General features: G+C 41.6%; 18 protein-coding genes, 2 long non-coding RNA genes and 2 other non-coding genes across 77 annotated transcripts; 9 read left to right on the forward strand and 13 right to left on the reverse strand.

The window, feature by feature from the left end:
• Positions 1-3601: 3601 nt before the first annotated feature.
• bbs4 (Bardet-Biedl syndrome 4) lies at positions 3602-29436 on the reverse strand. 2 transcript variants are annotated; one of them, XM_061815287.1, is made up of 16 exons: positions 29339-29436; positions 23827-23869; positions 19634-19713; positions 18697-18760; positions 18402-18513; positions 18150-18222; positions 17528-17581; positions 17327-17454; positions 15603-15657; positions 15449-15517; positions 15113-15265; positions 10596-10767; positions 10424-10493; positions 7483-7576; positions 7200-7404; positions 3602-4115 (listed from the first exon to the last, which is right to left on the reverse strand). In XM_061815287.1, exons 1-16 carry the CDS (start codon positions 29363-29365, stop codon positions 3982-3984), a joined length of 1533 nt encoding a protein of 510 aa, XP_061671271.1. In that variant the 5' UTR covers positions 29366-29436; the 3' UTR covers positions 3602-3981. The 2 variants fall into 2 exon arrangements, with proteins under 2 accessions (XP_061671271.1, XP_061671272.1); XM_061815288.1 differs by having other exon boundaries at positions 7272-7404; positions 7483-7627.
• Positions 29437-30218: 782 nt separating this feature from the next.
• scamp2l (secretory carrier membrane protein 2, like) lies at positions 30219-39672 on the reverse strand. Of its 5 annotated transcripts, none has more exons than XM_061815291.1 (9): positions 39171-39672; positions 38383-38460; positions 38211-38297; positions 36309-36438; positions 36095-36223; positions 34178-34337; positions 33939-34040; positions 32482-32599; positions 30219-31672 (listed from the first exon to the last, which is right to left on the reverse strand). In XM_061815291.1, the coding sequence occupies exons 1-9, from the start codon at positions 39225-39227 to the stop codon at positions 31538-31540; spliced, it is 996 nt and encodes a 331-aa protein (XP_061671275.1). In that variant the 5' UTR covers positions 39228-39672; the 3' UTR covers positions 30219-31537. The 5 variants fall into 5 exon arrangements, with proteins under 5 accessions (XP_061671275.1, XP_061671273.1, XP_061671278.1 ...); XM_061815289.1 differs by having other exon boundaries at positions 36095-36226; XM_061815294.1 differs by having other exon boundaries at positions 36309-36435; positions 39171-39654.
• Positions 39673-42508: 2836 nt separating this feature from the next.
• Positions 42509-165484, reverse strand: myo9aa (myosin IXAa). Of its 10 annotated transcripts, XM_061815301.1 has the most exons (45): positions 165345-165484; positions 137125-138081; positions 110186-110280; positions 110043-110105; positions 106819-106918; positions 101503-101556; positions 98000-98097; positions 95834-95960; positions 92802-92891; positions 88828-88944; positions 88426-88560; positions 85497-85618; positions 84272-84413; positions 80991-81186; positions 79420-79539; positions 75749-75793; positions 75207-75282; positions 71386-71526; positions 70838-70877; positions 70638-70760; positions 68659-68739; positions 68350-68460; positions 63254-63376; positions 61304-61453; positions 58981-59291; positions 57612-58578; positions 56905-57518; positions 53190-53289; positions 52777-52983; positions 52025-52119; positions 51733-51866; positions 51374-51594; positions 50760-50876; positions 50460-50648; positions 50313-50360; positions 49612-49723; positions 48820-48881; positions 48408-48600; positions 48146-48274; positions 47948-48053; positions 47739-47870; positions 47500-47623; positions 44406-44614; positions 44181-44320; positions 42509-43289 (listed from the first exon to the last, which is right to left on the reverse strand). In XM_061815301.1, the coding sequence occupies exons 2-45, from the start codon at positions 137998-138000 to the stop codon at positions 42799-42801; spliced, it is 7926 nt and encodes a 2641-aa protein (XP_061671285.1). In that variant the 5' UTR covers positions 138001-138081; positions 165345-165484; the 3' UTR covers positions 42509-42798. The 10 variants fall into 10 exon arrangements, with proteins under 10 accessions (XP_061671285.1, XP_061671282.1, XP_061671281.1 ...); XM_061815298.1 differs by having other exon boundaries at positions 51733-51863; positions 56905-58578; XM_061815297.1 differs by having other exon boundaries at positions 56905-58578.
• trnat-agu (transfer RNA threonine (anticodon AGU)) lies at positions 74087-74159 on the reverse strand. Its single transcript has one exon. It is a non-coding gene; the product is annotated as a tRNA-Thr (tRNA).
• On the reverse strand, positions 146072-146145 carry trnas-gga (transfer RNA serine (anticodon GGA)). The gene has a single exon. It is a non-coding gene; the product is annotated as a tRNA-Ser (tRNA).
• senp8 (SUMO peptidase family member, NEDD8 specific) lies at positions 165471-168926 on the forward strand. Of its 6 annotated transcripts, none has more exons than XM_061815312.1 (3): positions 165951-165990; positions 167084-167162; positions 167260-168926. In XM_061815312.1, exon 3 carries the CDS (start codon positions 167261-167263, stop codon positions 167885-167887), a length of 627 nt encoding a protein of 208 aa, XP_061671296.1. In that variant the 5' UTR covers positions 165951-165990; positions 167084-167162; position 167260; the 3' UTR covers positions 167888-168926. The 6 variants fall into 6 exon arrangements, with proteins under 6 accessions (XP_061671294.1, XP_061671293.1, XP_061671297.1 ...); XM_061815311.1 differs by lacking the exon at positions 165951-165990 and adding an exon at positions 166305-166445; XM_061815310.1 differs by lacking the exons at positions 165951-165990; positions 167084-167162 and adding an exon at positions 165471-165609.
• A 5335-nt stretch (positions 168927-174261) lies between these two features.
• gramd2aa (GRAM domain containing 2Aa) lies at positions 174262-206900 on the reverse strand. Its single transcript, XM_061815314.1, has 12 exons — positions 206890-206900; positions 206742-206826; positions 200647-200751; positions 187876-187933; positions 185914-186211; positions 184420-184523; positions 183933-184031; positions 181573-181644; positions 181438-181494; positions 180380-180557; positions 177594-177687; positions 174262-177157 (listed from the first exon to the last, which is right to left on the reverse strand). The coding sequence occupies exons 3-12, from the start codon at positions 200739-200741 to the stop codon at positions 177043-177045; spliced, it is 1170 nt and encodes a 389-aa protein (XP_061671298.1). The 5' UTR covers positions 200742-200751; positions 206742-206826; positions 206890-206900; the 3' UTR covers positions 174262-177042.
• A 6549-nt stretch (positions 206901-213449) lies between these two features.
• On the reverse strand, positions 213450-370487 carry LOC133498465 (zinc finger protein 609-like). Of its 4 annotated transcripts, none has more exons than XM_061815317.1 (8): positions 370118-370487; positions 306950-307836; positions 263304-263529; positions 235640-235727; positions 227582-229874; positions 222864-223233; positions 222053-222403; positions 213450-218155 (listed from the first exon to the last, which is right to left on the reverse strand). In XM_061815317.1, the coding sequence occupies exons 2-8, from the start codon at positions 307706-307708 to the stop codon at positions 218112-218114; spliced, it is 4131 nt and encodes a 1376-aa protein (XP_061671301.1). In that variant the 5' UTR covers positions 307709-307836; positions 370118-370487; the 3' UTR covers positions 213450-218111. The 4 variants fall into 4 exon arrangements, with proteins under 4 accessions (XP_061671301.1, XP_061671303.1, XP_061671300.1 ...); XM_061815319.1 differs by lacking the exon at positions 370118-370487 and adding an exon at positions 368840-368909 and having other exon boundaries at positions 222864-223230; XM_061815316.1 differs by lacking the exon at positions 370118-370487 and adding an exon at positions 368840-368909.
• Positions 368937-377077, forward strand: LOC133498466 (uncharacterized). Of its 2 annotated transcripts, XM_061815321.1 has the most exons (3): positions 368937-369145; positions 369223-369515; positions 376912-377077. In XM_061815321.1, the coding sequence occupies exons 1-3, from the start codon at positions 368937-368939 to the stop codon at positions 377049-377051; spliced, it is 642 nt and encodes a 213-aa protein (XP_061671305.1). In that variant the 3' UTR covers positions 377052-377077. The 2 variants fall into 2 exon arrangements, with proteins under 2 accessions (XP_061671305.1, XP_061671304.1); XM_061815320.1 differs by lacking the exon at positions 376912-377077 and having other exon boundaries at positions 369223-369802.
• An 8953-nt stretch (positions 377078-386030) lies between these two features.
• trip4 (thyroid hormone receptor interactor 4) lies at positions 386031-502596 on the reverse strand. Of its 5 annotated transcripts, XM_061815324.1 has the most exons (14): positions 502259-502595; positions 499730-499911; positions 499525-499646; positions 499207-499425; positions 498507-498585; positions 497772-497877; positions 497470-497685; positions 497249-497375; positions 496114-496307; positions 495906-496030; positions 494914-495005; positions 463725-463827; positions 453631-453717; positions 386031-386350 (listed from the first exon to the last, which is right to left on the reverse strand). In XM_061815324.1, exons 1-14 carry the CDS (start codon positions 502342-502344, stop codon positions 386286-386288), a joined length of 1803 nt encoding a protein of 600 aa, XP_061671308.1. In that variant the 5' UTR covers positions 502345-502595; the 3' UTR covers positions 386031-386285. The 5 variants fall into 5 exon arrangements, with proteins under 5 accessions (XP_061671308.1, XP_061671309.1, XP_061671310.1 ...); XM_061815325.1 differs by lacking the exon at positions 453631-453717 and having other exon boundaries at positions 502259-502594; XM_061815326.1 differs by lacking the exons at positions 386031-386350; positions 453631-453717 and adding an exon at positions 411432-411752 and having other exon boundaries at positions 502259-502594.
• Positions 502597-514176: 11580 nt separating this feature from the next.
• LOC133497790 (neuronal acetylcholine receptor subunit alpha-7-like) lies at positions 514177-540287 on the reverse strand. The gene is made up of 10 exons (XM_061813962.1): positions 540149-540287; positions 538043-538182; positions 537806-537850; positions 528339-528448; positions 523404-523483; positions 522070-522237; positions 518595-518789; positions 517602-517688; positions 516775-516884; positions 514177-514939 (listed from the first exon to the last, which is right to left on the reverse strand). The coding sequence occupies exons 1-10, from the start codon at positions 540201-540203 to the stop codon at positions 514526-514528; spliced, it is 1404 nt and encodes a 467-aa protein (XP_061669946.1). The 5' UTR covers positions 540204-540287; the 3' UTR covers positions 514177-514525.
• A 4642-nt stretch (positions 540288-544929) lies between these two features.
• Positions 544930-561721, forward strand: cln6a (CLN6 transmembrane ER protein a). 6 transcript variants are annotated; one of them, XM_061815332.1, is made up of 9 exons: positions 544935-544970; positions 545043-545117; positions 548145-548271; positions 548378-548476; positions 548723-548911; positions 556902-556957; positions 557829-557948; positions 559928-560213; positions 560314-561719. In XM_061815332.1, the coding sequence occupies exons 2-8, from the start codon at positions 545056-545058 to the stop codon at positions 560196-560198; spliced, it is 924 nt and encodes a 307-aa protein (XP_061671316.1). In that variant the 5' UTR covers positions 544935-544970; positions 545043-545055; the 3' UTR covers positions 560199-560213; positions 560314-561719. The 6 variants fall into 6 exon arrangements, with proteins under 6 accessions (XP_061671318.1, XP_061671316.1, XP_061671317.1 ...); XM_061815334.1 differs by lacking the exon at positions 545043-545117 and having other exon boundaries at positions 544930-544970; XM_061815333.1 differs by having other exon boundaries at positions 544960-545093; positions 560314-561720.
• Positions 561722-563935: 2214 nt separating this feature from the next.
• calml4a (calmodulin-like 4a) lies at positions 563936-574145 on the forward strand. Of its 2 annotated transcripts, none has more exons than XM_061813985.1 (6): positions 563936-565668; positions 567781-567899; positions 567994-568024; positions 568345-568485; positions 569168-569356; positions 573741-574145. In XM_061813985.1, the coding sequence occupies exons 1-6, from the start codon at positions 565653-565655 to the stop codon at positions 573836-573838; spliced, it is 594 nt and encodes a 197-aa protein (XP_061669969.1). In that variant the 5' UTR covers positions 563936-565652; the 3' UTR covers positions 573839-574145. The 2 variants fall into 2 exon arrangements, with proteins under 2 accessions (XP_061669969.1, XP_061669970.1); XM_061813986.1 differs by having other exon boundaries at positions 563939-565301.
• Positions 574146-574912: 767 nt separating this feature from the next.
• On the reverse strand, positions 574913-697820 carry LOC133498474 (A disintegrin and metalloproteinase with thrombospondin motifs 7). Of its 3 annotated transcripts, XM_061815339.1 has the most exons (24): positions 697523-697820; positions 696334-696701; positions 671030-671213; positions 669048-669250; positions 653908-653991; positions 652123-652247; positions 644887-645036; positions 641600-641743; positions 625234-625378; positions 615382-615474; positions 614348-614493; positions 608195-608364; positions 607956-608089; positions 603232-603352; positions 599644-599888; positions 596856-596994; positions 593692-593818; positions 592192-592405; positions 589387-591048; positions 588884-589036; positions 587581-587754; positions 587025-587171; positions 585160-585322; positions 574913-577321 (listed from the first exon to the last, which is right to left on the reverse strand). In XM_061815339.1, the coding sequence occupies exons 1-24, from the start codon at positions 697641-697643 to the stop codon at positions 577149-577151; spliced, it is 5385 nt and encodes a 1794-aa protein (XP_061671323.1). In that variant the 5' UTR covers positions 697644-697820; the 3' UTR covers positions 574913-577148. The 3 variants fall into 3 exon arrangements, with proteins under 3 accessions (XP_061671323.1, XP_061671324.1, XP_061671325.1); XM_061815340.1 differs by lacking the exon at positions 603232-603352 and having other exon boundaries at positions 607961-608089; XM_061815341.1 differs by lacking the exons at positions 574913-577321; positions 585160-585322 and having other exon boundaries at positions 587033-587171; positions 587512-587754.
• A 1499-nt stretch (positions 697821-699319) lies between these two features.
• LOC133497500 (relaxin-3 receptor 1-like) lies at positions 699320-700610 on the forward strand. Its single transcript, XM_061813395.1, has one exon. The coding sequence runs from the start codon at positions 699492-699494 to the stop codon at positions 700608-700610; it is 1119 nt and encodes a 372-aa protein (XP_061669379.1). The 5' UTR covers positions 699320-699491.
• Positions 700611-726344: 25734 nt separating this feature from the next.
• On the reverse strand, positions 726345-790716 carry itga11a (integrin, alpha 11a). Of its 4 annotated transcripts, none has more exons than XM_061815342.1 (31): positions 790608-790716; positions 782999-783113; positions 778237-778349; positions 777767-777858; positions 776420-776534; positions 776215-776342; positions 775975-776123; positions 775735-775879; positions 775089-775254; positions 774681-774751; positions 773041-773185; positions 772032-772180; positions 767970-768113; positions 765236-765439; positions 760696-760826; positions 758774-758940; positions 756743-756882; positions 754565-754675; positions 754363-754448; positions 751312-751522; positions 751113-751211; positions 742547-742623; positions 738338-738421; positions 738122-738212; positions 737928-738041; positions 737638-737721; positions 737439-737549; positions 732719-732814; positions 730887-731000; positions 729322-729424; positions 726345-727514 (listed from the first exon to the last, which is right to left on the reverse strand). In XM_061815342.1, the coding sequence occupies exons 1-31, from the start codon at positions 790678-790680 to the stop codon at positions 727468-727470; spliced, it is 3675 nt and encodes a 1224-aa protein (XP_061671326.1). In that variant the 5' UTR covers positions 790681-790716; the 3' UTR covers positions 726345-727467. The 4 variants fall into 4 exon arrangements, with proteins under 4 accessions (XP_061671326.1, XP_061671330.1, XP_061671329.1 ...); XM_061815346.1 differs by lacking the exon at positions 790608-790716 and adding an exon at positions 789543-789591; XM_061815345.1 differs by lacking the exon at positions 729322-729424.
• A 9654-nt stretch (positions 790717-800370) lies between these two features.
• coro2ba (coronin, actin binding protein, 2Ba) lies at positions 800371-864499 on the forward strand. Of its 3 annotated transcripts, none has more exons than XM_061815369.1 (13): positions 800371-800391; positions 821445-821562; positions 850288-850488; positions 854873-854989; positions 856499-856648; positions 859215-859379; positions 859895-860011; positions 860098-860202; positions 861277-861373; positions 861677-861789; positions 861915-862005; positions 862119-862258; positions 863220-864499. In XM_061815369.1, exons 2-13 carry the CDS (start codon positions 821548-821550, stop codon positions 863352-863354), a joined length of 1446 nt encoding a protein of 481 aa, XP_061671353.1. In that variant the 5' UTR covers positions 800371-800391; positions 821445-821547; the 3' UTR covers positions 863355-864499. The 3 variants fall into 3 exon arrangements, with proteins under 3 accessions (XP_061671353.1, XP_061671352.1, XP_061671354.1); XM_061815368.1 differs by lacking the exon at positions 800371-800391 and adding an exon at positions 820263-820351; XM_061815370.1 differs by lacking the exon at positions 800371-800391 and adding an exon at positions 821269-821336 and having other exon boundaries at positions 821494-821562.
• Positions 864500-889850: 25351 nt separating this feature from the next.
• Positions 889851-892279, reverse strand: LOC133498480 (uncharacterized). Its single transcript, XR_009794325.1, has 2 exons — positions 892162-892279; positions 889851-891262 (listed from the first exon to the last, which is right to left on the reverse strand). It is a non-coding gene; the product is annotated as an uncharacterized LOC133498480 (long non-coding RNA).
• On the forward strand, positions 892210-966741 carry LOC133498478 (D-glucuronyl C5-epimerase B-like). Of its 10 annotated transcripts, XM_061815363.1 has the most exons (11): positions 944008-944048; positions 944151-944240; positions 944707-944837; positions 949780-950016; positions 951826-951953; positions 958593-958798; positions 959695-959821; positions 960156-960200; positions 960752-960848; positions 964341-964485; positions 964829-966741. In XM_061815363.1, exons 4-11 carry the CDS (start codon positions 949963-949965, stop codon positions 965083-965085), a joined length of 1059 nt encoding a protein of 352 aa, XP_061671347.1. In that variant the 5' UTR covers positions 944008-944048; positions 944151-944240; positions 944707-944837; positions 949780-949962; the 3' UTR covers positions 965086-966741. The 10 variants fall into 10 exon arrangements, 7 of the variants coding, with proteins under 7 accessions (XP_061671345.1, XP_061671344.1, XP_061671351.1 ...); XM_061815362.1 differs by having other exon boundaries at positions 944023-944240; XR_009794322.1 differs by lacking the exons at positions 951826-951953; positions 958593-958798; positions 959695-959821; ... (2 more) ...; positions 964341-964485; positions 964829-966741 and adding exons at positions 892210-892349; positions 898654-898744; positions 905318-905838; ... (1 more) ...; positions 927863-928155; positions 930701-930860 and having other exon boundaries at positions 943984-944240; positions 949780-951400.
• A 1029-nt stretch (positions 966742-967770) lies between these two features.
• LOC133498481 (kinesin-like protein KIF23) lies at positions 967771-1009390 on the forward strand. 4 transcript variants are annotated; one of them, XM_061815372.1, is made up of 23 exons: positions 967771-967926; positions 970411-970477; positions 972328-972456; positions 975368-975473; positions 975577-975713; positions 975913-976025; positions 976124-976294; positions 990728-990840; positions 992119-992240; positions 994485-994587; positions 995782-995861; positions 995981-996100; positions 998192-998351; positions 998904-999065; positions 999749-999915; positions 1000720-1000893; positions 1001780-1001974; positions 1002193-1002498; positions 1005293-1005526; positions 1005680-1005768; positions 1006850-1006910; positions 1008717-1008757; positions 1008882-1009390. In XM_061815372.1, the coding sequence occupies exons 1-23, from the start codon at positions 967913-967915 to the stop codon at positions 1008895-1008897; spliced, it is 2880 nt and encodes a 959-aa protein (XP_061671356.1). In that variant the 5' UTR covers positions 967771-967912; the 3' UTR covers positions 1008898-1009390. The 4 variants fall into 4 exon arrangements, with proteins under 4 accessions (XP_061671356.1, XP_061671359.1, XP_061671358.1 ...); XM_061815373.1 differs by lacking the exon at positions 967771-967926 and adding an exon at positions 968109-968400; XM_061815374.1 differs by lacking the exon at positions 1005293-1005526 and having other exon boundaries at positions 967772-967926.
• Positions 1009391-1089277: 79887 nt separating this feature from the next.
• On the reverse strand, positions 1089278-1094285 carry LOC133497508 (uncharacterized). The gene is made up of 3 exons (XR_009794050.1): positions 1094064-1094285; positions 1091732-1091970; positions 1089278-1089411 (listed from the first exon to the last, which is right to left on the reverse strand). It is a non-coding gene; the product is annotated as an uncharacterized LOC133497508 (long non-coding RNA).
• A 31923-nt stretch (positions 1094286-1126208) lies between these two features.
• LOC133497933 (serine/threonine-protein kinase pim-3-like) lies at positions 1126209-1138099 on the forward strand. 4 transcript variants are annotated; one of them, XM_061814210.1, is made up of 5 exons: positions 1126209-1126772; positions 1134563-1134657; positions 1134765-1134958; positions 1135584-1135761; positions 1135852-1138099. In XM_061814210.1, the coding sequence occupies exons 3-5, from the start codon at positions 1134812-1134814 to the stop codon at positions 1136070-1136072; spliced, it is 546 nt and encodes a 181-aa protein (XP_061670194.1). In that variant the 5' UTR covers positions 1126209-1126772; positions 1134563-1134657; positions 1134765-1134811; the 3' UTR covers positions 1136073-1138099. The 4 variants fall into 4 exon arrangements, with proteins under 4 accessions (XP_061670194.1, XP_061670196.1, XP_061670193.1 ...); XM_061814212.1 differs by having other exon boundaries at positions 1134856-1134958; XM_061814209.1 differs by having other exon boundaries at positions 1126209-1126556; positions 1134856-1134958.
• The last annotated feature ends 13674 nt before the right edge of the window (positions 1138100-1151773 follow it).

Raw genomic sequence — 1151773 nt, forward strand, 5'->3', positions numbered from 1 at the left:
AATATATCAATATATTTATATATTCGTATACTTCTATGTATATTTAGATATAAATATGGAAGTGACACAATAAATAATATGTCAGGGAATACATCATAAGTCATGGTTGAATTAATTCACTTTCCAGTTACTATAAGTTCTCCCTTCATGTCGCAGGCAGTAGACATGAACCATAAAGTCAACTGTACAAATGGTCTCATCTTCTTTCAGGAGTTTCTTACTTGTATTTGAACCTGACTATGAAATAGGTTGAATAGGAAAAACATTTTGTGTTCATAAATTAGATATACTTAAAAAAAAAAAGAAGTTTGGGCTGATCATATCCTTTGAAGCGAGAAGCTTCAAATCAGGTCACATCTCCAGGCTCCGCAGCAGCAGTTCACTGTGTTACAGCGCTTGTGCTGGAAACACCATCATCTCTCTTCAATCTCATCTTCCGTTGGATTGCCTTGTTCCAGCCAGGTGCCGGCAGCTCGAAGCATTCCGCTGGGAAATTTGGTTCTCACTGTTTGCTGTCCCCAGTTATAACCTGGATGCTCACATCAAGGGTGGCCGTAAACATGTCTTATTACAAACAAAGAGCGAGTGAAACAGCTTTGGAAGCCACGATGAGGGAACTTCAATGTCGCTGTTTATTGGATGACTCATTTAAAAAAGATCGTTTTGTATTATTTACGTCACATCAATTTAATATATAACTTATAGTTAGTCATTGAGGATTGGTAGTCAGCAAAATTGGTTGAGAGCAAAAACAAAACTAAAACATCAATAGCAGCAAAAGCAACCACATTGTGTAGGCACGCAATAAAGAAATACCACTTTGAAAAAAAGTTGAAAATTACTAAGGGGTAGAAAACGGAACAGGAAGATGATACATCACAGTGGATTTCAAAAATCTCCCCATCATTTCAAATGTCAGGTTGTTGTGATATATGGTCCAAAAAAATGAGAACAATCGGTGGTGAAGTCAAATTAAACAAGTGAGATAATTGTACAAGCGTGTACACCTTCTCGTAAACTGGGGATGTGGAAATTTGGCTTTTTCGTATGAAACGAACAGGAGCGAGCATACCATCTAACCTCCGGTTAACCCCAGATCATGTGGTTGCACTGTTCTAGAAGGCTAGTCATATCTTACAGCACAAGTCACGAAGCTCTCGTCACTTCGCAGGTAAGTGAAAACAATTTCAAAAGGAACGTTAGGGAACTCGTCAAATTTGCTTCATCGCAAAGGTGTCGCCTGACTAAATAATAGATCAAATCCCACCAAGAAGCCAAATGTTGTGATCCTCATCTGAATGATTTTATGACAGCGGCAGGATTTGAATAGTTACAACTGACTCTTGACTAAAAAAATGTTAAAAGTCATTTTGTAGAATCTGGGTTTGCAAGGATGCTTGTTGTTCCTTGGTATCTGCAAATGATATTCAGCTCGGGGCCACTTGCACAGGCAATATGTAAGAATGTAAGAAGATGACGACTGCCAAAGAAACGCTCCACAAGTAAAGTGCGGCAAGGAAACTAACACGCAGGCCATCGGCAGCTTTGTTAACATTATGAGCACAAGCACTTCAGACATGCACAACAACACGCTTAATGACAACTCCAGTCCTCTTGGTTTCCCCAGCAGCACATGTAAACATCGCTCTCTATATACGAAGTCGCTCAATCGGTAAGGATTCACAGAGAATGTGTAAAACGGGCCCAGGAACTTTGTGGCGTCGTTTTGATAGGGCCTGACAACCAGAGACATCCAATCTGGAAGAATATGATGTGAATCAGGACGACTCATCAAATCGGGTGAACGGGCAATGGTGATGGAGCGAAGCTGACAGCTAGAAGATGACGCTTGAGCCGGTGAAATGACAGCTGACACTTGCGATGATGTGACTCTAGTGGCCATGTGGACGTCCTCTGTCAGTGGATTGATTTAGATGCAAGTGAGGTGGTGGTGGTGGTGGGGGGGGGAAACAGGCTCACTTTGTTAAATCCAGTATTGCCTCGTTTATTGTGGGGGTTAGGGTCAGGGCTACCCTTGCAATAGGTGAAATATGCAAAGTAATGACCGCACATTTAGGGATTCTTTACATACATTTTAATTCTTGATGAACCTGTGCAGACTATTTATAAATCTTCTCCACACTCCTATATACCTCTTCCAATCTTACATACAGTACACTTTCCGTACTTAAAGCCCGGGTGTCATTACTATAAACGTTCTAAAATAGATATTGTAAAGAAAAATACATAGAACAGTATTCAATTCAATATCTCTATGAAAAAAAAAAGTGAGCGGAGAGCGCGTCATCCATGCACAAAGTTTCGCAATCGAGTGTCCCTCGACATCCAAGTGGTCGACATATTAGTCGCGTCATCTATCCTTGATGTCATCGTCACTTCCGCCGTTGAAAACGCGCAGTACCCGCTACTACGGAAGCCGAACAACAGAGATATTTGCATTTTTCCGACGCCCCTTCTGAAACCGAAGTTCTTTTCGAAAAGGACAACACCACACAACCGAGTGAAGTTACCGGGGCAATATTACACTATTGTTTCGAGCCATATTCAGATGATATCCAATCACGCACATCGACACATTTCATACGCAGATCTTTTGTTACGTTATGAGAGAGACCGATTACGTGGTCCACCCCAAACTATTTTTTTTTTTTTTTTTTAAGAGTTGTATACACACCTACCTGTTATTTGGAACCCACAAAGCTCTCGTCTTCTGCACCCGAACAATCCATTTTTCACAACGAACAGGGTCTCTTTCAAACTTATGAAGGGTAATTCCATTCTCCCGAGTGTTCAAGCAATGTCCAGCAATGCAATGAGCCGGGATTTTGACTAACACGAAGGAACAACGAGCTACCTTCCCGAAGGTAAAACTAATGGAAACAAACGAGTCCACGAGGGGGTGCCTCTGTCTTGTACGACACTTCCTGCTTCTTCTCAAAAACAAATCCGAGAGGCTTTTCATGGCGGGAGTTACAAAAATCTGCATACGTCAAAATCATGTTTTGTGGTGAAAAAACACATGGGACCATATTGGGTGTGGGGTTTTCATTAATAATATACCAAAAATCATCCATTTGACGACACTTGACCTTTAAACACCATTAAAACTCTTAACCGTAGTAATAGTGCTGTACACTATGAATATTTTATTCCTTGTAGTACATGTTTTAATGATTCTTTTTTCCCATTTTAATGTTTTAGGTTTGGAAGCAATTATTTTACCACCCAAAAATTACATCATACGCTCAAAATCCCTGGATACAGTGATTTATACGTGTTAGGAATGTCGAAATAAAACACACAAAGCCTTGAATCCGCAATAGGTGAAATGTGATATAGCGAAATGAACTCTAAACATCATACTATGCAAGGGTATCATTATGATCTATTTTAACCGGTTAAGGGTCAATACGTTGGATTACCAATTTGTAAAAATTCATGATAAGCTTCTATATCAAAACATTCTACACGCAATATGTTGAAAACAAATTGGTACCTGCTTTGATTTGGATTTGGAACTTTTTTGTTGCAAACTTGTCATTACCCTAGCTAGTAATTAAGTACACCAGTGAGCATAATGTGGAAGAAAAGAGTCGACCTCTCTAGAATTTAATGTTGAACACATTACATACTTGTGACATTTGACATATAAAAATCACTATTTACACCCGACAACAACATTCTATTTATCAAAGCATTCTAATCTTGTAAGCATATTATAGTGCCATAATTGTTGCAGCACTGACATTTAACTTAGCAGCATGTGTTCCCAGCTTGTTTTTTTTTTTTGTAAGCAAGCTCTTACAATCGCTTGTATTTTGACCATTTTATGTGAATGCAGGAAAAAAAACATCTCATAGCTCAATGTAAAGTAAAACAGCTACACCTGATCAGTCAAAGAGTTCAAACGCGTAATTTTCCGATTCAACTGGAGAGAGGCAGATATTCCTCCATACTAATTTATTCTTCCGCCTTTGATTTTCTCTTAGGGCTGTGGTCCTCTGCTTGGCCAGGTTCTGGGGAACCTGGAGGATCAGAAGGCGGGTTGGGAACGTTGTCCACGTCTGGGTCAGGGTCAAGTGATGTGGAGCGTCCTTCGGAACAACACAGATATGTCAAGGGAATATGCAGGGGCTGAAATAATTACACTACTTAACAATTCATCATTTTTCACACTAAATATATTTCCAAAAACATGAACATTTCACCAGTTGTTGGGAACCAAGTAATCCATACATACATAGAAAGTAGAATAAAAGGATAAAAAAATGTTTTTTCTATTACCATTGTTCTGGTAATATGTGAAATGACACAGGGAAAAAGTATTGAACACGCCAACTAATAGTTGTTAAATACTTTGTATGAAACCCTTTTGACAGCTTCAAGAAAGCCTCCTGTATGTAGAAAATAACTAGTCACATGCATTGTTGTCGCGAAGGGGTGGCCAGGCAGTCAGAGATGAAGAGCCACAATTTTTACTGTGTTACGGCAAAGAGCCACATCAGACACGTGAACATCCTTCCCTCCTCACACACACATACCTTTGCTCAGCTAGATTTATTGTAAATGTCACACACCAACATGAAGACAAATCGAGTCCTACAGAGTACCAAGATAATAAAATTAAAAAAAAAAAAGTTCTCTACGGCACAATTCCCATCGAATGCAACACTGAAATACTCACATGACTGGAGGTCTGAGTGAAACTATAAATCAGTAACCATGCTAATTTCCAATACTCTTCAGTGTGGCGGGACAGTTGAAGGTGTGAGCACATTTTTTTCCAGGACAAAAGATTTCAGCGACATCACCAAGACATTTTTTAATAAAGTACTCTTCAATCTATGGGTTTTTGGACCTTCCAATGATCCATCCATTTGATATGATGTAACCATTCGTCTCTGGATGCTTCATTTTTCAAAAAAAAAAAAAAAAAATGCATCTGCTTTTCTGTCTCATTTATTTTTCAAAGTGACTAACTTGTGACTGGGAAGTTTAGTCCCTTTTTGGAAATTCCAGGTCAATGTTAATGTGGAGTGAGCTGAAGTGAAGATTTGAAGTTGTGAAATGCGATAGACGTTTGACACAAAAAGGCAGAGTGGCTTGCTGTTGCGCTCAATCCCATAATAATATGAGCTCTCCCGCTCTGGTAAAAGCGTCCTGTGTCCATCCACATATTTTTGTATAAATGCATTTTTCCACGTCTTTAAATTATTTTCTCCAAAGATCACCGTCCGACTGGGGAACTTGGACCTATTTTCATTCAATGTGAAAGCCAGTTTTGAGAAAATAACATGCTAACCTTTCCTGTTGCAGTAACATGACCGTGGTCGGGAGACGCAGGGGATAGGTCTTCTCTGTGCCGTGGTCGTCCTACTTGGGGTTAACTCTTCCTTCTCTCGTTGCACAGCTGAGCTGTGTGGTAGGAACAGTGAAAGGAATCTCCCCCGGTCGCCATCGCGTTTTTTTTTTCCTTCTCACCCTTCCGCTGCGGAGCCCCGGCTCACTCAGACGGTGACACACAATGCACATACACACTGAGCTTGTTGTTACAATACCCATAACAACCGTAATATACGTAAGCAACGCTCGCTCGCAACTACTGTAATGGACTCAAACATTGTGTGCTAGGTTCTTCTGTGGGCCATGAGTTTCAGTTCTTTCCATAGATTTGGGATTGGATGAGAGTCAGATGATTGGCTGGGCCTTTTTATCAGCGTTATTTTTTTCTTTGAGACCAATTGAGAGTTTCCTTAGCAGTATATTTTGGATCATTATGCTGATAAGATATCCACGCTCATTTCATTTACATCATCCTCGTAGATGGGAGCAGATTTTTGTCAATCATGTTTTGGTACATTTGCTCATTCATCCTTTCTTCAATAATGTGAAGTTTACCAATACCACTTGGTGAAAAGGAGTGCCCCATCATCATGTTCCCACCTCTGAACCTGACTGTTGCCCTGGTGTTTTTAGGGTGATGTGCTATGCCATTTCTCCTCCAAATGTGGCGTGCATTCTAAAAGAGTTCCATTTTGGTCTCTTCAGACCAGACTTTGCTCTCCTCCCATCTTGTACGATGAGCGTGCATACAGGCAACGGCGGCAGAGTGCAATACATACTTGGTCTTTGTGACAACAGTACCTGCAAATTCACTATCTTTTTTAAGGTCTCCACAATTGGTCATTGGCACTTGTGGACACCTCTTCTGACAGTTCTTTGCACTCTTCTGTCAGAAATCTTGCGAGGGGCACTTGTTCAAGGCAAATTCTTACGTTGGTATGACTGGCTTTCCACTTACGAATTATGGCCCCAACGGTGCTCACTGGAACATTCCGAAGCTTAGATTTGTGCCTGTAACCAATGCCATGGTTATGTTTTGCAACAATTAGTTTGTGATGGTTTTGAGCCAAAACTCTGCTCTTATCCATCATGTGTCTCATACCCTGGCAAATGACACTTTTTTTGTAGGCCATCAGCTAAGTCTGAACCAGCTGATATTCACTTCCACTGACAGGAGGCTGGATTGTTGTTTGACGCTTGATAGATTTTAGGTGCTGTGCTGGCCTTCCATGCGTTTTTGGACCTCCCTTTCTTATTTATTTTAAATATTATTTCCCCTGTGTCATTACAGATATTTACACAACACTTAATTTATTATATTTCTGTGCTGTAACTCAACAATTGAAAGTACAGCAACATCTCTGAATAGGATCAATTACAGCTACACAAACATATAAAATTGTGTGGCAGAATTTTAGCCAAGATGAAGCACTGTGCATTTAAGCCAAATAACAACGTAGCTCGTTTCTATTGAGAAAAATTACCTTATCTACCAAGACTCTAAATGGATGTGGGCTATTAATAAGAAGATAGTCCACAATTTGGAGGAAAATACCTGGTGTAATTTCTTTGCTGAGAAACAAAACAATGCCCAAGGGTTTGCTTACCTTTGAGGAACGTGAGAAGCTAACAATTGTTTATGGTCAACCATGTGCCATATTGCAGCTTGAGGTTATTTTACACATAAAATTCAAATAACGGCTGGTTTTATTGATGTGGTGCGGTGAAAATGTCTTTTAGATTACCAATGAAACTGACTTCAGTAAGTGAAACGTGCTTTCAGTGCTACAAACTAAAACCACACATCGAGTGCATATCAGAGAAGTCAAATGTACTTGTTGGTAGTTGGATGTTTTTGTTGTAGCTGGCAGCAGAAGACATGGCCTGACCCAGAGCTTGATTAGTACCAAGAGGGGCGCCCGGGCTCGGAGTTGCTGCGCCTGAGCTCGCTTTGGACTTGGAGTCCTTGCATGGTTTGGTCCACACCACGCTCTCTGTAACCTGGAGGGCTGCTCCCATCTTCTGAGCCATGTCTATGAGCTGTGAAAAACACATAAATACTTCACGATAATATACAGGCTTTAATGGCAGTTATCGCCAAATCAGCAGTTTTTGTACCTCTGGGTCAAAGTCGAAGCTGCTACTGCTGTCTCTGAGTGTGTTGACTTTTCTCTCCATTTCCTGATACTGACTCAGCGCTCCCTTCTTGTCGCTGTGATTGTAGAGGAAGATTGCAAAGTTCAGGTTGACCAGAGGGTTTGATCTACCAAGAAAATTCACAGACAGAAATGAAATGCTTCAAGTTGCAGAATTAATACATTTTAAAAAGAAAAAAACAAGTTATTTTTGGACCTAAAACTGTAATTTATGTTGGAAAAACATCATGTACAATTAATTGAAATTTAAAGCAAAAATTTTAGTTTGCAAAATAAAGGGACCAAGTTGTATTTTCCAATTGCTGACTTGATTTTACTTGTACAGTATTTTTAAAGGTCCACTGTTATGAAATGCATGATTTTTACCATGTTATTAATGAAAAAACGGCACCCGGTATGGATCCATCTGTTTTTTCACCACAAAACGTGATTTTGACATATGTGGCTTTTTGTAACTCCCGCCATGAAAATCCTCTTGAGGGATTTGTTTTCAAGATGAAGCAGGAAGTGATGTAAAGGGCAGTAGCGCACTCAAGTGGTCTCATATATTTATAGTAGTTTTAGCTGCTGGAAGGTACAGTGAAGAAAATTAGTATTTGAACACCCTGCTATATTGTAACTTCTCCCACTTAGAAATCATGGAGGGGTCTGAAATTTTCATCCGTAGGTACATGTCTAATAATCCGTAAATCAGGGGTGCTAAATGTGTCAATGTGCCACCCCGGCCAAAGCCGTGATCGGCGGACGTGCCGCCGCCGGCGTGGCTTGTTGCGACACCGGGCAGCGGTGGCTCCTCTCTGCCGCGGAGGTGGATCGGACGGGGAGGCGGTTTGGCTGCGGCGTCGTCGTTGCTCGCAAGCGGCGTTGTTTATCACCGCTGCAGAGGTGGATCAGACGGAGAGGTGGTTTGGCTGCATGCAGTTTGGCCGTGATCCGCATACCATCTAAATATGGCTTGAAACAATAGGGTAATATAGCCCCAGACACTTCACTAGGTTGTGAGATGTTCTCTTCTTTGATAAGAGCTTCCGTGTCAGAAGGCGTGTTTGTCTCCCACAGTATGTGGCACAGCGTGTTTTCAATGGCGACTGTCCCAGTGTGACATCACGGACAGAAGATGCAGCCAATATCGCTACCAATTGAACGTCAAATGAGACTTCCGCAATTTGCGCATGGATGACGCACTCTCTATTTTTTTCATATAGTTATTGAAGTGAATAACATTATATGTATTTTTCATTACATTATCTATTCTCGAATGTTTATAGGCATGACACCTGGGCTTTAAAGGTCAAGTGTCATCCTTCTAAACATTTAAAATAGATATTGTAATGAAAACTACACATAACATTATTCACTTCAATGTCTACAAGAAAAAATAAATGTGAACGGAGAGCGCGTCATCCATGCACAAAGTTGCAGAAGTGTCATCCCACAACATCCAAGTGGTCGCTCTATTGGCTGCATCCTCTGTCCGTGATGTCACCCGAACATTCGCCAATGAAAACACGCGGTGCACCCTACTATGGGAGACTAACACGCACCTTCTGATACGGAAGCTCTTTTCGAAAAGGAGAACACCACACAACCGAGTGAAGTTACTGGGGCAATATTACACTATTTCAAGGGATATTCAGATGATATGCGATCACGGCCAAACCGCCTCCACGTCCGATCCACTTCCACGGCAGAGATGAGCCATCGCGGCTCATCGCAGCCTGCCGGTGTGGCTCATTTTTGGCGCTGAGGTGGCTTATCACGGAGCCGAGCCGTGCTGCGTTAGGGGGTTGTTTGTAGCCGCCACAGTACGCGATGAAAAACACCGTCGAGTCAGGGCGCTTTACTGCATTGTCACCACGTGCGGCTGAGTGAGGCATTGTCAGCTGCATTCTTCAGAGCTGCCGCCGTCCGCAAGCCAGACGCGGTGCCTCAGCCGGTGTGGCTCATTTTCAGCGCCGCGGTGGCTTATAATGGAGCCAAGCCATGCTGCTTTAGGGGATTGTTCATAGCCGCCTCAGTACGCGATGAACAACACCATCGAGTTGGGGCGCTTTACTGCGTTGTTGTCGCACGCGGCTGAGTGAGGCATCGGTGCTGCGTTCTTCAGAGCCGCCGCCGTCCACGAGCACAAACCGCAGCCTTCGCTCGCGAAGCGAGGCAGCAGCCCGACGCCGACTGACGCGCACATCGACACATTTTGTACGCGGAGCTTTTGTTACGTTATGAAAGACCGATTACGTGGTCCGCCCCAAACTGTTATTTTTTTTAGTAGCTGTATACAGACCTACCTGTCATTTGGAACCCACAAAGTGCTCGTCCTCTGCACCCGAACAATCCATTTTTCACGAGAACCGGATCTCTTGCAAACTTATGAAGGGTAACTCCATCCTCCTGAGTGTTCAAGCAATGTCCAGCAATGCAACGAGCCGCCATTTTGGCTAACACGAAGGAACAATGCGCTACCTCCCCGGAGGTAAAACTAATGGAAACAAACAAGTCCACTTGAGGGCGGGTCTATCCTTTACGTCACGTCCTGCTTCTTGTCGAAAATAAATCCCTCGAGAGGATTTTCATGGCGGGAAAATCATGTTTTGTGGTGAAAAAACGCATGGGCCCATATTGGCTTCCATTTTTTCATTAATGACATACTAAAAATCATCCATTTTATGACAGTGGCACTTTGAGTTAGGCTTCAAAACGTGGAAAAACAGTTCTGTATATTTTTTCTTTGTTGTGAAACTCTACACATTTTTTTCACAAAAGAAAAACTGTAGCTGAATTGCTCATCTTAAAATGTTCTTGTTAATTTCAAATTTTGAATTTACCCAAACTTTTTTTTTAATTTTAATAATTTTTCCTCTTTGCAGCGAAGTATGTATAGAAAACAAAATAGGACAACTTACTGGTCCAGATTCACAGCTTGCTCGTATGCTCTGGTGGCATTCTCCACATCATCCAAGTTGGTCAAAGCCACTGTTAACAAGGGTACACACATGACTTGCAATACTACTAAAGGCGATGATGAACAATGCCGTGTAAATTTCGAAGGATCTGTTTTCTCATTTGGCGTGGTACCTGCCAGCAGCATGTACAGCTCGCCCAGTCGTGGGCTCAGGTTGATGGCGGCGCTGAGGAAGTGGAAAGCAGAAGCGTACTGCTGCATGGTCAGGTGCACTAGGCCCAGGTTGTACAAAACTTTCCAGTCAAAAGGAGACAAGTAGTGGGCTCGCTTCAGGCAGCTAATGGCCTGTGAGAAAGGAGGAGAAAGAGAGAGGGCGATGTCAGATGCTAACTCTTTGACTAGTAACTTCATAAAATGGGATATCAAGAAAAACTAAAGGGATATCACAGACTTAGGGTTAGAAGATTGTAAGATTAATACTTGTCTGAGAGCATCAATTAAAATTCAGCATTACAGGTGAGCATTGCTCCTGTAAAGGCATAATATTTAAAACTTCTTCTTCTTTTCCTTTGGGCTTGTCCCATTAAGGGTCACCACAGCATGTCATCTTTTTCCATCTCAGCCTATCTGGTGCATATTCCTCTCTAACAGCCACTGTCCTCTTGTCCTCCCTCACAACATCCATCAACCTTTTCTTTGGTCTTCCTCTCACTTGTTTGTCTGGCAGCTCCATCCTCAGCACCCTCCTACCAATATACTCACTCTCTCGCCTCTGAACATGTCCAAACCATCGAAGTCTGCTCTCTTGAACCGCGTCTCCAAAACAGCCAACTTTGGCTGTCCCTCTATAGAGGTCATTTCTCCAACCTGCTCACTCCGAGGGAGAACGTCAACATCTTCATTTCTGCCACTTCTATTTCACATAACACACCAGACACCTTCCGCCAGGTGTTCCAACCTGCTTGGACTCGTTTCTTCACTTCCTTACCACACTCATCATTGCTCTGGATTGTTGACCCCAAATATTTGAAGTCGTCCACCCTCGCTATCTCTTCTCCCTGGAGCCTTACTCTTCCTCCTCCATCCCTCTCATTCATGCACAGATATTCTGTTTTACTTCAGCTAATCTTTATTCTTTTCCTTTCCAGTGAATGTCTCGATCTTTCCAATTGTTTCTCCACCTGCGTCCTGCTTTCACTGTATATCACAATATCATCTGCAAACATCATGGTCCAAGGGGATTCCAGTCTAACCTCATCTGTCAGCCAATCCATTACCACTGCAAACAGGAAGGGGCTCAGAGCTGATCCCTGATGCATTCCCACCCCCACCTTATATTCTTCTGTCACACCTACGGCACACCTCACCATTGTTCTGCTGCCATCATACATATCCTTGTACTATTTTAACATACTTCTCTGCCACACCAGACTTACGCATGCAGTACCACAGTTCCTCTCTTGGTATTCTATCATAGGCTTTCTCTAGAACCACAAAGACACAACCTTCTAACCTTCTTTGAACTTTTCCACGAGCATCTTCAAGGCAAATAATGCATCTGTTTTATTCTTTCTAGGCATGAAACCATACTGTTCCTCGCAGATACTTCTTCTGTCCTGAGCCTAGCCTAGTATACTTTTCCTCCATTCTTCTGGTATCTTTTCGCCCGCTAGTATTCTGTTGAATAAGTTGGTCAAAAACTCCACAGCCATCTCTCCAAATTGCTTCCATACTTACACCAGTATGTCATCAGGACCAACTGCCTTTCCATTTTTCATTCCATGTAGTGGCTTTCTAAGTTCCCACTTACTAATCATTGCCACTTCCTGGTCCTTCACACTTGCCTCTTCTCCTCTTCCTTCCGTCTCATTTTTGTCATTCATTAACTTCTCAAAGTATTCTTTTCATCTATTTAGCACACTACTGGCACCAATCAACACATTTGCATCTCTATCCTTAATCACCCTTACCTGCTGCACATCCTTCCCACCTCTGTCTGGCCAACTTTTTCTCCTTCTTTCGTGTCCAACCTGGTGTAAATGTCATCATATGCCTCTTCTTTAGCCTTTGCCACCTCTATCTTTGCCCAACGTCGCATCTCAATATACCCATTTCTCCTCTCCTCAGTCCTCTCAGTGTCCCACTTCTTCTTCACTAAGCCCTTTCCTTGTATGACTTCATGTATTTTGGGGTTCCACCACAAAGTCTCTTTCTCCCCTTTCCTACCAGAAGATACACCAAGTACTCTCCTGCCTGTCTCTCTGATCACCTTGGGTGTAGTCGTTCATTCTTCCGGGAGCTACTCTTGTCCATTGAGAGCCTGTCTTACCTCTAAAGGCCGCACAACATTCTTCCTTTCTCAGCTTCCACCACCTGGTTCTCTACTCTACCTTTGTTCTCTTAATCCTCCTCCCCACCACCAGAGTCATCCTACACGCCACCAACCGATGCTGTCGAGTTACACTCTCCCCTACCACTACCTTACAGTCAGTAACCTCCTTCATATTACATCGTCTGCACAGAATACAACCCACCTGCGTGCTTCTACCTCCGGTCTTGTAGGTCACTATATGTTCCTCCCTCTTCTGGAAATAAGTGTTCACTACAGCCATCTCCATCCTTTTTGCAAAGTCCACCACCATCTGTCCCTTAAAGTTCCTTTCCTGGATGCCGTACTTACCCATCACTTCTTCATTGCCCCTGTTTCCTTTCCCAATGTCCATTACATCTGCACCAATCACAACTCTCTCTCTGTCTGGTATGCTCAGAACTACTTCATCTAGTTCCTTCCAGAATTTCTGCACAAAATATAATCCACCTGCGTGCCGCTCTTGTAGGTCACTCTATGCTCCTGTCTCTCCTTGATATAAGTGTTCACTACAGCCATTTGCATCCTTTTTGCAAAGTCCACCACCATCTGTCCCTCAAAGTTCCTTTCTTGGATGCCGTACTTACCCATCGCTTCTTCATCGCCCCCATTTCCTTCACCAACATGTCCATTACAATCTGCATCAATCACAACTCTCTCTCTGTCTGGGATGCTCAGATCTACTTCATCTAGTTCCTTCGAGAATTGCTCTTTCATCTCTAGATCACATCCTTACATCCATCACTCGATCTGATACTCTTTTCACCTCCAAAACATTCTTAGCCAGCTCTTCCTTTAGAATAACCCCGACTCCATTTCTCTTCCCAGCTACTCTGTGGTAGGATAATTTAAACCCTGCTCCTAAACTTCTAGCGTTACTACCTTTCCACCTGCTCTCTTGGATGCACAATATATCAACCTTTCTCCTAATCATGTCAACCAACTCCTCAGATTTTCCTTTCATAGTCCCAACATTCAAAGTCCCTACACTCAGTTGGAGGCTCTGTGCATTACTCTCCTTCTTCTGACGACAAATCTGGTTTCCTCCTCTTCTTTGTCTTTGACTCACAGTACCTCAATTTCCACCGACGCCCTGAAGGTTAGTGGTACAGGGGGGCGGGCGATGTTCACCCAGGCCACAACCGATCCGGTATGGGATTCTTTAGATGAACGCTCATATTTGTTTGTCACAGTTTTATGCCGGATGCCCTTCCTGACGCAACCCTCTGCATTCATCCAGGTTTGGGACCGGCCTATAGATTGCACTGGCTTGTGCCCCCATAGGGCTGCATTCCAGAATATTTAAGACATATATCAGTATATTTCACAAGTGGTCATAATGTTGTGGTTGGTAAGTAAAGAATGAAACAATGAGTTTTTATGAAAATCCAATTTATTTTTTTTTTACCACAAAGTTTTGATGATGGCAGTGATGTAATTATATTTCATCTGGTATAAAATCTCCAGCGAGTGCTGAGGGCTTGTGCTTTGCAAAGCAACAAGAAGGTGGCTGAGTTGGTGCTGTGTTCGGGTGTGCATGCAGCTCGAACCACCTCAGTAGTGAATCCACCAGGATGTATGGATATTTGGTCCACAGATCAACTACTAAAAAAACAAAAAGTAGTAGAAAAGTCAGTAAAAGATTTTTTGAGCTCATTTCCAAGACTGGTGCCGACTGGTCACTGTGACTGAAAACTGCAGATTTTGATCTACTAAACAACTTACAGGCAAGCCCAGTAAAAGTACAATATAGTTTTTGGAAGTGTTGTCTCACAGGGACATATTCTCAAAGCTATGAGTATATTTATAGTTTGAGCCTGAGACTGTAAAGTTTGTATCCACGCTAAACAAATGAAGAAGATGAATATGCAACAAATGCTGAGGAGACAGCCAGCCTGCATGTCTCCTGCACTGAGCTATTTAACTTGGAATTCGAGTTGTCTTAACACGGGAGCCTGCATTGAGTGCCACAATGTCACTGCTGTGGGAATCACCAGGGATTGGCCCATTTTAATGTGGTGTCACAGAAGAGGCAGACTGACACAGATGAAACATATTTTATAAAGCTATTACATTGGAGAAACAGAATATAAAATGTCTCATCTAAACGTGATACACTACTTCCATTTAAACAGTTGCATTGCACAGATAAGAACAGCAAGCTGATTATTCAGTTGATTTCCATGTAATACTTACTGTCCTACTTTTAAGCACCAAAGCAGTATGCAAATAAACCATTGGCTTTTTTTGGTAAAAACCTCATGTTGCAGATTATTTGTAGAGAATTGAGGAACAAGAAAATCCAAGAGGACGAGGACTTACCGCAACATATTTCTTTTTTCCAAAGAAGCACATGCCGATGTTGTTCCAGAGAGGGGGGCTTTCAGGCATGGCGCACGCTGCGACCCGGTACTTGTTCATGGCCACATCAAAGTCCCCGTGTGTCTGCATCATGCTGCCTGCAGCCAATATGGCCTGCAAACAAAAGCAATCATTAGCAGGCTATCAGAGGAAGGCCACGCGCCCTTTCAAACGGGATGAACGATGGAGTGGACCATCTGACAGGCGATGACCTTTTCATTTCAGATGATTCAACACGATGCCATCAGGTAGGCTGATGAAACCAAAGACCACAGCACACTGCTTATGCGCACATACCTTATAATTGTTGGGGTCGAATGTGAGGGCATTTCCAAGGTACTCAAAAGCTTTTTGAAATTTAGCAAGCTGTAAAAAATGAACACAGGTGAACTGACATCAAAACACAATTTCTCCCTTGTATACATCATAGCACTGATATTGGTTGACCTACGGAGAGAAAGAGAAGGCCGAGTGTTGTCAGCAGTTCCGTATTCTCTGGAGAGAATCTGAAAGGAGAATGAAAACAAAAAAAAAAAAATGAAACTTTATCCACGCTCGTAATTTTGTTTCATGACCCCCGCTTAATGTTAAGCAATCATAGTTAATATTCATAGATTGTGCTGATTATTCAGTCAGGATCCATTTTAATGTAATGGTGGCATATTAATTGAAAAAGAAATGTTAATGAGGGGGCCCATCAGTATTTAAATCAAACTCACTGTGGTAAGTCTCAATTAAACAACAAGTGTTGAAGCATTTGATTAATTCATTTGCTGCCACCAGGAGAAAGCCATAATCAGCAGCATGACACGGATATCATGTTCTTATTTACAGCAAGGCCTGATAATGAAATATTCAACATATGAATAGAGGGGAAAATGAACCAAATCTATACAAGAAGTGAAAAGGCCCCTCAGGTGAAAACGGCAAAATGCCGACTTAATGACTAATTATGAGCAGAGAAATAAGGAGGAACTCTTTTAATGAATGAAAACGCCTTATTGAAATGTTGGTCATATATGAAAGGTGTTTCACAGTGTTTAACAGTATTCCCCTGCAAGTAATTGACACCCCCAACCCGAAAAGGTCTCTACAGATGCCACAACTCTATTTTTTAATTATGCACTTAAAAAAACACACACACACAGCCACAGTCAGCCACCTCTGTCTCAAGACCAAACTGTCATGTTGGCTGGCTGCAGCTTCTTAGTGGTTTCAAGGTGGATGAGGTTGAGGGCAGATTCCCCAGAGGAGGGAGTGTTCGCTGAAAAAGAGATCCCTTTAAAATGCCATTCAGGAGGTTCAGAGTTGTATTTCCTCTCGTTGCACAATCAGCATGATGTGTTAAGTTGTTGAGAGCGGAAGAAGACCCCCATCCCCACAGACCAGCATTACGGCACGGGTATGCTGATATTGTAATCACGTGATCACAGCGTGAATGACGTCACTTGTGTTGGGTGCAGCAGATGAAGTTTGAATGTAAACTGCAGTTTTCTAATAGCCATTACTTCGACTGTTGGTGACTAACCTCTCTTGCGTCAGAATGATCAATAGAATGAACGATTCTACTGTCCCATTTACTCCTCCCATCCACTTCATTTTACTTTATGGCTTTTGCTCTAGTCTCCCACCATATATGGCTCCAGGATGCCGGCTGGCAGGAGTCCCTTGCGGTTGCAGGTTAAGTGTTGCGGACAAAAAGGAAAAGGTTTGATAGCGTGAACACTCCCGGATGATATATCCTGGACCATCCATCCATCCATCTTCTACTGCTTATCCGGGTCAGGTCGTGGGGGCAGTAGCTTAAAGCAGGGATGAACAGATTTCCCTTTCCCTTTATCTGTCTCCTTTCAATGCAGAGGTGCAGTGGCTCGACTCTGAGCCTCCCCCAGATGTCCCCTTCCACAGGGGTAACCCCATGGGAAGGTGGACCCATGTTACCCTTCCGGGTTGTGCCCGGCCAAGCTCTATGGAGGCAGGCCTGGCCACTCACCTTCGAGCCACACCTCCATGCCTGGCTCCAGAAGGGCACGCAGTCAAAATGATAACAAATGTTCCTGAACTATTTTCTGTAAAGGCTAGCTGGAGGTCTTGGTTCTAATGAGTGTCATTCTAGTTTCATGTAATGTCCAGTATATTTTGTTTATTTTTTAGTCCAATCTGAGCTCAACTTACTCTACTGCCCTCTTGTACACTTCAATGGCTTTGTCAGTTTCGCCGGCCAGCAAGTGGACTTTCCCGAGCATCATGAAAGTCGTGTCATGTTTGTGTAACTGAAGAGCAATGTTGAGATGCTCCTCAGCCTGACACAGAGAAGACAAACAAATTCAAGTTAAGAACTCGTGAACAATTATTGGTTTCAGTCAGCATACTCACATGTCTGAAATCTTTGATGAAGAAATGGCACACTCCCAGATTGTGACTGATCTCCTGTGGTGACGAAGAGTTGGCTTTTTACATGTGAATTTCAAGTATGTAGTCCTTTTACACACAGCTGGATAGCTGCTCAAGTGCAGTCATCCTTCAACACTACTGAGCCTGATTCCCCAAAACTTTGGCAAGCAGTGTGAAATCTTATGCCCCATGGCACAATGCACAGCACATGAAGTGAAATTGTGCACATATTTGTAGTGAGGGTGTAGCTACTAGACTAGGGTGCCTGCAGGGTTTCATGTGGTGCGTTGTGAAATTACCTATGCTTATTACAAAAAAAGGAGCCATAAGGCTACGTTTAAGTAACCAAATGCTATGAAACCCTTGGATCTGGTTCAGCAGAATGGGGGTAGACATCGTCGTAAAATGGCTCAGAATATTTTAGTGAGTATAAGTGTGCAGATGTTACTTGATGATAACAGGGTTCAATCCGAGGGTGAATCTAGCCATTGCCATTTCTAAACAGAACTACTTTTTTTTTGCTGTTAAAGCCTTATGAATGTGTACAACATTTTGTACTATCTACGGTAGGTTCATTATAGTAGGAGCGCTTCTTTTCTTTTACCCAGTCGTTCTCGTTGAGCCTTGCCGCTTCACGATAGAATTCAATCGCTGCTTTGTGCTTTCCCAGTAAAAACCTACAAGACAACCACAATCCATATGAGAAATATCTTAACATACTCAACAGACATTCTATCCTTCTAGCAGTTGCAGTTGTCGTCACGCTTAGACTTCTAATCTTTCCCTAAAGTATTTGTAATGCTGAGAGCATTAGTAAAATTCTTCATGATGTTGGGCCACGCTGGCGCTAACTCACAGAGATCTGGCTACTTGCTTCAGATTGTCAGCGCTGTTGGGATTAAGGATGGCACAGCTCTGAAACAGCTCCAGGGATTGTTGGATCTTGCCCTCGAGACGCAAGATTAGTGCTGGTGCAAGAAAAAAAAAAGAACAGACAAAACAAAAAGAGCTTAAATTACACACACGAAAAGAAAAATACATTAAACATCTAAGTAACCGTAATAGTTCCAAAGAGTCACATCAGCACATCTCAGGGATCGCAGTCTAGAGAGATTTCACATACTTCACGTTGCATGTGTGCACCAGCTCACCTTGCACATATATGGCGTATTCACACATTCCATTTGTCTCCTGCAACTGCTCCTTAATGACTACCTACATGGATAAAATGGAGAAAAGGAAGTAAAAGTGCCAAAAACTTGGGTTTGACCTAAACTGCAAGAAAACTATTCATCGAACAATGGATCCTTTCATCATGACATCCCAACCCCTTCCAGTGGCAAGATACAGTGCTTTCTTTGAACCTCCCATGTGATTTGATCAAGGCAAAACATTCGAGAAAACAAGCTCAATGGCTTTGTAGGCTTCTTCTCAACTGCCATAGAGTGAACATTGACGTGAAGATTTTATGTGAGGTCAATTGGTTTGAAGGGAGATTGAACTCCAGTCGTAATTTGCATTTCGACAAGTCGATTCAACAACGATGTGAACATTGTTAACGTGATCATTGAGGGATTGGCAAATTAATGGTGTATTTTTTCAGGATAAAGAATTATTGTCACTTGCACTGAAAAAAGCCAGTGTGCGTGGAAAAAGATGCAGTCAAACAAGAGTGTGCAGCTTTCGTTTTAAAGGATATTCAATTCAAATTTAAAAAAGATAAAAAGCAAATCTGTAGGAAATCAGATTTGGACATGGGACAAACATTCCAAGAGGAAGGCAAGAAGGAAAATGCGTGTTGTGTTAGAGTCACTGTGCAGATTGAGCTTTGTGAAATTGATCATAAAATCTGTCTGCATATCTTTGTGAAATATTGTCCTAAAGATATTAACATGACGCATATTTATTTTTGTTTGCCTAACACATAAAAGTTCCTCAGATATTCATATTTTAAATGACAACTTGCATTTTGGTTGATCGTTTTAGCTACAGCACAGTCAAAATGTTAGACAGTTCTCAGTGCGACGCAGGTTTTATGTAAGACCGTTAAGTGTTGTGAATGATCGTGCATTGATGAAGGTTGTTTACCTTGCAGGTTTCGTAATCTTGAAGTATATAGTGCTGGTGGATGAGCCAGTTTCTTCTCTCTACGATTGGAAGCTCGGGGGCTGAAAGAAAGCACATAGAAAAGACAGTATGTCGCACTCCTGCTTGAGAGTAGAGCAGCTTGCTTCAATTTTCACACAAATCTTTGGAACTGTGTGAAGTCCCACCTTACCTCAAACGTTCCACCATCATCCCCATCCCCAAGAAACCTGCAATTTTAAGACTGAATGATCCCAGAGCTGTTGCCCTGACATTCGTGGTCATGAAGTCCTTTGAACAGCTCATGCCAGACCACCTCAAGAGTGTCACAGGACCCCTGCTGCACCCATGCAGTCTGCAGGTGGATGATGCAGTCAAAATGGGAATGCACTCCATCCTGGAACATTTAAACGGCTCAGACACCGACACGAGGATCCTGTTTGTTGACTTTAGCTCCGCGTTCAACACCAAAATCCTTGAACTCTTCTCCTCCAATTAATTCACCTGCCATCTGCCAGTGGTCTACAACTTCCTGACAGGCAGGATACAGCACACCTCATCCACACTCACTATCAGCACCGGGACCCCTCAAGGATATGTCCTCTCTCGCTACACAAATTACTTTATCAATGCACCCAGGTGTCAAACTCCTGAAGTTTGCCAACGACATCACAGTCAGTCATCAGCCTCAACAAAAGATATTGACGAGTGAGCATATCAACATGAAATAAAACAGCTTGGGCATTGTTGCAGCCAGGGTGATGAAGAACTGAGCACACTCAAGAATGTAGAGATGATTGTGGACTTCAAGAAACATGCTTACCCACAGCTGCCCCTCACGCTGTTCAACTGTCCTGTGTGAGCCATTGAGACCTTCAAGTTCCTGGGAATTACACTCTCTCAGGACTTTAAGTGGGAGAGCAACGTCAACTCTATCCTCAAAAAGGCCCCACAGAAGATGTATTTCCTACAGCTTCTGAGGAGGCACGCCCTGCCACAGGAGCTGCTGAGGCAGTTCTCTACAGCAGTCATGGAATCAGTGCTGTGTTCATTCATCACAATCTGGTTTGGTGCTAGCAGAAATAAGGACAAAAATCAGACTGTAATGGATAGTCAAGGCTGCCAAAAAATTATCAGTACCTACCTATCCCCTTTTGAGGACTTGCACAATGCCAGAACTATAATACAAGGACGTGCAAAATCCTCTGTGATCCTCCACATCTTCGTCACCACCTATTCCAGCTCCTTCACTCAGGCAATATCAAGCATTGCAAACTAAAACCAGCAGGCATTCCACCAGCTTCGTCCCTCTTGCCATTAACTTCTTAAACAGTTTACTTACAATTTAACTGTAACATCCTACCAATTTTGCACATCTGTCGGGACATGATTTTTTATCGTGTTGCACTATTAGCGAACTGTTGTGATTATTATTGGCCACTTATGTGTGTGAGAAGTCTGCAACATTTGCACAGTCGTCTCTATACCAGATCATTGTACAATTATTCATATTAAACGGCTGTAAATTGCTTGAAGACCATGCATCATTTCCACAATTATCAGCCTCATCACACAAGTGGTACAATTTTATTGCTCAATGAATCTGTGTAGTTGTAGTTTTTTATGTCTTAAATGTATATTTTGTCATTGTGGGCGTTTGTTGTCATACTAGAGCCGCTCCAACAATCCGATATAAATTCCCTTTGTGTCTTGGAACATATTTGGCCAACAAAGCTGATTGTGATACTGAAAAGTAAGTCCATTACCATTTTCCATGCTCATCATGTCTTTGTCAACGTCTGACTGATTTATCCTGAGAATTCCCTCCTTTTGCAGTCATTATTACATCTCTGAGCCAAAGCCGCATGGCCCACTGCCAGTCACGGCTTGTAAGTGCTTTCCCCCTCTTAGAAACGCACCGCTAGCTCTATTTGAGACAATTTTCAATTCATACGGTCCTAATTTGTCTGATAATTAATCTACCACCCAATCTAACAGTTAGCAGACTGCAGACGTTAACGTCGCATAAGAAACTGCAATCAACTAACGAGTCACGACGTAAATATTGCCACACTTTCAATCTTTTTAACGTTCCAGCAGGTAAGGGTAGTGTGCTTGTTGCCTGGGCAACAATATCTCTTACTAGTCAGGTACTGGTGACAGAACACAGAGGGAACTGAGGAGGAAGACGGGAAGAATTGAGGACCGGATCAGTAGAAATGGGACCACAATGGTCCAAAGCTTCTTACCAGTAAAGGGCAAGCTTTATTTTACAAGAAAACAAGTCTAATGTGTGTTGAAGTCTAAAAATAGGATAAAAGGAAATGTTAAAAAAAAAAAAAGATGTCTTTGGGTTTAAATCTTCCACTGACATTTAGGAATATCATTAAGGAACTGCCTGTGTAAGAATGGTGTGAATTACACCGCAGCTCCCTTCTGTTCCCTTGCTGTCAGCACTTCAAGCAGCACTTCTTTGATTTGCTACTCAAAACGCAGCCACTTCCAAGTTGTTCTCAGAAATCTGCTCCGTGGCTGCATGAGCCTGAAACGCACTCACAGGGTCAAGATTGGGAAGGGTCCTATTTGTACTGACCTAATCCGCTTTCTCCTGCTGAGACAGAAATCATATTCTATCAGCTGTGGCACTCAACCTCCTCGGTGCTCGCAAATGGCATACATACTGCACATACTCCTGCGAGTTTTGTATGAATAATAAGAATATAAATAATAAAAGGTTGTCAGGAAAGAGGGCACAGCATGGAGCCTCCTAAAAATAGTCGTTGAAAAAAAATTCATCCCACACATGGTGCAGTTCGTTTTGGATATTTGATCAGTCTAACGCTTGCATGTGCGCCAACTTTTCTAATAGGGAACAAGAGCAGATGAGACACATGCTGAGATCAAAAGACACACTTGAGAAGAAAAAAAAAAGTCATGGAAAATATAATGAAGTATAGTTTTACCCACACAAAAAAAATCCTGCTATGTCATTTCTGCATTTAATTCTTGCTTGTAATTACGTGATTTTCAGATCAAATGTAATTGCATAGCCATAATTTCAGTTGTGCACGTCACTGGTGAAGCTATTTAAGTAGCGATGGTTTTTCAGTTTTATTGCATGCAGTACTTATAAACTTGCTGTTGACGTAATCAATATGTCACAATACAGGACTGCATTTACAAAATAAGGCATAACCAAAGATGACCTCATTTTGTTTATTCAATACTCAAGACCTCTTTCTGACTTTGTAATTAAAATTAACTAATTTTCACTGCATGGTTCAGTCTCCACCACTTATCTTCTGTGTACATTTCATCAACATACCACCTTACGCATGACAGTGAGCTATAGATAGGGTATACAATGCTAGAGAATACAAATAAACAATTTAAACTTGGCTTTTACTGTACATGGGAAATTAGTTTTAGTATTATTTTACAGGATTGTCAGAGATGGCAAACAATACCAATGTTTATGACATTTTCTGTCTTCTTCTTTTCCTTTCGGCTTGTCGCCACAGCGTGCCATCATAGATGAACGCATATTTGTTTGTACAGAAAAAAAACAAAACAAAAACTGCAATGCTTTCAGTTTAAGCCCAATATCGAAAGGGAGGAGGGTGACCCCTGCAGGACAGTTAGTGTCTCACACCCATGACTAAGCTTTACCAGTGATGATGATTATGAAGAAAACAACAATAATAATCCAGCCATCCATTTTATCCTCGTTTATCCTCACCAGGGTGGTGGGAGTGCTGGAGCCGATCCCAGCCAGCAACAGGCAGGAGGCAAGGTACACTCTGAACTGGTTGCCAGCAGCCAATCGCAGGGCACATGGAGGCAAACTGCCGCACTCACGTTCACACCAAGGGCCGATTTAAAGTGTCCAATTAATGAAAAAACCCACGCAGGCACGGGGAGAACATGCAAAGTCCACACAGGCGGGGTTGGAGCTTGACCCACACTCCTCAGAACTGTGAGACCAACGCTCTAACCAGTTGCCCCACAATGCCGCCAAAAATAATAAGAATTATCATCTTTGTCTTGAACATTCATGCATAGGAAATTTATTCTCTGCATTTTATCCATCACAGTGCAAGATAAAGTGAAACATTTAGTCTGAAATGTAAAGTTGAAAATGAATTAAACACAACTTTGATTGAGAAATCATTTCAAATCAAGTAGAGTAACTTTACCTTTAGGTGCTCGACGTTTTCTTACTTCTGAGACCACCGGTAGCTGCAACGCATAAAAGATAACGCAAATGATTAAAAATGCAGCAGACCAAATCGCATCGTACGAGCTGCTAAGCGACACTCAGATGTCCAGCAATCTTTTGGGGCCTGTTGAACAGTGTGAACGTTAACTGTTGTTCCAGAGTACATTATTATTGTTATTATATTATGTGACCATTATATTCTGCTGGGGTTTTCCAGTCCTGAGGACAATGTAAAGGCAAAAAAAAAAAAAAAAAAAAAAAAAAATCAACCTTCACTACTACCTTTAACAGTGCATTTTCGCATCATCATCACTTTTTGAAACATTTAAAGAATAAAAAAAATACCTTTTTGGACTGAGTTAGCTTTTATTATTCTCACGGGGAAACATTTCTTTCCATAATATTGAATTTTTTTGTTCTTTGCAAGACTACCAACATTAAAACAAAGGTGTGCTAATAGTTTGAACTGACAATGCAATCAGTTATGTATAATACATGCTTCTAAAATATCAAATTTGCTCAAATTTCCTTCAATAATTTGTTATTAATTATGTGAATACACTGATCATGCTCATGATTTCTCACAGTGATGAGGAAAATGGTGGTTCGTGGCCTCGGATTTAAACAATAAACTTGATTTATTTTTATCTACAGTGAAAAAAATAAGTATTTGAACATCCTGCTATATTGCAAGTTCTCCCACTTAGAAATCATGGAGGGGTCTGAAATTTTCATCGTAGGTGCATTCCACTGTGAGAGAGATAATCTAAAAAGAAAAATCCAGAAATTACAATGTATGATTTTTTTTATGATTTATTTGTGTGATACACCTGCAAATAAGTATTGGAACACCTGAGAAAACCAATGGTAATATTTGGTATAGTAGCCTTTGTTTGCGATTACAGAGGTCAAACGTTTCCTGTAGTTGTTCACCAGGTTTGCACACACACATTTTGGCCCACTCCTCCACACAGATCTTCTCTATATCAGACAGGTTTCTGGGCTGTCGCTGAGAAACACGGAGTTTCAGCTCCCTCCAAAGATTTTCTATCCTCATGCAAGATATCACCTCGTGGGGTCTCAGTGATCCTTAGAAAGGTGAGGAATCAGCTCAGGACTACACGACAGGACTTGGTCAATGACCTGAAAAGAGCTGGGACCACCGTTTCCAAGGTGACTGTTGGTAATACACTAAGACGTCATGCTTTGAAATCATGCATGGCACGGAAGGTTCCTCCAGCTTAAACCAGCACATGTCAAGGCCTGTCTTAAGTTTGCCAATGACCATTTGGAAGGTTACAGAGGAGTCACGGGAGAAAGTTTTGTGGTCAAACGACACCAAAATGGAACTTATTAGTCATAATTCCACTAACCGTGTTTGGAAGAAGACAAATGATGAGTTCCATCCTAAGAACACCATCCCTACTGTGAAGCATGGGGGTGGTAGCATCATGCTTTGGGGTGTTTTTCTGGACATTGGACAAGACGACTGCACTTTATTAAGGAGAGGATGACCACGGCCAAGTATTGTGAGATTTTGGGGAACAACCTCTTTCCCTCTGCCAGAGCATTGAAGATGGGTCGTGACTGGGTCTTTCAACATGGCAATGACCCGAAGCACAGCCAGGAAAATCAAGGAGTGGCTCACTCAGGAGCATATCAATGTTCTGGCGTGGCCAGTCTCCAGGCCTAAACCCAATGGAAAATCTATGAGGGAGCTGAAACTCTGTGTTTCTCAGCGACAGCCCAGAAACCTGTCTGATCGAGAGAAGATCTGCGTGGAGGAGTGGGCCAACATCCCTCCTGCAGTGTGTACAAACCTGGTGAGCAACTACAGGAAACGTCTGACCTCTGTAATTGCAAACAAAGGCTAATGAACCAAATATTAACATTGGTTTTCTCAGATGTTCAGGTACTTATTTGCAGCTATATCACAAAAATAAACCATAAAAAAAAAAAAAAAAAATCATACATTGTGATTTCGGGATTTTTATTTTAAGATCATCCCTCTCACAGCTGACATGCACCTATGACAAAAATTTCAGACCCCTACATGATTTCCAAGTGGGAGAACTTGCAATATAGCAGTGTGTTCAAATACTGACTTTCTTCACTGTATATATGGGTGACTTATCCCCTTAGATCAATGGTGTAAAACTGGTGTCCCGGGGGCCATTTGTGGCCCTTGAGATAATATTTTGTGGCCCCCACCTTAATATGAAAGTTTAATGTTCATGCGGCCTGCAAGTTTTTTTTTTTAAATGAATGACACTTTACCAGTGTTGTGTGCAGAGGTGATAAATCTAGGACTCACAGTGGAGTATAATGCTCTTGCGGGCATGACAGTGACTGGGCTTGGTACAAGCAGAGTGACATTTTTCAGTGGGTGAAATAACAGCAGCGTTGCCATGGAGACTTTTATGAGTAGTTTTGCACACAAATTGTTTAAACCAGCCTCCTTGTTTATCTTATTTTGTATTGAAATATACAAAATGTGTTTGAGAAGATTGGATTTTTTTTTAATTCATTTAAATTGAGCAGGTATGTGTATCTGCATCTGCAGCCCAGGCTTAGCCAGATTCTGCCTCCAGCAGCCCCAAACTAAATTGAATTTGAGACTCCTGCCTGAGATGTTTGAGTGAAGGGAACAAGAGAAAATTGATGTTGTCCCAGTCTTACAGTTGGATTAAAAATTACTTGGATTTCATAATGACCACTAAAATAAATTATAGGATATGGACTAGGCTCCAATACTATACATGAATGATATCCTCAATATCTCCAAAATTCTCAAATGTGTGGGAGTTGCTGATGACACGACACATCTCAAAGGTAAACCTGGAGCAGCATCTGACTACTTTGGTAAATGAACATTGAAAAATTGGTTTGGGCAGCAAATTGTCATATACCCATATATATATATATATATATATATATATATATTTTTTTTTTTTTTTTTTAAATTTCATTTATATATTTATTACGATAAACTGGAGCCGCTCATAAGAGCATTCGGATGTCCTCTTGTCAGCTGCCATATTGCTATTGTTTTCTGTTGCTACTGGACCGGAGGGCATGCATGCTCACTTGTGAGTTTGTTATACCTTAAACCAGGGGTCACCAACGCGGTGCCCGTGGGCAAATGGTAGCCCGCAAGGACCATATAAGGCGCCCGTGAGGTATTTTCTCAAAATACCATAGGACACGAATTGTTACTATTATTTGTGCTTTAAATTCTGAACTGGCTTGCTTATGTGAATTAAAAATTTAAAATACCAGTAATGTCATTTACTACAATAAATTATAACAAAAATATTTAATGTACGTGTAATGAACTGAGTCTGAAATTTGCCGCAAACAGGTCACGTAGCCCTTCATACGATCGGTGCTCACAAAGTAGCCCTCAGCCTCAAAAAGGTTGCTGAGCCTTGCCTTAAACTTAAGGTAAGAAATGTTTACGAACAGGGCTAGTAACTCAGCCACCTTTACCCAAAAGTTATCAGTTGCTAAAGACATGGGAAACTGCCACGGTGCGCACTGACTCAGTATGAATGAATTAAACGTGAGATTGTGGAGGAATCTGAACGGAGAAAATCACATGCAAGAGCTTCAGGACGTGGGAAAGCGGCCTCACTATCAGCAATGTCGAATTTCGTGTCATGGCTTTGAAGATAATGAATAAAAAGGTAGTATTTATGTTACTTAATGCGTAAAGAACAGAATATTTCTCAGAAAACCTAATCAAATACAAATAATAATGTATTGAGTATTTGGCAAGCAGCAGATCCATGGTGCGCACTATATATAAGTAGAAGCATACAGCATTTTTTTTTTTAGTCAGTTTTGGTAGTGAGTATTATACATTTGAAATTGCGGTAAAACTGTTTGGGGAAAGACACATTTTACATTCACGTCTGCCCAGAAACAATATTATGCTTCAGGAAAAGAGACTTTAAATTACTGCCATCATCATTCAGTATTCTGTGGACAGAATTTTTTTAATTATGGATTTAACTAAAAATATACAAGGACAAAAAATGATGGAACCCAGGAAGTGCACAAACTGGTACATTATGGCCCTAATAAATGCGCTCTATTTTATATTAATATCATTTTTGCAATTAAAGTGAACCCAAATTGATGTTTTTCTGTAGAGAAGAGTGATGATACTTGCAGGTAAAAAGTGACATTGAACAATTCTATTTTTCAGTAAAAATGACAAGTAAAGGGAAAGATAAGGCATTCACTATTCTTATTGAAAACATTCATCCACTCGTTTTCCTATCCGCTTATCCTCACAAGGGTCAGGGGGCATGCTGGAGCCTATCGCAGCTGAATCCGGACAAAAGGTGGGGGACACCCTGAACTGATAGCCAGTCAATCAGATGGCACATGTAAACAAACTATTGCAGTCACATTCACACCTATGGTCAATTTAGAGTCTTCAATTAAACTACCATGCATGTTTTTCCTTTATGGGAGGAAACCGCGCAAAAACCATGCAGGCATGAAGAGAACGTGCACACCCCGCATAGGTGAGGCCAGTTTGAACCCAGCTCCTCTGAACAGTGAGGCAAACGTGTTAACCAGTCATCCACCATGCAGACTAATTCAAACAATCCATCCATTTTCTTTAAAGTTGATTCTCACTAGTTTAGTTTAGGCTTACAAACTGGAACTCATTTTATTCATGTAAAACTTCTATACCCATTGATACCCTATTTTGATATAAAAGTATGACATTTGAGAATTTAAGTAAGATACATCCTATATTATATCAGGAAATACAGTGGAAAAAAAGATAAACGTTAAATCTGCAATATAATCTAATGCTTTTAAGGTACATGGATGAAGACCACAACTTGATACCTTGGGTTAGAGAGGACTCAGGAGAATAAATGTAGCTAGAAAAAGTCAAATATTTATCGACGTTGCATATCGCAATAAACAGCATCTTGGAATATGTTTAGCCAGAAAGGCATGCGCGTAATATACACATTTTTTTAGTCACCGGTTTTGAAGTGGGAGATGGTTTTTTTTAATCTTCCCCATCCACATAAAATATCTCAGGTCACAAGTCATGTTTCTTTTTTTGGGGGAGGGGGGTGTAGTAACTAGTGTTTTGCATCAGATGTCGTTGTTAGCCTACGGTCAATAAAAAAAATAGAATAACATTAGCACAATCTGGTAGTGTGTTTTTCACGATCGCTAGAAATCTGACAGACATCTTGAACATTGACTTCACTCAGAGCTGTTGCTGATTTCGATTCCCAACAGGCACTTCAACAAGCTTGAAGCTGCTACATACTGCGAGAAGTGGGATAATTAACTTAGCTCCGATTTAGAGTAGCTTACGGTGTCGCGTTCAAATCCGTCCCTGTTCATACACCCCACCATCATTTCCTGTACATTCTAACAATGACAAATTAGCTGCAAGTGTTGTCTGACTATTGACGCAAACGACATGGAGCTGCGGCTTTCGGGCTCACCATTGCTTGTTGCTCTACGTCCGCCATCTTTGTGTCGTCAAAGACAAGCTGTTGCCATAGATACAAGTGCGAAAGGCGGAGGTGGAGTGAGCAGGCTTCTGATGGAACCGCCCCTTCAGTCTCCGCCAATCACAGGAGCCTGCGATTTGACTTGGATCGTTTTCGTGTACAAAACGGAGCTAAAAAGCGTCAATTTTTCCTGGTCGCTAAAAGAACCCTTTAATGGAATCCCACACCTTTAAAATTTGACATTTATTAGAGCAGCTTTCACAAAAGTCCTGGGTTTCACGTGCCCTCACTTACAGTTCATTTGAAAATCAAAAACAAAAAATTCCAATGTCCAATTTTAGTATTTCCACTGTCAATGTAGAGGTGCCACTGTATCAAAATGAGCTGTCTTCCCCCAGAAAATAATGTTTGTTTTATCCATCAATTCCATTCCTCTTTGTTTTCCTGCTAGGCAAAATTTAAAAAAAAAAAAAAAAAAAAAAGGAAAGCAGTTTTTCACAGGATGGATGTCGTGGATCGCACTGTATGCAACAATATTCACGAGGGATTTATTGAACCAACTTCCCCATCAGAGGCCCTAAAAGTAAAAATTGTTTACCACTGCAAAACACATAGTAGTACATTTTTAGAATAAAATGATTTATTTAGTATGACAAAGACATAAGCATTAGAAAAAAAGTGAAAAAAAAATCTACAGAAATGAGTACATTACACTTTGCACAGACGTAACTGCTATTTGCATTTACAGTGCATTAAAAGAGACGTGAGGACTAAGTTAATATCCATTTTGTGGCCCTTAATTGGAAACTTATATTTTACACACTTTTTTCGTCGTCGTCGTCGTCCCCCCCCCCCCCCCCCCACCCCGCCCGACAACAATTTTCACTTGTCCACTCGAAGGAAAAGCATAATCATTTTTGGGCATCCATTACATTTCTAGTCTTCAAACCGGATTCGAACATTTCAAAGATATAGCAATTGCAACACTCAAAGAGTCTACATTTGTAAAGGTGACGGAAATAAAAAACAGAAGAGGAAGTTGGAAGATGTTAGGCTAAACCGGCGAAGCAGGCGACAGACTAAGGAATGTAAATAGATAAAATTAATAAGTGGAAAAAACATCCAAAAACTATGCTGAAAAGAAAAAAAATGTTAACAGACAAGCAAATAAAAATTAGACTGAATTGACTATCATTATTTTTGAGTTTCAGATCGGTGCAATATGTAATACAACTAACAGCGTCTAAAAAATAGACAAAGTTCTTCACAAGTGTTCTTTTGCTCATTAATCGACTTTTTGGTCTGTCTACATTGTCTCAGCAACAGTGAATAAATAAAACCACCCCACATCCTTTGAGGCTCTGAAGCTGTGGAATTCTTAAACCAATATGCATGAAATACGCTTGCTCAAGATATAACTTAACCTTAGCTTGGCAAAGGGTTACTTTTCTATCTTCGTTTGAGCCAGTAAGCAAAGAAACTCCTTCATGATTTATCATAAGTATACATGAGAAAACAGGGCCGCAGTCAAGAGTGACCTTCATCTAGAGTGACCTTCATCTAGAGATGCAGTGTTTGCCAGGCTGTGCATGTGGAGACTATGAAACGAGCTGACCTCAGCCATCGGTTTTCACGTTCAGACCACAACATTTCTAGCTGTTAACGTTTTTTTTTTTTTTTTTTATTCAAGGCTGATGGCCAGAATGAACAGTTTCATGTTTCTGTATTCCTTCTTTAAAAACGTGACGTACATTAAAAAAAAAAAACTTGACAGGATCTAAATCTCAAAAGTAGCGCTCTAAGAGCACTATGGCATTGGCGAACTTGAAATTGCTTTATTTGTGGTGATATAATATGATGGAATTTGCCCTGCATCCTTGTCCAATTCAGCTTTTTTAGCAAAGTGTCCACAAAACTCTGTGATTCCAGGTTCATGTTGCACGAGTGAACTGTCTGTAGAGTGCATTTCAAACCGCATGCAAGTCCTACACCAGATAAGACTGACAGCTTGACACCTACACTATTATATACACTATGTGACCATGCAACCTGGATATCACACGTTTAACACAAACCACAACCATGTTTGTGGTCAAGTTAATTGTTTTCTTTATGCCCAGTTATTATAAAATGTGCACTGCGGATATGACTAGTGTAACAGAAAATGAATTAAGAGCACGGTCAAATGCGTTAGTTTCTTCCAAAGGCTCCCTGAGCAGCTGTTGTAGCAGCAGACTGAAAGGTTCTGTTGGTCAGGACGTTGCTGGAGAACTCCTGCTGAGCTTTGGTGAAGCTGGCTCCTGTACGTCTGTACTTAGAATGGACCTTTATGGATGATAGAAGTCACATTTTTTTTTGCTACTTTTTTTTTTTATAATGAACTGCTACTATGCTATTTCCCCCCCACTATTTACAACTATTTTCTTGCTTTAAGGGAACTAAACTTATTATTTTTTCTAAAAATATATCACACCCATCTTTCTAAACAGCATTCTGATAAATACTGTGTTTGTGGAATATCAATTAAGCAAATTCATTTTCATCCATCTCAGGGGGTTGCCATCTTTTCCAATATCGCCCTCCACTGTAGCCTGAAATGAACATCAACTGCTCCCCTACTCGTGTTGCAAATGTCACCTGACCAAACCTGGAAAACAGGTCACAGACTTCCAAAAGATATAGTACAACAAGTTTGGTTTCAAATCATCTAGTCGTCAACCCGTATGGGGAGTCTAGGACGTGTTTTACGGGTTTTCACGTGACGTTTGCAACAGAAGTGTAGTTGTTAATTTTGGTTGCAGCTAAGAGTGAAAATGGGCAATATGGTGGCCCACTGAGATGGATTAAATGATCTGTTTAATTTTTATTCCACAAACACAAGATGAATCACAATATTGTGTTTAGACTAGTGGTGGCACATGCATGTGCTGTCTTGAAATGCAAAAAAGAGGTGGGTGGGTTCAGTTCCATTTCAATAATGACAATCTGTTTGTTGACTACAGTTCAGTCAAAAAAGAACTGAAAAAGAAATGAAGGTGAGGCTCACACATAAGCATTAAGAGTAATTCAAGTGGCCTAAAATATGACTAATCTTACTGTATTTGTAAAGATTTAGAAAGCTTTGTTGGAAATACCATTTTCAGCAGGAATACAGCCAGGACCGCGTTGACAGTGAAAAAGCCGGCCACCACCATCATGACAACAGCTACAGCCAAGTTTGTGTTGATCATGCTGATGGACGTAATCCAGCCACTATCAAGAAAACATTAATAAATAAACTAGAATGTACAAGTAAGGAGTGCTGTTAAAGAGGATACAAAGATAAAGAGTATGAAAGTTAAACCTTCACCAATGAAGAATGGCTGGAAAAGGTTCATGATACATTGAAGATGAAATGCAAAGAGAAAAGAACCACAAACTTAAAGGTCAAGAGTCATGAATTGGATGATTTTTAGTACGTTATTAATGGAAAAAACGGTATCCGGTATGGACCCATCTGTTTTTTTTCCCCACCACAAAACATGATTTTGACATATATAGCTCTTTGTAACTCCCGCCATGGAATTCCTGTTGAGGGATTTGTTTTCGACAAGAAGCAGGAAGTGACGTTGTAGGCAGTAGCGCGCTCAAGCGGACTCGTTTGTTTCTATTAGATTTACCTGCGGGAAGGTAGCTCATTGTTCCTTTGTGTTAGCCAAAATGCCGGCTTGTCGCATTGCTGGATATTGCTCAAACACTTTGGAGGATGGATTTATCCTTCATCAGTTTCCAAGAGACCCGGTTCGTTGTGAAAAATGGATTGCACGGGTGCAAAGGACGAGAGCTTTGTGGGTTCCAAATGACAGGTAGGTGTGTATACAGCTACTAAAAAAAAAAATAATAATTTGGGGGCGACCACGTAATCTGTCTCTCATAACGTAAAAAAAGATCCGCGTACGTATGACATGGGTGCTAAATCTTGATGTGTGTGTTGGCCTCGCCGGCGAAGGCTGCCGCGTCGGGCTCGCCGACGAAGGCTGCCACGTCATGCCTCGCGGACGAGCACGGCTTGGCCGGGCTGGCTCATACATACTGTCTGTCTGTTGTTAGTCAGAAGTGATCCGCATATCATCTAAATATGGCTCGAAAGATTAGGGTAATATTGCCCCGGTAACTTCAGTCGGTTGTGTGGTGTTGTCCTTTTCGAAAAGAACTTCCGTGTCAGAAGGGGCTTGTTAGTCTCCCATAGTAGGGTGCACCGCGTGTTTTCATTGGCGAATGTCCGGGTGACATCACGAACAGTCGATGCAGCCTATATGGCGACAACTTGGATGTCGAATGATACTTCCGCAACTTTGCGCATGGATGACGCGTTCTACGCTCATATTTATTTTTTAGTATGGACGTTGAAGTGAAAAATGTTATATGTATTTTTCATTTCAATATCTATTTTAGAATGTTTATAGGAATGACACTTGACCTTTAAAAGTAAGGACAGCAATCAGTCATTGACGCAAAAGAAGATAGAGAGCACAAAACCACATACAGGCAAGAAAACGCACAAACAACATCCAGTTCATGGCCGTGTTCAGCTGTGAGTGTCATCACTCACCTGTTGCCCCATTTGGGGATCCCCACAGTCTGGATGATGTACACAGCCACTTGGAAGAAAAACACAAAGAAGAAGAAAAAGAAGCTGAAGGAACTGTCTGACCTAGAAAGAAAACATGGACAGCATAAGGAAGGGAAAAAAAAGTCACCATTGGTATTTACAACCATTACAGGTTTGATAAATTACTTTGATAAGAGTTGAACAAAAAAGTTTTGCTCCAGCTGCATATCACAATGTACCTGAAGGCTTTATATACAGGTCTGTACCAGCAGATGAAGGACACGGGGGTGAAGAGCATCAACCAAAGGATGGACAGACCAAAGTCTACGCCATATTGAGAGTCCACGGTGAAGTAGGCCAGGCAGGCCAGCACATTGAGGAACAGGGTGGCGCTGTGGACTGCGCACACACACAAGATGATGATGAGAAGCCACCAATGGGTTACAAGCCTCAACTTTTTTCCCAACACACATTCAACCCTGGGGTTTAAGCGGTGATGCACCTAATTTGTGCATTTTTTTTTCTAACGGCCGCAAGGGGGCCCTCGAGCGGAAAAGATAAGAATGAGACCATTGGAATATATGTGCTGATGAAGTGACTTTTACCGGTGTGACGGTCTGAGCGCTCACGGTGCTTAAAAGTCTCTTTGTGAGCATGCGCGTATATTTTGTAAACTTTCGCCCATTCTGAAACAACCCCATCCATGTTTCAACACGCCATTCGACAACTTGTCATGTTCGCTATGGACGTCTCAGAAAGACTGACACAGCAAACGTACATATACATGTATCTCTCTCTTTTTTTTTTTCTTTTTAAATAATTTTTTTTTTTAAGGTTAGGGTTAGCATATAACGTATGTTAGCTCCCTCTATGTAGAAGAAGGGGAACTATGAGACCAGGGGATTTCCCAGTCTCTGCTATATACCCAGACTTCCCCTGTTAGTAATGCATGCACATTATTCACAAGGAGACTTTTCAGCACGGTGGAGTGCTCATACTGTCACACTGGCCCTGTTAGCGCTGTGCTAGCTTCAGCTAGCATTAGCACTACTGTTAGCATGGCAAATGCTAGCAATAAACTCTGTGTACCGTGTTTCTTTGTGTTTCAACGTGTGCACTTGCAGCTTTTACACAGCTGCGGCATATGTATGTACGAAATGGTATTTCCTTTACAAATCTCGGGCATGTCCCGTTAGGGGGTCGCCACAACATAACATCTCAGATGAACGCTCATATTTGTTTTGCACAGTTTTTACGCCGGATGCACTTCCTGACGCAACCCCTATTCAGTAGAAAGTTCAGTTTCTTGTTTGATGGTTATGATAACTTGGGACGTAACAATATTTGCGATCATAGTCATGATGATCAAGAGTATGGTCATGGTGTTGCCTCGGTATAAAATAATGAGGCATTGTGCTTATTATTTAGTTTTGGGCCATCAATACCGACCCTCACCGCTTAGCCAGACTACAGCGCTCCACTTCATGTTTGAGAGTATACACGCACCTGACTGAACACGTAACCCATATATTCCTGAGGCTGACTCTAAATAATTAAACACATTGGTTGACCGGCCCACGTGACCGATCAGCTGGGAGTGGACCTCCGTTTTGGGTAGGTGCAACCCGGCCGCTGGCTTCAACCACCAGGAAGCCCCCATTCACCCGCCTTCCGCCCCCCAAGAGATGATTACATTTACACAAACATTACATAGACCACTACGACACATAAATCAAACTATAATCTCACTAAGAAGAAGATTCCCGTTTCTTTAAGAGTGTTCCAGCATTTATGACTTGAATTTTTGGAGTCAAGCAAAGAAATCACTGTTAGTAGGCAGTATCCAATTTCAAATTTTATACAAAAGAAAGACAGTAAATACTATAAAATAAATAAGAAAATTTCTCAATGGCGATGATGCTGAAGCAGTAATTGTGTTTTGGAGGTGTATGAATGTAAACAGTGGACGAATGAGGATAGAAGTGCACACTAAAATAAAATTTGGAAGATGTCTTCTGTACAAAAAACTGTGGGGAAACACACAGAAACTACTGAATCCTGTTGAGGACAAAATAAATAATATAAATAAAGGACAGTGGAAGTGCTCTGCAGAATTGGTGGATTTAAATACATTATGAGGGATTCAGGAGTCTTACACATCCACAAGTAGTACATTCTTTTGCAGATCCTTTGGTATTCCTCCGGGATGTCTGCCTCAAAGTCCTGGTAAAAGCATGGCTTCACAGGAAAGAACTTGGGCAGGGGAGGCCAGTTGTTCTCGTTGACTGCTGGTCAAAATCACAAAGTTGTTTACTTGAGTGCGAACGTTGAACAACATAATGACAGTTTAAAAAGACTGCAGTGACTTACCGCCGGCGTTTTGGGTTGTTCTGTTCTGAAGTTCCTGCTCCTTCCTCTCCAACTCTGCTGCTTTCCTCTCCAGCTCCTCTTGCTGCTTGATCAGACTAGCTTGACCGGCAGCAGCCGCAGCAGATGCCTGCTGGGCAACACAGAGGCTGCTGGGTTATGTACAGCCATACAGACATTTCCTTCAAATAGCCTTGCGTTGAAAACCACAGAGATGAGAGACATTACTACTCCAAACCACCACATACTTACTGTATGAGGTATTGAAGTCATTTTTAAAGATACGGTGGATATATGAAAAATGAAGAAACATGGCGGGCTTGTGGTTAACATGTCTGCCACACAGACAGACAAGCAGTTTGTAGATTGGATCTCGGCTGGAGCCTTCCCCTGTTTAAGTGTGCACATTTTTCCCACTCCTGGGTTAGACCTGTCCTCTTGGGGAGGTGGGGTTAGGTTTCACATCCCCTACCGTGCAGACGCAGCAATCGCAGGTAACTCCTGAAGGTTTGCTATCATGGCCGATTTCACTGATTGAGCCCAACATATTTTATTGGGAACAACTCAATGTATTGTAGTGTTATAAGATGCATGACCAACAATTTGGGCCTACGATAGGCCAACAATGTCAAAATGAAAAGTGTAGCATGTTTGATTTTGCAAAAATCTTTTGTGCAATGTGACATATGAACAATAGCCAAGAGTGCCATCGACCAATAGGATTACATCTTGTGACTGGCACATTGCCTCCCCTGCTCACCACTGTCAACATTTATTCACGTGCACAAACCAGTGTATTAAAGATTTATGATTGAACAGAACGGCAGCGTGTTTACGTGTAGCATTACCTGGCTACATGACGTTATATCCTGTCGCTCGTGAGCCATCAAAAAATTACATGAATGCACCTTTGGCTGGCGGCCCGGTGGTCAGCTGGTAAACCATTGCCCTCACAGTTCTGAGGTCCCGGGTTCAATCCCAGACCTGCATGTGTGGAGTTTGCATGTTCTCCCCCGTGCCTGGGTGAGTTTCCTCGTGGCACTCCCATATCCCCAAAACATGCAACATTAATTGGACACTCTAAATTGCCCCAAGGTGTGATTGTGAGTGCGGCTGTTTGTCTCCATGTGCCGAGCGATTGGCTGGCAACCAGTTCAGGGTGTTCCCCGCCTCCTGCTCGTTGACAGCTGGGATAGGCTCCAGTATTCCCGCAACCATCGTGAGGATAAGTGGCAAAGAAAATGGATGGATGGCATCTTGAGCTCTCCTTGAATGGTCAACCCAAAACTCATCTCCTGAGCACTCCTTGATGAGACCACACATTTTTATTCCTCCCTTCTCATTATTTTTTCCTCAAACACATTGAGCATTGAAGTCATCCATTGTTGTTGCCATATTAACAGGTGTCCCCGGTCGACTGCCCGACAGTGTTTGATTTGACAAGTCCAGTGATCGTAAAGAGAGGTGGAGATAGGGTGAGATCGTATTAAATGTCATGTAACGTTGTCACTATCTGGCAGAAACACGGCAAAAAAAGATCTAGACAGTTGACAACTAAAAATTTTCCTTATACTTTGTTACATACTTGTCCGTTAAAGCTGATTCTGATATGGCCTGCTTTCGAGTGGCAACCTATCCAGGGTCTATCCTGCCTCTCGCACAATTCATTAGGATCACTTGGGCTAACTTGTGATCCCAATGAGGACAAATGCTATAGAAAATAAAATGGCTGAGTGACGGTTTTGTTTCCAACTCGATGACAAATCTAACACAAAGTTGTGACGGCTTCAACTTGAGATTTGATGTTGAAACTCAGAGCAGACTAACCCGCAGGTGTACAGAATATCTTTAATGTAATTGCACCCCTGCTTTTTTTATTTCGATACGATTGCATGCGTGTCTCACCTGAGAACTCTGCTCCACAGAAGTTTGGAGTATGGCGGGTTGAGAGGAAACTGCTGAGATGGGGATGGTCGTGTCACTGCGGTCTTTCTGTAAAACATCAAGGAACGTAGGTTAAGAATTAAAGCTTGGACTTGGAATAACTTCAATACTCATCAAAAGAGAAGAGGCTCACCAATTCCGTTGTAGAAAACGGGTTGTATTCCCGAATACCATTAACGCCTCCTTGAGTGGCCTGGGTGATTGAGGCATCCTAAATAAAACAGTTTAAAAATTATTGATATTAGTAATTATGTATATTAAGGGGAAAGACCAGATACCCAAGAGTGAATTTTACGTGGCACAACGAGAGCTCCAGGAAGTGCTCCAGGAAGGGTTCCCCCCCACCCCCTCATCTAATAAGTGATGGGCTCTGAGGCTTTAAGCATTTGTTCAAACATTTCGAGGTTAAACAAACACCTTTCCTTGGCAAATATGCACGCCACACGACATTACAATGACAGTACTGACAAGAACAGCACAGACACGACCCAGGCGTCCGTTGGTAACACATTCATCCATCCATTTTCTTTGCCGCTTATCCTCACAAGGGTCTCGGGGACAAGCCTTCAAAATCCAAAAGTATTTGTGGGAATTGGTGATTTCTTTTATAAATAAGAGTCTTTAAAATGGTTAATAAATGGCGTTGTGGAACCACACAAGTAGGCGAATACCAGCAGGCACCTGTTGCAACCCCAACCTGGTCAGGCCGCATGTAGTCGCGATGTCTAGCTGCATTCCTAGTCTTTTTTTTCATGAACAGCCAGTACTTCATGTTTAGATAGGGTAGGAAATGTTGAGGACAACCCCAGCAACCGACCGAACAGGTTTCGGTGGCTAATTTATCGCCAGCAGCTCAACTTATGGGTCAAAAGTCGTTCTCGCATATATTAAACCAAAAGAAAAAAAGGGAAAAAGTCTCACCTGAAAGGGATTTAGGTCCACGGGGTCAGCGAAAGGGTTGCTGTCAAATCCTGACATCGTAGCGTGTTTACCCCCCCCTTTCTGAATAAACAACGCACCTCGCCTCACCAGCTCAGCAGCGACTGCTCCTGGGGCCTTCTGCGCATGCGTCGCTCACCAGGTGCACGCGTCACGATAGTGTCATTTCGGAGGTGTGCAAGGATGTTTAATATATATTAAAACGAAAAAAAAGTGCCACAACGTCTTTAACGTGATTGTGAGTGTTAAAAAAAAAACCCAAAAAACAAGTGTAAAGGTTTAATGAGTGCACGTTTCCAATCCTCGTTGGTGTCATGAAGCGGTTTATATGCATTTCATTATTTCAACACTTAATTTGTTGTCAATGTGTTAAAATCGAAGTTATGAACGTTTATGATATGCGGCACGCTGGAGAAACTGGCTAGAGCGTTGGCCTCACAGTTCTGAAGACTGGCGTTCAAATCCCGGCTCCGCTTGTGTGGAGTTTGCATGTTCTCCTCGTTCCTGCGTGGGTTTCTTCCCACATCCCCAAACATGCGACATAATTGGAGACCCTAAATTGCCCCTCGGTGTGAATATGAGTGAGACTGTCTCCATGTGCCCACCAATTGGCTGCTCGAGAGATAAACAAAACCAAAGGAGCATAAAAAAAAAAAATCCCAAACGTTTTTAAAGTGTATTTATCAAATTACATGAAAATGACGCCCATTGGTATGGAAAGTATTCAGATCCTCTTCAAAAAATCTCATTATATTGCCACCATTTGCAAAAATCATTTAAGCACCCCATATATTGACAGGGGGGAAATGTTTTTTTTTTTTCAGGGAGATTTGTTCAAAAACTAAAGTATTCAGACCCTTTGCTCAGTATTTAGCAGGAGCACCTTTTTGAGCTAATACAGCCATAAATTTTGGGGCGAATAATGCAGCAAGTTTTTCACACTTGGATTTGGGGATCCTCTGCCCTGCCTCCTTGCAGATTCTCTTGTTCTGTTAGGTTGGATGGTGAACATTGGTGGACAGCCATTTTCATGTTTCAATTGGGTTTAAGTCAGGGCTCTGCCTGGTCCATTCAAGAACAGTCACGGTTGTTCTAAAGTCACTTCTTTGTTATTATAGATGTGTGCTTAGGGTCATCTTGTTGGAAGTTAAAACATTAGCCCAGTTTGTGGTTATGAGCATTCTGGAGAAAGCTTTCGTCCAGGATATCCACGTACTTGGCTACATTCATCTTTCCTTTGATTACAACCACTTGCCCTGTCCCTGCAGGTGAAAAACACTCCAATTACATGATGCTGCCACCATCATCCTTCACTGTTGAGACTGTATTGGACAGGTGATGAGCAGTGCCTGGTTTTCTCAACGCATACCGCTCAGAATTAAGGCCCAAAACCTCTATCTTGGTCTCATCAGAAAAGACTTATTTGTCACCACCTTATTTTTTTTTCTACAGCAAACTCATTGCAGGCTTTCATGTGACTTTCTATAACTTTCTCCCATATCTGGCGCTCCGCCACCATGACCTTTTCGGTCTTCTTTACCTCTCTCAACAATGCTCTTCTCCCCAATTGCTGAGTTAGGGCAAATGGCCAGCTCTAGGAAGAGTTCTGCTCATCCCAAACATCTTCTATTTAATGATTATTGGGCCACTGTGTTCTTGGGAACCTTAAATGCAGCAATTATTATTTTTTTTTGTAACCTTGGCCAGATCTGTGCTTTACCACAATTCTGTCTCTGAGCTCCCCAGGCAGTTCCTTTGACTTCATGACTCTGATTTGCTCTGACAGGCACTGTGAGCTGTAAGGTCTTATACAGACAGGTCTGTAGCTTTCTTGATCAAGTCCACTCAGTAAAATAACACACATCTGGACTCAAATGAAAGTGTAGAACCATTTCAAGGATGATCAGAAGGAATGGACGCCACATGAATTAAATACGAGTGTCACAGCAAAAGGTCTGAATACTTACGACCTGATATTTCAATCAGAAAAAAAAAAACCATTCATTTTTTTGTCAATATAGTGTGCTGTGGGTACATTGAAAGAAAAAAAATAACTTTGATTTGTGCAAATGGCTGTACTATAACTGAAAACCTTAAGGTGGTCTTTCCATGCCCACCGTAAATCCTTGGTGCATGCACATGATGAACCAGCATGGTTTTGATTGATGTAGCAAACCTTTTAATATAATGTCATCACAAATTTGGTAAGAACAATTCATCGGTCACAAAAATATTAAATCTCCCTGTGTGGCCATACCACTCCAAAAAACACAACTGCTATTAAAAACAGGATTTAAATGTTCTTTTCCACACGCAGATCTCCTTTACAAGACAATATGCTCATTGTTAACATTGCATTAATCATTAATATTAGACATCGAGCAGCCTCTGTCAAAGCTGAAACATAACTTTGATAAATAAACTCAAATTACATAGGCGCAAAATAAGATGTTGCATTTCAGATAAATTCAGCTTTCTGCCCTTGATGAAATAAAAGGTTAGAATTAAACTTCTTTTGTGCTTTAAAAAGCACAATATATGGACGGCAAATTGTTGGTGTTCTTCAACTTTATCGACTACTTCACTGATATCCTCAAAGGCCAAGGTCGTAGATCTTTACCCAAATATAACACTTCCTTGAAATTATATCTGGGCTACAGATGACAGAATACAGGAATCAAGACCAGACAAGATTTGCATTATTTCTTGGTTGCTATTGAGGAATTAGTCAGGGGGCGGGTTTGCTACTTGGGTGTCACAATATCTGGCATTTTTGTTCACTGCACTGTACATATTGACTGTATTGTACATTGGAGTTGCTTTATGCCTGTTAAATAGTTAATGCAAAAATTATATTATACACATCTGACATTGTTGCAGCACACAGGTCACCTTGGCAGGAATTACACACCAACTAACTTGGTCCCTTTGATGGTGGTAGCTCCTTTGTAGTGTGGAAATTTAGCAGCTACTGCAGCTATGAGCTTCTCATGCGCGCTTGGCACATCAACACACAAACACATAAAGCCTCCATTGCCCAAATCTGTAACTTCTGACCAAAATAGCTAAAGGGGGGGGGGGGGGAGTTTGACAAAAGATGATAAATATTTGACTTTGACTACCCAGTATAAACTGGTGTTCCAGCTTTGTACATTATTTATATCTGTACGGGTTAATAAGAATTCACGTGACATTAAATTTCATTAAATACAAGGGGAAAATTATATTTTGTACTCCACCAACCACTGCTTACATTGTTATGAACTGTAAACTCACAGAGAAGTTAATAATTGTGAGATTTAACTCCAATGCAACATCAGTTATCCTTGAAGTCACATTTTATTTTTGTACAATACTTCTGCTTTTCATCCCTGGAATATTCACTGATTCTTGTGGTCTTTTGCATATTCAAACATTCCCTTTGCTCCCTCGTCCAGACCATCACGTCTCCTCTGCCAAGGCACTGTGAGAGCATGGGACCTCTTTCTGCTGACCATCTTGTACCCCTACATCGGTGTTGGGAACACTATACAGGGCACTTCGGTACAATTCTTTGACAGGTTAAAAGGCTAAATAAGTGTGCATCCAGGGAATGTCATCATGGCTTCCTTCATACCATGAATTCATTGCTGCCATACAACACAAGCTGCTGCTGTATGTCGGGTGGCTCCCTGCTGTGACCACCGCCTTCTCTGGTATGCCTCTGGGATGAATGTTTTACCCCCCTAAGTTTCTGTTTGCCTCTCTCCGGATTGAAGGTGCCGTGGCTGGTAAACTGTGGTCTTTCGTCAAACATGCTCTCCAGCTCTGCTGAAGGACTGCAATTTAAACTGTCAGAGCAAGAAGCTTGAGGTGCATTCGGGGCCAGTGATGCACCTGAGCTTGAAGAGGAAGACTTGGAGGCAGAGTGGAAGAGAAAACCACGGCTGGTATTGGAGTCGGGGGGAGGTAACAGCTGTAAGTGTGATGAGGAGGAGGAAACAGAAATAGAGTAAGAATCAGTTGAATCCAGGGAGTCGGGTTGTCGTCTCAGACTACGATGTCGTGGGCTCTTCCCATCAGATATTCGTGACCAAGTGGAAGCAAAAACTGGCCCTCTCTCTGAAAGATATGGACAATTAAGTTTTCACCTATTTATGAAGGGATAATTATTACAATTTGCCACAAGGGTAATGTTAGGCAGGATAGCGAAACAGGGTGTTTCAAAAGTCACAGAAAAAATTTAATTGAAACAAAGTAGATGAAATTAACTGGGCAAAATCTACATATTATACCAATATTTGTGGTACCATCTTTGATGTGGAATGCTCATCCATAAGCGAGTAGTACACATCTCTCTATATGTAAAAACTCATTTTTTTGTGTTGGAATCAAGCCACTATATTTCACATAAGCCTGACCGACATCTGACAACATTTCAGGAATCATTGAAGCACACGCATTTCTGATACGTACTTCAAGCATTAGGAGATCCTGAGGAATTGTTCCATAGACTTTTGACTTGGTGATGCAGGTCATTTTGAAACAACAAGGTGCCCTACGTGCATTATTCGCGTGAGGTTTGTGCGTTCCTGGACGAGCAGTTTCCAGATTGGTGGCTTCATTGTCGCGTTCCCATAGAATTGGCTACCTGTTCACCTGATCTCACGCAATGTGATTTTTTTCTTTATTACTGTGGGGTTACAATAAGTCAGAATTCTATGGAAAAATGCATTAGGATCTCCCAATGCTGAAGACTGTATCAGAAACGTGTGCTTCAGTAACTCCGCAAATGTTGTCAGATGTTGGTCAGGCATGTGTGAAACAGTGGCTTGATTGCCACAAAAAAAAAGTGCTGCATGTCGAGGTGGACAACTGACTTATTGTTGAACATTCTTAGTCAAAGATGACATTTCACATATTCTGTTTCAATTAAAATTTTCTAAAAACCAACAAAAAGAAACCCATTACTTTTGAAACACTGTATTTACAGCTTCTAATATATTGACATACCAGAGAAGTCCGAAATGACTCCAGAGTCTACATTGAGGTTTTCAGAGCTGTCAGCTGTACCGATAGAGGCCTCTGACTCCAGAGTCTCATCATCGGATGCTAGTGGCTCCAGAGCCAGCATGTCAAAAGTCAGCTCCTCTCTGGAGGAGCAAGGATTCACATTAACACACGAGGCGAGAACACATCATTAGGTACTTGCTAATTATGTGCAGTGACAGTATTTACTTCTTTTTTTGCAGGTTCTCAATTTTCTCGGTCAGCACTCTCTCCTCCTGCGCCATTACTGCGTGCTGATGCTCGGAGATTTCAACCAAAGACTCAATTCCCTCCTCTCCTTCGCTCTCCTCTTTTAAGGTGTCTGTCAAAGACGTAAATCCCGGGCTAGCAGGAGGTGAAGGCGAGTGGAAGCTTAGACGTCGAAACTGACTTTTTCCCTGCAAAACAAACCACGGAGATGAGTACAGGATTCAAGTTGTGTGGGAGCAAATGGGAGTCCCCACAAAGCGCACCTGTGCACCCATAAAGCAGGAAAGTTCATCTGTGCACATTGCACACATTACAAGGCATAAAAAGGTACATTGCAGCTGTTCGACTATATTACTGTATGTTTAAGCGCAGGATTTGTTTATCAAATATTTATAAATCAGTAAATAAGAGTGTGCTTCTCCAGCTGAGCGTCTTGCCTGCCGTATGCCAGTGGATTTACAACTACCTGAATGATAATACACCGCAGGTGAGGCTGTGGGACACCACCTCACCCACACCATTACCAGGGCGCCTCAAGGATGTGTCCTCTTGCTGTTGCTCTTCTCTCTACGTGAATGACTTTACCTTAACCCACCCAGGACATCTGTGTTCATCACGGATTGTCCATAATGAACACCGTGTCCAAGCATGAGGGTGACCACAAGTGCACTTGTCACCAAGAGTCCAGTTCGGTGACCTCAGTATTGCATCCTTGCTTTTTGCAGATGATGTGGTTCTGTTGGATTCAACAAGTGGTGACCAACTCACACTGGAGCGGTTAACAACTGAGTGTGAAGTGGTTGGGATGAAAAACAAAACAAGGTCATTCCCTCTCCAGGTCTACAGTACGTTTCTACCCGCACTGAAGGTCATGAGCTGTGGGTCATCACTGAAAGAACAAGATTCCAGATACAAGCGGCCAAAATGAGTTTCCTCAACAGGGCGTCCGGGCTCTCTCTTAGAAATAGGGTCAGAAGCTCGGTCATCCTGGAGGGGGCTCAGAGTAGAACAGCTGCAACTCCGCATTGAGAGCAGCCTGATGAGGTGGCTCGGGCATATGATTCGGACGCCTCCCTGGTGAGGTGTTCCGGGGATGGAAGGAGACCCAGGGGATGACCCAGGACATGCTAGAGAGACTACGTCTCTTGGCTGGCATGGAAACGTCTCGAGATCGCCCCAGAAAAGCGGAATGAAATGGCTGGGAGAGGGAAGTCTGGGCATCCATGGTAAAGCGACTGACCTCGGGTAAGAAGTAGAAGATGGATGGATAATGAAATAGAATACGTATTCTCATTTACAGAGATGCATCTGTATTATTCATGCTAATGACAAACACTTATTTTTTTTTTTACTCCTTAATTACAGCATTGGTAGCACTTTATTTCCAAACGGGGAATCCCAAAGTGTGTGAAACTGTTAGATTTTTTCAATGATAATAGTATACTTTTGTTCCTAAATTTTTATGGACCCCACAAAGCACATTTTATAACTTGAAAGATGAATGAAAGGCTGTCTCCAGACTAATTCCAGATCTTTTTCATGCATAAAAAGTTGTTGCCTCTCACAGAATGAAAAGGACAGTGCTGTCATAGGCACCCCCATCCCTTGGATGGGAACAAAAGAAAATCCCACCCAACACGAAAACCACCCACAAACCACAAGACAGTTGCTATCACAACAGATAAAACAGTGATCAACAATACTTTACCTTTTTAGATCCATTTGACTGTGAGTTAGAAAAAATGAAAAGGTAAAGTTACAAATATTTTTACTGACACACCTTCAGAGGTCAGGTCAAAGCACTACAGTACTTTGTTTCAATAACTCTTATAATGATGGTGTCAGAGATAAATACAGCCATTACCTAAAAGAAAATAAAGGAAAACCATGTGACTTTTGTACTTATTCAATTAGATTTCATAAAGTGGGCATTACTTTCTTAGCAATGTCATGTTTTAGAGCCAAGATTTATAGGGACATGGCAATGAACGAGAGACCCTGCCTCTTTCTACTTAATCCTAAATCCCACACACTGGCAACCATGGATGAGAATGACCACTTTGGAAAAACACTGAAAATGTTTGGGGGGGGGGGGGTGTTGAGCTTCCTCCTGGATATTTTTTGCTCCTATCGGAACACGGAGTGCACAGTACTTTGCCTGGAATGTCCACTTTTTGTATGTGTTCGGTTAGACATGTTGATACCGTTTTCGGTCCTATCTGCACGGTTACACTTTTTTCAAGCCATGCCCGTCTGAAACAGTTTTTGATTCTAGCATCCTTGTCAATTGCCCTCGCTCGATCTTCATCCTTTTTTTCTAACACTTTCGCCATCGTGAAACTTTGAACACACCATCGCACAGTTCGCGCTAAGTCCCGCGCGCCATTACTTGGCTAACAAACAAGTTACACTGCGATTTCTGAGAACCGAGAACACATGAACATGGCAATGGTGAAACTCGATTAACCACTGACACGATTGGATCGTTATACTGTATAACTACGTTGTCCAATCGAGTAATCTGCCGCAAAGAAGTTTTAATGTTTATGTCGCAAAATGCAAATATTTACACTACCGAGCAAGTTAGAACGGCATATGATAGTCGTGCTTGTGCTAGCAATAAGCTGAACTCGCAGCTCGGAGCCCACCACCGAGAGGCAGGCGCACGATAACCCCCCCCACCCCTGAAATTATCTCAACGGATTTGCGCTTATCTCGAGAATGGTCATTTTGGTATGAAAAAGTCGGAAATCTGCCTTTTTTTCCAAAGCAAAATCATCCAAGCATGCCTATGAACTTTGCTTTGTGCATCGGGGCACAAGTCGTGCGTGGGGAAAAAAAACTTGTACATTAGCACTTTAAGATCATTGGCTTTATGTAAAGTGTGTTACAAGTGAAACTTATTAGGATTATTATTACTCCTACTTCTTACAACCTTACTGTGCATAGTAAGGTGCATGTAAAGGATGGGGGAAGAAGGGGAATCATAAAAGGAAGAAATGGCAAAGAACAGAAGTCACATACAGGGGGCTCAGCCTTTTCCAAAGCAATAACATTCAACATTTGATCTTACCATTGATCTTCGGATGAAGGTCAGTCTGCATTTGGCCTCATTTTCTGCAAACTCCAGGGAATTGATGCCTTTGAGGCGCACTTTGTACTTTGTCATCTGTTCAAAAATGACAAGTTCGACACACCTAGGTAGGGACAAAAATACACCTCAGTGGGACTACAAAGATTTCCTGCGCACACAGATAGTACACAATATTTTAGTCTTTTATTTTCATTTGACTAACAATACAGGTTGCTCACGCTGTGGTCTTGCTGATGTCCTGAACGCTCTGAAGTGGATCAATAGTGTCTGGACATCGCAGGATACAAGGGGCAAAAACTATGGCTAAGGCATTAGCCGACATACGGTTTGTCTCCTCTTGCAAAGCAATCCTAAAAGTATGAATTCAGTCTCTGACTACTCTGTCAGCAGCAATTCATTTTGCAGTGTTCAAACCCCCTTCACTTACCTGACAAGATGAAATATGAGGCGTTCCAGTGTGTTCAGGTGCGTTCTGTTTAACTGGTCAACAATTGAATACACGCCTCTAATCATTTCTTTTCTATCCTGCAAACCTAAGAAAGCACAAAGAGATTTTTGTTTTTAGACACTCACAAGAAAAGCGGTGCAAGGCATTTTTAACACGTGGTACATGCTGTTGACTTACCCATAGCACGTATAAACTCCTCATACAGTTCAAACGTCATAAGAGGACTCGGGAGATCTCGCAACCACTGCTTGAACACACTCGCAATCACATGGATGTTGTAGTCGTCCAGATTCATGCTCTCCACATCTGGGGCAACATGGAGGCAGTGTAGAAAACGGAAGCAAAGTTCATCTCGTAGGAGCAGCCATCTTTAAATCTTTCTCAGCCACGGTTTCAAAATGCAATTTTTACAACAATTATAAGTGGTTGCTAAAGTTACCTGTGTCAAGTCCGTGTTTGAGTTCTCTAATTTTATTGGTGGAGCCTGATTTGCGATAGATACCCTCAGTGTAGAGGCCGTGCATCTCGATGTAGTTGATTAGCTTCTCCACCACAAGGGGCACTGTTCGCTCATCATTTATCAGCCGCGCCACCTCAACCCCAAATTGTCTTGGGGAAAGCTCTGGGTCAAACTGGTCACAGTGCCAAAAATATTGCTTGATTACACAGGCAGATACACCAATACAATAAAAGATTGCCAATTTTCTAGTTCAAAAATGTATTGACATGAAGAAGGCATCTCTAATAGCATTTGAATGCATAAATAAGTGTATTGTATACTGAAGAGGCTACAATTACAAAAGTCAGGTCATTGGACTTGTATTTGTACTACTTGTATGTAGTCGACTCACCTTCTTACTGCATTTACTGGTCGTCTTTTGGCAGCACTTTCTGTGGCAGGCATAACGGCACACTGGGTAAGCACAGCGAGAAAAATCAATTGTATTATTGCCATTATCCAAAGACAGGCAGTGCCATCTCATCTTTCAGCAAGTCGAGTCAAAGACAAAGACTACAGGATGAAGACGGGCAGAGTAGCATTGGCGGGAATGAGAAGACTATACTGAGTGAAGAAAGGGACAAAGTGTGGGGAAAAATTCCGAGCGTCACAGAGCCACAGACCCCATGAGTCCAGTTGAAGACAATCTGATTAGGACAGAAGAGGGAGGGAGGACAGGATATGTTTTCAAAGGCCAGCCTAAGACACTGTATACGTGCGTTAGATGCCGTATGGTCGGGTGAGATCATGAGGAAGTCTTTATGAAGCAAAGGGCCGTAGCGGGAGCTGCATTAATAAACATGTACAGTAAATGTGACTAATCAAATCATATCTACTTACAGTAGGTGTTATTTGCAGTCACACATACTCTATTACTTAGTTTTATCACATGGTTTGATAAACCATAATATCGTAAGGAAATAAGTGTTTTAGGTCAAAAAGTGGATTTTCCATCTGGCAAAGTTGTTTTTGGTTAAATCACGAACATATAAAACTAACAGAATTGCTAATAAAGCTCTTCAGGAAGAAGTAAATGTTAGTTTATTTTTTTAAATTTCAGAAACCATTGATTGAAATAACAGTTCAACTACTTTTACAAATGATTAGTTTAAAAACATTGTATTTTGTGTGTAGGCATACTCACATTTGCAAACACAGGAACGTTCCGTCATCCAAATGAGCGATGAGCAGTATTCGCAGTATGTGGGGATGCTATATTGGGTGGACTTGAAGATGTGCCCATTATGCTCCTCTACCTTTATATGGGAGGGGAAGAAATGTCAATTACAAAGGTTTCATATCATATCTTCAGGTTTTCATATCTCCAAAACATGAGCTTTTTTTCAAATATTGATGGTAATATTGATGGTAACATGATAGAGTACTATCATGTTATATTATGTAATGTGTTTACAGTTGTTGTAGTTTACATTAGTGTACAATAGTGTAAAACTTCGCACACATAATCTTAGCAGCAGCTTCTTAACAGGAGATGTTACTGATATTTTTTACATTTTCACCCTCAACTGGGGGCAACAAAATATTTGACACCGCTCCCATAATAATGTATGAAGTTCTCTCCGATTCCAAATTACAACCCGAATAATAAACATACTGCTAAATTCACACCTCTATCAGTGTCAGGCAAAACTGAACATTATTACAAAGGCAGAATTTTGAGTCACTTCTTATATCACATAATATTATGCAAGTGGAAGTAATGTTGCTGGTTAGTGTACACGCGTAATTAACGAGTTACTGTATAAATTACAATGTAAGGGAAAGTAGACCCTTGTGATGCTCGGATAGTTGTAGTATAATAATGATGTCAAAGAAGAAACTTACAATGTCTGCATCCTTCTTCCTCCGCTTTTTACGTTCAGGTTTAGGTTGCTGTAAAACAAAGACAGACATCACAAACATGATGATTATTTCAAATCTGATCTACAGCACAGCACTTGCATTACTTATAGCTGTGTGTGATGGCATTACCTTAGTTTGTGTGCTCTCCAGAGGTTTATACTCAGTCATGAACTCATCCAAGAAGACTTTAAAGGTGTTAACCCAAACTTTGACGGGAGACTCTCTCCAGTCTCTCTGCTCCTGCCGCATTGTCTTCTCAAGGATTTGCTCAAACAGAGCGTAGAGGTCTTTGTAGCGGATGCTCTTACCATCGTCCAGCTGGCGTAAGATGGGCATAGAATTGATCAAGTTACTGTGGAAACAATTTTCCAGCCAAAGTAGATCATACTGTGCTGCGTGAACGGTCGACAATCCACTAAGATTCCATACCGCCAAGGCTGTGGAATAGGAGTTGAAGATATTTAAACGAAATTCCTTCAGTGCTTTTTTGAAGACAACGTCCACCATGGTATCCTTCTTGCTGTCCTCTGTGTCCAAGTCATTAATCTAAAGTAAAAATCAAAAGTAAACTAAACACAGCTGTCTCACAGCAGAATGTCTTTTGTTATGTTGCCTCTTGATATATGAGACACACATTGAATTTGAAAAGAAAATAATACGTTAGTTATATTGGATTTGAAAAGAAAGTACCATGTTTGTGATGCCTTTAACGTGGGGGCTTTACAAAAAAAAGTACAAATTTTACAAAAAGGTATTTCATGCAGTGCACCATGATAACATGAGGCACTTGGGATTTGGACAATTGACAGACAAACAGTGTCTTCAAGACACATTAAGCAGATAAAAGCTCCACTGGTGATTGGTAAGTGTTGAAAAAGACTGGAGCTTCCAAAATGAGGTTTGTTGATGATTGCTTGACTGTCCCAATATTTAAGGATGTAACAGCAATCACAAAAACCTTTACAAAAGGGTGTTGGCTTTCTTATTTTATCCCACAAAGGCCATTAAAGAATCCCTGTGTGTGTGTATATGGTTGGCCATACCTTCTTCATTAGAAAATCATTCATGCTTCTGTAGTCATTGGTGCAGGTGATGATCTGCAGGCTATCACTTGCCCACTGAATAGGTTCCACAGCCACATTGCTGATCTTTATACTCCGTCTTCGCTTCAACTTGGGAGAAGGTTCCTTATTCTCTTTCAAGTCTCTGAAACCTCGGTCCAAGGTCGCGTCAGGACTGCAACAAGGTGACAGGGTTTCTTGACCTGTGGGACAAACAAGAAGCAGAGAGATTGTGATTGCAGAGTTTCTAATCCGAAAGTATGTAGAGCTTCCATGACGTCCACACTCAAAAACATTTGATCCGATTGACAGAAATAAATAAATGATCTTGTAGAGTAGACCTTCTCTCAGCAATAGTCCAGCCTCTCCATTCTCTCCTTCCAGGGAATCGGCCCCACAGATCAGCTTCTCTCTGGAGGTCTTCTTATCACTGTGTTTAGTCTTGCCCCAGAAACGCATCTTTCCGCGAACTCTGCTAAAAATTAAAGTGCAGAACATCTCATTATAAACACTATGTAATTGCAGCATAAAATTGTGCTTCAAATGTACAACATTATTATATTTTATTATATATTATTTATTTATTTCCATTAAAAATATATATATATGTTTTTTTTCTGGACAACAACTAACCTTCCATCTCGTGAGTTCTTGCGCAAAGAGTTCACTTTTCTTAAATCTTCAGACGACAAAACCTTGTGTAGACTCTTTGCTTCTGGACCTGCAGGCTGGAATAACAATGTGTGAGAATGATCATTAGGCCAAAGTGGGGACAAATTCTGCCTGAAACGGTTTATAATATAGCCTACCAGTAGCAATACCTTATATTAGCCCCAGCGCAAATTAGCCCCCCCCCCCCATTCAGAAATATCATTTTGGAACAACAGATTTTACACTTAAACCACGTTGAGAGAGGTAGACTTAAAAAAGACAAAAGCATGCATATTTTGCACAAAATACAATGAACATAAAAAAAAAGCAGAAACACCTGTGAGAGAAACAAAGGAAAAGTTATGTTAGTAAACCCTCTAATGGTTTAGTAAAAAGATTAAGGAAAACAAATTTGAAAAATTGCCCTGCTTCCATCTTGTGTGAGATTAACATTTACTCACGAATATCTTTGTAAAGGAGGATTAGGAACCCATAATGTAAAATCATTTTCTAACAGTTGCTTTCTTCTTCTCGAGGATAGATGGTTTGTCAATACCAACCTATTTTTGGGCATTTCAAAATGTGTCTTCCACTAAGTCATTCAAACAAAACAGATGTGGAAGCTCAAGAGTAAAGCAGTGTCAGGAGGTCTCTATGCTGTTGGGGTTAGGAGAAAAGAAGCAGACGTAAAGAACGAAGCCAAGGGCAGTAATGGCTTCAATGTGGCCTGTTACCATGTCGGAGTCACTAAAACACGAGCCTCCGAAGCCTTCCTCCGTGGAGCTCTGCTTGGAAAGGGGGAGGGGGGAATGTTCGGGACTGGTGGCATCATTGTCATCCTCATCTGAATCGTCCCCAACAGAAGGGACAGGTGCACGGGTGAGGAAGTCGGAGCGAGTCCGTGACATTCGGGCTTTCTTTTTCCGCCCGACTCTGCCCACCTGGAGTTCACCGGAAGTGATAACAGCATGTTGAAACAGTAAGAGGCTAAAGCCCTGTTGCTGTAATAGCCTTGTTCTTCTACAGCTAGTTGTGTTTCACCAAATTCATCACCTGTTCTCAAATACTGCACTTACACTCATTCTTTTCACCAAAATGTAGAATTTACTGCATTTATTTATCCTAAGAAAAATCCTAGATTGCTTACATCACGTGGTTTTGTTGCTTTAGGTAGTCGGGAAACATACGCAGGGCCCTCTGAGGGGCTAGCTTGGAGCGGCTCTTTGGTGACGTTAACGCCCTCAAATCTGAAGTGAAAACAGTGAAGAGAGAGAAAAAAAAAAGTCAAATCTGAAACTTAAGTATTAAGGGAAAAAATGAAAGACATTACATTAATTTGGCTAACTACTCACAGTTCATAATTTATTAAAAAAATAGACAACTTGACCTATAAAAAAGTTGCATTATGTCTTCTCTCGCTCTAGAGCGGTGATTCCCAAATAGTGTGCCCGGGTACATTAGTGGGCCGTGAGCACCCTTCAGGTGCGCCATGGGAAATCATCCAATTTTATGTAATTGCTAAAAAAAAAAAAAAAAAGATTTATTCCAAGAAATAATGTATCTTTATTCATCTATTTATGCCAGTGAGGTACAATGAGAGACAGAACAAAAAATCCTCTTCTATTAGATGGCAGGAAGTACATACAGTAATTGTTTGATCTATTTTTGGTGACATTTACTTTTGTTGGTGTGTCGTGGGATTTTTCAATCATAAAATATGTGCCTTGGCTCTATAAAGATTGGAAATCACTGCTCTAGAGGGATCTCTTAGCCCGATACCATATTCAGGCTAAGTTTGGTTTGTTTGCCTCTCAAGTACCTAAAATGAAGAAAATAAGTATTTGAACACCCTACTATATTGCAAGTTCTCCCACTTAGAAATCATGGAGCGGTGTGAAATTTTTATCCAATGTGCATGTCCACGGTGAGAGAGATAATAAAAAAAGAAAAATCCAGAAATCCCAATTTATGATTTTTTAACGATTTCTTTGTGTGATACAGCTGCAAATAAGTATTTGAACACCTGTCTATCAGCTAGAATTCTGACCCTCAAAGACCTGTTAGTTCGCCTTTAAAGGTCCACCTCCACTCCATGTATTATCCTGAATCAGATGCACATGTGTGAGGTCGTTAGCTGCATAAAGACACCTGTCTACCCCGTACAATCATTCAGACTCAAACTTGTAACATGGCCAAGACCAAAGAGGTGTCCAAAGACACCAGACACAAAATTGCACAACTCCAAACGGCTAGAAAGGGCTACGGAGAAATTGCCAAGCACCTTGGTGAAAAAAGGTCCACTGCTGGAGCAATCATTAGAAAATGGAAGAAGCTAAACATAACGGTCAATCTCAATCAGAGTGGAGCCCCATGCAAGATATCACCTCTTGGGGTCTCAATGATCCTTAGAAATTTGAGGAATCAGCCCAGGACTACATGACAGGACTTGGTCAATGACCTGAAAAAAGCTGGGACCACCATTTCCAAGGTGACTGTTGGTAATACACTAAGACATTATGGTTTGAAATCATGCTTGGCACGGATGGTTCCCCTGCTTAAACCAGCACATGTCAAAGCCTGTCTTAAGTTTGCCAAAGAACATTTGGATGATACAGAGGAGTCGTGGGAGAAGGTTTAGTGGTCAGAGGAGACCAAAATTACGCTAACCGTGTTTGGAGGAAGACGAATGATGAGTTCCATCCCAAGAACACCATCCCTACTGTGAAGTATGGGGGTGGTAGCATCATGCTTTGGGAGTGTTTTTCTGCACATGGGACAGGACGACTGCACTATATTAAGGAAAGGATGACCGCAGTCATGTATTGAAAGATTTTGGGGAACGACCTCTTTCCCTCAGTAAGAGCATTGAAGATGGGTCGTGGCTGGGTCTTTCAACATGACAATGACCCGAAGCACACAACCAGGAAAACCAAGAAGTGGCTCCGTAAGAATCATATCAAGGTTCTGACGTGGCTTAGGGAGTCTCCAGACCTAAACCAAATAGAAAATCTTTGGAGGGAACAGAAACTCTGTGTTTCTTCACGACAGCCCAGAAACCTGTTCTCGAGAAGATTTGTGTTGAGGAGTGGGCCAAAATCCCTCCTGCAGTGTGTGCAAACCTGGTGAACAACTACTGGTAACGTTTGACCTCTGTAATTACAGAGGCTACTATACCAAATATTAACATTGGTTTTCTCAGGTGTTCAAATACTTATTTGCAGGTGTATCACACAAATAAATTGTTAAAAAATATCATACATTGTGATTTCTGGATTTTTCTTTTTAGATTATCTCTCTCACAGTGGCATGCACCTACGATGAAAATTTCACACCCCTCCCTGATTTCTAAGTGAGAGAACTTGCAATATGGCAGGGTGTTCAAATACTTATTTTCTTCACTCTACGTAGCTGCTGATTATCCTTCCAACTAAATGTACCTGATCCATGAGTGTTTCAGTTATCAAAAAGCCCCCCCAGAAAAAAACAAAACAATAACATTCCAGTATTTGCCAGCTATCAGAAGATTGAGAGAATGCTGTAAATTAATTGCTATTATGGAAATTAGCCACACTGTTATGTCATAACCCTGCACTCCCAAGACAAATTTTCTGAAATTGGCACTGAACACAACGTTGAATCGGCTGTTCATGTTCAGTTTTTCCTCATTCGCTCAGTTAGAATTCACAGATGAGAATATAAATTCTAAATTCTAAAGGCCTCCGCCACCATTGAAGCTCGGCTAAAGGCCTCCCCCACCATCGAAACTTGGCTAAAGGCCTCCGCCACTTGAAAGCTCGGCTCGCAGCCCGCCGCCGAGCTTGCTGGTCAGACTCCGCGTCATTGCCGTCCGGCTGCCAGCCCGGAGCTCCCGGCGGCCTTTGTTTACATGCACTTATGTCGTGTGTAGTAGTCAGACTCCGCGGCATTCCACTCGAAGAACCATCCGAATATTCAAATATTAATTACAGCCACTGGTTCAAATCTGTATGGAAGTATTCCTCCGTCTTCCCGATCAACCGATACTGCTATTTCTTCATCAGATGAGGATAAATCCGAGAAATCAGCGCTGGGCATAATGGTGTCACATGTGATCGAGCCTTTGTTGCGGGACGGTACACGTCACATATGCCCACATAGATCATGTGACCACACTCACACAACATTTATGAATTACTTCATCACATTGTATTATGAAGTAAATAAGCATTTACATGCAAAATTATTGAACAAGTCATATGTCAAAGATATAGGTCTATTGATTTCTGTTCGCATTGCATTTTCTTCACTGTAAATCAGATCACCAATACATGCCATTGCATTTTTTTTTTGTAGTCTAACAACAAACAACTCTCATTCATTCATCCATCCATTTTGTTGGCTGCTTATCCTCATAAGGGTCACGGAGAGTGCTGGAGCCTATCCCAGCTGTCAACAGGCAGGAGGCGGGGTAGATCCTAAACTGGTTGCCAGCCAATCACAGGGCACCTAGAGACAAACGGCCGCACTCACAATCACACCTTGGGCCAATGTAGAGTGTCCAATTAATGTTGCAAGTTTTGGGGAAGTGGGAGGAAACCGGAGTGCCCGGAGAAAACCCATGCAGGCATGGGGATAACATACAGACCTCAGAACTATGAGGCCTACGCTTTCCAGCTGCTCCACAGTGCCGCCCTGTCATTTATATGATCACAAATTTTAACAAGATAAAAAAAAAAAAAAAAAAAAAAAAAAATCTAAAATATATATTTCCCCTTTCCTTATTTTCCAGGCAAGAACAAGTAGTGATGAAATTGCATATTGTGTGTCAAATAAGCTCCAACACAGTCAAACAATTACATGGGCCTTGAATCTGCAGTACGTACTTAGCCAAGGTTACTTTGTCTTTGGGAGCGAAGAAGAGGTTGCCTGGGTTGCCTGTCCGAAAGACTCCGGAGGCCTGATTACTTTGCACTTTCTTGGCAGCTGTCGCTCTGGTAGCTCCATCTTTGGACTCCAGGGTGAGTTTGGGGGCCCAGCCCTCCACAGCATACCTGCTGTCCTTACGCCTCTCAGTGGGGGCAGAAGCAGGTGGCGGAAGTAGCTGGGGAATAGCGGCTCTGCTGGGGATACTCCCCCGTTGTGAGGAGTGTACCGAATGGTCAGATGATTCTGACTGGGTTCTACTATGATGTACTATTGCTGATGTTCTCTCAATGAGCAGAGATCTAGGTCTTGGTGGTGTGCTAGAAGTGGCAGATCCACCAGTATTTGGTTCACTCCGCTGGCTCCGCTGTATCTTCTGCAGAGCCTCGACCCTCTGTTTCTCAAGCATCTCTCTCTCATTCTGGGCAAAGAAAAGGCGCTGACACTCTAAAGCTTCTTTCTGTTTCCGTATCTGCGCCATCATTTCTCTCTCATTCTGTTGTTGCTGATTACGCTGCCTCTCCTCCTTCTCCTCGTTCAGCCGCACCAGCTTCTCCAAGACAACTTGATCAACCTCAGGGGGAACAGAGGAAACAGGGTAGGGCACATGAAGTACGGGAGCCGGAACATGCCCTTGCATCTTCTTCTGAGACCCTGAGCTACAAACCTCAACACAGGGATACACCAGCTCCTTCAGCTCTTCACTCAGTGGGGATTCTTTCTGCATACTGATGACCACCACCATCGGCCTCAGTGTTGATTCTCGCCTTTCTTTTGAGGGTTGAATGGTGGTAGTTGTAGATACGGGAATCTTTGTATTCTGTACGGGTGCCGCACTTGGATGACGAAGAATGGCAGTGGTGCTTTCACTAGCAGGGACATAAAAAGTCGGGAGGTAGTTCTCGAGTTTGGACGGATGAGTGGAGGAGATGGTCGGTTCTATATTTTGCTGAGAATGGCTTCCGGCATCTGAAGCTGGCACCCTGTTCAATCCCTCTGTCTTTGGGCTTATGGAGAGAGCCTCCATACTTGGATCTGAGAGTGCTATGAGTGAGCCAATAGGCGAGCAAAGGTCCTCACTGTCAGTTACCTCCTCTGTAGCTTTGGGAGCATCCTCAATACTTAAGAGTTCAAAGCTGCCTTTGGAGCTCTGACTATCAGGTGTGCCCTGTGGGGAACACAGAGGGGGAGTGATGGAGGGCACCAGCTCAACAGACCAGCGCCTTTCCTCAGAAGTGGGCGAGTTTTCACCACAGGTTGCACGGACCTTGAGGCGCTCCAGACTGAATTTGGCTTGCTCCAGCTCTCGCCTCCGCCGGCTCTCTCTCTTGGCCCGGGTGGCTTTCTGGGTGAGTTCATCAGTTGCTCTGAGCTTCTCTCGTACCACAACTGTGGACGTAGTTGATTCTGAGTGCCATGTAGGTGAGATGGAATATTCTCCTCCTGCTCCTTCCTCCTTCAAATCTCCATCTGTGCTGCTTAAGACACTTGGCGTCCTTTCTGGTTCCTCCCAAGTGCTCAGGTCCAAACCCATGACTTTCTCAAATGGCTCCTCTTCTGGTGAAAAGCTCAGCTGTCCATTCCGAAGTTGACACTTGCGCTCTCTAAGTTTCTGCTTGGTCAGTTCTCTGAAGCTGGTGATTGAAAAAAATGCAGGAACAGTTTCAGATCATTTAAAACTCGATACTTATTTAGTTTATACAGTTTTGAACACAGCACAGAGTATTTGATATCAAACTTCCAACTACCTTAAAATGTTTTCACAAGAGTTAGAGGCTAGTGTGAAAATGCTAGCTTTTTACAGATTGACGGATGTTAGAGCTACTTTGTGTGCTTGGATAAGGACTTGCTCATATTGAAATCATTTTGAATGCTAAACATTGACCAAGTCCAGTTGAAGACCAAAGTGCAAATGTTCATCTAGTTTTCCCAACAGCTTGAGCTACAAATGGTGTTGTGATTATCACTCAATGAAGACAAATCAGAATTGGCGCTAATAACAAAACATTTCTTTTAACATCTTCTGTATTGCTTACCGCTCCCGAGCAAGGTAGCCTCTGATTATAGCCTGGAGGCGCACGGCAGCAGCATATAGACACAAATAAGCTTCTCTCGCTCGATGACAGCGCCAGGCCGTCTGAATGACGAGCGCTGCAGTGCAGCGACGACACAGCCACAGTCGCCATGCCCTCTGCAGCACCAACGCAGCCTCCTTCCACAATGCGAATCTCTGACGTTCCCGGTACCCCCGCCAATGTGTTTGGAGGCACAATGCTGCCTCCTCATGGGCATTTTCCTCCATTTGCTCTTCCTCGTCTTCCGTGGGTCGGTAAAAGCGCCACCATTTCTGCCAGCGAAATAATAATCATAATACTATTAAATTTTAATATCAGTTATCTATAAAATTATATGCTATATGATATGATTTGGAACAATGGAATTTAAAAAATACATTTCTGACAGGAACTATTTGAGACCCTAGAAGGGTGTACATTAATGGCAACTGACCTTTTCAATCAAAGAGATCATTTTTGTTTCTCCTCCACAGAAGGTAAGCGGAGCTCTACTACTATTTTCCAAAATACACACACGTCACAGGTCAAGCTGTTCTGTCATTTATTTTTTTTCCCACTTTTGACAAGACAAGATTAGTACTTAGTAGGATGAACTATTAAAAAAACAAAGATTTGTAATGTTGGAATGAACATCCATCCACCCATTTTGCATACTGCTTATCCTCACTGGGACCATGAGCGTACTGGAGCCTAACCCTCATCAAAAAATCTAATTAAACTCAATGTCAGATGATCTTCACAGCTCTTCTGTCAAAACCAACTAATTGACTCGAGCTGTGTAATTCCATCAATCTCAATTTATGTTAATTGGTTCAGAAGGGGACATAATTGTTTGGGACCATGGAAATAACCTATCTGAGGTTCTGCGCACACTTGGAATTTTTGAGTGAATTCCTTCTTTATATTCAAAGTCAACATACAGGATAAGGTGTGTACCATCAGAGTGATTGGCTATCAACGCAACATCTGTAACGTTAATTGTGCTTCGCCAATAAATGGCGAACTTGGAAACAGGTTTCCGTCGTGGTATCGTTGAGGTTGTCATGAGTTAGATGCATGCGGCTCGAGGTTGTCTCGTTTGTTTAGAGATGTGCAGTATTTGTCCATGTGGCGCGGTGTAGTTTCTGACTCACAGTTCTGAGGACCAGGGATTAAATCCTGGTCTCGCCTGTGTGGATTTTGCATGTTCTCACTGTGCCTGCGGATGTGTTCTCTGGGCAACCCGGTTTCCACATCCCAAAAACATGCAATAATTGGGAACTCCAAAATGCCCTTAGATGTGATTGTAAGTGATCCGCACTGTTTGGCTCTATCTGCCCTGCGATAGGCTGGCAACCATTTCAGGGTGTACGCTGGGATAGGCTACAGCACTCCTGCAATCCTTGTGAGGATAAGCAGCTCAGAAAATGGATCGATGGAAGTATTTTCCTATGAGACATCATGTCGTCAATTATCGTCTTCCCATTTGATGGCAGGAAGGAAAATTTGTTTTCCCAATCTTGATGGAAATATATATAAATACTCCTATTGTGAAGTTTGCAGGCACACTAGCAGACTACCTTTATGTGCTTCAAAAAATAATATGTTAAAAACTATATCAAATATAATAATTCATATTTTGGTGATTCAAATTAACGAAGAACCCAGTTGTGAACATTCAAACAAAAAGGATGTCAAATAAGAAAAGGATGACTTTTTCTTCTTCTCTTATTTTATTTATTTATTAAATTAGATCAGTTATAATTAAGTAGTCATCAAGAACATGGTATAATACAATGGGTACATTTCCAAAAATATGTCAATATGTATTAAAAATTAAAAATAAAATTCACATTTTTTTAGCTATTAATATTTTTTCATTTCAGAAAACAGAGCTGTTGTAGCAGTTTTGGAAACATGAATATTATTCCATAAACTAGGTTGCATTTTCCATATTAATAATTTATGAAATCAAATTCCATACTTTCCTTACTTGGGTAGGAAACCTGAGAAGACAGGCGCCAAATGGAGTCTGTTTTGAAAATAACTAATAAAAAAGTTCCATGTAACGACAATAGATTTAATTTAGAGGGTCCAATGAATGCATGTTTTTGGGATGTGGGATGAAAACGGAGTTCCTGGAGAAAACCCACACAGACACGGGGAGAACATGCAAACTCCACACAGGCGAGACCTGGATTTGAATCCCTGTCCTCAGAACTGTAAGGCCAAGGCTCTACAGGTGCGCCACCATGCAAACGTATAGAATACAATAAAAGCTAAGTAGAAGTGTAAAGAAGTGTACCTGGATGCTGACTGCTGCTGCTCTCATTCTAAGAAACTGCTTCCTCGCCAGTCGAGCTCTGAACCGTTGTTGCAGCGTGATGATGAGCCTGAGAACCTCACCGTGGAGTTTGGCCTGCAGCTGCTGACGCTCTGCCACCCGGAGAAACACCTGAGAGGAGGGCGCACTACAAAGTTCGCATAACGCAACAGTGGCCAAGGCTTGAGATTTAAACCTACACTCCCCCTTAGAAGTCCGTACACACACAAAAATCAAATATCACTGACACATGGCCTCAAAAATGTCAGGTACGAACTTGTAATTATATAGACAGCATTCTGAAAGCATGGACTCATCCATGTTGAGGACACAAACCTTCCAAATATGCGGAAGTGTCTTCATGACATCCTTACACTGGGAGAAGTAATATCACCTCTTACCCCACATTATCCCTTCTTCATGTAATGCAATGTGCCGAGCAATGTCAGAAAAAACAGTGTTTTTATGAAATTAATGCTTGTTTCTGTGTTGATAAGGTATGCCAATGTATATAATCTGAAAAAGCATGGCAGCATGGTGCCACACAGGCTACGATAACACTACAGATCATGGTGCCCAGTTTAATTTTTTTTTTTTTTTTTTTGTCAAATCTGATTTTTACATTTTCATTCACGTTACAGAAACAAATGCAACTTTTACTGTGGATGGAATGAGTCTTGTATTTGCACAAAACAGGATGTAGTGTTTTGAGAATATTGCCCCTTGAATAGGTCTTGTCATAAATTTTGGCAATGTCAAGGTTCTTGTGTAATCGGCGTAAATATTCCTACATTTATCAGTTCTAAACCATCTTCTTTTCACTTCTGACTGTTTTCTGCTCCTTTCTCCGTGTCTGTCTTTTAAAACTGTGATGTTGGTCACGATATGATGATATACAGGTCAGGTGAGTGCATTCGTGAGCGCAGTCCATACTGGACTTGCATCAGATACATATCTGATTTTTATCCACAGACTGTTTGAAAGAGTCTTGGGTCAGATATTTTTATTTAAAAAAAAATGAAAATGTATTATGTATTATATGTATTAGATACGTGTCAAATAGGGGGCAAAAAAAAATCTGAATTGGCCTGCAGTGTGAACATAGCCATATAGTTGAATCCCTGCAACCCTTTTTTATGAGCTGCTTATCCTCACAAGGGTCACGGGAGTGCTGGAGCCTATCCCAGATAAATTTGGAGAGGAGGCAGGGTACACACTGAACTGCTTGCCAGCCACTCATGAGGCACACATAACCATTTGCACTCACAATCACACTAATGGGCAATTTAGAGTTTCAATTAGCCCACTATCCATGTTTTTGGAATCTGGGAGGAAACCGGCGTACCTATAAAAAAAACCCATGCAGACCCGAGGAGAACCCGCAAACTCCACACAGGCGAGACTGGGATTTTTATTTAGAACTGTGAGACAGACACTTGTCTACAGTGCCGACTAATTTAACTATCCTTAAAATGTAATGTAACAGTAACCATTCTTAGCTTGTGTTTGAAGCTTAAAAGGTCCCATGCTATTCTCCCCCCCGTCCCCCATGATCTTTGATGTTAAAACCAGGAAATCCTGTATTGCCTCTCAGCTGTATTGAGTGGGTGGTGTACCAACGAACTGGGCAGGTAATTGAATAATAATTGACTATACTATGTTACAACAAAGGTGATTTCAAATCTTGCTGTTTTACATCCCATATGGCGTTTATTGCCTTCTGTAGTCAATCGACAAATCCCACAGAAAAAAACAAACCATGTCACAGACTCATATGGACCCAGTTGACAAATTTGCACTTTGATGGCGTAGGATGGTCAACAAACTCTCGATGCATTGCTTCATACATCTGTGTACTATTACTGACGTATCACGACCATATCTCATTTAAGAAGCTCTATAAAGGACAGTGAAGGGAGAAGTAGTAATTACCATTGTCTTGCCGACTTGATACCCATCTGGTTTCAGGTCCTGCTGGTCAAGCCAGTGCTGGATGTCCTCTCTTGTGGTATTGGTGCTCTCTGAGAAGAGCACATAGAAGTGATGGACAAAATCCTGTTGAGAGCACAAAAGAAGGAAGAAAATGTTCATTGGTTATCAACAGTATCTGTTACGTTTCATCCATTAAAAAAACACTGACGTTGTGTTACTGGAAAAAAATAATTTCAGCATTGTTTGAAAAGAAATGTTTAATTCAAAATGTTCCTTTCTGAAATAATATATCACAGACACACAAAACATCACACTTGATAAAGCATCACTTGAAGACAGGCCAAGATTGCATAAAAGCAGCAGAGGAAGTAGTTTCAGGTGAAAAGCCCCTGTTGTTCATTTCTGCAGGGGTTCACACATCATGGTATAAATATGCTGAAGCCCTACTTTTCATACTGAGCCCCATTGTGTGGCTCCAATACTTCATCCTGAGCTGTTGGGGGTGGATGGGGAAACCGATGCCGTGTTTACACAATTACAGGCATGGGGAGTGTTGCAAAATGGTGAGGACAATGAATGAGCTTTGTTCTAAAGTCACAATCAAATCAGTGAAAATGATATCATGCCAAGGATATTTGCTATTAGGGTTGACGGTAGCAATAAATATGTCCAGAGGAATGTCTGGCAAATGATGAACAGTGAGCCTCAAGTCATCTATGGATACTCATCATAAAGGGTACTTTGAGTTTCATTCACCAGACCCAAATAAGTTAAGGTAATTATGTACGGAACATTCACTGGCCACAAAAGTGGATCCACTTACACATCACATCTAATGACATTCAATATCCTCAGCTCTGAATTAAACCCATCAAATTGGTGTTTTGCTTACTACAGATGAAGTTTGGCTTTAAACATCACTACATATTAAGTGTTGTATATGTTTGTATGTATGGATGTATGTATGTATTTCTTTCGGCTTGTATCGTTAAGGGTCGCCACAGCCTGTCAGCTCAGATGAAAGCTCATATTTGTTTGGCACAGTTTTTACGCTGGATGCCCTTCCTGATGCAACCACTCTGCATTTATCCGGAGAGGAGAGAGAGCTGGAGCCTATCCCAGCTAACTTCAGGCGAAGGCAGACTACACCCCGCACTGGTTGCCCCATATGTGATTGTGAGTGCGGCTTTTTGTCTCGATGTGCCCTGCGATTGGTTGGCAACCACTTCAGGGTGGACCCTGCTTCCTGCCCCATGACATAGGCGACACTTGTGAGGATAAGCGGTTCAGAAAATGGATGGATGGATGGATGGATGGATGGATGTATCCGGAGCCATCGTATGGCAAAGCTCAATAATAATGACACCTTTTAAACATGTCAGCCTTGATCAATGACAAGCAGCATGGGGGCACATCTTGTTAGATCGTTGGCCTCACAGTTCTGTGGACAAGGGGTCTCCGGTTTCCTCTCACATCCCCAAAACATGCATTAATTGGACACCCTAAACTGCCCCTACGTGTGATTGTGAGTACGACTGTTGTCTGTGTCTATGAGCCCTGCGATTGGCTGGCGACCAGTTCTGGGTGTACTCCGCCTTCTGCTCGAAGTTAGCTGGGTTGGACTCAACTACTCCTGCGACCCTTATGAGGATAAGTGGCTAAGGGATGGATGGATGATTAATGAACATTTTTTTTTAACCATACAACTGACAGAACATCCATCTGTCCATTTTCCATACCGCTTATCCTCACTAGGGTCGTTTGTGTGACGGACACCCTAACCTAGCTATCATCAACATGAACTGGTCGCCAGCCAATCCGAGGCCACATATACACAAACGACCATTCTCACTCATATTCAGACCTACCGGCAATTTAGAATCTTCAATTAACCAACCATGTGTGGTTTGGGAGGAAACTGGTGTATTCGGACAAAACCCATGCAAGCATAGGGAGAAAATGCAAACGCCACACTGGCAAGTCCAAAATGAATCCTGTGTCTTTAGAACTATGAGACTAAGCAGTCGTTCACCGTTCCTCCAAACTCCATGCGTCTTCCCCCCGCATTGTGAATGTCATTTCACCAGCAAATCGCCGTTTTGTGGACATGAAATATCTATCCATCCATCCATTTTCTTTGCTGCTTATCCTCACGAGGGTCGCGGGGAGTGCTGGAGGCTATCCCAGCGGTCAACGGGCAGGAGGTACACCCTGACCTGGTTGCCAGTCAATCGCAAGGGACATAAAGACAAACAGTCAAACTCACAATCACACCTCGGGGCAATTTAGAGTGTCCAATTAATGTTGCATGTTTTTGGGATGTGGGAGGAAAGCGGAGTGCCCGGAGAAAACCCACGCAGGCATGGGGGGAAACATGCAAACTCAACACAGTCAGGTCAGGGATTGAACCCGGTACCTTAGAACTGTGAGGCCAATGTTTTCCAGCTGATCCACCATGCCGCCTCTATGAAATAAACAAGTGTAAAAGTATTACACAACTGCTTTTGCATTGACTTAAAGGGCTACTGTCATGAAATGGCTGATTTTTAGTATGTTATTCATGAAAAAACATCAGCCAATACGGGCCCATGTGTTTTTTCACCACAAAACATGATTTTGACGTATACAGCTTTTTGTAACTCACGCCATGAAAATCCTCTGAAGGGATTTGTTTTTAGAAGAAGCAGGAAGTGACGTAAAGGACAGCGGCGCCCCCAAGTGGACTCGTTTGTTTCCATTAGTTTTACCTCCGGGAAGGTAGCTCGTTGTTCCTTCATGTTAGCCAAAATGCCAGCTCATTGCTTTGCTCGACATTGCTTGAAAGCTCGGGAGAATGGATTTAGCCTTCATAAGTTTGCAAGAGACCCGGTTCGTTGTGAAAAATGGATTGCACGGGTGCAGAGGACGAGAGCTTCGTGGGTTCCAAATCACAGGTATACGCCTACAAAAAAAAAAAAAATAGTTTGGGGCGGACCACGTAATCGGTCTCTCATAACGTAACAAAAGATCCGCGGACGAAATCTGTCGATGTGCGCGTCGGACGGCGTCGGGCTGCTGCGTGGACGGCGGCGAATGTGAAGAACCCAGCCAAGAATGCCTCACACAGCCGCGTGCGCGCAGTAATGCGCTCCGACTCAACGGTGTTCATTGAGTAGTGCGGCAGCTATGAACATCACCCTAAAAGCAGCACGGCTCGACTCCATTATATGCCACCATGGCGCCGAAAATCAGCCACACCGGCCGAGGCACCGCGTTCGGCGGTCATTGCTTCTGCGAAGGCTGCGCGTCGGGCTTAGCGGACGGTAGCGGCCCAGCCGAGAATGCCTCACTCAGCCGCGTGCGCGCAGTAAAGCGCCCTGGCTCGACTGTGTTGTTCATCGCGTACTGCGGCGTGTATTAACTACCCCCTAAAGCAACACCGCTCGGCTCCGTCATAAGCCACACCAGCCGGCTGCGATGAGCCGCGATGGCTCATCTCCGCCGCGGAGGTGGATTGGACGGGGATGCGGTTTGGCCGTGATCGCATATCATCTGAATATGGCTCGAAACAATAGTGTAATACTGCCCCGAGGGCTCGAAACAATAGTGTAATATTGCCCCAGTAACTTCACTCGGTTGTGTGGTGTTCTCCTTTTCGAAAAGAGCTTCCGTGTCAGAAGGGGCGCGTTTGTCTCCCATAGGCTGCACTGCGTGTTTTTATTGGCGAATGTCCGGGTGACGTCACGGACGGAGGATGCAGCCAATATGGCCACCACTTGGAGATCGTAGAATGACACTTCTGCAACTTTGCGCATGAATGACATGCTCTCCGCTCACATTTATTTTTTCGTATAGGCATTGAAGTGAATAATGTTATATGTATTTTTCATTACAATATCTATTTTAGTATGTTCATAGGATGACACTTTGGCTTTAATCTTTGCCTCAAACGTTGACATGCCATAAAAGTTTTGAAACAGATTAACACCCAAAACCATAAAATGGCAAGAGATGGAAGAATGAGTCCCTTAAAAAAAAAGAAAACATTGTGCAGGATTGGCATCATTCTAACACATTTATATGGCACAAAGTGAAGTTGGATTTCAGCAACATCAGCAAAAAAAGATTTTTGGATGCGAATTCACCACCCTAGACTTGTGGAAAACAGTGTCAAATATCCTTCAAGCTTTGGGATTTTGAAGCACATCTGAGTTCTGGACAGCACATGCTTGCACAGAGGGAAAAATGTTCATATGATACACAGATGCACCCCGTTTATTCGCTAAACTTTGGCTCATTGACAGTTTTCTTTCTGGAGAGCTACTCTAAACCACAGATAACCATTAATTTTAAACATAAACTAGTCACAACGTTCACCATTTAGCCCGTGGAAACAGATGAATAATGTTTTCTGTGGCTGGAGATTGGAGAGAAAGTCCTCTGTCTGAATATGCCGTTTAAAGCCTTGTTTCCTTAGGTTTGTTCAGTTCTGTATGATGCATTTTGGGTCATGCAATACTGCACATTTAAATATATTAGTAGTCACATCACTGATAAGAGAATCACCGCTTTCACAAAATCTACTTTGAAAAAAACCCACTTGTCCTCTTGAAATAAAACATCCACAATCCAAGACAAAAACACAAGATGTTTTCTGTCCTTAATTGTGGGCCAGATGGAGCTGTCTCCATTCTCTAATCCAGTCCATTTACATTAGAAATTAGCAAAAGTATAATTTAGGTAATCAAACAACTGGTTAATTGAATTTATTAAATGAAATGAATTTAATTTATTACAAAATGACAACCATATTGTAGATATACATTGAACATGTATTTCTATTATATAATGGGTTAGTTAATAATTATTAAGTTAGTTTTAAATCAAGCTTGATTATTGTTATTTATTTTTTAACTGTAGCTACAAATGATCTGATCCATCTGTCTGTTGTTAAAATAAAATGTGGTGCTTCAGCCCAAAAGTTTTCCAAATGCTGGCCACCCTATCCCAAACCACATTGTGGTGAGGTGGACTGAACTGTTCCACTTGGATAAGAATTATAACTTCCTAAGTTTTGTGTTCATGGAGCTGCAATGGGAGAGTGACAGTGATGTTACCTTAAAGCTGTACTTTATGTTGTAGCCTGACTGTCGGATGCGCACAGTCTCCAGCATACCCGTATAACGCAGCTGCCTCAGCACCAGGTTGTCGTTAAACCTCAAGGGTAGCTGAGGAGGGGAAAGTGGAAGTCAAAGGAAAGGTGAATGACACATAAGGGAGAATCAGGCGGTGGAGGGTGAAGAAAGATGAGCAGGAAGTGATCAACAGCTCTAGACTACTTCATTCAATGGATACGGGGGGGAAACGCTTTGGAAGGACTAAACTAAACAATCAACAGGCTGCAGTACAAGTTGCTCTTGCTTTACCTTCTCAGAATTGGAACGGATACACTTGACAAAATAAGGCTCAGACTGACCCAGGGTCTCCATTAGCTTATTAAGAGAGGCCTGCAGAACGTGACACATACACAAAACATCAAATTAGACAGAATAAAATCAATGAAAGCCTGGGTTCGTTTCTTCCAAGAAGTCATTGCCAGGGGGAATTATGAGTTGTGAATACATAACACTTTTTTTCCTCCCACCATTTCCTAGTAAAACCATTTTCTTCAAAATAACAGTAGTAAAATTATAAACATTCATTTGTGTACAATGCACCATGTATTCGCCTTGTGTGTGTGTGCGTGCTTGTGTCAGCTGCAGAAGGAATTCAGCCTCTGCCTCCTCAATGGGAGATTAAAGCAATCAGCATAGCACAGGATGTGGGAAGTGAAGTCATTCACGCACTGGGGCCAGCAGCTCTTACTGCACCGCTACCAAGAACAATCTCTCGCATAGAAAAGTGAAAATCAGCAAATAGCAGTTTTTGCTTGGTTTTCTTAACTCTTCTGTGGAAAGTTGCAATGCCCCAATGTTTTACAAATACCAATTTGACAAAATATTTCCTGTTAAGATGAAGTTTGAAGTCGCACAAAAACCCAGAGGTTGTGAAATGCCATTGCGAAATGCATAACATGGCATAAGTTGCTGCATATCAACATAACCTGTCGCTTCAGATAAGTGAGTACTATACCTCTAGGATTTTTTCTGTTACTTCAAAATGCGGAAAATATTCCATCACATTGTACCCCTCAGTAGCAGAGTCACAATTACACGAAATATTTGAATAAAAAAAAAAAAAATTTGGAAAAAAGAAAAGAATACAATGAAAATTAACACGGCCAGTGGTAACTGAGCATTTTCATTGTATTCTTTTCTTTGTATTCTCTGTATTCTGTTCGTAACCTCGACATTTTGTATGTTGGGAACATTGTAACACGAGGACCGCCTCTATTTCATGTCAGTTATACAAACAATCAGACACCGAGTGGGAGTCAAAATGACTCAAGTCTCCTCTGAGGAATTGTGTGGTTTCTGAATGATGACGCTGACGCTCATGTGCTGCTGATTCAAACGGAATCCGGGACCAAAATGTGAGGCTCGTTCATCAGGGGTCAGCAATTATGTTCCCCAGACCCTAGCACAAAGGCCTCGAAGCAAATCAAGGGGGCGGTGGGCGGAAAAACGATGCGAAAACGATGACATGGCATCCCTAAACCTAACCCTAACCTTAACCCTAACCCATAAAACACTTACTGTACTATACATTGGGGTACAGAAAGTATTAAGCCCCCATACTTTTTTGTCTTTATTTTATTGCAGGCATTTGCTAAAATCTTTTTATTCCCCCCATTATCGCCGCACACATTAGAAAAGAAAAACCGAAATATCATACACCCATAAGTCCTCGAGTTAAGAACGTCTCGACCTAAGATGTTTCGACTTTACAATGCCCGTCCCCCTGGCTTTGTGATATTCCAGTTTTTGTTTTTTAATAAATCTGCAAATATTTCACCAATTTTTTTTCTGTCAATATGGGTTGCTATGTGTACATCAATAAGGAAAAAAGTAAGTCAAGTAAGTAAAATGATTTTACCAAATGGCTGCAAAATAGTGAAAAATAATGTTTTCTGAATACTTTCCGTACCTACTGTAAGCATCCAGTAACATTGCAGTGTTTTAGTAAAGCTATGTAATGCAGGGCAGACCGACTGTCCAAATTTGTTACAAGAGGGAGACCGATTCATGTGAAAATTTGAGGTGGGCGCGTAGATGACTTCCCATAGACTAGCCTATTTTAAATGAAATTCCATTTTTCATCATATTCAAAGTGAGGAGTTTGAGACAGAGTTTTGCAAGACTGCATTAAATAAGTTAAATAACTGTTCAAGCGTGCTCTGTGTGTGTGTGCGTGCATGTGCGCATGTGTGCGTGTGTGTGAGCGCGCGCAGATCCGTCTTTTGGACCTGGAACTGTGCACTGATACTGGGTGGTTTCTTCTTCTTGTGAAGATGAAGTAGCGACTTGGTGATGCGGTCATGAAGCGTCAGGTTGCTGAGGTACTTCAGTGACTTGACATTCAATAAGTGCTGCAAGCGCATAACAAAAACACTCCATAATAAATCTATCAAAGTTAAATAAAGCAAAAAGAAAATTGTCTACTTACCTTTGGAAGAACTGGCTTTGCTTTGTAGTTTTTGTTCCTCCTGTTCATACAAATAAGATGTTAAAAAGGAATTCGATTGGATACTACCCTTTCATTATTAAGACAGAAACTCTCACTGGTACTTCAATTGAAATGAAATGATAAAATTAGTGTCGTCTATTAAGCAAAACCACCCATTTCCTAGACCGTTGTCCTCATTAAGGTGACAGGTTAGCTGGTGCCTAACGCAGCTTACCCTAAGAGAGAGTCAGGGTAGACCCTGGGTTGGTCGCCAGCAAATCAGTACAACCACTCTGATGGACAATTTAGAGTCTACAATTTGCCTAATACTCTGGTTTTCAGAATCCAGGAGGAAGCCGGAGAACCAAGAGAAATCCCACACACGCAAGGGAAAGAACATACAACCCCCACAGAACAAGCCCAGAGTAGAGAACCCTGGAATTCAAAATAGTGAAGCAGACACCAGATCACAAAGCTGCCTTACCAAGTAAAATTACCCTTAAAATATATATTTTTAGATGAATGACCAGAAAGGAGAAAGTGCTCACATGAGGATGTCATGGGCTCGCTCCAGAAGCTTGCTGCTGGCAGACTTGACAAAGAGGCCATCTTCACCTGTGGTGGAACTGCTGGATGATCTGCGGCTTTGTCGACCCACAAGCCCGTTCCAGACAACACCTGAAGGACCTCTGTGGTAAAGCATACACCAAACATTTGATCACATTTACCAATGAATTTATCCTTACTTGGTATTAAGACTTTTACTGGAACTATTCTGTCTACTAGCCAAAAGAAAGTGCATCACCTCCTCCCTCACATTCCACACTTAAAAGAAGTATTCCAGTAAGGGCAATATATAAAGCATACAGTCCCATAAAAAAAGTACTAGTCCCTTTTCCAAATTCTTGTACCATATATTCACATAGTTTTCATACTTTAAAAGTTCAAGATCTCTCTATAAATGTAAATATCCAAAGTGAGATTAAAATTCTCTTTTTAACCCTTTCTGGGCAGGTGTTGAAAATATGCAACAGGTTTAATACAATCAAAAATTTTAAGTCCAGAGTATCATTTTCTGAAAGTAGCAAAATTTTATTTGGTCCAGAGAGGGTTAGATCATTTCATTGCTTAAGGGACGAAAAAAACTACAAGTTATGTGATCCTGTGTGAAAAAGTGAAGGTTCCCTAAGGCTTATAACTGGTTGGGCTATCCTTGACAGAAACAACTGAGATCAAATGTTTTCTATAACTGGCAAGTAATCTTTCATATCTCCGTGGAGATATTTTGGCCCACTCTTCCTTCAGAGTTGTTTGAATTTTTTGCAAATATTAGGTTTAAGATAAAAAAATGAGGTGATTAGCTGCAATCTATCCTATCTATCAACAGGCAGGAGGCGGGGCACATCCTGAACTTGTTGCAGGGCACATAGAGACAGACAACAGTCACACTCACAAACACACCTAAGGGCAGTTTAGAGCAGGGGTGCTTAATGCGTCGATCGCGATCGCAGTCTTGGTCGATCGCGACAGCGTGCCAAAAAAAGAAAAAAAGACTTCAGCCGTATTTTTCTGACCTTTTGACAAACAATGACACAGTACAAGAAAACACGCTAGTCAGCGAGTTTCCCGACTATTTTAAGCCCTCACTTTTTTCTTACGGTAAAGAGATTTTATCAAACATGAGTATGGATGCTAGAGCAAAGAAGAAGACAAAAACGTATCACTTTCATACAGAATGGCAGGCTGACTTTTTTTTTCCACGATGTCATTTTCGAACTGCGTTTGCCTCATCTGCCAGTGTTGCAAAATGTGGAGTGGCATTTTCGAACTGTTCATGGCAAATATGACACCGATACTGCGAATGAGAAAAGTGGACGAACTACAATCACAATTGGCCGCACAGCAATCACTTTTCACACATCAGAGTTAAACAGCAAAAGCCGCCATTCATTCAGAGTTTGTCGCATCATTGTTAATAACAAGAAGTCCTTCCAAGACGGAGAGATGGTAAAAGAGGAAGACTCATTGTTCCGACCTTTTAAAAATAAGGCGGAAATGTTATTTTCAAAAAAAGCTCTACTGCTGTCAAGGAGTACAGTTAGACTATGCTGTGAAGCCATGGCAGATGTGTGGAAGGACATCGAAGCTTGTGAGTGTTTCTCACTGCAGTTGGACGAATCCACTGACGTGAGTGACACAGCCCAGGTGTGCATTTTAATTCGCATGGTGTTTAGTGATCATCAATGTGAACTCAGATAGTTACAATAAATGTTTATGGGTCACTATATTGTGTTGTGCAATATTGCCTCATGCAGTTATGCAAGGCACACAAACATACATTTACACAAAAAGAATCCTCAATATACTTTCAAATAAATATGTTTATGCATTATTATAGTGGGTAGATCTTTGTGACTTGGTCATTCTATTTCATTATTGGTCATTCAAAAAAAAAAAAAAAGTAGATCGTGGGGTAAAGAAGTCTGGGTACCCCTGATTTAGAGTCTCCAATTATCCTTTTGGGATGTGGGACGAAACCGGAGTGCCTGGGAAAACCCACGCAGGCACAGTGACAACATATAAAACATCAGGCCATAAGGTGAATGCCCCAAGAAAACAAAAATATACACGCAACCAAGCGTCACGTCAATTTAAGAATTTAAGTAGTAACAGCATCACCAAGACAGTGTTGTGGAGTAAAAGGAAGTCAAAATTAAAATTGATGTGGTAACCAAAAACATAAACTGGGACTTTGGATCCCTCATGATAATTTCAATGTTTTACTTGTACTGTTTGGCTACTTATGCATACGCGACACCGCATCATGTCAAAACAATTATGCTTTCAAAAAGGAGCAGTAATCTGTTCACGTTTGTATTGAGATGAATATTTGTTAGAAATGCAGTCAAACTGTGCAACACCAAGTCACCAATCTTAAAATGTCCAATAAACGAGAAAAATCAGTTTAGATTGCAAGATGAAAAGTTGGATCATGGTCATGGTTGGAATGGGCAGTCTTTCCAATTAAACCCATGTTACAAATTAACTTGTTGAGACTAACAATAAAACGGGATCTATTACTTTGCTTCTTTTTGCTGACTGTGGAAGACATGCCCATGTAACCGCCCACTAATGAGAGAGTTTCTTTCGGCGTCGCCACAGCGTGTCATCTCAGATGAAGGCGCATATATGTTTGGCACAATTTTTACACCGGATGCCCTTCCTGACGCAACCCTTCTCAGGGAGTGGAGGCCCCAGTGGGATACGAACCCAAAACCCCTGGTTTACTAAACCAGTGCTCTAACCACTGAGCTACGGGGCCTCTGTAACTGCCCACTAATGTATCCTCCCTTATTCACAACCCCAGAACAAAAGTGGATATGATTTGATAGCAGCCTGCATTTCCTTCATATTAAGAACTGTTACAGAATTCACATGGCGCCTTCTACGAGGTATATGCATCACTTTGAGCTGAAAGAACTTGTTGTTTCAGTATAATCAGAGAACAACATACTACAATATAAAGAATCAGCACAAATCATCTGGTCACCTCTGACCTAAAATAGTAAGTAAACAGAATTCTTCCCCAGTTGATCATCAGTTCGGGTGAAGGATGATGCACAATGTGGCATTTGTGTTCATGTATTTATCCCCATGGTCTCAGTGAAAAAAAGCACAGCACTGCAGTGTGTGCGCCATGCTGTCCAGCTGACAAGCACCCAGCTGGGACTGCATATTTATCCCACCCTTAGCACACTGCTCACCAATACATAGCTGTGACTTTACATCACTGAGGAAGCAGCTGCTCCATTAATTTGGAGAGATGAGAGTGTGTGAGTATGAGAAAAAAAAGACAGAAGAGTGTGCACAGGTTGCAAATCACATTAAGGAGGGATTTAACACCCCCTGACTGTGTCTAACAAAAGCAGCCTTGGGCGGGTTGCTCTATGCTGCCAGTCATAAGCTGTGAACTACTAATCTCATGGCCCAGAGCTAATTAGAGGAGTGATGGTTCAGAGTCTCAGTGGGATAGCCACCACTGGAGTCATAGCACACTTAAAGTTGTCCTCATCGTAGCAGATCACTTCAAGTGCACGCAAGTATGATCATATACCACAAAAAAAAAAACATGCAGTAGGAGTATTCTTGTGCATTTCCTTGTATTGTTGTACCTTTTCTTCAGGCTTTATGTAGCTGATCAAGATTCAAGGTGAGAAATAAGCGAAATGCAAAGTTGGAAGATAGTTTGAAGAAGTCTTTCTGTTGTTGTCATGTATGTCATACTAGAGTGCCTCCAACTACCAGGGACATATTCCTGACATACTTGACAAATAAAGATGATTCTGATAATCAATTGTCAGATTCATACCGTGGACCGTTCTCATTGATGGTGTTGCTCCCATGACGATCTGATACTTGTGTGTGTGGACTCCTTCTGCTCACACCTGTTAACAAACAGTTGTGATTACATAGCTTTCATTCAAAAACTGAATCATTTCATTGTCTAAAATAACAATTTCAGTGTTATTGCAGTTGCTGTTATGTGCATCTTCAGTGTAAGTGCTTTGTTTCAGAAATAAAGGCCTGTGAAGGTTAAAATCTGTTACTCTTGTTAGTGTTAGATGAAAGAATAGGGTGTTTAATCACAATGCTTTTCTTCTGCTATTCTAAAACTTCATACTCAAAAATGCATTGTGCTCACGTCGTAATTTTCCTTTATGTAGAACTAAATATGTGTATAAAGTGTGTGATGAGAGACCAGTAATAAACTAGTTTCAAAAGGACAATACAGTATGTATTACATAATCTGGCAATGATAGCAATGAAAAATAAAGAGATAATGTATGAGTGTGTGTTAGCCTAACTAGAAAAAGATTGGTTCATCAGATGGCTTATGACAGTACTGTATACCGTTTTCAGTCTCATCAATTTGTCTATTGTCACTCTCATCGGGAGCTGCAGGATAGCAAAAAAAAACAGATATACATTTGAGCATCATGAAAAAAGACCAATGAAAGTAGCATGTGAGAAACTCTGTACTGCACTGTAAGTAAAAGCATGTGAAGCAGGAAAACACACATACACCGGCTAGCCTTTTGTCGCTAACGTGACATCCAATACAACAGGTGTATCAAATATTATGCCTTTTAAAAAAAAATAATTAAATCACATTGTCACAGATGTCATTAGGTAACAATATGTTCAGTTTTGTGTTTGAAGTGGTGTAGAACTGTACTGCATCAAAATAAAAGCCGTGTGTAAAATTTTGGTTGTCTCAATTAGTCAAATGACAAAATGAAAAAATGTGAGTTTATTATGACAATAAATGCTATTAAATTAATATCTCAATGACAGTATAAATCAAAATTTAACATGACATGGAGTTTTCAGTCTAAAACAAGGTTCTGTAAAGACACCGCTGACAATCTGGATTTGTATGCAAGTCAGAATGTGCCATAGTCTCTCACTAATTTATGATAAATGCAGATTTCAAATAGTTTCGTAATCCTGCTGATTACACCACAGAGATCCCTCTATGCCATCATAAAATGTCATTCGAAAATATTAAAATTTATAAGGCTAATTACATATCCATCCAATAAATGTTCTTTAAAAAACTTGAAAAAAACTGAGTAACCAACAACAGTTTGGAAGCTAGAGAATAGGGGTGTAATGATTCGCTTTAGCAATGACCTGACTCCTATCATAATTTGTGGTTGCCAACAGGACAATACTGGTTCATTTGAAACTATCGTATACGTTCCCAAACAATTCAGTGGATACAAATCGCTTCAGGAACTTTTCTACCAAAAGTTCATTCAGTGTAACAGAGAAATAAATATCTGCATACCGGACAGTGCAGGTGAATTATTTTGATGCTTGTTTTGTACTTGGGTGAAAAGTAATTATCGTCATTAAACAAAGATTTTCCTGATGTACTGTCCTTTTAGGTCTTATTGTGTACCACAGTGTATTTATGTACATGTAAATGTAGGTTGATTGATTGCATTGTTCTGCAGTTAAAGAGGAAAACGCCAACTTATCGCTAGTTCTATTATTTAAAGATATGATTTATCTTGTTAGGTCAGTTTTTTTCTTAGAAAAGAGATGTTTACCTGGCGTTACAATTATGAAGGGTTCCTTAGAAAAATGTCTCCACTGTAAGTGAACCAAGTTTGAAAATACACGTTCTAAACAGTCAAATACTAAAAGCTAAAACGAAGCACTGTGAGTTTTTCATGAGAAAAACCTTGGGAATGGTGTTTATACATAGAGACCTAAATAAATCTGCAAAGGTTTTCTTTGTAGCATAAATGTAAGCCTGAAATATTCACCCTAGCCTCTTCCTCAGCTGCTATCCAGCAGACGGAAAACAAACGCACACACACAAAGTGATGTCTTGTCCAGCCCCAACAGCCACTAAAGGAATGACTGACCGCATTTAGAACATATAAAAGGAAACATAGAATAAAAAAAGACGATGATCATTATACGGAGGAAGAGGAAGACGATGAAGAAGAATGTAGGATTGACAGTGCAATCTGCTGTGTGCTAAATGGGGGGGGGGGGGGTAAAAAAATCAAGTGAAGGAATTAATTTTTTTAAAAAAGCCTACAGGGCAGTAAATTTATTTTCCACTATCAATATGATTGATTAACTTTTAAAACTATTTAAAATCAATATATTTACATGGGAATTTATGAAGACTGCCTTGCCAAGCACAGATGGATCCGGTTGGATTGCAGGAATATAAATCAACACAACAACATAACGAAATAATTGTTACACCACTAGTAAAGAAGTATTTAAAATATAAAGATTGAGAAATAAGTGATGGAAATGATTACTGCACAGTAGTGAAAATACGAAGTTATGGGGAAAAAATACAGAAAGAAAATATATTTAAAAAGCTAATTAAGCCAAGGGTATTCAAGCATCTATAAAGTATATTTTTCCATAAAAAATGTGTTTGAACATGAACGACTGAAGCTAATCAAGCCAAGGGTATCAAAGCATCTGAAAAGTCATTTTTTCCTTTAAAGTAATTTTTTCATTAACGACTGAAAACAATTTAGCACTAAATTGATGAGATATGTTAAACCGTTTTTTCAGCATGTCAGTTGTTGATTTTTTGGGGGGCTATACTTTCTGGTGGGAGTCAGCCCTCCCGCACTATGTAACTACTTTGCCATAGATATTTAAGTACTTCACGCCATTGTGGGTATTCAGCGCAATTGCTCATCAATTGGTAAAAATAGCCTGGCCCATTTCTACCACGACTTCATGCAGTTAGTCATCAAGTTAGTGTGCAGGCTAACGAGGTATCAAGCTAGCAATTGGCGCAGACGTCCAGGAATGTTAACTGTTTGTTTAAAATAAATGAATAAATAAAAAGTGGCACATTATTCTAGCTCACTACAGACACTTGACCACACAGCACAGAGATTTGAAGAACAGGTGAAGGGCTGTATCCAGTCTGCTAATTTTTCATGATTTCAGAGCCTCATTTTCCATCAGGATTTTTTTTTCTTCTTTCAAAATTTTTCTTTCAATTTCTTTAAAATAAAAAAAGATAGTTCTAGGGTGTGGCATAATCACAAGACGTTTATTTGGTCCATTTGCAGGCACCTTATATAATTATGAAATAGTTAAAGAGTAATCTGCAGAAAAGATTGAAAATCACTTAGGATGATTTATTTGAATAGAAACTAATAGCGAAATTTTGAGTGTGAAATTCTTTTTTCCTGTGACAAGTTGTAGGGTAGCCTAAGATTTATTCTTCTCCCATCTCATTTTCACATGAATTCAGTGCTTTTCTTTTATGTATTGAAATAAAAAAAATTAAAAAAAGCTACTTCGTTGCACATTCGGAACCTTGAATTTTGAATTCTCCATACGATCGTTGACTAAGGACTCCCTGCATTATCTTTGTAAAGGCAGAATATTTGACGCAGCCTTAATATTGGATATCATGATACAGGAATCTGCAAGTGGTTAAGCAGTAGTGGTTGTTTGATGTCTGTGATGCAAACCATCAGTCATCAGTCACCATCACCAGGATGTTTAATTGTGCACTAGGAAACATTACTGTGAGCTGTGGTGGATAAGCATCTGCACTCTAGAACAAAAAATTCTCAATAGTGGATATGAAAGCATTTTGGTGATGCTTGCCTAGGCAGTAATGAGTCTTGACAAACCAATCGCAACATGCATTTCTTTGCTTGTACTCTACTAACATTTAAGTGACATGACATGCCTGTGAACACCATGCAGGGAAAACAGCTAGAAACAAAGGCATTCATCTCTGTATTACAAGAAGCAAGAAGGAGACAGAGGGAAGGGAGACCAACGAGCATCTAGTCTAACAACAGAAAACCAGGGTTGTAGACAATAATCACAAAGTAGTAAATATAGTTTGTGAAACATTGTCTTTAAATTTGGGTGCTATTTTTCTCATCTTTCTTGGCTTGATTCAAGCTGCAGTATAGTGCAGTTATGTTGATGTTGGTTGGCCTCATCCCTTATCCTGAGTTTCCCATTGGTCTGTGGGCTGAAGGAGTTCTTTGCTTTGGCAGCCTTACTGTGCTTCTCCTCTTTGCATCTCTGAAGGATCTCTAAGCTTCTCTGATGCACAGGGTGCTGCAGAAAGCTAAAATTATCCACACTTTTCAAAACTGCACAGGGAGCAGCGTCATCATGCCCTTGGAGAACCAAAACAAGTCGAGAAGAGAAACAAGGAGAGAAAGAAACACATGGACATAAAACATGGAAAAAAAGAGAAAAATGAAAGATTACACAGTGCAGAAAAAGATGCAGTTGTCTACCGGAGAGAAACCTGTGCAAGATGTTTTGAGGGAACATGTTTGACAGAGGAAACTCCATTTGATGGAAATAACTGGATGTTGTAGTTGCCATTCCATAGGACTTACAATGTTCGCTCAGCATTTGCGGGGGTTAGGTTCCATACGCCCCCGTGAATCCCGAAAACCCATAAATAATGGATCCAGTATTAAAATGCCTATGTATGACGTACCGTATTAAGATGCACTTAAAAGTCTTAAATTTTCTCCAAAATGCCCAGGATGCCTTATGTGTGGACCAAATTCCAAAATCTGTAAATATCTTTTGCATGACTACTTCATTAATGAATAACCAAATTGATGGTTACATAGATAGCATGCATTCAAATTAGCATGTGTTAGCATTCACTTATGCTACCACAGGGTGCTGCTCATACGGCAATAAGGAACAATTGCAATTGTACTTTTGTAAGCAAAAGAAGCTTACATTTTATGAATACAATAAATACATTTTTAATTTAAAAACATTTCATAAGTCATTAGTCAACTTGTTGTTCACACTCACAGTGTCAAGTTCAAACTAAAATTATCCCACAACAGCAATTGTCAATTTTTTCTTCAGTCATTGTTTTATTATTTTCTAGTTATGATATTCTGTTTGCTGTGGTGTGATAATTTTGCATGCTTTAAGTTATACTTGATTAGAGTAGCCACAACAACAGTTACAGATTTTGTAACTTGGCATGCACATGATAAGATGGCCCATCTATTTAGGAAAAAAATTAAGTCTGAAGTGCAACTTATCATCATGAAAATGGGGTAAAAGAAAAACTAAGCGCAAATTCCTCGAATATGCGGGGCTACGAACAGTGAACCGCCAATGGCCAAGAGCATACTATATTTGATGGCTAAGTGTTCAGGGGGAGACTTATCCTCCTAAGAGCCTCATCAAGTTAGACCAATGAGACAAAAGCATAAACCTTTTGTGTGAAGTGATGTTATTACTCAACCAGGGACCCTATCTTACATATTGCTGGTGCCATACGGAAACTTCACATCTCCAAAACCATCAATTTTCAGGAAACCACAAATGTCACCATGTTTGTTGAGCCCTTAACATTGCACCATCAAACAGAGAGGCCATTTTCAACACTTAGCACAATAGTTTGAAAACTGATGATTTGAAAACTAGCTATCCGTGATTTTTTTGTGTATGTATACTACTATGATAAGGTGACATTTATATAAACATTTATATGCCATGCCAACAATTTTCGCATGCAACAAAAATCAGTTTCACACTCCTGGTCTATGACCATCAGACTATAACCATCAATGTGCACTGAACTCACCAGCCCTCTTGGGTGTGTGTCTCTTTCCAGCCTGTCTGAAAGCCACCATGGCCCTGAAGTAAGCACGAAGTACCGCCCAGCGGAAGGTAGCTGATGGATCGATGCCAATCAGACTGCAGATAAAGGCATTCTTGCTGCTTTTCAGCAGCGCCACAATGTCTGGTCGCATATGGTCCGTGTTCTTCTCCCTGAAATCCTGCATATCAGTGGCACAGAGAGGCAAATAGTTTGAAAATATAATATTCTGGTTTGCAGGATTTCCACAACATCTTCAAATCTAAGAATGAATTGTGTAATGCTATATCACAACAATCTATACTGGCTACAGCTCACACAAGTAACCCAAAAAAAGACAGAAAGATGGGCACAATAGGTGAAACAATGTTTGAGTGTTTACGCTATGCTGGACAATATTGCAAACACTCTCTGGTAACATTTCTATATTTAGTGGAAGCCTATTACATCTAACATTTATGTGTGGCCTGTTTAGCTTTCCTGAGTATTGGTTGCTATCTTTGATTGTAATTGACATATTAGTAAAGGAAAACAGTTGATGAAGAAGTAATGGGTATATCGGCATCCAGAAAAGGAACAAGGAGGGACTGATGATGGTTGCAAAAGAATGGAAATGAGTGTGGTGAACACATCAGCATAGGATGGTGGTGTGTAAGAGGACTCTGGTCGGAAGGAGGATTAAAAAGATAATCAGAGCACAGAGCCGTGTGGTAGAAGCTGAGAAAAGAAGTCTTGTGTGGCTTTTCAAGAAGAGGTGAGACAGGCTCTCAGTGGACAGGAGTATCTTCCGGAAGACTGGATCACCGCAGCCATGGTGATCAGAGAGACTGGCAGCAGGAGAGTACTTGGTGTATCTTCTGGTAAGCGACGGGAGAAGGAGACTGGGTTCTGAAAACTCAAACTACAGGAAATCATACAAGCCAAGGGCTGAGCTAAGAAAAAGTGGGACACTGAGAGGACTGAGGAAAGGAGAAAAGAATACATTGAAATGTGACGTAGGGCAAAGGTAGAGGTGGCGAAGGCGAAACAAGAGGCACATGATATGTATGCCAATTTGGACACTAAAGAAGAAGAAAATGATCTCTACAAGTTGGCCATACAGAGAGATAGAGAAGGAAAGGATGTGCAGTAGGTTAGGGTGATTAAGAATACAGATGGAAATGAGTTGATTTGTGCTAGTAGTGTGATAGAGAGATGAAAAGTATATATTGAGGAGTTGATAGAGGAAGAAAATTAGATTGTGGTGGACCAGGCAGGGGCAATGATGTGTAACGGGTAAGTTAGAAAGGCATAAAATATGGTGAAAAATGGAAAGACAGGTGGTCCAGATGATATACCTGTGGAGGTATGGCATCTAAGGAGACGTGGCTGTGGAGTTTTTGACCAAGTTGTTCAGAATTCTAGCAGGTGATAAAATGCCTGAGAAATTAAAGAAAAAGTACGCTGTTCTCATTTTTAAGAACAAGGGTGATGTGCAGAGCTGGAGCAATTAAGTTAATAATAATGAATAAAGTTTATGAACCACATAAAGTTATGGGTAAGAGTCGTGGAGCCTAGACTCAGAAACCAAGTGAGTATTTACGAGCAACAGTATGGTTTCATGCATAGAAAGAGTACCACAAATGCATTATTTGCCTTTAGGGTGTTGATGGGGAAGTACAGCGAAGGTCAGAAGGATCTGCATTGTGTCTTTGTAGAGCTAGACAAACCTTTTGACAGAGTACCTAGAGAAGAACGTAGCAGGAGTGGTAGAGAAGTATGTTAGATTAATACAGGACATCTATGAAGGCAGCAGAAAAGTAGTGCGGTGTTCTGTAGGGGTGACATAGGAGTTTAAGGTGGAGATGGGACTGCATCAGGGATCAGCCCTGAGCACCTTCCTTTTTGTAGTGCTGATGGATAGGGTGACAGATGAGCTTAGACTGGAATCCCTTTGACCCATGATGTTACAGATGACAATGTGATCTGCAGTGAAAGCAGGGATCAGATTAGAGTAGTTAGAAAGGTGGAGGCATGCACCGGAAAGGAATGGAATGAGGATTAGACTAAGTTAGATGAAATGTAAGACATTCTTGCACATACAACATAAGATACTGTATATGTATAAATGAGAGAATTAGAGGGGAAAGAGTGACGCTACAGGGAAAAGAAATAGTGAGGGTAAAGGACTTTCAATACTTAGGGTCAACAGTTCAGAGCAATAGTGAGTGTGGCAAATAAATGAAGAAACGGGTCCACACAGGTTGGAACGGCTGGAGGAAGTTGTCTGGTGTCTTATGTAACAGAAGAGTCTCTGCTAGTATAAAGGACTCGGCTCGGGTGAAGGGCAAGGTATATAAAACAGTGGTAAGTCCAGCCATGATGTATGAATTACAGAACAGTGCCATTGAGGAGACAACGGAGAGCAGAGCTGGCGGTGGTGGAAATGAAGATGTTGAGCTCTGCTCTCGTAGTGACCAGGTTGGATAGAATTAGAAATGAGCTAATCACAGTGACACCTAATGGTGGCTCTTTTGGAGACAAAGATAGAGAGAGCAGACTTCGATGGTTTGAACACGTCCAGAGAGAGAAAGTGAGAAAAGTATATTGGTAGAGGGATGATGACGATGGAGCTGCCAGGCAAAAGAGCGAGAGGAAGACCAAGTGAAGGTTGATGGATGTTGTAGGGGGAAAACAAGAGGAGAGTTTGTGTTAGAGAGGAAGATGCAGGAGATATAACTGGCAAACATGGAAAAATATGGCATGCTGTGACGAGACCTAACGGGACAAGCCGAAAAGAAAAGGAGAAGGTTCCTGCCCTTGATTGAGAGCCAGTTTAAGGAGCACTTCTCTGGGAAAACTGGATCTGTTTAACCTATTATCTTTGGTTTTGTTTCGGCTAATTTAGAATAAATTGCATCTTTTCAGGTCAATTGATCATAGGAGCTATTGTGATAGAGTAGGCTACAGTAGTAAAGGCAAAGAATTCTTCACTTTTTATTATTTTTCATGTTAATATTTTACATATGGCCTTTCATGTTTTTTCCTCCTCAGTGTTTACTATGATTCTGAACTTCCTACTCAGTTGGCAAAGTGTTTCAATTTACACACAAAATCTGGTTACCACAGGTTAAATGGCTGAATATGGTTTTAGTGAAGAGTTTCTTCAGTGTTGTGAAAAAAATAGATTCAAATGTTGGTCTTATTGTCTCCTAATTTTTTGAGAGAAGAGTACTGTGCATTCAAACAAATGCACAGTACAATCATAAACTGAAATGAACACTAACCTTGACACCGTACTTGACCTTGCCAGCATAGTGTCGGATAATGAAGGCAGGCTCCATGACAGCAGGGAACTCGATGTACCTATTTCCCTCATGCTGCCGCTTGAATTTGTCCAACAATGTCTGGTTGGTGGCTTGTGGAAAGCTGAAATCAAAGACAAGTTTTTAACATGCAACAATCTTGGCAAAGAGAACAATAATGCTTTTTGAAATCTGCACTCGAAACGAAAACATCTTGAGGGAGGAGCTCTGCAAAAAAAAACAGTGTTTAAAGACACATTGCAAATGCAGACAAGGAAAAACAAACTGGCAACAGTCAACTCATGCCTCATAAGTTCATCTAATGTTAAAATGACATTAATTAACTAACATCTTCCACCCGTACAATGAGATTCTGCTTCCTCCAAACACTATTTTTCAGATGAGTTAAAACGATTTGATCTTTCACCAGTTAGACATCCTGTCTTCTGACACTGTAGTCATTTTAAGTCAAACGGTCTCCTGCTTTCTTATCAAGAGCCAGAACTGCTGCGGAAAATCAACAGATTACAGGAAGAGGGAAGGAATGAGACACCAGGGGTTTTGAAATCTGAGCTCAATCAAAACAACACAGACCCGATGCTTTGCAGCTTTTCAAAGCTAGAGGAACTTCAGTGTCTAAATGGTGGGTCGGAATATATTATAGCAGGAAAAAAAAACTGAGGATGATACAATGTAATCATATAAATGCCACTGATCTTGGACAAATGGGCCAGACTTTCTGATTCTTATCTTCTACTTCACTTGAAAGATGTTTCATAGCGTTAAAGTCAGCGTTTACAAATTTGTCCACGACAAACTAATCCAACCAATCTGTGATGGACCTTTTGTTATGCTCAGAAAAAAAAAATCTGCAGAGTTGGAAGCATACATCCTAAAATTCTTGGTAAAATGAAGATTCATGTTGTTGAGGGGTGAGGCAAGTTATTCAATACAATATCTATCTATCTATCTATCTATCTATCTATCTATCTATCTATCTATCTATCTATCTATCTATCTATCTATCTATCTATCTATCTATCTATCTATCTATCTATCTAATCAACACAATATAGGGAGTGGAACATAGCTCTGGTTTTTCGACTCATGCGTTTGATGGCATTTGGGCAAATCTGATTCTAATTCTGATTTGTATTTCCTAACGGAAAAAGAATCATATTTTTAAATAACCAAACAGCAGACTCACTTGCACTCCTCATCCAGCAGGTGGAACAAAGCTGTAGGCTTCTTACTGATGAGACTGATGCAGCCTGTATTGTCAATGTAGTCAATTGTTCTCCAGTTGATGCCCTCCGCCCTGTACTCCTCCTACAGGGAATACAAACAATATACTCAGCACTCAACAAAACTACTCTTACACAAAACCGAAGGAACCTAAGGCCATTTTGCTTTCAAATATTACTTCCCAGTCTCAGTTATTTTTCCTGTGTCCTTGGGAAAGAGCTTTAGTCAATAAAAACTTAATCCAGGAAATGTTTAATGAAAAACGCTGCAGTCTCTGCTTCTCTAGATCTCTCTCACTAAAATACTTACACGATACCTCTTACTATAGGAAAAACTTCTTTTAATCCATCCATTTTTCATAATGCTTATCATTCGGGTTGGGGGCATGCTGGAGCTTATCCCAGCTATCTTTGGGTGGGAGGCCAGGGTAGACCCTAGACAAAGAAATATTTTTGCGTAGATTTACCCTCCCAGACACAATGTCGAGATTGAAACACAAAACTAACGCCATTTTTCAGCAGATACTCTATGTATTGTATCATCTGCGTACATGTATGTCCCTTTAAGAGGTGGGGCCTGGTGGAGTGGCATGTGATTTCCGCTTGTCTGCCTGGGTGTCAAAGTCATAAACTGTGACAAGATCCGGTGAAAGTGTGGTCAGAATATTTATTAGTAATATGAATGAATTAATACTTTTCCCTCTTATTAAATATATTAATAAACAGATATGTTTTGAATTAAAGTGTATTGCAAATTCAGGCCATGTCTGGTTTAATGTGATGTTGGTCTACCTTTTCTAGCTATAACAACTTCAAAAGGGTTTAGAAGTGATTTTATATGAATTTTGACCCATTCCTCCAACAGCATATTTGTGAGGTCACACACTCATATTGGACAACAAAGCCTGGCTCATTCTCCATACAAAATCAAACCAAAGGTGTTCTATTGACTTGAGGGCATGATTTCATGCAGGCTAGTCACGATATTCCATATCAAATTCTCTCATCCTTGCTTTGTGCACTGGTGTACAGACATGTTGGAACAGCAAGGGGTAATCCCCAAACTGTTTAAATGTCCAAAATTTCTTGGTATGATAAAGCATTCAGAGTTCCTTACACTGAAGCTCAGGTGCTTACATTTTGGACATTTTCTAACTTTGTGGGAACAGTTTGGAGTTGGCCCTTTCCTATTCCAATAAGAGTGTCCATCAATGCATAAATCAATGTTCAAAAAGATATGAATGACGGTTTGATATGGATAAACTTGGCCTGCACAATCCGACATCAACCCTATACTGTAGAACACTTGGATGAATTTGAATGTAGTTAGTTGATAGTTTGGGCAATACTGTATAGCGTGTCACTTTTTAGTTTTGTTTCATAGTGATACAGTCCTTGGTGATTTAGACTTGGGACATTCTGTTGTATCACAAAATTACAATTTGGCTGCAATGGAGATTCATAATATTGTTTGATAGAATTTTTTGTAGGATACTCGAGTATTAAAATATTAATTAGCTGGAACCCTACATTCAACTCCCCAATTATATTGGCATATTTTTATTTTATAATCATTGCTTGGGTCCCGGTGTGTTTAAGCTTCAAATAATTGCTTTTCAGACTTAGAAAGTCGCTCCTCAAATGAAGAAATTAGTAAAACTGCTCACCAAAGAAAAAAAAACGTGTCTGTCACGTAAGTGCTCCAGCAAATCACTAGCCACTAAAAGTACCAGTCCTGTCTTGGTGCTAACCAATCAGATGAAAAGTAGGGTTGATTGTTGTTCCATAAATACAAAGGAAACAACTTTTATGTTTCAAACTATACAAGGTTCTCCTATTTTAAGCCGCACAACATATTACAGACTTTATAGTCGTTATGAACTGTAGCGACCAATCACATCTAAGTTTTTACTTTTAAGTTCTGCCACCTTTCAGCCTATGAAATCTGCATTGCAGGTGTTAATCTACTGAAATCACTGACACCTCACAGACTAGAGACAAGTAAAGAGAGAGTGAAAGCATGTAAATTGAGTTAGAGAAAGATCAGAAAATGGGCAACAGAGGATTTTGGATTTGGAACAAGAGGTACTTAGAATGGAACAGGCAGACTCATTTTTGTTTGTACTTCTCAGTGGGAAGACTCCACCAAGAGCTCTTATTAAAATTGCATGTGAAAAGCCATTATGAAACAAAGCCAACTTTTTTAATGAACATAACTTTTCAAATGTTAAGATTTGTTTAAATTAAAATTTGCATGAAAATTGAGTTTTTCCTGTTGTCTCAAGATGCCCCCCCAAAAAGTTATTTTTCTCAAGTTCAGCACTTTATTTAAATACACATCAGTTTCTCTTTTTATTGACCTGCTCTTATTGTGAAACGATGACCTCACTTTTAGTAAATGAGAGAACATTACATAGTTGTGCTCATGTATTTGATTACCAGGGTAGAATTTGCAAAATGTGTCCAATTCTTAATAATGCTCTCGTAATATTATATCAGTTGCATAAATGTAAAAAAAGTCAATGATACAATTGTTCATCTTGAACGTTTTGGGGGGAAAATATCATTTGACAAAACTTGCCACTGTGACAGACCTAAACATAATATGTTGAGAGCGAGCAACAGCAATGGCTGACACAAAAATGGACACACAATGAGTATAAAAGTTTAAACAAAATAGCGAGTATAGTAAAAATCTGAAATATAGCAGGATCGCGAAGCAAGAACCATGATATAGCAGAGGATTACTGTATATGTCTTCTGCAATAAGTTGCACGGTCTCATTTTTCTACGGCTGGGACTCATTTTCATGGGATGCGGATGAAAAATGATCTACGCATGTTTAAGAAGACCTTTCGTTTGACATGTGCTAAGTCTTAATTGTGCGCTCACCTGTTCCAGCTTGAAGGTGTGCTGATTGAAGTAGTGCTGGAGACGCTCATTGGCAAAGTTGATGCAAAACTGCTCAAAGCTGTTGTTCTCGTAGTCCTCAAAACCAAAAATGTCTAACACCCCGATGGATAAGATCTATGTGACCAAAAAAATATAGTTTCAAATCATTTCACAATTAAAATAATCAACTCATCAGTCAAACCAGACTAATTTCCACGCATCCATCAGTTTTCTTTTGTGGTGCCTGGGGCCTATGCTGCTTGACATTGGGCTGGAGGCAGTGTACACACTCTCTACTGGTCGCTAACCAATCATAGCAAAATCATTTCAGGGATAACTCCATGGCTATCCAGCAATTTATCATGTGCTGTTATGCTGTTTGGCATGTCTCTACTTCGCTACCTTGGTGGGTTCATCCAGGTCCTTGATGTTAAGCAGAGCATGGTTGATCCTGAAGACAATCCAGTCAAACAGTGCACTGTACAATGACTTTGCCATGGAGTCTCTCACTGTGCCCGCCTGCAAGTACATACACAAATGTACAGTAAGATAATGCATCGCAATGTGCAGGACTTGTCTTACATGCCACTGAAACAATCTTGAGGCTTTAACTGGATTCATGTTGCTCTTTAGTCTATGCAGTTTTTATTTACTACTACATCTCATTTGTTTCATTTAATGGGATTGCAACAAATGGTACTTGCATGCCAAAGGACCCCCTCATTGGTGTACCTAATTTACATGTATACTAGATCGACTGACTCAGGTCAAATAGTGGAGCGCAGAGTCCAAAGCAAACATGGTTACGCAGCATTTAGCTATTACGCTGCACAGAAATGGAATAATTTGCCAACAGAGATGAGGTCAGCCCCAAGTGTGAATGTTTTTAAATCCGGGTTGAAAACTTTTTTTTCTCGCATGCTTTTTAGAATATATATATATACTTTTTGATCATATTACTTGCACTGTATGCGGTTGTAATTATAATTTTTTTATATTTTGTTTGTCATTTTTATTCTTTTTTGTGCCGTTTAAAATGTTTTATCTCTTTGTTTTCAAATGCCTTTAATCATGCAAAGCACATTCAGTTACCTCGTGTATGAAATGCGCTACAGAAATAAAATTTGCTTTGCTATATGCACAGCGCTGTTCCGTAAATATATAGCAAAGTAAATAAATTCTGTTTAAACACATTTGGCTGGATTAGGCTTCATGAACAGATTATTTAATGAAAGGCTTCTTGTCAAACTATCTCAGAAAAAATTATATTTGCAAAGGAAAGCTTTGACCTTTCAGAAGCAAAGGTGAGTAATATTTTTTTAAATGAAAAACATCTGAATGACTCAAGCAACAGCTCCTCTTTTTCTCCCAAATAATCAACGAAGAAAGATATCATTCGAAAACCTTGGTCTAATAATGCCTTTCATGAAGTAAGGAACACTCTCTAGCAAGAATTGAGAATCTATTGGAACTGGAACTAACGTGACTCTCCTAGAATCGTTGAAATTTTTAAATTTCAGTTGCTGGTTTCGTGTCCTACAGTCCAACTGAAGAACCCTGAAGGGGCTCTTTATACTCGCAGAAATGGTGACCGCGCTGACATCACTACAGATATCGTGCGCATAGTTTGCCTTTACACTCGAGCGCAACTCATGCATGCAGTTTTGAAAATCTGCTGCAGTCCTTCTCCAAGTTAGAGGTGTCGCAACGGCTGGTATTGGGTAGAATGCCACTGGGTGGAATTTCCTTCACACTTTTTGGTCATTTCCAGTAGCTGTTTTTATTTTACATAGCAAGGAACAAAGCAACAACAATTGGGACCGTAGAACACTGTCTCATTGAACAAATGGACCTAAATGACACGTTAAATTATGCTGCAAAATCAATCAAGAATGCAATAGCTTTGGTAGTATGTGGAGCACGACGTAACGGTGAGCACGTCATCACAGCATCTGACTAAAATGGGCCAATCACGCGATGATGATCTCTGTGGCTTTCTTTGCGCAGACATTTTTTTTTTTAGTTGTCCACGTCCAGTTACTCAGAGGTGCTGCGCAGGGTGATTTGTCGGGCACGTGATCCAATGCGGGCAATAAAACAAAATAAAAAAAAAAAAAGAGGCCTTAACGCGGAAGCAATTGACCCCTCCGTACAGGGCACTTAACCACGCCTCCTGAAGTGACATCACGCCACGTGCGCTGACGTAAGACATACAGTAAAAATGGCAAATACAATACAATACATTCTGAACTGAGACAGACTCCATGCTTCTGATTTCATTCAAATCAACGATATATTATAGATTCTAAATACAATACAATCTTAACTGAGAGAGACGCCATGCTTCTGATTTCATTCAATCATTCACACGGAGCAATGTTATGCTAGCGGAGAACGTCTCATTCATTTATACGAGACGTGTATTAAAAATCAAATTTAGGGCATATCTTCGTGCAAACACAGTCTGGTTAACTTTCGGCCGCGAGCCAGCAAGAAATCGATACGTTTGTGCAGTCCGATCATCGCTAAATATCGCTCAACAAAGAATAAGTGTGTCAATCGTTCACACGTAGCAATGTTATGCTAGCTGAGAACGTCTCATTCATTTATACGAGACGTGTATTGAAAATCAAATATAAGGCATACCTTCGTGCAAACATATCTGTTCCAGTTGATATTAGATGGATTTAGTTGATGATGCGGTCTTCCACAAAGTTTGATCCATCGAAGGCATTTTTCGTACTGGGTCTTCGGTTTTGGAAAGGGTACGAATCGAATTCCACCAACTAGCCTTTCAGGATACCTGTCGTCACTATTACAAAGTCCGTGACTAGGCCTCTTAACCATATTTTTTGTTAAATAACCCAAATACGCGATAAAACGCTAACTAAACCTATACTGGACCATGCAATGTTGTCTGAGAAAATGGCAGGAGCAAAAACGGGCTTTGGTTTATGCAGATCTCTGGCCTCTGATTGGTCAGTGACGCGCATTGCGCAATATCCACGGAGGGGTCAATTAGAAGGCATTTCTGAAGACTATTGTGATTGCGAAACAGTGTCAATTAAATTGCATGTGCCCGCAAATACCTCTGGGTCTAATTGACTTGGTTGGGGCCACACATTCATTGGGATACATAACTCAATAAAATGCAAATTCCATGGGTAAAGCCTTAATTTTCACTGTGATTATATAGATGTTTAGAATTACATAGCCACCCCCACCAAACTTAAATTGTATAGCCAGGTCCACAAGATCTGTCCTGGATTCTTACACTCCTATCCTTTTCCTGTTCGCTCTATATTATATTATAGCTAGACCGATCTGATCAGCCGAATCGATATCAGCCAATAATTTGCATTTTATGCTGATCCCATCAATGACATAATTGACAAAAGGTGGATATATTAATTACTGTAAGTACTTCCTGCCATTTAATATAAGACCATTCATTTGTTCTGTCACTATGCTTCACTGGCATAAATAGAAGAATAAAGATAACGTTATTCATTGTAAATATATTTCTTGATCAATTTAGTATGCAAGTGTACACAGAATGAATTATTATTCATTCATTTAAATGGACACATTGCTCCATCTTGTGATTGGGTCGGTGACCGGTTATCAGTTTTTTTAAACTCCGTGATCGACCCCAAAAATCCTGATTGTATAATTGTGTCTTATGTGTCATATAATGATTTACTTTCCTCATCTTTCTTACAGCGAATGTCCTGTCTTTTCTCTCCTATTGTTAAGTTATCTTTTCACCCTCTCTTCCTTTTTATTTTTTTCCCATCAGTTCCCCTTTAAAAGTTTGTTCTGTCGTCCTGAAATTTTCAATAGAAATCCATCAGAATACATATAACCACATTAGCATCTTAAAATGTCCACTGTGGCACCGTAAACTGTTTCAGCGTAAAGAGGCTATAGATCCCACTTTCTGCTTGACCACACAGCTGAACAGGACAAATAGAAAAAGAAAGGAAGATGGCTCTCATGAGCAGACCATGACTTTTGTTTGTTTTCCAAGCAGAGGTCACTATGAAAACGATAGAGGGGCTTGAAATGCCTTTCAGTATTTAAACTGACTGACAATCTCTGTGTGTTCATTTACAGCCCTAGAGTGGCTGAGTAGAACTGGGAGAGTAAGGGGAGATGCAGCATGGGGCCTAAGGTGTGCTCTAAACATGGCTGGGGTCAGCCTGGAGAGCTGAGGACGTTACTTGCAATGTGCCTCCGGACACACTATACATTAACACATCTTCAGCACAAGCAAGTGCTTAACCAAAACCAGCTCCAAGTCATCAGTATATTTTGGAACTCGACAGTTGACTATAATATTTACTTATGGTCGATACAACAGGAAAACGACTCACCTCGGCCAGTTTGTATGGGACAATCAACTTCTCGCCCACAGTAATTGTCTTCCGTGTTGTCAGAGCTTCAATCAAGATTTCCTCTTTGACCTGCTCATGACACAAGAAAATACAATCATTTAGTCTGCTTGAAGCCACAATATACATGAATAAATCTGTCCTTGACAGAAAATACATTTACTTTGTTTGAATGTTTTTGCTTTGCTCGGTCAAGCTCCCTGTATACTTTTACAAACCTATTTCAAATGAAGTTGGGACGTTGTGTTAAACAAAAACAGAATACAATGATTTGCAATTCATGTTCAACCTATATTTCATTGAATACATGACAAAAACAAGCCATTTAATGTTCAAACTGATAAAATTAGTTTTTAGCAAATAATCATTAACTTTGAATTTTATGGCTGCAACACGTTCCAGTGAAATACAATACGTATAGGTTGAACATGATTTGAAAATCATTGTTTTTATTTATGAGTAACGTAACATCCTAACATCATTGGAACTGGATTTGTAGAAGGCAAGAGTCTACCTGCGCTTTCATTCGAACAAGTTCCCGCTTTAGTTTGCATGGTGTGATGGGTCAGTTGAGGCTTTCAGGATTTTCAGATGGATGTGGAAATTTATCCATCCATTTTTTGAGCTGCTTATGCTCACAAGGGTCATGGGAGTCATGGAGCCTATCCCAACTATCTTTGAGCAGGAGGCAGGGTACACCCTGAACTGGTTACCAACCAATCGCAGAGCACATGTAAACAAACAATCATTCGCACTCAGAATGACACCTAAGGGCAATTTAGAGTCTCCAATGAATGCCTGTTTTTGGTATGTGGGAGGAAACTGGAGTGCCCGAAGAAAACCCACGCAGGCACGGACAGAACGTGCAAGCTTCACACAAGCGGGGCCGCGATTTGGACCAAAAACTTCATAACTGCAAGGCTAATGCTCTAATCAGTCGCACACCGTGCTGCCCATCGAAAGTTATGTAGATTTAAAAAGATTTCTGAAAGTTACCGGTACATTCAGTTTATAGATTGACTATGATCTCTAAGTTGCAAAGTCCAAGTCCCCCCCCGACCCTCAACCCCGGTACTTAAGGCAGGCGATTGCACCACCCGGTACTTGTCAAAAGTCTCCATCCTTTGTCAACATGTTCTATGGGTACATCTATTACAATAGTAACTACATAACGCTATATTTTATGGAATGTGAGCACACATGCATCATATGCTGTCACATTTGTATTTGGATTTTTGGCCCAATGGTTCCATAATTGCAAGCTGACGTGAAACAGGAAGTGTCGCATCCAATTTTTTTGTTCCCAACTTTAGAAAATGTGTGGGGTGATCGTGTTTAAAATGGATTTTGCCACATTGAGGTTTTAAGATTTAAGACAACACGTCTTTGTTGGGACTTTATAGAAATATGACGTATCGGCTTATTGGATGGCTGCGATCATCATTGTGGTGGCATTTGGAACTGATTCCATTGTTGTCACTCAATTTTCTGTGACTGCTCAGTGAATCACTTAGCTTTGTACACGCGAGCGCTCGTATTTCAAAAGCGCATGCGCTTGTGTACACATATGCACATAATGTCATGACATGGAAGTTTTTCCCCCTCATGGGCACCCGGGCATCCCTCTTTTTTTTTCTTTTTTTTTTTTTTTTTTTTTGCCGCGATCGGACAATCAGACGAAGGGTCCCGACCCTTTCACTAACTCCGCGTGGCTTAGAGACCCTAATGTGTTTAATGCACGCTTTTACAGTTACGGAAGGGTTGCTATTTTTTTGCTGTGATCACCCGCCCTAAGTACCAGGACCGCACCGCGGCACAATGGGGGGTACACCTAGACCCCATGGGGGCAAGGGCTGCTTCTACGATGCGCTACTTAGGGCAGTTGACAATGGTCGACAATCTCTTAGCCAATCGGGATGCAGCATACATGCAGGTTTCCCTTAGCGAATCAGGATACAGAACACAATGCGCATTCCTACACTGTTAAAAAAAAAAAAACTGCTTGCTACACTGTAAACAATTACACACACAAACAGAAAAAAACAAAAAACAAAATCGATGTAATAGCGAGACCCCGTAAAGTTTGTATCTTATTCTGAACGCTGCACTGCCCCTCAGAGGCCAAAACATTCACACCAGTTACAAATTGTAACCCACTCACATTCATAATAAATTGGTAAATTTTTCCTTTTACCTACTGTTTCTGATTATTTTTCTCCAATTGAGTAATATAAATCACGATGTCAATAAATCAAGCCATTGCTAATATTACACAGTACAAAATAAGTCAAATATGTATGTTGCCAATACCAGATTAGATCGATATCACTACCGGCCAAAACTCAAAGCTGAAATATCAGTGTCGAATCGGAAGTAAAAACGTTGGATGGGTACATCCTCAATTAACTTGCAATAGCAATGGTAAACCATGTGGAACATGTACAATAACGCAATTATTCAGTAGTCCACAAACAATAATTATCTCATGTTCAGATCACATTAGTGGCATGTTGCTGTCACTGGGGGGCGGGGGGGAAGAGAGAGAATCAGTACAGAGCTCCCATCTGTATTTATTAACTACAGCAACCTCCCAGGAAATTAAAGAAACTGTGGGTGGAGAGTTACAGCAGGAGTGACTTACTGGTAATGAAAAATGAAGGATTACTACTGCAGCTGGAAAGCACAGCAATTGAGAGACCCAGACAAAACCAATTACATAGATTAAGAAATGATCAAAACATTACGTGTGTCTAAATGTGACTCTCAAAAACACCCAGTATTGTTCACAACAGGATCCCATATTTTCCCTATGAAAAGTAATTAAAGAAAACCACCTTGCTCCAATTGTATTCAACATCCCGTTTACATCTTGGTGTTTGGATAGGCAATTCTGCAGATATTAATTACACTTTGTCAGTGTCAATGCTGATTAAGCAGAGCAGAGATTAAGTGTGTAAATGTGGAAACATTCCTTAGTGACTTGGTTTTGAAGATGATCGAGATTCTAGAAGTACCTGCAGGAGTTCTGAGACCACAGGCAGCACCTCTGGGTTACAGATGTCAATAGAGTCATCTCTGTAGGTTTTTCTCTTGTAGCGAATGTTGCCCAGGTGGAGGATGGCTGATAGCAAAGAAAAGATCCTTTAAAAAAAAAAAAAAAAAAAAAAAAGTTAATGGTGTTAAAATAACACTTGGTACATTCAATACCATGCAAATTGTATGGCAATGGGAGGGAGTGAGAATGATGGAAAATGTATTACAATATTTGCTATGTTCAATGTAAGGTTAAGGTCTGAACGTAGGTCAAGCCGGGTGTGAAAATGTATTTTGCTTCCAAAGCCACTCTTTCACCACTACTTTCATGATTTCAAAAAAAAAAAACTATCACTTCGAGTATAATAAAAAAAGATATAAATAAAATTTAAAAAATAAAAATGAAAAAAAAAACAGGAAAATGCTACTACTAAACATAATTTGCCGTTATGCATATGTTAAAAGTAAGAAGTATTAATCTGTATTTTATGAGGATTTTCCACAAATTATTCTGCTTTGTATGTTTGCAACGTAACTATTACATTTTTGACAATTTTGATAGCGAGGTCACTGGTCTTTCATTCTGCTACAATCTAATGCAGCACCTCCATTTCTGGAAACTGTACCACTTTCCTATGTCCCAAAGCTCTTGCCTATGCTTTGTCTCGAAGGATTTTCACTTTTGTCTTCTTCCACAATCTCACCTTCAATTTATTCACATTGAACTGCTGCGAAAGTTACCGACATTTTATACTGACATGGCAGTATACATTTATGATGCGTACATTTTTTTCCCCCCATTTTGCTGATACCCATGTATAATAGGCACCATTGACTTTTTAAAATTTTTTAATGCACAAAAAAATAACAGTATCAATATTAAACAGTGCAAAGAGAAAAATCTACACACCCTTGTTCAAATGCCATTTTGTGTGTGTGTCTAAATTATACCAATATAATTAATTTAAAGGTGGCACGGTGGAACACACACAGTTCTGAGTACCAGGGTTCAAATCCCGGCCCCGCCTGTGTGGAGTTTGCATGTCCCTTCTAACCAATGGGATACCAGGAAAATGCTCCGGGAATAGCCCATGGGAGAGCAGGTCTATCGCACCACACAAATCAAGATACAGGATGTATGCGTTCAGTAGAAGCAGGAAAATCCAACGCCATTCTTTTCCTTTCATATTTTGAATTTCCTTCATAAGTAGAGACAATATTTTTACGAAAAGGCGTGTCGTAACCTGAATTTTTTTGTTACTATAGACGTTCGTAAGTGGAGGTACCACTGTATCTAGAGTGAAGGCTTGTGTGAATGAAGCAGACCAGGAAAAGCTCATCCATGCTTTTACCTCAAGTAGACCTGACTACGATAATGGTCTTCTGACTGGACTCCCCAAAAAGAGCAATTAAACAGTTGCAACTCATTCAAAATGCTGCAGCTCAAGTTCTGACCAGAACAAAGAGGTCAGAGCATTTTACTCGCATGCGAAAGTTTTTACACTACCTTCCAGTCAGCATTTGAAAAGATATTAAAGTTCTGCTACTGCTCTATAAATCACTAAATGGTCTAGGTCCTGAATACATGAAAGAAATGCTTATGGAATATAAACCCAATAGAGCTCCGAGATCGACAGACTTTGGTCAAATAGTGGAGTACAGAGTCCAAGGCAAACATGGTGAAGCAGCATTTAGCTAATATGCGGCACACAAATGGAATAAGTTGCCAACAGAGGTGACGTCAGCACCAAGTGTGAATGTTTTAAAATCCAGGTTGAAAGCTCTTCTTTTTCTCCTCATGCTTTTTAGAGTTTTTCCACTCCTAATTATATTTCTTGGACTGTATGCTGTTTGTAATTGTACACAGTGAGTTACCTTGTATATGAAATGCAATAAATTTAATTTTAATTAAAATACACCTATAAATTTGCTTTGCTTTGTGTTCAGCACTGTTCAGTACAGTAATTCCAAATGTTCTAGTAGGCTTTTCCAAATATTTTTGATGGGGTTCTAGTGGAATCCTGAAAGCTTTTTTTACATTATTATTTTTGCAAATCAGATCCAACGGAGTAATTATTATCACTCATTTAATGTATGTTGCAACTCCTGTGCTTGCGTAAGTGGGTGGGTACGCATCCATCACTCACTGTTTTCGGGTGGAAGGAAGAAAGCCCACCATCTCCATTCCCAGCTGTAGCCTCTCAAAGTCATGATTCAGATCCTCTCCTTCAACTGTAAAGCAGTCCTGCAAAATGTGGAAACCAGGGGTCATCACTCTCACTGACACCATTGCTAATGGCAACTTGCTGTAAAGTGGAGAAACACTTACTGATAATGTGGAATAAATGCATTTGTGTTCATGAGCTTTGGCCCCAAAAAAATTTAAAATGGGAATTTTGATTTAGAAAAACAGTAGCCGGAAGCATAATCAGGAAGTAAACAAATGAACAACACTGTGGTCTGATGTGCAGAGCTGCAAGTGGAGATATTCCCCCGGTGGTGGAAAATTTTGCCAGTTTCCATTTGGAGCATGCTCACAAAATGGCTGACAAAATAAAAGAGGAACATTCACCGCCCAAAACACAAGGTACACTAGCGAATATGTGGTATTAAACTCAAGGTCCGAGGGACAGGTCTGGCCTGCCTGGGGTGGAACAGTTGGTAGGTGTCTGGTGTTCTATGTGACAGAAGAGTTTCCATTAGGATGAAGGGCAAAGTCTATAAAAATAGTGAGGTCGGCCATGATGTACGGATTAGAGATGGTGCCACTGAAGAAACAACAGGAAGCAGAACTTGAGGTAGCAGAAATGAACTCATTAGAGAGATAGCCAAAGTTGGATGTTTTGGAGACAAGGTTAGAGAAAGCTGACTTCAATGGTTTGGACATGTCCAGAGAGAAAGAGTGAGTTTCTTGGTCGAAGGGTGCTGAGGATGGAGGTGCCAGGCAAAAGAGGAAGGGGAAGACCAAAGAAAAGGTTGATCGATGTTGTTCGGGGGGACATAAGGACAGTGAGTGAGAGGAAGATGGCTTAGATGGAAAAAAGTGACACGCTGTGGCGACCCCTAACGGGACAAGCCAAAAGGAAAAGAAAATTAATTTAGGCATGTAACCACAGTTCAACAGAGTTGAACAGCTGTGTCATTCGCCACTAGTGGACTCATGGAACGGTGTCAGATTGGTGCACGTTTGCCGGTGTTGGCTTTGTCCAGTACTTCACAGCCTTGCTCCTTGGGCAGTCCATAGATTCAAACATAAGACACACTTAAAAGGAAAGATAAGTGCTTATTTTTGTGCGGCTGCAAGTTACCAAGCTGGCCTGCAAGCCAACAAGCTAGCTTGTGAGTTAGTGAGCTAATTAGATAAGGAACTAAACAGCTAATTTTAACACTCTAATGTTGTTCAAAACAGTGCTTCTCTCCCAGTTGTTCGTCCAAAATTAACACAAATATGGGGATATTAACTGTTTATGAAGCATAACCTCAAAGAGATATGTTATTTAGACAGTGGTCAAGTACAGAAAACGTCTGCATACATTTGATTGCCAGGTGAAGGGCAAGCCTTTCTTTCAGCAGACCAACCACATAATAGCGGGGTTCACAGAGACGTTTTTGTTCTTCGGATTGAAATCATATCGGCCAACTGTTTACATGATGTGAGCTTTTCCAATCAAGTGTATACATTATGCACAAAATATTTAATCCAAACAGATGTATGTTCTGCGCATATCGTTGTGAAGGTCATACTTTGTCAAGATGGGGATCAGTCGTCTATTCAGCACAGTAGTTGTGATTCGTTTAGGTTTCTTTTTTAAAAACGCTTGATAAAAACACCTTTTAAGTAGTTCAAAACAAGATATCCATCGGAAATGAGTTCCGTTGGGAGCCACCATATATACGCCGTGTGTAAATAATGACGTCGCTGTGTATTCATGTCAAGATGAAAAATTTACTTTGGTTTGGCAAAAGGAATATTGCAAATGAACCAAATGGAATTCCATTCCGATTTCTATGGGGAATTTTTATTTAGTTTGGGCTTCTAAACGGGTTATAATTGGAATAAAAGAACGCTGAGTAAACCAGGCAAGTCTTGCAGCTCTTTGTTCTTTATTTCAGACCCACTGGGAATCGATATCACAGAGCAAAGAAAAACAATTTAATAGTGAATCAAGAAAATAAATTCTAATCAAAACAATAATAAAATAATACTGATTTATGAGCAATAAAAAAGTAAAAAAAAGAGTGGGCCCTACTTTCATGATTTCAGAGGTTTTAAAAAGAAACGGCTTTTATGATGGTTTTTGGGAAAATCAACTTTGAAAAATTATCGTGACAGGTCTAAGCATCTTCATGTTGTCCGGGGAAAAAAACAACACATCTTAGAATGGATAAAGAAAAAAAAAAGAAAAAGCAACCATATAATTCCAACAGGATTTCATCATGACAATATGAACGACACCTCTTCGAAAGCTTCTTGCACCTTGAGAAATTTTAGCCATAATTAATTGTTGTGATCGTAAATGAAGTTACAGATAGGGTGTGCCTACTAAAAATGGCTTTGAAAGTTGGTGGGAATAGAGTAATTTTGTGTCTTTGTTACTGTATAACAACATAAGGAAATTAAAATAATTGTGTGTGTATATATATATATATATATATATATATATATATATATATGATTTATATATGAGTATGATTATTCAGTGACTTCTATTGTTGTTGTTATCTTGACTAAAAAACAATAAAACATACAGGTAAGTACTCTTCAAGATGGTCTTCAGTGCTTTCATCTGTGACTTGCTATGAAAACATTAAACTCCCTGAACATTCTAACTAAATGGGAGCAAGTAGCTCACGCTTGAATATGAATCATCAATCATGGCTGAAGAGGCCAGGCCTATTTCTTACATTTATATAATTAAATAGAGACATCATGTTTTTGTCTCACATTACCCTCCAAATTGAATGCACTGAGCGTCTAACAGTTCCTGGCAGAGAACATCCCTGTGCTGTAACAACCTCATGACTCACCCAACCTGGCAAACTAAGTTACCCCCCCCCCCCACCTACCAAAGCTCAAGGGATCGAGTATTTAAGCCGTGGATATCATCAAGGTGATCGTGACGACTGACAACAAAGCTGCGGAGAACCCTTTCATGATTGCATGAAGGCTGGGAAAGTGTGCTGGATTCCGGAGGGATTTTTTTCAAACGAGCAAAGTTGCTGCTGGTAGTTTCGATTTTAAATATATCTCTGCGGGCACCAGTCCTCCACCTTTTCTGATATACCTCATATTTCCTGGAAATACTCGTTGTTGCGCCAAACAAATAACTTCCTCCGGGTCTGGTTCAATCTATTTATGCAACCTAGCGATGACCTTACTTCTGGACAGTGGAAGAATGTACTACAAGCATATAAAAACATTACATCGCCCAGTAAAATGATTGCAATTTTCAGACAGCTGTACAGTGATCAGGGTATGACTAGACATCATTCCAACAGGTAAGAATAGGGAGAGTCAACACAGATAGAAAAACATAACCCAGAGCAAATCAGGAAACATCCAAAAGGGAAGAGAAAGGTGAAGCGGGAAAGCAGTGTGCAGGAAAAGTGCGGCTTCTAGGACTTCTACAACTGACACTCAGATACTGACCGCTTCACTCTGACAGTAACTGTCCCAGTGCAGTCGGTGGGTTCTCTTTGTCATCTGGAAATGTTAAGGTAAAGTTTTCAAGGAATGAGGTTAGAAATGGACTGCAGCATTCCATGATGACATCATCCATTATTACTTGAACACATTCTACACACAGGTTACTAAACGTAATGACCATGCAGTTAAAGGACATGACAAATGCTTGGACACCACATAAACATACAGACTTTGAGCAAATCCCAATTGTACCTCTTAGCCCTTCCCCTTGGTCTTACTCCTTAATTTTGCACGTGCATGACAACAAAAGGGTATCCCAATTCCTAGGGGCAGGGCCAAGATGAAGAGGTTGATCGCCCTAGAAACCAAGTAATTTTATAATCAATTACAGGTGGAACGAATGCGCAAATGTTTCGAGTACTTTGAATACAGCCAATGTCAGAGGAATTTTTTCTGCCTCCGGGATGTGCTGATTTAACTTATTCATTTTTCCCTCAATATATTCTGTTATGCAGTAGTCGCACAAACTGCAGTTGTATATTATGGTCAATGTACGACCATCATATCTACAAGTGGCTACGTTTTTAGGTCAACTATTATATGTAGGTGGAAAACAAAAGATTGCAAGTGGCAAAGTTTGTGAAAAAGTTTATTGAAGTAATATTTAATTGGTTGGCGATCAGTTCTGTTTGTACTCCACCCCTCGTCCGAAGATAGCAGGGATAGGTACTAAGGATAGTACGTCCACAACCCTAGTGAGGATAAGCGGGTTGAAAATTGGATGGATGGATGATAATATTCAGGGTTTCGTATGGAGAAGTCTTCATTTTCATCTTTATTTTATTTAGTCTGGTCTAAGCTAATAAATGCACAGCCACAAGCCTGCTGTATTTTGATGTCACATCCTGAAATGCAAGCAGCTCAAGTTACACTAAAAGCTCCTTGTGCCTTTTTTAATTAATGCCCTATTTTTTCATACTTACAAGAACTGCTAATACTAAGAAGAAAAAATGCTAAGTTTAAACTGAAATGTATTTCTTTTCTTGCATCACTGAAAATATTTCTAGGCAAAATAGTTGCTCAGTGTGCGTTTAAGAAATAAAACAGTTGATTATCTAAACAAAAACCAAATGGTCAAAAAATATTATTTGCAAAGGGTTAAATCTCTTGAAATGTGCTGTGCTCTAGGTCAATTTCAGTGCTGTCTGGTGCAGAATAATGCTGCCTAAGGGAGTTGTGTTCCCCTAATACGAAATAATTATAAATTATTTTCCCTGCCACTAATTATTACTTAAAAAAGTAAACTGATGATAATAATAAAGTCTACTACTAATACATATAGTGAAATGAAGCTATTCCCAAGAGACTAATTATAATGCATTATGTTGGATTGTCTTGCAATGCATGTACACTGTTGTCAATATTTTGGACTGTATATGTATTAACATAAGGGCAAATCAGAGCCATCTTAAATATTAAAGCATAATCACCTTTACTTGCACTAGACCTGTTACTTAGATTTGTGAAAAAAGACTTGCTTCTATTTGAAAATTTCAAATGAGACCTTGTTCTTCAAGCTCATGAAGAACACTTTTTTAACGAGGGTGAATAAAACTGTTTGAAATAAAGATTATAGCAAAAAAAGTAATCACTAGAAAACTCGGCTTGCTTGGGCAACGTTTCCTGTTACAGAATTTTTAAAGTCAGAAGTAGTGCATCAGAAGCAAGATACAAAGCAGCTATTGTGGCAGGGTTAAAGTTATGAATGTGGACAAACGAGTACTATTATCTCTAGCATCTTTACAAAGTCTGAAAAAAGGTTGCCTTCACTTTGCCAACATAAGAGGGTTGTGAAATCTGTACAAGTGTAGACAGAAGGGAAACAAGCAGTATCCTTACGACAGGAAGATAGATAGATGTGTGATGGAATTGATGTGCTTGCTTGTGTGTTTGTGCACGCAGTTCAAGGGTGAGGAGGAATGAATGGAATTCCCTGACCCTCTCAAAATAAGGCGTTAAGATTTCATAGGAGGGGAGGAAGTCGCCGGTAGTCATGGGGGAATGTCAAAGATCTAAGCTAGTGGCTTGTTTTACACAACATCCAGATTCCATTAGTGTGTGGAAGTAAATATGTGCCCCCAGGTTTTGAATTAAAAATGCCACTGAAAATGTTATGTTGTAAAATTCACATTGTTATTTAGTAACCCTGCCATCATAACGCTGAATTTAGATGGTGAATTTCAGACACCGAATTGTAGCCAGTTGAATCTCAGGAGAGTGAAAATGTTGCATTTGAATTATGAAGGTTGAATTTTTTTCATGTGGCGAATTTGTTAACATTAAAATGTTAAAATGAAATACAGCAATTGAAAATGTGATCACTTTGAAATAATGTGAACTTAACAACAGAAAATTTTCACTGGCATGTTTAATTCAAATCCTGGTGGCACATATTTACCTCCATATAGTGCACCATGTATGTAACGTTATTCTGTCGTTTTTTTCATGGTTACAGTATGTCAAACCTGTTTTGCTGATGAGCCAAAAGACAATTACCATTTGTTGGCATGTGTTTGTCAGTGGTGGAGTAAGTAAAAGGGTGTGCATGTCAAAGATGACTCTTGGTGTATCATGCATATGAATACAACAACGATACACAGGAAAATAAAGAAAAAAATAAAACAGCTGAATTGATTGGAACAAGAACAGTACAGTATTTGTGTGTGCACATGTGTGTGTGCCTCACAGAAAAACTATACATTTCTGACATATTCAGGACAGGTCTGCAGTGAAATGAGCTCCAAAATGGTTCATTACATACATAATAAATTTTGACTGTTGCAATTTCTCATGAATAATAGTGTCGAGTAAAATGCATATCCGCAAAGTTCACCTAAAAAAAAAAAATGGGAGAATGCATACTATGTATAATGCACACAATCCTGATAGCCATAAAGACCCTTCCCAAAAAAATGTAACGTCATGGAAAATGTATTCCCATAACTTCATTCATAAATTCATTTTATTTTTACCTAATCTGGCGTTCTAGCTCATAAAACCCACGAAATCAGGAATTTAAAAAAATTGATACTGCGATGAAACCATCCCAAATTTTACAGGTTATGAATGTTTTAAACAGAGTGTCACACAGTAATCATCTACTAAACTCAATGCACTTGCAAAGGTTTCCCCAGGTGTCTTTAAATTGTTTCAGTTTGGTTCAATTTTCTTTGGTGGCTTCTCTAAGGGGAAGACTGCAGACTTGTCAACTGGCCAGAAGACCATCATTAATAACTTCCATTGGATGGGTAAGCCACAAAATTTCATAGCTCATGAGGCTGGCTGTTCAGAGAATGCTCTGTCCAAGCATATCAATGGAAACGTCTAATGGAAGGACAAAATGTTCTCAAGAAGAAGATGCACCAGCAAAAGAATATGAAATAATCATCAGCGCATCAGTCAGAAGATTCAAGAATCTTGTAGAGATCCACAAAGAGTGAAATGAAGCAAGAGTGACAGTTTCAAAAACCACCACACTCATAAGCACCCGGGAGATAGGTGACAACTGTAGGGTCCCCTGGGTCAAGCCATTTCTGAGCCTGAGCCAACCTAGGAACCGTCTCAACTGGGCCAGGGAGAATAAAGACAGAACTGTTGGACAGTGGTCAAAAGTCCTCTTTTCTGATGGAAGTATGTCTTTCATACGGGAATCAAGGTCCAAGTGTTTGGTGGAAGACAGATGAAGAACAGAACCCAAGCTGCTTGAGGTCCAGTGTGAAATATCCAGTTAGTCATGATTTGGGGTTAAATCCAAAGTCACTGCAAGTGCTAGTGCCTAGAATGCTTTAGAAAAGTACTTCTGCTGAGGATCTCTATGGAGGTAACTCTAAATTGTGGGCTTCCATAACTCCCAGGCAATCGCCTCAATCCCAAAATGCATCGAGGCAGTAGTTACAGTAAAAGAATTCCCAACCAAGTACTGGAGATTAACATATCTATTTGAAAGTACCATACTTTGCTTTAATGTGACACTAAAGGTCTTTTTTCTAAAAAAAATTTAAAAAGTAAACTGATTTTTTTTCCAAAACAATTTTTTTAATTCCTAATGTTGTGTTTTATGAGTCGTAAACCCAAATTCATGTACAAATAAAATATTTAAAATTATTGAAATTATAGCTAATTGTCCATGTCAGTTTTCCAAGCCGCTCATCCTCACAAGGGTTCCAGGGAGTCACGGAGCCTATCCCAGCTAACATCGGGCGCCTTGGATCTATAATCTATGAAATCTAACATTTTTAATATAATTATGGAAATAAACCTTTCCACGATATTCAGTTTTTGGGGGAAAGATTTGTATTCTTAAAAGATTATTTTTATTTTATTAAGTTTTTTCCAAATATGATTTAGCTCTGTGGGTATGCACTAATGAAACAGCTAAGTTTTTCTCAATTATCTTCATATTATTGAGACAAAGTTCAACAGTGCTGATAACGAGCCCACTCGGCCTTCGTTCTGCTACAAACTGGAGCAGCTCGTCCATTTGTAGAAACTGTACCACTTTCCCATGTCCCGAAGCTCTTGCATGTGCTTCTTCTTGGAGGATTTTCTCCTTTGGATTCCTCCACAATTTCATGTTTAATTCATTCATACGCTTTCTTATGTCTTTAGCAACACTGATTACTTTGGTTTAAATGCGTCTGATTCAGTAGCCCTGTTCGTAAACATTTCCACCCTTAGGTTCAGGGTATGACAAACTCACAAATAAGCATCTAGTGCACAACCAACATAATAATGTGGCGGCTGACACTATAAGCAACAAGGGCTCATTTATCGTAATAACTATACTGTAAATGTAAATGAAAGTCTCCATCTTTTTAGCAACCCCTAGGTGGCAGTATACATTTCGGCAATGTGATTTTTTTTTTCATTTTCCTTATACGGTGTATAAAGTGCAGTATTGGCTTTGAGCAATTTTTGGAGGTGGAAAAACGTGCCTTACACACAAGAAATGTCGTCAATTTAATAATACTGTTTTTTGTAGGAAAAGTTATTTTAGCTCTCATACATAATCTCAGTTTGTGTGGATGTACAGTGGCCAATATACTGTACATAAAGAGTAGATGTCTGCTTGTCCATTTGCTGTTAATGTTCCTGGTTGCCAACAGACATACCATACAGGCAAGCAATGTCAATTTAAAAAAAAGAAGACGAAAACAAACATACCATTCCTTGACAGAACTCCAATATTTTATCGATTTATTTAACAAACCTCAACTTCTAACATTTAGAAAGAAATGCTTTAGTAATAGTGAGTCTTACCTGACTGAGGTAATGGTATTCTTCAGGTTTCATGAGGTGAAAGGCTTTTCTCTCTTCTTCACTCGCTCCTGCCAGCAGGTAGTAAAACACATGGTAGTTCCTAGGGGACACAAGATTGATTGACAATGTATTAGTTCAACTCAAATACCAGGGATGACATTTCCATCTGCAACAAATGTAATATATAGGGTAGTTGTCTTTTAAAATGTTTAGTAATCACCAAAACAGAAGAAAAAAAAGTTTGTTTTTTGAACATGACAAAAATAATCACATTAACAACCCAACTGAGGAGGTTCAATGGACCGATGAATGTTTTGAAATTCAGTTTTTGCCAACATCAGGAAAAAGCGAACTTTCTTAAGCAGTCGATTTTGTAAGGAGAAATGTGGTGGTTCTCTGATATCATCTGACAGCTGCACAAAGTTTTGAGGTCATGAGCTGTGTGTAGCGACTGCAACAACCAAGTAAAAATTTGCATAAACTTTATTGGTCTGGAGTGAGCAATCAATCCCATTAATGGGCGGCTAACGTGGGGCCGACAACGAGCTTCCATAGCGAGGTTAACCTCCAGTCAGCAGGCCACCACATTAGTGTCAAGATTTGCTTTGAACTGATTTTGCGCAATGAATCACATGCTGGCCCACACAACAGTGTTACTTATTGAAATATAGGAGAGGGAGAGGGAGAGGGAGAGGGAGAGGGAGAGAGGGAGAGGGAGAGGGAGAGGGAGAGGGAGAGAGAGAGAGAGGAGAGAGAGAGAGAGAGAGGAGAGAGAGAGAGAGAGAGAGAGGAGAGAGAGAGAGAGAGAGAGAGAGAGAAGAGAGAGAGAGAGAGAGAGAGAGAGAGAGAGAGAGAGACTGTTTAGTCATTAGGAGCTTCAGCACTTGTTTGATGGGGCTAATTCGGAGCATGAATTGACCCCTCCGTGGATATTGCACAATCCGTGTCACTGACCAATCAGAGGCCAGATATCTGCATAAAGCACGCCCCTTTTTGCTCCCGCCATTTTCTCAGACATTGCATGGTCCAGTATAGGTTTTGTTAGCGTTTTATCGCGTATTTGGGTTATTTAACAAAAAATATGGTTAAGAGGTGTAGTCACAGACTTTGTAATAGTGACGACAGGTATCCTGAAAGGCTAGTTGGTGGAGTTCGATTCGTACCCTTTCCAAAACGGAAGACCCAGTTCAACTTCAAGCACAAATTAATTTGCTAAATCGAGAGGTACCACGGTATTTGATCAACAGGTGAAGGGCTCATCTCCAGCAGTGACGCCAACATAGTCATGCAGCTTGAGGGCAGCCCGTGCTTTTCATCACTTAAGAGCCTTTGTTCTTCTTTTTCTTTCGGCTTGTCCAGATAGAGGTCGCCACAGTGTGTCATCTTTTTCCATGAGCTCCCATCTCCTGCATCTTCCTCTCTAACACCCACTCCCCTCATGTATTCCCTCACAATATCCATCAACCTTCTCTTTGGTCTTCCTCTCCCTCTTTTGCTCAGCACCCTTCTACCAGTATATTCACACTCTTGCCTCTGGACATGTCCAAACCATCAAAGTCTGCTCTCTTGATCCTTATCTCCAAAACATTTCTAATCCTATCCAACCTGCTCAACATCTTCATTTCTGCTACTTGTTGTCTCTTCAGTGCCACAGTTTCTAACCTGTACATCATGGCTGGCCTTACCACTGTTTTATAAACTTTGCCCTTCATCCTAGCAAAGACTGTTCTGTCACATAACACACCAGAAATCTTCTGCCAGCTGTTCCAACCTGCTTGGACCTGTTTCTTCACTTCCTTACCACACTCACCATCGCTCTGGATTGTTGACCCCAAGTATTTGAAGTCATCCACCCTCGCCATCTCATCTCCCTGGAGCCTAACTCGCCACCTTCTACCGTCACATATATTCCGTTTTACTGTGGATAATCTTCATTCCTCTCCTTTGAAGTGTATGCCTCCATCTTTCTAATTGTTCCTCCACCCGCTCCCTGCTTTCACTGCATATCACAATATCTGCAAACATCATGGTCCAAGGGGATTCCAGTCTAACCTCATCTGTCAGCCAATTTTTTACCACAGCAAACAGGAAGGGGCTTAGAGCTGATCCCTGATGTAGTCCCACCTCCACCTTAAATTCTTCTGCCACACCTTCAGCACACCTCACCATTGTTCTGCTGCCGTCATACATGTCCTGTACTATTCTAACATATTTCTCCGACACACCTCACCAGTACCAATTTGATGTATGCAGTCAAGTTCAGTGAATGCACAGATATACTGTATGTATTGGAGAAACCAGGCAAACACTGAGAGATGGCACAACACAGACAGGCAAACTGCTCAGATCAAGACTCAGCAGCCCTGTACCTCGAAGCGAAACGGCACGCTCGTGAGGACAAAAATTTGTATATTCTGGATAGGGAGAACAGATGAGTTGGAATTAAAGAGTAAAGCAAGGCCATCTTCACAAAACATTGCTGAACAGAGGAGGGGGTTTTGACATCACCTATATACCACTTACAATGCAGTCTTTCCATCCATTCCAAAGGAATGCAACAATTCTGCTAAACTTTGTAATTGAATTAAATATTAATGAGAGTGTTTCAATCCTCTCTACGGCAGGCATCTTAACAGCTCCATCCCTTTTTTTGCATTGCAAAATGATGCCATTTGTGGTTTTGGTTGTGCCTCTAAATTGGAGTATTAATAATCGAGATTTTCCAAACAATCACTGAGTAGTTTGTCCTAACTTAGCTTTGTTGCACGAACTGATTAAGAGTGCTCATAATAGAGGCAAAACATCATCTTAGACAAACAGATCCGTCCAGCTGCAATTGGTTCAGTGCCCTGAAAACGATTGGACTGGATGAACGAGAACATTCACAGGCATTTCAGAGCCTCATTCAACATACTACATACATGGTGATTAATTTATTTAATTGTTTTATTCATTCAAATTTTAGAGGCTTTTTAATAAAACTGGCCTCTATGGGGTTCCAAATTTACGAAGAAATGTTACACTTTTGGTGGGTGTTGAAATATTAAAGTACTTTCTTCTGGCAACTACTGTACATTTTAAAGTAATGAAAAAACACAAAGTTGTAGTTTTTTTGTGGTAACTTCACATTTCAACACGTATTACACAATGCAAGACTGGAACTTCCTGTAACACATCTCTATGATGGGCAATCGGGATCTGCAAACTCCCTAAGAAGTACTTACCGCTCATTGTGCTCCTGATAGACCAGCCTTGACTTCTCTAAGAGGTACTTCTCTACATATGCTCTGAAATGATGATAAAAATGTATTTTAAAACATCATCATTAGTGAAATGCATAGTTGTTGTTTGTTTTAATGTTCCCTACCCTCTCACAGTCCCATTTTCCTGGTAGTTGACCTGGATGAATTTACCAAAGCGGCTTGAGTTGTTATTGTGAGCTGTCTTTGCATTGCCAAATGCCTAAATATGACAGAAAGGGAGACACTCTGTTAAGAACAAAACATGGAGTTATTGGACATGAAACGAAACAGACTCATTGTATAATATGATACAGTATATTGAATTTAGTGCCAGAGGTCAAAGATCATGTATGAAGCAGAATGGAGGTGTGAAGAACTCATTTGTGTGTCAAGCATACATGGAGTTTTGAATTCATGCCAAATATTGTCTTGAAATACTGTCAATCACAGTGGCGCAGAGCAGGCTTTTCCTCTTACATAGTTCCACCCAGTGTCAGCCGGAAACAGATTAATAACATATATTTACATCTGAGGGGGAAAAAAGGCAGTGTGAGCCTGGCCTTGCATGACTGTTAATCATAATCATAATACAAAGTCCACAACAGATTACAGACCCTAGTCTGTGTGGCCACATGGAAAATGTAGAGGTTGTGCCTTAGTAAGATACTATCTTATTTCCTTATTTATGTTGTATGGCTACCTGAAGGGGAAGTACTTTTTCAGCTTAAACCCTGCAGTTATTTGTAGCTTTGCCGCAGGTAATCAAATACTTTGGTGAATTGGTCTGCCAAGTGAGAAAACACCCCTTCCTAACTCAACCGTTTGCCAGTCCACTCACCGTGCTGTCTTACATACCAAACTATAAGCAACAGCACCGGAAATCTTAAAACAAATCCTACCACAGTTAACTGGATATGAATTAAAAAATAATATTTATATTTATGCTGGGCTGGATGGATTTCAACTTTGGTGTAATACAGAAAATAGCACTATTGTCGTGTTTTAGGTCCAACCTCTAAAAAAAGTTAAGCCAACCTTGGAACAGTTGTTTTGTTATCAAAATATAGGCATTAATAATTCAGCACTGTAGTATTTACTGGTTAATAACAAAACAGTAGTAGCAGATGCAGTAATCTCAACAGTAGAGCAAGAGACCACAGAAGTTTTATAACTATCTCCAGCACTCCCATGACCCTTGTCAGTTGACATAATAAAGCGCCTCCGGACCACTCCGACTACCAGAAATAAAATTCCATGTGTTTTTGACATGCTTGGGAAGTAAAGATGATTCAGATTTTGGCCATACAAGTATAATCTGCCAATGTAGAGTGCTCAAACAATCAGTGTAAAGAATGGTACAGAGCTTTGTCGTGGCATTGAAGTGAAACAACCATCTTAGAATCTTCCGTATGCTTTTAAAATAAGATGTTTCGTATTCTTCCCACTGTCACAACATACAATAACGGCAGCTCTATGAAAATGAAATGCAAACAAAAGGAGCGTTCCCAAACCAGGAATCATTACAAAAACTTCACCCAACTACCTACCTACCTGTGCCAGTAACTTGAGTGTCTACCCAGGTAGGGAAGGTCCTTCAATGGTGTGCTGACAGAATCACTGATTGATTTACAGAAGTCTTTACGCGTTTATTTTTTTTTATTCATAGAACCGCCATTACTGGATACACTAAATAAGAGGATAAAAACACATTGAAACCCAAAACCTCCAGACACTGATCTTTACGTTTTCCCGCTAAGTTGGCGGTGGAAAAGCCACTAAAGATGTGATCCGAATGACAGATGTTTGTGTCAACCAATCAGGATTTGTCAGCACAGTCCACCCCCTCAAGAGTTCCAGGCAGGTCTAAGAAAGACCCTTGGAGGCAAATACTGAATACTGAAAGGTCCCCAGGTAGGTTTTCGTGGTAGAAACAAGATGGGAATTTCAAATCCCAGGGGAGTAAAGGAAGTTCCTGCAGTTAAAACGGCCCAAATGACAGTTCTTTACATTGATGTTTCAATGGACTGAAGTCGCTGGTACAAAAAGGACGAAAGGAGTAACGGATAATTGGTTGCTGTCTTCTTCAGTATCCGTGTAGCTGCAAATAGTGAAAAAAAATATACTAAAAGGGACATTTCGGGGTCCTTTGCAATGTTTGATAATTGGAATGAATAAAATGGGGCAGAAATAGATACAGTGAAGAAAAGTATTTGAACACCCTGCTATATTGCAAGTTCTCCCTCTTAGAAATCTCTCCCACAGTGGACATGCACCTACAATGAAAAGTTCAGACCCCTCCATGATTTCCAAGTTGGAGAACTTGCAATTTAGCAGGGTGTTCAAATACTCATTTTCTTCACTTTAACATTTTCTATCTGGAGAAACAAAAAAATGATGGCTGTAGGCATAAGAGTGATAACATTTTCTACCAAATGAAATTTTTTGGAAGGGAAGCTCAAACTTTCCATTCAAAGGGGAACCTGAAGAATTTAGACATTGGCCTTTCTGCTACGTTCACATCCTGGCTCATAAGCTCAGAGTAATCGCAAGATATTCATCCTCCATGAACTGTTTCTGACATCAATGAAATCGTAAAGCAAGGTGGAAAAATACACAAACGCTGCTATAATAATTGTAATTGCACATGTGGTATTGCAGTCAATCACTTTCTGTTAAGTACTGTAAGTAGCCTAACGAAGCGAGACTCAGGACAGAAGTAAGTATCTGCAAGAAACAGTATGATTTCATGCCTAGAAAGAGTTACACAGATGCATTATTTGCCTTGAGGATGCCTGTGGAAAAGTACAGAGAAGGTCATAAGGAGCTACATTAAAAGATGACATGCTGTGTTGACCCCTAACGGGACAAGCCGAAAGGAAAAGAAGAAGACTGTAAGTAGCCTAAGGAAGGAGGGTCTGGTATTCCGCTCACTTTCTGGCTAATCTACATCGTAGGTCAGATGAGGCTAGACTACAATTAGTCAGCGTCCTCATGGTAGGTGCAGCCAAGTTAGCAATTAACATCAGTGTTGGTGCCCCAAGGAAGCAACTCAAACATGCATGTTATATTGATCTTCTATGATTATTAGCTTGCTTGTTTGTAAGTATGAAAACAAAGAAACAAATACAATGCATGCTGTGGAGTTTGGTTGGCCTCAGATTTGCATTTCTAAATAAATGTTCTAAGAGGAAATAATTCATCCCAGTGTCCAAATTTCACTATGATTAAACCTGAAATTACTTTACTACAGTACTTGTATACATAATGTTCACATTCCACATTTTCTTCCACGAATTGTACAACCTCTGGGCCCCATTTACTTGTATTTTAGAGTTTGCACTCTAATTGTGCAGATGTTTTTAATGTCATGCCGAAGCTTCAAGGCAAAAACACACAATGTAGAAAATTCTTCTGACAAGAGCAACATAAAAGCTCACCATGTGTTTATCCATCTTGTGAAAACAAAAGTTGTTCAGTAGCATGTAGTGCACACTAGAGGAATAATTCATGGAAGATGCAAATATTTTACATTTATAACAGAATTTAAGAACATATGAGGTTGTTTCCCTTTCCCTCCGCCAGAGATGAAACTGTTTGCACAGACACCACAGCACCACTTCGCACACTCCAATACTGTAGGTCAACAACATTTTTCCTGGCTTTACGGCACAGAGTGAGCCAAAGGCGGACCAAAGACAGACTTGAGATCGAGCCAACGTGTTGTGGGTGTAATGTGACTGTCTACAAGCTCAGTCAGACTCATTTAGAAGAGCCAACATACAGAAAATGTTTGATTTGATCAGCTTTTTAGGCTGTTACACCCAGCAATCATGATCACAAATTTCTGTACTAGGAATCTTAGAGGTCCCATTTTTTGAATTCTGAGAGATCTTCACTAGTGACATAGATAAGTTCCAAAAATTCAAATGACCTGATTTCGGGCCTTGTGGCAGAAAAATGCCAGGCAATCAGAAATGCATGGATGATTTGAAGACATATTTCACCTGTTTACTGAATATATGAAAATATGCCACTTTTAACTTTCTGGTCTTGGCAAATACTTGCTATATCTAATGAGGATGTGCAATATTTTGCAGGGCATTATCATCGCTAGAGGGACTTGTTGGGACATGCTATATAGAGTAATACTAAATCATTTACACCTGCATTTCGTACTTGGCTCTTCAGAATGAAACTAGTCAGGCACGGGCAGCTTCAAAAGTGCGTGAGGTGCTTTCAGGGACACTGCCCAAATAAGAGCAAATGTGTCCTCTTGTAATACAGTGTATAAATGTAAACATGGATTACTAGGGAATGTATTTGTATCAGAATGGTTTAGTTAGCACAAAATTGAATTAACCCTAACACTAAGAGATACAGTACATTTTGTTAAGATAGTCAGAAAGGCCTGTGAGGAATGCAGTCAATGTCATTTCAACATCATTTCTGTCATGGTGTGCATTTTGCTTGCACATAAAAGACAATTCCTATTTTTGTTTTAATTTCTCATTTTAAAAGACACCATTCAAGCAACCCGTTTTTCCCTCATGGTTTTCAGACTGTAGGGTGAAAGTTGCAACTTGTTACATGTGTGGACTGATTAGGTGGCAGCAATGGGAAAATGAAATACCAGTATTATGAAGGGAGAGATAATAGGTCGGTAATTGGTAAAACAATTTACAAAACTCTACAGAGATGTCGTATGCATTCATTATGAATTTGAATGAATGGGAGGCATGGTTGAGGAAAAAATCTGGTCTACACAAGCTGCTCAAATGCCAGCTTTTTGTGAAATAAAAAAAATGAGTAGACGATAAAATGCTTCCAAAATTTCTCCCCATTATGGCCTATATTCTCCACAATTTAAGTGAAACAATTATAACAACGGCGGCACGATGAAGGTGTGGTTAGCATATCTGCTTCATAGTTCTGGGGACGTGTTTTCAAATCTGGCATCTCCTGTATGGAATTTGCATTGTGGGCTTCAATATTTGTCGTTTTAGCTTTTTTATGAGATCAACCTTAAAATGGTAGACGCAGTTGCAGCCTGAATCAAGGTACCAGTTTAAGAGATTTTGATGTTCAATCGTCAAAAATAGCACTGTCAATGGATTGTGTCGCATTATGAGTTCTGTTTTCAATTCTATTTTGTTTTCAACTCTGGTAGCCAAAGAAGAAGTTCAAGCAGATTAATCAGATCTTAAATTACAAAATTAAAACTTTTCACTTGTTTTTTTTTTTTGCAAACAAACAACATTGCTTATGGACTAAAGTGGATAGCGGATGGACAAGTTTTAGTTTGTATTTTGTGCAATGTACTTCTTTTATATCGTCTCATGCATGCTATTTACAGTATATAACACATTTCCTACAACCACTATAGCTCCTGAAACAATGCATATTTCCATTGTGTTGTGTGTCAAGGCAATCTTGTATTCCAAATATATTATTATTACTAATATATTTTCTAACTGCTCACCTTCTGAAGTGTGCAGTGACGTAATAATTCATTTCTGGTTCAGATGCTGCGCCGTGGGTGGATGTGTATTAACACAATTGATCTGTTATGGGCCAGAAGAAAGCGTGTTAATGCTAATTTGAGTACTCGTCAGCAAAAAAACAATAATTCTACAATGGGTAGAGAGGAGATTGGAAATCACTTTCCAGGCAAGCTTCCATGATTCATTAGTGAATTGAATGTATAAAGGGGTTCATAGTCGATGAGCAGATAGATGGTGGATGAAGTGCCTAATTTTACACACAGGGGGATTGTCCATCCTGTCTACTTATGGACTCCCAAGCGATACAAATTCATTTCGGTGCTTTGAATTGTTCAGATCTCATGTGATTGCAGGGTCCTAAATGGAACAGAGAGCTGTTTTGTCTCCATTTCTAATAGACTTCAGTCAAATGAGACAGCAAAGAAAAAGTGAATTCTTCTGATTGAGTGGCCATTGTTTTCCTTACAGATGCCCTGTTGTGACTCACCAGCCATTTAAAGTCTCTGACAAATGTATCCTTAGAGAAACTCCCCTGGAAAGTAAGCAGGACTACCTATGCACCAATAAACCGGGACCTGGCCCTTGCCCTGGGGTGTTCACCACTATAGTCACATGTCCCAATAAGGATCAGGTTTGCAGCATAGAAATTTCGCGTTCTGCAAATAGATTTGTCCTACGTGAAAGAAATTCACTTTACCTCAGATTTTGTGTCATCTAAGATGCAGGTACGATTGATGGAATTTCATTTTAATGTACTACAGTAGCGTAGCATAGTGTGAATACCTACATAAAAATCCACAAACATTTTAGAACAAAAATGTTAAAATGTGTCCTGAAAAGCAGTTCAACCACTACACTGACAGGAAAATGTTATTCATCCTTTTTGAAAAGAAACCAGTGTATAGTGAGAGTTGTTATTCAGATGAAACAATCTGGCTGTTCACCAATAACGCAACAGAAAAGCAGTCTTAGATCTTTTCTAAGAAACTTATTACTGCACACCCCCGGGAGCAAATGTGATGGTCCAGTGAAATAAATCATTTAGATGTCAACATCACCAAGCTGTGACATCATGCGACCTGGCAGAGAGATCGACCCATGTTTGTTAGATTTAAGTGATCTGTGTCGAGCATTTGTCACTCATTAATATCCAGTGCACCCAAGAACAAGCACTTATTTAGGAGGATGCAGTGATTAGATCATGGGGCTACTCGAGGAGGGCAACTTTCCGCATCTGCGCATTTGTGCTGTGCAGCGCAATTACAAAAGACAAAATGGAGGTGAAAAGCAGCCCTTTAATGGCAGTGTAATGTGGCCATTTGCACTATTAATCAAGGATTTTAGTAAGTGGTCATGTCCTGTCGTTAACTTACCTGTATGTAGCAATGCGATGAGGAGCTGCCATCTTTGAAGAATTTTGTCAAACACACTGAGTATTTAAATGCCTTCAAAATAAAACATTCATAAAAATATAATTGATGCTTAAAGTGCAGATTTATTGTACGGCCCACACTGCAGGATATTTTTAAGTAAGTGACGGCATCTGAAACGTCATGGTAATTTTTAAACTTGGACAACCGTGGGAATTTTGTCCCGTGTAAACTTACTGGTGGATACTTTTAACTGAAACTTGACATCCAATAGGAGAAGGGGTTCCCCAAATAGCTGATGAAATTAAACAACTGAGATTAAAGAATAAAGTTATCCTGTTTAACTCTAATTTAAAGATGTTTGTTGACCAGATTTTCTATAGATGATGAAACATTGAGTGACTGTTTTGCAGCAGGAAAAAAAAACCTCAATTTTTGTTTACCTAATCCTGCCTTTTTCAAAATTCTTCATGCGTTGTACTTAGGTTGAAGTGGCCATTCCAACTGCAGTCACTCACAGTTGAAAAATGTACAAGTGTGGTCAGTCATGCCCGCAGATGTAAAATTACGGGTGTGGTCCATCCCTAATTACACCCGCACATAAAGGTGCGGGTGTGATTAGGGATGGAATCGCAAGACCTTAAAATAACTTACTGAGTTATTATATCCAAGTACTGTATGTAGTTGTTAACTAATACCATAATCATAATTTATTGACATTGCACTGAGACAGACATTTTTAAAGAGGTCAATAGACATTCAATTTCATAATCAACTCATTTTATTTCATCATTATGTATTGCTATATTCTAGCGTAATTTACAGCCGTATCAATTGTCAATCAATTGATGAAAGCTAGCAGTAGATGATCTACCTCTTCCTAAAGCATGTTAAGGGGAAAAGTTTCCAACTTCAAGATAACGCGGTACCACGGGAGAAAATGACCATTCGCATTTAGATATATGGACAAACTAGTCTAATGTTAGAACTTAGATCAAGTCAAAGTAAATCACCATCTCACATTTATTTTAGTTAGATACTGAAACATATCCTGCGTTATATCCCAGATATGTTTTCAGTGTAACTGAATTTCCTTTGACTTGTCTCATGATGTTGATGACTTCGACGTAAATGGGCTCGCAGGACATGAAGCAGCTCGGAATTGCTAACTAAACAGAGCCAACTATGAACTATAAATTTGAAAGGTCACTTGCAACTTTGTTTCTTTTTTTTTTTAACCCACAATGATATCACTGTCTGTTTTTCTTGGTGTAAAACTGAATTATTGCTTGCAGAATATGTTTAGTAATGCATGTTGATAAGAGAATGATGCTCCCAAACAGTTTTAAGGTTAATGTTATGTTGCCTCCAATTTTTAAAATACAGAATTATCTTTTTGTGCACTGTATTGTCTGCGCTTTCATCCTCGATCAGGCTGTGCCAAGGTGGAATTTTAACATTATACACCATCTCATCCTGTAGTTTCTACTTTGGCTTCAGACCAGAGCTTTTCTTACTCAAAAAAAAAAGACAAAATCTCATCAGGTTTCACCACTTTTTCTTCTATTATTCACATACCCCGACATTCATTAAAGCAACAGCCCTTTTTTTGTTTTTTTACTTTTACCATTAGTATCGAGAGTAAAGACAAGCAGCATGTCTAACTCTCTTTGCTCTACATTGCCCGGACTGTGAGGGTGGACGGTGTTTGTAATTATGAGTGTATCCCTTTAAGAGCCAAAGAGGTGCAGAGTCAGGTAAACTAGCAGGAGACCATGTGCTTCTGTGTTTAAAAAAAAAAAAAAAGTCAGGCTGTGGTTTACTGCGCTGGATTGGTTTTCAGTTTTCATGTGCGCTGAGAATGTCTATGCATTTCTACTCGTCACAAAATTTCCGCATGGGATTTTTCGTGCTCGATGGCGTGCAGGCACAATTGCCCGTCAAATCACAGTGACTGCAACCATATGTTGACTGTCATTTTTGAGAAATCTTTTCATGTTCCTACTGTGAGGAAATTGTTATAAAATCAAATCAAAGGTAACTCCTGCACAATGTAATACAATAACATCTCCGGGAAGTAGTCATCCACAGAGTATGTAATAGTGCAGCTTGATGGATTTTACGCATGATCTCATTTACACGGTGTCATTCTCACATAACCAAACAGCATCGACTTTGTTCTTTAGCTCCTCACCTTATTACTCCTGCCCCCTCTTCCATGTGACAATATGGAAGATAAAAATAGCCTCAACTGAACTTTTGAGCTTGTGTTACATAAAAGTGTTTGGTTCCTGAAGGGTGAGAGCGGGTTGACTGAGAGCAAGGGAGGATTTGCTGAAGTGAATTTTCCCAAACCTAAAGAACTTCAAAGCATGATAGAACAAACAGAACCAGGGATCAGATGAGATCAAGCAGAGAAGCATCTAGTTTCATGATCTGCTTTGCAGGGATATTCGGGGCTAAACAATAGTGCAGTGTTCTACCGTTGCAATGAGATCAGGTAAACTAGGCTGGATGAGAAAATACATTCAGCCCTACGAGATACTTGCTGTCCATATGTGACAGCAACTATCGGGAATACACTGTATATACTTGTATATGGAAAATGTCAGAAAAGAAAAAAAGTAAAAAAAACTGACCAAGTCCCATGTGGAGGTGAAACTGTTTACTGATTTCAAATGGTTAGCAGTGCCATTTCAAATGAGAATTATCATTAAGAACGTACTGGTGGGTGGGGCCCCTTTAAGGCAGCCCAGTGATACCCACACTGTTGCCGACTTTATTGAGCCTTTTTAAAGAGAGCTACTAAAGACTCACCAAGCTACTATTTTTTTCTGGTGTTCCAAGAGACTTTTCAAAACTTAGGCTCTTTCCTTGATGCAGTAAGCTTGGGAGAAGTTCACTCCTTGAAGCCTTTTCATACCGGACTTGCTCACTGTAAAAGGTCCACCCGAATGGCTTCAGGTTGCTATCAAGAAAACAAGAGCTCAAACTATGTAGAAATAAGTGTAAACACTGAAACTGAAGGGGTAAAAATAATATTGTGGGGCGTAAACTTCCACATAAAAAGTGTGACGGTGCACACAATTAGAATGCTTGCTCGCTTTTGCAAAATCACCTCTCTCTTTCGGATTTCCACTTGCTTCTGTTCTCTTTGCTCTCAATTCTGAAATCTGGTCTCTCTCGGTTTTATTTTCTCCTTTCTCTCTTTTTTTCACTGAGCAACACTTGTTTCCATTTTTATCAGGGATGATGTCACCTCTTAAGACACGATTGGACAATCACTAGCTACCTGGGCCCTGGGTTCAACAGTGCATCTCGCTTGCAGCATAAATGGAGGAGGAGCTTGTGTCACATTGATTGTTCAAAAGCATAAATATTTGCCAGTTGACGTACTAAAAGCCTCACATTTTCTCCAGGAGCCATGGCTACAAGTAGCGCAAAGTTTGGTTTAAAATGCACTGTCGAACTGCTGTATCATTTTTCTATTGTCACCAAGCTCAGGGTAATGATACAAGTCTGCCAAAATATCCATCCATCAATTTTCCAAGCCACTTATCCTCACAGGGGTCCCAGGAGAGCTGGAGCCTATCCCAGCAAACTTCGGGCGAAAGGCTGAGCACACCCTTAACTGGTCGCCAGTAAGCACTCAGAAATTCCTCTGCCAGCCTGTCTCCGACTGGAGGTACTTTCTGAATTCACAGCAACAACTCTAGCAAAGAACATTTTTCCAGTCAAATGCCCTCTGCATTTAGAGTACCGCGACACCGCCGTGGTCCCGCACCCTCAGCACATATACAATGATCAGGAAAGTCGATGGCATGCTGTGTGAAAAGGCCTTGAGTGTGAACTTTATGTTCACCTATTTAGTGATTAAAATCTCTAAACGATAAGTATTTATTTGATTAGATTCATGTTTTACCATTTTGGGGTTGATAATCGTTTCCTCTCTTGTCCGATGTAAAGGGGGCTAGCGTGTCTTACATGGGAACACCACAAAGCACTTGACCCTGGCATCTCTCCGCCCAATGGAAAAACATTTTCCCAAATACTGTTTGGACTCAATGACTTTTGCTACTACCAATGACAGATTCCAATAAGTTAAAACAACAATAAAGAAAAAAGAACATACCATATGCTGTATGCCATACTTATACGCTAGCAGGGTATCTGGGCAGCGTTAAGAGGTGATCCATAATCAGCCGGATGCTTCAGCTTGTAACTGTTCTTGTAACCATCCTTATTAGCCTGGTATTTGGTGGTATGGAGTTTTAAGAAACTTGTAGGAGAGTAGTTGTTGTTTGACAGTCAGGAAATGCAGCTATTCCTTTCACTCAGCCCACAGACTTGGCTCAATGTGGGTCATTCCACTGACAGAGGAAGAAAAGCTGATTGTTGACTCAAATATCACACTGGTCACTTTTCCACTTCAATGAAACAAAACAAACCTCAATGGAATTTGATTTCATTTGAGCCATGATACTTGTAAGCACAGTGATGCATCTGGTTAAGAGCGTTGACTTCACAGTTCTGAGGACCGGGATTCACATCATTCCGCTCATTTTCATTTTTTTTTCTCATTTTTTTTCAATTAATCAAATCGCTACCTGTGTATCCAGATATGTATCAAACTGGTCTCATGATAGAGATTCCCAACCCTATCTAACCATCAAGCCTCTATAGCAGTGATTTCCAAACAGTGTGCCGGGGTCCATTAGTGTGCCGTGAGCGCTCTTCAGGTGTGCCGTGGGAAGTTATTCAATTTTATATAATTCCTAAAAAAAAAAAAAAAAAAAAAAAAAAAAAAAAACTTTATTCCAAGAAATAATGTTTCTTTAAAAAAAAAAAATCTTTATTCATTATTTGTGCCAGTAAGGCACAATGACAGAACAAAAAAATCAGTAATTAATCAATCCATTTTTGGTGACATTTACTTATGTTGGTGTGCCGTGGGATTTTTCAATTGTAAAGTATGTGCCTTGGCTCTATAAAGGTTGGATATCACTGCTCTATAGTCTCCTTTGGGCCCACCCCATATAGAAAAGAATTGTGTGTATTGTGCATGTGTTGTTTCCCGCTACTTGTGACAGACTTTATGTTCCCAGGAAAACATTTTGCAAATATCATACCTCGAGTCATGGTTAATACAGTATTGGCTTCATAATAGTACGATATGCCAATTAAGATAACTATTTATCAGCATAAATGGTCATGTTGTACCAAACTAAAAAAAGGGATACTACCAGGGCAAAAGTTACCGTATATCCCCGAGAATTAAAAAAAAAAACTCACCCACTCACAATTATTTCTATGTTAAGTGAGAGTATTGTAAAGGAATAATTACACCATTTGGTATTCTTTTTAAGTGTCTCGGTGCTTAAACCTATCCACCTTGTTAGAGTGTTATGTATCGTGTGGTGTTTTAACTGATATGCTTTAAATTGTGACATTTTAAATATTTTCATTTTCTATATCAAAAAATAAATCTAACCAGTGTCGCAGTTCTCTGATTCTTTTTCAACGTTTGAAAAATAGTTCCATCAGCTAACTCTTTCCATTGCTGCAGCCAAGCAACTCGACAATGTTTCTGTCTGTATCCACTCACAGATACTGTATTTATGCTCTGGCATACCAGAGTTTGCAGGTGCACGCACACATGCAAGCCTCCTTGCAGGTGCACGCACACATGCAAGCCTCCTTGCATGTACACACACACACACACACACCACACACACACACACACACGCACACACGCACACACGCACACACACGCACACACGCACACGCACACACGCACACGCACACGCACACACGCTAAAATCTGAAATGAATCTCAAACTTGACCATCTGCCTGACTACATCTCTAGCAATAAGTCACAAAAAAACGAGATTGACAAAGACAGCTTGGTTCTGTGTGGAGGCCACTGCCCCCAATCCATCCACAGTAAATTCAATTTTGAGACGATGAGGATGTGTGTGTGTTGGGGGGGGGGGGGGTCCCTCTAGGTACTCCAGTTTTCTCCCACATCCCAAAAACATGTAGGGTAATTGAAGACATTTACATTATGTACACTTTGAATGCTTATTTTTGGCAGGGGACTTGGAACTGATTAGGTTATTTACATGTAAAATGTGTTTCTAATTACGAAAGGTTCAAGGTACGAAACGACTTCTGAAACTGATTAATTCTGAAAGTAGAGGTACCACTGTATATAGTAAGACGAGCCATAGTGATTTTGTTTTGCAATATATTATTATACATCTCATTCTAATGTAATCTAGGGCCTTCAACTATCAAATATTTTCGTCCTGGTGTATCTATCCTAAGGCGGGACGATGACCGACGGGTTAAAGCGTGTGACTCACAGTTCTGAGAACCTGGGTTCAAATCCTGGCCCCGTCTCTATGCCGTTTGCATGTCTCCCCCCCCCCCCCCCCCCCCCCCGTGCCTGCATGGGTTTTCTCCGGGCACTTCAGGTTCCTCCCACATTCAAAAAAAAAATGCATGGTAGGTTAATTGAAGACTATATTGCCCATAGGTGTGAGTATGAGTACAAATGGTTGGTTGTTTCTATATGCCATGCGACTGGCTGGCAAGCAGTTCAGGGTGTACCCTGCCTCCTGCCCTTAGATAGCAGGGATTGGCTCCAGCATTCCCAGGACCCTTGTGAGGATAAGCCACAAATTAAATTGATGGATGGATGGAATATCGTCTTAAAAACATTATTGAATAATCAAGCATTCAGATAAATAATAATTCCTTGATTAAAGATCAATTATGAATACACAAAAAAAGAAATTTTTTTTTTACTTTTTAGAATTCACATGAAGCATTTTTTTTTTTGTCTGGAAATATTTAAGGCAAGAAAACATTTTGGTTAACTTTTACAAAACCAAGGATTAGCCAACTCTAAACATTGTTTTTCTCCTGAACGTTCTTAAAAATTTCTATGTTAAAAATAGCATTAAAAAAAGGCATAAGAAGCTTGTTGTGCGATTTCACATGAGCAGCTATAAGTTTAGGATGTGTAGACCAGACGAAGATGAAATGAAGACAGTTCGGAAACACAAATATTTCTTTAATTTTTACACAAACTTTGGACTTGCAATCTTGTTTTATTTTATTTTTTTACACCTACAATACTTGACTCAAAATCCATATGTCTGCTTGTTAAACTTTGTGACGAGTCTCAAGTTGACAATTAGCTTATTCCTGCTATTAACAGCCAGCTACTGTATAGCCTAATTGTATTATAATTCCCGGGAAGTCGCCAATACACTTTCAGTCGCTTTACTGAACACAGACCAAAATAAGAACATCACAAATGTACGAGCAATGCAGCCCTATGGGGGCACAAACCAGTGCAATCTGGAGGCCGGTCCCAAGCCCGGATAAATGCAGAGGGTTGCGTCAGGAAGGGCATCCGGCGTAAAAACTGTGCCAAACAAATATGAGCGTTCATCTAAAGAATCCCATACCGGATCGGTCGTGGCCCGGGTTACCAACGCCCGCCCCCGGCACTGCTAACCTGCAGGGCGTCGGTGGAAATTCAGCTACTGTGGGTCGAAGAAGAAGAAGAGGAGGAAACCGGATCCAGCGTCAGAAGAAAAAGAGGAATGCACAGAGCCTACAACTGAGTGTAGGGACTTTGAATGTTGGGACTATGACAGGAAAAGCACAGGAGTTGGTTGACATGATGATTAGGAGAAAGGTTGATATTCTGTGCATCCAAGAGAGTAGGTGGAAAGGTAGTAAGGCTAGAAGTTTGGGAGCAGGGTTTAAATTATTCTACCACGGAGTAGATGGGAAGAGAAATGGAGTAGGGGTTATTTTAAAGGAAGAGCTGGCTAAGAATGTCTTGGAGGTGAAAAGAGTATCAGATCGAGTGATGAGACTAAAATTTGAAATTGAGGGTGTTATGTATAATGTGGTTAGCGGCTATGCACCACAGGTAGGATGTGACCTAGAGTTGAAAGAGAAATTCTGGAAGGAACAAGATGAAGTAGTTCTGAGCATCCCAGACAGCGAGAGAGTTGTGATTGGTGCAGATTGTAATGGGCATATTGGTAAAGGAAACAGGGGCGATGAAGAAGTGATGGGTAAGTACGGCATCCAGGAAAGGAACTTTGAAGGGCAGATGGTGGTGGACTTTGCAAAAAGGATGGAGATGGCTGTAGTGAACACTTATTTCCAGAAGAGGGAGGAACATATAGTGACCTACAAGAGCGGAGGTAGAACCACGCAGGTAGATTATATTTTGTGCAGACGATGTAATCTGAAGGAGGTTACTGACTGTAAAGTAGTGGTAGGGGAGAGTGTAGCTCGACAGCATAGGATGGTAGTATGTAGGATGATTCTGGTGGTGGGTAGGAAGATTAAGAAGACAAAGGTAGAGCAGAGAACCATGTGGTGGAAGCTGAGAAAGGAAGAATGTTGTGTGGCCTTCCGGAAAGAGGTGAGACAGGCTCTCGATGGACAACCGAAGCTCCCGGAAGACTGGACGACGACAGCCAAGGTGATCAGAGAGACAGGCAGGAGAGTACTTGGTGTGTCATCTGGTAGGAAAGGGGAGAAGGAGACTTGGTGGTGGAACCCCAAAATACAGGGATTCATACAAGGAAAGAGATTAGCGAAGAAGAAGTGGGATACTGAGAGGACTGAAGAGAGGCGAAAGGAGTACATCGAGATGCGACGTAGGGCAAAGGTAGAGGTGGCAAAGGCTAAACAAGAGGCATATGAAGACATGTACACCAGGTTGGACACGAAAGAAGGAGAAAAGGATCTCTACAGGTTGGCCAAACAGAGGGATAGAGATGGGAAGGATGTGCAGCAGGTTAGGGTGATTAAGGATAGAGATGGAAATGTGTTGACTGGTGCCGGTAGTGTGCTAAATAGATGGAAAGAATACTTTGAGAAGTTGATGAATGAAGAAAATGAGAGAGAAGGAAGAGTTGAAGAGGCAAGTGTGAAGGACCAGGAAGTGCCAATGATTACTCTGGGGGAAGTCAGAAAAGCACTACAAAGGATGAAAAATGGGAAGGCAGTTGTTCCTGATGACATACCGGTAGAGGTATGGAAGCAATTTGGAGAGATGGCTGTGGAGTTTTTGACCAACTTATTCAACAGAATACTAGCGGGCGAAAAGATGCCTGAAGAATGGAGGAAAAGTGTTCTAGTTCCCATTTTTAAGAACAAAGGGGATGTTCAGAGCTGTGGGAACTATAGAGGAATAAAGTTGATGAGCCACACAATGAAGTTATGGGAAAGAGTAGTGGAGGCTAGACTCAGGACAGAAGTAAGTATCTGCGAGCAACAGTATGGTTTCATGCCTAGAAAGAGTACCACAGATGCATTATTTGCCTTGAGGATGCTCGTGGAAAAGTACAGAGAAGGTCAGAAGGAGCTACATTGTGTCTTTGTGGATCTAGAGAAAGCCTATGACAGAGTACCAAGAGAGGAACTGTGGTACTGCATGCGTAAGTCTGGTGTGGCAGAGAAGTATGTTAAAATAGTACAAGGACATGTATGATGGCAGCAGAACAATGGTGAGGTATGCCTTAGGTGTGACAGAGGAATTTAAGGTGGAGGTGGGACTGCATCAGGGATCAGCTCTGAGCCCCTTCCTGTTTGCAGTGGTAATGGATAGGCTGACAGATGAGGTTAGACTGGAATCCCCTTGGACCATGATGTTCGCAGATGATATTGTCATATGCAGTGAAAGCAGGGAGCATGCAGAGGAACAATTGGAAAGATGGAGACATGCACTGGAAAGGAGAGGAATGAAGATTAGCCGAAGTAAAACAGAATATATGTGCGTGAATGAGAAAAGTAGAGGGGGAAGAGTGAGGCTACAGGGAGAAGAGATAGCGAGGGTGGACGACTTCAAATACTTGGGGTCAACAATACAGAGCAATGGAGAGTGTGGTCAGGAAGTGAAGAAACGGGTCCAAGCAGGTTGGAACAGCTGGCGAAAGGTGTCTGGTGTGTTATGTGACAGAAGAGTGTCTGCTAGGATGAAGGGCAAAGTTTACAAAACAGTGGTGAGGCCGGCCATGATGTACGGATTAGAGACAGTGGCACTGAAGAAACAACAGGAAGCAGAACTGGAGGTGGCAGAAATGAAGATGTTGAGGTTCTCGCTCGGAGTGACCAGGTTGGATAGGATTAGAAATGAGCTCATTAGAGGGACAGCCAAAGCTGGATGTTTTGGAGACAAGATTCGAGAGAGCAGACTTCGATGGTTTGGACATGTTCAGAGGCGAGAGAGTGAGTATATTGGTAGAAGGATGCTGAGGATGGAGCTCCCAGGCAAAAGAGCGAGAGGAAGACCAAAGAGAAGGTTTATGGATGTGGTGAGGGAAGACATGAGGGCAGTTGGGGTTAGAGAGGAAGATGCAGGAGATAAGCTAAGATGGCAAAAGATGACACGCTGTGGCGACCCCTAACGGGACAAGCCGAAAGGAAAAGAAGAAGAAGAAGAACAAATGTACGAGCTGCTGCGGGCAGGTTTTCCTTACGTTGATGTCACACTCACTCCCGCCCACGCATACACACATGCTTGCAGTGAATACATTAAAATAGCAGATCCCCAAGGCAGATAAAATTCCTCGAGCATTTTTTTACATACAAAGTGTACTCCAAACAGTCATGGCAGGCTAATATTATCTTTGTCTAAGTGGAGGGAGACTCGCAAAGTAAGAATTTCATTGTTGTTTTTACTGTGCATGGCAAACATCTTGAATCTTTATGTTACCCGCCATGGAGGCAAGGATTAAGAAGTGCACCAGCATGAATTCCCTAGTGTTCTCTGTCACTTTCAAAAGACATGCCTAGAGGTAGCTGTGCATTACTGTTGTTATTCATTATCAAAAATAACAGACCTGTAAAAGTGCAGTTATGCATTTTGTAGGAGTGGCGATAGGGCTTCAATTGTGATTTTTACAACCAGTAGCTTTTAAGGCCTTACTGCATTTACTTGGTAAACACTGACCTCATACTTTAATCAATGAACAACTTTTGAAGCTTTCAACCACACAATGTCAATGTCATGACTTGTTTGACTTGTCAAGTTGAATGGTGTCAACATTCAGAAAAACAGCCTCTTCTGTGTTGTGGTTTACTTGTAAAGAGTCGACGAGACAAGTCACAATTTTTGACCAAAGAAAAAAAAAACAAGTACGTATGTTGTATGGCAACCTTCCAGTTCACATGATCGCAGTGGTCAAGTGAGGCGGTCAAAGAATTCCACCCATCCACTCAGGATGGAGCAGCCTTGCCACTTAACAAATGCTAGAAATACACACACAAACACGCACAATGTTGAAACAGCATCCATGCCTGGAGAGTACATTACTAATAATATCATTCAATTTAGTGTAACGTATTCACTTATGAATAGTAAGATCTAAAGTTAGTATATGCAAACAGTGTATTGGTGCTTGAAGGACAGTTTCGGGATTCTTGCATCGGCACAGGATTGGACTGAGGTGCTATGTTTGTGTCTCTAGGTTTACCTAATTGGATTGACCTTCTTTCTTTCTTTGACCATGGGGCTTAGCTTTAGCATAGTGGATGTGCTATGTCACACCCTCATCTGGCTGGAATGGCTCTCCCAAGCACAAACGGACAGCTAATGCTTGACATGTGGCCTACATATAGGCGTGTTGTTGATAAGACCACCTGTTCCGAGTGCAACTTTGCAGCACCGAGCTTAAGTGTGTGTGTGTGTGTGTATGTGTGTGCGTGCACGTGTGTGTGTGTGTGGTGTGTGTGTGTGTGTGTGTGTGTTGTGTGTGTGTGTGTGTGTGTGTGTGTGTGTAAAGAACTTTAACAATACGTCCAAAGCAACAATAAAAGACACAGGTCTGGAATGAATAAGTTAACCCTTATCTCTGTTTCAGTCCAAACACATTTGCGAAAATGAAAACAAAAAAAATCCTTGAAGTACATTACATAAGAACATGGTTTATATGCAAAATTGAAATTAATTGAAGTAAAAATCATTGAGTCGAATAAATGAAACAGCCCACCTTTTAATTTACAGGGGACTGTTTTCTTTAGATATGAGGACTACTGGTATAATAGTTAAACATAGACATCACTACTGACAGTGATGAGTCTTTCATTTGATTTTCATTGCTGCTGAATATTAAAAAAAAAAAGAAAAGTAATATCCACATGTATTAAGGCAGTTTAAAAAAAATAAAAAGATCTAATTTCTTTGACTATGGTGTAAAAAATATGGTGCCATTCCTTGTCTATGAATTTGCAGGAATCTACCAAGATAGCGCCAAAATTTATACAAAATTGAATTTTAACCTTTTGAATTCTGCTAGTATCAAATATTCAAAACAAAAAACCTTGCCCAAATAAGAAGTAGCATTGGCATATACAAAAGACAGACACGACGTTTCTTGAAGATGCTTAAAACTCTAAATAAATCAATTCAGAGCCTTAATGCATCTCAAAATGATGCAGAACGGATAAACAATGATGTAAAACAGAAAACATGGGCTGCACAAACTGTGATGATGTTATTTCAGTGGTGAGATCATGAGGCTATTAAAGTATCACTTTTTCTCTTCACTCTTCAGCAGAACTAGTTATGTTGTTCCTAAATCCCGTTTTACTTGGTCTTGTTTTTCACTGCTATTGTTGACTTGCTCTCATCCTGTGCGCACTTGGCTGGTGTGTGTTCATTTGAGAAACTGGGAAAGGCCTGACTGACACAGCATTAACTGATCTGTATCAACAATTAGCAACGCTGTCACGCTGTTAGCGGAAGGAGACTGTCGATATACAGTACACACTTGAGGAGGCTCTGAGGTAAAAAGCCCTGCAGCTATTACATCCTAATGAGTCAGGACATGGTTGAGAGTCAGGAAATATGCCATATTGTATTTGCTTCTCACAGTTGTCGCCATTGATAATAACACTAGCATCATTGGGCCATTGCTACACCACATTACTATTTTTAACATGAATTATAAGTATGCAAGGGTGTGCGTTGGAAAAAAATTCTTAACCTTAATGGGTGTCTCGGATATTCATCACGTTTCACCTCAAGGTTTGGATGAAAATAGAATTTTGACTTCTGTATTTTGTTGTCAAGGTTGTTGTTGTAGGTTTATTTATGTAGCTATTATCATTAGTTATTATGATTAATATGATGTCTTTTTTAATTTTTATCCCCCCCTGTACATTTTAGATCAGTTTGCATGGTGAGACCAGATGCATGGCAGTCATAGTAACAGGGGGAGGTGGGTTTTACACTTAGCTACATGACAGTGCTCTTGAGGCCGCTTGAGGTGGATAGCTGCTTGGCATGGGGGCTCCCTTCTCATGGCCGGTGGCTGCTCTCTGGATTCCTGCCCTCATCGTTCTCTTGTCAGGTGCCCCTATCCGGATTTCTTTTACAACAAATAAGAGAAATTCTACTGCCCTCAGGCTGGGGCTGGGACTGGCCACGTGGCAGGCCCTGCAGGTTGTGGGGGGCTTCCTGTTCTCCTGGGGGTGGCGGTGGCATTGGCTCTTTGCACAGTTGTCTGGACACCTTGGGAGGGGCCAGCGGGCCACCCTGGGTCCCTCACCATGGGACATGTCCTATCTACAGGGTTGCTTTCAGGTGGACCCCTGTTCCCGGTTCCATCCTTGATTGGTTGGGTGAGGCCTTTCACCTCCATATTACAGACATAGCAATTATAATACATTTCTGTCAGGTTTTTTGCATGCACAATGGTGTGAATTCAATTGCATGCATCAGTGGGTACACACCCCTGGAATTCTCTCACTGGGTGTGGGACTACTCACTTATTGCAAGAAATAACTCATGTATACACAAAGTACTTATGTATCACCCCACTTATGTTCTCGTTCTATAGGTGTCTATAAATCCCTGAGTCAGTCCCACCACATTCCAGTTAAGTCGGGTTCACGATCCTTGTCTTGCATGTTTGCATGGGGGACATACAGAGGGAGAGTGGACAGAGGTGAATAGGGGTGCAACCCACAGGAGAGCAACGTAATACAAATACAGACTTGTACATTTTTATTTGAATTCAAATATGAGTAAATGTACTTTAATTTCAAAATACATAAGTGGGAAGTGACTTTTATCAGTCATTTTTAAGTTTCATAAATGTGTTACCACTTTTTTTTTCCCCTTCCAAACATAAATGTTATGGACTACAGGGACTACAACGTCGTTGACCTACGACATTTCGACTTCATGACACCCCTGTCTCGTCCGCCATTTTATCCCGAGCACCATAGTGTTTCTGCTTAGCTTGCGTCGGGGGTATCTTTGCCTTTTTCGCCCACCTTTTTACACGTTATGGACCAAAAGAAGTAAGGTGGAGTTTTTTAGCAATGCTTGTCCAGGCGAAAGAAAATCTATTACCAGGGAAACAAAGCTTAACATCAGAGAAAAGATCAGAAAAGAGTCACACCGATTAACATCGGTAAAGACCTGGGCTCCAGTTGGGTGACCATGGTGATCATTATTAAGGATAAACCCTGTATTTTAGCACATGTGAAGGGTTTCACCCCTATGAGGGATACAGGGATCACAAAGCAACTTTTTTGTGAAGAAAAAAAACAAAAAATAAAGCAACGTTCTTCGATCGTTGCTGAGATGGGAAGATTGGCAAAGTTATGAATCGAGGATCAGAATCAACGTAGACTTAATATTGGGCTAATATTCATTTAGGGAAATGGCACACCATTATTTTCCAATCTTTGAAAGAGTAGAAAGGAAAGGAGGCTGACGAGGAATTTACCACTAGCAAGGGCTACATGCAAATGCATCCTTAGCAATACCTAAGCACAGCTTTCCTCATTTGCCATCCAGCTCTCACAATAATGGTAAGTACAGCATCACATGTTTTTTAAATGTATTTAGTTTTTATGTATGTGTTTTGACGTCAATTTTTACTTTAATAGTGAAACACGACTTACACGGAAATTCGGGTTGTGTCGTAGATCGAGGACTCCCTGTATTGGCTTCTTTAAACTGAGGTAACTTCAATTTACTGTATTTCGTTGTTGGTCCAAATTTGTTTGATTCAATCGTCTTTGTCAAATGGCCATTGAAAATAGTATGGAATGCCAATCACCTGCCAAGACTTAATGCCAATTGAAATATATACTTTATTTTGACATTTGTGTATTAACTGCAGTGAAAAGAACAGCAACATGTTTACATGTTAAAATAATTACATAAACTTTACATGAAGGTCATATTTTAATAAAAGTATTAAGATGTAATTGTGGATGCCACAATGTTTTTATAATTGGATTTTTTTTGGGGGGGGATGAATCAATTCTTAAACTTTCGAGCAAAGGATAATCTTATAGGACAATCTTTATAAGACTTAAGACTGTCTGACGTTTGAGGTGCTTCGTCAAGAAGGGGCAAAATCAGGACAAAAACAGACTGATTGTCTTTATGTGTATACCAGGCCTAGACTATAATTTAGCCACTGGCCGTAGGCTGAAAAGTATTTGGTGTTGGCTCAAAGTTTACAAAGAAAAGCTGTAAAAATTTCCACTGATATTTTTTAGAGAGAGAGCTGTCTATGGGAGAAAAGCAACTTATTTTGAAGCTGCGAGAAGAGGGAAAAATCAATCTGAGCTATTGCACACACATTAAGCATACCAATCCAACAATTTGGAATGTTATGCAAAAGAAAAACTATGAGTGTACTCAGCAACAGACATTGAACACGTCAGCCAAGAGCAGCAGTAGTTTACGACAGAAACATTGCGAGAGCTGTGAAGAAAAAAAAGTTAACAGGCAGTGACATCACTGCCAATCTAAGGAGTGAAGGTATCACAAGACACTGTTGCAAGAAAACTTTGAGAGAAGAAATATACAAGCGATTCCACAAGATGCAAACCACTCATCAGCGCAAACAACGCTTGCTCACAACTACTGTAATGAGCTCAAGCAGAGCGTACACGCACTTAAATGAAACTTCAATATGCTTTCGTGCCTTCACGAGAGCCGCACGAAAGGAGGCAAAGAACTGCATGGGCCTCGAGAGCCACAGGTTGGGCACTCCTGCAATAGAGCATGCATTTTACCTCCTGAAAAGGAGACTTAAGGGAGCAACCCCCAGAAATGAAAGAAACTTCGGTAAAAGCCTGGGAAAGCACTTCAAATGAAGAATGCAACTGTCTGGTGAAGTCATTGAGTCAGATGATTGATGGAGTTATTGCAAGTCACAGTTATGGCACCAAATATTAAATGGTATACACGCAAGTTAACATAGTAATGCCTGTCCCAATACATTTGCTTACTGGAAAAGGGTGTGAATTCATACTAAAGATAATGTCCTGAGTTGCTTAACATGTAGATGTAAATACCATGAAATAAAAGTGGGAATTATGAACTTTAGTTTCATATTCATCTTTTGATCAGAAACCCAAATGTCTTCAGTATACATCAAAAGCAAAAGAATTGATCTTACTGTTTCAATACTTTTGGAGAGGACTGTATATTGTGAGACTGAAGAACCACGGGGGTCTCACACACAGTTCTATTCAAGCAAGGACTTCCACTACGCACACAGCTGCTAGTTTTAATTTATTTTTCAATGTGTTCAACTTGTGACATGTAATGTATGTGACACGCTATTTCAGCAGTTTCATGTTAGTGAAAATATCAGCCAGAAACCATAAATGGACTATGAATAAATATTTTGACGGTCAAAAACTGTGGGACTTCACTCATACATATATACAGGTTTATGTATGTGCATACATATAGTACTTACATGATCGATGCATACAGTACATACATATAATACAACGGAATCAAACTTTTCATTTTTATTTCATTTCTCTTGAAGCACAAAAAGCAAACTTTCCCATTTATTGACTTTTTGGGAGTTCAACGCAAGAGTATAATGACGATAGCTGTGTACTCTGGGAAGTCATTCAGCAGCTCATAAAAATTCAATTTCTGAACAATCCTTACTGATAATAAAAACTGCTACACTGATATTGAAGCAGTCGGCAACTGACTGCTCTTCAGCTAGGACTAGGTCTGCGAAATGTTCAGCATCTTTTAACATACAGTTGTTTAAAAAATAGGCCACACCTACATGACAGAAAGCAGCAGTCTCATGTTTGGAGGAGTTATTGCATTCTTAAACTCCTCCAAACATCCTATACAAGCATAAGACATTCCACACTAAGTAAAGTAGCGCATAAAGTCACAGGAATGTGGGTTCATTCAGTCAGAGCTGATTGGAAGGTGAACAATCCTGTAAAGCCTAAACAGGTTTAGGTTTGTGAAATTCTCAGATGCTTCATCTTCATACAGCGAGCTAAACACAAGCTAGTCGTAAAGCAAGAAAAACAAACAGTAACTTAATTCAACCAAATCCTCTCCTAACAGCAATAAGACAACCATCCACTCCGAAAAAATGGATTACATGGGTTCTGACAACATTTTTAAGATGATTTTGTCACCTTAAGCTCTTTATTAACCGAAACACTTGAGTGAAAAGGCCCATGAGTCTTGGCGGACATCCAATACCTAATGTAAGAGATATCCTCTATCAAGAGATTTTAAAAAAAATGTGTCTCTGCAGGGTTTACGCTTTGGGGAAGTTTTGCCTGCAAGTCAAGAACAGTACTTTTTCCTTTAAGGATAAAGACAGTTATCTTTAAAACAAGATAATCTAAAGCTTTAGTAAATGATCCCTTAACATGGTACAAATAAACTAAGTTTTCCTAATAACAAACCTAAACCAGTGTAGAAATCCTTGTCTAAAATGCCATAAATAACCCAGCAGAGTGACAACGAAATTAAATGATCAGAAATACCCGGTATACAATCCAACCAAATACAAAATGCAAAATGAAACATCGTTTGTAGACTATCTAAAGTATCTTCCGTCCACTTAAACAACTAAAATCAGTGACCCATATGGGAAAAAAGTTGAAATTATACTCCAGATACTAACTTGAATTGACGGTTTACAGTAGTGTGTGATTAAAAAAAAAAAAAAGACAATATGATCCAACTGCTATTTAAGATTAATTTATTGTGTGGAGTTGGTGTGTCAGAGACAGCAAACATCTCACCATATTTAATGACTGAAGAGCATTTTAAGACTAAGTTCTGTATGTCAATGAGGTAATGTTGCCAGTCATTCCTGCTACCTTCCTTTCTTTGCAGTAGCACCACCACTCCTGTCTTGGCATCAATCAGCACATGGGCCGATTTGTAATGCAACTGTGCAAACAATGGAAGGAAGCTCCCCTGCGCTCTAAAACCCTCAATTGTGTTGTTGTGTACTCAGTATGCTTTCACGTAAACTCTAGAGACACACTGGTGAATCGCATTTTTGTGAAGTGTTTCATGAACTGAGGACAATAAAAGAGTCCAGCTACCTGTTGGAAAGCTGTGTACCCTTGCACGTGGCTTCATAGTTGTTCTTTTCATCTTAATATTGTCTTTGACATCCTTGTAAATCTACATGTATAATATATAATAATAATAATATATAATATAATATGTAACAAAAATAGGTAACTACTGACATCATGATCAATATGAAATGGAAAACTGACAAAAATCCAAAAACCTCAACTATTTCTAGGCGATTCTGGGAACATTCTTCCCATCACTGGTTGTCAGACCCTCATGCATGTCTGTCTTTCAGAATACTGTCATGCTCTTTGAGATTAAATCAAGTGTAAATAGCTGGTGGTCAGGTGATGTGACAATGAGCAATATGATCCTTTATAAAATTATGCAACACTTTTGAAAATATGCAACACGTATTTGCTTTTCTCTATGCATAAAGTTTAAGAAAGTGTTGCGCAACGTTCAAGAATTGAGTTGATGTCAAATATTATGGTGTGTGTTTAAGTGACAAGAAGAAAAAGAATATGAGTGGAATGCTTTGAGAGATATGAAAACAACCAGTTTCCTTTACAACCTTGGACTGGGCCTCGACCGCAGCTACCCTGAAACAGTCTTCATCTGTGCTGCAATTACAAAAGCAAGAATCTACTAGTCTAACCACTGACACCGACTGGCTGCCCACAGACAGAGCTTCTGTGTGCACGACATAATCCCCACACAGATGGACTCAAGTGCAATAAACGAGGGTTCACACAATTCACCAAGCAAGGCAAAAGGCAGGTGGGGATAAGCAGAGTTGTAAAACTCAGTTTAAGAAGCTACTTAAAGCCTGAACATTCACAGCAAAGCCCCATGAATACACTATACAATGTCTGAAAAAGAAAAAAGCCCATGTAAAAGTGTATAGTAAGAGATGTCACAGATAAACTCTTTGTTGGTCAATCAATTGAAACAGCCAATACACTCAAGTCTGGATCAGACGACGGTACATGACATTTTTTTTTCTACAATGCACTATAGGAGACTACTGCCATAAAATCTTGTTGTATCTCAGTCACTGGCAACATTACACAGCATACATTATGATACCACCATATCCCATCTTTTACCATCATTGGGTTGTATCTTGTCAAAAAGGAATAAATGTGTGGGGTGTGATGTTTTTGGATGCTCCAGAGAGGATGTTTCGGGCTGTTCATTCTTCAAGGAAAGTTTGACATAATGTTCACATACTTTTGATAATGCTACCGCAGACAACATAATGTTATGTAGCAAGCCAGAGCTAGCATAAATGTTTGTCTGCAAACATGCTGGTATTCTGTTGATTCATGGGTTAAACGTAATTTCGTAAAACATTGATTTGTGTGCGTGATTAAATGTTGACAACCCCATGGAAGGGAGGCAATGTGCTGGTCGCAATATGTAATCCAAATAGTCAATGTCAAGGCACCATGCTGGAGGGTTGTTGTTCATATGTTGCACTAAGCGGAAAATATATACAGAAAAACAAAAAGCCACAGTCCTAAAATTTTCATTTTGTTGTAGTAGGGTTATTATATTGCCAAATTGATGGTCAAGGATTATGTCACACGACAAGTTTTGTCGTTCCTGTAGTGCGAGCCAGACATTTGTTATCGGTAGAAAAGCCAAGCAAAGACTGACAGAACATTCTCGCATTTTTACGTTTCAAGTCACGTCTACTAATTAGTCTGCTCTGTCAAAAGTAACTGAATCTTTCAGTAATGTGCTGATGAAATGCTTCTATTTTTTTCTTTCCTTCAAAAACTTTTTTTTTTTTTTTTTTTACACTTACCTCTAATACTGGACCTGCCCCCAAGATTATCTGCTCCACTCCACTGGCAAAACCTTTCTGGCTGAGCGCAGTCAGATGATGAATAAGAAAGTTTGTGCTTTGAGTCTTGCCAGAGCCACTTTCCCCAGATATAACAATGCACTGATTCCTCTGTCTCTGCAGCATTGCATGGTAAGCAACATCAGCTACTGCATAGATGTGAGGCTCTAAATCGCCCAGTGAGTGATTATCATACATCTTCACATACTTGGGATTGTATATGGGCAGAAATTTGAAGGGGTTAATGACAATGAGGATGCTCCCAACATAGGTGTAGATCTTTTCCTGGCGGAAACGTGAGCGCAGGTTATCCAGCAGCGAACGCTCATTGAGTTCAAGTAGACGACATAAATCGGCATGATCACCTTGCGATTCGGGCTGTGGTAATAATCCACGTTCCACCATGCGCCTGCGCTCCTCTGTAACTTGCAGCCACATCTGAAGGCTGCCCCCATAGTAAATTGAACCATCCAGATTCTTAAGCCGTAGAAGGAAGCGGTAATCTTCGCATCCAGATAGAGAGCGATGCTCGAGTGCCACACGGGGCCAGAGCATCATTCTCTGCACAGGGCAATCGGTGGGGTTGAGAATCCATTCTTCCCCACCAAACTCTTTCACCTCTGCCAGCACATAACACTTGGTGCGGTCCAGGTGGAGTCGCTCAATGACGCGTTCGATGGTCTCAGCAGCTGAGGTAGTCTTTCGGGCACTGATCGGACAGTAGATGGTGCCTTCGGCCAGGGTGCCTGGGTAGACGCGCACAGTGAATTCTGAGTTCTCAAATCTCTGCCGCCGTCCCAGAGTGCCCATGCCACCGACGCCATCGCAAGCACTCATGGCGGATGAGTGGTTCCCATTAGCAGCTGTCAGGCCCTCCTTCACAGCGCGGCAGGCGTCACGGACTTCAAGTCATTTTCTCTGTAAAAGAAGAGCAAGTCATAAAGAACATTGAATAAATATATTTCACAACAGTACTTTTATGATAATGTAACATTGTCTTCAGGATGCACACACTAGCCAACATATACAAAAAAAAAAAAAAAAACAGTGGCAGGATATATTTTGCCTATAATGTGGCTGCAATCACCAAGCATTGAAGCTGTTGCAATCTAACATTTGATGGCTGATGACAAAAAGATTGCACATGTTGTTATGTAATGTGGCTATATTATTTTGTTGGAGTGCAACATGCACACTTACTGTGTATGGGATAAAGGAAAAGTCCCTAGGATCTACAGGATTATCATTAACACACATCCTTAGTCGCAAGTGTACACAAAGCACACTGCAGCTGCCATCCTCTTTAGTGAGCATACAATCACGCCATTCACAAGTTTCTCTTTAATACATAGTACAGAGGATGTATGCAGCCAGCCTACCAGTGGATATACAAATACTCTGCTGTGCACTAATGTATCACAACACATTTTCCATGTGAGTCTAAGTAAATAATGCAATTCCACCAAAAAGTGATAGTGCCATTCTTTTACTTATTTCAAGTCAGTATTCCCTTTTCCCAGTAAATGGCTGGCAAATAGTCCAGGATGTACCCCACCTCTTGCCCAAAGTTTGCTGAGATAGGCCATATTTCACCGTTAGTGGCCTACCCTGTGAAGTAGCGGTACAGAAAATTGATGAATATTCCAATTTCCATTAACCTTAGTATTGAACTGATGTTCTCAATGAGTGTTTCTCAACAAGTGGTCAAAGAAGAAGAGAGGGACAAGACGTAATAGTAGTAGTAGCAGCAGCAGCAGTAGTAGTAGTAGTAGTATCAATGTGAACATGGAGCGATGGATCACATAAAAAACACCACCTTTTTTAGACGAAGCAGACACTAGGCCACTGGAAAAGAAAAAGACAAACATCAAAATTAAATGTGATGTTTGGATTTACAGCAACTGATTCAGAGCCTCAATGGCATACAAACAGCGGCATCCCGTCCCAAGGCATCAATCATCAGTCTGCATGACCGGTGACTTTTCATGTGAAAATTGTCTGAACGTAGGGGGGTTACAAAATGCGGTAAGGTCATAGGCCAAGGCCGTAAAGGGATGGTAATGGTCCTCGGGGTGGATCAAAACTTGAACAAGGAGGTCATGACCCCAGAAAGTTTGAGAATCACTGTTCTAGAGAATGTTTTTTAAAAAAGGTATAAACTGAAATGTGTGGTTGCTGGCTAAATGCCAGCCTATTATAGAATTCCTAAAACAACCAAATGACATCCATTCATTCATCTTGGGTCTCTTTTCAGAATGTGTGACACACTTTCCATTGTTATTATACAACCTCTAGCAGGGAAAAAAAATGAAAACAGGAAATGAATCGGGGTCATATAGAGGACAATTACAGTGGCAAATAAAAGCTGTACTCTTGTTGGGTGCTTTCCTACTGTCCTGAATCTGATCTTTTTTGCTGTCAACTTTGTAACTTTGAAATGACCTAGAGTCCTATTGTTACCACCTGACCATCATACTTTCTGGCTTTCCATACACAGGGCACGCAATCCATCCACAACTGCAAGATTAAATCCATACAAAATGTGACCCAAAGGGCATGTGGGTAACAATGTGTTTATCTATGGGTGCATGTGTGTACACGGCTGAAAGAGATAGTCAACCTACTGCTTAAAAGACGGGAGGCTCAGTTTGGGTTGTGGCCATGTTGGTGGCCTCTGTGTTAACCATCACAAAAGTACAAATCACCAAAAGGGCGTTTTCAACAAGACACCAGCACCACTGTGAATCGCTGCACACCCTTTTAAAGGCATAGGAATCTTAACTTGTAATCTTCTGACTTTGAAGAACGTAATGAAAATGTGCCTGAAAAAAAAAAAAAAAATAAATAAATAAATCACTGGTAATACTAACTCATTCATTCAACAGAAAAAGTTGATTGACTTCATGTCAGACAATTAGGGTAATGATGTGTCTTTATACATCATCATCCTCAAACATTTAAACATCCAGTTTCCACTGTATTTAAGAATTAGTGAGAACATTTAAGATTTGGCTTTAACTATTCAAGTTAACAAATATTCTAAATGTGTAATAAAAAAAAGACACATTTGACAATTTAATTTGACAATTATTGTAAATGTGCAAAAAAAAAGTGACTCAAGCATTTACATCAAACCAAACGTGACAAAATGTTGCTCTTATTTTTTTAGTACAAACGGCTAGCCATACACATCCATGACCGTCTATGCCTGATCACGGTTGAAATTTCATCCATCCATCCATCCATCCATTATCTGAGCCTAATTTCAATTGAGTAAATTTTCCCTCTTGAAACTGATGAAAATTGTTTCCACTTTTTAATCATTCATGGATACAGTGTGGTTGTGTGTGTGAATGATTGTTTCTATGTGCCCTACGATTGGCTGGCAACCAGTTCAGGGTGTACCCCAACTCCTGCCTGAAGATAGCTCACCTAGGCTCCAGCACTCCCGCAGCCCTTGTAAGGATAAGCAGCTCAGATAATGGATGGTGATATATACAGTATTCAATTCTTCTTAAATAAGTGTCCTTAACTTTCTTTAGTGGCATCTATTCAGGGCATTTAAGGAAGGTGCTAATTATGGCAAAGAGTTAATGGACATATCAGAAGCAGAGAGGGTATAGATAGCAATAGTGTTATGCAGCATACATGCCCCCGGCCCCAATGTAATAGTTACACCGGCGTCAAAAACACACCCAACCCCCTCACTGTACAAGCAGCGGAAATTGTACTTCAGACGTAAATCACATTCCGTCCAACGCCATAAAAACAACTGTAAACTCACAAGCTGCGGCTTTAAAGAGAATATGCTTTGATTTAACATATGGTAGATAGACTATGAGGACTAAAAATATGACTTCCACAAATACAATGTATGTGGTGAAATGGAAGACAGGGCAGTTAACAGGAAAAGTACCACAAAGCATCCATCAAGTCAACAATTAGGACTTAGAAGCTTTTTTTTGGGGGGGGGACTTTAGATTTTTTCAAGATGGGCTGCTGTGTTCTGTTTCAAGGGGCTTTCGACACACTTAACAGCGTGCAGTTACTTATTCCCAGTCTGTCGATGCGATTCCTTTGAATTTTTTTTTAATCGCCAATTGAACAGAGGCAAAATAAATTAATTGAAAAAAAATCCATATATCGCGCAAATCTAATTGCAGGGCATAATGATGGTAGCAGGAACAGAGTTATTACATGAATAAATGGAAACTGTTTACCCATTCATGGCCAGCGTCACATTTTTTGGGACATCATGATTTTCACGCATTATATCCTTCAGTTTATCAAAATATTTAAGTGGGTTGATTCTTTCCCATTATGTTAAATTGCATGGAACAAGGATATGGTGGAGCTGTACACTGTAACTTCTCCCTGTATTTAACTTAAGATGGATGGCCATTTATGAGACTCACTTGAGTAAATGGAAAACCTTTTTTGCTTTGGCATGTTTAGTACCCCTGCCCCCCCAAAAAAGCACTTCCTAAATGCTACCTCAGTTGTGTATTGTTAGCGCAGTGCTCCATATTATTCCCATTCATCGCCTCAAAAGATCATGTTTGTGCTTGCATTTCTAGGCCACAGTGCAAAACAAGAATATAAATCTGTGGTAGCCATCAAAAATAAACAGGACTGTGGTATACATCATAAAATTTGACATTCATATTTGATATGAAAAGTTCCCAACAATGGGTAGCTGGGTTACATCTACCTCTACTGCATTGTAATCTAGTTCAGCTAGATTTTCCACTTTGATGAAGCAATACAGAACATGAGTCTGGCTGAACTGGGGAAGGTGTGGAGGTCATGTGTTTTTTTCCCCACTGCCATACAGTAAATTACATTTGTTTTATTTACATTTTCATCCTTGTAGTTTGAAACAACTGCATTTTTGTTCAAATTTAAAGCTGCATGTAAGTAATAGGCACTGGCTATGCGACTGGTGAAAGAAACAGAGCAAGTAGAATGAAAGGACTGGTCAAGTGGTGCCACTCAAAAGAAATTAGTTACTTTATTATCAAGTGAGAGTGAAAAGTAAAAGAGATATAAGTTTCCTGAAATTGGAGCATTTGTAAAGAATTAAATATTTCCCCAACCAATGTTTTATACCACAGCAAAAGGCCAACAGTAGTGTCTCAAACAAGCAACTATTCTATACTATATATTTGTATTAAGGCTCTAGTGTTGTCACAATGCCAAAATTCTGTCACTGATTCTATAGCTGCATAAAGTACCGGTACCTCAAGTTCTTCATATTTTTAATTGAAAATAATCTTGGGTAGTGGATGAGTGTAATTGGCGTACCAGGATTTTTTGTTTGTTTTGTTTGTGTTTTGGACCACAAATTATGACTGATAATTTTCACAAGTTACAATAGAAATCACAGAATAGATCTGCAAATAAAAATGTATTCTAAACATTTGACTCACTAAACATCATGGGCAGATATAACATCTGAAAACAATTGTGATATCTCTAAAATGGAAGACAAATATTCATATGAAGGCTCTTCCCAAAATTAATTGTGAAAGTTCCCAAAACTGTATGGGACTTGGAGGTTGTGTTGCTTTCACCCTTTTGTCTCGTTTAAAGTTCAAGTCAAACCAAAGAACCAAACCGGACAATGAAATAATTATTAAAAAATAGAATATGTGAGTTCTCATGTATAATACGCATTGTAGTATATATAATACGCACCCCCATAATTGAATTGAAAAAATAAACAACAAAGGCTTTATACCCATTTAGAATCCGGAACTTCGATTTGCTGCTTATCCGTATGCTAAAAAAAAAATTCTGTATTAGGTTTTTTCAACAATTGCTCTGCTCTGTGTAGATGCATTAAACACAGTCATTACATTTTTTCTTCATCATTGTCAAAGCATAGAGACAAACACCTACAATGCTGATAACTAGGCCATTGGTCTTTCCTTCAATCCTACAATCTGCAGCAGTTCATCCATTTCTGGAAACTGTGCCACTTTCCCCACATACTGACATTTCTGCATTTTGTCGAATGATTTTCTCCTTTGAGTTTATCAACAATATCACAATTGATTCATTCACACTCAATTGGCATGCTGCTTGAGACTTGTGGATATAGCCTTTAGTATAACAAACTCATGGGTGATCATTTATGTATGCAGTCTAGTGCAGTCATAACAGATCATAGCAATATAGGGCTGACACCAGAAAATCAGGATGCTCTGCTGAGGAGCACATTCACCGTAATACATATAGATGTGTAAAGCTCAATGAAAGTGTACACAGTTTTCCACAACTCCTCCGTGGAAGTATACATCAATACAATGTGAAAAACTTGTTTTCTTTATACCCATGTATAATGTGTAATATAGACTTTGGATTATTTTTTCGAGTGGTGTGGTGGGGCTGGGGGAACATGCATATTTTACACAAGAAATAACATTAATTGCAAAGTATGTGAAATCAGGAATCAAGAATTGAGACATTCTTTCAAATTGCAGATGCTCTAAGCGTGTCACAGAGAACTCTTAAAATTCTGCCTCCCTGGAATTTCCAGCTACAGAGATTGCACACACAGCTCATGAGCTACAGAGAAGCAGACTCTTAGCACACCATAAACTGCACGGCCAGGACAATTTTCCAGCCATTAAAATTGAGCAGGAGATATTTTATAGATATATATATATATATATATAATATATATATATATATATATATATATATTTTTTTTTTTATATATATATATTTTTTTTTTTTTTTTTTAAACACACACACAATTTTGGCGTGAAATAAAAATTCTCAACGAAATAAGAAAAATTGAAAGTGAGGAACCCAATGCCGACAACCGAAAGCAAAAAAAAAAGAGAAACTCACAAAATCATTCCAACTTTGTCCGCAATTTTCATACAAAAAAAATGCAACACAAACTTGTGAATGTTTATAAAACTTTGCCAATTCTGAGTAAAATTGCATTTATTATTGGTTCATGACTTCCAGAGGAATGTCTGGATTTCCATATTTGTTAAATGTCAACAACATACATTGGTTCTTGACTGACGAGTTGGCAGACCAGTAGGGGGCTGGACTAATGTTAATGTCATGCAAATTAGGATCTGGCTCCACTGGTTTGTGAAAAACTTTGAGGCGGGATTTCACAGCAAATTTGGAGCAATGCTCTCATTGAATCTGCCATATCTTCTTCAGATATGTTCAGATTGTCATGTGTTAGACATCAGACAACAGATCCACTTGGGGGTGAGGAGGGAAAGGCACATAATTAAAAACAGGGACAAACAGATGTACAAAATGTTTTTGTTTTAACTTAAAGTGCCACTGACAACAAAAACAAGAAATTTAGCATGTTGTCAAAAAAAAAAAAAAAAAAAACCCACACACAGCCGGAATGTAATCTTCCGTTTGTTCACTGCACGTCAGAATGTTGCCGTAGATTGATTTTTTTTACTCTCGCACCATGAAAAGTCTGTGCGAGGTTGAAGAATCCGGAAGTGGCATATGTATGAAGCTGTTTTCTTCTGTGTCTTTGCCAAAATGCCGGCTCGTTGTGTTGCTGGATTTTGGTCGAATACTCAAGAGGATGGGTTCACTTTTCACATGTTTCCAAAAGACCCGATTCATTGTGAAAAATTGATTGCACAGGTACAAAGGACAAGAGCTTTGTGGGTTCTAAATGACAGGTAGGCATGTATAGAGCTAGGAAAACAAAATAATAGGTTGGGGGAACTAATTTGTCTCACAGTTAATAGCCTATGCTATGTGTGAATTTAGAATAAATCCCCTTGGTCAAACCAGCAAAATATAACAAAGCACTTGTATTGCGTTTAGGACAATTTAATCACACACAATACAATACAATACAATACAACAAAAAAACAATGACAAAATTGAAGTACAAAGACAGTTTAGGTGCATCTAACACGAGATCACTAGCCAAATGACGTATAGTCACCATAGTCGAACAAATATTTTAAATAGGTGAATGTTATTTCCAGCAAATGTTCCACAAATGTGACGGAAGACGGAAGGCAGCGTGGCATCCGTGTACTTGTGTACTTGTCCGAAAGAGGCAGTATTAAGAAAAAGCTCCGTCGACAGCCATCCTCGTCCTTATACAAGCAGTCTAGAAATCTGCGTCAGACGACGTAATAGACAAAAGAGCTGCACCATAATAACTTAACTACGTAAGTAATAAAGGACGTAAGAAAATAAAATAAAAAGTACTCAAGAATGAATACCTAAAGGAACAATAAAAAAAAAAAGTTAAGACATAACTCTAGATTATTTTCCATAACATCCATGATATTTACTTCACCCGGCAAGGGTCCTCCTGAGTACATTACATAAACAAGACTTGTAAAAGGGTTAGGAAATCATAAAATTATGGGTCAGTCATTTTGAATATTTCATTGGGTCCCTCGTTCTCCTCGTCTGTGTTTGTCTAGGAGTCTGTTGTTAGTGGTGAAGTGATCCGCAGATTGTCTAAATATGGCTCGAAACGACATGATAAAATGGACCCGGTCGCTTCACTCGCTTCTGAGATGTTTTCTTCCTCAAAAAGAGCTTCAGTCTCAGAAGGGGCATCATAAAAATACGAAAATCGTAGTCGTTCATCAGCCATTGCATTCGGCACAGGGTGTTTTCAATGCCAGGGATCCAGTGTGATGCCTCCACATGACGTCACAGACAAATCTGGCTGCCAATGGGATGCCCATTGTGTCGAGTCAGACTTACACAGCTTTGGAATTTTACAAAATATCATCAAACTGACTAATGTTATTTGTGTGTGTTTCTTTCGGCTTGTCCCTTTCGGGATCGCCACAGCGTGTCATCGCAGATGAACGCACATATGTTTGGCACAATTTTTACGCCGGATGCCCTTCCTGACGCAACCCTTCTCAGGGAGTGGAGGCCCCAGTGGGATATGAACCCACAACCCCTGGTTTTCCAAACCAGAGCTCTAACCACTGAGCTACGGGGGACTAATATTATTTGTAGTTTTGATAATAATACCTATTTTAAAATGTGATTTTTGTGTCAGTGGCACTTTAAAGCACTCAATTAATGCTTAAAACAGTGTAAAAGAGTGAATCCCCTTCTCAAACAGTCACTTGATCGTGGTAGAGGGGTTTGTGCGTCCCGATGATCCTAGGAGCTAAGTTGTCTGGGGCTTCATGCCCCTGGTAGGGTCAACCACGGCAAAAAGGTCCTAGGTGAGGCACCAGACAAAGTATCACTCCAAAACCCCTATGACGAGCACAAAAAATTGATCTTGGTTTCCCTTGCCCGTACGCGGGTCACCGGGGCCCCGTTCTGGAGCCAGGCGTGGAGGTGGGGCTCGAAGGCGAGCGCCTGGTGGCCAGGCCTGCACCCATGTGAGCTGGGCAGTGGCCATCTGGCGATCTGATCCCCGGCTACCGAAACTAGCTCCAGGGACATGGAATATCACCTCTTTGGCAGGGAAGGAGACAGAGTTGGTGCGTGAAGTTGAGAGGTTCCAACTAGATATAGTCGGACTCGCCTCCACGCACTGTGTGGGCTCTGGCACCATTCCTCTTGAGAGGGCTTAGAATCTGTTCCACTCTGGAGTTGCCCACGCTGAGAGACGCAGAGCAGGTGTGGGTATATTTATTGACCCGCGGCTCAGGGCCTGTATGTTGGGGTTTACCCCATTGGATGAGAGTGTAGCCTCCCTCTGCCTTCAGGTAGGGGGACAGGTCCAGACTGTTGTTTGTGCTTATGCACCAAACGGCAGTTCGGAGTAACCACCCTTTTTGGAGTCTTTAGAGGGAGGTGCTGGAAAGCACCCCTTCTGAGGACTCCTTCATTCTGCTGAGGGACTTCAATGCCCACGTGGGCAATGACAGTGAGAGCTGGAAGGGCTTGATTGGGAAGAACGCCCCCCCTGATCAGAACCAGAGTGGTGTTCTGTTACTGGACTTCTGTGCTCATCACGGATTGTCCATAACGATCACCGTGTTCACGCATAAGTGTGTCCACATGTCCATCTGGCACCAGGACACCCTAGGTCACAGTTCAATGATCAACTTTGTGGCCGTGTCATCAGACTTGCAACTGCATGTCTTGGAGACTTGAGCGAAGAGAGGGGCGAAGCTGCCAACTGATCACCACCCGTTGGCGAGTTGGCTCCGATGGTTGGGGAAGATGCAGTCAGATGTGGCAGGCCCAAACGTATTGTGAGGGTCTGCTGGGAATGGCTGGCAGATTCCCCTGTCAGTAGGATTTTCAACTCCCACCTCTGAAAGAACTTTGCTCACATCCCAGAGAAGGCACCCGAAAGTGAGTACGAGTGGACAATGTTCAGAGCCTCCATTACTGAGGTGGTCAACTGGAGATGTGGGCATAAGGTGGTCTGCGCCTGTCGTGGCCACAAACAGTGAGGGATTCTGTCAAGCTGAAGAAAGAGTAATAAAAGGGCATTTTTGGCCTGTGTGACTCCCGAGGCAGTCGATGGATACTGCCTGGCCAAGCGGAACGCTCACTGAGGCAAAAACCCGGGCATGAGATGAGTTTGGTGTGGCCATGGAGAACGACTTCAAGACATCTTAGAGGAAATTCTGGTCCACAGTCTTAGGAGGGAGAAGCAGTGCACTGTGTATAGTGGGGATGGGGTACTGCTGACCTCAACTTGAGATATTGTGAGTTGGTGGGGAGAATACATTGAAGACCTCCTCAATACCACAGACATGCCTTCCCATTAGGAAGCTGAGTCTGGGTGCTCTGAGGCGGGCTCTTCTATATATGGAGTTGATGTCACAGAGGTGGTTAAAAAGCTCCTTGGTGGCAGGGACCGAGGGGTGGCTGAGATCCGCCCGGACTTCCTAAAGGCTCTGGATGTTGTGGGGCTGTCCTGGTTGACACGCCTCTGCAACATTGTGTGGACATCGGGGACAGTGCCTGGATTGGCAGACTGGGGTGGTGGTTCCCCTTTTTAAGAAGGATGACCAGAGGGTGTGTTCCAACTATAGGGGGATCACACTCCTGAGCTTTCCTGGTAAGGTCTACTCAGGGGTACTGGAGAGGAGGGTCTGTTGCTAAGTCGAATACCAGATTCAGGAGGAGGAATGTGGTTTTTGTCCTGGCCATGGAACAGTGTACCAGCTCCACGCCCTCGGCACGATCCTCGAGGATGCAAAGGAGTTCGCCCAACCAGTCTACGTGGGTTTTGTGGACTTGGAGAAGGCATTCCACCGTGTGCCTCGGGGAGTCCTGTGGGGGGTTCTTCGGGAGTATGAGGTACCAAACCCCCTGATACGAGCTGTTCGGTCCCTGTACAACCGCTGTCAGAGTTTGGTCCGCATTGCTGGCAATAAGTCAGACTCGTTTCCGGTGAGAGTTGGACTCCGCCAAGGCTGCCCTTTGTCACCGATTTTGTTCATAACTTTTATGGACAGAATCTTTTGGCGCAGCCAAGGTGTAGAGCGTGTCGGGTTTGGTGGCCTCAGGATCGCATCCCTGTTCTTTGCTGGAGCGGTTTACAGCAGAGTGTGAAGCGGTTGGGATGAAAATCAGCACATCCAAATCTGAGACCATCGTCCTCAGTCGGAAAAGGGTGGTGTGCCCTCTCCGGGTCGGGGATGAGATCCTGCCCCAAGTGAAGGAGTTCAAGTATCTTGGAGTCTTGCTCATGAGTGTGGGAAGAATGGGGCGGCAGATCGACAGACTGATTGGTGCAGCGTCTGCAGTGATGCGGACTTTGTATCGGTCCATTGTGGTAAAGAGGGAGCTAAGTCGAAAGGCGAAGCTCTCATTTACCAATCGATCTACGTTCCTACCCTCACCTAGAGGCACGAGCTGTGGGTCATGACCGAAAGAACAAGATCCCTGATACAAGCCATAATGGGTTTCCTCCACATGGTGTCTGGGCTCTCCCTTAGAGTTAGGGTGAAAAGCTCGGTCATCCAGGAGGGGCTCAGTGTCGAGCCGCTGCTCCGCCGCATTGAGAGGAGCCAGATGAGGTGGCTCAGATGTCTCCCTGGTGTAGTGTTCCGGGCATATCCCACTGGAAAAAGACCCCGGGGACGGCCCGGGACACGCTCGAGAGACTATGTCTCTCGGCTGGCTTGGGAACACCTCAGGATACCTCAGAAAGAGCTGGAAGAAGTGGCTTAGGGAAGGGAAGTTTGGGAATCCCTGCTGAAGCTACTTCCCCAGCGATCCGACCCAGAAAAGCGGTAGAAAATGGATGGATGGATGGATGGAAAACAGTGATTAAAAAACTGAATAGTGTTAGGAATGTGCTAATGACACTACAGTGCAACGCGGCATGAAAAAAGGGACTAACTTGTCTTGGTGGACTACTCAATGCTGCAGCACATTTAAATACATGTAGACTTGTACAAATTGCTCCGAATACCATGGTGCTTGACTGAGTACATAATTTCTAGAGGGGAAAAAAGAGAAGGTATGGAAATCACATTACGTACATGATATCTTGCATTTTTTTTTAACATGGCAATGTACAGTACACTGCAGGGTTAAAGGAATCGCAACGTTTGTTTTTCCACCAGCGTGCAACCCTACCTCACTACCTTGCAAACTGGGAGCCCAAAAGTGTCTGTTAACAGAAAACCAATGCACCTGAGGACCACACTAGCAAGATCACTCTTCATACTAACAGTAAAATATTTAGCAGATATAACTCAAGTCAATAAGACAAAAGTAAAAGAAGAAATTATCAAGTTAAGGAATGCCAATCAGACAACACATTTAGGCCACTGCTACCAATGGAAACATAGTATAGGGACCTGTTTGATTTGCCATCCATCCATCGATTTTCTGAACTGCTTATCTCACTCGGGTCGCAAGCGTGCTGGCACATATCAGCTGAGTTTGGGCTGGCTACACCTTGGATTTACCACCAGCCAATCACAGAACATGTTGTATAATAATTGCCTTCATATTTACTGTATGTATTCATTTATTTAATCGATTATTTTCTTGATTGAAATGTTTTAGAAGATATTTAAGTGTTAGTTTAACCTAATTTCTCCGGGAAACTGTTAAAGATGCCTTCAACTCTCGGAATCTAGGAGTAATGGATGAACGAACAGATGGACGGACTGACACACTTTATTAAACCTGTTGGGGAAATTCAAGCATCTCACAGCCGATGGACCAAAATATATATAGACCTACACGGAAATACATCAACATTGATACACCGTGCAGACAGGCAGCAAATAATGAACCCCGATTCCAAATTTTGAAATTGATTGATTTAGAAATGGGCTTAATTGCGGCATTAGAGTCTAAGGCACTTACAGTTTCTGTGGTTTACCGAATATATTTCTTGCGAGAATTTAGTCCACCTAGGCACTGTAATTCATTAATTTCCTTTACTGCTTATCCTCACTAGGGGCACGGGTGTGGTGGAGTCTATGCCAGCTATGTTTGGGTGGGGACACCCTGAACTGGTCACCAGCCTATCGCAGGGGAAATATAAACAACCATTCACACTCACATTAACATCTACGGTCAATCTAAAGTCTTCAATCAACCTACCACGCATGTTTTTGGGAATGTGGAAGGAAACCAGAGTACCCAGAGAAAACCCACTCAGGCACATGGAGAACATACAAACCCGACACAGGCGGGAGCGAGATTTGAGCCCTGGTCCTCACAACTGTAAAGCAAACTTGATAACCAAATGCTGTAGAAAAGTTGAAAACACCATTTCTTTTTTTACAAGCGTTTTTTTTTTTTTTTTTACTTTTTAGCCCCAATTTTTACATTAATTGATTGAATTGATTGAAAGTCCAAATAGAGATCTACTTGTGCTCCTTTGGTTATAGTGATATCAAAAATATGAGGAAAAAAAATGCTGAATGCTCCAGGAGTGTGTCAATGTGTGACAATACAAGACAGGTCATCTGGCGCTTATTGAATATCAATCAAAAGTCAAAATTGTATGATAACAGTAGTGAATTAAATACTGCTTTCTTATAGTGTCAGGTATGCTCATTCCTCCTTAACTAAATACAATTTTAATAAACTGATACTGTCTCTGGAGTTGCAACTTGTTACCAATCCTGTTTGGAGGATGCAAGAATTGTAACAGAAAAACAAAGCAAGACACATCCCAAATCCAAGGTCTATAGAGAAGCTTTTAATATACAGCTGACTTAAGGGAATCTAATAAAAGGCAAGGCAGCAGCAATGAGAGTTATTTCTCAGAAACAATCAAATTCATAAACACCCTGCTGTAGTTACAGAAGTTCTTCTAGTGGGAAAATCGATAATGTGTGCAATTAAGATCCCAAGCATGCCACTGAAAACTTCTTTGGAAAGAGCACTAAACAACTGTAAACTGCACCCCTCTTTGTTTTAATCATAGAAACTTCCACTTCCTGTATCCACTCCCTGGAAAATGACGGAAACGCAGGGTGAGGTAGGACATAGAGCTAAGCGGGCTTGAACATAACAATACATATTTACCTTATTAGAAAAAAACAACAACTTACTTTTAAGGGGTTAGATAGAGGCAAATTTTAAGCAAACAGGTCTAATTTCCCACTTTATAATCATGTCATCTTTATCAATCATCATGAATACAGAAAAAGAACAAAAATAGAGTAAAAATAATTTCTCACAATGCAATAGACACTGCTGTTTTTTAGCCAATCCCACGTCAAGTTGAATTCCTAATGATAACATTTATGGAAACTGCATATTGGTTAATCTTGTTTGAAAACTATTCTGACTTCTGATATAGCAGCCCAAGAACATGTGGCATCCTCAGCATCCTCTTCACTGTTCTTCCCTCTTCAAAGCTAATATTCTTACTACAGTACTGGAATAAAAGCTGTTTGCTTTGATGAAACTTGAGGCCAACTTGGATAATACAATAAATCCCCGCTGTACGAGGGAGACGGGCGCTGGGCCCAACTGCGAATAGCAAAAATCCATGATTAATTTTTGTTTAATTTATTAATTTCTATCTATTTATTGCATCACAATCAGGCGGCACCACTGATAAGCGCGAGCATCACAGTTCTGAGGTCCGGGGTTCAATCCCGGACCTGCCTTTGTGGAGTATGCATGCTCTCCCCATGCCTGCGTGGGTTTTCTCCAGGGCACTCCGGTTTACTCCCACATCCCAAAATTATGCGACATTGATTGGACACTCTATATTGCCCCTAAGTGTGATTGTTGAGTGCGGCTGTTTGTCTCTATGTGCCCTGCAACCAGTTCAGAGTGTACCCTGCCTCCTACCCATTGACAGCTGGGATAGGCTCCAACACTCCCCACGACCCTTGTGAAGATAAGTGGCTAAGAAAATGGATGGAAGGATGGATGGATGGATGACTATTGTCATGGTGGATGAGTTGCATTTGCATGCTCTGTGCCTTTGTATATAAAGAAATGACCTTCCTCGTGTATGCACCTCAATCTCTTGGGGGCAGTGTGGTGCGATCCATTAACATAGATGCATATTACAGTAAACTTAAAGATTTAAAAAGTAGAAGAAAGTCAAAATAAAATGAAACTTTTTTTAAGAATAGGCAAGAATAGGATGAGTATTATTATAATGTGTTTGAATCAGATCGTGCTTGTTAGTAAATATCTGTTATTTGAAGGTAAATCCCTCCCATGTACTTAATGCCAAATGTTAGCCACCCAGTCAATAGGGTTTTCAATTGAACTGTGATTTCTAAAACAGTGTCCTGTTCCATATTTAAATATTCAGTGTGTGTAATTCTTTTTGTTCTGCCTTTAGTTTTATAAAAGTAAACTGCAACTAGGTTGCCGATAAACATCTTAAAGCACACGTAAGGAAGGCAGAACAACAACATGGGATGCATATAGGGTGAATTTACAATTTGTTTTCTTTGATAGCACTTTAAGGATTGTTAAAAGCCAAAATCGAAATCCATCCATCCATTTTCTGAGCCGCTGATCCTCACAAGGGTTGTGGGAGTGCTGGGGCCCATCCCAGCTCTCATTGGGCAGGAGGCAGGGTACACCCTGAACTGGTTGCCAGCTAATTGTAGGGCACATAAAACACAACCATTCACACTCACAATCACACCTAAAGGCAATTTAGAGTCCCAAATAATGCATATTTTGGAGATGTGGGAGTAACTCGGAGTGCCTGGAGAAAACCCACACAGGCACCGGGGAGAACATGCAAACTCCACATAGGTGGGGCCGGGATTTGAGCTGTGAGGTCCTGAGAACTGTGAGGCAGACACGCTAACCAGTCACGCGACTGTGCCGCCCAAATCGAAGTTGTGAGTACTGTATTTAATGACTTCTTTTGTTGCGTGTAGATCGGGTTCTCACCTGAACAAAGCGGTCAAAGAATATAACTCCAATTCTAAAGTCTTTACATAGGCATCGTGGTCTATGAATCACTAAATGGTCTTGGTCCTGAACACATGAACGAAATGCTTATGGAATACAAACCTAATCGGGGTCTGAGATTGACAGACTCGGGTCCAATAGAGGACCGCAGAGTCTAAACCAAACACGGTGGAGCAGAATTTTGCTCTTATGCTGCACACAAATGGAATAAGTTACCAACAGAAGTGTTGTCAGCCTCAAGTGTGAATGTTTTTAAATCCAAGGCCACTATGGAAGTAGATTAGCGCCACCAGGATTTGAATTTGAAATGTAAAGTTAAATAGGATTTGAATTTGAAATGTAGTGATCACATTTTGAATAGTTGTATTTCAGTGTAACTTTTCAATGTTAACAATCAACCGGCTACAATTCGCTGTCTGAAAATCACCGTCTGTGCCCCCAGGCAGGGTTACTTCACGTCAGAACTGAACAGACAGCCAATCCAGTTACACTTTCTTAGTATGTGACGTCACGTGACTAAGAAAGCGTAGCTGTGATTGGCTGGGTGTTCTGCCTGGTGGCATGGACGCTGAATTTTAGACAGCGAATTGTATCCATCTTAATTTGAGACAGCGAATTGTAGCAACTATTGAAAATGTGATCACTTTACATTTCAAATTCAAATCCTGTTTTCTGTGGCATTTCAAATTCAAAACCTATTTCAGTTTACATTTCAAATTAAAATCTTGGTGGCACTAATCTACTTCCATGGGGTACGACCTCCAGCACATTAACATGAAAATACAAATGACCAGTGCAACAAATACAACATGGGCTGATCAGATGAGTAAAAATCTTGCTTGAATGTAAGCGAATCAAGAGAGGATTACTGCTCCAGAGGTGGGCAGAGTATCCAAATATTGCACTCAAGTAAGAGTACTGTTACTTCACAATAAATGTTAAAAGTAAGAGTAAAAAGCACACAAAATAATTATTCAAGTATATAATCGTAAAATAATCATTTCTGATAGGTAATTAATTAACTATTAATTGTTATTGAACATGTCGACAACACAGCATGAACATCAAAAAATAAATATGAGTGTGAAAATTCTAATGATTCCATGTGTGTTTGTCCGTGCGTGCATGGTAGAAAAAAAAAATAGATGACACTGAAAGATATACATTACTCAGAAAAAAAAAATATTTTTCTCCTATTTTTCACCACTAAATTGCTGCGATCTATTTCAGGAATTAATTAGACAATTGAAAAAGGTCAGGCAGAACAGTGGGTGGGCACATCTGCCCCACATTTCTGAGGACCTGGCTTCAAATCCCAGCCCTCCCTGTGTGGAGTTTACGTGAACTCCCCATGCCTGCATGGGTTTTCTCAGGGCACTCCGCTTTCCTCCCACATCACAGAAACGTGCATGGTAGGACCACTGAAGACTCTAAATTCCCTGTGAGGGTGAATGATTGTTTGTTTCTATGTGCTCTGCAATTGGCTGGTGACCAGTTCAGGGTGAAACCTGCTTCTCACTCAGAATCAGCTGGGATAGGCTTCAGCATGTCTGCAACTCTAGTGAGCGGTACGGAATAGGAAGGAAAGAAAAGGACCAAATTAATCGAGAACAATGACCGCATCAACTCTAACATATTTATTTAATACACAAAGTTTTGTTGTGTTCATGTTATACATTATTCCAAGACATTGACTTTCCAGTTGCAGTAATAAGCATAATCCTCCAAAGATTTTAGTGTTCATTTGTACCATTACAAAATGTTAAAATAAAGTTCTATTCTGTTCTAAGAGATTTCACTGAACCAAAGGAGCTTTTATGTAGTTAACGTACTTTCTTCAGTTTAATGTAACATCGTTTGCTATACTTCTATGGTGGGTGGCTTCAATGTGGTGAAGCTTCTTTATTTAATATAGAATTAGTTGTCCAGTATCTTCAATCACTACGTTTTTAAATAGGTTGCCCATCACTGGAAGTAGCCTTGCAGCTTCAACAAAGTTAAAAATAACGTGGCAAAAATGTTCAATGACCTCCTCACAGAAGTTGTACTTCATAGTATCTCCATGGATTTTTCATTGCTCGTGGGTGCAACATTTTAGGAGCGTTGATGTCATGTCTAAAAACAAGACTTGCTCTTGGGCTAACCTCACATTCATTTTTATTGTTTTGGAGTGTGGTTAATGTTTTCCATTCAAACGCCATTTGAATGCAGCCAATATCAATATGACACTGCAGCAATTGGCCAGTGTAGTTGGAAAAGTACTCCATGCCACAATAAAAAATGAGCTGGCAGATGGAAGTCACTCATCAACAAATGTTTCAGCAATAAAGTGTCAGAAATCCATGTCCACTTTTGAGGTTTTAATTTGTTTAAAAAAAAAAAAAAACAACATGAGGCGCACAAATAAAATACTTGTTTTATTTCAAGTTATATCAATATTAAAATGGAGGTGTGAATTTTAGGCATGGAACAAAATTTGGCAACATAATCAACTCCCATATGTTGCAGTTACAAAAAGAATCAAATCCACGTCAAATAAAGCAAGCGCATCATGACGTGTGTTAAGAGGACAACTGGCATTTGATGACTATGGTACAGACATTCACTGCTATTTTAAAAATGAGAACCACCTTTTGAGTTTAGTTTATAACTCTGACTAGGGCTTAACAAATTGTCATATGAAAATCTAGATATGAACATTCAAGATACAGATACCGCAAAATGAAAGCCCTTTGATTTTATATTACTTTCTATTTGTACACTACTGACGGGCAAGGTTTTGAGGTTACACACTGTGCACAATGAACTTGTTTGCCCAGCAATATAAGAATTTGTCATCATATGGCACAAAAAGGCACTGAGTTACCAGCACACATTCCATTTTTCATTTAAGAAGTCTTTTATCATACAGAGATAGTATTTACTGTAATTGGGATCTTGATGGACCAATAAACTTTGGCACGTTTCAACTTGGATGCAAATTCAGGTTACATCGCCACCACTGCGTAACGCTCCAGAATTTTTTTCAACAATGTTTAAATTGTATGTTGTCAGACTCTTAAAGAAACCTACCACACAAAATGACGCCCCAATATAATATCTAAAACCTGCCCAAAATGTACTGGAATGAAATGTGCGATGTATCATGCATATAAAGTACATTTGGGTCTCCTCAATACCTATATGTGCTCCTGTATTTTTTTTGTTAACATTTGTCCGTGCTATCCAAAGTCATCGGTTATGTGGGAATGATAGGATTCCCTGCAGTGAAACAAGATCATGGGACACTTGAATCCATCACAGACAATTTAGAGCCAACTTGCACCAGTTTTATTGTAATGGCAGGTCATCAATCTTGAACATGGGGTCCGAATGTTCAGCATGATTTGGAGCACATCTGTTTAAAGGATTAGAAAAATAACATGACCTGTAATTACAGGGAAACGATACTGAGGCGCTTACTATTTCTTCTGAGGAAGGGGCCCAAAGGTTGTGTGTCTGCCTGCAGCAGACTGCAGTCTTTTTGAAATCTGAGCTCAATCTTGCAGTCTAAACTATAGCCAACAAAATGCAAGGGCTGGGTTTAATGAGGTAGCAGAGAGGCCTACAGATTTCAAGAACATGGATGTCAAGGAGAGTATTTCAAAGGGATCATGTAATTTTAACATTATGTTGCTTTAATACACAACAAAATCTTGCTCAAAGATTTGTTGGAGTGTTATTAAAGTTAGAAGTTAAATTTTAAATGAATCTCCATGTTTGACAGAGCCTTCCTGGAAAGACAATGGGGTGATTCATGTGTCCACGTAACTCTGACATGCTTCATCTAACGCTTTAGTTTTCCTTACATCCTTCCCTGGGGAGCCACTGACAGAAGCATGCACGGTCTTGTCTAAAGGCAGGTTTCATGTATGTGAGAGCAGTACCACCAGAAATAAAAAAGTAAAACTCTGACCAAACCAATTTTTTTCAAAAATAAATTCTGAGGAACATGCTTTGTCTGTGTAAATGGCAAGACAGTTTTGACATTCCTTTATAATCGGTAGCCAGTCAATCAATTTTATATATTTTGATATTTGAGCAAAACAAATTTCACACAAACGTTGTTTGCTGTAGGGTTCATTCAAATTGTGATGGCTGTCATTCCTTGTAGAAGAAAGTATATGAAACAGCGTATGAATGGACAGGCCAAATTGAAAATGCGTAAATCAACGACATCTGCAATACTTTACCCGGAGAGACACTCTTAAAAGAGTTTTCAAGAATGAAACTACTGTAGTGAATGCAGAACAGGAATCCATTCTCAAACAAGAAAACCAAAATAGTCAAAGCCTCTCTCTACTTCAGAATCCATATTCAGGAAACGTCGTTACTGTACTCAAATGGACATTGAAAGCCCAAGTGTGACAAGTGGGAGAAAACTATTATGTTGTTAATTGGAATACTTGAGGTTGAGTATTGGACTTCCTGGAGGTAATTCAACCTCTGATTGTCATTAGGGTGTCTGTCTACCTTCAATGGTTCAACAAGTCTACTAAGTCACTGGGAGTGAATGGATACTGTTAAAGGCACCAGTGGGTAATTTGGGTGAGCCCAGTTGGTAGCCCCAGTTACAGCAGCAGTGGCAGGACATCATGGCGCACTGGGGGCTTGAATGGACCTCAAGGTGAGATTTGAACTAACAGGATGTTGAATCTATATAATAAACCCAGATTTCAACTAAAGTGTTTTTTGTTTGTTTTTTTTTGCGAAAGCAATAAAAACATTTTAACCTAGTTTTTTTTCGTATTAAAACAATACTGTACAGTATAGCCTGAGAAGGGTTGCGTCAGGAAGGGCATCCGGTGTAAAAATTGTGCCAGACAAATATGTGCGTTCATCTGAGATGACACGCTGTGGCGACCCCGAAAGGGACAAGCCGAAAGAAACTTACTATAGCTCAATATAATTATTCTTGGCATGGATCAACTTCCTACTACACATCAGAGTTTTGAGCCAGGTTTCAAAATAATCTCTGGGAAGTCTATATCATCCAGACATTTATTACACTGATAAAATAGATTAGGCAAGAGAAGCATTCCAGCAACAGGAGCCCAACGCTAGCTGTATTTGAACTCAACCTTATCGCAGTCTGCTTGTTGTCAGCCACAATTATCTCTGCTTTTCCTCCTCGCTTCCCTCCTTCTGATAATACCCAGACTACTGTAAACTGGCAGAATTGCTCGCTCAAATCAGATCTTAAGCAGGGACTAAACCCATACTCTCTTCTGGACAATCTTGCAATGTAAACTCAGTGCAAAACATTGCATACATACCTTGTGAAATCAAGAAAATCAATTTTTTGGCTAAAAGTGATGTAATTTCACAGCTGGGTGCCAGTGCTGCCCCTGTAGGTAGACATTGTGTAGCACTACACAAGAGCACATGCCTGAGGATTAAGCATTGGCCCTGTCCTATCTCTACCGTATGCTGCAGAGGCCACGAGTAATTGTCACTGGTTTCAGAACACCCCACCTCCACCCCGGCCCAAAAATAATAATAATCAACAAATCTACAACTTTCATTTCTAGTGCTCTTAAAGATCTAGAGGCACCTATCTAGTTAACCTATTTGAAGAAATATCATTAATAAAAATTATAAACATTGAAATTAGGTTAGGGTTAGAATGAAACACAGTAATTGAGACGGGTACTTGTTTGCGTGACCCTGGCTATTCCATAGTTGAAACTCGATTACGGAGAGGTACTCAACCAACACAAAAGACCAAACATTTTCTTCTCAAGGACCAGGTTTAATATTGTAAATACATTCAGGCTGAGCTTCCTGCCGTATCGAATTGTTCGTTGTCATCTCTATTTTAAGGATTGATTAGAAAGGACAATTTAAAGTCATTTCACAGACGCAAGATTGCAGAGAACAAAACAAAGTCATTCTTTGCATCTCAATTCAGCTCCTGTTAGCACCAGTGAGTTAATGATGAGAAATGCAAAATGATAGGAAGCTGAGCTGCTGAGGCCAAAGCCTGACTCATATAATGACCCACTGAAGAAAAGGGGGCTTTGTTCAGTGCAACACTAGCAGGTTCCTTTTATAATGACTTCATCTTCATGCCAATATCTTTCTCTAAACAATCCCATAATGTGACCGCTAGTATTCTGCGGACATCTCTCTATGCGTGCTTGCAATGTGTGACCTCAAATACAGGCTGCGATTTATATACATAAAGGGGTTGTTTATAGATCACTACAAAATATGGGCTGGGTGAAAGAAATCGGCTTAAAATAAAATGTAATTTTTTTTTGTAACAAATCCTACTGCCAATTTTTTTTCCCCACCCTTCAATAAAAGACAAATGACAGTCAATACTTGGACAAAGTGACAGTTTAAATACAATCTTAATACATTTCAATAAAACAATAAGTGCTCTAAAATTTAACATCAAATTCACCAAAATATTCTCTTTGGGATGAATATAAAACAAAACAGTCACTGAAGATCCATCCATCAATCTTCTATAGCATTTAGTCATGGGTGATTTAAAGCCTTTCCCAGCTTGGTTTAGGTAAGAGGCTGGGGACACCCTGGACTAGTCGCCAGCCAATCGCAAGGCGCATGTAAACAAACAACCGTTCTCACTCACAACTGAGCACAATTTAGTCTACAATGACTTACATGATGCTCCCACACAAACTTAACCTTTGTTCCTGAATCCTGAATACAGTGTATAGCACTCCAGGTATATGCCAAGTAGGATGCCCAAGTTTTTTTTTTTTTTTTTTAATAATCAGAATCGTTATAATTTGCCAAGTATGTCAAAAACACTCAAGGAATTTTTCTCTGGTAGTTGGATCCATTATTTGATGCACCATATAGGGATTGAGAAAGGTATTTCTCACCTAGATTATATAGCAATTTAGAATTTATTTCAAGCTGCTGTACCGCTGGTGAACTTCGCTTGTATCGTGAAGTCACACCACTGGAAGTAGTTGCGTAAAAAGTGACAGTCGATACACTGATTTTACAGGAATAAAGAAACATGTAGCAAACCGGCCCAGTGAAGTTGATCATTCATTTTGGATACACAGTGTATGTATTATATCACAACACCACAACTCTTAAGTGGTTCAGTACGTGGCAAAATGACTGCTTTTGCAAGATAGAAATGGGAACCATGTCTTTGGCAATTTTGCCAAGATCGGCTCCAATAGTGTCCTTCACTGACCTCCTTTCTTGTCATACGCAAAACAGATGATGTTTCAAAACAGAACCAATGCTCAATGAGTGATCAAACTGTGCGGCACGGTGGTTCAGCTAGTAAAGCGTTGGCCTCACGGTTCTAAGGTCCCGGGTTCAATCCCGGACCCGCCTGTGTGGACTTTGCATGTTTTCCTTGTGCCTGCGTGGGTTTCCTCCGGGCACTCCGGTTTCCTCCCACATTCCAAAAACATGCAACATTGATTGGACACTCTAAAGTGCCCCTGGTGAGTGCGGCTGTTTGTCTCAATGTGCCCTGTAATTGGCTGGCAATCAGTTGAGGGTGTACCCTGCTTCCTGCCCGTTTACAGCGGGGATAGGCTCCAGCACTGCCTGCGACCCTCGTGAGGATAAGCAGCGAAGAAAATGGATGGATGATCAAACTGCGCCTCTTCTGTGACGTAGCACCTCTCACTGTGACTATACTGTCAGTGTAAACAGCACAGCCGTGACGTGATCCTTTTCTTGGAAAAGGATTAAAATACCCACCCCAAAGATATTTGATTTTTTTTTTTTTTAATGGGCCTGACTAAAAAAAAAAAAAAATTAAAATAAAAAAAAAAATTGATATCAACAAACCAGGATTTAAACGATGATTAGACAAGGCTTTTAGAAATTTAAAGACGAAATTGTGGTGCACTTAGTTGCTATAGTGACTGTAAAACATCCCAATAAATTAACTGTGCTTATAGTCAATGTATGTACGTAAAGAAGATGTTGGGTGCAAGCAAGACCTACTGACTTCATAGGCTTCAAATGTGTGGACTAATTCAGTGTAACAAAAATTGAGGCGCAAAAAGCATTTGTTTTACTTAAGTTGGTTTTGTCGTAAGTCTTCAAATAACAGAGTGCCTCCCATTTTGCATTACTGAAAAGACCTGAGACATTGGAGATTATGAAACACTATAATTTAGTCTCCTATATTTCGATTATTCAATCCAAAGTGTCAAAAATAAAACTGAAAAGCTGGGAGAAAAAGCATATTTCTTGTTTTAATTTTATTTGCTTTTGAAGGATTTGGAGGTAAAGGCTTTTTTTTTTTTTTTTTTTTAGAAACATTCTTAAATAATCAGTATAAATGGGCATAATAACCATGTCACAACTATCACCTGACACTTCGTTAAGTACACTTGCACAAACCAATAAAGTAGTTTTATTACCCCTGAGGGAAGTGCGGGGATTGACTGCATTGCTTTTGAATTGTGGTTCACAGAATCATTAAAAATGAAGTAATAATAATAACGACATGGACAAAATTGATGGTATTGACCATTTTATTGTACTGTGGTGGGGAATTACCTCAGGATTACAGTTAGAAAGTTAAGATAATTTGCACAAGAGCATCAATATATTACACAAAAATGGGCTTCCGCCTGCACTTGTCTAGTGTTTCTTCCCACCTTCAAGGAACTCAAAGCACTTTTACATCAACTCCTCATTCACCTGCTGATGACACGCACCAGGAAAAACTTGGGGTTCAGTATCTCGCGCAAGGACACTTAGGTACAGTCACAGGGGCACAGGATTGAACTCGCAAAATGAGAGACTGAAACTGGTGGATGTAAAACAAGTCATAAATGCGTCAGTGTAACATCTTGTCCTGGTATCTTATTCTTTGATTTGTTTTCATTTGAACCCAAAAATTCTTACTCAGCATTTTTTTTTTTTTAAACACTCGTAAGTACATGTAAACTCAAATTAGCACTGATTCGTTCATTGTACTAATCACAAAGGAAAAGGTAGGGTTTTTGAGGCACAGCGAACTGAAGTGGTGCTGCTGATATCACCAATTTACAGACACAAACTGACGTGATAAACTGAGGCCAGTCTTTACAAATAACAGACCAAGATCCTGCAGGGTGTCGGATGTCGACAGGGACCAGTTGCTGGAATCTCTACCAAGGCTGTTTCTCGTACTATAGCAGCTGTGTCTTCTCAGACCTCACATTCCCACAGGACAGGCCCACTTTACTCTCATCACCTGTGCACAGCCCAGGGCAGAACAAGTTCCAAGGGGTAGCACTGCGACTTGGATCAAAGTTATTCTCCTTAAAACCTTACCAAATGACACAAAGGTGGTTATCTATAACAAGACTGCATTTTGAGAGTGTTAACGCAAACTTCAAGCAGAGAAACCCACCATGATGTTAACAGGTTTGACTTTGACATCTATGTTTCATCAGTCCTTGTTATGAGCACCAGCACACTGCCCAGTGGCTGGCACATTTGTATTAAAGTTGGAGGTTGAACTGTTGGCTTGGGCCTTTCTAAGTGGAGGTGGCATGTTCTCTCTCTACTTTTGTGGGTTTTGATCTGGCTTCCCTCCCACGATACAATGTCCATTATTGGTATAATTGGATTTAAGGCAAAGACTGCAGAGCTGCCAACCAACAAAAATTCACTTCCGGAAGAATTTGTCTGAATTTTAATATTAAAATCATTTCAAGAATATTACCATGACATTTACTGCTGTAGGTTGTGTAGGAGAATAAAAATTATGTATACTGTTCAGTTTCACAACATAACCATTACTCGATAATTGTAATCTCTAAAGCAATAATGGCTTCAATATTCGTTATTTTACTGTATCAACCTTGTACTGAAGAACGTATTTGTTCTTCAGTACATAGGAGAGAATGACTTCTCTTGTATGGTCTTTTTTAAATTTATTTATTTCCTCCAGCTGAAATGGTGCAAACTCCCCATTGTCGGACTAATAAAGGTTATCTAATAATCCAAATAGTTGTTGTATTAATTTACTTTTAAATTTATAAGCCCATTTTCTCAAGTGAAGTAGCAGCACTGATATATTAATTCATGTCCAGTTTCTGGTCCCTATGTTCATTTTGCTGCCTAGCCATATTGTATATTTCAGTATTTTCTTCTATACAGTCCAATGAAAAAGTATTGGCCCACGTTCTCAAATTCTTATATTTTTGCATGGTTTCATTACTTAATGTTTAAGATCATCAAGCAAATATAAATGGACAAATATAACGCAAGTGGACTTGAAAATTCTATTTATAAATGGTGCTTTCATTTAGTAACAAAAATATATGAATTCAAAATTCACAAACTTTGAAGTTAATGATTATTTGCTAATTTTTAACTTTAAATATCTTGTCTTTATAGTGAATTGAATTAAAATGAGGTTGAACGTGATTTGAAAATCATTGTATTCTGATTTATTTATCTTTAGCACAACATCCAGAATTCATTGGAATTTGGTTGTTACATTGACTTGACTTTGATTGTTCCATTTTTTCTCATTACTACTCTGAATCCTTCTCCAACCTTTAAGAGGACCAAAGAAAAGAAATATTGAAAAACAGTGCAGAGTGTTTAATATAGAATGGACTACTAAACACTGTTTCACTGAAGTCCGGTCAAAGACTATGTATAATTGGTTTAGAAACCACTGCGGTTTTAGAGGAATACAGTGTAACAACAGATGTCACTTTTCTAGCAGGCATCCTGATGATGCAACAGCCAATCAACACGGACACCGATGGCTATGGCACAGCAGTTGAAAATCAAGCTTGCAGGCTCAGCACAATACTTTCATCTCCTAAACGGCCATCCAAGATTCAGTCACACAAGACCCTTAAACAGCGTCACGGGAACTGCAACTGGAACTGATTGATCTCCAGTTCAATACTGTCTTAATTGAGAAGTTCAACTCTCAAACCGGACGAGTTTTAAGCTTCATTAAGCACAGACAAATTTCCAAAGATCCAGAAGAAGGCACAGAGGATGGTGGTGTTTGGCTCTATATATGCGAGTGAACAGACTTTTAGTGTGATAAACATCAACAAAACATCCTACAGAATCCAGCTGAGTGATGAACACCTCAGATGTGTTCTGAGAATTGCCACAACAGAACTAACACCACACTTTAATGAACTGCCAAAAAAAAAAAAGTTGATCAATAAAAATACAATGTTCCCATGAAATGTAAATCTAAATAACACTACAGCGCCTTTTATGTTTGTTTATTTTTATACGTAAGCATATGTTCCTTGCTTGGCCCGCCTGTCAAATTTTAAGTCAATGTGGCCCCTGCTCTTGCTCATCTACTACCCTAATGAGGTCAAGCGCAATAGAAAATGGATGGCCAGGACAATCACTATTCTTTGCATTAAAAAATAATATTTCAAAAGCTACTTGACGGGGACATTTTCAACCAATCATATTGAGTTTTCCTTGCGGTTTCTTCACTTCAGCACAACTCCAGACAGTTTGCCCTCAGTTTCCTTCCCTGACCTCGACCAAATAATTCGTGGCAAACCACACGGGTCCAAATACCAGATTTAGTACGCTGCTACACACAAAACTCACTTCAATGACCGACAAACGGAGAAAGCAAATGAAGTCAAGTGGACCACCGAGCAGCGCCAAGTCATTTGAACAGTTTGTAGGGACGTCCACGAACGCGCCGTGGCTGAGCTTGTCACCACACGTCACGTCACGTCACGCACGCAAGGCTCGGCAACTATCGTGCGATGGAGTGCACAATGGAGACCGTGAGTGGCACAAACAAGAAATAAATAGTTAACCTCTGTACAACTCCGAGTTAAATTGGTAAGTAATCAAGTTCTTACCTCCAAATGAGGACGCCGAAAGTCACTTATAGCAGCTTCCCTTCCTCCTCCGTCGCCAACAGTAAACTTTTATTTCATTCCCTGCATTTTCACACCATTCCACCCCAACATCTTCTCTTCACTCAGGGCGCCCACCGCGGAGTAACTCCCCGCAAGTCAACTGTGTGACCCGGGGGAATGCATGACGATCTATCCGAGCGGGTCAGCAGCTGAGTGCCTTTGAACGCTGCTCGTGATTGACTTCACCACCCAACTCTTCTCTCGTGTGAGTGAGTGAAAGAGTGTGCGCACCTAAGGAGCTCAACCCCGTCCTAAAGCGCGCTCACGCGGCCGAGCTACAGAACAGGAAGCCGGCCCGAAATGGCGAACTTCTGTCACACAACTTTTAAATGTATTATTACGCTAAATATAAACAGATATCGCCATATAAAATGCATAAAATACGTGTGTTTAATTTTTACTAAATTAATTTTAAACCACGTCTTTTTTTCCCTCGGCTCCTCCCAATGTCGCAAATTGTGACTGTTTACGCGATAGCGGTTTACGGCAGCTGGACGAGGAGTGTTTCGGGTATAGCTTCCTAAAGCACCGCGTATCAGCCACACTTATTTGAGCTAAATAGGACTGCTCTGATGAATTGTGCCATGTATGTGCACCTGGATGAGTTTTTAGGCTTCTTGTAATGTGGAGAAATGTGACTAACCAACTCATTCTAACGCTGCTTTTAGCTGCAATTCGCTATTAGAGCCTTCGTAAACGTCACGGCTACGTCGTTATGCGCATGCGCACTAAAATGATTTGCAATGTTTTCAACCGCTTCCGCATCATATTGGATAAGAAACCTTGATTTTGTTGCTTTTTACATTTTTATCACAGTATGCGAGTTTGTGTCGGTTAAGGCTAAGCAAAGATATATGGCAAAGGTTCTGTACAACAGCAGCAACTCGAATTTGCTTTAAATACGAAGTCACGGATGTATGAGTCCCAAATTCTTCCACTTCTTGTTCTTGGTCTATCCAGAGGCGATGTTTTTGATCGACAACTTTTAATTTCGGCCTGCACAATATTTAATAAAATTCTCAAGTCTCTTGACGCATACAAGTAAGTAAGTTTGAATCAGTTTGCTGACGCGGGACGTGTAATTGCATTGCTTTGGGCGAATTATAAGGCTCGCAATCTCATTCATACAGGGTAGGCCGACTGTAAAAGGTAACACCCTAATGTATCGCAAGCATTAAGTATTTGAGTGCAAGTTATTAGCTAATGTGAATTATTTTGTTTCTCCTTTTAGGAACACTATGGTAGCAAATATTGTGTGTCAAAACAAATTAATATAAAGATGAGTGTCTTTTATGTAAAATGCCGAAAGCGTGCATGGTCGTTCAGTATACGTTCCACTTGTGTCAAGTACTATGTCTGCTCGTAAAATTTTTAATTAGCTTCAGGCTTCTTTGGACTCCGTAAAAGCTCTTAGAATCCATTTTGATGGACTCTGTATCATACGACGGAATAATACACTCCAATGTTCTACTTAACAAACTCTGTGCATCCCGGTCGGCTGTTGGCTTGGCCAGCCTTTATGCCCATCAACTTTTGACGACACGGCCAACAACAGTTCCATATGATGTACTTCGCTGAAGCGTTTTTAGGACACACACTTCTTTACTTTGTATGTCTTTGAATCAAGACGTTTGCTTATTTCCTTCACAAATAAATGTGCTGCATTTTGACAATATCAGCTATCTGAAACAAGACAAAAGTACATTAAAACTTGGGCAGTAAACAGGCGAGTTCAAGCGCTCTACATCTCATACAGAGGTATGAAAAGCTAACAAAATTGGAACAAGATTGTTGAGTGTTTAAACTGTATTTCTTCAAACTGTTTTTGTGACTGACATTTTGTTCACGTTTGAAGCATGGACCCCGTGGTGCTAAGCTACCAGGACAGCCTGCTTCGCCGCTCAGATGTTTCCCTTCTGGAAGGACCCCACTGGCTGAATGACCAACTCATCGGATTTGCCTTTGAGTATTTTGCTAGTGAGCGCTTCCGAATCCTGGGGGAGAGCGTCGTCTTTGTCAGCCCGCAGGTCACCCAGTTTATCAAGTGCTCTTCCAGCCCAGAGGAGTTAGTTATGTTTCTTAACCCTCTGGATCTGGCTTCGCGTCGTTGGGTCTTCCTGGCTGTGAATGACAATTCCGAGCAGGGCGCTGGGGGGTCGCACTGGAGCCTTCTGGTTTACCATCATAAATCCAACCACTTCTCTCACTATGACTCTCAAAATGGCAGCAACTCTCTGCATGCCCAGCGCATTGCTAGCAAGTTAGAACCCATGTTGTGTGGAGGGAGAAAGGCTACATTTGTGGAGGAGCCCAGTCCTGTACAACAGAACAGCTATGATTGTGGCATGTATGTCATCTGTATAGCTGAGGCCTTGTGTGAGAAGCCACACCTGGCTTTACAAACTCTCACTCCATCCTTCATTAAACAGAAGAGAGCAGAATGGGGCATATTGATACAAAGTCTCGCTCAGAGTCAACTCTGATGTGCACTCTTTTCCTCTGTACCACACGCACTGTATGCAGAACTGCACATGCACGAGCTAACAAAATTAGTACCTCTTTGTTCATGAACTATAAATGAACAAATGACACTGAAATTGCTGACAGTAGTATAAAATGAAAATTCGCAGAAAATGAACAAAATTCAAAATCAGACATTGATTTTTAAGTGCTGTATAACAGGATCGCTTTAAAAAGCAAACTAATGAAACAGGCGCGAACAAATTAAAGTATCTTTTAATATTGTGTTACACAGTTTCTATAATAGTCAATGAGTAGCACAGAAACTGCTTATTAATAGTAAGTCAGACTGATTACATACTTCAATACAAACCTTTATTTAATATTCAAATTATTTTCAATCTTATCAAGGATGCCATCGTTGTTGTCCAGGTCTGTTTCATTTCTTTTAACCATTTAAAGGCAATGTATAATTTTCATTGGTTCATTTTCACTCATTGTTCTTTTAACGCCAGTTTGTTAGAAGTTGTTGCTGTGACCATTTTGAATTTTTCCCTTTCATTAAAAGGGGTATCAACCATTTTGTCCATGTACTACTGTTGTATTCTCTGCGAGAGCAATGAATACACTCATGCACTCTTAAGAACGGTAAAGCAAAACTTGTTTCATTTCGACCCAGTTGGTAATGAAATAAAGTGACAATATTTTTACCATTTTATGATTTATACGAACTACCACTGTAATGTTTATTTCTAATATAAGCAGTGCAACACTTGAGATGTAAACAAGAACACCAGCATGCCTATAAAAGGTACGTCATTGCGTGTACATTTTACTGATGTTGGAGGCAATGTGATCAGTGACTTCCATTTTATGAGTTTGGGGTAAAAATATAAATGTTAAAACACATGGTCATTTTTGAATGGACAAAGATTAACAGAATGTGACTTTGTTTCCATAATTTTATTCTTGGCTCTCATCACTGTGGGACTTGTATTTGGAAGTATTATTGGATTTAATGACATAACTTTTGTTCTTTATTAAATCAGTTTTATCTTGAAAGTGTTGCTTTTGTCATATTGTATTGGCTCACAGTGATTCACATTCAAATTTTACAAAAAAAGACTTCAATTTGTATTCTAGAGTGCTTGTCCTCATGAGGGTCATGGGAAGGCTGGAGTGCCTCCCTCTGAACTTTGGGTGATTGCCCCCTTGATTGGTCACTGCTCATGAACGTAGGTGGAGGTAGGAATGTAGCTCAACTAGTAAATTGAGAGGTTTCCCTTTAGGCCCTTTCTTCACCGCAATGGACCAATACATAATCACTGGAGATGCTACACTGACCTACCTGTCAATCTTCCATTCCATTCTTCTCTCATTCATGAACAAGATGGCAATACACGTATTTGAACACCCTGCTACATTGCAAGTTCTCCCACTTAGAAATCATGGAGGGTTCTGAAATTTTTATTGTAGGTGCATGTCCACTGTGAGTGAGATAATTAAAATGAAAAATCCAGAAATCACAATGTATGATTTTTTTAACAATTTATTTGTGTGATACAGCTGTAAATGAGAATTTGAACGCCAGAGATAACCAATGTTAATATTTGGTACAGTCGACTTTGTTTGCAATTACAGAGGTCAAACATTTCCTGTAGTTGTTCACCAGGTTTGCACACACTGCAGGAGGGATTTTGGCCCACTCCTCCACACAGATCTTCTCTAGATCAGACAGGTTTCTGGCGTGTCGCTGAGGAACATGGAGTTTCACCTCCCTCCAAAGATTTTCTATTGGGTATAGGTCTGGTGACTGGCTAGGCCACGCCAGAACCTTGATATGATTCTTACGGAGCCACTTCTTGGTTTTCCTGGCTGTGTGCTTCGGGTCATTGTCATGTTGAAAAACCCAGCCACGACCCATCTTCAATGCTCTGGCAGAGGGAAAGAGGTTGTTCCCCAAAATCTCACAATACTTGGCCGTGGTCATCCTCTCCTTAATAAAGTGCAGTCGTCTTGTCCAATGTCCAGAAAAACACCCCCAAAGCATGATGCTACCACCCCCATGCTTCACAGTAGGGATGGTGTTCTTGGGATGGAACTCATCATTCGTCTTCTTCCAAACACAGTTAGTGGAATTATGACCAAAAAGTTCAATTTTGGTCTCATCTGACCACAAAACTTTCTACCATGACTCCTCTGTATCATCCAAATGGTCATTGGCAAATTTTAGACGGGCCTTGACATGTGCTGGTTTAAGCAAGGGAACCTTCCGTGCCGTGCATGATTTCAAACCATGACATCTTAGTGTGTTACCAACAGTCACCTTGGAAACGGTGGTCCCAGCTCTTTTCAGGTCATTGACCAAGTACTCTCGTGTAGTCCTGGGCTGATTCCCCACCTTTGTAAGGATCATTGAGACCCCACAAGGTTATATCTTGAATGGGGATCCTCTCCGATTTGAGATTGACAGTCATGTTTAGCTTCTTCCATTTTCTAATAATTGGTCCAACAGTGGCCCTTTTTTCACCAAGCGGCTTGACAATTTCTTCGTAGCCCTTTCCAGCCGTGTGGAGTTGTACAATTCTGCCTCTGCAGTTTTTGAGCCCGAACAATAGGCCTAGCTCCAGAGGGGGCCCTGGTGAACCGTGTCTGGGCAATGAAAAAATAAATCTAATATTCATACTTTTCACAAGGGGTCTTTGAGTGTGCTTTGTCTGGTCCCTCACCTAGGACCTGTTTGCTATGAGTGACCCTCCCAGGTCCATGAAGGCCCAGACAATTTAGCGCCAAGGATTACTGGGACACAGAAACACCACAAGCTAAATTAAAAGGGTGGGTCGTGAGCCCGTTCTTAAAAACAAGAACATTCTCTGCAGCTCTGAGGCCAGAAACTCGCAAGTATCAATATTCAGCTTTTAAAAAAGCTTATAAATACTGTAAATCCTCACCTGTCCCCTCAGGAGTCAACACGAACTGTCCGAATAGTTGGAGTCGCTAACTCTTGTCCAGAATCTCCTGTCCAGTCATCAGTCGCTACACAGTCACAACTGAGCAGAATGAATTATATGATTTTTGAATGTTTTCATTTTTGCTGTGCTCATCAGGGCTGAGACACCACTAGTATTCAAGCATTTGGATAACGTTAATCAAAATGTAAAACTTGTGAATGTGAAAAGTTTCAAAGAGTACTTGTAATTATTTGTAGTAAACCAATGGAAATATTTTTGGAATAGTCGTTTTGTGTGTGTGTGTGTTGTGTGTGTGTGTGTGTGTGTGTGTGTGTGTGTGTGTGTGTGTGTGTGCAGTTTGGAAGTTCTCCTTTGTGCTTCTGTGAGTTTTCTTTGGACTTGACCACAAGCAGGAGAAAAGATGGATGGATGGACCATTTTTTCCCCTCATTTTTATACAACAAAGAGCTACAGTACATGTTGAGACTTACTGAAAGTGCGCACGCTGCATTTCTAACTTTCAACTGACTTGATTTAGTCGGTACTGGAAGAAACACAAAGAGTTTGAAAAGCTGAAAAAGCTAACGAACTGCAGATGCTGACAATGAGAAATGGAGGAAAGATTTTTACACAATGATGATCACTCTTGCATTTTCTTTACTCACAGAAATCCAGTGTATAAATAATGTTTAATATTCCCGGGTTCTCCACTGAAGAGAAACAGATGTGAAGAAGCGCTTTTCGCTGTGGAGTTGAGGTGTCATCAGTGTCCTCTTTTGTTTTGTCTCATCGTGCCGTTTTTGTACAATGACAACTCTCCAGAGAATGGGCGTGAAAACACACGGTGGGCTTATGAAACTACAAGTATTAACGTCTTGTATGAACTCGTAAAACAACTCCAGCTGAACGACATGTTCCGCCTGACACAGCAAGGAACCATTGTTGACTAACCTGTTTGCTTTTTGCTCCTGGCCCGTAGGATTAACTGGCGAGCATTCCCTAGGAAATAGAATCTAGCGCACACACGTCGGCAGTGTGAGTGGATTGTTGTCCTTGAGCTGTTTGGGCACTTGGTGCCTTGCTGGTGCGATGCCCACGGACCAAACTGGTGTCACTGGGGATGGAACCCACACACCCTCCACAAATGTCAGGCGAGTGAACCGCTACAATAACAGTGGCTCCAAATTGAGCTCAAATTGAATTAATCCAGTGAACTATTATAGGGATGAAGAATGTTTTGGAATGTGTCAATCATTAGCCAGCGATGAAGCTATATTTATTAGTTATAGGCTTCCATGTGCAGGCCAACGCATAAACACACATATACGGTATATGATGCAGATTACTGACGCGTTGCACTGGCACTAGGATTTATGAGAAGAGGGAAACGTCTGCCGTGAATATTTTGGCCCTGCAGATCAGTTCATTTTGTGGATGTCATCATTTGCAAGTACAGTACGATAGAACCCAAAAGTGTCCCGAATTCTTTATTTGTCAGAGAAAAATCGGTGAAAACAATCAGTCAACATCTCTTATCTACCATTAGACCTGTACATTTTGGTATATTTGCTTCAGTAGTAAAACTAGACCTTAACGAGGCACACTAGAGGGTAGGAAATATAAACAAAGACGTGTGTTTAGCGCAATAAAATGGAAGCCGTGCCTCTTACTTTATACAGTGATAAACAGTCATGCACTTCATTGGTGCACATCTGTGTTACTGGAGACCCTCCAAGTATGCCGCGTGTGCTGACGATCTTAGCGTGGGGAATGCGAACCATTAGCGGGACGTGACAGTCTGTCAAAGCAGAGGGGTTAAATGTCATCCGGAGAGCATTCTGGAACACGTGATGTGACTCCCTGGAGGGCGGCGCCAAGTCTGACCGTCTGCCTTAATTGACGAAAGGACACGCCCGCACACAGAGTGGAAAAAAAGTATACGCTACATTCAAGGGAGCTCTACTCCACCGTCCACCCCCCCCCCCCCTTGGATCACAAACACAAATACAACCTACTACTATTAATATCCAGGATGACTAAAGATGGCAGCAGCAACCAATGGACCCCGTACCTCTTTTTTCTTGACCTAAATGACAAAGATCCCATTTATATGAGACTATCTCTTCCCACGCATTTAATCCATCTCGAGTCCAAGACTGGTTTGGAGCACGTACCCTTGGCGTAAATATGGGAATTCTTGTCATATTCTCTGCATGATCACCGACTCTCTGAACCAGATGTCCTTCTGTTTACTCCAACCCTCTCTTCGCTGCACCTGTCAATGATTTTCACACGATTTTTGAAATCAGGGTAGGTTTGGGCTACTTGTTTTATTAGAATTTTTTGGTTTAACCTGTGGATTACCTAAAATGAGTGTCTATACCAGACAACTTGTACAATTTATCTAAAATGTCACCAGAATGCTGTACAGTCAATGAATGGATAGTGATAATACGGTGAGATTGCGTCCCCTAGTGGACAGGCATGACAGCAGTTACATTTTCGTTGTTTGATTTCTAATAAAACATATCCATCCGTTTTCTTAGCCGTTTATTCTCATGAGGGCCGCGGGAGTGAGCCTATCCCAGCTGTCAACGGGCAGGAGGTAGGATACACTCTGAACTGGTTTTCAGCCAATCGCAGGGCACCTAGAGACAAACAGCCGCACTCATAATATAATAACAAATAAACATGGACTACTACTACTACTACTAATACTTTATTTTTCATTATAAATGCTTTATCTTTTTTAAATGGCTTTATGTTTCCAAAGCTTTTTTTTTTTTGTATGAAGGCAATTTGTCAATACACAGGTGCATCTCAGTAAATTTGAAAGTAATTTTTACCCCCCAAGTTCAATTCACTGCTTTTGTTCAAAGGTAGTTGGCATAGGGTCCTGCGCCCCTGCTACATGCATGAGGAGAAGCGGTCCATCTGCCACGGTTTGGTGTGTTCCATAAAAGGACAAACCCTGACTGGAACAGAAAATCATCAGTGATGGAAAAAAAAAAGTCTGCCCCCCTCCACTGTGCCAGATCATTGCACTATTAGGCACTTTAAATTGATCTAAATTGCTTGAGTACTCTGAATCATTTGCACAATTGCCGTTATACAGCATCATTACACTTGTGGTACATTTTCATTGCGCTATAACTCTCCATCCTCCTAAATGTATATTTTGTCATAGTGGCTGTTTGTTGTCATACTAGAGCAGCTCCAACTACTATAGACAAATTCCTTGTGTGTCTTGTAACATACTTGGCCAATAAAGCTGATTCTGAGTAGAGCCATTGTTGGGCTTTGATCTTGAATGTGTGGATTAAATATAAACCAGTTTTGATGTCACGCTACAGCAAATTATTCATCGTATTATAATTGATGTTTTTACGATTTAAATTAACCATTATAGGAAAAGACACACAAACACACGTTCCTTATCTGGTCTGTCACCATTTTAATCAACCAGGAGTTTAATACTAAACCAAAATGACATCCAGTTAGCAAAATCAATACAATATCCTTAAAGTCATGAAAGCATTTACACTTGTAATTAGAATACGAGTGACCACTTCAATAGAAATGTAGAAAATAAACCACTCCTTGCAACAGATCAATACATCTATAAATGGACAATCGTTACCTACAAAACCAATTCCAATGAAATTAGGATGTTGTAAATGAAAACAGAATACCATAATTTGCAAATCATCTTCAACATTTATTTAATTAAATTCACTACAAAGATAAGATAATGTTTAAACTTATAAACTATAGTTTTTTTAAAAAAAAAAAAAAACAAAAAAAACATTAACTTACAATTTTATGGCTGCAACACATTCCCAAAAACCTGGGACAGGGTGATATGTTTACCAGTGTTATATCACCTTTTCTTCTAACAACATTCAATAAGCGTTTGGGAACTGAGGATAATAATTGTTGAAGCTTTGTAGTTGGAATTCTTTCCCAATTTTGTTTGATGTACAGCTTCAGCTGTTCAACAGTCCGGGGTCTCCGTTGCCATATTTTACGCTTCATAATGCGCCACACATTTTCAGTGGTCTAGACTGCAGGCAGGCAGGCCAGTCAATATCGCGACTCTTTTCCTACAAAGCCATGAAGCCAAGAATCTGGTTTGACATTGTCCTGCTGAAATAAGCATTAGCATTTATGAAAAAGATGTTGCTTGGATGGCAGCATATGTTTCTCCAAAACTTGTATGTACCTTTCAGCATTAATGGTGCTTTCACAGATGTGTAAGTTACCCGTGCCATTGACACTAACATAGCCCCATACCATCACACATGCTGACTTTTGAACTTTGTGTCCATAAAAGTCCAGATGGTTGTTTTCCTGTTTGGCCTTGAGGATAAGACATCCACAATTTCCAAAAACAACATGAAATTCGAACTTGTTATACCACGGAACACTTTTCCTATTTTCATCAGTCCGTCTTAGATGAGCTCGGCCCCAATGAAGCCGGCAACGTTTCTGAGTTTTGTTGATAAATGGTATGGTTTGCATACTAGAGTTTTAAGTTACACTTACAGATGTAGTGCCAAACTGTATTTCCTGACATCGGTTTTCTGAAGTGTTTCTGAGGCCATGTGGTGGATGCTTTACACATTGATGTTGGTTTTTGATGCCGTGCTGCCTGAGAGATCGAAGGTGACGGACATTCAATGTTGGTTTTTGGCCTTTTGGCTTACACGCAGTGATTTCTCCAGGTTCTCTGAATCTTTAGATAATGATATGGACTGTAGATGATGAAATCACTAAAATTCCTTGCAATTGTACGTTGAGGAACGTTGTCCACAAACGTGTTCACAAAGAGGTGCACCTCGCCCCATCTTTGCTTTTGAATGGCCGGGAACCTTCTTTTAAACCCAATCATGTTACCCACCTGTTCCCAATTAGCCTTTTCACCTGTGAGATGTTCCAAACAGGTGTTTGATGAGCATTCCTCAACTTTCTCAGTCCTTTTTGCCACCTGTCCCAGCATTTTTGAAGCAAGTTTCAGCCATAAAATTATACATTAATGATTATTTGCTAAAAACAACAGTTTATCAGTTTGAACATTTAAGAACCTCTTTGTAGTGTTTTCAATTAAATATAGGTTGAATGTGATTTGAAAATCATTGTATTAGGTCTTTATTCATTTAGCACATCCCAACTTCATTGGGCTTGGGTTTGTAGTTAATCAATAATTGCATTCACATTGTTATAAACACACAAGAGGTGTTATTGCTTTAAGCATATTACAGTTAAATGATCATTTCATTCAGTCAAATGTTGCAACCTTGCCTCCTCCATCACATAAATACATTTAAACATGAAAACTGAGTACCTATGATCAGAGGACCGATCCATCCATCCATCCATCCATCCATCCATCCATCCATCCATCCATCCAGCGTGATAGACTTGGGGCAAGAGGCAGGGATACACACCCTGGACTGGTCTCCAGCCCAGTCACAAGGCATGTACGGACAACCGACCATTCACACTCACATTCACACCTACGGACAATTTGGAGTCATCAATGAACCTAACGTGCATGTTTTTGAGAGAATGTGGAGAAAGCCCAAAGTACCCGGAGAAAACCCACTCAAGCATGGGGAGAACATAAAAACACCCCACAGGAAGGCCAGAGCTACGATTCAAATCCCTGAACCTCAGAACCGTGAGGGACATGTTTTAACCACTATTCCAATCTGCAAAAGTCATGCATAGATCTAAAAGTAATTATAAAATTTTGTGGACATATATATATTTTTTAAAAGTGCACGAGTCAGGATCAACAATAGGTCATTTGGTTTAGTTCACTGTAAAGAAGCGTGAGCTACAAATGAAACGCATTTTTCAAGTCTTTTCATGGTTTTGAACTATCATTCACTTGCTACAGGGTCATTACGGGACACAAATACAGTCTGTTTGCATAGTCTCAAAGTGATCACCAGTCCCATGGAGGGATGGTCTTGATGTCTGGGGACGGTTAGTGTTTCTTCATCATATGATAAGTGGAGAATCAGAGATGGATGTATGTGTGGGAAGAGTGACCAGGAGGCCAAACCAAAAGCTCATCTAGAGGCACCAAGATTACCTGGACAACTGGAAAGCAAGACAGGTTGATGGAGCCTTTGGGATCTGACTCTCCTCTTCCTCCTCTACTGATTCACACAGAATACGTATGTATGTGTGTTTAGGGAGTAAGGTAATAGTTTGATTGATCATAGTGACCGTTCCCTGAGGGGCAAATGTGGAGTGCTGAGAAAGGAGAGCTGCTGTTCCAGACTGCACACACGGAATGCCAGGTAGCACGAAGACAGGATTAGGAGAATGATCCTGTCAAGACAACACACAGAGTAATTTGTATATTGTTGTTTCGAAAAATTCAGTAGTTTCTTGGGTGATTTGATGTGTCAAGAGTGAACACTGGGGGGCAATACGAGACCAATTTGAACCAGGGTGAATTTTTTTTTCTGAACGGTGGGGTGAATATGAGTGTGAATGGTTTATTCATGCTCAGCGATTGACCGTCAACCAGTCCAAAAGTCTAACCAGAAGTAGGCTCAAGTTCGCTTGGGACCCTCCTGAGGAGAAGCGCTAAAGAAAATGGATAGATGGACTACAAGAATACAATTCTGGAGTCATGGAAGTGTGTGCTATTACATGTGCCACTCCTCACATGACTGGACACCATGACTACTTGTATCACCCTGTTAAAGTTGCCATCCTGTGTGGAGCTCTTATTGGGTGTGTGTATGTGTTTCACACTCACAGCAGGGTAAAGACCTTGAGCAGCTGGTATTCCATCTGGCCCAACTCTGCCACGGGCTCTGATAAAAGGCCTCGGTCTGTCTGCAGGCCTCGCTCTGTGACACACACATGTATCATAAGCAATTACACTGCCACATAGGGGAAGGAAACACAAAACATTTGGGGGCAAGAATAAAACCCACACCAGTCAAAACACAAATCAGTGATGGTGTAGTGGTACACACGCCTGACTTTGGTGTGGGCAGCGTGGGATCAATTCCCGCTCAGTGATGGTGTTGATATGTACCCCGCGACTGACTCGCAACTAGTTCAGGGTGTCGTCCGCCTTACGCCTGGAGTTAGCTGGGACTCCTCCAGCACTCCTGTGAGTCTTGTGAGAACAAGCGGCTTGGAAAATGAATGAATATAAATGGTTTAAACACAGTATTCGGATTACTATTGCATTCATGTAATAATAATTAAACTAATTTAAATAAATAAATGAATCACCTCTCCTTGAGCTGTCACCTTATCATGGTGAAGGTGTTTGTGTGTCCCACCGATCCTAGGAGCTAAGTTGTCTGGGGGGTCCGGCCCCTGGTAGGGTCACCCACAGCAAAAAGGTCCTAGATGAGTTGACCAGAGAAAGTACAACTCCATAAACCCCTATGATGAATATAAATAATGGATCGAGGCTTCTCTTGCCCAAACGCGGGTCACCGGTGCCCCCATCTAGAGGTGGGGCTAAAAGGCAAGTGCCCGGTGACCATGCCTGTACATGGGGCTCGGCCGGGCACAACCCGAAAGGGGAATGTGGGTCCCCCTTCCCATGGGCTCACCACCTGTGGGAGAGGCCACAGGTGTCAGGTGCGGTTGTGACCTGGGTGGTGCCCAAAGGCGGAGACCTTGTGATTCCGATCCCTGGCTATAGAGGCTGGTTCTCGGGACATGGAACGTTACCTCTGTGGCAGGGAAGGAGCCCGAGCTGGTGTGTGGGGTCAAGAAGTTCCGACTAGACATAGTCAGGCTCGCCTTTCCACACGGCTTGGGCTCTGGTACCAGTCCTCTCAAGAGGGGTTACACTCTTCCAATCTGGAGTTGAGCACAGTGAGAATTGCTAAGCAGGTGTGGATATACTTATTGCCCCTCAGGATCGGCGCCTGTACATTGGGGTTCACCCCTGTGGACAAGAGTGTAGCCACCATTTGGTCCACATTTCCGGCAGTAAGTTGGACTCATTTCCGGTGAGAGTCACCAATTCTTTTCTTAAATTTTATGGATAGAACCGCTAGGTGCAGCCCAAGTGTACGGGGGTCCTTTTTGGTGGCCTCAGCATTAGATCTCTGTTTTGAGGTGGTTCTGTTGGCTTCATCAAGCTGTGATCTAATTGTCATTGGAGCAGTTCACAGCCAATTGTGAAGGGGATGAGATGAAAATCAATCCCTCCAAATCTGAGAGCATTGTCCTAAATTGGAAAAGGATGGCGTGCCATGTCCGGGTCGAGGATGAGATCCTGCCCCAAGCGGAAGAGTTCAAATACCTTGGGGTCTTGTTCACAAGTGAGGGAAGAATACAGTTGGAGATTGACAGGCGGATGTGTGCAGCGTCTGCAATGATGAGGACTTCGTATCGGTCGTTGTGGTAACGAGGGTGCGAGGTCGAAAGGCGAAGCTCTCAATTTACCAGTCGATCTATGTTCCTACCCTCACTTATGGTCATGAGCTCTGGGTCACAACAGAAAGAGCAAGATCCCGGATCCCTGAGAGATAGGGTGAGAAATTCAATCATCTGGGAGGGGCCCAAAGTCTGGCCGCCGGTCTTTCGCGTTGAGAGGAGCCAGATGAGGTGGACGGGGGAACCTAATTCCGATGCCTCCCTGGAGAGGTGTCCCACCGCAAAAAAAGACTCCAGGGATGACCCAGGACACGCTCGAGACACTACATCCCCTTGGAAAAGCTGGATGAAGTGGCTGGAGAAAGGGAAGTCTGGGCGTCCCTGCTGGAGCTAGTGCTCACCTGACCCGGATAAGCGTTTGAAAACAGATGGATAAATAAATAACCAAACTCAAGGGTCCAGCCATGTTGGGCAAGATTGCCGCCTGCTGTCAACTGAAGTTAACATCCCAATTGGCCTCATGCTTGCATTCCGAACATCACGTGACCAAACCCCGAACTCAGGATATCGGACTCCCTTGTGCATGCTGCCATAACTAGCAGAGCTAAGGGTTGTTTACATGATGATTTGAACAATATTTGAGCAAGTCACTTTAGTACAGTACTAGAAACCACTCTCTGGATGGCACAGTGCAATTCTACACCCCTCTAATCTACAACATCATTGATGTACAGGTACATTATATATTTGGATACATATTGTTAACAGACAGTTAAATAAATATTGTACCTCTCTGATTATGTCTGTCAAATAGATATTACCTTTTTAAGAGGTAAATGTTCATACGGCACTTGTATTCTGCCAAAATAACAGTAGATACTGAAAAAAAATAAATCCTGTGAGTGTGTACTTTCAATTACATAAAACCTGTCAATCTATAGGCTTGTAAAATGGCCACAGACCACAGATACGTATTGCGATTATCTGGATTAAATCTGCATCCGCTCCAAGCTTTTTAATACACTCCCCCTTCACATTGCATTTGGAGCTCAGTGTACTATTGCATAAGAGACATGTTAATAAACAACTGAATATTTTGCTCCTTGACCCACATCCAGGACCAAATAATTCAAATGACAAAGGGTAGAAATGCAGTTTTTCACAAATACTGTAGTTTTTTCCTCAGGGTCTGACCTTCCAGGGGCTGCTCTGACTTGAAGGGTGTATTGACAGCGCTCAGACTACTGCTTGAGTTTCCCAGGAGATCAGGAAGGGAGGAGGACACAGACAAAACTGAGGGCTTCCTTCTCCACTTTAATACTGACGGGAATTCATCAACCGCTGGGAACTCGTCAGGAGTTGGGAAGTCATCCTGGAACAGAAGAAAATAAATATATAAAGCTCATTGTTGTATGCCCCACAGACGTAGAGAGCTCATCTTGAATTTCTTGCTTTGAATGAGGAACCACCAGGAAACATCTTTAAAAGGTTGCAAAATGTGTATGGTGTTAGGATTAAGTCATCAATGGCGACTCTACGATCTTCGGCAAGTCCCTTCACCCTTGCACTATTCTTGGGATTAAGTGACGATAGTCTGCCGCTCCTTTGCTCGTCATGGAGCTCACGCAAAGTAGGCTCCTGTTCTTGGCATTTGATCCTGAACACCCACTTTTTGACTGCGCAGTAACCTGTTGCAGCATCCTCATCCACATTTTGCAACGTTTTGAAAGTGTTTCATGTTGGTTCCCCTTCCAATGCAATAAACCGAATCACATCTCTTTGCTTCTGACAGCTATCCAACAATGACTTCATTTCCACAACGGAAGACAGAAAGAGGACACAGGCTCAAACAAAGCATATATTGAAATAAACATTCAAACAAGTATTTAAAACACAAACTGTGAAAATTTCAGGAAAAAAATTAATTAGTAGGTTAAAGAGTCCTTACTACTTTTTGACTGCCTCAAGAACAATTATTCCCAACTGTTGCTTTAATGGATTTGTTTTTACTACCAGATTGTTTTAGAGTAGAGTAAAATTTGTGCAAACACTGCATATACGCACACAACTGCTTAACAGTAACTTTAGCACAGAAGCTAGCACTAACACAACATGAGATGTATTGTGGCTGGTTCACCAATATATCAGACCAGCAAAAAATGATCTGAGGTCACCCCGGTAATGGGTCTCCTCCAGTCAGGTCAACACCCAACTAAAACTTAATGTAGCGTTTTAAAGCTGTTGTGACTAACCAGTGATAATGTGGGCTCCTCCATGTATTGCTTTAAACTCAGGCTCTTCCCATTGACCTGCAGGGGAACATGACATTGATACTTTGACTGACATACAGTACTGTTTATACATTGCACTGCATCCTGTGTACACACCTGCAAGTGTGTGCAGATCCTACGAAGTACATCATACACACTTTCTCTTGATAGAAGTGACACAAATACATACTGTGAAAATAAAAACACAACATAAACATACAAGAAATCATGGAATGCTGTCAGAAGCAATGTACTGCAACTTCAAAGGTTGTAATCTGAAATCTTCATGCATTTCCACTAAGACTGGACATCCATCCATCCATCTTTCCGTACAGCTGCTCCTCAGTTGGGTCGCGGGTGTGCTAGAAGTTACAACATAGGGGTGAAGGTGTCTGTGTTTGTGGGTATGTAACTCAGCATTTTGGTGACAAAGTGCTGCATCGATGAGTGGCAGAAAAACCTTTTTTTTTCTTTCTTTCTTTCTTTCCTTATACTTTGTGACAACACTGCCTACAGTTGTCGTGGCAACAAAAGCAGTATACTGCGTTGGTCCCCATTACATCAAGAAACACCTACAAAACATCTGGAGAGGAAAGGAAACACTCGTACATTTGAACTATTTAATCTTTGGCACAAAGAGGATTTTTTATTTTCAATCTCATTTGTATTTTTAGGACCAATCAATCAAAGTGGTCAGACAAGATTATCCCAAACCGAGCCTCTCTTACCTAAAAATACTGTCCTAATTTGGAAATGAGCAGGTGAAACAAACTAAAGACAGAAAAGTACAGCTGTGAGGTTAAAAGACACTGACTACACATCTGACTCAATCTGCATATTGTATAAACCCACAGACAGTCTACGTGATTACATATCTTTATCGAGAATGAGTCATCCACATGTACTGCAAGAGTTTTCAAGGCCAATCTTTATCTCCTTCAAAAAGATCTTCTGCTCATATCGGGACTGTTGTGTTGGCAAGTGAATCTTAATCAGACTTTTGGACATAGTAGTCTCAAGTTCACTTACAACAATAAGATAACTACAAAGACACAAGAATGAAACATCTCGTAAAGAATAAAAAGAACAGTGCTGGTTTGAGTTAAGTAGCGCTGTAACTCCTAATTCATGCTGAAAAAACTTTTCTGCTTTTTAAGTAAGTTTTTGCTGTGATTATTGTTCTACTTATTGACAGCTGTATATATATTAATATATATTCTGAAGTAATACATACAGTATGCAAGATATATTTGAGAGGAAAGAGTGATGTTTGTGATTCTATTCATCAGTCCTCAGTCAGAAAAGGGTGGCGTGCCCTGTCCGGGTCAGGGGATGAGATCCTGCCCCAAGTGGAAGAGTTCAAGTATCTGGGGGCCTTGTTCACGAGTGAGGGAAGAATGAAGCAGGAGATTGACAAGCGGATCAGTGCAGTGTCTATATTGGTGCGGAGCTTTGTATCAAGCCATTGTGAAAAAGAGGGAGCTAAGTCGAAAGGCAAATCTCTCAATTTACTAGTCGATCTACGTTCCTACCCTCATCTAATGTCACGAGTTGTGGGTCGTGACCAAATGAACAAGATTCCGCCTCGGGATCCCCCGGGAAAAAGCTCGATGAAGTGGCTGGGGAAAGGGAAGTCTGGGCATCGCAGTTAAAGTTACTGCCCCTGCGACCTGAACAGGAAAAGCAGTAGAAGACGGATGGATGGAAGGTGTCAAGTGTAAGTCAAGTCACAAGTCATTACTGTTCAAGTCTTTTAACATTATTTCAAGTTGAGTTTCAAGTCATGTGACTTGAGTCCACACCTTTGGTGATTTCATCACAAAATAGACATTCCGCAACATTTAGCGGCTCTGCACACAAGAAGGTTCAAGGGGAGATTTGAAACCAGAACCTCTTGCTTATGACGTAGTTAAACTACTACTTCATCGTACTCGCTCAGTATGCTAGAGGATTTTCATTGTTGTTGTTGAAATCCCAATTCCGTCCTCATCCGCACATACTTAATGAGCGCTGCAGAAGTTTTAGATTTCTAATATGCATTAGTATGTTGCTGCTTAGTGTGTATGTGTTCTAAGACTAAAGCACAGAAGCCCATTAATCATATTTTGTCTCTGTGTAGATGTTTCCATCGATTTTCTATCACGCATATCTTCAGAGAACAACTGGAGTCATTATAGTCTTTCAAAACAGGTAATTTGCAAAATAAACATTCAATGATGGTATTTTTGCAGCTCACTGGTATTTTCTGATTTCTTTTTAATTGGATGGGTCAGGACACTGATTTATTTGTGTGGCCTATAGTGAGGGATTCAGGTGCTGTAGTGTTGGAAGAACAGCCACCACTTGAGCGCAGTTCCAGGCTGCTGCTATCTATAGCGCTGTTCTTTCCATCACACCTCGCCTCGGAAAAAAAATGTCACGCTGCGCTAATCAGCACAAGCATTTGAAGTCACAGTGATTCCGACGGGAGTGTTTACCTTCTGGCCAGTGTCAGTGGTGATAGCCAAGCCATTGGGCACCAAGCCCGCTGTTTTATGCTTTTTCACCAACCGTACAGAGACAACAGGGATGGCCACCTGGTGGTGGAAAAGAAGAGATGGACACAAGCATAAAAAGTATTTTTGTTTCTTGGTACCCACATGGTTTAAAAGACTAAAAACACACCAGCACCATGACAGTGAAAATAAATGCAGGCTGGTGAAAGAAAGTACTGGACAAAAAAGTTCTTATTTAAGTTGTAATGCAAGGAATGCAACCTGAAAAAGAAGCTTATCATCACTCAGATGTCAGGAGATATTCGTTTTCAAGGGAATGAGAAAAAAAAGGAACAATGCATATCATCAAAGCCAAAGCACATAGCTGGTTAGCTGGTGTTGAAATATTAAAAACCACCTTGAGTTCAATACATGCAGATGGGAAGACAAGTTTTTGATCTTATGAATGAAGATATCAGCTGCATAGTACCTTGATGTCCTTGCCGAAGAGGTTGGCATAGAAACATAGCCAGTTTCTAGATATGTAAAGCCTGCCTTGGAGGAGGATATCTCTGAGAAGAGCACACGAGTATACTGACGAAACGAGAGACAAAACACAAATTGTTCTTCCTGAGATCCACAGGTGAGTGCAGTAGTCAAACATTGCCCGCAAGAAAGATAACTGATACTTCAGAATAATATGACCCAAGAAATAGTAAAAGGGAGCACTCCAAATATTTACTTGAGTATGAGAAAGTACTCAGGGGAAAAAAAGTACAAGTATAAAGTAATTGAAGAGTAGCTTCTTATAAAAAAGAAAATACTCACAAATATCACAAAATAAATAGACAAATAGATAAATAAGAGAGCCCAAACATTTCAATTTTAAACTGCCCAAAAACCAACAACATATCCACTGGCTCCTACAGACACTTTATTAGCTTCATAAAGAACCTGTTTGCTGAACACAATTATTGATTGTGTGTGTGCATGTGTGTGAGAGAGTGTGAGCGAGAGACAGAGAGCAAAAGAGAGAGAGAGAAAGAGAGAGAGAGAGAGAGAGAGAGAGAAAGAAAGAGGGAGCTCTGCATTTTTACTGCAAGGTGTTTTCTCAAGTTAGAGTGGGCTGAAATTTCCCCATTTGGGCAGTCATAATTGAAGACATAAAGCTGTTTGTTGTTTTCCAGAGTCTGTAAAGTAAACACTCGTACAGCCTCCCCCCCAAAATGAGTCACTTTGAATGGCCCACGAATGTTTGTGTGCAGTCATGTGGCATGGCCTTGTGCCATCTGATTGGTTAATGGGAGACAAATGACATGAGTGATCACGCTGGACTGGTGCAATGGTCCACTATGATGAAGCCAAAAGTCTAAGTTTAAAAACGGATTGCCACACACAGCATGTCAATCATTGTAATGAAGTAAAGTTTGCAATTTGTCTTTCCATAAATACTGAAGTAAAAGTCAAAATTATGTTGCATTAAAACTACTTTGGGAAGCACAATTTGTCCAAAACGTTACTTGAGTAAATGTAATGAAGAAAATGTAATTACTACACACCTCCGCTTACAATCCAAGATTGACAAAACAGCTTTGATATTTTTTTTTCTTTTAAAGAAAAACAGTAATGCAGTTAATTTCTTATCAGCGGAGTTCATATCATGCACACCAACAAGTTCATTAATAAGAAATGGGACCTATGCAAATAAATATTGAATTGAATCAAAATTCCATTAAGTTCAATGAAATGTGTTCATAACTTTTGAGCTATTTAATTATTAGATTATTACGTTACTTGGTCACAGCAAAGTTCCATAAAGTGAAACTTGTATTATGATGTCCATTTTTTCTTTTTACTCATTATAACAGAGTTCCAACAGTGACAGGAAATATGATTTGGTGGCAATGACACAGCACACACGGGTGAAGTGTAAAACATAAACTGGTGCGACGACATGATTTAGTCACGCGAGCTTGCCGGGTACCTTTCATAAGGAGTTCATCCTTGGGCACACACTGGAACAGTTTGTGGTACTGCGAGTTGTACTTGCTGACAGTCTGTGCAGAGGGACAGGGCAGAGTCATGAGCAGCTCCTTGGCGGACCGGCCCGCCCGCACGTCGCCTGAACCCCCTCTCCAGCCGCCGGCCGCTCCGACTCTGCTCACCGCCGACACCACTCGCTCCCTCAGAGGTGGCGAGCTCTGCACCAGGCTCAGTACGTTGGCACCGTACACACATACACACTCATCCATGGCCTGAAGCAAGTCGCTGCAAGACACACACTGTTCCCCTGTGGTTTGTCAGTACGCGTGACAGTACAGCTAGTCTACGTGAAAAAAAGCACACGCTTGGCAGTGTGCACATAAACACAACTAAACGAGCGCGATCCTCAAACTCAAGGCGTCTCTGTCTCAAATAGTCCTCCAGTGACTCAACGCTCTATAGCACCCATTTGATAATCTCTCACTCCACACACACACATGTACAGATTACCCTTCATCAGTCCGAGCTGGAAAACAAACACACTGCTCACTGATGTACAATGACGACTTTCTTTTTTCAGTATTTCCTCCCGTGTCAGTGACACCTTCGAAGACCAAACCCTCCCGTGTCCGAAAACTCATTTGGTCACAATCATTTCCCGGCTCTCCTCCCTCAAACTCACTTCCAGCCTTTGCCACCCGTTGTTCTTTTCTCTCTCCATCCCTCCGCTTTGACTGGCTCACTCTTACTGTCCTATTAATAGTTCAAGGCACTGCCTCTCGTCAGGAATATGGAGCTAACGGTAGGTCGCAGTAACTATAGGACGCTGGGGGGGAGGCTGGGGGCATTGTCCCCAGTGAATGACAGTGATATTTGCTTTACGATGGGGAGGAGATGCTTTAAACCTGTATATCAAGAAGCGAGTTGCAATAACATAAAAAGTGAGTACCGAGGGGCACCATTATAATTGCATCAGGTTTACATTCTGGTAATTTTTTCATTTCTTTAGTTTTCAGGTTAGGGTTATCCAAACATTTTCCTCCAAAGGCCAGTTACAGAAAAATATATGGACGAAAGGGGTCTGGGTTTTAATTTTTTAAACAACTATATACTGTACTAATCAACTTCCAATGGTATTCAACCTTGCCTCCCCAGCTAATAAAGATTTTATGATGGCCACAATCTGTAGCAGGAACAGTCAGACAACTTGGATTTCGAAAGCAAACAATTTCTTCCACATCTGACCTTTAAGGTTCCACCGAACAGTGTACAAGTAGTTTTAATGCTTTACTATAACAGGGAAAGTAAAAGTCTATCAACATAACGGATCACGAAGAAAGTGAAGTATGCACACATTCCCCTCTTCTATAATCCTGTAAAGCAGTGATTCCCAAACAGTGTGCCGGGGTACATTAGTTTGCCATGAGCGCTCTTCAGGTGTGCCGTGGGAAATTATCCAATTTTATGTCATTGCTAAAAAAAAATTTTTTTCCAAGAAATAATGTATCTTTAGTCATCTCTTTATGCCAGTGAGACAATGACAGACGGAACAAAAAAATCCTCTTCTATTAGATGGGAGGAAGTACAAACAGTCATTAATCGATCCATTTTTGGTGACATTTACTTTTGTTGGTGTGCCGTGGGATTTTTCAATTGTAAAATATGCGCCTTGGCTCTATAAAGGTTGGAAATCACTAATGTAAAGTGTGGAGTAACTAAGATGACTTTATTGATGGCGCTTTTCTGCTTTTGAACAATTCTACATTCAAGTTTAATCGAGGATCCATGGAATGCATGGTTCATTGTAAAGAATTTTGCTTTTTAAAAAATTTTGTTCCTGCTTGTCACTTTTACTTGTTGTCGTGTTAACAAGGCAGTGCAAATTGGGAAAAATATCCCAAATAAGGAAGGGTTAAAAACACATGCACACACCACAACTCACAAATAAAGCAATAAGACTCACCGAGCCCCGGTAACATTTTTTTACATCCTCATAGGAGAGCTCTTCAATCAGGTGATACCTGGAATTGAATAAAAAGGTACACTTGTGTTAAAAAATGTTTAAAAAAAAAAAAAGCAACTGGATGCCATTTTCCAATTGAAGCAAGCTACGTCATCATGAAATCACCACAAACAAGGAAAACTGTTTGCGGCCATTGTCATAGTGTAATCGAGCATTAGCTACAATCATGAAGGCTGAGTATTGTCGGCAGCCTTGCAAACGGTGGCCAGCTTGAGTTTCTGTCTGTGTGCAGCGCATAACGACCCCTCCCCCCCCGACTGCCTGCCTCAGCATAACATGCAATCAACGGTGCGTGTTATGTGCATCATTGCAGCATGCAGGTGTACGCTGTCACATCCAGTAAAATCAAAGAGGAATACAGTATTACGTTGTCATTGCACAAATAGTGCCAATGCCTAGGAGATTACCCACTGTCTTGTTGTTTTATTTATTGCCAGAAAACATAAACACACGAGCACATCAGAGAATCCCTCTTGCCTCAGGAGAGATGATGCAGTGTTATACTCCATCTAGATAAAATACAGAATAATCAATCAGCTCTCGAAGAAAAATCAACTCCGTCATTGTGCTTTTTAAGGAGACAGATTGGGGGTGAAATATCAAACTAAAAACAATATATTTCCATATTATGTGTTAGCTGTCATTGAGATGAGTGTGAAGAGACTTGAACCACTACTGTTCACTAAAATTTTGAAAGTGGAAAGAGAAACGATGATGGAAAATCTCTTTGCCCAAAAGCATATTTCATAGACAATGTAACACAATGCAAACAAAAGTGCCTGTTACGCCCTCAAAAAATGTTTTCTCTGGCAGTCGGTGCTGCCTTGGTACAATATTCAGAACAAAAAACAACATAGCAACAAGAACAAAGAACAAGAGACATTTCTGTTTATGGGAGTTATTCGTCATAAGTCGTGCAAGATGTAAAATGTTCTTCATTTAGAACAGGTAGGAGATAAGTGTGTCAACTTCAAACATTGTGTTAAGATTGTACAGAGTGCCTTTACCCGTTCGAGGTTCCCGTTATAGACCAGTGCAATGTGAATTGTGCCAAGGGAGCAGTTTAAAGTGACCAATTGTGCGGTCTAAGAAATATTAAAAAAATAAATGTAAAAAAATTATTACTAATACTGATTGGACCAGCAGGATGTGAATGAGTGTCTTAACATATCACAAGGTAGAAAAAAGTAGGTTCCCTGACCAAGAATTTAATGACTGAATTGCCAGTGTTCCTGCTGGTTTTGACTTTAATTGATCTGTAGCACTTTCCCAACGGAAGGAGCTGGAAGAGCTGGTGGCCAGGATGTGCAGGGTCCGAAAGGATCCTGCCTGCTCTGGACCTAAGTCCTCAGTAGTGGATAGAGTGGTGTCGACAATCTGTTCAGCGGCTTTGATTGTCCGTTGCAGTCTGAGTTTTTCCTTTGTTGTGGTGGCCCCAAACCAGACTGTGATGGAGGTACACAGAGACACTGAGCTGGAGAAGTTTGGAGGAGAGGAGTTCAGGGATGATGTTGTTAAACGCAGCCCTAACCCTATAGGACGGCATCATCTGCAGACCTGTTAGCTCGATAGGCAAACTGCAGTGGGTCCAGCTGGGGACCTGTGAGGCTCTTGAGGTTGTCCAGCACAAGGCGTTCAAAGGACTTCATGACCACAGATGTCAGGGCAACAGGCCTGTAGTCATTAAGACCTGAGACTGCTGCTTTTTTGGGAACCGGTATAATGGTGGACCGCTTGAAGCAAGTTGGTACTTCACACATTTGTTGAGACCTGTAGAAGATCTTTGTGAAGACAGGAGCAAGTTGGTCTAAGCAGACTTTGAGGGAGGATGGGGACACAAAGTCTGGACCCGGCGCTTTGTTGCTCTTTTGTTGTCTGAAGATCTGTCAAATGTCGCTTTCATGGATGTGAAGGACGAAATAAAGCTCCCAGCCCCCGCCCCAAAAGTATTGTAACGGCACGGTCAATTCCTTTGTTTTCATTGTATACTGAAAACATTTGGGTTTCAGATCAAAAGATAAACATGAGACACAAGTCCAGAAGTCCAGCTTTTCTTTCATTGTATTTACATGTAGATGTCTTAAACAACTCAGGACAGAGCACCTTTTTTGTTTGAAGCCACCCACCCAGTTCAAGTGAGCAAAAGTATTGGAACAGAAATTGAGTAACATTTAATATTTGGTGGCGTAGCCCTTACTTGCAATAACTGCATCAAGCCTGCGACCCAATGATTTCACCAGATTGTTCCATCCTTTATTTTAAATGCAATATGATATAAAGTTGCTAGTTTAACCTTTGGTAACATTTTAGCTCAATGTGAAGTTAGTAATGCGACTGTCTCTACTTTCTTTCCAGTGTGGTAAAGTAGTTTCTATTTTATGTTGGCATCTGTCGTCAGTTTTTGCCATCAGTGCAAGAGTGGAACTCACTGTTTAAGTTTTTGGCCGCTTCAATGCTTCATAGACGTATTTTATTGTTTCACAATCACATAATTGACTTCATCAAAGTTCTGCAAAATGTAGGCTGAGGCTTGGAGCGGGAGGGAACACGTCAGACGTCTACACATCGTGAACACCAACTTTGCACAACAATCTTATTCCAAGTGTTGCACTGACGTAACTGCTCATTTATGTTTAACAACTTTTAACAAACTTGTGGCTGCCACTGTGGACAAGCACGTCTTCACATCTGTTCCTCTTTGTTGGTTTTCGCCAACAAACTGTAGGCAGACTGTAGGCATAAAAACTGGGAACCAAAATTTTTAAATTTGAATGTGTCACGACCAGAACACGGGCTTGGACCCAAATGCACGACTCGGGAGACGTAGAGGCAGTTCGGGAAACGTTTTTATTCAGTACAGTGTCGGGGGTGAGCCAGGCAGTCAAAAGGAGCAGCAGTAACAATGCTGTCAGGCGTAGGAGGCAGTCCAGTGGGCAGGCATGGGTCGGTACACGAGAGATCAGGAACAGAATCACGAGAGTGCGAGAACGAGGCATGTGGCAAATATCTGGCAAAGGCCAGACCGTACGAGGAGTCCTATATGTATCTGTCATGATTACGGGGAACGAGGCGCAGGTGTGTGCCTCACTGATTGCTGTGGTGTGTGCCGTGTCGGGGAGCGGCACACCCAGGACAAGGACCGGCAGGACCATAACGGAATGATTCCAGGATAACCGGAATATAAATCCTGGCAGTGGTGAGGCCGGCCATGATGTACGGACTAGAGACGGTGGCACTGAAGAAACAATAGGAAGGAGAACTGGAGGTAGCAGAAATGAAGCTGCTGAGGTTCTCGCTTGGAGTGAACAGTTTGGATAGGATTAGAAATTAGCTCATTCGAGGGACAGCCAAAGTTGGATGTTTTAGAGTAGAGAGAGCAGACTTTGATGGTTTGGACATGTTCTGAGATGAGAGAGTGAGTATTTTGGAAGAAGGGTGCTGCTGATGGAGCTACCAGGCAAAAGAGCGAGAGCAAGACCAAAGAAAAGGTTGATGGATGTTGTTAGGGAGGACATGAGGACAGTGGGTGTTAGAGAGAAAGATGCACGAGATAGGTTTAGATGGAAAAAGATGACACGGTGTGGCGACCCCTAACGGGACAAGGCGAAAGGAAAGGAAGAAGAAGTTCCAATTGGTTCTCAATTTTCGATGGCCAACCCAAATGAAAAGTCTAATATTACAAACCCAATTCCAATTAAGTTGGGAAATTGTCCATCCATCCATTTTCATTGCCACTTATCCTCACAAGGGTTGTAGGAGCACTGGAGCCTATCCCACCTGTCAAAGGGCAGGAGGCAGGATACACCCTGAACTGGTTGCCAGTCAATGGCTGGGCACATATAAACAAACAACCATCCACACTCACAATCCCACCTAGGGTCAATATAGAATGTCTAATTAATGTTGGCTGTTTTGGGGATGTGGGAGGAAACCGGAGTGCCCGGAGGAAATCCATGCAGGCACGGGGAGAACTCCACACAAGGAGGGCCGGGATTGAACCCAGGTCCTCAGAACTGTGAGGCCAAGGCTTTCCAGCTCCCCCACCGTGCCGCCAGTTGGGACATTTTGTTTTAAACATAAATAAAAACTGAATACAATGATTTGCCAATCATATTCAACATATTTAATTGAATCGACGACAAAGGCAAGATACTTAATGTTCAAACTGATAGACTATTGATTTTAGCAAATAATGATCAACTTGGAATTTTATGGCTACAACATGTTGCAAAAAAAGCTGTGACTAGGTCATATTTAGGCAAGGCAAGTTTATTTATATAGCACAATCCAACAACAAGGTGATTCTAAGTGCTTTACAAAGATATCAGAACATAAATATCAGCATGATGAGTGTTTCAGCTGATTAAGGCGTTCTGGGAGTTTGTTTCAGACTAGTGGAGCATAAAAAAATAATGTAGCTTCTCCATATCTGGTTCTGACACTGGGAACTGATAAAAAAAGAAAAAAAATAGTCCAGATGACCTGAGGGGTCTGTTGGGTTCATAATGGCTTCAATGGGTTCATAACGAAGTCACTGATGTATTCTGGTCCTAGACCGTACAGACCTTTATAGACCACCATCAGATCTTTGAAGTCTAAGATCTGACGGACAGGCAGCCAGTGTAAAGACCTCAGAGATGGACTGATGTGGTCCACTTTTTAGGTCTTTGTGAGGACTCAAGGAGTGGAGTTCTGAATAAGCAGTTGTCTAATGGATTTTTTCGGTCGACCTGTAAACATGCTGTTAGTAATAGACAGGTCTGGACTGCAGGCAGGCCACTCTGGTATCTACACTTTGTTAGTACAAAGCTAAGCTGTTGTAACATGTGAAGAATGTGGTTTGAAATTGTCTTGGGGAAAAAAGCAGAGGCGTCCATGAAAAAGACATTGCTTGGATGGCACAATATGTTTCTCCAAAACCTGTATGTACTTTTCAGTATTAATGGCGCCTGCAGAGATGTTTACTTTAGCAATGCCATCGGCACGAACACAGCCCCATACAGATGCTGGCTTTTGAACTTTGCATCCATAAAAGTCCAGGTGGTTCTTTTCCTCGTTGGCCCAGAGGACACAACTCTTTTTCACTTTGCATCAGTCCATCACAGATGAGCGCAGGCCAAGAGAAGTCCTGTCCTGGAGCCTATCCCAGACTTTGGTGGGGAGAAGCAGGCTACCTCTTGGGCTGAACGTCAACTAATTCCAGTTTTTGCTGATTCGGCGACACATTCTTTTTCTCTCTGAGCAGTGTCCTTGCTTGTATTCAACAACCTCTATTGGCTCATGCATGTTCGCTTGCTCTCCCATGGGTGGCATGATGGGCACATTTTTGAGCGACTCTCACCCTTTGTGATGACTCTTCCTGTGTTCTGCTGCTATGTCAGAGTGGAGAGTAGGTTGTCGCAAAGATGAGTAAAATCAGGAAAAACAAGTGTTTTGATGTGTGAGGAACAACATCAAGGCAGAAGTTTCAGCGGGATGGTATTACAAATAATGATTGAATTCATACTCCAGTCACTCACATGGGTCAGTCATGTCCGCAGATATAAAGTTGCGGGTGTGATTAGGGATAGAATCTCAAGACCTTAAAATAGCTGACTGACCTGTTATACCCGAGTATGTAGTTGCTACCTAATACCATAATCCTAATTTATTGACACTGCACAGACTAAGACAGACATTTTTCAAGCGGTCAATAGACATTCAATTTCAAAAGTAAATATTCATATAATCAAATCATTTTATTTCATCATGATGTATTGTTATAATCTCGCATAATTTAGGCCGCTATCTATTGTCAATCCATTGCTGAAAGTTAGCAGTTCATTATCTATATCTTCCTAAAGCATGTAGAGGGGAAAGGTTTTCAACTTCAAGATAACACATACCACGGGAGAAAATGACCGTTCCCATTTAGATATATGGACAGACTAGTCTAACATTAAGTTAAAGTAAGTCACAATCTCATACATATTATAGTTAGATACTGAAACATTACCTGTGTTATATCCCAGAAATGTTTTCAATGTAACTCAGGGGTGCCCAGATTTTTTCCCCCCAAGTTATACTTGGGGGGGGCACACGCTAATCTCCACGACTGATGTAAATAGGAGGCCGGCTTGCTAGAACGCACCTTTATGTGCGTGCGCTCCACGTATTGCCCACACCTGAATTAACCGACGAGGTGGATGATAAGTCTAGCGTCTTTTTTTTTTTTTTGGAGGGGGGGCGTCGTCACATGATCAACCAAAACTGCCTGACGATCGACGCATTGAGCACCCCTGGTGTAACTAAATTTCCTTTGATATGGCTCATGGTGTTCATGACTTTCGACGTAAAGGCACTCGCAGTATGTGAAGAAGCTCCGAACATGTGCTTTTGGCATAACTTCCCAACATGCTAAGTACAGTTAACTTGCATTTACTGTTTCCGGGTGAATAGGGATTGTTTAGCATCAGGCTTGTTTTCCTACCAACGTTTATGAAATAAACATAAATTAATGTCAACACTACACAAAATAAGCAACATCTTTCAATAAGTATTTTTCTACTCATAAACTTTACATGTGTGATTTTTCGTGCTCGACAGTCGCGCGATGGCGCGCGGGCGTGATCGCGGATATCAAATGTGAGTGACTGATAATCAATTAAATTTAGTAAAATGACCATCATTAGTTTTTATGATAAAATGCAGATTCACAAATGATGTAATGTGGTTATAATGCCAGCAAAAATTCTACTGAAAACAATTATAAACGTTTTTATTTTTGTTCTCATTTTCCATGAGCTGAACTCAAAGATTAAACCCTAACCGTAACACAAAAGGCTCATTTGTGTAAATAGTGTTCACAAATCTGTTGGTGAGCACGTGTCTTTTGCCAAGACAATCCATCCACCTGACTGCTGTGGGATATATCAAGATGCTGGTTAGACAGCATGATTATTACATGGGTATACACAAGGCTGGTCACAATAAAAGGCCATTCTAAAATGTTCAGTGCAGCACAGTGACATAAATGTCACAATTTAAAAGGGAGAAAGAATGTCGAACAGAACTGTCCACCGGTTGAATTTCCATTTTTCTAGATGAAAAATTAACACCTCTGAACTGCACGCCAGACACGATAATCACTACTGTTCCAATCTTAGCTGATCTGCTGCCATAGCTATGACACTAGATAGCACCTCTAAGATGCAACCAAGTATATATTGTACAGTACACCCGTCACTAGCCTTTCCTATAAGATAAGTCTCTAAACAAAGATCCCTACTCAGTTAAAATTTCAAAGAGCAACGTGTTCCCAGATGCTTTGCCTGCTGTGTGTGCCTGTGCAAAGGTTTGCACTTGTGTGCGCGCATGGGTAGTAGTATCAGGCTGTTGTTTACAGCAGGACACTACAGCTATGGCAGCACTGCCTGCTGGGCCAGATGTGCTCGACATTACTCCCCCTTTTATTTCCAAGTTTGGCATGATGTCAAACTAACTGAGGACAATTTGTTTGGTAAATAGTGTACATTTGTTTACATATGTATGTATGTACTACAATTATGTTCAGTCACTACCTGAGTCCAAAAAGTGGTTTGGATGTTTGCTCCCGAACAAACATGGCAACAAGGGTTGATGTGGGCCAAAATTGGGACGCAGGGGGTCCTCAGTTTACAAGGGTCCTAACATACGTATACCTATATCAAGCACCTGTGACGCAATCACAGGGCACGTGGGCACTCACAATCACACCTAGGGGCAATTTAGAGTGTCCAATTAATATTGCACGTTTTGGTGATGTGGGAGGAAACCGGAGTCCCCGGAGAAAACCCACGCAGGCACGGGGAGGACATGCAAACTCCACACAGGCATGGCCGGGATTTGAATCCCAGTCCTCAGAACTTTAAGGCGAAGGCTCTACTATTGTGCCACCGAGCTGCCAATTGTTTTATATTTTCCCAATTGACTTTTTGATACATTTATTCACTGTAATTCAAACTTCGCTACTGCATTAACATACTAAGGGTTACTTATAGAAGTCAACGTGTTCTCACTTAATTTACAATTTTGGGAATGGATTTCTGTCAAAAACAGAGGTAGAGTTTAGGTAGGATGTTTTTTTTTTCATTGCATCAACTACTGGATACTGCTGTACTTGGATCCCATTCAAGTCAACTATAAAAGCAATCTGCAACTTCACATCATTGCAAAAAAATGCAGATCTATGACTGAAGTGACCAACAAAGCAAAAATGTTGATTAAAACACAACCAATTTCATATTGAATGACTTTCTGTAGCTAATCACTGTTTAGTGACTGTTGTGAAGAATATGCATGTTGCTCTAACTGCCTGCAGCATCCAGTCTATAAATAGTCTGCACAGTCGCTCTAAGGTGGGGATGAGTGAGCGATTATTAAAAATACAAGCGGAGGCCCTGCTGGGATCCACCATGTGTCTCTCTGTGCTCACCTTCCATCTGCTTCCTTTTTACACAAGACAAGTCTTCATCAATAATACCGTTGGTGCGATGAGACACTGAGGCCCGAAGGGACCTGCGCTATGATCAGATTTGGAATGTCAAAATAAAACATGTTTTACAGGGTTATGCCACGATAGGTGCTTGGAAAAGACATGAATAACACTCTAATACACTCCCAAATTCTTGGACTTCAGTCAACAGCTTTAACATGTTGTAGGATGCACTGAATTCTGAAGCTAAGACGAAAATGCAAGTGTTTCGAAAAAAACACGTAAAAGGAATGTTTGAAAGTGAACCAAATGCCGTATTCTTTTCTAAGGATTAAAGCGCCTTCGTGCGGCCTCAGGCCGTGAGTCAGAATCTAAAAAACTAATTAACAACTCAAAGGCTTCAAAATGGAATCCTAAATTAGAAAGAGAACACTTCCCACCGGTGGCAGGTGTAGTCGTGGACTCCCACATAATAATCGAGCCGCAGGAGGAAGGAAAATTAGCACGGTGAACTTGGAGACAAGTGGAAAGACATACAACTTGTAAAGATTTTAACTAGATAAATCTGGATGAGGAAAGTTAGGAGAGGCTTCTCATATCAACCGCTACCAATTTAGCTTCCTGGTAAATTAGTCATACAGTAACAATAGAGCTGGGGCTACCTGCAACAAGTGGTGGAGTAGAATATATACAAAGTCCCTATACAGTACTCCTGTGCGATGACAAATCAGAATCAGAAAAAGATGTAGTACTAAAAAGTATGTAAAAATCAGCCTTCCAAACGGTCAAAGTTGAGACGTCGTCAAATCCTCGTAAAACCCTGCGTTGTGGAACTTTTAGCTGTCAATCAATTATATGTCTAAGCTGGTGTAAGAGAATTCCCAGCGACATACATCGCACATGTTCTCACCGTTCGCAGAGATTCACTCTGTGGCAGCCAGGCAGCCTCGGGACAATTTTCCCCCCTTTCCTTTTGCTTCACTGTTAAAACTCAGTGGGTTGCACATGCCGGTGTTGTGACCATCGAAAGGCGCACCATATGCTGGTACAGCAGTGCATGAACTGTAGTCTCACTGGAGGATTTTTTTATCTCCCTTCCTACACCTTGCCTTGTGACATCGCTGCCATGAAGCTGACTGTGTCGGACCGCTTGCAGCTACTTTAACCGCTGGCTCTACCGAGGCGGTGGATCCTATCCAGTATCGCCATTGGGGAAGATGGTCGAGAGACTGTCGCCCAAATAATATATTACATTTCAGGAAAGATGTATTTTTTTTCTGTAGTGGTAGAACTGGAGCTATTATGGATGAGAAAGGCGCAATTCTCCCGAATGGCCACTGCATAGAATTAAGGCGCTTGGTAGTTACATAATGGGGGAGGGACAACTCATGCTGGTCCCTGGTTTTAGCACCGCCTAAAAAATATAGCCAGCTCAGATGGCAAAAACAGAGTTTAATGGTAGAGCTCAGTAATTCAATACTGCAGTACATTGTTCTCAGTCTTTGGACATTTTCAAACCTATTTCCTGTATTTGAAACAAATGACAAAGAGGACTTTACTGGGCTTTGACATAATTTACAAACATGCCCATCCGCCAGCATCTTATTCTTCTTCTCTGGTGAACTCAATGTAAAATGGATGCGAGCAAATACTGTACAAGTCAAAGAAAAGAGGTTTCGAATAGTCATAGCCACTTAAACCAAGTTTTAAAAATAGTTATTTACATGGATTACGGTGATCACATGCATTTTTTTAAAAACTGCTTCCAATCAATTGAATGCAATAGTTTGGTTTTCGTAAGTGCATGTAAACATACTGACTATTTGTTTGGTGGCAGGTAAACAGGAAGCATTCTGGTTCCTCCGTTTTACTCATGTCTGACACATAACATGTTTTTGTGCTCAATCCCAGAGCAGATTCTACAGGATTACGCGGCTCCTGCCTCTTATATAACACACAACCACCCTCTGTCACTACACACACTTAACACGGAAACTTGCAGAGCGGCATATTTACATAGCCTAACCAAAGGTTTACCCGACATTTGTTTTCTACAACTCCTTATGACATCCAATACAGAATTCAAATATATTTCAGTTCATAGCCAAATTACATTGACATACTAAGAGCTGTTGATAATATTCTCATGGGGGGAAATTCATATAGCCACGTTATAACTGCAGCATTGCATACAAGAACTATTGTGTCTTAACTTGCCAAATTACTGCTTTTTTTCCATTCTTATTTCTTGGTGAGAACTGCAAAAAGAAATGATATATCGTAATTTCTCGAGTATAATGCGCCCTGAAGTATAATGTGCACCCCCAAAGTTGATCTAAAAAAAAATCAACAGTAAAACCCTTCTACCAATGTACAATGCGCACCACCAATTTGCCGCTACCCCAATGCTCAAAATGTTAGGAATGATCTGTATTTATATTTTATTAGGTTTGTAATTGTATTGTTTTTCAAAAAAATGTCAGTACAACAATTATTAATAATAATCTTTGTGCATGTGCTGATGTTGCAGTAATATATATCTCGTGACAGACCAGAGGACACGCTTGTCCTGGTCCCTATAATTGTCAGAAGAGAATACCTCAACCAACTGAAATACATGCTCAATGATGGCACAACATTTTATTAATACTATTAACACATATTTCAGTCTTAAAAATATAAACTCTTTAACATTGTTTATTAAACACTGTTTTAAATATTTGTGCATAATATGTTTGTGCATAGTGCAGTTTATCCACTACATTACACATCTTTGGCCAAGCCTTCAAAAGAAGGATTATGACTCATCTCCAATCCGAAAAAGATCCATAGTAGCTTTATTTAGTGCATCGCGGTGGAACTCATCATTGACTTGAAATATTTTTTTAATCCCAAGAGTTTGGGTTGCGCAGCACACCCTCTCCACCTCAATTCGGCTCCAATTCGAAGCATCTTTTACTATGGTGTCAGGTGGCTATCAAAACAACGTGAGCTCAAACTACGTAGAAACGAGCATAATGGGCACATTTTTTAAATAGCGAGCATTTCAATTGTGTGCGCTCTCCCATTTTTTTTTTTAATGTCCAGATGACGCTCATATTACATAGTTTGAGCTCACGTTGTTTTGAAAGCCACTTGAAGCCATTGAGGCGAGCTATCGTTGTTTCGGACTGCCGCACTACTTCTGGGTTGGTGGCATCATCAGCACGAGTCATGGCACATTTCTTTTAAAAGCAGCTGCACGACTCGCCGTTGTAGTCAACATTTTTTGTCTTGGTTTAAGTTAAAACAAACTCATGGGCAGTTGTTTCTGATCTTTTGTGCAGTAGCAACAAACACGCTACGCTAACAATTATAAAATGCAAGTACCCGGAGGAGTTCTGAGAGCTCACGTTAGGAGCGCACATTACCGTAATATATATAAATAAGTAACTTAACACACCGAATATCATATCGAAATGTATATGTATACCTTTTTTTTACCACTATGTACCTGTATACGACTATACAATGTGATTGCACTCTTTAATTTTTCATCCATACCTAAATATAATGCGCTCTACTTTTTGAAAATATTCTGGGAAAAATTTGCACATTATTTTCGATAAAATTTGGTAGTTTGTAGTAATAAGGTATGATGAACTTCTTGCCAGCGTTAATCTTTTCACGGTTGCCATTTTGGATGAGCTTTTTTTTTTCACTCTCATTTACAAGATTTTGCCATTGGCTGTTTATCCGGGCTTGGGACCGGGACTGAGCAGGGCTGGCTAGTCCTCCCTCCAATTTGAGTTTGAAATGACATTATTCATTAAAAATGGACAACCAGAAGATTAGAAAACATATCTCAGTGTAATAGAGTGCAGTTCTAAACTTCAACCATAGTAATAAACCTGTTGTTAAAAAAAAGTATCTCAGCTAATGTCAATCAAAATGCCAAAATGATCTTTTGTAAAGGTTAGAGCGTGCAGCGAGACCTTATGTTTGGGTTGGCAAGTGTCAGCCCGACGAGACCTCAAGTGCAAATAAACACATCACGTATGTTGCTAATTATGCCTGCCCACAGGTTTGTGTACACGTGTGTTACCATTGTTTGACATCAAGTAGGCCTTCAAAATAAGCACCATGAAAAGAAATCGCCTGCAGCTGTAGCCCGTGAGCACATACACACAGGATGCAGATGGTGTGTTGGGAAACGTGTCTGCGTTTGTATACCAATGTCTGTCGGTGTCTATGTGCGTGAGCTCGTGTTCGAAATTTGCCTGAGGTGTCCGTGCACGTCTTCGTCCTTGGAGGCGTCCGTGTCCTGTGTGGAGAGCAGGCCTGATTCTTCCGAGTGCTCCTGCTGCTCAGTCATGCTCCTGGCCCTGAACACACAAACCACACCAATGAGAGTACAGCGGCCATCCGCGCTCATCCGCACTGTCGTGTGTTTTCTGTTTGCAGGTAAGGTACACGTTTGTCACTCCTGAACTCGAGCTTTCACGTGGCAAGCAAATGGACTCTGTCTTTAAAACCAGCACAGTGGTGATGCAATGCTGAAGGTCTTCTGGTAAAATCACCTCCTCTGCTCAGCAAATTAAACACCAGATAAGACTAAAGACGAAAGATAAGATGAAGACTCTTCTTTTTTCTCATGCTTTTTAGAGTACTGTATTTGCACTTGTAATGATATTTCTTTGACGGTATGCTGTTTTTAATTGTACTTTTACTTTTCATTATATATATATATATATATATATATATATATATATATATATATATCATACTCATTGTTTTTCCCCCTGTTTTTAAAGTTTTATTTATTTGTATTCAAAGGCTTTTAATCATGTAAAGAACACTGAGCTGCCTTGTGTATGAAATGGGTTGTATGAATAAACTTGCTTCGCTTTGCTTTGGTGAAAACATAAGCCGAGACACAGTACTCTATATTCTGCCTTTAATTGAATGTATGTACCGTCATTTCTCGTGTGGAATACGTTCTTGAGTATAATGCGCACTCAAACTACTGACCCCAAAAAATGAGGAAAACCCTTCTATGTATAATTTGCACTCTCGATTTGCTCAAAACATGATGAACTATGTACTGATGTAATTCATTTTTTAAAATCCACAGAATGCTTGACGTTGCACTATGCCACAAAACTGTGACCAATCATGAACAAAATGTACTTTATATGGATATTTCTAATTATGCCCCCTTTATGCATCTGAATCTATCAAAACGAAATCCCCCAAATCACTGATTTTATACAGGCTTTATATCAACATGACAGCGTGATTCCAATTGCTGGCCAGTGCCCAATGCCCAGTCACTGCTGGTCTTGAGCCCAAATAGAAACGAGTCATGAAAGGCATCTGGTTTAAAAATGGTCCCAAACAAATCACAAAAATTATATGCTGCGGTGACTCCTGACGGGACCATATGAAAGTCTGAACAACCCTAAATACAAGTTTAGTTTGTGTAAATAAATGGTAAATGTTTGTAGCCTTGTGGAAATTGTGGATGCAGACTGCGGGTAAAGGTAGAAGGTAGAAAAATGGATGCCGCTTTTTCTCAGGAAGAAAGAAACATTTTAGCCAAACTAGATTTAGCCTGGAATGTGTAGATCCTTTGTAGCAATTATATCAATTTATCCATTTTTTTCTTCCACTTGTCCTCATTTGCTTCGTGCATGGCTGAAGCCTATCCCATGTGACTGCGCGAAAGACAGACTCCACCTTGGAGTAGTCGCTGGTAAAATCACAGGGCACATATACGTAGTCCCAAACAAGCATTCACGCTGACATTGTCACTAAGCGGGAAATGAACACTCAGTGACTGCACAGATGTCAGGAGAGTGAACCACGAAGCCGACCGTCTGACCAATTTTAGACAATATGAGGCAGTACAAGTAAAACAATGGCATTGAAATTGCACATTGTATTGCAAATAGTGTGTAGTAGTAGCAGTGAAGCGGCACGTAAGCGTGAATTATAAATACAGTAAATATTTTGCTGTGAAGGAAACTATTCATTAGTACCTTAAGTTACGAGTGCTCCAACTTGTGAGTTTATCGCATTATGAGCTATTGCATGGCACTGCTATTTTTCTTTATTGAAAACAAAAACCGATGGCATCTTGTGGGGGCTGTAACGGATGAATGCCATTTCAATTCCTTTCACGGGGAAACTTTAACATGAAATTGAGTTACAAGCTCACTCACGAAACAAAATCAACTTGTACGTCAAGCTACCACTGCAATAAAATTGTAATACTGATCGAATGTGGCAAGCGCAAATGAAGGAAGCAGAAGACGAGCATTAAAGAGTGTGAGTGTCGAACAGTGGACGCTTCCTGAAAGCCGTGGCTGAAATGAACCTGCAGCTGAATCACAGACTCAATTCCCGCCTTAATGTCCCGTGGGAGAGTGGACGCGTTAGCAGCTGCCCCAAGTAAACGCAGGCGCTGATGGCAAGAGGCTCACACACGCACTTGCCAATGGATTATGTCTAATTGGCCAGAAGCTTCACGTCAGCCGTTTGCTTGCTCAAACAACATGGCTTCCTAGATCTAAAGGCTCCATGTGATTAGTTACCTGTGATCACAAAGGGGTTCACAGAGGGGGGCAGGTGGGAGTGAATGACCTGCTGTAATTAGACAAGAAAAGCGTTTGTGGACACTTCAAACTAGTAGTTGAGGCATCACTGAGTTGGTTTGACTGTTCGACTGGAAACAATGTTCAAAAGGGGCCTGCATTTGTTCTCAACTTCCTCAACGGGAAGTAGCTTTGACAACCAAGATTCAAAAAATCAGAGGCTGTATATATTATTAAAATTAAGACTCCGAGGAGAACACGTGCACACAGTTTCAGAATATTGGGCAGTTTGGGCATGTTTTGAGTTTTCTTTTACAAACCCAATTCCAATGAAGTTGGGAAGTTGCACTAAACAAATAAAAACAGAGTACAATAATTTGCAAACCATGCTCAACATATATTTAATTGAATACACTATAAAAACAAGATATTCAATATTCATACTGATAAACCTATTGATTTTAGCAAATAATTATTAAATTAGAATTGTATGGCTGAAACATGTTTCAAAAAAGCTGGAACAGGTGGCAAAAATGACTGGGAAACTTGAGCAATGCTCATCAAACACCCGTTTGGAACAGTTCACAGGTCAACCGGCTAATTGGGAACAGGTGGGTGCGATGATTGGACTGCTCAGTAATTCACAAGCAAAGACGGAGGGAGGTTCACGTCTTTGTGAACAAGTGTGTGAGAAATCAGTTGAACACTTTAAGGACAATATTCCTCAATATGTAATTGCAAAAGGAATTTGGGGATTTCATTCTCTACTGTCCATAATATCAGCAAAAAGCTCACAGACTCTGGAAAAAAAAAAATCACTGCATACAAGCAGCGAGGTCAACCATCAACATTGATTGCCTGTGACATTCGATCCCTCTGGTGACACTGCATTAAAAAAAAAACAAAAAAAAAACATCAATGTGTAAATGATATCACCACATGGGCTCAGGAACACTTCAGTAAATCAATGTCAGTAAGTACAGTTCGGCACTACATCCATAAGTGCTTAAAACTCTACTATGCAAAGCGAAAGCCATTTATCAAAAACACCCACAAACGCTTATGACTTCTCTGGGCCCGAGGTCAACTAAGACGGACTGATGCAAAGTGAAAAAGTATTCTGTGTTTCCGAGTCCACATTTCCAATTTTTGGAGCAAATGGAGGACGTTGTGGTAGCCTGCCTCTTCCCACTAAAGTCTGGGAAAGGCTCCAGCACACGACTTCTCTTGGCCAGAGCTCATCTAAAATGGACACATGCAACATGAAAAAAAGTTGCGTCCTCCGGTCCAAAAAGGAAAAGAACCATCCGGACTATTATGGACACAGAGTTCAAAAGCCAGCATCTGTGATGGTATGGGTCTGTGTTAGCGCCAAAGGCATGGGTAAATTACACATCTGGAAAGCCACAATTAATACTGAAAGGTACATGCAGGTTTTGGAGAAACATGCTGCCATCCAAGCAACATCTTTTTCATGGCTCCTGCTTATTTCAGCAAGTCAATGCCAAACCACATTCTGCACCTCAAAGCACAGCGTGGGTCTGTAGTCAAAGAGTGCGGGTTCTAGACTGGGCTGCCTGCAGTTCAGACCCGTCTCCCATTGAAAATGTGCGGCAAATTATGAAGCTTAAATTAGAACAATGAATTCTCAGGACTGTTGAACAACTAAAGCTGTACATCAAGCAAGAATCGGAAAGAATTTAATCTACAAAGCATCAACAATTAGTATCCACACTTTCCAAACGTTTATTGAATGTCAAAAGAAAAGGTGATGAAACGCAGGGGTAAACATTACCCTGTCCCATCTTTTTTGAAACCTGTTTCAGCCATCAAATTTCAAAGTTCATGATTATTTGCTCTACTAGTTTATCAGTTTGAACATTAAATATCTTTTTGTAGTGTATGGACTAAACACGTCACAACTTCATTGAAATTGGGTTTGTAAAACTTTTTTTTACCCGCTGAATTTCTTTGCCAAATGTTTCTCTTGCTCTGATGCATTTATGGAGTAACGATCGACAAAACGAGCAAGTCAAGTTACCGTAGTAGCGCAGAGAATCAACATACTGCAGGACACTTCAAAGTGCCAAGCGAGAGCCAAAGTACTGCTGTGCTTCCCAAACGCTTTCAGAGGAATCACATCAATTCATCAATCATCAATAATTATCTACATCTATATTTCAAAGAATAAGATGGGAACGTCGCACAATAGCAGAGCGTCAAAAACCAGAACTGAACTCCACTAGTGAGACTCAGCTGTTTTTTTTCGACAAAATGTATTTAAAAGTGGAACGGTGAAAAACTGGCTAGAGCGTTGGTCTCACAGTTCTGAGGACCAGGGTTCAAATCCCTGCAACGCCTGTGTGGAGTTTGCATGCTCTCACCGTGCCTGTGTGGGTTTTCCCGGGAACCCTTGTTTCCTCCCACATTTAAAAAACATGCATGCAAAATTACAGTATGTGCATGGGTGTAAATGGTTTTGGCTGGCGATCCCAGTTGGGATAAGCTCCAGCTCACCTGGGATAAGCGCCTAAGAGAAGGATCAAATGTAAAAGTTACTAAGCTGTTCAACTTACAATGGAGTTCTTCATGAGCCTTGAAGGCCACCCTAATTCCTGGTAAAGGTAGATAAAAAGTAGCAGCAAACAAAATGTCACTGTTTGCACATGTACATTCAACACACGGCCATCCAACATAGTTTTTCTTTTCCAGGACACATTGTGGTAAATGATGTTGTGCTGCGCTCCAAATGCCATTTCTGCATAGTCAAACGCGTTTGACACTAATGTTCAGTGAAAGGTTTCCAGCTTTCCTCATTGTGTGAGGAGATTGTGTTGTCACAAGAAATCTTTCAATCCCGTGAACTGAAATCTCTGCATTTAAAGGGAGAGGGGTTGTATTTTAGTTTTAGTTGTATTCATTTATTGAAGAGAGCAAAGTTAGTACGAAAAGCAAGAGTTGTTCATTTGCGCTTTCATTTGCCCCAAAAGCTCACGCCAGAATGTTGACAATCATTTCAACAAGTTTCAGAAACATGACTGCAAACAGAGTCAGACTTAAAAATGCAGGAGGGTTTTTTTTTTTTTTTTTTAATGTTTGTTTGAATTTCCGCACCGACTGTTTACGATTGCTGAAGACCCAGACGAGTGTTTAGCCTTTGGACTCGGAGCGGCTTGAGACCTCCCGAAATAACCTCCCCAACTTTGAAGCCCCACGTTTCCCCACAATTAGAGCTGTTCGGTACTGTAAAGCAAAGTAAACCCAAATGTGAAATAACGGTATAGTGCGTGGACCTCAACGTCCTGCTGTGTATTTACAAACGTATTACGTAGTTTGAACCCGAAGTGTGCACAAGGAGGTTTTACTCACACGGCTTTTTTGCTGTCGTATTGTTTGTTGGGCAAATATCCTCTAACGTTACGGTATCCAGCATGTAAACAACGAAATGTACAAATATAAAAGGCACTTGTTCTTATCTATAGCGGTACAATAGAAGTCGAGTTTGACCGTGACGAGACACATTGATCATGCAACAAGCCCGCTGGGTCTTCAAAATAAAATATTTCTGGAGGTTATATAAAATACAAATCTCTCCATATTTCCGAATGACTATGCAGTGAAGCGTGTAGAATTCCCAAGGACGAGAGCTGGGCAACCATAAGTAATGTGAACATTTAAGCCCCCCGTTGACTCAAGCTTGAACGCCACTTATTTTGATAGAAAGCCGGATACGAATCACTCTCTTCGTGGCTGTCTTCCCAGCCCTTGGCGACCCCTACCTGTAGCTCCCTTGTCTTTTCACGTCTTGTCGCACGTTGGTCGACAGCCAAAAGGTCTCGATGAAGATGGCATTTGTCGGGGTTCCTAAACAAATCCGGTACGCTAAGGCGCTCAGTGGGCTTTGGAGCGAAGGTGGCCTGATCTTACCTCCAGCCCAGCGCGGCCTCCCTGCTCAGTACGGACTGCGCGCTCTAAGATGATCGGATGGCAGCGAAACTATTTTCAGACCACTTAAAACAAAAATAAATAAATAACAAAACAAAACAATTCGTGATCCCTACCTGTCAGTTTTATGAAAAATGTTTTCCCCTTTAACAGTGGCTCCTACTAATTTTTCCCCCAAGTGTGGAACAAAGATTTAGAAAACTTTGAGAATTGCAAGAATTATAAAATTGAACACTAATCTGAGACACCTAATAGATCTAAAGTCACTATTACCTGAGGTTGATATCCGTCTATAGCTCGGATGATGAATCTCAAAGGACTGAGCAGGTATTTGTAATATTGTGGGCAGTCCCACTGCTTTGGAATGAAAACAATTGAACAAGGTTGAATTTGAACCACCAACTATGTTGAATGTGCAGTCATGCACTTGACATGGGAATATATTCAAGGGACAAAAAATACTGTCCAGTTGGAATTCAAAATCACCCCTTTTATGAATCAGTAAAGCCAAGTTTGACTCTTCAAATGTATCTGATTTTAGCGACAACCTGACCCCCTCCCCATTAGTCCGTTAAACGGGGGCTCCTCTTTATTATGAATTTATATTCTCCCTGTGTAGCACATCAACATTATCGATCATCTTTTAATTGTTTTTCTTACTCATAATGAATAAGTAAATTGAGCTAATCAGTGAATTGCAGTATAAATAACTCCTAAATATGCAAATTATGCTCTCGTTGTATAGACATTTATAATTGACTCAGACGATCCCACCACATTGCAGTTGTACCGCCGGGTTCACGACCCTTGACCTGTCATTTCCCTCACAGGCTGCAGCGCTACAGCCCCATGCAACATCCATCTTGAATATGTCCTTGCTGTCGATATGTAACGATTTACTTTTTCCATCTTGTTTACACTTTGCGCTTTGTTTCTTGCCTTCTTTTCTCACTCCCTCAAGAAACTTAAAACTGCTTTTGGCATAAAAGCAACACAGATCCTGAACAGGACTTTATAAAAGCAGAGTGAGTTTTTGATACAATGAGTGATTGTGATTTTTTTTAGACATTTCTCCCCAGTATATTGAATCAATAACAATTCTGTATAATCAAAGTACAGTATTACAATATTGTGATCGTAAAAGTGTGACATGATTTTTGCCCCCCCTCCCCTAATGAATATTTCAGGTAGAAAGGAGGCACAGACATCAAATGACAGTCTCACTGCCAGAAGACAGTCGCCCATGATTGGTCCAGCGACCGTGTAGCTTGTGATCAAATATAGTATGTACTTCCTGCATGTGCCTTACCTGGCTACTATCCTTTGACTGCAGTTACCATGAAGGTGGCGGGGGTGCGAGGGCTGGTAGTGGGGGTCCTCGTCTGCAGGGCGGGCCTTCGGGCTGGATGCGTAGATCGTGCATCCCATGAACGCCTCCTGGGAGACGGCCTCCGCGTCTAACAAGGTATCCTTCCTCGGTCCGATCCCAATGACGGCCGGCCGCTTTATGGGAACAGTACAGTATGTTGGCTTCTTAACCCCTCCCTCCCTCCCTCTCAGGCGCCCCCGCTGAGGATAATCAGATTCTGCATTTACGCTCCGCAAAAACAGGGCCGACGTCATGGCTCCCTGTCACCGGTGGCGCATTATGCTAATGCACACCACTGCTAACTCGCAGCGCTGGAGGCAGTTACAAATACAAACATCATAACAGATGGCAGCACCTTTGCAAATGGTTCATTGATCAGAATCTTCATTGGGCCTGAAACACTCCACATACGCCAGCGTCTTCCAAACTTTATATAACCTAGGCAAACACTTTACATTTGAACAAAAATGGAACAGATGAACAAAGAGACACTATTTTGTATTTAATGATTATGTTCAGCAAAGTAGTTGAGAGTGGCAGCACGGTGGATCAGCTGGTCAACTGGTGGCCTCACAGTTTGAGGTCCTGGGTTCAATCCTAGACAGGCCTGTGTGGAGTTTGCATGTTCTCCCCGTTCCTGCATAGGTTTTCTCTGGGCACTCCGGTTTTCTCCCACATTCCAAAAAACATGCAAGATTAATTGGACACTCAAAATTGCCCCTTGGTGTGATTTTGAGTGCGGCTGTTTGTCTCAATGTGCCCTGAGATTGGCTGGCAACCAGTTCAGGGTGTACCCCGCCTCCTGCCCGTTGACAGCTAGGATAGGCTCCAGCACTCCCTGTGACCCTCGTGAGGATAAGCGGTGAAGAAATTGGATGGATGGATGGTTGGGAGTCACTGACCTTTACACTCCAGTACTTCTAGAACTGCATTGCTTTTGAGTAGGATGCCCCGAACTTTGTGTCAAGAACCCAAATGGGACGTTGAAATGTTGAGGATCTTTCAGGAAGCTTAAACTCGTTGGAAACGTTCACTGGAGACTCTTTGTGGGTGACTTGATCCTCATGAACGGGGCAGTACTGACAGTCTAACAGCCCGGGCTGCCTCATACCGTCCCACCGTCGTCAGGTGCCGTTTTCGGCTGGGACGTTATGCCAACAACTAAGATGTGGGCGCTTCTTTTTATGGTTATAATCCACATTAAGCAAGCAATCATGAAGCTCAGCCTCTTAATGTGAAATTTGGCAGGCTTATAAACATTACTCTTTTCAGTGGTGCGTCGAATTTACATGCTAATTTTTTGTGCCCTGCTTGTTGCCACTTTAAAAAGTGTCTGACTGAGAAAACACCTGCGATATGAAGCTTGAATTTGATGTTAAATGTCCGACCGAGAGTACAGCATTAAGTACGGTGGATGACTGGGTCGTACATTCGCCTCACACTTCCGAGGACCCAGAGTTAAATCGGGCCTCACCTGACAGCACATCCCAGGTCTTGCACAGCCATTGTACTGCCCGGACAAGTCACCCATTGAGCATATTTGGGAGGAGGACACGAAAGCGGGTTCCACTTCCTGCCAATGTTGGGCAACTTCGCACAGCCATTGAAGAGGAGTGGACCGTCATTCCACAACCTGATTAATAATTTGCACTGCATGAGGTAAACGGTGCTCATGCCTGATATTGACAGGTTTTCGGACCCTCTAGATCCCCACAATGTAGCAAAACTCCACATTTCAGACCGGCCTTTGATTGTGGCCGGCCTAAGGCACACAATCATGCTGTCTTATCAGGATCTTAAAACACCACAACTGTAAGGTGGCATGGATTATCTCAGCAAAGGAGAAACGCTCACTTACACAGATTTGTGAACTATATTTGATAGAAGTGGCCTTTTGTGTACGGCGGAAACATTTTGGCGCTTCGAGGACAGCTCATGAAAAATTGGAGCAAAAGTGTTACATTTATACTTTTGTTCAAATTATCTGGCCGTCACGGCAAACAGTCTGAATACTTATGGCTGTGTGATATTTCAGTACATTTTATTTCATCAGCAAAAAAGTAAACAATTACGTCTTTTTCTGCCAATATGAGGTGCTGTGAGCGAAAAAAGAGCAATGGCTACAACAATAAGAAGTATAATTTAAAGGGGTCTCATTATATTGTGTATATATGTATATACACACACACACACACACACACACACAGTGGAACCTCAAACTTCGAATGACTCATGGGTTGTACAAATTGGACTTTGACCCAAAAAAATCTGTAAAAAATGCCTCGGTCTTCCACTCAATTGTTGGTGTCCGAACACCTGAGCAAAGCTGAAGCCATGTTGATCGGGCAGAGTCAAGACGAGGGATGCCGAACGCAAACGTCGGGGTGCCGAGACGAGCCACTGCCAACTTCAAGCCAGTCAGGCAGTCATCGTGGAAGCTTGTTTGCACATTTGCGAGTGCTTCTTAAGACCCCCCACCCCACCTCCCCCAATATTTTCTTTGCCACGGGCCCAAAGACAAACAGTGGTGCTGCCAGCAGCAAGGGAAAAAGGAAATATGTGCCAACCACAGTGGATTTAAGGAAGGAGATCATCGCCATGTAAGAGAGTGAGGTGCGTGTTTGCTATGGCTCTTGCTAACTACTATCGTATGGATAAAAATGGAACCTTTTGTTTAGGCACATTATCTTACAGACCCAAAAAATGAAGCACACCAAGAAAAGAACGCTGTCCCTACTGTGAAAAAAAGCAGGATGCTAAAGAATAAAAATGTAATAAAAGCCAGCTAGTTTTTTTAGTAAAATATTTTTAACAAATAAGAATTTGAGATAAGGGGCAAAAACGTTTTGCACCGTACTCTAGCTGAGATGTATTCAGATCTTTGTACAAGTGCTGCAGTGCTATTCACAAACTTAGATACAAGTGTAATGAAACAATATATATCACACTTTTGTTGAAGTCAACATATGAATTTGAAGCACAGTGACACATCCAAAGTCAAACACCGTCTTTTATATGATTCTGCTTCAAAAAGAACAAGTTGTGCAGTAAATACAGCACTGCACGGTTTTAGCTTGGTCCAGGCTCAAAGTGTCGGCATCATGGAATATTGGTTACCTGCGCAGTGTTTTAAGTAACATTTTAACATTCCCCACTGTCATACAAGCATCCAGAGAGGTTACAGTGAAGAAAATAAGTATTTGAACACTCTGCTCTATTGCAAAATCTCCCACTTAGAAATCATGGAGGGGTCTGAAATTTTCATCGTAGGTCCATGTCCACTGTGAGAGAGATAATCTAAAAAGAAAAATCCAGAAATCACAATGTATTTTTTTTAACCATTTATTTGTGTGATACAGCTGCAAATAAGATTTTGAAAACCTGAGGAAACCAATGTTAATATTTGGTACAGTAGCCTTTGTTCGCAATTACAGAGGTCAAACATTTCCTGTCGTTGTCCACCAGGTTTGCACACATGGCAGGAGGGATTTTGGCCCACTCCTCCACACAGATCTTCTCTACATCAGGCAGGTTTCTGGGAGCTGAGAAACACGCAGTTTCAGCTCCTTCCAAAGATTTTCTATAGCGTTTAGGTCTGGAGACTGGCTATGCCACGCCAGAGTCCTTGGTTTTCCTGGCTGTGTGCTTCGGGTCATTGTCATGTTGAAAGACCCAGTCACGACCCATCTTGAATGCTCTGACTGAGGGAAAGAGGTTGTTTCCCAAAATCTCACAATACATGCCCGCGGTCATCCTCTGCTTAATACAGTGCAGTCGTCCTGTCCCATGTGCAGAACCCCCACCCCCCCACCCCCCCAAAAAGCATGATGCTACCACCCCCATGCTTCACAGTAGGGATTGTGTTCTTGGGATGGAACTCAACATTCGTCTTCCTCCAAACACGGTTAGTGGAATTATGACCCAAAAGTTCCATTTTGGTCTCATCTGACCACAAAACCTTCTCCCATGACTCCTCTGTATCCTCCACATGGTCATTAAACATGTGCTGGTTTAAGCAGGGGAACCTGCTGATTTCAAACCATGACGTCTTAGTGTATTACCAACAGTCACCTTGGAAACGATGGACCCTGCTCTTTTCAGGTCATTGACCAAGTTGTGGCGTGTAGTCCTGGGCTGATTCCTCACCTTTCTCAGGATCATTGAGACCCCACAAGATGATATCTTTCATGGAGCTCCACTCCAATTGAGACTGACCGTCATCTTCTTCCATTTTCTCATGATGGCTCCAACAGTGGCCCCTTTTTCACCAAGCTGCTTGACAATTTCTCCATAGCCCTTTTCCAGCCGTGTGGAGGAGTACAACTTTGTCTCTGGTGTCTTGGGACAGCTCTTTGGTCTTGGCCATGTTACAGGTTTGAGTCTAACTGATTGTACGGGGTGGACAGGTGTCTTTATGCAGCTAACGACCTCACGCAGGTGCATCTGATTCAGGATAATACATGGAATGGAGGTGGACTTTTAAAGGCAGACTAACAGGTCTTTGAGGGTAAGAATTCTAGCTGTTAGACAGGTGCTCAAATACTTATTTGCAGCTGTATCACACAAATAAATCGTTAAAAAATCATACATTGTGATTTGTGGATTTTTCTATTTAGATTATCTCTCTCACAGTGGACATGCACCTACAATGAAAATTTCAGACCCCTCCATGATTTCCAAGTGGGAGAACTTGCAATGCAGTAGCGTGTTCAAATACTTATTTACTTCACTGTACCTGCGGTATAAAACTGCTCATTATTTGGAGAAACCTCACAAGTGTCATGGGGTAGGAAATAGGGTCAAAGTGACCAAATAATGGCGTCCTCTTGTAGTATGTGTACTGTATTTGGAGAGCTGAAGTCCATTTCTGGTTGTCATGTCTTGTTTTCCAGTACCACCCCGATACACTTTCCGTGATGGCATTGCAAAAAAGAACAACACGTAAACACGTACTCTTTCTGCTCTCGAGTGAGCTGACGTTTCATGGAATTTTGACGCCATATCATGTGATAACCCACATTTAACTTTTGAGCCGTATTTCTCCTGAAAATGATGACTTGACTTGAGAGGCATGCGACTTTGGAGGTTCCACTGCTGTCTTGTACGACAAATCCTCCGTCAGTCAAGAACGCTAAAGCCAGGGAGCAGTGACCAGGACAGATTGTCTCATAAAAAGATTTATTTTTTTCCAGCCCAAATTTACAAAGGCAAGTTACAGAGTATTGTATATATATATATAAAAAAAAAGAACCATGGTAATGTACACTTTTCACAAACTCCTGTGAGGGAGGGAGAGAAGAGGAAGAGGGGGCGAGACAATTCTGAATGTCTTACACAGAAAGAAGACAGTAAACATCCTTGCAAGCACCTCTGTGGGTACTGTGGGCCGTGGGTTGGGGGTGGGGAGTGGCGGGGGTTGGGGGTGGGTGTCTTTGTATGACAGAAGGTGGTTCGGGAAAGGACAAACGAGCAAGCGTCTGTTTTCTCACACAAGAATGTTCAACTAGGCACCAACTGCTGGCCAATAAATATACTCTGCACCATTGAAACAAAACAGCCAAGCTTTCCATTATGTCGAAAGCAAACATGAAGTTTTCTGGCTTTTCATACACTTTTTAGAATATAGTTAAGATTTTTCACTGGGCTTTGCTGACTACTGAGATAATAAGACTACTCTCTGAGCGAACAAATGCACTTGTCACAACCATTGTTTGATAAAACTATATTGTACTGTATGAAAGCAGCCTGCTGGTACTAAAACCTCACAGACTTGAATGACAACATCACAGCTGCCTAGGTTACCCTTACAGATTAAATACTAATCAAACACCAGCACATTCATCTGATTCAGCCATTCATCATCTTTAAATGCACATATGTCAAGGAGATGTCCAGGATGTACTTGCTAAAACCAAGAACTTGTGGGATTGCTAGCTGCTGTAAAATTCAACTCCTGCCTGGGGAGGTGGTAACTTCGATAACACAAAAAGGACTGTAATAATCAAATTGGATTAAGTGACAACTCTGTTCGTGTCTCTCACCCACCCAACACACACAAACACATGCACACGCACACGCAGCTGCTTAAATAAATAGACATTTGAAAGCAGAGTATGGTACCTGGTTACTTTTGAGCATGACGTCAGGGTAAACATTGAACAACGGATTTACACCGCAGCATTGCACACCGTATGCAAAATCCAAATACATGAATAGGAGGACAATGACGATATGTTTACCTCACACACCAGCTGCTTGGTTTGTATGTTTTGTGTGAACATTTTTTATAAACAGATCTTTCTGCACTTAGGGGCATGTAACGTGAGCAAAATTGTTGCTACCCCTTTGTTGATAAAAGGAAAACCCACAGGGATCACAAAAATACCTTCAATCCAACAAAAGTAATAAATAAAAATGTCACGTATATTAACCAATGACATACCAGACATTGCTTTTGAATTGCGGTCCGACAGAATTTTAAAAAACAAACTCGAGAAACAGACCTGGACAAAAATGATGGTCCCCGAGAAAAATTCAAACGAACGTTACCATAGGGACATCCTCTAATTTGCAACACAGCGGTCTTCAAACTTGTCATATCTCAATCAGCCTATTGAAAGGGTGACAGATGATAACTGCGCTGTTTGGAGACCGTGTGTGTACCCCAGAAAACATGGACCAGAGGAAGCAAAGGAGATTAGAAACAAAATTATAGACAAGTAACTTAAAGGTAAAGGTTATCAGCCCATCTCCAATCAGTTTAATGTTGATGTGACGTACAGTTGTACATATTCAGAATCTTAAGATCCACTGGACTACAGCCAACATCCTTGGAGGTGTCTACCTGAGGAAGATGGATGTCAAATTTGAAGAGACGGACAATACGAATCGTAACAAGAGAGCGCAGAACCCCGTCCCAAACAATTAAAGGTGAACTCCAAGGTGCAAGGTACACCAGTGTCAGATCACGCCATCCATTGTCATTTGAGCCAAAGTGGGCTGCATGGGAGACCCCCAAGGAGAACACCACTATTGAAAATAAACATGAAGTGTCATTTGCCAAACTGGGAGACTCTCGTATAGACAGATGAGAAAAAAAAATGGAACCTTTTGTTTAGGCACATCATCTTACAGACCAAAAAATGAAGCACACCAAGACAAAAACACTGTCCCTACTGTGAACAAAAGCAGGATGGTCTGTTATGTTCTGAGGCTGTATTGCTACTTTTGGTACAGGGTATCTTAAATATGTGCAAGGTACAATGAAATGTCAAGACTATCTAGGTGGTTTAGAGAGAAACCTGCAGTCCTGTGTCAGAAAGCTTGGTCTTAGCTGTAGATCATAGGTCTTGCAAAAGGATAATAATCCCTTGAAAAAAAGAACACCCAAAATTGGCAATAAGCAAAACATTGGACTATTCTAAAGTGGTATTCTATGAGCCCAAATCTGAATCTTTTGGAACATCAGTGGAAGGAGCTGAAATGTGCCGTAGGGTGAAATCACTCTTCAAACCTCAGACAACTAGAGCACTTTTCTCATGAACATGGGAGCAAAATACCTACTGAGAAGTTCAGAAGTCTTATTGAAAATTACAGTGAAGAAAACGAGTATTTCAACACCCCGCTACATTGCAAGTTCTCCCACTGAGAAATCATGAAGGGGTCAGAAATTTTCATCGTAGGTGCATGTCCACTGTGAGAGAGATAATCTAAAGTAAGTATCTTTCGGCTTGTCCCTTTCGGGGTCGCCACAGCGTGTGTATGATTTTTTAATGATATGTTTGTGTGATACAGCTGCAAATAACGTCGTGTAATAACGTCGTGTAGTCCTGGGCTGATTCCTCACCTTTCTAAGGATCATTGAGACCCCACGAGGTGATATCTTGCATGGGGCTCCACTCCGATTGAGATTGACAGTTATGTTTAGCTTCTTCCATTTTCTAATGACTACTCTAACAGTGGACCTTTTTCACCAAGCTGCTTGGCAATTTCTCCATAGCCCTTTTCCAGCCGTGTGGAGGAGTACAACTTTGTCTCTGGTGTCTTGGGACAGCTCTTTGGTCTTGGCCATGTTACAGGTTTGAGTCTAACTGATTGTACGGGGTGGACAGGTGTCTTTATGCAGCTAACGACCTCACACAAGTGTATCTGATTCAGGATAATACATGGAGTGCAGGTGGACTTTTAAAGGCGGACTAACAGGTGTGTGAGGGTCAGAATTCTAACTGATAGACAGGTGTTCAAATACCTATTTGCAACTGTATCACGCACATAATTTGTTAAAAAAATCATATATTGTGATTTGTGGTTTTTTCTTTTCAGATTATCTCTCTCACAGTGGACGTGCACCTATGATGGAAATTTCAGACCACTCAATGATTTCTTAGTGGGAGAACTTGCAATGCAGCAGCGTGTTCAAATACTTATTTACTTCACTGTAGAAAAATTGATTGAAGTCAATGACCTGCACAGGCTGTGCAACAAAATATGAAGAGTAGCATTATTTTTGTCCAAGCCTGCTTCCTGATTGTTATTATTTTTTCTAATAATGTTGTTGGATCACAATTTCCAAAGCAACATTTGTCTTGTTTTTTTAATCATGTTCTAATTATTTCTGTGACCACTGTAGGTTTTACTTTCATGAATGCAATATGCAAGAAGTTGAAATTAGATCCCAGATAGCAACGAAGCAAAGTACCACACTTCGACTGATTGAAAGCCAGCCGCTTGAAGAAACAATAATAATAAAGAGATGAATGTGGTTAAGAGGGAAGCCATATTAGCCATATGGATGGACACAATGAGCTAAAAGTCACCGTCTGAAGGATTAAGGATACTGTCAGCCGTTCAAATGTCTGCAAGTGAAGGATGTGCAGGGATGAATTGAACACATGCAGAAATTATCTGGACATGTGCTGAGACACATCTTAACATTTATCTGTGGAAAGTCAATGCTAAAGCAGAACATTAACTTAACAGGGGTAAATGAAGCTTACTGCGCCTGACAAGTGTCACCGTGGCTAATGTGGCTTCGCTCGCAGAGTGAGTGGAAAAACAAGTTTCATTGTGTGGGGAAGCAGCGTAGACACCAGCATTCAGACATTCAAAGATGGCAATCACTATTGAAGTTGAGTTGTTTGACAAAAGCAAACATTGATCACGTTTACTATTCTCTGTTGAGGTCTATGAGGTCCCTTCGCTAAAACAAGGTGACATCATCCCTGAAAAAACTGACGCTTTTAAATGTGGGAACTATTTTGTGACAGTGAGAATGAAAACATCAGTCTCAGGCTCTTAAGTCTCTGAAAAGAAAGCAGCAGTTGCCATATTCCCCTGTCGCTAATGAAACAGAACCAAACATTTGTCAAGTTTAGGATATATTGTTGCATCGTTGCATATAAAATGCCAGCAACATAAAGTTGTACTCATTTCAATACAATTTTCTCTGCAAGTCTTTAATTTAATTTAACTCCCATTTGTCATCAGTCACCCAACTGTCCGAATCCTCGGGTAGATTCTTCTTTATGTGAAACCCCCCACCCCCGAAAAATATATTTGTCAAAACAAAAACGAAGACAGTCCAATAGTCCATTTTTGCATTGTATTTGTTGACAGTGCAAAGACTAGAGCATCAGAGGGGAGGTGTTTCCTCTGCATGAAGGGATAGAGTGATGGCTTTGAACCTGGATTAGATCAGTCCAAGCTTTGAGATTCTTTCTAAGGTGAAGAAAGATGTGAACAAACTGCCGACACCTGGGCAGATCAACTAAACAGAAACACCATTGAACTGATGTCTAAAAAGAACACCTGGGAAATCCTTTCTCATGTGAGCCAGTCACATGAATCTTTGCAGGGTTGAGGTGTGGCGGTCAGGTTTCCCTGTTAGACAAACACAGGAAATGCCGATTAACAATCACTTCATTCCTTTTGAGAATATGTTACATTCATGGCGATTAGGATCAATAGTCCCCCCCCCCCCCATTTTAGTGCTGTCATTTACAAGTCCCCCACTAGGTGCCAGTGCAGCATGCGTCCATTTTCATGCTCTTCCTACAACTCTATTATCGTCACTGTGATCCTCTTGTCCTTAAAAGACCTACTTAAAATGGATGAGCAGAGGGGCTGCATTGAATATTAGATACTAGACAGCAGCACAGCACGCCAAAGAGTACCAGCAACGAGTCAATTTTCCTTTAGTCAAATCCAGGACAAAGGATTCAAAGACCAGCCAAGACAAAAACAAATGTAACAGAACACGATACATTATTACTATACAAGTACTACAGTAAGTATTTTAAGGTCTAAGTTTGCCTCGTACATTTGTTTGATCTGAAATTACTTGTGTGCATTTTAGTCTTTATAGACCACAGCAGAGATGCCGACCTAAAATCAATAAAAATTCACTTCTCGAACTATTTGTTCAAATTTGTCTGAATTTCCATTCTTTCAAAATTGGGTCACAAACATTTCTGCGCAATTGTCATAATCATGATTCCAAATAAATTATACCGTCAATACGTGTTTGTTATTTTTATGTTTTTATTACATCCATCTTGCATTGGCAATGCAGTTCCAGCCTGAATCAAAGTACCAGCATATGAGATTACAACGTCCCATCATAAAAAAAACATCTGTCTCTTTGGATTAATTCACCTTTGCTAATTTTGTTTAAAACCCTGGGAACACAAAAAGCAATTCTATTGAAACAGATTAATCAGATCACAAATGTCAAAATTAAAACTCATCCCTATATTTTGCAAACCAACAAGATTGCTGACTGACTAAAGCAGATGGGTAATATATGGACAATAGTTTTGGTTCCCAATCAATGTACTTCTTGTATGTCTACAAAAGAAGTCCAAGAGGAAAAAATGTCATTATCTCTTCTCTTGGATGCTATTTATATTACATATTTCCTAAATCCACAACTGCTCCCGTAACAAAGATTTACCCGTTGTGAGACCAACAAAGGTTATCATATACAGTGTGCCCTTGCCCGTTTGCATCCCATCATATTTGCGGACTGTGGTCTCAAAGCTATTTATTTTCCATAATGTAACGTAGCTTCACAACCATAAGGTGCACTTGGAAGTCTGAAATTCTTTATTAAATAGACAAGGCTCCTTATATGCACACTGAATTCCAACATTTGGAAATGTTGGTACGTGACTTGTCCAATCAAGTACACTTGAACACATTGGTTACATTGTTAGCATGCATGCTAGCATGCATTTTAGTGTGTATGAAAGATACCATATGATGGCGTTCACGAGGGAGTGAGGAACAATTCCAATTTGACATTCTCCCACCTTTGTGACACTTAGGACCTCCTTAGTGCCGCAAAGCTTGCTGGGTGGATTTAAATAGCATTTAAAGTGCATGTTTTGTGTCAATTACTTCTTCAATGTTTTATTATTTGCCAGTTATGCTATTCTATTGGTGTGATCATTTTAGCTTCGACGTGACAATGAGTGTAAACCGTATCTTGACTAATGAATTGCCTACACTATATGCGTAAGCTTCTTCTTGCTTAAAAATTTAAAATTGCAATCGTTCTTCAATGCCTTTTTGTAGCTTGCATACATGCTAAAACACATGCTAGCATGCATGCTAACAATGAAACTGGTGTGTTCAGGTATCATTGGTCTAGTCACACAACATTTACAGATTTTGGAACTTGTGCACGTAAAGTACGCTGTCATTTTTTGAGAAAATTTAAGACTTAGGTGCACCTTACGGTTGCAAAAATATGGTACATATCATACATAGATATTTTAATACTGCATCCATTATTCATGGATTTTTGTTGTTTGCAGGGGGGGGGCAAGGAATGTAATCCCTGCGAATAACGAGGGAACACTATCATAAATATTTATGCATCATAACAATATACTTTTAAACCTGTGTGCAGTGATGGACTGATCCATTTCTGGTTCAGACGGTCCAGTCTTTCTGTGATGTGTATTATTTTGTATTTATAGGTCTAAACAGGTATTAATTGATCTGTTATTTTGTTCAGTTGTTTCAGCCAGGCCTATGTGATAACTGTACAGTCTTGTTCCACCAAATCACTTGTTTTGATGTTTTGCGACCGCATGACACAACAGCTTCGTCATTAGCATGGATTTTATATTGTCTTCGCCTAGTAACTCTTCGTCCTCCCTGCATGACTTCTTTGTAAGCAGCATGGTCAGAAATGTAGCTTATTCGCTGCCATGAAGACCTTGATCTGCGACTTAATATGCATTGACACAGGACGCAAGCTGAACTTTTACCTTACATTGGCAGCTCGGTGGCAAAATGAAATAGCAGTCAAGCAAGTGTTCGATGTGGATGTGCCAGTAATAACAGACACTGGATTTTTTTCTATATCCGGAATATTAGTGTTACATCCGTAACGAGTCAACGTTCAGTGATTTCCGTATCAAAATATGGACGTTCGGTACCATTTGGCAGCTCTGCCACAGTCTATATGTTATTCCTCCCTTTATTTCCATCTTAGTGGAAATGTTGGCATTTCATAAGATGTTTTTCTATCATTAATTAACTAAAGCAGTGATTCTCAACTGGTGGGTTGGGAACCAAACACGAGTCATGGACCGCTAGTAAAATAATACAGGCAGGTCCTGGGTTTCAAGGTAGCCAAAGTACAGCAATGAGTTTAATGGCCAGTGTAAGAATCCACAGCCACACAGCATAAGAAGCGACAGACTGTCATTCTTTGGATTACTATTTTGGAATATTTCTAAGAGTGACAATTCTATTGTAATTTTGTAAAAGTCTTTCATTACTGTCAATACAGAATCCAAATGGGGTTTTACGGGGGCGTGTCGGACTTGTGTACAAATTGTGGTTACATCGTCACCATTGGAGGTGAACTCTGGTGTAAAACGAGGACTGTCTTTACAGTGACATATTTAACATGTATCCCAGAGTAGACTTGGCTCGAAAACACATATTGATAGGCATGGGTCACAAACTTTATTACTAGAAATGTAAAGGTGTACTACATCTACATGCTCAGCTTCTGAATAGCGAATGTCGTCGCTAGCAATGTGCTTATGACAGGAGGTCAAACTCATTTAAAGCAGTATCATATGAACAAGAATATTGGGTTCAACACAAAAGAAAACTAGCATGATGCAAATGCAGTTTATAAAAGCCTTAGAACAGCTTCTACCGTTCTACTCAGATGAAGCCAAAGCAATTACCAAATTTTACTTGATTAATTTTCCTTCATGCCGTTATCACATAAGTCCTGTTTTAACAGAGCATTAAAATGCACATTGAATATGAAAACGGTGCACAGTAATTTTGTTTACAAATATTCAAAAGTTATTTTTCAACCAAAATGTTCTTTCTTCATACATTAATACATGTTCGTAACTATCACAGAAGTGACTTTGCAACTATATGAAAATTCTGAAGATGCTTACAGGTACAGAAGATGTTTGGTCCCATGATAACTACACTTCATCTGTTTCATTAAGTCTGACTACTGTTGTTGTACATCTGCACAGTAAATGTGCAAATTAGTGCCTGTCGTAGGCCCAGGTTCACCTTCTCAGGAAGCAATATAGTATATTATGTACCTATTAGTTCATGAAATAAACCGTTTTTTTTTTAGTGCAGCTCATTTTCGATTACAAATGAGATAAACTGTTTTGTTACCACACTGCACATTCAACACGTGTGTCCTCCACTTTCCTCCAGTACACAGTTGTCATCTAAATAAAGGTGGAAGGTAGTAGAGAGGGCAAGTAAAGACTGACTGACCTGTAGTGTAGGAAAGGTCATACTGCCCTGAAAGCAGGGGGTACCCCAGGTGGTGGTGGGAGGGCATGATCCGCTGGGAGGGCGAGGAGCGCGCCCGATCTACATCTCTTTCCCGATCCCTTTCTCCACCAGCTCCTCTGTCCTGCTCTCGCTCTCTGTCAAGGGGTGGCTTGTCCCCTATTGTCGGAGATTTGCTTTTGTATTGGCTGGCGTGTTGATGTAGGATATCGAGAGCTTTGGAGTCTGTTGCCATTTTGTTGACAGTAGGGCTGGTGCGGGATTTGTCGTTGACCTCTTCAGCTATTTTACTGCCGTAGGGGGCGAAAGGATAACCTCCCGGAAGGTAAGATCCTAGATGAATGGGAATATTGACGGGTTGATTCAGGATTTATTGAGAATGCATGTATGTAGTGCAATTTCTTTGTACAAGACCAAGTAGCTATGTAAAGCAAAGTATGAAGGTTTGTTTTCACTTAACTAAATGTTGAGTAAGAGTTTGAGTTTTATTTATGTTAGAATTGTCCCATGCAGAGATAACTCCCATTCTGAATTTGGTTACCATGAGGTGTGACTAGTTTGAGTATAGCTGGCTCCAACAGCTTTAAAATCCATAAAAATCACTTGAATTAACAGTAAATCAGCATGAAATTGCTAAACCCAACTCATAACAATGAGAAAGATTGGGACGCTGGGACAATGACGAATAGTCCAAATTGTAATTGTTCACTCTTTTTTTAACTATTTGCCAGCTCACAGCTTGTCGGTAATGTTTGATATTTTTGGAAAAATATCATATGCAATATTGCCATACCTGGGTAGCTCTGCATCATGACCGAAGGCATTCCCCTGTATCCAGGGTGGTTAGGGTCATAACCTTGTCCATAGGGGTAACCATGCATATATGGGATGTACCCTTGGTGCTGCGCTAGTGGTGATGAGAACTGCAAGTGGGCATTTGTACGAGAGTCTTTGTTCATGGTCCGATGTTCCTCAGAATTTATTCTAAGGTCAGTAATTTCTTTGCCATCCTCCTTAGGCCCGCTTTGACAGTCCTTAGGCCTGCACCTTTCGTCCTTTGATTTCCTTTCACGTTCTCGTTCTCTGTCGCGTTCGTCTTTCCATCGAGGTTGTTGTTGCTGGTTTTCACCATCCGCTTGAGCCTTTTGGCTGTCCGGGTACTGCTGGTGATCATATAATAGTAACAAAATGATCACATATGCAGAAAACTGGAGACAACACCAAAGCAGACTCCTGACAGATAAACATCTGTGTCATTAAAAAAAAAAAAAAATGTTTGCATAGGATTCTATCTTAACCTTGCCATACAATGCACGATGCGGTGAAACCGACTGGACCAGCTCATCGTATATTAAGTGATGGCAACTCAACTTGTAAACTGAACAGCTGGATATACAGATGCCCTGAATAGCGAGCTGTGTTGTATCAAGAGAATTTTAATTTTTCTTTTTAAACTATGAAAAGATGTACCTGTCATAATAGTTAATGAAGAGGTGGGCTGCTAAAGATAGTGGATGTTGGCGGGAATAAAAGGATGAGTGTGGGTGTTTTAAAGGAGTCTCACTAACCCAGTTTATTTGAATGCACCCAGTGAGCTATGTAGCGTTAGTGTGTATTTTGGTTACACGTTTCCATTTTTCATTCTCAAGCACATAATACATTATGAAGCTAAGTATTGATGTAAAACACAATATCTGATGCTTTATATATGCCAATTACTTGTCTTGGGGTGCCGCAGCGGCCGTTTCGTGTCTTGTTTGCATGGAAACCTAATGCTGATCAATCAGTCATTCATCAGTGGGTCTTTATCATGAATTGTGGCATGAGAAAAAAAGGTTAAATATGACTGACACTGAAATTGAGGTGCTGAGGAGTGAGCTGGGGATAAGAAAGTAGATAATTTAGTGTCAGAGAGATACAGTAGTCAGATACAGTAATCCCTTGTTTATCGTGGGGGTTACATTCCAGAAAACCCGTTATGGACGAAATCTACTTAGTAGCACCCAATTATTTGTTGGATTGCAGATACATTTTGTTTCTACATGGAATTTAATGGAATATGTCATCATTTAGTTGGGGTGTAGGTATTGATTTGTCGACTTGTGGTCAAAACTAAACCACTCAGTGTATGAACTACAATTTGCCGATGATGCAGCACTGATCTCTTGTGGCCCGAAATCCTTGCAATTCAAACAGACTATTACTAAAGACCAGCTACACATGTGTTAGGATGCCTGGTAATTGAGAATAAAATAGAAATCTTGAAGTTGTCCAGTAGTGGAGAACCTTCTATTATATTCCTAATTGACAACAAATCACTGAAAACATCAGAATTTCTGGTACCATTGACTCAGACATGCGAAATTGTATTGGTGCAGCTGCTTTTGGGTGTCACAAAAATATTTTTGCTTCCGGGCAAGTGGAGCTGTTACTAAAGCTTATGAATAATAATGAGCAAATGTGATGTAATTTGTGATAAGTGATACCGGACTAAATAGAATACCTCACAAATGGATCAAGTCCTACCAGGAGGAAAGACATTATTACCATTAGAAGTGTTTAATCTCATCCAATGGCAATGACCTATCGGGTCCCTCAAGGGTCAGTTCTTGGACCCCTCCTGTTCAGCTACATATGCTACCCTCAGATAAAATCCTTCAGAACCTTCATGTTGACTATCACAGTTATGCAGATGGCACACTGTTATATCTAGCAGTCTCCATAGTCATCTGGAGAATCTAGATGCTCTAAAACAGAAAACTGGATGAGCCAAAGCCTTTTTCAATTGAACCACAACAAAACCGATTTTGGCAGTAAGAAGAAGACCAAGTCCAAAACTTAAGTCTTCAGATATACTCTGACTTTCAACACTCATATCAAATCAATCAGTAAAACAGCCTTCTACCAGCTGAAGAACACATCCAGAGTCAAGGCCTGCATGCGCCAGGCCGTCAGGGGAAACTCATCTATGCTTTTATCTCTAATAGACTTGACTACTGTAATGGTCTTCTGACTGGACTTGCCCCCCCCAAAAAAAAACATTAAAAATGCTGCAGCTTCAGTATTGACTAGAACTTCCATCCATTTTCCATACCACATATCCTCACTGTTATTCAAAATCTAAAGCTGACGGATACACAGAATGCATTTTAGAGTTCTCCTACTGGTCTATAAAATCACTGAAATGTTTAGACCCTAAACACATGAAAGAAATGCAAATGCAATAAAAGAACAGTAGGGCTGTGAGATCTGCAGACTCAATTTAAATAGTGGCGCACAGAGCCTAAAGGTAACCAATAAATCATTCAAGTGTGCCAATTCTGTTTCCAACCCTTATTAAAAAAAAGAAGCAATCATATTAAACCACATTAATCAGATATGAAATGTCAAAATTAAAACTCAGCATTCTATTTTGCAAACAAACAAGATTGCGCATCGGCTGAAGCAGAGAGTTTATACATGGAGAATTGTTTTGGTTTCAATTCATTGTACTTCTTATATGCGTACACAAGAAGTACAAGAGGAAGAAATGTAATTGTCTTCTCTTTCATGCTATTACATATTTACATATCCCTCACCCACAACTGCACCTGGAATGAAGATTTTCCCACTGTAGGACATACAAAGCAGTCACTCACATTTGAAAAATGTACGGGCGTTATCAGTCATGCCTGCAGATATAAAGTTCCGGTTGTAGCCCACCAGTCATGCCCGCAGATATAAAGTTGCGGGTGTGTGTTCTTTTTGTAATTATGAGTGTACCCCTTTAAGAGAGGAGGGAGGCGGTGTCAGGTAAAGTAGGAAGTAGAAGTAGGCTGAGCAGCAGCTCGTTGTTAGAGACCGTGTGCTTCTGTGTTAAAAAAAAAAGACATCAGGCTGTGGTTCACTGCACTGGATCGGTTTTCATGTGCGCTGAGAGAGTGTGACAAATGTGCAATTACGCAGCGGTGCAGCTTAAAGGGAACATTGGTCAAGACTACACAAAATAAGCGACATCTTTCAATATATATGTTTATATTATTTATTTTATATTTTTACTCGTTATTAATTTTATGCAAGTGATTTTTCGTGCTCGACTGTGCAGATTTGCAAGTGCAATGCCTCGCGGGCCCGTAGGCACAAATCACAGTCACTGTGTGAAGGTCACTGTATATTACAAATATTTAATAAGAATAATAATATGCTTTTAACCCCTGTGCAGTGATGTACAATGATGGCTAATTAATTTCCAGTTCAGACGTATTATTCTGTGTGGGTGTGTATTAGTTTGTACTTATGTCTCTAAACATGAATTAATTCGGCCGTTATTTTGTTGTTCAAATTTGCTTACTCTTTACTCTTAAAACGTTCCAGTTGTAAAGAGTTGTAATTGAAATGCACAATATACATTTGCTTTGAGGGTGTTTTGCTTAAGTGACACAAATATCAACCCATGGTAATGTGAGAAAGACTTGCTGGCTAAACCGTTAGGCAAGAGGCTTCACAGTGACAGTCTCTGTGTAGTAGGAAGCACAAAGCATCATGGTGCTTGCTGCTGGTTCCCAGAATTGCGTTTTTTTGTAGAAAATCAAGATTAACATTGCTCTTTACTTGTATTTGTTCTATTTCGTTATGAGTTTGAACATTTACTACACTTTATCCCCTTCCCCATTTGCGGTTGACACAAACATGCACTTTCAATGTTATTTCTATCCTTAGTGCCACAAAGCACGCTGGAAGCATGCTGGGAGACACCCGTGAGTGTGAATAACATGGTGACTAATGACTTGCGTGTGTGAGGAATAATGTAAGATTCTTCTGGTTACATATGCAAAATTGCAATTGTTCCTCACTGAGCCCCACCATGTGGCAACATGCATGCTAACACATACACTTTGCCTGTATGCCATCTATGTAACCAGGGTGTTTGAGTGTAGTTAATTGAAATAGTCACAACGAAAAACATTTACAGAATTTATGACCATGCTCCACACATACGGCATAGTATTATAAAATCTGGAGAAAATGTAAGACTTTTAAGACTTATAGTTGCGAAAATAAGGGTACATATACATCAACATTTTAAACCCATAAATTCTTCACAGAATTTTAGTATTCGGGTGGGGGGAATAATGAGGGAACATTGTAGTGTATTTATGTCCGGCTAGCTTGGAATTGGTAAATTAATTTCAAGAAACTCAGTGGTTTGTGTGGTAAATGGTGGGATTCAGATCACATTCATTGCATTACTAAGCAATGTAGCAATTTACCAAACGTGAGTTAAAATTGTTCCGTAAGGTTTCATTTCCTACAGAGTAAAACTGTCTATTTGTCCTTATGTGAGTCACTGCTGCCACATTGTAGTCAAACAGCCAGGAGTGCTAACTGAACCAAAAAATGTGCAAGTGAGTGACTGCACTACACATCCGCAAAGAATCCGTAATAAGTGAACCGTGATATAGTAAGGGATTACTGTATACGTCTGCAACTTTCAGGACCTTGCGCTACTGATGATACTCAATTTGCATTTACCTGTCTGTACCATATAGTCTGCTCTGTGCCAGCAGGACCTCTTGAATCAAGTGCTTGCTTTGATTCCTCCTTCCCATGGTGCCCCACTTCTGTCAGTTTCATCTTTAGCCCTTCAGCTTGCTGGGACTTGATGTCCTCTGCCTTAATGCTTCCCATAGATTTGGATGACACCTCAGAGGGTGAGTCCCTGCATTTACTTGTAGGCTGCGGCGTTTTTCCAACCTCAGATTGAATCGGGGTTTTGGAAAGGGTTGGCTGCATGGGGCTCTTTTGCTTCCAGTCATCCTTAATGGAAGCTTCTCTTTCTTTCATGGCTATGTCAGACTTTTTCTCAGCAGCACGGTGATGTTCTGCCATTTGTCGTTGACGCTCCTCAAACTGTTGTCGATAAGATGGGTTGGTATTCATTAAATGGTTATGGTACGTCTGATCTGAATGATATCCATATGGGGGTACATAGGCATACTGGTTGTAGTAAAGTGGTTGCATATACATATTAGATCGTTGTTGAATGACAGACGGTTGCTGTTGCTGCTGCTGTTGCTGACCAGGAACAATGTCAGGTTTGCGATCCTCGTGAACCTCAACCTTGACTTTCTCCTCCCCCTGATCCTGGTCATCCTCCCTTTTGATCTTCACTTGACCCTCTGCCACCGGTGCAGATGGATTTGGGCCACCAGGACTGGGGTTGACATAATTGGGTGAGTAATAGTTTTCATAGCCAGAATAGTATGGAGAATCTTTGTTGGGTGCGGGATGTGGGAAAAGAGCTTTTTTGACACTTTCTCTGAGTGCCTGGTCCTCTGTCCTGTTTTTTACATTCTCTAGTTTCCCTTCACCATCCTCACCAGCATCAGAGATATCTGAGTATGCTGGGCTGTGAGTTTTTACAGATGAATTGTCAGCACCATTCTGATTCATGTGAAGAGGTGTAAGAGGCTGTGGCATTCCACTGCCATCTATTCGGCTTGCAACACCAATAGATGGGCTAGGAGCATTATCTGTAAAACTGTATATCTTGTCAGCCTCGGCCTTGATGCTTGCCAGTCGACTTTGATGAGGGTCTGAGGATCCATTAAGAAGCCCTTCAGCCTTATTTCCTTGTTCAGGTACTTCTGTATATAATGGTTTTCCCTCTTCCAGTTTACCTCCCTTTCCTATTGACTTGGGGCTGTCACCCTCCTTTCCGCCATCCTTTTTCTTCTTGTCTTTCTTCTTCTTGTCTTTGGAGTTATTTGAGGGAGGATCTCCAACGGCAGGGTTTTTGGGTGATTTCATTTGGGGACTTTTGGGGATTCCTTGCAAAATTGGGGTCAGCCCTGGTGAAGAATTTGGGTTTCCTGAAGGGAAAGAGTACAACTGCGATGCTGAAGGCCCAGTGACAACGGTTCGTGATGACTTCATATATTTTTGAGGCATTTTATCAGCTTTTGTGTTGGGTTTTTTTGATTTTTCAGAACCTCTTTTTTCATCAATGCCATCATTACTGGTTTCATCAGAAAGACAAGCCCCTTCATCACAACCTTCCATGGGTGTACTTATTTCTGGTTCTGTTTCAGGAACTTTCTTTTTGCTCTGCTTGGAGCAAAACTTGCCCGGTGATGGAGAAGTACTTTGAACATCAAAGTTCCTTCCTTTCGGTGTGACCGACCGTGCTGGAGAAAATGATCCTTTTTGCGGGATGGATGCACCATTACAATTCTCAGGTTCAGGGTGAAGTGTCGAGTCCTCTCCATATTCACTGTCTATATCTAATTCTAGTTTCACATCATCATCCGCGTGGGCACGGGCTTGGTGGTACTTGAGACCATTAATGTGCTTATATCGCTTGTTGCAGTTGGGATGAGGGCAATCAATGAGAACAGGTGAGGGACAGCTACGATCAAGGGGTGGTGGAAGGGGTTCAGTCTTGATAGAGGGAATAAGAAGCCCTGTTAGCCCAACCCCTCCACTGTTAGAGTTTGTCCGGATACGTTTATTGCCTTTGCTGTCCTCCGAGCTAGAATTGGGTTCCATATCTGATGGAGGTTTGGCCTTCCGTTTTCCAGCTGAGGAGGGGCTTGCTTTAATATCCTCAGTGTTGCTGTTGGGAGGAGTGCGGCGTTCCGATGGTGTCTGGCTGCCTCTTCTGCCCTTACTGTTAGCGGCAGCGCGTGTCTTGTTGTTGGTGGCGCCTTTGTTGTCTGACGAGTTGCTGTTCTCGTTGATAGGAGTGTTGCTATTTGGTCTCATTCGTTTACCTCGGCCACGGCCATTTCTCATTTCCAGGTCACTTGTAGGGGATTCACAAAACCTGCAACCACATAAATTAAGAGGATAAATTAACACAACTCTAAAAGGCAAATTAGAAACTCCTTTTATGAATACAATAACTCGCACATACAGCTAGGTTTACACTATTGACAATTTTTTTATCAGAGTATCTTACCAAAAATTGTATTGAATAATGGTATATTCGGATGAATGACAAATTTTTGCTTGGTGAAAGACCACTAATGAATCCACAAGAAAAAAAAAAACATTTCACTTAAAATTAATGACCAAAATGAAAGACCAATTTATTTTAGGGGGGATACATAGGTGATGGCCCAACACAGTGGCATCCTGGCTCTGGGCTATTGTCAATGTTGTAACCTGCGTAAGCACTGCTGTGCAATCTCAACTGAGCAGCTTACATTTAGGATGTGACATACTGTAATAACGCAGTAGGTTTGTAGCTATGCGCTTATTAGCTTCAACCAGACTATCGATACTAAAATTAAGACGAAAACAAAGACATCTCGAGAAGAAAAACAAATATTACCTTGGTAAGTTTTTTCAAAAACTTTGCCAGTCACAATCATTTTTGTTCACCTAGAGTACTTGACACAAAATATAGCCACTTGGAGATACAAAGTAAGTACAGTAGCTATAAAACACAAGGGGAGCGTGTGAGACTATAACGTGATGTAACATATTCAGTGTTTTTAAGCACTGACGTATGTCTCCCAAAATACAAGCAGCACCTTGACTCTCCTACCAGAGACAACATTTTCGGCCACTGCTACACTACGCTAAATGATGCATATTGTGCTATCCCCCATGCAGGTCTGCGATCATTAGATCACTGCTTAATTCACTTAATAACAACATTGGGGAACAAACTTAAATATGCCAAGACCTAAGGTGAAAACACAGAAAATTGGATGATGTAAGTAAAGGTAGAGGAGCATCAAGGCTCTTTAGACTGCACCAGTGTCTTTGAAACTTCAACTGGCAGCCAGGATGAATATCCAGACAGTGTCACGTCTTATACCAGTTTCTGTGAAGGTGTCTGGAGCAACAAAGATATTTTGCACGTTCAGTAACAACAAGTTGTGGTTCACTGCCAAACTACAGCAACTTCGCCAGGCTAAAAAACACAGCTATGGAAGTGGGATCAGAGCCTTGCACAATCACGGTAGAAATGAGCTGACATAAGAAATTAACAGTTCACAGAGAAGCTTAGCAGAAAAGTTTGAAAAACTGTTTAACGACAACTCTAAATCCGTATGGCGAGGATTAAAATCATTAACTGATTAGACGCGACAATCCCCAGAATGGAGAACAATAAAAGACAACGTGAACACCTTCTACTCTAGATTTGAAAATGACACTTTCACAACCCACACCCATACCACCAACCACCATCACACCTCTGACTTCTATGTTGACCGTTTCATGAACAGGATGTGAGATACATCTTCAAACAAAGCAACAGACCCAGACCTTGTGTGCCATTCTGCATCAACATCTGCATGGTCTGCTTGCTCAGGTCTTCACACATCTTCAATAGATCTCTTAAACTGTGTGCAATCCCATCTGGTTTTAAATTCTCCACCCTCATATCAGTCCCGAGAAACCTGTATTCTCGGGTCTGAATGACAACAGGCCAGTCACCTGCATATCTTTGGTCATGAAATCCTTTGAACACATCATACTGGACCACCTCAAGATCGTCACAGGACCCAGGCTGGACACCCTGCCGTTTCCATACTGAGAAAACAAGTCTGTGGACATTGTATTTGACATGGGACTGCACTTCATCATCGAACATCTCAACGGTACAGAAACATACATGACAATCCTGTTTGTGGTTCTGCGATGAACACCATAATATCCGAACTCTTCAACAATCTTCCCCAGCTAAGCGTTTCGCCGACCATCTGTTGGTGGCCTCACAGCTTCATGATGGCTAGTACACAGCAGGTAAGGCTGGGGAACACCACCTCATCAACACGCACCATCACCACCGCGGCGCCCCAAGGATGTGTCCTCTTTTTCTGCTGCTCTTCTCTCTCTACACAAATAATTGCACCACAACACATCCAGCTATCAAGCTCCTGAAACTTGCAGATGATACACAAGTCATGGGTCTCATCAAAGATGGTGACGAGTCTGCATATCACCAGCTGGAGTTTTGGTGTGGCCAACACAACCTGGAGCTGAACACGCTCAAGAGTGCAGAGATGATGATGAACTTCAGGAAGCATCCTTCGTCACAGCTGCCCCTCATGCAGTCCATCTGCTCTGTGTCAACCACTGAAACCTTAAATAACCTTCCTGGGAATTATAGTCTCTTCACCCCTGAAGCGGGAAAAATCAACTCCGTCCTCAAAAAAGCCCAGCAGAGTAAGTACGGTACTTCCTGCAGATTTAAGGAAGCTCCGCGTGCCACAAAAGCTGTTGAGAGGACTCGACACAACAGTTATCGACTCAATGCTGTGTTCATCCATCACAGTGTGGTTTGGTGCTGCCACAAAATAGGAAAAACTCTGACTGCAATGGACAATAAGGACTGCCGGGAAAATTACCAGTACCTCCTACCCACCCTTGAGGAAATTCCCAGAAGCAAGACAAAGAGCATGCAAAATCATCTTGGAACCTCCATATCCTGGTCACCACTCTTTCACTCCCTCATACTACTAAATTGCCAGAGACTAAGTGAGTCTCCTTAGTGTTCTGTTTTTATGTCTCAGAAGTATTTTATGTCAAAATGGCTGTACTAGACATACTCGAGCGACTCCATCACAAGAGATAAATTGTTTTTGACATACTTGACAACACACAACGAGTTTTGTAATGCCCCGAGAAATGGTCAAATATTGTAAAAATGTAAAGCAGGGGGCTGAAACAATCCACACCCCACAATAACAACCCACCCATCCTCTTAAAGATGGACACACTTAATTACTAATATGATAGGAACTGCAAACTCGCTTGTTTGTTCATTGAAGATAAAAAAAAATATGTTCGAATATTTCATGAACGCTGCAGAAATATTACAAATGTATGCCTTGATGTCTGTGTCAGTGTGTTAACTCTCAAGCTTTTTCGAACTGAAATTGTGAGAATTGTTTGGCTTAATTTTGACGCAAACCAATATGAAATGTGATTTTGAACAGTAAACAACCGATCTGCCAAAGCAAAGCAAAACAAATTTATTTGTATGGCGCATATGATACACAAGGTAACTCAATGTTCTTTACATGATTAAATGCATTTGAATACAAAGAAATAAAACATTTGAAAAAGTGGAAAACATAAATCACAAAAAATAAAAGTAAGATTAAAACAGCCTACAGTGCAAGAAATATCATTGTAAAGTGCAAATACTCTAAAAAGTAAGGGAAAAAGAAGTTTTCAACATGGATTTAAAAACATTCATACTTGGGGCTGATTTCACCTCTGTTAGCAACTTACTCCATTTGTGTGCAGCATAAGAGCTAAATGCTGCTTCACCATGTTTGCTTTGGACTCTGCGCGCCAGTGTATTGATCTCAGTGCCCTACTAGGTTTGTATTCTATCAACATTTCTTTCATGTATTCAGGATCTAAACCATTTAGTGATTTATAGACCTGTAGCAGCATTTTAAAATATATTCTAAAGCTGACTGGAAGGCTGTGTTGACTTTAGAATTGGAGTTATACACTATGACTTCTTTGTTCCGGTCAGATCCTGAAGTGCAGCATTGTGAATGAGCTGCAGCTGTTTAAAGGAGACATCCAGTGGTTTGGATTAACAATGTATCCAATAGGTCATGTCATATTGTACTGTACCTTGACAATGTGTTGTTCATCCTCTCTCATTTAATGTTTTTTGAGAAGATTTTTATCGGCAATTACGAATTTTCGTGGGTGCCGCCATTCTGGCGAGTCACATGACCTACATCCGTGGATGTAACGGAATAGGTGAGGGAACAAAGGCTCACTTACGTTGGGAAACAATTATGCCCAGCGCTGATTTCTCAGACTTATCCTCATCTGATGAAGAAATAGCAGTATCGGTTGATCGGGAAAACGGAGGAATGCGTCCATACAGATTTGAACCTGCCGCTGTAAATAATGTAGAATTTTCGGATGGTTCTTAGGACAGGAATGACTTGGAGTCTGACTACTCGGCCGACGCGCGGGACATTAAGTGCGTAAACAAAGGCTCGGTTACATTCCTACACAATTATGCACAGCACTGATTTCTCAGATTTATCCTCATCTGATGAAGAATGCGAGTCGGGCGACGCGCGGGACACACAATTTATCCATCCTACGATTTTGGAGTGTGTTTTGGCCAGTCAGCGGAGGACTGCACTAAGGACAACACTCGTGGGCATGAAGGATGGTAGAACTCATCAGTGAAAGGTAGGCCTTATATTGTGGTATAGGTTGCTTTAGCCAACAGGGTGGCCGGGGTCCAGCTGATAATGAAATAATCTTTGGCTTGGTGGAAGTTAATATTACCTCCACAACAGTGTCACAGTAGCTCGGCTGGAAATGCGTTGGCCTTACATTTCTGAGGACCTGGGTTTGATTTTTGTGGAGGTTTTTTTTTTTTTTGTTCATTTTCTATTTCTATTATCTAGTATCTATGTTATGCAGACAAGTTGATCATGATCCAAGTTCATTCCAATAAGCTCCATTCTTTGTTCAGCCTTTCAAACTCACGACAACACATTCCACCACAGTTGGCTTTAGGTCACAAAGAGAACACGAACAACAGTCTTTCGAAATGAGCCTGTCTGGAACATCTCCGAGGTCCATGTTACTCCCTCTGTCAAGGTCACACCCCCTCTCCATTACGTCAAGTTCCGCCTGTGTGTATTCTGACTCAAACGCTTGAACATTGTACTTTATTTTAGTTTTGTCTGCTTAATGGCGGGAGTACGAATAACAGAGCATCGACTCGCTCTTATACCCGCTTTATTGACTCACAACAACACAACACTTCCCGGCTTGTATTTACAGCGATGCACGCGTGCCTCGCCCCCCCCCCCCACTCCGCCAGTGATTGCAAGAGACTGGCTGCTTGAAAAGTAGATCTTAGGGTAAAAACATCTGGCCACCCCTGGTATATATTAAACCAACTCCTCAGAAAAGCATCAAACAAATCCCTGCGATCCATATAATGCGATTATTGTTCGTCCTCAGCGGCACGCCCCCTCTCCAAGACATAAAGTTACGTCTGTGTGTATTCTGGCTCAAACAGACAGGCTTGAACATTGTACATTATGCTATTTTTCTTTTGTTTGTTTGTTATTATTTTTCACAGAAATCGGCCACAAAATTCCAGATAGAGGACGTTCTCTGTTCGGTGAAACGTATCCACGGGCAAGGGGGGGTAAGAACAGCAAGCGCTGCAGGCGTGGCAAATGCTGATTGACTGTCAGTTTTCCAGCCGGGCTCATTGGAATGTCTGAGCGAGAGAGGAATTTCAAACATACTTTTCCAATTTAGAGATGTTTCTTGGTGAAATCTGTGGATAAATCTGGCATTAAAAGAAACACTGAACCCTCAACTACTAGGTATGTGTGCTCCCATTCCTATTAGTTTGGACAAAGTGTTCTTTTAACGGTGATTGAAAGTTCAGGCTGCACACTCAAAAGTAGCACAAGCCTAAGTGCGTGTAAGGTAGGATCCTTTGACTCCACAAACACAAAGAATACTTGCATCCCTTCATATGTAACTTTTTTTCTTTAAATATGAACAAGACAAATCTTAAGTTATTAAATTCACACATGCAGACTGAAACTGAATATTTCTTACCGGGGGGGAGCCCAGTCATGCCTTGTGCAGTCCAAAAGTGTGCCCACATACGTCTTGTTTCTCCAAGTAACATTTACCACCAACATTCCTGTGAGGAAACAGAAACATTTAAATAATTAATAATACATCTGTAAAATTTGAGCAGGAAAATTATTTTAAATCTCTATGGATGTTTTCACAGTGTTGCAAAAGAGGTTTTCATCTGCAAAACATAAGACATAAGCCAGAGACCTATCTTAATACTGTAATGGTTTGGGGACTGATTTAGGACTGAATCTTCCAGATTACTTGACAGGAGGTCCCTCTGGGAAAGATCACACTCGGGTTACCAGGGAAAATCCACTCAGCACATTTTCCATTCAAATAAACCATCTTGCATTTCCCCAAAGGATAATGATTTATAATTTTTCACATTCCTGTAGCCTACCTTCATGGCAGTAATATGACTATTCTGAATTGCTTTTTGAACCTAGATAAGATCTTGGATTTAATACACGTGTGGTATGAACAGTTTAATTTAGCTGGAGGTGCCGAAGTCTGTAAGAAAAGCATAGTGACTTCATTGGCATAACAGCAATCTGTCACTTTTGTGCCACTATTTGACAAGTGTGAATTGGGTCACACTCAGCTCGTGTGACACAGTCTGGCCTATCCTGAGTCTGATACCTGGCTTTGAGTTTCAAATCTAAACTTAGAACTTTGTGGTACATTTTAAAAGATGCCCACGCAACTAAAGTGTATCTGGTAACACTGGAGTCATCAAAACATCACAATTATGGAAAGGAATATGCACTAAGATTCTTCATTAAATCAAAAAAGGTGGCCTACCTTCATTGAAAATGCACATCATCAGACAAACAGCTTTGTACGATGAGGAGTTCGAAATTAACCCCCTCGGCATCCCCCTAACTTTGCTCTTATTGTGACGTCAGTTTGCCACTTCAGCACTGCGGAGAAACTGAAAGCTGCATTGAGGTAACTTATCGAATGGCACAGGAATGATGGATGACAGCTTCCAGTCCGGTATTTTATTAAGCGAGGAAACCTCTCTTGCTCACCTGATTTTCCCTCTCTTCGTCATAATCACTTCTGCTTTTTCAACTTATAACCACTCTCCACTCACATTTTTCCTCCAACACGGGTCCCACTTGAGACACTTCACCCTTGCCTCTGGTATATAGTGTTCAAAATAATAGCAGTCCAATGTGACTAACCATCTTAACAAGTTACCAGTAGGTGGAGGAGATTCCCAGAAAACCAACAAGACCCAGCATTCATGAAATACACACCTAAGTCTGTGCAACTGGGCAATTGACACCGCCGTAGAAATTGCGTCATCGGCGTTGCTGACCAATCAGATGCCAGAGATCTGCATAAACCACGCCCTTTTTTTGTACCCGCCGTTCCTTCAGACAACGTTGCATGGTCCAGTATAGCTTTTGTTAGCGTTTTATCGTGTATTTGGGTTCTTTAACAATAGATATGGTTAAGAGGTGTAGTCACGGACTTTGTAATAGTGACGACAGGTATCCTGAAAGGCGATTTGGTGGAGTTCAATTCGTACCCTTTCCAAAACCGAAGACCCAGTACGAAAAATGTCTTCGATGGATCAAACTTTGTGGAAGATCGCATCATCAACTGAATCCATCTAAAATCAACCGGAACAGAAGACCGAGTACGAAAAATGTCTTCAATGGATCAAACTTCGTTGAAGACCGCATGATCAACTGAATCCAGCTAAAATCAACCGGAACAGATATGTTTGTACGAAGGTAAGCCATATTTTTGATTTTCAATACTTGTCTCATATAAATGAATTACCAGTTCTTTGCTTGCATAACATAGCTACGTGTGAATGATTGACACACTTGATCTGTGTTGAGCGATATTTTGCAATGATCTGACTGCACAAACGTGTCGCATTGTTCGCGGCTAATTAGCCAAGCTAAACCGGACTCCCAGTCCTAAAAGCCTTCAACGTGCACCGAGACACCAAGACTGAAGGAAGGATGTTTGAGGACACTAAAGTAGTGATTGTCGTACTCGGTCGGGACTTACGTAGGTTGGGCACTAATTCAAGAATAATTATTGAGGGGAGCGCGTGACGTTACACAAAGAAAACGAGAGAAACAACTCGTAAATCAAGCCTCGCCTTCTTTTCCTTCATACGGCGGTTCACAAACGGCCATACAGATACACATACAGATTCTGCACACAAGTGTGATAGGTAACACGAAAATAGGAAACTGTCAATGACGAATTTGTCTTTGGGTTATAATATATTATATTATGTGGCTTCTCGGTCTTCCTCTGACTCCGGAAAGATCTCGCGCTAATATCAATGGTTTCTCCGTTGATATGCATGTAAATACCATTGAAATACCCCTCGATGAAATACTTGAAGCCCTGCTGTCTGATTTTCAACAATATTTCACTGTTAGCTAAGAATGCGAGTGAGAAATCAGCTGGTAAATCGGACAATTTTGCTCTAGTCTTTTCTTCCTGCGCTGCCATTTTTGCTAATTGTTTGTCTGAGGTTAGCACACGTGGGGTGACGTAAATTCAGGAGGCTTGGTTAAGTGCCCTGTACGGAGGGGTCAATTTATTGAAAGGGGTGTGTTTAAAAAAAAATAGCAGGCTGACGTTGACTTCACAAACTCAAAACTATTTTGTAGAAACTTTTTTGTTTCTGGGATTTACCAATCCGTTGAATCACTCGACAAATATTTAGTTGTATGACCACAGTTCTTTTTTTTTTTTTTCTTTTAATAACTGCTTCACATCTGTCTGGCAGGGAGTCAACCAACTTGTGGCACCTATCAGCTGTTATTTCACTCCATGATTCCTGAACGGCATTCCAGAGTTCATTGGCATATCTTGGATTTGCTTCATTTTTTATGTCACCCCACAAATTCTTGAATGGATTAAGGTCTGTGGACTGGGCTCCATGACATTAATTTTGTTGGTTTGGAAGCAAGACTTTGTATGTTTACTTGTATGTTTGGGGTGATTGTGTTGTTGAAACACCCATTACAAGGGCATGTCCTCTTCAGCATAAGGCAACATGACCTCTTCAAGTATTTTGACATATGCAAATAGTTCCATAATCCCTGGTATGCGATAAATAGGCTCAACACCATAGTAGGAGAAACATGCCCATATCATGATGCTTGCACCACTATGCTTCACTGTCATCATTCTGTACTGTGGTTTGAGTTCAGACTTTGGGGGTCATCTCACAAACTGTCTACAGCCCCTCAACCCAAAAAGAACAATTTTACTCTCATTGTCCAAAATATGTTCCTCCATTTCTTTTTAAGCCAGTTGATGTGCTCTTTGGCAAATTGAAGCCTCTTCTGCACAAGCCTTTTTTCAAGAGGAGGATTCTTGTAAATAGATTAGCTTCACACAGACATCTTCTCACTGTCACAGTACTTAAAGGTAACTCTAGACTGTCTTTGATCATCCTGTAGTTGATCATTGGCTGAGCCTTTGCCATTCTCGTTATTTTGCGATTCGTTCAGATAGTTGTCGTCCATTTTTCATCCATGTGTCTCTAGCTTTGCTCTCCATTTTAAAGCATTAGAGAACATTTTAGCTGAACAGCCTATAATTTTTTTCACCTTTTCATAAGGTTTCTCATCTTCGATCAAAAATCAAAGTGTGCTGTTTTTCTGAACAATGTGTTGAATGACCCATTTTTCAGGCTTTTAACAGGTGCTGGCGTCATCTTTATATAAGCGCCACGTGATTCACACCTGTTTTTCACAAAATTAATGACCTCACTGATGGAATGCCACACTGCTATTTTTTTAACACACCCCTTTCGACAAATTGACCAATTGCACAGGCTTAAAGGAAGACTCTCCCCAAAATTCATATGTACAATAAACCCTCCAATGTGAAGTAATATTAGTATTACATATATTTTGGATATTAATTGAATTTTCTTTAAAAAATAAAGAACATTTTTGAAATCCAAGCAAATTCTGGATATGTGCCAGCTTTAACAGCCAGACCCAGAAGAAACATCCTTCACCCCGCCCCCAACGTCGCCGGTGCTTAACATTACAGACCATTCGTTCAAGCTAAGCCAAGATGCTGATGCGTTCTGCACCAAACTGCAACAAAATTGAGAAAATGCACCCAAATTTGTCCTTCTTTAACCTCCCATGGGGTCAACCGGACAGGATAAAGCGGTGGCTGTCACAGTTTAGGCTCGTGCATCAGCCAGGGAAATTTACATGCATGTAATCATTACTGGTTATTAGCCGCTTAGTTATAGCCTCTCGTGCTGGTACTGTATAAGTAACAACACCATCCCCGCCGCCGGTCGATCGCGAGAAGCTGGCTGCTTGAAAAATACAACTTGGGGTAAAAAAGTCTGGCCACGCCTGCTGTATATTCTCTACATCTAAACCAACTCCTCAGAAAAGCAGAAACAAATGTCCGCGGTCTATATAATGGGACTGTTATTGTTCGTCATCAGCACCACGCCCCTCTCCCAACATGTCAAGTTCCACCTGTGTGTATTGTGGCTCAAACGCTTGAACATTGTACATTGTTTGCTCAATAGCAGGAGTAGTAATAACAGGGAGCATGGACTTGCTGTTATACTCGCTTTATTGGCTCTTAGCACACAACACTTCCCGATTACTATTACAGCGATTATGGTAGAGTGTCCCGACAGAAGCCTCTCCTCAGTGCATGAAACATGAAATACTGCATGGAGTTTACAAAAAAAATGAAGGACTCCAAGATGGCGAGAAATACAATACAGTCCCAAGAGTGAAGCATAGCGGTGGCAGCCTCATGCTGTGAAGGTGTTTTTCAGCTGCAGGGAAAGAATGAATGTTTGCAATTGAAAAAAAGATGAATGCAACCAAGTAAAGAGATATCCTGGATGAAACCCTTCTCCAGAGTGCTTACGACCTCAGACTGGGCCAAAGGTTCACTAACCTGACAAAACTGGAGAGGATCTGGAAGGAAGTATGCCAGCGGATCCCTTAATAAAGGTGTGGAAAAACTTGTTTCATCATTCCCCAAAAGACTCATGGCTGTATTAGCTCAGAACGGTGCTTATACTAAATAATAAGGAAAAGGTCAGAATACTTATGGGCTATGAGCTATTTTAGTTTTTTTTTTATTAAATCTGCAAAAATTTCAACAATTGTTTTTTTTATCAATCAATATGGGGTGATGTGTGTGTATTAATGAGGAATCAAATGAATTTAAACAATTTAAGTAAATGGCTGCAATATAATAAAGAATGCAAGTTTTAAAGAGGTCTGAATACCTTCTGTATCTCTAATCCATGAAAAGATCTCAGACCTGTTCCAAAATGTCTTCAACAGTTGCCCTACTGCTCTGGCAGATTATTGTTGTAGGAGTACCGCAATTTAAAAAACGTCAAATGAATGACTAGATGACCTGAAACCTCGCCATTTTATGAGTTTAAGTGAAAGTGAAGTGAAGTAAATTTTTTTGGGGAGATTTAGATCGTAGATTGAGATTTTCTAGAGAAACAGTAAGGTAGCTATTTAACAAAATTAGGTTGGTTTTCAACATGTAACTGATCCTTGAACATGTCTGACAACAGCTCTTGAATACACAGTCTTAGTATAAAACAGTGAATCATAACCCTAATCAATCCCCCCCACACAATTTTTGAGCAATACTTTTAATCTGATCCAAATACCTCATAGGTCACTTGGCAGCCATCCCATTAAGGCCATCCAGCTCTCAATGAATGTGGTGTTCTTTTTGGTTGGTTACACAATACACAAACACACAGTTACATGAAAAAGTATTGTGCCCCGCGATTGGCTGGCAACCAGTTCAGGTTGTACCCCGCCTCCTGCCCGTTGATAGCTGGGATAGGCTCCAGCACTCCCTGCGACCCTCGTGAGGATAAGCGGCAAAGAAAATTGATGGCCTAAAAAGTATTGTCCCCCTTCCAAAATTCCAATTTGTTTTGCATAGTTTGACGATTTCAATGTATTTCAATGTGATTCAAAAGTAAAACAGGACAAATAAAATAACACAAGTTACTTTAAAATGCTGTTTTTAAATGGGGCATGGTGGGTCAACTGAAAAGAGTTGGCCTCACAGTTTTGAGGTCCCGGGTTCAATCCCGCACCCACCTGTGTGGAGTTTGCATGTTCTCCCCGTGCCTGCGTGGGTTTCCTCCGGGCACTCACCGGAGTCCTCCCACATCCCAAAAACATGCAACATTAAGTGGACACTCTAAATTGCCCCCACGTGTGATTGTGAGTGTGACTGTTTGTCTCGATGTGCCCTGGGATTGGCTGGCAACCAGTTCAGGGTGTACCCCGCCTCCTGCTAGTTGACAGCTGGGATAGGCTCCAGCACTCCTTGTGACCCTTGTGAGGATAAGCGGCTAAGAAAATGGATGGACGGATGTACCCCAAAATGTTTTACTTTACGAAGGGCAAACTGAATAATTGTGCAATTACAAAGAGCAATCACGAATTGCAACTTAATGGAAGCAAATGCATAAAACAACATTAGCCTTTAAGCACTGATTTTTCATTTAAAAAAATCCTCGTCATTAGAGTGTTATTGTAAAGGAAGGGTAAGTCTCCGTTTGATTGGTCTGTTGTGCACGGTCACAAACTGCAGAAGAACTTGACATTTGTTATTTCTCTCTCTATTTAATTTTGTTTTATACTCTGGTCAGGTCAGGTGAAAATTTGGCAACTCAAGGCAGCCATTAAGATTATTAAGTGTCTTATCAGGACACAGCACCTGTCTACCAACGTGCTGCTATATGCTATGAGGTCAAGCAAAGGTTGGAAAGATTGAGCGCAAAAAAAGTATAAAATAAAATAATGCCTTCCACCATGGGGCACTTAATGACACCCTCATTAGGGCCACTCAGGACAGTTGAGTGAAGTCTGCATTAATGAGAGGAATTGGCCAGTAATTTTACCACTCAGTTTCATTTAGTGCTGTTAAGCAACACATGGCAGCCTCTGAGAGGCCCCAAGCTCTCCAGCATACTTGTATGGAATTACTTGAGGGGAAGGAAAGGGTAATCTTTTAAATTTTAAGTCAAGTGTATTTTCTGCAGCTGCATGGGTGAATGGCCATTCCAGTCATAACTTCTCCTCCATTTAAACATTTCGTGAGGTTTCACTGAGGACGATCAATCAGGTCCTCCGTTTTTAAGGGGGCACAAGTTCATTGGCTGACCTCTGATCTGCACTAACTCAGTGATTCAGTAGAATTAATGAGTGAATTTGTCGAACATATTTCTCAAAATAAGAGGAAATAGATTATGTTTGATGACACCGTGGGGTTGTTGTTGTAAAAATTCAGGACCACAATTAGGTATTTAGAATTCCCAAACAAAGATTACTTTAAAGTAAGAACGAGAGGAAAAAAGTCAGCCATCATTCTATAGAGAAGCAAAGATAAATACAGCTGGTGTGCTGCCCTCAAAACGCTCACTGATAAATTAAGAATTTGAGATATTAACTACTTCATCCAATTTATTTATTTATTTCTACCCTCAGTACTTTTGGGTTTATTTATTTTATTGGGTTTTGGGTGCATAAAAATGAAGTAGAACTTCAGAATCATTATGATCAGAAAAAGCATAAAACCATTCTTTGTCGAAGAAAACCGAGGACAAATTAGAATCTAATGTAACGACATGAATGTTAATAACCAAATTGAGAGCTGAAACCCTCAGCTAAAGGTAAATTTACCATCCTATATTTTACAATTAATTCTCAAATGTGTCACTGTGCATGAACCTTGTCTGAGACTAATATGTTACACAAAAAAGTGATGTTTTAAAGACATGGGGTTAGGGACACTATCACAGTCCTTTTCCCATATTTTACGGACTAGATTAAATTCATTTTAAAAGCATCTGATTTTCTATGGAAAAAAAGATATTCTAGGAATCAGTCCTCAGGAAGTCTTTGACTTGATGAATGTATTACTAAATAAAAGAAAACAATGAATAACAAACATCATTCCCATTTATATAGGAAGGAATTACATGTGGCTGACAGACAAAAACAAAGAACGGATTTATTTTTAATCCTGTATCTTTTACAGTTAGGCCATCTGGGCCCCATCTGAATTTTTTTGGAAGCTAAAATCTCATAGGATGTAAAATGTGAAGTTGCTCTCACTGACAGGAATGACAGCCAGTGAGGAGGTCAATTTTCTCATACCAAGGAAAGGCGGAAGATGGAAGCATTAGTATGCTTTGCACTTCTGGAGCATTATCAGCCACATGCAGCTGTTGACATGTAGAAAAATCCATTCGAATATGGTTCCTCTTTGTCTGAGTACACTGAAAATAGCAGCCATGCATGCCGGGACCTTTGCTCTTGATCTGAATGTGATAATACTCATTCATTCTTGAAAGAATTTGTGTGGAGGGAGTAGTTTTTTTTTTTTAAGTGTCACCTGGGAAAGACTAGAATGTTTTTGTTGAAACAAACCCTCTGGTGTTTTCCTTGAAGGAGATGGTGCTGAGATTAAGAGACGGTTCTGCCACAGACACATTGCTTAAGCACTCGCTGACATGGCTACAGCTAACACGATGTCTTCTGACAAACACTGGCAAAGACGACAATTCCTTCGGAGATATGATTGGTGTTTTGAAGGCCATTTACGTACTTGGAAAAAATAAGTTCCAGGCCAATTTCAGAAAGGAATAAGTCTCTATGGCCTCACTCTGGCAACCTTTTGTGACACAATCCAAGGACTCAATTTATTACTTTGGTACAGTGGGGCAAAATAGTAGTCTGCCACAGATTGTGTAAATTCTCCCACTTAAAAAGATGAGAGGCCTGTCATTTTCATCATCGGTATATATCGCCTCTGTGACGAAATGAGAAAAAAATGAAAATCAAATAAATAATATAAATAATAAATAAATAACATTTTATTATTTTTAAAGAATTTATGAGCAAATTATGGTGGAAAACAGTCTTCCCAGCCTGGTGAAGGTATACAGTTTTGTTTCTGGTGTCCTTTTACAGCTCTTTGGTCTTGGCCATATGACTGAGATTGTAGACATGTGTACTTTATACTGATAATAACTTCAAACAGGTGAAATGAATACACGTAAACGGGCGGAGGGAGAGAAGTCACTTAAGGAAGACGTTACAGGTCTGTGAGAGCCAGATATCTTGTTTGTTTGTTGGTGACTATTTTTTTAATTTGTTAAAAAATTATTTAAAAATCAGAAAGTGATTTTTGTCCCTAATTTTGTCTCATATAGGTGAGCTATGTCTATGATAAAAACTCTCAGCGTCTCATCCTTTTATGTGGGAGAAGTTGCACAATTGGTGGCTGACTAAAAACTTCTTCACCAGTTGTATCTCAAGACTATAGATTTATCAAAACCCTTGAGAGTAATTTCCACAAAAATTCAAGGAACCTTAAAACTAAAAAGTGCCGAATTTTCTCTGGAAAATTAACTTCATGGACCTTTTGCAGAATGATGAGGAAAATAACTGGCTGCAAGTACAGGAACTAAATTAACTGATAAATGGAAAGCAAGACAACTAAATTTGTGCCGTTTTTGCCATGCTTTTGCCATGCAAGTTATAAAATTGTTAAAAGATAAAACCAGTGTTTGTGATTAAGTTAATATTGTTTCTTCTGATGCAAACTACTATTTCAAAGACAGATTCTGCAACAAAAAAAGAGCAAACTGTGCTCTACTGCGACAGCAAAAACTAAGGCCACTGACAGAAAATGTAGTGAATGTAGTGTAAATCATGTATACACTCGATTGGAATAAATCACGTCACTAGTTGACCAGAGATCAGAATTATTTAAACTGGAATGAGTGTTTCAATGCTAACTTTACTACTGTATGCTGGGTTCGATTAAAACGACCCCTTTACCTGTCAAATATAAACTGACATCCGCAGAGGTTATGCTTAATATAGAGTCAACGTTCATGAGTTTGTGTCATTTGCACACAATTCAGAGAGCCACTGGCGTTTTACACAACTTTTCCATGGTGGAGTGAGCTGTTTAGCACCTTAAAGCCCAAGTGCCTATAAACATTCTAAAATAGATATTGTTATAAAAAATACATATACAGTGAAGAAAATTAGTATTTGAACACCCTGCTATATTGCAAGTTGTCCCACTTAGACATCATGGAGGGGTCTGAAATTTTCATCATAGGTGCATGTCCACTGTGAGAGAGATAATCTAAATAGAAAAATCCACAAATCACAATGTATGATTTTTTTTTTTTTTAAATTTTGTGTGATACAGCGGCAAACAAGTATTTGAACACCTGAGAAAACCAATGTTAATATTTGGTACAGTAGCCTTTGTTTGCAATTACAGAGGTCAAACGTTTCCTGTAGTTGTTCACAATGTTTGCGCAACACTGCAGGAAGGATTTTAGCCCACTCCTCCACACAGATCTTCTCTAGATCAGATAGATTTCTGGGCTGTCGCTGAGAAACACGGAGTTTCAGCTCCCTCCAAAGATTTTCCATTGGGTTTAGGTCTGGAGACTGTCTAGGCCACGCCAGAAACTTGACATGCCTCTTACGGAACCACTCCTTGGTTTTACTGGCTGTGTGCTTCAGGTTGTTGTCATGTTGAAAGACCCAGCCACGACCCATCTTCAATGCTCTGACTGAGGGAAAGAGGTTGCTCCCCAAAATCTCACAATACATGGTCATGGTCATCCTCTCCTTAATACATTGCAGTCGTCCTGTCCCATGTCCAGAAAAACACCCCCAAAGCATGATGCTACCACCCCCATGCTTCACAGTAGGGATGGTGTTCTTGGGATGGAACTCATCATTCGTCTTCCTGCAAACGCGGTTAGTGGAATTATGACCAAAAAGTTCGATTTTGGTCTCATCTGACCACAAAACTTTCTCCCATGACTCCTCTGTAGCAGGGGAACCTTCCGTGCCATGCATGATTTCAAACCATGACATCTTCGTGTATTACCAACAGTCACCTTGGAAACGGTGGTCCCAGCTCTTTTCAGGTCATTGACTAAGTCCTGTTGTGTAGTCCTGGGCTGATTCCTCACCTTTCTAAGAATCAATGAGAGCCCACAAGGTAATAGCTCCTCTGAGATTGACCTTCATATTTATCTTCTTCCATTTTCCAATGACTGCTCCAACAGTGGACCTTTTTTCACCAAGCTGCTTGGCAATTTCTCCGTAGCCCTTTCCAGCCGTGTGGAGTTGTAGAATTTTGTCTCTGGTGTCTTTGGACAGCTCTTTGGTCTTGGCCATGTTACAAGTTTTGAGTCTTACTGATTGCATGGGGTGGACAGGTGTCTTTATGCAGCTAACGACCTCACACAGGTGCATCTGATTCAAGATAATACATGGAGTGGAGGTGGACTTTTAAAGGTCGACTAACGTGTCTTTTTATGGGTCAGAATTCTCGCTGATAGATAGGTGTTCAAATACTTATTTGTAGCTGTATCACACAAATAAATCGTAAAAAAAAAAAAAAAAAAATCACACATTGTGATTTCTGGATTTTTCTTTTTAGATTATCTCTCTCACGGTGGACATGCACCTACGATGAAAATTTCAGACCACTCCATGATTTCTAAGTGTGAGAACTTGCAATATACCAGGGTGTTCAAATACATATTTTCATCACTGTAACATTATTCACTTCAACATCTATACAAAAAAATAAATATGGGTGGAGAGCGTGTTTTGTGTATTGTCTGCAACGTCATCAGCAGACATGACACTGGGGGATTTGCCTTTGAAAACACGTAGTGGCACTTGCCATGGGAGAGGAACAAAAGAGATTTTCTGATTTTTCCGAACCCCCTTCTGACATGGAAGCTCTTTTCGAAGTGAACATCTCACAGTTGAGTGAAGTGACCACTGCAACCCAATGGTTTCAAGCCATATTTAGATGATATGTGGATCACTTCTAACTAACAACAGACTCCCTGACTGCCCTCGAGCGTGAGCACTCAAACCCTAACTAACCCTGCCTTGAGCAAAAAATAAAACGGGGGAAAAAAAGGAGCAAGCAAACGACCGGATGTCTGAATGAAGGATTATGCCCCCCCCAACTATTGTTTTTTTTTAATGCAGCTCTATACACACCTACCTGTCATTTGGAACTAACGAAGCTCTCGTCCTTTGCACCTATGCAATCCATTTTTCATGATGATCCGGGTCTTTTGGAAAAGTATGAAGAGCGAATCCATTTTGAGCAATATCCAGCAATGCAACAAGTCGGCATTTTGGCTAACACGAAGGAACAAAGACCTCCCTTCCCGTAGGTAAAACTGGTATAAACACATGAGGCCACCTGAGTGTGCTCCTGCTGATAATGTCACTTCTTGCTTCTTCTCCAAAACAAATCTCTCAAGAGGATTTTCATGGCAGGAGTTACAAAAAAAGATACACATCAAAGTCATGTTGTGTGGTGAAAAAATGGATGGGTCCACTCCTTTAAATTAAAAACATTGTACAAATCATACTTTTGGTGTCCGTGGACCTTTAATTTGCTAGCTCTTGAGCTCGCAGAGTAGTTTGTTATCTCATGATAAGGCTGGTGAACACCTGAAACGGTTAACTCTCCCTTAAGTGTCTCTGTCGTGTCAGTCTACGTGCTGCACATGGAGTAAAGCTATGGCGTATTGTATGGAGCCAACACCTGCAAGAGTGTATCGTTTATCCATGAGCCCACTAGCGGCTAATGACACAGCCATCCAAGACTGTCTGCTCATTGTGTGATCCCCATGCCAGCTCACCACACCAATGACAATTTGATTCTGGAAAAACTGCTGTTGACTATTTTATTTATCGAATGGTAAGTCAAAAAAATAATAATCATGACAGCCGTCCCTGTAAGTGTCTGTAAGCCACTATTATACCACTTGATTCAGTTTTGTTCAAGAGTCACAACAACGGTTCCATATGGAACAATAAATCCTGATCTGGCTCATGTTTCCACCACGGTTTGCATATGTGAAATGTGGTGCACAGCAGCACAACAGTGTACAAAACACATTTCAATGAAGTTCAGACGTTAAACATTTTCATCCTATATTTAATTGAATACACTACAAAAACAAGATATTTAGCTTTGAGCAAATAATCGTAACTTGGAATTTTATGATTATAGGCTCCAAAAAAGCTGGGACAGTTGCCAAGAAAAAAAAATGTGAAAGTTGAGGAATCCTGATCAAACACCTCTTTAGAACATCCCACAGGTGAACAGGCTAATTGGGAATGGGTGGATGCCATCATTGGGTGTAAAAGGAGCTTCCTTGAATTGCTCAGTCATTCACAAGGAAAGATGGAGGGAAGTTTCACCTCATTGTAAAGTGTGTGAGAAAATAGTCAAACAGTTCAAAAACAATGTTCCTCAATGTACAATTGAAAGGAATTTAGGGTTAGGGATACTCAATGTGTAAAGCATATCACCACAAGGGCTCAGGAACACTTCAGAAAACCAATGTCAGTAAATACAGCGCTACGTTTGTAAGTGCAACTTATAACTACTATGCATAGCAAAAGCCATTTATCAACAACACCTCGAAACACCACCGGCTTCCCTGGGCCCGAGCTCAGCTAAGATGGTCTGATACGAAGTGGAAACTGTTCTGTGGTCTGACAAGTCCAAATTTCAAATTCATCCATCCATTTTTTTAGCCGTTTATCCTCAGGAGGGTCACTGGAGTGCTGAGCCTATGCCAGCTATCATCAACAATGGCTGGGGTACACCCTGAACTGATTGCCAGCCAATTGCAAGGCACATAAAGACAGACAACAGTCACACTCATAATCACACCTGGAGGAAATTTAAAGTCTCCAATTAGTGCATGTTTTGGTGATTTGAGAGGAAACCGGAGTGCCTGGTGATAACCCATCCAGGCATGGGGAGAACATGCAGGCGGGGCCGGGATTTTAATCCCGGTCCTCAGAACTATAACCAGTTGCACCACTGTGCTGCCTTAGCAGAGCCGGTCCCTTTCCCAGCTAATATTGGACGAAAAGCAGACTACACCCTGAACTTGTCGCCAGTCAGTCGCAGAGCAAAAATCAACACCATCACTGAGCAGGAATCGATCCCAAGCTGCCTGTACCACACTCAGGCGTGTGTGCCACTACACCATCGATGACCCACATTTCAAATTGCTTTTGAAAATTGTGGATCTCGTGTCCTGCAGGCCACAGAGGTAAAGAACCATCTGGACTGTTATGGACGGCAAGTTCAAAAGCCAGCATCTGTGATAGTGTGGGGCTGTGTGAGTGCCAATGGCATGGGTAATTTACACATTTGTAAGGGCACCATTAATACTGAAAGGTACATACAGGTTTTGGAGAAACATATGCTGCCATCCAAGCAAAGTATTTTTTATGGACGCCCGTGCTTATTCCCGCAAGACAATGTCAGACCACATTGTGCATGTTTTACAACAGCATGGTTTGGTAGTAAAAGAGTGCGGGTACTAGACTGTCCCAAAATTGGGAGGGACCTTTAAAGTATTTTGATACCTTTTTCAATTTGAAATGCAAACAAATGGGCATGCTACAGAACTGAAGCATCCAATACTGCTTGATGGAAAGGTGACTTTAGAATCCTACTTTTATTACCCTAAAAGACAGTTCAGAGAAGTAAAATATAGGGTAGTAATTTACACTGTTTACTTTAACACTGACCTTGCATGATATGCTAAACAGATTTTAACCCATGTTCTCAAGCCAGTACTCATCATGCGAAATATTGTAAAGGGTAATGCATAAATAATGCATGAGACAAACACAAGAAATACACTATTAAGAAACACAAGCAACACAAGGCAAACACAGGCAATAACGTATTATTTTTCTATCAGGGCGTTTAAGAATCTGTGGGGCCTGCTTGGGGAAGAGCCTGCTGTGTCATGTCGGTCTGTGAGTGTGTGTGTGTGTGTGTGTGTGTGTGTGTGTGTGTGTGTGTGTGTGTGTGTTTGAGTGTGTGAAGCTTTGGGGGAAGGGGATGAGGTGCACTGGCAGTGAGCAGGACTATTTGGACAAAGAGGCCCCTCTGTGTTCCTTCTACCCTAGAGCAGAAGCCAGTGCATTCTGGGCTATATTTCAAGAGCAATACACCTCTACAGCACTTTAGAGATGACATTTGGTGGTATCAGCATGCTAAGACTGCGAGGGGGTTTCACCCATCGCTATGCTGACATGACCTTCGGAGCTGCCACTGCCTCCTCTTTGCTAAGGGGATTTGTGTCAGTCCTGGGCCTCAAAATACCATGGCTATGACTGCCTACCCCCACTGCATCCCCTTCTCCTGTCTACGCTTCACTTGCTCCCAAACTGACTCAACAGCACAAATTTGCTTTTTCTCTCCTCTAATGACCCATTTTCCTCCATCATCACCAGAGAACTGTTTCTGATATTTAGTTTGGTGATGTGGTAATCTGGTGCAGTAATTCCCCAAAGTAATGAAGTTTTACAAACAACAATCATTCTCGAGTATCTTTCCAGTCCAGGATGCTGCATTTGGCTCAAATCACAGGAGGAAAATAGATTCTTCCTTCACAACCAAGGTTCTTGTCATCAATGTCCAAAGGTCAAGCTTCGGTGGTTGCAATTTGTTTGCTGCTTATTCATCCATTTCTTTCTCTTACACATGAGAATGTCGGGTGAAACTCACACAATTACTACGGTCTGTCGTACATTTTCTCCCACAACACTGAAAGTGTGAAGTAATGAAGCAGCTGTTGGCTGGCATGCCAAATGCAATGTGAGAGCATGCACGCGCATACCCACGTACAGAGACAAAACTGCAGCTCATGGCAACAGTAACCCACTTCTTTAAGCCATCACAAAATAAGATATAAATCAGAATACATTTGGACAAATGCATTTTTTTTTATAATATCATAAGAACAATCAGTGTATAATGTTATAGATTGCGTACAAGCATTATAACGTGAAAAGGTCAAGATTTAAACGTATTAAGCAAAATATATTCTGTATTACAGCAGTATTTCCCCCTTTTTGTTCCCTTCAGATCTTCATTACTTCCATGTTTGGGACTCAGAGAACTTTTTTAATTAAATATACATAATGGCACAAGGAATTGTTCAACATCATTGCTAATCAGGATGGCCTTGCAAAATTATTTGGATGTTTCCTGCTTTCTTCCGGTCATATGCTTGACTTATTTTCCCCATGTTCTGATGCCTCGCAATGAGCAAAATCTGTTTTGATTAATCTGTTTAATCATGTTTCCAACAAGTGATAGTCCTCAGTTTGGTGTGACATATCAATAAAGTCTAATCAGCTTTTTGTTTCCATTTTAGTGCTTGTTGGCGAGATGTGGTAGCTTCATGGGCTATGTAAATAGTGTAAGACTATAGCAGAAAGACACCACATGATTAATTTAAAAAAAAGAAATGCAACACGGAACAGTAAGTTCTTCTCTTTGATGTAATTCACATTTTTTGCATTTTCTTCCCGACATACACACTTTGAACCACGAAAGTGAAAATTATGTTGAGCAATGAATTCATTTGGGATGTCCCGATTGAACTTTTTCACTTTCGATCTCACACAAACACTGAACCCATGAGTTTTACTTTTTCTTGGTTCGTTATTTCATGTCCTGATCGGGAACCCACCCATATCCCCATCCACAAATAATAACCCTTGTCAAATGTTACTATTACTACTACTGCTGTGATTTGCACCCCAATTCCTTTTGTCTAGTCTTAACCTCTGTCTGTTCCCAAAAACCCAAGCACTAAGCCTAAAATGCCTAAACAGGACAGGTTTAAAAGAAAACAACAACAAAAACAAAAACAACCCCCTGTACCATTTTTTTATAGCCTTTGAATAATATATGCCAGGGAGTATTGTTCTATTTGTATTTATATACAGCGTTTATGTACCAGTATTTATCATATATTTTTCATAGCGCATTATACAGTAGATGGACTGGAGCCCTTACAGTGTTGTGTTGTACCACCAACTATGTAAAGACACTGGTAAGAAATTCTAACTCGAAAACGGCCCCAAAACTACTTTTTCAATGGGGATCTGAAATTCTATAACCATCGAAACATCCCATTTCAGACAGAATGCTATGATGACTCAAGGTGAAACCATGAACAGCAAGGCCTGACTGGATACACAGGCACAGATTCGGGTTACCTTCAAGATGATAGCTGAACCGAAATTAATGTTGCTAGCTTTGTGCAGCAGCTCGTACGTTGAAGCCTGTAGAATGTTATTCTGGCCTGCTTGAGCATGCCTTAACAGTCACTCACATTTTAAAAATGTATGGGTGGGGTCAGTCATGCTCGCAGATAAAGTTGCGGGTGTGATTAGGGATGGAATCTCAAGACCTCAAAATAACTTACTAGATTAATATAAAATAACTGTAAATTAAAAATAAATAAAATAAATAACTAAAATAGAAAAAAAATGAAATGATAATTTCCAATTTCAATTGATACTAGTCGAATATGATATAAAATGGTATTTCAAATTATTCATCAATAAAAATTCTTGCTCTGACAAACATTATTTGAAAAAAAAAAGTTAAATGCACTGGCCTCTAAAGGAATAAACACGAACGGTCTAAACCAGCAATGTTTTGAAAATGCTGAAAGTTTAGTTCAACATAATCGACGTTAGTGGCAACAAGCTAGCGATATAGTCCTGTCAGCAATCGTGATGTATTATCATCTAGCGTAATAAAAGGTGCGCGAGCGCGGTCACGCTCGTCAAATGTGAGTGACTGTAACTAAACCAAGCCAACTATAAATTTGAAAGGTCGCTTGTAACTTTGTTTCATTTTTTTTTTTCCTACAATGATATCCCTGTCTGTTTTTCTTGGTGTAAAACTGAATTATTGCTTACAGAATATCTTTCGCAATGCATGTTGAAAGCTGAATGATGCTCCCAAACAGTTTTAAGGTTAATGTTATGTTGTCTCCTAAATTTAAAATACAGAATTCGCTTTTTGTGCACTGTATTGTCTCCGTTTTCATCGTCAATCAGCCTGTACCAAGGTGGGATTTTAACAGTAACCACCATCTCATCCTGTACTTTCTACTTTGGCTTCAGACCAGACCTTTTTTACTCAAAAAAGAGAAAATCTCATCCAGTTTCACCACTTTATCTTCTATTATTCACATACCACAACATTCATTAAAGCAACACCACTTCTTTTTTTTTTTTTTTACTTTTACCATTATTATGGAAACACAAGCAGCATGTCTAACTCTTTCCGCTACGTTGCCCAGATTATGTGGGTGGATGGTGTTTGTAATTATGAGTGTACCACTTTAAGAGCCGTGTGCTTCTGTGTAAAAAAAAAAAAAAAGTCAGGCTGCGGTTCACTGCGCTGAATTGGTTTTCATGTACGCTGACAATGAATATCTACGTATTTTTACTCGTAACAAATTTCACGTGTGTGAATTTTCGTGCTCGACTCTGCAGATTTGTGAGCGCAAAGGCGTTCGAGCGCGGTGACGCTCGTCAAATGTGAGTGACTGGCTTAAGGTGTTTATTGACATCCCACTTGGGGTTTATGCTAAAACAAAGCACACAACAAAAATAATTACACTCATTTTATATTCACACAAACATGCCCCCCCAACCCCAGTCTGGTGGCCATCCAGGCAACCAAACGCGAGGCGTCCTGGTGGACGGGTCAGGAGGACGACTCGGATGCCAAGCACCAGGATCCCCACGGGGTGATTCGGGTGGACAACCTCAGTGAGGAACCAAACGGCGAAGCAGGAAGTAGACCGAGGCCGTGGTTGCAAAATGACCAGGGATTGGTCGCCGCCGAGCCTTGGCCAGGAGGCAGCTGTGGACTGGTCACCAACGAGGCCAGGTCATGAAGCGGCTGGGAGCCATCAGGAGCGAAGAGGATGACGGAGAGAAAGACCAAAGCCATGACCGCCACCATCACCATCACAGCACAAAGTCTCTCCAGCTCCAGCGTGGCTCATCAGAACTCGCCAGCTCCTGTCGTCGTCGAGACAGGGGCGTGGGACAGCCGCGGACTGGTCGCCGCCAGTACACCTGGACAGGAACGTGAGGCGGCTGGGAACTGTCGCCACCTCCTGGACAGCAACGTGAGGCAGCGTCCTCGCCACCTCCTCCTGGACGGGAACGTGAGAAGGCGGCGGCGCCATCGGCACCTGCTCCTGGACGGGAACGTATGGGCGTGCCAGTCGCCGTCGGAGCAGGAGCGTGGAGCGGCCGCGGACCGGTCGCTACCGGTACTCCTGGACACGGATGAGAAGCGGCTGCGTAGACGTCGCCACCTCCTGGACAGCAACATGAGGCGGCATCGGGTCGGTCTCCACTGCCACGTGAGCTTGCAGTGCATTTGTTGAAACTGCCACGTGGGCATGTCTTGGAAACGGGTCAGTTCCAACTTCCGCGTGAGCATGAGTCAGAAACGAGTCCGTTGAAACCGCGGCGTGGGCACAAGTCATTAACGAGTCCGTCGAAACTGCAACGTGGGCGTGTCTCGGCAGCAGATCCGTTGCGACAGCGACATGAGCCTTGCTTGGTAGCGGATCCGTAGTGACTGCAGCGTGAATCTATGTCAGCAGTGAGTCAGTAGCAGTCGCGACGTCAGTGTGGCTTGGCTGGTTCTTCAGTCCTTGCTGGACATGAACCATGAGAGCCGCCAATTCGGCGCTCTGCCGCTCTCTATCTCCGCCCGCATTTGGCGGGACAACATCTTGTGATTTGGCTGTGGGGCTGGAAGCTTTGCCACCAGCTGCGGGTCTGCTGGTTTCACCGTTGCCAACGAGGAGTGGGAGGACGAGGACGGTGTCTTATTTGCCGCGCAGAGGGAGGCACAAGAGAACGCCCGGCCTGGGCGTCTCCTCTGGCCGCCGCACGGAGGGCCCGGATAGATGGCCAAGCGGGTTCCCTCAAACGGATTGGTGTACTTGGACACACCGGGCGAAGACGCTCGGGTGCTGGAAACGCGGTGAGGTGAAACGAACTGACTGGGATTGAAGATCGGGCGAAGAGACTCATAGTCGAAGTAATCTGAGTCGTAGTGAGGCAGCCGGTCATATAAATCAAGGTCCTCCTCATAGTCCGAAAAATATGAGTCCAAAAGAATATGCGGTGCTGGACGGGTCATGGTCGGGACATATTCATAGCTCGCTGGCGGAGAGTATGACACGGAAGCGGAGGACATCATGGAGCCTACCCGGATCGGACAGGGTTGGTCCTCCGGCAGTCGGTCTACCTCGCATCGGTCCCGGCAACGCCGGGTCTTTCCTGCTGGGTCCTGTTTTGGCCAGATCGTTCTGTCACGACCCATCGGAACGGAGGGTGGACCCAAATGTAGGACTCTGTAGACGCAGGGTTAATTCGGGAAAAACGTTTATTAATCCAAGGTCGGGAATCGGGCAGGCAGTCATGTATAGCAGCGGTAATCAGGACACTGGGCATGGAGAGCAGGTCAGGGGGCAGGTAGGAGTCGGTACACGTGAGATCGATCAAGGAAGGCAGAAGTGTCAAAGGAGTCAGGCTTACGGGGTCGGTCGGAGAACAGGCGGAGGTCGGTACACACAGGAATACAATCAGAGATATGGGGTTGCTGGAGCGGGGCATGAACCTCAACGATCTGGCACTAGACAAGTCGTCACCGGGTCCTATAAGTACCGGGCATAATCAGCCGAAACAAGGTGCAGGTGTGTGCCGACTAATTTCCAGGCTACACCGAGCCTGGGCAGGATGCCAGGAGCATGACAGTTCCCCGCGTCATTGCCAATGACAGCTGGGATAGGCTTCAGCACTCCCGTGACCCTTGTGAGGATAAGTAGGTCAGGAAATGAATGAATAAATATTGGCAGATCTCACACACCGAATGTCAGTATCGGAATCAGCAGCATAAAAACAGTGATTGGAACAACTCTACTGATCATGATCAAGACTCAAGACACACATAATTTTGTGACTAATTTATTCTTTGCAAAATTATTAATTTCTGCAATTGTAATGCCTTGATTTTGGTGAAGTCCGTACAGAATCATGGGTTTATACAGACATGAATGCAATGGTACTAATAATTTCTTCAAGGGACTTAAAAAGAGTCTAAAGACGCTAAATATAAACTAATTACAAAAAAGGCTCCACGTCAGACCCTGGAAGATGTCAAAAAAATTTATATAAATGATACTGATGGTCTCCACCACCTGACATACACAGGGAACTCCCCCACAATACTGCTACCCCGCCAAGCCCACTCTATGGTTGCTTCTCAACGTAACATTTAGAAACCACTTAAAGTATTCCCTCATACCACTCAGCAGACCAATCAACAGCCTGCTTTAGCCAAAATAGCAGTTTCAAGAGTGCAGGTAAAGGACAGATTTTTAAGTTGGAAGGAAGGGGGACGTGTTGAGAAAGTGTTGGAGCAGTCACATTGTGAGAGGCAAAGAATGACAGACTGCGGTGCTGGTGTTGGCTCTCAGCCATGTTTGTGTCACAAATAGAAGTTGCCTTGCGTAACTCCCACCCCTGCTGCAGGCACTTGCCTGACTAGCTGTCAGTTTGCATGGAGAACAGTCAAGAGGTGAATGGCAGGATACTTAGTAATAGACAATAAATAGATACAGCCAAGACAGCCCCGGAATGGAAGAAAAATAAAAAGTAGTAAAGGATGTAGCCTCTACAGAAGCAACAAAGTTTTGACGTCATTAGAGAAGATCTATTGATAATGCAGCCCTATGGGGGCACAAACCAGTGCAATCTGTAGGCCGGTCCCAAGCCCGGATAAATGCAGAGGGTTGCGTCAGGAAGGGCATCCGGCGTAAAAACTGTGCCAAACAAATATGAGCGTTCATCTAAAGAATCCCATACCGGATCGGTCGTGGCCCGGGTTAACAACGCCCGCCCCCGGCACTGCTAACCTGCAGGGCGTCGGTGGAAATTCAGCTACTGTGGGTCGAAGACAAAGAAGAGGAGGAAACCGGATCCAGCGTCAGAAGAAAAAGAGGAATGCACAGAGCCTACAACTGAGTGTAGGGACTTTGAATGTTGGGACTATGACAGGAAAAGCACAGGAGTTGGTTGACATGATGATTAGGAGAAAGGTTGATATTCTGTGCATCCAAGAGAGCAGGTGGAAAGGTAGTAAGGCTAGAAGTTTGGGAGCAGGGTTTAAATTTCTACCACGGAGTAGATGGGAAGAGAAATGGAGAGTAGGGGTTATTTTAAAGGAAGAGCTGGCTAAGAATGTCTTGGAGGTGAAAAGAGTATCAGATCGAGTGATGAGACTAAAATTTGAAATTGAGGGTGTTATGTATAATGTGGTTAGCGGCTATGCACCACAGGTAGGATGTGACCTAGAGTTGAAAGAGAAATTCTGGAAGGAACTAGATGAAGTAGTTCTGAGCATCCCAGACAGCGAGAGAGTTGTGATTGGTGCAGATTGTAATGGACATATTGGTAAAGGAAACAGGGGCGATGAAGAAGTGATGGGTTAGTAAGTACGGCATCCAAGAAAGGAACTTTGAAGGGCAGATGGTGGTGGACTTTGCAAAAAGGATGGAGATGGCTGTAGTGAACACTTATTTCCAGAAGAGGGAGGAACATATAGTGACCTACAAGAGCGGAGGTAGAACCACGCAGGTAGATTATATTTTGTGCAGACGATGTAATCTGAAGGAGGTTACTGACTGTAAAGTAGTGGTAGGGGGAGAGTGTAGCTCGACAGCATAGGATGGTAGTATGTAGGATGATTCTGGTGGTGGGTAGGAAGATTAAGAAGACAAAAGAGTAGAGCAGAGAACCATGTGGTGGAAGCTGAAAAAAGGAAGAATGTTGTGCAGCCTTCCGGAAAGAGGTGAGACAGGCTCTCGATGGACAACCGAAGCTCCCGGAAGACTGGACGACGACAGCCAAGGTGATCAGAGAGACAGGCAGGAGAGTACTTGGTGTGTCATCTGGTAGGAAAGGGGAGAAGGAGACTTGGTGGTGGAACCCCAAAATACAGGGAGTCATACAAGGAAAGAGATTAGCGAAGAAGAAGTGGGATACTGAGAGGACTGAGGAGAGGCGAAAGGAGTACATCGAGATGCGACGTAGGGCAAAGGTAGAGGTGGCAAAGGCTAAACAAGAGGCATATGAAGACATGTACACCAGGTTGGACACGAAAGAAGGAGAAAAGGATCTCTACAGGTTGGCCAGACAGAGGGATAGAGATGGGAAGGATGTGCAGCAGGTCAGGGTGATTAAGGATAGAGATGGAAATGTGTTGACTGGTGCCGGTAGTGTACTAATAGATGGAAAGAATACTTTGAGAAGTTGATGAATGAAGAAAATGAGAGAGAAGGAAGAGTTGAAGAGGCAAGAGTGAAGGACCGGGAAGTGGAAATGATTACTAAGGGGGAAGTCAGAAAGGCACTACAAAGGATGAAAACTGGAAAGGCAGTTGGTCCTGATGACATACCGGTAGAGGTATGGAAGCAATTTGGAGAGATGGCTGTGGAGTTTTTGACCAACTTATTCAACAGAATACTAGCGGGCGAAAAGATGCCTGAAGAATGGCGGAAAAGTTTTCTATTTCCCATTTTTAAGAACAAAGGGGATGTTCAGAGCTGTGGGAACTATAGAGGAATAAAGTTGATGAGCCACACAATGAAGTTATGGGAAAGAGTAGTGGAGGCTAGACTCAGGACAGAAGTAAGTATCTGCGAGCAACAGTATGGTTTCATGCCTAGAAAGAGTACACAGATGCATTATTTGCCTTGAGGATGCTCGTGGAAAAGTACAGAGAAGGTCAGAAGGAGCTACATTGCGTCTTTGTGGATCTAGAGAAAGCCTATGACAGAGTACCAAGAGAGGAACTGTGGTACTGCATGCGTAAGTCTGGTGTGGCAGAGAAGTATGTTAAAATAGTACAGGACATGTATGATGGCAGCAGAACAATGGTGAGGTGTGCCTTAGGTGTGACAGAGGAATTTAAGGTGGAGGTGGGACTGCATCAGGGATCAGCTCTGAGCCCCTTCCTGTTTGCAGTGGTAATGGATAGGCTGACAGATGAGGTTAGACTGGAATCCCCTTGGACCATGATGTTCGCAGATGATATTGTCATATGCAGTGAAAGCAGGGAGCATGCAGAGGAACAATTGGAAAGATGGAGACATGCACTGGAAAGGAGAGGAATGAAGATTAGCCGAAGTAAAACAGAATATATGTGCGTGAATGAGAAAAGTGGAGAGGGAAGGAAGAGTGAGGCTACAGGGAGAAGAGATAGCGAGGGTCGACGACTTCAAATACTTGGGGTCAACAATACAGAGCAATGGAGAGTGTGGTCAGGAAGTGAAGAAACGGGTCCAAGCAGGTTGGAACAGCTGGCGAAAGGTGTCTGGTGTGTTATGTGACAGAAGAGTGTCTGCTAGGATGAAGGGCAAAGTTTACAAAACAGTGGTGAGGCCGGCATGATGTACGGAGGATTAGAGACAGTGGCACTGAAGAAACAACAGGAAGCTGAACTGGAAGGTGGCAGAAATGAAGATGTTGAGGTTCTCGCTCGGAGTGACCAGGTTGGATAGGATTAGAAATGAGCTCATTAGAGGGACAGCCAAAGCTGGATGTTTTGGAGACAAGATTCGAGAGAGAGCAGACTTCGATGGTTTGGACATGTTCAGAGGCGAGAGAGTGAGAGTATATTGGTAGAAGGATGCTGAGGATGGAGCTCCCAGGCAAAAGAGCGAGAGGAAGACCAAAGAGAAGGTTATGGATGTGGTGAGGGAAGACATGAGGGCAGTTGGGGTTAGAGAGGAAGATGCAGGAGATAGGCTAAGATGGCAAAAGATGACACGCTGTGGCGACCCCTAACGGGACAAGCCGAAAGGAAAAGAAGAAGAAGAAGAAGAGAAGATCTATTGATGACGAATGTGAGGGTACTGGAAAATTCATGGAGGGATGTGCATTTAACTACATTTCCATATTTCCCAAATAAATGCTGGACTGAAGAATAACACACGGAAGTGTTTCACTGAAGATATCTTCTCCCATGGGTCGAACACAAGTGGCCCCCAACCTTTTTTCCATAAGGGATCTGTTCATGGAAATACTTATGTGGAGCAGGATCCATTTGTGAACACAGGTGGGCGGGGTGTGCTGATGGACCCTCCGTTTGCAAACCGCCACGTTTGTTGTCGGGTGGGGTGGAATACCTGATGTGTTTATTAGAGTGTTTTCCTCAGACAGCAAGAAGTATTTTTTGGAGCATATCATGAGCTCTGGCCACCTTCGGAAACACTCGGCAAAGATCGGCACATATGCGGAAATGCTTGTTCTTTCGTTTTGTAAGCTCACATGTGATCATGCAAGATGTCTGTCTTCTGATGTCATTTTTAACACTGGTCTGCATTTTTGGTCTGAAATGAATGGTTTATCTAAACTGATCTAAATTAAATTATTTTTAACAGATCTAAAACTGCGAGCTATGGCCTCTCATCCAACATTGTCTGACCACAAATAAATCAAATAAATTTCCAACTCACACACCCCAAAATCTTGTGGAAAGCTTTTCAAAGCGAATATCAATTCTACCACTTGGCTCTCGTTTCACCTCTTAATCTAAAATGAAAAATCCAGAAATCACAATGTATGATTTTTTAACGATTTATTTGTGTGATACAGCTGCAAATAAGAATTTGAACATCTGTCTATCAGCGAGAATTCTGACCCTCAAAGACCTGTTAGTACGCCTTTAAAAGTCCACCTCCACACTCCATGTATTATCCTGAATCAGATGCACCTGTGTAAGGTCATTGCTGCATAAGGACACCTGTCCACCCCATACAATCAGTAAGACTCAAACTTGTAACATGGCCAAGACCAAAGAGCTGTCCAAAGACACCAGAGACAAAATTGTACAACTCCACACGGCTGGAAAGGCCTACAGAGAAATTGCCAAGCAGCTTGGTGAAAAAAGGTCCACTGTTGGAGCAGTCATTAGAAAATGGAAGAAGATAAATATGAAAGCCAATCTCAGAGGAGCCCCATGCAAGATATCACCATGTGGGCTCTGATTGATTCTTAGAAAGGTGAGGAATCAGTCCAGGACTACACGACAGGACTTGGTCAATGACCTGAAAAGAGCTGGGACCACCGTTTCCAAGGTGATTGTTGGTAATACACTAAGACGTCATGGTTTGAAATCATGCATGGCACGGAAGGTTCCCCTATTTAAAGCAGGACACGTCAAGGCCTGTCTTAAATTTGACCATTACCATTTGACCAATGACCATTAGGATTATACAGAGGAGTTATGGTAGAAAGTTTTGTGGTTAGATAAGACCAAAATTGAACTTTTTTGTCATAATTCCATTAACCGTGCTGGAGGAAGACGAATGATGAGTTCCATCCCAAGAACACCATCCCTACTGTGAAGCATGGGGGTGGTAGCATCATGCTTTGGGGGTGTTTTTCTGGACATGGGACAGGACGACTGCACTGTATTAAGGTGAGGATGATCACGGCCATGTATTGTGAGATTTTGAAGAATGACCTCTTTCCCTCAGTCACAGCATTGAAGATGGGTCGTGACTGGGTCTTTCAACATGACAATGACCCGAAGCACACAGCCAGGAAAACCAAGGAGTAGCTCCGTAAGAAGCATATCAAGGTTCTCGCGTGACCTAGCCACTCTCCAGACCTAAACCCAATAGAAAATCTTTGGAGGGAGCTGAAACTCTGTTTTTCTCAGTGACAGCCCAGAAACCTGTCAGATCTAGAGAAGATCTGGGTGGAGGAGTGGGCCAAAATCCCTCCTGCAGTGTGTGCAAACCCGGTGAACAACTACAGGAAACGTTTGACCTCTGTAATTGCAAACAAAGTCTACCGTACCAAATATTAACATGGGTTTTCTCAGGTGTTCAAATAATTATTTACAGCTATATCACACAAAAAAATAAAAATTATACATTGTGATTTCTGGATTGTTCTTTTGTCTTTAGTATGCAAACAAAGACAAGCAACAGTGTGACGGGAAAGAAGGTCAAAGGACATTGATAACTGCACTCCTCGCAGCTCAAGCTGACTTCATTAACAAAACAATGTATCTAATGTAGCTATGGTTATTTTTAAAAATATATATAATATATATATTATATTATAATATATATTAATACAATATCCCATTGTGATCATAGCGTTTTAAGAAAAGCATTTGATTCAAATAATTTTCCTCAAAATCCATTTTTACAATTATGTCCTGTATATCAAAAAAACACATTCTCATTTATGCTGTGACTCTGAATACATCTCACACACTAGTAAGGCCGCTACGTGCCAGCCTAGTTTTATTGAGAAGAGCGAAACGAGAAATACTGCTGTTTTACAATATTTTACGCTTTTAAGCATTTCCAAACAGGTCCTTCTGATGATTAATTTTAATATTACAGTTGACTTATTGTATATTACATGCATATACATTGTGATGAGAATGCTCAAACCAAACATGGTACGGCCATAATATGAGATCATTTCATTTTCTGATCACCAAAATTATACTGAACACCCACACGTACACACCCATAACCAAGTATATCGATATAAATAACTCTTTTGATGCTTGAATTCTTGAATCCGTATCACACCAAACAGACTTTCTCAACATTTCACAGTGGAAATACTGCACTTACCATCTTCAGTTTCCTGCCACACAATCCCTTCGAGATTGACACTTGTACCAGGTTCACATGGTCCTAAGCACTCGGGTTCCGTGGAAAGGGCCACATCAGATGTGTTCACTGCCACTGAGCGTGTACGCACCATTATCTGTTCACATGGCGAGGCAATCTCACTGTTGCCTACAGCATTCAAGATATGAAGGGGGGGAGGGATTGGTGTTGAGACAGGAGATTCCATCTGCAAGAGAAAGAAGTGGAGGTTTAGAAAGACCTGAGGCCCATGAGAGAATTCTGAAACATTCAGTAAACACAGCGATGATGCTTAGACATACTCAAGGAACGCCACAGTTAGCATATGTGAACACAGTCCATGGATGACATTGTGGTATGTATGTAGCCCAAGAGACAATCTCTATTAGTAATGAGAAGTTGAGATAGCTGTATCATCCTATAATATTTTTTTCTATCTTGAGAACTGTAATAGCAGAAAGAGGAGGCTTGGAGGAGCAAGCGACCTGCACTGTGTGCGTTGGTAATCCAGATTTAGTCCAATACAGCTTTCCGCCAGTAGTCCTCTGTTACACAGGCAAATGTGACAAATGCCGACAGTCACCTAGCAGACTGATTACTCATTAAATCTCTTACTTAAAATGCTAGTTGTGGAAAGGGGACAGGGTGCTGAGGGTTAGGAATTGACTCCACCTGCTCTGACACTGTCACAGCGATAAAGAGACAGTCGGCCTCCATGGAGAAGGAAAACGACAGGAAGGGAGGAGCGAGTCATCAGGGAGCAAACAATGGAGAGCACTGGCCCTCCACAAGTGTGTGGGCGGAGGAAAGCTAGACAGAACACTAGCGGTGATTTAAGAGCTACAGTGACACAAGGCTAGGGATGCATTTGTCACTTTTTCAGACAAAGACTTTTGAGTACCCGCCAATACAGACTATAACCTGTTCATAATACCATTGTATCTTGCAATTGTAAGGAAAATTAGTTTTATTTTAATTAAATACTGTTCAAAAGCAAAAGTGAAACAAAAACAAAAAAAGTAACTGACGGCGTCAAGCTACATTTGCCTGACTTTGATTCAGGTATCAGTATTCAGATTCCACTCGGTGACGGTGTAAATGTGTGTGGATGGTTGTCTGTCTGCGTATTAGACCTGCAACTTACTGGCAACTAGTCCAGGGTGTAGTCTGTGGATGAATGGATTGGATGAAAAGATTCATGCTGAATTTGTTGTTTTAGAGGGCAGTATTCAGTCATAAGCTTAATTGCCATGGTCAGCTGTGGTCCAGCGGTTAAGATCGTCGCCTGCCACCATCAGGGACCCAAATTCAAAACCCTGACAAGACCATAGGTGAACATCACCCAGACTCACGAATGTGGTGTCTTTGAGCAACACATTGATATCCCGAAATGCTCCCTGGATGCTTCAGCTGCAGTCTGAGTGTGTGTGTGTGTGTGTGTGTGTGTATGTGTGTGCGCGCGTGTGTGTGCACGCATGTGTGTGCGTGCATGTGTGTGTCCACGTGCATGCATATGTGTGCGCATGCCCTTGGAATACATGTAGCTCAGGTTTTCATATCAACTTGGCGACAGTTCCCCAATAATAATCAGACTTAAAATATTTTTATATTGTAATCTTCACAAGTCAGTTTTGGCAAATAACATAGTTGAGCTTCAGGGACTGTCAGTTTGACTATAAATCCATTGGACAGATAAAGATGGATGTATCATCTGTATTCATGGACAGCAGCTGCAGACAGATAGGAGGAGGAATACAATGACTGCAGTGACTGTATTTTTATCAGGGCATTAGCAGATTAGGCACTCAAACTAACAAGGTCATCAAACTCAGATGGCTGTAAGCAGCAGACCTCTGCTGAGCAGCTGGCAGCACGAGATGAGATTTGGTCTGTTACAGTGAGTTTCACTTTACCCCTGCTCCCCCAAAAACACTTATGCATAACTTAAATCAGTGTCTCAGGGACCTTCTTGTCCTCAAGTGGCCTTTATCACTCTCCAATTGCATTGGATAAGTAGTGGCAAACTATTTCCATTGCCTTTCTGGAGCATTTATTGCTTCCTTAAGAAGATTTCTTGTTGCACCATACTCACAGAAGCCTAATCACATTTTAGTTCCTTGAGTCAGTCCAAGACTAAAACATGTCTTGAAAAAAATGAGACGGGACTCAAGGTAAAACCTCCAGAATGGGGAAAAAAAAATACACGACTAAAGTGTTCTTGACCATTCTCTGGACCACAACTGATCAGAGTACCAAAATTCTATTAAAGATGTCTTCATTTAACATCTGGACTTGCTATAATGATAGGCCAGTTGAAGTTGAATTTATTTTTTCAATTGCTGTGGACGCCAATGTAAGGAAAAAAAATCTTGTTGTGCACCCATACCAACACATGCTCTCTCTCTCTCTCTCTCCTCTCTCTCTCTCTCTCTCTCTCTTCTCTCTCTCTCTCTCTCTCTCTCACTCACTCACTCACTCATTCACTCACTCATTCACTCACTCATTCACTCTCCCTGCTGTGCCTGGACAGACTCCGCTGCCTGATTTTTTTTTCATCCAATCATATTTAGACACTCACTCATCAAATCACATTTGGATACCTTCAGGGTATAATCAGAATTTGTACAAGTCTTCAGATCAATTCATGTAACTGAACTACAGTACATGCTACAGTATATAAGAATATCGGTTTAAAATGGCGAAGGGAACCATCAGCTGTGATATGGGAATTTTTGCAATAGTTGTCTAGGATCCAACTATCTTTGAGACCCTGAAGGACCATAAGCATGCAATCTGCTTTCAGCACTACCACCAAAACTGAACAGTGTATCTCACGCCCGTGACTAGAGGACCATGACAAGTTATTAGGCTTCTCACGCTCGTGACTAGAGCTCCATGATGCATTATTTGGAATCTCAGACACTTTCCTGGTAGGACACAACCACCTTCAATATTACTGGCTCCAGGAGATCCGCCGGTGCACAATGATTGGCTGCTATATCCCGGTAGAACACAGCCTGGTCTTAAAATGTTTCCTACTTACCTAACCCACCCTAAACCTAACCGTAACCCATCATCCTAAACTGCCTTAGCCCCAAGTTTAGCCCATAAGAAATATCTTTGTTTTTATTTTGTGGAAATATGATATTTGTTTGGATGGTCATCAGGTTACATCCGCATACCCTGCTCTTCCCGTGATACATGAGCTCGCCATGTTGCAGCAGGGTGTGTCCTGTCAGGAAAGTGCATGGGAATCCTAATAATGCCACCATTATGGGAACAGCTCGCAGTTGCTCACTTGGATGGAGCCGAGCTGCGCTGAACGGCGAGAGAAAATAACAGGGAAGAAGCTTCGCCTGTTGCTGACTCTTGTTGTTTTGATAGTCTCAGTGAATGTGAGCTTTCTAGAACTGGGTCACTATTAAACGTGTCAAAATAAAATGTTGAGTTAAGTTGCAGAAATTAAAAGGAACCACACTTCAGTGTTGGTGGGAAGAGCCATCCACTCCTCATTAAAAATCAAACTGTTGAAAAAAATTCTTCCCTGAAAATGAACAGTACTGAACTATTGATTCTACCCATGTTACAACCCCATGGCATTACACATTTAAAGGTCAGATGGCATCCCAGTAGCATGAAACGTAGGTACAGCGGAAATTAGTACGGCACATAATCCATCTCCTGAAATGCTTAATGTGTTTCTGTGCCTATGGTCTATAATGTAAATTTTATTGAAATAACCTCCTCTTTAAAAGTATTCACTAGAACACAGCATTGGTATCATTAGAAAGAAGCCATGCACATCCTCATATAGCTAAATGATAAAAATTTAAATTTTTTATTTGGGTAATCACGGAGTTCTCTATTGTTACATTGGACCATATTGGAATTTGAGAAGTTGCTAAACATAAAGGAAATGATAATAAATATGTCTAAAATGTTGAATTCTACTGACTTTCTGTAGAATATCTCCACAAGTATATCGTTGTTCCTTCTTTATCTTTATCTATTATCTTCTAAAATACGCTTTGGTACTTAGCAGAGAAGGATTTCATTTTTGTGAATTACAAAGATCCACCATTGTTGTTTGTTGAAGTAATCTTCCTCGTTCTGGGTTAGGGTCACAACTGTTGCCATAGTAAACAATGGGGATTCATGAATGGCTCATTTAGTTCGTTTTCACTGCAGTCTAATCTCACAAACTAATCAAAGACGGAATCAGTTTGATTCGTTGGTATCTAGCTGGAGGTGTCAATGATGAGAGCCTCTCAGTTTCTTGTGTGGTTTCCCTGTTCTGGTAGATAACACTAAGGACTGCAGAGCAGGTTGACTAGAAAGAAATCCTTGTGAGCTCATCTTAGTTTATCTAGATTTCTTCACTGAGCACAGCCTCCCTCCATGTTTGACGCAAATACGTGACCTTGACAAGAATGTAGCTGATTGTTGTTTTCAACTAAACTGTGGTCAGGGTTTGGTGACTCGGAATGGACAAAGGGAAGATATCCAACAATATAGTGTAGAATCCAAATCTACTGTGCATAAAATGGTCACAGCTGTTTCAGCTGAAACAATGTTATTTCTTTTACAGTGTTTTAAAAGTGTTAGAAAGCTTTGTCCTGAAAAGTAAGTGCACTATAAATATTTTATATTGCCAGCTCTACCCATCCTAATCCAATGAAAACCCAACCCCCATGCTTTTGTATTACAAACAATGCCAGGCATAGCTTCAAGGCTGCAAGCTGAGCCAGGAAGAGGAAATAATTAGGTCGACAAGGTCATGTTGAACCAAGGCAAGTGGAAAGTATACCAAACCACCTGCCGAGTGTTGGTCAGTCAACTACACAACCTTTAGCCTACTGTATTTATGCAACAGTATGAGTGTTAAAAAAAAAAAAAGTACTGTGAATGCAATGCAGTCATGCAACTGATTTTCAGCAAATCATTAACTATTGATGCTTGACTGTTATTTAAGCTTGCTCAAATTTCTGCCTGAGGGAGGACTAATAAATAGACTTGGTGGAAGGTTGACTAGTTGGCATTACGTACCCAACATTTTGTAATACATGGCTCTGAACTTTACTAAGTATCACACAGCATTGGTGGACATTATAGAGATAACGTTTAATATAACTGTTGAAAAAAATTACATCAATAACCTCAGTGAACCTTTTCCCACAATGAATAAAAATGATTAAGAATTACCGCTAAGTCAATCTCCACAATGAATAAAAATGAAAAAGAAAGCCAATCAATCATTGAGGTCAAACACCTTATTTCAATGCAGAAACATTCCTTCATTCAATCATCCTCCATTTTGCTTGTCTTCACTAGGGTCGTAGCTGACCCTGAGCAAGAGGCAGGGTAGACCGTGAACTGGTCGCCACTCAATCGCAGAGTTCATACAAACAAACAACCATTCGCACTCACATTCACACTCACCGGAAATTTAGTCTTCAAATAATGCCTGTGATAAGTCAATTGCGCTACACCTGAACACACTGGTTACATTGTTAGTATGCATGCTAACATGTGTTTTAACGTGTATGTAAGCTGCTACATGATGGCGCTTATGAGGGGGTGAGGAGCAATTGTAATTTATATATATATATATTTATGTAAGCAGAATTAGCTTACATTTCCCCGCACACTCATTTTGTTGTTAACACCAGCAATGTCACATCGACACCGAATTTATCACAACACAGCAAAAAGAATAGCATAACTAGCAGATAAAACAAAAAAAAAAGAATAAGTGAAGAAATAATTGATAAAAAACGTGCACTTTAAACGGTATTTCCTCCTTAGTGCCGGAAAGCTTGCTTAGAGGCATGCTCGCATGCATGCTAACAATGTAACCAATGTGTTCAGGTGTATTTCATTTACTAGTCACATAACATTGACAGATTTATGTTGTTGATGATATATGATGAAGATGTGCACACAAGGCAGCCCATGTATTTAAGAAAAAAATCAAGACTTTTAAGTGCACCTTATGGTCAGGAAAATACTATATGAAAAAAAAAAACAGAGCAAAATCCATGAATATGTGGGACAGCAAACAGTAAACTGCGGATGGGCAAGGGCATATTGTATACCTAATATTTTACTGTGTTGGCAGAAAAAAGGATAACTCAGTTTACAGTTTTCTCATGTTCTTTGTTGTATAAAACAACACAACGTACCCCAGAAGGATACAAATAGAATTTGCTAAACCAACACAACCTTGAGGGTACTGTCACCTGCAGATCACAGTCAAAATTAACAGGTGTGAGTGTTTACAGCACACAGGCTAGCCAAAATAGAGCAAGATGAGGGTTTACATAGATGTAATGATTACAAGTATGAGTAACTGTTCATGCATACAACTGTAACAAACCTTGATTTTGCCCACACCTTATTGTTTTTGATTATCATGTATTTTATTTTTATTATGATTCTCAGTTCTATCTGCTAAATGCCAGAATAATGCAACAATTACTTTTTTTTAGTACTTTAATGAATTATTTATTGCAGGGATATATTGATTTATGCTGCTATGATCAAACTGGATCAGTCTCAGTTTAATCCTGAATCTGTAATTGTGTGTACACCTTTAAGGAGTCTAGCTGGGTTGTGTATTGTGTGTGGAAGGATAAGTCAGTCTGGGATAAGACACACAGGGTGTGAGTTGTGGCCAACAGCAGTGCGAAGGTTTGTGATGTTCTTGTGTTCCCACAAGTTCACAAAAGCAACAGAAAGTGCACTGGTGACTACCTTCCTCCTCTTCCACTTCCCAGGGAATTACAGTGAAGAAAATAAGTATTTGAACACCATGCTATATTGCAAGTTCTCCGACTTGGAAATTATGGGTGGGTCTGAAATTTTCATCGTAGGTGCATTCCACTGTGAGAGAGATAATCTAAAAAGAAAAATCCAGAAATCCCAATGTATGACTTTTTAAAAAAATGATTTATTTGTGTGATACAGCTGCAAATAAGTATTTGAAAATCTGTCTATCAGCTAGAATTCTGACCCTCAAAGACCTGTTCGTCCGCCTTTGAAAGTCCACCTCCACTCAATGTATTATCCTGAATCAGATGCACCTGTGTGAGGTCGTTAGCTGCATAAAGACTCCTGTCCACCCCATACAATCAGTAAGACTCAAAACTTGTAACATGGCCAAGATCAAAGAGCTGTCCAAAGACACCAGAGACAAAATTGTACAACTCCACACGGCTGGAAAGGGCTATGGAGAAATTGCCAGGCAGCTTGGTGAAAAAAGGTCCACTGTTGGAGCAGTCATTAGAAAATGGAAGAAGATAAATATGAAAGCCAATCTCAGAGGAGCCCCATGCAAGATATCACCATGTGGGCTCTGATTGATTCTTAGAAAGGTGAGGAATCAGTCCAGGACTACACGAGAGTACTTGGTCAATGACCTGAAAAGAGCTGGGACCACCGTTTCCAAGGTGACTGTTGGTAACACACTAAGATGTCATGGTTTGAAATCATGAATGGCACAGAAGGTTCCCCTGCTTAAACCAGCACATGTCAAGGCCCATTTTAAATTTGCCAATGACCATTTGGATAAAACAGAGGAGTCATGGTAGAAAGTTTTGTGGTCAGATGAGACCAAAATTGAACTTTTTGGTCATAATTCCACTAACTGTGTTTGGAAGAAGACGAATGATGAGTTCCATCCCAAGAACACCATCCCTACTGTGAAGGATGGGGGTGATACCATCATGCTTTAGGGGTGTTTATCTGCACATGGGACAGGGCGACTGCACTATTTTAAGGAGAGGATGACCGCGGCCATGTATTGTGAGATTTTGGGGAATGACCTCTTTCCCTGAGTCAGAGCATTGAAGATGGGTCGTGACTGGGTCTTTCAACATGGCAATGACCCGAAGCACACAGCCAGGAAAACCAAGGAGTAGCTCCGTAAGAAGCATATCAAGGTTCTGGCGTGGCCTAGCCAGTCTCCAGACCTAAACCCAATAGAAAATCTTTGGAGGGAGCTGAAGCTCCGTGTTTCTCAGCGACAGCCCAGAAACCTGTCTGATCTAGAGAAGATCTGTGTGGAGGATTGGGCCAAAATCCCTCCTGCAGTGTGTGCAAACCTGGTGAAGAACTACAGGAAACGTTTGACCTCTGTAATTGCAAACAAAGGCTACTGTACTTTCTCATGTGTTCAAATACTTACTCACAGCTGAATCATGAAAAAAATCATATATTGTGATTTCTGGATTTTTCTTTTTTGATTATCTCTCTCACAGTGGACATACACCTACAATGAAAATTTCAGACCCCTCCATGATTTCTAAGTGGGAGAACTTTCAATATAGCAGGGTGTTCAAATGCTTATTTCCTTCACTGTACAATACTAGAGGCATATACAGTCGCTACCTGTTAATATCAGGAAAGAGTTAAGTGTCAAGTTGATATGTATATCACATTGCTTAACAAATACCGTGAATATGTCACGTTGTAGTTGTACACTGGAGTTGTATATCATGGCCAGTGTACTTACCATACACCGTATCTGTAATTGGCTACATTTTGAGTTGAGAATTGGCGATGGAATAATTGATCAGGAGGGCCATAAATTGGGAAAAAATTTACCAAGGTAATATTTATGTTTCCCACTTCATTTTCATCTTCATTTTAGTTTAGTTACCCTGGTTTAAGCTAATAAGTGCACAGCCACAATGGTTCTGTGTTATGTCACATCCTAAACTAGGAGCTTCTCAAGAGAAGTTGCACGACAGGCTCCTTATGCAGTTGTTCATTAAAGCGTTATGTTTTATGTGCTAGAGGAACGAAGATTAGCCAAAGTAAAACAGAATATATGTGCATGAGAGAGGTGGAGGGGGAAGAATGAGGCGACAGGGAGAAGAGATTGCGAGGGTGGACGACTTCAAATATTTAGGGTCAACAATCCAGAGCAATGGTGTGTGTGGTAAGGAAGTGAAGAAATGGGTCCAAGCAGGTTGGAACTGCTGGCGAAAGGTGTCTGATGTGTTATGTGACAGAAGAGTCTCTGCTAGGATAAAGGGCAAAGTTTATAAAAAAGTGGTGAGGCTGGCCATGATGTACAGATTAGAGACGGTGGCACTGAAGAAACAGGAAGCAGAACTGGAGGTAGCAGAAATGAAGATGTTGAGGTTCTCGCTCGCTGTGAGCAGGTTGGATAGGATTAGAAATGAGCTAATTAGAGGGACAGCCAAAGTTGGATGTTTTGGAGACAATATTCGAGAGACCAGACTTCGATGGGTTGGACATGTCCAGAGGCGAGAGAGTGAGTATATTGGTAGAAGGGTGTTGAGAATGGAGCTGCCAGGCAAAGGAGCGAGAGGAAGACCAAAGAGAAGGTTGATGGATGTTGTGAGGGAAGACATGAGGACAATGGGTGTTAGAGGGGAAGATGCATGAGATAGGCTTGGTTGGAAAAAGATGACACGCTGTGGCGATGCCTAACGCGACAAGCTGAAAGGAAAAGAACTAGTTTTATGTGCTGTTTAAACTGAAATTTATCATATGTGTGCAGAGATCATTTTACACTTGACTACGAGTCCCAGGATGCACGTTATCTTATCACAGGGTAGAGATATGGTATAGATATTTACTGTTATTGCTTCACGGTCTTGCGATACAGTGTTTCCTCGTTATTTGCGTGGGTTACGTTCCTTACCATCACCCCACAGATAAAAATCCTCAAGTAATGGAGGAGTATTTAAATACCTATGTATTCCATTAGATGACAGTTGTGACATTCAAGACAAGCTTCAATTGGCAATATTTACTCAATCGTTTAACTATTCTGACACCAAATGAAAAAAACTGCTTCAAGTAGCAACAACTGTCAAAAATTCACTAATTCAAGTCAGAATAAAAGAAAAATAATATTTTATTTATTATATTTTTGTTTTTGGACGTGGTTGAACTGGTAGTTTGTCTGTATGAGAGCACACACAATTTTAATTTTTTTAAATTAATGACCTGTGGTCTTGGTACTCTCTAGGATTCCTTTTCTTTGTCCTGTTGGTGTGTGACATTAACAATAAATCAGCCTGACCAAAGGCATGTGTGCGGGGAGGGAATGATGTTCATGTGTATGATATGGCTCTTTGCAGTCACATTGTAAAAAATGTGATGTCGTGATCTCTGACTGATTGCCGACCTCTGATTTCAGAAAGTTACAAATCATACTGTGAAGAATGCTATAGTACATTCATGACGAAGCATGCACACATTATTTGGGGGAATGCTTGTCTTGTCAAATTTAACTAGAAGAAGAAGATTCACCTTTATGGTCATGAACATGGATGGATGCACACAAAATGTGTTCTCTACATTCCACATTGAACACACACATGCTCACACACACATTTTCAAAAGATGTGAATATAATAATAATTATAATATTTCCATAATTCCATTCAAAAAGTACAACTTTAATTTTTTTTTTAATTTGGGGCCCACAGTTTAAACAATTAGTAACAAGTATTTGTTAATTTTTACAAAAAACACAGCTTTCTTCTTTTGGGCCATAATGTGTAAAAAAGGTGGGCGAAAATGGCACAGATATTCTTGGCACACAAACAAAGATAAGCAATATGCATGAGCTAATCAGAAATACTATGGCGCTGGGGACAAGGTGTCGTTAGGTCAAAATGGGTCGAGGACGTTGTAACCCGAGGACTGATGTAATGTGTGTTTCTGTCATAATCCTGCCGCTCCAGCCTGGGCTGTGCGGGTGTCCGCGCGGTTGCTCTGATTGGGAGGTGCACACCTGCGCCTCATGCGGGCTGATTATGCTGTGTATTTATATGACCCCGATGATGACTGGCCGGTGCCAGTTCGTTGAGCTTCATGTCCCGTTCGTGTGCTCCGGTATCCCTGATTGAACCTGTGTGTACCGACCTTCGCATTTTCTCCGACCAACCTTGTAAGCCGGACTCCTTCGTTACTTCTGCCTGCTTTGATTGTTCTCCTGTGTACTGACTCCTGCCTGTCCGCTCACCTGCTCTCTTCGCCCGACGTCCCAACTACCGCTGCTGCACCGGACTGCCTGCTCGATCCCCGACCTCGGCATATAATATACGTTTCTCCCTGAACTACCTTGCATCGTCCGAGTCCTGCATTTGGGTCCTACTCTCGTTCCGATGGGACTTGACAGAACGAACTGGCACCGGCCAGTCGTCATCGGGGTGAGATAAATACACAGCATAATCAGGCTGCATGAGGCGCAGGTGTGCACCTCCCAATCAGAGCAACCGCGCGGACACCTGCACAGCCCAGGCTGGAGCGGCAGGTTCATGACAGTTTCAATTCACCGACTTCTTAAGATGCTTAACTCCTGAAAATTATACCTGGGCCGATAGTTTGAGAGCAAGAATTTAATGTGCTTGAAAATGAGTCACATGAAAACACAAAGGTTTCTAATCATCAAACCAATTTTAATATCACTCAGAGGCAAACCCAAGAAAATACCAAATCTCAGTTTTAAATGACAATTCAATTTATAAAGGCACACAAAAAAAATCCAAACCTTTCTAACCCTCTGTAAAAATATAATTGACCCCTCTCATTGTTAAATCAAAAAGTCATTATGACTAACCACAAATTTGGAAAATTTCACAAGACACACCCAAACCTGATTACCACCATACTTGTTGAATCAAGAAATCACAAATAGAATCTGTCAGTGAACGTGAAGTAGGCTACAAGATCTCAAGACCCAATGAATTGTGCCCCGATCCAAATAAATTCAAGAACAAAGGAGGAAAAAAAGTGATTGAAACCCATCAGTCTGGAAAAAGTTACAGAGCGATTTCCAAGGCTTTGGGGCTCCAGCGAACCACTATCAGAGCCATTATCCACAAATAGAGAAAACTGGGAACAGTGGCAAACCTTCCCAGGAGTGGACGACAAACTAAAATTATTCCAAGAGAGTGACAACAACTCATTCTGGAGGTCACAAAAGAACTTTGAACACCATGTGAAGACCTGCAGGCCTCCCTGACCTCATTTACGGTCAGTGTTCTTGAGTTTATCATAACAAAGACATTGGCGAAAAATGGCATTCATGACATTCATGAGAGACTTCCCAGGCAAAAAAAAAAAACCCTGCTATCAGCAAAGAATACAAAGGCACATCTCACATTTGCAAAAACCCCTTGATGAGCTTCAAGACTTTTGGAGAAACATTCTGTGGACTGACATGTCAAAAATTGAACTTTTTAGAAGCTCTGCAGCCCCTTTCATCTGGCGTAAAATGGCACAGCATTTGATAAAAGAACATTATGCCAACAGAAAAGCATGGTGGTGGCAGTGTGATTGATGGTTTGGGGGTGCTTTGCTACCGCAGGACCAGGACAATTTGCTGTGATTGATGGAACAATGAATTCTGGTGTGTACAAGAAAATCCTGAAGGAGAACGTCCGGCCATCAGTTCGTCCCCTCAAACTCAAGTGCTCCTGGATCATGCAGCGGGACAATGATTCGAAACACACCAGTAAATCCACCTCTGTATGGCTTCCTTTTTTTTTTTTTTTTAATTAAGGTTTTGGAGTGGCCAAGTCACCGGATTTAAATCCTATTGAGATGTTGTAGATCAAGGGTCAGGAACTTACGGCTTGCGAGCCATATCTGGCTCTTTTGATGGGTGCATATGGCTCACAGAGCCCTCATAACTACATACTGTACATTTCTGTCATGCAGGCAACGCAAAGGACGCAGATACAGTTTGTCCTAGTGATGTTGCCGTAGTGTGCTGTGGCAGTCGATGTGTGCTGCAAAGAAGGGTCGGATGCAGATCAGGTCGGAACAACTAATTAAGGAAACCTTTTTGACAAACGTCACTCAAAGAAAAAAAAGATGAGTACAGGTGTTTTCAACAAGAAAGGACAGCCTTTGTGGAGAGAGAGAAGTTTCTGCTATGTGTCTAAATTCATAAATGGGGACTATGCCAAAGCATTCGTACTTGATGTTGCCAAAAAACATTTTGACAACTTCACATAAAGATAAGATAATCAAACGAATAAAAGACATGCCTTTGTCGGTGAGAACTGTTCACCATCGTACCATCATGATGACAAATCAAATTGAATAACGTTCAGGATTAATGGATGGAAGTCTCAACGGCTGCATGAAGCTTAATCTAACGACGTATGATACGGAGTATAAAGCCATCAGCAAAACCATGCAGCACCAGAAGTCCCATAATGGTAAGAAGTACTTTTGTTATCAGTGGTTAGCAACAGCGTAACAATGTTATTTAAAAGAAATCAAAGACATATTGTACTCTAAAAGTGTTGGTCTTACCTAAATGGGCAAATATACTGTATTTAGTTTTAAAATACTGTATGGCTCATTTGAAATTACATTTTAAAATATTTGGCATTTATGGGTCTCTCAGTTGAAAACATTCCAGACCCCTGGCGTAGTATGACTTTAAATGCTAGAAAATCCTCCAACATGGTGGACTTGAAACAATTGACCCCTCCATAGAAATTGCGCAATCCGCGTCACTGACCAATCAGAGGCCAGAGATCTGTATAAACCACGCCCATTGTTGGACCCGCAGTTTTCTCAGACAACGATGGATGGTCCAGTATAGCTTCTGTTGGCGTTTTATTGCGTATTTGGGTTCTTTAACAATAGATATGGTTAAGAGGTGTAGTCACGGACTTTGTAATAGTGACGACAGGTATCCTGAAAGGCTAGTTGGTGGAGTTCAATTCGTACCCTTTCCAAAATCGAAGACCCAGTACGAAAAATGTCTTTGATGGATCAAACTTTGTGTAAGACCGCATCATCAACTGAATCCATCCAAAATCAACCGGAACAGAAGACCGAGTACGAAAAATGTCTTCAATGGATCAAACTTCGTTGAAGACCGCATGATCAACTGAATCCAGCTAAAATCAACCGGAACAGATATGTTTGTACGAAGTTAAGCCGTATATTTGATTTTCAATACATGTCTCATATAAATGAATTAGCAGTTCTTCGCTTGCATAACATAGCTAAGTGTGAATGATTGACATACTTGATCTGTGTTGAGCGATATTTTGCGATGATCTGACTGCACAAACGTGACCCTTTGTTCGCGGCTAATTAGCTAAGCTAAACCGGACTAGCAGTCCTAAAAGCCTTCGACGTGCACTGAGACACCAAGACTGAAGGAAGCATGTTTGAGGACACTAAAGTAGTGATTGTCGTACTCGGTCGGGACTTACGTAGGTTCGGCACTAATTCAAGAATAATTATTGAGGGGAGCGCGTGACGTTACACAAAGAAAACGAGAGAAACAACTCATAAATCAAGCCTCGCCTTCTTTTCCTTCATACGGCGGTTCACAAACGGCTATACAGATACACATACAGATTCTGCACACCAGTGTGATATGTAACACGAAAATAGGAAACTGTCAATGACAAATTCATCTTTGGGTTATAATATATTATGTGGCTTCTTGGTCTTCCTCTGACTCTGGAAAGATCTCGAGCTAATATCAATGGTTTCTCCATCAATATGCATGTAAATACCATTGAAATACCCCTCGCTGAAATACTTGAAGCCCTGCTGTCTGCTTTTCAACGATATTTCACTGTTAGCTAAGAATGCGAATGAGAAATCAGCCGGTAAATCGGACAGTTTCGCTCTATTCTTTTCTTGATGCGCCGCCCTTTTTGCTAATTGTTTGTCTGACGTAGGCGCATGTGGCGTGGCGTGACGTCACTTCAGGAGGCGTGGTTAAGTGCCCTGTACGGAGGGGTCAATTCTCCAAAGAAGACTGGGACAGAAATTCCTCAACAGTGATGTGAAAGACTCCTCACCAATTATCACAAAAACACATGATTGCAGTTATTGCTCCCAAGGATGAAAAGTGTGTTACAATTTGAAAACCTTGTTTCTTCACTAAAACAAATGTAACGGAGGTACCACAAAAAAACAATATATAAAGCCATCAGGCACTTTAAACATCGTACTCTGAAGCAGCCAAATTGTTGAGTCCTCCAGAGTAATCAAACAGCAATTTACTACATTCAGTTAAAACATTAACGAAGATGAAAATACCTCATTAGTTTTGACATGACTCCAGTGAATCATTTAAAACCAAATAGTCCCTCTGTTCAAGGAATACACAACCTTCACAGAAATAATTAAATATCATTCAAACATCAACATTGAAGTGCCAGGCTCCAAAAACAAAATTTAATTGAATATAAATGTGCAATACATGGCAAAGGACTAAAAATCCCAGCCTTAAACATTGCGATTTTTTTCCTTTATTGATCCCATCACCAAATTGTTTAAATTGTCAACTTGTTATAGCATATAATTTTGCTTCATTTTTTGGTGAAGTATATTTGACAAATTGATAAATGAGTATATGGGTGTCCTTAGAATAACTAGGCTTCAGACGATCAGGGTTTTTGGGGCTGATCACCAATCAGCGAGTTAAAAAAAAAATAAAGATAACCGATTGGATCACAAGATGGAGTACTCACTTACTGTGTAAGGAGTATCCTCAAAAATATTCCCTAGTCAGCTATTCTTATCAGTCAAGTCAAACATTACATTACAGAAATAATGGGTGCTAAATAACTGTCATTAAATTACTTCACCCACACTGAAACCTCAGAGCATGATTCAACAGAACGCCAGCATGTTACCGTACAACCATGAGTGCAAGCAATAGCTTGCTAGGTTACATAACATTTTGTGACCTACTTGTGAGTTGTATCGTATTAAAAGTACATGACCATACATCAAGCAATCCTTGAATAAACGTCTTCTTTGAAACACTGGTGACCACCGAAACCACATGCTTTTCCCAACACAATAAAGGCGCGATCCATTGTTGTTGTTGTGGCCATGATAACAAGAGTAAGTATCCAGTCGGATTTGATTTGACAAAACCCAGATTGGCTCAAAATAAACTAGCTTTTGGATTCAAATATACTGTTTACAACGCCAATGCGGAGTAAATGTTGTTTGCAGAGCCAGTCAATCACATCATTGATTGAGTCAGGGAATTATGACATAAAAGACGATCAGCATAACATGCTAATTATTGGCCAATACTGATTAAGCTGATCAGATCGGTCTATAGTGTATATTGTGATAACTACATTTGAATGAATACAAGACCAAGAACAGTGTAGTCAGTTATTAGTGGGAAAATGATACAATTCTCATCTTTTTTGCCTGTAAACACCATCACAATGTATTTGAAATAAATTAAAGTATTTGAAATGATTCAAAATGTGTTTTAACGGTAGCATTTACGTATTTGAGGGCATTTACATCCAAATGGAATTACAGGAATGCGGGAATTACAACAGCTTGTATATGTGCCTCCCACTTTTTATGGGACCAAAGATGATGGGACAATGGGCTTCTCAGCTATTCCATTGACAGGTTGGTATGTATGGCTTCCAGTGGAACAGGTTCCCAGTTACATCAAATGTTCCTTGGCAGATAGTGCTCTTTTAGTACAGTGGATTTGGGAGATCAACAAGTAGCTAAGAAGAATGCATAGAGGGAGTCGCATGAAATAACTTGAATATATTACAAACATGATCATGGTCCCATGGTAGATTACAACCTTTACAGTGACAATAGCTACAAAGCAACAAGAAAGCAGACAAATGGTTCAGCAAGAACTCATTTTTTCCACTTTGGACTATTCTCATAAATTCTAGTTCTTTTGGAGAAAGGACACTAATAGAATATCCACGGAGTGTGGAAGTGTGTTGTTTTGACAGGTGTGGCAGGGAAAGGAAATCCTGCATTGCATTTGGGGGAATATTATGAAGTGTCTTGTGCAAACAGTGTATCGGAGATAAATAAGGTATCTATATCAATCATCTGAGAGTCTAACTGTACTCTATAGAGGGCAATTCAATACACCATATCCAAGTTCAATCAATCTACTCAATTCACCTATCCTCATTTCACATCAGTCTTTTCTCATATCAATATAAAGTAAATGTTTGAGTGAGTCACTGATGGTGTAGTGGTATATGCAGGACATGCAAACTCCACAGAGGCAGGGCTGAGATTTGAACCCCCGTTCCTCAGAAATCTGAGGCCGGTACTCCACAGCTGCGCCACCGTGCCACCTTTATTGAATTAACAATCATTAATTCATCTAGATTACAATACACAATGTTAAAGCACAACATACTACCACCAACATGATCCGCTGGCATTTCTAGCACATATATGAGAGCCGCTGATAATGTTGAATATTCTTAGAATAAAACAGTGGGCAACATGAAGAAGTAATTAATAAAATATGTTAGTAAAATATGAACAGGAAATAATTCAATAGCGTTAAACAAAACAGATAAAAACAAGTAATTAATAAATATGACACACGCACACCTCTCCTTGAAAAAATTAACTGTGGGCCTCTTATTTTCTTTAGTAGTTTTTTTTCAAGTGAGATGAATGTTAGAAGAAAGGAGAGTTTATGGCAGACACTTGTACCTGGTTGCTCCATAACATCTCCTGGATGGCAGCGATAGCAATAACTCATTCTGAATACAGAACATGAGAAAGATCTGCAATTATTCTTGATTAGTTCTGTGGAAATACCGATTTTAAGGAAGGTTGATTTTTAGACAGAGAGCTCTATTCCAGGCAGTACAATACAGACAGCGCAAGTCATTCTATATGATTGCGAGAGTGTGCTCTGTGCTTTGTGTACTGTATTTTACGTCAGGCATCTTGCTGAGCAGTTATAGTCCCCCTTGAATATGGATTTGAATGATGGATTTAGTAGCAGTTATTGTTTTCTTTTTAAAATTGAAGCCTCTCTATGTTTGTGATGAAGATCTGAGACAGATATATCCCAGGTAGTATAATACATACATTGACTCATTCACTATTTTTGGTACCATTTGTGCATTTCACATCAGGCAACTTGTAGGTCCTTAGGAAGGTTTTTTTTTTTTTAATGGTTTATTGATGTTCACAGGAAGTGTGGATTCTTTTGTGTAAGTTACTGTTTATTCCAAAACTTGTCTGCATTTGTTGTGAAAAAAATCTGACAAATATCCCAGACAGTAAAATGCAGATAGAGTAAGTCATTCCCAAGTATTGCCACTGTTTGCGCTTCGTGTATTTGAATGAAACTTGTTGGGCAACTAAGCCCTGGAAAAGACTTCGCAGAAACAATTAACATTTCAGTGATTGTATTTGTTTACACTCGGTATGGGCGAGTACAGATCCCATGTATTATTACTTGGCTGATACCAGCCTTATTCCAAGGTATTGTCTACCAATACCATGCACCAGGTGCCTAAAGACAAACAAAAGCTGATGTTGATTAATTTCTCCACAGCAGTAGCTAGCTCTGCTATTCCATTTGACACCGCAGAAAATCCCGTCTTGCTCCACCGATAATAAACCCGTGCACATGGCTGCTTTTCTCACCAGTAAGTTTCTTTCGGCTTGTCCCGTTAGGGGTTGCCACGGCGTGACATCTCAGATGTACGCTCATCTTTATTTGGCACAGTTTTTACGCCGGATGCCCTTCCTGACGCAACCCCTCTAATGGAGTAGAGGCCCCACTGAGATACGAACTCACGACCCCTGGTTTACCAAACCAATGCTGTAACCGCTGAACTATGGGGCCTCTGGCTGCTTTTCCCACCAAACTTGGAAAATATTTTAAGGTGAACGTGCTATGAATGCACCTATGGGTGCACGCGAGCATCGCCGCGACTGTCATAAATAGGAGGCGTATTTGCATGCGCTCGACATATTGGCCACACCTGAATCAAGCAATGAGGAGGATGATAGTCTAACGCTTTTCTTTTTTGGGCACGCCGTCACACTGGTGTAACCGAATTTCCTTTGACTCATTATGGCTCATTATGTTGATGACTTTTGACATAAATGTGCTCGCAGTATGTGAAGCAGCTCGGAACATGTGCTTTTGGCATCACTTCTGTACATGCTCAGTACGGTTACCTTGCATTTCCTTTTCCCGGGTGAACACTGATTGTTTTGGAGCAGGCTTGTTTTGTTAACGTTTATGAAATAAGCACATAAATTAAAGTCAAGACTACACAACATATGTGACTTCTTTCAATATCTATTTTTTCTACTAGTAACAATTTTTGTGTGTGTGATTTTTTTCGTGCTTGACTGTGCAGATTTGCGAATGGGATGGGGCACTGGCGCGAACGTGCTCGTCAAATGTGAGTGACTGATAGAGGTCCATGTGGGAAAAGAGGAAGGTCCAGGAGCTATCTTTACGGCAAATTTCACAGAAAACTTAACCAATCCCCCAACAAATACTGTGTGGACACGCCCTGGGTGCTTTGGTGCAACATGGCTCATTTCACCACACTAAAATTATTTCAAAGTAAACATGTCATGTACAGTTGAAGCCAGAAGTTTAGATACATTGTGCAAAAACACACATTTCATTTTTTGTCTCACTGTCTGAATTCAAATCAGATGAAATCTTTCCTGTTTCCGGTCAGTCAGGATCACCTAAATTATTTCATTTTGTTCAATACCACAATAACGAGAGAATTTCTTACAGAATCTTACATTTTCTTCAAGGTCAAAAGTTTACATACACAAAAAGTATTATTCCTCAAAACAGGGGTGCCCAGACTTTTTTACCCCAAGATCTACTTTTCAAGCTTCTCGCGAGCCACCGACCAAAGCAGGGGGTGATGCTCCCAAACCGTTTTAAGGTTAATGTTATGTTGTGTCCTTTATTTAAAATACAGAATTAGCTTTTTGTACACTGTATTGTCTGTGCTTTCATCCTGGATAGGCTGTGCCTGGGTGGGATTTTAAAATTACACACCATCTCATCCTGCACTTTCTACTTTGGCTTCAGACCATACCTTTCCCACTTGGAAAAGAGAGAATCTCGTCCAGTTTAACCACTATTTCTTTGATTATTCACATACTCCGACAGTCATTGCATCTTAAAACAACAGCATTTCTTTTTTAACTTTCCCCATTAATATCGAAAGTAAACATAAGCAGCATGTCTAGCTCGTCTTTGCTCTACGTTGCCCAGACTGAGTTGCAAACTAAAGAAGTGGTGGTGGATGCTGTGATAAAATACATTGATGGGCTGCATAAGTACTGTAACATTTGTAATTATGAGTGTACGTCTTTAAGAGCGGGGTTGGGGGGGCGGGTGTAAGGTAAACTAGGAAAAAGGAAGTGTGGTGGAGCAGCGGTCATTGTTAGAGCGGACAAAAACAGCGGTGGTGGACGCTGTCATTAGAAAACAGATTGATGGGCTGCGTTAAGTACTGTAACATAACATAAAAACATAATTATGAGGGTTAAGAGCAGGGGAGGGGGGTGTAAGGTAGGAAAAAGAGGGTGTGGTGGAGCAGCGGTCATTGTTAGTGTGCTTCCTAAAAGAAACCAGCTTCTTCTTTTCATTTTTTATAGTACGTATGTGAATTGCACCATTGGATTACCGGTCATTGTTAGTGTGGTGCCTAAAAGAAACCAATAGCTTCTTCTTTTCATTTTTTTACAGTATGTATGTGAATTGTGCCATTGGATGTAACAGTCATCCTTCACTCACTGGCTGACATCAAAATTTGTGGCAGATCTAAAAAGGCATATGTGAGTAAGGCAACTGACAAAACCTGACTCAGTTACACCAGTTCTGGCAGGAGGAATTCGACAGGATTCCAGCAGGGTACTGTCAGAAGCTTGTGAAAGGTTAGCCAAAACGTTTGACCAAGTTATGCAGTTCAAAGGAAATGCTACTCAATACTAAGAAAGTATAATTGAACTCAGAGAAGTATTAAATTCTCTCTTTAATTATTGGAGTATTTAACAAAATTAAATAACTTTGGTGATCCCCACTGACCTGAAACAGGAGAGGTTTAGTCTGATTTGACTTCAGACTGTGATTCAAATAATAAAATGCATTTTTGCACAGGGTATGTAAACTTCGTGCAAAGCAGAAGCTTCATCATACTTTCGTTTCCTTATTATTTTTTTTTTTACACACATTCAAGGTTCAATCAAGGCAACTGGATTCAGAATCCATACCTAAAATTTTCAAAGTGAAGACATTTTTTACATAAATGGTGAAACGTCTTCCAATAGCAAGGATAGTCCTGTTGCTTTTGATTCAACATTTGCAGATTACCATGACCTGGATGACTAAGAAGCTACACAGACATTTTTACATACTACTTTGGTAAGATAATCACGCCATTTTATACTCTCACTCGATCACTGCTTAGTATTGAAAATGGACACGTCTCTTTGCTCACTGGTAAGGAGCTATGCTATACTAAACTCTAGGGAGAACCTTCAACATGCATCTAGATGAGTTCAACTGGGCACAAGGACTTTGTGAATGCTTTCCCCTAAAGTAGAAATGGGACGATGTGTCAAGGCTGCAAGATGTCACTTCAGAACATAAGGTTGTTTTCAAGTAACGCTTGCACACAGTAAAATGTAACGCAACAGTTAATGTTACACCCTGAACATTAACACAATAACTATCAGTGGAAATTGAATTATTTGTCTGCTTGTTGTAGTGATTTTAAGGTTTACTGCCATCCTGAGATGCCTTTTGGAAATCGGAAAATTGAACCACATGCGACAACAGGCATACACACAAACAGCGTCACGGGACAAAGACCAGTTACCTTCCCGTGGTGTCCCGCGAGGGGCTCTCCTCCTGGGGAGCCTTACGAAGCCTGGTCACTTAACTCTAACTTGCGCCGTGGGAGGCACCCTTTTTCCTGTGACTTCGCTTCGATCATCAGTACCGCCTGCCAACGGGGGCTCCACAAGACCTGGTCCGGCCAGACCCGATATTCAAAGGGACTTCAAGGCTTTGTTTGCAGTTTTCTACTCAGGATTTCCCCCGCTAGCCCTGGTGGCACAGGCTGGTCACAGTGCCCCCTCTACCTCCATATCTATCACCCTGTCATCCTTTGCTGCCGACATTCTCTCATCATCTTCTTCTACTTCTTCTTCTTCTCTTCGGAGGACGACGGCACCTCCCACATGCGAGTCGAGCACTTCTGAGGACTGTCCTCAGGCGCCTCAAGAGACTCAACAACAACAAACAGTGTCACTTCAAAGTGAATACGCTGCAAAGTGCACTCAGTGCTTTCCCATAACTTGTCATAGCTAATGTGCATGTCTGTGAAAAGGAGGATTGGGGCATGAGAATCTCTATGCCTGCCTGTAGGGTTGAGCATCGAGAATTGAGAACTGACTAGACCTGGGACTAACATTCTGGTTCTCGTGGAATCATTCACATTGAAAAATGTCAGTTCCCAGTTTCGTTGCCACAGACCCCAAAGAAGAATGTGGCAAAAAGATCACGAAGAAGAATGTTCAAAAAGACGTGCTTGTGCCCAAAAGCGGCAGCGAACAAAAGAGTCTTAACTTTGGTAAAATAAATGCCCAGTCCCCTGAGTACAACACTTGGAACAAGATTAAACTGCGCAAAGGAGACTATCACAATATACTGAATTCTGATGCACTATCTCCTGCTGTGAAAATCACCCTGTACTGAAGTCAAACTGCGTGAGTCTAAACAAAATATGTCTATGCCAAAATTGAGTTAGCTAACGAGTGGTTTGCACATTTGTACTGTTGATTTTTCTTATTTTACTTTTGAAACCGACATAAAAACCAATGACAACCCCCCCCCCCCAAAAAAAAACAACTAACAGTGAGCTAAATTCAAAGGTAAAACTCGTAACTTTACATCACAATGAATTGGGACAAAATTCACATAGAGTTCACAGTCTCACAAACACTAACCTTGTGCCTTTCCGTGGTTAGGTAAAGGAATCAATGTTTCATAGTATTTGGTTCCATTAATTAATCCCTTTCTTATCATCTAGGTTTATTTTCATTTTCAAAATTCACTGGTGTCATATAATGTTAATCTTCATGACAAAATGCTTTGTTTTGATGGTTAGTCTTCAAATTAAATGTCTACAGGCTTAAAATAGGAAGTCAAGTTAAAACCTGCACAAATAAACAATTTGACCTGATAAAAGTTGCAAATAACTATTTTAACAATGCTATTTTTGCTATCTTTTTATTTCTATTGATATTGTTTATAAAGAACCCTGAATCAAATGTTCATTTTAGTCAATGCTGTTGTCTGATAAGGAAACTGATGCTCATAATTTGGACATCCTTTACTTAAATCAAGCAAACTTTTTTTTAAACCAGCCTCCTAAAAGAATCAGAATCGAGAATTATTTGGAACCTACCTGCCTGCGTAAGTTGCCACCTTCTTCACCTCTGAGAGTTCAACAGAAAAAAAAAAAAACTTGAGCACAACCATGCTGGTTTGTTGGCCTAGAGCTGCTTCTTGCTGGTTCTTGTAGATTCATCCAAGCAGCAGCATGAAGTGACACAAACATATCTAGTCTACAAACATCATACAGCACGTTGTCAGCAGCGAAGGTCAGGTACGTATATTAAAATGTGATGATAAATGAAAAAAACAACTGCAACAAACATGAACCCTTGCATACACGGTGGCACTGCTTGTCGAGCTGCCGTCAACCAGCGTGTGTTTTGTGATTAGATGTTAGATCACAATGAAAGAGCTGCTGTGTAATGCCAGATCCGCTTTCCAGTCATTGCGTAGAACTTTATTTTTCCCTTATTTAAATTTAATGACGATTCCGCACTTTTTACATCCTATCGTATTGGGTTGTTTGCTGTTCACAATCATTATTTCAACACTCTGTGTCTGCAAGAAATCGCCGTGTAGAAAAAACAGACAGTGGCCCAAATATGAATCCAGCAGATCTTTGAGGCAGAAATGTTGTGTAGACAAATTTTTGTAGGCAATTTTTTTTTTACAAGTAATTTGATTCCAACCACCTCACCCTCGTTGTAATCTTGTTTTTTCATTACTTAGTGTGGAACCCCCTTTCGGTATCCATCTGACCAAAAACAACAACAACAAAAAAAAACCTTAAAAACTGGTGAAAAAAAAGTGCAGCATAACAAAACACAAAAACTGAGCAGTTACTGTATGTTCTTCACCATCTAGTCATCAGCATCTCTAAGTTCCAAACAGAATTAAACAACCCTTACACTATTTGGTTAGAAAAAGGCTACCCCTGACTGAAAATTATGGTCCAATTTACCTTTGTAGCGTTCTGGCCATTTACTCAGATGAGGATGGCTTGTACACAAACTTTAGAAACCATTATTACAGAATACTGCAATCTTATCACCCGCATCTTAACTGCCAACATGCAATTGACCCCTCCGTACAGGGCACTTAACCACGCCTCCTGAAGTGACGTCACGCCACGTGCGCTGACGTCAGACAAACAATTAGGAAAAATATCGGCGCACCAAGAAAGGAATAGAGCAAAGCTGTTCAATTTACCGGCTGATTTCTCACTCGCATTCTTAGCTAACAGTGAAATATCGTTGAAAAGCATACAGCAGGGCTTCAAGTATTTCAGCGAGCGGTATTTCAATGGTATTTACATGCAGGTTCGACGGAGAAACCATTGATATCAGCGCGAGATCTTTCCAGTGTCAGAGGAAGACTGAGAAGCCACATAATATAATATATTATAACCCAAAGACAGTTTCCTATTTTTGTATTACATATCACACTTGTGTGCAGAATCTGTATATGTATCTGTATAGTTGTTTGTGAACCACCGTATGAAGGAAGGGGAGGCTTGATTTACGAGTTGTTTCTCTCGTTTTCTTTGTGTAACGTCACGCGCTCCCCTCAATAATTATTCTTGAATTAGTGCTGAACCTACGTAAGTCCCGACCGAGTACGACAATCACTACTTTATAGTGTCCTCAAACATCCTTCCTTCAGTCTTGGTGTCTCGGTGCACGTCGAAGGCTTTTAGGACTGCTAGTCTGGTTTAGCTTAGCTAATTAGCCGCGAACAATGGGACACGTTTGTGCAGTCATATCATCGCAAAATAGATAGATCAAGTGTGACAATCATTCACACGTAGCTATATTATGCAAGCGAAGTACTGCTAATTCATTTATACGAGATATGTATTGAAAATTAAATATAGGGCTTACCTTCGTGCTAACATATCTGTTCCGGTTGATGGATTTAGTAGATCATGCGGTCTTCCTCAAAGTTTTATCCATCAAAGACATTTTTTGTACTCTGTTTTCTGTTCCGGTTGATTTTAGATGGATTCAGTTGATGATGCAGTCTTACACAAAGTTTGATCGATCAAAGACATTTTTCGTACTGGGTCTTCGGTTTTGGAAAGGGTACAAATTGAACTCCACCAACTAGCCTTTCAGGATACCTGTCGTCACTATTATAAAGTCCGTGACTACACCTCTTAACCATATCTATTGTTAAAGAACCCAAATACGCGATAAATCGCCAACAGAAGCTATACTGGACCATCCAGCCAGCGTTGTCTGAGATTTGAGTCCGAGATTATGCAGATCTCTGGCCTCTGATTAGTCAGTGACGCGGATTGCGCAACATCCACGGAGGGGTCAATTACTCTGAAAACTGTGGAGTCCAGGCCTTACTTAGTGGATGCGCATTACTTTTACAGCCATTGTGAGTAGAAGGACAACAAAGTGACAACCTACTGAGCCGCTGTTGTTTTTCCTTTTCTTTTATTTTTTTGATGTGCCTCGTTATCTATTTTTACTCGTTAGCTCCTTGAGTGTCCCTTGATCAGAACCTTGGTGAGTGGTACAAGTTTCGTGTAGGCAATTGTTTGTATGAAAATAAAGAGAATCTCAGTCTTACGAAAAAGATAATTTAAGAACAGAGAATTTGCTTCATGGGTAAAAGAAACACATTCAGCAAATTTACCCGATGTAGTGTAGACGTATTCATACAAGTTCACTCCAGCCAAAGTAAATTACCACTCCGTTTGAGCTGCCTCTTCCCTCGCCACTAGAAAATTCCTCTTGTGGGGGAGAAAGCCATGTCTGCTCCTCCCCACTGTGTGGGTTTTGTTCTGTTAATCAGACCACATGCCTCGAGGATTCAAGAATCTAAGAGCTCTCTGCCAGCTCCTCTCACAGCCGCAGCAGCCTGTGACATACTATTCAGTGTAAAGGGGGTTAAAGAGTCTATCCATTCATACCACAACCAAACTATCCTCAGGCAGTTTCTTACCAGCACTCAAAAGCCCACCTTATCTTACCCCTCATTTCACCACTCAAAAAGAACATTTTATCTGGCTGCTGGAGAAAAATTGAGACAATCCTCAATGGTGGGATCGGAGACAAACCTGGACTTTTTTAAATGGTCACGCTTTCATAAAATAAAGTATTAAGCAGTTAAAGCTTGTCATTTATACTGTTTTAGGCAGTGCTCCTCCCTTTTTCAATAACTGTTCCTCAACAAAACAATACTCACTACTTCTCTTGTTACCCATGTAGTAAGGGGAGAAATGAGGCAGTCTGGAAATTTGCAGGCTAACAATGGAAGACAGCTGCTCTTGTTGCACATGTCTTTCAGAAGCTGAATTACTTGTACAAGCCTGTGCCCTCCTACCCCGAAACCCCCCCCCCCCCCAAAGCTTCCCCTTTAAGCAGGCTGATCCAGACACAGCAGTACACTTCATGGAAAGCTTAGAGGAGAGGGAGGGAAACATAAGAGAGGCTTTGTTTGACAGGCCTGTGATTGCTTTTCTTTCTGCCAATGTAGACAAAAATACAAGTGCATATAAATATACACATACAAGTTGTCTGTCCCATTGTCAAAGTCAAATGATACTGTTTTGACTTGAAAATCCGAAACGGGATTACCAAATACTTGGCACATTGGGGTTTAACTTAACTTAACTTGGAACAGAAATCATCTTTATCTGCAACTAAACCATTACAAATGTTCAGACGTAATGTGTGCATGAAAATAAAGGTTAAAGTCATAATTGGGGACCAATAACATTGTTTAAAACAGACTACGGTATTCAGAGAAGATCAGTCATAGCCCGGGTTAACAATATCCCTCACCAGCCAACTTAACCGTTGGAAATCCAGCTACTGTAGGCCGAAGAGGATGGAGAGGCAGAAAGCGGATTCTTGGGCAGAAATAAAAGAGGAAAGCACAGAGTGAATTCTTAAGCACAAAGAAAAAAAGGGAATGGATAGAGTTTCAAACCGAATGAAGGGACATTGAATGTTGGGACTATGAGAGGAAAAGATTAGGAGTTGGTTGACATGATGATTAGGAAAGAGGTTGATATATAGTGTGTCCAGAAGAGTATGAAGAAAGGCACTCAGGCGAGAAGCTTAGGGTCAAGGTTCAAATTATTTTTACCATGGTGTGTATATGGGAAGACAAATCCAGTAGGGGGGGATTTTAAAGGAAGTCGAAGCAGAGGTGGCAAGTGGGTTCTTAGGCAGAAAGAAGAGAGGAAAGTACAGAACCTAGAATTGAATGTGGGGACTTTGAATGCTGGGTCTTTGACAGGAAAAGCTTAGGAGTTGGTTGACATGATTAGGTTAAAGGCTGATATATTGTGTGTCCAGGAGAGCAGATGAAAGGCAGTACCACTCGAAGCTTAGGGACAAGTTTCAAATTATTTAACCATGGTGCGTAGATGTGAATAGAAATGGAATAGGGGTTATTTGAACGGTAGAGTTAGCATTGAAGATCTAGTTATGTACTCTATAAAATAATTAGTGGCTATGTCTGACTGGTAGGATGCGGTCTACAGGTGAAAGAGAAATTCTGGAAGGTGCTCGACGAAGTACAGTGATACCTCTACTTACGAGGTCTTTTGTAACAAAAAATTCAGGTTATGAAACGCTTCTTCGGAAAAATATTGTCTCTGGTTATGAGGAAAAATTGAGGACACAAAAGGCAAAATAATGGATTGCTATTCGCAACCCCTAAATTCCACTGGCTGTAAACATTCTGTATCTTGGTTTGAAAGTTTCGCAATAGAGCTGCTCTTCCATTGGGTATCCCCCAGTCTCGTCCTTACATCCCATTGGCTAGGAGGGATCACAATATTTACCCCGTGATGCTCTTCGTTTCCCTATGACACTTGAGCATCACCAACTCACACGCTTCATGCGCTAGTGCAAATTAGTAAAGTACAACTTTATCGTGAGTTTTTCATTTGTGTTTATTGCAAATTTATTTATCTTTCTTCACCATGGGCCCCAAGAAACCTCGTGGAATTAAGTTGCGTGTGTGCGTACATTTGTACGTATCGTGAGTTTTTCATTTGTGTTTATTGCAAATTTATTTATCTTTCTTCACCATGGGCCCCAAGAAACCTCGTGGAATTAAGTTGCGTGTGTGCGTACATTTGTACGTATGTTTTTCCTCTCAGCTCTCAAATGTTTGCCTCCTTCTCCGTCCTCCACCATGCGTTTCACTACTCACTCACCCTTCTCTTCGCATAGTCGCCCAACGCCAAAAGTGAATGAACACATATTATTTTTTTATATATTATATTTACATATTATTTATTATTCGTTATGATGCTTTTTTGGGTGTCGGTGGGTGGAATGTATTAAGCTATTAACACGTAAAAAGCGCTTCTACTTACAAAAAAAAAAAAAAAAAATCACATTACGAAATGACATCTGCAATTAATTAATTTAATAAGTAGCGGTATCACTGTAGTTCTAAAGATTCCCAGATTGAGTGAGTGAGTCATGACTGGTCCGGATTGTAATGGACGTGTGAGGAAATGGGTGATGAAGAGATGGGTATGCAGTTAGTGTGATTTGACAGGCGCGTATGCAAACGCGCACCATTGCACTCGCAAATCTGCAGTCAAGCACAAAAAATCAGGCGCATAAATACAAATACAAATACATACCTATTGAAAGAGGTCGCTTATTTTGTGTAGTCTTGACATTAATTTATGTGTTTATTTCATAAACATTGGTAACAAAACAAACCTGATCCTAAACAATTAATATTCGCCTGGAAACAGGAAATCCAAGTTAAATATACTGACCATGTTCGAATGTTTCATCAATGGATTGACAATAGATACCGCAATAAATTATGCTAGATTATAACAATACATCATGATTGCCGACAGGAATGTTTGTTACAATGTATCGGCAGTTTGTTGCCATGAACACCGATTATCTTGAGCTAAACTTTCAACATTTTCAAAACATTGAGGGCATAGACATGTTCATGTTTATTCCTTCCTCCTAAAATCAGTTGAAACTGGAAATGATCATTTCTGAGTTTGAAATTTGTTTTCTATTTGAGTTATGTATTATTTTTTTTAATTTTAATTTACAGTTACACTGTATGTTATATTAATCTGTCACCAAGAAGTTGTTAAATGTTGAAAGTTGAAAATGATGGTTTTTTTTTGGTAATTTAGTAATATACTGGTATTCCATCCCTAATTACACCTGCACATTTTAATCTGCGGGCATTACTGACCACACCCACACATTTTTCAAATATGAGTGACTGCGTATGTTTAGCATCCAGGAAAGGAACTTTGAGGAACAGATTGTGGGATGCTTTGAAAAAAGAATGGAAATGTCTACACTTTCTTCTAGAATAGTCAAGAACATAGCATGATCTACAAGAGAAGAAGTAGAAGTACACGGGAGGACCATATCATGTAAAACGATGTGATCTGCAAGAGGTTACTGATTATAAAGTAGTGGTAGGGGAGTGTGTGACTAGACAACATAGGATGATGGTGTGTAAAATGACTGGTCGTGGGGAGGAAGATTAAGAAGATAAAGGCAGAGCAGAGAACCATGTGGTGGAAGCTGAGAAAGGAAGACTGTTGTGCTGCTTTTCAAGAAGAGGTTGGAGACTTTGAGAAGATAATGAATGAAAATGAGAGTGAAGAAAGACTACAAGATGCATGTCTAGTGGAACAGGAAGAAACAATAATTATTAAAGGGGGTGGAGTGGGGGGGTTAAAAAAGCACTAAAGAAGATGAAAAATGGAAAGGCAGGTGGTCCTGATGACATACCAGTTGGAGGTACGTATGCAAGAATCTATGAAAGGTGGCTGCGGAATTTTTGAATAGGTTCAAAAGAACACTAGCGCGTGAGAAGATTATAGAAGTATATAAGTGCCACCAGGATTTGAATTTGAAATGCCACAGAAAACAGGATTTGAATTTGAAAGGTAAAGTGATCACATTTTCAATAGTTGTCTTTCAGTGTACCTTTTCAATGTTAACAATTCAACTGGCTACAATTCGCTGTCTGAAATTCGTCGTCTGTGCCACCAGGCAGGGTTTCTTCAGGTCAGAACAGAACACCCAGCCAATCCAGTTACGCTTTCTTGGTATGTGACGTCACATGACTAAGAAAGCGTAACTGCGATTATGCTTGACGACAAAATTATGGTATCCATTGAAAGCAGGTGGGGGAAGTTAAAATGGTAGAGACATGCACTTGAAAGGAGAAAGATGGAAATTAGCTCAGGTAATTCTTGATGTACAGATCAGAGACAGTAGAATTGAAGATTGAAGAGGCAACAGGAAGAACATCTTGAGGTGGCAGAAATTAAGATGTTGAGGTTGCACACTATGATTGACCAGATTGGATAGGGCTTGGGAATGAACTCATCAGAAGGACCAGTAAAATTAGATGTTTTGGACACAAAGTTAAAGAGCAGATTTTGATAGTTTGGACATGGACATGAGAGGAGATTTTCAGTACATGTATATTCATAGTATATCTATAGTCATAAAAGGATGTTGAGGATGGAGCTGCCAGGTAACAAAGAGGAAGACCAATGAAGTGGTTGGTACAGTGCCTTGTGAAAGTATTTGCCCCCCTTGAAATTCAGGCTTCAAACATAAAGATATAAAATTACATTTTTTTTGTCAAGAATCAACAACAAGTGTGACACAATCGTGAAGTGGAATGAAATTCATTGGATATTTTATACTTTTGAAAAGGGGGTGTGCAATATTATTCGGCCCCTTTACTTTCATTGCAGCAAACTCACTCCAGAAGTTCCGTGAGGATCTCTGAATGATTCAATGTTGACTGATAATGATAGCTAGAATCCACTTGTGTGTAATCAAGTCTTCGTATAAATGCACCTGCTCTGTGATAGTCTAAGGTTTCTGTTTAAAGTGCAGAGAGCACCTTAAAGACACACAAAGTAACACACCAGGCAGGTCCGAGATACTGTTCTGGAGAAGTTTAAAGCCGGATTTGGATACAAAGATTTCCCAAGCTTTAAACATCTCAATGACCACTGTGCAAGCAATCATATTGAAATGGAAGGAGTATCAGACCACTGCAAATCTACCAATGGAGGTGGTTGGACTCCCTCCCAGTCCTGGAGCCCGTCGAATCAACCCTCCGTCCAAGTCTTTGTCGGCCCATTTAGAATGGAAATGGGGCGCAGCTGTGTGCCCCTGGGGTCCGGCTAGGCTGGCTGGATGAATGACACCCATGTCCTCCACCATGTGGAGGGGAGAAAGGCGTGAGCGACACATGTTATGCGGGTGAAGGACACCCGCAAGCGGGCTTGCAGCGCCCTGGCCATGCTGACTGGATGAATGACACCCGTGACTTCCACAATTGGTGTACACGGACATGAACAACGCATGCTATGCGGGTGAAGGATACCCACAACCAGGGTTGCTGCTCCCTGGTTGTGCTGGCTGGATGAATGACACCCATGTCCTTCACTATGCGGTGGGGGATAGGCGTGAGCGACACATGTTAAATGGGTGAAGGACACCCACAAGCGGGCTGTTATGCTGAGGAAGGACATCCACAAGCATGACAGCTCCTCTCAGGGGGAAACCAGCACCCCTAAGACGGCTTGCGGGGCTTCAGCGGTCACTTTAGGGGGTGCAGTATCGGTTTTGTCCACAAGACGGTGACTTGCTGGTGAAATGACATTCACAATGCGGGGGGAAGACGTGCCCAAGCGGGCTTGCTGCGCCCTGGTTGTGCTGGCTGGATGAATGACAACCATGACTTCCACAATTTGGGTACATGGCCATGAGCGACGCATGTTATGTGGGTGAGGGAATAGGAATGAGCCAAATACACAACCATTCTGGAAGAAAACCTGTTGGGAGTCAAAAACAGACAAATGTCATGGGATGTTTACACAAAGAACTCTCTCACGCACGCACACAAACAATTGCACACCAAGTTCAACTAAACATTGAAAACAAGTTTACATGTATGATAACAATGTTCTTATTGGAAGTTATAAATTTGCCTTGTCAACCTTGCCATCAAAAAAATAATCTGAATTGATGCATGACACGGTTGCAAAGGAAGTTGTTGAAAACAACTAGTGGAATTTTAGATTTAATTTGATGACATAAATCATCAACGTCAAGGTGACCACAGGGAGAGTTTAAGACTTAGGGTACCAATATGGTGCCATTTGATAAGAACTTATATTTTCCTTGTAATTATCCCAAACCATAGGATGCCTGGTCTGCTCAATAATTGTGTACAATGACTGCCACCATGTAAGGATGCTTGAATGTCAGAGTCGCAATAGCGATAAAATACATTATTTTAATACTTCATCTACAACAGTCTATAATCTGAACAACATACAATGAGAACATTTAAAAGCTTCTTAAAAGTGAGTGAAATGGAAAACAATATCAGTCCAGGCAGATGTATATACAGTCTAAATAGACTACAGCCCATTTCACTCCACCTGACATTAACACAGCAATGCAGTGCTGGCTTAACTGTTTCATTAAAGTGCAGGCATTCCTTCCTCTCCTCCTTTCTCGGTCGCACTAGCAATGTAATTTTCTTTAAGAGCTGCACCATTGATCAAGGCCAGTGTCAGATCAAGGCAGCTGAGGAATTCCTCACAACTCTACGAATTTAGGAGAAAAATACTCTCAGAAATGGATATTACTAATGTGAAGAAGCTGGAGAAATTTTACTTATACAGCATCTGCAATCCAATGCTTTGGGGAGCCTTCACTTTATCCACTATCAATGACTCCTACACTGTCACAATCAATCCACAGAAAAAAGGATAGCCGGCAATATGCATTTTAATCATCATTATATTACTATTAATGTTCAAGACAAGACAGCTATCTATTATAGATTAATAGCTGGGTTGCATTGATAAAGCCTGACCGATTTCGCATTTCACTTTCAAATCGTTTTTCTTCTGAATATTTCTACACTTTTTACTTAAAGCCCAAGTGTCATCTCTATAAACATTATAAAATAGATGTTGAAATGAAAAATACATATAACATTATTCCCTTCAATGTCTATACGAAAAAATAAATATGAGCGGAGAGTGTGTCATCCATGCACAAAGTTGCAGAAGTGTCATTCTACGATATCCAAGTGGTCGCCATATTTGCTGCATCTAATGCCCGTGATGTTACCCCGGACATTCGCCATTGAAAACGCGCTGTGGCCCCTACTATGGGACACGCCCCTTCAGACACGGAAGCTCTTTTCGAAGAAGAGAACATCTCACAACCGAGTGAAGTGACCGGGGCAATATGATCCTATCGTTTCAAGCCATATTTAGATGACATGCAAATCACTTCTAACGAACAACAGACTCCCACACAGTGTGTATGAGCCAGCCCGGCCAAAGCCGTGCTCGTCCGCGAGGCACTTTTTCGGCGGTGGCTCGTGGGACACGGAAGCTCGGCCGAAGCCGTGATCGGCGGACATGGCGCCGACGGGCACATCGACACATTTAGCACCTCTGACTTACGGATGTGGATCTTTTGTTACGTTCTGAAAGGATTACGTCCCCTCCCCCAAACTATTATTTTTTTTAGTAGCTCTATACACACCTACCTGTCATTTGGAACCCACGAAGCTTTTGCACCTGTCCAATCCATTTTTCACGATGAACCGGGTCTCTTGGAAACTTATAAAGGGTAAATCCATCCTCCCAAGTGTTCGAGCAATATCCAGCAATACAACGAGCCAGCATTTTGGCTAACACGAAGGAACAAAGAGCTACCTTCCCGCAGGTTAAATTAATAGAAACAAATGAGTCCGCTTGAGTGTGCACCTGCTCTGAACGTCACTTCCTGGTTCTTGTCGAAAACAAATGCCTCAAGACGATTTTAATGGCGGGACTTACAAAAAGCCATATACGTCAAAATCATGTTTTGTCGTGAAAATGGATGGCTCCATACCGGCTGCCATTTGAAAAGCAAAATATTCAAAGACAAATTTTAAAACAATTTTCAACCACAATGCATTCACAATGTTTCACTGAAGAGTCACATCAGTGTAATGCTTGGAATAAGATGATTACTGCTATTACTATTATTATTTTGCAAGGGAGACTTTCACAATGTATAAAAGTCTTGACATGCACCCTCCAGCTCCGAGCCTCAGCTAGAACACTCAGAATTTCAGTAAAGTCAATTGAGTGACTGTAAAACAATAAGATGGGTCTCTACTAACAGTGAGGCCGCTGACAAGTTAAACAGCAAGTTGCACTCTTGCGCTGATGGATTTTAGTACCGTAATTTCTGGCCTATAAGCCGCGACTTTTTTCACACGCTTTCAATCCTGGGGCTTATGAGGTAATACCGCTAATTTGTGCATTTTTTTCTAAACGGCCGTAAGGGGGCTCTCGAGCGGAAAAGGCAAAAGTGACACCATGTGCTGAGGAAGTGACTTCAGGGTGATATCAATGTTAATGCCAATGTTAATATTTTGTTTGCAATTACAGAGGTCAAAGTTTCCAGTAGTTGTTCACCAGGTTTGCACACACTGCAGGAGGGATTTTGGCCCAATCCTCCACACAGATCTCTAGATCAGACAGGTTTCTGGGCTGTCGCTGAGAAACGCGGAGTTTCAGCTCCCTCCAAAGATTTTCGAATGGGTTTAGGCCTGGAGAGTGGCTAGGCCACGCCAAAATCTTGATATGCTTCTTTCGGAGCCACTCCTTGGTTTTCCTGGCTGTGTGCTATGGGTCTTTGTCACGTTGAAAGACCCAGCCACGACCCATCTTCAATGCCCTGACTTAGGGAAAGAGGTCGTTCCCCCAAATCTCACAATACATGGTCATGGTCATCCTAATCTTAATAAAGAGCAGTCGTCCTGTCCTGTTTGCAGAAAAAACACCCCCAAAGCACGATGCTGCCACCCCCATGCTTCACAGTAGGGATGGTGTTCTTGGGATGGAACTCATCATTCGTCTTCTTCCAAACACAGTTAGTGGAATTATGACCAAAAAGTTCAATTTTGGTCTCATCTGACCACAAAACTTTCTACCATGACTCCTCTGTATAATCCAAATGGTCATTGGCAAATTTAAGACGGGCCTTGACATGTGCTGGTTTAAGCAGGGGAACCTTCCGTGCCATGCAGGATTTCAAACCATGACGTCTTGGTGTGTTACCAACAGTCACCTTGGAAATGGTGGTCCCAGCTATTTTCAGGTCATTGACCTAGTCCTGTCGTGTAGTCCTGAACTGATTCCTCCAAGATCATTGAGACCCCACGATGTAATTTATTGCATGGGGCTCCACTCCGATTGAGATTGACCGCCATGATAAGATTCTTCCATTTTCTAATAATTGCTCCAACAGTGGTCCTTTTTTCACCAAGGTGCTTGGCAATTTCTCCGTAATTTTGTCTCTGGAGTCTTTGGACAGCTCTTTGGTCTTGGCCATGTTACAAGTTTGAGTCTTACTGGTTGTATGGGGTGGACAGGTGTCTTTATGCAACTAACGACCGCACTCAGGTGCATCTGATTCAGGATAATACATGGAGTGGAGGTGGACTTTTAAAGGCGGACTAACAGGTCTTTGAGGGTCAGAATTCTATCTTATCTAAATCGTTAAAAAAATCATACATTGTGATTTCTGGATTTTTCTTTTCAGATTATCTCTCTCACAGTGGACATGCACCTACGATGAAAATTTCAGACCCCTCCATGATTTGTAAGTGGAAGAACTTGCAATATAGCAGGGTGTTCAAATACTGTACTTATTTTCTTCACTCTCGGAATGTTTTTTTTTTTTTAACCAGCCCTATTTGTGCTACCGTGTCGTTCCTATGTTAAGCGAAGCTAAGGTATTAAAACTTTGAAAACTCTTTCTGTGTACCATCTTTCTTTGTAAATATTTTGTGTTTCAACATGGGTTTCAATGTGGGCATTTGCGGCTTTTACACAGGTGCGGCTTATGCTATCTTTCATGCAAAAATGTCGAGTTCCAATGTGTAACCTCCAAAATAAAAAGCTACATGCTTAAACCGGGATGTCAAGTTAAAACTGTGCATTAAAAAGTGCATACGGAAAGTATTAGATCCCCTTAAATTTTTTACTTTGTTATTTTGAAGCCATTTGCGAAAATCTTTTAACTTGATTCTTTTTCAACATATTGACAGGAAAAGAATTTAATTGTTGATTGTTTTGCTGGTGTAATAAAAACTGAACTATTATAGCCATAAAAGTACTCATACCCTTTGCTGTGACACTCACTCAGGTAACTCAGGTGGTGTCCATTTCTTCTGATCATCCTTCAGATGTTTCTACACCTACATTGGAGTCCAGGACTTAATTAGAAAAACTACACATCTGTCTATGTAAGACCGGTCAATCGCGATCGACGCATTGAGCACCCCTGTTCTAATCTGTCTCAAAATGGAAATGGAATTTTATTTTGATTGTCTTTGTTTTGAATGAAAACAACCTTTTATTGTGCCCTGACCAATGTCAATAAATGGAGCAATGACTGAAAAACAATCTTTGTGGCACTTTGAGATGTGTATTTCCGTACTCCCAGTCTAAATTAGGCCACAATTGATGTGTGGCAAATATTAAATATGTGGTGGGCATATGTGATGCGCATGTAGGTGAGGGTGCTTTGATTACAGTGTTTTTTTTCCCTCCAAAACTGGTCCTGTAATAAGTGCTTTATTTCCATACAAAATATAATTACAACTAGAATAGCATCGTATTCATATCAAATCATTTATCATATACAGTGGAGGGGAAAGTATTTAGTCAGCTTCCAATTGTCCAAGTTTTTGCAAGGCCTATAATTTCCTTTATAAGTATATGAGGTAGGTATGAGGTATAAGAGGTATGTGAGGCAGGTCTCTCAGAGACATAGATAGATAGATAGATAGATAGATAGATAGATAGATAGATAGATAGATAGATAGATAGATAGATAGATAGATAGATAGATAGATAGATAGATAGATAGATAGATAGATAGATAGATAGATAGATAGATAGATAGATAGATAGATAGATAGATAGATAGAGAGAAAATCACATTGTCTGATCTTTAAATAGTTTATTAGCAAAATATGATGTCAATGAGTATTTGGTCAATTGTGCCAAACATATATGTGCGTTCATCTGAGATGACACGCTGTGGCGATCCCGAAAGGGACAAGCCGAAAGAAACTTACTTACTTACTTTTTACTTCGTTATATATATGTAAGCCTGGTATTTTGGCCCAACACTCCAACTAGATCTGTAGAGCAGTGATGTTTTGGGTCTGTCACTGGGTCACACAGACTTTCAACTCACTTCATGATTTTCTATGGGGTTGAGATCTGTAGACTGACTAGGGCTTTCAAGGACCATGCTTCTTTCCGGAGCCATTCCATTGTTGCCCGGACGGTGTGTTTGGGATCATTATAATTCTGAAAGACCCAGCCATATTTCATTTTCAATGCCTTTGCTGATGGAAGGAGGTTTTCAAGCAAAATCCCATGATATTTGGCCCCATTCATTCTTTCCATTTCACAGATCATCCGTGAAAAGTTCTACTTTAGTTTCATCTGACACCTCTTTTGGATCATCCAATTGCTCTCCAGTAAACTTCAGACAGGCCCGGACATGTACTAATTTAAGCAGGAGAACACATCTAGCACTGCAGGATTTGAGTCATTGGCAGTGGAGTGTGTTGCTGATGGAAGCCTTTGTTACTTTGGTCAAAAACTCTCTGCTCAGTAGGTTTCCCTATGTTCTTCTGGGATTTTTGCTCACCATTCATGTGATCATTTTGACCCCACAGGATGAAATCTTGTGTGGAGTCCCAGATCGAGGGAGATTTGGCCCCCAAAAAATTTGTGGTTCCAATTTCGTTCATATATTTCAGAATTTGGGTTGGTAGGTATTTTTTTGGGTTTGTTTTTACAATCTATATTACTATGTCTCCAGCACAGGTTGCCAATATTTTCTTGAGTTCTCATTAATTCATGTTTTGTCGTGCAAAAACGAGATCAAAATTCATGTTGTCATCTCAGATTGTGAAACACCGGAATATTAGCAGAGATGATGAAATTAACTTGATTTTGGCACGAACGAGGTGGAGGAAAGGACCCAGATGCAGGAAGCCGAGACGTAAGCATAGATTCTGCAAAAGTTTATTGCCAGACAGAGGTCATCCACGGGAAGGCAGCCCAACAGGGTGATGGTAAAAAAAAACAGAAAAAACATGAAACGATGTCAAAAATTGGACATGGCTCACTAGGGCTGCCACTGAGAAACGCGGAGTTTAAGCTCCCTCCTAACATTTTCAATTGAGTTTAGGTCTGGAGACTGGCTAGACCACGCCAGAACCTTGATATGCTTCTGATGGAGCCACTCCTTGGTTATCCTGGCTGTGTGCTTCGGGTCATTGTCATGTTGTAAGATCCGGCCGCAGCCCATTGAGGTTGTTCCTCCAAATCTCCCAATATCCCCGGTCATCCTCTCCTTAATACAGTGCAATTGTGCTATCCCGTGTGCAGAAAAACACCCCTAAAGCATGATGCTTCCACCTTCATGCTTGACAGAAGGGATGGTGTTTTTGGGATGGTATTCCTCATTTTTCCTCTTCCAAAAACAGCGAGTGGAATTAAGACCAAAAAGTTCTATTTTGGTCTCATCTGATCACATTAGTTACTCCCATGAGTCCTCTGGATAATCTCAATGGTCATGGGCAAACTTAAGACAGGCTGGTCGTGTGCTTATTCAAGCAAGGGAACCTTCCATGCCATGCGTGATTTCAAACCATGACGTCTTGGTTTATTACCCACAGTAACCTTGGAAACACTCGGTCTAGCTCTCTTCAGGTCATTGACCAGCTCCTTCCGTGTAGTTCTGGGACGATGTCTCACCTTTCCTGGGATCACTGATACTCCATGAGATGAGATTTTGCTTGGAGCCCCAGCCCGAGGGACCTTAACAGTCATGTTTGGTTTCTTCCACTTTGTAATAATTTCTCCAATAGTTGACCTTTTTTCACCAAGCAACTATTCAATTGCCCATAAACCTAGTGGAGGTCTACAAATTTGTCAGTGGTGTCTTTGTCTCTTTAGTCTTAGCCATGTTAGTTGTTGGAGTCTTATTGATTGTCTGGGATGTACAGGTGTCTTTATGCAGCTAACTATCTCAATCTCGTGGGTTATAATTTAGAATAATAAGCGGAGTGTAGGTTGACTTTTTAGAGGTGGACTAACAGGTCTTTGAGAGCCAGAATTTTTGCTGACTGCCAGGTATTCAAATACTTATTTGCAGCAGTAACACCCAAATGAATTTAAAAAATCTTATCTTGGGATTTCCAGATATTTTTTTTGATTGTCTCGAACAGTGGACATGGACCTCAGATGAAAATGTCAGACCGTCCATGAATTCAAAGTGGGAGAATTTCCAAAATCAGAGGGTGGTCAAATACCCATTTTCCTCACTGTACATGAGGTGTAGGTACCACAGTAAATGAGTGTTTAGTGACATCTGCCTCACAGTTCTGAGGACAGGGGTTCAAACCCCAACTCCACCTGTATGGAGTTTGCATGTTCTCACTGTGCCTGCGTGGGTTTTCTCCCACATTCCCAAAACATGAATGGTAGGTTAATTGGGAACTCCAAAATGCCCAAAGGAGTAAATGTGAGTGCAAATGGTTGTTGTTTAAATGTGCCCTGTGATTGGCTGGCAAGCAGTTCATGGTCTACCCCGCCTCCTGTCCGACGATAGCTAGGATAATAGGCTCCAGCACTCCCACGACCCTTGTGAGGATAGTGGCTCAATAAATAGGTGTCTTAATGAAGGTAAGGTATACCTATGATGAAAATTAAAGGCCTCATTTTTTTAAGTGAGAAAACTTGCAAAATTGGTGGCTGAGTGAATACTTTTTTGCCCCACTGTATCATATATATAACATATGTAATATAATAACAGAATGATGAATGATGGATGGATGGTACAAGCCAAAGCAACATCAGTCGCTGGTGACCAGCGTTCATCTGAATTTGACCGCTTTTTGGTCAGGTAAGATTTGACCAATCCATATATAGTCTTTTTTTTTATCAGTGCTGATAAATATTTTTCAACTTTATTACTGATCCAATACCTATGGGGATGCCCAAGCAAACATCTTCGTGAAATGTGCTTGGACAAAAAAAAAAAAAAAGGGGCAAGGTGTCGTACATTTAAAGAATCCAATAGGCTTCCTAACACCCTATCCCCCCTGCTAGATTTAGAGTAGCAGAGAAACGATCAAGGCGTGCTCTGCACAAAGTCCCTCCCCACACACTGCTCCAACAGGCAAATCTGGGGCTTGTGGGATTAAGAATGGAACACGATGACAGACAAAAACTGTCCCCATCACCGCCCTGTTCTTGTCTTTTAAATTGTGACAGCATTAAAAGGGTGCTTGGAGGCATACAATAGAATGATAGATCCGCTCCATGACTGAATAACTACACAGATCTTTTTAGATTGTTCTTGGATCACAATTTGACAGTGTTCAAATTATGTTAACCCAAAAAGGAAATGAGATGTGATTTGTCAACTTTCTACACAATATGGCTCTTCAAATTTAAAGGGAAATATCTACTTTGCATTTCTGAAAACTTATACTGAAAAACTACAAAAGATAAAAATGAACTGGAAAACCAGAATGGCAAGAAGAACATTTTGAGGACGACTTTCTGTAGCCGAACACAAACATAATGGAAAACGGGAGTGTTTGTACTGTGTGATAGTATTGTCGTCATCTGCCCTGTAAATGGCTGGCCCTCCTAAATGACCAAGGTTCTCACCATCTCTGCAAAGAATAGCCCTTGGAAGAGAACCTGTTGGAGTCTGCAAAAAAACCGAGACCGAGACGGAGATTTATCTTCCAACAGGACAATGATCCAAAACATAAAGCCAAATCTACAATGGAATGGTTCACAAATAAACGTATCCAGATGTTAGAATGGCCAAGTCAAAGTCCAGACCTGAATCCAATTGAGAATCTGTGGGCAGAGCTGAAGACTGCTGTTCACAAACGCTCTCCATCCAACCTCACTGACGTCGAGCTGTTTTGTATGGAAGAATAGGCAAGAATTTCAGTCTCTCAATGAGCTGATAGAGACATACTCCAAGCGACTTGCAGCTGTAATTGCAGCAAAAGGTGGCGCTACAACGTAGTAATGCAAGGGGGGCGAATAATATTGCATGGCCCACTTTTCAGGTTTTTATTTGTATAAAATTTACATTTTATAACTTTCTGTTTGAAGCCTGAAATGTGGTGAAAGTTTGGAAAGTTCAAGGGGGCCAAATACTTTCACAAGGCACTGTATTTGGTTACCTGTATTAAAGGCACCTGTTTGAACTCGTATCAAAGAGACCTATCGACAACCTAAAACAGTCACACTCCAAACTCCACTAAGGCCAAGACCGAAGAGCTGAGAGAAGGACAGCAGAAACAAAATTGTAGATCTGCACCAGGTGGGGAAGATGGAATCTGCAATAGGTCAGGAGCTTGGTGTGAAGAAAACAACTGTGGCAGCAATTATTAGAAAATAGAAGACATACAAGACCACTGATAATCTCCCTTCATCTGGGGCTCCATGCAAGATCTCACCCCATAGGGTCAAAATGATCACAGGAACAGTAAGCAAAATTACCAGAGCCACACGTGAGCAACGAGTGAATGACCCGCAGAGAACTGGGACCATGAGTAATACACTACACCACCAGAGACACAAATCCTGCAGTGGCAGCCGTGTCCCCCTGCTTAAGCCAGTACCTGTCCAGGACCGTCTGAAGTTTGCTACAAAATATTTCGATGATCCAAAAGAAGGTCAAGAGAATGTCATATGGTCAGATAAAATACAGATGGAACTTTATGGAAAAATCTGAACATCGTGTTTGGAGGAGAAAGGGTTGCATTCAAAGAACACTATACCTACTGTGAAGAATGGGTTGGAAACATCTTGCGTTGGGACTCTTTTTCAGCAAAGGGACCACGGTGACTGATCCATGTAAAGGAAAGAATGATGGGGGGCATGTATCATGAGATTTTGAGTGATATCCTCCTTTCATCAGCAAGGGTATTGAAGATGAAACATGGCTGGGTCACTCAGCATGATAACGATCCCAAACATACCTCCTGGGCAACAAACGGGTAACTTAGCTTTTGGGGGCGGCCTAGCCGGTTTACTGTTTCAACACCTGAGAAAATATTTAGAAGGAGTTGAAAGTCTGTCTCGCCAGGCGACACTCCCAAAACATCACTCCACTACAGGAGATCTGCATGGAGGAATGAGCCAAAACACCAGCCAGCCAGCAACAGTGTCGTGAAGATTTACAGAAAATGTTTGTAATTGCCAACAAAGTGCATGTAACAAAAGTACTTGGATCAACTTCTGTTACTGACCAAATACTTAATTTTTTATAATTATTGCCCAATCAATGTGATCGTCTGGATTTTTTTTTCATTTTGTCTCTCATAGGTGAGGTATAACTTTGTCCATACTTACTCATCTTTTTAAGTGTGAGTACTTGTACAATTAGTGGTTGACGAAAAAAAAAATTTTGCGCCACTGTATAGCAGGTTTAGAAAAAATGTAGAGAATCCGTGACAAACACAAAAGTCCAATAACAAAACACCGCTCGGGTTCTAAATTAAGAGAGGAGGGAAATGTTCTTCCCAATCACGCCTATCCCGGTCTCATTGTGATTGCCCAATCATCTCATCCCCTGGGGTGAACTCCAAAGTGCAGACACACAGCTGTGGGCCAATCAAAATGGCCATAGCTGCTTGCCTCCTCTTCCTGTGAGCAACTCCAATGTGTTAAAGAATCCAACCCCTCTCAAGAAGACTGGTACTGGAACCTAAGCTGTGTGTTTAGGCAAGCCCAACTATATCCACTTGCAATTTCTCGAACATGCACATAACTGAGGCTCTTTCCCTGTCAGAGAGATGATGATCCACAAGCTGGTGTTGCCAGGAATCAGGCCACCAAGGTCCCTACCTTCGGCCGCCACCCAGCTCACATTGCACCCACTCTTGGCCCTCGCACAGGTGGTGACCCGATGGAAAGTTGGAAAAGTCTGTTCATGAGGTGTTGAACAGAACTCTCAAGTACAAGTTCTAGAAATGCAGAATCCTCACTTTTAGGTCAACAAAAAATAAATCAATCATACGTTCTTACATTTGAAATTCATTCACTTTGTAATATGTCAAGTCGACTAGCCATTCAAAAATATGACCGCTTGGCTGAAAATTAAAACGTTCATTGTTTTTGTTCAGGCTATTTAAATCTTCAGTGGCATTTTCAGATACAAACTGTATAAGTTTTAACTTGAAAATAAAATCAACAAAAAATTCCCAAAATCTCAAATAAACAGAGTAAATCAGTTCAAATCAATCAATCCACCTTTGACAAAGAACTATAGATTAACCATGCATTAGATCAAGTAATAAATGAACATACCTTTTCATTTTTCACCTTCTTCAAGGTCTTGCTTTCAGTATTACTGTTTTCAATCTCCTCAGGCTCAGATTTCGTGTTTAATGCTGGTAATACTCCAACAGGCTCAAGAGAAATATTCCCAATTTGATTGGCTTCTAGTAAGTCTGTTGATTGTGTGACCTCAAAAGGTGTGTTACGACAGTTCCCGACAGCAACTTGGACTTGAGACACAACCTCCTTCTCCACTGTGGCAATTGTCACAACTGCTGCTCCGTCTGTTTTGTCCTTTTTACTTTTGCTCGTAGCCCCTTCTTTGTCCTTTTTCCCACTCAGAACACCTCTGGAGGTTTTGCCTCCTTTTTCCATGTTCTTCCCAGAGGTTGAATTGTTGCCAGCAACCACTACACTCGCTGCTGTGCCAGTTGGTTCACATTGAGTCCGACCTGTAACTTCCTTTTTACCCCCATCTCCAGTTGAAGCTTTGCTATTATTGTCTTTAGAGTTTTTACTGCGCTTGTATTTGGATTTACTTTCCTTGCCTTGAGAGCCAGACACTGGACTAACAAAGCGGATGTTGTCGGGCAAAGCTGCTACTGCACTAGGTGGTGCCGCCATACCGTCCTTAACGCCAGACATCTCAAGCTTGTCCTTCTCTAAGTCAGCGTCAAGGTCAATAATTAGATTTCCAACACCGATATCCCATTCATCCCCGCTGTCATAAGTGTCCACTGCATTCGAGTCCACACCTTTCCCGCCTGCAGTGCCACTACTTAGGGACATTTTACTGCGAACGGCCCAGGATTGCCTCAGTGAGGTCCAACGCTATCTCAGACGGTTGGGACTCAGGGGCAGGGGTTAAAGATTCTCCACGGTCTAATCCTTTCCGTTCCATTTGGCCACATTGTGTTCTGAAAAGAAAAACAATTCAACAGTCAATTTTATATAATGATTAAGACATCAATAATGTAGAACATAGCATTTCATTGGTTACAAAGCTTTTCATATGAAACAGTAATTCTAGATGATCACTGCACAAATCCCTATGATACTACCCACTGGTGTTACAGAAACCCTTTCTTCATAATCACTTCCCACAGTTACCATGACAACTGTAGGAAATGTAGCCTAAATCCTGCTTTGACAGTGAAGGTGGCCCCATTGCTTTGAATGACTAGCTGTATTTTCACAAGGTACTGCTGTTTGTGTCAACATGGAAAAACGCCCACATTTTTTAATGGATTTGTGCTTTTTCAACTCAAGATGACACTGGTGATCTTGCATAACCCGGTCTTATATATAAATGCATACATACATATATAAATGCATTAATAAAGCATCTTATATCCAAGGTTCAAATTGGAAAAAAAGTATGGATTTAGGGTTAAATATTTCAGAATAAAAAAATTATTCATTCTGGTAAATACAAATATAATTTAGGACAATGTTTTTAGATAAGACAAAAGTTGTGATACTGTATTTGTGTATATTGTTCACAACCATTTGTAAAACCATATGTACAGTGTAATTTTAGCACACTACTGAAAGGAATAGGAAATCCAATACTTCAACACCAGATGGTTACAAAGCATTAGTTAATCGGTTCAGTTAAAATACAACCCATCTGTTGCTATTTGGTAGATGGTTTGAATCCAGTTTTGCATAAAAATCTTCTTAAGGTGTCAAGAAATGTGTCTGCGTTCAGCAATGCTGTCTCAGAAATGAACATGGAAACGGAAAAAAATGCTTATACCCTGACAGTTCAGTGTTTGTAATAAATACATAATAATAAACACAAACCTGTTTCTGTATTATTTTTAAAATGGGGATTCAGGGTGGACATTCAACAAATGCTGTATTGAACTGGCAAATTCTAACAATACTTTTTGTTAATATATCTGGAAAAAACAATAGTTATTTTTTCAACTGTGCAGTAAAAAGTACATGCCCCCTTCCTTTATTCTGTATTCATCACACTTAAATGTTTTGTATCAAGCAACCATTTTTAATATATCTGAAAGACTAATAGAAAAATCTGTTTTTAAGTAATGACTGAATTTAAGGGTGGGGGGTTAGCAGGAATCCAAAAACCGGTTGACCAAGAGTCAACCATGATTAAAAGTTTTTGGAACGCTGAATTCAATGTCACTGGCCACAACCAGGTCTGATTAACCCCAAATTTTTTGAACCTTGAAATCACTAGATTAGAATGCCAGGGAAAGTAAAGTAGGCTCCAAGATATAATAAAAAAGACCTACATAATGCAATGATGTAAAGCAATTCCTGAATCAATGAGACCAGTGTAAGACATTGGGACTCCAGTGAATCACAGTCAAAACCATTATCTGTAAACAGAAAAAAACTAAGAACAGTGGTAAACCATCCCAGGTCTGATCAGCCAACCAAATTTACTCCAAATGAGCAACTACAACTTATGCCGGAGTTAAAAAAAAAAAAAAAGATACCAGGAGAACTGTAGGTCTCACTGGTGCATGTTATTGTCAGTGTTCATGGCTCAAGCATGAGAAAGACACTGAGCCAAAGGTAGCAGCATCATTGGGAGATCATCAAGGCAGAACCCGCATTCGCCAACCCTCCAAAACAAAAAAACACAAATGCACATCTTACATCTGATAACCAATATCTAGATTGAAGTAATATTATGTGGCCTGCTGAGATAAAAGTTGGACTTTTGGAATGTGTGTGACCCTTTACAATTGATGTAAAAATAACTATTTAACCAAAAGAACAACATCCCAGCAGTCAGTTGGTGGTGAGTGTGATCAGTCTCTGGCTGCTGACTTGGATCTGCCAGGCCCGGGAAAACTTGCTGTGATCAATGGAAAAATAAATTCTGCTGCCCACCATAAAATCCTGCAGGTGAAAGTTCGGCTATCAGTCAGTGCCCTCGAGTTCAATGGATCTTGGATAATGCAGTAGGATAACTACTCGATCAATACTTGCAAGTCCATCTATCCTAAATGCTCCCAAAAAAAGAAAAGAAAATGATAGTTGAGTAGCAGCCAATTCCAACTTGTGACTCAAATTACCAACATAAGATTTGCCAAAAATGACAAGTCTGTCAAAATTATTGGTCTGGTTAGAATCCCCACTTTAACCTGAGTATAACGCAGAAAAAAATTTGAAAATTGGATAATGGCTTCTGGAGAATTTGAGTTTTTTTGTATCAGGAAAAAAGCCTTTTAGGGAATGTTTTGTGTTATATCAGTTATAGATAATATGCTTAAAATGTCTTCAAATTAGAATAAAACAGTAAAACTTAATTATTTCTCAACACATCTCCTCAACCGGCTCATTTGGTGAGCTACTCAGGGAACCCTTTCTCTGATTGGCTGGCATGTTTCTGTGAAAAATATCCACCAATGACTTGCATGAGCTGAAACTCTGAGACATCAACCAGTCGAAATTACTGTCACAATTCTAACACCGTCATTTTCCCTAAAAACTCCACTAAACTAGTGGAAATGGAACATTATTGGTGAGAAAAGCAGTGTGGGCAGTAAAACAGGTTACATAAGTCAAATATTTTTTTTGTCACTTCATCAGTTAAGGAGGATTTTAGAGGCCTCTGCAGTTCTCATTCCATGTTCGGTGTTTCCCCTTCAAATATGTACAGCAGTACCTCGGTTTTCGAACGTCTTCGTTTTCATACAAATCGGTTTTCGAACGAAAATTTTGAGATTTTTTTTGCTTTGGTTTTCAGACAAAAATCGGTATTCGAACACCCCAACCAGCTGACCCACGACGATTTGTTAACGCACCCCCGAAAAAAAACGGAAAAGATGTAATGCGTGTGACCGCGCGGTTTAGCGCGAGGCACAACCAGTTGACTCGCACACTTCTCTGCTCGCGGACGTTTCCCAGTACTGAACTGACTTTTTTTTCTTCAAATTGAGCAACATTAACCCCCGATCATTGCTCTCAAGAAGGCAAGTGGAACTGCTGGTGCTGAAAAAGGGAAAGTGGTGAGTAAAACTTTCGACTTCAAGAAGGATTTGATAGCTGAGCACAAATCTGGTGTGCGTGTTTCTGAGTTATCGAAGAAGTATGGCATGGCGAAAACGACGATCAGCACCATTCTGAAACACAAGGATGCCCTCAAAGCAAGTGATGTTGCTAAAGGAGCAACCGTGTTGACCAAGCAGAGGCCACAGAGCTTGGAGGAAGTCGAAAAGTTGCTTCTTATTTTCATGAACGAGTAGCAGTTAGCTGGGGATAGTGTTTGCGAGGAAGGGAGGAGATGTCGTCTGATGAGGCTGAAGGCAGAAAGGATGTCTCAAGTGCCGATATAAGAGCTATCTGCGCCAAATGGAACGACATCCATAATTTTGTAGAACTTCATCAACCAAATAAAGCTGAATGTTGCAAAGCACTGCAAAATTTTTAATGATGTTGTTATGAGCCACTTCAGAAAAGTGCGTAAAAGACGGCAGAAACAAACAATTTGTTCTTTGTGAAAAAGGGGCGAGTCACCCCACCGAAGACATTTTTTTTGCATTCCTTTTTTGCTTTCGTTCCATTAACCCTACCTCTAGTTGCAAGTAAAAAAATTTTACGTTACATACTTTGTGTGCAAATAAAAAACAATTTGTTTTTCCCTCCTCATTAATCCTTGTTTAAAGTTATTCTGCCCTTTTGTTAAAAAAAAAAAAAAAAAGTTTACAAGGCTGGGGACCGAGTCGCTACAGACACGGCAATGCACTCCAGCCTCGCATCCTCTACTAAGCTAAAGCATACATTTTTAGCAAAAAATAAATACATTTCTTGAATGATTTAATTATATAAAGTATTTAAACTGTACATGTATTCCTACAATGCAGTTTATTATCAGGAAAATCTAAAAAAAATTGCTTAAAAAAACCATTTTTTTAGGCTTGGAATGCATTATTTAATTTTCCATTCATTGTAATGGGAAAATGTGCTTTGGTTTTCGAACATTTTGGTTTTCAACCAGCCTTCTGGAACGGTTTGGTGTTCAAGAACCAAGGCACCACTATACTTCAGCAGGCCACTAAAGTAGACAGACAGCCGCCTGAGAAGATGAAACTTAAAAAAAAGGAAAAAAATGGATAGTTGCAATTTTGTTTCATTCCTCCTGACTGGCAAAATCTGTACATCATAGTATTTGGCCACGCATATCTATCTGATTTCTGTTTTATGGCATATCTATCACACAGAAAGGTTTCAAATCATCAAATAAATTTTAATATCACACAGAGACAACCGAAGGAAATACAAAATGTAGTTTTCAAATGACAATTTATTAAGGCATAAAAAAAACCTCTGTGAAAAGGTAATTGCACTCCTACCCCTCCTTGTTTAATCAGAAAGTCACTGTGACTAACCACAAATTTGGGAAAGGTGAGTTCAATTTTACAAGCCAAACCCAAACCTGATTACCACCATACTTGTTGACTTAAGAAATCACATGAATGGAATCTGTCAGAGAACGTGAAGTAGGTTACAAGATCTAAAGGAACAATGCTTCATGCCACGATCCAAATAAATAAAAGAAGAAATGAGGAAAAAAAGTGACTGAAACCCATCAGTCTGGAAAAGGTTAAAGAGTGATTTCCAAGGCTTTGGGACTCTAGTAAACCACTGTCAGAGTCATTATCCACAAATGGAGAAACCTTGGAACAGTGGCAAAATCTTCCCAGGAGTGGAGGACCAAGTAAAATTATTCCAGGAGTGCAACGACGACTGACCCAGGAGGTCACAAAAGAACCTCGAACAACACCCAAAGAACTGCAGGCCTGGGTTAAGGTCAGTGTTCATGACCCTACCATAAAAAAACACTACTATAAGAAAGGCACTGCCCAAAATGGCATTCTTGGGAGAATTCCCAGGCAAAAATCCCTCCTGTCAACCAACAATATAAAGGCTTGTTTCAAATTTGCCCAAAAACATATTGATGATCCTCAAAACTTTTGGAGAAACATTCTGTGGATTGACAAGTCAAAAATTGAACTATTTGGAAGGTGTGTGGTTCGTTACATTTGGCGTGAAAACGGCAGAGCATTTGGAAAAAAAACAACATTATGCCAACAGTGAACCACGGTGGTGGCAATGTGATGGTCTTGGGCTTCTCTGTTGCCTCTGGACCAGGACAACTTGCTGAAATTGATGGAGCAATGAACTCTGCTGTGTACCAGAAAATCCTGAAGCAGCAAGTCTGGTCATCAGTTCGTGCCCTCAAACTAAAGCGATCTTGGATCATCCAGCAGGGCAATGATCCAAAACACACCAGTAAGTTCACCTCTGAATGTATAAAAAAACAAAAACAAAATTAAGGTGCTGAAGTGGCCAAACCAAAGTCCGTATTTCAATCGAATTGAGATGATGTGGTGTGACTTCAAATGGACAGTTCATATTAGAAGACCCTCCAATATGGCAGTTGAAACAAGAGAGGAACAAAATTCCTCCAGACACATCACCAATTATCACAAACGCTTGATTTCAGTTTTTGCTCCCAAGGGTGGCACAAAGTCAGACAACAACAACATTAGCTGACCAAAGTCGGACAACAACATTTTTACCGATTTTGATACGACTGTTTAAAGAGTTTGACTCACAGTTCTGAGGGCCGGGGTTCGAATCCCAGCTCCTCCTGTCTGTAGTTTGCATGTTCTCCTCATGCCCGTTTTTCTCCGGGTGCTCCAATTTCCTCCCACATCTCAAAAACATCCTTTAACTGTAGACTGTAAATTGCCTTTAGCTGTGATTGAATGTGAGAATGCTTATTTGTTTTTATGTGCTCTGTGGTTGACTGGCAACCAGTCCAGTGTGTACCCCGCCTCCTGCCCGATGACAGTTGGTATAGGCTCCAGCATTCCTGTGACCCTTGTGAGGAATAGCATCCAGAAAATGGATGGATGAATAGATGGATGGATCTCAATGTACACATAAAACGCACCTGATCAGATGGTGAATCGTCAATTTTTGAGAAAATTAAAGGCTTTTAAGTGTGCCGCATAGTGTGCAAAATAAGATAGATCTGAAGCCAACCAGGAAAATTATGATCATGTCAGACTTTGATACCGTTGAACCCAAAAACTGTAGAGAAAACGGTTCAGCAGCTAAATTCTCGCTTTGATAGTCAAGATTGTTGGGAATGTTATTTTTAATGAACTCAGCAATATCTTAAATTGACTTTTTGACAAATTTCAATTAGGTTTCCGAACTCATCACAATAGATGCGCTGCTCTTATCAAAGTTCTAAATATAAATATAAATTTGAATACTGACTCAGGAAAGGTAGCAATTTTTTCAAATATGAGTGACTGAGGAAGAGATTACCTTTTCACAAAGGAGCTGAGTTCTTTCCCTGATGATAAGAAATTAAATAAATAAATAAATAACATTCCATTTTCTATCTACTTGGGTTATCTTTGTGAAATAATAAAATTCGTTTGATGATTTGGTGCTGCCAGCGTGGGTTAAATTCCCGCTTAGTAGTGGTGCTGATAGGTGCCCTGCAACTGAGTCCAGGGCGTCGTCCGCCAAATCCCAGCCCCGCTTGTGTGAAGTTTGGATGTTCTTCCCATGCCTGCGTGGATTTTCCAAGGGCACTCCGGTTTCTTCCCACATCCCAAAATCATGGATCAATTGGAGGCTCTAAATTGCCCCTGGGTGTGATTGTGAATGCGACTCTGTCTGTTTCCATGTGCCCTGCAATTGGCTGGCAACCAGTCCAAGGTGTACCCTGCCTCCTGCCCGATGGGACAGGCTCCAATACTGCCGCGACCCTCGTGAGGATAAGCGGCTCCGAAAATTGATGGATGGATGGATACTACTGTTATTGTTGTGATTATTGTTATATTTTCTGTTAATATGGCAGCATGGTGCACGGCTTGTTAGACCGTCTGACTCAGTTATGAAGTCCAGAGTTCTAATCTCAACCCCACCAGTGTGGAGTTTGCATGTTCTCCCCTTGCCCGCGTGGGTTTTCTCCGGGGGCACTGGTTTCCTCCCACATCCCAAAAACATGCATGAATTGGAGACACTAAATTTCCCTTGTGAGTGTAAATGTTTTTTTTTTTTTTCTTTCTATGTGCCCAGCGATTGGCTGGAAACTAGTTCAGGGTGTACCGTGCTTCCTTCCCGTAGATAGCTGAGATGGGCTCCTGTACTCCTGTGACCCTTGTGAGGATTACCACCTCAAATAATGGATGGATGGGTGTGTTACTTTGGCATTTGTCTGTGAACATTCATTATTTTAAGTATATTACTAAATCTATTTTAAAAAAATGATACATAATGTGTTTATAATAATTCACTATTACTCATCATGTTTTCTGTGACATATCACGTAAATGTGATGATGGACTTGCTTTCAGTTTGACCAGATGTAGCTACGGGACATCATTGAAAAATCTGAAAATGGCCTTTTTAAAAAAAGGGCGGCAAAGTGCGTCAGCTGGTAAAGTGTTGGCCTCACAGTTCTGAGGTCCCAGGTTCAATCCCGGACCCGCCTATGTGGAGTTTGTATGTTCTCCTTGTGCCTACGTGGGTTTCCTCCAGGCACTCCAGTTTCCTCCCACATTCCAAAAACATGCAACATTAATTGGACACTCTAAATTGCCCCTCGGTATGATTGTGAGTGTGGCTGTTGGTCTCAATGTGCCCTGCGATTGCCTGGCAATCAGTTCGGGATGTACTCCACCTCCTGCCCCTTGTCAGCTAGGATAGGCTCCAGCACTTCCTCCAACCCTTGTGAGGATAAGCGGTGAAGAAAATGGATGGATGGACAGCAAACATACAATTTTCTACCAAAGACTGAAGGTCACAGAATTCCGAATGATTTGCATTCCTTTCTGGGCAAGAAAATTTGGGGAGATTTGATACAAAAACGGGCATAAAATTGTTCATTGTATTGTTGTATCCACTTCTTACAAACTAAGGCTGTTTATTTGTGTATTATTATTTGTTTAACAGTAAACGTCAACTGGAGTGTCAAACAATTTAATCAATTCTCTGGGAGGGCAGAATAACTTACGGTACACACTAACAGCAAGGGTGCATTTGTTCAGGGTGGTTTTACAACGATGGAACTTGCAGACAAACCACGTTCGTGGGACAATATTTTTTCTTTGATTACAACATTTACATGGTCTGGGGAAACTCTCATCCTGATTAAATTTTGATTAATCAACAGCCCTATATCATTTTTTATATATATGGGGTTATATTAAGACTGGCATTCTTTGGGTGGTCCGATTTAAAGGATATTTGAAACAAATTTACAGGCTACAGAACCAAACATTTAAAAACCTAAAAAAATGTTCTAAACTGTTTAAGAAGGTTAAGAAAAGCTTGGTTTATCCTGCTAGTCATTTTTTTTTAAAGGCTCCAATTTTGAGTAGAGCATTTAGTATGTTGTAAACTTTTTTTCCCCTTAACAATGTGACAAATGCTGCAGTGACGTCACAATTGCTGCAGTGACATGGCTGGCTGGCCAGCATTACTGCAACATAAAACACATACACTTGAGATAAGAAACAAATAAATGGCTGTGTACAGTAGCAAAATCAAGCTCATGCATAAGATTTTGTGAAAAAGCTCATCAGGTGCTTGTTACACGTTTGTTTTTTCCACAAAAAGGAACAGCAAATGACAAGTGATTGTTGATATAATTTCGCCTGACATCTAAACATCAAATGATGCAATAAACCTCACCCACATATGATATGCTTTCCTCTCTTAGAAATGTTTTTGTCTTGTGCAAGTGTTGTCAAACGGATGATTTTTGGTATATTATTAACGAAAAACCCACAGCCAATCTGGTCCCATGTATTTTTTTTTCCCACCACAAAACATGATTTTGACGTATACAGCTTTTTGTAACTCCCGCCATGAAAATCCTCTCGAGGGATTTGTTTTTGAGAAGAAGCAGGAAGAGACGTAAAGGACAGAGGCGCCCCCTAGTGGACTCGTTTGTTAGTTTTACCTCCGGGAAGGTAGCTTGTTGTTCCTTCGTGTTTGCCAAAATCCCGGCTCATTGCATTGCTGGACATTGCTTGAACACTGGGGAGGATGGAATTACCCTTCATAAGTTTGAAAGAGACGGTGTTCGTTGTGAAAAATGGATTGCACGGGCGCAGAGGACGAGAGCTTCGTGGGTTCCAAATAACAGCTAGGTGTGTGTACAGCTCCAAAAAAAAAAAAAAAAATAGTTTGGGGCGGACCACGTAATCGGTCTCTCTCATAACGTAACAAAAGATCTGCGTATGAAATGTGTCGATGTGCGCTTCGCCCAGCCAACAATGTCTCGATAGTGTTCATCGAGTACTGCGGCGACTTTGAACATACCACTAAAAGCAACATAGCTAGGCTCCGCCTCCTCCTTATATTCCACCACGGGCACCGAAACTCAGCCACACCGGCTGAGGCGCCGCATTCGGCGGTCATAGCTTCTGCGAAGGCGACGCGTTGGGCTTTGCCACAGGGGCGGCTCTGAAGAACCCAGCCGAGAATGCGTTACTCAGTCGCGTGCGCGCATAAAGTGCCCCGGCTTGACTGTGACTAAAAGAAGCACCGCTCGGCTCTGTCATAAGCCACACCGGCCGGCTGCGATGAGCCGCGATGGCTCATCTCCGCCTCGGGAGTGGATCGGATATCATCTGAATATGGCTCGGAACAATAGTGTAATATTGCCCTGAGGGCTCGAAACAATAGTGTAATATTGCCCCAGTAACTTCACTCGGTTGTGTGGTGTTGTCCTTTTCGAAAACAACTTCGGTGTCAGAAGGGGCGTCGGAAAAATGCGAATACCTCTGTTATTTGGCGTCCATAGTAGCAGGCACTGCGCGTTTTCAAAGGCGGAAGTGACGACGACGTCTAGGTCAGATGACGCGACAAATATGGCAACCACTTGGATGTCGAGGGACACTCAATTGCGCAACTTTGTGCATGGATGACGCACTCTCCGCTCACTTTTTTTTTCCGTATAGACATTGAAGTGAATACTGTTATATGTATTTTTCATTACAATATCTATTTTAGAATGTTTATAGGGATGACACCCGGGCTTTAAGTTTCACAGCCAATCATCTTCATCCAGTTCATCCAATTTTTCAATTTGCTTTTCCTTGTATTGTGAACTTCTCATCCTCAGTGTTGGTGAACTGCTGGATGTGTAGTAGCAGCAAGAGGCTGCCTCTCTTGGGTTCTGATTTATAGGCAAAAGAATCTTATTGGTTTATCTGCTGTAATGGCTGGAATGCAAATATTTGGCATGATCTGTGTAAATGAGTCAAATAGCTAACTCGCATGACCTCTGGTACAAGTGAGAAAGATAAAATTGTTGGATCATTACATTTATTTGCTTGCTTATTTCCACATGAATCTCCAGTGTAACAGCTGTCAATTGTGGGTTGTGGAGTGTAAAGAGGTGCAGCTTTCCCTGTTTGACTATGAAAACAGTTGTGGGGTCTAATTTGTCTAACACCTCCTCAAAAAGAGGTTGTAACTCTATCACCAGTTGACCTACTGTACTGCCCTCAGCTGGAACTGCAATCCAAGCCGTTTTGAAAAAGCCCCCACTGAGGAAAATGTCCCAGTGAGATTCTTATTGAGCGAAAGGCATGTGGGTTACGCAACACACACAGTGCTTGCCGTTTGTCACAGATCTGGTTACAGTGAGTTATCTACTGATAGGAGGCCACACAGGGTGAAATCTGCTTTGAACTTTCACACTCATTACCAAGCAAAAGGGTCTCTATCATATTTTTTGTGGTGAAATGACAGAAGGAAATAAGTGGACTGTTTACAGCCGTATGTGAATCTAACCGAGACTTTTCATTTACTTGGCAGAACAGCATTGGGAGAGATGTTTGTGGAACACGAGAAGAAATAGTGCACATTGTCCAAGCTCATCACTGTGCTAAATCAACAGAATTAATTTGCCAATTGTATTTATGTTGGAAAGTATGTGCTGACCATTTAAATTGGAATTTACTTCCTCCCCTGAAAAAGTAAAAAAATAATTTGCACTGTTTTCACATATGTATTATGCAGCTATTCACTTACAGTTAACTGGCATTCAGAGAATAAAAAAACAGTATGGGTGGATATACTGCTGAGTGATATATGAGAAGCTAGATTCAATTAACATTTTATTAATTTTGGATATGGAAAAACGCGATTATCAATGTTCTATCATTTTCGCTACTCTGTGACACTACTGCCAAGATCAAGAAGATGCTAGCGACTGGCAGAACAAAGCAAATGCAGGCGTGAGGATTTCGGCAAGTATGGTAACCGATCTTTCGGTTCCGTTGATTTTTGTCCTGGGAAACGGTGGGAAACAATTTTTCGGTTCCCACTGATAAGGTGGGAAACGATTTTTCGGTTCCGATTGATAATGCTCATGGGAACCGGTTTTGACATGTACTTCAGAATAAAGCCTTAGCCATATAACAAAGTTTCCTGTTGTGTTTGCAATCTTTTTTTCCGGTGGTTATCTGCATGTACATGCAACTGCCAAGTGCATATTGAGCACAAAACTTTATAGATTATTATCGTATAGTTTTTCCTCATTGCCTTGCCTGATAAAACATTATAAGGTTGGATTTCTTGAACTTGCTGTTGCGGCATTAGACACACCACTCGTACTTTGACCACTTTGACTGCATTCGCTTTCAGTTTCATTCGTTTCTCCACAAAACATTTTTTTTTTTTTGCCCAGTCGTGGAGTGAGCTGCTCTTCACGTGTTTATCCGCATTACCTCGGTGTACGTAAGACACCCCGTCAATATAGTTGAGAATTGACTCTAGCGGCGGTCCCGATATGCCTCGCCGCTTCGCTTTGTTCCGTATTGCTGCATGGTGTTTTGAACATATTCTGCACCTCAGCTTTATCACCTCACCTTCTTCATTGGTGTCGGCAATAATTTCTTCAGATATAGTCCACTTTTGGTCTTTAGGGAAACAGTCTCTTATCTTTTATGACTAGCATTTGAGTGACCCGGACATGAATAACTCGACCTTGCGCATGCGTAGCGCAGAAGCGGAAACCGGTGCTGTTTGTAAACCACACTGACAAAGCTGGCCGTTTTAATCATTAAAAATAAAGGGGTTCATGTAGGTTCGTTTTATACAGATTGTTGTATTTCGTTGAGAACTTGTTTTACATTCCACACATGGGCGAATTTTATTAAAAGTAAGCCCTGAGAAACGGACTTTCAGTTCCGTGTTTTCTAGGCTGGGTAACGACACGGTAACGGAACGATCGTTTCTGTGAAATGCTCATGCCTGCAAATGTATGTGTACATTTCATACCGAAGGTAACTCAATGTGCTTTACATGATTAAAACCATTTGAATACAAAGAAGTAAAACATTCAAACAGGAAAAATGAAACATGAAAATGACAAATATATATAAAATGAAAATTTAAAAAATACAAGCATGTAAATAAATAAAACATACAGTGCAAGAAATATTAAAAAGGGGAAATACTCTAAAAAGCATGAGGAAAAATGAGTTTACAATCTGGCTGTAAAAATATTCACACTTGGTGCTGATGTTACCTCTGTTGTCAACATATTCTATTTGTGTTCAGGGAAATAGCTAAATGCTGCTTCACCATGTTTGCCTTGGACCCTTCGCTCCACTATTTAACCTGAGTCTGTCGATCTACGACCCCAATTGCGTTTGTATTCTGTAAGCATTTCTTTCATGTACTGTATTCAGGACCTAAACCACTTAATGAGTTATAGACCACTAACAGAACTTTCAAATCTATTCTAAAGGTCACTGGAAGCCAGTGTTCGGACTTTTGAACTGGAGTCATATGCTCTGATCTCTTTGTTTTGGTCAGAACCTGAGCTGCAGCATTCTAAATGAGCTCCAGCTCTTAAATGGTCTTTTTGGGCAGTCCAGCCACAGGACCATTACAATAGTCAAGTCTCAGAAAACAATTACAATAGTCTGGTCTACTTGAGACAAAAGCATGAATTAGATTTTCCTGGTCTCCTTTACACATGAAAGCCTTCACTCTAGATATGTTCTTCTGATGATAAAAGAAGGTTTTTGTGATTGATTTGATATGAGTCAGTTTGGAATCCATCAGAACACCAAGCTTTGGGACTGGGTCTTTGGTTTTTCGAGATAGTGGGTCCAGGTATTTACTAACAGTAATTCTCCTTTCTTTTTTGCACCCAAAAATTATCTCAGTTTTGTTGTGGTTCAGTTGAAGATCATTTTGGCTCATCTAGTTATTGATCTGCTATCAGTGTAGAATCATATATACCATATACAGTCACAAAAGACGGTATTATATCTTTGGAAACAACCGTAGTTTGCATATTTTGGAAAAAAGATGTTACAACAAAGACAAGTATAGTATGAACTTGCCCATTCGTGGTTCACCATTTGCGGCCCCGCACATCCTCAAATTTTGGTCTCCAAGTTTTTTTTTTCTTACTGTGTTTTCATGATCATAGAGGTCTGAAATTCTCTCCTCAACAGATGAGGCGCCACATTATACATGGGGCCTTACAATGTCGTGCACCTTATGTGCACATTGAGTTCCAACATTTGCAAAATTAAGGAGGTCCTTTGTGCCGCAATGCATGCTGGGAACATGTAAACAGCGTTTAAAGTGCATATTTTGTGTCGATTATTTCATGAGTCATTCTTTTATTTTATTACTTGTTAGTTTTGCTATTTTATTTGCTGTGGTGTGAAGGTTTTAGTTTCGATGTGACACTGTGTACAACATTGTCAGTAACACAGGCAGTGTGGGGCAATGTAAGCCTCTTCTGCTTACAGATGTAAAAAGAAATTACCGGTATTCCTCACTGTCTCACAAGTGCTATCAGCTAGCAGTGTAACCCATGTGCTCAAGTGTACTTCATTGGACAAGTTACACAACAATTCTGCACATAACGTATGATGTCCATTTCCGAGAAAATTTCAGACTTTTAAGTGCATCTTATGGTGGGAAAAATATGGTACATATCAAATATTGGTATATTAATACTGCATCCATTACTGGCGAATTTTTGTTATTCGCATGGGTGTAAGAAACATAACCCCCGCGAATAACGTGTGAACACTATATCCCTATAAAATCACCTAAAAATTGACCAAATTTTAAAGCCCAACCGACATGGTAGATATTGTTATGAAAACTACATATAACAATATTCACTTTAATGTCTATACGGAAAAAAAAATGAGCCGAGAGCGTCATTCATGTGCAAAGTTGCAAAAAGTTCATTTGCAAAGTTGCGAAAAGTTGCAAAGTCTCACTCAACACCCCAGTGCTAGCCATATTGCCTGCTACGTCATTTACAGCTGTCACACTCCGACAGTCGCCATTGAGAAGACGCTGTGCCACCTCTTGTGGGAGACGAACGACAGAGATTTTCAGATTTTCCCAACGCCCCTTCTGACACAGAAGCTCTTTTCAAACAACAGAACATCTTCATAATCGACTGAAGTAATTGAGACAATACTACCCTATCGTTTCAAGCCACATTTAGATGATATGCGGATCACTTGTAACTAACAACAGACTCCCCGACAGTATATATAACACTATGTAGCGGAGTCAGGAGGACCCAGGGCGGGCAAAACACCGGTGGCCGGTGGGGGAGAGAGCTCCTTTCTCCTCCCACACGCGGCCAAACCACCTCCCCGCCCAAACCACCGCGGCGGCCGCGCACAGGCACATTTAGCACCCCTGACCTACGTACTTTATTAAGTTATTATGAGATGGATCTTTTTTTTACTTCTGTGAGGATTACGCCGTCCCCCCAACTATTATTTTTTTTAATAGCTCTACACACACCTACCTGTCATTTGGAACCCACAAAGCTCTCGTCCTTTGCACCTGTGCAATACATTTTTCACGATGAACCGGGTGTTTTGAAACATGTGAGGAGTGAATCCATCCTCCCAAGTGTTTGAGCAATATCCAGCTATACAACGAGACAGCATTTTGGCTAACACAGGAAAAACAGCTACTTGCCCGCCTGTAAAACTGGTATAAAGACACGAAGCCGCCAGTGTGGGCGTCTTCTCCAAAACAAATGCCTCAAGAGGATTTTCATGGCAGGAGATACAGAAATCCATAAACAGTAGGACAACATCATGACGTGTGGTGAAAAAACAGATGGGTCCATTCTGGCTGCCTTTTTTTCCTTTAAAAACATACTAAAAATCATGGTTTACATGTCAGTAGACCTTTAAAGTGCAACACATGTATCATGTTACAGAGAACTGTGATTGTGCTGTTCCTGTAATGTAAACAAAACAATGCAACAAGGCGCATCGTGATCATGGTGTCAGTTGAAGCACTTGTGTTTTTTGTGTTTGCTCTATGAATGGGGCGGGAAGATAAGATAGTCATTAATTGATTACGCATTTGGTAGAAATTGTTCATGGGGTTTTGTTCATGGTAGGATGAGCATCTACAGGCAAACTAACATCATTGCATGTAAGATCACCCCAAATAGTTTCAGAGTTGGCTGGGAGTCACTGTCTGAATTGACTGTTCTGAACAGTTGGACTAACAGTGTGGCCTTCTCAAGAATCTGTCTTGCATTCTTTCTTTTTTATAAATACCTTTCAGGAAAAGTAATTTATTTATTTGTGATGTTTAAAATTGTTAAATAAACCTTCTACTTAATAATGTAAATTGGATGTGGTTTAGTTTTTTTTTATATTTACACTGTAAGCTTTAACACAATAAATATTGAGTCATATTGATGGGAAAAACTTTGGGAGGTCAAATTTAGGCCATATCACCCAACACTTGGTGGATAAGCTTTATATTGAGAGAATTCTTTTGAAAAATATTTTTCTCTGAAGGCATTCAAATGGGTGTATCACAAAGAGAAGTAACTGTTCACAGTTCATCACCAGAATTGCAGCAATGACATTCCCTCAGGCTCTGTACCATGGCAAGTGTGACAAAGACTAAATGAATGCCTGTGCTCTGTCTGGGAGATTAAGTGGAGGTTTTTTGCCTGCTAGAACAGCCCAAATCTTTTCTTGACTCAACAAATAAAGCCATGTTTCCACCAAGCTGGGCAGTTGAGTGCGGTACATATTAATTGTCAAAAGACACAATATCAGGTATATCTAATCCTAGCAATACAACAAAACAACACAGTCATCAAGAGTAATGAAACTGGTAAATATCAACTTCAGAAGAGAAGCCTGTAGATCAGTGGTGGGCAAACTAGGGCCTGCGGGCCACATCTGGCCCACTGGTCTTTTTAATCCGGCCCGCCAAAGATTTGGACAGAATTCAGGTTTGATGTGAGGGTTAGCATTTGCATTTATTTCATTTGACTTGTAATGATGGGTATTTCAACACCAGGTGGCGCAGTAGGCACAGTGTCTTGATTTTACGGCGCCCGAGCCATTTCCAGTTATCACTCTTCTTCTACTGGTCGGATCAGAACCCATCCACAGCAATGTCAAAGAAAAGAAAAGTCGACAGTGAGTGTTGGGTGTTTAAGAAAGAATGGACGCCGAAGTACTTTTTCACTGAATTCCGGTCCAAGGCTGTATGTCTTATTTGCCAAGAAACCGTTGCAGTTTTAAAGGAGTACAACATCAGCCGTCACTTTACCACCAAGCATGCTAATTACGCCAGCAACCTTTCAACACGAGAACGCACGGCTACCGCTGACAGGTTGGCAGCTAGCTTGCAGGCTCAGCAAAACACCTTTATTCGAGCAACTTCCATCCAAGAAGAAAGCATGAACACAAACAAGCAAAACCAAAAGCCAGCAAGCCTTTCTCCGAAGAGGAGTTTCTTAAAGAGTGCATGGTAGAGACAGCAAGTACTTTATGTCCTGAGAGCAAGAACAAATTCGAAAAAAAATTGCTTATCATGCAGGTCAGTGACTCGCCGTATTGAAGTCATTGACGAACACTTAACTAGCAAGCTAAACCAAAAAGCGGAGTCATTTACATATTCTTTGGCACTGGACGAAAGCCATGAGATAAAGGACACCGCTCAGCTTTTAATTTTTATCAGAGGGATTCATGAGAATTTCGAGATAACGGAGGAGTTTCTGGATATGGAATCGGTGAAAGGAAAAACAGGTGGAGAGGATTTATTTAACACCGTGTCAGCGGTCATATTACCGTGGAGTACCCTCGCCAATGTTACCACAGATAGATCACCAAATCTGACAGGAAAAAACGTTGGGATGCTCAAGAGAATTCAGGACAGGGTGAAAGAGGACAACCCTGAGCAGTAGGTAATTTTCCTACACTGCATAATTCACCAAGAAGCACTGCGTAAATCCGTGTTGCAGCTTGACCGCATAGTGAAGCCGGTTGTGAAACTCGTTAACTTTATTCGACCAAGGGGACTTCACCAGCGTCAGTTTATTCATTTTCTTGAAGAAACTGATGGTGATCAAACGGACTTACTTTACCATTCTAATGTCTGGTGATTAAGTTTGGGAAAAGTATGTTAACGTGTGTGGGAGCTCAAACAGGATATTTCATTTTTGGAGCTACTTGAGAATACTGACAATTTTCCTGAGCTGAATGACACAGATTGGCTTTGTAATTTAGCTTTTACTGTGGACATACTGACACACATCAACGAGATGAATGTGAAGCTACAAGGGAAACACCAGTTTGTTCATGAAATACAAGCAAACGTCAGACCCTTCAAAACCAAGCTGGTTTTATTTTCGAAGCAAATGTCAGACAAGTCATTTGCTCATTTCCCCACACTGGCTACGTTGAAAGAGGCCCCGTGACATGTGAAAAAATATAGGAAAACACTGATGACCTGCATGAGGAATTCTGCTGTCGGTTTTGTGATTTTGGAAAAATTGACAGGGCACTTCAGCTGGTGTCCCTTCTCACACGACCCGGAAACGGTGCCACAGGAGTTGCAGTTGGAACTGATTGATCTCCAATGTGACGTGATGTTCAAGGACAAGTTCAACTCCCTGAAACTGGATGAGTTTTATACTTCATTAAGTACAGCCAAATTTCCAAACATCCAGAAGACGGCACAGAGGATGCTGGTGTTATTTGGCTCTACATATGTGTGAACAGACTTTTAGTGTGATGAACACCAACAAAGCACGCCACAGATCCCAGATGAGTGATGAACACCTCAGATCTGTTCTGAGAATTGCCACAACAGAAATACCACCAGACTTCGATGCACTGGCTAAAATGGTTGATCAACAACACCGTTCTCATTAAAAGGTATCTTAATACTCCAATGCTTTTTTCTGTTTATGTTTGACATGTACTGTTAACAAATGCAGTTTTTTTTATATGTATTGTATCTAGTGCTGACCCGGCCCGTCTGTCATATTTTAAAAGTCAATGTGGCCCTCGAGCCAAAAAGTTTGCCCACCCCTGCTCTAGATCCAAGGAGTCTTTGAGCCTCTTCTAGCATTCATAGGCAAGTTATACTGTGCTGCATTGGTGTAATACCAATGATGTGCAGTGTAACACTATCCACGGCTTCCAGTTGACTCACACCCAACGTGGAATTGCAAATAAAAATAGCGTTTCCTACTTTAAACTCTTCAATGCCAAATCAAATGCAACTAAATGTAGCTAATGTAAGACGAGCATGTACATTAAGAAGAGCATGACTGAAAACACATTTTGCAGATAGGGAGAAGAATACCAAACTATACATTATATTATCAGAACATATGCATTACAGGTCGACACATAAACCTCCCCATTTCCCACAGCTCCGGGAGTTCCACAGGGAGCACGGGTGTTTGACCCTTACTTCTGTGACCAAAGTCAAGACCTCTTCTCAGGCCCTTAATTCAGCAGAATAGTACAGTATTCTCGTAGCTTTTTTATATCATCATTACTACAGTCACTGTGATTTGACGAGCACGATCGCGCTCGCAAATCTGCAATCGAGCACGAAAAATCACGCGCGTAAAATTTGTTACGGGTAGAAATACATAGATATTGAAAGACGTTGCTTATTTTGTGTAGTCTGACTCTTTTTTTTTTTTTTTCCCCAACATGGAAGCGCAGGTCTCCTGCTAGTTTACCTGCCTCCATCCCCCGCCTCTTCAAGGGGTACACTCATAATTACAAATCCCGCCAGTGCTTCAGTTAGCAACACAGTCTGGGCAACGTAGTGCAAACAGAGTTAGACATGCTGCCTATGTTTACTCTCGATAATAATGGTAAAAGTAAAAAAGAGAAGTGCTGTTGCTTTAATGAATATAGGGGTATGTGAATAATGGAAGAAAAAGTGGTGAAACTGGATGAGATTTTCTCTTTTTTAAGTAAAAAAGGTCTGGTCTGAAGCCAAAGTAGAAAGTACAGGATGAGATGGTGTGTAATGTTAAAATTCCACCTTGGCGCAGCCTGATCGATGATGAAAGCACAGACAATACAGTACATAAATAGCTAATTCTGTATTTTAAATATCGGAGGCAACATAACATTAACCTTAAAACTGTTTGGGACCATCATTCAGGTTTCAACGTGCATTGCTAAAGATATTCTGCAAGCAATAATTCAGTTTTACACCAAGAAAAAGAGACAGGGATATCATTGTATGGAAAAAAAAAATGAAACAAAGTTACAAGCGACCTTTCAAATTTATAGTTCATAGTTGGCTTGGTTTAGTTAGCAATGTCTTTTTTTGTTTGTTGACACATTCATTGTACATTTGCTATGTAACTTTAATGGGTGACATTGATCTGACCACAGTGCATACGTCTGATGTTGCTCACAGTGCTTTGCATCATGGTGGATATTTATTGAAAATTTCTGTTGGACAGAACAAGAATTTAAAGGAGAGAGACAAATAAAAGATGACAGAGGAAAAAAACAACAAAAGATAGGACGATAACAGTGAAACCCAAAAAATAAAACGTTACATAATAGAATTTCATGTTGGATTTGATTTGAGTACTGCGTGACAGCCTGTGAGAACAGGACAGTAAAGAAAAGGTAAGCGACAAGAGGTGAAGCAAGCAGCATCATGATAGTGGACGTGGCTGGACAAAAAGAGTGTGGTGGTTTTGACAATGTAAATCTAACGATCTATATAAATGAAGTGCAAATGAGGGGAACATCTCAAGACGTTTGCATGATCATAAGAGTTTGAGCTTCTTAATTCTCACGCTGAAGTCACTCAGGCTATCCCACATGCAGTTTGCCTTTTTATTCAAGTGCAACCCACGTGCAATTTTGAAAATGTACTGCAGGTTTCCTCCAAGTTGGGGGCGGGGGCTATGCCTGCTGTTAGCTAGGATGCCATTGGGTGGAGTTCCTTCAGCATTTTTTTGTCATTTCCAGGATCCATTTTAATTTCCTTTCCTCCTATACTACTGCTGTATGCAAGGCAGGCAGTGGGAGTAGAAGCACTATATAGATACTTCCTTTTGTCCAAACAAAGACTGAAAATAATATGTAACTGGATGCAAGGTTTCTACAAAGAAATCGTAGGTAACTCCAACTGTTTGTAACCTGAGGTTTCATTGAATGTATAAATAATCCATACATAAAAAGTCAAACAAATAAGATCAGAAATTAAGTTGTGTGTGAAAATGTGAAATCACACAGGGAAGTATTACATGAAAAAAGAAAGGGCAGTGCAAAAAGGCATTGAGAGCCAAGACACCTAAAATCTATCAATAATAAAACAGCAAGACCTTTCATAAGCCAAAAATAATAAGTAACTGGAAACAAGATTTCTACAAAGAAATTGTAGGTAACTCCAATTGCTTGTAACCTAAGGTTCCACTGTATGCATAAGTAATTCATACGTACAAAGTTGAACAAATAAGCTCTAAAACTAAGTTGTGTGTGAAAATGTGAAATCACACGGGAAAATATTCAATGAATATCGAAAGGGAGATCCAAAAAGGCATTGAAAGAGAGGACAACACATAAAATCTATCAAGAATCAAACAATAATCCAGCCAAAATGTCAGTGCAAATGAATATCAGATGGCTCTGTTCTAATAGATGGGCTACAAAAAAAGTCTCATTGCCAAGGTATGAGTCAAGACACATTTCATCATGGGTAAAAGCAAAGCGCTATCTCAAGACCATCACAAAGTAATGGTCACAGAACATAATGACTAGGTGGTTACGTAAAATCTTTAGACCTTCTTAAATTTTTCGCACTTTGTTATATGGCAAGCAACACGGTGGTGCATCTGGTTAGAGTGTTACCATCACAGTCCAGTGAAGTTTGCATGTTCTCCCCGTGGCTGCCTGTTTTCTCTCCGGGCATTCCGCTTGCATCCCACATCCCAAAAACATGTGCTAATTGGAGACTCCAAATTGCCCTTGGGTGTGACTGGTTGTTTGTATCTATGCGCCCTGTGATTGGCTGGCAGCCAGTTCGGGGTGTACACCGCCTCCTGCATGAAGATAACTGGGATAGGTTTCAGCACTCCCACAACCCTTGTGAGGATAAGCGGCTTGGAAAAAGGATGGATGTGATATTGCAACATTCATTCATTTTTTTCCTCATTAATGTACACAAAAAAATGCAACTTTTTAATATATCTGCAAAAAATGTAGAATTTTTTGCAGACATTAAAAAAGAAAACTTAAATACCACACAGCAAAGTATTCAGATCCTTTGCTATGAGACTCATATATTTAATTCGGGTGATATTCATTTCTTCTGATCATTCTTGAGATGGTTTACACTTTCATTGGGACTTCAGCTGTGTTTGATTTTACTGTTTGGATTTTGTAAGTAAAACAACACACGTCAATATGAGTCCTTACAGCTCATGGTGCATGTCAGAGCAAATGAGATCATGAGGTCAAAGGAACTGCCTGAAAAGCCCAGAGACAGAATTGTGGCAAGGCACAGATCTGTCCGAGGTTAGCAAAGCATGTCTGCCGCAACTAAGGTCCTAAGAATATAGTGGTTTCCATAATCCTTAACTGGAAGACAGAAGCCTCTTTTTAGTGGAAGACACATAAAAGCATGCACAGTTTGCTATTAAAAAAAAAAAAAGAACAGAGAGAACGTCAAGATGGTGAGAAATACGATTTTCTGATCCGGTGAAACCTACAGAATTTTTTTGGTCCTGAATTCTAAGCAGTATGTGTGGAGAAAACCTGGTAGTGCTCAATACCTGTCCAATTCAGTCTCAACAGTGAAGCATGGTGGTGGTTGTATTGTGCTGTGGGGGTGTTCTTTAGCTGATGTGACAGGACGACATTGCTAAAATAACAAAATGCCTTCAGAACAACTTCGTTACTGTTCTTGAATGACATACCCAAAACCCTGACTTAAACCCAATTGAACATCTCTGGAAAGAACCTGAAAATGGCCATACAGCAACATTCAGCATGCAACTTGAAGAGAGAATCTGCAAGGAGAAATGGCAGGGGATGGAATCCCCAAATCCAGGTGTGAAATATGTGTGTGAAACAAACTTGACTTTGACTGGCACCTAGTTCTGTCATGCATACACTATGAGCCTAAATATGAGGAGTGCAGCATGTCAGTGAACATTGTTATTGATTAACGTAGAAACTGAAGCTTGCTTCACTACTCAAACAAAATCATGTCGTTGAGGCAAGCTAGGCTATTTGCAGTTGGAGTGAAAGTAAACAAATAAAAAATGTAGCACTTCTGGAGCACTCGCTAGTTTTATTCCAAGCAAAGGGATGATACACTGATGAACTGTATAACTTCCACAATAATACTTAAAACTGCCAGGATAGCTGTAGTGTGTAAAACAATAGTGCTTTCATTGTGGTTTTGGCTAAGTTACAGCAAGAGAATGACATGCATGTTTTCACGTAATATGCCATCAATATCTTAAATGGTGGTGTCGGGAGTCAAGTCGCACGAGAACAACCTTGGAGGAATGGGGGCGTGGGGTATTTACGGCACTCAAGATAATCGTTGCTCAACTTGCAAGTATTAGATTTTAAAATTATTAGTAATCAATCTATTAAAGAAACATCTGAAAGACACAAAAGCCAATAACTGAGTAAAGTAATCCCCTGCTACTTGCAATTGGTCGGCGCACATCGCTGTAACTGCCGCTGAGAAAGCAAAAGAGACCATAAATAGGAGGCCAGCTTGCTAGTGTGATCGACATATCTGCCACACCTGAATCAAGCAACAAGATGGATGATATGATGATCTCTATTTTTTTTTAGTTTTTTTTTTTTGGCACGCCTTTGGTCGATTGCGATCGACAGACACATTGAGCACCCCTGGTGTAGAATGTACCTTGTTCCTCAAGTAAGACAGGAAGGAGTTGCATTTTTTAATGGAGAAAGACTTGGAGGTGTGGTCGATGGGTTTGAGTAGTTTGTTCATTATGGAGAAGAGAACCTTGGAGATTGGAGCCAGAATGAATGATGTGGTAGTAGTAGGTGTACTGGAAAGCATATGATATTTAAGATTTACCATTTATTTACTCGCAAAACAAACCCATTTGCCAATTTAAAATTATAGTCGCACAGAAATGGAAGAATCAACACTATTGGAATTATTGCACTTTGTTTTTCCTGTTTTCCTATTCAATATTCTTTAGTCTGGGGTTCACTGATCATATCTTTATGTGTCTGCACTATGAACAGGGTGAGAGGAGTTAATTTAAAGGGACCGTTGAACCCAGACGTTCACATACACTGTGCAAAACCACACATTTAATTTTTTGTCTCACTGTCTGAAGTCAAATCACACTAAACCTTTCCTGTTTCAGGTCAGTCAGGATCACAAGAATGATTTAATTTTGTTAAAAGTACAAAATAATGGGAGAAAGAATGTCTTAGAGAGTTTTATGTTGTTTTCTTCAGGATCAAAAGTTTACATACACAAAAAGTACTTTGTCCTGAAAGAACATGGAGAAGGCGAGATGATGAGGTCATGGCTTTGGAAGCCCCTGATAGGTTAACTGATAACCTGAGTTAACGGACGGCACAGAAGGGGATGTGTAGAAGGCCACACCTCCAAAACTCTGCGTCTTTGTTTAAAAAAAGTAAATCAAAAGAAATCGGCCAGGAAATCAGAGAAAGTATCGTGGCACGCCACAAGTCTGGCTTATCCTTGGGTGCAATTTCCAGATCCTTCAAGGTGCCACGCTTATCTGTTCAAACAATTATATGCAAGTATAAATACCGTGGAAATGTCCAGTCATCACACCGCTCAGGATGGAGAGGGTTCTCTGTGTCCCAGACACGAATGTGTTTTGGTCCAAATTGTGCAATCAACCCAGAACAAAAGCTAAACACCTTGCAAAGATGTTTGATGAAGCTGGTGAGAAAGTGTCATTATCCACACTGAAACGAGTCCTGCTGAAAGGCCACTCACCAAGAATGAAGCCATTACTCCTGAAGAAACAAAGAAAAAGACCGCAAGACAAAGATCTTAATTTCTGGGGACATGTACCGTGGTTTGATAAAGCTAAAGTGGAGCTGTTTGGCTGTAATGATCAACATTATATCTGGAGGAAAAAGGGGGAAGCTTGTAGACCTGAGAACACCATAGTAACTGTGAAGCATGGCGGTAGCAAGATTATGTTGTGGGGCTCTTTTGCAGAAGCAGGAACTGGAGCGCTTCCGAAAATATAGTTAGGGTGGAGATATTAAAGCAACATCTCAAAACATCACCCAGGACATTAACCAGGAAGCTAAAACTTGGGCGCAAATGGATCTTCCAAATGGACAATGACCCTAAGATTACTGCAAAAATGGTTAAAAAGTGAGTTCGGGATAAAATCATGTCTTGGATTGGCCATCACAAAGCCCTAATCTGAATCCCATCCACAATTTGCCTGGCCACTACATACTCATTAAATGACAAGTGGGCTTTCAACGCATCTGGACAGCTGATGAGAATGCGAGCTAGCCCGCTCATCAAGTCCACTAACCCAATAAACTACTCCCACCACAAGTCACCCATAGATTTTCTTTTTACATACATGATTAATCCTGCTACATTTGTCATTTCCCTGAGTGACGTCACATATGATCGTCTCAAACCTACAAGTACGTGTGTGCGCATGTCTATGTGAGTTGGGGCTAACCGCAAAGATTGCCTGCTTAATTTTTCTCTCATTTCTCTCGTTAAAACATTGCAAAGGTTTGCTAGCAAAATCTATCAATATTAAGTAGCCTTTCCAACCGTGTTTATAGCATAGGCATATGAAAATATAGATCCAAAGTTTAAAAGCCTGAATTCCTTTAAAAAGGCTTTTATAAAAAAAAAAAAACCTTTAAATAAAGTCCATAAACCGTAGATTCAAAGTGGCTACCCCACTGGGCAGACACAACAGCCTACTCTGTGACCGTATGTTCGCAATGGTGCTGCTGTTGCGTGCCGTACCAGAAAGAACCAGTCAATTATACTGGGGCCAAACATATTGCAGCTGGTTGCTTTTAAGACAAATGGAATTCATAACGATTGAGATCTCTCGCTCTCTCTCTCCCTCGCTCCCTCCGAGGATCATATAGGAACATTCAGAAAGAAGAGATCCTTCCAACTACAGGTGTGGAACTCAAGGCCCGCAAAGCCAAACCTACAGTGTCAATTTACATGATTCTTGTATAAATCTGTACCAAAATTTCAAACTGTCAAATATGATAAAACTGAGATATTACAAGCATTTTTGAAAACACATAACCCTTGATTTCTGATTTCAAAACTAGTTCATAAATTGATGATGTAAATATTAAATCTTTTTATTGTTTCACAGTCACAATTGCCCTCTAAGGGAAACCGGAAACACAATGTGGCCCGTGAGAAAAAATTAGTTTGACACAACCGTATTAAAATTGAATTTATGATTTTCCCCCTTATTTTTCCTCTAACTTGTGTGGTTATTTTTTTCCAGAAACCACTGCTACTTTTCCTCAGAAACCTGTTAAGTACTAATGACAGCTAACAGTCAAAACTAGTTTTGTTTCTAATGAGAAACTAATGTAACTGCTATTTTATGTGATATTTTCAATTGTAAAATAAAACTGCCTTATAAATGTAAATTAATTTGGTTGAATTTTATACATCTTTAAACTTTAAAAGAATAAATTGAGTCATGTTCAAAATTGATATTTCTGGGGAAAAAATTGTGACATCAAATTTAAGTGTGATACTGCCCAGCACTAATTACATTTCATTGTTATGCCACCAATTTCTGCTAACTAATCACAGGCTGCCGTGCATCACGAAGATTATTATGAAGTAGCACAAAGACTGTGAGCAAGAACACAGCTTGGAAACAAAATTCATTGTCATCCGCTTACCCAGTTGGAATCCGACATATTTGATTTGTTACAGGCTGGTGTGTTTAATCAGTGTCAGAGACTTTGAGCCATATCAGCTGGCAAATGAGAGGAGTGCAGTGCTTCATTACTCACTTTTACTGACATGTTACTTTTACCGGTTAGTTCAGCAAAGAAAAAAAAATTCCACAGTCGCAAACTGAACTTTGGAATTCATAAATGGTATGGCACAGCATACTGATGGTGGGGTGAAGATAAATTATGAATAACTTTTTCAGGAGAGGTGTTTGTAGAACTGGGTCAATCCAGACAATCTAACTCTGTTACCAGACTTCTGTTCATGTGTCTACCATATAAAGTGCATCCGGAAAGTATTCCGTGTGTCACTTTGTCCATGTTTTTCCTCCCACATCCCAAAATTGAATACATTCTTTTTTTCCCTAAAAATTCTACACAGAAAGACCACAAAAACGTTTTGGAAAACTTTTTACAAATGTATTAACAATAAAAAACTAAGACATCAGATGTACCTAAGTATCCACAGCTTTTGCTCAATACTTTGATGCACCTTTGGTAGTAAACACAGCCTCAAGTATTTAATATGATGCCAGAAGGTTGACACATCTCTCTTTTGGCAGTTTCGCCTTTCCTCTGTGCAGCACCTCTCCAGCTCCATCAGGTTAGATGGGGAGCGCACAGACATTTTCAGACTTCTCCAGAGATGTTCAATTGGATTCAAGTCTGGGCTCTGGCTGAGCCACTCAAAAACATCCAACAAGTTGTCCTAGAGCCACTCTTTCATTATCTAGCCTGTGTACGTAGGGTCATTGTGCTGTTGGATGGTAAATCCGCTCAGTCTGAGCTCCTGACAACTCTGAAGCAGGTTTTATTCTGGGTTTTCTGTACATTGCTGCATTCATCTTTTTCTCAATCCTGACTACTAGTTTCCAGCGCTGAAAAACATCCCCACATCATGATGCTGTAAGGATCATACTTAACAGTAAGGATGGTATTGGTCAGGTCAGCCATGCTTCTTTCCTTATAACATGTTCAAATCAATTAATCAAAAGCCTTTAATGTCATTATATGCTGTGCATACAACGAAATGATCAGCGCATCTCCACAAGGTGCAATAAAATAGAATAACAATCAAAGAACATCTTGGGTAAAAAAAAAAAAATAAATGAAAAAAACCATAGATAAAACATCAAGGCACAGTTATTGCTAAGATGAATAATAAATAAATATGTGATCTGTTGCATAATATTCCATGAGAGTACTGTTATTTCAGTGGTTTGAGTTCAAGGAGTTGATGGGTCCGGGGGGAAAGCTGTCCTTGAATCTGGTTGTCTGTGTTTTGTGGGACCTGTACCGCCTGCCAGAGGGTAACAAGTTGAACAGGTGATGACCAGGATGTTAAGAGTTCTTTACAATATTAGTGGCTCTGCTGTGATAGTCAGAGTTGGCAATGTCCTCTCGGGAGGGCAGAGAGCAGCCAGTGATCTTCTGGGCACTGTTGATCACTCTTTGCAGCGCTTTCCTGTCCGCTGCTGTGCATCCAGCATACCAGACTGTCATGCAGTATGTGAGGATGCTCTCCATGGTGATTCTGTAGAAGGCCTGCAGCAGCTTAGCTTCCAAGTTGTTCTTCTTGAGCACTCTCAGGAAGTGGGGTCGCTGCTGGGCCTTTTTCACCACCGCAGTGGTATTTACAGTCTAAGTGAGTTTGTCCGTGATGAAGACTCGCAGAAATGTGAAGGAGTGGACCCTCTCCACACACTCCCCATTGATGAACAGTGGGACTGGGTCGATACCGCACTTCCAGAAGTCCAGGATGATTTCCTTCGACTTTGTGGTGTTCAGTGTAAGGTTTGCAGAACACCACTTTGACAATTTACCAATTTCGTCACTGTAGGCAGACTCATCTCCTTCTGAGATAAGCCCGATAACGGTGGTGTCATCAGCAACCCTGATAATCGAGAATCTGGGATGGGCTGGTTTGCAGTCATATGTGTACAGAGAGTACAGCAGAGGGCTCAGTACACAGCCTTGCGGGGACCCGGTACTGAGGGTGATTGAGGAAGAGAGGTGTGTGCCAGGTCAAACAGTCTGTGGACGGTTTGTGAGGAATTCTTTCATCCAGCAGCAGATGGAAGGAGATAGTCCAGGGAGGGGGAGTTTGTCAACCAAAATACCTGGGATGATGGTAATAGAGCCTGAACTAAAATCTATGAAAAGCATCCTGACGTAGTTCCCTTGGCGTTCCAGGTGGCTCAGTGCAGTGTGGAGAGCTATTGTAATAGCATCCTCGGTCGACCGGTTTCCTCTATAGGCAAACTGGTAGGGGTTGAGTGAGGGAGGAAGTTCGAGTGGCAATATACTGTGCCTTGTCCCCTGACCTGAAGGCGGCGTTGCGGTGTCTCATGAGTGCCTTAGTCTCTCATGTCATCCAGGGTTTTTGATTGGGGAAAACCCGGATCCGTATATTTACAGTCACAGTGTCTATACAGTTTTTAATGTAAGACAGAACAGTATCTGTGTGTTCCTGGAGGTTCTGGTGTTTAAATAATTCCCAAACAGTGCATGAAAAAAAGTCCTGCAGTTGAGATGAGGCCATGTTGTAATTGTCTTTGTTTGAGGCCTTATTTGTTTACGTAGAGGGATGTATGTGGGCATGAGGGTGACTTAGACAAGGTCGGATCCAGTAAGATGGGGGAGGGGGGAACCCCTATATGCATGTTTAACGTTCGAGTAAACATGGTCCAGGATTTTGTCTCCTCTGGTGGGACATACTGGACGAATTTGGGTAAGACAGTCTTTAAACATGCTTGGTTGAAGTCACCAGCAACAATCAATACTCCATCGGGGTGGACAAGCTGCTGTTTGTTTACAGTCACGAGCAGACGGCTAAGTGCTGCGCTAATGTTAGCATCCGACGGGATTTATACAGCTACCACAATGACTACTGTTCGCTCCCTCAGTAGATAAAAGGGGCTGCACGAGATTGCAAGGACCTCTAAATAAGGAGAAAAGTGGGTGGCAATGATTCTGCTGATAGAACACCATTCGTTGTGCATAAGGGGCTGGTAGCATCATGCCCTCCCGGTCTTTGGTTCTGTCTTGTCGATGTAGCGTGTAGCCTGCTAGCAAAACGGCAGCATCGGGGATTCATGGGTGTAGCCACGTCTCTGTTATAAAAATAATACTGCAGTTCCAGACAAAGCTGCTCGTGGCAAGTTGTAAGTCCAATTCGTCCATTTTGTGGGTAGTGGATCTTGTTTTGGTCAAAAAGATGCTTGGAAGCGCAGGTCTGTAAGATTGCCTCCTTAGTTTAGCCTAGCCAGGCCTGCCCAACATCCTCGTTTTTGTTTACGATCCCTCCGCCTTCTATGTCACTTGCTGAGAGCGGCTATCCACGGAGATCCTGGTGGTCTCACGATGTCCCCCGGAATATTGTTTACTTTTACCTTTACTTTACATAGTTTCCCTTTTGGTATTCCTTTGTCATTGATAAATTATGCTTCAGTCCCAGATCGATCAGGTCCTGGAAGCTATATGTGACTGTGGCTTTACGGTAATCCACAAGCGCCAAAATAATAATAAAGAAAATGCACCAAACTGGAGAGCTAAGAGCCGCTGTACCTGTGCGCGCCGCCTTCTTGCTATCTAATCTTTCTGTTGCCTGCCATTCACACCAAAGAGTTCAATCTTTGTCTGAACAACATGAGACATAAGAGAATTTTCTTTCTCATGGTGGAAGAGTCATTTAGGTGACGTTTGACAAATTACAGGCGGACTGCCATGTGCACTTGATTAAGGAATGGCTTCCATCTGGCCACCTGATTGGTGGAGTGTCCTCCAGACATAGCTGTCCTTCTGAAAGAATATCCTCTCTCCACAAAGGATCACTGGAGCTTTGACAGAGTAACCATTGGGTTCTTGGTCACCTCCCTGACAAAGGCCCTTCTCCCCCAATTCCTCAGTTATGACAGCCACCTCACTCTAGGAAATGTCCTGGTGGTTCAGAACTTCTTCCATTTCCAGATGATGCTAATACTCACTGGAAGCTTCAAAGCAACAGAAATGATTATGATGCCTTCGCTAAATTTGTGCCTTGAAATAATCCTGACTTGAAGGTTTACAGGCAATTCCTTTGAATTCATGCTTAGTCTGTGCACTGTCACCTGTGGGACCTTAACTAGACAGGTGTATATCTTGCAAATCATGTGCAATAAACTGAATTGACTACAAGTGAACTCGACTGAAGGAACCTTTCAAGGAAAATCAGTAGAAACATGATGCATCTTATCTTAATTTTCAGTTTTGTGGCAAAGGCTTATACAAATAAATAAAATACTATATATACTATATGTGTGTGTGTGTGTATGTATATATATATATATATATATATATATATATGGATGGATGTATAAATACTTGCGTAGATGTAATTTCTTTTTTTTTTCAATATATTTGCCGAAAAAAGTTATTATGGGGTGTTTCTGTAGACCATGGGTGGGCAAACTATCCAGGCCTCATCCGGCCCGTTAACCAATTTAATCCGGCCCGCCGAGATTGGTACAGAATTGCCCGAATCCCATCAAAATCATGGCTACATTCATTGGACCTTGTCTGTAATGTTGACTGGTTCCACCCGGTTGTGCTGTAATGCCCACTGGTTGGAGCAGGTGATGGGTCCAGTGATATACTGCGTTGACTTTGGATATGTTGTTTCTACTCTGTTTGATTCAGAACTAAACACTTCATCGACCAGGAATAGACCAAAGACAATAAAAATCAACAGTGAATGCTGAGCAGTGGTTCTGCTACTTTAGAAAGATGTGAAGTGATACATTAATTTTCCCAATAAACTAGAATGCAATTTACTATTACTTACTAATAACATTTCTTAAAAAAGCATAATTGCACGTTGACAATTTGAAGCTTCATCACCCTAATATTCGAAGACATTTAACAACCCACATAACGTTAAGCTATATGTACAGTAGAAAAAAAGAGATAGGGAGGAAATTGCTGAATCTATAATACAATGATGCTGCAATACCTTAAAAGTGTCAAGAAACACACAAATTCACAATCGCCGCAATATTTTTGTTTTCACTTGTAAAAAGTGTATTTTTTTGGAAATGGTAATAATACAGTTTTATTGCAACGTTAAGTGTGCCATGCATTGTGAGTCATCCCGCCGTGCGCTGTCATAAATCAGTCATGGAGGTTAAGGACTGTATCATGAAAGGATTTAGAATACTTATCTTAAAGGTCTACCGACACGTAATGCATGATTTTTAGTATGTTTTTAATTTTTAAAAAAGGCAGCCGGAATGAGCTCCGTCCGTGTCCGATGACGTTATCCATCATCTCAGAATGTAACAAAAGTTCCGAGTCATCATAACTTCATAAAGTATACCGGCGCCGTCGTCGAACGCAGGCCAGCGTCGTCGTCATCCGCGACGGACGGCTCGGCATTAGCCTTGACGCCGATGTGGATCAGGCGGGGAGGTGGTTTTTGACTCCATTCAGGGAGAAGAAAGGAGCTCTCCCCCCCCCACTGGCCACTGGTTTGGGCACTAGTTACTTCGCCTGGCATGGGTCCTCCTGAGTACGCTACATACAAAAGTCATTTTGAATATTTGATCAGGTTCCTTGTTCTCCTCTTCTGTCTGTCGGAGAGTCTGTTGTCAGTTAGAACTGATCCGTATATTGTCTAATATGGCTCAAAAAAATAAGGTAATATGGCCCCTGTCACTTACCCTGCTTCTGAGATACTGTATTCTCTTCTTCAAAAAAGAGCTTCAGTCTCACAAGGGGCATCAGAAAAATCCGAAAATCTCTCTTGTTCATCTCCCATAGCAGGTGGCTCAGCATGTTTCTACGGCAACTGTCCCAATGTGACATCTGTAAATGACGTTGCAGACAAAATAGCTGCCACTGGGATGTTGAATGAAACTTCCACAACTTTCCGCATGAATGACGAGCTCTCCTCTCATTTTTTTTCGTATTGACATTGAACTGAAAATATTATATGTAATTTTCACAATATCTATTTTAAAATGTATATAGGGATGTTAGAGCTTTAAATAATATTTAGAATAAAATGAAAACTTTCAACTTCATTGTAGTCTGGACTGTGACCTGGTTTAAAATTCTGCACGCTTGACGTCACATAAGTAAGCACTTCTCCCCGCCTTCAATCACCAACTTCTTCTTTTCCTTTCGGCTTGTCCCGTTAGGGGTCGCCACAGCGTGTCATCTTTTGCCATCTTAGCCTATCTCCTGCATCTTCCTCTCTAACCCCAACTGCCCTCATGTCTTCCCTCACCACATCCATAAACCTTCTCTTTGGTCTTCCTCTCGCCCTTTTGCCCGGCAGCTCCATCCTCAGCACCCTTCCACCAAAAAACTCACTCTCTCGCCTCTGAACATGTCCAAACCATCGAAGTCTGCTCTCTCGAATCTTGTCTCCAAAACATCCAGCTTTGGCTGTCCCTCTAATGAGCTCATTTCTAATCCTATCCAACCTGGTCACTCCGAGCGAGAACCTCAACATCTTCATTTCTGCCACCTCCAGTTCTGCTTCCTGTTGTTTCTTCAGTGCCACTGTCTCTAATCCGTACATCATGGCCGGCCTCACCACTGTTTTGTAAACTTTGCCCTTCATCCGAGCAGACACTCTTCTGTCACATAACACACCAGACACCTTTCGCCAGCTGTTCCAACCTGCTTGGACCCGTTTCTTCACTTCCTGACCACACTCTCCATTGCTCTGTATTGTTGACCCCAAGTATTTGAAGTCATCCACCCTCGCTATCTCTTCTCCCTGTAGCCTCACTCTTCCCCCTCTACTTTTCTCATTCACGCACATATATTCTGTTTTACTTCGGCTAATCTTCATTCCTCTCCTTTCCAGTGCATGTCTCCATCTTTCCAATTGTTCCTCTGCATGCTCCCTGCTTTCACTGCATATGACAATATCATCTGCGAACATCATGGTCCAAGGGGATTCCAGTCTAACCTCATCTGTCAGCCTATCCATTACCACTGCAAACAGGAAGGGGCTCAGAGCTGATCCCTGATGCAGTCCCACCTCCACCTTAAATTCCTCTGTCACACCTAAGGCACACCTCACCATTGTTCTGCTGCCATCATACATGTCCTGTACTATTTTAACATACTTCTCTGCCACACCAGACTTACGCATGCAGTACCACAGTTCCTCTCTTGGTACTCTGTCATAGGCTTTCTCTAGATCCACAAAGACACAATGTAGCTCCTTCTGACCTTCTCTGTACTTTTCCACGAGCATCCTCAAGGCAAATAATGCATCTGTGGTACTCTTTCTAGGCATGAAACCATACTGTTGCTCGCAGATACTTACTTCTGTCCTGAGTCTAGCCTCCACTACTCTTTCCCATAACTTCATTGTGTGGCTCATCAACTTTATTCCTCTATAGTTCCCACAGCTCTGAAAATCCCCTTTGTTCTTAAAAATGGGAACTAGAACACATTTCCTCCATTCTTCAGGCATCTTTTCGCCCGCTAGTATTCTGTTGAATAAGTTGGTCAAAAACTCCACAGCCATCTCTCCAAATTGCTTCCATACCTCTACTCATCAGGACCAACTGCCTTTCCATTTTTCATCCTTTGTAGTGCCTTTCTGACTTCCCCCTTAGTAATCATTTCCACTTCCTGGTCCTTCACTCTTGCCTCTTCAACTCTTCCTTCTCTCTCATTTTCTTCATTCATCAACTTCTCAAAGTATTCTTTCCATCTATTTAGTACACTACCAGCACCAGTCAACACATTTCCATCTCTATCCTTAATCACCCTTACCTTCTGCACATCCTTCCCATCTCTATCCCTCTGTCTGGCCAACCTGTAGAGATCCTTTTCTCCTTCTTTCGTGTCCAACCTGGTGTACATGTCTTCATATGCCTCTTGTTTAGCCTTTGCCACCTCTACCTTTGCCCTACCTCGTATCTCGATGTACTCCTTTCGCCTCTCCTCAGTCCTCTCAGTCTCCCATTTCTTCTTCTCTTTCCTTGTATGACTCCCTGTATTTTGGGGTTCCACCACCAAGTCTCCTTCTCCCCTTTCCTACCAGATGACACACCAAGTACTCTCCTGCCTGTCTCTCTGATCACTTTGGCTGTCGTCGTCCAGTCTTCCGGGAGCTTCGGTTGTCCATCGAGAGCCTGTCTCACCTCTTTCCGGAAGGCCGCACAACATTCTTCCTTTCTCAGCTTCCACCACATGGTTCTCTGCTCTACCTTTGTCTTCTTAATCTTCCTACCCACCACCAGAGTCATCCTAGACACTACCATCCTATGCTGTCAAGCTACACTCTCCCCTACCACTACTTTACAGTCAGTAATCTCCTTCAGATTACATCGTCTGCACAAAATATAATCTACCTGCGTGGTTCTACCTCCGCTCTTGTAGGTCACTATATGTTCCTCCCACTTCTGGAAATAAGTGTTCACTACAGCCATCTCCATCCTTTTTGCAAAGTCCACCACCATCTGTCCCTCAAAGTTCCTTTCCTGGATGCCGTACTTACCCATCACTTCTTCATCGCCCCTGTTTCCTTTACCAATATGTCCATTACAATCTGCACCGATCACAACTCTCTCGCTGTCTGGGATGCTCAGAACTACTTCATCTAGTTCCTTCCAGAATTTCTCTTTCAACTCGAGGTCACATCCTACCTGTGGTGCATAGCCGCTAACCACATGATACATAACACCCTCAATTTCAAATTTTAGTCTCATCACTCGATCTGATACTCTTTTCACCTCCAAGACATTCTTAGCCAGCTCTTCCTTTAAAATAACCCCTACTCCATTTCTCTTCCCATCTACTCCGTGGTAGAATAATTTAAACCCTGCTCTTAAATTTCTAGCCTTACTACCTTTCCACCTGCTCTCTTGGATGCACAGAATATCAACCTTTCTCCTAATCATCATGTCAACCAACTCCTGTGCTTTTCCTGTCATAACCTTCAATCACCAACAGTTTTCCTAATTCCTATAAAAAAAAAACTGTTGCGGAATTTTGTCACCTTTACTTGCTCTTCACATCAAAATGACGATGGGGGGACCAATGGTGTATGCATTTGTATACCCCCAATATCAAACCGCCACTTATTTAGACGTTTTCGTACACACACACAGTTGCTTTCATAGAGAACAATCGGCTTCCATTGATATCTGTCAGTTAAGAGTCTTTAGAGAAGAGCACTTGGAATAGTGTGCTTGTTTATGTTTAGGTACTTACTGTATACTGTGTTATGTCAATTCTGCACTAAGTTGCTGTTTTAACACATTCCAGTTATTGGTTCACATTGATGTAACTGTAACTTGTGTGGAGTACATTATCAAATAATGAGTTCAGTTAAGCTTATGGGGGTTTTTTATTTGCTTTTTTTTGTAGTGGATAAGTATAATTTCTGCCAGTTGGCAGGTATTATTCTCAGAATTGCCACAACAATCCAGACTTTGATGCACTGGCAAAAAAAAAAAAAGTGATTAACAAAACAACACAGTTCCCATTACAACTTAATACTAGATTGCTGCAGCAGACAACATTCTCCAGTTCTGGCAAAGCTATCACAAACCATGAGAGAAAAATGTCATGTAACAATTGCATCTGGAAGAGACAAAACATGCATCCCAACAACATTTAAGGTCTGACAAGCAACATTTTTCTACCAATGTAACCATTCAACACTCAAGGATGTAAATAGAAGTATTTATTAATTGTTAAAAGGATTGTACTGAGAAACTGATATATTGGATTGTTTTCAAAAAGACTATTGAAATTAAAGTGTAGAATGCATTAATGTATGTCGCAAGATGAATTCAAATCCTACATTAGCATTCAATGACCCATATTATCCATCCATCAGTTGAAGTACACGAAAGCATTAACACTACAATGCCTTTTATGAAAAACGTAAAGCGCTGTGAATAATTTACAGATGCACTGTACATACTGCATATGTAAACAAACTCTGCGCACTCTAAAATAATTGTTTATCCATCAGGTTAAACTATCTTTAGAGCCCAGCAACCACTAAACCCAACTCTGCAATACAGTTGGCCAGACCTATTGACAACAGGAAACGCATTCATAGTGCAATCCAGAGCACTGAGATTGTCAAAGGCTATTAATGATCTATTAATGATTTAATTTTTAGATTGACCACCATTAAAAGCGCTGAACAAAAATACAGTCTTATCATATCATATCATGTCATATCTCTGAGTATATCAACATCACCATGTCAAACAAGTTGCTCATCTGTATTTGGACAGAGTGCAAAGCAATAGGATGCTTTGGGAGTGAGCTCTAAAGACGACATTTTTATTTAGATTGCTGCAGCAGACAACAATGTCTAGTTCTGGTAAAATGATCACAGACCATTAGAGAAAAAAAGTCAGGTAGGAATTGCATCTGGAAGAGACAAAACATGCATCCCTACAACATTTAAAGGGCCACTGTCATGAAATGCATGATTTTTAGTATGTTATGAATGAAAAAACGACAGACAGTATGGACCCATGCCTTTTTTCACCACAAAACATGATTTTGACATATATGGCTTTTTGTAACTCCCACCATGAAAATCCTCTCGAGGGATTTGTTTTCGAGAAGAAGCAGGAATTGACGTACGGGCCAGGAGCACCCTCTAGTGGACTCATGCGTTTCTCTTAGTTTTACCAGCGGGAAGGTAGCTCGATGTTCCTTTGTGTTAGCTAAAATGCCAGGTTGTTGCATTGGTGGATAATGCTCAAACACTCGGGAGGATGGATTTACCCTTCATAAGTTTCCAAGAGACCCGGTTCGTCGTGAAAAATGGATTGTACACGTGCAAAGGACGAGAGCTTTGTGGGTTCCAAATGTTTATTATCACCGGTGGTTTGGCCGTGATCCACATGCCATCTAAAAATGGCTCGAAACAATAGGCTAATATTGCCCCGGACACTTCACTCGATTGTGAGATGTTTTCTTCGAAAAGAGCTTCCGTGTCTGAAAGGTCGTGTCCCACAGTAGGGGCCACAGCGTGTTTTAAATGGCGAATGTCCGGGGTGACGTCACAGATGATGAACATGATGTTGCAGCCAATATGGCGACCACTTGGATGTCGAATGAGACTTCCGCAACTTTGCGCATGGATGACGTGCTCTCTGCTCACATTTATTTTTTCGTGGGGAAATTGAAGTGTATTGTATGTATTTTTCATTTCAATATCTATTTTAGAATGTTTATAGGCATCTCACTTGGGCTTTAAATGTTGTGTTGAACGTCTTGGACGTTGACAGGCATTCTCTTTTGGGATGACACAGTAAACACCGGATTGCATCAGTACCAACATAAAACGGTTTACCAAAAATTACTGTCAAAATGCTGTGTCTGTTTGAAATGGTCACTGCAGAAAACAGCAAGAATTTTGACAACTTTATAGTGGGTTCTGGATAAATTGTATTTGTCTGTGTGTAGTGTGTGTTGAGGGACAACAAAAGTGTTGTTTTTGGGGAACATATTTACTTGTTATGGAGAATTTTAGACGTGTCGGAAATGCTCATTCCAAATCCATTAGAAAATTCCACACTTGTCAAATTGCTTGTATGTGTCCCTCAAGGACATGGTAAGTAACAAGAATATAACAGGCTACAGGTATGTGGCACGGTGGCACAACTGGCTGCAGCATTGGTCTCAAAGTTCTGAGAACGGTGTTTGAAAGCTCGGCTCCGCCCGTGTGGAGTGTGCATGATCTGGCCGTGCCTGTGTGGGTTTTTTTCCCCAGTCGCTCTGGTTTACTCCCACATCCCAAAAACATGCATTAATTGGAGACTCTAAATTGGCCTTAGGTGTGATTGTGAGTGCACCTGTTGTCTATCTCCGTGTGCCCTGCGATTGGCTGGCAACCAATACAGGGTGTACTCCGCCAACTGCCTGATGATAGCTAGGATAAGCGCCAGACCTCCGCAACCCTTCTGAGGATAGGAGGTAAAGAAAATGGATGGATGGCTACAGGGACCCACGAAATGTACGTATTTCTACCCAGTCTAATACAACACACCTGGGGAAATGAAGCCCCAATGAAATCTACCGCAAAATGTGATCGTTCCTACTGAAAAGCCCAATGTTAAAAACAGCATCACTATGGTCACACTAACATCATTACTTGCAAACACTGCACTCAAGTCTCAAGCAGTGCGGCGGGTGTTAGATCTATTCCAAGGATGGTCTATGTGGGACTTTTTTTCCTCAAAAAACATTGAATCGTTCATGGGGGTTCTCCTGCTCACTCTGCATTACTTCTCTTCCAACGATCATTTGAGATTGCAGCATTTGCAATTAGTAAATTGCATTTTATCCTATCACAATAATTTTAGTAGTGCTGGCATATACGGTGTAGTCTTGCAAAAAAAAAAAAAGAAAAAAAAATCAGGGATTTACTGTATTTTCCGGACTATAAATCGCATTCTTGAGGGAAAATTTATCTGATAAAACCCAACACTGAGAACAGACATTGCATCTTGAAATGCAATTTAAAATAAATAGAAAAGGCTGTATAGGGATATGGTATTGTATTCGTCAGATGACGCATAACTAACTGAAAACATGCCTGGTAGGTTAACATAACACACAAGTTATTCAGATAACTATAGCATTAAGTACATGCTAACAAGCTTACCCAACCATCAATATCACTCCAAATCAATAAATCCAACAAAATCTTCACCCTTCTAAACAAGTCCGGCAACTTTAGGCCATTCATAAAAATATTTAGGCTTCCGGTAACCCAATCGACTGTAGATATTCAAAAGCAAATAAAATTGCAGAAGTCAGCATTTTTATTTATTTATTTACACAAAGGTGATGTAAGTTCTGGACAAGGGAAGTAACTGTGTGTGTGCCAACAAATACGACGTGAGACAACTTTGAATGTTCAGTAGTGCTTGTAGTAAGACACCGCTCCACACATAACGGCCCGCTTCCGCATACGCTGCTGGAACAACCCATTGAGCAGGGGGTGGTCAGTACCATTCCTAGCAGTAACCCAGGTCCTGTCTCAAATCTTAACCAATCAGGAAGTGATTTTCTCGCTGTCTGTTTTACGCTATTATGGCAGACGGCTGCTGTTTGCTTTCTCATTGTTGGCTGGGCGACGCACACATCGACACATTTCATACACGGATCTTTTGTTACGTTTTTGAGCTGTACAGCCCATACTATGATGATCCATCCAATGACTTCCTGGAAAGTTGCATATGCTGCATTCACCCGGTTGCCTTGAAACTGTGCTCTGCATCCATCATAACAGTCAAAATAGTTCACTGATGCTCTCATTTGATTGATAGGAATTTCACTTTTTACGATCTCTTTCTGCATCCACCATTACTATAATTGACCTGTTGAGCACACATTACTGGCATGCCTACTGTTATTGAGAAATTCAAGCATTGCACAAGCTCATCTAAATGTCGCTGCGGAGTCAGGTCTCACGTGACAAGAAAACAACAGGCCACTTCTGAGTGACTAATAAACTGCTCCACTGTTTGCACCACTAACAGTTGATGTGTTTCCATGTAAATGTCTAACTACAGTGAGGGCACCAACAGCCATTAACATCAAATAACTGCCTGCCTTTCTCCCAGCGGCAGCTCAACATGAAGCAGAGTCAACTAGAGACACTGCAATCTAATCAAACCATGCGATATGATCTATGATCTACTCAGTTGTTAATGCTGCTATTATAGTAGCACTGTAATTACAGATAGCTTTAATTTTGCTTACCTGTGTAAATGGGAGTTGTTGCGGTGTTGGTGCATATTTAAATACATGTTATTAAAGCAAGAAAGGGTTAACTCACAAATTCAGCACTGGTGAAATTCATTCACATGCAGTTTATGATTTACCAAACTAAGTAATTTTTGCTGCGCGGTGTGGTTGGTGAAACAACCATTCATCTTACTAATCTACCGGAAACGTCAATATTGAGTTTGACAGAAAACCTACCCACACGGACCAGGGGCTTCTACTTGACGCTCATAACTCATTGGAACACAAGCCAGGAGTTACCAGAACTCTCAAGGGAAGAGCAGTGAAAAGCCACACCACCGACGACAGAAAAAAGAGGGGCAGACTCAAATCAGGAATCCTTTTACTAGCTGTGGGTACCCAGAGTTAGGCTTGATCAAATCCATCAAGAGAAGAAGAGGCATTCCACCCGAGTCTGAAGACAAAAACAGGAGGCTAAATGTGGTGGCTTGTTTGCGAAACCCAGAAGGATTTTCTCCAAACATGATATTCAAATAAATTTCAAACCCCCCAGTCAGACAAAAGCTGGTTCACCCTAAGAACAAAATCCTTAAAAGCAAACTCAGCAACTTTGTCTGTGTGGTGCAAAGCAGTAAGGAGTGCAACCTCTACATTGGCGAGACGAACCAAGAGCTTTACAGACACAAGGCACAGCATCAATGGCTGGTTTCTTCAGGTTCAGAATCACCATTTCATTTCTCAAGGCACAGACATGCCCTTGAAGACAACAATGTACAAATTCTGGATATCAAAGACCACTGGTTTGATAGAGATGTAAGACAAGCTATTTTTGTAAAACGAGAAAAGCCATCTCTAAACAAAGATTTGAAAGATAGCCTATCAATGCATATAACGTCCTGACATCTCCTCCCTCCAAAGGTCACCTCATTCAACAGGAAAGGCGGTCCTAACGAGCTGTTTGGCAACAGGACTTGTGAATGATGTATTTGTATTAGAGAGGGTTCAACCAACCACAGCAGGCAACAAAAAACTATTTTTTACCACTCAAATAAAACACCCAGCGAGGCATAAATGTGGATACTCCGCCTAAAATTTTTGAATTTAAGCAGGCTTTTGGATTAAAGGTGGAAACATTTTTGGGAAACATCTGCAGAATACAATGAAAACAAAAAAAATTCAGCTGATTCCCTCATACTTTGTACTTTTTGACATGCTTACAGTTAATTGTATTCCCAGTTATACGATGAGGTATTAGCTCTTAAACAAAACATGAGTTTTTATTTTTGTTGTCATAGTTATATTTGTCCAAACAAATGTACTTTGAGCTGTATGAGGTAAAACTGTAAAAGAAACGTAAGAAAGAAGGGTTTTCTTAGATCCTTTTTTTTTTTTTTAACATATTAGAGAATAGACTTTACACGGATCTGATGGGCTGGATCGGTACCGGCTGATGACAGCATTTTATATTGATCGGCTGATCAACTTTGTCATAATTCACCAATTCCGATCAATGACTATGCAAAAGAAATTTTGTCTCAATTGCCATCATGTACAGTGTCTTTGAATTGAAAATCTAGTTATGTTTAGTCTTGTCACGCGTCATTTGTCATAGTACTCTGGCGTGTATGAAGTTTTTTTTTTCCCCCAACATGTTGGCGGTGGGCGGCACGGTGGATCAGCTGGTAAAGCATTGGCCTCACAGTTCTGAGGTCCCAGGTTCAATCCCGGACCCGCCTGTGTGGAGTTTGCATGTTCTCCCCATGCCTGCGTAGGTTTCCTCGGGGCGCTCCGGTTTCCTCCCACATTCCAAAACATGGAACATTAACTTGACACTCTAAACTGCCCCTAGGTGTGATTGTGAGTGCAACTGTTTGTCTCAATGTGCCCTGCGATTGGCTGCCAACCAGTTCAGGGTGTACCCCGCCTCCTGCCTGTTGACAGCTGGGATAGGCTCCATCACTACCCGTGAGCCTTGTGAGGATAAGCGGCGAAGAAAATGGATGGATGGATGTTGGCGGTAATGGACAGACACGGCGTCTGAGACAGACACGACGTCTGAGACAGACAACATAATGCCTGGATGAGAGGACGCGATTGCACTCTTGTGTAACGACTGTACTAAAATCTGGTATTCAGATACCACTAGTGCAAGCTAGTGCTGGCACTAAAGGTTGTATGTAAACGTGCCGACGTTATGTTAAAGTATGCTTTTAATTTTTGATGTGTGTGAAGCAATTGAATTACAATAAAATACATTAAATACAGTAAGTTTGATGTGGCTTACAAGAATACATGACCTGTATAGAGAATACTTTTGAAGATACTCAGTATCCAGTATATGAGTCAATATAATGAGTCATTGAACCTGTCCTGTAAATAGACATATTTCCCCATCTTGAGATTGGATTGATGATCCGGTTTTTAAACTCGCTTATCGGTTCCAAAATCCTGATTGTGTAAAGCAGTTTTCCCCAACCGTCTTTGCCCTGTGGACTGATTTAGAGTAGGCATTTTTCTCACGGATCAGCTGTGGCATGCATCCTTCCCTGGTTGTGGTGCATCGGAGTTGTTGTAGGCACCCAGACCAGACTGCAGTTCTGTAGCTCCTCGATGAAAGTAGCTCCATAACTCCATAAAGATAGTTTTGCCTGTGTCGACCAGAAACCTATGACTGTATCTATACTTGATAATTGAGTTAGCTGTTGCGATAAACCTGTACTTTAAGTAGTACTCTTGATAGTCTTATTTCGTTCAAAAGAACACATCTTTTCAGTACACGTATTGAATTGAATTGGATTATGAAATGATTTTGTTCTTTGACGCTCTACTGCCATTAAACAGCCTGCTCACACTGGAAGTGTTTGAGCTGGCTGGGATTGGAAATGGAAGCGTTCTGTACAGTCGCGACGTGTCAATTGAGACACGCAGCTGTTGTGGTGAAGAGCTGGCCAAAATAAAACACACGTGAATTGCTATAAAGTGGTACCTCTACTTACGAAAGCAATTCCTTCCAGAACTCGTAAAGTCGCGCATTTTACACGTAAATAACGTAATGTGTTCCAAAACCCCCGACCCCATAAATAAGCAAAGTACATAATACACTCACTCACATTTGTACAATGTACAGGTGTAATCAGTCATTCCCGCAGATATTAAGTTACGATTATGGTCCACCAGTCATGCCCGCAGATATAAAGTTTCAGGTGTGTGTTCTGTTTGTTATTATGAGTGTACCTCTTTAAGAGAGGAGAGGGGCAGTGTCAGGTAAACGAGGAAGTAGAAGTCGGCTGACCAGCAGCTCGTTCCCTGTTTAAAAAAAAAAAGACGCCAGGCTGTGGTTCACTTAGAGGGCTCAGCTAGGAGGGAACATTGGTTAAGACTACAAAAAATAAGTTATGTCTTTCAATATATATGTATTTCTACTCGTGACAAATTTTATGTGTGATTTTTCGTGCTCGACTATGCAGATTTGCGAGTACGATGGCGAGCGGGCGCATGCACGCCCGTCAAATCACAGTGTTTGATAATGTAAACAATTTTTAAAAATTCGGTTCATTTACCTTCGGCTAGGGTGACTATGCAAAGAGAAGTGTGACAAGTAAAAGGCATCGTGGGGGATGGAGAAGGAGGCAAACTTTGACAGCCGAGAGAAAAACGATGGACGTAGGCACGTACACAACTTAATTCCATTAAGGTTTCTTGGGGCCCATGGTGAAAAAAGATGAATAAGCTTGCAAAAAACACAAACGAAAAACGTGTACTTCTTCAATGTGCATTAGTTAGTGACGGCGCCAGTGTGATGCGGTGACAGTCGAGTCTCCAAGAGAGCAGCTCTATCATGCCACACAAACCAAGATACAGGAAGTACATTATGGGTAAAAATTATCGCTCTTAGCCAATGGGACACCAGTAAGATGGTATGTGATAGCAAATCAGAGAGCAGCTCTATTGCGCCACACAAACCAAGATACATGATGTTTACGTTCAGTGTAATTTGGCGAATCCAGCGCCCATTTTTTCCTTTTGTATCTTGAATTTCCTTCGTAACTAGAGACAATATTTTTCAGAGAAGGCGTTTCATAACCTGAATTTTTCGTTACTCGAGATGTTCGCAAAGTAGAGGTACCACTGCACAACATAAATTATTTAAATTGGTTATTCTTTTGCTTTCAAACACCTCACAGTCTGGTAACAGTCAACGATTCAAGTTACAAAAAGCCTCCCTGTAAAAATTCTGTCTCTAGTTGTGAAGGAAATTCAGGATACAAAAGGGACAAAAATGGTGCTGGATTCCACCGGACATAAACATCCTGTGCTGTATCTTGGTTTGAAAGTGGCGAGATAGAGCTGCTCTCCCATTGGTTATCACGTAGCATCTTCCTATCATCAAATTGGCTAGGAGGGACGTCACTCTTTAGCCATGATGCACTTCCTCTATCTTGGTTTGTGTGTCGCGATAGAGGTGCTCTCCCATTGGCTATCACATAGCATCTACCTGGCATCACATCCCTCCACTATCTAGGAGTGACGTCAATCTTTACCTGTGATGTATTTCCTGTATCTTCGTCACTGAATCCAATGTCATACACTAGCGCACACTCGTACTGTCCAAGTTCTTCGCAAATATATTCATCTTGTTTCACTACGGGCCCAAGAAATTGATGGCCAGTGCCAGTGAGAAAAAGACAAGTTATTTTAGGCATCGAAACAAAGCAAGAATTCGTCGAGAAATGTGAAAAAGACATGTGGTTGACTGACATCTCCAAAGAATATGCAACTGCCAAATTTAATGACCTCCTGAAGAAGTATGGCAGTGAAGGAACTTTGGAGCAGGAGCCACACTCGGAGTTTAGGGCATCTTATGGGTGGTTTGAGAAATCAAAGAGGACTGAAATTCACTCGGTAGTTCGGCATGGCGAGACATTGAATGCGGACTAGAAGGCGGTGAAAGAATTTGTTTTGAAATTCGAACAATTGTCATTGGAAGAAGACTCCTCATAAATTTTTCTATTGTGACGAGACTGGCCCATTTAGGAAAAAGATGCCTCGTCGTAAATTTGTAACAGCAGAGGAAAAGAAACCCCAAGGCCACAAGTTTTGTGCGTGCTACTTCCTCCGCCCCCACGATCACTTTTGCTTGTTACTCACCCTTCTCATCGCATCGTTGCTCAACACCAAAGGTAAACGAACATTTTTTTATGCAGGGTGTGGGGAGGTCGAATGCCTTGGAAAGGATTAGGCTGTATACATGTAAAATGAGTTTTTACTTTACAAAAAATTCAAGTTACGAAACGACTTCCGAAACTGATTTTCTAAGTAGAGGTACCACTGTAAAAAGGAGAGAAACATTGAAGTCCGAATGTGTTTATAAACAAACTTGAGATGAACAGCATCGAAAGAATGCTTGACAGATCAGTCTCATTTCAATGAAACAGATGTTAGAAAATGTATGGACGTAATGGATCATTCTGATGGCGATGTTAAGCTCCGCCCCCTTAGCCATGTCCCACAAGCTTCCAAAATGGCGACTGAACAGAACATGTTTGAAGTCGATTCTCTATCACGTATTCCAGATAATATTGCGGTATGTTTTTTGCCAAATGTGTCAGACTTGTCCAAGAGAGTTCTACACAGAGATCTCAACTATTTCACGGAAGGATGTGGAATTAAGATATTGGACGGAGCAGGACGCCATGTCAGAGTTACAGCGAAATGTTGTCGATCGATGGAAAAAAGTTTGACGCCTCACAAACTTCATATTGAAATCCAACAGGATAAAAAAGTGGAATCGTAAAGCAGGTTGAGTACTTTTTACTTGGAAAGATCAAGAGTAATATCGTAGTCTTTATAAGTGAGTGGGTGTATTCATTTGACTTGGGTCATAATCGAACCCAGTGTTCTGTCTTAAAAGTCTGATGTGATACAAATGGGCAAATAGACATTTCTCTTGCATGACATCGCGGATTTACGTTTCATGAACCCGACTTGTCGGCATAAAACATTACAAGCTCCATTCAGCAGGTCAGTGATACACTAACAAAGTGAAAGTTGTTCTGCAATGTACTAAGCACTGATAATAATTACATCAAACTCAGAGAAGATACTTCTCCCTCACTTACCTTCGAACATAAGGCCCTGTGTTTGTTGATAGTGCCCACATTTAATGGTACGTGCGGTCTTCCACCAGCCTTAATCCATCGTAGACACTTCGCCAACTGTTTTAGGCTTTGAAAAATGAATCAACCGGGCCCCTTGTAACCTAGCAGGATATCTTTCATCAGAATTGCACGTTCCCCAAGCGCATCTAAGGACCATTTTCTTCCTAACATTAACTTTTCCAAGCACACACTACTGACAACCAGCATTGCTTGTGGGACAATATGACGAGAGGGGCGTGTCAAACCAGGGATTAAGATAATGCGGCTATCTGATTGGCTATTATTGTACAACTGATTGACAGGTTGGAAAGGTCCATTGTTTTACAATTGTTTTATGTTTTCTGTAGTTTGCGTTGGGTCATTTTTACATTGCTATTTTGTTCCCATCGATGTCTTCCTACTAAGCCAATTTAAAGTAATTCTGCTTCGATATTCAACTTGGTAAATAATTTGTGATGGGGAATGTACGTTTCTGAAGGTCAAGTCATATTCTGGATGTCAGTGAAATGTTAATCATTAGGGCTATCAATTGATATATATATATTTTTTAAATCAGATAAAAATCACACTTAAATTTTGATTAATCACATGTGCCAAATACACCACACATACGACCACAATTGCTTTGAGAATGCATTTTAAACTTGTGCTGAAAACAGTTCAACACTGCACGTCTGCAAATAAACATTTGCAAAATTCACTCATGTCTGCACTGGCATAAGCACTGGCCTCATCACTGACCTTTTAGCAACCTCCATCAAATTTCAGATATCCATCCGCCGTTTAGGTAGAAGCATTGTGTGCGGTCAAAATAAATGGTGTGATTAATCTGACTTAATACACGATGAATTGGAAACTTTTCTGTGATTAATCATGAGTTCATGTTTTAACTTTGACAGCCCAAGTTTCCACCGTCATCAGAAACACAACAAAGACAAAATAAAAGTCTCCTATTGGCTCCTGTCAGTGAATGTTGATTAGCATTGATAGAGTGCTGCTCAAATACTACTTTAGGATCTCCAAAAAAAGGGATAGTGCTTTAGTCTGTAAAAGTGATATATGCAGCCTGTTAATCAAGAAATATTGTGCTGCTCTAACATGACGTGAAATTTCTCCAAAACATTAAAATCTTATTCTCGAAAGACCATTTCCCTTCCCACACTTCATGAATTCATGAAGGAAAACAAGCAGACTTCACATATGCACTTGCAAATTGATGATTATTTTTTTGTCTTTTCATTTGCGCCACAGCCCAAACAACTGACTGACAAAAGATTGTCACATGTACATTGCTAATACTTGCCAGAAATGTTCTGAAGCTCCTTTAGCATTTTTGTAGGTCAATGTCTTGAATTTTCTTTTTGTTTTTTCCCCCGTTTTTCTCAACCATGTTAATCACTGTGAACCAATGCATCATTGTCCTTTCATAGCCTTCTCCTGTCTGATACAACTCCCTTTAATGTCTTTTATGGGCTTTAATGATGATGTCTTGGGTTAAATGATGAAACAATTAATGTTACAGACCAAAAAAAATCTCTGGATCAGAAAATTCACAAAAATTTTGATGTTACACTAAACCACTGAAACTATGAGTGTGAATATGATGCATATTGTTCAGATAATTTGAATTTGAAAGTAACTGGTTAATTCATTCTCAAACAGTAGTTGTCTAAAGTAAAGCTTATCTTAAACAGAAAATATGTTTGCTTCAGGAATTTAGAGGGGGGAAAAGGGAATTCTGGACATTTATTTTTCTCGTCAGTAACTTCTACAGTCACTAACAGCCAGCCAAAATGAAGGATATTCAATGCAGGCAAACTTGGCCAATTTACTATTTATGTCGTAGTCGTTGATCTTGACTGGTCTCTAACACAAATTACAATTTCACAAATCACCTACAACCAAAGAAGGGTTGCGTCAAGAAGGGCATCCGGCTTAAAAACTTTGCAAAACAAATATGAGCGTTCATTTGAGATGTTATGCTGTGGCGACCACGAACTGGACAAGCCGAAAAAAGTGCATTAGGAGCATAGATTTGCTCCTTGAGCTGACAAAAATACCTAACCTTTTCCAAATCAGAAAGGAAAGTCAATTCAACAATAACCACAACCATTGGACTGAAGTATGACTGCAAGTATCCATGCAGAGCACAAGTGATTTTGTCATAAACTACACATGGCACAAACCTCAGAAAAAAAACGCATGCCGCAGCTCTGCAAAGCTGTCACTACAATTACTACAAGGGGTGAGGTTCCAGCAAAAGCTAAACACTTTGGTTGCTGACTAAAGGCCTTATTGTCAGCTCTATCAAAATAAAAGTTGGCCTGCTTTTTGATTTGTTTATTACATCTATTTCAATTTCAACCAAACAAATGTGGCTCTATTATATTCCTAGACTAATTAGAATAGGGGCAGATGGTTGTGTTAGGCAGTCTGATCAGAGCTGCTTTGGATTTAATGAAAGGCCACTTTATACTCTCAGGGTCGCGCAGCCAACAACGCCTGCATTGCATAACGTGACCTACCATTGCCCCACGCAGCACCTCTGCATCTTGCCGTGCACGTCAAAAAATGCTGCACAAAGAAAGCCACCAAATTCATCATTTAGTGACATGCTGTGATGATGTAACTCACTGTTCCTCCTACCTCCATTACACTAATGTCACCACCTTCTTGATCCATTTTGCAGCATAATTAAATGTGTCATCTGGTCATTTAAGTCAACTTGTTCAAGCATGCAAACTTCCACCGTCACCAGTGTTGTTGCTTTGTTCCTTGTCACAAAAAGGTAAAAAAGTAAAAACTGCAACTAGTAACAAGCAATATGTGCTGAGGAAACCCCAGGCTGTGGCATCTTAGCCAACACCAGCTGTTGTGACACCTCTGACTTGGAGAACTACCGTATTTTCACAACTATAAGGGGCACTTAAATGTCTTGAATTTTCTCCAAAACGGACAAAGCGCCTTATAATGCAGAGCGCCTTATACGTGTTCCGTTATCCAAAATTTCTGTTGCATGAGTATTGAAGCAGTATAATTATGTCTTCAACCTCTTGAGGAATTTTACACCAGAAATCATGGGAAATTTATTTTTTTTCTGTTTTGGGAACCATCCATGCTTTTCCTGAGCCACTTCTCCTAAAAAAGGTCGCAAGAGTGTTGGAGTCTATCCCAGCGAACTTCAAGCAGGAGGCAAGGTACCAATGTTCCCTCTAAGCTGTGCGGCTGCGCGATTGCGCACTTCTAGCACACTCTCAACGCACAAGAAAACCTATCCGATGCAGTGAATGCACTGCAAATGAATTTGATATATAAAGTTTTTTCCTGTATCATTTCACTGTGTAATTCTGTGAGTAACAGCTCTCCAGCCAATAATATGATACGATGCAAATACGCTATGCAACCAATAATGATATTGACAGTACTTGCGCATGTGCTGTGCTCGTACACACTCCACAACAATAACAGTGCGGTGGAGTTCAGTAATGCTAATGCTAACCCCATATCATGGCTAACAAGCGGGTACTGAATGTGATGCGTCGGCTCCCCAAACCGAAGTAAAAAAGAACTGTGCTTATCTTAAGATTGAACGGCTGTCGGAATATGTGCAAGTAGAAGAACAAGCGGTGAAACTGGGGGACAAAAGTGCTCTGCCTAACGTTTAGCGACGCTAAAGTTGCCAATGGAAGCTGGACAACCTCAAGCAACACATTCAGCAGAAAAGTAATTTGAATGCTGTTGGAATTATACAAAGACTCAAGATGGGAAAAAGGATTGCTACATTATTGCAAGAGAGCGCAAACGACCGGGAGAAAAACAACTAGCTATCACACACTCACACACACACACACACACTCACTCACACACACACACACACACACACACACACACACACACACACACACACACACACACACACACCACACACACACACACAAATCTGAGCCTTAGCAAGTTAAATTTCTCAGACAATATTTTACTTGGCATTAAAATGAATGCATCAATGCTGTCAGTTCAACACTTATAGCCAAGCTACCCTGAGAACGCCCGATCTCGTAAGATAAGTGGGTTTGGTTATTACTTGGACGGGAGACCGCCTGGGAATACCAGGTGCTGTGAGCTTCTCTCCATGGCTAAATGCAGATGGGTTGGGTCAGGAAGGCGTAAAACTGTGCCAAACAAATATGCGCTCATCTAAGATGACACGCAGTGGCGACCTCTAACGGGACAAGCCAATGACAAAGTATGTGATTATACCAGAAAACTGGCGAAGCAAAAACTATTCCTTTGAATTCGTGAATTCAGTCAATGAGATAGTGCAGAATGAGTCTACGTGTAAGTTTAAAAATGCACCCTGGCATACCCGAATAGTAGACGGGAGCACAGACATAACAGGAACCAAAATGCTAGTCATATATATCAAATTCAGGGAGGAACATGATGTCAGTTATAAAACTGTGTAAATTGGCCAGATGAGTTATATTAAAAGTAAACTAATGGAAATTGCTGTTGTAATTTGATTCTTTTAAAAAAGTATGAAACTTTCTATGATGATGTGTGATACTGGTGTGTGGCCACAGTGAGCGCTTTTGATGTTGCTCACATTGGTCCTCTGTGTGCTCAGGGATCTTGTCTGTATGCCCAGACAGATGAAAAATTAGAGGGAACATTACTAGGTACACTGTGAACTTTTTGCCAACCAATCACAGGACATGTATAAACAAAGGGGAATTTAAAGTCTTCAATTAAACTTCCATGGACGTTTTCGGGATATGGGAGGAAACCGGAGTGGCCGGAGAAAACCGACACAGGCAAGGGGAGACAATTATTCTGTTTTATACTGAAAAAAGTGTGAAAATTCCAACAGATCAGCAGCTCCTGAAATAGTGACACCAACACATCTGGGAACAACAACCTTGTCACGTTCTAAGTCACTTAAATCGTGTCTGTCTTCCCTTTTTTGACAGTTGAGTTGAACTTCACAGGATGTTTTGACTGTCAAAGGGTCTTAATTCCCCCAGTGTTTTCAGTTTTCAGGTTTGAACAGATTCACCCAATGTAATAAATGGTTAGATGTACAAATTTAACAGATGACAGATACTCTGTTCAGACAACACTATTAAAATGTTGGTGATTAGAAACCAGGAATTTGATAAGTCTTGTCTGTGTTCTTTGCTCATCCCCCACAGTTTATGGTACATATTTATACACTGGGGAAATATCATATTACATCAACTGCAAACGTGTCCCTTCTTCTCTCCCTGTCAAAAATAATACTATTCATACACTGACTAAACAGTTAACAATGGTTTCTATTGGAATATCAATCCATAGTTCTTTAGTTATAACTAACACTTCTCTGTGTATACTACATTTCACATAATTCAAAAACAGAAAAACTACATTTCTAATTGGATTAATCATGCTGTTTGAAACCCAGTTTTAAATATGTTGAACATAATGATTAAAAATCAGAGCGCATTGAACCACATCAAATTCAAAAATATAATTTTCCAAGGTCCATTGGAATTTTCAAACAAGGTACCGTGAGCGCAGTGCAGTCAGGCCATCCATAAAAATATTTAGGTTTCAGGTATCCCGACCGGCCGCATATATTCAAAAGCAAATCCAATTGCAGAAGTCGGCATTTTTATTTATTTATTTACACAAAGGGGACGTAAGTCTGGACAAGCGAAGTAAGTGTGTGTGCGCCAACAATAACGACGTGAGACAGCTTTGAATGTTCAGTAGTGCTTGTATTCAAACACCGCTCCGCACATGACAATCTCGCGCTTCCGCATACGGTGCTGGAACAACCCAATTGAGCAGGAGATGGGCACTACCATTCCTAACAGTAACCCGGGTCCTGATTCATATATTAACCAATCAGTAAGTGATTTTCTCGCAGTCTGCCTCACATTATCATGGCGAACGGTGTGCCGTTTGCTTTCTCGCTTATTTTAAATGGCGAATACCTCGTGAATAATAAGTTGAGAACGGTGAGCCCTTCTTTAACACTCCAGGATGCATTCAGACAAATTGCCCTTGAAGAATTTGGAGATGACATGCTGTCTGAGATAAATGATCATGATTTCGAGACATTACAGTTTGAGCCGGATCTTAGGGTGGTGATTTTTCATTTGAGGAAAAATGCTACTGCTGAACGGCCCAAAATAGATGCATTTGTCACTATGAAAAGTCAAGACCTTTCCTTCCCGTTAAAAAAAAAAAAAAAAAAATGGTTATCTGGGAAACCACTGCCTTTTTAACGAAGTCCTGGAAGCGGTCAAGCGACCCAGCACCTCATTCCCAAGTTCAGTATCCAAAGAAGAAGCTACGTATGTTATCCAGGTGTACACATCAGTTATTTTAAATCATCATTGTGCCAAACATATATATGCGTTCATCCAAGATGACACGCTGTGGCGACCCCGAAAGCGACAAGCCAAAAGAAACACACACTGGGAAGTTGAAAATACGGAGAAATAAATATTTATATAACTTATAGCTAACACGTTAGCCACATCAACACACTGATTATATTTATTTGTATTATATGGGCCAAAATATTTGCAGAATATCATGGAATTGACCATGGCAAAAAAAAAAAAAATAATAATAAAAATCCTACTCCACTCTTGTTACCAAAAACCAAAATATTTTTATAGATGGCCTCACCAACCTTCCCACAGTATTTTTTTCCAGCCTTGAGTGACACAACAAAACAAAAACAAGTTTGTATTATTCATCCAATATTGTTTACTTCTGCGTTGTCACATTTACTCATTGTTACGGTGTTTGATAATATACAGCGAAGAAAATAAGTATTTGAACACCCTGCTATATTACAAGTTCTCCCACTTACAAATCATGGAGGGGTCTGAAATTTTTGTCATAGGTGCATGTCCACTGTGAGAGACATAATCTAAAAAGAAAAATCTAGAAATCACAATGTATGATTTTTTTAACGATGTATTTGTGTGATACAGCTGCAAATAAGTATTTGAAGACCTATCAGCTAGAATTCTGATCCTCACAGACCTGTTAGTCCGCCTTTAAAAGTCCACCTCCACACTCCATGTATTATCCTGAATCAGATGCACCTGTGTAAGGTCATTGCTGCATAAGGACACCTGTCCACCCCATACAATCAGTAAGACTCAAACTTGTAACATGGCCAAGACCAAAGAGCTGTCCAAAGACTCCAGAGACAGAATTGTACAACTCCACACGGCTGGAAAGGGCTACGAAGAAATTGTCAAGCAGCTTGGTGAAAAAAGGGCCACTGTTGGAGCAATTATTAGAAAATGAAAGAAGCTAAACATGACTGTCAATCTCAATCGGAGAGGATCCCCATTCAAGATATAACCTTGTGGGGTCTCAATGATCCTTACAAAGGTGAGGAATCAGCCCAGGACTACACGACAGTACTTGGTCAATGACCTGAAAAGAGCTGGGACCACCGTTTCCAAGGTGACTGTTGGTAACACACTAAGATGTCATGGTTTGAAATCATGCACGGCACGGAAGGTTCCCCTGCTTAAACCAGCACATGTCAAGCCCCGTCTTAAGTTTGCCAATGACTATTTGGGGGATATAGAGGAGTCATGGGATAAAGTTTCGTGGTCAGATGAGAACAAAATTGAACTTTTTGGTCATAATTCCACTAACCATGTTTGGAGGAAGACGAATGATGAGTTTCATCCCAAGAAAACCCATCCCTACTGTGTAGCATGGGGGTGGAAGCATCATGCTTTGGGAGTGTTTTTCTGCACATGGGACAGGATGACTGCACTGTATTAAGGAGAGGATGACCACGGCCATGTATTTTCACATTTTGGGAAACAACCTCTTTCCCTCAGTCAGAGCACTGAAGATGGTTCGTGGCTGGGTCTTTCAACATGACTATGACCCTAAGACTACAGTCAGGAACACCAACGACTGGCTCCATAAGAAGCATATCAAGGTTCTGGAATGGCCTAGCCAGTCTCCAGACCTAAACCCAAGAGAAAATCTTTGGAGGGAGCTCAAACTCCGTGTTTCTCAGCGACAACGCAGAAACCTGTCTGATCTAGAAGATCTGTGTGGAGGAGTGGGCCAAAATCCCTTCTGCAGTGTGTGCTAACTTGGTGAACAGCTACAGGAAACGTTTGACCTCTGTAATTGCAAACAAAGGCTACTGTTCCAAATATTAACATTGGTTTTCTCAGGTGTTCAAATACTTATTTGCAGCTGTATCACACAAATAAATTGTTAAAAAAAAAAAAAAAAACTACATTGTGATTTCTGGATTTTTCTTTTTAGATTATCTGTCAGTGTACAGTGGACATGGACCTACGATGAAAATTTTAGACCCCTCCACGATTTCTGAGTTGGAGAAGGTGCACTATAGTAGGGTGTTCAAATACTCATTTTCTTCACTGATCTGACATAAAGGAAACTATAACAGCCTAGAATGTTCAGTAGCTACAGTAATATTTCAAGGGTACTCTTAGGCAGAGATCAAAAAAAAAAGATTTGTCATAATCCACAGAGACCACACCATCCTTTCCCACAAATGTTAGCAATGGTGTCATAAAGCAATCACGACATGAATTTAGAGACCTTTGGGGTTTTGTAACTCAAATGGAATACGACCCCCAATTCCAATGGCATTGGGGCATTGTATTAAACAAATAAAAACAGAATACAATGATTTGCAAATTACGTTTAACCTATATTTAATTGAATACGCTACACAAGAACACAAGATATTGAATGTTGAAACTGATAAACCTTTGCAAATAATCATTAACTTGGAATTTTATGGCTGAAACACATAAAAAAGATGGGAAATGGTCATGTTTACCAGTGTTACATCACCTTTTGTTTTAACAACATTCAATAAATGTTTGGGAGGACACTAATTGAAACTTTGTCGGTGGAATGATTTCCCATTCTTGTACAGATTTACCTCTTCAACAGTCCATTGTCATACTTTATGCTTTATAATGCACCACACATTTTCAATGGGAGACAGGTCAGTTCTGCAGGCAAGCCAGTCTCGCACCCACATTCTTTTACCACAAAGCCACACAGTTGTAACGCGTGCAGAATGTGGTTTGACATTGTCTTGCTGAAATAACCAGGGGTGTCCATGAAAATGCCGTTACTTGGATAGCAGCATATGTTTTTTCAGGGTTCATACTCAGTCTGACCCAAAAAAATTAAGGGCTTTTTAGGGGCATTCTTAGGGGCTGATACGAAAAATTTAGGGCTGACACTGAAAAAATTTTGGGCCGACACGAAAAATTTAGGGCCATCGTGGGAAATCAAGAGTAAGGAAAAAAGCCTCACCCAATGGTGCCATCAACCGTTCTTGGTTCATCAAATGTTCCAGTATCTCAGTACCTGTGACAGTGATCACCTGTCGCCCCTTGTGGTAGTTCTCATTGATATGACCAATGTCAACGTCTTCACATAACAGTCTACAGAAAAACAGATTCTAACTACAATTGCAACTATATCCACAAATGTCTTCTACTGATGTCTGTCTCAGCACCGCTACGAGTCTAGCTCCTTGAGCCTACCCAGTGCTTCCTCTATTTGTTGCTGCAGAGGTGCCAAAGTGGCTCTCTTGTCCTTTGCTCTGCCTCTAAGTGCATTGGCCTCGGTGATGAACCTCAGATTCCTCTTTTCTTCTGCCTCCTCACACAGCCTGTCAGCCTTCTCAATAAGCGTTGATATTTCAGTCTCTATTCTGGCTTTTTTGGCTTTGAGGCAGTAGAGATGAAAATTGGGCAGCGATGCCAAATATAGCCAGGTACGAAGTCTTCCTTTCCCCACAGTGGTAGTTTTTAGCATTGTCACTGTCTGGGAACATGACTGCAAACACTTTCGAATTATTTTCACAAGATTTGTAACTGTAATGGTTGCAGATCACTTTTAAAGTCCACACGATCTCTGCCTTTAACGAGTCCGTCTTCGTGTATTGAACTACGTTCATAAAGCCTGACTTCTGGCTGGTTGAAGTCGATGGCTGGACAACTGTAGGTGCACATTAGGGATCGCAACTGGTTACAAATAACCGGTTATAACCCGTTTTCGTTTTTTTAAAACCGAAACCGGAATCGGACTTTCGAAATCGGTTAAAATTTCCAATCATTTCTTCCGGTTCTGGAACTCCACATTGCGCTATTTTTTCAACATTTCCACTTTTTTCAAGTTTCGCTGTTAGAGTAAAGTTGGACACAAAAGAACATTCAGTTAAATCAAAGAAACATCAAACATGGCATCGAGGAAACGCTCGGTATACTTTCATGCCCTTTCTGAAAGTCCGAAAGAAGAATGTCAACATTAAAACATTTTTACAAAAAAATAACAAAAATTTAACTTACACAAGTGCGTTGTTGAAAGCCACATTCAACAAGCTTGTTTGTCAATATTGTATACAAACTACCCCATTACCGCGGAGTAAATTAACGATCGATGGTGTAGCGCCGGAGAAAATGAGTTGGAGGGGGAGTGTCGGACACAGGAACAAAACTTGTTTTATTGGCAGACATCAAAACACTACTCGCATAACGGGGGGAACTCTGTGAATTTGTCACTCCGGAAGAGCAACAACAAAAACAGTCCGTGCGGAGCCCCGCACCCCAACTTGAGGTCCCGCGGGTGAATTATGTAAACACCACTATGGTACCGGTTTTAAAACCGGTAATTGTTTTTTTTTTTTTTATTGCTACAACTGTTCGGTTAAAACCGGTTATGAACGTAAGCGGTTTTTTGCGATCCCTAGTGGGCGTGCACTGCTAGTACCACTGCCTGAAGTTGATGCTTCACTATCTTGATATTTTAGAAACAGATTCATACCAACGGAAGATGAGAGTCTTCGCCAAATCAGCGTGTCTCCCATTTTTCCGGTGCGACTCCAGCGCTTTGATGCCCATCTTTTCAAACTGGTAACTCTGCTTGCACAGATGGCAGTAAAACATCTGCCGATCTTTTGGATCTCGACGAACCCAGCTCCCAAACTCCATACTTTCAACCCAAGCTTCTTGAAAAATGCACTTCCCCGTGATTCAAGTTGGATCGATGAAAGAACTACGCTACGTCGTAACGAAGACGAAGTGAAATGCCTACTCACGGAAACAAACAATGGAATATCGACAAGATGGCGACTAGTTGTCAACACGGTGACTTCCGTTGACAATTTCCGGCTGATTTGGACGCCAGGCAGATCGCTATTTTTTTTTTTTTTACAAAAAAGATTATTTTTTTAGGGAGAATTTTGGCAGTAGAGGTCCTTCCTTTGATATTTTTTTAATTTAAGGCCTTTTTAGGGGCTTGACAGGTTTTCGTGGATTTTAAGGACTTTTAGGAGCCCCTAAATGCACCTTTGAAAATGTAGGGGTTTTTAGGGACTTTTAGGGCCGCGTGCGAACCCTGTTTTCCAAAACCTGTATGTACCTTTCAGTGGTAATTTTTCTTTCACTAATGTGTAAGTTATCGATACCATTGGCACTAACACAGCCCCAGGCTGGCTTTTGAACTATGTGTCCATAACAGTCCGGATTGTTCTTTTTTTTTTTTTTTTTTTTGGCTCAAAGGAAACAATGTCGATAATTTCTAAAAACAATTTGAAATGTGAACTTGTTGCACCACAGAACACTTTACCACTTTGCATCAGTCTATCTACAATGAGCTTGGGCTCAGAGAAGCTGGAGGCATTTCTAGGTGTCGTTGATGAATGGCTTTTGCTTTGCATAGTACAGTTTTTCAGTTGCACTTAAGGATGTAGTGCCTGTATTTACTGACACTGGTATTATGAAGTGTTCCTGAGCCCATGTGGTGATATCATTTACACATTGATGTCAGTTTATGATGGAGTCCCACCTGAGGGATTGAAGGTCACGGGCATTCAATGTTGGTTTTCGGCCTTGCCGCTTACATCCAGTGATTTCTCCATAATATTATTCTCTGAACATTTTGATATTATGGAACTTTGCAATTGTATGTTGAGGAACATTGTCCTTAAACTGGTCCACTAAGTTCACAAACAGGTGAACCTTACCCCATCTTTGCTTGTGACTGAGCAGTATCCGGAAGCTTGTTTTATACCCAATCATGGCACCCACCTGTACACAATTAGCCCTTTCAACTGTGGGTTGTTCCAAACAGGTGTTTGATGGGCATTCCTCAACTTTCTCAATTTTGTTTGCCACTTGTCCCAGCTTTTTTTAATATGTTGCAGCCATAAAATTCCAAGTTAATCATTATTTGCAAAAAGCAACATAGTTTATCTGTTTGAACATTAAATATCTTGTCTCTGTCGTGTATTCTATTAAATATACGTTGGACATATATATATATATATATATTATATATATATATACACAAATCATTATTATACTATTATGTTATTGTTGGCACACAACATTATAGTATTGTGTTTTTATTTGTTTAATAGAATGTCCCAACTTCATTGGAATTAGAGTTGTAGCTTTCTGATTTTGAATGAGCTACTATCAGTTAGGCTCTCACATTGACATGGATTTTGAATGTTCCACGTCTCAAACATCTTCATTGTAGAATTATTAAGATGATCACACACTATGCTGCTACGAAATCACACATTTGTGTAGTTGACGCAGCATTCAGCATGCAGTATTCAGGCAATAATACAAGCCCGACCATGCGATACTATGAAAATATGTATACCATGAACCAAATACAGCTGCCCCGCTTGGTAGAAACATGACATAATCACATTAGTTGATTTATAAAACAATGTAAAATAAAGAAAATACAGCAACAATACTTGAATCAATGTAAAATGAGCCGCTATTGGAATGTCTGTCAAAGTTGCTGTGCCTTTTTTTAGTGACACCGCTCTGAAAAGTGGGACTGACAACCTGCAATTTTATGGCTTTGAATGTATTGTCAGAACCATAACAGCAACTCTGTGCAAGGGAATGCTAGAAAGGCAGTACAGAGGAGAGAACTTTAACAGTCAAGTCACTTCTGCGCCATTGTGTTGAAAGCCATTATCACTGTTTGACAAGTATAGTAAAGGTCACATCAGACTGATCCCTTCACACATCCAATTATCTGACTGTGGGATGGCGTGTTGCTGGGTTAAATGACAAACAGTTACACCAATGTCCCACATCTTTGGGTTGTGACTAAAAGACAAAGGTGGATAAATGCTGGGTCTTCTGGTTTCTGAGGCTACTCAAACCACAGTGTGGGATGGTCTAAAACATAACATAAGACCCCCAAAATTCCTTTGAAAATGAAGAGAGCCAGCATATTGTTCTGCATGTTAACACAAAAACTCATTGATGCAAAATGCTGTTCCAGGATGTATGTTCATACCACAATCTGTTCGACAGCACTATTGGACTTTTAAGGGAGCTGTTTCATCATTCTGTCGGTACCATTTATGAATACACATACCAACACGACAGCCTAACTATCCCTAAAGTTTGTATAACTTTGTTTTCCCTTTCTCTATCTGTACAGTTTACAGTGATGAACAAAGCACCTTGCTTTCTTGGCGTCCGACAAATGTTTAAGTGAGGATACTGTTGAACTTGAAATGGTAGGAGGCAAGTATTGACAACTATTGTTCTTTGAATTTAGCCAGTCCTTGGAGCTATATCTCGACAGTTCCATTGTACATATCATTTATTCTACTGAATGTGTCATTTGCAGGAAGAAGGGAAACATCTCCAAAATACTATTATAGAAGAACATCACTTTTGATTACCTCTCATATTGCAAGCGGAAGTGTGACAAAAACTGCATTGACCAAAAACATTACAAACCGGTTATTACCATAACAGACTTTTTACACGTAGTCCGGCCTCTCCGGGGACCACAGGACCCCCCCCCCCCATCTAAAATAAAAGTATTTCCTGGAGACCAGATTAAGTCTGACACTGACAACCTTGTGTTCATCTCCTCAACAAGAAAGGAATGTAAAGCTCAAGATGATTAGATGCTTAGCAAGTTCACAAAAATACAGACTTCTTAAATGATACAGGTGCATCCTTATTTGTTTAACTGACGCTTGTGTAAAGCAGACAACTTCTACACAAACCATTTGCCAGGAAATCTGCTACGGGTGGATCGCGGGTGACCGTGGTGTTATCTTTATCTCCTAAGAGTGCTTCTCCAGATTTACTACAAAAATGACACACTGCGTCTACTCTTGTTGACAGCAAGATAATCAAACGGGAAATACCCTTAACAGTGACACCAATCACAATATGTTTTCACTTTGGGATGTTCGGGAGAACTCGCCCTTGATGACCCCCTGGAGTCCCCCAGTACACTGTAAAGTTCCTTTTAGTTACTGTATGTTGGACACGATATAAAAAGCCTAATCATTTCCACTTTCGTGACGTGCAATCGTATGATCCTGCAAATCACATCAGATTATTTGGCACTTCAAGTTTTCATGTTGTGCAGTACTTCGAGTTCTCCACCTAGTGTGAGTACTTTAGCGTCAAGAGCTCCATACTTTTCTGTGTTGATACGAGTTGAACTCGAAGAGGCACCACGAGCAGTTTGGCGGACTGCGATAAGATCATCTGACGAGTCGACTGAAACAATGAGCCCAGCCTCGGCTACATTAGCTTCCTCTCTGCGGCTATGTAGGGAGGTAATCTGCAGCCAAGCTAGCCAACTGAGAAACAACCAACGGTTCATATTCACAAACACAACAACAACAAATGGGGTAAACTTACGGACTTAGCTAGCCATTCGTATTCCGGGTCCTTGATTTTCCATGGTAACGGCCACTCCGATTAAAAAAAAAAAAAAAAAAAAAAAGTCCGAATCAGAATGATGGCTTTTGAAGTGCACTACCAGCCCAAGAAAAACCGAAGCAGCCAATTGCAGCGGCGGCGCTATCCCCAAAAACATCCACCACGGCAGAGGAGGGGAGACCGACGATTCACAGCACTTGTGCCATCGCAACTGGAGATAACGTTAGCGTCAACAACCAAGACGACCGAGCCCGAGGGGGGGAGAAGGAGGAGGACATGTTCGAGGTGCAGCCGGCAGACCCAGGAACAACAAGCCCGCTCCTCTCCCAATGTAATCCCACTGCGAATATCTTTCCACTCAGGTTAATTCCTCAGTATTCGCCGTCCGAGCGTGAGACAGCGCGCCAGCTCTTCGTGTGGGAACTGATACAATGTAGCCAAGAAGGAGCTCAACGAGGCTGCCAAGCGGAGGGGGCCGCCTGGAAAACCTGGAGACTAAACTCCACGCGGATTGAACCGAGGGAAGACCCGGAAGTGGATCCTCAAAGGCGGAAAGCGGCAAGAGAGTGGACCCTCTGCAGTTGGCGTCGCTACCAAAGAAACACTTGCATGTCACTTGACCATGGCAGAGCCATGGAAGAAACACGCCAAAGCAGTGAGCGAGTTTTCTTTTCCAAAGACGATCAGGGGAAAACCGCGCCCCCAAGCAATTTGATTGGTCCCTGCAAAGTCGGCGAGTTTTCATTTCCTAAAACGATCAGGGGGAAAAAAAACCCGCCCCCAAGCCATTTGATTGGTCACTCGCTTTTACCTCGAGTGCGCCTCCTTCGGTGGCTGAAAGAAAATCATATTGATTATCCGCGCTATTCCAAAACAATGGATAATGTGATTATCACAGCCCTAAACGTATTAATGCTGCTGCACTTCATAGCCCTCAGGTAGCAGTTTCTGGAAGAAAAAAAAAAAGAATAGCTAAAATTACAGCACGAACTTTACCTCAATAGTTTAAGCATCCATCTCTACGACCATCCATAGCCCATCAAACACAATTAAATCATAGTTTCTATTTAACACACTTCAATCATGGCACTATAATCCCTGAATCCTGCAAGGAAATCATATTTGGTTTCTGAAGAAAACATGCATTTTCCCAAACGGCCATATGCATAGCAAAGTGCATGCAGTTAATTAGCTATCACAATGTAAACGTATCTATTTGAACGATAATATTATTAGAGCAGTAAGTGTAGTCTTTACCTCCAAAGGTTGACAATTGGTGTTCCCACTTTCTGGCTGCTTGCAGTGTAAACACCGCGGCATGATGCTGTTGTGAATAATGACTGTGTGTCCTGATGGCGCGAAATAATACCTACAACTAGTCCCTCTTCCCCTTGTTTCACAGTGTCAGCAGGTGTTAAGCATCCGTCGGGGATGCATTTCCCTCGGTGACCGATGGTGTCGCGTGTAAGTGCACTCGGTGCCAAATCGGCAGAAGCAGCCAAGAGAAGAAGAAGGCGTTGCAGGGACCAATCAAATGGCTTGGGGGCGCGGTTTTGCCCTGATCGTTTTAGGAAAAGAAAACTCGCAACCCGCGAACGAGGATTCTAGCCCGATCTATAGCCGTAGTTTGAATGGGAGACGTGCCGGTCAAAAAGAAGAGAACACGTTGGGGCAGGCGCGTCCGTAGCTTTGATTGATTGGAGGAGGTGCTGGTGGTGGTGGTGGTGGGGTCTGATTTTGAATCGAGAAATTCAGAGTCTGGCTAATTCATTTACTTTTCTGTTATTCAGATTAATAGCATGGACTGTTTTATTTTTATTTTATTTATATTATTTGGATTTTTCGCATGTAGTTTGATGGTGAAATGGAAAGGCAAGCCATTATGCGTTGCCCAATGACTCAAAGACAACCCAACTAAATATTTTATACATACATGGTGGACAATGCTCTCCATAAGATGGTTTGTGATGAGCTCCTGTTTGTTCCTTTCAAAGCTTTTCTGTACCCTGGTACCGATTGTAGACAAACATGAAAAAGTCCATATCTTGATCAAATTAACATAGGTGCAAGAAAGTCACATACAGTATTTTAACTCTTAACCATCAAGTTTCAAGAAAGTCCCAAGATACTGTCATCAAAATAACCCAATACAAATCGAAATAAACATAGAAATCCCCAATTTTTATCCGACTCTTACAAACTACTGCTCTTTTTTTGTGTATCACGCGATGTATGTCAATTTTGATACACGGGTATTTTCAACTTTTAAAAGCACCTAAAAATGATGTGCACTCACTACCTGGCTGCAACCAGAAATGCTGTTCATGCCATCGCTACTTGTTGCCAAATGAAGTACAATGCAAGACCACCTATGACAATTTGGACTGCAGACAACGTTGTTCTCCTCAATATAACACTGGGATTGAAATGGGGGTTCAGAAAATTCACAGAGCTTCTCCCACTTCCTTAAAGAATGACTACTTTTGCCTGTATTGGATGGGGGACATTTAGTCAAATACTCGCCTCAATTAATAAACATCCATCCATCAATTTCCTTGGCCGCATATCCTCACAAGGGTCAGTGCTGGAGCATATCCCTGCTGTCAACGGGCAGGAGGCAGGGCATACCCTGAAGTGGTTTCCGGCCAATTGCAGGGCACATGGAGACAAACAGCCGAACTCACAATCACACAAAGGGGCAATTTAGAGTGTCCAATTAATGTCACATGTTTTTGGGATGTGGGAGGAAACAGTAGTGCTCGTAGGAAACCCACGCAGGCACGGGGAGAACATGCAAATTCCACACAGGGAGAGGTGGGATTGAATCTGGGTCCTCAGAACTGTGAGGCCAACGATTTCCAGCTGTTCCACCGTGCCGCCCAATCAATAAACACCTTTATTATAATGTATTGACAAGTGGGATATAGAGGAGGTCCTTGTTTACAGAACTGACATATCACATTTTGAGGTTATGCACCACAAGAAGACACGCCCAGTTACCAAGGTACTTACTATTTTTGGTGGAACTATGTTAATTTAATGGTATAAATGTCTTTTTTTTTTAATGTCATTGATATTTTGCGGTTACAAACGATGCACGGGGAACTAAGTCGATACAAATATTTACTGTAATTATTTAACGACTGCGTTAGTGGAGGTTAGTGACAGACTACTGGACGTTCCAATTCACAAACAAATTCTGGTTGTTGGAAGCAAGGATCCCTTGTACAATGACTGCAACTGACAAAAGCAAAACAAAAAACAATACTATGGTCCCTCTGAGATGACATGCACATTTTAATTTATTTTACAGGACAAATATACCCCTTTAGCGCCCTGAACCTTTAGTATAATATTAGCACAGCAGATTGAAGTGAACCCAATCCAAGAGGGACTTTCTCATGAAACAGTGATCTTCACAGAATAAGAGCCTTTCAGATATGTCAGGCCTCCAATTCTGGCAACACTATGAATAACCTTTCATGTTCCAGCAGCTTCAAACACCAGCGAGGTTTTAAGTCGTTGTCTCTCTCAGCTCTGGTTTCCCAGGCAACAAGAATATGATAATGTTGCCTTTGACATGACAGAGGGAATCATCTTGCTAACAAACACAGACAACAGGCACAGAGAGGACTGGGGAAGAGGATGACGATGGGGAGGAGAAGGAGGAGGAAGGATGGGGGGGTTGAATTAATGGACTCATTTTCACACAGAGGGGGGAAGCAGCAGCAGCAGCTCCTCACCATCCTCCATCTTGCTCGATTGCCTCAAATGCATTCCTCCTGGCAGGCGCACTCATGCCTTCCTGGGGGAATTGGCAGCCTCCAATGGAGGGCTAAGTAACAGTCAGTGGCTAGCGGGACTTGGGGGGACACATTTGTGGTGTGGTGGCTAGCCCTCCGAGGCTCGAAGAGTCGCGCTGACTCCAAAGTGAAGCGAACAGGCTATGTGGAAGACATGTGTTTTCCATCAGTTCCAAAGACCTAATCAGCCAGCCATGTGGAATCTCACAAGGCTGGCTCGATTCATGTGCGATCATCTTTCCATTACTCCATAAAAGACACTGTAAAGCTCTGAGACCGATCCAGAACAGTCACGCTCGCCGGCACACACTCACAATTCAAGGTCCTTGTCAAACACTGTCGCACATTCGGCGCACTGCAGTGAGCCAGACAGCTCTCAATAGGCTACACTACAGGATAATTATAGAGGATTTCAACCGATGCACCGAGCCCAATTGATCCTCCCTTCGCTGATTGATAGCTACAAGGGCGATTTCTGCTGATCTCTACCTCTTTGTTGTCATTCACCTATTCCTCTCTCTTTTCTAAGGAGCGCAACTCCGGGGACGACGTACAAAGACTGATGGCTACTGGAGGGTTTAACCTTAATGACAACAGTAGCACCACCAGCAGGTTCATATCTATGGTCGTGGGAAGGATGTCGCCACAATCTATTTGATCAATTGTAGTGAAATTAGGTAGCGACCCTCATGTGCTTCTCATGACAAATTAAGATCAGAGATTATACCATCGTTTCAAAATATGGTAACCAAGGTTACCCAACGGGGGAAGGGATTTTTATTAACAATATCGAACAATATTCGCCAAGCGACATTGGAGGTTGAAGCAAAATTAAAAGGACATTGTAGAGAAGTTAGCGGAAATGTGTGGTAAAAATGAAATACTGGACATATGATTATGTCATGTTATAGATAATCTTTACAGGAAACATAAAGAATTTCACTCATCACTTTAACCCATTCATGCGCAGGGTGGCAATTTTTTGCCTTATTGAGATAAATGTCTCCTAACAGGCCAGAATCAAGGAAATAACAGTTCTTATTCACTTAACGCATTAAACAAAGGGCAAAAAAGATGTACCCTCTCGCTGGCAGGGTCCCAAAGCACTACTGTTTTGGGACGGGTATGTTATCAATTCTCTGAAGTGGTACATACTCGAGATATGTTTATTAATTAATTCTTATTCTAGAACGACACTTACGCATTAGTCATACTGATGGATTAGGATTTTGAAGATAAACTTGGTTGCATTCTGACCTTTCTCCCTTTCTTCTCTAGGAAAACGCTCCCATGTGTACTTGAGGCGCCCATGTTGGGTCAGGAGGGAAAAGGAAATAACTCCGTGCTAAGTTTGACCGATGAGTTATCCTTTCCTGATACCAAATTATGGCATCAGATAAAAACACTTACACATTTTGATATACTGAAGGATATAATGCGTGAAAATCACAACGTCTCCAAAATGGGACACTGCCCACGAGTGGGTTAAAACAGTTCTAAGTAAATAAAAAAAAAAATAATAAAAAAATTACAGTATCACATTTTACTTTACCGAACCAATTTTCGTATTGTTGAATTTACCAGGGGTCGGTGGTGTCATGCAAATGAGCGAATTAGTGCTACAAATTAGGCTAAAAAACAATTAGGCTACGATAGCCCATAGAGGGGGAATATCTTGCTTCTCCAAATCTCTTTCCTTCTGGTTCACGTTCCTCATTGTTGCTGCAGTACCTGTTCTCCCCAATGCCTTATCTGAGATCGCAATCAATCAATGAACCAATCAATAAATAAATCAATCAAGCACTCAAACTGTTGACTTCAGATCTCTCTCGTTTGGCCTATTTTGCAGTGCCGCCATCTGCACAGGTTACAAAAAGTAGTAAGTGTTGGTGAGTACCATAATTGTTGGATTGTTTGATAAACAAAAATATCTAATAATCAAGTCATTTATGAAGGATTTTGAAAAAGATTCAGAGTACGGTACATTTAAAATTCAGGTTACTGGTGTGACTGATGAGAAGATTATAAACCAAAAGCATAAACCTCCTCCGCACACTGAGGCGAATAAAACAAAACAGCCATTTGTACTTTGTCACACTGTATTAGACGCTTGTCTGTTGACATAATCCTTGCCACTGACTGAACACATCCAAGACCGTCTGCTAGAGTAATTACCATTTTTTCTCCCCCCTTATATTTACTTAGGATTGGCTTCCATTTTGACCCAATTAAGAAGAGAGAAACAGTTTTGATGGCAGTTGTTACAAAATATTAATTCGTTACTTCAACCAAATCACTTTTAATGGTTACATACAACGCCCAAAGTGACATGACAACATTTGCAGAGCTTTGCATTTATTGTCCATCTGATTGTGATTGGCCAGGGGTAATCCAGATTTATCTGGTTATGAATCTGACACAGTTCATGTCTGGCAAGAAAACAGCATCTTGGAAGGAGCTCCTTTACATATTCAAAAGACTAAAGGTCACTTTACATTCCCGTGGTCGCACCACCGACAACGGCTGCTTTGCCTCATCTGACCTACGCATTTCCCTGTGCAGCACCTCTGCGTATCTTACCACGCATATGTCAAAAAAAGGTGCTATGGGGGGAAAGCCGCAGAGCTCATCCCTTGTGATTGGCCCATTTTAGTCACATGCTGTGATGACGTACTCACCGTTTCATCTGGTTCCACATACCACCGACGCTGCTGCCTTCTCGATCGATTTTTCAGCATAATTAAATGTTTCATCTGGTCATTTAGGTCCATTTGTTCTAGCAGTCACGCTTCCACAGTTGCCATTGTTGTGGCTTTGTTCCTTGTCTAAGAAAGGAATGTAAAAACGGCTACCGGAAATGACCAAAATGCGCTGAGGAAACCCCAACCTTTGGCGTCCTAGCCAGTACCAGCTATAGTGACACCTCTGACTTGGAGAAGAACTGCAGTACATTTTCAAAAACCTGAGTGCGTGGGTTGCACTCGAGTGTAGAGAGAGCTGCAGTGACGTCAGTTAAGTACAACGAAGCCTTGAAGTGGACCAATCACGAGGGATGAGCGCCGCTGCTTTCCCTCCACAGCGATCTTTTTTTTATGTGTGCACGGCAGGCTGCGTGGGGCAATGCGTAGATCACGTGACGCAATGTGGTTGTCGTCGTCGGGCCCTTGACTGCTGGAGTATAAAGCGGCCTTTCAGCTTGACAAATCACTGCATTCAGACATTTTGGAGGCCTTGACGGTATCATCGAAGCTATCACCTGACTCCTGTTCAGGGTGTAAAATAGCTGGGATAGGCTCCAGCACTCTTGTGACCCCTGTAAGGATAAGCAGCTCAGAAAATGGATGACTGGATGTCTTGTGCGGTGTTGAAACACTGAGCATTGGGAGGTACCCATGTGGACACACATCAGATCCTCGTGTTGAGCTCAGAGGGTTCTCTTTTATTAAGGATCATGTTACAAAACTATTGTGTGTTTCTATTTGTTTAAAACGTGTGGATGTGAAACACTTCTCATCTTTTTAAACAAGCAGCGTGTCAATGGAACTTGACGGGGTCTTTTTTTTTTTTTTTTCTTTTTTTGAAACCCCTGACTACATGTTGTTATAGGTCTCACCTCATTCAGTGAGGTCAAAGATTCCCGGACCAAATCAACCTCTTGGCGGCAGCTCTTTAAAAATGCATGCTAATGTGGGCTATTTGCAACGGGAAATCCATTTTTAATTGAACACAAGTTTCCTCTGATTAGAATAAGTCAGCGAAAAGATCAAATATTTTTGTTTACGTTGGCTGGCTGTTGAGTGCTAACAGATCCTCACGAGGAGAGAAAAAAACCGAAGCCACATCCGTGTCGTAAAATTGCCTTGAGGTATGACTCCGTTCAAATGTACTTGTGACCCCCCCGCCACTCTCCCACCCTCCCTGCCCAGATGGGGCCCAACTTAGATCTCTGGTCTGAGCAAGGAAACACGCCAGCAGCCACACGAGTAGTGACAATTGTAGAATTGTGTACCACTATAACGCTATAGAACACAAGTGAAGATTGTAAAGATAAAAAACCCATCAGGTAATCACAGAGGATGTTAAAGTTTTCATGTACTCTACAGGTGAGTTTGGAAAATAGTTTTACTTTGGCTCACATAAGAGAAATACATTTTGAGGAAAAACTTAATTTCTATTTGTTGAATGGATCTCTTAGCTGAAAATTGTTATAAGACTGTCGTGTTAAAGTCGTATTTTTTTTTTACACAGATGGTGTAGTGATACATTCGCTTGACTTCGGTGGAGGCATAGTGGGTACGGTCCTCAACGACAGAATCAATTCTCATCTGTGTTATGTGCCCTGCGCTGACCGGCCACCAATCCTGGGTATTGTCCGCCTTTCACCCTGAATCGGCTGGAATGGGCTCCAGCTCCCTTGCGACCCTGAACAGGAGAAGCGTATAAAACTGGATGGATGGATGTTTCATATCATATTAAAAAAACAAAAACGTTCAATGTTCGAGATCTAAGAATATTCTACATCATTGGTTCTCATTTGCTGTTATCTCTTTTCCTGTTGTCATCGTTCGTGTTTAAAAAAAAAAAAAAAAATCATGAAAAATATGGTCACCAAATTTCCCATCTTGGCATTGATCTCCTCTTTTTAGGAAGGTCAATCAGCAAACATGATCCTTTATCACTAATCTGCACTATTACAGTAGTGTAGACATAATTACAGTACTGTCAATATTTTTATGCGAGACAAAGATATTTTTTGTGCAAACTACATACTGTACATCATCGCGAGTAGATCAGTACCATTCGAAGCCTCGGGAAATGTTTTGCTCGCTGGCAACAACCAACCCAAAATCTGGGGTACAAGCTCACCAATTGAGAATCACTGTTTATTGACTATGTTAGAATTTACTAGATTATTTAGAAAGGTACAAAAGATTGAATCCATAAACTGTCTGATAAAACACTTGTCCAAATGTACTGCAGACCTCAAAACTTCATGAAAATTATTAATAATTGTCAATCTCAACAACTAACTTTTGTCAGAGGAAGAAACCAATTGAAGGGCTAAAAAAGAACCTTGGCCGGCAAATGATTGAGGCTGGACGTGAAAAAAGTAATGGATTGAAGAATCCTAAAACATTACAATTACAACCCTAGCATGGCGTGTCATGCCAATTCCAGCTAAAAGATTCACCAAATAAAAATTCACAAAAGATTAGGCTTGGCTATGAATAATTGTGGGCTTAACATCGTGCTGTCACTCTCTCATCAGTGATCCAAAGAGCGACAATTTCCTTTCCTAAATATTTCCTTTGTACGACCATCCCGCTGTGACATATTATGAGATGGATGAGCCAAAAGAGGTCTTCAGTTGGTATTGTTCCCTTGCCTGACTGCCTGCCTGCCAACACCTCTCCCAAAGAGCTCCAAATCCGAATACCCCCTCCCTGCCTGCCTGCGGGGGTGGGGGATGGGACACCCAGCACTCTGAGTTCAATCAGCCTCTCAGTGAGCACACAAAAGGGTCTGCTCCAGGAAATTACAACAGGCGACTTGTAAAAACCAGACTCGAGAATAAATACGGTGTAGTGGATGGGATCGAAACACGGAAGCAACGAGATGAGATGAGCATGTTACTAAGAGGCTGCGATACTTCAACAAGTTCAATTTATACAAGATAGATTAAATTTAGTTCAAGAAAAAGAATTGCAGAGCATTACGTCAGTTATGACAGGAAGTCTGAATGTGACAAATTTGGGAAACAGAATTCACTCCTTCCATCCATTTGCCCGACTGCGTCTCTTTTCACCAGCCTTACTGTGCCTATCTCGGCTATCTTTGGGCGAGAGGCGGGGTACACCCCAAACTGGTTGTCAAGCCAAATGCAGGGCAAATGTAAATAAACAAACAACCATTTGAAATCACATTCATACCTATGAGCAACTTAAAGGTCAAGTGTCATGAAATGGATGATTTTTAATGTGTTATTAATGAAAAAACGGCACCGGTTATGGACCCATCCGTTTTTTCACCACAAAACGGGATTTTGTCGTATATGGCTTTTTGTAACTCCCGCCATGAAAATCCTCTCAAGGGATTTGTTTTCGACAAGAAGCAGGAAGTGATGTACGGGGCAGGAGCGCCCTCCAGCGGACTCATTTGTTTCCATTAGTTTTACCTGCGGGAAGGTAGCTCGTTCCTTCATGTTAGCGAAAATGCCAGCTTGTTGCATTGCTGGATATTGCTCGAACACTCGGGAGGATGGATTTACCCTTCATAAGCTTCCACGAGACCTGGTTCGTCGTGAAAAATGGATTGCACAGGTGCAAAGGACGAGAGCTTCATGGGTCCAAAACGACAGGTAGGTGTGTATACAGCTACTAAAAAAAATGGTGCAAACCACGTAATCCGTCTCTCATAATGGAACAAAAGATCTGCGTATGTATGACAGGTGTGCTAAATGTGTCGATGTGCACGTAGGACGGCTGCCGCGTCGCCTCGTCGGCCGGTTGGGCTCGCGGACAACGGTGGCAGCTATGAACAACGCTGCCGGCAATGGTGCACTCAGCCGCGTGCGACGACAACGCAGTAAAGTGGCGCAGCTTGGCGTCGTGATAAGCCACCTCGGCGCGAAAATGAGCCTCCCCAGCTGACAAGGCTTGTCGACAAAGCTGAGCCGGCCACTGGCCTTGTCGGCCAGGGTGGCTCATCGCTGCGCCGGGCTGCGATGGCTCATCTCTGTCGTGGAAGTGGATGAAACTGGGAGGCGGTTTGGCCGTGATCTGCATATTATCTAAATATGGCTCGAAACAATAGAGTAATATTGCCCCGGTAACTTCACTCGGTTGCGAGACGTTCTCTTCTTCGAAAAGAGCTTCCGTGTCAGAAGGGGTGTTTGTCTCCCATAGTAGGGCCCACAGCGTGTTTTCAATGGCGAATGTCCGGGGTGACGTCACGGACAGGGGATGCAGCCAATATGGCGACCACTTGGATGTCGAATGACACTTCCGCAACGTTGCGCATGGATGACGGGCTCTCCGCTCATATTTATCTTTTCGTATAGATATTGAGGCAAATAATGTTATATGCATTTTTCATTGCAATATATATTTTAGAATCTTTATATGGATGACACTTGACCTTTAAGAGTCTTCACTTAACCTACAACGCATGTTTTTGGAAGGAAACCAGAGTACCTGGAGAAAACCCACGCAGGCGTGGCCGGATTTGAAGAACTGAACTAAACTCAGAACTGTGGGGGCAGATGTGCTAACCAGTCAGTCATCCTGGAGCCACTTAATTTACTCAAGGATGAAAAGTAAATACAGTTCATCTATGCTGTTTCACATGCAGTATTATTCCATATCTGGGAGGGGTAATGATGTGATATCAGATTTACAAACGCGAGGATGACATCAACGATCTCATGGTAGTCAATCAATTCCAATTTACTCCACATTAGTTCTACATGGGGTGGCTAATATTATCCTTTGTGCATAAAAAAAACAACAACAGCACACGAGCTTACGCTATTTGTTCCTAAAAGAGCCAGTGAGAGAGAGAAAGCATGTGCTTAATTGTTCCGCCAAGGAGCACAGAGACCTTGTTTATGTGAACTTGGATGTCTGCTCTCATCCAGAGGAATGCCCCTGATGTGCCGGACACAAGAAAAGGCCACCCACGGGGTAAGAGGAGCAGTCATCGTTCATTCACTGCCAGTTGAAGTTAGGATACTCGGCATGACAGAAACTTCACAAAAGGGACTCTCGGAGGGAAGGCTTGTGTTATGTGTTTGGATGCTGAACGCTGTGGAGCAAGGAGTTGGCGCTAATCTGCAACTCAAACAAGAGGAAATCGCTGACTGTCAACAGTGGATTACCAGGCCGGGCACAGTGAAAAACATCAATGCGGAATCACCATCTATGTGTGTGTTGGGGATTTAAGACGGTGTGACCACATCGTTTGTCAATCATTTCCAAATTGACTCACAGTCTTGTGCAAAAGGAGACTGTTTAGCTTCTTGGATGTTTTTTTTTTTTTTTTTTTTTTTTTTTTTAACTCTGGCAAGCAACAAATATGAAAAAAAAGAGGAATTGCCACAGCTCACCCTGAAGACAAATCAAGTGTGAACACATAATGCAGGTGTCCATATTGCTTGACTTGGAAACCCAGCACACACGTCGCATTACTCTTCTCACCATGTCGTCAGCTAAGTTGAACCGGACTCTTATATTTTGTGCTGATGAGGATAAGCGGCAAAGAAAATGGATGGATGGATACAAAACACTTGTCAGCGCTGTTAAGTGTCCCATGTAGCGTTTGCGACTCGCGGATGACAGAGGCGAGCAAGCGAGAGCGATGCAACGCTCCCTTTGGGCAGAGAAGCAACTTGGCAGGGCCTGGAATTGAACATTCATGGATAACTTGGGACAGGTTGCAACAATGGCTACAATCGTTTTCACTCCTGCAAAGACTGGATTTTGAAAGACTTCCCATGCATAAGGAACACGCATTTGCGGAATGAGCGGAATTACTGAGTATGCGTTGCGTTGACGGAAGTTGTGCCAAATCCTCAACGGTTGTGCCAAACATCTTATTCTGCTGTCACTCTCAACTCCCGCTTATGTGGTGGATCGAATGATTGAAGCCGTATCAGTAACAAGAAAGAAATACGATTTGGCTATTGTGCAATTGGAAGCCTCAGTTGCTTGTGAACAAACCACACACAGCCACAACAGGCTGGCATCACCTCATGCTGCTACCAAGCGATCCAAGCAATTCAGCCAACGTGGTCGTGGTGGTCACTGTAAAATGAACAGCGTGTATCCTACTGACAGCAGCCTTGACATGCATATGAGGGCTGTACAAATGAAAGTTCCTGCAATAGCAATGGAAAACGGAACCGTCACTCGCGGTCTGTTCATCCATGACGTTATTCTGTTTGACATCAAAATAGTCCAAACATTTCTTGCAGGGTTCAACAGGGAACAAACCCACAAGCCAGATAAGGCAGAGTGTGGGGGGAAAAAAAATCATGCACTGTAGTTGGACAGGACTGTGGCGGTCTTTGTCTAAACCAGCTCACAGAATCACCCTTACATTTCTGCCAAGATGATCGTTTACACTCACTCATTTAATCTTCTGCATTTGAAAAATCGTTCCTCTCACAGTTAACATTTTGTTGACTATAACTAAATATCAATTGATAAATCAACCAGTTTCTTGCCAGTGCAAGTCAATTTACAATAAATAGATGAAAATATTTGAATTATTATTATACAAAATGCTAGCATGGTATATTGTAGAAAGCAATCAATCTTGCATTTTCTTAAAAATTCACTTAATTTATAGATCACTTCGTTGTATTCATTTGACAAATTATTATGTATTCATTTGCTACTTAAAGGTTAAGTGAGGAACATCTACTACAGAGCCACGCCTTAAGAAATTCATTAAAACAAATATTGAATATATATATTGGAAATAAATTGTGAAATCAAATTTACCCATTTTAGCCCTAATTTTACAGGGGTAAACTTGTCAACATCCATCTACGTACACAGTATGATGAAGATTGAGAAACATGTAAATATTTATTCTGAAGCGATTGACTGTTTCAGCCTCCGTCGAAGAAAGACAGAATACTGGTCAAAATGTCACTAATACTCGATAATGATGTGGAACAAGATGACTGAGTGATTCTGATGACACCTTATGCACTTTAAATTGATATCGACCCATATAGTTTATTTTTATTTTCAGGTAGAGTTGTCAATGCATTCCTGATAGTATCGCCGCTGTTTGTATTTATAATACTGAACACTATATGCCAAATATATTCATAAACAATTTCACATTTGTATTGAGAGTATTTATAACTTATGTACAGTTTCTACACACACTGCTGGCCCGATTGATAAAACTGATAGTGGAATTTCCACTTTGCTAAATAAATCCCCCTAAAATACAAAGTATTGTTCTGTTCCATGCAGTGTTGCTTTTGACAGCATTAGTTACACTGCCTGCGATTGGCTAGAAACCACTTCAGGGTGTACCCCGCCTCCTGCCCGATGACGGCTGGGATTGGCTTAAGCACTCCCGCGACCCTCGTGAGGATAAGCGGCTCAGAAAAAGGGATGGATGGATGGATGGATGGAGAATTACACTGCCAACTCCTGGTCTGACATAACTTTGACAGCATTACCTTTTGAGTTTGGTCTGCATGTGCAATAGTTGCAAATGGGAAACACCTTAATGTGAAAAATGAACTCATTGTCATGTAAACGTGTCCTAGATTTTCGTTTGAGTCAAAGTTACCCGTCACTTTAAACTAAAAGCCTTCCGTTGTCTATTTCTACACTGAGAAGGAGAAATGTGGGCTTTTAAAGCATGACCTAATTTTCATTCAGTCAGGTATCAAAACGAGTTCAGTACAGTATTATGTTAACATAATGTGCCATCAGATTAAAAAGTCAAGTAGGATTTAAATACTGTGTTACTGAAGGTTTGGCACTAGGTAATAAAATAAATACTGACATAAAGCAACACATTTTAGTACGCCACAACTGCTCTGGCAACTATCACTATATTCTTTGGCTAAGTTGAATTCAATACATGAAATCTTTTTTCGCAACTACTTTAGAAATGTAGATTATATGTATGCGACTATTATGTAGATACCCATCCCACTACTCCTGCACTGATTAAAAAAAAAAAAAAGCGCATAATGTCTTTACCTACTGCTGCCATGGTTTACAAATGACTCCAGCAATTATGGAGGCATATAAGGAAATCCTAAAAATATCACAAATGTTGTGACACATGAAGACCATGATAAATCTGCTGTGAGGCTGAGTGTAGACCGAACATGTAACAAAATCTTCAGGAGTTATCTTACGCGGGGCGTGTTGGTACACGTCTAACGACAAGATAAAATACCATTGAGAAGTCCATCCAGACTTAACAATAAGCGCTCGAGTGAGTCAGTGTTTATCACTGTGTGGTTTCTTCTCCCCAGAATGAAAGTGATCACGCCTGTGAGGGTTGCTCCCACTCCTGGTTAAGTGAACAACAAAATGATCCCAAATGTGTTCCACACAATGCAACCTTTTAGACCTCAAATGGGCAAACAAAGGGACGTGATTAAGGCTTGCTGTACATTGCTGCACTGTGGGAAAGAAACGGAAGCCATTTGGATTGTGCCCGGATGACCCTCCCTGCCTCTCATGCCAAAGCCCTTCGCATAATCACCCCTAGTGTGCTAAAGTAATTGTCTATCCGTCTGAAATAAATGAGGAGGCTGTGTTTTTACTCGCAAACCTTTGTGGGTCCAAACGTAGCCTTAGGTGTAAGGAGGGTAATGACAGGCTTCATATAAATAGGAGGGGTCTCCGCAATTCTTTTTCTCTTTATAACATGGTAGCTATTGATAGTGTGGGGGAAAAAAAAAAGTTGTCATTCTGCTATTCAATGAAACATTTAGAAGAAGAGTCTTCAAAATACACTGTTAGTGTCTTGCTTTTCCTTTTTACCGTCTCAATCATGCACAAAATAGAAACTGACAAACACTCGGAAGATTGAGCTTTTTCTGTGAATCACTGAACTAACATAAGTGCTGCGGGGAGTCAACCACCTTCTGGCACATTTGGACTGTTATTTGTGCACAGGACTGTTAAGGCGCATTCTGCAATTCCGGAGCATATTTCAACCTGGCTCTACATTGGTCCAATTCTGATTAATGCCAACAAACAATGTTTTACTTTATTTTTTTTTTCCAAGAGTTTTGTGTTGTTCGAGCATACTCTGGTGACTACTGTATAAAACCACCAATTATTTTAAACTCACTTTCACTGCACTTACATATTCAAACCACATAGGCATTGATCAATATTTGAAATATCCTTTCTATTCCACCTCCCCCCTCTTCTTTATGCTGGTAGGACGGAAATACAATTGACCCCTCCGTAGAAATTGCGTCATCCGCGACGCTGACCAATAAGAGGCCAGAGATCTGCATAAACCACGCCCCTTTTTTTTGAACCCGCCGTTCCCTCAGACAACGTTGCAAGGTCCATTATAGCTTTTGTTGGCGTTTTATCGCGTATTTGGGTTCTTTAACAATAGATATGGTTAAGAGGTGTAGTCACGGCCTTTGTAATAGTGACAACAGGTATCCTGATAGGCTAGTTGACGGAGTTCAATTTGTAGCCTTTCCAAAACCGAAGACCGAGTACGAAAAATGTCTTTGATGGCTCAAACTTTGTGGAAGACCGCATCATCAACTGAATCCATCTAAAATCAACCGGAACAGAAGACCGAGTACGAAAAATGTCTTCAATGGATCAAACTTCGTTGAAGACCGCATGATCAACTGAATCCAGCTAAAATCAACCGGAACAGATATGTTTGCACGAAGGTAAGCCATATTTTTGATTTTCAATACATGTCTCATATAAATGAATTAGCAGTTCTTTGCTTGCATAACATAGGTACGTGTGAATGATTGACACACTTGATCTGTGTTGAGCGATACTTTGCGATGATCTGACTGCACAAACGTGTCTCTTTGTTGGTGGTGAGCTAAGCTAAACCGGACTAGCAGTCCTAAAAGCCTTCGACGTGCACCGAGACACCAAGACTGAAGGAAGGATGTTTGAGGACACTATAAAGTAGTGATTGTCGTACTCGGTCGGGACTTACGTAGGTTCAGCACTAATTCAAGAATAATTATTGAGGGGAGCGCGTGACGTTACACAAAGAAAACGAGAGAAACAACTCGTAAATCAAGCCTCCCCTTCTTTTCCTTCATATGGTGGTTCACAAACGGCTATACAGATACATATACAGATTCTGCACACAAGTGTGATATGTAACACGAAAATAGGAAACTGTCTTTGGGTTATAATATATTATGTTATGTGGCTTCTCAGTCTTCCTCTGACCCTGGAAAGATCTCGCGCTGATATCAATGGTTTCTCCGTCGATATGCATGTAAATACCATTGAAATACCGCTCGCTGAAATACTTGAAGCCCTGCTGTCTGCTCTTCAACGATATTTCACTATTCGCTAAGAATGCGAGTGAGAAATCAGCTGGTAAATCAGACAGTTTCACTCTAGTCTTTTCTTGCTGCGCCGCCATTTTTGCTAATTGTTTGTCTGAGGTTAGCACACGTGGGGTGACGTAACATCAGGAGGCTTGGTTAAGTGCCCTGTACGGAGGGGTCAATTGTTTCTACTTGGACTGGGGGTTTGGGTAATTGTGCTACTTGAAGCGAGTAAATCCAGCCTTGGAGATGCCTATGAGAAGTCACACATTTTACTGTTTGTAGTATATGTTTGCAATAAATAAATAAATGCACACAATGCTACTTTTTTTGTCTAAAATTATTTTATTGATGTTCTGTCAGGGAATAACAACATTTTTGTTGTTTTGATTCAGAGCAGAATGTAATGCAATGCTCCCACCACATTTGCATGTATGAAATTAAAAGCTCTTCCGATGGACTTTGAGCTTTAGCGGCAATGTAAACACACTTCTGCTCTTGTGCGCGTGTACGTGAGACACACTAGCGGATTGCGGCCCACCAGTCGCTTCCTTCCCCCTCCTTCCACTTGTTGAGGACGTCACTCTGTGGCCGAAGCGACCAGCCCCTTCTTGGCACCCTGGTGGTAGTGACTCTCCAGTTTCCCTGAGAGAAAGGGGGTGAAAGGGAAGGGCGGGAGTAAGAGATGAATCAAAACACCATCAAAGGGACGGGGTGACCTTTCTGCGAGCTCAAGGCCTGCTGATTAGAGGCGGCCTTGGGTAGACATGGGAGAGCGGCGCACGAAGAAATGGGCCGAAGAGAGAAAGAGAGACCTAAAAGGCCAATGAGACTCTTTAATCCATGTCAAAAAGAGATTAGAATACAGCCTTTGTTGGCAGCAAAATAAAGTGTCCTTTAATCTAGTTGTATAGCTGTACATGCAATGGTAAGAAACACCGCAAAGACAAAAGAAAGACCTCCCAGCGCAAGTCAGAAGACACCCCTCAGAGCTGGCTTTAAAAACAACAACAACAACAAATAAACACTAATCTAGTCACTGAACCTTTAAATGTTCCCAAGTCTTGAACTTTGTTTACTGGAAACACTTTAGATTGCTTGCCATAGTGTGGCTAACAATTAACAGCAGTAATTATGAGGGATTAAATGTTTGAGAGGAAGTCGGTCAAGACTTGATATGCTTTGAAATGCCACACTTCGGTGAAGACCGCAATACCCGCCAATAAAGCAGATGGTTTCCCACCGAGGGTCCAAGAAGGCTTCGTTTTCCCTGTGAAAAGCAGTTTTTGCACGCTGCTGTTGGCCACTGCTTGTTCACTGAGAGTTTTTGTCAGACCACAGAGAAAAGAAACACGCATCTGAAACTATTAAATAATTTCTTTCAATCAATTAGAAGCAGAGTTTTAAAAGGCATGCAAACACCACTCTAGCGGTGTTCATGTTTTAAACGTTGGATTATAATCCATGCTCACTATTTGAGGAGAAATTATTGCTGCAAGTATACACTCAATGTTTTAATTATACCTGTCATATGTTACATTTTGTTGACTCATGATTAATCCCCGGCGCCAAACATGCCACAAATAGTTCCTACATAATTAAAGCACTATTTTTTTGGTGATCCATCATGAGTTAAAGCTTTTATTTTGACAGCCATATTTTTAATGCAAATGGATGGAAGGAAAATGGCAAATCAGCATAGAGCGTGTCAGCAGAGAATGGGTGTTTGCATTTTTCTATTCCAACTAGAATATAAAAGAAACAGGAAATAATACATTTTTATTGTGATAATTCATGTGCTGCCTCTTGTTACCCTAATTAATGTCACCCACCCGAAGCAGTGGCGGTAATTGGCATGCGCGACGCATGCGATCACACAAGACTACAGTAAATGATTCCTTTCTCAAAAGCAATAAGCAATTCATCGTGGAATGTTGATCCTAAAGCGCAAACCAAACAGTCTACATGCGGGCTAATAATCCTGTCTATGATTAGTATGAACAGGTCTGAATGTCATCACCAAGCATACTGTACACCCGTTGAGAATGTTGCCATTTCAACGCCGTAAAAGAGTACTTCTCTTTGGCAGCAGCAATGGTGATAAAATCTTACTATCACTCAGAGAACATTCGTCAAGAGGAAAATAAGTTGTCTTTTTTTTTTTGAAAGAGGGATATTATGAATTTGCTGTGGAAAATATGTTTGTTATAAAAAAAGTACTGCTGCTGGATTTCAGATCAACTGTCTTGACTACAGGGTTAAGTGTCCAGTAAGATAATAGTTGTGTGTATCACTGTGAAATGCAGCAACCGTTCTGCCTGTCCAACACCGATATTAGCTGACTGTTTTGGTCATGTTTGACCCGGGAGGTGGGGAAGACACTATAGGCAGGGGTGGTGCTTCTCACTCGTGCACTCTATTCATGTTGTCAACTTATAGCCAGGCTCAGTAGGTAACGGCACAATAAACAAGGTGCCTGAGAGAAGTGCTGTTTGCTCACCATTTCCAAGCTTTCTGAACGGCCACCCGTCAGTCAAAGCGATCTGTCACCACTATGTGCTGCTTTGCTGTGGAAATACCCTGCTGAAATTCAGCCAGAAAAAAAAATGCTTATCGAGTTGAAGACTCACATCTTTCGATGATACTCACGACCGTCATTCTATTTGGGAATAAATATGAGATGTTAAGAGCTCATTAACGCAATAGACCCACTTTATTATAAAAGTAAAAAATCCATGTATTCGTCAGCTGACATTGCTGCAATGGAGCGAATCAGCAGCACTATGGCACACAAAATAAAAACAATGGCCCGTGGCGTGACAATCACAGCACTTAAGTTGTTTCTCGCTAACGACCTCAGTGAACCTTTCAAGAATTCTTTAGTTTAGTTGAAATGCTTAAAAAAAAAAAATCAATCATCTAAATGCAAAAACTGGTGACATGGTCCACATACAGTACATTTGAAAGCAAATTGCTCAACATAATACACAACAAAAGCCACAGCAATGCATCCATAGCATGACAAAAGCCCTAACCTGAGGACTTCCTGCAGACCTGTTGAGCGTGGTTAAACAAAATATTGCTTTCTCCAATGGATGGTGACATTTACCCATGTGTTTGGTCTAATAGGAAACTACATTTTATCCAAACTGATATCCTACTCCCAATGACAGTTTTGGGGCATCTGGCCTTGTTGGCTTAAAAACCTCTAATTTACTTTTGGAGAATATACACAGAAACCAACGCAATATGAACAACATGTAGCTTGCAGACAGAGTCATTTTCAACTATCTCACAAACAAGGTCAGGCCGCCTGTGAGGGTGAATAGTGCTCATGGTTGTGAAGCCGCCAAGGGACAAAGGGAGGGAAGTCTGGAGGAGAGAGGCTTAGGAGGACAGCGGGAGAGCTCAAGAGAGGGTGAACTATAAAAGGCTGGCCCATCGATTGGCTGAGATAATTTCCCATTGATTGCTGCACTGCTTGGAGATTGCTAGAAAAGGAGGCCATAAAAAAAGAGCACAGGTTGTCTCCATCGTCCAGATTGTACAAGAAACTCTTAAACACAGATGCGGATTCGCACACTCGAACGCTGTGTAACATACTTACTAATTCAATCCCCATTGCACCTCATCAAGGACTAAAGCTCATCGGTGCTGCAAACCACGATGCCATGAGAAGTCCTGTGCAGCCGTCAGGAAAATATTTACCGAGGCTATAATGGGCGTAGACATCGATTGACACTGTCAGTGACATTAATAATGCGCAAGACCCCCACCGACTTTGTATTAATAATCTAAAAAAATGATTCGCTGGTGACTGACGTAAAAGGCCATTTCATTTGCTTTAGTTGAAGATAATGATAAATCCATGCATTTACACTAAAATTCAATGATATTGTTTTGCTTTCTGTAGCCAAGTGGTGGATTTGGATTCAGTTCAGAACAATGCACATTCATCAGTGTTTTGGTCGGAAAGCATCCATAAAAAAATCGAACCTGTACTGTTGCACTGTTAAAGTACCCACAGTATGTTTCGTTTGTGTAGGATGAAACTTAACACGCTGCTGCGCATTGATTGGTTGACAGAAAATGGCCATTTCTCTATTACAGTAGAAAATCAGTGGTACCACGGAAAGGAAATTAGGAAGCGATTGCTTTGTGTTTTTACGACAGCGGGGGAATGCTTGCTGTTTGTGCCGCCTGTTTAAAAATAATAGAAGCACACACTGTGTGTCCTTCCTTTTATAGTCTTTAATTTATTGGTATTTCACTTTGCTTCATTTACACGACTCACAAAGCTATTGCTTTGCAACCAACACACACTGCAGTCGAAACAAAAGCAAAATCAGCGTTTACCATACTCTTTTCAAATAAACTGAAATGATGGCTTAATTGAATATATCAGAACATATTGAGATATTTCGCCCAAAAACCCTCGGGCAAGTGGAACATTTAATGGGATTTTTCTGATTGAAAGAATGAATGTCTTTAAAATAAAGTGTCTTGAGTACTCATAACCAAGATTATGGAGGCGTGACTATCTCAAAATACAGTGCCAGTTGCTCTGAAAAGAACAGATCTTGCCAAAAGGATGACACTTTTTCTGATACTAAACCTCCAGCTAATGGAGTTTGGAATGTGAAACCAGGCTCATGACACTCAAGTGGCTGTGAATATAAACCCTGAAAGCCACAAGACACCAGAAAAACAGTGACTGGAACCCCCCCACCCCCCACCCCCCTCCACCCCTACCCACATCCCAACCACCGCTTGGATTCCCATCTTGCCGTTAGTCACACCTAATTTACATTCCCTTCCCATGCTTGGGAGCGAGTGCATTTACAAGTGGATAGAGAAGGTGCTGTTTGAGACTTGTTTGTATGCTCTTTGCAAGTGTTTTGGGAGAAGCATCAAGCATTCGCCCCACTGAAGAGGAAACAGCCTCTCTGCATCTTTTGGTCTCTCCAAACCTCGTTGCCCGAAGCTGTTTTTACAGACTGCAATGGCTGAGTGATTTCTCGAACCAACAGCGGGGCTGTTGAAATGGTTTAGTCACGCACATGACAGCTCGTCACCACTCACAGGAGAACCAATGTCTGACAAGTCATGGAAAGCAAAGGTGTTGCTGATTACTGGGTTAAAGTCGTGGAATAGTGAGGACGTTATGATGGCTGCAATATGTTACTTGCCATGAAAACAACAGCTACAGCGATATCTTTTTTTTGTTTGTTTTTGTGAAATTCTGAAGGGAAACTTAAAAGGGATTACAGCCCCTGTAAATCCCCAAACAACACTATTTAAAAATTCTTCCATAGGTAACAGCATTATTCTGAATTCACGATTTGGTAATGGCTCAAAAGTAATTTCACTCAAGTACATTGAGGTTCATTAGCATCTTCTACCCTTTTGCTGTAGGATAATAACTGCTCATTCAACTGTAAGAGCAGAAACCTCATGTAAGAAGAGTCTGCTGCAACCCTATTAACACAGGATAGCAGTACAAAAGGCTTTAGGGATTTTTTTTTATTCATCTGGGGATAACGCAAGAGTTAAGGAGGCTGTACTTGTTATTATTTTGAATCACTTACTGCTCTTTTCATAGCTGTAGAATACACAAGTCAATGAACAGTGTGATAAAATTAACAACTTAGGAACTTTGATGTAAATAAATGAACCATGTGCTTGAACCCCTGCCAGTTTTCCCTTAAACCTGCACCTGGCTTTAACTGTGAGGTACGTCAGCATGACTGTAAGCTTCTCAGTTACAGGACGAGGTAGGACCGACGCGTGATATTGACTGGCATATACTGTATGGAAGCCACGCAGGCCTAACCTCTGAAAAATGTAATGGCTTGTTTATACTCGCGCTGATGACCAGGTGATCGAGTGACCACGCAAATGTCACTGTGGCTATTCCACACGCAGTTTGCATTTATACTCAAGTGAAACCCACGTGCGCTGCTTTGAAAATGTACTGCAGTTCTCCTCCAATTCAGGGGTGTTGCTATGGCTGGTATGGGTAAGGACGCCATAGGGTGGAGTTCCCTCTGCATTTTATGGCCATTTCCGGTAGCCATTTATAATTTAAGGTAAATTATCCTTTAAGATAAAGCAAACAAAAATGGCGACCGTGCAACATTGTCTGCTTGAAGAATGGAGCCCAGCAGATGACCAGATGATATGTATCATGTATGTATGTATGATATAATTTCGCTACAAAATCGATCAAGAAGGGGGCAGCGTCGGTGGTATGTAGAACCTAGACAAACACGGACTACGTCATCACAGCATTTGACTGAAACAGACAAATCATGAGAATTCTTCACGTGACGACAATTTGTGTCGGTTGCGCGGCCATAAGCGTCGGTCACATGACAGAATGCGGGCGTTGGCGGTTGCGCGACCACGTGAGTATGGAGAGGCCTTAAAAAAAATCGATCATAACCTCATAAAACAAATAAACTTCACTATTCTACACTTTTCTTTTCCTGCGCTGAACTCATTTAAAATATTATACAAGTACACATGAATACATGTTTTCATTCATTATATTTTCTTTTTCATTATATCGTCTGAAGGAAAGTCACATTTCTAATTCATGAGTAGGGTTGAGTTAACCCAACTAGCTATTTTCCTGATGAACTTCGACATTCACCAGCTGAAGTCTCGTCTCATGGTAATTACCACATTTGGAGCTTTATAAATGTATAACTGAGCTAGATATGTGTGGAAATAACTCATTTACTACTTTAAACCCTACACAAAATATCTTTCACAGCAAAAGTTTTACAGTTGCTGTGGAGCAGAATAGTGAATGCGTGAGCTGGGAGACAGTTAATATCATTTTGCGTCGTAAACTGGACATGTTGAATAGCTCCAGGCTATTCCGTGTAAATGCCTTCGCCTAAATATTACTCCCTCCATAATTGGCATTATTTGGAATACTGCAGCCCTGAAAGCCTTGACGTACTTTTTAATTGGGCTACGGTGATTCATATATTCACTGGATTGCAATGTTGTACAGCTCACTCAAAGCAGGTGTCAGCACAAATGGGCTCACATAACCAAGTACTAATAGAGCAATATGGCACAACACTAATATTAAAAAGGTATCTGTACTCCTGTGTCAGAACACAAAATCAATCTTTACTCAGAAAACATCCTTCTTTACTTACAAGAACCTCAGGCATCACGTCAAACACTTTTTAATCTCATGGAGACATTTTCACAATTATCAAAATTTCAGAATCAATTGGTCAAAATCAATAACACTGCCTAGAATGAGTGACTTCTATGAAATATTGCGGACCAAATTCCAGACTTTCCCCATCTCGACAAGGAATATCTAAAACCCAGGAATTAATACTTCAGCAAAACATACAGTTACATAACTTAAATTACATATCTTGACAATATTGGTGTGTCTATTTAAGCCAATGGCAACAGAACAAAGAGGAAGTAGAAATGCACAAGAAGAAAATGAAACAACTCTAAGCATCGCTTGACAATTCTGGTGATCATCTCCACTTGAAAAAAGACAAACCACACACTGCAGTTAATCATACGATAGTGAGTGGTGTAGTGATGAACGATGATTATGTCACACATGGCCAAAATCTGTACACTAGGCATCGAATCCCACTCAGTGATTGTGCCTATCTGCCCAGAGACAAGCTGGCGACCAGTTCAAGGTGTAGTCTGCCTTTCGCCCCCAGTTAGCTGGGATAGGCTCCAGCTCTATCTCCGGATAAAATGCAGACCCCTAATGGGACAAGCCGAAAGAAATACATACATACAAGTGCATTTTCGACCTTTGCGTTTCCACTGTCCGTTTTGTAAAACCAGAAAGCGAACGACTATAGATACTGTAAATACGAGGAACATCCAAAAGTGTTTTTATTTTGAGAAACTCTAAAACTGTGATTCTGTTTTTGTGCACCAAAATATACTTACAGTGGAATATATAAAAAGGAGCAGATGGATGTTCCTTCTGGAAGCCATGTGTGACATGTTTCACTCTGTCAGAGCAGAACTGATGTCTGGTCCTTCATTTGGAACTGTGATTTTTTTAAAAACACACACAGGAGTGAGTTTTTTTTTTTCGAGTAGTGTACAAATACTGCATTCTTCAGGGCCTGAACAAAATGGTCACTTGGTCACTTTGCACTCCCATTTGCTTGCATCCAATGTTCCAGAATTGGGAGTAAGCTCGCGGCGCAGTCCTGAGTCATTGTTGAAAGAGAGCCAAAGCTTATCAATCACTCTGCCACAACAAGCTACTGCCTCACATTTTACTCAAAGGACTGGAGATGACAAAACATTACTCTCAACAGTCATTTAAATTCATGTTAGCCAATATACACAAAGTGAAAACCTTTCCCTTTAATACTGCAAGTGCAAACGTAATGTCCCAAAGGGTCAATTTAGTTGGTGAATATATGCAGAGTGAAAAGCGTTTTCTTAGTGCGCCTGTAACCATAATGTCTCAAAGGGTCAATTCACAACCAAATAGGTAAAGCAGAAATGTCATCTTCAAACAACAGGAATATTACTGATGAAAACAAAACCTCCTTTGCCTCTTTTATGTAGATGAAATGCACAAAATAATAGAAACTACAGTGCCACCAGAAAGTATTCACACCCTTTCCGTTTTCTATTTTGCTATGTTACAAAATCATATTAAAGCTTATTTGAGTATAGTTTTCTACAACAGAAAAAAACTAAAAATAAAAATCAACATAAAATATCTCAATGACATACTAAAAACACATTTCATTTGTGCAAATTTATTGAAAATGTAAACATTTAAACAATATTATTCACACCCTTGGTATTTTGTTGAAGCCTCAAGTCTTCTTCTTTGGTATGCCTCTATGAGCTTGGCACACTTGTTTTGGGGTATTTTGTCTCATTCTTTGCAGATCCTCCCAAGGTCAGTCAGGTTGGATGCGCAGCATCGGTAGACAAGCATTTCTGGGTCTTTCCAGTGATGTTCTATTGGATTCAAGTACCGGTTCTGCCTGGGCATCTCAAAGACATTCAGAAGTTTCTCCTGAAGCCACTCCTTTGTTATTTTTTGAATATATGTATCTTTTTTTTTTCAAACTACACTCAACTCAGCTTTAAAGTAAGTTTGTAACAGCAAAATGTGGAAAAAATGAAAGGGTGTGAAAAACCTCTGATGGCACTGGATTTCTCCACTAACTGTGAAGAACACAATTAATATATTATACATACATAATATATGTAATGGTAGATGAATACTTAATGCAGGTGTACCTCAGTTTTTCTTTGATAACAAAATGTTTTGTTTTTGGTAAGAGTTCCTCAAGTGTTGATCCCAACTGTTGAAAACATGGAACATTTAGGATAAATTGTTTGATTATACTGTGGATAGTATTAGCAGAGCTAATATTATGTTAGCTACAAAAAAAACATGCACATGGAAGTAGTAGCCTTTAGTTGCCATAAGCAAAGGAGCTTAACTTTGATGTTATTCAGGGGTAGTGAATGTTGTGCCTTCGGGCAACTGTTGTATTATTAAGTTACGGCATACGTACCAAAGCTAAAGCAAAGATGAGGACATTGGAATGTGGGTGTGGAAACAAGGAATAGCGGTGATACTGTCAAGTACTGTGGAGAACATTAGAAGAATAGTGTGGAATTTTTTTTCTTTCTTGTTTTTGAAATGGTTTGGATGCAGGAAACCGCATTATTCTTATTCACACGGAGTTAAAAAATGCTTGAACATACATAAAGTGTTTGCATGTACCAGTGAATCTTGGGTAAAAAAAATATCATCAGTAAATGTCCAATTCAAGTCCAAGTAAATATGTTTACAAGGGAGAAACTAGTAGGTTCCTTGATCAAGAATTTAATGATTTAATTGCAAGAGGGAAATAGTGTTTGAATGCCTGCGAGTTTTGATTTGCATTGATCGGTAGCGCCTACACGACTGAAGGAGCTGGAAGAGCTGGTGGCCGGGATGTGGATGGTACGAAAGGATCCTGCCCGCGCTGGTCTTAGTTTAAGTACCGTGCAAGTCTTCAAGGGTGGGAAGGGCGGTGCCGACAGTCAGTTCAGCGGTTTTGATTGTCCGTTGCAGTTGGAGTTTGTCCATTTTTATAGCGGCCCCAAACCAGACTGTGATGGAGGTACACAGTACTGATTGGATGACTGCTGTGTAAAACTGTTTCAGCAGTTCTTGTGATAGGCTGTGCTTCCTCAGAAGCCACAAGAAGGACATCTTTTGCTGTTCTTTTTTTCTGAGAATGAAGTTGATGTTTGACTCTCACTTTTTTCTGTGACTGTGAAGCTACTGGCTAACTGTTAAAAAAAACTTTGTTCACCCGAGCGGCTGTATTTCAAAAGCCCGCACGCCTATGCGCATGTACTGTATGCACATGGACAATCAGTCAGACTATCAATCCGACCGATCCCAAAAAACTGATTGGGTGGTACAGTACGTCACATAGGTCAGACAGAAAGCCACGTTACAGGGGGCATAAGTGAACTCTGAAGAGCAAAACATCAGGCAAATTAGTACCCGTTTACAGAGGAAAACACTAAAATATCTGATTACACCAGACAGATATAATGTGTATAATACGTGCTTGCTGGTTCATCACTTGAGAAAATGGGCCAATAAATAAAAATGTACAATAATATAGTAAATATTTTCTGTATGCAATAAACTTTATTATGCTGACAATACGAAATCTGCATAATTTCAGCAGCAATAGTGGATACAAGGAATACAAAAAGAGCGTGAGAGAAGTCATTTGGCTGCAAATTCAACTACCAGTACAATGTTGATGCAATAAATACAATGTTAAAACGTGATGGCTTCAATATTTTATTTTACTAATAAAATATTAAAGACACCATTAAAATTCTAGAGTAATGATTGAGTTGGAAAACTGAACAGTACGCAGATTTTTATCCTACTACATACCATTCAGCAATAATTGTCCCATGGTAATGTTGTTGACATATGGAATGAATAAATAAAAAAATAGATAAATCAATAAATAAAGAAATTGAAGTCCAGACAAATTGTTCTGGAAGTGAATTTCTTTTGGTTGGTAGCTCTGCAGTCATAGCTACAGATGCAATTCTACTATTGATTGGCATATTATTTGTAATAAAAAATTAGGCAGATTTCATTTATCTTTAAATGTTTTAATGTATATATTTTTTATGTCATTCTTTGCATGAAAAACATTCACTTTGATTGACAATCCAATTCAGGGTTCCGGCTTTTGGGCTTGCGCCCCCACCAATGTATCATAAAAGTCTTTATATTTAATGAGCATGATTCTTTTTACCTTCATACACTTACAAGAAACAACAGGAATCTAACCTGCTCTGTCCAAAATTTTCAGCGAAAAGGTTACAGAGTAAATTACTGGCTATTAAATAGTTTGTGATCGTATTGTTTTAAATGAAACAATATGGTGTTCGAATTATTGCTAAAACGAGTCAGTATAGTCCTAGTAGGTATGGGAATATTACATGACAAATGATATCAAAATGTCAGCTATTTCATATCCATGGATTGTGCAAGTCTTATTTTATTTATTGACCTTACCATTTAATTGACAAAGCACATGGATGTCAAACTTAATTCATGTCACAGATTCATTTTGACCTACGGCATGTTAAGTATAAAACAGTTTAAAAAAAAAAATTGTTGGAAGAGTACCTTAAATACTTGACAGCAATATATATACGACTGTTGTCTGTGTCCATGTGCCCTGTGATTGGCTGGCAATCAGTTTAGGGTGTTCTCTGCCTCCTGCCCAATGATAGCTGGGATACTCTATGACGCTCCTGTGACCCTTGTGAGGATAAGTGGCTCAGAAAATGGATAGATGGATATATTATATGTAAGTGATAGATGAGATCAGATGGAGTTGCCGGTATCTGGGAATTGTGGTCAGAGGCTGAGAATATTATATTTACCAGTTAAATGTTGAAAATTTTGATTTATAATGACAGAAGAAGCGGTTGGGTGGCACAGTGTAAGAAATGCTAGCACATCAGTCTCACAGTTCTGAGGTCCTCAGTTCAAATCCAGCCTCTGCAGTGTGGATTGTGCGTGTTGTCCTCATCTGTGTGGGTTTTTTTATGGGTACTCTTCTGGTAGAAGACTATTACCCATAAGAGTGAAGGTGAGTATGAACAGTTGTGTATGTATGCGCTGTGTTTGGCTGGCAATCAATTCAGGGTGTACCCTGCCTTTTGCCCAAAGTTAGCTGGGATAGGCTCCATCACGCCCGTGACCCTGGTGAGGATAAGCATTATGGGAAATGGATGGATGGAAGAAGCAGATTGCTCAAGACTGTAGGCGGGGAAGAATTGAAGTTTCTAGTTCCAGTATTTTACAGGAATCCCATTGATTCCATACATTTGAACATTCCCGGCGAGATATGTAGTGTTTGCACAGATTTTGGCCAACAGTTTTGCTTTTTTCAACTATATGCACATTATACATTATGAAGATAGTTGAGTATTGTTGTACAACACAATATATTTAAATGCCTTTGGGCTGTGCGGCGGCCGTTCAGTGTCTTGCTTGCTTAAAACCATGAAATGTATTTTTAACACGAGTGAAATCTTACGTGCGTTTGGACTGACTGTAATTTAAGACATTACGATGGTATGCACCAGTCATTAAAATTTGAAATTGTGGCACACCCATTGGCAGACTAATGCACCATTCATGAAAATGCTTGCACAACCAACACACTACGCAACAGTTCAGCTGTTTTGCTCAGGGTGCGGTAGCCTTAAAGTTAAAAAACTCAGCGCAGCGTAGAAATTGGTGTTCATGAATTCATAACAGAATTTGAAAAACAATAAAACTATTACAAAGTGGCACACCTGTAGAGCGTTGACCTCACAGTTCGGAGGACCAGTGTTCAAACACCGGCCCCGCCTGTGTGGAGCTTGCATGTTCTCTCCGTGATCGTGTGGGTTTTCTCCGAGCACTCCGGTTTCCTCCCACATTGCAAAAACATGCAACATTGAATGGACACTCTAAATTGCTGCTAGGTGTGATTGTGAGTGCGACTGTTGTCTGTTTCCATGTGCCCAGTGATTGGCTGGCAACCAGTTAAGGGTGTATCCTGTCTCCTGCCTGAGGACAGCTGGGATAGGCTCCAGCACTCCTCTGACACTTGTAAGGATAAGTGGCTCAGAAAATGAATGGATGATTACAAAGTCAGTCTCTAGGATTCGAGGGTTAATGCCATAGCAGGAGCTTCAATAAACCTGTCAGAGCATTTATCATTAGTCAAGTTGACTACTGGATAAGTATCTTTACCAGTCTGTCTAAAGTCAACTAAACAGCTCAAACTAATTCAAAACGTTACTGATTGAGCTCAGACCCAGACTCAGACCAAGAGTGGACCACATTCTTTTTCAGAGGTCTTGTCATTGGCTCTCCTTCTCTCTAAGGGTAAATACTTTAAGATTTTTCTCAGAGTTTTTAAATCTCTGAGTGGTTTAGGCTCAGACTAAATCAAAGACCTTCTAGTCCTGCATGGACCACCTATACCACTCAGTTAATCTGGTGCTCGTCTGCTCTGTCTTTTCATATCCATAACCAAACACTTAGAATCAGTATTCAGTTACTATGCTCTGTATATCTGGAGCAGACTCACAGAAAACATCAGGTTTGCTGAGAGTTTTAATGTCAACATCATGATTCTACAAATAGAATATAGCTAGCATTGGACTGCTTTTCAAAATACATATACTGAAGTACTTTACTGACAGACCATATTATTAGCATTCCAAATCTAACCCTACCCTGATACAATAATCCTCTAGAGGTAACTGTAATTCTGCATGAATTCAACCCTCTGTGACAGTTCTAAATAACTATCCCTTCTTGTAGTCCCTCTGACACTAACGCAGATGCTCTGGGGTCTACTCTCTGCTCGAATGTAATCATTGCAAAGACGTTTCCAGGCGCATTCAGATATGAAGTGTTTATTATTGATTGGTTCAGCTTGAATTGAAGACAGATGAAGAGAAGAAGTAATGACTATTGGGCATGAACAGCAGATTATGCCTCTACCCTCTGTTTATAGACTATTTAAAACAATAAATTTTTTGAATGAAGTTTACATGTATCAACAGAATATAGACATAACTATTTGTAAAAAGTGTACAAAACTGTTTACAGTTTGTGAACACTAATGATGTTGGCCAAGTGCTTTTCGCCTGAAGCGACAGCGATCGTGAAGGGGAAACATGGTCCAAGTAACACTGACCATAAAATAAGTGTTAAAATCAGGGCAGTCATCCATAAGATGTTTTTTTCCCTTTTATCCTCTGTCAACAAATCAATAGTTACAGTATTGAATTATCACCAAACCTTAGCCATTTGACTATTTTATTTTAACTGCTGTAACTCACAGAAAATTAGGTATGTCTGTATAACAAAAACAAAACAAAGAAAAACCTAAAATGAGTGTGTATAATCCAAGTGTAAAACAAGAACCAGCAATGTGGAAATACCAGGTCCTAGATTTGACAACTTGCAGCTGTTTCAGAAAGTGGAAAGTAAAGAATACTTTTCACACATAACTTAAAATTATAACATTGGCTTGAAGAGAATGTGTTCTCCCAAATTGATGCATAATGCAAGGATTGCTCTTGGCCTTTGGATGTTTGTATGATATTAAATGTGAAAATGTAAAAAAAAAAAAAAATGCTTGTACTGTTAATACAACAAAAATCAAACGGTTTAATTACCCACTATATATATAGTAGGCTTTGCACGATCAGGATTTTTGGGGCCGATCACTGATCCGGGAGTTTAAAAAAATGATAACCGATCACAAGATGGAGGAAGGAGACTATTTAAATGACCTATTCGTTGACTTTATATACTTGTGTACTTAATTGTTCAAAAATATACATTTACAATAATGTATTTTTGTTCATCTATTTATACCAGTGAGGCATAATGACAAGACAGAACAAAGTAATGGTCCTCTATTAGAGGGCAGTAAGTACACAGCAATTAATGTATCTAGTTTTTATGACATTTTTGTTGGTGTGCTGTGAGATTTTTAAACTCCAAAAGTTCCAAAAGGTTGGAATTTGCTGTTCTCGTCATTATTGTGTTCAACAAAATGGCAGACTGTTTACTAACAACCACGAGCAGTAGCATTACATGATGACATACCGGTGGCGGTATGGAAGCAATTTGGAGAGGTGGCTATGGAGTTTTTTTTAAACAACTTATTCACCAGAATACTAGTGGGCAAGAAGATCTCTGAAGAATGGAGGAAAGGTGTGCTACTTCCCATTTTAAGAACAATGGACTTGCAGATCTGTGGCAACTATAAAGGAATAAAGTTCATGGGCCACACAATGAAGTTATGAGAAAGAGTAGTGGAGGGTAGACTCAGGTCAGAAGTTAGTATCATATATATATAGTGCAACAGTAGGGTTTCATGCCTAGAAAGAGTACCACAGATGTGTTATTTTCCTTGAGGATGCTCATTGAAAAGTACAGAAAAGTTCAGAAGGTGCTGCATTGTGTCTTTGTGGATCTAGAGAAAGCCTATGACAGAGTACCAAGAGAGGAACTGTGGTACTGCATGCGGGAGTCTGGTATGGTGGAGAAATATGTTAGATTAGTACAGGACATGTATGAGGGCAGCAGAACAGTGGTGAGGTGATTCCTAGGCATAACAAGAATTTAAGGTGAAGGTGGGATTGCATCAGGGAACAGCTCTGAGCCCCTTCCTGTTCACTGTGGTAATGGATAGGCTGACATATGAGGTTAGACTGGAATCCCTTGGACCACGATATTTGCGGATGACATTGTGATATGCAGTGAAAGCAGGGATCAGGTGGAGGAACAATTAGAAAGATGGAGGCATGCACTGGAAAGGAGAGGAACGAAGATTAGCCGAAGTAAAACAGTATATGTGCGTGAATGAGGGGGGTGGAGGCGGAAGAGTGAGGCTACAGGGAGCAGAGATAGTGAAGGTGGATGACTTCAAATACTTGGGGTCAACAATTCAGAGCAATGGTGAGTGTGGTAAGGAAGTGAAGAAACAGGTCCAAGCAGGTTGGAACAGCTGGCGGAAGGTGTCTGGTGTGTTATGTGACAGAAGAGTATCTGCTAGGATGAAGGGCAAAGTTTATAAAACAGTGGTGAGGCTGGCCATGTTGTATGGATTAGAGATGGTGGGACTGAAGAAACAACATGAAGGAGAACTTGAGGTAGCAGAAATGAAGATGTTGAGGTTCTCGCTTGGTGTGAGCAGGTTGGAGAGGATTACAAATGACAAATGAGCGAGAGGAAGACCAAAGAAAAGGTTGATGGATGTTGTGAGTGAGGATATGAGGACAGTGGGTGTTAAAGATCCACGAGACTGGCTTAGATGGAAAAAGATGACACACTGTGGCGAGCCCCTAACGGTACAAGCCGAAATTAAAAGAAAAAGAAGATAAAAAAAAAGCGACAGCTACACAGTACCAACATGGTAGGACAGCATTAAGAGGGTCGGTAAAACCTAACGGGACAAGCCGAAAGACGACGACGAGCGGTAGCATTAACTTGCTAGACTATGTAACATTTTGATGTCTTGAGAGCCGTATCATATTAAATGTAAGTGAACATACCTCAAGCAACCCTTATAGGAAGTTCTCTCCAGTCCTAAGCACCGGTGATAACCAACAGCCGGCACGATCCATTCGTGTTGTCATTCCGACGGAAACAAGCCTATCTGGTTGCATTTGAGTTAAATCGATAAACCCCAATGGTTGTAAAAAAAAACAAACAAACAAAAAAAAACCCAACAACCTCTCACCCCCACAAAAATGTATATGGTGGTATCGGAATAAGAGATTTTATTGGACACTTGGAAAAATGTTTCCAGATTTAAAAAAAAAAAAAAAAAAAAAAAAAAAAAATCAGGATCAAAACCCTCATTTGCAATGGATAGGGTATTATCAAGAGGAAAATGAGGGGCAACAGCTCCCCCCCCCAAAAAAAAAAAAGAACTGACAGCTATCCATCCATCCATCCATTTTCTGAGGCGCTTATCCTCACAAGTGTCACGGAGATGCTGGAGCCTATCCCAGCTATCTTTTGGGAGCCTTTCGGAGCCATCCTGTCACGAAGGAGTCCCAAGGTTGGAAGGATCCACCCGTGCGCCTTCTTGTCAAAGCAGCTGTCTCCGGCTGAACGAAACTAAGACATCGGGGACTGCGAACTGTTGGCAGTCAAGAGGGTGATGGAGGAGTGGCGGCACTGGCTGGAGGGTTCGCAAGTCCCATTCCTGGTCCTCATCGACCACAAGAACCTTGAGTACCTGAGGACAGCGAAGTGGCTGAACGCTCGTCAAGCCTAGTGGGCCTTATTCTTCACCCGCTTCCGTTTTACCTTGTCTTTCCGCCCAGGCTCTAAGAATGGCAAGCCGGACGCCCTCTCACGGATCTACGAGGGGGAGTGCGCGAAACCGACAGCTGCCTCTATCCTCCCAGAGGAGTGCTTCGTGTCCAGCTTCACCTGGGCGGTCGAGACATGGGTGAAGGAGGCCCTGAGGGAAATGCCGCCTCCCGCTGGTTGTCCGCCTGATCGCCTCTTTGTTGCACCGTTGCTGCGGGGAGACGTCATCAACTGGGCCCACACCAACAGGATGGTCTGCCACCCGGGCATGGCAAAGACTCGTTCGGTTATCGAACAACGATTCTGGTGGCCCAACCTTAGCAAGGATGTGAGAGAATTCTTCAACAACGCCTGGCCGGTGTGTGCGGCCAATAAGACGTCTCGCCTGTTGGGAAGATGTGGTCTCTGGCCGTTCCTTCCCACCCGTGGTCGCACATTGCCCTGGACTTTGTCACCGGCTTACCGCCCTCCCAGGGGAACACAGTGGTGCTGTCTATAATGGACCGGTTCTCGAAGATGGTCCACTTCGTGCCGGTCCCAAAGATCCCTTCGGCCAAGCAGACAGCCCAGCTGTTATTAGACGAGGTCGTTCGCTACCACGGGCCATCGTTTCGAACAGAGGCCCGCAATTCGTCTCCCGCTTCTGGAAGGAATTCTGCACCCTCATCAGCGGCTTGGCGAGTCTGACATCGGGCCATCACCCAGAGTCCAACGGCCGGACAGAGAGGGTCAATCAGGACCTGGAGACTGGACTTCGCTGCTTGGCGTCCAGGGATCAGAGCACGTGGAGCCAGCACCTTAAATGGGTAGAGTATGCTCATAATTCTCTGCCTTCTGCTTCGACAGGTATGGCTCCATTCCATGTCGTGCACTGCTATCCCTCTCTGTTCCCCTCATTGGCCACGGACTCTGCGGTGCTGTCAGCCCTGGCGGTGGCACGACAATGCAAACGAACCCGGGAGACAGCTCGGAGGATGCTGCTGCGCATAGGCAGCGCCTACAAGTCCGCAGCGGACCGCAAGATGAGAGTTGCACCAGAGCTCAAGGTGGGACAGTGAGTGTGGCTCTCCACCAAGGATCTACCTCTGTGGATGGAATCTCACAAACTCGCTCCCAGGTTCGTTGGTCCTTTCCCGGTCAGCAAGATTATTAACCCGGTTGCCGTATCACTCAAATTACCCAGGTCGATGAGGGTTCACCCACTGTTCTCCCGCCGAAGAGGAAGGGGGGTCCAGTACCTAGTGGACTGGGAGGGATATGGACCGGAGGAGCGCTCCTGGATCCCTTCCCGTTTCATCGTGGACCCCTCCCGCATCAGGGACTTTCACGTGGCCCATCCTGATGCTACTGGGCCGTCAGGAGCGGGCTGTTGGGGGGGGGGGGGGTGTACTCTCATGCTCCTGGCTTCCAGCCCCGGCTGGGCGTGGCCAGCCAATCAGTAGAGGTACACCTACGCCTCATGAACGTTAATGACACTCAGTAAATATAGGACCCGGGGGACGACTAGTCCTCCGCCAGATCGTTGCCTTTGATGCCTCGTTCCCACACTCTCGTTTGCCTGACGTCTAACTTCTATGTACCGACCGACGCCTGTCCCAATATACATACACACATGCACATGCGCGCACACATCCTCTTGAGACCAGAAATCCTTTTGGTATGCTACAAATACACTTGGTACAGAGGGCTTCAAAAAACTACCTCTATACTCAGTAGCCACAATGTCAAATGGGCAAAATATAATGTTGTGGACACCCCCGCACCACACACACACACACGCACACACACACACGCACACACACACACGCACACACACACACACACACACAGGCACAGTGGGTCTCAGCTAGGTGAGTACAACTGCATTATTACAAAGGGTCTTTATAAAGCAGTCTTGGTTTCATCTAATTAGAATGTAAATGCAGTGTGGGATGGGAATGGATCACAGAGGATAGACATCGGCATTTTAATTATGCTGAGACTAGATTAATGATGACACTGAGTGTTGGCAAGATAGCCTTTTTAGAGTAGTTTGGTAACTGACTAGCTATGTTTTACCACTAGCTACAGTAAATCTTTGTTGTAATTAACTAAAGATGAGCACTGGTGTGATATGGACATCACAACCAATGCTTAAATGTGTCATAGGCAAGAACATGAGCTTAAAAACACACACTGACATACTAATCACCTCTTTGCACTAAACCTCAACTTGATACTTTGTAGTTGAAGTCCTCTCACCTCTCAGGAATTCCTCATTTGGGGGCAGATGTCATGAACTGAGCAGCAAAGACCAAACAGAAAACCAAAGCTAGAACAGAGACAGCAGGGAAAGAGGAGGCAGGGAAAAAAAAGAGGGAGCAGAATGGAATAAATTGAAGCTGATCCGGTACTCTGCATCCTGAGGAGCCCCATTTGCATATCTGTGCAGCAGTGCAGAGGGAGAAATGTGTCGGTACTGACAGCAAGCTGCATATCTTAAACCTCCGCTGACACCCCTGCAGGCACTATTCTCACAAACACTGATATTGGGGAACACTAAATCGGTACACTTTCCACATACAATTGTGCGCGCGCACACGCACGCACGCACGCACGCAGAATAGAGGTCAGAATGGAAAGCTTTGTGTATTGCTTTATCCCTGCACGGTGAAGTACAGTGGTGCTTATTGTTTAACATTCAGCTCAAGTACAAGACTCATCTCTAGGGAAAGAGGCCAATGCGGCAGGCCATTCACTCACCACTCCCAGAAAGAGCTAGTTGTGTGAGTATAAATAGGTATGTATCCTAATATAACAAGGTTTGCAAGGAACTTTATAGGGTTGAAAAACAGTACATAAGAAAGACATTTAGGCATGAGATGAGTAAGACAATATGGGAGAAAAAAGGATAAAAGGATCACAGAGACTGCAACATGCACATTTTGTTAAGAATGGAGACTCGAGGGAGACCATTGTGAGGGCACTGATCCAAATCTGCTTCCATTTACAGCTCTTCAGCTTCTTCCTCTAAGTGAGTGAGCAGCTATAGAATAGTGTTAAAAAAGAGAGGCAATGGAGCTGAGATAATATTCTATTCCATATTGATAGGACAAGCTTTTCAGACAAATCATGGATATGCGAATGCCACTTTTCTGAATAATAAATGACAAGCAGAAATGCATACTTGGTCCTTTTATCACATTTGGGTTACTTGCTTTCAAATATTTAACATTTGCTAATGGATCGTGTTTAATCTCTGCCTTACATTTATTAGACAAGATGTGTTTATTGTTTAGTCACAATCAAAAACTTTCTTTATAGAGTTTGTTATTAGCAGCCAGTGGGGAAGATGATGTGGTATTGCATCAGCAAACATGGATCTTATTTTCATCAGACTGTTTGAAAGAGTGATTGGTCTTCCACTAGTCGAACGTTTCTCTTTTTTTTGTCTGCTCTGTGTGGGGGAGGAGTACAAGCAAAAACCCTGGCATACTTAGGCGCCTGTACTCCCACTGCACATCATTCTTGCTACTTTGGACAAAAGCCCATGCCAAATGTTATATGCGCGAGTGTGTATTTCCAGTTGGAAGGGTACATAGAATAGGGAATGAATGAATAGCTGCGGTTCATAAAGTGACCAACCTTGTTTACTATTTACTGATGAATACTTTAGCACACAGCATCTCTTCATTACATTCTTGCTACATTTCTTACGGTGAACACTGTGACCAGTAAATAATCAGAGGATTCTCATGGGACTGGTTAAGTAGCTCCTTTGCACACGGTTAACTTTGCTCAAGGTTATGTTTGGGTCTCTGCAGGCTGGCTGGCTGTAAAATCAAGAGGAGGAAAATGGTGATAGGGCTGCCAAATGTCAGAATGTATCCTCTTTACTGACGGGTGAGAAATGGCGAGGAGAGAAGGTGAAGTGGTGAAAGAGTATATATTACAAAGATGATGTTCATGCCCTTGTTACCGTATGAATGTGTGTGTGTGGTGAGTGGGGGTTAGTCAGGGAAGTCGCAACAGTGAAAATTCTCCTTGGCATGCTTGAGGCACGATGACATTAATCCAGCAGAGCTCACGCAATCATTTCCCATGACATATTTAACAGGATTGTTTAATAAAAAGAGAAAATGAGCCATGTTATGCACATTTAAAAAGGCAGAAAGAGGCCATATTGATGAATTATTCTAAAAGTAAATGGAGTCTCCAATATTTGCACATGACAACCAAGCTTAGGAAAACACGACTGATCAATGTTATCGCCACAAGGACCACCAACAATTCAGGGAGACCAACACTACACTAACATTTCATACACCAGGGCAACGCTGTTACGGAAGCAAAAACACACTTCAAACAGATTCTGAGCAAATAAACAGAGGCAGCTGGGGGAAGGAAGCAAAGCCCCTTCCTGATTAACAGTTTGCTGTCACGTGTCTTGTGATAATACTTAACGGGACTAACACTTCAATCATGCGGGTAGCGATGAAGGTGGGTCAGGTTTGTAATTACAAAAATATGCCACAGTATGCAATTAGCTCATTTTTATGTGTCATTTGTTAACTTAGCCATGTTCTGTGTCACACGGTAATTACCCCCAAGCATGTAGGCATGTGACAAATGCTTTGTGCTCACTCACCAAGTGAGCTCGTATCCCTCTCATTAATTTAAACACTGTTACAGACAAAGGTAGCATGTTAATTTTTGTTAGCACTGGACATTTAGGAATCACGTTTTTGTTTTTATCACAAACATTTTCAAGGGATTCAAAGCACCTCTTTTGCTGTTTCATCAATACAGACAATCCTGAAAATAATCTTCCCTAAATATGAGTAGATGGATGCTCAATCAATGTATCTCGCCTATTGTTTGCTTCTTTCAGCAATGTAGCAGGCTCAAGCAGTGTGGCACTCGAACCTATTGATTTTTTTTCATTGAAGAGCGGGGGCTGGGAGACAGAGGAGGTTCGGCTAATGATGGAAATTTTCAGAATGGCTTCAGTGCTCTAACAGCGAGTTGCATTAATGGAGCTTTGAGTCTGATAAATTATACAGTGATGGACATGTAACCTTTGGCAAATAATGGGCAAGAGTGGTGATGACTTCCTTCAAATCAGGCTGTGATTTTCATTATCAAGTATATCTAAGTATGTATGCCTAATTCGTCCCAAAATAACCTCTCTCTTCAGTTACCAACCAACGAGCGAGCTATTTATAGGCAGTGGAAGGTAGACAGACTGGAGTCAGTTGTTGCCCAAATCGTCAGTATCAATAACAGGACAGGAAATATGAACGTGCAATGTCCAATTACAGAAAATATAATGCACTACAAATAAGAGGCTTGAAAGTATTTAAGCTTCATATTTACAGATAGCGTTGGAATGTAGCACTGTACACTCTTCACTTCTTTGAATTAATTCACACGTCACATGGGTGGGATATAGAATGGTGCCTTGGTTTTCGAACGTCTCTGTTTTCGTAAAAATTGGTTTTCGAACGAAAATTTAGAGATTTTTTTTGCTTTGGTTTTTGAATGAAAATCGGTATTGGAACGCCCCGAACAACTGACCCACGACAATTTGTTATTGTGCTTTTGAATGCACTCCTAAAAAAACGGAAACGACGTAATGCGCGCGACGCAACCAGTTGACTCACACACTACTCTGTACGCGGACGTGTCCCGGTAGTGACTTTTTTCTTCAAATTGAGCAATATTAACCCCTGATCATGGCTCCAAAGAAGGCAAGTGGAACTGCTGGTGCTGAAAAAAGGAAAGTGGTTCGTAAAACCTTTGACTTCACGAAGGATTTGATAGCTGAGCACGAATTTGGTGTGTGTGTTTCTGAGCTATCGAACAAGTATGGCATAGCGAAATCGACGATCAGCACGAACCTGAAACAGAAGGATGCCCTCAAACCAAGTGATGTTACTAAAGGAGCAACCGGGTTGACCAAGCAGAGGCCACAGATCTTGGAGGAAGTCTAAAAGTTGCTTCTTATTTTCGTGAACCAGCAGAAGTTAGCTGGGGATAGTGTTGGCGAGGAAGGGAGGAGATGTCTGATGAGGTTGAAGGCAGGAAGGATGTCTCATGTGCCAATATAATAGCTATCTGCGCCAAATGGAATGACAACCATAATTTTGTAGAAATCCATCACCCTAAGAAAGCAGAATGTTGCAGAGCACTGCAAAATTTCAATGACGTTGTTATGAGCCACTTCAGGAAGGTGCTCAAAAGACGGCAGAAACAGTCAACAATAGATTGTTACTTTGTTAAAAAGGGGCAAGTCACCCCCACTCAAGACATTTTAAAGAGTTGTTTTGCGTTGCTTTTTTTCTTTTGTTCCATTAACCCTACCTCTACTTGCAAGTTAATTTTTTTTTTACATTATGTACTTTCTGTGCAAATAAAAAACCATTTGCCCCCACCCCTTATTATATCTTGTTTAAAGTTATTCTGCGCTTTTGTTAATAAAAAAAAAGGTTTACAAAACTGGGAGCCGAGTCGCTACAATGCACTCCCACCTTAGCATACATTTTAAGCAAAAAATAAATATATTTCCTAAATTATTTAATTATATAAAGCATTTAAACTATATATTGAAGACTATTTTACTTTTATTGCACTTTAATTTTTTGTATGTGACGTTGAGGGCATCAAGGAGCCCATGAGGAAAAGAAGATAGAGCTGAGAAAAGTTGTATTTGATATGTGGACGCGAGTGAAGGACTGCAAAATAGAGGAAGGAGGCACGTCGAACACGCACACACGCATGCGCCATGAATCACACGTATGTACACCTCACACACACACACACACACACACACACACACACACACACACACACACACACACACACACACACACACACACACAAAGACACAGAGGAAGCGAGAGGTGCTGAAGGGGGGGGTTAGTTAAAACTTTCTTGTTGATTATATGTAAAGTGTCCTCTCACATCGGCAATAACACGACGACGATCATATTATTATTATTACTACATATTATATCATGGCAGCACGGTGGGGCAGCCGGTAAAGCGCTGGCCTCACAGTTCTAAAGACCCGGGTTCGATGCTGCGCCTGCCTGTGTGGAGTTTGCATGTTCTCCCTGTGCCTGCGTGGGTTTCCTCCCACATCCCAAAAACACGCAACATTCGTTGGACACTCAAGGTTGCCCCGAGGTGTGATTGTGAGTGGGACTGTCTGTCTGTCTCTATGTGCCCTGCGATTGACTGGCAACCAGTTCAGGGTGTACCCCGCCTACTGCCCGTTGACAGCTGGGATTGGCTCCAAGCACTCCCCACAACCCTTGTGAGGATAAGCAGTAAAGAAAATGGATGAATATTATATTAGATTATTACATTGTATAACAAGCAAACAAAACGCAACAAGGTTGAAAACTCTTCTTTTTTCTCAGGTTTTTTTAGAATAAATCCACTTTTTGATCATACTACTTGCACTGTATGCAGTTTTGTCTTTTGTTTTTATAATTTTTATTTTTTTTATCCCATTTTAAATGTTTTATATCTTTGTTTTCAAAAGCCTTTAATCATCTAAAGCACATTCAGTTACCTCGTGTATGAAATGCGCTATACAAATAAATTGGCTTTGCTTTGCTTTACAATGATGCCTATGATAGAGGTTCCGGCAGGTCCAATATACAAGCTGTTTGATCTTAAAGATGTTGATTGTCTTACTGCTAACTTGTCTCGCCTCTTTTCTGGTGGTAATGCATGGCTGTCTAGTTTTGTGGAAACTTTACAGGGGTATACACTCTGCATGGGAGACTAGAGACAAGCAGCATTTAGATCATGCACTAGTATTGAACACAGAGAAATCGAGACAACTGCAGGTATGCTTAACGTCCCCAATGGAACCATATTGAGAGCACACTCCGAGCGTCTGGCCGCAGCTATCAGAGAGAGGTTCCCCACTCCTGTTACAGCCGCACCCACATCTTTCCCCTATGTTAAACGACCCACTTGAGCACTTGACGAAGCTTACTAAACTTTGGACTGAATCGACTGGACAGTCTGGTTAGGAAGAGGCGATGTTCAGGACTGCGATCCTGGCAGGTCTCCCTGAACCAGTACAGAACACTCTTAAAGCTGACCCTGACCTCCTGTCTGGAGATGAGCCTAGATTTAGACAACACCTAGTGTATCACCTCAAAATTTATTTAAGCCAACAACAGGGTAATAATGAAATTACTAAACTCCAAAAACAACTTCTTAAATTACAAGTAGCACAGGATGTAAAAGTCCAAAACCATACCAGACGTAATTTTTTGGCAGACAACCACCTAGACAGGCAGGTGGGTTCTAGGGTAATAGCCGGGGGGTGGATATGCAGAAAGGCGTGGAGGTGACCGGGGAGAGTGCAACAACATCAACGTGATCAATGATGTTTTGGTTGTGGTTCTCCCGATCACTGGATTAAAGACTGTCTTACAGCTCCTCCACCTCAAGCTCCAATGCAAGGGCGTAGTGGCTGGTGCAACAACCGAGGGGGCCAAGGCAGAGGCAGAAACGGCAGCGGCCCATCCTGGCAGCAGGATGGACAGCAGCAGGTTGGAAAGTACCACGAGGGGTGCCCAGGAAGCCAGGGGTCCGGCGATGCAGGTGCCATGATCCCCATCTCTGTTGTGGGGCGAAAAGTGAACACAGGGACAACACACTCCTCAGTCAGCATCTCGCTTCCGGACACTTTATTGTCACAACACACTGTGCAATTGATTGGTTGCTCAGGGACTCAACAGGCCCTGCAATGGACTCAACCCCTACCGACAATCTTGGCTGGACAGACCTTCCACCATTCGTCTGTACATTCACCACAAACACCAGTGGCAGCTGACACCGTCTGCCACTCTGGATAATGGCCGAGAGTGAACCAACTCCAACTGTGGACATTTATTGGGCCCGACTTGAACCAGAAACACCGCTCAAACCTGGTCTCATACATAAATTTTTGTTGTGGAAGCCCTGGTTAAATACTCTTAGGGCTTACCTGCCTCCACTAGATCCATACCATCGCACACTACATTACGACCGCAAACACGATCTAGTATACATGGAAAACTTTGCATGCATACAAGGTGATGCTCGAGACATTACATCCACACATATATACGCAGCAAGAGAGGGTGTAGCAGCATCCTGCTCTCTTACACCAGATCAAATTAAATGGTTCAAAATGCAAGAAGAGTCAGCACCCCACATTTCACTCGCTCTGTCTCCAGGACACGAGGCCCGACAGCTGGGAGCTATGGTGAAACAACTGACTCAAATGACTGACTGGGAGGAAACACCACTCCCTAACGTACAGATCTCCAAATCTGCAGATGCATACAGCATCATTGTTCGTGATGCACCTCTGACAAATATCAGTTTGGTTCTCTGGACCCTTTGATGGTGGATATTGTACTAAGACACCAGACATTAAAATCGCTGTGTTTCCAGGATATCATGTTATAGACCTCAATATCCTTGGCCCACGGCTGCTAACCAGGCGATGGAGGACACTCTCACTGGCCTGTGGAATTCCGGAGTCTTGGAAACATCCATCTCCTCGTGGTGTACACCACTCAGGCCCGTTTTAAAAGCAGATGGTATCACTTATTGTATGCCGCATGATTTGAGAGCCGTTAATGATGTAACTACCACACTATTGTTACCTCAGACCCTCACAGAATGTTGTTGTCTACCATCACATCTGATTTGAAATACTTCTTACTACTTTGAAATACTTCACAGCGACTAATTTAGCAAATGTATTCTTCTGTGTCCCACTCGCACTCGTGTGTAGAGACTTGTTTGCATTCAGATATCAGGGAGGCAATTTGCAATACACCAGGTTGCCACAAGGCTTCCAAAATACACCTGGAATCTTTAATCAATGTTTGAAATCATTGCTGCAGGATCTAGATCTCCCAGACGGATGTAAACTCCTGATGTATGTTGATCTCCTGTTGGCAGCCCTAACAGCAGACTTGTGTTTGTCTCTAACTAAACTTGTTTTGCTTCGTTTGCATGAGCTGGGATTCAAAGCTTCCAGAAAGAAACTTCAGTGTTGTCGCAAATCGGTGACCTTCTTGGGCAGAGTGGTGTCCTCTGAATGATCCACGATGTCCTCGGAGCATCATTCTTCTATTCTACAGATTCTCTTCATCCATGTGCTGATCTCTCTGTCCAACCTCTGACTAACGGCAGGGTTCTATTCACTGATGGTTGCTGTTACCGAAAGCCGAATGACTCTTTGGCTGTGGCGGCTGCCGTAGTGGAGCAGCAGCCCTCAGGTGAATTTTTAACTGTTTCCACTTCCGTACTAACATCTGTTTCCTCAGCCCAGGCAGCTCAAGTGCTCGCACTCTGTCTCGCACTTGAACTGGCGGTCGGACAATCTGTCACTGTCTATTCTGATTCATCTTATGCTGTCTCGGCTGCTGTGTTGGACCTGTCTGCCTGGAAACTGAATTATTTTAAAGCAGCTAAAGGTAGTCCTATTGCACATTTGACACTGATCCAACAATTAGATAAAGGCCTGGCCAAACCTTCGGCGCTGGATATCGTCAAGGTCCCTGGCCACTCCAAATCCACTTCAACCACAGCCCTCAGCAATAATGCTGCTCACTTGGCTGCCAAGCAGGCTGCGGGCTATGTCCCACAGATGCTTGTCCAATTGACCCCTCCGTAGAAATTGAGTCATCCGCGTCGCTGACCAATAAGAGGCCAGAGATCTGCATAAACCACCCCACTTGTTGGCGTCCGCTATTCCCTCAGACAACGTTGCATGGTCCAGTATAGCTTTTGTTAGCGTTTTATCGCGTATTTGGGTTCTTTAACAATAGATATGGTTAAGAGGTGTAGTCACGGACTTTGTAATAGTGACAACAGGTATCCTGAAAAGCTAGTTGGTGGAGTTCAATTCGTACCCTTTCCAAAACCGAAGACCCAGTACGAAAAATGTCTTCGATGGATCAAACTTTGTGCAAGACGGCATGATCAACTGAATCCATCTAAAATCAACCGGAACAGATATGTTTGCACAAAGGTAAGCCCTATATTTGATTTTCAATACATGTCTCATATAAATGAATTAGCAGTTCTTCGCTTGCATAACATAGCTACGTGTGAATGATTGACACACTTGATCTGTGTTGAGCGACATTTTGCGATGATTTGACTGCACAAACGTGTCTCTTTGTTGCCGGCTGCGGTAAACCGGACTATGTTTGCACGAAGGTATGCCCTATATTTGATTTTCAATACATGTCTCATATAAATGAATTAGCAGTTCTTCGCTTGCATAACATAGCTACGTGTGAATGATTGACACACTTGATCTGTGTTGAGCGATATTTTGCGATGATCTGACTGCACAAACGTGTCTCTGTTGTCGGCTACCGAGCTAAGCTAAACCGGACTAGCGAGTCCTAAAAGCCTTCGACGTGCACCGAGACACCAAGACTGAAGGAAGGATGTTTGAGGACACTAAAGTAGTGATTGTCGTACTCGGTCGAGACTTACGTAGGTTCGGCACTAATTCAACAATAATTATTGAGCAGACCGCGTGACGTTACACAAAGAAAAACGAGAGAAACAACTCGTAAATCAAGCCTCGCCTTCTTTTCCTTCATACGGCGGTTCACAAACGGCTATACAGATACACATACAGATTCTGCACACAAGTGTGATAGGTAACACGAAAATAGGAAACTGTCAATGACGAATTCGTCTTTGGGTTATAATATATTATATTACGTGGCTTCTCGGTCTTCCTCTGACTCCGGAAAGATCTCACGTTAATATTGATGGTTTCTCCGTCGATATGCATCGAAATACCATTGAAATACCCCTCGCTGAAACACTTGAAGCCCTGTTGTCTGCTTTTCAACGATATTTCACTATTCGCTAAGAATGCGAGTGAGAAATCAGCTGGTAAATCGGACAATTTCGCTCTAGTCTTTTCTTCCTGCGCCGCCATTTTTGCTAATTGTTTGTCTGAGGTTAGCAAACGTGGGGTGACGTAACTTCAGGAGGTGTGGTTAAGTGCCCTGTACGGAGGGGTCAATTATCTGACAAATCCTCTCCTGACCTGCCCGAACCGCCGTCTCTTAGTGAATTGGTTAAAATACAGCACAACGCCTCTCCTGAACAAAAGATATTCTGTTTGAAACCCACTCTATTGCTCATATTGGCCCCAGAGCCATGCTAACCAAACTTCGCTTATGGTGGCATCCTAAAAATGTCTGACTTGTGTCATGCCCACCGTTGTGACTGTAATTTTGCCAGCTACACAATGTTCTCCCCACACTCAGACCGTTGTCAGGTTCATTTGACCCACCCACCTGGCCCAGTGCGGAACTGGTCATGGATTTCACAGACAGGATCACTCCTGTTCAAGGTAAGCGCTACCTTCTTGTTTTTGTTGACACCTTTTCCGGATGGCCTGAAGCCTACCCCTGCGCTAACGAAGATGCCATGTCGGTAATGAAAGCTTTGGTGAACCACTGGATTTCAACGTACGGTTTCCCTGCTCTCATCCGCTTGGACAACGGTGCACATTTCACATCTACACACCTAGCTACTGTAGAGAAGTGGTTAGGGTTAACTCACAAGTTTGGTTGTGTTTGTCACCCCGCCAGTCAAGGCTCAGTTGAACATATGAATCGTTGAAGGAAAAACTGGCTACAATATGTACCTCTTCCGGCATGAATTGGGTTCAGGCTCTCCCCCTTCCTCTAATGTCTGTGAGACAAACTGTGTCTCGCCCTACTGGTTTCTCTCCTTATGAACTTCTTACAGGTCCTTTGATGCCTGGCCCTTCCTCCTCACTCCAACCGCTGGAGGAATGCGTTGTGTCTTCCAAGTTTTCTCCTAAACTGTTTTGGACACAACTGCATTCTTTTGCTTCTAATTTCCCGTCACAGATCCAGGACACTCTTCCATCACCACCTCGTGCACTTGATCTTCCAAAGTGCTCATCTGTCTAGCTTAAACGACTCTCTCGTAAGTGTTCAGAACTCTGTTGGTCTGGCCGACACAAGGTCACTGCTCATACCTCCAAAGCTGTCCGCTTGGAGGGAAAAGGAACTAAGTGATCTCATTATTCTATGCTTTGCCCTGCTACAGACTCTTAATTGCAATTTTATTTTATTGTTTGTTGTTGTTTTATTGCTAACCATGATTCCTACAGATGGTCCGATTGGTTTTCGGACCAAGAGAGGGAGAGCAGGAATCTATGGCATTCTTATTATTGGTGTTATGGTTGTTCTTGGTATTTTGATCTGGGAAATCGCTCAAAAATACCCCATACCCACATCAGTGCCAGCTGTTACCACAACACACCCGGAAAATATTTATCACAGAGAAGAGTTGTATTATAAACAAAGGCCTATCTGTTGATGAGAGGTTTAGGGTTTTGACAGGCATTAGCGCAGTAAACAATAATTGGTTACTAATGGCAGAACAAGTAGCTAATAAAACCAAAGTGACTGTGTTGTATGCATGGGACCTAGACCTTTATTACGTGTTGTTTCCTCTCCTGTCAACTCCATCTGTGTTCCAGATCTTATGAAAATTATGTGGCAACTAAAAATGAATGCAAAATTTGGGATACTGCCCATTGGTAACACTGGGTCAAAAGAACAAACCTGTTTAATCGCGTACACTAAAACTTCACCTGTATTTTCCTTAAAGGTAACGGTGCCCCAATTGGCAATATCTCTGATGAGCAGTGTGCAGAGACCCAGGAAGCACCTTTCTTCCAACCTGTCAGCCATGCTGATGTGTGGTGGTGGTGCGGAGGGGACCGTCTCTTCGACCACATCCCGGTGCTCAGTGCTGACAACCCCACCTACATTGACGCTATTGGCATCCCCAGTGGTGTCCCAGATGAGTATAAACTGACTGATCAGGTGGTTGCCGGTTTTGAAAATATATATGTAATTTCCACGCTTTTTCCCGTTACTCCTAACGAAAATGTCGACCATATCAATTACATACATTATAATGTGCAACGTTTGGGCAATTTCACCCTTGATGGACTTGAAGCTGTACATGAGCAAGTAAAGGCTACATCTATTATGACTTTCCAAAATAGAATCGCATTAAATGCACTGTTGGCCGAGAAAGAAGGTGTTTGCTGAATAACACACAACCTGGCAGACGGCTCACTAAGGCCATAGATGGACTTAGAACCTTTGCTAAGAAAATGAAGGAACCCTCTGGTGTTGACACGTCGATGTGGGATAACTCGATGAATGTGTTTGGTAAATGGAAGGGTGTCATTTCATCAATCTTCATCTCTCTGGCTATCTTTATCTCTATTCTCACCCTCTGTGGATGCTGTTGCATTCCTTGTATTTGTTCTTTTAACCCATCTGATTGAGAAGACGACTGGCGCCCCAGCTGATGGCTGCGGTAATTAGGTCCTCATTAGACCTTTGCCCTTGCATTGCCCTTGCCCTTCTGTTCTACTGATGCTTTTTGCGTGATATTACTATTTTAGAAATGTTTTGTTGTTTTTGAGTTGTCTAGTACTGTCCTGCAGGTTTGAAGCTTACGGGTGTTCTGAATCATGAGACTATGCACGCGAAAGAGGGTTTTATGTTTTCCATATTTCTTGAAGTGTTACTTTTGGGATTTTTGTGATTGTTTTTGTGATCTATTTCATAGCTCAAGTGAGGGAATGTAGACTATTTTACTTTTATTGCACTTTGATTATTTGCTTAAATATGACCTTATACATTTAATCAACAGATAAAGTGTTGTCCATTTGCTTCTAATCAGACAAGGATATGTTGTGGAGCGCCGTGTCTGTCCTTGATCTTTGTACACAGAAAACCGGCTGGCGGCATCGTCCTCTCCCAGGCATTACCGTGGAAGACGAACAACACCAGTTGAGGAGTGGAAAGTTTCCATCCCGGCCCAGGACCAGACTGCATGGGGGGAGGGACGATGAGGGGGGGGTTGGGGGGTGCAGCCACTTTTACCATGGACCCATACATATAAAAACCTTGTGTTCCCGGGCTACTTTTGTCTTCTTCTTTAGCTATCCTGCCAGAAGACGTACGTCTCGTTTGCGGCAGATACCTAGATAAGACCTGGACGTCTGTATTGCATATTCCTTTGTAATAAATCCATTACTACCTAAGTTAACTGCTGTTAACTTTTACTAATCATTGGTCATTTCTTCCTCGACTCGTGAACAAACTTGCAAATCCCTACAATATGTATTTCTACTGTGCAGTTTATTATCAGGAAAAGCTAAAAAAAAAAAAAGAAAAAAACGCTTTAAAAAACATTTTTGTGCTTGGAAGGCATTTTTTCATTTTCCATTAATTGTAATGGGAAAACGGGGTTAGGTTTTCAAACGTTTCGGTTTTCAAACGGCCTTCTGGAACAGATTGTGTTTGAGAACTGAGCCACCACTGTATTGCATTATCTCATGGTACTGTCAATACACCAGCATTGTATCGTAATCTTGTTACTACCAAGTACAATTCTTGACAAAAGACCAATTAAAAACAAGTTTGTGCATGTCACATTAACAAATCACTGCTGTGGTCACGGACAGACCATTGTATTATTATATGGCCATTGCTTTATTATACACTTGTTGACATCCTTAGAAAATGAACTTAATGTTAATGATTTTTTAAATACATTATATTATATCTTCATGTCATTATATTTTATATTTTCACTGATCCGAAAATGAATTGCAAATGTATGCTTATTTCAATGCTATAAGCAACTTTGTGATTTTACAATGCTCTATGTTGGTAAACGCTGAAATACAAATAGAATACCATTTGAAGCGTAAACAATATAGAATTCATTACATTTCTGGGATTAAATGCAGTATGTCTCTCACTAGTACTTTCATAATATTGCAACAACAGTGTACGGCTTATTATTCTATCTGCAATTTCCTCCTCTACATAACCTGTAGCATCACACTGGGATGATTTAGGTATCTGACAACTATCAACATCCAACCACACCCTGTGGTGAAATTCTGAACCAGTTCAGAATTTATCATTTCTATTTGCAGAGTTCCAAACTGAACTTTATGGATCATTGCAAACAGGTCTCTCAAGACATCTGTGTGATCAAAGTGATACTACACACTGGAAAGGAGTCTACCTAGGAGCTGCACAGGGGTAGCCAAATATTCTTTGGATAGGGGGTGTGCCCCCAGTCATAAATATGTCAGTTATTACAACTTTCCTGAGCGAAATTTGAATGCAAATATGTTCACACAATTACAATCTCATAGCAAACACATGATTTAATAGACCCTTGCAATTGGTGAGCGGATTAGTTGCTTCTGCTTTTATTCTCAGTGATCACTTTGAAAAACATCAGATAATATTTGAAAACACTTTCTAAAAACACATCACTACTGCAGTAGCTCTCTAAGGGAGGTTGTTGTCCAGATTAATGGCCCACAATAAAAACACAATTTCACACTCAGTACATCTTAACGACCCGAGTATGCAAATGAGACGGATAATTCAGATGCATAAAAACACCGGGGTAGATAACAGAGTAGGTAAAAAAAGGCATACATTTGTTAACAGGCTTTGCTGCAAAGGTGAACATCACTTTACTCTATGAAAACTGATTAGAATACAGACATTGTATTAGTGCTGATTTGATCAGAAGATGATACCAGACTTTCTTGTATCGTCTGAAATTGTGCTGCAGCTGCATTTCCATTTTAAAAACCAGGAGATGTGTGCATTGTACAGATAATGAAGTAACCGTAATGGACGGGAAAGAATATGATGGTGAGCCAACTCAACATAACCATGGCAGAATGCTAGTGCGTACCCCATGATATTATGATAACATTAACATTTTGAAATGTCTATTTTCCAAGCCATTTGGTTTTGTAAAAAAATTGTAAAACAGTAATATATCTTACAAATATTCAATGTTTATTCCAGGTAGCTACAGATTGGTGAAGTATACTTCATCTTAGTGGATTCATCTCTTTTTATATTTTAAAGATTGTTTTGGCTGGACATATATACATCATCATCTTGATGTGAAACTTGTTAAAAATCCACCGAAACAAATTCCTGAATAAACATAATGCGGTGAAACCTCTGACAATGGAGTTAAAATATGTATTTTTCGAACTGCTAGCAAAATTTGAATGTAGTCTCACTTACCTATACCCCCACATCTCCGAATATAGCCACAACTTTCACAAACGTGAATGTTCATAAACAAGCCGATCATAGCAACAGCTGCTACATTGCTAGCATGAGTGTTGCAAGGCCCTAAATGCTATCACTTTTTTAGGAATGTACGATCCTAATGTGGGGTGCAAGTATGTGATTCTCACTCCCTCGATGCCTTGAAAAAAGGCCACAGGCAGCTCTTTATTTTACAGGTCCACATTCAAAGTTGTTGTTCACTTTTCCCGTCAATAGCTGTAAAATTCCTACTTTTTAAGTTTGTTGTAAACTGGACGCAAATGTTGTAATACATCTGCGTGAGGCTGTGACATGTCCCAGCGAGGCTCTGGTGTATGCATAGTAATGACTGACCACACCCTTTGGTCACACCTTTTTTTCTCCAGTCACTGATTGGCTATTGTTGACGTGCCGTGAAGTCTTTATAATATAACTAAAACTTGATTAAAGGGTAAAGATGGGGTCAGAGAGGGATCATTTTGCTAAAGAACATTGAATAATATTCTTCTGTCAGGTCATATTGACAGGTTTTACATACTGACAGTTTATGACAAAAAAAGCCCTCTAGGATGATTTAATGATCACCTATATAATAACATGTATAAAAGCCTTAAATATTCTCATTTCTTCATGACTGCACGTTTCCGCATATATAAACTTGTGTAGGATGAGACACACTGGAAATAAGAGAAAGTTTAGCCTCCAGATCTGATTGTAAACTGGGTCAACTGTGCTCCTGGAGAACTTAAGCTGCTGGAGGAATACAGCAGCCCAATTGATAATTAGCAAGAAATGGAAGTGATGCTTGAGAGAGGGGAAAGTTGCATAAAGGAGTGGCATCAAGTTTGGAAGATAGAGATGGATTTGACTCATTCTAGAGCACATTCTAATCATTTCACTTTAGAGTCTTGTAGCTACACGATGGGGATGTAATATTTTATATTGCTTTTGGCCTTTCGAAGCAGCAAAGCTGTTTGATGTGGATACAGATAAAAATGATTAGGCAGCCAATCTTTTTTTGTGTCATATTTTAAAACACCTACATTATCTGTATGTACCTCCACTCATTATTGGCTCCTAGACAGAATATTGCAAGTTGTGGGCGTAGGTTTATGAATTACATTTATGACAATTATCAAGATGAAAAACAAGACAATTCCAGATAAAGACCGTGGTTGTGTAGTGGTTCACAGACGTGACGTGAGTGCAGCTGGTGCATTACTGCAACCACTTCATGGCCAATTACACTGAGATTGACTTGCGTCCAGTCTGGGAGTGTCATCAGACTCCAAATTTAGACTCCAGCAGTTGCTGTGAACCTGAACAGTTTAAGTAGGCATCAAACATGAATGGATGGATTTCAAGATAGTTTACTTAACCACTTATCCTCAGTAGAGTGTCGGGATTCTGGCACCCATCCCAGTTAACTCATTTTTTTTTTTTTAAACCACACACGTTTTCACAGTAACTTGAACAATAGTTTGACAAACAATTACAATAGACCTCCGATTTCAAAACTAGCTCTCCAACAATTCGTTTTGTGTATGTAATAATATGATGAGGCGATTAAACATTATGGTTAACAATGTGGACCTTGACAAAAATGGGTTTAACAGGCCTGATCTAGTGGTACACAAAAGAATCAATGCCCAAGTACAGTTCAGTCAAGTCTAGTCGGTCCAGTCCAGTCAAATCTAATCTAATCTATTCTAATTTATAATGCATTTTAGGGAGGGAATGGAACTATTTATTTAAATCAGCGAGCCATGTTAAATACAGCCGGACTATGCATATGATGCTTGTTATATTTAATCAACAATGAATGAAGTGGGAGGGGTCCCATGTTATCACAGCCGTTGCATGATGGGATTTGTATATTTCTTGTCTCAGATCTCTTAGTTGCTTCCGGTGGTGGGGAAAAATGCCTGTCAGACCTGGCAGGCCCGAACGTATTTTGAGAGTCTGCTGACAACTGTCAGAATCCCCCGTCAAAAGGACTTTCAACTCCCACCTACAGCACAACTTCACCCATGTCTCGGGGAAGGCGAGGGACATAGACTCTGAGTGGACCATGTTGTGTGCCTCTATTGCCAAGGCGGCCAACTGGAGCTGTGGCCGTAAGGTGGTTGGTGCCTGTCTTGCCGGCAAGTCCAGGACCTGTTGGTGGACACTAGTGGTGAGGGATGCTTGCAAGCTAAAGAAAGAGTTGTATCAGGCCTTTTTGGCTTGTGGGAATCCTAAGGTAGCTGATGGGTACTGTCTGGGCAAGTGGAATGCTCTGACATGCCTTCCCATGAGGAAGCAGAGTCTGTGGTTTCTCAGGAAGGCTCTCCTATCTCTGGGGTTGAGGTCACCCAAGTGGTTAGAAACCTCGGTGGCAAGACCCCGAAGTTGGATGAGATTTGTCGAGAGTTCCTAAAGGCTCTGGATGTTGGGGGGCTATCCTGGCAACACTGCGTGGACATCGGGGACAGTTCCTCTGGATTGGCAGACTGGGGTGGTGGTCCTTCAAGAAGGGGGAGTGTGTGTTTTCCAAATACAGGGGGATCACACCCTTCAGCCTTTCTGGTAAGGTGTATTGATGGGTGGTGGAGAGGAGGAGCTGTCGGGAAGTCGAATCTCAAATTCAGGAGGAGTAATGTGGTTTTCATTCTGGTCTTGGAACAGTGCACCAGCTCGTCACCTTTAGCTGGGTCCTTGAGGGTGCATGGGAGTACACTCAACCAGTCTACAAGTGTTTAGTGGACTTTGAAAAGACAATCGACCATGTCCCTTGGGGAGTCCTGTGGGGGTGGGGGTGCTTCAGGAGTATTATGGAGTGCCGAACCCCATGATACAGGCTTTCCGGTCTCTGTACAATGGGTTTCAGAGTTTGGCCCGTATTGCCAGGAGTAAGTTACACTCTTTTCCAGTGAAGGTCTGACACCGTTTGGCTGCCTTTTGTCACCCATTCTATTCAGAAATGTTATGGACAGAGTTTTGAGACGTAACTGAGGGGTAGAGGGGTTTGGTTTTGTGGCCTCAGTATTACATCTCTGCTTTTAACAGATGATGTGGTTCTGTTGGCTTCATCAGCCCGTGATCTCACAACTCTCACTGGAGTGGTTTGCAGCAGAATGTGAAGTGTCTGGGATGAGAATCAGCACTTCGAAATTTGAGACCATGGTCCTCAGTCAGACAAGGGTGGAGTGGGCTCTCCAGTTTGGGGATGGGAACCTTCCCAGAGTGGAGGAGTTCAAATACCTTGGGGTCTTGTTCACGAGTGATGGAAGAATGGAGCCGGACATCGACTTGTGGATCAGTACAGCATCCGCAATAATGTGGACTTTCAATCGGTCCGTTGTGGTGAAGAAGGTGCTAAGCCGAAAGACAAAGCTCTCTATTTACTGGTCGATCTATATTCCTATCTACATCTGTGGTGACGGGGTTGTGAGTCATGATTGAAAGAACAAGATCCCGGATACAACCAGCCAAAATGAGTTTCCTCCACATGTGGTCAGGCTCTCCCTTACCAAAAGAGTGAAAAAAGGTCGGTCATCTGAGAGGGGCTCAGAAGAGAGCCAGTGTTCCTCTGCATTGGGATGAGTGAGATGAGCTGGCCCGGGCATCTGTTTAGGATGCCTCCATGGTGAGGTGTTCCGGGCATGTCTCACCGGGAGGAGATTCCCGGCACAACCCTGGATATGCTGGAGAGCCTACGTCTCTCAGCTTGCTTGGAAATGCTTCAGGATCCCCTCGGAAAAAGTGGAGGAAGTGGCTGTAGAGGGGGAGCTCTGGGATTCTGTGCTAAAGTTACTTACCCCTGCGACCCAATCTCGAATATGTGATGGATGGATATTCTGTATCAAAATCCCAACAAGCTAATTTCATGTCAATAGAAAAAAAAACCAAGTAAATCATATTTAAAATGAGCAATATAGATATTTTCTCCAACCATAGAATGTACTTAAAAGTCTTACTTTTTTTTCTCCAAAAATTGACAGCATACATTAAGTCTACAATTGTTGTGTGACTTGTCCAATGAAGTCACACAACAGCATTTGCAAATGTTGGAACTCAGTGTGCATATAGGGTACACCACATTGTAAGGCACCATGTCTAATGTGGCAGCTTGTCTTTTTAGAACAGAATTTAAGATCTCTGCGATAGTGAAATTCTGGTACATAAAAATTGTAACCTTCAATAGCAGTAGGATATTGACCTATTGATTTAACTTCAGACAGCACGGTGGTGTGACTGGTGAGAGTGTGTGGTTCACAGTTCTGAGAACCGGTGTTGAAATCCTTACCCTGCCTGTGTGACAGTTGCATGTTCTCCCTGTGCCTGACTGGGTTTTCTCCGGGCACTCTGGTTTCCTCCACATCTCAAAAGCATACATTACTTGAGGACTCTGATTTGACATTACGTGGGATTGTGAGTGTGAATGGTTGTTTGTTTCAATGTGCACTGCGATGGGCTGGCAACGAGTTCAGGGTGTACTCTGCCGCATACCCGAAGTTAGCTGGGATAGGCTCCAGCACTCCCGCGACCCTTGTGAGGATAAGTGGCTCAGAAAATAGATGGATGGAAGGGAGCGCTATCAGGTGAAAACCTCTACTGTCAGCAAAGAATACATACGCTCGTTTTACATTTGCCAAAAAACATCTTAATGATCCTGAAGACTTTTCGAAAAACATTCTCTCGACTTTACTTTTTGAAAAATGTGTGGCCCGTTACATCTCGCACAAAAATGGTAAAGCATTTGATAAAAATAACATTATCCTAATAATGTAGCATGGTCGTGGCAGTGTGAGTGTCTGGGGCTACTTTGCTGCTTCAGGACCAGGACAACTTGCTGTGATTGCTGGAACAATGAAATCTGCACTCTAAATGGCTTAAAAAAAGGTTTTGGAGTGGCCAAGTTAAAGGCTGGTTTTAAATCCAATTGCGATGCTGTGGTGTAACCTTAAACAGGCAGCTAAAAAAAACTTTGAATATGGCGAAGCTGAAAAAAATTCTTCCTTCCTCAAGCCGTCGCCTTGTCGTGGTGAAGGGGTTTGTGTGGCCTGATGATCCTAGGAGCTAAGTTGTTTGGGGCTTTACACTCCTGGTCGGGTCACCCATGACAAACAGGTTCTCGGTGAGGGCCCAGACAAAGTACGGCTCCGTAAACCCCTATGATGAGTAAAAATCATGGATTCAGGTTTTCCTTCTCCAGTCACAGTACAACCTTTGGAGCCAGGCCTGGAGGTGGGGCTCAGAGGCGAGCGCCTGGTGGCTGGGCCTGCACCCATGGGGGTCGACTGGGCACATCCCAAAAGAGTTATATGGGTCCCCCTTCCTGTGGGCAAACCACCTATGAGAGGGGCCATTGGGATCAGGTGCAATGTGAGCTGGGCGGTAGCCGGAGGCTTGGGAATCTGATCCCTGGCTACAGAAACTAGAAAATCTTGGGACATGGAATATTACCTCTTTTGCAGGGAAGGAGCCCGAGGTGGAGGGTGAGGTCAAGAAGCTCCGACTAAATCCAGTCGGACTCGCCTCTACACACCGCTTGGGCTCTGTTACCAGTCCTCTTGAGAGGGGTTGGATTCGGTTCCACTCTGGGTCTTACGGGTCCTGACTGTTGTTTGTTCCTATGCACCAAACAACAGTTCAGAGTACCCACCCTTTTTGGCATCCTTAGAGGAAGTGCTGGAGTGTGCTGTTGCCTGGGACTCCATCGTTCTGCTGCTTGTAGCTGTAAGGTGGTCGGTGCCTGTCGTAGCGGCAACCCCCAAACACATTGGTGGACACCAACAGTGAGGGATGCCGTCAAGCTGAAGGAGTCCTATTGGGCATTTCTGGCCTGTGGGACTCCTGAGGCAGCTGATAGGTACCGGCCAATCAAGTGGAATGCAGCTTCGGTGTTGCTGAGGCAAAAACTCGGATGTGTGAGAGCATGTCCCACCGGAAAGAGACCACAGGGAAGAACCAAGACACACCGGAGACACTATGTCTCTCGGGTGTCCTGGCAACGCCTCGGGATCCCTCTGGAAGAGCTGGATGAAATGGCTAGAGAAAAGAAAGTTTGGGTATCCCCGCCAAAGCTATTGCCCCTGCGGCCCGACCCGGAAAAGCAGTAGAAGATGGATGGCTGGATGAAACAATTCTCCAAAGAAGAGTGGGACAAAATTCCTCCAGAGTCATGTGAAACACTCATCACCAATTATTGCAAATGCTTGATTTCAGTTATTGCTGCCAAGGGTGGCACAACCCGTGATTAGATTCAGGGGGGAAATTACTTTTTCGCAGTTTTTTTTGTGCCTTACTGCATTGAATTATCATTTGAAAACTGCATTCTGTATTTCCTTGGGTTTTCTCTGAGTGATATTAAAATGGGTTTAATTATTTGAAAACTTTTAGTGTGATAGCTATGCAACAAAAAAAACAAAATCAGGAAGGGGCGAATACTTTTTCACAACATTGTATGTGCAGGTGCTCTCAGGCATAATGTTCAGCGAGTTATGGGAGGAAGAAGAACGATAAAGGCTTAAGAGCTCAGAGTAGCAACAGACAGAACACAAACAGGAAGCCACTTCTTTACTGATGAGGTACCAGCCAAATCGTGAGATGTCACATTGAGGGGGTGTTTAAAAAAGTAAGTTTTCCACAGAAAAACTGGTGTTTCAGCAGTATTCTTTCATTACAACTGTCTTTAGACCCCTAAAAGTTCAACAGGTCTTGAAAAGTGTTTTTGAAGTCTTTTTATAATTGCTATATAAACACAAAATATGGTTGTCAAAGTACATGTGGTTGCAGGGCTTTACATTCTTTTTTTTTTGTTGACCAGCCATCATGGCTTGTGGTTTCCTAGGGTTACTAAGCCACTCAGCAATCTCATTAGCCAAAATTTGTATGTTAGGTAGTTATTATCAGCATGATAGGAAAGTGATGAATATTACTGCTAGATTAAAAAAACTAGATTTACAATCCTTTTAAATGTATTTGAGCCCTGTGCACAACCAAAACAAGACTCAGGGATCGATACAGCGAACACATTGGTTGCGTATGTGACCTTTTTTTCAGCCTGAACAATTAAAATTTCAATTTGTCTTGTACAAATGCATGTTTTAATGGTTGAAAGTCCCTTGATTCTTAAACTGCAATCACTTCCTCAAGCACACTAGAGATAGAGAGAGAGCAAGAGAGAGATATAGCTTGATAACTGTTATGAATTCCATTTAAGTTAAATACAACCTGCTGCAATATCTGTGCTGTTGTGCCTGACAAGTGGCTGCTATGTGACTGTATTGACACTGGTCCGCTAGTTATTCATTTTAAATGACAAGTGTGAGCTGTCAGCTCATCTGGACTGCTGGTGAACAAGCTAGCTAGCTAACTCTTGGCTACCTTGTACGGTCCGGTAAGTCGGCAAACCCCTCCCCTCCTCATTTATCAATGATGCGACATTTCTAGAATTGTCGGTTTCAACGTCCACTTTGCATTTTCTTTAAGAGAGACATTATGAAGCCAGGCTTGTTTCTCAAAGTTTGTAGAAAATAGTGGGGTATTGTCACTCATCTTGTTTGGTGTGTTTTTTTATTTTTAAATTTTTGTGCAAGCCAGTAGATTCTTTGTGCACGTACGAGCAGCTATTTACGGCAAGTCCACTTGGACAAACATCCAACATGTCATCTAGTGGGCTTTTGTATCGCCGTGATTTTATCGATCACTGCAAACAAAAACACACACACACACACACACACACACACACACACACACACACACACACACACACACACACACACACACACACCACACACGCCAACATATTACATCAAACTAAAATTGTAAAGTCTGGCAGGATATATTAAATTTCAAATGGGCCACTAGTTAAATAGGCCTGGTTTATTATGTGAGATGCTGTTTGAAAAAACTATAATATATTGTAGTGTCGAGTAAGTTTATAATTGAATTCCCAAATATTTGACTTATTGATTGACTTTAATGTTAATGTTACTGTAGATCCATTACAGGGTTCCCTCGCTATTTTGTGCTTCAGTTTTTGTAGCTTCAGTGCTTGGCGTTTTTTTCCCCATCCGCCTAAAAAAGAAAACCTTGGAAAAATACAGCCATATTGGAATATTGTGCCAAGACGTATTGATACAAGGCACGTGATTGTTCTGCGGCGCGACATCGACCGATGAAAGCATGAGTAGATTCATCCCATCAACTGATTGGTTGCGCATCATCGAAGCCTCACACAGCAACTACCGTTCCAAACTTTCCCTTGTCCTTCTTTTCCTGCATTTTCTATGCTGTTGACTGTGCGTGCTAACCTCTTGTGTTCACAATGCTGCGAAAGCGCTGTGCTAATGTGAAAGCTTCCTCTGAAGCGCCCAAGAGGAAGAGGAAGGTGATGATGATCAGCAAAAAAGTAAAACTTTTGGATATGATGAAAGACGGCAGATGTTTTTGTGGCGCGCCATTATGGATGAATGAATCCATGTTGTGCTACATAAAATCAGTAAAACCGCTTCAATAACCTTTAATAAGGAAGCGAAACATGTGGTGACTGTGAAATCAGATGATTGTTCGAATGGAAGCTGCATTAGCTTTGTGGATAGCTTTTTGCAGAAAAACGGCCCAGTGACGATGACGAAAATGAGGCTGAAGAAACTGCTTCACCCCCTCGAGGACGAGGTTTTTCGGCAGGCAAATGGTTAAAACCATTTCAAAAGTGTTACGGTCTCAGAAGCATGCCTCTTTGTATGGCGAGGCTTCCATCAGCGACAACGCTGCTCGCCATTATGTGTAGGAAAAATTTGCACAAGACATTAACAACAATATGGTATGAGCTGGGGAGTCAAGCGATTCCGTTGATGGGGTTATGTCCTTATACAGGGGAATTTTGAAGCAGAAGGAAAAATAAAGACAACACGATGTTCTTCTCAAAGATGAAAACCTCAGTTACACCGTCAGCACCACTAGGAGAAGATTCTCCAAGCGAGGAATGTTAATGATGTACGTACTACAATAAAAATTTTCATGTGCAGCATAAGGTTTTAGTCAATAAAGATTTAAGTAGACATTGGTACTATAGAAAATGTTTGTCTCAAATATGCAAAGTATAAATACGTACTGTATTGTTGACATACTTTAAACATTTTGTACCCACACACACACACACACACACACACACACACACACACACACACACACACAAAAACATCTCATCACAAAGGTAAAAAAAAACCTCAGCTATGTACACCACCAGCGCCTCCAGCAGAATATTTTCCGAGTGAACAATATTAATTACGTACTGCAATAAAAATGTCATTGTTTAACTAGACACTTGTACTGTTGTCATTTTTGTCTCAAGTATGCAAAGTATAAATACTGTACTGTTGACATATTTTAAACATTCAGGTATACATATATACACACACAAAAAAACAACTCCCAATGTCAAAGCTAAAAAACCCAGCTACGTCGCCAGAGCCTCCAGCAAAAGTCTCAGAGTGATGAATGCTAACTATACAGTAATACAATACAGTAAGTGTTTTATAATTTATATTATAAATTTACAATACTGTATATATTTACAGGGAGTCCTCGATCTACGACTGAGATCCATTCCTAGAGTAGTGACTTAACTTGAATTTCGATTTAAGTTGGATTTCACCGTTAAAGACAAAATTTACAATGACCGCGCGAGACCCTCGTGAGGGCAAGCAGCTCGAAAAATGGGTGGGTATGTGTACTTCGTATAAAAAAAACTAAAATACATTAAAGTAAAAAAATGTAAGATGCTTCAATTACTATTAGGGAAGGGAGGCTAGGATTGTGAAGAATGAAGGGAGGTTGCACTCAGCTATTGCTAAGTAAGCAAGTGCAGGTGGTCGTTGCGATCGGTAAATTCCTCCTCTGTGTCCTCTCCTTTCTGTTCTTTCAAAGTTAGGAAAATACACTGTGCCTTTTCCCTTAATGAACATGAGGCTGATATTAAGTCTAAGTTGATTTGGATCCTCGATCCATAACGTACGTAATCTTTCCATCTCGGCAACGATTGAAGAACGTTGCTTTGTTTTTTTTTTTTTTTTTGTTTTTTCTTAACAAAAAAAGTTGCTTTGTGAACACTGTAAATCTCATTGGGGTGAAACCCTTCACGTGCGCTCAAATGTGGGCTTTGTCCTTAATAATAATCACCACGGTCATCTGACTGAAGCCCAAGTCTTTGTCCGTCATGTCAGTTAGTGTTAATCCTTTCTCTGTTTTTCTTTTTTCCCTATGATGTTAAGCTTCGTTTCCATGATCATTGCTTTTCTTTCGGCTGTACCAGCATTGCTAAAAAAACAACAACAAAAAACAGCTTGCTTCTTTTGGGCCATAATATGTAAAAAGATGGACAAAAAGGGCAAATAAACTCCCAGCCCACAAACACAGATTAGCAATATGCATGAGCAAAGCAGAAACCCTATGGTGCTGGGGCCATTGTGGCGGACAAGAGAGGGGCGTCGTAAAGTTGAAATGTTTTAGGTCGAGACAGTCTTAACCCGAGAACTCCCTGTATAAGATTTTAAAATTAAAGATTTGACTAAATGCCTCTTTTGGTCTCAAATATGCAAAATATAAATACTGTTTACATATTTTAAACGTTTTGGTACCCACCTAAACGTACATTCCGGCTACTTCACATTTTTTCACTTTTCACGAGTGGTTTTGGTCCCAATTAACTGCGAAAAATTAGGAATTACTGTATTCCCTAGTAATAGTACACGTCATAAACTCATTGCGTCCTTTGAGGAGGTGCTGGAGTGCGCTGGATAATGTTCATCCACCATGCTTACTTTACAATTATTGACTATTTTTTTGTTTATGTATTCAAGCTCTGTGATTTTCGTCTTGTGATTAATGACCTGCCTCGTTGTCGCTCACTTGCAAAGTGTGTATATCTTTGCCCTTTGAAGTAAAGAATGTCATCATCAAAGCCATTGGCAATAGCTACCCTGCACGACTTTACTTAAATCTCAACCTGCTAAAGTGGCGAGTCGAAGAACCAATATTACTAGCCAGTGCTGAAATCCAACGACATTTGGCTAGGTGGCCAGTGTAAGCATAAAGTCGTGTTTTACCAGCTTCCTGTTTGGGCATGGAAAAATTGTACTGGCGCAACACAATGTTTTTCTCATTTGCTCCTTTTCAAAATATGTTTTTGTCTTAAAGGATAAATATCTGGTTTGGACACGTCTTTACAAGGTGCTATCTCTACTGGGCTAACATATAGTGCACAGATAACTTAATACTTGAGAGTATGGCAGTCCCAGGATGCATATATCTGGAAACAATGAGTCCCAGGCCTGGCACAAGGATTCCCAACAACTTATGATCGCAGAGTACAGATAAAGTAATTCTTTGCTATAATATGGTTGTTGCTTTGGAGTAGCACATTATTTCAGATTTTATTTGTACAATATTTCTCTCTATTGCTCTTGCCCTCTCTCAATATAGTTTCAGCCTACCACAATATCATATTTTCAGAATTATATATTTTTGCTCAAACTATAACAATAAACAATATTATTGATCTTTTATGCCACAAATATAATGGTATTATCCAGTCAAATAATTCAAGTATTGTACGTCTTTTTTATTTTTTTTACTAAATTGCAATTTTAAAGAACACTGAACATAGGCATTGCAATATGGAACAATACATAAAATATCTGAGATAAACAAAACATACACTAAATAAGACTCACTGTTCAGAAAAATTGCACTTAAAAAAATAAACATTTAGCGCATAGCTGTAGTCATTAACCCACTAAACAGACCCCAAAATGTTTTCAAACTTGCCAAATTTGAATGGATTAAAACAGGAAGAAAAAAAAATCACCATGTCCCTACTCGAAAGCATTTGGCCATAATCACTGTTTTTAAATCAGATGCTAAACATATTAATCTCAGTTATTTTTATATTTATTTTTATTTATTGAATGAATGTCAGGTTATGAAGTGTATAATTTAGACTGTCGCTATAATTTCTGATGCCACTTGGCTTTTGAAAAATTGTTTTTAACGGCTCAATAAGCTTTCACTCTGTTAAATAAATTCTAAATAAAATGTAAAACAACTGACTGGTTACCAAGTCTGCCTCACAATTCTGAGGACCCAGGTTCAAACCTGGTCTTGCCTGTGAGAAGTTTCCATGTTATCTCCATGCATGCGTAGAGTTTCTCTGCGTACTCCAGTTTAGCACATCCCAAAAACAAGCAGGATAGATTAGCTGAAAACTCTCACCCATAGGTGTGAATCTTAATATGACAGGTTGTTTATTTATATCTCTCCTGTTGTTGGCTGAGGACCATCTTAGGGTTCATCCTGCCTCTCGACCTGAGTCAACTGGGATAGGTTCAAGCACGCAGGCCCACTACCTTACAGAGGATAAGCGGTATGGAAGCTGAATGAATGAATGGAAAATAAGGCTTGCCCTTGAGCTGATGGACTGTGATGTGAGCCCTAACTGTCAATGAAGCTGAGAATGAGTTCACGGATGTCAACTACTGCTTGAATATTGATAACGTCTCCCACTGTGGCTATGGTTTATAAAAACAAACAAACAACAAACAAACAAACAAACACACACACACACACACACACACACAACACACACACACACACACACACCACACACACACACACACACACACACACACACACACACAACACACACACACACACACGGCAGGTCTGAAATCACGTGTCTCCAGATCCAGAGTGAATATGATCCATGGATCCTTGAATCCCTGCAAATTTTTGTGCTCTCAGACACGGATACACATCAAATGAGATTCTTGTACTGTAAATCACAATGTTTTCAGGTGTTTTAGGGATTGTGTTGACAACATCACCACCTGAATGCAAAATTTTCCAGATAGGTCTTGGTTCCATTCTTCATCTACCTATTCCTCCGGTCTATTACTTATTTTGTATCATCGTTGCATTATCCATCATAAGTTAATTAGGTTCTGACACACACTCTTCCAGACAAAAGTAGGTGTAAATATTGTTAAATAATCTGAATAATATTTATCCATTCATTTTCCGCACAGTTTATCCTTACAGGGGTCATGGATATGCTGGAGCCAATCCCAGCTGACTATAGGCGAGAGGCACACTGAACTGGGTGCCATCCAATGGACCTTTCTGACTGGCGATCTTAAGCTCCGCCCCCTTTTCTACAGTTACCATGTCGCACAAGCTTCCAAAATGGTGAATGCACAGAACAGGTTTGAAGTCGATTCTCTATCGCGTATTCCAGACAATATTGCGGTATGTTTTTTGCCAAATCCGTCAGACTTGTCCAAGAGAGTTCTACACAGAGGTCTCAACTATTTCATGTAAGGATATGTACATGGAATTAAGATTTTGGATGGAGCAGCACGCAATGTCAGATGTACAGCGAAATGTTGTCGATCAATGCAAAAAAGTTTGACGCCTGACAAACTTCATATTGAAATCCAACAGGATAAAATAGTGGAATCGTAAATCAGGGTGAGTACTTTTTACTTGGAAAGATCACGAGTAATATCATTGTAGTCTTTATAAGTGAGTGGGTGTATTCATTTGACTTGGGTCATAATCGAACCCAGTGTTCTGTCTTAAAAGTCTGATATGATACAAATGGGCAAATAGACATTTCTCTTGCATGACATTGCGGATTTACATATCCATAACCCGACTCTTCGGCATAAAACATTACACACTTCATTTAGCAGGTCAGTGATAGACCAACAAAGTGAAAGTTGTTCTCCTGCAATGTATAAAGCACTGATAATAATTCAATCAAACTCAGAGAAGATACTTCTCCCTCACTTACCTTCGAATATACAGCCTAGTGTTTGTGGATATTGTTCACATTTAATTGTACGTGCAGTCTTCCGCCAGCCTTAATCCATCGTAGACACTTCGTCAACTGTGTTTTAGGCTTTGGAAAATGAATCAACAAGGCCCCTTGTAACCTACCAGGATATCTTTTATCAGAATTACACGTTCCCCAAATGCATGTGATGACCATTTTCTTCGTAGCATTAAGATGGGGGGGCTGGGTCGTCAAGCCAGGGGTTAAGACAATGCGGCTATCTGATTGGCAGATACTGTACGAGTGATTGACAGGTCGGAAAGGTCCATTGGAAGGCACATGTAAACAGACAACAATTTGCACTCACATTCACACCTATTGGCAATTTAGAGGTTTCAATTAACCTACCATGCATGTTTTTGAGATGTAGGAGGAAACCGGAGTACTCTGAGAAAACGGAGAGAACATGCAAACTCCACACAGGTGAGGCACTAAACCCGGGGGACTCAGAACCACCAGTAGTCCACCCTGCTGCCAACGAATACTTTTTCAAGTTAATAATGCAACGTTTTGTTATTAATTAAATCTTGGACTAATGTCATTTTTGTACATGTTTACACTTCCTCACACTCAATTTACCTTTCTAAACATAAGGATTGATCCTCTTTCCTGTTGTTTCATTGTCACCCTCAGTTTGCTTGCAGAAGCTCAGGAATGATCCCCACAGGGAACTGGCAATCTCGCATGAAAAGGCTTTCAAGTGGCATGCTGCTCAAACAGATGCGCATACAAATTTGATCTTAAAAAAACAACACGAACAACAACAAAAAAACATTAATGAGTAATATGGTAAGTAAGTATAGGAAGTATGGTAAGAATAGGGTAAAACTGAATTTTTTAAAATTGGTTTCGTGTCTTTTTCAAAAGGATTCATAAATGGACATACGGCTAACACATGCTTCATAAACGGGGTCTGAGGGTTAAACAGATTTCCTCATTTTGCAATGTTTGGCTTGTTCTGGTATGAAAGTGAAATGACGGACCTTTCACTCAAAGTGGTTTAAAACAAAACAAATCAAAAACCCTGGATAAACCTTTGTCCTGCGACTGAATAATGAAGTCAGCTAGTCATCAAATTAATTAAAGAACACACCTGAAAATGCTGAAAAACCCCAACCATCAATCTTGTGTGAATCTAAATGAAATGTCTAGGAACGCAACAATAAGATGATTAATCTGTCAAACCAGATGTAAAATTATGTACTTGATAACACAAACACACAAGAATGCTGGTACTGCATGCCTAATTGCAGGAATGAGAAGAAGAGAAACCTGCAGTGTTTCAGTGTACATTGGAGTGAAATGGTTGTTTAAACCCCCATTACAATTAAGTTGGGTGTCTTGAGACATGTAAAACATACAGAAAATAAAAACAAAAGACAATGCTTTGAAAATACTTCTCAACTTTGAGTATACTCAACTGGATACACTGCAAAGCAACAAGTTCTAAAAAAGCTTGGACACGCCAAAAAAAAAAAAAATGGAAAAGTCAAGGAATGCTAAAACAAACAAACCCACTCCCTCCACTCCAAAATAAATAAAACTATAACTAAAAATAATTGGGAGCATTCCATAGGTGAACATGTTGGAACCTCTTCTTGGAGTTGTCTTATTTTCTTGAGGATTTAAAATTTCATCCATACATCCATTTTCTGTAGTGCTAATCCTCACAAAGGTTGTGGGTGAACTGGACCCTATACCAGCTGACTCTGGGTAAGAGGCACATCTGCCTCACTGTTTTGAGAAGCAAGACAATGTGGAGTTTAAATACGCTCCCAATGCCTGTGTAGGTTTTCTCCTAGTACTTTGGCTTCCTCCCAGATTCCCAAAACATGCATTGTAGGTTAAGTGAAAAACCTAATTTGTCCATGAGTGTGAATGTTTATTTCTGTGTCCTGTGATTGGCTTGTGACCAATTTAGGGTGTACCCTACCTTTCTCTGGAAGTCAGCTGAGATTGGTGCCAGCACGCTCGCGACCTGTCCATTTTCTCAAGTGACGTAGCGGCGGTGACGTTACTAATTATTTCCGGTTTCCTGTCTAGCATTGCATATTACAGTAATTTTCTCTATGTACATATATTAATTTGCCTGTTTTATGACATCATATGATAGTTTAGCTTAAAAAAAAACATTTATAGGGGTTATAGTGCTTCTATTTTTTTTTTTCAAACATAAAAACTTTGCTTTTGGACAGTGTTGTGTAGAATTTTTATATTCACTTCACAGAGAATACAGTCTCTCTTCAACATCATGGGTTAAATATTTCTGACAAAATTTGGAGAAAAAGCAAGAGGAAGTATGAGGAAACTTTAATATAGTATCCAGAGATCTTGCCATATAGTTTGCCAGGAGTGATACTTTTTCATTAGCAGCTGATTTACAGTGAGACAATTGGTATCAGCAGGGCCCTGGTAGCTGTCTGCTACAAGGTACAAAGTCAGAACTTGATGACAGCATGTTTAAGTAATTTTTCCTAAGCACAAACATGTCGTCAACCGTTTACCACCAAATAAGGATATTGATTGCCAAGTATAGCAGAAACATTTGCATAATGGCTCATTAATCATTTTGTTCATCAACCAACACTAATATTATATGTTTCCAGATCACTACAGCGACAACTCTTAAATTCAAACTATGATGATATCACAACACATCACAAGTAAAATAAGAAAGTGCCACTGCAAGCCATTTTACCAGATCACAATCTTTCTAGGCAGCTTATTTTCTCGACCACCCATTACTTGCTGCTTTTGCCTCATTAGCATTGCAAATACCACCTCGGGCCAAAACAGCAAAGGCACCATAAGAAAGGGACAGAATTAACACATTATGTAAGAAGTGCGAATAAGTGCATAGAACAGTGTGTAAAAGGGGAGGACGCTAAAAGCATATTGCTATGCAGATGATACCTTACACTTGACATTCTTAGATTACTCGCTTTTCTATGGGGAAACTTCATTGTTAGCTATAAGAAAGAACACATTGCTGTAAATTTCAAAGTGACAAATTCCGTGAGCTTTCAATTGGTTGCTCCTGTACATTTGACTTGAATATACAACTCAGATTCAAACTGGCTTGAACTTTGACTTGCCAAGTAACGGTGTGAAAACAGCCGTGCAGCTAATGGGCAAAAACAGTACGTAGTCACTGTTTTATAGATTAAGTGTAAAACACTCACTGCCAAACAATGATTAAAGTCTTCATGAAACATTTACAAGTTTTGTATCAGGATGCATGATAACTATACTGCCGACATTGGGTGGGTGGGTCGTGTGAGGGGGATGACATACCCAGAGGTTGGAAGAAACGTGCTGCATTTATTCTGTGACATTTACTCAAGTAACAGTTTGGATGAATTGTAGTTGTCAAAGTAGTTTTAATGGAGCATACCTCTTACTTTTACTTGAGTATTTACGGTATGTTAAGAAGAAACTGTGCTTTTACTCCGTTACAATAATCTCGATGCTGCTCACTAATTCCTTTATCAATTATTGGTTGTTCATTTTTTTTCACGTGTTTTGTTTAGGCAATGACTGTGGAAGTAAATATGTTGCATGCTGGGAAGGATGTAAATAGTGTTTGAAGTGCATGTTTTGGTGTCAATTATTTTGTGAGTCATTCTTTTGTTTTATTATTTGCTAGTTATGATACTCTGTTTTCTGTGTTGTGATCGTTTTAGTTTTTATGTGACACTGTAAGTGTGTACAATGCAGTCAGTAATGACCTGCCAACACAGGCAATGTGTGGGGCAATGTAATCACCTGCTTACACAGGTGAAATCCAATTGTTCCGCACTGCCTTGTGAGCGCCCTCATACGGTAGTTTATATACACGCTAAAACAAGCGCAGGCATGACAGTGTAACCAATGTGTATTAATACTCCATCCATTATTCGCGGGGGTGTAAGAAACTTAAACCCTGCAAATAACGGGAACACTGTATACAGGTGTGTGGATTTCCTAATCAAGTCCAATCAGTATCATCAAACACAGCGGGACTCCAATGAAGGTGTACTGTGGCAGTTATCATGGATCTCTAGTTTTGTAATAACCAAATGATGAAATCTTTATGAATGGTGATTTACTACCACTCTGTCCTAGCTAGCTCACATAAGCTCCATAGAGCTCCTGCACGTGACGTCACCATTTACATGGCCCCATATTGCCGGTCAAAAAGAGCTGCTCGACAGTGTTGGGGTAATTGAACCAGAGGAGAATATTCACAATGCCCGAGACTTGTTGTGGTGTTGGTTGTTAAAACAGACAAGACAGATATTCAAAGATGTCATTCTATAGAATACAAGCTGAAAAGACCAGAAAAGATCAATGGATTTTGCCAATTAAATGTGATAGATGGTGCCCAACCAAATACACGACTGTGTAGCGATCACTTCACTTCATGTAGGAATTATTCTTCTCAATCTCAAATTCCCAAGAAGTATTTATAATGCCAAGTTGACTCATTTGAGATCAGTGCGTTAAAAAAAAAAAAAAAAAAAAAAAAGAAAGACCGCGTCATCTTCAACGTACATGGAAGCGTATTGCAAGCACTTTAAACTTTGGTAAACCTGACAGACTTTTTTTTTTTTAAATATGCATTGTTCTCAAATGAGTCCTATGTGTATTTAGAAAAAGAAAATAAACCATCGGTCACACAGATGTTTACGGAGGTTAACGTGTGGCACCAACATGCTTCTGTGTATGGGGGCTGAAGCCTATCCCAGCGGTTTATTTCCTTTTTTTTTTTTTTTTTTTTTTTTATATAAATACGCATTGGGCTCATTTAGAAGAACAATGCATATTTAAAAAAAAATAAAAAAAAGTCTGTCAGAGAAGTTTACCAAATTTTAATGTGTGGCCGCAACACGCTTCGTGTTCGGAAGGAGCCGAGTCGCTTTCTTTTTTTCTTCTTCCCCAATCATAGCTAATGAATGCAAGTTTGTGTAAAACCAGGGGTCATTTATTTAAATATTGGTATTTGTATTAAAAAAATCTGAGTGGCTCCATCACTATGTGAGATTTATTCTTGATTGAGAACAGATCCAGCAACAAAGTATTTGTATGCGTACAGACTTTTCTAAGCTTTCAAACTCTTCCGTGTAAATCTTGACGACTTACTCACCACATACATGTGTATATCCAGTTGGCCAAGACAAGCAGAAGCGAATTAACAGTCTAATTTCTTATCTCCGAAAACATCGACTTCGGCATTAAATATGTGTCCTCTATGCCAAGTGTCTCTCATTTTTCCATGTACCTTCGTTTATTATCACCTTCTAAATGTTTAATGGTATCGGACAAAACTCTGGGCATCGTGCTTTAAGACGTATCTTCATGTCACCAAACGACTTAGCATTGAACCATGCTTTGCTTGCCCGGCAGTATGGCCAGCCACGTGACTTCTGTGACGTAGGTGGACGAGCTCTATAGTCATTATAGTTAAAGGTAGTTAGTTATTTTTTTCCATACTTCAAAATGTTAACCAACCAACTTCCATTATGACTTGCACATCGCAAGAAGACATTTTCATTCAAGAGGAGAGTCAGCGCAGCAAGAAAATGGTTTGCATCAGAAAATTTGAGACTGTGGACAATTATAATGCAGAGTTGAGTTGAAGCCACAGCAAAAGGGTAACTCAATGTTTAATTTTTATTTTCGGTTGAATATGCTGAAAAGTGAGTTGTTGAAATTTTCAAATTTATAATTTCTAAAGCAATCTATTCCCTTTAAAATGTATTCTATTATTATTCTATAACTGTTATTTTCTGCTATGTCTAGCCTTGCTTAAAGCAGCAAACCATTGTTATCCAAGGACATTCCCAAGTGGGTAACAATAAATGGGTGGGTAGGTGGTGTGAATGTCCTAATTATGGAGATTCCCTGAATCTGACTGAAGGACCTTTCTTATAATCTGTTCTTTTGAGTAGTGGGTTCAGAGAGAAAGTGGGGAGAATGAGGACAGCTGGCCATCTCCGCCTCACTCTCCTCCCATTCTTCTTTCTCCTCTGTCTCTTTTTCTTTATATCATGTAAATCACTCTTTGTATTAAAAAGAAAAAGAAAGACAAGATTGTTTCCTTCCGTAATGTACAAAAGAGTTTCCAACACAAATGTAAATTGTTCATTGTACATGGTTTTGGAAATATTTTTGGAAATGCGCCATATGGGGAATGGTAATGTAATGAGCTGGGTAGGTACTTTTGCCACATAAATAAATTTTGTGTTAAATGGAAAAGAACTACATTTTGTCTACATTTGTGTCATTAGAATTACAAGAAAAGGGGATGAGGGCTAGTGCAAACTACACACGCTTTCTTTTGGCTCGTCCCATTAGGGGTTGCCACAGCGTGTCATCTCAGATGAACGCTCATATTTGTATATATTTCCTGACACAACCCCTCTTGGGGAGTAGAGGCTCCAGTGAGAAATGAACTCACGACCTCTGGTTTACCAAACCAATGCTCTAACCACTGAGCTACGCCCCATGATGTTAATCTTTTTCAGGCTGGTTGTAAAGGCTACACTTATTGCATGTTTCTGAGAAGCCGGTAGTGAGCTACCGGAGTACTTTGTCGGTGTGGGCAATGAGTGCATCGTTGTGTGTAAACAGCAACTCCCTGATGAGAATGTTATGCACTTTGGTCTTTGCTTTGAGGGAGGCGAAGTTGAAGAGGTTCCTGTCTCTCTTGGTGTGGAAATGATACCATCTGAAGGTGCGCCAAAGATTGTTAGGGCCAAGATGCACCCGTTTTACGTCACTCTTGACTGGGAATGGGTCTGTTGAGCATGATCCAATGTAGTACAGCGTAGTTTACAGTGCAAAAGATGTGATCAACCTCAGGAGCTTGGGGGTGGGGGGGCATCCAATTTTGTGTAAGAGGGTGAAGAAGCAGCTTCACTTTGACTGACCAAATGAAATGCATTGGTCCGATAAATGAATGCAAAGAACAAGTAACATCTCCATTCCCAGCACTTCTCCTGTAGCTGCCTAAAGAAGAACGCCGCATTGATTGTCGACATTGGTACTCTGAAACATTTCTATGACTCTTGAGTACAGACATACAACCAGTTCTTGTAGCCTGTTCAGGACAAGTCTAGCGAAGGCCTTTCCCACAGTATTGAGTATGAATATCCTGCAATAGTTGTTAAATTCACTGCAGACATCTTAGTTTATGTGAATGTGATGATCATGGCATCATGCATGATCAGGGGTATAGTTCCTTCCATCCAGCATTCCAGAAGGAGCTGGTGTGGGTGGTGGAGGAGGCGCCGCTCTCTGCTGAAACGGACAAGTACCGATTCTGTCCCTTCCTGGTGTTTTGCTGCAGCCCAGCAATCAATGGCCTCTCTGAGCTCGTAGGTAGTGGGTGTGGCGTGTCAAGTTCTTCCTCGGTAGGAAGGTGGGTAGTATTCTCGATGGCTGTGTGCATGACCTTGTTCTCTCTGGAGTACAGCTCCTGGGAGTGTTCTGCCAATCTCTCCAACTGCATCTGTGGTGATATCTCCAGAGGTGAATTTGAGAGGCGCCGCAGAACAGATACAGTCACTGACTGCATAAGGACACCTTTTTTTTTTCTGTCTGTCTGATGACCCCTGGGGCCTATCCCACCCTTCGATTGATTGGGTGGGGTCCACAGCCTCCATGGTGCAGGCACAGCAATTAAAGTAAACCAGCAGGAGAGTGACAGGCTGATTGGTGCAGCTTCTTCAGTGATGTGGACTCTGTATCGGTCTGTCTGGTGAATAAGGAATTGAAGCTGATCCTAAAGCACTGGTTTTCAAACTATTTTGCCTCCCTCGCTGGGTTAAATTTTCTGTGACGGACGGTGGGGTGCTAACACTGAAAGTTATAAAAGCAGGGTTGTGTGATGGGGTGAGAATTAGAAACAATGGGGGGAGAGAAAATTTGTCAAGCAGGGCTTGGGGGTCCCGTCATGACAACACCCCCTAAGTTTAAAAACCACTGTCCTAAAGACAAACCTCAAGCTTTATGGACTCTCTCTTACAGATAGGGTGTGAAGCCTGGTCATCCAGGAGGGGCTCAGAAGAGAGCCACTGCTCCTCTGCATCGAGAGAAGACTGATGAGGTTGCTTGGGAATCTGACTAGGATGCCCTCTAGACAACTCACTACTGAGGTGGTCTGGCACATTCTACCCAGAGGATACTCCAGGAAGGACCTAGGTCACGCTGGAGAGACTGCCTCTTAGCTGACCTGGGAATGTCTTGGGATGTCCACAGAACAGGTGGATGAAGTGGCTGGGGAGAGGGAAGTCTGAGCCTCGATGATAAAGCCGCTTCTTCCGCGACCTGACCTTGGATAAATGGAAGCAGATGGATGTATGGTTTTGTTATGCCTATATGTTGTTGCTGAACCATTTGTGTTCAGTTATTTAAGGGGTTACAGGAGCACAATACAATGCTAAATTAGCATAAACACCGTGGGGCCTTTCCTAGGATATTTCTCTTTTTTCAAATACATGAGGTAATTCTTTTTGTTTTAGTTTTACAGTAAATTCCAAAACATTTAATGGCATTAAACTGTTTGAAGCCTCTGTTTTGATCCATTGTTCACAATTTGCCACACTGCTGGTTCTTGTAAAGAGTGTTGAGGTAAGTTCATTGTAACCATACAGCGCCCGTCTATCAAGTCTGCTCGCAAGTCAATGCAAATAAACAAAAAATAAAAACAAGTTCAACATTCGCATGTTGAAAACGCCAAATTCAGTCACTCATATTTCAAGCCACCACTGTATTCAGATTATATTTAGGAAGACTGGTACAGTTTTTACATTTATTTGTTAAAATAACAAATAAGCACACGGCCATCGATGAGCATGATAATAACCCTTTTTCTTTTCAATTGCATTATAGGACATCATGAACAAGAAAAATAAAACGATGGCTGTGGCGATTATGTGGTCATGCACCCATGTTTGTTTGTAGTGCAACAAACGAAGTGCTCGCCTGAATGAGCCTGATTATTCAGGGATAAAGCAGGTCTACTTCATATGGTATGCCAAAGGGGGGAGGTCTGATGTGGATGCTTGAGCTTCATGGCTATAGCCCTACTCAACACTCAGTAGGAGGTCACACAAAGAGCCCTATACTGCCTTAATGCAATATTCATGGAGGGTGTGAGCAGAGCAGTTAAACACAGCAGAATTGTGGAGAGACTTTCCAATCTTCTATCAGGGAGCAGCTGCTGCTTGGGCTTGCTTCCCTCTTACTCAAGCATTGCCTGTTTTTTAGCTTGCCCTCCCCTTGTACTCTCTCTACTGCCTCTCACTCAACCATTAATTTTTAATCACAACTTAAATGGCTGCCTTGGCTGTAACTGTTGGGGGCAGTAAGTCAAGGGTTCTTGCTTTTGGTTATGGAGTAGGAATTACATGTGAACAGATCAAGATAAAGATACTCTGTGTGTTTGTGTGTGCGTGTGATAGAGAGCGAGAGAGCGCTGACAAGGGAAATGTGCACTCAGGGACCCAAAACACACTTGCTTACACAATAATTAGCTTTTCAACATGTCACTCCGGCTAGTTGAAAAAACAGATCAAATGAAGATACATATATATGAATTTTCAAGCCTGGATTAAGGCATTTACAAGACGTTAAGGACAGAAGGGATCACTTTAGGGTAATGACTTGTACCATTAAATGGGAGAATGCTTGAAACAGACTAAATAAACCAAATAAAAGCAATGTTTATGATCCATCCATTTTTTTCTAACAAAAATGACAGAAATTAAATACGTGGAATTATTTTCCTTCGGTAAGTAAAATGGTCCTTTTGGGCTGTTACTCTATGTCAACGTTTGACGATTTTCTGAATACAAAAAAGTAGGAATTATTACAAACTAATGTAGGAATTATTATAAACTGGTGAATAGTGTCGGCTCTGGGCATAGGTGTCATAAGTGGTCGACTAGTGTGGCATCTGCTGAAAGGGTGCACTGCCAGCCCACTCCTCCTGGGGAAAATATTTTAATAAAATCATAAAATTACCCACTGGTGCCCTCCTTTATGTTTCTGTCTTAAAAATGACAAATAAAATTACAAAATGAACTAAAGCAACCGTTTTTCATTTCACATCATATGATGTGGGTTCGCATTTGAACTCAGCGAACCAGTGATCAATCAGAGCAGGGCTTTTGGGTACACAGTTCCGCAAAAGAAGAAAAGCAGAGGAGGAAAATAAGTCAAAATACAAAAGTAAAATGTTAACATATTTCCAAAATATTGTTACGTGTAATGAACACATTTTAGCTAGCTAGCGTGAAGTAAAGTAAGCAACAGCTCAACACGCTAATATAGGGTGACCAGAAATGCTATTTTAGGTGGACATGTTCTTTTTTGAGACAGAAAGATATGTACGGCCGAAATTTCAAACGAGTTTGGGATTCTCGAAGCCTAATAACCCCACGTACCACCCAACTGTGCTATTTACAGTTGTTAATTCCGCAATTAAGTGACCAATTTGAACAAATAATTACTTGGGCATGTGTAATGATAGCTCTTTTTATTATTAATGCATAATCACAGATAGATCACACATAATCATCAACAATTATAATCTTATGGAGAAGCACTTGGCGATAGAAGGAAGCAAAAGCATAATTATTTAATGTTAAAGTTGAATTTATTTATTTAGTATTTTATTTAGTTTATTTAAAGTTAATACGGGTGACTTCATTTGCTCTGAAGAAAATTGAAAAAAAAATAGTAAATCGAAGGCTTGAATGTGACATAGAAATTATGCATTTATGTAAAATCTCACGTAACTATTTATTCAGAATAACATTGTATTTTTTTAGGTATTTCCCCAAATTCTAAATATGAATTTAAATGTGGATGCCAATGCACATACAAGCACCTCATTGCTAGAGATAAATGTAAGGAATGAAACATCTTGAGGAACTGTCAAACTACTAAATGCAAAATTAAAATGAGAGAAAGGAAAATTTTCTTGGTCAGTGAGTAAAATCACTAACATATTTTCAACTGAGAAAGGGGCAGTTATTGAGAGAATGATTGGTCAAGTTGTTTCAATTTGGGATTTGTACCATAAACTGTCGTAACAACTATTACTCGCATGATTTGTTTGGCATGAAATGAAGAAAATGTTCTATTTTATATCTTGTAAAATATTAATGTTATTTAATGGGAAGTGAGAAACTGCCTCTTAGTTGGAGCAAACTGTTTTATCCTATTTTGATTGAAGTATGTGATTTCACAATACCACAATTGATTTAATTCTTAAAATTTATTTAGTTGGGTTATATGCACATGCCTAAATAAGAATACAAAAAAACCCATATCATTGGTAGAGTATATAGAGTATATAATGGCCCGAAGCACTTGTATGAGTATGGTTCAAATTGGGTAGCTGTTGCCAGTAAGGTGGCAGCAGTCAGGTTTTTTGAAGATTGTCTTCCATATTGGGGTGGTCTATTGCACTAGTATAATGAGAAGTGGAGTCACAGTCTGTTGGAGTCTCAGGGCAACCCCATACGACCATATCCCTGGACCACTGCTCAACCACACAGGGATCTTTACAGCTACTGTTTACTCAGGATTCACTTGGACTATAAAAGTCAATCCTTGTTGACACATATGGGCTGTTGCTCCCTGAGGCTAATGGCTATTACATCTGTCTGCTTCTTTTCAAGTGGAAGAGAGAAAAATTCCAAGAATCAAATTCTCTTTTTGAAAATGGAAAGCGCAAAAACTACTCACAACCGATGGAAAAATGAAAGCCGCCTCTGAGGGATAATTACTACTTTTCATCTTCCCCACAAGAGCATTTGGGCTGTATTGCAAGTACTGTTAAATGGAATTAGAAAAAAAAAATGGCAAAAGCCTTAAGCCTGCAGTGTCAATACAGGATCTACACTTCCCAACTGTCACAGTACCATTCCGGTGCATATGCAAAACATAATTGTCTCTGATGACATCCTGGTATGTAAGAAAACCGTTCCACATATCTCAAAAAACATGCAACAAATTATTTTTTTGACAGCAAATTCTACACTTTCACATTGATAAGTTTAAAGGGGAACTAAACCCAAGAAATTAAAAAGCAAGAATACATTGCCTGTGCCAGCAATAGTCAAAATATGGCGATCTGATTAATATTGTGTTTGTGGAAAAGGAATGCAACAGAATAATTAATCAATATACGGGGGGAGGTGGTACCATGTTGGGTAAAATCTTTAGCCCTTGCAGACCGGAAGTGACTGAAGGGCGTGGGGGGCGTTGAGTCCCTGTGGCACCCACTGGGTGGACAGTTGCTTGGGTGCTTTAATGGGCTCGGCAGACTGCCCTGGGTCCCTTGGTGTGGGATGTATCCTGTCCACTGGGTTGCTCTCGGGTGGACTACAGGGGCCTATCCGACCCTTCGATTGCGTGGGGTCCACAGCCTCCATGGTGAATGCACAGCAATTAAGGTAAATCTCTGTCACTCTTTGCCCATGTAAAATGGTGACAATTCTCCATTCTGCTTGACTAAAGAGCTTAACAGCACGAAAACGAGAAAGTAGGATTGGAAAGGCTTTAATGATTTTATCTCTCAATTTGGTGAGGAAAAGTGGATCATCTTTGCTTTTAACAGGCAACATGATTATACTACATTCACTGGTACAAACCCAAATATAGTATATTTGTGGAATTACACATTGATAAAATTCTTCCAAGCCAACAGTATTACATATGCTTCCATCCCTCAAATTCTACAATATATGCTTTTGTGTGCTTTCTGAGTTCATTTGTGTACAACGTACTGTCTTTTTATAGTGTATGTTTAACCTTGGATTTTGTGTGGATGAGAATTGTTCCAAATTGTATTTACAAATGATCAAGATTAGGACTGCACGATTTTTGAGGGAAAAAACCCCCGCGATACACAATTGGCCAATTTGGCACTAAAGAAGAGGAAAAGGATCTATACAGGTTGGCCATACAGAAGGATCCAGATTGGAAGTATGTGCAACAGGTAAGTGTGTTTGAGGATATAGATGGAAATGTATTCATTAGTGCCAGAAGTGGGTTGTTTACATGGAAAGAATACTTTGAGCTGATGAATTATAAAAATGTGGTTAGGTCAATCTTTACCTGTGACGCACTTCCTGCATGTTCTTCACTGAATCCATTGTCATATGCTCGCGCACACCTGACAACTTCTTTGTGAATTTATTCATCTTTTTTCACCATGGGCCCCAAGAAATTGATGGCCAGTGCCACCACGCTCCTGACATGTGGCCTCATGCTGTTGCTGCTTGACTTGAGAGGTTTGAAGTGGAGGTTGAACCTGAAGTTGAGGAAATTATATCGCTGGGAAAAATTGACGAGTTGGTTCACCACGAGGATCTTGTGTTAACTGAAAATGTGTTTACTAGTCGGGCGATTGCTCACTTCGATGACGTTTGCCTTGCACATTTCCGCAAGATTATTAAAAGCCACCAAAGGTAAACATCCTTGGATTCGTACTTCAGGAAACATTGAAAGTTATTGTTAATGTTTGTTTTTAATTTATAGTTTATGGAATTTAATATTTTTTCGTGGGATTAAGTTGTGTGCATGGCTCTGCCTCTGAAGACGCCATGATGCCTTTTTGCTCGCCACACACTCAACGCCATAGGTAAATGAAAATATTTTTTTATTATTCTTTACATCACACACACTTTGAATGCTTATTTTTAAGGTAAATGAACATAATTTAGTTTAACTCTGTACATTATGTACAGTTTGAATGCTTATTTTTGGGTCTTGGGGGTGGTGGTGGGTGGGGGGTCAGGGGGCTTGGAACAGATTAAGCTATTTACATGTAAAATGCGTTTCTACTTACGAAAGTTTCATGTTACAAAACAACTTCTCGAATGGATTAACTTTATGAGTAGAGGCCCCACTGTACAATGAAGTATGTCAGAATACTACAGTACGTGGATGATGTCACCTAATCGTGGTGGACGGGTTCGTGTGTCGCAATAATCCTATGAGCTAAATTGTCAAGGACTGCAAGCCCCTGGTACACATGGCAAAACAGGTCCTATATGAGGGATCAGACAAAGTACAGCTCAGACGAAGGTCACTTGGGGCCACCCTCAGGAACCAGACCTGGAGGTGGGGCTCGAACATGTGCACCTGGGAACACACATGGGGCCGACTGGGCACAGCCCTAAAGTCTAACGAGGGTCCGCCTTCCCATGGGCTCTCCACCTCTGGGATGGTCCATAGGGGTCCGATGTAGTGTGAGCTGGGCGGTGGCCAAAGCCAGTGACGTTAGTTATCTGATCCCCTGCTACAGAAGGTTTCTTGCAGGTAAGGAGCCTGAGCTGTGTGAGCTTGAGAAGATCCACAAATGGCTTGGGCTCTGGTACAGTTCTCTATAGAGGGGTTGGACTCCTTTTCACTCTGGAGTTGGCCACGATGAGAAGGGCTGAGCAGATGTGGGTATAGTAGTTATTATCCCCCCAGCTTGGCCCTTGTTCATTGGGCTCACCCTGGTGGATGAGAGGTTAGCTTCATTCTACCTTTGGGTGGGGAATAGGTTCAGACTGTTGTTTGTGCCTATGCACAAAACAGCAGTTCACAATACCCACCATTTTTCGAATCCTTGGAGGGGGTGCTAGATCGCACTCCAACTGGGTACTCCATCATTCTAGTGGTGGACTACAATACTCACATGGGCAATGATTGTGAGACCTGGACGGACATGATTGGGAAGAATGGTCCCCCCCAATCAGAACCGAAGCAGTGTTCTGTTACTGGACTTCTGTGGATGACCACGGATCGTCCATAATGGACACCATGTTCAAGCATAAGTGTGTACATACGTTCACTTGGCACCAGGACACCCTAGGTTGCAGTTTGATGATCAACTTTGTGGTCATGTCATTGGACTTGTGGCCGCATTTCTTGGACACTTGGGTGAAGGGTTAACTGATAACTAACTATCTGGTGGTGAGGTGGCTCTGATGGTGGGGAAGATGCACGTCCAACCTGGCAGGTCCAAACGTATTGTGTGGGTCTGCTGGGAACGTCTGGCATGATCTCCTGTCAGGAGTTTTAACTCTCACCTCAGACAGTATTATCCTCATGTTTCAAGGGGAGGCAGCGTAAATCCAGTCTGAGTGGACCATATTCCACACCTCGATTGCTGAGCCGGCCAACCAGAGCTGTGGGTGTCCCTCTATTGGCTAGGAGGGACGTCAATCTTTACCTGTGATGAACTTCCTCTATCTTCATCACCGAATCCATTGTGGTACGCTGGCGCATACTCGCACTCTATAACTTCTCCGCAGATCTTATCATCTTTTTTTCACCGTGGGCCCAAAGAAATTGATGGCCAGTGCGAGCAGTAAGAAGATGAGAGTTGTTTTGTCCATCAAAACAAAAGAAGAAATCATAGAGGAATATGAAAAAGGCATGTGCGAAACTGGCCTCATGCTGTTGCACCCTGTGATTTTGAGAGGATCGAAGTGGAGGTTGAACCTGAATTTGTGGAAATTGTTTCGCTGGGAAAGGCTGACAAGGACATCTACAAGTTGATTCGGGAGCTAAAGGAGCTGGAGGTGATGCAAAATGATGATGAAATTCCATGACAATACCGAATCTATTCAAAAGAATCATCCGGAAAATATGTTAACGAGTCGGGCTATTGCTCACTTAGAGGATGTTTGCCTTCCACTTTTTTGCAAGATTATTAAAACAGTCAAAGGCAAACATCCTTGGATTTGTACTTCACGAAACGTTGAAAGTTAATGTTTGTTTTTAATTTACAGTTGGTGGAATTTGTTAATTTTAGTGGAATTAAGTTGTGTGCGTGTCTCCTCCTCTGTCCACCTCCATGCCGTGTCATACTTCTCTATGGATAGTTGCCCAACGGCAAAGGTAAATGAATATAATTTTTACCTTTACATTATGCACACTTTGAAGGCTTATTTTTGCCAAGGCTTGGAACGGATTAGGCTATTTACATGTAAAATGCGTTTCTGCTTATGAAAATGTTACGAAACGACTTCAAGAACGGATTAATTTCAGAGAGGTACCACTGTATATTGGAATAGAAAACTTCTGTATACTATTGGACAATGTTTAATTAAAAGTACATAAAAGTACATATTAAGAGGGCAAAAGGAAATTTTTTTTTTTTTACCCAATTATCAGTGAAAAGGTATTCAGTGGAACAGGAGAGTTATCATTCCATAAGAACAGGCTGATCTAGAGGAGGAAAATGTATTGCTCAGGGCTCCCAGCCTGTGTGCTTTGCTTTCACCTCAACAGCACAGCTCTCTCCTTTCCCCTCTCCTTCTCCCCATTAACCGGCTGACAGAACCATAATAAACACAGCCTGTCACCTTCAAGGCCTGCCTCTCATTTACTAGAGAACACATGAAACCCTGCTCTCACATTCCCTCTTCCTCCCTCCCACTTCCCTTCATTTGCTGGACTCATTGGAGCTGAAATATGGGTTTTGGCCCCTGCTGCATCACATGCTACAGATTCTCCTCTATAACGAGATCGACCTGAAATGCATGAATATTAAATGGAAATATGAATTAATACCAAAGGTGCTATTTCCATCAAATAATGCATCAGAAAATGTTTTTTCTCTTGGATTAAGGTTTTTCTCTCCCAGCAGTGGACAGCAGAGGAAAAAATGCACAGGGGAGACTAATAGCCACCCTGAGAGAGAAGGTAGACATTGTATAATTGGCTTCTTTTTCATTTGCAACACCATGGTTAATTCGCAATGAAAATAAAAAGTTTAAAAGATAATGATGTATTTGTGGATGCACACGTTTTGGCATCTTGTTGTTGGAAAAAGGGGGAAATGCAAGACATTTCCATTTTGTAATTGTCTAAATCAGGGATGCCCAAACATTTTCGCCCCAAGATGTACTTTTCAAGCAGCTGCCCTTCAGCAAGCTACCTTTCTTGAGGGAGTGGGCGTCGCGACCATCTCTCCGGTTTGAGAGCACAGTGAGCTAAAATTCTGGGCTACCAACACAGGTCAGCGCCAATGTATGATAATGTACCTTGCATCACTGCATGAGCCACTCTTTCACAACACAAGATAACTAACAATGTAAATTAAATCCTCACCCATGGCTTTACAGTGCTGTGTAACTATTTCTTCACAGCTGGAGAGCTTTAACCGGAGATAATATTCTTGTCTTATTTTTAAAGTCCCGTAACAATACGTCAGCTCCTTCAATGATTGCCTCTCTTACCATCTCTGCTTCTTGGAAAGACTTCTTATTCTAAACAATGATGTGACTCACCCAGAACAATGCTTAGGCGGTATTTTGCGTGAAAAACAATTGCTCTCAGGACAACTGGGATTTTAGTTCCTTAACCCCTCTCTTTCTCAGTTCGCTTTTTGGTAGGAAGTCAATATTGTATTTTCCATATACAGTCCTAAAATACCGCTCCACATATTCCTTCTTTGGTAATGCGATGGCAGATGAGGCACGCACATTTAAAAAATGTCAGTGAAAAAAATATCACTCCTCCCATTCTGTATGAAAATGTTTTTTCTCTTCTTACTTGGTCCTGTTCCCTCACTAATTTTTATACCCTTTCTTAAGTTTAAGAAAAAAAACAAATACAAAATAGAGGTAACTCACTGGCTAGCTTGTTAGTTCTAATAGACTGAGCTTTGTTGTTTGCACGGTCATCGATTATAAATGTATGTCAATCAAGCAACAGGAAGAATGATATGCTGCCATTTTTTTTGTCATGCAATGTGATACGATCTACTAATACAGTGTTCCAGTTATTCATGAGGGTTACATTCTTTACACCCCTGTAAATTACGAAAATCCACAAATAATGGATGCAGTACACAAATAATGAAACTTAGTGCAGAATTGATGTGACAACACTGTACACTAAGTTCTTAAACATAAACAAGCAGACTATTCCCAGTACACCTCTGTAAAGACTGACAGATAGACAGAGATAACTATAGATGCCGATTATGCTCTATGAAGGCAACTGTGTGTACGTGCGTTTACGAAAATGTGAAAATACGTGGCGGTTTGATATTGTGGGATAGAAAAACACATGCGCGCACACGCACACACACACACACACACACGCACACGCACACGAGCACACACCTACACACACCATTGCTCCCACCACTGTAATTTTGTTGTGAAAAGCAAGAAAAAATGACAAGATTATGCAACTATTTCACTAGTAGAGCTGTGGGTGATTTTAGGAGGGGGGAAGGATGAATTTACGTGAGCCTTGTCGCGTGTAAAAGCAGCTCACAGTCCGGACTACAATGAAGTTGAAAGTTCTCCCTTTTCATTGTACATATTATTTAACATCCACCCATTTTCTTAGCCGCTTATACTCAAGAGGGTCGCAGGGAGTGCTGGAGCCTTTCCCAGCTGGGCAGAGTGCACCCTGAACTGGTTGCCAGGCAATCGCATGGCACATGGAGACAGACAACAGTTGAACTCACAATCACACCTAGGGGCAATTTAGAGACTCCGATTAATGCATATTTTTGGGATGTGAGAGGAAACCGGAGTGCCCGGAGAAAACCCTCACAGCAAACTCCGCTGTCCTGAAAACAAATGCCCAAACTGACAGTGTCTTAGTTTTCAGTGAAAAAAGAGCTATTTGGTAAACTGCCCCTGAATTGAAAACACACTTTATTATGCAATATATGCGCTTTGAGTTTAATCTTTTCATTCTACACTGCATTTAAAGAGACTGTTAGATCAATTCAAGCATGAAGGAAGTGACAGACCAAGAGGATTAGAGGGCAAAGAAGATCATGGCTCAGGACCCATAGCCAAACAGCACTAACAATGACCTTCAGGTTAAAAAACAAGTCTCCACACAGATACAAATGTTCACAGGATGTGAACATAAACCATTATGCACTTCCCTTCTTATAGGGAGTCCGTCTTGGCTATTTGCCATTTTAAATGTCACAGACTCCTCCACAAGGTAATGCTTCCTCAACCTCACCTGGCATCCAACATAACCTTACACATTTACCATCCACCCACCCTTTTCCCATACCCCTTATCCTTACTCACTATAGTCAATTTTTAAATGTAGCTGGAGAAAGGAAACAAACTTTTGATTCTGAAATTCAGGCTAAATTCTGTTCCTGTTCCAAACCATAAGGTCGACATTCTGTAATAATAACGCTTGAAAATGACAACCCAATATAGGAAAAAATATACATCAGGCTCTCTATCTTGTATAACAAGACAGTGACGATAAGGTTAAAAAAAGAGAGAATACCCTAAAAAATTATATTTTATGATTCCTTTTATCAAATATTTATATTCACGTGTACATGAAGTCCCAGTTAATCTCATAGTGGTGTAGGAGACAAGCTCAATATAAGATGCTGGGGTAGCAAAACAAACAAACAAACAAACAACAAACAAACCCTCGGCTTCTGTGTGTTGGATGAGTAGTGATGCCTTGACCTCTGAGAGCCATGAGCATTGGGAATTGAGAGAGAAGAGGGGCCCAGCTGGTGACACATGAATATGACAAGATGGAGAGCTTGGATAAGATCGACCAATTCAAACATGAGATAATGGTATCATCACTGCAAAAAATGCATACTATTCATCAAATAGGGGCATACGAACTACAAAGAATCCTTCAATATTGTGATTCGGATTACACAATGAATCCTAAAGTGTTGAGAGTTTGATTACCATTTGATTTTATTTCCATTTCATATAAAAGCAAAAAAAAAAAAAAAAAAAATGTAAGACCCAACTCTCAATATAAGACAGCACTTCAACAGCCCAACAAATTAGAGGTATAAAAATAATAAGTCAACCAGCAAGTATTTTAAGCGGATACAAACTAATCATTTGATTAAGGACAATTGCTGTACACATTTTGAAATATGTGTTTAATTGACAGGTGGGGTTTAAGTGCAAATGTCCCTTGGTTGAATATCATCCATTTCGGTCATTCAACTCGTGGGGATAATCGTAACATCATTCACAGTAAAAAATAAATTTGCCAGTTTCACTTTTGATGGTAAACATCAGAGGCACAGAAAATACTACTGTTTTGCTTACAACTCACTGTCTCACCTGTTGTGGTCAACAGGACAGTCTGCATTTGGTAATTTCTTTTGTTTCCCAAGTGTTAAAAGACAGCCAAGAAATCATAACCAACAGCTTACAAGTGGAGGAGCATTTTAGACATACAGTGCTTACTGAAAGAAATTGAGTTTCAGTTAAACTTCATATTCTCTGGTCAAAATTTGCATATTTGCATACTATTTTAGAACATTATGCATTCTTGTTTTGCTTTGGCTTAGGGGTCGCCACAGCGTGTTATCTTTTTCCATGTAAGCCTATCTCCTGCATCTTCCTCTCTAACACCCACTGCTCTAATGTCTTCCCTCACAACATCCATCAACCTTCTCTTTGTTTTCCTCTCGCTCTCTTCCGTAGCAGCTACATCTTCAGCACCCTTCTAGCAATATACCCACACTCTCACCTCTGGACATCAAAGTATGCTCTCTTGAACCTTGTCTCCAAAGTCTTCAAAGCACCTTTTGCTTATATTATACAGTTTTTCTTGTGCAGAATTTGAATTGGAAATCTGTTATGAAGGAAACATTTGTTGATTGAACATGTTTTTGATTATCGGGAAAAATTGATTGCACATTGCTGAATTCGCCGGAAATACCCGAGCACACAGCGGAAAATCCTGAGAAGGGACGTGACATAAACATGGCTGGTCTTCGACTCCAATGTGAGAACGACGATGAATTTCACAGTAATTCGAGCGATGAACATGATTCTGGGTCCCATGAAGACAGTAAAGAATACGAGCTTCATCAAGGCGTTAATGGTTATCAATTTGAGCAAGTTAAACAGAACACACGTTCACATGCAGACAAAATAGGTGGGGATGAAGGTGCCGAGCCAGCAGTCAGACCCAGGGAGGGCTAGTATTTAGCTAGAATTCCCGGTTTGCATACAATATTAGCCCGTTTTTCTAGTTGAGAATGGTCAAACGATTTGCTGTAATAAAACATATTTTTCGCTAAGAACGACATAATCTGGTTTCATTGAACCATGTCAACAGTGTTCGAAGTTTTCAGGAAATAAAAGATGATCAATATACCTCCGCACCTTGTCTTTTAACAAAACCTCTTTGGAGTTTTGGGTTATTTTTCTTGGGGTGGGGGGGCTTCTGAGCTTGTCGGACAGTGTCCAGGTTCAGCGGCCAATCCAAGTTCGCGTTTGGTCCCCTTTAGCAACACAGATCTGTTCAGGTGTCGGAACTGGCTGTATGGTAGGCACTGATCCAGGTTTTAACATTTAAAACCTATTTCAGACACGAGTCCACCAGTAAAAGAATCCTGTCCGGGGTGAAATGTTCACTGCATATGACAGACTGCTTACTGGGTTTGGAAAAATTAGCTCTTGTTTGCACAACCCTGACAGTCTTCTAAGGCTGGGGTCTTTGGAGAAATAATGTAAACTATGAACAAAGTAATTCGAATTGCAACAAAACTGAACCACACACTTCTTCACCATTGTTACGGATTGATTTTATCTTACAATCACTGAGAAATTCTTCAAACAAATGGGTTTTTCTTCAGCGTCAACAAGCAATGCTACGAGCAATAAAGCCATTAAACAGACACGAGTCCTAGTTGTGATGTCAGAGGTTAACCACATGAAACCGGTCAAAGTTCATGGACTTTTATTCATAAATACTTTTTTTTTTTTTTAGTAAAAAGATCGAACAAGATATGCATTTTATGGCACAGTTGAACATATAGTTCGTGTTTATAGTTCAAAATACTTAAAAAAACATATACAGTAAAGCCTCAGTTTTCTAACATCTCCGTTTTTGAACAAATTGGTTTTCGAATGAAAATTTCGAGATTTTTTTTGCTTCAGTTTCTGAATGAAAATCGGTACTCAAACACCGCTGAATTAACCCGGGAATAACATATTGCGCCCGGCCAGACCGGCTGACCCACGGCGCCTTTGTTGTGAATTCCCACGCTGCTGAAAAAACACAGAAATAAAATTTTGCATGCGGCCAGAACAGCTGACCCACGACGTGCTTTAATGTGAATTCCCACGGCGCCGAAAAAAAACGGGAAATAACATAACGCACGCAGCGCAATCAGCACAATTTTGTTATTCTATATAACGCAGCCTCTGTACACAGATGTGTCCCGGTAGTAACGGTTGTTTGTCCCAAGTGCTGACTGACATCAAAGTCATCTGTGCCTAGTGCAACGAAATCCATAATTTCATCGTACTTCATTACCCCAATAAATCTGAATGTAGCAGAGCACTCCAAAATTTTAATGATGTCGTGATGAGCCACTTCAGAAATGTTCTTAAAAGACGGCAGAAACATATGACATTAGATTTGTTTTTTATTAAAAGGGGGCGAGTCCCTACCCCCGAAGACATTCGATATGTACAGTTGTTGTTTAAGTCGAGTTCCGAATGTTTTTGTATTACTTTTTGTAAAAATTAAAAACCAAAAAAAAAGGCTCTTTTCCCCCTTGTTATTGTTTGTTTAAACATACTCTGCACTTTTGTTCGTAAAAAAAGTTTACACAGCTGGGGGCCGAGTCGCTATAGATACAGCAACGCACTCCCAGCCTCGTGTAGTCTACTACTAAAGCATACATTTTAAGCAATAAATATTTTTCTTAAATTATTTTATTATATAAAGTATTTAAACTATACATGTATTTCTACTATGCAGTTTATTATCAGGAAAAGCTAAAAAAAATGCTTTAAAAAGACTTTTTTAGGCTTGGAATGCATTATTTCTTTTTCCATTAATTGTAATGGCAAACATTGATTCGGTTTTCGAAAAATTTCCTTTTTGAACCGTTTTCTGGAACGGATCGTGGTCAAGAAACAAGGCATAACTGTAATATATACGTTAAAAATGGGAACTAGCACACTTTTCCTTCATTCTTCAGGCACTAGTTAGTCAATAAGTTAGTCAAAAACTCCACAGCCACCTCTTTAGTTCCCACAGTTGTACTTGCTTACCCAAGTAGTAGCCTTGGTAACATGCTCTACAGTGCTGTATGGTTTTGTCTTTTTCACTCATCGTTGGAGACATTACACAACTTTTCTATAGAAGTAAAGATTTGCTAAACATTGAGGGACGTACTCTGGACTTCCTTTTACAAACTTTTTGTAAACTTCTTTTACAAACAAATCCCCACATTTTTCCCCTGCACAGCAAAGGCACAGCGGCTGTGGTTTATGAAGCATGGAGAAAGCAAAGAGGACAACACAGAGGGAAGCATCCCGGAGTCAGGCTTAAGTTAAACTCCAACATCAAAGATTCCAAATGCCCTTCCTGTTAATACAACTTGCAAATCTAAACTAGGTACCCAACAAAATGGATAAACTTAATCTTCTCACACCAACCAAACTTTGGACATTCCATCAAGTGCTTCACTTTCCTTTGTGAACACAACCCTGATGGCCGCATAATGCTTCCGGGCTTTTTACTTCACCGAACAGACCGCGACACAGCAGTATCAAGAAAAACAAAACATGGCGGTGCTTCTATCTCACTGAAAAATTAAGTACTGACATCACTGAGCTCAACACACACTGAAGCCTGGACTTGGAGCTGTTTTTGAAATGGAAGTCATTCTACTCGCCACACGATTTTGCTTCATTCATTCTCGCTCGTGTTTTCATTTCCCCGAGGCTAATATGCTGCATTGCACATGCTGGCTGAGCAAGTCAGCAAAGTTGAAAAAAAGCACCCTGATTCACCACTAATTATTCTTGGGGACTCTCTAAATCCAAGACACACATTGACTATCCCACCAGGGAAAACAACATTCTAGATCACTGCCATACCACGCTGAAGTCACAACCTATTACCCGTGAAGCTTTGGGCTCATCTGATCAGTTTAATTCACTAATTACCAATATACAGGCATGAACTTAAATGTGCAAAGCCTATGGTTAAAACAATGAAGAAGTGAACCCATGAAGGAAAGATGAGTCTGCATTTAAACAGGAAATGAAGTGGCTGGAGCTCTGGTGTGGCCAATATAACAAGGAGCTGAACATGCTTATAACTGTAGAGATGTTCATGGATTTAAGGATGCATCCTTCGGCACAGGTATCCCACATGCTATCCAACTTCCGTGTGTCAATCATCGAGTCCTTGAAGTTTCTGATAAATACAGCTTCTCAGGACCTCAAGTGGGAGACCAACATCAAGTCCATTCTCAAAAAGGCCCACCAGCGGATGTATTTTCTGTGGCTTACGAGGAAGCACGGCCTACCACAGGAGCTGTTGAGGCAGTTCTACACAGCAGTCATTAAATCAGTCCTGTATTCATCCAATACAATCTGGTTTGGTCCTAATACAAAACAGGACAAACTCACTACTTGTGCCTTATCCAGTTACAGAAATTGTACTGCTACATTCCCAAACTCAAGGCCTGGTTTCAAGAATACAAAAGTACTGTTATTGAGGATGCGACACCAGTGACAAGCTATTTAAACCACAGAAGATTCAGTGATATACGTCTTTGACAGAATTCATTTGTCTCACCGTCTCCAGACATATTAAAAGGAAGCAGAAAGTGTTTTATAAAACTTTCACATAACCATCTTGGGACTAAGCTTCCTAAAAGTTCTTGGAAAATGGCCGGCAATTTGTAAGGGAATGCATGAGTGTGTGTGTGTGTGTGTGTGTGTGTGTGTGAGTGTGTGCATGCAGTAATTGGATTATCAAACGCAAGACAACCAAGAAAAGAGTTGTTTAATAATTTTTGAGTAATGTCTCAGTCAAATAAAACCGCTGCTATTACAATATAGCCATGCTATTTGCCATTATTGTTTGGGTTTTCAACATCTAAACCACACTACATCTTGATAACAGCAACAAATAATGAGTCTGATGTAAAATGAGTTTGAAGTCTGAGATGGATTAGTCGGATTTAAAATGTTTTTTCACTAGTCAAATCCAGGTGCAGTGGACAGTTTGAACAGTACTGTCCAGAACCAGTCATGCATCAAGAGACTGCCTCATTTAAAAAGGAGTTATCTGCTTCCAGAATTACTACCTTATTTTCACATCTATTAGGCGCTTTGGAGTATAAGGCGCACCTTCGATGAAAGTCCTATTTGTAAACTGATTTCATATACAGGGAATCCTCGGGTAAAACATCCTCGACCAACAACATTTTGAATTTACGACGCCAGTGTCTCACCATTGTGTCCCCAGCACCATAGTGTTTCTGCTTTGCTTATGCATATTGCTTATCTGTGTTTGAGTGTTGGGAGTATATTTGCCTTTTTCACCGTTTTACCGTATTACACATTATGGGCCCAAAGAAGAAAGCAGTTTGTTTTAGCAAAGCTGGTCAAACTGAAAGAAAAGCAATTACCATGAAAACAAAGCTTAACATCATAAGGAGTAACATCGCCGAACATTGGTAAAGACTTGGGCTTGAGTCGGTTTAACATAGCGATAATTATTAAGGAAAAGCCCGGGTTTTAGCGCATGTGAAGGGTTTGAACAGGGTGAACAATACAGTACAGTGATCATGAAGCAACTTTTCTCGTGAAAAAAAAAAAACAAAAACAAAAAAAAAGAAGCAACTTTTTTGATCATTCGATCATTTTTGAGATGGAAAGATTGTTTATGTTATGGATCGAGGACCAGAATCAATGCTTAATATTTGCCCATTGTTTATTAAGCGAAAACGCACGGTGTATTTTCCTAACTTTGAAAGAGCAGAATGGGAACAACGTTGAGGAAGAATTTACCACTAGCAAGGGCTACCTGCACATGCTTCCTTAGGAATAGCTAAGCACAGCCTCCCCTCATTTTTCATCATCCACCTCTCGCAGTAATGGGAAGTACAGAGTCTTATTTTTTTATTTTAATGTATTTAGTTTCTTTATACAAAGTACCCACCCCCACGCACTTTGAGCCGCGTATCTGCACGAGGGTCGTGTGAGTGCTGGAGACAATACCAGCTGTGATTGTAAATTTTGACTTTAACAGTGAAATCCGATTTACGTAGAAATTCAGATTATGTCGCCAGTGTAGGAACGGATCTCGGTCGTAGACCGAGGACCCCCTGTATTGGACGCACCGCATTATCGGGCATATAAAATAGAAGCTACACCGGTGGCTGCGTTTTGCAGCCACTAGATAGAGCTGTGCTAAGGGGAATGTCAGCAAAATAGATAAGTCATTCAAACTCAGACAACATCCGCACAGAGCCCCAGATTTCCACATCAAACTATTTTCTCTGTCGGTAAAAAAAAGTGCACTGCTGTCAGGCATTTCTGCTGTCCAGAAATCAGTTCTCATGTCAGACCTTTGGGGTAGGGGGGCCACCGTCTTGTCAAAATTGTCAGTCGTTGAGTCAGGCTGTGGTCTGACAGTCCAGTGAAAATTCCTGCCTTCCTGAAACCTCCAACCACAGTTGAGACTGATATATCAGCCCAGGCATTTATGATCCACTGGCAGATAGTGGTGTATGTCATTCAGTGCTGTCTCCCTGTCTGTGTGTTCCCCTTCTGTCATCCACTGCTCCCACACAGTTTGCAGTCTAGCTTGGAAAACCCCGTTGACACCAATATCAAGCGGCTGGAGTTCTTTTGTCAATCCACCTGAAATTATGGCAAGCACCGAATTAGTGTGCGTCACTTGTTTTTTGACAGCACTTTACAAAAAGGATGGAAATGGCAATAGTGAACACTTTTTTCCAGAAGTGGCAGGAAGATAGGGTGACCAAGAGTGGAGGTAGAACCACGCAGCTGTATTATATTTTGTCCAGACGATGTAATCTGAAGGAGGTTACTGACTGTAAGGTAGTGGTAGGGGAGAGTGTAGCCCGACAGCATAGGATGGTGGTGTGTAGGATGAGTCTGGTGGTGGGTAGGAAGATTAAGAAGACAAAAGTAGAGAAGAGAACCATGTGGTGGAAGCTGAGAAAGGAAGAATGTTGTGCGGCCTTTCGGAAAGAGGTGAGACAGGCTCTTGATGGACAGGCGGAGCGCCCAGAAGACTGGACTACTAGAGCCAAGGTGATCAGAGAGACAGGCAGGAGAGTACTTGGTGTGTCTTTTGGTAGGAAAGGGGAGAAGGAGACTCGGTGGTGGAACCCCAAAATTCAGGAAGTAATACAAGGAAAGAGATTAATGAAGGAGAAGTGAGAGGACTGAGGAGAGGCGAAAGGAATACATTGACATGCGACGTAGGGCAAAGGTCGAGGTGGCGAAGGCGAAACAAGAGGCATATGACAACATGTACACTAGGTTGGACACAAAAGAAGGAGAAAAGGATCTCTACAGGTTGGCCAGAAAGACGGATATAGATGGTAAGGATGTGTAGCAGGTAAGAGTGAATAAGGATAGAGATGTAAAAGTGTTGACTGGTGCTAGTAGTGTGCTCAATAGATGGAAAGAATACTTTGAGAAGTTGATGAATGACGAAAATGAGAGAGGAGTGTGTGAAGGACCAGGAAGTGGCAATAATGAATAGGGGGGAAGTTAGAAAGGCACCGCAAAGGATGAAAAATGGAAAGACAGTTGGTCCTGACAACATACCTGTGGAGGTAAGCAATTTGGAGAGGTATTATTACATTATTTAACACAATATTACCGAGTGAGAAGATGCCTGAAGAATGGAGGAAAAGTGTGCTACTTCACATTTTTAAGAACAAAGGCGACGTGCAGAGCTGTGGGAAGTATAGAGGAATAAAGTTGGTAAGCCATACGAAGTTATGGGAAAAAGTTGTAGAGGCTAGACTCAGGACACAAGTGAGTATCTGCAAGCAACAATATGGTTTCATGCCTAGAAAAAATTACCACAGATGCATTATTTGCCTTGAGGATGCACGTGGAAAAATACAGCGAAGGTCAGAAGGAGCTACATTGTGTCTTTATGGATCTAGAGAAAGCCAATGACAGAGTACCAAGAGAGGAACTGTTTTACTGCATGCGGAAGTATGGTGTGGAGAAATGTGTTAGAATAGTACTGGACATGTATGAGGGCAGCAGAACAGTGGTGAGGTGTTTCCTAGCAATAACAGAAGAATTTAAGGTGAAGGTGGGATTGCATCAGGCATCAGCTCTGAGCCCCTTCCTGTTCGCTGTGGTAATGGATAGGATATTAGATATATTAGATATTAGACTGGAATCCCTTGGACCATGATATTTGCAGATGACATTGTGATATGCAGTGAAAGCAGGGATCAGGTGGAGAACAATTAGAAAGATGGAGGCATGCACTGGAAAGGAGAGGAATGAAGATTAGCTGAATTAAAACAGAATATATGTGCGTGAATGAGAGGGGTGGAGGGGGAAGAGTGAGGCTCGAGGGAGAAGAGATGGCGAGGGTGGATGACTACAAATACTTGGGGTCAACAATCCAGAGCAATGATGAATGTGGTAAGGAAGTGAAGAAACCGGTCCTAGCAGGTTGGAACAGGTGGCGGAAGCTGTCTGGTGTGTTATGTGCCAGAAGTGTCTCTGCTAGGATGACAGGCAAAGTTCATAAAACAGTGGTGAGGCTGGCCATGTTGTACGGATTAGAGACAGGAAACAGAACTGGAGGTGGCAGAAATGAAGATGTTGAGGTTCTCGCTAGGAGCGAGCAGGTTGGATAGGATTAGAAATGAGCTCATTAGAGGGATGGCCAAAATTGAATGTTTGCAAGAGGTTTGAGAGAGCAGACTTTGATGGTCCCATGTGCAGAAAAACACTCCCAAAGCATGATGCTAACACGCCCATGCTTCACAGTAGGGATGGTGTTCTTGGGATAGAACTCATCATTCATCTTCCTCCAAACACGAGTAGTGGAATTACGACCAAAAAGTTCAATTTTCGTCTCATCTGACCACAAAACCTTCTCCCATGACTCCTATGTATCATCCAAATGGTCATTTGCAAACTTAAGATGGGCATTGACATGTGCTGGTTTAAGCAGGGGAACCTTCCGTGCCATGCATGATTTCAAACCATGACGTCTTAGTGTATTACCAACAATCACCTTGGAAATGGTGGTCCCAGCTCTTTTTGGGTCATTGACCAAGTCCTGTGGTGTAGTCCTGGGCTGATTCGTCACCTTTCTAAGGATCATTGAGACCCCACGAGGTGATATCTTGCATGGGGATCCACTCTGATTAAGATTGACCGCCATGTTTAGCTTCTTCTATTTTCTTATGATTGCTCCGACAGTGGACCTTTTTTCACCAATCTGCTTGGCAATTTCTCTGTAACCCTTTCCAGCCGTGTGGAGTTGTACAATTTTGTCTCTGGACATTTCTATGGTCTTGGATGTCTCTTGGATAGAATGAACACTTGGTAAGGCTTTATGTGTAAACCTGTTTCACTTTTGGTATAGTTACCACTATTAATCTTTTACATATTAATGCAATGAAAATGCAGTGCAGAACCATTGCCCTGAAGTGTCACTGACACTATTTTTTTACACACTTATCCTGTCATGAAAAGAAAGTGGACTTACAGATCTTGTGCTTTCCTTTCATTGGGAATTTCACCAGCAGCTCCTGGGAGTTACTGCAGATGAAGACAAATGGAGAAGAAGACTCCTCGCATATATTAGGGAACTGTGGGTAGAAATGAAGAGAAACAGCATTTAAATTTTTATTTTCAATGACCATATTATTTACAAAATGGTAAAGCCTGAGATGCCCAGTATTGCCTTAATGAATCGACATTCATGCTCATCATGAAAGCTTGTTACCAGGCTCTTATGGACAGTCTCACGTAGACATACATGAGAGCATGTATAAAACAAACACCACACAGGAGCCATGAGGCTTTTTCCAGATTCAGGAATAAATAATTACTGGTCTTTTTTCAGAAAGATTGCATGCAAAACAAATTTGTCATAATGAGATGATGTTTTGCTGAGAGTAGAGACAAAGGGAAACCTACTTTTTTTGTCTTATTGATTGGTCTCCCAGGTTAAAGTAGAGAATTGACTGACACAGTGACAAAGGAGTCATCTTTTCCATCACAGGCAGCCAATGTCTCTCAGTTCATCCAATTTCCCCCAGCGCTATCAGATAGTGCCCATGATTGCATCGAGGCAGCCAGGAAGTGGCTCTCTTCCTGACAGCATGCTTCCACCCCCCACACCTCCCCTTTCACTTAATCACAGCTTCTCTGTCTGCCTCGAAGGAGCACTGAAGGTTGTGACAAATTTGGGGGCTTTTAGGGGAGATCATCAGAGTCAGTAACCCAACCATATGGTCTCTGACAAACTAGGATGAGATGATGGAGATATTCATTTCAGATTATTGTCCGTGACAGTCCACCAGAGTGCAATACACAACTGATAAAATATGTAAACACTTAGGAGTAGTCAAAGATAAATGGTGACTCAAGTCTAGTCCTTTGTCTCCTTCATCCTTTTGCACATTCCAATTAAATTAGGGTCTTGTGGTCAAGTACACTGTCTTCAGGTTAAAACAAGTCTTACAGTCCTTGAGTAAATTGATCTGTGATTTTAAAGAGGTTCTAAAAGGTGAAGGTCGTGAGAATAGAATGAAACAGGTTGGTTGTATTTTATTGGCTTTAGGGCCAACAAATTCTTGAAAGGAACTAAAATAAACCTAGCAAAAACGTATAGCTGATTTTGTTTCCTGATAAATGCCACTGAGAGTTCTTTTTTGAGCTACTGATTTCTGTTTTACCTATTAAAAACACAGTGAGTCACCAAATGATGTAACCCTCACCCCCTATAGAAAATGTTTAATCCCGATTTAACGCTTACTATAAAAATACCTCAAAGTGCAATAGATATTACATTTGAAACTATGTGAGTCCTCGGATGCTCATCTACAGTGAAGAAAAGTATGTGAACACCCTGCTATATTGCAAGTTTTCCCATTTAGAAAACAGGGAGGGGTCTGAAATTTGCATCGTAGGTGCATGTCCAATGTGAGGGATATAATCTAAAAGGAAAAATCCAGAAATTACAATGTATGATTTTTTTTTTAACAATTCATTTGCATGATACAGCTGCAAATAAGTATTTGAACGCCTGACAAAACCAATGTTATTATTTGGTACAGTAGCCTTTGTTTGCAATTACAGAGGTCAAACGTTTCCTGTAGGTATTCACCAGGTTTGCACACACTGCAGGAGGGATTTTGGCCCAGTCCTCCACAGAGATCTTCTATAAATCAGACAGGTTTCTGGGCTGTCATGGAGAAACATGGAGTTTCAGCTCCCTCCAAAGATTTTCTATTGGGATTGGTCTGGAGACTGGCTAGGCCACGCCAGAACCTTGATATGCTTCTTATGGAGCCACTCCTTGGTTTTCCTGGCTGTGTGTTTTGATGTTGAAAGACCCAGCCACGACCCATCATTAATGCTCTGACTGAGGGAAAGAGGTTGTTCCCCAAAATCTCACAATACATGGCCACGGTCATCCTGTCCTTAATACAGTGCAGTCGTCCTGTCCCATGTGCAGAAAAACACCCCAAAGCATGATACTACCACCCCCATGCTTCACAGTAGGGATTGGTGTTCCTGGAATGGAACTCATCATTCGTCTTCCTCCACACACGGTTAGTGGAATTATGACCAAAAAGTTCCATTTTGGTCTCATCTGACCACAAAACCTTCTCCTATGACTTCTGTGTATCATCCAAATGGTCATTGGCAAACTTAAGACGGACCTTGACATGTGGTGGTTTGAGCAAGGCAACCTTCCGTGCCATGCATGATTTTGAACCATGACGTCTTAGTGTATTACCATCAGTCACCTTGGAAACGGTGGTCCCACCTCTTTTCAAGTCATTGACCAACTCCTGTCGTGTAGTCCTGGGCTGATTCCTTATCTTTCTAAGGATCATTGAGACACCACGAGGTGATATCTTGCATGGGGCTCCACTCCGATTGAAATTGACCGTTATGTTTAGCTTCTTCCATTTTCTAATGATTGCTCCAACAGTAGGCCTTTTTTCACCAAGCTGCTTGGCAATTTCTTCGTAGCCCTTTCCAGCCGTGCGCAATTTTGTCTCTGGTCACTTTGGACAGCTCTTTGGTCTTGGCCAAGTTACAAGTTAGAGTCGTACTGATTATATGGGGTGGACAGGTGTCTTTATGCAGCTAATGAACTCACACAGGTGCATGTTCTCCCCGTGTCTGCGTGGGTTTTCTCTGGGCACTCCAGTTTCCTCCCACATCCCAAAAACATGCAACATTAATTAGACACTCTAAATTGCCCCTTGGTGTGATTGTGAGCGTGGCTGATTGGCTCCATGTGCCCTGCGATTGGCTGGCAACCAGTTCAAGGTATACCCCGCCTCTTGTCCATTGACAACTTGGATAGGCTGCAGCACTCCCCGCGACCCTCGTGAGGATAAGCAGCAAAGAAAATTGATGGATGGAATATCCTTTTAACCTGCGCACATTCTGAAGTGATGTCTGCAGTGACATACAAATTAATTTCCAGTTCAGACCTGGCGTCCTGTGTGGACATATATTATTTTATCCGTTCTTTTGTTGTTAAAAGTTGGTTACGGTCCGTGAAAAGGCGGTTCAAGCCAGACCCATGCTGGATGTGTACTGTGTCACTAAAGCCATTTATCCCAATGTTTTCCAATTGCATGGCATAACTGCAATCAGCATGGCTTCGACATTGTCTTCAGCTATCTACCTATCCTCCCTTGAATGACCCGTTTAAGACGTATGTTAAGAAATGTAGCATATTTGCTACTATGGACCCGATAATCGGTGAATTATGATGTGTTGACACAGGACGCAAAGACAACATTTGCCTCCATGGCCTGGCAGCAGGGGTGGGTGTAAGGAAAAAGTGTGTATCAAGCAGGTGTTCAATGTGGAGGTGAGGGTAATGCCAGAGGCTGGATTCCCCCCAATATCCAGTAGAATCAATGTTACAGCCATATTGAGTTAGCATTCAGTGATTTCAGTAATAGCTGTGTCGGCAGCTCAGAATTATAGTTGAACAAAATTTTTGCTGACTTCAAAACTACTCGTATTTATCAACTTGTGTAGCTAAAATAACATGATGCAACTATACATTTATATGGGTTTGCTGTCATAATGGCCCTCCGGGGGAAACTATCAATACAATGTCGCTCGCAAGAAGAATAAGTTTGATAACCCAGCTCTAGGACCAACATGTGTGGTCAATTGGTCGTCCGATAAGACATCAGAGAATCTTTGTAATTTATATCATTCTGATATATTTTTATGACATTTTTCATTTTTAACTTAGCATTTTCAAACTAATTTTATTTAAGTTATTCATATATAATAAGGTATTCTAATTTTGTTTAGTAAATGTCCACATATTTTGCTTAAAACTACTTGTTACACACATATCAAACATTACTAGTCTGGCATGAGCCAGAACCTGCGTGATGGAGAACCTTACATCTAGACCTGTTCTGTGGGTATCTAGAGATAACATATATATCCATCCATCCATTTTCTGAGCCGCTCATCCTCACGAGGGTCGCGGGAGTGCTGGTGCCAATCCCAGAGATCATAGGGCAGGAGGTGGGGTACACACTGAACTGTTTGCCAGCCAAAAAAAATAATTTGTTTGCAATTTATTCTTATTTTTTTACTAAAAAAGTATGTGTGTATATATATATATATATATATATATATATATATATAATATATATATATATATAAGTAAATAATTATATTAATTGCAAAGTGCCATAACATACATATTTACAGAGCCACATGAACAGGAATTCATTGACGACTTTGTTGTCTGTGTATGAATCATTATTTTACCCCCACTCCCCAGGGAGTAGTTGTGTAAACATGTCATTAGACCGTGGTGGTCCTGCTCATAGTGAAATATGAAAAGAGCAATGCCAGAAACCTGAAGTAAATGGGACCTCAAGCAAGTGCAATATTCCATAACACAGAGGATGCACTTCTCATCTCAGACTGACTTAACAAAAGAATTGATAACCCCACCTGAAGGAGATGAACCTCAAGACGGCTGTGTCCTGTAAGGTAGTGAAGAAAACAAACTGGTGTATGGTCTTAAAATCAGATTAAACCAGCATAGCAGTAGAAAAGTGTTCATGTGAATCTCCACCTTCCAGTTACCTACTTTTTCATCATCCATTAGCTAATTAGCATTTAAAGCTAATGAATGTGCTACTTTGCCTCACTACCTCCCCCATCTAGTTGTTCCAATTTCACATTAATCAAAAAGGCACTTAACATTGTGGTTGAGTGACAAGACTCTTTGCTAAAGCACTCCATAGTCATCAGTAAGGATCTAACAGAGTGAGAGAAGACTTGTTTAGAAATTCAATTGATGTTTGAAACACAAACACACACACACACACACACACACGCACACACGCACACACACGCACGCACACGCACGCAGACGCACACAGACGCACACACACGCACACACACGCACACACACGCGCACACACAGACAGAGAAGTAGAATATTAACTAGATTCAGATGAAAAGACTGCCAGGGAGGATAACTGTCATATCAAATTGTGCTCCAAGTCGCAAGAGCAGTAGCTCAAATAACTATCGTCTATAGGTCGGTATTTTAGGTTGTACCACCAAAAATCCGAGACTGTGCAGTCCCTCTGACCTGAGCATTAAAAATGCACTGCTTGTGTTTTACAATTGGTTACAGATGATTTATCACAAATTACTGATACATCATGGGTTGGTTATGCAGGTGGCAACAAACTAAGTGAATTCTGCAATTTAACAAAAGTTTATAAAAGATTATTTGCACAAACAATACAGAATAAATATGCATATAATAAATCAAATGTAATGAACCACACCTTCAAGAGACAGTAAATTCAATAAAATCCACTCATCCATTTTCCGTAATGCTTACCAGAATCAGAATCAACTTTAATGGCCAACTATGTAACAACACAAAAGGAATTTGTCTCCGGGAGTCACTGCCATCCCAGTACATTCAGAACAAATAAACAATAACTGACAAGAATGAACAGCATTAGGCATTCAATTAATAGGAACTATTCCTTATAAGAGTCAGAACTGTGCATACAAGATGCAGTTTTCTTCATTTGCACGTGTTAAGAGTGCGTCAACACCCCACATTATGTTAAGCTTGTACAGAGTGCCCTTACCCGTTCACAGTTCACCGTTATAGGCCAGTGCTATAACAATTGTGCAAAGGGAGCAGTTTAAAAGGGACAAATCGTGGGATAGTCTACAGTAAATATTACTAAAGATAATTGGACCAGCAGGATATGAGATGTGTGTCCCAACAGTGGTGCAAGGCAGAAAATAGTAGGATCACTTAAGTATTTAATGACTTAATCGCAAGAGGGAAAAAAATGTTTGAATGCCTGCTTGTTTTGATTTGCATTGATCAGTAGCGCTTACCTGATGGAAGGAGGTGGAAGAGCTGGTGGCTAGGATGTGGGGGGTTCGATAGAATCATGCCCGCTCGGGTCCTAGTTTGAGTGGCAAGCTAATTGTTTATTGCTTTTAAAAATGATGGTGGTAATATGGAAGAGGCAGGGACAGTGCACACATTGCACATTTTACATGACAATTACACATTGGCGTAAACATTTAGGAAACGAGTCATTTGGAAATGACAGTTGATAAGATTTAGTCTAAAAGCTCAAACAGTCTCATAAAATGAGGGGATTGTGCCTGCCAATATGTATATCACTGTCCTTGCTAAAAGTTTAGGGTTTTTTCTGTTTAGATTCTCAGTCATCCAGGTCATGCCATGCTGCAAAGTTTGAAACGAGAGAACGAGACTCTTGTTTATGGGAGGTATAGCAATTATTTTGTTTTCTGAAAATACTAAAAAAATGACTGGCAATTATACGATTGGGCCAATGATTTGTTATACACCTCATCCAGTCGATGTATGTGTATGTACTGCAGCATTACAACGTCCAGTTCAGTTGCATTACTTACATGAATCTAATTCTTCTTGTAACAATAGTATTCCGATGACACTTTCAGTTCGTGTATAAGTGTGTAGTTACCGTGCAAGTTTATGATGTGCTATTGCTGTAAAGCACTTTCAGTACTGTTTTTTTAAAATGTTTTCTCAGTGTTGTATCGCTCAAAAACCAGTAACAAATATAGTATCTACAGCATCTTACTAAAGTGTTGTGTAAATGTGCCCTTCTAACGTTCTAACCAGGCACCAGTAAGTAGCAAGGTTTAGCCGGTGCATTAATTAATCTTATTGTGTGTGCACTATTCATCTACGGCTATGTCTAGTGTACCATTGGTTAGTTGGCTCTTGGTTCTTTACAAAAGTAGAAAATTCAAAGTCATTTCTATAAGGCAAGGAGGAGAAACTTTGAGTCCATGCAAGTCAAATAACAGCTCAACAAGCTAACAGTGTACCCTCTTCCAGTTTTTTCTTTTTTACAATGTCTCTCTCTCTGACTCGACTCAGCTGCTGTCAGCAATTAAGGGCAGCAGAAACAAGTAATCTCCTTCTGGGCAACAGGGCCAGACCAGAACAGGCATGTGGAGAGGGCTATGCTGCAGGGGGGAGGGGAGGAAGCGGCATTAGTGTGTGTGTGTGTGTGTGTGGTGTGTGTGTGTGTGTGTACGTGGGTGCGTGCTTGTATGGCTGGCCCAGCCAGGCACTGCTTGGCTGCACACAATCTCAGCCCAATAAAAAGGCCTTCATTGGCACGGAGAAACTGAGCCAGACGGGCTGGGAGCATGTGGCTTTTAAAAATGAGAAGCGTGGATTGAAGCAGGAAGGGGAGCCTTTGGGGGGGGGGGGGGGGGGGAAGATAAAAAGACAGGGAACTAGTGAGTAAACAAAGAATGTGATATGATAAGAAGGACAGAATTTAAGAGGGAAGGGTGGCTGAGGAGGTTGGAAGAAAAGGCAGATGTTGATAGAAACAAAAATACATATACTGACTCTTCCTGGAAGCATTGCTAAACCAGTCCTGTCAAGGCTGTTTTCTTCACCCAGGGAGGGAGAAACAGATGGGTAGTCTGAGATATGAGCTACATGTGGGAGGTGAAAGGGTGTTGTTGGGAACTGTGCACAGAAGCAATTGTACGCCAAATGTTCTTTAATCTATCATGTTCAGTAAGCGACACAAGCCTGTTTTTTGCATTCATTAACCCCTCTCACAGAACACAGCTGCCCGCAGCAAATTTCACTAACTGCTGTTCATGTCATTGCACGCTAAACCATTATCATTAGTTTTTCCATTGCTGCACAAGAATAGACTATAGCACATGTAAAGAAGCAAACTCAGAGCGCTTGTAATACAAAAAAAAGTTTATTTTTTTTTGTATTATATATATATATAATATTTGTACCAGTCTTGTTTATTTATACATCTAATATACATTACCATACTCATTCGGTAATTTTAGAGCAACTCCAAATCTACTAACCAACGCTACTTCCGTGTGAACAGCCAGTTAATTGCAAATTATTTCTCATTGATGAATCTCAAGCACAAGTTGGATTTGATGCATGGTGATGATTAAAAATTAAACAGTCCTGCTCCGACAGAATCAATTGGTGTCAATTTCGAGAGTGAACATTAATTATCTGGGAGTCTCAAAGACCAGCTACAAAACTTTTGCATTTTTAATAAGCATACCAGAGAGGAAAAAAAGGGAGCTTACCTTCCTAAATGTTTTTATTACTATGCACGTGTTCATTTGCTCAAATGCAAACTAATTCACTTCCCCTCAAAATTTTTTCAGTGCAACTTAATTGACATTTCAAAAACAAAAAGCATATGCCTGTATATCAAGACAGTTGTAGCTAGTCAACAGAGGGTGCTAGGGCACCACCCCACCACTGGCAGTGGTCACCACGTTATTCTAAACAAAAGATAAATTTAGATATTGATAATACAAAATATACAGAAATATATGCACAGTTTGCATTAACACAACACAATTGGCAACCGCAGATTCACTGATACATAGATTTTTGAATAATATTTTTTTGGGGGGGTTGGGTGACTTACCCCCACCTGCCACGGCTTTTCACTATTCAGGATCGAACCAAGTCTACCGTATAACTACTATGAGGAGGACAAAAAGTATATGGTTGATGATCACCAAAGTTGTTTCATCCATATCTGTTGTCTAAGATCATGACACACTTCTGGTCTGCGGTGCACATATAACACATTGTGTCGCAAATAATGTTTTCCCACTCAAAAGAATGGAAATGCCATTAATCTGTTCAATAGACCATAGCTGGACTTACCGTCCATTTATTTCAAGGTTTACAACTCAATGTAGCACAGAAATTTTTAACGAAAGTTTGGTGGTTATCTTACTCTTACACTGACTTGATGTGGTTGTGCTTACCAAATTATATTACAGACATACACTTGAGTGAGGATGTCACTTATCAATCTTCAGTTTGAAATACAAAACTTGAATTAAGATGTGCCTGTAATGTTGCTTTCTTTGCCTGTCGACAGTTTTTTAGTGTCAAACGTCACTCCTCCACTGCTTTACCCTAATATATTTTAGTGTGCTAATGAAATAAAATCCCACTTAATTGTATGAGTCAATGAATGTTCTTTTCAATAATATTTTGTTTGTGGAATTATTTCTATACAACAGAAACCTTGACAAATTTTTTACATAGCAATGTATCACAATGCTATGTATTAAGGTTAAGTTCGCAAACAGTAAACCAGCATCAAATGTTAATATTTCCTTGGTCTCAGCCAAATCTGCCTTCTCCTCAAGTAATGGTGGCAGTGTAAACAGATAATACAAAAACAATGTCCTAAAAGTTGTCCTTTTGACTACATAAAAATGGATGATGGATCATTCTTTTTTTCCTTCCATTAAATCGAATTTACTGGATCATAATACTAGAGTAATCATTGGCAAAACGTGGTGAATTGAGTGAACCTGCAATTTTCATCCCTCATAGTATGTAAGTGCAGTTAGGAGTCAATTTAATGCATGTCCTTGGAAGTACAAGAAATACTTTAGAAAAAAAAATAGCGATGGCTTTTTAGCAGACCTTTTTCATATCCAAAAACAACAGGTATGTTGAAAGAAGGCACATGCCAAAATCTTTCCAGAAAAGTGGAAGTTACAATAGGTGCAATGTGGATGACCAATTCAAGGAATAGAACCTAACCCCTGGTTTTAGAACCACTTCAAAATTGTCCTCCATAAGATTTAAGGAAATCAAGGTATGAAGTGACAAGCTATTATGCTAAGGTAAACGATTTAGCTTTGAGAATACACTTCAAAATAATATCTGTAAAAAACATTACTGTTTCTGTGCATTCAACTCCAAGAGTCTGAAGGATTTATAGAAACGGCCAGTGTAATTATTATGTGGAATGTTGAGGCCACATTCTGCTGCAACAGATATTTTCATCAATTGTATGTGTTCTTGTGTGCATAACAATTCAGCTCTGGGAGAATTTTGGTTGAAAGCCAGCCACAGATTAGCCCCTCAGCTAGCACTAGAACTGGAGTGCTGACAGGTGCAGTAAAGCCATGTGGTTACGCAGAGATTCACACAGACTTTCTTGCAGAGCTTAGTTCTACTTTCCCAGCCATGTTTATGACTTCACCTCCCGTGGTGGCCCTCTGGCAAGAAGCAAACAAGACTGCCTGACAACAGTGTAAGTTTTTAAGTCTCAAAGAGGTAACCGTGGGAACATTCCAAGGGAGAGTATTCTCTCTTTCAGTCATTTAAACATCTGCTTGCCAAGTGTTGAAATGATGACTACATTTTGACAAAAAGACTATCGCAAGACAATGCACAGCATGCTAACTGGTTTCCTGTTCAACACATACTGAAACACAGCAAGGACACAGCTTCCAAACCCTGACTTCAAATGAAATAATCAAGGGAATCCATCCATCCCTTTTCCAAGCCGCTTTTCCTCAAAAGGATCATGGAAGTGCTGGAGCCTATCCCAGCTATCATCCGGCAGTAGGGAGGGTACACCCTGAACTGGTTGCCAGCCAATCACAGAGCATATAGACAGACAACAGTGGTACTCACAATCACACATAAGGGCAATTTAGTCTCCAACTAATGCATGTTTTTGGGATGTGGGAGGAAACCGTAATGCCCGGAGAAAACTCATGCAGGCACGGCTATAAAATGCAAACTCCTCACAGGCGGGGCTGGGATTTGACGCACAGACCTCAGAACCGTGAGGCCAATGTTTTAACCAGTTGCACTAACATTCCGCCCCAAGGGAATTCAAGTCCTTAAAACTTCTCAGTATTCTACAAACCTTTTCTTTTTGGAAATCAGACACACAAATTCAGCTCTTCGTAACACAGGTGTACTCAGAAAAAAAGCCGTCAGGTTAGCAAAACCAACAAAGCGTTTCACAGCAGGGATAGGACTTCATAATGTGGAAACTGAGGTGAGTTTATGAACATGCCAGCCTCTAAAGGGGGTTAGTTCCTTTGGTATTTAGTCGGAGCTTTCCTGTGTATGTTCATTCAAACTTTGTGGAAATGAAAGTTTCAAAGGCACCCATGGGAGGAATTTTGTCGAAAGCCCATCCCTTCATTTCCTTAAATCTTATGGAGGACAAGTTTGAAGTGGTTCTAAAACCAGGGGTTCGGTTCTATTCCTCGAATTGGTCATCCGCATTGCACTTATTGTAGCTTCCACTTTTCTTAAAAGATTTTGGCATGTGACTGGTTTGGTGTTTATGGGACTGGCTCACACAGTTAATCCAGAATGTGTTTGATAGGGTGGAGGTCAGGTTTCCCCCCACCCCAAAAAAAGATTGTCTTTACTTTTCGGTACTGTGGTCCCGTTTTAGATGTTGTGTCTCGATATTTCACCGAGCAGGTGGCATAGGTGTCATGTGTTCACTGACCTTAAATAAATATTGGGGAATTTTAAACATAGTATTTTACTTACCAATCCTGTTTGGATGGTAAAATAATTCTCGCGTTATTATTTTTTTAAATCTTGATTAAACAGTGTTTTATGGAAAATCCCTTTAGCATTCTTAAAAGTAGTTACTGAAATTCAGAAATTGGAAATAAGAGGTTTCACACAAATACTACTCTACGTGAATGACAGGAGTATGAGATTTATTAATTTTTTTTTGTCCTGTTTGGCTGGGAGGTCAAACAGAATGGAGGATCTATATCCATTTTCTATCATTACTGATATATTGTGTCACATTCGAGTTTCAAGGGTTCCTCTGTGAATTTTCAATAAAATATTAGAATTTACGTTTTTTTTTAGTCTATCAAACATAAGGTTTCTAGAGGGGGAAGAAAACAAAGACAACAGACAAAGTGCTGTTTATAAACAGAAAGTGAAAGCAAACAAAAAAATAATCATTACATATCTAAAACAAAGCAACATTAAATCTACATATTGCATGGGGCTGTAGCACTAGACTCTGTGAGGCAAGGACAGGGCCGGATAGGCTAGGGACAGGAAAAGTGAATTTGGCTATACAACTGAAATGTTTCGATTAACTAAGTAAATTATAGAAAGCTATAAAACCAAAGTATAAGTGGGGGGGATACACAAATAATTTGCACATTCAGAAGTTATTTGAAGTAACAAGTTAGTGCCCCCACACCCAGTAAAAGAGTCCCATGGGTGTGTGCCTGCAGAGACATGCAAGTGAACTTTCAATTTTTCATGTACCAAGACTGACAATAATGCCCCGTCTTTGCTGTCCCTGCCCCATGAAGGCTGAGGACCCCACCCACCTATTCGAAGGGGGAGTGAGGGAAATAGGGCCCAGCGACTAACCAAAGAGCCATCTAGTGGACGGGATGCTTCCCACACAGAGGGTCCAAGGGCAGTCCACAGTTACCCACGAGGTGCCCCGCCAACGGACCAGCTAGCGAGGGCCCTCAGCGAAAGCGCCATAACTCAGCCAAACCCAACTATGCCCCGACAAATCCCACACCCCCCAACCCGGTAGGACCAAAGTCCGGCCAGTACCCACTCAGTCCAAGGACAGGAGAACACCCCCACTTGTTGGAAAGGAGGTTGGATAGGACAGACAACACGAAAAGGGGGCAATCAAGGGATCAGCCGCAGGTGATCGGAGGGGAGTTTCCACGCCAAGGTGTCATCCAGCCCAAGGGAGTCATTGGCCTTATTCTGTAGAATTATCAAATGAAATGTCGGTGGCTACAGCCTAATGTTATTGCGTTTTATGCATTAACTGTGTTTCCTTCCATTAAGTTGTAATTCGTGATTCCACTTTGTAATAGTATATTTATTCAGTTAGAACTTATTAAAGTGGATTTTTTTTGGGCTACATTTATTATTTTTTTTATGATCTATCATTTATTCTTAATTTAAGATTTTTTCCCACTGAAACTTACGTTTGCTGAAAAGTAGTACAATAAAAAAAAAGTTTTTTTCCTTACATGAGGGATAATCATGATGAATAATTTTGAACAAAACAATTGATTATGACGGCACGGTGTCACAGGTGTAGAGCGTTGGCCTCACAGGTCTGAAGACTGGGGTTCAAATTCCGGCCCCACCAGTGTGGAGTTTTGCATGTTCTTCCCTTGCCTCTGTGGGTTTTCTTCAGGCACTCAGGTTTCCTCACACATCCCAAAAACATGCATTAATTGGAGACTCTAAATTGCCATTACGTGTGATTATGAGCGCGACTGTTGTCTGTTTCCATGTGCCCTGCGATTGGCTGCCAACCACATCATGGTGTACCCTGCCTCCTGCCTGATGACAGCTGGGATTATCTCAAGCACTCCAGCGATCCCTGTGAGGATAAGCAGCTCAGAAAATGAATGGATGGATGGACGATTTATTATCATTATTGCCATAATTGTGATGCTTTCTTCAAACATCTTAGTTTTTTTCATTAATTAGAATATTCATGTCATGTTCTCAGTTTTGATTGGGTTGGGTTGTTTTTGTTTGACACAGCAGGAAGAACACGGCGTTGTCGGTCACGCTGCCAGTCTGCTTCCCAGCACTTTTAGCCTGCCAGTCAACCCTAGCCGTCTTTAGTTAGCTCTGTGTTTTTGTCCTCTCTTTCCTTTTCGCAAGTGTCCCCTACTTGTCATAGTTTTTCACCACGCCCGACCATTTCACCTCCACGTTTTATTAGACTCAGATTTTTCAGATTTTGATGAGGACCTTGACTTATATGACTGCCCGCCCGATTCTAACTCTGACACAGCTTTTGATTTTTACGGTTCCTTTCCCAGTTTCTTGTTTCGTCTCCCCGTCTGTAGCCCTCGTGAGTCGAAGCCAAAGTCCTTTCCTTATAATCTTTTCTGGGGCACCTGCCTGGCCATTTATTCAGGACACCAACGTGGTGACCAGCGGGAGCGTCCAAGTAGAACTCAGTTTTTGTCCTCTCATACCATTCTGCCAAAGTCACGTGAGGCCAAACCAGCTCCCGAATCACCTTGTTCTGTCCCGCCTGTGTTTCCTAGTTTGCCTTCTTGAGTCCCTGTGCACTCTACACCTTTCGTATCCACTCCTACCAAGCCTCGATAGCAGCAGGCTGAGGAGCCAACAGCAGTGCCTGTGCCAGCTCCCTGGAAGCTGGGTCAGACCCCCGTGCCTGTTTCCTCGCAGCTGGTTTAGGCCCCTGTACTTGCTCCCGGCTTGCTTTTGTTCTGGCGGTGCTCAACCACCAACCGCTACCGTCAGCACCTATTTCAGTGATGCTCGACCAGCGCCCGCCACCATCAGTTCTTGCTCAGGCGGCGCTTAACCGGAGGCCACCACCTTCAGCTCCTGTTCCGGTGACGCTCAAACAGCTGCCACCACCTTAAGTTCATATTCCAGCGGCGCTCAACCAGTGGCCGCCACCTTGTCCTGTTGCCTTGCTCCTGGTTTGACATTGGCTCTGTCACCAGAGAAGTTTGCCTGACCGTAGGGACCCGGGTGCTTGGCGTCCTGGCTGACCTCCTGAACTTCGCAGCAAAGGACCTCACTTTGGGTGGCCTGGAAGACCACCAGATTGACCCTGATAGGTAACTTTGTGCCCTGCTCTTTGGCCCACCATAGGTTGGTGACTTATTGTTTTGGAACCTCTGCAATCCATTCCTTGAAGGTGAGGAGGGGGGAAGACTGTCATGTTCTCAGTTTTGATTGGGTTGGGTTGTTTTACCTGTGTTCCATGTCTTGTGTGCTTATTTTGTCATTTGTGTCCACCTGTTGTTGTTTACCCTCCTCCCATGTGTTGACTAATTAGCTCCCTCAAGCCACTTGTCTCTTGCCTTGGTGTTTCTCGTCTCGTCAAGTTCTGTGCATTTATCTCCCTGTTTTCTTTTAGTTCTTCTTGGTCCATTGTCTATTTTGCGGTTTGCTTGTGGCTCTTTCAATTTTTCAAAGTTTGTCAAGTTTATAGTTGAGGCTTATTTAAATAACATTTTGTTACTTTTAGTTTTTTGGTTATTTTAAGCTATCTTTGGAAACTAAATAATTTTTTGAGATCCCTCTACTCCTGCTTTCTATCCCTGCTTCCATGCCCTTGGGTCTTCCATGACTTGCCGTGCCTTCCTCCCCATTCACTAGTTCTGACCATGACAAAGCAGGTGGATGAAAGCACATTTTAAATGTAGTTTTCCGACACAGGATCAAATTCTTCAGGCTTGAAGAATGATGTATATTTTAGATCTTTGTTGGGATCTCAAACATATCTGTCCTGATTTATTTCACATACAACACTTTAAAGGAGGTTAGAGATAATGATGGACCAGTGTATTTTAGCGCATTTCAGTGTCATTGCAATTGAATTTTGAAATATCGGAAAAAAAATATAAACAGGGCTCCTCGCCTGATTTCTGAAGAAGAACTATCATAATCCATCTGCCATGATCACAAATGTTTGTTTTGCAAAGAAGTGATCATGATTTTAAACTAACACTACTGGGAGAGTGGAGTTAAAAGTGAAGTGCCAGCATTAAGCAAGTAGTCATGCTAAACTGCATTATTTTCGCACACACCACCAGAATTTCTGTGGAAAGGGAACGATATTGCATATAAATCAATATTCACCCCCAGAGCACTAGTCTGCAAAAGCATTCGATAGCATATTTACCCAGAGTAGCATGTCGACAGGTTCTGACAGATATGGTTCACTACAATTCCCACAATATGGTTGGAATATCAGAAATATTTGAAGCAGATAGTTAAAAAAAAAAAAAAAACAGAAATGACAATAATTGAGAGGAGAGTCTTAAAAATGCTAATTGGCATAAATGGATTTGCAGTGTACGCTTATTAGCCAGCTATAAACTTTCTTCCTCCACAAGGAAGATTGACATTTTCAGCAGTATCTTCAATCAAAAAAGGCAATATAGGAATGCAGAATTACTCGTAATACTGGAAAAAAAAAATCAATTCAGGATTAGTACACTAAAATGAGATTTGCTTCAAGTACAGGTGATACAGTAAGCCACAATCTTTTAAATTCTCTCTGGAACTGAGGCTACTTGTTTGCTGATATTTGTTTACTGCTTTGCAATGAAAATACTTTTTCACATCACATCACATCACATCTTAGACTTGGTCATCTCTAGGGATGTCGAGATTTTATGAATTGACAAAGGATATGGCAATTTCTGACCATTTTTTTTTTGTATTTTTTAAACTACAGATTCTTCTGCTCTGCCTCGCTCAGCCGCGTGCGACGACAATGTCAAAGCATATAACTCCAATTCTAAAGTCTTTACACTGGCTTCCAGGCAGTTTTAGAACAGATTTTAAAGTTCTGCTCCTGGTCTATAAATCACTAAATGGTTAAGGTCCTGAATACATGAAAGAAATGCGACTGGAATACAAACCCAGTAGGGTTTTGAAATTGACTAAGGCCTACTAATGGAGTGCAGAGTCCAAAGCAAACATGGTGGAGTGCAGTTAGTTACAATGCTGCAAAAAAAATGGAAAAAGCCGTGGACATCAGCCCCAAGTGTGAGTGTTTTCAAATCCAGATTAAAAAAGTTTTTTTCTCATCTGTTATAGAGTACTTCTACTTTTCGGTGTAATTTCTTTCATTCAGCTGTTTTAATTGTACTTTTTCAAATGTTTTAATGTATTTGAATGCTTTCAATCATGTAAAGCGCACTGAGTTACATTGTGTATGAAATGTGCAATACAAATACATTTTCTTTTGCTTTTAAAAGATAAAACGGAGGATTTTCCAAGAATGAGCACATTTTAAATAAATAAATAAAGCTTTCATATCAAACCAAGCTTGAATGATGTGTTATTAAAATACGTCGGCCATGAAAAATCCAACACTACATATTGATAATAGTTTTGGCAAGCCACATTTAAAGCCATTTAAAATCCAGGTTTTCAATTTGTAATGCTGCGGTTCGGTCATACAATATTTTATTCCCTTTAACGAAGAAATTTTTGACCTGGATAAATGTTCACCAGAGATTTAGCATAAGTAAAAGATCTTGGGCTGAAGTATCATGGTGGTTAGGGCAAAATTTAATGAGATTGACAAAGAGTTAACAGCTCCAGTTTGGTACAGTGGCAAAAAAAAGTCTCAAATACATATATAGTAACCTGGGACATCTGCAATGTTTACCTGTCTAGCGTTCCTGGGTATGGTACAAATTGCCTTGTCTGAGTGCCTTTAGTCTAGACACAATTCAAGGCTTACATATTCTCCGTTAAGGAATAAAAATGCACTAAGAGTGGGTAGCCTCCCTTGCTGCTCTCTTTTACAATATATTCCCATGAGAAAGATGCTGAGATGACAAGCTCCAGCTCTACAAAGAACAATCAGCTTTGTAACCTCTGATGTTGCATTGGAAGAGACTCAATTTCTAACCTTCTGGTTCTTCCTCATGCCAGATACTAGTGGTTGTTAAACTGCTTTGTTAGTTCTTGTAGTAAAATCGCTTAGACAGGAGAGGTAAAAACAAACTTAACACTTGTTATCAACTGCCTGATGACAAGCGTAGCATTGTTGGAAAAAGTAAAGATATAACGTTGAAAAATTCTGTATTTCGCAGTCATGCCATATGATGGCATAGTTTGAATTTATGTAAATACAAACTAATACAAAAAAAAAAAGGCATGGCATTTGGGGCCAGTGCAAACAGTTTACATGGACAAAGGGGAGACAGGCAAATATACAATAGATTCTACCCTTCATTGCAGTGCATTTGGGAGAATTTTAGATTTCAAAGTCATTGAAGTCCCCTTGGCATTTCACACAGGTTTTTGCCAATTGAGAGTGGACTATTTCATAGAACAACTTAAGACAAAAGACAATGTACAGTATACAGAACATTAAGACCATATAAAAAAGTTCATATTTCCTAATCTTAAAAATTAAAATCTACTCCAGCAATAATGTGTAGATTTTGCCTTTTGAAAAAAAAATAAAACTTCAGGATTATGGTATGTGTAAGTTTGAGAGATCTGAAAAGTACTAAGCAATTGAAACCTTACCCTTACACTTAGGTCTTCCACTTGTGTTAGCCAACAACAAAGCAAGAACTGTTTAAGTCAGAATTGAAAATGCATTTAGCTATTCCTTGAAAGTTGATGTTAAACACTTAAAGGAAGACTCTCCCCAAATTTCATATGTACAATAAACCCTCCAATGTGAAGTAATATTACATATATTTTGGACATTCATTGAAAAAAAAAATTAAAAATAAAGAAATTTTTTTAAACCCAAGCAAAATCTAGATGTGTGCCAGCTTTCAGAGCCAAACACAGAAGAAACATTCCTGACGTCGCCGGTGCTTAGCATAACAGACCATTCGTTCTAGCTAAGCCAAGATGACGACGTGTTGTGGAACAAAGATGAGAAAACGCACCCAAATTTCTCCTTCTTTAACTTCCCATGCGGTTAACCTGACAGGATACAGCTGTGGCTCTCGCAGTTGAGGCTCGTTCACCAGCCGGGGAAATTTGCACGCATCTATTCATTGCTGGTTATTAGCTGCTGAATTATAGCCTCACGTGCTAATATTGTATAAGCAACAACATACGTTATGGGGGTGGCGCAGCTCTTCAAACCCGGACTTCCATGTGTGGAGTTTGGATGTTCTCCCCGTGTCTACGTGTGTGTAAACTTGCCTCCTGCCCGTTGACAGCTGGGATAGGCTCCAAGATTCCTGCGACTATCGTACAGCTAAGAAAATGGATGGATGGATATATACTTGTAAGCACACAACACTTCCGGTTACTATTTACAGCGATGCGTGCATGCAAACCACCCCTGCCCCCCCTCGCCGCTGCTGGTCGAACCCGAGAAATGGAGTGCTTGAAAAGTACAATTTGGGGAAGGGAAAAAAAAAAAAAGTCTGGCCACGCCTGCTGTATAATCTACATTGAAACCAACTCCTGACAAAAGCATTAAATGTCCACGGTCCATATAATAGGACTGTTATTGTTCGTAGTTAGTGCCACGCCCCCTCTATAACACTCAAGTGCTGGATGTATGTATTCTGGCTCAAGCGCACAGGCTTAAACATTGTACATCATGCTATTTTTTTGTTTGTTTGTAATTATTTTTCACAAAAATCGGCCACAAAATGCCAGAGAGTGGACGTTCTCTGTTCGGTGAAACGTATCCGCGAGCAATGGGGGGTTAGAACAGGAAGCACTGCAGGCATGGCAAACGCTGATTGGCTGTCAGTTTTCCAGCTGGGTTCATTGGAATGTCTGAGAGAGAGAGAGGAATTTCAATAATACTTTTCCAATTTAGAGATGTTTCTTGGTGAAATCTGTGGATAACTATGGCATTAAATGAAACACTTAACCCTCATCTACTAACTTTTAATGTGTGCTCTCATTCCAATTAGTTTCAACAAAGTCTTCCTTTAACTGGCATGTCATTATTTCCTTAGACGCATCAATGCCCATGCTCATGTTCATGGTAACACTTTTACACTAAAGAAAACACCACAGAAAAACACATATATAGACAAGAAAAACAGCGAATGTTTTGGATGTTATTGCGAAAGAAAATGAGGGTATAAACCTCTTAAGGAAACACAATGAGTCTTGACATTCAATATCATTGTTTTTTCAAGTCAAAGAATAAAGATGTATTCATGCTCCACTCATCATTATGTATAAAAGAAGCATGTTTTATGATTTAAGCAGAACAAAAAGCCAAAGCTGTACATCAAAAGAAAACGTCTTCACTGCCAATTATCCAGACAGCAGAAAAATGACATTCAGTGAAGTGGACTGAGGACAGCACTGAAATTCTAAACCATTTTCAACAGTCAGATGGTTTTATTTATTTTTCATGCTGTCGGAAACCTGTGACTGAGGTTTGCTTGGTTGTCAACCAATGCCTGGGGATGTTGGGCTGAATACATTGCACACACAACTGCAGAATCGCATGATGTTTGACGTCTCTGCTATGGCAAACTGCCCAGTAAAGCGAATGGGGGGATATGAGGTAGGAAGCGTGTTGGTGTGACACTAAGGTTGTGCAGAGAGACATAGACAAAGTGTGCATGTCCATTAATAGAACACAAATTAAAACCTCGGCAAAAGAAAATTTACTCCATAGTCATGGCCTGAACCTCATACACTTGGATGCAAAATCCAGGAAACAGGAAGACAAAGAAACTGCACAATGTTACAAAGCAAGGAGTGAAAATAGCATATACAGAGCAACTGTATGTGCTTGTGTCAGTAGCTGGCAGGAAGGCTTTCAGAATATAAATATCACATTACCACACAAGGAAACGCAGGCATCAGACTGAGTTGTCGACTAGCCTAACAAGCAACGGAGCTCCGCAACAGAGGTCATAGGTAGCGGTTGCACAAATGGAATTCAACAGAAAACATCACTTCTACTGTAGATAAGTCCCAAGCCTTGCAGCAATCCAATCCAGTAAGCTGATGGTTTCAGTTAGTATGTGCAGTATGTTCCTCCACATTTGGGAGTTAAATCTTCCATACATTTTCCAAACCCTAATTTCCAAACTTCTCATAAAAAAAAAAAAAAAAAACAAAGAAAAAAAAAAACTTTTTGGACATTTGAGTAAATGGCTGTGCATAATTCTGATTCCTTACATGCCATTATGTCACCAAATAATTTTGAGAATATTATACAGGGTAGGGATGATGAGGGATCCTTAGCCAACCAGTCTTGAGAAGTCTTTTTGGAATTTATAAACCAGATGGTTGAGAATTAAATTTGCCAATTATGAGTTACTGTATGTGAATGATGATTGTATATGACATTATGCAAGATCTTTTATATTCTTTTCATTTCTTGCAATGTAAATCATGTTATTTGTTTTTGTGATATATTTCCTCTTGTTAGTGAGACTTCTGAGTGTAAGAGTTTTGAGAGTAATTGTGAAGAGAAATCTGTGAACATCCGTGAATGTGTCTCCATTGTAATACAGAGAGAGGATTAAAACCATGTTGAGACCAGCCAACCTGTGTGTCTTCTCATTTATCATCCAAAAAAAAAAATACACAACAGAGTTAGATCCACTACACAGGCATGGGGAGAACATGCAAACTCCACACAGGAGGGGGGAGGGATTTGAACCACAATCCTCAGAACTGTGAGGCCAATGTTCTGCAGCTGTTCCACCGTAGCGGCCTTCCTGAAACTAGCAATTCATAATTTTGGAGTCAAAAAGATTTACTCAGTTTCTTTTTGCGGCACGGTGAGCAACTCATTAGTACATCTACCACACAGTTCTGAGGACTGGGGTTCAAATCCCAGCCCCCCCCTGTGTGGAGTTTTATGTTCTCATACCTGTGTGGGTTGTTTCCAGCCACTACGGTTTCCTCCCACATCCCGAAAACACGCAGGGTAGGTTAATTGAAGACTCTAAACTGCCCGTATGTGTCAATGGTTGTTTGTTGATACGTTCCCTGCAATTGACTTGTCACCAGTTTGGGGTGTACCTCGCCTCTCGCCCGAGCTGGAATAAGCTTCATCATGACCGGGATGTTAGTGAGGATAAGCGCAATAGATTGAAAGAAAGTGATTTCTTCTCTCTTTCAACGACTGGGGGGTTATTGTCATTGACTAAGAAGAGTCATTCTAATCTCGTACCTTTCTTAGGGAAAGTAAACACTGTTCAGTACTCCAGGCAAATACAACTCATACGCTGTGGCGACCCCTAACGGGACAAGCCGCAAGGAAAAGAAAAAGAAGATACCGGTAAAAGAAAAAAAAAAGCGGCAGCTACACAGTACCAACACGGTACTAAAAGGGTCGGTAAAAAGAAAAAAAAAATAACTAAATCACTGACCCAATCCCAAAGGTCAACATAATTTTTATTATTCTTTACATTATAAACTGAATGCTTATTTTTGGTTGGGGGGGGGGGTCAGAAGGCTTGGACCACTGTATGATTTAAAGAACTAATCTACAAAAGAATCACAGTGGTCAATCGAACAAATGTTGATTACATCAGTCATCGTGTTGACTTGACAATGGCCCCATGAACCGCCTTGTGTACAACAAGCATTTTCATTGCTCAGGAGGAACAAATTCAAACCATCAACAGACGTTTATTTAATCTTCCATCTCGCTTTCAAAAGTCGGACAGGAATTTGAACGAGTGTGGATTCTGGCATGGGTTACTGTCGGAATATTGCAGAAAAACGGAGAATATATATATATATATTTTTAGCAATGCAATTTAAAAAGACAGAATTCCCCCAATAACCGGAAAAATCACATCTGATCTATATTCCTACCCACACCTATGGCCACTAACTGTGAGTCGTGACCAAAACAACAGGAGCCCCAATACAAGCACTCGAAATGAGTTTCCAAGGTGGCCGGCCTCTTCCTTAGAGATAATTTGAGAAGCTCGGTCATCCGGGAGGGACTCAGAGTAGAGCTGCTGGTCCTTCACATTGAGAGAAGCCAGATGAAGTGGCTGGGGCATCTGATTAGAATGCATCCCAGACACATCACTGGTGAGGTGTTTCAGGCATGTCCCATCAAGAGGAGACATCAGAGATGATCTAGGACATGTTGGAGAGACTATGTCTCCCAGCTGTCTGTGGGCGGAGACGACATCACCAGTGGGCAATTGACCCCTCCGTAGAAATTGCGTAGGCCGCGTCGCTGACCAATCAGAGGCCAGAGATGTGCCTAAACCACGCCCCTTGTTGTCGTCCGCCCTAACCTCGGACAAAGTCGTATGGTTCAGTAGAGCTTTTGTTTGCGTTTTATCACGTCTTAGGGATCCTTAACAATAGATATGGTTAAGAGGTGTAGTCACGGCCTTTGTAATAGTGACGACAGGTATCCTGATAGGCTAGTTGACGGAGTTCAATTTGTACCCTTTCCAAAACCGAAGACCGAGTACGAAAAATGTCTTTGATGGCTCAAACTTTGTGGAAGACCGCATGATCAACTGAATCCATCTAAAATCAACTGGAACAGAAGACCGAGTACGAAAAATGTCTTCAATGGATCAAACTTTGTGGAAGACCGCATGATCAACTGAATCCAGCTAAAATCAACCAGAACAGATATGTTTGCACGAAGGTAAGCCATATTTTTGATTTTCAATACATGACTCATATAAATGAATTAGCAGTTCTTCGCTTGCATAACATAGCTACGTGTGAATGATTGACACACGATCTGTGTTGAGCAATACTTTGCGAGTACCTGACTGCACAAACGTGTCTCTTTGTTGGCGCTGAGCTAAGCTAAACCGGACTAGCGAGTCCTAAAAGCCTTCAACGTGAGACACCAAGACTGAAGGAAGGATGTTTGAGGACACTATAAAGTAGTGATTGTCGTACTCGGTCGGGACTTACGTAGGTTTGGCACTAATTCAAGAATAATTATTGAGGGGAGCGCATGATGTTACATAAAGAAAACGAGAGAAACAACTCGTAAATCAAGCCTCGCCTTCTTTTCCTTCATACGGTGGTTCACAAACGGCTATACAGATACATATACAGATTCTGCACACAAGTGTGATATGTAACACGAAAATAAGAAATTGTCAATGACGAATTCGTCTTTGGGTTATAATATATTATATTATGTGGCTTCTTGGTCTTCCTCTGACTCCGGAAAGTTCTCGCGCTAATATCAATGGTTTCTCCGTCGATATGCATGGAAATACCATTGAAATACCGCTCGCTGAAATACTTGAAGCCCTGCTGTCTGCTCTTCAACGATATTTCACTATTCGGTAAGAATGCGAGTGAAAAATCAGCTGGTAAATCGGACAATTTCGCTCTCGACTTTTCTTCCTGCGACGCCATTTTGTCAAATGTTTGTCTGAGGTTAGCAACAGTGGGGTGACGTGACTTCAGGAGGCGTGGTTAAGTGCCCTGTACGGAGGGGTCAATTGCGCACGCGTACAGCTTTGAGGGAACATTGCTGGTGACTGTTTTAAATTTGGGAGAGTGGGGGGAGCCTGTAATATACATTTCCTAAAAGGGAAAATTTACAGCATGATAATGTTTCATGGGATGACCTTTGCCAAGGTGAGCTTTAATAATGGGAATCTGAAGTCTACATTTCGAAGCCAGTTATTAACTGTAAAAGTAGATTTACTGCAAATTGAAATGCCGTGTCATGACAAAATTTCTCTATAGAAATGCTAAATTACTTGTACTTTATGCCTTAAAATAAAATATTACGTTGGAATTTGTAGGAGCCTTCACACGGTGATAAAGGAGAAATGTGATGCCTTCGTTCTCACCATCCTTGAGCCGTCACCTTATCGTGGTGGAGTGGTCTGTGTGATCCAATGATCCTAGAAGCTACAGTGCCTTGTGAAAGTATTCGGCCCCCTTGCACTTTTCAAACTTTCGCCACATTTCAGGCTTCAAACAAAGATATAAAATTTAATATTTTTGTCAAGAATCAACAAAAAGCGGGACACAATTGTGAAGTAGAATGAAATTTATTGAATATTTTGAACTTTCTTAATAAATAAAAACCTGAAAAGTGGGGCGTGCAATATTTTTCGGCCCCCTTGCATTAATACTATGTAGCGCCACCTTTTGCTGCAATTACACCTGCAAGTCGCTTGGGGTATCTCTCTATCTAGTATTGCACATTGACAGACTGAAATTCTTGCCCATTCTTCTTGGTGTGTCTCCCAGGAGGTTTGTGGAAAATTTGAGACTTTTTATGGATATCTTTGAGAAATGGCTTTCTTCTTGCCACTCTTCCATAAAGGCTGTGCAGTGTACAATTGATTGTTGTCCTCTGGACAGACTCTCCCACCTCAGCTGTCGATCTCTGCAGTTCATCCAGTGATCATGGGCCTCTTGGATGCATCTCTGATCAGTCTTCTTGTTTGAGGGGAAAGTTTAGTGAGACGGCCGGGTCTTGGTAGATTTGCAGTGGTCTGATATTCCTTCCATTTCAATATGATTGCTTGCACAATGCTCCTTGAGATGTTTAAAGCTTGGGAAATCTTTGTGTACCCAAATCCGGCTCTAAACTTCTCCACAACAGCATCTCGGACCTGCCTGGTGTGTTCCTTGGTCTTCATAATTCTCTCCGCACTTTAAACAGAACCCTGAGACGATCACAGAGCAGATGCATTTATACGGAGACTTAATTACACACGGGTGGATTCTATTTATCATCATCAGTCAACATTGGATCATTCAGAGATCCTCACTGAACTTCTTGAGTAAGTTTGCTGCACTGAAAGTAAAGGGGCCAAATAATATTGCACTCCCCACTTTTCAGTTTTTATTTGTTAAAAAAAAGTATAAAATATCCAATAAATTTAATTCCACTTCTCGTGTCTCATTGTTTTTGATTCTTGACAAAAAAATGAAAATTTTACATCTTTAAGTTTGAAGCCTGAAATGTGGCGAAAGGTTAAAAAGTTCAAGGTGGCCAAATACTTTCACAATGCACTGTAACTTGTCTGGGGCTTCACACCCCTGTAGGGTCACTCATGGCAAAGAGGTTCTAGGTGAGAGACCAGAGAAAGCACAGCTCCATAAAAATAATTGATCTAAGATTCCCTTGTCGGGACATGGGTCACCTGGTGCCTCTCTTTGGAGCCAGACCAGGATGTGGGTCTCAAAAGGCGAGCACTTGGTGGCTGGGCCTGGACACATGGGGCTCGGCCGGTCACAGCCCGAAAAGGGTTACATGGACACTCCACTTGTGGGAGGGGCCCTAGCGGTCGGATGCAGTGTGAGCTGGGCGGTGGCCAAAGGTGGGGACCTTGGTGATCTGATCCCTGGCGACAGAAACTGGTTCTAATAATCGCCATGGTCGACCGACTGAAGCCAAAGTCTTAACCAATGTTCACTTGTGTTACTCCTTTCTCCGATCTTTTTATGATGTTAAGATTTTGCTTTTCTTTGGCTGGACAAGCATTGCTAACAAAAACAGCTTTCTTCTTTTGGGCCATAAGCCGTCAAAAGGTGGGTGAAAAAGGCATATATATACTCCCAGTGCACAAACACATAAGCGATATGCATGAGCAAAGCAGAAACACGATGGTGCTAGGGCCAAAATGGAAGACAAGACATGGGCGTCGTAAAGTTGCAACTTTTTAGGGCGAGCTCGTTTAATCCCCAGGACTTCCTGTACTTACTGCTCCCCGGCTCTCTGTCTGTACGTTGGGGTTCACCCCGGTGGATGAGAGGTAGCCTCCCATCGCCTACCTGATTGTTCCTTGTGCCTCTGCACAAAAGAACAATTAAGAGTACCCACCATTTCTGGAGTCTTTAGAAGGAGTGCTGGAAAGTGCTCCCACTACGGACTCCATCGTTCTGCTGGGGGACTTCAATGCTCACGTGGGCAATGACAGTAAGACCTGGAAGGGAGTGATTACGATGAATAGGCCAACGAGGGTGTTCTGTTATCGAACTTCTGTGCACATCACGGGATGTCCATAATGAACACCATGTTCAAGCATAACGGTGTCCACATGTGCACTCGGCACCAGGACACCCTGTCATCGGACTTGCAGCCACATGTCTTGGACACTTGGGTGAAGAGAAAGGTGGAGCTGCCAAATGATCAACACTTGGTGGAGAGTTAGCGCCGATGGTAGGGGAAAATGGCAGGCCGTCATGGCAGGCCCAAACGTCTTGTGAGGGTCTGCTGGGAAAGGCTGGCAGAATCCATTCAGAACTTTCAACTCCCACCACCGACAAAACTGCTCATATTCTGGTGGAAGAGGAGGACATTGAATCCAAACTATGTTGAACGTCTCCATTGCTGTGGCAGCCGACCGCAGCTGCGGCCTTAAGGTGGTCGGTGCCTGTTGAGGCGGTAATCCCCATACACATTGGTGGACACCAACAGTGAGGAAGGCCGTCAAGATGAAGAAGGAATCTTACTGGGCCTTTTTGGCCGATGGCAACATTGAGTATTGTGAGGATGGGGTGGTGCCTGGGTGGGGATGTTGTGTGTCAGTGGGACGAATAGTGCGGAGACCTCAATTCCACCGACACACCTTACCATGAAGAAGCAGACTGGATTTTCTGAGGCAGGCTCGCCTATCTCTGGGGTTGAGGTCAGCGAGGCGCTTAAAAAGCTCCTTGGTGGTAAGGCCCTGGGGGTGGATGAGATTCATCCAGAGTTCTAAAGGCTTTGGATGTTGTGGGGCTGTCCTGGTATACACACCTCGACAACATCACATCGACATCTGGGACAGTGCCTCTGAATTGGCAGACTGGGGTGGTGGTCCCCTTTTTTAAGACGGGTGACTGGAGTTTGTATTCCAACTCCAGGGGGAACACACTCCTCCGTTTCCCTGGTAAGGTCTATTCAGGGGTGGTAAATAGGAGAGTCCGTCGGGAAGTCAAATCTCAGATTCAGGAGGAGCAATGTTGTTTTCATCCCGGTCGTGGAACACTGGACCGGCTCTACACCACCCTTGAGGATTTGTGGGAATTCGTCCAACCAGTCTACATTTGCCTTGTGGACCTGGAGAAGGTGTTTTGACAGTGTGCCTTGGGGAGTTCTGTGGGGCTCCTTTGGGAGCATGGGGTATTGAACCCCCTGATGTGAGGTGTTCGAAGCCTGTATGACTGGTTTCAGAGTTTGGTCCGTATTGCCGGCAGTAAGTTGGACTTCGCCAAGGCTGCTCTTTGTCACTCATTATGTTGATAATCTTTATGGACAGAATCTCTGGCGCAGCCGAGGCATAGAGGGGTTGCAGTTTGGTGATATCAGTATTCCATATCTGCTTTTTGCAGATGATGTGGCTCTGTTGGCTTCATCAAGCCGTGATCTCTCACTTTCACTGGAGCGGTTCGCAGCAGAGTGTGAAGCGGCTAGGATGAGGATCACCACCACACCACAAAAGTGTGTCATGCCCTCTTTAGATAAGGGAGGAGATTCTGCCCCAAGTGGACGAATTCAAGTATTTGGGGGTCTTGATCACGAATGAGTGATACTACCAAAATTAGTTTCCTCCCTTAAAGATACATAAGAAGCATGGTCATCTGAAAGGGGCTCACAGAGTCGAGCCACTGCTTCTCCGCATTCGGAGATGGCTGATGAGGTGGCTGGGGTATCTAATTCGGATGCCTCCCGGACAGCTCCCCGGGGGGTTGTTCCGGGAACAGTGAAAGAGACCCCAGGGGACAAGCCAGGACATGCTGGAGAGACTGAGTCTGTCGATTGGCCTGGGAACACCCAGGGACCCCCCCCCCCACCCCACCCCACCCCACCGCCGCCACCTCAGAGCCAACCCGGATAAGTGGTGGATGGAAGGGCTTTACAAGTTGCCTATGTGATATGAAAAAGCAGCTACTCCACAGCCCTCCAGACCCCTGAGGTCAATAAAATGGTGACGGTATCCATAAAGTAGGTCACCTATATTGTTACTGAACAATTGTTGGGATCCCACTTTACAAAGACCACATTGGACTTTTGCCCTGTTCAACATTCATTATAATCAATGCTAAATTTAACAGTCACTGGATTTGGTCTTGGCATTCTAGTTCAAGAGATTAGTCTACTTTGCGTTGTATTCACTGAGTCACGTAGTTCACCAATTGGTGACATTGTCCTTGGAACCCGGTAAGAAATCAGATCCTTATTAGAAGTGGTGATTGATCCAGTCAATTTTTTCACCACAGGAGTGAATACAAAGTGCTATTTAGGCATTGTATGGGGTGTGCTGTGCCTTTACTTGCGCTGTGAATCAATTTTGATGACCAAGAATAAACCTAAACCTGAGTATACACCGACGAACAATATTCTGGAAGTATTTTTTTCCCTCACAATTTTTAATCAATTATCTTTTATTTGTGTTCTTTTTATCTACACCAGTTAAACTTGAGGTGCGTACTTCTCCAAAAGCTTTTCTATTTTCACTCTGTAAAGTATTTTCTCTCTGTTCTATCTTTCCCATTTGGCTTACTCTTGGCAACTTGGATATACATATCTACTTATTGCTGAGAGAACAGTGGGAAATAGGGTTGTGAGACAGAGCACAGATCAGAACGACTAGCCAATTACCAGTTTTAAGGGGGGGCAGGGGAGCTGGGCATGGAGAGAGATTAGTGGAAGATTGGAGCAATACACCAGTCACAGTTTCTAATAAGGGAAAGAACTGGCTGAAGCAAGATCAAAGTTTGCATGGGGAGTTTTTCTTGATGTATGTCCTTTGGTTCTTCTATTTTCAATAGTGTTCAAACTGGGGGCCGAATGTGGTTGCAATAGTTTATCATCATTGAAGTACTTACAGCATTTTAAGTATTTTGGGAATTTCTGTTGCATTACACTATTCTGTCTCCTAAATGTCTCATATACCATAAGAAAACAACTTGAGTAGAGCCTGAAGAATAAAGACTGTTATTGCTTCATGACCCCCATTTAAGCAGCTGCCAGAAATGGCCTGTAAATCCTACACCTCACCCTTTCCTACAAGTCAAGGAGCACTGATATGTGCTACTTTGCATTACATTCACATGTCATTATGCATGAATGTGAGCAGACTAAGTGCTATGTTAACCAGCTAACAGCCTCTGGCCCACCCTCTTCAAAATGGCAAACAGGGAAAGAGGGCAACTGTTCAGAACCAATGCTACACTTTGGTACTGTTGTTCCTCTGTTTCGTTTTTACATCTGCCTCATTCTTTTTTCAGTGGGGCCTTGTGTAGGGTGGGGGTGTTATTTATGGCTCCTGTGTGCAAGTGGACACACACACCCACACGTGCGAACGCACGCACACATACGCACACACACACAGACACACACACCCTTGTTCACAGGATGAAAGGGCAGTCACACAGCCTGGAAACATGATTTTACAGCCCTGGGTGGAATGAGTGGTGGAGGAGAGAATGAGGCCAGAGTACAAAAGGGGAAAGCCCTGAAATAAACAGATCTCAGTAGTCAGAATGCAAGTCATGTAGGAGCACTGAAGAGTTTTATATCTCTACACTTCTTAAAAAAACTACCTAGGTAGAGATATGTAAGCAATATGTGGGGTGGATGTCTCTAAATATGATGACTTAAGTGTGCAACATGTTGTTCAGTATAACGGGTGCTATACATTCTCTCTACCATGTGTTTGATGCGACATGCCAAACAATATTATACCTTATCAAACAAAGAAGTACTAGTGTCTGATTACCCTGTAATGGGGCCTGTTGAGCTAGGTTCAGTGGCATTGCAGCTGCTTATTGCAGCCATAAAATAACTATTGACCTTGTCGGGACAAGACAACCTAATGGCAGAATGGGATCATATTTTTGGGCATCCTTGATACACCAAGTCTCTGAATGGATTTCATTTTAGTGCTCATTGAGGCAATCATATAGGAAAGCATGGAGAGCACATCAAGATACCCTGTGTCCAGTCAGTTGCTCAATGTAATCCTCGTCTCAGGACTCAAAACTCACAAGATGAGCTTTTGCCCCCCGTTACTGAGCAGACAATTCACTTTTGGCCATTAGTTGAAGATGCACCACTGTTTTGTTAACTGTATGGTGAGAGCTTTAATTTCAATTTCAAATAAAATTTTATGGTGTGTACTGCCTCTGGTGGAAGTACTGTATGCTATCAGGGTAATAGAGCAAACAGCCACAGCCTGACCTCTGCTGGCAACAAAATGTCATTGCATCCCTTAAACTAAGTAAGAATCACCATTTCTACGATTACTTACTACGCCATGGTTACTCTGTAACCTAAAGCATTTCACTTCCCTAAAGATTAAAGAATGAGAGGTTTAAAAAAAAAAAGTTAATTAGTTGCAATGAAATTGCTCACCAAATAAAGTAATTTCATAATCATGGACGGATTATAAACATTTTAAGTATAGCTATATTGAGGGGTGCACATAAAAATTTTGGTCATGTTCTCAGCTGTTGTTGCTTGGTGCTCTATTTTTCCCCATGACCCACTGAATGACCATATGTCCATTTTCAAAGATACTGTTATACCATATTGATTACTTAGTAATTTCCTGTACAAATAAAGGAATAAAACTTTAGTTTCTCCATCAACCTAATAACTTTCCTTCACTTGTAGGTCTTTTTGCACATGCTTTGCCTTTTAGTGTTCAGTCTGTTTGAGCCTCCTATCAGCTGTTAAACTGCATACTGTACATTCCTGTGGGCATACACATTCATTTAGACATTTTTTCATTTTATTTTACACTATACTCGAGCCATATATACCACTACACTGTACAATTACTACAATGAAAATGCTGGGTGGTGTGCAAGAAGGATTTGAACAAAGATTTTGGCCCACATTTAACATTTTCTGTGTGAGCAAGCATTTAAAAAAGTATATTTCACTAACCTGTTCTCTAAACTGTTCCTGAGAAAGGCAATCAGTGACGTTGACACAGCCCAACAGGCAACCAGTGGGATAGTCAGAAGGAAACCTGGTCTCTATGCAGATGTGAACAGAAATACAACACTAACATTACAGAACATCCAACAATGCTTCGCATGAAAATGTTACATTGGATATAAACAAACATCAAATAAAGATTATGTACCCAATAATGTATCTTGGAAATTTGTAATATTCTCTTAACTTGACACCTTGCAACAACATAATTTTTTTCACATGGGAGGCTTCTTTGGATATAAGTTGGTTTTGCACTTCTTGAATGTTACCAGCGGTTTGTAGTTTATTGTAAATCCTGTGGATTTATTTGTGCCTCGAGTGTAGATGTAAACAATGACAATACGATGAGAATCGTCTCCATGGTATTCTTGATTCAAATATGTTGTTGATTTTTTTTTTCCTTCAGAAGTTTGTAAATTCCAACTTAGTTGTTTTCAGGGATCTTCCAAGGCTGTTCAATGTTTTAAAGGTGACCACTACTTTCTTCTTTCTCTAAATGCATTAAACAAGTATTGTATAACATCTTGGTTGTCTTTTTTTTCCCCCCCAGCTGAATGATCCCATCACTTGCCTTGAGATATCCTTATTCCATATTCATAGTTCGAATAGCTGCCAGACGGCAACTATAATACCCAATAACCACTCTGGACTTTTGTGTTTTTAATTTGTCTTAAAGTAACAAGACTATAGACAGCATCTCGCCAAAATTGAAAGACCTGGCTGTTATTTCTTAACAGAAAAAAATTGTGGTGGTGTTCAAAGGCAGAATCCTGCAACTCTTTCAGGACCCAACCTTTTGCCAGATAAAACCATTTTTTGTGTGCACATTTAAGCAAACATTTGTTTGCATATAAACTCTCTACAACACATTTAAGATTTTAACATCAAACCACTTCTAACACAGTAGTCATGTAAACCTTTCCTATTTTATGTTGTACCTTTTTTGTAGATAGAAGAGTACATGGCCTCCACCTCAGCAATCTCCTGAGGGGTGGGCTTCTTGGCTGCGGCAGCAATCCAAAGACGGCCGCGGTGGGATGTGTACCAAGTTCGGCCCTCAACTCTACACACAAATAATTCCACATGGGCAATTTGAACTACTGGATTACTAGAGGGTGATCACGACAAAATGTGTGGACTTCAAACCTCTTGATGCCTTTGACAAGTAGAGATGCCCATGGCTGGTGCATGCTGAGGCACCAGCCACCATCAGACATCTCCTGCAGCTCTTTGTCTTGGAGACGCAACTTGGCCCGCTCTCCTGTCTTACTATCTTGTGCCACACACGGTCCTTTCTCCATGTTTCTTTTACTGTTCTCACTGGGCCCAACATCTACCCACTGTAAATAGAAATGGGAAAATTGAACACTAAATGCACAACTTGTAGAAAAGAAGTTTCAAGCAGGTCCATCTGGAGAAACTGCAACTCAACAATGGCATCTGTGCAAACTTTTGAGACTTAATCCAATAATATATTTGCACTTGCTTAACAGGCATTCTCTTAACTTCACAGACGTTGTCTCATGGACTCATGGAATCCTAACAATGTCTCATTTGAAAGAGTCAATCCTGAAAATCATATATTGGTTTCATGTATCTTAAACATAGGGAGAAATTGTATTGTATGTACTGGAACACATGGAGTCTGGTCAATTTGAGGAGAAAGAAAGATGAAAACCAACAAGTGAAAGTACAGTTTCATAACAGTCCTGAATTTGTAATTCCTCCATTACAATGTCTGAGTGCGTGTGCCATCAACCCAGAATATAAACTCTCATACTTTTGCCATGTCATGTCATGATCACAATGAGTTCTTCTCAGAAATGGTTGAACGGGAGAGAGGGACACTGAAAGATTCTACGTGCCATGTAAAAATGTCCAACTGAAAATTGAAGAATATGCAGAAACAGCATGAAAATAGAGAGGAGACAAATGACACAGACGATCACAAGAAATGTCCACTCATACAACAATATTCCTAGGAAGTGAGATGACAAACGGATTTCATTAGGGATTAATCCATTCCCATCACTTTGCCTGTGTGTAATAACCCACAAACTGCATGGAGACATCTGCATCTTTTTTTCCCAATATTGCTGGAGGAGATTTAATTTGTTGCTTAATAGTGATGATCATGTTGCTGGAATGCTGATGGAAATGTTTTCATTGGCCAATCCTCCTTAAATGTTACTGTTCACCTTTTTCTATTACATTTTCAAATTTATCAACGATTATGTCACTAGTAGTTACTGTAGCTGTACGTTTATAGAAAGTCACCTACTTCTGGTGCACTCTGCTTTATGTTAGGATTGACAAGCTGTCTGAGGTTCTGTTGTCCACTTTGTCCTTTATACAATGGGGATTTTGCCGCAGAGTCAATGCTCATTGCTTGGAGGGTCTCTTCTAACCTACAGGGTTAAAATATACAACAGTTATGCATTGTTATTTTACCTTTAGAGCAAGAGAGCCATAACTGAAATGGAGCCACCGCATCTTGTTTACTTGTTGTAGTATTCATTCAGGTTGTTGCCCTCATCAAGGACTTGTCGACCAGCAAAGTCCAAGGTGATTTTCCGATCTTTGCGACATGCATGGCGAAGGTTTCTCAGCTCCTCTTCCTTTTTCCTTAACTTGTCACGCTCAGCAGTTGACAACCACTGGTTAGATTCAGTGCCAAAGTAATCAGACTCATCATCAAGTACCTGAGTTCTCTTGACACTGCGGATAAAATAGCAAAACAGGGTTACATCCAGTCTTTGTGATTCTCATTTGATTTCAAACAACAGAACGATTGATTATGTTACCTAGTTCGGTCATATTCCAACAATTTGTCTTTGTGCTGGACAGCCTTCTCTAAGCCAGCCTTCATCTTGGCTTCATGATGTGTCAGGTAATCTCTTTCACCACCATCTAATGCAAATAAATGTATTTCTGAATTTCGTTACATACATCTCATGTAACACAACAATAAATAAGCTATACACAAAAGGGAACAGCAAAATAAAGATGAGAAAATACAATTAGCGCTATAACTAAATAAGCATCGTAAAGATAAAAAAAGAAAAACGAGATTATTCAGAGATTTGTCATGGCGCAAGAATATTCTACACACTGCTTCACCCATTGTTGTATCACTGATTAATTTACTCTAATGAGCAACACCTCACTAGTTGTTTTTCTAATGATTAGGTCAAGCACTTTCAACTCAAAGGCTACATTGTCGGAATCTCGTCAAGTTTTTGGCATAATGAGGGTGTACGCTTGAACAGGGAGAATCTGAATACCGGTCACGTGTGCGAGGTTGATTCCAGAGTGTGAAAAATTCATGCTTTAAGATGGAGCTAATTGAAAATTTCATTAACAGCAAGCGAAATTTGTGTGAGTTGGAAAGACGTAGTTGAAAAAGTGGTGTTCATAGTATTGGGAAAATCCACTATTGCAAGGGTTAAAGGCAAAAAAGGTTGCTGAAAAAAGCTGCTGTTATTACCGGTATATACAGTAATTTGAGTTTTACGATAGTGCTAGCCACAGATTCTCACCTCCCATCAGCTTCTTTCTAAGTTTCTGGCTTTTGTTTGAGTCTCTTAGCAGAATCTCCTGTTCTTCTTTGGTGCACACCTGAATGGCAAAGAGATGCATCCAGAGATAAAGGTTAGCTTTAGATTAGACATGGGAAATATTTGGAAAAAAAATTGTTGAGGTGCAATTTTTTTGCTGACTCAAAAATTGCTGATCTTTTTTTTTTCCTCGGATGTCACATTTACACACCAGATAAGCAAAATTCCACTGATTAGCTGTAGTAAAACTTCCATCTAATTATGATTGAAGTAATCTACAGCTACATCTTCATGTACTCCCAATTGAGACGTGTGTGGAGCTCCCAATATCAAAATCAATGTCTGCATTTATCAACTTCTGTATATAAAATGTTAGCATAGTGGGAATTATGAGATTTGTGCTGGGTTTTCTCTTAATCTTGTAACCGTTGACATAATGACATAAACCCAATTTAATTTTAGGCATTTTTTTCAAGTTTTCAATGTTTGTAACTATTCCATCTTTGTGTTTTATTTGCAGAGATACATATATTTCATTATTTTCTAAGAAAACAGTTTTAAACTCCGCAACAAAAAATGAAATAAAAACACAGGTCTCGGACCTAACTTAACAAAAAAATATGTTCTTTGATGTTCCAATAATAGCGTTTTTTTTTAAAAAAAATAATAATAATTCTTGTACCAGTGTACCACAGAAGAGACATGGTCCAGATCCCTCTTGCTCGCATACAATGCGACCACAGCTGATGCAGTTGTTGATGAGTCTATGTTTCTGAGCAAGGCACTCACAGCTGTGTCGGCCAGGTAGTAAAACCATCAGCTTGTCCTGGCCCTCTTTAGCATAAAGATTTGTGAATTTATTTTTTTTCTTTGTTGAAGAAGCACTAGCACTTCCTTGAACCTGTGGGTGTAGAAATAAAAAGTAATAATGCCATATTTATCTACAAATATAGTGTATGCTAATCATAATATATGTAAAATGTATGAACAGTATACCGACCCTCATGAGCTCAATGGGGGTTTTGACTGTCTCTGGGTCAACGTCCGTTTGACTCACAGTCAATAATTCTTGTTTGTGCCGACCTTTACGTTTGGACTTCTTCTGGGAATCTTTGGTTGAATCTTGGGAATCGGATTAAGGAAAGTAATCTTGTGAAGTGAATATTCTAGAGGTGCTTCACTCATCTTAAAACATGTCTCCCCACCTGTTGCAAGCACTGACTCTTTGAGGATGAAAAGACCAGCCGTATCTCCTGCCTGTCTATGAGTCTTCTTCCACCTGCTGAGGAACTCTTCAATGAACTGACCTTTTGTGCCATCTGTACCCTGGAGAAGGTCGCCCACGTACTCCTCAATCTCTTCCGCTTTTTCAATGGATATAATGTATCTAAACAACAGGATTGCACAAGTTCAATTCACGGTAACAAGTTTACTTCCACTTTGTGTCCCTCCCTTTGTCAGGCATTATTGAGTTAAATGTATTGAATTCATATTGCTTTCATCAACAATGGTTTATCTGTCAATTTTCCATGGCAGAGAATTGGTCATGGATACAAAATTTTAAACATTAATTCAATAACCGACACTGTATGAGTAGTTTATAAACATACAGTACTGTCCATAAGAGAACATTTTGGGATGTACTATGAGCCACAGTTCAGGGAAGAATAAACGTTAGGGTAACTCGTACAAAAATAAGTCTATTATTCCTGTCAACTCACACTTTGTCATTTTTTTTTTAAATTATCTAAACCAGCTATTTAGATATTACAAGGGCTGGAACAAATACAATGAAAGCACACTAAATACAATGATAGGGTGAGGAGCTCGATCATCAGAGAAAGGCTCAGAAGTCGAGCTGCTCCTGCTCCGCATTGGGAGGAGCCAAATGAGACGGCTGGGGCATCAGAGTTGGATGCCTCCCGGGTGAGATGTTCTGACCACATCCCACTGGAAGGAGAAGCCAGAGACGACCCAGGACATGGTTGGGGGGTCTCTCAGCTGGCCTGGGAGTGCCTCAAAATCCCCCTGGAAGATCTGGGTGAGGTGTCTGGGTAGAGGGAACTCTGGGCATCCGTTCTAAAGCTACTGCCCCCATGAAATGACCTCAGATAAGTGGTAGAAGATGGATGAATAAATACAATGATCAATGGATACGTTTCCAATGACATCACCACCACCCTTAGACCAATTGGATAAATTAACGATATAAAAAAAGCTTCACACTTCACTTATCACCTGTGTTCTTTGACCTCCATGACACACATGGCGTAATCGGAAACCTATCCATTCAAATTAATTTCAGAGATGAGAAAGACTAATTTGGAAAAAGACTGAAAATGTCTGTCGATGGTGGTGGTGGGGGTCTTTTGTATGTGTTCGGTTAGACATGTTGATACCGTTTTCGGTCCTGTCTGCACGGTTACACTTTTTTTCAAGCCATGCCCGTCTGAAACAGTTTTTGATTCCAGCATCCTTGTCAATTGCCCTCGCTCGATCTTCATCCTTTTTTTCCTCACACTTTCGCCATCGTAAAACTTTGAACACACCGTCGCTCAGTTCGCGCTATCTTAAGTCCCACGCCCCATTACTTGGCCAACTAACGAGTTACACTGCGATTTCTGAGAACCGAGAACACATGTACATGGCAATGGTGAAACTCGATTAACCACTAACACGATTGGATCGTTATACTGGAGTAATCTGCCGCAAACAAGTTTTAATGTTTATGTCGCAAAATGCAAATATTTACACTACGGAGCATGTTATAATGGCATATGATAGTCATACTTGTGCTAGCACGAAGCTGAACTTGCAGCTCGGAGACCACCACCAAGAGGCAGGTGCACGATACCCACCCCTGAAATTTTCTTAACGGATTTGCGCTTATCTCGAGAATGGTCATTTTAGTCTGAAAAACTCGGAAATCCGCCGATCGGCGGAAAATTCTCATCCCTGTAATTTGCAATTTCCTAAATAAATACTTACATTAAAATGATGAAAATAAATTAATGTTATGACATATGAATAAATAATGACCAAAAATGTAACAAAATTAAACTTTTATCTGTCCAGATAAGGTAATTGCAATGCCGACCCAAATGCAGACAGCAGAGTAGAAAGAGGGGGAAGAAACCCCAAATAAATACATGAAAAATTTAACTGCACAATATGCTGGAAAACTGTACACAAAATATAAAACACACATACAGACGGAACATATTACAATACAAATCACAAATATCCAGACAAATCTCCCTGTGCAACCAAAATACACTGTTGCTCCCTTAACATTGGCACTTTGCACACAGGAAGTGGGGATACAAAATAAAGAAACTGATATCATTAATATTAAGAAGAAGAGGAAACATCAAATGCTCATTAATAACAAAATTCACCATCGATTACATTTTCTATTTGTAATCAATGGTTAGGATTCTGAGCCTAACACAACCAAGAGGTGGGTGGAAAGGTACGTTCAGTGTACTGCTTTCGTGTCGTTGTATAGAAGTTTCGTGATCTCATAAATTAAGCCTGCTTGCAAATAAATGTAACGACAAGCTTTCTCAAAAGTACCGTTGACAGAAGAAGAACCAGTAAATCCATGTTTTGTCAAAATAACCATAGTCAAACTGTTATATCGGGTGGATTTAATCTCGTTCATTTGTCAAACTAGCTTGGCGTGGGTCAGTTTTCGCTGTTGACAGCAGTAACACATTCCAAAGCTCACTTACTTGACAATGTCTTCAGAAGCCTCCAGACCAAACCTGTGCTGTAACTGGAACAAACACCACTGCAACAAATCGTCTGCCATTTCCATTTCACGACGCTAACTGGGTTTATTGTAACGCTTGCTAACAGCGTTTCGTTGATAGCGCGGATATGTTTCCGACCGGTTGAATAACAGACGGACACTCAGTACGTACGGTGCAGCACGGAATGCCTTCCGGTTTAATGGGGGCGGGGAACGCACGACTGGATGATGGCTCTACGTAACGCCGAAAAGAATTTTGACCAAGAGACTTGATTGAGCGATTGATTGTCTGTCTTCACAGTCGCAAATTCGAGAGACCCCGTACTACAACTTATTCGTTACATTCACTAGATGGCAGCATCGCACCATAACGGAATTTGTCCCTTTTCTTACTATTTTAAATTGTTACAATTAAATAGCATCTGGATTTTATATATATACATATATACATATTTACATACATATACATATATATACATATATTTACATATATATTCATATACATATATATATATATATACACACACACACACACATATATACATATATATATATATATATATATAAAGTGAGTCTCAATTACGTGAACTACAACTAACTAGCTGGTTAGCAGAGCTACCACACAGTTCTGAGGACCTCAGGGTTCAAGTCTGGCTGCCTGTGCGAAGATTGCATGTTTACCCTGTCTTCCTTATAGTTATCATAAACAGTAACGTGAACAGACACAAAGGCCCCCTGGATGATTTATTGCTGTTCTCTTGGCATAATCTTTGTGGGGTTGCCACTCTAGGCTGTTTCATAATTTCTCCAATGGAGGTTATTGTCTTTTAACGGTTTACTTGAATCCTCAGGTTTGGATTGTCATTTTGTTACATATTTTTCTTCTTTTTTACCTTTTGTCTGGCTTAATTTGATCAGACAGGTTCAGTTTTGGTCATTTATTGATTGAACAGGTTTGAAGGTAATCAGGCTTAGGTGTGATCAGTGAAAATGAATGAAAAGTTGTGATTTGCTAAAACCACCGCCAGGTTACTTATTTTTATTTTTCCCCAACAGAAATCGACATTAAAAAAAACACAATTTTAAATTCACTTGGGTTATATTTGTCTATTCATATCTGCTTGATCTCTGATATTAACTATGCAAAAACATGAGCATTTCAGAAAGGGAGCAATACTTATTTGTGGCACTATAACCACCAATTCATTTTCTGAGCTGCTTATCCTCACAAGGGTCACGGGAGTGCTGGAGCTGTCATCAGGCAGAAGGCAGGGTACAGCCTGAGCCAGTTGCCAGCCAATTGCAGGGCACTGTGAAACAACTGGTTAAATCATCTCCCTCTGACGTCTGACCGGGGTTCAAATCCCGGCCCCACCTGTGTGGAGTTAGCATGTTCTCCCTGTGCCTGCGTGAGTTTTCTCCAGGCACTCCGTTTTCTTCCCACATTCCAAAAGATACATTGGAGACTCTAAATTGCCCCTTGATGTGGCTGGTTGTTTTTTCGATGTTCCCTGCGACTGGCTGGTGACCAGTTCAGGGTGGACCCAGTCTCACCCAAAGATAGCTGTGATAGGCTCCAGCACTCCTGTGACCCTTGTGAGGATAGGCTGCTCAGATAGATGGATATATGTATAACACTTTAGTTTTACTTCTAGTTCTCACAGCTCTCCACATCACCTTGTTTTTAAAAATGGGAACCAGCACACTTTTCTTCTATTCCTCAGGGATCTTTTCATCCGCTGAACAACCTGGTCAAGAATCACCTCACCTTAGACGCTTCCATACCTCCACAGGCGTGTCATTGGGTTTTTCTTCTTCTGTGGTGCCTTTCTAATTTCTGCCTTCATATACTCCCTGGTTCACCACACTTGCCTCTCTCTTTCTCTCTCATTTTCCGCATTCAGCATTCTTTCCATCTGCCCAGCACACTACGGGCACCATTCAACACATTTTTATCTCTATGCTTAATCACCCTAACCTGCTACAAATCTTCCTACACCTGCCTGGGCAACTTGTTTAGATATTTTTCCCCTCTTCAGTGTCCAACTTGGCATACATATAATCATATCTCTTTTATCTTTGCAACTTCTACCTTCGCTGTATGTCGGATTTCCATGTATTCCTGCATCCTCAGTGCTCTGTGTGCTGCTTGTTCTTAGCTAACCACTTTCCTTGTATGATTTCCTGTACTTTGAGGTTCCACTACCAAGTCTCTCTTTCCTACCAGAAGATACACAAAGTACTCCTGGCTGTCTCTCTGATCACGTTGGCTGTAGTGGCCCAATCTCTGTGAGGCTCCTCCTGCCAGCCTATCTCACCTCTTCACCTCGACTTTGTCTAGCTCCTTCCAGAACTTCTGTTTAAACTCTAGGCCATAACCTACCTGTGGGGCAGAGCCATTGATATATCCATATACATAACACCTTCAACTTAAAGTTTCCGCATCATATTTGTTTGGCAAAGATTTAAGCTGGATGCTTTCCCTGACACAACCATCTGCATTTATCCTGGCTTCGGGGCGGCCTAAAGTTTGCACTGGCTTGTGCCCCCTGTGTGGCTGCATTAAGTATGATGCCTCTGCCAAAATAAAAAAGACAAATATTGACTTTTTTTTTTTTTTTTGTTAAGCACTATGTGTTTCTCAGTACTTACTGCACATGACCAGGTCTGCCTCTTTGGTATGAGTTTCATTTTGCACAGTGTAATTTTAGTTTTCCAACTGCCTGCTTCGTCAGTTAATTCATACTCTCAATGATGAATTGAAACACCAGCGGCCATAACTCAGAGCAAAATTTAACAATACATTTCTGGGTGTCAATGGGGAACCAGTGAACATCAATAATCACAGGTGCTCTTTAAGATCCCTGGAAGAGTGAAATGTAACATGACTTCTTTAAATTACAGGGAGGAAACGCGAGACAGATCATAATTTTCATCTACTTTACAACAAAGTGGTAGCACTTGAAATTAGAATAAGAAAAAGCAGCAAGAGGTGTACCCAGAGAACGTCATGTGTTCATGTATTGGGACTAATGATGATAATGCAGTAATCATTCAGGAGGCTAGCACCATTAAAACTCCAAACCATAGTAAAAAATGTGGACAAAAAATAAGGTATTTCCAAGCATTGTTAATCAGTGGGTTACTCTAATTCTGCATGGAATGAAAAGAAACCGAAAAAGGACTATCTAAGCAGTTAATTACTAACCTACTGTCGTGACAGAAAAGTGTGAAGTCTTCCAAATGATTTGAAACAAAAATCTGTGACTAAATAATGATGGTATCCAGTAAAGGTTCATGTGGAAGCAGTAATCACCCGTCACAACTGGAAGTCCTTCTTTCCACTAAAAACTTGACCTACATACATCATATATGAAACCCATGTTTCAGTCCATCCATCCATCCATTTTCTGCATATCCTGGTTACAGTAGTGGGGGGCTGAACCCTATCCCTGCTGACTTCAGATGAAGGGTGGACTACACACTAAACTAGTCACTTGCCAGTTGCAGGTCCAATGACCTCTGTTTCACTCTCTGAAAACACAATTGGGTAAAGTCGAATGATCCTTTTTTGCGTTTCTTCTGGACTGTGAATGGCACGGAAGGACATCAGTGTTCATTTCTTTTTTAATTACAGTACCAGCCAAAGGTTTACAGACATTTAATTTTTGAATGGTTTTGTAAAAAGGAAGCATTGTCGAAATGCAAGCACAACTGTTGTGAGCAACACATAGTAACCATGCAACATACTGAATGAGTGATAGTGATGTAAAATATTTACACCTTGCTATCAAATGGAACCTGAGAGCACCCATCCATTTTTTTCATCGCTTATACTCAGAAGGGAGCCTATCCCAGCTGTCATCAAGCAGAAGGAAGTGGAGATCCCGACTGGACATCCCGGGGAAAACGCACGCAGACATGGGGAGAACATGCAGACTCCACACAGGTGGCCCGGGATTGAACTCGAGTCCTCATAATTGTGAGTCCAACGCTTCGCAGCTGCTCCTCCGTGTCGCCCTACTAAAAGCAGCATTTGTTCAATCAATGGTTTTTCAAACAAAGTCCCATTCTAGAAAATTGTCATATTTTCAGGTTAATGCGACATACTGCTAAAACAGCTGGTGTTGGGAAATTTTGGGCAGAAATAACCGCGTGTCATTTCCATCCTGCTGTGTGTCAAAGATTTGTGATACCTTTCCAGATTCAGAGGCAAAGGTAACATATACAGGCACAGCCTACCCTCGCTTTCAATGGGCAAGAGGTAAGGTACACCCGGAGCTGGTTGCCAACCAATTACAGGGGCACATCGAGACAAACAGCCGCACTCAAAATCACATATCGGGGCAATTTAGAGTCTCCAATTAGTATTTTTGGGATGTGGGAGGAAGCTCACTCAGGCACAGAGAGAACATGCAAACTCTACACATGGAGGGCTGGATTGAACATGGTTTCTCAGTACTGCGAGAGCAACGCTTTCCAGCTGCTCCACCGTGCCGCCATTTGTAGACATTTTCCTGTTTTTCTAGTTGCGAATGGTCAACGTATCTGCAGTAATAAAATATTTTTCGCTCATTACGACTTGTCCTTCTATCATTCAACCATGTAAACAGTGTTCAATGTTTTCAGGAAATAAAAGATTATCAACATACCTCCGCAACTTATCTTTTAACAAAAGCTCTGATTCAGTTTTGGTCCTTTGTGTGTGTGTGTGTGTGTGTGTGTGTGTGTGTGTGTGTGTGTGTGTGTGTTGGTCTAAGGTTGTCGAAGCGTGTCCAGGTTCAGGTGAAATGTTCACGGCATGTGACAGTGTTGACTGGGTTTGGAAAAATTAGCCCTCACTGTCTTCTGAGGATTGTGTCTTTGGGAAAATAATGCACACTGTGGCCAGAATTATTCGAATTGATACAAAACTGAACCACACGTGTTCACCATTGTTATGGATTGGTTTCAGCTTACAATCGCTAATGAATTCTTGAAACCAGCGAGTCTCCGTGCTCATGTAAGTCGCATCACCGATCCATCTTGAGTGACGTCAGAGGCTCCACCCCCGAAATTAGTTGTTTTTCAGGTGATGGAAACTAGGTCAAAGTTCGCAGACTTTAATTCAAAAGCACTTGTATTTTTTGGAAAAAAACATCTTACAGGATATGTATTTTATGGTACAGTTGAACATACATTTTCATCTAGATAAGATAATTTGCATTAGGAATTACACATTACAATCTCTTTAAAAAAATCTGATCTTTTACAATAGTGGGAAATAATGAAGTACAAATGCTTCTTTACTATCTATATTCAAGTATTTCGGAGCAGCCTTTTACTCCTATTCCTACAAAGGGCTTTACGTTTACACTGGCCAACAAGGCAAATGCCGGTGGACTGTCGCAGTGGCTATTAAGAAACTGCATACCTATTTGCTACAAACTTTGAGAAATAAAACTGGCTTCAAAATGTCTCTCTTAAAGCTGGCCAAGAAGAGAGAGGAAAAAAAACACTAAGTGGATGTTCCAAACTGGCAGATGGAATGGACTGAGAATAGACCTTTTATGGAGTTGGAAACAGTAAACAACTGCACGCTTGCTGTCATTGATTAAGTGAGTTGACAGCAAAACTAAGCAGCTTTTCATTTTAGTTATTAAAAAAGTGCCTCTCTTAGACACAGCATCTCTCGTGGAGCGTCTTACAAATGATTTTGCAGGAAAGCTTTTGGAAAACTACAAAAAGCAGAGTGTGTTTCTATTGCTGTGGGCTAATCAAGTGATTCTACAGACATGGCTAAGATGAAGTGGAATCCAACATCCATTATCTGAGCTGCTTATCCTCACAAGGGTTGCGGGTCTACTTGAGCCTATCCCAGTTGTCTTCGGAGAGGAGATGAGGTCCACCCTGAACTGGATTAGGGAAAGGCTCATAGAAACAAACAACCATTCAGACTCACAATCACAGCTATGGGCAATTTAGAGTCCTTAATTATGAATGTTTTTAGGATGTGGCCAGAAACTGGAGCGCCTGGGGAAAGAAAAAAACACAGGCACCAGGAGATCATGCACACTCTACACAGGTGGGGCTGGGATTTGAACCCGGGTGTGATGGTCTGAGCACTCCCCCGTGCTGAAAAGTCTCCTTGTGACTCTTTATGTACGTTCGCTGTGTTCGTCTTTCTGAGACGTCCATAGCGAGCATGAACGCTCGGTGACAAGTTGTCGAATGGCACATGTTGAAGCATGAGTGGAGACGTTTCAGACTGGCCGGACGGTTACAAAATATACGGGCATGCGCATGAATATACGCCACAAAACCTTCTCCCATGACTCCCCTATGTCATCCAAATTGTCATTGGCAAACATAAGATGGGCTTTGACATGTGCTGATTTAAGCAGGGGAACCTTTGGTGCCATGCATGACCAAACCATGACGTCTTAGTGCATTACCAGCAATCACCTTGGAAACGGTGGTCCCAGCTCTTTTTAGGTCATTGACCAAGTCCTGTCGTGTAGTCCTGAGCTGATTCCTGACCTTTCTAAGGATCATTGAGACCCCAGGAGGTGATATCTTGCATGGGCTCCACTCCGATTGAGACTGACCGTCATGTTTAGCTTCTTCCATTTTCCAATGATTGCTCCAACAGTGGACCTTTTTTCACCGAGTTGCTTGGCAAATTCTCTGTAGCCCTTTCCAGCCGTGTGGAGTTGTACAATTTTGCCTCTGGTGTCTTTGGACAGATCTTTGGTCTTGGCCATGTTACAAGTTTGAGTCTTACTGATTGTATGGGGTGGACAGGTGTCTTTATGCACCTAACAACCTCACACAGGTGCCCCTGATTCAGGATAATACACGGAGTGGAGGTGGACTTTTAAAGGCAGACTAACAGTTCTTTGAGGCTCATAATTCTAGCTGATAGACAGGTGTTCAAATACTTATTTGCAGCTGTATCACGCAAATCGTTAAAAAAATCATCCATTGTGATTTCTGGATTTTTATAAGATTATCTCTCTCTCTCAGTGGACATGCACCTACGATGAACATTTCAGATCCCTCCATGATTTCTAAGTGGGAGAACTTGCAATATAGCAGGGTGTTCAAATACTTATTTTCTTCACTGTATTTTGATTGATATAATGTGACCCTAATTTATGGTATTTTTTCCCCCGACTAAATGTGAGAAGTAAATGGTGATTTCTTCACAGGATTAAGTTTTGAATTCCTGATTTCATTTTATGAGGCCATATTATGAAAAATTAATACATACTTGAAATTGTTTCAAAAGTGGACCCTGAATCTATAGTCTATAAAAGTTTAACTTTTTGAATGGAATTATGGAAATAGTTTTCCATTGCCAAAACGAGGCAAACACAAACACACTGCAATAGGTAAAAACCTTGGTGTGTAGAAATCAAATGTAGGAACAATCATTAGAAAATGGAAAACATACAAAGCAAAGAGGATTCATTTGTATAGTGCATTTTATACACAAAGTAACTCACTGTGTTTTACATGATTAAACAAATGTAAAAATACAAAGAAATCAAACATTTAAAACAGAGAGAAAATAAAAAAAGAAAATGAAAAAATGAAAATAAAAGTACAATTAAAACAGCATACTGTGCAAGAAATATTGAAAACTGAAAATAGCCTAAAAAGCAAGTGCAAAGAAGAATTTTTAACCTGGATTTAAAAACATTCACGCTCGGGGCAGACATCAACTCTGTTGGCAATTTATTCCATTTGTGTGCTACATAATAGCTGAATACTGCCTCCCCGTGTTGGTTTTTGACTCTGTGCTCCACTATTTGACGTAAGTAAATCGGTTTCAGAGCCCTACTGGGTTTATATTCTATAAGAATTTCTCTCATCTATTCAGGACCTAAACCATTTTGGGATTTGTAGACGAGTAGCAGAATTTTAAAATCCATTCTAAAGATGACTGGAAGCCAGTGTAAAGAGTTTAGAATTGGAGTTATATGCTCTGACGTCTTTGTTCGGGTCAGAACCCAAGCTGCAGGGTCTGCATGTACTGCAGCTGTTCAATGCTCTTTTTGGTGAGTCCAGTCAGAAGACCATTGCAATAGTCAAGTCTATTTGAGATAAAAGCATGGATGATCTTCTCCTGCACCTACTCTGGATATTTCTTCAGATGGTAAAAGGCAGTTTTAGTAAATTATTTGAGATTAATGTTCAACGTCAGGTCAAAATTTACAAGCGCACCAGGGTTTCAGAATTAGTATTTAGTTTTTAAAAACAGTGAATCCGGCTATTTACAACAGCAATCCTCTTTTATTTTTTTTAGTTCCAAAATAAATTATCTCAGGTTTGTTGTGGTTTGGTTGAGGAAAGATTTGGCTCATCCAGTTATTTATCTGCTTTAGACAGTGGCACAACACCTCAATTGAACTGCTGTAATATGAGGACACTGCTAAATACATACATGTCATCTGCATAGCTATGATAGTCAAAATTAAAGTTCTGAAGAGTTTGACCCAAAGGTAGCATATACAGGCAGAACAGGTGGGGTCCAAGGAATGACCCTTGAGGAACCCCATAGGTATTTTCCACTTGTTGAGATTGAGACCGCTGATAATCTCCCTCCATCTAGGGCTCCATGAAGGATCTCCCCTTGAGGGATCAAAATGCTTACAAAGAACTACATTGGTCAACTTGTCGTGTTTTGAGAAGAAAGAATGTTGAGTTACATCCAAAAAATACCAGACCTACATTGAAGCATGGGATGGAAATATCATGCTTTTGAGCTGTTTTTCTGCAAAAGAAATAGGACGACTGATCCCTGTAAAGAAAAAAATGAATATGGCCATGTATCTTGAGATTTTTAGTTAAAACCTCCTTCCATCAGTTACGGCAGGGAAGATAAAAAGTGACTGGGTCTTTCGGGCAAAGGAGTGACTTCGTAAGAAGCATTTCAAGGTCCTGGGGTGGCCTAGGCGGTCTCTAGATCTCAACCCCTTGAGAAATCTTTGGAGAGAGTTGAAAGTCTGTTTTGTCAATCAACAGCCCCAAAACATCACTGCTCTAGAGGAGATCTGCATGGAGGAATGGGCCAAATATTAGCAACAGAGTGTGAAAACCTTGTGAAGACTTAAAAGAAAACGTCTGACCTCATTGTCAACAAAGGTTATATAAAAAAGTATTGAAATAAATTTTTGTTATTGGTCAAATACTTATTTTCCAGTATAATTTGCTAATAAACTCTTTAAAAAATTGACTTTGCCATTTTCGTCCTTTTTCTTTCTTTCTAATTTTGTCTCCCTTTGGTGAAATATACTGATAAAGAAAATGCCAGCCCTCTTATTGGTGGTTGAAAGATTTCTATTTTCCACTGATGTATGTTTCATTGCCCTAGATATATAAAGAAGTACTTTTCCCGTCTTGTTAACAGTTAGTGCTTTGTCTTTTGTCTTCTTTTTCCGCTCTACTCTAGAAACTTTGTTCTGTTCCAATGACCGAATAAATAAAAATAAATGTCCAATTTAATACGAAGAAACTGCAGTGGTATATTAAAAACTCCACTGTGATACAGCCATAAAAGGGAGACCGATCTTCCATTCTGCAGAACCCAACAGCCGAATAGGATGGGAAAAAAAGCAAAAAAAAAAAAAAAACCCTAACCCTAAAATCAAAAAAAGAAAATCAAGATGTCTCGCCATGGGCAAACTCTGTGGAGATCCACAATGATTGTTCTGAAAACACTCCCACTCAAATGTACAATATTTCATCCATACAAATTTTTTCAAAGACACTGCTGGCTGAATACATCCCAGTGGATCATCACAGGTGCTTTCAAATGTCAATCACAAATACATGAGTGGTTGCACGTGCGCCATAAAAAAGTTTCCATTTTCTTTCAGCAAGAACCAGCTAGCTGTGAGAGACGTCCGCATCACCAAGTTGTATGTACAGCCAAGCATCACCAAAACTGTATGTACTATCCATATATTGTGTTTTGCAATTATACTTATGTAACTGTATTTATAATTTAATATACCAACCTGTCTGGTTGTCCCAGTTACATGCTTTCGAGAATTATCTGTTTTTGTTTTTCTTTGGAGACATTATACAACTCATTTACACAAGGGAAGACTTGCTTAACATTAGGGACTTTACCCCAGACTTTGTCCCAGATTATTGTCCTACTCGTAAAAGCATACATTTTTTGGAAGTCTTTGGGCCCTTTGCACGAAGGTCATTGCACCGAACTTGTTTTAGTCATTTCAAGCGGCTGTAATTACTAGAGGACTCTGCATCTTTTCCCACAATTGTCAAAGAAATGAAAACTGTGTGGACTACCACATTGCTTGTAACCTTTCATTGCTCGGTGACTATTCTTTATTTTTTTATGTCTCAAAAGTATCCTGTAACTTGGCAATCTCTTGCCATACTAGAGTGGCTCCAACTACTGGAGTCAAATTCCTCGTGTGTTTCTAACATACCATAATTTCTCGAGTATAAAGCGTCCTGAAGTATAATGTGCACCCCCAAAGTTGACATAAAAAAATTGCTATATGCTCAATATATCAGGAATGATCTGTATTTATATTTTGTTAGCTTTGTACTTGTATTGTTTTTCCAAAAACTGTCCGTACAACAATCATTAATAATAATCATTGCGCATGTGCCGATATAGCGGTAATATAATCTCGGGATGGCCACAGGACATGCCTGTCCTGGTCCCTGTAATTGTCAGAACAGAATCCATCAACCAACTAAAATAAATGCTCAATGATCGCATAACATTTTATTAATATTGTTGAAAACACATATTACAGTCTTAAATAAATAAATGATTTAACACTGTTTAACTTAAAAATTTTTTTGTATCAAATATTTGTGCATAAAACATTTGTGCAAAGTGCAGTTTATCCTCTACATTACAGATCCTTGGCCAAGGCTTCAAAAGAAGCATCTGACTCATCTCCAATCTGAAAAATAGCCATGGTAGCTACCTCTGGTGCTCACTGTTGAACTCATCGATGACTCGGTACAGTTCTGGTGCTTCCTCCATTGAATCAAGAACTGTGATCCTATTTTGCTCCCACAGCATGCCATCCTCTGTGTCATCCATGGAGTTTGTGAGGAAACCTTTTTGGAATCTGAAGAGTTTTAATTCCGCAGCGAAGCCTCTCGGCCTCCATTCAGCTACAATCTCTAGCAGCTTTCCTGTGGCGCCAGGTGGCTATCAAAACAATGTGAGCTCAAACTACGTAGAAACGACCATAATGGGGCTCTCCCGTTTTTTTTTTTTTTTTTTTAATGGGCCCATGACGCTCATATTACGTAGTTTGAGCTCATGTTGTTTTGATACCCACCTGAAGCCAGTGAGGTGAGTTATCTTTGTTTCGGACTGCTGCGCTACTTCCGGGTTGGCAAAATGTGTCATCGGGACGAGTGATGACACATTTCTTTTAAAAGTAGATGCACAACTAGCCGTTGTAGTCGACTTTTTTTTGTCTTAGTTTAAGTTAAAACAAACTCACGGGCAGTCGTTTCTAATCTTTGGTGCAGGAGCAACAAAGATGCTATGCTAACGATCGTAAATTGCAAGCTCCCCGAGGAGCTCAGAGAGCTCAGGTTGGGGGCGCACATTACTGTAATATATATAAATGTGTAACATAAGACATCGACTATCATGTCAAAATGTATCTTTTTTTTTAACCACGCTATGTACCTGTATACGACTTAGCCTCCTCACCTGTGGGATGTTCAAAACAGGTGTTTGATGAGCATTCCACAACCTTCTCAGTCTCTTTTGCCAGCTGTTTTTTGTAACATGTTGTAGTGGTAAAATTAAAAGTTATTACTTATTTGAATAAAAACAAATTGATCAGTTCGAATGCTAAATGTCTTTATTGTGTATTCAATTAAATATAGGATCATAACGGCATTGTATTCTGTTTTTATTTATGTTGAACACAGCATCCCAACATCATTGCAAGTGGGGTTGTAGACAAAGGATCATACATATTCATTAAAAAAAGAGGATACAACTGAAATGGGTTACTAATGAGCCAAATTGTATGATAAAAAGCAAAGGGTGATTAAGTAAAAAGGTATACATGTAAATGCTTACCATACCGCTGCAGTATAATGGTTACGCACAGTATTCAGGCACACAGGAGTCTCATATATATACCAGCCTATATTGTTTCTAGATTGCCGCATGCTTGAACAAAATTCTGAGATACATGATGGAAATGTTTGCTTACACTGTGAGATTCATGTTCAGACAAATTTCTCAAGAGGCCACATCTTTGGAAACAACCTCGGTAATGTTTGGTGCTGACAGGAGAATCCCAAAGATGCACAGGATAATGAGTAATGAAAAGATAACAAAACAGAGTCGGTCAATTACAGCAGCAGCAAATTTCCAATCATTGCGTGTGCTCTCTTCCTGGTGCTGGTCATGGAAATGTTTGGTGATATACCGGACTTCATCTAGGATATTAGCAAGCTCTGCTTCAACGGTGCCTTTGGTGAGGAGAACTTCACCCTCACCAGTTCCAACCAGCCCAGAATCAGATGGGGACGGGTGAATGCTTTCCATTCTCCCTTTGAGGTCCATGCTGGCCGGACTGCCCTGTGTTTTGTCTTCACCTGGATGCTTCATCCACAGAAACCAGGCACACCAATCAAAGAGGACCACACGAATCTTTGGGATCAAACAATAAAGAGAGAAAAATGACTCATTAACAAAAGTTCACATTCACTGAGGTTCATTAGCAAATGCTGTAACACGAAATGATCCAGTGCAGGATACCATCAAATCACTCGACAGCTAATTCTGTAACCCAAATGTGAGAAGGAGAGCTACCCCAGGCCTTTCTTTTCTGAAGTTGTCAGACTTCCGTCCATCCATTTTCTGAGCCGGGTTCTTATCCTCAGTGCTAGAGCTTATCCCAGCTATCTTCGGCATGGTACATCCTGAACGAATTGTCAGTCAATTGCAGGGCACATAAAAACATACAACCATTCACACCTATGGCCAATTTAGGTTATTCAATTAACCTACCATATATGTTTTTGGGATACGGGGGGAAACCGGATTTTGCTTTTTTTCCCCCAGGATGAAGAATGACTTTCACAATCAAGAAAAATAAAATTTGTGTTTGAACTTGAATATGCTCAAACATAGTCAAACGCAAGTGTGCCGAGTACTTTTAAATAAAATAATAAATAATAATGAATTTTCAAAAATACACTGTATTGTACACCCACTGGAAAGCAGTTTTAGACATGGCAAAACACAATCAAAGAGCAAGGATGTCCTTGAGGGCAAAAGGATCTGGACAACTACAAGTATCAGAAAATATGATTAATCAGCTTCAGGAATATCTTACGTGAAGTGACAGTAAGTCTATATGAAGAACATCCATGAAAACCCAGAGTCCACATTTGACACACTGACATGTAGCAAGAAACCGCTTGTGAATGACATGAGCTCCTTCAAGACTTAAACACATGAATGAACGGGACAACGTAAACAATTCTGTGTTGCTGTACATGATGAGACTTGCAGAGTAAAAACCATCCATTTTTTTGATGGGGCTTTGTGAAGAAAGTGTGGTTTGAATATAGTGTGTAGTTTTATAATCAATACAGCCTTTATTTTTCAACATGAACTTCATTTAATTTCATTTGTCTCAGATATGTTACGAAGATACACGATTTGTCACTTTAAATTGCACTCTTTGTACAATTGTCATTGCAGTGGGCACACTGTATAAGCTTAGCATAATGTTAGGGGTTGACGCACTGTAACTGGTCTAAATGACACAAGACTACATCTTTGTACAACTGTGACTCTTATAAGGAATAGTTTCCTATCACCCAAAATAGACACTTTGCTAGATTTTCAACTACTTTACAATACACTCAGAGGAAAAATGGTTGGTTTATGCATCGTCATAACAGCCGAGATCTGGAAACAGATCAGGCAAGTCAGCTGGAATATTACTTAATGATTTGTCCCCAGCAAAGGATACATCCGTGCTATTTTGTACTCCATGGGTGAGATTGCTGTTGTAATAATTCTGTTTAGGCCAGAGCACAGCCAGAGTATACAGCAACAACCACACAAAGTCAAAATAGCTCTGAAAACCCCTATAGAAATTAAAACAGATGAGACGAGTGCTTTGTATTTGCCAAACCTGTGTTATTTCAATGGATAACACTGGCCTGACCACATAAAAAGACATAAAAAATAGAGGGAACATTGGTTCTAATGCTGGCAATTTAAAAATAGGGTTGGGTTGCCTGTGCACCATCATGATGCTGCAACCCCTCTAGGGCGTGCGCCCCTCAGTCATCAGGAGTTTATCATTTCAATGTATTCTTTTTTTGAGGACTTACTCGTACCTATTAGAGTTACAGTGTTGGAATTTGAGTCAACAAGAAGTAACAATAAAATTCAAAGGTTTAACTGCGCAAAACTAAATGATGTGTCGATGAGTTTATGATATACAATACCATGAAATGGACACTCACCCACTTTGGCATCTCGGCTCCATTTGGGTCATGGTGGTAAAATTGTAAACTCACAACCGTGGCAAACACAGAGTGGGCAACAATGACCAACGTGATGATAAAGTACTGCACTAGAAAGATGAAGAGATAAGTAAGAAAGATAATGAGAGTAAGTAACCAACTTTTCTATTCCTTCACCCATCATATACTGTAGGTGTATCCGTTATGTTGGTAGCCGGAGTATATGCCAAATGATTTAGGACACAAACAAATTGTGCTTCATTTTCTCATTTAAAATCCTTGTTTGTATCAGGATGTAACTCATACGGGATACAATGCTGATCTAAATGTCAAGCTCCCAGCTCAGTTCTTAACAGTTGCCAGCTCTTGTCCAATCTTCGAAGGTAAGGAGCATCAGTCCTGGTTCCTACTTGATTTGGAGATTGCCTGGGAATACCAGGTGCTGGGGTGGAGCAGTCAGCCCATAAAAAATGCTCCCATAAAAAAAAAACAACTACATATTACAGAAACTAACTAACTAACTAACTAACTAACTAACTAACTATGTAGTGCAGCTAAAATAGCTCTCCACATTAAACAGATGCATGATAGAACACACAAGTACAGAACAGACAGCTGTGCTACGCGATTAAATACAGAAACTAAGTTCTCCAGAAAAATCAAGTGCAGAGTTGAAGGAGTGACCTAAAGTTTTCCTTCAATCTGAAATTAATGTGATTCAGAGCAAAGCAAATATATTTCTGCTCAGGTCTTCTTGAAAATCTTGCATGGCTGCTTAAGTTAATTGAAACCCTGACAGACAAGCTTAAAAAAATCCCCCCACTTACCTATTATTGGTACAGAGTCTGAGGTGGATGGCATTATCTCTGTAACTAACAGCATGAAGACTATTAAGGAAAGCATGACTGTGATTCCTGAAAATACCAAAAGTCAATTAGCAATTGAAAACCAAAACTGCAATTTCTTTGCATCTTACATACAAACATGAAACACAGTAAAGCTTTTTTTTTTTTTTTAAAGTAACTGATTTTTCAAAAACAGTTCGTTTTTTTAGTCTTTTTCATCGTCTACTGAGTTCAGAAGGGCAGGTTGAGTCAGTTGAGGAGGTGTTTTTGTCTTAACACAATTGTCCCCAAAAATCACGACCAATATCCATGAAATGCTATACAATGTAGGCACATAGAGCATGTTAAATAATAACCTATTAAAACTGGGTCTGGAGCCAAATAATGATAAGGGAAAACAAAATTCAATTCACGTTTCACAATGAAGTCAACTTGTATTGGGAACAAGAAAGGCAGCATCAACTGTTTTCACAGATGGAACTGCGGTGAAATGGTTGACCTTGCAAAACATTACGCATCAGTCAAACATGTATGAGAGATATGTTTAGGTTTCTTTGGCCCTGGTATTGGAAATTTCCAGATGAAATCACTTCATGGTCAAGTTGACAAAAAATGCATAGAAGTATCGACATTTCACAACTTACATGGTTGTAACGTCTATTGAAGGATTTACTTATGTAAAAGCATTGTTTCGACAAAAAAATACATTTGAGAAATAGGTCAAATATGGTTGTGATGGACCATATTATCTACTTAAAACCATTTCTTGCTTATTTCAGAACTGATCAAACCAATCAAGTGAAACTATACCATGAACTCAAACATCCTAAAAGGACAGTATAGATTACTACACTATATATGAGAATTGGAACAACATTTTCTCAGGGTCAGATAAATGCAATTTGAAATTGCAGAGGAACCAAGATTTTTAGGAACAGGAAATTTGAATTAAATGAAAGTGTGTTGCTCTACTACCAAGTGAGATCTTCTCCCCTGAGTCAGCAGGCAGCAAGAAGACAAGCAAGGCCAGAAGTGAGATCAGGAAACAGGGGATGAGTAGATTGACTGCATAGAAGAGAGTCCGTCGACGCATCACGATGGTGTATGTGACATCGACATAGGGCTCTGGACAGCATTCATAAGTGGTGTAAGACTTCTTTCCTGAAACAACTGTGACAAAAAAACAAAACAAAACACAACTGTCAAATGTAGTAAGACTTTTTGTGACAATAATTATTTTACAGAATCCATTCATCCATCCAGCCATCTTTTTCTGGTTATTTGGGGTCCTGGAAACTTCTCCCAAGCCATTTAGCCCAGCTCTTCTGGGGATCACATGCCACCTGAGAGAGAGAGGACTCTTTTTTCATAGGCAGCAGATCTGCGACAGAACGTAAAACTGGCATTTCTTGATTATCGTGCAACTACAAGGCTTGCTGCTTGTATTTGCAAATTTGGCAGACTGGCTAACTAAGGGGTTAAGGGGGGGGGCGGACACATGAATGATCAGGATGGGGATAGATATATGAGGTTAACAGGAACATTTAAGTTCCCAGTGGTTATCAACAGCTTATTCTGCATTTATTAAGGATGGCCACTCAAGTTGTCGCCACAGTAGCCATGGCTGGAAAACCTCACAGGGTATCAGAATCAGAATTAGATTTAACGGCCAAGTATGTAACAACACACAAGGAATGTGTTTCTGGCAGTCGGTGCCACCCTACTACGATATTCATGTTGAGTATTGACGACAAAAAGAACAAACAAACTAACAAGAACAAATAACAAAAGACATTCAATGAATAGGAAGCTATTCCTTATAAAAGTCACAATTGTGCAAAGATGCAGCATCTTATAGAATTTTGATTGGGTTGAGTGCGTGAATTATGTTAAGCTTATACAGTGTGCCCTTACTCTATCGGGGTTGACCATTACAGACCAGTGCAATGACGATTTTGAAAAGGGAGGAGTTTAAAGTGACCAATTGTGGAATAGTCTACAGTATACAGTATATTACTAATAATAATACTGATTGGGATGGGATGGTGGTGCAGCTGTAGAGCGTTGGCCTCATAGGTCTCAGGATCAGGGTTCAAATGTGGCCTTGCCTGTGAGGAGTTTGCATGTTCTCCCCATGGCTGCGTGGATTTTCTGCGGGCACTTCAGTTTCCCTCCCACACCCCAAAAAACATGCAATGTTAATTGGACACTCTAAATTGCCCCTATGTGTGATTGTGAGTGCGACTGTTGCGCCTATTCGACGGAAGGAGCTGGAAGAGCTGGTGGCCAGGATGTGAAGGGTCTGATAGCATCTTGCCGCCCTGGTCCTCGTTCGATTGGCGTGCAAGTCTTCAAGGGTGGGTAGGCAAGCATCTATGAGCCATCCTAACAAGATGCCTGGGCCACCTCATCTGGCTCCCCTTGATGTGGAGAAGCAGTGGCTCAACTCTGAGCCCCTCCCAAATGAGCAAGCTTAACACTCTCACCAAATCTCTATGGGAGAGCCCGGACAGGACACTCATTCGGCTGTTTGTATTTGCAGTCCTTTTCTTACCACTTACCTCTTCTCTATCCACCCGCTGATCTCACAATCCACTCTTACATCACTCGTGAACATACTTAAACCTTTAGGGCAGCATCTCAATCTAGACTGGCAGAGGCAATATATGCATTACCGACTGAGGTGCATGGCGTCAGATAAGAAGATTATTCCCCACCTCTTCACACTTCGCTACAAACCACACCAGTGAGTAATGGTAGTGAATCTGGTTTTGATAAGATCCCGTTTTTATCTTGATGGCATCCATTGCAGCCTGTGTCAACCAGCATGTCCATTGATTGCCACTATGACAGGCCCCAACCACCTGATGGACACACATCTGGTCAACTGCCTCAACACTCAGACTGAGTTTTCCTCACCTTGGTTGAAGTTCTGCTAGAGGTGGGAGTTCAACTTTCTCTGACAGGGAACTTTTCCAGATGTTCCCAGAAGAACCTCACAATACATTCCACCAGTCCTTCCACATCTAATTGCTCAAGCCCATCTCCACCTGTGGCCTGAGCCCTCCAGCTGAAACCCCTCCAAGAATTATTGACAACCGTTTGGCATTCACTGTGTCGCACAACCTTGACGTGAGGCCTTGAGGGAGGGGGTTCTACTTCCTTGTCGACTGTGCGGAGTACAGGCCAGAGGAGCGTTCTTGGATTTCTTGGAAGCTCATCCTCGATCCTATTCTCCGGGAGGATTTCTATAGTGTCTTTTATTCTTTTTTCTTGTGACTGTGTTGTTCCTTGTTCTTTGTTCTGAATGTTGTACTAGGGCAGGGCCGACTGCCGCAGAAAAATTCCTTGTGTGTTTTTACACACTTGGCCATTAAAGCTGATTCTGATTCCAATTCTGAATCTTTTTGTCTCGCTTCCCTCCCCTCTCTTTTCCAGCACCTGTTTACAATTAGCCCTCTTTAACACTAACCTTTAAACCTGCCTGTTTCCAGAGATCAATGCCAAAGTATTCCAGCCTCTCCCAGTAGTACCACGGCACACCCTCAGCAATTAAGCCACATTACTCCATGTTCTCTTGATAACTCTTGTATCTCTTCATTCTCCGTGCTTCCCTGTGTTCCTGACCCATGTCATTCCCTGCCAGCTACCTGTTCTGTCTACTGACTGCCACGTGTCCACGCCCCCACCTGACTACACATCCTGGATGACCTCCATATACTTTCCTAAATAAACTGTTCAAAATTTTAGATCTTCCTCCCCTGGCCTTGGGTCCAGCTCCTCTCAATCTGTGGCAGATGGCCCAGAATGGGTAGTTTGAAAGACATGGAATCCTTTTACCACTCAAAAAAACGTCTGTCAGTTACCCCACTCAATAGACACACACAGACACACACACAGCATGCATCAAGTTCAATCTGAGTTAATTATTTTTCACCAATTTGCAGTATTTGATAAATTACCTGTAATATCACAATAGCACATACTACAGTTATAATCAAATATTTTTACCCATTACCGTTACATTACACTCTATGAGATGCTGTAAAAGCCTTTAGTTGGACTTTATATTATGTATATACTTTTAATTGTATGAGTGGTATACAAACATTTGTAAATCAAAACAATCCAAAATACCTTTACCAAGGTATTTTTATGTCGACAGTTTGGTTATTGTTGTGATATGTTCATCATCATGGTTGTTGCTCACTGTCTAGTGCTCCCTTACTTTAATCAGGTCTTCTTTAATTGGTCTTATTTGTTTGTTTTTCGCGATAGGGTTGAATACTCATCATGATTGCAAAATAATATGATATAAGCACAACTCATTATTTCTACATCTCCCGAAAGTAGTATCTAATCTGCCTTCAGTGTCTTTGTCACCCTTTCCCACATTATTCTTTCTTGAATTAGAATCTTTTTGTCATGTACAATTTCAAAGTATTCTTACCAATAAGGTCCCACTCTCGATTGGTAACGTATTCACTGATATCTGCATCTATCAGTGATAAGTCCAAAGACCATCCGCCATATGTCCAGGAGCCAAATTTGATGTCACATTTCTGGATGTCAAAGGGGAACCAGCGGAGATCGATATCACAGGTGCTCTTAAAGATTCCTAACAGGAAAACAAATGTGGAAAACCCAAGTGGGATTACAGAGGGAGAGGCCTATACCGGTATCAATGAGAGAACATACCCTTCAAAGCAACACTGTCAAACTCATTTTTGTCATGGGTCACATTGTAGTTACATTTTTCCTTAGAGAGCCGTTATAAATGTGAAACTATAAAAAAATCTTAATCCTTTTATCGTATTTACACACGAACTCATGAAGTAGTTTTAGAATCAGAACTCAAGGGTCATCCACTTTTCAGCGATTGTTCATGTTTGGTAACACAAAAATGCTTGTTAATCTTGTTATCATTTGTGAGAGAGTGAAAATTTTGGTACAGATTTTCACTAGAATTATGGAAGTTGACATAGATGATTTGCCTTCACAGGCCACATAAATTCAAGTGGCATGGCAGATCTGGCCACTGGGCCTTGAGTTTGACACCTATGTTTTAAAGGGAGACATCTGAAATGAGACACCAAAAAAGCAGCAAGAGATAGTGTATACTCTGAGAACATCAGGAGTTCATGTATTTATGAATACAAATAATAACAGTAATAATAGTAAACTGAGATTAAACAGTAAACATCCAAACTCTAATCCGTAGTCAGGAAAAGTCTAAAAATGTGGCAGGAAACAAGGCCCCTTTCCTTGTTAATTATTAGGTTTATTTAGCACTTCATGCAATGAAACTGAACAAATTGAACTCTGAATGACTTAGTATTTGCATACAAGTGCAATAACTTTGAAATCTATGACGACATGAGAATGTGGGGAGATACAGTAATTACTATTGGGACAGTGAAGGTTCATGCGGAGAGAGTTGAGAAGCTTTTTGCTTCTGGCAAAGCCGATCAATGCAAAAGGAATACAATGACAAAACTACAGTATTTGTGCTGGTAAATTCAAATGCTGTGCTGACAGAAGGACAGCACAGGACAGGGATTTTTTTTCCTGGAGAAGGAAGAAGAGCTCAAGAGTCTATAAGTGTTGGCAATACTGTCATCACAGACTACAACTTCTGTCTTATACATGCACACACAGTAAATAGATGATATGCACGTATTACACACATATCTGATGTTTCAGACAGAAGATTCAGTGAGAAAAAGCAAATGATTCGAATAAGGCTTACGTGCTGATGTGAGGGTGGACAGAAATTCTGCTCACCTGGTGGGACAAACAAACAGTTGCCTGAGGACGTAACCACAATTTTGGTATGGAAAGTAGGATCAAAACTTTCATCTGCACTGTGGATAAAATAGAATAATCTCAGTTCTTCTTGTCAAAAGTTGAGTCACAACATATTTTTTTCCTGGTCCTGTAAAACTGATCAAATGTTATCATGCACACAATAATTGTGAGCAACAGTGAGTGAGCATACAACATACAGTGAAGAAAATAAGTATTTGAACACCCTGATATATTGCAAGTTCTCCCACTTAGAAATCATGTAGGGGTCTGGAATTTTCATCGTAGGTGCATGTGCACAGTGGGAGAGATAAACTAAACAGAAAAATCCAGAAATCACAATGTATGATTTTTCTCATGATTTATTTGTGTAGTACAGCTGCAAATAAGTATTTGAACACCTGAGAAAACCAATGTTAATATTTGGTACAGTAGCCTTTGTTTGCAATTACAGAGGTCAAACATTTCCTGTAGTTGCTTACCAGGTTTGCACACACTGTAGGACGGATTCTGGTCCACTCCTCCACAAAGATCTTCTCTAGATAAGACAGGTTTCTGGGCTGTCGCTGAGAAACACCGAGTTTCAGCTCCCTCCAAAGATTTTCTATTGAGTTTAGGTCTGGAGACTGGCTAGGACATGCCAGAACCTTGATATGCTTTTTACAGTGCCATTCCTTGGTTTTCCTGGCTGCGTGCTTCGGGTCCTTGTCAAGTTGAAAGACCGAGCCACGACCATGACAACATGCAAACTCCACAGAGGCGTTTCCGGGATCGAACCCGGGACCTGAGAACTGTGAGACAACACTTTCCAGTTGATCCACCGTGCTGCCCATATTAATATCATGATGTAACATATTGACACCCTCATATTAAATGAAACTAGAGTGCACCTTGGCAGCATGCTGCATGCATGCATCCATCCATCCATCCATCTTCTTCCGCTTATCGAAGGTCAGGTAGTAGGGGGACCATTTAAGCAGAGAAGCCCAGACTTTCCCAGTAACTCTCACCAGAGGAAGTCCTCACCCCAGCAACTTCATCCATCTCTTCCGAAGAGATCTCGAAGCATTCCAATGCTAGCCGGGAAACAGTTTTTCCACGGTGTCCTGGATCATCCCGGAGGCCTTTGTCTGGTATGACGTGCCCGGAATACCTCACCAGGGTTGCGTCTGGGGGGCGATCCCAACCAAATCAAAGAAGGCAGGAGTGTCAAAGGAGTCAGGCTTACGGGGTCGGTCAGAGAACAGGTGGAGGAGGGTAAACACGGGTTCACAATCAGAGATACCGGAGTACAGGAACGGGGCATGAGTTGAAATGATCTGGCGAAGGACCAGTCATCCCCAGGGTCATATATAAACCGGGACCAATCAGCCAGCATGAGGCGCAGGTGTGCGCCTCCCAATCAGTGCGGCCTCGCGGGCACCTGCACAGCCAGGGCTGGACTGGAAGGACAATGGCACCTAGATGACTGAGCCTTTCATCCTATCTCTCGGGAAGTGCCCGGACACCCTGCAGAGGGAACTCGTTTCGGTCAGTAGAATCCTCCGCCCACAGGCCATGATCATCGGTGAAGATAGGAACATAAATCGAACGGTAAATAGAGAGCTCTGCCTTCTGGCTCAGCTCTTTTTTTCACCATGACAGACGCTGCACCACTCCGGCTGTTGACCTCTCGTTCCATTCAAAAGACCTCAAAATGCTGGAACTCATCAACTTGGGGCAGGATCTCTTCCCCAACCTGGAGAGGGCACTCCAACCTTTTTCAACTCGGAACAATGTTCTAAGATTTGGAGTTTCTGATTTTAAACTCAGCAGTTAAGAACCCTTGCTGTGAGAGTTGAAAATCACAACTTGATGAAGCCTTCACAACCACATCATCTAGTAAATGCAGAGATGAAATACTGAGGCCACCATACTGGACCCCTTCAATACATTGGCTGTGCCAAGAAATTGTGAATGTAAAGGTAATGAACGGAATCACTGACAAAGCTCTCAATGGAAACGTGTTTGACTTATTCCTGGCAAAGTGAGCAAAGTCTGATGCCGGTCATAGAGGGATCAAAGACCACCTAGTAGTCGGTCCAGTACCCAAATTCCAGGGCATCCTCCATAGTACACCCTGAAGGACATGGTCGAATGTCTTCTCCGAAGCAAAGCAAAAGCCAAGCAAATGTATTTAAATAGCGCATTTCATACACAAGGTACCTCAGTGTGCTTTACATGATTAAAAATGTTCGAATACAAAGAGATTAAACATTTAAATGGGGAAAAAAATCTATAAAAATGAAAAAAAAAATTAAAAAAAGAAAATAAAATTAAAATGATAAACAGCCTATAGTTCAAGAAATATTAAAATTGGAAGTCGACAAAAAATATGTAGACTGGTTAGGCAAACCTCTGGGCGGCCTCCAGGACACTTCTGAGCTTCGGCTGTCTTGACAATGGAGATGTGGAATATGGTCCACTTGGACTCAAAGTGCCCTGCCTAACCTGAGACATGGCAAAGTTCTGTCAGAGGTGTGAGTTAAAACTCCACCTGGTAGGGTTTGACAGATGTTGACAGATCTTCCCAGCAAATTATCACAGTTTGGTTCTGCAAGGTTGCTCCACTGGACCAAATAAACCATCAGATACTGATTGGTAGACAGCCCTGCACCTCCCTTCTCCCGAGTCTCCAACACATGCAGCTAGAAGTCTGACAACATGACCACAAAGTCGATCATCAAACTGCAGCTCAAAGTGTCCTGGTACCAAGTTCTGAGAGAGGCTACCCTCTCATGCACCGAAGTAAACCCCAACATACAGGGACCAAGACATGTGGCAATCACTATATCCCACACTTGCTCGGTACCTCTTACCATGGGAAACTACAGAGTGCAAAGAGGCCGAAACCTCTCAAGAAAACTAGTATTGGAGCACAAGATGTCCATCAAAGCAAGCTCAACTATGTCCAGTCGGAATTTATCAACCTTCCATTCCAGGTCAGGGTCTTTCCCTGCCAGACCGGTGATGTTCCACATCCCTAGAGCCAGTCTCTTTAGTTGGGGATTGGAGTGGCATGGTCCCTGACTTTGGGTGCCACCCAGCTCACACTGCACCTGACCCCCTTTGCCGCTCCCACATGTCGTGAACCAATGGGAGGTGGGGCCAAAGTACTGTTTTCGGGCTGTACCTGACTGATGATCATAGATCCAGGGGTTGTAACCTGGAGTTCGGTGTCATGCTCTCCCTCTGTGCTTGCCTCCAGATGGGGCCACAGTGATCTGCATCCGGGTGAGGGAAAACTAAGTCCAATATTTTTACTCATCATAAGAGGTCTTTGAGTGTGCTTTGTCTTGTCCCTCACCTACATGTGTGACTCTACCAGAGGCGTAAAGCCCCAGAAAACTTATCTCCAAGGATCAGGTTGACACATCAATCCCTCCACCACAATAAGGTGATGACTCCAGGGAGAGACCTTGGCAGAATTTTAAAAATAATCTTTTAGAGTGGTGGGGAGTGAAAAAGTACAAATACCTGTGACTGTAAATAATTAACTGTGTTTCCTTTTCCTGACAACATTCTAATTTTACCACTCCTTCTATATTTAAAAAAGTCTGTACTTTCTAATATTTATTGTGACTTAATAGGCGTTACTTTTTTCCCAACTTCCATGGATAACATAAAATTGAAAGCGGTAAGTCAGTGTTGGTTCAGATATTCATTTATTAATATCTTGGGGATATATCTTCTTCTTTTCCTTTCAGCTTGTCCCATTAGGAGTTGCCACAGTGTGTCATCTTTTTCCATCTCAGCCCATCTCGTGCATCTTCCTCTCAAACACCCACTGCCCTCATGTCTTCCCTTCACAACATCCATCAACCTTCTCTTTGGTCTTCCTCTCACTCTTTAACCTGGCAGCTCCATCGTCAGAAATTTTCTACCAATATACTCACTCTCTTGCCTCTGGACATTTCCAAACCATCGAAGTCTGCTCTCTTCAACCTTGTCTCCAAAATATCCAACATGGGCTGTCCCTCTAATGAGCTCATTTCTAACCCTATCCAACCTTCTCATGCTTAGCGAGAACCTCAACATCTTCATTTCTGCGACCTCCAGTTCTGGTTCCTGTTGTCTCTTCAGTGCCACCGTCTCTAATCCATACATCATGGCCTGCCGCACCACTGTTTTATAAACTTTGCCCTTCACCCAAGCGGAGACTCATATAAGGTGGAAAAAAACGGGGACAGCAACAATATAGAGGATTGTAAACTTGGGAACATAAATGACACAAAATGTCACAAAATCAGAGACGAAATATATCACTCACCAATGCCCTTATTTATGAGAATTGTTTGATTATGCTCTCCCATGGGGCTCTAAGAATTATTTATTTATTATTTATTATTATGTGTATTTCCTGTCCATCATTGATCAAGCTCACCAACCAATACAACTGCTTGATCCTGAATCTTAAGCAAGCTTAAATTGACAGTGACAGTGAAAGACATAATAGCAATATTTTGGCAAGACATGACATTGCTTGACCAACAATGTGTTGTGGGAACCTCGGTGCATTTTTCTCCCTTTTTTGTTCAAATTTCTGTTTGACAAACTTTTTAAACTCCTTTTTTTATCAGTCTACAACCAAGTCGGCATTGCAAATGAGAATCTATTATAAATTGCCGTACCTGGATAGAGAAAAAGGTTAAATAAATGAATGGTGACCTCATATAATATAAAGTGTCATGTTATTAAATCCCATGATGTTATCTCATATGATGATGAAAACATTTCAGGACAAATCTGTATATTATGCATCACATCCTGGGGACATATATGAACGACAACAGTTTTACGACTACTAATCATGAGAGTATTATTAATTTATGCCATAATTTTTCATAGTGTTACACATTCAACATCCTGATGTACCTGTTATATAGGAGAATATCTGGCCTCCAAAGGAGATCAGCAGGAAGGCGTAACGTATCCACCCCATTATAGTCAGATTGGTTCCACTGTAGTTTATAGTCTTTCCAGGACTGTGGAAACCAGAATTATGTTTTTCCACATTTCACATATTCATGGAAACACAAAGATGAATTCAAACCTGTGAGGGCCTGTGTGCCTATTGGGGGTTTCAGAAAGCAAGTTAAACCTGAGATATGGGAAACACGAAATGAACTGGTCCATAAAAAATGGGTAAGAGAGATTCAGCGTCACCATAGGCACACAAAACCTGTTACCATGTTATGTGTACTACTGTAAGTGTTTTCCCATTTTCCATTCACATTCCACTTTTCCTCACTAGGGTTGCAGGCATGCTGGAGCCAATCCCAGCTAACTTCAGGGGAAAGGCGGGGTACACACTGAACTGGTTGCCAGCCAATCGCAGCGCACATAGAAACAAACAGGCAATGAACATTCATATTAAGACCGACAGACAATTCATTAAGAGCAGTGGTTCTTAACCTTGTTGGAGGTACTGAGTCCCACAAGGTTCACACATGTGTGCACGGAACCCTTCCTAATTAGAAAATAAAATTTGGTTTATTTCAAATTCAAAACAGGTTTATATTTTATTGTCTTTGTAGACTCTCAGTATCTTGGTCATGGTAATCTGCAAAGGTTTATTCAAGGCAAGTGGACTGTGCATGTTGAGGACAAACAAAAACAGTCCGGTCGCCTTGATTTAACCTTTGCCCGTTGTGTTTTATTTGTGCAGAATATTAACCACTTATCAGTTAAAAGAATAATCTCCGTTTTCAAAGAACAAAACAGTCAATTTCACTCAACCCCCACCTTCCCCCCAAAATAATTCAATTCAAATTTACAGATAATGAATGTGAATTTTGCTGATGGCTTTCACCTTGACAAGTACTACTACCGGTAAAGTTTTATTGCTCTGACTCTCCAAACTTATGTTTGATGTCTTAAAAATATCAGATGGCTATCGGTTGCCGTACTACATACAGCGCCTCCAACTACCAGAGACAAATTCCTTGTGTGTTTTGACATGCTTGGCAAATCAGGTCATGGCAAATTCTGGTCCTGAAGTGCAACCACACAAATCATTTTCCCAACACCCACTGGTTAGCACATCTGCCTCTCAGTTCTGAGGACTGGGATTCAAATCCCAGCCCCACCTGTGTAGAATTTGCATGTGTCACAGACGAGACTCGGGGGTGGACCCAAATGCACGACTCAGGTGAGAGGTAAGCAGTGGGGAATAAGCCTTTATTCGTTCCAATGTCGGTTACCAAGGAGTCAGTCCAAACAAGCACCAAGATCAGTAACGGCAGGCTTACGGGGTAGGTCGGGAAACAGGCGTTGGTCGGTACACGGGATGTAGACGTCAGGAGTACGGTAGTGCGGGAACGAGGCATGAGAGGCAACGATCTAGCAGAGTCTCAGTCGTCCCCCGGGTCTTATATGTACTGGGTCTAATCGGAGGTCATGAGGCGCAGGTGTGACCCTTCCGATTAGACGGCCACGCCCAGCCCTGGCTGGAATCCAGGATCATGACAGTACCCCCCCCCTCAACGGCCGGCTCTGGAGGGCCCAGGCGCATCAGGGTGAGCCGCGTGAAAGTCCCTGATGAGGGAGCGGTCCACGACGAAGCGGGAGGGGATCCAAGAGCGCTCCTCCGGGCCATATCCCTCCCAGTCCACCAGGTACTGGACCCCCCTTCCTCTGCGGCGGGAAGACAGCAACCGGCGCACGGTGTACACCAACCCACCGTCGACCATGCGGAGGGGCGGGGGGGACTTGAGCGGAGGAGCCAGCGACGACGTGCGATTCGGGCGAAGTCTGCTGACGTGGAACGTAGGGTGCACCCTCATCGACCTGGGCAGTTTCAACGAGACGGCGACCGGGTTAATAACCTTGGAAACAGGGAACGGGCCAATGAACCTGGGAGCAAGTTTGCGGGATTCCGTCCGCAGCGGGAGATCTTTGGTGGAGAGCCACACTCGCTGTCCCACTCTGAGCTCTGGTGCGGCCCTCCTCTTGCGTTCTGCTGCGGCCTTGTAGGCGCTGCTCATGCGCAGCAGTGTCCTCCGAGCTGCTTCCCAGGTCCGTTTGCAGCGTCGCACTACGGCCAGGGCCGACGGAACTGTGGATTCTGTGACCAGTGGAGGAAACAGGGACGGAGGATACCCATGCACGACATGGAGTGGAGCCATACCTGTTGAAGCGGACGGTAGGGAATTGTGGGCATACTCCACCCACTTGATGTGCTGGCTCCACATGCTCTGGTCCCTGGATACCAGACATCGAAGACCGGTCTCTAATTCCTGGTTAATCCTCTTAGTCTGGCCATTAGACTCTGGGTGATGACCCGATGTCCGACTTGCTGAAGCGCCGATGAGGTTGCAGAACTCCTTCCAGAAACGGGCGTGAATTGCGGACCCCTGTCCGAAACGATGTCCTGGGGTAGACCGTGGTAATGGACGACCTCGTCTAATACCAACTGGGCTGTCTGCTTGGCCGACGGGATCTTCGGGAGCGGCACGAAGTGGACCATCTTGGAGAAACGGTCCACTATGGACAGCACCACTGTGTTCCCTTGTGAAGGCGGCAGGCCGGTAACGAAGTCCATCGCGATGTGTGACCACGGACGAAAGGGGATGGACAGGGGTTGCAACTCACCAACGGGCCGTAGGCGGGAAGTTTTATTGGCAGGCGTTGACGAACTCCCTTACATCCTTGCTGAGGTTAGGCCACCAGAACCTTTGTTCGACCGCTGACCGTGTCTTTGCCATACCCGGGTGGCAGACCGTCTTGTTGGTATGGGCCCAGTTGATGACGTCAGACGGCAGAGATGGGATGACGAAAAGACGGCCCGACGGACAATCCGCGGGTGGCGGTGTCTCTTCCAGGGCCTCCCTCACCCGCGACTCGATCGACCAGGTGAACCCGGACATGAAGCATCCCGCTAGCAGGATAGTAGCGGCGTCTGAATCAGTGCGCCCTCCCTCGTGGGTCCGCGAGAGTGCATCCGGCTTGCCGTTTTTGGAGCCTGGGCGGTAAAACACCTTAAAGTGGAAGCGTGTGAAAAATAGAGCCCACCTGGCCTGACGGGCGTTCAACCTCTTCGCGGACTTCAGGTATTCAAGGTTCTTATGGTCCGTGAAGACAACGAACGGTACTTGCGAGCCCTCCAGCCAGTGCCGCCACACCTCCAACGCGCTCTTGACCGCCAGCAGTTCCTTATCTCCCACATCGTAATTCCTCTCTGCCGGGGTCAACTTTCTAGACAGGAACGCGCACGGGTGAATCCTTCCATCCCTGGGACTCCTCTGCGACAAGACTGCTCCGATTCCTGAATTTGATGCATCCACCTCCACCACAAACTGGTTATCGGGATCCGGAATGATGAGAACGGGCGCAGTAGTGAAACTTGCCTTGAGCCTGCCGAAGGCCTCCTGGCAGGTCCCGGACCAGTTGAAGGTGGTATTTGGCGAAGTGAGCGAATGCAGAGGAGCGGCCACGGAACTGAAGTTCCTTATGAATTTCCTATAGAAATTGGCAAATCCCAAGAACCTCTGCACGTCCCTCCTGTTGGTGGGGGTAGGCCACCGCAGCACCGCGTCGACCTTCCCGGGATCCATCCGTATCTCTCCCTCAGCCAGGACGAAGCCCAGGAAGGACACGGATGCCTGATGGAACTCACACTTATCCATATTCACGTATAATTGGTGCTGCTGCAGACGCCGGAGCACCTCTCGGACTTGTTGAATGTGAGAGGCTAGGTCTGCTGAAAAGATGAGAATGTCATCCAGGTAAACAAAGACAGATCTGTTCAGGAACTCCCGGAGCACGTCGTTAATGAAGTTCTGAAAGACGGCCGGAGCGTTTGTCAGTCCAAAGGGCATCACAAGATACTCATAGTGCCCTGTGGGGGTGTTGAACGCCGTCTTCCACTCATCCCCTTCCCGAATCCGCACCAGATGGTAAGCGCTGCGCAAGTCGAGCTTGGTGAAGATCCGGGCTCCCTGGAGGAGTTCGAATGCTGTAGAGATAAGCGGCAAAGGGTACCTGTTCTTGACTGTGATGTCGTTCAGTCCTCGGTAGTCGATGCAGGGTCGCAGCGTGGAGTCCTTCTTCTTGACAAAAAAAAAACCCGCACCGGCTGGTGAAGATGAGGGGCGAATGAGTCCGGCTGCCAGCGAGTCCTCGATGTAGTCCCTCATGGCTTGATGCTCTGGTCCTGTTAAAGAGAACAGTTTCCCTCTGGTAGGAAAGGTGCCTGGCAGGAGTTCAATCGCGCAGTCGTATGACCGATGTGACGGTAGAGACTTTGCCTTAGATTCAGAGAAGACCTCCCGTAGGTCATGATAGCAGGAGGGCACTGCGGTCAGGTCCAGGGCGATACCAGGTTCTGTTAGCCGAACCGGCGCGACTTGAATACCCCTGTCTCTCCGGACAGCGAAACAACGACTGAGACAGTCCTCACCCCAAGTCTTGATCTGACCCGTGGTCCAATCTATGTGCGGATTATGTTGTTTGAGCCACGGACTGCCCAAGATGATGTCGCAACTACGTGCGTCGAAGACATGAAAGCTAATTCGCTCCGAGTGAGCGTCCGGAAAGCTCATACGTAGCGTCTGAGTACCATGTGTAAGCCGACAAAGGAACTTGCCGTTGGCGGCATAGGCGTGACGAAACCGTTGCGTGGGGAAGGTTGCCGCCCCCAGCTCCTCGACCACGCGGGGATTTATCAGGTTTGCTTCCGACCCAGAATCTATGAAAGCCGTCACAGAGCATGACCGGGAGTCCGTTCCCAAGGTGAGGTGTAGAAGGGACCTCCCTGACCCCGTCGCGGTGTACCGCACACTCACCGGAGTAGCGATCCTGATGTCAGAATGCCCTGGTCGAGTCGGGCAACGGGCGATCAAGTGTCCCAAACGCCCGCAGTAAAAACAGCGTCCCTCTCGTCGCCGACGTAAGCGCTCCTCCGCTGAGCTGCCAAGCCCCTCCACTTGCATGGCTTCCGGTGAAGCTGACAACACGGGTGGCCGGGAAGCGGAAACAACCGGACTGCGACTCTCCCTCTCCTCCTCCCTCAGGCCCTCCATCTGTCTCTGTACGGTGAGGCGCTGGTCCACCTTGAGGGCCAATGCGATGAGGGAGTTAAGCGAAGGCGGAAGATCCATGGCCACGAGGTGACCACGGATCTGTGGGGACAGTCCCTCGTAAAACGCGTCATGGAGGGCTTCCTCATTCCAGCGGCTCTCGGCAGCCCGAATCCGGAACTCGATGGCGTAGTCGGACACGCGGCGACGCCCCTGGCGAATTGTCATGAGTGACGACGCCGTCTGGCGTTCCGGAGCCGCATACTGGAACACCTGGGTGAGCGCGCAGACGAAGCTCGCCCATGAGCGGCAGGTCTCCGAGTTACGGCTCCACTCGGCGGTGGCCCATGCCTCTGCCCTCCCTGTCATGTGGGAAATGACGAAGGCGATCCAGGAGCGGTCCCTGGGAAAAGCGGAAGCTTGCAGCTCAAAGTGGAGATCGCACTGCGCCAGGAAGGGCTTGACGTTACCGGAGTCGCCTGAGAACCGCTCTGGTCGAGAGAGCGGAGTGATGGTGGCACGGGGAGGCACAGGAGCGGCCGCGCTAGCTTGGGAGGCTAGCCACAGTTGCAGCTGCGTGCAGAGCTCCTGGATCTGGTGAGTCATACCCTGGAGAGCAGCCTCTTGCTCACCCAGGCTTTTGCCCTGCACTTGCAGCGCACGGCGAATGGCTTCAGAGTCGGCTGGGTCCATGTTCTTGGCTAGATCGTTCTGTCACGGACGAGACTCGGGGGTGGACCCAAATGCACGACTCAGGTGAGAGGTAAGCAGTGCGGAATAAGCCTTTATTCGTTCCAATGTCGGTTACCAGGGAGTCAGTCCAAACAAGCAGCAAGATCAGTAACGGCAGGCTTACGGGGTAGGTCGGGAGACAGGCGTTGGTCGGTACACGGGAGGTAGACGTCAGGAGTACGGTAGTGCGGGAACGAGGCATGAGAGGCAACGATCTAGCAGAGTCTCAGTCGTCCCCCGGGTCCTATATGTACTGGGTCTAATCGGAGGTCATGAGGCGCAGGTGTGACCCTTCCGATTAGACGGCCACGCCCAGCCCTGGCTGGAATCCAGGATCATGACAGCATGCTCCCCTGTCTCCGTGTGGGTTTTTGCCAGGGAGTTTGGTTTCCTCTCACATCCCCAAAACATGCATTGTATGGTTGATTGAAGACTCAAAATTCACGAGTGAGAATTGTTTGGCCCTGTGACTGGCTGGGGACAAGTTCAGGTGTATCCCACCTTTTGCCTGATGATAGTTGGGATAGGCTCTAGCACAACCATGACCATTGTGAGGTTAAGTGGTAAGGAAGATGAATGAATGAATGAATGTATTAATAATATAATATTCCTAAAGAAGGAATTATTGTATTATTATAATAAACACTATGTAATATACTTAAATTTAATATATATACAATCGATACATATTTTTTTTCCATCTTGGAATCACCTGGTTGATATGTCCATTAAAATTGTAAAATAAAACTTGGGCACAAAAGTCATTTGTCAGATTTTTCAGATGTCATTTTGCTTTCCAAACATGGAAGAATATTCCTTTATGTCAGTAACATAGAATTTGAATGTTAATCTTTTTCTCTATTTAATTTCTATAGACGGTTACATTATGGTCTATAAATCAATGACTAAAATATGTACAATTGTGTAGAATAAAGATGAGTTGAATATTAATTAATTAATGTTTAATCAATTGTCAAACGTCAGTTGGTATGAATAAATCTAAGTGAGGTCCAAACATGGCTGAGCATACGAGGCCTTGTCTGTCTGTTACATTTAAACTGCTTCTGAGTGTTTCTCGTGCTGAAATGAAAATACAGTAGTCAATACGACGCCTGTTCACAAAGTTAAACTGTGATTAACCGTTATATTAATGCGTTAAATAATAGTGCATTTCAACTTCCGCATTCACTTGGGTATCAATTTTTCCCCAAGCTGCTTTTCTTTTATTTGCACCTGCAGTGGTGTTGTTGACTATTTTACTGATTATATTTCACAGTTATCATACACCTATATTTGCCTCCAATTTCATATATAAGTCCCTTCACCTTTTATTCTGTGTTGCCTTGGTGAATATACCGTATTTTCCGCACTGTAAGGTGCACCTAAGAGCCTTTAATCTTCTCAAAAGCTGACAGTGCACCTTAAAATGCGGTGCATCTAATATATGGATCAATATTGAGCCTATAGCGCAGCTCCATCTAATGGATGTATAACGTAACCCGATCCTACACTGTAACATCTATTTTATGTGCCTTATAATGATATATGAAAAAAGTTTGAAAATAGGCTATTCATTGAAGGTGTGCCTTATAATGCGGTGTGCTTTATAGTGCGGAAAATACGGTGTTCTGCATGTCTGGACTTCAATGAGGATCTCTCCTTATTGTCGTAAGTGTTCAGGCTCAGGATGAATATACTACGTGTTGACTCAAGTACTGTAATTCAGATAAGCGATTGTGGACCTGAATCCTCAAAGTTTTTTTTTCAGAAGCGGTCAACTCTGAGCTCTGGTGGAACCTCCCTTACAGGGTGAACTCCATTTTAGAAAACTGTGACTGAATTTCTCATGCTAGTATAGAAACTCCACTGTAGAACACTTCTTATATTGAACACAATACACAACACTGCAATTGGCCGATGACCAGTTCAGGGTGTACCGTGGCTAACCCCCAAAGATAGTTCGGATAGATTCCAACGAACCCATTACCCGTGTGATGATAAATGATACAGAAAATGGATGGATCGACAGTACAAAACAATTGTGACAGACAGTGTTGAAGTAAATGGATAATATAAGATTCAGTTTTATTATTTTACCTTGTGTTTCTGATTTGGAGGAGGACCTTGACTGCCTTCCCAAATCTCACTCAAATAAAGATTTTTTTTCCGCTCCCCATTTTTAGCTAGTTAATTTATGTCACCTCTAGACGTCTCTTGACCCCGTGTGCCTAAGCCCAAGTCCTTTTCCTCAGACCTTTTCTGGGGCAGATGTTTGGCCATTTATCCGGAACCCTCACATGGTGGCCTGTGGAGGCGTTCAAGTAGAGCTCAGCTTTATGCCTCCCGCTGCACTCCCCCCAAGCCATTCCAAGCAAAATCCGCTAGTGAGTCAACTCGTTCTATATTTCCCATGTTTCCCAGTTCCCTTTCCTGAGTCCCTGTGCACTCTGCCCTCTTGTCTCCACTCCTACCAAGCCTCAATGGCAGAAGGCTGAGGATGCACTTGCTGAGTCCCAGCCGCCTCTCGCTCCTGCCTTGATGGTGCTTCGTCTGCAGCTGTCACCTGCTCCTTTTTGGTTCCTGTTTTGCCATTGGGATCCTCCTTGCAGACGATCACCTGAGTGGCCCCATAGGGACCCTGGTGCTTAGCGTCCTAGCCACCCTCCTGAACAACTCAGCCAAGCTCCTTGCTTTGGGTGGCCTGGACGGCCACGAGACAGACTGGGGTGTGGGTTTGAATGAAGTCTTATTTATTTAAGCAAGACCTTGAATTCATCGATCCATCGATCTGTCCAAGGTGCAGAGGTGCAGAGGCACTGAAACATATCCTAGTTGACTTGGAGTTATTAAAGGCTGACTACAATCCCAGGGCATATATACTGACAGCTATTCACAGTCACATTGCTGCTGAAAAACCAGCACAAATCATCTCTGTTTCTTGTAACTGGACAAAATATTGCATTCACCATTAATAGGTTCATATTAAGCTAATTACAGAAAAACTATAGATTTAATGAGCAAGAAACTGTAATATGCATTCTTTCAATGTATGTATATATGTAATGGTGCAGAATTGGAGATAATGTGTGCAAAGCATAGCCCATGTCAGAGAAGTTCAGAAAATTTTCCCTTAGTGGAAACCACATGCAAGGCTAATTTTTAAAGCTTTTACGGCTCATGTAATGTTTCAATCTTGTAAAACATGGAATAGCTTTAAATGAGCTTCATTTGTACTACGGTTTCATTGCTGCTTTGAGCTGCTGCAATGAACAAATAAATTAAAATAGTCTTCAGTAAAGGTTTGTTTTTCACAGTGTTTATGCTGCATGATGATAGTGGTCTTTTGCACATGCAGGTTGCTTCATTTAAATCTACATGCAAAAGATAGAGCATTCATAGAGGATAAGTCACTTCCAACATATATGTAAATAAGCCTTTAGGCGACTGGCTGGCTGCTTTTCAAATTGCATACACATTTATTGTGAAATAAAACACAAGTGACTTTTTACATTCTTCGTTGGCGATAATGAGAGCCTTTTATTTCATTTTGTTTACACTTTTATTGCGAGTGTTGGGACTTGGAAACCTTACCATTTGCAGCCAAATGTTGGTCTTCACCACCTGGTTCTTTTCATCCTAAGACAAAAAATATATATATAATTTTAATTAACTACTACCTTGAGAGTTTACTTCTAACTTTGAGCATTTAAGATGTATGTTTAATTGTGCTGGGCTAAGATTTGATATACAGTATCATCAAATTTCCTGTACTTTTCTGTTTTTACAACCTACTTTTCTAATAATAATATTAATAATAATAATACACACCACATCCATGATCTGCCTGAGGGTGATGCCAACTCCAACGATGAGTTTCTGAGACTCGTTGAAGACCGGCCTCTCCAGTGAATTGTAGCCACTCAACAACATGTTCAACAGTCTGAGCTCATCTGGCCCTTGAAAAGAAACTTTGAAACAAAAAAATATATATACATTCAAAAGTTTTAGTGTCATTTTACACCATTTGCTATTGGCCAACAAAGCACATTATAAAACGATTTTCAAAGGTGCCATCCAAATAAAGTTATAAATTGACCTGGAACCACAATTCATGTTAATCCTAAAATGTACATTTCAACATTAACACTGTACCTAAATGCAGGAAAAAAATAACTCTACTTAAATTATTAAAGAGTAAATAGTGTGCATACAATGCACATGTACAGTACATGCAAACTGTATGTAAAAATTACATCATTTTACCTAAATAAAACATTTTAAAAAAAACATTTCATATCTCTTTGAAAAAGGCAATCTATTTCAGGGAAAATATCTATTTCAACAAAAAAGTTGCAGCCAGAAATGGAAAAAAAGCAAAGCAAAGCACATTTATTTCTATGGCACATTTCATACATAAGGCAACTCCTTGTGGTTTGTATGATTAAAAGCATTTAAAACATAGAAATAAGTATTTGAAAGAGAGGACAAAAATAAAACTGATAAAAGTACAATCAAAACAGTGTTCAGTCGGGAAATATCAGTTAAAATGGAAATAGTCTAAAAACATGAGCAAAAGGAAACATTTCTAACGTGGATTAAAAAAAAATATTCTCACTTGGGGTTTACGTCAACTCTGTTGGCAACTTATTCCATTTGTGTGCAGCATTATAGCTAAATGCTGCTTCGCCATGTTTGCTTTGGCCTCTGTGCTCCACTATTTGACCTGAGTCTGTCAAACTCAGAGCTGGGTTAGTCTTCCGTAAGAATTTCTTTCATGTGATCAGGTGGTATTCTTCAGGTGGTAAATGACTGTTTTAAAAAGGTCAAATCAATGACATGAAAGTTGTATTTCAACTCAAGAAAAATCATTTCTTCTGACTAAAACTGCCAGTTTTTTTATTATTTTTTTAATTCAAGAAAATCATAATTTCCTTTCTTCTCTTATGAGAAGAAAGTTGGATCTTTTGTTTTTATCTTATTTTTGGAGAAAAACATCCATGCATCCATTTTCTGAGCCACTTATCTTCACAAGGGTTGCGGGGAGTGCTGGAGCCTTTGCCTGCTCCATCACTTGTTTTGCTTCAACATTTCATATCACACTTGTATTATACGTATTGTATTTCTGTTTTTCCTCAGTTGTAATACAATCTTTTTTGGTGTTGATTAGGCTTTTGTAATCTGTTTTCTGTTCAGTTCTCCGGACTTGTGTCGTAACCTTCTATTAGATGGCTTGAGGTACATACAATAATTATTGTTGTATTTATGTAATTGTATGTTTTGATTCATGTAGCTTGCCTCAGTCTTTTGCTAAATAATTTTTGTTTGGAATAATTTTTGCTCACGTTGTTGGTGCACCCTTGTTTGAAGAACTTTTTAGTTGCTCTTAACACTGAGTTGGCTCTACTTTGGTGTTCAAAGTTCTGTACATGCGATTGTGTCAAGCACAGTCGAGAGCAGTGTTTCATAGGCTTGGTCAAGCAACAATACACGTTAAATTAAACAAAAACTGGATGCGCAGGCTTCTTCAGTCTTCTTCGTTCCAGTGAATTGAATTTTATCAGCGGCATAGATGAACAAAAATACATTATTTACCATTAAAGAATACTTTTCAGAGTAATTCAGTGAAATTCGATCATTTTGTGATGATCTCTCATGCCACATTCCCAATGAAGAAGATATTTTATATTTACAAGCTGTGGGACATAAGTTGGTAATCACTGGTCTTGACTGACTGAGGGTACAATATCTTGTGTAAGCTGTATTTGAAGCAACATGAGTGACACCAGTTGGAAATACAAACAAGGATAGTGGAAGAGTTATCCACCACAGCGACTGCAAGAAATAGTGACCACAACAACAAACAAGTGATGTCGTAAACTACATGTGAGTGACTTAATTATTACAGTTTTCTGAACAATAAAATTGGCAGCCTACCTTGGACTGTGCATGCACTCACTAGCAGAATAAACAGAACATCATGTGGATCCATGGTGGAATCAGAGGAGGAATGTGGACTTCAGTGGGGTGGCTTTGTAATGATTGTGTGAACATGTGTGTTTGTCTAATCGCTCCTCCCTGACCAACATTAAAATGAAACTCCTACATTAAATAGGTCAGTACTAGATAAGAAAAAGGTTAATGAATGCACAAATTAGTACCCTCCATAATATTTTTGGGGGTTTTAGTTTTGGAAGTCAATATGAAAAATTGTTTTGGGAAAGTATTTTTGCAGCATGTCGTACGGCTTGTAGTCGAGGCGTGTAGGTTCCATTGGAAATTGCGTAAGAGCCGGATGCAGCTGGAGTCCAACTTGTAACCCCCTTAATGGAAAACAGATGTGGACATCACCTTCACTGTGGAACAAGATTTGCAGTTTTTGTATAAAATGACAATCATAGTATTTACCATACAGTACAGTGAAATTCTGCGATTGGCTGGAAACCAGTTCAGGGTGTACCCTGGCTTCTGCCCATTGACAGCTGGGTTAGGCTCCAGCACTCCCACGACCCTCGTGAGGATAAGCACCTTAGAAAATGGATGGATTGATAGAGTGAAATCTCTTTTCAGGCTTAGACTGTACTTAAAGGGGAAATCCAGTGCTTGCATTAACAGTGTATCCAATAGGTCATGTATTATATAACCTATTTTGACAATGTGATGTTAAATCCTCTCTCATTTAAAAGTGTTTTGAGAAAATCTTTATCAACAATTATGAATTTTCAGGGGCGCTGCCATTTTTGCGAGTCACATGATCTACTCGGGCGTCTGTGATGTGTACCGTGCCGTTCCAAATCCTGGATTACATGGGACACCATTATGCCCAGCGCTGAGTTCATCTGGTGAAGAAATACCAGTATTGATTAATCGGACAGATGGAGGAATACTTCCATACAGATTCGAACCTGTGGCTGTAATTAATGTTGAATATTCTGATGGTTCATCGGGCGGAATGACGTTGCATCTGACTACTCGGAGGCCTACGCGCGACCTCAGTGCATAAACAAAGCCCCCCGGGACCTCTGGGCCGGAAGCCGTGGATGGTTCTTCGGACGGGAATGACACAGAGTCTGACGAGGTTCCAGGTGTCCCATGTAATCGAGCGTTTGGAACGGCACAGTACACATCACATACACCCATGTACATCATGTGACTCGCGAAAATGGCAGCGCCCCTGAAAACTCGCAATTGTCCACAAAAATCTTCTCAAAACACTATTAAATGAATGTGTAGACATTTGTTAACTTGTTTCTGTTCAGTTCTCTGGACTTGTGTAGTCCAGGAACTGCTTGATTTATTTCTTCTTTGTATCCTGTAGGCTTTACAAAATCAGGACTTTTGGGGCTGATCACCGACTTGAAAAAAAAAAAAAAAAAAAAACGATAACCAATCACCAATCCAATCACAAAATGGACCAATGTCTCAATTTGAATGGCCCGTTCATTTACGCTGTATACTTGTGTACTTTATTGCTCCAAAAACATATTTACAATCAATGTATCTTTGTTCATCTATATATGCCAGTTAAGCAGAGTGACAGACAGAACAAATTAATGGTCCTCTGTGAGATGTCTTGAAGTACATACGGTAAATAATGTATCAATGTATATTTTGATTCTTGAAGTTTCTGTCAGTCTTTTCTTAAATAGCTTTTGTTTCGTAATAATTTTTGCTCACGTTGTTGGTGCACCCTTGTTTGAAGAACTGTTTATTTGCTCTTAACACTGTGTTGGCTCTACTTTGGTGTTCAAAGTTCTGTACGCAGGATTGTGTCAAGCGGAGTCTAGAGCAGTGTTTCACAGGCTTTGTCAAGCAAAGATACACGTGAAATTGAAAAAAAAAAAACTGGATGGTCAGATTTCTTCTGTTTTTTGCATTCTAGCCATCCAGCCATTTTCTGAGCCGCTTATACTCACAAGGGTCACGGTAATGATGGATCCAATTGCACTGATCTTTGGGCAGGATGTGGGGTACACCCTGAACTGGTTGCCAGTCAATCGCAGGGTCCATGGAGACAGAAAACAGTCACACTCACAATCACACCTAGGGGCAATTTAAAGTCCCCAATTAATGTTGTTGGGATGTGGGAGAAAACCGGAGAAAGAGAGTTGGACAAATATATACACCAAATATTATTTCTGTTGGTTTCATAGCACATTACATGGTTCATTACTCAATGTTGTGACTGCTGGCTGTTTTCTAGAGTCCTGCTGTTTTTCAATAAGGATAAGTTGAGTGCAGCTGGACAAAGATAATTGTTTTGCATTCCTTCTCTGGCTCTCTCACTTCTGGAGGTAATTGTTTTGCTTAGGCTTCAGTAAGCGGTTACAACTTGTAAAAATGTTTTTTTTGTTGCAAAAAACTTTTCTCTTTTTTTGCAATAAAAAACCCATCAAGACAAGATTGCCTCCTTACTTATTCTGTCAGAAAATGATTTCCCAGAAGAATTGATAGATAGATAGATAGATAGATAGATAGATAGATAGATAGATAGATAGATAGATAGATAGATAGATAGATAGATAGATAGATAGATAGATAGATAGATAGATAGATAGATAGATAGATAGATAGATAGATAGATAGATACTATTAGCTTTCAGTTAATTAATTACATCAGATAACACAACTATATGGCCAGCTGAAAAGCCATAGGGTAAAGCCACAGTTTATAATACGAAAGCGCAGCTGTACAAAAAAAAATAATATAGTCCAGAGGAAAAAAAATCTACATCAGAAAATAACAAAAGCGTTGAGACGCTTATCCTCACAAGGGTCACGGTAGTGCTGGAGCCTATTCCAGATTCTTTCAGGAAGAAGGTGGGGTAAATAAATAGAGAAAATATATTTGTGGAGGGGCGGCATGGTGATTCAGCTGGAAAGTGTTGGCCTCACAGTTCTGAGGTCCCGGGTTTGATCCCGGCCCCGCCTGTGTGGAGTTTGCATGTTCTCTCTGTGCCTGCATGGGGTTTCTCTGGGCACTTCGGTTTCCTCCCACATCCCAAAAACATGCAACATTAATTAGACATGCTAAATTGTTTTTAGGTGTGATTGAAAGTGTGGCTGTTTGTCTCTATGTGCCCTGTGATTGACTGGCAATCAGTTCAGGGTGTCCCCTGCCTCCTGCCCGTTGACAGTTGGGATAGGCTCCAGCACTCTCTGTGACCCTTGTGAGAATAAGCGGTTAAAGAAAATGGATGGATGGATGGATATTTGTGGAAGCAGAAGCCACATTCAATAATGAATCAACCTCCATGACATGGGGTGATTAAAAATCCTAACCCCAAAAAAACCCCAACAAATTTGCCTCTTTGGCTGTTAGGGAGCTCCCCTACCGCTTTACAAAAAGGAAATAAATAAATAAACAAAAAACCCACAACAAGAAAAAGTTCAATTTGAACAATAAATACCATGTCTGTGTTGTGTATTCAATTGAATATAGGTTGAAAGGAGATCAACAAAACAATATTGTGCCCATTAAATGTAAATCCAAGTATTCACACTACAGTATCTTTTTTTTGGGGGGGGGGGGGATTTTTTTTATATGTACTTATCTGGTCCTACTTGGCCCACCTGTCAAATTATGAAAGACAATGAGTCAAAAAGTTTGCCCACCCGTCATAGCCTCTTCATCCAGCTTTTACGGGGGATACGAAGGCATTACTAGGCCATCTGAGATTAATAGCCTCTCCAATGTGTCCTGGATTGTTGCCAGTGTTTCTTCCTTCTCATCAGGGAGGTGTCCAGGAGCAGTGGGTATACTCTGAGCCCCATGCGGATGACCAAGCTTCTCACCCTACCTCCAAGGGAGATCCCAGACACCCTATGGGGGAAACTCATTTTCTCCGTTTGTATCTGGGATCTTGTTCTTTTGCAATTAACAGCTGGTGACCATTGGTGGGGCTAGGAACGTACTGTAGATCAACCAGTAAATTGAGAACTTCGATTTTGCTCCTTCTTCACCACAATGGACCCTTAAAAAGTCTCTATCAGCGTACCAATTTGCCTGCTGATCTCCTGTTCCATTCTTCCCGCATTCATGAACAAGACCCCAAGATACTTGAAGTCTTTTGCTTGGGGGAGGATCTCATCCCTGGCCTGAGAGGACACCCCACCCTTTTCCGACAGAGGATCACAGTTCCAGATTTGGAGGCACACATTTTCATCCCAGCTACTTCACATTCGGCTTCGAAAAACTTGTGTGTTGGAGGTCGTGGCTTCATGAAATCAACAGAACCCATGCATCTGCAAAAAGCGGAGATGCAATACTGAGGCCTCCAAACTGGGCCCTCCCCACGCCTTGGCTATGCTTATAAATTCTGTCCATAAAAGTTATGAACCGAATCAGGATGGCAGTAAAACTGAATGACCAATGATGCTGCTACATTGTGCTGCATACAAGTTGCACGCTAATTACTACAAGAGGATTGGGGGTCACCTTTCACAAGTCAAACGTTTTAACTCCATTATTTTTAAAATATTATGTTGTGATAGCACGCCCCTTTTGCGTTGACAAACAAAAGTGAGTGAGTATTCGTTTCAAAATGAGCAGGTGACGACTTCTTTTTCTTGCATGCATTGCCTACGATGGAATTGTCGACCTTTCCAAGATGGCCGACATGTCATTACGTTGGTTAGCCAGGAAAAAGAGGTTTTATCTAGTGTCTAATCTAATTGCCGAAAAATAAAGTACAACGATTGGTTGACAGTTTATAGGGGCGGGGTCAAGATAGTAACTAGGAAGGGAAGGACTCGAGATGTGAGTTCTGCAGTAAACATCCAGTACTACGTCGGCTTCCACTTTGCATTTCACGTTTATTGTCTCATCCAGCAGCGCGCCGAACATGCAGCCAATTCGGAAACGTCGGGACAACGATTTAAGGTTCCGAACAAATAGACCAAATAGGTTGGTTAGTTCGATTCAAGGATTTTGCTCACGGTGGCTTCACAATATACACGCAAAAAAATTCCAGTTATTATATCCTGCTTGAATTTAATTTTTGTGTGTTGTGCTTCTCGTTTCCTCTCATGTGCTCAGCAACGTGAATATTATTGTTTCACACGTCCACTACCTAAAACTATTACAACCTTATAGTGGTATTTGAGTGGGCGTGTTTGTGGTTTCCGAAATTAAACAATTGACCATCGTAGTACTTAGTAGTAGTAATTTGATGAGGGACTGGGGACCTGTTCAAGGTGTAGTCCGCGCCCGCGTATGTTGCGGGGATAAGCGACTTGGAAAATGGATGGATTTTAATTTGTATCCTCATTTGTTGATAAGAGTAAATATGTAAGTTGGTTACTTTATTAGTGTGTACGTGTTTTCTTGGTATTTACAGCTGTCAAGTTCCTTTTACAATCGGCCATATGTCTTTTACCTGAGCCGGTAGTTCAGATTTTGTATGTTGTCAAAGACTGTTCGTTCAAGTGTAAACACAAAATGACTCATATGTTCCGTACATTCAACAGCACCGATTGATAGCTCTCCAACTGTCATTGAAAGCCACTATATACCCAACTTACCTTTATTTAAAACATTGTTATACAGTGATTTTTATATCACTTTGGAAAGATAATAAACAATATAAATAATATAAAAACATATCATAACCACTCAATATAATATTGTGTTTATTGTGCATTGTTGAATTATCTAGCCATCCATTCAATTTTTGAGCTGCTTATCCTCACAAGGTTTCCGGGAGTGCTAGAACCAATCCCATCTATATTTGGGACACCCTGAACTGGTTGCTAGTCAATTGCAGGGTACATATAAATAACAAACCATTCAAACTCAAATTTCACATATTTGGGCAATTTTAAGTCTTCAGTTAACGGACCATACATGTTTTGGGATGTGGGAGGAAACTGTAGAACCTGGAGAAAACCCATCCAAGCACGGGGAGAACAGGGTCTTCAGATCTAAGGCAGACGTGCTATCCAGTGTCACCATTATAAAAAAAAAAATCCCCAAAACCCCAAAAAGTCCAGGACAGTTCTCGATTCTCTATGCCCATCCAGCTCATAACAGGCACTTAACTTTTTTTTTACCTTGACCTGACCATGCTGTCTGGAGATTAGCAGTAGGAGCAGTTAGACTGGCAGGGGTGGGGTTTGGGTATGGGAGGGTGGTCCGGTGCTCATGCCTCTCCCATTGTGATGGTCTGGGAACTTTGGTCTGGCTTGGAAACTCCTTGGGTCCCGGGTGGCACGTGGCGTCCCTTGGTTAGGTCCCCTGCTAGAGGGGCTCGGTGACTTCTTCTTTTCTTTTCGGCTTGTCCCGTTAGGGGTCGCCACAGCGTGTCATCTTTTTCCATCTTAGCCTATCTTCTGCATCTTCCTCTCTAACCCCAACTGCCCTCATGTCTTCTCTCACCACATCCATAAACCTTCTCTTTGGTCTTCCTCTCGCTCTTTTGCCTGGGAGCTCCATCCTCAGCATCCTTCTACCAATATACTCACTCTCTCGCCTCTGAACATGTCCAAACCATCGAAGTCTGCTCTCTCGAATCTTGTCTCCAAAACATCCAACTTTGGCTGTCCCTCTAATGAGCTCATTTCTAATCCTATCCAACCTGCTCACTCCGAGAACCTCAATATCATTTCTGCTACCTCCAGTTCTGCTTCCTGTTGTTTCTTCAGTGCCACCGTCTCTAATACGTACATCATGGCCGACCTCACCACTGTTTTGTAAACTTTGCCCTTCATCCTAGCAGAGACTCTTCTGTCACATAACACACCAGACACCTTCCGCCAGCTGTTCCAACCTGCTTGGACCCGTTGCTTCACTTCCTTACCACACTCACCATTGCTCTGGATTGTTGACCCTAAATATTTGAAGTCCTCCACCCTCGCTATCTCTTCTCCCTGTAGCTTCACTCTTCCCCCTCCACCTTTCTCATTCACGCACATATATTCTGTTTTACTTCGGCTAATCTTCATTCCTCTCCTTTCCAGTGCATGTCTCCATCTTTCCAATTGTTCCTCTGCATGCTCCCTGCTTTCACTGCATATGACAATATCATCTGCGAACATCATGGTCCAAGGGGATTCCAGTCTAACCTCATCTGTCAGCCTATCCATTACCACTGCAAACAGGAAGGGGCTCAGAGCTGATCCCTGATGCAGTCCCACCTCCACCTTAAATTCTTCTGTCACACCTAAGGCACACCTCACCGCTGTTCTGTTCCCCTCATACAGGTCCTGTACTATTCTAACATATTTCTCTGCCACACCAGACTTACGCATGCAGTACCACAGTTCCTCTCTTGGTACTCTGTCATAGGCTTTCTCTAGATCCACAAAGACACAATGTAGCTCCTTCTGACCTTCTCTGTACTTTTCCACGAGCATCCTCAAGGCAAATAATGCATCTGTGGTACTCTTTCTAGGCATGAAACCATACTGTTGCTCGCAGATACTTCTGTCCTGAGTCTAGTCTCGTCTAGGTCGGTGACTGATAATAATAAATAATACAATAAATTATTACTAATTACAGCCCCACCATTCTGCATTACAGCCCTCCATTCTGCAACACCCTGCAGCTCAACTGGACAGGTTAAAAAAACAAAAATAAACTTGTCTTTACTTGTTGTTCCCCTTAAATTACAAGTCATTTAACATCAGCAAAATGAAAACTCAATAGGCTAAACTAATTCCAAAAGTAAAGTTAAAAGTCGAGTATATGCACTTAATTTGATTTCAATTGTGCAATTATGTTTTCTTCGGTTAAAAAAATATGGGTAAGCTACGTGTATTTTTGTGTTGATCAGGCTGACAGAATATTAAGTAGAGCTACTTAATACATTGTTTTAAAAAATAAATTTCACAATTTCAGAGATGTAAATTATACATGAAGTAGGCTTGACTGTTTCACTGATCTTAAACTGTTTATCCATGTTGAATTTTGTCTAACTGAATTAATCTGTTTTAGCACCATAATGGGGTCGAAGGAGAACATGCCAGAGATTAAAAGAAGAAAAGATGATTTCCATTTCGACTTATGGTTCAGCCTGACTCTGCAGAACTGGATTTTAGACTTTGGACGGCCTATTGTCATGGCAAGAAAGTCTCAATGTGTTTTTCCCAGATTCGTATTATCAGTACTAATGTCAAATTTTTCATGAAAGAATGACCAATATGAGTATCCGTGTGTATTGTACATAGATCATCCTTCCACTTGAGTGGTTTCCCCTGAACAAACCAAGTGCTGGAGACTATTTTCACATGGCCTACAATGTCATCACACCTTTCCTCATGCTTCGGGTAAGCATAAGCACATTATCAACACACATCTCTCTTGATCAATCAAATCAATCATTCATTCATTATATGACTGTGCATACAATGAGATAACGTTAAGACGTTAATGTTAAGATAGCAAGTATGAATTGATAAAAGTCTGTGAAAAAATGTTGAGAAAAATTATTTAAAATTAAGAACTTAAGACACTAGATGGGATGGATTTACAGACAAATTATTTTCAAAATTTCTTGTCACCTTATGTGCTAGTTGATTGAGCGCAGTCCAAGGGCACTGTCTCCCTCAGCAGTCTACCTTTGCATCATCACTTTTGTCATGGGAGCCAGCATCCACCTGGTGGGAGACTCCATCAACCACAGACTCATTCTGAGTGGATACAAGCTCCATCTGTCAGTCAGAGAGAACCCGATTATGAAGGACCTCAAACCTGCCTCATTGGTGAGTCTCTCATGATGCCTGGGTCACAACAGTGTGCCCTGCTAAATATTTTCTATAGATATCTATGGAATTCTATAGAATTTGTGCAGAACAACTTGTTCTGTAGAACTTTTGCTGTGATTTTCTATATAATTTCTACAGAACAACAATGTTTCTATAGAAATTCTATAGGACTTGGGTCCTAAAATTCTATAGCTCTATAGAAATTCTATAGAAATGATCTTTAGAAAATTTTTAGCAGGGTGAGCTATATTATTAGAAACCATTTTCAGATATTCCTGAGCAATGTCCCCTTCAAGATGTGGGTGTGCGTAATTGCGCACTGTTGTTGTGGTCTCTGCGCACAGGCGTTCTGCATTGCGCAAAAAAAAATACAAATCCAACCCGAATTGAAAGTGTGACATACAACTATTCAGTTTGTGCCATTTTGCAATGTAATTCAATGAGTGAGGGGTGACTGGCTGCTCCATCGATCCAATTCACAAACGTACTTACGCAGTCCATCAACGCTGAGGACCATGAAAACGTCCTTATGCGCCATCCACCCCCAGTGTTCAGTTCGCAAATCAGTCTGAGGATCGTAGAGCAAAGAGAAGCTAGACACGTGGTTCTTATGTTTACCCTCAAAGTAAAAAAGTTGAAAAAAAAAGAAATGCTATTATTTTAAGATGCAATGACTGTTGGCGTATGTGCAAATAAAACAAAAAGCAGTGAAAGTAGATGAGATGTTCTCCTTTTTGAGCGAGAAAGGTCTGGTCTGAAAAATGTTCCGAAGCAGAAATGAAAACTGGGTTTTTGGAAGGAAAGGTGTGGACAAAATTGAATGACTGTTCCATTTAGTCGTACCCACATTTCCAACCTGATCAGTAGTATATTATTATCTGCTTCATCAAAAGCTGCGCTGAGATCCAACAAGACTAAAATTGACACCTTTCCCGAGTCAGTATTCAACCTTATATAATTTAGCACTTTGACATAACAGCAGATTCTGTTGTGCGATGAGTTCGGAATCCTGATTTGAAATTTGTCAAATAGTCCATTTCAGTTCAAGAAATTAAATAGAGAGACTAAAGTGCCCAGAGGTGTGATTGTGAGTGCAAATGGTTGTTTCAATGTGCCCTGCGATTGACTAGTAATCAGTTAAGGGTGTACCTCGCCTCCTGCCCGTAGATATTTAGGATAGGCTCCACCACTATCATGACCCTTGTGTGTCAAAGTGGCTCAGATAATGGATGGATTAAAAATAAGATGTGGCTTACAGCCAAATTTAGGCAACGGCGCCACGCTTAAGACGTTGCGAATAATAGTGGGAATAGGGCCCTCTACAATGGCACTAGTAACCAGTTGACAAAAGAAACTAACATTGCAACGAGGGATTATGCAACACAACTGGAAATACAATTTGGCGCTAATGACTCCAAATCAGTCTGGCATGGATTACAGTCGCTCAGTAATACAAGCGGCGATCCCCCAAAGTTGACAACAATAGTGGGCTAGCCAACGACCTGAACAGCTTTTACTGCAGATTTGAAAAGGTCACTTTCACGCCACGCACCCACCAAGTCACACCCCGGTCCACTTCAACATCTCCAACTCCACTGTTTAACATCCATGAATGGGGCGTGAGGCAGATCTTCAAACGACAAAAGATCAACGAAGCGGCGGGGTCAGACCTTGCGTCCCCATCCTGCCTCAAAATCTTTGCAGACCAACTTAAAAAGATATTCAATGTATCTCTAGAACTACGTGAAGCACCAACCTGCTTCAAACACTCCCCCAAAAAACAGCAGTCTCATGTTTTAATGACTACAGGCCTGTTGCCTTGACATCTGTGGTCATGAAGTCCTTTGAATGCCTTGTGCTGGACCACCTCAAGAGTGTCACAGGACCCCAGCTGGACCCACTGGAGTTTACCTATCAGGCCAACAGATCTGCGGATGATGCCATTAACATGGGTAAGCACTTCATCCTAGAACATCTCGACAGCAAGGGAACCTATGCAAGGATCCTGTTCGTAGACTTCACCTCTGTGTTTAACACCATCATCCCTGAACTCCTCTCTTCCAAGCTTCTTCAGCTCATGGTCTTGCCTGCCATTTGCCAGTGGATGTACTCTTTCCTGGCAGACATGACACAGGAGGTGAGGCTGGGGGGACACCACCTCATCCACGCGCACTATCAGCACCAGGGCACCCCAAGGTTGTGTCTTCTTCCTTCTCAGTCCACATTTGTTCTCTTTGTTGAGCTAAATGGCTGTCTTCTAGGACACTTTGGCTCACCTTTTTCTGACATCGGTAGAATGGTTTCATTTTCCGACTGTCCATTTACATCCACATAAACTTCAAGATGGTGGATTTTCGTTTACGGCATTGACATCCTCTTAAGCAGTGTGTGATAGTCCTCACCATTGTTCCCTCTAAGCTGGAGAACTCATAGTTGGCTTGGTATGTATTTGTATTGTATTTTTTTGTTTGTTGAAATTTTCGGTGTAAGTTTGCAAAAACACAAAAATGTGCTTAAAAATGTTATGATGGGAATACAATCTGAACGTTTTAATGAGCCATGTAACTTCAAGGGATGACAGTGATTGACCACAGTGCATACGTCTGATGTTACTCACAGTGGCCAAAGGGAGCGCTCATGGGCAGACACGTAAAAAATTTGGTAGTTGTTGGAATTCTGTCATTTCAAAGGCTTGCAGTGGCGAGTTTTGAGTGTCTCACTGGCAGATTTCAGAAACTGGCTTGCCCTGGTCTGGCTAGTTAGCTCGTCGTGTTGCAATGGCGTCCCTAGTCCACGTCCGCGGTTAACTCATTGAACTGTCCTTGTTGTTTCGGCCTTCACTTGTGGGAGCTGGTATGCCGAACATTTGGGATAAGGTCCGGTGAGCTCTCTGTGTCCCCCTGTGTTCTTTTACTGGGGAGCAAGAGCGTTGTGCTAAGGCCTGTCGCAGAATCCCAAATGGCAGTATTTTAACAAGCGTGAGAAACAGTACAAAATGCGCTCTAAGTTTCACAGTAATAGTGCTCAAGATACACAAACATTCACGTTGTTGGACAAACCCTGTATTTGGCAAGCAATTCAACGCTGTCAGGCACGTTAGACATCTGAAAATGCAAGGTGTGTTCAAAGACCCTAGAAGCCTAAAAAAACAAAGGTATTTCTGTCTCAAAAATTCAAAATACTCTAAAAAAGTAAAAACGAAGAGAAAAGTAAATGTATGAGCGCCATATAAAAGCTCGTTTATTGGCTAGGGCTGGCCCTGGGCCATGAAGATGGTGGGTTTGGGCTGTCTGTGTGTGTGTGGGGGAGGGGGGGGGAGTGGGGAGGAGTTGGTCCTTGATAAAGGAAATCCCTCCTCATAGGGGTTTGTGCACCCAAAAATTTCAAAATACCTTGCTTTAAGGTACAATATTAGTGCTTAGGAGATACTGTTTTGTCTATTGGGATTGAAGTGGACAACCTTTGTCTATTGATGAAAAAAATTGCATTATATACATTGAGGTGTGACTATTTTTTTTATATGGAAGTCATTTCCATGAAAGACCAGATCCATCCACATTGTTCAAATACAGTTGTCACTGGTCACAAAGTTCCAACTTACTTTTATTAAATAATTCTTGACACTAAAGCCTCCATTTAAATACCTGGTTTCACTGACACTCTTAGTTTTTACTCGGCTTTGTACTGCAACAATGTGTCAACTAAGACCGCCGTATATCACTAGTAACTCACTTTTGGGCCAAGTGTATTATTGTTAGCTTATGATTGGCAAGAGTTTAGCGGCATTAATCACGAAGCTATTTTTTTCCATCTGTTTAACTGGCTGCATAGTGTGTCAATTTTAATGGTTTTAGCAGCCAAATTGTTATCCGCAAAGTGTGCATTTATGCATTAGCATTTTTAGTAACCTGCTGTGAAAGCTTTGATGAGTGACTCTTAGCCTTGGGTATGGAGTCACAGTTATAGAGAAAGCCATGCCATGTATGTTAGTTTTCAATGTGAATATATAACACAATCTTTTAATCCAGCCACACATTTATTTAGCATTTTTAGGTTTTGAGATTTGAACACACACAGATAAATCCCAGTGATGTCTATAAATATATTCATGTGGGTTGTTCAGGATTTGTCATACACCACTCACCTCATAGTGTAAACAAGATTTCAAATAAACTTGGAAAAAAATGAAAGTTATTTGTTATGCTGGACCCAGATGGTATATACAAATAAGTATGGATCATCATCAAAATATGTTCATATAGAAAGGTTAACCAACACATCAGAAGGGTGCCACTTATTTCTACCAGAGATCATCAATAGTTGGTCTCCAGTTTGGGGTGACACACAGATAGTCTAAATGTTTTCTTGATCTTTCATTAATATTTATGTAGTTCAGACAAAAAGTCTAGAAAATTTAGTTATTAAATAGTACAATCTACACTTCACTATTAGCTTAAAGTATTTGAGCGAAAATAGTTTTGATCCATACTACTATCCATTACTCTGCCCGTATCAATTCAGCAAAAGAAAAAGCTATCCCATTCTGTACTTGTCTTGAGAGCTCAACGTTATTGATCATTTTGTATCCCTTAACGAAGATTAGCCTTACAAGCTAGTTTAGAAAAATAAAAACCTTGCAGCATAGTGAAAAGTCCAAAGAACAGTAACTAAATAATTAATATCCCCAAATAATAAACATAAGAGACTGTATGCGTGCTCAATGCGTCGATCCCGAGGCAGTTTAAAAATAAAAAAAGAGAGACTTCAGCCTATCATCCATCTAATCTCTTCATTCAGGTGTGACAGATATGTCGATCACACGCACATAAGGGCGCGTTCTAGCAAGCTGGTCTCCTATTTACGGTGTCTCTTTTGCTTTCTCCACGACAGTTGCTGCGATGCGCCCCCCGTTGGTAGATCATGAGAGACTGGATGCTTGAAAAGTACGTCTTGGAATAAAAAAGCCAAAGTCTGATTTCTGTTTTTTTTCATATCAATCACACGCAAATGTTTCAAATCATCATACCAATTTTAATGTCATTCAGAGACAAGCCAAGGAAAAACAAAATGCAATATTCAAATGAATATCCAATTTGTTAAGGCCCAAAAAAAAAATCAAAACCTTTCTGACCCTCTGTGAAAAAGTTAATTGAGCGGTTCAGTCCCTCCAACAAGGTTAAAGGAGTAGTCCTCTGAACAATGAAAAGTGTTAATCCGATAGGTCATGTCGTATGTACCGTACCTTGAAAATTTGAGGTTAATCCGATATTATTTAATAGTGTTTTTATCGGTGATTACGAATTTTCCTGGGCACCGCCATTTTGTCAAGCCACATAACCTACTTGCATGGATGTGACGTATTCTGTGTGTAAACAAAGAAATCATGGCCAATTTGTAGTGTAATTACATGCAGTATGACCACCATTGGACATGTGAAAATTCCCTACTGTATTGCGAAATTTTACCATAATTCAGATAGCAATAATCCGAGGAAGTCTCGGTGTCATATTCTGCCCAGTAAGAAAAAAAAAACATTTAAGGAATCAGTGGCTAGCAAAGTGTGGTCGCCCTGAGCCGTACGACATATGTACAGGTGTATTTGCACATTTATTTAAGACCAACACTTTTAGAATACAATAAGTCTCTGAATTCTTTATATAACATTGTTATGATGTTGTTAACCAATCTTGACAAAAGTGCTTCTTACCATTAATGCGACTTCTTGTGCTTTCATACGTCATTGAGACTTCCATCCGTTAATTGCGAACGTAATTCCATCATGATGGTGAACAGTTCTTGCCGACAAAGGCATGTCTTTTATCCGTTTGATTATCTTGTCTTTATGCGCAGTTGGCAAAATGTTCATTGGCAATGTCGAGTACGAATGCTTTGGCGTACTCCCCATCTGTGAATTTAAACAAACAGCAGAACCCTCCCTCTCCACAAAGGCAGTCCATTCTTGTTGAAACCTTCAGTACTCCTCATCTGTTTTTCTTTGAGCGACCTTTGTCAAAACTTTCCATAATTACTATTCCACACAATTGGCGTTCGTCCGATCTGCGCCTGTGATTAGTTAGCGAGTCAGACTGCGCGTCATTCCAATCCGAACATTGATCCAAATATTCAGCAGTATTTACAGCCACAGGTTCAAATCTGTGTGGAGGTATTCCTCCGTCTTCCCGATCAACCGATGCAGCTATTTCTTCATCAGATAAGGATAAATCAGAGAAATCAGCACTGTCCGTCATTGTGTTTGCGCATAGGAGACAAGACAGGAGGCATCACTTCCTGTTTTTAAAGTCATGTGGCTCGCCAAAATGGCAATGCCCATGAAAATTTGTCATTGCCGATAAAATCAATGAGCTCGAATTACCCTCAAATTTTCATGGTACAGTACATATCACATGACCTCTTGGATTAAGGCTTTTCATTGTTCAGTGGACTATTTGTCTAAGAACCACTCGTTTAAATTGATCATCTCTGGGGAATATGCATTTGTGGGAAGAGCACCCCTACTAACTACATATGTGGCCATTGTTATATGTGAACAAGTTCAATGAATGAAAGATCATGTACTAGTGCATATTTTGTGCAAATGGGAATTGAACTTACTTCATTTCTGCCTGATGAACATTATTGAGAATGTGTTAATTCTACTGTCAAAGAGCAGTTTAGAGTAAAAGTTTGTTTCATTCAAGAGTGCCAGGTTTTGTTCGGGATTTCCATGACAAAACCCATCTGCGGACACTATATCATGCTTCATATGTTGGCAGAAAAACACTGCATTTGCCAAACGATTCAGTACGGTTACAGCCATCATTTATGGCATGTCTCAGCTGTGTGAGGACACAATCTATATTCAGGGACTCTGCGTACAGTGCCATGACAAAGTATATGCCCCTCTTGAGCCATCCATCCATTCATTTTCTTAGCCGCTTATCCTCACGAAAGTTGCGGGGGTGCTGGAGCCACTCCCAGCTGCCATCGGGCAGGAGGCAGGGTACACCCTAAACTGGTTGCCAGCCAATCACAGGGCACATCGAGACAAACGGCCACACTCACAATCACACCTAAGGGCAATTTAGAGTCTCAAATTAATGCATGTTTTTGGGATTTGGGAGGAAACCAGAGTGCCGAGAGAAAACCCACACAGGTACAGGGAGAACATGCAAACTCCACACAGGCGGGGCAGGGATTGAACTCTGGTCCTCAGAACACTTTACAACTGCATCACCATGCTGGCCCCCCCACTCCTGATTTCATTTTTTTGTGCATATCTATCTCACACAAAGGCTTCAAATCCATTTTCTGATCTGCTTATCCTCACAAGTTTAGCGAGGGTTGGTTTCATTCTAAAATACAGTGGTGTACTTTTTATTTTAATCAATGACGTTTTGAACTTTTGAGTGTTTAAACCAGAGAAATGTGAGAAAATTTTCATGCGTCTAAGAAAAGTTTAAAAAATGTGTAGTTTTGGGTTTAAGATCCTTAAAACATAGAAGAGCTAAGAAACGAAAAAACATACTGTAAATGGAAAAAACCCAACAACCTGTAAGCAAAAAATCATGCACTGTGAAAAAAAAAATCCTGTAAATGAAAAAAAAAACCACGGCATCCTGTAAATGAAAAAATATATAATGAATGAAAAAAAAAATTAAAAATGGAAAAAAATCAACTACTACAGATTTCATTTAATGTGTGTTTTTTTGGAACGTAACCCCCGTGCTAAACGAGGGAACACGATATAACTTTCTTTCAGATTTCATTTCTTTGGTATTGTATTCTTACCATTTTCCTTCCAACTGTCAATTTCCAACATCATTACAGCCATTTTCTGAACAGTACATGCAAAAGGGAAGGTGCGGTAGGTGCCACTGTTGCTCAAGTAAGAGAGAATGATGCTCCATTCACTTTTAGTCATTAAAAAAAAAGAACGTCGTCTGAGGGGAATGTGTTTTAATGATTCAGCTTTCCTTTTCATTTACAGATTGACTCTTTTGAGCTGCTGTACTATTATGACGAACATCTGGGACATTTAATGTGGTATGTAGTCACAATCATGGGGAATGAATGTATCCAAAATGTAATTAATATATTTCTCAATTTAAGACAATCAGAGGCTTTAAAAAAGTCACCAACACTAAAAAACAGTGCCTCCAAATCAGAGACCAACATCCTCAGTCAGAAAAGGATGGAGTGCCATCTCCAGGTCAGGGATGAGATCCTGCCCCAAGTGGAAGAGTTCAAGTATCTTAGTTTCTTGTTGATAAGTAAGGGAAGAATGGAATGGGTGATTGACAGGTGTACCGTTTGCAGCAATGTGTAGTATCTGTCAGTCCATTGTGGTGAAGAAGGGGCTAAATTGAAAGGTGAAGCTCGCAATTACTGGTTGATCTACTTTCCCACCCCCACCTCTAGGTCACGAGCTGTGGGTCGTGAGCATAAGAACACAATTCCGCATAGAAGCGATCGAAATGAGTTTCCTCCGTCGGGTTTACGGACTCTCCCTTTGAGATAGGATGAGAAGCTTGGTCATCCAGGGAGGGGCTCAGAATAGAGTTATTGCTCCTCCATATTGAGGGGACCCAGATCAGATAGTTCAGGCATCAGATTCGGATGCCTCCTGGATACCTCCGTGATTGGGCGTTCTGGGCATGTCCCATTGGGAGAAGACCCCGGAGATGACCCAGGACATGCTGGAGGGAGCACGTCTCCTGCCTGGCCTGGGAACACCTCAGGATCCCCTCGGGGGAGCTGGATAAAATGGCTGGGGACAGAGAAGTCTGGGCTTCCCTGCTAAAGACCTGATCTCAGATAAGCAGAGGAAAATGAACGGATGAATGGATGGATGCATGGAAACAGGAAACGATGAATATAACTCGCCTGTGCAGTTCACCCATCTTTGGTGTTTTAGGTACATCCCCTTTTTCATCATTCTCTTCATATACTTCACTGGCTGTTTCACGGAGGCAACAGAGCAGAAGATTCCAGTTACGGGCCAGCTGTTACTTGTACCCAGCGCACTCTATTACTGGTCAGTTGTTTTTTATGTGATGCTCCATCCATCGGGAGTTACAGTCAATACACTTACAAAATAAATTAAACTGTTATTATGTTATTTTTTGTGCCATTGGCTTTATAAAATCAGAGCTCTCAAACAAAAAGAAAATATAATATATTCTTCATTTTGTTACTGGCTGGCAAAGAAATCATGCGCGCGACTATGTTGACCTCTGCTTGGGCAAACCAAAAACTTGGTGTAATATTAATTGGGCATGTCTTAAAACTTGAATCCAGTAACATTTCAATTTTGATGGTTAATATTAAGTTATTGTGAATGGGAAGCTTCCCCACTTGAATGAGATTGATTTCCTTTTTTCCCCTCTCGTTTTATTCTGGCCTTCAGTAGTTCAGTTTGACAAGCTTCATTCATTACATTAGTCACAGGCCGTAACATGCATTAGGTGGATTGGAATTCGTATTTTAATTATTATTAAGATTAGCAGGGAAAAAAAATAAAAACACAAGAAAATAGGCTAATATAAATAAAGTAACAGAAACCCAAGACATTTGTAATTACATTTAGCATTCATTTTAGATGTCTAGACAATGAATAGATATACCTGTATACAGTAGCTGTCACTGTTGTACCGTTTTAGGTCAAAATAGTGAGTTCAAATGTTCTTACCCAGACACTCAAGCGTTAATTGAACATGTGAACCATGTCTACTCCTCCACAGTTATTCAGTCTTTTGATAGTAAAACTCTATTGTACTGGCTACCTTTTTGGACTTGTGTGTCTCTAAATGCTGATAATGATTCCGAAGCAAGCTTTTTCTTCTTTCTTTCAGATTTTATTGAACACAAAAACCATACAATCTTGAATAAATACAAATGACAAAAGGCCAACGTGAAAAACAACTTAGGGAGGTGGATCAAGCGCCACAAGAAGAAGACCTTGATAATCATTAGAAATGTTAGCAAAAACCAACATAAGGCTGTAGTACAAGTAGAAAGAATCACTCTAGTACTTACATACACCAGACCAAAAAAAAAACCCCAAAAAACTACTGGCAGAACTAGCAAACGCGGAGGGAGAAAGCACAAGAGAATCAAAATGCTGAGGCAATGGCAACCAGTGAGAAAACAATCACTTCGTATCTTCCTCCCGTGTGTCCTGCAACTAAATACCCTGCTGATGATGGTATAAAGCAGGAGACTCTGCCCATCATACTCCCAAGAAACTGCAACAAAAGGAAAAAAGCAGCCAGTAAAGGTTGCAGCACAACAGAATTGTGACAGTGTGAATGATTCCATGCTGAATCTGTTTCACAAGCAGCAGCACCTTTATGAAGGCTCTTTGTCTCACTTTGTATTTGCTAGTGGTGTTGTTTAACGTTCTGTTTGCCGTCAGCTGTGGTTTGCTGCTTTGCTTTCTATTCTCCAGGTAGGAATTCTGATATCAAACAACTTCACCTTGTTTGTCTTTACATATTTAAATAATCTCTTCAGAAAATGAATGGATGGAACTTAATTTGAATGTACTTTTCATTCCTTTCTTCACAGTACAAAATGTGTGACTTGACATTAAGAGTTAATAATACAAACAAGTTTTAATTTAATTTTTAACTTGTGTTTTTTTATTTCCTCCACACGGTTTTCTTGCATAATACATTGTAAAAATCTCCATTATCTTTACTCCAGACGTATTGGATTAGTTTTTCTTTGGGTTAGGGTACATCACTTACACCTCTGACAAGTAGTGTGCAAAACTAACCAAGGACCAATGTTGTGGGATTATTGAACATCATTGAAGGTTAAGTGAAATAATTGGCATTTTCTTAACACTGTTCGGAGTAGACAGAAACTGTCACACCTTCTACTGGTTTATAATTTAAATTATTAGTCATCTACATGCCTTTTTTTTGTCTAGGCTCTTGTGAATGTCCAGTTTGTCATTAATTGGAGGAGCATTTTGGCACGAGGTAATTTTTTGTTTTATCTTTACCACAGGTACTTGGTCACTGAAGGACAAATCACTGAACTCTTTCTCCTCAGCTTCTTTGCAATGGTGGCTGTGGTGTTTTATCAACGGCGTAATGGCCTCAGCCCAGACTGCAATGGTCTGTTCCTATTCTATAGTTTCAGTGTTACTGTTCTTCTGGTGGCACTCTGGATTGTCTTTCTATGGAATGACCCAGTGTTACGCAAAAAGTACCCTGGATTGGTCTATGTTCCAGAACCCTGGTCCTACTACATGTTACATGTCAAGAAATCTCATTGAATTGGAGGTGACCCGGTTAGTACATGTGATCATTTTGACGGGTGATTTCATGCCTTTACTTCATAGCACCATTTATGTAAGCATGACATTTAAATGTTGTCCTCTCTCTTTTCAGGTATAATAACTTGTGACATAGGAACAACAAGGTCTATGTGACAAAAATTCTGTTACACCTGTTTTCCAAAGTGTTAATTTTTGTTACATTTTCAATCTTGGATTATCGTTTAGATACCTCTCTGTTTATAGATTGCACTTGACAAACTTTACAAATACTTTTTTTCCATCTGTTAAAACTATCTATACGACTTGATAGTAAAATATTATTAAAATGATCTATTTCAAAATCATCCCACTATCATGTGCAAGGCTGGACCACGGCCAAGAAGGGCGTGGCCTGGCCACCGCTCTGAGCGGTTCCATCTATGACACCCATCGCCGGTCACAGCTGTTTCACGTGAAACACTGTGATTAGACCATGTATTTAAGTTGCAGTTTTGTCACTGGCGTTTGCCAGTTCGTTGAGTATGCTTTACCGCATCCTGGGTTACTCCGCCACTGCGCCATTATAGTCCAGTAACGCTTTTGTTATGCTCTTTAGTTGACTCACAGTTATTGGACCTTGTTTCTTGTTTTGTGGATCCTGCCTTCTTGGACTGTGTTGTCGTGCACAACTTAGTTTGTAATAAAGACCATTTGAACATCATACCTTTGCCTGGGAGTTCTGCATTTGGGTCCGTCCCCGCACCGCTGGTTCATGACAGTACTAACTTACCAGAACAGGACAACAAGAAAGCCAAGCCACTGCAGACTATCGCCCACTCTGCGCCGACAACCAAGCCACAGGGGCATCCCACTTCCACTCCAGCGACGACCAGGACACAGCCATCGTCCATCCACGTATAGCCAGCGATTGAGCCTCAGCCGACCGCTGCCAGCGCTTTACCGACAACCAAGCAACAGCGGCATCCCGGCAGCGGCTTCCATTCTAGTGACGGCCGAGCCTCAGCCGACCTCCGCGGGCTCCAAGTCGACAATCTTTGAAATTGCGGATCTTATAGACAGGATTCAGCGGTAATTGGACATTCTCGTCCCGGGATGGCCACAGCTGGTTCAAGCCCATGAGGCAGTGACGGGCCACCCGTGGCCGAACCAAGCCCATGCCGCGGTTGCAACTGACCTGCTACTGAGCCACGCCCACATCGCGGTAACCACAGACTCGCTGCTGACCCAAGCTCATGTTGCTGTGGCGACAGATTTCCTGGTGGACCACACTACGCCGCAGTAGCAACTGACCCGCTACTGAGCCAAGTCCACGTCGCAATGGCGACTTACCCATTGCCGCGCCATGTCCACGTCACGGTAGCAACCGACCAGCTACCGAACCAAGCCCACGTCACGGTGGCAACTGACCCGCTGTGACTCCACATCCATGTCGCAGTGGCGACAGACTGCCCAGCGAACCACGCCAACGCCGCGGTAGCCACCGATCTGTCAGGCCCACGTTGCGGTAACAACTGACCCACTGCCACATTACACCCACGTTGCGGTGGCAACAGACTTCCAGGTGAACCACGCGAAGGCTCGTCGGCCACTTGACATTCCTGTCCAGGCAGTGGCGAAAGCTCGTTGGCCGCCTCACGTTCCTGTCTAGGCGGCGAAGGCCTGTCGGCTGCCTCACGTTCCTGTCCATACGGCGACGAAGGCTCGTTGGCCGCCTCACGTTCCTATCCAGGCGGCGGCGAAGGCTCGTTGGCTGCCTCACCTTCCTGTCCAGGTGGGGACCAAGACTTGTCGTCCGCCTCACATTCCTGTCCAGGTGGCGATGACAGCTCTTCGGCTCCCGCATGTTCCTGTCCAGTTATCTTACAACTTGTCACACTTTGACAATGCGAGCCAATCGGCCACTACAGAGATGATCAAAGCATCCTGAATAGTGTGTCAAATATTTGTACACCTTATACATGCAGCCTCTTCATAATACAAATGATCTTGTAAGTATAGTCAATATTTTGGATATTAATGAAAAGAAAGGAACATCTCAGGCTCTGTGTTTCATGTCCGTCCCATGTCTAAGTTGCACAAAAATAAGCAAGGACCCATGATGAAAAATCCATCTGCGGTCAACGATTCAATGCTATGTATTAAAGTATTCCAGTATGACCATCCTACCAATTGTGATTTTAATACTGCATGGTACCCTCCTTGAGCTGTCATCTTATCATGGTGGAGGGGTTTCTGTATCCCAATTGATCCTTGGAGCTAAGTTGTCTGGGCCTTCATGCCCCTGGTAGAATCACCTATGGAAATATGGTCCTAGGTGAGAGACAAAACAAAGCATAGCTGCATAAACCCCTATGATGAAGACAAAAATGTAGTTTCCCTTGCCAGGACGTGGGTCGCCAGGTCCCCTCTTTGGAACCAGGCCTGGAGGTGGAACGCGTAGGTGAGTGCCTGGTGGCTGGGCCTCCACCCTTGGGGCTTGGCCAGGCACAGTCCAAAAGTGTAGCATGAGTCCACCTTACCGTGGCCTCGCCACCTATGGGAGAGACCATCGGGGTCGGGTGCAGTGTGAGCTGGGCTGTGGCTGAAAGCTGGGACCTTAGTGTTCTGATCCCCGGCAACAGAAGCTGGCTCTTGGGACGTGGAAAGTCACCTCTCTGTTTGGGGAGACGTCTGAGCTGGTGTGTGATGTCAAGAAGTTCCAACTAGATATAGTTGGGTTCACCTCCACACAGGGCAAGACCCTGGGACCAGTCCTCTCGAGAGGCATTGGACTTTCTTCCACTCTGGAGTTACCCACGGTGAGAGTTGCCGAGCAGGTGTGGGTATACATGCACGTATACATGTGTTTTGTAGACTTGGAGAAGGTGTTTGACTGTGTCCCTCAAGGTGTCCTGTGGGGGTTGCTTCGGGAATAAGCAGTATCAAACTCCCTGATACAGGCTGTCTGGTCCCTGTTCAACTGGTGTCAGAGTTTGGTTCGCATTACCGACATTAAGTTTTACTCGTTTCCAGCGCGAGTTGGACTCTGCCAAGGCTGCCCCTTGTCACAGATTCTGTTCATAACCTTTATGTGTAGAATCTCTCTGTGCAGCCGAGGCCCCAGAAAGGTTTGAGTTTTGTGGCCGTAGTATTGCATCCCTGCTTTTTGCAGATTATGCGGTTCTGATGGCATCATCAAACCTCGATCTCCATTTCTCAGTGAAGCAGTTCGTAGCCAAGTGTTAAGCGGCAGAGATGAGAATCAACACCTCCAAATTTGAGACCATTGTCCTCAGTCTAAAAAGGGTGACGTGCCTTTTCCAGGTTGGGGAAGAGATCCTATCCCAAGTGGCAGAGTTCAAGTATCTTGGGGTCTTGTTCAAAAGTGAGGGAAGAATGGAGTGGGAGATGGACAGGCGGATTGCTGCAATGTCTGCAGTGGCAAAGGAGCTAAGTCGAAAAACAAGGCTCTCAATTTTACCGGTAGATCTACGTTCCTACCCTCACCTCTTGTCACAAACTGAGCTTCATGACCGAAAGAACAAGATCCTGGATACAAGCGTCCAAAATGAGTTTCTTCCGAAGGGTTTCCAGGCTCTTCTTTAAGGAGAAACTCGGTCATCTGGGAAGAGCTCAGAGTCGAGCAACTGCTCCTCTGCATTGAGAGGATTCACATGAGGTGGCTAATTCTGATGGTTCTCAGACACCTCTCTAGTGAGGTGTTCTGGGCATGTCCCACAGGATGGAGAAACCAGGGACGACCCAGGACACACTGGAGAAACTACGTTTCTCTGCTGGTCTGGGAATGCCTCTGGATCCTCCAAGTAGAGCTGGCTGAAGTGGATGGGGGAAGGTAAGTCTTGGTGTTCCTGCAAAAACTACTGCCCCTATGATCTGACCTCGGATAAGTGGTAGAAGGTAGATGGATGGATACATACTGTATGGTTAGTATTTATGGCATTAGCGATGTCTGTTCATGATTTTGCAAGTGTTAGTTTTGATCCCCGGATTAACAGTTTTACTCCCACTTATTGATAATTAGAAATAATGATGTGACACTGTCTGATATAAAAAATAAAACTAGACCGATAAGCGGTGTATCATTCAGGTGGTTGCCAATTGTTGGTGACCATCAGACAAATGGCTGCCTTTGCTTTGGCTCGTGACCGTAATGATTTCTTTTTAACCAAAATTCTTCACTTGCAAAACCAGAAATAATCAATCTATCATTCCATCCATTTTCCTAGCCGCTTATCCTCACAAGGGTCGTGGGAGTGCTGGCCCCAACCCATCTGTCAACGGGCAGGAGGTAGGGTACACCCCGAACTGGTTTCTGGCCAATCACAGGGCACATCGAGACAAACAGCCGCACTCACAATCACACGTAGGGGCAATTTAGAGTGTCCAATTAATGTTGCATGTTTTTGGGATTTGGGAGGAAAAAAGAGTGCCTGGAGAAAACCCACGCTGGCATGGGGAGAACATGCAAACTCCACATAAGCGGGAACCGGGATCGGACTCTGGACCTCAGAACTGTGGGGCCAACACTTTACAGCTGCGTCACCGTGCCGCCGAAATCGTCACTATCCACAGTGATTTAGTGTATGTTTGTCAGCACTTGCTTAAATTATGAGCAATCCAGATACTTTGAGTTCATAACTGCGACGTTCGGGGCTCACGCGTTCAGTGTCCTACAGAGCAGCAGACTCACTTAGCAGCTCAACCCGACAGAGGAGCAATCATGTTTTTTTGGGGTGAAATTAAAAAATAAAAAATATACTATAATTAGCTTAGTAGCTGTCGCAGAATTATCTATATTGCGGTCATTTTCATTAGTATGATATAGTATATTTACAGGTACTGTCACAAAGTGAAGTCAAATCTGAATTGGTTTGGACCCAAGAACAGACTGAGGCGGAGGGAGTAAATTTAGACTGGTTTACAGCAGATGGGCTCAGGGTAATATCCAAGGCTAGGTGGAAGACCGTTGGGAGAAAGAGTGAGCAGGAAGTGGGAACGTAAGCGGGTGGGATAGGTTGGCATCATGGCTGGAGCAGCCGCCGCTCAGCAGTAGCAGTCAGGCACGGGAGGAACCCTGGAGACGAGGAAGAATAAAACTTGGTGAGTACAGATGCAGTTTGTGGGATAAGCAGGTTGTTGGATATTTACTTTTGTATCATAAACTTGTGAGAATGAGTCACAAACAAGGGTCAATACTCAGCAACAGGACTTACCAGACTTTAAATGCAGCCAGTAATTAGTGCTTCTTGAAGACAGGTGCACTGCACAGTTGATGCTAATTGCTTGCAAGACAGAGGGGAAAAGGGAGAGACAAGGCACCACCCAAGCTCCAACAGAGGAACTGCAGGGCATGGATCATGGGAGCTACTTCTAAAAAATGAGAATAATGTCAAAAGCATAATTTAGTTGGTTAAATTGAAAAAGTGGAACTTGCTGGGCGGGGTTGGCTGAATGGCTGCAAACACTGGTAGGGACAAGCTTGAGCAAAGACACATGGTTTCATGTATCTCTGTGATGGATCTTGATTGACTGGGGTAACTTTTAACAGTACAGATGTGGGATTGATGATCGTGGTAACAGTAAAAAGTCAGAAATGTCATGTGGTTACGTGACTCCGTCTGAAGAGGAAGATCCCAAGAGGAGTGCCACACTGTCTGACCCACCTCGTACTCCGTTGTAGGGGAGTGATTGAGATCAGCCACCCACTACGGGTTGGTTTTGCTCCATAAATAGAGTGGGCTGAAAACCAGAGCATGCTATGAAGGGAGACATACCTGTAGCCAACCTTATAATGGAGTTGTGGGGAACTTCGATCCACGAGATTAAGGTGCTCCAGGAGCCAGGATTACATCCGGCAATACTGCAAAGAGCAGACTCCAGATATTTATTTGCCCGCTCTTTCTGGCCATTGGTCTAGGGATGGTAGCCAGAAGACAGGCTGGCTGCTTCGCCCACTGCCTTACAAAATTTCTTCTAAACCCGGGAGGACAATTTGGGACCTTGGTCAGAGACAATGTCCATGAGAATTCTGAGAAGTTTGAACATGGGGAGGACAGGTAGGTCAGAGGTCTGGGGAGCAGAAGGCAACTGACAAAGAGTTGAACTCTCTTCCAGTGCTTGCCACAGTTGACGAGGGCGATCGATGCATACTAATGGGTCACTTGGAAGACAAGCTGCCCATCCAGGCCCAATAACCTTCTTAAAGAACAGGAGGCGTTCAGGCAGTAGCCAAAGTTGACATGCCAAAGGCTTCGTGAATAAAGCAGTCGTCATCTTCAGAGTCATTGAGATTGAGATTGAGTGTTGCAGTTCTGCCCGAGGGTGAAAGGGGGAATGGCCATATGAGAGGGAAAGGTAGTGGAAGTATTAGTTGAAGACACCAAACTGCTGGCTTTAACCACTCTCTCTCTAACTCTTTCTCTAACCTTCTCCCTCAGTTGATTGTCTAACTTGATGGCCAAAGAAATTATCCCCGGTTGCGAGGTTAACCCATCCCTAACTGCTAATTCGTCCTTAAGACGTTCAGATAAACATTTAACAAAAGTCCCCATAAGGGCTGCTTCGTCTCCCTGACACTCACTGGCTAGAATGCTAAATCTGTTGTAATAGGAGCCTATGAAGCTGCATGACTTTCTTGCTCTTAACAGGTTGGTCAAAGCCATTTTTGACCTCAGCAGAAAACTAGTCGAATTAGACTAACGCGGGTGAGTTATAGTCAACAGTGGGGTTGACAGTGTGCCAGGGCACAACATAGTCTATTTGATTGCAATGTACATTGTACTCTTTATGCGAATAAGTTCAATTAACTTAACCTGAAGTTGATGAGTATCATAATATTATGCATCCATCCATCCATTTTCTGTTCCACTTAATCCTGTTCAGGAACAGAGAGACTACACGCTGGGCTGGTCACCTGTCAATTAAAAGGCACATGTAAAGACAGACACCCATTCACATTGCTGAGTGGGAACGGAATCCACATGATCTGTACAGAAGTCCAGCAAATGTACCGGAACAACAAAGATGTCAAACTGGTGGCCAGAGGGCAAGATACACCCTCCAGAACATTTTATGTGGCCAGTGAAACCAAACCATGTGTGACTTCTTGTTTCTTGCTAAAATATCATTGCAAATTGTCTTCACTTTTAAAAATATTGAAATATTGCAAGCATCGTTTGGTGTTACTAAACCCCATTTTAAAATAAATGAAATAATACTGTAGTTAAACAAATATTTTAAAAGATTTCAAAACTACTTATCTCCTATTATGTAGTGTGTATGTTTATATGTTATGAGTCAATCATACATTCACATAAGTTCACACCAATGCACTACCACATCAGTGATATGATTATAGTATTGAAGCACAAGGTTTAAATTGCAGAACACTTTTCTGTTTTTTTTCTCTTACATTATCGATTATCGATATGGGATTTCTTTCTGAACTCAAATTCACTATACATGCAAAATTGTGAAGAGCATACAGTTGTTGTCTTGTAACGACTGCTCTTGTTATTTGTTGGGAAGGGACAGGGTTAATCTGTGTTGTACCGTAGATCTGGTATCTGTGTTTCCACAGCAACACATATTAAATTACACGCAGGCTTGGTCGTGTTGGACTTTAAACGGGTGGAGGGACGGACGGACCACAGGAAGTTTCTTTCTTCCTGGAAAAAAAAGACTCAAGTACTTGAAATGGTAAGAGCAATTGAATATTTTTATAAGTAGTTTAAACCTTTAGATTTTCAATTACTAATTTTTGTATTTTGATTGGAAATTTTCCATTTCACAGGCGAAATTTTTCACACCAGCTCAAATCAATGGTAAGAGTGCTTCACGGCACCCCCCCCTGCATTTCGTAAAATTAATTGTACATGGATATACTGACAGTAAAAGGCATTCCTTCAATTGAAAAAAAAAATTGAATGGGACTATTGTGCCTGTCAAAATGTTTTCTCCTTCTATGAATCAGTCTGGAGTGAAATAAAAATGAGAAATAATGAGTCATTTACAATGCCACATTCACGAGTTAGCTACATCCTGAAGGTTTGTTATTTTCAAGTCAACTTGTTTGATTGATAGCTAGTATTGAAATGTAAATAAACAACTGTTGAAATGATTCACTGGTGGATTTTTCTTGCAGAATTCAAAGAGTGCTTCTCATTATATGACAAGAAACAAAAGGGAAAGATTGACGTGAAGGACCTGGTCATAGTTATGCGTTGCCTCGGTACAAGCCCCACACTTGGTGAAATTGAAAGGCATTTGCAAGTCCACAAAATTGGTAACTATGCAACCAAATAATGACTTGACAACAGTTCACTAACACGTACTGTAACTGTGAGATGTAATATACAGTAATCATTGTGTTTTCACTAAATGGCCACTTGTAGAGTACAGATCTTTGCAAAGATTGTACAATTTTAATTTGGATCAGTCTCTTAGTAGATACTTTTGCATCCGTCAAATTTTGTCACATGGAGCAATTTGCTCCAGACCATCATTGTTGCGTGCAAATCAGTTCCGTTGTTTTTGGGTCCTCGTGCTTATGATTATAAAAGCATCCTCCTTGGTGTAAGCACTTAATGACGTGGTTGATTAACAAGGTATTCGCCGCAACATATTATATTCAATTTTCAGTCTTAAAAGAATTTTGTGAGTCGGATGAATGACAGCAGAGCGAGCAACCAACGCATTCTGTTTTGTGTGTGTGTGTGTACGTATGTGTGCGTGTGTGTGTGTGTACGTATGTGTGCGTGTGTGTGTGTGTGGAGGTGGGAGGACACATTGGACTTAACGAGTGGAAACCAATTGTATTCATTTGTTCCTGTCCATAAGAGATCACTGAATAATACGTTTGCAAAACATTTTTTTTTTTTTACAATAACTCAAGTCTGTTTCATGGGTATTTGACTTAAAACTAATTTAGCATGTAAATTATTTCCATTATTTTTTTTTTCTTTTAGAGAAGTCAGGGAGCTTGGACTTTTCTACATTCCTGACCATGATGCACCGACAGATACAACAGGAAGACCCTAAGACAGAAATCCTCGAAGCCCTAAGGATGACAGACAAACAGAAAAAAGGATACATTCAAGCTTCTGAGTTGAGAGCGAAGCTCACAATGTTGGGAGAGAAACTTACTGTCAAAGAAGGTAAGAAAAAGACTCATTCACCATGAGTGAGGCCAGTCTGCTCAAATACATTTGTTTAATGCAAAAAGTAAAAATACTGATCGAATTCAGTGGAAATCTAACCCATTCAAAATTGAAACTAATAAAGGTGAATAATTGTGCACCCCTCTACTTTTTGGAGGTGTAGGGCAGTAGTCTGCGGTTGGCAGCTCAGCCACTCGGTAGACAGCTGAGACAGGAGTCAGCATGCCCACAACCCTAGTGAGGATAAGTGGTACGAAAATGGATGGATAGGGAAGTAGCTGCATGTGGGCTCATCTTGAAAAAAAGTGGTATTATTTTCCTGCGTGGGATTTCTCCGGGCACTCCGGTTTCCTCCCACATCCCAAAACGATGCAACAATAATTGGATACTCTAAATTGCCCCTCGGTGTGATTGTGAGTGTGACTGTTGTCTATCTCCATGTGCCCTGCGATTGGCTAGCAACCAGTTCAGGGTGTACCCCGCCTCCTGCCCGTTAACAGCTGGGACAGACTCCTGCACTCCCACGACCCTTGTGAAGATAACCGTCTTAGAAAATGGATGGATGGAAGGATGGATTTTGTCATGCACATATGCTAATTTGGTGAAGAAAAAATGGACCACAAGGTGTTAGAATGTAATACTCGGCTCACATGGTAGCCCCTTTTACACTGGCCCTAATTGCGCCTGTTTTTTCCCATATCACTCAAAAGGCACTGAGAGGGTGGAGTCAGTTTCTCGCTCCGTGTATTTTCCGGTTTTGGTATAGTGTCGGCGGTGGCATTGCAAAAGAGAGGAGGGAAAGCCAGGATATGGGTGTGAACTTTTAACAGCTGATACTCTCTTCACCATATCAGTGCACAGAAACTGAAGCAATAAAGCTGGTAAACTGCAAGTTCACCAGGAACAGAGTCCATAGCAACTCAACACAAGCATGTACATGAAACATAGCATGGGAGAAAAAAACACTTTATATGCCTCTCAGAGTTAGTGTCCTTTTGTAGGGGAGTGTTGAAATGTTACGTTTACTGCAAGAACTGAAGCACAATTGTCAATGTCCTCCACTCCCACTCAAAAATAACATTAGATCTTTTCATGACATCAATCACTTCGTTCCCTAAAACCAATTCATGATCCTACATTTTTCAGTTAATTGAAATTAATACATTCTTTTATGCTTGGACTCTCAAAGCCCAACAATGTCAGTTGATGCAGCTATTTGAGCAACAAAAAATGTTTTCCAATTTGGTCTTGATTTATTTGCAAATGATATAAAATCCTAACACTCACAAAAAACCCAACCTAAAATTTGTCATTTCCCCCGGTAAACCCCGTGATAATGCCCTTTTGAAGTCTCTAATATGCTTAATGAGTTACGATGATGAAAACTCTGACATGAACAACCTGCCAACAAAATTACTGTCTCAAGTTATTCGGTTAACACTTGATGCTGATTTGTCAACGCTTTGTGTATTCAACAGGGTTTGTGAACCCTTTCAGACATTTACAAATTTTCATCAAGGACACTGCGTATGGAATCTGTCGTTAGTGTTGTGAGGCTGTATAAATTACCTGGGCATGAAAGTGGCCTCTCATTAAGAGTAAAGGAACTGCTGTATATGGAGAGAATACTAAGTGGAAGAGGGCCCGAGCCATGCATGGGCTCTGGATATTTCGCAATCAAGGACTTTGAAAAAATACCATTCTGCATATCATCAGCTTTTCAACAAAAACATGGAAACCCAAATCCTCAAAAAATATGTGAATTATGGAAGTGTCTTCTGTACATAACTGTCATTTTATGCCAAATTGCCATTTGTTTTTTTCCATCCATCCATCCATCCATCCATCCATCCATCCATCCATCCATCCATCTTCTTAGCTGCTTAGCCTCACAAAGGTCGCGGGAGTGCTGGAGCCTATCCCAGCCATCATCAAGCAGGAGGCGCGGCACACCCTTAACTGGTTTCCAGCCAATTGCAGGGCACATAGAGACAAACAGGCACACTCACAATGACACCTAGGGGCAATTTAGGGTGTCCAATTAATGTTGCATGTTTTTGGGATGTAGGAGGAAACCCGAGTGCCCGGAGAAAACCCATGCAGGCACGGGGAGAACATGCAAACTCCACACAGGGAGGGCTGGGATTGTGAGGCCAACGCTTTCCAGCTGCACCACCGTGCTGCCCATTTTTTTTACATCCATTTGTTAAAATTGAATAACAAAGAAAATAAAAACGTTTGTTTTACATCAATAGTCCTAATTAGGTCCAATGATGTTGTGTGAATCAAACATACAAAATAATTAACCTATTCCAAAGCCAAAATTAAGTCAGTAAATTGTTGCCCACAAATTGTGTTTTCTATGGCAGGAAGTCAGATATTGCACAGTACTGTACATAACCAGTTTATTCATCCGATGCTAAGCTGTTAAAGATACAGTGAAGAAAATAAGTATTTGAACACCCTGCTATATTGCAACTTCTCCCACTTAGAAATCATGGAGGGGTCTGAAATTTTCATTGTAGGTCCATGTCCACTGTGAGAGAGATAATCTAAAAAGAAAAATCCATAAATCACAATGTATGATTTTTAACAATTTCTTTGTGTGATACAGCAGCAAATAAGTATTTGAACACCTGAGAAAACCAATGTTAATATTTGGTACAGTAACCTTTGTTTGCAATCACAGAGGTCAAACGTTTCCTGTAGTAGTTCACCAGGTTTGCACACACAGCAGGAGGGATTTTGGCCCAATCCTCCACACAGATCTTCTCTCGATCAGACAGGTTTCTGGGCTGTCGCTGAGAAACACAGAGTTTCAGCTCCCTCAAAGATTTTCCATTGGGTTTAGGCCTGGAGACTGGCTAGGCCACGCCAGAACCTTGATATGCTTCTTACGGAGCTACTCCTTGGTTTTCCTGGCTGTGTGCTTTGGGTCATTGTCATGTTGAAAGACCCAGCCACGACCCATCTTCAATGCTCTGACTGAGGGAAAGAGGTTGTTTCCCAAAATCTCATAATACATGGCCGTGGTCATCCTCTCCTTAATATAGTGCAGTCGTCCTCTCTCATGTGCAGATAAACCCCTAAAGCATGATGGTACCACCCCCATGCTTCACAGTAGGGATTGTGTTCTTGGGATGGAACTCGTCATTCGTCTTCATCCAAACACGGTTAGTGGAATTATGACCCAAAAGTTCCATTTTGGTCTCATCTGACCACAAAACCTTCTCCCATGACTCCTCTGTATCATCCAAATGGTCATTGGCAAACTTAAGACAGGCCATGGCATGTGCTGATTTAAGCAGGGGAACATGCATGACTTCAAACCATGACGTCTTGGAAACGGTGGTCCCAGCTCTTTTCAGTCTTGTCGTGTAGTCCTGGGATAATTGCTCACCTTTCTAAGGATCACTGAGACCCCACGAGGTGATATCTTGCATGGGGCTCCACTCCGATTGAGATTGACCGTCAAGTTTAGCTTCTTCCATTTTCTAATGGTTGCTCCAACAGTGAACCTTTTTTCACCAAGCTGCTTGGCAATCTCTCCATAGCCCTTTCCAGTCGTGTATAGTTGTACAATTTTGTCTCTGGTGTCTTTGGACAGCTCTTTGATCTTGGGCATGTTACAAGTTTGAGTCTTACTGATTGTATGGGGTGGACAGGTGTCTTTGTGCAGCTAACGACCTCACACAGTTGCATCTGATTCAGGATAATACATGGAGTGGAGGTGGACTTGAAAAGGCGGACTAACAGGTCTTTGAGGGTCATAATTTTAGCTGATAGACAGGTGTTCAAATACTTATATGCAGGTGTATCACACAAATCGTTAAAAAAATCATACATTGTGATGTTTGTATTTTTCTTTTTAGATTGTCTCTCTCACACATCTAGAATGAAAATTGCAGACCCCTCCATGATTTCTAAGTGAGAGAACATGCAATATAGCAGGGTGTTCAAAGACTCATTTTCTTTACTGTACAGTACAATGACGGTGATCACAAATAAACGTTGAGCCGAGTTGCCACCAAGTCGTTCGTTTCAGTTAAATAAAAAAATTTTTTTTTTCACAGTGTCATTGGAGGCTGCTGCTAAATTTGTTTCTTGATTGGATGATAGAAAATTGTTGGCTTCTTCTGCGCAACAGACTTAACCTACTTCAAAATTATTCATATATAAAGTACGATCGAGCCATTGTACTATTCATCAAGCACTTTTCATCAAGGAAAAATAAATGGTCACGAAGTACTCTCCGTGGCTCAGCCCCGATGTCGTAAATAAAACTGACTGCATAAGTAATTAGAAATATATTTCACTGACACACTTTGTAGTCTTTTGGAAAGTTCTTTGAAAACTTGTTTTCTGATTTTTTTTTTTGTAGTGGACGACCTGTTCAAAGAAGCAAACATCAAGCCAAGTGGAGCTGTTAATTATAAAGCGTTCACCGAAATGGTGACTCTGCCACCTGTTGATTACTGAGATGAGAGTTGTGGCGAAGGATAAACACTCCCAAATTTTGCTGCCTGCTGACTTCATTTGAATCGTTTCATCAAGTTTACAAAAACCTTCACAACTTTGTCTTTTGTTTGTATCGTGCTGAAATGCATCTCATCTTGCACATTATTTCTTTTTATCTTTATCAACCCCTGATGCCCCATCACTTTTGAATAGCATTCATGTAATGTATTGGCTCAATATTATTGAAATTAACGAAAGAGAAAATGGTCTAGCATCAGACTTGTAATCTTTGCGTCAAGTAGAAGCTTCACGGCAACCCACTGTTGAATTTCCCATCATAGAACAATAAAATATGTATTGTTTGATTAAAACATTGATTTGTGGTACATTTGCATGGGCCAGCATACAGTATTTGTAAACACAGTACGGCAAAAAATGTTCGAGGACCTTTGTTAGAATCAAAGTTTGTATAGGGTAAACTCAAACTGATGGTGAGAGAGCCACAAAATCTGTTTATGAAATTAAGCATTCATCTTAATGGAATATTTTGTGTTACACATATCACTTACAGTGAATGGAAAACCTCTTCAGAGCCCCGTTGAAATGCTGTGCGAGACGACAACAAAAATATCACAAATGTTAAATGGACAAGTTACAGAATTTTTCAGGGTTCAGGGTGTATCCCGACTCACCAGAAGATGCCTTGGACAGGTTCCAGCACTCCTGTGACCCTGGCGAGGATAAGCGGCTCAGAAAACGGATGATTGGATTGATAGATGCTAACACGAAATATTTCAGGTTAAGGTAGATATTGAGCTAATATGCAAATCCACACTGCCTGAAAAAAACGGTCATGGAAACTTGATATGATGAGTACTTTGAGTGTTTAGTGTCGCTTGAAAGTCACGGAAGCAGCCAGAGACCAGCGGTTCCCCCTGACATGCCCGTCTAAAGTGCCGTCTGACCAGGTAGAACAACTACAGTAAAAAGGACCGGGTAGTAAATGATTTTGCCATTAGAAAAGCATCATTAGGAAGACTTGTACCATGTTGAAAAAAGTCACAACCATGGCATGAAAGGGATTTTTGTCATGCATATATTTTTACGTTAAAAAACAAAAAAATACAATCATGGATTTACATACTTTTTATAATAAAGACTACACGGCTGTGAAATCAACTGTAAATATTTAGATTGTATACAGTGAAAAAACATCTAATTATGTATCTTCATGCATTTTCACATTAGAAATGGATACCACAAAAAAATCAGCAGCTGTAAGGAAAAATATTTTCTTTCCTGCAGTATGTTTTGTGTTTCAGCTTCTGTGGTAAGACAAACTGTGAAAGCCATTTGATGAGTAGCTGTCTAAGACAAAAGATTTTTATGTCTTCAAATGGAACTTTATTCTCATGTGGCAAAGCACATACAAACACACACAGCTGTTAGTAACCTTAGCACCAATGCTAGCATGAACATGAATTGTAAGACAACATAAGGTGTTCAGGGTTTGTCAAGGCAGTGACAGAAATTTGGACTTACCGCAAAAAGTGTAAACAAGTTCAAATAAAAAATAAAAAAATCCACTAAAAATGTGTAGCACAGCTTTACATTTCATTTGGTTGCTGGCACAAATAACATTCAATTAAATTCCAAAACCAAATGTAAGACTGCTCAGACTGGGTGAGATGTTGCATCTTGTTTCATACCTGCATCGATTGGTGAATAGATACCTGAGAAATGCATAAAATGCAGTCAAAAACTGACTGACCTTCATGAGTGAAGGTATAAATACAGACATTGAGAAAACTCATTTTGGAGACAATTTACTTCGCGGTGAAACAGTGGACGCCTGGTGAGCACATCTGCCTCAAAGTTCTAAGGACCTGGGTTCAAATCCCGGCCCCAGCTTTGTGGACTTTACATGTTCTCGCTGTGCCTGCGTGGGTTTTCTCTGGGCACTCTGGTTTCCTCCCACATCCAAGAAGCCAGTGTCGACTGTGCCTTGTGATTGCCTGGCGACCTGTCCAGGGTGTACCTCGCCTCCCGCCCAAATGTAGCTGGGATTGGCTCCAGCAAATTGGCGACCGCTGTGTGGATACAGCAGTAAAGAAAATGGATGGATGGAAGTTACTTCCACCAAATTATAGGTTCCTTTATGACAATAAAGCTATTTGCCTTTATTATTTGTCATTATTATGTCATTAGTATTTCTGGTCCATTATGTTGCAGCAAAAGGTTTTGGAGAAACCGGGTCTGAGACTTTGCAGTTGCCAATTATCGTTTCAGAGAAGCTTGCAAAAATAAAATAAAAAAGGAAAATCACTCACTGTATCCTACATTTACAAATGAGACACTGACTGTAGAAATGGCTTGCAAAAAAATTGAAATACAATTCACAAAACATATGGTAATACAGCCTTGACATACTGTATATACCTACAGTAGGTCAAAAAAAGCTGCATTTGATTGATACTTAATAAACTATCAAAAGTCTGGAATGATTTGAAGGGTATTTAAATATTTAATAAAGGCACTTGGCCTGCACATATCTCACCTGAATTTAGTAGTCCATGTGGCTTCGAGCGCAAATGTCCTGCAGCCTAATTTTCACCATTTGTTGTCGTGAGCGCATAATTCTTTTTTTCATTAAGATTTTTGGACTTTCTTTGAGCACCATTAATAAGGCCTATTAATTGCAGTATTCAAAAGGCTCACAGTACATTATGTATCAGCCTAATTTGCAAAATGGTATTCAAAAGATACCTTTGTCGACCTTTCAGAGTCACATGTACTGAGATTTGTAATGAGATTGTGAACCATGGACTGGTTTAAGTCTGATAATGAAGAGCTGTCGTGCAGGTTATGGTTGAGCTTACTCCAATCACCCAATAGTCTGGACGATATGTTACCAATTTTGGAAATCCTCATCTGCAGATAATCAGCTTTGATAACAGTGTTGTGCAAGAATTATGTGCTGGTAAACCGAGAAATAGGGAACGTAAGCACCTCTTTTTGTAAATTCATACTGTACTTATGTATTGAATGTACACATTTATTAGTATTGTAGTTGCTTCCAAACTCAAATATTTACGTGTAGGTTCCTAGTTGTGTGTATACTTTCTATTTTAAGCTGGCTACATTGAAGTGAGAGTATTAGCTTCTGTAACCTTTTGTCAATGACAGTTTTGCCATTCTGGGCAAAATGTTATCTACAAAGTGAAAATAATCATTTACATTCCCTCCACTACTAAACAAAGAAGTAAAGCAAACAGTCCGTTGAGGTGATGAACTGCATAATCCACTGATGAGTTGTTGCCTTGTTCTTGGTTCAGTGGTGACTGGCACTGCTGGCCCGGCTTGGCCGTTGGTTGCAGGTTTTGCAGCACTGTGAATGCACGTTGGGCAACTGGCAACGGCCTAATGAGCGCAGAGTCTGACAGAAGCGAGATGTTAGACGATCACGGAGACACACTGCTCCTGTGGGGGGTGGGGGAAATGGGGCTGGGGAGAACAGATACAGAGATGATATTCGAGACCAAGTGACAGAAATCTGGTAGAACTTCAAACATTTGTTGAAACGTGCAATTCAATTTTGTAAGTAGTGTTGCCGATTAACTGACGTTGTATCTCCCTGATTAAAATGTGAAATGTAAAATTGTTGACGTTCAATGTTCAGTCTCATTTTTGTCTGTATCACCACCAGGGAGAAAAACAAGCATCTGGATTTTTCATTACTGAAATTCTCTCTGCTTGTGACTGAAAAAGCAATTTTGACATTGTGAGAGACAAGATCACGCATGCAAGTTTAAGGGAGAATTATTCCATTTCTGATTTCTTAGTAACATTATTATGTTTGTCATATTACACAACAGATACTGTATGCTTAGAGTTAAGCCAAATGTATACAGTATATTCCATACAGTGGATCCTAATGTTTTGAATGCTCAAAATACCTTGCGGTTCTGATAAGGTAAGAATGGATGGTAAGGACTCTCCAACAGTGTACATATGCAAAGAATTACAGTATTTTGTCATCTTTAAATGGGGGTTGTAAAGAATTAACACCACAGTCTTGGATTTGATCAGTTCAGGGTATACTCCTGATTGAGTGCATCCATTCAAAATGGGCCACGTTAACAACCTACATATTTTTGTGGCAATCACAATGGACTGTTCATGATGACTGTAATGATTCATGGATTAATTGGTGCTACAATTTAAAGGTCAAGTGTTGTCAAACGGATGATTTTTTTGTATATTATTAATGAAAAACCCACAGCCAATATGGTCCCATGTGTTTTTTCCACCACAAAACATGATTTTGACGTATACAGCTTTTTGTAACTCCCTCCATGAAAATCCTCTCGAGGGATTTGTTTTCGAGAAGAAGCAGGAAGTGACGTGAAGGACAGAGGCGCCCCCTAGTGGACTCGTTTGTTTCCATTAGTTTTACCTCCGCGAAGGTAGCTCGTTGTTCGTTCGTGTGAGCCAAAATGCCGGCTCATTGCATTGCTGGACATTGCTTGAACACTGGGGAGGATGGATTTACTCTTCATAAGTTTGAAAGAGAACCTGTTCGTTGTGAAAAATGGATTGCACGGGTGCAGAGGACGAGAGCTTCGTAGGTTCCAAATAACAGGTAGGTGTGTATACAGCTCCAAAAAAAAAAAATAGTTTGGGGCGGACCACGTAATCGGTCTCTCTCATAACGTAGCAAAAGATCGGCGTATGAAATGTGTTGATGTGGGCGTACAGCTACTAAAAAAAATAATAGTGTGGGACAGACCATGTAATCGGTCTCTCTCATAACGTAACAAAAGATCCGCGTATGAAATGTGTCGATATGCACGTCGCTCAATAACAACAACAGTAGTAATAATAGAAACAATAGTGTAATATTGCCCCGGTAACTTCACTCGGTTGTGTGGTGTTGTCCTTTTCGAAAAGAACTTTGGTATCAGAAGGGGCGTTGGAAAAATGTGAATATCTCTGTTGTTGGCCTTCCGTAGTGGCAGGCTCTGCGCGTTTTCAACGGCGGAAGGGACGATGACGTCAAGGACAGATGACGCGACTAATATGGCGACCACTTGGATGTCGAGGGACATCAATTGCGCAATTTTGTGCATAGATGACGCGGTCTCCGCTCACTTTTTTTTTCCCGTATAGACATTGAAGTGAATATTGTTATATTTATTTTTCATTACAATATCTATTTTAGAATGTTTGTAGGGATGACACCCGGGCATTAAACACCAAGGATCCAACTACATCGAAAAACCCTCAGCCGTCCTTCATGGTGGACCTACACTACATCCATGGCAGTATGTACAGTATGCATCCTCTATCATGGTTCTGCAGTGTTTCATATACTGTTGCTGCCGTTCATGCAGCTAAAGCAAACCCAGCATAAACATGATTGTCTGTTTTTAAATATATTTACTGTAGTGAAGTACTGTATAAGAACACTCAATGTTTTTACACTTTCAAAAGATCCCCATGAAACGGAAAAGACAGACATGTCTCCATGCTGAGATATTAAAAAAAAAAAACGGGAAACAGAGCAAGACAGGTTAATATTTGGGGGAATTGTCTGCCTATCATCTGACCTTTGCTTTCTATGGCTTTTTCCCTCATTATGAAGTGGCAGGAAGTACTTGACAGGTATTCACATCCTTCTCATCAAAACTGCTGTCAAGGGGACTAAAAAAAAAAATTGATACATCCCACGCTTTCCTGTTAGAATTCAATATGTGGAGGCCAGAGGGGAAGCTTGACGGTTTTAAAAGAAGACTACTCAAATATTTGTTGGCGTTATGAGCTGCTATACATTCTGAGTGAGCCCTGACAAGATCATCAATTGAAATCCCTTGTGGATTTGCAATTCATTGTTGGAAGTAGTTCAAGTTCCTCCACATAGTGGATACTTTTTTCTTTAATATTTTAATGGACTTAATGTAAATGTTTTATCTCATAAGTTGTACATGTTGCAATATGATCACCATCAACAGACTCCAAGATGTCAGCTGAGTAAAAAAATTATATTGGCTGTGTAGGTGCAGAGCACACCTGTAGAGTTATAAACGAAAAAAGAGATCAGGAACAGGATTGCGAGAGTGTGGGAACGAGGCATTAAGCAACGATCTGGCAAAAGCCAGACCGTTCTATATAACTATATGCTGGACAAGAACAAGGAAGCCGCCGCCTCACGTTCCGGAGAAGCGTATTGGAACACCTGTGTCATTGCACGCACAAAGGAGGTCCATTAGCAGCAGATTTTAGAACCGCGGCTCCATTCGGCTGTGTCCCAGGCCTCTGCTCTCCCTATCAGTTGGGATATCACGAATGCTATCCGGGAGCAGTCAATGGGGAAGGCAGAGGGCTCCAACTCAAAATTAAGATCACATTGGGCGAGGAAGGGTTTAATGTTACCCGTGTCTCCGGAGAACCGCTAGAGTTGGGAGAATGGCATATAAATGGACCACTGTAATGGACATGGACGCAAACCACGCATCCAACCGAGCGCACATCTCCTGCTACTGGTGATTGGCTGCCTGGAGAGTGGTTTCCTGCTCAGCGATGCATCTGCCTTGGCGCTGCAGGGACTGGCGGAACGCAGCTGAGTTGGCTGGGTCCATGTTATGGCCAGAACACGGGGTTGGACCCAAATCCACGACTCGGGAGGCGTAGAGACAGTTCGGGCAAAGTGTTTATTCAGTCCAAGGTCGGGGATCAAGCAGGCAGTCAAGGGGAGCAGCGGTAACCAGGACATCAGGCGTAGTAGGTAGGTCAGCGGGCAGGGAGGGATCGGTACATGGGAGATCAGGAACAGGATTGCGAGAGTGTGGGAACAAGGCATTAAGCAACGATCTGGCAAAAGCCAGACTGTATGTGTGGTTCTATATAACTGGGACGTAGTTACTAGAGATGAGGCGCAGGTGTGTGCCTCCGCTGATTGCAGCAGGTGCATGCCGCCTCGGGGACTGGTACAGCCAGGACAGGGACCAGCAGGGCCATGACAGTACATCTATATTATGAATTGCCATGGCCGACTGCTTTCAAACATAAAAACTCTTTCTGCAACTGTCTTTCAATGTATCACATCAAACATTAGTTGAATCCAAAATATAACATTTACACTTATCAATACTGTGAACCCTCGGTTAGTTTCACTTGGCTGTTCAAAAAAACTCTCCTATTTGTATTTTTGGTGCCCTTTCTTCAAGATCTCAAGATACCAGAGATGGCGCCAAAGCCACGACGAATAGCAAAGTATTCTTTGATGTCACAGAAGTATGTTGTAGTGCTGCATCTCGATTGTTCTCAACATGTTTTAGGTCAGAGAGGAATGACTATGTTTAGCCTCGGTTATTAGTTCAAGACAAGTAAGGAAAGTTCACTTTTGTTTCAAATTGTTTTGATCTGCTACAGGGAGATTTCCGGAGTTTTGTTCCCAATCAAGTCATCACTATGCCATTTATCTATTATAATTTTTTTTATATTAAATGAGTTTGAAATGATAAAATGTTTTGGGTTTGTAATTTGTGGGATATTTATGATTTAAGATTGTAATATAGTATAACAATTGTTAACGTTTTAAGGAGGGGTGTCAATGATTCAAAGTTTTTTGCCATTCGCAACAGAGCTCTGTTCATAATCTTCACAATAGTGGGGATTTAATGTACGTATTATCAAGTGAGTCCCAGAGTCTGTCTGTTGGAAAAAATTGAAGCATTATAATGACAAAGCCATTTTCAGAGCTACAGTGTCAGCATAGATTAACATTAGCTTCAGATAGCTTGCTGGGATATTGATTTTGCATCATATTTTATGATAATGTCTCAAAAGATGTAGTGACTCAAACAACGCAAGGCTTATATTCATGGGATTTTTGAGAGAGGTGTGGCTTTTGTGGCATGTGTATCATCCATGTGAGTCGGGAACTCATGTCCCTTTCAATACAGAGTACTGCTGCCAGTCATTTCTTTCCTTTTCTACAAATTCAACCTCCTGTAGAGATAATAATGGCATCCACAAATCAGCAATTAAGTCTTTTTCCCATCCACAATGCTGGACACGTGTTGTGTTACAGCACACTGAGTTAACATTGTGACTGAGAATTACAATTGTAAGACATGCAACATCTGTTTCCATGTCACATGAGATTACAAGTAATGTTTTGTTTTATCTGTTCTGAAAAGATTTATTATGAAGGAATTATTGAACACTAATTTTGGAACATTGTGGTCTTTGCATTGTATTTTCATAGGCAGGGACTCCAAAACCCAGCAATATCCCACCTTTGTGGTGTTCTGTGTGAAGAGCAAACATAGACTACTGCATAAAAGAGGATGAAGAGTACATGTAAAACAATATTTCAATGTTAAACACCAGCCAGGCAATGCTCAGGCCTGTAAATCCCATTTCCCATTTTCCTTAATTAGAATACAGTATTGTAAATAAATTGAAAAGTTCTTTCCCAAGTAGCATTAGTGGATATGGTAAATGTAATAAATGGTAATCCCTCACTATATTGTTTTACCTATCGGAGATTCGGTGCATCACAAACGTTTTACAAAGGGTTTCCTCCCACATCCTAAAAACATGCATTGATTGGAGACTCTAAATTTGCCCCCAGCTGTTATTGGGAGTTTGACTGTTGTCCGTCTCCATGTGCTCTGTGATTGACTGGCAACCAGTTCAGGGTGAACCTCGCCTCCAGCCTGACGACAGCTGGGATTGGGTCCAGCACTCTCATGACCCTCATGAGGATAAGCGACTCAGAAAATGGAGGCGTGGGTATTTACAGTGTACTGCTGATAATTCACTACATCTGTCATATACTGCCCTACAGTACCGTTTTGGAGCCTGGATGGTGCTTTGTGCCCTTTCATCCTCTCTTTCCCCTACCCTCTTTGTTTCAGCTTCTACTCAAGTCACGCACATGTCTCCAATCCACCCTCATCATCACCTATATTTTAGCCTGCCTGTTCCCAGAAATCCTCACCAAAGTATTGCAGCTAATTGAAGTGGTACCGCGGGCCACCTGCCTCAAGTAAGCCACACTGTTCCTTGTTCCCTTTTTGACACCCAAGTCTTCCTGCTTGTCAGTGTTCCCCCGTGTTCCTGATCCCTGCCATTTCCTGCTGCCAATGTAGTTACCTGTTCTCTTCACTGCCTGCCACTTGTCCACATACCGCCACCACTGGTTGTCAGCATACCCAAAACCACCTCCATAAAACTGTTAATCACAATCTATCTGCCTTTCCCCGCTCTTGGATCCAGCTCATCTCTCATTACCAACTATTTGTTTTTTTTTTTTACATTATCCATCCATCAGATTTCTTAGCCGCTTATCCTCCCAAGGGTCACGGGCCGCGCTGGAGCCAATCCCACCTGTTATCGGGCAGGAGCGATGGTACACCATGAACTGGTTGCCAGCTGATTGCAGGGCACACGGAGACAGACAACAGTCACACTCACAACCACACCGAAGGGCAATTTAGAGACTCCAATTAATGTTGTCTGTTTTGGGATGTGGGAGGAAGTCGGAGTGGCAAGAGAAAATGCACGCAGGCATGGGGAGAACATGCAAACTTCACACAGGTGGGGCTGGTATTTGAAACCCGGTCTCCAGAACTCTGCGGGCAGCCATGCTAGCCAGCCACACTTGGAGACCAGCCACACTAGTTCACGGTCTGTCAAAAGCATGTCTCTGTGACTGGAAGCTCTACTTCCTTTGGGCAAAAATTCTTCAGTTCTCTATTTCTTTGAGGGTGGTCAATGGATGTGTGTGTATGTATGCCATGTGCATGTTGGAGACAGTGCTGTTAATTGGATACAGCATACTGGCTGCCCACTGCTCCTGGACGTATGCTAAATATAGTTAAATTTCAGCACCCACCTTTAGTGCAACGTTGACAGAGAGAAAACGGCATAGCTGCAGTGTTAACGCAAGGAATACTGGTTAATTTCATTTGATCTGTTTATTTTATTCAGAGTGATTTTAATGAGGGTGGGAGCAGCTGTAGAGCGTTGGCCTCACAGTTTTGAGGACCGGGTTTCAAACCCTAGCCCCACCTGTGTGGAGTTTGCATGTTCCCCCTGTGCCTGTGCGTTTTCTCTGGGCACTCCGGTTTCCCCCCGCATCCCAAAAACAGAGATTAATTGGACACTCTAAATTGCCCTTTGCTGTGGTTGTGACTCTGACTGTTGTCTGTTTCCGTGGGTCGAGCACTCCCCCAACCCTCGTGAGGATAAGGGCCTCATAAAATGAATGGATACAGGGATGGATTTTAATGGAGCGGCATGGTGGAAGGACAAGTTACCACATCTGCCTCACAGTTCTGTCGACCTGGGTTCTAATCTGGCCTTGCCTGTGTGGAGTTTGTATGTTCTTACCGTGCCTGCATGAGTTTTATCGGAGTCCTCCAATTTCCTCCTACATCCCAAAACATGCATGGTAGCTTAATTGAAGACTAAATTGCCCGTAGGTGTGAATGTGAATGCTAATGCTTGTTTGTATCTATGTGCCCTCCGACTGGTTGGGAACCAGTTCAGAGTATACCCTGCCTCTCTCTCCCAGAGTTATCTTGGATAGGCTCCAGCACGACTGCAACCCTCGTGAGGATAAGTTGTACATAAAATGGATCAACACTTTTAACGTTGTCATTTTATTTATCGTATTTTGTTTTTATTTTTCTGCACTTTCTACAGTCTTGGGTTTTTAATTGGACAATGTGTTTTAATATTTCTAATGTAGGTTTATGATTATTTTATTCCTTTTCAGTGTTTTAAACTTTTGTTGCTAAAAAACATGCAGCCAATAAACTATACCTGTTTCCTTTGTGAGAAGGTGCCGTGGGACCCTGTGATGCTGTGTGAGTGACGGTGCATATGAGCATATTATTGACAAACCACCATCCATCCTCTCTGTACAGTCTCTTTTTTTTTCTTGTTGTACCCAGTTCTACATTGATATCAAAATATAAGAATGAAAAATATTACATTAAATTGGAGGCATAACATGTGGCCAGAGAGGGGAGATTATTCATAGGATAATTTTAATAATATTCTCCTGACAGGTCATGCAGATAGTTTTAATATATATGATAAAAAACACTCCACCTTGTCACCTTGTAAAATAGGCAATGCTTTACTTAAACAGTCAAATTCAGGTTTTATCTCTTTGGTCATGTTATTGGTTGATTGAAGTACATTATTACATACATGAAGTACCCTCTTTTAGCTATGCTAAGTTTTAGCTAAAATGCACAAAAAAAAAAAGTTGAGCGTTGACTAAATTATGCATGTATTGTGTGTAATGCAAACTGTTTTCTCACCAGAAAAGTCCTTCGGACATTCATTCAAGTTGCACTTCTGTGTGCTCCCCGGTTGCACCTCATAGTCACACTGACTTTGATCCACCTGTTCTTGGGTCTCAGACTTCATGTTAACACACTTAACGAGTCGTCGCTGCACCCCTTCGCCACAGGAAGCTGAACACTGAAGGGAAAATTCGTCACTCATTATCTACAGCAAACATTTTTCACTCTCATTGTTGTACCTGAATGAGTTAAAAGAATGAAGGCTCATAAACTAGTTAATATTTTTGAAGAACGTACACTGAAGAACTTAATTCATTCTTGCCTGATGAACGTTATTGAGAATGCACTCATTCTGATATCTATTAACTGTTTTCGTTCATTTTCATTCAAGAGTGCCAGGTTTCGTGAGTGACTTCAGGACAAGGCTAAGCACAACATATATGAACCTTCATATGTCAGCTGATGCATATTTGCCAACCCATTCAAAGCAGCTACAGTTACCATTCATGTTTACATCACCACTGGAACAAGTGCACAAAGTGTATTCAGGGACACTTTGGATATGGGAGCGATTGCGCTATTTTGTACATAATTGTAAACATTTATTACGGATCACACTGTCATAATGTGCAATTTATTTACATTTTAATTGTAGGAATAGTTAAAATAAAATATTGTTTGTTTATATAGTCAGGCAGAGCTGCAAGGAATGGAAAGTTCCTTTCACCATCTTTCCTGTCATACTGTGTTGGGTGTTTTTGTTTACACATTCGGGACAAAAGTCCTGTATTTGTTTTCATCCTTCAATAATAATAATACTATGACTACTACTACTAGTGATAATAAAAACACCAATCAAGCCACACATTTTTCCTCATGTTTTTAAGATTATACGGTGAAAGCTGCCGCCGGGTGCTCATGTTGACTGAATGGGTGGCAATATGGAGGAAATTAAATGCCAGTATTTTGAAGGTCAAAGCCTGTCAGCGACATTGCAGGGAAAAAAAGAACAATAAACTTGTTAATTGTTTGAACATTGAACTTAGTTCAAAATTTTGAATTCTGAATTTTAACTGAACTTGTCCATATTTGGAACGGTGAACTGAATTTTGAACTAGTTTGTGCAAAAAAGCAACTTTCCCTTTGCTCATTCACATTTCATAGCTCCAAATATTGGGTGTGACACATTACATTCAGTTTCACTGTGTACCGTGACAAGTGGGGGTGCATTCATGTGGAGCACTGTACCTAAAAATATCAAAATTAAAATCATAGAAAGATTTTAGATTGCTGTCCCATTTTCCAGGAGCTAAATAGGCACTGTATATTTGATGAGAGTCTGCCCTACAGTGACCGGTAGAACAATAATCCATATATGTCAATCAAAAGCATTTTTGTGCGCACACCACATGTGCTTTTTTGCAATTACATCGCAGCTGGAGTGAAATAATGTTTCGCTCATCCCGAGACTGTATGATTCTCAGCGAGTGTTTTGGTTCTGATGTTGTGACTCAGGGATTAAGATGACGGTGAAAAGGCCTTTGTAGGAGCCCTGGCATAAAAGTCGTGGGGAGGTGACAAGCCCAAGAAAGCCCTCATAATCATGCAAGGATGAATGATGCAGCTGTACCTCTGGGCGTTGAGTTGTGCTGTGCCTACCAATTATTAATAAACATTTCACATGCATATCCGTCTTGTATGTCTTAGTCTCCTTCTATTCAAACCCATTTATTTTATGTTTTTGCTATGAGGATGAAAGTGAATGAGATATTCATATTTTTTTCACTCCCAAAACCAAGACGTCATCACAATTGTGTTTGTACATGCTATATGCACTGTATGTCATTTCTCCAAATTGTGTGTGATTCAGTGAAGTGTACCTGTTCCCAAGATCCAGTTAGCCACTGAGCGCAAGGTTGAGTATTACAGGGCTGAATGTTACTGGGCTGAATTTCAGTGTCACAAAGATTCTCCTCTGGGCAGGAGACTAGACGTTGCTGTCCTCCACCTCCACAAACCTCTGAACACTGAGCACAACATACACAAGAACAACAGCCAGCTACTGGTAAGTGAATGGAGACAGTACAAGGGGGACTGTGAAAAAGGGGCAACATTTATACAATGTAGAGCAAAACGAATGGGTGGGCCATAGAAACATCCTGAATGAGTTTCTATCGAAGCCTTTTTCATTGCGATGATGAAAAGAAAATCCTCAACTTTCATCTCACTTTCTTCCAAATAAGATGATGAAAGAAAAAAACGTGTATTCAGCTTTGGAGCATGCAGGCAATAGGACTACAAAATGTCAGAGAGACTTAAAGTGATGTGATGGATGGGGTGCTGTCAGAAAGACTGTATTTTATAAACCTCCACTTAAGGCAGCCAGCAGAGCAGGCAGTGCTACAGATTGCTCAGTTGAAGTGCTATGTTAGGCACCTGACCCCAGGACGAAGTGTACCAGTCCAGACATGGCTGAAGGTTACAGGGCATTTGGCTTTGTGGCCTCGAGGACGTTGCCTGACAGTGGAAAGGTCGTAGAGGTCTTTGATCACGCATGTCGAAACACTGGACTTCTCGGGATTTTCTACCACCGCCACAATTCCTGGAGCACTGCAAAAAGACATTGGCTTATATCTATTCAAGTGTATCTTCCAAAGTTTTCTGTAGTCTAGATCTTTGGTTGGCTTATTCAATATCTGGATGCTTATTTACAAATACTAACTAAAGCCATTTCTAGCTATGCCAGAAGCATTTAAGAATTTCTATTGGAATACATAAAAAGGCAACGTTGTACTGTGCAGGTGTCAGTTTCAATTCAAGAAGGTAACATTGATGTCTCCAGCAGTGGGGACATAACTTAAGCCAGTATTGACTATTAAACAAGAAAAATATTGCTCGAGCTTGAGCGGCTGGCTTACCACTGTTATTTTATTAAACGTATGTATGCACAGACTTTTAACACAGATCTCAACAAAATACGGCCTGGGGGCACATCAGGCTCATTCACGGTCTTTGACTGACCTTCACGGTCAAAGTAAAATGTAAACTATGGGCTGCTCTAATTTTGATGTGAGTTAGTGACATTTCTGAACCCTCTATTGACTTTTTTTCTTCCTTGAGGTGACTAGAACAATGCCAAACGTGGTCCTCAAGTTGGGAAAACTCCTGTATAGTGGAGGGAAGAGGGCCAAGAATATTTAACCTCATAAACTTTTGAGCTAATGGTGCCAGCATATTTTAAAAATGTACCAAAAAACTGTTGAGGGTGTAAAAGAAAATAAATCAATGTAGATTAAATCGCGATGTAATTTTCATGTAACCTCCATGGCTGCGTATAATGTTGTTTACATATTTATATATGCTAATCACAGTATATTTAACAAACACAAGTAAAACCATATTAAAACAGTTTTATGTAATGCTTATAAATACATTTAATTAATATGGAACAAAATTGAAGCCCTCTAAAGATGTTCCAGTTTCTCACATGGCCCCTTTGGAAAATAAATTCACTACCGCCACTTTAAGGTGATCCACAAACTCATAACAGAGAAAGACCAAGATGGGCCCTTGTGGTAAACTGATGAATCAATCAAATTTCTGGGCCCAAACCCATCAAGTTGCTAAATGTGTTGAAAGTCAACAGAAAATAAATGACAAGAATTTGGAATTTCAGCTGTGCACATTTCAAATCTCCAAGGTAGACAACAAAATCCCATAGGCAGAAGGCCCATCTTACCTTTGACCATTCTCCGAACCTCCACATGGAGCAGGGGCGCATGTAACAACGTTGGGCAGGTGTGGGCCTCTTGGCTGGGTCGCAATCAGACTCGGAGCCAGTACTACAGGCCAAAGTTCTCCAGATGGCACCCAGACCACAGCTTGTGGAGCACTGTCCGGAAATATGGTAACACATTATAATAAATAGAAGGCTGTTCATTGGACGAGCAATGGACCTTGGCATGCATGACAAACATTTCATTTTGGGAATCATGCTTAGTCTTTAAAAATCTGTATGTTTTGTGGATCATTGTGAAAAATATTTTGAAATTATACAGCACGTCAATGGAGATTCATTAGGTAAATTATAAAAAATGATGATACAAGATAAGGTAAATCAGATTTCACTTAAATGTCTACAGTGACCAGATAGAAAATGGAAAAGAAAAATCAGTGAGATCCTGGCAAGCTTTGTGCTTCTGCTAGAGCGCAAGAACAAAGCAGAATTGATTGAAGACTTACGAAGCTCCAGTTACCAGTAACCCAAAAGGCTGCGACTTGTGTGGCAGCTGGCGTCCTTTCTGTTGTCTGAAGAAGCAACCGAAGGTGTGGATACTGGCTTGGTGAGGCATCCACTGTTGGTTTTGCTGAGGTAGTATGTTGAGGAGTTATTGCTGTGTTTTGCATTGGGGTAATGTATGAAGAGCCAGGATGGCTCACAATACCAGATCTCAAGATCGGGGTTATTTGATTGGAGTCATAGCCATTAAATGTAAATGACAATTGGTGCACAGAGAAATCTGATCCAGTCCTTTCAGTATAGGCTTTGGTTGGAGTCTGTTTTGTTGTCACTGGCTGGAGATCATATGTGAGAGGTTGAGTGTATCCTTCCTGGATTGTAGGTGGCTGGACTTGTGTTCCAGCAGAGAATATGGTGTCATCAGGGGCATTTTGATGAACTGAAACATGCAGGCGTGGAGGAAGTCGAGGAGTGGAACTCTCAGAGGGAGGCAGTGAGGTTGTACTGAGGCCACTGTCAGACACGTTGGAACCATCTTTAATGGTAACCAAGTCTGGACTGAGATGAGTCATATGGAGTTTTTCAAACTCATGGTCATGTGAAAATACTGTTGATCCACTGGTATTTTGAATAAGGTATAAATCTGAATATATTTGATCCTCTACAGTTTCTGGCGCTGAGGTAAAAGTAGAGAATTGTGGCGTGATGTAAGTTTGGTGCAACTGTAAGTCATCCTCTTGTTGGAGGATGGCTGTCTTCTCTGTCAGTGTGACATCATGACTGCGCTCACTTTGAATTCCAAGCTTTGGAACAGCATGTGACGGAGTTATAGTGAATTCCTTCATGTGCTTTTCCACTCTTATAGAATTGTGGTTATTTTCAACCTCTTCTCTAGTTTGCCCTACTTTGCCACTCTTTGCAGGCTCCCCTGTGGTGTCATCCATTGGGGGGCTTGTGTTATTGTATTTAGACCACAGGAGATCTTCATTTCCATCTTTTCGGGATAAATGCTCTGATGGTGATCGGGTGGTGGACACAGGTAGAAGATAATCCTCAGCAAGGTAGTCATCAAAATTTACAGAATGTTTTTCAGCAGGTTCTTCTGTTCCAGGGTTTTCAATGTCCTTCGGCTTGTCTTTAGTAACGCTCTGTGGTTCTGCAGGTTTCCAAGAAGGAGTTGTGGCATTCACACTGCTCGTTGGCTCTTCCTTTAGCAGAAAACCAATTTCCTGACTGTTCTCTGAATCTATTCCACCACTCTCATTTGATAAATCTTCATGAAAGTTGATGAAGTTGTAGTCATAGTAAAAGTCATCCACTTCAGGAGCATGTTCTTCACTTTCTATCTTATTGTGATAATGAAAGTCTTCAAAAATGTTATTCAAGTCATATGGATCATTATTTTTTGGTTGGACTTTGGTGGTACTGTATTTTAGAGCTGGTTTGGCTACAGGGATGGTGTTGTGTTCGTTAAACACTTCTTTGCTTGCCCATCCACTTCCAGACCAGTCAATATCACCAAAATTTTCCACAATTTGTGGACAGTCCTGGATCAAGCAAGAACTAATAGTAAGTGGCTTCTTTTGCAGGTCGCAGTCCATGCCGGTGTTTCTGGAACAGGTAACGTTACGCCGACGTACTCCTCTTCCACATGCTACGGAACACTGCATGGAAGAACAATGACAGAATACATTACTTCAATCTCTGACCGTGAGAGGTACTTTGCAGACAAGAGCTACTTGTGTATTAGTTCTATGATAGGCAATATTTACTTGCATTATATGTACATAACTGATCTTCTCTCAATCACTCCTTATAATAGTTATATAAAATGTCATAAACTCCAGGAGACTTTATACATATTATACTATCTATGAATGTCGATGATTGGTGAATAGTTCAACACGTCTGAGCAAATTGCAGGTGTAAAAGTCACACTTATTTTTTTTTAACTTTTCCACTTTAAATTTAAACTGCGATTATTCTTACAATTGAAATTGAAAAAAAAGATCCTGGCTGGTCATAAATTTGATGTGAGAAAAATCCATCATATTACTTGTGTCTGTACAAAATGGAAGGTTTTGATTTTCAAACAGTAAGGTGGGGAAATTTGATGAAACTGGTTACACTTTTTTGTTTCTTAATTGGAATGTCAACTTTAGTCAAGATGGAGATTATTTTGTTTAGCTCCAAAAAACAGACCTTTTGCCACAGAGCCTTCAACATCTTCCAGAAAGCTCAAGTTTGCAGCATTCTAACTCAAATAAAACCATTTTGTCAGGAACAACAATATTGTGAGGTCAAACTCTCTTAGGCCCACAAACGGGCTCGAATATAGGGAAAAAAATAACAAAAAACTGAATGAATATACAAGATGTTGAACATAAACTGTCGTTCCATAACTTTTTTTAACAGGACTTCATTAAGGTTACGGGTAAGCCTTTTCCAGCTGACTTTGGCGCGGCAGGTCGGAGACACTGTTTGGAAGCCAATCTCAAGGCTTCCAATAAATATGTGCACATGCAATAGTTTTTATTATTTAACCCCTTGCTCTAACCAGGGAACAAATACCTGTTCAATTTTTTTTTACATTACAAAAGAACCATTCCAGGAGTACATGAAACTATCAACTCCAGGGGGATTATTATTTGAAATAAGAAAAGTAGGAGCTAGTAGTTTGGATTTGAAATATATCTTTTTAATCATCCCAGTCCTGGGACTTTTCTGTCACGTCTCTGATGTGTGAAGAGAAAACAGATGAATGTTATGAATAAAAATTGTGCAGTTTTATTCCAGGCCACATTCACCTTTGACCAATTGCCAGTGGTCCAATCTCCTGGACATGGGATATTGGTGTTGCAGGGCAGGACTGACTCAGGTTTTGGGATGTGTTTACATTGACTGGGCTGTAGGGCTTTCTGATCATCCACGCTGATGGCTTGTATGCACAGCACTGTCCTTTTAGCCACGCCGGTGCTGCCACAGCTTGCCGTGCATTTCTCCCACTCACCTACCCACCATCTGTTTTGGGAGACAGAGATTTATTTGAAATGTCCAATTGAGTGTGATGAACATTGTTAATTTTCTCAATAGAACCAAAGACGATGACTCATGTTCTGTAATTTCTCATGTATAATGCACATCCATGTATAATGTATACCCCCAAATTTGAACTAAAAATTCTGGTAAACTTGTCAATCCCAGTGTAATGCATTTTTAAAATGCACGCTTTTGTTTCACCCATATGATCGAAACATGAGGTATTAGTTGTACATTGTTAGTTTTTCAAAGAATCAGTCTGAAGTTAAGCACTTTATTTGAACATGTAATACTTTTTTATTTACTGGCTCTTATTTGAAAATTTGCACCCCTACTTTTATTTAGTAACTAAGAAAACAGTTGTGCTAATATGTTTAAATACTCGGGTACAATTTGTAAGAATGAGAACAATTCTTTAAAAAAACATGAAGAATCTGGGAAAACATTTCATTTTATTTTAATTTTATTTAGAAAAGCATTATTAAACAAAACATAACCAGAACTGGTTGCCAGCCAATCGCAGGGCACATGGAGACAGACAGTCGCACTCATAATCACACCTAGGGAAAATTTTGAGTCACCAATTAATGCATGTTTTTGGGTTGTGGGAGAAAACCGGAGTACCTGGAGAAAACCCACGCAGGCACGGGAAATGCATGCAAACTCCACACAGACAGGGCCGGGATTTGAACAGAACTGTGAGGCTAAAATTGTTCTCCCTGAGAAGAATATGTATATCACAAATTCTCCCTGGGCATGGAAACTTATGAGGACTATTGTACATATTTACCCCTGTGATATTAGGAATGAAAGTATAGGCGACACAATTTTTATAACTTCGAGGTGGCGGTGGCATACTAGACTGAAAGTTTTTCATATTCAACTTTCATATTCAACTTTTTCATATTCTCTAGGTCATGGGTGCTCAATACGTCAACCAGTCAATTGCAAAGAGTGTTGATAGCATGACCCCATAATTAAAAAAAAGAAGTCAACCTATCATCCATCCTGTTGCTTGATTTTATATAGATAGATAGATAGATAGATAGATAGATAGATAGATAGATAGATAGATAGATAGATAGATAGATAGATAGATAGATAGATAGATAGATAGATAGATAGATAGATAGATAGATAGATAGATAGATAGAAGGATTAGTCAACTAATTGCAAAAATGCAAAAATAATTGGGGACTAATCGATGACCAAAATAATCGTTTGTGGCAGCCTGAGTTGCAGGTAATGTCTCTGAGGCAAAAACTCACATGGCTGGACAAGGCCCGTTGTTACAGGAAGTTTGGTTGTCATCAGGCCGGGTTAAAGGGTCACAAAATGACTCATCCACTATCCCGTTGGTTCTTTCTACACAGTGAAAAATTTGCCTCTGAACACCTGGAATGACAATGAAATGAGAGGTTTTCATGCATGGAGGTATTCCTGCACACGCATGCACAATCTGTTTGAACACTTCACAACACAATGTTGACAGCTACTGAGAGAAGTCAAGAACAAAACATTACAAATCTTTTTTATATTGTTTTTTTCTCAATTGAGGTATGAAAGGTCTTTAGTTCTTCAAATGGTATCCTGTGTTTCTTTTTGACATCCTGGATGAGTGCCTTATTTCCTCTTGAGGTATGTTTTGTAAAGCGCCCCAACCTGGGAAAGTTCATCACCAATCCATGTTTTTTCCACTATGTGGATCATGGTTCTCCTTGTGGATCACTAGAGCCCCAAAGCCTGAGAAAGGGGTCGGTAAAGCTTTCCAGAATGATCACTGTTAACTCGTACATTTCCTGTCTGTCTGTCTGTTCTTGAATTTCTTTGGATCATAGCAATTTGTTGCAGATCATCTTTTGGCTGACTTTATTTTGTCAGACAGGTTCTTTTTAAGTAACTGAATGGATTGGAAAGTAATCAGGCTTGTGTGTGGTCAGTGCAAATGAACTCAGCTTTGTATAAAAATGTGATTACTCACAGTTAATTCACAATTTAACAAGGAAAATTACTTTTTAGGTCGCTTTGAATAGTCCCCCTTTCCCTTAATATATGTATATATATATATATATATATATATATATATATATATATATATATATATATATGTGTGTGTATATATAAACCAAAAACGGCATTTTCAGTTTACTTTTGCAATTTTTGTCTGGTATTTAGACATTTTTTGATGATCTCAAACAAAGTTTACACACTTTTGAACAAGTTTGAGAAAGGGGCAAATGCTTTTTCATGGCACTATACACCTTACTTGTCACGACCCATCGGAACACAGGGGGACACGGGAGACGCAGATGTAAATCGTGAAAAACATTTATTATTCAATGGTCGGTGATCGGGCAGGCAGTCAGGTGCAGCAGTGGTTGTTGGGACGTCGGGCGTAGAGAGCAGGTCAGCGGGCAGGCAGGAGTCGGTACACGGGAGAACGATCAAAGCAGGCAGAAGTGTCAAAGGAGTCAGGCTTACAGGGTCGGTCGGAGAACAGGCGAAGCTCAGTACACACGGGTTGACGATCTGGGATACGAGAGTGCTGGAACGGGACATGAACCTCAACGATCTGGCGGAGGACCAGTTGTCACCGGGTCCTATAAGTACCGGGCGTAATCAGCCGAAACAAGGTGCGGGTGTGTCCCGACTAATTGGCTGGCCATGCCCAGCCTGGGCAGGATGCCAGGAGCATGACATTACTGTAGTACCTACCACGGTATTTCCACCCCCATTACAGCGAAAGACTGTGCATGGAGATGGTAGCCATGGGTCTATTTAATGGAATCACAGGTTTGTTTGAGAGTGAAAGACAAAGAAAGACACTCATATACAGTATTTGGAGTTTCGAATTCTGCAGTATTTTCAAAAAGCAGCAAAAAAACATGAGGTTTGTCTTTTGATAACATTGAGCTCCTCAAGTGGCATTAAAAGTCCACATAAAAAAAGAGAAGTCATCCCACTCAGGGTCAGTGTAATAGATTTTTGTGTGTAATTTCTACAATTGTAATGATATAGACACAAAACTTCATTTGTTCTAATACCTCAATGAAGGGGGTAATGGTGTGTTGTATGTGTTTATCATATCTGCTTCAGTTCAGGGTTTAAATTTCAAGTTGGACCTTTTTGTCTGGAGTTTGTATGCTCTCCTTATGTTTGGATACATTTTCTCATGCTCCTGCATCTTTTTACCGCTTTCCAAAAACATGCATGTTTTGCATTCAAAGACTCAAAATCAGTGGTGTCAAATGTTTGCCCTGCAGGACAGAAAAGGCCCTTGAGCTGGTCTTGACCCTGAATGAAAACACTGTCATGACAAAAAATGAAAAAAATTCCTGAAGTTGACTTTAAGTTCAATAGGGTTTGTTTAATGTGTATAATATACAGTAACAAAAAAACATTCAAACTTGAGTGTGTGCATGTGTGGAAGCCCACCCATCAAGTGTGAAACTAAAGAACAACCTTTATTATCTGCCTGTTTCTGAAATTGTTTCTGCGTTTTGCGTTTGGTTTCTCCTACCATGGCATGATCAGCGCGGTTGGATGAAGAGCCTGAACTAAGTTTAAGCGTCAGCCAGAAAGCCGGCACTCCTAGCTTGAAACATGTACAAGTGGCAATTTTCAAGTTAAGACGTGTTTTCCCATCGTAACACCAGTTGTGTGTGTGTTTTACTTACCTGTTAGTTCTCATGTCATAGTGAGAAGTTGTTTTTTTTTGTACTCTGGGTGTTCTGAACAGTGAGACCTTGGCTGTTTTCTATTATGCTATTTACAAGTGCACATCAGTTGCTTTTGCTAAATGAAAGCCCCCCTTCTTCAGCTAGTTTGGAGTACAGTACTCCAGACTTTCCTTTTACGATGCTACGCCGGGTGCAATAGGTATGTGGCAATGACCCTCCCAGTAACTTCCTACCAACAACGAGGTACCATTAGTTCCTCTTCAAAATACAGATATTTTCAACCAACAAAGGTATTCTACATCCTTGACATTCCTAACCTCTAACTTCAATTTTTAATAGCAAAATTCTCAAACCCAGTGTCTCCATAAAAAGGTGCAAATTTACCATACAACCAGCAATGATTTACATTTCACGATAATAAGAGACAACCAAGTCATGTGACATTTTGTAGGGGGGAAAAAGGGACACGTTGCTACCCGGGATCATCATGGCAACTAAAGCTGGGCTCACCGTTGGCACACCAGTCTAAGGGGCAGGATGAGGCATGACACAACAGGCCGATTTCCAGCAGGACAAGAAATAGTTATATGACTTTATAAGTAATGAAGTGTGATAAATGTTGAATTTGGGTTATGTTGATGAAAGCATGTCACAGAAATGGTATTAAAACACATTAGACCTGTTTTGAATTGGAAAAATATTCATGTTCCATTAAACGTATAACACAACAAAAAAAAGTCTTGTTCACCTACCTGCTCCACAGGTGGCACTACATTCAGTCCATGAACCACGCTTCCAGAAGACTGAAGTAGGGGTGTTATTGTCCTCAGAAATGTTTTGACTGATTGTGTACTCATAGCGAACTCCTGGATTGTTCTCTTGAAAGAGGAGCTGCAAAAGTAAGTAAATACAACACCGTTTAAAGTGAAACAAAATACAATAAAATCAATTAAGTGTTATTTGTATCTATTTAACCTTGTCTTAATTTGTCTCAGTTCTTTTTACATTTATATGTCAGACTTATTGGGCTAATTTGAACCCTTGAATAGCGTGTTCAAAGCACTGACATCTGCTCTCTCAAACTTTGTCTGCAAAACATCCAGCTTTGGCTTTAAATCTAAAGAGCTCATTTCTAATTCTGTCCAACCTGCTCAGTCCTAGCAAGAACTTCAACATCTTCATTTCTGCTACCTCCGGCTTTGCTTCCTGTTGTCTCATCAGTGTCCGGATTGCATACATCCAGACTGGCCTCACAACTATCTTTTAAACTTTCCCTTGATCCTAGCAGAGACTCTTCTGTCACATAAAACACCAGACACCTTCCCATTCTAAATAAAATAAATATGAAATCAAAATAAAACTGCCTCTATTATATATAACTCTGATGACATTATTATATTATATGAAACACTTCCTGAAACCAGAGCAACTGGATGGATTTCAGGACATTTGAAACAACTGCTTTGTTGCATGCCAAAAAATGTGAACTGTTAGATTGATCTATCGAAAGATAGATACTTAATTCATTCCGGTAAGGGAATTCCATTAACAAATTTTATAACAAAGTCTTTAAACCCTTTCCACAAGAACACTTGGTATCGGTTATAACGAGTGAAATGGAAAAAAATTGTACAAATTCAGGATTACATGCAGACACACGCACACACACACACACACACACACACACACACACACAAACATACACGCACATACCCATACACACATGGACATATAATAATGATACACTACGGGTTAGGTGCCATCTATGCCCCTTAACACTCTATTTTCTGCAGAAAGCACAATACTCCAAACCTCATGAATACATTACATGCAATAACATTCTACAGATCAAACAGTTCAAGGTTTTATTGCAATGCTTTTCGACAGACAACATTTTTATCATCTTTTTCTCTGCCAGTATACACGAATCATTCGATCTGCCCACCCTTAAGAAACCAACATAAAACTGACCATGAGAAAAATGCTTGAAAATGCAAATAAAAACCGGCAACTTTCAGAGGCTGACATTGTGACGTGTCAGCCTTCTGAATTAAACTGGTAATCCATCCACTTTCTGAAGCGCTTATCCTCACTCGTGTAAATGTATAAATGCTTTCTCACCTTTAGACGGACCTGTGATTATAATAGCTTCAAGCACTTTAGACAACATCGATACACATAAAGGGTCAAAGTTTGTGTGTCCGCTTTCAAATAATTTTCTTGAGCAAAAATATTTTAATATTTTCTTGGATGTTTTTTAATGTGTCTGCCCCCTTCTTTTTGCCATTTTGGCACCTTTTTTGCACTTGTAGTACATTTCTGCATGTTTTACGTATCCTTGGTCGCACGTAATAGTAGGAATTACCTGTCATCATATGTATTATTACTTTGGCATTTAAAGAGGTAATTAAAACCTTGAAGGCATGCAGGAATGTGCAGGAACGTGCAAAACATGCCAGAATGTGCCAGAACCTCTAGGGGCATGTGGCAGGGCAATTCTTTGAAAACAGACACAAGCTGTGATCTTAAAGTAGTGTATATAGATGACAATATTTGACATCACCATGGAAAAATAATTATTATGATACAATGGTAATAGTGTTTACATAGTAAGGTAGTGAGTGATTTGTGATGGGACAGTCTAGTGAAATGCTTACTTACAATTTAGCAGCGGGCTGATGGGTCAGCTCACTATATTAGCTCCCTCATAGCCGAAGTCAGCAGCAGCATCTTTTTTTTTTCTTTACTAAGTTACAATTTTTAAAAATCCTGACTATGTAACGCCAATGCATGTATTCCATGATACCTGTCCAAACTTATTTTCACGTAACCTCCCTGAAGGTATGTGCACCCCTAGTTGGGAAACACTGCTTTAGTGGACCAGTGTACCCCTGGTACATTTGAAATGGGACATCCACGCTCTTGTGGGCGTCATTATAGGTGGCTTTAATCCTCTCTGGGTTATTGCATATCCTTTAAAATTGCTTCAAATAGTGTTGCATATGGTGACATGAAATGGTAAATATGGAGCCTATCGCATCTACCTTCAGGCGAGAGGCAGGGTACACTCTGAGCTGGTCTCCAACCAGTCACAGAGCATATATAAACAAACAACCATTTACAATCCTATTCAAACATAGGGGTATTTTAGAACCTTCAAATAAGAATACCATGCATGCTTTTGGGGACATAAGAGGAAACCGGAGCACCCAGAGAAAATCCACGCATGCATGGGAGAACATGCAAACTCCACCCAGGCCAGGCCAGATTTGAACTTGGGTCTTCAGAACTCTGAAGCAAATGGCCTCACCAGTTGACGAACGTGCTGCCACATTAAAAAGATACTGTGTTACTTTTATGCATACCCAGTTGTACACATTATTCATATTTACAGATGTCAGAGATCGAAAAGGGTCAAACTAACACAAAGAATAACAGAATAGTTTTAAATGGCAATTGGACAGTTTGGGTGTAAAAACATATTTAATGACAGGCATCACAAAAGAAAAAAAAAGCATCAAATTTCATGCTCAATCCCACCTGAATCCACAGCGGTTCCATGGTGGGCCCAGGTGAAGTCAGGTTCTCCAGATGCCCAGTCCGTTCATAGGTAAATACGGCCCCAGCTGCCTTGTACTCGCCATTCCATTGTATAGTCCAGCCACCATTCAGATAATAGTTGTTGGGGCCGTCACCTCTGAGCGCTAGGAAATTTCCAGCTTCAGCCATCTCCTCAATCCTGATGTCCCATGAGCCCTCTGGTATCAGTCCAATGTCCACATAACCTTGATGACAATGGATCTCATCTAAGTGGAAATGCTTGATGAATCACAGTTAATGCATACAAAGGGTTTGGGACATAGACATGACTATTTCATAAATGCCAAACAACTTCCAAAATTTGTCGCAGATTATTTCTATGTTGTAATAATGCTGACACCTTATACTGATGGGAACGCAGTTCATTTCCCTTTTAAATATTGACCCTTTTCAAAGTAACAGACTTTGTGGGATGAGCAGCTTGTGTGTTGGGTCCGTGTGAACTTAAATTGCACAATCATCACCATGCAATGATGTGTTGATTGCTGAGAGAAGTAACATTTTTTTGATGAGCGTGGTGTGATGGTGTGCGACCGCATGATTGATTGATTGATCATTAAGACAATCCTGTACAGCCACAGTCTGGGTTATAAAGGATAGACTGAAAAAGGCCAATAGGCCCTATGTCTTGTTTCCTCCTTGCTATCAATGGGACTTAAAATCATTCAAGCAATGAAAGCACATGAAAAAAGAGCCAAGAGTAACAGCTGTATAAACTGTTTAGCACAGGCAGTGAGGATATGGCTCATTTTACACACAGCGTTGGGAAAGTTCATTTCTCGGCAAACTACTTGAAAGTGCAGTTAAATGTTCGAAAAATGCAGTTTAATTTTAAGTTTGAATTTATCATTCAAAATTTTGGATGAAGTTCACCATTCCAAAGAAGAACTAGCTTATAGTTCTTTTTGTTTTGTTTTTTTTTCACAATACGTATGTTGCAAATGGGCTATTACTGTTAAAATACTGTCATTTCATTTTCCCATTGTTGCAACCCATTCAGTCCACACTAGTAGCAAGCTGAAACTTTCAGTATCAAAAACAAGATGAAAAATGTGTTTCTTGAATCTTTTGAGTCTGTTTTTAAAACACGGAATTAAAAGAAAAATGGGAGTTTTGTACTTAACGTACAAACTAAAACAGGAAATGATGGTGAAAGGACATTGATAACGTTGGATTCCTCGCATCTCTGGCTGACTATATAACATTTTTTTTTCTTATATTTCAAAATAAAATACATTTCATGACGGTGTGGTTATACAGTTTGAACCAAAGCATTTTCATACAAATAATAATTTTCCAAGTAATTCGTCCTGTATATAGAATTATGTACTGTATTATAAAAGAACCGCTGAAGAACAAATTGACTTCCATGTACTGTATGCAGTCCCTGAACACAGCTTGTGTCCTCACACAGCTGAGACGTGCCATGAATGATGGCTGTGACCGTACTGAATCAGTTGCCAAATGCAGCATTTATCCGCCAATATAGTAGTTGTTCAAGTATAACACAAATGTAGTTAGTAGTGCTGCTCTTCCCAGAAATGCACATCCATCCATCCATCCATCCATCTATTTTCTAAACCACTTATCCTCAACAAGGGTTGCAGGAGTGCTGGAACCTATCCTAGCTGTCATTGGGCAGGAGGGAGGGTACACACTGAACTGGTTCCCAGTCAATTACAGGGCACATGGAGACAGACAAAAATTCATATTCATAATCACAACTCGGGGCAATTTAGAGTCTCAAGTTAATGTATGTTCTGGGGATGTAGGAAGACACCGGAGTTCCTGGACAAAACCCACGCAGGCACAGGAAGAAGATACAAACTCCACACACGGGGAAGCGGGATTTGAACCCGGTCCTCAGAACTGTGAGTCCAACGCTTTAAAGCAGCGCCACCGTGCCAGCAGACAACAATCAACTAAGGGCAATTAAAATCTCCAATTAATCCATGTTTTTGGGATGTGGGAGGAAACTGGAGTGCCTGGAGAAAACCCATACAGGCACGGGAAGAACATGCAAAGTCCACACAGACGGGGCTGGGATTTGAAACGTGGTCCTGAGAACTGTGAGGCTCACGCTCTAACCAGTTTCGCCGCCATGCCGCCTCAGATTCTAAACATTGGTGTGTTATAGATTAAGGTTAACTGATCTCTTTTAGGTTAGTAATAACTATTCTTTCATTCACTCATCTTCTACCATTTTTCAAGGTCTGTTCATAGGGTCAGTAGCTTTAAAAGGGATGCCCAAACTTCCCTTTTCCCAGGCACTTCCCACTCTTCCGGGGGGATCCCGATGTGTTCACAGGCCAGCTAAGAGACCCAGTCTCTCCAGCGTGTCCAGGGTCATTCCCTGAATCTCCAACTGGTGGATATGCCCAGAACACCTCACCAGCGAGGTGTCTGAGAGGCATCCGAATCAGGTGCCCCAGCCACATCCTCTAGCTCCTATATGGAGGTGTGAACAAGACTATAAGATACTTAAACTGCTCCACTTGGGGGAGGATCTCATACCCGACCTAGAGGGGGCATGCCACTCTTTTCCGACTGAGGACCATGGTCTCAGATTTTCCGGTGCTGATTCTCATTCCAGCCGCTTCACACTCGGCTGCGAATCGCTCCAGAGAGAGATGGAGATCATGGCTTGATGAAGCCAACAGAACCACATCATCTGCAAAGAGCAGAGATGCTGAGGGCACCAAACTGGACACCCCCTACACCTTGGCTGCACCTAGCAATTCTGTCCATAAAAGTTATGAACAGAAGTGGCGAAAAGGGGGAGGCTTGACGGAGTCCAACTCTCACCAGGAACAAATCTGATTTACTGCTGGCAACGTGGACCAAACTCGGACAAAGTCGTACAGAGACCAAACAGCCCATATCAGGGGGTTTGGCACCCCATTCTCACGAATCACCCTCCACAAAACTACCCATTGTTCCAAGATGTAAATCATATTGCTTCTCCTGAATCTGAGATTTGACTTCCTGACGGAGACTCCTCTCCATAACCCCTGAATAGAAAGGGTGAGGTGTGTGATCCCACTGTAATTGGAACACACCCCTTGTCCCCTTTCTTAAAAAAGGGGGAACACCACCCCAGTCTGCCAATGCAGTGGCACTGTCCCCGATGTCCAGGTGATGTTGCAGAGGTGTGTAAACCAGAGCAGCCCCATAACATCCAGAGCCTTTAGAAACTCCAGGTAGAGCTCATCCACCCCCAGGGGCCTTCCAATGAGGAGCTTTTTAAACACCTCAGTGACCTCAGCCCAGAGATTGGAAAGCTTACCTCAGAGAACCCAGACTCTGCTTCCTCATGGGAAGGAGTGTCGGTGGAATTGAGGACGTCTTCCAAGTATTGTCCCCACTGACTCACAATGTTCTGAGTTGAGGTCAGCAGCACCCCATCCCCACCATACACATGGCTCATGGAGGGGTAATATGAACTATTACTTTACAATTAAGTAGGTAACAAAATCAAAGTAGGTAATGAAATCACATTCCAACATAATGTATTTGCAACAAACATACCAAGTCCTTCACTTTCCTCAAATGTTTTCTTCACAGTTGCACAGGTGGAGCCGTTACCAAGACACACCCCGCAGCGATCCTCCACAGCATTTGACTCAATCACATAGTCGCAGCCGACATTCTTTGACATGCATGCAAAAACACATGACATAAAACCTGATTTAAAACAATTGCAAAACAATGGCAAAGATAAATGATTAAATAAAAAAATCTGGACAGTCGACTGAATGTTAAGTGATTCAGTGCGAATTTGGATGGATGTGTAAATTCAAGATGGAAGATGAGACAAATTTGTGTTATGTCCATGTCCATTTCTCCTCACAAGGGTCCTGGGAGTGCTAGAGCCTAGCCAATGGATGAATTGATGGGTGGAACAACTGATGGATGTTTGGAAGGATAATCACGGCTGATGACATGTGCAGCGTTCACAATTACATTGTATAAAAGGGAGTTCAATCAGCATTGTTTAGATTATTTGTATAACATAAAATGCTTTTAGAATTGATTTTTTTAAGCAATAGATGTGAAATTTTAATGAGCAAAACTAAATGCCTCTCTTATTATTGTGTTGACAGTCTCCGAGTCTTTCATTTGGTAGTAGCTTGTTGGTTGGCTGGTTGTAATTGTTTGTGTTTCCATCCCACTAACGAGCTTGTTCAACAGAATTATACCAGGCAAGATGCCTGAGGAATGGAGGAACAGTGGGGTGGCCATTTTCAGGAATAAGTCCAGAGCTCTGCGAACTATAGAGGAACAAAGGAGGTGAGTCACACACTGAAGTTATGGGAAAGAGTTATGGAGGAAAGACTAAGAGAGAAGTAATTGTGAACAACAGTATGGTTAAATTCCAAGAAACACTACCGCAGATACATTATTTGCCTTGGGAAAGTTGATAGAAATGTACACAAAATGTCAGAAGTATCTACATTGTGTCTTTGTTGACCTACAGAAAGCCTATGAGAGAGAATCCAGGGAGGAACTGGAGTATTGTATGCACAAGTCTGGAGTGGCAGAGAAGTATGTTAGAATAGTACAGGACATGCATAAGAGCAGCAGAACATGGTGAGGTGGACTGTAGGTGTGACAGAGGAATTTATGGTGGAGGTGGGACTGCATCAGGGATCACTCTGGAGCCACTTCCTGTTTGGAGTGGTGATGGATATGCTGATGAGGTTAGATTGGAATCCCTCTGGACCAGATGACATTGTAATCTGCTCTGAAAGAAGAAAGCGGGTGGAAATACACTTAGAAAGGTGGAGGCATGTACTGAAATGGAGATGAATGAAGATTAGCCAAAGCAAAACAGAATATTTGTGCTGTAAGAGGGAGGTGCTACAGGGACAAAAGACAGCAAGGCTGGAGGACTTCTAATATTTGGGTCCAACAGTCCAGAGCAAGTGTGAGTGTGGTCAGGAAGTGAAGAAAGGTTTCAGGTGTTATGTGATAGAAGAGTCTCTGCTTGGATGAAGGTCAAAGTTGATAAAACGGTGGTGAGGCCAACAAGAGACAGTGAAGAGACAACAGGAAGCAGAAAGGTCTGGAAATGAAAATGTTGAGGATCTGTCAAGGAGTGAGCATGTTGGCTACAATTAGAAATGAGCTCAACAGAGCGATGGCCAAGGTTGAACTATTTCAAGACAAAGTTAGAGAGAGCAGGCTTCAATTGTTTGGAAATGTCCTGTGGAGAGAAAGTGAGTGTATTGGTAGAAGGGTGGTGAGTATGGAGCTGGGAGACAAGAGAACTTGAGGAAGAGCAAAGCGAAATTTGATGGCTCTCGCGAGCGAAGACATGAGGGCAGATGGTGTTAGAGGGGAGGATGCAGGAGAACGTTACATGACACGCTTTAATGGGAGAAGACAAAATGAAAAGAAGAAGGTTCAACTTAATTGAAATCCTTAAATAGATGACTATAGATGTGATTTCTCAGATGGAAATTGCAATCAGGACATGAGCCTAATTCCTTGCATAGTTCCATTGCAAATTTGAAAACAATAAATCACATCTATAGGCTTTCTGAAGGCTTCCAAATTTCTTTATATACAGTGGTAACTCAACTTCTGAAATTAATTTGTTCTGGAAGTCGTTTTGTAACCTGAATTTTTCAAAGGTAGACAGACTTTTTACAACCTAATCCGTTCCAAGCCCACCCAACAAAATCAGCAAAATCAGCATTCAAATTACATAATTTAAAGAATAATATAAATTATGTTCATTTACCTTTGCCGTTGAGCGACTATGCAAAGAGAATGGTGAGTGACAAGCAAAAGGTATCGTGGGGGACAGAGGAGGAGGCAAACGTTTGACAGCCGAGAGAAAACATACGTACGCATATTTGGACGCAAATAACTTAATTCCACAAAGATTTCTTGGGGCCCATTGTGAAGAAAGATGAATAAACTTGCAAAAAACACAAACAAAAAAATGTTGTACTTTACCAATGTGTGGTAGCTTTTGACAGAGTGTGAAAGTGCTAGGGTGTCATTCGGTGACACTTTAATGTCCAAGGGAAACGAAAAGCAGCATGGGTAAAGATTGATGTCCCTCCTAGCAAATGGGATGCCAGGAAGATGCTACGGCAATAGCCAATGGGAGACCAGCTCTATTGCACCACACAATCCAAAATACAGGATCTTTATTTTCAGTGGAATTTGGTGGCTCTGAATCCAGTGCCTATTTTTTCCTTTTGTACCCTGAATTTTTCTTCATTACTACAAACAATAATTTTCCCAGGACGCTTTCATAACCTGAAATTTTCACAACTAGAGATGTCCGTAGGTAGATGTACCACTATATTTAGTTATTCAAAAACTCGTTTCTAATGTCTTGGTAGTAAAGCAGTTAAATTTTTCTTCATGGAAGTTCTACACCTACAGAGAACATCTGTTCACATGCCTTTTATTACCATTCAACATGTAATATATAACATTTAACATTATTAACTTTGTATCTGGATTTGCTTCATCCTTTCTTTTTTACTCTGCTGTCTGCAGCCAGGTTGGCATTGCAAATACCTGGATAAGGTCCAATGAATAAAAAAAATACTGTACATGACTTCATGGATACCTCTTAGTGGGTTTATAAATACAGCATTGTGAAGTATTTGGTATCTTTAAATAATTTGTATGAAAACAAAAAAGACCGATTGTAGAATGCAAATACGTATTTATTTGTGCATGGAAGTTCTTTTTTTCCCCCCTCCCTTTTCGTTGGACCATCCAAATTGCCCTTTGGTCAGCCTCACACCTGTCTTCGTCTCCTCTGGCGTGGCTGGCCGAGGAAGACACAGAGGCCTGCTTGGGTTCGGACCTCCCATCCTCAGCGGGACCAAGTCAGCCATGGATGGGCTGAGGTAGTGCCGCTGGGGTGACAGCAGATCTCACCACGAACCTGTGGCGTGGAACGCTGCCATGGGGTCCTCCATCGCCACAGTTAGTCAGTGATTCAAAGTTTTGATTTTCAATGTATTTTAATTCTCTTATATGTAGCCCATGTGTAACGCCCATATCGGTGGATCTCTGAATGAAAATGTAAACACCTACAGAGCTCTGCCATCCAATCAGCATTCGTCAGCACAGCCCGCCCCCTCAACAAAATCCTGGTAGCTCACGGAAGACCCTACCCACTAGAAGGAACAAATTAATCTGGGGGGAACATTCCCTGGTATTTTTTTTCAGTGGTAACACAGTTGAAACTCAAGCTACTAGGGAAGCAACAGAAGTTCCAGAGGTATTACTTTTTCTGATCTATTTTACTCGGGTCTCCTAACTTTCTTCGTGTTGGATTTTGTCTTGTGGTTTCCAGTGGTAGTAAAGGTGTGTGAGGAACTGCTACTGTGATTTTGGGTCTGTGTTTGGTAAAAGTACATTTGGATTTTCGGAAGTACCTATCGTAGTTTTGTGTTTCAGTACTGCTAAAGTTTTGGGTTTGAAATTTTTTATTGGGTAGATTTGCGTTTTCTTTACACTGAGGACATTCCTTTATCTGTGGTTTCGGGACAGGTTGGGTTCATTTCCCACTCAGTAACTGTGTGAATGTGAGTGGAATGGTTCTCTGTGTCCATGTGCCGTGTGACTGACCTGCAACCACTTCAGGAGATAGTTTGCCTTAGGCTGACGTCAGATGGGATAGGATCCAGCACCCAGTAACCGTGAACAGGCTAACCCATGTTGAGAATGAATGGATGGATAGTTTTTGTACGCTTGTGTTGGTACTTTTGATTTTGTAGTCTTTCCTTTGTTTTGTTTTTGTTTTGTTTTGTTTTTTTGAACACCTGGCCTGACGGAGGGTGTGTTGGGTTCATGCCCAAAATTATGTGTGACCCAAATGAAAACAACCTCTATGGAAAAGGGATGGATGCATAAAATTGCAGCTATGATGGAGAAATTGTGAAAGGATGAGTGTCTAACAAAGATGTCACAAAATGTCATGAAATCTGGAGTCCATTCTATATGCAGAGTGTATCAGTAACTGGCATTTTGGCTCAGATAGTCAATTGGTTATCTTGAGAAGGCAAATAGAAATGGCCACAGCATCTTGAATAACATGCAGTGTAAAATGTCAATTGCATAACGCTTGGATGCAATAAAAATGTATCATATTTAATATTTCACCAAAACACAGGAATACTGTCCAGGATATTCTGTGTGCCAATTGTTTACATCACAGTGACAGATTAACGCAACCTTTCTCTTTGTGTATACGTATGAAAGAGACATACTGCTACCTTACAGATGCCATTGATGCACATGTCTCGGCTTTTGTTGCCTTCAAAGCGAGGAGTGCCATCAGTTACGGCATCGCGCATCTTTTCTGAGAAATGTTCATTTAGTGGACGGCAGTGGAGTTCACAAGGACTAGCTGAAGGACATGGACACAAAGGTGTGAGACACACCTTGACGGTACACAATGATGCACACCGAAACATCACATCTTGTCCTCTCAAATCGAAATTGGCTTGCGCACCTTTGCTGATGACTGAAACCCACTTGTAGAATTTTCCCTTATAGAGTGCACTGTTGAAGTGACTGCACTGAATATCTCGAAATGTGGGAATGTTGTCTGGACACGGTGTTGTGTTACAGATGCGATACCGCTGTCTTTCTCCCAGACAGTACTTCCCTCTGTTCCTGGGACTGAAGGACAGAGTTGTTAGTGTTCACACAGTTAATTGTTTCGGGACTTTAATGATTATGTAAATTTACTTTGAACTGGCTGGGATGAGGAAAATGTGAATAAACTATCTTAAAACTCCACGGGAATGACCAGTATCCACACAAGCTTCAAGGTCCTGAGTCAGACACCTTTTAATGAGCCAGGTGCTGGAAATTTAATTGCAATTTTCAGGTCATTATGTATATAAGGACCTTTGATCACAAAAAACACTTAAAAGCACAAATTCAAAGACAACATGGTAAATATGTTATGGGATAGGATGCAATAAATTGAAAAAAAACAGGATACATGTTTTCATAAGGAAAATTAAAGGAAAAGCAAGGAAAGGAAAAAAAAAAGAGTTTGCGTCAGAGCATCCGTTTGTCCTCATCAAGGGTTAACCGTGACACCAGGCAAAATTTGTGGCACGAATGTGTCTGATAATTTTGTTGGCTTTTTCCACCACGTGTTTTTCCCATTGACAACTGAAGTGTTTGACTTCGATTTTCGTGGAGCACACTGTGACAATGTGGTTAAGCCAGTATTCATCTTTCACTGACAACCGATTGAAACAGCAGATCTAACAAAAGGTTAAAAAAAAAAATTTCAAAAAGCCTAAGGAAAATTACGTAAACTGAAATTCCATTAATCATTTGTTGACCTTGGTTAGTGAATATGTGTGTTGAACTCTTCAGTTGAATATAGTACCAAATTATACGATTGAACGAATACTTTGTTTTGAATAATGCTTGCTTTTAGGATTTCTTTATTCTGTCTAAAATGATTTTTTTTTTTTTTGGATAACATTTAAAGTTATCACATCATTGAACCAAACCCGGTAAAAAAAAATACTGGAATGTTTATCTCGGCTTTGAAGAAGAGACAGGAAAGCAGAGCAATATCATCAGAAAATTGAATGACTCCCATCGTGTGATATTTTACGGTTGTCTGCATATATTGTAAATACCTATGGTGACAGGACAAAACCCTTGGATTGAACTCAAAATCTTTGTGCTGGACAGGAATTCATCAGTTTCACTAAACACAGATCAGGTAATTTAAAGATGTGAGACATTCCATTCAATGGTGAAACTTCATCTTATTAAAAGACATCTCAGCAAAAACAAGCAAAGTTTGGTTTCTGAAGGTGCTTGTAGCTGTGGTTCAGAATAAAATGTTTTGCATCCTCAACACACTTACCGGCTTTGTAAGAAAAATGTAAAAGGTTGAATTTGCCAACGACTAGGGGTTCACTCCGTAACTTATTACTTATTCAATTGCTGCATAAAGTGTACTCAAAGCAGTTAGATGATGTGCATGCATGTCCCAATACGTTTTGTCTAATATTCAACAGCAACAGGATTCTATGGGGAAGGAACCAGGCTTTCTGATGGTTACATTTTGCACAAAGGAAGTTTCATACAGATATCTAAAGGTTGTAAGAGGCACATGCAACTCATGTTGTTGGTCAAGTGTCATGAAATGGATGATTTTTAGTATGTTATTAATGAAAAAACATCAGCCTATATAGGCACATGCGTTTTTTTCCACCACAAAACATGATTTTGACGTATACAGCTTTTTGTAACTCCCCCCGTGAAAATCCTCTCGAGGGATTTGTTTTTGAGAACAAGCAGGAAGTGACGTAAAGGACAGCGGCACCTCCAAGTGGACTCATTTGTTTTCATTAGTTTTACCTCTGGGAAGGTAGCTCGTTGTTCCTTCGTGTTAGCCAAAATGCCGGCTTATTGCATTGCTGGACATTGCTTGAACACTCGGGAGAATGGAATTACCCTTCATAAGTTTGAAAGAGACCCGGTTCGTTGTGAAAATGGATTGCACGGGTGCAGAGGACGAGAGGTCTGTGGGTTCCAAATTACAGGTAAGTGTGTATTCAGCTACTAAAAAAAAATACAGTTTGGGGCAGACCACGTAATCGGTCTCTTATAACGTAACAAAAGATCCGCCAATTGAAATATGTCGATGTGCGCGTCGGACGGCGTTGGGCTGCTGCACGGACGGCGGCGAATCTGAAGAACCCAGCCAACAATGTTACAATATCTATTTTAAAATGTTTATCGGGATGACACTTGAGCTTTAAGATGTCGTTGCACTTGCCCAGTGGCAAACTCTCAAGATCAAAAATGTGTTGCAAACATTAATCTTTGCACACGCAAACACACACATACACGTGCACGCCCACACACACACGCACACACACACACACACACACACACACACGCACGCACGCACGTTCTTGTGAAATTGTACAAAAATGGCTCAATAGTTCATTTGTGACTCTGTACATTCCCACTTACGAGGGCATTACAGTAAGTAAAACCCATACTAGATGAGTAGACATGTTCCATATTAAAAAAAAAAAAGTGACGAAGCCTTGGTAGGTGAGCCATAATATAGTGGGGTAACACAATGAATAAAGCGCAATATATCAAGTACAATAACAGGTTTAGAACTGGTGAATTCATATGCTACAACTAACTTTTTAGTTACTGAAAATGATTAAGACTAACATCCTATTGAGTGGCAATATTTTTTTCTTGTTTACTTTTAATAGAATGAGTGGGATCATCCCTCATCATAAAACCATCAAAGAAAAAAATGCTCAGTTCATTCAGAATGGGTTGACTACACGGACGTTATACTTAGTAGAAGGTATACATTTGGAAAAAGATATAGATTTGGATTGCACCGACAATCCTGATTGTGCTTTTTGATGACATTATCGTATCCATCCATCCATCCATCCATTTTCTTTGCTGCTTATCCTCACGAGGGTCGTGGGGAGTGCCAGAGCCTATCCCAGCTGTCAATGGGCAGGAGGCAGGGTACACCCTGAACTGGTTGCCACCCAATCACATGGCACATGGAGACAAACAGCCACACTCACAATCACACCTCGGGGCAATTTAGAGTGTCCAATTAATGTTGCATGTGTTTGGGATGTGGAAGGAAACCGGAGTACCCAGAGGAAACTCACGCAGGCACCGGGAGAAAATGCAAACTCCACAAAGGCGGGTCTGGGATTGAACCTGGGACCTCAGAACTGTGAGGCCAACGCTTTTACCAGCTGAACTTCATCATATCTTGTATAAAAATCCATATGCATCATGCATCACTCCAGCAAACTATAAGCTGCTGCCATAAGTACGATGAACAATAGGAAGACATAGCTACGGCGGCATCGCCACAGCCGAGAAAGGTGATATTCTCGACCACTATGTGCCGGACAAGAATGGTGATGGAGAAAAGAAATGAGAGAGGAAAAGCTGTTGAGGGACTGGCATTTCACGCTTGTATAGTTGGCAATCTTTGTATCCATTGCAGTAAATAAGCAACACTATCATGTGGAGGAGCAGTGCTAACTGCGAAAATAAACACCCGATTAAGTGGTTCAATGGTACAGTAGTCTTTTCACTGCAATCTCGCTGTCATTGCATTACTATGGAGAGTAAGTCCTGAAAATGAACGAGGCTGACGTGGTGTTGGCAGCGGAAGGAAGCTTTTTAACCTCCCCTGCAATTACAAACACACATAAGCTCTGTCGCAAATCACAAACCTCCTGCTTATGTCAAGACTAAATTAGAGTGGCAGACTTAAAGCAAAGCTCACAACACTAACTATGAAGTGTAGAAATAGCAGGTAGAATTATTTACAGCTGCACAGCAAGCACATGCACATAAAAAACAGCTGGATGATACTGCAGATATCTGCCAGGAGGAGCCCAAGCCTGATACTAAGAATCATCTCCATATCCAGTCTCAGCCTCAGCACTCGCCAGACACCAACTTTGAAACCTTCAAGTCTCTTATTATGCAATCTCCAGCATCATTATTGATCCATCTTCCACTAATGTACCACCGGCTGGGCCCTTACTCTGGCTGTGATATAAATTCTCACAATTAAGAAAGACAATATATTAGCCATTAACATTAATTCCCTGCCTGAGCATCTCCATACAATTCAGACATCTTTTAGTTTCATGCAATTAACAATACAATACTTTAAACCTGGTTTTAACCTGGAAGTCTGCGACCTCAAATATAATGGCACTATTCCATTGCTGTGTCTGACTGTTACTACAATTTGAAATCTTGGGTCTTTGCCAATATTCTGAGCACAAGCAAAGCTACATCAGCCAAAACATTGGTTACTCAACTACTATTGACCTCAATTAACCTCACAGAATCAGAATCAGCTTTAATGGCCAAATGTGTAAAAACACACAAGGAATTTTGCTCCGGCAGTCGGTGCTGCCCTGGTACGACATTCAAAACAAAGAACAAGGAACAACATAGCAACAAGAACAAAGAACAAAAGACATTTCTGTTTATAGGAACTATTTCTTATAAGTGTGCAAGATGTGAAATCTTCTTCATTTAAAACAGATGTGTCATGTACTTATGTGGGTGGATGCATCCATCTATCCACCTATTTTCTGAGACACTTATCCTCACAAGGGTTGCAGGAGTGTCTGAGCCTATCCCAGCTGTCATTGGCCAGGAGTTGGGGTGCACCCTGAACTGGTTGCCAACCAATTGCAGGGCACATAGAGACAGACAACAGTCGCATTTGCAATGCCAACTAGAGCCCCCAATTAATGCATATTTTTGGGATGTGGGAGGTAATCGAAGTGCCTGGAGAAAACCCACACAGGCATGGGGAGAACATTCAAACTCCACACAGGGGGATGCTGGGATTTCAACCCTAGTCCTCAGAACTGTGAGGCCAACACTCAAAAGCTGCACCACTGTGCCGCTGCAAAACAATAGTTTTGTAAAAAAGAACATTTGAACAGGTTTTTCAGAAGAGAGTTGGGGGAACCTCTGCAGAGACATCCAAAAGACCTGAGCATCAGAGCAGCCTCGCCATCCAGTTCAACACTAAAAATTGTTTTGTTCTCTTCACTGTGATGTTAGCCCAATCACAGTTGAGAACGAGACACTTTAAGCCGTTTCAACAGCAGCCCAACCCCAGTTGAAGCAGTGGTTCCACCCCCACCCTATTTTTACCTCTCACTCCCTGCTTTCCCCTCTGCTGCGTCTCCCAAATCATACCCAAGAATGAGGTACATAAGTGGCCCTCCGCAACAGCTGAGCATTTAAGCATTGTTTTTTGTTTTTTATTTTTCTCTCTTGGAATAGATAAGCAAAACCCGGACAAGATGAGAAATGATTCCTAGGAAGTGAATTACTGAGAAAGGCTTCTAAAAATAGAACCGTTTTTCGATTCCCACCCCGAGTCAGGATTTAGATATAGACAGTCAATAGGTGACACGTCAAACCTGCTCCTCGGTTTAGAGACAGCATTTCAAATTTGACATCAATCTTATTTTACAGCTCTTTCAAACCAGAATGTCCTTAATATAGATTTTGAATATTTTTATCCTCGAAAGAATGTCCCTTGTTCTTGAAATGCAATTAAATTGCTGACTAGATCCGAAAAAATGTCGTGCCATGCGCCTATTAAAAGCCTGCTTGGTTGTCCAATGTAGAGGTCACGCACGCCCCACTGTACTGCACTGCAGGAAAACCATTGTTGAGTTTGCTTCTCGGGGTTTCGTCTTTGGGGTGAACCAGCTTTTCTCTAAGGAAGAAGAAATCAGACTTTCTAGGACAAACTAGGCACAAAGGGGACCAGCACTTTCGGCCTCCTGTTTCTTTATTTGGGCTCAAGTTTTTTTTGACAAAGGCCCAGTTTGGATACCCCTGGTTAGTAAGAGCAGACATATGCAAATGAAGAAGGCTCTTGTCCAATCTGCCAGGAGAAGGACAACTACAAATTTTTGGGTTGAAGGCAAAACATCTTTTGTGCATTCCAATTAATAACTTTTAAATAAGACCTGTTTAAAAGCATAATTAGGTCACTACTCTTATTGTATATTGTATCTACTTAGAATGTGTTGTGTATGGAATGCTAAACTTGAATTAAAATAATAAAACTTACACTGGGTCGTCACAATCACGCTGCGCACTCTCAACTCCTGCCCCACATGACCTTGAACAGGCCGACCACTGACTCCATGTACCCCAGGCACCGTCAACACTGTCTGGATAATGTCCAGCTGTGACACACTCCCCACCGAGGCACCACTGAGAAGAAATACAGAGTGAATGAACACATCATGTCCTTCGATGAATGGAGGTAATGTAGTAAACTCAATACCCATACAAATTGTTTTGTATCAGTTAAATTTTAAAAATTTGAATTCAAGAAATAACCCTTTTTTATTTTTATTTTTTTTTGGGAGGTGGGGCTTCACCTGAGACACTGTTTTTTTTATATTGATTCTGTTTTAAGGATTTTTTTTGTTGTTGCCATTTTTACGAATACAACAGTACATTGAAACATATCCCACTCATATCACAAAAGTTAAAATGTACAAATGAAGTTGCCCTGAAAGTCATGTAAAACTGTAGAACTGAATCTTCTGGTGGTTTTTTTTTTCCTCAGTATTAGTGGGGATCCTCAATCACTCCCCACAGTAGAAATGTTGAAGATGGGAATGATCTACGGCATACGAACAAATCATCATGCGGCACAGGAAGGCAAGCTGAGTTATAATATGTGATGTTTTTCATTTGATTTTTCATGGCCAAGAGTTTTTCTTGTAAATATTTGCTGCAGTTCTGACTTTTTGAGGTTACAAAGAGCGCACTATGAAATGAAGAAAATGTTACTAGGCACAAGAAGATGTGTTCAGTTACCATCATACAGGCAATTATATATATATATATATATATATATATATATATATTAATGGGCTAAAATTGTTTCTACTGTTATTATGGAGTATGGTTCGTTCCATTGGCATACAAATATTGTGAAGCAGCTTCCCTAGGAATAGAACGCCGTGACAAACCGAAACCCCTGTAAAAATAATAAAATAACGACTGGATGAAAGGAACACTTATATGAACAATACATTTTATAGAAAAACACCACTAAGAGTGTTAAAACTAAGAAAACAGAAGGCTCACCTTATCTTGGCCACAACTGGTACCATCTACAGCTCCGTCAAGCTTGGAGTGGCAAGTTTTTCCCATAGTACACCACAGTGTGCTGCACACATTCTTACAAAGAAGAAAAAAACACGTTTTACTTTTCAAACATCCACCTGTGTGCACATTATGCTTTTCCAGTAGTGGGGAAGATGCATGGTAACTGCCCAATTAATGAACGTGCACACACACAAACACACTCACGCACACACGGGCATTGGAAGTGATGTGTCTCGAGAAGCGGAATTAAATTGTTTATACTTTGGCTCTTCATTATGCTAGCATTTTCTTAACTATGAGTGGCAGAACAAAGTGCACACAAGCCACTGGTGTGAAGCTGTGGGCCTTAACAAACACAAATAAATCTGTTATTTTCTCCACTAGGGAAAATTTTGAAAAAAATAAAAATCTGTTCAGTTACATTTTTATGATGAATCAAGCTAAAATTGGCTTGCTGATTACAAAATTGCAGTCAGTTTTTTTCTAGCACATCAACTTTACCTTCCGGATAAGCAAAATTCTACTGATTAGCTGTACGGTAGTACGACTTGCCAGTTGATTATGGTTAGACTCATCCACAGCTACACGTTTGTACAGTTACACTTGAGACAGTGCGGCGAGAGGTGTATGCAGCTTTCCACGAGTCAGGACTATCAATATTTGCACAGACAACGCTACCACAGTAGCAATTAAGAGAATTTGGCGTGGCTTTTCTCTTAACATTGTAACCATTTTCTTTTATGCTGTTTTTTTGGTTTTCAATGCTTGTTACTATTCCATCTTAAAACTCAATAAACTTGACGTGAGAGAGAAAAACTAAGATCAGTTTTGGATTCCACACATTAGTTAAAAACAGCTATCAGCCCGAACTCAAAAATTGTGTTCCCCAGTGTATTCATTGAAGGAAAAGATGAAACTTGTCAGTTGTAATTGGTTTTGATGATAATGCAAAAGGTCAAATGCGGTGTTTACCTGGGAGTTTGCACACTCAAGCGCCATTCATCTTGCCTTGACATTTTCCTGAAGCATTGATGTAAAATATTCTTCTGGTATACCTTTTTCTTCATTTATTTTTTACCTCCAATCCAATTAACTTACACCAACAGTAATTAATTAGCACCTTCTGTGCTGAAAATGATGATGACCTGATAGAGGCAAATCTACTTCTTCTTATTCTTCTTTTCCTTTCGACTTGTCCTGTTAGGGGTCGCCACAGCGTGTCATCTTTTTCCATTTTAGCCTATCTTCTGCATCTTCCTCTCTCACCCCAACTGCCTTCATGTCTTCCCTCACCACATCCATAAACCTTCTCTTTGGTCTTCCTCTCGCTCTTTTGCCTGGCAGCACCATCCTCAGCACCCTTCCACCAATAAACTCACTCTCTCGCCTCTGAACATGTCCAAACCATCGAAGTCTGCTCTCTCGAATCTTGTCTCCAAAACATCCAACTTTGGCTGTCCCTCTAATGAGATATTTCTAATCCTATCCAACCTGGTCACTCCAAGCGAGAACCTCAACATCTTCATTTCTGCCACCTCCAGTTCAGATTCCTGTTGTTTCTTCAGTGCCACTGTCTCTAATCCGTACATCATGGCCGGCCTCACCACTGTTTTGTAAACTTTGCCCTTCATCCTAGCAGACACTCTTCTGTCACATAACACACCAGACACCTTTCGCCAGCTGTTCCAACCTGCTTGGACCCGTTTCTTCACTTCCTGACCACACTCTCTATTGCTCTGTATTGTTGACCCCAAGTATTTGAAGTCGTCCACCCTCGCTATCTCTTCTCCCTGTAGCCTCACTCTTCCCCCTCTACTTTTCTCATTCACGCACATGTATTCTGTTTTACTTCGGCTAATCTTCATTCCTCTCCTTTCCAGTGCATGTCTCCATCTTTCCAATTGTTCCTCTGCATGCTCCCTGCTTTCACTGCATATGACAATATCATCTGCGAACATCATGGTCCAAGGGGATTCCAGTCTAACCTCATCTGTCAGCCTATCCATTACCACTGCAAACAGGAAGGGGCTCAGAGCTGATCCCTGATGCAGTCCCACCTCCACCTTAAATTCCTCTGTCACACCTAAGGCACACCTCACCATTGTTCTGCTGCCATCATACATGTCCTGTACTATTTTAACATACTTCTCTGCCACACCAGACTTACGCATGCAGTACCACAGTTCCTCTCTTGGTACTCTGTCATAGGCTTTCTCTAGATCCACAAAGACACAATGTAGCGCCTTCTGACCTTCTCTGTACTTTTCCACGAGCATCCTCAAGGCAAATAATGCATCTGTGGTACTCTTTCTAGGCATGAAACCATACTGTTGCTTGGAGATACTTACTTCTGTCCTGAGTCTACCCTCCACGACTCTTTCCCATAACTTCATTGTGTGACTCATCATCTTTTTTCTCTATAATTCCCACAGCTCTGAACATTGCCTCCGTTCTTAAAAATGGGAACTACAACACGTTTCCTCCATTCTTCAGGCATCTTTTCACCCGTTAGTATTCTGTTGAATAAATTGGTCAAAAATTCCACAGCCATCTCTCCAAATTGCTTCCATACCTCCACCGGTATGTCATCAGGACCAATTGCCTTTCCATTTTTCATCCTTTGTAGTGCCTTTCTGACTTCCCCCTTGGTAATCATTGCCACTTCCTGGTGCTTCACACTTGCCTCTTCAACTCTTCCTTCTCTCTCATTTTCTTCATTCATCAACTTCTCAAAGTATTCTTTCCATCTATTTAGCACACTACCGGCACCAGTCAACCCATTTCCATCCCTATCCTTAATCACCCTTACCTGCTGCACATCCTTCCCATCTCTATCCCTCTGTCTGGCCAACCTGTAGAGATCCTTTTCTCCTTCTTTCGTATCCAACCTGGTGTACATGTCTTCATATGCCTCTTGTTTAGCCTTTCCCACCTCTACCTTTGCCCTACGTCACATCTCGATGTACTCCTTCCTCAGTCCTCTCAGTGTCCCACTTCTTCGCTAATCTCTTTCCTTGTATGACACCCTGTATTTTGGGGTTCCACCACTAAGTCTCCTTCTCCCCTTTCCTACCAAAAGACACACTAAGTACTCTCCTGCCTGTCTCTCTGATTACCTTGGCTGTCGTAGTCCAGCTACTGCTGTCCATCGAGAGCCTCTGTCACCTCTTTCCGAAAGGCCGCACAACATTCTTCCTTTCTCAACTTCCACAACATGGTTCTCAGCTCTACTTTTGTCCTCTTAATCTTCCTACCCACCACCAGAGTCATCCCACACACCACCATCTTATGCTATCTACCGCCGCTGTTGTAGGTCACTATATGTTCCTCCCTCTTCTGGAAACAAGTGTTCACTACAGCCATCTCCATCCTTTTTGCAATGTCCACCACCATCTGTCCCTCAAAGTTCCTTTCCTGGATGCCGTACTTACCCATCACTTCTTCATCACCCCTGTTTCCTTTACCAATATGTCCATTACAATCTGCACCAATCACAGTTCTCTCGCTGTCTGGGATGCTCAGAACTACTTCATCTAGTTCCTTCCAGAATGTCTCTTTCAACTCTAGGTCACATCCTACCTGTGGGGCAGAGCCGCTAACCACATGATACATAACACCCTCAATTTCAAATTTTAGTCTCATCACTCGATCTGATACTCTTTTCACCTCCAAGACATTCTTAGCCATCTCTTCCTTTAAAATAACCCCTACTCCATTTCTCTTCCCATCTACTCCGTGGTAGAATAATTTAAACCCTGCTCCTAAACTTCTAGCCTTACTACGTTTCCACCTGCTTTCTTGGATGCACAGAATATCAACCTTTCTCCTAATCATCATGTCAACCAACTCCTGAGCTTTTCCTGTCATAGTCCCATTATTCAAAGTCCCTACACTCAGTTGTAGGCTCTGTGCATTCCTTTTTTTCTTCTGACAATGGATCCGGTTTCCTCCTCTTCTTTGTCTTCGACACACAGTTGCTGAATTTCCACCGACGCCCTGCAGATTAGCAGTGCTGGGGGCGGCCGTTGTTAACCTGGGTCTGGACCAATCCGGTATGGGATTCTTTAGATGAACCCTCATATTTGTTTGGCACAGTTTTTACCTCGGATGCCCTTCCTGACGCAACCCTCTGCATTTATCCGGGCTTGGGACCGGCCTACAGATTGCACTGGTTTGTGCCCCCATAGGGCTGCATTAAATCTACTACAATACTGTATTGCAGAGTAAATAACAGGGAGAGTACATAGATAGCTTTCAGGGAATTTATGATGTGCACTGACATTCTCCCCGGCTGAATTCCATGCTATATATATATTTTGTATTTTCAAGAGCATAATCATATTTCAACAAGGATACAGTTCTGAAAGGACCGAAATTGGTACATGCTGTTTCAAGGTTGACTACTTTACAAATGTAGTAGAACGCCTTTCGAAAAATGACGAGACCAAACAGCAACATGATGTGCTTTTATGTGAACCATTTCCACTTCAGTGAACTACCAAACTTTCATCAATTTGAACAGGAAAGAAGACTTAAACACAAGCACTCAACCTGTATTTGTCTTATTTTCTCAACTTAATTTACAACTTCAGAAGGCTTTTGAGAATTTAGCAAACACAATTCAACCTTTAAATTTAGTTATTTCTGTTCACCCATGCAAGTCAGGAACATTCATGTGTTTTACTTTTTTTTTTTTAAATTGCATGTGTGAAAATGAATGAATAAATGTGGTCAAAATAATCTTTACTGGACAAGTATGTTAAAACACGAATTTGTCTCTGATACTTGGAGTCACTCTATTACTACAGCAAACAACGCACAATTACAAAATATAAATTTGGGAAATAATAATATGGGTACAGAGTGTATTTAATCAATATTGGGAAACCAGTAATGTGGTAATGAGGATACATGATACAAGATTGCAAAAGTTGAGGAATGTTCAAAGAAGACCTGGAATATTCTACTGGTGAACAGGTGGAATTGGGAACAGAGGTGATCACAAAAGATCAACAAAGCGGCGTGCCCGGACCTTGTGTCAACATCTTGCCTCAAAGTCTGTGCAAACCAACTGGCTCCAATCTTCACAAAGATCAACAGGTCTTTAGAGCTGTGTAAAGTACCAACCTGCTTCAAACGCTCCATCATCTTCCAGGTCCTCAAGAAACCAGCAATCTCGGGTGTAATTGACTGCAGGCCTGTTGCCTTCTCATCTGTGGTCAGTAAGAACGCCTCGTGCTGGACCACCTCAAGAGAATCGCAGGTTCCCCAGATGGACCCAATGCAGTTTGCCTACTGACAGGCTGACAGGCTGACAGGTCTGCAGATAATCCAGTAAACATGGGTCTTCACTTCATCCTTTAACACCTCAATAGGAAGGGAACCTATGCGAGGATCCTGTTTGTGGACTTTGGCTCGGTGTTCAACACTTTCATTCCCAAACTCCTCTCTTCCAGACTTTCTCCAGCTGAGCGTCTGAGCTGCAATTTGCCAATGCATCTACAACTTCCTGACATGCAGGACGCACCAGGTTAGGCTGAGGGACACCTTATACACGATCACCATCAAGACCTTGGCACCCCAAGGTTGTGTCCTCCCCCCACTGCTATTTTTGCTCCCCATGAACGACTGCACCTCAAGTAACACAGCTGTCAAATTCCTTAAGTTCCCAGATGACACCACAGTAATTGGGCTCATCAAAGACGGCAATAAGTCTGCGTATCTACTGGAAGTGGATAGCCTGGAGCTTTGGTGTGGCCAACAGAACCTGGAGCTCAACACGCTAAAGACTGTACAAATGATTGTGGACTTCAGGAGGTATCCTTTACCACAGCTGCGCCTCAAGCTGTCCAACTGTCTTGTGCCAACTGTCCAGACCTTCAAATTCTTGGGAATTACAGTCTCACAGGGCCTGAAGTGGGAGATAAACATGAACTTCATCCTCCAAAAAAGCCTAGTAAAGGATGTACAGTAGTCCTTAAAATAACCCAAAATTAAGTTCAATGTGACTAACCAGATCAATCCACCTTATCAGTGTATGTTTTACTGCTATGTGTCAAACGAGTTACATATACAGTGAAGAAAATAAGTATATGAACAACCTGCTATATTGCAAGTTCTCCCACTTAGAAATAATGGAGGGGTCTGAAATTTTCATCGTAGGTGCAAGTCCATTGTGAGAGAGATCATCTACAAAGAAAAATCCAGGAATCATAATGTATGTTTTCTTAAGCATTTATTAGTGTGATACAACTGCAAATAAGTATTTAAACACCTGTCTATCAGCTAGAATTCTGACCTTCAAAGGCCTGTTAGTCCGTTTTTAAAAGTCCACCTCCACTCCATGAATCCTGAATCAGATACACCTGTGTGAGGTCGTTAGCTGCATAAAGACACCTGTCCACCCCATACAATCAGTAAGACTCAAACTTTTAACATGGCCAAGACCAAAGAGCTGTCCAAAAACACCAGAGACAAAATTGTACAACTCCACACGGCTGGAAAGTGCTCCGGAGAAATTGCCAAGCAGCTTGGTTAAAAAAGGTCCACTGTTGGAGCAATCAGTAGAAAATGGAAGAAGCTAAACATGACGGTCAATTTCAATCGGAGTGGAGCCCCATGAAAGAAATCACCTCGTGGGGCCTGAATGATCCTTAGAAAGCTGAGGAATCAGCCCAGGACTACATGACTTGGTCAATGACCTGAAAAGAGCTAGAACCAAAGTTTCCAAGGAGACATGTGGTAATACACTCAGATGTCATAGTTTGAAATCATACATGGCACAAAAGGTTCCCCTGCTTAAACCAGCACATGTCAAGCCACGTCTTGAGTTTGCCAATGACCATCTGGATGATACAGAGGAGTCATGGGAGAAGGTTTTGTGGTCAGATGAGACCAAAATGGAACTTTTTGCTCATAATTCCACTAACTGTGTTTGGAGGAAGACGAATGATGAGTTCCATCCCAAGAACATCATTCCTACTGTGAAGCATGGGGGTGGTGGCATCATCCTTTGGGGGTGTTTTTCTGCACATGGGACAGGACAACTGCACTGTATTAAGGAGAGGATGACCGCGGCCATGTATTGTGAGATTTTAGGGAACAACCTCTTTCCCTCAGTCAGAGCACTCAAGATGGGTCGTGACTGGGTCTTTCAACATGGCAATGACCCGAAGCACAGCCAGGAAAATCAAGGAGTGGCTCACTCAGGAGCATATCAATGTTCTGGCGTGGCCAGTCTCCAGGCCTAAACCCAATGGAAAATCTATGAGGGAGCTGAAACTCTGTGTTTCTCAGCGACAGCCCAGAAACCTGTCTGATCGAGAGAAGATCTGCGTGGAGGAGTGGGCCAACATCCCTCCTGCAGTGTGTACAAACCTGGTGAACAACTAGAGGAAATATTTGACCTCTGTAATTGCAAACAAAGGCGACTGTACCAAATATTAACATTAGTTTCGTCAGGTGTTCGAATGCTTATTTGCATCTGTATCACACAAATAAATTGTTAAAAAAAAAATCATACATTGGTGGTAAACATGTCCTTGTCCCATCTTTTTGGGAATATATTGTATTTGTAGTGTATCCAATTGAACACAGGTTGAAAAGGATTTGAAAACCATTGTATTGTGTTTTAATTTCTTTTTTAAAACAATGTCCCAACGTCAACATCAATTGGTGTTTGTACATCCTCTCCTAGGCCTTTTGAGGATAAAGTTGATTATTGCCTCCCAATTTTTGGTCCTAAGAGATTGTAAATCTGAAGAATTTGAAGGTTTCAATGGACACAGGCCAAAAAGGCACCCAATATTTTATTTTATTTTTTTTGCACCCTAGATCTTGTGAGGATAAAAAAATAATCCATGAGACCTGGATTGAGGTATTACTATCCTCTATCTGGATAGCTTTTCTTTATTATTTTTATGGGGATTACATTTTGTTGAGCACTCTATCAGCGAGTTCAAAGTACAATTAATACTTCCACCTCCACAGTATAATATTGAAGCCAGACAATGATGACAAAATGAAGAAGAAACCTTTGAAAAATGTTGGGTTTTCTTCATTCGGACCATAAACGCTGACTAAAGTCAATGTGAGGAAAATAATTTTATCTTGACGTTGGCCTTTCCAATTTGTTGGTGGAGGAGGTGTGTTGAGGTAAGACAAAGGGTGCATCTCATTTCTATATTTGGAATTTGCTAGGTCCTCGCTCCTCTGTTTATGTGCTAGACCTTCCCATCAGAAACGTCATCAAGGAGGGGAGGAAGACCTACAAATGTTTGGAGGAAATAAGACAATTGTTCCTCGACGACGTCATTAAATGAAGACATCTACTTGGAGTCACAAATGAAACTTCTGCATGGCTAAATTATTTATGCTTTATATATATAGTGGGATTGCATTAAATTCAAATAATCAACACTGTTAGTCTTTCCATCTTTTGCAGATGAAAAGAGGATCCTAATTGGTCAATCCCAAGCTCGTCCTGTCCTTTCTCCCCTCTTGATGCCTCGAGCAACATGTTATTGTGTTTTTTGCATTTATTGTATTTGCTTCAATTACGTTGGAATTCTGATTGCAATTTGTAATAGCATATTATTTCAGTTAGACTTTTGGAATGGTTACATTTATGTTTTAGTATCTGTCCATTATTATTTAAAGATTCATTTTGCACAGAACACTGTTAGATATTTTTGTGGAAAGTAGTGCAAAAAAAAGAAAGATAAGATCTCCACATTCCCGCAACTTATGGCATGTGTGCGTCTGTTTATGGCTGTCTATTTACATGTGCATCATTAACATAAATCCAGACAGAATAGGAACAACGAAGAAAGTGTCCAAAATCAAAACGGAGCTGTACACACCAAATAGTAAATTTACTCGCTTGGTGAGTGTTAATTTTGGACACTGGCCCAAAAGCACTTAACAAAGCCACACATTCATACAACAATGGTTGACTGCAGTTGTGGAAGTTGCTGCCAGAGTGAATGGGCACAAATTAGTTATCAGTGTCTTGGCCAAGGAGACTTTGATGGCAAACAGTTGGTGCCAGGACTTGAACTGGCAACTCCTTGGTGACTGAATGACAACCCTTTACCAACTGAGCCACACCCACCATGTATGGAGAGAAGAACAGCAGTGCAATGATGCATAGATCCTTGGGGGGCCCCCGTTGCTGATGGTGCGTATGTACGAGGTGTTTTCAGGTTTATAAGTTGTGTATGATGGTTTTAAATGCAGAGCTGGAGCCCACTGCCAGGATCCTCGTGCCGGTCCCTGTGCTGTCGAGGTGTTTTAGGGTAAGGTGCTTTATCATGTGTATTTTGCTTGGTAGGCAAAACTACAGGGGGTCAAGCACATGTGCTGTGATGCTCTTTAGGTTGTCAAGCATGAGGCATTCAAATGACTTTATGACCAAAAATGTGAGTGACAGGCCATCCAAAAAAGTGACTATTTTCGAAAGTAGCAGCAAAACAAAATTGTTTGCAAGTCCTTTATTGTACTCTGCTTGGCAGAATGGTCTCCCAAACTTGGAGAGAGATGGCAGATGGGGCTTGACACGCACCAAATGCAGGTTGAACTGCCACTCTAACTAGACATTGGCGCATTGTATTTGGTTTGGGAAAACAAAAAATTCCCTAGCCATGGTCAAAAAAAGTTTGCTGAGCACAGAGAGATCAATGGAGAACAAATGAAAAATCCAAATCCAACTAGGGCAAACAAAAAAATACTAATATAAATAAAGAAAAAAAGCAAGATGGAACAGAGCACATGCAAAAAGACATGAATAAGAACCAACCGATGCAGTGCATGTGTGATTTAAGGTAGTCTTACATCCATGTCATCACAGAGCAGGGAACCAGATCCATACTGCAACCGGCATTGATGGGCAGCATTGTACAGAACCCCAGGAAGCAGCAAGCCTTGTGAAATGGTATCCTTCGCAGGGGCGTCATCAAGGCACCAACCCCAGCCACGACTGTAATAGTAACAAAGCACTCTGGTCACGTAACTGGTTTGGAGTTGGACCATATTGACACGATTGACCATGTATATTATGGAATAACAATTTACACACTTACAAAACACTATGCTAGACATATCTACAGTATTTGGTGGACATGTTTCTGTAAGAATTGAAGTGGTACTAGCACAATTGACCAAACATTATTAACTATTTTATGAATCTTACTAATATTCTTTGAAAGTTTTACTCTGAAAATAGCTTTCCGATAGAATTCAATTCGACCTCAAGACACAGGATAGTTACCACTAGCGAATAAATAGTGGGAAGTCAATTAAATTAGATATAGGTAGATATAGGAGAAGTTGTATTGTATACGAGAATGTGTGTGCCCCTATCCGTTCTGGAATTTATTTGTGCAGACACTCCATTTTGGTCTACAAAAGCTAGATTTGCTGATGGTCATCGAATCGTTCAGGGATGGTAGATGGACCCTGGCATGACAACCCGGTGGCTTTGTGCTGATGAAGAAGGTTTCTAGCGGACAGCGTGGTGACATTGACATTGACATTGCTGGCTGGGGCCTTTCCTAGTGCTCATCGTAACCAACACTGCAGTAAAGGTCACTAAAAGAGCTACATGGGTTCACGTAACACACTGCAAGAAGGTCCCGATGCCGCCTAGGGACTCAACTCCTCCACTTCCCTCACCTTTTACTTTGGATGACTGCAAAGGTCGGCCTAATTAGGCTGAGCAACTACCTCTAAGAAAAAGGATTCACTTTTAGCATACATGTTTACCTTCAATCAGTGCTAGCAACTGATTGCGTGTTGATAGGTCATAGAGGAGCAGAAGATAGGTCATAAAGACTGAGAACTGACAAACGCACACACACACAGGGGTACACTTGTTGAACTCGGCAGAAGAAAAGACAACGATGACATCTTCCGGGGGTTTCCTTGGTGGTTTGCCATTAATTGCCATAATTATTGTAATTGCATTGATGCTCCCACTTTGAGACAATGTCATTCAATGAGTGAGGGATGACTGGTTGTTACATCTAATGGCACAATTCACATATGTACTGTAAAAAACAAAAAGAAGAAGCCACTGGTTTCTTTTAGGCAGCATACGAAACTTTTTCCAACAACAATCACTGCTCCGCCTCACTCTCTTTTCAACCCCCCACGCCCCGCTTTAAAGACGTACACTTATAATTACAAATGTAACACTACTTATGCAGCCCTTCAATGTGTTTTATAATGACAGCGTCCACCACCCCTGCTTTAGTTAGCAACATAGTCTGGGCAACGTAGAGCAAATACGAGCTAGACATGCTGCTTATGTTTACTTTCGATATTAATGGAGAAAGTTAAAAAAGAAAAGTTGTTTTTTTAAGATGCAATGACTGTCTGAGTATGTGAATAATCGAAGAAGAAGTGGTTAAACTGGACGAGATTTTCTCTTTTCCGAGTGGAAAAGGTCTGGCCTCAAGCCAAAGTAAAAAGTGCAGGATGAGATAACCTTAAAACAGTTTGGGAGCATCATCATCATCCCCCTCGTCGTTGTCGGTAGCTCACGAAAATCTGGCTGCTCGAAAAGTAGATCTTGGGATAAAAAAGTCTGGGCACCCCTGCTTTAACAGAACACTCATACATTATTTCTTGTACATCAAGTTCCCGTTGGCTAAGATGGGCCCAGTTTAGGGAGCACGAGCCAGTTTTTAACAGTTTGGGGGACAGGGACAGAGGTACTATGGTACATCGGTATTTTTCTCATTATTTCTTGTAATTGGGAGTTTTAATGTTACGGTATAAATTTTTCTAGTTTTGTCAACACTACCCTGACCATTCATGTGGCTTCACGAGTGGAAATTAATGCAGTTCATGAAATCTCCTTCCAAAACCACATGACAGTTGAATTTCTTTTGGCTTCTCAAGTTGGAGTTTGTACTCTCTTGAACCAAACCTGTTGCACATGAACTAGTGTTTGAAATAATAGCAGTCAAATGAGACTAACCAGATTAATAGACATTTTCAGAATATTTTTTATTGCTATATGTCAAACAAGTTACCAGTCAATGCAGTAGATTCTCTGAAAACTAACAAGACTAAGCAGTCATAATATACACACTCTTAAAGCTATGCAACTGGGCAATTTGTTCAAAGGGGTGTGTTAAAAAAATAACAATGTGGCATTCAATCAGTGAGGTCATCAATTTTGTGAAAAACAGATGTGAATCAGGTGGCCCCTATTTAAGGATGAAGCCAGCACCTTTTGAACATGCATTTCTCTTTGAAAGCCTGAGATAAATGGGTTGTTCAACACATTGTTCAGAATAACAGCGTATTTTGATTAAAAGTTTGACTGGAGAGGGGAAACCTCATAAAGAAGTGCAAAAATTATAGGCTGTTCAGCTGAAATGATCTTTCATGCCTTAAAATGGTGAGAAAAACCAGAGACATGTGACAGAAAACAGACGATAACCATCAAAATGGATCCCACAATAACCAGGATGGCAAAGGCTCCTCTAATAATTAGCTAGAGGATGATTAAAGACTGTGTATTGTGACAGTGAGAAGACATCTGTGTCAAGCTTATCTATGAACAAGAATCCCCCCAAAAGTCCCTCTGTTTGAAAAAAGGCATGCACAGAAGAGGCTACAATTTGCCAAAGAACACAACTGTCCTAAAGGGAAATGGAGGAACATTTTATAAACTAATGAGAGTAAAAATATTCTTATTGGGTCCAGGGGCCGCAAACAGTTTGTAAGACGACCCCCAAACTCTGAATTCAAGCCACAGTACATAGTGAAGACGGTGAAGCATGGTGGTGCAAGCATCATGATATGGCCATATTTCTCCTACAACGGAGTTGGGCCCATTTATTGCATACGAGGGATCATGGATTGGTTTGTCAAAATACTTGAATAGGTCACGTTCCCCTATGTTGAAGAGGACATGCTCTTGAAACGGGTGGTTCACCAAGACAATGACCCCAAACACACTAGTAAATTTGCAAAGTCTTGGTGCCAAACCAACAAAGTTAACATCATGGAGTGGCCAGCCCAATTCCCAGACCTTAATTCAACTGGGAATTTATGGGGTGACATAAAACATTTTGTTTCTGAAGAAAAACCTTCTTCTTCTTCTTCTTCTTCTTTTCCTTTCGGCTTGTCCCATTAGGGGTCGCCACAGCGTGTCATCTTTTGCCATCTTAGCCTATCTCCTGCATCTTCCTCTCTAACCCCAACTGCCCTCATGTCTTCCCTCACCACATCCATAAACCTTCTCTTTGGTCTTCCTCTCGCTCTTTTGCCTGGCAGCACCATCCTCAGCACCCTTCCACCAATAAACTCACTCTCTCGCCTCTGAACATGTCCAAACCATCAAAGTCTGCTCTCTCGAATCTTGTCTCCAAAACATCCAACTTTGGCTGTCCGTCTAATGAGATATTTCTAATCCTATCCAACCTGCTCACTCCAAGCGAGAACCTCAACATCTTCATTTCTGCCACCTCCAGTTCTGCTTCCTGTTGTTTCTTCAGTGCCACCATCTCTAATCCGTACATCATGGCAGGCCTCACGACTGTTTTGTAAACTTTGCCCTTCATCCTAGCAGAGACTCTTCTGTCACATAACACACCAGACACCTTCTGTCAGCTATTCCAACCTGCTTGGACCCGTTTCTTCACTTCCTTACCACACTCACCATTGCTCTGGATTGTTGACCCTAAATATTTGAAGTCGTCCACACTCGCTATATCTTCTCCTTGTAGCCTCACTCTTCCCCCTCCACTTTTCTCATTCACACACATATATTCTGTTTTACTTCGGCTAATCTTCATTCCTCTCCTTTCCAGTGCATGTCTCCATCTTTCTAATTGTTCCTCTGCATGCTCCTGCTTTCACTGCATATCACAATATCATCTGCGAACATCATGGTCCAAGGGGATTCAAGTCTAACCTCATCTGTCAGCCTATCCATTACCACTGCAAACAGGAAGGGGCTCAGAGCTGATCCCTGATGCAGTCCCACCGCCACCTTAAATTCCTCTGTCACACCTAAGGCACACCTCACCATTGTTCTGCTGCCATCATACATGTCCTGTCCTATTTTAACATACTTCTCTGTCACACCAGACTTACACATGCAGTACCTCAGTTCCTCTCTTGGTACTCTGTCATAGGCTTTCTCTAGATCCACAAAGACACAATGTAGCTCCTTCTGACCTTCTCTGTACTTTTCCACGAGCATCCTCAAGGGAAATAATGCATCTGTGGTACTCTTTCTTGGCATGAAACCATACTGTTGCTCGCAGATACTTACTTCTGTCCTGAGTCTAGCCTCCACTACTCTTTCCCATAACAACATTGTGTGGCTCATCAACTTTATTCCTCTATAGTTCCCACAGCTCTGAACATCCCCTTTGTTCTTAAAAATGGGAACTAGAACACATTTCCTCCATTCTTCAGGCATCTTTTCGCCCGCTAGTATTCTGTTGAATAATTGGTCAAAAACTCCACAGCCATCTCTCCAAATTGCTTCCATACCTCTACTCATCAGGACAACTGCCTTTCCATTTTTCATCCTTTGTAGTGCCTTTCTGACTTCCCCCTTAGTAATCATTTCCACTTCCTGGTCCTTCACTCTTGCCTCTTCAACTCTTCCTTCTCTCTCATTTTCTTCATTCATCAACTTCTCAAAGTATTCTTTCCATCTATTTAGCACACTACCGGCACCAGTCAACACATTTCCATCTCTATCCTTAATCACCCTAACCTTCTGCACATCCTTCCCATCTCTATCCCTCTGTCTGGCCAACCTGTAGAGATCCTTTTCTCCTTCTTTCGTGTCCAACCTGGTGTACATGTCTTCATATGCCTCTTGTTTAGCCTTTGCCACCTTACCTTTGCCCTACGTCGCATCTCGATGTACTCCTTTCGCCTCTCCTCAGTCCTCTCAGTATCCCACTTCTTCTTCGCTAATCTCTTTCCTTGTATGACTCCCTGTATTTTGGGGTTCCACCACCAAGTCTCCTTCTCCCCTTTCCTACCAAAAGACACACCAAGTACTCTCCTGCCTGTCTCTCTGATTACCTTGGTTGTCGTTGTCCAGTCTTCCGGGAGCTTCTGCTTTCCATCGAGAGCCTGTCTTACCTCTTTCCGAAAGGCCGCACAACATTCTTCCTTTCTCAGCTTCCACCACATCGTTCTCTGCTCTACCTTTGTCTTCTTAATCTTCCTACCCACCACCAGACTCATCCTACACACCACCATCCTACGTTGTCGAGCTACACTCTCCCCTACCACTACTTTACAGTCAGTAACCTCCTTCAGATTACATCATCTGCACAAAATATAATCCACCTGTGTGCTTCTACCTCCGCTCTTGTAGGTCACTATATGTTCCTCCCTCTTCTGGAAATAAGTGTTCACTACAGCCATCTCCATCCTTTTTGCAAAGTCCACCACCATCTGTCCCCCAAAGTTCCTTTCCTGGATGCCGTACTTACCCATCACTTCTTGTAAAATAAGCTTACACATTTCACAGAGGCCTGTGAAATGTATCACCTCATGTGTCATAAATCTCTTTTAATAACTCTGTTACTGTGCAAAGATGCGTGTGTGTACTGTTTGTCTATGGGAAGTTTAAGAGCTCAAAGTGACTGCAAATTTATGATAGCTGCATTCTTGTAAGCTTAAGAGCTCAAAGTGACTGCAAATTTATGATAGCTGCTTTTTTGTGGGTTTTGTAACAGGAAGAACTGTGTCTAATCAGAGGACACCCGGCCTTGAGAAGATTAACTGTCTCTGCAAAACAACCTTACTTGTCTTGTGAAACCTGCTCTCCCCCACCCTATGTGTGAAGCTCAATAAAATGTGTGGTTTTGGGAAGGCTCGGAGAGAGTCTTACGTGCGGGCGTGGAGGATATGTTCTTCTCCCCCCGAGCTTTCCCCAAACTGCAGTTTGGTAAAAAACAACTCTGCCTCTGTCTCATCATTTTATCCTGGTGCCGGAGCCTCTGGGTCCACATTGAGTGAGAAGTCAGTGCTTTGGACCAAACACTTCTTCATCGCCCCTGTTTTCTTTACCAATATGTCCATTACAATCTGCACCGATCACAACTCTCTCGCTGTCTGGGATGCTCAGAACTACTTCATCTAGTTCCTTCCAGAATTTCTCTTTCAACTCTGGGTCACATCCTACCTGTGGGGCATAGCCGCTAACCACATTATACATAACACCCTCAATTTCAAATTTTAGTCTCATCACTCGATCTGATACTCTTTTCACCTCCAATACATTCTTAGCCAGCTCTTCCTTTAAAATAACCCCTACTCCATTTCTCTTCCCATCTACTCCGTGGTAGAATAATTTAAACCCTGCTCCTAAATTTCTAGCCTTACTACCTTTCCACCTGCTCTCTTGGATGCACAGAATATCAACCTTTCTCCTAATCATCATGTCAACCAACTCCTGAGCTTTTCCTGTCATAGTCCCAACATTCTAAGTCCCTAAACTCAGTTGTAGGCTCTGTGTATTCCTCTTTTTCTTCTGACGATGGATCCGGTTTCCTCCTCTTCTTTGTCTTCGACACACAGTAGCTAAATTTCCACAGACGCCCTGCAGGCTAGCAGTGCCTCGGGCGGGCGTTGTTAACCCGGGCCACGACCGATCCGTTATGGGATTCTTTAGATGAACGCTCATATTTGTTTGGCACAGTTTTTACGTCAGATGCCCTTCCTGACGCAACCCTCTGCATTTATCCGGGCTTGGGACCGGCCTACAGATTGCACTGGTTTGTGCCCCCATAGGGCTGCATTTTTCTGAAGAAAAAAACAAGAAATGTAAATGAATTGTGGAATGTCGTGAAGGAACCTTGGAGTGGAATAACAGCTGAAAGATGTCGCAAGTGCGTTGACTCCATGTCACACAGATGTTAAGCACTTATAAGAAACTGTAATCATACAACTAAATATTGTGAGTCATTTAAAGGATTGGAAAATCCTATAAACAAAATGTTTGTACAAAATAGTTTTGAGTTTGTGAAGTCAACGGCAGACTGCTATTTATTTTCAACACACCCCTTTCAATAAATTGCCCAATTGCACAGCCTTAAGCGTGTGTATATCCTGGATGCTGGGTCTTGTTGGTTTACTGAGAATGTACTGAACCTACTGGTAGCTTGTTTGATATGTAATAAAAAAAAAAAATTACTGAAAACGTTGATTAATCTGGTTAGTCACATTGGAATGCATATTATTTTGAACACGAGTGTACAGTAGATTCCTGACAATGTTGGCAACACTGGCATCGTAGACTGAAGAATGGAAGATTCATTTCATGTTCTTATTTGAGACGGGCTGCTCACTTCAAATTAGTTTCATTGTACTTGGGTTGCAAGCTTGACTATCGCTTTTATCACTTATGGTTTGTATACTTTTGCTTGTCTTTTTTTCCATGTTGTGGTGTTTTGTTCCTTTGGTAAAGTCGCTGATTACTTTTATAATTGACGCACTGTTTGTTCGTTATACATGATTTTGCTGTTCAGTGTCTAATGAACGTTTTCCTGACTTCTTCCCTTGATCCAACCTCCTGAATGTCATTGGTGACTCCAATGACGGCCACCGTGTCTCCTATATCTGTCTGCCTCGTGTTTCTCAGTCGACGACTGTTGCATGACAGCCTTAAAGTTTTTTTGTGTTTTTTGTTTTGACTTCAATCGTTAATTCAATTTTAATTAATTTCAATCATTTGTGTTGGTGTTTCGCAATATGTTTTAGGGTATGTGTTTGGCTTGATTACTTTTTGCTATTTCCTTTTGATTAATTCTGGGTTGATAATCCAAAGGGGGAATTGGATTGGAAATTTTTGGTATTTCAAATATATCAAATATTAGTTCTGTTAGTTCTATGTTCAACTTTCACAGTCTTTGTTCTTCTACCTCTCCTGCTCATTTTGTTCGCAACACTTGTCCCTCGAGGGACTTGTACCCTTTCCTCTCTTTGGAAAGACTTTTCTTTGAGGATTACTTCCATAGCGGCAAGGTGGCACAGCTCTTCAGTTTATCCGTCTTTTTTTATGCCAAACAATTTTTGCTTGAAGAAAGGGTATAAAATAAAATCTGTTTAAAGAAACAAACTTTTGGCACCTTAAAGCATTTATTAACTTCATATATTTACAGCGACGGCACGGTGACACAGCTATAAAGTGTTGGCCTCACAGTTCTGAGGTCCAGGGTTCAATCATTTTCTCCTTTTGACCTGCTACTCATAAATCAGCTTGTATCTACATCTTGATATTCTTTCATCACGTATTACTTTAGGACTTTAATGGTCATAGCCATCAAACATAGCCAATCCCTAATAACAATATGCTCTCACAGGGGTTCCTGATTCAAATTTGATCTTAACCCAATATTAAAATTATCTTCCAGTAATGCAACCTCAGATGAACAACAACAACAACACGTTAACAATTACACTGGGTCATTATTTACAACAATTTAACCAAGCAAAAAAAAAAAAAAAAAAAACATGTGCACCTCTCTCTAGGAGCTAAGATTAAGGGTAAATTACGACCACGTTCTAATGCACTTGAATCATTGATCATCTGCAAGTGGGATTAGTTTGGTAAAATAGCCCCTTCCTGTTTGCAGTAGTAATGGATAGGCTGACAGACGAGGTTAGACTAGAATCCCCTTGGAATGTTCGCAGATGACATTGTGATCTGCAGTGAAAGCAGGGAGCAGGCGGAGAAACAATTAGAAAGATGGAGGCCAAACACTATATATATATATATATATATATATATATATATATATATATATATATAACTCTGTGAGAGTTTCATCTTTGGGGACGATGGGCTGTGAAGTGTTACTTTTCTCATTTCACTGTTTTTTTTTTCCGCTTGCCATCAAGCTTGGCTAATTGTTGGATTTTTTCCGCCTGGTAGTTTCTCTGCACATCTTTAACTAGAAATCACAGCGGCCTCATTGCAAGCACTTTGAAGCTGCCAAGGAAGTCATCCTCTGGAAAGTTCTTTTGATATTTTCATTCTACTTCCTCAGAGTCATTTGTTACTTTACACAAGTCGAACAGAGGTGTCTTTGCAATAGAAGTCAGAATTTGCCATTACCAAGATCTTTCCCCAGTTGTTTGATGGAAGCAAATTCCATTTTTTCCCAAAGTATTTACTTCATCTCAGCAGTTTTTTTTATTTCAACTCTGATATTGCGCACATCAACCTTTTCTTTCTGGACGTTATCACTGAAGCCATAGCATTCATCAGCATGGAAGTCACTGCCACATTTTTTTTCTGTTGCCCTCTTCTTCTTGAGGCCTGCACAGTCTTGCTCATAAGACTCATTGTAGGACAGCCAACATGAATCATATATCTTCTATCATTTGTAGCTCATGAAGAGATGCTTCCCAATTGACCCCTCCGTACAGGGCACTTAACCACGCCTCCTGAAGTGACGTCACGCCACGTGCGCTGACGTAAGACAAACAGTAAAAATGGCAAATACAATACAAGACATTTTGAACTGAGACAGACTCCATGCTTCTCATTTCATTCAAATCAACGATATATTATAGATTCTAAATACAATACATTCTGAACTGAGAGAGACGCCATGCTTCTGATTTCATTCAATCATTCACACGGAGCAATGTTATGCTAGCGGAGAACGTCTCATTCATTTATACGAGACGTGTATTAAAAATCAAATTTAGGGCATATCTTCGTGCAAACACAGTCTGGTTAACTTTCGGCCGCGAGCCAGCAAGAAATCGATACGTTTGTGCAGTCCGATCATCGCTAAATATCGCTCAACAAAGAATAAGTGTGTCAATCGTTCACACGCAGCAGTGTTATGCTAGCGGAGAACGTCTCATTCATTTATAGGAGACATGTTTTGAAAATTAAATATAGGGCATACCTTCGTGCAAACATGTGTTCCGGTTGATATCGAAGGCATTTTTCGTACTGGGTCTTCGGTTTTGGAAAGGGTACGAATCGAACTCCACCAACTAGCCTTTCAGGATACCTGTCGTCACTATTACAAAGTCAGTGACTACACCTCTTAACCATATTTTTTGTTAAATAACCCAAATACACAATAAAATGCTAACTAAACCTATACTGGACCATTCAATGTTGTCAGAGAAAAGGGCGGGAGCAAAAACGGGCTTTGGTCTATGCAGATCTCTGGCCTCTGATTGGTCAGTGACGCGGATTGCGCAATATCCACGGAGGGGTCAATTGCTGCTCAATTTTAAGTAGTAAAATAGATCCATTAAAATTTGTTGGTGGTGCTTTCGGACTGATATATCTTCAGCAGGCTGCGATGGACAAAGTGCAATTCAATGGGCGGGTACAATGAATATTTGTGAGGTGAGGATTGTGGCTATGTAGTTGTGCAGCAATGCCCTTTGCCTTCCCATCATCAGGGCATTCAGGCAGCTGTGCCTCAGTAGGTACAGTGCGTAGATAGTTGTTCCAGTGAGAGAGTTGAGAGAGATTCTTGATAGATTCTTCTTTATCCTCACAAGGTTTTTGTATTTGAGGACATGTTGGCGTGAAGGGAAGTTAGCATGATGTGTTATGTGTGGTATGCTGGAGATTCCAATTTTATGCATTTCCGTTAATTCCAGTTTTCATATTGTTCGTTCTACATGGTAACCTGTATGTAAAATCCTCACCATTTCCTCCAATTTCGTATCATAAACATAATGTTGTTCCAGCCACAGCATCTGAAATGTATTTACTATGGCAGTGTAATTTCCAATGCAGTGTCACTTTCTGGTTTCTCTTAATCATGATAATGTAATTTTGTCTTACTATGTGTGCCCCAAAAAAGTTCATTTATCTCTGACGCACTTCATCTTCTATTTCAGTGGCATAATCAAAATGAATATCGTATTCAAATGACAGAGACTCCTGAGGCCAACAATGTGCTTTGGTGTGTGTTGTGTGCGTCGAAGTGACAGCAGAAATCACCTGTAATTGAAAGGGTTGGCAGTGTGATTTCTGAGTCCTATTTTGGCACACTTATAATGTAAACAACAAGGGAGAACGGCATAATAATTACGTCAGTACTCCGAACTTTGGGCCAATAGAAACTGATAGACTGAGAGGTCTCACATAGAAGTGCTTTTTGTGGAACTGTCTCACGAACAATCTTAAACTGAGAGATCCTGCTATGAAATTAGAGACAGACCCCTTCCCTGCTACTGTGCCACCTCCTCTTCCTTAAAATAAGCAGAGCCAAGGCTTGCTTTTGCAACAATGACAGATATATATATTGATGCTGGGTTTTGGTCCACTCAGTGGGGAAAGCCTCCTAAGCCTCTCGTAGACTAACATCACCACTTCCAAATTTGAGGATATACCACCCTTGTCTGGGAACAAGTGCAAGCCGGAAAGACATTTAAGTGTTTTTTCTTTGCGTCCATAGATTCAGATTGATCAATCTTTGTTTCTCTGGAAGGTGACCTTGATGCTGATCAGCTAATGAATGTGTGTATGTGTACTTATAAGTGCTATATATAAGGGCTATTGATATTAAAAAATGAAATCATGAGCACAAAAAAATAATATTGCATCAATCATGTATTATCTTAGATTAATCACACAACTTCTTTGACCTTCCGCTGTCAGGGCTTGGTCATGCCACTGCTATGTGAACAGCTGCTCCTGGCAGCAATTCCTCACCTGTGCTTCATTGATGATAATTATGTCATGTATTTAAGGCTCGTGTGTGTATCATCAGTTGCCAGTTTGTAGTGTGAGTCTAGCCTGAGTTTACGAGCTTCTGGTGAGTATTTGTACTTCTGGCGTGCCCTTGAAGAAGTGGGACAGAGAGGACTGAGGAGATGCGAAACGAATACATTGAGATGGGACATAGGGCAAAGGTAGAGTTGGCGGAGGCTAAACAAGAAGAATATGACGACAAGTACACTAGGTTGGACACTAAAGAAGGAGAAACAGACCTCTACAGATTGGCAGGATGGAGGGATAGAGATGGGAAGGATATGCAGCATGTAAGGGTGATTAAGGATAGCGATGGAATGTGTTGACTGGTGTCAGTAGTGTGCTAGATATATGGATAGAATACTGAGAAGTTGATGAATGAAGAAAATGAGAGAGAAGGAAGAGTAGAAGAGGCAATTGTGGTGGACCAGGAAGAGGGAATGATTTGGAAAAAAGTTGATGAGCCACAATATCATGGGAAAGAGTTGTGGAGGAGAGACTCAGGGCAGAAGTAAGCATTTGTGAACAACATTATGGTTTCGTACCTAAAAAGAATACCACAGATGCATTATTTGGTTTGAGGATGCTCATTGAAAAGTACAGAGAAGGTCAGGAGGAATTACATTGTGTATCTTTGGATCGAGTATGAGGGCTAAACAGTGGTGGGGTGTGCCATAAGTGTGACAGAAGAATTTAAGGTGAAGGTGGGACTGGATCAGGAATCAACTCTGAGACCCTTCCTGTCTGCTGTGGTAATGGATAGGCTGACAGATGAGATTAGACTGGAATCCCCTTGAACCATGATGTTCGCAGATGACATTGTGTTCGCCAGTGAAAGCAGGAAGCAATGTGGAGGAACAGTTAGAAAATTGGAGCCGTCGTTCACTGTGCTGGATTAGTTTTCATGTGCGCTGAGAATATCTATGTATTTCTACTCGTAACAAATTCTACACGCGTGATTTTTCGTGCTCAACTGTGCAGATTTGCGAGTGCGCAATCGCGCCTGTCAAATCACAGTGACTGGTTACATGGCTTATTAAAAGAGTCAGATTACAGCATTTATTTTCCCATCAGAACACTTCTTAACAACAATTTTACCTTCATGAAAATGTCAAGTAAGCAAATTTATTTATATAGCACATTTCATATACAAGGTAACTCCAAAAAGCATTTCAATACAAAGAAATAAAAGGAGAAAAAATAAAATTAAGAAACAAAAACAAACCGTGACAAAAATACATTGGTACCCAAACCAAGATAACTAAAAACTGTAAATTTGAAAGCCAACTTCCAAAATATATATCTTTTCTTCTTTTTCTCAACTATATCGTCGTCTGTTTTTCTTGGTGTAAAACTGAATTAATGTTTGCACAGCTGAATGATGCTCCCAAACAGTTTTATGGTGAACATTATTTTGCTCCATGTATTTAAAATACAGCGCTATCTATTTCTTCACTGTATCTATGCTTTTATCCTTGATGAGGGTGTGCCAAGATGGAATTTTAACATGACACACCATCTCATCCTGCACTATTTTATTGATTGAATTTCAAAATTCAAAGCCATAATTTTTGCTAAGTCAGCTTTCTGGTATACTCTGGTACTCTGCCACATGATTGTGAATTCGTTGAACTGACGGCAGATGTTGATGGCTCGGAGAATATTGTCGATGAGAATTTTAAAATGCTCTGTGTTTTATCTGTCTACCAGTGCTCACCTCGATGCTTTTTTCTCTGTCTTAGGTGCTCTCCCCCCACAATGTACCAATCCCAATTCCAATATTACATCTGCGTACAATTATTGCGGCTTTCAAACACGTTTAAATGTCTGATGCTACTTGCACACAACAGTGAGTCGTTTGTTGTTGTACTAGAGATCGAGTAGGTGAGGCGTAAAACAAAAATTGAAACCTTTGGTATCGTTCTGCGTTTAAAGATTACATGTTTATACCCCATTCTTCACATTATTCACATGCATCTAACCCGTATTTTAAATAATGCACCTAACACTGCTGTGGTCAAATTTCAGGAAGACCTCGGAGTCAACAGTACACTAACTTTATACAGTGTCCAAATTTCGTCATCTCCTAAACATCACATGGATACGGATATTAGCTAACATATATATCTGTATCATTACTAATATTTAAAACGAGGTACATGTTTGTCAATACTAAATAATTGAAAAAGCATGTACTTACTTGCTGCCGAAGCCAAGTGAACTCTGCACCAGGTTTTCAAAGCAGTCCTCCCTGAATTGCTTGGAACACATTACTGTCGACTTTGATTTATAAGTCCAATCCGCCCGCTGTGTCTTCACAAACCTGGTCCATAACCTGCCTATCTGTTCATCTTTGGGCCATTCACATAAGCTGACGGCATCAGCGTGTGACGCAGAACAGCTGTATACACCACACTTCCTCACCATTTTGCTTCCTTTTTTCACTCTCTGGCTAAATTTTGTCTGGTTGTGACGTCACATTCCAGGGAATTTGCTAAATCTAAGTGACATTAACAAAACTTTGAGACTGACTTTGACGCTAATTTATTTCATTTCTGTTGTGTTGAGAATATTTTTTAATGAAATTTTGGCTGCATTTTGTATGATAGACAAATAAAATACAGGTGCTCTGGATTAGATCTTTAAAATAATAGCATTTTTCCAACTGAACACCGGTATTGGTTGGAGCGTGAAGACGCTGTCATTGTAAACAACGTTGACAGGCTGTGTATGCATTTGAATTGTGCCATTGGATATAGCAGCGAGTCACTCCTCTCTCATTAAATCACATTGCAAATTGACACAAACTGAATAGTTGCATATTATACTTTCAATTCTGGTTGAATATATATTTTTTTGTGCACGATGGAGAATGTCAGTGGGCAGAGACCACATCACCAGTGCGCAATTGCGCACGCATGCAGCTTGGAGGGAACAGTTCCTGGAGGTGGTTGAAATGAAAATGTTGAGGTTCTCTCTCAAACCAGGTTGAATACAAGGTTAGATGTTTTGGAGAGAAAGTTAGAGAGAGAAGACTTTGAGGGTTTGGACACATCCAGAGGTGAGTGAGTGAGTATATTGGTAGGGGGTTGATGAGGATGGAGTTGCCAAGTTTGATGGATGTCATGAAGGAAGACACGAGGACTTTTGGTGTTAGAAAGGAAGATGCTGACGATATATCGACTTACATGGAAAAGGATGACAACACTGTAGTGACCAGTATCGGGACAAGCCGAAAATAAAAGTAAAAGTTTGAATGATTGTCATTTTATTTTATATATATATATATATATATATATATATATATATATATATATATATATATATATATATATATATATATATGCACACACACCCCCAGCTGTCAACGGGCAGGAGGCGGTGTACCCTGAACTGGTTGCCAGCCAATCGCAGGGCACATGGAGACAAACACAATCACAATCACATCTAGGGGCAATTTAGAGTCTCCAATTAATGTTACATGTTTTTAGGATGTGGGAGGAAACCGGAGTGCCCGGAAGAAACACACAGGCACAGGGAGAACATCCAAACTCCACACAGACGGGTCTGGGATGGAATCCGGGACCTCAGAACTGTGAGGCAATGCTTTAGCAGCTGAGCCACTGTGCCGCCCTATATATACACGTGCATATATATACAGTATATACACACACACGGTATATATATATGCACCCCGCCTCCTGCCTGTTAACAGCTGTGATAGGCTCCAGCACTCCCGCGACCCTTGTGAGGATAAGAGACTAGGAATATATATATATATATATATATATATATTATATATATATATATATATATATATATATATATATATATATATATATATATATATATATATATATATGCACACACACCCCCAGCTGTCAACGGGCAGGAGGCGGTGTACCCTGAACTGGTTGCCAGCCAATCGCAGGGCACATGGAGACAAACACAATCACAATCACATCTAGGGGCAATTTAGAGTCTCCAATTAATGTTACATGTTTTTAGGATGTGGGAGGAAACCGGAGTGCCCGGAAGAAACACACAGGCACAGGGAGAACATCCAAACTCCACACAGACGGGTCTGGGATGGAATCCGGGACCTCAGAACTGTGAGGCAATGCTTTAGCAGCTGAGCCACTGTGCCGCCCTATATATACACGTGCATATATATACAGTATATACACACACACGGTATATATATATGCACCCCGCCTCCTGCCTGTTAACAGCTGTGATAGGCTCCAGCACTCCCGCGACCCTTGTGAGGATAAGAGACTAGGAATATATATATATATATATATATATATATATATATATATATATATATATATGTGTGTGTGTGTGTGTGTTCACCTGCACATTCTCATATCAAAAATATACATACAACAAATTATCCTTGGCACCATGAAACAGAAGACAGTGGAATTCAGTGTGAATGTAGTAGAGTATCAGCATTTGTGTGAAACTCACTCAAGAAAGCGTGTAATATACTGCCGACTGCATTGGGACCACCTGGGAAGTAAGGTGCCATAGAGCAGCTGTGGAGACATGATGAAAGGTTTTTTCCCAATGGGTTCACAGTCGTTACCGTTGCCGTCATGCTGAATCCCAAAACTGTAAAGAAGCACATCAAACATTTTAACAATTATCTGGAAAGTACAGATACACACAACTTCTGCTCAATCATCAACATTCAACAAGGATGTAGTCACTACGATCATGGTATTTAAAAGGAATAGGGTACTTTTATTGCAGGGTGGTTTACTCCTATTAGTTAAATGGTAGATGTGAAATCTCTCCATGGTGCTCCACTGAATTCTAATGCCATTTTTCATTATTGCTCAGTCTTTTCAAAAACATACATTTGAGATATATCAACCAGACAATGTTACCCCTGATTGGATTACGGTTACATAAGCGTAATTGTAATTGAAAACTAGGGGTGGCTCGAAATTGGTTCATACACTGAAAGAAAAAAAACCTCAATTCCAATCAACAGCAAACATATATTGATTTATTTGTGGACTACTTTTACAGCGTGCAGTGCCATGAAAAATTAACGACCTTCTCAAATTATTATATTCTTGCATAGTAAGCACTTAAATGTTTAAGATAAATGTATGTAAATACCAGACAAGTACTGTATCACAGAAGTGAACTTAAAATACTGTTTTTGAAGGGTGACATGATCTATTAGGAAAATAAAACTACCCTGTCCTACATGGAGAAATGAATGAGCCCCCCCAAACCTAATAACTGGTTGGACCATCCACAGCAGCAACAACTAAACCAAAGCATTTTCAATAATTGTTAATGAGTTTTTTTTAAATTAGGTCAAAATGAGCATGAACTGCCTTTTTAAGGTAATGCCAGTACATTTCAATAGGATTCAAGTCTGGACTTTGACTAAACCACCGCAAATCAATTTTGTTTTTTTCAAGCCAATCAAACGTTCACTTGCTGGCGTGTTTTGAATAGTTATCCTGCTGCAGAAGCCAATTATGTTTCCGTTTGAGGTCACAAACTGATGGCTTCACGTTCTCCTTCAGAAATTTATGTTAAAGAGCAGAATTCAATCACCACAAGTTGTACAGGTCCTGAAGGAGAGAAGCAACCCAAAACCATCACACTGCGACCACTATGTTTGACTGTTGGTATGATGTTATTTTTAAGCAGTTTTTCTCAACTATTAAAACATGCCTTTTTCAGACATAGCAACTCTTGGCAGAGTAGAACTACTTGTAGAGGATTTCGCAGGAAAGCGTCCAGTAAATCTGGCAAAAACAAAATGTATGTCCATTGCTGCTGGAAAATCAATGGATTGTGGAGACATGACCCAGTTGATGTGTATGCTAAAATTAATTTCTTTTTCAATCATAGTTAATTTTTTAGTGGAACAATGGATGACTGGTTGGCACATTTTTCTCATAGTTCTGGGTACCGGGGTTCAAATCCGAGCCCCAGGGTTGTGGAGTTTGCATGCTCTCCCTGTGCCTCCGTCGGTTTCTCAGTGTACCTTGGTTTCCTTCCACATCCCAAAAAACATGCATCGTAGATTGATTCATGACTCTAAATTGCCTGCCAGTGTGACTGTGAATGGTTGTTTGTTCATATGCACTGTTCGAGTGGCTGGTGACCAGTTCAGGGTGTACCCAGTCTCTTGCTCAAAGATATTCTTGGATAGACTCCAGCATTCCTGTGACCCTTGTGAGGATAAGCGGCTCAAATTGGATGAATGTTCTTTAATGTGGCTCGAATCATATTGACCATAATAAACAAACATCAAAATTGTGACAAGTAAAAATGATGAGTGGATAGCTACTGTCGGATACCACAGCACACAATGGCTGCAGGGCAAAAAGGTTGTGAATCTCTGGCCATCACCAATGCAAACACTTGGAAAGCCCTTGGTAAGTAAACAGAAAACACTGGTTTACAAAGTAACAGGAAAGTAAATCAAGGATGTGTGGTCTTGGCTTGTTATTGCATGTCCTCACCGGGGGTCACCCTTCCAAGCTCCTAATCTACAAATAATTTACAATGTTACTTGTGTTTAAATATCTAGAATAGACTGTCTCACTATTGTTCTTCTGTGGTTCTCACCCCTAATCCCTTTGTCCAATCTGTCCCCCTGTCTGTCCTATACATTTTTTTTCTGTCCAGCTGCATTTAAAAAAAACAGATTCCATTAAAATGAAGAAATAAAATTAAGCACAGGGAGTATTTCAGACCAGTGAGAAACAGTGGAGTAGCTGGTTAGAGTGTTGGCCTAATGGTTCCAAGGACCGGGGTTCAGACTCCAGCCCCGCCTTTGTGGGGTTTGCATGTTCTCCCTGTGCCTGCGTGGCTTTTTTCCGACCACTCAGGTTTCTTCACACATCCCAAAAAAACATGCATTAATTGGAGACCCTATATTGCCTCTAGGTGTGATTGTGTACTCAGCTATCATCAGGCTGAGCCAGGGTCCACTTTGATTTGGTTGCCAGCCAATTGCAGGGCACAATCTCACCTGGGGCAATTTAGGGTCTTTATCCTTAGGTGTGATTATGTTCTCCCTGTGCCTGGATGGGTTTTCTCCAGGCACTCCGGTTTCCTCCTACATCCCAAAAACATACATTAATTGGAGACTCTAAATTGCCCTTGGGTGTAATTGTGAGTGTGACTGTTATCTGTCTCTGTGTTCCCTGCGATTGACTGGCAACCAGTTCAGGGTGTACTCCCCCTCCTGCTCAAAGATAGTTGGGATAGGCTCCATGACTCCCAAGACCAATGTGAGCATAAGTGGCTCAGAAAATGGATGGATGGATTAGATAGTTAAATGGTCATTGTCCAGCAAAAAGCCTGTATTTCCCAAATTTTAGTTTTTTTTCCATTAAAAAAAACAACAAAATGTATTTATTTATTAAATTGAACATGGAGATACACATTCATCAGCGTAGTTTAGTTACGATAATGATCTGCTGCCGTTGTTTAATTTTTCAGTTTTTCTGACATGATTCTATATGCATCACAGATGTTAAGTCCAATACAAGGCTATAGATGAGAAATCCTTTTAAAATTTTCATACAAAGTTATGACTCATTTTTAATGATGCTCTTAATACATTATTTCCATTCTCATGCTTCTTTTATATGATCAGTTTGTGCTTAGCCAAGTGTGTAACAGTCATCTAGTGAGCTGTATTAGTCCTTCACAGCATATATATATTTATAAATTAACCTTAAACACACTGTAAAATGTGTGAGCGGGAAACTTACTTGTGTCCCAGCTCATGTGCAACAGTGAAGGCCAATGGGAGGCCGGTGTCTTCACTGATGCTGCAGCTGCGATGTGATTGACACATCCCCACCACATGGGACAAACCCAGCGTTTCACAAGGCATATTGATAGATGCACAGATGTCCTTCCTGTGGAAACACAAGATGCAGTCTCAGCTAGATGACCAAAAGTACATAAGTGGAAATGCAAAACCTACACGTTCAAAAAAGCTGCCATGCCGGCGATCAAAATCGTTGACAATTAGTCAATGAGGTTTACTTTTAAGTTTTAATGTTTGTTTTTCTCTCAAAAGCGCTTGATTCCTCTGAGTGCACACCGCGCCCCCTGTGGTCTACCTGTAGTGTGACGCACATGCGCAATAGTGGCCTTTGAGGTTGGCCATGCCGAAAGTCTGATAGAAACAGAGCCTTGAAACTGAAGAGGAACGTGATTGAAAATCTGGGATACCGAATGTGCCTTTCATGGCACTGCAACAGTGATACATGAACATCTAAAAAATAAGTACATTGTGGCTGATTCAATTTCTGATGATGTGGGGCCGTGATTTTCCTAAGCTGGTAGACTTGGCCGCTTAACTCAAATATTTGTGTCAACAGCTGTGCGCTAACTGCTTAACACTGTAAATGTTAAACAGGTAAAGTTGATGCCAAAACACCCAACCCAATTGAGCAAGGAGTCAAAATTATTTTCAACACGGGTCACATTGTTGAAAGAGTTCCTTGCAGGGGGCCGATTTAGGAAGAAACCCCATAAATGTGTGATGACTAGAGGCATATTAGTATGTAAAAAAATCACAGTTCTGTTGGTAACGTGATTATAGGATGCCAATTAGGGGATATGGAGACATTTAATTTCATTGATTAAATGTTTTTGGGTAAGAGGAACACATATAAGATACAGTGGTACCTCTCACTTTGTAACATTACTTTTTCGTAAGTAGAAGAGCATTTTACATGTATATAGCCTAATCTGTTCCAAACCCACTGGGTTCCCCACACAGACACGCACACGCACACACACACGCACACACACACACACACACACACACACACACACACACACACACACGCACACGCACAAAATAAGTATTCAAAGTATATAATGTAAATAATCATAAAATTGTGGTTATTTACCTTTGATGTTAGGCGACTATGTGCAGAGAAGGGTGAGTGACAAGCAAAAGGGATCATGGGTATGGAAGAGGAGACGAATGTTTGACAGCGAGAGAAAACATACATACAAACGAACGCATCCGCACAACTTCCACCAAGGGTTCTTGAGGCCCACGGTGAAGAAAGATCAATAAACTTGCACAAAAAACAAATGAAGAACTCACGCAAAAATACTTTTCTAGTCTGTGTTAGCTTGTGACAACTAGCGCAGGTAGTGCAATTCGGTGAAAAGCATCATGGGTAAAGATTGACATCACTCCTAACCAATGGAATGTCAGGAAGATGCTATGGCTATAGCCAATGGGAGATGTTAGATTTATAATTTTATCATGCATTTGTTTACATCATCCTTGCCTGAATCATTCTCTTTGCAAGCGGCTGTGTGACCCGAAGTGTGACCCAGCGACACCTTGACGTATTTGTCAATGGTATTGTTTAGCTGTAGTTCATACGGATTTTGTGGTGAATCTTACGTATACGGCCTTATATCACAAATCATACGGATTCTGAACATTTCCATTTGCTTTTTCCCAGATTGGCGCTAGTCTACTCTATTATGGGGAAAACCCAAAACTGTCATGATCCTGCCGCTCCAGCACGAGCTGTGCGGATGTCCGCGCAGGTGCGCTAATTGGAAGGTGCACACCTGCGCCTCATGCAGCCTGATTATGCTGTGGATTTATATGACCGCGATGACAACTGGCCGGGGCCAGTTCGTATGATCTTCATGTCCCATTCGTGTGCTCGTCCGTTCGCCGACCAACCTTGTAAGCCTGACTCCTTTGATACTTCTGCCTGCGTTGATTGTTCTCCCGTGTACCGACTCCTGCCTGTCCGCTCATCTGCTCTCTTTGACCGACATCCCAACTACCGCTGCTGCACCGGACTGCCTGCTCGATCCCCTACCTCTGCATATAATAAACGTGTCTCTTCTTGAACTACCTTGCGTCTTCCGAGTTCCTGCATTTGCGTCCTACTCTCGCTTCGATGGGCCGTGACCGACGCAAGGTAGACCGTCTGCCGGAGGTCCAAGCCAGTCCAATCCGGGTAGGCTCCCTGACGTCCTCCACTTCCGTGTCTTACGCTCCGCCAGCGAGGAATGAATGCGTCCCGAACACGACCCGTCCAGCTCCTCATATTCTTCTGGACTCTGACTTTTCGGAGTAGGAGGAGGACCGTGATTTGTATGACCGGCTGCCGGAGTACGACTCCGATTATTCTGACTATGAATCTGCTCGTCCGATCTTTCATCCCAGTCAGTTTGTTTCACCTCCCCGTGTTTCCAGCACCCGAACGTCTTCACCCGGGAGGTTTAAGTACACCAATCCGTATGAGGGAACCCGCTTGGCCATCTACCCGGGACCTCCGCGTGGCGGCCAGAGGAGACGCCCCGGCCGGGCGCTCCCCGGTGCCTCCCGCTGCGCGGCAACTAAGACATCGTCCTCCCACTCCTCCCCAGCAACGGCGAAACCGGCAGCCCCGCAGCTAGTGGCGAAGCTTCCAGCCCAGAGGGAGGAGGAGTCTCCAAATCACGAGGCGTTCTACCGTGAAATGCGGGCGGAGATAGAGCGGCAGAGCGCGGAATTGGCGGCTCTCACAGCCCAGGTCCGGCAAGGATTGGCGAACCAGCCGAGCTACTCTGACGTCGCAACGGCGACAAACTCGCTGCTGATGCAGGTTCACGTGTCAGTTTCGAGTGACTCTCCGCCTGCTGAGATTCACGTTGCCGTGGAAACCGACCCGCCCCCTTGCCAAGTGCACGCCGCAGTGGGAACGGACTCGCCACCTCAAGTGCACGTTGCAGTTTTGGCTGTTCCGAGCAGAGTTCACGCGGCAGTCGGAACCGACCCGCTCCCGAGACACGCCCACGTGTCAGTTTCGACTGACTCTCTGCCGACTCTCGTTCATGTTGCCCTGGAAACGGATTCGCCACCGTGCCACGCCCACGTTGCTGTTTCAACGGATGCATTGCAAGCTCATGTGCCAGTGGGGACCGACCCGATGCCGCCTCACGTTGCTGTCCAGGAGGTGGCGACGTCTCCACAGCCGCTTCTCGTCCGTGCTCTGGAGTACCAGTGGCGACCGGCCCTCGGACGCTCCACACTCCTGCTTCGTCGGCGACCATCCCGCGGACGCTCCACACTCCTGCTCTGTCGGCGACGAGCACGTCCATACGTTCCCGTCCAGGAGGTGGAGACGGTGACACTGACGCTGCCTTCTCACGTTCCTGTCCAGGAGGGGGCGATGGTGTCGCCGCCTTCTCACGTTCCTGTCCAGGAGGGGGCGATGGTGTCGCCGCCTTCTCACGTTCCTGTCCAGGAGGGGGCGATGGTGTCGCCGCCTTCTCACGTTCCTATCCAGGAGGGGGCGAGGGTGTCGCCGCCTTCTCACGTTCCTGTCCAGGAGGGGGCGATGGTGTCGCCGCCTTCTCACGTTCCTGTCCAGGAGGAGCTGGGGAGTTCTGTGGAGCCACCCTGGAGCTGGTGGCGGTCATGGCTCTGGTCCTTCTCTCCATCATCCTATTCGCTCCAGATGGCTCCCAGCCGCTTCATGACCTGGCCTCGTTGGCGACCAATCCACGGCTGCCTACTGACCAAGCCTCGGTGGCGACCAATCCCTGGTCGTCTTGCAACGACGGCGTGGGAGGTTCTCGTCCGTAGCAGTGGCCTGCCTCGTTCTGGTTCCTGCTTCGCCGTTTGGTTCCTCACAGAGGTCGTCCGCCCAAATCGCCCCGTGGGGACCCTGGTGCTTGGCGTCCGGGTCGTCCTCCTGACCTGTCCACCCGGAGGCCTTGTGTTTGGTGGCCTGGATTGCCACTAGACTGGGGTTCAGGGGGGAGCGTGCCCTCCTCCGGACACCCCTTCCGCCCACCCCTGCCTGTGTTAATTGTTGTCTGTTTTTTTCTCCGACCAACCTTGTAAGCCTGACTCCTTTGATACTGTGTTAATTGTTCTCCCGTGTACCGACTCCTGCCTGTCCGCTCATCTGGTCTCTTCGCCCGACATCCCAACTACTGCTGCTGCACCGGACTGCCTGCTCGATCCCCTACCTTTGCATATAATAAACGTGTCTCTTCTTGAACTACCTTGCGTCTTCCGAGTTCCTGCATTTGGGTCCTACTATCGTTTCCGATGGGACGTGACAAAAGCTGGGGAATTCAAAATGTAGCATGCATCAAAGATTTTTGTCGCAGCAGGCGTGATGTTTAGCGCAGCGGCAAATGTTGATTTAGATTACCAAAATACGCTCATTTCCTGTAAATTTCCAGTAAATCCTTTGCCTGGATCGAGCACCGCCGAGCCGGACACCTCACCATGGGAAACATGGAGGCTGCGGCCGAGGAGCTGCTGGCCGGCTCTCGGCTACCTGTCACAATCGATCAAATCGTTAACGATACGCTATTGGTGACCCTGACCTATCAAGATAGGAGCTATCCGGGGATTTTACTTGACTGCAACAAAAAGTGTCAGTTTTTATCTTGACTTTGATCATTTGTGGCTCAAATTAATTTGACTTAGCTAGTAGCTAATGTAGCGTGCATGCTCGTCAGTTAGCCGCCTGGCCCTCATCACAAATACATGGGATTATTGTAGCTGACATTGTAGCTCTCTTGCTAGCATTCTAGCTCATGGTCGTATTTTTATAACAGCTGACAATAATATAATTGAATGCTTTGTTTTCACCACAAGGGTGTAATATGTATGTCAAGATAGACATTCCATTTACTAAGATTGAGAATGGCTTCATAAGAACAATAGCTAATGTCAGTGAGTTCATCTATACCTTACTGTTAGCATTATCATACAGATCAGCTCCTTCCTTATTCACTAAAACTAAGGAATTGATCATCAGCATTCAGTAGATATGTAATCTTTCAAAACATTTTTCTTTCCCCATCACTGATTCTCTTTGGTGACTCTCTCTTGCAAATATCTGAGGTATTGTAGCCTGGCTGATAAATAGCCATCATTTTGATCATTCTAATTAGTAGAATTTGACATTAACTTCAGATATTATCATTATGGAGATCTACACTAAAAATAATTGAAAAACTTAGTGTTTTTTCCCACCGTTATTTTGACAAATAATTTGCTAACGGTATGTTATAAGGATTTTTTTGCTATCTGTAAGGATTTTTTTTGAGTTCATACAGGTTGACGCTCCGAAAAGTTGACAGGTATGACTTGAGGAGTGACGCACCCCCTTGCTGACTTCAAAGCAGATGCTCCTCAACACCATAAACATGCTGTAAATCAGATGCCTTCCTGATCTCCAGCAAGTTTATTTGGACAATGCTGCAGCTTTGGAGAAATGTTTACTTTCAAATTTGTCTTTGTGTTGGTATTGCCATCTGTTCTTCTATTTGTTGTGTAATCTTGTGACCCTTTGTTTTGAGAAATTAATAAAAAGGGGGACACCAGTATGGCTGACTCAGAACCGGTGTTGGAGTTGCAGCTGGTCAGCCAAAATCTGTCTCCCTGGGCTAAATTGAAGACCTTTTTTGTCCCTTCATTTGCATAATTCATCCAGCGGCTGGGTTCAAACCCAACAGGAGAGTAGCTCTATTGCGCAGACAAACCAAGATACAGGAAGTACATCATGGGTACAGATTGACATCCCCCCTAGTCAATGGGATGCTTGGTAGATGCTCCGGCGATAGCTAATGGGAGAGCAGCTCTATTGCGCTACACAAACCAAGATACAGGACATACGTCATGGGTAAAGATTAACATCCCTCCTAGCCGATGGGAGGCCAGGAAAATGCTACGGCGATAGCCAATGGGAGAGCAGCTCTCTCAGGCCACACAAACCAAGATAAAGGATGTTCAGATTCAGTGGAATCTGGTGGCTGCAAAGCCAACGCCTATTTTTTCCTTTTGTATACTGAATTTTCCCTCCTAACTAGAGACAATGTTTTTCCGAGAAGGCGTATATTAAGCTAAATTTTTCGTTACTAGAGACATTTGTAAGTAGAGGTACCACTGTAATTTATATTATATATGATGGCAATAGTTATAAATTATAATATAAATAATAGCTCATCTTGTTTTTACAAAACAAGGGCTGCAGACAAGTGCAACAGTGACAGTATGAATTAGTTCCTTTGGAATCCAGTAACAAGTACGTTTTTTTATTGCTTTAGCTCTTTCTAAAGAGCCCAGAGTAGGCTGCTTGAATGTCGCTTGAAGCTGGATTCATAATTGAGTAAATAACAAACATTCAACCAAAAACACATTGATAGATATGATGTTAACTAGTAGAAGCTCAGCTCCACTGTGTTTGTTTACAGACTACTGTAGGCGTGCAGCTTGAGGGAAAGACTCTTGTATTTCTTGTCCCTTACCTAAAATGTTCTGTGTGAGAACGACGATTGCGCCATAATTGTACATAGATTGTTGTGGACTTCATTATCAATTTATTGCTCGGGACAAACTATTACTGGATTTAGGGTTAGGGTTAGGGTTAACCCTTACAGAAATAACTCTGAGGAATGGTGATTCTTCTAAACAGTAAGGGAGGAGAGAAAAATTAAGAGGATGCATGGAGGATTTTTTTCTTGTTCAGGTACTCCAGTTTCATGACCACATCCCAAAAACATGCGTGGTAGGTTGACTGAAGACTCTGAATTGTTTCTTAAGTGTGAATGTGAGTGCAAATAGATGTTAATTTCTATGTGCTTTGCAATAGTCTGGGTGTACACCGCCTCCTGACCGAACATAGCTGAGATAGGCTCCAGCACGCCTGCGACCCTAGTTAGGATAAGTGATATTCAAAATGGATGAATAGAGAGTAGGGAATAATTTTCCCACATTGATAGTTGAAAGAAATGCTTCAAACGGATGTGTGAGCCCCAACATAAATTTTTAACAGACTGTCATCAGAGTCCTTCACCCACTAGCTACAACAGTCTCATCTACACACCCCTTACATCCTGTGCTACTTTCTCTCTGCTTTGTAAATCACTTTCTATCGCATAAAAATGACTTCTCATCATTTTCCCACCAGTTAGGTTCACCTTCCTATCCAGCAAAATTTAGTTACCTCGTAAGAAGAACGGCCACATCATGGTGCAGGGGATGATCGTCTCCCTTCATGTTCAGCCGTTTCTGCCACTTGCAAAAGCTACTCAAGCTGTTGTCGGCATGGTGAGTTATCTTTAAGTCTTCCTGTATATGAAATGTCACAATGGAACGGATTGCAGGAAAGATAAAATAGGAAAAAAAAGTGACACGTCAATGCAAAGAGAAAAGCACGTTGTATTTGATGGACAAGACAGAATAATGGTGTCGGTTTCAGCCATATTAGACCCTCACTGTCTGAATCCTCCTACGCAACATCCAAACAAGTTTTAATCACAATCATCAAGATGTTCCTTCACGGCACCCAAACAGCATTTTACAGACATTGATACCAGCAGAGAAAATAACACAACACTTCTCCACTAAGTGTTCAAAATTGTAAAAACAAAAAACACAAATGTGTCAGTTGATATATGGGGTGGACTAAATTGAAGTAATTAATTCAGTGGTCACTAATAGTCACCAATTCATTAGTTGATTTCATGGATAAAATAACCAGCTTACCGGCATGCCAAAAATAAGTGATACAGCTCTCTGGTGCAGAAAATAAATTGGAGAATGTTTATAAAATAGCCACAATAATGTATTTTGAACTTTTTTTGTATATAAAAAGCTTCCAGGTAATCTAGCAAAGGAAAAATCTTAGGTTTAGAGGGTCAGGGGTCTCCAAAGTAGTTTAGTCACGCTTGCGATTTGCGACATTCTTAACACTAAAACCAAATTAAAGTCATTCCAAATGCTAGATTTGAAGAATGTCAAGAATTTTGAAAATCAGTAGGGTCTATAGAACTATCCATATTGAAAGCTTCTGTCTCAGCAACTTGCGGTGGATTCGGAAATACCCTCAAGTGCTGTTCTGCTACACTCAAGATGGCACATATTCAGAGTTGAGTCAGGGCATCTGGGTGAATTTCTGCATTAGGGAGTTGGGGAAATCTTGAATGCACCCTTCCTTTGTTGGAATGAATGTGCAAGGGGCAGCATAGGGGATGTGCATTCAACAAAAAGGGTAGGACAGCAGATAGGTTAGCTTTGCGCAGCTCCTCATTGTCAAAGTTTGACATAAAATGGAATATTGTGTGACTACAACATGACCACTGGTGCGAACGATATTCGACACAGATATGTATTGTTGCCCATGGATGGATGGATAGATAGATAGATAGATAGATAGATAGATAGATAGATAGATAGATAGATAGATAGATAGATAGATAGATAGATAGATAGATAGATAGATAGATAGATAGATAGATAGATAGATAGATAGATAGATAGATAGATAGATAGATAGATAGATAGATAGATAGATAGATAGATATAGATAGATAGATAGCTTCTGGAGTTTTTTTTTGTTTTTTCTTACATTCAATTTGGGTGTCTGCTGCTTTATCCGTGTGTTCAGTGAATGTAAACAGCCATATTGGATGTGACACTTGAAAGGTACATGTAAACAGAGAGTAAATACAGTAAATAGAAATTGGGCACTTGGACTTTCAGTGTAGATCAGGTCTAAGCCACTTTTCTGACAACTTTCTTTGATATTAACGCTGCGGAGAGCCAATCAGCTTACCCCCTAAGTTAAGTGTTTAAAAAAAAAGACATTTCACTTTGCCTTTCACTATGAGGTAGCGTTCAATCAAGGCCACTTAAGAGAACAGCGAGTGCTGATCCCTTGTGCCAGAATGACATTGTGTGGAATTGGAATTAGTGTCAATAAACCCAGAATCAAGACAAAGCATTTTACCTCATCCTGCTCCAGTAAGATAAGTCGAACCACAACAATGTTGATGGCGTTTCCGATAGTTGGATCTTGGAAAAGACCTGCTACCTGGAAGCAAGAACATACAGACAAGTACAAATGGTGGATTCTACTAACACATTTCATGTAACATGGGGGAGGGGGAGATGTAGTCAAACTACTTGTCATTAATGTTACTTATTTTCATTTCAAATATATATTAAAGCGGCGGCACAGCTGCAAAGCGTTGGCTTCACAGTTCCGAGGAGCAATGTTCAATCTCAGCCCGCCCTGTGTGGAGTTTGCATGTTCTCCCCATGTGGGTTTTATCCGGGCACACTGGTTTCCTAACACATTCCAAAAACATGCAGCATTATTTGGACACTCTAAATTGCCCCTGGGTGTGATTGTGAGTCCGGCTGTTTGTCTCTTTGTGCTCTGCAATTGGTTGGCAACCAGTTCAGGGTGTACCCCGCCTCCTGCCCGTTGACACCTGGGATAGGCTCCAGCACTCCCGTGACCCTTATGAGGATAAGTGGCGAAGATAACAGATGGAGCAAGGCTCCAGGTTGTTAACAATGTAACAATCATAATCCTTTTTAGATTACAATGTAATATTAACAGTTAATATTAAAAATGATCACAAAGTGCTGTTTTCGACAATGAATCCCATCTACAGTTCATGTAACACACAGCATAACATCATAACTGTCAAGCATATTTTCTTTGGGAGGAATTCCTCCCTATTAATTTAAAAGGTTAGCAGAGGAAATCCCATTATTTAAGTTTAATTTGACAATTTCAATCTGGGCTTCTGGCGTGGTGGATGCCTGGCGCCAGGCAGGCGCAGGCGAACTCAAAAATAATATAATGAGCACATCTAAATTGTCACAAACACACCCACACACTCTCATTCTCGTTTGTGTACATGGAGCTTTTACTTGAAACTTCCCGGTTCTGAAGAATGAAGATCAAACCGGCAGTGCCATTATGATTCTGGGGTTTTGAAGATTCAACTGATAGTGACTCAAAGTGAAAAAAAAAAAAAAACAGATCCACCATCCACTTTATCTATCCTACTATTTCTTGTGTCAAAATTACTGCGGTGGTTAATTTTGTGGTGCCCAGGCTTTTTTACCATAAGATCTACTTTTCAAGCAGCCAGCCTCTCGTGATCGACCCGAAAGGGGGTGTGGGGGGAAGGAGGGGTGAAGGATTGGGGGGGGGTCTTTTTTTTTTTTTTTAATAGAAGCACTAATAATGAAATAGAATGACCAAGCCACAAAGATCTACCCACTACAAAAATGCAAAACGTATTTATTTTAAAGTATATTGAGGATTAATTATGTGTAAATGTATGTTTGTGTGCCTTGCATAACCGCATGAGGCAATATTGCACAACACAACATAGTGAACCATAAACATTTTTTGTAACTTATCTGAGTTCACATTGGTGATCACTAAACACCATGCGAATGAAAATGCACACCTGGGCTGTGTCACTCACATCAGTGGATTTGTCCAACTGCAGTGAGAAACACTCGCAATCTCCGATTTCCTTCTACACATCAGCCACGGCTTCACAGCACCGTGTAACTGTACTCCTTAACAGCTGCAGAGATTTTATTGAAGATAATATTTCCGCCTAATTTTTAAAAGATTGGAACAACGAGTCAGCTATGCCTCTTTTACCATCTCTCCGTCTTGGAAGGACTTCTTGTTATTCACGTTGATGTGGCGAACCCAGAACGATGCTTCGGCGGCGGCTTTCGCTGTTGAACTATATTGTGTGTATAGTGACTGCTGTGTGGCCAATTGGGACTTTGGTTCATTCACTTTTCTCATTCTCAGGTTGCTTTTTGGCGGAATGTCGATGTCGTATTTTCCATAAACAGTTAAAAAATGCCGCTCCACATTTCACTACACTGTCAGATTAGGTAAAAGCGCTTCAAAAATGACATCGTGACAAAAAAGTCCACCTCACATTCCGAATGAAAGTGATATGTTTTTGTCTTCTTTACTCCAACATCCACTCATGTTTGATAAGAATTCTTAAGCGAGGGCTTAAAATAGGTTGGAACTCGCTGACTGCTTGTACTGTCGTTGTTTGCACTTGCGAAGTGAGCTAAAGGTCAGAAAAAACAGCTGATCTCTCTTTTTTTTTCCTCGCAGCACGCCGTCACGATCGACCAAAACTGCCCCAGTCGATGGCGATTGGTGCATTGAGCACCCCTGCATTAGACAACAAAAGTAGTGGACTGGAAGACTTCATTCGTACTCATGTTGTCATCAAAATGTCCATGCAACCTACAATACAAGTAGTGCATCCATCCATCAATTTTCTTAGCCACTTATCCTCACAAGAGTCGTGGGGAGTGCTGGAGCCTATTCCAGTTGTTAACGGGCAGGAGGCGGGGTACACCCTGAACTGGTTGACAGCCAATTGCAGAGCACAACGAGACAAACAGCCGGACTCACAATCACACCTAAGGGCAATTTAGAGTGTCCAATTAATCTTGCATGTTTTTGCGATGTAGGAGGAAACCGGAGTGCCCGGACAAAAACCTACGCAGGCATGGGGAGAACATGCAAACTCCTCACAGGCAGATCCGGGATTGAACGCAGGACCTTGGAATTGTGTGCGAGGCCAATGCTCTCCAGCTGAGACATCGTGCCGCCACAAATAGTGCAAGTATTCTTAATATCAATTGACTGAAGAAAATTGACTTTGAGTACGGCTATGTATTATTGTATTTTATTTTTTTTAGACCGCCTTACACTCTTTCTTCTAGATCAGAGGTAGTGTTTTACAACAGGAATCCTTCAGTGATAACCCTAATGGGGTGGGAGGTGGTTTGTATACCTGCATACAAAAATTATGCCATGTCCTCTTCCCCTCACTACACTATCAAGTTGAAGTGATGAATGAATGAATGTGATTTATTTTCAGTCAGCATCATAAATCATGACTCAAACAATCAAAACCCATGAAAAGTCCTGTACACACGACGATGGTTCTTAACCTTTTTGGAGGTACTCAACCCCACCAGTTTTATATGCACATTCACAGAGCCTTACTTTATAGAAAAATAAAATGTGATTGTTTTGCAAATTCAAGACAGAAGTATTTTTTTATACTGGAGCAAAAAAATGAATCACCTTGTTCAAAGAACAAAACCAACACGATGCATGCACTCAACAAATTCCATACCTGCAAATCAGTGTGACCTCTGCTGTTCCCTTCGAGAGACCAGTTCAGAAAATCGTGGCTTCACCTTGGCAAGTGCCACCCTCATGTCATTTTCACAGCAAATGTGTTCCTGTTCCTTTTCTTTTTTTTATGTCCAGCACCCTTTAAAAGGATTGCTCGTAAAGATATGTTGTAACAAATGGTAGAAAACTCCACAGCTTTCTACGCAATGACTGACCACTTTTCCATTTGTCAAGACCAAAATGTTGTTGTTCTGAAGAACTTGGCTCTGCTGAATTTCAATTATTTTTGTCGAGGTATTCATCATTGATATCTGCTGTCTCAACAGCAAAGGGGAATAGCTGTCTCACCCATCTTGGATAGTCCTCTCTTGTAGCAAAGTATCCATCGAGACAGTTTGCAAGGTCATCTAAGTGTGTGGTAATTGCCTGCTTCTGTTCCTTGGGTACAGAAATGTCCCCGATTCCAGAAAAAGCTTTGATTTTACTTACAGTCATCCAGAAGGGGAAAGTTTGCCAAGTTATTGTTCTCTGTTTGTCGTATCCATAATGGTATCTTATTTTTAAAAACCTTCAGGTTTTCTTCTGCTTCCACGATGTTGACTTCACAACGCTGCATCTGCTGCTTGAAAGCTCCAACTATATTAGCCATGTATGCTAAAATGAGAAATGAACTCAGAGGTTTTTAAGTAATCTGCATGACAAGATTGATGCTCTTGAAAAACAAGACTAATTCCATATGCAAGGCAAAAACACGATTCAGCACCTGTACCCGGGAGAACCAGCAAATATTAGAATGGTACGGAAGCACCCGGAATCAGAGCCCATTTCTTTACATAGCTCATGGAAGATGCGATGCCTCAGGGCACATTTTCAAAGATTGTTTACACATTCCATTACAGTTTTTCACACTTGTGCCAATTTTGGAAGCAAGGTTTTTGTTGCCAGCGCATGCAAAATACAATGCGTAACATTGATGTGTGGTGCATCGGCTTTTACTAGTGCACTGAAACCAGACTTTATTCCAGGCATGACTGGAGCCCCATCCCTACAAACTGCAGAAACCATATTCCACGAAAGATTATTGTCTCTGAAGAAGTCATCTAAAAGCTTCCTCACATCGGCTGCCGTAGTTGTTATAAGAAGCTTACAAAATAAAAAAATCTTAATTTATCATATCGTCTTCCACATAGCACACAAAAACTGCAAGCTGTCTTAGATCAGAAACGTCTGTGGTCTCGTCGAGTTGAAGGCTGAATTTTGCCAGGCTTGAAATCAGTCTGTCACTACTTGGGCCAAGATGTTTTCACTCATGTCCTCTATTCTGTCGCTAATGGTGTCATTTGAAAAAGGAATTTGGGATAATTTACCTTCAGGTGCTGTTCCGAGTATCAGATTTACCATCTTTAGCGCAGCTGGTTTTACGAATGTTTCACCAATGGTATGTGGCTAGCCCTGCTTCACAATCAGGTAAGCAACTTCATACGATGCTGTGAGGATCAGTTTGCTCATGGGTAGAAACCCACGAGCAGGCCGAGTGGCCTTTTTTCATGGAATCTGGCTCTCTTCATCTTGAATTCAGCAGGCATCAGGTTCTTGTATTCCCCACCTCCATTCAGCTTCATACATTTGAATTTATGTTGTACATATTCGTCCGAACACTTTCTTTTTTTGCCCGATAGTTAGTCTGGATTAAAATATTAAGAAATCACACAACATACTACCATGACAGTCACACGTTGATTGCTGTGCGACATAAATCCCTTGCAGCACTAAAAATTGGCCAAGCAATGTACTGTAATCATCTGCAGCCATGTCATCACAAACTGACATGATGAGTTGGTCAAAACATAATAATTGCTCCTGGACCAATCTATCAGAAAAAGGATGAAGTGGAATACTGACTTAATAGGTCATGGGCCATCAGTTTCAGTGAAATTTATTACTGTAAATTCCTCTACATTATTGGTGACCATCACCCTTGCTTCCCTTCCACTGAACTTGATTAAGACTTTAGAGTTGGCAGTCCATGTTGAGTGGATCTTTCTGTTCTTCAGTGAGCCGTTTTGGCAAGCTCCACATTCTTTTTAGTTAAATGTTCATTCACATAAATGTTGGTTCCATGCAGTTTGGCTTTTTTGCTTTAGTGCCACGGTCTTGTTCTTGTTTATAAAATGCAGGATTACAGCTAGTTTGTCTTGCTGCCAACTTCATGTGAATGGGTGACATCTTAAGAATGTACTTTTCACTAACCAATAAAAAGCAACTGCTTTATCTCAACATTTTCAGGGTTTTTCCCTCTCTTCCTTTTTATTGACCTGAAAACCACAAAGAATGACAAAGAAAATCAAGTGTGTCCATCCATAGATGGACATCACTCCCAGTCAACGATCCACTAAGGACTTATCTGACTATCTGCCGGTAAAGACGAGCGAGCTAATGATGAGTGGTATGAAAGTACCGGTATTTAAAACTTCTCAGAAAGGAGCATTGTGACAGAGGCACATGATAGTGGTGTGTAGCACTCAATCGCAGCCGCTAACCTCTCTTGAGATTGACTTTTCTGACTCTGAATATGAGCCCTCTTCAATGTGTTCACTCATACTGTATATACAGTAATTCAGTCTTAAAAAGGTTTTGAAAATTGCATCCACTCAAGCTTGGTTACTTAAACTTGTGAAGCGGTGACATAAGCAATCTAAACAAAAGCCACACAGTGAGCTGAAATGAGCATCTTCTATTTTATATATATATATATGCATCATTCCACATAGTACAACAATGAACACAAAACCGATACTGCTACATGAATAACCGCTTGTACTGACGTTTTTACTTAAGCCACCATGTCAAATCACGGACCAGGTATCTTAATAACTGTAATCACTGGCACCTAACCAGAGCATGAAAGAACACCTCATTTAAAAGTAACCCACACATACGCTCAGAACTGTAAAGCAACAATGATTCATTATGAACTATTTTATGTGGAGCCAAGTGGCTCCTGTTTAAGTGACTGAATAGCTACTGCCACCTCAATATTTTTATAATCAGTGCAGCTTTCCTAGTGCTATTATCATTATTGATTTCCTTTTTTTTTAAAATTTCTCTCTATTGAGTGAATACAAAATGGAGCTGCAAAATCATTCCTTGAACAAGCATGGCACTTGATTTTCAGGCACTGGGCCACATGCTGTCCGTCTTTACCACATCCAGATGTTTAATTTTTCCTTTTGAATCCACACAGCATCCTTCTTCTACTCATTTGCTTTAGTCTGGCCTCCATTTAAAGTATTTAGAGATTAATGTCCCAGCTGCTGCACGTGTCATGACTAACACCATATGTTTGAACAGCATGAAAACCCTCCACAAACTTCTTCGGACACTGACAATCTTAACACAGTGTCACTATGTAGACAATGGAACATCTGCACATCGAGGAAGATGATGTCATTACTTGTTGTGTGGACAAGGGCAGAGGAGCTCTCTCTTGGCACTGTGCAAGATTGTTTTCGCAAATGCAAACCCTTCACAGCTTGGAAGTTCAAAGAGGATATATGTGCAATAATAACAGCTTCCTGAATCTATTATTGTCTACAAAACCAGAAGCCTCTCAGTCAATGAACTCTCTTTCCGTCTGGCCTCAAATGTACTTCCCTGGGATTCTGAATTCTGACACGATTTTAATTAGAAGCTGTCAGACAAGAAATGCAGTACTTTATTGAGTAAAATCTGTCATGTAAAAGGAAGTGAGTTCACGAAATCCCAAACAAAGAAGTCTTAACGACTAAAACAGGCTCGGGACTAGATAGTGATGTGAGGAAAGAAAAGTTGCAGAACTAACACATCCAGACAGACTTGGTACACTCATACAACGAAAGTAGCTAAAACTTTGGAGATTTCTTAATAAAACAACAACAATTCGATTCATCCATCCAACACAGCTGATCCTGGTTAGGGTCGGTGGAGCTTACCCCTGCTAACTTTGGGAAAAATTCAGACTCCACTCTGAACTGGTTGCCGGTCACAAGGCACATGTAGATATAAATAACCATTGACCACATTCACACTCACATTCACATTGGCACTGAAGGCAACTGAACCCAATCTGTCCTCAAGGTGGATGAAACCACCACTGTCCACACCAAAGTCAGACAATCGTACTGCTACACCATCAGTGAACATCCATTCAATTGATTATTTTTAAAAACAATTGTAACATTTTTTTTTTTTTTTTTTTTTTGGGGGGACGACACTCAAATTAGCCATTAGTGTGAATGGTTGTCTGTATATATGAGCCCTGTGCAGTGTTGGGAAAGTTTATTTTACATGGGAACAGGTTCAAAGTTCAGTTCACTGTTCCACAAATGACCTAGTTTAGTACAGAATTTAAAATTAAACTAAAACAAAATTTTCCATCCCAAAAATGAACCAATTCATATTTTTTTCACTGTCAAAATGTTGCTAATGGACTAGAACCCTCAAAATACTGGCATTTCATTTTCCCATTATTGCCACCCATTAAATCAACACTGTCAAAGCCAGTTGCAGCTTTTGCCCTAAAATCTAAAAAACATTGGGAAAAACACTACTTTTGTCCTTAAAATGCAAACAAAAAAATATAACACAGTATGACTAGTAAAAGGATATTGGCATTTTAATGCAAGCAATCTAAAACAAATAGCAATTTTCCTAGTCACACATTTTTCAGTTATGTACGATTGAAAAGTAGCACCAAAGTGCATAATTCACAAAGTGTCCCTGAATGCACCGAGCATTTTCCAGCAGCTGCGACCTGCCTGCTATAAATGATGGCCACACCCACCCTGAATCATTTGCCAAATAAAAAGTTTATTCATAGTCACAGTCTATCTTCTTCTTTTCCTTTCGGCTTGTCCCATTAGGGGTCGCCACAGCGTGTCATCTTTTTCCATCTTAGCCTATCTTCTGCATCTTCCTCTCTAACCCCAACTGCCCTCATGTCTTCCCTCACCACATCCATAAACCTTCTCTTTGGTCTTCCTCTCGCTCTTTTGCCTGGCAGCACCATCCTCAGCACCTTTCCACCAATAAACTCACTCTCTCGCCTCTGAACATGTCCAAACCATCGAAGTCTGCTCACTCGAATCTTGTCTCCAAAACATCCAATTTTGGCTGTCCCTCTAATCATCTTATTTCTAATCCTATCGAACCTGCTCACTCTGAGCGAGAACCTCAACATCTTCATTTCTGCTACCTCCAGTTCTGCTTCCTGTTGTTTCTTCAGTGCTCCGTCTCTAATCCGTACATCATGGCAGGCCTCACCACTGTTTTGTAAACTTTGCCCATAACACACCAGACACCTACCACCAGCTGTTCCAACTTGCTTGGACCCGTTTGTTCACTTCCTGACCACACTCTCCATTGCTCTGTATTGTTGACCCCAAGTATTTGAAGTCATCCACCCTCGCTATCTCTTCTCCCTGTAGCCTCACTCTTCCCCCTCCACCTTTCTCATTCACCCGCATATATTCTGTTTTACTTCGGCTAATCTTCATTCCTCTCCTTTCCAGTGCATGTCTCCATCTTTCCAATTGTTCCTCTGCATGCTCCCTGCTTTCACTGCATATGACAATATCATCTGCGAACATCATGGTCCAAGGGGATTCCAGTCTAACCTCATCTGTCAGCCTATCCATTACCACTGCAAACAGGAAGGGGCTCAGAGCTGATCCCCGATGCAGTCCCACCTCCACCTTAAATTCCTCTGTCGCACCTAAGGCACACCTCACCATTGTTCTGCTGCCATCATACATGTCCTGTACTATTTTAACATACTTCTCTGCCACACCAGACTTACGCATGCAGTACCACAGTTCCTCTCTTGGTAATCTGTCGTAGGCTTTCTCTAGATCCACAAAGACACAATATAGCTCCTTCTGACCTTCTCTGTACTTTTCCACTAGCATCCTCAAGGCAAATAATCCATCTGTGGTACTCTTTCTAGGCATGAAGCCATACTCTTTCCCCTAACTTCATTGTGTGGCTCATCAACTTTATTCCTCTATAATTCCCACAGCGCTGAACATCGCCTTTGTCATAGTCACAGTGTATAAAGGCTCGTATATAGTGTTTTCAGACAGGTTATGTCCTGGAACCCTCAAACAAAACCTCTCACTCATGAATGAAAAATGAACTTTCACTGACGTCAGAATGAGCACACTCTCGATCACATTTATCAAACAGAGATGAAATATTCTGTGCAGCTCACGTTCTCCCAAAATCTGACTTAGTTCATGAGCTCGTTAAAGGTACACTGCTGGTTCTGTGACTGTCTGACGACCAATCTTGGGTACATCCTGCCTTTCGCTCAATGTCAGCTAAATGGGCTCCAGCTCACGCATGATTCAAATGAGCCAGAGGACCAGTATAGCTTATACTATAAGCAGGCATGTCAAACTCAGTTTGCTCTGGGGCTGGATCCAGAATTTCTGTTCCCAGGTGAGTCGTATCAGTAAAAGAATGTCAACACCAAATATTTAGCTTTGTTTTTCAGTACTATGCTTTATCATTCAGCCTACATTTGTAGCCTACTCTACGTATTACAATCACGGCTGACAAGGGATCTTTTCTAAGCACAACATTTATTCACATCCATCCATCCATCCATTCATCCATTTTATTACCCGCTTATCCTCACGAGGGTTGTGGGGAATGCTGGAGCCTATCCCAGCTGTCAACGGACAGGAGGCAGGGTACATCCTGAACTGGTTGCCAGCCAATTGCAGGGCACATGGAGAAAAAAAGCCGCACTCACAATCACACCTAGGGGCAATTTAGAGTGTCCTATTATTGTTGTATGTTTTGGGGATGTAGGAGGAAACCGGAGTGCCCAGAGGAAACCCACACAGGCACGGGGAGAACATGCAAACTCCACACAGGCGGGTCCGGGATTGAACACGGGACCTCAGAACTGTGAGGCCAACCCTGTACCAGCTGACCCACCATGCCGCCCATTTATTCACAAAAAAATGGAAAAAAATATTTTCAAGTTTGGCAGTGAATGTGCTGTGTTCAAGTGGGATGGAAGATGGCGGAAGATGTTTGGTGTTCTATGTGACAGAAGAGTCTCCGCTAGGATGCATGGGAAACTTTATAAAACACTGGCGAGGCCGTCCATGATGTACGGATTAGAGACGGTGGCACTGAAGAAACAACAGGAAGCAGACCTGGAGGTAGCAGAATTGAAGATTCTGAGGTTCTCGCTTGGTGTGAACAGGTTGGATAGGATTTGAAATGAGCTCATTAGAGGGACAGCCAAAGTTGGATGTTTTGGAGATGTATTTAGAGAGAGCAGACTCCGATGGTTTGGACATGTTCAGAGGCGAGAGAGTGACTATGTTGATAGAAGGGTGCTGATGATGGAGCTGCCAGGCAAAAGAGCGAGAGGAAGACCAAAGAAAAGGTTGATGGATGTTGTGAGGGAGGACATGAGGACAGTGGGGGTTAGAGAGGAAGATGCACGAGATAGGCTTGAATGGAAAAAGATGACATGCTGTGGCGACCCCTAACGGAACAAGCCGAAAGAAAAAGAAGAAGGCAGTGAATGCGCTAACAACTGGTTTATTTTAACAGTTGAGTTGAGTGCAGTTTTACATCTGAACCAACTCACCACACTAAACGAACTCAAGTGGGTGCTATGAAAAAATATATTCACCTTATTGTCATACTGCTTTGTAATAAATTAAAAAAATGAAATACAAAATGAAATAAAATAAAAAGCTTTAGCAGTGCATGGGCAATGAGATTAGACTACATCAGATCAAACTGCGTGGCTGAGCCTATTGAAGCTGAGAATATACTGCACAATATTAATTGTATTTAATATGAAACCAGATTAACCTTATTTTTAATTACATGTATTCATTAGTGCAAACAAATTTCGTGTCATTACACTTTTCTCTCTCTCTCTCTCTCTCTCTCTCTCTCTCTCTCTCTCTCACACACTGCACCCCTGCATTCTTCTTGCTCCTGCTGGCTCCTGAAACTTGGCATCATTTTGCCTTCACAAGCAGAATCGATGTTAGGTGTGAAATCCTGATTAGCAGTGCGACGGTCTGAGTGCTCCCGGTGCTGAAAAGTCTCCTTGTGATTAATGTGCATGCGCGTATATTTTGTAAACTTCCGGCCAGTCTGAAACATCCCCATCCACGCTTCAACATGTGCCATTCGACAACTTTTCGGCGAGTGTTCTTGTTTGCTTTGGACGTCTCAGAAAGACGAACACAGCGAATGTACATATATGTGTATATCTTTTTATCTATTTTTGTTTTAAGGTTAGGTTAGGGTTAGGATATAACGTATGATAGATCCTTCGATGTAGAAGGGGAATTATGAGACCAGGGGATTTCCCAGTAAGTGTCTGGTACGTGCCCAGAGTTCCCCTGTTAGTAACGCATGCGCATTAATCACAAGGAGACTTTTCAGCACGGGGAGCGCTCAGACTGACACACCCAGCACATTTAACAATGACATTCAAGTGTTCATTTGTTAACCTTGACCGCTGCTTTGTTTTATTATTGTTCACAAAGATAAGTATTCCCAAACATGGATAAAACCTTTACAGCCACGGCTGTTAATTTGGGGTAACCTGGCAAGAGATATTGATAAAACGTATCCAATCCTACGGACCCAAATTTATCCTTCATAGCGTAAGCGCACTGCAAGTCAATAAACTCGAGTTGAATGTCAGCTGGCATATCAGAAGGCTTCACTGTAAATGGTGAGCGAAAAAAGCCAAATCTGTTCTCATGTTCACTGAATACTTGAAACCTCTGCTCAAACTCTTGTAGCAAATCTGTTATGTTGTCTTTATATTTATCCTAATAATTATCGGGAAAGTCCGGTGCCGTCCTACGCACAGCTGTGAGACAAGAGAAATGGTGCGGTGTCACCATTGGATAGCTGCGACCCCCGCAGTGACAGTTTCATCTTGAACACACTTATGCTATCGTAATATTAAGTGACAACCCTGTTACGGCCCTGCAATGCAGTGTGACGCTGAACATTGTAATTTGCTGACTACATACCAAGGACACTGGTTTTGCATTCACTGTAGTGAATTAATCCTTCTCAGTATATTTTTCCTCAAAAATTCTGCACTCTGTGTTCACTTTTCTTTTTTTTTTGACAGTGCCTTTTTGGGAAGGTTGTGTTGACCAAAATAACTTATTGAGTAGTGGTGAATGGTGAAGCAAGATTCCCAGTTTATTTTTACTTGAACACATCACTTTGTGAATGATAATTTCCTGTGACTAACTTGTGTCCGTGCCAGACTTGAGAGCTTTTACACATTTAGTGCCCTCTACGGGCCCTAGAGAGCATTTGTTTTCTATTTATCTAAAAAAAAAAAAAAATCACAACTTTTGATAGAAATGAGCTAGAGACTCCCTTCTATTTTTTCTACATACTCAGAAATTCGTGCCGGGCCGGATGAAATCATCCAACAGGCTGTGTCCGGCCCACGGGCCATATGTTTGACATAGCTGACTTATAGGCTGCAGCGTTTTTTGATTCAAGACTTTTTCAGACCCTCACAGTTTTGCAGTGTGTGGTGCGACCAATAATTGTTCAGCAGCAGACAAGCCCTTAGTGGGTGGTCTCTATCCCCTGAACCCCACACCAGATGTGAACCAAAAAGTGCAAAGCTGACAGATCTTTTCGACGGAAGAAGGATCTACAAGTGGGCACAGTGGGAAAATAGCAAAATATTGGACCGAACTGACCATGCTTTCTCCTACAAATAATTCAGTCTACAAAAATTGTTAAATACTTAATTCCTTATGCATTGCAAGCATCATTGATTCTCGTGGAGTTGTGGAATTGATTTTGATCTTGGTGAGACAAAGCAGAGCAAACCGTAAGGATTCCACGGTATTGGATTTCTTTTTCTTTACAAATGTTTTAGCAATCAAATTGTCTGACTCACATTTGAAGCGTCACTGAACCTGAGTTCAGCCACAAAAATTAAGTTGGAACCTACCACTCATTGCATGCTATTGATGTCCCATCTATTGAAGCAGCTAACCATCTTATTTGCTAAAGTACAGTGAAGTCTATTCATGTTTTTTTAGTGTTCCCGAGTAAGCGTGCATGATGTTCGCTTGTCACCTGTGGTCATGAAGTAGTGAAGGACCATAATTAAGTTCTAGGCCCCTTTAGGTAGGTATTGTCAAAAGACACAATACATATAGTCAATAAGTAATGGTGGCAACCTCTGTACTGTCCGTGCCACAACAAGAGCTTCAAAGCTGAGGTACCACCGTGGCACTTGCTGGGGGTCCAAAGCACTGACGCCCAGACAAACAAAGTGGCCAGCACCCTGTTGAGGGCTCCGAGGAGTGAAAGTTTTTCTAAATTACACTCATGCAGCGTATGCCGGTAGCTTATATTTTCTTTAGTACAGTTTGGCAATGGCAGCTGTCTCAATTTCCTGCAAATGCACAGAATGCAAGCTTGTAAAAAAATTGGAAACTTGAAAAATTGAATAATTGCAATATAGTTGTTTGGAAAAGTGACCTCTGGGCAAATTCAAAGACAAATCCCATTCAAATATCAATGGCCACAGCAGTAACCAGTGGATATGTAACACTGGTGCAGTAAAGGTAGATCACCTTGCGAATGAATTGAACCAGGACTACAGAGACACAGAACACAGACAGTCTGACAAAGGTGAGACTGAAAAATAAATAAAAGGACTGTTACTTATGTCTACTAAAACAATGACTTCAGAAGCTCCTGTGCATCAGAGCCTTTATTTGTTTACGTAAGTTAAGCCACAAAGGACATTAAGGCAGATAAAAAACATTGTCAGAACACATTGTTTATTTTCAGGGAACTTTTCTTTTCATGTGACCTTAGGGGCAGTGTACAAATTTAATAATGCTTTGGTCTGATTTGCATACACAGACAATGGTCTCATGAGTCATTTGCCCGAGGAACTGATAAAAAAGTATTTAAAAGAACTTTGCATTCTAGTTTTAGGTCATGAGCACATTCCTACGAGCTGGTCTGAATTTTTCACAGAATCATTAACTCATTGTTTGTGCTTTTATTTTTCTTGATACTCTTTTCTATCATACAGTTGCATCAGAAATGAAGCTGGAAGGCTGCCAACTGAGTTCATCATTCCTCCTTTCCCCAAAGAACTCCAGACAAAACTTGGTTATAAAGAAGCATGTCACAAAACATCCAGAGAGAATGGATCATTTGAGTTCTCTATGAAGCAGTGTACTCAGTGTAAATAATATCCATCGTTGGGGGATAAGGAAGGAGGGAAAGGGGGGCTCTCGATTGATCTTTGGCGATGTGACAATGTAAGAGAACAATAAATAAATAAATATCCAAAATTTCCCAAATTGTTCAGTCTTACTCCTTATCACTGACTAAGTAGTTTTAATTGGGCCTACAATGGTAAGTAAATCTTACCATCTTTATTCTCAGCGATGTAGCAAAGATTTTTGGAACGCAAACACAAGTGCTGCACAATGGACCAATCATGATTAGATACACGTTTAAAATTTGAATACAAATCCTGAACTATTCCTTTATCTTATTGCCAACACACTGACTAATCTGTGGCAAAAAAACAAACAAAAAAAAAAAAACAAAAAAACAGCAGTCTTGCATTAAGGTTCGTGCACTCCATCATAAAAATGGTTGCTCCATCTCCCAAAGTTACTGACGCACACTCCCAAGCTGTCTTTGAATACAATTGCCAAAGTCCTGTGATTGGCATGTGCTTAGCCCACCTCTCATGCTAAATCAGTGGTGATAAATTCCAGCTTCCCTGTGATGCTGACCACTATCAGGTGGGTAGAAAATTGAGGGATGCAGTTCAACTCATGTTCAGACACCCAAAAGCATTTTACGTGATTACGTTTTGGTTTTATACTTACAATGTTCATGACAGCAAGAATGTAGCTTTCAACACCTTTGCTGCCATGGTATTCCACCATTTTTGGGTCGGCCACCACCAGTGTTTCCACCCACTTCTCTTTGCTGATGGACCTCTGACGGATCCTTCTCTTCCTCCTGTTGTGGTGCTGCTCCCAGTATTCCCGCTTTCTCTCATTCTCTTCCAAACTGTGATGGATATCTACTGTAGATAGACAAAATTAGCGAGATGACTTCAGTTGGTCCACAGTCTCTCGCAACATAGATATACTGGGTTCTCTATTTAGGATGGCAATTCCTTATTATGTAATTCAAATTTGTATGAAAGAGGAAACATGTCATGAATCTACACGAACACAGCACTACGAAGTTATTATTACAGTTAATTTGTATTGGCATTTAAAACAGAGACCATAAGTACACAAGAGTAAAATCCAAATAAATGTAATTGAACCTCTGACATTTGGGTTTTGACATTCACAAATTTGCATATAGTATGCATTTGCGTTTTGAGATTCACAAGTTTGCAGTTCTTTTTTTTTTTAACTATCATCCATTATTCTCGCTGTGATAGCATCTTGGTGATGTGCTTAATTCATTGACCGTGGTGTTTTTTTTTTTTTTTTTTTTAGCTCAGTGTTTGAATGTTCTGTTTGTGGTCCTTGAATACACCTCATGCCAGTGAATATTCAATGCTAAATTTAAAAACTGTTTTTTTGTCTTATTTGCATTTACAAATTGTCTGGATACTCTAATATGTATTATTGTGTGTAAATGCCAGAAAGTGAGTTTAATGACTTACTGGCATTTTTTTGTAAAAACTGCTAGTGTGCATAAAGCTTGCTCACAAGTGATGTCCCATCTGTTTTCTTTGTCTCAAATATCTGTATAACATAGTTTCATGACTGTATACATGCTATAGCCATCGCGTTGACCCTTTGCTAAATATTCCTTGTATTGTTACAGACCACAGTAAATGCATCAATCCGACTGACTATCAGTGTTTGTTTCTAGTGCTTTGTTGCCATCTTGCGGAACGTATACATTTTTTTGTTATTTGCATATGTCTTGCCCCCCACTCATGATTCCCCCGCAACAAATAGAGGTTCGTTCACTGTACAGCAATAACTGAGCAAATAACTGAGCAAGCCTTATTCCTCTTGTGCTGTGTATATTCTTATGACGCTGTGGAAACCATTTAATTGTACAATGTTGGTAACCTGGAACTAAGCCATAAACCCACCCTTTCATTTCAGGATCTTTGTTAAAGAGAATCCTAATCATAGATTTCCCAATTACCCTAATTTCTCAAGTATAATGTGTCCTGAAGTAAAATGCGTACCCCTAAAGTTGCTGCTACCCGTATGCTGAAAAATAGGGAATTATTTGTATTTATATTATGTTAGGTTTGTACTCGTATTGTTTTTCAAAAAACTGTTCATACAACAATCATTAATAATAACTATTGTGCGTTTGCTGATGTAGCGTTATATAATCTCGGGACAGGCCACAGGACACCCTTGTCCTGCCCCCCCCCCTCCCCCCCATCAAAGGCGCTAATCCAACACATGGATACCACAATACCGTAAGTAATTACAATTTAGAAAACTGGTTTGTCTTTAAATTCTTTTATTTTCTTTCTATACAATATTGTGTGTATATATATATATATAATAATATATATATATATATATATATATATATATATATATATATATATATATATATATGTGTCTATATTGTATAATGTTTCTTTCTTTTAAACTTTGTCATGTTGTAAAAGGGGCTACAATTGATGAATGGCATTTAAAAAGTTAAGGAAAGTTGACTCGATATAAATTGAGTTACGAGTTTTCAATCCTACACTTGAAATAAACCTGCGATAATCTGTGAAGCCGCCAATCCAGTTCTACTGTCACCTTTCAACTGCCAAAGCAGTCATTTGCAGTGATGTGTGAACTGTACAATAAAAAAGGACATCTACTTTTGACTCCACAGGAACCGTTGACTGCTTGTTTCCCTGAGATGGGCTGGAGAACCGGAGTCCACGATGGGAAGGGCGCATGACGTTTGAAGATGGCATGGGCCTGGGGTGCTGAGGGCTCATCATGTGACTTTTCCAGGGGTTGGATGAAGAACTCTTCATTCGACAATTTGAAAAGTCCTGTCTGAAAATTGAAAGGTGACAGGTCAGTTCTCAAAGTAACACAGGCACATTTTCTTTCTTACACAAGTACACAAAAAGCTATTCTGGGACAATGTGAATGGAGTGGCACGTTGCAGTACAAGTAACTCAAATCATCTTTTGCCATGAAAGTGAATGGAAAAGCCGTTAATCGCCTTCCCCTCCAAAAAAAAAAACAACAAACAATGTTGCAACGTGTATTTTAATTCGGAAAAATACCACTTCATAACATTGTCTTCTTCTTCTTCTTCTTTTCCTTTCGGCTTGTCCAATTAGGGGTCGCCACAGCGTGTCATCTTTTTCCATGTAATTCATAATATTATGCTTTATAAAAATACACTAATGACTGAGAGAATTCAAAATAATTAAAGAGTTTTTGTCACACTGCATGACTTGATCGGTCATTGTGCTGTTATTTCTGGTGTGCCTTCCTTGGCACCATCAAAGCAGTATAAGACAGACTGATACAGGTATATGGTTACTGATGACACCGGTCCAATCGGTATTCTTTTTAACTGCATTTTAGATGTAAAATCCTAGATGTCAGAGAATGTTATCTAGCCTTGCTAGGATCAAACCAAAGTTTTAGTTATTTGTCCTGAGGCACAAAGAGAAAAACTTTTATCTGAACTATCTTTAAATCCCTCTCAACGAGTAAATACCTGGGTGATAACGCTCAGAAATCCTTTTACACAACAAACCCTCTCCGACCCTGAGGTCCTCTGGCTTGGGCCTTTTAGCTCTTCCTAAAGTTAGGAAACACATGGCGAGGCAGGGTTTGAGTTTTATGGCCCTCGTTTGTGGAAAAACCTTGCTGGAGAAGCTCGGGGCCCCGGAGAATGTTCTTGTTTTGAAGAAGTTGCTCCAGACCCAACTTTTTAATTTCGCTTTAAACTAATACTATTTTTATTGCATTTTATCATTATGTCTTATAGGTCTTCCATGTTTTTTAGGTGAGATAATTATTTTAGTAACTTTTAGTCATAAAGAAGTTCAGAGAAGTCTTCACATTGAGATGATAATCTTCAAAATTCTCGGCGCGTGGATAGATGAAAGTGGTTCGACTAAAGCACTTGTTCAAACTGATGTAACAAGCCCTGGAACTGCAGAATCCTTCCTTAAGGCAAGCTGTATAACCAAAACCTCACTGTCACAAGAATGAAATGAAGTGTCATTGTCTTGGCTAGAACTTTTTTTTGTGCTGATTTAAGACAGAACAAATGCATACTTGGACGTCAACAAAGCAAGGAAACATTGTTTCACCCAGAGGTTAAGAAAACATCTCCTTGACAAAAGATGCTTTGAGACAATGCATCAAAAGAGCTTCCATATGGCAAGGCCTTTACAACAAATCACATGCATTGTAATGACTTTAGGAATCTTATTATGTAATCTGTTCAACTGTTTATATCGCATTGGGAGTCTCACTGCACGCTGTTAAACTTAGCAGTTTTTCATTTGAGTTCAAGTCTTTTATTATAGATGTGTTGAAGTTGAACTAGGCCTATACATATTATATTCATGAGGGCCTGCTTTTCTCATGTCCATATTTACGTTTAATTGAGCAAATACAAAGGAGCTTTACATTTTGTGTTTAAATTGATCAAAATGTGATTTTTTTTTGAGAGAGAGACCTTGACCTTGGAGCCCTAAGAGTTGCAGTTATTAACCGATGGGGGTATTGTAATGATCAGAAATGTATTTCTTGTACAAACGTTGACATACAACAGAAGCGTACTGTATTCACTTGGATAAAAAAAAAAAAAAGTCCTGTTTTTCTGAGTAATTTTTTGGAGGGTTTTGTTTTTTCTGTTTTCCTGGGTAGTTTTTGCTGTTTCCAATTAATTCATTGGAGATTCTAAATTTCCCTTAGGTGTGACTGTGAGTGCGACTGGCTGTTTACGTGTACGCTGCGATTGGCTGGTAACCAGTTCAGGGTGTACCACGCCTCCACCCCAAAGATAGCTGAGATTGGCTCCAGCACTCCCATGTGAGAATAAGTGGAAAATGAATGGATATTTTTTCTTTCACTGACTGATTATTTTTCTCCGTTTTTCGGTTTTATTCATCCTGTTTTTTCATCCTATTTTCCCCTTTTGTATTTTTTTTTCAGCTTTTCTGACAATTTTTTTTCCCACCTGCTTTTATGACTAATTTTTCTCTGTTATCGGGACACATGGAACACGTGAGAACCTACGAACGACAAATGACTCTTTGTGAACTCACTAATGAAGCATTATTGCTCGCAAACCTTCAACCTGCCCATCCAGTATTTCATCACTCCAGTATTTTCACTTCTCCTGATCATCTCTTGAGTCACACTATAGCTAGCCTGAATACGTTTTAAATCATCTTGTATCCATGGAGCATACCATATCTGTCCAACCGATTCTTCACAAACATTGCTGAGCAGATCTGAATGATTGGGCTTTGCTCATGAACAAACGCAAAGTTGGCAAACTAATAACAGTACCATCTGTGTGACTCAAAGACAGGAGTCTCTCCCAGTGTCTTAAAAATAAAACTTGATCAAACTAAATAAGCTGGTCGTGTTACTTTCAATGGCATCTGAAAGGAGTCACTTACAGTTCGTAGGTTCTCGCGTGAGTTTGATGTGTCCCGATAACTCGGAAAAAAATAAATACGAGTGGGAAAAAAATTGTTATAAAAACAGGGGGTAAACATTATTTAAACAGGATGAAAAAAATACAGAAAAACAAAGAAAAAGTGTTTAGCCAGCAAAACAAGGGAAAGAAATAGTCAAACCAGGATGAAAAAGATTTTTTTTCATCCAAGTTAATGCAATATGTGTTGGTAAAATACACATGAAGTTTACATTTCGATCATATTTAATTCCCAAGACACATTATTTTCCAATTTCATCCATAGGAATTTCATATCCTGTAGGTCAATGACTCCTAGCTGACCCCAGACATCAAATCGAGAATGACTCCACATCATAAATCAAATGTGATATCATCAAGAGCAAACCCCGAGTTTCATGCTTCTTTCAACTTTTCACAGTTCTTATGATAATTAGTTTAACACCACCACTATTAGCCATGGATATGAAATGCCTACACAATTCCGTCCAAATACAAGGTTTGTGTGATGTAAACAAATCTTTTCAAAACTTTGACTTGGATTTACGTCTGGACTTTGGCGGGTTCACTTCAAAAACTTAATCTTCTTCTACCAAAGGCATTCTTTGCTTGATTTGAAAATGTGCTTTGGATCATTGTCATGCATAAAGATGTCCCACTTCACTTTCAGCACACTATCAGACGCCTCAATATTTTGTGCTATCACTGAAATGGTACTGTATTTCAAACTTCATTTACTCTACTTTGACTATGGGCCCGGTTCCAGTCGAAGAAAAAACCAAAGCCATCCCAAAGCATGATGCTGCCACTACCATGCTTGACTGTATGGATGGAGTTTTGTGGGTGATGAGCAAAGTTATCTTCACAACACATACTGTAACTTTTTGATTTTGGGTCAAAAAGTTTAACTTTGGATTAATTAAAAAACAACATACTTTCCCACATGTGTTTGGGAGATTTCAGGTGTTTTTATACAATGGAACAAGGCTTGATTTTTTTTTTTTCTTCTGTGTAAGATAAAGCTTCCGTATTGCCAACTTATCCTAAAAGCCAGACATATGAAGCGGTCAGGAGATTGTACTAAAGAGGTGGTACTCGTACTCATTGAAATAACTTGAAACTGAAAGGTAGAAAAGTATGGAATAATTAATTAAAAAATGGGCATTGCTTTTGTTGTGGGCCAACACCATTATTTAAAAGCAAACTAATGAAACCAGACGGTACATAGCTTATGATACCCTTAATGAGACCATACATTTAAAATTTTCTGGAACATACAATAAGAATTGCGCTTCTGTAAATAGGTGATTTTGGTCTACTCCTTATAAGCAAACTGGTTTCTCAGGTTTAAAATGTTCTCTAAATTGTTTTCGCTCCTTCCACAAATGTTAAATTGGAATTTCATCAAAAATCAATTCAACGTATTTCTATGTTCTGTTCATAGTCATTCTTTGGTATTGATGACATGACTTGCCGATCCAATTAATAACGTCACTGAGTGACTCCACAAAAAAGTCAATCAATGATTGCAAATTTACAAATTTACTCTGAGTCGCAATTATATTTTAATTCAAAACTAGTTTTTTTCCAGCCTTGTCGTGTGTTTTGCCATAGTACTGTGTATATTTGACAATGAATAAAGTTATTTTTTAAAACGGCGTCTGAGATGGACAACATGTCATGCCAAGATCAAACTACAAGACAAATTTGGTGTTTATTGATTGCACTATGTCAGACTACTGCAATAAAATCTTGTTTTCTGATATCAGCACATCCAATCTTTTACAATGACTGGGCTTTATTCTTTATTTATTTAACATCCTTTTTTATCAACCACCCTGCACTGATTTAGATGCATCTACGCAAACCGCATTGACTTTCCATGTCATCAACATGAAATGCTCAAAACACATCCAGCGGGTACGCAGCATAAGGCTTATTGAGATACAGTGGCATACTTTTAGTACAATAATGCTCGTGAGCACACAAGAAAATGTCACGTAGCCTACTGAGCTAGTGCTAGCACCAACGTTTTGGTATGAAGTTGAGTCATGCTATAACATTCTGGTGTCTGTGAAGTAATAATATAACTACAATAAAGTAATTTAACTGCAGTAAGTTATCACTCATTATTTCTGTTACAGTATGTGGTAATGGTGGTTTTGATGTGACTGATTAGAATACATGATTTAACTACAGTAATGATCTTCAACCTTTATGGAGCGAAGGCACATACTTAATTTGTTCTGATTGTCACGATTCTGCATTCGCATAACTACAGGAACAAAGACATTATTTCTTGTAAATAAATAATTTTTGAGCAGTGAAGTAAAATTTGATAATTTCCCATGGCACACCTGAAGATTGCTCATGGCAAACTCCACTAGAATCACTGGACTACAGAAGATGGTTTAGGGTTAGGGTAAACAGTACACAAGTACAATAGTAAATGAAAAAATTATTTAAAGAGACATATTGTTGGATTAATTGGATATAAAGTTATCTCATATTTGCTTTCTTGGGTTTTTAATGCTTATGTGATGCAATGCAATCAAAAGGCACATTGGGTGCCATGGAAACTTTGCTATGATGTACTTTAACAATGTGATGCAATCAATTTACATTGGGTGCCGTGGAAACACCAGACAGTGATGCAGAAGACAACAAAGACTGATATTCAGAGGATGGCGAAGACATCGCAAATACTCACATGGACTATTTTTGTCTGTTATTGAATCAACTTCCACAGTACAAGCAATTTCATTTGAACAATGCCATAGAAGACAGCAGCTGAATACCCAGGATAAAACGATCCAACATCTGGGCATTGGTGTTCCCGTGGTGTTCCGAGTGTAAATTGGCTGACCAAGTGGCAACTGGATTTGAATCTTTCGTGTGTTGGTGGTGTGCAACCAAAAATAACGTGGAGAGAATAAACTACATCCACCACAATGTCAAAATTGGTAAATTGGACTCAAAAGGGTTTTTTGAGGCTGCGCATGAACAACTTGGAGCCACTTCATGCCATTTCAAAACCAAATGCGCCTCGCTGAAAAAGGTGGTGTCTGCGCTCTCTTTGGGGAGTGATCCATCTTCATCCTGAACTGTATGGCTGCTGATGGTGGTCTGACCGAGGCTAAAAACAGGTCTTAGGGTCCTTGACGTTAAGGTGAATGAGCACTGAAATGAAATGCTGACTCACGGAAGCGAACAATGGAATTTCGGCAACAAGATGGCGACTCGTTGTCAACACTGTGACTTCCGTTGACAATTTCCGGCTGTTTTAGACGCCAGACGGATCGCTATATTTTTTTAAATAAAAGATAATTTTTGGGGGGAGAATTTTGGCGGTAGAGGTCCTCCCTTTGATTTTTTATAATTTAAAGCCTTTTTAGGGGCTCGACCGGTTTTCGCGGATTTTAAGGACTTTTAGGAGCCCCTAAATGCACCTTCGAAAATTTTGGAGTTTTTAGGGACTTTTAGGGACGCGTGCGAACCCTGCTGTCTGCAATCTTGCCAAAACTGAATTATTGCCACAGCAATCTCACTCATGGAAAACAAAATGGCGTAGATGTATCCTTTGCTGGGGACAAATCATAAGGGAGTATTCTGGCTGACTTGTCCGATGTGTTTCCAGATATGTTATGTTATGACAATGCATAAACAACCATTTTTCCTCTGAGTGTATCAAAGTAGTTGAAGATCTAGCAAAGTGTCTATTTTGGGTGATGTGAGAATTTAAGCAAACTTTCGATAAACAGGAGGAAAATGTTGGATTAATTGGATATAAAGTTATCTCATATTTGCTTTCTTGGATTTTTAATGCTTATGTGATGCAGCGCAATCAAAAGGCACATTGGGTGCCATGGAAACACCAGACAGTGATGCAGAAGACAACAATGACTGATATTCAGAGGATGGTGAAGACATCGCAATGACTCACATTGACTATTTTTGTCACGATTGCTTTGTCACAATTTGCTTTGTGTGATGTGGACCACGCTAAGGAATAAAAATCTGGAGATGTGGAGATGTTATTAGAATGGGTTGGAGATTGTGAAAGAGACACATCCCACATTCTCCTCACGAGCCAGAAGTTCCTCTTGTCTTCCTTCCTTGATAATTTTACTTTGAATGTCCTAGGCTGTTTAAACCTGACACATATTGCTCCATCTTCTGATCAGATCGGTGATCAATTATACAGTATATTATTTGACCTAGCTGATAGGTGATCGGCCCCAAAAATCTTGATCATGTAAAGGCAAGTATTTTTAATGTAGTGTGTAATGTAGTTGGGTCTTTGGAGGACACATTACATGTGGCTACAAGTACATTTTGTGGGAAGCACATTTTGCTCCAAAAATGCCTTGACAGTCTTCAGATTTGTAACAAATACTGATTCCAAACACCCTATGATGGATTGAGCAAAGCAACCCCTGGAAAAAGAAAACCTCAATTTTTCATAGAAGGTAGTACACTATGCTCGTCTATTTGTACATGTTATTGTGTCTTCCAACAAGAGATAATATGCTGTCCCAAAAAGCTCAGTTTTGTCAGTTTGTGTAGGCAGACGGTTTAAGAAATTTAATCTAAATAAATAAATAAACAGGAGCTAAACATGCCATGGTGACAAAGAATTCTAAACAAGCATTCTTCCTGTGTGCCATTCCTCCTAATGGCCCCGTCACACCATGACGTTCTGGCCTGCGTCTTATAGCGTTTGAGAAAACGTTGGTAGTCGCCCATGATCGCCGGGATAGCCCCAAATTAGTGTTGTTTCCACGGCAGTGAACGTCAGTGATCGCTGGGAATCGGCGGAGAGCGCCGGTCCGCAAAAAAAGTTTTGAACATGCACAAAAGTTCTCACCGAGACCAGCGTTCATCATAGTTTAATTTTAAACGCTGCAGAACGTTCAAGAACATCCGTGAAACATTTTACTAAGGTTCGCCGAGCGTTGCACGCATTTGCCTATTGTTAGTCGTAACTCGAGCTTTACTTGGTTGTCACTTAATCGTTTGCTTTGCAGTGAAGGACTCACTGGCAACCTGTCAACGCCTACTGAACAATCCCCTAGCGCACACAGCGTGTAACCAAAGTGAAACGAACGTCGTTTGGTTTCCATTGAGTGTCATTCGAGCGTTTCCCGAACTTCCATGCATATGGGTATATAAACCGATGCTTTGTAAAAGCAAGGTCCATTTAATATTAAGCTATAGTAGAGAGAACCTACTATGGAAGATCCAGAAAGCAGCAGTTCGTTTTCGCGGGAAAACTCCACCAGACTATCCTCAACAGCCCGGCCCAGGATCCTGCAATCCTTTCTCTGCTTCTTTTTATTCTTTGTCGGACCGTCCTCACTGGGGTTTGCAAGGTGTTTAGGGTCCCCAGGGGGTGTCACATGGTGCGTGACTTCGCGGATGTGCTCTTCCTCCTGCTGTTGTTTTTCCTCCAAACAAAATGCTCTTGATGAAAGAGGCTTAGCTTTCTTACTAGCAGCGCTAGTTGCTGAAGTCCGCGCCCTAACTTTTTTTCTTCTCGGCGGCATGATGCTCACTGTTCTAACGCACAACAACAACTGAAGTGACTATGAACTTTCCTACGTTTTTAGTGCCGGTTCCACTGTAAAAATTCCACACCAGCAAAACGCTTTTCTGTCGTTATTCACCCATTGGTCACACGCTCAACACACTCGTCTTACGTTGACAAATCGCTCGTCACGCCCCAATGACACGTTTGCACATGCGAATGGTTTTTAGGGGTATCTTATTTGGTCGCTGTTACACGCTTTTCGTGCGTTAGACATACTTTAAGTCATGCGTTAGACACACATTAATCACACGCCACATGTGTCATCTGCGTTTGAGAACGCTGAAAAATAGAACGATTGAAATGTTCAGAGGACGTCAGCCAGAACGTCATGGTGTGACGGAGCCTTAAGGGATGTAAGAAATCTGTCACTTCAAAACAGCAATGATCAGATATTCACCCAAACATCATGATGGTGAAACAAATGTAATTTACATTCTGCTCTGTCTATTCCAGCACAATTGACATAAGAGCACAATGCACCATAAAATAACATCATTAAAAACCTTTTCCTGGAACACTATGTCTATCTTCTATTTGACTTATCCCGAGTTGTGTCATGGATGAGTTCAAGCTGATTTTGGGCGAGAGGCGAAGTACACACTGGATTAGTCACCAGATAACCACAGGGCACATATAGACGAACAAAAAATTACACTCAGTCTCACATAAGGAAGGTTTGGAGTCTTCTTTTAACCTATGAGGTAAATTTTCAATTGACACAACCATGAAAATTTGTTATTTTTGAGAGCCAGAGAAGAAGAAAATAATGGGCTGCTTTTACGAAAATGGGGAAAGAAGTGCCTTTGCTCCTTTTTAAAAGACCACTCACATTTCCGGATGATTCATTTACACATTTGAATTGCTAAATTCTCATTATGTGCCTACCAGGAAGAGTTACCAATGACACCTGGTGCACATTTTATGTCATCTTTGACTATATTTTTTTATCACTTCACGAGTGAACATAAGAACACTTACTGTAACATATGCCAAAGACTTTTTTAAGTATGCATCCATCCATTCATCCATTTTATTACCCGCTTATCCTCACAAGGGTCGCAGGAGTGCTCGAGAGCCTATCCCAGCTGTCAACGGACAGGAGGCAGGGTATATCCTGAACTGGTTGCCATCCAATCGCAGGGCAAATTGAGAGAAACAGGCGCACTCACAATCACACCTCGGGGCAATTTAGAGTGTCCAATTAATGTTGCATGTTTTTGGGCTGTGAGAGGAAACCAGAGTGCCCGGAGAAACACACTTGGTCACTGTATCCCCCCCCCATGCGCATACACACACAAAGGCATGCATGCACACGCACACAGCATTTTTAATCCAGGTCAAATAAAATGACCCACATTAAAAAGAAAGGCACAAGCGTATGAGATGTTGTTACGGACGTACCGTAATTCAAGATTACCTATTACACACATAGTGAAATACTGTCGTACACTACTGAAATTCTCACCCACTACTGAAACACTCGAAAACACCAATGAATCATGTGTTTGAGTATAAAAAAGGATTTTAGTACGATGTGTAGTAGTGTTTGTCTGAGAGCACTTCAGTAGTGCGTGAGAACATTTGAATCATGTGTGTGTGTTTCAGTAATTAGTATAGTGTTTCAGACATTTGAAAAAAGGAATCACAGATGTGTGAGAGTAAGGAGTGTGCGAGGGTTTTTGCTACAGTAGTGCGCATGAGATTGTTTCGGCAACGTATGAGAACATTTCAATAGAGTGTGTGTTCATTTCAGTACGTTTTGGATTGTGATATTGTTATCTGGATCCAAGAGCACAGTATTTCACTTTTGAGTGAAAGGTACTCCAGAACAGACAGCCGCTCACAGCCTACACAGTTGGGAAGTTATCCTCACACACATCGAGCTTGTGAGAATGTCATTAAATTTGCTGAGAAAATCTGGATGGATGAAGAAACCAGTGGGCCGATTTAGTACACGTTCACATGGGTGAAACTGGACGGCTGAGGAAATCTGTGGTTTACTGAACCCAATATGGGTTTATCCAGGAAACGCTGGAGAGGGCTGCAATCAATTTCCCTGGTGTTCATTTTTTAGGTAACAAGATACTGTTGACTGGGTTGCTTTCATCTCCTCTGAAAAGTTTAGGTGATCCTTCACTGTTTTTGCATTTCTTGTTTTTTATTTTTTGTGTGCAATAAAATGATGCCGACCCTCTGGTGGTAGTAAACAAGCAACAGAAACCACTGCAGGAAGCAAACACCTGATTCCATGCATTTAGCCTTTAATCATAAATTTATGTCCGATTTGTGTCAAAATGGTGAGCAATGTGCCCTTGGTAGGGACATGCTTCTATTTATGAACATGAACTATATCCAATAATTCATCCGTCTACGCCGTAGACTCTACGGAATCAAAGTCCTTCAGTCTTCAAAAGGATCTCCTTCCTTGTGTGATACAAAGAGCAAAAATGAATCCTTCAAACTACTGGGTGTCAAGCCGTATAGCATCACTTCCAGAAATGTTATTGCAAGTTTCAGTGGGAAGTAGGCAAGATTTCTCCATCCAACCACAAATGCTCGAGCTATAGCCTGCCATTATTCACACTGAAAGTCATGCCTGATAATGGGGACTTTCACTTCACCTCCCTGTTTGCAGCTGAAATTCCTCCAAAATTCTGAGGCACTCTGGCAACACATCACTTTCTTGTCCCGGTTCAAGCGCTGCATTTGGTAAACGCAATTTTATATTGACCTCAGATACAATAATTTCTGGGTCTTATAATGGACTCATTAAGTCAGTGAGAGAGTGGCTTCTTATGATCAGCAGCACAGCGCAAGAAGTTAGGGGTTGTTGTGATTCAGAGACTGCTAGGGCTGGAATATGTGGCTCCCCTGTGAGCCTCAGAAGCAGACAGAATGACCCACTGTTTGAACAAGTGAAATATCTTCTTTTTTTTTATTTCAAGTTCTGTTTCATTGAAAGTTACAGCCTTCCTTTCTTTCTCCCTTGTAATAATAACCGCATCAAAATCTTCACTTGTTCCCAAATTAAGCAGATTGCCCACAGTAATGTGTCGTTTAAGAAACAAGTGGCGCAGCTGTAAAGCGGTGGCCTCACAGTTCTGAGGACCAGGCTTCAATCCCGGACGTGCGTGTGTGGAGCTAGCATGTTCTCCTCGTGCCTGCGTGGGTTTTCTACAGGCACTCCGGTTTCCTCCCACGTCCCAAAAACATGCAACATTAATTAGACACTCTAAATTGTCCTGAGTTGTGAATGTGAATGCGACTGTTTGTCTCGATGTGCCCTGCGATTGGCTGGCAACCAGTTCAAGGTGTACCCTGCCTCCTGGCTGTTGACAGCTGAGATTGGCTCCAGCCTTCCCGCGACCCTCATGAGGAGAAATGACTAAGAAAATGGATGGATGGATGGATGGATGGATGGATGGATGGATGGATGGATGGATGGATGGATGGATGGATGGATGGATAATTTAATTCCACAGATCCACTTCTGGAAACTCAAATCATTAATTCCATGGTGGTTTGGTGAGTCCATATTTCTGTTTTCCACCAACAGTACCTCAATGAACTAATTCTGTGCAATTTCACTCAGCTCTAAAACTGAGGGCTGTCTTATTGTGTGATCGTCCTCTACCCCTGCTGAGGTTTGCCCTTCCGTCATCTATTTGGTGCACAAATAAATTCTGAGAATTCTGATCTCGCTTTGGTGAAATAACTCTTCAGTTATTGGAAATGTCACGATGCACCTGTGAACGATCAATATGAGTTGAATAGTGCGAAAGGCATTGTTTTAATGGCCTTCAGGGGAAAAATATGTTTAATCTTTATCAACAAAAATATCTCACGTTCCTTCACCACATACAAAGTAGTAACCCTAGTTTTATTATAAATTCTTCAAAATCCACAACACATACAGAGGATTGAAATTACGGTACTCGAGGGCCCACTGTGTTATAATAATGATATTAAGGTAAAAAGCTAAATAAAACTATTGAATATACACTATCAAAAGTATTATTGACGCTGTAATATCAAAGATCAGGTGACGCGTGGAACATAGTCGAGGTCGGAGAACTAAGGAAAATATTTTAATTACAAAACCCAATTGCCGCTAAAGTAGCTGGTGCGACCCAGAGTCCAGTGTTTGAGTTTCTTTTGTGTCACGTACTGTAGGTGTTTGTCTTTTTTAACCTGGCAACCAATGTTTATTTTGGGGGTACACTGCTGTAGCTCTACAGCCCTAACAGTATTGTTTGCATTACCCCAGGGGTGTCATGCAGATTCAATGGGTTAACATAGGCTACAGCTAATTTCATGCCGTACCAGTAAATATAGCATCATTTAAGTTCAAGTGTCATCCCTATAAACATTCTAAAATAGATATTGCAAAGAAAAATACATATAACATTATTCACTTCAATGTCGATACGTAAAAAAAAACGTGAGTAGAGAGCGCGTCATCCATGCTCAAAGTTGCCAAAGTGCCATTCTACAACATCCAAGTGGTCGCTATATTGGCTGCATCCTCTGTCCGTGACGTCACCGGACATTCGCCAATGAAAACACGTGGTGCACCCTACCATGGGAGACGAACACACCCCTTCTGACACGGAAGCTCTTCGGAAAGGAGAACGCCACACAGTCATGCTGCTTTAGGGGGTTGTTCATGGCTGCCGCAGTACGCGATGAACAACACCGTCGAGCCAGGACGGTTTACTGTTGTCGCCGCATTTTGCTGAGTGAGGAATTGTCAGCTGCGTTCTTCAGAGCCGCCGCCGTGCGCAAGCCCGAAGTGCAGCCTTCGCTGGCGAAGCGACGCAGCAGCCCGACGCTGTCCGACGCGCACATCAACATATTTCATACGCGGATCTTTTGTTACGTTATGAGAGACTGATTACGTGGTCCACCCCAAACTATTTTTTTTTAGTAGCTGTATACACACCTACCTGTCATTTGGAACTCACAAAGCTCTTGTCCTCTGCACCCGTGCAATCCATTTTTCACGACGAACCGGGTCTCTTTCAAACTGAGGAAGGGTAAATCCATCCTGCCGAGTGTTCAAGTAATGTCCAGCAATGCAAGGAGCCGGCATTTTGGCTAACACGAAGGAACAATGACCTACCTTCCAGGAGGTAAAACTAATGGAAACAAAAGAGTCCACTTGGGGGCGCTTCTGTCCTTTACGTCACTTCCTGCTTCTTCTCTAAATCAAATCCCTCGAGAGGATTTTAATGGAGGGAGTTACAAAAAGCTGTATACGTCAAAATCATGTTTGGTGGTGAAAAAACGCGTGGGTCCATGTCAGCTGCCGTTTTTTCATTAATAACATACTAAAAATCATGCATTTCATGACAGTGGCACTTAAAAGATGATTTCTGTAGAATTTCTACTTGAATGCTGAACATCTGTCACCAAGGTCACGTACTGTACTAAGAACTTAACTCAATAGTTGAAATAGACAATCTGAAACCTGAAGTTAGGCTGGTTGAAGTTGGACAGGAAATGTGTAAGGAGGAGGGTAATACAGTACCTACATTATCTCAAGAAGAATCAAACAGTTACTAGACTATCACTATGCAGTGAATGGTTGCATGATGATATCTTATTTGTAATCTTACTCAGAAATAAGATGTTATTGCAGACAAATACAATTTGGTTCTCTATTATGAATTGCTCATTCGGAGCCTCCAGGGTCAGGATGCTCTGGATCAGGATCCATCAAACATCCAGGGTACTATTCTAGCTTAGTTTACAGCACTTCTGTTTTTTGTAAAAATGATAACAGGAACATGGCAGTATAGAATACCATATGGTGAGTCCTGGGAGTGCTGTTCCTGTTCCAAAGATTCTGGGAGTGCACATAAGCAAAGCTCTCCATCGCACAGTGAGGGCAGCTGAGAATATCATCGGAACCTTACAGCACTTGCCTCCCTTGCAAAGCCCTCCGCATTATGGGGGATGCCACGCATCCATCACACGGTCACTTCGGTCTACTGCCATCAGGCAGGAGGCTGCCGAGTCTTCGGGTCAGGACTAGCCGACTCAAGACTCAAGATTCATCAGGCTGTCAGGAAGCTAAACTTTCTACCGCTCTACCCCCTCTACATGTCTTGTCCTCTCCTTGATTTTGTGAGCATGAAGAAGTACTGTAGTTTGTGCAAATGAAGCACGACAGAAGTATTAGGTTGTGGGTACAAATAAGTGGTTTGTGCGCACAAAATTGTATTTCTTTTTCCCATGTCATGGATGTCTTGGGTATATTAGCATATCATGTTTAGGCCAATCCTTCCTAAGCCAGTTAGAAAGCAACTACACAATGCTAATTAATTGGAGGCAGGGTAGCTATTTGCAGAGGATGGATCAAGTCACAAAGTGAGAGCTGCAAGATTCGATTTTCAAGGAAATCCCAAGTTACTCTAAAAACAATGAGGCCAATTGATCCGACCTAAATTTAAAATCTGGCAATTCATTCATTTAAATCACAAAATGTCTCACAACATACAACAAATTAAAACCTCTGGACATGACTCTGTAATGAGTGAAATAACCTTTGGCGTAATCTGTATATATCTCCAAGTAGTATGTCACTGCTTTGTTCTCGATTTTATCAGAAAACATAATCCATGAGTCCACTGAAATTGATTTAGCCTCTTCCTGCGCCATGTCATTTTTTTCATGAAGTGCTCCCGGTACTCTGAGTCCATAGCTTTGCGGGTTGCAACGTTTGTCGCATCCACCCCTTAAAAAATGAATTAGTTTTCCTTCAAACACAAATGATGTTCTCCTAAAAATTGCTTATATATTTTCATTTGTTTTGACAATATTAAATCAGACATTGCTTTCCATCTGTGTCTCTGACGGTGTTGGCATTTTAAGAGTTGACCGCAAGAACTAGTTTTTATATAATTATAATATATTAAAGGTGCATTTTTTTCCCAAATTTTGTGGTGCCCCCTGAAGCCATGGCATCCTTAGCCAGGCCTCGAGACTGTCACCAAATTGCCCACGTCATCATGTTCAGCGCCTCCACTGCTGAGGTGGCCAACCAGCGTTGTGACCACAAGGTGATCCGTGCCTGTCGTTGCGGCAACCCCTGACCGAGCACGTTGGTGAACACAAAAAGTGAGGGATGCTGTCAAGCTGAAGAAGGAGTCCTATCAGCCCATTTTAACCCATGGGACTCCCAAGGCACCTGTTGGGTACTGGGTGGCCAGGCAGAATGCAGCTTTGGTGGTTGCTGAAGCAAACACCCAAGCGTGGGAGGGAGGAGTTGGGTGAGGCCATTGAAAATGACTTCAAGACAGCTTACAGGAAATTCTGGACCACCGTCCGGCGTCTCAGATGGTGAAAGCAGTGCACTGTCAACACTGTGTATAGTGAGGATGGGGCACTACTGACCTCGACTCAGGACATTATGAGTCATTGGGGAGAATACTTCAAAGACTTCCTCGGTTCCACCGACACCCCTTCCTACGGGGAAGGAGAGTCTGGGTTCTTTGAGTCGGGCTATCTCTGAGGTTGAGGTCACATAGGTGGTTAAATAGCTCCTCAATGGCATGGCCCCGTGGATGGGGGGGTCAAATCAAAAGGCTTGGGATGTTGTGGGGGTGTCCTGGCTGACACACCTCTGCAACATCGCATGGACATTGGGGACAGTGGTTCTGGATTGGAAGTGATAGGGGACCCCAGGGTGTGTTCCAACTACAGGGGGAATCACACTCCTCAGCTTCCCTGGCAAGGTCTATTCAGAGATGCTGGAGAGGAGGATCCATCAGGAAGTCGAATCTCAGATTCAGGAGGAGCAATATGGTTTTCGTCCTGGCTGTGGAACAGTGGACCACCTATGGCAGGATCATTGAGAGTGCATAGGAGTTCGCCCAACCAGTCTACATGTATTTTGTGGACTTGGAGAAGGCATTTGTCCCTCGGGGAGACGTTTGTGTATTCCTTCAGGAGTATGGGGTACCGAACCCCTGACACGGGCTGTTGCCGGCAGTAAGTCAGACCCGTTTTCTGTGAGAGTTTCACTCCGCCAAGGCTCCCCGTTGTCACCGATTTTGTTTATAATGTTTCTGGATAGAATCTCTTGCCACAGACGAGGCATAGAGGGGGTCCGGTTTAGTGGCCTTAGCATTAAATCTCTGTTATTTGTAGAAGTGGTTCTGTTGGCTTGATCAAGTCAGCCCCAAGTGGAAGACTTCAAGTATCTTGGGATCTTGCTCATGAGTGAGGGAAGAAGTGGGAGATAAACAAGCGGATCACAGTGCAGCGTGTGAGAGAGCTAAGTCAAAAGGTGAAGCTCTCAATTTACCAGTCGATGTGCGTTCCTACCCTCACCTATGTTCATGAGCTGTGGGTCATGAGTGAATGAACAAGATCACAGATACAAGCAGCCAAAATGAGTTTCTGCCGCAGTGTGTCCGGGCTTTCCCTTAGAGATCAGGTGAGAAACTCAGTCATCCGGGAAGAGCTCGGAGTAGAGCCGCATCTATCTTCAGGGTTAAACATAAGACTACTTGCTGGACAGGAGTGTTGCTGTACAGTATATTATATATATATATATATATATATATATATATATATATATATATATATATATATATATAGTAAAGAAAATAAGTATTTGAACACCCTGCTATATTGCAAGTTCTCCCATTTGGAAATCATCGAGGGATCGGAAATTTTCATCATAGGTGCATGTCCACTGTGAGAGAGATAATCTAAAAAAAAATCCAGAAATCCCAATGTATGATTTTTCACAATTTATTTGTGTGATACAGCTGCAAATAAGTATTTGAACACCTGCATATCAGCTAGAATTCTGACCCTCAAAGACCTGTTAGTCCGCCATTCAAAGTCCACCTCCACTCCATGTATTATCCTGAATCAGATGCACCTGTGTGAGGTTGTCAGCTGCATAAAGACACAGGTCCACCCCATGCAATCAGTAACACTAAAACTTGTAACATGGCCAAGACCTAAGAGCTGTCCAAAGACACCAGAGACAAAATTGTAACACTCCACATGGCTGAAAAGGGCTATGGAGAAATAGATAAGTATCTTGCTGAAAAAAGGTCAATTTTTGGACCAATAATTAGAAAATGGAAGAAGCTAAACATGACAGTGAATCTCATTCGGAGTGGAGCCCCATGAAAGATATCACCTCGTGGGGTCTCAATGATCCTTAGAAAGGTGAGGAATCGGCCCAGGACTAGGTGAATGACCTGAAAAGAACTGTGACCACCGTTTCCAAGGTGACTGATGGTAATACACTAAGATGTCATGGTTTGAAATCATGCATGGCACAGAAGGTTCCCCTACTTAAACCAGCACATGTCAAGGGCCGTCTTAAGTTTGCCAATAATCATTTGGATGATAGAGAGGAGTCATGGGAGAAAGTTTTGGGTCAGATGAGACCAAAATTTTACTTTTTGCTCATAATTCCACTAACTATGTTTGCAGGAAGACGAATGATGAGTTCTACCCTAAGAACACTATCCCTACTGTGAAGCATGGGGGTGGTAGCATTATGCTTTGGGGTGTTTTTCTGCATATGGACAGGGCGACTGCACTGTATTAAGGAGAGGATGACTGCAGCCATATATTGTGAGATTTTAGGGAACAACCTCTTTCCCTCAGTCAGAGCACTTAAGATGGGTCTTGGCAGGGTCTTTCAACATGACAATGACCTGAAGCACACAGCCTGGAAAACATAGGGTTGGCTTCGTAAGAAGCATATCAAGGTTCTGGTGTGGTCTAGCCAGTCTCCAGACCTAAACCCAATGGAAAATCTTTGGAGGGAGCTGAAACTCCGTGTTTATCAGCGACACCCCGGAAACCTGTTTGATCTGGAGAAAATCTGTGTGGACGAGCGGGCCAAAATCCCTCCTGCAGTGTGTGCAAACCTGGTGAACAACTACAGGAAACGTTTGACCTCTGTAATTGCTAACAAAGGCTACTGTACCAAATATTAACATTGGTTTTCCCAGGTGTTCAAATACTTATTTGCAGCTGTATCACTCAGATAAATCATCATCATCATACATTGTGATTTCTGGAGTTTTCTTTTTAGATTATGTCTCTCACAGTGAACATGCACCTACGATGAAAATTACAGACCCTCCATAATTTCTAAGTGGGAGAACTTGCAATATAGCGGGGTGTTCAAATACTTATTTTCTTCACTATATATATACACACACACACTTGGAATGATGGCTTGGTTTTAGCGTGGGAAAGAATCTCAAAGTGGGCCTTGCATGCTTTGATCTTTTTGTATGTGGCCCTTGAAAGAAAACTTTGGACACCTGTGCTATAAGGAAATGTCATCCACTCAACAATAAATGCCATTGATCATATTTTGGAGTGTGAAGGTTAAATGTATTTATCATTGCATATATAATCTCTCAACAAATTGTGTTGATTTCCTCTCAAAAAATAGTTTTGTGTACTGCCCTGTACTTTATACAGACATGCAAACACAAGAGGCAGGGAAAGGGTGAAAAAAAAAAACATTTTAAGTGAGTTCTGGGAGTATCCCAAATGGGGCCAGTGGGAGAATTTTAACATAAACTAAGCAATGCGGAAGATTCTGAGGAGTACAATAATGACCGCTGGGATTGGGCAAAACAGTTACATTTTCTTCACACAGAAAAACATAAGTTTATAAAAATACATATTGACGTGCAGATTTCCAGCCATCAATTTTCTGAGCCCTTTATCCTCACAAGGGTTGTGAGACAGCCAGTTGCAAGACACATTGAAACAAACAACTATTCACATTCACACCTACGGGCAGTTTAGTGTCTTCATTTAACCTACCATGCAGGTTTTGGGGATGTGTGAGGATGTATGGATGGATGGATGGATTTGAAGGTGTAGCATACACAGCAGTTTCTTTATTGATGTCTCTAGGTGTGCCCTGTGATTGACTGGCAACCATTCAAAGATTTTTGCATTTTACCTGTCCGCTGGGATAAGCTTCCTCTCCGCGAAGACTTGGCCAGGGTATGTGGCGAATAAAATAGATGGTTGCATTTTGACATCCATATGGACAATGTCAAAAATGATTGCACCTCCACAACAATTCACTAACTTAAACAGCCATATTCTGAGTCCTGCCCACTGATCTGGTACTAGGCCCTCTGACTCTACTGAGTCACACTGGGCCATATCTGACCATCGGTTTGTTTTTTTCAATGCAAATTCTTAAGTATCTAAAGCTAACCCGTATCTCCTTCTGCAATATCAAGAATGTTGAGTAATCTTTACACGCACTTGTGAATGGACTCTGAAGATTTTACAATACTATCCAACCAAGAGGATTTTAGTTTTGAACTTTTCCAACTTGGCATCAATGTTGTAATACTAGAATATAACCTGTGCTGCACAGTATAAACCTCTTTTATTATTATTAATTTTTATTTTGATGTGTAGGGTATTGTTTCAGCTTTCTCTAAAAGTCAGAAATATGTATTTATTTTGAGAGGATTATGACTAGAAACCCATGACATTATTTGCCAATGGAGTAAGAAAACTATATTTGGTAAGATTTCTTGAAATCCGAAAAATTGGAAAAAAATCTCTAGAAGAATATTGTATATTGACATAAGTGGTGAAATACTCATTCTCTCTCACTCAAATCAAATAATCTCCAAAGTAGTTCGTGAATTCTTCTTCGATGGCTTCTTTCTTATCAGTTTGAATGAAAATGCCTTAAAAGGTGTCCAACTTATGACATTTCTACATAATTCAAGAGTTACTGGTGTGTGTGAGAATATTAGTTGCTGAACCTGCGCAAATGTTTCGTGAGGTTCAGCGTCAATGGATAGGCAGCAGGGATTATGCAGATGCTACATCACCAGGTAACAATTCTCAATTTAGAGAACACGACTGGAAGGGCCATGTTCACCACACAACCCACAGTCCTGATATTTACAAATTGCATCTCATCTGAGTGGTATTATATATGTGTACAGTTGTGACAATAAAAAGGCATTTTTTCAAACTTTTCCCATTATATCACTTTATGAATTTTGAATAAATATCATAATAATTGATAATGGATGTGGGAGGAAACTGGAGTTCCCAGAGAAAACCTGCATAGGAACAGGGAGAACATGCAAACTCCACACAGACAGGGCCAGGATTTGAACCCCGATCATCAGAACTGTGAGGCCAATATTCTGACCCAGGGTTCATACTCACTCTGACCCAAAAAATTTAAGGGCTTTTTAGGGGCATTCTTAGGGGCTGACAAGAATAATTTAGGGCTGACACTGAAAAAATTTAGGGCCGACACGAAAAATTTAGGGCCATCGTGGCAAATCAAGAATAAGGAAAAAAGACTCATCCAATGGTGCCAGCAACCATGCTTGGTTCATCAAAGGTTCCAGTACCTCTGACAGTGATCACCTTGTGGTAGTTCTCATTGATATGACCATTGTCAATGTCTTCACATAACAGTCTACAGAAAAACAGATTCTAACTACAACCGCAGTATATACACATATTTACAAATGTCTTCTACTGATGTCTGTCTCAGCACCCCTACGAGTCTAGCTCCTTGAGCCTACCCAGTGCCTCCTCTATTTGTTGCTGCAGAGGTGCCAAAGTGGCTCTCTTGTCCTTTGCTCTGCCTCTGAGTGCATTGGCCTCGTTGATAAACCTCAGATTCCTCTTTTCTTCTGCCTCCTCACACAGCCTGTCACCCTTCTCAATAAGCATAGATATGTCAGTCTCTATTCTGGCTTTTTTGGCTTTGAGGCTGTCTATCTCTGCCTTAGCTACCTTCCTCTTCTCGGCCTGTTTTGATGCATCCTTCTTCTTCTTTTTCTCCTCTAGATGCTGGACGTAAATACTTCTGGCAGAAGACACAGCAACAAACAGCTACTTTGTGATAGGCACCATGTCAGGCCCTCCATATTCCTGGATCCCCTCCACTATTTGCCTCCGAGCAATCAGTGACTCCTTGCTTAGATTGTCCTCGGTGACCTCCTTCTTTGTCGAGGAGCCTCTTTCCACAGATGCCTCTCCATGGGACAGGAGCAGCAGCTGCTTTATGACGCCCCATAGCTCCTGGAACTGCTGGCTTTCCTGCTGATGCAGAGTGGAGTGGAAGAGCGTGTCCAGCCTGTCCTTAGAGATGTTGAAATCAGAGAAAGCGACCCTAATCTCCTCATCTTCTTGGATCTTTTCACTCAGTCTGGAATACTGGAACAGACTCCTGTTGCAATTGCTTTCCTCCACCCTTCTGTGATCCACCATGATGTTTAAGGTTTTTTGGAGTTTTTTGTTGTTCTCCTTCTCATCTTTCATGGCAATCAGCCAAGGGTCCATCCATCTTAGTAGGTAGACTAAACTGTATATGATGGGGGCCTTCTCCAGCAACTTTTCTATCATGTTTACCAGGAAAGTTTGGCAGCTCATTCTAAATTCCTGCTTTACACGGTCAGTTGCAATGCCAGATTTCAGAAGCAGTCTTTCACTAGCAAAACCTATGCCTACTTTTGATAGATCCACAAATGTGACTTGTCACCCACATTAATCTTGACAAGGCTGGTGAGGGAGGCTGCCTTTTCTTTAAGGAATTCAGGCTTGATGAACTTTTCCATCAGAGTCTTGATGAGGGTGCCCATGTCCTTTGCGATGAAGGGAAGCATAGGCTTGTCAGTCTGGTACAATTTCAGGAATGGTTCCAACAGCTTGGCGCACATAAGAAAGAAGTGAAGCTTGGCAACAAAGATGGGGTCCTGTGCTGCTTTCTGAACAACAGTGAAGGAGCTGCTGGTTGGACAGGTGACCTTCTTCGTCCTTACTGCCTCGCAATAATCTCGTACGTGTGGCATCAGGGTAATGGCTCTCTCTGCCACATTAATGTTTTCAAGGCATCTGTGCTTGCAGAACATGAGAGGGAGAGTGTTGGATCCAGTGACTTGTTTAAAGTCCTCACGCCTGGCAGGTGCATCGCGAAACAAGTTGTAGAGGCTGGACAGAAAATCTTCCACCCCCCATCCAGCTGCATGCAACTGATTCGAAATGCATTATGGAGGATGTGTTGACCGCAGCTTCCAGTCTGCAGCATGCGGCAGGTGGTCATCTTTTCTATTTGTTCTTGAATAGAATTGTACAGCTTCCTATTAACAATGGGGCCATCCATTGAGAGCTAGAGCGGCTTTTGGTGACCGAAGTCACACACGATAGGGTCCAGACGCTCCTGAAGATCAGTTGCTGCTGAATATCCGAGGAATTCAGAGGTGAGGTAGCAAGTGCGGACCCGGTCATCCATCCACAATCGCAGATGAATGTCCACCTGCTTCTCTTGTATCTCATGATTTAGAGACTCATCAAAGAGGAGGACATACTCTGATTCAGCCTTCACTTTCTGCCTCAGTAGAGATGAAAAGTGGGCAGCGATCCCAAATGTAGCCAGGTACGAAGTCTTCCTTTCCCCACAGTGGTAATTTTTAGCAGTGTCACTGTCTGGAAACATGACTGCAAAAACTTTTGAATTATTTTCACAAGATTTGTAACTGTAATGGCTGCAGATCACTTTTAAAGTCCAATGATCTCTGCCTTTAACGAGTCCGTTTTTGTGTATTGAATTACGTTCATAAAGCCTGACTTCTGGCTGGTTGAAGTCGATGACTGGACAACTGTAGGTGCTCATGCACTGCCAGTACCACTGCCTGAAGTTGATGCTTCGCTATCTTGATATTTTGACAGAAACAGATTCATACTAACGGAAGATGAGACAGTCTTCACCAAATCACCGTGTCTCCTGTTTTCCGGTGCGACTCCAGTGCTTTGACGCCCATCTTTCCAAGCAGGTAACGCTCTATGCACAGATAACAATAGAACATGTGCCGATTGTTTGGATCGCGACGAACGCAGCTCCCAAACTCCTCACTTTCAACCCAAGCATCTTGAAAAATGCACTTCCCCATGATACAAGTTGGATCGATCAAAGAACTACACTACGTCGTAACGACGACGAAGTCAAATGCTTACTCACGGAAACAAACAATGGAAGATCGACGACAAGATGGCGACTAGTTGTGAACACAGCTGTTTTGGACACCAGACGGATGTCTATTTTTTTTTTAAAATTAAAGCTTAATTTTTTTAGGGTGGGTTTTGGCAGTAGAGGTCCTCCCTTTGATTGTTTTTTTTTATTTAAGGCCTTTTTAAGGGCTTGACCGGTTTATTTTAAGGACTTTTAGGGACCCCTAAATGCACCCTCGGAAATTTAGGGTTTTTTAGGGACTTTTAGGGCCGCGTGCGAACCCTGTGACCAGTTGCACTACTGTGCCACCTAGAAATCAAGCGTTAGCGCTCGTACCAGCGCTCGTGCCAGCGGTTGTATGTATACATGCTACTGTTGTTTCCATTCATGCTTTAAAGTTTCAGTGTGGTAGAGGAAATTTAATTCCAATAAACTCATTTTTATTACATTGTTTGTCAAGTGGTGGCACGGTGGGGGAGCTGGAAAGTGTTGGCCTGACAGTTCTGAGGTCTGCGTCTGTGTGGACTTTGTCCTTGTGAGGATAAACGGCTAAGAAAATGAATGAATGGATTATTTGTCATGTTGTAATGTTAATTTGATCTGACATCTTAGAATACATGACCAGAGCAGTCATTTGCAACCTTTTTGGAGCCAAGGCACATATTTTACAATTAAAAGTCACCCTGTACACCAACAAACAAAAATGACACAAAGAGTAGTTAAATTAATTAGTGTATGTACTTACTGCCAACTAATAGAAGAACATTAATTTGTTCTGTCTGTCACTATGCTTCACTGGCATAAATAGAGGAACAAAAAAAAAATATTTATTGTAATTATTATAATATATTGAGCAACTAAGGACAAGCATAAAGTAAACAGGTAACAGGTAATTTAAATAGTTGTTTTGCTCCATCTTGTGATGGGATCTGTGATCGATTTTCAGTTGTTAAACTCGCTGATTGGTGATCCCCAAAAATCTTGAACGTGTAGCAGGGGTGGCCAACCCATGGCTCTCAAGCTGCATGCGGCTCTTTGCCTTTTTTTGCTGGGCTCTGGTGAAGGCGCAAAAGCATATTGAAAATCTATTCATGTACGGGCGAACAAGTTCATTATGCTAGTGGCAAGCAAGCTTTCCTTGCGTTTATTACAGTATTTGCGTGCGTGCTTTGCTTGATTTGATTACGGTTGGTACGGGTATTTTGACAACAAGCTCAGCGTGTCTCTGCGAGTCAGTGGCTAAGTGAGACAGAACTCCACAGCGGGAGGTTGAGAAGGGAAAAAAAGCGCAATGGCAATCGGGGAAGAGTGTCTTTACTGCTTTGAATATGAAGCTTTAAAATCAAATTAAAATTAGACTACTTTTCAGTACCTCTACTTGTTGTGTTGATATTAATTACTTTTAACAGGTTGCATGCACCTGTTTATTATTAAAATATGGCATGTGTGGCATGGTAACGACTGGTTAGTACATCGAGCTCACAGTTTTGAAGACACAAGTTCAAAGCTGCCCTCTCTTGTTTGCAGTTTTCATGTTCTGCCCATGCTTTTGTCGGTTTTCTCTGGGTACTCAGGTTTCATCTCACATTCCAAAAACATGCATTTCAGGTTAAATGAAGACTCCAAATTGCCTGGAGATTTGCTTGTGAGTGAGAGTGTATCCATCTATATGTACCCTGTGATTGGCTGGTGACCGGTTTACGGTGCTCCCCTCTCACCCATAGTTAGCTGAGCTAGGTGCAGAGTGAGGATGAGTGGTATCGAAATTAATGGTTGGATGGAGGAAGGTTACATGCTCAATGATTGAAAATGTAAATCCAATTGTGCAGTTATGGGCTCCTGCTGCAAGCTGTTCAATATTTTTTGATGGGTAAAGTGTGATTTTAAAGACTGGTGTACAACTCACCAGTCCATGGCAGGTACTTATCGCTGCGCTCCCTTTGACAGCAGTCCCGTCCCATACTTCACCCAGGAAATGACACTGTGCAGCTCCAGGTGGGCGGATCCTTCCCCCTTTAAGGCCACCATAGCGACGCTCCGTCAAGAAGCCTGGGGCCAGCAGCTGTTTGTTGAGAGTCAAATTAAAGTGCAAACTATGGCCGCCATGCCACAACTGGTAGAAAACTCTCTCCGGGTCCACGAACTCCTCTGAGGCACGGCGACGTTGTACACGGCGAGCATGATGAGACAGGAAGTTGGACAGGAAGTGACCTCTGACATTCACTCTAGTGGGGTTAACCACTTCATATGGAGGAAGATCCTGGAGAAAACTCTCTGTTGGAGCCACGGTGGGAAGAGAACAAGGAAAAGAAGAGCTATTCAATCGGGGCATGAGAAGAATAACAGTACTGTATCTTCGTTTCCAGGGCAACCAGCAGACCGTTTAGCTCTGAGATCGACCATTTCTTTGTTTGGTGCCAGTTTTCCTGTCATTTTTAATAGCTTCAGTGTGTACAATGCTTTTTATGCTGTTGCAGTATAAACAAAGAAACCCAATTAGTATAGTTTAATTTAATTTACCCAACATGCATGTTTTTGGAATGTGGGACAGTCCAGCATGCTCCAGACAGGAAGGCCACAGCCAAGGTTCAAACACAGAACCTCACAACTGTGAGGCAGATGTGCTAACCACTACACATCCACTATGCTGCATGTGATGCTGACCTTCGATGTACTGCATGTGACATGTGACTTGCTCGAATCTGCACTTTCACATTGGTGCAATAATTAATCAAGAGAGCTTCAAATTTGCTACTAAAGAAAAATTGCTGGGAGTGATCTTTTCTATTGTTCACTAAGAGATCGATGTGAGTGTTGGACATGTAGTTGCGGTCTGCTTCGTTCAAGGGCATTTAAAAACTACATAAATGCTTCGCTGGGGTGGGAGTGCGGGGTGAGGGGGGGGGTGCTTCACTGTGCTCAGTCCAAGCACAGTTGCTCTTTCTTTGTATAAAAGGGATGAATGCTGGCTTGGCACTTCACCTGCTTTATGCGTTTCCATACATCGGTATAGGCCAATGAGTACAAGAACATCTTTTTAATGATAGTGCTTTACAATTCACGTGAAAGGAGGCTGGTTGGAGTGCTTGACTGACCTGATTGTCGTGGCAATCCCAGCCCAGACTTGCAGTTGTCCAGCACGGTGAAAAGCAGCACGAAAAAGTAGATGGGAGACGCTCCACGTCCAGCGTGACGCCCGCAGTCCAATCGGGTCATTTTGGCTGAAGTTTACACTCATTTATTGCTTCTAACGCGGTGCCTAATGTCGGTTCCGTGGCTGGAGCGAGCGCACACTTTACAGCACTTTCTGCAATTCGAGCCTCATCGCTACTTTGGATACATTCCCCGTGCTTGACTTGTTGTTTCTCCATCCGCCTCTCGCCACAGTCAGCTTGTGACAGCTAGAAAACTTTGCAAAGTTTCGCAGCAGAACCACCCCCACAGATGGGTGGGACCAAGACAATGGGCTTTCTCTTCTGCTCAACTGCAAGACGTTTTAAAGGAGAATCCCAGTGAATCCACTGGACCCGACCCAGTGCTGAGCAACCAGCATGCGCATACCACCAAGACATTAAAGTCATCTTGGGTCACGAAGGACTCCCCCGGGTTCACGACTTTACTGTCTAAACACACATTCATCAGTATGTCATTCAACACGTGTTTAATTCAATTACGGTGCCATTAAACAACGCGATGACGGGGGAGGTGTAAGAACAAGACCAAAACAAACGAAAAAGAAACGAATAAGTCAATGAAAACAATTAAAAGGAGGCGGCACGGTGGATCAGCTGGAAAGTGTTCACAGTTCTGAGGTCCGGGGTTCAATCCCGGACCCGCTTGTGTGGAGTTTGCATGTTCTCCCAGTGCCTGCGTGGGTTTTCTCCGGGCACTCCGGTTTCCTCCCACATCCCCAAAAACATGCCACATTAATTGAATAATCTCAATCAGTGGTTCCCAAACAGTGTGCCGGGGTACATTAGTGTGCCGTGAGCGCTCTTTAGGTGTGCTGTGGGAAGTTATCCAATTTTATGTAATTGCTACCAAAAAAAGAACATTATTCCAAGAAATAATGTATCTTTATTCATCTATTTATGCCAGTGAGGCACAATGACAGACAGAACAAAAAAAAATGCTATTCTATTAGATGGCAAGAAGTACATACAGTAATTAATCAATCAATTTTTGGAGAAATTTACTTTTGTTGGTGTGCCGTGGGATTTTTCAATTGTAAAATATGTGCCATGGCTCTATAAAGGTTGGAAATCAGTGATCTAAATTGCCCTTAGGTGTGATTGAGTCCAGCTCTTTGTCTCTATGTACACTACGATCTGCTGGCAACCAGTCCAGGGTGTACCAGCTCCTGTCCGTCACCTGCTGAGATAGTCTCCAGCACTCCTGCGACCCTCGTGAGGATAAGCGGCTCCGAAAATGGGTGATGGGATAGGTGGATGGATGGCTAATTCAAAGGTTTTGACCCTGACTGTATTTGTGTGCCATCTAGTGGAAGAACGCAGAAAAACGCATCCATCATCCACGCAATCCATCCCATCCATTTTCTAAGCCGCTTATCCTCACTTTCTGAGCCACTTATCCTCACGATGGTCGGGGGAGTGCTGGGGCCTATCTCAGCTGTCAATGAGCAGGAGGGAGAGAAAAGGACACTCACACAATGAGTCACCAGACATATTGACTGTATCTGTCTGCTACACAAACAACACGGTTTAGGTTGGATGGCTCTGCTTTTTCATTGTTGATGTAAAACAATACACACCAACATTTTGCTCCATTTTCATCAGTTTTTATTTATTTTTTTCCGTTGATTGCCGTTATGTTTTATTTCCCACGCCTCTTTGTCAGTCCGTGTGCGCCTTTTACGCACACCCTTGGCGAGCTGTGCATCCAGCACAAAATGAGGCGGTGATTCAGCTGCACACACGTTGATGCAAGCCAGCCCATCCCGAGCCTATAAAAGCTCACGCTGCCCTCAGCCGTCCGTCAAAGACGAGCGACGATGGGCAGCAATCCTGACACGTCCTGAGTGGCACGCAGGGTTCTGTGGTGAAGATGGATGCTCTATTAAACGAGAGTGACGCATTGAACCGGAGCGCGCCTGGCGAGGAGACGTTCCGTGTCGATGGCGCGGACGGGAGTCCCTTCGTGAGGATCTTCATCTCCGTGGTCTACTCGGTGGTGTGCGCCGTGGGCTTGGTGGGGAACCTGCTCGTCTTCTACCTCATGCGGCTCGGGCAAGGTCGGAAGAAGTCGGCCATCAACTTTTTCATCATCAACCTGTCCGTGACCGACTTCCTGTTCGTGCTCACCCTGCCCTTCTGGGCGGTGGACACGGCGCTGGACTTCAGCTGGCCCTTCGGAGGCGCAATGTGCAAAGTGGTGCTGTCCGTCACGGTGATGAACATGTACGCCAGCGTCTTCTTCCTCACGGCCATGAGCGTCACCAGGTACTTGTCGGTCACTTCTGCGCTCAAGGCCTCCGCGCCCAGATGGTCGAGGTGGGTCAAGTGGGTGTGCGCCGTGCTGTGGTTGGCGGCAACTGCGGCCACGGCTCCCACGGCGGTCTTCTCTGCGATCACCGTGGTAGCCGGAGAAAAACTCTGCCTTCTGAAATTCCCGGAGGGACACGACTGGCTGGCCCTGTACCACATCCAAAAAATCCTCGTGGCTTTTATCATCCCTCTGATGATCGTCTCCGTCAACTACCTGATGCTCCTGCGCTTCATTCGACGCAAGAGCATGTGCTCCGGCAACCGGAAGAGGAGGTCCAAAGTTACCAAATCCGTGGCCATTGTCGTTTTATCCTTTTTCTGCTGCTGGATGCCAAACCACGCCATCACCTTCTGGGGCGTCTTGGTCAAATTGAACGCAGTCAACTGGGATCGTTCCTACTACATGGTGCACGCGTACGTCTTCCCGGTCACCGTGTGCTTGGCGCACGCCAACAGCTGTTTGAACCCGGTGCTGTACTGTCTCACGAGGCCGGAGATCAGAAAGATGCTCAGCACTTTGTTCTGGCGGGCCCCCGCTCAGTGCGCCAAAACCGACAATGGCTGCAAGACGCACTCAGCCCGGACTCCTGACAACGTCGAGTGCACTTTGTCTGTGGTCGGTCGCAAAGGATTTTCAAGCGCCAAAATCGATCCGTGTCATTCACAATCTCAAAGTTGAGTTTGCAGCATCGTTTGTTCATCGTGAATGTGACAGAAGTGTTCGGAAGTGTTTTTTTTTTTTTTTTAATTATGTTATTTTATTCGAATCATCATAAATAGACAACAAAAATCAAAACACTGTCATTTTGTAAAAACCGTGTAACAGATATTCGTGTCATTTTTCTCCCCACTAATGTAATTTCACTGTATTGTAGCTAAAATTTTTATTTGGTTTCAATGTTTGATTCAATATGGGGCGCAGGGGTGACTATTGATGACGTTGATATTGTGCGGAGAATGTGAAAGAATGAAACAGATACTTTTCCTGTTAATGTACACTCTGTAAATAGAGAATGTAAAAATAAATGCATTTTTCAACTGAAAATATTTCTTGAGTTTAAAAAATACCAACTCTATCTATCTATCTATCTATCTATCTATCTATCTATCTATCTATCTATCTATCTATCTATCTATCTATCTATCTATCTATCTATCTATCTATCTATCTATCTATCTATCTATCTATCTATCTATCTATCTATCATCTATCTATCTATCTATCTATCTATCTATCCATCCAGAGTGGTATGACAGTGACCCCCCTTCCCGCTTTCTCATGTTTTGTTTTTCACATTTGCTAAAATATAATTTTCACGTCATCAAACCACTACAAACTACAACTAAACTGGTGCTATAGTATGTACTTTAAATGTTAAAATTGTGATATTGCACTGACACCTGAATGTGTGTGTGTGTGTGTGTGTGCATTTAAAACTGTGCTCCTCTGACAAAACACCCTTTGCCCCCCAGCTCAAGCCCAACAGTGAAACAGGTCTACAACCAGCACTGTGGGCCTGACAACAGCGAGCAGCATATTTAAAGGTCTAGTTACACATAAAGCAAAATTTTGAGTATATTTTTAATAAAAAAGGCAGACAAAATTGACCCATCCGTTTTTTCACCACACGCCATGATGTTGTCGTATATGGCAGGTAGGTGTGTATAGAGCCATTAAAAATAATAATATTTGGGGGGATTAATTTGTCTCACAGTTTATAGCATTTACTGCGTGTGAATATAGAATGAATCCCATTGGTCAAACCGGGAACATATAACAGAGCACTAGTATTGCGTTTAAGACAATTTAATCACACACACAAAACAATACATTACAACACAAAACAATAAAATAGAATTACAAAGACAGTTTAGTGGTGTGTAACACGAGCTAACTAGCCAACTAAACGTATAGTCACCAAACTCGAAAAACTTCTCCGAAAGCAGGAATAATAAAAAGCTCCGTCAGCATCCGACGACGTGATCCTTCTCTCAGAACGTAACAAAAGATCTGCGTCATAATAACTTCATAAAGCACGTAAGTCAGGGGTGACAAATGTGTCGATGTGCGCGGGCTGGCGTTGTTGTTGTTTGCCGACGTTGTTGTTGTCCGCCGATGTTGTTGTTGTTCGTCGGGGTTGTTGTTGTTTGCCGGTGTTGTTGTTGTTTGCCGGCGTTAGCCCAAACGCGGAGGAGGATCGGGCGAGGAAGTTGTTTGGCCCCATGTGGAGAGGAGAAAGGAGATCTCCCCCGATCGGCCACCAATGTCTGGGCACCCCTGAAGTAGTTACTTCACCCGGCATTGGTCCTCCTGAGTACCCTACATACACAAGACTTGTAAAAGAATTAGGAAATCAAACAATTATAGGCATGTCATCTTGAATATTTCATCAGGTTCCCCGTCCGTCTGTCGGAATCCAAAAATCTCTCCTGTTCATCTGCCATAGCAGGTGGCACAGCGTCTTCTCAATGGTGACTGTCGCAGTGTGACATCTGCAAATGATGGTGCAGGCAATATGGCTGCCACTGGGATGTCGAGTGAGGCTTCCGCAACTGTGCGCATGAATGACATGCTCTTCCCTCATTTTTTTTCTCTCGTATAGACATTGAAGTGAAAAATATTATATGTAGATTTCATAACAATAACTATTTTAAAATGTTTATATGGATGTCAGTTGGGCTTTAATCATTTTAGTGGGTGTTCAAAATTGACTTGCAAAAGCCACTATGAGGTTTAAAAACCACCATGAGATTATACATAATTAAAAAAACAACACCATTGAATCTGATCTCTAATTTGCGCCTCTGGCCGTCTGCCGATGAGACAGTAGCAAGAGGTGGCGGCCAGTCGACTAATCCCCTCTTCTGATCCAGATCCAAAAGAACCGCTAAAGTGGCCTGATCCTCTTTAAGATGGAGGCAGAGGGGAGTAAATTGTTCGTATTGTTGCGGTCAAAGGGCTTCATGTACCGGGTCTGAGTCTGCTGAATGTCTGTCCACTTTGTTCTGTCACGAGCAGGGACAAGAGGTAGGACCCAAAAGCAAAACTCCAAGGCAAGGACGTGGTTTAGAATAGAGGTTTAATCCAGGCAGGGGTCGGTACAGATGAAGGCAATGCAAGAAGGTGATAGTACAAAAACACGAAGCAAAAGCCAAGGTCCAACAGGCCCCTGACAGAAAACATTCTATCCATCCATTTTCAAAAATCACAACTTAGTCTTTTATGAACATTATATTTTGGGACCAAAGACGAGGCTGGAGTACCCAGACAAAACTTTTGTATGCGGAACCGAGATTCAAGCCCGCAATTGAAAAGATGTTTGATTAAGATTGCTGAGTGTCACTCCAGTAAAATATGGCTGCTACAGCATTGCTAAAAAAAAAAAAAATATTCAAGTTTTTCGGGACATTGTTGTAATTTATATTGGACATAAAAATAGTGCATGTTGCTGGATATGGTGAAACACTGCCCTCCTCTGCTATTAATACAAAGTTGCCACATGAGTCAATAAGCGTGAATCCGTTCTGGTTGCGAGTTTATTTCCTACTAGTATTTTGTCCTCATGTTATCCTTGAGTAATAGATTTCCTTTATATTGTTGATTCATGGAAATTCATGACTGTCCTATTCATTCTTTGCACCTGGTTGGACTTAAACTTCTATTCCAGAGTGTGTCACCACATAGCGACAATAAAAAGAAGACCTCCCACTGTTGAAGGGTTTGCCCAATGAGGCAGAATAAAAACCGGATTGCGCGCAGGCCCCTTTCACATGGTGTACTCCTGGTCAGGGCAAAACATTGTTTTGAGTACTATTTCATGCAAAAGTTGACGTCCATTGACATCATTTGACTGCGATTGGCTGGCAACCAGTCAAGGGTGTACCCCGCCTCCTGCCTGCTGACAGCTGGGATAGGCTCCAGCAGTCCCCGCGACACTTGTGAGGATAAGTGGCAAAGAAAATGGATGGAGGGATGGACATCCTTTGACATCCTTACAATTGTGCATTATGAAACATAATAACATTGAATTTAATTGCAATACGTTAGGTTTTGCTTTTTTGTTGTGCTGTTGGCAGTCAAAACTGTGCAGGGGGTCTCAAAGAAGTAACTTTTTACTGGTAAGTGTGCTTCAGCTTAAACTTCATAATTAATTATTATATATTCATCGCATCATTTTCCATAACAATATGTGTATGTCTACCATACTTTTTGCACTTACCAGAAGTCAGAACCTGTTGACCATGGGGGAACCAATGATGAATGCAGAGTGTGCAGTCCAGTTTTTATTCTATGTCATTGGGTTTGCCATTCAAATATGACGCCTACTCACCTTGTTGCCTCTGTATAGTGCTCCCTTGTATTGTCTATGTTTTTCTGTTTTTCAGTCGCCTCAGTATTAAGTGCACAAATTATGATTTGCTAACCACCGGAGAGTCTTCCCTGGGCTTTTTTTCAACAGTTCTGGTAAATTCGCTGAATCTTTTCCCCGAGTTACTCACCAGAGCAGCAACAGGAACAGAGTCTATGGTCTACGGCGTGTTGAGACAGTGTAGCCACAGGGGGATGTGAACCGGGATCCAAGTGAAACTTCCAAGGAGGGGACACAGATTGGCAGTCCCGTCAAGTCATCTCACAAATCTACACTCACTTCCCAACAAAATACATGAGCTTCAGCTACTGATAAGGAAAGGCTTTGAAGACTCTGTGCTTCATCGAGACCTGGCTTCCACATTCACCGGGCAGAACAAATCACAGAGCTAGCAGCAAAAACAAAAGGGGGATGGATATGCTTCTACATATATCAATGAAAGGACATCACACAGGTCAGAAGACACTGCAGTCTGCTTTTAGAGTTGCTGTTCTTCAACTGTACGCCATTTTACTCACCATGTAAGTCCACCTCTTTCATCAATATTAGTCTACATGCTCACACTCACCGAACAAGTAAACAAAATTGAAAAAAAAAAAAACCAAACACTTCAGACCACCATAATGTATGCCGTGCAGCCCTAGGGTTCTCTGAAAACTGCTTAATCTACTTAATACCTACATACAGGCAAGAATTTAAGGGCATGAAGCCTTCGGTAAAATCAATAAAAGAGTGGACCAACGTGGCAAAATTAGAACTTCGAAGCTGTTTTGACTGCACAGAGTTGGGTAGGCACAGCCGAGCAATACAAACCAAAACTAGCAGGCATTCCAACAGCTTCTCCGTTCTTGTAATTCAATTGTTGAACAACTAACTTACAATACAACTGCAACATGCTGCCAATTTTCTCCCTTGAGTTTGTTGTCACATTCTTCTGGGCTGCTTGTCTATACGATAGACCTGAGGTGTCAAACATATGGCCTGCGGGCCGGATCCGGCCTGCAAACCGGTTTAATCTTTTAAAGTAAAAAACAATGGCAAGGATGTGAACACAAAAAAAGAACTGCAATTTTTTTCAATAACAGCAACTGTTATTCTGATTGTGTCCACTGGACTGCGCCACAACAATTGTGTTCAGAAAGCAAATCGTTTATGCTGGGGCAGAGCAAGTAGATCAAATGTGGAATCTGGATGAGCTGCTTTGTGTACTGTCCGCGCTATTTATTATGGCCTATGTGGTACGGTACTTTTAATGTGTGCTTTGGCATCCTCATTCCCTCAATATGTCAAATTTAAAAAAAGAGAAAAGCAGACTCAGATTGCAGCATATTCCAAGAAAAATGGTTGTCCTCCTATATATTCACACAAGTGAATGGGAAAGCTTTATGTTTGTTGTGTGCACAGCCTATTGCAGTGCTGAAAGAATATAATCTTCACCGTCACTATTTGAGTCTTCATGCCGACAAATATGACAACATTCCAGGACAGCGGAGAAGAGAGAAGGTGAATGAACTGCTGGCCGGTCTAAAGAAACAGCATTCTCTGTTTACTTACAGCAGAGACATCAGTGATGCTGCTGTGAAGGCTAGCTACCTCATTTCCAATGACATCGCAAAGGTTTCAGAACCATTTAATGAGGGAGAATTTGTAAAAACCTGCATGATGACGGCAGCGGAAATTGTGCACCCTGACACTCAGACGAGAAACACGCTTGCAGACTGGATTTCTGATCTTTCAGTGGATTTGGACAGCCAGTTATAGCACAAAATAATGTCATTTATTGTGTTTTCAGTTGTAGTTGATGAAAACATTGCAGAAGCAAACATTACATTACATTACGTTTCAACAAGCATTACAGACCTTGCACACTGGCCATTTTCATCCACGGAGTTGATGACCCATTGACCATCACTGGAGAGCTTGTGGAGAGGGTGCCAATGAAAGCTACAACAAGAGCAACTGATAATTTCAAGACACTCGTAGCACTGGTCCCGTGCTTTCAGCCTGGCTACAGGTGGTGCGCCCTCAATGATTGCCAAAAAAATGGGCGTTGTGACAAAGTTACAAGAAAGTGCAAATTGCAACTCGAGGATGTGATTTCTTGACTTCACTGTATTTCACATCACGAGGCTTTGTGTTGCAAGTCATAAAAAATGGATAACACCATGAAGGTGGTCATCAAAACTATTAATTTAATGCGATCCAGAAGCATGAATCACTGTCAGTTTGACAGTCTTCTCAGAGAGAAAGACCACATCCATGAGATGACATACCACACTGGGGTAAGGTGGATAAGCCGGCATGCTATGCTGAGGCGTTTCTTTGATATACACAAATAAAACTGGACTGTTCGAGGAAGAAAACAGCAAACCAGTATTAGAATTTCATTCTGCCGAATGGATGCAGGACCTTACATTTAAGGTGGATGTTACAGAACACCTAAATAACTTGAATAAACAGCTGCTCGGGCGCAACCAAATTGTTATGCAGTATTACGACTGTATACTCTCGCACTTGTTTAGGGAACAGGATTATTTTATTTTTAATATATTTCTCCCTGAGAAATGACACCCTGATATAGTTCTGTGTTCTGTGATATACTTATGTGAATGACTGAGGCATTGTGTGTTTATGTTCTTTTTTCTCAGAATAAAACATAAAACGTGAAATGTTTTATAATGAATAGTGCTGTTGTGCTTGTATTATTTTGAACTGAGCTAAACCAAAGAAGACAATCATGAAGTTTTTATTTTTAAATTATAATGTACATAACTTGGTATATAAAGGTTGTGATTTAAAATGAGTTTGACAGCCATGTGATAGACCATCACACGGCTAGTCACTTTAAACCAGACTATTGTTCTAATGGGGATTCTAACTGCTCTGAAAGATAAAAGTCTCTGCATCCTTTTGCACAACTTCGCACAGCTGAGTTAAAAAAAATGTTCTCTCTGAATCGACTGTGTGTGTACTCTCTTTCGTGATCAATGTGTATATCGGACTCGGGCTGCTCCAACTACCAGAGACAAATTCCTTGTATTGTTGACAGACTTGCCCAATAAAGCTGATTCTGATATCTGGGGTGGGGGTGGTGGGTATGGAAGCAGATTAGTTTTTCCTCATAAAGATGAGAGGAGGATCAGACAGCTGAGCACCTCATTTGCCTTGTGATCATCAATCTGGAGGAATTTAAAAAAAAGGGCCAATGAAGAGATGATTGCAGTGGAGAAGGGAGTAGCCCATAGAGTGACAAAAGTTTGTTGTTTCCTAGCAGGGATCTTGTGCTTTGTTCATAACTATTTTCTCGAATCTTAGTTTGGCAGCTATTCTTCCACCACCCCAAGCTTTAGTTGAGAAAATATATAGCTATTTGTGAGACTTTTCATCCCCATGTTCTACCACATTATGATATCAAACATGTTCAAGAACAACTGCCTTTGCTGTCACAATTTGTGACCGTTTGCTGGTATTCTTACACACAAAGTTGGGAAGAATTGAGGGAACTTCTATCTTATTGTCAAACATTACACATTATTTGATACAATAATGCTCAATTGTCCAGTTTATTTATTTTTTTGTACACATTTTACTGGAGGAATACCTGGATCTTTCCAAGATTGGGTGTACAGGAAGGTCATACTTTGAAGGGACTTAATGTATAGAATTGGCAGAAATTTGTACTGAGTGTTTTGAAGAGAAATAGCACACTTTAAAACAAGGGGGAGGACTTTTTGAAAGCTATAGAGTAAATACAGGGTGACCCGCAAAAAAACAGACATTTTTGAAGTGCGTACTGGCAGACATGATCAAGTGGTAGCATTGCGAGACAATGACCTTGACCAAGTTAAAACTTTGCTATTTTAGTAATCATGGATCTGTGGAATGGGCAACAGAGTGCATTAGCCATAAAAATCTTTTATAAAAATGGTGATAGTTTCACAGCTGCGCAGAGGGAGTTTCGACATTTTTACAACTTAAGACACTTTGGTGCTGTTACATTAAAACACGCTGTTGGATTAATAACTTTGAAGAGACTGGATCTGCCCTAAAGAAGAAACCAAGAGTACGACGAAGAAGCGGTCTTACTCCACAGATCATTGAGGATTTACGCGAGGCTGTTTTAAGGAGCCCACAACGTAAGCAGCAAGGAGCTGCTGTTGAAATGTCCTGGGAGAGCGTTTGGATAACTCTTACTTGAGTTTTGAAATTTCATCCATACAAGCTGCAGATTGTGCAACAACTAAAGGAAAACAATTACAAGCTGCCATTAGAATTCTGTCAACAAATGATAACAAACATAAACAATGACGATGAATTTCTAAGCAAGGCCTATTTTAATCTCACAAGATAGGCAAGAAGAACTACCATTACTGGACATACACAAATCCTAATGAAGTTCATGAGCACCCTTTATAGCTTAATCGGGTGACAGTATGGTGTGCTGTTTTATTACATGGGATCATTGGACCTTATTTTTTTAAATGATCGAGAGAGCTCAGACACTGTCACTGCAAATCGTTACATGGAGGTGTTACAATTTTTTGTAACACCTGAATTGAACAATTTTCAACACTTTCAAGAAACCTGGTTTCATCAGGATGGAGTTACATCACACACTGCATGGCGGCTGTGTGAGAATTGTTCAGTGACCGTGTGATTGCTCTCAGGATTCGGTAACATTCCCTAGCCCCCTAGATCTCCAGATTTGTGTGAAGTTCTTTGTTTTTGTGGGCCTCTCTCAAGTGTAAATTGTACACAACTCGACCAAAAACTCTGAATGAGTTAAAACACAGAATTCGAGATGAAATTCACAGTATCCCAGCTGAGATTTTGCAGCAATCAATGAGGAATCTCAACAGCAGATTTCAAGAAAGCATTTGTACAGGAGGACGCCATCTACAAGAAGTAATTAAAAAAAAAATAACATTCAATCATTTTTGTCTTAAATGCCACATTTTAAGGTTTGAATTACTACCAAGGAAATATTTTTCTTCCATCACTCTTGGTTTTATTGGATATTTTTTTTGTGTGTGTCACACTGTATTAAAAGATTTAACTAATTTGTCTTATTTTTCCTTTTCCTGAATTTTTTATTCTGCCCATTCCCCACAGGAGCCGGAATCTCTGCATTTTGTAATGTCTTTGCTTATATGAATAAATTGGAATTGAGATCAGACTTTCCGCTGATTGCTCCAAGTTTTTGTTTTTGACAGAGATACAGTATTATATTATATTATATTATATTATATTATATTATATTATATTATATTATTATTCTTCTCATTATTTTCTTTATATATACATTTTTACATTTTGTAGACTGCTTCCCTTTGAACAATTGACATTGTTAACACACTTATTTGTATCGATTTTATATCTTGCACGTCTTATAAGGAATAGTCCCTATAAACAGAAATGTCTCTTGTTCTTTGTTCTTGTTGCTATGTTCTTCCTTGTTCTGTATGTCGTACCAGTGCAGCACCGACTGCTGGAGAAAAAGTCCTTGTATGTTTTTACACACTTGGCAATTAAATCTGATTCTGTTTCTGAATTTGATTCTGATATTGTGAAGGGCATCAAGGACTGCTCTCAGAGAAGACCCCTCAGGGTTAAGGTTATCTTATCACCTATTTCTGACATTAAATTGGAATGAATGCATCTCTGTGGACATACTCCCGCCTGCCCCTGAAAGCATTTGCTGTCTCCCAAAGTGGTCCTGCAAATCACAGAGGACCTTCCAAAATTAACATATAAGAGCTGTCAGGGCTGGTAAGACATTCCTTTTTTTTATTCTGCAGTAGTCACATTGATGAGTGCAATGTTCTCCTTTCTGGTCTTCCGAAAAAACTAATTTGCGTCTTTTTCCCTCAGGCTAACTCAGAGGCGCTAATGATTGCTTTTATCTCCTCTTGTTTAGATGATTGGCCTTCTCTGTGGTCTTTCCAAAAAGACAATCTCAAATCTACAATCACTGCAGGGCTCAGCTACTCGTGTGCTGACGAAGGCCAGAGGACGGGAATACATTCCACTCACCGTGTTTTTGTGTCAGTGTTAAGGTTCTTTTGCTAGTTTTAAACATCTTAATGATCTGGGGCTATCAAATTTATCTCATATGCTTTTAATATATCAAATATCGTGGGTCCTGAGGTCCTCTTTGTTATACCTATGGGTTGAGCAAAAATTTAGGGAGAAGAGGCACTCAGTTGCGACAGCTTGTGCCTTAAAAAATCCTGCAAGGACACTCAGGACTCACCTATTTTTTTATTCACCTGTTTTTGTTTTTAACTGATTGCTTAATTATTTCTTTCAACATTTATTTGTTCATTTATTCATGTAGCTATTCATTATTTGTATCCTATTTTATTATCTTTCTATTTTCCTTCAGGTTTTTTTCATGTCCGACTGTCTTTTATTAGTGTTTGCAACATTTTTAAGTTTAACTCCTGTGTCTCCTCATTTGAGCCTCCACATTGGGAGGTATGTTCGGTCTGCCTGCGGGATTTACTGTTTTCCAGGCCTGGGGGAATTGGGGGTAGGAGGAGGGGGTCTCTTCCTAATGTGGAGAGCCTGTCTACCTGTATCAAGGTGGCCTCTGTAGCATAATTCTTTGTCATTGCAGGCTATGCCACCACTCAATTTTGGGTGGTTCCCACTTGTTATTTCTCACCTGGATCCACCGTGCCTAACGTTGTTACATTTTTAATATATTCCTAATAAATGCAATTTCAATCTTTGCTGTGTGCATGGAGGTTTGTGTGTGTTTGCTTGTGTTTGTGTGTGTTTAGGTACAGGTATATTTTGTATTTGTATGTATGGATGGAAGGCTCCTTTTTAAGTTTGTTAGTTACTGGGTAGCGGTGGGATGTGCCGTTGGTGTGTCAGAAGAATTTAAGGTAGAGGTGGGACTGCATCAGGGTTCCGCGCTGAGCTCCTTCTTGCTTGTGGTAGTAATGGATAGGCTGGCAGACAAGGTTAGACTGGATTCCCCATGGACTATGATGTTCGCAAATGATATTGTGATCTGCAGTGAAATCAGGGAACAGGCGGAGGAACAGTTGGAAAGATAGAGGTACTGGAAAGGAGAGGAATGAAGATTAGCCGTAGTAAAACACAATATATGTGCTTGAATGAGAAGGGCGGAGGAGGAAGAGTGAAGCTCCAGGGAGAAGAGATACCGAAGGTGGACAACTTCAAGTACTTGGGGTCAACAATACAGAGCAATGGAGAGTGTGGTAAGGAAGTAAAGAAACGGGTCCAAGCGGGGTGGAAGAGTTGGCGGAAGGTGTCTGGTGTTCTATGTGACAGATGAGTATCCGTCAGGATGAAGGGCAACATTTATCAATCATTGGTGAGGCCGGCCATGATATACAGATTAGAAACCATGGCCCTGAAGAAACAACAGGAAGCAGAACTTGAGGTAGCAGAAATGACGATGTTGAGGTTCTCGCTTGGTGTGAATAGGTTGGATAGGATTAGAAATGAGCTTATTAGAGGGAGAGCCAAAGCTGGATGTTTTGGAGACAAGGTGAGAGTGAGCAGATTTCGATTTTTTGTTCAGAGGCGAGAGAGTGAGTATGTTGGTAGAAGGGTGCTGAGGATGGAGCTGCCAGGTAAATGAGCGAGAGGAAGACCAAAGAAAAGGTTGATGGATGTTGTGAGGGAGGACATGAGGATAGTGTGTGTTAGAGAGGAGGATGCACGAGATAGGCTTGGATGGAAAAAGGTGACACGCTGTGGTGACCCCTTACGGGACAAGCCGAAAGAAAAAGAAGAAGAGCTTCTGGGTATTTTGTTCATTTTTATCTCCATAAAGCACTTAATGTTCCATCCATCCGTCCATCTTCTACCACTTTTCCAAGCCAGGTCACGGGTCTAGTAGCTCAAACTTCCCTTTAACCAGCCACCTCATCCAGCATTTCCAGGGGATCCCATAGCGTTCCCAGGCGAGCTGAGAAATGTAGTCTCTCTAGCATGTCCTAGATCGCTCCTGGGGTCTCTTTCTGGAGGGACATGATCGGGACACCTTACCAGGGAGGCACCTGGAACTCTGGGCGAATCTCATCGACCCCCTGGGTCCTGCCAGCGAGGAGTTTTTTAACCACTTGGGTGACCTCAACCCCAGAGATAGGAGAGCCCAACTCAGAGAACCCAGTCTCTGCTTCCTCTTGTGAAGGCGTGACTGTGGAATTGAGGAGGTGTTTGTACTATTGTCCCCACCAACTCACAACATCCCCCGTCAAGGTCAGCATTGACCTATTCTCTCTATACACAGTGTTGACAGTGCACTGCTTCCCTCTCCTGAGACGCCGGGCAGAGGACCAGAATTTCCTCAAAGCCGTCTTGCAATCGTTCTCCGTGGCCTCACCGAACCCTTCTCAGACACAGGCTTTTGCCTCAGAGACCACGAAAGCTGCATTCAGCCGAGCCAACCGGTATCAGCTGCCTCAGAGTCCTACATGCCAAAAAGGTCCGACAGGACTTCCTCTCCAGCTTGACAGCATTCCTCATTGTTGGTGCTCACTAATGTGTTTGGGGGTTGCTGCCACAACAGGCACTGACCACCTTACAGCCACAGTTCCGGTGGGCCACCTCAGCAATGGAGGCACGGAACATCACGCATTTGGATTCAACGTCCCCAACCTCTCCTGGAACCTGAGGAAAGTTCTTTTGGAGGTGGGAGTTGAAACTCTTTCTGAAAGAGGAATCTGTCAGCCCTTCCCAGCAGACCCACACAATACGTTTGCGCATGCCCCCACCATTGGAGCTAACTCACCACCAGGTGATGATGAGTTGACAGCTCCGACCCTCTCTACAACCGAGTGCCCAGGACATGAGGCCGCGAGTCTGATGACACCACCACAAAGTTGATCATCGAACTACAACCTTGGATGTCCTGGTGCCAAGTGCACATGTGGACACACTTATGCATTGTGTTCATTATCGAAACTCTGTGATGAGCACAGAAGTCCAGTAACAGAACACCACTCGGTTTTGGATCAGGGCGGGGGGTGTTCTTCCCGATCACGCCTTTCCAGCTCTGAGTGTCAATGCCCACGTGAGCATTGAAGTCCCCCACCAGAGGGATTGAGTCTGCAGAAGGAGCATTCTCCTGCAATCCCTCTAAGGAGTCCAAAAAGGGTAGGTATTCTGAACACTTATTTGGTGCACTTAATGTTGTTTTATAATATAGAAAAGTGCTATGTAAATAAACTTGATTTGATCTTAGTAAGGCGACACGGTGAATAACTGTTTCGCATATCTGACTTACAGTTCTGAGAACTGGGTTTCAAATCCCGGCCTCCCCTATTTTGAGTTTGCACGTTCTCCCCATGTGTTCAGGGTGTACCCTGGTAGTGGTGGGGAAGGTTGGCAGGGGAGGTGGCATTAGGTCCCGCTGTGTGGCTAATTGCATGGCGACCACCAGAGGGCCGACAGATTTCCTTGGGTCCTTCTGCGCAGGTTATGTCATGTCCAAAGGATTACTCTCCTTGTGCCCGGTCCTGTCCTCTTTGATTGATTGTTGCCTCCATGGTGCAGGAACAGCAATTCCAGGACATTTCTGTCAGTCTTTGGGACTCCCCAGGGGACTCTTTCTGTGGGTGTGAGACCATTCACTTATCACCACAAATAACTCATGAATATGCAAATTGCTTGTGTATCCCCTCACATATACTCCTGTTCTATAGACTTCTCTAATACACTTAGTCAGTTGTATAGCTTGTTTCACACTCTTTGTCGTGCATGCTTCTTCTCGTGTCCTTGTCCTGTCCTATCTTGTCCCATCCCTCCCTCACAGGGTGGAGCACTAGAGACTCATGCAGCATCTGTATTTAATGTTTCTTTGTTGTAGATATGTAATGATTTACTTTTTCCTTCCTCTTTACAATTAGCACTTTGTCTTGTCGTTGTCTCTCTCCTCCCTCTAAAAATTCTGTTGTTTGACCAATCGACTCTGATTCCCAATAGGGGTTGTCCTTCAATTATGATACAAACAGACCACAGAGGAAGCTTAAAATCTTCAGTGTGACACAATAAAACTGCAGATGCATATTCTCCCTTTCCATTCTGCTTGATTTAATAGTTGAACAGGACAAAACATTTTTAAAAAAGTGGTCAGACATAAATGTGGCCGGGAGGCGGAAGTGGTGGTGGGAGCACATGTGGCTGACTCTGATTACCCCCAAGGTTAATACCGTATATTTTCATAACCACAGCAAATATGTTCATACATTATATTCAGTCAAATAAAGGTTCATGTGGAAATGTATGTATGCTACTATATTTGTAATAAATCTTTTGAATTCAAGCATGTAAGCATCATAACGACAAAATCAAAGACTTTGATTCCTCTTTGATTACTCAGTTTATTATTTTATACACAGGAGAGGATGCGGAGTTGCAGCCACACACTACATGTTCGGCAGATTCGTCTACCGTCCATGGCATCTCTGGTGTCACAGACGTGGGGAATTTGTTCATTATTCCAGGCGTCTCTTCTGGCATCCCAAACGTCTCAGACTCAATTATGCTTCAACACGCGGCTGCTGCTGCCCGCCCCACTGGCCATGACCTCACTCATACACACTGATTAAAAAAAAATCTTTTGCATTTACTTAATCCAAACATGTAAATCAGTTGCACGTGATTTAAATGTGTTCAAATGACATGATTTATGACTCTTCTCCCTTCAAAAAACTTCATTTTAAACATTTTTATCAAGTGCAATCATTCTACCTGTTCATATTAAATTCAAATTACATCTTTTTTTCAGTACACACCGGTATGCTGGAGTCACAAGAAGAGGACAGTAGGGGGGAAAAATGATAGCCTCACAAATATCAGTGAGTTGTTAAATACACTGGGAAACAAATTAATTCTGAGTGCTTGCGTCTTTTACTTTGTAAATCAAATGTTGGCAGTCATAAGTTGTTCATCACTCGTAATTGTTCATGTGGCTCTGATGTGCAGATTTAAATTTCCCAGCTGTGGCGTAGCCGTAGAGTATTGGCCTCACAGTTCTGTGGACCAGGGTTCAAATCCTAGCACCGCCTCTGTGGAGTTTGCATGTTCTCGCTGTGCCGTGTGGGTTTTCTTTGGGCACTCCAGTTTCCTCCCACATCCCCAAAACAAGCATTCATTGGAGAGTCTAAATAGCCCCGAGGTGAGATTGTGAGTGCAACTGTTGTCTGCCTCCACGTGTTCTGCAATTAGCTGGCAATCTGTTCAGGGTGTACCCTGCTTCCTGCCCGATGACATCTGGGAGAGGCCACAGCACTCCTGCAACCCTTGTGACGATATGCGGCTAAAAAATGGATAGATGGAAGTTTCCCACCATCAGTTGTAGCTGTAGATTCATGCGTATGCCACTGTGTGGGATTTTGCATGTTCTCCTTGTACCTGTGTGTATTTTCTCTGGGTTCCTCCCACATCAAAAAACATACATGTTATGTTCATCGAGGACTCTAAATTTTCCTTAGGTTTGATTGTGTGTTCGAATCATTGTTTCTTTCTATGTGCTCTGCGACTGGCTGACAACAACTTCAGGGTGGACCCCACCTCCTGCCTGAAGATACCTGTAGCTAGGATTGACTCCAGCACTATCACGACACTTGTGAGGATAATAAGATTAGAAAATGGATAGATAAATGGATATTTTCAATGTTTATGAGCTGTTTTTTTATTTTCATTTTGAGTGATTTTAATCATGTAAATCATCTTCTTCTTCTTTTCCTTTTGGCTTGTGCCGTTAGGGGTCACCACAGCGTGTCATCTCATATGAATGCATATTTGTTTGGCACAGTTTTTTACGCCTTACACCATCGGTGCTTGCGTCGATCACGATCGACTGGTCAATCGCGGGGCAGTCTTTGTCGATCGCGGGACGCCGTGCCAAAAAATAAATAAATAAAAATGTCAGCCAATGTTCCCTCTAATCTGCGTGCGTACGCAATTGGAGTCCAAATCCAATGCAAATTTAAAGTATAACATACAGCTATTCAGTTTGTGGCATTTTGCAATGTGACACAGACATCTTTACCAGTACAGGGAAAAATAGGACTCACTGTATCATCAAGAACTCAAATGATTCCTCACATCTGTTTTTCCTTATACTGTTTTTGGGGAGGAGACTATAGAGCATCTGATGAAGGACTGCCAGGATGAGAAACAGCTTCTTCATGGAAGCTATTAGACCTGTATTAGGCTGTAGCCCTGACATCAGACTCCAATGAATGATGATAAACACTTTTTTTCATTTTCATGTACAATAATATAGAAATGTCATGTAAATATCACAGTATGTGCTATGTCACTGATACTGTATGGGCACATTTGTCTGACTTCGGTGCGGGCAGCGTAGGTTGAGCGTGGGTTCAGTTCCCACTCAGTGTCGGTGTGAATGGGAGTACGAGTGGTTGTCTGTGTCCATACGTCCCTTGCAACTAATTGGTGACCATTTTAGGACTCCAGCACCTCATGACCCTGAGGAGGATATGCGGTGTTGAGAATGGATGGATGGATGGATTGTGTCCAATTCTACCCTCACGCATGTGCCGGGTTCTATCCCAGACCTGTCACTCTAAATTGCCCCTAGGTGTGATTGTGAGTGTGGCTCTTTGTCTCTATGTGCCCTGCGATTGTCTGTCAACCAATTCAGGGTGTTGCCCCATCTCCTGCGCGTTGACAGCTGGGATAGGCTCCAGCACTTCTCGTGAGGATAAGCGGGGAAGAAATTGGATTGATGGATATTTACATTTCACAAGTATTGAGCCTTATTGGCATTATCTGGGACCTTTTGCATCAAATTCATCCCCAAGTGTAAATGTGTGCTGGTACAACAATCAAAGTCCTTGAATGCTGGAATTCAAAAGAGTACAGTGGCTGGTTCAAATCTTGGCTTTTGTGTGCAAAGTTTGCATTTTCTTACCGTGCCTGAGGGTTTAATCCGAGTACTCTGGTTCGCTCCCACATTCCAAAATTATGCATGGTAGGTTGGTTGAAGACTTGAAATTGCCTACAGCTGTGAATGTGAGTGAGATTGGTTTTTCATCTACATATTTGCTGCCAATCACTTCAGGTTTTCTCCCAATTCTTACCCAAAGTCAACTGGGATTGGCCCCAGCACACCCGTGACCCTGGTGAAGATATACAGCAGAAAATGGATAGATGCCTTGATGATGTCAGCATATCATGTTGGCAGGTATGCATCTTTGCGATGGATAGAAGTTAGGCAACTGCTCCCTCTAACTTTTAAAAGGAAAAAAATCCTCAAAATTCAAGGAAACATGAGTTTATATATAAATATTGTTTTTGCTACTCAATATGCCCACTATTTATGTTGTTAGAGCTATTTTATGTGCATGGGGATGTTACTTTTGAAAATTATGTTTTGATGTGTCCATTTATGAAAATAATGGCAGCATTACAGGCAGCATGGTGGAGCAGCTGTAAAGCGGTGGTCTTAAAGTTCTGAGCACCAGGGTTCAAATCTTGCCCCCCTCCTGTGTGAAGTTTGCATGTTCTCCCAAATGAATCATTGGAGACTCTAAATTGCCCTCAGGTCTGGTTGTGAGTGTGACTGTTTTTTTGTTTATATTTGCGCTGCGATTGGGTGGCACCCAGTTCAGGGTGTACCTTTCCTGCTATGGACAGCTATGATCGGCTTCAGCACTCCCGTGACCTTTCTGAGGATAAATGGCTGAGAAAATGGATGGATCGATACATTTATTTGAAAGGGAAAAAAGTTGATTTTAAATTTTCTGCTTAAATACATTTCGGTCTGTACTTTTTCAAAAAACGTTTACCTATATATTGTTGATGCAGTACCTCTACTTTAACAATTTTTTTTTCGAAAAGTGTCTTTAATTCTATTTCAGTACAGAGTGTGAGTTTCCTTCCTACCTTCGAGTTCAACTGGTTGTTATTTATCCGTCACACAAGCCATCCTCAACAGAAGGTGCATACAGTATAATTTTGGCAATCAAGAGGTCCTGTTGTGCCCCCGCATGCACACATTATATTAACATTGCATAAATCAGGAGTTAATTGACATTATGTTTCTGTGAAACGTTTTTGCTCATCAATTTTTTTTACTGTTGAAAAAACCCCGACAAAGATGTCTTTTGGTGAAAGACTATTTTGAAATTTAAACTGAAGCAATGTTTTCTGTACTCAATGTACTATGGATGGACATTTGGGTTTTATTTCTATGCACAGCCCATCTGATCTGAGAAAGAGCTGAATATTGATTCCAAGTTTCATTTAGTAGTCAGCAGCAATGCACTAAAAAGAAAATGTCTGTATTGCCAGACAGCATCTCTGCTGCCAGGTATGTTTGCTAATGATGTTTTTCTCTTCTTTCACCCGTCTCTTAAATATATGTGTACATAGAGTGGCGGGGATACTTTCAAGAGGTGATCAAAGTATCCAGGGGTTTTATCATGATTCACAGAAGCAAGGTTTATTTTTAAATGCCAGAGCGCTGCAGTGCAACAGAAGATTTTTTTTACTTTTTTAACCCCAGGTCATGATAAGATAAAGATTGTGAGAGAGACAGGCCCTCAGAGCTTGATGCTGACAGTCAACATGCTGTCTTTTGCCGGTCCGTTCCCACTGTGGCGGGTAGCACATGAGTGGCTCCCGCAAGCCACTTTGGTGGATTGAATTGCATTTACTTGCATGTACTGCGGTGCCATGGTGGCCGACTGGGTAGCACATCTGTCTCACAGTTGTAAAGGGTTTAAATCCTAGCCCCGCCTGTGTGGAGTTTGTACATTCTAGTGTGGGTTTTCTCCTGGGATTCCGGTTTCCTCTCACATCCCAAAAACATGCATGGTAGGTTGAGTGAAGCTTCTAAATTCCCCGTAGGTCTGAATAAAAGTGCGAATGGTTGTTTGTTTCTATGTGCCCTGCAATTGGCTGCCAACCAGTTCAGGATGTACCCTGCCTTTTGCCCAAAAATTAACTGGGACGGGCTCCGAGATGTTCGTTAAGTGCCTCGGATAATGGATAGATAGAAGACAATTTACGTTAGGTAAACAGCTCCAGCACCTCCGCGACCCTTGTGAGGATATACAGTACAGAAAATGGATGGATGGATGTTTTGTACTGTGCACAGTGATTTTAGTACACTATGCTGCTCTGTCTCTCATCCACTCCCCTGAGTGCCTGTCGCTTTACTCCTCTTCATCATTGAGTCCGCACAAATACACACACGCACTTTTCCAATCATACATTGTCTGCATAATCGGCTGTATCTAAAAAATGTTAAATGTAACTGGCAACACCCATGTCTCACATAATACTATATAATGTTAAAAAACGTTAAAAAAGACAAGAAAATCAATCCATGAGTGATACCTTCACTGACAAGTCAGAAATATCCCCCCCTCCATTTTCTGAGTCACTTATCCTCACAAGGGTCACGGGTGTACTAGGACCTATCCCAACTGTCATAGATTAAGCCAATTTAAAAACAATAACCCTTGTAAACAGTGTATGTGACTTTTGAGGTAATAACAGTTTAGCGACTGCAATTTTTTTTTTACATATAATCAGAGGTAAGTCATAACACTCTACATTTACTCTATGTTTACTCAAGTAACATTTTCTATAAACTGGGCTTGTCAGAGTACCTTCAGCGGGCCATGTTTTTTACTTTTATTTGAGTATTTATGTGAGTAAGAATCAATACTTTTACTCTGTTACAATGATCATGTTGTTGGCCATTTTTATTTATTTTTAAACACAGAAAGAGGCAGGGGATTTGTAGGTTGACACGTATGACGACCGGCGAGAGGGATTACTTTACAAACCCGTTAAATATTAAACGGCCAATAGCATTTGAAGTCCCCCTCAGCAGTCTCTCTTGCTTTGGAGTAGGCCCATGTTAAATGCATGTTAAAGGGCTACTGTCATGAAATGGATGATTTTTAGTATGTTATTAATGAAAAAACATCAGCCTATATGGGCCCATGTGTTTTTTCACCACAACACATGATTTTGATGTATACAGCTTGTTGTAACTCCCGCCATAAAAATCCTCTAGAGGGATTTTGTCACGACCCATCATTAGGCAGGGAGGACCCAAATGCAGGACTCCAGAGACACAAAGGTAGTTCGGGAAAAGTATTTATTCAGTTCAAAGTCGGGGACAGGCAGACAGTCAAAGTGGAGCAGCGGTAACAGGGCATGAGTTGTGACAATCTGGCTAAGACCAGTCGTCCCCTGGGTCCTATAAATAAAGGGGTTACTCAACGAGGATGAGGCGCAGGTGTGCATGTCCTAATCAACGCTGGTGTGCTGGGACCCGCCCAGCCAGGGCTGGACCGGCAGGAACATGACAAGACCCCCCATCTAAGGCGCGGCTCCCAGATGTGCTAAACAAAAGAAACACACACACAAAAATTAACATGTCCAGGGGCGGGTGGAAGAGGGTCCGGGGGAGGGCAACCCCCCCCGACCCTAGTCTGTCTGGTGGCTGTCCAGGCCACCAAAACCAAGGCGTCCGGCTGGACAGGTCAGGTGGACGAAAGTTTGATAGAAAATTTGAAATGTGATCACATTTTCGATAGTTACTAGAATTCGCTGTCTGAAATTCAACTGGCTACAGTTCGCTGTTTGAAATTCAACCGGCTACAATTCGCTGTCTAAAATTCATCGTCTGTGCCACCAGGCAGGATTACTTCAGGTCAGAACTGAACACCCAGGTAATTGCAGTAATCCTTTCCTAGTCACATGACGTCACATACTCAGAAAGCGTAACTGGATTGGCTGTCCGTTTGGTTCTGACCTGAAGTAACCCTGCCTGGTGGCATGGACGGTGACTTTTAGACAGCGAATTGTAACAACTATTGAAAATGTGATCACTTTACATTTCTAATTCAAAACCTATTTTCTGTGGCATTTCAAATTAAAATCTGGTGGCACTAATTTACTTTCATAATGCTCCCTCAACGCCACACAAGATGACACAAAATCTCATTTTATTGTTAAGCAGATGACTAAATAATGTGTGCACCACTGACTGAATTGATGTAATTAGTGTTCCCTGGACAGACCCGATGCACATATCAGCTATCAAAAACTGAATGTTCAAGAACACATCATACTTGTATTGTTGGGTTTGCGAACGTTTTGTTCAAAAGGACAAATTGTTTTAGCGAACCCACTGAACTTAGTCAGCTGGGACCAGAAAAGTACCTCCTGTAGCATTCTGTCACTCACTTCTGGATCAAATGACTGATGAACAGATAGCATCAGGCACCACCACGCAGGAGGCAGAGGAACTAAATGAATGTACTACAGAACCGGTCATACTAAATTCAACTGAATGCACTATTAACCACGAGTGATTTGTTTGTCGTTCGCATTTCACAAAGGAACGATGCACTAGTACGTATGCAGTGAACTGTTCTGTCATGAGTGGCTCATGCGGACGTTCACTGAGAATTAGTCGCATGAGAGATTCGTTTGTGGAAGGAATGACTTACTACCCATGGTGAATGTACTCATGAATGATTTGAAACGTTCATCCTCACATCCTTGCGGGGATTTCATTTTCACTAGCATCCATTTCTTCAAGCTAATGGCTAATGTTGAGTGAGTCAAGCACATAAAAAAAGCACACGTTGAGGATGGGTTGGACGGTGTTCCCATAATCTAAAGGGACCATAGATAAAGTCACGAGTTAACAGAAGACTGACGTGAGTTAAGATTTGCCAGTGCAAAGGAAGATGAAACGGCAGCAGCAGTATGTAGTTTAAGGGGGAGATTTATACGAAAAGATTATTAAGGAATGCAAAATAATGAATATATTGACACTCATTGTGCTCTCTGGCTACTACAATTGGTATTCTTTAGGATGTTCATATATTCCTATGGAGGCACAAGCCAGTGCAATCTGTAGGCCGGTCACAAGCCTGGATGCAGTGAAGAAAATAAGTATTTGAACACCCTGGTATTTTGCAAGTTCTCCCAATTAGAAATCATGGAGGGGTCTTAAATTTTCATCTTAGGTGCATGTGCACTGTGAGAGAGATAATCTAAAAAGAAAAATCGAGAAATCACAATGTATGATTTTTTAATGATTTATTTGTGTGATACAGCTGCAAATAAGTTTTTGAACACCTGTCTACCATCTAGAATTCTGACCCTCAAAGACCTGTTAGTCCGCCATTCAAAGTCCACCTCCACTCCATGTATTATCCTGAATCAGATACATCTGTGTGAGGTTGTTAGCTGCATAAAGATACCTGTCCACCCCATACAATCAGTGATACTCAAATTTGTAACATGGCCAAGACCAAAGACCTGTCCAAAGACACCAGAGACAAAATTGTACAACTCCACACAGCTGGAAAGGGCCACGGAGAAATTGCCAAGCAGCTTGGTGAAAAAAGGCCTACTGTTGGAGCAATCATTAGAAAAAGGAAGAAGCTAAACATGACGGTCAATCTCAATCGGAGTGGAGCCCCATGCAACATATCACCTCGTGAAGTCTCAATGATCCTTAGAAAGGTGAGGAATTAGTCCAAGACTACATGACAAGACTTGGTCAATGACTTGAAAAGAGCTGGAACCACCGTTTCCAAGGTGACTGTTGGTTATATACAAAGACCTTATGGTTTGAAATCATGAATGGCATGGAAGGTTCCCCTGCTTAAACTTAAAACTTAAAGGATGGAAATGGCAGTAGTGAACACATTTTTTCCAGATGAGGCAGGAACATAGAGTGAGCTACAAGAGCGGAAGTAGAAGCACGCAGGTGGATTATCTTGTGTGCAGACGATGTAATCTGAAGGAGGTTACTGACTGCAAGGTAAGAGTGTAGCTCAACAGTGTAGGATGGTTGTGTGGAGAATAACTGGTGGTGGGTAGGAAGATTAAGAAGACAAAGGAAGAGCAGAGAACCGTGTGGTGGAACTTGAGAAAGGAGGAGTGTTATGCGGCCTTTCGGGAAGAGGTGAGCCAGGCTCTCAATGGACAGGAGAATCTCCCGGAAAACTGGACTACCACAGCCAAGGTGATTGATCAGAGGGACAGGCAAGAGAGTACTTGGTGTGTGTCTTCTGGTAGAAAAAGGGAGAAGGAGTCTTGGTGGTGAAACCCCAAAATACAGGAAGTCATACAAGGAAAGATGTTAGGGAAGAACTGGAGCACTGAAAGACCTAAGGAGAGACGAACGGGGGACTCAAATAATAATACTTGAATATTAATTGATGAAACTATGTCACAGTGATGACAATTTCAAGTCCACCCATATTGTAAGGGATTTGGTTTTCAAAGGTTGTTGCATTGAACCACCAAACCACAAAGGTGTCAAACTCAACCACATTAAAAACTTAGACGATTTTATGCATGAGGATTAGGAAAATGTTTTCAAAAAAAGGAGACCTTTTACAGATGTTGAAATACAGAATATACATTTAACCACTTCCTTCTAGTGTGAATGGTCTTAACAAAATTATAAATACAAACCCCAATTACCATAAAGTTGTAATGTTGTGCAAAACATAAATAAAAATAGAATACACTGATTTGCAAATCCTTTATAATTTATATTCAGTTGACTACACTACGAAGGCAAGACAATGTTCAAACAGACAAACATTTTTCTTTCTTGTTTTTTTTTTTTTTTTGCAATTATACACCCATCCAAGTCCTCCCCTTGTAGTCCTGCATTTGCATTCTATCACTTGTCTTTTGCTCGTGACAGTATATGTGTGTCATGGGGTATTTTAGTATTTTTTTCATTTTATTTTGAACCTTCTGTTGTTTCCATTGTAGAACACTAAAACAGTGTTGAAAAATGTACCTCATTGGAAGAGTTTTTTCAGTGAAAAGAAACACACATTACAATGCTATTATCCTGGGTTCAGGAAAAACCCCATTTGGAATAAAAGCCCTGTGATCAGAGGTCAGCAAACACTCACACAAGGAACTCTCTTTTCAGTTATCCAAACCTTCATCTCTCCACATTGACAGCATCCCACGATGCAAGGGTCGAACACTTATTATTTCCCAGGAACAATTTTCTGCTCACATGATTTTCCTCAAACATTCTGGTCCAAACAAAGGGTTGCTGGAAAAAAAAAACTTTCAACTGGGTTTGTCGAGATAACAATATTTTTCTTTTCTCTAAAACTGCAAGATCTGCCATGAAATGTCTCAGTAATTGCTTAAGTTTGGTGTACTGATATGGTACATTTTGTCGGATGTTCTGTCTTATTTACACTTTTTTCAGCAAATGTTTATGGAGATGAAAAACAATGTTCATCTAATGTTGAAAAAAAAAGGCAATTTGTGAACTGGCCAAGAAAAACGTTTTCTGTGATAAACAAATTATTTTTTCTTGTCACTTTAATACTTTACTTTACTACTTTTAAACTCCACACAGGAGGGGCCAGGATTTGAACCCCAGTCCTCATAACTGCCGCCTACAACTAAAGTATCCATCCATCCATTCATCCATCTATTTTCTTAGCCGCCTATCCTCACAAGGGTCACAGGAGTGCTGGAGCCTATCCCAGCTGTCAACGGGCAGGAGCCAGGATACACCCTGAACTGGTTGCCAGCCAGTCGCAGGGCACATCGAGACAAACACTTATCGCACTCACAATCACACCTTGGGGCAATTTAGAGTGTACAATTAATGTTGTGTGTTATTGGGATGTGGAAGGAAACCGGAGTGCCCGGAGAAAACCCACGCAGGTGTGGGGAGAACATGCAAACTCCACATAGGCGGGTCTGGGATTGAACCCGGGACCTCAGAACTTTGAGGTCAACACTTTTCCAGATGATCCACTGTGCCGCCACCCTTTAAATAACCATCCATCCATTTTCCTAGGCGTTTATCCTCACAATGGAGCCAATCCCAGCTGTCAATGACAGGAGGTAGGGTACATCCTGAAGTGGTTGCCAGCCAATCCCCTTTAAATATGCTATTATTAAAAATGAATTTATGTAAACACACAGCCCTTGTTAATACGTTTTTGTAACAATTACCTGCAATGACTTACCAAGAGTGGGATGTGAGTGGGAGTCCATTGCAACCTCTCATATTTAGTTTGTATGTTCTCCCAGTGATTGTGTTTTTTTTTTGCACTCCTCCAAGTTCCTCCCACATTCCAGAACCATGCATGATAGTTCAGTGGAAGAATAACCATCCTGAGGTGTGACGATCAACGGTTGTTTGTTTATATAGCATGTGCCCTGCAATTGGCTGGTGACCAGTCTCGGGTGTGTCGTGCCCTCTGTCCAAAATCACACTATACCCACAACACAAATGAGGATAACCGGTAAAGAAGATGATCACTTCTACAGCAATACTTGGAAATCACAATGGCACTGGCAAGTTCTTTTTAGAACACGTCCACAGCCTCCTCATGTTGCCCTTGGGTTGACATGAATTGTGTGTTTCTTTCAGCTTGTCCCTTTCAGGGTCACCACAGCGTATCATCTCAGATGAACGCATATATATGTTTGGCACAATTTTTACGCCGGATACACTTCCTGATGCAACCCTTCTCAGGGAGTGGAGGCCCCCAGTGGGATACGAACCCACAACCCCTCGGTTTCCAAACCAGTGATTTAACCACTGAGCTACCTCTGGGTTGACATGAATAACATCTTGATATCCTTTCAACGTCTGCTCAGATGCGATGATAAACACACTTCATGGTGGCCTTTTCACACTGCACTCGGTTTTGTTGGTGTTCACGGCAGGGCAGGGCACTGGAACCAAAGCACAAATTTGGAATAGGTTGCAAACAGGATGGGTCAAGCATGTCCGTAACTTTGCCAAAATAACATCAAACTTAGCTGTCAGCTCACCTTTTTATAATGTTTCCAACACGTTTCCGACCTCAGGCACTCCTCCAGAAAACAGGCGACCTTGCCGTTGGCTCACACTTGCTCACTTGGCTTTCTCATCCAATCACAAGTCACACATTCACAATTATCAAACTTGTAACACATAACTGCAGGGTGTGTGGAGTGTTTTTCGTTTTTTTATTTTTAAATAAATTCTAGACTGAACCAACAGCGGAACTGGGCTGACTCCCCCTTTTTCTATCCCATAAGATATTTCAGAGCCAAATGTACATGAAATACGTTTTATTCTTTGACGTATTACAACCCTTTACACACCATCCAATTGGATGGTGTGACATTCATAGGCGAGACCAGAAGGATTGTAGCACACTCTCTAATCTATGTCATCATTTTATACATTTTCACATCCACAAGAAAAAACGTTTGGTGCAGTGTTTTGTCCTGATGCAAGGGATGGTAAAAGGTGCGCTATCATGTGAAACAATCATGTTTTGTTTTGTTTTTTACACATAATGTGTTGAATAATAACATTTCATATTTGAAAGGTTATAAAAAGTAGACATCTATTTACAAATTCAAGTTAAATTTGTACAATGTAAAAGTGCATCAAATATCAAAAGACCATCCTGCATGTTTTCAAAGATGAACAGAATAAAAACAGGAACCTCAGAGAAAATAGAAGTCTGGTCACGCTAACATAATTCATTTGCGTTCAACTTTTTGTGACTTTGGTACAATTTTATACAGGCGTACATCACGATGAATGTCAACTGCTGCTTTTAAATATCAGATTCAACATACAACAATATATCTTAACATTTGTGGCAGCTTTCTGGGTGACATGTTACCCTTGAGGTTTTTCATGTATTATATATTTACTATGAGTTAAATAAATATTACAAATAGAAGAGAAGATTAAAAGAGAATTGCGAGAAATCCCCCCTCCCCCTCCAAAAAAAAAAAAAAAAGCAATCAACACTTTCTCTATTGTTCCTTAAGAAATGATGAGAAAGCGCCAAAGAACAAAAGAGCCCCAAGACCTGGGAAGAGTTGACACTGAGGACAGTGGGATACGCGGACGAAGGCCCTCATGTCGGAACAGTGCAGTCAAACTGAAGTGAGTGTGGCAGTGCTGACCCGTGGCGTGGGACACATCCAGTGCACTGAAGGTGCCTTGCCTCAGTGATCACACGGAGGTGTCTAGGCAGCGCCACTGTGGTTGTTGGAGGAAGAGGAAGGAGGGGTGGTCCCTGAGTGTCGGCTCCCCTTTGGGATAGATGTCTGCTGGGGGCACCAAGCCTGCGTTACCGTTCCTCGGCCACTTTTCCATTCATTTCACGTTCGTCTGCATCTCTCCGTTTCTGCCTCTGGAAGAAACCCAACTGTTTGGGGGGGAGAACACTTTTTAGACAAAGGGGTCACCAACGTGGTGCCCGTGGGCGAAAGGTACCCCGCGAGGACCATATAAGGTGCCTGCGACGTATGTTCTAAAAATACCATAGGCTACAAATTCTTACTATTATTTGTACTTTAAATTCTGAATCTGATTTGCTTATGTGAATTAAAATTTTAAAATACCCGTAATGTCACTTACTGCAATAAATTAAAATAAAAATATTTTATGTACGTGCAATTAACTGAGTCTTAAATTTGCCGCAAGCAGGTCACGTAGCCCTTCATACGATCGGTGCTTATGAAGTAGTCTTCAGCCTCAAAAAGGTTGCTGTGCCCTGTTTTAGACATACCGTAATTTCCGGCATACAAGCCACAACTTTTTTCCCACGCTTTCAACTCTGAGGTTTAAGCGGTGACGCGGCTAATTTGTGCATTTTTTTCCTAATGGCCGCAAGGGGACACTCGAGCAGAAAAGGTAAGAATGTGACCGGTGGAATATATGTGCCGAGGAAGTGACTTTTACCGGCCCTGTTAGCGCTGCGCTAGTGTTAGCGCTGTGCTAGTGTGTTGCTGCTCTGTTACTGGCATGTCTCAGGATATTTACCGGTAAGTTTTATTTTACCCGGCCCTGTTAACATTAGCGCTGGCGCGCCGCTAGCGTTAAACACTTTCTGTGTACCAACTTTCTTTGTAAATATATCATGTTTCAATGTGGGTGTCAATGTGGGCTTTTACACAGCTCCGGTGTATGTATGTACCAAATGGTATTTCCTTTACAAAGGTACTCGGTGAGGCTTGTAATCAGGTGCGCTCTGTAGGCCGGGAATTACAGTACACAGGAAAATACTGAACAGAAGTATTTGGAATCGCAGAGTATTTACGACCTTGACGTGCCTTGACGCATCTCCACAATGTATGCGCTGAAAGAAAACAATAAACATGTGATTCAAGTGTAGCCTTACAAATTAAATGTTGGATGTTTCATCAGAATATAGAATTTAGAAATTCCATCAATTAGATGTGTCCCTTCATTTTCTGGGGCATCAAAGTATTTTGACAAAGTCATATAACTCTAGGTGGCATTGTTGGCTTCACAGTTCTGAGGTCCCGGGTTCATTCCCGGACCCGCCTGTGTGGATTTTGGATGTTCTCCTAGTGCCTGCGTGGGTTTTCTCCGGGCACTCTGGTTTCCTCCCACATTCCAAAAGCATACAACATTATTGGCCACTCTAAACTGCCCCTAGGTGTGTTTGTGAGTGAAGCTGTTTGTCTCGATGTGCCCTGCGATTGGCTGGCAACCAGTTCAGGGTGTACCCTGCCTCCTGCCTGTTGACACCTGGGATAGGCTCCAGCACTCCCCGTGACCCTTCTTAGGATCTTCTATCACTAACATTATTGTCATATTCCTAATTCTCAGCCAACCTACGAGGCTGTTTTGTTTGCTCCCCCTCTTTCCTTTCTCGTGACACACCTGCTCTTTCTTACTATCAGATGGATATTAAGGTGCTACTGTCACAGAAGAGTAAGACCGGACTATATTTCTTTGCTTACTTGTGTTGTCCATCTAGTGTCCTCAAGTGTGTTAGGTCTTTGAATGAAGTTCTCATTGTTGGCAAAAGGACCTCTATTATTTTCTGTTTCTAATCTTATGTAATTTACATTTTGTTTGTGATTTCTCTGCTCTACATGATCCTTCTTATGTGGCTTGTTGACAACCTAAGTCTTTCTATTTATCTATACATTTTCTAAATTGCTTATGCTCACGAGGGTCGTGGGAGTCATGAGTTTACTCACTGAAAAAGCAGGAGGTTGTGCCTTGGCAGTAAGTAATGCCAATCTGGCCGTCTTTGCATTGCCACATTTCATCCTCACTGAATGAGAAGGGTTTTCCAGCACCCTATGAAAGGAAATATGACTGTACGTGACTTCTTGGAGCGAACACTAGGAAATTTGTCCAGCTCCTGCTGCATTTTTTAAAATGTGATATATGGGTTAAACAAAATAGCTTTGTGCAGCATTCTTTGATGTGGACTGTACCCACGATTTCAATATGAACCAAAATCTAGGGATGGGACAGTTGGAATGGAGGAGCTAATTGGTTTGGCCATTGGGTGAGACGACTGGTTACCAGAATGTGACTGAGAGTGGACAGTGGAGTTCTAATGCAAAGCACCAACTATGTCAATGTCTGAGCTACCGAAGCCTCTGGTGATCGATGATGTCATCATTTCTCCTCACTTCACTTTGTCCTCATGTCATGGAAACTCTATAATCCTCACTGTTATTTAGCGGTTTTCTAAAATTGTTCAGTTTGTTGCCCTCCCAAAGTTTCCCTTTTCTCTGGAAATGGCAAATTTTTCAAAGAGCACATCATCAGGATCCATGGCATCTCCTCTGATCTGGTCTCAGACAGGGGACCACAGTCCCTCTCCCGGGGCTGATGGGCATTTTGCATTAGCATTTTTTGTCACTTCCAGTCTTTCTTCTGGTTAACATCGTCAGTTTACAGAAGCGCAGAACAGATCAACTAGAACCTGAGCCATGATTCAAACTAGGGAACTTTCAACTGGGGCAGATGAATTGACCAGTCACCCACCATACAGCCTTATATGGAAATCCAAGTCTCTTGAATTGTGGTTTTCATAACAATTATGAAATATAATATAGTTTGATTGTTTTCTCTCAGACGGCACGGTGGAGCAGTTCACAGTTTTGAGGACTCGGGTTCAAGCCCAGCTCTCCCTGTGTGGAGTTTGCATGTTCTCCCCACGCCTGTGTGGGTTTTCTCCGGGCACTCCAGTTTCCTCCCACATCCCAAAAACATCTAACATTAATTGGACACTCTAAATTGCTCCTCGGTATGATGGTGAGTGCGGCTGTTTGTCTCTATGTGCCCTGCGATTGGCTTGCAACCAGTTTAGGGTGTGCCTCGCCTCCTGCCTGTTGACTGTTGGGATAGGCTCCAGCGCTCCTGCGACTCTCGTGAGGAAAAGCGGCTAAGAAAATGGATGGATGGATGGATTGGTTTTAGCAAGGTTACAGGTGTGTGCCTTTGAATGTGCGACGAATCACGAACACCTTGTACGTCATGCCTTCTGTCTATGTTTGATTTTCCCCCGTCGCGGTGGTTTCTTGCACATTATATAAAATGAGAGGCAGAAGATAGGATTAAAAATATTGGATCTTTTTGCAAAATGCAAACTCCACATTAAAGCAACTTCATGACTAAACTCACTATCCTATCCTTTTCCTTCAATTCTTCAGATTTAAGAAAAAAGATTTATATTTATATTTTAGAAGCATAATCATGGATTATGGTTAATGTAATTTCTTCTCTCTGATGACTGCACAGCACTTACCTTCCAGAGAGCCAAACAGAGCAGGGCTAACAATAAGAGTCCTCCCAGTGTGCTTCCGAGGATTATCCAGGTTGGGATTCGGTAATCTCCCTCCTTGCGGACTTCCAGTATTATCTATCATTTTTTTTTAGGGTTTGGAGGGGTTGGGGGGATGGGCGGTGGGTGGAGTGGGGGTGAAAAAACATCTTTTAACTTGATCGGTTTGTTAACCACTCATTCAAGTCACGTCAGCAAATACAGCTACACTATCACTACAGATTTATAATTACTTGTATGAATGAATTAAATCAATCTTGCTCAATATTCCTATTCCAGAGTAATTCTTCGCAGTGGACGCAGATGGGTTCAAACAGATGAAGCGTTTTTGTGTGTGGGTGTGTGTTTGTGTGTGCGTGCGTGTGTGTTTGTGTGTGCGTGTTTGTGTGTGCGTGCGTGTGAGTTTGTGCGTGCGTGTGAGTGTGTGCGTGCGTGTGTGTTTGTGTGTGCGTGTTTGTGTGTGTTTGTGTGTGCGTGCGTGTGTATGTATGTGTATGTATGTGTGTGTGTGTGTGTGTGTGTGAATTAACCAATAGATGGCAGCAGAGACTTTAAAACGTGTGACCAGACTTTGACACGATGTGCTGCTGGTCCTTTAGGTCCCTGAGCGCCACACAGCAAATGAGCTCCAGCACCAACCTTCACCAGGGTGCTTCTACTTTGCTTTAGACATTTTGCAATACACAATACTTCAGTTTGATCACTTCATCATGATCGCTAAATTTTCAGGACCCATTCATGGTTAACAACATTTACAAAACATGAATCAAACATTTAATGAACATGAGCTGGGCAAATACAGTCAGTAAACATAGATACCATCTAATAAAGAGTGAGAACAAGTAATGCAAATCTATCAAAATGTAATTAATGCAAAAATGGGGTTTTACGATCCAAGCAACTGGGACAGTAGTTAACTGCCCAAGAATGTAACTAATGGAGGAAAGAAAAAGCCAACTAGAGGTTGTTGCCTGGTGGTATTTTTTTTTTTTTTTGTGACCCTCTAACCTCAGAGGATGAACCTATGTCTGCTTGTCAATGAAATGAGAATTGTTTTATTTTTGTCTCAGTCTCATCCAGTTCACAGATGGTGAACAGCCTTTACACACATTCGTGTAGCAATAAACATTCATGTAGACATTGCATAATACTGTATTACATGCCTTGCTTTCTATATATCCATAAAATTCTTGACAGATACATATTTTATAATCCTGTGAGGAAATTTCCATATTATTTTATTCAAATTTATGGCAGAAGGGGAGGACTGTGTTTGTGGCAGCTCACAATGCCATGAGAAATGATGATGAGGATGGAGACGGGGAATCCGTCCCATCGAGGAATGTCGCACAGGGCACCATTCAATCTAACACCATCCCTGCTTACAACATGTGGCCGTGCCATCAGTGGATTTGGTACACTTGTTTAATCAAACCTCTTGCACCACGGTCTTATTTCACACGTACAAATACGTCGTAGCTGCTGTCGAGCAAGACAGAAATGCCCACCAAGACCACCATATCGTAGCCAGCCAGCATGTATGTATAATTTTATGCTTGCGACTATGTGAGACCTAGGATGCACAACTCATCATCATCTCAGATGGGAGATGCACATTAAATTAGATCCATGAACAGTATATACAGTATGTATGTATCCATACCTGTATAACTGTCTGTTTCACAAGATAAGTGTTTTACTATGGCGAAATGATAGCTATGGATAAAACAAAAGGTAATTGTGGCTTGAAGAGTGTGTATAGCGCTTCACAAAACAACACATTTTTGTTGACTCACTTGCCGGATTGGTCTCTCTTCATGTAGAAACATGTGACTGGTGGGGGGCAGCTCCACTGATGCACTGGTGACCAGTTCCAGGATTTTAAACTTCAACTAGACAGAAAAAACAACATAAACATGGTGTTATTTTTTTTCTTCTTATAAAACAACTTGATATACTAGAACTGATCAGAAAGACAGTTTAATAGAACATGTACAGTTCAACTAGATGTTCAAACTAAAATGCTACTGTTTGGCCAACATGATTTCAGTCATACAGAAAACTGATGGATGATGCTCGATTTGTCATGATCCTGCCGCTCCAGCCCAGGCTGTGCGGGTGTCCGCGCGGTTGCGCTGATTGGGAGGCGCACACCTGCGCCTCATGCGGGCTGATTATGCTGTGTATTTATATGACCCCGATGACGACTGGCCGGTGCCAGTTCGTTGAGCTTTATGTCCCGTTCGAGTACTAACGTATCCCTGATCGACAACCCGTGTGTACCGACCTTCGCCTGTTCTCCGACCAACCCCGTAAGCCTGACTCCTTTGATACTTCTGCATGCTTTGATCGTTCTCCTGTGTACCGACTCCTGCCTGCCCGCTCACCTGGCCTCTTCGCCCGACGTCCCAACTACCGTTGCTGCACCCGACTGCCTGCTCGATCCCCGACCTCGGCATATAATAAACGTTTCTCCCTGAACTACCTTGCATCATCCGAGTCCTGCATTTGGGTCCTACTGCCGTTCCGATGGGACGTGACACGAGTGTCTAAATGCCAGACAAATAATATTTTTTTTAAAGGCAATTTCTCAGTACGTTCTTAAAAATCACAAGTTTAAATATAGAATAGTAGCTTGAAATAAAATTTTAATCCATTCCATGTTCATGCTCTTCCATCAAAATATTCTTCTCAAATCATTTTTATGAATTGAAATGAATTGAAATGCCATTGATCTATTCCAGCCTCCCTTGTCCCTCCCAGAAATAAAAAGTGATTTTTTTTTTTAAAGAAAAGAAAAAGCTCTATAATATGGCACTCCATAAAAACACCATGATAAAATGACTGAATAGAACGTAAACAACTGTTGTCGAACGTTTCATCCACCAATGTGCTGCACCTTCTTGTGTGCGCGCTTCGACCACCGGGGAGAACCATAGAACCGTTATGCAGACAAATGAAGAAGAATAGACTTGCTGTTCTACCATCCATCCATCCATCCATTTCCTTTGCCGCTTATCCTCACAAGGGTCACAGGGAGTGCTGGAGCCTATCCCAGCTGTCAACGGGCAGGAGGCGGGGTACACCCTGAACTGGTTGCCAGCCAATCACAGGGCACATAGAGACAAAGAGCCACACTCACAATTACACCTAGGGGCAATTTAGAGTGTCCAATTAACGTTGCACGTTTTTGGGATGTGGGAGGAAAGTGGAGTGCCTGGAGAAAAACCACACAGGCACGGGGAGAACATGCAAACTCATCACAGGCGGGTCTGGGATTGAACCCACGACCTCAGAACTGTGAGGCCGACGCTTTACAAGCTGATCCACCGTGCCGTCTAAATAGATTAATAAGAAATTTAAAATGGCACATATATGGCACATACAGTATTTATTATCCTCTGTCTACTGCAATTAGTATTGTTTAGTATTATCACAGTAATATTGACTTACTCATGTGTAACAAGTGTTCTCCATGAATGACTCATGCATAGGTTTTCTGCAAACTAATACAATGACTGATTCGTTCGGGGAAGGAACTATGTATTATGCGTGAACATGCTCATGAGTGATTTTAACCGTTCGTCCTCATAGCTTTCACTAGCATTCATTTCTCCGAGCCAATGGCTAACGTTAAGTCAATAGAACACACGAAAACAAGCACACATATTTAAAGTAAATGTCTCTACTCTGCACATACATATCTTAGCCTGTGTCTCTAATGGGAATAATAATGTTTAATAATCAATCCATCCATTTTCTTAGCCGCTTATCTTCACGAGGGTCGCGGGGAGTCCTGGAGCCTATCCCAGCTGTCAACGGGCAGGAGGCAGGGTACACCCTAAACTGGTTGGTTGCCATCCAATCACAGGGCACACGAAGACAGACAAAATTCCCACTCACAATCACACCTTGGGACAATTTAGAGTATCCAATTAATGTTGCATGTTCTTGGAATGTGGGAGGAAACCAGAGTGCCCAGAGAAAACCCACGTGGAGAACATGCAAACTCCACACAGGCGGGTCTGGGACTGAATCCGGACCTCAGAACTGTGAGGCCAACGCTTTCCAGCATATCCACCATGCCGCCTTGTTTATTAATAATCATTTTAATAACACATCAAACTTATATAGTGCTTCTCAAGACACTCAAAGACACTTTACTCTAATCAGATGACAATAACAAGAAGGTAGGTTAGCAGGAAACGTGGTGTCACTGACACTGTTCACGGCGGTGGAATGCACAAAAGTCTCTCCGGCCGCTGGGAGCCAGGGTGGATAGAGAGGATATTTGCTCTTGCTGAGCTTGCCGATGTGCACAAGCCACAACCAAAGCCGAGCGTTCGATAGCTTACTGAGAGAGAAATGGAATAAATACAGTCGCTACTAGCCTAGCTTAGGTTTTTTTTTAATCCCCCCCCAACTTTCCCATTTTTTATGTGACAACAACACATTGTACTTTGGTGAATGGGAAATTCAGGTCTGGCTTATGGATTTAATAAGAAAACACTTGAATGAGTCTGTAAAAAAGAAAAACACACCTTAGTGAATGAATATTTATTTCAGTAAAGTGATTGTAGTGATTCAGTAGATTCCAGAAGAACTGCCATCCCCATTACTTGTGTTTGCATCTGCAGATCTGTCTGATTTACTCCAATGTTCACCGTAATGAGATCCTTCCAAAGAAATGATGGAATTCACTGGGTTCTGTTTCAAGACATCATAATCTTACTACAGTGTTGCCTTTAGATATGAGTGACCCAACTTGTGAATTTCTGAAGATACAAGCTGTCATTCTGCCGAATTTTTGCTTTGACCTTCAAGCGCAAACTTGAGACACAAGAACTTGGTGGCAGTAAATTAAATTCAACTCATTTCACAATAAGTGCCAGTTTTACCAATAGAAATAATTGCATAAAAAAGGGAGGGTCATGCACAAACCAAGCATGAAATAAAGACAATCTTAGGTTTTGAATGTAAGACAACACAGCTTCACCTTCGGAAAGTCCACCAAATGAAAGTAAGAAAGAAAGAAAGAAAGATAGTTAAACGCATATGGTGGGACAACACAGAAAAACAACATTACTCATTTAGGCATTTATGCTTTATCCTTGACAAAATAAATGCCTCATGAGTGGTAGAACAGCGGCGGCATGGTGCATCAGACAGTAAAGCGTTGGCCTCACAGTTCTGAGGATCCAGGTTCGATCCGAAAGGACTGAAAGGAAAATCAATCCAGCCCTCCAAAACAGCCGGGATTGATAATCTCCTGGAGTCGGAACTGAAACAAGGATTCAGAAACCCCCAGAGCTAAACGATCCCCAACTCTAGTCGTGAGCAAGGATGGCCAAGAGCGCCAAGATAGAGGAGAGGAAGATGTGGCCAAATGGGGGGTGGACCCAGGAGTCCAACCAAGAGACATGTGAAAACCCAACACCCACCCTATTACTTTGTTTACCTCGTCTCCGACTAGAAACCATTATTCCTGTACTATGATGTTTTGTACTGGGGTGCAGTCCATTAAAATTGGAGAAACTGGTGGCGTGAGGAGGTGCGGTCAGAGGGCAAAAATGACCCACAACTATCATCCCACCCAGGGTGACCAGCTCCACAAAGGGTATGCAAATTCACTGAAGTACAGTCCAGAACACTAGCAGCTTTTTTTCCCTCTCCTTGCTGATTTAAAGCTACGCTCAAAGAAGTAATCATTTCATATAATTATTCAGTTCAATATGTTCATGAAAAAGATTTGTGCTTTTTGAACACAATGTTTATGAGCGAAACAACACTACTGTAGTAAACACACTGCTTCTTTGTGAAAGACCATGGGAAACCAAAATATATCAGCCAAGAAAGAACAAGAATTGTGGATTTGCACAAGTCAAATTCATCCTTGGATCCAATTTCTAGATACCTGAAGGTGCCATGTTCATCTGTTCCAACAATTACATGCCAGTAAAAGCACTAAGGGGATGTCTAGTCATTACACTGCTCAAGAAGGAGACGGGTTCTGTGTACCAGTGAGAACAAAAAGAAAAAGATCTTGTTAAGATGCTGGCTTAAGATGGTGAGAGTGTCATTTTCCACAATGAAATTAACAAATTTATTGGCAGACCCTAAAAGGGATGTGTGAGAGAAAATTGGTGTCCAAACTTGGCTCAGTTATACAAGTTCTGGCAGGATGAATGGGCAAAACTCCTGCCAGGTATTGTAAGAAGCTTGTGGAAGGATATCTTAAATAGTTGACTGAAGTCATTCAGCTTAAAGGCAATTGTTCCAAATACTAATAAAAAAGATTGTAGGTAAACTGACTTTGTAGAAAGTACGATGTGAAATGTCTAAAAAATTTATCATTCTCTCATTATTCTGGCATTTAACAAAGAATTCATTAGGGCAATCCTAATTGACTTAAAACAGGAAAGGTTTGGTCTAATTTCTATTTATATAGTGTATGGAAACTTGTGCTTTCAACTATACATTACACGTTTTAAAAGGTGATTTGAGTGGGATACTCACTGCATGTAAAGTGTGCACTCGTAGAATTCCTGTGATTCTAACCAAGATTTCCCTGTAGGAGGCCACGTTGATTGTGCATTGTATTGGCAGGATCAGGGTGTTGGTTCGATTCTGTGACATCAGACATCCCGAGTTAAGGAAAATGTATCAAGTCATATCATCATTTTTGGTGAAAGAGTTTTTTGGAAGTGCACCATACCAAACGAGAGAAGCGGGTGAGGTCCTCAGGTGAGGCTCTGCTCTGTGCAACATGCTGAGGTGGTACACAGTGTGTACCATCTCTCTAGTTGATATGGGAGGCAGAAGAACTGTTACCATAATATATCTGAAAACACTTCGCTGCTGTTCTTGTTTTTGAAACAAATGCAACCTCAACCTAGCCAGGGAGTGTTCACCATCAAATGAGCTTTTGATTGACAAGCCTGATTTAAAAATCCAGAAGTCGTATATTTCACATTAAATCACCATTTGTATGTTGTCTGCATTCACCTGGTCAATATGCAAATTAGAAATTTGCAATAGCTGGTTGCCATTTTTTGTCATTTCTGGGACCTCAATGTTCAGCTGTAGATCTTTCACAGGAAAGTAGCCAAGGTTCTGGATCTGAGAGATGACAGCGAGTCAATTGGGTGTTAGCACACAAGGTTGTCAGGCATGGTAAACTGACTGCACAATAAGCTCACCTGAAAAGTGAAGTTAAAAGGAAGACCAATAATGCCAGGCTCCTCCAGAGATAGCTCTGATTTGATCTCATATCGAGTTGGATTTGAATCCCTTTTCACATGAATAACAAACGGCAGAAATATCAAGTTTAAGACTTACGTAGTTTAGTTGCTGGCAGGTTTTCAATCATACAATTCAGTTGCAGGGACTATGTGAAAAATACAATCATGGGAAACCTTGTGAAGAGAAGATCTGCCTCGTATTTTAGTGAGTAGTATATATCATTGAAGTTGTCGGTTGTGCTCATTTCTTCACCATTGCTGTTGGGAGAAAAGTTGTTTAAAAAAAAGACATTAAAATTAGAATTTACCAAGATGCAAACATGAAGGTGCTCTTTATATATGTTAAAATCCGGAAATAAATAAATAATATTGGGTAAAAATCTGGAAAATGCAAATTAAGATCTCAATTAAAACACAGTGCAAAATTCCAAACTGTTTCTGCAATATCTACATCTTGCTCAAGGCCTTTCAAATTTGAATAAAGTTGGAATTTATAGAATTACTGATTTTCACCCACTCCGTCACAACCAAATAAGTGGTAATGTGGCAAATATAATATGGAAAACCAGTCAGTGTATTATAACACAGAACAAAACAAAGTTGTCATGCTTGTAGAGAATGTTCTTCAGTACTTTTGTCACTTGTATAGTCATCATCATATCATCCATCATAAAAGGAAACCAATATACAAGAAACTCTTGTCATTTTATGAGCTTTTGTCTGATTGTTCAAAATAAAGCTATAGTGTTATAAAGTAGCGAAGATGGAGATGAGAATGAAAGCAGATTCTTTGACAGAAAGAGAACAAGAAAATACAGAGCTTTCAACTGAGTGTAGGGACGTTGAATGTCTGGACTATGACAGGAAAAAAATCAAGATTTGCTTGACAGTGATAAGGAGAAAGGTTGATATAGTGTGAATCCAAGAGAGCAGATGGAAAGGCAGTCAGCCTAAAGGTTTATGGGTATGGTTTACATTATTTCACTATGGCGTAAATAGAAGAGAAATGTAGTTGGGGTTATTTTAAAGGAAGAGCTGGCTCAGAATGGCTTGGGGTGAAAAGAGTATCAGATCAAGTGATGAGGCTGAAATTTGAAATTGAGGGTGTTATGTATTATGTGATTAGTGGCTGTGCCCCACAGGTAGCATGTGACCCAGAGATGAATGAGAAACTCTGGAAGGGACTAGAAGAAGTAGTCCTGAGCAACCCAGACACAGAGAGACTTGTGACTGGTGCAGAGTGTAATGGACATGTTGATGAATGAAACGTGGGTAATGAGGAAATTAATGGGTAAGGACAACATCCACAAAAGGAACTTGGAGGGACAGATGGTGGTGGACTTTGCAAAAAAGATGGAAATGAACGTATTTATACACTTTTTTTCCAGAAGAGGCAGGAACAAGAGCGCATGTAGCAGCACTCAGGTGGATTAAATTTAGTTCAAAAGATGTAATCTGAAGGAGGTCACTGACTGTAAGGTAGTGGTAGGGGAGAGTGCAACTAGACAGCATAAGATGGGAGTGTGTAGGACGACTCTGGTGATGGGGAGGAAGATTAAGAAGACAAAGGTCTAGTAGAGAACAGTGTGGTGGAAACCAAGAAAGGAAGAGTGTTTTGCTGCTTTTCGGAAAGAGGTGAGTCAGGCTATCGGTGGACAGGAGATCTCAAAAGACTGGACTACTCCACCCAAGGTGATCAGAGCGACTGGCAAGAGAGTACTTGGTGTATATTTTGGTAGGAAAGAGTGTGACCCCAAAGTACAGAAAATACAGAAAGTCATACAAGGAATAAGGTTAGCGACAAAGAAGTGGGACACTGAGAGGACTGAGGAGAGGTGAAAGGAATACATTGAGATGTTTTGTAGGGACAGAGATGGAAATGTGTTGGCTGGTGCCAGTAGTAGTGTGCTAAAAATAGATGGTAAAAATACTTGAAGAAATTGAAAAATGAAAATGAGAGAGGGCGGCACGTTGGTTCAGCTGGAAAGCGTTGGCCCCACAATTCTGAGGTCCCGTGTTTAGTCCTGGACCCGCCTGTGTGGAGTTTGCAAGTTCTCCCGTGGCTGCGTGGGTTTTCTCTGGGCACTCCAGTTTCCTCCCACATCCCAAAAAAACATGCAATATTAATTGGACACTAAAATTGCCCCTAGGCGTAATTGTGAGTGCAACTATTTGTCTCTATGTGCCCTGCAATTGGCTGCTGGCAACCAGTTAGGGGTGTACCCCGCCTCCTGCCATTGACAGCTGGGATACCCTTCAGCACGCCCCATGACCCTTGTGAGGATAAGCGACCAAGAAGATGGATTGATGGATAAATTGGACACTCTGTATTGCCCCTAGGTGTGATTGTGACTGCGACAGTTTGTCTCGATGTGCCCTGCGATTGACTGGCAACCAGTTCAGGGTGTACCCTGCCTCCTGGCTGTTGACAGCACCCCCGTGACCCTCGTGAGGATAAGTGGCTAAGAAAATGGATGGATGGATGGATGGATGGATGGATGGATAGTAAATCAGAGAGAATGAAGAGGAATAAAGTTGATGTGCCACACAATGAAGTTATGGGAAAGATTAGTTTAGGCTACTCTCAGGACAGAAGTAAATATTTGTGAGCAACATTATGGTGTCATGCCTAGAAGGATTACCACAATGCATTATTTGCCTTGAGGATACTAATGGAAAAGTAATGGAAGGTCATAAGGTTTTACATTGTGTCATTGTGGATCTAGAGAAAGAACTGTGGTACTGCATGCGTAAGTCTGGCGTGGCAGAGAAATATGCCAAAATAGTACAGGACATGTATGATAACACTGGTGGAGTGTGCTGTAGGTGGGACAGAGGAATTTAAGGTGGAAGTGAGACTGCATCAGGGTTTTAGCTCTGATCCCCTTTCTGTTTTGTGATAGGTGATCGATGGGCTGACAGATGGTCCCCTTGGAGGAGTGATGTTTGCAAATGATTGCAAATGAAAATTGTGATCTTCAGTGAAAGCAGGGAGGAGGCAACAATTAAAAGCAATAGTAAGTGTGGTAAGGAAGTGAAGAAACAGGTCCAAGCAGGTTGGAACATTTGGCGGAAGGTTCCAGATATGTTATGTGACAGAAGAGTCTCTGCTATGATGGTGGTCAAAATTTATAAAACAGTGGCTAGGCCAGCCATGATGTACGGATTAGAGACGGTAGCACTGAAGAGACAACAGGGAGCAGAGCTGGAGGTGGCAGAAATGAAGATGTTGAGGTTCTCGCTCGGAGTGAGCAGGTTGGATATGATTAGAAATTAGCTCATTAGATGGACAGCCAAAAGTCATAAAATACAGCTTTGTAACTATTGTCACACCATGAGTGTTGCCGGAGGGAATCTTCTCTGATAATCCAGGAAAACTTGCAGGAAATTGTTAGTCACCAAGTTATACTCCCTAATGAGACTGACACTGCTATGAGCAGAATCCATGATATTGAACATGCAATCTTATAGGAATCCCACATACTATCAGGGTCAGGCATGAGAAAGTCTCCGTTTTAGCACAGGCACACATTTACGGTGTTTAGTCACAAACTATGCCAGAGATATATGCTGGATGGATTTAATGGCAATGTTTACGTGTTTTGAGCCTTTTGGTGAACTGGCAACTCCTTCAGCTCCAACAATAGCTTGATTCATTTGATGATTAAAGTAAAGCATCATAATAAATAATCAATACACATTGACTATACGGCCAAACAAGTCCACTGCTGCCATCGTTCTATGCATGCCAGCACACAATGTATCATCCATCCATCCATCTATCGATTGATCCATCCATCCATCCATCCATCCATTTTCTGAGCTGCTCATCCTTACGAGGTACGAGGGTCAACGGAGTTCCGGAGCCTAGCCCAGCTGTCAACAGGCAGGAGGCAGAGTACACCCTGAACTGGTTGCCAGCCAATCGCAGGACACATGGAGACAGACAACAGTGGCACTCACAATCACACATGGGGGCAATTTAGAGTTTCCAATGAATTTATGTTTTTGGGATCTGGGAGGAAACCGGAGTGCCTTGAGAACATCCGAACTCCACACAGCAAGGATTAAACCCCAGACCTCATAACTGTGAGGCCAATGCTTATGCCGCCACAATGGCTCAATGTAATGCTTAAAAAATCCTGAATAATATGCAAAGACGACATGTGTAACACTTCAAAGTTCTTAAACAACTTTAAATATTGGTTAAAATTGATACAATGTTGCCCCAATTATCATTTTTTAATTTATTTAAACTATTAGTGAGACAAAAGCATGAACTTTTAAAGGTTAAAAAATATGGACCAATCTAAGGGAGACCTCTGCGGACTGGAATGAAAATTCTTTAGAGACAGGAACAGTTGATAAAGAGAATGTCCAAACCTGCTTGCCTCCACGATGACTCTGAGATGATCTAGGAAGACACTCCGGCTGAACTCAAACTCCAAGCGAAATAATACCTATGTAAACAGCAAACACCCAAAAATAATTATTAATCTCTCTTGTACTACTTTAAAAAACACCAAAACCAACACAAAACAATATAAAACGTCAGGCTTGTTCAAGGGTGAACTTCTTCTTCTTCTTCTTCTTCTTTTCCTTTCGGCTTGTCCCGTTAGGGGTCGCCACAGCGTGTCATCTTTTGCCATCTTAGCCTATCTCCTGCATCTTCCTCTCTAACCCCAACTGCCCTCATGTCTTCCCTCACTACATCCATAAACCTTCTCTTTGGTCTTCCTCTCGCTCTTTTGCCTGGGAGCTCCATCCTCAGCATCCTTCTACCAATATACTCACTCTCTCGCCTCTGAACATGTCCAAACCATCGAAGTCTGCTCTCTCGAATCTTGTCTCCAAAACATCCAGCTTTGGCTGTCCCTCTAATGAGCTCATTTCTAATCCTATCCAACCTGGTCACTCCGAGCGAGAACCTCAACATCTTCATTTCTGCCACCTCCAGTTCTGCTTCTTGTTGTTTCTTCAGTGCCACTGTCTCTAATCCGTAAATCATGGCCGGCCTCACCACTGTTTTGTAAACTTTGCCCTTCATCCTAGCAGACACTCTTCTGTCACATAACACACCAGACACCTTTCGCCAGCTGTTCCAACCTGCTTGGACCCGTTTCTTCACTTCCTGACCACACTCTCCATTGCTCTGTATTGTTGACCCCAAGTATTTGAAGTCATCCACCCTCGCTATCTCTTCTCCCTGTAGCCTCACTCTTCCCCCTCTACTTTTCTCATTCACGCACATATATTCTGTTTTACTTCGGCTAATCTTCATTCCTCTCCTTTCCAGTGCATGTCTCCATCTTTCCAATTGTTCCTCTGCATGCTCCCTGCTTTCACTGCATATGACAATATCATCTGCGAACATCATGGTCCAAGGGGATTCCAGTCTAACCTCATCTGTCAGCCTATCCGTTACCACTGCAAACAGGAAGGGGCTCAGAGCTGATCCCTGATGCAGTCCCACCTCCACCTTAAATTCCTCTGTCACACCTAAGGCACACCTCACCATTGTTCTGCTGCCATCATACATGTCCTGTACTATTTTAACATACTTCTCTGCCACACCAGACTTACGCATGCAGTACCACAGTTCCTCTCTTGGTACTCTGTCATAGGCTTTCTCTAGATCCACAAAGACGCAATGTAGCTCCTTCTGACCTTCTCTGTACTTTTCCACGAGCATCCTCAAGGCAAATAGTGCATCTGTGGTACTCTTTCTAGGCATGAAACCATACTGTTGCTCGCAGATACTTACTTCTGTCCTGAGTCTAGCCTCCACTACTCTTTCCCATAACTTCATTGTGTGGCTCATCAACTTTATTCCTCTATAGTTCCCACAGCTCTGAACATCCCCTTTGTTCTTAAAAATGGGAACTAGAACACATTTCCTCCATTCTTCAGGCATCTTTTCGCCCGCTAGTATTCTGTTGAATAAGTTGGTCAAAAACTCCACAGCCATCTCTCCAAATTGCTTCCATACCTCTACTGGTATGTCATCAGGACCAACTGCCTTTCCAGTTTTCATCCTTTGTAGTGCCTTTCTGACTTCCCCCTTAGTAATCATTTCCACTTCCTGGTCCTTCACTCTTGCCTCTTCAACTCTTCCTTCTCTCTCATTTTCTTCATTCATCAACTTCTCAAAGTATTCTTTCCATCTATTTAGTACACTACCAGCACCAGTCAACACATTTCCATCTCTATCCTTAATCACCCTGACCTGCTGCACATCCTTCCCATCTCTATCCCTCTGTCTGGCCAACCTGTAGAGATCCTTTTCTCCTTCTTTCGTGTCCAACCTGGTGTACATGTCTTCATATGCCTCTTGTTTAGCCTTTGCCACCTCTACCTTTGCCCTACGTCGCATCTCGATGTACTCCTTTCGCCTCTCCTCAGTCCTCTCAGTATCCCACTTCTTCTTCGCTAATCTCTTTCCTTGTATGATTCCCTGTATTTTGGGGTTCCACCACCAAGTCTCCTTCTCCCCTTTCCTACCAGATGACACACCAAGTACTCTCCTGCCTGTCTCTCTGATCACCTTGGCTGTCGTCGTCCAGTCTTCCGGGAGCTTCGGTTGTCCATCGAGAGCCTGTCTCACCTCTTTCCGGAAGGCTGCACAACATTCTTCCTTTTTCAGCTTCCACCACATGGTTCTCTCTTGTTCAAGGGTGAACACAGCTACGGATACTGATGAACATAACGTATCTCCTTGGACATCCTCTAAAATTTTCAACGTTAATGGGCAAAAATCTTTGTTATTAACGCTGCCAATAATTTGGCCCCATGAAGAAACCATTACATTTTGTACATTATTGTAATCATGATGATTCTTTTGTATTATTATTGATGAAATTCCAGAAATATCCCCGATTCTTTTTTTTTTTTTTTGTCTGTTTGACATCTTCAAACCAGTTATTTATATGATACAAAGATATTTCCAGTACAAAGTGGACCCCTGCTATTCCCGTGGGGATATGCACTGGGTCAGACCGCAAATTGGCAAATTCCAAATATAATTGATCCCCTTTATTATTGCATTATTTTTATATCATTAGTTATTGTGTGGGTGGGGGTCAGGTGCAATGTGAGGTGGGCGGTAGCTGAAGGGACAGACCTTGGCAATCCGGTCCCCTGGTACAGAAAACTGGTTATAGGGACACAGAATGTCACCACTCTGGCAGGGAAGGAGCCCGAGCTGGTGCGTGAGGTGGAGACTCGGCTCTATGCACCACTTGGGCTCTGGTACCAGTCCCCTTGAGAGAGGGAGTGTTCCACTCTGGAGTTGCCCCCGGTGAGAGGCCCTGACCAGGTGTGGGTATACATATTGCCCCCCAGCTTGGCGCCTGTACATTCACTTACTTTGAAGACCCCCACAACTCACCGACACACCTTGAGGAAGTCTGTGTTCTCTGGCTGTTCCATCTGTGGTGTTGACATCACCGAGGTGGTCAAAAAGCTCCTGAGTGGCAATGCCCTCCCTGGGAGTGGATGAGATTCTCCCGTTCATAAAGGCTCTGGATGTTCTGGGACTGTCCTGGTTGACACGCCTCTGCACCATCAGGTGAATATCGGTGACAGTACCTGGATAGGCAGACTGGTCTGGTCGTCCCCCTTTTTAAGAAAGGGGACTGGGGTGTGTGTTCCAACTACAGGGGATCACAGTCCTCAGCCTACCTGGTAAGGTCTATTCGGGGCCCTGTAGAAGAGTGTCCAATCTTAGATTCAGGAGGAGCAATGTGGTTTTCGTCCTGGCCGATGAACAGTGGACCAGCTCCACACCCTCGGCAAGATCCTCGAGGGTGCTTGGGAGTTCACCCAACCAGTCTACATGTGTTTTGTGGACTCGGAGAAGGTCCCCGACCACGTACCTCGGGGTGTCCTGTGGTGGGTTCTTCCGGAGTACAATACCTCCAGATACGGACTGTTCGGTCCCTGTACGACCAGTGTCAGAGTTTGGTCCACATTGCTGGCAGTAGATTGGGCTCATTTCTGGTGTAAGTTGGACTCCGCCAAGGCTGGCCTTTGTTCATAACTTTTATGGACAGAATTTCTAGACACAGCTGAGTCGTAGAGGGGTCTGGTTTGGTGGCCCCAGCATTGCATTTCTGCTCTTTGCAGATGATGTGGTTCTGCTAGCTTCATCAAGCCGTGATCTCCAACACTCACTGGAGCCGAGTGTGAAGCGGCTGGGTTGAGACTCCATCCATCCATCCATCCATCCATCCATCCATCCATCCATCCATCCATTTTTGTAGCTGCTTATCCTCACGAGGGTCGCGGGGAGTGCCGGAGCCTATCCCAGCTGTCAACAGGCAGAAAGCCATGTACACCCTGAACTGGTTGCCAGCCAATCGCAGGGGACATCGAGACAAACAGCTACACTCACAATCACACCTAGGGGCAATTTAGAGTGTCCAATTAATGTTGCACATTTTTTTGGGGATGTGGGAGGAAACCGGAGTGCTCGGAGAAAATCCATGCAGGCACAGGGTGAACATGCAAACTCCACACTGGCGGGTCTGGGATTTACCCCGGGACCTCAGAACTGTGAATCCAACGCTTTCCAGCTGCTCCACCATGCCGTCGGGTTGAGACTCACCACCTCAAAATCTGAGACCATAGTCCTCAGTCAGAAAAGGGTGGCATTCCCTCTCCGTCGATGAGATCCTACCTAAAAGGAGGAGTTCAAGTATTTTGGGGTTTTGTTCATGAGTGAGGTAAGAATAGAGTGGGAGATCAACAAGCGGATTGTGCAACATCTGCAATGAGGCAGACTTTGTATTGGTCTGTTGTGCTAAAGATGGAGCTAATTCGAAAGGCGAAGCTCTCAATTTACTCGCCGATCTACGTTCCTACCCTCCTCTATGGTCACGAGATGTGGGTCGTGACCGAAAGAACACGATCCCGGACACAAGCGGCCGAAATAAGTTTCCAGCCTAGGTTGTCCGGGTCCTCCGTGAGAGATAGAGTGAAATGCTCGCTAAACCAGGTGGGGTTCAGTGACGAGCTGCTGCTCCTTCGCATTGATAGGAGCCAGACAAGTTGACTGAGGATGCCCCCTGGATGCCTCCATGGTGAGCTGATCCGGGCACGTCCCATCAGAAAGAGACCCCTTGGATGTCCCAGGAGAAGCTGGAAATACTATATGTCTCATGGCTGGCCTGGGAACGCCTCAGGATCCCTCTGGAAAAGCTGAATGAAGTGGCTGGAGAAAGGGAAGTCTGGGCATCCCTGCTAATGCTATTGCCCCCGCAACCCAACCCAGAGAATCAGCAGAAGTTGGATGGATGGATGGATGGATGGGACTCCTGTTTCCTCCCACATCCCAAAAACAAACATTAATTGGAGATTTTAAATTGCCACTAGGTGTGATTGTGAGTATGACTGTTGTCTGTCTCCATGTGGCCTGCGAATGCCTGGCAGAAAGTTCAGGGTGTACCTTGCCCCTTGCCCAAAAACAGCTGGGATTGACCCCAGCACTCCCGTGACCCTCGTGAGAATCAGCAGCGCAGAAAATTGAGGGATGGATGGATGGATAGATGGATGGATGGATGGATGGATGGATGGATGGATGGATGATGGATGGATGGATGGATGGAAGAAATCCTGCATGAGTCACAATCCTCCCATCAATTAGCAGATTGCAATGAGTTAAGCTCTTCCCATCTGAATGGCTATGGTGTTCTTCAAAAATTGAAAATGTCATCTATCAGGTTTTCGATGGGTCTTTTACTTTTGACAAACCAAACTGAAAATGTTGCTGCTTGGTGGAAACTGTGAGTTGACAGCAGTTTTTTGTATAACCATTGCCATTTAGCATTACCAATGAAATCCAAACTTTCGGTAAAATGTGGGAAAGGCAACATAGAAGAAAACAGGAATCAGATATTACCACTGCTGTGAAGAAAGGGAAACCCAGAGGAGTCCTAAATAAAAATCTAAATGAGCTCTAAAGTGTCCATGCAAAGTTGAGGAGACAGTGTAGCAGAGGAGAGAAGAAGAAAGCGGGTTGAATGGTAGCAGGGAGCAAAGCTAAGCCTCGTTCATGGTCCTTCATGCCATAATGAAACGCTGACAAGTTCCATTCGAGCAAGAAGGAATGTAAAACAATATTTACTGTAGCTTCCCTCCTCCACATAGCATGACTCATCCCTGACAGACCACAGACATAGTGCATAAACAAATGAAGAACTCTTTTCCTCCAACCACATCTATGCTGTAGAAAATGACCCACGGTACTATGGAAAAAAAAAAGGCTCATCTTTTCTTTTTTGTGACCCCTTTCATAACACTTGCATGAAGTTGGGTCCACAAGGAGGAAGGCTAGATGATACTACTTAGAGGACAACAGTAAGTGGAACTTTTTATTCATGCACCAAGGTGAGAACAATAGAGCTTTTTTCTTGTTGCTATAATCAGATGTGCCCCAAATTTTAGAGGTCTTACATTCATCTGTTGTATTGAAACTGTTAATTTATCTTCATGATTTGTGTAATTGACCAACCAGTAATCACATCTGGAGCATGAATACATTGATGTAGGCTTACTTAGAACATTGACAAAGCAGCACTAACATTTGTAGCACTTACCAAGTCAGGAGACCTAGTTCAACTCCCAACAGGCCAGCCATTTTTACTTGGGAAAATCAATTATTTGGAGTGTTTGACACCAAGAGCAAAGGTTTTGTAAAATGCTTTGTTTGACCTTGTGTTGCATTCTGGGAGGCTCTCCAGACGAGAGAAGCACGGGTATTGTGGCTCTGGATGCTGTTCAGAGCAAATAAGTGGCTCTGAATCACTGGGAGATCTTAACAGTGATGGGAGTCCTCTTGATTTAGTTTGTTGGGGAGCGTTTACAGAGAAATGTGAGATTTTTGTTACCCAGGGGATGACTGCTGTTTGTGATAATAGTGCGGTGAGGACATTGTGCAAACTCTTTCAATCACTGTCTGTGCTTCATTCCTAGAGTCTTTGTCAAGACTACGGAAACCATGTCCAGACATCAATGAAGGAGATGGCTTATGTGTAATCTGCTTTTAGTTTAATATCTTTTAATTGACCCATTTGGAGTACCATCAGTGTCACTCTTATCTAAGCTAATTCAAACAACGCCTTCTTGAAAGTGAAACCCAACACCTCCATGGAAAGTGCATTAGAGAGCAGTGCCTCATAAATATATTAGAGACATTACAAGCCTTCAGAAAGACTCGGAAAAAACAAGAATTGAATGTGCAAATCAGAAACAGATGACACAGGGTAGAGATTGTTCACTGTGACCTGCAGGATTGAAAATGAGAGAAAGGTTTGAAAAATTGATCCATGGAGTGAGATGTACATGAACATTATACCATGAAAAGATGGTATGAGAAATATAGGTATCATGGACAGAACATTTGTTTCAGAAAGTCAGTGTAACTCACATGCACGTGTGCAAAATGATGGAAACACGATAGATATGGTATGGCCTGTTTCCCAAGAAATTACATAATATATATATATATATATATATATATATATATATATCCATCAATTTTCTTTGCTGCTTCTCCTCACGAGGGTCGCGGGGAGTGCTGGAGCCTATCCTAGCTGTCAACGGGCAGGAGGCCGGGTACACCCTGATCTGGTTGCCAGCCAATCGCAGGGCAGATTGAGACAAACAGACGCACTCACAACCACACCTAGGGGCAATTTAGAGTGTCCAATTAATGTTGCATGTTTTTGGAACGTGGGAGGAAACCCACGCAGGTACGGGGAGAATATGCAAACTCCACACAGGTGGGTCTGGGATTGAACCCGGGACCTCAGAACTGTGTTACCAGCTGAGCCACCATGCCCCCCATATATATATATATATATATATATATATATATATATGTACATTTTTCTTGAACATTGTTTTTTTTTACTGATTATGTCTTTTGCACAAAACAAAAATGGGAATAAAAACATCAGCAATGAGTTTTAACTTTTACCTGTACAACACATCTTTTTTATTCCATCGTTTCACACAACTTTTATTCATATTTCTCTTCTTTCTTTTATGAATGAAAGTTGCTTCCAAGTTATCAACTGTTTATATGTATTGCTAAACTACATACAGTGTGCCCTTGCCCATTCGCAGTTAACTGTATTTTGGTCTCCAAGTTTTTGTTTTTACTTACAGCAGGGGCGCTTAATGTGTTGATCGATTGTGAAGCAGTTTTGGTTGATCGCGTGATGGGGTGCCCAAAAAGAAAAAATCTTTCTGATCTTTTTTTTTTTTTTTTTTTTTTAACATTTCGGCAGCACACAGAACTTTTTCTAACAATGACTTGCTGCTTGGCCACACACTCTCCTTGCTAGTTTACCTTACACCGCCCCTCCACTCTAAAGGGGTACACTCATAATTACAAATGTTACAGTAGTTACGCTGCCCATCAATGTGGTTTATAATGACAGTGTTCTAATGTGCCGCCCACCACCGGTGGTTTAGTTAGCAACACAGTCCGGGCAAGGTAGAGCAAAGACATGCTAGACATGCTGCTTACGTTTACTCTCGATAATGAGACGTTAGACTATTGTCATCACTGTCCCCTATGTGAGCTAAATATTGGCCAGTCATAATTTCATTGAAAATGCTAATCAGAGCATTTTTTCTTCCTGGTCATTAACAGATGTGATTAAGGAGTGACACTGTCACTGATGTCAGAGGACATGATTTACATCTTCAAGTCTGGCCTGTGGTTTTGGCTTGCTCTGTGGTAATTTGCAAAGTCAGGGGTTTGAAGTGAATTTTTGCACAGTGCGGTTTTCTCGAATGTTGGTGTCTGAATAGCCATTACGCTTACTGAATGGAGTAAATGTTACACGATTTACTTTTAGATACCATAGTGCCAGCATCACGGAGAATCACGGAGAAAAGTAACTGATATATTTCAAACTGGTTTGAATGACAAATAGCTCACCTGTGCTTTGGACTTCATAAATGGAGCACTGACATTACAGATCTTTTCATGTTTCAGTTTGTCCTCAATGTAACAATCAATCTTAATATCAGCATTGTCCTAGGATAAAAAAGAACACAGTAAGATGGTTTGCCTTGTTTTACAACGTACGAGCAAATGTCCTGTAAGAAGAACTACATCCTGCATTATGAGAACATACCTTCAGTATGAGGCTTGAGAAACGCAAATTTGGGGAGTAGCTGATATTGAGGCGAGCGTTGTAAGCATTTTCTCCTTTGTTCTCCAGTCGGACATCTACCACCAACCTTCTCCTGTTTGCCTCCAGAACCCGTAGAGATCCCTCGGTGCCTCCTTCATTTAGATGCCGGCAGAAAGCACCACGAGACTGAACAGCTTGTAAACAGAACTGCCTAGGAAGCAGGGATATGAGAAAAGAAAATGGAGATCATACCTAAATCCTGCGTATAATGAGTGTCCCTTGGTGCATTTCTTATGTTGTGATGGATTGAGTGGAGAAAATAATTTGAAAATTCTTGACTTTGCGAGTTTGCACACTGACAAATCTATTCTCCAAATCCTTCATACTTTGTACGTGAAAGAGGAAATAAAATCAAAATGGCGGCATGGTGGCTCAGCTGTTACGCACTGGCCTCACACTTCTGATGACTGGGGTTCCAATCCCAGCCTACCTGTGTAGAGTTTCCATGTTCTCCCTGTGTGTTTTTTTTTTTTTTTTTCAGGAACTGCGTTTTCCTCCCACATCCCCAAAAGTCATGCATAAATTGAACACTCTAAATTGCCTGGAGGTGTGATTGTGAGTACAACTGTTGTCTGTCTCCATGTGCCCTGGCTGACAACCAGTTCAGGGTATACCCTGCCTCCTCCCCTTGACAGCTGAGATAGCCTACAGCACTCTTGTGAACCTTGTGAGGATAAGCGTCTAGGAAAATAGATGGATGGATGTTTAAAATTATATAATAAGGCAGTCACTGGCTTTAGTGGCTCGCGGCTAACCCTAACCTGGAATTCACCAGGGGAACTTGTGAGCTAGCCCAGGAATCCACTGCTAAACTGTAGATAAAGATTTCACTAGGAAAACTCCGTAACAAATCACTTACTGCTATACTCTTTTGATACCATTACCAATACCAAATGCTGAATCGTAAATAAAGTTTTTTCAGCTTTTGATGTCACTTTTTTTTTTTTTATTTCGAGTGCATGCACCTATGTGTGCATTTGTATGTGTGTGAATGTGTGCGTGAATGCATGTTATTTCAAACACCAAGTGATTGGGTCACTGGAAAATGTTTTAAAAACTTTACCTAGCAAATCTAAATCTACGGAATTCTATCTGTCCACCCATCCGTGCAACGGCCTGCCCCCCCACCTACCTACAATTGATGAGCCCGTCAGTAAAACGGTATGTGTCTATGTACTCCAACTAGTTTACTTCGGGAGACAATAGCCTGTGACACCGCCTTGCCAAAATCAAAGCAGCCGCATACGTGGAAATAGAAGTCTTATTATTATATTAATTTCGTCTTATTCCGTTAGGCGTCACCACAGCATGTAATTTTTTTTCCATCTTCCTGCATCTTTCTCTCTAACAGCAACTGCCCTCACAACGTCCATCAACCTTTTCTTTGGTCTTCCTCTCGCACTTTTGCCTGGGAGCTCCATACTCAGCACCATTCTGCCAAAATACTCACTCTCTCGCCTCTGGACATGTCCAAACCATTGAAGTCCCCTCTCTCGAACCTTGTCTCCAAAACATCAAAGACACAATGTAACTCCTTCTGACTTTCTTTGTACTCTCCATCAATCCTCAAAGCAAATAATGCATCTGTGGTACTCTTTATAGTCATGAAACAATATGGTTCCTCACAAATACTCACATCTAACCCCTTTTTTTTTTAATCTCTGAGCACCTTGGCTGGAGTGGTGCAGTCTTCTAGAAGCTCCTCCTGTCCATCAAGTTCGAGTGTCACCTCTTCTCAAAAAGAAGTACTACACTCTTCTTTTCTCAGCTTCCACCACATGGTTATCTGCTCTGCCTTTGTCTTCTTAATCTTCCTCCCCATCATCAGAGTCCTCTGACAAAACACCATCCTATGCTGTCTAGCCACTCTCTCCTCTACCACTACCTGACAGTCTGGAACCTCCTTCAGATTACGTCATCTGCACAAAATGTAATTCACCCGCATGTTTCTACCTCCGCTCTCGTAGGTCACCCTCTGTTCCAGCCTCTTCTGAAAGAAAGTGTTCACTGCAGTCATTTCCATCCTCTTTGCAAAGTCTATCGCCATATGTCCCTCCAAGTTTCTTTTCTGGATGCTGTCCTTACCCATTAGTTCTTCATCACCCATGTTTCCTTCATCAACATGTCTATTCCAATCGGCACCAATCACAAATCTCTCTGTGTCTGGGATGCTCAGGCCTGCATCATCTAGTCCAGGGCTCAGCAACCTTTTTGAGGCTGAGGTCTACTTCGTGAGCATCGATCGTATGAAGGGTTACATGACCTGTTTGCGGCAAATTTTAGACTCAGTTCATTACACGTACATAAAATATTTTCATTTTAATTTATTGTAGTGAATGACATTACAGGTATTTTAAAATTTTAATTCACGTAAGCAAGTCAGATTCAGATTTGAAAGCACATATAATAGTAACAATTTGTGGCCTATGGTCTTTTTAGAACATACCTCACGGGCGCCTTATATGGTCCTCACGGGCTACCATTCGCCCGCGGGCACCGCGTTGATGACCCCTGACCTAGTCCCTTCCAGAATTTCTTATTCATCTCTGGGTCACATCCGACCTGTGTCTTCCTTCGTTGGCTTGGCCCTATGTTTTTGTAATACTTGAAAATGCACTGACAACCCATCATTAGAATGGAGATTTTACCGTAGCCATCATCCCCAGCTCCAAAGAGCGAGCATCCATTCTCCCATGGTTATTTTTTATTCTCCCATTTACAAACAATCTCACCAATCTGCTTACAAATTACTTTGCAGCCCTTTCCAGTCCCAAATCACGTCTGCACTATTGTGTTACCAATTGTGGTAGAAAATTGACTTTTTTTTTTTGGTACAGGCTTCTTTTATACTCATAACAAGGAGGCATGTACGCTGGGAGCTAGAAACTCAATTTAAAATTCAGAGCTCATTCATTAATTTGTTACTGTGAAAACTTCACATATCAGCAGGGGATCAAATAATTATTCCCCCCACCGTATGAATGGACCTACTTTTGAGTCATCAGGTCTGTCACACTATGCAGTGCTAGGTCTGGCATACAACGATCATCCTCGTCGCAACCGTTCCAGAAAGGCAACTAGAAAGAGAAATGTAAAAGTATTAAAAAATAACACAACAGAACAAAATAACAATAAAATTGCAAAAAATTATGATGATTTTAGATTTGTTTCATGACTACTCTTTTCCTCTCACCTCGGTTCTCGAGACAGTTGGCCAGCTTTCATCTAGAACCGGTCCACTGTCTGGATCTCGCAACCCGACTTGTACAGCAAAAACAATGGGCCTTGCATAGTCAGTTGTCTCCTTCAATACAGAACATTATTTTCAAAGATGTGCCCCTTATTTTAAATATAGAATGCAGAAATGTTTTGTCGTAGGACTTGACTCATTTTGTTGTGGCACGACAACAAATCACTCACAGTAAGACAATCTGTGTAGTGTTTGGGCAGACTTAACACCTTAAGGTGTGGTTTGTTTTGACAGTATGTAAGTAAGAAATACATTTTATTTATGTTGCACTTCACATTTTTAAAACAAATCATCAAAAACAGTTAATGTTAAATAGAGAGTGCGAATGATGTCTGGCGTGATTGTCTGGTTATCAATTCAGGGTGTAGTCCAGCACTCCCTAGGAGTCATATGGGTTAGGCTCCAGCACACCCACGATAAGGATTATTCGTATAAGCAGCACAGAAGATGGATGAATGGGTGAGTGGTGGGAAAATTTTTCTTTGAGCACAAGGGTGCATGACACAATACGTTTGAGAAGTACTGCTTGAGGAAATTCTCCAATATTTAATCACTATATTGTGTACAGTGTGGTGTCTAGAATTTTGGGACTGTGTAAAAAACATCTTAATATCATCTATCTTACTAAACCAGTTTATGCTGACATTCTGAGCAGTATGTTCAGCATCACCTCCTTGATTCAAAAGACCAGGTGTCAAGGGATTCGGCCGGGAGGCTCATTGGATCCCTGTGGCCTCCTTCAGGTGGCCGGTTTTCAGGGTGCCTCGTTGGAGCCGGTGGACCACCCTGGGCCCCTTGTTGTGGGACGTGTCCCATAGACCGGCTGATTTTGGGTGGACTTTTGAGCCTGAACCCTTTTCGATTGACTGGGTGGGGTCCTCAGCCTCTGCGGTGAAGCCACAGCAACTACAGGGCACATCTGTCAATCATTGTGGATGCCAAATGGTGCCAATTCACTTGGATGTGTCTACAGACACACACCCCTCAGACTTATTTGCTGGGTGTGGAGGCACTCACTCATTCCATCAAATAACTTATGACTATGCGCATTGCTTAAGTATCCCCTCACTCACAGTCTGGTGCTATACCCGTTTACAATTTACATAGCTATTCCCACTACACTTCAGTTGTACAGGTGGGTTCGCGACCCTTGTCCTGTCCTTATCCTGTCCTATCTAGTCCCGTCCTTCCTCCACAGGTTGTAGCACTACTGTCCCATAAAACACTCATATGTAATGTGTCATTGTTCTAGGCTTACTTTCCTCATCGTGTTTGCAGTTACTGTTTTGTCTTTTGTTGTCTTCGTTCTCACTCCCCTCTAGAAACCTTGTTAAGTTTAAAAAGTCCACTGTGACATAATCAAACTGTTCCGGCATAAAAGGGATACAGATCCTCCTTTATGCTTGACCTAACAGCCAAACGAGATAAAAACAAACAAACAAAACACCAGCTGTTGGTATTTTAGTGTTTTGTGGATGGACTTTTACAGACTTGTCCAATCAGTGCACCACCCTAACTGAGGCACTTAAAGCTAACTTTTATTTGTTACCCCTTTATTATATTGAGTGTATCTTCACCTAATTAGTAAATGCTAATAAATGTTTGTCATAAATTACTGTACAAGAGTATTTCTATAAACTGTAGAAGAACAGGCGGCACCGTGGATCAGCTAGAAACTGTTGGCCTCACAGATCTGAGGTGCCGGGTTATATCCTGGACCCGTCTGGAGTTTGAATTTTCTCCCCGTGCCTGTTTGGGTCTACTCTGGGCACTCTGGTTTCCTCTCACATCCCCAAAACATGCAACATTAATTGGACACTCTAAATTGCCCCTATGTGTGATTGTGAGTGTGGCTCTTTGTCTCTATGTGCCCTGCGATTGGCTGTCAACCAGTTCAGGGTGTAGCCCCGCCTCCTGCCCGTTGACAGCTGGGATAGGCTCCAGCACTCCTCGCAACCCTTGTGAGGATAAGTGGCTAAGAAAATCAATAGCTGGATAGATGTAAAAAAATAATGACTAATGACAATAAGAGATCATCCACATCTAATCTTTTTAGAATGAAGTAATACATGGCACACTAATATTTGACATTTTTAACTTCTTGCAATAAATTGGCCTTACCATGACATGGAAATAAAGATGCTCACACGTTTCATCACCAGGAAGAAGGGTCAGGTTTTGAGGCTGGGACTTGCTTGGGTTGTCCAGGATAGCTCGAGGATTGAACCGTCGCTCCACAATGGAGACATTATATTTAATCCCTAATGGGTCATAAAAAAATATATGAAGTTAGTTTTGCAATGTGATCAAATGCTAAGGTCAAACAATTTGTGTGTGTGTGTGTGTGTGTGTGTGTGATTATGAAAATTAATTATGAATAATGTAAATTTAACAAGTGAATGTAAAAAAAATGTCAAACAAATCTAAGCGTAACAGTCAGACACAAACATTTACTGTCCAGGGAGCTTTCATAAATTAATTGTGTAAAATCATAGAAACGTAATATTCATTCATTCATCTTCCGTTCTGCTTATCCTCACTAGGTTCGCGGGCATGCTGGAGTCTATCCCAACAATTATTGGGCAAGATGCGGTTTATATCCTGTACTGGTTGCAACCAATCGTAGGAGAGACATAATACATTTGTTAAAATAACTGCTTGTCGCTCCTTTTACACAAACAGAGACAAACGTTTTTGCACAATCAAAATTGACAGTTATTTGTTATGAACCTACCGTAAAGTATAATTTCACAAGCTAATCATTATATATACATTGATGTTTTGATTTTTTTCTATGAATAGTTGTAAAGTTTAAATAAAAACAACAAATATTCATTGAATGAGAAACTCTGTGCAAGACTGGTATAAATGTCTCTGCTGCAGACAGCCTTCTGTTTGTAGAAAAATGGCAAAATTATGGCAATGCCTAATGAGATCACTGTAGTTTTCCGCTGCAATTTGACCATTTATAACATGGGATGATTGTGTGACCAATTTATACAAGAATCCAAACCCTGTACTTCAGAACTGAGTCCTTTCCAAGCCACAGTTTTTGAGAAAATTTCCATGTATCGCCTTAAATGTATTTTGTGAATGGAAAAAGTGAGTGCTGCTGCAGTTAAACGATGACCAGAAAGTTAAAAGCGCTACACTGACTTTGAATTTTCATGCATTTGCCATTGGCAATGCTGTTTAGGATTCTCAAGGGACTTCTTAAGACACTGTGTTTACAACATTACTTTGAAATACTCACACTACAAATTAGCATGAAAAACTCAGTATAGTTTATTTTACAACTAACACATCACATCTGTTGATCATTACTCAGCAGACATAACAATGAGCAGAAAATTGAATCAGTGTCTTTCACTATATGAAAGACAAGACAACTCCCTCTGCTCTTCCTCTACTTTCTATCTGATTGATAAAAATGAGTGGGGTAAAGAGGTTAACTAAGAACTCGCCGCGACCTCAACCTCAGTTCCTTGCCCTCCTTCTACATAGAAACAGGAACTTCAGATGACATCTATTCAAATAAACGTGATGGAAAGAAGCTGAACATGTGTGGTGGTGATCACACATCACTGATTTGACAGATTGAGGCATCAGTTTACATTTGCGCGAAGCAGATCAACCTCTAGATACCTTGCTAGCAGTGTTTAGATTCTAAAAAAAACATTTGTATGCAACCATGTGTTTCATCAGTCCTAAATGCAAATGTATTAGACTTGGCAAAGAAATAGCAGTCGTGACCTTAGTCGTGGGGATACATTTTTTTTGGGTGCCACTTGTAACCAGGAGACGCAGCACAGGAAAGCCCACCCGGAGAATGCAGATTCAAGCAGGACGTAAAGGACATACTGTGCCGCGATTTACAGCGTTTTCCGCTAAAAAACAGCCATGTTTCTTCCTGTCATGTTTCATCACGCCCCCCCCATATAAAAAACAAAAAAAAACTGCTGACCAATTTGCTATTGCTGTGTGAGAACAACACATGTGTCAGGATTTTTTTTTTTTTTTTCCCAGAAACAGATTGTGATTATGTGTCTGAGTTTTAAACAATTTTAATTGAAACCAAAACATCAACACAAGAGAAAAATGGGAGCTTTACTAAAGCCCTGCGACAGCAGTTGATTGTTTCCACTGACTTACCAATTTCCTGTGTGGCACCAATGGCTGTCCGAGCAGTGATGTTGAAGCAAACGATGGCTGACATGCAGGTCACGTCTTTGCCACCCCTCTGACAGTCTTTCACAAAGATGTTGATCTTACTGGGTTCAAATCTGACTGCGGTATATATGCGGACAACACTCTTTGACCTGTGAACCCACATAGAAAATCTCCCTAACTGGTCAAGGCTGAATTTTTCCTCTGACCAACAAATCAGAGGATAGAAAAGAGCTGCCACTTTTTGGGCCAGCAAGTGGACCTTCTCAGCAAAATTGCTAATACACAGTATATTACAATACTTCAGGTAGCACTACCGATTCTGAGGCACGGGGCAGATTATTTCAGATGAGTGGACAAAATCAACATCATACACATATTGTACATGTGTACTTCTCAAAGCAGTGCAGCCAAGACAAACAGACTTTTGGAAATAAATTAAGATATTTTCATGAAGCACACACACAGATGCATTATTTGCCCTGACGATGCTAACTGAAAAGTACAGAGAAGGTACGAAGGAGCTACAATGTGTCTTTGTGAATCTAGAGAAAGCCTATGACAGAGTACCAAGAGAGGAATTGTGGTACTGCATGTGGACGTCTGGTGTGGCGGAGAAATATTTTACAATAGTACAGGACATGTATAGGGCCAACAGAACAGTAGCGAGATGTGCCGTAAGCATAGCCGAAGAATTTAAGGTGAAGGTGGGATTGAATCGCGAGGGAAGACATGAGGACAGTCGGTGTTAGAGAGGAAGATGCACGAGATACGCTTAGATGGAAAAAGATGACATGCTGTGGCAACCCCTAATGGAAAAAGCTGAAAGGAAAAGAAGAGGAAGAAAGAAGATTTTCATGAAACAAATATTTGGTTGTAAATGTCGATGGATGCTCCTGATAGCGATAAGGCAGAAAAAAAAAGTCTTGCAGGCCCTGACGGACCATGGCTGCAATCCGTCCATTCATTTTCTGAGCCGCTTATCCTCACAAGGGTCGTGGGAGTGTTGGAGCCAATCCATCTATCTTTGAGAAGGAGGGGGGGTACACCCTGAACTGGTTGCCAGCCAATCACACAGAGATATACAACAATTGCACTCACAATCAAACCTAGGGGCAATTTAAACTCACAACTGCTGCATTCCCATTAATGAATTTCTACTACTTTGTTAGTGGAGGGCGGCACGGTGGCGCAGCTGGAAATCATTGGCCTCACAGTTCTGAGGTCCCGGGTTCAATTCAATGTGGAGTTTGCACGTTCTCTCTGTGCCTGTGCTGGTTTTCTCTGGGTACTCCGGTTTCCTCTCACCTCCCAAAAACACGCGACATTAATTGGACACTCTAAATTGCCCCTAGGTGTGATTGTGAGTGCGGCTGTTTGTCTCGATGTGCCCTGCGATTGGCTGGCAACCACTTCAGGGTGTACTCCTGCCCGTTGACAGCTGGGTTGGCTCCACCACTTCCGCGACTCTTGTGAGGATAAGCGGCTATAGAAAATGGATGGATGGATGTTAGTGGAGACTAATTTGGAGTGCCAAATTGGAACTACTGACACATGTTTCAGTATGTGTTTGGAATTAGTGAAGGTGTGTCTTGATTTATTCTGTGACATCAGTTGGTTCTAAATGTTTTTTATTTAATTCCATCCCATGATTTCAAAAGATAATTGTGTGAAACAGAAATCTTGATCGAGGGCTTTCAGCAGAGGCATTTAATTTGTTGTTCAAGTTGCTAAGCTTTAAATTTGAGGAAATTAATAGAAAAATGTATTAAAATGATTAAATGATATCTCTTGCTCATCCATCCATCCATTTTCATAGCCGCTTATCCTCACTGGAGTGCTGGAGCATATTCAATTTTTATTTGTAACATTTTTTAAAAATCATTTTACGTAGATTAAACACTAACCAGAGGAGAACAGCCGCACCAAGGGATCCCACTGCCAGGTCCACTAAACCATCATTGTTCATATCCATCATTCCGTGGATACTGCGGCCGAAGTACTGCAGGCCAGGTGCCAAGTCGGCTGCTGCAATCCTCTAAGAAGGAGAAAGATCAAGACGTGCAATACGAGCACCATTGTGTTGTGCGTGATTTTATTCCGATACACACACTGTTAACATTGTTGGTATCTCGACTTGAAACTAACAGACCGAATATTTTTGATGAAAGACTTAAAATTGAAAAACATTTACATGCACTTTTGAATGGTGGTCCTACATAATTATAAGAGACAAAACAAAATGACTCCAGTTTGGGGAAAAAAGTAATGGTTAATCTTCAAACTTCAATTGCAGAAGCTTTTGAGTCCTCATAGCAATAGGTCACTTGCACAACTTCAGAGCAAGTGCATTGTGGGTAAGAATTTTTTTGTGTCGGCCATTTTGGGAGGTTGTAAATAGTTCTTAAAGTTTGTCTGCATACCAGCATCGTGTTCATTATATCTGCATTTTCTATGGCGTTTTCCAAGTATTTCGAGGATCTGTCGGCTGATCTGAAACCCTACTACAGGCAGAAAATCAGTTTATGTGAGGATCTGGACCCGTATAGTCTATTGAAGGCTAATTTTGCGACTGAAAAATGTTGGCCTAGAGTGGAATACCCCGACATTGTGAACTACTTGGTGCTTACAACCAACAGCCTTACTAACCAACAGATGAAGGGCTACAAGTCCTTGGAGGCTTACAATTACTTTGTAAGCGGGTGGATTCAGAGTGTCCTCTGCAAAACGTTGTCTGAAGAAAAGGTTTTAATCGTTGCCCGAGTAAGTAACTTGTAATCACCCGGGACAGAGTGCGTGACTCACTGTTGTTGTTTCTGCTTAGCCATTATGGCCTTTTCAGGTCCGACAAATCAGACCGATTAGGGAAAAAGATCTATGCCAAATAAATATCACACCATCTTTTAAATTTATTTGAAGGAGCATAAAGTAATGTGACAATAATTAAAATGTACAAGGTGTAAATTACTAAGTACTAACAAATTATAGCGTGAATGTCTGAATGTAGCCCTAATAGTTGTACGAGCCCTAATACAACAGCAGCGGCTTTCTATTTGTTCAAATTTGCCTTACTCAAATGTCAGCATATAGAAAGCTGCTACTGTTGTATTAGGGCTAGCGTGAATGATGCCCTGGTAGGTGGTAGGTGCTACGTGCATACTCGTGTTGTTTTTAATATATATACGGTATATTTCCTTCTTAAAAAATAATTTGACGTTTACAGACAGTAAACAGACAGCAAACGCACAACACACATTCCTACGTTTGTATCCTAAACTGTAGATGAAAAGCCTTTCACTAGCGGCCGATTTCGATCGGCGGCCGAGTTGGATGTACATGTACATGTAGACCTATCAAACACCCTTAGTCTTGTCATATAAAACACAGCAAACAACACATACATGTAAAAATAGCAGTAGGAGGATATGGTCAAAGTGCAATACTAGGCTTAAACTTACCACTTATGAACTGATCGCTGCACACACGGCTTGAAACTGTGGGACGAGTTAGATCTGCACGCGAGATATTACTGAGCCACTTCACTTGCCGTTTGCTCGACATTTCTTCTGTTTGGGGTTCTTGGTGCGTAATTATTTTCGGAAATCGGAAAAACCGTCTGTTCCCTTCTTTGCTGAACTTGTTATAGCAGCCAATAACACAACACGTGTGCACCATCGTCTCAGAAGTCAAAAAGCGTCTTATGTAATCTAATGTAACCAGCGAAATGAGACCTCCCAATATGGCGGCCAGAAAAAATTCAAAACGGATGTGACGTCACCTGCAAGTCACCTATAAAATAATTTCGGTCGCTTCCATTAGGACTTGTACACAGTTAACTGTCACAAGCCAACTGTTATTTTGCCCCTGCTTCTAGTAAAACTGATCCAGTTGTCTCGGGTTTTCGTCTTAGCCTTCTCTAGACTACCCGTTTCAGACTTTCCCTTGGATTTACATCAGGAATCATGCACTACACCAAATATACAGGGTGGGGGAATGTAACTTGGTATTAGAAATCGTTTATATAATTTTTAGCATCACAGAAGTCATTCAGAAAACATTTTGTGAAACAGACAACACTAATGGGCATTCCTTATTGTCTTATCGCTTCTTTTCTCGATGGCCAGTTCCTTGACTGTTCAGGAGGGACCTAAGAAAGCATCTTCTTATATCTTCTTATCTGTGCTTATTTGTTTCAATACATTTTAAACAGGATTATAGATTTTCATATCAGCTTTTAATGCATAGTTACTTTTTATACACCCTATAGCACAAATTTCAGAATAGTCAGGCATATTGTTTTTAGCCATTCGTGTGTTTTTTGGGTCATTATAGTGTTGGAGGACCAATGACCTGCAGATGAGACAGATTTTTGACACAGAGAGCACATTTTGAACCGGAATGCCCGATAGTCTTGAGATTTCATCAGACTATTTAAACATAACCTGTGCAAGACACGGGAAAGCACCTTGAGAACATAAACAAGTCCCCTCCGCATTTAGAATGCAATAGATGTTATTTTCTTTGCATTATTACATTTTCCTCCCATCTGTAAACATAGATCTGATGTAAGTTTCCGAAATCCTCCAGTTTTGTATCATTTGTACCAAATGAGATCCCAGAAGATTTGTGGATTGTCAGTATGCATTTTGGCAAAATCCACTAGCGCCAGTTTCAAAAAAATTCAATGAGGATTGCGGGTTTTTCAGACAACCACGGTACTAAAAAAAATGTGCAAATAATACTTCTATTGTCACAATCCCATCTGGAATGTCATTTTGTGTAGCACTTCATCTGATTAGGGTGGAAATTTGTTTGTTTTTGTGGGGGCAGTTATGCTTGATTCAGTGCTCTTGTGATTTTATGCTTGATTCAGTGCTCTTGTGATTTATGCAAACCTCCCTTTAAACCATTACACACAGGGTTGGTGAGTTTAGAAAACTTTGTATTTATTGACCTGTTATACCTGCCAGGCTGCCACACAAGAATGTCACTTGCACCCTATAGTATTGTAATATTTCCTTCCCCAAAACACGTTTGATATCAATTCATTAAAAAAAAGCCCACGGAAAAAGTTACACCCAGGGAACTGAAGTTCATTAAACAGACAAAATGTCTATCCAATGCATTATATATATGTTTACACAAAACTGGTCATGATCCTGCCGCTCCAGCCCGGGATGTGCGCTAATATATCTGATTATCTGATTATCCCGTGTATACATAGGAACCCGATGATGACTGGTGCTCGGGCAGATCGTTGAGGTTCATGTCCCGTTCTGACACTCTCGTATCCCTGATCGCCAACCCATGTGTACCGACCTTCGCCTGTTCTCCAACCGACCCTGTAAGCCTGACTCCTTTGAGACTTTTGCCTGCCTTGATCGATCTCCCGTGTACCGACTCCTGCCTGCCCGCTCACCTGCTCTCTTCGCCCGACGTCCCAACTACCACTGCTTCACCTGACTGCCTGCCCGATCCCCGACCATTTAATAATACGTTTTTCCCCGAACTACCTTGCATCTGACGAATCCTGCATTTGGGTCCTACCTTCGTTCCGATGTGTCGTGACAAAACTAATGCATAAAAAAAAAAACATTTGCTGTCATGGTGTGTGTGTTTCTTTCGGCTTGTCCCTTTCGGCAACACAATTAATGTGATAAGCAACCACAAACTCTTGTCCAAGTTGACTGGGAGAAAAATGAAAACATCTTTTAAATATTTTTCTTCACGGTTGAATGGTTCTGATAATATGGCTGCTGTGACACTGTTGTTTATAATTTTTACTACCTGGCAAGATGGCTTTAATGACAGTTTTACATATATGTAGGAATTCCAGCTTCTTTACAAGGTTAGCCTACTGTTAGTTTGTCTTGGATGTTTCACCCTAGTCCGTTTTTGATGTCTCTGAACTCTTGCCTCCACTTTTCCATTCTGCACTTGGGATCTTCTTTTGAACCGTCACCAAACATTTCTAATTCTGAAACACTCTCACATTGTATGAGTGTGATCTTTGAGTTCTTAGAAAATCTTTTTGAAGTACCAAACATAAATCATTCAAAAAGGATATGTGTGTGTATTAGCCCTGCACATGAATGTCAGCATTATTTTGTCTTTCTTTACTTTGACCAATTTTGTGTTTTCCTGTGCGTTGAAGCATTGCCTCACAACCCTAGGTTCTGGATTTGAATCTTGGCACCGGTCTTTCTTTGAGCAGTTTTTGGGTTCTCTAAATGCTTGCAAGGGGGATTCATATTGGTACCATAGTGTACCTCGCTTCTTGCTTAAAGTCAGTGGGGATAGCAAAACGATCTTACAACATTACTCAAAATGCTGAAGAATAAAAAACAACAACTTGGGGTTTATTAAAATTAATGGTATTGAAATTAAACATCACCTACATTAAACACATCAGATTATAATGGAAGTATAGTTCACATTCCAACCTACCTGTTTGTATTTGCGGAGTATTCTGTTCTGCTGGCCGAAGAAAACATAGATAGCCCCTTTGTGATCGTCTTCCAATGAAGCTCCTACAACCAGGTCATTGAAGCCATCCCCATTTAAATCAGGGACTGGTGCAAGCGACGAGCCAAAGCGGGCATTCTGGCCACCGTTATGGATCTCTAATGCGCCCTCAAAAATGAAACGATTCTGAAAAATTAAAAAAGTGAAAGACAATTTTCAGCTCTTTGAGTATATTTTTAGGTCACGAAGAAAATGATGTAAAGCGGGAAGTTCATCTTCGTTTAGTTTATATGTTTAACCCTACACAATACAGCACTGCATTTCAATGACATATGTACATGTACAAAGACTTTGAAACACATATGCCCTCGTTGTAGGAATAATGGATCGTCTAGGCTAGTTTTCCATCATCAAAGCGTACATTGATGCTAGTTTTCATCTGACCTCATTCCATCACTTTTACACGTTCAGAACTATCTAAAAGTCATCTTTAATTCCATATTCTTTCATGAATTTACGTAGGAAAAGTAGCAACTGACTTTCTGTGTCTTTCATCAAAATAAAAATGAAAATAAAGGTCACCTGCTGTTTTATGTACCAAACATCTGTTTGATCGCAAATGTGACGATTTCTAACATCTGCAAACAAGCAAGGAGTAGTAAACAAGGAATTTTATCCCAGTCTCATGAAGCACAAACTGAAGATTGTGATGGTATAAATCCAATGGATGGCATTTTTAGTCATGAAACATGCACTTTTTGTCCATCAGCGGATTTTTGTCCAGATCTCATAATAGATCAAAACAGAACAACAGGAAATTAAACACATGGAAAAAAAAAGTCACATTGCACTTTCCAAAGCACTTACATCAGCGTCTGTGGTTTATATGTCATTGTTGACTCGAATTGTTGAGTGGCTGTTGATTAATTACAGCTACTGATCCTTACGAGGATGGCACCAAAGGACTTTAAATGATGAAATGCCGAAAAAAAAAAAAATCTCTCTCCAGGTTCTCATTCACTGCGAGCTCAACTTTTCCGTAAGAAAATGTGTAAACAAAGTTTACCGTTGACAGAAGCCAGTTATCTAATCTTGGCTCTTTGGTGACCGTATCATGATGGAATGGCGGAAGCTGAAGAGTTAAACAGTCATAAATTGAGTTTTGAAAAATCTAGATATAATTTGCTGACTGAGCAAAAGTGCTGTTAAATCCTTGGTGGAAAAAAAACAGTCCGGAACGACTCCAAGTCCAAGGTCAGATGGAAAATATCCAAGTTTATGGAAGTAATTAACTGACTGGAAAAAGTTTCAAAGAAAGCATTCTGGCTGAAAGGAGAAAAATGCAACTCTGCCAGTAGTCATGCATATCATTGCTCTACTTGGCTTTTCAGTTCGTAATAAAATTTAGAGCAGACGAAACATGAGATGACCATTTTTTCAGTTGAATAAATGTGAACATAGTTCATTTAGAGGGGCGGGTTTCCCTTTTGAGGATGTAGAGTGAGAGTCAAAGGTATGGTCTGAGGTGGTTGAGAAACTGGACTCAACCACCTCAGAATATATTTCAACATCTTTCATGTTAAAAGTCATTTCATAATTTAAATAACACAAGTGTTTAGACACTGAATAAAATTTTATTCTTGATGAGCTCCTGAATTTAAATTAATCAATTTTCTGAGCCGCTTATCCTTAGATGGATCACAGGAGTGCTGGAGCCTATCCCAGCTATAGTTGGTCACGAGGCGGGGTACACCCTGAACTGGTTGCGAGCCAATCACAGAGCACGTAGAAACAAACACCCATTCACACTCAGACTCACACTAGGGGCAATTTAAAGTGTCCATTGAATGCATGTTTTAGGGATGTCGGAGGAAACCGGAGTGCCCGGAGAAAAGCCACACAGGCACGGGGAGAACATGCAAACTCCACACAGGCGGGGCTGGGATTTTAGCCCCGGTCCTCAGAACTGTGAGCCAAACGCTCCAACCAGTTGCGTCACCATGCCACCCCTCACAGGAACACTATGAGTTAAAAGTTACATATCATTCAGTTTATATGCATATTTATGAGGAAAACATTTTAATGCAGTACTACTTCCAACATGTTTAACAACATAACTAAACAAGTGACTGTTTGTTGTTTTGGCATTATCTCTTAACTCACAACTCAAACGATATTGGATTTCAAATGGATATTCATTCAAACTTCTCGGTTCATTTGCACTCTGTTCTGTTGCATGAGGTTCTGCCATACCATAATGTGGCCCTTTCCATTTATTTTTCTAATGAGCAAGACAGACCTGGAACCCCAGGAAATGTCCTTCAATTACAGCAAGTTCACGCCTGCCGTGATTAGCCAGGGACAGGTTTAGAAGGAACGGAATACTTTCCTGTTGAGTTCATTCTACACATCAATTGAAGTCGCTGCACTGGCAGAGGAAAGTTTTTCCCTTTTGATCCCCGCATTTGATCTGATCAAAGTCGTGGAGAAAACGTCTGCTGCGGTTAATTGCAGAGCTGGGATGCAACAAACTGTTTCTTTGTGTGTTACCAGGCGCCTTTGCTGAGGTATGTTGTTTAATTACTGTGGATTTATTGAGTTTGAACAGGTGTTGACACAGTTTACTATAACGATTCACTCGGCCCGCAGTAGATTAATTCCAATACAGTATGTGGTCTACCTTTGTAGTTCTTTAAGGCTAGAGAGTTTCACCTACCAGCTCTGTCACTCTGTAGATGTACACTTTTCCCTTCTCCATGCCGCCACTGAAGAACATTGGCGCTGCCACCAAAAGGTTATCAGTGACACCATCTCCATCAATATCCAACGGTGCAATCTCACTGCCGTAATAGGACCCAATCTGAAAGTGTCATATGTACTTGTTTGAACATATTATTTCAAGCTCTATACATTATTAATCTTTCTCTGATATGTATTTATATTTCAAACAAGTAATACACCTATGTAGTTTAGGCACTTTATTCTATGCTCCCAATCTTCTTCTTCTTCTTTTCCTTACGGCTTGTCCCGTTAGGGGTCGCCACAGCGTGTCATCTTTTTCCATCTTAGCCTATCTTCTGCATCTTCCTCTCTCACCCCAACTGCCCTCATGTCTTCCCTCATCACATCCATAAACCTTCTCTTTTGTCTTCCTCTCGCTCTTTTGCTTGGCAGCTCCATCCTCAGCACCCTTCCACCAATATACTCACTCTCTCGCCTCTGAACATGTCCAAACCATCGAAGTCTGCTCTCTCGAATCTTGTCTCCAAAACATCCAACTTTGGCTGTCCCTCTAATGAGCTCATTTCTAATTCAATCCAACCTGCTCACTCCAAGCAAGAACCTCAACATCTTCATTTCTACTACCTCCAGTTCTGCTTAATGTTGTTTCTTCAGTGCCACCGTCTGTAATCCGTGCATGATGGCCAGCCACACCACTGTTTTGTAAACTTTGCCCTTCATCCTAGCAGAGGCACTTCTGTCAAATAACACACCAGACACCTTTCGCCAGCTGTTCCAACCTGCTTGGACCCGTTTCTTCACTTCCTGACCACACTCTCCATTGCTCTGTATTGTTGACCCCAAGTATTTGAAGTCGTCCACCCTCGCTATCTCTTCTCCCTGTAGCCTCACTCTTCCCCCTCCACCTTTCTCATTCACGCACATATATTTTGTTTTACTTCGGCTAATCTTCATTCATCTCCTTTCCAGTGCATGTCTCCATCTTTCTAATTGTTCCTCTGCATGCTCTCTGCTTTCACTGCATATCACAATATCATCTGCGAACATCATGGTCCAAGGGGATTCCAGTCTAACCTCATCTGTCAGCCTATCCATTACCACTGCAATCAGGAAGGGGCTCAGAGCTGATCCCTGATGCAGTCCCACCTCCACCTTAAATTATTCTGTCACATTTAAGGCACACCTCACCATTGTTCTGCTGCCATGATACATGTCCTGTACTATTTTAACATACTTCTTTGCCACACCAGACTTACGCATGCAGTACCACAGTTCCTCTCTTGGTACTCTGTCATAGGCCTTCTCTAGATCCACAAAGACACAATGGAGCTCCTTCTGAGCTTCTCTGTACTTTTCCACGAGCATCCTCAAGGCAAATAATGCATCTGTGGTACTCTTTCTAGGCATGAAACCATACTGTTGCTCGCAGATACTTACTTCTGTCCTGAGTCTAGCCTCCACTACTCTTTCCCATAACTTCATTGTGTGACTCATCATCTTTTTTCTCTATAATTCCCACAGCTCTGAACATCGCCTTCGTTCTTAAAAATGGGAACTACAACACGTTTCCTCCATTCTTCAGGCATCTTTTCACTCGTTAGTATTCTGTTGAATAAGTTGGTCAAAAACTCCACAGCCATCTCACCAAATTGCTTCCATACCTCCACCATGTCATCAGGACCAACTGCCTTTCCATTTTTCATCCTTTGTAGTGCCTTTCTGACTTCCCCCTTACTAATCATTGCCACTTCCTGGTCCTTCACACTTGCCTCTTCAAATCTTCTCTCTCATTTTCTTCATTCATCAATTTCTCAAAGTATTCTTTCCATCTATTTAGCACACTACTGGCACCAGTCAACACATTTTCATCTCTATCCTTAATCACCCTTACCTGCTGCACTTCCTTTCCATCTCTATCCCTCTGTGTGTCATCCAACCTGGTGTACATGTCTTCCTCAGTCCTCTCACTGTCCCACTTCTTCTTCGCTAATCTCTTTCCTTGTATGACTCCCTGCATTTTGGGGTTCCACCACCAAGTCTCCTTCTCCCCTTTCCTACCAAAAGACACACCAAGTACTCTCCTGCCTGTCTCTCTGATTACCTTGGCTGTCGTCGTCCAGTCTTCCGGGAGGTTCTGCTGTCCATCGAGAGCCTGTCTCACCTCTTTCCGAAAGGCCGCACAACATTCTTCCTTTCTCAGCTTCCACCACATGGTTCTCTGCTCCCACCTTTGTCTTCTTAATATTCCTACCCACCACCAGAGTCATCCTACACACCACCATCCTATGCTGTTGAGCTACACTCTCCCCTACCACTACTTTACAGTCAGTAATCTCCTTCAGATTACATCGTCTGCACAAAATATAATCCACCTGCGTGCTTCTACCTCCGCTCTTGTAGGTCACTATATGTTCCTCCCTCTTCTGGAAATAAGTGTTCACTACAGCCATCTCCATCCTTTTTGCAAAGTCCACCACCATCTGTCCCTCAAAGTTCCTTTCCTGGATGCCGTACTTACCCATCACTTCTTCATCGCTCCTGTTTCCTTTACCAATATGTCCGTTACAATCTGCACCAATCACAACTCTCTCGCTGTCTGGGATGCTCAGAACTACTTCATCTAGTTCCTTCCAGAATTTCTCTTTCAACTCTAGGTCACATCCTACCTGTGGAGCATAGCCGCTATCCACATTATACATAACACCCTCAATTTCAGATTTTACTCTCATCACTCGATCTGATACTCTTTTCACCTCCAAGACATTCTTAGCCAGATCTTCCTTTAAAATAACCCCTACTCCCTTTCTCTTCACATCTACTCCGTGGTAGAATAATTTAAACCCTGCTCCTAAACTTCTAGCCTTACTACCTTTCCACCTGCTCTCTTGGATGCACAGAATATCAATTTTCTCCTAATCATCATGTCAACCAACTCCTAAGCTTTTCCTGTCATAGTCCCAACATTCAAAGTCCCTACACTCAGTTGTAGGCTCTGTGCATTCCTCTTTTTCTTCTGACGATGGATCCGGTTTCCTCCTCTTCTTTGTCTTCGACCCACAGTAGCTGAATTTCAACCGATCCCCTGCAGGTTAGCAGTGCTGGGGGCGGGCATTGTTAACCTGGGCCACGACCGATCCGGTATGGGATTCTTTAGATGAATGCTCATATTTGTTTGGCACAGTTTTTACGCCGGATGCCCTTCCTGACACAACCCTCTGCATTTATCCAGGCTTGGGACCGGCCTACAGATTGCACTGGTTTGTGCCCCCATTGGGCTGCATTCTCTATGCTCTCAATATTCTAAGCAAATGTAAGTTTGTGTTATGTGAATTTAACTGTTGTAGCATATTTGTCAAATTTCCCACTGTGGGCGCATTTCTGGATCGGCCAATTCATGGAACACCAACTATCTGATTGCTTTTTAGAAACATCTGACAATAATAAAAAAAAAATGTTTCTGACGAGATGAGGAATTAAAATTGTCTATCCAAAAATATCTGCCATTTGTGATGAGTTGTGGCTCATAGCTGTAAACTGCTATAGGATAGCCTCACGCTCACAGCTTCAGGCCAATTTCCAGCAGTGAGTGTACAGTTGTTGTCAAGAAGGGGTTGCCGCTTCATGCTACAATTTTCGGATTGCCACATCTTCTTTAAAACATCAATGTGACTGACATTGTTTTGCATTTACTGTACTGTCGAAATTACCTTTCTAATAATAAAGTGCATATTTAACAAGAACTTGGGTAAAATTTGGTGTTTTAGACACTAAACTTTAATTTTTAGATTTTTTCAGTCTTTAATCTGTAGATTTGTTTATTTGTTTTTTATTTAACAGTAATGCATTCACACATCGAGAAATTATTTCAGCTCAATTTTACTTTTGCTCACACTGCAGACGTATCAAAATAAGAAGAACATTTTCAAAAGTACAACTTTTGATGCAATGTATGTATATCCTTTGTAGAGTACAACATTTAGTGTTATTCATATTCCGCAATTAATGTGTAAAAACGGCAAGTACTTTATGTTAGTACCTGATGTCCTTTCAGGGAATGGAGGATGGTGAGGTTGCCAGGACTCTTCAAAGTGAAAATGATCACTTTGCCAGTATGGTTAAAGCGTGGCGCTCCAGCAACAAGTAGACGGCCATTTTTGGCTGACACCACTGATGTCACAGTATAACCTAATCAGAAAAATAAATATATATATATATATTATATACACACACACACAGACAATCTAAGACAACATTTGAATGTTCTAGATCGACCACACTTTCACTGTATTAAGTATGCAAATGAAGAAAAATTCCTGAAGTGAATGTGTTACATATCACTACGTAGATACAGTACTATATTTCGTTCATTGGAAGGTCACTATTGCAATGTGGAGAGCTGTAACCCAACAAATATTCTGCCTTTTCCACAATTTTTTTTGTATATTCCCACTGAAAATTCCACTTGATCAATATGTGCTTTTCCACCTCAATAATAACCCTTGTCTAGAGGTTTACTTCCACCTCATATTACGACTCCAACTGCTTTAGCTGGCAGCCTGCTGGATAAGCTTAGTTTAAAAAACCACTGATGGTTAAAACACAAGCTTTTGTGGTGGAGGAGTTAGATGGTGCTAGATGGGATGGAAAATACAGAGCGATGGTGGAGTGGGGTCTGTAACGAGGACAATGCTGAATACCTCCAAAAAAGGGGCACTTCGTTTAGTGTATCTGTAAAAACTCAACCCAAATTGGCCTGTACATAATTTTGCAAAAAACATGAATTTATTTCTTGTTGAAAACTAAGATTGTTGTGGGCTTTCAGAGTAACCTCTAATAGATGTAGCTGATATAAATAAAAGCAGTCCAACTTGGAGTAACTACAATATCCGAATGAAGTCCAACATATTACTAAATACATCAAGTTAAATGAACTTGTGTCAATGGCAGAGATCATTTCAGTACATACTGTACTTAAAAAACCCAGAATAAACTAATTAAATGAAACTAACTAATGAAATAATTCATAAATTTGGATTGATACTCACCCAAGTAGGCCCCATGGTTTTTGAGCTCCTCTGGAAACTCTTGTGCATAGGAAGCTTTTGGAGGAACCATCTTCCCTTGCCGTGTCTCTTTTAACACTGCCCCGTTCCAATCATAAGCCCCGACAGCTCCTACCAGAGTTCCATCCTACAGGTGGTAGAAATTTGAGATCTTTGGTGAAATATCACACAGGTATTCACTGCACTGTGTCTCCTTAATTGTTATAATTTGTGTCTAGTGTGGAAAGAGAGTGATAATAAAAAAGCCACAATCATTCCATTTTTGTAGCAATTTGTCTGATTTTGATTGTACCATATAAGCCTTAGCTTTGTTCAGGATTTGTGTTCTATATCTCTAATATTCATATTCCAGTTATATGATAATCTTCAAAGGTTTCTTTCCTCTTTGTTGACCTCTTGTGTTGAAATCCATATTGATTACTTTTGGTTTACTTTTTTCCCCGAGAGGTTATGTGAAGGATCCACTTTATTGTCTTGTCATTTTCTACAAACATAATAATCCTGTGGACCGCAAATGTTAATGGAATATATTATGCATTTCAACATTTTTTTTTCTCAAAGGTTGAGCATGCTATGCAGCTGGATAAACTATAAATGCTGATGTATAAAATGTCTGGGTAGTATCTGACATTAGCAGCTTGCAGTCTCCAAAAACCATCTGTGCCTTCAGGACATTCTTCCTTTTTAAAACCCAACATTCCTTCCAATATGTTATCCTACTTTCAACTCTCAGGTTGACTGCTGTGGAGCATCAATGGAATCTGGCCTTGCGGACACAATTTCCAACCATTTCTGTCACTCGTTTGCAAATTCTCTGCTATTTTCAGTGTAAGTGGGATAAATGGATTTGTCTCTCGACAAACCTAAAAGACAAAACATTCAGCCATTGAGGTAACATTTATACAGCTGCTATCGTGTCCAAGATGTGAAATATGCCTCCTTCTCTCACAGGGTGTTGTACTACTACCCCAGGCAAGACTCATATCTAATGTGTCAGTGTCCTAGATATTGTATACATAGTGATTTACGATCCTCATCTTGATAAGAGTTAGTGCTTTGTCTTTTGCTGTCTTCATTTCTGACTACTCTCTGTTAACCTTGTTCAGTTCGACTGATCGACTCTGCACCTTAATAAATATCCATTAATAAAATGAAGAAACCACAGCAGCATCTTAAAAGGACCACACTGTTCCGGCATTAAAGAGATACACATCCTCCTTTACGCTTGACCTAACAGCCGAACAGGACAAAAAACAACAACAAAATAAAACCTCCCCAGCCCCCTTCTGCTGTGGCACCCAGACCAACATCGCAAAGCAAAAAGCAATAACAAAACGGACTAATTGTGTCTCAACTCCAAAGAATAAGACAAGCAGTGTTTTAGTTCTTATTTTCATACGGCTGAGGTGGGAAGCAATATCAGTATTTTCGGCCAGGGGCCCCTAAATAAAGATGACAAGACCTTTGAATCCCCCTGGAATTTCTTAGTGGGAGTGAAAATGGAGGAGGAGACGTTGTTATGTAGTAAAAATTGAGACTGTATTTCTTCAAACAATGACAGACAGTAGGACACAAGGAAGTCAGACAGTAGGAGACCATGCAGTAGCATAAGTGCGACTCACCTCAACATTGTGAGCAGAGAATCCAGCTTGAGACATCTGGAGGCCAAATGCAGTCCCATTTTTACTGGTTCCTGTGTAAACAAATGAGTCTTCAAGGCCTCAGAAGCACAGAGAGTTAATTTTTTACTCCATACTCATGGAGAGCAATGACACTGGCTTGGCATTTTGAAAATCTGATCTTTTCTACGTATATAATACATACTCTGACTAAATCTCAATTGAGCGTCACAATAATGTTATTTGACTACCAAAATAGGAGAAACCGCTTTATCGTTTTCGAGGCTTGGCAGCAAAACACGCAGCGGCTTGACAATGACTGGAGTTCTATTGAACAACCCCCACAACTTTGACACATTTTTGATTCTCAAAGAAAAAACATTTGAATAAATAAAGGATTATCGAGAGAACCTTCTAAACTGAAGATGCGTTCGCCAAGTGCATCCACAATGTCCTTCAGTGCTGACTCATCTGTCACGTTAAAAAAGTGTTTGTCATCCGGGTCACTGGCAATGTATTTGATCTCATTGAGGAATGCCTCAGGGTTAATTCCTCGCCGGTTGTAGTAGCCAAGAACCTGTGACGACACAAGCAACGTTCAGCAAGGTGCAGAAAGGCTTGACTCTTCCAATCACTAAATATGGAATGCAATTAGGCATATCACCATTCAATTAACCTTGAGAAAGTCACAATGATTTCTCGTCTAATGATTTTGCATTCACAAACTCTATTTAGTTTTTTATCATTAGCTCAAAGATGCTGTTGATGTAATCTACTATGCGATAAGCAGGAAGCAGTAGAAGTACAAACCACAGTATAATGGGGTCTGGACAACATCATTTACACCTTTAATTGCACTTCCACTCAGCAGAGTTTGGGGTTGATTGTTTTTGGCTCTATGGTTAATATTAGAGTCCAATATGAACTGATGAGGTCATTACAGTAAATGTGCCAATACTGCTTTAAAGCTGCTCTGGAAACTCAGTAGCCACCAGAAAAAGAAACCTCATAAAACAGGAGCCCAAGCCCAGGTGAAAACTAAATCTGGCAGACTCACAGCTATGGCATAACGGGTGATGCCATCCTTCTCACTCTCCTCGATGGCTGGCTGGAGGTCAGCGCTATCATGTGACTCTCCGTCAGTTATCACTATCATCACTTTCTTGGCACCACGTCGGCCTCCCTGCTTGAAAGCTTCAGATCTGTGACAGCAGAATGAACTACATTTTCACGAAATGACATTCGAGATTGATGAAGAAATAAGCTTCGGGTTGATATACAGAATGATGGCAAGTACCGTGCAATGTTGATGCCAAGAGCTGTGTTAGTCTCCTCTCCACCCCGCTGGTCAATACTGCGTGCTCTCTTAACCACTTCCTCAACAGATTTGAAATCATTGAGTTTGAACTCGTGCACAACTTTTTCACCGTACTGAACAACTCCAACCTGGCCAAAGAGACAGCGTAAAGAAAAAAAAAAAACACAGTTGGTACAACTCCAGTTAAACAACACGTTGTGGAAATAAAAAAGGAAACACCTGAATTTGACCTGGTCCAATATAGAACTTCTGCAGAATGTTGATGAGAAAAGCCTGCACTTCATACCAAGGGTAGATGGAGTTTGAGCCATCCAGAACGATCACTATGTCCATATAGGTCTCACACCCTAAAAAAAAAAAAAAAATTATAATAATAAAATGGAATTATACCCATAGAAATAACTATTCGGGTCAGGGCACTTACTCTGGAAGGCAGGTGCAATTGTTCTGGAGAACTTGAAGCTAGCATTAACTCTGGAGCATATACCAGTGCTGTAGTAAGAGCTGCCACACTCATAAGACCAAAGTGGGCCACAAGCCTGAAACATGGAAGAATGTTATATAACGGTAGTATACACTATGCAGTATAAGTCAAATCGTATCGCATCGTTATTGTATTGGAGTATAAAAAATGGTGCTATGTTAATCAGGAGATCATACATTTACTGTATGTTGATATTAGCTGAATTTTCCAAAATGTTTTTTATTCTAGTTTTTCCCTCGTGATGTTTTACGGTGGTGGCACGGTGGTTCAGCTTTTAAAGTGTTGGCCTCACAGTTCTGAGGTCCCGGGTTCAATCCTGGACCCGCCTGCGTGGGTTTCCTCTGGGCTCTCCGGTTTCCTCCCACATCCCAAAACCATGCAACATTAATTGGACACTCTAAATTGCCCGTAGGTGTGATTGTGAGTGCGACTGTTTGTTTCCATGTGCCCTGCGTTTGGCTGGCAACCAGTTCAGAGCATACCCTGCGGCCTGCCCGATGACAGCTGGGATCGGCTCCAGCACTCCCTGTGACCCTCGTGGGGGTAAGCGGCAAACAAAATAGATGGATGGATGTTTTGCGATAAAGTGTACGAATACATTTCCCATGTCTGTGATTGGCTGGCGACCAATACACGGTGAAACGCTGCCTCTCGCCTTACAATAGCTGGGATAGGCTCCAGCATGCATGCCACCCTAGTGAGAACACAGTAAGTGATACGGAAATTAATGAATGAATGAATGAATGAAAGTACAGTTGTCTGGATTTTAAATCAATAGGTTTCGTTCCAATAACACAATCACCCATCAAACCGCAAATAATTTGATAATGATGATGATGATGAAGATGCTATTTTGAGCAAAATGGAGCACATTTTGGACATTCACCAATATAAGCGAACTCAACTTCTTGTATTCTATTTATGTATTCTCACCCAACTGTCTCCCCCCTCCCAAAAAAAAATCTGATGGACGTGAGAGCATATTTAGAGAACAATACTAATATTTCTTAATCTACGTATTATTTGTGTTGTTTGTTCAAAGATGTGTTGAGGCAGACTCTATACCACCTGAGGCAGGAAAAGTAGATCTGAACTAAAATCTCTGAATGCCAGTGTGTATTTTTTTTCACGTGAGAAACATCGGTTATACATGGATGATACATAAACACAAACAACTTTAGTGAATTGAGAATTTTTGCAAGGAAAAGCACTCTCATTATGGGAATTCCTCTTTTTTCCATATCCTACATTTGAAGATCAATTCACCGTCTATTAAGATGGCCTCACCACAAAACTGTTGTCTTTCGGATTGGTAGTCAGTGTCATTCCCAACCGCATTTTGTCTTTCCGCTCAGATACATTGGTCAGCGATATCCTTCCTTGATGGAAAACAAGAGATGATCTCAGAATAAAACAAAAATTAAAAACAAAAAAATAATATATACAAGGAGTACTTCCCCCTTTTTTACAACAGTGGTGTCTCATCCAAACTAACGATAGAGTTCTGTGACAAGACTCCTTATGCATAATTAACAGGCTTAACGCACGACTTTTGTGTGACTTCACATGCCATGTGGTGACATTAGTGACGCAAAACACATGGAAATGTAAAGAACCCATAAAACTGTAAAATGAGGAATGGCTGCATTGGTACCATGTCTGCCTCACACATGCCACCTTGTTTAGTGCGTCACATGCAAGGGAACGTGCAACTTGGGTGCACTCTGTTAAATCTTAGTGATATTCTGTTACTTTACCTAAGTTAAGCTTGGTGCAACCATTTCCATTGGTTCGTTTGGTTAGTGAGCATTTATAAATATCCCCTGTTTGGTAAGCACCGTTCATTTCATACGGTGCGCCGACTAATAACCTGCAAAAACACAGCATAAAATAAGAAGTAAACATTAATAACTTCAATGTGTCCTTTCTTGAGAGCAGCAACCTAGGCAACAGAAAGAGAGCCAATTATGTCAATGACTCATAATTTTCTGTGAAACATACACATGAATAAACTGACATAAGCAATGGTACAGTAAACATTGCAGTTTAATTTGAAAGGACATGATATGCATGTAAATTCTTGTCAAATAAACTGACTGAACAGGAGAAATTATTACACAGTTTGAACACAGGTATCTCACTATTCAGTTTATTATATCATCATTTAAGCATTACGATAGCACGCACAATATTGAACAAACCCCCACATATAACATATAGATAGCTGTATGTTAGTCTAATTTATTAGAAGTAAGTATGTGCGCGCAACAGTATGGATGAAAAATGGAAAGGCAGTTGGTCCTGATGACATGGTGGAGGTATGGAAGCAATTTGGTGAGATGGCTGTGGAGTTTTTGACCAACTTATTCAACAGAATACCAACGAGTGAAAAGATGCCTGAAGAATGGAGGAAACGTGTTGTAGTTCCCATTTTTAAGAACGAAGGCGATGTTCAGAGCTGTGGGAATTATAGAGAAAAAAGATGATGAGTCACACAATGAAGTTATGGGAAAGAGTAGTGGAGGCTAGACTCAGGACAGAAGTAAGTATCTGCGAGCAACAGTATGGTTTCATGCCTAGAAAGAGTACCACAGATGCATTATTTGCCTTGAGGATGCTCGTGGAAAAGTACAGAGAAGGTCAGAAGGAGCTCCATTGTGTCTTTGTGGATCTAGAGAAAGCCTCCGACAGAGTACCAAGAGAGGAACTGTGGTACTGCATGCGTAAGTCTGGTGTGGCAGAGAAGTATGTTAAAATAGTACAGGACATGTATGATGGCAGCAGAACAATGGTGAGGTGTCCCTTAGGTGTGACAGAGGAATTTAAGGTGGAGGTGGGACTGCATCAGGGATCAGCTCTGAGCCCCTTCCTGTTTGCAGTGGTAATGGATAGGCTGACAGATGAGGTTAGACTGGAATCCCCTTGGACCATGATGTTCGCAGATGATATTGTGATATGCAGTGAAAGCAGGGAGCATGCAGAGGAACAATTAGAAAGATGGAGACATGCACTGGAAAGGAGATGAATGAAGATTAGCCGAAGTAAAACAAAATATATGTGCGTGAATGAGAAAGGTGGAGGGGGAAGAGTGAAACTCCAGGGAGAAGAGATAGCGAAGGTGGACGACTTCAAATACTTGGGGTCAACAATACAGAGCAATGGAAAGTGTGGTAAGGAAGTGAAGAACAGATCTTGATATAAATCTAATTTTCCAACCAATCTGTCTAATTTGTGCCACATGCCAGAAATCTTGCTAGGTCCGCCAGTCAGACCCCATCTGCCTCCAACTTCTGCCCCTGTTGTCCATCCCATTTAGGTCTATGGGAATTGATATTGTTGCAGACCCGTGGAGACCAGCAGTACATTTTGGTGCTCTATGGTTGTGCTTTACACAGAAGCTTCTCTCTTGAACGAAGAACAATGTTACCCAAGATACTAAGACAGTGTGCACCCTGCTTGCTTCACACCTCTTTACATTTTTCTTGATGATAAGTTCATTTTTCTTCTTCCAAAGATATTAGAAGAAGCGACTCCTGAATATTTTCAAACTTGTGCGACTGTACTTTTGCTTGTAAACTCAGTCAGTTGTTGCTATTTTCCAATATTTTTTTATACCCCCTTATGATTATGCGCATGTGGCCTGCTATTACAATAATCCACAGTAACCATTCAATTATGAAGTTTAGGATGTCACGCCCTCAGTATGCCTGATTTCTTTTGGCACATCCATTTGACGCGCCCACACAGCATCTGAGAGCTGAAAATTGGGCCTTATTATTCAAGTTTTAAAGCCTGACTATATATACACTTAATACTGAATGTAACTTTTTTTTGATACAGTCGAACTTATCATGCTTGTTAACATTACTTTTATCTGTGGTATATCAAATTCACATGACATTTTTTGGGCCTGTGTAATGCCATGTTAATAGATTCAATGATAGTTTTATGAATAATCAGTTTAATTTATATTTTCGGGGAAATACCTAAATTGTTTGTATGCAGTTTTACCAGTAGCTACAAACAAAGCTAAAACAAGCTCTCTACATTAAACTTAATGGTAAAAGCTATGAGCTGCTAGCAACAATTTCCAGCATGCAAATTGTGCAAATAAGTAAACGGTTAAAGGTCAAAGCCATCAATTTATTCTCTGGCAGGCTGATTAGGGCGTTATAGTTCACGAAGTGCATATGAGCAGTAATGACCCGTTCTTGATAGGGTGACCTCTTTATAGGTTGCTAACTCTTTCAGCAGAGCACAGTCACAAGTCCAGGCTTAAAACATATATGTCAGTATTCCTTTCAGAGCATTTAGGGCTTACAACAACTTTAATAAAGGAGTACACGTACACACATGCGCACGCACACACACAAGCACACACAATGAAAACCTCTCAGCATTTCGCCAGATTCAAGCTTTGAGGTTTGAGGTTGATTTTATTGGCAGTTGTAGCTTCTTGCATACAATACTCTCTTTCACTTCAATATACACACGAGCAAAGGCCATGACTAGCCAGATCTGCCTCAAGCTGAAAGAAGATTAATGACATGACAAACAGTCAAATAAATCAGCAGAGGACAGTGCATGAAGTACCGTATTCCCCCAACCATAATTGCCTGTCATTTTTTACCACTTAGGCCAGAGTAAAATGAAATACTATTTTTTTAAATGTCTCATGCATTCTTAAAATTGCAACATGGAAATGAACAGTGTTGTTACTCCTATGATTGAACACTTAGACATTAACTGATGGCTTTTTCAAAGATGTTTTAAATATTTGCATAGTCTGTGCACCCCAATGCCAGTGCTGATTCCATCCGTCCATCCCTTCTCAACACTGTTTTGTCCTGGTTAGGGTTGCGGGGTGCTGGAGGCTATCCTGGAAGACTACACCCTGAGCTGGTTGCCAATCAGTTGCAGCGCACTGCTGACTCCGAATAGACATTTAAAAAAAATTTAGCCATCCATTTTCTTTTCTGCTTATCCTCATTAGGGTTGCAGCTATGCTGGCTCCTATCCACGCTATACTCAAGTGAGAGGCTGGGTAGTCCCTGAACTGGTTTCCAGCCTATTGCAGGGCACATTTAAACAAACACTCACACTCACATTCACATCCATGGGCAATTTAAAGTCTTCAGTCATCCGACCATGCATATTTTTAGGATTTGGGAGGAAGCCAGAGTAGTCGTACAAAACACACGCAGGCATGGGGAGAACTTGCAAAGTTTACACAGGCAGAGCTGGGTTTTTATCCCCAGACCTCAGAACAGTGAACCCAACATGCCACCAAACACTTTTTTTTTCCCAAATCCATCCATTATCCAAGCCGCTTTTCCTCACAAGTGTCACAGGAGAGCCAGAGCCTATCCCAGCTAGCTTCAGGCGAAATCATGGTTGTGCTGGACCACAGTTCCTCTTGCATCTCAATTATAAATTTCACCAACTCATTTAATTACCCGGTGGCACAGTGGATCAGCTGGAAAGTGTTGGCCTCACAGTTCTGAGGTCCTGGGTTCGATCCCAATCCCGCCTGTTTGCAGTTTCCATGTTCTCCCCGTGCCTGTGTGGGTTTTCCCCGGGCACTCCAGTTTCCTCCCACATTTCAAAATTATGCAACATTAATTGGACACTCTAAATTGCCCCTAGGTGTGATTGTGAGTGCAGCTGTTTGTCTCTATGCACCCTGCGATTGGCTGGCAACCAGTTCAGGGTGTGCTCTGCCTCCTGCCCGTTGATACCTGGGATAGGCTCCAGCACTCCTGCAACCCTCTGAGGATAAGCAGCTAAGAAAATGGATGGATGGATTTAATTACCCAAAATGTAACTTTAGTTTTTTTCTGTGAAACATTTCATTTTTGGCTCAATTGCTTCACTTTACTATCAGTGTAATGGTCATGTGTCCAAATAGTTCACCAGTACCATTTTTAAACGGTAAATTTATCATTTTTAGGTGTAATATCATATGCAACGGGTATCTGTCTACCATTATTCACTAAAATAAAATAGCATATATTCATTTCACTCTTTTAAACATTCTGAGAAATTGAAATTCTCCCAATGTTCCCAGTCTGTCACCTGGGACAAAAATAATGAATACGGATGCATAACTACATATTCACAGAAGTAATGTGTTTCACACATGCAGCTTAACAATTTGCCAATACCAAACCTCTTTTCAGAAATATTATGAGGATGACAGTCCCACTGCACCATGTGGTCAATGAATATGTGTGTGTGTATGTGTTTGAGAGAGAGAGAGTGCGAGAGAGAGAGAGAGAGAAAGCGGGAGATAGAGAGAGAGGAAGAGTGCGAGCGAGAGAGAGTCAGATTCTGTTTACTTTATGAGGTAATATGATAAATGGGAGGCATCCATCCAATTCCTTGCATCCAGCACAAAGTCATTGGGGCAAGGGCAGAAATGAGTTCCGTAAGGTCACATGGAAAATCAAAATAGAAAATGAGTTCTAGAACTCTTGAGGATCTCAGGAAGCAAAATTTTAAAAACGATGAGTATCTTACCATTTTTCTCCACCAAACGCCACATGTTGCTGAACAGTGTATCCAAACTGGGCTTGCTTCGGTCCTTTGATGATCCTGTGTTTTGTTGTGTCAATGTTAAAGCAGTCACTACACCCTGGAAAAAAAGGACGAAAATGACTTTCTTTCAGTAATTAAATACAAATGAATCTATCAATATGCAAAGTTATTCAGCTATAATTGAGTAATTGTTAGTTCAGACACCTCTTTATATACAGTACTTGTACTCTTGATATTCAGCTCCTCATGATAGTTTTCCCCCTAAAAATTATTAAACTCTGGCTGGCCAATAAGACCATCTCTAAAATCTTAATTCATTTTCCGAACTGGTTGCCAGGCAATCGCAGGGCACATGGAGACAGAAAAAAAGACACACTGACAATCACACCTAGGGGCAATTTAGAGTATCCAATTAATGCATGTTTTTAGAATGTGAGAGGAAACCGGAGTGCCCTGGGAAAACCCATGCAGGCACATAGAGAACATTGCAAACTCCACACAGCCAGGGCCGGGATTTAAACCCTGGTCCTCAGAAATATGAGGCCAACGCTGTAACTCCACCGTGCCGCCTCTAAAATATGAACTTTCATAATCTCAGTTTAAGAGAGAGGTTGTAAAATTTTACATTAACCCCCATCGGGTCGGTAGTCCCTCAGTCTTTCAGGACTTGAGCTATGAAGGATTTTGACTGCAGAGCAGCTGGAAGAGTGTGGGAATATTTCAGTGGCATGCTAACCGGCGATGACGTGATGTTGAGCCAGAAGTCCACCACCAGCCAAATTGATGAGTGAGCTGGATGAGGATGTGCAGACTGAACATGGAATGAATTCAAGGGCTGGTGATTAACTGCTCATGTTAGGGTAGTTGTTTTGAAGCGTTAGCGTATCAAATTGTATTGTGGTTCACTGCTTTTTACACCTGTGTGATGCTTAAAAATGTTAACAAACTAGATGCACAAAACAAATGTACCAAAAGAACTTTTATTATTCCATCCCCAACACTCACTATAAAGTTAAAACGTTTAAACGTGTTTCATTGTATTAGAGTGGTTTTTAAATATTACTCAGCACTCCCTTGTGATGATAAGTGGCTCAGATAATGGATGAATGGCTAAATCCTATTCATTCCCATTAATGAAATGAAAAAAAATACCTTGAAGTGTTTTGATATCTAATGATATCTGACGGGCATTTATTTGACTTGAACCTTCGCTGTTTACTTAATTGTGTTGTTGTGGATGCTAGAAGGTGGGGGGGATGAATACAAACAATTTTCAGTATAATGACAACATTTTTATCATTGCTATATTTGCACTAAAATGTGAGATTTCAATTTAAAGTACTATTGTAAATTATATTGTGCTCTGCAGGAGCCAGCTTTATTTGTATCTCAGGGCTTCACAAGCCAACATTTGACAAAAATAAATGACATCCCCCGAACAACCCTCCCTCCAAGGATTATCATTATCTTTACCTACCCAAAATTCTAATTGGAAATGAAAAATAACTCTTCATTTGACATACATAATCTGATAAAATATATTGTTATTGGTCACAATTTTGGCAAACCATTTTATATATTCATCCATCTATTTTCTGAGGCACTTATCCTCACGAGGGTCATGGAAATGCTGGAGTCTATCCCAGCTAACAACGGGCAGGAGGTGGGGTAGACCCTGAACTAGTGGTCAGCAGCCAGGGCTCATGAAGACAGACAAAAGTCGCATTCACAATCACAATAAGGACAATTTAGAGTCTCCAATGAATGTACAGTATATTTTTTGGGATGTGGGAGGAAACCTGAGTGCCTGGAGAAAACCCACGCAGGCATGGGGAGAACATGCAAAGTCCACATGGGGGGCAGGATTTGAACGCCGGTCCTCAGAACAGTGAGGCCAACACTCTACAGCTGTGGCACCATGCTGCCCCATTTTATATAATTTAATCAAAATATAAATCAATTTAGTATTTCAGTCACCCACAATGAGATGAAGATCAAAGAAAATTTAAGCCAAAAAGAAATATGTTGAGCATTTGCATATGGTCCCGTTCCTTCTTCTCAAAGTATGCATGCATTTGATTACTAGTGAACTGACTGCTTTCAAACTGAGCCTTGCATTTCATCCCTCCACAGCAACATCCAACAATTCATTCTCCACTGTGACAAACATATATTCAGACCACAACTCAGGGTGCAGAGCATGTAAAACGCACTGTACAAAACACTTTATTACATTTCTTCATTACATACTGTATGCACACAATCATTTCCACACTGTTTTGCAATGTGCTAAGTTTCAGTTTGAAAAAAACATGACAATGTTCAACCATACAGAAAACGCTAAGAACACAAAATTTTTGCTAATACAATTGCAGATCAAGGCAAATGTGTTTTCTCCATTGCGGGCTAACTGTCACTCACGTCAGCTGACAGCTATACATGGGGTGTGTGTGTGTGTGTGTTGGGTGGTGGGGTGGGGGGGGTAGAAAAGAGCAGTAAGCCTGTTTCTCATCAAAAGACCAGACGCAGAGTACAATGTTCTAGAAATTTGACATGACACACATAAGATCCATGCAGACGTTTTGCATTTGCATCTGAGGACTTTATGAAGAATTTTGATTTTATATTGCTCAGTGAAGAGGTGGAAAAGCCAACCAACAAACACCCAGTGCTGCGCTCAGTCCAGCTCTCACCGCTCATCTTTCACAGCCTTTATCTGCTGCTGATCCTTCACTGGTTGCCAGACCCTTTCTGTCTACAGGGCTTAAAAAAGCTCAAGGATCCCACTGACCTCTACAGTTGAACTGACAATAAATGAACTTCCACTGGATTCTGTTACATTGCACATTGAGTCAAACGACAGAAACAGCACTGTATACAAGAGAATCTTGGATTTTTGATGAAAGTAGATTCATCCAAACATTTTCTCAATGTTCAGTGACATAGTTGAGTAGAGAGCGAAAGAGCTTCTCATCTGGCTTAACCACCACAAGCTCCTCCTTGTTACATCCCAGCAGTTCTTGTCCACACACTGCAGGGCTTATTCAATCACTCACTCACATGCTAAACATCTCAGATCTCTCCCCCCCATATGTGAGCCTTTTTTCCCTTAGAGGAACTTTATGTTGAATGCAAACAACAAAGTGAAGGAATGGAAATGTGCAAGACAAATAACAGATTTGAGCAAATTATTAATTACTATTAATGTAGTCAATCAATAATAATTGGTCACATTTTTGTGTGTCTGTCCACTTTATGCCCAAAATATGGGGTTCATTTTAGTCCACATTAGGAGAAGAGGGGACAGTGTAACCTCCAGATTGCACTTTCTGATATGTACAAACCAAACCTCTTGAAATGTGTCTTTGGTGGAATACTCTGTTATAACAATGCATTTCTAAGGAAATCCTCTTGAATACACAAGCAGCATTTTTCCAGTGAAGGAGATGCCGCCAACATCGCACTGCCTTCTTTGAAAGGTGCAGCATTCAGCCAAGCTTGTTTCTTGTTTTTTTCCACACTCTGACCTTTAAATCAACCTTGCACATGCATATTCTAGGAAAATGACTTAACAAAGCGTTCCCCAAAATTTTCTAGGGTGCAGTTCAGCTGTTGCTGACAAATATCAAGGGGGATCTTAATTTTAGAATAGCAAAGTGAAGGTTTGGCACATTTTACTTTGGAGAAATACACATCAACTGTGCTGTTCATTTCTCAAATACACATTCTGTGGCTTAATTTACAAGGGAATTAAAATGGCTTTCCAAAGGTATATAATGCAAAGGCAATAGGAAATGATCGACTCAGCACAAATGTGTGACCTCTATTTTTCTTATGATATATTCAAGGAAGGATGGTGATGGAATTGGTGACACGGTGGAGAAGCTGGTAAAGCGTTGGCTTCAAAGTTCTGAGGACCCGGTTTCGATCCGAACCCCACCTCTGTGGAGTTTGCATGTTCTCCCCGTGCCAGGAAAGGTTTTCTCCGGGCACGCCGGTTTCCTCCCACATCCCGAAAACATTGCAACATTGATTGGACACTCTTAAGTTGCCCCTGGGTGTGGTTGTGATTGTGACTGTCTCCATGCGACTAGCTGGCAATCATCTTCAACGTGTACCCCGCCTCCTGGATGGATGGATGGATGGATGGATGGATGGAGGATGGATGGATGGATGGATGGATGGATGGATGGATGGATGGATGGATGGATGATGGATGGATGGATGGATGGATGATAGATGATGATGATGGAATTGCGAAATAAATATACTTGCCTTTATGTATGTTGGGTATGTACTGAATGTCTAACTTACTGTTTCTGTTGGCTCTCTGTCTAAAGGCACATTCCATTGAGACCCTTGTTTGCTATTTGAACTGCAGAGCATTGGTTTTTGAGCTTTAGGTTGTCACATGACCGAGAAAAACTATCTGCGTAATTCTGTTAATCTATGTCACTGCACCAAATACATCATTAGAGTTCATAATTGAGGTTTAATTATGAATCACTAACATTTATCATCCCAGTTGTCACTGGAAGAGATATTGGACTTTGAAAATCTCACAAAGCAGCAAAGTATTTAAGTTGTCCTGGTATGTAACCTACCAAACATGTTCTAAAGCAGAAAACATTAGTTATTGCAGCGAGATGAAGGTGAACCTTGCATTCTGAAATAGTTATATATTGTAGATAAGTGATGATAAGTGTTTTGTTTTATGTTATTTTGTTGTTATTTTTGTTTTTTTTTAATGTCAGAGGATATAATCCTGTTTCACATGATTGGGTGAAAGGTTTCCCACTCTGCTCATCCTCATCTGGAAATCTGTGCAGCTGTGCAACAGTTTGTAAAGGCCGCTTCATCTGAACAGATGTTTGCTACAATGTGCATTCCTTAGATAGAGGATATTTAGACATGCAAGTAAAAAACAAACAAGCATCTACTTTCCTAGTTCTTTTGCAAGTATTTGCGAAACCTCAGTCTCAGCACACTTTATGATTGGCAACCATTGATGTTTGTCGATCAATTTACTGATCGCCATGGTTTCATTTACTTGGTTCCACAAAATCTCCAGTAAAATAAATAGGCATGATAATTTCAAAGGCATGGCTGTGATCTCTTCATGTAAATATTGACACATTCTCTATACGCGCATTTCCTGTTGGACAAAGCCTACTCAAGTTAAACTGCTGTTTCATCTCACTCCTAAACTGAAGTTTATGTTTATCAAGAAACAATAATGCTTTACAAGAGGGAGAAATCAGGTTAACACTGCAGATAAAAAAAAAAATGCATACAAATTTTGTCACCTTGAAAGTTTTTTGTCATAACCACTCTTGAGGTGTGGTTTTTTTTTTTTTTGGCAGTAAAACTAGAAGACCAGGAATTTCCACAGGAACAATAATGTGCTACCATGAACTGAGTGAAAGCTTAGACACGGACAGGAAAAAAGTAAGAGCAAATGAAAAGGGGATTCCAGTTTCCATTTCAAGTTGCTAAGGTGGCAACGCAATTTAATATTCCAAGAAATGTCAGCCTGTGTTAAATGCGAGGTTGGGGTCTTGTTGGGTTTCCTGTGTACCTGCTTTCATGCCCAAACAAATAAACCTAAAGTCGGTACTCCTGACATGACCCACATGAGGTCAGTGCTGAATTTGGCCCAAAATCAGGCTGTAGGAGCTCTACCACAGACTCAATGATGCAGAGCAGGCGCCGGTGTTCATTTTGCTCGCCACTTGTATAAGACACGCACAATTGTGATGCAGTTAAATATAGTATGCTTGAACATGAACCATATGGTTCACAGCTTTTCTCTTGTTTAGTGGATGTTTACTTCCTGTCCTGAGTTGTCTACGTGGGTGTACACGCTCATGACATAAGCCTAAAAATTAATCTCAAAATCTACAGGGTACAAAATTTTTCCATAAGTTTTCTATTTCAATGGTTTTCTCAAAAAAAAAAAAAAAAACAGTGGAGAAAACTTTGTATTAAATCATTTAGCTCCTTATATTACATTAAATGTACACCAAGGTCAATAAAGTAAAAAATTACGTATCTAAAACCAGATGTTCCTGACACACAACAGCCAACTGTGCTATGTTTAACAGGTTATTAACCCCGTGAACCAGCAAAAGACTCTTCAGCAATTCCAGCCTAGTTTCTATCACACACAGCCTCAAACCAAAAGTAAGCAGTACTAGTTCATGTTATGGTGACAAAGACATCAATATTTCTTTCCCATCAAAAAAAAATACATGACAAAGATTTTACATTTCAGCCCACCTCTCACAACTAAGCAATTCGACTGGCAATTATTGCCAATTAATTGCCAGTCGAATTTGTGGTTGAGAGAGTGAGGAAATCAGAAAAGAACAACTCTGGTGTGGAGGTTGAAGGATATTTACGGAGGTAGAAGCAAGAAAGGAAGAGAAGGCCTCTATAAAAAAAAGTGAGTGGAAGTGGATTTGCATCATATGTAAAATGTCTATATGGCTTTTGGAAGGCAAAAGGCGATACTGTATATTCTTACCTGATGAGGATCATCAAACCCTCAACCCCCATAACAGCCAAAGAGTGGACTAAAACACAGAATTGCTCTTACTTGACGACTATATGTGACAAAACAGCCATCCTCCCACTACAGACAGCATCCTCTCCTTCGCCACATACTGAGTAAGGTCAGATTCTCCCTCCCTTATGGCACAATTCCAGGCCCTAGTTACCAGAAATTCCAAAATCAAGCTCAATGTTTAGGGAAGAGAATACTTATCTTCTGCTCTGGAACGTTTGTATTTTTTACAAAATGTTGGAAGTAAAAATTCTTCTAAAGAATGTTGTCGACCCAAACCTGGATCAACATTGACATCAGAGGGCCTCTATTTTATAGAAATGGGATAACTCTTCATAGGGAAAGTAGCAACTATGTGTCGATTGTGTTGTAATAACCACTATGACTGCAGTAAAAATTCAAATGTCAACCCTGCCATTTCATGAAGGTGTTCTTAAAGTAAATATTTGTAGATGCCTTTTTGCTATGTTGTTAAATTTATTCCACACTGTCTTTTGGTGTGTCTCGTTGTGTTGCTTCTACAGTGATTTCACAAGTAATGGAACACAGCTATGGCTGAGAACCAGAATCTACACTGTCACTGGAAACTTGAATGTGAGAAGAGCATCTCCTTGCTTTCTGAGCACAGACGTCTGCTTCCAATGAGACAGGGCACCTCTGTCAGCGTCAAACAGTTAGTATACTATCAGTACTCTGTGCACTCGCCTCCCTCCTGCCACCATGATGCAAGGTCAGAAAAGGATGCTAGTCACGTTAACAGCCATTCATTCACAGAAGGTACTAAGCAATATTCTCCAAAAATACCAGGTTCATAATTTCCTATTCAGGAGGGTTACATGAGCCACAGTATTCAATGTATCTAAATCCATAACTTCACAACCAAAACTGTCAATGTCACAGTGCAGTTTAAATTTGTCGACCAAATCCGCAACAACAAAAAAACAATCACAGCCCATCATTAAACTATTAAAATAAATGAAATTGATGAGAAGCAATGACATACACACATGTACAAACTTCACTCACCTAACAGCTGGCAGCAGATCCCAAGCAGAAGTAAGTAGTAGTGCTCCATATGTTGGCTGGTGCACGCATGCATGACTGCTGTGAGTTTGTATGAGGTGGACTGAGGCAAAGAAACCCAGTGCAAAGCCCTGTTAAAGATCACACTCTGATTGACTGCAACTCTTAGTTAAAGCGCTGCCTGTGTCTCAGAGAAGGAGGAGGGGACTGCAGCTGCAGACGGAGGAGGTCCACATCTGGAGACAACAGGCAAGGAGATTTCCTAAAATGACCCGTCTGAAGGTATGGAAAAACACTTACTGTGAATGTACAGTACAGAATCAGAATCAGATTTCATGGCCAAGTATTTAACTAAATCAGTTATTGCCAGCCAGTGAGAGCATGAGATGTCATCAAATACTAAGAGTCCTACTTGAGTTCAATTCTTTACACAACACACCTGCTCTTTGTCATAAGCAGCGACTTTGGCTAATGAAATACTCAACACTGAATCCCTGCATTAAGACAAAGTACCCTGAATTAAATGACAAGGTGGTAGACAATTTAAAATAAAAAGCAATACATTTTTCAAACTTCTACTTCATATGCCATACATTCACATTTCATGGACAATATATTTGACCACTCAGATGCGGCCCGACTGTCCAAATGCCCGCACTCTGTTCTTATGAATCCCGTTTGAGTTGTAGGCAGGACAAGATCATCAGTCAGTCGCCCTGCTCTTCCAGCCTGGAAACAGTAGGACATGTCCTGCTCGGACAAGGCAGGCAATCATATTGCAGCAGGACTTGTCCTGTCTGGAACTCAAGTGAGATTCTTGACAATACACCATCCATCCATCAATTTTCAAAACGGCTCAACATGGTTGGGGTCGCAGGATGCTGGAGCCTATCCCAGCTGACTTGGGGTAAAAGGCAAACAAAACCCATAATGGTCACCAGTAACTCACAGGGCACAATAATAATGTACCTGTCCTCTACAACCATAAGTATGCTGGCATCTGAGAGGTTAAAGCAAACTGAGATAGAGCTAGTTGGCTTGGAAATGGCTGGGGGGGTTGGGGGGGGGGGCAAGTACAAATATCTGGATACTTGTTGCTAAAAAGAACACCACATCTCTTATTCGGAAAGGATTTGCATACAAGAGAGCTGACATGCTAAAAACACAGGTTCTATGCAAGTCTACTGATGTGTAGTGGTACACATTCCTGCCTTTGGTGCAGGCAGCATGTGGCAATTCCCCCCACAGTCATGGTGTCGATATCTGCTATGCGAATGACTGGCGACCAGTTCAGGGTGTAGTCCGCCTTTCGCCCAAAGCTAGCTGGGATAGGCTTCAGCTTTCCTGCAACCCTTGTGAGGATGACCATCTTGGCTAATGACATGACTATGCATGTCATGGCGAAAGCTTGTTTCACCAGAGGAAACACAACTAATCCCCGCAGTCACCTTCACCACAATCACAAAGCTGTATGAACATCTCCAAAAATCTCCCATTAGCAAATGCAGCACACACCCACACGTGCACACACACAGGCCGACAATGTGGGTCAACACATAGTGCTTGTTCTCCAACTCTTCCACTTGAGTATCTATCCATTCATTTTCTGAGTCGCATATCTTTATCCACTCACAATCACACTTGAAGGGCAATTTAAAGCCCTCAATTAATGCATGTTATTTTTATGTGGGAGCAAACCGGACTACCTGGAGAAAACCCACATCCAAACATCGTGTACAATTGACAATAAAAGTGCTTTGTACCTTGTAACTACACTTGGAGTGAAGTTTTAGGAAAGGCTGTGAGAATAAAGTAGCAAAGCTCCTTCTTCTACAAAAACTATAACATGACTACACTGAGGATATAGAAGCAAAGTTGTTAGTGAGGATTAACTGACGCCGATTCTACATAATGATAAATTGATATTATAGTGCATCGTATAGACTGCCCCCCACCAACTACTCTCTACCGAATGTGAGGTTAAACTTTTAACTAAAATTCAGTATCAAATACAAAATGATTGAGATCCACTGGTCGTTAGAATAGCGCACAGATGATCAGCATTCATCCATTTTTCAGGGTGACTGAACATTCTGAAGATTTAAATGAGTCAAGTGAAAATATCAGTAACTCAGCAGTGCTACAGCCTATCCTCGTCACAAACGTTAAGTGTTCTGTCTGACTCAAGCTAATCACCATTTTCCAACCACAACCTAATCAAAGTATTAACAGTGGAACACAAATGTGGGGTTTGTATGTTACCTCATACCCTGGCAGCTAGACCATCCATTTCTAACTACATCATGTATAATGATCCTGCTTGGGTAATAATTTATGCTCCATGTACATAATTTTCCCTGAAATCCTTTTGTGGTCATTTTATATCCCAACTTGTCTAAATGTACATCTTTTCTCGCAAAGGTTTTGTGAAAAGCCCTCCACTTTGAAAATGTCAATCCCTAGTTAACTAATGAAACAATTTCTGTTGGAACACTCTTTAAGACAAATATTCTACTTACCCAATTATCTTTTGTCATTGTGATCATGCTTAGTAATGTTTGAGAGTTTTTTTTTTATTTTATTTTTTACAAATAACATGATGCCAATCTTACATGTTAAAATACATCAGTAGCAATGTGAGGATCAAAACTAGCAAGACTTTCGTTTTAGCTTTTTCATTTTTTTAAGCTTCCACTGCCATAAAACAAGCATCACTGATCAGGTTGCTTGAAACCAAACAGTGATTCAAGTACAATCTGTCAAGAGAATGAATTAAATACAAAGATCATCAATCTATCGATTTTCTATACCACTTATCCTCAGGATAAAATAGGATAGCAGGTGTGCTCGCTGTGGTTGAGAAGTGCGCTACACCCTCACCTGGTTGCCAGCCATTCGCATGGCACATACAGTAACTAAAATAAGTATTTAGCATGTCACAATTTTTCTCACTAAATATATTTTACTTTCAAAGGTGCTATTGAACTGGCCAACTGGTATTTGTTTAATACATTGTAAAAACTCCTTTCTGGAAAAAAAAAATAGTCCCATGCATTCCTCCAGACAAACTGTCTCTTCAAATCTTCCATGGAATTCTTTTATGAAGCTTGAGTTTCAGTTCTTTCCAAAGATTTTCAATTGGTTGAAGTCAGGTGATTGACTGGCCCCCTCTAGCAGCTTTTTTTTTTTTTTTTTAAACCAATTGAGAATTTCCTTGGCAGTATGTTTGGAATGACCTACCTTGTTTTATTTTCATCATCTTCGTAGATGGCAGTAGATTTTTCCCCATTCATTCTTCCTTCAATAATGTGAAGTTTACCAGTAGCATTTGCTAAAGATAGGCCCAAACCACCATGTTCCTACAAACTTCGTTTTTTTTTAGGATGGTGTGCAGTGTCATTTCTCCTCCAAAATGGGTGTGGAGTATGACATCCACGGCACGGTGGTGCAGCTGCAAAGCATTAGCCTCACAGGTCTGAGGACTTGGGTTTAATCCCAGCCCTCCCTGTGTGGAGTTTACATGATCTGGTCGTGCCTGAATGGGGTTTTCTCCGGGCACTCCGGTTTCCTCCCGCATCCCCAAAAACGTGCATTAATTGGACACTCTACATTGGCCCTAGGTGTTATTGTGAGTGCGACTGTTGTGTGAGTATTAACTGATGTATGGATTACTTGAGTTGTTCCCAACATCTGGTTAAAGTTTTAGGACAATAGGAAGTATATTTAGTGAGAAAAATGGTGCCCTATTAAATTCTTATTTCAGCCACTGTATAGACAAACAACCATTCACACTCACATTAACACCTGGGGGAATTTAGCATCTTCAAATAAACTAGCATGCATATTTTCTGAATGTCCAAGGAAACTGGACAAAACCCACATAGACACAGGGAGAACATGCAAACGTCATAGTAATGTAAACTCCACAGCGGCAGTGCACTTGTCTTCATGAATCCTGAAAGTAAAACTGCGTGGTAAAAGGTAGGCATCGGTGTGTATAGGGCACAAATAATCATTCACATCAGATCTTATAAAAACAAAAACAGAAGGGTTGGGACTCAAGTAGACTAAATATTCCTAAATTGGAGTGGAGTTCAAGGGGTTGCCTGCATTGTTTATAATTAAAACATAAAAGCATTCTTTCAACAAATGTTACATAATCATGATTCTTGTCATCTTTTGTGGGTATAGAAATGATCTCAAGTGTCCCCCGGAGCAAGACAGACAATAAATTGTTTCAAAAATTTCAAAGTGAACTGCTGTGAATGAAGGCCATGTGCCATTCCCATTTAAAGATCTGTCAGTGATCAGAGAGAACAGAAAGCAATTCTCCCTATTGCCTTTCTGCAAAACCAAAGTTGCGTTGAAGATTTTGAGGTTACTGTTAGGAGATGGCCACTGGAGAGTACTAGATTGTGGAATTTTAAAATGTGCTACATACAAATTATAAACAACCCAGTCAAGCCAAAGTGCCAATACAAAGGAGCGTAGCCTGAAATTAACATTGAAAAGGAGGGGTACTTACCTATCTAGACCCTCCCCAACATCAAAGCACAACTGCAAGTGATTACTGCATGTGAATCACCCTAGATTACCTGTGAGTGCAATATATGCCTTTCTCCTCAGGAGTGAACAGAATCTTTATCCAGACACCAGACAAGTCCTCTGGGATCAAATGCAAAGAAGCAAAGTACTAATCCCCATCAGAGTTCAGGTGGATGCATCCCTCATGTTGATTTTCCGCATCTAATACCTATGAACGTGGTATCAAGTCTGACACCTCCAAGACTGCTAGAAGTAGTTTTGGCTCATATACTTCTGACTGGTTTTTTTGGGGGGTTGACATCATCACTCAAACATGAGTTCTACATTGAGGAATAGGTAAGGGGTTGGTTGAGTATTCCTAATGTGAGTTCAATCTCCCAAGAATGGACCACACAAATAATCCAATCAAATTGCATCACTCATCCACTACGCAACGGCTTTGCTCTGTGTGGGTTGAAAACCAGTAACACAAACACATCATAATGTGATTTTTTTTTTCCCTGCCATTGTTGAAATTCAGACTGGTGGTTCTGCATGGCTCATGACAATGTAACTGTGATTTGACAGAACAAAGAAAAATTATCCTGCCTCCACCATTACAAAAGGAAACATATTGTGTGTCCTGACTGAGAGCAACAAAAAAAAGTATTATAACCATTACTGATAACATTTCAAGGGCATGGGATTTAATTCAACCAGTGGGCAAGGAAGAGGATTCACCTTTCAACTCACGGATGAGCCAACTTGAAGAGCATATTCATAGTCACCTCCCTGTGCCAGTTGCTGAACTCATATTGGCCCGAGTATATGTTACCTTTCATGGCTACAAGCAAATATCCTGTTTGACAGAAGTCACGTCCAATTAGTTTCTGCCAGTGATATAAACTTGGAAATCATCCTTCAGACAAATACAGAAACTACTCACCGGAGTACACTGCTGCCATTGGGGATGAGACTTTCCACAAATCACAGCCAAGAAAGACAGGCTGAAACAATGAAGGATTTTTATGGAGCTCTATCAAACAAGGTTTTGGATCGGCCTTGTCCACTGTGTGGACAGCAGGAAGAGATTACTGATCCAGCAGGTGGCCCTGAATATTCATCTGGAGAAAGTGTTAGAGGGTGTGTAAGGACATCTGCAGGAAGAGACATTAGTCCAAAGCTACAGTAGCTATTCTTATTTCAATTAAACAGTAAAGTAAATCAAGCAATGAGAGGATAAAAAATGTGCTTTTCATTGAACAGAGATAATAGTGATGAGGTCATAACAAAGTACCAGACAATCATGTGGGTTACATTCCAAAGTATTGAATTATCAAGTGAGAGATTGCATGCTGACTTTCAAATAATTAAAAAGCAGCTCAGTACCACTGCTCTAGCCGTAATAAAGAAATTAATATGAAATCATCTTCCAGGAATGGGATGAAGTAGTTGACCACTGTTGAGGTTACACAAATAAGTTCATGTAGTGGAAGTGGGTAACCAGAATATGACTGACAGGGTGCCGGCTAAGAGGAATTCAGTGGTTTCATGGCCACCGTACAGGCATATTTCACCTCTGTATCATGAGAAATGGATTTGAACTCCAAGTTGTTGTACGTTTGTCGGTTTGTTTCTCCCAGCGTGTCTAAGGAAAGATTTTTGGGTTCTTTAACACATTTTTAAATGTCTCAATGGTCTTGGTCTATCTGATATGTTTTTATCTTATCAATATTCACGGGTCCTGAGGTCTTCTGGCAGTGGCTTTTTAAACATTCCAAAAATGCAAACAAAAACTCATGGACAGGCTCCATTCAGTCATTATGGCTTGAACCCCTGGAACAATCTGTCAGAGGACATTAGGAACGCAGAGACTATTGATGTTTTTAAAGGAAAGCTCAAGACTCATCTGTTTGGTTTAGATTTGAACTGATTGACTCATTTTTATTTTAAGCATTTCATTTATTTTTCCATCTTCCCATTTATTCGTTACTCATTTTGCTAATATATCTATTTATGTATCCCATGTTGTCTTAATGTCCATGAATTATTACTCTCTACCCTGTTTTTTTTGTTTGGTTTTTCTTCTTAAATTCTACTCCTGTGCCTCCTCATTGGAGCCTCCACATCTTTAGGTGTGTTCGGTCTCCCCCCGGGAATGTCATACTGTAGCCTCTCAGGGCCTGCAGAGCTGACTATCTCTGTACAACATGGGGAGACCCAGTCTGGTCCTGTCGTTGTGGTTTCTTTTGGTGGCATCCTCTACATGGTTGCAAGCTGTGGCAGCTCTCAATGTGGATGGCCCCCACAGGTTGTCTTTCCTGTCCTGGATCCTCAGTGGCTTGCCATGTCTCTATACTATCTCTGTAGTCTTAGTGATTTTTTTTTTTTTGTGTTGGGGGGGGTTAGGGTGTCTGCATTTATTTGCGGGTATGAGAGGCGATGGGTTTTTCTATTCATTCAGGTATTTTGTCTTTGTGAGACACTTTGGATTGCAGTCATTGTGTATGAAAAGTGCTAAATGAATAATATCAAATTGATTGATTGATTGATTGATAACCCGTCAAAACTCTACCATGCAAAGCAAAAGCCATAAATCAACAACACCTAGAAACGCTGCCAGCTTCTGTGGGTTCAAGCTCATCTAAGATAGACTGAGGCAAAATGGAACAGTGTGCTGTGGTCTGCCGAGTCCACATTTCAAATTGTGTTTGGAAATCATGTTTGTCATGTCCGCCAGGCCAAAGAGGAAATGGATCATCTGGATTGTTATCAGTGCAAAGTTCCAAAGCCAACAACTGCGATGGGTTGGGGGGATATTGCCCATAACTTGAACATCTGTGAAGGAACCATTAATGCTGAAAGGTACATACACGTTGTGGAGAACCACTGCTGCAATCCAAGCAATGTCTTTTTCAGGAACTGCTATGATAATTTCAACATCCTGGCTTTATAGTAACTGTGGGTACTACACTAGCCTTCAAGTAGTCCAGACCTGTCTTCCACTGAAAATGTGTGGTACAGTATGAAGCACAAAATTAGAAAATGGAGACCCTGGCCTGTTGAGCCACTGAAGTTGTACATCAAGGAATAATGGGAAAGAATTCCTCCTACAAAACTTCAATAATTAATGTTCTCAGATGCCAATCACTTATTCAGTGTTGTTAAAAGGAAAGGTGATGCAACACTGTGGCAGTTGTGTCATTAGCCCTATTTTAGGGGGCTTCAGCCCCCTTAAAATATTCTCAAGTCCCCCAAAATTATTTTTTTAATGAAACAAGTACCAATAATTTCAATATAAAAAAAATCAATGTAGAAATAGTCAGAAAATGAGTTCAAATCAGACATACAACTACCCCCATTTTGGCTCTGCATAAAGGCCGGAGCACCCTGTGTTTGAGCGCACTTGTTTGATTACCTTGTCGAACCCACCCAGGAAGCACTAGCTCTCACCACAAGCTGGTGAGCACACATCAGACACTTCCCTACCAAAAGGTCTGGCAGGGATCCAGTGACTCAAACTACCCTTGCGGGTCCCTGGCCAACTCACGGGCAAGCTCCATTGGGAAGGAAAGAAGTGATGCGCATCTGCTCCGAGCGTCTTGTGAACATCAACGCCTGTGCTCTTGTCACCTTACCTTGGAACTCTTTTCCTTGTCTTTTCTTTTTCCACCAAATCCACCTGTTCCCCGTGGTGACCAGACCAACCAAACATTTGGGAGATCAACCATCCTCCCTAAATTGTGTTCCATGCATGTAAGTCTAATTTGCAGTTTACTAAAAATACAGATTTGTGTTTGTTTCGGTCTAAATGAACAAGAACCCCAACCATTTTGAATGCACCCAAACTCCACCCTCACATACCAAGTCAAGCGTCCTACCACTGTTTGTCTGTTCTTTTTTTGATTTGCTTCTTCAAGTCATTTATTTCTCAGGGCATTTAATCGATCGCAACTGAATTGTTCTGTTTGTCGTAGAAGACGTTTGCTTAACACCCTAGCAGGCTTATTCAATTCATGCAACGAGGCTTGGTTAGAATGCAAGTGCCAGTGTTTGTGTGGAAATCTAAACTATTTATGTTCCAATTTCAATGTATGCTCCACACTGGATATGGAATCATTCTCTTGGAATGTCACAAAGGAGACAGCCATTAAGCTGCCTGGCTGAAATGGCATTGTCAGTCCACCAGAGTCATTGGGTGGAAACCCACTGTCAAGAGTAGCACTGTCACATAAATTCGAGTGCTGATTGGTGAGAGTTTGGGGCATTAGGCCACTTATATAATTCCTACATTTCATGAGGCTTCCAAGGATGGCACTCACCCATTGTGGTTATATTACTTTAATCAATGACACCCTTATAAATTAGTGATTTTTCAACATATTAAATTAATGATTTAACCTAATTTTGTGGTGCTCGCTTTTGTTCAGATGAGATCGCTGATGTTCATATGTTACTGCAATGATATATGACATAATCTTGAAATCTTGAACAAAGCAGTGTTTGAACACTCAAGCAAGCTGCGTTCTTTTTTTTTGTGGAATGTTGTCTTTTTGTAGATGAGGGGATTCTACGCTATGATATCTAAAATATGAATAAATACAGCTACTTTATATTGTAGTCATTCCTTTGTCCACAGCGGCTACGACCTGCGATTGGCTGGCAACCAGTTCAGGGTGTACCCTGCCTCCTGCCCAATGATAGCTGGGATAGGCTCCAGCATTCCCATGACCCTTGTGAGGATAAGCAGGTAAGAAAATAGATGGATGGATGTTCTTATTTGTGCAGCACTTCATTTGGTTTTAAAATGGCCATTTGTACCATTATCAAGCATAATTTCACAAAATGCTTTCTAAAAGCATAATGAAATGAAAAGGTTGTAATGTTGGAAAACTGATTCACATTTCGTGATCTGAGAATACTAATTACCAGTACAAATACATTTTAGAGGGTGCTATGGTAAAGCAACTGGTTAGAGTGTTGGCCGCACAATTCTGAGGACAGGGGTTCAAATCCCAGGCTCACATCCAAAAATGTTTGTAAAATTGGAGACTCTAAATGGCCCTCAGTTGTGATCGTGAGTGCAACTGTTGTCTCTCTCTATGTGCCCTGTGATTGCCTAGCAACCAGCTCAGGGTGTACCCTGCCTCCTGCTCGATGATAACTGGGATATGCTCTAGCACTCTCCGTGACCCTTGTGAGGATAAGCGGTGAAGAAAATGGATGGATGGATGGATGATTGGCCAATACAATCCCTGTGAGGGTAGGTGGCTCAGAAAATGGATGGATGGATGGATGGATGGATGGATGGATGGATGGATGGATATATTTAGGAGTGTGGTATATGTCAATGGAATGATGGATTGAAAAACAGACACAAATTTGGTATCTAACTTTTCTTGTAATGCTTGCACATAGCTCGGTTCTGGGTAAGTCTTCATTTTTCATCATTTTGTATCATACGCATTAGGATCGTGAGTGATATTCCAGCTAACATTGAACCAGAGGCGGTTACAAACTAGATTGGTCACCAACATGTTGCAGGGCACATCAAGACAAACTATTCACTTTCACATCGATCAACAATTAAGTTTCAGTGAACCAAACATAGATGTCTTTGGAATGTGGGAAGGAGCCAGAGTGCCCAATGATAATCCAAACAAACATGGAAAGGACATGAGAATAAAAACAGGAAAAAGGGCCAGAAATTCTACTTCAAATTCAGTCCTGAATCTCAGAACTCTGAGGTTGTGCCAATTATTATCTCACCATGTTACCTGGGTGAATTTCTATGACAAAAAAAACAATTACTGATTGGCCAATGGCGGCACAGTGGCTCAGCTGGTAAAGCGTTGACCTCACACAATCCTAGACCCACCTGTGTGGAGCTTGCGTGTTCTCCCTGTGCCGGGCACTCCGGTTTCTTCCCACATCCCAAAAACATGCAACATTAATTGGAGACTCTAAATTGCCCTAGGTGTGATTGTGCTGTTTGTCTCTGTGTGCCCTGTGATTGGCTGGCAACCAGTTCAGGTTGTACCCCGCCTCCTGCCCGTTGACAGCTGGGATAGGCTCTAGCATTCTCCGTGACCCCTGTGAGGATAAGCGGTGAAGAAAATGGATGGATGATTGGCCAATACAATCTCAGTTACAGCAGGCTTCTGGGAAATCCACATCTACAGTACATATTAAGTGAAAACATTGACGACGAACGACATAGGGAGAATGAGAAATGTAAATGTTTCTGTCTGAGTAAGAATGAGTCATTTTTACTTTTCCAGATCTGTGGCAGTTGATCTGTGCCAGGAGAAATAGTGGGGAACTAGACTTATATGGAAATTTAAAGCCGCACGCCTCAGGACGGACGTCAATGGAATGCGACAGAGCTCACACATTCGTGATCCGGACACCGTCATGGCTTTGGCATCCAAACTCAGAAAGAAATTCATGATGCGATTATAAAATAACATCAAAAGATTTTTTTATTATTAGGTTGACTTGCATTTGTGTGCAATGTGCACATACAGTACATTCATCAATATCAAAGGACACGAAGAGACGCTTGCACCAGATTTTGATAAAAGCTAATGTCATCTACGATGTGGCTGAATTTCTACCTCGATGTTTGCAAATGAAATTTCTTTGATGTTGTTATTCTTTTCTTCTTCTTTTTCTTGTTCTTCATCTTCTTCATTATGTGCCAGTGTGAACCATATTCTCCTGGTCTTCTACACTTTATCAGGCATATAAAACTAAATATGAAACATATGTTCACACTGATCTTATACAAGCCACCCCCTTGTCTTTTTGCTTTCCAGGGCAAATATGTTGAAAAAAAAATGATACCACATTCATTTATCGAATCATGCTGCTCATAACAGATGCTTAGGTTATGTCGTCATGTGGTTTAACATAAACTTGTGCTTTGGTCATGCCTTCATCATTGGGAACACACTATCTTCTTTCGTTGCGCTTGCATTTTGATGAGGCAGATGGAAAAATTGTATGACTTTTTTTTTGTCTCATTTTGGAGTTCAATGGAAAACCAAACAGTCCAGCATATTCTGCACACAAAGATTATGCGCAAATCCTACATTTTTTCAAATGTAATACTTAGGACAACACTTCAATCCTCCAAAGTGAATATCTGTGTGAACCATTCTCTGTTGCTTTACACCCTCACAGCTGGCACTGGCCAAAATTCGGATTTAATGCTTGTTTTTGTACCAAGCTTGGCAGTTCACTTGATATAGAGAAGACAGCTTTGCAAACTTTATTTTTCAAATAATTATTTAATCTGGCATACTGAGGGAGTTGCAATCTATAAGGTGGCGTTTGTCAAGCTGCTGAAGCCAAAAATAACAGCAACATTTTGTCACATTTAACTTCAAAACGTGTCTAAAAAAACTGGTGATAATTTCTGGGAGTCACTTTTCTGCACATTTATGATAATATCTGTCAACTTAATAGTTAAATCAAAATATTAAATGTCATTTTTCATTATCCATCCATCCATCCATCCATCCATTTTCCAAGCCACTTATACTCACAAAGGTCACGAGAGTGCTGCAGCCTACCCCAGTTAACTTTGAGCAAAAGGCAATCTACACCCTAAACTGGTTGCCAGTCACTAAATGGTAAATATCTCAATCCATATATAATGCATGTTAAATATGTATAGATATAAGTAAATCTAAATATAAAAGTCAAAACTATGTGTGTGTGTGCATGTGTTAAGTATAAATCTTAAATGTAAATATATAAATATTGAAACTAAAGGTAAATATATATTTAAATGTTAAATATGAAAAATGAAATATAAATCTCAAATTGTAAATCTCAAGGTTTCAGGTTGAACTGCATATTTAGTTGATGTCCAAATTCACGTTGCCAGGTAATGGAAGTACCAAAACAAAAGTTGTGTGTTTGTAGAATCAAATAACAACAACAACAAAAATATAAACTAAATGTAAAATTAAATAAACATGTGATATAGGCAAACTGGGCAGTCCTATCACTCCCTGTCATGAAAGTGTTGTCACTTTTCTGAAGATGTGTCGCAAGTTACGGGGTGGGAGTAGGAGAACCTGGTGGAAGTGAAAAGAACCAACCAGAGGTCGGTGCTTGATCGCCAGGCACAAGAGAGCGGATGACGGCCCAAGAGGTGGATCAAAACAAAGAACTGGTGGTGCTTGCTATGCTTGTTTGTTTTTTTCACCCAGGCATTTCAGCACAAAACCTCCCCCAGCTCCCGCTACGACCACACTCTGAATCAGATGCCGTTGGTTGTGTTAGCTAGCAAACTTCAGAATCACAACAAGAGGATCCATAGGGATTCATATTTAGATATATATTTAAAATTTAAAAATATATTTAGCATTCTTTTGTAACATTTTACATTTGGATTTCACAATAAAAATGACAAATGTTTTTCGAAGTGTGCAAAAAACGTTTCTCTCGAAAATTTGCACAGTTTTAAAAACACTGTTAGAAGCTAAATGTGACAAATTTTGCTGTTATTTTCAGTGTGAGCAGCTTTACAAACGGGACTCCATAGTAAACCCTTTCAAAGTTTTATGTAGAGTAATGTGTTTAAAATGAGTCACGCACCTCTGGGTGAGCCTTGTTGGGTTCCAGTGCTTGTTCAATGTTTGAATAAAAATATTCACTTGCCAGAGTCAAAAAGTGGAAAATTACTATGCAGTGTTTGCCTGCAATGGTACAGGAAGAAGGTACAAATTCTCCATTCAGTGTTTACTGGCACCAATTTTGAATCAGGCTAAGAAGACTGAAAATTTGTCAAGGAAAAGATGGAAGAATGAGGATTCCACCACACTCTTGTTCTGAGTGTTCTGAACACTTGTTCAAGGTAAGCTTTAATACTTAGAATCAGTAGGAAACTCATGCTACATAATGTTTGTACAGTACACGTTTGAAATTTCAATATTTACATTTTGGTTCAGTAGTCTTCTATAACACAGATTTATAAAATAGTTCAGGGTGTAGTCCGCCCTTTGCCCCAAGTTAGCTGGGATAGGCTCTGGCACTCCCGTGATCCTAGTGAGGATAAGCACCTTGGGAAATGGATATGTGGAAATCCAACATTGGCTATTGAGTCGTTGCTACCGTGGTATTATAATTTTATGGTAAACGTACAGAATTATCAGAAATGTACAACTGATTACCGGATTGGCAGAACACTCCGCATTCCAACCTTGAGGCAATGTCAAGTGTTGTTTTAACTTCAGCAAGCCAAGCTTAAGCATTATGTGAATCAGTCTAAGTTTATTTCTGCTTGTATTTGTAAACACTTTGTTGCTGAGAGATGTACAAATTCTGTAGCGACCGTAGCTGTTTATGGCTTCATGAAATTTTGGACAATTTTTCTCTCCGTATCCAAGTCTTTTCACAGTTGATCACAGTACCAATGATGGGTACTTGGGGGGCTGTGCTGCTGAGCCCAGGCGGTCCAAAGCCCCACTATAATTCGATTCGAGAACACTATTCACTCTTTTTGCATAGTACTTTAAAATTGTCATTGAAATTAACTGCAAAGTATATTAATCAATGCTGCGGGATTTCTGGTTATACTTTGAAAGGGACAACATGGAGAAAACGGTTTACTTAGGTTCGTATAACATTAGACATGACACATTGCCATTGAAATTTTGAATGTGTAATCGGAGATGGATATTTGTGGGACGTACGTAGGTCTGGAATGGGTGAAACGAACCTGCCAGGGACCTCTTATTACCAATGATCTTGGCCCCATTCACCCCAGGGGAGAAAAATGAAAATGTCAGTGTGTTGTAAAAACACAGAGCTCAAATGCTAGGAGACCAACAAACAGAAGCTGTACTCAGTTGGTTGAGTGACTAACAAATAAGATATTGTTAAGGGGTAAAAAAGAGGTAGCTTTCATCCATCCATTCACCCACTGTCTGTACTGTTTTTCTCACTATTTTTTCTTCTTTTTTTTTGGGACTGTGGCAGACTTTGTCATGGAGAGGTTTTCCCTCAAATGCTACGCTAAATGATTGAAGCGAATGATTATTTATGTTTTAGCACCACAAAAGGAAAAACGTAATCATTGGAATTCAGTTGGACATTGGACAAAATGTTATGTGACAGGAAAACTTGAACGTCAATGTGCCCCCAAATATTCCACGGTCAAATACTACTCTGCAGATTACAGTACAGCACTTCACTTTTTAACTTTTTTTTATGTTGTACTTTGATTTATTGACATTATCTACCAAGCAAACATGAGGATGGGGTATTTTAAGAATTTTTTTTTAATCAAGTAGCCCTTCAACTAATAATGCATTACAGTGGATTAATTTTCATCACATATCCTGGGCTTGTCATGAGAAAGGCTGAACCATTCAGCACAGACATGCTGGACTTCCAGCAAAAGAACATCAGAAAGAAGTCTATGGAAAAAAGGACATGGTGCATGTACCGACACCAAAACCGCTGAAACAGCTGGCTGGTGCCCCAGTTTCCTGAGCCAAACAGCTGGTGTCCAGGAATGAGATTTTTCGCTGGAAATAGCGACTAAGACTTCAGCTTTTTCAATGTTCCCGACTGCTACCGTGATTTGGTATTAGCAGGCTCCTAAGTGTCTCCCCTTTGCCTGTTGCAAATAAATATGCCCCCCCTGCTGTTGGGGACAGCTGTAGATCCTGTTCAATAACATTACTTTAGGAGCGCCCTTCTGTGCAGCAGAAATGTGAGTTTGTGAGATTCTCCATCAACCTTTATATCACTTCTTACTTGAGGAGGACTTCAAAGTAAACAATTTCTTATTTCTAAAGCTCATCACCCCAGATCAAAAGTGACAGCTGTTTTGTTTTATTTTCAAAGAAGAAAATTCACTCAAAGCTATGAAGTCCTGTGATTAGATTGCACATAGGTGTGAATGTAGTGACACGGTGCAGCAACTGGTTACAGTGTTGGGCTCAGAGTTCTGAGGACTGGAGTTCAAATCCAGGCCGTTCTTGTGTCAAGTTTGCTTGTTCTCCCCATTCCTGCCTGAGTTTTCTCCAGGCGCACCCGTTTCCTCCCACATGCTGTTTTTCAAAACTCCACAAGGATCTCGGATAATAGTAATAATGTATACGTCATCTGAATTGCCATGTTAAAACTGGCTTGTTTTTGGGGCAGACTTGTCCCAGGCCATGCACTAGCCATTATCCCACTCCATATACTGCTGGCCCATTTTCAAGCTTGACTTTTGTTAGAGTGGGCCAGACTTTGTTTTGACTCTCTCCTTTTCTGCCTGGCTTCCATCAGGGGAAGCAGAGCCCAGAGTGTGGACACAAGTGAGTGGCCACGACAACGAAATAATTTTTGTGGGGTACAGACATAATGCCGCCACGGTGGATCAGCTGTAAAAAATTTGGCCTTACAGTTCTGAGGACCTGGGTTCAATCCCAGCCCCACCTGTGTGAAGTTTGCATGTTCTCCCCGTGCCTACATGGGTTTTCTCTGGGCACTCCAGTTTCCTCCCACATCCCAAAAACATGCATTCATTGGAGACTCCAAATTGCCCTCATGTGTGATTGTGAGTGCGAAAGTGTGTTTGATTCTATGTGCCCTGTGATTGGCTGGGAACCAGTTCAGTGATAATCGATGGATGGATGGATGGATGGATGGATGGATGGATGGATGGATGGATGGATACAATGCGAAACACAAACACTCCCTGCCCCATAACCCACCAACAACTTAATTGAGTAGTCATCCAGTAGTCAAGTGGCATTTTCCAATAACTGGAAATCTGTGAACCCCTGTTCATCAAATACAGTGAAGAAAATAAGTATTTGAACACCCTGGTCTGAAATTTTCATCATAGGTGCATGTCCACTGTGAGAGAGATAATCTAAAAAGAAAAATCCAGAAATCACAATGTATGATGATGATTTGTTTGTGTGATACAGCTGCAAATAAGTATTTGAACACCTGAGAAAACTAATGTTAATATTTGGTACAGTAGCCTTTGTTTGCAATTACAGAGGTCAAACGTTTCCTGTAGGTTTGCACACACTGCAGGAGGGATTTTGGCCCACTCCTCCACACAGATCTTCTCTTTATCAGACATGTTTCTGGGCTGCTGCTGAGAAACACTGAGTTTTGGCTCCCACCAAAGATTTTCTATTTGGTTTAGGTCTGGAGACTAGCTAGGCCACGCCAGAACCTTGATATGCTCCTTACGGAGCCACTCCTTGGTTTTCCTGGCTGTGTGATTTGGGTCATTGTCATGTTGAAAGACCCCGCAACTGCCCATCTTCAATTCTCTGACTGGGGGAAAGAGGTTGTTCCCCAAACTTTTCACAATACATGGCCATGGCCATCCTCTCCTTAATACAGTGCAGTCGTCCTGTCCCATGTGCAGAAAAACTCTCATCCTCCAAACACGGTTAGTGGAATTATGATCAAAAAATTTCATTTTGGTCTCCTCTGACCACGAAACCTTCTCGCATGACTCCTCTGTATCATCCAAATGGTCATTAGCAAACTTAAGACGGGCCTTGACATGTGCTGGTCTAAGCAGAGGAACCTTCCGTGCCATGCATGATTTCAAACCATGATGTCTTAGTGTCTTACCAACAGTCACCTTGGAAACGGTGGTCCCAGCTCTTTTCAGGTCAGTGAGCAAGTCCTGTCGTGTGGTCCTGGGCTGATTCGTCACCTTTCTAAGGATCATTGAGACCCCACAAGTTGATATCTTGCATGGGCTCCACTCCGATTAAGACTGACCGTCATGTTTAGCTTCTTCCATTTTCTGATGATTGGTCCAAAAATTGACCTTTTTTCCCCAAGCTGCTTGGCAATTTCTCTGTAGCCCTTTCCAGCCATGTGGAGTTGTACAATTTTCTCCCTGGTGTCTTTGGACAGCTCTTTGGTCCTGCCCATGTTAAAAGTTTGAGTCTTAATGATTGTCTGGGGTGGACATTTGTCTTTATCCAGCTAACGACCTCACACAGGTGCATCTGATTCAGGAGTGGGGTGGAGGTGGACTTTTAAAGGCGGAGTAACAGGTCTTTGAGGATCAGAATTCTAGCTGATAGACAGGTGTTCAAATACTTATTTGCAGCTGTATCACACAAATAAATCATTAAAAAATTATACATTGTGATTTCTGGATTCTTCTTTTTAGATTATCTCTCTCACAGTGGACATGCGCCTGCGATGAAAATTTCAGACCCCTCCATGGTTTCTAAGTGGGAGAACTTGCAATATAGCAGGGTGTTCAAATACTTATTTTCTTCACTGTATGGAGAGGCAGAAACTGGCCCGTGGAAAGCACTCTGTTGTGCATGTAGGATTCAGACCGTCTTGAAACGTTAAAAATGTTTTGTTGCTCGATAGATAGATAGATAGAGAGAGAGAGAGAGAGAGAGAGAGAGAGAGAGAGAGAGAGGAGAGAGAGAGAGAGAGAGAGAGAGTATGGACTAGTTAGAGTTTTGAACAAACCTAAAATACATGCTAATGTGGAAATGTAGGAGAAAATATTTTCAGGGGGCAGTGAGAACATACAAAGTCCACCCAGACAATTCTGAACTGCTTCCACCATTCTGGTATCATTTGTTCCATGTGGTGGAAATACAGTATGCCACTGCTTTTAGGCGGCTGGCAGTAATCATGTGCTCTCATGCACTTTGATTACTAGGCAACCTCATAATGGGAAGTAGCAATATCATCAAACCCAAGAAATTGAGATTCAGATTGTTTGTCTGATTCCGATGAGCCAAGAGAGCAAATAGTGAGGTCAAAAAGAAAAACAAAAATAAATGTGAAATAAAACACCCATTGGTTCTTTACCATCATGGCATGCTGTCGTGCATATAAAGACCATTCTTATATGATGGGTACCTTTTTAAGGAGGTACTTTCAAGGTTCAAGAGCATTCCATCGTCTTTTTGATAATCCCACGTCTGTTAGTGTTGAGCGAGACAGCGACAAAAGTCAGACTTGCCAACAAGTTGTGTAAGCAACGGCAGGAGCTTCACTAATTGAAGAAAGAGTTTTGGATTTAGTGCCGAACCAGAAGCTAGTCTGTCTTTTCTCGCCACTCCGGGGAAAAAAGACCACACAACAGCATACACAGCAGGGCTGTTTTTGTGACACTATCATTTCAACAGAGGGCCAAAACAACTTCCTGCTATTACATAAAAATGAGAAACACTAAGTGAAAGTTGTTATACATTCTGTGTTGTTCAAACAGAAAGGAGTGGGCACATAATTTAACTTGTGGTTTTCAGCAAATGTAACATCAAAATCAAAACGGTGAGGTTTGTTACATTTTAAAAAAATGATACACAAAAAAAAAACAAGAGTAGGATTTTAATACATTGTGAAAAAAAATCCACTGAAATATTTAAAGAGAAAGACATTGGTAGGGGGCCAGAGCTAATAAAATCATGATTTAAACGTACATATGATATATTGATTAGGAAAACTTATTTTGACTTTGACAGAACTTAGTTACCACAAATTCGACAAAGTCAAATAATCATCCATCCGTTGGTCCAATTTCGATGGAGCTCAGTGCCGTTGGGTGTCGCAGATGAGCTGGAGCCAATTCCAGAAAAAGCAGGGACGGGTACACCCTAGAATGGTCACCAGCACAAAGTAATCAGTATGTGTGTGTGTGTGTGTGTGTGTGTGTGTTTCTGTGTGAAAACATTTTGTGCAAGATATGAAAACATGTAAAGAACGCATTGACATTCTGTGTTTGGTAATTGATTTGAGCCTAACTCCAAAGAGGAGACCCACAACACAAGTTTATCTCCCACCTAATTCAAGGGCTGTAGCTATAAGATTTAAAAGTCCAATGTTTAATCGCGACATGGGTGTCGTCTCAATAATTCAGGACCTCGTGAGGGTGGTGAGGCATCTGAGCTTTTTCCCTCGATTTGACGACAAATCAGCATAAATGATCGCCAGGTGAAAAAACAAAAGGCTCTGGGAAAGGAAAAGTTAAGAGAGGAGGCTTGTATATATCAGGAAGCCGTGGAAAATTACTGGAACAGATTGTGAGAGTTCAGCATTACAATAAATCCTGAAATGATGGAAGGGTCAAGGGATCTGTTAACAACCTCTGAGATGAAAATGACCTTCATAGCAGTGCCACTCGTACCCGCTGTCTTTTATACTTCCTACTTCTGACAACCTACTGTATGTCACATAGTTTCCTCGAGCTGTTTTTTTTTTTTTTTTGTTCACAGTCCTTACGCAGTCCCCCTTCCCTCCACTCCCCTCTTTTTCTTCATTTTGCTGAGGCAAGAGGAAGTGTTTTTGTGTGCAGACTGTGGCTGACTGGAACTCAGTGCCATCAGCTCCAGAAGATGAAATTTGAGCAGCTGTACATTAAATGTTCCAATTGAGCAACAGTTTCTCTGAAGGGGAAATAGTGGGGGCGGTGGTGAAGGAACACTTCAGGGATTTAGGAGTGGAAGAAGAGTAAGAGATGAGGGGGCGGGGGGGGGGGGGGTCCAAAGCCAACGCTGTTCATTATTCCAGCCATGAAAGTGGCCCCTCTGGTGGTCTTGGTGGAACATGCATGAGGCTTTTAAAAGTTGTGTTTGTGCATTCAAATCTGAGCACGTCGTTGTTGTTTTGCTATGTAGAATTATTTTTATCACTCCATCCCTGGAAAACACAAACACAGCCATTTGGAATATGATAAACAATAACTGTTTCTGTAGGTGTCTTTAAGGGTACAAACACAGTGAACCAAAAGCATATTTCAAATAGCTTGAGGAGAAAAACTTTCATCATGTTTTAGACTGAAGAATTTCAGACTCTTTCAGATCTTTCTTTTTTTTTTATCTTGGCAAGTTATATCTTTTAATGTGTGTGTACTTTGGCACCACATTTGTATCCCATCGGGGGAAGCTTTGTTTCATAGTCACAGGAGAAATTTAATGTTTGTGGAAGACAGGTCACCGTTTTATTTGGATTATGTTGAAATTTTGTGGTGTGGTAAGATTTCAAAATTGGCCACATTTTTTTTAAAAACAACTTTCGGTCACTCAATTCCATGGAAAATGTTGCTCACCATATTGGGACATACTAATTTGCTTCGGAATCTTTTTGCGGATTCCCAACCTTTATAGAGCCAAGTGAAAATTTTGACCAATTATGTGAAATTTAATCATTTCCCATGCCACACTAGAAGAGCTCTCACAGCACACTGCTTGGGAATATGTACACAATATGTACAGTCTACAAGTAAAGTATGTTACAAATTGAAGTTTTTCCAAGCGTTATCAGCCATTCATTGAGGGCTGATGCTTGACACTGGCAGGTATATGATTCACATCTGAGTTTTTTTCATATTTGGAGGGGGTCCTGATTCTGATCCACACCTCTCTCCTGCCTCTTCCTCTCTAACACCAAGTGCCCTCATGTCTTACCTCACAACATCCATCAATCTTCTCTTTGGACTTCCTCTCGCTCCTTTACCTGGCAGCTCCATCCTCAGCATCCTTCTACCAATATGCTCACTCTCTCGCCTCTGAACATGTCCAAGCCATCGAAGTCTGCTCTCTCTAACCTTGTCTCCAAAACATCCAACTTTGGCTGTCCCTCTAATGAGGTCATTTCTAATCCTATCCAACCTGCTCACTCCTAGCGAGAACCTCAACATTTTTATTTCGGCCACATCCAGCTCTGCTTCCTAATTTCTATTTACTTTCTCAAATCCGTACATCATGCTTGACCCCACCACTGTTATTCTGTATGAACTTTGCCCCAGCAGAGACTCTTTAATCACCTTCCACCTTCCTCCATCCAATCTAACCTGCTTGGACCCGTTTCTGCCACGACCCATCGGAACGGGAGTAGGACCCAAATGCAATGCTCGGAAGATGCAAGGTAGTTCGGGGAGAAACGTTTGTTATTCCGTGGTCGGGGATCGGGCAGGCAGTCAGGTGCAGCAGCGGTAGTTGGAATGTCGGGCGAAGAGAGCAGGTGAGCGGGCAGCCAGGAGTCGGTACACGGGAGATCGATCAAGGCAGGCAGAAGTCTCAAAGGAGTCAGGCTTACAGGGTTGGTCGGAGAACAGGCGAAGGTCGGTACACACGGGTAGGCGATCAGGGATACGAGTGTGCTGGAACGGGACATGAACCTCAACGATCTGGCGCGGACGAGTCGTCATCGGGGTCATATAAATACACAGGATAATCAGCCCGCATCTGGCGCAGATGTGCGCCTCCCAATCAGCGCAACCGTGCGGGCACCCTCACAGCCCGGGCTGGAGCGGCAGGATCATGACAGTTCCTTCACTTAGTAACCTCTCTCACCATTGTTCTGGATTGTTGACCCCAAGTATTTGAAGTCGTCCACCCTTGCTATGTCTTCTCCCTGGAACCTCACTCTTCCCCCTCTGTCCCTCTCACCCACATATATTCTCTTTTACTTCAGCTAATCTTCATTGTTCTCATTTCCAGTGAATGCCGTCATATTTCTAACTCAAGGGTGGGCAAACTATTGCCTGCAGGCCACATCCGGCCCGTTGAGCAATTTAATCTCACATGTCAAAAGACTGGTACAGAATTGCCCGAATCATACCAAAATCATGGCTACATTCATTCAGTAATGATTCTGCTACTTTAGAAAATATGTAAAGTGATGCATTAATTTCCCCAACAGACACAGCAGAATGCAGTTACTGACAGTTTTATCACATTTCGTATCAAAGCATGATTGTATGCTGAGGATTGAAAAATTCATTGGATTAACATCCGTAAACATTTAACAATCCTCATAACTAGCAGCTATAACTACTGTATCGTATAAACAGGAAGTGGGAGTCAATTGTTGAAGCGACAATACACAGTGATGGCGCAATACCTTAAAACGTGTAAAGTAATGCATAATTTCACTATCACCACAGTATTTTGATTTTCCTTTGTAAAAAAGTATTTTTCTTTTATTTACACATAAATACAGTAATATAGTTTTACTGGCATTTTAAGTGCGCAATGCATGGTGGGTCATCCCGACGTGCTCGTTCATGAATCGGTCATGGAGGTTAAGGACTGTCTCGGTAAAAGATTTACAATGCTTATCTTAATATTTACAATGAACATTGAGAACTTTCAAATTCATTGTAGTCCCGACTGTAAACCGGTTTCACGCGCTCCATGCCTGACATCACATAAGTAAGTAAATAAGTAAGTAAGTTGTTGCATTTAGGTAGTTACTGTCCTGTGTTGTCATGTCAATTCTGCACTAAGTTGCTGCTTTAACACTAATATTGAAGTTATTGATTCATGCTGCTGTAATTTGTGTGGCATAGATTATCAAGAAATGGGTACAGTTAAGCTAATGCTTTTTTTTGTACTTGTTGTAGATAAATGGTATTCCTGCCATTTGGGTGCTGCTGTTCTGAGAATTGTCACAACAAAACGAACACAAGACTATAATGAAAAATATGTATACAACACATTTTACCACCATCTGTCCATCCTAGTTCCTTTCCTGGATGCAGTACTATACCCATCATGTCTTCATCACCCCTGTTTCCTTCAACAAGATGTCCATTACAAATCCCGATGCTCAGAATATACTATACTTCGTCTAGCTCCTTCCAGGATTTCAATTTAACCTCTCTGTCTTCTCCTGTCATATCCACCACATTCAAAGTCCCGACTTTCAGTTCTAGGCTCTGTGCTTTCCTCTTCTCTTTCTAGTTAATGGCGCTGGCGGTGGATGCTGTGAACGCGGACCATGACCAATCCGGCATGGAATTATTTGAATGATCAAAGTTGTTTGGCAAAGTTTCGACTTGGTTGCCTAACCTGACACATCCACTGCATTTATTTGGGCCTGGGACCAGCCTACAGTTTGCACTGGCTTCCGCCCTCCAGAGGGCTGCATTGAAACACAGAAATTAATCCTCCCCCCATGATGAACAATATGAGTTTTCAAAAGCGGAAGAGGAAAGTTCCTCCAGTTGCCTCCAACCCAATAAAACGCAAGGGCTCTTACTGTACACCACCCTGGTTTACTACCGACTCACCAATAGATGCATGCAGACTGTTTAATATTAATAGTATAATAGGTGGTGACATGCACAAATGTGTCAGGACAAAGTATAGCTGCAATTAGAGGAAAATAGTTGAAAAATGTGAGCAGTAATGGACTCATGGGCTTCACTGGATTGACGAAGTGGGTTGTATCAAACTGCAAGCTCTCTGTGGGATCTCTTTATAACTCCATGTACAAGGCCATGATAGATTGAAGGATATTTGCCAATTCTTACACTTCGGTGACAAGTGGACCGTAGCCACCTGACTAGAAACAGACCACTTGGAAGCCTACTCCAATGTATAGGACTTGTTTCTGGTCAATGAGGCAGAGATTCATCCCGAGTGTGTCATAACCAGAACGCTAGGGCGGACCCAAATGCACATGTAGACAGGGAGCCAGTTAAAGGGAGATCTTTATTTGTTCTAAGGTCGTAAACCGGAGAGTCAGTCAGAGTGAGCAGCAGTATCAAGAGGGTCAAGCTTACGGGGTTGGTCGGAAGACAGGCGGAGGTCGGTACTCAGGGGTTCAGGATCAGGAACGAGGAAGTGTGGGAACGAGGCATGGATGGCAACGATCTGGCAAAGCCAAACCGTCCACTGGGTCCGGTATATACTGGGGTTAATTATCCCTGATGAGGCGCAAGTGAGCAGGGGACCTGCACCGCCAGAGCTGCGACCGGCAGAGATGATATAATGATTGTATCACAGGAGACCAACAACCCTGACCAAATTTGATAAAAATCATGATCTTTACCCAAAATGGGACAACGTACTCAAAATTTAAAGTATACACTTCATTCATTCTAGTTGGAGTTGTAGCGCCGGAGAAAAGGAGTCGGAGGCGGAGTGTCGGACACAGAAACAGAACTTGCTTTATTGTTCGACATCACCAAACTACTCGCATAACGGCGGGAACTCTGTTAACCTTTTGCTCCGGAAGCGCAACAACAAAAACAGTCCGTGTGGAACCCCGCACCCCAACTCGAGGTCCCGCGGGTGAATTATGTAAACACCACACAAGCCCCCCCAGAATTCACCCATAGTCAAAATCCTTGTGCCGTGGAGGGATGATGACCCGACCCCGGCGAGTGTGCACTGTAGGGGCCGATGGGGGCGGGGCCGCACTGTCCATTGAGTCACGGGACAAGGGCTCAGGCGGGGTCAAGGGTACCCCGGCGGGCGCAGGGGCACAGGGCAAAGGGGGACGACCCCGGCGCGGGGGGAGGGCCAACCCCAAAGGCTGGGCAATGTCCAGGTGCGCGGGTTTGACCCTGTCCACGGAAACAGTCTCGGGTCTGCCGCCAATGTCCACGAGCAGGCTCTTATCCCCATGCTCCAGGACCCTGAACGGCCCGTCGTATGGGGGGCGGAGAGGTCCACGGTGGGCGTCATGACGAACAAACACAAAATCCGCAGAGCGCAGGTGACGGGGCAGCCGGGCAGCTGGGGTGCCATGTTGCGACGTGGGAACCGGCGCAAACCCTTTTGTGGCCTCCAGCAGGGAGGACCGTTGCCTGGCTGCGGACCAGGGCGCTGTGGCGTCCGGGATGAATTCGCCGGGGACCCGCAGTGGCTGGCCATAGACAAGTTCGGCGGATGAGGACAACAGGTCCTCCTTGGGGGCGCACCTGAGGCCGAGCATGACCCACGGGAGCTTATCCAACCAGTTGCCGTCCGTCAAGCCGGCACGCAGGGCTGCTTTCATGGAGCGGTGGAACCGCTCGCAAAGACCGTTCGCCTGGGGGTGATAGGCGGTAGTGCGGTGCAGCTTGACCCCCAAACTCTCAGCGACTGCGTTCCAGAGTTCAGAGGTAAACTGAGGGCCACGATCTGAAGAAAGGTCGCACGGTGTCCCGAAGCGTGCAACCCACGTGCCGATGAACGCCCGGGCCACGTCTGACGACGTTGTCGAGGAGAGGGGAACGGCTTCGGCCCAGCGGGTCGTCCTGTCCACCATGGTGAGCAAGTAGGTGAATCCGTGCGAGGGAGGAAGTGGACCTACCAAGTCGACATTGACGTGGTCAAACCTCCTCTCGGGGACAGCAAAGGGCTCCCAAGGGGGCTTTTGTGTGGCGATGCACCTTAGCCCGCTGACAGGCCACGCACGAGTCGACCCAGGCCTGCACATCTTTCTTGAGACCGCGCCACACGAACTTCTGGGCCACCAGCCTCACGGACGGTTTCCTTCCGGGGTGGGAGAGGTTGTGGACCGCCTCGAAAACAGCTCTTCGCCAGTTTGCAGGGACCAGCGGCCGAGGCTGGTCAGCCGAGAGGTCGCACAGCAACCTGACGCCCGAGTCACCAACCGCGACTTCCTCCAGGCGCAAACCCGTGTCAGAAGTCTTGAGGGCCTGCACCCCGTGGTCCGAGGCCTGGTCTGCGCTCATGCGGGAGTAGTCGAGACCCAGATGCACAGTGCCGACGATCGCCCTGGAGAGGCAGTCCGCGACCACATTGGATTTGCCGGCGATGTGTTGGATGTCCGTAGTGTACTCAGAGATGAACGACAGTTGGCGTTGCTGGCGGGCGGACCACGGCTCGGCCACCTTGGACATGGCGAAAGTGAGGGGTTTATGGTCCACATATGCCGTGAACTCACGGCCTTCCAATAGGGAGCGGAAGTGGCGGATCGCCAGCCAGAGGCCGAGGAGCTCTCTATCGAACGTGCTGTATTTGCGCTCCCTGGGGACCAGCTGACGGCTGAAAAAGGCAAGCGGTTGCCAGGCGCCGCCGACCCACTGTTCGAATACGGCTCCAACAGCGTAGTCCGATGCATCGGTAGTGAGAGCGACAGGGGCCCCGTGGGTCGGGTGAGCCAGCATAGCGGCACGACTCAGTGCGGCCTTCGTAGCCTCGAAGGCTTCCATCCTCTCGGCCGTCCATTCAACGTCCCGGTTGGGGGCCTTGTCTTTAAGAGCCTCATAGAGCGGGCGCATGATGTGGGCCGCCCGGCGGATGAACCGGTGGTAGAAAGTCACCATCCCCAGGAACTCCCGGAGGCCCCGAGCCGAGCGAGGTCGGGGAAAAGCGGAGACGGCCTCCACCTTTGCCGGAAGGGGGGCGGCGCCGTTCTTGTCTATGAGGTGCCCGAGGAACTGGATAGAGGGCACCCCGAAAACACACTTTGCCGGGTTGATGATCAGGCCATGCTGCTCAAGTCTTGCGAAGAGGTCGCGGAGGTGCATCAGATGTTCATCCTCCGAGGAGCTGGCGACGAGGATGTCATCCAAATAGACGAACACAAATGGCAAGTCCCTGAGCACAGAATCCATTAAACGCTGGAAAGATTGTGCCGCGTTTTTAAGACCAAACGGCATCCTCAGAAACTCGAACAGTCCAAACGGAGTGATTACAGCTGTCTTGGGAACGTCTGAGGGGTGCACGGGAACCTGGTGATACCCGCGCACCAGGTCGACCTTGGAGAACAAGATTTTGCCTGCCAGGTGGGCTGAGAAGTCCTGAATGTGTGGAACAGGGTAGCGGTCGGGCGTAGTGGCGTCGTTAAGGCGGCGGTAGTCACCACACGGTCGCCACCCACCACTCGGTTTAGGGACAATGTGTAGTGGCGAGGCCCACGGGCTATCCGAGCGGCGGACGATGCCCAGACGCTCCATGTTGGCAAACTCGGACTTAGCGACTGCTAGCTTCTCGGGATCAAGCCGTCGGGCCCTCGCGTGGATCGGGGGGTCCTTGGTCTCAATGTGGTGCTCGACCCCATGTTTAGTCGTGGCAGAGGAGAAAGTGGGCCGTGTCAAGGCAGGGAACTCACCAAGGAGGAGTTGGTACTTGGTGCCGTCCGATAGCGAACTGGAGAGACCACCATAAGTCGCCTCATTGCGGACGCAGGCGACCGTGGAAAAAGTCAGTGCATCCACCAGACGGCCCCTCTTAACATCCACCAGCAGCCCGTGGGCACAAAAAAAATCAGCGCCGAGGAGAGGGAATGAGACATCCGCAGTGACAAAGTCCCATGTGAAGCGCTGACTCCCGAAACACAAGTCCACAGTCCTCATGCCATAAGAGCGGATAGGGGAGCCATTAGCGGACAGTAGGGGTGGCCCATGAGTCCCGCCAGCGGCGTCCTCCGCAGTGGCCGTCAGGACGCTCCTCTGGGCGCCGGTGTCACAAAGGAATTTGCGCCCGGAAACGTTGTCCTTGACGAACAGCAGCCGGCTCTTCGCGCCCACGCTCACGGCCGCTGCGAAGCGTGGGCTTTGGCGTTTCCCGACGCGTCGTAGTTGCAAGGGGCGCGTCGCGGCCAGCGTCTCAGGGGAGAAGCGCTGGGTTGCCAGGAAGAAACGGTCGGCCTCCTCGGCCAGGGCCCGGGGCTCAGTGATAGTACTGTTCGCGAGCGCCGTCTGAACATGCGGTGGCATTTGCCTGAGAAACAGTTCCATGAAAATGAAATTGGGCTCTTCCGTGCCCAGCAGGTTTAGCATCATTTCCATGAGTTCGGAAGGTTTGCTGTCCCCCAGTCCATTAATAGCCAACAGACGTCGGGCACGTTCCGGCCGTGAAAGTTCAAAAACCTTGAGAAGGTGAGCCTTGATCCCAGCATACTTATCTCGGGCCGGGGGAGAGGTGATGAAGTTCACTGCTCTGGCCGCCGTTGAGCTCCCGAGTGCTGAGACAACGTGGTAGTAACGCGTGGAATCATCTGAGATCCCGCGGAGGGCGAACTGAGCCTCCGTCTGTGCGAACCACGCTGCCGCGGACGTCTCCCAAAACTCCGGCAATTTGAGGATGGCGGTTGCCATGTTCGTTTCAGTCTCGAAAACGCCGGGACTGACGTCGGGGTCACCAGTGTAGCGCCGGAGAAAAGGAGTCGGAGGCGGAGTGTCGGACACAGAAACAGAACTTGCTTTATTGTTCGACATCACCAAACTACTCGCATAACGGCGGGAACTCTGTTAACCTTTTGCTCCGGAAGCGCAACAACAAAAACAGTCCGTGTGGAACCCCGCACCCCAACTCGAGGTCCCGCGGGTGAATTATGTAAACACCACAGAGTCGTTTTTTTAAATTCAATGAGTTTTGTGTAAAAGTTTCCAAAAATGCAAAGACACCGACAGAAACAATGATACCTAATGTGAGCACTTACTTAAATGACGTTCATTCACTTGAAAAGGGAAGTTCAATATGATTATTATTTTATTTTTAAGTTTAATATATGCTCTAGTGTCAGAGGATCAATTTTCTAGTTGGCAATTTTATGAACACTGCTAGGGTAGTGGCTATGGGACAGAGTTTGTGTAAGCTGTGTAATGACACGTATTTTTATTTATTTAATGACTTTTTTTATTATTCCTGGTGGATGGTCGTTTTTTTCTTTAATATACGGTAGTACAAATGGTAGGTAATAACGCAGCTTTACCACAAGAGAGCAGCAAAATTATTTCTAATTATTCCTTATGAGAAACAGCCTTCGTGTATTAAAATGTGAACGTTATGGCCGTAATATAAAACAGATTTACTGGATTACTGACATTCACCCAGAAGTTAATGACTTCGATTGCTGACTTGACCACGTTGTGATGTTGTCACTGAATGGTGATGACATGCGTAGCACTTTAGGAAATGGATTGAACTCTTGGACTGAATACTTATTATGCAAAAGTGAAGTAAATCTCAGGCCTTTTTTTCAATAAACTAAGTCATTTGATTCCCAAAATTTTATGAATAACATTTCAAAGACTGTCCCTCTTCGGAAATATTATTGTTGCACACAGGAAATGCTATGAATTGTGCCTCAAAACAGAAAGAGGGGAATGGCAATGTGTGTCACAATTGAGCTACACTAAGTAAAAAAAGAATATACAAATATAAACAAGCATCTAATGCACATCTGAAAATCCCAAAAACCATGTCAGTGTTGTTTTCGCTTATAAATAAGCATGAGAAAAGAGTCTTACTGCAGAAAAAAAAAAAAAATCAACCACGGAGACATAGTTGGAATTTTGGCCTGTCTCTATCTTCACTCTATGCAAACAGATTAGTATGATAAATGTGACTCTGGGAGATGGGCCAGAGGCTGCCTTTGTGCAGCGACATGTCCTCACCAAAGAAACATGACAGTTTTTATGTGCTAACCACAAAACTGTTTAAAACACCAACAATTTTAAAAGTAAGATAGGAAACTTAACGAGATACGTTTTGTATGAAGGCAAGTTCAAAGTTTCAGTAAGTAATAATGCTTGCTTGTTTGTTTGTTTGTTTTGTTTATTGCTTGTTTTACTTGCATTCACTCTGAAAATATTTCTTTATTTAGGCCTATGCATGTCAGTATTGCAAATACAGACCGTACAACAAGTTTGGTCTATAGATGTCTTTTAATTGAATCAGTTTCTGCTAAAATAATGCAATGTAAGCAAATACATTTTGTAGTCGAAGATGATTAACAATATAATTGTTGCATATGACATTTATGGTTTAAAGTAGCATTGCATGCTGTACTAATTGTAACCTATCCCGGCTAACTTGGTGTGAGAGGTGAGGTACAAACTGGACACATCTTACAGCAATAAAGAGCATAATGCAAACTTGGGATTTGTAAAATCAACACCCTATAGATCACTGTATTGTTTCCTCGTCCAATCCGATGGAAGCAGAAATGAGGACACAACCTCGAACTCTTATTGGACGCAGAATAATTCACAATTTTGTGTAGATAACATCCAGGTGCTCATTTTAGAAACATCCATCCATTTTCCAAGCCACTTATCCTCACAAGGGTCGCGGGAGTGCTGGAGCCTCTCCACAAAATGTGTAAATTCTGTCAGCCGTGCATTACACACATCAGTGTGCAGCAGGCTGGGTAGCAAAATGTGCGACACACACACACGCGCGCGAGCACGCACACGCACTGTGCAACATTCCGCTTCTTCTGGACGATGCAGAGTCACTCCTCTTGCATAGCTTGGCCTGGCTACTCGTCATTAAACTGTATTACGCCAACACTAATCATACTGAGATACTGACTTAGATAACAGGGTAGCCAGATTTTGTGTGCAGCATCCCAATGCGTCTGTTGTTTCCTTGCGTGCATGTGGTGGGGCAAGAGGAAGGGGTGTGTCCTGCGGAGTGCGGGGGACCTTTCCCTCTATCGTTAAACGACTGCATTCAGCGTGCCAGCCGTGTCTTCACTGCAGCAGCAATCTGCCTCTAGGTACTTAGTGGGCTAGACATACTAACCTGTCTGTCCCCTCCTCCCTCTCTCTCTCTCTCTCTCTCTCTCTCTCTCTCTCTCTCTCTCTCTCTCTCTCTTCATACCTAGCAACCAGAGCTGCCCCACTCTCCTCTTCATCACTCTGCCACTCCCACAGCATTGATCTCTGTTTGGACGGGACACTGGCCTGCAGCTCACTCACTGATTCTGCATGACTGTGACAAAGGTAAGGTTTCTGTCTTCTTGCGTTTTATAATTGACCCATTTGATATCCTTAGAGAGGGTGAGGAAGGTTGATGAAATTGTCCTATGAATGTTGTAAATGCATAAGATGAATTGCCAGGTTTGTTTGCATAGCAGAACTGGTTACGATACAAGTCTGCAATGACAGTTTCCCATCAGCAATATGTAATTCATTACAATAATTAATTATTATATTTTTTTCTTGAACTCTCACAGATACCCTTTAAAGTCTACAAAGTTCAGGTATTGTTTTTTAAATGTAACAGAGAAACAACGTTATTACATTGACTTTATATATATATAAACTGGTTTTACATGAAATTATTTCGGATTTAATTGTCGGATTTATTTCTAAAGGTTTTTTTGGACTTCTTTTGTTCAGATAAGTGTACAGTATATGTGTCCTGTGACTGACTGGGAACCAGTTCAGAGTCTAGTCCCCCTTTAGCCTGAAGTTAGCTGGGAAAGGCTCCAGCACTCCTGCGACCCTTGTGAGGTTAAGCGGTTTGGAAAATGGATGGGTGGAACACTTACTTTGGGCTGCTAAAAAATCCACAGAGGTTTGGTTTACTTTCAGAATTATATCGTTGTGGACAAAAATGGCCCATAGCTATAGATTGGCCACTCCGTTTATAGAGCAACCTACACATGTTTTCTGCACACTCTTGGGGTACCAGGATAGAGCCCACTGCCCTAATATACGTAAATAAATAACTGTCATTGATGAACAAAAATCAGGCATCCTAGACCACAGTAGTTATTAGGGGCCGCTATGCAAGGAATTTCCTAGTATTGTTGTTACAACGTCGAAAGCTGTACCATTCTGTCATGATATCGACCACTGTCAGGCATCACTCCGGGTGCTCCAGGCCCTGACCTGGCCATTGCTTGAGTTGCCTGCACTGTTATAATCTCTCGTATCAATAAGTGGGTGTACAGTCAGTCACAAGTGTTTACATGGACCTTTGGTCTGTGCTTAAGACTGCAGCAGCAGGTTGAATCCTCTTAGTTAATTAACCAATTGAGAGAAATACAGAATATGAGAGAGGAACAGTGACAGCAAGAAACAGAAAAGAAATGAGCACACCTACACCCATGAGGAGACTCAACCTGGACTGAAATAGATGACCTAGTGTAGACAAAGGACAATGGCCTAATTTGCTTGTTAATGTGTCCCACACCTGCCAGCTCCACCAAAATGTCCCTTTTAATTGAAAATTGTGCCTTTTTATCATCTTACACAGTGAAGCACACAGACACTTACTCTCAAACTACAATTTCTCTTCCTGTGTGTGTTTGCGTGGGTAGGTGTTGGTGCTGCTGCGTAGGTTCTCCACTATGAGAACTGAAATAGGAAAGGGCCAAGTGGTCTTTTGTTAGAAATAAGCAAGTGCCAAAATCTGACTCCAGACAGGATGGGAAATTCATTTTGCTCATCCATTTTGCTAAAAAATCATCAATTTGGCTAAAATTTATAGAAGTAGACAATCTTGTCTAGATGTTGATGAGCGGTAGGAGCATGAGAAAATAGAAATGAGCTGTTTTCATGGCTTTCCCTGCCAACAGCAGAGAAGTCACCTTGGGGTGGGATGTGGGACAACAGCTGCCATGCTGACAGTGCTAAATGCCCCTGCATCCCTCAGCACATACCGACAACAATGTAGACAGGCTTTTTATTAGTCGGTTATCCTTAAGACTAGATTTATGATTTGTCATTATAGAAGCTAAGACTAGGATCAGACCATTCAAGATGACACACATTGCAATATTAATACTGTTATATAAAGAGGCACTGTCACTATCACCTGGTCTGAAGTTGTTTTGACTAATTCACTAAGAACAATATGAAGCTTTCAATCTGCCTTTAAATATGGTATAATTACAACAAAAAAGTGAATCGAATAACATTGATGTTTCCATTATTTAACTCTCCTTATAGCGAGCAACTTGCACTATAGCAAGTGTTTTGAGGGAGTTGTATGAGCAAAGGCACTCACTGCAATATGGTTTACTTGCTTATCAGGCACGTCAGCACAAAGTTTTCATCATCTACTCGAGTGGTTAGTAGAAATAATAGCAACTCTAGTTTGAGACCCAGGCAGACCCTGAGGAGGAAACTGATTTCAGCCACTTGTATATGGCCTACAGCTCGTGATCAGAGGTGAAGGTAGGAATGTAGATCGTCCACTAAATCATGACCCTTGCCAGTCGGCTCAGCTCCTTCATTACAAGACAGATCGATACAGAGGCCACATCACTGGAGATACTTCACCAATCTGTCTGTTGATCTCCCGATCCATTCTCCTCTCACTCATGAACAAGACCTCAAGATACTTGAACACTCCACTTGGGCCAGGATCTCATTTCTGACATGGGGAGGGAACTCCATCCTTTTTCTGCATGAGGACCACAGCCTTAGATTTGGGTGTACTGTATTTTCTTGCAACTGCTTCAAACTTCAAGCTTCCCCAGTGAGACCTGAAGATTGCTTGATGAAGGGAAAAGAAGTACATCATCTGAAAAATGTAATGACAATATCGAGTCCACAAAGGGACCACATCAATACCTTGGCCGTGCATCACTATTCTGCACATAAAAGTTGTGATCAGAATTGGTGATAAATCAAAACCTTAGCCGAGTCTAACATTCACTGGAAATGGATCCGACATGCTCCCAGCAAACTCTGAAACCAGTCATACATGGACTGAAGTGCCCATATCAGAGTAATAAATGTACTGTGTAATCTCCCTGTAGTTGGAACACACCCTCCAGTCTGACTTCATAAAAATGGGAACTGCTACCCTGGCTCAGAGGCACAGTCCCTGATGTCCATGCAATGTTGCAGAGGTGTGTCAGCGATTACAACCCCACAACATTCAGAGCCTTTAGAAACTCCAGGCAGATCTCATCCACTCCCGGCACCCTGCAACTGAGGCTCTTTTTAACCACCTTGGCTTCTTCAATCACTGAGATTGAAGAGCCCACCTCAGAATCCCCAGAGTCTTCTTCCTCATAGTTTCAGTGGAATTGAGGAGGTCTTCAAATGAACAAAAAGTTCAGCTGGTCTCAAGAGGACTGGTACCAGTGCCCAGGATGTGTGTCAAAGTGAGCCCAACTCTCTTGTCAGAAATTCTCAAACTTGTATACGAGCTGTGGTTCCTTCTTTCCCAGAGAGGTGACATTTCATGTTCCTAGAGTAAGCTTCTGTGGCCGCAAAGGTCCCCACCTTCGGCTGCCACCCATCTCATTTTGCACCCGGCCCTTTTGGCCCCTTCCAAATGTGATGAGCCCATTGGGAGGGAGACCCATGTAGGAGGACTCTGTGCCGAACTAGGCCTACAAGGATGTGCTTGCCATGGTTTTGACCTGATTAATCAGAGAAGGTGTTCATGGATTGAGTCACCTCAGAATTTAACAGAATGAGCTATTTTGGCATCTGCTTTGAAAATTCCGTGCATACTCAAAACATTGCCACATGAAATGAGGAGAACAACTGACTTGCAGCAGCACAGTGAAGCATCTGGAAAGTGTTGGCCTCACAGATCTCTGGTCCCAGGTTCAATCCCGGACCTGCCTGTGTGGAGTTTGCATGTTCTCCCAGTGCCTGTGTGGGTTTTCTCTCGGAGCTCTGGTTTCCTCCCACATCCCAAAAAGATGCATTCAGTGGATACTCTAAATTCTCCGTAGATGTGATTGTGAGTGCGGCTGTTTGTGCCCTATGTGCCCTGCGATTGGCTGGCAAACGGTTCAGGGTGTACCCCCCCTCCTGCCCGTTGACAGCTGGGATAGGCTTCAGCACCCCTCGTGACCCTTGTGAGGATAAGCGGGTAAGGAAATGGATGGATGAATGGATGGATGAACTGACTTGCTTGGAGCATTTTGGAGTGGTAGAAGACATACACAAACCTAAATCTGCAGATTTGTTAATATCATAAGAAGTGAATATGTTAATTAACTCGTCAATTTGGCTTCAACATCCAGCATTTTTTTGAATGCAGTTCTCTTTGTGAGGGGTGTCCCCTATTTGACCACATATCACAGTATTATAGCATGTTACAAAATGGAACACCAGAAAAAATACTACAGTAATCATGACCACAAGTTTCAATAACAAATTATCAATATTACAATCCAGTTCCAGGCAGCATGGTGGAGCAGCTGGAAAGCGTTGAGCATCACAGTTCTGAAGTTCCGGGTTCAATCCCGGGACTGCCTGTGTGGAGTTTGCATGTTCTCCCCGTGTCTGCGTGGGTTTTCTCGATGCACTCCAGCTTCCTCCCTCATCCCAAAACATGCATTAATTGGACATTAAATGGCCCCTAGGTGTGATTGCGAGTGTGGCTGTTTGTCTCGATGTGCCCTGCGATTGGGTAGCAACCAGTTCAGGGTGTACCCTGCCTCCTGCCTGATGACAGCTAGGATTGGCTCCAGTATTCCTGCATGAGGATAAGCGGGTAAGAAAATGGATGGATGGATGGATGGATGGATGAATGGATGGATGGATGGACAATCCAGTTCCATATCTTCATCAAAACCACATTCTTGAATGAAGTGAATGTTTCATTTGAATTACGTTGGTCAAAAATGTTTTTTTTTTAACTTGAGAATGAACCTCTAAGATCAGAATGAATTATACTGAATCATCCAAAATGCTTGTTGACTTCCAAATGAAATATTATCTTACAATATTATATTATAATTTTAGTAGCTGGCAATGTACAAGGCCATTGAATTTTCTGCTAAATCCTTCCAAAATGGCATTGTTTTTCAAAAGCTGAGGAATATATACATATGTGCTTGCTTATTTCTAATCTATCACAATAAAGAATAATCTGTCTCAGCCAGCCAAATAGGAAGTGAACGTAATGTCTTGTGTTTCGGTGGCAAAATGGTGAGTGCCATGAAAATGGGTCATTGCCTGTTTAATTCCTTGCCCTTTGCCTTCAGACAAGGCCTTACTCAGTCGAGTCATCTGTGAGAGAACTTAAGCTCTTTAACCTTTTAAGACTGACACTTTGGTCCACTTTCTTTGGACCTGGAGCTTGAGTCTTTGTATTGCTACCAAACATCCATCCATCCGTTTTCTGAGCTGCTTATCCTTATGAGGGTCGCAAGAGTGTTGAAGCCAATCCCAGCTGTCATCGGGCAGGCTGCAGGGTACACCCTGAACTGGTTCTCAGCCAATCGCTGGGCACATGGAGATCGTCAGCAGTCGCACTCACAATCACACCTTGGGGCAGTTTTGAGTCTCCATTGAATGCATGTTTTTGGGATGTGCACTCCACACAGGGAGGGCCGGGATTGAACCCCGGTCCTCAGAACTGTGAGGCCAATGGTCTAACAAGTTGGCCCACCGTGCCGACAGATTCAACTATTCAGAGAAAAGAAATTTAAAATATATTTTTGCCTTATTTTTACTTTGAAGGAAACAACCCCTCTTATTCAAGATTTTGGGGGATTTCATTTTTTTTCCCAAAGCTATTACAGTGGGTATTAATTATTCATAGATTTATGCTATTCACAGTCAGGCCGAGTCCTTATCCCCTATGAATAGTGGGGGTCCATTGTACACTTGGAATTATGTGCAGCCTTGAAAATGAAAAAGAAAGCTATGGCAACATTTATCATCATTATTATTTGTATAATTTTGTATTGATTTCACCAAAACTAATGCTACTGCATGTTTTTTCATTATGATGGTATTAGTACTTGTAGAGCACTGGTTTGGTAAACCAGGGGTTGTGGGTTCGTATCCCACTGGGGCCTCCACTCCCTGAGAAGGGTTGCGTCAGGAAGGGCATCCGGTGTAAAAGTTGTGCCAAACATATGTGCGTTCATCTGAGATGACACCCTGTAGCGACCCCGAATGGGACAAGCCGAAAGAAACTTACTTTTTAGTACTTGTACTGAACCATGTAAATGAAATGAGGAAAATGAATGGTTCCTAAATTACTACGCAATATTGAAATGAAAAACATACATCTGTTTATGAACTATTATCCAATTTATTTTCTTTGATTTCCTCTGACTGTTTCATTAATTATTTTTTAAATAAAGCATAATTAAAATAATGTCAAGTGGTATGCTTCCTGCTGCATATCACATACATTAGTGTTCAAAATAATAGCAATCCAATGTGACTAAGAAGATGAATCCACATTTTCAGTATATTTTTTTATTGCTACATGTCAAACAACTTACCAGTAGGTGCAGTAGATTCTCACAAAACTAACAAGAACCAGCAGTCATTATATACACAATCTTAAGCCTGTACAATTGGGAAATTTGTTGAAAGGGATGTGTTAAAAAAAATAGTTTGTCGTTGACTACAAACTCAAAACTATTTTGTACAAACTTTTTGTTTCGAGGATTTACCAATCCTTTAAATGACTGATAATATTTAGTTATATGACCACAGTTTCTTGTAACTGCGTCACAACTGTGTGGCAAGGAGTCAACGAACTTGTGGCCCCTTTTGTCACGGGCATAGGACAAGGGGTTGGACTCAAATGCAGGACTCCGAGGCAGTGACATGATGTGTAAGGTGGTTTTATGCAAGGGTGAAGTCTTACACAGGTAGGCAGTCAAACAAAGGGTAAAGCACAAAAACACGTGGCAAAAGGCATTCTCCAAAAACATGAACATGAGATCAGATAACTGCTAGGCAAAAAACAAGACTTGACTTAGTTATGGTGCCACATGAACACTGGGTGTGACAATGAGGCAAATACACAACAAGAGGCTTGTATACTCACTCAGACTAATGCATTCTCATGCAACAAAGTGGCAACTAGCAATACAACACGGTTTAAATACATGGCATAATTAGCAACAATGAGGCGCTGGTGAGGAGTTGCTGCCGGAGGCCGCTGTGCACAGGGCAGTGGCCTGGCCACACCCCTGACACCTTTCAGCTATTATTCCTGAAGATTCCTGAATGACATTCACAACAATATTGCTGTACTACTCGCTAGACTCCTTGTGTGTGAGTGTGTGTGTGTGTGGTGTGTGTGTGTGTGTGCGTGTGTGTGTGTGTGTGTTGTGTGTGTGTGTGTGCGTGTGGTGTGAGCGAGTTGGCAGACAAATAATCTGTAGGTGGGCAAATGATTTCCATTTCTACTGGTGAGGTCTGTAGGAGATCCTGTGATCTTAGCGAAGCAATCATTATTTGTTTTTATGACCTAAATCTGTGCAAATGTGTGTGGACATCTCAAGGCTTCTAAATACAACCCTGCAGCTTGCATCTGCTACATTACGTAAGATAGAGGTGGGAAGAAAGAACCCCATGTGGTGTTTTCAAATTCTTTCAGTAGAAACCCATTGGAGTTTCCTTCATTATCGTCACCTGTCTTAAGTGCTGATTTTTGCACTGTTAGCCTCCTGTCAGATTCAGTCTTGCTTTAAATGGAGAGGCATAATGATCACGACAAGACTTCTCTGGATCCAAATGTCTTTCCAAATGACTCTTCTGACTGTAGTTTGTCTGAAAATCTCCAATGAAATAATTTGAGTGTTCAAGACACAAAGGGACTCAGGTGCCTCGCGTCCAAACCAATTTCTCTTCATTTAGCAGCTATTACAAAGTCCCATAAAGAGTAATGGTCAGCAAAAATGATAAAATAAGGGGGAAATGAGGGACAGTAGTAAGAGAAGTGACCATATATGTTCTAACTATTATTCTTATACTTTGCTGTAAGTTTCCTTTTTTTACTTCTCTACACATCAGGGAAAAGGCCTCTCATATGGTCGATATGGGCCACACCCAGGGCGGCGTACTTTTGGCGGTGGCACTCGCCCACCACCCCACCACCACCTTAACCAGCTCGGGGTGCATAATTAACAGGTGGCATACAGGGCACCCATCAGTCCAAGATCCCCTTTTGTCAATGTCACTAACATGAGCACAAGCCTATTTCTGGTCCAATGGAGGATCACCTAAAACATTATATGAATGAATGACGAAGGAGGCCCCTACTAATTGTGGATAGGGTTGTATCTTCAAAATAAAAATGAAAAACATTCCTATATCTACCCCTTCATCCAGATTATTCCACCCTTTCACAAATTTTGAGGGAATGTATTTTGTTCTTGCATATACCTCCTACATTACTCATCAACAAACATTAATCGAAACAATATATACATGCTTTCTGAGAGCAATTAAGGATTAGAGTGATTTACTTTTTTGAGAACCCATATATTTAGCCCATAATAAAACCATAACCAACTGTCTGAAACCTGAACTTGAAAGCAGTTTTAACTTTAATCCCCAAATTAGAAGCAGCCCCCCTGAACAGTCATTGAAGAGTGGGCACCCACAGTGTGCTTACATTGGGGAAAAATGTTATTTTTCTGTAGGAGCACAAAGTCCTCCGTCACAACCATACACGTTTGTTTACAGCCAAAGCTTTATATCCATCCCAGGGACATGAGTGCTGTGTAATTCAAAGTGGGCTTCCAGCTGTTGAGTGTGTTTGCAATTACATATCAGCAAACACTCCACTTATGAAGAAGGCCCATGCTATTCTGACATCATTAACTCAGATGTGGTTTGAAATAGTTCATACATGTGTTTATGCTAAAGCCTCTAGTGTAGTGGGTACTACTGTAAAGTTGTAAAGACTTCTTACCTTCTTTTTATATATTGCATCTTGGGAGCCTCATAAATTCTATTTAGAATATTGGCTCTATTCATGTGTGTAAGAACATTCATATGGAAACTTTTGGCCTTGCTGATGGTAGCTCACCTATGATGCATGTAAATGTAGTTTGATTGAGACAACTGCCTGATTAATTGACGATATGTTTACTCGCACACACTGTAACAAAATAATCTACTGTAACAAAATAATCTAAAACCTTAATCAGTAACCTGGAAAAATGGAATCTCTTTTCTTGGAGTTTGAAAAACTCACCACTGTAAAAGATTAAGAATATTAAGAATATTGAATCCAGAGTTAATCTTTTGTGTCTGAAAAGACCACATAATGGACATATGCAAAAAGAGATAAACTGAGAGAGCTCATTGTGCAAACGGGTACAATAAAAGTGTTACACAAAAGAGGGAGAAGGAGTAAATAGTTGGGCAAAAGCCACAGAAAAGCTTTCACGACTGGAAGACATTCAGCTCTCATGAGCTCATTGCCTTTCAGAAAATGTCCAATCTGCTCAGTTTGTGGGTCTTTAAAACTGGACATTTCAAATTTGTATCAGAAGGCTTAGTTCATTTCCATATGAGATGGGAAGGTCTCCAATTGTTTTGTCTTAACAACATCATTCAACCACATGCTGAAAGCATTTACATGATGACAGTGATAGACTTCCATTTGAATGACTGGAACCAATTGTGAAAAGCACTCAGCGGAATTGTTTCTTTTTGAGCTAAAAGTTCATATTTGCATGTGGTAGCGGGCAGGTTAACGAAAGGATGAAATTATACACTTTCTGTCAACGGTATTGAGAGGCCAAAGACCACTGGTGGATATACTGTTGAGCAGAGATACTAGCTAATGCTGGATGGATCTTGAGAGACTGGGGAAGTTTAGCTGCATTAATGTGGAGTTAAAAGATTTGGTGATGGGGGAAAAAGGCCCAATTAAGTATTGTGTGAGTTTATTTGATTCAGTTTGAAGAGGAAGGTCATGGGACGAGAGCCACACCATCTCACCCACCTTGTATTATGGTGTAGAAGAGGGGTAAAGATCCGCCACTTATATTTTTCAGATGAATGAGTGAGAACTGCCCTGATGTCCTTCCAAATAATATAGATCTGTCACAGGTGCTCCCTTACCAACGGAAGCACCATAGAATGCTCCTGCTCTCTAGACAGAGGAGGTTGGAACCCACAACATGGCATGAGAGGAGACATGGCTGTGACAGAGCTGGTGAAGGAGTTGTGGCCATATTCAATACACAGGAGGAAGTTGCTTGATAAGGTAGGATTGCGTGAAGCACCGAGAGGAAGGTGAATGGGGCAACAGAGGGCATCTGGGTTGGTGTTGCGAGACCCTGGGTGTAAGGAGAGGTTGAAATTAAAGGGGCTGAGGAATAGTGCCCAGCGAACATGATGGGGGTTTAGCTACTTTTCAGTGTGGAGGTAGGCAAAGGTTCTGTGACCTGGCCAAATCATGAATGAAGTCACGGAACCCTCCATCCAACCAGTACCTCCATTCTTCCAAGGCCTTTATAATTGCCAGCAGCTCATGATTACCCACGTCGTATTTGCTTCAGCCAGTGACAGACAATGGGAAAAGTAGGCACAGGAATGCAGTTTCTTGGTGTTGGGTAGAAGTGTGAATACTCTGGTGCTGGAACAAGGAAAGAGGCAAACTTACTGCAGGCTGTGATGAGGGCTGATTGGAACCAGGTGTGCAGGTGAGGAGGTGACTAGTCTTAATGAAAAAGGGGAAATAGAGGCATAAGGGCCCACCCATGCCTCACAGAGGAACTGCAGGACACAGAGCATGACATATTTTCCAAATAGATTGAGGTCTGGACCTATAGCATCTCATGATGTATTTATGTGCTGGCACAAAAAGGTTGTAGTATTGTCTACTTTTATTTAATTGAACTGAAAGTAATGTCTCTCTTGCTTCTTCTCTGTTGTTAGCAGTAAAAAGACCAAAGGAAGGGCACGGCCTGGGTTTAATCTGGCCCCGTTTGAACCTCTAATACCAGGTTCCTTTCTTCTGGTCAAGGTCATTCTTCAATGATCAGGCTGGATGAAAAGTTGAAGAATCTATTTCAAAATACAAAGTAAAACAATACGTTTGTTCAGTAATGAGGTTCCACATGAAACTCACTCACTAAACTGTTTTTGTTCATTGATTTTTCTATGACGTTTAAGTTGAACTGATAATTGAATTGTTAAATCAATTCTGTCCATAAATTGATGATACAACATTTATGAAAGCTTTTGTTCTTTGTCATATTTTTATGTGGAATATGTGCGGCTTATAAACCCAATTTTACGACAACATGCTGTATTTATGGCAACATTGATAAGTTTAACTGTTCCACTGATGGACAATCAGGGTGGTTCTCCCCATGAAACAGTAGTTGCCTGATTAAAAAAAAAAAAAATTGTGGAATCTACTTATGTAATTTTATCCCACGTCACATTCCCATGCATCAAGCTGACAATAGCAACACTGTGTACTCTGCTGTGTTCTTATTCTGGACATGTTCACAGTCTTCAACATCAAATCGACTGTCCTCATACACCCTGCTTTGTCTCAACTTATGGTTTGGTTGTTGACAATGTATTTTCTTGTTTTACTGCAGCACTATTTGAAATTAAATGCATACACATACTAGCATACTCTATGGTCTGTGCTGCCAGCACCAGAGAGCTGTGTGAATATTAGTGAGTGCTGAGTGGGGTCAGAAAAACACATCAATGATGAATGATCACAACACCCACACATGCACGTACACTAGCACACACACACACACACACACACACTAGCGCACGCACACAAAAGCACACACACACACCTACACACAAATACTGTACACTTTAAAGTTCATTCAGGTCACACTTATGTCTATGGGCTGTGTTAGCTGTGAAAATATACCTCATGTAATGCTCTCTAAGCATACCTGTCAACTCGTACGGGTTAGCCATAGTTCATACAGATTTTGTGGTGAATCTTACAAATACGGCCGTATATCACAAATCATACGAATTCACACAGAGTTCAGAAAATCGCTTGCTCCAGAAACACTGATTGCATTATTGCAATGCAAAGTCAATGTGGATAGATGCTGTAATTTTGAGCCGAAGGGTCAGCATTTAGAGTTGGTGAAGAAAGTTACACATGAATACAATTCTGAACACAGTAATGTCACTAAATAGACTAATTAGACATTAACTTCATATATTATCATTATGGAGCTCTACCATAAAAATCATTGAAAAACTTTGTGTTTTTGCCTCCGTTATTTTGACATTTAATTTGCTTCGGTATGTTAAAGGATTTTTTGCTCTATAAGGATTTTTTGGGTAGTTTATACAGGTTGGCGCTCTGAAAAGTTGACAGGTCTGTCTAAGCAACATATAATATGGTTTATTTTACTTTCTTCTACTCACTCTTCCTCTTTGTGTTGGTTTATATCGTCTTCATAGAATATATTACACAAATCTACAACCCCCAATTCCACTGAAGTTGGAATGTGTAAAATGTAAGTAAAAACTGAAAACAATGATTTGCAAATCATTTTCAATGGATAGGCAATTGAAAACACTACATTTCGTCACAATCAACGGTATTGTTTTTATTTTAGCAAATATTCTCTTTTAGATTTTGCAGCTGGAAGAGGGCCAATAACTGAGAAAGTTGAGATGCTGTTCAGAAACTGTATGTATGTATGGATGGATGGATGGATGGATGGATGGGTATATTTTTCAAGATTTCAGAGGGTCCAGCAGCCTTTTCCCTATTGGAACAGATATTCCCTTGCACTGAACAGCTGTTGAAACCCATCTCCACATTAAGAATAAAAACAAAATGCAACCTTTAGTAATCTGACCATTTTCAAAACAATTACTTGAGCATCGCTAATGTGATATGCTCACAGATCAATTATTTTCTTCTAAAACCGAATTATCTTTATTCACTACAGTGTTATTGAACCCATTCATTTTTTGTCAAATCCACATTTTAATACTGCGCACCTTCAGCCTTTTTTTTAAAACTAGCAATACGGGCCATGTGAAATGCATTTTAGGATATGGCGTAGGCTACTGAAAATTTATGGAGGGCTGCAGATGGCCCCTGGGTCACAGAGTAGACATTACTTTCCAAAATGCTATTTGTCCACAAGAAAGGATTAGGTGAAGTTGACCCCTTTGTGAACAAATGTATGATCAGATACTCCAATAGTTTAAGAACAATGATCCGTAATGCACAAGTTCATCATCTACAGTCCATAATATCAAAAGTTTCAGAGAATGTGAAGAAATATCTGCATGTAAGCAGCATACCCGAAAACCAACATTTATTGCCAGTGAACTTCTATCTCTCAGGTAGCACTGCATTCAAAATTAGCATCATTGTGTCAAGGTTTATCACCACAAGGGCTCAAGAACACTTCAGAAACCATTGACTAAATCACCGTCATTTCAAATGTGGCTTAATCAGCTCACCAATGGATAGATGAAGTTAGTTAACAGTTTGTTGCTCCATCTATAAATGAAAATTAAAACTCTACCATACAAAAGCAAAAGCTATATATCAACAAGCCCTGAAAGTCCACCGACTTCTCAGGGTCTGTGCTCATCTGCAAGGGACTAACACAAAATTCAAATGTGCTGTGGTATGACGAGTCCAAATTTCATATTTATTTTAGAAATTATGGACAAAAGAAGAAAATGCCAATCTAAATTATCAGCTCAAAGTTCAAAAGGTAGCATCTTGCACATCTGTAAAGGCACCATTAATGCTGACAGGTACATATAAGTTATGTTGCCATCCAAGCAATGTCTTCTTCCGAGATTCATCCACCCATTTTCTGAGCCACTTATCCTCAAAAGGGTGCTCGAGCGTATCCCAGCTGTCATGGGGCAGGAGGCAGGGTACACCTGAAATGGTTGACAGCCAATCGCAGGGCTTTTCAGAGACATCCCTGCTTATTCAACAAGAGAATGCCAAAATACATTCTACATGTAGCCACAACATGGTTTCATGGTAAAAGAATTGAAATACTAGACCTTTCTCCCATTAAAAATGTATAGTGTGTTATGAAGCAAATTATATAACAATGGAGACTAGACCTTGAAGTGGTCCCCCATCAGTCACAGGGCACATGGGAACGAAATCCACCTGTAAAGCTTCAACACGTACTGTCCTCGGATAATAAACATATTCAGTGTTGGTAAAAAGAAAGGTGATATTACATAATCGTAAAGATGCCCCCGTCCCTGATTTTTTTTGGGGAATGTGTTGCATGCATCCTATCAATATTAACTTCATATTTGCACCCCCCCTTAACCTTCCCAAAAAGAATTGTATCCTGGTTAGGGACGCAGGGTACTGGAGCCTATTCCAGCTGTACAAGTAGAAATATAACATTTAGCAAACGACAACAATACACGTCATTGACATTCAACAATGAACCAACAAGGACTGAAAAAAACGGGGAACTAAATGCAAGCAAATTGACAAGACAATGAGGAAGACTTGGACAAGACACATGTGGCTGATTGGTTGACACAAATCAGAGGGCTGATGAGATCAGTTGGCGAAAATAAGGAGCACACAAGACATGAACAACATGGAAATACATGAAAATGTGAAACAAAACTAAATATAATCCAAACTTAAACATAGCCCATGACATATTGGCTGTCAAAGGATCACTATGATTTGTGACACTTGATGCCGTGACCCAACAGGGAATAAACCACTAAAGAGACACATATGGAATAAAAGACCAGTTTGAATATTAGTCCAAAATGGTAGCCTGTTATGAAAAGAGGCTACTGGAACACAGGGTTGCGGTAATGTGGAAAGGCATTTGACTGGCAATAAACAGATCAATGCAACAGACTGGAAAGATGTGCATGAGTGACCTTTTAATAGATACAGTATCTAATATGCTCTCGGCTGTCAAACACGTTCCTACCATGGGTGGTCCATCCGATACTGTAGAAGAAACGAAAATGAAGCTACATTATTTGATTTGAAACATAAACGTAAGCATAGATGAATGAATATATGGATGTCTGGATAAATATAAAGCATGCATAAAGGTCTGAAGCACTCTTGTGTCTCCCTGATCAAATCACATATTAACCTTCAACCGTCAACTAAATCACTCCCATTTCAAATGTGGCTTAACCAGCTCACAAATGGATAATTGAAGGCAATTACTGCTGCTTGTAAAGGCCTCTTTATACTCCCGCACTCATGGGGTCGACAACGCCCACATTACATCACAGGACCTGTGCATTGCCCAGCGCAGCACCTTTGCGTAATTTATTGTGGACACGTAAAAATAAAGTTCATGCGTGAAGAAAGCCCCAGAGATCATCTTTCGTGATTGGTCCATTTTAGTCAGATGCTCTAATGATGTACTGACCATTCCTCCCTGCTACCTTCTACACTGCCGCCCTCTGAATCGATTTTGCAGCCTAATTAAATATAGCATCTGGTCATTTAGGTCTATTAATTCAAGGAGACACACCTCCACAGTTGCCATTGTTCTTACTTTGTTCCTTGGTACAGAAAGGAAAGTAAAAATGGCAATCGGAAATGACCAAAAAGTTCTGAGGAAACTCCACCCTGTTGAGGTCCTATCCAATACCAGCCGTAGCGACACCTCTGACTTTAAGAAGGCACATTTTCAAAACTGCATGCGTGAGTTGCTTTCGAGTATAAAAGCAAACTAAATGCAGGATAACCGCAGTGACATCAGCGTGGTTGCCGCATTTCCAAGTATAAAGAGGCCTTAACCGTGTGTGCATTCGTGTGTGTAGGTATGTGTGTGTGTGTGTGTGTCTGTCTGTAAAATTGCATTTACCTTCCACAAATTCTGTGCAAACAGATGGTGAGGATGTAATCCAGTCTGTTTGGAAAAATACACAAGTGCCGTCATGGCTTCTCCTCTCTGGAAAAGACAACAAGTAATTTTGTGCTACAAGCTGTGGAGAATTGATGCACTCAGTCTGTCCTAGTCCAATCTCCTTTTGCATCCTTGTGATGGAAATGGACTGTTAGTTGTGTAGCTATTACGTATATTTAAAGCCCAAGTGTCATCCCTATAAACATTCTAAAATAGATATTGTAATGAAAAATACATATGAGATTATTCACTTCAATGACTATACGAAAATATAAATGTGAGGGGAGAGAGCGTCATCCATGCGCAAAGTTGCAGAAGTGTCATTCTACGATATCCAAGTGGTCGCCATATTGGCTGCATCCTCCGTCCGTGACGTCACCTGGACATTCACCAATGAAAACACGCGGTGCACCCTAACTATGGGAGACAAACGCTCTGGAAGCTCTTTTCGAAAAGGAGAATACCGGGGCAATATTACACTGTTGTTTCGAGCCCTCGGGGCAATATTACACTATTGTTTCGAGACATATTCAGATGATATGCGATCACGGCCAAACCACATCCCGTCCGATCCACTTCCGCGGCGCAGATGAGCCATCGCGGTGTCGCTTATGACGGAGCCAAGCGGTGCTGCTTTAGGGGGTTGTTCATAGACGCCGCAGTACACGATGAATAACACAGCCGAGCTGGGGCGCTTTACTGCACACACGCGGCTGAGTGAGGCATTCTCGGCTGGGTTCTTCAGAGCCGCCCCTGTCCACAAAGCCCGACGTGCAGCCTTCGCAGAAGCAATGACCGCCAAACGCGGCGCCTCGGCCGGTGTGACTGATTTTCGCTGCTGTGGTGGCATATAATGGAGCCGAGCCGTGCTGCTTTTAGGGAGTTGTTCTCTAGCCGCTACAGTACACGATGAACACCGTCGAGCCGGGGGGCGCTTTACTGCACGCACGCGGCTGAGTGAGGCATTCTTGGCTTCTCTTTTAAATTCTGACTTTATTTTTGTAATATTAGAACTACAAAAAAATGACTTTGTAAACGCATGACTTTTTATCGTAGAGTTACATTCTTATGTACTGCATTTCATAATAGATTTCTTTGAAGTGTCATGTTAATACAGTAGAACAGGATTGAAAAGTGAGTGATTGAGCTGCTAAAGATAAGAAAAGGGTCTTCAGTGGATGGAGTTTTTTAAAAATTGGCCCTTTTTTTTCTTAATATTGAGTCACTGTGATTCCCAACTTCAAAGCCTTTCATTCTGTCCAAATCCGATGTCTGAAATGTGTTCATTTTGTACTGTATCTTAATCTTTTCTAAAATATTTGGAAAGCCACCTGTGTTTAGCCTGAATCAGTTCTGTGATTTAAGTAGTATAGTCTGAACAAAGGCCTCCTTCACTTCCTTGGGGCTGTGCCATTTGACTTTAAAGCGCACGTGTCATCCCAATAAACATTCTAAAATAGATATTGTCATGAAAAATACATATAACATTATTCACTTTAATGTCTATACGAAAAAATAAATATGAGCGGAGAGCGCGTCACCCATGCGCAGAGTTGCGGAAGTCTCATTCAACATTCAAGTGGTCCCCATATTGGCTGCATCCTCTGTCTGTGACATCACACTGGGACATTCGTCATTGAAAGCATGCTGTGCCACCTACAATGAGAGACGAACACGCCCCTTCTGACATGGAAGCTCTTTTCGAAGAAGAGAACATCTCACAACCAAGTGAAGTGACCGGGGCAATATTACCCTATAGTTTTGAGGCATATTTAAATGATATACGGATCATGGCCAAACCGCATGGGGCCAAACAACCTCCCCATCCGATCCACCTCCGGGCGGCGGTGATAAAAACAACGCTGCCCACGAACGACGACAACGCCGCGGCCAAACAGCCTCCCCGTCCGATCCGCCTCTGCGCGCCGCTGATAAAAACAATGCTGCCTGCCAGTGAGTGAGCGACGACAACACCGCTGCCATACCGCCTCACCCTCCGATCCACCTCCGCGTGATGGTGATGAAAACAACGGCGCCCACAAGCGACGATGATGCCGCGGCCAAACCGCCTCCCCGTCCGATCAGCCACCGCGGCTCGGTGCCGCAACAAGCCACCCCGGCTCAGCGCCACGATGAGCCACCCCAGCTCGACGCTGGAATGTGCCACTCCGATCGAGGCGGACGAGGCGTGGCGGACGAGGCGCGGCGGACGAGGCACGGCTTCCGTGGTGGCTTGTCCAAAGCCGTGCTCAGCGGCGACGGGTACATCGATACATTTTGCACCCCTGATTTAGGTGCATGGATCTTTTGTTACATTCTGAGAGGATTACGTCGCCCACCAAACCACGTCCGCATCGGGGCCAACGCAGTAGCCTTCGCCGTTGAGCCCGACGCGGAAGCCCTCCGACGCGCACATCGACACATTTAGCACCCCTGTCATACGTACACGGATCTTTTGTTACGTTATGAGAGACAGATTATGTGGTCCCCCCCAAACTATTATTTTTTTTAGTTGCTGTAAACACACCTAACTGTCATTTGGAACTAAGGAAGCTGTCGTCCTTTGCACTCGTGCAATACATTTTTCACGACAAACCGGGTCTTTTAAGTATGAAGAATGAATCCATCGTTCTCAGTGTTGCAGCAATATCTACCAATACAACGAGCCGGCTTTTTGGCTAACACGAAGGAACAATGAGCTATCTTCCAGCAGGTGAAACTAGTATAAACAGATGAGACCGCTTGAGTGCGCTACTGCCCTGTACGTCACTTCCTGCTTCTTCTCGAAAACAAATCCCTCGAGAGGATTTTCATGGCGGGAGTGACAAAAAGCCATATACGTAAAAATCAGGTTTTGCGGTGAAACAATGGATGGGTCCATTCTGGCTGCCTTTTTTTCATTAATAATATACTAAAAATCATGCATTTCATGACAGTGGCACTTTGATCCTTGAAGCACTGACAGAGGGGGATTTTATTTCAGAGATTAGAGTTAGATAAGAGTTCTGTACCATGTGAGAAATCAATTTTCTATGGTGGTCACACTTTCTATGCTCTTTTGTGACCTTGCATCTTGCCCCTGTCCTTACATGTTTTCTCCAGGTTCCCCAATTTCCTCATATATTGCAAAAGCATGCATGTTCAGCTCATTGAAAGCTGGCTGGCTGTCTGGCTGACTGGCAAGCTGGCTGGCTGGATGGGATGATGAATATGATGATGATGAGTATGTAGATCAGAGCAAGGTGGGTGGAAGGGGGGCTGAATGTTGATGTATGTATGAACACATATATGGATCCATGAATTGATTGAAAGATGAATGGTTACTGTTTCCACAAAATATTTGCCTGTGAATATTCTCATTCAGTTTGTGTCATGCTCCTGGCTTCCTGCCTAGGCTGGGCGTGGCCAGCCAATTAGTCAGAGCACACCTGCACCTTGTTCCAGCTGATGCCTCCCAGTATATATAGGACTTGGGGGACGACTTATCCTTCGCCAGATCTTCATCCTTGATGCTTCGTTCCAGCACTCCCGTTCCCCTGACTTCTGCTCTCCGTGTACCGACCTACGCTTGTCCCTTGACCCCACTCTTGAGCCTGCCGCACGATTACTTCTGCCTTGTTTGGACTGCCTGCCTGATCCCTGACCTTGGACCGAATAAAGGTTTCCTCTATACTGTCTGCCTGTCTCTGGAGTCGTGCATTTGGGTCCACCCTCGAGCCCCGTTTGTGACAGAACGATCTGGCCATAACATGGATCCAGCCGACTCTGAAGCCATCCGCCATTCGCTGCAAGTCCAGGGCAAACGCCTGGTCGAGCAGGAGGCTGCTCTCCAGGTTACTAATCAACGTATCCATGAGCTCTGTGCCCGGCTGGAACCGTGGCTAGCTTCTCAAGCTAGCGCGGCTGCTATGCCACCGATGGCCGTTCCGCCTGTTACGGAGCCCTTCCGTGATGGCATAACTCCGCTCTCCCGACCAGAACGGTTCTCAGGCGACTCCGGCAACGTCAAGCCCTTCCTGGCGCAGTGCGACCTCCATTTTGAACTGCAAGCGTCCGCTTTTCCCACAGACCGCTCCCGTATCGCCTTCGTCATTTCCCACATGACGGGGAGGGCGGAGGCGTGGGCCACTGCAGAGTGGAGTCGCAACTCTGAGATCTGCCGTTCATGGACGAGGTTCGTCTGCGCGCTCACCCAGGTATTCCAGTACGCGGCTCCGGAACGCAAGGCAGAATCCTCTCTCATGACAATTCGTCAAGGCCGTCGCCGCGTGTCTGACTACGCCGTTGAATTCCGGATCCGGGCTGCCAAGAGCCGGTGGAACGAGGAGGCCCTCCATGACGCATTCTACCAGGGACTTTCCCCACAGATCCGTGGGCACTTTGTTGCCATGGATCTTCCGTCTTCACTGGACGCCCTCATCGCACTGGCCCTCAAGGTGGATCAGCGCCTGACCGTGCAGGGGCAGATAGACGGCCTGAGGGAGGAGGAGACGGAGAGGCTCATCGGGGTCGCTTCCCGGCCACCCACGTTCCCTTCTAGGTCGGAACCCATGCAAGTGGGGGCGCTCGGCAGCCCAGTAGAGGAGCGCTTACGCCGGCGACGAGAATGGCGCTGTTTCTATTGTGGTCGTCTGGGACACCTAATCGCCCGCTGTCCGGCTCGGCCAAAGCGCCCCGACCTTGGGATCTCGACGCCCGTGAGTGTGCAGTATACTGGCGCTAAGTCGGGGCGATCGCTTTTGCACCTCACAGTCGGGACAGACTCTCACTCACGCGTAGTGACCGCGTTCATTGACTCCGGTTCGGAGGCGGACCTCATACATCCTCGGGTGGTCGAAGCATTGCGGGCGGCAACCTTCCCCACACAGCGTCCTCGTATTGCTTACGCCGCCAACGGCAAGTTCCTCTGCCGCGTTATGCACCGCACGCAAACCATACGTATGGACTTTCCGGACTCGCACACGGAGCCCATCAGTTTCCACGTTTTCAATTCTAGCAGCAGTGATATAATCCTGGGGAGTCCGTGGCTCAAGAGGCACAACCCCCACATTGACTGGGTCACGGGTCGTATTATGGCATGGAGTGAGGGCTGTCGCCAGGAGTGTTGCGCCGCCGGGGAGGACGGAGGGATCTAAGTTGCTGAGCTTAGCACCGCCCCCGTTTATCCATGGTACCCTCTTGCTACCATGATTTAAAGGAGGTTTTTTCGGAGTCAAAAGCAAGATCTCTGCCGCCGCATCGGCCTTATGACTGTGCTATCGAACTCCTCCTGGGTACCTCACCCCCCAAAGGGAAACTGTTCTCTTTGACAGGACCGGAGCACCAGGCAATGAGGGAATACATCGAGAAATCCCTGGCAACCGGACTCATTCGCCCGTCATCCTCACCAGTCGGTGCAGGGGTTTTTTTTTCATTAAGAAGGATTCCATCTTGCGACCCTGCATCGACTACAGAGGATTGAATGATATCACTGTCAAGAACAGGTACCCCTTGCCCGTGATGGCCACAGCCTTTGAACTCCTCCAAGGAGCTCGGATCTTCACCAAACTGGACTTGCGCAGCGCGTATCATCTGGTGCGCATCCGGAAGGGTGACGAATGGAAGACGGCTTTCAACACTCCCACGGGGCATTACGAGTATCTCGTGATGCCCTTCGGACTGAGCAATGCCCCGGCCGTCTTTCAGAACTTCATTAACGACGTGCTATGGACAAGTGTGAGTTCTACCGAGCATCCATGTCCGTCCTGGTGGAGGGAGAGATACGCATGGACCCCGGGAAGGTCGACGCGGTGCTGCGGTGGCCTACCCCCACCAGCAGGAAGGACGTACAGAGGTTCTTAGGATTCGCTAACTTCTATAGGAAGTTCATAAGGAACTTCAGCTCCGTGGCCACCCCTCTGCATGCGCTCACCTCACCACACACCGCCTTCGCGTGGTCCGGGACCTGCCAGGAGGCCTTCAGCAGGCTTAAGGCAAAATTCACAGCCGCGCCCGTTGTCATTGTTCCGGACCGAGATAACCAGTTTATGGTGGAGGTTGACTCATCTAATTCGGGAATCGGAGCCGTCTTGTCTCAGGAGTCCCAGGGACGGACGGATCCACCCGTGCGCGTTCCTTTCTAGGAAGCTGACCCCAGCAGAGAGGAACTACAACATGGGAGATCGGGAACTGCTAGCGGTCAAGACCGCGTTGGAGGAGTGGTGGCACTGGCTGGAGGGCTCGCAAGTACTGTTCGTGGTCTTCACGGACCATAAGAACCTAGAATACCTGAAGGCCATGAAGCGGTTGAACGCCCGCCAGGCCAGGTGGGCCCTGTTCTTCACCCGGTTCCGCTTTACTCTGTCCTTCCGCCCAGGCTCCAAGAACGGCAAGCCGGACGCACTCTCACGGATCCATGAGGGAGGGTGCAAGGACTCAGAAGCCGTTACTATCCTGCCAGAGGCGTGCTTCGTGTCCAGCTGCACTTGGGCGGTCGAGTCGCGGGCGAAGGAGGCCCTGGGAGAGGCTCCTCCACCCGCGTGTTGTCCGTCGGACCGCCTTTTCGTCATTCAGTCTCTGCGGGGAGACGTCGTCAACTGGGCTCCTACCAACAAGACGGTCTGCCATCCGGGTATGGCAAAGACTCGTTCAGTGGTCGAACAGAGGTTCTGGTGGCCCAACCTTAGCAAGGACGTGAAGGACTTCGTCAATGCATGGTGGACGGTGGGCCGGTGTATACTGTGCGCCGGCTTTTGTCTTCCCGCTGCAGAGGAAGGGGGGTCCAGTACCTGGTGGACTGGGAGGGACATGGCCCGGAGGAGTGCTCCTGGATCCCCTCCCGCTTCGTCGTGGACCGCTCCCACGTCAGGGACTTTCACGCGGCTCAGCCTGATGCTCCTGGGCCGTCCAGAGCCAGCCGTTGAGGGGTGGGTACTGTCATGCTCCTGGCTTCCTGCCCAGGCTGGACGTGGCCAGCCAATTAGTCAGAGCACACCTGCACCTTGTTCCAGCTGATGCCTCCCAGTATATATAGGACTTGGGAGACGACTTGTCCTTCGCCAGATCGTCATCCTTGATGCTTCGTTCCCGCACTCCCGTTCGCCTGACTTCTGCTCTCCGTTTACCGACCTACGCCTGTCCCTTGACCCCACTCTTGAGCCTGCTGCACTATTACTTCTGCCTTGTTTGGACTGCCTGCCTGATCCCTGACCTTGGACCGAATAAAGGTTTCCTCTATACTGTCTGCCTGTCTCTGGAGTCGTGCATTTGGGTCCACCCTCGAGCCCCGTTCGTGAGAGTTTGCATGTTCTCCCCATGCCTGCGTGGGTTTTCTCCAGGCACTCCGGTTTCCTCCCACATTCTAAAATCATGCAACATTAATCGGACACTCTAAATTGGCCCTAGGTGTGATTGTGAGTGCAGCTGTTTGACTCTATGTGCCCTGCGATTGGCTGGCAACCAGTTTGGGGTGTACCCTGCCTCCTGCCCGTTAACAGCTGGGATAGGCTTCAGCACTCCCCACAACCCTTGTGAGGATAAGTGGCTAACAAAATAGATAGATGGATAATCTCATTCATCCTGGTTAAATTATTCATTCGGCATTATATCGTTCGCAATGAGATTGTGTTTGTCTTATCAGACATTTTCCTTCTCCTCCAAGCAGGCATCATCAATTCATGCAACAAGGCTTAATTAGGATGCTTTAGCCAATAGATGTGTCGGAGACTCTAGTGCTATTTATACTATAATTTTGAGACATGCCTCACACCACATAAGGAATCATTCTTTTGGACTGCAAAAAGGGGGAGTCCCATTAAGCCCACCTGACGGAGAGGCCAATGTCAGTCCACCAGAGTCGTGGGGTGGAAACACCCTCATTGATATTCCATTCACTTGTTAAAGTGGTCGTGGAGTTACCTAACGGTCAAGGAGGTGCCGTTGTTTGTTGAAGGTCGAATAATTGAATTGTGTGTGTGTGTGTGTGTGTGTGTGTGTGTGTGTGTGTGTGTGTGTGTGTGTGTGTGTGTGTGTGTGGTGTGTGTGTGTGTGTAAAATTGCAGCTGATGAAACCTGCTTGGACGAAAGACGAAAAGTCTTGTAAAACAAACAGAACATTCCCGCTGTGATTGATTTAATGCCCCGAGAATGTAGTAATTTGACAGGACACAAAAACCTCTTTTTCTCTCAGTTGTGATGGATGCTATCTTCTGGGAAAGCCGTGTGTGCTGGGCAGGACCCCTAACGGGACAAGCCGAAAGAAACTTACTTACTTACTTACTTATTTACTTACTTTTACACTTTATTGTACAACAAAGTCCTGCAATTAACTGGAAACCTATCCAGGGTGTATCCACCTCGTATTCAAACTTAGCTCATGGTTGACTTTGAACAGGATACATCTTCGATAATGGATGGTGAGATTGACCAAAACTCCAATATTGGCTCAACTCGAAGGGAATACTTTCACACACATACACTGGGCCTACATGTAACATTTCATTTCAAATGACATTTTATCCCTTTGTTTTCCTTTGTTTCCTATCACAACTACCCTTGTGTTTGTGTGTGGGGGGTATGAGAAAAACAGGAACAAGAGAAAATCCCATAAACAGCTCAACTAACGCTATGGTGCTTTTTCTCATTTTGTCTAAACTTGTTTTTCTTTGGATTGTGAATTTGAAGTTAGACATTCGAAGTGGTTTGATTTCTGAAACATCAGAGATCCCAGAGTACACTGTACATCATCACAGTACGCCATACTACATCGTTATAGATTGATGTTTTAGCAATCCAACAATGACTATTGATCTGAAAGGAACTTGTGATCAACATACTTTGCTGGGCTGTTTAAGTAAGACAGTTTTTCTTCCAGGGAAAAAAGGCTACTTGCAAGTCTCAACTACTACCTTTAACTGTCAAAATTTTACACATTGCCAGTTCCAATGGCAGAACGCGATTCCAGCTAAACTTCAACACTTCCTGTGAGAATAAATAGGAACCCCATTTCACACTGAGCAGCTATTCGGGTAGAAGAGAGACAGTGTTTCTCTGTTTTTGTGAGATTCACTCCTCTCTGTGGAGGGAAGTCAAGATAAATGACTCTGTACTGTCACTGTGAAGGAGAAAAGGGAAGCCAAAACATGACACAATGGCTTGACTGGCCATTGCTACATTTAAATGACATGACTTATTGTTATGTTGTGGATTTCTTTTGGGGGTCAGATGAATGTTAGATGTGAGAGGACCAAACTTCATTGCTTCGTGACAGTTGTTATTTATTTATATATTGATTTATTTTTCAATTGAAATAGTTTCACCCATTTGAGAGATGTGTAAGTCACAGTAAGATGTTTCATCGGAGTGTCTCGTTTTTCAACAATTTGACATGTTACTTTTTCACACCCCTTTAAATCATTGTTTAATGCATGAAGAAGAAGTCCATGCACAGAGTATTCTATAAATCTGCAAATCCACACAGAACCACAATTGGGGTTCTTTGGGAAAAATAGAGGTAGGGAAACACCATTTAGATTAATTCTGATTCTTGTTTTTGAGGTCTTACCTATGTCTGTTTTGTTCCATGTGTCTTTCATTCCTTTCACATGATGTTTACCCTGCCCTGCTGCTTCAGTTGTCAACATGCACATGTAGCAGACTCGTTGAATCAGTCTGAATGAGATATTTAAAATAAAGGGAAGGAGAAAGAGGATTGGCCATTTGAGAAGTAGCAGTATCCCCTGGCAAGATATAGAAAAACAAAATTAAAACAACTCCGATCTGTGGCATTGTGCCTGACCGCTATCCATGTTACAGTACAAGCACATGTACACTCTATACTGGCATCACTGTTGTCAACTGGACTACCCCTCAGTTCTGAAGACCAGCGTTCCAATTCAGCCTCGTCGGTGTGGAGTTTGCATGTTCCCTCCTTCCCTGCGTGGGTTTTCTCCAGATGCTCCAGTTTCATCCCACATCCCAAAAACATGCATGGAAGGCTGAATGAAGACTCTAAATTGCAAGTAGGTGGGAGTGGGAGTGCAAATGGTTGTTTGTTTGTATGTGCTCTGCCATTGGCTGGTCATCAGTTCAGGCTGTACCCCGCCTAGCTGGGATAGGCTCCAATACCCCTGCAACCCTATAGTGAGGATAAGCAATGCAGAAAACAATTGAAGAAGTGTTTATTTATGTATTTATTTTTCCAGCATCTGCTTCCATGAGTTTGTCTCACCTTGGGATATTGAGATTGTTCTCTGTCAGAAAGCAAGAAATATATCAGGATCAGTCAAAAGAATCCAAAACAGGCAGCAGTTTTATGTCTGTGATCAATCACACAAATCTCTCTCTCAGGGATGTGGCCAGCCCACTCCCCTGTATGCAGCTCCTCACCTGCATCTTATTGACTCTATTTAGGTCATGTATTTAAGCCTTGTGTGTTGTATCACTCGCTAGTCGCCAGTTCGTTGCTTAAGACTGCATTAGACTGCATGAGTATACATGGTTCTTGTTGTGTATTTGCCTTGTTGTCACGGCCAGCGTTCCTGTGCCACCACAGCCAAGTCTAGTTAAGTCTTGTTTGTTTGTTTGTTTGTTTGTCTTGTTGCCTAGTAGTTATCTGACCTCATTTTCAAGTTTTTGTGCCTATGCCTTTGTTGGACTGCCTACCACTGTATGACCTCACCCTGGAATAAAACCACCCTCAAAATCACGTCACTGCCTTGGAGTCCTGCATTTGGGTCGTACCCCATGTCCCACACTCATGACAGAATGAACTGGCCATACATGGACACAGAAGACTCAGACCGGATGCACACAGCCCTTCAATGGCAACCGGGTGAACAATTTGCCGCCCTTCAAGTGCACCGAGTTGGGGAATTTGCTGCCTTCTGCCTCTGCTTCAAGGATCAATGGGACCGGTAGGCTTACATGGAAAATCATTTGGCCTAAATGGTTCCGTTTCTCATGGACCGGGCTCAGTAGAGTGGATTAATGGATTGGCTGCCACCTCTTGTTTTTGTTTTGGCAACGCCCAGCCCGAGTCGTTCACCTCTCGCTCCTGTTTCGTCAACGCACGGTCCGGGGTGACCAGCCTTCACACGTGTGGTCCAACGGCAGCGTTCAACCCATGGCCGTCTCCTGCCAATGCTTTAGTGACACCCAGCCCACAGCTGCTGCCACGCAATCCAGCAGTGGCACACAACGTAGGGCCGCCACCTCTCACTTCTGTTTTGACAGCTTCTGATCAGCAGCTGCTCCCTCGCTCATGTGGCGTCAGGCCTGTGCTGTCCACTACTCGCTGGTGTCTCGGCAGAGCCTGACCCTGAGTTGCCTCCCGCTCATGTCTCAGCGGAGCCTGACTCTGAGTCACCTCTCGCTCATGCCTCGGCAGTGCCTGACCCCCACCCACCTTGTGCTCATGCCATGGCGGTACCTGAACTCCAGCCGCCTCTTCCTCATGCCGTGGTGGTGCCTGACCCCAACCGCTTCTCCCCCATGTCTCGCCAGTGCCTGATCAGCAGCAGCCACCGCCTCCTCTCACTCATGCCTCAGTGGTCCTTCGCCCACAGCTTTCACCTGTTTCTGTTTGGATCCGGCTTTGCCATTGGCACCCTTTTCGTGGACATCCGCCTGAGTGGCCATGTAGAGACCCTGGTGCTTGGCGTCCTAGCCACCCTCCTGAACTGCTCAGCTAAAATCCTCGCTTTGGGTGGCCTGGATGGTTACCGGAAAGACTGGGGGTGGGGGTGAGAGCAGTGTCCCTTCTAGAGGGATGAATCTTGTAAGGGTACCTGATCTTCCTTATGGTTAATATGAAGAGAAGATTGATGTGAATGCAACCAAACAGTTAAACGTTCCAAATTATTATAAATTTCTGTGTTACCATTTGTGTGGATGCATGCGGAGAACATGGAAGGCCTTGTAGAATGACACACACATCCTTTCTGTAGCATACACCAGTGACCAATGAATGAGTCCTTGTCAAGAGAGCTAAATGCAGATGAGTATAATTTCCATTTCCTCTGTCAATGTCTGTTATTTTCTGCTACATTTAATGCATTACAAAACCGCTATTATGCTGCTGTCTGGATGTGGTTTCTGACTTGAGGCCCCAAGTTTGGCTATGAAAAATAGGACAGTTGGCTACAGCCTTCATTATAATTATTCAGGAAGGTGTTGTTTGAACCTCATTCAAATGTTTTATTTTACACATTTATTAATTGTACATCAGCCACCATTTTGTCAGATATGCTATTTGTAAAGTGATGAGTAAAATGTTGGATGGTGTTTCTGTATTGTTTGAAACAGACAAGAAATAATGATAGTAGCAGTGTCATTTTCCTCCATTCCGAATCATCCAATGAAGCTGCTCTCACCTGAACAGTTAAAGAATCTCAACAATACTGCCTTTGTGTTGCTCACAAATCTTACCAATAGTATTTTAAGTCTCTACTCACATTGATGGAGGATTTCTTATCACTACATGTGTGACTTTTCTCAGACATATGCAGATGGGACTGCACACCCCGCAACTGTCTTCTTCAACCCATTAAGTCCACTCATAAATAATTCTCTGAATAGAGTGAAGCTTTCTCTTTGATTGCAGTCATTGAAAGTGCTCAATATAAAGAAACATGCTTTAATTGATGCGCAAAGTCATAGGTTTACAAGGTGGGATCAGCAGGGATGCTGAGCCTGTGTGTAAGGGAATCCTGCAATTCTGGTATCAGTATATGAAGTTTAAATATCTATCACTCACTCCACAGTAATGTCCCACTTCAGTGGGTTCTGTCTGAAAGTCAAATATGAATAAATGTAGCTTTGAAAGAGGCTGGAGTGTGAGGACTAGCAACTGAGCATGAAATATAGTGGTAGTACCTTGTAAGGCAATCACTGAAATACCTGGAATGTCTTAATTTAACCCCAGGCCATTTTGGACTTGTTAGAAATCATACCAGGCATTCTCATGTTGTTTAGAATTTTGTACATGTATCTGAAAAAAGTCGGGGTCTGATATTCAGGCCAGCTTTGTTGCCAGTTGTCAATAAATCTCACTTAATTCCTCATGCAATTAAAATCCCAACAATGAATTTGTTTCTTTCAAAACATGAAATGCCTACCATATATTATAAAGTGTACTGTACTGTACATTACGTTCTTTTGCTGTCAGATGTCATGGCGCCCGTCGTACAGAAGCTCCAAGTTTCGAAATGTCTATGGGAAGGTTGGCAGTCGGGAGCACTGCTACGATGGTATCCCCATCACCAAGAACGTCCACGACAACCACTTCTGTGCCGTCAACTCCAAGTTCCTGGCAGTGGTCACTGAAAGCACTGGTGGGGGCTCATTCATCATCATTCCTGTTTCCCAGGTAACACTCGTTAAAGTCAGATGCCATATGTGAAATGCATCGAAACTGAATTGTGATTGAAATGAAAAACACTGGCAGTTTTCTGTTTTGTGATGACAAACAATAACATCAGTATGCTTTTACAATTTTATCTTGAGCAACTCACAGGCTCTTATAGGTTTTTTTTGGGAGGAATAAAAGAAAAACCAATATCATCCAGATGAAAGCCAAAATTCAAACAGGGACATATTGTCAAAGTTTGCACTGACAATCAATGCATAACGGCACTGGTCATAATCACAACCAAAGAACACCACTGTGTGGAAAGTGTGGAAGGAGCCTTCTTTCAATGGAGAAAACTAGATGTAACAGAAGTAATTTGGTCTTTCTCTCAACAGATCCAAAATTCACTCAAGTTTGAAGCCAAGTCCACCCACCTTTCAATTGCACTTTGAGATCACAGTATAACACTGTTAAACCATACAGTATGATGCCAGTACATCATCAAAAAGTTATTTGTGCTTACTTCAACTACGGCTGCCGCCACTAAGTCTTCAAATTTACATCAAGTTGTTTCAAACTTCCTGATCCACTCTCTCCTGGTCAATCCATTACTGTCCAAACGCTCTGGCACTTCCTTCTGAGCCTGACATAAATCAAATTCTCTCTCCTTGTGAATATCTACATACATACACACACACATCCACGCACACGCACGTGTGTGTGTGTGTGTGTGTGTGTGTGGTGTGTGTGTGTGTGTGTGTGTGTGTGTGTGTGTGTATATATATATATATTATATATATATATATATATTATATATATATATATTTTTTTTTTTTTTTTTTAATAAACGCACATTCATCTGCACACAAAGGAGTTCATAGAAACTGAGCAAATGAACTGTCAGCTAAAAGTAATTTACAGATAGTGGGCAATTGAAGAACCCAATATGGGTACACTTTCACAACAACAATCTATTCCAATGTATTATTTTCTTCACATTTAAAAAGAAAATCACAAACTGCATTAATCCCTGCTCACATGGACATGAAAAAACAACTAAAAATATTCTTTAATCTGTGTCATGCTAGTCTTTGGCAATTGCCCAGATAAAATCAACAACAAACAACCGTCTGCACATCATGACATTGTTTGTCCTCTCATATAAAACTACCTTTTGAATACCATTCAACAGCTTTTGAATACGTGACAAGTAAAATCTTTGCATGGTAATGTGATTGCTGCAGTAGTGACATAGTAAATGTCCACTTTGCTCAAAAGAGCAGCAAAATACACCCTATAAATGATCAGATTCAGGGATATGCAGGAGGAATACATTAGGGGTGAAAAAATTTGGGCTGCCTCGGAGCTCGGTGTATGTGCATTTTCCATTCACTTGAGGTTATATTACCTCACGTATACAAAAAATGGTTCTGTAGTGCAACTGCGGCTGAAAATAAAGGCTTCCAGGCCAAGTGACATATATTAAACATTTGTTATCTGTCCTTGAGATGTTGCTTGATACAGCCGTAAGCATACAAAGCAAGATGACAGATAGGATGTGACCTAAAGGCAGCCTAAGTAAACTAATAATCATCATACTGTACTTAATAGAAACGGACACATAAGTCGGTACTGTATGTGGTTTCCTGTAAGTCAAAAAAATGTGTTGCTACGGAAGAGAGCTTTCAGTCCACAACTCTTGCCTCCTTTGCAATGGACATCACGGTTACCTACACCCTTCATTGTGGCTGACATTACAATGACAGCGACTGTGACAGTCCTATAGCTGCCCATCACATAAAGCCAATAGCTGGAGGAAGGGCTATTGCTGGGACCACCTAGCATGCAGAAGCACACAGAATGTACCATGTGGGCTCTCGAACACCTCAGACTTCTCTGATTGGAGTTGCTACCACAGCTTCAACATATGACAAAGACCACTTGGAACATGCAACAGTCGTTAATACACATTCTGTTAGCTATTGTCTCGTTTTAAAGACAAGCAGCCTATCCACACTGAGCCGCAGCAGCATGCATCTATCCATCTGATAAACCACAGCAGCAGAACAGCAATTAACCTCAAGAAGCACAACTCAGCATATTATATTTACTCGATTGAGAAGTGGTTGCCCAAGAGGGAGAATATGGCACAGAATGTGCATAACCTTAATTACAGTGTAAAAATGCAAAGTTGTCGAAGATCAAACAATACAAGAAAATACAAGAAATACATTGCAGCTTGTACTGATTGGTGTCCTAATTGTGAATCACATAGTATTTGTAAGATGTAAAATGAAAGTCTTCACCCTGATTTGTAGAGCTTTTAGAAAGTACAGTATAGATAAATTGGCGGTGGATCAGGTCATTTTATTGATATGCAAAAGTGGAAATAATACAGTGATTTAAAGAAAGAGATCTACTCTACACGTTTCATTGGTATTACGGCTACCATTATATTTTGTCAAAAGGCCTGACATTATGGTTCTTAACAGACTGTAGTTAAGTTTGTACATACAGGCTGCACCATTTAATGATGATGATGGTTGGGGAATGTTTAATTCAGAGCACATTTACAAACTCTTCTACATGTAATATATAATACATGATTAAAGATTATTGTGGATTCATCTTTAATCCATGTACTGCCTCTCTTTCTACTGATGGATACTGTCCTCTTGACGAAATACTTTTCCGTTGAGCTGTAATTGAAATATGTGGCAATAGAAATTATGATTGCACCATTTTTTTCACTGTTGTAAAGTTTTCAGTATGGTTTCATGTCATACCAATTTATTGTATATAGCACGTTGGGGCAGTACTATTTGCTTGTAATGCATTTAAATGGCAGAGGGAAGAATACTAAATGAAATGCTTCAAAATGTGTGGCGTTCATCTTGGGAAATCAGAGAGGACAGTGTGTATGTATATTGACACACATTAACAAATGGAATTCACACAACCCCGATTTCAGCAGATGCTACGTAACACAAATCTCCTTGGAATTAAAAAAAAAAGGGAAAAAAAAGAGGTCAGTGGACTAAAGTGACATCAAACGTGTATGACATAATTTCTACAGTAGTCTCGTTATTGTGAACCAGTGCTCCACAGTGGACACAAGTGGTTAGTGCAACAACAACTCTTCTGTTCTACTAATTTTATTTCATTTTATACTCACCACTTATGTATACGGTGCTTACACCACCAAAATATTTATTAGAAAACTCTCAAAATTGATATTTTCTTTGACCATAATATAATCTGGCTAGCACCATTAAATGCTTGGGAGTACCTCAATCTGTCTCGCAGTTCTACGATTCTGGTTCATATCTTGGTTCTGGCCTTTCTGTGAGGAGTTTGCATGTTAGCCCTGTTCTTGCGTTGGTTTTTACACCACAGGGAATATATACATGTGAGTAGTTTTCTCCGGGCACTTCGGTTTCCTCCCACATCCCAAAAATATGCAACATTAATTTGACATTCTAAATTACCTTTAGGTGTGATTGTGAGTGTGACTGTTGTCTGTCTCCATGTGCCCTGCGATTGGCTGGAAACCAGTTCAGGGTGGTCACTCATAGCGTCTTGATACACATGCCTGTTTTTGGTGCGGTCAGCGTGGAATCGATTCCTGCTAAGTGATGGTGTTGATATATGCCCTGCGATTGACTGGCGACCAGTTGAGGGTGTAGTCTTCCTTTTGCCCAATGTTAGCTAGGATCGGCAGCAACTCGGCTGCGACCCTTGTGAGGATAAGCATCTTGGACAATGGCCATGGAGAATTTTGGTTGTACCCTCGCTCCTGGTCTAAGATAGCTGGGATAAGCTCCAGTATTCCTGTGGCTCAGATGATGGATGGATGTTCCGGAAGTGAATTTTTACCGGTTGGCAGTTCGGTGGATGGATGGATGGATGGATGGATGGATGGATGGATGGATGGATGGAAAAATATTCCCACAAATAGGGATATGGATTGCAAATGAGATTTGTTAATCTTAGTCATGTAATGATTCAAAAGTTTAAAACAATCAATTAAAAATAGTACAAACAAATGTAAGTCTCGCACCACTATCAAAATTCAATGAGTCCAGCTTGTACCCCACATTTTTCCCAAGATCAGTTGAGGTAGGCTCTTGCTCACCCACAATCCAAGAGTGAGGAAAATTGATGGAAAATTCATGATTATGAAAATTTTTGGATAACTTACCTGGATGTACTTATTTATTTTGAGGATTCTAAGCCTTGAATTTTCCTCAGCAGGACCATCAACTTGAAAATATTTTCAGACCCATGAGAGTTGTGTAAATATTGATCATTAATTCATCATCATATAACCGTTTTTTTTATTGCGCAAGCTTAATATCTCAAAAATGACAGAAGCAAATATCAAGCTTTGCCTCCTTTACAGTCAGGCCGTCTAGACTCTCACTACCCAAAGGTATGCGGGCACCAAGGCAATGTACTGGACATCAAGTGGAACCCCTTCTTTGAAAACATCATAGCTTCCTGCTCGGAGGACAGCTCGGTAAGTGACCCTTGCCATTTTTGTTCCATCCCCCTCATCAGATTGTTATAAAATATGCTTAATCTTAGGTCAATACAAGAGACTTCCTTTTGGTCTCGGGAGGAAATTAGTTACAGACATCAAGGGCATCCAAAGTTTCTGTTGAACACAAACCCTCCTGTCCCCTCATTCCCATCATTGACTGATTTAGGTTTTGTTATTAAACATTCTGCCTATTTGGATAAGCAACATCTTCTTTTGATTCAATTAAAAAATATGAAGGGAATTTTGGAAATCTTAAGACACAGTACAGTACATCCACTACGATGCATTATTGGGAACTGAGTGATCCTCTGTAGTTCATTTCAGTCTAGGATTTTGAGCTATGATGCGCTTTGGACTGTCCATGCATTTTTGCATTATTCCAACAATCCCATCACAATTAAGGCCTAATAATGTAGCATGTACTGTGTAGTAGTTTCACGGTTGATGAATACAATAATCCCTTCTGGGTCATGATAGAGTACAGGTGTTAAACTCAAGGTCCGGGGTCTATATCCGCCCTGCCACCTGATTTTATGTGACCTGCAAAGATAACTCTAGTCTATCAACTTTCATGATTCTTGTGAAAATCTGTACCAAAATTTGAAGAATCATATACCATAAATCATAATGTTATATATTACAAGGATTCTTGTGTTACCAAACATGAACAATTGTTGAAAAAACAATTTCCCTTTGTTTCTGATTCCAAAACTAGTTCATAAATTGATGTAGATATGATGCAGTCATTGAATATTTTTTATGGTTTCACAGTCATAACGAACCTCTAAGGGAAACCGTAAGTACATTGTGGCTCGCGACAAGAATTACTTTGACCCCCTTGTAGATTGAGGATCCAGCCATAGCTGTAATCCAGTCAAATGTGAAAAGAAAGGATTATACTGATCAGGAGATCTCTGGTCATTCCTCATAATAAAGGCCACTGAAGGCGGGGCCTTCCCTAACAAACAGGCACGTTCACACATAGTCATTAAGTGATGCTCAATGACCTGCCCTTTTGCCCTGGATGAAGAAATTTGCCCTTTTTCTCGCAGCCTTGTTTTTGTCATTCCTCAATATCAAAAATGCCCTGTGTCTCATCAATTTTATACAAAGTAGTTTGAAATTTGATTTGAGTCCGAGGGGCAATTGTACATATGCGCCCATCTTGCCCCCAGCCCTGCTCATTCTCCTTCCAAAAAGCTGTCATTTGTAAAGGGGTGTATTGACCACTGTAGCCTCCTTTCACCTCTTTTGTTAATAGTTGTAATATTAATCATTTTGATTGTCTTAACAGAAATAAGTTAAATACCAGTTTTCTTAATCATATGAATAAATATGTGGATGGGTGCCCTGTTTTGCCTTTATCACCTGCACCCCAAAATATCCATGTACCTGATAACCAATAATAATTTATATACAATCACTTCCTTGTTTCTATTTATTCTTGCTTATCTCATGATGTCGTTTGCCATATGAATATGACAGGTGCGAGTATGGGAAATTCCAGATGGCGGCCTGAGGCATAACATGACGGAGGCAGTGCTGGAGCTGTATGGTCACAGCAGACGGGTGGGTTTGATCGAGTGGCATCCCACCAGCAGTGGCATCCTATTCAGCGCCGGCTATGATTACAAGGTATGACTTAAGTACATCGTTGGAATGACGGGCTCGTAATACGCAATACTTCTGAGCCACGTATGTAGCCACTCCATAATAATCAAAGTGTTTCCATTTGACAGTGCATATGGGAAGCAACACAAACAGTATTGTCCTTGTTTTTTTCTCCTCCCTTGTTTATATCTCAGACATCCATGTCACCCCACCCTAAAATACTCGGGGCCCTTGTACAGTTATCCCCTTCACCCCACCCCACCTACATTTGACAACTCTGCACGTGTATGTTCATTTTAGTGTCCCATATGCACGTTGCTATAAGAAACAAACACAGTCACTAAACGGTGTCACGAGTCATAAAGGGTGGTCTGATGAAAAGTTGTTGAGCATAAATCCAAGATCCAGTTTAAGAAAAACCCTCCCTCTAGTCTGTCCGGTGCCCATCCAGGCCACCCAAAGCTTGGCTGAGCAGTTTAAGAGGTTGGCTAGGACGCCAAACACCAGGGTCCCTACGGGGCCACTCAGGCGGACTTTCTCGTGGAGTGTCCCAATGGCAAAGCAAGATCCAAACAAGAACAGGTGACAGCTGCGGGCAATGCACTGCCGAGGCAGGAGCGGGAGGCCTCAGCTGCTGTTGGCCACGCCCCAAACAAAATGTCATACTTGAGTGGGAAAAAAACATTTCTAGTATGACAATATAATGCAAGACAATAGTGAATATATGCTCACACAGCTACCCATATGGTGCAGCAATATTATCGCCTACTAGAGTGGGTTAATAAGGGCACCACTATTATTGCTATTGCATTCGGATTACTCATGCACACAGCAGGTTTGTGCGGACCAATGTACATGCATGGAACGCATAGCGACATGAACCCCGAAATATGTGAATGGTACCATGTGTGCATCCAGTCTGTTAGCAGTATGTGGAAACAATGCAAAAGTTTGAAATGGTCTTAATGAGGACAAACACTGCGGAAAATGGATAAATAGGATTTATCAAATGAACATGCCTTTAAAATTAGATACTATTACTGTTAATGGCCATTTTGCATTTGATTTATTAAGATTGTCATCCTTTACTAAGATCCCAAATAGCTGGTGTTAAATTGCATATTGACTCACTAACAAATACCACACGCTTTTGGCAATTGTTATTGTAAAAATGTTGGAGACTGCCATTTTTAAAATCTGTTTTGGGCTTTGGGTATCTCTGGTTTTGACCAAGTATAGTTTGGGTCAGCACTGCAAGCACAAATTGATGTTTGAAATGGAAGAAATGAAAAAGTTAGTATGAGGCAAACATATTACTAGGTTACATAAAAGAAAGGTTTTGCACCAATAATTCTGGGCTATCTAGCAAACTCTAAAAGTTATGCTTTGCTTGATTTAATGGGTGTGGCCAGAGGATGCAAAGGTCATGTGACCATTTTGATAACATGACATTTAAAACTTGGGACAGCACACCTGGAAAACTCCTATGTGCGAAGCCAGCACCAATGGTAACAGTGCCTGAAAACAACAGATGGACAGAGTTGAAAGTGTTTTTTGTCTAAGGTGACATGATATTATTGTGACTGGGTCCAAGTTAGCGATATGATCATTCAGAAGCTCTAAAATTGCATGACTGAATACACTATGTCGCAATAGTTTCTCCTTGTCTCCTCTCACTTTGCCTTTGCGTCGCTGGCAATGCTTTGCATGCTGGTTTTCACCTGCCTTTGAGCTTTTTAATGATAAATCAGCCAGTGCAACTCATCTCAAGTCTGATAAATTTCATTGCACATGCTAAATTCATCAACCTACATATTACTGCCTTTATACCGAAACCTCGCATGTTCAAATATACTCAATTCCATATTCACATGGGTATGTTCATTTCTCAAATTATTGACCTATATAAGGTGTTGAAAATCTGTTTGACAGTGCAATTTTTGTAGCTCAACAAACATCCTGTTTTTATGGGGTTCCTGAAAAGTGATGGTTTTGGTGATACATGGATTCGAACGTCACCGATATACTTGTACTACTGTCCGTAAAATGAGCTGTCTCGCACTAATAGCAGAGACAATCCTGGTTGTGCCCGATAAGCACATCAAGTTCTACATCACTCTGGGTTCACCATAGTGGTTTCTAGCCCATTTTGGGGATGCTAAATAAGCCCTAAAATTAATTCCAGTACCCCTGAAATTACCTTTTTTTTTACTGTATGTTGTGGAAAAAAAAAGCATAAAACCACAGTACAAAAATACAGCCACCCCCCTTCCCACCCTTGTTAGGTAAGAGTGACTATTTTATTTAGTTTTTTTGTTATGTACATTTTATACAATTTAAACTAAGGTGCTATTGAATAACTCACTGACCGGCATGAGCATACAAATACAATTTTGGGCTGTTTTGATGCTGAACCACTCTTAAAATTAATCTCATCACTTCCGAATCTCTTATCCTAGAATTGCCCCTGATGTGTCCAATCAAGTTTACACCTGATTTTGCATTTTCAGACCTTAACCAGATAATGACCTAACGAGGTCTTTTGCCAGGTACTGTGAAATTCAAACACAAGCTATTAACATTTCATCAGATTCTGATCTGGAACTTGGAGATCGGAGAGCCAGTAAAAATGATTGACTGCCATACAGATGTCATCGTGAGCATGTCCTTCAACACAAATGGCAGCCTGCTGGCCACCAGCTGTAAAGACAGGAAACTGCGAGTCATTGAGCCGCGATCTGGGAGAGTCCTTCAGGTAGGTTACATTCTTTTTCAGCACTCATCAATGATGGGAGAAAAAAAAACTTAAATTATCTGATGACATAAACTTGGGGTTAAAATTTTGATTAAACACTGTTTAAACATTGGTTAAACACTTTGATACATTGCATAAAATATTTTGCAAACTGATTTATTGTGCTCTAATTACACAAGAAACACCTATTTTAATGTTGTGGCCTTTTCGCTTTGTATATCATTTTAAACACATTCTTTCCCATATCAGGAATCCAGTCTCTCTTCCAAAGTTTTAAGTTTTTGCTTGATGAATTAATTCTAATTTAAATGAATTGTTTTTATTAGTCATGTACAACAGGAGTCACAGTCAGATAGGAGAAAGTGACAAGCTACACAAATGAACATTTTCCAAAATGGGATTATTGTTGGTTTTCATCCAACATGGAACAATAGCTTCATGGTTGATTCCAATCGGTTAATTTCTTTTATTTAGAGAGCTTGACACTTCAGTCTGTCTTTATCCTCCACTTCCAGCAAGCCAGCTACAAGAACCACCGCGTAAACCGAGTGGTTTTCCTGGGCAACCTCAAGCGGCTGCTCACCACAGGCGTCTCTCGTTGGAACACACGTCAGATTGCTCTCTGGGATCAGGTCTGTTACATCTCCAAATAATACTTTCTGAGTGGGAGTCACAGTGCAGTACTTGTTTCTGCATCAATATGTATTGCGTTCCCCAGGAGGATTTGTCGATGCCACTGATGGAGGAGGATATAGATGGTCTCTCTGGACTGTTGTTTCCCTTCTATGACAATGACACTCACATGTTGTACCTGGCAGGCAAGGTTCGCAGGGCTCCTTTCCACTCTCTCACATTTTTCTTTATTTTCTTTTTGTGTAATATCTACTATTGTAAGAAATGTGCACTTTGGTTGCCCAATTGATGAGTAGTGGAATACATATGCTTCACTTTAAAAGACAGATTTCAGGGAGAAATTTTCACTACCCACAACTACTACTACTTCTATATTCTATTGGGGAAAAAAACAGTAATAGTAGCAGTCATAATATTAAAAAAAGAGAGAGGGAGAGAGAGCGATCACATTCAGAACTGTAATTGGCACCTTTATGCCTTTGGTTGTCTCAAACCCCTCCTTCCCATCTGTTTGCAGTTCTTTAACTCAGTCCCTGTCCATCATGGTAAAAAAGATTCTAGTAATTTCTACACTTATGTTGGTTCTCTTGGAAACTTTTCACCAAAGAAATGCGGGAAAAATTCAACAGAATTCAGAGACTGATTACATGACCTGTTATTGTACTCAGAGTCAAAGGGCTCTATTTTCGTAGACAGCACATTAGCGGTGGGGTGCAAATACCTGCAGATGGTAATTTTCATGCAAGTGGAAGCCTCGTTGCACGTACTTGCCAATCTGGCAAAGTGGTCTGCACCAAGATGGGCATTCCGGCATAGCGAAGCTGTGTCCTTGAAGTTGTGCCCAACAAAGTGACAATTTGGTAGCAGAAAGTCAGTCTAAACGTATGCATGCTTTGACTATGTCTAACTGCCTGCCCAAGTAGTCTAATGTAATTTTGCTGATCAAGCACCAGGCAGAAGGATTCTGAGGTGTGCCTTGAAATTTAAGGCACCAGCAGTTATCACCACCACATTTTGTATTTAATAAGGGTAGCTACTCACATTGTCTGTCATCATACTGGTCAAGAGCAGTGATAATGCCCCAATCACACGCAATTACACATCGTCCTCTTCCCCACTGAGACAACTTGCCCTTGGCACACAGTTGCGCTGCCCACCGCGCAGGATTTAGAGCCGGTCACGAAAATAGGGCCCAAAATGTCAACATTTATTGGATTCAAAAGGTCATCCGAGTTCACACAGTCATGTTCTGATGTATCACTAGGGCGATGGCAACATCCGTTACTTTGAGATTACTACAGAGAAACCATTCATCCAGTATCTAATGGAGTTCCGGTCCCCGGCCCCTCAGAAAGGATTAGGTAAATCATTTACTAATCTGATTATACATCATCACTATAACTGGCAGTGGCCCCACTTAAAAGAAGCCTTTAAATTCTTCATAATTAGTTTGTCGTGACAAGGGAAGGGCAACCAGTTACAATGTTAATGTGTTTTGTATAAAAGTGGTCTTGTCAGGAAAAGCGGATTTGAGCAGAAACTACTGAAGGATAAAGAAGAGTCATGATAATCGAAACCTCAGTTTGTCCTGTGTTTTTAACATTAGTTCTACGTTCACCTTTTATGTGATCTATGTGTCATATGTTATTGACTCTCTTTTACAGCCGTGATGCCAAAACACGGTCTGGATGTGGGAGCTTGTGAGGTGTTCCGCTTCTACAAGTTGGTCACCCTCAAGGGCTTGATAGAGCCTATTTCAATGATTGTACCAAGAAGGGTCAGTGAGAAACTCAAGACTACAAGTTTTGCTATCCTGAATCATAGTGGACAATACTTTGCAACAATTGTAGTTGTGACTGTTCATATGAATTCACTAAAAGTTAATTTTAATGTCTATTACAGTCAGACACATACCAAGAAGACATTTATCCCATGACGGCAGGAACAGAACCTGCACTCTCAGCAACTGAGTGGCTCAGTGGCATCGACAGAGGTAAGGAACACTTGAGATTTCAATCAAATTCCAAACTCACAAGTGACACCTTCTGTGTCTGTCGTAATTTTATGATCTATGATTTCACTGTGTGGCTTTTTCTGTTCAAACAGAGCCAGTATTAATGTCCTTGAAAGATAGCTACCACCGGCCAAACAAGTTAGTGTTCAAGCCCCCAGTAAAGGACAAGAAAAATGTGGTTGTGAATGGCATTGACTTGCTTGAGAATGTACCACCCAGGACGGAAAATGAGGTACTTGAAGATAGTCATGCCGGGATATAAAAATACAACTGTCAAATGGCTTTAACTATGATTTTGTCTTAATATTAAGATCAAGGAGGGCAAGGACGGAGAAGGCAAATACAGAAACGCATCATGCTCACTGTTAAGATTTCGTGTCGTGAAGTTGCAGAGCACTGAAATAAGTTTTCGTGTGATACAGGAAGAGAGTAGAATAGAAATAGAAAGAAAAAAGGTTTGAACAACAAAATAACAAGCCATATAAAAAAAAAACATCTGCAGATATGAATAATTTTTTTAATAATTTACTTGCCACACAAGATGGCCTCTCAACTGGAAAAATAATTCATCTTCTCTTTTTCAACCTGATGGGGAATTGCCACCTCCTTCTTGTTCAACACTCAAACAGACAAATCTCAACTCCGTATATTCCACAATTCTTCAATATATACACATACTGTATATACCTAAATCATTTTAGTAAGCCACGTGTCTCTTAAAAATCCCTTGTCACGGTGCAGATGAGAACCCGAGAACACCTGGTTGATCATTGTAAAATGGAGTGAATGCAACTTATCGGTCGTGTTACAATGGAGTTAGCGTAACTCATCCTGACAATACATAAAAGGGCATGCCAAAACTTGTGGCCAAATTCAGTCCGTTTAATATTCCTTTGTGGGTCTGTCATTATTTATTTTTGTAATGAATTTTTGACAAAACTAAAGTATTGAAAATGAATTTTGACTTCCTACAAAAAGTGATGGTTTTCGATATGAAGATATCTGCTCTTACAAGAACTAAGAGGTGGATATGCTAACCACTCGGCACTTGAAGTATTCTATCAAATGTTAAAATATCACGTACATGGTCCATGTTTATGCTCTCAAAAATACGTGTCAGGTAATGCCATATTATTGTAATTGTTGCCTGAACCTTCCCATTTTCCTCATTTCTTTGTATTTTCCTTTTGTAGCTCTTGCAGATGTTCTTCCGGCAGCAGGATGAGTTGCGTAGGCTGAGGGAGGCATTGAACAGCAAGGATGTGCGAATACGTCAACTGGAACTGGAATTGAACAACATGAAGAATTTGAACCCCAACAACATCTGACCTCCGATCAAGCTGCCTGCTTTGCCTTCATTTTGGACCTCCAAAAAACTTCGGAGCCCCCCACCATGTTTGACCGTATACCATATCCTAACTCCTGCTGCTCTGCCTCATATGTTCTATGACCATTGGACAATTTTTTTTTTTTTTATTACTTCAATATTGTAATAAAGACAACTATGTAATTGATTGCCACATTGAGGAATAGATTGCAATCAGTGAAATGTTATTTTATGTTATGAATTCATTGGATTAGAAAAGATGAATTACTGCACACTTTCCAAAAAACCTTTAAGAATCTTGTTTCAATTTAAGCCACAATCCTTTATAGAAAAGGCCTCAAAATCTTCTAGGGTCTCCCCCAAGTACTGACAAGCAACATTTTTAAGGCCAATTTGGTCGATAAAATCCAATTTTTCTTCAGGGTCTTATACGTTACTGCAGCTCATTTGCAGGGAGCTACAGCGTTATCTCAAATTGGCTGACCGACATGTACGTGGGTGTGTGTATTACTGCTTCGTGACGCTAATACAAACGGGTAACAAGCAGGTGTGAACACTTGGCTCTGCAGCTAAGCCTTAAGTGAACTTTAGGGGGCTTGAGGGGGGGACTGATTTGGCTTTAAGGCTAATTCCATGGATGGGGGTTGTATTTTACATTCACTTCTGTTTATTTGTAATTTTTCTCACATTGTTTCTGACTTTGTGGCTTGGCAAGTAATGATTGTGATGACTGACAGATTTTGCTGAATGTTTACATACAATTGAGGCAAGACTGATGTGGAAGTGGCTCTTTCTTTTTTGTGACAATAACACCATAAATGTGGAGCCGGTATAAAGGTAGTACTGTATAGTCTCAATAACTATTCCCTTTAGTTGTTACTATAAGCCATATTTATTATGAGTAAATATTTAATTTTGTTCTGCTTCTAATTGTAGAAAGCTAAATTTTAACCACATCTTTGCTTTTTTTCCCCCCTTCTTTTGACTCAATAATAGCCATAAAACCACTCAATGTATGTGTTTTTTTATTGGCAATATAGAAATATCCTCAAGCTGAGCCTATAGTTAGTGGACTTAGAAAGTGCAGAAGATATGTTGCCTACGGTATTGTGTAACAAGAATGAAACGTGAACCAGTGAGTTTAATTAAAGGTCAATTCTTCTACAGTCTGTCAGTGAGCATTTCTTCTTGTCAGTCATTGTTATTACGTTTTTTGTTACTAGCAAATCCATGTTATTACACCCTGCATCATGTTAGGCATCAGTATAAACCTAAACATGAGCTCAGGAGTGGACTAATTTAAATGTATCTTGTATCTAGTGACAAACCATTAAGAGGAACGCATCCAAATCAAGCACTAAATATTGTATTAGAGTCTAAATGAATAAGTCACAGTCAGTTTGACACAAAAATGATCAGTATTATCTTGTATTAACCCTCATTAGATTGTGCAAGGGGTGACTTCCTTATTTTGGAGCCAGTTATCCTAGAAAAGAACTATGGTTAAAGGCAAGATTCAGTGTGTCATGTCAAGTTGACCCATGAGCATGCTCGAGGTGTACACAAACACACACACACACACGCACACAAAAGGCAAAACAGAATACTGTTCACTTTTTTGACTGTGGTATATACCAGCAGTAATGACTAATGGGTGCTTTTCTTGCAGGTTTGACAAGATGCTAAATGATTGAAATATACAACAAAGTGTCTGTCTTAAAATGATCCAGATTGGATGTGCATCATAGATTTATACAGTAGTAATTGATCATGTTTCCAAAACCACAAAGCTCCAAATATATGGAAACCGGTTTTGTTTTTGTTAATTCCAAGAGGAAAAAGATACTTCAATGAGGGTTGATGAAGGGCTATTTGATCATGTAACAACAAAAGGCAGCACGGTGATGCAGCTGGTAAAGCATTGGCCTCACAGTTCTGAGGTCCCGCCTGTGTGGAGTTTGCATGTTCTCCCCGTGCCTGTGTAGGTTTCCTCGATGCACTCCGGTTTCCTCCTACATCCCAAAAACATGCAACATTAGTAGGACACTCTAATTACCACTAGGTGTGATTATGATTGCAGCCGTTTGTCTCCCTATGCCCTGCGACCTGTGCCCTGCGATTGGCTGGCAACCAGTTCAGGGTGTACCCCGCATCCTTCCCGTTGACAGCTGGGATAGGCTCCAGCACGCCCCATGACCCTCGTGAGGATAAGCGGGTAAGAAAATGGATGGATGGATGGATGGATGGATGGATGGATGGATGGATGGATGGATGGATGGATGGATGGATGGATGGATAAATGGATGGATGGATGGATGGATGGATGGATGGATGGATGGATGGATGGATGGATGGATGGATGGATGGATGGATGATGGATGGATGGATGGATGGATGGATGGAACAAATGAGTTTGCTGCACACCTCCACACTAATGGACCTACCAGAACTTCTTTGTACTGCCAGCACGCATTCATCTAGTTTGTCACAAAAGAAAATGGACACTCACACAAAGAATTATGATTCAGAAATAATCATCTTTATGGAGCAATTATGTTGAAAATGTTCTGTCCAAATCCAAGAGGATTCACGCCACCCATTTCAGTTAAAGTAGAATACATAATTTACTGTATATCTTATTACGATGTATAGTTTCACATCAGTTATATACTCAATGTCTGCTGCCATCAAAGTGAATACAAAAAAATAGATTCGTCGATATTTACAAGAACACACTATCAAACGTAGGGTTTGACATAGAGTAAACCAAACAAGAACTTCACAAATGCTGATGTTGGAGGATGCTTTTTTTCCTCCGCGTGTTTGTTTAATTTGGGTTAGTGAGAATGTTGGTTATCCAAATAAAGGCTGGAGATGATGAACAGTTTCTTTGAAGAATTTATTTACAGAATATTCCGGGCACTTATGAGTTACAGACAATACCTGTAGAGAGCAGATCACAAGTGCGAAGATACAGAGAAAGCACATCTTTTATCTTGTCAGAAGGGCAGACCATGTGTGGTATCAAACCTGTGGGATGACATTGGGGCTTTCCACCTAGACAAAGGGTTTCTGTCTCAACCGGTTTTAGCTGGCAATGGATTATTACAAAGTGTCCAGTATGCAGTTCATCAAGGTTAGCCTACGTACAGACATGCGCTCAAGGACACATCTGGCTACAGAGCAGAGCCCCACTGAGGACATGAGGAAATTATGCAGTCATGACTAAATATGGGCATAAGACATATTTCACTTACCAGTCTTGTTTCCAACACGAGGAATATCCTGCTCCATGCGTCTGACTGCTTGATCGGCTCTTTTTTCTGCATTCGAACGCATGTGCTGTCTAACTGGCTCAAAATGATAACCTTTAACGCCTTTATAAAGCTCATATTCTTCACCGTCTTCATGGGACCCTTCAGAATAGTGTTCATCACTCGAAATATCGGAAAATTCATCATTGTTTTTACAACGTTTTCTAATGCTCACCATTGTTGTCACCGGTTCTGACGTCACGTTCTTATTCGACTGTTTCCGCTTCGTTTCTTTTTATGGCGAATCCAGAAATGTGCGATCATTTTTTTCCGATAATCGAAAGATAAAAATGTTTCCTTCATGATGGATTTCAGATTCAAATTCTGCATTTAAAAAACTGTATAATATTAAAATAAAAAGGTGCACTGAGGATCTTCCATACACTTAAAAAAGAAAAGAAATTCTGTTTTTTCCATGTCGATCAGTCCTACTCCCCTTTCTCCTCCTCGCCTCCTCATCACCTACTTTTTTGCCATTCAGGCCGTCCTCATCTTCCTCCTGATGATAACCACATTGCATTAAAAAAATAAAACACTTCAATAAATTTTAATATTTCAAGAATAATTCGAGTCTGATTTCTACACTAAAGCCCCCCTCATCATCATCTCCCTCATCCTCTTCTTTTCTTGATGGTGGATTATCATAATCCTCTTCATCTACACCTGGGTAAAATCATGTATGTATGATCTATGTATTATATTGATGAGTGTAATCTTTTTAATTTAAGTATTTAATGTCAAACATACCATCCTCATGTTCATCGCCGCATTCCCCAGCCTTCCCTGTGAAGCTTGGCATCCAAATCTGACGCCTCTTTGTCACGTTTGTCGTAGCCGTCCACATAGGTGAGCTGTTAAGGGGTCATATTGTGGAATACAGTATGTGCTTTTAAAAGTTCCTGGCCACCCATCAAGTGGGCAATCTAACAACCATGTCAATCTTCAGTCACCTTTACCCTATTTCATATACTTTCTCAGCCATTGACTTGACAGCGAGGCTGGTCGGAATTCCAGAGCAAAAGAATCACTTTGACGTGGCACCCGATGCATTATCAAGCTAAAAGCTCAGCGGATCTACAATGTTGATTAGCCCAGGGGTCGGAACATATGGCTCGCCAGCCATACCTGGCTCTTTTGGTGCTTACATATGGCTCGTGAAGCCCTCATAACGACATACTGTATGTATAATTTCTGTTGTGCAGACAACTCAAATGACGGAGAGAGAGTTTGTCCTAGTGGGATTGCCGTAGTTTAGTGTGGCAGTCAATGTTCACATGCACAGAAGGGTCAACCTCTGATCAGGTCGGAATAACTAATTATGGAAACACTTTTGACAAAGGTCGCTCAAAGAAAAAAATATGAGGAGAACCGAAGTTTTCAACAAGAATGGACAGCCTTTGTGGAGACGGAGGGTTCTGCTGTGTGTCTAAATTCACAGATTGAGAGATGTCAAGGCATTCGTAGTTGAAGTTGCCATCAAACATTTTGACAGCTTCGCATAAAGACAAGATACTGTAATCAAATGAATAAATTGTCTGCAAGAACTGTTCACCATTGTAGTATCAAGATGGCAAAGCAAATTGAATTATGTTCACGATTATATGAACGACGTATGAAACAAACGACAAAGCCTTCAGCAAAACCATGCAGCACCAGATGTTGCATTAATGGTAAGAAGTACATTTGTCATCATTGGTTAGCAACAACGTAACAATTTATTGTACCCTAAAAGTGTTGGGTCTTAGATAAATGTGCAAATACATCCGTACTTTGTTTTTAAAATACTGTATGGCTCTTTTGAACTTACACTTTAAAATATTTGGCCTTTATGGCTCTCTCAGCCGTAAAGATTCCTGACCCTTGGATTAGCCTTTCCTTTTTACACTGCACACATTTGCAGTTACACTGCGGAACAGTGCAAGGACAAAGTTGCCCTGGCAGAAGGTTGTCCATATTTGGCACTAGTTGATGGGCAACCTAACTGGTTGAACCCTGATGCCTTTTCTTGCTCGTTTGGATGTCCGGGGTTTACGTATAATCAGGAGAAGGATGCTATCCTGCAGACAGACATTACCGTTAGCATAATTCCCCACCTCTCTCTTTTCTGTCGTATGAGTAGCCTCACACAACAGAAATAGAGCGAGCAGTCTGGCAGCTGGCTCATCAAGAATGACGGTGCTAAACACTTAGTGCTGTACATATTGGGGGAGGACTGAATGATGCAAAAAAAAAAAAGCACATGTGACTTCTTTGGTTTGGTTTTAGCCATGCCCCAAAAATATGGACACATATGGACAATCAGTACATATGCCACTGAGCCATGTTTAGGTGCCACCTTACCGGTGGTTCAATGGTGCTGAGGTCTTTAATCCTGTTGCCGCCTAGGTTGAGATGTGTGAGGTTGGGGCATTTCTCTGGCAACACTTCCGAGCCTCCTGAGATCTCGTTATCACTGAGTTCACGCTGTGCATGATTCAAACAATCAAAAATACATACACTCTTAATAAGTTTTGTTTTTAATCAAGCAAAACCAACCGTCTTGAGTTTTTTTTAGATTCGCCAAATTCGCCAACCCTTCTTGTGCTCAGGAAAAGCAGCTCCTCAAATTCATCTGTTAGACCCTGGAGTCTACAATCACTGGAGCGACACTATTCAAGAATAAGCTTTTTGACCTATATGCAAACGCATCCAAGTCTGGTTATCATTTACAAATCACAAATGATCATTGATAAAAGTAAAATAAACAATATATAAGGCTCAAGCAGGATCATCCTCACAAATGCTATTTTTGGAGTGTACTATGCAAAATAAAGTGTTCACTAGGAGCACATGTTGCGTATTTAAATCACTGGAATCCAGAGATTCTCTGCAAGTGTGGTACAGGTACCACTTAGGGTATACAGGGTCCCTCTAGTGGTTAACAAAACAATTGCTGCCTAAGAACAGTTCAGTTGTATTTAACTTTTAAAGGCTCAGTAAACTCGCTTGTGTTTTGTTTCTAAATACATTAAATATGTTTGTAAGTAAGTGCAACACTTAAAAGTTTAATATTTTCTTTTGAAACATTTTTTTTCAAACTGTAATGGAGGTGCTTTTTTAAAGTTTTATGTACAATACGTTTTTTTAAGTTGTCCCTTATTCTTTTCAACCTGTCCTGTCCAGCTGCATCATGACCTTGCAAAATGAATCTTCTATATACTATTTGTGGCGAAACTGTTTTTCTCTGCAACAGAGGAGTTTGAAATACTCCCTCCGCTTTTTTTTTTCATTATTCTGATGTTTATTGAAAATAATTTTGGGGATAGACCAAGGAAAAGAGGGGACAAGGGGAATAGGGTCTACATTTTAATTGAACTGTTGAGTAGTTTTTTCCCCGTATTGAAGAAATGGCATGATGTTGCAGTGGCTTACAATTATCCATCCATCCATTTTCTGTTCTGCTCATCATCACCAGAGTCGCAGGGACTTACAATATTAAAGATTATTGTTAGAACTAAAACGCCTGTCTCATTTTGAAACATGCGTGCCTAATGTCATGATCCTGCCGCATCAGCACGAACTGTGCGGGTGTCCGCGCAGGTGCGCTGATTGGAGGGTGGACACCTGCGCCTCATGCAGCCCGATTATGCTGTGGATTTATATGACCGCGATGACAACTGGCCGGTGCCAGTTCGATGATCTTCATGTCCCGTTCGTGTGCTCCGGTATCCCTGATTCAACCTGTGTGTACCGACCTTCGTCCGTTCTCCGACCAACCTTGTAAGCCTGACTCCTTCGTTACTTCTGCCTGCTTTGATTGTTCTCCTGTGTACTGACTCCTGCCTGTCCGCTCACCTGCTCTCTTCGCCCGACGTCCCAACTACCGCTGCTGCACCGGACTGCCTGCTCGATCCCCTACCTCTGCATATAATAAACGTGTCTCTTCTTGAACTACCTTGCATCTTCCGAGTCCTGCATTTGAGTCCTACTCTCGTTCCGATGGGACGTGACAGAACGAACTGGTCAACACAGGACCCAGCAGGAAAGACCCGGCGTCGCCGGGACCGACGCAAGGTAGACCGTCTGCCGGTGGACCAAGCCTGTCCGATCCGGGTAGGCTCCCTGATGTCCTCCGCTTCCGTGTCTTACGCTCCGCCAGCGAGGTATGAATACGTCCCGAACACGACCCGTCCGGCTCCTCATTTTCTTCTGGAGTCTGACTTTTCGGAATATGAGGAGGACCGTGATTTGTATGACCGGCTGCCTGAGTACGACTCCGATGACTTTGAATCTCTTTGCCCGGCTTTTCATCCCAGTCAGTTTGTTTCACCTCCCGCGTTTCCAGCACCCGAGCGACTTCGCCCTGTAGGTCCAAAAACACCAATCTGTACGAGGGAACCCGCTTGGCCATCTACCCGGGACCTCCGCGTGGCGGCCAGAGGAGACGCCCCGGCCAGGCGCTCCCCGGTGCCTCCCGCTGCGCGGCAACTAAGACATCGTCCTCCCACTCCTCCCCGGCAACGGCGAAACCGGCAGACCCGCAGCTAGTGGCGAAGCTTCCAGCCCAGAGGGAGGAGGAGTCTCCAAATCACGAGGCGTTCTACCGTGAAATGCGGGCGGAGATAGAGCGGCAGAGTGCGGAATTGGCGGCTCTCACGGCCCAGGTCCGGCAAGGATTGGCGAACCAGCCGAGCTACTCTGACGTCGCAACGGCGACGGACCCGCTGGTGATGCAGGTTCACGTGGCAGTTGGAACTGACCCGCCCCCGAGACACGCCCACGTGTCAGTTTCGACTGACTCTCCGCCTGCTCAGGTTCACGTTGCTGTGGAAACCGACCCGCCCCCTTGCCAAGTGCACGCCGCAGTGGGAACGGACCCGCCACCTCGCCAAGCGCACGTAGCTGTGGAAACCGACCCGCCCCCTTGCCAAGTGCACGTCGCAGTTGGAACGGACTCGCCACCTCAAGTGCACGTCGCAGTGGGTACGGACTCGCCACCTCGCCAAGCGCACGTAGCTGTGGAAACTGACCCGCCTCCTCGCCATTCCCACGTCGAGGTTTTGGCTGTTCCGAGCAGAGTTCACGCGGCAGTCGGAACTGACCCGCTCCCGAGACACGCCCACGTGTCAGTTTCGACTGACTCTCTGCCGACTCTCGTTCACATTGCCCTGGAAACGGATTCGCCACCACGCCACGCCCACGTTGCTGTTTCAACGGATACACTGCAAGCTCACGTGGCAGTGGGGACCGACCCGATGCCGCCTCACGTTGCTGTCCAGGAGGTGGTCTCCACAGCCGCTTCTCGTCCTTGCTCTGGAGTACCAGTGGTGACCGGCCCGGGGTCGCTCCACGTTCCGGCTCTGTCGGCGACGGGCACGCCCATATGTTCCCGTCCAGGAGGTGGCGACGGTGACACTGACGCTGCCTTCTCACGTTGCCGTCCAGGAGGGGGCGATGGTGTCGCCGCCTTCGCACGTTGCAGTCCAGGAGGGGGCGATGGTGTCGCCGCTTTCGCACGTTGCCGTCCAGGAGGGGGCGATGGTGTCGCCGCCTTCGCACGTTGCCGTCCAGGGGGGGCGATGGTGTCGCCGCCTTCGCACGTTGCCGTCCAGGAGGGGGCGATGGTGTCGCCGCCTTCGCACGTTGCCGTCCAGGAGGGGGCGATGGTGTCGCCGCCTTCGCACGTTGCCGTCCAGGAGGGGGCGATGGTGTCGCCGCCTTCGCACGTTGCCGTCCAGGAGGGGGCGATGGTGTCGCCGCCTTCGCACGTTGCCGTCCAGGAGGGGGCGATGGTGTCGCCGCCTTCGCACGTTGCCGTCCAGGAGGGGGCGATGGTGTCGCCGCCTTCGCACGTTGCCGTCCAGGAGGGGGCGATGGTGTCGCCGCCTTCGCACGTTGCCGTCCAGGAGGGGGCGATGGTGTCGCCGCCTTCGCACGTTGCCGTCCAGGAGGGGGCGATGGTGTCGCCGCCTTCGCACGTTGCCGTCCAGGAGGGGGCGATGGTGTCGCCGCCTTCGCACGTTGCCGTCCAGGAGGGGGCGATGGTGTCGCCGCCTTCGCACGTTGCCGTCCAGGAGGGGGCGATGGTGTCGCCGCCTTCGCACGTTGCCGTCCAGGAGGGGGCGATGGTGTCGCCGCTTTCGCACGTTGCCGTCCAGGAGGGGGCGATGGTGTCGCCGCCTTCGCACGTTGCCGTCCAGGAGGGGGCGATGGTGTCGCCGCCTTCGCACGTTGCCGTCCAGGAGGGGGCGATGGTGTCGCCGCCTTCGCACGTTGCCGTCCAGGAGGGGGCGATGGTGTCGCCGCCTTCGCACGTTGCCGTCCAGGAGGGGGCGATGGTGTCGCCGCTTTTGCACGTTGCCGTCCAGGAGGGGGCGATGGTGTCGCCGCCTTCGCACGTTGCCGTCCAGGAGGGGGCGATGGTGTCGCCGCCTTCGCACGTTGCTGTCCAGGAGGGGGCGATGGTGTCGCCGCCTTCGCACGTTGCTGTCCAGGAGGGGGCGATGGTGTCGCCGCCTTCGCACGTTCCTGTCCGACAAGAGCTGGGGAGTTCTGTGGAGCCGCCTTCGCACGTTCCTGTCCGACAAGAGCTGGGGAGTTCTGTGGAGCCGCCTTCGCACGTTCCTGTCCGACAAGAGCTGGGGAGTTCTGTGGAGCCACCCTGGAGCTGGAGAGACTTCGGGATGGTGGCGGTCATGGCTCTGGTCCTTCTCTCCATCATCCTATTCGCTCCAGATGGCTCCCAGCCGCTTCATGACCTGGCCTCGTTGGTGACCAATCCACGGCTGCCTACTGACCAAGCCTCGGTGGCGACCAATCCCTGGTCGTCTTGTAACGACGCCGTGGGAGGTTCTCGTCCGGAGCAGTGGCCTGCCTCGTTCTGGTTCCTGCTTCGCCGTTTGAATCCTCACAGAGGTCGTCCGCCCGAATCGCCCCTTGGAGACCCTGGTGCTTGGCGTCCGGGTCGTCCTCCAGACCTGTCCACCCGGACGCCTTGTGTTTGGTGGCCTGGTGTTTTGGGGGGGGGGAATTGCCCTCCTCCGGACACCCCTTCCGCCCACCCCTGCCTGTGTTAATTATTGTCTGTTTTCATTTAGGCACGTCTGGGAGCCGTCCCTTTGGGGGGGGGGGGGGTTACTGTCATGATCCTGCCGCTTCAGCACGAGCTGTGGGGGTGTCCGCGCAGGTGCGCTGATTGGAGGGTGCACACCTGCGCATCATGCAGCCTGATTATGCTGTAGATTTATATGACCGCGATGACAACTGGCCGGCGCCAGTTCGATGATCTTCATGTCCCGTTCGTGTGCTCCGGTATCCCTGATTGAACCTGTGTGTACCGACCTTTGCATTTTCTCCGACCAACCTTGTAAGCCTGACTCCTTCGTTACTTCTGCCTGCTTTGATTGTTCTCCTGTGTACCGACTCCAGCCTGTCCGCTCACCTGCTCTCTTCGCCCGACGTCCCAACTACCGCTGCTGCACCGGACTGCCTGCTCGATCCCCTACCTCTGCAAATAATAAACGTGTCTCTTCTTGAACTACCTTGCGTCTTCCGAGTTCCTGCATTTGGGTCCTACTCTCGTTCCGATGGGACGTGACGCCTACTAACTCAGTGCATTTTCATGTTGTTTATGATGGAGGTAGTTTAGAGAGCGTTAGTAGTTTGTTTGTTTTTTTTTGTGGTCCTGAGTGTAAGTTTGAGAAACAGTGCTCTGATCTATTTCTGTATGAGCAACATTCATCAATAGTAAAATGTGAAGGAATATTTTAATTACATCTAAACTCGGGGCAGCTGTTCAGTATACATTAAGTGGGAAACTTAATTTAAGAAAATGAATCAATATCCTAATCAAATTTCAACAAATGTAGGTGAGCATTAATGCAAGTGTTCACTTTCTTCTTCAAACCAGGCAAAAGCCAACTTCTTGTACTTAATGCAGGGGTGTGTAAACTTTTGTTCTCAAGGGCCACATTGTATTATAACCAACAGATGAGTCGGGTCATTCGTAGCAAGGTTGAAAAAAAAAATACAAAGTAAAAATGTGAATACAAAATGGGTTGTAGTCAGAAAAAAATCTTCAAATTTGAACTCTATTTTTTATATTACATTTTAGTTTAATTAACCAATTATCTCGATACAAATTTTTGTAAAAATGCATTATTTTGATTGTGTTCAATAATTATTAAATGAGATCAAGTCTGAAAAAATAATGAATACAATTTAAACCTTTAAAAGGGGAAAAATAATTCAATAAATATTACAGGATTCTTGATACTGGTTGGATTAAAGAATGTATGTATAGTTTGTCCACCAACGCTTCACTGCGAGCTACTCTATTAAAGAAATATATATTAGTGTGTATGGACTGGATGGAGGTGGCACAGTGGCGCAGCTGTAAAGCATTGGCTTCATAATTTTCTGAATTCATTATGGGGAGGTTTTCATCTTTTGTGTTTGTTCTTTTTTGTGTGAAATTTCACAAGAACGCATGTAGCATTCAATATTATTCAAAATGAGATATGGACATCAGAGTTTCTGATCACCAGTGTAAACCATTAGCAGATGGGTGCAAGATCATTACAGATACCATAACTATTAACCCACTCATACAGTCCCATCCATTTCCCAAAAAAGTTAGTTACATTGTGTATTATATGTATAGCGGGCCAGGGCCATCCACTTCTTCCTTGACAATGGCGCTATGTTGTTTGTGGGTGGCACGTAATTGTGTGGCTGCCTTTGGTACGTGCTCCGTAGTATTTATTACGTTTGTGCTTTTCGGCCATAAGTCCTTCTCTGTTGTTCTTAATTCTTGTTTATTATATTTCTGTGTACTCAACATGTATGTCGTACTAGGGCAGCACCAATTACCAGGCACAAATTCCTTGTGTGTTTTTACATACTTGGCCAATAAAGCTGATTCTTATTCTGATTAAAAAAATATACTGGTACAGTGTATGTGGAGCCTCCAAATGTTTCTCAATAAAATACTTCAGAGTTTGCAGTTTTACAGTTGCAGCGTATCAGTAGGTGACCTGGGAGTCCATTCATCCATCCATCCATCAATTTTCTGAGCCACTTATCCTCACGAGGGTCACGGGAGTGCTGGTGCCAATCCCACCTTTCATTGGGCAGGAGCCAGGGTACACCCTGAACTGGTTGCCAGCCAATCGCAGGGCACATCGAGATGAACAGCCGCACTCACAATCACACCAAGGAGCAAGTTACAGTCTCCAATTAATGTTCCATGTTTTTGGGATGTAGGAGGAAACCAGAGTGCCCGGACTGCACATTTATGATAGCTGCATTCTTGTGGGTTTTTGTAACAGGAAGAACTGTGTCTAATCAGAGGACACCCAGCCTTGAGAAGATTAACTGTCTCTGCAAAACAACTTTACTTGTCTTGTGAAACCTGCTCTCCCCCACCCTATGTGTGAAACTCAATAAAATGTGTGGTTTTGGGAAAGCTCGGAGAGAGTCTTACGTGCGGGCGTGGAGAATATGTTCTTCTCCCCCCGAGCTCTCCCCAAACTGCAGTTTGGTGAAAAACAACTCTGCCTCTGTCTCATCATTTTATCCTGGTGCCGGAGCCTCTGAGTCCACATTGAGCGAGAAGTCCGTGCTTTGGACCTAACAGTCACATTTGATCGTATTGCTAAGTGTGCAATGGACCTAACGTGCATGCTTTTGCAAAGAAACTGGAGTACCCAGAGAAAAACCACACAAGCACAGTAACTTTCAAATTCCACACAAAAGAGACAAAGATCCATCCATACATACATTTTCTTAGTCGCCTATCCTCACAAGGGTCGCAGGAGTGCCGGAGCCTATCCCAGCTGTACATCCTGTACTGGTTGCCAGTCAATCGCAGGGCACATAGAGACTGACAACAGTCGCACTCAGAATCACACCTAGGGGCAATTTAGAGTGTCTAATTAATGCATGTTTTTGGGGACGTGCAAGGAAACTGGAGTTCCCCGAGAAACCACGCAGGTCTTCAAACACAATCACATCACATAATCAATACATCTAAATGTATTGACAAATGGGGGGCTTTCAATTTAAGGCAACAAATCCCCACTGTAAAGATCAGAATAAAAAATAAGCACATTGAGCATTTCAAATTCCCTGAGTTTTGCTGTGCATCAGGGAATTTTGAAAAGCTCCCACTGCTTTTTTAAATTACTGTTTGTTGAAGATACAGCCGGGCAGAAAAGAGGCTTTACAGGACAGACAGAGGGACAGGGAGAATATGGGGTGCAATAGTTAGGCAGTCTAGATATCAGTCTAGAGTTTGTGGACTAAAACTAGATGGCTGACAGATCACAGAGAAAAGGGGGACAGCCCCTGCCATCACAATAGACTTTTGATTCTCCATAGATGTGAATGAAAGTATGTAAGGTTTTCATCTAAAATGTGTCCTGTTATTGGCTGGCGACCAGTCCAAGGTGTAGCCCCCATCAACTGTAAGAGACTCCAGCTAACCCATAGCTCTCATGATGACAAGCAATGTATGGAAAATGGATGGCTGTGCAAAAGAACTCGTGAATTTACTCAACCAATTTTCTTGGTCACGGCAGCCATTGTTTTTGTTATGTAACCACCACCCTTAGAGCATAAGGCCCTTTTACTTTGGAAAAGTTCAATTGGGAAAAACTAACACAAGGTTGGTTATTTTGTGCCTGCAGTAAAATGGATAGTTTTCATTAAAACTGAGTTCTGTGAGGTCTGGATGATTGTCAAAGATGGTAAAATGTTAAAATGCAGAATTAACAGTTTAACTTGCATACATTGACATTTTTTTTCCACCATTCATCCTCATTAAGGTCACGGATACGCTGGATCCTATCCCATCTGATTTTGGGTGAGAGGCAAGGGACCCCCTGTATTGGGTGCCAGCCAATTACAGGACATACAGTCATAGACAAACAACCATTCCCAATAATATTCACACTTATTGAACAATTTAGAGCCTTTCAATTTGACATCAATGTTTGTAGAATCTGGGAGAAAGCCAAGGTACCCGGAAAATATCCAACAAGCCCTAGACCAGTGGTGTCAAACTAATTTTTATCATAGGCCATATCATAGTTATGGTTTTCCTCAGAGGGACCTTGTGATTATGAAAACCATATAAATGTACAGTATTCTATAGTAACCTCAGTGAACCCATGCACACGAACTGTTCGTCACCTGGGGATACACCGACTCAGAGTTCTTTATACAATGTAAAAAATATATTTATACTTTTATAACAACCCCATTTTTGTGGAAAACACTGAATTGTGGTATATTCAATTATTTGGGGGGTTAAAAAAAAAATCAACATTTTTGAAACCAGTTATGATGAGTGTCAATGCCTAGTACATTTTACTTACTTGGGATCAGGCCTGGTTCCCATCCCCTGCAGATTCTGAGGGTCCACTGTACACAATTTCCCCAGCAATTGCTCCTGAACTCAGCAAAAACAAAGCTTATTGTGGCCTTAAGAGCGCGAGCCACATGCAGCTACTTATCATTAACTGTGACACTATGGAGAGGGTTTCAGACTTCTGCTTCCTGGGAGTCAACATCAGGGAGGACTTGGCCGGGTGTCACTGAGCTAGTGATGAAGGCCCATGAAACACGACACTTCTTGAGGGTTCTCAGTGCTGGTGTCTTTCTACCGCTGCAAAGTGGAGAGCAGCCTGGCCTACTGTCTCTGTGTCTAGTTCACCAGCTCCACAGTAGCACAAATGAAAGAGTTCGATAGGGTCGTACGCGTCACCCAGCGGAGTGTCAGCTGCCCTCTCCTTTCACTTGAATTATCTGCAAAGTTCCCGTTATCTTGGGAATATGAAGAGGATTCTCCAGATTCTATCACACCCTGGAGACAAACTTTTGAACACCTACCCTCAAGGTTTCAAGTCCATAAAGATGCCATTAAAAAAAAAAACTTGTTCAAATAAGTTATGTCACATGCTTGAATTGGTTTATTGGGTGACATATATTTGAAAAGGGATTTTGACCCAGAATCTCTGAACTGGGAGGTAGACAAGCATAATACGAGAGCAGTAAGTGAAAAGTCCAACAAATACAACTGATTTTAATTAATTCAAATATGACCAAAAAATAAGTGACTTATGCATCAGATATACAAGTGAACAATTAGTGTTAATTCCAAAAGCACTGATAAGGCCTTCCCTACTTTTGGAGTAACAAATGTACTGACACTCCAGAAGCGTACTATATTACACCACAAGAGGGTGATGTGAATTAAGAAGACATCCTCTGCGGGATGGATTGCTGATCCAACAATGGAATTAGAACAGACCACGATCTGCCGGGTCACATAAATCACAGTGGTGCCTTTATATATATATATATATATATATTTTTTTTTTTTTTTTTTTTTTTAATGAGTATGTCCATGTTGTCTGACACACACAAGTATTACTAATCTCTAACAGATAATGTGATCGCTGTTGCCAATTATAGAATTATATAAATATCTCGACCATTTCATTCTTTAACCTAATTTGAAAGCACTTCAACATAATCATCATAAATATATCATCCACTATGAATCATTCCATCAGGAAACTGATCAGAAACTTTGTTAATAAATACATAGAAGATAGTCCATTGTTGGAATGATGAGTTAAGATGCATTTGATAAAAGACTGCACTTTCTTATCTCACAAAATGCACTTAATATATTATTTTTGGAGAAAAATTAAACCAATGTGCATGTGGAAGAACAATGGGAGCAATGACAAAATCAGCAGTCAACCGTCAGCATCAGTAGACATTCATTATTCATCATAAGTGATTTTGGCAGGTCGGAGAAAGCTCCTTGTAATGCAACACTCAACCAGGACAGAAAGTTGACAAAACACACACTAATCTCCATCATTCATCCACAGCATGCTGCTTCCTGATTGCATGGCTACTCTTGACACCAAACTAAAGCTTTTATTCCCAATAGTGGTAGTATGAGATGCAATGCCTGCACCTGAGAGCCACGAAAAAGTGATTTCACATTACATACAATCATTTTACATTGTAACAAGAACCCAAGATACCAGTTATTGGTATTGAGCTAATGCCACCCTTATTTCAATGTGTCAGGTACTTGTGAAGGTTGCCGATACCTGTAACCATGACTTTGATAAGGCCTCTTCGCCTGTACTTAGAGCTAAACGTTGTCAGTTTGACACAAAAGCAAATCATCGTCAAAGAAAGAAAGGCCTTTGTTTGCAAGTAGAGCATCTAAGTTACATGGCACCCTAGACTGGAATTCACAATAAAAACTGAAACCGTTGTTTTTTGTATGAGATGATTCTACAACATTCCACAACAATACAATTTGTTTTCACATTTAAAGTGGTGATTAACTGCAGCTATGTTTCCTACAAGAGACTTTTTACTTAATCACACAATTACATAAGCTGACGAGGACAAGTGAGATGTACACTGATTTAGTAGAAGCAAGTGAGGAAACAAAAAAGGTTGCATCCATCTTGATGTTGATGGTGAAGCGCTCAGTACTGTGAGGCAATTAAATTTTAATGAGGCCTCTTCATTCAGCTCAACTGGAGCAGTCGGATGTTACAGTAATGTGAAGACACTCTTGTGGTTACTCCCACTACCTAGCCTTTTCCCTGGCATGAAAAGGTTAAACCCCACACAATATGATCTAATAGGTTTGTGGAAAAGAAAGGTTTCTGATTTTGCCTTGAGGTTTTTGGAAAAGGTACTACTTCAAAACAGTCAAATGAAACTTCTGAAATTCATTAGTGAAACCACATCACCAGATGGATGCAGATTTAAACTGGTAGATATTTTAACATATAGACTGGCTCCAGAGACAGACAAGCAGGCAGATAGACAGTAGAGAGATACAGAGGTCAAAGATAACTAGATAGTGTTTTGCAAAAGAAACAAATCACTGCCAGTGCTTGATAGAATTTCAAATATCATCATGCATAATTACATATTCGCCGTGTTATAATCTACAGCAATGTGCTCATGTTAATTACGAGCCAACAGAGCATTTGACACAGATCTGTTTATGGCTGAGGCAGATGAGATGAGAGTATTTCCTTGTGGAGAACATTTTCGTTAACATTCCTATTTATCGCGTTGTTTTTATCCTGTTGCTGCAAGGTTACATCAACCACAGAACTCAAATTCCTACACTGCTCACTTGCTGTCTTCATGTTGCAGTAGCTGCAAATTCATGTTACTTGCAAATTACTTCTTTTCTGTTCTTGCAAAAGCAGAATGTAGCACACACCCCCAAAAATCCTAAATTGAGCCAAAGACCTACATAGAGCACTTCAGCTGAGGTTCCCATGCATCTAAAAACAAGCTTTGACCACTGGATTTAAATATGCAAAACTTGAGGAGCTCAGCTTGGGGCGCCATCACTTGTGTTTTTTCTCCCCGTGTTTATTTCCACAAGTGTTGTGGTAAGCGCTTGATAAATACAGACCAACCAAATGAAAACAATTGGCCATACTCAGTAACAGTACTAATTGCCTTCATCACCCTCTTCAAATATCAACAGTGACTAATATTTGTCAGTCTTTGTGCAGCAGACTGCATAAACATGACACTATTTGTTCCTTCATCAGAATAGGCCTATCGCAGCAGATGACCAAGTGGATCAGTTTTACTGTCTGCATTTGTTTGCGTCTGTTACATGATTGCCAGATTCTTACAATATAGAATATACATGCTTTTCCTCATGAGGGTCACTCCTATCCCAGCTAACTTTGGGCAGGAGGCAGGATACACCCTGAACTAATTGCCAGCCTATCACGGGGCACAAAAACAAACATTTGCACTAACAGTAACACCTCAGGACAATTTTACAATGTACATTAAAATCAGCTCACCTTGAGGATCTCTCTCTCTCTCTCTCTCTCTCTCTCTCTCGCTCTCTCTCTCTCCATCTCTGTTCTTCATAGTTTGATATTAGACATTGATTATGCAATTCCTAATTTCCTTCCAATTGTACACTGAGAAATGTTGTTCTTAAACTGATGGATTCTCAAGGAGTTGTTCACAATGTGGTGAACCTCATCCTGTTGTTGCTTGTGAACAACTGAGGCTTTCTGGGTTCAAATCAAATCAAAAGCCTTTAATGTCATTATATGCTGTGCATACAACGAAATGATGAGTGCTTCTCCACAAGGTGCAAGGTGCAATAAAATATAATAAAAATCGAAGAACATCTTCAGTAAAAAAAAAAAAAACGATAAAATATCAAGGCACAGTTACTGCTAAAAAAAAAATTAAATGCACAAAGGTGCGGTTGCATTATATTCCATTACAGTACTGTTATTTCAGTGGTTTGAGTTCAAGGAGTTGATGGCTCTGGGGGACAAGCTGTCCTTGAATCTGGTTGTTCGTGTTTTGTGCCAGAGGGCAACTGGTTAAACAGGTGATGACCAGGATGTGAACAGTCCTTTACAATATTAGTGGCTCTGCTGAGATAGCAGGAATTGGCAATGTCCTCTAGGGAGGGCAGAGAGCAGCTAGTGATCTTTTGGGCACTGTTGACCACTTTTTGCAGAGCTTTCCAGTCCGCAGCTGTGCATCCAGCCTACCACACTGTCATGCAGTATGTGAGGATGCTCTCCACCAAACCATGACACTCGCCTGTTTGAAATTAACCTCTTCACCTGTGGAATGTTCCAGAGGTATTGTTTTTTTTTTTTTTAGTATTCCTCAAATTTCCAAGTCTTTGGTGTCCTCTGTCCCAAGTTTTTTGGAACCTGCTGCAGGCATCAAATCCAAATGAGACAATATTTGCAAATCTTTTTCTTTTCCTCTCAGCTTGTCTATGTAGTGTGTTGAATACAGTATAGGTTGAGAAGGATTTGCAAAACTTTATTCTAATATTTGCATTTTACGCAACGTCCCAACTTCATTGAAATTGAAGTGTGTATATGCTTACAATACAGTACAATATACAACAAAAACATCTGAAGCTCACACTGAAAGGACCTGACTTAGGGATGGAGGTTTTCCTAAAACCCAAGTATGAGAATTTGGGCTGATTGCTGCATGGATTGCTGATAAATTCCCCTTGAGCAAGACTCTGAAAGTTCTCTGAGTGCTCGTTTGTTCATGATCAGCAGACAAGTGACTGTCAGGGGCACAGTCATTCCACCGTCTCTTCAATTCTATGTATATGACCTTTATCAGCGCACTACAAAAGCAAACGCTATCTGTGTAGCCTAGATTTTTAAGCTCCATATCTAGACTGTTAAGCTTCTGTTTAGGACCTCTTATTTCCTGTTTTTCTCACGTGTTTCATGTTTTATCCATCCATTTACTGGTCACCAGACAATCACAGTGTTCTGTGATGGGTACATTATATGCTATTTTTAACTTCCTTTTGTACAGTTTTGTTGTAGTGTTACATGAATTGCTTGTTTCCTTAATTCTATAGATTTTATGGATGACAACCAGGTGATGGTAAGCAATCATTAATGGTTGATGATTACCTGTGCTTTGTTGTCTTTGAATTAAAGAATTTGTCACTTGGTACGAATAGATACAAAAACAATCTTGTAGCATCATTTGAACCGTCATTCCTTTTTTCCAGGTCCACATGACCTCTTTTGAGTTAATTTATAGAACTCATTATTTACCTCATAGGACAGAAAAATAAAATAAAACTCTTGTCCCAGTCACACCACATGAGACTGGTTCTGTTTCTGACAGCACAGTGCCTTTGGAGAGAAAACCAGCAGGAACAGGAATTCAGACAGACACTCAGTAATTACAGTGAAAGTACCAGTTTATCTGTTGAACAACTTGATATTTGAGCAATTTCAGGACAAACTACATTATATGTACAGTATTTTGGTTATTTAGACCTCCATAGGGTGTCTCTTGCATGGACTTAGTATAAAAGTGTGAATTTCATTTGAAAACAGAAAAGGCCCAACTGGCAGCTACTTCTGCTTGACCCAGTTTTGCATCCGCTTTGTCCATATTTGGCTAAGATCACCAACTATCCTCTGATTGGTTGAATAGAAGACTCTCTGGTGGGAGTGCACATGTTTGTTATGATGACAGTGGTGGAGTGGGAGCGGATAGGTGACCGGAGATCTTCGCTACTGACTTACATAAGATTTAGAAATTATAATGACCTGGTTTCAGTCGTCAAGCCATAAAGACTATTTGTACTGAAGCACAATAGAACCAATATTACATCCCGAGTAATAGAAAATTTGGTTTGATAAAATATGGGCCCTTAACATCCTTATAGGAAGAGAAGAAAACTTTTATGCTTCATCTGGTGCTAAACTGTTAGATATGACAAAAGTACTGGTATTCTATATTTAAGTAAAAGTTATGTTATTTGTGCAAAAAAAAAAAAAACTCCCTGACTTAAGCAAAAGTATGAAAGTACACCTTTATAAATGCATTCAAGTAAAAAAGTAAAAATGTACATTTTTCTGCTTATTAATGAAATACATATAGTGACTTTATTTCTAGTGGATCATGGCGACACAGCTGTAGAGCGTTGGCCTCACAGTTCTGAGGACCGGGGTTCAAATCCCGACCTCGCCTGTGTGGAGTTTGCATGTTCTCCCTGTGCCTCCGTGGGTTTTCTCCGGGGACTCTGCTGTCCTCCCAGATCCCAAAATCAAGTATTAATTGGAAACTCTCAATTGCCCCTAGGTGTGATTGTAAGTGCGACAGTTGTCTGTCTTCATGGTCCCTGCGATTAGCTGGCAACCAGTTCAGGTTGTGGCCTGCCTCCTTCCTAATGACAGCTGGGATTGGCTCCAGCACTCCCGCGACACTCATGGGGATAAGCGACTCAGAAATTGGATGAATGGGTGGATAGTTTTATTAGTTCAACCTTCAACTTTCACAGGTGTTTCCCTGCAGTTTCTCTTTGGAGCTTGGGTAGCATTTTGTGCCTCGCTTTTTCCTTGATCTCCAGCAGTCATTACCTTCCTCGCCCAACCGCGTGTCCCCAATCAGCCACTCATAACTGCCTGCATTTAAACTGCATAGGCACACCTGAGATTGAGCGCCAGAGTAATTTGCACTCATCCCTTTTACACAGCCCGACTCTCAAAATTCCTTCTCTTGTAATTGAAAAGATGACTTGTTGACTCCGTATGTACTTATCCTCTTCTCATCTGCCTCCAGTCTCCTCCCATGTCTCCCACTCTGCTGCCCATTCGAGCCTCACCATAAAGCTCTCCCACACGGGCCCTTTTTCCTACAGACCACCATTCTTATTCTTCTTCTTTTCCTTTCGGCTTGTCCCATTAGGGGTCGCCACAGCGTGTCATCTTTTGCCATCTTAGCCTATCTCCTGCATCTTCCTCTCTAACCCCAACTGCCCTCATGTCTTCCCTCACCACATCCATAAACCTTCTCTTTGGTCTTCCTCTCGCTCTTTTGCCTGACAGCTCCATCCTCAGCATCCTTCTGCCAATATACTCACTCTCTCGCCTCTGAAGATGTCCAAACCATCGAAGTCTGCTCTCTCGAATCTTGTCTCCAAAACATCCAACTTTGGCTGTCCCTCTAATGAGATCATTTCTAATCCTATCCAATCTGCTCACTCCAAGCGAGAACCTCAACATCTTCATTTCTGCCACCTCCAGTTCTGCTTCCTGTTGTTTCTTCAGTGCTCCGTCTCTAATCCGTAAATCATGGCCGGCCTCACCACTGTTTTGTAAACTTTGCCCTTCATCTTAGCAGACACTCTTCTGTCAAATAACACACCAGACACCTTTCGCCAGCTGTTCCAACCTGCTTGGACCAGTTTCTTCACTTCCTTACCACACTCACCATTGCTCTGGATTGTTGAACCTAAATATTTGAAGTCGTCCATCCTCGCTATCTCTTCTCCCTGTAGCCTCACTCTTCCCCCTCCACTTTTCTCATTCACGCACATATATTCTGTTTTACTTCGGCTAATCTTCATTCCTCTCCTTTCCAGTGCATGTCTCCATCTTTCTAATTGTTCCTCTGCTTGCTCCCTGCTTTCACTGCATATCAGAATATCATCTGCGAACATCATGGTCCAAGGGGATTCCAGTCTAACCTCATCTGTCAGCCTATCCATTACCACTGCAAACAGGAAGGGGCTCAGAGCTGATCCCTGATGCAGTCCCACCTCCACCTTAAATTCCTCTGTCACACCTAAGGCACACCTCACCATTGTTCTGCTGCCATCATACATGTCCTGTACTATTTTAACATACTTCTCTGCCACACCAGACTTACGCATGCAGTACCACAGTTCCTCTCTTGGTACTCTGTCATAGACCTTCTCTAGATCCACAAAGACACACTGTAGCTCCTTCTGACCTTCTCTGTACTTTTCCACGAGCATCCTCAAGGCAAATAATGCATCTGTGGTACTCTTTCTAGGCATGAAACCATACTGTTGCTCGCAGATACTTACTTCTGTCCTGAGTCTAGCCTCCACTACTCTTTCCCATAACTTCATTGTGTGGCTCATCAACTTTATTCCTCGATAGTTCCCACTACTCTGAACATCCCCTTTGTTCTTAAAAATGGGAACTAGAACACTTTTCCACCATTCTTCAGGCATCTTTTCGCCCGCTAGTATTCTGTTGAATAAGTTGGTCAAAAACTCTACAGCCATCCCTCCAAATTGCTTCCATACCTCTACCGGTATGTCATCAGGATCAACTGCCTTTCCATTTTTCATCCTTTGTAGTGCCTTTCTGACTTCCCCCTTGGTAATCATTGCCACTTCCTGGTCCTTCACACTTGCCTCTTCAACTCTTCCTTCTCTCTCATTTTCTTCATTCATCAACTTCTCAAAGTATTCTTTCCATCTATTTAGCACACTACCGCCACCAGTCAACACATTTCCATCTCTATCCTTAATCACCCTTACCTGCTGCACATCCTTCCCATCTCTATCCCTCTGTCTGGCCAACCTGTAGAGATCCTTTTCTCCTTCTTTCGTGTCCAACCTGGTGTACATGTATTCATATGCCTCTTGTTTAGCCTTTGCCACCTCTACCTTTGCCCTACGTCGCATCTCGATGTACTCCTTTCGCCTCTCCTCAGTCCTCTCAGTATCCCACTTCTTCTTCGCTAATCTCTTTCCTTGTATGACTTCTTGTATTTTGGGGTTCCACCACCAAGTCTCCTTCTCCCCTTTCCTACCAAAAGACACACCAAGTACTCTCCTGCCTGTCTCTCTGATTACCTTGGCTGTCGTTGTCCAGTCTTCCGGGAGCTTCTGCTTTCCATCGAGAGCCTGTCTTACCTCTTTCCGAAAGGCCGCACAACATTCTTCCTTTCTCAGCTTCCACCACATGGTTCTCTGCTCTACCTTTGTCTTCTTATTCTTCCTACCCACCACCAGAGTCATCCTACACACTACCATCCTATGCTGTCGAGCTACACTCTCCCCTACCACTACTTTACAGTCAGTAACCTCCTTCAGATTACATCGTCTGCACAAAATATAATCCACCTGCGTGCTTCTACCTCCGCTCTTGTAGGTCACTATATTTTCTCCCTCTTCTGGAAATAAGTGTTCACTACAGCCATCTCGATCCTTTTTGGAAAGTCCACCACCATCTGTCCCCCAAAGTTCCTTTCCTGGATGCCGTACTTACCCATCACTTCTTCATCGCCCCTGTTTCCTTTACCAATGTGTCCATTACAATCTGCACCAATCACAACTCTCTCGCTGTCTGGGATGCTCAGAACTACTTCATCTAGTTCCTTCCAGAATTTCTCTTTAAACTCTAAGTCACATCCTACCTGTGGGGCAAAGCCGCTAACCACATTATACATAACACCCTCAAAATTTTAGTCTCATCACTCGATCTGATACTCTTTTCACCTCCAAGACATTCTTAGCCAGCTCTTCCTTTAAAATAACCACTACTCCATTTCTCTTCCCATCTACTCCGTGGTAGAATAATTTAAACCCTGCTCCTAAACTTCTAGCCTTACTTCCTTTCCACCTGCTCTCTTGGATGCACAGAATATCAACCTTTCTCCTAATCATCATGTCAACCAACTCCTGAGCTTTTCCTGTCATAGTCCAAACATTCAAAGTCCCTACACTCAGTTGTAGGCTCTGTGCATTCCTCTTTTTCTTCTGACGATGGATCCGGTTTCCTCCTCTTCTTTGTCTTCAACCCACAGTAGCTGAATTTCCACCGACGCCCTGCAGGTTAGCAGTGCCGTGGGCGGGCGTTGTTAACCCGGGCCACGACTTATCGGTATGGGATTCTTTAGATGAACGCTCATATTTGTTTGGCACAGTTTTTACGCCGGATGCCCTTCCTGACGCAACCCTCTGCATTTATCCGGGCTTGGGACCGGCCTACAGATCGCACTGGTTTGTGCCCCTATGGGGTTGCATTTCCTACAGACCACCATTACGTTGTGGAAATATAGATTCTTTGAGTTGTCCCAAAATACAAAGTAAACCATTCTAAACAACTTCCTCCGCCTCCATCGGCTTTTTGGTCCAGCCCAATACTCTTATTATTATCCATCCATCCATTTTCTTTTCTGCCTATCCTCACATGTGTCACTGGAGTGGTGGAGCCTATCCTAGCTGTCAACGGGCAGGAGGCAGTGTACACCCTGAACTGGTTGCCAGCCAATCGCAGGGCACATAGAGACAAACAGCTGCACTCGCAATCACACCTAGGGGCAATTTAGAGTCTCCAATTGATGCATGTTTTTGGGATGAGGGAGGAAACCAGAGTGCCCGGAGAAAACCCCGCAGGCATGGTGGGGTGGAACATGCAAGCTTCACACAGGCAGGGCTGGGATAGAACACTGGACCTCAGAACTGTGAGGCCAACACTTTACAGCTTTTCCACCGTGCTGTCCTCAAGATTACCAGTCATGAGACAATCATTCACATTTATATTCACACCGGTGCCGAGTGGGAACTGAGTCCACACTGCTTGGATGGAAGTCAGCCCATTTAACCACGTTACTGCAACATCCGTGACTGAATTGTGCTTGCGCACCATATTTGATCCATGTGAATATTCTGCAACCCAAAACAGTTATGAGGAGAGAATTAAGGTGATAAGGCAATGAGGATGCACCCATGCTGTGTGGGCACAAAAATCATTTCATGATACTCTAGGCCTTGGCCATAAACTGCTGGCAAAGATGCCATAGTGATGGAGTTATGAAATTGGAGTTTCATATGAATGTCCTCCACACACACATATGCATCCAATCACACGCACACACACACTTTCAATATACTGGATCTGTCCACGAAACCTTTTCCATCAATTTATCCATTCCCTTGTGCCTTAATTCGATGTCAGATAGAGAGAGCCACATTAAAGGATAGACCTCCTCTCTTTCCAAAACTCAAAATGAGAGATGGTCCTAGAATACAAATGAGCCATAGATCAAATGAATGTTAGGGGTGGTGAGGGCCTTATCTCTCCCCGTCAGTCAGTTCAGAGTTGGTGCCAACTATATAGATCCATGAAGAGGAAAGTGACCTTCTTATCTAGGCAACTGGCTGCATATTTTCCCCCTCACACATAACACTTTTAAGACTTATTCAAATACGATGCAGAATTTGCTTTAATAATCTACTATATTTCTAAATTGTGAAGTCTGTGTTGCATTTTTTTGCCATGTGCCTTAAATCTTGTAATCCCCTTTTTCTGCTGCTGTTACTCAAGTATGATTTCTGACAGGAATCAAAGGTGGAACTGCTGTTTGAAGCTTGATGAGTCCACATTTTTTATACATGGAACTAAGAGACGTTGTTTAATTCAAGCCACCGAGAGAAAGACCAAAATCTTAGTTCTGCAGATATGCTACGTTTAATCGTCGATCCATTATTTAAGAAGCTTATCCTCACAAGTCACTGAAGTGCCTCAGCCCATTCCAGCAGTCTTTGGGTAGGAGGCGGAATATAGACGGAATGGTTGCCAGCCAATTGCAGCGCACATAGAAACAAACAACCATTCGCACACATAATCCCATTTATGGGCAATTCATAGTCTCCAATTAATTAAGTTTAATCAACCTTTGAAAATGTAAAAATATATTTTTGCTCAGCAAATGTGCTTTTAAGACTAACCCTGTTATGGCTCAGCTCAACACGACTACGTGTTTGGTACAAAATAGTACCACAGGAAACTGAAAATCATGGGACATTGAACAAATCAATAAGAATGACAAAAACTAAATGGAGCAGAAAGAGGTTTTTTTATTTACTTCTTGTCATAGAACTGTTGACCATAATAAGGACATTTTTTCAGAGGAGACTGCTGGCGGCAAGAAATCAAGTTGTAGTAGAAGTAAGGTCTGGATAACAGTCTAGACTCTTCAAACCACATAGCCGTTGTATTCTATACTTCAGAGTCCTTTCTGATTACTTCATAGTAGTCTATTTTATATGCTTCTACTATTCTCGGACTTTGTCTTCAACACACACACACATTTAGATTAAATGCAAAAGAATAAACCTCAAATTAAGCCACATGAATTTAATTTCTTATGGAGTAAACCCTTTGACTGTAACGTGCTCTTTTGGTGATGAGCTGTTTTATTTGCACCCAACATACCATTTTGGAATTATGTCCCAAAAGTTTCACCTTGTTTTTAACCAACTGTAACACATTTTCCCATGTGTTTGGGAGTTCTATTTTTGGGCCATAATTCCAAAAGGTATGTTTAGCACAAACATGAATACTGCTCATCACCAAAAGAACACCATACCTACAGTCTAGTATGGAGGTGGCAACATCATACATTGGGGCTGAGTTTCTGGAAATAGGTCCTTAGGAATTATGAATAGTATAAAGTAACAGCAACAAAAGTCCATAACCTTTTGGGAAAGCAATGAGTTGCCCTCTGCATGGCTTGTTTAATACAAATAAATTGAATTTAGCTTGTACAACCATATTACTTCGGTTTTATATTCTGTATGTAATTACCCTTTCATATTTTTTGTTGTTGTATTCCATGTCACATTTGTGGTGGGAGGAGTTTTTAAATTATGTCTCTTGAATGATGTTTATTGATATCTCCAGAACCTTTCATTTTTTTAACAGGAAGTGTGGACATTTTCTATCCACTGTAACAATTGTTTTCACGTTGTTTCTTTACAGTATTTGTTATTTCTAGAAATGCAGCGTTACCAGTGAGCCATGAGAATGTGGGACAACAATGTCTCAACATTCCTTTCCAAGATCTTGAATCATGCATGTCTTGTGCTCCATGATCTGACACTTTTGTTAATTCTGTCTCACAGAATATTTCACAAGATTTGGCAGCAGGATTAAGAGGTCTTGAATTATTTAAAACTTTGGTAAAGTGGACTTCATGCAAAATACATTACAGCACCAAAAAGAGAGTTTCTTTGTTGCCCTTCACAAAGAGTATGCACGACTTGCAAATTCTATTTAGAAATTATGTTAGTATCCAGTTATCTGTCACTATATAGTATCACATCCTGTCTACCTGAACTTTTCAATAATTATCCATCATTGTTCCAAGAACCACAATGAGAATTAAAAAAAAAAAGAAAAAAACACTCCTGCCCGGTTAAACTGTTCCTGCATCAAAGGGATACAGATTCTCCATTCTGCTTGAACATCTGAAAAGGATAGATTAAAAAAAGAAACGAAAATGAAAAAAACAAACATATAAAACATGATATAGTGTACTGTCAGAGGCTATTTTTAAACAAACAAAAAATCTGTATTGTTCTTGACTTCTATGAAGGTGGGTCCCAGGGTGACAATGGTTGACAGCCATTGCTTTGTGGTTCCATATAATTATCCAAAAATCTAGATAATTTATGAGTAATATCTACTACCCCCTGCCTAGACTACAGTTTAATGAGAATATTTTAATTATTTAGATGCATTGTGGAAAATTCTGTGCCCACTTTAAAAAGTGGAACAAACATTAACTTCTGACGTTTGAACTTTGACAACTGATTGAATATTAGCGACGTAGCTAACAAAGATATTTAAGACCTGAGATGATTACCACCACATTATTTAGCATCGCTAGATATGACACGCCCATTTTGAGCTCCGTCCTGACAGCAACGGTGGTCAATGTCGTCAGTGCATTCCACGTGTATGTCCATCAAGAATACCAAGAGATGAAAGATCCCCCACCCCCTCTCCGTTTGTGCTGCATACCATCCATCCATTTTCTGAGGCACTTATCCTCGGTTGTGTAAAACGCCGTACAGTTAAGACAAGGGAACCGGGAGTCCTTTTGTTGTTCTTGATTTGGTTTTCAAATGATATTCATTGACAAAAAAAGCCAATTCTCCAGAAAATCGTTTGAGAAATTACCAAGATACGACTTAATTTCAGTGCCTATCGTTGCCTTCAATGGGAACGTCGACCTTTCCAACATGGTCGCTTTTGTATATATATTATTGTCTCTGTGTTCCTGGAGCGTTGACGAAGAAATTTGCCATTTGATTGGTGCTTGGCGTTTTCGTATTATCTCGCGATACAAAAAAAATCCTCCCACCTCCAAGCAAAACCTTCACTGCACTGTTGGTCAGTCGCTGTTGTACCTCCGAGACAGTACGTCCTGTGCGCCCTTTACTTTCCTGGGGTGAAGTAGGTAGTTTTCAATTACCTACAGGCGAAAACAAGTTCTGTCAGGTTGGCCGAATACGATACAGATCTGCGTCGTTGTCACCGTTGATGTCGCAGGTAAGGTCGTTGACAGTATCTTGTATTTCATTTAACGACACCCTCCCAAAAGGGGAAAAAGAAAAAAAAAAGACCACCAATATTCCTCTTCGAGAAACATTCTTCTTTTAAATCACTTTTTCATCCCGTGTGTTTAACATCATGACATTGACAATGACTAAACGTAACGTATTAATTAAACTACCAAAAAAAAAAAAAAAAAAACCAAGAACTTCAAAGCTCACCCTCCCAGGGATGTGAAACAACCGTTAGCTAGGATGCTAACTACCCGTCAGCTTCATATAAACTGTCTCACTTGGTTGGGACGTGTGCTGTTCGGTTGTTTAATCATTTTTACTCGTTCTTGCTATTGTTCTGAGGCTGCTACATTAGTAACAGCCTCAACGCTTATAGTTTCGAACCCATGCCAGCAAGTATCCGAACTTACCTTCGCCCGTTTATTTCTCGTTAGAATGCACACGTCTCGTCGGCTTTAGCAGTTATATTAATCTTTTCTCATTGTAATCATCCACATTTCCTGCTTTTGGAATAACGCAGGAAATTTTCCCGCATAGAAGTCACAAACAGCTTGCTTACCTGCAGGTGTCTCGTTATTACAAACTTAAAGAAAACTCAATCATCAGCGCTGCTGCTAATGTACTTTATGTACGTCACTGAGGATAAATTGTTGCGCATTATCATTGGTGTGCTGTCGTCATAATACCATAATCTGTGGTGTCATAATACCAAAATCTGTTCCTCCGTTATTCACGGGGGTTAAGTTCCTTACACAACCACGAATAACGAAATGCCATTAACATTGGATGCAGTATGTACCATATTTTTGCAACCATAAGATGCACTTAAAAGTCTTAGATTTGTAAATGTATTTGATACTACTCTGTATTTAACTGTATTTGCCTTTGCTATGGTTTACGTCAATAGACTGTTTTCGACCACGTGACCTCATCCGGGCACGCGGCCATGTTGGATGGGTTCACTCTACTGACGCGCCCTTCACTCTGTCACGCGGAGACGTGCTCCTCGGCCGAGTGAGCTCACTGCTCCGCCGCCCTTTATAAAAGTTTTCCTCCGTCTTCCCGATCAACCGATAGTGCTATTTCTTCATCAGATGTGGATAAATCCGAGAGATCAGCGCTGGGCATAATGGTGTCTCATGTAATCGAGCGCTTCGAACGGCACACAACACGTCACATACGCCCAACGTAGGTCATCTGACTCGCGAAAATCGCAGCGCCCCTGAAAATTCGTAATTGTCTAAAAATCTTCTCAAAGCACTATTAAATTAGAGAGGGTTTAACATCACATTGTCAAGATCGCGTAGATATTACATGACCTATTGGATACATTGTTAATGCAAACCACTGGAATTCCCCTTTAAATATGTAGGCTGAGTCTACTTAACTTCTGAGTGAATTCTGTTGAAAGTTTTCATTCGCGTGATGACAGTCAGTGTTGTATTAAATTATGTTGATTATACGAACGAAAGACGTGTAGATTATTATTTTCGTTTTTGCAAACATGCACATAAAGATCACTTTGGGGGGATGAAAAAAGCAAGTGCAAACCAAATATATGAAACAATGAAATAAACATTAAGACGGATTCATTATGGAGTCTTGGGGGAAAATTCAGTTCAATTTTAGTTGGTTTTCTTGGGTTGACATAAAATACAGATTTTGAGAGACACATATTGCATTCACACATGCGGTGGACCCTACTATGGGAGACGAACACGCCCCTTCTGACATGGAAGCTCTTTTCAAAGAAGAGAACATCACACAACCGAGTGAAGTTACCGGGGCAATATTACCCTATTATTTGGACCCATATTCAAATGATATGGGATCATGGCCAAACCGCCTCCCCGTCCGATCCACTTCCGCGGCGGAGATGAGCCATCGCGGCTCATTGCAGCCGGCCGGTGTGGCTCATTTTCGGCGCCAAGGTGGCTTGTCACGGAGCCAAGCCAAGCTGCTTTAGGGCGTTCTTCATAGTCGCCACAGTACGCCGCGAACAACACCGTCGAGCTGGGGCGCTTTACGGCATTGTTGTCGCACACGGCAGAGTGCGGCATTGTCGGTAGCGTTCTTCAGAACCGCCACTGTCCGCAAGCCTGACTGGTGGACGCAGCGCCTCGGCCGGTGTGGCTCATTTTCGGCGGTGTGGTGGCTTATCACGGAGCCGAGCCGGGTTGCTTTAGAGCGTTGTTCATAGCCGCCGCCGTCCGCGATGAACAACACTGTCGAGCCGGGGCGCTTGATGGCGTTGTCGTCGCACACGGCTGAATGCGGCATTGTCAACAGCGTTCTTCCTTCCGACGCGCACATCGACACATTTAGCACGCCTGTCATACGTACGCGGATCTTTTGTTATGTTATGAGAGAAAGGTTATGTGGTCCGCCCCAAACTAATATTTTTTTAGTAGCTGTATACACACATACCTTGCCGTTTGGAACCCACGAAGCACTCGTCCTCTGCACCCGCTTAATCCGTTTTTCACCACGAACCGGATCTCTTGCAAACTTATGAAGGGTAACTCCATCCTCCCGAGTGTTCAAGCAATGTCCAGAAATGCAACATTTTGGCTAACACGAAGTAACAACGAGCTCGAGTCCACTTGAGAGCAGTCCTGCCATGTACGTCACTTCCTGCTTCTTCTCGAAAACAAATCCCTTGAGAGGATTGTCATGGCGGGAGTTACAAAAAGTTGTATACGTCAAAATCACGTTTTGTGGTGGGTAAAAAAACGCACGGGTCCATGTCGGCTGCCGTTTTTCATTCATAACATACTAAAAATCATGCATTTAATGACAGTGGCCCTTTACAGGTCCTGTGTTTTGGCTATTAAGACCTCCATCAAATGTCTAATGTGGACTTAGAATAAAAGTGTCATGATGATTTAAAAAAAATACCTTTATTTTGTTATATGAGTGTCTCACTGGCAGATACGTCTGTTGGACCCAGTTTTGTGTCAGCTTTATAATTTTTTTTTGTCTGAGACTATCCCCTCTCCTCTGATTGGTGTTCTCCATGTAGAAAACCTACATATGAGAGCACGCTTATGTTGACAGCACTGGCTCGGGAAAGGAAAAGAAAGCCGGAAATCTTTGCGAGAAACGTATATAAGCTTGAGAAATATGAATGACCTGATTCTGTGCCTCTTGGCAGAAAAATGTCTGAAACTCAGCAATGTGTGGATGATTTTAATGCATATTTCACATTTAGTGAGGCACCGTAGATGACCAATATTTTCAACAAGAAATAAGTTGGTTCAGCAAAATGTGGACCCTTTAAAATTTTAGAGCAACTATGCTCGTAGTGGCTTGACAGTTATGTATAGTCACGTAGATTTTGTACTGAATCTTTTTTTCTGGATGGTGTAATTTGGGTTTGGTTATTTGTTTTTTCACATGTATCGCATTTTTCTACCTCTTTAACACTTCTTCTCATTCACCTATTGGAGTAACTTGTTTCAATATCTTTCTCAAGGACACTTTAACATGGTTGCAGAGGCTTGGAACCGAATTCAGAACCTTCACTTTTATGGGTTGACCCCTCTACCACCTTTCTCTCTGTTTATTTTGTTGATGCAGCAGTTCTCTGAAATAATAGTTCACAACTTTATCAAACTCCATCCACTTCACCTGAGTGATTCAGTTGCCTTTAGGACAAGGAATCCAAAACATGTCTTAACGTGTACACGTTACATGACTTCAGCCTTTTCTGGCGTCACAAGTGGATTCTTGCACAGATATCATGCAAGGTGAAATATGGCATGCGACAATATGCGATTCGACTTGTTGTGGGTGTAGTATGACATTCTGCCTCTGTGTCCAGCCTTTCAAAGTTATCTTGTGTGATACTTCACTGTGGCAGAGTAATGCAATAAAAGGGTCAGAGATTGTCCTTTGTTTTACATAACTGTCAAAAAAACCAAAAAAAACCCATTATCATAAAAATATTATTGCTTGGCTAGGGCTGACCTGATGATATGATCGAGATTGAAGATCGTGATAATTTTCCCGTCGAGCTCAGTGATCAACTGTGTGCGTATTTCTTTGATCTATCATGGCGGGAATATGTGTGACAATCGGCAATCAGTCTTCCTTTTCTTGGTCCAATGCGTTTTCAAACTTGCGGTAGTAAACAGAAGCCGGGCCTCCTTGGCTGGCCCTTCCCGTAGTGAAATCAAAGCTACTCATCCAACTCAGTCATTGTCACATGACTCACCACCTCGTGGGTGGCCACGCTTTGCCTCTGCTCTTGACCGACGATTATGCCAGGCAGCCATTTCGCGAGTTTCCAAAGCGACGGTTTTGCAATAGGGGCTTTTCCACGAACTTATAAGTTCCTGGTCAAATACTTGATATGTTTAAAACCTAAAATTCTTTCCAGGTGAAGCAATTGACAATTCGGGTGAGGCAATTCTGATTTGCAATGGTGGCTCTTAACCTGAGTTCGATCAAGCCCTAGGAGTTAGGTGAGTCGGTCTCAGGGGTTCGGTGGAGCCTCTGCTGAAGAGATCGAGGCACACCAACTCATCATGTCTGTAAATGATGACATGCCCCGCTGGGTCATCACTGGCTGCTGATAATCATGTGACATTGCTTGGCCAATCAGTGCTGTGAGGAATTTAGTGCACTCAGGATTGAGCCAATGTGTAAACGCCATCATAGTATACCGTGTAATTACTTTCTTCATATTTTAATCCATACTATGTCGAGCAAAAAAGAAAGAAAAAAGAACAAATATGTACAATATGGATCGGGATGGGAGTCAGCGTCCTATCTGCATGATATGGAACGCCAAATTGAACAACTCGCCTCGCACCGGCAAAATTAAAGGAACACTTTGAAAAGCTGCATTGAGATGGGGAATACAAGAACACAACGCTTGCTGATTTCAAGGTGAAGAGAGCCAGATTCAATGGTACAGCCACTCTACCTGCTCTTGGATTTGTACCCATTAACAAACCGATTCACAACATTATAAGAATTTGCGTCCCTTATCGCAAAGGAGGGCAAGCCACACATCATTGGTGAAAACAGCAACCAGCTGCATTAAAGATGGCGAATCTGATAATCGGAACAGCGGCCAAAGGTAGATTATCCCAAATTCCTCTTTCAAATGACACCATTAGCGACCTCAGTGATTTTAAGCTAAAGTCATTCTGTAACAATGGTAAAGAAGTGTAGTTCAGTTTTGTAGTAATTCGCATTATTTTGGTCACAGTTTACATTAGTTTCCCAAACATCCAAGCCTCAGAAGACAGTGGGCCAGGTTTGTGCTAACAAAGAGGGTGAATTTCAGCAGTCTGTAATATGCAGTGAACATTTCACACCGTACTCTTTTGCTGCTTTTAAATGTAAAAAATGTTAGAACCTGGATCAGTTCTGACACCTGAACTGATCAGTGTTTCTAAAGCGACCAAACCTGAACTTAGGTGAGCCGCTGAATCTAGACAAGGTGCAACAAGTTCAGAGAAAATAAGCATTCAGTGCAAATGTTATGAAAGAAACATTTATACACAATGTAAGCAAACAGTACAATAAAAATGCTGTGATTTTTAGTTCTGTGATGTAAGTTCATTTCATATAAAAAATACATAAACATTTACACCTTTAAACAGAAATATTCAGGATATAGACCATATAAATCCTGTCTACTCTAGGGCATCTGGATTAGGAAAGGTGTCACGTATGTGTGACACACAGCAGGATGGAAGTGGCACGTGGTTATTTCTGCCTACAACTCCCCAACACCATTTCACAAGCTGTCTATAGGCAGTATGTCTCAAAAATCTGAAAATATACTCCTATTACAATTTTCCTGAATGGGACTTAGTTTGAACGAGCATTGATTGGACAAATGCTGCTTTTAGCATCAATAGCAATAATAATAATATAAATAATTATTCATTTCGAATAATATGAATATAAATGGCAAAAAGGTGGTCTGGTTAGGAGAAAGCATTACCAAGCTTTCCCAAACTTTATAAACTCAATACTCAAGTTATAAATTGGGCTTCTCCACACGATCCAAAATTGTGATAAACTGTCTTGGTCTCAGTTGGGCAAGCTGGGTTCTTGCATTCCTTGAGTCTTCAGTTCTTTTGTTTATTATTTTGATTTTTTTTTTTTTTTTTTTTTTTTTAATGATCGATTGTCATGTTTGTGCACTGTATTTTACTCTGTTAGAGCACTTTGTTGTTTTTAAAGGTGTTTTTAAAGGTGCTATACAAATAAACTTAATTTTGACTAAAGTTGCAATGGAATTGTAAATTCTCTTTTCTAATATACAGGGGTCAAATGGGCTCCAAGAAGAGCAATGATGATGTTGAACAGCGCTAGCATCTGCAGCCACTTGACTCTTTCTTTCTGAGTGGGTTGGAGGTCAGTATCAAGATCATCCGGCATTACAGCAAGTTTAGACAAATGGGGTTGTACCATGAGGTTACAAAGTGCACAATCTAGCACACATTGCATATCAAAACATGCGCATAAAAATATATGCACCTTTAGATGTACTTGCACAATCAAGTTACCATAAAATTTTGTTCTCATGCTATTACTTTTCTGTTTGGAGATTTTAAGTCTCGCGATTGGCAGAGCCACTAATGCAGCCCTATGGGGGCACAAGCTTGTAGGTAGTGCAATATGTAGGCTGGTCCCAAGCCCAGATAAATGCAGGAGGGTTGCGTCAGGAAGGGCATCTGGCATGAAACTGTACCCAACAAATATGAGCATTCATTTAAAGAAAACCATACAGGATTGGTTGTGGCCCGGGTTAATAACGCCCGTCCCCATCACCGTTAACCTGCTGGGCGTCAGTGGACATGTGGCTACTGTAGGTCGAAGACAAAGAAGAGGAGGAGGAAAGCGGATTCATCAACAGAAGAAGAAGAGGAATGGACAGAGCCTACAACGGAGTGTAGAGACTTTGAATGTTGGGACAATGACAATGTCAGTCTCAGTGCAATATCAATAAATTATGATTATGGTGTTAGGTAACAACTACATACTCTGGTATAACAACTCAATAAGTTATTTTAAGGTCTTGAGATTCCATCCCTAATCACACCTGCAACTTTGTCTGCGGGGATGACTGGTGGACCATACCTGTAACTATATCAGCGAACATGACTAACCACACCTGTACATTTTTCAAGTGTGAGTGACTGGCTATATATACCGACACTAGCATAAAACATACGGGAGCATCCATGCATGCTATTTAAAAAGGCACCAGAAGCGACACTGAGTTCAGTTGTATGTGCTTTACTGAAGTATTTAACAATGTAAACGGTGAGCTTGGTTGTACTTTTAAGTATTTAAAAATGTAGCGAGAAGATGTCTGAAGAATGGAGGAAAAGTGTGGTAATTCCCATTTTTAAGAACAAAGGCGATTTGCGGAGGTGTGGGAACTATAGAGGAATACAGTTGATGAGCCACACAATGAAGTTATGGGAAAGAGTAGTTGAAGCTAGACTCAGGACAGATGTAAGTATCTGCAAGCAACAGTATGGTTTCATGCCTAGAAAGAGTACCACAAATGCATTATTTGCCATGAGGATGCTAGTGGAAAAGTACAGGAAAGATCAAAAGGCGCTGTCTTTATGGATCTAGAGAAAGGCTATGACAGAGTACCAAAAGAGGAACTGTTATTGCATGCAGAAGTCTGGTGTGGCGGAGACATAATGTTAGAATAATACAAGACGTATGAGGACAGCAGAACAGTGGTGAGGTCTGCCATAGGTGTGACAGAAGAATTTAAGGTAGAGGTAGGACTGCATCAGGGATCCGCTCTGAGCCCATACTGTTTGCTCTGGTAATGGATAGGCTGACAGATGAGGTTAGGCTGGAATCCCGTTGGACCATGATGTTCGCAGATGACATTGTGATCTGCAGTGAAAGGAGGGAGCAGGTGGAGGAACAATTAGAAAGATGGAGGGATGCGCTTAAAGGAGAGGAATTTAGATTAGACGAAGTAAAACAGAATATGTGTGCATGAATGTGAGAGGTGGAGGGGGAAGAGTGAGGCCCCAGGGAGAAGAGATCACTGGGTGGATGACTTCAAATATTTGTGATCAACCATCCAGAGCAATTGAGTGGTTAGGAAGTGAAGAAACTGGTACAAGCAGGTTGGAACAACTGGCGAAAAGTGTTTGGTGTGTTATGTGACAGAAGAGTCGCTACTAGGATGAAGGTCAAAGTTTATAAAACAGTGGTGAGGTGAGCAATGACGTACTGATTAGAGACTTTAGCATTAAATAGAGAACAGGAAGCAGAAATGAAGATGTTGAGGTTCTCTCTTTGAGTAAGCAGGTTGGACAGGATTAGAAATGTGCTCATTTAGAGGGATGGTTGGATGTTTTGTAAACAAGGTTTGAGAGAGCAGACGTCGATGGTTTGGGCATGTCCAAAGGCGAGAGAGTGAGTAGTAGATGAGTGCTGATGATGGTAAGGTGTGTTGGTAGAATTGAGGAAGTCTTCAAAATATTCTCCCCACCGATTCACAACATCCTGAGTTAAGGTCAGCATCGCCCCATCTCTACTATATGCCCAGTGTTGATGGTGCACTGCTTCCCTCTCCTGAGATGCCGGATGGTGGACCAGATTTTCCTTGAAACCATCCTGAAGTCATTCTCCATGGCCTACCCAAACTCCTCTCACGCCCAGGTTTTTGCCTCAGTGACCACCAAAGCTGTGTTCCGCACCCACTTACATATGACGAGCGCGTTCGCGCCCACACGCCATCGCACTCTCAAATTTGCACAGTCGAGCACGAAAAATCACGCGCGTAAAATTTGTTACGAGTAGAAATACATAGACATTCTCAGCGCACATAAAAACCAATCCACCACAGTGAACCACAGCCCGACTTTTTTATTTTATTTTTTAACACGGAAGCTATTTACCTGACTGCCCCCACCCCTCGGCTCTTAAAGGGCTACACTCATTACCAACACCATCCACCCACACAGTCTGGCCAACGTAGAGCAAAGAGTTCGACATGCTACTTGTGTTTACTCTCGATAATAATGATTAAAAAAAAAAATAGTGCTGTTGCTTTAATGAATGTCAATGTATGTGAATCATGGAAGAAAAAGTGGTGATACTGGACTAGATTTTCTTTTTTTGAGTAAAAAAAAAAAAAAAAGTCTGGTCTGAAGCCAAAGTAGAAAATACAGGATGAGATGGTGTATAATGTAAAAATTCCACCTTGGCACAGCCTGATTGAGGATGAAAGCACAGACAATTCAGTGCACAAAAAGCTAATTCTGTACACAATGTATAATAACAACATTACATTAACCTTAAAAACTGTTTGGGAGCATCATTCAGCTTTCAACACGCATTGCTAAACATATTCTGCAAGCAGTAATTCAGTTTTACACCAAGAAAAACAGACAGGGATGTCATTGTGGGTTAAATGGAAAAAATGAAACAAAGTTGCAAATGACCTTTTAAATTTATAGTTCATAGTTGGCTTGTTTTAGTTAGCAATGTATTTTTTTGTTTGTTGACATTGTAAAATTAATTGTTCTTAGAAATGTTCTAACCCTAATGTGAATCCTTGAATGAGCCATGTAACTTCAATTGATGACACTGATCTGACCACAGTGCATACGTCTGATGTTGCTAAAAGGGGGCGCTCACGGGCTTCGTGTGTTTGCTCAGACACGTAAAAAATTAGAGGGAACGTTGGTTCTAATGTTAGACTAGTCTGTCAATATATCTAAATGCAAACGGTAATTTTCCCCCGTGGTACCATGTTATCTTGAAGTAGAAAACTTTTCCCCTATACATGCTTTAGGAAGATATAGATCATCTCCTGCTGGGTTTCATCAATGGGTTGACAATAGTTACTGCCGTAAATTATGATAGATTATAATAATACATCATGATGAAATAAAATAATTTGATTATATGCTTACTTAGTTTTGAAATTGAATGTCTATTGACCTCTTTAAAAATGTCAGTCTCAGTGGAATGTCAATAAATTATGATGATGATATTAGGTAAGAACTACATACTCTGGTATAACAACTCAGTAAGTTATTTTAAGGTCTTGAGATTCCATCTCTAATGACACCCGCAACTTTATCTGTGACCATGACTGACCACACCCGTACATTTTTCAAATATGAGTGACTGGTTCTGCTTGGCCAACCGGTACCCATCAGCTGCCTCACGAATCCCACAGGCCAAAAAGGCCTGATAAGACTCCTTCAGTTTGATTGCATTCATGTTTGGGGATTGCCGCGACGACAGACACTGACTACTTTACATCCACAGCTTCGGTTGGTCGCCTCATCAATACGGAACACAATCCGCTCGGCTTCAATATCCCCTGCCTCCCCCTACACGTGGGTGAAGTTCTGCCAGAGTTGGGAGTTGAAACGCATTCTGACTGGGGGATTCTGCCAGAGGTTCCCAGCAGACTCTCACAATATGTTTCGGCCTGCCAGGTTAGACCGACATCTTCCCCTACCCATTGGAGCGAACGTTAACAATGCTCTCTTTAAAGTGGGGCTGTCATCCCTATAAACATTGTAAAATAAATATTGTAATGAAAAATACATATAACAGTATTCACTTCAATGTCTATACGAAAAAAAAAGTGAGCGGAGAACGTGTCATCCATGCACAAAGTTGCGAAATTGAGTGTCCCTCGACATCCAAGTGGTCACCATATTAGTCGCGTCCTCAGTCCTTGATGTCATCGTCACTTCTGCCGTTGAAAAAGCACAGTGCCTGCTACTGTGGAAGCCGAACAACAGAGATAATTCAGATTTTTCCGACACCCCTTCTGACACCGAAGCTCTTTTCGAAAAGGACAACACCACACAACCGAGTTAAGTTACCGGGGCAATATTACACTATTGTTTCGAGCCCTGAGGGCAATATTACACTATTGTTTAGAGCCATATTCAGATGATATCCGATCACGGCCAAACCGCATCCCGTCCAATCCACTTCCGCGGCGGAGATGAGCCATCGCAGCCGGCTGGTGTGGCTTATGACAGAGCCGAGCGGTGCTGCTTTAGGGGGGTGTTCACAGTCGAGCCGGGGCGCTTTATGCGTGCACGCGACTGAGTAACGCATTCTCAGCTGGGTTCTTCAGAGCCGCCCCTGTTGCAAAGCCCGGCGCGCAGCCTTTGCAGAAGCTGTGACCGCCGAATGCGGCGCCTCAGACGGGGTGGCTGAGTTTCGGTGCCCATGGTGGCATATAAGGCGGAGGTGGAGCCGAGCTATGCTGCTTTTAGGGGTATGTTCAAAGTCGCCACTACGCGATGAACACTATCAAGACGAGGCTGAGTAAGACATTTTCATACGCGGATCTTTTGGTACGTTATGAGAGAGACCGATTACGTGGTCCGCCCCAAACTATTATTTTTGAGCTGTATACACACCTACCTGTTATTTGGAACCCACGAAGCTCTCGTCCTCTGCACCCGTGCAATCCATTTTTCACAACGAACAGGGTCTCTTTCAAACTTATGAAGGGTAATTCCATTCTCCCGAATGTTCAAGCAATGTCCAGCAATGCAATGAGCTGGCATTTTGGCTAACACGAAAGAACAACGAGCTACCTTCCCGGAGGTAAAACTAATGGAAACAAACGAGTCCACGAGGGGGCGCCGCTGTCCTTTACATCACTTCCTGCTTCTTCTCAAAAACAAATCCCTGAGAGATTTTCATGGCGGGAGTTACAAAAAGATGTATACGTCAAAATCATGTTTTGTTGTGAAAAAACACATGGGACCATATTGGCTGTGGTTTTTTTTTTTAATAATATACCAAAAATCATCCGTTTAACGACACCTGACCTTTAACTTTTTTGTTATACCTTGATTAATAAAAAAGTCAATATTAGTTCCACACCTCCTTTTAGTTTCTAGGTTTGATATTGATGCTGCTGAAAAAGAACCTTGATTCAAATGTTAATTTTACTCTTTGCCGCAGGCTGCTAAGAAAATAGATGTTCATAATTTTGGACACCTGTGATTAAACCCTGGTCCTAAACTTCAAGCCTTACTATCTTTCCACCTGCTCTCTTGGATGCCCAATATATGAACCTTTCTCCTACTCATCATGTCAACCAATTCCTTAGTTTTTCCCGTCATAGTCCCAACATTAAAGTCCCTACACTCAGTTGTAGGCTCTGTGCATTCCTCTTTTTCTTCTGACGATGGATCCGGTTTCCTCCTCTTCTTTGTCTTCGACCCACAGTAGCTGAATTTCCACCGACGCCCTGCAGGTTAGCAGTGCCGGGGACGGGCGTTGTTAACCCGGGCCACGACCGATCCGGTATGGTATTCTTTAGATGAACCCTCATATTTGTTTGGCAAAGTTTTATGCCCAATGCCCTTCCTGACACAACCCTCTGCATTTGTCCGGGGTTGGGACCAGCCTACAGATTGCACTGGCTTGTGCCCACATAGGGCTGCATAAGGGAGTAAATGAATAATGCATACAAATTTAACGCATCTTTGAGTCACTTGAAAAAGTGTTTTATTATTAAGCTGAAATTTGTGTTTTTTTGGTCATCTTCCTCTGTAATTATTGGAGTACATTACAGTCATTGTGGTGGAGAAATGTTTTCAATACATTTTTTGTTGTTGTTGTTGTTTGATCTGTAATATCCGAGTAAGACAAAACCATGTCTTCACATTGAATAAGCCTCTCGAAGAGCCTAAATGAAGCTGTTTTAATTACAATTATGTCTGACGCTAGATTCATTCTACTGAAAACTTGTAAATGTTTGTAACAATGATCCTTGTTCTCAATTTAGAATGATTCATTTAAATTTTTGAGAGATACTGTTCCTTTGTCATAAATATTAGCAGACTGCATTATTTGCTATCAGGATACTGAAGCCTGTACTTTATTTATCTAGAACAAACAAAATCCAATTTGTTTCCAGTGTTATTTAATACAGCATTTGTGTTCTTCTTTTAGGGTGGTTGGAACCATGCGTTGCTTGGCTGCTCGAGTCAACTATAAGACCCTCATTGTCATCTGTGCCCTTTTCACACTCATCACTGTGTTGCTGTGGAATCGCTGCTCAAGTAACACCTCGCTGCGTTTTTTGCCTCAAGCTGCTTTGGTGGCACCAAGTCCCAAGGAGGGGGATGCTAGCTTTAGCAGCCCACAGCACCCTCCACAACCTCCAGAACCTCCACCTGTTGTTGGTGGAAACAAGTATGAGGAAATTGACTGCCTGATTAATGATGAATTTGCAGTCAAAGGTAGACGTGAGGGTGGAGAGATTTATATGCCCTTTAGTTGGATGGAAAAATATTTTGAGGTGTATGGAAAAGTGGTGCAGTATGATGGCTACGATCGCTTTGAGTTTCAGCATAGTTACTCAAAGGTTTACGCACAACGGGAGCCCTATAACCCAAATGGAGTCTTTATGTCATTTGAGGGCTACAATGTGGAAGTCCGTGACCGAGTTAAGTGCATCAGTGGAGTGGAAGGTAAGGCTGTTTGCATGGATCTACTTTTAATTTGTTTTATTACAGGACTATGCATGACTTAAAGCTCCACTTTCATGAAATGCATGATTTTTAGTATGTTATTAATTAAAAAACAGCAGCCGGTATCGATCCATCTGTTTTTTCACTGCAAAACCTGATTTTTACGTATATGGCTTTTGGTAACTCCCGCCATGAAAATCCTCTCGAGGGATTTGTTTTTGAGAAGAAGCAGGAAGTGACGTACAGGGCAATAGTGCACTCAGGCGGGCTCATTTGTTTCTATTGGTTTTACCTGCGGGAAGGGAGGTCTTTGTTCCTTTGTGTTAGCCAAAATGCCGGCTCGTTGTATTGCTGGATATTGCTCGAACACTCAAGAGGGTGGAGTATCTCTTCATACTTTTCCAAAAGACCCAGTTCGTCGTGAAAAATGGATTGCACAGGTGCAAAGGACGAGTGCTTTGTGGGTTACAAATGACAGGTAGGTGTGTATACAGCTACTGGAAAAAAAATTGTGGGGGAGGGGTGTAATCCATAAGTCAGGGGTGCTAAATGTGCTGATGTGCCACCCTGGCTGAAGCCGTGATCGGCGGACTCTTTGCAATGCCGGGCCACGGTGGCTCATCTCTGCCGCGGAGGTGGATCGTATAGGGAGGCAGTTTGGCTGCGGCATCATCGTCGCTTGCAGGCGACGTTTTTTTATCACTGTCGTGGAGGTGGATCAGACAGGGAGGCAGTTTAGCCGCGGCGTTGTCGTCGCTCGCGGACGGCATTGTTTATCACCGCCGCGGAGGTGGATCGGAGAGGGAGGCGGTTTGGCCTTGGCGTCGTCGTCGCTCATGAGTGGTGTTGTTTATCACCGCCGCGGAGTTGGATTGGACGGGGGGAGGGGGTTTGGATGGATGCGGTTTGGGTATGATCCGCATATAATCTAAATATGGCTCAAAAGGATAGGGTAATATTGCCCCGGTCACTTCACTTGGTTGTGAGATGTTCTCTTCTTCGAAAATAGCTTCCGTGTCAGAAGGGGCGTCGGGAAAATCCGAATATATCTGTTGCTCGTCTCCCATAGTAGGTAGCACAGCGTGTTTTCAATGGCGAATGTTGCAGTGTGACATCATGGACAGAATATGCACGCAATATGGCTACCACTTGGACGTCGAATAAGACTTCCACAACTTTGCGCATAGATGACGCGCTCTCTGCTCGTATTTATATTTTCGTATGGACATTGAATAACAAGTGAATAATGTTATGTATTTTTCATTATAATATCTATTTTAGAATGTATATAGGCATAATACTTGACCTTTTAAGATGTTTGTTCATATTTAACATGAGCTGTCCTGAACCGATCCCATGATTTTCAGCTGATCTGTATCAGCGAATAAAGGTCATCCATTTATCCACTTGCTGTATCTCTTACCTTCAGAGTATTATTATTATTATTGGTTTTTTTTGTTTTTTTTTTCCATTTTTAGAGATCTCAAAACAATCAAATTTTCCAATGGTACCAGGATTTTACGAAGTGGTATCACAGTAGCTTTTATATGTTTTTCGGATCTCTGATTAGCAGTCTTTTACAATTGACAGTAACAGAGTTGGCCACATAATTACATACCTGTACATACACATTGTGTGCACACAAATACAATCCTCGCTCACTTTTGCAGAAGCTTCTTTCACTTTCTGATTTCCACAGTCACTTCTGTTCTTGTTTCTCTTCTGATTTCTGCTTTCCGTTTTATTTTCTCATTGCTCTCAATTCTTCTCTCGTTGCTCTCAATTCTTCATTGAGCTACACTTGCACCCAGTTTTACTGGGTATAACGTCATCAATCGCTATCTACCCAAGCCCATGGTTCAACAGTGCGTCTGACTTGCAGCATAAGTTGAGGAAGACCTTGTGTCACAGTCATTGTACAAAAGCATCAATACTTGCTAGTTCATGGATTAAATCCATACATTTTCCACACACATTTGGCTCCACATAGGGCACTCTGGGCTAAAACACACGAATGCCCTGGTAGATAGCGATTGGAGATCGTCTAGTGGATTCTTAATAGTGAAGTCATCCCCGGTAAAACTGGAAGCAAGCGTAACTCAGATGGAAGCAAGCGTAGCTCAGTGAAAAATCGAGAGCAATGAGAAAAAAGTAAGATAGAGCAGAAATCAGAATCAAGAACAAAAAGAACAGAAGCAAGTGTAGAAATCAGAAACTGAGAGGTACTTTTTTTTATGTATACAAAAATGTTATACCACACTATTTTTCCCTCTTCAGTTTGTTTTCATGCTCGTTTCTACGTTGTTTAAACTTTCAATTTATTGATAACGAAGTGACACAATATTTGTTCCTTAAAATCTCGCAATACGTAGCCTCAGTCGTCTTCTCCTTGATACGGCAGTCATCCTGTCCCATGCGTAGAAATACTCCACAAAGCAGGATGCTTTCACCCCCATGCTTCACAGTAGAGATGGTGTTTTTGGCATGGTATTCCTCATTCTTCCTCGTCCAAACACAGCAAGTGGAATTAAGACCAAAAAATATATTTTTTGTTCTCATCTAACCACATAACATTCTCGCATGACTTCTCTGGAATCTGGATCATCTAAATAGTCATGAGCTAACTCAAGACGAGCCTATACATGTGCCGATTGAAGCAGGGCAACCTGTGCTGATTTAAGCAGGGGAACCTTCAGTGCTTTACATAATTTTAGAGTGTGATCTCTTAGTGTAACCTTGGAAACCGTGGTGCCAGCTCTCTTCAGGTTATTGACCAGCTCCTGTGTAGTTCTGTGATGATTCCTAACCTTTCTTCAGATCAATGATATGCCACAAAGTCTTGTTTGGAGACACAGTCCGAGGGAGATTGACAGTCATGTTTAGCTTCTTCCATTTTCTTAATATTTGGTCCAACAGTTGATCTTTTTTCACCAAGCACCTTGATAATTGCCCCATACGTAGCCCTTTCCAGCCTCTACAATTTTATTTCTGATGTATTTGGACAGCTCTTTGGTCTTAGCCATGTTAGTAGATTGTCTGTCTACCCCACTGATTTTGTGGGGTACACTTGGTGTCTTTATGCAGCTAACGATATCTAACAGATGCTTCTAATTTAGAATAATTAAGTGGAGTGTAGGTTTTTTTTTTTGTTTTGTTTTTTTCAATGTATTTATTTATTATTTTTTTTCCCCTCCAGTGGCAGGCTACCAAGTCTTTTAGGACCAAAATTGTTCCTGAATGGCAGGTGTTCACATACATATTTGCAGAAGTAACTTGAGGTAGCAGAAATGAAGATGTTGTTCTCGCTTGGTGTGAACAAGTTGGTTAGGATTAGAAATGAGATCATAAGAGGGACAGCCAAAGTTGGATGTTTTGGAGACCAGGTGAGAGAGAGTAGACTTCAATGGTTTGGACATGTTCAGAGGCGAGAGAGTGAATATGTTGTTAGAATGGTGCTGAGGATGGAGCTGCCAGGCAAAAGAGCGAGAGGAAGACCAAAAGAAAAGGTTGATGGATGTTGTGAGGGAGGACATGAGGACAGTGGGTGTTAGAGAGGAGGATGCACGAGATAGGCTTGAATGGAAAAAGATGACATGCTGTGGCGACCCCTAACGGAACAAGCCGAAAGAAAAAGAAGAACATACATACAAACAAACTTTAAAAATATATATGATTGTGATTTTATTTTTATTTTTTTATTCCCGGTATATCTCTCAAAGTGAACATGTACCTAAGATGAAAATTTCAGACCCCCCCCATGATTTTACAGTGGGAGAACCTGCTAAATTACAGGGTGTTCAAATACTTGCTTTCCTCATTGTGCGTGCGTGCGTGTGTGTGTGTGTGCGTGTGTGTGTGTGTGCGTGTGTGTGTGTGTGCGTGTGTGTGTGTGTGTGTGTGTGTGTGTGTAATGCTTTTTTGGTGAAAAGTTTCGGGTAAAACTTCTACAAGCTTCTGACAGTACTCTGCTGGAATCCTGGGCCATTCCTCCTGAGAGAACAGGTGTAACGGTTAGGTTTGTCAGTTGCCTTGCTCACACATGCTTTTTCAGATCATCCATCCATTTTCCAAGCTTCTAATCCCCACAAGGGTTGCGGGACTGCTGGAGGTGTGCAGGAAGCGGGGTACACCCTCAATTGGTTGCCAACCATTCACAGGGCACATAAGAGACAAACAACCACCCGCAGTCACAAACACACCTCAGGGCAATTTGGAGTCTACAATTAACAGATGTTTTTGGGATGTGGAAGGAGACCGGAGTGCCCAGAGAAAACCCACGCAGGCACGGGGGAGAACATGCAAACTCCACACAGACAGTGCCGGGATTTGAACCCCAGTCCTCAGAACCATGTGACCAATGACGTAACCAGACACCCCATCATGCTACCCCTTTTCAGATCTGCCCACACATATTTGATGGGATTCAGATCAAGGCTTTGTGATGGCCCCTCAAGGACATTGACTTTGTTTTCCTCAAGCCACTTTTTAAACATTTTGGCAGTATGTTTAGGGCCTTTGTCCATGTAGAAAACCCATTTGTGCTCAGGTTTTAGCTTCCAGGGTGTTTTGCGACGTTGCCTTAATATCACCATGTAATGTTCTTTCTTTATGATGCCATCAATATTTTATGACATGCTCCAGTTTCTCCTGAAGCAAAACGGCACCGTATGATGCTACCACCTCCATGCTTCACGATTGTTATTGTGTTCTCAGATTGACAAAGTTCCCACTTTTTCCTCCAGATGTAATGTTTGTCGTTAAGGCCAAATGGCTCCACTGGAGAAATGGCTTCATTGTCGTTGAGTGGCCTTTCAGCCCATGTCGGGGCAGGACTTGTTTTGCTGTGCATCATGACACTTTATCAGTTTCATCCAGCATCTTCACAAGGTCTTTGGCATATGTTGATTAGATTTTTTGATTTATGGTTGATTCGTCGCACATTTTGGACCATAGCAGGTTCATCTCTGGGACACAGAGGCCATCTCCTTCTGGAGTGTTGTGATGGCTGTATATTCCCATGGTGTTTATACTTGCGTATAATAATATAGTATAATAGTCTGAGGTCTACAGAGATATCCTTATACTTCATTGCTTGATTTCTGCTCTGATACAGTATACACTGCCAAATATGACACCTTATTACAGACAGGTGTGCGCCATTCCAAATGATGTTCAATCAACTGAATTTAACACAGGTGGACTCCAGTGGAAATCTGATGCGCCTGAGTTTAAATTTGAGTGTCTTAGCAAAGGTTGTGAATACTTGTGTACCTATTGTTCGAATGTTTACTTTCCTCTATAAATTTACACGAATGTCTGAAAATATTTTTCTTCATTATGGAATATTTTTTTTTTAAGAAAACCACTCAAATCAGCTTCAGAATAAGTGTATACAGTAATTGCAAAATGTGGAAAAATTGAAGGGTTATAACCACTTTCAGTTGTGTGTGGTGTGTGTGTGTGTGTGTGTGTGTGTGTGTGTGGTGTGTGTGTGTGTGTGTGTGTGTGTGTGTGTGGCTAGGTGTGTTAGGACAGAGCACCTTTTGTTTCAAACCATCTACTTATCAAGTGAGCAAAAGTATTGGAACATTTGACTCAAGGGTATTTCTTATTTCTAGTAAGGTGTTGCCTTTTAGATTGAGTGCTTAAACATTAGAGCATACTTGATTTGGGGTTTGTGTTTCACCTGCGAAAACTGCATTTGCTATTAAGGAATTATTAAGACCAGAGAGCTGTCTATAGGAGAAAAGCTAACCACTTTGAAGGTGTTAGAAGAGAGAATTTGATCAAAGTTATTGCACAAACATTGGGCGTAGCCAAAATAACAGTTTGGTTCGTGCTGAAAAATAAACCAATTGTGTACTGATTTGTAAACATTTTTATCCTTTTTCTCCCACAGGTGTGCCCCTCTCCACTCAGTGGGGTCCTCAGGGCTACTTCTATGCCATCCAGATTGCCCAGTATGGTTTGAGTCATTACAGCAAAAACTTGACTGAGCGGTCACCCCACCTGGTGGTCTATGATACAGCCGAGGAGAGAGATAGCCGAGCCAGCCCAGCAACATGGAGTGTGCCAAAGGGCTGCAGTCTCAGCCGTGTTCAGGACAAGAGCCGTGCTTCCTCAGTTCGCCAGTTCAGTGCACCAGGTACTCAAAAGCCCAGACGACCTTGGGACAAGAAGTTTATTGCTTGTTAACTGCGGCTGTCTGAGGTTTGATTTTGTTTTAAGCCTTCAGGAGAGGATGATTTGTCTGTGTGCTCTTAACTTACTGAAAGTGTCATAATAGCAGCAGACTGTGTTCGTTGGCAGTGGACCTATTACTTTATGACAGATTCCTAAAAATAATGTCAATCAAGGAAATGGTATTCTGCAATGATTAGTGACTATCTTAAGAGGCTGAGAAAATTGACAGTTGGATAAACCCAAGTCCAGATGGGTCCCCCCCTTCCTCCCTCCGTCCCCCCAATGATGTCTGACAAAAGTTGCACTAACACACGCACTAATGTGAACATGCACAAGATGTATACCGTTCGAATGTGCAGTGTAATCATGTCAATGTTAGCTATACCTGCTAGTAGGGCTGCCACAAATGGTTTGGATAGTCGATTACTCAGATTTGTGCGATTTTTTTTTTATTTATTTATTTATTTTTTTAAACATACACATATACGTATATATGCACATAAAACATCACCTGAAATATGTTTTAACACATTAAATATAGTTCCAAAGCTGCTATGGACATGAAATTTCAGTCGATGTTGGTAGGAAACATTGCAAGTAATCCATACTCATGAACAAATTGAAACAATTAAGATCCGAAATTAAGTTAGGTATGATATTGTGAAATGACATAGGGAAAACTGGTATTTATTTCATACTTTGTACGAAAGCTTTTGTTTGCAATGACAGCTGCAAGAATTATGGAGAAACTTGTTGCCTGTATTTTTCTGCTGTGATTTTGGTCCATTCAGAAGCAGTCTTCAAATCATGAAGGCTCTTTGGGGTTCTTTTATGTCAGTTCTTTCCGCAGATTTTCGATTAGATTCATGTCAGGTGATTGGCTGGGCCACTCTTGCAGCTTTATTTTTTTTCTTTGAAACCAATTGAGAGTTTCCTTGTCAGTATATTTTGGATTATTATTCTGCAGAAATGTAAACCCTTGTTTTATTTTAATCATTCTCATAGATGGCAACATATTTTTGTCAAGAATATCTTGGCCCATCCTTCCGTCAATAATTTGAAGTTTACCGGTAGGATTTTCTGAAAAGCCGTCTCACAACATGATATTCGTATTTCCAAACTTCACTATTGGTGTGGTGCTTTTGGGGTGATTTGATGTTTTAATTTCCCTCCAAATTTCAAGATAGCTCTCATCCAACATGACTATATTTTCAGTGTTTAACTAGCTTGTCCAAATGTTGGTTCATCAAACTTTGACATGCGTATTATTTACCAATGGTGAGTATGCATACAGCCCATTGCAGTGGAGTGCATTACACACTGTTTTTATACTGATCTGATAATGAACATTTTCTTACTTATCAGCTGCTGTATTTTCACGACCATAAGGCAAGGCACACCGTATTAAAAGGTGCAGTCTTATGGATGGTTTTGTACATCTTAAGAGAGCAGGTGGAAAGGTAGTAAGGCTAGAAGTTTAGGAGCAGGGTTTAAATTATTTTACCATGGAGTAGATGGGAAGAGAAATGGAGTTGAGGTAATTTTAAAGGAAGAGCTGGCTATGAACATCTTGGAGGTAAAAAGAGTATCAAATACAGTGATGAGGCTGAAATTTTAAATTTGAGGGTGTTATATGTAATGTGATTAGCTATGCCCCACAGCTAAGGTGTAACCCGAGAGTTGAAAGAGAATTTCTGGAAGGAACTAGATGAAGTAGATTTGAGCTTCCCAGACAGATAGAGTGAAAGTTGTGATTGGTGCAGAGTCTACTAGACATGTTGGTGAAGGAAACAGCGGTGATGAAGAAGTGACGTGTAAGTACAGCATCCAGGAAACAAACTTTGAGGGACAGATGGTTGTGGACTTGAAATGTGTTGTGTTGTGGTGCCAGTTGTGTGCTGGATAGATAGAAAGAATACTTTGAGAAGTTGATGAATGAAGAAAATGAGAGAGAATGAAGAGTAGAAGAGGCAAGTGTGAAGGACCAGGTGGCAAGTGGCAGTGATTAGCAAGGGGGAAGTTCGAAAGGCACTACAAAGGATGAAAAATGGAAAGACAGTTGGTCCTGATGGCATACTGGTGAAGTATGAGAGCAATTTGGAGATGTGGCTGTGGAGTTTTTGACCAACTTATTCAACAGAATACTAGCGGGGGAGAAGATGCCTGAACAAAGGTGACTTGCAGAGCTGCGGCAACTATAGAGTAATACAGGGTTCGCACGCGGACCTTAAAGTCCCTAAAAACGCCTAAATTTTCAAAGGTGCATTAACGGGCTCCTAAAAGTCCTTAAAAATCTGCGAAAACCGGTCAAGCCCCTAAAAAGGCCTTAAATTAAAAAAAATCAAAGGGAGGACCTCTACCGCCAAAATTCTCCCTAAAAAATATTAATCTTTTATTTAAAAAAAAATAGCGATCCGTCTGGCGTCCAAAACAGCCGGTAATTGTCAACGGAAGTCACCGTGTTGACAACTAGTCGCCATCTTGTCGATATTCCATTGTTTGTTTCCGTGAGTAGGCATTTCACTTCGTCTTCGTTACTACGTAGCATAGTTCTTTCATCAATCCAACTTGTATCACGGGGAAGTGCATTTTTCCAAGAAACTTGGGTTGACAGTAAGGAGTTTGGGAGCTGGGTTCGTCGAGATCCAAAAGATCGGCAAATGTTTTACTGCCATCTGTGCAAGCAGAGTTACCAGCTTGAAAAGATGGGCGTCAAAGCGCTGGAGTCGCACCGGAAAAACAGGAGACACGCTGATTTGGTGAAGACTCTCTCATCTTCCGTTGGTATGAATCCGTTTCTAAAATATCAAGATAGTGAAGCATCAACTTCAGGCAGTGGTACTAGCAGTGCATGCGCACCTACAGTTCTCCAGCCATCGACTTCAACCAGCTAGAAGTCAGGCTTTATGAACGTAGTTCAATACACAAAGACGGACTCGTTAAAGGCAGAGATCGTGTGGACTTTAAAAGTGATCTGCAGCCATTACAGTTACATATCTTGCGAAAATAATTCGAAAGTGTTTGCAGTCATGTTCCCAGACATTGCTAAAAACTACCACTGTGGGGAAAGGAAGACTTTGTACCTGGCTACATTTGGCATCGCTGCCCACTTGTCATCTCTACTGCCTCAAAGCCAAAAAAAGCCAGAATAGAGACTGACATATCTACGCTTATTGAGAAGGCTGACAGGCTGTGTGAGGAGGCAGAAGAAAAGAGGAATCTGAGGTTTATCACCGAGGGCAATGCACTCAGAGGCAGAGCAAAGGACAAGAGAGCCACTTTGGCACCTTTGCAGCAACAAATAGAGGAGGCACTGGGTAGGCTCAAGGAGCTAGAGTAGGGGTGCTGAGACAGACATCAGTAGAAGACATTTGTGTATATAGTTGCAATTGTAGTTAGAATCTGTTTTTCTGTAGACTGTTATGTGAAGACATTGACATTGGTGATATCAATGAGAACTACCAAAAGGGGCGACAGGTGATCACTGTCACAGGTACTGAGGTACTGGAACATTTGATGAACCAAGAACGGTTGATGGCACCATTGGGTGAGTCTTTTTTTTCCCCTACTCTTGATTTCCCACGATGGCCCTAAATTTTTTCCGTGTCAGCCCTAAATTTTTTGTGTCAGCCCCTAAGAATGCCCCTAAAAAGCCCTTAAATTTTTTTGGTCAGATTGAGTATGAACCCTGTAATAAAGTTGATGAGACGCACAATGAAGTTATGGGAAAGAGTATCAGAGAGTAGACTCAGGACAGAAGTCAGTATCTGCGAGCAACAGTATGGTTTCATGGCTAGAAAGAGTACCACAGATGCATTATTTCCCTTGAGGATGGTAATTGAAAAGTACAGAGAAGGTAAGAAGGAGCTACATTGTGTCTTTGTGGATCTAGAGAAAGCCTTTGACAAAGTACCAAGAGAAGAACTGTGGTACTGCATGCGGACGTTTGGTGTGGCTGAGAAATATGTTAGAATAGTACAGGACATGTATGAGAGCAGCAGAATAGTGGTGAGGTGTGCTGTAGACGTAACAGAAGAATTTAAGGTTGAGGTGGGACTGCATCAGGGATCAGCTCTGAGCCCCTTCCTGTTTGCTGTGGTTATGGATAGGCTGACAGATAAGGTTAGACTAGAATCCCCTTGGACCATGATGTTCAGAGATATTGTGGTATGCAGTGAAACCAGGGAGCAGGTGGTGGAACAATTAGAAAGATGGAGGCACGCACTGGAAAAGAGAGGAATGAAGATTAGCCAAAGTAAAACAGAATATATGTGCGTGAACGAGAGGGGTGGAGGGGGAAGAGTGAGGCTACATGGAGAAGAGATAGCGAGGGTGGATGACTTCAAATACTTGGGGTCAACAATCCAGAGCAATGGAGAGTGTGGTAAGAAAGTGAAGAAATGGGTCCAAGCAGGGGGGAAACAGTTGGCAGATGGTGTCTGGTGTTCTATGTGACAGAAGAGTGTCTGCTCGGATGAAGGGCAAAGTGTATAAAACAGTGGTGAGGTCGGCCATGATGTACAGATTAGAGACGGTGGCACTGAAGAAACAGGAACCAGAACTTGAGGTAGCAGACATTAAGATGTTGAGCTTCTCGCTCGGAGTGAGCAGATTTGATAGGTTTAGAAATGAGCTCATTAGAGGGTCAGCCAAAGTTGGATGTTTTAGAGACAAATTTAGAGAGAGAAGAAAAAGATGGTTTGGACATACTCAGAGGTGAGAGAGTGATTATATTGGTAGAAGGGTGCTGAGGATGGAGCTTCCAGGAAAAATTGCGAGAGGAAGACCAAAGAAAAGGTTGATGGATGTGCCATGAGAACATGAAGACTGTGGGTGTTAGTGAGGAGGAAGCACGAGAGAGGCTTGAATGGAAAAAGATGACACGCTGTGGCGACCCCTAATCGGGACAAGCCGAAAGGAAAAGAAGAATGTAAACATAAGGCCCACTGTGTTTATAGGTATAGGCGCAGGCATGGTGGTCCTCACAAGACAGTGAGGCACAATTGCAGCTTTACTTTTTTCAGCAGAACAACAATTTTATACCCCCCCAAAAAAAAAAAAAAAAGAGCAGTGGAAGCAAGCCACCAGTCAACACACCATCCTCACCCACGATGTCACACCAAATCAAAATCTTTACACCACAGCAAACAGAACGGCACAAGCAGCAGACAACAAAACGATGAGCAAAGAAATGTTTGACACAAAACATGCACTTCAGGCATTATTTACATACACGTTTAACGCCGCAAAGCATATAGCTGTGTGTATATATAGCGACACTAGCGTAAAACATACGGTAGCATCCATGCACGCGATTTAAAAATGCACCGGAAGTGACACTGAGTTCAGTTGTATATATTTTACTGAAGTATTTAACAATGTAAACAGTGAGTTTGGTTGTAGTTTAAGTGTTTATCAATGTCGCGACACTATCTTAAACTATACGGTTGAATGTATGCACGCTTTTTAAACACTTCAATAATGTACAACCAAGCTCACTGTTTACATTGTTAAATACTTCATTAAGTACAACTGAACTCAGTTTTCCTCTGGGTGCCTTTTTAAATAGTGTGCATGCATGCTATCGTATGCTTTAAACTAGTATCGCTATATTGTATAGCTACATTGTTCAATACTTAAATAAAGTACAACCAAACTCACTGTTTATATTGTTCCCTCTCATCACTTTCATTCGCAGTCTCGTTCCCATGCACCTCCTCAGATACGATACCGGCTTTTCGAACAACAATGGAAGTGACAAGTTGACTAAAGCATCCACAATCGATTCACAAATTATGGCGTAACTTGCCTGATGCTGCCTCTTAAAGTTGTGTTCGCTTTGTTTACCCTGTTCAAACCCCGATATCCAACGAATGAAGTTGCTTCGTCAAGGTTCCTAGTATAATACCAATCTCCGAGTTCATTAACTGTGCTTATTTGTTTCATGCGGGTTGTTTGTTCTGTGATCATTATTCCATTGCTCGGGTTGTTCTTCCAACTCGGGCCACCGAAACTCAGCTTAGTCTTCTTGACTTGGCAAAGGTCGTTTTCCTACTTCCTCAACTTAAGCACCCCAGAGTCGTTAATCTTGAATTCTCTCACGGCTGTTTGATTTCAGATGTTTCTCTGCGTAACTGATAGCCGAAAGCTTTGACATACTCCCCATTTGTGAATGGGGTTCTGATTCTCACGATTGCTAAAGCACCCGCAAAGCTATCTGAATTCCATTCACCTTGTTTGGTCCAAACATGGATTCGCTGCGGACTAGGTTGGACTCTGGACAGTAGCTTTTGACATGCTTTCTTCCTGCTATCCCCTCCCTACAGGATATTTTAATGCAAACAGTGTGTGAAAGTGGGGTTTATTTGAGCATTTCATCATTGTAATTCTGCCATTCCAAATTAGACACATCGCAGAAGCCTCACTCCACAAAGGCTGCCCAGTCTTGCCGGAAACTGCAGTACTCCAACCTTTTTTTTTTTTTTTTTTTTTTGGAGCGAGTTTCCACAATTAGTTTTTCTGACACGATCTGCGTTCGACCCTTCTCTGCCTGCGCACATCGACTGCCACAGCACACTACGACAACCTCACTAAGACAAACTGTCTTTGCCTCATTTGTGTTGCTAGCGCGACATAAATGACATGTACAGTATGTCGTTATGAGGGGTCTGCAAGCCATATGCAACCATCAAAAGAGCCAGATATGGGTCTCGAGGCATAGGTTCCCGACCCCTGCTTTAGACCTTAAAAACAACAAGTGAACGATTTTTTGTTTTAATACCAGTCCAAAATAGTATAAGCCAAACATCACTTTTAATCATAAAACATTTCATTTTTATGATTAAAAGAAACAAAAACACAATCCCTCAGTTCTTCACATAATTACATTGCAGAACTATATCAAGGTGTCATTTCTCAGGCAGAAATATATCACAAATAAAACATTATCCTGTCACAATGCTGCATAACAATATGTTGTGCCCGAGCAGCCATTTGTTCAAGTTATTCAGGTGCTTTGTAACATTCACCATAAATGCAAAGTCCTGCATCCATTCTGCAGAATGAAATTCTAACACTCGTTTGACCTTTTCTTCCTTGAACCGTCCAATTTGTTCTCGTAAATCAAAGAAACTCCTCAGCACAGTACCTCGGCTTAACAGCCATACCTCAGTGTGGTGTGGCATGCCATAGATGAAGGCTGTCAAACTGACAATGATTTAGGCTTCTGGATCAGATTAAATTTACAGTTTTGATGACCATTTTCTTGACGTTATCCATTTTTAATGACTTGCAAAACAAAGCCTCCTGGTGCTAAACACTGTGAAAAGTCCAAAAATCACGTCCACTTATTTGCAGATTGCAATTACTCTAAACATTTCACAACACCTGCTTTTTTCCAGATCATTTAGGACGCAGTAACTTTAGCCTGGCTGACAGTGCAGGGCCAGCACTACGAATGCGATAAAATGATCAGATGCTATCGTTGTAGCTTTCATTGGCACCCTCTCCACGAACTCTCCGGTGACCTTCAATGTATCCTCATCTCCGCGGATTAAAATGCGTCAGTTGTGCATTACTGTAATCTCAGTGTTTTCATTAATTAAACACTAAATATTTTTAATATTGGAAATCCTGTCTGCAACTTTCTTGTGAGGCTCATAATTGCTAAAGTGTGGCGCCTTTCAGGGCGCACAATCTCTGATGCCTTCCATCATGCATGCTTTTAAATGGTTTTGAAACCACTCTGATTTTATTAGCAATGAGGTAGCCTTTGCAGCAGTGTCACTGATGTCTCCGCTGTGAGTAAACCGAATGCTATTTCTACAGACATGCCAAAAGTTAATTCACCTTCTTTCTTCTCCGCTGACCTTGAAAGTTGTCATATTTGTCGGCATGAAGACTCAAATAATGATTCTGGTTATATTCTTTCAGCAGTGCAACATGCTGTGAACCCACCATACATACAGCTTTCACATTCACTTCAGTGAATAAATAGGAGGATAACCATTTTTCTTGGAACACTGCAATCTGTATCCACTTTTCTCTTTTAGACAGAGACATACAGGTGCAATGTGAGTGCAGAAGCACACGTTAAAAGTAGAAGCCATAACAAATAGCGCGAGGACAACAGAAAGCGGCACATCCGGACTGCGTGCTTGATCTACTTACTCTGCAACATCCAGTGGACGCAATCAGAATAACAGTTGCTTTTATTGAAAGTTGCAGCTCATTTTTGTGTCCATCATTGAAATATCACACAGCCTTAAGTATTCAAACCATTTGCTCACTATAGAGTCCCCGTTTGTTGATCTAATGTAGCCATGAATAATTTTGGGAATGATGGAACAAGTTTTCTCCCTTGAATTTGGAGAGCCTCTGCCATTCCTCCTAGCTGTTCACTGTGTAGACACGTGATTATCCCTACTTTAAAATTAAAATCAAAAAACAAATGTAATTATCAGACAACTGTATTCAAGTTAAATTAAAATGGTTACATTTAATCATTCCATTAAAAAAAAAATATATATATATATCACTGTCAACCGGGCCCTGTGTGGAAAAAGTAATGACCCCCTCGATCTAATAACTGGTTGGGCAATTATCTTTTTATGAAATTCTGTGCTCCATTTACATCAAGTGTAACAAGACGCACACTTCTCAAAAAGCTAGACCCCATCAGTCTGTAACATGTGCTCGAAAATGTTTTGGGAGTATTTCAGATATTTTTTTTCCCAAAGTAACACTTTTTAAAAAAAAAAATTCGCCTTGGAACATGAATGCTATTTTTTGCCCAGTCCTTTTTTGATTGTTTTGAACACCTGACCTTAGCTGAGGCCGAGTTATTCTGAGTTCCCTTATGACCTCCTCAATGAGTCACTGCTGTTCTCTGGGGGTAATCTTTGTAGGCCGGCCTCTCTTGAAAATGCTCACTACTGTTCCATGTTTTCGCCACATGAGGATAAAGGCTCTCTATACGGGTTGCTGGAACTCTTAACGCTTTAGGACTGGCTTTTTTAATCCTTTCGAGACTGATGGATGCAAATTACTTTATTTCTGGGCTGTTGTGGTATTTCTTTGAATCGTGTCTTTTTTTTTTCAAGATCTTTTCACTATATTCTGTTGGAGCAGATTGCTAGATATCTTGATTGAACAGTGATCAGGCTTGGGTGTGACCAGTGAAAATGAACTAAAATTTGTGATCAGCAATAATTAATTATTAATAATAATTTAATTAATAATAATTAATTTCATGCGAAGCCTTAATGTATGTTATCACATTTAAAAACAGCATTTTAAGTTCATTTATTTTTGTCTGTTCACATTTTATGATGCTAAACAATGAAGGGGAGGAAACTGAAAAAGTATAAGAATCATGCATACAAATCAGTCGCCTTTCAGTGAAATTCTCCAATTTCAACTGAAATAGGCCAATTCCATCAATTGTATGGGTCTGGGGTGCTTCTAATATGCAAGCACATCAACCTGAAGTTCCGCCTGATTGCTGGGATCTGCTTTGAATAAGTCACAGGACTTCAGAACCTCAGAAAAAACACTTCTGCTACTTCTACTGTAAAGAAGTAACAGCATTTGAAATTGTAACACTACTCAGTGAACTACACTACAGTGAAAAAAAATAAGTATTTGAACACCCTGCTATATTGCAAGTTCTCCCACTGAGAAATCATGGAGGGGTCTGAAATTTTCATCGTAGGTGCATGTCCACTGTGAGAGAAATAATCTAAAAAGAAAAATCCAGAAATCACAATGTATGATTTTTTTTTTTAATGATTTATTGTGTGATGCAGTGCAAATAAGTATTTGAACACCTTTTATCAGCTAGAATTCTGACCCTCAAAGACCTGTTAGTCTGGCTTTGAAAGTCCACCTCCACTCCATGTATTATCCTGAATCAGATGCACCTGTGTGAGGTTATCAGCTGCATAAAGACACAAGTCCACCCCAAGCAATCAGTAACACTAAAACTTGTAACATGGCCAAGACCAAAGAGCTGTCCAAAGACACCAGAGACTAAATTGTACAATTCCACACGGCTGGAAAGGACTACGGAGAAATCGCCATGCAGTTTGGTGAAAAAAGGTCCATTGTTGGAGCAATCATTAGAAAATGGAAGAAGCTAAACATGACGGTCAATCTCAATCGGAGTGGAGCCCATGCAAGATATCACCTCGTGGGGTCTCAATGATCCTTAGAAAGGTGAGGAATTAGCCCATGACTACACAGGAGGACTTGGTCAATAACCTGAAAAGAGCTGGGACCACCGTTTCCAAGGTGACTGTAGGTAATACACTAAGACGTCATGGTTTGAAATCATGCGTGGCACGGAAGGTTCCCCTGCTTAAAGGTTTGCCGATGACCATTTGGGGGATATAGAGGAGTCATGGGAGAAAGTTTTGTGGTCAGATGAGAACAAAATGGAACTTTTCGGTCATAACTCCACTGGGTTTGGAGGAAGACGAATGATGAGTTCCATCCCAAGACCACCATCCCTACTGTGAAGCATCAGGGTGGTACCATCATCCTTTAGGGGTGTTTTTCTGCACATGGGACAGGACGACTGCACTGTATTAAGGAGAGGATGACCGCGGCCATGTGTTGTGAGATTTTGGGGAACAACCTCTTTCCATCAGTCAGAGCACTGAAGATGGGTCTTGGCGGGGTCTTTCAACATGACAATGACCTGAAGCACATAGCCTGGAAAACCAAGAGTTGGCTTTGTAAGAAGCATATCAAGCTTCTGGTGTGGCCTAGCCAGTCTCCAGACCTAAACTCAATAGAAAATCTTTCGAGGTAGTTGAAACTCTCTGTTTCTTAGCGACAGCCCAGAAACCTGTCTGATCTCGAGAAGATCTGTGTGGAGGAGTGGGCCAAAATCCTTCCTGCAGTGTGTGTAAACCTGATGAACAACTACAGGAAACGTTTGACCTCTGTAATTGCAAACAAAGGCTACTGTACCAAATAATAACATTGGTTTTGTCAGGCGTTCAAATACTTATTTGCAGCTGTATCACACAAATAAATCAATAAAAAAATCATACATTGTGATTTCTGGATTTTTCTTTTTAGATTTTCTCTCACACAGTGGACATGCACCTACGATGAAAACTCCATGATTTCTAAGTGGGAAAACTTGAAATATAGCAGGGTGTTCAAATACTCATTTTATTCACTGTACATGGTACATTATCTAAATGTCACTTGCTACTTTTTTACTTTTTTAAATATTTATTTATCTTTTATTTTGTGCACAAGACAACGTCTTCAACTTCTGCATTGAGCGCTGTTTGCTCCAATCCAGTTTAATAGCTAATGACATTAAAGATTGGCTCACCTAAGAAAGAGTCTCATGACACACGTTTTCCATTGAGCTTCCCGGACATAGGTATTAACATTAGATGAGCCAGTCCGGCTGATCGTTGTGCATGCGTGGCCACCATCCTGGGAAGGTTGTCGTTGCCATGAAGACAATGGCACAATACTCGTTTACATTTCAACGAGAAAAAAACAGCAGCTTTCATGTTCTTGTTGTATTTGCCTGTTAATGTCTGTCAAACTGTGGATATTTCAATTCATTTAATATAACTTGAGAAAACACTGCAGTAAAATGCAGATGTTTCCTGTAGTTTTGGCTGTGCATACACACAGTCACAAGCACACACAGCAACATCAGACTTTGGACATCCACATTTTATTTTTGTTTTTTGGAAGTTCATGGTCTGGTTTAAAAAAAAATAATAATAAATAAATAAATAAAAATCTGAAGTTACTACTTCTCTGGACTTTGGTCCTCCATGTCGTTGCCTTGCCTCACAAACCCTAACTGTGACAGAATGGACCAGCCAAAACAGGACCCAGATGGGAAGAGTGGTCTATCACTTGGCACATCACCAGTCTTCCTCCCAATGCCCTCAGCCTGCCAACCATAACTACCCTCCTTCAGTATACTTTATTGTTTCGTCTGCTTTGTCCTTTTCACCTGTCCCTCACTTTTTGGAGTAATTCACCATGCTCCACCATTTTGCCTCCACATTCTTTATATTCTCATTTTTTCCGATTGTGAAGATGGCCCAGATTTCTTTAACCACGTCTGATTCAAACTCTGACACAGATTTTAGATTTTTCCGATTCCCTTCCTTCCTTAGTTTTTCGCGTTCTAGTCACTTTTTCTTACGTTTGCCCTTTTCTTAACTCTGTGAGTCCCAGCCCAAGGTCTTTCACTCTGACTTTTGCTTGGCATACATTTGACCATCTAGCGAGGACCACCTCATGGTCACAACACAGGCGCCCAAGTAAAGGTCAAATTTTGTACTTCCATTTTCTTTTCCTCCCTTCTACCTAAGCCACTTTCCTCCAGTTTCCATAACTCATTCCATGCATAGGGTCACGCCCAACCAAACTAGCCACCGGGTCACCTTGGTCTGTGCCATTTTTTTGTCACTTTCTTCAGTACCCTCATTTATTATAAATCACTTTCCCAAGTCCCCGGAGACGCTGTCGCTCTCGTACCTGCTACTCCCAAACCACAGTGGTGGCAGGCTGAGGAAGTGACTGCAGACACCATTCTTGCTCCTAGGCAGCTGCGGCAGGCTCCCGTCCCGGCTCCCCCCCACCTATGCCAGGCTCCCATCCCAGCTCCCCAGCAGCTGCACCACGCTCCTAGAGAAAGCTACAAAAATTAGTTCTGAGCTTCCCAGACAAAGAGAGTTGTGATGTGTGCCAATTGTAACTTAACATGTTGAAGGAAAGAGGAGGGTGGATGAAAAAACGATACATTTGGAATCTTGGAAAGGACCTTGGAGGAAGATATGGTGGTAGATGTTGCACAAAGGATGAAAATGGCTGTAGTGAACACTTTCTTCCAGAAGAGGCAGGAACATAAGATGACCTACAAGTGTGCAGGTAGAAGCAGACAGTTGGATTACATTTAGTGAAGATATTGTTTGAAGGAGGTTACGGACTGTCAAGTAGTAGTATGTGAGAGTGGAGCTAGACAGCAGAGGATGGTAGTGTTTAAGATGACTGTGGTGGTGGGTAAGACCATTAAGAAGACAAAGGCAGAACAGAGAACCCTTTGGAAACTGAGAGAAAGAGACTTTTCAAGAAGGGGTGAGACAGGCACTCGGTGCCCAGGAGGAACATTTAGAAGTCAGGATCGCATACAGCGAAGATGATCAGAGAAACAGGAAGGAGAATACTTGGTAGTGTGTCTTCGGAAAAGGGAGAGGGAGACTTGGTGGTCTAACCTCAAAGTACAGAAAATCATTTGGGGTTTCCTGAGCTAACTTTTTCCCTTCTGATCTGGTACCGATACTGCAGCCTAGAATTTTGGCCAATACGCTTCCAACTCAATACAATCAATCATCATACATATATCACATTTTTGTAATACTGAGTTTTGAAAAAGCCCTGATGAAGTGATGTTACTTAAAAAGAATGATCAGCAGGAGTAAATATGAAAAAAACAAATCCATTTATTGTTAACTAATGGGTTACATAAACTAAATGTCCAAATAAGAATGTGCAATTGAATAACATGGATACAAATGATCAGGAAATCCTGAAATATAACTTAAATAAAGCCAATAACAAAAATATATAAATTGGAGCATAAACACTGCTTAAGTTCAAACTAAGCATACGTTTGTATAGCTTAGATAAAAGGTAAATTAGCAAACTCATTCGCGAGTGCTTGCACTTGTTTCCACTGAAACTTGAAGAGATCTTTTCCTGTGAAGTCGCCTGGTGGAGCTGGTAGATCCTGCTTTTGAGTGTGGAGGGTGGTTACCTGTGGTCTGGGTGTCCTAAAGGGCAGAAGGGCAATCGAGCTGCTTTGTTCATCTTTGTAGGACTCTTTCTGCATGATTTTGAGAAAGACCAAATCCTCCCATGACATGGCACACTTGTTGTCATTCTGTCTTTTCAAAAACAGTGTGACCAAGTTCGTCCTCAGCTGGCAGATGGGAGTGTTTCGGCGTGTGAGGATGAACAGTAGACTCCCCGCCATCTCTTATCCTCTCTATCAAGGGAATGCGTTTGAGCACACAGGGAAGGATTCCACGTAAACCACACATTTTAATCACTTTAGCTAGCTGCTGCCACAGATTTTTCTTTTATTTATTTGATGGATTAACTACAATATGTTGGATATGATGGCAATCATCCATTCAAGAATCTCCGATCAAATCACTTGAAAACAAGGGTGGGCAACCAATTTTCTAAAGGGACCAAATGAGAACCTTGAATGGTTTTTGGGTGCCACACAACCATGTTAAACTTCTGTGTTCCATATTAATTCAACAACAAACAACATTGTGTTTTACATAGCTCATATTTTAATGAACTTGGGACGTTGTGTAAAATGTACATGGGTCGACAAAAATTCTCAGAAGCCAAAATGTGCCCAGCGATTATCAATAAAACTAAACCCAGTTGCATCAAGAAAATCAAATGTATATTACCGCATCTTGACAACGCAAATGATGTTCCTGCCATGTACTGACATAAAAAAAAATCAATTGAAGTTTATTTTTACACTTTAAAACTATAATTCATACCCTCTTCTCATTTCATGTTCTTATTGTATCTAGGGTGTGAGTGTTGAGCACCATCTCAAATCCTCTAGCGAGTGGATGAATTCTCAGTCTCCTACATATCACCAACGTTCTTATATGATCATTGGTTGTCTGTTTTCACATTGGCATTACATCATCTAGCATGGTTGTTTTATAATAACTTCCTTTGTGTCACATTACTGTACATCTGTCCTGAATCACGCGTGAATAACTTGTGCATGACGTTTGTCATTTGGCTCCTTTTATATGCCTTTGCATGCTTGCAAACATTGTCAGTCACTAGGCTGAATTTAAAAGACTTTAGAACTACATGAACAGACCACAGTGAAGCCAAGAACCAAAGTGGAATCTTGTCTTTATTCTTTATCCATTCTTTATTGATAGCAGTGTAATCACAGGGCTGGAGTACAAATCCACTTCCTCTCTGCATTATGTTAAATAATGGATTTATGAGTGCATTAAAGAGTCGTAGTCATCCTGAGGCCCCTGCCAGACTGTCTCTCTCCTTCATTTCTCCTCCTGATGCCTGCCTTTGTCTCTGACCCTCGCTTCGGTCTACTATCTTGGTGAATGTTTTCTGAGAACGTCTCATGAACGAATGTCTCTGGTTGTCAATTGTCTTCTCTCTGTTGGCTCATTTTCACTCCTTTTGCTGTCCGACTGGCTTCAATGTCTGAAATAATCAGTCATACAATAACTTTTTCCTCCTATTTTCTTTTGCCTCTTACCAAATTCTAAGAGGTCCCGATTTGTGAAATACTTTGTTCTTTTTTGCTGTATAGAGTAAGAAGTAACTTGGCCGAAGAGGAGATTTTTCTGAACATTTGACACAAAACCCACTGAAATATTTGTAAGGTTGAACAGATGTCATTCAGAGAAAGGGGAGGTGGCAGACTAACATTAAGCTGCAAATTCAGATAAAAAAAAAGTTACTGCATTGGCACTTGGTGTTTCTCTTTTCTGTCTCCCTTCCTTTCTCTTAATGAAGTTCAGCCTCCATTTGACACACGTCTTCTGTGTCCCTGTTAAAAAAAATATAGTCTATAAATTTACAATGGCATTGTAATGTGACTTTTTTATCTTCGGAAGAATTCTTCCTGAATCACTCAGAAATTCTTCAAATGTATTTATATATTTCCAGTTCTAATGCCCCTGCATTTTTGGAGTGGGGTGGTGTAGAGGTCTGTGTTTTTATGAACCTGGTTCTTACCCTGCATTTTAACCCACTGGTGGTTATTCTCTCCACACAGATTCTTCAGAGGCACTATCTCTTCCTCTAGATAACACCAAAGACTTCATCCTCAGCTTGGACATCAAGTTCACCTCCAATGGCAGCTTGTCTGTCATCCTCGAAACTACAGAGAAAGGCTCACCCTTCACCATCCACTATGTTACCAACACACAACTCATAGCCTTCAAAGATCATGAAATCACCTATGGAATAGGACCACGCACCACTTGGAGCACTCTGACACGTGACCTCCTCACAGACCTAAGGAAAGGTGTTGGTTTATCTAATACCAAGGCTGTGAAAGCCACTAAGGTTGGTGTGGTGTTGACGCTACAAATTTTTGTTCTGACGCTGTCACACTTCTATTCTAACGACAGGAACCAAACCAGTTGTGCTTACGAACAAATACATTTGCATTTTTGTGAAGTTAAGCCACACAAAATACAATGTAACCAATACGTCTTTCTTGTTTATTTTTTATTTGGAATAATATTATCCCATGATAAATTATGGGGAAAGGATCTTATCCATTATAGAGGCAAGTTACTATGGTTATAAAATCTTTGCGTCTACACCCAATGTTTTGACTTAACATTCTAAAACAACTTGACTGCCCCTTGAAATAAAATATTAGAACAATTGAACGCTTTCACAAGGCTTTTCACAATCAGGATTTGGGAGCCTGATCACTGATCAGCGGGTTAAAATTTCCATTAGAAGGCAGGAAGTACACACAGTAATTAATGCATCCACTTTTTGTAGCATTTTTTTGTTTGTTGGTGTGCCATGAGATTTTTCAATTGTAAAATATGTGCCCTGGCTATAGATGTGCAAAGGTATTTGCGCCCCTTTCAAATGCTGATATTTTTGCATACGGTTTAGGTTCATATATATATATATATATATATATATATATATATATATATATATATATATATATGCGCTCGGTCAGGCGGGAAGCGAGCTCACAGCTCTGCCGCTCGGCGGTATAATTTACAACCACAGGTTCAAATCTGTATGGATGAATTCCTCTGTCTTCCCGATCAACCGATTCTGCTATTTCTTCATCAGATGAGGATAAACCCGAGAAATCAGCGCTGGGCATAATGGTGTCCCATGTAATCGTGCGTTGGAACGACACGTAACATGTCAAATACGCCCACGTAGGTCATGTGACTCGGGAAAACGGCAGCGCCCCTGAAAATTCGCAATTGTTGATTAAAAAAAATCTTTTCAAAACACTATTAAATGAGAGAGGATTTAACATTTCATTGTCAAGATAGAGTACATATTACATGACCTGTTGGATACAATGTGAATGCAAACCACTGGATTTCCCTTTTAAACAAAATCACCATTTAACAACAGCAATTTAAGTTTGCTTAGGTTATATTTGTCCATTATTTACATTTTTTCAAGTGGGGAAACACTACAAAAATATAAATAAAAATAACATGAAAAACGAACCAATACATTTTCACGGCACTGTACATATACAGTGCCTTGTGAAAGGATTCGCCCCCTATGAACTTTTCAACCTTTCGGCACATTTCAAGCTTCAAACATAAAGATATAAAGTTAACGTTTTTTGTCAAGAATCAACAAGTGGGACACAATCGTGAAGTAGACCGAAATTTATTACATATTTTATACTTTTTTAACAAATAAAAATCTGAAAAGTGGGGCGTGCAATATTATTCCGCCCCTTACTTTCAGTGCAGGAAACTCTCTTCAGAAGTTCAGTGATGATCTCCGAATGATCCAATGTTGACTGATAAATAGAATCCACCTTTGTTTAATCAAAGACAAGGAAGAATGGGCAAGCATTTCAGTCTCTCGATGTGCAAAACTGAGAGAGACATACCCCAAGCGACTTGCAGCTGTAATTGCAGCAAAAGGTGGCACTACAAAGTATTAATGCAAGGGGGCTGAATAATATTGCACGACCCACTTTTCAGGTTTTTATTTGTGAAAAAAATATATAATATCCAATAAATGTCATTACCCTTCAAGATTGTGTCCCACTTGTTGTTGATCCTTGACAAAAAAAAATATATATATATATATCTTTTTTTTGAAGCCTGAAATGTGGCAAAAGGTTGAAAAGGTCAAGGGGGTCAAATACTTTCATAAGGCATTGTATATTTAAAAATATACAGTACATGGCTAGAAATATACAAACACACCTAAAACCCACGTAATTACAACCACCATGTACATGGATACATATTTTATTGCTTATACACTGTGAGAGCTGACTTTTGAATTTTACTTTTGAGATCTGCACAGTAAATGGTCTCAAAATTACATTCTTATTATACATATTTTTTTAAAGGGACATACAATCATATTCAAAAAAATGTTTTTGAGGTTTTTTTTGGTCCTCCTTGTTTTTTTTTTTTGCTGAGATGCAAATTTTCCAAACGGAATCAAAACATTCTTCACATAAGATCCAGAATTTTTGTGAGGTGATAATAGGGTTGGGTTTTTCCAAATACAAGGGTTGATTTTTATGGGTTGGTTCATTTATATAATGATTTACAGGAGAAATAAGACTATCGATATTTATATTCCACTGGGCAGTTAATCATTCAGGCAAATGTGAAATCTCTTGGAATCTCACGGGATAGACCATATATGACACCATCTTGTATTACAATGTGTATTTTCCCTGAATAAAATTCTGAATTTACTGACCATGTGGTTCCACTGTAAATCTGCTTCAGCTACTCTTCCACATGCTTGTTTATCGTTGTCTATTGGCACCTGAACATATGTCAGCCGTAATACAAAGTTTGGAATAATATTTTTTTTTTAAATGTGTTCTAAAGGGAATTTTAACTTATTTCTCCCCTAGATCATGCCCAAGAGAGTCATACGATTACTCTTGCAAGGACGGGGTTTTGTTGACAACATCACTGTCTCCACTACTGCCCACATGGCTGCATTCTTTGCTGCCAGCGACTGGCTCAAGCGCAACCAGGACGAACATGGCGGCTGGCCCATCATGGTCACACGTAAGTTGGGAGAGGGCTTCCGGCCACTGGACCCTGGGTGGTACTCGGCAATGGCCCAGGGCCAAGCCATGTCCACCCTTGTGAGAGCCTACCTTCTCACTAAGGACCAGACTTACCTCAATGCTGCGTTGAAGGGAGTTGGACCCTATAAGGTTCCATCAGCACAACACGGGGTCAAGGCTGTATTTATGAACAAATATGACTGGTATGAGGAGTATCCCACCTCACCTAGTTCCTTTGTCCTCAACGGCTTTATCTATTCCCTGCTGGGACTCTATGATTTGAGCGAGACGGCTGGGGAGAAGCTTGGCAAGGAGGCCGGACAGCTGTTCAGCAGTGGTATGGAGTCGCTGAAGGCCATGCTGCCGCTGTTTGACACCGGGTCAGGAAGCATCTATGACCTGCGGCATTTCATGTTGGGCACCGCGCCAAACTTAGCTCGCTGGGACTATCACACCACACACATTAACCAGCTTCAGCTGCTGGCATCAATCGATAACTCTCCCATCTTCAAGGATGTTCTGAAGCGCTGGAAAAGCTACTTAAAAGGGAATCGTGCTAAGCACAACTAGTCACTCTTCAAGATGCAGTGTGTGAATTTAGGTTTGACTGAAAATATTCTTTTTTTTTTTTTTTTTTAAATCCCAATGATGTTTAAGTAGTCACAGCTTTCATTATAAGAACAGGTGTGCTGTGTTACAGTTGTTGTATTCTCTGCAGCACCAGTTGTAGCATGCCTTTTTTTGGGAGCTAAGTGTTTGCAATCATGCAGACTTTTTTTTTTCATCTTCAGGAACAAATTTTAGTAAATTTAATATGGTGAGGTGATTTCAACAATCATTCACAATTCTACTCATGCATTTTTCTACATTTCACCCTACATATTAGTGAAAGGAACCCTAAATTTAGAAAATAATTGTTTGGAAGATTAATTTTCAATAAGTAATCTTATCACATAGTATGCAGATTAATTTCTCAACTACAATTAAGATGCTTTTAATCCCCACTGTTTTTCAGTGATTATGGAGGGACCTCAGTTATCAAAGTGCTCCAACAGAAACAAAGATGAGACTTTATCATGAAAATGCAACCTCAATGTAAATTTTAAGTCTGAATTATTACTGGAGTCAACATACTGTGATAAGAAGCATCTGTAAACAAGGTTATCTGTTTTAGAGTGGGTATCTTCTCAGTATAGATGCTTTTATAGCCCTTTCATTAAAGCTCACAGAATTTTTTTTTTCTTTTTATATTATGCCATCTTGTGAATGAGCTGTAGATGGGAGGTAACATTAATATAAACACTGTAGCATTTGCCCTCTTGGCTAAATGGATGCAAACACTTATATACTTGTCAAGATGTCATCCATTCAGCCATTTTCTCAACTGCTAATCCTCAGTTAAGCCCATTTAGTATGATTTTGAGTCAGTCTACTAATTTATGGGTAGATTTCAGTCTGTTTTTCTCTTAGAACTTACACTTAAGTTGATGAAAAGCAGCGTTAAAAAGAATTCTGATTGAAGTCGCTGTCAAGATACAGTGCCCTGCATAATTATTGCCACCCCTGGTTAAGATGTGTTAAAAGCCTTAAAATAAATTCAGTGTTTATTGCAGAAGAATACTGTCACATTGAAAATTTTAGGAAAATGTTACCTTCAACTCAAATGAATTGTAAGAAAATTAAAAAATCCCTGACTAAAAAATAATTATTTTTAATTAAATCACCTGTTCCACAATTATAGGCACCCTTAACAATTCCCAGGAAATAAATGTAATTGAAGCATTTCTGTCATTTTTACAGGAGTTTACAAAGTTTACCAGCGTATGTAGGAACATTTAATTAGTAATTCATCACTTCCTGTTTCCCTGGGGTATAAATATGATGTGACACAGAGCCCATTTCTCTTATCCACTCTTAAATATGGGAAAGACAAAGGAACACTGCATACAAGTGAGGCAGATGTGCGTCGACCTTCACAGGTCAGGCAGAGGCTACAAGAAGATTGCCACTCAACTGCAGCTGCCCATATCCAATGTGTGAGGCATAATTAAGAAATTCAAAACAACTGGAACAGTGGTAAACAAGCCTGGACGAGGACCCAAATTTATTTTGCCACCACGCACAGTGAGGAGGATGGCAAGAGAAATCAAAAGATCTCCAAAGCTCACTGTTACAGAATTACAACAAATGATAGCATCCTGGGGTCACAAAGGCTCCAAATCAACCATCAGGTGCTGTCTACACGCCAACAAGCTTTTTGGGAGGCATGCACGGAGAAAACCTTTTGTCTCTCAAATCATAAACGCAAACATCTGGAGTTCGACAAGGGGTATTGGGGGTTCAACTGGGACTGTGTGCTTTGGTCAGATGAGACCAAGATTGAGCTTTTTGGCAACAAACACTAAGTGGGTCTGGCGTGCCACAAAAGATGCGCATGCTGAAAAGCACCTCATACCCACTGTGAAGTATGGGGGTGGGTCAGTGATGGTGTGGGGCTGTTTCGCTTCCAAAGGCCCTGGGAACCATGTTAGGGTGCATGGCATCATGAATGCTTTGAAATACCAGGACATTTTAAATCTAAATATGTTGCCCTCTGCCCGAAAGCTGAAGATGGGTCGTCACTGGGTCTTTCAGCAAGACAAGGACCCTTAACATATGTCCAAATCTCCACAGAAATGGTTCACCAGACACAAAATCAAGTTCCTCCCATGGCCATCTCAGTCCCCAGACCTCAACCCCATTGAAAACCTCTGGGGTGAGCTGAAGAGGAGAGTGCAGAGGAGAGGACCAAGGTCTCTGGATGATTTAGAGAGATTCTGCAAAGAGGAATGGCTGAAGATCCCTCTTTCTGTCTTTTCCCATCTTGTGAAACATTATAGGAGAAGATTAGGTGCTGTTTTGTTGGCAAAAGGGGGTTGTACAAAGTATTAACACCAGGGGTGTGACACACATTATTTGATGTCAAATAATTATTTCTTTATGTGGGATTTTTTTCCCCACTGAATAAATGCACTTGTATTGAAGGTTGCATTTTTCAGTTTTTTTCCATTAAGGTCCCATATTATTTAGAAAAAAACCCATTAGAACCTAAAAAACACATCTTAACCAGGGGTGCCAATAATCATGGAGGGCACTGTAAATTACGTGGTAATTAGACTACAACTTTGCACAGCTTTTTCTATGAAAGGGTTTTAGTGTCATTCCAATTTACATGTGGATGCTACGGTTCTTATGTCATTGCAACTCATCATTCAAATTTGTGAATTAACCAGACAAGTGTAGTTGGGGCAAACAGTTTTTAATTATGTTATATATATATAGTCGGCTCCAAATGTATTAGAATGGCACAGTGCATCCCTCTGTTTTTTTGTATAATGAAGACATTTCGATTTTAGATCAAACGATGAATATGAGACAAAAGTCCACCTTTTATTTAATTGAATTTACATCTCGATGTGTTAAACAACTCAGGATGGAGCACCTTTTGCTTGAACCCACCCCAGGACACCGTACGCTTTGTTTGAACCCACCCACTTTTCAAGTGAGCAAAATTATTAGATAATGGAGTCACAGATGTGCAATATGTAAAGTCTTTTTCTTTTAGAACAGGTAAGAGATAAGAGTGTGTCAACGACCTATATTGTGTTAAGCTTGTACAGTGTGCCTTTACCCGTTCACAGTTCCCGTTATAGACCAGTGCAATGACAATTGTACAAAGGGAGCAGTTTAAAGTGACGAATCGTGCGATAGTCTACAAAATATATTACTAATGCTAATACTCATTGGACCAGCAGGATGTGAGAGTGTGTCCCAACAATGGCACAAGCCAGAAAATAGTATCAAGAATTTAATCATTTTATTCCCAGAGGGGAAAAAAGGGTTAGGGTTAGTTGTTCAAATGCCTGCTAGTTTTGACTTGCATTGATTGGGAGCACTTTCCCGATGGAAGGAGCTGGAAGAGCTGGTGGCCAGGATGTGGAGGGTTCGAAAGGATCCTGCCCGCTCTGGACCTAGTTCGAGTTGCGTGCAGGTCTTCAATAGTGGGTAGAGTGGGACCGACAATCCGTTCAGCAGATTGATTGTCCGTTGCAGTCAGAGTTTGTTCTTTTTTGTGGCAGCTCCAAACAAGATTGTGATGGAAGTACGCAGTACTGATTGGATCTCCGATGTGTAGAACTGTCTCAGTAGCTCTTGTGACAGCCTATGCTTCCTCAGAAGCCGCAAGAAGTACATCCTTTGCTGGGCTTTTTTGAGGATGGATTTGATGTTCATCTCCCACTTCAGGTTCTGTGAGACCGTAATTTCCAAGAACTTGAAGGTCTCGACGGTTGACACAAGATAGTTGGACAGCGTCAAGGGCACCTGTGGTGAAGGGTACCTCCTGAAGTCCACAATAATCTCTACAGTCTTTAGTGTTCAACGCCAGGTTGTGTTGACCACACGAAAGCTCCAGTCTCACCACTTCCTGTCGATACGCAGACTCGTCGCCGTCTTTGATGAGGCCGATGACCATGGTGTTATCTGCAAACTTCACGAGTTTGACAGTCGGATGCGTCGAAGTGCAGTCATTTGTGTCGAGTGAGAAGAGCAGAGGGGAGAGGACACAACCTTGGGGTGCCCCGGTGTTGATAGTGCACGTCGATGAGGTGGTGTTCCCCAGCCTCACCTGCTGTGTGCTGGCTGTCAGGAAGTTGTAGATCCACCAGGAGATGACAGGCGAGACGCTGAGCTGGATAATTTTGGAGGAGAGGAGTTCAGGAATGATGGTGTTAAATGCAGAGCTGAAGTCCACAAACAGAATCCTCGCTTAGGTACCCGCGCTGTTAAGATGTTCAAGGTTGAAGTGCAGAACCATGTTGACGGCATCATCCACAGACCTGTTAGCTCTATAGGCAAACTGCAGTGGGTCCAGCTGGGGACCTGTGATGCTCTTGGGGTGGTCCAGCACAAGGCGTTCAAAGGACTACATGACCACAGATGTCAAGTAAAAACAGGGCTGTAGTCATTAAGACCTGAGACTGCTGCTTTTTTTAACATCCCTTTCAGCGACATTAACTGGTGGAGTAGAAGGTGGTGCGGCGTGGTGTGGAAGTGTCTATTTCAAATCTGCAGTAAAAGCTATTTAGGTTGTCTGCTAACCCGCTTTTGTTTTCTACTGGGAGGAACACCGCTTGTAATTAGTCAGCATTTTTAATCCTTGCCAACCTGATTTGGTGTCAGTAGCGGCAAGATTTTTTTCCAGTTTAACTGCATAGTCTCTTTGCAATGTTAATTTCTTTAGTCAGCTGGTTTCTAGTGCAATTGTAGAGGGCCATTTTCCTACTACAATATACATTCCCTTCAGCCTGGCTGTAAACCACCACTTGTTGTTATTAAACGTGTGAAATGTTTTTGTTTGTACACACACACCTTCTCACAGAAACTGACATACGCAGTAACAAAATCCATGAATTCATCAAGGCTGCGTGCTGACTTTTCAAAGACACTCCAGTCTGTGCCGTCAAAGCAGCTTTGAAATTCTAGTTTTGCCTCGTTGGTCCACTTTCTGATTTTACCAAATGCTTTGCACACTTAAGTGCTTGCTTGTATGTAGGTATTAAGTAGAGCAAGGAGTGATCAGAGGAGCCAATGGGTGCACGGGGAATTGCACGATATGCGTTTTTAGTGGAAGTGTAACAGTGGTTTAGAGTGTTATTTGCCCTTGTCGGACATTTTACGTGCTGCTTATATTTACGGAGTTCGTGGTTAAGTTTAGCTGTGTTAAAATCTCCTAGGAAAATGAGCGGTGAATCTGGGTGTTTTTTCTCAATCTCATTTATCTGCTCAGCAGCCGTTAGCAGTGTTGCGTTCATGCTAACTTGAGGTGGAATTTAAACACCAACTAGGATGAAAGATGTGAATAAAATGGCTTACAGTTCAAAAGCAGCGACTCTAAAAGCCGACTGCAGTGTGTGCTGAGCTGTGTAACGTCCGTGCACCATTTCTCGTTGATATAAAAGCATATTCCACTCCCTTTCAATTTCCGTGTTAGCTCAGCGACACAGTCCGCACGATAGAGGTGGAAGCCAGGGAGCGTGATGGTGGCATTGGGCGCTCATCCACAAACCTAAGTCTCCGTGAAGCACAGAGCTGCAGAATGTCCAAAGTCTTTTCTGGTCTTAATCAGAAGCTGAAGTTCATCCATTTTGTTGGCTCGGGAGCGTACGTTCGAAAGATGAATCGTCGGCTGCGTTAGGTGATATCCCCTCTTTTGCAGGCGGACTTGTATACCGGCTCACATCCCTCCTCGTCGCGAGGCTTTGAAGAGCTCATCTTTTCCAATGCTTTTGCTCATTTAAAAAGTCGCCGGCTTCAAACAAAAGGAGGTCTGTCCCGAGTTAACACATCTAAATATAAATGCTGTGGGGAAAAAAGATGAAATTCTAAACTTTTGTCTCTGCGTCTTTTGATATGAAACCCCAGATGTCTTCAGTATACAACAAAAAAAGGAATTTACCTTGCCATTTCAATACTTTTGGAAGGGGCTATATATATATATATATATAATATATATATATATATATATATATATATATATATATATATATATTTTTTTATTTTTTTATTTTTTTATTTTTATTTAATCAAGCAGTTCTTAAAAAGGCTTGACCGTGAGGAGACTGGATTTTTATTTTTCCTCAATACATCCTGCATCAAACACTGCAGTCTTTTTAAATCATAGCCAAGTTGAGCGTACTCTACAGACGGAGTCTTGCCAAGAAAACAATCTTTTGGTGAGAGGCGGGGTACACCCTGAACTGGTGGCCAGCCATTTACAGGGCACATTTCAACAAACAATTCACACTCACAATTACACCTTCGGGCAATATAGAGCCGTTAATCCTTCTACTCTGCACGTTTTTTGGAATGAGAGAAGAATAACCGCAGTACGCAGAGGACACCCAGGCAGGGACAGGAAGAACATAGAAACTCTACAAAAGCGAGGCTGGGTTTGAACCCAGGTCCTCAGAACTGTGAGGTAGATGTGCTAACCAGTTGTGGCCCATGCATTCCCTCAATGGGAAAAGAAATAATTAATACCGTTATGACTATGATCAGTGATCTAAAATTCTATGCTTGAAAACGTTTGAAGGATTCATAATTTACAGATCCATAGTAACGTGATAAAATATTACTGCGGCATTTTGCCATTGATAATAATCCCAAAACAGTGGCAATGGAATCATCCATTAATGGGGTGGACTATTACGATAGCCATCTAACTCAAGATGTAAAAACTTGTAGAAACAGTGAGTTGCAGATGAAGCATCTACTGAATCAAATCAATCAACCCACTGTCATTATTTCAACTTGATCAAAGGATGTCAATTTATGGTTTATTGAATAGAAGTAAGGATGACTGGCTCTGTTCTTAACAATGGGATTTGTTTGCATAAAATTAACAAGGTGGTGACTTGTAGTGGAGCCAAAAAGTAAAAAAAGAAAGAAAAAATAAATAAATAAATGACTTTTTTGGTTGGCTATAAAATTGCTAAACGTAAAAGGAGATGGTATTCTTCATGAGTTTGCAACTCCATATGTGTGAAAGCTGTAATATGATTTGTTTTCTTATTGATGTTTTGTCCTCAGTATTTGATAAGAAAATGTGTATGACTTTCTTCAAAAATTCAACATCTTTGATAGAGAATGTGGTCCATATACACAACTGTCTGTACAGGAGGTTAAGTCCTGCAAGTTTCCTCTCATATTGGTGCACTACACTATTCTATATTTTTTTCTCGTTACATAGTTTACAATTTGAATAGGTTAAATGCCATGTTTTATTCTCCAACAGCTACTAGTATTTTTTTTTCCTCCCCATGAACTCACTTCTTTCATTACTACGACAGTAGCTGAAAATTTATTTTGTTTATACCAAAGTAGCATAGTAAAGCATACTTGAGTATGTATATTTTGGTACAAAGCTAAGCATTTCATGAACTTCAGTCATATTGGAAGATAAGTCTATGTGACTGTGCCTTTGAACTTCAAATGGTTGAGCAGATTCTAGTCAAGGTTGTTTGTTGTAACAGAAATAGATACCAGTACACCCGTTTTCATTTTTCATTTCCATTTAAAGGTCGGTGTGAGTTGGTTGTTTTTCTCTGTTTAGAGTAATTTGCAGAAGTGTTCAATGTTTTGCTATTAACACAAAAGCACAATTTCTATTTATATATATATATATATATATATATATATATATATAAAAGCTTCACTTTTTCGCTCCCATTTGCTACATCTTTTTTAAGGAAGCTGCTATTACTGTTCAATGTGTAACAACTATACATTATTTTCCCCCATTTCAGTGGTTCTCCCCCAACCCCCCAATTTGCTCATTCATGCAATTAAATGTTTACTTTGGTTGTGTCACCGCAGAAGACCCAGAGTGGTTGTACAGACTTTCCAATCAATGCACAATGTGCAGATGCTACCATTTTTTAGTCCGATAAATAGAGCTGTTTATATACAAAGTCAAACTTTGTGGTAGCTTTTTCAAAAAATGTAAAATGAAATAAAAGCTTTTTCTTAATCACCTTTTATGGCGGCTGAAATAACTTTGTATTTTTAAGACAAGGAATGGGCATTTCTAGATTTCTCTCGTAAACTATGCTGAAATTGACAATAATTGGATTAATTTGTTTCTGATGAGGTGAGGGAGAAAAAAAATCATACAATTTTCTGAACTGAATTTGTGATAGTGGATGACTGCATATATATTTAGGTTACAGTACTGCCGTAGAAACATAACTCCAGTGAGAAACCGAGGAACCCTACTGATGATTTGCTCCCTCAGACAATGCCTGCGCCGTAGTTGGGGAGCTGGTAATGGACCAGAGAGAAGGAAGAACCAATAGAGAGGTTTTAGCCGGCGGGAAACATGGGTTAAATACCCACGGGCTATGTTAAAAGTAGAATGTGGCCCAGACAAGACCACACCCGTCACCATGAATCTAGTCTAAGCTTTTTACCCATCAAATGGGTTTAAAATAATATATTACGTAATATAACATTGAGAGGAGCTAGATGAGCCGGCTGGGACATCTGATCCTGATTCCTCCCGGATGCTTCCTTGGTGGTGTGTTCCAGGCACGTCCCTCCGGAAGGAAACCCTGGGGATGACCCAGGAGACGTTGGAGAGACTACGTCTCCCACCGGGCCTCGGAAATCCTCGGGATCCTCCCGGATGAGCTGAATGAAGTGGCTGTGGAAAGGGAAGTCTGGGCATCCCTGGTAAAGCTACAGCCCCTGCAACCCGACGCAAAATAGCGGTAGATCTATGTATGGATGGATACTCACAACATTGTACACTTGACTAATTGGTCAATAATATAGAATCAAATCAGGACAAACATTTCTCAGTCTTGGTAAAGTTGATACACTGACATGGACATCAAGGCATACATTTGGAATATTTCTCCAGAGTTCATGAAATATAAAAACAGACATTTATCTTTGGTTAACAAATGAATGGAAGCTTCCATACTGTCAAACGCTAGTGAGTGGTGCCTTACATGCACATTTGCGCTCAGTTCAAACGGAGAAAAATACTCTTTGATGATTGTAAACTAAGATTTCAAAGTGTACTGCTAATTAATTTATGGTCCAGTGGGTGTCTTTTAGTTGCAGGAACAGGAGCACCACAAGGAAGAATGTAGTTTATCAAGCTTTGGGGAAGTCACTATGACTTCTCAGGTTGTGAAGAGGATGTCCACTACAATAGTCTTTATAAGACCTTCAGTGTTCTGTGGTCACTTAATTTTTCCTGTGTAAAAGGAGGTAATTGACTGAGGTGACAAGAGGGGCGAAGCTGTCAACTGATCATCACCTTGTGGTGAGTTGGCTCCGATGGTTGACGAATATACCTGTCCGACATGACAGGCCAAACATTGGTGTCTGCTGGGAACGTCTGACAGAATCCTGTCAGACTGAGTTTCAACTCCCACCTCCGACAGAACTTTACTCACATTCCGGGGAGGCAGGAGACATCGAGGCCGAGTGGACCATGTTCTGCACCTTCATTGCTGAGGCAGCCGACTGTGTCGGTGAGATGATCAGTGTCTGTTATGACAGTAATCCCCGAACCCCCTGGTGGACACCAACGGTGAGGGATGCCATCAAACTGAAGAGGGAGTCCTAGGAGTCTTGTGCAAAAGTGAGGGAAGAATGGAACAAAAGGTTAGACCGCTAGATCAGTGCAGTGATGTAGAATTTGTGGTGGTAAGGAAAGAGCTAAGTCGAAAGGCAAAGTTCTCAATTCCCCAGTTGATATATTTTTCTCACCTCGCTTATGGTTACGAGGTGGGGCATCTGATTCGGACGTCTCCCTGGTGAGATGTTCCTAGCACGTCCCACCAAGAGGAAACCCGGGGACGACGCAGGACACGCTGGAGGGATTACATCTCTTGGCCTGCGAAAACCTTCGGATGCCCCCAGAAGAGATGGATGAAGTGGTTGGGCAGAGGGATGGCTGGGCTTCCCTGCTAAAGCTACTCCCTCTGTGACTCGACTTCGGCTAAGCGGTAGCAAATGGATGGATGTATTTATTACCTAACAGCACTGAATCAAAATATAAACATTGAATATAGAAATGCCCTGTATGTACAGTATGTCACGGGTTTTCAAATGTTGCTAACCGTTAAAGTGTGACTTGGTTGAAATGTTCAGAACAAACATCAATGTATGGATTGGGTATCTGGCTGGATTGAAATCAGTTCTGCTAAATTGTGAAGGAAACCGTCTCCTTATCTTTCAAATGTGTTTGTGTGAGATGTTATGGGGACTTTTTTTTTAGCAACGTACACCTCTGTTTTTTCTCCATTTTCATTTTGCAATTATTGAAACAATATTTTTACAATAACACAATATAACACAATGCAACTGGACTACAACATCTGGAGAAGTATAGAATCAACAGACAAAGACAAAAAGCCAAAGTAGTTTGATCAAACACAGGATGCTCACCATAGATCAGAATTATTGTATTGTTTATAGATAACTACAGATGTGTTTTGCAACCGCAACAAGTCATCCTCTGACTGACATTCAGAGGATGGAAAAATGTTGATATTGAGAGCGGGCCTCGTGAGGGTAAATTTTAAACCAGATAAGTAAAAGACGATGCCTCATTGATATTATATTTTAAGTAACTTTAGTAACCACTATTCAGATTAGATTGATATGGCTGTACTGTATATAATGGTCCAAATCTTGTTGGATAAAAATGGAGGCCTAAAATTCAAACCACAGTACTAGAAGCAGTGCTGCCAAAAGTAGTGCTCTGAAACAGAGAATCCACTTTTGGGAATAAATGAATAGAATTTCATACAACAAATATTAGAGGTAGGCCAGGAAAGTGGGCCTTGCCTGCCCCACTGCTCCATCACTGACATAACATTGCTTCTAATTAGGCTTAATTTCCCCTGCAACCAAGCATGGCAACCTGTCAACATGGTTCATTTGTCTTAATTGGACCTCATTAAAAGTATTTGGAAGCCATTTGGTCTTCAGGGTTGAGTGATCATTTGCAATTTCATTTTTGTTTTCACCCTTATTAGGGTCAAACCATTTTGCATTACTTGTCATTTAATAACTTAATCAGATTGTATTAACTGATTTGACTTAAAAGCAGAAAAATTGCATACCCCAATTAAGTGCAATAAACAAAGGTAAACCTCTATGAAGGCCGACAACTGAGATGAATATTTTATCCTAATTATGCTATTCTCATGCATTGAGAAATACTGACACAACAGAGTGAATGCCTGTGCTTGGAGTTTTCATTCACTTCTGGCATCTTTTCCTCCTACCCGTAATTTGTGTAGCACAGCAACACGTTCATCTATCCTCATGATTTCTTCAGCTCTAAAGCTCTATATGACCATCCCTGCTGACTGTTGAGTGTGTTCTCCCAGTGCTGTAGTTAGCCTATCATAAAGCCGATAAGTTCAGTCTCTTCACGGCTCGTGTGTGGGCCTTCCTGTCGCCTCAGCTTAAGAGGACCTTTGAGACTGCCTCTGCCTTTATGGTCTTCATAAATTCAACCACTTGATGAAATTAGCATTATGGTGAACCCTACACTTTGGCCTTTCAGTACCTGCTTTAGGGAGTCTTAAAGAAGCACTACGTTGGCAGCTTCGAGTGACAGACTTCAAGTGAACAGGATACATTCTGTCAGTGTCTGTCCGTCGTCTGTTTCCAAATGATGTTGAAAACAACATTTTGAAACATTCTACATACATTTATATGTTCAATGAATTCATGCAACATTTGGCAAAATGTACAGTATGTAGTGCTTTGATTTGGAAAGTGGTAAATTACATACAGTATGTACAGAAGCTATTGTTTTTGTAAAAATTAGGTATTTTCGAGAGGTATAATTTTTTCAACCATTATGAATTCTTTTTTTACTTTATACTCTTTTGACCCGACATGTCAGTCTGACATAATCTTGAGCCTAAGTGAGCAACAGACCCTATAAATACCCTCCTTTGGTCCTTTGAATGATGGTTTATAATTTGAAATCCAAGCTATTAGTGAGGTGTGAGGGGCATTGTGAACTATGCTTGATTCCTACAACTAAGGTTTGGATCACACTTGTCTGGGACAATGTGTTCTTTTTCTTTAATAAGAGATTCATGGCGGACTCTTTTGTTCACACTAGCATTTTTTTAAGCCTCAAGCCAAACGCTAGGTAGTAAAAAGAAAAAAAAAAAAGATCCATTCGGTCACAATCTGATTGAGCCACTTTTTTTCTTGAAATACAGAATGCAAAAGATTTTCCAGCACATATACTACTGTACAGTATATTGCAATAAATCATATTTTATGGTTGTTTTAAATTTTCCCATTTTTGTTTCATCCCACCCCAGGTTTTAGTGGAAAATGATGAGGTATGTTTGGTAATGATTAATTTCATACATAACTACTGAGGGGATGTTGAAGTACAATGTAGTTTTTTCATTTTTTTTTCCACTTTCATTTGTCATTAATTACAGTAAAGCCTTTTCTAAGTTTGCCATATAGATAAAAACAAAAGTTTCTTTATTAGTATTTTTAATCACTTCATTCATTTTTCCATACAGCTATACCCTACAAGGGTCGCGGGTGTCCTTGAGGCTATCCCAGCTGATTCTGGGCTTGAGGAGAGGTACAGCTTGAACTAGTTGCTAGCCATTCACTCACATTCATACCCACGGGCAATTTTGAGTTTTCAATTAACCTGACATGCATGTTTTTGGGGATCTGGGAGGAAACCGGAGCACCTGGACAAAACCCATGCAGGCACGGGGAGAACATGCTAACTCCACATTGGTTGAACCCAGGTCCTAAGAGCTGTGAGGTAGATGTACTAAACAGTTGGTCACCTTGCTGCCCATTTTCCATTAGTGGATAATAATCATATTAAAATATGATGACAAAATATGTGCACCAACAAGAGTCAAAGACAGTCGAAATTCAAAAGAGAAAGACGTGCCTAGAGTGAGCTGCTATGAATAATGCATCAGAAGAATGCCTGCTGTGCACACCAGTCATTTGGATCCACATATGCACAATATGTCAGACTGAGCAGCATTCAAATAGACAACTGTTTCTTTTTGACACATATATTCCATCATTCCAAATGGAAAATACATACCTAGACCGTCAAAGTAATTCAAAGAGAAGAAAGTGTATGGAAATTTTATCTACGATATTTGAATGCAATCATGTAAATTACTAAGTAGTGCATAAGCACTTGAGTAATCAGTACTATTCATGCAAAATATCTAATCATCTGTCTGACTAAACATGCATGTTTTTATAAGATGGAGAGTCTGTGCACCTACAGAAAGCCCACCCAAGCATAAGCAGAACTTGCAAATTCCACACAGATGGGTCTGAGCCAAGATTCAAGCCAAGGACCTTGGAACTGTGAGAGACACGCTAATGACCATAGGTAGGACCAAGTCATCGCTTGGCAAGTTACAAGCACTTTAAGACTCAAGTCTTTGGTCCCAAGCCCCCAGTCAAGTCTCAAGTCGATACATGCAAGTCCTGAGTCAAGCCATAAGTCCTAGTTTCGAGTCCTTTCAGGTCATTCCACCCCCTGCCCGTGCACATATAGATATAATCAATTCGTTAAATACATAAAAACATAATACAATGATTTGAAAATCATGTTCAACCTGTTTAATTTAATACAATACAAAAGACAAGATATTTAATGTTCAAACTGATCAACGTTCTAAAAAAGCTATGACAAGAGTCATGCTTACCACTATAACATCACCTTTTCTTTTTAGAACATTTAATAAACATTTGGGAACTGAGGACACCAATTGTTGACGCTATGGTAGAATTCTTCCCCATTCTTGCTTGATGTACAGCTTCAGCTCTTCAACAGTCCGGGGTCTCCGTTGTCGTATTTTAAGCTTCATAATAAGCCACGCATTTTCAATGAGAGACAGATCGGGACTGCAGGCAGGCCAGTCTAGTACCGTACTGCTTGTGTTATGAAGCCATGCTGTGCAAAATGTGGTTTGGCATTGTCTTGCTGAAATAAGCAGGGGCGTGCGTCCATGAGAAAGATGTTACTTGGATGGCAGCATATACTTCTCCAAAACCTTTACGTACCTTTCAGGATTAATGGGGCCTTCACAGATGTGTAAGTTACCCATGCCAATGGCACAAACACAGCCCCATACCATCACGGATGCTGGCTTTTGAACTTTGTGTGGCTTTCGAACTTTGTGTCCTTAACAATCCGAATGGTTCTTTTCGTCTTTGGCCTGGAGAAGATGACAAAATAATTTAACTGTGGACTTCTCGGACCACAGAACACTTTTCCTCTTTCCATCTTAGATGACCTTCAGCCCAGAGAAGCTGGCGGCGTTTTTGGGTTGTGTTAATAAGTGGCTTTTGCTTTGCATTGTAGAGTTTTAAGTTGCACTTACATAGGTAGCACCAAACTGTATTTACTTACATTTGTTTTCTGAAGTGTTCTTGAGCCCATGTAGTGATATCCTATACACATTGTCGATTTTTGATGCAGTGCTGCCTCGGGGTTGGAAGGTCACAGGCATTCAATGTTGATTTTTGGTCTTACCGCTTACGTGCAGTGATTTCTTGAGATTCTCTGAAACTTTAGATGATATTATGGCCCGTAGATGTTGAAATCCCTAAATTCCTTGAAATTATACATTGATAAACATTGTCCTTAAAAGGTTCAACTATTTTGTCACGGACTTGTTCACAAAGAGGTGAACCTCACCCCATGTTTCCTTGTGAATGTTGAGCAATTCAGAGAAGCTCCTTTTATACCCAATCATGACACGCACTTGTTACGTTAAATGTCAGTTTCTGTTACACATTTATTGTTGATTTATGTGAAATCTGGAGTCATTTAAATCATGACTTCAGCCCAAATCAGGTCCACACCTTTGTTAACAACTATTTAACTGTTGCCTGAGATGTAATCCATGTATTGTAATTCAGCCTAAACATTTGCATTCATATGAACTGACTTTACTTACTTACATTACACCTTGATATTGACTTTGCTGGTAAGAATGACTTTCTCCTACATAACCAGGACTTGGTGTGTGTGGTCCTCATTTACAGGAGAGTGCTGTTCCGTTTATTGTACCTAATTGAAAATGATCCAATTTAATTTTATACAAGAACCTACGTACCTGGAAGTAAATTTTTGCATGTAATGTTCTGTTTCTATGAAAATAATTGTTGTTGTTGAGTGAGAGAGTGATTTTGCAGATGTACTTGTATCACAGATGTTTCAGACTTGCCACAAGAGCCTCTTTTTGGCAAATTGTCAAGAGATGAAGCCTGAAACTATTTTAGTTTTTCTTCATAAGATCCATACCTCCCTTTTCTAGTATTTGTTGGAGGGAATATTTGGGTCATGGGTGAGCTGGAGCCTATCAAGCTGACTTCTGGAAAAAGGCGGTTTACACCATGGGTCGGTCCTAGATAATCGCAGGCCGCCAGAGCACATGTAGCCCGACCAGACAAAGTCCCATTCACAGTCTCATTAACTGCACAGTCTTCAAGGAATCTACTTTTAAAAAATGTTGGAGGAAGCCCGACAAAACTTAAACAAGCACAGGGGCATCATGGAAGCTGCACATAGGAAGGCCCAACCCAAGATTTGAATGATGAACCACAGAAGATCGAGACAGACATGCTCACCACCGCTTAAAAGTCAATATTCCGTTACCAAACGAGCTTTATTCCACACTTATGATCCTCTTTTAATGAAATTATCATGAAGAAAAAAATCTTCCTCTGGGAAATGTTAAGACATTTGAGGCAAGACCTTTAGAAGGCAAAAGAGCACCAGTGATGTCATGAACACGCTAACAACGCCTTAAGCGATTCTCTTGAAAATACTGACATCTCGTGGTCATTTGAGGTACTCATGAGTTTTTTTTCTTCATGTGCAGTTTGCAGTATCACCCACCACAATGATGAATTTATGTCTCGTCTCGGCTTAATTCATTTGACACGCACAGACACTAAAAAGGAGGCACAGGGAAGGGTTTACCCATGATGTAGTGTGTTGCCATGGTGACCCCAGATCACCCACTTTTCCCATCAGTCCATCCACCTATCTATTTTCTTTTTTTTTTTTTTTTTTTTTTTTGCCATTTATCCTCACAAGGGTCACAGGTGAGATGAGTGTATCCCAGCTGACTGAGTAAGAAGGCTTCTACACTTAAACTTCCGGAATGGGTTTCTCAAAGCCCCAACCTCAACCTTGCTGAACACTTGTGGACAACGTTTGTGATTTTCTGTGCCAGAAAAACTAGAACAATTCTGCCAGACAAAACACCAGAAACTTGATGATCACAAAAAAACAGTTTCATGGTGGTGGTAAGATCTCCAGTATAAATTAGTGATACACATGCCCATACTATGTAGAGTAGCTTTAACCTACGGACCCCAACGTTTTTGCTTTTTTGGTCCATCATTGACTTTCTTTAGCCTTTTTCTTAACGCCTTAATGAGATGGTCTCTTCCAGTAGTACAGGCAACACATCTCTTGGTAGTTCTTATATTCTCCCCCCTGAAAGCTGCCTTGTTGCTCTGGTGCTGTTCCCCCTGAGAGGGACTGCGAGAGCAGAAAAAAAATCCCATGGTGCTCAGCAATAGTGTTCAAACTAGTTCTTTATTTTGTCATTGTTGTATTTGGTAGTATTGTCAAAGAAAAACAATAGCAGCACGATACATTTGATCATACTGTACCTGGCGCACAATGTATCATGCGCCAATATTATGTTACTACAGTCGTCATGTGGCATTATCTAAACACTAAAGCAGCTGGGTATTAATAAGTTTTCCATCAACTTTTGGAATGAAACATTAACTTAGCTGTTGAGTTTGAACCAAGCATACGTGACCTTATATTTCTCAATATGGGCAACTGACTTCAGCACATCAGATCTCATAAGAAATGGAAAATACCGGAACAGAAATGCATCACGCACACAGAATTCAAATTTAATGTCATATCTTGATTCAAAGACAGCCAAAACAAGAAGCTTGCTTCAACCGTGAGCATTGCTTTCACTGCTAATGGGCCTGGGGACTGTGGTTGGTATGCTCTATTTCTCTTTGGCTGGCCTTCCTTGTGGTCTCTCAAACACATTTCATTCACTATTCACTCATTCACTTTTTATTTTAAGATGATGTAAGTCTTGTTGTAGCATCCACAACCTCATTCAAACGTTTAGTTGTCAGAGGTATGGACTCGAGTCATCAATTTGATGAATTTAGACTCAAGTTGACATTATGTTTAATGACTTGACACACCACTTGAACTTGGACAGTAATTACCGGTCACTTCACTTTTGGACTTGAACAGAATTGGTACTTTAACCAAAAGATTAGCATTCTCTCTCTATAGCTATACTACATGTAATACTGCTTTACTGTAGGAAAATATAGTAAGTGGTGACAATGCTGAGGATATTGTTTATTTATTAGGTACAAATGACCCACGCCATTATTGCTAATGTGGAATTATTTATATAACTCTTTTAAAGTTAAAACCATGTTAGACACGCTCTGGGAGATGAATTGATCAAGAGGTAATTCTTTCACACACTACCTAAAGTATTGGTATCACTAAAAAAAAAAAATCAATAATAAATGTGACAGCCATTTTCTTCTGCTTATCTGAGCTCGGGTCGCAGGGGCAGTAGCTTTACCAGGGATGCCCAGACTTCCCTCTCCCCGGCCCCAGCTCCAATCCTGAGGCATTCCCTGGCAAGCCGAGAGACCTAGCCTCTTCAGCGTGTCCTGGGTCATCCCCGGGGTCTCCTCACGGTGGGACATGCCCGGAACACGTCACCAGGGAGGCATCCTAATCAGATGCCCGAGCCGCCTCTTCTGGCTCCTCCCAAAGCGGAGGGGCAGCGGCTCAACTCCGAGCCCGTTAAGGATGACCGAGCTTCTCACCCTATTTCTAAGGGAGAGCCCAGACTACCTGCAGACCAAACACATTTTGGCTCCTATCCAGGATCTTGTCTTTTGGTCATAACCCAAAAACAAACTTCCAAGTGACAAACGTTGTTCCTCTTTTATTTTAAATTAATCTCCCACGTTTTCGAAATAAGAAATGGCAAGTTTAAACTGTAACCTATTTATATTTGTTTTGGCAATTACCTCGATAGAAATATTTGCATAACATACATTAATTAAATTATACATAAACGTTTAATTTCATGGTAAAATGACTCGGAAAGGACTCAAAACTCGAAGTCTAAGACTCATGACTTGCTTTGGGACTTGAGGGCAAAGACTTGAGACTTGTGCTTTGTGTGCCACAATGTTGTGATGTGTTTGATCCTCTCTTTGTCTGTCTGTTTGTGGTATGAAAGGAGGGAGTGGAACAGGTACACTGGATATTCTCGTTGGGTCTGAAGAGGGGGAGGTGAAGGGTGGAATGCAATGGGGTGGCATGGCAACACAAAACGCTTATAAAGACACGAGGCACACCCCGCCACCAGCCTCAAGTCTGCTCACTCGCAGACAGCAGGTAGTTGCAGTTCTTTGCTGCAAACATGCTGAGCCTCATGAAATTACCAAGAGTCGTCACCATCAATCAAGTGCCCGAAGTAAGTTTGAGCTCTCTTTAATGGAACACGGGGTCACTTCGATGGGTCGCAAAGGTAATCTACACTGGGCTGTAATCACTTCAAACTAATTTAAAAATCAAGTGTTTTCCTTTTAGGGACATTTTTACCCTTAAAAATAAATATTGCACTGTAACATATGATAAGGCTTAGTGCAAACTGGAACCTCTGATAGTGAAGAGATGAAGCTGATGAATTTTAACTGATGTACAATCATTTGCAAATTTTCTGGAGCAGGTATTGACGTACAAAATAGTTCCACGTGTTAAGCACCTAGTTTTTTAATTATTTTGAAGCAAACATGATATAACAGTGCAATGCAATATTGTGCAAAGAAGGAGTCACGTCTAAAGCAAATGTTGATTTGCAGACATTGTAATGCATGGTAGCATAAACATTATGTATGAACATATGTACAGTTTCTATTTATAATACTTTATGTGTGGGGAGGGGTGGTATGTACTGCAACCATCTTAAGGACAGACTGCTTTGGAAAATGGATGGCTATTATTATTAGTTGACATTGGGGCCTGGATTAATGCATGAATCATAGACTAGGGTCTCTTGAATGCTGCATGTCCCGAAATAGCGTTTGAAAAATAAAATAAACATTTCTTTAAAACAAATGTTGATGATAATAAAACTGCAAATCAATAACTCAAAGCTTTGACAGAAAACAGTCCAAAATATTGTTTTGTAAATGATTAGATGTGATTTTTGGCAAGTTGGGGCAATTTTGAGAGGGGGCCGTGACTGCCTTGATCGGGGTAGAGTGCAGTACTCTTTCTGTCTGTTATCCATCTGCTATGGCTCTCTGTGACTTTGCAAAATAAATGTTTTAAAAATTGATTATTAAGTCCTTTTGTATTCGACATTGTTCATTTTTCAGATGCAATTCTAGCTGTGATGATTGTGGTAATCTTGTAATGAGCTCATAATTTGCATCACAAGTGTCAATGTGTGACACTTGGCCTCAAGATATGTTCAGCTATTTGACTGCCAATAGAGTTTCTGAACTAAACACGGTTCGCTATGTGCATGAGTTAACTTTTTTTTCAATCACTCCTGTCTCACAAATGACGTTTACAATCATGTGTGAAAATGAAAGTGACATCTAAGCCCTGACGTACCGACAAAAATTATATAAACCAGGTAAAATAAATACTTAAATTGGCTATTACTTCACAGATATATATTTTACAACAATAAATAAAATGATCCTTTTTAATTGAAGTCGGCCGCTATCTGCATGCGACACATGTAGTAAAATGCTGACAGAACACTAAAGCAGATGACATGTCTGGTTTGCATTTTTGATTTGCTTGACATGGATAATTTAACTAAATTTGGTTTGAATTAAACTATGAGTAGGATGCAAATAAAGTATTTTTTGAATGCTTCAACCAGTTGTCTTTTTTTTTCAAGAATTCAGAAAATTTTCTCACACGTAATAAAACTTTATTTTCTCTGTAGCAGTTCATTAATTTCATTAATATATTTTTATACATTTAAAAAAAAGAAAATATTCTGTGTGCAGTTTTTTTCCTCACTTTTGATGTCAAAATAGTTTTGGAGCTCCTGGTGTGTTTGGTTTTTTTTTTTTTTTTTCTGTGGGAGATGGCTTAACTTTCAACGTTTCAGGATGGCAACCCTGGTGTAGCAGTTTTCGTAAGAGCTACATGTGACTTGAAAATTATGCTTTTAATTGCCCCAAAACATTTTTTTTCATCACATGCTTTGCTGGAGCAGTGCTTTATTAAGACCTCCTTTGTTACGTGTTACCCTGTCGAGGTTTTCCATGAGGATGGCATCATCTCTGGCTACCGTTCCCCCTGCAGCTCAGCCATGGACTGCATCTTGAGCCTCTTTCAGCTGACGAATGAGACCCTCAACATCTGGACCCACTTTTTGCCCACCTGGTATGCACCTGCAATGTCTTCTTCTCATGTGCCTGCTCTGGATTGCACGTTTGACATTCTTACTCTTTGGGTGCTAACTTTTGAAGAGAAAAGGTTCATTATGATCACAAATAATTTATTAGTCTATCTTGGCTTGGCTTGATTTTTGATCATGTTTTTAATTTTTTTTATCTGAAGTTCTCATTGTGCAATATATCTAATAAATAATATCAACAGAATGAAAAATAAAGTATCAGCATTCAAGAAGAATGCCCTAATTTAAGCATTACCACTCACAATAGTCACCATCAGAAGGGAGGTAGAAGCATGCAGGTGGATTATATTTTTTTGCAGACTGTGTAATCTGAAGGAGGTTTCCAACTGTAAGGTTGTGGTGGGGGAGAGTGTAGCTCGACAGCATAGGATGGTGGTGTGTAGGATGTCTCTGGTAGTGGGTAGGAAGACTAAGAAGACAAAGGCAGAGCAGAGAATCAGGTGGTGGAAGTTGGAAAAGGAAGAATGTTGTGTGGCCTTCCGGAAAGAGGTGAGACAGGCTCTCGATGGACAGGAGGAGCTCCCGGAAGACTGGAATACTACTGTCAAGGTACTTAGAGAGGCAGGCAGGAGAGTACCTAGGGTGCCTTCTGGTAGCAAAGGGGAGAAGGAGACTTGGTGGTGCAACCCCTAAATACAAGAAGTCATCCAAGGTAAGAGATTAGCGAAGAAGAAGTGGGACACGGGGAGGACTGAGGACAAGCGTAAGGAATACATTGAGATGTGTCGTAGGGCAAAAGGTAGAGGTGGCGAAGGCTAAACAGGAGGCATGTGACGACATGTACTCCAGGTTGGATACGAAAGAAGGAGATAAAGAGATCTACAGGTTGGCCAGACAGAGGGATAGAGATAGAAAGGATGTGCAGCAAGTAAAGTTGATTAAGGATAGTGATGGAAATATGTTGACTGGTGCCAGTAGTGTGCTAAGTAGATGGAAAGAGTACTTTGAGAAGTTAAGGAATGAAGAAAATGGGAGAGTAGAAGAGGCGAGCATGAATAATTGCGAAGTGGCATTGATTAGTAAGGGAGAAGTTAGAAAACCACTCAACAGATTGAAAAATGGAAAGACAGTTGGTCCCCATGACATACCAGTGGAGGTATGGAAGCAATTTGGTGAGTTGGCTGTGGAGTTTTTGACCAACGTATTCAATAGAATATTAGCGGGAGAGAAGATCCCTGAAGAATGGAGGAAAGGTATGCTCCTTCCCATTTTTGAGAACAAAGGCGATGTTCATAACTGTGGAAACTACAGAGGAATAAAGATGATGAGCCACAGAATGAAGTTATGGGAAAGAGTAGTGGAGGCTGGACTCGGGACAGAAGTAAGTATGTGCGAGCAACAGTATGGTTTCATGCCTAGAAAGAGTACCACAGATGCATTATTTGCCTTGAGGATGCTCGTGGAAAAGTACAGAAAGAGTCAGAAGGAGCTACATTATATCTTTGTAGACCTAGAGAAAGCCTATGACGGACTACCAAGATAGGAACTGTGGTACTGCATGCGCAAATCTGGTGTGGCGGAGAAATATGTTAGAATAGTACAGGACGTATGAGGGCAGCAGAACAGTAGTGAGATGTGCCGTAGGTGTGTCAGAAGAATTTAAGGTGGTGCATCAGGGATCCGCACTGAGCCCCTTCCTGTTTGCGGGAGTAATGGATAGGCTGACAGATGAGGTTAGACTCAAATCTGTCACGTCCCCTCAGAACGAGAGTAGGACCCAAATGCAGGACTCGGAAGATGCAAGTTAGTTCAAGGAGAAACGTTTATTATATGCAGAGGTAGGGGATCGAGCAGGCAGTCGGGTGCAGCAGCGGTAGTTGGGATGTCGGGCGAAGAGAGCAGGTGAGTGGGCAGGCAGGAGTCGGTACACAGGAGAAAAAGCAAAGCATGCAGAAGTAACGAAGGAGTCAGGCTTACAAGGTTGGTCAGAGAACGGGCGAAGGTCGGTACACACAGGTTCGATCAGGGATACTGGAGCACACGAACGGGACATGAAGATCAATGAACTGGCGCTGGCCAGCTGTCATTGCGGTCATATAAATCCACAGCATAATCAGGCTGCATGAGGTGCAGGTGTGCACCCTCCAATCAGCGCACCTGCGCGGGCACCCGCACAGGTTGTGCTGGAGCGGCAGGATCATGACAGTACCCCCCCCCCCCCTCAAAGGCACGGCTCCCAGATGTGCCTAAACGAAAAAACAGACAATAATTCACACAGGCAGGGGTGGGCGGAAGGGGTGTCCGGAGGAGGGCACCCCCCCCCCCTCCTGAACCCCAGTCTGGTAGCCATCCAGGCCACCAAACACAAGGCGTCCGGATGGACAGGTCAGTAGGACGACCCGGACGCCAAGCACCAGGGTCCCCAATGGGCGATTCGGGCGGACGAACTCTGTGAGGAACCAAACGGCGAAGCAGGAACCAGAATGAGGCAGGCCACTGCTCCGGACGAGAACCTCCCACGCCGTGGTTGCAAGACGACCAGGGATTGGTCACCACCGAGGCTTGGTCAGTAGGCAGCTGTGGATTGGTCACCAACGAGGCCAGGTCATGAAGCGGCTGAGAGCCATCTGGAGCGAATCGGATGATAGAGAGAGACCAGAGCCATGACCCCCACCATTACCATCACAGCCATCCCGAAGTCTCTCCAGCTCCGGGGTGGCTCATCAGAATTCCCCAGCTCTTGTCGACGTCGAGACACGGGCGTGGGACGGCCGCGGACCAGTCGCCGCTGGTACTCCTGGACAGGAACGTGAGGCGGCTGGGGAACAGTCACCACCTTGTGGACAGGAACGTGAGAAGGCGGAGGCAGCATCACCAACTCCACCTCCTCCTGGAGGGGAACGTAAGGAGGCCATGGTGCCGTCGCCCCCTCCTGGGCGGCAACGTGAGGCGGCTGGGGAACCGTCGCCACCTCCTGGACAGGAACGTGAGAAGGCGGAGGCAGCATCACCAACTCCACCTCCTCCTGGACGGGAACGTGAGGAGGCCGCGGTGCCATCGTCCCCTCCTGGACGGCAACGTGAGGTGGCTGGGGAACCATCGCCACCTCCTGGACAGGAATGTGAGAAGGCGGAGGCAGCATCACCAACTCCACCTCCTCCTGGACGGGAATGTGAGGCGGCTGGGGAACCGTTGCCACCTCCTGGACAGGAACGTGAGAAGGCAGCGTCAGTGTCACCGTCGCCACCTCCTGGACGGGAACGTATGGGCGTGCCTGTCGCCGACAGAGCCGGAACGTGGAGCGACCGCGGGCCGGTCGCCACTGGTACTCCAGAGCACCGACGAGAAGCTGCTGTGGAGACGTCGCCACCTCCTGGACAGCAACGTGAGGCGGCATCGGGTCAGTCCCCAGTGCCACGTGAGCTTGCAGTGCATTCGTTGAAACAGCAATGTGGGCGTGGCGCGGTGGCGAATCAGTTTCCAGGGCAACGTGAACGAGCGCCGACCGAGAGTCAGTCGAAACTGACACGTGGGCGTGTCTCGGGAGCGGGTCAGTTCCAACTGCCGCATGAGCTCTGCTCGGAACAGCCAAAACCTCGACGTAGGAATGGCGAGGAGGCGGGTCAGTTTCCACAGCTACGTGCGCTTGGCGAGGTGGCGAGTCCGTTCCCACTGCGACGTGCACTTGGCGAGGGGGCAGGTCGGTTTCCACGGTAACGTGAACCTGAGTAGGCGGAGAGTCAGTCGAAACTGACACGTGGGCGTGTCTCGGGGGCGGGTCAGTTCCAACTGCCACGTGAACCTGCATCAGCAGCGAGGTCGTTGCAACATCAGCGTAGCTCGGCTGGTTCGCCAATCCTTGCCGGACCTAGGCCGTGAGAGCCGTCAATTCGGCGCTCTGCCGCTCTATCTCCGCCCGCATTTCGCGGCGGAACGCCTCGTGATTTGGCGGCTCCTCCTCCCTCTGGGCTGGAAGCTTCGCCACCAGCTGCGGGTCTGCCGGTTTCGCCGTTGCCTGCGAGGACGATGTCTTAGTTGCCGCGCAGCGGGAGGCACAAGGGAGCGCCCGGCCGGGGCGTCTCCTTTGGCCGCCACGCGAAGGTCCCGGGTAGATGGCCAAGTGGGTTCCCTCATACGGATTGGTGTACTTCAACCTACCGGGCGAAGATGCTCGGGTGCTGGAAACACGGGGAGGCGGAGCAAACTGACTGGGATGAAAAGCCGGGCAAAGAGATTCAAAATCAAAGTCATCGGAGTCGTACTCAGGCAGCCGGTCATACAAATCACGGTCCTCCTCATATTCCGAAAAGTCAGAGTCCAGAAGAATATGAGGAGCCGGACGGGTCGTGTTCGGGACGTAGTCATACCTCGCTGGTGGAGCGTAAGACACGGAAGCAGAGGACGTCAGGGAGCCTGCCCGGATTGGACTGGCTTGGTCCTCCGGCAGACGGTCTACCTTGCGTCGGTCCCGGCGATGCCGGGTCTTTCCTGATGGGTCCTGTTGTGGCCAGTTCGTTCTGTCACGTCCCCTCGGAACGAGAGTAGGACCCAAATGCAGGACTCGGAAGATGCAAGGTAGTTCAAGAAGAGACACGTTTATTATATGCAGAGGTCGGGGATCGAGCAGGCAGTCCGGTGCAGCAGCGGTAGTTGGGACGTCGGGCGAAGAGAGCAGGTGAGCGGACAGGCAGGAGTCGGTACACAGGAGAACAATCAAAGCAGGCAGAAATAACGAAGGAGTCAGGCTTACAAGGTTGGTCGGAGAACGGACGAAGGTCGGTACACACAGGTTCGATCAGGGATACCGGAGCACACGAGCGGGACATGAAGATCAACGAACTGGCGCTGGCCAGCTGTCATCGGAGTCATATAAATCCACAGCATAATCAGGCTGCATGAGGCGCAGGTGTGCACCTCCCAATCAGCGCACCTGCGCGGGCACCCATGCGGGCACCCGCACAGCTCGTGCTGGAGCGGCAGGATCATGACAGAGTCCCCTTGGACTATGATGTTTGCAGATGATATTGTGGTCTGCATTGAGAGCAGGGAGCAGGCGGAGGAACAATGAGAAAGATGGAGGCACGCACTGGAAAGGAGAGGAATGAAGATTAGCCAAAGTAAAAAGAAAAAAGATACCGAGGGTAGACTACTTCAAATGCTTGGGGTCAACAATACAGAGCAATGGAGAGTGTGGTAACGAAGTGAAGAAACGGGTCCAAGCGGGGTGGAACAGTTGGTGGAAGGTGTCCGGTGTTCTATGTGACAGAAGAGTATCCGCCAGGATGAAGGGCAAAGTTTATAAAACAGTGGTGAGGCTGGCCATGATATACGGAATAGAGACGGTGGTTCTGAAGAAACAACAGGAAGCAGAACTTGAGGTAGCAGAAATGAAGATGCTGAGGTTCTCGCTTGGTGTGAACAGGTTGGATAGGATTAGAAATGAGCTCATTAGAGGGACAGCCGAAGTTGGATGTTTTGGAGACAAGGTGAGAGAGAGCAGACTTCGATGGTTTGGACATGTTCAGAGGGGAGAGAGTGACTATGTTGATAGAAGGGTGCTGAGGATGGAGCTGCCAGGGAAAAGAGCGAGAGGAAAACCAAAGAAAAGGATGATGGATCTTGTGAGGGAGCACATGAGGACAGTGGGGGTTAGAGAGGAGGATGCATGAGATAGGCTTCGATGGAAAACAATGATACACTGTGGCGACCCCTAATGGGACAAGCTGAAAGAAGAAGAATAGTCACCATCAGTTTAAAACAATTGAAGTGGGATAAAGTGCATGACAATAGACATTTGTGAGATAATTTCATGATTTCTTTGTTTTGACGGCAAGCCACTCTGTGTGTGCACCAGTAGACTTTAAGCAGTCGAACAAACATTCCTTTGCAGCACGTCACTCACTTAATTTGCCAAAGATTTGCATGCCTTCATTGTAATTGTAGAGGGAGTATGACAAAATTAAAAGGGCAATCTGCAGTGGATTTAAAGGGACAAAAATAGTCAATTTATATGATTTCTTTTTCATCTTTGTACAGTTTCATTGCTTTGTTCACATAATGTAACTAACAAAGGGCCACTTATTTTGAATGTAGGTCTCTTACATATGATAATTCTGTTCCTTCACATTATTAAATGAACATTAAATGACTGCATCCACATCTTGATGCGGTTTTATTTTATTTTTTTTCCCCCATCTAGCTATCCACAGCATCTTGTATGATGTAGGAAATAATCCACATACTTTTGTATGTACGACCTGCAGCACGTACTCCAGGAGCCGTAGTTTGTCACTCATTCATGTTCCTATTACTTATTTCTTTGCTGTCACTTCAAATTACCTGAAGAGACATCATCGCTCGTTTCTTTTCACGTTTAATTATACTATATTCAGCATCTATCTGATGTATTGGTTGAATATGTGGTCAGTTTGTATTTCAAGAAAATGAATCGCAAACAATGTGTTTTGTGAAACTCAAAGGATTCCTAATGTGCCTGTTATTAGGCATAATATCACTATGTATTTATTGCACATTACCTACTGTGTAATTTCATGTTTCCAAAATGAGTGGACATGACTAAAACAAAGTTTATTGTGCTCTGGCTACCAGGATGAAAAATGTGCTACTGATGACTGCATGCAATTGTTCCCCCAACCCTCTTGCAGGTACTTCTTCTGGAAACTAATAAGCGTGGTGCTGATCCAAACTGCGTGGCAGCACACCTTCACATGGCCTCTGGTGATCTTAATCATTTCCAGCTGCATATATCCACTGGCATCAAGCTGCGCTCACACCTTCAACAGCATGTCGGGACGGGTGCGACACGTGTGCTTCTATTTTGACTATGGAGCCCTTAGTCTCTACAGCCTAGGTGAGTGCTTGGTGTGCACGTCACTGGCCGTGACCGTAGAGAAGAGACCATTACACAACCATAGAAGCTCTTGGTATGATGCGGTGTAGTTGCACACCACGCAAAATCCCAACTGCAATTTATATTGATGACAAACAGATTGTTTAATTAACAGATCTTGGGTCTCAATCAAAACTTAGGATTGGTTCATAAAGGGAGAGAGACTTTTTGCTCTGCATTGGATTTTGCCGTTGGTCATCATGTATAGGTTATTTACTGTAAATACATAATGAATATTGGATTCATTAATGGTTAATTGGCGACGATAACCAAAGCATGTGTATGGATGTATTTTTTTCTCTCATTACGTTCAAGACATGATCTCAAGGTGGACAAAATTTCATAGTGTAAGGAATTCTCAGCGAGGCCCGAGAGTGCTCAGGCGGCCTCACAAGGAATAAGTGGTGGAATTCCTTCTTTGCGGTTCTTTTCATGTCTGGTGGGGATCTTGTTTCCAAATAAGAATCCTTACACACTAAAATTGGTCTGTTGATTATTTATTAATTCCAAAAGCTTCAGTTGGGTGGAAGCATACAGTTACAGTCTAGGACCTCTGTCCACAAGCTCCCTCAGCGGCTCCTCATGAAACCAGTTCCCGCCTGCTCTCAGCCTGAATATTATCAGTGTGTCTGTGGTGCATGTGTGTGTGTGTGTGTGTTTGTTTTCATAACATAGAGGGGTCAGTTTTAACAAATAAAAGCTGTGTGTGTGTGTGTGTGTGTGTGGTGTGTGTGTGTGTGTGTGTGTGTGTGCGTGTGTGCGTGTGTGTGGACACAGCTCCACTTCTGTTAGTTATTTACAGGCATAAATCAAACTGTTGAAAGTTACGTTTTTGTAATGAACGTGCTACATTTCAGGTTCTGCTGTTGCATATTCTGCTTACGTATTCCCGGACAAATGGGTAAACGGCATCTTCCACCAGTGCTTCATCGCAGTTGCCCTGCTGAATTCCATGATATGCACTGGCTTGGCCTGCTACTCCAGGTATGGTAACAAATGTATCATAGATCTTCCTATCTCTTGGTGTGTTATGCTTGTTAACCCATCAGAAGCGATCTTGTGAATTATGTGACCGACATGTGCTCGCTAGACAGCTGTTTAGTCCCACATTTATAATAATTTTTGATTGAAGGTCAAATTTACCAAATAGTGCAATGGAAACATTTATACTGTAGGCTTTGTTTTTGAAGGATTGTCGATGTAAATAAATGCACATCACAGTGAGTCACTCAGCACAGTTGCGTTCTAGAATAGTAGCTAGTGTCATCCCATTATGTACATAACTGCGTCACTGTTTTTTGTCAATGTATTTTGCCAGGCTTGGCTTACCATTTCTTCATCAGAATCAAGACGTTGTGAAGAGGTAGACATTTTACACTTTCCTTACTGCAAAGTGTCTGAAATCATGTTAGTTTTCTACTCCCTGGCATTCCTGGAATCATTCTATTTTGAATTTGTTTTTGTCATCTAAATCTTTCCTCTGCTGGCATTTTTACCTCACGGCTGTCTTTTGTCACAAGAGAGGCCAACCTCCAAGCAGTGATGAACTGCCTTTGTAGTTTCAGATGGAAAAGGTTGAAACAATGAATAGTAGCAAAACTTGTTTTGCAGAAACCTCTTGACTTTAATTAAGTCAAATACATATTATTGGGTGTCCCACTTGACTGTGACATAAAGAAAAAGCTTATGTGGGGAGGTATAAATTACGTCATATAAACTGTTACCCCTCGACAATATCATTTTAAAGATTCATCCCCAAATATTTTATTTAAGGCTATTTTCATCAAATTTTGACTCCATGTTACCGTTAGTGTTTTCTGAATATTTCCATGTTGTCAATTGATGCTGTTATAGGAGGTAATGCCACGCAAGAGGCTTGGACATTTAAAGATGATTTGTTTTCATTTCTTTCAGATTCTCAGAGTGCCAGAAACCAAGGTTCAGCAAAGTGCTCCGTGTTGTTGCTTTTGCCTACCCTTACCTGTTTGACAGCATTCCACTTTTCTATAGGGTAGGGCCACACTCGTTGTTGCCCATGGAGCATGTCTAACGTGGCAAAAAAAAACAATTAGGAAAAAAAAAAGTACCACTATTACCTATGGCATGTTGTACAGTCAATTTCTACTCAAAGGCATGTTCACAATCACCCTGTGATTGACTGGCGATCACAACTGGAGTGTTTCCCACCTCTTGGGACAGATGTGACCCTACCAGGATAAATGGTATAGATTACAAATGATTTGATTATTTGTAGCACAAAGTAACATTCGCTATATTGTCATCATTTGTCATCAACATACCATAGCTGAAATATATGAAATTTTGCAATTATAAATATGCCTCATTTTGTTTTAATCACAGATGTGGAGACGACGTAAAGCTTGAAAAAAGAAAATTATTTATGAACGTATACATAACACAAAATTGCCGTGTTTTATATGGGCATCACATATAGTACTGCCAGGCCATGCTGTGTGCAGTTTACAGCATCTTCGTAGTTGTCCCACAGTCCTGGGGAGCATTTATGACATTATGTTATTGATATGGCATATGTAATCAATTTATTGTTCCTTGTTGTCAACTTTTGATGATTTCTCAAACTTCTGGGTGGCACCGACCACTGACGGGCTAATTTTGTTGGATCATCAGACTTAACACTTTTCAAATTAATTATAACTCAGAGTGAAACAAAAATGTTACCCAAAAATATTTTCAACTGGTAAACTGATGCCGCTTGAACTGACCTGTAACATACGGATTTTCTATATTTCACCGACAAATTCTCTTTATGTATTTTTTGCTCAAGGATATTAAACTGGCATTCATTTCTAACAATATAAATCCATTTTGGAGCAACTGGTAAAAATAAAAAAAAATAAATCACTGTTGCTTTTTCGTCACAGAAATCGATACACCACCACATCTCAGAGTGATGTCAGTGACAGAACTGAAGGCCAGATTTGCTGCACAAAGGAATGTACTATAAAGTGGCAGTATTTGCTCATATTTTATACATGGTCGCTGTCGGGCGGTAGTCCCCGACTACTAAAATGACAATGTTTCAGGAAATTAAAACAAAACAAAACCTATTCTGCCTCGCTTTCCAAATACTGCTATGTTCAAGTTAGTAGTACATCTTATATTGCTATGAGACCATTGCACTCCCATATCAACATAACAGCACCCCAAAATTACATTCAATTGCATATTAAATGTGGTAAAAAATGTTGCTTATTTATTACAGTCATTGATTAAAATTGTACAAAAATATCACCATGCTGGCTGGTGTTTGTAGTTACTCAATGCCACAAATAAGCGTTTAACGTCACAAACACAAATACATCAATAAGCTAACTAAACCTGTGCATATTTTTGTGTATCTTTCTATGTTCTGTACTTAGTTATTGCCATCCAAAATATGTCACAACGCAATCAGCTACAGAAGTCTGCTGTAGTCTACGTCCTCACTAAATCTATCTCACTAATAAACATGAACAACAACAAGGCCCCAATTAATTAAATAATTTCATGGTTAAATATGATCACCATCATCTAATCAAATATGTATGTTATTAATCACTAATTTTGATTGGTTTCATGATTTTTACTATAAGGGACTATTTTACTATCACCTCTCCCTCACAGTTATGAGGATCTCGGTTTAAATCCGTCCTCCTAGTGTGTAGTTTCCAGCGTGGGTTTTCTCCAGGTATTTTGGTTTCCTTCCACATTCCCAAAACTTGCACAGTAGGTTATTTGAAGATGTTAAATTTTCCGTAGGTGCGAATGTGAGTCTCTCTATGCCCTCCGAGTGGCTAGCGACAAGTTATGGGTACAAGTATAAATTTTAACAGTATTACAGTGAAGAAAATAAGTATTTGAACAATTTTTTGCTATATTGCAAGTTCTACCACAAATCATGGAGGGGTCTGAAATTTTCATCGTAGGTAGAGATAATCTAAAAGGAAAAATCCAGAAATTGCAATGTATTATTTATTAATGGTTTGTTTGTGTCATACAGCTGCAAATGACTATTTGAACACCTGAGAAAACCAATGTTAATATTTGGTACAGTAGCCTTTGTTTGCAATTACAGAAGTCAAATGTTTTCTGTAGTTGTTCACCAGGTTTGCACACACTGCAGGAGGGATTTTGGTCCACTCCTCCACACAGATCTTCTCTAGATCAGACAGGTTTCTGGGCTGTCGCTGTGAAACACGGAGTTTCAGCTCCGTCCAAAGATTTTCTTTTGGGTTTAGGTCTGGAGACTGGCAAGGCCACGCCAGAACCTTGATATGCTTCTTATGGAGCCACTCCTTGCAGTTTTCCTGGCTGTGTGCTTCGGGTCGTTGTCATGTTTAAAGACCCACGACCCATCTTCAATGCTCTGACTGAGGGAAAGAAGTTGTTCCCCAAAATCTCACAATACATGGCCGCGGTCATCCTCTCCCATGTGAACAGAAACACCCCCAAAGCATGATGCTACCACCCCCATGCTTCACAGGAGGGGTGGTGGTCTTGGGATGGAACTCATCATTCGTCTTCCTTCAAAACCCAGTAAGTGGAGTTATGACCGAAAAGTTCCATTTTGTTCTCATCTGACCACAAAACTTTCTCCCATTACTCCTCTATATCCCCCAAATGGTCATTGGCAAACTTAAGACGTCATTGCCTTGACGTGCTGGTTTAAGCAGGGGAACCTTCTGTGCCATGCATGATTTCAAACCATGACATCTTAGTGTATTGCCTTCAGTCACCTTGGAAACGGTCCCAGCTCTTTTCAGGTCAATTAACCAAGTCTTGTCGTGCAGTCCTGGGCTGATTGCTCACCTTTGTAAGTATCATTGAGACCCCACGAGGTGATATCTTGCATGGGGCTCCACTCCGATTGAGATTGACTGTCATGTTTAGCGTCTTTCATTTTCTAATGATTGCTCCAACAGTGGACCTTTATTCACCAAGCTGCTTGGCAATCTCTCCATAGCCCTTTCCAGCCGTGTGGAGTTGTACAATTTTGTCTCTGGTGTCTTTGGACACCTCTGTGGTCTTGGCCATGTTACAAGTTTGAGTCTTACTGATTGTATGGGGTGGACAGGTGTCTTTATGCAGCTAACGACCTCACACAGGTGCATCTGATTCTGGATAATACATGGGGTGGAGGTGGACTTTTAAAGGCGGACTAATAGGTCTTTGAGAGTCATAAATCTAGCTGATAGAAAGGTGTTCAAATACTTATTTGGCGCTGTATCTCATGAATAAATCGTTAAAAAATCATACATGGTGATTTCTGGATTTTTCTTTTTAGATTATCTCTGTCACAGTGGACATGCACCGACGATGAAAATTTCAGACCCCACCATGATTTCTAGGTGGGAGAACTTGCAATATAGCAGGGTGTTCAAATACTTATTTTCTTCACTGTTTATAGTGTTTTGTTTTTTGTTTTTTAAACAAGTGAATTCTATTTACCTTGAAAGGCCCATTTGAATGTTCTCTTTTCCAGCTGTTCCTATGTGAAGGGGAATACTGCACAGTCAACAACAGCAATGTCTTCCATTACACCCACATTGCATTGGCTTTCCTCACCGGCTTTCTGTTTGCTACACATTTACCTGAGCGCCTTGCACCTGGCAGCTTTGACTATATTGGTGAGACGAATCTGAGATTGGGAGAGTGATGTGACAATTGTTTCTTTCTTGGTCATTTTCAACATATCTATGTAAAACAAGTTCAATCAAATCCAATCCTTAGGCTGACTTAGTTAGCCTTTTGCACCTTTTTATTTTAACTGGCACAAAGAGCAAATGATTTTGCTGTGTTAGTATAAATAACAATTCATTGGCATATTCAGTAAATAGAAAGAAGAAACAGAAAATGTTGTTTTTAGATGTGAAGTGATAGCAGGTCACGAATCAATAGTACCAGTCACAAGATCTTTTTCTCCTGCGTCAGCAACATGAACATTAACTGTGTCATGACTCCTGCTTACAGGTCACAGTCACCAACTTTTCCACGTCTTTGGTGTCCTTGGGACGCAATTCCAAGTGATGGCCATTGAGCGAGACATGCTTTTACGACGTTCCTGGCTTCTCGACCACTCCCTACCCATCACGTTTGCCAACTCAGTGGGAGTAACACTACTTTGTCTGCTGGTCAACCTAATCATCCTCCTCCTCTTCAGCCTACCTCTTCTCAGTGAACCAGTTGGTCAGCGAAAGAAACATTATATACAGGCAAAGGCACATTGAACGCAAGCTTTGAGTTGGTGCGACATCACGGGAAAGAACTCCAAAGCAAAAAAAATGTATTTATTGAAGAATAGATGTACAATTAAAAATAGCGTCCAGTGCAAGAAATATTATTGAAAGTGGAAATACTCTAAAAAGTATGAGGGGAAAAAAAAGAAGGGACTTCAACTTGGATTTAAAAACATTTATAGTTGTGGCTGATGTCACCTCTTGGTCCAACAACGGACCCTTGAGGGACCCCATAGGTCATTGCCATTCGCTGAGACCGAGCACCTCCACTAGTCACAAAGTATATCCTTTCCTCCAGGTAGGACCTAAACCATTTAAGGACCGTTCCATTTAGTCGTACCCACGTTTCCAACCTCTTCAGCAGTATATTATGATCTACAGTAGCAAAAGCCGCACTGAGATCCAACAAGACCAAAATTGACACCTTTCCTGAGTCAGTATTCAACCTTATACCATTTAGCTCTTTGACAAGAGCAGATTCTGTTCTGTGATGAGTTCGGAAACCTGGTTGAAATTTGTCCCAAAAATGCATTCAATTTCAAGAAATTGCTGAGTTGATTTAAAAACAACTTTCTCAACAATCTAGGCTATGAAATGGAGATCTGAGATGGGCCTATAGCTTGCTTACTCAGAAGCGTCCAGTGCTGATTTTTTTTTTTTTTTTTTTAAGAGGCCTAAAAGCAGCTACTTTAAGAGCTTTGGGAAACTCACCAGACTGAAGTAAGCAACTGATTATTTGATGCAAATCAGCGAGCACTTATTTCACAATAGTTTTGAAAAAGTCAGATGCTATTGAATCCAGACAGCTCGTTGATGGTTTCAGCTGCTGAACCATTTTCTCTACAGTTTTTTGGTCAACTAACAAATTGTGACAAGTTTAAAGTTTTCCCTCGGTGGCTCAGATGTAGAATCGTTTTATCATTTTGCTGATTTGTGCTGACATTTGACCTGATGTATTTCATGTTTTCTCTAAAATTGCAGGCAAACTCATTGCATTTGCCGGCTATTATGAGTTTTGGAGTGATCTGATTCAGGGGGGTTGTGAGCTTGTCAACCACCGCAAACAGAGTGCGAGTATTGTTGAGGTTGTTACTGATAGTTTCATTAAAGTGTTGTTGTCTAGGCCTGACTAACTCTTGGTTAAAATTACAAAGATCACTGTCTGTAGAGGTCAGTCAATTTCAAGGAAAATCAATCGTCAAGCAGGTCTTCAGATAACCTGACATCTCACAATATGTATTGCAACATGTTAATAGTGGAAGCTGATGAGCTGTCTATGTGATCCAGAAAATTCCATTTTTACTGGGAATATGGTGAGAAGGTAGCTCGTGTGATGACTGCTGTTGGATGTGATACAAATTGAGGATCTGCATAAATTGCATAAACAGAAACAGCCATAATATGAATAAGCAATATTATGAAGTGGAACAATGTTTCTTACAACCAAAGGCACACTTTAAAATGATGCAACTTAGCTCAATTACAAAAAGAAATGACTATGAAATATATTTGATTCCCTGAATTCTATGATACCCACACATAGGAAAACTTACGTTTGAAAGGGGCGAAAAAAGGGAAAATAAACTAGTCCTGTATGCAGTATGTTTTGTTTCTTACAATCACTCGTTATAACACTTATTCACAACCTATGGCATCTTAACTGATTTTTCTTGTGTTTTTGTTTGCAATAATGTATTTATTCTAAATGTAATCTTAATTATGTAGGTTTTGTGAATGTTTAAAAAAATTAAAATGGTTTTACATGTGAAATGAGCTGCATAGAGAAAGCTATGTACCTTCAACATGTATTTCATTGTTCCTTCGTGTGTTGTCACTGGCATATGATTAGAATGACAAAAATCAGACACTGTGGAAGAACTGGTTAGAGCGTTGGCATCAGAGTTCAAATCTCGGCCCCACCTGTGTGGAGATTACATGTTCTCCCGTGTCTGCGTAGGCATTCCGGTTTCCTCCCAAATCATGCATCAATTGGAGACTTTAAATTCCCCTGAGGTGTGACTGAGTGTGACCCTGCCCAAAGGTAGCTGGGATAACCTCCAGCAATCCTGCGACCCTAGTGAGGACATGTGGCTCAGAAAATTGATGGATGGACATATAATCAGAAATTGGTTATCAATCAACAGTAGAACTTTGAACTATTGAATTCTGTCATTATTCGCGGTATACATCTGTACATAATGTTCCATTTTAATTTTTTTCCATCCATCCATTGTCCAAGTCGCTTATCCTCACAAGCGTCACCTAAAGCTGGAGCCTATCCCAGCTATAGCTTCGATCGAAAGGTGGACTACACCCTGAACTGGTCACTAGTCAGTCCCTGGGCAGATATCGACACCATCACTGAGCGGGAATCAATCCCATGCTGCCCGCACCAAAGGCAGACGAGTGTACCACTACACCATCATCAATGACTAATAATAATAATTTAATTATAGTAAGTTTCTTTCGGCTTGTCCCGTTCGGGGTCACCACAGCGTGTCATCTCAAATGATCGCACATATATGTTTGGCACAATTTTTACGCCGGATGCCCTTCCTGACGCAACCCTTCTCAGCGAGTGGAGGCCCCAGTAAAAGTTTACAGTAAAGCTATTCGTGTGGGAAGTTTAAAAAACCGTATTGTATATGAATGCGTCTCCCGTATGAAGGCGGAAGTTATCTCCGTGAATGTGACGTTGTGCACTGTGATTGGTTAAATTTGCGACCTCATTGCCAACGTTAGAGACGAAGGAAATTTCAAAAACACAGGAATTTCTCCCTGGAGTTCACTTTCCAGGCGGTAAAACTGCACTACAAAAATGTATAGACCAGGGTATGTATCACCTTTAAGCTATCAGACTAGCGTGTGCGCGTAAGTTACTTTCAATTCCTAGCAAAAATGAACAGGTATAATGCAAAAAAAAAAATCCGTCTAAACTAGCGAAGTTTACTTCCCGTTTAAGGCTAAGCTAACCGTCCTACACGGCCACATAATATAGAAAACACAATTGGTTTCATGTGAACTGGTTGCGTGGTTTGCCTGAACTCGTTTGTTTGTCGGCAATAACTGCTCTTTAATTGTGATTTTTATTTATTTTTTTTTTTTTAAATACAAGGGACACCGTCGTATTTTGACTGAAATTGAAATCACAGTTCTCACCAGTTAGGAAGCATGTTGATTCCAAAATCACAGGCGTTTGTTTGGCAGACTGGCTCAATTTTTCACAGTTTTGCTGTTTTTTTTTTTTAGTCTATCATTTAAACTGACATCTGTCCGACACTGCTGTCATGCACCATGCTACGCCAGGTCTGTAATAAGTATTTATTTGTTATTATAGAGGCAGTTGATCAAACGTCACTGACCCCCAATCTAATCATCGTAGTCTATTTTCAGAACAAATGCGTCGCCATATTATATACAAATAAACAACAAAAGCCCCTCGTCTGTGCAACTTTCCCAATCGGTCGCATTACATTTATGGGGGTAAAGACAAAAAGAGGTCCCCCGCAAATGAATGTGTAATTTTTAGTGATGTACAATTTTGGTAAAGCAAAGCAAATGTATTTACATGGAGGATTTCATACAAAAGGTAACTCAACGTACTTTACATGAATAAAAGCATTGGAAACTAGAAAAATCAAAAGTACAATGCCCGAAATATAATTGTTAATTGGAAATGCTCTAAAAACCATGAGGAAAAAAGGTGAGTCTTTGACCTACACTTAACGTTCACATTTTGGGCTGATGTCATTTCTACTGGCAAGGGTTCCTTGCCATCTATCCAATCATCCATTCATTTTATACACTGCTATTCCTCACTACCATGCATGGTTTTAGCATGTGGGAGTAAACTGGTGTACGTGGAGAAAACCTACACAGGCACGGTGAGAACATGCAAACTCCACAAAATATGAGGCGGATTTGCTAGCCAGCTGTCACTGTGGCACCCTTATTCCATTTGTGTTCGTCGTAACTAAATGCTGCTTCACTTTGCTTTGGACTGAGCTGCACAACTGGATTTATTTAACCTGAGTCTGTAGCTCTCAGAGCCCTACTGGGTTTACAGTATATCAAGTGATTTATAAACCAGGAGCAGAACTTTAAACTCCATCCTAAAGCTGTCAGGTAGCCAGTGTAGAGACTTTAGAGTTGGAGTTATTTGGTCTGAACCCAATGTTCTGATCAGAAGCCAAGCTAGTTCACCACAGCAAACAGGCTGCGAGTACTGTTGAAAGTCTTACTGATGATATCAGAAATGATTTCAGTTGTTGTATAGCTCTGACTAACTTCTGCTTTCTTACACTTTGATTTCGAAATCTTTACAGGGGAATTCCACTGCTTTGCATTAATAATGTATCCAATAGGTCATGTAATATGTACTCTATTTTGGCAATGTGATGTTAAATCCTCTCTCATTTAATAGTGTTTGGAGAAGATTTTTATCGATAATTACGAATTTTCAGGGGCGCAGATGTGACTTGTTACGTGCCGCAACAAAGGCTCGATTCCATGGGACACCATTCATGCCCAGCTCCGATTTCTCGGATTTATCCCATTTTGATGAAAAAATAGCAGTATCAGTTGATCGGGAAGACGGAGGAATACTTCCATACACAGTCGTGAGCGGCTCTGCTGCTCGGTTGATCGGGAAGACAGAGGAATACTTCCATACACAGCCGTGAAAAAAGAAGATAAAAACATGTATAAGTCAAATTATGGGAGGAAATTTATTTGATAAAATCCAACACCAAGAACCGTCATAATTTAAAATTTAAATGACTAACAATTTAAAATAAAAATAGAGGCAACAACAGGATGAATTGTATGCTTACGTTACATGACACAACTGAGAACGTGTCTGGTATGTTAACTTAACATTGAGTTATTCCGATAACTATAGCATAAATAACATACAAGAAGTTTACCAAAACCATCTGTGCCACTCCAAATGTCCGGTAACTAAAATCCAATGAAATATTCATCCTCTGTGTCACTTCTAAACAAGTCTTGGTGTCACAGAAGACCATACTTTGTCGAGCCATCCAATGATTTCCCAGAAAGTTGCATGGCTGATTCACCCAGAAGCTGTGCTCTCCATCCGTCATCAGATACACGGGCCTAGAGTGCCCTCTTACTGTTGTAAGTGTGAAAATAACAGATGAGCGACTCAAAAAATGGATGAATGGATGTAATAATTTCACATATAAGTCGCACCCCTGGCCAAACTATGGTGATATTTTTTTCCATTGTATTGTCAATAGGAATGGTAGGATTAATTTAATAGTAAGAGTCTTTCACTTATTGTTTTACTTTCAGGAAAGGCAAGACTCCTCGCAGGCCTGGCCAAAAAAAGGCATTTCATGCAGAGAGAGACCCTGTCGGCGTAAGTGAACACATCTAATCATTATCATCTCAGTATACATTACCAAAATAATGGACATTAACTGCGTATGTTTAGGCCTGTTACAATAGCAATTTTTTTTGGGGGGGGTGATATATTTTCCCCACAGCTGTCAATAAAAAATAAAACATAGTATCTTTTTGTGGGGGGGGGGGAATTTACCAATCCTTTGAACCACTAAACTAATATTTAGTTGTATGACCACTTTTTTTTTTTTTTTAATATATACAACTGGTTCACATCTGTGTCGCATGGAGTCAGCCAACTTGTGGCACCTTTCGGCTGTTATTCCACTCCAAGATTCCTTAATAAAATTCCCCAATTCATGTACATTTCTTGGTTTTGCGTCAGAAACATTATTAATTGAATAAAGGTCTGGGGATTGGGCTGTCCAATCCATGACATTAACTTTGTTGATTTGGAACCAAGACTTGGCACGTTAATTGTAAATTTGGGGTCATTGTCTTGTTGAAACAGCAATCTCAAGGGGATGTCCTCTTCAGCATAAGGCAGTATGACCTATTTAAGTATTATGACATATGCCCACCGATCCATGATGCGATGACTCGGCCCAACACTATAGTAGGAGAAACATCATAATGCTTGCACCACCATACTTCACTGTCTTCACTGTGTACTGTGGCTTGAATTCAGAGATTTGGGGTCGTCTCACAAACTGTCTGTGGTGCCTGGACCAAAAAAGAACAATTTTACTCTCATCAGTCCACAAAATGTTCCTCCTCTTCTCCTTTAGGCCAGTTGATGTGTTCTTTGGCAAATTATAGTATCTTCTGCACATTTTTTTTTTTTTTAACGTGGGGACTTTGCGGGGGATTCTTGTGAATAGAATAGCTTCATACTGACGTCTTCTCACTGTCTCAATACTTACAGGTAAACCCAGACTGTTTTTGATCATCCTGGATCTGATAATTGGCTGAGCTTTTACAGTTCTGGTTATTCTGCAATCTGTTTGGATGACTGTCTTTTTTTTCCGTGTTTTTATGTGTTTCTGTATTTTCTCTTCATTTGAAGGAATTAAAGATCAGTTTAGCTGAACAACCTATAATTTTTTGCACCTCTTGAGGTTTCCCCTCTCCAGTCAAACCTTGAATCAATTGAATGACCCATTTTCCTCAGGGTTTCAAGGAGAAATGCATGTTCAAAAGATGCTGGCTTCATCGTTAAAGAAGGACCACCTGATTCGCACCTGTTTTTTGTTTTTTTTTTTTCCTCAAAGAAATTGATGACCTCACCTATTAAATGCCACACTGGTATATTTTGAACACACCCCTTTCAACAAATTGCCCAATTGCACAGACTTAAGAGTGTGTTTATCATAAATGCTGGGTCTTGTTCGTTTTCTGAGAATCTACTGCACCAACAGGTAACTTGTTTGACATGTAGGAATAAGAAAATATACTGAAAAGATGGATTAATCAAGTTTGTCACATCAGACTGCAATTATTTTGAACACTATATTGCCATGGGATTGGCTGGCGACAAGTTCAGGATGTATCCCACTTCACGTTCGAGGGTAGCTGGGATAGCCTCCAGGACACCTGTTACCCTACTGAGGATAAGCAGAAGAGAAGATGAATGAATGAAAGTCTATTGTAATATTGTGACAGGACTACAGTATATTTTTTATTTTACTGTATGTATTTAGAGTGTACTAAATAGTGACAAAGTATTTTAGTATTTTGAGCATAGAGATTGTGATTGGTGTTTTTCACACTGTCACCGCTTGTCATCACAAGTCCAAAACAAAACAGCTTTGGCAAATGATGTAAAATACAGTACTTTAAGTGTGTGTGTTGGTGTTTTATTTGTAGGTCTACTGCCGCATACGTCCGGTTGGAGGAGAGAATGAGGAATGTTGTGTTGAAATGATCAGCGACTCAACTATACAGCTTCATGCTCCTGATGGGCTTAAAGCCAACCGGAATGGAGAATACAAAGAGGTATGTGTGAAGTGTCTCATTTGAACCAAGTCAAGAATATCTGCAGTTCCCGGACTTCAAATTGAACTCGACCAAAACTTCCACCTGACTAGTGTGAGTTTCACTGTAAATGTCATTAATAAAATGTAATCCGTTATCTAGCGGCATCGTTATCAAGCAACCAGCTGTTAGTATTCTAATGTAAGCGGTAGAGAGAGACCGATATGCTGTGTTTGGGCAGCCCATTTGCCACTTTACCAAAGGCTAATTCAAACAGGATTTGGTGATGTGAATTTTGCCCATTTTAACCACACTGGTGACACAAAATCACATTCATCACAAGCCCTCCCAATAAAAGTTAAAAGCTCTAATTCTGCGTGTGTCAATGGTTTTAGTGGTTTAATTTTCACCCCATTTTGTAAAATGTTTCAATTCGTCACCAAGTTTGGACTCTGGAAAGCTGCCGCTCAGCTGCTCCTGGCTAAGCAGAGGCTCACGGGGTTTCCCAGCTGTGAGGAGCGCCACGTCAGGAAAATAAGACTGAATGCCGCTTGGCACCAATTTAAAGCATATTACTGTGGCATACGTTTGATGGCTTGGTTGTCAGTGTGTCCTGCAATTCTCATTAGTTCTCGCTAGCTACTTGCCTTCGTCATCAAGGCATGGGATAGGGTGGGGGACCAAAACAACACAAAAGCAACAAGCAATACAACAGGCAAAAGGTAAATAGGAGGACAACTTGCTAGAACATGCGCAGTGACTCATGTCATAAGAGGCTAGCATTGGTCAAACTCATTTGACGCACGCGACTAGTCGAGTGCGATCAACTCATTAATCATCCCAGTTTTTGACAGACCAGTTTATTTGTGCTTTATTCCTTACTTGAACATGAATAAGTCACTGCCAGCTCTGGATATGTTTTTTTTTATTTTTAAGGGTCGATACAGATGGTTAGTAGTCTAGGAAGCTGATGAAGATCACGGATACAGTGATACCTCTACTTACAAAGTTAGTTTGTTCCGGAAGTCATTTCGTAATGTGAATTTTTCGTAAATAGAAGCACTTTTTACATGTAGATAGCCTAATCCGTTCTAAACCCCCATCACACCCAAAATAAGCATTCAAAGTACATCATGTAAAGAATAATAAAAATTATTTTCATTTACGTTTAGAAACTGTATGGAGGGAAAGGTGAGCAAGAAATAAAAGAAATTGTGGGGGATAAAGTTGGAGGCAAACGTTTGAGAGCTGAGAGAAAACATACGTAAGAATGTTCGGACGTACACAACTTAATTCCACTAAAGTGTGTTGGGGTCCATGGTGAAGAAAGATGAATAAACTTGCAAAAAACCACAAACAAAAAAACTCGCGAAAAAATTGTACATTACCAGTTTGCGCTAGCTTGTGTGAAAGCGCCAGCGTGTGATTCAGTGAAGCTCGAGTGTTGAAGGGAAACGAAAGACATCATGGTTAAAGGTTGACGTCCCTCCTAACCAATGGAATGCCAGGAAGATGCTATGACCATAGTCACTGAGAGAGCTGCTCTATAGTCCCACTCAAACAAAGATACAGAATGTTTACGTTTGAATGGAATTTGGGGGCTACGAATACTGCAACGATATTTGCCTTTCGTATCCTGAATTTTCCTTTGTAAGGAGACAATATTTTTCCGAAGAGGCATTCCGTTACCTGAATATTTCGTTACTAGAGACATTAAGTGGATGTTGTATTTGGAGCATTGTATTTCAGTAAAACAACAAAATTCGAATCAACAATGTGTATGCTACAAACTCCAACACTTTGTTTAAATTCTTTTAAGCATATGTTTACTAAACAGCTATTCAGGTTTGCAACATTAGTTTTTAAAGTTTATTTTAAAACTGTCAAAAAGTGCAAGGATTTCCAGGCTCAACATCATGTCATATTACAATCAATGAAAACTTAAATCGCTCCTAATGTTTTATAGAGTAGCGTTCTGAAATTTCAATATAGCGAAAATGTTACTTTCACGGATCTTTGTTTCAAGTTCAAATAAAAACAAAAAGTCCATGGGGTTTGCATTGTCGCCACCATCGCCCATTAGGGTTAACAGATTTAAAGAAGTGATTTCATGAAATGTACACATTTTAAATAGATCCATTAGTCCTATAATTTATTAAAAACATAAAATAAAGGCCAATGGCGACATGGGTTAAAATGTTAATAACTGAGTAAAAAAAACGTTTAAAGTGAAAGAAGCTTATTTAGAACCAAATTGCTGAATCTGAAAATGACATCTGTTTGTCTTGTTCAGGTCTGTTTGTATGCAAAGTGTTCACCAGATTATTAATCAAATGTTACAAACTTTGCTTTCTGTACATTGAATAGTAGACTGACAAAAGCAATGTAAATTTGAAAGTTCAAAATTCAGGACTTGAACCTCCGTTTCTTTGAACTTCTATAGTGAAAATAACTATACATGTAAAAAAAAAAAAAAAGATGTGGCTGTAGATCCAAAAGTTGACCTGATTTTAAATAAAAAAAAAATCTACTTTTGATTCAGATCACCAAAATAGTGCTTTGTCAGCTAAAAATAATCTTCCGCCATAAATTTGTTTTTGACCAATCTAATAACTGATTGTTCAATGTCACATTAAAATATCGGGCTGTGGACAGCTACTCCTCGTGAGTTGGTATGTCACTGGGACCTCTGCTCCCCAAGAGGGGCATCCAGCGTAAAAACTTTGCCAAACAAATATGAGCGGTCATCTGAGATGTTACGCTGTGGTAACCCCAAACGGGACAAGCTGAAAGAAGCTTATAATATATATATAATAATATTATTGATGATAAATATATAATCTATATTTGTTTCTATTGTAATTCTGTTGTGATTCTGTAGCTTGCATACAAATGACAGTTACTGTTCGTTGACATTTGTTCATTATTTTAGACGCAGTACTCCTTCAAAAAAGTCTTTGGTATTAATACCTCTCAAAGGGAGCTGTTTGAGGAGGTCGCCAAACCACTGGTAGAGGACCTTATTCAATGTAAAAATGGTAGGAGCTTATCCTGCGTCTGTCAGCTCATTATTTTATACAGTAGGTATTTGCTTCCTCCAAGTTCTGAAAGTATTCTTGTGATTTTCCCCCACTGCCACAGGTCTGCTGTTTACCTATGGTGTCACAGGAAGTGGTAAGACTTTCACTATGACCGGCTCGCCTGGCGAGGGTGGACTCCTCCCTCGTTCTCTTGACATGCTCTTCAACAGTATTGGCCCCCTGCAAGCCAAACGATTTGTAAGAGTTAAATCAAATCTGTACAGTACATACGTTACCTACTGAATTATTCAGGCTATTTTTAAGTCAAGAAAATGGAGAGACAGATGTAATATTTTCAGAAAAATACTTGAAAAACTATTTAGGCATTAAATATTATAAATGTATTTAAGGTTGTTTTTCTATGAGTGGGGGAAAAATAAGACCATTGTTTCTTAAGGTTTTTAAACCAGATGACAAAAACGGGATTGACATCCAGAATGACGTAGATGCTCTCCTGGAGAGACAAAAGCGAGACGCTCAACCTTTAGGGCCCAGTGCACCCTTCTGCAGGTACTAATCTACAGTGTATTATTTTCATTTTGTTTTCTTGCCAGGTATGTTGCGAAGAAGTCATACAACATTTAACTCCTTATTTTCTATTGTTTTAGGCAGAAGGCGGACCCAGAAATTACAGACATGATCAGTCCACAAGAGGCGTGTAAAGCTGAGAATGTGGATGAAGACTGTTGTTACAGCATCTTGGTCTCTTATGTTGAGGTGTACAACAACTACATCTATGATCTCCTAGAAGATGCCCCCTTTGATCCAATCAGACCAAAGTAAGAGGCAGCATTTTTGTTGGTCATGTTTTTAAAAATGATTTTCCACCGAAATGCTTCAAAGGTACCTGATCCCTCATGAGAAAAGTGCCTGGTCTCCAAATCCTGTTTCATCATACAAACGTTCCGGAATTGAGTGATATTACATCTATATTATGTACAATAGATATACTGAAGCCCTTTCATACTGTAATGTTGAGTCATTTAAAAATCATTCTTTTGTTTGGTGGCTTGGTATTGGCTGGACACTGACTTGTATGTGCCACTGAATTTTCATTTGTGGGCTTGGGGAGGCTGTATTAGCTGTTTTCGACTGATGTACACCTTCTGATTTAGAACGGGGGCGCCATCTTGGTTTGGCAAATTCAAACGGGCGTTGTAAAGCGTCTTCCTTTTGACTGTCTGATCTAGAACCGGTGCGAGAAAACAGCAGTTATCAACCAAACAGCGACAACTGTGGCTGTCTTGTATTAGCAGAGCTGATCTAGCAGCCAAGCACAATACCTGTGTGTGAATGCAATGCATGTCTCCAAAATCTGTATTTTCTGTTTCATTGTAATAAAAAAACCCTAAAAAAACGAGTTACCGCACCGCTAGCTGTTCCGTGAGTTGAGTTAAAAATGTAGCTGTGGAAGTGGAGAAAAAGGTGTGGGACTTGTCCTGGTCGAACTTCTCTCTCTCTCTCTGTCTCTCAGTAACAAAAATATTCTACACCTCTTTCGTTGGGATAATCAACATAATTTAACACAACGCTGAATATAATCACGCGGTTTATATTTAAATTGCATTGTGTAGTAAACTAACCTTAGCAGAGTGGGGAGACAGGTTGCTTACAATGGATACCGCCGCATGACGAACCCAGCCATTGATGAATTGGTTGTATGCCTCCAGACCTTTGTAATTCTTTAGTTGGTCCATGGTATAATCGCTTGTCGAGAAGAGGAGATAGTTGAAGATGTCTGAATAGGTTACCAACACCCACAGTTTTGTGCTCCATTTGCGTTTCTCCAAGGCATATGGGTCGATATTGTCGATCAAAGCACACTTCTTGTCTTAACGGTTTCTTGAAACATCTAATGAGCACCGATAACTTTCCCAAGTCTTTTTAGCCATCATGCATCTCACTTAACAGTCGTACGAACATATCTGTAACTCCGGTCTATATGCAAAAGCATTAGCGTGAAGAGTGAACCCATCCAACACGGCCAGGTGCCCCGGATGTAGTCACGTGGTCAAAAACGGTCTATAGCAGTTATCTCATTTCCCAGAAGTTGCCATTAATGCAGTTCAACAAACCCAATTCCAATGATGTATGGACACTGTGTTAAACATAAATAGAAACCATACAATAATTGGCAAATCATGTTCAGCTTGGGATCGATTCACACTCAGTGACGATTTCTATGTGCCCTGTGACTGAATGGCGACCAATTCAGGGTGTACGCTGCCTTTCGACCCACTGGTATAGCCTCCAGCACTCTTGCGACCCATCTGAGGATAAGCGGCTTTCAAATTTGATTGATGGTTGTTCAACTTATATTTTATTGAACACACTACAAAGATAAGATATTTACTGTTCAGGATGATAAACTTCAGTTTTACAAATAATCATTAACTTGGAAATTTATGGCTGCAACGCATTCCAAAATGCCTAGGTGGCAAAAAAAGACTGACCAAGTTGAGGATGACTCATCAAACACCTGTTTGGATCATCCCACAGGAGAATTGGCTAATTCAAAACAGGTGGATGCCATGATTGGGTATAAGAGAAGCTTCCCTGAATTACTGTCATTCACAAGCAAAGATGGGATGTTCACCTCTTTCAAGTGTGTGAAAAAATAGTTGAATAGTATAAGGACAGTGTTCTTCAACGTCCAACGGATAGATCCAGGCAGGGCGCCCAAGCCACGCCTACCTAGATACTGTTGTTATGCACCCCAAGCCACCGCAAAATGGTGGACGCAGTGCGGCCAAAGCATATTATGAGCGATTCATTTGAGCGAATTCCCGATAGTATTTTTTTCTTTCTGCCCATGGTATCAGAAATATTGACAGAGTGTACAGGAAGGCCTGAATTACTTTCAACATGAATATATTCATAATGTCAAGGTTTCAGAAATGGTAGCGCCAATTAAAGTTTCTGCAATGTGTTGGCCATCCATGCGAAAGACCACCTCATAACTAATGTTGGACATTGAATTAGATGATTTCTGATGCCGGTTGTTCATGCAAAGCAGGCTAAGTTTGCATTTTTACGCTACATAAACATGTCGATTCGAAATGATATCGACGTTCATAGTGGATAATTTACATAAACTACGGCAGTATGCGTGTCCTCTATCGGTCTGAACGTACGTACTGTACGCGTAAATGTAGGCCTAAAATATTTGTATTCATGTGATGCGTTTAATCATGGATAAGAACGCTTGAGAGCTGGTACTGCACGAAGCTTTGAGTTTCGCCCGGCTTGGGAAGCGTTTCCTCCTTCCTCTATAGGTTTTACGCCGACTGATTGAATTTAATTACCTTGGAATAGACTGCTTTGTGCTGATTTATATTCGATACGTTCAGATGGTTGTGACATCGGCCACAAGGCTTTATCCGCCGTTTGCATTTATCTAAATTACCCTCTGGGGTGGGAAAGAGCACCAGATATCCTCTCAGTAATCTCTCTGGATAGCGCTCGTCTCCATTCCATTCCCCAGCCATATCGAAGCACCGTATTTCCGAATCGGATATAAGCGGGACTATACACTCACAATTGACCCCTCCGTACAGGGCACTTAACCACGCCTCCTGAAGTGACGTCACGCCACGTGCGCTCACGTAAGACAAACAGTATAAATGGCAAATACAATACAATACATTCTGAACTGAGACAGACTCTATGCTTCTGATTTCATTCAAATCAACGATATATTATAGATTCTAAATACAATACATTCTTAACTGAGAGAGACGCCATGCTTCTGATTACATTCAATCATTCACACGGAGCAATGTTATGCTAGCGGAGAACGTCTCATTCATTTATACGAGACGTGTATTAAAAATCAAATTTAGGGCATATCTTCGTGCAAACACAGTCTGGTTAACTTTCAGCCGCGAGCCAGCAAGAAATCAATACGTTTGTGCAGTCCGATCATCGCTAAATATCGCTCAACAAAGAATTAAGTGTGGCAAAATATCACATGTAGCAATGTTATGCTAGCGGAGAACGTCTCATTCATTTATACGAGACGTGTATTAAAAATAAAATTTAGGGCATATCTTCGTGCAAACACCGTCTGGTTAAGCTTCTGGCCGCGAACCAGCAAGAAATCAATACGTTTGTGCAGTCTGATCATCGCTAAATATCGCCCAACAAAGAATAAGTGTGTCAATCGTTCACACGCAGCAGTGTTATGCTAGCGAAGAACTTCGAATTCATTTATACGAGACATGGATTGAAAATCAAATATAGGGCATACCTTCGTGCAAACATATGCGTTCCGGTTGATATTAGATGGATTTAGTTGATGATGCGGTCTTCCACAAAGTTTGATCCATCGAAGGCATTTTTCGTACTGGGTCTTCGGTTTTGGAAAGGGTACGAATCGAACTCCACCAACTAGCCTTTCAGGATACCTGTCCTCACTATTACAAAGTCCGTGACTACACCTCTTAACCATATTTTTTGTTAGATAACCCAAATACGCGATAAAACACTAACTAAACCTATACTGGACCATTCAATGTTGCCAGAGAAAATGGCGGGAGCAAAAACGAGCTTTGGTCTATGCAGATCTCTGGCTTCTGATTGGTCAGTGACGCGGATTGCGCAATATCCACGGAGGGGTCAATTAAAGTAACCACGCCCTGTTTGTTTGTGGGTAAAAGATCGCAGCTGTAGACAGCATGGGCGGAGTTCAGAAAATGACGGTCACTGGTTGGTCAAAAGGGAGCTGTCAATCATTCCTACAGATCCATCCATTGCAAGGAATTGAGGGATTTCCTCATCTGCGGTCCATAATATCGAAAGGTTCGGAGACTGGAGAAATCTCTGCATGTCAGGGGGTAAAGCTGAAAACGAACATTGAATGCCCGTGACCTTTGAGCCCTCAGGTGGCACAATCAAATCCGACATCAATGTGTAAAGGATATCACCACATGGGCTCAGGAGCACTTTAGTCAATTAATGTCAGTAAGTACTGTTCGGTACTACATCCGTAAATGCAACTTGAACTCTGCTCTGCACAAAAAAAGTCATTGATCAACAACACCCAGAACTGCTGTCAGCTTCTCTGGGCCTGGGCTCTTCTCAGATGTACTGATACAAAATGAAAAAGTGTTCTGTGGTCTGACCAGTCCACATTTCAAATAGTTTTGGGAAATTGTAGACATCGTGTTCTCGGAGGCCAAAGAGGAAAAGAACCATCCGGACTGTTATAGACGCAAAGTTCAAAAGCCAGAATCTGTGATGTATGGGGCTCCGTTAGTGCCAATGGCATGGGTAACGCATAAAAGCACCATTAATGGTTAAAGGTGTCATGAATGGGGCTCGAGGGCGGACCCAAATGCACGACTCCAGAGGCAAGCAGGTAGTGTACAGAAAGCCTTTATTCCGTCCGTGGTCAATGATCAGCGAGTCAGTCAGGAAAAGCAGCAGTATCAGAGGAGGCAGGCTTACTAGGATGGTCAGAGAACAGGCGAGGGTCGGTACACGGTAGGTCAGGTATACGGGAGTGCGGGAACGAGGCATGAGAATCAACGATCTGGCGGAGGACTAGTTGTCCCCCGTGTCCTATAAGTACTGGGTGTAATCAGGCAAAACAGGGTGCAGACTAATTGGCTGGCCACGCCCAGCCTGGGGAGGATGCCAGGGGCATGACAGTACACCCCCCCCCTCCCCCAACGGCCCAGGAGTTTCTGGATGGGCCACGTGGAAGTCCTCGATGAGGGAGGGGTCCTCAATGAAGCGCGAGGGGATCCAAGAGTGCTCCTCCGGTCCGTATCCCTCCCAATCCACCAGGTACTGGAACTCCCTTCCTCTGCGGCGGGAAGACGGCAACAGGCACACTGTGTACACCGGCCCGCCGTCCACAATGCGGGGGGGTTTGAGCGGAGGAGCCAGCGGCGAAGGACGATCCAGGCGTACGTGGAACGTAGGGTGCACCCTCATCGACCTGGGTAGTCTAAGTGATACGGCGACCGGGTTAATGCTTTTGGTGATCGGGAACTGACCAACGAACCTGGGAGCAAGTTTGCGGAATTCCACCCGCAGCGGGAGGTCCTTGGTGGTGAGCCACACTCGCTACCCCACCCTGAGTTCTGGTGCAGCTCTCCTCTTGCGGTCCGCTGCGGACTTATAGATGTTGCCCATGCGCAGCAGCGTCCTCCGGGCTGCCTCCCAGGTCCGTTTGCAACGCCGTACCACTGCCAGGGCCGACGGCACTGCGGAGTCTGTGGCCAATGAGGGAAACACAGAGGGAAGATAGCCGTGCACAACGTGGAGTGGAGACATACCTGTTGAAGCGTGGCGTAGGGAGTTGTGGGCATACTCAACCCATTTAAGGTGCTGGCTCCACGTGCTCTGGTCCCTAGATGCCAAGCATCGAAGTCCGGTCTCTAATTCCTGATTTACCCTCTCTGTTTGGCCGTTAGACTCCAGATGATGGCCCGAAGTTAGTCTAGCCGAAGCACCGATGAGGGTGCAGAATTCCTTCCAGAAGCGGGTGCTGAATTGCGGGCCTCTGTCCGAGACGATGTCCCGGGGGAACCCGTGGTAGAGGACGACCTCATCCAACACCAGCCGGGCTGTCTGCTTGGCCGACGGGATCTTCGGAAGTGGCACGAAGTGAACCATCTTGGAGAATCGGTCCACTACAGACAGTGACGAAGTCCAACGCGATGTGTGACCACGGGCGGAAAAGGATGGACAGAGGCCGCAACTCTCCCACCGGTCGTAAACGGGACATCTTATTGACCGCACACACCGGGCAGGCATCGACGAATTCCTTCACGTCTTTGCTGAGGTTGGGCCACCAGAATCTCTGTTCGACCACAGAATGAGTTTTCGCCATACCCAGGTGGCAGACCGTCTTGTTCGAATGGGACCAATTGACGACATCTCCCCGAAGTGATGGAACGATGAACAGGCGGTCAGAAGGACAATCTGCGGGTGGCGGTGTCTCTCCCAGGGCCTCCTTCACCCGCGACTTGACCGCCCAGGTCAAGCTGGACACAAAGCACGCCTCTGGCAGGATAGGAGCCGCTACTGACTCCGTGCGCTCCCCCTCATGGATCCGTGAGAGCGCGTCGGCTTGCAGTTCTTGGAACCTGGGCGGAAGGACAGAGTCAAGTGGAAGCGGGTGAAGAAGAGAGCCCACCTGGCCTAGCGGGCGTTCAACCACTTCGCGGTCCTCAGGTACTCTCGGTTTTTGTGGTCGGTGAGGACCATGAACGGTACTTGTGAGCCCTCCATCCAGTGCCGCCACTCCTCTATAGCCGTCTTGTCCGCCAGCAGTTCGTTAGCTTCCTAGACAGGAACACACACAGGTGGATCCTTCCGTCTTTGGGACTCCTCTGCGACAAAATGGCTCAGATTCCCGAGTCCGACGCGTCCACCACCACGAACTGGCGATCTGGATCCGGGATAATGAGGATGGGTGCAGTGGTGAAACTTGCCTTAAGTTTATTGAAGGCCTTCTGGAAGGTCCTGGAACATTCGAAAACGTTGTGCAAAGAGGTGAGGGCGTGCAGAGGAGCGGCCACGGCGCTGAAGTTCCGAATGAACTGTCTGTAGACATTTGCAAAGCCAATGAACCTCTGCACGTCCCTCCTGCTGACGAGGTGGGCTACCGAAGCACTGCGTCGATCTTCCCGGGATCCATCCGTATCTCCCCTTCTGCCAGGATGAAGCCCAGAAAGGACATGGATGCTTGGTGGAACTCGCACTTCTCCCATTTCACAAACAGCTGGTGCTGTAAGAGACGCTGGACCTGTCGCATATGGGAGGTCAGGTCTGCTGAAAAGATAAGAATGTCGTCAAGGTATACAAATACGTTTTTGTTCAGGAACTCCCGAAGCACGTCATTAATGAAGTTTTGGAAGACTGCCGGGGCATTGGTCAGTCCGAAGGGCATCACAAGATACTCGTAATGCCCCGTGAGAGTGTTGAACGCCGTCTTCCATTCGTCGCCCTCCCGGATCCGCACCAGATGATATGCGCTGCGCAAGTCCAGCTTGGTAAAAATACGGGCTCCTTGGAGGAGTTCAAATGCCGTAGCGATTAAGGGGAAGGGATACCTGTTCTTGACCGTGATGTCATTCAATCATTGGTAGTCGATGCAGGGTCGTAAAGTGGAATCCTTCTTCTTACCGGGGGGGGAAAAAAAAAAAAAAAAAAACCCCTGCACCGGCTGGTGAGGACAACGGGCGAATGAGTCCGGTTTCCAGCGACTCCTCGACGTAGTCCCTCATTGCCTGGTTCTCCGGTCCTGTCAAAGTTTATTCTGGGAGTTGAGGTGCCTGGGAGGAGTTCTATAGCACAGTCATAAGGCCGATGCGGCGGCAGAGATTTTGCCTTGGACTCAGAAAAAAACTCCTTTTAAACCATGGTAGCAAGAGGGCACCGTGGCTAATTCGGAAGCGTTACTCAGTTCAGCAACTTGAATCCCTCCATCCTCCCGAGAGGCGAGACACTGCTTGTGACAGTCCTCACCCCATACCATTATCTGACCCGTGACCCTGTCAATGTGGGGGTTGTGTCTCTTGAGCCACGGGCTCCCCAGGATTATATCACTGCTGCTACAGTTAAAAACGTGGAAACTAATGCGCTCCGTGTGCGTGTCCGGAAAGTCAGTTTGTGTGCGGTGTGTAACCCGGCAGAGGAACTTGCCGTTGGCGCCGTAAGCAATACGAAGACTCTGTGTGGGGAAGGTCGCCACACGCACTGCTTCGACCACACGGGGATTTATTAGGTTAGCGTCTGAACCGCAGTCAATGAACGCGGTCACTAGGCATGAGTGAGAGTCCGTTCCTATGGTGAGATGCAAAAGCGACCGCCCTGACTCGGTCGAACCGGGCAGCGGGCGATTAAGTGTCCAAGACGACCACAGTAGAAACAACGTCCTTCTCGTCACCGGCGTAAGCGCTCCCCCACTGAGCTGCCAAGCACCTCCACTTGCATGGGTTCCAACGTAGTAAGCATCGTGAGCGGCCGGGAAGCGACCGGGCTGAGCCCCTCCCTCTCCTCCTCGGTCATGCTGTCCATTTGCCCCTGCACTGCCAAGCGCTGATCCACCTTGAGGGCCAGTGCAATGAGGGCGTCCAGCGAAGGAGGAAGATCCACGGCAATGAGGTGACCACGGATCCGTGGGGAAAGTCCCTGGTAGAAGGCGTCATGGAGAGCCTCCTCGTTCCACCGGCTCTCGGCAGCCCGGATCCGGAATTCGATACCATAGTCTGACACGCGGCAACGGCCTTGGCGAATTGTCATGAGTGAGGCCGCCGCCTTGCATTCCGGAGCCGCGTACTGGAATACTTGGGTGAACGCGCAGACGAACGTCGTCCATGAACGGCAGATCTCCGACTTGCGACTCAATTCTGCTGTGGCCCACGCCTCCGCCCTTCCCGTCATGTGGGAAATGACTAAGGGGATCCGGGAGCGGTCCGTGGGGAAAGCAAACACCTGCACTTCGAAATGGAGGTCGCACTGCACAAAGAAGGGCTTCACGTTGCCTGAGTCGCCTGAGAAATGTTCCGATCGGAAGAGTTATGCTGGCACGGGTGGGCTCCGTAACAGGCGGAACGGGTGAACTCGAAGCGACAGGCGGAGTGACCATCATCGGCGTAGCAGACGCGCTAGCTTGGGATGCTAGCCACGCCTCCAGCCGGGCACAGATCTCATCAGGACGTTGATTTGTTACCTGGAGAGCAGCCTCCTGCTCAACCAGGCGGATGGCCTCAGAGTCGGCTGGGTCCATGTTTTGGCCAGATCGTTCTGTCATCAACGGGGCTCGAAGGCAGACCCAAATGCACGACTCCAGAGGCAAGCAGGTAGTGTACAGAAAGCCTTTATTCGGTCCGTGGTCCATGATCAGCGAGTCAGTCAGGAAAAGCAGCAGTATCAGAAGAGGCAGGCTTACTTGGATGGTCAGGGAACAGGCGAGGGTTGGTATACGGGAGTGCAGGAATAAGGCATGAGAATCAACGATCTGCCGGAGGACTAGTTGTCCCCCATGTCCTATAAGTACCAGGTGTAATCAGCCGAAACAGGGTGCAGATGTGTGCCGACTAATTGGCTGGCCATGCCCAGCCCGGGGAGGATGCCAGGGGCATGACAAAAGGTACATACAGGTTTCGGAGAAACTTACGCTGCCAAACCAAGCAATGTCTTTTTCATGGATGCCACTGCTTATTTCAAGGCAATGTCAAACTGCATTCTTACAACAGTGTGGGTTCTTAATTAAAACGCGTGGGTACTAGACCGGCTGAAGCTGTACATCACGAAAGAATGGAAAAGAATTCCACCTACAAAGCTTCAACAATGGACCTTTTGGACTGGTGATCTTCAGCTCTGACCCCCCTTAGCTACAGTTGCCATGCCCCTTCCAAAATGGCGACTGAACATAGGTTTGAACTGGATTCTCTATCACGTATTCTCAATAATATTGGGGTAAGTTTTTTGCCAAATGCATCGGACTTGTCCAAGAGAGTTCTACAGAGAGGTCTCAACTATTTCACGCATGGATATGTACATCGAATTACAGTGTAGAAAAGTATTTGAACACACTGCTATATTGCAAGTTCTCCCATTTAGAAATCATGCAGGGGTCTGAAATTGTCATCCTAGGTGCATGTCCAGTGTGAGAGAGATAATCTAAAAAGAAAAGTACAGAAATCACAATGTATGTTTTTTTTGTAACGATTTATTTCTGTGATCTTCTTCTTCTTTTCCTTTCGGCTTGTCCCGTTAGGGGTCGCCACAGCGTGTCATCTTTTGCCATCTTAGCCTATCTCCTGCATCTTCCTCTCTAACCCCAACTGCCCTCATGTCTTCCCTCACCACATCCATAAACCTTCTCTTTGGTCTTCCTCTCGCTCTTTTGCCTGGGAGCTCCATCCTCAGCATCCTTCTACCAATATACTCACTCTCTCGCCTCTGAACATGTCCAAACCATCGAAGTCTGCTCTCTCGAATCTTGTCTCCAAAACATCCAGCTTTGGCTGTCCCTCTAATGAGATCATTTCTAATCCTATCCAACCTGGTCACTCCGAGCGAGAACCTCAACATCTTCATTTCTGCCACCTCCAGTTCAGATTCCTGTTGTTTCTTCAGTGCCACTGTCTCTAATCCGTACATCATGGCCGGCCTCACCACTGTTTTGTAAACTTTGCCCTTCATCCTAGCAGACACTCTTCTGTCACATAACACACCAGACACCTTTCCCCAGCTGTTCCAACCTGCTTGGACCCGTTTCTTCACTTCCTGACCACACTCTCCATTGCTCTGTATTGTTGACCCCAAGTATTTGAAGTCGTCGACCCTCGCTATCTCTTCTCCCTGTAGCCTCACTCTTCCCCCTCCACTTTTCTCATTCACGCACATATATTCTGTTTTACTTCGGCTAATCTTCATTCCTCTCCTTTCCAGTGCATGTCTCCATCTTTCCAATCGTTCCTCTGCGTGCTCCCTGCTTTCACTGCATATGACAATATCATCTGCGAACATCATGGTCCAAGGGGATTCCAGTCTAACCTCATCTGTCAGCCTATCCATTACCACTGCAAACAGGAAGGGGCTCAGAGCTGATCCCTGATGCAGTCCCACCTCCACCTTAAATTCCTCTGTCACACCTAAGGCACACCTCACCATTGTTCTGCTGCCATCATACATGTCCTGTACTATTTTAACATACTTCTTTGCCACACCAGACTTACGCATGCAGTACCACAGTTCCTCTCTTGGTACTCTGTCATAGGCTTTCTCTAGATCCACAAAGACACAATGTAGCTCCTGCTGACCTTTTCTGTACTTTTCCACGAGCATCCTCAAGGCAAATAATGCATCTGTGGTACTCTTTCTAGGCATGAAACCATACTGTTGCTCGCAGATACTTACTTCTGTCCTGAGTCTAGCCTCCACTACTCTTTCCCATAACTTCATTGTGTGGCTCATCAACTTTATTCCTCTATAGTTCCCACAGCTCTGAACATCCCCTTTGTTCTTAAAAATGGGAACTAGAACACTTTTCCTCCATTCTTCAGGCATCTTTTCGCCCGCTAGTATTCTGTTGAATAAGTTGGTCAAAAACTCCACAGCCATCTCTCCAAATTGCTTCCATACCTCTACCGGTATGTCATCAGGACCAACTGCCTTTCCAGTTTTCATCCTTTGTAGTGCCTTTCTGACTTCCCCCTTAGTAATCATTTCCACTTCCTGGTCCTTCACTCTTGCCTCTTCAACTCTTCCTTCTCTCTCATTTTCTTCATTCATCAACTTCTCAAAGTATTCTTTCCATCTATTTAGTACACTACCGGCACCAGTCAACACATTTCCATCTCTATCCTTAATCACCCTGACCTGCTGCACATCCTTCCCATCTCTATCCCTCTGTCTGGCCAACCTGTAGAGATCCTTTTCTCCTTCTTTCGTGTCCAACCTGGTGTACATGTCTTCATATGCCTCTTGTTTAGCCTTTGCCACCTCTACCTTTGCCCTACGTCGCATCTCGATGTACTCCTTTCGCCTCTCCTCAGTCCTCTCAGTATCCCACTTCTTCTTCGCTAATCTCTTAACTTGTATGACTCCCTGTATTTTGGGGTTCCACCACCAAGTCTCCTTCTCCCCTTTCCTACCAGATGACACACCAAGTACTCTCCTGCCTGTCTCTCTGATCACCTTGGCTGTCGTCGTCCAGTCTTCCGGGAGCTTCGGTTGTCCATCGAGAGCCTGTCTCACCTCTTTCCGGAAGGCTGCACAACATTCTTCCTTTTTCAGCTTCCACCACATGGTTCTCTGCTCTACCTTTGTCTTCTTAATCTTCCTACCCACCACCAGAATCATCCTACATACTACCATCCTATGCTGTCGAGCTACACTCTCCCCTACCACTACTTTACAGTCAGTAACCTCCTTCAGATTACATCGTCTGCACAAAATATAATCTACCTGCGTGGTTCTACCTCCGCTCTTGTAGGTCACTATATGTTCCTCCCTCTTCTGGAAATAAGTGTTCACTACAGCCATCTCCATCCTTTTTGCAAAGTCCACCACCATCTGCCCTTCAAAGTTCCTTTCCTGGATGCCGTACTTACCCATCACTTCTTCATCGCCCCTGTTTCCTTTACCAATATGTCCATTACAATCTGCACCAATCACAACTCTCTCGCTGTCTGGGATGCTCAGAACTACTTCATCTAGTTCCTTCCAGAATTTCTCTTTCAACTCTTGGTCACATCCTACCTGTGGTGCATAGCCGCTAACCACATTATACATAACACCCTCAATTTCAAATTTTAGTCTCATCACTCGATCTGATACTCTTTTCACCTCCAAGACATTCTTAGCCAGCTCTTCCTTTAAAATAACCCCTACTCCATTTCTCTTCCCATCTACTCCGTGGTAGAATAATTTAAACCCTGCTCCCAAACTTCTAGCCTTACTACCTTTCCACCTGCTCTCTTGGATGCACAGAATATCAACCTTTCTCCTAATCATCATGTCAACCAACTCCTGTGCTTTTCCTGTCATAGTCCCAACATTCAAAGTCCCTACACTCAGTTGTAGGCTTTGTGCATTCCTCTTTTTCTTCTGACGCTGGATCCGGTTTCCTCCTCTTCTTTGTCTTCGACCCACAGTAGCTGAATTTCCACCGACGCCCTGCAGGTTAGCAGTGCCGGGGGCGGGCGTTGTTAACCCGGGCCACGACCGATCCGGTATGGGATTCTTTAGATGAACGCTCATATTTGTTTGGCACAGTTTTTACGCCGGATGCCATTCCTGACGCAACCCTCTGCATTTATCCGGGCTTGGGACCGGCCTACAGATTGCACTGGTTTGTGCCCCCATAGGGCTGCATTAAACGATTTATTTCTGTGATACCCCTGTAAATAAGTATTTGAACACCTGAGAAAACCAATGTTAATATTTGGTACAGTAGCCTTTGTTTGCAATTACAGAGGTCAAACATTTCCTGTAATTGTTCTCTAGGTTTGCACACACTGCAGCAGGGATTTTGGCCCACTCCTTCATATAATATGTATATATGTCGCTGAGAAACACAAAGTTTCAGCTCCCTCCAAAGATTTTCTATTGGGTTTAGTTCTGGAGACTGGCTACGTCACTCCAGAACCTTGATATGCTTCTTAGGGAGCCCTCCTTGGTTTTCCAGGCTGTGTGGGGGTTATTGTCATGTTTAAAGACCCAGCCACGACCCATCTTCAATGCTCTGACTGAGGGAAAGAGGTTGCGCCCCAATATCTCACAATACATGGCCGTGGTCATCCTCCCCTTAATACAGTGCAGTCGTCCTGTCCTATGTGCAGAAAAACACCCCGAAAGCATGGTGCTACCACACCCATACTTCACAGTAGAGATGGTGTTCTTGGGATGGAACTTAGTTGTACGCGCGCTCTTCCGCGAGCCTTAGTCCATCGTAGACACTTCGTCAACTGTGTTTTAGGCTTTGGAAAATGAATCAACCGGGTCCCTTTTAACCTAACAGGATATCTTTCATCAGAATTGCACGTTCCCCAAGTGCATCTGAGAACCATTTTGTTCGTAACATTAACTTTTCCAAGCGTACGCGACTGATTAACCAGCATTGCTTGTGGGACATGACGACAAGAGGGGCATGTCAAGCCAAGGGTTAAGACAACACGGCTATCTGAATGGGTATTTTTGTACGAGTGATTGACAGGTCGGAAAGGTCCATTATTGTCCTCAGTTGCCAAACATTTATTAAATGTTGTTTAAAAGAAAAAGTGACCTTGTCCCAGCTTTTTTGGAACATGTTGCAGCCATAAAATTTAAAGTTAATAATTTGCTAAAAATTCTAGTTCATTAGTTTTAACATTAAATATCCTGTCTTTGTAGTGTATTCAATTAACATTCCTGAACATTATTTGCAAATTATTAAGTATAAATTTATTAATTTAAGTATAAAGTATTCTGTTTTTATTTAACACAATGTCCTAACTTCATTGGACTTGTGTTTGTATATAAGGGCTTTAGTGATTTAGCACAATTAACACACTGTAGTTTACAAGCTTTTGTCATTCGGGCATCTTGCTCTGCTTTCTGTATTAGTTGTCATTGACTGGCTTGCGTTTTTCTGTGTGTATGAGGAAGCAAGTCAATGTGTCTGTCTTATGTTTTCGCCATTCACTGTCAAATATTCATTGTCGCGCTGCTGCTTTTGTGCTAAAAGTTTGTTTTACATCTTTCAGAGGTCCTCAATCTAAAATTCTACGCGAAGATCAGAATCATAATATGTATGTTGCTGGCTGCACAGAGGTTGAGGTGAAATCTACAGAGGAGGCATTTGAAGTCTTCTGGAAGGGTGAGTGAAAATTTATTTAATTACTCCTCATGGAACTCAAATCCTTCACAACCACTTGGTGTTGGTTCTGAAAAGTAAATAAGTAAGTCAGTGATGAAAGTCCTCCGGAATTCCAGATTTTAAAATTTTCATGAAAATTGCTCTGGAAAATGAAGGAAAAATTTCCTAAAATTAATCCGGTAATTAGTTGACAACATTGAACAAACATGCGTTTGAGTTCGTTGTTTTGCTTTCATGGGCGTAGCCATGTTGAGGCACTAACACTAGTAACAGTAACGCCCCTCCCCTCGCATTCTCTCAAGACGCCGCTTATTTTGTGTGGTCTTGACATTAATTTACCTGTTAATTTTATAAACGTTAACTAAACAAGCCTGCTCCACAACAACTGGTATTCACCCAGAAACAGAAAAGGCAAGTTAACCGTACGGAGGATGTATGAAAGTGCATGTTCAGAACTGCTTCACGTAATCAGAGTGCATTTACGGCGAAAGTCATCAACATCATGAGCCATGCCAGAGGAAATTTAGTTACACGAGGGGTGATCGTTGCATCGATCGCGAGGCAGTGTGAAGGCGGTTTAAAAAAAAAAAGAAGGAAAAAACTATGGAAAAACTATTCTCTCTCAGTGCAATTTTGAATTAATTTTTTAGAAGTGTACTACCTTTAAATAGTTTCTGCATGGCAGTTGAAAAGGTTAATCACTTGCCAGAGGTTTGAATTGCTTTGGTGGTTTGAAAATTCCTTTTAACGCAATTTGCACATAACTACAAGGCATCAAGGCTTCCATCTGGTATTTATTTATTTTTTTTTAATGCAATTGTACACTAATAGAGGTACCATGTTGTTTGGGATGCAAAATAGAATTGAAATGTTAAAATGTGTTTTTCAATTGTTCGTAATTGTCATTAGCCCATTCAAGTCCCACTTCTAATTGCAATATATTACAAAATCAGCTTCAAAAACAGTACAGTGGTACCTTGAATTTTCAAGTGCACCAAAAAGGTGCTGGATGCAGTTTTCAAACTGGTTGCAAGATTTAAATGGTGCCCCACTCACTCACCCACTCTAAGCACCCTTGGGTCTCTGACCAAATATTACCATTTGATGTTGCATTTTTGAGAGTGTACAACCAATTCAATGTATATGAGAGGTGATCAACTCAACTTTAATTTTTATTTTGTTTTGGGAAATCATTATTTTAACTTTTCCCTGCCATACCTTTTGATCAATCAAATGTAAAGATGCTTTCCTAAATGTTTAAACAAATGTTTCTTGTAGGGCAAAAGAAAAGAAGGATTGCAAACACTCAATTGAACCGTGAATCCAGCCGTTCCCACAGTGTCTTCACTTTAAAGCTCGTTCAGGCACCTCTTGATGCTGATGGAGACCACATTATGCAGGTGGTGTGCTGCTTCAAAGGTCCCGTGAGAGACATTATGTATTCACATAAAGATTTTAGAGAAGCTTTTCATTCATGAAGATGACAATATAAAGCAGCTGAAATAAGCATATGAAACACCATTTTTTTTTTTTTTTTTTTTTTTTTTTTACATTAAATATTTCCAAAGGTGGTATTGATGAAAATTTCACCAGATGTTGGGTTAGGCAACCCAAGTAATGCAAGTCCATACAAATAAGCTCAAAAATTGTGTGTAATGAAGTGAAATGACACACGGAAAAACTATGGAACACACCATCTGGTATTTGTTTAATACTTTTTACAGTCCTTATTTGGAGTGATGGCTTCAAGATGTCTCCTGTATGGAGAAAGTAGTCGCAATTTTTCCTCTGGTATGATTTTGACTCATTCCTCCTCACAAGCAGTTTTCAAACCTTAAAGGGAAATTCTGGTCGCACTCGCAAATCTGCACAGTCGAGCATGAAAAATCTCGTGTGTAAAATTTAATAGAAAAAATAGATATTGAAAGATGTCGCTTATTTTGTATAGTGTTGACATTAATCCATCCTACCGCTTTTCCGGGTCAGGTCGCGGGGGAAGTAGCTTCAGCAGGGATACCCAGACAACCAGGACAGCCCCACAATATCCAGAGCCTTTAGGAACTATGGGCGAATGTCATCCACACCCCGGGGTCTTGCCACCACTGAGCTTTTTAACCACTTCGGTGACCTCAACCCCAGAGATAGAAGAGCCTCCCTCAGAGCACCCAGGCTCAGCTTCCTCGTGGGAAGGCGTGTTGTTGGAATTGAGGTCTTCGAAGTATTCTCCCCACCGACTCACAACATCCTGAGTTGAGGTCAGCAGCGCCCTGTCTCCACTATACACAGTGTTGACGGTGCAATGCTTCCCCCTCCTGAGACGTCGGGCGGTGACTAGAATTTCCTCAACACCGTCCTGAAGTCGTTCTGCATGGCCTCACCGAACTCCTCCCATGCCCGGGTTCTTGCCTCAGCGACCACCGAAGCCGCATTCTGCTTGCTTGACATTAATTTATGTGTTTATTTCATAAACGTTCACTAAACATGCCTGCTCCTAAACAATCATTATTCACCCGGAAACAGGAAATGCAAGTTAACCGTAGTATGTACGTAAGTGATGCCATTAACACGTTCCGAGCTGCTTCACATAGTGCGAGCGCATTTACGTTGAAAGTCATCAACATAAATTCAAAGGAGAAAATTCAATTACACCAGGGGTGCTCAATGTGTCGATCGCAAGGCAGTTTTTGCTTTGTGTGACTGTGTGCTTAAAAAAAAAAAAAAAAAGACGTTAGACTATCATCCACCTTGTTTGCATGATTTCAGGAGTGGCCAAGAGGTCGAGTGCACGCACATGAAGGTGTGTTCTAGCAAGCTGGCCTCCTATTTTTGGCAGTCGCGGCGATGTGTGAAGGATTTGTATATGTAGGTACCAAAACGTTTAAAAAATGGAAATAGTATTTGTACTTTGCACATTTGAGACAAAAATTGGTATTTAGTTAAATCTTTTATTTTAAAACCTTATAAATATTATCTTTATATATACAGCTGTCACTGTGATTTGACGGGCCCGCGCCATCGCACTCGCAAATCAGCACAGTCGAGCACGAAAAAATCACGCAAGTAAAATTTATGAGTAGAAATACATCGATGTTCTCAGCACACAGGAAAACCAATCCAGCGCAGTGAACCACACCCTGACTTTTTTTTTTTTCTTCCTTTTTCTTAAACAAGGAAGCACAAGTCTCCTGCTAGTTTACCTAACTCCATCCCCCTTCGGCTCTTAAAAGGGTACACTCATAATTCCAAACACCATCCACCCAGACAGTCTGGACAACTTAGAGCAAAGAGGGTTAGTCATGCTTCCTGTGTTTACTCTCGATAATAATGGTAAAAGCTCAGTCTGATACGATTCGTCATGTTCAAAACTTTTCCCCTTTCATTTCACATTTTAACACCACTTAATTCCTGATCTTATTTCCTTTAATTTCTATGGATGCGTTACTTATGTTCTTCCCAACATCTGGTGAAATTGTCAGGTCAATATGACTTTGGAACTATATTTAGTGAGAAAATAGTAACAAATACTAATTTCATCCACTGTATTCCTCTTGTTTTACACTCTAAACTAGTCATGATTGGAAAATACTTGGAGATTTGTCATCATTCTATCAAGTTTGTTCCTTGAATCTGTTGTTGCATTTTAGGACAAAAACCAGGTGAATGTTAGCCAACTGTGCTTGGTTGACCTAGCTGGTAGTGAGCGCACCAGCAGAACAAGAGCGGAGGGAAATCGTCTGCGTGAAGCAGGTTGGTCGCTTTTTTGATTTGTCAGCTACTGACAGTGAGCCTGGAACTAATGATTATTTTAATAATTGATTAATTGGTCATTTTTTTTAATTACTTGGATAATATTTTTTTAATTAGTGTCTATTTAAAAATGTGATTTTATGTGTGATTGGCAGTGCAGAAAAGTGCACAAAAGGTTGCCGCATAAACAACCCAGACCCTCCTAAAGTTACAAAGTACCAATTTCATAACAAACAGACAAAAACTGTTTTGATCAAATAGCTTTACAATCGGTCATGGACCAACCACACACAAATGTGGGAAAGTGTAAAGCATTCAATCTGCATTATCTGTGTTGTGATACACTGTGTTTCCACTGGGTGTGAAACTGGACTCACTGGAAAAAAATAAAATCCTCCTTGTTAATTCTATGCTAAATGTTTTAAATAAATTTGAAGATTGTTAGATCTAGTTAAATTGTGCGATTAAAAGTATATTTAGAGAGTTGTTTGGCTAACAAGTGTAAATATGTAAATTTTTGTTTTATAATGACAGTGTCCACCACCACTGCTTTAGTTAGCAACGCAGTCTGGGCAACGTAGAGCAAAGACGAGCTACACATGCTGCTAATGTTTACTTTCGAAGAAACTTAAAAAAAAATGCTGTTGTTTTGAGATGCAATTACTCTCGGAGTATGTGAATAATCAAAGAAAAAATGCTTAAACTGTACAAGATTTTGTCTTTTCCGAGTGGGAAAGCTCTGGTCCAAAGCCAAAATAGAAAGTGCTGGATGAGATGGTGTGTAATTTTAAAATTCCACCTTGGCACAGCCTGATCTAGGATGAAAGCACAGACAATACAATGCATAAAAAGCTAATTTTCCATTTTAAATATAGGAGGCAATATAACATTAACCTTAAAACGGTTTGAGAGCATCATCATCAACCCCCCGAACCCAGCCATCATCGGTAGCTCGCGAAAGGCTGGCTGCTTGAAAAGTAGATTTTGGGGTAAAAAAGTCTGGCCAGCCCTGGTGTAAAGACAAAAATATTTCATGCCCATTAGAGAAGTCTCGGGGTTCAGTAATCGCGTGATACAAATCAATCATGAAATATGTTGCCAACGCATTTCATTATTGATCTTTTTGAGCCATTGTTGAAGACCTGGTTGACAGTAAAAGCTAATTCATGTTATATGTTTTTGTCTCTCCACCAGGTAATATAAATCAGTCTTTGATGACTCTGCGCACATGTATGGAAGTATTACGAGAGAACCAGAGGTGTGGAACAAATAAGGTAATAATGTTATTTGAATATTACCTCGTTTCCACAGTAGTTTTGCTGTCTTTGAGAGTAACAAAGTCTCTGCTGTCAGATTATTGCTTATTCACCTTGATGTTGCCCTTCTTTTCAAGATGGTGCCATACAGAGACTCTAAAGTGACTCATCTTTTTAAGAACTACTTTGATGGAGAAGGAAAAGTTAAGATGATAGTGTGTGTCAATCCAAAAGCTGATGATTATGAGGAAACAATGGTATGCACTTTCCACTTGTCAGATATCTTAAAGCTGAGCCATTCAGCGAACTGTTGGTATCAAATAAAAAAATTTCATAAAAATTGCTCTGGAAAATTTGCCTAAAATTAATCCGGATATTAGTTGACAACATTGAACGAACATGCATTTCAGGTCGTTGTTTTGCTTTCACGAGCCTAGCCATGTTGAGGCACTAACACTAGTAAGAGTAACGCCCCTCCCCTCGCATTCTCTCAAGACATCGCTTATCTTGTGTGGTCTTGACATTAATTTCCGTGTCTATTTCATAAACGTTAACAAAACAAGTCTCCTCCGAAACAACAGGTATTCTCCCGGAAACAGGAAATGCAAGTTAACCGTACTGAGCATGTACGGAGCAAGTACGAACGTGCATGTTCAGAACTGCTTCATGAGCATAGCCATGTTGAGGCAATAACAGTAAGAGTAACGCCCCTCCCCTCGCATTCTCTCAAGACGTCGGTTATTTTGTGTGGCCTTGACATTAATTTACGTGTTTATTTCATAAACGTTAACTAAAGAAGCATGCTCCTAAACAATCAGTATTCACCCGGAAACAGGCAATGCAAGTTAACTGTACTGAGCATGTACGAAGTGATGCCACAAGCACATGTTCTGAGCTGCTTGATGGACTGCGAGCGCATTTACGTCGAAAGTCATCAACATCATGAGCCATGTCAACGGAAATTCAGTTACACCAGGGGTTCTCATTGCGTCGATCGCAAGGCAGTGTGACGGCGTAAAAACAAAACAAAAAAAAAACCAGACTATCATCCACCTTGTCGCTTGATTCAGGTGTGGCCAATACGTCGAGCGCATGCAGATAAAGCCGGCCTCCTATTTATTTGCGTGCCCTCCCCCCAACAATACGTCACGATTGCCGACAGGAATGTTTGTTCCAATGTATCACTAGCATGTTGCCACGAACGGCGATTATGTTGAACTAAACTTTCAGCATTTTCAAAACATTGCGAGTATAGACTATTCGTGTTTATTCCTTGACAGGCCAGTGCATTTAACTTTTCTTCAGATAGTTTGTCAGATCAAGAATTTTTGATGAAAAATTTTTAATACCGTTTTTATATAATGTTCTACTAATATCAGTTGAAATTGGAAATTATCATTTCTGAGTTTTCTATTTTAGTTATAGATTTGTTTATTTTGTTTTTAATATACAGTTAGGTTATATTAATCCAGTAAGTTATTTTAAGGCCATCCCTAATCACACCGCAACTTTATCTGCGAGCATGACTGACCACACCGTACGTTTTTCAAATGTGACTGTGTGTGTGTGTGTGTGTGTGTGTGTGTGTGTGTGTGTGTGTGTGTGTGTCAAAATATTAAAGGCAGCTTATTGTACTATTAGTATTACTAGATCCATATCTAAGATAGTGAGCAATGTGGTCGAGTGTATCAGTACAACGCGGCGTCACAAGTTTGAGACTTAAACGTTAATAGTAATTACTACAGATCAACTTCTTTAAATTCTAGGATATATTTTTGTGTATATTCTATATCTATACTATAATATGTATAATGTGGGAAAAAGGACAATTTTAGATGTCTTTTTACGCAATAGTTCACTTAATTCATTTTTCTTGAGATAAGATGGCATATTTTAATGACAAATGTGATTTTGTGCTATGCAATGAGTAATGGTGGGCAATAAAATCTGGGATTGGCCTTTGGGGAACTTCTGCCCATTTTTTTTTTTTTTTTTTTTTGGTCAGGACTTTTTAATTTTACTTTAAATTTTTGTCTGCATTTTGTTCACAGATATTGCCAGAATGCACCACAGCCATCCATTTTTTTTTAATTTCCCGGGGAATGCCCCCCGGACGTGCTTGCATTTGTAATTTCAGGAATTTTCACGAGAGTCCACTTTCATCGCTAAAAAATACTCAATTTTACTGGGGATCTTTTCATGAAAATATAAATGTTAGCTCAACTTGCATCAAAAAATACTTGTCTATCATGCTTTTTAATTGGCTTATTGCTGTGCTGTATGTATACATCAGATGAGTTCCACCTTGCTGTGTTAGAATGTTGTAATTGAAATATTCTCTCCTGCAGCTTGTAATGCGGTTTGCAGAGATGACACAGGAGGTAGAAGTTGCACGGCCGGTCGACAGGCCAATCTGCGGTCTTGCTGCAGGACGCCGGCAAAGACATCAGGCATTTAGGGATGAGCTGTCACATCACCTGGGTGACCGAAGAGGTCTCATTAATGCTGGTGAGTCATAACTGTGTTCCTCCTGTTCTGTATTTGTGTCAGATATTTATGTTGAACTGTATTCCAGAAGTGTTATATCACATCTTCTTCTTTTCCTTTCGGCTTGTCCCGTTCGGGGTCGCCACAGCGTGTCATCTCAGATGAACGCACATTTGTTTGGCACAGTTTCATGACTACCATAATTTCTCACGTATAATGTGCATTTCTCCCCTGCCAAAGTGCTAGTAAATAAAAAGTCATGTGTTCAAATAAAGTGCTTAACTTTTGAATAATTCTTTGTGAAAACTAAATAGATATTTCAATGTGATCATACAGATCGTAGCAAAATTATACTTTGTAAAACTGGATTATACGTAAGTAGTGTTTTTTCCAAAATTTTTAGGTCAACTTTCAGGATGTGTACAGTGTATTATGAATGAGTGCTAATTATACACGAGAATTCAAAGTGTATATGTGACAGTCATTTTCTAACTGTGACATGAATAAGACATTGCAAGAATCTGTCAGCTGTCTGAATCTGATTTTTATATTTTCATATATTACTTATGGTAGAGGATCCAGCTAAGCTTAATGAACTCATTGAAAGCTTGCCACCTCTACCTCCCTGTGAGCTGGTGGACCCGGGAGATGATCAGACGCTACCACGCCTGATCGAGGTTCTGGAGAAGAGACATCGTATCCGCCAGCAGATAACAGAGGAGTTCAACAAAACTGGTACAATATGTAAATGGCATTGAACGATGATGGAGGGCACTTACATTCATCTGTAATGGTTTATTAGACCACATGTGGCATTCTGTAATTTTCTAGACCCACTTCAATCCTTGTTTCTTAGTACCTCACATCAATCACTGTGATTTGACAATCGCACTCGCAAGTCTGCAGAGTCGAGCACGAAAAATCTCATGCGTAAAATTTGTCACTAGTAGAAAAAATAGATATTGAAAGAGGTCACTTATTTTGTGTAGTCTTGACATTAATTCACGTGTTTATTTCATAAACGTGCTCAATGCGTCAAACGTGAGGCAGTTCTGGTTGATCGTGTGAAGGCGTGCCAAAAAAAGAAAAAAATGCCGTTAGACCATCATCCACATCGTCGCTTTATTCAGGTGAGGCCAATCCGTCGCGCGCACACATAAAGGCGCATTCTAGCAAGCCGGCCTTCTATTTACGGCAATCCCGGCGATGTGCACGTGGACCCCTCATGTTCTACTAATATCAATCAAAATTGGAAATTATCATTTCTGAGTTTCAAATTTTTGTTTTCTATTTTATTTATGTATTTGTTGATTTTATTTTTAATTTACAAATGTTATATTAAACCAGTAAGGTATTTTAAGGTCCTGAGAGTCCCGTACATTTTTCAAATGTGAGTGTCACATTGTGTTCTTGTGCAGCCACTTTGCTGAATTCCATGCTCCAGCAGTTTGATGGTCAGCTTGGAGTTAAAGAGAATTTAATCCAAGACCAGCAAAGCAAGATGGGAGAGAAAGACAACATTATCATCAACCAAAGGACCGAGATTGAACGTCTTGAAAAGAAATCCAAAACCCTAGAATACAAAGTATCTCCTTTTTCCGTCATTGTCAATTTGAGATGTCAGATTTTGTGACCTTTTCTTATCATAAAATGTTTATATTTTTTAGTACATCAAGCACAGTTTTATCAAAATTAGACAAATTGATTTCAGGAAAGACATTACTGTATAATACTCAAAATGGATTTTGGGCAGATTGGTTGAATTTCAAGATGCACCTAGCAAATAGTAATGTTTACAGGTAAACTTAATTTGACCTATTCTAAACTGTTCATGTTCATTGAGCTTAATGGGGAAAATTCACAACAAGTGTATTTGAGCCATGAATACATCAATTAATCTCCTACTTCAATTGAAATTCGTATTTGAATACTCTTTCATTGTACTGTTCACATCAAGCGCCCAAGATGGCACTTAACAGTAAAATGCCATGGCAAGACTCCAAACAGGAATGTTCTCAGAGAGGAGTTGCCACATGGTGTCACAGTGTGTCATTGGCAGGTTGAAGCAGAGAAAATGAAACTGTTTACATCAAGTTGTAGAAGTGGACATTCTTGGAAATAGATCGGTTAAGTCATGGATCAAAGACCTGTGAATTTTGCTGTTAAGCTCCTTGTTTGAGAACAGCAAGTTGTGCATTTACAAGTTTGTGTAGTTATAGTGCATTTTAGGTTAATCTTGAAAATTTACCCCACTATCCCCAAATTGATTTAAGTAGTGTATACTGTATCCTCAGCCATTCTTTTAGTTGTTAATTAAATGATTTGGTTGAAAAGAAGAAAACTTTTTTTCCAGTTACTGCACATTTGTTAAAATGTATTTTCTCTCTAGATTGACATCCTGCAGAAGACCACCAACATGTATGAGCACGACAAACGCTCACTTGAGCAGGAGCTGGAGACTCGTGTTCAAAAGCTCCAACAGGAAGTGTCTGAGAGGAGACGAATGGAGCAGCACATGCAAGGCATGGTCACAGATGCCAAACTCAAGTGGGAGAAAGAGTGTGTAAGTGGAATTCAATCTAAATAATTTTGAGTTCATTAAAAGCATCACAATTTAAGTAAAATACATTTTTTTTCTTATGGGTGGGGAGAAAAAAATAATGGTTAACAGGGACGTCTTGATCCGATTCCGTGATCAAAAATCAGGTTGGATCTCACACACACACACACACACATTCAAGCATATAGAGAAAACGAAAAAGCATCATATGGGCCAACAGCTGGTACTTTGGATGGTTGTAGTTCTACATATTCTGTTTATTGAAAAATATTTAATAAAAATATGAAAAAATAACTATAATAATTGAATTGCTGCTTATTATTCTAAGCACATAGGATGTCATGGAAGAAGCAGGAAGTCAAACAGAAAAATTGAAACAAAATGGAACCATAATAGCTACTTTTTTTTTTTTTTAGCTACAGACTGGTAATATAACAATACTCATAGGCATATAATCTCCCTAATCTGTGAAAAAGTAGGGTTTTTTTTTTTTTTGGATTGCGATGTTTTACATCCATCCATCCATTTTTTTTTTTTTTTAAACTGCAAACGTGTAGCTCCATACATGCACCGTACCTCCCTGCTCTTAAGAGCCTATGTGCACACAGCAGGAATAGTTTTCTTACTTACTTACTTTTTCTTTTAAATATTTTACTTGGTTATTTTTTGTTCTTTCAAATTTTGTTTTGCTACTCATGTATCAAAATGGGACTCTGTCGGCGGACACTGTACCTACAGTCAAAGATTCAGACTCGGGTGCAAAAAAAAAAAAAAAAAGTGATTAAGAAATCCTGAATGGCTAATAGTGGATATTTTTCTTCCTTTGTTCTTCGTTAATGTCAGGCTTGCCTCGTGCCAGTGTCAGAGTGCTTTCCCTTTGTTTGTCCAGGAGAGACGGGTGAATGCCAAACAGTTGGAGATGCAGAACAAGTTGTGGGTCAAGGATGAAAAGCTGAAACAGCTCAAAGCAATTGTTTCCGAGAGCAGCAGCAGCAGCACAGAGCAACCAGGGAAACCAGAAAGACCAGCAAGGGACAGAGATTTCAACTATGGCCAGAAGAGGTCTGTCTCGCCATCGCTTCTGGTGAGTGGAGATGACAAAAATCAGTATATCACATTGTGTGACAAATGTATTGAGTCTTATGTCGATCAGTCAGACCCTCAAGTTTTTTGGGGGGGTGTATAATTGATCGATTTTGCACATTTGCTACTAATATTGTGATTGCTGCTCTTATATGTGACATATTTCTGACTACCTTAATGCACTCAATGCTTTGGCCTCGTTTCCTCATCACTTTCCAGGACATCCGACAAACACCTTCCCATCGAAATCAAGCTAAGATTAGGGCAGCTCAGGACGATTCCCCCACCTCCTCTTCATCTTTTCCTTCAGTAGCAACCTCCATCTCTGATTGGGAGCAGAGGTGCCCTGCTGATTCAGACTCCCAGTATAGAGAACAATGGACCCCTCTGTGCAGGAGCCGGACTCCCGCACTTTGTAATGGTACCAGCGGTGCAAGTCGCAGGAGAGGCCAACGCTTTGCCTCAGAAACTGAGGCCCAGGCAACTCGTTGGGTCCATGGACTAGACCTAGAAGCAGGCATAAGGGTTAGTGTGTGTAATTGTGGCTTTGTTTCCTTTTTCTGGTGATGCACCAAAATTATAATTGTTTGAAACCAAAAAACCAAAACTCACAAACCCATGGCTGAAAGCCAAAATGCAGAAAGAGATGCCAGTCTGTAGAAATTCACTTCTAGAACAATTTGTCTGAATTTCTGTATTTAAATTACAGTGGTGTGGAAAATTTAATTTTATTATAGATGTGACACCATGAATGTGTACATCGTCAGCAGTGACCCGGCTACACAGGCAGTGTGTGGAACAATTTAAGCTTCTTCTGCTTACAGATGTAAAAAACAATTATTCCTCTCTGCCTTGTGAGGGCCATCATATGGCAGCTTACATCCACACTAAAACATGTGCTAGCGCACATGCTAACAATGTAACCAGTGTTTTCAGGTGTCGTTTCATCAACAATTGTGCACATAGGGCACACTGTCCATTTTGGAGAAAATTTAAAACTTTTAAGTGCATCTTATGGTTGCAAAAATAGGCTATTTTCGGGGTTTATGGAACCCCACGAATATCAGGGGAATACTTTCTTGGTAATTTGCCTGGGAGAAATGTTGCAACAAATTCAAGTTAAAAAAAAAAAAAATGGCAGCATGTTGCAGTTCAAATGTAAGTTAACTGTTAAAGAAGTTAATTGCTAGACGGAAGAAGCTGATAGAATATCTGGTAGTTTTAGTTTGCATTCTTTGATAGCGGGTGAAACAGTGGACGACTCGTTAGAGCGTCTCCCTCACAGTTCTGAGGACCGGGGCTTGCATGTTCTACCTGTGCCTGCGTGGGTTTTCTCCGGGCACCCCGCTTTCCTCCCACATCCCAAAAACATGCATCAATTGGAGACTCTAAATTGCCCTTAGGTTTGGCTGTGACTGTGAAGGGTTGTTTGTCTCTGCCTTGCAATTGGCTGGCAACCAGTTCAGGGTGTATCCGCCTCCTACCCGAAGAAAGCTGGGATAGGCTCCAGCACTCCTGTGACCCTTTGAGGATCAGCAGCTCAGAAAATGAATGGATGGATGTTCGGTAGCGCCTACCTGAAGGATGCTGGGAAATCGGATGAAGGAAGGCAAGAGAATCTTGCCTGTTCTGGTTGCATGTAAGTCCTCAAGGGTGGATAGTGGGGTACCAACAAGCATTTTTGATTGTCCATGGAGAGAGTTGACATAAGACAGTTGGACAGTGCGAGGAGCAGCTGTGGTGAAGGATGCCTCCTGCTGCAAACTCTTTTTGTAGCTCCTGTCTCCACTATTGTTGCTGAAATTAAACAATTTACCACATAGTGGGACTAGTAATGGATAGATTGTATTGTCAATATATTGTATTTTTTTGATTTATTGACCTATTTTCTCAAGTAAGGTAGCAATGGCTACATACTAATTCATGTCCTCTTTTCGCTCGCTGTTATGGCTGTTTACGTCTGTCATTTTCCTCTATTAACAGTATTTATTTCCTCTTCAGAGTCTGTTAACCTCCCCTACAATGCAGTTCCACACAGACAAATGTTCTGTACCACACAATCACTTATTTTGGGGTTTTGTGACATCAGGATAACTTAGCGACTAGCATAGGATACCCCTCTTCACCAGTCTTCTCTTATTTCGGCAGTTTCACTTCAGTGACATTTTAAGGACATATTCCTGACACATTTCCACTGTTGAAATTTCGGTGCATCACCACTTTCTTGGTATTGGGAGTCATTAAGCATCCGATAGTTAAGAACTGCATCTTTTAGTATCTTTTTTGGCCATCTGTGTGACATGCAGGGATTTGCTCTGTTAGTAATGTAGACTAAGCTTTTTTCCGAGTAGTGCCTTTGAGTAGTTATATCTTGCTTTTACACTTTTTCCTCAGCGTACCAAATTGCTCTTTGCACTTTTTAAATTGATTTACATTTTTCACAGGGGTGCACATAATTATGGTCCTACTCATTTTTTTTTTAATCGATCCACCTATCTTGTTGGTTGAGTTTGTCCATTTCTAGATATATGTAATATCCATTACTTATATTCTATAGAAATAAAGGAATAACACCTTTTTCTTGATGACCTTATCAGTTTTTCCTGCCTCTTAGGTCTTATATTTTTAGCCTTAGTCAAATTAAGTTTACAGCTGGTAAACAGCCTGTACATACATACCTGTAGCAATGGACATTCCTTGAGAAAATGTACATTAATTCATGTCTTGCATTCTGTATATATTATAGATAAATCCTTTTTTAGAGTTCCACGAGGAATTTTGATCTCAACACTTTTCAATCTGCATGATGTTTCACTTTCATCTTTGCATGATAACTCAAACTAACGGGATGCTTCTCACACAGTGGTTGTTTCAGATGCAGTGTTGAATAATCATATAGCTGGAACAGTCACCAAATATGTTGGGATTTGCTTTCTTTCTTTATATTCATCCACCCATTCGCAGTACCGCTTATTCTGTTCAGCTGACTTAAAAAAAAAAAAAAGCGGACTATACCCTAAATTGGAAGTCAGTCAATCACAGGGCACTCCTTATATAAAATCCTTCCATGTGTCATTCATGTCACAAAAGTAAATTTTTTTATGAATAAGTTTATAGTGTATCCTTGACACCAAAAGTATAAAGAGAAACAACCTTGTTACCCATGACTACCAGTTGTACATTTATTCTTGCAGCATCTGGACAAGCCACCCTTTTGATTTAAAAAAAAAAATAATAATAATAATTAAAAAAATCATTTAAATTGTGCCAAAAATCTGAATAATTTCCTGGTTTGTCTCTTTTACACTGGGATCATCAGGCGGCACGGGAAATTAACCCAGTGCACAGACGTTCACACTCAGCAGGTGGGGAGAAATGGGTAGACCACAAACCACCTTCTAATGTCGACCTAGGCACTGTCATGCAGCCAATCATACCCAATGCAATCCAAGTGTCTTCCCCAAGTGAGAAAGCTCTGTCTAAATGCCACAAGTATGTGCTTAGACATCAAGAGCTTGCCCCTGATGGGGAGATTGCAACCAAGTTGATTAAGGTAAAAGGAATGATCACCGATTCTCTCATGTTGCATGTTTTCTAATTTTCTTTGCGATTTTAGACCTTGGTTATTTCACGTTTTGTCGGGACACAATTTGTGTTGTTTTTGTGATGTCCTTTTATTCTGCTATTCTCTGTTTGACCTCCTCAGGGCAGTGTTTTTAAAACCAGAAGTGGTGGCCAGGCTGTGGAGTTCACTGATGTTGAAACACTAAGGCAGGAGTGCCCAACTGCACCAAGGTATTCTTTTCATTCAGTTGAGCTTCTGGTTTTGGTCTGGATGCTGGTTAACCTCTGTTTTGCAAATTTCACATCTAAATTTCCAATAGGAAATACAATGAGCCTTTGCCCACTCTGGGTTCACCGTTCGCGGCCCCACATATTCACGTATTTTGGTCTCCAAGTTTTTATTGATTTGTTTTAAATGTACACTATTTTCACTAAAAGGTCTCAAATTCTCTTATAAATAAACGAAGCGCCACATCTGTAAGCAAAAGAAGCTTACGTTGCCCCACACACTGCCTGTGAAGGTGTAGGTCATTACCTACGTGTTTTTGTTATATGCGGGGTGTAAGGAACACAACCCCCGCAAATGACAGGAGAACACTGTAAAGTGAATTTTCTCCTCAAACTGCAGCAATAACGGTTTATTACTCTATAGGCAATGTTTTAAGTAAACTGAGCTTAGTACAGTCGTAGAATAAGTGTCTTACTAGCCCTGGCCCCCACTACAGGTGTCACCTTTGGCCCAGTAGTACAACTTTAAGGATAATGGATATCAATGGTGTTGAAAAATAGTCAAATACTAACTGGTAAGATCCAGTAGCAGCAATTGCAGTTTTATACAGTCAAAGAAAATATTTAAACAGCAAGTATTGAGGATCAATAAACAAATAAAATAAATAAAGTTTAATAGAAATGTATTTGGAGCAGTGAAAAGGTTGGCATGTTATATGTATCATAATTTTGCTCTTTAGCAGTCTCTCTGGATTCGGCAAAGGAGGCCAAAGAACTTCCGCCTCATTCGGAAGGGTGGGGAAGAGGAAGAGGCCTATTTCAAAACACCCATAGGAACATTCAAACGTATAGTCTTTTATAAACGAGATATCACCTCAGACCCACCTAAGATGACAATAGACTTTCTTCGGGTTTAAATGGATATCATATTTCTTCAGAATAATATAATGTAAAAATATTTATCTCTATCACATTTCTTTATTCATAATAAATGATATACTGTACATGTATTAACTTTGTCTGAATACCAGCTATGAAGAAAACAAATTTTAGGATGTTTGACCCACGTTTTGTTGTGTTGCAGTCGCAAGAGGAGATCAGGCTCTGCAGAAACACCAGACAACGTGGAGGACCAAGAAAATTGGGTACCTTCCATTTTCTTCTTTCAACATAATTGAGAACAATTATTTTGAGTAGTGCGTATATATAATAGTATATTTTCACGTTCATTTAGATTGTAAAACTTGTACTTCAAGTAGCACTCAGTAGGAGATGTGTAGAATGTGATGTCCCACTGTAACTCAAGAACGGTGTGGTGATCTTACACTAAATCTGTTCTTTCTGATATCAATAATCTTTTTAAATATGGTCTAGCAACTATAACTGCTTCCAAAGGTTTTCTTCTAGTTGAGAAAGACTTGATAAGCTAACCAAGGTTTGACTTCCTTGCTTATCTTTGGTTAGCTGTAAACCAGACTTGCTGGTCTGAACATCATCTCAAGTATGAAATATATATCAATGACACAAAATACACAATAGCCAAGGTCGCATACCGTTTTGCCTTCCGAACCTGAATTTAGTAGCGTTAGGTGTATATTTTTCTTTTACATTGGCATTTTTGGGGAACAACCCATTCTCGGTCTCTTGCTCCACTAAACTGACGGGAATTCCTTATCCAATGACCATTCTGCCCACCACTCAATGCAAACCTCAAAAAACAGCAGAGGGAATAATAAACCAAATTAAATTCTTCTGCAGATTATAGTTTGAGTTGAGCATTGAGAACCAATTGGAACTGGCACTAACGTTAAGGTTCTCCCAGAACTGTTCAGGGAAAAAAAAAAAAATGGTTCCCTACGCTCCTCCCACCATGAAGAAGTGGTGAAAATCAACGAAGAATGTGCACAAAGACGTGTTGTGCCCAATGGTGGCGATGGACAAAAGTGTATCTTAACATTGTTAAAATGAATGACCAGTCATATCAGTGCAACCTTTGGAATAAGATTGGCTTGTGCAAAGGAGGCTTTCGCGATGCGTAGCGGCTGACGCACTCCGAGCCTCAGCTTGCACTGTGCAGGGCTTCTGTGAAGTCAATCAATTGGCTGCGTGAAATAATGAATACTTTACCTCTGCCAACATTGAGACAGCTAACGAGGTAAACGGTTGCTTGCACTTTCATACTGATGGCTTTTAGCGTTTAGATTAGTCTTCAAATCAATGTAATGCTGATGACAAAAAAAGAAAATGAAATTTAAAAAACAGAGGGCTAAAATGTCACAGTAGCAACTTTACCTCACAATAAAAATGGGACAAAATTCACAAATGTCTCATGGTATCACAAACACTAACCATGTGCTTCATCGGCGGCACCAATACTTTATAGCATTTGGTTGCATCTACTTTAAAAAAAAATAAAATAAAAAGCTGGTGGCCATGTGAAGTTACTTTTCGTGCCAAAATGACGTTTCAGTGCGTACCCTTCAAAGTAATGCTGCAATTTTAAAACTTAGACATTTAAATCATTCGATGTAATCAAAACATTCCAAATAACGATTTTAACAATGCTATTTTAAACTTTTTTGTGAAGCATTAATTGAGCATTAAGTCAATTTGGTTGGAGTCATTTGGAAGTTTAATTCAAATAAGGAACCGGAATTGCTCAAATTCAAACGAGGCCTAGCTCTAATTATAGAACTATCACAATGATGCACATAGCAAGGTGTGTTATGAGCAAAATCATGAATTTAAATCCACCACTACTGTTTTGTAGCATCTGCATCAGATTTTAATAATCTTCATTTATTTAAATCAGAGGTTTTAACATCTGTGTATTGTCTTTTGGAAGTAGATATTTCTTTATTCATGCTTTTGTATGGTACACCATTGTTTTAGTTAATTTTATTCGTTTATTCGTTCTGCTATGTAGTTTAAACATGATCATTTATTTTCAGGCTCCTGTTGCAAGCACAAGCAGGGACCCTGGGTATCAAAAGTAAGTGTGCGTAAATTACAGTAGTTTCTTTTTTATCCAGTGTTACCATTGTTGCTGATTTGCATCTTAAATTGTGTTACTGTAGTTGCTTAATTTCCCATTTTCTCAACTCTCTCCCCTCTAGACGCAGGAAGCCTTGATGTGTTACTTTTTTTTTTTTCTTCAATAGCACCATGGAACTTTGCCTGTTGGTCTGCTGGAACAAGAAGGAGCAATATATTATTATTTTTTGCATCCCATCATGATAATTTGTGGTGAAATTTCCAACAAAAATGACGTTGACTGAGCTACATGATCAGAATTGTGCTGGATTAGTACTGTTAGTCTTTTTTTCTTTTAGGGAGGGGGGACACCAAATATATCACCTATAAAAGACTTGTAATTTTTTTTACTGCAAACAGAAATGGATATTACAGCCTACTTTTTGCGTCAGCCATACATTTAGGTAGATTATGTAGATTTGTTGGCATCAATCAACTGTACATACAAAGCTGAAAGTAGATTTATAGTTGAAATCAATGTGTTGTAAGTGTAATGATACTTCTTTCCCCCCGCTCCACCCCATCTGCTGTTTAGAAAATCTCCTTGTACAATACACTACTCTTTCTGGTGGCATTAAATTTTTTCAAATGATGTGATTGATTTATTAAATCATATTGGATGACCATCATTCTAAAAGTCTACGTCCGACTGTCAAAAAGTGAATGTAAAGTGCAAGCAATTCAAAGTGGGCAAACTAAATTAATAATTTAGACACTCAATGACTTGATTGTCAAAATTTATTTTATTTAGTGTGTGAATAATTTTGGACATGGAATGTTTAATCAAGGCGGCACAGCGGAGCAGCTGTAAAGCGTTGACCTCACAGTTTTGAGGTCTGGGATTCAAATCCCTGTGCCTGTGTGGGTTTTCTCCAGGCACTCTGGTTTCCTTCCTCATCCTAAAAACATGCATTAACTGGACACTCTAAATTGCCCCTAGGTGTGATTGTGAGTGGGACTGTTGTGTCTCCATGTGCCCTGCGATTGGCTAGAAACCAGTTGAGGCTGTAGCCTGCCTCCTGGCCGATGACAGCTGGGATTGGCTCCAGCACTCCCGTGACCCTTGTAAGGATAAGTGGCTCAGAAAAATGATAAATGTTTTGTCAAAATGTGAAAATGTAATGAAAATAATGGCAAAAAGAAAAAAAAAACAAGATGGTGGGACGGGGAGGTTTGTGGATAACACCAACAGTTCTCAAATAAGTAGGGATAAACCAACTGTTGCCTGGGTTACTTTTTACCCCCACAAAAATCACCCCCCACCCCGCCCCTACACACACACAATGCGAATTATTGGTGAAAATTTGGGGGGTGGGGAACAATTGAATAAGTGAATCCATGAGTGGAAAACTGCATGTGGTGGTCCACTGTATGCAAAATTAATCAAGCATTTATGAAAACAATACATTGTAAAACCGTTTTACATTGCAATGCCTTCTAATGTTTGGTGTGTATCAACACACAAGTTTGTTTCCTATACTGCAATCTTGTTTTTTTTTTTACCCTCAAAGAAAGGTTTTAGTTAACACAGTGTGGTGCTATAGTCCATGGCTGGAATAACTTTATAGCCATTAAGGTGCAACTTTGCTCTGTCTTGCTATTACTGTGCACATTTTAAAGTGGGACTGTCATCCCTATAAACATTCTAAAATATATATTGTAATGAAAAATAGATACAACGGTATTCACTTCAATGTCTATACGAAAAAATATATGTGAGCGGATCGTGCGTCATCCATGCGCAAAGTTGCGCAATTGAGTGTCCCTCGACATCCAAGTGGTCGCCATATTAATCCCGTCCTCTGTCCTTGACGTCATCGTCACTTCCGCCGTTGAAAATGCGCAGTGCCCGCTACTACGGAAGCCGAACAACAGGGATTTTCTCATTTTTCCGACGGCCATTCTGACACCGTAGCTCTTTTCGAAAAAGGACAACACCACACAACCGAGTGAAGTTACCGGGGCAATATTACACTATTGTTTCGAGCCATATTCAGATGATATGCGATCACGGCCAAACCGCATCCCCGTCCGATCCACTTCCGCGGCGGAGATGAGCCATCGCGGCTCATCGCAGCCGGCCGGTATGCTTATGACAGAGCCAAGCGGTGCTGGTTTAGGGGGGTGCTCACAGACGCGCAGTACTCAGCAACACAGTCGAGCTGACATGTAGCCTTTGCAGAAGCTGTGACCCCAAACGCTGAGTCTCAGCAGGTGTGGCTGATTTTCTGAGCAGGTGGCATATAAGGAGGAGGTGGAGCCAAGCCATGCTGCTTTTAGGGCTATGTTCAAAGCCGCCGCAGTACGCGATGAACACTATTGAGGAGGCTGAGTGAGACATTGTTGGCTGGGCAACGCGCACATCGACACATTTAATACGCGGATCTTTTGTTACGTTATGAGAGAGACCAATTACGTGGTCTGCCCCAAACTATTTTTTTTTTTTTTTTTGGAGCTGTATACAAACCTACCTGTTTTTGGAACCCACAAAGCTCTCGTCCTCTGCACCCGTGCAATCCATTTTTCACAACTAACACAGTCTTTTTCAAACTTATGAAGGGTAATTCCATTCTCCCGAGTGTTCAAGCAATGTCCAGCAATGCAATGAGCCGGCATTTTGGCTAACACAAAGGAACAACAAGCTACCTTCCCGGAGGTAAAACTAATGGAAACAAACAAGTCCACTTGGGGGCGCTGCTGTCCTTTACGTCACTTCCTGCTTATTCTCGACAACAAATCCCTGAGACGATTTTCATGGCGGGAGTTACAAAAAGCTGGATACGTCAAAATCATGTTTTGTGGTGAAAAAACACATGGGACCATATTGGTTGTTGGTTTTTCCATTAATAATATACCAAAAATCATCCATTTCATGACAGGCCCACTTTAAACTTAAAGCTCTCAGTTGATGTCACTTATTGCTAAATATCACTTATGTGGTCGGTATGGAAGATGACTCCTCCACGTGAAGAAAATTGAAGCCTTTGTCCTTCCCAGGGAATTAAGAGCGTGGGTTATTGTGTTCATATGCACTTAATAATATAGTGAAAAACTTTTTAGACGTGAACTGTTGACTCTGTCACATTTTTGCCAAGTACACAGAAAAAAGATCAGTGGAACATTAGAATTAATGTGTGGTTCAACTCGACTTGCTAATATATTGCTCATTACTTCTTGCCATAAAAAAAAAAAAATCTTTCCTGTTGTTTTGGCAGCACTTCCATTTTGTGTTGTGGACTTTTGGAAGTGATAAGAATGTGGGAAATGGCTTCATCAGGCCATGTCATCCCTTGGCTGCTTATGAAAATATTGACCCTTCCTTCCTGCCTGTTTAACTAACAAACCTTTACATAGTGCATGAGCAAATAGCACATTACAGCCACACTTTATTAAAGAACTCCCTTCTTGCCCTAATGACTTTTTCAACAGGCCTCAACCCAACGTGTGACACCCATTGTTTGCTTTTGAACTTGGGAGCATTGTGTGTGTGTGTGTGTGTGTGTGTGTGTGTGTGTGTGTTGTGTGTGTGTGTGTGTGTGTGTGGTGTGTGTGTGTGTGTGTGGTGTGTGAGCACTATTTCTCGAATCTTCATAGAAAACAGTTCATGTTCAGAGTGATTGTTTTTTTTTTTTTTTTTTAATGCACTGAAGGTTTAAAGAAAAAATTATCCTACCAATAACATAACTGCTTTTGTTTTCATAGCTTTGGCCTTTTAGAGTAATGGAAAAATAAATCAGCACTATACCGATACCTTCTATATTTGAAATCTATTGATTTAATCCATTTCCACTAAAAGACTTGTCCATTCTCCCACTCTCGCCTCTGCTCCAGCCTACACACACTGTTTGGACAGCAGCGTGTGTAGCTCTGTTTGTAAGTACAGTGTAATACTGTGTTCAGAGTCAACATAGTGCTTACACACTTATAGGGTTTCCCTGTCAATTTTCTGGTCTCACCCACAGCCATAACCTTGAATCCTACGTGAAGTGGGGGTCACCACATTCTTCTTCTTTTCCTTTCGGCTTGTCCCGTTAGGGGTCGCCACAGCGTGTCATCTTTTGCCATCTTAGCCTATCTCCTGCATCTTCCTCTCTAACCCCAACTGCCCTCATGTCTTCCCTCACCACATCCATAAACCTTCTCTTTGGTCTTCCTCTCGCTCTTTTGCCTGGGAGCGCCATCCTCAGCATCCTTCTACCAATATACTCACTCTCTCGCCTCTGAACATGTCCAAACCATTGAAGTCTGCTCTCTCGAATCTTGTCTCCAAAACATCCAGCTTTGGCCGTCCCTCGAATGAGCTCATTTCTAATCCTATCCAACCTGGTCACTCCGAGCGAGAACCTCAACATCTTCATTTCTGCCACCTCCAGTTCAGCTTCCTGTTGTTTCTTCAGTGCCACCGTCTCTAATCCGTACATCATGGCCGGCCTCACCACTGTTTTGTAAACTTTGCCCTTCATCCTAGCGGACACTCTTCTGTCACATAACACACCAGACACCTTTCGCCAGCTGTTCCAACCTGCTTGGACCCGTTTCTTCACTTCCTGACCACACTCTCCATTGCTCTGTATTGTTGACCCCAAGTATTTGAAGTCGTCCACCCTCGCTATCTCTTCTCCCTGTAGCCTCACTCTTCCCCCTCTACTTTTCTCATTCACGCACATATATTCTGTTTTACTTCGGCTAATCTTCATTCCTCTCCTTTCCAGTGCATGTCTCCATCTTTCCAATTGTTCCTCTGCATGCTCCCTGCTTTCACTGCATATGACAATATCATCTGCGAACATCATGGTCCAAGGGGATTCCAGTCTAACCTCATCTGTCAGCCTATCCATGACCACTGCAAACAGGAAGGGGCTCAGAGCTGATCCCTGATGCAGTCCCACCTCCACCTTAAATTCCTCTGTCACACCTAAGGCACACCTCACCATTGTTCTGCTACCATCATACATGTCCTGTACTATTTTAACATACTTCTCTGCCACACCAGACTTACGCATGCAGTACCACAGTTCCTCTCTTGGTACTCTGTCATAGGCTTTCTCTAGATCCACAAAGACACAATGTAGCTCCTTCTGACCTTCTCTGTACTTTTCCACGAGCATCCTCAAGGCAAATAATGCATCTGTGGTACTCTTTCTAGGCATGAAACCATACTGTTGCTCGCAGATACTTACTTCTGTCCTGAGTCTAGCCTCCACTACTCTTCCCATAACTTCATTGTGTGGCTCATCAACTTTATTCCTCTATAGTTCCCACAGCTCTGAACATCCCCTTTGTTCTTAAAAATGGGAAATAGAAAACTTTTCCGCCATTCTTCAGGCATCTTTTCGCCCGCTAGTATTCTGTTGAATAAGTTGGTCAAAAACTCCACAGCCATCTCTCCAAATTGCTTCCATACCTCTACCGGTATGTCATCAGGACCAACTGCCTTTCCATTTTTCATCCTTTGTAGTGCCTTTCTGACTTCCCCCTTAGTAATCATTTCCACTTCCTGGTCCTTCACTCTTGCCTCTTCAACTCTTCCTTCTCTCTCATTTTCTTCATTCATCAACTTCTCAAAGTATTCTTTCCATCTATTTAGTACACTACCGGCACCAGTCAACACATTTCCATCTCTATCCTTAATCACCCTTAACTGCTGCACATCCTTCCCATCTCTATCCCTCTGTCTGGCCAACCTGTAGAGATCCTTTTCTCCTTCTTTCGTGTCCAACCTGGTGTACATGTCTTCATATGCCTCTTGTTTAGCCTTTGCCACCTCTACCTTTGCCCTACGTCGCATCTCGATGTACTCCTTTCGCCTCTCCTCAGTCCTCTCAGTATCCCACTTCTTCTTCGCTAATCTCTTTCCTTGTATGACTCCCTGTATTTTGGGGTTCCACCACCAAGTCTCCTTCTCCCCTTTCCTACCAGATGACACACCAAGTACTCTCCTGCCTGTCTCTCTGATCACCTTGGCTGTCGTCGTCCAGTCTTCCGGGAGCTTCGGTTGTCCATCGAGAGCCTGTCTCACCTCTTTCCGGAAGGCCGCACAACATTCTTCCTTTCTCAGCTTCCACCACATGGTTCTCTGCTCTACCTTTGTCTTCTTAATCTTCCTACCCACCACCAGAATCATCCTACATACTACCATCCTATGCTGTCGAGCTACACTCTCCCCTACCACTACTTTACAGTCAGTAACCTCCTTCAGATTACATCGTCTGCACAAAATATAATCTACCTGCGTGGTTCTACCTCCGCTCTTGTAGGTCACTATATGTTCCTCCCTCTTCTGGAAATAAGTGTTCACTACAGCCATCTCCATCCTTTTTGCAAAGTCCACCACCATCTGCCCTTCAAAGTTCCTTTCCTGGATGCCGTACTTACCCATCACTTCTTCATCGCCCCTGTTTCCTTTACCAATATGTCCATTACAATCTGCACCAATCACAACTCTCTCGCTGTCTGGGATGCTCAGAACTACTTCATCTAGTTCCTTCCAGAATTTCTCTTTCAACTCTTGGTCACATCCTACCTGTGGTGCATAGCCGCTAACCACATTATACATAACACCCTCAATTTCAAATTTTAGTCTCATCACTCGATCTGATACTCTTTTCACCTCCAAGACATTCTTAGCCAGCTCTTCCTTTAAAATAACCCCTACTCCATTTCTCTTCCCATCTACTCCGTGGTAGGATAATTTAAACCCTGCTCCCAAACTTCTAGCCTTACTACCTTTCCACCTGCTCTCTTGGATGCACAGAATATCAACCTTTCTCCTAATCATCATGTCAACCAACTCCTGTGCTTTTCCTGTCATAGTCCCAACATTCAAAGTCCCTACACTCAGTTGTAGGCTCTGTGCATTCCTCTTTTTCTTCTGACGCTGGATCCGGTTTCCTCCTCTTCTTTGTCTTCGACCCACAGTAGCTGAATTTCCACCGACGCCCTGCAGTTTAGCAGTGCCGGGGGCGGGCGTTGTTAACCCGGGCCACGACCGATCCGGTATGGGATTCTTTAGATGAACGCTCATATTTGTTTGGCACAGTTTTTACGCCGGATGCCCTTCCTGACGCAACCCTCTGCATTTATCCGGGCTTGGGACCGGCCTACAGATTGCACTGGTTTGTGCCCCCATAGGGCTGCATTAGTGGGGGTCACCACATTAATTACTTGAAAAACCACAACAAACTGAATTTGCAGTGAGAAACACAATCTCTGATGTCCTTCCACATATCAGCCATGGCTTCAAAGCGCCTTTACAGCTGCAGAGACTTTATTGAAAATAATATTCCTGCCTAATTTTTTAAAAGATCGTCTTGGAAGGACTTCTTGTTATTAACAATGATGTGACGAACCAAGACACGACGCTTCGGCCGGTGGCGGCTTTCGCTATTGAACTATATTGTGTGAAAAGTGACTGCTGTGGCAGTGCCAGTTGGAGTTTTAGTTCATTCACTTTTCTCATTCTCAGCTTGCTTTTCGGCAGAATGTCGGTGTCGTATTTTTCGTAAACAGTTCGAAAATGCCGCTCCACATTTCAATACACTGGCAGATAAGGCAAACGTGCTTCAAAAATTACATCGTGGAAAAAAAAGGCCACCTCACATTCCGAATGAAAGTGATACGTTTTTGTCTTCTTTACTCCGACATCCATTCTCATGTTTGATAAGAATTCTTAAGCGAGGGCTTAAAATAGGGTGGAACTCGCTGACTGCTTGTACTGTCGTTGTTTGCACTTGCGAAGTGAGCTAAAGGTCAGAAAAATACGGCTGGCTTTTATTTTTTTCGGCACGGCCGTCGCGATCAACCCAAACTGCCTCGCAATCGACGCATTGAGCACCTCTGGTATACACAAATAGTCTGACTGCAGTCTAACCTTTTGTAAATCCATGGAAGCAATCCTCTCTTTCTGCCCATACTGCTTGGCCTACAAGGTATCGAAGGGAACAGCAGTTCATTTAAAAGACGTACACTTTTTTTTCCCCCAATTTTAATGTTGAAAATGTAAAGTTTTCTTAATGTGCTTCTATTCCCCAATTGGAATAATGGCTCCAAAACTTGAACAATTTGGAGGTCTGTTAGTATCCTTGTTTGTGTTCCACATTGGGAGCTACTCTGTATGTACATTTTGCAGTGGTATAAGACTAGAGCAGGGGAATCAAACTCATTTCTGTCACAGGCCACAGTGTAGTTATGGTTTCCCTGAGATTGCCATTATGACTGTGAAACCATAAAAATGTTTAATTGCCTCATCGTATTTACACATGAAATTTATGAACTACTTTAGGAATCAGTAATCATGGGAGATGAGTTTTTCAACTATTGTTCATCCTTGGTAACAAAATGTAATATCTCAATGTTGTCATTATTGATATCTGACAATTTGAAATTTTGGTCCAAATTTTTTACAAGAATCATACAATCTGATATTACATTTGGCTTCATGTGTCACATAAAATCATGTGGCGGGCCTTGAGTTTGACACCCCCTAGACTAGACTGTTTTATAGTGTTTCTAATATTTTTAACCATGTACTGTAAACATTAAAACCAGCTCTGTGTACAATTTAGTGCCGTTCTACTTGAACTACAACCACCTAAGTAACTGACAGTGGCGATCCCCCCCAAAAAATGAGAATTATATTTGAAAAAGCTGTCATAAGATTGTGGAAGCGGGCCAGTGTTGTCCCCGGTGAGCAAATTGCACATTAGTGTGCGCTTGTGAAAGCAGTCGACACCAAGCAAGGCAAGTAAAGCGATAACATCTCGAGAGCCACTGTTGAACTTTGTTTGCTTGCTTTGCATGTTGATCTTACTAAAAGCCTCTCACACTTCCTTCATAGACATGTACACAAAGCACGAGTGTACATAGCTAAAACACACACATTAATAACGACTGTAATGCCATTCTTTGTTGAGTGCTTTTAACAGGTTCCCACTGACCTTTTAACATTTAAACTTCCTCCACAAACAATCGGCACCTGATATCCAAACAAATCTTTATTCACAAGGAGTCACCTCCTATCATCCTTTGAGGGAAGATGAAAAGATGAACAAGCCATACACTGCCTTCAAAAGTATTGGAACGTTGAAACCAATTCATCGCTCTGAAAACATTTGACATGACATGAAAGATGAATGTACTGTAAGACAAATCACTATATTTTGGCTGGATCTGGCACAAAATTTCTGTTTTATTCAAATGTTTTAGGTGAGAAAAATGTTGGAATGAGTTAGAGTAGGATTGGCATAAAAAGTAATTAAGACTCAATGTTTACATGCTAATCCTTTTATTGCAATAATTGTAAAACCTTTTACCGATGAACATGATCAAATTTGTATTCTTTTTGGGATGATTTTCCCAAGATTTCATCACAGCCTCGTTCTGTTGTTGGGGGTGTTTCAGGTTAAGTGTGTGACTCACTTGACTGTATTTTGAAAAAAAAAATCTTGGGTACTGTACATATTTTTTGTTGTTATTGTACAAGTGGGAAATGAGCATTGAGAAATCGTTTTTGTTTGTTTTTAGAATTGTATCTTGTGGTGGCATTCACAAGGCAATTGCCCACCCTGGTAGTTTTACCCCCTGCAATATCTTTTGCTGCCGCAGGGGTTCACTGTGGTCTACGAATATCGTCCCTCAATTCTCCATACAAGACTTAAAATACAAGACAGGACAGAACAGGGTGACAAACTGCACAAACTTTTGGTTTTGTCCTTCACCTCATCACGTGTAACCACGTTGTTAACCATTTGTATGCTGTGAAATCCCCCCCCCCCCATCTTGTCATTCATAATTTACTATTAGTTTTTCATTTATGAAATTATACTTCCTAAATGGTGATTAAATAACTAAATGTATAATAATTTCATTAGTTACACTCATACATAATACAAGATTTATGAAAACGTATGCCTTTACAAATATAAAATATATACCACAGCTACAAGATTGTGTAAAACTAAACATTATACCATGAGGGATGATTTAATGAAATGATCACATCAAACCCGATGATCGTTTCAGCATCTTGCAACCGTGAAGGGCTGTCTTTTGGGTGTTTGGTTGACGTAAAAGCGCACCGTCACTGCAGTCCGTTGTAAGATCCACTGCACGACGTCGGGCTCTCAGACAAATCCCCAGTCCTATTTGAGGCAGGGTCTGGGAGGCCAGCACTTTGAATGGAATATAAATGACATCATTATGTAATATTCCATCTGTTGCTGGTGCAATATCCTATTCCACAGATAGCAGCCATCCCCTCCCTCACTGCCCACCCCATATGCTCTGGCCTTCTTTTTCATGAAGAATATTAAAGACTTATTCAATTAATCTGTGCGCTTTGGCCCATGTTATTGCATTGCAGAGATTTGTGAAGCGAATAGAAGCCATTAGGCTGTAGCGGAAGCTGATTTATGAACGGTAGCGGGGATTCACTAAATTGATAACCTGTTTTATTTTGCACAAGTGAACATGTTCTCTCCAACCTGTTTTGATTGCTCTTATTTCCTCCTTTCGTGCAAGTTAAATGGTTTCTTGTTCGTTGTGGGGGATCATATTATATGGGCATCATTTTGCTCATACACGCTTGCTTAGAAAATTGGTAAATTGGCCGAAACAAAGTTCACATAATTACGTTGTGATGATCATTTTGAAATAAGGTGTAGCTTCTCGGTATACTTCGGCACCTGCGTGGTCTGGGATTTCGGCCTATTTCCATGGAAGATACTGTATGCCAACATTGAGGCTGTAAAACCAAAGGGATGATGATGTGGGATGAAGCTGCTTAATGTGCATATGTGTAATGTGTATGTGTTCTCAATTCTAACCAAAATTGAATCAGAAGTTTTCGCATCAAATGAATCCAATCTAACTCATTTAATAGTTTGAGTTTAATTCAGCATGAGTTTTTTTTTTCTTTAGAGCTATGAGTCAGTCTGTTCACACTTATTTCTGCAAAATTGTTTTATTGGGTCCACACTAGATTAAATATTCATGATGCTAAATTAATGGCTTTTTGTAAAAAAAAAAAAAAAAAAAAAAACATATATATAAAACCAGCTATATAGCTAGCTAGCTAGCTTTATGTATAGCTAGCTAGCCATCTAAAGCCATGTGAGAAGGTCTTGTCCTCGGATGATTTGTTTTTGTTCTGATGTAAAAGTGTTCATCTTTTCCACTTTTTGTGTCCTCCTAGCCAGAAATAAACAAGACTCTCCAGAAAGGATGAAAATCTGGAATTTGTGGGTATAGGAAAAATAAACAAGTGTGTCTGTTGGCCTCGTGGCAGAGAGCCAAGACTCTTTTTTTTTTTTTTTTTTTTTTTTTTTTAAAAGGAGTAAAAAAGATGTTTGCATCTGCTTGTTCATCCAGTATGTTTAGCAAAATGAGGGTATCTGGTGAATAGGAGATATTACAGTTCAAATATAACCAGTTTCCCTGAAAATATTTGCCCAGTATTTGTTTTTTGTTTTGAAGCGAAAGCCCTTTTGATTGCGTAGGTTCCCTCCTGGAAAATAAATTCAGTAGTATTTGAAATTCCTGAGCGGATTGGCCTGGGCTGCACAGAGTAAGCCCGTGTTTATTTGTTTTCAGACTGCGGGGGGGGGGGGGGTTGTGTTGACACAGAAGGCATTTGCTTTGTCTTCTGTTCACATTATGAATGGCTTCCTAGTGCAGATGGTCGAGAACACGACAAACCTCAAGCAGCTGTGTGCTTTTTTCCCCCATACAAAAAGGCTTATTTCTTTGCCAACTAATATGTTTTAGCATTTCCTACCATGGCATATAGTCTTATATATATATATATATATATATATATATATATATATAATTTTTTTTTTCTTTTTAGATCCCTAAACCTGTTTCATAATGCAGCCAACATTCTAGCTTTTGGCCTCGAACTGTCATAAAACATGCAGTGGGTGGATACAGGCCATATGTAAATTAATCTTACCACTTAAATTAGAACCAGTTTTAGCTAAGAACATCTTTAGACAAGTCAAACTTTAAAGCATTAACTTCTGTCTAAACCTCTATGAGCATACAATGACCTCCAGCCTGGCCTTAAGAAGCTCTTTGGAGGTGGGAATGCAGAAATAATGTAGTGATGCTGAGGGTGCGCGTGTGTGTGTGTGTGTGTGTGGTGTGTGTGTGTGTGTGTGTGTGTGTGTGTGCGTGCGGTGCTGGTGGAGCAACACTTACTCTTAATCAGGGAACTCAATGAAAGCTTTGGAACTACTGTAGTGAGTTTAAGTAATATGGACTGAATCACACAAAACCTTTTAGATTGCAAACAAAAAGCAAGACGGGCAAAACGTCTGGAATTGGGAGTGAAAATTTTGATATTGACAAGTAATCTAACTCAAGCAAATATGAGAATATATATTTTTTGCCTACGATGATGAGAGCCATCAATGTCATCTCTTTTTGCTCACATTGCAAACTATTGCTTCGTAACTTTTTTGCTTTTTCATTTTAGTTGAGGATGTAGATGCTCTTAACATCTCTGGAGTGTTAAAGTGGTTGACTGGGCAGGAACACCAGCATCTAATTGCAACTTTGACCATGAATCTAACAATAAAAGAACAATACATTGTTTATATCTATCCATCCATTTTCTTTGCCGCTTAACCTCATGAGGGTTGCGGGGAGTGCAGGAGCCTATCCCAGCTGTCAACGGGCAGGAGGCGGGGTACACCCTGAACTGGTTGCCAGCCAATCGCATTGAGACAGACAACAGTTGCACTCACAATCACACCTAGGGGCAATTTAGAGTGTCCAATTAATGTTGCATGTTTTTGGGATGTGGGAGGAAACCAGAGTGCCTGGAAAAAACTCACGAGGGCATGCAAACTCCACACAGCCACGGTCAGGATTGAACCCGGGTCCTCAGAACTGTGAGGCCAAAACTTTACCAGCTCCACCACCGTCCCACCCACATTGTTTATATATTAATTGCAAAAATGGTATGCAATGCATAAAAAGTCCTTCATTACAAGTCTTTCAAATGAGTATACTGCGAGTTCATATCAAGCGGGACATAATATAACAATGCAGACACAAAGTCAGAGAAGGAAATACCCAGAACATTTGAGTAATTTTTAATGTAAAATGTATAGATTGCTATTGTATTAGCATCACTTACTATATCCAAACATAACCACTGAACAACAAATTAGCTTTGGAAAAATTACCTTGATAGAAATTCTTGTAAGTTTTTACTTCATGAGACTTAATGCTGGATCATGTACACAAATGCCTCATAAAAGTTACATTTTTTTTCTTCTTACATTTTCCAATATTACAATTTTCACATCACTCGGTCTTTGCATAAAATCAATTGTCTGAATGCAGAGTTGGATGTGAAGGGATTTATAAATCCATGAAGTGCGTGAAAGTTCTGGTGGGAGAGGGCACAAAGGCGATGCACGTCTGACACCACCAGCTCAGCATCGGTGCTGTGGTACTCACTTAGCTGAAATACTGTAAGGTTGACTAGATACATACATACATACATGCATGATAATTCTGACTATTATACGGCAGCAGACTAATATATGGTGCACTGCACTGGACCAGTCTTTTGTAGTTTTGTATTGAGATGCTGCGTGTTGCGGCCCGGTTGTGGTTCCAGCAGAAACACGAAGCGCATGTAATATTAGTGATAAGAGTTGATCTGTTAGTATATCTTGTATAAATGAGGAAATGCTGCTATTATCATTTAATTAGTTTATGGATGTTAATGATAAATGTATTAAGTGACAGAGCGACGTTACGGATCATGTCACAAATCCGAATTAACGCATTTCAAATTCAAAAATGGCCAATAAAAACAGATAAATACAGAAAAGTCTGTGAGGGCCCACCCATTTTTTTTTTGTCACCTTTTTCATACTTTTGGTGTTTACTTATCTGAGATTAGACCAATGAAAACTTCAAACAAACCAAGGCTTAAGTCTGGGACCATTGACTTAGAATTTTTGGGACACTTTCTGGAGTGATCGCTGTTCACAGCAGAAGAAGCCAACTGGGGAAGAATGGATGTTGACAGTGTATCCATTTTTCATACCTTCTTATTTGTCATTTTACCACAGCATACTATTCTTGGTTCTTATGGTAATCATTTACAAAAATAAAAACACATACACAAAATGTTATCCAAGCATATCCTCACGCTTGTTAACCTTCAAAACGTAATTATTTCAGAGGGAAAATAATTTGATATAAATGCAAACTTAATAATGAAATAAACCATGAGAATATAGAAAGTAAAACTATCTGCACTTTTTTTTGGGTCAATATCGAGTAAGAAAGACTGAGTCACTTAAACTTGCTCTTGCAGGAAATCCTACAAGTTATTTGGAATTTGTCCTTTCCATTTATGCTAATTCCAACTTTAAGATGTCCTTGTTGTAAGTGATGCATTTTATTTAGAAATGTTATCATCATAAGATGATAATGAAATGTGCTCATATACCAAAGGGTAAAGACTGCTCAGTATGGTTAATGTTAATGTTAGTCATACAGCTAACTTTAGATGCAGTATATAATATTAGTAATTGTTATTGTTAGAAATATAAATGTGCACACCTAATTTGTTACGAGTAAAATGCTATAACATCACTTCCCATTATAGCATGAACAACATAGATGATAAATACTTACACTTAAGGTCATTGTTATTGAATCGTGCATTCTGGGCGGTGGCTCTGCTCAATGTTGCACAGATGTACACAAAAACAAAAAGAGGGTTTGAGCTGTCACTAGAAACATTAGCCACTGAGGAGGGTTTCCTCATAAAGCCCGTCGACCCGAGCTGTTTGTGCCCAAAATGAAAAGGCAAAACTTGCAGAGATGGGAACATTAACAAAATGTCAGGGAATATCGTCATTGCAAGCAAAAAAAGCATTTTTATTGCAAGTCATAAAAGTAACTGCCCTGTGAGGATCAGCGGCTCAGATAATGGATAGATGGTTAGGGTGCCTGGAGCCTATCCAAGCAAACTTCGGGCAAAATTCAGAGTACACCCTGAACTGGTCACCAGTCAGTTGCAGGGCACATGTACTGTAGATACTGACAACCATTCACACTGAGTGGGAACTGCACCCACTCCAGTTTTGTTTTAGGTTTGAGATTAAAAGGTTTTGTAGTTCTTTTTGCCACATCTGATTCATAAGGAAATAGTAAATACTGTATGACACTTCATACTGCTCCAATTTGAACAAATGCCTGAGAGGGTAAATGAATACCTTGCTTATAGTCAGTGGGGGTTCAGTTTTGGAATCCCCCCACTTCAGAAATGGAATAACAATTATGCTGATGCAGCAGATGTACATTATATAACAAAACCATTACTTCAACTAAAATCCTATATTTATTTTCTACTTCTAGAGTGGAACACTTTAATTTAACATCCATTAACATTATTCCAGTTGTTCTTCAAAAAAAACCCAAGTCCTATATGAGGAATTACTTTTTACTAATCTTCCAAAGCTCCAAGACACCATAAAATTATAAAAGAAGAAGACAACAGCACCAAAAAAAAAAAAACAATAATCCCCTCAGCCAAATAAATTTTAACACTCTGCAATCGAACATGGTGTGGCTACATAAAATAACAAAAGCACAGTTAGAAACAGCTGGATCTGCTCCACAATTGTATATATTTTGTAGGTGGAGAGAGTTCAACCTCATTATTAAAATAAGCGGCCATTTAGGTGCCTTTAACGTCACTGTATTGTGACGTTAACTTGATAAAAACCTTTTCAATAAATTAGTTAATAGCCATCATTTTTTGAAATACTTTTTTTTTTTCAAGGCCATGCACATCATGTCCTGCAGGTGAGCCAGAGCCAATCCCAGCAGATTTGAGGTGAGAAGAGGGGTACATACAAGAAGGAAAAAAAAAAAACCCAACAACTTCTGAACAATTGAGTTTCAATTAACCAAATGTGCATATTTTAGGATAAGTAAAACCTATGCATGGACAGGAAGGCAGGTGCAGAGATTCAAACCCGATCCTTAGAACTGTGGGGCACCCATACTACTTGTATTAAGCACTTCAAAGAAACCTATAGAGCGCCGTTGAAACGTATTGTCCCTGTTCTCAAATCCCCCCCCACACCCCCATTTTACTCATAAATCAAATGTAAATATCAAAGATAATGAAAACAAGTAAACATAAATCTGTTTTGAAATAGTCATTTTATTTGTTAAACAAAAAAAAAATAAGAAGTGAAAGATTCTTAGCCCTGTGTGGATTTAAAAAAAAAAATAAATGAAATAAACATTGCTCCATAAACCTAATAACTGGCTAGGCCACCCTCAACAGCAACAAGTGAAATATGTAGAGCATTTCCTAGAACTGTAAATAAGCCATTCACTCTGTGACGATATATTTTATTGCCAAAGGTATTTGGTCACCTCCCTTGATTCACAAATGATTTTAAGTCTGAATCCATAAGGTTTAACATGATTTTGTTCTACCTTTGACAGCTGTAACAGCTTCAGTGGGGAAGGGTTTCAAACAGGTTTACGAGTGTGATCATGGGACTTTTTGCGCATTTTTCCAGGAATATATTTGTGGGGACATAATCTGATGTTACATGAGAAGGCTGGTTGATGATGATGCTCCCAAACCAATATGTTATATTGGCTCCTATATTCAAAATACAGAATTAGAATTTTGTGCACTGTAGTGTCTGTGCTTTCATTCTGGATCAGATTGTGCCAAGGTGGAATTTTAAAACTACACATCATCTCATCATGCACTTTCTACTTTGGCTTCAGACCAGACCTTTCCCACTCAGAAAAGAGAAAATCTCGTCCAGTTTAACCACTTTGTCTTTGATTATTCACATACTCCGACAGTCATTGCATCTTTAAAACAACAGCATTTATTTTTTAGCTTTCTCCGTTCATATCGAAAGTAAACATAAGCAGCATGTCTAGCTCGTCCTTGCTCTACGTTGCTCAGACTGTGTTGCAAACTAAAGCAGCGGTGGCGGACGCTGTCATTAGAAGACACATTGATGGGGTGTGTAAGTACTGTAACATTTGTAATTATGAGTGTAAATCTTTAAGAGCGAGGATGGGGGCCGGGTGTCAGGTAAACTAGGAAAAAGAGAGTGTGGTCGTTGTTAGAGAAAGTTCCGTGTGCTGCCTAAAAGAAACCAGTGGCTTCTTCTTTTTTTACAGTACGTATGTGAATTGTGCCATTGGATGTAACAACCAGTCATCCCTCACTCATTGAATCACATTGCAAAATGCCACAAACTGAATCACTGTATGTTCTACTTTCAATTTGCATTGGATTTTTCTATTTTTTATTTTTGGGCGCAGTACAGAATATCTGCCAAGAGACTGCATCAGCGGTACACAATTGCGCACGGGCGCAGTTTAGAGGGAACATTGGCAGACGTCTTTTTTTTTTTGTTTGTTTGTTTTGGGGTTTTTTTTTGGCACGCCATCCCACGATTGACCAGGACTGCCTCGCGATCGACCGGTCGCATTGAGCACCCCTGATTTAAACAATGCAAGTCACGTGGAACGACAAACACTAATTGGGACTGGAATAGCTTGAATTCAAACAATGTCCAACACCCTTTATGCCCCAACTCTTTGGCTGTCCAAAATCAGTTTCTTGCGATCATATGGCATTTTATTGCAACTTTTGAGATGTTTTGGCTGACTTCATTTTGTCAAGTTCTTTTTGCAGCAAGTGATTTCTTCATTGAATTGGTCTGAAAGAACTCGGGCCTGGATTTGGAAAGTGAAAAGGAACCAAACATATTAGGTACAGCTCTTAACCACGAGTCAAAAGTCTAAGAATTTGAGAAGTGGTCCAATACTTTTTCATGCCACTGTTTTTGTCCAACACAACTTCACCTTGTAGGGCTTTTGATAATGTTCTTTAATGGCCAGAACACGAGACAGAACCCAAAATGCGCAACTCACGAGACCAGGTACAGTTTCAGAAGAGTCTTTATTCAGTCCAAGGTCGAAACACAGGCACCAAGCAGCAGTAACAAAATCAGCAGGCGTGAAGGCAGTGTCGTTAACGAGACAGGGTTCAGTACACAGAGTAGCAAGGACGTAGACAAAGGGTTGCGGTAATGTGACATAGTAGTACAACAATCTGGCAAAGACCAGACTGCACGCGTGGAAATATATACGTGAGCACTAAGGCAAGACGCAGGTGCGTGCCGCATCGGGGACAGACACACCCATCACGTGTTCCTATGATGTTAAGAAAGAAATTAGAGCGCAAAAGGGATGTTTGTGGTATCAACAGGAGAATAACACATTGTTCAATAGATTCTGATGTCATGAACCACAGGCATTTTAAAGTACTGTGCATTGAGACCATGTTGTCCTTTTGTTCAGCGTGAAACCTCCTCACCAACCGTAATGGCCTCCTGGCAAGAGAACGCCATGGAAACAGAAAATGGAGAACAGTTGAGGAACCGGGGCTTGTCCATTACGAAAATTAATCCAAACGCTGCTCTACCTGCGAGCGTGCTTTGCTAATGGGGCTTATGCAGTCAATTATCATAATTGTTCCATTTACAAAACCTGCTAGATATTTCGGGGCGCAGAGGCTGAAAAATCCGGAAAGAGCTTGAAACACTTTCCATAATTGTAATTGTCACCAGACTCACTTAACATGCGGTTGCCATAACTATGTCGAGGGTAATCGCGGGTCATTCAAAATGGGTTGGAGGGTAATTGTGATAATGAGAGGGGAATGGTGCTTTAGTGTTAATGGATCAGCACCTCTGATGAGATGATGCCTTTGATCATCTGAAAGGGTTACATTTAGAGCAAGGTGGCCAACTCATCCACAGATCATTTGGAAACAGTCCCTTGGGACACCGGCAAGGTGAGCTAAAATACACTACATAGTAAACAGTACCCAAGCCTTTAAATCAAATCATAAATAAATCCAGATTTGGATTTGACTCCTTTTTTTCATGCGAATACTGATTGTTGACCTTACCACGACCATGTGAACAATTGTATCTTTACTCCTCCGTTACACAGTCTGAAGCAGGCCCTATTATGTCCCAGCATGGCTGTGGACCAGTGGGCAAAAGGAAGGTCCATAAAGGCATGCTTGGATGACTGTGGTGTAGAAGAACTGCCACCGAACCTCTTTCCAGCAGAAACAGCGTCAAATGAACTAATTTGCACTGTGAAGCGATCTCAAGCGACACAAGAGCAAAGCTGGAGATTGTGCCCAAAGCCACAAATGGCGCGAAATTGAAACCCTCGCAACACCCAAAAAACTTGCTTGAAACATGGAATGCTCTTCCTGACAATTAGAGGAACGTGAGGAAATATGTCTGTTTTTGGATCACCAAACATGAACTCCATTAAATTCAAATACTGCAAACACCTCACAGATGAGCGCTTACAGGCATGTGTCAAGATTAAAGTTACATGCCCGATGTCCGAAAACAGAAGACACATGAAACATCAGCACATATTTAGCAACAAACTGTCTGTTTGTAAAGTGGTTTCCTTTTCTTTCATTTTTTTTTGTCAGTATATATTTGGAATGGCACAGGGATATTTTGTTCTGCTGCTCAGCTCTAAGGATGACTGCGTTGTAGTGTGAGTGACAAAAGAAGATGCTGCTTTTTACCTTGCACTGACTTACTTAGGATTATAGGGGATCACGCACAGAAATCAAACTTAAACGGTGTTATTTTAATTTGATGTACTTTACATTTTCAAAAGGTTGCTGTTCTATTTTTAGAATTGCAGGCTGCATTTTATCAAACTCTGTTGCCCAGAAAAGGGGGGAAAGAGAAGAGGAGTGCATTTTTTTTGATAAGGGGAAATTACAGGAGGCAGGTTCCACTTTTTTTTTTTGAATCCTCAAAATAAATATGAATATTTTCTTTCTTATCAATGCAATGAAACATAACATCACTAATGGGAGGTAAACTTAAAAGAGACAGTACAGCAGCGTAATCACATGATGAGTCATTCTCTCCAGGAGAATGAAGAAGAGGAAAATAGACATGTCATCATGAATGCTCCTGGCGTCTTTGGATAGTCATGTGTTGCCTTCTTCATAAAGCTTATTAGAGGCTTTTAATTTTTTGTGCTCCAGACAGATTGTTTTTTTTTTTTTTTTTTGGGTGTCAGGGGGTGGGTCCAATATGGCTTTTTCAACCCTTTGGGGTGCCGACCCCTAGGCGAGAGCATTCATCCGTCCGTTGATTTTCCGTAGTACTTATCCTCACTAGGGTTAGTAATAGACTATAGCACAATAACTTTTCACTCTGAGTTATGTCACCAAAGCAGAGGAATTCTTTCGTAAACCATGGACCGCCTGTTCCTGTATCTGGTATTTTCTTCCATTTTCACTTCCTGGATGTTCAGTGATCACAGATCCCTTGACTTGTCATTTTTGATCTGTATTATCCCACACAGATTGTAGGAAGGATGCGGTTGTTGTGAAAGAAGAGGAATTAGGTCCACACAGTGGAAGATTATTTTTACCTGCTTTGCTATGATCTGCTGTCACAGTGAATGTCAAATCCCCTTCTCCCGCAGTAGCTCAGCTCCTGCGAGTGAAAAGGGGCTTACTTCGCTTGATGTCTTGAGAAACACCCCTGACAGATGGGTGAGGTTTGGCAGCTCTGCTTCTGTTCACAGGACTGCATGGAGGGGAATCACCTTTGGGCACAGCCAACCTTGTTCCTGGCTACTTGACTATTGACTATCTGTGAGAATTTAAAGACAGAAATCCACAACATCCCACTGTTATGGTTGACATTTTCCACGGTTGCCAGTGCTAAAGTTTACCACATGTGGCACTGTTAAAATTTGAAATAAATGGCGGGTGACCAACATGGAGGTCTGTCGAAAAAGTCAAGCGCCGGCAGCAATTAAATTCACTTGCCTGCAGTATCATGTGCTCAATGAGCTACAACACGATAAAAAGGGCTTGTTCCATGTGGCCCGATGCTTAATGTCTAATGCACAGACATTGAGGAGCCTTTAACACTGCACTTTAAAGGTCTACCAACACATATGACATGATTTTTAGTATGTTTTTCATTTTAAAAAATTAGACCCATCCATTTTTTCACCACACGTCCTAATGTTGTCATATATGGGTTTTTGTACCTCCCACCATGAAAATCCTCTCGAGGGATTCATTTTGGAGAGGAAGCAGGAAGTGATGTTTTTTTCCAGACGCCCACACTGGTGGACTCGCGTGTTTATACCAGTTTTACCGACGGGAAAGTAGCTGTTTTCATCTTCGTGTTAGCCAAAATGCTGTCTCATTGTGTTGTTTGATATTGCTTAAACACTCGGGAAGATGGATTCACTCTTCACACGTTTCCATAAGACCCAGTTCGTCGTGAAAAATGGATTGCACAGGTGCAAAAGACGAGAACTTCGTGGGTTCCAAATGACAGGTAGGTGTGTATAGAGCTATTTGAAAAAAAATAATAGTTGGGGGGGAAGACGTAATCCTCTCAGAAGTAATAAAAAGATCTGCATCATAATAATTTAATAAAGTACGTGAGTCAGGGGTGCTTAATGTGCCGATGTGTGCGGCCGCGGTGTTGTCGTTGCTTGTGGCTGCGCTGTTTTTGTTGCTCGCCGGTGGCATTGTTCATCACCGCTGCGGAGGTGGACTGGGCGGGGAGGTGGTTTGGCCGTGTGCAGGAGGAGAAAGGAGCCCCCCCCCTCCCCACCTCCCAGTTACTTGCATGGGTCTTCCTCATTACGCTACATTCTGTCATACATACTGTCGGGGATTCTGTTGTTAGTTAGAAGTTATCCCCATATCATCTAAATATGGCTGTAAACGATAGGGTAATATTGCCCCGGTCACTTCACTCGATGGTGAGATGTTCTCTTCTTCGAAAAGACCTTCCAGGTGAGAAGGGGTGTCGGAAAAATCTGAAAACTCTGTTGTTCGTCTCCCACAGCAGGTCTCCTAAATGGCGACTGTCCCAGTGTGACGTCTGCTGATGGTGTTGAAGGCAATATGGCTACCACTTGGATGTCGAGTGTGACTTCTGCAACTTTGCGCATGGATGACACGCTCTCCGCTCATATTTATTTTTTTGTATAGACATTGAAGTGAATAATATTATATGTACTTTTTATAAAAAACATCAATTTTACAATGTATATAGGGATGTCGGTAGACCTTTAAGTGAAAGGAAAACTGTCATTGCTTCACTTTTTTTAATGTCTGGGTTAGCACTCGCTCCTCTCACAGAAAATCTTCTGTGTTTGACTGTTGGTTCATCACTTTATCCGGTACTGCATTTGTGTATTTTATGTTGACCCATGTTGTATTTTTGCACATGGTACATTAGGGTCCCTTTTCCAGTTTACCGACTTGGCATTTGCCATTATTGACCAGTGTTGTACAATTTCAGATAACCTGGAACCCTGCTTGGTTAACAGAGGGTTAAGTACTGCATTAAAAGAATTTAAGAAAGACTGATGTGCTTTTTCAATGCCATTATATGTCTAAAAATTACCCCATGGAATGTCCTTAACCAGCTAACCAAAACAGTCAATATTTCTTTTGCTGAGCACTAAAAGTTGGAGCATGATCAGACATGAGAACATAGAAGATACCAGGCTGAAATACATTATTTTATACATTGGTAAATATGTTATCAGTAAGGATAGCAGATGAGGAAGTCATCTGAGAGGGTTTATTTATTAGGGGGTAACGCAAATGTGCCAACATAGTATTAAAAAAAATCACTGAGTGAATGGTTCACAGATTAATATTGAAATCACCCAATAAAAAACTCGTCTTACTTTCTTTATAAATTTACATTTCCCATCTAGACTACTAAAGGAGGGATGTTCAAGAACTAATGATTAAGTGTTTGAGCACAAGATCATTTTAGTTTACATGGAAGTGGAGATACAATGCCATCAGATATTAACTTCCTGCAATTATGCATAGCATTATTGTTTGGTACATATATCAAAATATAACAATATTTATTTATAATAATGAAATGTAATATTTATTTATAAATAATTTAGAAAACCCTAAAACTGAGACTCTAAAAACGTGACAAAGTGTATTCTAATTTTTAGAGACTTAATATTTAAATGGAAAGTTGTAACTGTTTTGATCGATGTTTTTACACATCGTGTACCAAAGTCTTAAATTGATCAAATAGTGACTGAGGACTTAAAAGGTTAAAGAAGTTTGTATCAGGGTCAAAGGACTCCATGAATGTCGCCTTAGTCTCTATTTTAAAACCAAATTGATCAAAAAGCACACTATCTAGAGTAGATGGTGTACTGTATTTACAATTTCTGTCGTCAATCAACACATCACCATCAAGATTGTCATAAGAACAAATGGAGACACTCAGAGCAAATCCATGAGCTTGATTCATTTGTTTCAAGTTCCTTAACAAGTGTGCATGAAACACCATTAATCTGGAGAGGATCGTGACACATTGACCAGTGGGAGTTGTAGTCCATCATGCGGCTTGAAAGTGCTCATGCAGCGACACTCACCCTCAGATGCATAAATAACTACATTATGATTCTGATTTGAGATCATTTGTCAATGTGAGTCAACAACATATTATTAATGTCAAGTGCTTTGAGGTTCACTTTCAATTTGGTGTGTGTTCCTTGGTTGCTCACATGGTGGGTGCACAATGAGTTTGTCATTTATAATATTTCCGAAAGTATTTGCGCACCTGTGATATTCATTTAAGTGACTTCCCATTGTTAATCCCTTGGCTTTAATAGGACATCAGTCCACCCTCTGCAGTTGTAACATCTTGAGCTCTTCTGGGAACGTTTTCTACAAAGCTTAAGATTGTTTTTATGTGAATTTATGACCATTTTTCCAGGAGCGCATTTGTGTGGTTACATAGTGATGTTCAATGAGAAGGCCTGGCTCTCAGTCTCCCCTCAAATTCTGACAAAAGTGTCCTATACGAATGTGGTCAGGATTGTGCAGGCCAGTCAAGTTCATATCCACATCAAATTTTCTCATCCACGTCTTTATGAATTTTGATTTGACACTGATGTCACGTTGGAAGAGGAAAGGGCTCTCTCCACAATCTTCCCGCAAAGTCGGAAATGTCCAAAATATTAGCTCTTGAGCTTCAGTGAAAGGAAGAAGAGATTTTGGACATTCCAACAGTTCACACTTTTGGCAATATAGTATAGTGTAGGCAAAGTCTCTCTTCACCCTGGCAGCCCACATTGCTAAAAGGTGTTGTTTGTGTCTCAGCTGAACAGCATAATTTATGTAGACGTCAGTGCCTTTGCGTACTCCGTTGAGGATGTCCAATTGCTTCGTATATCTCAGAAACCGAACAACAATAGGCCTTGGCCTGGTTGAGACGTGAGAAATGTGCCCAGTCCAATGGGCCGCGCCATCTCAATTTTGCGGTGATCAATCAGCAACTTTCTGACAGCAGTTGCCTTATTTTATTCCCAGTTTGACTGTTTTCTCCCTCTGACTCAATAATGCCATTAAATAATAAATCTTGTTTCTCCTGGACTGCCCCTTAGTAAAATCAAATTTATCATTATCTTCTTATTCTTCTTTTCCTTTCGGCTTGTCCCGTAAGGGGTCGGCACTGCGTGTCATCTTTTTCCATCTCGTGCATCTTCCTCTCTAACACCCAACTGCCCTCATGTCTTCCCTCACCACATCCATAAACCTTCTCTATGGTCTTTCTCTCGCTCTTTTGCCTGGCAGCTCCATCCTCAGCACCCTTCTACCAATATACTCACTCTCTCGCCTCTGGACATGTCCAAACAATCTAAGTTTGCTCTCTCTAACCTTGTCTCCAAAACATCCAACTTTGGCTGGCCCCCTAATGAGCTCATCTCTAACCCTACCCAAACTGCTCACTCCGAGCGAGAACCTCAACATCTTAATTTCTGCCACCTCCAGTTCTGCTTCCTTTTGTTTCTTCAGAGCCACCGTGTCTCATCCGTACATCATGGCCGGCCTCACCACTGTTTTCTAAACTTTTCCCTTCATCCTAGCAGTGACTCTTCTGCCACATAACACACCAGACACCTTCCGCCAGCTGTTCCACCCCGCTTGGACCCGTTTCTTCACTTCCTTATCACACTCACGATTGCTCTGTATTGTTGACCCCAAGTATTTGAAGTCATTATTAAATACAAAATTTATGTTGACTGACTGTATATCATTATTAGTTTCTTTGCAAGTGAGCAATAGCACGCTATACAGTCACATTTGAATTCTTGAAAGTGCTGAGGTCCTGTACTTGACCAACAAATTCCCCAAATCGTTTGGTTGTACAGTCAACAAGAATCTCAATTCAGGATTTGAAGTTCTTCTACAGTTGAGCTGAAACAGAAAGATTTGAAGTGTAGAAATCTTTTTGCCACTCAAGTAATTCACACACCTGAGCCATGGAGACAGTCTCCTCTGAGGTCTCTGTCACTTTCCCTAGAGATGGCATGGCAGAAGAGATCAGTTTTGTCCCGCAAACTCATCCTCCCCCTTGGTGATAGCTCCTTGCATGGCTGCCTCCTTCGTGGTGACACGATCGTCAGACCGACAAATGATTGGCAGCCCCTCCTTTTCCTCCACCGAGCTGCCGCCTCCACCTCCTCCAGTCCGCACAAGTGACAAAGAAGAGCGGCCAACCGCCCCCGAGTCAGCTGGAGTCCAATGTTGTGCATCTGAAAAATGCTAGCCACAATTCACTGACTCAGTTACGTCAGGGAGATGCAGTGGAGCTTTGGGTTCCAAACTAACTTTGCTTCGTGGCCCAGTTTGTAACATGAATCCTTCTTAAACCGAGGTGATGCTTCCCACTGATATAAATGGAAATGAAATTAATCTGCTGCAGCTGTCAATTAAGGTATATCTACCCTTTTGATTTGTGTGTCCGTAAAAATAAATATAGTGAAATCTAGAAATAAGTAAAAACCCACTATTATAAAAAAACAAAACATGAAATGAACATGACAACTGTTTCTTGCTTATTAACTTTTACTAGGAAGGAAAAAAAAGACTACGGAAGGACTCACTGAGGCAGTCATCTTCCATTCCATTCCATTACAACACAGGAAATGTGAATTCAGGTGAGGAAAATCAGTTTCTATTGTAATGCATTGGTTGATTTTGGCACAGTAAACCAATTCAGGGAAGTTTGTTTCAGTTTCAGTTTGTGGGAAAAAAAGCAGAAAGTGGAAAGACGAATTGTCATTTAAAAAAAGAATTGTTCCGTGGGACAATTTCCGGCATGTTTCTTCTGATCATTTCGATAATTTTTTTAAGTGTCTTGCTTACGCTATTACCATTACCATAAAACAATGCAAAAGCACTCGCTTTTGCATTGTTTTATTTTTTTGCCAATGTCTAATAAGTTGCAAAAAACAACATCAGCAAAGATATACTCTCTACATTAAGACCTTTTGACACTGCACTTGGCAAGCCCTGAGACGCTCACGACTTTCCCATTCATTGTGTGTGTGCTGAGGTTGCATCAGCATGTTTTGATGTGATGCTGAGCGTCATCGGATAGAAAGATATTCTATTCTGAAGCAATGACGCGTTGATGCCAAAATGTTTCTCCAATGGGAGCCAGCCTAGCGGAGTAAACGGCAAGACGGAAATGGACCAAGGCATAATAATTATGGTGTCTCACTATCCTGACCTTTTGGCCAATAGAAAAATAAAATCCCGAGCAAACTCTGCAGGAGTCTTTCAAACTCTCTTACAAAGGTCCGCGCTAAGCTTGAAATACAACTTGAAGTACTCTCCCTAGAACTAGAAAGCTCACAAATGAATATAAACACGACAATGCTACTGTGAAATTAGTATGGAATATTCCCATTCCCATTTTTTTTTTTTTTACTGCTGCGTCACCTCCTCCTCTTTAAAATACACATTAGGGCTTTCTTTTCTTACTTTCTAACTTACTGCAACATTGTAAAGCACCTGGCTCTTTTATACAGTAAGAGCAATGGAATCAAATCCCGTTTACAAATGTAGATTTATTTTGCAGCTACATGGTGACACAGCTTTAAAGTGTTGGCCTCACCGTTCTGAGGACCCGGGTTCAATCCCGGCCCTGCCTGTGTGGAGTTTGTATGTTCTCCCTGTGCCTGCTTGGGTTTTCTCCGGGCACGCTGGTTTCCTCCCATATCCTAAAAATATGCAGCATTAATTGGACACTCTAAATTGCCGCTTGGTGTGATTGTGAGTGCAAATTTTGTTTGTCTCTATGTACCCTGCAATTGGGTGGCAACCAGTTCAGGGTGTAGCCTGCTTCTTGCCCGATACCAGCTGGAATTGGCTCCAGCACTCCCGTGACCCTCGTTAGGATAAGCAGCTCAGAAAATGGATGGCTTGAGGAATTTATTTTGCAATCAGATGCTAAGAAAGCATACACTGTATTCCAAAGCCTAATGGGTAATGCCGAAAGCTTGGGAAAAAAATTATCCAATGCTAATTGGTTGAATGGTTATACATACAATATTTCTCTGTATGAGTCATTCGACAGAATATTTTTGCTTTGTGTTTCATGAGAAATATGATGCTGTGGTATATTGTTGTGGATGGACTCTATTTTTGGGATGTTTGTGACAAAGCGCATTTGTCTGCTATACAATCCCAACAAACTGAGACATCCCTGAACAAGCCTGCTAATATTTTTTTACAACAAGTAATCAGCACATAGACCAATTTAATTCAGTTCTTTATAATCAACCTGGGAGGGGGGCTCAACTCTATTAAATCATCAAATAAGCTCAGTTAAGACTAAACTTGATTATGCTACAAAATAATGTCAGTCTTTAGGGGGTGGAAATATTGTCATTTATGGGAGCCAGGGCAGCACCGTGTAAGAACTGTTAAATTGTGGCCCACACATCAGCGCAATTAAACCCATCAGAGGAATGGAGGCTTTCTGGTTGAATTCACAATGTTAATTAGCCGGCTGAGCTTTTTTTGAAATAAGTTACTGCAATGCTTTATCTTGCGCTGTGGCTGAGTGATTTTCATAAAGACTGGAGCCTCGCGCTCACTACCTTTCCTACTATAGTCCACGTGTGGCTTTAAACTGGCAAACATAATTGCAAGGAATTGTTTAACTAATAATTCCCACAAAGCCTCCACTTCATATGATGTTTTGCTGTTTTAAATATCACCCCTGTTTAATTCCAACTTGCAAAGGGTGTGTTAGTTTGAATTTACACAGTTTTAGTTTCTCCTTCTTGTGGATTGTTTTTATTGATGATCAATTTATGCTTGGAATAGTAGTGCTCAAAAGTCTGGGTTTTAGTTTTTTGTTGTAATAAGAGGAATCAGAATCCTCTTTATTTGACAAGTATGTCAAAAACACAAGGAATTTCTCTCCGGTAGTTGGAGCCACTCTAGAGTACGAAAGCAGTCAACTGACAGAAAATACTTTTGGGACATGACATTGTGGTATCAGTCATGAAGCAATTACCGTTGGTAGTAGTCTGGCAATGACGGAACACACTTTTTTTTTTTTTTGACATTTGTCAAAAGGATGTCAAAGGATGCAGAGTCCTCAAGCATTTTGAGCAGTTTGAATGCCCAATAGTGCAATAATCAAGTGCAATGACTGTTGTGGTTCATGTCAGAGTTGTGTGACAGCATAACCCAGTAGGGGGCAGGGGGGGGGGTGATCTAATACAATAGCGTACACCACGCAGTTTTCTCTCTCTCTCTCTCTCTCTCTCTCTCTTTGAGTACAATATGGTGTTTACTTCATCAAATTCATTTAGAACATTTTCATCATGCTTGCCTGACACAGCTTTGCACTGACCGGTAATGTTGGATGTTGGTGTTAGAGCCATAAGTCAGCATTCAGTGATTTCAGTAACACAATATTCACATTTCATAACATTTGGCAGCTCTGAGGTTTGAATGAGATCAGTGGGTCAATTCCTAAATAGCATATAGTATTGGTAGCTACAGTTCATCACCTCTGGCCATAGTAGTTGCTAGCACTTGGTAAACATTTTGACTTTCCTCTTTGCACTATCATGAAGTCATAGCAGAGCATCTGCTGCTATTCACAGCCCTTTTATTTTTTATTTTATTTAATATTAGATGCACTCTACCTCCATTGTACGCAGAGCTTTGTTTGTGCCAAATGTTTTCAATGCTTGTATTCATCCTTTATTCACTCAACATAATGTATACAAGGGCAGATCTTGACTAAGCTGAAACCTGTCCACCCCATTGGCCACCCCTACAGTATATGTTGAGGAGCACACATATTTACATTTTTTTACATTTCTACAGGATATTGCAGTGATAACATCTGCTTATTATGCCAGGGAAACAGAATGAATAAAAAGACGGCATTTTTTTTTTTCGTGTAGTAGAGGTAGCAACAAGAACCATGCCGAGATTTCCCCTCATATTTGAGAGTAAAAGCTTCAAGTGGACTTTGACAGTAATGCTGACACACTTGCCTTCTTTTAATAGTCCTTCTTGTGCTCTATCTGTAAGAAAATGATGAAGCCAATCCCAGGAGTCAATGGGCAGGAGGCGGGGTACACCCTGAACTGGTTGCCAGCCAATTGCAGGGCGCATAGACACAAACAACCAATCGTACTTACAATCACACCTAGGGACAATTTAGAATGTCCAATTAATGCACGTTTGTGGGATGTGGTAGGAAACCAAAGTGCCCGGACAAAAGCAAAACAGGCACAGTAACATGCAAACTCCACACAGGCGGGACACACACTGCGGTCCCCAAAACTGTGAGACTGACGCGCTAACCAGTTGTTCCACATTGCTACCAAAAATAAGAAAAGTGACTACTATCACAGGTTTCAGGTTTAGGCCATTTTGTCTAATGATCATTTTGCCATCACTTCAATATAAATTGTGACTAAGTAAGATTGTATGACTTGCCTGTAAAGAAATCTGACATAAAAAAAACAGTAATCTCTTGGCAGCTAGTTGCCAAAATCATTATGTAAAAATACATTATTATACTGTCAGCAAAATTCAGTATTGTATTGCAATATTTCATCAGTATTGTTAGTTGCCAATGTAAGCATGGAATGGGAGTACTATAATGTCGTCAAACTGTTATCACAGCTTTTTCCCAATTTACTGCACACTCAGTGATGAAAACAAGTCCAATCATCATGATCAACAAAAGCTGAGATCTGTGAGGCTCGGAAAATCTACGACGACAGAGCCAGACAATCACGCTCAGAGAAACTGTGCCGTAATCTATTATTCATTTTTCGGACAACAATGGAAAAGCACATGTACAAACCATCCATCGTATTTGATCCTCCAAACTCTTTTCTACCTATTTTTGCTGTTCAGTAATTTAGTCTTCAATGCATGTACTATTCATAGCATTTCTTTTTGGGCTATTGGCAGATATCAGAGGGCCTGCAGAAAATGTGCTCGGCACACACGATGCCTTCATTGATCCCCTTCTACTTTCACTTGATCTTGTCACCTTTGACCTCGAGCCAAATAGTTATTGACACCTCTGTTACTCACTGATTTTGCATTTTTTTTGTTGACACGATTGTGTTCTCCAAGGATGTGTTGGTATAATTACACTTTGTTGTTTTTGTTTCCTGATTCAGTCTTTGTTGGATGTTTGCGTTTGGCAAAAGGTTGTTGGATGTTGTAGATACTGGAGTTCTCATGAGTTCCTGAGGTTTGCTTGACTTTTCAAGTACAACCAAGTATTTTTCTGGAGGTACTGTACTTTTAATGCACTTGTAGCGGCTTTTTCTATATTTTGGGTTCACTTGCCTCCACCATTCCATCATCCGTTACACCAAACTGTGACAATTGCTCTAAGTGGGGTCACTGATGAGCTGCAGCCTTTCCCAGCTGACTTTATGTGAGAGCACCGGCCTGGCCGGCAGTTAACTGCAGGGCACATATACAGTACGTCTGTCGACAAGCAACTTTTGTCACTCATTCACAATTTAGGATCTTTCATTATCCTAGCCACTACGACTGCAATGAAAAAATAATGCAGATACTACAACAGCTCAGTCAAATTTGGCAGGCAGAAGCTAATGGCTCCAGTACAAATTAGCTTGAAGGTCAAGTGTCATCCCTATGAACATTCTAAATTAGATATTGTACTGAAAAATATATATAACATTATTCACTTCAATGTTTATACGAAAAAATAAATGTGAGCAGAGAGCGGGTCATCCATGCGCGAAGTTGCAGAAGTGTCATTCTACGACATCCAAGGGTTCGCCATATTGGCTGCATCCTCTGTCTGTGATGTCACCAGGACATTCGCCAATGAAAACACGCAGTGGACCCTACAATGGGAGACGAACACACCCCTTCTGACACAGAAGCCGTTTTCGAAAAGGAGAACACCACACAACCGAGTGAAGTTAGTTCAATATTACACTATTGTTTCAAGCCATATTCAGATGATATGCGATCACGGACAAACCGACCCCATCCTGTCCACTTCCACGGCGGAGATGAACCATCGCGGGTCATTGCAGCCGGCCAGTGTGGCTCATTTTTGGCGCCAAGGTGGCTTATCATGGAGCTGACCCGTGCTGCTTTAGGGGGTTGTTCATAGCCGCCGCAGTACGCTATGAACAACACCGTCGAGCCGGGGCGCTTTACTGCATTGTCGTTGCACGCGGCTGAGTGAGAAATTGTCAGGTGCGTTCTTCAGAGCCGCCGCCGTCCGCAAGCCCGACCTGCAGCCTTCGCTGAAGCCGTGACCGGCGAACGCGGCGCCTCAGCCAGTGTGGCTCATTTTTGTCACCGTGGTGGCTTATAATGGAGCCGAGCCATGCTGCTTTAGGGGGTTGTTCATCGCCGCTGCCGTACGCGATCAACAACACCATCGAGCCGGGGTGCTTTACGGTGTTGTCGTCGCATTGTGGTAGCGTTCTTCAGAGCCGCCGCCGTCTGCGAGCCCGAAGTGCAGTCTTCGCTGGTGAAGCGACGCAGCAGCCCGACGCCGTCCGACGCCCACATCGGCACATTTCGTACGCAGAAAACGTTGTTACGCTATGAGAGACCATTTTTCACGACAAACCGGGTCTCTTGCAAATTTATGAAGGGTAAATCCATCCTCCTGAGTGTTCAAGCAATGTCCAGCAATGCAATGAGCCGGCATTTTGACTAACACAAAGCTACAACGAGCTACCTTCCCGGAGGTAAAAGTAATGGAAACAAACAAGTCCACTTCAGGGCGGTTCTGTCCTGTACGTCACTTCCTGCTTCTTCTTGAAAACAAATCCCTTGAGAGGATTTTCATGGCGGGAGTAACAAAAGGCTGTATATGTCAAAATCATGTTTTGTGGTGAAAAAAACGCATGGGTCCATGTCGGCTGCCGTTTTTTTTCATTATTAACATACTAAAAAAGATGCATTTCATGACAGTGGCCCTTTAATATTTAAGTTCCTCTTAACTTTTTGTCGTTTGACCATAAAATTGTTCAAAGGCCTCCTGTGGGACCATTTCGAGGTGTCATAGGAACTCATGTCATAGAAGGCATGTACTTATGTCAAAGTATAAGTGAGATACTCTTCATGTAAAACAAAATAAATAAAAACCTCCAGCACTAGGTCTTAATGGGTGTTGGTGCATGAAGATCAGTCTCAATGCTGTCAACACATGGCCAACCACAGCCAGTCCAATGTCAGCTTCGGATAAAATCTACAGGGCTTAAGCAAAACCACAGTGCTGACAGCTGCAGAAACACTCTGCTGTGCCAGGAATGCAAGGAACATGTCCAATCCACTTTCACATTGAGTGTTTATCCCACGCAAATGCCTGCCAATTTTTTTCTGTGGAAGCAGAATCTCAGAGATTTAATTGTTCTTGGCAAGGATGCTCATGTCCTGATTTGTGTTGAAGTGAAACGAGCTTTACAGCGATCCCTAATAAAGGTATTTGCCGTTCAAACTGGTTCTTACAGGTTGGCTAAGCCCCCCATTATGACAAGATTGTCAAGTGTGATTCCTGTCACTAATTTTGCTCGTCTATTCTTCTAAAAAAAATTGGTGTCATTTGGAATATCAGAGTCACTACAACAAAATGGACTATAAAATGCTAAATGAGGCCTCAAAAGGAAATGGGCAGATTCACAAAAATTATTTTATCATATCATAAATACGGCTGATTTTTGTGTGAATGAGGGATTTGTCCTCCAGTAATTTATTGATAGTATTTGTTTGTTAGTGTCACACTGGCAGATGATGCCAGAACACCTGCTTGATGGATAGAATTTCTGTATTCCACTGTTGTGTATTAAAATTCACAAGTTATAAACAAATATATTGGTGAATGCAGCACCTCTCAGTGTGTAGAGCACAAAGCTACAGGTACTTTGTTGAGAGATAGAAGTGCTGCAGGTTCGAGAACAGCTGAGGTAAAAAAAACACACCAATAATTGAAACTAGGACCGGTGGTTTCCTCCTGAGGGCTGCCGTGGTGCTCTTGAGCAAGACTTCAAACCCCAGAATTTTTCATGTGAATGCTGTTTTCACTGGGAAGACACATTGTATGTTTATTACGTGCAAGCCATAATTTCATTGAAAGACATTTATTTATTTGAAATGTGGATCAACTTGGCTTTTGTAATGAGGGATTGGTAGATGGATTGGAAAACGTAACCATTATGGAGTTTAACCAAGTTCAGATGGCGAGGATGACAATGTACAAGATTGAGGATGTCATGACAAGAACACGAGGCTTAACCCAAAATACATGACTCACAGTTTGGGAGATGTTTTTATTCAATCCACAGTCGGAACACGGGCAGGCAGTCCAAGGAGGCAGCAGTGACAGAATCAGCGGGCGTACGAGGAATGTCGAGAACGAGGCAGGGTTCGGTACCCAGAATAGCAACGACGTAGACGAAGGGTTGCGGGAACGTGACATGAGTCCAACGATCTGGCAAAGACCAGACGGTACGCGTGGCAAACTATATGTGTGGGCCGTAATCACTAAAACAGGACCCAAGTGCGCGCATTTACTGATTGGAGCAGGTGCGCGCCGCATCGGGGACAGACACACCCACGACATGAGGGTGTGACTGCAGCACAAGCCGAAGCAGAAGTTGCAGTGTCAGGATGAAAACAAGAGCAAATGAGTCACTTGTGCGTTACCTGAGTTAGTTACTTGTACCTGTGTGGGGTTACTCACATGCTGTCACGAAAGCCAAAGCACATAATTGCTTTTCTTTTCAACTGCCGGTCAGGGGGAATAACCCGCTCAAACAATTTTTAAAAGCAAAACTGAGGTTTTGCCATTTTGCATGTGTTGAGCATTAAGCAGTGTGGGAAGTAATTAGTAAGAATCATACAAATGACTGATATAGCAATTTGTGCATTTTCATTTTTATTCATAATAATGGTGTACTGATCATAAAGTTTACAGTAATTCCTAGTGCTGGGACAAAACTCTAATAACTCGGCGAAGTCAACTTTAAAAATTTCTCCCTCAAAGGCAGCCAAAAAACAACAGCAAAACCACAAAAATTTTTCTTTTTTTTTTTTTTTTTTTGCCGCAGGAGCAGATGTTTCTTTTAATGTAGATGGACCCAGTATTGGGCCACCGATAAACGAAAAACGTCAGATGTGACAGAGTGATTTTTAATACACTACCAGATATGTGTACGAATACATATGTACATGCCATACAGAATGAATGCTGAACTGAATGGTAGTGTTTTTAAAAAACAACTAAAACTGGGAATCGGTACCTCGCTAATGGAGTGCTAACCATTTATCAGAGGCTGATTTTCCTGTCTCAAATTCCATTTATATTTAGTTAGTAATAGTATTATAGTTTATATCATTAGTTACAGTACTAGTACTTGGTAAGATTTTAAAATTGGTTTGATGCTGATATTTGTATTTATTATTATTATTATTATTATTATTATGTTATCCCCAAAGGACATTAAAGAAGCTTTCCAATGACACAAACATCATTCTGATGGGTTAAGTATTGACAAAGTTATTAAACTTTGAATTTTGGAAATTATGGGTGAATAACGTCTTTTGTTTTGTTTTTGAGTTTGTTCCCATTAAAGGTGGGTCTTAAGGTGGTTTGCTAGTCAGCTTCTGTTAGTTTTTAGAGGACTGAGAATTTTTTTTTGCTGATTATTAATGTGTGCAACAAGGGAGTCACTGAGTAGTGGTACACACGCCTGACTTTGGTGCAGGCAGCATGGGATCGGTTTCCGGTCAGTGATGGTGTCGATTCTGCCCTGCGACTGACTGGCAACCAGTTCAGTTGTCACCCGAAGCTTGTTGGGATAGGCTCCGGCTCTCCCGTGCCCCTTGTGAGGATAAACGGCTTGGATAATAGATGGATGGATGTGTGCAACAAGTGATATCTTTTTAAAAAATCCTACTCACAAAAAGGGTTTCACATTATATGCCCTGGATTTTCCATGGTTATGTCTTCATCTTTGTCATGTTTAACCTCCCTGAGTTTTTGCAAAGTGATTTTCTGTGTTTGTCTTATTTTCTCTCCTGAATCCATAATGCATCTATAATGACTTTTCATGTGATAGCCCGTCAAAGCATTTTGTAAAAGTGTTCTGCATACGCTGTAAGTAATACTGTAAATCAGCTATGTTTTGCTTCAAAACTACAAAAGTTTCCTCTGATTTACACATTCCTGAACAGGTTTCACTGGGGGGAGAGCTTTATAGTCACATCCTGAACTCAGTTAAACTAAGTGTGAAAACAACAAAGAAAAAGTGTTGTCTGTGTGTGTAGCAAGTTTTCAGAATGTCTCACAAAGTGAAAGGTTAGTCAATGATAAACTACATAGCAGATATCTAACTGCTTTGTTACTCTGCTGAGTTTCATTGAAGTGATTCATTATGTAGCTGAATACCAGGGAATTCTAAAGAGATGTCTAAACGTAGCAAAAAAGAGACAATATTGACCTGCAATGCTAAGTGCTATGCGTGGCCTGCAACTGAGGTGCAACGTTAGACATGTGGCTAATTTGCCTGCTGATTCTGATCTCCAGTGCTTGGATTGGTATTCTCTCACATTCCCAAAATATGCCTGCTAGTGCAATTGAACACTCTGGGCCATTTTTTCGTGAATGGTGTAAAGCCGCCACTATTATGGTGCAGAGGCGTGTGAGACCAGTGTTGGTCATTTGCAGGTGGGGGGCCTGGGCCGCTATGGGAGTTTTAACAGCTGACTTTGGTCACTGCCAATCGAATCAGCTCCTCTCATTCCTTTTAAATGAAGCACTCTCTCAATCCCGCATGGCTACAACTCTGAGGACGATGCATAATCGCAGCCATCCATGCGTGAGTGGAGCCTTGTCACTGCTTTTGACCAATTTGGTAACAGACAATGGAAGCCGGTACCTTTATAAAATACAGAATGCGCTTCCGATAAGCACAGATGACTTAAATATGGCTGTGTGCCTGTGCTCCGATCAAATTCACCGAAATCTCCTTCGACCAACAGTCTGATGTGGTCTCACCAGACGTAAGTTCCTGCCACCAAATTGTCACTCTGCCTGGTGCATGTCCAAGGACACAACCTCTGTAGATGCTGATATTCTTGCCATGCACAGAGAAGCGGCATCTATGGAAATAGAGCCCATTACATTATCCGTAGGTGCGAAGATAATTGTTGTCTGTGTCATTGAATTATGCCGTATCCAGTTTGTACCCTACCCTTGCTGACAAGTGCTACAGAAAAGGGATCGATGAATGGATTACTGAGATTTACAGCTCAGGTTCCCTTGACCAAAGCACCCAATGGCCTGATGTGCTCCAGTGTGTCCCTAATCACGTGGCTGGCAATCTATCAAATTCATGTACAGGGGATCCTCAGTTTATCAAAAAACTACACTAATGCAGGTATATATATAAAAAAAAAAAAAACATTTCAATGCGATACTTAAAAAGCAATCAAATAAAAATCTGAAATACAGTTGTAACTGTTTATTCTATTGCTGTATGACAACATATCCTTATGCTGTCCTGTAAACTGATGACAACATAAATGTAAATTAATGACAATTATGTAGTTTTTTAGTATATTAGACTTACAAACAGATTGTGCAGCATTCTCCCCCCACCACAACAATAATAAAGGTACTGTACCAAGACATGAATCTTTGACTTTTTCAGGTCCAACCGGACAACCAACTGGCCTTTTGAAAGCCCATTTTAATACACATTGTTTAGAAAATACGTTTGTGTAGCTAATTAGGTCTCCTGCATTGCAAAGCTTTCAATTGAGTAATGTTTCTTAGAACTACAAAGAGTTAAAAATAGATAATTGGTGAAGCATTAATTGTTACATTTCTTATATTACCCAAAACGGACGTACTCATGGAAAAAAGATGACACGCTGTGGCGACCCCTGTCGGGACAAGCCAAAAGAAAAAGAAGAAGACCTAAAACGGATGTACACAATTTAAGTCAGTGTTAAAAAAAATGTTAGTGCAGTACAAAGAATTGAATTGTGTTACCAGCAGAGGCCACTACTAACAACAACTACAGTATTACTTCAGTGGGAACTTTCGATCAACTAGTAGTGAAATTGAACTCAAAAAACACTTTTTGGAATCTTAAAAAGAAGAAGAAGAAACCTGGATTGATTTATGTGTTACAGTATCGTTTTTTTTTTTGTTTTGTTTTTTGGAGTGTCGGATACTATCCACATGGAGGATGGAGGAAAAATGTGCCGGTTGTTTTACTGCACAGGAACTGGACGGACACAGTGTGTTGGCTTTCCACTTGAATTCTAGACACTGATTAACCAGTGCGCAAGCTTTTATGACCTGCTCCAGATGATGAAAATGGCGGACCTATGGACAGTAAACTCAAAGACTGTAAACACTTTACCTGAGCTCAAACAAACTTGGGCTAATGTTTCACACGGTCAAAAACAATTCCTCTTAATCCGGTCTCTCCACAAAATTTCAGGTTCATGTCAGGTGAAGCAGAAGATTTGTCTGCTTTGATTTTCTTTACATTGTATTGTTTTCTTGTCAAACAAGTGAGTTTGCAGATGTCTTTACACTTGCACCCCAGCACCTCTAAAAGCCCACGAATGGAAAAGCGATCCAACCATTTTTAAATACTGTGACTCGAAAAACATGTCTGTACCTCCACATGTGCAAATGCCCCAAACAAAGAGCACAAAACAGTGACTCACTAAATGTTTACCTTGTGTGAAAAGACGCCATCATCCAACAACTCTCTGTCTCCCCCATTTTTATCTGGGCCACCACCTGAGGGCTTCTGGCCTTATTGCTCAGCCGCTATTCCCCCACTGTTGTCCTAATACTAGTCAAACATTATTTTGAATGGCCAAACTCAACAGTGTTCAGCCCAGCAGTGTAAATATTAGCCGAGCACACAGAGAGGCTGGAGTCGCTATGCGTGTATCTGTGTACCAAGTCGGCTCGTTCTGCACAGTACACAGCAGCAACAATAAAGCGGGGGGGAGGCGCAAAGGAAAGGCTGCAAGAAACAAAGAAGAAGGAATTCAGGCCTGGCTTTCTGGCCAGAGGTGCTTCCTTGTTTGACAAAGATTGACGTACCATCTATGATTGCTATTTTGATTGTTGTTGTTGTTGCTGCTGCTCCTGCCACACATTATTGCCCTTTTGTAGTTTATGTCCCTCACTGTGACAAATCAGGCCTACTGCTGCTTTTGTATATGTTAATCTCCCCAATCAACGCTATACTTATAAGCTTCACATCAAAAAGCTAACGTTTCAAGATCTCCTGACAACAGTGTCTGGTACATACTGGGAATATTATCTGTACTTAAACCCACATTTGTGTCATAGTGGTAAACAAACACTTCCTGTAAGAGCAGACTGAAAAACATGTGTGGTGGGGGAAAACAAGGGATAATTGGTGTAATGTTTGCTGACACAAAAAGAATATTTTTTTGCTAGAGGGTGGGACAAAGTATGGAATAAAAGAATAACTGTGAATAGCAAAAAAAAAGAATAAATGAATAATTGATCCCTAAACCCCAAAAAAGGGTTTTGACGTGGCTGTAGATGCCCAAAAATCATGGCAAACCACTTGTTTTGGCTAAATGAAGGTCCTCAACTCACTTCAACATAGTTTCTTGGCACGCGCGATGCCACAAGATGGCGCCAAAGTAAAACAGCAAACAGGAATGAAGGAAATGAGAAAATACTTTAAGTGACCCCACATATGGCGAATATGGAGAGGAAGTCTAAAACTTAGTACAAAATCACTGCGAAACTATTTCAGGTGCATTCATCCATCAATCTATACATTTTCATCAAACACTTGTTCATCCAGAGTCAGGGAACTCAGAGCCTAGTCAAGTCAACTTTGGACGACAATCCTTCAACTCACAATTACACTGTCAACCGAGTAGGAATTGAATCCACACTGCTTCCACGGGAATCAGCTGCGTGAACCACTACACCATCAGTGGCTTTCTTAGCGATCCAGAACATATCATTGTCAAACCTTGTGGGCTTCTCTGGCTCCAGCACCTTTGGAAGAACTCTTGGACAGGGGACACTTGATCAGACACTGGCAATTGCACAGCTGAGCATGCAACTTTGACATGTTGTATAATCAAGGCAATCCTGACAGCTACGATAAACCACACTTTGCACAATCAAAATAGTTGGGCCAACTAAAAACTGTGAAAAAAAAAATCTGCAAAGGGTTGTAATGCAGTGTCACACCTCAGTTTGGAGATGTGCTTAAACATCAAACACGTCAAATTCAATACATTTGAAGAGATTATTGTGATACATATCTATAAAATTGTAAGTAACTTGGTCTCACCGTTTTAGCACAATCCTGGCACTGGACAATACAATATCAATGAGTGTGATCACACAGAAGGGAAGGTACTAGATCAAGAGGGTCATAGTTCAAATCTCTTGGACCGCGTGTTGCTGGAGAGCTTGTCTACTTCCTGTCTACTATTGAAATGCTTTTGCTTACCTCTCTGGATGTGTGTATTCTGATCTGATCACAAAACTGTACTGGGGTGGGACATTTTATTTCCCCTTGGGGGATTATAATGAGGGCGGCACGGTGGCTCAGATGCTAAAGTGTTGGCCCGGTAAAGCGTTGCCTAACAGTTCTGAGGACCCGGGTTTGATCCCGGCCCCGCCTGTGTGGAGTTTGCATCTTCTCCCCGTGCCTGCGTGGGTTTTCTCCGGGCACTCTGGTTTCCTCCAACATGCATGAATAGGCTCCAGCACTCCCCGCAACCCTCGTGAGGATAAGCGGCAAAGAAAATGGATGCTTGGATTATAATAAGTAAAATAAATGAAAAAATGCTAGCGTATACAAACCCTTTGAGTTCTCTGTTACATGCTTTTCCATCAGGCTAAAGCAAAATCTGACCTGTTTAATCTGTAGCACGTCTTCCTACTCAATTAACACTCTGCACTCCACTTGCTGTTCTAATGCAACCAATCAGGGCAATGATGTTAACAACTAAATGCTGTGTGCTCTCTGTCTCCCACCTTTGAGCAGTATGCATATCTGAGGCTGGCCTGCATCATTCTATGTGGTCCACAGTTCCAAAGAGAATACCAGAAGCCAGGGGGGTTTCATTGTAATGCTGTGTAGGCCTGTGGTCTGGAGCTGACGCAAAGAGATAATTACAGCTCAAAGGGATGGCTCTGGAATTGTCTTCATCCACGGGTGCCAGCCACCTAGCTGTCCATCATATAGTGCATGTGCTTTATGACTGGCATTCTGTGAGGACAGCCAAAGCCTATTATCGCTGTGTGTGGAGAGCTGATGTGCAAACACACAATTTCACACAGAGTGCGATGTGCTGTCAAAATAACGCTTATTTTTCTTCACTATCCTGCCCATTATCATCCTTCATCCCCTCCTCTTCCTCCCGTGCGTTCTAATCTCACTTCACACTTGCTGGCTCTGACATAAGAGCATGTTTCCCCCGAGAGAACAAAGTGAAGCTTGAGTGACGGGCAGAAGATTATCGTGTGGGAGGTGGACTGAGTCTGTTTTATACCACACCTCTCCGATTTGAGGTTTCAGAAAAGCAGTGTATCCGCCCAGTGGTGTAGAGTTGGCTGCCAGCGCCCATGGCAAATAAAGTGGCTGCCAAACCTCCAATGTTGAGTCATTATGGCCATTTAGTGTTCATTGCTTCTGTGCAAGAAAACTATTCGTGTACACAGTAGGGTTACGATCAGTCGATTTGTCACAAGGATGTCACTAATCAAAATTCTTCAACAATAAATGTATTTGTCGTCGTTTTTTTTTAAGCTTTGTTTTTCTCTCAAAAGCGCTTTAATCCTCTAAACCGCCTTCCCTGCTCGGAGCGTGATACGCATGCACCATAGCGATCTTCCATGTCACCTGTGCAGTACCTGGAAAAAGTAAGGTGAGCTGCGTAGTATCAGTGCTTGGAAAGTTTAGCACTTTTTTTGCACACACGCGACTGAGTAACGCATTCTCGGCTGGGTTCTTCAGAGCCGCCCCCGTCGCAAAGCCCGACGCGCAGCCTTCGCAGAAACTATGACTGCCGAACGTGGCGCCTCAGAGTTTCGGTGCCAGTGGTGGAATATAATGAGGAGGTGGAGCCTAGCTATGTTGCTTTTAGGGGTATGTTCAAAGTCGCCGCAGTACTCGATGAACACTATCGAGACATTGTTGGCTGGGCGACGCGCACATCGACACATTACGTGGTCCGCCCCAAACTATTATTTTTTTTAGTAGCTGTATGCGCACATCAACACATTTCATACGTGGATCTTTTACTACGTTATGAGAGAGACCGATTACGTGGTCCGCCCCAAACTATTATTATCATTATTTTTTTTTTGGAGCTGTACACACACCTACCTGTTATTTGGAACCCACGAAGCTCTCGTCCTCTGCACCCGTGCAATCCATTTTTCACAACGAACACAGTCTCTTTCAAACTTATGAGTGTTCAAGCAATGTCCAGCAATGCAATGAGCCGGCATTTTGGCTAACACGAAGGAACAACGAGCTACCCTCCCGGAGGTAAAACTAATGGAAACAAACGAGTCCACTAGGGGGCGCCTCTGTCCTGTACATCACTTCCTGCTTCTTCTCGGAAACAAATCCCTCTAGAGGATTTTCTTGGCGGGAGTTATAAAAAGCTGTATACGTCAAAATCATGTTTTGTGGGGAAAAAACACATGGGACCATATTGGCTGTGGGTTTTTCAATAATAATATACCAAAAATAATCCGTTTGACGACACTTGACCTTTAAGTACAAAAACTGACGAGGAAAGCAATGTTCAGGGTGTGCCCTGCCTCTCGCCCAGAGTCGGCTGGCATACACTCCAGCACAGCTAAATCCTAGTTGGGTAATTAAGAGCTACAAAAACTAATAAAGCTGATTCTGAAAGTGAGAAATGAATGGATGGATTGATATATGTATGAAATATTGATGTATATAACCCTACCCCACAAATATTGCCTAAATATCAGATATTGTCATCTTTAATGTCTCTGTGGGTAATTTTTTTGTAAAACTAAATACAATACACATGTTAAAAAAAGCTATAAAGTGCTATAAAAAAAAGCTAATGTGCTATAAGGTTAATATATTTCAGAAGCAACAAAATTACCATTATATTTCTTTCTTTCTATTGTTACTCTCCTAATTTTCCACATTTTGTCCCAGGTCCAATGACTGACACAAGTCAGTGCAGAGAACGTGTTGTGTGAAGTAATATATATATATATATATATATATATATATATATATATATATATATATATATATATATATATATATATATATAAAAGCACTTTTGCTGCCAACTCAATGTAATGTTCTTTCCTAGTTCCTTCGCTCTCCCCAATTAGAGACAATATGTTCTCTTACTGAGAGAACAGTTTGAGTTTTACGTTACGTTAGTTCTTTTATCCTTCAGATGACAGCTTTTTTAACTGCTTTGGGCTCTCTTTGAACGGACATTGTCGTACAAATCATAGCATTAATTTGAAGTCCATTTGTATGTAACAATAATCAATAACCAAATCACCATGTGAACATTTTAGTGGATTGGATTCCATCTCAATCTGTTTGAAACATTAGGAATATCACTATTTTATTTCACTATTTATCATTTTGTGTATTGTAGCGCCGGAGAAAAGGAGTCGGAGGCGGAGTGTCGGACACAGGAAAAGAATTTGCTTTATTGTTCGACATCACCAAACTACTCGCATAACGGCGGGAACTCTGTTAACCTTTCACTCCGGAAGCGCAACAACAAAAACAGTCCGTGGGGAACCCCGCACCCCAACTCGAGGTCCCGCGGGTGAATTATGTAAACACCACACAAGCCCCCCCAGAATTCACCCATAGTCAAAATCCTTGTGCTGTGGAGGGATGATGACCCGACCCCGGCGGGTGTGCACTGTAGGGGTCGAGGGGGGCGGGGCTGCACTGTCCATTGAGTCACGGGACAAGGGCTCAGGCAGGGTCAAGGGTACCCCGGCAGGCGCAGGGGCACAGGGCAAAGGGGGACGACCCCGGCGCGGGGGGAGGGCCAACCCCAAAGGCTGGGCAATGTCCAGGTGCGCGGGTTTGACCCTGTCCACGGAAACAGTCTCGGGTCTGCCGCCAATGTCCACGAGCAGGCTCTTGTCCCCGTGCTCCAGGACCCTGAACGGCCCGTCGTATGGGGGGCGGAGAGGTCCACGGTGGGCGTCATGATGAACAAACACAAAATCCGCAGAGCGCAGGTGACGGGGCAGCCGGGCAGCTGGGGTGCCATGTTGCGACGTGGGAACCGGCGCGAACCCTTTTGCGGCCTCCAGCAGGGAGGACCGTTGCCTGGCTGCGGACCAGGGCGCTGTGGCATCCGGGATGAATTCGCCGGGGACCCGCAGTGGCTGGCCGTAGACGAGTTCGGCGGATGAGGACAACAGGTCCTCCTTGGGGGCGCACCTGAGGCCGAGCATGACCCACGGGAGCTTATCCAACCAGTTGCCATCCGTCAAGCCGGCACGCAGGGCTGCTTTCATGGAGCGGTGGAACCGCTCGCAAAGACCGTTCGCCTGGGGGTGATAGGCGGTAGTGCGGTGCAGCTTGACCCCCAAACTCTCTGCGACTGCGTTCCAGAGTTCAGAGGTAAACTGAGGGCCATGATCTGAGGAAAGGTCGCACGGTGTCCCGAAGCGTGCAACCCACGTGCCGATGAACGCCCGGGCCACGTCTGACGACGTTGTCGAGGAGAGGGGAACGGCTTCGGGCCAGCGGGTCGTCCTGTCCACCATGGTGAGCAAGTAGGTGAATCCGTGCGAGGGAGGAAGTGGACCTACCAAGTCGACATTGACGTGGTCAAACCTCCTCTCGGGGACAGCGAAGGGCTCCAAGGGGGCTTTTGTGTGGCGATGCACCTTAGCCCGCTGACAGGCCACGCATGAGTCGACCCAGGCCTGCACATCTTTCTTGAGACCGCGCCACACGAACTTCTGGGCCACCAGCCTCACGGACGGTTTCCTTCCAGGGTGGGAGAGGTTGTGGACCGCCTCGAAAACAGCTCTTCGCCAGTTTGCAGGGACCAGCGGCCGAGGCTGGTCAGCTGAGAGGTCGCACAGCAACATGACGCCCGAGTCACCAACCGCGACTTCCTCCAGGCGCAAACCCGTGTCAGAAGTCTTGAGGGCCTGCACCCCGTGGTCCGAGGCTTGGTCTGCACTCATGCGGGAGTAGTCGAGACCCAGATGCACAGTGCCGACGATCGCCCTGGAGAGGCAGTCCGCGACCACATTGGATTTGCCGGCGATGTGTTGGATGTCAGTAGTGTACTCAGAGATGAATGACAGTTGGCGTTGCTGGCGGGCGGGCCACGGCTCGGCCACCTTGGACATGGCGAAAGTGAGGGGTTTATGGACCACATATGCCGTGAACTCACGGCCTTCCAATAGGGAGCGGAAGTGGCGGATCGCCAGCCAGAGGCCGAGGAGCTCTCTATCGAACGTGCTGTATTTGCGCTCCCTGGGGACCAGCTGACGGCTGAAAAAGGCAAGCGGTTGCCAGGCGCCGCCGACCCACTGTTTGAATACGGCTCCAACAGCGTAGTCCGATGCATCGGTAGTGAGAGCGACAGGGGCCCCGTGAGTCGGGTGGGCCAGCATAGCGGCACGACTCAGTGCGGCCTTCGTAGCCTCGAAGGCTTCTATCCTCTCGGCCGTCCATTCAACGTCCCGGTTGGGTGCCTTGCCTTTAAGAGCCTCATAGAGCGGGCGCATGATGTGGGCCGCCCGGCGGATGAAACGGTGGTAGAAAGTCACCATCCCCAGGAACTCCCGGAGGCCCCGAGCCGAGCGAGGTCGGGGAAAAGCGGAAACGGCCTCCACCTTTGCCGGAAGGGGGGCGGCGCCGTTCTTGTCTATGAGGTGCCCGAGGAACTGGATAGAGGGCACCCCGAAAACACACTTCAAGTCTTGCGAAGAGGTCGCGGAGGTGCATCAGATGTTTATCCTCCGAGGAGCTGGCGACGAGGATGTCATCCAAATAGACGAACACAAATGGCAAGTCCCTGAGCACAGAATCCATTAAACGCTGGAAAGATTGTGCCGCGTTTTTAAGACCAAACGGCATCCTCAGAAACTCGAACAGCCCAAACGGAGTGATTACAGCCGTCTTGGGAACGTCTGAGGGGTGCACGGGAACCTGGTGATACCCGCGCACCAGGTCGACCTTGGAGAACAAGATTTTGCCTGCCAGGTGGGCTGAGAAGTCGTGAATGTGTGGAACAGGGTAGCGGTCGGGCGTAGTGGCGTCGTTAAGGCGGCGGTAGTCACCACACGGTCGCCACCCACCACTCGGTTTAGGGACGATGTGTAGTGGCGAGGCCCACGGGCTATCCGAGCGGCGGACGATGCCCAGACGCTCCATGTTGGCAAACTCGGACTTAGCGACTGCTAGCTTCTCGGGATCAAGCCGTCGGGCCCTCGCGTGGATCGGGGGGCCCTTGGTCTTAATGTAGTGCTCGACCCCATGTTTAGTCGTGGCAGAGGAGAAAGTGGGCCGTGTCAAGCCAGGGAACTCACCAAGGAGGAGTTGGTACTTGGTGCCGTCCGATAGCGAACTGGAGAGACCACCATATGTCGCCTCATTGCGGACGCAGGCGACCGTGGAAAAAGTCAGTGCATCCACCAGACGGCCCCTCTTAACGTCCACCAGCAGCCCGTGGGCACAAAAAAAATCAGCGCCGAGGAGAGGGAATGAGACATCCGCAGTGACAAAGTCCCATGTGAAGCGCTGACTCCCGAAACACAAGTCCACAGTCCTCATGCCATAAGAGCGGATAGCCGAGCCATTAGCGGACAGTAGGGGTGGCCCATGAGTCCCGCCAGCGGCGTCCTCCGCAGTGGCCGTCAGGACGCTCCTCTGGGCGCCGGTGTCGCAAAGGAATTTGCGCCCGGAAAGGTTGTCCTTGACGAACAGCAGCCGGCTCTTCGCGCCCACGCTCACGGCCGCTGCGAAGCGTGGGCTTTGGCGTTTCCCGACGCGTCGTAGTTGCAAGGGGCGCGGCACCTCTTCGCTTTCGCACCGAAACGGGCATGGAAGTAGCACAAGCCTGTGCCAGCACGGCCGTCGGTGCCGAAGGGGCCCCTGCTGGATGCCACCCCCGCGCCCGAAGGTGAGTAACTGCGCGTCGCGGCCAGCGTCTGAGGGGAGAAGCGCTGGGTTGCCAGGAAGAAACGGTCGGCCTCCTCGGCCAGGGCCCGGGGCTCAGTGACAGTACTGTTCACGAGCGCCGTCTGAACATGCGGTGGCATATGCCTGAGAAACAGTTCCATGAAAATTAAATTGGGCTCTTCCGTGCCCAGCAGGTTTAGCATCATTTCCATGAGTTCGGAAGGTTTGCTGTCCCCCAGTCCATTAATAGCCAACAGACGTCGGGCACGTTCCGGCCGTGAAAGCTCAAAAACCTTGAGAAGGTGAGCCTTGATCCCAGCATACTTATCTCGGGCCGGGGGAGAGGTGATGAAGTTCACTGCTCTGGCCGCCGTTGAGCTCCCGAGTGCTGAGACAACGTGGTAGTAACGCGTGGAATCATCTGAGATCCCGCGGAGGGCGAACTGAGCCTCCGTCTGTGCGAACCACGCTGCCGCGGACGTCTCCCAAAACTCCGGCAATTTGAGGATGGCGGTTGCCATGTTCGTTTCAGTCTCGAAAACGCTGGGACTGACGTCGGGGTCACCAGCGTAGCGCCGGAGAAAAGGAGTCGGAGGCGCAGTGTCGGACACAGGAACAGAACTTGCTTTATTGTTCGACATCACCAAACTACTCGCATAACGGCGGGAACTCTGTTAACCTTTCACTCCGGAAGCGCAACAACAAAAACAGTCCGTGCGGAACCCCGCACCCCAACTCGAGGTCCCGCGGGTGAATTATGTAAACACCACAGTATCAACCTTTTCACAATACTAAAACTACTGTAGTTTAAAAATGATTCTTTTCTAGTTTTAAGCCTACTTAGAAAGTTGCCTTCAAAAATGTGGCTGTACTTCCACAAACATGGTGTACAGAGTATAAAGAAAGCCATGATTTTCAAAACAAACTTCTATAACTTAATATTACGAAAAATTGCAAAATTTAGTGAGATAATGAATGACGGTGGCATCCAGATCTCTGTGGATTGTTGATAATCTCTCCTTTACAACCCAAACTTTGTTGCAAGCGAACGCTGACAGGGTCAGAAAAAAATGGTTTTGTCACTGTAAAATGATCTCTTCCCTAAGTGAGACACAAATTCTGTCTGTGGGTGAGCCTAGTTGAGCGAGACCAAGGTTTAGTTCAGAATTAATTAGAGGGTAACAGTACAAGTGACAAATGAAGTAGAGCTTCTTTTCTGTTTGTATGGCTGATTGGAATGGAGGTCATCTTGACTGTATTTGAATGTTATCAACTTGTCACTATTACATCATCAACATTATTAGTAGAAGCATCTCAATGGGTTAAGTGGCATTTTTGTCGATAAAATATAAGTTAAGGTCTTACATTACACGGGACATTTGTTATTTTTTTAAAGCATTCCATCACCGATTTTGGTCCCTCCAAAACTACCACATTTTAATCAGCGTTTATTTCTCAAAATATACTTTTTCCGGGAATTAACACATCATATTAAAGTCTGATCATCAGTAAATTACTTTTTTTGCAGAGGGTTGTGTCGGTATGATGGTAACAGCTATGTCAGCTACTGTGTATAGAGATGCATCACCGTCAGTGTCTAACTCTGTACACACTCAACAAGAACATGCTTAGTGTAGACATTATCTGCAAACCAGTGACACACATGATGGAAATGTCTTTCAGAATTTTTAATTTGTGCAGGTATCTTCCTGTTCCATTCATTACAGAAAAGTGACAATTCTCAGTCAAAAAGTGCGGTGTTTAGCTCAGAAAAGCTCATAAAAAGTGGGAGTGCACAAGTCTAATATTTTCGGAACAACAGAAAGGTGAAAAAATGCATGTGAATCTGAACTGAATTGAACCGTGTTGACCCAGGCCACGATAAGTGGGAAAGCCAATATGGATGGTAAACTCGTCACTTTATCACAGACCCTATTTTATATGCTTCTGGGCATTAGCTGTCCTTTCTCAAGCTAATAACAGTTTGTCACATCATTTTGGGGTCAGTGTCTTTAAACACTCAAAGGAACGCACCTACGGTTCTATAAACAGAGGTGACAGACGTATAACAGTGAGTGATCTGGATTGCTCCCCTCCCCTCCCCATCACTATGAAGCTATGATGTCTGCCCTAGCGGGGGGACAGTAGCACCATCTCATTGGCACGGATAGGCTGAAGTACAAAACTTCGACAGCCCTCCATTCCCAATCAGGCAGAGATCTCCCGAGCGGCTTTGTTATGCTTTTTGTGTTTAAATTTGTATTCTTCTACCATTTGATCAGAATTCTATTCTATTCTTATTATAGTTGTATTTTTCACAGCTAGGAACCCCAAAACAGTGACCGGAAGGACCTCCTAGTGTAACCATGGATTAGAATGCAGGTCCTTTGGGACTTTCAATTTGTGCTAAAATGACAACTAAAGGAATGAAGAGGGCGGGGTTTGACCAATGTCATTACTCTTCATCAAGGATCAAAGTATTTCTTTCTCCTTTACCACCCTGGTCCATGTTTGAATTGTAAATTTGTTGGCATGAGGTGAAGATGGAGCTGCTGTTCCAGAATTATCTATTCTGTTGGAAGGGCTGCCAGGATGAGAGAGTCTCTCTCTGAGGGCTGCAGCACCGCAACTGCTGTCTGCTGCGATCCATCCTGATCAATTTCGCTCTGATGGTGATTCAGCCCCCTCACTGGCCCAGGGGCAAAAGGAACAAGGAGAAAAGAGATGCAATATTCTTGACGGCTAATATTGGAGATCAAAGTCCGTGGGATTACATGTCACAACTTCTCATTTGCCAAATTTTTCCAGCCTTTAATGTCCTCCCTGAACTCAGCCTCATGCAATACGCATCAGCATCTGCTTGAGACTGCGTTAACAGTGCAGTATATGCATGAACAACTTAACCATAAAATAATGCTTGTTCAGCTTCTACAAACCTTGTTTGTATTAATCACTTAAGTTCAATGTTGCAACTAACCTCTATTGGTTACATTGTTGTTTCAATGCTCCTGACCCCTGCAGATGAAGGAAAATGAGTTGTCAAAGACAGACTGACTTGCTTTGATGTGTGAATAAAAGCTGTGGAAGGTAAACTAGCATGAAACTGCCTGGTGTCATGGATGACCAAGGCAGGGCTTTTTATTACTGGCATTTCATTTTAGGATATTTATGGTAGAAGGAAGTGTTGATGGGACACATGCAATGCATTTGCCCCAGAGATTGTGGGCTGTGTGTGAAAGAGAGAGAGTAAATGGTGTAAAAAGAAAGTGAATCGTGGCGGGAAATGGCTTCTGCGATATGCTATTTTATTGCCTATTTCACAGTTGTATGAGTTTGCTGACTGGATTGTTTGAAGGCATTTGTAACCGGGAACGTGCTTATTCAAAAAAATGGTATAATGTGGAAAATCTTTGAGTGCTGTTGGTATTCAAGATTTCAGGTATGTGCTTCAAATCCCGATATCACGCATGATTACATGACAGCTGGGATAAGGCTCCAGCACTCCCGCAACCCTCGTGAGGATAAGCCGCTAAGAAAAGGGATGGATGGAAATCCCACTGATTTAGTTACATTGAGTGATATGCCATGGTTTTTAGTCTCTGTAGATGCTGTCATTCATGGGTGAAGAGATATTGGAAGAAAAAGTTTAAAGTCTGCCATAATTTATGTTTTCTGCTTCCAGAATACACATCACCAACACAAGATGTCTTATGATGCACGTAAAAGTAGCTATGGAATCCATATGGCCTATATTTCACTGACAAGTTCTCCTTATGTATTTTTTTGTAAATAAAATGAAACCTGCAATCAATAAATAACTAATTGCCCTGGGGTCACAAGATTTTTCATCGTCAAAATCCATTTCTTGGTGTTATGTCAGTGACAGAATTGGAGACCAAATCGAATGCATAGCTGGTGGGAAAAGGAGCATATGATACTGTACTAGAAAGTGGCACTTTGTCATATTTTATATCCACTATTTTCACTGTTAGGCAGATCCCCGCCACCTCCAAAATTACAACCTTTCATGAAATAAGAACTAAATGACATCCTGCTTGAGTTTCCAAACACCGCTTTGTTCCATTTGTGTCTCGAACCTCCGGTGCGGGGCTGGACCAAAATACATGACTCCGAGACAACAGCATAATGTCCAGTGGGTTTTATCGCAGAGGAGGTGTCCGCACATGGTGACAGTGCAAACTCACTAACTCAGGGCACAACGCACAACAAACTGGCAAATGCCAGTGACCAAAACTCCACCTTAGATACACAGTCTAATTACAGTCCCAATGTGAAACATACTGTGAGCGGTGACAGGTGTCATCGGCCAGGCCAGTGGCCACGCCCCTCTTGCCCGTGGTCCAGCCAGGCTCATGACAATTTGGAACCGTACAGTACAATAATATCCCAGTCTACACTCACAATTGCTACACAAAACTATGTTCAATGGTTATTTTAATATGCTAGAAAATGGGTTTATGTATTACACTCCCATTGATTAAAATTGTATGACCATGACGTTGGACGTTCGCCTTTCTCATCAAAATCCACTGGGGTCATATGATCCCACTAACTGTACAAAGGGTAAACATCAGTGTTTTAAAAGGTGAGAGATGCGGTCAATACAATACAGTATTACGTACATACAATAGAATACAGGCTGACTTTATGTTTAAATAGGCGGAAATAAATATGCTGCATTTCCTTCATTAAATTAAATATGAACAAATCAAGCCTTCTCAAATGTATATGAACACTTTTCATAATGTTTATAGTGTTGAAGAGCATAGATCGATTTGTTGTTAAGCTATTTTGATCACATTAAATTAAATGACAAATGACATGGGGACAAACCAATAACATATATTTGTGAAATGACCAAGAGCATATACTTTTATTAGGAAACATGCTCATCTTTTGTCATTAAGATCAGCAGGCTCACATTTCAACCTAAATTTGAGTGGACCAAAATCCGCCTGAAAACCAAATGTCATCAGAAAACAAGCCCAAAAGTATGACTGATTTTTGCGGCAGACATCGTAAAGTCAAGAGCGATGCAATAAGTGCCAATGATCATCATATTAGCGAGGTCCTTCGAGTGTTTGAAATACAGTCTGAGGCCAATTCAGCATGGGTGTCTTTTTTTATACACGCCACTGGGTAAATGCTCTCTTGAAGCAGGAAGAAACACATTGTTTACAGGAACAATTGTCGTGATGCTTCCAAGATCAAAACAGCCATGTTCTCTTTTGTTCAGTAGGGTATAATTAATTGTGTGCAGGGACGATTCCTGTGTGTGTGAGTGTGTACATAGCTTTCCAATCAGAGGATGCTAAAGACGGCTCGATGCCCTAACGCTTGAAGGCAGCCATCTGTCAGCTGATGCTTGCCTGCTCAAAGTGATCCGAATGCTCTGTGGTGGGTCCAGGCTGCTCCACCGCAGGTACGACTGTGTGAAGTCGGCATCCCAAAAAGAGCATGCATCATTTTTCCCCGTCACATATCTGCGTAATAGTTCACCTCATTTGGACCATTGATCATCTGAGTAATGAGTATTTCCAAATAAATCCTTAATTCTCTTAAATGGCTTTGGATTCTCAGTTCTTCAGTATTTGGATAATTGTCTTCTAGCTTTGCAAAATTAGTTTAATGAAGTGATTTACTTTAATTGCTATTTAAATACCATGCATTCTTTTAATGTCAGTGAAAACTCAGAGATGCTCAGCAAGTGGGAAGATTGCATTTTTTATTAGCATCTATACAAAATATGATCTGTGTTTTTTTTTTTTTTCAGTTAATATGTATAAAGAAGGCTGTGATTGGCTGGCAACTGGCTCATGGTGTACCTGGCCTTTTGCACACAAATAGCAACCCAAATGAGTTGTATAGAAAATGCATCGATGGATTTATTAGAGCTATGCTGGGAAACATACTTTGTAGGGGGCTACCAGAATAAAGTTAACATTTGGAAGAATTGTTAATGACGATAAAAACAAAATTAAATAAATATAAATATAAGGTTTTCAATACAAAAATAGTATTCTGAAGATTCACATTTCCAAATTTGAACCTGTAGCAACACAATGGCTTTTCCTGCCACGTTAAGATTTGTGATGCCTGAATATGTAAGCGTATAAATTTGAGGTGGACTGCTGGGCCACGTGTACAGCCCTTCTTGTTGGCAGGGGTACTTCGCCTCCAGTGTCATCAAGATGGCAGCGTAGTCGATGAGTAGTTGTGCCAAACTGATAAATGCACCTCGCTGTGGTTGAGCCACGCCAGGCACGATTCTTCGAGCTTCTCGCTTGGCCCAGGGCCCGGGTGCTAATCTGATCAGAGCCATTCTAATGGCAGAAGGCAGCCCTTCTGAGCAGGCAGCACGCCAGGCCAAGAGGCCTGCTTTTGATAGTAGAGGTGACAGCCCGAGAGCTACACTTCAGACTAATTATTGAACAGCACCCTGAACGCTGATTTATAGCAGACTCATTTGGCTAGGTCTTCTCATTAAGAGCATGAAGCAGATGCGCAAATCTGCTGCCTGCCACAGCTAGATTATTGTTAATTTGAAAAGAAAGAATGATTCTGTGCCTTGAAACCATCATGGATATGGATCATGCACTATTTTGTAGGTCAGATTTTTTTTTTTTTTAGGAACTGTTCTTGCTATGTTTGTGTGTGGTCCTTGTTTTGGAGATTGTCCAGTCCAACATGAGACTTTGATTATCTGTCCCGGTGGAATGAATCGTGCTGTGAGTCTCCAGGTGGGCTCGCACGGTATTGTTCCTTTTGGAAACGACACTGCTCATCATATGTTTTTGCTGATATTTTCTTACAATGTTTACCTGCTGTTTAGTTATTCTCAATGATCACGTTTGCTCTGAAAAAGATTCTGGTAGGTTGCTTTTTTTCATTTCCTTAATCACTTTGAGTGTGTGGTTCATCATATTTTGAAATCAAATGGATTTCCAGTCATACAGGTACGTCATTGTACAAACATAAGGATGTACATGTATCACATGGTATCCTCACCGACCCCTATTACGACCCCCTCGATGACAACACACAACAATATGCACACATAACACGTTGTTACAATATGAAATGGGAATAAGAACTTGCATTATTTCACGTCAAACTAAAATGTTAAAACAACAGTGACAGTTGTGGAGATAATTGAAAAACTATCTTTAAGGCTGGAGCTTGATGTTATAGAATAACAAATGTTATGTTAAAATGTTAAATATTTCTCACTTATGGCTTACTTGTCCGCAACATTATACTATATTTTATCTTCTTTTTGTAGCTATTTCTTCAAATCCTAAGTATTATTAAAATGCAGATGCCAATGCACTTTAAGCATCTCAGTGTTAAGAGACAAATGTGGAGTGAAAAATCTTGAACTGTCAAATTACTGAATGCTAGAATTAAAAAAGCAAAGTGTTTCTTGTTTCGGCTGAAATTTTCATCACTGACTCAATCTTTTTCAAGTGGGGAAGCTTGCTCATATTTGCAATAACTTGACAATTAACTTTTAATCAGGGAACATAGATTCAAATGTCATGAAATACCCAATTAGTATTATTACGAATGCTACTAGCAAACAACTCGCACCTCTGCTTAGGTGAGAACAGATTCATTGATGTGACCTTAGAGAAATTTGGAAACATGTCAAAACAGCAAAAACTGACCAAAACAAAGACAACAAGAAAGGAGAAAAAATATATAGGGAAAATGGGAGAAAGAGAGCTCAAGTCTTTGCTATTTTGGGTTTTATCTTATTAGGAGTGTGGCACGGTGGCTCAGCTGGAAAGTGTTGGCCTCACAGTTCTGAAGTCCAGGGTTTGATGCGTGTTCTCCCCATGACTGCGTTGGTTTCTCCGGGCACTCCGGTTTCCTGCCACATCCCAAAAACATGCAACATTAAGTGGACACTCTAAATTGCCCCAAGGTGTGATTGTGAGTGCGACTGTCTCGATATGCCCTATAATTGGCTGGCAACCAGTTCATGGTGTATCCCGCCTCCTGCCCATTGACAGCTGGGATAGGCTCCAATACTCCCACAATCCTTGTGAGGATAAGTGACTAAGAAAATGAAGGGATGGATGGATATCTTGTTAGGAGTCGCAACAACAAGTTACTACACACTTGATTTGTTTGGCAGTAATGACACAATCAAGAAAGTTGTATTTAAAATTTCATTACATGTTATAAATTAAAAGCGTTATTGCTATTTGACTTTTTTTGTAAGCGTATGCAAATCTTGGATGGAGAGGGGAACCACATTGGTTCGATCCGGCCGTGCTTTTCTGCCCCTCTATGCAACCGCTCCAGTCTAGAATTCGGTAAGTTTTACCGAAAACGGATGCTCAGTTGTGCTGCTCGTGTTGACGTGTCACTTTATTGTTAAACCTTTTAGAGCTACAGAAGTCACATTGATCCTGGATGTTTGCAAGAGAAGTGGATAGTTCTTTGGTGACAAGTATTGTATATGACATGGGTTAACCTTCAAGGCCATGTTCACTCAGAAACACAGCCAATCTTATTTATTTTTTTGGTGCTAAAAGGTTTCCCGTCAACAGAATTGTTTCAAAGAAATGTGAGTGTCCACACAGTAAATTGACAGGAAGTAATGAAAAAACAGACGCCTGAGTGATCTGAGTATACATAGTTACAACAACAGCGGGAGAAATTGTGGACTGACAATGAGAAAAAAGATCTGCTTGATGCATTTGGATCCAGGCGACACATCAAAGGAGTTGGCAGTTTTCTGTAGCCTTCCTTCATCGCTTAGCCTTAACTAAAAAAAACAGTCATAAAAGCCACATAATGCTCAGGTTCTTCTGCAGCGCCAACACTGGGCGATCCATCGTTGTTGTTGTTTATGTTGGCAGTCTTAGCACAGGGTTACATGAGAACCGGGACTACCGCGTAATCATCCCGGAAAAGATGTGTATATGTCATAATCGTGGGGAAAAAAGGGCAACGTTTTTAACTTTTTTTCACACCGCGACACATTTTATAAAATTTTCATGTTTGGACTCCCAAAATTCCAGTTCCCTGTGGACAAAACATAAAACCAATTAAAAAAAACAACAAACTTTACAGATAAATAATGCAACAGTTGACAGTTGGTGACTTGCACAATCTAGCTCGCTGACAGAAGAAATTGCGTGTCCTGATGTAGTTTTGCACCAGTCTGCTAGTGAGTTTGAACTTGAGCGACTCACTGACTTTAACTGTCTCCCAGTGTTGACTCAAGCGCAACAACAAAAGGCGTGCTGGCCGACACGAGAGAGTCACGCTCGGTATGCAGTGTTTCTCACCAAACACATCAAGATGAAAAACCTGCTGTCACATAAGCGACCCTGACAGACGAATATGTTATAAGTCATCAACCTCAGCAAACAGTCTACATAGACCTTGGGGCGATAGAGCAGAAAGATGTCGGAAGTGATCACACTCAGTTAGCTTGTAGTTTCTCAAGAACCAACCAAATAATAATTTGCTATTATACACGTACTACTATATACTACTATTATTTCCATTCACCAGTAACATAAAGAAAAACTCTTCAATGGAATATTGCCTTCAAATGCCAGTGGATAAATGCATTTTTCATACTTGAAATGGTAAGAAAATGAGAGTAAGTTGACTTTATTGAACTTACTTAATTACTTCAGAATGGTGCTGGTCTGGTCCTGGCCAGAACAATGAGGTTGGAGCAATTCCAAAGTCCTTACACTGGCTTCCAGTCAGCTTTAGAATAGATTTTAAAGTTCTGCTACGGGCTATACATCTCTAAATGGTTTAGGTCCTGAATACATGACAGAAATGCTAAAGGAATACAAACCCAGTAGGGCTCTGATATTGACTGACTCAGGTCAAGAGCAAACATGGTGAAGCAACATTTAGCTGTTTTGCAGCAAAAAAAAAAAAATGGAATAAGTTGGCAACGGAGTCAGCCCCAAGTATAAATGTCTTTAAATCCGGATAAAGAACTCTTTGTTTTTTCTCATGCAATTTAGAGTACTTCCGCTTTTCATTTTTATTATTTATTATTTTTGTATTTCAATGCTTTTAATCATGCTTTAATCATATTGGACTACCTTGTGTATGAAATGTGCTATAGTGTCATGGTCCTGCCGGTCCAGCCCTGGCTGTGCGGGTTCCCGCGCGGCCACGCTGATTGGGAGGCGCACACCTGTGCCTCATGCTGGCTAATTGGCCCCGGTGTATATAGGACCATGGGGACGACTGGTCCGGCGCCAGATCGTTGCAACTCATGCCCCGTTCCTGCACTCCCGTATCTCTGATCGTCAACCCGTGTGTACCGACCTGTACCTGACCTGTGTGTACCTGTTCTCCGACCGACCCCGTAAGCCTGACTCCTTTGACACTCCTGCCTTTCCTGATCGATCTCCCATGTACCAACTCCTGCCTGCCCGCGGACCTGCTCTCGACGCCTGACGTCCTGACTACCGCTGCTGCACCTGACTGCCTGCCCGATCCCCGACCTTGGAACAATAAACGTTTTTCCTGAATTACCTCTGCGTCTCTCGACTCCTGCATTTGGGTACTACCTCCATATCGATGGGTCGTGACATATACAAATAAATGTGCTTTGCTTTACTTCCTTTTTCTTTGTGTTTTTCAGATGTTTCAAAATAATCTATAGACGATAGTCATAGAAACAATCCGTTACTTTCAGGTACAAGCAAGAATTTCATACATTGTAGTAAGCATGCCATGCAAGTACAGTAATTGGACAAACGACCACCCATCCAGTGTCAGTAAGCCTAATTAGGGTAATGTGGAAGCGGAAGCCTCACCAGCGGCAGAGCTGGTCCAGGATTGGTTGCAGGGCACATACTGTATATAGTACACAAGCGACCAATCACACTTGTAGGCCATTTAGGCATTAAGCCATTGTCTTCCAACATTTTAAAGTCGTAAAGCTGCTTGTTCCCCCAACATCTTTTGGATAACCTTTGCCACCTCATGCATATGTAATATGTAAAAGAAGAGACTCTTTTTGACTGTTGATGCAGGGAATGCTTACTACCTGGTTCAGCATTATCAGCACAGAAGTCACTATGCCACTGTTGATGGCATTGACAAAAATGCATATCCTCCATTTTTACAGACTATTGTTCCTAGTAAATTGTACTAAATTGTGCAAGTACCTTTTCACTGTTTCTTTTCCTTTTTTTTTTAACTCAAACCATCTTCCGATGCGACACTAATGAAGGAATAACAAACATTCGGTCAGAGGATCATTTTCTTGCAAGTGACTGCACGGCTTTTACACCTCTCTAAGTGTTAGTACTTCACTCCCAATCTTTCAATTAGAACTTGGTAAAGTGGCACTCTATCATATTCACACTTTTTTCTTTTTAAATTTCTTGACTCTTTTGGATTCCAGAATTGTTTGCAGCTAAAATATTGGGATCTTACAACCACAAAGTATGTTATAAAAGCTTTATATTTATATTCTTGTTCATGTTAAATGTATGAAATAATGAGCACACAATCTTTTTTGTGTGTATTCATTATAAAATGTTTATTATGACCAATGGGCTGGGACAACTGACATGGTTCAACTCCCCTTCATTCCAGTGTAAAGTATTATTTTATATGTTCTCACATTGTGTGTGTGTATATATATATATATAATATATATATATATATATAATATATATATATATATATATATAATATATATATATATATTTATTTATTTTTTTTTTCCACTCAAGCATGACAGACATAATCCACAACTTCCACTGACTGATCATGAAAGAATCTAGAACATCATAACATTTACACAAGCGTCACACCTTGTTTTGATTCTGGGAAATGCCTGTGGCAGATTTCTAACTGTTGTAGTTGTAAGACTTTGCTTGTGATGACAGATGACTATTATATAAGTAGGACTGAAGAAAGAAATTGCACCAAGAGATCTGAAAAACAAGTTGTGCTTATCTCAAACTCCCCCTGAGAATTCCCTGTGATGGATGTTGGTTTGTCCTATACATTATTTTAGTTTTAGAGAATATCTGTCAACTGTTGAAACAATAATGATCCCCATGAACCAAATGTCAAAACTGGTCAGATAGAATGTAGACTTTTAGAACAGATTTTGTCTGTTACCTACAATTACTTTGGTAAGACACAATGAAGAGATTCCAATAGTCACACAAACAAAAGAAAAACAAAGATGTAAAGGTTCATTTCTACCACCAAGCAGATTGTCTTCAGCAGACCTGTATGTGACTTAAACAGTCACAGTTATTGCAGTGCAGGCCGCAGGTGTGTTGAACCGAAGCAACCAAATAGAAACTGCCTTGTCCATCCAACACAGATCGTTCCCTTTTCTGTTTAAAATGACCAAACGTCCTTTGGATGAAGACTGAAACAGGTGCCTGCTCAGTTTCATTAGATTCACAATCAGAAAAAATACTCAAGCAAAGCAACGTGGACGTGGGCGGATAAGGTCACCAAATTGTTTGAGGCAAAAGATAGTAAATTTTAACCCATGAGATCGGTACACAAGGGCCACATTTGATTTTTTCAAAAAAGTGGCCAGGGCATCATTGAGGTTTAAAAATATAGAAAATAATTGAGTATTCCTTAAAATTATGATTTTTTTTTATTTAGCACTTTTTATTTTACTATTTAATGGGCTGTTTAAATGACCTGTACATTCGCTGTGAATACTTGTGTCCTTAATTGTTCAAAAACTCTATTTACAATAAATAATGTATCTTTATTCCTCTATTTATTGCAGTGAGGTATAATGACAGAACAAATGAATGGTCTTATATTAGATGTACTTAGAGCAATTAATGTTTCTACTTTTTGTGACGTTTTTGTTTTTGGTGTGCCGGAAGATTTTTCAACTGTAAAGTACACGCCTTGGATCCTAAAAGGTTGGAATTTGTTGCTCTGGTCAATATGTTTTAACAGAATGGCAGCATGTTTATACACAAACACGAGCACTAACAAAGGCTTGCTTGGCTCCATAACATTTTGTTGCCTGCTTGCTTGCATCACATAAGTACGTGAACAAACCCCAAGCAAGCCTTACACGAAGTCTATTCCTATCCTGTCTTTAGCACCCGTGACCACCAACACCCAACCTCCCCCTCCATTCTTATAATACAGTTGGTTTGAAACACTCGTGTTGTCATTCCCACAGTAACTAGTGTTTCCGGTCGCATTTGAGTTGGATGAAGCCCTATGATTGTTAAAAAAAAATAAAAATATGCGGTGGTCTCGGAATACAATATTTTATTACAGTAGTCTGCCCTAGTGCAATCGTGGAAGAGAAAATTGGTCTTGTAGTCTTGTCACGTTAGGGAGTAGTAGTAGTGAAGGGCGAGGAAGGCAAGGCATAGAGGACCCAAGTGTGGGAAGCAGGGACGCAAGGCAGGAGTGGAATAATCTCAAAACAAAGTAACAACCAAAACACTCAGTTATAAAGTATGACTTAAATAAACCTAAACTAAAAACTTAACACAACTTTCAAGAACACGATGAACAACGAAGCAACAAGCAACCCTTAACAAGGACAATTGACCAACAAGGATTGAAGGGAACTGAATGGGAGAGCTTGACGAAACGAGGAACACCTGGACAAGACACGAGTGGTTGAAGGGACCTGATTGGTTAAAAAAAAAAAAAAAAAAGGGGAGGAGGGCAAACACAAACAGGTGGACACAACCAGCAAAATCAGCACACACGACATGGAACACGGGAAAAGCAAGACTAACAGAAGCCAACTCAAACTGAGAACATGACAAGTCCAAATATCTGTCGTCTGTCTCATTTTCATTTCTCATTCCTATTTTTTGAATAACTTTATTGGCTGTCTCATTTTTACAATACTATGTCAAAAGACACAAAAGATATATATAAATAACACTTTCTTAAAATAAACTACCATAATTTCCAAACAACAGCGTGCACTAGATAATAAGACGTGCCCACTCTGTAGAGTTGTTTTCCCCACACATTAAAGGAGAATTCCGGTGGTTTGCATTAACAATGCATCCAATAGGTCAGGTAATAGGTACTCTATCTTTACAATGTGATGTTAAATCCTCTCACATTTAATAGTGTTATGAGAATATTTTCATTGACAATTACAAATTTTCAGGGGTGCTGCCATTTTCGCGAGTCACATGACCTACGTGGGCGGATGTGATGTGTTACGTGTCGTTCCAAACGCTCGATTACATGGGTCGCCGTTATGCCCAGCGCTGATTTCTCGGATTTATCCTCATCTGATGAAGAAATAGCATTATCAGTTGATCGGGAAGACAGAGGTATGCTTCTTTACAGATTTGAACCTGTGGCTGTAAATAATGCCACCGAGCGGCGGAGCCATGAGTTCGCTCCCCCACGAGCGAGCTCCGCCGCTTGGCTGTAAATAATGTTGAATATTTGAAGAGCCTCAGAAAGTCTCTATTACAAACGATTTCATTCTCTTTCTGGCTCTCAATGTCATTTTCATCTCAAGTTACTGCTGAAGTTGTGCTGTCCTCCTCAAATAGCAGTGCCACCTTTTAATCAGTCGGTGTTAGTAGATACTTATACGTTGCTCCGTGTGTCTAAAATCCACTGGAAGACCTCAGAAAAGGAAGACTTTGAAAAAGAAGAAGAGTTTGAAATTAATTTAAAAAAATATTGTGTTTGTGTGTGTGTCATGCTGTGTTCTGCTTTGCACTGTGAAAACTAATGCAGTCTTCTTCTACACACACTAGAGGTAGCTTTGTCATCTTATACGACAAATTGAGGCATATTGTTTTTCTATGCACAATTGAGGTAGATTCTTCGTCTCTGCATGCTGAAAGTAAAGTCTTATATTTTTTCTACACATTGGAAGAATCGACACATGCCCAAACCCAAGTACATTGTAGGAAATGGCCACATTTTAACCATTTCATTTGAACAAGTTTTTCTTGTAGTTTTAAACTCATAGCCGCTAACAACAACAAAAGATATATTTTAGCCACATTATTATATATCCCTCCACTCCCTGAGAAGGGTTGCGTCAGGAAGGCCATCCGGCGTAAAAATTGTGCCAAACATATATATGCGTTCACATATATATGACACGCTGTGGCGACCCCGAAAGGGACAAGCCGAAAGAAATACACACATTATATATGCCGCCGTGTTCACACCGCTTGAAAAAAGCTTGTCATCCGGAAAACATGGTAGCTTTTGGATAAGGATATACTGTGCACGATGACAATGTAAATGTTTTTCACGTCGCCGATCAATAGCATCATTGATCTGATCGGTGAATTATGACATTCAAACCAATCGACTGATCAGCAAAAAATCCCAATTATCGGCCAATCAAATCAGTGTAAAGTTTACTATTTATAATCATTCCATGATAATCGATAAAACAATTACAATAAATTAAAAATGCGAATCCCCTAACCACTTGCCTACCATGCCACCACTTCTGGTTTCCATCCATCCATCCATCCAACCACTACGGTTACTATCATGTGAAGTTAAATGCATTCAGTCCATTAGTTGTTGACAGTTATTGTCCAAGCTGCAGAGGCTGCAGACTGTGCTTTTAGTTTTGGCCACGTTAATGTAAATTCCCCATTTTCACAGGCACTTCACAGATTTCTCTCCGACACGTTGCGTTTGAACAAGACAATTAAGATACCTCTGGAGCTGACAGAACCCCCCCCCCCCCCCCCCCCCCGCCACCAACTCCTCACAGCCTTTGTTTCAACTGCTCTCCTCCCACTTGTTGTTGTCACAAGCAGAAAGAGACCGTCGCTGGTATTTTTAGCACGCCAGAGCTCTACGTATGTGATAGATGTCACCTTCATGAGGCTGCCTTGGAGACTGTACAGCAGCAATCCTGCCCCACTAACAAGCTGCAAAGTGTGCTGCTTGGGGAATGGATGGAGGGAGGGTGTGGGGGGTAGGAGGGAGTGTGATTCCAGATGCTGACAACAAACAACTTGGTTTACCATGTCTTAGGATTTTTCACACCTGCTTAGCTCTTGGTTTGTCACCTCTTAATTAAAGAATATGTTTTGTTGTTTGCATGCTTGGTATTTGTTTCACTGCGTTGTTGCCTCATACAAATGAAATATACAGATTACATTGAAACAAGTGCAAATATTCTGAAAACCATCAAAATGACCACAGTATATGATCAATGAGCAAAACATAAGCAAGCGTTCACAATCTATACTAAGTCAGGTCTTTTGTGTTTCAATAGGTGACTTGAAATGTGATGATTTTATTCTCAAAGCTGATACATGTCATGATTGTACCGCATTAGTATAAGAGCAACTTGTATTTCTTTTGTGGCAATGTGCATTGTAATATCATCATATGCACTGCCACAACTATGACATTTAATCTGCTTTATGCTAGTGTTCTGCTCAGTAAATCTAAGTTTGTGCAATTTTACCTAATGTTGCGGCCAGTGAGTGTAAAAGGCTGTGATGAATGTGACGGCCTCTTCATCTCCACAAGTTTGCTATTTTGGTTCATCTGCATCTTGTCAAAGGGCAAAGGGTTCCATGCCTGTCTAAATGCTGGGAAGTGTCGATTTACAAACATAATCTAAATTTATTTTTTTCAAAACATCAAGAAACATGCAGGCATGGCCTTTTCGTGCAATAGCTTCTCATTTGAGTACCTGATATATATAAGTGATCTAGCAAGTCAGTCATGTACTATATTGTGTGTCATTAATAATTTTCCCCTGTAACTACTGTGCAAAACTCCAGTCTTATCTTTTCTGTCAAGCAGTATATGTCTTACATTCATGATCCTTGTTAATATCTATGTATGAGTCTGGGAAACGCTGATCAGGAGTCCAACACAGTGGACACGCTATCTCTTTGCTGACAGGTGTCGTCGGGTCCTAGCTGCTTGGGGGTCTTTCCTCTTATAAGGAGTACACGGAAGACGAGGAGTTCTAAGTGCTGCTAGGGGAGAGGTAAAGTAGGGAGTGGGTCAGTGAGTTCGGCAGTTGATAGTAAAAATATTGAAGGAAGGTGACAACATGACCATACCGAAAGCAACTTGAAGCAATCCATGTTTCGACACCCAGGGCTCCACCTGTCATTCCCTCTTAACCCCCTTCAACTGCCTCCTGTAGCCCTTCACACCACACAAGAAGGTGACGGCTAACAGAGGCCACAGTTAAAGGGCAATGGCATCAACCAAAAACGAGGCGCGACATAGTTGCGGCATGTTTGCTTGGATTAGAGTTGCATTGTCAGATGACTTGAGGTGCCCCGATGCGAGGCATTTGCACTTCCTTATATAGCACGGAATGCGGCCTTCCCGACAAGTCAAAAGACACATGCGCCCTGTGTCATCCACTTTGAGAGCCATCTTGCACATCTATTAAAGTGCCACACTGGCCCATTTCAGCTTGACCTTGTTTAACAGTGTTGACAAGGCAGAGCGCTCAGTGAAATGAGCCAGTCGAGCAAAGTCGCGCTGCTGCTTAATAATCACATTGTCATGTGATTAAATCATCAGAGATGTTGTGTGCCATTAGTGGGCAAAGGCATTCACTTGGTGGTGGTTGGTATTCCACTCCCCCTTGCCTCAAAATGGAGTGTGCCCCAGGCAGCAACATCCTTGAATGCCACCGAAAATAAAGTGTCACGCAGCACAAATTTGCATCTTTTCTCGTATTTGCATTGACTTTATATGTAATCAGTTTAGGTTCAGTGTGAACACAACATAACACTGGTGTGAACATTGCTGGTCATATCACTCGTGGTGCTGTGGTACATTCCCCTGACTTCGGTGCAGACAGCATGAGTTCGGTTCCCACTCTGATGGGATAAATGGGAATGTGAGTGCTTGTCGGTCTCCAGAAGGGGGCCCTGTGTCTTTTGACCAGGCCAGGATAGGCTACAGCAGGGGTGCTCAATGTGTTGATCGTGATTGAGGCAGTTCTGGTCGATCGTGTGACGGCGTGTCCAAAGGAAAAAATAAAAAGTCAGCCTATCATCCATCTCATCGCTTGATTCAGGTGTGGCAGATATGTCGATCGCACACGTATAAAGGCGCATTCTAGCAAGCTGGTCTCCTACTTACACTCTCTCTTTTGCTTTCTCCATGGCAGTCGTGGCGATCCACATTGTTTTTTTATTTGCTTTATGATCTGCAAGTTATGCCATTTTGTTTGCGTGGTGTGATAATTCAAGTTTCAATATGACGCCGTGAGTCTGAACAACATGTTGACTAATGACTTTGCCTACTACGCGGTGTGTGGGGGAATGTAAACTTCTGTTTTTAAAAGTCCAATTTTTCCTCACTGCCTCAAGAGTCCCACTATGTGGTAGCATGCATGCTAAGACATACACAAATTGGAATTAATGCCATCTATGTAACCAGTGAATTTGGTTGTAGTTAATTGAAATAGTCACTTTAAAAACATATACAGATTTTGGACCTTGGTGTACACAAACTGAAATGTTCATTTTGAAGACAATTTTTGTCCTCCTTAGGATTATGAAAATAAGGTATATATCGTACATAGATGTTTGAAAACTGCATCAATTATTGGCGGATTTTTTGGATTTGCGAAGGGTGGGAAGTGGGAAGTAACCCCAATGAATAAATCGGCAACACTATATATATATATATATATATATATATATATATATATATATATATATATATATATATATATATATACACACACACACACACACACACACACACACATTCTAAAATTGTACACAAGCCAGCTCAGTGTTCATTGTTTATAGTGTGTGCTTTCAATCCACACATCCCATGATCCAAATGGCCCAGCATTAATCTGCCCGTGTCTGTCAAGGGTGAATTGCAGCTGGCACGAATGTATCATGCTCACTCCAGGAGTCAAGTTTGCTTTGAGTGTGAAAAAATGATCTCCCAGCTTCAATAAATGTTTCTAAGCAGTGTGATCAGTCACAGGCTTCCCAGCTATGTGAGGGCTCATCTGGCTAAACCATCTTGTTAGACATTGGGGAGCTCATATTTACAGCACAGTTTATCACTGACTACATTTAGACTGAGAAGGCTGCCTTCAGAACCAGATGAGGGCCACAGGTCATTTATCACCATGTTTTCCATTTACTGGTCCATTCATGTGAAACCAAGCAAGTCAGAAGTTTTGTGATATTTGGCCATTTGGCAGAGAATTTGGGATTTTCTACCATATTGTGTGCGCGCGTGTGCGTGTGTGTGTGTGTGTGTGGTGTGTGTGTGTGTGTGTGTGTGTGGGTATGTGTGTGCATGCTTCTGTGTGTGTGACATGGCGTGTAATGCACTCAGACACATTTTAGATGTCCTTCCAAGGGTGTTTGAGCCCTCTTTGGAAAATCTCCAGGATTAAACAAGTGTGTGCTGGATGTGTCATTTTCATCATAAATTCATCTTTTCCACACCTTGACTTGAACTTGATTTAACCTCTGCCGTAAGAATTTTTCCAGCCATCCATTTTCTACTCTGCTTATTCTCACTAGGTCCATGGGTATGCTGGAGCCTATCCCAGCACCAGCCAGTCGCAGGGCACACAGAAACAACCATTCATACTTACATTCACACCTACGGACAATTAACCTACGGTGTATTGTTTTTGGAATGTAGGAGGAAAGAGGAGTACTTGGAGAAAAGCCAAACAGGCACGAGGAGAACAGGCAAACTCCACACTGGCAAGGTTAATTTCGAACGCAGGTCCTCAGAACTGTGAGGCGGATGTTCTAAGGCTAACCAGTCGTGCACTGCGCTTCCAGTATGGAATTTTATTGCTATTAAATAAGTAGAGAGGGTGCATACCTCACTACACAGTTCTCAAAACTGAAGGACATATTTAACCAGATTTCTCTTCATAGTTCTAATATACTGCACATTTATTGCCAATTGGGGTAACTACAAATGCATCCCTATGGGGGCACAAACGAGTGCAATCTGTAGGCCGGTCCCAAGCCCGGATAAATGCAGAGGGTTGCGTCAGGAAGGGCATCCGGCGTAAAAACTGTGCCAAACAAATATGAGCGTTCATCTAAAGAATCCCATACCGGATCGGTCGTGGCCCGGGTTAACAACGCCCGACCCCGGCACTGCTAACCTGCAGGGCGTCGGTGGAAATTCAGCTACTGTGGGTCGAAGACAAAGAAGAAGAGGAAACCGGATCCATCGTCAAAAGAAAAAGAGCAATGCACAGAGCCTACACCTGAGTGTAGGGACTTTGAATGTTGGGACTATGACAGGAAAAGCACAGGAGTTGGTGGACATGATGATTAGGAGAAAGGTTGATATTCTGTGCATCCAAGAGAGGTGGAAATGTAGTAAGGCTAGAAGTTTGGGAGCAGGGTTTAAATTATTCTACCGCGGAGTAGATGGGAAGAGAAATGGAGTAGGGGTTATTTTAAAGGAAGAGCTGGCTAAGAATGTCTTGGAGGTGAAAAGAGTTTCAGATCGAGTGATGAGAGTAAAATCGAAAATTGAGGGTGTTATGTATAATGTGGTTACCGGCTATGCCCCACAGGTAGGATGTGACCTAGAGTTGAAAGAGAAATTCTGGAAGGAACTAGATGAAGTAGTTCTGAGCATCCCAGACAGCGAGAGAGTTGTGATTGGTGCAGACTGTAATGGACATATTGGTAAAGGAAACAGGGGAGAAGTGATGGGTAAGTACGGCATCCAGGAAAGGAACTTTGAGGGACAGATGGTGGTGGACTTTGCAAAAAGGATGGAGATGGCCGTAGTGAACACTTATTTCCAGAAGAGGGAGGAACATATAGTGACTTACAAGAGTGGAGGTAGAAGCACGCAGGTGGATTATATTTTGTGCAGACGATGTCATCTGAAGGAGGTTACTGACTGTAAAGTAGTGGTAGGGGAGAGTGTAGCTCGACAGCATTGGATGGTGGTGTGTAGGATGACTCTGGTGGTGGGTAGGAAGATCAAGAAGACAAAGGTAGAGCAGAGAACCATGTGGTCGAAGCTGAGAAAGGAAGAATGTTGTGCAGCCTTTCAGAAAGAGGTGAGACAGGCTCTCGATGGACAGCAGAAGCTCCCGGAAGACTGGACTACAGAGAAACAGGCAGGAGAGTACTTGGTGTGTCTTCTGGTAGGAAAGGGGAGAAGGAGACTTGGTGGTGGAACCCCAAAATACAGGGAGTCATACAAGGAAAAACATTAGCGAAGAAGAAGTGGGACACTGGGAGGACTGAGGAGAGGCGAAAGGAGTACATCGAGATGCGACGTAGGGCAAAGGTAGAGCCAAAGGCTAAACAAGACGCATATGAAGATATCTACAGCAGGTTGGACACGAAAGAAGGAGAAAAGGATCTCTACAGGTTGGCCAGACAGAGGAATAGAGATGGGAAGGATGTGCAGCAGGTAAGGGTGATTAAGGATAGAGATGTAAATGTGTTGACTTGTGCCAGTAGTGTGCTAAATAGCAAGAATACTACTAAGAATACTTTGAGAAGTTGATGAATAAAGAAAATGAGAGAGAAGGAAGAGTTGAAGAGGCAAGTGTGAAGGACCAGGAAGTGGCAATGGTTAGTAAGGGGGAAGTCAGAAAGGCACTCCAAAGGATGAAAAATGGAAAGGCAGTTGGTGCTGATGACATGGAGGTATGGAAGCAATTTGGAGAGATGGCTCTGGAGTTTTTGACCAACTTATTCAACAGAATACTAGCGGGCGAAAAGATGCCTGAAGAATGGAGGAAGTGTTCTAGTTCCCATTTTTAGGAACAAAGGCAATTTTCAGAGCTGTGGGAATTATGGAGGAATATAGTTGATGAGCCACACAATGAAGTTATGGGAAAGAGTAGTAGAGGCTAGACTCAGGACAGAAGTAAGTATCTGCGAGCAACAGTATGGTTTCATGCCTAGAAAGAGTACCACAGATGCATTATTTGCCTTGAGGATGCTTGTGGAAAAGTACAGAGAAGGTCAAAAGGAGCTACATTGTGTCTTTGTGGATCTAGAGAAAGCCTATGACAGAGTACCAAGAGAGGAACTGTGGTACTGCATGCGTAGGTCTGGTGTGGCAGAGAAGTATGTTAAAATAGTACAGGACATGTATGATGGCAGCAGAACAATGGTGAGGTGTGCCTTAGGTGTGACAGAGGAATTTAAGTTGGAGGTGGGACTACATCAGGGATCCGCTCTGAGCCCCTTCCTGTTTGCAGTGGTAATGGATAGGCTGACAGATGAGGTTAGACTGGAATCCCCTTGGACCATGATGTTCACAGATGATATTGTGATATGCAGTGAAAGCAGGGAGCATGCAGAGGAACAATTAGAAAGATGGAGACATGCACTGGAAAGGAAAGGAGATGAAGATTAGCTGAAGTAAAACAGAATATATGTGCGTGAATGAGAGAGGTGGAGGGGGAAGAGTGAGGCTACAGGGAGAAGAGATAGCGAGGGTGGATGACTTTAAATATTTAGGGTCAACAATCCAGAGCAATGGTGAGTGTGGTAAGGAAGTAAAGAAACGGGTGCAAGCAGGTTGGAACAGCTGGCGGAAGGTGTCTGGTGTGTTATGTGACAGAAGAGTCTCTGCTAGGACGAAGGGCAAAGTTTACAAAACCGTGGTCAGGCCGGCCATGATGTACGGATTAGAGACGGTGGCACTGAAGAAACAACAGGAAGCAGAACTGGAGGTAGCAGAAATGAAGATGTTGAGGTTCTCGCTCGGAGTGAGCAGGTTGGGTAGGATTAGAAATGAGCTCATTAGAGGGACAGCCAAAGTTGGACGTTTTGGAGATAAGATTCGAGAGAGCAGACTTCGATGGTTTGGACATGTTCAGAGGCGAGAGAGTGAGTATATTGGTGGAAGGGTGCTGAGGATGGAGCTGCCAAGCAAAAGAGCGAGAGGAAGACAAAAGAGAAGGTTTATGGATGTGATGAGGGAAGACATGAGGGCAGTTGGGGTTAGAGAGGAAGATGCAGGAGACAAGCCGAAAGGAAAAGAAGAAGAAGAGGGGTAACTACAGTGGGTAGGGAAAGTATTCAGATCCTTTTACATTTTTCATTGCAGCCATTTGCTCAAAGCATTTTGAGTTCATTTTTCTTCTCATTAAGGTAAACAGAGCACCAATATTGACAGAAAAAAAGGAATTGTTGAAAGTTTTCTCTATTTATTAAAAAAGAAAAACTGAAAAGTCACACAGTGGCCTGCGACTGACTGGCGACCAGTTCAGGGTTTAGTCTGCCTGAAGTTAGCTGGTATAGGCTGTGAACTCCTGTGAGGAGAAGCTGAACGGCAGACAAATGAATGAATGAAAAGTAACACAACCAGAAGTATTTAAACCCTTACCTCAGTATTTAGTACAAACACCCTTCTGAGCTAATACAGCCATGAATGTATTGGGGAATGATGCAACTTGTTTTTCATACCTGGGTTTGGGGATCATCTGACATTCCTCCTGGCAGATCCACCAGTTCTGTCAGGTTGGATGGGGAAAGTTGGTGGGCAGCCATTTTCAGATCTGTTCAGAAATGCTCATTTCGGTTCTTTCTGGGCCTTTCAAGAAAAGTCTCGGAGTTGTTATGAATCCAGCCCTTTGTTGTTTTAGCTGTCTGCTTAGGATCATTGTTGGAAGGTGAACTTTCGGCCCAGTCTGAGGTCCCGAGGGCACTAGAGAAGGTTTTTGTCCAGATTATCCCCTTACTTGGTTGCATTCATCTATCCGTCAATTGCAACCACTCATCTTGTTCCTGCAGCTGAAAAACACCCCCACTGCAGGATGCTGCCACGCGATGCTATTGAGACTGCATTGGACATGTGATGAGCAGTGCCTGGTTTTCTCCACACATGGTATTTAGAATTAAGCCCCAAAAGTTCTATCTTGGTCTCATCAGACCAGAGAACATTATTACTCTCCATCTTGGAGTCCTTCAGCTGTTTTTTTTGGCAAACTCCATGTGGTCTTCCATGTGTCTTGCACAGGTCTAGGGGTACAGTGATGGTTGACTTTCGAGAACTTTTTCCCATCTCTTGATTGTATCCCTGGAGGTCAACCACTGTGATCTTCGGGTTCTGCTTTACCTCTCTCACCAAGGCTATTCTCCCCTGATTACTCAGTTTGGCACGTGGGCCAGCTCAAGGAAGGGCTCTGGTTGTCCTGGTCAAATCAGGTCTCTGAGCTTTTCAGGCAATTCTTTTGACCTCCTGATTCTCATTTACGCTGACATGTACTGTAACTTGTAAGGTCTTATATAGACAGGTATGTACTGTAGCTTTCCTAATCATGTAAATCAGTATACTGTAATCAAACACAGCTGGACTCCAATGAAGATGTAGAACCATCAGATTATTAGAGGAAATGGAGCGCACCCGAGTTAAATATATGAGTGCACAAGAATTATAACAAAAGCCCAGTGACACCACTGGTATTTATCAAGATTGTTGTTAAATTAACATTTACACAGGTAACATAGCTCTTTGTGTGATGCTTGGATTCTGAAACATAAAGTACACAACTTACGCTCGCTGATTGCTTCTGACTTGACAATAGAAACAATAACATTCACAAATGATTTAAAACACTAACAACATATTCTGTGCAACAAGTAGTGATTAATACTTGCAAGTTACTTACAGTACACTCGCATCAGTATCCACTTTGTCAATGACACGAATAGGTGAACAAAATTTATGACCCAGTAACACACACCACACTGAACTAATGGTACCAGGTGCTACTCTTGTCTCTAACGAACGTGATCTTGCTGCCCATATACAAGTCATGTGGACTGGACTGCTCAAATAAGAAATATATAAATGAACACAAATGTAGTCAATACTTAAGGTACCTACAATTTATACAGGGTTTTTGGGACAAGTCCCCTTGTCGATACATGCTAGGTTTGTGTTGCCAGCCAACGTTCAAAAAATGATGAAAAGTTTGCATTTCATCTACATTTTTGAATCTGGAAGCCTACACAAAAATGGTTGGCCAGATTACTGAGTGTAAAATAGCATGCATGGTTAAACAGAGACATGTGGTGGTGAATTAGGACGTACAATGTTAGAGGACAATGCCAGCAATGATGAGCACAGGCATGCAGCCATGGCCAGTTGGCTCTTCAGGAGATAGTGCCAGAAGATGAAACCAGCTCACTGTCAGGATTTTTGATCTGCCATGTGCGCATATGTCTTTAATGTCTGCAGGAGTCTCATATCCACTGATGTGCTTCCCCGACAGTCTGCAGTCGTACAGGTTTGCCACTGCAGGCTAATCTGTAGTGAGTTGAACACAAACCCGCACCAAGTCGACGGTACTGAGTGATTTCCTCTCCTCAGATCTCTGCCCCTCAGATGCCCACTGCATGCCAATTTAGAAAATTCTTTGTAGTAGTTTCCAACATGCCCAAAAGGGGAATGGAGGAGTAAAAAGGCAGGCAAAGCCATAACCAAGGCTGGAAAATTGTTGTCTTGGGAACAGCAGAAGAGCAGCCACACTGCATGCTGGCTTGAATTAAACATACTGACACTGACATGAGCATCATTTTTATAAACTATTATCTCTCTGTATTTGTGCAGTAAAGGAAAACAGTCATCTATTTTTAGACTCCATCTTCAACTTTCACATAGAGCGCCGATTGCGGCAAGCCAATGTGATCATTAATGTCATTTGACTCCCAATTTACCAATCAGACGACAAATGACACTCACATGACCGCAGACGTAGCCTCCGCGAGACAATTAAAATGACTCATAATGGGGCCATGGGACTTTTTATTTTACAGACTCAAAAAAAAAAAAACAGCTTTATCATGCAGCTCTTAAATTTACTGATCAAATTTGGATATTGAAGCCAACTCTAATTGAGAAAACACCTTGCAGTTAGTGTTTCTAATTGTTGTTTTGGCAAAGCAATATTAGCACTAACTCTATCGTGTCACATATACAATCACTCAGTCTGTTGAGCAAACAGCTTCTTCATAAAGTAGTTTTTTTGTCAATGAATAAGCAAATTATGTTCATGTAGGGCCCAATGCATGTGGTGCTGGTTATTAGGCAGTTAAAAATTGAAATGGTGACATGTGTTACTTGAGTCATATTATTCTTAAGAAACAGTATTACCAGAATGCAATATATGGCTACTCTAGCCACCTCCGTTCAGTTTTGAAGAACGAAAGTGTTATAGTATTCTTACTGAAAACTGGTTACACGCATACCAACAATTTGACCAATTTATTTATTTTTTTCCATTTGTTATTAACACATTCAGTGCCATTGATGGCTTTATAAGTCAAATATCCATGCTAACTGGGAGGGTTGGCAGTAATAAAGACACCAAAAGAACTCGATTCAGTAATGTCTAAAAAAAATATCCTGGGGAACCATCCTGTTGTGTGGAGCAAGTTAAGAGTAACTTTTCCTCCCTAATCTCCTTGGAAAAAGGTTGTCCAAAAACCAAAGATATCAAATCCTTATGTGTGGTTAATACCGTGTCACACTGCCATGTTGCACTGAACCACGGGCTCCATGATTGAGAAATGAAACAAAATACCATGGTGTCCCTTGCTGCCTCATATTAGTCAGACTTGGTGTAATGACAGATTTCTGGTTTCGGGAATGAGACGTGTGTTAGTTTGAAATTATTGATGTTTTGTTCCACGTGTTGCTTCAGTCTTTGTTTTGTTTCAGGGCTGGGTGCGGTCAGGTATACTGAGGTCCTCATATGCAGCTGTTCCCCATCATTCATCAAGCTCAGCATCCAAGCATCTGACTTCCACTCATCGCCAGAATGTCTTGTTACATAGAATTAATCTGCCTTTTTCTGCCCTCTTACTCACATTTCCTCTCTTTTGCTCCAGTTAGTCTTGTGCTTGTTTTTCATTAAGCAAAGCAAAGCGAAGCAAACTTATTTATATAGTGCATTTCATACACGAGGTTATTATTGTTTTTTAAATGAAGTTTTATTTGTTACTTTGCTGTCAATGTCCTCTTCTTGGTTCAACTCATGCTTCTCACATCACATTTTGTGCAATTGTTGATGGGGGATATGAGTGGTTTGTTGTGTTGTTATCTTGAGTACACCACACATTATAAGAGCACTCAGCACACACATGCCTAACATTTCCTTATGTTTGGGGTCTCTCACAAAAAAAAAAAATTAATCTGTTTAAATGCTAAACAGTATTATCTCTTTAACCAACTTAACTGCTTGGTGTGCTGCATTTTTTTTTCTTATGAAACTGTCATTGGATTTATGTATGTGTCTACATCCAGGCGTATGCTAGTCACTCACATAAATGGTTGAATTCTGACTCTCTCCATCTGTTGCTTTTTGCTGGCGTTAATTTTGTGGGCAGTTGCTAGCTGATGAAGAAATCTCATGTGCATGCATGTAACAAGTAATCTTTAAAATGCATACACTTGCACTCTGTTTACACATTTAATTTGGTATCGAATAAGATAGATTTGGTGTAGAATAAGATGGGGACAGTGGCAATCTTTGAACAGCAATAAATCCAACTGCATCTTTTGAGTTCGTCACGCCAGTAATACAGCTCGTCTATCTATTCAGTATCTGTGCAATTCCACCATGGGTTGTATGAAGAGCCCTCCAGTGCGCTACATTGAGGCTCAAGTTCTTGCTCCTCCCTTCTCTTCCACTCCACAGCCTGCCCACATTACCGCTCCGGCTCATTCAGCTGTGATTAGAAAAGCCTCTCAGCGTCAGAGTTTAAAATCATTTGACCATAATGAATTCCAATCACTCCCTCCTCCTACCCTCTGCTCCCACTTGTGGTCAAGGACCGACAACAGGTATAACAATGGATAGAATGGAGTGAAAAAGCCTGTAAGGTGGTCAGACAAAAGTGTAGATTCAGAGGATTATATCACCATAATGCTGCTTTAATATGAGTAATTTGACTCTTCATCGTATTTTTACCTTCATGGATCAAATGCGCATATGTTACAATTCGAAAGTCTTACGTCACACCAACAATCAAAAATGTCACAAAAAGTAGATACACGGTAATCAGTGTATGTACATACTTCCTGCCATCTAACAGAAGGGCATTTATTTGTTCTTTATCACTATGTCACTTATGCCTCAGTGACATTAAGAGATGAAGGAAGATACACCATACAGTATATATTTTTGGAAATGTTTTGAAATTTTTTTCATGCAGTTAAGTAAAATGCGATCATTTTCCACAGCACAGTTGAAGATTGCTCATGGCACACAGGTTGGGAATCACTGGTCTATGATATGGCGAACTAACCATGACACTGTTTCTGTGTGTACTTGTGTCAGTCCCAACATTACTTACAGTAGAAAATGCCACAGATAAGTCTTGTTAACATGAAGGTACAGATTGATATTGATCGCTCTCACTATAGATAGATCTATGGCTCTATAAGGCATGCTAAATTACTAATATTTAAAGATAAAGTTATGAAAAATTTTAAATGTAAGAGCTTAAAGATATGAAACATATCGCTGGGATCATGTAGCAACATCTCATGTCCGAATTTGGTCAATTTTGTATTTTTTAACAAAAAACTATTGGTTAGTCCCCACATAATCTCCATATCATTTTATCAATTTATATTGACCAATATCAAGTCTTGAAACTGGCTTGTTCTCTTTGCTGGTGCAATGTTAATGACTCAATAAATATGCCACTTTTTTTACTTCTTAAAAAGTGATGGTTTTGGAGATGTGAGGTTTCCATCTGACACCAACGATAGTACACAAACATATCAACTAAGACCTAAAAAAAAAAAAAAAATACAGAAATAAAAGATCTCATAATTCCACGATGGTTCGGAATGAAGCACTCAGAACCATTCAGATCTGGGGTGCTCAAACGAACACCTTGAGAAACGCTGAGAAAACTATGATTTTTGCTGCGCATATTTTGTTGTCCTACTGGTAATAATATTTCTCCTTGTTCTTTTACGTGGTTCCGTCGTCACAGTGTCACAGTGATGATGCTGACAGTGCTGCGGTGATGACCTTTCCCCATTGCCATGGTGTGCTCCCATGTCCCTGTGGCCCTGTAACATTTCTGTCACCTATAATAAGTGCTACACTTTGACCACCAAGCTGCTCTCGGACTCCCTGCAGTAGCGACGGAGACATACAGGTTGTGTGTATCGCCGCATGTGTTTCTCCCCGCTTTAGATACATTTGTACCCCTCTTTGTGTGGTTTAAAATAGTACAGAGAAAATGGTGTACTTTTTCTAGACAGTTTCTGATAAATATGGGTGAATTCACCTCTCAAATTTCATTAGCAAATTAGATGAGTCATTTTCATATATTGTAATTTGATTAATAACTGTAAAGCCATAAAAAAAACATTACCTTCCTGTTTCCAGTGGTGATGGATAGGCTGCCGAATGAGGCTAGAGTGGAATCCTCGTGGAACATGATGTTTGTGGATGACATTATGATCTGCAGTAAAAGCAGGGAGCAGGTCGAGAAACAGTTAGAAAGATGCAGGCATGACAGAATACAATATATGAATGAATAAGAGGGATGTTGGGAGAAATGTGAGGCTGAAGGGAAAGAAGATAGCTCGGCTGGAGGACTTTAAATACTTAGGGTTAACAGTCTAAAGCAATGGTGAGTTTGGTAGGGAGGTGAAGAAATTAATTTGAGCAGGTTGGCATGGGTGGAGGAAAGTGTCAGGGGTTGTTTGTTATTTGACAGAAAATCCCACATTGGATGGTGGAGGAAGTATAAAGAACAATGGTAAGGCTAGCAATGATGTACAGATAGCCTACAATCGCACTGAATAGATAACAGGAGGCCGGAGGTGGTGGAAATGAGGATGCTGAGGTGCTCTATAGGAGTGAGCAGGTTGGATAGGGTTCGACATGAGCTCATTAGGGGGACAGCCAAAGTTGGATGTTTTGGAGACAAGGTTCGAGAGAGCAGACTTCCATGGTTTGGACATGTCCAGAGGCAAGAGAGGGAGTATATTTATAGAAGAGTGCTGAGGATGGAGCAGCCAGCCAAAAGAGCGAAAGGAAGACCAAAGAGAAGGTTGATGGATGTTGTGAGGGAAAACATGAGGGCAGTTGGTCTTGGAGAGGAAGATGCAGGAGATAGGCTTAGATGGGATGGAGATGACACACTGTGGAAACCCCAATGCGACAATAGTGAATAATAATAATATAATAATAATAGTAATAATCAGAAGAAGAACAATTCTTATTAATAATAATAATAATAATGGACGGCAAAACTGCCCGAGTGGAATTTACATGATTTCCCCGGACTGCGTGGGTTTTCTCTAGGCACTCCAGTTTTCTCCCACATGCCAAAAACATGGATTAATTGGATACTCTAAATTGCCCCTAGGTGGGAGTCTGAATGGTTTTTGTTTCAATGTGGCCTGCGATTGGGTGTCAACCACTTCAGGGTGTATCCCGCCTCCTGCCCATTGACAGGTGGGATAGGCTCCAGGACTCCCGCGACCCTTGTGACGATAAGCGACTCAGAAAATGGATGGATGGATAATAAACAATCACCAATATAACTTCATTATTTTTTTACTGAATACTTACTCTTGCTCAAGTGATTACTAGGACTGCTCTTTATTTTTACTTTAGTCATATTTCTTTCTCAGGTATCAATAACTCCATTGAATACTATTTTACCCACATCTGCAATTACACAGCACAATTATAGCTACAAAGAAAATTGCAGCATCACTTGTATTGTAATACTGTGCCACTGTGCCAGTTCTGGCTGTATTCCTTGCAGTGATGCTCATGGTGACACAGGTGAAAATAATGTGTCTGATCTCCTGGTGATCCTTTAGGTCCAATGACTGCTAACAGGCACACTTACACACCCACACACTATAAATACACCAGACAAGAAGGATTACTTGGGTATTGAGCCATGTATATGGCTTCCTGATCTCACCACAGAGGGTGACAGATGTCAAAGTGGATGTGTGCATGGAGGTTGTGTGTGTTTTTGTGATGTCTGACTGAGGCTGACAGTCCAACCCGCATCCTCCAGGAGGAGGTTTGTTTGTGATGAGTGTCGACATAAATAAAACAGATGCACACACATGCATACACTGCTTTCCTCGTGCAAATAAGGAGGCAATGAATTTGTACAAAAGGAAATGAAGCTTGCTGCATGCTGTGTAAGTTCAAGTGGGGATATAATGAACCATGTTAATCAAACTACTGTTGATGAGGAACCTTTTTAAAATGTTATTACTGAAGGCCTCTTTATACTCGCGTGCGCGGGGACCGTGCTGACATCACTGCGGGGCTTCTGCACATAGTTTCCCTTTATACACGAGTGCAACCCACGTGTGCAGTTTAGAGAATATGCTGAAGTTCTTCTCCAAATCAAAGATGTCACTACAGCTGGTCTTGGCTAGGCTGACAGAGTGGAGATTCCTCAGTACATTTTGACCATTTTTGGTAGCCGTTTTTGTCAGGTTTAAAAGCTTGACTCTATTAAAAGAAGGCGAACAGACAAGGCTTCAAGTTTTACTTGCTGCAAGGGGAGCGACAGGACTTCCCTGCTTCCAACCAACTCCAACATGTGTCTCCTTGCAGCTTCCTTTTATTCAGTGAATGACATGATGTGTGTGTGTGAGTGTGTCACAACCATTGAAGGCTTGCGACACATAAACTAAGACGTGTCAGACTGTTTGATTGTTTTCATCTGTTAAATTGATTACATCAAGTCAGTGAGTTTAAAGGTACAAACAAGTTGGATTGATTACATCAGGACAGTGAGTTCAAAGGTACAAGCTTGGTGGTGATGTGTAACCCACTACAGTTTGAACAAAATGAGAACATATGGATGATTATTTAACATTTCCCTTCTGTTTATCAATTTGGAAATACGAGTGGGGACATCAGAAGCTCCCCTCTTGCTGTTGCATTTTCAGAAAGTTCATCATTGACACTCGAGCGTATAAAAGGCATCAAAAGTTTCCTTTTGGCTGGAGCTGCATATTATCAGGGTCTACTTGTTGTAGAAGGGCATAGTTCACAAAAACATTTGACCTTGCTCGAACCATCATAGATTTCAAACGTGCGATTATACACATCATGAAAAGGCAGAACAAACTCAGAACAGTAATTACAGATAAGGAAATTCATCATAACAAAATACCAAGGCCCGGAGGTGAACCAGGACCAATAGTAATAAATAATCATCATCATCATCATCATCATCATAAATAAACAGTTGGTGAACATCGTTGCTCATTTCTGAACCCATCATGTGCGGGTACACAGCAGCCCAACCAAGTCTAGTGTAGATATTCTTGGTACTTGAGTCGCGAAATATGTAAGGAGAAAGGCAATGGTTGATGTCGAGATAAACACACAGCCTCCACTGACAGTGGAAGCCGTGATTAGAGATGTAACCCTCGCTGGTGATTGGGACAGTCATGCAGACTTTTGCACCCCATGGCATATAAGGGCAAACACAGAAGAGATTCTTCAGCTCTGCTGGTGACAGTGGAGAGTCCTTGTCCATTTAAAGTCAGGTCATTGTCCTGCACTCGATCGCTCGTATTTTTCCAAACAACAGTCTTCACATCTTCATCACCATGCAAGTCATGTTGCACACCCTGAGTGATGATGGTCTCTCCAGGCCGGAGTGGAGGCTGTTGCTGGGAGTGTGCGACACGTTGGTGACGTGCTCCATCTTCTCCAGGTTCCCATTGCTCATCTTTGGGATCCACAAGGCACAGCTGACATGGACCCACTTGGTTCCACTGCGGGTGGGCTTCATAGAATTGCCCGTTTTCGGGCACAACTGGCACTTTGGCAGGATACCTGGTGGACGCAGATATTGCACTTGTTGCAAAACACCATCTCGTTGTCGTCCTCTCCGTTGGGGAACTGGCACGTCGCACACCACATTCTCGTTGTACTCGAAACCAAGGCCCTACTGTGTCTCGGTAGTGTGTGTCATGTTGTTATGACAACGGTGCTCAGCACTCTATGGCGAATTCATCCAGTGGAAGAAGGGAAACCTTGCAAACTCCTTGTCGATGACCTGCAGCCAGGTGACATCTTCCTCGTTGAGGTCGTAGTGACACACGCCCTCGGCCAAAGTCCTGATGTCCACATAACTGAGGACCAGGGTGGCAGATGTGCGGATCAGCTTCTTGGGCCTGATGAACATGACATCCTTGCTTAGCACCACGGGCTCCGGGATGGACTGCGGGCTAATGGGCACGTGGATACCCTTTTTCTCGCTTCTGCTGCTATGAATCGGCCAGGACGTAGTAATCCTCTGCATTGAGCTGGTACGAGTCATGCACCTTCATGGTGGTGATCAGGTATGTCCTGAAGACCTCAGATGGTTTCTCTCTGCATCCTCTCCTGGCCTGGCATGAAGTCTGGGACCAGTAGTTGGAATTGCTGGCATTGTCGGACTCGTCGCTGCTGCACACTTCTTTTCATGGCGGGGCATCTGAGTAGTTCCAGCTTCACCAGACTTGTTGATCTGTCATTGGTTGTCCACGGAGGGACACCATATTCACATAAGAGTACCAGACGTTGGCGTCCATTGGAGAGGTGGGATTGTCCTTGCTCCATGATGATTCATGTCCATAGATCCAGTGATAAACACGTACAGTCCCAGACTGGCCAGTGCGGAGGAGCCATGGTCCGAACAGCACGAAGGCCAGCAGTCCCAATAGTGGCTCTCCTTTACCTAACATGCTCAAGCGCAGATCAGCTGAATTCTTCACCGGTTTGAGACCAGGGCAGCCTATTGCTACCTCATCCTTTGTAGCCGTACTTCCACCGCTACTCGTCGTTGAATGAAAAGGGAGCCACAGGCTTGCAGTGGGACAAGTGTATCCATGTGGGACATTCTGCTATCTTTATCACCATGGGAGTGGACCATCCCAGCGAGGTGAGGACCAACACTTCCTCTTGATGATTTTTCTAAGGACCCAATCACCAATGGACACCAACAGCACCTGTGAAGAAGGCACAGTAGGCAGCAGATCATTTGCTTCTTTTACAGTTTTATTTAGCAGCATCTCTTTCACTCAATCACTTAAAGTATTTTCTTCTGAGTGCTGCACTGGCCGCTCTACCATGGGCAGTCTAATCTAATCTACTAGATACTATTTCAAATGAGAACAATCCTTTATCTGTTGGGGTTATTTTCATATACAGTTTTACTAAATGTAGTTTTCCTTAATCAAGACTTCACTGTCCCATTGCTTCGTTCCACTAATTCTCCACAATGATTTTTTTTTTAAGTTATTTCTAGATTTACATATACTTGACTATATTTTTTTTCATTAACAAAATGTGGCATATTCTTGCCATACAATTTTTCTGGGTTGCCATGAGAAGGAATAATATATTTACACAAGAACTTTGCCACAGTAATAGCATCAGCACTTGTACATGGAAAAATCTCCACCCCTTTAGATAAGGGGCAGATCAATACTAAACTACATTTGTATGCTCTAACTCAAATAAAATTAATGTGTAAAAACTAGAAAGGCTGACTACCTTGGGGAAACTGCCCTCTCTTAGGTCTACAGTTCCTTTGAGTATTGTGTTTGTAGCAATTAACACATGATCAACAATTTTTTTTTGAGTAAGAATTGAATCCAAAGGTGCGAAAATGTCTGTATAATATCTACCATCCCTCCTGTTGAGACATGGCAAAGCCCATGTCTCAAAATTGTCAGTATTTTAAACAGATTATTATTATTATTTTTGATCATACAGGTTTTCCCCTGATTATGTATATCAGTGGTCTCAAAAGTCCATTCACATCAGGGCCGCTGAAGGCACATTCTGGCTGAGGCTGGGACGCAGCCTCAGCGCACATGCACACAATTTGTCATTACATGTCATTATTCAATCCGCTTATCCTCACAAGAGTTGCAGGAAAGCTGAAGCCGATTCCAGCTAAATTCGGGCAAAAGGTGGACTACACCCTGAATTTGTCACCAGTCAGTCACAGGGCAGTTATCCCACATTGCCCACACCAAAGGCAGACGTGTGTACCACTACCCCCTCAGCGATTCTAGTTGCACACAATTTACGTCTTTTTTTTTTTTTTAAACACAAAATAAGATAAGCAAGAAAGCTGGTGTAAACAGGTTGTGAGCAAAACTAATAAAACTCTCCATGGCAAAATCACTAACTTCCACTCAATGAAAAATATTTCTCAGCTTGCATCAGGACTTGTCACTGTCACACCCCGAAAGCCACAACCCCATCGTGATTGGTTGGTTCACCAGCTCTGCACACATCACCGTAAAATGCCATTCATATAAAACTTCAGGGCCACACCATCATTTGACTCTCATAGTAAGTAAGGAGGGGGCCGCAAAACATCCTCTTGGGGGCCACAAATGGCCCGCAGACCACCAGTTTGAGACCACTAATGTATATTATCTTCTAATTCAGTTTTTTCTGTAAGCCATCACTGAGTTTCACTTTGAGGAGCATGTTTTGCACATCTTTTAGAACTGTTAAATCAATAGGAGGGTTGGGGGCTTGTGATTGTGTCACTATGTGTGTGCCATATTTTCCTGTTGCTGCCTCCTTGGCGCTTTTATCAGCGAATGTATTTCCAAGGGAGACAGCATTTTTTTTTCTTTTTCTTTTTTTTTTCAAGATTTTCTTACAGCTCTCTTTCTGCCTCACTTTCTTTAGCCTGTTTTAAACCGTTGTAGTTGGTTTTAATATACTTGTTGCATTACTTCAGCTGACTCTCCTGCCTTTCTCTTTCTTGCCTATGCTAACCAACCTCTCGCCATCCTAAGATGTAAGTCTTAATCTTGGCTTTGCCTTACTTCCCTGTAACACTTGCCATCAATCTTTCTACCAACCTGCTGCATCCTTCAACTGTTAACTTGCCATTTAAGCCATGCTATTTTTCTTTTTTTTTCTTCTCTCATTTCTTTAAGAAACATCATGCTGCCCGGTAAACATTATTTCATAAAGTTTACATCCCCTCTAGGGCAGACTTATTATTCCCGCTCCCCATTATGTTTTCTACATTTGTCCCGTACAGACTACTTGTCCTTTTTGGGACCCAAGTCCTAATCCACTACCTCGTGTACTTCACCGGAGCACAGACTTCTGTTAGCATCGTTAGGTTTCCATCCGTGACCTATGATTCCACAAGTAATGGCATTCACACTTACAATCACTCACTCACACATTTATGGATCTAATAAATAACCTCTTTAAAGGTGCAGTAACCTTAAAACCTCCTTCTGGCGGAGTAGCTTTCAACCTCCTTCTGGTGCAGTAGCCTTCACTTACCGGTTCACGCGTTGTCTGGACGCCAGTTGTTCGTGATCCCGTCAACCTTCGTCCACCGAGGAGAGATTGGACTCTAACAACGGCCTGGCCGCGAATTCACGTCTCACCAGGGCTTTTCTTCAGGAACAGCTAAATGCTCCTGGCTGTCGACAGACTTGTGTGTGTTCTCCCTCCTCGATGGGCGGTGGTGTGTTGGGATCCGGGTCAAAGGACCAAATGTCAGGTTTAAAAGCTTGACTCTATTAAAAGAAGGCAAACAGACAAGGCTTCAAGTTTTACTTGCTGCAAGGGGAGCGACAGGACTTCCCTGCTTCCAACCAAATCCAACTTGTGTCTCCTTGCAGCTTCCTTTAATTCTGTGAATGACATGATGTGTGTGTGTGTGTGTGTGTGTGTGTGTGTGTGTGTGTGTGAGTGTGTCACAACCATTGAAGGCTTGCGACACATAAACTAAGACGTGTCAGACTGATTGTTTTCATCTGTTAAATTGATTACATCAAGTTAGAGTGATTACATCAAGACAGTGAGTTTAAAGGTACAAACAAGTTAGATTGATTACATCAAGACAGTGAGTTCAAAGGTACAAGCTTGGTGGTGATGTGTAACCCACTACAGTTTGAACAAAATGAGAACATATGGATGATTAGTTTTTACTTTCCTTTCCATAAGACGAAATAAAGTAACAACAATGGCGACTGTGAAAGCGTGTCTGCTTGAACAAATGTTCCTGAATGACCAGATTATGCGTTTGATCATACTGAAAAATCAGTTATGTGGTGGTGTAGGTGGTACGTGGAACCAGGGGAAACGTTGAATTCGTCATCACAGCATGTGACGAAAATGGGCCAATCACAAGAGATGAGCTTCGGAGCTTTCTACTTGCAGCAACTTTTATTGAGGCACAAGCTACGCAGAGGTGCTGCGTGATGCAATGCGGGCATTGTTGACTGTGCTACCATGGGAGTTTGAAGTGGCCATGAGGCTTGTGGGTGTTTTAAGGTCATATATGGTGTATGTGTAATTCTCAGATACAGCCCAAGGTTTTGTGTCCACAAGATTATAGTCTTTTGCACTTCTTTCTGAAATAAACATTTTTAGTAGATAAGCCCTGATTCCTTTAGAACCATAGATAATTGTATACGTAGTCGAATACAGAAAACTTTTTGTCTTCCAATCTCGACAGCCACAGTACAAAGAGCAGCAGTAAAACTATGTGGTTGCGTTTATTGCAAAGGTTGTGACTTGACATTTTCCCGTCATTGTGGCACACAAGTGACTTAAGAGCCTGGCTGAAGATAATAATAATAATAATAATAGTAATAATAATAATAATAGCCCTGCAATTCATGCAACCCTATGGGAGCGCAAGCTAGTGCAATCTGTAGGCCGGTCCCAAGCCCCGATAAATGCAGAGGGTTGCCTCAGGAAGGACATCCGGCTTAAAACTTTGCCAAACAAATATGAGTGTTCATCTAAAGAACCCCATACGGGATCGGTCGTGGCCCGGGTTAACGGCAATGTTAACCTGTCGGATGTTGGTAGGAATTCAGCTACTGTGGGGCAAAGATAAAAAAGAGGAGGAAACCGGATTTGTCATCGTCAGAAGAAGAGGAATGCGCAGATTATTTTAAAATAAGAGCTGGCTAAGAATGTCTTGGTGGTGAAAAGAGTATCAGATCAAGTGATGAGACTGAAATTTTAAATTGAGGGTGTTACGTATAATATGATTAGCGGCTATGCCCCACAGGTAGAATATGACCTAGAGAGAATTTTTGGAAGGAACTACCGTAATTTCTCGAGTATAATGCGTCCTGAAGTATAATGCGCAACCCCCAAAGTTGACCAACAAATTCAGGAAAACCCTTCTACCAATGTACAATGCGCACCGCCAATTTGCTGCTACCCAGATGCTCAAAATATTGGGAATTATCTGTATTTATATTTTGTGAGGTTTGTACTTGTATTGTTTTTCAAAAAACTGTCCGTACAACAATCATTAATAATAATCATTGTGCATGTGCTGCTACAGCCGTAATATAATCTCGGGACAGGGCACAGGATACACTTGTCCTGGTCCCTGTAATTGTCAGAACAGAATTCCTCAACCAACTAAAACAAATGTTCAATGATGGCATAACATTTTATTAATACTGTTGATAACACATATTAGAGTCTTAAATGAATATTTAACAGTTTGACTTAATCATTTTTTGCATTAAATATTTTTGCATAAAACTTTTGTGCGTAGTGCAGTTTATCCTCTACATTACACATCCTTGACCAAGACTTCAAAAGCAACATCTCCAATCTGAAAAATATCCATCGTAGTTACCTTTGGTGACTTGGTCCAGTTCTGGTGCCTCCTGAATTCATGAACAGTGATCCTATTTTGCTCCCACAGCATGTCATTCTCTGTGCCATCCATGGCGCTTGTGGGGAAACATTTTTTGAATCCCAAGAGTTTTGGTTCCACAGTGCAGCCTCTCGCCCATGACGCCATAGGAAAGCTATGGCGTTAGGTGGCTATGAAAACATTGAGCTCAAACTACGTAGAAACGAGGGTATTGGGCACACTAAAAAAAAACCCTTTCAATTGTGTGCGCTCTCCTGTTTTTTTTTTTTTTTTTTTTTTTTTTTTTTTTTTAATGTGCCCATAATTCTCGGATTACGTAGTTCAAGATCACGTTGTTTTGATCCCCACCTGAAGCCATTAAGGTGATCTATTGTTGTTTCGGACTTTGGTGCTACTTCCGGGTTGGCGTCATCAAACTCACGGGCAGTCGTTTCGGATCTTTGGTGCAGTAGCAACAAACATGCTACGCTAACGATTGTAAAACGCAAGGTCCCCGAGGAGGTCATAGAGTTCAGGTTGGGTGCGCACATTACTATAATAAATATAAATGTGTAATATAAGACATTGGATATCATATCGAAATGTATATGTATACCTTTTTTTTTACCACTCTATGTACCTGTATACACCTATACAATTCTATTTTTCACCCATACCTAAATAATGCATTCTCTTAACTTTTTGAAAATATTTTTTTAAAAATGTGCGCATTATTTTCGAGAAATTATGGTAGATGAATTAGTTCTGAATATCCAAGATAGAGAGATAGTTGTGATTGGTGCAGATTGTAATGGACATGTTAATGAAGGAAACGGGCTGATGAAGAAGTGATGGTTCAGTACGGCATCCAGGAAAGGAACTTTCAGGGACAGATGGAGGTGGAGTTTTCAAAAAGGATGGAAATGGCAGTAGTGAACCCTTTTTTTCCAGGGGGAAGGAACATTGAATGACCTACAAGAGTGGCGGTAGAAGCATGCAGGTGGATTGTGTTTTGTGAAGACAATGTAATCTGAAGGAGGTGACTGACTGACTTTAATGCTTGCCACAAGCCACCTGGGAGACACGCCAAACATGTGTAAGAAGGTGCTCTGGTCAGATGAAACCAAAATCAAACTTTTTGGCCACAATGCAGAACAATATGTTTGGCATAAAAGCAACACAGCTCATCACCCTGAAAACACAATTCCCACTGTCAAAGATGGTGGTGGCAGCCTCATGGTTTGGGCCTGCTTTTCTTCAGTAAGGGGAGCGAAGATGGTTCAGTGGTAGGGGAGAGTGTAGCTCGACAGCATAGGATGGTGGATTGTGGGGTGACTCTGTTATTCGGTTGGAAGATTAAGAAGACAAAGGTAGAGCAGAGAACCATGTGGTAGAAACAGATAAATGAAGAATGTTATGTGGCCTTTCGGAAAGAGGTGAGACAGGCTCTCGGTGGATAGGAGGAGCTCCCAGAAGACTGGACTACTACAGCCAAGGTGATCAGAGAGAGAGGCAGGAGAGTACTTGGTGGGCCTTCTGGTTGGAAAAGGGAGAAGGAGACTTCGTGATGGAACCCCAAAATACAGGAAGTCATTCAAGGAAAGAGGTTAGCGAAGAAGAAGTGGGACACTGAGAGGACTGGGAAGAGGCAAAAGGAATACACGAAGATGTGAAGTAGGGCAAAGGTAGAGGTGGCGAAGGCTAAACAAGAGCCATATGATGACCTGGTCGCCTGCCAATCGCAGGGCACAAACAAACAATTATTCGCACTCACATTTTGTCAAAAGCAGAACACGGAGTTGGACCCAAAGTGCTCGACTCTGGAGACCAGGTACAGTTTGAGCGGGAGATTTATTCTGTCCGATGTCGATACACAGGATGATGGTCCAAGAAGGCATCAGTAGCAGAATTATGAGGAAAAAAATGCAAGGTCAAAAGCAAGACAAGGTCTAGTTTATGAGAAATCATTTACGTGATCAAGGAACTGCGGGAATGTGACAACGAGGTACAAAAATATAGCAAAAGACTAAGTGAAACACAAGGGAATGTACACAAGGGATGATCACATTTAATGAGGCGCAGGTGTGTACACCCATGACACAGTCACACATATCGGTGATTAAGAGGCTTCAATTAACCTACCCTGCATGTTTTTGGTATGTGGGAGGAAGGCAGAGTACCTGGGGGGAAAAAAGCACACAAGGCGCAGGAGAACATGCAAACTTCACACAAGCGAGGCTGGGATTTGAACCTCGGTCCTCAGAACTGTGAGACAGATGTACTCATATATGAGTACATCTGCACTGCACCAAGATGGTGGATACGTTGTATGAAGTTGTATTTAAATACTGTGAATTTTGTGTGTTTGAGTTCACTTGCGATGCTATATGCAGTACCAATCTGTAGCATATATGAGTTTTGGATAAACGTGTCATTCATTTGGAAAAGGAAAATGTCGCAAAGGAAATGCTTCCATTTACTTCTGGTGTAATTCAATGTATGTTGATGGGTACAATCAGACTATCTTTGTCTCATATAGGACGCCACGTCTCTTTTTGTCTATCTACCATCTTGAAGGCTGACTACATCCATAGAAATAAAAGTTCTCGATTTCAGCGGTCAAGTGTTTTGAACTCAAATACACACAGGACACATAGGAATTTGGATTTTAGAGAAAGTTTAATCAAAAATACCCAGGTTTGGGTGACCATGGTCAATTGTTGAATAATTGTCCTGAATTGTCAAAATTGAAAAGGGGGATTCCCAAATTCTTGGTCATTAGGTCAGTTCTTGTTCAAAAGGTCTTTGTCGAAGAATACATTAAGAATGGCTGAAAGGAGACTCCTGATCAGTTTGTGGCGCAATTGACATTAAACAGGATAACTGTACCTTATGAAAAAGACTGGCTAGCTGAGGTCAGGAGGCAGGAACGCAAAGCTTATTCGATGTTAGGTGTTGCCATTGACAACTGTGCTTCATAGGTGTACTCATTACAAACAGTAAACAAATCACCTTCATGCCATCGATGCAGTGCCCTAAATTATTGTATGTAGCTTCTAACGAATACTTGTGAAAGAAATAGCTTTTTAGTTATGATTCAGATCAACCATTTTAAGATGAATTAATTGATTAATTTTCTGAATTACTTTTATCTTCACTAGGATCGCGAGCCTGCTGGAGCATCAAAGGCGAGGTCCCCACTTAACCCCTTGACCTTTTCAACCTTTCACAACATTTCAGGCTTCAACCATAAAGATGTAATTTTTTTTGTCAAGATCAACAATAAGTGGGACACAATTGTGAAGTGAAACGAAATTTATTGGATATTTTATACTTTTTAACAAATAAAAAAACTGAAAAGTGTTTGTTTTTTACACCTGTGTGTAATCAAGTCTCCGTATAAATGCACCTGCTCTGTGATAGCCTCAGGGTTCTGGTTAAAGTGCAGAGAGCATCATGAAGACCAAGGAACACACCATCCAGGTCCGAGATACTGTTGTGGAGAAGTTTAAAGCCGGATTTGGATACAAATACATTTCCCAAGCTTTAAACATCTCAAGGAGCACTGTAAAAAGCAATCATATTGAAATGGAAGGCAAATCAGACCACTGCAAATCTACCAAGACCCGGTTGTCCCTCTAAAGTTTCACCTCGAACAAGGAGAAGACTGATCAGAGATGCAGCCAAGAGGCCCATGATCACTCTGGATGAGCTGCAGAGATATACAGTTGAGATGGGAAAGTCTGTCCATAGGACAACAATTAGTCGTACACTGCACAAATCTAGCCTTTATGGAAGAGTGACAAGAAGAAAGCCATTTCTGTATGATTTCCATCAAAAGTCTCGTTTAAAGTTCGTCACAATCCACCTGGGAGACACACCAAACATGTGGAAGAAGTTGCTCTGGTCAGGTGAAACCAAAATCGAAGTTTTTGGCCTCAATGCAAAATGATATGTTTGGCATAAAAGCAACACAGCTCAACACACTGAACACACCATCCCCACTATCAAACATGGCGGTGGCAGCCTCATGGTTTGGGCCTGCTTTTCTTCAGCAGGGACAGGGAAGATGGTGAAAATTGATGGGAAGATGAACAGAGCCAAATACAGGACCATTTTGGAAGAGAACCTGTTGGAGTCTGCAAAAGACCTGAGACTAGGACGGAGATTTATCTTCCAACAGGACAATGATCGCAAACATAAAGCCAAATCTACAATGCAATGGTTCACAAATAAACGTATCCAGGTGTTAGAATGGCCAAGTCAAAGTCCAGACCTGAATCCAATCGATAATATGTGGGCAGAGCTGAAGACTGCTATTCACAAATGCTCATGTTGGGAGATGCAAAAATCCATGTACGACAACATCATGACGTGTGGTGAAAAAACTGATGGGTCCATTCCGGCTGCTTTTTATTTATTAGAATCATACTAAAAACTATACTTTACGTGTGAGTTGACCTTTAAAGTATAGTATCAATTTTCTACTGTTTCTTTTCTTCAAATATCCACAATATACTTAAGGATCCATATTTAATGTAATTTAAAGAGCTAAATTTGTAAATGGCATTTACAACCTCAATCACTTTTAGCATCCAGATAATCTTGAACTGCTAATCAATGATCGCTTTGCTGGATGACTACACACTACTGTGTTCTACTTGACAGAGAATGGGTATTTGATTTTAGTGGTGGAATTGTGTTTCTGCGACTGTGTGCATGTGACAGAGAGGGGGGGGGGAAGAGAGAGAGAGAGAGAGAGGGAGAGGGTGAGCGAGAGAGAAATCATTGGTTGCTTGGCAGCAGTGGTGCTGGCTTCATTAACCTCCTAATGACAGACTGATGGAGGTGATTTAAGAGGCACACTTGTTTCTCCCTCTTTTTACCGTCCTTTATCTTTAGGACTTAACTCCTGTTGATAGCCATCTCTCAGTACATTACCCATCCATCCATTTTCTGAGCCGCTTATCCTCACAAGGGTCGCGGAAGTACTGGATCCTCTCCCACCTGTCAACAAGCAGGAGGCAGGGTCCACCCTGAACCGGTTGCCAGTCAATCATTGGGCACATAGAGACAAATAACAGTTGCACTCACAATCACTCTAAAGGGCAATTTAGGATCTCCAATTAATGCTTGTTTTGGGGATTTGGGAGGAAACCGGAGTGTCCGGAGAAAACCCATGTAGCCTTGGGGAGAGCATGCAAACTCCACACAGGTGGCCTCAGGATTTGAACCCCAGAACCTCAGAACTTTGAGGCCAACCCTCTTCAGCTGTTCCACTGTGCCGCCCACATACAGCAACATTTTCCCTATTTTATGGTCACAAATAACTGTGAAACATGCATTTTCTTGGGTATATTGTGTTCTTCCCTCTTGCGCTCTCCTTATCTCTCTCTCTCTCTCTCTTCTCTCTCTCTCTCTCTCTCTCTCTCTCTCTCTCTCTCTCTCTCCCTCTCTCGCTCTCTCTCTCTCTCTCTCACACACACACACACACACACCACACACACACACGCATGCAGACACACGGTGTATACACAACATTCACAGCATTCATGTGCTATTATGCTATTATCCACTGTGTCACTGATGTTCTTTCTTGACAGTTCTTATATTTCCAGGCAAGCCCCGATAATGAATCCATCTGAAGATGCCCAGACGAGGCTACTGTCATGAATAATTTGCATTCTAACCCATCCTCACCTCTACCGTTCCCCTGAGGCTCCCCCTTCTCTCTTCTTGGCCATGCCAGTGGCTTCCGTGGTACTGCAACAGGGGCCTCACACACATTCATACATTCATAATAATACAAACGTAATGGTCTCTTCATTTGAGTGCTTTTGAACTGCTGCAAGCTTTCTTTGCGCTGTTATTTCTATGAAATTGATGGTGTGATTTACTTCATCTGGCGAGAACTCCTGTAGACTCTCCCACTGGTGAATATATGTTAATATACATTCAGGTATAATGTTCCTATTTATGTCTTCACACATCTATTTGTTGTTTGCTCTCATCATATCCAAAGATGTAAAATCACGATTGTCTGTCTCACCTTTTCCATTAATTGAATTGAAATTTTGTATTGGTGTTTTTGCCATTTGGCCTTTAAATTTGGTTTTATACATTTAGTAAAAATATGTATTTAGTAATATAATACATGTATATAGCTATGAAACATGTACATATATACAATCATGAGACAGTTGAAATTGTTGATTATAAAATGATTATTGCAAAGGTGTACTTTGGACTCCTGGGATTGCTATTTTTCTAGCTGATATGGGGCAGACTACACTCACCCACAGATTGATAGCACCGCTCAGAGAGTGGGAATTAGTACTGTATGTGAACAACCACTTGCCTCGCCTTGCCTGTTATTGGCAATGCAGTATTGGGTGTGGCATACCTGCACCATGTATTGATGCCTTTAGATTCTTTGAGCTGTTCATGAGGAGCAGTGCTTTATCAGAACTATCCTATAAATTCACACACACTTTATCTTTAATTCCCTTCGCATGCTACATGACACACTACCCCTGGTGTGAGTATAGAGCTCGTGCATGTGACGTCACCATTTTCACGGCGCCATATTGCCAGTCAAAAAGAGCTCCTCGACAGTGTGGGGGAGCATAATATTCACATGCCCCAGACTTGTTGTGCTGTTGGTCGTTACAACAGATGAGACAGATATTCAAAGAGATCCTTCTATGGAATACCGGCTGAAAAGACAAGAAAAGATTGATGGATTTTGGCAATTTAACGTGATGGATGGTGCCCAAAATACACGACTGTGTAGCAATCACTTCAGTTCAGGTAGGAATTATTCTTCTCAATCTCAATTTCCCAAGAAGTATTTATAATGCCAAGTTGCCTTCATTTGAGAACAATGCATTTTAAAAAACAAAACAAAAAAAAAAAAACTTTTTTACGCTTTCGAACTTCTTTGTGTAAATCTCGATGATTTACTCACCAGATACATGTGTAGATCCAGTTGACCAAGACAAGCGGAAGCCGATTAACAGTCCAATTTCTTATCGGCGAAAACATCAATTTTGGCATTAAATATGGGTCCTCTATGCCAAGTGTCTGTAATTTTTCCACATACTTTTGTTCATTATCACCTACTAAATGTTTAACGGTATCGGACAAAACTGGGCGTCGTGGCATAAGACGTGTTTTCGGTTGTCTCCAATCGACTTAGCATTGAAGAATGATTTGTTTGACTGACATTTCCGGCCAGTGATGTGATTTGATGACGTAGGTGCACAAGCTCCATATGGACTAGATTTTGGTCCCTGTCAATATCTACACAATATACAATTGGAAAGCTTGTGTCTGAATTGCAGGCGTCATTTCACTCAATCATTAGCTGTCCTGCAAGCATTTTTTATTTTAATTTTTTTGTCACACACAGCTGTCCCGAGGCCTGTGGCAAATTTTCAGTCAATAAGTGATGCTGTAAAGGAATAATTGGTGAAGCAGATCCTCTGAGAGATAGTCTATCAAACAAGGTACTAAATAGAAAGGTAGTTAAAAAGAGTGAGATACTGCAAGTATATTTCCATGGGTGTGTTCGACAATGAATGTTGTCGGCACTTGGTTCTGCTGAATGAATTGTCCATAGAGAAGAGGGGGAAGACCACTGTCCACTGTTATTTTTGGCTGTCTCTATTCCAATGTATTATTTGTGTGTCTGCATACGGGGTGGGGGAGTAATGGGCATGAGGTAGAGCGTGAAAGAGGTTTGGGGAGGAAAAAAAAATCACATCATCACAGAGGGAAGCCATGGGAGTGTGTCCCGCTCCCTAGCCCAGATGTATTTAGCTGGGTAATGATAGTCATCTGAGCTGAGAGAGTGTGTGGTTGTCCTGTTAGGTGTGTGCATGCGTGCGTGCCTGTGTGTATCATACACAATGTCATGGATGCTTCATTTCTGTTTAGCTGACTGTCTGCCTTACCAAGAGGCATTTATCTACAATCAGACACTGATGAATCATTGCTCTCCTTTTGCCCCTGAATCCTGTAATTTGTTGACACTTTTTTTGTACAACCTTCGTTATATTTTGTTTCAAAAGTCTATTTTGTATTAAATCATAGAAGCAATGGCACTGGAGCAGAATTCAGTCATGAATCACTTTGTTCATTCCAGTGTTGTGGACTTTGGCACATATCCTGTCCTCACTGAGTACCTCCTACTGACAGCTCTGTGCTACTGTCAACTGCAAGGAAAGTCCAGAACCATTTCATTTTTCTTGGGAAGTACTGCAGCTAACAAAAGCATCTCCGAGTGATTTCTGAGTGCTATTTTGGCGGATTTGTACTATAAATGGCAAGTGAGAAATGAAGGAGTCATAATAATTACGGTGCCCGTCTAAAACACTATCTTGTGGGCATCCCGCAGCCTAAAGATGCCCTCCAATTTCATGTTCTTCATGGTGAAGCAGCCCTCCCGTGCCGCAATGAATGGTTCGGCCACACCACCAAAATGGGTTTCCAGGCATGTTCAACAAGATAGATTGACTTGTTACTATTTTAAAAAAAATGACGGAAGCAACCTATTGCATTCTGGATCATATTGCAAATCATGGGAAGCAGGATGTATGTGGGTAGAGTATGTTGGAAATGTTTTTGTATTTTGTACCATAAAGTTAATAATGATCATTTCAAACACACATTCAAAGTTATAAAGGTTGGCGAACTTTGGCCTAAAGGGAGAGCCCAAAAACCTAGTGAGGAAAACTAATGTCAGCTGTTTGTAAATGTGAAGAACTTACGGTAACTGGCAAGCAGAAAAGGTGACGTTTGCTGCTTGAGTGATTGCCCATGCGCCATTCAGCACTCTTACTAAGGGTATAGAAATGATTTTTACAATTCCACGGCAGGACGAAAACCACACATCTCCCGCCATCTGCTTTTCTTACTGAGGTTGGACTTTGTAAAGAAGTCTTCTCTCTAAAACCTCCAAATAGATCTTACCAGCTTCAATTGTGTGGTCCCCCGCAAGGTGCCGGTTAATATGTCAACTACTGCAAAGAGGAAATTCGACAATAAAAAACACACCAATGAAAACAACCTCCTTGGTGGAAGCAATGATAAATGTATTTTTCCTATATCACATTGGTTGTGTAAGTACATGTACTGTGTGCGCAGGTATATTATTGTGGTTGTGATTGGTCGGTTCCAACAGGCCATGATGTGATACGTGGTTATTCTTATCATGGGTTGCCAGATGTGAACCCTGAGGATAAAGATGATCCCGCATGGATGCAGACACATACATAATAACACCCCTCCCTTTTTGCAAAGAGTTTGTATGGGCGCTTGACGATGGATTGCTGGAATTGAATTAAAAACAGCTTGAGGGTCTTCGTCTGAATCCCACTGATGAGGCCACTGAGGGAAAGTGAAGAAAATGGCCTTCTGCTTCCAGGACCTTGAAAATTATTTGCTCATGAAAGGAGAGAAGGTAGTAAAAGATAAGAGAAAATGCGGGAAGAATTTGATAGGACATCGATGAGTGTGGGTGAATGGTTAAAAAACACAATTCATCGTCTTTCCATGTGAACAACAAAGTGGGTTGACATAAGTTGATCATTCTTCCAAGGTGCAAAGTATCATTAGAAGAGAGACCAGAAAGATAGTGCCTTTGGCATTACCTCAAAAATGCAGATTATTTTCATGGGTACACACTTAGTATTAGGACACAAGGGTTAACGTTCAACCTGAAATTATTGCAAAAAAGGATAATTTTATGTGCCAGTGGGTTAACGTTGCCAATATGTTCATATTTTGGTTTGTTGACTGTTGCATCCAACAAAGGAAGCAATAAGCAGACTCAAAGTATCACAATTGGTATAGCATAACTGATAAAACCATCATCAACTGTAGTAAGTCGTACTGGTACAGCTCCCATTTATTCTAAATGAGTTTGGATGGCAGAAATATTTGCTTTTTTTCCTCATTTTCCCTTTCTCTCTTTCGATTATGGGTGAATTCTTTGGAGAATTTAGCGCAGGTGGATTTATCAGCCATCTAATTTCCTTCAGTGAATAGAAGCAGCCGCATAAAAACAATCTCTACTATGTACGAACAAGCTGTCTTTCTTATTTTTTCTTTTTCAAATAGGTAAGTGAGCCTTACGAGCCAGAGTTATTTGCAGAGGTGCATCTATAAACAAAGATTTCTAGGTTTAGAAATGTATTTGATTCTTTATAGATTTGTAAGTATCCAGAGTTCCTCTTCTAGCAACTAGTGTTATCCTAGCAGGAAGACTTTATGATCTCAGAAAGCGAACATTCGCTCATGTCATGTTTTCTCCGATACCGTTAAATATTTAGAAGGTGATAATAAACGAAAGTATGTGGAAAAATTACAGACACTTGGCATAGAGGACCCATATTTAATGCCGAAATTGATGTTTTCGTCGATAAGAAATTGGACTGTTAATCGGCTTCCGCTTGTCTTGGTCAACTGGATCTACACATGTATCTGGTGAGTAAAACGTCGAGATTTACACAAAAAGTTTGAAAGCGTAGCAAAGTCTGGACGCATACAAGTACTTTGTTGCTGGATCTGTTCTCAATCAGGAATAAATCCCACATAGTGATGGACGCACTCAGATTTTTTCAAGACAAATACCAATATTTAAATAAATGACCCCTGGTTTTACACAAACTCCCATTGATTAACTATGACTGGGGAGACAAAAATTAGGGCAGGAAGTTGTTTCCTGCGTACACATAAGCGTATTGCTGCCACACGCTTAGCTCCGTAAACCTCTCTGTGACAGATATTTTTTTTTTTGAATACGCATTGTTCTCAAATGAGTTAACTTGGCATTATAAATGCTTTCTGGTCATTTTAGATTGAGAAGAATAATTCCTACCTGAAATGAAGTGATCGCTACACAGTCATGTGTACTTGGTTGAGCACCATCCATCATGTTTAATTGCCAAAATCAATCGATCTTTTCTCGTCTTTTCAGCTGGTATTCTATAGAAGGATCTCTTCGAAGAGCTGTCTCGTCTGTTCTGATAACCAACAGCACAACAAATCTTGGCCATTGTTAATATTCTCATCGGGTTCAATGTCTCCCACAATGTCGAGCAGCTCTGTTTACCTGGCAATATGGCACCGTGAAAACGGTGACATCACGTGCACAAGCTCTATTCCAATGTACCTGGAGAATGTGGGAGAAAACTGGAGTACCAAGAGAAAACCCACACTGGCACACAAGGCGGATCTGCAAACTACCTACCCCATCTACCCATTATTATTATGATTTTTGTTATTATTAGTGTAGTAGTAGTAGTGGTGTATAGGACTCAACATGAAAGCAGAGAGTTGTAGAAAGGCAGCAAAGTGTGAGTACATTGTTTTTGACATTAGATGTATCTGCTGCCTGTCTTGTGTGTCTTGTGTGAGCCAACAAAAACTTCACCCTTATTGACATGTAAAAAAAAAAAAAAAAAAACATCCATAACACAGACATTTGAATCCGATTGCAGCTTTAATGCATTTTTGCAAGTTCTTTGGTACAGTATACAAAAGTACTGGCAAGTTTTGGTGAATGACCATTTTAACCTCCTCTTCAAATACAAAGGTGTTTATCTCACTTGTGCACAGAGAAGAAATGCTCCTGTTGCTTTGCTGCCATCGTAAACAGACGTAATTAATAAAAAAAAAGTGATCGAATCATTGAGCTTAGTTGTTTGGTAACACACCAGGAAAATAAGAACATATCACTGATTGGGTCAGTGGAAAAGCCATATCTAATTAATTTACATGCAATTTAGCTCATAAACATTCACATAGATCAAATGCTCAGCCATTGACACACGTACACAGATCCTGTTGAACTCCTAACATTCTTATGAATCCTAAGCCTCTTTGATATAACAGTTCTAGTCTGCCTTTCTCACAGAGCCACCTCTCATTTTGAAATAATGTGTCCTATATTTACAGTATTTTATCTGCATGCACACATGCACTGTTTACTGAGAGATACATTTGACAGGCAGATGATGAATTACAGAATCAAATGTCTTCTGCTGGTGGCATGGTGGCACAGCTAGAAAGTGCTGGGCTCGCAGTTCTGAGCACCCGGGTTCAATCCCAGCTCTCCCTGTGTGGAGTTTGCATGTTCTCCCCGTGCCTGCATGGATTTTCTCCAGGCAATTTTTTCTTCCCACTTTCCAAAAACATGCATTCAGTGGAGACTCTAAATTGCCCATTGATAGCAGAGATAGGCACCAGCACTCCCGCGACCCTTGTGAGGATAAGCGGCAAAGAAAATGGATGGTTGGATGGATGGATTGATTTCTTGTGTCAGTGGTTCACTTCGCTGACTTCCGTGTAGCCTGCATGGGGACAGTTCCCGTCAGTGATGTAACTGTGATAGTGAATGGCTATCTATTGTCTATATGTGCCTTATGATTGACTGACAATTGTTACAAAGTAATTGTCTGCAGTGATTTTCCCTTTTTTTATGTTCTGTATTGACTTATTCACTCAAAGTATGTTTATATACTTCTTTTGTTGCAGGGATTTCATAGAAGTTCTTGGAAAAGTAGGATATGAGAGTATTACATTGTGCAGTGCTTCAAATGGGTTTAATAATAAAAATAAGGGTCGGATTGAATGATTTCTGTTTTCAGACATTAAAGACAGTTCATCCCCATTTTATTCAAATTTGAAATGCAACAGCTCAATCATGCAATGCCCAGATTCCAACCTCAGTACCAGCAATGAAATTTCAAGACTTGCAGTCCCTCTCAGTCTGCTGTTTACATGTGTTGTGAATTGACAGACAGGTGTTTACATTATGCAAGGCTGACCGGACAGGTAAATGTTTACTATGTGTGTATGAATGAACAAAAAGGTTTGCACTATGTTGGAATATTGCCTGACATGCAAAAATTACCATATTTTCCAGATTGATACCGCGCCCATTGCATGCAGCTTTTTTTTCCCCCATACACTAGCCGAGCTGGAGCATCCACTGCTGATATATACAGTGAAGAAAATACGTATTTGAACACCCTGCTATATTGCAAGTTCTCCCACTTAGAAATCATGGAGGGGTCTGAAATTTTCATCATAGGTGCATGTCCACTGTGAGAGAGATAATCTAAAAGGAAAAATCCAGAAATTGCAATGTATGATTTATTAATGGTTTATTTGTGTCATACAGCTGCATATGACTATTTGAACACCTGAGAAAACCAATGTTAATATTTGGTACAGTAGCCTTTGTTTGCAATTACAGAGGTCAAACGTTTCCTGTAGTTGTTCACCAGGTTTGCACACACTGGAGGAGGGATTTTGGCCCACTCCTCCACACAGATCTTCTCTAGATCAGACAGGTTTCTGGGCTGTCCCTGAGAAACGCGGAGTTTCAGCTCCCTCCAAAGATTTTCTATTGGGTTTAGGTCTGGAAACTGGCTAGGCCATGCCAGAACCTTGATATGCTTCTTACTGAGCCACTCCTTGGTTTTCCTGGCTGTGTGCTTCGTGTCATTGTCATGTTGAAAGACCCAGCCATGACCCATCTTCAATGCTCTGACTGATGGAAAGAGGTTGTTCTCCAAAATCTCAAAATACATGACCAAGGTCATCATCTCCTTAATACAGTGCAGTCATCCAGTCGCAGGTGCAGAAAAACACCCCCAAAGCATGATGCTACCACCCACATGATCGGAGTAGGGATGGTGCTGGTACAAGCTGCTTGGCAATTTCTCCGTAGCCCTTTCCAGCCATGTGGAGTTGTACAATTTTGTCTCTGGGGTCTTTGGAAAGGTCTTTGGTCTTGGCCATGTTACAAGTTTGAGTCTTACTGATTGTATGGGGTCCACAGGTGTCTTTATGCAGCTAACGACCTCACACAGGTGCATCTAATTCAGGATAATACATGGAGTGGAGGTGGACTATTAAAGGCGGACTAACAGATCTTTGAGGGTCAGAATTCTAGTTGATAGACAGGTGTTCAAATACTTATTTGCAGCTGTATCACACAAATACAGTAAATCATTAAAAAAAATCATACATGTGATTTCTGGGTTTTTCTTTTTAGATTATCTCTCCCACTGTGCACATGCACCTACGATGAAAATTTCAGACCCCTCCATGATTTGTAAGTGGGAGAACTTGCAATAGAGCAGGGTGTTCAAAAAATTATTTTCTTCACTGTAACAAATGTACGTTGTGAAATTAATAGATTCACACACACAGAGAAAATCTTTGTAAATGATCATTTACATACCTTGTTTCCAAACAGTGACTGTAACACAGCAGTCGTCGTCTTCGTTATCAGAGTTCAAGAGCCTCAAAAAGTCTGTCACACACCTTTTCAGTCTCTCTCGCTCACAGTCTCACTTTCATCTTGAGTTACTGCTGAATTTGTGCTGCTTTCCTCACATAGCAGAGCAGATTTTAAAAATCTGTTGGTGATGGTAGATTCTTTCACACTGTTCCGTGTATTTAAAATTCACTGGCAGGCCTCAGAAAAGGATGATCTTCGGATGCGAACAGTTTTGTAAACAATTTCCTGCCACTGCTCATCCAACCCTCCCACTCACCTCGGAGCGTCGCTTTGAAAGCACCATTCACGCTGAGGTCCAGTGGCTGCAAAAACTTTGTTGTACCTTTGGGAATCACAGCTGGAATTGAGTTTGATCTCTTGATGGCAGTTTTTTTTTTTTTTTTTTTATAGAATCTGTTATATGCGCCCTCTTACAGTCCAAAACAAGCAATGCATTTTTTCCAGTGAAAAAAATCCTTCTGGGCGCCTAGTGCAGCACTCCGTCAGCCGTTCAGTCATTAAGATTTCCATCATTCACCTTTTTTTGTTAACTTTAACGACTATGCCATTTGGGAGTTTTTCTTTTGGCATACTGAATTACTTAAGAATCACCATTGGTGGAAGCTTATGTTCAGATACAGTGCAGCTCAAAACACACCTTAGGTGCATTCTCTTGTGCCAGTTGGTTACATCATAATTGTTCACTGTCCGAGTTAGAAGCAGGTCGAACATCAAAGGAACCTCATCTATATTTATGATGTCATCTGGTCCGATGGAATACTCAGCTATTTTTGTTGCAATGAATTTCTGGAAGTTTACAACTTCTTCGTCGTAATCAGGTAGGAGTTAATGATGGACCGTTGTCCGCGCCTTGATGGAAAAACCTTTTCAGCTCATGAAACAAAAACACCACGGCAGTCCACCTTGAAAACCTTCAAATCACATTTCTTGGCGATGTTTTTGCTTTCAGTCAAGTCTGCATGGTGGATACACCTCGGCCACATGCTCTCTGTTTGTCCAGTCCTCAAGAACATTTTCAAGTTCGGGCCATTTGCTCTTGTGATCTTTTAAAGCCTTTGTCTTTTGGGGCTGCATCAGTTCTTCCCACTGCTGTCTACAATGGCTCATCATCGATTCCTTAATGCCAACTTTCCATGCAACAGTCTGATTCCCCTCCTGTTTGAACAGATCGAATGCTATCAACTTAAAAGCTGCATCATATGCTTTTCTTCTTGGATCCTCCATGAGTTTGTGGTGCAAGCAATCTAGAAAAATATCTTGCGTTCCTGTGTGTTCTGCTGCGTTTTGCATCCAGCGCACCTTCTTCGTTGTCTTTTTATACATGCAATAGACTGTTTTTGATCATATGACTACATCCATGTTGGATGGGTTCACTGTACTGACACACCATTCACTCTATCACTTTTGCATACAGACCGGAGTGACACAAATGTTCATACGACTGTTAAAAGTGACACATGATGGCTAAAAAGACTTTGGAAAGTTATCGGTACTCATTAGATGTTGTTTCAAGAAACCGTTACGACAAGAAGTGTGCTTTGATCAACAATATCGACCCATATGCCTTGGAAGAAACATAAATGGAGCAAGAATTTCGAACTGTGGCCGTCTGTAACCTATCCAGACATAGTCAACTATCTCCTCTTCTCAACAAGCGCTCATAGTGGCTTGCATGTTGGTTTGGAAGGATTCAATAATTCGTAGCATTTGAGGGGAGCACCCAATTTTCTTGACAACATCAAACTGTCCTGTACAGTTAATCGTGTCAAAAGCTTTTTTCAGGTTGATGACTGTTATATAAAGCGGTTTATTTTGTTCTCTGCTTTTCTCCTGTGGTGTAGTCTACCCTTTTTAAGGATTAGTATCATGTTGAAGCATTACGTTTAAACAATTTACATGTAAAATGCGCTTCTAGTTACGAAAAATTTACTTTACGAAACGACTTCAGGAGCAGATTAATTTTGTAAGTAGAGTACTGTACCACTGTATAAGAACTTAAGATTGAACATTTACAGGGAAAACCAAACTAGCATTACACATCAGAACCTTGTTAAATTGTTGCCCTTGCTAAACCCTACATACAGTATTACATATTTACAGTCTATATTTTTGGAGACTTAAACAATTGGAAACACCAATTAACTGCTCCATCACATTTGATGATAAAAATCTCACTAATTCAGATAAAGTGCCTTCAATATGGAGTTGTATTTATCCAACTACCAATAAAAGAGAATGTATTACATAGATTTAAATCCCAGTATGGAAGACAACCCCAATCTGAAAAAGAGAGCCTATTATAGGGCACCCATTATGTGTGAGTAAAAGGAATATTGAATGCCAGTGGCCTGGTGACTAGCAGTGAAGAGAACTTACGCTCATGTCTGGGTCCATACCAGGGAGACAAATATAAGAAGCCCTTAAGCCCTTGTAATCAGTAAAGAAACAGACAAGGCCTGCTTGTTGTTACGTTCTTAAGCCTTGGTGCAGTTTGGGGTCCATAGCAAGTCTTTGAGTAGGCTCTGCCAAATGGCAGAAGACATCAAAGTGTTTTGCTGTTAGCCTTCTTGCCTACTCACGTCAATGTCTCAGGGATTAGCATTAGCATAATTGAGGTTTATGTACAGACGCTTAGTGGAAGACCTTGATGGATCACTATTCTGGAATGGTAATGTGTGTGTTGTGTAATGTGGATTTTAAATCCATTCTACTGAGTATTATGAACACCCTCCCCCCCCCCCACACCTCAAAAAAAAAAAAAAAAACTATTACACTGAGTGGACTGTGTGTATACAGAGAAGCAACTATTCTACAATATATTCAGCCTTGATAAAGCCACACTTTCTGTGTAACAGTACATAGATTTTGGTCCGATACGTGTGGAGGAAATCTAGAAATGCAATTGCAGTTGATGGTAACATCAATGCCAGGCAATGTTCTACTTATTACTCGACTTCTTGATAAAAAAAAAAAAAGTCATATTAATTATTTCTACATAAATAACAGAAGGAAAAATATCCATCCATTCATCCATTTTCTTCCGCTTATCCAGATTCGGGTCGCTGGGCGAATAGCTTAAGATGGGAAGCCTTTGCTCCAGCCACTTCATCTAGTGCTTCCAGGGAGATCGTGGGGCACTCCGAGGTCAACTGGGTGATGTAGTCTTTCCAACATGTCCTGTGTCCTCCGGGACCTCTTGCTGGTGATCACATTGATCACATTTGGATGCAGAAACATTTCTTCCAGGACTTTGAGTGCAAAAATTGTAAAAAATGAATGCCTAATGTACTTGTTCCAAGGCAGCTGTCAGTCTTATCGCCTCACTTGGTTTGATGTGGTTCTGCTAGAGGAGGGTAATTACGTGCTTAAAGTGCTAGATTAACTAATTAGCGGGTGCATGAAAAGCACAGCTCATTAGTGGGTGGGAGAGCGACCTTTGCTGTTATGGCTCGTAGGGCTTGCCTCCACAGCCGATCACACTATGCAGAGAAGGCTGCTTTGTATAATTTTATGAAATCTTTCCAAAAGAGAAAACTAATGAGAAACACATTTTGAGGGCTAGACATTGAAAACAGGTCAAGCAAAGCAACTTCTGTATTATGTATTTTATAAAAGTTCATATTGCTTAGCATCAATTTCATAAACAATACAAAGAGTTTTTGCAAAAATTCCCAATAAGTCCCTTGTCCATGTGTTGGCTTCACTCCTTTGCCTTCTCTCTGTGATGTGAATGGACTCACTGACAACTAAAAGGCACTCTTAAGTGGCCACACCATCCCAAACCCAAGCCCCCAAGGGAACAGAATGAAAGAGGCGGTTTTGGGTTGTAGGTATAGCCGCTATCTACAAGTCGCCATAGTCCCAGGTTCCCCACAAAATCAGGAAAAATAAGTTAGAATCAGGAAAATTAGTTACAATCATCTCGAAGGTCTCCTTCCATCAGAATGGATTCTATTTTTACTGTTTTATGCAGAAAGTGTGTTAAAATGTTGGTTGGTTGGTACCCACAACACAGTTTTCAACTCAACTCAGGCATTTCCTGATTTTAAACGAGTGAGTCTCAGCTATGCAAATGTAGTGGGTCTAACTCTGCGTTGTGTATTTTTTTGATGATGAATGAGAAGACACGTTGGGTGGTCTCAACTTGGTTAATCCTCTCTGTATTATGAAGGAGACACATTGGATGTTCACAGATTTCTCTTCACAAATACTCTCTAAACCCTCTCTCTAGAACAAGAGGAAGTAGTCCTTCCCACCATACGATAAGTGTGGCTTCAAAATAAAATGGGCAGCCTACTTCCTATGTGTCTCAGATCTTCCATTAACAATCTAATGGCCTTTTCAACCCTAAAATGAACATTTTTAAACAACCAAATTCCTTATACCCTTGATAACACTGAAAAGAACGAAAAAGAATGAATGACAGACATTGTGCTGTATTTCAAAATAAAGTGCGCTTTCACGTCCTGTCCCTAATATAGCGCAACAACATCACACCATTACACAAATATGGTTTATAAGTATGCATGTTGTGTTTTACATCAATACTGAACTAAATTTCTCCTTTGGAATGAAAATGTGATGGATGAAATTGCAAAAGTTAGCATTCATTGTTGCCAGTGATTATCACTCCGGCAACTTCAAATCACAAAAAAATAGGAGTGGATGCCAAACTTCAGATATCGCCTCGCTTTTCATTTTCAGCTTTGACGACACCTGTCCCCCCAGCCCCACACAGAACTCTCGATGTAAAAAAAAAAAAGCATATCATTGTTGCACAAATAAATCAAATGCTCGTTTACCTTGCATACTGTAAATAAATAGCTCCTGTGAGATAGATAGATAGATAGATAGATAGATAGATAGATAGATAGATAGATAGATAGATAGATAGATAGATATATAGATAGATAGATAGATAGATAGATAGATATAGATAGATAGATAGATAGATAGATAGATAGATAGAGATAGATAGATAGATATATAGATAGATAGATAGATAGATAGATAGATAGATAGATAGATAGATTAGATAGATAGATAGATAGATATAGATAGATAGATAGATTAGATAGATAGATAGATGTTTGTTATGTACACCAAATTCCTGATGAAACTGTTCCCAAGATGGGAAAAGAGGATATCCCTTTCTTTTATTACATCTGCCAAAGGTTTACCTTTAAAGGATCGTGGTCCACAGTAGCTAATAGATCATCCGCCCTGATGTCACAATCCATCATATTTATGACTCCCCTGCGCTACTGTGGGAGGGCACCGTTAATCTGGATGGATGACTGCAATCACCGCCTTTTGGGGACGACAATACGAGCCTCCTTCTCCTTTTTCCTTCTCCAGCTTGATGCCCTTTAATGGCCACTTAATGTGGCTGACAAATTTACAAGGCATTTCATAATGACCTCGTCAGCCAGTCAGCAGAGGGTAGGGAAGCGTGTCAGGATGTGAGAGCGAGAGAGAGTCCAGCATAAATAATTCACCCTGAATACCTGTCAGCATGAGTCACAACGCCAGACAACTCCTACAATTGAACACATCCAGCTAATTGGTGGCCGCCTGCCATCCTCTTACACTTTTACTACTCTCCATTTCTGTCTCTCTCATACAAACACGCACGCTCAATCTTTTCTTTGGCACATGACCCTCTTTAACGCATTCTTTTAGTTCCCACATCTTGCCCTTCATTCTGTCGTATTTTTTATCCTCCCGTCTATTTTAACTGTACATTTTATAGATGGATAAAATTATGATGGCTATCAAATTTATCACTGTAATCCCATATTTAATTAGGATGAATTAAAACACCCTGATGACTGCCAGTCTGCCGCTGAAAGCAAATCAGCCACAATTTTCTCTTCCTAAAATGTCCTCCCCTGACTTAGCGTTCAGTTTACTCATTCAAATCCTCTGACAGCCAATCAAGTGCAAATTCTCTACCCGGCTCTTGTCGGGTCATTAATTAAACTCCCGAAGCAGCTAATGATTAAGATAACACAGCAATCTAGTGGTGAATAGCCTCTTTCCTCTCTCCTCTTCATACAGCTTTCGATTATAGCACCCTTGAGGTGTTACTCAATCATGATGAAACACGCAAAATTGACAAATCAGTTACATTGACCTGGGGCTTATTAACATACTGCATATTCATGAGCTGGGTATTCAAGGGTGGGGTGTTTTCTAATCAAAGTCACAGAAAGTGATGAGTGGAACGTGGGGAGCTCTGATGCAGTATGGTGGCCGTGCCCCCCGCCCCCACATCCCCCATCTCACCAAGCATCCCCACTGCAAATAACATGCATTATTCATTGGATTCATCTTAAATTTGTGTTGATGCAGCTGGTAGGAATGTGTGTCTTTGCATGTTTGTGTGTGTTTAGATCATGTGAAGGCTGCTTCAAGGGGCCATGGACAAATGGAGGTACCACATGGTCATACCAGATGTTCTGTTTTCATATGTGCATAGCTCATCAAAAACCAACAAGCGCCGCCACAATTGGACCCCTGCAATACTCTAGGGTCAGCCAGCCCATCTGCTTCCTTCCTGACAGGCCCATTGCATTGTGGGTCCTGACTATTTACAATCTCCAGTTTAATGAGAGAAAGGTTTGCTTGGTAAATGAACAGCATAAATAAACCTCTACATCAAGAGTTTAAGTGAACAAAACTGACCTAAAGTTAGTTTCCATCAATCATTTTTATGAGCAAACAGAGGATTTTGACTGGCTTCTGTACCTAGAGTGACACGCATTACAGCACTGAGCTTCACCAAGGTCAGCGCTTCGATGACCCCCTGTAGCCGGCCCATACCAATGGATGTGCACTTGCCAGTCATGTGCGAAAGTCAGCTTTTTTTTTGTTTTTTTATAAACACTGGTCTATCTGGCAGGTTGCTACACAACTGATAAGTTCAACATCTTCAGCCTGAACCTTTTTCCAGTTCTGGCCCAGAAGGAAATAAAGAAACCCCAAGCAGGAAAGCAGCCTACATTTGAAAAATATATTACTTTGCTCACTGTCATTTGTTCATTCTCATTTGTCACCTTTGAAATTGTCTCTTAAGTGTGCCCTTCTGAAATCAGCTCTCTCTCAAGCACTGATAAACAACCATCAACATCTTTAAACTGTGAGCCGCTAACAGCAAGCATCTCTCAAGTGCAACTATGAATTATTAACACTCCTCCAACCTCCCTGTAAACACAATTTATGCTCCACCAAATGAGAGCTGAATCTGTCCAAAAAAGGGAGAAAGATATCAATAATGTATCTACCTCCATACAAGGAGTTTGAGGCCTTTGCAGTTTCTTTCATGTTTTGAACAGAAAATGATTAATTGATAATAATACCTCATTGTCTTTCATCTGTCAACGTGCCACATCTTTGATAGAATCTGTCAAAATAGTAACAACAGCAAGTCAACCAGCAATACATGGCTTCAATCTTGTTTGATGAATGGTGACAAAAAAAGGAGCAATATAACAAGTTTGTGCGTAGAATATATGTGTCTGGATATGTAAATGTCTGTGCACGTGTGGATGCGGTGTACGTGCATGTGTGTAGTATTGCACCTTAGCAGCCAGCCTGCATTCACTGCATACAAAGATGGCATTTAGTGCGAACATTCACTCATCAATTTCTGCCAACTGGATGTGGTCTGGCCAGCCTCATCTGCAGACAAATTCATTGATGTGTGGCTTCCATCAACAGCGACACTTCCCGCTGCTCAGTATTCATCTGTCTGATAGATGTAGGTACACCATGCTGGTTCAAAATCATAAACAGGTGAATGTCCTTGAGTCCTTTAATGATGAGGTGTGTATTTTTTTCACATTGAAACCGCTGTACTTGGTTGACATCCAATCCTTTCTGGGAAATAGAAGAGTTTTTTCTTAGGTTATACTTCCACTATTTATGATGTATGAAAGGCATGTTTTAAGTCAAATTTTAATATCCTTTCTAATCGTAGCTGCATTAACAGCTGCTTTATATGCAGATGACATTGTTATTTAGTCCTGGGGTGCCAAACTCATTCTTGTTCAGGGCCCACCTACTGCATCATTTGATGTAAAAGGGGCCGGACCACTAAAATCCTAATATGCAGCATTAATGTAATAATAAAAAATTCATTTACACCTTTATTTCAATGCAAAACCAAAAAAAAAAGGTGCAAAATAAGTCAGTCTGATAAGTGGAGGAAAATAAATGAATCCATCAAATAAGTCAAGTATTTCAAACTGAAAATTTTCACTTTAAAATAAAATATACATCTTAAGAACTAGGCATTATTTCTTTTCTACATGAGCATTATAATTTTCAAAATTTTCCTTATTCCCCACCTCCACAAGCTAGAGTGTATCTTTTTTTTTTTTTTGTCAACTTTAAATCCATCCTGCGGCCCCAGTTTGTTGTCCTTACAAAGATGTCACACATTCGTAATGCATGTAACGCTTCTGACTCCAATTAATATATACTCATATATATATGATCTCACTCATAATCATCGGAACTCTTGTTTTAGTATGCTGGAGTACAATAACCAGAACACTAGGAACATTCATTTACTGTCCAGATAAACAAAGACAGGGATCGTGTAACTGTGTGATTTGCCACAGCGTAGGACTAAAATAAAAATCTTTCATACCTTTAAATTACTTTTATGATTATTTTGTACTTAAAGTATTAAATTCCATTACATTGCCAACTTGAGTGGTACCATTTTTAAGTCAGCACTGTATGTTTTAAGTCTCATTTGATTGATTTTTTTTTTTTTTACATTCAAATCAAACTGAATGCAAATGTGAGCTCACAAGGACTGATCTTTAGAATGTACCACAATTGAGAACGTGAGGAAATACACTATAACACCATCTTAATGATATCATTATGTTACTTATTTGCTGCGAGATGAATGTTTGTCCAAGGTGAAGATGAACAACATGAAAGGAGCCATTTGCACTCTGCCATGTGGTGTTAATGTTTCATTGCAAATTATTAGATGTACTGTACATGTATGATAAATCTTCAATGAGAGCTACATTGGGACATATGGGAATTGTTTTGAACATTGTTATGTTGCCATGATTTCCAAACCATATCAGACTGAATTTATCAAAATGCATATACTGTACAGACAGTCATCTGCACTCTGCTGTCACCAACAGACAAATGATGATGGGGAATCTCGAAGGGAAACTAACTATCCCTTCATCAATTATCTGATACGGAAGGGTCTCAGGAGTGCTGGAACCAATCCCAGCTATCTCCAGTTGAACGGCAGGGTACAGCCTGAACTGGATTCCAGGCAATTGTAGGGCACATAGAAACAGACAACCAGTCGCACTCGCAATCACAGCTAAGGGCAATTTAGAGTCTCTGTGTTTTTGGCATGTGGGAGGAAACTGGAGTGCCCATAGAAAACCCATGCAGGGACGGGGAGAACATGCAAACTATACTCGAGCCGGCATTCAAACCCCGGTCCTCAGAACTGTGAGTCAGAAGTTATAATTTGTTGCCCCACCGTGCTGCCTGGAAACTAACGAGGCACTGTGCGGGCCAGTTTTTCCCCATTATAAAGCTCCAGTATTTAAACAGTGGTGTTGTTTTCTCTGTGTTTGCTTATTTAGGAACAAATATTTGCTTTATTGCACTGCTCCTGCGTCAAACATGCTCTCCCAGGAAATGTTATTAATAGGATAATTAGGTAAATGGTAATGAGATGGATTACGCCTAATTATGACAAGATTTGTTTTGGCATTTTGTCCTCTGAGGAGGAAGTGACATGGTAAAGTCTACACTGAAGTTCATTAAAATAATGTGCATGCATCTGAATGCATAGGTCAAGCGTCTGAGGGCCAAGGTAGGGGGCAGTAGCAAGTAAGCAACGCAGACATCAGCAATAATGTCTATCTACAGTGTGTGCTACACTGGGGTTATCAACTCAGTTGCAGTATGGTCGGGCTTCCCCATGATTCTGAATAAGATAAGTTAATTTAAATGCTAATTTTACACCTTTATCCAGAGATGACTTTTCTCATTTACATCTGCCTTTCCTCCAAATTTTCTTCCAAACTTTTTCGTTTCCTTTCAGCTTGTCCCTTGAGGCATCGACATAGCATGTCATTCTTTTCCATACAAGCCTAACACCAACTGTCCTCATGTCTTCCCTCACAACATCCATCAACCATCTCATTGGTCTTCCTCTCGCCCTCTTGCCTTGCAGCTCCACCATCATCACCCTTCTAGCAATATACTCCCTCTCTCTTCTCTGGACAAGTCCAAAAGTCTGCGCTTACTAACTTTGACTCCAAAATAGCTAACATTGACTCTTCCTCTGATGAGCTCATTTCTAATTTAATTCAACCTGGTCACTCCTAGAGAGAACCTTAACATTTTCATTTATGCCACCTCCACCTCCGCTTCCTGTTTTCTCTTTACTTTCTCTTATCCATAAATCATGGCTGCTTCACCACTGTTTTATAAACTTTTTATAAACCAGGGGAAGGTGGAAGGGGGCACAACCCCCCAACCCCAGACGTCGATGCGGAATCCAACAGCGAACAGACGGGAGCAGGAGATGGCTCCGGATGAAGACCTCCCAGGACGTGGTAGTCAGCCGGCCGGGGATCAGTCGCCGCTGAGGATTGGTCTTGAGGCAGCTGTGGATCGATCGCCGCCGAGGCTAGGTCGGGAGGTGGCCGGGGATGTGTCGCTGCTGAGTTTTGGTCGGGAGGCGGCCGGGGATGGGTCGCCACCGAGGCTTGGTCAGGAAGCGGCCGAGGATCGGTCGCCGCAGTGGCGTGGTCGTCAGATGGCAGCGGACCGATAACTATCAAAGCAGGAGAGGGAGGCAGCTGCCATCAAGACAGGGGCTTGAGGAGGCCGCAGGGCGGTTGTCGTCGAGACACGGGTGTGAGGCGGCCGTATAGCTGTCGCTGTCGAGACAGGAACATGAGACGGAAGAATACATGTTGCTGACAAGACAGGAACTTGTGGCGGCCAACGAGCCTTCGCCGCCGCCCGGACAGGAACGTGAGGGAGCCTATGAGCCTTTGCCGCCTGGACGGGAACGTGAGGAGGCTGACGAGCCGTCGCTGCCGCCAGCCGGACAGAAACGGGATGCGGCTGCGGAGTCGTCGCCGCCGCCTGAACACGAGTGAAGAACCGCAGGCCGCAGAATGCTGTGTGGTTGCTCTTATGGTTTCTGACTTGGCACACCTGAACTGGGCTCTTGCCCATGAATGAGAGTCAGAACCCAACTGCCTTCTCCTCTGGCTCAGAGTCAGAGTTCCCGGTGAGAGACTGATAGGAAACTGGGGGACATGAATACATTGTTCTTGGGGACAGAATGGAGCGACGGGAATGATAAAGTCCTCTTCCTTTTCACTGGAGCAAAGTAGTTTGTCTCGTCTTTATTGGAATCCTCTCCATCTTCTGCACTTGAGCCCTTTGCAGATTGCTTCTGAGTTTTGCCTTTTTGCAAAACAAACCCTGTAGGTGGTATGGCAGGGTTGTCTTCATTCGCTAAGACCGCCATTTTACTTTGACACTCACCCGAAAGTCTGTTGCCACAGTGACGTGGGTGTGGTGAGGCAGCGGGTCCGTTTCCACCTGCGACGTGAGCTAGGTTCAGAAACGGGTTGGTAGCGATCGTGGCGTGAGCGTGATTTGTCAGGAAGTCCGTCTCCATCACGACGTGGGTGTGGTGCGGCAGTGGGTCGGTCGCCAACGCACCGTGGACCTGGCTTGGTAGCAGGTCCGTTGCTACTGCGGCGTGAGCGTGGTTCACCAGGAGATCTGTCGCCACCGTGACATGAGCTTGGGTCAGCAGCGAGTCTGTGGCTACCGCGACGTGGACTTGGCTTGGAACGTGTCGGTCGCCAACGCAACGTGGACCTGGCTCGGTAGCAAGCCGGTTGCCACTGCGACGTGGATCCGGCTCAGTAGCGAGTCGGCTGCCACCACCACGTGAGTGTAGGTCAGCAGCGAATCAGTCGCAACCGCGACGTGGGCATAGCTGGGCCGGAAATCCATTTCCCACCAAACCTGGTCAGTGAGGGCCACAATTTCGACACTCTGCCGCTCTATTTCCGCCCGCTTTTCGCGAAAGAAGACCTCATGATCTTCGGGTCATTGCACCTTGGAAGTTGCGGACCCCTTCTCCCTCTGGGCTGGAAGTTTCATCATCAGTTCCGTGTCTGCTGGCTTGGTTGTTGCTGGCGAGGTGTGCATGGACGATGGCAGTGTCTTGGTCGCCGCGCAACGGGAGGCACAAGGGTCACCCTGCTTGGGCGTCTCCTCTGGCCACCACGCAGAGGACCCGGGTAGATGGCCAAGCGGGTTCCCAAAAAAGGATTGGAGGACGAGGACTTGGATCTACCGGGCGAAGGCACTCTGAAGCTTGAGGCGCGCGGCGGCGACACAACAAGACTGGGACTAATGACAGGGAGAGGAAATTCAGTCAATGTCCGAATCAAAGTCAGGAAGCCAGTCATATAAATTTAGGTCTTCCTCAAAGTCTGAAAAATCCAAGTCCAAAAGCATATGTGGACGTGGTTGGCACGTAATTATGATGCACAGGCGGTGCAGGTGACCAGGCAGGAGAGGACGATATAACGGAGCCCACCCGTATAGGACATCCTTGGTCCTGGGGCAGGCGGCGTTCCCGGCAACATGCCCGGTGATGCCTCGCCTTTTCCGCTGGGTCCTGTTCTGGATAGTGGATAAGTGGACTCAAATGCAGGACTTTGAGGCAGAGGCATAATGTTAATTACAGTCCGAATGGGAAACAGCTGTGACTGGTGACAGTTGTCACCACCCAGAGCAGTAGTCTGGCCAATGGCCAAGCCTTGCTCATGACAGTATTTAATTTCGTCCATTTGCTCGCCCGTAATGCCTTTCCCCCACGGATTTATAATCCACCACATACATTGACACATCCTTTGGGAACTTGTCGGTCTGGGTAAGCGTGACAGTTACGAGTCATCATTGTCCCATGAACCTTACCCCAGCCAGTATCCCCAAATTTAATGCACGACACCACATCACAAACAATCTTTGGTAAAAAGAGTATGGATGCCAATTGACAAAGTCAGTTGGCATAGTCTTCCAACCTGCCTGGAGCTTTTTCTCATTCCTTTGTGTCCAACTTGGCATACATGTCATCAAATATGCATTGTTTGGCCAACAGTACATCTCCATGGATTCGTGTCTCCTCTCCTCAGTTTTATCCCTGTCCCATGGCTAATGGCTTTCTTTGTATGATTAGTGTACTTTGACGTTCCACCAAGAAGTCTCCTTCTCCCCTTTTACACCTGAAGATACACCAAATACTCTCCTGCCTGTCTCTCTGATCACCGTGGCTGTAGTAGTTCAGTCTTCTGAGACCTCCTCATGTCCACCGAGAGCCTTTCTCACCTCTTTCCAAAAGGCCCCACACAATTCTTCCTTTTTCACCTTCCACCCCATAGTTCTGTGCTCTACCTTTGTCCTCTTACTCTTCCTCCCCGCCACCAGAGTCATCTTACACACCACCGTCCTTTGCTGTCGAGCTACACTCTCCCCTACCAGTACTTTATAGTCAGTAACCTCCTTCAAATTACATTGTGTGCACGAGATGTAGTCCATATGCATTATTCTCCTGCAGAGGCTCTGTAGTAGTAGAAACGTAGTGAACATTTTCTGGAACACTTGCTGGAAGAAATCAGTCACTGTACTCACTTCCATCCATTTTGCAAAGTCTCATTTTGCATCTCTTCCTCCAAGTTATTTTCCTGGATGCTGTACTTACAAATCACTTCTTCATCGCCCCTGTTTTCTTCACCAACTTGTCCATTAGAATCTGCACCCAGCAACCCTCTCTCTGTCTGAGATCCTCAGAACTACTTTATATAGCTCATTCCAGAATTTCTTTTTCACCTCTAGTTCATGTCCTACCTGTAGGGAAGAGCCACTAATTCCATGGTACATAATACTTTCAATTTCAAGTTTCAGTTTCATCACTTGATCTGACATTCTTTTCACCACCAAGAAGTTTTGAGCTAACTCTTCCTTTTATATAACACCAACTCCATTTCACTTCTCATCTACACCATGGTAAAATATATTCAGCTCTGCCCCTAAGCTTCTAGCCTTACTGCCGTTCCACCTGCTTTCATATCAAACAACTCCCAAGCTTTTCCTCTAGTGGTCCCAACATTCAAAGTCCCCATATTCAGTTCTAGGCTCTGTGCTTTGCTTTCTCTTCTGGCTAAGAACCTGTTTTCCATCTCTCCTTCATCTTTGACTCACAGTAACTGAATTTCCAATGGGGTCCTGTTGGGTAACAGCACCAGTGTTGTTGATGTTAAGTTGGGCCACGACCAATCCGGTATGGAGTTCTTTTACCGAACAGTCATGTTTGTTTGGCAAAGTTTTAAGTTTGTTGCCGTTCGTGACGCAACAGTCTATGTTTTTCTGGGCTTCAGTTTCCCCTGGCTTATGCTTCCCGTAAAGATACATTGCATATGAAATTAACTAAACACTCTAAATTGCCCACAGTGTGAGTGCTTGCTTGTCTGCACTTTACTGAATGTCAAAAGTCCAACACAATCAACTGACAAAAGCTTCAGCTCATCTGTTAAACTAATAAGCGTAACGAGTTCAACATGGATGGTTGCATTGAATTGAAACTCATTAATTAAAAAAATAATATTCACTTTTGATTCTTTTACAATATTTTGCAGTGGTGTAAACCTGTAATCAAACGATGTTTGCTGCTTTAGGGTTTAACCCATATGAAAAATGGAAGGATGTTCTCCATGAGTCTTTTAGTGATGACGGTTCACCATAATCCTCTCAGCTCAAGTGTGATTGAGGCAGCAAATAACGCCCCGTCACACACAACACAATTTTAATACTAGTTTATTATACAGTGGTTGTCAGCCATGTTATATTTTATCTTCACTTTAAACTAATGAGCTCCAAATTGGATTATTTTCATTGGATAGTTCCTACTTCCTAGTTTTCTTGAATGCAGCATTGCTCTAGTTTTTGCATGACTCTGAGATCCATCTGATCAAACCATTGATTGTTCCACCATCCATTCATTTTCTGTAGTGCTCATTAGAGTTGGGTTCTCACAGACGGGGAATTTAGTGTTTTTAATTAACCTGCAGTAACGTGTATTTCCGGAATTGGGGCAGAGGCAGGAGTACCCACACAAGCACAGGGAGATACAAACTCCCCATGGGAGGGCCGGAGCTGGGATTCAATTTGAACATCAGAACTGTGAAGCAGACATGCTAACCATGAGGCCAACACACTTCCACAGTCCCATAATGAGGGACAGTGGATTACAACTCACTTTCAAATCCTTAAAAAAATGACACAACATTTAATGGATAACAGCTTAACTCCACATCAGATGTGATTAAAAAAACAAAAAAACTGATACCATGTATGGTTGTGTTGGATGGCTTTCCATATTTGCTGATTCCATGAATGTTGAATCTTCAATAATATTTTTTGATTTCAAGTGTGAACGCTTTAAGCTTATGGATGACTTAGGACCGCTCATAATTGTAAAGTTGTGAAAGAAAAATAAGCCTTAATATTTTTGCATGGGCAGCCTCATAAAGGGCAAGCTCACCCAAAGCGGCTTCGTCAACGTATTTTTGCATGGCGCTCATTGTCCATTGTACAGTGTTACTGTATCATCCACACGGGCGAGGCTCGTTTTCAGATCAAGATAATTATTACTTTTCTGGGTGAGTTGCGCATGCAACATGCGTCATCTGCATTGACTTAATTCTCGACTATTGCAATTGCTTGCATGGATTTTAAAATGGGGCGGCATGGTGGAGCAAAGGTGGAGCAACAGCATTGGCCTCACAGTTCTGCAGACTAGGGTTCAAATCCTAGCTCCGCCTGTGTTGGATCTGCTTGTTCTCCCCATACCAGCGTGGGTTTTCTCCGGGCACTCCGGTTTCCTCCCACATCCCAAAAACATGCATTCATTGGAGTCTCTGAATTTCTCTTGGGTGTGCAAATGGTTGTTTGATGCTATGTGCCTTGTGATTGGCTAGCAACCAGTTCAGGGTGTACCCCGCCTCCTGCCCGGTGACAGCTGGAATAGGCTCCAACACTCCTGTGACCCTTGTGAGGATAAGTGGATCAGAAAAGGGATGGATGGATTTCTGAATGTATGATGTCAGTTTATATGAATAAATTAAATCCATGGTGGAATGGACAGCATCTGAATTCATCCAATTTTCTGTAACATATTTCACATTAAAGAACAATACGAGCATGGCTATACTTAAATATCCATCCATCCATTTTCTTAGCCACTTATCTTCACAAGGGTCACAGGAGTGCTGGAGCCTATCCCAGCTGTCAACGGGCAGGAGGCGGGGTGCACCCTTAACTCGTTGGAAGCCAATCGCAGGGCCCATAGAGATAAATAGCCGCAGCTGAGCCACCGTGCCGCCCATCCTTAAAGAATTTAATATTTTAACAACAGCAATGACTATATTTATTGTGGGGTAGGTTGAAACAAATTAACCTAAGGCTGGTGCTTGATGTTATATTTACAAATTTTTGTATTTTTGGAACATTTAGTTTCTTTGCAACTCTTTGATGAACTCTCACATTAAACAGCTGAATGCCAAAATGAAGAGAGAAAAAACTACCGACGTTGCTTTGTCATGGTGGAAACCCCTGATGAAATCTTTGGTGGATGAAGCCATCTTTTTCAATGAGAAAGCTGTGTGTTTGCAATAATAGGGGAAAAATGGAAAACCCTAAGCTGGGTTCAAATATTAAGTGATTCTCAATTAATATCCATCCATTTTCTGAGCCGCTTATCCTCACAAGGGTCATGGAAGTAAACCAGAGTGCCCGGAGAAAACCCATGTAGGCACAGGGAAAACGTGTAAAGTCCACGCAGGCGGGGCCGGGATTTGAACCCGGATCGTCAGAACTGTGAGGCCAATGTTCTACAGCTGTTTACCGTGTCGGCTGATTCGCAGTTAATGAACTGCAAATAGAATTACGAAACAAGTTCCGTCTTGCTCACCCCCTTCTCTGCCGGCTGATTATGATTATCTTCTCCCTCTCTCTGGAGGAGGTGTGAATATAGTGATGTGAACATTTCAAAACAACCTAACCTCTCCAGAACACGGGTAGAAAAAAAAGAAATTGGAGAAAGAGAGGAAAAGTTGGCAGCATCACGGGGTTGCTGCAGGAAATCACTCGCATTATTTAGTTGGTAGTATAAAACAGTTGGGATACAGGAAAGAAATCGAGAAGTATTTTGTTTTAGATCTATATTTCAAATTAATTGTGATATAAGCTGAAGAATGAAGTGTCACATCCCATCGGAACGAGAGTAGGACCTAAATGCAGGACTCGAACGATGCAAGGTAGTTCAAGGAGAAACGTTTATTATATGCCGAGGTCGGGGATCGAGCAGGCAGTCCGGTGCAGCAGCGGTAGTTGGGACGTCGGGCGAAGAGAGCAGGTGAGCGGGCAGGCAGGAGTCGGTACACAGGAGAACGATCAAGGCAGGCAGAAGTATCAAAGGAGTCAGGCTTACAAGGTTGGTCAGAGAACGGGCGAAGGTCAGTACACACGGGTTGTCGATCGGGGATATGAGAGCGCTGGAACGGGACATGAAGCTCAACAAACTGGCGCCGGTCAGTTCTCATCGGGGTCATATAAATACACAGCATAATCAGGCTGCATGAGGCGCAGGTGTGCACCTCCCAATCAGCGCAACCGCCCGGTCACCTTGCACAGCCCGGGCTGCAGCGGCAGGGTCATGACAAGAAGTAAAAACCAAAAAAGCGCCTTCTTTTGTAAGCATATGTAAATTGCTGATAGGACGTCGCCATATAAAATTGAGTCGGGCCGGCCCTGCTCTCATTGACAAACACACACGTGCAGTAATATACAGATCTTTTATAAAAGCATTCCTTTCTCTCCTGCTGCTGCCGATAAGAGAGCTAAGTCAGGGATTTAGAGCGTTAGCTTATCGTCATCTTTATGAGGCTTTCGGTGCAAAAAGCATTAAGCGACGCCCAGCAATCTGCACAGGGAGTGAGACCACTGGAAAGAAAGAGGAGGCGGAGGGAGAGCCGGAGCAGTAAATACTCGTGTCTGGAAACACATCGGCTCCAAAGCAGGTGGATTTACATTCCTAGGAATTCAAAGCCGGCTTGACGGCTAAAATCTCCACCATCGCTGGGGTTTTTGCGGAGCAGACTGCACATTTTTGTGTGGGTTAGTGCGACATATGGAGACACAATTCACACAATCAAATTGCAGACAATGTACAGTTAATTACTCAACGCACTCAAAGAGAGCTCGCCTCTGAAAGGGACGACTTTTCATTTATTCAGGTAAAAAGATGAAATTATGGAGAAAGCTCATTTCCTGCTAAAGTTGGACTCTGGTTTCCCAAATAAAATTGCTTTTATTCTTCACAACATGTGTTCCCGCAGATTAAGAGCCTGTAATCTTGCAAGGGCTTAATAAGACTCAGTATGTGAAGTGCAGGCTAAAACAGGAAATGTGGAACGAGCTTGACTGAGCTCTGTTCTACCCAATGACTTTAATCCTGTTTATTAAATTATAAGGAACCTTAAAGGATAAAAGATAAAGAATAGTGAGTCGAGGATTTAAACGATTCCGTTATTTCCCCCCTTCCTGTTTTAGGGTGAGTTATTCAATAGCAATGGATCCAATTTCAAGATAGCAGACTGACTGTTTTAACATTTAACTTGAAATGCGGTGAGTTTGTTGGCTTTCGATTCATCATTTATTGTGGGAAAAAAGTTAATTCATAGACTCAGTTTTACTATCATTATGTAATTTTTTTATTTTTACATTTGGTCATGAGTGCCAGCGAGCAGCAAAGAATGAGAACAACTCACAACAATAATTTAAGGAGTTAATTTGGAAATGTAGTTGGCTTCAATTACTATTACATCCATCCATCCATCCATCCATCCATTTTCTACCGCTTTTCCGGGTCGTAGCTTCAGCAGGGATACCCAGATTTCCCTTTCCCCAGCCACTTCTTCCAGCTCTTCTGAAGGGATCCCGAGGGGTTCCCAAAACAGCCGAGATACATAGTCTCTCCAGCGCATCCTGGGTCGTCCCCAGATTCTCTTTCCAGTGCGACATGGTGGAACACCTCACCAGGGAAGTGTCCGGGGGGCATTCGGATCAGATGCCCCAGCCAGCTCATCTGGCTCCTCTCAATGTGGAGGATCAGCGGCTCGACACTGAGCCTCTCCGATGACCAAGCTGCTCACCCTACCTCGAAGGGACAGCCCGGACACCCTGCGGAGTAAACTCATTTCAGCCACTTGTATCCGGGATCTTGTTCTTTCGGTCACGACCCGCAGCTTGTGCCCATAGGTGAGGGTAGGAACATAGATCCACTGGGAAATTGAGAGTTTCACCTTTGGAGTTAGCTCCCTCTTTACCACAACAGATTGATATCAAGTCCGCATCTCTGCAGACGCTGCACCGATTCGTCTGTTGATCTCCCGCTCCATTCTTCCCTCACTCGTGAACAAGACCCCAAGATACGTGAACCCCTCTACTTGGGGCAGGATCTCATCCCTGACCCGGAGAGGGCATGTCACCCTTTTCTGACTAAGGACCACGTTCTCCCATTTGCAGGTGCTGATTCTCATCCCAGCCGCTTCGCACTCGGCTGTGAACTCCTCCAGCGAGAGCTGGAGATCACGGCTCGATGAAGCCAACAGAACCACATCATCTGCAAAGAGCAGAGAAGCGATGCTGAGGCCACCTGACCGGACACACTCTACACCTTGGCTGTGTCTAGAAATTCTGTCCAAAAAAAGTTATGAACAAAATCGGTGACAAAGGGGCAACCTTTGGAGTCCAACTCCCACCGGAAACCAGTCCGACTTATTGCCGACAATGCAGACCAAACTCTGACAACGGTCATACAGAGACAATTACAATTACAAGTCACCCTGCCGAAAACAGATTCCTGTTTCAAAGTAAGGTAACTAAATACTTTGTACATTTGATTACATTTTGATTACTTTTCTTAAATTTGAACAAATGTGTCTACAAAAACTTTGGCTGAAAAAAAAACACATTAAAACCATAGATTATTTTGGAATTAATCACACAATCATACAATTTTCTTTTGCAAAATAATAAACTGGTCAAAAAACATGATGAAATGTAAATACGTGCATAATAGAAAATACTTTTGTTGCATTAGATGTGTATATATGGAATATAAAATGGAAAGAAGCGGGACTTCCTAGGGAAAATATCCAAGCAATAAAAGATCTTGCAAACTCGGAGGTCGTCAGAGGAGAGCTGAACCCTAAATCGTAGAACTGTGGTCTCCACGCTCCCCTGAAACTGTTGTTTTGGGGGGAAATGATGACAATTTGTTGGTGTGAACTCAAGATAGCACTGGCATTGGTTAGATAGTCCCAAATATCGCAGGCTGTTTATGTTGTCATTTGAAGCTATATATGCAATCTGTCACCACAGATTTTGAAGATTATGAGTAAAGATTTTAGTTAATGGCCAAGGGAGAGAGTGGATGCAATCAACCTTATGTGGACTTGTGAACTTGTCAGTGAGAACTTCGACTGAGCTATCGACCTAAGAGGATTTTGTGCAACTAATCCAAATCAAAAGACATACTGTACCATGTGAATTATTTGGTTCTGAAGCAGATTATTCGGCCCCCCAGATTAAGGATTCATGCCAGACAAATCTTCTCATGTCTTGCATGAAGAGCAATGAAATATGCACATCTCCTAAGTATTTCATCTTCCTAAATATTGTCACTGCTTACGAGGTCATTACTTTTAGGGGAAAAAAAAACAAACATCCGCAGCGCTTTAGATTTTGGGGATAAACAGCACATATTTCTGTTTACACAAACATACACATACAGTAGTCACAATGTTAAATTATAAAACATGATCATAGTAGACAAAGCTTATTTGACAAGACAATATGTTAAGATAAAAGTAATGTGATTGAATATGCCACACAAAAAGCATAAAAAATTCATCCTAATTTCTCATTGCGATGTTGATTTCTTTTGTTAGATATTTTCCGGCATGATTGTGCAGGGTTCTGTCCCCACTCTGATTGGTCTCCTCTTTTGCCAGGCGAAGTTGGAGAAGTTTAGCAGTGAACCACCGCTTGTTGTTATTGAACATGCGGAACATCTTTCTTGGTATGCACGTCTTCACATGAGATGTTGTAGGTGTCACGTCCCATCGGAACGGGAGTAGGACCCAAATGCAGGACTCGGACGATGCAAGGTAGTTCAGGGAAAAACGTTTATTATGTGCCGAGGTCGGGGATCGAGCAGGCAGTCAGATGCAGCAGCGGTAGTTGGGACGTCGGGCGAAGAGAGCGGGTGAGCGAGCAGGCAGGAGTCGGTACACAGGAGAACGATCAAAGCAGGCAGAAGTATCAAAGTAGTCAGGATTACAAGGTTGGTCGGAGAACAGGCGAAGGTCAGTACACACGGGTTGTCGATCAGGGATACCAGAGCACTCGAACGGGACATGAAGCTCAACGAACTGGCGCCGGCCAGTCGTCATTGGGGTCATATAAATACACAGCATAATCAGGCTGCATGAGGCGCAGGTGTGCACCTCCCAATCAGCGCAACTGCGCGGACACCAGCACAGCCCGGGCTGGAGCGGCAGGATCATGACAGTAGGATGTAATGGTATCTGTATATTAATCAAAGGAGCCAGTTGACATTTGAAAGATCTTGCAATCTATGCAGTCTGAGCAATTTTGAAGTTCCATCTTAGCTTCATTTGTCCACCACGCCACTGTTTTCCCTCCACGGGCTTCGCACCTTTATATGTGTGCCTGTATGTTGGTATTAAGTGAATTAAACAGTGATGAGACGAGTCCAAAGCGTCACGGAGAACCACAGTTACAGTACTTCAACTTGGTATTTCAGTGGTCCAGAATGTTGTTTTAAATACGTATGTCCACAGTATATACAGTATATATATAAAAAATGCTATTCCAAGCCCAGGCTGCAGTGTGTGCTGATCTCTGAGACATCGGTAAACCCTTTTTCATTGATGTAGAAGCATATTCCACCATCTATTGCTTTTCCTGATAATTACATGTCACAGTCCGCTTAGTGTAGTTGGAAGCTACGATGAAGCTCGTCTATTTTGTTGGTTTGGGAGTGTAGATTTGTGAGGTGAATCGACGGAAGTGTTCAAAATTCTTGCAGGCTGAACTTCACCCGCAGTCCGGCACGGTTCCCTCTGTGGCACCGTAGTCGTCTTCTCCATGTCTCCAAAGAGGAACAAAAAACAAAAAGACCAAAATAAGGGCAACATAGGAGAGCGCATTAGTGAGGCATACACCTTTTTAGGCAACATCTTCTGTTGATCATTGGCGATCACCAGGGAGCACCTTGATGACATCAGATGGACACCTTTGAGTGCACTTCGCATATCTGCTTGTGAACTCAAAGACGAGTGTACCTTGTTGCGAAAGAAAAAGGCTGCAACTTCATTGACATTTCAATTCGTTTTACAAAGAGCTCTGTGCTCACACTGAGCTATCATGTTCGATTTAACAAGATCAGTAGAGATATAAGAAGAGGGGATTTTAGAATATGCCAAAAACGGAATGGAAAGGAAAGTCTTATTTCTGGGGTGATAAATGGATGTATGGAAGTTAAATTGCATGTGATCTTCTATGGAAATGTGGAGGTGTGAATGTACTATGACGGTTTAGAAAAAATGCTTTTGAACTGGTCTATGCTAACTTCTGAATAAAACTGTGAATACGGCAGAATAACCAAAAAAAAACATTTTTTTTTAAAAAAAAGGATCTTTCACCTTTGTTGGTGCCTGTCATGATTTAGTGGAGCAAGGGCAAACCCAAATGCAGGACTCTCAGGTAAAAGCATGATATTCAATGGGCTTTATTCTAAACTAAAATTGTGCGCAACAACACAGTCCAAGAAGCTAGGGTCCAAAAAACAAGAAACAAGGTCTGATAACTCTGGAACATAACAAAAGCGTAACTGAACTATAATGGTGCAGTGGCGGCATAACCCAGGATGCGGTAAAGCATACTCAAGGAACCAGTGACAAAACTCCAACTTAAATACATGGTCTAATTCTAGTGCCTCATGTGAATCAGTTGTGACCAGCGACAGGTGTCAAAGATGAAACCGCTCAGAGCGGTGGCCAGGCCACATCCTTCTTGGCCGTGGTCCAGCCTTGCTCATGACAGTGCCAAGTGTTAAGATTTTATGCTCAACTCTGTAATGCATATAGTTCTACACTGGGGTTAGGTACATCTTGTGTTGATTACTATATTACAATGATAAATATAATTTTCACATCTGTAGTTGTAAAGCCCCGCGTCAACTACAAAGGCCCCTGCTGATATGAACATATTGTAAATAAGGCTCATAAAGATGATCTTTGACCCAAGCCTATCTTAAATTCAAGAGCACAGCATGAGAGGTATATAATTACCAAAGAGTAACTAATGTACATAGCTGTGGGACATATTGACTTGTAGACATATCATTTGTATCCTGTACTTTTATGGTTGCTGGCAGTTATAACAGTGAGTACACCTGAACTGTCAAGAACACAAGTGCCTTTTGTCTTTATCAGAGACAAGTACAAATATGTACACGTTCAATATTCACATCTTGTTGGACTGCAGAGTGCCAAGTCCTACAACATACAAGAGATGCAACCTTTCAAAAAAAGTTGCAGCTGGATGTCTATTTGCATAGAGAGCAGATGATATGTAGTAGACGTTGGATTGCCATTTAAACAGAAAGCAAATATTGTTGTTGATGATTCTAGGCCGCAAGCTACTGAAATAATTCACGAAAACTATAACACCACATTCTCACGTTTTTTGGCAAAATTCCATTGACAAGAGCTTTGTTTCTCCACATGCATTCAAACATTGAGAGTAACCCTGCTCAGAGTCACTCAACTCTTTCAATGTTTATTTTATGAATTTTTTGGTCTGTTTCCATGACTCCCAACCCAGCCACTCGGTCAGATGAAAATGTCCTCTGTTGGAGAGACGTCTAAAAACATGCTTGTTAGACCTGAACATTTCCATTAAAATCAATTGGAGAGGGGCACGGTGACCACAGGAGCACACAGGTGGGTTCACGCTGCTCTTGTTTTTTATAGAAAATAACTATTTGTTTTTCCTTGACGTATGATTGCATGACTGCCTCTTGTGCGTGTGTGCGTGTGTCAAAAAGGTCAAACAAGCACACTCCTGTGATCAGTGTCAGACATCTTGCTGTGAAAACAACTTCCTGGAAGTTCAGAAAATCCGCTCTGAACCAATTACAGTACAGAACTGTTGAAAATGTATTTTGTGCCCTGAGCCGTTAATTTACTGAGGACTACTTATTTGAAGGAGGCAACTACTTGACTGTAAAAATGGATATTGGAGGGTGGATAATATAACGGATGAAAATAATCTCAAATCTAATGTAAATTTGAGATAGATTTGCAGAGTTGTGGGAACTATAGAGGAATAAAGTTGATAAGCCACACAATTAAGTTATGGAAAAGAGTAGTGGAGGCTAGACTCGACAGAAGTAAGTATCTGCGTGCAACAGTATGCATTATTTGCCTTGAGGAGGCTAGTGGAAAAGTACAGAGAAGGTCAGAGGGAGCTACATTGTATCTTTGTGGCTCTAGAGAAAGCCTATGACAGAGTACCACAAGAGGAACTGTGGTACTGCATGCGCAAGTCTGGTGTGGCAGAGAAATATGTTAGAATAGTATGGGACATGTATGACAGCAGCAGAACAAGGATGAGGTGTGCCTTGGGTGTGACAGAAGAATTTAAGGTGGAAGTGCATCAAGGATCAGCTCTGAGCCCCATCCTGTTTGCTGTGGTTATGGATAGGCTGACAGATAAGGTTAGACTTGAATCCCTTTGGACCATGATGTTTGCAGATGACATTGTTATCGGTAGTGAACGCAGGGAGCAGGTGGAAGAACAGTTAGAAAGATGGAGGCATGCACTGGATAGGAGAGGAATGAAAATAAGCCAAAGTAAAACAGAATATATATGCGTGAATGAGAGGGGTGGAAGAGGAAGAGTGAAGCTCCAGGGAGAAGAGATAGCGAGGGTGGACGATTTCAAATACTTGGGGTCAACAATACAGAACAATGATGAGTGTGGTAAGGAAGTGAAGAAACAGGTCCAAACAGGCTGGAACAGCTGGTGGAAGGTGTCTGGTGTGTTATGTGACAGAAGAGTCTCTGCTAGGATGAAGGGCAAAGTTTATAAAACAGTGGTGCGGCAGGCCATGATATATGGATTAGAGACGGTGGCACTGAAGAGACAACAGGAACCAGAACTGGAGGTGGCAGAAATGAAGATGTTGAGGTTCTCGCTCTGAGTGAGCAGGATGGATAGGATTAGAAATGAGCTCATGAGAGGGGCAGCCAAAGTTAGATGTTTTGGAGACAAGGTTCGAGAGAGCAGACTTCGATGGTTTGGACATGTTCAGAGGTGAGAGAGTGAGTATATTGGTAGAATTGTGCAGAGGATGGAGCTGCCAGGCAAACAGAGTGAGAGGAAGACCAAAGAGAAAGCTGATGGATGTTGTAAGGGAAGACATGAGGACAGTGGGTGTGAGAGAGGAAGATGCACGAGATGGGCTTAGATGGCAAAAGATGACACGCTGTTGCGACCCCTAACAGGACAAGCCGAAAGGAAAAGAAAAAGAAGAAGTCACCATTCATCAGTCAGAGACTTCTGCTGGAGGCACTGGCTATGTAGCTTTGAGATGGGGGGTTGTTTTGTTGTTGCTCAAGGCTCTGTTACAGTATTCCTGAGTACTCATCAACATCATTAAATTTCCTTTCATTGCAAAACATGTTACTACCATTCGTCATTGTGAGAATGGCCGAATGAGAGACTGTACACTAACATTGTGAATGTGTTTTGGGTATTTTGACAGTCATAGCACTACTTTTGTGAATTCCTGAACTGTGTAGCTGAGCAGAAACAGTTCGGTTTTGAATGGATAGATTAATAGATGGATAAACACTGTATTGATCCCATGAGGGAAATTAAATGGGAAATGTTAATCTCAACTAAAGTGGCTTTGTCTTTGTTCCCAAAGAAAAGATCCAGCAAAAGTACAAGACGTTGTCACTGATCCAGAAAGGAGGCAATGGAGAAGTCTATGGGGGGATCAGAAAAATGGATGGCTTGATGGTAAGTGTTTTGTGTCTCTTTAGCCTACACAGGTCATCGTTGCAGCAGCACAGAACGAAACGTTTGTTATTTGTGTCCAACATGTGGCCATCAAACACATCCCAAAGACACGCGCGGAAGTGTAATTTTATAAACGGCAACGATCGTGAGATCAATGAGACGAAGAAAAGGCATTATTTCTCTTTACGGCTGGTACAGTCTGGACCAAGAGATTGTCCTGGTGCTGGAGAGTCCAGCACCGTGCATGGAGCTCTTTGACTTCATCCATGGAAATGGCCAAATGGATGAAGCACAAGCTAAGGTATTGATGCTTGGTTGATTGTGCACACACGGTGTTTATATGCGAGACATTTACATTTGTGTTCACAATCTGTTTTCAGAATGTGTTAGTGACATGCTTTAGACAAAATATTTCAGCAATCAAGGAGCATGTTTCCATTTCCCGACTGGCTGGCATGAAAATGAAATAAAACTTTTTTAGTATGTTAACCTTCAAACAAGTATTTCAATTACAAAATTTTCTGAATAAGATTTCACTGAATACTAGGTGAAATTAAACGGGCCTCATTCCCTTTGAACGGCCCTTTTATTTTCCTTAGGTTAGTCTGGCCATTGTTAGAGACAAGTGGCTGCTTATAAAAGCATCATTTTTATTTTCATTTGTGTAGGTAGCATTTGATAAATAAGCAGGCCTATTAAACTTATTCTGTGTGTAGATACGTACATGTGGAGCAAGCAGTGGACACACAAATTTAACCAACTCATTTTCAGAAACTGTCAACTCACACAAGTTTTACTTGGTTGTGTAATTTCACACAAGATGAGTGAGCAGTCAGTAATTGCGTACAACCTGTGAAAAAGATGTTTTTTCATAATGTGTAAGCATAAGTTTTGTCCTTGACCTCATCTATTTGTCTTCAACTTAGAACATCTTTAAGCAGCTTGAGGATGCAGAAGACACGATGGACGCCTCAGATGTCTTCCATCGTGACATCAAGCTGGAAAACGTCCTCATTGAAACCAGCTCCGTGGTCCCTCAAGTCTGGATCATCGATCTCAGAAGCGGCTGCTTTGCGACCTCCTTGGTGCACAAGAGCGTCTTTGGTACACTGTCCACCTCCTGCTCTTCATTCACATCTGTTGTTGTTCTCGGGCTGAGTCTCATCATTTTTTTCCTCTCTGCATGTCTTGTAGGAACCACTGAACTTGCTCTTCCAGAAGTTGCTGCATGTGGGGAGTACAAGGCCAACCCCACCACAGTTTGGCAGCTCGGGAATCTCCTCTACGAAATCCTCCATGGTGCTTATTTTGAACCGGAGGAATACTTCTTGCGGAGACAAATTGATACAAGGATCTCTCATAGTAAGTTGAAATATCCAGTCAGTACTGGCCGTGATACTGTCAGCAGCATTTAACTCCTTGTCGTAGTTCGTAGAAATGTGAAGGTGACATCTATAAGTTTTCCTTCCATCTGGCATCGGAGCCTGTCAAGATCTCCTGAGCGAATGCCTGACAAGAGACACCCAATGTGTGATTGTGAGTGCACTGTTAGTCTCTATATGCCCTGCAATTGGCTAGCAACCAGTTCAGGGTGTACCCGGCCTCATGCCTGTTGACAGCTGGGATAGACTCCAGCACTCCTGTGACCCTCGTGAGGATAAGCAACTAAGAAAATGGATGGATGTTATTGTTTAACTGGACACCACTTTTGTCTTAAATGTCCAAAGTAAAATACTTTTTGCATATTTTAAACGTTCTGGTACCCACATAAACATACATCGTCCAATATTTCGCAGTTTTTCACTTTTCACGAGTGGTTCTGGTCTCAATTACTGTATGTACTTTCTCAGCTGTGTACATATCCATGTATAAAGGTTCCTGGGAGGCTAATTCGGGTTTGGGGGCGTGTGGGTGTCGGACCCAGTTCCAACGCGTCAGGTCCTGTTTTTTCTTGGTCCTGCCCTGCCTCTCCACTCTGCTTGTCCTCCTGAATTTTAAATCCACTGCATACACTCGTCTCCCTTCATTTTTTAATACACCGCATAACCTATCTCTGGAAGAAGGTGGGTCACAGGTGGGCTGGTATGCGTGTTAGGCTGTCGTGCCTGAATGCCCCCCCCCCCAACCCCTGGCTCACTGGCCATCCAGATGTTAAATGCACCACCCCAGTTAGGGGGTCACTGATTCACGGGGTCGGGCCAATGACTGCCTGCAATCATAGTAACAGGCGGCACGTGGGTTTTACACTTAGTTACATAGCAGTAATCAGCTTATTAATATTTGGGTTCATTGGTTTGTATTTTCAATGTATGTATATTTATGCGCATTGTTGTTGTTTCCCGCACACTGTGTGCTTCCCACTTATCTGAACACGTTCACTGAGGTAATTATCCTATTAAGCTAACGATATTGTACTGAGACAGCGTCATTATGTAGTATACATGACATCTTTCAAATATGATAAGAGGTTCTGCCTGAGTATTAATAGTCTTTAGACTCATATCAAAACCTGAACATCATAATTGTCTAGATAAAATGTTTTTTTTCTCAACTTTCCTTGTTTAAGTGTTCGCACAAGGTGTTGAAACATTGACCATTTACAGCATTATTATCATAAGTCATTTTTGTAAAATCTATGTATTTCCAGAGCATGTTGGAACAATGACCTCATGTTTATGAGGAAGGCACAGATAAAAGAAACGCATGCAAGTTGTGATGTTGATATTATGATGTTATGTTATTCTATGGACTTGATCTAATGACACAAGAGAGACAGAAATAAACAGAAGTAAAACTACACAAGTTTACCAAACAAGAGACAAGGAAACAGAAGGCTACTGACAGATGAGGAAAAAAAGCAAAAGGAAAAGGGAGAATCACAATCCCAACAATAAAACACAAGAAGACGCAAGCACAAAGCATCTAACTGGGGATGAGTAGGACCTGCAGTCGTCCACATCTGGCCTCTGTTTCTCCTGCACTTAAAAGCCATGCTGATTGCAATTTGGAAGCAGCGCACGCAGGAAGCACCGCCCACCCACGAACTCGCAACAGGGAGAAAAGTCAAGCATAACAACCTGGATCATGATATCGAGACTGCGGCCAAATTGGTTTATGTGAGAGCTTTTTTTCAACATATGTGAGTAAGATTTCGTGCAAAGTGCATATGTTAAAATGCTCCCTCAAACTCATCCACTGTAATTAGACATCGTGCTTGAAAGTAGGCCTGGATTGCACCATAAATAAAAATGAATTTGATCATTTTAGTAGTCTCGATACATGGGTCTCAGAACCTGGGTGCAGTTTTTCCATTGCTGAATGAACGGAGTGAAGCTTCTTGTCAGTTATTTAGTTGCTTTGTATCTGCTAGGATGCACGCACATATGAGCCAAAGGCCGAGGATGAATTGCTTTTACCGTAACATTGGTTCGCCGGTCTGGCTCTAAACCCTCAGCAGATAATGTTTATGCAATGCCAAGGATGTGTGCAATGTAAAAGATACTGTGTTTACATGAAAGTAACATGAAAAACGCTACAGCTCTTGACTACCACAAGGATGTAATCTTAGACACAAGGAAGTTGCAAGTAAATACACTGAGATGAAGACTGACTAGTTTTTAGCGTAATATTAGCTCGCAGCAGGGAAGCCTGTGTGCAAAACCTGAAATGATCATGTCAGCATGGGAGCAACAATAATAAGATATTTGTATTTGGTTTGGTTAAATAAACATTATTAAGTCAATCAAACAAAGTGAAGTGTTTGTATCATTCCATTTTTTTTGCTCCACTGTTTGCACTTTTTTTGCAAAAGAATAATGACTCCAATATTGGTTATAACCCTTCTTAAAGGTCAAGTGTCATGCCTATAAAGATTCTAAAATAGATATTGTAATGAAAAATACATATATCATTATTCACTTCAATGTCAATACGAAAAAATAAATATGAGTGAAGTGACCAGGGCATTACCCAATCTTTTCGAGCCATATTTAGATGATATGAGGATTACTGCCAAACCGCATCTGGCCAAACAACCTCCCCGCCCAATCCACCTCCGCAATGAACAACGGCACCCACAGCCGCGAGCGATGACGCCGCCCACGAGCGACAACGACGGCCCAGCTAAACTGCCTCCTCGTCTAATCCACCTCCGCGGCGGTGATTAACAACGCCACCCCCAACCAACGACGACGCCGTGGCCAAACCGCCTCCCTGTCCGATCCACTTCCGCGGCGGTGATAAACAAAGCAGCCCGCAGCCGCGAGCAACAATGATGCCCCGGCCAAACCGCCTCCCGGTCTGATCCAACTCCACGGCGGTGATAAACAAAACCGCCCACAAGCGACGACGACGCAGCGGCCAAATCGCCTCCAACTCCGCGGTGGAGACGAGCCATCGGGACCCAGTGCCGCGACGAGCCACCCATGCGGTGCCGCGTCCACCAATCACAGCTTCGGCCGGGGTGGCACATCGACACATGTAGCACCCCTGACTTACGGATTATGCCCCCCCCAACTATTATTTTTTTAGTAGCTGTATACACACCTACCAGTCATTTGGAACCCTTTACACCCACGCAATCAATTTTTCACGACGAACTGGGTCTTTTGGAAATGTATGAAGAGCGAATCCATCCTCCTGAGTGTTCGAGCAATATCCAGCAACACAACGAGCTGGCATTTTGGCTAACACGAAGGAACAAAGAGGTACCTTCCTGCAGGTAAAACTAATAGAAACATACGAGCCCGCCTGAGTGCGCTATTGCCCTGTAGGTCACTTCCTGCTTCTTCACGAAAAAAATCCCTCAAGAGGATTTTTATCGCACGAGTTACAAAAAGCTATATACGTCAAAATCCTGTTTTGTGGTGAAAAAAATGGATGGGTCCATACTGGCTTCAGTTTTTTCATTAATAGCATACTCAAAACCATGCATTTCATGGCAGTGGACTTTAAACTAATAATCAGTATCCGTATCAGTCCTGAGAAAAATATTATCTAATACATACTGTTTGTTTTTTTTTCATATCAGGATGCGCCAGTACAAGGTATAAAGTCTTACGTGTCTTTTTCTGGAGATGGCTTTTTGTTTGTTTCTGCAAACATACATAACACGTACACTTAAACACACAAATTAGTCACCCACTGAAGGTGGCGTGCACTACTTTATAAAATGGGGAATGATGGTTGGCGTGGTTCTTAATGGTTAATGTTAGTTAATGGTAGTTAACAAACAAATAATTTGCCAATGCATTTTGTAATGTTGAATGATTTCCTGTAATCAACCCTGATGATCTCTCTCTGGTGTTCACACTAACCAGCTACTTAATACAAACATTGAAATATTTAGTGATCCAAATAAATGTTCACGAAAGTAAAAAGCATAATACCTACTAGTGTTACAAATGAGATTTTCAGAGTGCTCTGATGACATTTAAAAGGTACTTATGCACCCCTAAAAATGTTTTAAACACACACATGTAGCATCACTCACAACCATCACAAACCTCGTGGGTTCATTAAAGGGCAACGTCTCATTTCTGCCATGGTCCAATCTAACAACATCTTTAATACCTCAGGGATGATACATCACCCCTGCCCTAAGTTGTTTTCTTCTGAATACAACGGGGGATGCTGGTGGGTGACAGCAGCAATCAGATTAGATGCTTCTCATCTTTGTGTAGTGTCCCGATATCAAGGAATAAAAACACAAAAAAAGAGGGTATAGCTCTTTTTCATATACAGATAAATCAAAAAAGGAGCTAAATCTGAAAAGATTCACTGTTAAAATGCATGTAAATGAAAACATTCTCCTGACTACCATTTGAATTACTTTATCGCGCTCCCATTGGGATGGAATGATGGAAGGCAGAGTCCCAATCAGTCAGCCGTCCATGCTTGAAGTCTCTGGAGATTGGAGAGAGAAAGAGAGGGAAGCTTAAGTAAACAGAAAAGAACAAATGAGCTCGGCAATAGATCAGCAAGCGCAACCTCTCTCCTTGCGTGTTAATGGCCATCTTTTGTTGATAGCTGAATAGAGGGCTAAATGTCCCTTGAAATCAGACCCAGAGCCGCCTCTCTGGATGGCACGTTGGGAGTCTCAAACGCGAAAGCTTTCTCATGGAAATGGTATATGATTGGCAGAATTAAGGTGTGAAGTTGAATACTGCAATAATATTCAGTGGGCATTTGATTGTTCGTTTCTTTATGTTTAGCTTCATAAACACGGACCCTGCTTGACAAGATCTTTTCAGAGGTTGAGACCAAATGGTCTCCTGTTACGAAGATCTTGGTAAAGCAAATGGAAGAGAACTTTGGCCTAAGAGAAATGACCAGTTACGTTTCACTGAAACATTTTTATATGAACATTGTGTACGTCCATGTGGGACACACTTAAAAGTGTATGCGGCTTGGCAATCGTGCTATTCTCAAAAGGTGGTCGTTTGCCTCAGTGCACAAGCGCAAAGTGACTGTAGTCGCCTATTTGAAACCACTTATAATAGCCCAGGTGTTAAACATGTACTGTACTAATGAATTAGTCTGTATTTTATCTACAGTACATTGTTGTTGGTTAAAGCTGCTTAAAATTCGTGCAATGTTTTTGGAATGTTTGTATCAAATATACCCATACATACTGTATACATAGATACATACATAAATGCACATTCATACACACAAGATATACTCTATATAGTGCAGCTCTAGTTACTGTAGCCTGTACAGTATACTTCAGCGTTCTGAAGTCCGTGTTTGGAATCTTCGTTTACAGGTTTCTCCATGTCGTGTGGCTTCTGTGTGTTCAGTATATGAACTCTGGTTGGATTGATTGTCCACATTTTACCCCGCCTCTTGCCCATTTAGTTCAGATTACTCTAGTTCGACCTGCGACGATAATTGGGACAAGAGAAAGCACTGATCCTACAATTCCCAACAGTGTATTCCTTGTTTCTCTTGGCTGCTTCTACTACCTTCATGTTGGTGCAAGATTTTTCAGATCTCAGCTTCAGCAAGATCAGATTTCAGCCTCGGCAACCATGTCAATCAAATCTGCCCTGGGTTAGTATTAGTGCTGGCCAATGTAACTAAAAGTGTATTTTCAATAGGACTGTTTCATTCACCAATCAGATTTAAAATTCATCTTCACACCATCACATGGGAGCGGCTTGATGACATCAGCATTTTTCCCCTCTGATTGGTTGCTCAGAGCATAATATGCATAGTTGATCCCATTTGCATCTTTTGTGTATGTTTGTACTGTATATATATGTCATTGAAGAAAGCTATTTAGCACCCCAATCAATACCTGTGCTAAATATAATGTGTCAATGTCGTGCAATGTTGCACACAAATCTAACCCCCTTTCCAACACTGGAATCACACCAGAGTGAAGTAATGTGTGGCATGTCGAGTTAAAGCCAGCTAAAAGTTACATGTAGCAAGGATGCCTCACAAAGTCTCATAATAGCCGCCGTTGGGTTATAAAAGGGGGTGGGGGGGACACATCCAATTTCCAGCAGCCTTGAAGAATCCTTGAGTGACACTCTACGGATTACTTAAGAGCAGCGGGAACATTGGCTCTTGTCAAGGCCACAAATGAGGGCAATTACCTATGCCTCTTTCAATGCTCGCTGCCGCCTTTAATCTGACTGAGAAGAGGATGCAAGCAAGCGATGGAAGGTTACTGAAGTGCATTTAAACTTCTAAATATGAAGCTCTTTCTTTGGTAAGATTGGGGTCACCAATTGAAGGTGATCTTAAAGCTGACTTGAGGATTTTAACACTCTGTAATATGCTTTTCAAGGCCTCTTTAGTTACTCTTTGGTCTACTGTTATATTTTTGTGAGGGATTTAAAAATTTTGCAATCCATCCATCCATCCATCCATTTTCTCTTGCTTATCCATGGCCATGTTGCGGGGACAGCATCCGAAGCAGGGAAGCTCAGACTTCTCTCTTTTACTGCAGCTATCCTGAGGGAATCCCGAGGGGTACCCACGGCAGTCGCAGGGTCTGAAATATCAGATATTGCATCGCAAAACTCAATGTAAACTCGATAAACTCCTCAATTTCCATTGCTAAAGTGTGTGGTACATGTTTACGGGGAATACAACTATTTTTCTGAGTGGTCACCAGCTCTCAAAACAAAGACTGAACTGTTTATTTCTAATTAATTGACAAAACATGCGCATTCCTCACAGAAATGAAAAGTGCGTGGTAGGGAGAGGTAAATCGAAAGGCCATTGCTGATTGGTTTCAGCCGTGAAATGTTAAGTAGCATCCTTATTTTGGTATGGAAACTTGAATGCTTACCCGTTGCAGCCATAACAGTGAGTACAAATATCTTAAATGAATTTGATGAATTAAACTGAATATTTTAAAAGAAACAAACAAAAAAAAATAAACAAAATAGAGTTTCGTCGATGCTCCCTGCCTTTTACGTACTACCGGTAACTGCTTGGTGAACGCCATTTTAGTACGAGCCCTGGCTCCGGAGCCTCAGAGGTGAAAGTTCTCTTTGCGTCCAATGTCATCGTATTCTAAGTTACTCATCATCGCCTCCATGGGAACAAATACGCTATACTTACAAGCACTGGGGTGGGGGAAGATGGAAAAGCCATGCTAATCATAAAGATATTGTGGCACGGAATCGCCATACACCAAAATCAGTGATTTGGTGATACAGTACACTTGTCATATAGGTCTTGCTGGAAGGCAGAGAGTAATCAACTTTGAACAAAGTCAAGGGCAAATTAATATCTTTCTGGAGCTAAAAATGTAAATACACAGCCATACAGAATTCCATCTGAACTCGACATTAAGTGGTACATCACTGCACACGTTATTTGAGAACATGGGCAATGTTAAAAGAGAAAAATAATAATATTATGATTAATAAGTATTTGTAATTTACTTTATTTGTCCACAATGGTGTAATTTGTACCATTTCAGTAGCAATAATGGGGAAAGGAAATATAACCATACAATATAAAGACCACGCAAGAGAAGACATCCGTACAAGAAGAGGAGTGGTCAAAATTCAACTATTTCACTTCTGATCCAAAATTGCAGCCTTGTGTTTTGGCCAATATCAATATCAGTCTGATCCAATATCGGCAATAATCATGCATACTTCAACTTGCCTGTAGTTTCCAATGTTAGAAAATGATTAAAGCAATATTACTTAAATCGAGAACAATAATCAGCAACCACAAGTAAAGATGTGTAGAATTCCACCTGGTGGTACATGTCCCGCTTTGATGAGCATTCTTAACAAATAATACAAACACAGATGAATGTTTCCTGTTTTTCACCTGTGATGGTCTAGTCACGGTTTCTATTGTCTTAGTTTTTTTAACCACTTGATTTGTTTTGAGTCAACTCTGAAATGACGGTTTTGTGTTATTTTAGAACCCTCTCAGCCACTGTCTGTTAATTTAGCAAGGTTAGGACAAGTTACAAAATGATACTTCTAACAACACAATGTGGCCCATAATACATATGAACATGGAATATACTTAAAACATTACAAGTACTAACATAACACCCCTTGAAGACAACATATGATTTCATTATTGTCCTACATATGGTCTGTTCAATCTGCCAAAACTCATGAATAGAAGCAGATCTGAATCAGAATTAAACCTAAATCTTTCTCCAGCTGTCCTCTTATTCCTGGTCAAAAGCTTTAACCCTGAGGTACTCCCCCCACATAAAGCCAGACTTAGTCGCAGGCTTTGGATTCTGAAAAGGGTTAAGAATTAGTTCCGAGCTCAAAAATAAAGAGGTTATTTTACCACTCAACTGTGAGCGAGTTAATCCCCGACTTCAACCAGAGCACAACTTGCGAGTTTGACCTCAACACCGAATATCTGCGCAATTTCACTCAAATCATCTATGATGGATTTGGATTGGTCTTCAGGTCTAAATAGGTCAGATACACAACTACGCATCCTCATGCCTGCTCTGCACTCTTGGAGGAGTAACCCTGGAAAGTACGTGTTCACTGTCAGATCTGGATGTGCACGCATTCTGTCTTCAACTTAAGCACATCTTCATCTGTATTTTGGAGGCTATAGTAACTACGGCGCCCTGTGACGGTGCAACGTCATATGGCACTTGAAGTTTGGAGGCGCATACAATATATGCCATGCTATGTGAAAAATACTCCCAAAAACCTATGTAAACATACTCACACTGGCAGTTTAACAAGGTTTGCATCATTTTTTAACACCAATATTCATGTTAAGCTTTTTTTAAAATTTTTTTTTTTAGATGAATACATTTCAATCACAGGACTCGGTACTTAGTGTACAACAGACAATGGATATTGTCACACGGCCCCCGCATTCAACATGGACACCACCAGGAACAGAAGGAGAGAGAAGAATCTAGTATTGTTGTACAGCTGTGACCCGGAAATATGTCTGTCCCATTCTCGGCATGCATTGCGCCACAGTGTCAGTATGCAACGGAGGTCAATCCTGGAAATTATGTACGAACTTTATCAAGGGCATTTTAAGTGACAAGCGGAAACTTTTCTTCGACACATTGTTCAGTCCCGATGGTCCACATTTTATCCGATATACATTATATTGGGGTCCACTTCAGTGAGGTTCCACTGTATTTTTTTTATATTATAATAAAAAAATGACTGGTCCAAAAGTTTTCATACCTATTAAGACCCAAGGTCTTAAATGTAAAAAATATTTGAACGTGATAGATCTATACCATGTATTTATGATTACGTTTCCTGTTGTTATCATTAAAGCAACTGAATTACAACCATGAATATAGGCAGCAGGTCTAAGGACTGGGTTTGAAATTCCAGCTTCAGCTTTTTGGAGTTTTCATGTGCTCCCCGTGCTTGCGTGAGACTCTAAATGGCCCGTAGATGTGAATGTGAGTGCAAATGATTGTTTATATATGCCCTGCAATAGGTTGATGACCAATTATGGATTCTAACCAACCTTTCTTTCATTTTCTGAGCTGCTTATCCTCACAAGGGCTGCAGGAGTGCTGGAGCCTACCCCAGCTGTCAATGAGCAGGAGGCGGGGTACACCCTGAACTGGTTGCCAATCAATTGCAGGACACATGGAGACAGACAACACTTGCAATTTAGATTCTCCAATTAATGCACGTTTCTGGGATGTTGGAGGAAACAGGAGTGCCCGGAGAAAACCCACCTACTTTGTGTTTTTTTTTTTTTTTTGCATTTCATACTCTGTGCTTTACATGATTAGAAGCTTTTGAATACAAAGAAATTAAACATTTAAAACAGGGGAAAAAATACAAAAAATAAAATAAAAATTATATTTACAAAAACTTTTTTTTGTGCCAATGTGTTCATCTGAGATGACACGCTGTGGCAACCCCGAAAGGGACAAGCCGAAAGAAACACACATATTTAAAAAAATTATATTCATACTCATATTTAAAAAAACTGACAAAAAGAAACACAACACACACAAGAAACACATCTTATCTAGATTCCACAATTCACAGAACAGTTTGATGTCATTATGTAACTTTCCAAGTGAGGAGGAGACGCCATCGACAAGCTGGTGCCCATCCGTGGGCCGAGAGGACCCCCAGAAGTCTTTTAGCTTGTCAGCTAGCTTGAGACAAGACCCTCTTTTCAGAGCATGGAAAGCCCTGTGGTGACCCACCCGGAGGTATTCCAGTCACCAGATGCTAGAAGGGGATAGACATTCGCTGTTTCCTTTTTTTTTTTTTTTTTGGCTCAATAAAGGTTTCGATTGATTAATATTCTCCCATTGCTCAGAACTGTATTTTTCATTTATATTTTGGCTAAAAACATCGCAAATATATGTGACTTCAGTCAGGAGCGCACACACAGTGTCACTCGTTTTCTTTTTTTTTTCTGCACTTTTGTTTCTTTTTACAGAGACACACAAAGCCCTTCCTTCACTCATTCTGAGGACAATTGCTGTGCAGTGAGGTGAAACTACAAGAGGAAAAGCCTTCATCCCCATGGAGTGGTGCGGATCACCCTCTCTGCTGGCTCACTCTTGAGCTCCTTCTCCCTCGGGAAGAACACAGGAAGCTTTTGTGTATGGACTGGACGGAGTCAGGGGAGGTACAGCATGAGTGGGGTTAGGCGGACTGCTGTCACCCTGTGCACATCTTTTTCAGGACACGGACTGTACTTTTGACGTGTGTCTACTGACATTACCCGTGGTGCTCTTGCTCCTTGCCACCGGCCCTGGGTTGTCTCTTCCACTCACAGAGGTAACTTTCTGTGAGACAGGTAGAGAAACAAGGGGAGAGAATATGTTGCATCTCTGTGTACAACTTGGTACAATACTATGCAGTTGGACTTGTTTTTAACACAAAAGCCAAGTCCCTACATGAGCAATAACGTGGCAATGACTTAAAATATTTGTCATAACTATACAGTCTTCCAAAAAGAATGATCTCATTTGAAATTGAAGATTTAGTTCCCAGTTGAGGGATTATAACAGTATAATATATTTGAAACCATTTGCAGATGTAAATGATAAACTACACAAGCATTTATGAGTCCCAAAGCAGAATTCATCCCCATAAACACACACATATACATACGCTATGTTTAGATGTTTGAAGTTCATCCATCCATTTCCTTAGCCACTTATCCTTATAAGGGTCACGGGAAGTCTCAGCTATCCCAGCTGTCAACGGGCAGGAGGCAGGGTACAACCTGCACTGGTTGCCAGCCAATCGCAGGGCGGATGGAGACAGAAAACAGTCGCATCACAATCACATGTAGGGGCAATTTAAAGTGTCCAATTAATGTTGCATGTTTTTGGGATGTAGGAGGAAACCGGAGTGCCTGTAGGAAATGCACACAGGCACGAGGAGAACATGCAAACTCCACACAGGCGGGTCCGGGATTGAACCCGGGACCTCAGAACTGTGAGGCCATCGCTTTACAGCTGCTCCACTGTCCCACCAGTAATTTAATTACAATATAGTAATTTATGTACAGCAAATAAGTGCCCATTATTTCTTTCAGGTTGTAATGTTAATTTAAACTGACTGATTGGAATATATGACCGAGTTGGAAAAAATATTTTGAAAATACTCAGTATACAGTACACAAGTATATCCAATAAATGAACAACTTAAGACGGGCCTTGACATGTGCTGGTTTAAGCAGAGGAACCTTCCGTGCCATGCATGATTTCAAACCATAATGTTTTAGTGTATTACCAACGGTCACCTTGGAAATAGTGGTCCCAGCTCTTTTCAGGTCAGTGACCAAGTCCCGTCGTGTAGTCCTGGGCTGACTCCTCACCTTTTTAAGGGTCATTGAGACCCCACAAGGTGTTATCTTGCATGGGGCTCCATTCCGATTGAGATTGACCGTCATGTTTAGCTCCTTCCATTTTCTAATAATTGCTCCAACAGTGGACCCTTTTCACCAAGGTGCTTGGCAATTTCTCCGTAGCCCTTTCTAGCCATTTGGAGTTGTGCAATTTTGTCTCTGGTGTCTTTGGACACCTCTTTGGTCTTGGCCATGTTACAAGTTTGAGTCTGAATGATTGTACGGGGTGGACAGGTGTCTTTATGCAGCTAACGACCTCACACATGTGCATCTGATTCAGGATAATACATGGAGTGGAGGTGGACTTGTAAAGGCGGACTAACAGGTCTTTGAGGGTCAGAATTCTAGCTGATAGACAGGTGTTCAAATACTTATTTGCAGCTGTATCACAGAAATAAATCAATAAAAAAAAAAATCATACATTGTGATTTCTGAATTTTTCATTTAAGATGATCTCTCTCACAGTGGACATGCACCTACGACAAAAATTTCACACCCCTCTATGATTTCTAAGTGGGAGAACTTGCAATATAGCAGGATGTTCAAATACTTATTTTCTTCACTGTATGCTCTGTTGTCTCCATTTGGCTGCTGTGGTCTTGCTGCACACAGTCTCCTTTAATGCAGCCCAAAAATGAATACAGGAGACCTTCTTTTTCTTCCAATGGTTGTTCGGGTTGTCTTGAATTAAGGGAGCACATTCTCCCCGTGCCTGCGTGGGTTTTCTCCAGGCACTCCAGTTTCCTCCCAGATCCCAAAGACATGCATTAATTGGACACTAGGTGTGATTGTATGATTACTGTTTGTCTTGATGTGCCCTGTGATTGGCTGGCACCCTGCCTCCTGCCCAATGACAGCTGGGATAGGCTCCATCACTCTCTGCGACCTCGTGAGGATAAGCGGCTAAGATAACGGATGGATAGAAATATTTGATGACAGTTTCTGAATAGGTTGTACAGCTTCAACAACCATTATTTTCACCTTTACATTTGTTTGGGGGGGCAGTATTATGTAGACCGCAAACAAATTCACAAGCTACAATTTTTCACTTGAGAATGTTTTAAGATAGACTTCTAAATCAATTAAAAATATTATAGGAAATGTTTTGTTGTATATCCTCCAAACATTTCTGAGGTCAATGTATACTTCTTGCACAAAACTACAGAAGTGTATTGCTGCCACATGAAAAGGGTCGCTATCATTTTCTAACATGAAACTAGTTTCCCATTCCATATTTATAATTTAAGTTCTGAATTCTTGCTTGCTCTGGTTGATTGTCAATTTAAAACGTTAACTTTTTCTTGCACAGACATTTTTATTCCACTCATTTTTTTCCAGTCATTTGTCACTTCCCTGAGTTTTTCTTTATTTCCTCACGGTCAGACAAAGAGTTAACCTTTTGATAATCAGGCTTAAACTATGAGCCCATACCAGGAGGATGGCAGATCTTTCCTTTGCATTTACCATTTGTTGTGCGACACAAAGCTCCTTGTTAAATTTTTTTTCCTTGTGCTCCTTGTTTATCCCTTGTAAATTCTAAGATTTTCATGGTATTCCTTCTTGGTTTATTCCTTCAAATTTTTGTCACTTTTCGTTTGGACATCATTTTATCAATTGTTATTTTCTGGATTTGGGTGTACCGATTTGTTCCCCCCAAATCGTCCTTACTCATCTGTAGTGCAATATAAATACCAGTTTTGGACTTTGAGGACCAGCACTGTACCATACCTACTTGTCAGTAACATTTATATTTGTACTTTACTGGAATGAACCCATTTAATGTTCTGCATCTATTTTGTGGTCAGGCCACATATACAGTACCTTGTGAAAGTATTCGGCCCGCTTGAACTTTTCAACCTTTTGCCACATTTCAAACATAAAGACATAAAATTATTTTTTTTCGTCAAGAATCAACAACAAGTGGGACACAATCATGAAGTGGAATGAAATTTATTGGATATTTTAAACTTTTTTTAACCAATAAAAACCTGAAAAGTGGGGGGTGCAATATTATTCGGCCTCCTTGCATTACTACTTTGTAGCACCACCCTTTGCTGCAATTATAGCTGCAAGTCACTTGGGTTATGTCTCTATCAGTTTTGTACAAGGAGAGACTGAAATTCTTGCCCATTCTTCCTTGCAAAACAGCTCGACCTCAGTGAGATTGGATAGAGAGCATTTGTGAAGAACAATCTTGAGCTCTGTCCACAGATTCTCAATTGGATTCAGGTCTGGACTTTGACTTGGCTATTCTAACACCTGGATACATTTATTTGTGAACCATTCCATCGTAGATTTGGCTTCATATTTGGATCATTGTCCTGTTGAAAGATAAATCTCCGTCCCAGTCTCAGGTCTTTTGCAGACTCCAACAGGTTTTCTTCCAGAATGGTCCTGTATTTGCTCTATTCATCTTCCCATCAATTTTCACCATCTTCCCTGTCCCTGCTGAAGAAAAGCAGGCCCAAATCACAAGCCTGCCACCACCATGTTTGACAATGGGGATGGTGTATTCAGGGTCATGAGGTGTGTTGCTTTTACGTCAAACATATTGTTTTGCATTTTGGCCAAAAACTTAGATTTTGGTTTTATCTGACCAGAGCACCTTCTTCCACATGTTTGCTGTGTCTCCCAGGTGGCCTGTGGTAAACTTCAAACGAGACTTTTTATGGATATCTTTGAGAAACAGCTTTCTTCTTGCCACTCTTTCATAAAGGCCAGATTTGTGCACCTCAGGTGTCAATCTCTGCAGTTCATCCAGAGTGATCATGGGCCTCCTGGCTGCAACTCTGATCAGTCTTTTCATTGTTCGATGTGAAAGTTTTGAGGGACGGCCGGGTCTTGGTAGATCTGCAGTGGTCTGGTACTCCTTCCATGTCAATATGATTGTTTGCACAGTGCTTCCTGAGATATTTAAAGCTTGGAAAATGTTTTTGTGTACAAATCCGGGTTTAAACTTCTCCACAACAGTATCTTGGAACTGCCTGGTGTGTTCCTTGGTCTTCATGATGCTCTCTGCACTTTAAACTGAACCTTGAAACGATCACAGAGCAGGTGCATTTGTACAGAGACTTGATTACACACAGGTGGATTCTATTTATCATCATCAGTCAGCATTGGATCATTCAGAGATCCTCACTGAACTTCTGGAATGAGTTTGCTGCACTGAAAGTAAAGTGGCCGAATAATATTGCACGCCCCGCTTTTCAGTTTTTTATTTGTTAAAAAAAGTATAAAATATCCAATAAATTTCGTTCCACTTCACGATTGTGTCCCAGTTGTTGATTCTTAACAAAAAAATGAAAATTTCATATCTTTATGTTTGAAGCCTAAAATGTGGCAAAGGTTTGAAAAGTTCAAGGGGGCCGAATACTTTCACAAGGCACTGAATATCGTCACATCTAGCAAGACCGGAGAGGCCAACGGCAAATCACTGGTGCGCACTGCTTGGAAAAAACTTCACATATATATATATTTTTTCCCCCCATCGATCTACATTTTCCAGATGTATGGTGGTTTGTCCAGGTACTCTTTGGCAAAGATCGTGCTGACCATAATGGTGACCAGAGCAATAATTAGTTGTGTGAATTTTGCAGGTCAGAAATAAAGACTGAGGTTAACCATTTCCTGAAGGCATTCATCTGGCTTTTCCAACCCAACTGGAATATATTCACCTTGGATGCCTCCAAGCTGTGCCTTACAAGGTCAATGAAAACGGTATCCCTAACTCACTTTCAGTACTGGTGGCCTCTGCTGCAAAAACACATTGTGATTTATATTTATTTGAAGTTTT

Source organism: Syngnathoides biaculeatus, chromosome 3 (assembly GCF_019802595.1).
Source record: "Syngnathoides biaculeatus isolate LvHL_M chromosome 3, ASM1980259v1, whole genome shotgun sequence".
Classification (NCBI taxonomy): domain Eukaryota; kingdom Metazoa; phylum Chordata; class Actinopteri; order Syngnathiformes; family Syngnathidae; genus Syngnathoides; species Syngnathoides biaculeatus.

Coding starts and splice junctions, on each gene's coding strand:
- bbs4 (XM_061815287.1), bottom strand. CDS start 29,365: ATGGCGGACGTAGAGCAACAAGCAATG. Junction 23,870..29,338: donor ACGTAGAGCAACAAGCAATG/GTGAGCCCGAAA, acceptor TATGCGTTGCAG/CTACCGGTGGTCTCAGAAGT. Junction 15,518..15,602: donor TCGGCCTTCTCTTTCTCTCC/GTAGGTCAACCA, acceptor CATTTTTTACAG/CTTGCTAAATTTCAAAAAGC.
- LOC133498465 (XM_061815317.1), bottom strand. CDS start 307,708: ATGTCCCTAAGTAGTGGCACTGCAGGCGGGAAAGGTGTGGACTCGAAT. Junction 263,530..306,949: donor AGAAGGTGAAAAATGAAAAG/GTATGTTCATTT, acceptor TTTCTCTTGCAG/ATGGAATCTCCTGTCTCAAC. Junction 235,728..263,303: donor GTGGCAGGAAACTGAAGATG/GTAAGTGCAGTA, acceptor GTTTCCTCACAG/GAATGTTGGTGGTAAATGTT.
- calml4a (XM_061813985.1), top strand. Junction 568,025..568,344: donor CACACCAGCTCAAATCAATG/GTAAGAGTGCTT, acceptor TTTTTCTTGCAG/AATTCAAAGAGTGCTTCTCA. Junction 568,486..569,167: donor TTTGCAAGTCCACAAAATTG/GTAACTATGCAA, acceptor TTTTTCTTTTAG/AGAAGTCAGGGAGCTTGGAC.
- gramd2aa (XM_061815314.1), bottom strand. CDS start 200,741: ATGACTGAGCAGCAGGAGCACTCGGAAGAATCAGGCCTGCTCTCCACA. Junction 186,212..187,875: donor AAAAATGTTACCGGGGCTCG/GTGAGTCTTATT, acceptor ACAGGGGAACAG/TGTGTGTCTTGCAGCGACTT. Junction 177,688..180,379: donor GTCAGAGCAGCCCCTGGAAG/GTCAGACCCTGA, acceptor TGTGTGTCACAG/AGCGAGGCCTGCAGACAGAC.
- myo9aa (XM_061815297.1), bottom strand. CDS start 138,000: ATGAGTGCTTGCGATGGCGTCGGTGGCATGGGCACTCTGGGACGGCGG. Junction 52,984..53,189: donor AAGCAACAAAACCACGTGAT/GTAAGCAATCTA, acceptor GGTGAACTCCAG/GTGGGCAGAGTCGGGCGGAA. Junction 47,871..47,947: donor CTCATATTTCATCTTGTCAG/GTAAGTGAAGGG, acceptor TCATACTTTTAG/GATTGCTTTGCAAGAGGAGA.
- LOC133498474 (XM_061815339.1), bottom strand. CDS start 697,643: ATGACCCGATTGGACTGCGGGCGTCACGCTGGACGTGGAGCGTCTCCC. Junction 671,214..696,333: donor TAAGTACCTGCCATGGACTG/GTGAGTTGTACA, acceptor TTCAATTTTCAG/ACAGGACTTTTCAAATTGTC. Junction 615,475..625,233: donor TGCTCTGTGATGACATGGAT/GTAAGACTACCT, acceptor CTTCTTTGTAAG/AATGTGTGCAGCACACTGTG.
- LOC133498481 (XM_061815372.1), top strand. Junction 1,001,975..1,002,192: donor CTGTCTCGCCATCGCTTCTG/GTGAGTGGAGAT, acceptor ATCACTTTCCAG/GACATCCGACAAACACCTTC. Junction 1,002,499..1,005,292: donor ACCTAGAAGCAGGCATAAGG/GTTAGTGTGTGT, acceptor TGGGATCATCAG/GCGGCACGGGAAATTAACCC.
- LOC133497933 (XM_061814209.1), top strand. CDS start 1,126,417: ATGAGGCTTTCGGTGCAAAAAGCATTAAGCGACGCCCAGCAATCTGCA. Junction 1,134,658..1,134,855: donor GAAAAATGGATGGCTTGATG/GTAAGTGTTTTG, acceptor CGGCTGGTACAG/TCTGGACCAAGAGATTGTCC. Junction 1,135,762..1,135,851: donor GGTGCACAAGAGCGTCTTTG/GTACACTGTCCA, acceptor CATGTCTTGTAG/GAACCACTGAACTTGCTCTT.
- senp8 (XM_061815308.1), top strand. CDS start 166,318: ATGTATGAGTCCCAAATTCTTCCACTTCTTGTTCTTGGTCTATCCAGA. Junction 166,446..167,259: donor AAGTCTCTTGACGCATACAA/GTAAGTAAGTTT, acceptor TCACGTTTGAAG/CATGGACCCCGTGGTGCTAA.
- scamp2l (XM_061815289.1), bottom strand. CDS start 39,227: ATGTCAGGATTTGACAGCAACCCTTTCGCTGACCCCGTGGACCTAAAT. Junction 34,041..34,177: donor CCTGTATATAAAGCCTTCAG/GTACATTGTGAT, acceptor TTTTCTTTCTAG/GTCAGACAGTTCCTTCAGCT. Junction 32,600..33,938: donor ATCCCCAAATGGGGCAACAG/GTGAGTGATGAC, acceptor TTTTCTTGATAG/TGGCTGGATTACGTCCATCA.
- coro2ba (XM_061815369.1), top strand. Junction 860,012..860,097: donor AGATTGCTCTCTGGGATCAG/GTCTGTTACATC, acceptor TGCGTTCCCCAG/GAGGATTTGTCGATGCCACT. Junction 862,259..863,219: donor CACCCAGGACGGAAAATGAG/GTACTTGAAGAT, acceptor TTCCTTTTGTAG/CTCTTGCAGATGTTCTTCCG.
- cln6a (XM_061815330.1), top strand. CDS start 545,383: ATGAGGGACTGGGGACCTGTTCAAGGTGTAGTCCGCGCCCGCGTATGT. Junction 545,502..548,144: donor TTGTTGATAAGAGTAAATAT/GTAAGTTGGTTA, acceptor AATCTGTTTTAG/CACCATAATGGGGTCGAAGG. Junction 548,272..548,377: donor TTGGACGGCCTATTGTCATG/GCAAGAAAGTCT, acceptor TATTGTACATAG/ATCATCCTTCCACTTGAGTG.
- LOC133498478 (XM_061815360.1), top strand. CDS start 905,331: ATGCGTTGCTTGGCTGCTCGAGTCAACTATAAGACCCTCATTGTCATC. Junction 905,839..911,737: donor GTGCATCAGTGGAGTGGAAG/GTAAGGCTGTTT, acceptor TTTCTCCCACAG/GTGTGCCCCTCTCCACTCAG. Junction 928,156..930,700: donor AGGCTGTGAAAGCCACTAAG/GTTGGTGTGGTG, acceptor TTTCTCCCCTAG/ATCATGCCCAAGAGAGTCAT.
- LOC133497790 (XM_061813962.1), bottom strand. CDS start 540,203: ATGGATCCACATGATGTTCTGTTTATTCTGCTAGTGAGTGCATGCACA. Junction 522,238..523,403: donor CTGTTTGTTTGTCCCACCAG/GTGAGCAGAATT, acceptor TTTTCCTGTTAG/GAATCTTTAAGAGCACCTGT. Junction 518,790..522,069: donor TCGAGAGTGGGACCTTATTG/GTAAGAATACTT, acceptor TTTTTGTCACAG/TTGTTTCAGGAAAGAAGTCT.
- itga11a (XM_061815342.1), bottom strand. CDS start 790,680: ATGCATGCGTGCACCAGCCAACATATGGAGCACTACTACTTACTTCTG. Junction 768,114..772,031: donor ATTCCCTGAAAGGACATCAG/GTACTAACATAA, acceptor TGACACTTTCAG/ATTGGGTCCTATTACGGCAG. Junction 731,001..732,718: donor AAGAGAGACCAATCCGGCAA/GTGAGTCAACAA, acceptor AAAAAATGATAG/ATAATACTGGAAGTCCGCAA.
- LOC133497500 (XM_061813395.1), top strand. CDS start 699,492: ATGGATGCTCTATTAAACGAGAGTGACGCATTGAACCGGAGCGCGCCT.
- trip4 (XM_061815323.1), bottom strand. CDS start 502,344: ATGGAAATGGCAGACGATTTGTTGCAGTGGTGTTTGTTCCAGTTACAG. Junction 496,308..497,248: donor TAAAGCAGAGTGCACCAGAA/GTAGGTGACTTT, acceptor TTCTATTTACAG/TGGGTAGATGTTGGGCCCAG. Junction 460,865..463,724: donor GAAAGGAAAGCACAAGATCT/GTAAGTCCACTT, acceptor CCATAATTTCAG/GTGGATTGACAAAAGAACTC.
- LOC133498466 (XM_061815320.1), top strand. CDS start 368,937: ATGATGGCTTTTGAAGTGCACTACCAGCCCAAGAAAAACCGAAGCAGC. Junction 369,146..369,222: donor AGGAGGAGGACATGTTCGAG/GTGCAGCCGGCA, acceptor CTTTCCACTCAG/GTTAATTCCTCAGTATTCGC.